This window comes from Acomys minous (assembly GCF_964271855.1).
Source record: "Acomys minous genome assembly, chromosome: 5".
NCBI lineage: Eukaryota > Metazoa > Chordata > Mammalia > Rodentia > Muridae > Acomys > Acomys minous.
In genome coordinates, this window is record NC_140494.1 from 11,352,564 (window position 1) to 12,505,996 (window position 1,153,433).

General features: G+C 41.6%; 2 protein-coding genes and 2 long non-coding RNA genes across 44 annotated transcripts; 1 reads left to right on the top strand and 3 right to left on the bottom strand.

The window, feature by feature from the left end:
- The first annotated feature begins 25,756 nt into the window (after nucleotides 1-25,756).
- Nucleotides 25,757-849,524, top strand: CELF2 (CUGBP Elav-like family member 2). 30 transcript variants are annotated; one of them, XM_084783998.1, is made up of 16 exons: nucleotides 25,757-25,890; nucleotides 233,868-233,906; nucleotides 450,958-450,993; nucleotides 684,706-684,902; nucleotides 739,184-739,266; nucleotides 770,072-770,120; nucleotides 779,591-779,725; nucleotides 788,116-788,195; nucleotides 792,148-792,306; nucleotides 796,079-796,142; nucleotides 805,506-805,640; nucleotides 830,202-830,321; nucleotides 836,838-837,035; nucleotides 841,338-841,481; nucleotides 844,172-844,343; nucleotides 845,723-849,524. In XM_084783998.1, the coding sequence occupies exons 4-15, from the start codon at nucleotides 684,725-684,727 to the stop codon at nucleotides 844,297-844,299; spliced, it is 1,473 nt and encodes a 490-aa protein (XP_084640124.1). In that variant the 5' UTR covers nucleotides 25,757-25,890; nucleotides 233,868-233,906; nucleotides 450,958-450,993; nucleotides 684,706-684,724; the 3' UTR covers nucleotides 844,300-844,343; nucleotides 845,723-849,524. The 30 variants fall into 30 exon arrangements, with proteins under 30 accessions (XP_084640124.1, XP_084640133.1, XP_084640135.1 ...); XM_084784014.1 differs by lacking the exons at nucleotides 25,757-25,890; nucleotides 233,868-233,906 and adding exons at nucleotides 336,751-337,007; nucleotides 622,826-622,897; XM_084784019.1 differs by lacking the exons at nucleotides 25,757-25,890; nucleotides 233,868-233,906 and adding an exon at nucleotides 336,762-337,007 and having other exon boundaries at nucleotides 830,202-830,333; nucleotides 836,856-837,035.
- LOC311597278 lies at nucleotides 39,553-69,359 on the bottom strand. 10 transcript variants are annotated; one of them, XR_014779163.1, is made up of 8 exons: nucleotides 68,892-69,359; nucleotides 68,499-68,696; nucleotides 68,310-68,418; nucleotides 51,118-51,175; nucleotides 47,034-47,194; nucleotides 44,197-44,428; nucleotides 41,825-41,902; nucleotides 39,553-40,919 (listed from the first exon to the last, which is right to left on the bottom strand). It is a non-coding gene; the product is annotated as an uncharacterized lncRNA (long non-coding RNA). The 10 variants fall into 10 exon arrangements; XR_014779164.1 differs by having other exon boundaries at nucleotides 39,555-40,919; nucleotides 68,310-68,398; XR_014779165.1 differs by lacking the exon at nucleotides 51,118-51,175 and having other exon boundaries at nucleotides 39,557-40,919; nucleotides 68,310-68,398; nucleotides 68,499-68,613.
- LOC311598723 lies at nucleotides 418,445-447,425 on the bottom strand. 2 transcript variants are annotated; one of them, XR_014779636.1, is made up of 3 exons: nucleotides 446,844-447,425; nucleotides 445,398-445,515; nucleotides 418,445-419,087 (listed from the first exon to the last, which is right to left on the bottom strand). It is a non-coding gene; the product is annotated as an uncharacterized lncRNA (long non-coding RNA). The 2 variants fall into 2 exon arrangements; XR_014779637.1 differs by having other exon boundaries at nucleotides 446,490-447,425.
- Nucleotides 849,525-936,264: 86,740 nt separating the features above from the next.
- On the bottom strand, nucleotides 936,265-1,064,337 carry USP6NL (USP6 N-terminal like). 2 transcript variants are annotated; one of them, XM_084783988.1, is made up of 15 exons: nucleotides 1,064,169-1,064,337; nucleotides 1,050,086-1,050,177; nucleotides 989,814-989,881; nucleotides 986,158-986,240; nucleotides 980,298-980,337; nucleotides 971,610-971,690; nucleotides 967,184-967,291; nucleotides 961,152-961,261; nucleotides 958,726-958,774; nucleotides 957,862-957,982; nucleotides 954,404-954,498; nucleotides 953,770-953,835; nucleotides 953,575-953,674; nucleotides 950,150-950,302; nucleotides 936,265-939,785 (listed from the first exon to the last, which is right to left on the bottom strand). In XM_084783988.1, exons 2-15 carry the CDS (start codon nucleotides 1,050,087-1,050,089, stop codon nucleotides 938,437-938,439), a joined length of 2,427 nt encoding a protein of 808 aa, XP_084640114.1. In that variant the 5' UTR covers nucleotides 1,050,090-1,050,177; nucleotides 1,064,169-1,064,337; the 3' UTR covers nucleotides 936,265-938,436. The 2 variants fall into 2 exon arrangements, with proteins under 2 accessions (XP_084640114.1, XP_084640115.1); XM_084783989.1 differs by lacking the exons at nucleotides 971,610-971,690; nucleotides 980,298-980,337; nucleotides 986,158-986,240; ... (1 more) ...; nucleotides 1,050,086-1,050,177; nucleotides 1,064,169-1,064,337 and adding an exon at nucleotides 970,470-970,530 and having other exon boundaries at nucleotides 967,184-967,311.
- Nucleotides 1,064,338-1,153,433: the final 89,096 nt, after the last annotated feature.

The window sequence follows — 1,153,433 nt, forward strand, 5'->3', positions numbered from 1 at the left end:
TTTTAAAAGTATGATTTGGCCAACAAAGAAATGAAATCTGCTAGGGCTAGGGAAGTAACTTGAAGGTAGGAACACTTGCTGCCATGTCTAAGGACCTGAGTTAGCTCTCCAGGACTCAGTGTGGTAGATGGAGAGAAACAGATCCTTTAGGTTGTCCTCTGACCCTCCAGTCATGTGCTGTGGCATGTGTGTCCCCACATACATACACACACATATATGTGCATGCAGATGCACAATTAATAAATGTAATGTTCTAGTATCACTCTGTTGTTGTGATAAAATACTCTGGCCCAAATCAACTGAGGAGGGGGACGGGGTCATTGTACATGACAGGACATTATCAAGCAAAGACGGGAACTGGTGCTAAACCATGGAGGGTGGCTGTCTACCGGCTGGCTATCAAGCTCTTGCTCAGTTAGCTTTGAGAAACAGTTTTAGATTGATTTATTTGTATTAGTCTTTTTCCTGTGTGCATGTGTGTGTGTCACATGGATGCCTGGTACCTCCAGAAGTCAGAATTCAGCACTGGATTGCCTAGAACTTGAATTATAGATGGTTATGAACCACCATGTGGATGCTGAGAAGTAGACCCAGGACCTCTGAAAGAACACGTGCTCTTAACTACTGAGCCATCTCTCCAGCCCTGTTAGCTTTTTTTTTTTTTTTATCAGCCTTGGACTGCCCACATGGAGCGGCCCCTCCTACATTAATAGATCAAGATTATGCCCCACAGATATGCCCAGATGTCAATTCCTAATTGAGATTCCCGCTTCTTGGGTGAATCTACGTTGTGTTAAGTTGAGAAAAGACAAATTAGCACATGTAGTAAAAAATATTTTAAAAAATCAACATCATGGATACCACATGTATGTTACTAAAAAGTAAATATGGATTCAAAGGAAAGTCAGAGGTGCAGATCCTGAAGGTCTGAAGTGTCTAGCTCTTGGGGGATATTACATTGACATGATATGCAGATCAGTGAAGGGAGGTGACAGGAGCTCTGGGTGGCCAGCCATCCTGCTGTCACTATGGGGAGATGCAGGCCTGTCAGCACCCAAGGGAACATCCCTGCAGATGAAGAAAGCAGCCACTGCCTGTTCCAAGCCCAATCTCAGCCTCTGCCAGTTTGCTGGGATCCTCCTTTTGAGGCACATGGTTTGCCAGTGGACACGGGCACCTGTACTATTAAGTGGTATGGAAGCCTCTCTCACCCTCCACCCACAAGGCAGAGGCTAAGAGCCTTAGTTGTTAAGCCCAATGTATCAAGCATGAATTGCTGAACTAGGTATGGCAGAAAGTTGATGTTATCGCTGTTGAGGCATGCACAGAAAGCAAGCAAACGCTAGCGTCCTATGAAACTCAGCCTTCACGTCTATGAACTTCTTGGATGCCTGCAAAAGAGTACCATAACACTGGGCCTGGTATTTAAACCCTATGATCATACACATTAGTTGCGGTTATGGAATCCTGTTAGTTTTCAATATATGAGATCTGACTTAAGGCTACTGGTTAAAGGGATGCACATCAGCAGCAGGTCACGTGCCTGGCATGCATATGGCCCTTGGTTTGTCTCGAGACATTGCCCAAAAAAAAATCAGATTCTTAAAATGATTAAAACTGTAAATATTAATGGTCAGATAGTGGTGGCACACACCTTTACTCCCAGCACTCAGGAGATAGAGACAGCTGTATTTCTGTGAGTTCAAGGCCAGTCTGGTTTACAAACCAAGTCTGGGGGGCAGCTATGGCTACCCAGAGAAACCTTATATCAAAAAACCAAAAAAAAAAAAAAAAAGTAAAAGTAAAAGTGTAATTATTAGTAAAGTTTTATATATGATCAACTGTGCAAGCTAATTCCTAATTCGCATATATGGTTACATGGACCTTATAAACTAATGCCCTAGTCAAAAATTATTGAAACAAATAAGAAAATAATTACATTTTTACTGGTGATCAATTTTTCAGAGGTTGTGTTTTCAAATACAAAAGGCAAAATTGGTATATATTACATGCAAAGAAATGTAGTTCAAACGCTGTGGACTGCTTACCAGGTACCTATTACGGTGTCACTTATTGTGTGCACTGTACCTAAGCAAAATGAAGGCTGACCGCCACGAAACCAGTGACGCTCACACACACACAGACTTCCAAAACCACGGTTGCACGCTTGTACTGATTTATGTAATAAGAACTAGGAAATTTGTATTCAAAATTGTTTTTGAATGTTCGGAGATAAATTTGAATAAACCCAGCCGTCATGAATCTGCTAAATTCACTATGAATCACAACAAATGGGACACCAGTGCCCTCCTTTACTTTAATAGTGAAAGACATGACTCAAATGGTTTATTTGATAATAATTGAAAACCTTGATATCAGGCAAATTTATTTTCTGTCTGGAGACATTTTCCCAGAACAAACATAATATATTTTCAAACACATCATCCAGAGGTGATTTTTGTTCATCAATGTAGAATGTATTTTTTTTTCTCCTTAACATTGCTTTTCTTTAGTAAGAAAAAAAATGAGGATGGGAAAGCCTTCCTTTAGAACTGAAAGGCACAGTTCCGTACATTCTGGATTTCGTGATGAAGTAAAAACATGGTGTTTTATGTGACTTATTATTGAAGAGGAAAAGCTTCTCTCTCATGCTCCCTTGTTAAGGTCTATGTAGCAACAGAAAGTCACATGCAAACCAGAAATTGAAGGTTCCTCCAATTGGCAAAGAAAGTGGTTGGAAACCAGTTGTTTGGTCAATTTTCAGCCAGGAGAAACTGGAGGCTTTTTTTTTTTTTTTTTTTTTAGATAAGTTGTCTGGAAAGTGAGAGCTTTAAGCAAAGTTTCCTTTGTTTACACCTCTTCCCTTTGCACCAAAGGAGCAGAGCTCTGAGACACACACACACACACACACACACACACACACACAAAATGCACTAAGAAAAATGATTTATGGAAACTTTTGTGGGGGCCAAATGGAATCCTAGAAACTAAGGAATGCAGTTGTAACTGTTCATGACCCCCTACAGATATGATTCTGGCCTTTGTCTCTTATTCAGCAACCACCTCACAAGTCAAGTCTTATTTATTATATGATTAGAGATGAGCAGCATAAGATTCATACAGGGTAAGTCATAAGCCTTAGTGTAAACAATTCAGGATTTCTAAAGCCAAATTTCCAAAGCAGAGTTCTAGATCAAAGGATAACGCCATTTCATCGCATTGCAACCTCGGTGAGAAGGAACCTCAGTTTAACTTGCCAGGAAAAGGCCATGTTCCAGTAAAGGGCTTGGTGGTATAAAGCAAGGCACACTTATTTCAGTGGAAACTGAACAGAGTATATAATATTAATGGGTTTCCTAAATTTGCTACATATAAATTGCTGATGGTTTAAAAATCAGTATCGAGTTGTAACCAGATAATATTGCACAACTGTACTTTGATCTATTTTGAATTTAACTTTTCCTATATCCTAATATCAAGATGCTTGTGATATATCGTAAAGTAAGCTTAATGCATACATACATATGTATGTCTGTATGTGTGTATGCATATATGTATATGATATATATGTGTGTATATACAGAAAGGGTAAGAACATGAGCAAATGAGAGAAACAAGAGAGACAGCTTTAAAATGTTCCATCATGAGTACAGTAGTTCTTGATGACAGAAATTAGTAGGTTTCCTACCTCTGTGCTCAGTGCTATGGTGTGAAGGATTTTCTCTTACATATATGGGAAGTGCAGTAAACAGAAGAGCTTTGAAGTATGTTCAGTGTTGAGCTACAACCATTTGTTTGCTGTGTCAGTGTTTTCTGTCAAATGACGGAAGTCCAGTTTAGAGATGTAAATGCTTTCTGTGGTGAACTGGACAACTGCATGGACTGGAGAAGTGCTGTCATAGTCACACCAGATGTAGAAGCCATCATCATTTGAACAATTGACCCTACACTGAGAAGAACCCTGGAAGCAATTCCAATTTGATATTTTCATTAGCTTCCTTTGACAGTCATAGAAGTCAAGCCTCATCTTGATTGGAAAGATACTGTGTTTGTTTCTCCCCTGTGTGCATAATTAATATTAATTCACAACTGTATCACTTACTTATACAAAGAAGGAAGAATTGCTTTTGAAATTATTTTGGGAATCACTTAGAATATAATAAATATGATTGGGCTGAGAAAAAAAGAAAACAGGTGCACAAGTGACGTCAGAATTCTATTTCCAAGTCAATATTCTAAGTGTCATCACCCTCTCCTTCCCGTCCCCTCCCTCCCCTTCTCTCTCAACATTACTTCTCCCATGACCTACTCTATATAGCTCAACTCTAGGTAACTATTTCTCTTATAACTTCAGTGACTTCAGAGCCATCACACTGTTAACATCTTAAATTCAGTCTTGTCCTACAAGATCTGAGTTTCAACCATCCTAAGTCAGATGTCTTCTCCTGAACCGTTCAACTGTTTATAGACATGTACCAGATCCCGTGTGTAAGATGGATAACCGTTATGTAGGTAGAAACTGTGACTTCTCACATTGATGCATGCCTATGGACGGAAGGATCCCATTTATTTCAGTTTTGCCGGGTAAATTGTTGGGAATAGATGATGAGTTACCTTAATTTACACTACCTGACTCTTCCCCTTAACATGAGCCGGCAGTGTTGTCTGGCTTACCCCAAGCCTGCAAGCGGTTTATAGTGATCAGTTCGGTTGTTTTTCTAAGTGCAGATTTATGAAGTATTCCAACTGTACTTGGCACAAGTTCTTGAATATGCTTAGGGAGGCTGCCAAGACGTGAACAGTGTCTTTGGCAAAAGGGGGGGAAACCAGATGGTCCAATCGAACAGATCACATTCAAGGATGTTAAATTAGATTTGAAAAGAAGAGAAATGCCTACCAGGGATGGCATGCCGTAGCAGTTAAATAGTTCTGTTATCACAAGCTAGTACTTGACAACCTTAAGAACCTGATTATGTTTGGAATATATTGGACACATTCAATATATTAAAAGATTGGCAGGAGAAGGTACTCCAAGAGGAGACATATAATCAGAAATTCTATAGCAGAGCTCCTAGGAACAAGACAGAAAAAAACAAATTGACAGACTACATGTACAAAAGTCCACATGAGCAGAGCTTACATGGATATAAACATCACTGTGTGTATTAGTTACTTTTCTTTTGCTGCGATAAAAAAAATACCCTATCAAAAGCAACTTGTAAAGGAAATGCTTATTTTAGCCCACAGTTTGAGATTATAGTCTATCACTTTGGAGAAGTCACAGTGGTGGGAACCTGAGGCAACTAGTCACAATTACATTAGCAGTTAAGAAGCAGAGAGTGATAAAAGCTTGGACTCAGCTCACTTTATCCTTTTGTACAACTGAGCATCCCAGCCTAGGGAATGTTGCTACTCATAGTAGACAAAGCTTCCTGATCTGAGTAATCTTGTCAAGGTAATCCCCACAGCCATGCTTAGGAGCTCTCCTCCTCCTAGGTAATACTAGATCTCATTAGGCTGACCATGGCTGAGTGCACAATGACAAAACAAGAGCAGAACCTCAAGGGGTCAGATAAGGAAGCAATAGTTTAGGTTTCTGTAGAAAATAAAGACCATCCAGTCTCAACTCATCATTTTTCCAGAGATAGAAACTGAAGTTCAAAACTCTTAATATTCAGTATCAGAGCTCCAAAGGGTCTTCTTTGCATCATTAAACAGGAACTCGGAGTTAATAATCAAAACTAGAAGCAGTCTGCTGGGAAAAGAGACCTTCATATCAATCCATCCAAGACTGCTTAGTTTAATAATGCTTTTTTCAGCATTCCTTTCCATTTTAGTAATGAATAGAAAGAGTGCCATACATGCCAAAAAATGGAGAAAATTTTATTGTTAATCTTCACACAAGACTCAGCAAAGAACTGAATTTCTCCTTTAATAAAGTCGGTGAAAGCCCATGTGTAAGAATCTAATTTACAACAGTGACCTTAGCATTAAATGGCATTTCTAGCATGTATCTCCTGATGCCTAGAGCAATACATCAAGAGATGCGCAGACTGAAAGGAATGTATGCAGATGATTGATAGATTAGATCCAAGAAGATAGATAGATAGATAGATAGATAGATAGATAGATAGATAGATAGATGGATGCTAAAGTGTTAGCTAATTTTGTTCATCAAAGTAATTGGATTAAGAGATGTCCAGGATATTAACAAACCTCACTGGGTTTCTCTGATGGTGCTTCCAGAGAAAATTTGCTCAAGGGTCTCTGGCCAAATGAATGAATGTATCCCTTGATGGACTGTTGAGAATGAATTCTATAATAACATTATTGGGAGTTGAAAGTAGGAAGTGAAACCGTTAGAGCAAGTCTATCACAGGGGAGAGAGGAAGTAATATCCTTAGGGCTGCATCTAGCCTCTGCCCTTTCCTGTGCTTTCTTTTTCTTTGTTTCTGAGATGCCTGTGAGGTGCAGAGCTCTTGTCCATCACACACTCTTGCCATGACTGTATTCTGTCCAAGTACATGGGACCACACAGTGCAAGACCGACCTTGGAAACAATGAGCCAAAATAAAACTTTCCAATTTTTTTTTCAGTTGCTTATTTGGGCATTCTTTTAGACTGACAAAAGTAGATTATACAGATAGACTGCATAGATACTGGGTGGAACAGACATGGCTTTGGGAGTCAATGCTTTCCTTTCCCATGATAAAACTCATCCTGGGAAGGGTTTGTCTCAGAGGCAGGGTTGCGTTTCTCAGCTAGCCCTGCATAGTGACCACAGTAACAGCCGCCTGATGACCATACTGCTTGCATCCCAAGTAGATTAGCAGTGTGCTGCTGGCTCCTGCTTTCCCACCTGTTCCTATTGTCTCGGAGAAGAACATTCTGTGGCCCTGAGGTATCCTCAGAAGCTGCCCCTGAAAATGGCATAGGCGCCTGAACCATAGTTTACAGCAAAGTTTTATTTTATAATTTTATTTTAGATATTTTGAGAGTTTCCTTCATGAGTACTATAGTTACATCATTTCTACTCCCCCTTTCCCCCTCTAATTCTTCCTGTGCCCCACCCCAGTTCACTGTCAAATTCATGACCTCTCAAGAAGTATTGTTACATATATATTAATATATAAGTACAACCTACTCAGTCCAATTTAGAAACATTTAATAGTTCAGAAATGTCCATATCACCATTATTTGAGCAAGAAATAAATCTTAGTAAGTAAAAAGTATTGAATGTTTGGGGTTATTTATTAAAACAGCTAAAATCACCCCAATTTAATGCACTAAAAAGTTCTCCTGTATAAATGCCATGTTTGATATGTCTAAAATATATGATAATAGACCAGGTTCCTAAAGGGATATGTTTGAGTAAAGTGGGTCAATCAGAAATTCATAAGGCACAGAACTTAAAGGCCTGCACGTCTTCTTACTTACACTACTATTTCTTCCGGGCGCCACAGTTGATGATCTGTCTTTTTGCATACCAGAAGATACAGCTTTACACTAAAATAATGGCTTATTCTTTGATTCAAGCCATGGGATCAAATTATATTATTAGAGTAAGATCTCCAAAGACCTATTGGGAGTTAAATGAGCCTCTATTTCTAATGGGCTTCTCTAAAGCAGCTCCTTAAGGGCCAATGGAGTCTAGTTTGTTTATACCAACAAGAAAATGTCAAAGATGACCAAACTTCTGAAATACCTCAGCAAGTGGAGCACAAGCGCTAGGGGGTAGTAATATAGCTAAAGGGGCAGAGAACATGAGCCCAGAAGAAGGCCCCTAATAATAATGGAACCATAGGGACAAGGCCTTTTATTTTATATGAAGAAAACTGGCTTTCTTTTTTCTTTTTAACATGTCACCCATGACTTAAAAATTCTGAAACCCCTGTCTCTGAACACTGGAGTATTTTTCACTAAGAAATCCTGTGCCAAATTTGAGTCCCCGGTGACCAGACTTTCTTTTAGGGATGGATGCTTTATGTTCTATCATGTCAGTACGCTAGCACAGCGAAACGGCATCCAGCCTTAGAAAAGAGCATCCTGTCACAAAGTTAGAGGGGAGCCCGGAAGACTTGCCCCTGGTGAAAGGGAGACAGAGAATTTTGCAGTTGCAAGGAAGAGGAAGAAGAAAGAAGGGGGAAATGCAGCTCATACTGACAGATTAAATCTAGAGACCTAAAGGGCAGCAGGAGAGCTTGAGTTAATATTGGATTATGTACCTTAAACTTATAGAAAATATATGTTTATGTCCAAAAATAATTATTGTGATAGAGATACTGTTTGATTATAGTAATCCTTTCACTGTGGAAATAAATATCAAAATAGTATGCAAACTTTAAATATATACAACAAGATAACTTGAAAATAATGCTGTAGAGGTGAGACAGCAAGATGAAAGAACAATGTAAACATGTTAAACATTGTATATGCAAAGCCTTCTTGGACTACATGGAATCTTGTAAATAAATAAATGAATGAGTAAATGAACATAAATTTTAAATCCTTTCTTAACATAAATCAAAACTATCCTAAAGCATCAGAGGCACTGATAATTTTATATGTTCTGACAGTAAAACTTTATGAGGTTTTGTCTGAAATTAATAAGGCTCATTTAAAACAGTATTATTTGACTTTTAAAATGGAAAAAGATATTAAAAGAGACCCATATTTGTATTTAAGTATTAGTAATAAAATACTTAGTATTTAATATATTTCAATTATTATTATTTATTAAATAAATTACTTATTTAAGATTACTTATTATGTTTTATAATAACTACTTAGTTGTTATAAGTAATAAAAAAATAAAAATTAGAAACAACTGATTACCCCCAACCACTGCTGAGATAAATGCAACATGGCTTCCTAGTACTTTGACTTAGTGTTACAACCCATCATGACTGGCATAAATTTTCATTAAAGCTTTTCTGCCTCAGGCAAGTTAAAGTGATTTTTAATCTCAAAATAATGCCAAAAATATAATTTTTATATGCATAAATTGAGACTAGATCTAGACTATTCACAAATAGTGTCAGGACAAACTCTAGCTGTTGCTGCACCTGGACAACGTGGTAAAATGTGATGTTGACTTCACAACTTATCTCTGTGCATCTAACACGTAGATATTACAGATCTCAGGATCTTGGCTATAGGACTTTTGAAATAAAGAAAGTCAGTTTCAGTATTCCTGAGATTAAAGACCTCAGAGGTATTTTTACATAGTGACAATAAAACTACACAATCATTCTCCCTAATTCTTGTCAATGCTTTCATGTGTCCCCCTCTACAGGCTTTGATCGTCATACCCTGCAAAGCTTCACACTTTATTATTATATAAATTATAACACATTCAAGGGCTCTGGTGTTCCAGATGCCCTGGTAAGGTACTTGACATTCCAGAGGGGACACATGTGCCTATAGAAATCACCTGCCACTTTCTTAATATTTCTAAGGTTCTGTTAATCTGCGTCATACTGAGATAGCTCATCAGAAGAAGCAGGGCCAGTTGCTGAACTACACATGCTTTATCGCCCAGAGGGAAACACCGCTGCCAACGTCTTTGTATTTTTGAGGCAGCATATGCTGTATCTATGCATAGCATTCTATCCTCTCATTGAGGGACTAGGAAGGCTGCCAGGTTTTCTGCACATAGAGCAACAGAGAACTTCCTGACAGGTCCTGATTGCATGACTTGTCAGATGCAATGACGCTCATGGTGCCTATAATAGATAAAGCACTGTGTAAAGCCCCCAGTAACCTTCAATAGATGAGTCACTCCACAGAACACTAGAGTAATAAACAAGGTACTGCCTCGTGTTTATGAAGCTTCTGTTAGCATGTCGCCTCATCCTAATAGACAGCGAGTCCCTAGACATGGCACATATGTAATAGACTTGGTCAAGTCACATTTACCTAGTTATAGAGTTTAACAGGTATAGTCCCAAGCAATCATGCAATGAAAATTATACTTTTAGAACTTGTCCTATGAGGGTTCAAATGACTGCTGAAATTATACAAAGAAACATCTGAGATCCCCATACCACCAACATTCATTGCTTTCACAGACAGCCCCCAGTACTAAACTAAGGCCTCTAGAAAGAACGATGGAAAGGAAAAGAGGAAGGAAAGACTAAGTCTTAGACGACAAAATAGCTTAGCTCGATATGTCGCTAAAAAGAGACAATGGTCTGATGCTGTATGACATCACTGTCTCAGTGATAACCTGAGGGGCTTCACTGGATAAACACATTCTTCGTATGATTCTAAGCAGAAGTCTTGTGTATCCCTTTTAGACAGAAGATAAAGAAACCTGAGGGAAGGAAATACATTGGTCAGAAGCAATAACTTGATTGTTAAGATCCTAGAAACCATTGAAAACCTTACAGAAAGATGAAAAGGGATGTATTATGGACTCCAATAGATCAGTAACCAACAGCTAGCACATATAGCAACGAGTAGGGAGGAGAAATAAGCTGAGAGGGTGGTGAGTGCTAAGCAGGTGCTGACCCTTGGCTTCGCCTCTCTTCCATGGTGCAGTAGTTGTATGAGAGAGGTAGAGGTGGCTAGGCATAAGTTCACTAATGCTGGGTTTCTTGAGCCAGTGTTCTGCTTTCCATGCAGTCAGCAATAGAGACCTGAGTTGCTAATATGATACTCTAATGCAGAGAGATGAGCCAGCCACTTGGTGGAAACCCTGTCACACCAAACCTGTCAAATGCCACAGGTTCGTACAGAGCACAACTGTGAATTCAATGACCCATTTTATGACAAACTTGATGAGACAATGGATACCAAATTTCACGTATGGATGAGCCTGTTTTTAAACTCTCCATTTAGTTTCACCAACTTCTTTATCCCTGGACCTATTTATTGCTTAATAAGACTTGATCGCTGAGTTACTCAAACACATATGCACCTCACAGTTCTTACTAAAAGAATGTTTACAGATTTCTGTCCTTGAGTGTTGTACATAAATTTAGGAACAATAAAGATTTTCATTACGTTCTTAGAGAACTTGGAAGAAAGTATCACTTAACTTATGGATCCATTTGAAGAATGAAATATTTGTACTGATGACCCTTCTGTTGCAAGAACATGAATTATCTCTTTATAAATTTGGGTTTTTCTCTTCACTCTAAATTATTTTCTCCATTCTTGTTCTACCCAAATCATGGCAGATGATTTTCTTGCATATGAGATTGACAGGTTTGTTATTTTTGTCTCATGTTTGTTCATATATGAAAATGATAATTTTATGTGGACATCATGACCACCTTCATCTCCAATCATCTTTGTTTTCTTTTTCACATGCTTTTCAGGCAAGCACAGCTTCTAGGAATATGATTGATGCCCAGTTCTTCTAATTCAGCATCTTCTTTCTTTTCAATGTTTGAAGTCTAAGGACTTGTTGCAAATTGGAAATGGTATACTCATAGAGTTACATTAAGCATTTTTAAAGAATATTTTCTATAGTTTCATCATTAAAGGTCTTTACAAGATACCTTTAATTAGGTAGCAGTGACATGTTTTCTTTTTTAAACACAAAAGGATGATGGAATGAATTCATTTTATATCAAGATAATGATATAGATTTATTTTCAAATCAATTAATGTGGTGACTACATTCTTCATGTAGACATGATGATATAGTTGTTTTATTCAATGTTGGACTTAACTGTTTGGACCTCAAGTGATGACTAATATGGGTTGCAGGATATATTGGAAAGTATTTTTCAAAATATTTGTCATTTTATAAAATAGAATAAAATGAGAATCACCTTTTTCTTCAAAATTTTATGGAATTCAGTAGCAAAAATATTTAGGGTGGATGAATTATTTTTGTGAAAGTTTCTTTAATACTAATTTTATTTCCATGGTTATTATAAAACTTTTTTGGCTTGGCATTCATTGTTAGCATGCTGTATCAGCCATGTGCCTTTAAAACTTTGAAGATCTGGTCCAGGATTTCTAATTAATTAGCATCAAATTGTTCATTCTTTCTCTCAATGTATTTAAAATCTTTCCCTTATTCTAATTATACTCTACTTATTGCTTGTATTATTCCCATATGAGAAAATTATGTTTTTATTATTCATCTTTAAATATGTTATAATTTTTCTACTTGAATGGTTTCTAATCTTTTATTTATTGTCTTTTCTACTTTTTGTTGCTTGCTAATCTTCTAACATAAATGCTTGTGACTACTATAAAATTTCTGCTCAATTTATAATACTATATTCAACATGTTTTGATTTATTTCACTTAATCAATACCCATTTTATTCCAATTACTTCTAATTATTCTTATGTTTAATTATTTTTTCACTTAGACACAATTTATTGAGAAATGAATTTAACTGAAAAGTATAGAAATTATGTGAAAATCATTGCATGATTTCACAATGGTAAAGCATGTTCTTAACATTATGAAGAGAAACTTAGGTTACCTTCAAGTTTGAAATTTTATAATAACAAGAAGAGACTTTTCTGTAGTTAATATTTAAGTGATTAGAGGACTCAGAATAACTTCCACACAACTCAGGCTATTGTCAAAACTATTAGTTCCTCTCCACAAACTGACAGCAAGACTCCATTGCTAAAGACAACACCTACACAACTCATTGAACATGGAGAAATTGATCTCGTGCCTACATAGAGCCTTCACCCCTATGTTCTAGCATCTTTAGTCCAGGAGGGTACTCTGCGTGCTACAAAAAGAGAAACATGAACACCAATCCAACCACAAACCATTGATCTACAATGGTGTCCTGCTTGCAAGATACGTTATTGCAATGATGGTTCAAAGTTTGTGGGGTTAACAGGCCAGTATCTGGCTTGACTTAAGGCCCACTCCACAAAATGGAACCCATACCTGACACTGTTTCAGTGATTAAGAACTTGAAACTAAATAGCCTATGGACCTAGGGTAGAAGCAAATATTCTTGGTCTTTTAGAAAAATATAATAAAATGAATAAAATGACTCCAAATAACTTTCTGTAATACTCTTAGATCAGTATCTTACCCAACCATCATCAGTGATACTCCTGCAGAAGATGGGAGCAAATACAAATACCTGCATCCAGACATTATGCAGAGAGTGAGAGACCTTGGGACACTCTTCCTTAAATGGAAAGTTTCCACAAAATCCTTCTCCTGAGGGCACAGAGACCCCTGTATAATGAGTGTAAAATCCAGAGGAGATAGAGGACACCAAGAAAACAAAGCCCTACAAATCAATCTGAACTTTCAGAGATGGAGGCAGCATGGACACGACCTACACAGGTCTGCACCAGTTAGAGGTCTATAGCTGGAAGTGAGAATGGACACGTGACCCATCACTAACCTAGAAACTATCTCCAATTAGTAACTACTTTAAGCATAAATTTTAGTTTTCTGCAAGGGAGTCTCAGTGGGACAGCAAACTACCCTTATGGGTAGGCTGCGTGCTCAGCACTACATAGGCAAGAGAAAACTAACTCAATGGCATCTTTGGTGGTTTCTCATCTTTTAATGTTGCATCAGGGCTTTACTTTTTTCACTTTCATTTTATTTATGCAGTTTTCTTCCCTTTTATTTTTTACCTTAGGATATGTATTATGACTTTCAGTATAGTGTTTTGGTGGGGTTTCTGAATGTGTGAACAAGTGACTCTTTGTATCTGTGCCTTTTCTTGGGCTTTTTTCCTTCTGTTTGCTTTGCCTAATTCAGATACGATAGTCTTGGTTTTATTCTATTATATTAATAGAATTAATTATTGCATTAATTTTATCAATATATTTATATTTTAATTTAATTATATAATAATTAATGTGATAAATAATTATCATATTATTTATTATGTAATTTAAAATTATTATATTAATTTTATTGTATTATATCATATTATTATATTAGCATCCCTTAGAAGCCTGTATGTTTTCTAATGAGAGGCAGAAAGGTAACGAACTCAGGTGGGAGGGTAGTGGTGAGAAACTAGGAAGAGTAGCAGGAGGAAAAACTATAATCAGGATGTGCTATATAAGTGAAAAACTATTTTCTTTTATTTTTTATTAAATATTTACATATACATTTATATTATTACACATATATACAATAAACTACCTGCAGCAAGAAGAACCATGACACAATCAAGAATTATATAAATGCTATATTCTTAATGTTTTGGCTATTTTTGTTTGGCAGCCTTGGCAACCTATCTTGGTGCATCCAAAATTCTGAAAGTAAATCAATATCTATCATATCTTGACATTATCAACTTAAAACATCTATGTAGACCTAAAAATACCTTAATCACTAAACAATTAAGCATCATTGTAAACCTTAACTATCTGGTCTTCAACACCATCAGAAACTTAAGGAGGAATAAATTTGATTTCCAGAGTATACTGGGTGAGCTTTCCAAATGAGAAGATGATAGAGACAGTTTGCTACCTGAGTAGTCACCCAAAACTCTTTATAATGTTGCAGCATCATCTTCAGCTTTTTGGCCCAACATATGTGACAGACATATTTGTGGGGCATGAACTATTGAGGACTTGCTTACCCTGTCTTGGCAGAGTTTGGCCATTAATTCTGCCTGAATCCAAGCTTGCAGAATTCTGTCTGTGGTAGAACCTAGGACATTTTGCCCAGTGGTTTGTTTGCCACATTTGAAGTCATCTCCATAAGGAGGTTCTTTGATGCTCATCATCCTCTTTGAGGTAGGTTGGATGTTGCCAGGAGTTAACCTGTCTCATGGTCAGTGAATCTTTAAAGTAATAAAAACATGTTTAAAGCCAAATTCTGTATGTCTCTGAGGTTTTTGAAGACCTTCTCTAACTATTTTACCTTATCTTTCTATAGAATCATATCTATTTCTTGCACCTAAGATGCATATTCTTGTGATAAAAATAGACTAGTTATTGATATGACCATGATTTGAACAACTAACAATTTTTATAACTTATTTAAAACTATTTTCAATAAAAGGAAGAAAAGGAAAACTCAGGAAAATATTTCTAAAACATAAGTTTATATTCAGCAATATAAAGAAAGCTCTGGCAATCCAGAAAGACAAATGATTATTCTAATAGAAATTTGAACAAGATGATGAAACAATTTCCTAAAATGATGGATAAATGGCAGGAATTAAAGAGAATATTTTTAGCAGTGTTTGAATCAAAATGCTATGTAGTTGATTTACCTCAGCTAGTAATTCTAAAATGAAAATATGTAAGTAAAAGTACTCTCACATATCCTATGGTATTATTACAAATACCCTCATAAAATTAAGTATCGTGTTCCCTATTTTGAAGGCAGTTTGAAAAAATAGATATACTCTTATTAGGCATCATACATACCTTTTCATACATAAGCTTTTCATTGCAGAAGCAACATTATTTGAAGTCTACTTTTTTAAAAATTAGTTTGTAGCTCATTGTGGTGATGCTTATCTGGAATTCTCAATACTTAGGGGCACATGGGCTATGTAGAGAAACCTTGTTGCTACACGTGGTTTCAAACCTTGTTCATACACATGGCTAGACACATGCAAATAAACAGCTTGCAGGCTCTTCATTTCTTCTATTGTCAATTTTGTAAAACTCAGTTTCTCAAAGAAACTTGTCAATTTTTATCCAGCTTGTCATAGCCTTTGAGTTGTAAATAAGGCTTTATTCTTGTGAGATCTGAAAGGTATGTATCATTTTTGACATAAGATTTTTCTTATCAGTCTTGAAATGTATTAATAATTGGTTATTATGACCCAGTATATAATATATCTGTGACCATTTCATAAACACCTCAGAAGAAAGGAAATTACTAGGATTAATATTCTGAAGTCAGATTTTCTATGCCTGCATTAATTTCTTCCTTTTATTCAGTCTATTTCTGAGAGAGCATTCAAAATTGGCAACTCTAATTCTGAATTTTCCTATCTCTTTATCTCTCTCAGTTTTAGACATATTTTCAAGGAACTTTTATTAGACAAATATACATGTAGGATTGTTGCATTGTATTGTTGAGATTATACTTTCAGCAACACAAAATCTTGCCTTTACTTCTGTTGGTGTTCTTTACCTTGAAACACACGGTTAATTAAAATTAATTATTCCATTGTTTGCAGGTTCCTTGTAGCATCCTACTTAAAATGGGATGTTCTTCTTACATTTTTCAGTAAATCTCTCATTAATTTCACTTTGTTGGATCTTACTTTTCTTTTTTCTTTCTTTCTTTTTCTTTTCTTTCTTTCTTTTTTTTTTTTTTTGTTTTATGTTTGTTTGTTTGGTTTGGTTTGGTTTGTTTTTTCAATACCAGAGTTCTCTCTGTAACCTTGGCTTTCCTGGAATCACTTTGTAAACCAGGCTGGTCTTGAACTGACAGAGATCCACCTGCCTCTCTGCCTGCCTCCCAAGGGCTGGGATTAAAGCACTTGGATCTTACTTTTTCATACAGTCTGATAATATCTGCATTTTACTTGGCGTGACTGTGTGATGGCTAAACTTGGTTGTCAGCTTGACATATTTAGGAAGAGAGAACCATAATAAACTTATTGCCTCCATCCCACTGGCCTGCGAGCATGACTCTGGGTCATTTTCTTGATGACTAATTGTAGGAGGGCCTAGCCCACTGTGGGTAGTAAGCCTGGGCTATGTATGAATGAGCCTGGAAAGAAGCTAGGAAGCGGCATTTCCTAGTGATCATTGCTTCAGCTCCTGCCTTCAGGTACCTGTCTTCCTTGATGATGGACTGTGACTTATAAGTTAAAATAAATCCTGTCCTCCCCAAGTCACATTTAGTCATAGTGTTTTATCATAGTAAAGCCAACTAGGATAGTTCAACATCTATATATTTGGTATATTTGGGTACTTTTACTTGTTTTCTATCTGCGTTGTCTTTTGTCAGCCTCTTATTTCTCTTTCATTACTTTCATTTTGATTAAATGGATTTATATTTTCTTGTCTATCCTTGTGTGTAAAGCAGAATAAAGAATACTGGTTATTGTGAATAATCTGCTGCAATAAGTAAACCCGGATCAGTAAATTTTATTTTGTTGAGCTTTGATTCAATGGGATGACACTCCCTAGCATGGCTGCCAAACTTAGTTCAAGCTTAGTTTGGGGTGTTTTTTTATCACTTGTGGTTTTTAATCCTAACCTAACAGTTTACTGATTTGTCACCCCAGTGTCTGGCGTATTAACAAGGGCCTTCTAATCTTAGACTAGAATATCAGTGTTTTCCAGCACAGTGCACTTTTAGCTCTGCTCTTAAGTGGTGCCAAGTACAGTGGGCTGATAGGTACAGATTTAAACAATTCTGCAGAATTAACCATCCCAGCTTTAAACAAGCCATAGCAAAGAACCCATCCACCGCCTGAGGAGTTTCCTCTCTGTGGCCTCCTGCTTTCTGACAAACCTCATTTACAAGTTTCCATCTTTGTGGACTCTGAAACTCTCAGGTTTCATGCCATGGAGATTGTGAGGCTCTCCTTGAGCAAGTTTACTTCACCATGTTGGATTTGAGGCTCTACCCTTGGAGCTGAGGTGCTCTGTGATACATGTCTTCTCAGTTTCTCTGCTTCCCAGGAGACAGTCCCTAGCTTTGTACTTGTGATAGATTTTTTTTCACATTTGCCTCAGGTTAGGGCCCACAACTGGGAGGGAAATGCTGTGCTTGGTCTCAGAATCATGTCCAGAGATTTAAGTGTTTGCCCCAATTAAAATAGCTTCTCCTTTCATCTTCATTACATCCTGGTATAGCATTTATTCATTTTCTTCATTTTCTTTGAGACATGCTATGCTTCCTGAAGCAGTAATTTCATATTATTAGGGAATAGCTAGAATTTTTCACATATTTCCTCAAACACATTCTATATTAATGAGAGTCAGAGTGTACCTCAAGCAACATATTGTGAATTTGGATTTTCTGAGTTTTAGGATATCAGATTTGGGGGCAGCTCCCCTTTTGTGAGGCGCAGGGGAGGGGGTGACATGGTGAAATGGAGGGAGGGTGGAACCAGGAAGAAAGAGTGAGGGAGCTACAGTTGTGATATAAAATGAATAAATAATTTAGAAATTTAAAAGATATCAGATTTTTATTGAAATTACTTTTACTAAATAATATGAATATAAAAATATAAAATTACAGTTACAAAACAATTTAAGTTAACTCTATAAAACATTATGTAGCATTTATATACTATGTTAATGTATTTAATATCATTTATATATTATTCTAAAATCTTACATATCTCATTAAAAGTATTACTCAAGACAACAAAGCATATTCCGTTCAATTACATGGTAATGTCTGAACTATAAGACAACTCTTGACCCTTATATATTTCTTTTCCATGCGTTAATTTGGCTTTTCTATCAGCCAAAACTGCTCATATGTAGAGTCTCTTAACTGCCATACTTAGATAAATATATTATCTGCAAAGAGAGGACAAGTTGTAGATATTCTCTTCTTATAGAAACTACAGATTGTCTGTTTATTTTTACCTCCTCCGCAAGGATAATCAAAGCCACCCTTGGTTTACTTCTGACCCAGTAGGAATGCTTGATTTTCTATATTTAATATGATGTCTATCATAAACTTTAGGCAAATGACCTTCTCGCATTAAAGTGAGTTTCAATCTATGGATAATAATGAAGAAATTATTTTTGCCTAGGAATTGCTTTGAAATTTGCTTAGATTGCCGTCTTCTAGGCATGAGAGATAGAAATGATGAGTCATGGGCGCAAAGCTGTTCACTTTTCCCCCTCAGGTGTGATTGTTGCTCCTTTTGCAGGACCACTTCTTCACTTAGGGAGCATCTCCCCTGTCTTCAAGTTGTCAAGGAGCTGTCGTTTACACTTGGTAGCCATCTTGCTTCCTCATGTGTCAGTGAGAACATGATTCACTTTCACATATCAGTCTCCTCTTTCCTCGCCCCAACGCTCATTGCTCACGATCATTGCTAGGTGTGAACAGATAGCCTTGCTCCACCAGTGTGAAAGAGACCGTGTCTTCTCTCCGGCTGTGTCCCCTATGAGAAGGACAGCATTGAACAAGTTGGGTGCATAATATCATTTAACCAAGAACTAATCACTTACTACACTTGATATTTAGTTTTAAGGCTAAGGTGAAAAATTCCATTATTTGTTTTCAGGCTAAAGTTATAATTCTACTGCAAGCCCGATCTAAGAAAATGAATGTATTTATGATAGATAACCAGGCCTGCTAAATGTAGAATATAAATGTTTGTGTTGGGAAAGTTATTAAATACTTCTCTCTGTGAGGACTTATGACACTATCCTCCAGTTTCTCATCCTAAAGGGCTGTACCTGTCATACACAAAATTTCAGGTTTCATCTTGTAAGCAGCAGGACACATGTACCTGGCCATATCCTGCTCTTTGCTGCTCTTTGCTGCTCTTTGGGAAGCCAAGATTCATTGCCTTTACTTATATCAAGTTTGTATGCATTGCTGTAGAGTCACTGGGGATATGAATTGTTTCCTTGTTTACTTTTTGACTCTTCTTCTTTCTTTATTTCTGCCTCTTCTCTTAATTATAAAGTTTCGTCCTCTACTTTCTGGTTTTGGTTCCTTGTAAAGCATCCTAAGGTGTTTTCAACCAAACAAAGTAAAGTTTCCCTAGGTTGATGTGTTGTTATTAACATAATCTTTACCAAGTCAACCTCTTTGAAATGTTGCTGACACATTTTCCCCCCAGTAACACATAACTAATTCACCTATGTCACTAGCTCTTCCTTGCTTCTTTGGTAACTAATAGAACAAATAAATAAATAAGTAAATAAACCAAAAATCCTACCAATGTCTTAGAACATTGCATGTGGCATCTTCCCTCAGTTCTTTATGGACATGTTCATATAAGCCCAGCATACCTACATAAATAATTTTCCATAAAACAAGTTAGTCTATTTTCACCACAGTAGCCAGGGAATAGTCGGTTTAGTTTGTTCTTGGTTTTTTCTCCTACAGAGAGATATAGTGAACTTTGTTGCAAAGGAATGGAAATTCTAGAACATTTGTGTCAGTGTTGTAATTAGCAAAATATAAGAGAAGTGCTAAAGACATAATTATTGATTATGAAACTTTTGACTTCACGGTCAAATCTTCAGCCTTCTTTGTATTCTGAACAAAGCACTATGAAAGCTGCCCACCAGACAGGAAGATGGGCCAGCATCAACGGAAGCTATACCTGACGGGCCCGTCTGTTGAGGTGGCTTTAAGTTAAAAAAAAAAAGTACCAAATTACATCCAAAAAGAGAACACTTTCAAGACTCAAAAATAATCTTTCCCACCCATTGTTCCCTCTGATTTTCTGGATTGGTTTAAAAGAAAGTAAACAAAAGAATTTTTAAGGCACCTAAAGGACACTGAAACCAGAGAGGATGCTGAGTCTTACAGGATAACGGCTTTTTTATACACACATCCCTACCATACAGTTTAGTTTATAAATGGAGCACAGAAAGAGGTTAATCATACCTAATAATAAGATAAAACAATTATAATAATAACTATAGCAAAGGCTATTTTAGCCATACGAATTGGTAATTTCTGGAATTTTTAAGTTTAATATCTCTAGACCACTGTTGACTGTGACTTACTGAAATCCCTCAAATCAAAACTATGCATAAGGAGACTAGGACATGTCAGCTCTGGTAAGTGTAGACAATCACGGCTTAGGAGAAATCACTGTGCCCTGAAAAGCAATTTCTTACCAACAGCTTGAAAAGAAATTCTGAGTTTTGGAATGAAGTGCTATATTCCTTTGCTAAAGTTCCAAAATAGCACATCTTTAGATTCAGCCTTACTAACAATATCAGGAGGCAGAAGCTCTGTCGAGCCGAAGCACGCTGGCGACCATCTGCTGGATGGGGAGGGCTAACCTTCCTTTTCAATCAGTGGATTATGATTCTACTTTGAGAAAATTCATAGCCAACAACTAGGAGTCAAGTCCTGAAACTAGGACAGAATATGGCCCACTGAGACCAGTGTTGGTGACTGACTAGCACTCCGTCTGAGGCGGTGTGAGTGTTTAAAATGCATATTGGGAGCACACCCCATTTCGAGTTACTTAGGTACCCAAGAAGCAATTCTTCCGCCATGCAAGAGTCAATAAAATGTCTCCTTTAAAATGATACAGACAACCCCTGTCATATTGGTCAGCAAACATTGGTCAAAGCTAGTTAACTGTTGTTCCATGTATACTTAGAACCTTCTCTGCCATGTGAATTTGCTTTTGTCCAATATTCTGAGTGAAATTCCAGTAGCCAGTTTTACCAGGTATTGAACTTTTCCATAAGCTATTTTGTTCTTTGTTTCCTACCATTTACAGTGTTCTCTCTTTGTGTCTTGTATATATAGATATTAGATATTAATAAAATGCTTCGCCATATATCCAACACCCAGAGTTCGGGGACACAAAGCTCAGCATTTGGTCCATACTCACATGGGGTACGTTTTACTGCATAATTGAGTTTAACCTGAAAGCAGTTTACTTTCAGCCTGTTTTCCTCTCTATGAGAATACGGCTGTAAGTAGAAATGACCTATGGAAGTTTCTATCAGCCTTGGTATCTCTGTTCTATTCTAGACCAAATATCAGTTTTCTTTTTGATTTCGTGATAGCCTAAATAGCTCAGAATGAAATTGTCTACAATTCTCTTTCCCCCTATTCTAAAAAAAAAAAAAAGTCAGCTTGTAAAAATTCACCTTAGAATTAGGAGTTTGTTGTTTATATGTGTCTACTTGTGTTCAAACATCTTATATTTGTTTAAGAAATCAATGAATTGTTTTATGACCATGAAGATGTGGTTTAAAAAAAAAAACCTTTGAGTCCAAATAATAGACTATTTTGATGTGTAGACTGAGGTGAATATTTCCATGTTGTATTGTTTATAATGTCTAATTATGATAGCTTAGTGGTACAGGAGAAGTGAATAATTTCTCTGAGTTCTATTGAAAGAAAAATGTCTTAGTGACTGCCATTATTAAGACATAACATCAGGTATTAGGCAGTATCCACTGTCCAACATGCCAAACAATAAACTGTTGCTCTTACCTTCCACATTGATGCTGAGTTCCCATGAGAATGAAAATTCAAATAATTTTTAACATTACAGGAGTTCAAATAAAATTTGTTTTCAAAACAGATTCTCACTGTGTAGCCCTTTTGCGTTGGACTCATGCTCTTCCTGACTGGGTCCATAGGCATCCATCACCACGCCCATGCCCAGCTTTAAATAATTTTTCCTTAAACTACATCTAGGCCACGTGTGGTGGCACAAACCTGTAATCCCAGCACTTGGGAGGCATAAGTAGGAGGATCATATTCCGCTATTTGACCAGTTCAAGACCAGCCTAAGCTACGTTAGACCTCCATTTTTTCTTTCCAGACAGAGTTTCTCTGTGTAGCCCTGGCTGTTCTGGACTTGCTTTATAGACCAGGCTGGCCTTGAACTCACAGAGATCTACATGCCTCTGCCTCTCTGAGTGCTGGGAATAAAGATGTGTGCCATCATGCCTGGCTAGACCTCCAGGTCTTAAAAGCAAGCAAACAAATAAAATCTGTCCAAAAGTTAGATATGCCTTATGTCCAAACACTTGAAGCGCTAAAGCGTGACTGTCAGCAGTTGGAGGCAGTTTGGGCCACACTCTTATCCTTTCTCAAAGAGCCAAGAAGGGTATGAAAGCATAATGCGTTTCCAACAAACTTCTTTGAGACACAGTCCCCTGGCTTGGTAGCCACATTGATGTCTTTCACCACCCACAATTCCTTAATTCAGTAGAAATTTATTGTTGAAGTTGCTGGGTTTTCAACAGGGCTACATGAAATGCAGGGTATTTTTAAGTCTCCACCCCTGCAGCGTCGAGGACTACTTCAGAAGTGATAGGATAAATACCGACTAGAATCATGTTTTATACTTTTCCCAAAAACTAGATGTTTCTTTTTTAAAGTTCAATGTCAGAATTCTTAAAGATGATTATACAAGTATTTAATATACAAATCATTGAACTTAGTAATATTGCTTATATAAGCATTATTTATTAAAACAAAAACATTCAGGATATATATCCATGTGTACTATAGTATATATAGTGTATGTGTACATATGCTCATATATTACATAACATGTTCTAACTATATAATTTTTCACATTTATACGAAGTAATTAATATTAGAGCAGTAGTCATAAATATGACACCAATATCTAAATACTTTTTAAAAACACCAATTTTTAAAATTCTTGTTCATTTTTTCACTTCTACCTATGTTTATTTTCCTTTCTAAAAGAAAAATTTTCAATGAAAGAATTGAAAGAAAACTACTGCAAATTATAGACTACTTCAAGGAAATAAAAATCTTGCCACAATAAACTTTTTTTTTTTTTAAAGAAAATCTATACCTAACACTTCCAAGCCAAGGTATGGCTTAGTTTTACTACAAAGTCCCACAATTAGCAGATTGGTGTAATTTGCCACTGTTTCATTACAGCTGGTTGCCTAACTCCCTAGGAAGTAAACATGGCTTCTGGTGTGCATGGCCTGTCCTATTGCTCTCTGGTGTGGAGCTAGTGGGCACTGAGCAAAGGCATTTGTTATAAGCAATATTAGAAGAAATCATCCTGAGCAAGGTCATAGTACTTTTTAAATGTGGTTCTGCTCTCTGCCTCCTCAGTCTTTTCTGTTTTTAATTGAACTTTCTTTCATTATGGACCTTGAATGGCAGAATAATTTTATCAATTTGGGAAGCTAAATAATTTTATTTACTTTACACCATTAATAATTTCTCTTTTGAAAAGTGAAGTGTATGAAAGTTGCCTATATTTGACCTAAAAAAAGTCTAGAAATACTGCAATTCACTTAAATGGATAAGAAGATATGTAAGGATAAGAAGAAAAAAATAAGTGCAAAAATTTCCAAGCAAAATTAGATTAAACACTGTTCTTTCATTAGGAGTAACTTTCTTCTATGTCTTCAGCTAGTGGCAAAAAGGATATGCAATTACATCTGTGTGTGTGTGTGTGAGTGTGTGCAGGCACACACTCAAGGGTATGTGCATACCTATGGAAGCTAGGAAACAGCCTTGAATAGCCCACTTTTTGTTTAAAAAAACATCTCTTGCTGCCCTAGAACTGGTCAAGTGACATTTTTCTGGATGTCAGTGAGCCCTAGGGGTCCTCCTTCCTCTGACCCCCCAGCAATTGAGATTGCAAGCATGTACCACCATGCCCAGCTTATGGCTTATTTTACATGGGTGCTGGAGGCCAAACTCTGGTCCTCATCCTGCAAAAGAAACACTTTGCTGACTGGGCTATCTCCTGCACTCTCATTGCATCTTTTTATTTCTTACCCGTGATGTGCCTATGTGGCTTGACAGAGATGCTCATGGTAGACTTTCATTGGGATAGACAGCTTGACACTTTGGAAAGAGAACCAGTGCTGTGTTATAGTGTAAAGGAAAGCTGGAGATGAAGACGCACCCATAGAAGACTCAGAACACATGCAGGCTATCACAATGTCAATCATAAAATAGTTTTACACTCTCCCCCACCCCCATCAGAAAGGTAACAATAGGAAGTCTGTTACAAAGTCCATGTAGGTAATACAGTTTCTGGTGGAAGAAGGGTATCTTGTTTGTTTATTTTTTTGTGGGTTTTTTGTTTGTTTTTTTGTTTGTGTGGGGTTGTTTGTTTGTTTGCTTGGTTTGGGTTTTGAGAAACAGGGTTTCTCTGTGTCACTGCTCTGGCTTTCCTAGAACTCACTCTGTAGACCAGGCTGGCCTCCAACACACAGAGATCAACCTGCCTCTGTCTCCCAAGTGCTGGGATTAAAGGCATCCGCAGCCACCGCCTGGCCTGAAGAATGGTGTCTTTTCTTGTACCTTTTTGGTACTCCAAGCTAGAAAGAAACATGCTGTGTCTTAAGTATCAGGGTTTTGCTACGGTTGCTAAAGTTCTAAAGGTTTCCACATTGCAGGTTAAGGTTTCAGTATGCATCAAGGTTTGCACTGTGGTCTTCAGTTATTTACTCACACCATATATATTAAGATAAACATTTTGAATTTGATTATGGAGACTTTTTTACCATATTTCATCCTTCTTAGTTTCTGGTGCTTTTAGAGACTTGGTCCTGGGAATGCTTTCACAGAAATTATCCTCAAATTGCAGGCTCAAAAGGAAAGAAAGAAAGAAAAAAAGGCAAACAAAAATTCCAAAGAGAAATGAAAGCTCTTATAATTTTGATATGTCTTCTGTTGTGTTCATAGATACTTCCATGTTTGTGATATAAGGAAAAAAAAACAGGAGAGAATGTGTTTTGGAACAGGAGAGAAGGGACAGTGGGGAATACAAAAGATGGCATGAGATAAATAATATTAGTAAAAATATAATTACAATAAATAATGATATAAAAGTGGAGTAAAAAAAAAAAAGCAAACTGTAAACAAACCCCCAGCTGGGTGTGATCAGCTCCCATGGTTGGAAGTGACATGTGAGTGCCCGAAAAGGAGCTGCAGAGCACCTTCCTGGTGCTGATGCTTAGTTGGCAGGACAAGTGAGACCCAAACAGCAGACAGAATGGTCCCAGCATGCTGGCTGCCTTTTTGTGTTTGAACAGTGGCCGTCAGTCCCAGCCTTGCAGGTAGGGGAACCCAGCGGGAAGAAGGGGCGGGGCCCAGCGGTGCAGCCTGAACTGAGAGCAAATTTAAATTACTGAGTTTTTTTTTCTTCTTTTTTTCTTTTTTCTTTTTCTACTCTCTGCGACAAACTGAAAAGATTCCAGCACGCTAATTTAACCATCCTGCTTCTTCTCTGCCCCCCCCCTCCCTGTCTCCCCGCATCCAGGAGAACCTGCAAAGGCAACATTGCCGTGAGCGAGTTGGTGCTGCAACGTGCTGGTAAGAAAATGAATTTAATTTTTAATCTTTTTTTTTTTTTTGGCTTTTTTTTTAAGAGCTGAAGGCTTTGTCTCTCTAATGCTGTCATAAGCGTGGCATCCCTGCTGTGAAGGGTTAGCCTGTACTGAAAAGATATAATTGCCTGATATATGACCTCCGCGTCATACTTATCACAAGGAATAACCGCATCCCTCTCCTCCCTGATGATGTTTCTCTCTGTAAACTGACTATGCCATGCCCGGCTGCAACAGGGCTGAGATTGCTACGCTGTGTCGAGGAGCTTGTTTGGTTGTTTGGGGTTGGAGTTTCAGTGTCCTGTGAGAACGAAGTCTTGACTTCCTCAAAGTTGCTGCCTGACAGGTGGTGTTATTATTTATCCCGATAAGACCCGTACCCGTCATAACGTTTTATTGCTTACTTCTCAAACAGGAAGTGCAAGGATTAAACTTCTTTTGTTTTGTGGAACAGGGTAATTATCACAGACTTCTGTAGTCCAGATAATGAAAGACTAAAGCAAGTGCTGCTGCGTGAAGTGGCTTTAATCCCCTTTATCTGTAACTAGTCAGGGGTTCATTAGACAGCTGTGGCGGAGAGCCTATATCGTTTGGAGACCTTGAACTTGAGATGCCAACTTGATCCTTTGAAAGGACAATTTTTAATTCAACCCAATTAAACTCAACAAGTATTTCCCCACACTCTGACTGGATCGGCTATGGAGAAAGCTGATACCTGTTACTCTGTGACGGGAGGTGGTGGGGGGGGGGTGATTCAAACTACACCTTGTGAATTTCCAGAGAGGAGATTCTCTCCCTGCCTTTAGAACTGACCTCTTGAACAATGTTCCCAACTGTACGACTGTTAGCTGTAGATGAAGATTAGAGGTTAGCTCTCTGCAGACCATAGGACATCCCTTCTTTGGGGCATATGCATTTCGCTTCTGTTAGTTGGTACCTGTCGCCTATACACTTTAGACTGTATGAAGAAGAAAAGGATGGAGATATTTACCACCATTGTCATTATTACCAAACACGATGCTTGTCATTTACAAGTATATTTCTATGTACTAAGTTTTGATCTTATACAGATTTGAGTGTCAGAAATAGGAAGACTCGTGGAAAGGGCTAGACTATTAGACTATCTGCGTCTGGCTTAGATCTGGGTCAAGAAACTTAGAAGTGAGGATTTTTACATTTTTCTCTTAAACTACATTTTAAAAAAATCAAGGAATATAATTTGCCATCCTCCACTGTGCATTTTAAGCTTAGTTTTAAAAAGAAAACGGATAAGATGAAATAGAATGAAAGGCACTCAGAAGCAGTAGTTAGCAACTCCTACCAAAGTCTTGCATAAAGAAGACGTCTCCTATGGATTTCTGAAGGTTGTGAGCCTTTGCGTTTTAGAGAGAATGGAGGAGCGCATACACTGGTCTCTGGAGCTGCTCAGTCTGACTGTGTCATCCCTACATTTAACAGCTCTGAACCTTGCCGCCCTTGGGTTTTCACCAATGCCCTTAGACCACTTGAAATGTCTAAAAAGACCTCAGAACATTAGGAAATGTCAACTGCTAAAATAATTCCTGCCTCTTTACAACAAGAGAAAATGCTGTGGATTTAATAGTTCATTAAAAAAAAAATCTGTTCTTCACCAGTAGCTGTCTGTTAGCCATGTTTCAGTAATAATTGGAATAAACAGTTGCCCAGTAACAAGTAACTAACTCCATAGTGACTTTGCATAGGATCAGTGGTTTGAAAGTGCTACACAGAGCCACATGCAAGTCAAACAGCAGCATTTTTATTTCTTAATTATGAAAAAAAGAAAATAGATTTCTTTATAATTTTACCCTTCTCTTAAATTGTCAAATATTGGAAGTCAGGGTTTTCTTTTCACAAATTTCTAAGTGAATGAACAGGTGACAAATAAAAGTCAGTAGGTCCTCCAAAACTGTATTTGTGGAACAAAATAAAAATAGGACAGGATAAGCCCGACCTCTCTAGATTCTCATGTTCACCAGACTTGGAGCTAGCAAGTCCGTTCTGTGTGAAAGCTGCCGAGCTCTCTTACCGAACATTGTGTAAAACCAGGGGTTTCGTTGCGGGGCTCTGTCACTTACACTAGTAATCACCTCATGATTCTGTAGATTTCTGTCTCTGAAGTGATGCTTTTCCCATGAACAAAACACTGAACAACACCGAGGTCACATTCACCCTACCCATTTCCCCACCAGATAGAGAACCAGCAACAGCCCCGAGTTCTGATCGCTAAACGTAGATGATGTCACCATGTCCTTTATTCCTCCCCTGCTGAAGGGCTGTGACGTGACAATATCCAAGTTGAAACTCTTTCACAATAATTCTGCATTTATCATTAGCTCCGGGGGCATGTGGGACTAGTTTGCACCTTATAATTGCACAGGTGCTGAAGTAGAAAATATCTGATGAAGGGAGCGCACATCATGACTTTTCACACCAACATCCAGACGAAATCACCAGTGATGCCAGACTGAAACCATAAGGGCAGTTTGAAAGCATAAGAACCGTGTCCTGCAGACACAATGGGCGTTTGCTGCATTTATTCCTAAAGGTGGGCTGAGTATCAACAAAACAAGCATGTCCAAAGCTGGGGCGGGGCACGCAATAAAATGAAAAAGTGGCACCTTGATCATCAAAATAATTCTAATGTAGTGAAAGTGTACCTAGGAAACTAGTAAGGGTAATTTGATTAATTAGTCTTGATGAACTTAGCGTTGTGTCAGATGATAAAAAAATTAGTGTTTTCACTTCCCATATTTTCTTGGGTCATTTTTCTACAGCCATGTATTCTCTTCTCTCTCTCTCTCTCTCTCTCTCTCTCTCTCTCTCTCTCTCTCTCTCTCTCTCTCTCTCTCACACACACACACACACACACATACACACATACATATACACACACATAGGCATACATGTGTGTATGCGTTTAAATTGCTGATATAGATTGTCTTAAAACCTGTGTTTACAGGGTATAAAAGAAACAAGAGATATGAGTTAAATATAAGGAAATATGAAACTTCATCTCCACTCCACCCACTGCTTTTATTGTTTTATATTCTGAGGCTCTGTCTCCTTGTCTTTTGAAAGGAGGGGAATGGCCTCATTCAAGTACTATAATTGATGTATTTTATCTGTGATGCAAATGTGTAACTCCAATAAAAAGAAAGAAGCAGTTATGGCAGACCTTGTGTGTCAGTGGTCCTAAAAAGAATTATGATTGAGTCAGTTACAGACAATGGTAGCTGCATCTGCACTGAGTCAGTGCAGGCTGATGCCCATCTCTTGGTTTTAGACTCTTCCCTGCCATCACTGACACTGGCGTATCCCACAGGACCACTAAGAAATAAAGCAGCTGAGGTCTGAGTGTAAACCTAGCAGTCCTGTACTCTGCTGGGATGGCCCAGGAGGAGGACAGAGGCTTAAAAATTCCATATACTTTACAAATATACTTGAAATTTTTGGTAAGATCTCACTGATACACAGAACTGTGAAACACCACAACCAAGAGGTGGAAAACATACATTCAAAGTTTCCTGGTATCCCTGTGCCGCCACGCCGAGCCTTGGCTTTCTCTCACTAGATTAGTTTGCCTTCTAGATCATGCTAGAAGACTGGAAACATACACTTAACATAATACCTTTGGGAGTTATACATGGTCGTTCCAATTGCTGCAAAATAGCATTTCACACTGTAAGGGTAAATTATATGCTGCTTCATCTAGTCATCTGTCGGTGGATATCTTGATAGTTTCAACACAGAAACTTTTAAGAGCCAAATCATAGAAGCATTCCTGCTGAAATTTTTTATGTGGCTATGGATACCCATTTCCCTCATGGAAATACCTAGAAGTAAAAATACGGGGTTAAGTAGTAAGTGTGTATACCTATATAAATAAGAAAACTAGCTGTTTCCCCAGTTATTTGTAGAACTGTATGTTTCTACCAGCAGTGTGGGAGAGCACCAGGTGTGGAGTGTCTGCCAACAGGTGTTGTTAAAAGGCACCATTCAGTAGCGTGTGTAGCAGAGTCTCACTGTGCTTTTTATCAGCAGTGCCATGGGAACTACTGGTGCTGTGTCTCTTTACATTGAAGGGCTGGGAAGTGTCTGCTCAAGCCTTCCATCTATTTTTTTAAAAAATCATATTATGTGCACTCTCTTAATATTTTGCTGCAGGCATGATTTCTATATCCTGGATGGAAGCTTCTTCTCAGCTATCTACATAGAAAATACTTATTTCCCAGCATATGAGTTTTCCTGTTTCTTTAATGATATATCTAAATGATCATTTTATTTTGATTAATATAGTTTTTCCATTATTCCATTGTCCCATTGTTTCTTTGAGTGCCACCAGGCCTCCCCACCAAGGGGAAGCAGTCAAATCTGGGGCACTGGAGTTCATGTCAGAGTCAGTCCCCACTCTCCACACAACTATGGACAATGTCCTGTCCGTTGACTAGATCTGAATAGGGGTTCAATGTTTACTGCATTTATTGTTCTTGGTTGGTGCATTAGTTTGAGCAGACCTCCCTGGGTCCAGATCCACTCATCATGATGTTATTCTTGTAGGTTTCTAGGACCCTCTGGATCCTTCTATTTCCCCATTCTCCCATACTTCTCTCATCTAGAGTCCCAATAGGGAGTCCCCACATCTATCCAATCTCCTGCTAAGTGAAGACTTTCATGGTACATCTCTGTTGTGCTAGTGTCCAATTATAAGTGAGTATATGCCATGTGAGTCTTTCTGGGTTGGGTTAACTCATTCAGTATTATCATTTCTAGTTCTATCCATTTGCCCACAAATTTCAGGATTTCCTTGTTTTTAATAGCTGAGTAGTAGTCCATAGTGTAAATGTACCAGTTTCTTTATCCATTCTTCCACTGAGGAACATTTAGGTTGTTTCTAGGTTCTGGCTATTATGAGTAAGGCTGCTATGAGCATAGTTGAGCATGTGTCCTTGTTTTGTGGTGGAGCATGTTTTGGGTATATTCCAAGGAGTGGGAGAGCTGGGTCTTGAGGAAGCCCTAATCCCAATTTTTCTGAGAAAGTGCCAGATTGATTTCCAAAGTGGTTGTACAAGTTTGCACTCCCACCAGCAATGAAGGAGTGTTCCCCTTTCTCCACATCCGTGCCAGCATTATCATTTCATTTCTAACTATAGATCTGCAGTGTGTTATGAGTCACTATATTGAGGTTCATACTTTTCCCATAGGGATGGCTATCAGCTGATGTGTCTACCTTTAATTCCATTTTGTGTTAATCGCCCTAGAATTGTGGTAGAAATTTAAAAACAGATAATCCAAATGATCAATATTTGCTCTTCTTTTTAAACACTGTTTTGGCTTTTATAAATTGTTCTCATTTCTCTATAACTTTCAGAATTAGCTAGTAAATTTCTACCCAGATAAAAAGGCTCTGGAGACTCTTAGAGAATCATATAAGATACGTAGTTCAGTTGTAGAGCTGATGCCTGCCCTGGCTTAAGCCGCCGTCTACAGTTACTTCATTATTCTCCGTCATTTTGTCATTCTTTAAATTCTTTCCAGCAATGGATCATGGCTTGAGTATAATTATTTCTCCAATTTGTTACATGCATCCCTAAATATAAAGTGAGTATAGGCATTGTTTAAGTACCACTGTCTTGTTTTATTTTCTAAATATTTGTATCTGTTGCATTAAAACTATGGATTTCTGTATAATAACCGCTTAGACTCTGATACTGATGAATTCAATTATTATTTCTAGTGAGAACATTTAAGAAGATATTTCCTAGAACTTTCTAGCTATACCACTATCTGTGGTCTAGAAAACAATCTATCATTTCTTCTATTTATCTTAACTGATTGAAATATCTAGAATTTGCAGTAATTAATAAATAGAAATGATGAAAGTTGAGGATTTTGATTTAGTTTTAGATAAAAGACTAAATCTCTTACCACAGAGTGGGAAGAGGCCATAACCTTCATCAGGAAAAAGCCCTCTCGGCTTTCTTATGAGTTAAAGAGTTTTTCCAGTGAAGGATGCTGCCCCTTTGCATGCTGAGGATCTGATTTGCTAATACCTTATAAGAGAGAGAAGCTAGCTGGCATCTGTCTTCTGGTGTGTTTGGTGTAGTAGCAATGAGTCTAAAAATGCTCTCATAGCATAGTTGGAAATATTGCTTTCTCTTCTGGTTCACAAACCATTTTGTGTCAAATTAAAACTGTTCTTTCTCTGACTATTTGATGAAATTTACCCATAAGGTCTCTGGTCCTATAGTTTTCTTTATAGAAGAACATGATTATAAATCCAGTTTTATCTCCAGGTCTCTTTGGTAATTTATGCTCTTTAGAGAACTTTTATGTTACTTGAGTTATCACAATATGGTCATAGAATGTTCATCATGCTCTTGTTCTTTGTATAAGACGTAGAGTTGCATCAGTTCCCTCATTAACAGTACATGTTCTAGTTTAATCTCTCTCTCTTAAAAAGAAAAAAGCTAGTTCACTCCAGCTTCTGTTTCTGCCCTAACAAATTTCTGTGAACTCAGGGCCTTAAATAACACAATCTTATTATTTTATGAAGTTTGAATGTATGTGTCTGTATTTGTGGTATACATATGTATGTAGGTAAGGAAGCATGTATGTGCACATGAATGTGAAAGTCAGATAGATTCCTCAATCATTTTCAACCTAGGAGTAGTGTGTGTGTCTGTGTGTGTGTCTGTGTGTGTCTGTGTGTGTGTGTGTGTGTGTGTGTGTGTGTGTGTGTTTGTACATGTCTGTAGGTACACATGCACCACATGTGTGGAGATCAGAGATCAGCATAGGGGCTGTTTATTAGTCACTGCCTACCTTAGCTTTTGAGTCATGGTTATCCACTGAGTCTAGAACTCACCAATTCAGCTAGCTTGGCTGAGCAGTGAGCTCTGGGGATTCTTTTATCTCTGCTTCCTCAGGAATGAGATCACAGGCACACACAACAATGCCCAGACTTCGATGTGGTGCTGGAGAATCCAAACTCAGTCTTTCATTGTAATGTGGCCAAAACCATCTCCTCAGCCTTAGTTTACAGTTCTGTAGGTCAGAAGTATGACACAAGTGTCACCAGTCAAGGTTTCCACAGCTCTGCTTTTCCTTCAAGGACCTCTAGGGAAAGTCATTTCCCTGCAGTTCTAAAGCTCATACCTGCCAGTTGTCTTATGGCAGTCACACATGCTTTGCTGTAGCCTCCAAACCATTCCCCAGTCTTCAAAGCCAGCTGTGGAAAGTCACCTTTTTCTCATGTATCAAAGCTCCTTTCTGCCATTTTCTATCTCATATCTCATGAGAAAGACCTCCATCTTTCAAGGCCCATGTTACTATGTGTACCCATCAATATGTCCCATAACATTCTCTCTGTCAAAACATCAGTGAGGATTTTTTTTGCCATATGAAATCACATATTTGAAGGTTTTGGGGGGGGGCTAGAGGACCCATTTTTTCCTGTTTATGATTGTAGCTGATGTAATTAGTTTTAGCTCTTTTTTCCCTTCATAGTATGTACCAATAAGGTTATGGATTTGCCCCCAAATTCCACTTATAAAACAAAATCTCACAAGTTTACATTGACTTAGCTAAAAATATTTTCTAATTACTTTTTGTCTATTTCTTTTCTCCCATTGAATTTAGAGAAGTATATTTTTGTCTCTCCAGATACAGGATGGTTTTCTAAAAGTCTTTTTGTTACTGGTTTCTGATGTAATTTCACTGTTGGCAGAGATCAACAAGGTCTTTGATACTTTTCCCAACACATTGCCTATCTTGGAGAAACTCTAAGTCTGTAATGGGAACATGTGCTTCAGAGTTATACTGCATAGTATTCAATGGTTGTAACTTATATTGGTGGTCCCCTTATGTTCTGTTTTCTTACTGATTTTTTTTTTTGCCCCTATGTCCTTCTCAGGTTCAGAGACTGTAATAGAGTTTTCTATTCATTTCTGTTTATAGACTTGTCTTTTCCTCCCCTGGATTATCTCAATTTTTATCTCATGTATTCCTATGTGTATGTATGTAGGTTTCACATGTATGCACATATGTGTAGAAGAACTCATGCATATGTGTATGTGCATGTGTAGGCCAGAGGACAACCACTGGTTGTTTCACTTGTGCACCATCCACCCTGGTTTTTAGACAAGATCCCTTACTAGCCTAGAATTCACCAAGTAGGCTGTGCTGGCAGACAGAACTCTACCTACCTCCATTGCTGCAACACTGGGATTCCAATGCATGTCACCATGTTGGCCTTGCTTGATTAAAGCAGATGCTGGGAATACAGCTCAGATCTGCGTGCTTGTTTTGTATAGGCCTGTTTGATGTTTTGAAGATATATTATTGAGCATCTGTAAACTTATTATCTGTTGTTACTATGTTAACCTTCATTCATTATGAAGCCTTCCTCTTTTTTCTAGAACACCATTTTGCTTAGATCTTATTCATTTATTTTATTATAATTTATTCACATTACATGCTAATTGTAGCCCCCTCACTCTTATCTTTCTGCTTCCACTCTCCCTTCTTTTTCCACCCTATTCCCCTCCCCTAGACCTCTGACAGGTGGGGTCCTCCTCCCCCACTACCTAACCAATCTTTTAAAAATTCTACTTCAATTTTTTTGTTTGTTTATCTACTTTTGTCTTTGCACTGTTTTTCTGTGATTACTTTAGGATTAAAATTTACATTTAAACCTACCATAATCCATTAATCAGTATATTTCTATTGATCACCAGTCTTTTAAAATATTTATTATGTACTTATGTATACATACAACATACATACACATTATAAGCTCATCAATAAGTTATTTACTATTTACTTTCAGTTCTGTTATTCTTTTTTTCAGAATTTAAGAGAAACACATGTTAATGTAACCTGAACTCACATTATTTTTTCATACTTGGAATATAATTCTACTAGTAACAAATTTACACTCTGTTTACCTGAAAGCATTTTAATTTCATTTGGGATTGTAAGGATGGCTTCACCAACTGCAGATTTCATCGTTGGCTACCTTCTTCTATTAGTGCTTTTACATACAATGTCAACTGAATTCTGTTAATTCTTAGCAGTCAATAATCAATCTAAGCATCTCACTGCAAATTCTTGTGTGTGGCTTCTCTAAGCTCAAGATCTTAAGTTTGTATTTCAGGAGTTAAAACTGCAGTGTGCTTAGGAATGACTTTCTTTGTTTCAACCCCACATAAAGCTGACTAATGTCTCTGGATCTGAATTTAATGTCTGGAGACACCAATCTGGGGAGAAATGGTGCCACTTTGTAGACTGCTTTCATCGTATTTATCTTTCCTTTACTGCATATCTTAAGGCTTGACTACTCTTCTGTACATTCCTAAGGTTCCCGTTTATTTCCATCCTGTTTCTACTACCTTCCAAACCAGGTAATCTGTGCAGACAGATCTTTCAGGCTATTGACGCTATCATTTCCAAGCTGTTTGTTTGCCCTGATGAAGTGTTGGTTTATTGAAGGTTTCAGTTAGGGTGTTTTCCCTTATTTGTTTAGATCCCCTAAGTCTTCAGTTAGGACAGCATACATCCTTTAGTTATGTGAGCACGAGCCTTGCAGCTGGGATAAAAGCCTTGTGAGCTAACCCTAGCCCCTGGAAGCACTGGAGGTCTGTTTCTACATCCTGGCTCCTCTCCGTGTGTTAAACTTTTATGTTTGTGCTCATGTCTGTTTAGTTTTTGTTATAAACTTGTTATTATATATTATATACATAATATATATTATCTACTCCTGTGGCAATGGGCCCCGTACTGTTCCAAGAGTCCTTGCATTTTTATCCCACTCTTCATTTTGCCTGCACATGACTAAGCAATTGATTTTCCATGTGATGCACAGTCACTGATGTTTCTGTTCACTTACCAACTTCTCAGCGTGGCTTCCATTTCCTCAGCTTTGTGTGGTCTTGGTTTCTTATATCATTTTTCTAAGTCAGATCCTTTGGTTATATCCCCTGGATCTTGCTTTTGACACTTCCAAGCCACACGGCTAATTCCCTGCTGCCTATGCATTGCACAATTAGAAAGTGTTTTTAGCTTAAAGGAAATAAAGAGTACATGTCTTGTGTCCTGAATCTTCTCAGGAATATGTTCATCTCTGGTCTCTTCCTTCCTTGTTGATGAACTCTAAAATCTCTACACTAAACGTATATAGCTCCTCCGTCCTCCGAGCTCTGTGGCTTTGGGTTGTGTTTCTCTACAGTTATCTTGATCTTTAAAGTTTCACCTTCCCACTTGGCAGCCTCATGTCTAATTTATGTAAATATTTACTGATGAGGATTGGTTTTTTTCCGCTGCCACAGTCATGTATTGGGAAATAGCATTAGTGTATGAACTCACACTTTTTACCCCATGCAATTATCTTTCTTAAGGAACTTTAGAATATTTTGTTTACACTTAGACATATCCCACTCTTCCTAAACTACTATGACCTTTTTGTATATTATCCAGTCTTTATCTTTGCAGAAAGTTTATACAGTTTGTGACTCCATTGACCTAACTGTAGACTACTCTTGTAAGTGTATTGATATGCAACTGATAGCAATGTCTCACGTCAATGGTTTAAACGTATGTTACTTCAAGCCAAATTTTTATATCTTTTTTTCAAGTACATCAATCTCAAAGTTGCCCTCTAGTTATTCTTAATTATTAAGTGGATGATATATTCCCATCACACAGATGCATTTTTACATCTAGAAGTGTTGAAATGCTATGATGACAACTATTACTTTGTGCAATTAATAATATATACAAATAGAAAATAATTGAGAGCATTGAATTTTACAGAAGGATCTTTGGGTGACCTGTCTCTCCTGAGAATGCTTACTCTATGAGGATTTGGAATTGCATTCCCTCAAACTGTCAGTCAAAAAGGTTATTGATCCACTGTCAGGTATTGTTAACCGTGGTGAGTAAATCAACTAATAGGATGAGCTTTGTTCTGCTATGGAACAAACTGATGAGTGTCTAGCTTAGTCATCTAATGATTCCAACCACTGCACTGATGGCTGACTGGGGCCACTGTTGGTGGTCATAAGTATATTGATATCCTATGCAAGATAGGTGCTTATGTCAGTTGCTCATTTCTACCCTTCAAACAGTGGCTTATTGAAAAATATAAATGTCATTGACCAAAATTTTCAATTATCAAATAAATACTCATTTACAATAGCAACTAACAAGTATGTGTGTAAGAATCTTCACAGGCATAAGTAAGAAAAAAATGCACTATGTGTTCATGAAAATGAATTGTAGAGAAGAAATCCTGTTCTTACAGCTTTGGATCCTATAATGGATTAAAGTGTGAACTCAACCCCTAGGAAAAGAAAAGGTTGGTGGATTATCTTCAGGATCTCACAATGTGGATGAATTTGGAAAAGAGCCATTGCAGAAGGAATCAGTTAAGATTATATTGAAGTGAGATTGGCCCTTAATCCAATCTGCTATTCTGTAGATAGCCACATCAAGACAGAACACAGAAGGATTTGACTTGGGTGCCCTAAGATATTGAGGCACAGGCCACACTTGTGCCTCTGCACACTAAGAAAAGCCCAGTAAATCATCAGGAACAAGAAAGACATTCCCTACAGGTTTCAGAGGGAGAATTACAATTTTATTTTGAACTTCTAACCTCTAAAATTGTGATACATTAGATTTCTGTTGTTTTAAGTCACCTAGTTTGTGATAATATTTTATAACAGGCCGTATATTGGAATCATGGCCAAATAGACATATAGCAAGGTTTAGAGGGAAAAAACTTCCAATGATTTATTTTTGCAACTTATGAAGAGAAAAAATTGAAACATTGGTGAGGAATGGTCTATACCATAATATGCTGCAGCGATGTTTGGCTACTTTTTAGTTTAGTTTAGTTTTGTTTTGTTTTGCATCATTGTTATAGTTTTAGTCTATCATATTTGTAAAACAAACTAAGAGGAATAATCATCAACTTATTGAAAGAAAAACCGAGACTATATTTTACATAAGAAGCTCTTAGAAATGCTGGCTAAGAGAGGAGATGGCTAACTCCTTTTTTTTTTTTTAAACTTTTTCAAGGGTTTCTCTGTGTAGCCTTAGCTATCTTGTACTGGCTTTGCAGCCAGACTGGCCTCAAACTCAGAGATCCACCAATCTTTGCCTCCCAAGTGCTGGGATTAAAGGCATGCACCACCATGCCTGGACTGTCTTCATTCTTAATTTGTCCTCTACAGTAAATTGCAGCCTTTAAATATCAAATATTTGACCTAAAATACTAGTTATTGAGGGACTAGAGAGATACATTGGTGGTTAAGAGCATTGGTTGCTCTTGTAGCAAACCTGGGTTTGACTCCCAACACCTACAGGCAGCTCACAGCTGTCTGTAACTGGAACCCCAGAGGCCAGATGCCTTCTGGTCTTTGTGGCCAATGCTTTCATGTGGCACATAGGACACACATACATTCACATGCAATACCCATACCCATACATGTAAAAAGAAATAAAAGAATAAAACATAAAACACTAACTCTATTTTTAATCTTATCTATTTATTCACTTTACTCCCTGGGCATCGCCTTTTGCTTCCTCTCCTCTCAGCCTCACTCCCTTCTATGCTCTTTCCCCATGCTCCCCCCATTATCTATCCACCCCGCCTCATCAATTGCACCAGGACTGAGTGTGTCCTCTTCTCCTGTGGCCTAGAAAGTTAGTCCCTACCAGGGGGAAGTGATAAAAAGGCAGACAACAGAGTCCATTTCAGAGATAGCTCCCCCTCCCAGCTCCCCTTACTAGAGAACCGCTGCTGGCTGGAACCTTTCAGAAAACAACTCTGCTAGGCTCCTATCTGGAAGCATAGCATAGTACTGATAATAGTGTCAGGGGCTGGCTCTTTTCTGTGACGTGGGTCTTGGGTTGGGCCAAGCATTGCTTGGACATTCCCTCTACCTCTGTTCTATCTGCTCTATCTTTATCCCTGCAGGTCTTGTAGGATGGGTAAATATTGGGTCTAAGTTTTGTTTTCCTCCTTCCACTAAGGTTCTCTTAACAATTACCTTAACATCTGAAAGAGAAAGCTTTTGAATTAGGTAAACCAGGCATTGTATCTTAAAAGGAGATTTCTTGGTTCCAACTCTCATTTTAGTAGCCGTGCTATGTTCTATAAGGTGAACAAGGAAGGTCTCCCTGAGAGAGGAACAAGTAGGTTACAGCATGGTCTAGGATAAAAGCTATGAGATATTCTGAGAAATAGCACCCATGGATAAAAGCAATCAGTATGTAAATAGCAGAAGCTTACAGAGTAACAAATTCACCATGGTTACAGTATACCAATGAGTAGAATGGTAAAAAAGAAAGAAACGTCATACCATATGGGCATGAGAACACATAGACAACATTTCCTGTAATCAGTCAGAGAATAAGCATTTCAAGGTTTCCAGGCCTTCACGTCTGTGGAAGCACAGTTTTGTGCCACAGTGTGAAGTAAAGGTCTGTGTGTGTGTGTGTGTGTGTGTGTTGTGTGTGTGTGTGTGTGTGTATGTGTGTGTGTATGTGTGTGTGTGTATGTGTGTGTGTGTATGTGTGTGTGTATGTGTGTGTGTATGTGTATGTGTGTGTATGTGTGTGTGTGTATGTGTGTGTGTATGTGTGTGTGTGTGTGTGTGTGTGTGTGTGTGTGTGTGTGCTTTCCGTAAGCTGGGATTATTAAAGGACAGGCTTGTGATGCATCACATTTTGTGGGCTCCAGGCCATGATATAGGATACCTACAGCTTCTAAGTCTCTGATAGATACAACAGGATGACAATGAGAGAAAATGCGTGGGGGTTAATAACCCATTGACCTAATGGCCATGAAATGAAAAAAAGAAAGATAAAGCCTGAGGTCACACTCTCAGTGTCAAGATCATGTGCCCAGTGATCCAACGACTTCCAATTGTGCCCCATTTCGTGAAGGTTCTAATACCTCTGAAGAGCACAGAGCTGAAGGTCAAGCCTCTGATACGTGGGTCCTTGCAGGACAGTGCAGACTAAAGCTGTAGTGGTATATAAATGACTAAACACACTCCAACACAATGTTATATATGAACAGTAAACTTCAGATTGTGTTTAATATTTAATAGCAACCATTTAAAAAATAGAGAGACATAAAGAAAAAAATAGCTTCTCAGCCACTACTGAAAAAAATTGTAGGACATGGTGGTCCCTGCAGATAAAGTTCTCTGATAGGAAGGTGGATGATGAAGATGAACATGGCTTGTCTATAGTAACAGGCTATAGAGGAAACATGAATAGCTAAGGATAACAGCTGGGTTAGTCATAGTAAACATGGGGGGGAGGGCTAAGATATCAGCTACAGAGGTAAAAAGAAGAGGCTGCCTTAGGGCAGCCCTGAAAAGTTGACCTAAGACCATCTTCTAGTATATTGTGAATGGTGCGGGCAACCTGAAGATCAAGAGGATGGCAATCGATTTAGGAAGGCAAGAGTCCAAATACAGATGTTCAAATTCCAAGAAGCAACTGAAGGTTTTCCTTAATAGGAAGAGAGCTTACATATTTTAAGCTACTCTTTGTCACATTTCTGGTGAACCATTTTTGTGAGCATATACAAACACTTCCCTACGTTTCTCTATGGCTCTGATTTTCTCTGCAATACTGATGTTTGTAGGGGAGGTAACAGATACACACTCTGAAACGGAAGCAGGTAGGGACATATAGAGATCATAGAAATTTCTCAGGAGGATCCCATATATTTCTAAAAGTTGAGAGTCCTATAAACTCTGTCCTCAGGAACTTTCACCAGGACCCTTTGTACAAAGCTAGTCTCTTTTGTTCTTACTCCTCTGAGTTGGATCTACAAAACAGGCAACAGTATTGTGTTAGCAACATCTCCATTGGAGGACGTGGTCAGGTAGTTATGCTTGCCCGGGCAGGGAGGCAGCCAGTAACATAATTGTGTCTTTGTATTTCCAGATCCACTTCTCAGGGTAGCATCCTTGTCTACAGAGGAAGAAAAATGTAATTATATAATTTGAGGACCTCTTTCTGAGCAGCAGATGTTGAACAAATCTATGTATTGGTAGAAGGACAAAGAACACATTGTGTAGTAATTAAAACATTTTGGTCCTAAACTCATATGCTCAATGTATGCTGTATTCATAGGTAATTTGAGGCTAACAAAAAGTGCCCCTGGTTGCTTCACACTTTGTTCAGACCTTCTCTGTAATTTTTATGCATAAAAGGCTTAACTTTTAAATAATGGACCCTTAAACTCCCAATTTTAGGCAATTAAGATGATGGAATGCATTTTTCTTTGAGTAGTCCGACATTTTCTTCCTTTTATTCTTTTGTATATTCCACTTTGAAGCTGTTTAGCTCTTTCTTTTGTAATGGTTGTTGACGATTGCTTTTTATTTAGTGTACCATCACTTCTGAGTCACTTTGGCACCTGGCTCTGCTAATGTTAACTGTGGATTGCAGCTTGCCACTACTAAGACTGCAGGGGGTTCATTCTCTTAAAAATACATTCCAAGGAAGACAGTTAGCACAGATTAGTAAAGAGTGCCTGACAACCTGGGGCTTTCTCAAACATAAAGACAATCTGTGGGAAAAATCACAGATTCTCAATCTGTTTCTGTGTCTTGCTACTTGTATGTACAAAGGAAGGTTGTTGGACATCCTATGGCTCCACATCATTTAACTTGCAAGCAGTCCCATGATGAGACTGACTCAACTTTATAAGGTTACCACCAAAACCACATTAAGTAAGATTGATGCAGAATCATGGGGGCTAGTCGAATATAAAGGCTGCCTCTTACTATTAAGCCGAGAGCTTGATATTATGATGATACATGGCTAGGTTTAGTGTCAACTAGAACAGATTTAAGATTCTTTAGAAGACTCACCTCTGGGCATTTCTGGGAAAATGTTTCCAGGGAAGATGTACAGAGGGGGCTGACCCTCTTCATCCTAAGAACTTGAGTCTTAGATAAAGAAAAGAGAAAAAAAACTGAGAAAGCCAGGAGAATACCAGCATTTCCCTTTGTCTGTTTCCCAGCTGTGCATGTGATGTGGTGAGCTGTTGTGTATGTTAAGCCCTACCCCATGGTAGAGAGCTGGCACATGGTGACTCCCAATCATCTATAATGTGATCTGATGTCAGCCAGGAATGCCCTGCAGCAGGACCTTACAGTACGCTCCTAGCTCATAAAGCTATGTGCTGTCATATTGTCTCCACCATGGGGTCTGGATCCTCTCAAACACAAGCCAAAATAAGTTCTTCCTTCCTTCAGATGCTTTTTACCTGATATTTGGTGACAGCAACTGGAAAAGTAACTAATATAGGTACCAGGAAGGAGGGCATTGAGGTAATGCCATCTAACCTGGGCTCTAGGATCAGGTCAAAGAATAATTGACTCAAGTAAGTTCCCTCCTACCCTGTAGGATCTGGCCATTGATTGACCATAGCCATTGATTGACCATAGACACCAGGCTTGGCAGCAAGTGCCTTTACATGCTGTACCAACTTGCTAGTCTGTTTTATGTTAAACATTATACATTAGTCATCACATGATGAGTCTGAGAGCAGTGACCCATCAATGCCTTTAACCTGTTCCTCTCTGGAAAGTTGAAACTGCCTTTCCCCATGAGATGGAGAAAATGTATACCTTTACTGTATTATGACATACGGCTGTTTAAGGTATTGGGGAATTGAAAAGTATAACATTTTTCACCTTCATCCTGGCCCTACCCCTGGCTTAGAATCTTGGGGTATGCCTACTGAAACACAGTGAGTGAGCTTGGAAGCATTGCATCTCTCTGGTTCTGCCACACCTTTATCCTAGCTGAGTACATAGAGAATGAGTGAACTGATGAACACTCTGACATCTGTAACTGTTCAGATCATCACTCTTCAAAATCACATCAGTCCCAGCTCTGGGCGCCATATTTTGTATACAGAGCACGTTAGAGACCTCACACTTCTGCTTAGTAGGACTAATAGTTCACAGACTGCTTTTCATATGACCCTTAAGCTAAGCACATGTTCACCTTTTTGACAGGAAAGAAAAGGAGGAAAGGAGAATAGGGGATAGCAATGGAAGCCAGAAGATGAAAGATATAATGCAAAGAAAAAAAGTACAAAATATAATCCCAAGACCAACTATGACTGGCTCTTTATAAAAAGTCCAATCAATCTCTAAATCTTAGGTATTATTTCATTAAAAATAATAGTAACAACTTGACAAAGAGATTGCTCGTGTACTATGGAAGCTTATAAGTGGCTTTAGACCATCTGGAATCCAATTAAATTCTACAGATAAGAGATTGACACTGAGGTTGGTAGAGTTCTCCAACATAACCCCTTACTGAATCATCACCCCGTCATCAAAATTTCTGGTTCCTTATAGCAGTTTTCTTATGTATCTTTCCTTTTGTATTTATTTATTTATTTATTTATTTATTTATTTTAATCTCTTTCTATTATGTTCTATTATTTAAAACTATTTTAAATTTTTTGTTTGTTTTGTTTGTTCTCTGTGCAGCCTTGACTGTCCTGCACTTGCTTTGTAGACCAGGCTGGCCTCAAACTCACAGAGATCCGTCAGCCTCTGCCTCTCTGAATGCTGGGATTACAGGTGTGGACCACCATGCCCTGTTTAATTTTTAATACATTTTGATCATATTTTTCTCCTCCCTCATGCCCTTTCAGATTCTCTCCCTCTCCCTCAACTTTAAGGACTTTCTCTTTAAAAATCAATACAACAGTAAACATGCACCAAACCAAGAAAACAAAACAAAATGATACCCAAAACAGAATGAATAAATAGAGAAGAGATAACAAGAGAGAGAGAGAGAGAGAGAGAGAGAGAGAGAGAGAGAGAGAGAGAGAGAAAGGATTTTCTGCCATTTGATTAATGCCTACTGAGATTTAAACATTTCCCAGAAAATAAATACCAACAGACTGTAACCAAATAAAGTCACACACAAAAACTGTGGAGTCCATTATGTGTTAGTCATAATCCTGAACATGTAGGCTGCCCTAGAGTGGTTCATAACCCAGTGTCCCTTGATTGGTGAAAACTGATTTTCCATCTCCTAGCAGATATAAATGATAACTTCATTGTTAACCTTTACCCTAGTGGTAGGTGTCCATTCTTTTCTTTTCTTTTCTTTTCTTTTTTTTTTTAATAAAAGAAAGCAAAACAAAACCAAGGTGAGACAAGACAAATCAACAGATAGAAAAGAACCCTAAAGAAGACACAAGAATGAGACTTACTCATCCGGACACTCAGGAATCCCATACAGACACTAAAGTGGAAGCCATAATATAAGCACAGAGGAACTACCACAGACTTGCACAGCTGCTATGCATGCTGCTTCAGTCTCTGTGAGTTATATAAACTTTGTACATGCTGATTTTGATGATCCGATGACCTTATTTTCTTGGTTTGCTTCATCTCTTCTGGCTCTTAGCTCTTTCTGCCTCCTGTTCTACAGGATTCCCCAACCTGAAGAGAGGGAATTGATAGAAAAATCCCAGTTAGTGCTGAGTGTTCCAAAGGTGTCTGTCTGTCTGTCTCTCTGTCTGTCTGTCTCTCTCTCTTTCCCTCTTTCTTTATCTCTCTCTCTCCTTACTCCCACCCCCTATATAAAAGCTTTTCTGATGGTAGCTGAACAAGGCACTGGCTCATGAGTATAGCAGAGTCATTTATCACCTCATTTTTTCCTCTTTTTTTAGACCAGTATTTGGTTTCACCCTAGATCCCTGGGCTATCTAGTCTCAGTTTCTTGGTTACTTTAAGTTGAATCAGTTATTGCTTGGTGATTCCTGTAAGCTTTGACCTAGCATATCTTTCAGATAGTTCATCATAGTAAATAAAGAAGTTGTGGCTGGCTTAGTGTTCTGGGGTTTTCTTGTTTGTTTGTTTGTTTGTTTGTTTTGATAGTGTGCAGAGTACCTTCTTGAACCCAAGATGCTGAAACATAGAAGTGAAGGCTATATTGTGTAGGTTGTTGTCTTCAACTTCAAAGGAAATGACGGCCATTGTGTTAGAAACACAGACAGCAATACAGCCATTCCTAAAGGCCCAGATGACCACGGGAAAACAGGTAACACCAAAGCCACCCTGGAAGCATGTCATCAAAACCACATCACCACCAGCAGACAGGATTCAGGTCCCCTAAGACTCATGTGCACCCTCTGCGCATGTGTGCACACCTCCCTCACACTGACCAATAAAGGAAATTCCTCCTATCCCTTGGTTCTTTCTTCCCTTCTTTCCTTGTATGTCTCAAGAGACTGTCTCTGCATTCCATTCCCTTAATAAACCTCTGAAGCAGATCTGCCACATACTATGATTTCTATTCACTGTACAGCCTTGATGCATACATCCTAATACATTGGCTTGTCTACCTTTTGTCTGATAATAGAATATGGTTGCTTCTATCAACATGCAGGCCAGGTCATGGATGAGAAACACTGTAGGTACCAATGCTTTGGGGTTTTCAGTTACAAGTTTCCACTCGCTAAAAGCTGGCATATGGCCAATGATACATTGCTTTTATTTACTGATATTTACAACCCATTGTACTTTCCAAATATATTTATTCATTTCTTTTATTTGTATTTTGCCTGCACACACACACACACACACACACACACACACACACACACACACACACACACACAAACAGCATGTGTGCCTGGTGCCAGAGATGGTCAGAAAAGACATTGGATCCCCTGGAACTGGAATTACAAATGGGTATAAAATCACACCATGTAGGATCCTCTAGAAAAGCAACAAGCACTCATAAACACTGAGCCATGTCCACAATCTCCACACTGTACTTTCCATCATTGTCTTAGTTTGGGCTTCATTGCTGAGAAGAGACACTGTGGCCAAGGAAACTCTTATAAAGGACAACATTTGACTGGGGCTGGCTTATAGGTTCAGGGCTTTAGTTCATTATCATCATGGCAGGAGCACGGCAGCGTGCAGGCACACATGATGCTGGAGGAGCCAAGAATTCTACATCTCGATACAAAGGCAGCCAGGAGGAGATGCTCATTCCACACTGGGTGGAGTGTGAGCATAGGAAACTTCAGCCCCACCCCACTCCCACACACAGTGGTACACTTCCTTTAACAAGGTCAGACCTTCTGGTAGTGCTGCTCCCTTGGGACAAGCATTCAAACTCAAGTCTACGGGGGCCAACCCTCTTCAAACCAGTATGTATAATCATAAACCACGCTGGTCATTTCTCCCCACTTGCTTTTTGCCTACCAATATGCAAACATTCACCAGCCAATTTGTAGTTCAGAAAGGAGAGACATAATACCCACATGTCTCTTTCTAGGGGCATGGCTTCTAGACCTAACTTTAGGTTGAACAACAGCAAGAAATCAATTATAAGAGATAAGATCCTTTCTAACTTTGCCAAAAATGTAAAATCATGCCCTTACATTTATCACAGGAAATATATATCTTTTTAAAAAAACCTCATGAATATAGTGCAGAAATATAAAAAAAATTAATCATAATTACAGGGATGAAACCCATTCAGAGACAGTAGCCATGACTCATTGGTAATGCCTGGACATGGTTGAAGAGAATTCTCTTTGACCCTAGACACTTCTGGAAGCCAATATACATCAACAGTTCTGGCTGGACAGCTTCACTTTTGAAAGCATTCCCAGTGAACTGTAAATGAGGCGGTAAGTGTTTTTTCTGGCTAGGGAGTATGAGAAGGGTAAAAGAACACGAAGGCTTTGGTTCTGTTTGATGATGCCTAGTTAAATTAGAAAGATTCCTTAGTCATTTTTAAATGTTTAACTGAAGTGTGTGTGTGTGTGTGTGTGTGTGTGTGTGTGTGTGTGTGTGTGTGTGTATGCAGGTCAGAGGACAACTTTTGGCAGGTTTATCTGTCCTGTCCTTACCAGAAGGATGCAACACAGGTCATCAGGCCTGTGTGTAAGTATCTGCCTGCTGGGCCATCTTGGTACTCCTGGGCCCTATCTATAGCCTTTTTGTAATCCACTCACATTCTCCTCCCCAACTTCACCCTTGATCATCAGAGCATCCCAATCTCAGATACAGAAAGTTCCCCCAGCACCTTCCCATGCTGGTGCTGATCCTCCAAGAAATGTGTAACTGCGTCAGCAGAACCGCAAAGGAAAGACAAACAATAGCATTTCTTTGTTTTGAAATCTTCAGCTCTTGTGTGATGACTCTCCTCTCTTTTGATTGTGAATAGTTGGCTCCGCGTTATGTATTCTGAGGGAAATCACTCAAATGTTAGGGTTCCTTCTCCTTCAGTAACTTCAAGTGATTATTCTCTAACAGAGACATAGGCACATAGGTACATGAAATGATCCAGAGTCAGGTCTTGTTGGTTTTGTGGAGGGTCATATTTAGGCAAACATTATTTCTAGCAACACATGATTCTTAATCACCTAAGGCATGTTTGAGAGATTAGGAACCGTTCGCTTGTTGTTTTAATTACATACAAGAACTGGCACTATAAAAACTAATGTAAGTAGGCCAATGGTCCCTTTTGAATGTGAACTGGAAGCTTGTGAGAAAGAACTACAAAAGGTTTGCATGATGAGTACCTATGGAGAGGGTTCCACTTGGAAATTATTGGCTATATATTTGTACTTTTGACTTCGTTAGAAAACATTCAGTTGGGAGAGTTGCCCATGAAATACACCAGAGCATGCTTTTCTTTTGTTGCATCATTATGAATTATCCCTTAGGCATCAAGTATGTACAACATATATTATGCTTCATTTCTAATGACATTTTTAATTTATTCAATTTAAAGTAAAAAAAATGGTTAAGAAAAAAGATTTAGCAAATTAGGTTCATAGCATGGATGTTCTATTGATATTCATAGATATTGACCGTAAATAGTAAACGAGCATAAGAACTATAGACTAGACAATATTTTAAAAGTTTGGTAGGGCATGGTGGCATACACATTTATTCCCAGCACTTGGGAGGCAGAAGCAAGTAGATCTCTGTGAGTTTGAACCTACCTGGTTTACGTTATCAGTTCCGGGCCAATCAGGATGTTATGGACCCTTTCTCAAAGAGCAACAGCAAAAAGAAGTCTCTATCATAACACTTGAGGTGACCTTGGTTATGCGAAAGAGCATGGTAGTGTTCAAGCCAAATATAACACTTGCTATACTCACACAAAACACAACAAGATAATTTTCAAACAAAACCACATTGTTTTAATTATGAGCTTTTGGTTTTCTATATTTTTGATGTTTTGGGTATTAAAAAAGTTTCTGATGATCCTGGAGACTGCTCTTCCCAAAGATAGTTCCTAAGAAAGTAATAAAAAAATGTCTTTGATATGAGACATGCACAACAGGACTCATGGCGACAGATGAGAGCCTGGCATAAGTATGTATGCATTTAGATATATAAACAGAGAAAAGTACACCTTCAAGCTCAGGGATAGCTTATATCAGCCAGTTATCATCTTCAAGATATAAAGATGCCGTATGTCTTTGCCTCTTAATAAAATTAACTATGCTAAGACAGCTATCCTCTGTTTTTCTCCAACCTAAATTAATAATTTAACAAAAATGGAGGTTAGCTCTCTTTATGAACCAGCTTTACTCTTTATACTTCTACCTACCAGGCTTGTCGCCAGACTTGTGTTTGTCAATGAGACACTAAAAAGAATTCTCTAAAATTAAAGTGCATTAAAGCAATTAAAAATATTCCATAAAGAAAGCGAGTTCCCTCCTGAGTCCTACTGTATTCCTCCTAAATAGTTTTGCAACAAACGTTCTGTGACCCCAAGGTGGGTTGGAAATACAAGCATTTCCCAAGTCTATGGCTTGTCTGTGTTGGTACCAAAAACCCTCCAGTGTAAAGAATTGCAAAAGATTGAATATAGCAAATACAAGTCTTAAGTCACACAATGCCATTCTCAAATCGCACCCATAGTAATTAGGCAGGCAGCATTTCTTACTCCCTTCACATGGACTTCATTTGCTTTTATATTGCTGAATAGTCCTGAGGAAGAAGATATTTTCAGACGCACATATCTCTTTTGTTGAAATCCTCTTTGCAGGTAAATTCTCCACTGTGATTTAGGAGAAGCCCGTGTCTCACACCTCTTTATGTACTCTCTCTAATGCTACCCAGCATTGCCCTCTAAGGATGTGCTGACATTTCGCTGGGGCAATATATTTTATGTGGGGTGCCAGGAGGACTGCCCTTTCACAAGAGTCAACTCTTTATTCAGTCATTGGTAACAGATTAAATTACCCAGACTACCATTATTAGTAAGTCTTATTTTAAGATACATCTCATGTTGTTATTGTGTCGTCTTCACTAAAGCGATTGAAGCAATGATGAGGTGCACCAAGGCTCTGTGTGGAAAGGTCCAGCTATGCAGAAGTGTTACGTTTTGCTGTTCAATAGGCATTCTTCTCTGACAGATCTCTACATCCCTACTTCTGATGTACACATTTGGCTTTCCCATTAGGCTTACAGTGGGAGTATCTGTCCACGTAAAGTAATGCGTGGTGATCAGATAAATATGGACAGGCTGGCATTCAGAGATTAATCTGATGGATAATTCCTCTTAAGAAAGATGAGGGGGAAATGTTATCATTCTTCACGCAGTGAGAAAATCTGCTGTGTTCTATTTGGGGCCGTCACAGCTTTATATTAGCAGTGTTCACAGCATACCCACCCCGTGAGACGTTAGGAAGATGAACACAAAACCATTTTTGCAGAATTCTTTGTGTTTATGTAGCATCTCTTCCCAGAATACTCCCAGGAGTGTTGTGGTGATTTTCACTGGAGTTAAATGCGTTGGTACTATTCATTTCTAAGATAGGCCTAAGAGGGCAAGGCTGCGCCCCACAACCTCGTCATAGCAAGATGAAAAGGGTTTCTTGCATCCAGAAACATAAAGTCTGATGATTCCAATGTGGAGAGATAGAAACAAGCAAGTGAAATCAACCTCTCGGTGACATTCATGATCAGGAACTTTCCAATTCTGTACTTGGCATAGATAAGACAGAAGGCAGCATTCTAATATGAGTTCTTTGTTTACGTGAGAGAGCAGGGTGAGGCTTGACTCACAGAGGCATAGAACAACTGCATTTGGTATTGGAGCTTTTGGTTTTTTTGTCTTTTGTTTTTATAACTTTTCCAGTATTATGATCTTGGCTCTACTGAAAAGGCCAGAGATTCTAGAAAAAAAAAAAAAAAGTATATAGAAGAGAAATCAGGGAAGTAGGGGGTTCTAATCTTCTTGCCACTAAATTTGCTCTAGGCAAAAAGCTAACAACAATAGTGATCAGATAACAAAAACACAAAAGTAAAGAACTGAGAGCTCTTTCCTTCCTTGTTACTTTTTTTTAACCACAAAGGACACATACAGGGCGGCGGGAGGGGGAAGGTGGGTGGTGGTGGGTAGGGAGGCTTAGATTCTGTTCCCCGTGATGAATTTTATGTTCCATGATTTAATTATATGTGATCTAGGCCTAACAATTGTTAAATATCACAGCCTCCCCTTGGAAATTATATCTTGTGTCTTCAAATTCAAGAGCTATGCGCACACTTCAAGCTGTTGCTTACTGTTTCTGCACTGTTTGTTGGTTGCTGCTTTTAAGTTTCTAGAATGCGCTATAAATAAACAAGCTTGTGCTTGGTGCCCTCGAGTTTGTATCTTCATTTGGGAATCTGTTGACAGGAGGTTAGAAGCAGAAGGACTCAGCAGGCAGGGGAAGAGTCTGTCAGCTAAAGGTCAGGGGACCGAAAAAAAAAAAAAAAAGCAGATAGGAGTAAGGAAAGATCATGGCAACAGGTTGGTGTGTGTTGAGTGTATTGTCCTGCCCCGTCTTGTCCTCATTCCTCTAATGTGAAATTAAACTTCCTTTGGCATGCTACCTGTCCATGGAAGTATTTCACTGGACTAAGGAATGTAGGGGCAATTTAAAATTAAAAGCAACAGGGCAAAGGGCTGGTGAGATGGCTCAGCCATTAAGAGCATTTGCCACTGTTCCAGAGGACCCAGGTTCAATTCCCAGCACCCACATGGCAGGTTATACATGTCTGTAACTCCAGTTCCATGGGGTCTGATGCCCTCATACAATCGTCTATGCAAGCAGAACACCAATAATGCACATGAAAAATTATCATCCAGTGCTTTCTGTGTTTACCTTCTTGTCATTACTTGGCATGGGATATCACCACTTCGCTCACTACACAGTAAGTGACCTGTCACAAAGCAGAACAGAATAAACACGGGGTGGTTATTTACAGTGGAAACCTGCTTTCTCTTCTTGTATCTTGTCCATGTAGAAGGTTAGGCCTTGGGGCATTCTATTTTGGTTTTTCATGGTTTGGATTGGTTCTCAAAGTTTTCACATTGACATTAAAAAGTTACAAATCACACACACTGGGTGCACCTGCTCTTGTTGTTAACTGTTGGCTTTAGAGTGACTTTCCATGAGCCTAATCTGCCCAACCACTGGATGCCATGCTGCCCTAGCTCCTTTCCTGAAAAAAAATTTTTTAATTGCTTTTTTCCAAACTTAATTTCAGATGTTTCATAAATAAAAACACTATACTTCAATGCATACTTAAGAAGATGTTGAAATAATAATAGACTTTAACTTAAAAATATAATAGAATTCATTAAAAATAATATACTTTATTCACATTTATACCAAAATAATGCATCATGACTAAAGGTCTCGTAATGAATGCCACATGAAATAATGATGGTCTCTATGCATAATGCTTTAAACTATACATTGTTTAATGTAAAAGGGAGAAACTTCAATTAAGGATGTCATACTTATAATATAAAGACAGGAAAATTCTGATTATTTGGAGACCCTATCTTAATAATTTTTCAGTTAATGGCTTATGTAGCACTAAAAGTCAGAATGTTGTTAATTGAATAAGGAAACCCTCCAACTAAAAATATATTAGGTGTGTTTTATTAGGTGTGTACTTGATAATGAAATATAATCAATGTAATTTGTTTATTTTCATAAGTTACTGAATGTATATTCAATGTATTTAGTATATTAACTGTCAGTGCAACATAATAGAATTAGAAATAATAAAAATCGGTAGCAACACACTTGATTATATGAGAGAAATAGTTGAAAGTAGGCTTTGAGTCAGAGAGGGCAGTTTCAAATTCTAGAAGAGTTACTCATTCTTTCTCTGAAGAAGTAAGATTCTTAAATTCCCAGTTTGTTACTTTCTTCCTTTGCAAGAACAGAACTAACAACAGTTGTTTCATGGATTTGGGCTTCCTGATCAGATGAGATGATTTGTGGACAATACTTAGTACAGCCGGTACCTAAATACACTGAATTGAATCGTTGTGTCCTGGCCAGGCACAATGAACTACGCATCCTTCATATATATATTTCCACTTATTGTAGTCACTAAGATCACCTGATTCTCTAGAGCAGTGATTTTCAATTCTCTAGAAGCAGTGGTCTTCCTAATGCTGTGACCCTTTAATTCAATTCCTCATGTTGTGGTGACCCCCAAGCACAACATTATTTTCATTGCTACTTCATAACTGTAATCTTGCTACTGGTACAAATTATAATGTAAATATCTGTGCTTTCTGATGGTCTTAGGTGACCCCTGTGAAAGGGTCATTTGACCCCTTAAAGGGTCGTGACACGGGCTAAGAGCTACTGCTCCAGATGAAAAGCTGAGCTCCAAACCATTAGTAAATAACTGGCAGGCAGTGTGTTTGTTCTTTCTGTACTTTAACACTTGACTTTTCCACCATCAGTGAACATTGATACTCAAATATTTCTGTGGAAATACAATATAAAGGAACCCAGTGACTATATAATTAGAAATATATAATGGTAGGTTAGGCCTAGAGTACCACCAAAGGGGGCAGAAAGAGGGGGGAGAGGGAGGAAGAAAGGAGAAAGGGAGAGGGGACAGGAGGGAGAGAGTAAGAGACAGAGAGACAGAGAGACAGAAACAGAAGCAGAGACACAGAGTGATTATTATTTTGAGGTGCCAAATTAATATTAAGCTAAGTATTATTTTCACTAGCAAATGTTTCTACTCTCATTTGTAGAAATGAAAACAATACAGAGACAAAGTGCTTCAGATGAAAATCTTGAATTCAAAACTCCTCAACTGAGACCCATAGACCTCACATGCAATGCATGCCGATCATAGTACCCAATTTGGCTTATTCCAAGCAAGGCTATAGAAAACCTTCTATCAAGTCTCAACTTAATCATCATCAGAGAACACAGAGGTAAAATGCCTCCCACATACCCAGACTTATACAGTGCCTCTGTAAAGCCTGATACCTTGCGTTTAAAGTCCTTGTGATTCACACGATATGAGAGAACCAGACTTCTGAAAGATGTCCTCTTATCTCTAGCCTGCCATGAACTGTGTGGTACATGTACACATACACACACACACACATACACACACACATATATATACACACACAAAGAGACTCTGTCACTCTCTTTCTTAACTAGAACTCAATTATTGAAGGATACTTAACCAGTAAGAATGACACCTCAATTCTTAAAAAAAAAAAAGTTTATCTTTTGTTAAGATTTATTTAAATTTGTATTTGTATGTGTATGTCTGTCATCTGTGTGTGTCTATGTCTGTTTGTGTTTGTGACTGTATCTGTATGTGTTTGTGTCTGTATATGTGTCTGTGTCTGTATCTGTGTGTGTGTGTGTGTGTCTGTCTGTCTGTCTGCATGTATGTGTCTGTGTTCTGTGTGAATATCTGTATCTGTGTGTCTGTGTGTCTGTATTTGTGTCCGTGTCAGTGTCTGTGTCTGTACTGGAACATGTGCACATACGACAGGTACCTGCAGAGGTCAGAAGAGGGCACCATGACTGCTGGGGTTGGGTTATTGTTTGCTGATAGCTGTAGGCCATAAGTTCTGGGAACCAAATGCTGGTCTTCTGGAAGAGTAGCAAGTACTTTTAACTGCTGTGCTGTCTTTCCAAAGTCCAAAAATATTAGTTTTGTCATCTGCTTTATCCAAATGACAAATAGGCCTAAGGATTCTGGATTTTATTTAGAACATGTAGCTATAGACAATCCCCATCAGTGTTCATTTAAAAATTAGCAATTGTCAATGCAATTTTTATCTAGTCTTTACTGTTTTGATGGTATCCAACCATAATGTCTTTCATATTCCTCTGCTCATTTGCAAATTTTATTTTCTCAATCACTTTAGGTAGCTTCATTATCCATTCATACAATTCAGGGAATATGTGGTATATGTTAGACATATTCTGTGTTCCTTATATTTTGATTGTCATGCACCAGTAAAATAAACTGTAACTAATGAACAAACCTGCACAGGGGAGAATTTTTTTTTCAAGATTTAGCAATACTTGGGATTCAGCAACACTGTGCTGAGGAACTCTTGTCACCAGGTAGCCCATGAATTATTTGAGAGTGAGTTGTGCTAATACATCCTCTGTCAGTTGTCTTAGAAAACAAAATGTGAGACGACTCAGCAAAGCAGTGAGATGCCAGGCAAAGTTGACAGCTTCAATTAACCTCATGAGAACTTGAGAATTTCAGAAAAATCACTTTTTTTCAAAAATTCTTCTTCTAAATTAAAAACAAAACAAAACACTCTACTTCCAAAGAACACCCAAGACTGGTGAGGGAGAGTGTGGCTACATTTATTTATACTGAGTGTTTTCTATTATTTACAAAGAGCACTTGATTTTGTAACTATTTCATACAGGGATTTGGATGTCAAGGAGAAAAACAGAGAGTGTTTTTGTGGCAGAATTAACATCTCATAAATCTTTAATACTTACCTGAAAAATCACTTTTGAATGTTCTTCCAATAAAAATCCCATGTTAGGAAGAGGAGAATGTAGCTCAGTCAGGAAAGTGCTTACAGGCAAGCAGAAGAGCATGAGTTCAATTCCCTAGCTCCCATGAGCAAAAGCCAGGCATGATGTGCATACCTGTAACCTAGGAACTGGAAGGAAGATGGGATCCCAGGTGCTCACTGGCCTTTCAGTTTATCTGAATATGTGAGTTCCAGGTTCAATGAGAGACCTTTATAAATAATAATTGCTGCTGCTGCTGCTGCTGCTGCTAATGCTGCTGCTGCTGCTGCTGATGAAAGTGATTGAAGAAGACACCCAGCTTTGACCTTTGACCTTTGGCCACACACATGCATGCCTATACATGCACAAACACACAGAACTCTTGGACTACTCAGGGAGGGATTCACTCCTACCATATTGTGCAACAACAGAAATTATTAAGGTGCTATAAATTGTTTAATTCATTTCTTATCCATCTACTGATATGTAAATATTGGTAGCAGGTGTTTTTAGGCAGGTGTTTGCCTAATCGGAGTAGATCTCCATTGCCTACACTAGACACAATCATATCATTAAAAGATATGGAGGATGTAAAGTGCCCAAACTTTTTATTAGGAAAATGTAAAAAGTTACTATGTAAATGTAAAAGGTGAGAAGAAGTCACTCTGACTGTCACATTCCATCTGCCATTTACCACCTCTGACATGTTGTTGTTGTTGAAAAATACCCTTGTGACAGAAAATCGTACATGGTAATGTTTCTGAATTTCATTCAGCCAAATATAATAACTGGCATTCAGACAAGATCAAGTGCATGATGGGTGCTAAAGGCCATAAAAGTAACTAATGTTCAATATGGAGTCAAAGCTGTCCGTGATTATTTGAGAGAAGTAAGGGAATTTTTAAATATATGAAACTTCTCTGCCATCCCAGAAATTTTAATTTATCTTGTCATAGAGGGAACATAAATACAGTTTGCTACCCAGATTTCCATCCCCAAGACAAAATACCAGAGGGAAACATGGAGAAGAAAGGTCCATTTCGGTTCATTGTTTCAGAGGTTTCGACCATGATTGACTGGCCCCATTACTTTAGGACCTATGTCAAGATTGGAGTTTGGTGGAGTGAAGTACTTACCTCAGAGTGGCCAAGAAGCAAGACAGAAAAGAAGTGAGGTCCAACTACATCCTTCCAGGGCTCAGCCACAGTGATGTTACTTTATTCTACAAGGCCTCACCTGCTAAAGTATCTACAACGTTCCAGTGACACCAGAAAGTAGGAACCAGCCTTTTAGGGGACAGTCAAAGTCAAATTCACAGCGTTCCATGACTTGGAAATTATTCAGTCGACGCACTACACCACACACACTACACCCCACAGACAGACAGACATACAGACATAAAGAGAGACAGACAGACAGACAGACAGACAGACAGACAGACACACACACACACACACACACACACACACACACACACACACACACCATAGAATTAAGAGGAAAGATTTCCAAGGCCCTATATGGATATCTTACAAATCAGTATAAGCACAGTCCTTTTCTTCCATGCCTGTACCCTAAGGACCACAGAACTTTTACTAGGTAAATTTGGAGTTATAGACAGTTGACCTAACTTCCCATAGAATTAATAAAGATAGGTTACTTGGGAGAGAAGATAAATTTTGATACAAACAGAAGAGTTTTAGAATGAGAAATACCTCATCTCCAAAAATAAATAAATAAATAAATAAATAAATAAATAAATAACAACCTTATGAACTGTAAATGCTAAGATCCTATAAAAACATGGCAAGAGGTAGACAGATGATATGAAACTGTGAAAATGCAGTCACTGTTTGTCCTCCATGGACTACTGCAAGGAAGGGAATATTATTTAAATGTCTGTAGGGGACTGAAAATGGAAATTTGATCACAGCTTAGAGAGCCACTGATTGTGCCTTCTGAGTCTCAGCTTAGAGGCCCTCAAGGTCAAGGTTACAGGAACTTCGCTGGCACTGAGAGTTCTCCAACAGAGCAAATGAATGAGTCAGGGTACTTTAGTCCAGATCTTTTCAGTAACATTAAGATCTATTCAATGTATCACATTCAGAGTGTTTCAAAAACTCCATCCAGACGCATTCAATAGATGGAGGATTGTCTCACACAGAAATTATCCTTGTTTGCATAGCACATCCATTCTAAAAGATGACTAGATGAGGTTTCCTGCAGCGTCTGCACTAGAAAACGGTTTCTACCATTTGCGCTCATTTATACTACCGAGAAGACAGTCTTCATTCTCACTGGTCTCAGCAGCATAATCCGACGTCCTTGTGTCCCCTGAATATGGGTGGCTACTGGCTGCATGTCTAACCTTAGGGCTTTCACAGGTAAGCTGTACAAAGCCCACTGCCCCAAACTGTTTGTGTTGATGTTCTTACTTTCACGCTGGCGTAAATATGAGTCGTTTTAGAATCTGGATTCCTATGCCTGAAACAAAATCTTACCTTAAGTTCACACACCAAGGCAGTGGGATCTTTTCGTCCTGTGAAAGGGGCAATTCAGTTAAAACACTGTGATTAACCTGGTGAAAGTAGCTGGGCCCAAACCAGTAAACGCTTCACGCCTGTTTGAGAAACGTTGATGTCTTTTTTTGTCCCTGCTGTTCCCCACTCTGTCCCAAGGACATGTTAGGACCGTTCTCAAATGTGTTGCATGCAAGCAGTCATGCCCACCTTTTCATGAGCTTGTGCGCCAACACAACCTCATCACCTTTCTGCCTCACTTTCTGGTCGCTCTTCCATCTCTCCTCTCTTCCTTTTTCCCCTCCCCCCAGCTATTCTAATGGTACGCACCCTCTAACAGCTCGGTTAGTAACCTGGAAATTGTTCTTTTCTTCACCTGTCATGGCCGCAACTGGTTGCTGCAACGCTATGGTCATATCACTTCATAAAACACTTCTCTCAAAATTTCGGCAAGCATGCTATTGCTGTCATCCACAAGGGAAAGCCGTCGCCACCATCTTCACCTCCAGCCTAGCCGCACAACTTCCTAACTTCACCCCTGCTCTCTGTACTTGTTACTTTTGTTCTCACCATGGCAAAATACTTTGACAGAAATCGCTGTAGGCGGGAAAGGTTTCCTTCGGATCCTGATTTTGGTCCCTCATAATGGAACTACAGCATAAGAAGCGCGTGCCAGGGGGTCCTTCGCATGGAGGCATGGGGGAAAACAAAAAAGCTGGTGCGGTGTGGGCCTTCTATTATTAATGTTGAATAATATTCCACTGTATGTCTAAACCATACTCTATCTCTTCGCCCTAAATAGGCATGTGGGTTCCTCTTGTGTTTTTGCTATTATGAATAACATTTCTACGAACTTAGCGGAACAGCCATCTCTTCTGATCCCTGCTGCCATTCGTCCCTCTGCATGCATGGCCAAGGTCAACATTGTGGGTCATTGTGTTCTGGGGTACGTTTGTTTTAGAGAAATTGCCATAGTATTTCATTTACTCTTGCCATCCTCCTTTATATCCTAGAGGAGGTTTGGTTTTCAGAGGTTATTAATCGGCAAGAAACTAATATTTGGTTTACCAAACTCACTGAGTGGTCTTTAGAAAGCAGATGAGAGCGTGTGCATGCTGGCTGGTCTGAATTTTTGTTTCCAAGGATGGAGGTTTTTGGAGGTGTGGCCCAGCTGACAGAAGTAAGTCACTAGTTATGTGACTTTCAGTGTTCTAAACCACCCCCTCCCCCCCCCCCCACACATACCTGTTACGGTTGAAATGGTCAGTTTAATGTAGTGTTTATCACCTAAAACAAACAAAACTTCAATGCTGTCAGCATGAAGCCCAGATTCCTTAACAAGCTGCAAGCTTGCAACACCCCCATTTCTCCATGCCTTGGTTATGACATTCTCTACTGAGAAAGTGTCACTTGGCCAAGCCACTTTTAACATTTCCCTGACAATCTGAAGCAGGAAATAAGCCTGGCTCCAAGAGGACCCACGGGCTCTTTGTTCTCATGAGCTGATGTCAGCTGGTAAAATCTTTGAGAAATGTACACTAGTATCTTCTCAGGGAGAGCAGCCCTCTCCTGACACCAAGCTGACACCTCATAAACACTGACTTAATTAAGACCTTTAGCAGGTACTGTTATACAGATAATGCTGCAAGAGCCATTACCTCTTCATCTTACTACTCTCTCTAAATAACGAAACCTCAAAATAATGGTTTTCAAATAATAGCATTCTAAAAGTTTTCACACAAAGCTAAATTCAACATCTCAGGAGCATTTTACTTTAGTAAATTTTGTTTTTGACTGATAGAATAATAGGAGTGAGGAAACTGGTATCTTTGACTCTTCCCGCCCAGGCAGACCCAGAGTCTTAAGAGTTCATAGCAGATATCCTCTGAATACTGGACTTCATCACTTTCTAACAAATTTCATCTTCTAAATGGAAATATCACAGGGAAATTCTGGTGGGTTTGACAAGGCTAACAAAAATGGAAAGCAATGGCTTTGGCTGGGAGATGATCTAAAAGAGCTTTGTTTTACGTCAATCTTGTCAAACATGCACACCATGATATTCTAGAGTGAAGCTCTTCTCCTAACCACATAGCCAGAGAGGATTTGCTGTTTACCTGTTATGTGTTAAAAACTCGGATTCCCAAATGTCACAATCAGTGTCCCAGGTGTGAGAGATGGTTTTAATTGTTGCCTTGCCACAATCCACAGTTACCCGGGAGAGAGCACCAAAGACAGATTGCCTGTATCATGCTTGCCTGTTGAGTTGACGTGGAGGTCACCTTGGTTGACTTAAGTGAGATGAGAAGACCTGGTCATGGTCCCATTCCCTGGATTTGGGTTCCAGACTACTTAAGTTAGAGAGAGGGTGTAGCACAGATAAACATACACGCATTTATTTTCTTTCTTCTCCTCCTGACTTGCATCTGAGCAGCTACCTCAAGCTCCTATCTTGATTTTTCTGAAATGGCAGACTATTAATTTGAGTTGTGAGTTAGGTAGAAATTTTAACCCTTAGTTAACTGGGTATTTTATCTCCACAACAGAAATCAAGCTAGGGTACCAGATGCACATGAATATGAGTCCACATGTATAACTAAAGATACAAATAGAAGCTGTTTACTGAAGATACAAAGTAGGATGAATTACAGTATTACTCTCTTGCTTTGTTTTAATATCAGTCTACAGATACTCAAGGACATGAGTGAGTCCCAGTCAATCTTTCCCTATTAAAATAATTATTTCTTTGTGAGTAAGAAAATAAAAATCGAAGTTTGCATTGTGTATGAGGCAGTGGACAGTCACAAGCCATGCACTTAATTTGTTCTATGGTGAAATGGTAGCTTTTTTAATGTTATGTCTTAAAGTAGCCCCTTTTCTGAAATATACTACAGGAATTAGTGCTACTCAAGAAGACACTCAATGAAAAGAGCCTCAAAGGCACCTTAAAAGCATCCACGTTTTAACACAAGTTCCCCACACTAGCAGGCAGCAAGGTCCACAGACACACAGCATGGATCCACTGAACACCTATACTTTCTCTCCTTCTTTACAGAAAACTAAGAAATTTTGGCAGGGAAAATTCTTACCTGGTACCATCTGACAGTACAATAATTAAAATGACTCTAAGTGAACTTTCTACCCAATGTTCAATGCAGCATGGACCGCTCCTGAGTAAGAAAGACACACAGGCAGAGAGTTGTGCCTGTTTCCTGGATTCTGTAATGAGTCCTTCTGTTCCTACATAGTAACCTCACTGGCTGTCACACCGAATCTCTTCTCTGTAGGCATTTTTCTCCCTATATCTATATGTGCCAGAGGCAGTAGGTATAATTTAGCTGAAATGGAAATTTCCATTTGTCTATGCTTAATTGATTGGTATGCCAACTTGTTGGATATATCCATTTGTTACTCATTATACTGTAGCATTTGACATTGCTTATATTGTAAATAGTTTTTTTTTAATTAAGGACTTAGCATGTGCCTGATTGTATGTACTTATTTGATATGGACTATCTCATTTCATCCTTGAAAATAATCCTATGAAATGATATTTTCCCATATTTCTACTTTTAGTTAAGAGTATAAGTCTGGGAAAAACTAAATAAATTGGCTCAGACTTTCAGCTGAAGAGTCTAGGAGAAGTCACACTCAGATCTGTAACAACCTCAAACCTTGAATTTGTAATAAGTCACTTCTTCCTCAAGTTAAAAAAAAATCCAGTTGCTTCATGCATTTGCCCACTAAATGCTAATGTACATTAAATATATTTAATACATTTTATTCTTTGTAAGCTTTCTGTTAAGTATTTGAATTGTTTACATTTGTTTGTGCACACATGTGGTGCTGACAATTGAACCCAGGGCATTGTAAATGAGAGGTGATCTCTGTAACCACTGAGCAGCATTCAGCCCTTTTGTCTTGTCAGAATCTATGTAACCAATCATATTACTCCCTTTTTAAGAAACTTATGTCATTTCTTTCTATAACTACCCAAGAATTCTCCTCATTGGTCTTTTTGAAGCTGCATCCATATTTATAACTGGAATCATTGAACATCTTCTGGTTGTTTTAGTACCATCTCTGTTTCCATGCTGCCTTCATATACTCAGAGCCCATGTATGGAACCTGGCACATAGTGAAAGCAATAGTTAATGTTAATTGCCAACCATACAGAATCCAAAGTCCCCTGGGGCATGGATCTGCAAGCATGTCTGTGGGGGAAGGTCTTCATTGTGTTAACTGAGATGAAAAGACCCACCCACTGTGTTTGGCCCTGTTTCTTTGACTGACTTCTGGACTGTGGAGACAGGGTAACAGGCATTCATTGATCCCTACTTCCTGATTGTAGATGTGATGTGACCAGCTGCTTCAAGCTCCTGCTGTCTTGATTTCCCCACCATGACATGCTGTGCCCTTGTACTGTGAGCCAGAATAAACCCTTTCTCCCTTAAGTTGCTCCTCTCTGGGTATTTTATCATGCCAATGAGAAAAGAAACTCAGACATATGTCTTCAGTAAAATCCTATAGAAATGGCTAGATGCAAGGAAGAATGGATAAACACAAGCCTGACCCATATATAATTATTGTTCCTAAAATGTTATTAAACAAAAGGAAAGAAGACATGGAGACGTATTTGTATAATATGTGGCAAAATTAAAGGTCTTTATGAACAGTAATATTGAAATTCCATCTGTGCAAATGAGCTCTACGCTCTTGCCCTACTAATAACCTGCTTATCATCAGAGTCTATGATGAAGCCAAGAGTGAAAGAAAACATTACAAAGGGAAGATGAGTGTAAGAGCAAAGGAATGAGAAAAGAAATGGGATTAAGAAGAAGATGGCGGCACTGAGGGAAAGCTTTAGGAAGATCCCCATATTAATGAAACAAAGAAAGGTAAAAGGAAAGCTAAAGAGGACATGAGAAAAATGGAAAGACAAGAGAGCAAAGAAAGGAATCATCAGTTCTGTTCATAGAAAGACACCTGTTGTGTATTCAGTACATGCTAAGCTGTGGCCTAGGTTCTAAAATCATAGCAACAGTGATGGTTTGAATGAAAAACATTCCTATAGTCTTGGGCATTTAAACACTTGGTCCTCAGCTGGTGGTACCACTTGGGAACTGTTACACAAAGTATTTAACAGAAGGCAGGCTCACAGAGTTTAAAGATGCATGCAATCCCCAATTCATTCTCTCTGTGTTGTGTATGGTTCAAAGTATAATCCTTCAGCTTCCTGCTTTTTCCACAATGTTTTCTGTTGGTTTGTTCATTTTATTTTTTTCCTCCACCTGTATTGGCTCTATCCTGTGGAACTGTAAGCCCTAATAAACTCTGCTTTAAGTTGCTTTGGCCCTGGTGTTATTGCAGAAATAAAAAGCAACTAATACAGCAACAAAAGAAGAAAGGAACAAGGGTTGGATAATTTGTAGTTGCAAGTGAAAAAGAGCTGAAGGGAGGGCAAGCATCAAAACTACAGGGAAATGGGAAGCTGGAGAAATGGCTTGGTGGCTAAGAGTGCTTGCTGCTCTTGCAGAGGACCAAATTCAGTCTCTAGCACCCAACTACTAGTAATCCCAGTTCTAGAGGATCCAACTCTTCAATGGTCCCTGTGTGCACTAGCATACATAGGGCAAACATGCATACACATAAATAAAAATAGAAATAAAACTTTAAAATACATATTATAGGGCAAGGGGTTTCATAAATAATGAGGGAGTAAATAGGCCAAATACTTCAGACTGCAATTGCCATAATGGTTAATGCTGGCAAGTTTCTTGGGCCCCATTGAGACAGAACAGTCTGGGCTTGACTAGCCATGGAGAAGACTGTAAGAAGTGACCAAACACACAGACAAACAAAGCAGCCTAAGAAACCTGCAGTTTGATGTTAGATGCAAGGGGTTGTATAGTTTTTAAGACATCCCATCCACCGTGTAAGTTCAATTGAAAATCCTTTTCAGTGAGCATTAGTTTGCAGGGTAGAGTTAAGCTCCACCTCCCTCTCCCCCCTTTTCTCATCACAGAACTAAATAAGGATTGCTGAAAACTCCAAGTAACAAAAGCCAAGCAAAGGAGTACATTAAAGCCATGAAAAATTAGGAGGTAGAAATTTGCAGCTAAAATTTGATTAATTCACTCCATTACAAAAGGACATTTACATACCAAATAATGTAGTACAATTAATGGTCTCATTAAAATCTTTACTCACAAATTAGATAAGGGCTACAGGGAGGTGGGGGAGAGCTGGAAACAAGATGAAGGGGAGGCCATTTTTCAAAGCATATTTTCCTCTCCTTTCCAGATGGCAAATGGCAGTGAGAAAAGGTCTGTCCTTCTCACCCACCCCTGTTATACTTAAGGACTGTGACCCTCTCTCCTGTGTGAACAACTGGGTCTTTTCTAAGTGTTTCACCCATGAGAGACTAGCTTACGATTTTTTTAAAAATTCTTATTGTTTTACACTTTACAAAGATGTAAAAGTAATATGTGCTTAGCATAAATCTTACTTTACATTTGAATCTGGATCTTTTCTCAAACAAGTGGCCTGAGATAGGATACTCTTGCGATGCTAACAGCCAGCAAAATAAGGTCTCAGCCAGCAAACAGATAATGAGAGTTCTCAGATCATAGCCTCATAAAATTGGCTACCTTGGGTTTCTTCAATGCATTGCTATGTTGAATAATTTTAACTAGCTATAAGGCAAGGCTCAAAGCCCATCACAAGTTCGGGAAAAGTTGTGGTTACATTTGACTTACACTTTAATACAAGACATACCAGAGGCTGGGCAAGTGGCTTGATGGAAAAGCACTTCACAAATGTATCCCTAGCACCTTGTCAATGCGGAATAGGCATGGTGCCCCACCTGTAATTCCCACACTTAGAAAGTGGAGACAGGAGATTCCTCAGTGTAAACTAGTTAGCAGCAAAAGCCCTCAGTGGCAAGCTCTGAATTCTAGTGAGACCCTGCCTCATTGGAAAAGGTGGAGAGTAATCTAGGAAGACTCTTGATACCAACCTTAGGCACACACACACACACACACACACACACACACACACACACACTTGCTGGGTACTTCCCTAGATATTCTTGAAGGTTGTAGGACACATCCTTTGCACATTACCTTTTCTTGCTGAGTACTACTCCGCAATATTGATATACCACAGTTTGTTTAACCACCTACTCTTTAATGTCCATCTGAGTTGTATCTAGTTTGTGATGAGTATAAAGACTCTATCAATATTCTGATTTGGATTTTTATATGATTATTACAGTCTTTATTATTCAGAAATAAATATTGAGCAGTGCAATTTCTGAGTAGTGTCTTTGTACAGCCTATTATTTTTAAGGATAGCTTTATCATTTCATATCCATGGCAATGGACAAACAATTTGCTTTCTTTAGATCCTTGCCAGTATTTGATTTCTCACTGGTATTTTCCTTGAGTCATTCTGACAAATGTATAGTTATACTTGCATTTTTCCATGGGTTAGTGATATACAGCAAACATTCACGTTCATGCGACATTTGTATGCCCTCCTGGTGATTTTTGTTTGCTTGTGGGGACTGATTGGTTTGGGTTAGATTGGTTTTACTGCTGAGTTTTATAAGTTCTAGACATATATTCTACATGGATTTGTGGTTTGTAAAGGTTATCTTCCACTCCAAAACTTATCTTCTCATTCTTCTTGGTCAAGTCTTCTCCAGAACAGAAATCTTCAATTTCTGGAAAGCGCAGTTTGTTGAGTCTTCCTTCTAAGCATTCTTATTTTGATACCATGTCTGTGAATTCTTTGCCATGCCTTTCTCTGGGTGTTTAAAAGTCACTGAATTTTTACCCACAAGACTTAAGCCAGTAATTTATTTTGAATTGTTTTGTATGAAGTATAGGACTTATGTTAGCTGGGCAACCTTCTTCCTCCATTCTTCCCTCTCTTCCTTTTTTTTCTAGTTGCCTATAAACATGCAATTGTTCTCATATAGATTTTTTGAAAAAGACAATGTTTTCTTGTCTAAAGTGAATGTTTTCACTTTAGCATAAGTTATTATTTTAGTGTCTTTTAATTTTTATTATATTTATTTATTTTGTGTGTGTGGTGTGAGTAGGTATCTGTGCCTGTGGTGCGGGGTGGGAGGCGGGGAGCAGAGAGAAACAGAGAAGGTAACAGCATATATGTGGAGGCCAGAGTACTACTTAGGGAAGTCTATTGTCTACTGCTGCCATGTTGCTCTTGGGGTGTTGTCTTAAGTCCTCGGGCTTGGCGGCATGGGCCGTAACCTGCTGGGCCATTTTGTCACTCTTGCCAGTCCTATTATTTTAGTGTCTTGAGATGGGGTCCTTCTATAGACGAGGACATGAAGATGTAAAGTGTCTGGTTGACATTCAGAGGATTGGATAGAAACCAATCATTTCTTCATGATAGCTATTCCATAGTCAAATTGCAAATGCCTCACTATGACACTGAAACAAGCCTTTTTCTTTCATTTTTTTCAATAGCCTAGCCATTGTCACTTTCTGCTTCTATAGCACTGAAGTTTAAAAGCATGAAGGAGGTGTTGATGTAGATCTCACATCACCATCCAGAAATCCTCCAGGGAAAAATAATTTTGGAGAAACAAGCTACCCACTAGATTCTCCCTGATAGTCCTTCCATCTCACAGAACTATCCTTTCCCTTTCCAGCAGCATTGCTCTTCCTCCAACCACCCAGTCCTCTCATCCCCACCCCCCATACAGATGCCATAAACAGTAACCATTTGACAAAATACACTGGCTGGACCTGGTGTGTTTGCAGGGTCTACTTCCTCACTGCTGAGATGAAAGAGAATAGGCAGTCGTTTCATCTCCTTGGATCAATCCCTGTCTCTGTCGTGATGCTGTTTTAGAATACATCATAAGAAACCCAGTGGCCTCTGCTCATCATCTTTGAGGAAATTTAAACTCATGAGTATAAGTGACATTAGGTGAATGAAACAAGACATGGAAAGCCAATGAACTCCAGCCCAGGCTCATTTATACCTCCTGGAAAAAAGACTCTCAGAATCTCAAGAGTCCAAGTAAGTAGGTATAGAAAATAATGCAGACACCAGAGAGTTGAAGGCTGTATCACAGATGACATGGTGTGCTACTTCACACATAGCAAGAAAGACACTATAAAATCATCAAACATGTGTAATCCAAAATGGCCCTAGAAACCGATGGGTTATTAGGGTGGGAGATGAGGTCTTGGAAAGGAAGAAGTGAAGTACGCACTTAGAACTCTTCTGAATGTCTTTGAATGCAAACTACTTCTGTCCAAGGGAAGGCTGGTGTTATAAAGATAGTGTTGGGGAGAAAGATGGAATGGAGAATCGTACACTAATTAGCACATTCTAGGAATCTTTGATATTGAGAATTCCCCAATGTAGCAGAAGTTTGAAAGGGCCGCGCCCTGTTCCAGGCATTGTATCTAATGAACTCTACAGATTCGGAATCCACACCACACAGATGATGCTGTAAAGCGGACACACCCACTTTCCACAATATTTACTTTTGGTCTTGTGCACCGCACAAAGGATAAGAGAAAGAGCATTTATGAGACCAAAAGAAAAAAAAAAAAGACCGGGACTAACCTGGGAATAATATCTAAGTCTTGAACTGGTCCAAACTGGAACTCCTGGGAGGTGTCTGAGCTGTCTCACACAGCCAAATCAAAAATGCACATGCCTTGCAATAGGCAGCCAAATTGTGCATCCTGCCTCCGGCAGATAAGCCTTCACAGTTGTGCAATGCTGTCTAGCAGGTAAAAGGAAAACCACTGACCCCGCTGAGCAACCTGCAATTCGACTTGAACACAAAAATACCAGATGGATTGAAAGTGACAGACCTAATAAGCAACTTCCAGAATCTGCATGAACCTAATTGCCCACAATCCTTAGTGCAGCTGCTTCTATTTGCTTCCTCAAATCCTTAAGCCAAACAAGCTAGATCAGAGAGTCTCAGCATGTTCTTGAGCCACCAAAGCCATCTTAAATGGACTGTCAGCTTTATCTGAACCAGGACTCCAATTAGGAATTATTAAGGAAACCTTCCAATACTCTAGCAGGGAGGAATGTCAAGGCAAAGTATCAGAGGTATCTGTGCCTCATGGCTTATATTCTTGATAATTTTCTCAGGCAGATTTCTTAAAAGAAGCACACAAACACACACACACACACACACACACACACACACACGCACGCACGCGCGCGCACACACACACACACACACACACACACACACACTTCAGTTAATTTAACAGTAATAATGAAATGTCTTGGATCCCAAGGTGACCATATGGTTGGGAAACCTAGAGCATACTCCTACTTTTACTGGGCAGCATGTATTTGTTCATAATAAGCCACACTCAAGGGCTTGAGAGTCTGTTTAATTTGATTCTCCACTGTTTTTCCTGTATGCTTGATTTCTCTTTCGCAAATAATGTCACGTACCGGAAGAGTCAGGAGGTGGCTATAATGAGATGGAAGGGACTGGATAGTATTCTTTCTTCTTGAGTAAACTGTCCTCATTCTGTCAGGCTTCTTTGTGACATTTGCGATAGAATGCTCGAGTGTCCCCCCAAACAGATGTGGAAATCCTAAAATCCCACTCCCTAGACTAATGGTTTTAGGAGGGGGAGCTTTGGGGAGATGATTAGCACAAGAGAGTAATAATCCTCATGAGTGGAATTTTGGTTCTTATAAAAAACCCTGGACAGTTCATCTGCCCCTCTATGGAGATAGGATATAGCAAGAAAACAGCCAATGAAAACCAGGAACCAGCTCTTCCTCCAGACTCTGAGTCTGCCAGCATGACTCTGGGTTATGGAGACTTCAGAGGTGTTAAGTGTCCCTTGGGTGTAAGGCCTCCAGCTTATTGTATCTTTGTTGTGGCAGTCCACGTGAACTCGGATAATATCAAACTACCAAGAACTCCTAGGCAGCTCTGAAAAAAAAAAACTTCACCTGAGAGAAGAGCTAGAGGCTTACTTGCTATTCTTTGTCATGGGGACTTTTGCTGTCAGCCACATCCTATGAAGCTGTGAGTGGATCTTCATCTCAATCTTGCAAACCTGGCCCTAATGAAGATTAAAACAAACTAATAAAAGCAAAACCGCTCCAGAGTGGCTTTGGGATTTCCCCCAGGAGTCAAAGAACAGGGTGATATGCTGAACTTACATTTCAGTGTCACCAAGCATGGTAAGCAGTTATAGATGGAGGGCATGAAGGAAAGCCAGCAGCATTATTGACAGCAAGTTTGAGTTGTGCAAACGAGGTATCTGTAATAGACTCGCTGCGTGATCAGTGAGGACTCTGCTTCCCAGTCTGTTTTTGCTTGTGCGTTGTAGAACTTACCTATAGAATCTACCCTGTTTCCTGGAAAGAAATACTTTTCTGAATTGTTTTAGGAGTACACATGGTGACTGAGCTAGATTACATTCCCACCAATGATGTACAAGGATGTTTCTGCCCCACCTTCCCATCAGCATTTACTGTCATTCACATCCCTGATCATAGCCATTAGGACCATGGGACCACAAGAGGTGGCCTCTCAAAGTTATTGGAACTTACATTGTGTGAGGGATGAGGGTTCTGATTCTTCAGTTATTAGTTGTCCCTTTTTATCACTTTTCTTCAAAGCTGTATGTTCAATTCACTAGTCCACTAGTTTTAAAAGAAAAACAATATTTCATACAATAAATTCTGATGAGTTTCCAACCCTCCCCCCCAAGATCCTTGCTTTCCCAACTATCTCCTCCAACTGTTACAGTAAAAATGTGTCAGTTCAGCCTAAGATGGCTGATAAATGACTCAGAGTCTGAAGCGTACCTTAAAGCTGCCAGCACTACACTAGGCAGAATCTAAACTGATGCAAATCTACTCCTAAAATAACATAAACAAACTACTATGAACCTCACAACCTACATATACCCCAAGCACTTGCCGTTATGGTGATCCTTGGGCCATTTCTCTCCCTGTCCTCCTCCCCCCTCAACTGTCAAACTTCTCCACCTTCTCTCCATGAAGTCCCGCCTTCCACTTCCTGTCATTCTGCCCAGCTTATTGCCTAAGCAGCGCTTTATTGATAGCTGTTACACATGCACAAAAATAAAACCCACAGAAAACACAACTCAGGAACCATAATATCTATATCTATATCTATATCTATATATCTATATCTATATCTATCTATCTATCTATCTATCTATCTATATATATATATATATATATATCCAAAAGACCACTATGCCAAAAAAATCCCCCAACAAAGCAATATGAGACAAAAAGGTCTACAAAAATACCGTTGAGTTTATTATGTGTTGGCATCTACTTCTGCACATAGGGCCTACCCTTAAGTGTCGTAAATATACCAAGGAGGCTGTACTAGAGAAAATTATTTTTTCCTCTACAAGTAGATGTCAATTGGAGACAGATCCTTGGATATGGGAGCTTGTGCCTATTGCCCCTCTCAGCATCGGGATCCCTCTGACGTGAATCTGTACTGGCCCTGTGCATGCTACCACATCCGTGTGTGTTCATATGTGCATCTGTCCTGTTGTGTCTAGAAGACACTGTTTCCTTGGAGTTATCCATTCACTTTGCTGTTTCATGTGGCTCTCTGGGCCCTGAGGGAAGGGGTTTAATACTGTCATTCCATTTAGTATGGAGTGTTCGACCATCTCTCCCTCTGTGTATGTCATCCAGTTGTGCATCTCTGGGTGAGTTCCCATCTACTGCAAGAGGAAGTGTCTGTGGTGATGGCTGAGCAAGACACTGATCTGTAGGTATAACACAGTGTCCTTAGGAGTCTTTTTATCGCTATGCTCCCTTAGCAGAACAGCAGTTATTTGATTTTTCCCTAAACTCATGGCCTATCTAGTCTCTGGCTCTTGGTAACCTGAGTTGTATCCGATATGGCTTCTCTTACAGAGTACATTAGCCCATTCATCAATACACAGTGATTTCATCCATATGAAAACATGACGACATTTGCCGAAAAAAATGACTGGAACTGAAATCATTATGCTAAGCAACATGAACCAGACTGAGATAGACAAATATCACATTACACTGTGTGTAGAATCTCTGTCTCTCTGTCTCTGTCTCTGTCTCTCTGTCTGTCTGCCTGCCTGCCTGCCTGTCTGTCTCTGTCTCTGTCTCTGTCTCTGTCTCTGTCTCTGTCTCTGTCTCTGTCTCTCTCTCTCTCTCTCTCTCTCTCTCTCTCTCTCTCTCTCTCCTGTGTGTGTGTGTGTGTGTGTGTGTGTGTGTGTGTGTGTGTGTGTAAGGAGAGTTGGTGACAGGGGCTGGAGGGATAAATCAGCATATTTTGCAGACTTTTTACCTCACTAAAGAGTTCATCTCCTCCTAGGTGATATTTCATTAAATGTGTTCATTTATTCATCCACTCATTTATCAAATGTGTAAAGACACTGGCAGTGTGTCAGGATGTGTTCTTGTCACTGGGGTTATAAGTAGTACACAAAATGAGTTAAAACCCCTGCTCTCATTGTGGTATTCATTTTAGCAGCAATAACAGTGAACACGCACATAATAATGAATTGTGTGATAGTGCCAAGTGTCAAGAAAAAGCAAGCAGAGAAGGAATGGGGAGGAAGAAGAGGAGGAAAATGGAAAACCACTGTAGTGTAGGTCCAAATAGATGGTACCTGAGCAGAAATCTGAATAGAAGAGGAATGACACTAAGAAAGAAAGTAGTTAGGCTAAGAGTCATGAGAATGGAAGAAAGTTCACACACAAAGGGCATGAGTAGGGAATAGCTTGGGTGTTCTGAGAACAGCAAGGCCAGTGCAAGGACTGAGTAAGTGGAGGGACAAGCTTCGAGGAATGATTAAAGCAGAATGCAGAGGCGCCACAGGCATGCGTGAGGATCTCCGTTCAGGTCTTTCTCACACAGGAAGTAACATGAGGGTTGGGCCTAGAGAGTCGTGTGTTCTGCTTTACTTTTATTTAAACATACAGATTTATGTACATATACATATATATGCATGCACACATATAAATCTACATATTACAGATTGTAGAATAAAGCACAAGTGAGAACTGGTCCAAAAAAGAAAAGAACAAGCTGTGAGGATAAAGTCAACATTTGAAGAATGAGGAGTCTTCACTATCTTTGCAGCTGCCCCCTATACCTGCTTCCCACCCCCACTGAGCTTGAATGCTGGCCCTGGCATGAGGCCTCAGATAGGCCATTTCACTCTGTCCGTGCCTCAGTTTCCTTAGCTGCAAAACATAGATAATACTGTTGCACTCTCCAAAGCTTCTAAGAACCATGAGTAATTCTAAGTGAACCAGTCTGCACAGTTGGCAGCGCACAGTAGGACCCATGGAAAGACTTGTTACTCTCATTGCTGGCTTTATGGAAGGTGACGTGATGTGCACTGACACATCTTCCTTTTCTAGTGCTTGAGAGGACTGTAGTGTGCAGAGCCGCACCGCTGTCATCTTCTGCAAGGCTCAGCATGAGACTGTGAACAGCTGGAATGTGTTGAAATGAACCATTGCCAAGGTGTCGCACTCTGTATATTCATGAAGGGCCACAGAAACCAGGAAGACTGACTCTCATTTTCCCTTAAAAAAATAAAATAAGATTAGGAACACCCCAGTGCCTTAAACCAGGGTATAAGTGGAACAATGAACTTAAGAATTCTCTGTGAGTGGCCAAAATGAGGACATTTTGCCTAGTGGTTTGTATAATTCTACCCTAAAGTGGGCAAGCTTGAATGCAGGAAGAGGTGTCAGGAAAACTCTGCTAAAACAGGGTAAGCAAGTCCTTAGTGGTTCCTGACTCACAAATACTGGTATATATATATATATCAGATATTCTGGTCCAGAAGGCTGAAGACGACTTTCCAATGTTATAGAGCATTTTGGGTCACTGTTCAGGCAGCAAACTGTCCATGTCATTTTTGTCATTTTTTTTTTCACTTTGGAAGCTGCTAACCTGTACTTTCCGTTTACTCAGGTAATTAATTTTATTCCTTCTCAAGCCTTTGATGGGGCTGAAGAACAGATAGTTTAGTTTTACAATCAACCTTAGTTGTTTAGGGGGTTAAGATGTTTTTAGGTCTAGATAGATGTTTTAAGTTGCTATTGACAAGATATGATAGATATTGATTTACCTTCAGAATTTTAGAGTCACCAAGATAGGAAAGATGTTTTCTTCAAGATTGACAAATAGAAATAGCCAAAACACTATGAATATCACATTAATATAATTCCTGATTTTTTTGTGGTTCTTCTTGCTGTATGTAGTTTATTTTATATATGCATAATAATATAAATACATGTATATCATTTTTAATGCCAAAAAAAGAATTCTCTGGGGTCAAAAGCTTGTTCTGTCCCCACTGTCTTTCTAAAGAAGGAATTCTGCTGCTAACAGCGTCTAGGGTAACAAATTGAAATGTATAGCACCTAATATCAACAGTTATGTATGTTAACAACAGAAAAATGCGATCCCTGTGCTAACACTGCACATTTAGCACCAAGATGCTCAGGTCTGGACATATTAGGAACTCCTAATATGACCTATTAGTTGTTTTTAGTTTGTTTGTTTCTGCTCTTGGGGTGTTCCTCTTCTCCTTCTCACCAGCCATTGTTTCATTTCCTTTTGTGAATTCCCTTTGGCATTAGAAGATTGAGAGTTCATCTTTTAGTCTTAGCTAGTGGTCATATCAACACCCTGGCCAACATCCCAGGCTTAGAAAGAAATACCCTGGAGATTGATTTAGCTTACTCCTTCATAAGAGCTTCCTGTTGCCTGACTCAGAGCCTTCGATTCAGTGATTCATCTACCATCATTGAGAACTGCGTGAAGGGGTTTGTTTCCTAGACATGGTTAGATCCCTTTATTGTTCCTTTACTGTTTTGAGTTACGTACAATGGTGATAAGTCAAGCTAAGCACTCCTACTGGATCAAATTCTTGTAACACTGAATAGGCCTTTGGAGGTGTTTGTGATGCTGGTTTGGAAGGTATTTTGGTTTGCTGTGCTCTGGTTGAATTGTTTCCTCTCAAAGCTGCTTGAGAAACCACAGAGGCCATGACCTTTAATCTAATAACAAAGAACAAGGGATGTCACAGAGCACCCCTCCATCAGGACCCGTAGGAGGTAGGGTCTGCTTGGATGAAAGAACAGCATTTTTATTGATATGGTAATCTTACTGGACTGGAAGAATGGCAATCTTACTGGATTAGAAGATTTCCTTTTTTACTTACTTTCTTTCTTTCTTCTTTTGTGTGTGCACATATGTGTATATAGCCATGTCTACGCTCTGTACATGGAGACTTGAATGTGTATGTGCATGTGAAGCCAAAGGTCAATATTTAGAGTGTTTTTCAACTGATCTCCACCTTATTTTTGGACACAGGGTTTCTCCTTAAACCTAAAGATTGCTATTTCTACCAGGCCATCTGGTCAGCAAGCCCCAGGCATCCTCCTGCTCTTGCTTCCCCAGCATGAGAATAGAGGTGTTCATGGATTGGCCAGCTTTTTCACATGGGCTCGAGGCAACAAAGTCAGGTCATTATTATGGAGCATAGCTTATAATTACCAGGCTACCCCCCCCCCAACTCTCCTTTCTTTTGCATTCTACTTCAATGCTTTTAAAATAGTCTATCAATCCATAAAAGCAACTACTTTGATCATTTTTTTTGAAAAAAAAATTCTTCTTTGCCCCATATAAATTATAAAGAAAAATAACACCAAAAAATAAAAGCAATATGGAGATGTCGTAGTGTCATGTAGCTTCAAGGTACCATTAGCAAAGCTGTGTATTATATAATAGAAGTACAAATTACAGAACAGAACACCTAACATGATAAGTCATCTATGTACCAACCATCAGGGGCTGACTTGGTGTAAAGACTTATTATTTAAAAATATGAGCTCTCCATACATGGTCTGGACCTATGCCCCCTACACATATGGAACCAATGGGCAGCTTGATCTTCATGTGGGTCCCCTGCAAGTGGAGCAGGAGCTGTATCTGACATGGACTCTGTTGACTGCTTGTGAATCACTTCCCCCTAGTGGGGCGACTGCCTTGTCTGGTGTCATTGGGAGAGGACGGGCTCAGTCCTGATGTCGTATGATATGCTGGTATATGGAAGAGCTCCCCTTCTCTGAGAAGAAGAGGAGGGAGGAAAGGGGGAAGAGGGTTGGAGGGTGAGACCAGGAAGAGAAGAGGGAGGAGCTGCATTCGGGATATAAAGTGAATAAATAAATAAACTTAATATAGATAGATAAATGATAGATAGATAGATGATAGATAGATAGATGGATAAATAGATAGATAGATAGATAGATAGATGATAGATAGATAGGTAGATAGATAGATAGATAGATGACAGATAGAGAAATAGATAGAGAGATTATAGATATAGGTAGATAGATAATAGATAGATAGATAGATAGATAGATAGATAGATAGATAGATAATAGATATGAGCTCTCAGAACTACTTTGCTACAGGCCTCACTACAGTCTATATTGAATTCAAAGAAGAAACAAGAGTAATGTCTGCAAACAAAGTCTAGGTTCTGTCCCCTACCAGCAGCTGGTCCCTCAGCAATTGCCTGTGCAAACCCCCTAGAGCTATCCACTCCTGATGGGTCCCAGACTAGTCTCTTCACATTCTTTGTCAAGCACATCAAATTTCTGAGGGCTTGGAATCCTCAGGATATGTTTGCAAAAGTAAAGTTTTAAATTGTATATGTTCTAGACTGAAATCGGCAGCTCAGCTCAGAATAATGGAAGTGGGGAAGTTTCCAGAAAGAACTGAGTTGGACTGCAGCTAGCTGGCATCCATGATCCATTCACAGACTTTGTTCTCAGACTTTGTTGTCAGAATGGGCAGATCTACAGCTGACTGGCAGCCTACTGAGCCAAGTATCTTCTTGTGGATGTGTGGATGTGTTGCTTGTGTGTGTGCTGCAGTATATCTGATCATGTTACATTGATGTGTGTACAGGTGAGGCCAGCTGTACAAACACAGGTGACATCCATGTCTTGTTTTGCTTTGTTTCTGATGTAGGGTCTCTTCACTGGGACTTGGAACTCACCAGCAAGGCCCAGAAATCTGCCTGTCTCCTCCACATGAAGGGCCAGGGTTACAAGCATCTGCAACCAACCCAGGCTTCTATTTTTTTTTCCCCTTGGAGGAAGGGTGTGTAGGGATGGAACAACTGTCCTCATGCTTGCAAAGCAAGCACTTTACTGACTGATCTAAGTACCCTTTTCTATGTAAACAATAGCTCCTGGGGCGCTTCTTGGGCTCTGCACAATTGAAGGGAATCAGGAGATTCAGAAAAATAACAGACATGAGCCCCTACTTACTGGGAACAAATGTATTTAACATTCATACAGAAAGCAAGCAGTACACTAGAACAGCGATCAAAGTTTGGAAAGCACCTGTTCGAGAAAGATTGAGTAAAGCAGTCAGAGGCGGGGCCTGGAAGCTCAGTGCTGAGAGGGGATCAGACAGGCACATTTTTGAAACCCACTGGCCAGACAGTCCAGCAGAATTGGTGAGCTTTAATGTTCGCTGAGAGACCCTGCCTCAAATATCAAACACGAAAGGTGGATGGCAGCTGGGAAAGACAGCTACTGGTTCCATGTGACATGCATGTGCATGCGTACCTGCCCACACATGTGCGCAGACATCCTCCCTAACAATTATGTATACTACATACAGCAACAAACAACACACACAGAGAGGCGAAGGAGGGAGGAAGCTGTGGATCACCACCAAGGAGGTTCTCCTCAGGCTAGAAATAGTAGGAGAGAAAGGCATTGCTAACACATATTTCCCAGTTCCCTCTTCAAAGAAACCAATTAGAGGCGGCTGAATCTGTCAATTAAGCCCCAAACTGTGGAACCCAGAGCATTGGGTGCCATCTCCTGAAATGCTAGGAGGTCACTCTGTGGCGTGATGCAAATTGTTGCTCCCAATCAATCTTACCCTCAATTTCCTCATCAGCAAAATCGGGATAACCTCTGTGTGACTTGCGAAGCACAGCTAATTAACATTTATGACAAATGAGGAATTATATAACGGGTTATGTAAATGCGTAACAGCAGCAAGAGCCAAGTGGCTTTGCCTGTAGCATTTGACTTGAAAAGAGATCTGAAAATACAAAAGGAAAAAAGAAAGGATTCGGGTACGGTTAAAAAAAAAACAAAATAAATAAACAAAAATGAAAATACTGTTAAAGACAGAGGTCCTGGGCAAATGAACTCCCCTTTCATGCAGGGCTGTCTATAGATAAGAAGAACTCTGTGACGGCATGTAATTATATATTATAAGCACCATGCCAAACTCTCACAGTTGAATCTAGATATGCAACGAAGCTACCATCCACTGCCTGAGAGGACTCATGGAATCAGGAAGTTTCAATAAGTAGGAAACCTCCTTGTAATCTTCCACTGAGGTCATGTCATCGCTGTCTTCATTTCTTTGACTAAGGGTCAAATTTAACCCTGAATCTCTTCCACCACGTTTTTCAAATGACCATACAGGATATGACATTTTTATTTAATAATTAGGAAAAGCAAATGCGATTCCATCTGGTACAAAAAAAAAAAAAATCAAATGACCTTGAGGAAGTAAAAAGGACGATTTGAATTCAAGAAATTCTTTTGAGCCTCCTGTCCTACTGTGCCTCGCTAATACTATGTTATTATCACTGTTCACCTCACTCTAAGCAAGGCGGGGAGATGGCGTTCACTCAGAGAGATCCAGGACTCCTCAAGGTTACTGTGGTAGATGAGCTAAGCGGGTAAGATTTGCAGTCAGAAACAGGAGGCTTGTGCCTCCTGCTCGTGCCACTTCACATCACAGTTCTTTGATCTCTCTCTCTCTCTCTCTCTCCCTCTCTCTGTCTCTCTCTGTCTCTCTGACTCTATCTTTCTGTCTCTCTCTCTGTCTCTTTTTCTCTCTGTCTCTCTGTCTCTGTCTCTGTTTCTCTATCTCTGTTTCTCTCTCTCTCTCTCTCTCTCTCTCTCTCTCTCTCTCTCTCTCTCTCTCTCTCTCTCTCTCTCTCTGTCATTGGGGCCCAGGTTGTGGAGGACAGAGATCAACATCAGGCTTATTCATTAGGATTCTGTCCACCTGGTTTTCTGGGACAATGTGTTTCTCTTACTTGGCCTGAAGCTTGCTGATTCTGCTGGGGCAGCTAGTAGGTCAGCAGCTGTTTCTGCCTACTCGCACCGAGGATAACAAGGCTGAACCAGCATGCTGTTATGGGATCTAGGAGTTGAACTCAGATCCTCTTACTTGCATGGCAAGCACTTTCCAGACCTATCTCCCCAGCCTACTTTTTGAACTTTGATCAATCACATTGTTGGTTTCTTGCCATGTGGGTGCCAAGAGTTATATTGGTTTTTGTTTGGGTTTTGTTTTTTTAATGTGGAGGGCTTCACAAATTTGTGTGTTGGCCTTGTGCAGGGTACCTACTAATGTCTGTACTGTTCCAATTTCAGTGTATGTGTGCCGAAGCGAGCACCATTGCATTGTTCTTATTCTTTTGAGCATCTCTGAAATGGAGAAGGATTCTAACTTGATGATGTCATATATTCCTGCTTGCCCATCAACAAACTAATGGTGTGTCTTAATGGCCACAGGGCTTGGTGTATAGAGACAGAGATGATAACAGCTCTGGCAAGAGTATGTGAGTATGGTACAGACATGGGAAGGGTGTGCAGTCAAATTACCATCCGGAGAACTCACACCCTCCAAGGAGTCTCATCAGGAAATTGGAATGCACTAAGTGGTAAAAATAAAAGTTATCTGGGCATGGTACTTTTGAATTAAATGAGAAATGTCTCCTATAATCTCATGTATTTCAATACTTAGTTGGGGTGTTACTTTGGGAGATTTTGGAACTATTCCATTGAGGATTAGTGGAGAGAGGGAGTCACTGAAGTAGATACTGAAAATCTATAGCCTCAGCCAGACAGTGATGGCACATGACTTTAATCTCAGCACTCAGGAGGCAGAGGCAGGTGGATTCCTATGAGTTTGAGGCCAGCCTGGTCTACAATGAGAATCCAGGACAGCCAAGGCTACACAGAGAAACCCTGTCTCGAAAAAAAAAAAAAACCTATAACCTCATCTCCTTTACCAGTTCACTCTTTCACATTCCTGTGTGTGGTTAAGATGTGATCTCTCAGCTTCTTGCTTCAGCAGCTATGTCTTCTCCACTATGACAGACATCTATCCCTCTGGGACCATAGGCCAAAACAAACCCTTTAATAAGTTGCATTGAGTCATGGTATTTTATTACAGCTTCTGAAGTAACTGACACAGTGTGCATGCTTGTTATTCCAGTGTTCTGGAGGCTGAGGCAGGAGGATGGCAACTTTGAGACTAGATTGGAATAATCTATCACCAAAAGAGAAAGAAAGTAAATCAGGGAATGGCAAGTCATGAGGGAGGGAAGAAAGTAGAAAGGAACGAAGAGAGGGAAACAAAAGTAAAATGTTAAAATTTTTATTTTTTATCATATTTTGGTATACTCTTAACTATTAGAATGTAACAGCTTAAAAATACTCAGGCAGGAGTAGGGAGCCTGTATCATTGGGTCAGGGCAAACTAAACCATAAGTCTCATGAAATATATCTCAGAAGTCTATTATTTAAATCTGTATTCCATTCTTGCTTGCCATCTTGATATTTCTGACAAGTGCGTGTTAGGATTTTTGACAGTGAGGAAGTTTCCAATATATTTTTACTATATAAAAAATAAATGTAAAATGCATAACTGTGTCTCTAAATTGCTACTGTTTATTTTAAGAAATAAAACATTCATCATCTTAAAACCTTGCACTTCAGAGCACTGATTGCTATGTACTAGGAGTGAGGGTAGCAGCAAATTATAGCCGACTCGGCAGCAGGGAGAGAATGCAGCTGTTTTTAGTTTGGCCTTTGCAACATCCATGGTGGAATTCAGAATTTACTGAGAGCTGGATTTTCTCATTCCACTGGCAAAGGAATTGTAAGCTTAATTACCCTCAGGGGTCTTCTGTAAATTATTTCCATAGATCTGGAGAAAGAAGATGGCAGAAAATAAACATTCAACATCATTTTTTTTTTAACGCACACACACACACAAAAAATCATCTCCACTGAACTGTGGTTTCCACCTGCACTCTCTTCTGGGGTTCTGAAGGAAGAGGAGAGCCTCCCTGATCTTTGCGCACATTGCTCATCTCTCAGAAGCCAGAAGACATGTTCTTCTCTCTCCTTCCTCCCACTGCCCTCCTGGCATGCTCACTCACCCTGACTCACTGAGCAGGCCTGACCCCACCCACTTCCTATTCTTTCTCCATCTCCTCCACACCACTAGCATCGGCATGCTTGGAGAGACCCCCGTGAGCTTCCATCTTGCTTTCGTTCAGTGATGAGCATTGGAGCTGCTGGACTAATCATAGAGACAACTGCTATCGAATTCATATCCCCCCTTCCACCCCGCCCTTGAACAAAGACCAGCAGCATAATGGTATCTGACATACATTGTCTGTTTGTTCTGCCATTTATTTCATCCCGACCCCTTACACACACACTGTCTGATAGTCCAGAAATGACAGCAGCTTCCAGCCAAACTCAAACTATCTGACCTCAGAGCCCACATTTTTTATCCAATTTAGCATGTTTGCCTTCCATAAGAATTTTAGCGCATGAGGGGAAAATGCGTAGTATAATTTAAACATAAAAGGATGGAAGAGAAAGAGAGAAGGAAGGTGGGAGGGAAGGAGGGAGGGAGGGAAGGAAGAAGAATCAGGAAGCTTGTCAGCTATCCACCACCTTGTCTTTGGGCAGCTCAAGCAATGAAATAGCAAGCATGATGTCTTGACATGTGGCTCTTTCCTGGAGTTCAGGCTGACACCCACATTCACGTTTCACATTTAAAGCTTTGATGCCTTAGTCAAGTGCGTTGAAGACATCAGCCAGAGTTAATGTCAAGTTGTCTTAGGAAATTAGCTCGCTATGAGGAAGCAGTTTAGACTGGCAGTGTTCAGAAGGTAGGTGGCGGCAGTACCAGTGAGGAGAGTGTGGTCTTGCTTGACACAGAGAAGCCACCGTGGTGCTCACAGAACAAGAGCTCTGAAGTTCTTCCAAAAAACAATCCCGCTATGGCCATTGTGTGGGAGACCTCTGCATTTTGCTGAGAATCAGTAATCCTGCTGAGGACTTATATGGTTAATGTGCTAGAAAAGCCTTCATAAAATGGCACTTCCTTTTCCAGCTTTCCAGCCTCCCACACCTGTGCTTGCCAGCTTCTTGTACGAACACAATGGCCTCACTGGCACCATCAGATTTCACTGCCAATGAAAAAGCAATAAACCATGTCATAACCACCTACGATCTTTTTGAAACCCACCCAGCTGTTTGGACGTTGCAACCAAGCATAGCATCTCCTTTATGTCGCTAGGAGACCAGGTGGCTGCAGAGCAATTAATGGCACCCAGCCCATTTGCCATCACCACCCCTTCAGTGGTGCTTACCTCCCCTGTACCTTCTTACTCTTTGTCTTTCTCTCTGCTCCAATTGAGACTACAGTGAACAAATATGGAAGTAGGCTTTGTACAGGCCCAGTGTTAGATCTTAAATGACCCTGAGATAAATATTGAGCACTCTACAACCCTTGTAGCTTACTGAATAGGAAACAATGATACAGGGAATATATACACACTAAATAGCATGAGGTCGTATTTTGTCCTACTGGTTTGCCACTCTGTGATAGACAAGTTGATTATCCTGTCAGGACTCTGGACAGCTCACGGATCTGCCCATGGGTTTATTTAGTGTTCTGATCCTTTGAGCTCTAACACTACAGGAGAAAAAAAAAATCTCTTTTATTATCTTGGGCTGCAAAACACTAATGGAGATTCAGTAAAATCTTTAATTAAGCACTAAGTGCTGATGCATAGAATCTGAAAGAAGCTAATGTTTGCACTTAATATTAGCATTTATTTTCTTCTAATGAGCATCAAAGTAGGTACACTGCAGCACAAAATGGTAAGAGATAAATGGCTTCATATTAGGAAAGCAAGAGGCCACTTCTAAGGACCAACAAATGTGTGATGCAGGCTGTAAAGGAAGGAAAACAGTTTAACCACAAGGCAACTGAGGACATCAGGTCCACGGTCCCAGGGATGGCATGTGAGAAAGCACAAGCAGGGTGCTTGAATTCCTATCCCGAGTCCTCACATAGAGACCAGGTACATGATGTGAGTACCCGTGATCATGGTGATCCCTCAGCAAGCTGGGGGCTGAAGAAACAGGGTCCCCAGAACCTTACCAGCCACCTCACCTGGTGTTAGCTGCAGTGAACATGAGACCATGCCCAGAGTAAGGCAAATGTTAAGGACTGACATCCAAGGTTGTCCCTGACCTCCATATATGTACCACAGCATGTTTGCACCCACATTTACACAAACATACACACACAAATGTGCACACCTCATAAAACAGTAACAAACTTATACATACAAATGTGTTACACTTACAGTTGCTAGGTGCTGGCCAAAGGAAGCAAATAAAACAAAAATTTCCAAGTAGACAAATATTTGTCAGGAGTTCAAGTGAAAAGTTAAGGGAAAAGACGAATAAGAGACTTCATAAGATAGCATTAAGAAGATAGAGTGAACTAGAGCTTGACACCAACACCAATGCAGAGACAATCCGACGTAGATTTAGGGGCTTTGGCTTGACAGTAAGCTAAGGACAGAATATATGTAAAAGAAAGTAAGAGCTAGGAGTCAGCATTAGCATTTTCAGTGGTCATCTGGGACCTGATCTTTGTGTACATAAAGGAGATTCTGGTCTGAACTCTGGAAGTAACTGTTTTTTTTTTTTTAAGGTTTTAACTCAGAAGTCTGATTACAATATATGAATGCTTGGGGGGAAATCTTTTATGTAAATTACTGTCACCTAATATTAAGCTAAACCAGTAAGATAAATTCACCAAGTGAATCATCTGAGTTTTCAGAACAGAAGTGACCCCATGACATCCTTTCTGACAGTATCTCTTATAGCGTGTAAGATGTGTCTGTATTATTACCATTTAGGTTAGCATTACAGAAGCTTTGGAACTTCACAAGTCAACAGCTAATTTGACTTCCTAGTGGTAGAAAAAGAAAAAGAAAAACAGTCCTGACAGATGTATCCCATGAAAGCAAAGTGCTGAAAATTAAAGAATGCCTAGAATGTTCCTGTCAGTTCCCATTTTCTTCACAAAGGCTTCTCAAAGATGAACAATTTCAGGGTGTTCTGCTTATAAATAGGCCACCTCCCAGATGCTAAGCTGTGCCCTACCACAAGGCTTGCCCCAGGTTTGAAGACTAATGAGAATGGTAAGTTAGACCTGCTTAAAACCGCCTTCGCTTATGTTGAGCCAAAAAAAAAAAAATACCATTCAAGAGACACACGCACAGGACAAGGATGCACGAGGGAGTCTCTGTCTTCCTGGTTATTCGTAGAGCACCACCAGAGATGGTCCCACAGCACAGTGGAAGTAAATTGTTGCATTTAGAGCAGTTCAGCTCCTCTGGCTCGCTCATCAGAATAGGAGTATGGCTGCCCTTATACCTCTGTTTATTACCAATCAAATGAGTGTATGTCACAATTACTGGCTCCGTGGGTTCTTGTATTAGAATACTCAGTCCGCAGCTGGGAGTAGCCATGAGACATAATGGAACAAACTAGCTCACTAGGGGTAAACCTTGAGGTTTCTTGGGATGGCCCTGCATCCTGTCTTCTCTACTTCCTGACTCAGACATAATTCAACCAAACCACTTCATTCTACTGCTGCCGTGCCTCCTCTGCCATGATGGATCATATACCACAGAACTGTAAGTCAAAAGCAGAAACAGACAAAACAAACTAACCTTCCTCCCTCCAATTGCTTCCTGTCAAACACTTGGTCACAGCAATAAGAAAGGTGACAAACACTCTGAGAATGCTCAAGCCTCTTCCTTGAAACTGGAGCTACTAAATCTTTTACTATATATTTCCCGACAGTCAGCACAATAGATGAATTGAGGCCAGCCTCGTTTTTTAAACAACGCCAGAGCATGTGTCTGTCACCAGTGTACTTTGAGCATTTGTTTAAAGACCTGTGAAGAAATGTAAAGTTTCTATCAGTTTTCGTGGGAGCATGTAAGGCCAAGAAGAGCTGCACAAGTGACCCTTTCATATCTGACATCTTGTCCAATGCCTACTGAAGTCAACAAACGATGTCATTGCATACCTCCTGGGAACATCCACACTAGGCTCAAGCTGGTACCATGACAATGAATAGCTATTGGATAGACGTAGATAGACATCTTCTCCAGAAAATACTGGAATATTTTGTGTGAGCACTAGAAGAGCCAAAATATTCCTATTGCCCCAATGCTGAGGAGCACATCCTCAAGGCTTCTCCCTGCTAGTCATTCTATGCAGAGCACAACCCACGCTGCACTTTTAAGCTGCCAGGATGAAATGGCATGCACAGGGGAAATGAGGGCACAGAGCTGATGGCAAGGGTAAGAGAACAGGGCCTGTGTAATACGGGAACAGCAGCCGGAAAGCCAGAGCACAATACGAGACGCAACTAGCTGGAGAAACAAAGGGCAGCCAGACAATATTTCACAAATACATTAGGAACAAGACAAAGGAGAATGTAGACCCACTAATTAGTAGGGAGGGAAAACAAATAGCAGATGCATCAGAAGGCTTGAGCTTTTAATACCTATTATGCTCTAGGCTTCACAAAAATGGTTAGCTATCATCAGAAGCCGAATATAAACCACAGTAATGAGCACATGGGGAAGGGGGGGGGAGTTTAAATGAAAACCAAACAGATTAGTAACTACTTAGTCAAGCTGGATAGTTTCAAATTGGGACCTGACAAAAATCATGGTACTATGTAATAAAAAAAAAAAAAAGTAGCTAGCTTGCGAAATTCAAGTTCCTATTAAAAGTGTTCTTGAGAGAAGAATATGATTTCAAGTGACTAAATAGGAAGCGGTGGCAGGTCAGTGTGAGCAAGACAGAGTGAGATGTGGCTGGAAACAAAAGTTTGGGCCCTTAGAGGGGAAAGCAAGGTGTCCTCTACTGTGGGGCAGGCCTAGTGAGTTAGAGATAGGAAGTCTAGAGCCAAAGCAGAGGTAGGGAAGATTCTATAGTGCTGAAGGGAGGGGTAAGGGAATAGAGCACGTGCCGCTCAGGAGCATCAGCCAGAAAGCCAGGGTGCAGTGGGTAGACAATCACTTAAGATGAGTTTCTAAGATGTCACATGTAAAACCAAGTTTCAACTATAGAATCTATAGTTGGCAACTCCTAGGCAGAGTCTGGAAATATAAGTCAAGGTTCTATAACTCTTATTTATAGGTTATTAACTCTTCATTCCTGCTCTATATTATAGAGCATGCTAAATATGCTATATGTGTTTCACATTTTCCTAGGAATCGGTTAATATGGGTACTATGACTGTGTATGTGTTTGCTTTAATGGAAGCCAGTGTCTCTATATGTAGCCCTGGCTTACCTGATACTCACTATGGCCTCAACTTGACTCAAACTTATGACAATCCTCTTACTTCTGCCTTCCAGGGATCCCTCATGGTACCATTGCATGCTATATTTACCCGTTCAGTTGCTAACTGTAAGATACAAGATCTATATAACTGCTTAGATTTGTTAATATGATGTTTTATTAATTTATTCCATTGATCTATGATCATGACAGCTCTATTTTTAAAGGCAGGCCTAGTTTTAAAATAAGACATAAATTCTTCAGAAGTGTATTTGTCAAGGTTCTCTAGAGTAACGTAGCATATAATGTGTGGGGGTATTTATTAGAATGACTTTCAGGATGTGTTCCAGCTAATCCAAGTAAGGCTGTCTGTGAATGGAATGTTCAAGAACCAGTAGTTGTCCAGTCCATGGAACTGGATGCCTCAACTAGTCTTCAGGATATACCAGAATCCTGAAGACGTCTGCTCTAAGGCCAGTAAAGGAGTGGACTTGCTAGTGAGGCAAGGGCAAGCAGGCCAAAGGCAAAAACTTCTTTCTTCCATGTCCTTATATAGACTTCAATCAGAAAACATGGCCCAGATTAGAGGTATGTCTTCTTAAATTCAAAAGATCTAGATTACAGGCATGTCTTTCCACCTCAAAGATCCAGATTAGACATGGATCTTCCCACTTCAAATAAAGGAAAAATCCCTCACAGGTGTGACCCTGCATTTTTGGGTTTTAGCTAATTCCAGATATAGGCAACTTGACAACCAACAATGGCCATCACAAAAGGGATCATACGTTTTAAGATCAGCATGGAAGTTTGAATGATGCCCTTTCTGGCATGTAAATCTGTGCACTGATTTCTATAGATGTTTGTCCTTGAACCCAACAGAAAATTCAGACATTTGTGGTCTATGGTCAGGCCTTACTTCACATGAAAATATTATGCACAGACTCTTGAATAAACACTCGATCAGTATTAAAGTGGAATTGAGATCTGGGGCCTCATGCCATTTATATATTATTATCAAAGAAAATGGTCACGTGCAATGGGAACACTCCTTCCAATGAGATTTCCTTCCTGTTGGGTCTCTCAGGCAGTCCAAATACCCAGAAATTAGCTCAACAAGGGCTACAGGAGGATTTGTTGCAGTTAGAGAAAACCCAGCATTCCTCAGGAACTTAAGAAAACAGTTCCCATCTGCCAAATGGAGTCATTTCCCTGATCTCTGGCAGAAGGGACACCGGGCTCCACTGACATACACCTGTGATTGCATATCAAAGCCCATGCTGAGCTCCAGGCTCCCTCAGTTCATACTCAGGAGAACTTGTTATATATCTCAAAGCTTCCATGTTAGCATGCTGCCTTTTCACCACCCCAGGCTCTGCTCCTCCTCCTCCTCCTCCTCCTCCTCCTCCTCCTCCCAGATTTGTTCTCTTTATAATGGCAAGGTTTTACCCCCTGCTCTGGCTATTCTCTCTCTCTCTCTCTCTCTCTCTCTCTCTCTCTCTCTCTCTCTCTCTCTCTCTCTTCTCTTTCTCTCTCCTATGCTATCCTTTTTCTTTTTAAAAATTCATTTTTATTGGTTATTTGGGAATCTCACAGTATGTGCGCCAACCTCACTTGCCTCCAAGTTTTCCTATTTGTCCCTCTTCTTCCCCCATGACCTCCCTCTTCCACCAAAAAGGGTTATTTTTTGTGGTCTATACATTCACTGGAGCATGGTCAAATTCCTAGGGTTAGCCCCCCAAGGGAAGATGAGTCTTCCTCTGCCTGTGTCTACACCAGAAGCCATCAGCTGAGGAAAGCCATGTGGTGACACCATGTGGTGACGCCATATGGTGACAGGAGCTGGTTGGGACTAGCTCTACCATGCCCATACCACATATTCCTCTCCCCCTGTACCACATTGCTGTGATCTGATATGGAACAGGGTAACTCTCCCACCAGGGGTGGGGCCGTCTCTCCCGTGCCCCATGATCATTAACATGGCTTCAAGTATCAGCCCCAACAATGGGCATAGTTATGGGCTTCAGTGTTAATACAGGCCACAGGGCCACAGGAAGGAATATGGCCCGTGGCTGTATCAGGACCACTCGTCCACTCATGGCCCTCAACATTTGCATGGACCCCAGGCCTCCTTTTATGGCCTCAGGTGGCTACACATGCTGCTCACATCAGGGTGTCCCCTGAAGTAACCAAGTATGAGGACACCACAGAGGCATCAGGCAGTGGCCAGGACCCCATGCATCCACATGGATCTCAGGCTTCATGGAGGTCTGGAGCAGCAGCATGGACCACTGACACCAACATATCATCTAGTGGACCGTGATGGTCCTTTGAGGAGGTCCAACCGAGGAAGTGAACCTTTCATCAGAGCCAGGATGGTATTATGGTCTGGTGGGTGGCAGGTTCCAGGGTTGACTCTGCACCTGCATAAGCCATAAGATGTTGTACACCGACCCTACTCAGTTATAGCAGCATGTCCACCAGTCCTGTCTTTCACCTGTCACCACCATCATGTCTCCAGTTCTGCTTTTCTTCCTTGCACATGCATAACTCCATTTTTATTTCCTACCCACCCATCACATGTATGCTCATTGTAGTGGTACCCATCTGTCCTTGTTTCTCCCTGTCTCTTGACATCTTACAATCTCCATCATTCTCTCTAGCTTTCCCACCCCTGGCTATGTCCAGTCTCTAGCTGTATTCATTCCTCGTCTTTATTTCTCTGCTCTGGTCTCTTCGAGATGCCTCTGGCTGATTTCTCTTTCATGTCTACATATAAACCTTAAATGTATAATAGAATGATCATATTGGCAGTTTCGTTGCTGTGACGCTTTATATACCTCCAGAAATAGTTTAAGGATAATCCTTAGAAATAATTTTATTTTACTAGTAATTTAAGAATGGGTAGGCGTGTTTTGTTTTATTTTAGGAATTTTGAACATAATAGTTGGTCTTCTATCATAGAAGCATTCTAATAACACATCACTTGGCATCACTATGTGTGAGTGATATTTTTTAAATCAGGAAGACTTTGTTTTTTACATGAGGGCTGTGAATTTCTTGGAGAGGGGATATATAAAGCATTTATTTAGAACCAAGATTTTCATATGGAGTCTGAATGGTAATGTAGTATAAGGGTATGTGTCTGAAAAACCGAGTGTTGTAGTCCTGCTACAGAAAGCTCTCTGGAGATGATCTACTTCCTTCTCTATTTTTAATTTATATATTTATAGAAGACAACATGACATCTCAATGTACAGTCATACACATAGCAGATTAAAACAACCTGTCCAACATAATTACTACCTCACCTATCATTTTGTTCAGCAAGAACATGTAAAATATGCTTTTTGAGACTTTCCAATCCTACTGTACATTATTCACTGGCCCCATCATGCTCTACCGGAATGCGCTCCTCCTATCTAAAGGCAGCGTTGTACCCGTGCCCATCATTTCCTCAGTGGCCCATCCCTAAGATCCCATCGCCTTCATCTTGCTCTCTTTTATGAGTCCAGTACTTTAAATTTCCACAAGTGGATACGAGAATGAGGACTTTCTTTCTGGCCCTACTTGTTTTACGTAATATAATGTCCCTCTGTTTTGAGACAAATGACAGGATTTCTTTCTTCTCTGTAGGATCCCACTGTATGTTCCTAGTCTCTGTCTTGTCAAGTGCCAATGGCTGCACTGCTGATTGGTTTAATACCTTGGCTGTTATGCACAATGTTGCCATGGACATAGCACACGTATGCCTCTTCGACATCCTCATTTCCTTTAGATATGTGTCTAGTGATAAGATTTTTTGTTTAATTTTAAAAAGAAATCCTCGAACTATTTCTGTTGTGGCTGTATTAGTTTATATTCCTACCAACAACACACAAGGGTTTCATTTCCTCCAAATCCTTTCACTTCTGACACTTCCACTAACAGATACAAGAACAAGGCTGAGCTTATAGGCAGCGATCCCTGGACCCTGTTCTTAGTAGCTGACATATTGGCTTAGCTCTACCTCCCTCGCCCAGGAGCTTCTGCCACAAGGAAGCCAGCACATGGGCTTGTTGCCATTTATTCGGGGCTTTCCCCTTCATCTTAAAAAGGCTGTTTGAGGTGTTATTTCCCTCCTCCTTCAGAAAAACAACACACCAAGACAATACAGCCAGGTAGCAAGTAGATGTTTTCTACTTACTGGGTGATCTTAGAGGCTGGTCCTTCAGACAGCTAGCTCACGACAAAATGTTTTACCAAACTGGCTCAGCATATTTCATTTCACCTCACAGATAACTAAATTTCCACAAACTGAAGTCTACCCTCATGCCCTTTGCTTCTTTATGACCACGAAGCTAATGTGTCAACATGGAACAGGTGAATTCTCTAAACTTCCTGGTTCTCTTTTCTTTATTCCTTTTCTCTTGCTCTCCTTCCTGAAGATGAGAGCACAGAAGATACAAAGACCAAAAGGCATGGGTACCTGGAGAATGTAAAGAAGGCCAGTGAAATGGCTTAGAAAAGTGGCCCTGGGCTGCAGACACCTCTTCTTTGCTTCACAATCCTTCTGTAAGCCAGTTGACACTGGCAATAAATATCCGCTGCAGATGGTACCCTGTGCAACAAATGTTAGCCACATAACAAGAACTCAGTCTCAAGCTTGGGGAACTGATCTTTCAAACTAAGACATGAATATGTTAATCTATCCTCTCCTAATTAGCAGGAGCCTAAGAGGGAGAGATTCCACAGCATGCCTGCCTGCAGCCCACATTTGTGCTTTGTCCTTCTCCATAGTGAGGATGAAGATGGTGCTGAGGGCACTCCTGCTCACAGCCGTGTTTGCTTCTTAGCATGTATTAGCAAATAGGAAAACCAAAAAAGCAAATTGTTCATGCACAAAACACTTCTTTGAGAAAGATCTAAAGTAAGGAATTTTTTTTACTTAGAAATTGGGTTTTTGTCGAAAGAATATTTTCATTATTGTTATTAGTATTATTTTCACACTACTAGCTACCCAGTAGTAGTGCATTGGAGGATGGCAATTGAATGAAAACTTGATTTTTATTTCATCTAATGGAAAAGCACTATTATTATTATTATTATTATTATTATTATTATTAATTATTTTACAAATTACCCATAATTATAATTGTCGGGAGAATGTTTTATCAGCCTTGTGGGATAGAAATAAGCTAGACACACAATAGCACTTCCTGGTCTCTGATTTAAATTTGTATGCTCATTAACGGCAATGTAAATTAGCACTATAGCTATTTTACTCCTTGTCATTTGGGGCAGAGTCTGACACTGCTGATGAACAACGTGTGGCTGACTTTGCCTGAATATAGTCAGAGGTGTCTGTGCAGTGCACCTGGGGTGTGCTTTTTAGTGGATGGAAATTCTGCCAGTCTCACCACATCGATGCTTGTTCATAAGGCAGTAAGCAGCGATGGCATTTTCCCCCCTCTACAATAATTTTGAAGGTTAGGAAGCTAGTTGTGATGTCTGCTTTGAAGACCTCTCATGTTATCAACTACAACCTTTGCAACTTTCATATTAGATCACTTTAAATGCCAACGTCACCTCTGTCTCTGTGTAAAACACAAAGACATCCCAGACAAGGATGAGGTAGAAGCAGAAAGGTGTGAGGCTTTTGCTCACAAAGGACATGGCTGACCCTCCTAGTAAAAAAACAAAACAACAACAAAAAAAAGACAATTAGTAACATGTACTATAACAACTTTGTTTCATTTGAGTGTTAAGTGACACAGGGGCCTTCAGAAGGAAGACCACAGACCCAGAGGAAGCTGGCCATGTGTAGATTTGATAAAGCACAAGGGGCAACCATGTAAGAATCCAATAAGACCAAAAAGGTAGCTGAGAACGAAGGCCTATAGACTAAAGGAGGGCAGCTCGATGAGGCCCGTCTGTTCAGTTTATTTTAGGCCTGTCTGTGTACGTGCCTCCCTCCTAAGAATCCTGCAGAACCCTTTCTGGCATAAAGGCCTTCTGATCTACTCCCAGACAAAGGAGGTCACAGAAGTTCTATAAGGCCAGCCCCAACACAGAAACGGTAGTATTTTTAGGCCTTATATTTCACTTTGGGTAAAATGGGTTTTGCTTTCTATGACTTACCTTGGGAAAAAGGTCTTTCTTGATCCTCTGACTCACTTCAGAGGAGAATAAAGGATGGAAAAAGGAGAGCAGAGAAAATCAGAAAGACCTTGGTTCCCGGGCCATTTCTGGAACCTTCCAATGTGCTTTAAATTCAAAGCATTTGGCATGCTAAAGTGTCTTCCTTTGTAGTATCATTTTCTGAGTCTTGACAGTGACGAAGATGCTCTGCCCCAATGTCTGCATCACTTTGTACAGGCTACAGAGGTACCAGTTTCTCTAAACTGTGGCTTACCTAGTAATTCACAGCTACTCTTCATTCCCCAGAAAGTACTAAAGTCTTGTAGAAGCTCATTGGTTTCTATGCCCAGGTGGGATAATATCTCTCTCTCTCTCTCTCTCTCTCTCTCTCTCTCTCTCTCTCTCTCTTTCATACACACACAATATCCAATCAAACATAACTGGCTTTGTTTGTACATTTTACACATTTTACAACTTTAAATTTATTTCAGGGTGACTCAGGTCACAGTGTACATGTGGAGGCCAGAGGACAACATGTGGGATTCAGTCCTCTTCTTCTGCCATATGTGACCTAAGAAATTGAATTCAGGCTGTCATGTTTGGTAGCCATTACCTTTGCTTACTGCACCATCTTGCTGGCTCTAGGGTGACTATTTGAATATCTTGATGCTACCACTCTACAGACTGAAAGTGACAGAAGTGATGGTTGTGAAATGAGACCAATCTCAGTTGCTATGCAGCCACAAGATGTTGATACCTGGGTGCTTACAATATATGTGGACACAGCAGATGATAATATGGGCAGGCAGAGTGGAAGAGGACAGGTTTCTAAAGCAGCCCCCAGCATGGTCCTCATTAATTCTATTAAAAACTATTTTCAGTGCCCACTGTTTACTGTACTTTTATTCCAGATGCAAAATAGAGTGGTCTTTTTTAATGTCATGTCTTCAAATTACATAGGAGTAAACCAGAGGGTGGACCTACACCTGCAGCCGATGACTGCTCATAGTATTTGTAATGCAAAATAGCTAATTAGAATGATGGTCAAGTGGGAATTTTCTGCTGAGATTAGCATAGAAAATCAGAGTTGTGTCTCTGTGTACATTTAGCCTTACAGTATCAGCAAATGAACAACAAATAGTCAATCCAACATCAGATCTACCAAAAATAAGCTAACCATGTCTCTAAAGAAAATGCCTTTGGATTGGCATTCACTTGCAGTTCCTTCATCATCTCAGTCTGAACCTGATGGGAGAAAGTGCCTGTCTTCAGGCCCAGTCATGAACCAATGGTGAACAAGACTAGCCAGAAGGCCCCCATTGTCGCAGTGCTCCACCTATCCTGTGATACCACATTTGTGTTATTCTTTGCATAGCATCTACATGATGAGAAGGAAGGTAAGCGTAGGACTGACTGGACACTGGAAAGTCTAGAATGAAGCTATTGGATGAGAAAAATACCAATTGTAAATCGTGGGTGTTCTGAAGCAGCTAGACAGCCAGTGCTGTATACAATACTCACATTCATCAAGACAGGTAACATCTTGCCCATCCTGGGCCAGTTTTTCAGATGTGTTCAACTGGGCAGAGTCTATTTGGTAGCATTTAGTTGGTACTGCTCTAAAATTCCTTCACCAAATATTTCAGAAGTCTTTAGTAATCATTTGTTCCAATGATTTAATTAAAATTTAAGCCACACATCTGTTTGGAAACATATCAGCAGAGATAGAGATGCTTGTTCATGGGCTGGTGATTGACAAGGGGAACAGATTGACTTGGCGTTTATGTGGAACTCATTAATCTTTTTCAAGTACATCCTGGGGAAACATGGACTTCTCTCAGCAAGCTGTTCTGAGAACAACAGCACTTTCATCTTGCGTAGTTGGAATTCTAATTACAATGGAAGTCAGAGTTAAGGAGAAGGGCCCCAACTCTATGGTGATGTTTCCTGTGAGTATACCATATAGCATGGACAATGGCAAGACTCTTGCATATGACATCACTGACCTTGCTGAATTCAGTAGAGTTTATTTGCTTGAGACCAGCCTGTCCTAGAGCTAACAATCCTCTTTTCTCAGATTCTTCCATTCTAGGGGGACAGGTGTCTGCCACATCACACATCGCCCTGCTACTGTAGTCTTAATAGCTAGCTAGGCTAAAGCCAACTCTGAGCTCCTTCTTAGATAGCACATGTAAAATGCTGGTCCCTGACTGTGGTTTTATCTCTCATTTAAGCAGCGTGTCTTTGCGTTTCAAAACAAACTCACTAGAGATCTTGGAGACTTTGAAGTCGTCATGGTATATTGTTGAGAAATTAGATACAAATATGGTACAAGAGGTAAAAGATTAAAGATAGATAGTGATCACTTTAAATAAAAAGTAAATGTGGGGCAGCACCCTTAAGAAGACACCCTTCAAGTATCAGCAGGAGAGAGAGAGAGGCTGATGGGAATTTCCATGAATTTAGCATTTCAGGCTTTGTTCTGGCTTTGAATGCTGTCTCTGCACATTTAAATCCATCTTATTTCAGAATGCTGGATTCGTAACAGAAAAAAAAATGGTGCAGATGGCTAAATTATCCTCACTTGTTTGAAACCATGACAACTTACCATAATATAGCTTTAAACACCTGAAATTAATTAGAGAGAGCACATTTAAACATGGAGAGCAGGATTTATAGTATGGGATTAAATACAGGGACGTGTTTTGATTTTAGACTGTCATTTATTATTTTACCTATAAATGTTGATGAAACAGTTTATTTTGTCTGTTAATAAAGTATATTTTAAGGAACATAGGGAGAATCCCCTGCCTAATGTTCTAAGCATAGGCATTTTTGAAAACCCAGCATGAAATTTTCTTTTAATCGTGGTATAGATTTTTAGTGATTGTCTTAAGTTTCTATTGCTGTTGTAAAACACCATAACCAAAAGCAAGTTGGGGAGAAAAGGAGTTGTTTCCTGTTATAGCTACAGTCCCCTATTCAGGGAAGTCAGGACAGGAATTCAAGGCAGGAACCTGGAGTGGAAACTAAAGTAGAGGCCAGGAAGGGATGGGAATTACTGTCTTGCTTCTCATGGCTGTGTTAAGCTATCCAGGACCCCCTACTGAGGGGTAGCACCAGTCACAGAGGAAGGGGCCCTTCCACATCAATCATTAAGCAAGAAAATGTACCATATGCTGGTGTTCAGGCCAATCTTACAGAGGCACCCTCTCAGATGACTTGGCTTGTTTCAAGATGACTTAAAACTTACCAGCACAGTAGCTCTTATAGTAAAAAAAAGGAAGCTACACTAAGAGTTTTTAAGGACCATACATAAGTCATTAATTTTATTTCATATTATTCCCTAACATTATTACAAGGTCTTCACAAGCTTACACTAGCCCTTGCCTGTCTTTGTGTGTCAGAGTAAGCCAGAGAGATCACAGTATGATGGAGCCAGGCAAGCACTGATTCGAACCTCTCCCTCTCCCTCTCCCTCTCCCTCCCCCTCTCCCTCTCCCTCTCCCTCTCCCTCTCCCTCTCCCTCTCCCTCTCCCCTCCCCTCTCACTATTCTTTGCCATTTCTGCTTCTCTAGCTACCACATGTGGTGCAGTTTGCTTCTTTTTCTCTCTGCTTTTTGAGGTATCTCTGTATGTTTCTCCCTTTATTATCTACAATAAAACCTTTTTTCCCTAATCATGGAGCCACCATCACAGTGATTTCTTTACTGCACCCCCACTTAAAAGTTTGTTTTTATTGATGGGGCTCAACCGTGAAGAAAAGAAGAAACTGATCGAGTTTTCAGTCAACCTGAGAGAAAATAAACAAGTGACATAGTGGTAGATTAATCTTGGAAAACAGAACTTTTCAAGTCAGAGGAGATGGAGATAAATTTTTTAATGGCTGGATAAATTGAAAATGTGGACTCTGTGCTCTAACACAATTTTTCTTTCCTCAGTTATCAGTAGTTCTGTGTCTATCTTCTCTGTTTGCCAGGTATCAAGCTAAAAATCTATTTCAGAGCAGAAGAGAATAGGGCTAATTTTTGGGAAATGGTTGGCTTCAGGCCACCAAATTGTTCTTTAGGAGCAGTCAGGTTATCCCAATACATCATTATGATCCCAAAGAATTGTCCTCCCTCACTCAAAAAAAAAAAAAAAAAGAAAGAAAGAAAGGAAACTATTTTATGACCAGCCAGACTAAATATAATGTAAAGCACTTAATATTTGAGTGGGCCTTTAGAGATCTTCTTTATAAACAGGACAATTTTAAAATAAATGTGTGCTTATATATGCTAATACCATGGATTAGTTAATTAAATGCCAATGAACTCAAGAAAAAAATCAGTTTTTAAGAGAAAGAGGGAAAAAAGAGTAATATCATGTTGGAGAGGTCCTATTTTGCCTAGAATTTAATTATCACTTCCCTCCCCATTATAGAGGGGCATAGTCATAAATCACTGTAATCAAACACAGAACACTCAACATTGGGCAGATAAGTCAATAGTAGATATGAATAATGTACATTCAAAGTGTGGAGGAAGACATAATGTACAATATGTTAACAGGTATAGGGTTATGGGAGGTAGGTCTGTAGTACCAAAAGAGCGAGATGCCGGGCTGAGATGATGATGGCTCTATGAATAGTGTTTGTTGTAGAAACATGGGGGCTGGAACTTGAATTTCCATACCCTTCACAATGCCAGACGTGGGAGTACACATCTGTAATCTCATTGCTTTAATGCCACAATGAAAGGTGATGTCTTGGTCAGTGTTCTATTGCTGTGAAGAGAAACTATGACCAAGGCAACTCTTAGAAAAGAAAATATTTAAATAGAATATGCTTAAAGTTTCACAGGTTTAGTCCATTATCATGATGGAACCATGGTGGCATGCAGGCAGGCATGGTTCTGGAGAAGTAGCTGAGAGTTCTACATCAGAATCTTTGGGCAGCAGGAGGAGAAGAGACACTGCCCACCCCCCCACCCCCCAGTGACATACTACCTCCAGCAAGCCCTCACCTCCCAATCTTTCTCAAGAGATGCCGCTCCTTGATGAGCTTATGGGGACAGTCTAATGCAAACTACCACAGGTGGAGACGTGAGAGCCTCCAGAAGCTCTCAAGCCAGTTTACCTGGTATATGCAGCAGGAAAACAAGAAAAAGGAAACCCTGAAAAATAAAGTGAAATGCAAAGATCAACACCAAAGCTTGTCTTCTGACCTTCACACACACTATGAAATGCATACACTTGCACCTGTGTGTGTACTCATACTAGATATGTGCACACACACACCCACAAGGCATGCATGCATGGACATACACATGTGCACATACATACACACACACACCACATATACACACATTCATACACTCATACACACTCACATAAACATGCACACACATACATATGCACATACACACATACACATGCATGCATACACATATTTGCACACAAACATGCACACATACACACATATACACTCACACATAACATGCACATAAACACACTCAGACACACGCACATGCACACACATACATACATAAATTAAGATGGATGAGATGCCTTATAGCTTCTATGGAAAACTGAGATTGGATGTTTGAATGATCTAGTTTGGAAAACTTGAAGTCAATTTTTAGGAGTGAGCAGGAACTGGTCCCTTTGGAAAGGAGGGCTGTTTTATAGAAGGACGTTCCACAGAAACCTGACAAGAAGGAGAAAGCCCAGTGGTCATGCCACTAGAGTCCGTTCCCCATACACACCTCAATTTTAGCAAGGGTCATGGCATCCCGAGATAATGAGCCTTAAATTTAGACCTTATACCACATTCACAACATAAGATGAGCATCTATGTTTTCATAGGATCCAGCTGTGATTTCTTATGGCCTAACCTTACACAATGTTGGCAATGGGGGGGGGCGCTTCAAGAGAGCCTTTAGGGTCATATTGAAATGAGACCTATTCATTATGCTTCACATACTTTTCACATATATAGTTTTGGAAAATTGACTGCAATAAATACTCTGCCACCTGCTCTGTGTGTGTATGTGTGTGTGTGTCTTTCTGTGTGTGTCTGTGTGTGTGTGTTTGTTTGTGTGTGTGTGTCTGTATGTCTTTCTGTGGGTGTATGTGTGTGTGTGTATCTGTGTGTGTGTGTATCTGCATCTGTGTGTGTGTGTCTGTGTGTCTTTCTGTGTGTGTTTGTGTGTGTGTACACTAGCACATGTTTACAAATAGCAGCTGGTTCTTTCTCTGTGTGAAAGGCTTCTCACTCAGGAATCTAAGGAAGCCAAGCTCTTCATTACGTTCATGTCAGTCTTGTGCCCGGCAATCCAAGGGCTTTGTAATCAGTCTCATTATGACCCCAGAAACAGAAATCCCTGGCTTGACTTATGGATTGGAGCACCAACCGTACTCCCAAAATGTAACAAACATAACTGCAGCCATTGAAGAAATCATGGTGACGAAGATAACTGGAGAGCCTCTTCTATCCAGACTTGCAGTCAGACTCCTGTAACACGGAGAACCAGACAGAGTGGTATGGCGACCAGCTCTATGGTCCTGCAGAAAAGAATGGGAGGGTAAACTTGGGGCCCAGATTAAATGGCTCTCTAGGCAGCAAGGAAAACTACTTTAGGGGAAGCTACCACAATATTGTGAAGAACCCTAGAAGTGAGACCTGTGGGGAAATCTTCAGGCCTGCCTTTGACTTTGTGAGACTTAGGGTGCAATTAAAAAGCTGCAAATTAATCAAAGTGTAAAATAAAATATATCCCAACTATTTATCTTAGCAAATATCATCTCGAAGTGACCCTGGGAGGCTTTGAGTTTAACACTGAGGTGCCTTTAGATTTCTAGGTAGTTATGGTATTGGGAACACCAGCCTTTCCTACTCCCCTGCCATCACCTACCCAATGAGTTGCTCTTATCTATGTGAGCCCAGACAACCTAACCTGCATATGCTCCTTTAATTATCATTCTCAGAAGCAACCCAGATTTATCATCCCTTGCACCTATGGCTATAAACACTATGGATGCATTATTGACCCTATGAAAAGGCTTGTTAGACTCTGCAAGTAGTCTTTTCTGTTCTTTTGAACAGAAGACTTTGAAGCCCACGACATGTAAGGCTAGGTTTTGGAAAAGCTTATGTATGCAATCCAAGTGGTGTGGGACCATTATTCTCCAAGGACTTTCATGTATGAGGAGAGGATTTCCAAGAGGGAAAAATAAACACCTTTCCTGACACAAACTTTAGCAGGTTAAAAGAAGCCACTGTTAACCTCTGTTATACAGGGGCAAAGAAAGGATGAAGAATTACAAATCAGATGAGCTCCTGGGGAGCGTAGTCCCTCAGCAGAGAATCCCACAGCCCTACATCTGGATTTTTTGAAGATTGGTTGGACCTTTGCTGGATTGACATTAGAGAAAAATCTCAAGCACTTCCAAAGAACCAGGTCCCTCCATGTACACTCCTTTGGGACCCCTGCCCACCATTAAGATTTCACAAGGAGTTGAGGCAGCCCACCTCAAAACGGGCAGCAGAAGAAAGGCTGAGGAGAGGCTCCCAGTGCTTAGCTGCTGGGGCAACACAGAAAAACCTGGAACTCTAGCTCTTAAATATTATTGTTATTTTTTTTTCAGTCCTAAGCAGTGTGTCATTGCTTTTTTTCACTCAGCTTGTATTGAGAACACCTCCCGGTTGGAAATTGTACCACTAGGCAATAGAGTTATGTGCATAGTCCATCACCGAAAAAGGCTGAGACATAATAGAATACATTCGAAATAGCTCAGCAAATACTCATGCTCAGTTACAGTTTCCAGAGCAAATGACTTTGCTACTTGAAGCAGAATAGAAGAAAATAAGCCTGGCTAAATAAGGGAACCACTTCCAGATTTTTATTTCTTTTCCTTTGGGTATTCAGGGGAAGCCTGCTGGGCATCGTTTTATTCTAGCAAACTTGGGGCCACAGATTTCTTAGTTCAATGGGGATGAAAGGATACTGGACATGTTTGGTCCTAACACACACACACACACACACACACACACACACACACACACACACACCAGTACTTCTTTGCAAACACTGGTGAGGCAGTTAGTAATCCTTCTCCCTATTGTCTTGACTTTGAGCAGGTATTAAAAATGTTGCAGCTTTTGCTGGAGGCAGTGATGTTCAGCTGAGTGGAGAGGGACTTCAAGGTGAAGTTTTAATTCTGTGTCACTGTCCACATCATTTAAGTCTGGAAGAACACATGTCAGCACACACAGCATAATATATCTTCCCCCGAAACCAAAAAGTCCAAGGACCCAGTGCAATTTAATGTGAGACAAAGGACAGCATGCTGCTGGCATTTAGCACTCAAATTATGCTTATCTCCTGTATACAGTCCAAGGTTACAGGATCCAAAAGGAAGACCCTGAGACTCTCAGGAACTTTGGCCATAGGGGCTGTTTATAATAGTCACCAAGAGCAATCTCACAGCTGGCTGATTTCTCAGCAAAACATCTAAGCTGGGCATTCAGTTTTGGAGAGGGCAGAGGGGGCTCCTTAAATGTCTAAGTGCTAGAAGACCTTACGACCCACCCAGTGACTTCTGGCTAAGCAGAAGGTAGTGAAACATCAGGGAGGGGAGCTTGGACCCTCTCCATCCAAATTAGGGAATAGTACAAGTGGTTAAGTTCACCCTGTAACTTGGTGAAAATCAAAAACAGAAAAACAGCACAGAAGGGCTGCATCTCCAAGGGGAGTGCATCTTTCTACATCCACCACTAATTAAAACGTAGGAGGGCCCAGGACTGTGTCTATGTGGACTCCTAAGGTGGATAGATTTGGGGTTCTGTTCACAAAGTGCATAAATGTAAAAGCACTGGCAGCCTTTAGACTGTGTTTATCCTGTATTTGACCTTTTCCCTGCTGCCGTTTGATGCTCTGGCCTACCTTGTGACACAGTAAGACTCTCACCTAGAGGTTCTAAAACCTTGCAGTAGTGAATCTTTGCTGAATCCAGAGAAATATATCTTCCATATGTGCTCCCATTAAGTTATCAAGAAGTATCAATAATTCTGAGCATGACCTCTCATAAACAGAACTGCATCTTTAGATGATTGACATTTGATGTGGGCCAAAGGAAGAGGTAATGAGGTTCACCAAACAAATAGCAATGGCTGCCACCAACATGTATCAGGTCATTTGTCTCATCTACTTTATGTGACAAAACAGCGTCACCCCCATTTCATAGATGAGGAAACTGACATGTGGATGGCCAAGTAACTCACTCAGAGTGACTTAAGAATTGATGTATATTCAAACACAGTTCCCTGTGCCTCCCTAGTTTTTATTTTTAACCCCCATATTACATTGTAAGGGAAAAACCATTGGGGTATATAAAAATAAGATGTACTGTTTTTCTTACTGTTTTCCTGATGCTGTGATTAAAGACCCTAACAAAACAACTTAAAGGATAAACAGTTTATTCTGGCTCACAGTTCCAAGATAGCGTCTATGATAGTGGGGCAGTCAAGGAGGCAGGAGCTTGTAGCAGCTTATGATAGCATCTTAGGCACAATCAAGAACAGAGAGTGATAAATGTGTGCTGCTGCTCAGCACCACTTCTCCACTTATAAAGCCCAAGATCCCAGACAGTGAGTGAGTTTCCCCACCTCAATTAATGAAGATAACCCCCATAAACATATTTAGAGTGTAACCTTCATCTAAACAATCCCTCACAAATGTGTCCAGAAGTCTGTCTCCTAGGTGACTCTAAATTCTATCAAATTGATAATGTTAGCCGTCATCCAAGTCATGCCTACGGATTGAGAGCTTTCTATGACAAGGAAGTGGACCACCATCTCCTGCATTTGGTTAGAGACACAAAGAGAGGCAGAAGATGAGCTTTATTATAGTAAAAAGATGTTTCCATTGTACATATGTAGAAGCTGCTGTATGAAGTAAAGAGTTTGCAAGCAGACTAATCAGAGCATTTGTAGCCTGTTTGGTCAAGGAAAACTGTAGGCTTGGCTTTCTCTCTTACTTCTAAAATGGGAAGCAAGGATGAAATTTAGGGATATTATGATTTGTTGGCCAAGTCCTGATCATTTCCGGTAGTGCCTTCCTGTCACTATTCAGTGCCCTGATTACCACAAGAGATAGCATGTGCTTTCCTACAAGTCTGACTGATGAGCAAACAGCTGCTCTAGTTCACAGGAATGTTTTCTGGGATGCACAATTTGAGAGTCAAAGTTCTACTGCTTTACATGCTCTGGCCATTGTTGGGTTGTATTTTCAATCTCTAAAGGCCCTTTGAAATCCCTCAGAGTCCCCTAGATCAGTGGTTCTCAACTTTCCCAATGCTGCAACACTTTAATACTGTTCTTCATGTCGTGGCGACCTCCAACCATAAAATTACTCTTGTTAGGTAGGTGTTGTGCTACGTGATCCCAGTACTTAGAGAGGCAGAGGCAGACAGATCACTGAGTTCAAGTCCAGCCTGTTCTATAAAGTGAGTTCAGGACAGCCAAGGCTACACAGAGAAATCCTGCCTCAAAAAAAAAAAACCCATAAAAATATTATTTTTGTTGCTACTACATAACTGTAATTTTTCTACTTTTATGAATCATAACATAAATATCTGTATTTACCAATGGTCTCAGGTGGCCTCTGTTAAAGTGTCATTTGACCCCCAAAGGGTCCCTATTCACAGTTGAGAACCACGGTCCTAGATGTTAGTGGGAGAGCCCTACCCCCCAAGATGACAACAGATTCAAATTTGCTGGTAAGGCTAAAGAATTCATTTATGTTGCATTCCCTGGTGCTGGTCTGTTCTGTTGCTTACCGTTTGGTGGTATGGAGTAAAGATTCAGAATTCCATTCCCAGTCTTGCTCTGACTAGGTTGCAAAGGCTAGCCGAGGCCATTGCAGGGGACAAAGGTGGGGAGGATGTTCTCTGCACATTGTTGTCTCAACTAAACCTAGTCACACTCCTACACTGAAGCTAGAGTTCACAGACAGGCCATCTGCATGTTCCGGTGGACAGAGTCCTCTGCAGCCATTCATTGGGCTAGGAAGTGGTTCTGTTTTTAAGAAGACCAGACACGTCACAAAGAATCACATACGTGAACATCAAAGCTAGCCAGCACATTTTTTCCCCCTGGGCACCAGCTTTGTGCTCACTAGGAAAAAAAAGTAGTAGATTCCAACCCTCCTGCCTCCAGAGGGCCCTCTAGTCTTTTGTGTGCGTTGTGATTTTTTTTCATTGACTTCACAGAATGATAAACAAAATGCAGCACTAAGCATCCAGTGAGGTTTGCTTTGAGAAATACAGGAGTCCCTAATGAGATATGGCTTTTACTGTGATTCCATTGCCTCTTCCGAACATGCAGCTAATATGAAAGTGCTTGCTTTGGGGGACTTGAATCAATTATGACATGCAACAACTATAGGTAGATGTTCTAAAGACATTAAAGAGATAGAACACCAGATTAAAAGATGCTGCCAGGCTGCCTATTAACCTTCTGGTTCAACAAATGTCAGTCGCTAGTGATAAAATTGGAATCTAATAGAAAATAATGTAGATGTGAATTCTTCATTGGTGACACGGGTAAATGACAGTCTTCAGAATGAGTGACCTGCATGGCAAAGTCACTGTCTTATTCCTGCTGATAAGGAGTACTAGGGGACCAGGGGAAAGGTCATAGGAGAATGAATAGAGGCAGAGAGCATCCTGTTCTGTACTGCACAGCATAGGAAGTGCATAGTTCAACAAACCTGGCTTCTAATCTGATCATTTGCCAACTAAAGCAGTGATTCTCAACCTGAGTGTTGTGACCCTGTTCATAGGGGTCACCTAAGACTGTTGGAAAATACAGATACTTTACATTGTGATTAATAACATAACAAAATTGCAATTATGGCATAGCAATGAAATTAATTTATAGTTGAGGGTCACCACAATATGAGGAACTGTATGAAAGGGTCACAGCATTAGGAAAGTTGAGAACTACTGACCTAGAGATATGGCTCTTGAGTAAATGGCTTTTCTCTCTGGGCTTCAGAAGAAATAAAATTTGATAGAGACATATTGGTAATATAAATCTGTAACCTTTTAAGATGGATTTGTGTATAAATATGTGATTTAAAATCCAATAAAATATTTCATGTATAAAGCTATTAATTATACCCAACTTAAGTTTAGGAGTGTCCCAACCATAAGATTTTCACCAGATTTATAATACCAGACATAAACACATGTAACTGTTTTTTTTTTAATGGTCATCAGATATAATCAAGAAATGGTTGGTTGCCTTGATAACTGACTTGCCATTATTGCATCAGTGGACGTACCTTGTGTGGTCAGTTGGTATTATTGCACACAGGGTCTACAACTAAAAGACTGTTGATAGCAATTTTTCATCAGCTGCTCACATAGTACCTTCCATCACCATGAAGGCTACTCAGCATAGAGAGAGCTTCCAGCCCAGTTCCAGCTTGCTTTCCCTATGTCCTGTAATTAAGAATGTGATGTCTTCAACCATAGTGTTTTCCTATCTAGCTCTGGCATACAACCAACAACAGTATCAATTGCCTGTACTGTTTGGAAGGTCTTAGGGGGGTTACCGGATGAACAATTTGTAAGGAGGAAACACACCTCTAATACTACTGGTTAAATACAGTATAGTGATAGACAGACATGCTCACTTGTTACACTTCCACTCTTAACAAGAATTAAAAATTATGTAAGTTATCTTTATGCATTCTGACCAATACAACTAGCTCATCCCCATAAAGTGTCAGGGTAGCAATGCCAGAGAAGAGCATCTTCCTGTTAGAAATTACAAACATAACAGAAAGGCTAAGTAAGCTAGTGTTCACCCACATGAAGTAACCCTAACCCTTTCCAATGGCACAGATGCAATGATTCAATCCCAGCTGGGTGTTCTGTTGGTGAAAAGTGTGATGAATAACATCAAGTAGGCTTTCTGGATGCTTTTTAAAATTTCTACATCTAAGAAAAAATATTATGTCCAGAGCCATCTATTTTTAAGATTTGTAAGCCTGGAGTGCCTGGATTCCAATCACTTGGGTGTATACATATTGGTGGGCTTCAGTTTTCTTTGAAACACACAGAGAGCTAAAGAGTCAGCCAATGTGAGTCCCCGGCCCTTCTTGAACACATGATAAATAGGAAAGAACACACATACAGACACACACACACACACGAATAAATTCATTCATTCCATTTTTAACACAAAAATCTTTGCTTTTTACTAAAAGCATTCTTTCATAATTTAAATGCCAAACATGATCTATGGGCATGTATGTAGAGAGTTGTGCCTGTATATAGAGAAACACATTTACATGTCTACCTTGGATTATTACAAGGATCAATAGAAGAAACCCAAGTAAGACTCACTTCCATAGAAATGACACCAAGTCTATGCCCTAAGCAAAGAAAAAAATGTGTTCATTAATGAAAATGGGTTTCTTATCATATTAGCAATGAGTTTATCACTCACCTCATAATTCTAGAAAATATACAAACAGAAAATCACAGGTAAATTGATGAGCTTATTAATTTCCTGATTTCTAATATTTTATCATGAGGATATTATTGGCTTACAACCATTCTTCAGAGAAAAATATGCCTATGGTACATAATGCTATAAATTATATCATTTACATCATTTATGTTAAGTGTTAACCTTCAAATTGAGGATGACTTTTTAAAAAAGCAAAGTCAACAAATTTAACATAATTGAGTTCCTAAAGCCACTCTAAGAAGAATTTAGCAAGATCTGAGAGGTGATAGTAGCAACGCCCAATTTTTGGCAGAAGTATGATATTCACAAAAAACACAGCTACATCCATCATTAGAAATACTAGGACATGACAGAATTTTGGCCACTTTCCTGGCGAAAGGTAACGAACCAGAGCAAACGTGAAAGAATTACGTAGCCAAAAGAACCCAGAGCAAGACTGACACCAAGCATAGCAGGGATTCTGACAGGCACTTTAGAAAAACTATTCCTAACCGTTTAAAATAGCTTTAGAAGTACTGGGGTTATATCTCTCCTTAGTTACTTTAATAATAAACACCAAATACAATCACACAGATAACTGAGATGAGGGGTCATCTTCACTTAAATTGCTGAATAAGTATGGTAGTCATTACAAGAGATTCTCTACACTGATGATAAAACTCACATAATTTTATAATGTCTATGTATAACTTAACACATGATTCTGTTTAGAGTTTGGCTTAATATGACTTCCTAGGCTTCATTTTGATTTGGGTTGATTTGTATGCGTCAGTGAAGCAGGGAAGGAGTTTGTAGTCATTGGTGGACTTGGGTCTGGGCAAATGATGTAGATCAACCCTGTGTCATTAGTGACACACTGACCACATTAGAAGTCAACTGGCCATAACGGCTTTGAGGGATTCAATGCACTTGTCATCTGTTATCACAGATAGCTTTAGCTGTCAACATCACACACACACACACACACACACACACACACACACACACACACACACACACACACGTGCACCCCAAGAACACCCACCCATGTGGCAAAAAGTAGGAACAGTACCTCATATATGTTTTTTAATTGTTTCATAAAACTTAATTTTCAAGGAATTATGCATGCATGAAAGTAATTTTATGGGATCAAGAAGCTTGAGGAGAAATTGACTTGCCTGGCAAACTATATTCTTCAAGAAATGGCCATTATAAGCTCCTTGTTGTCTTGCACCAGCTACACCCCGCCCCCTGTAGGGTGTCTGGCCAGCCAAGCTGTCTATAGGCTGAAAGCACCACAAGGCAATTACCATAACTGGCTCTGTAACTGTTAGAAACATGTTTTGGGTAATAGGAGGGCTTTGATTTCCACAGCATTTTTCAACCAAATGGTGAACAAAAGATGAATATTGGATCACCTTACAAGTAGATAACAAAGCACATCCCAAAGCAAAGAACAGCAACACAAAACTTCCTGCACTTGAGGCCCTGTCAATCTTTTTAATATGCAACTTATTATCCTGTGGAGCAGTTAGTGGATTCATCACCAGGGCTCAGCTAGTCATGAGAGAACCACTTGATCTCCGAGGAAGTCATCTCATAGCCCAACCCCTCCACCATGACGGATCAAGGTGTTGTCTATAGAATACCAAAGGATATAAGATGCCTTAGACAGCAAGGAGTACTTTGTCTGCTTCAGCAATGAATTCTTTAATGTCCATTTTTATAGGAGAGATGTGTATTGAGTCCCACCCTGTCCTTGAGGAGCTATTAGCAGGTATGGGTTGCTAGGAAGGAAGAGAAATTTTCCCTAGTGATGTAATCATGCATACACTGCCCAAACTCCAGTGAACAGGTCCACATAAATACTCACACAAGCAACTCTAACTAAACACAGTGCCCACCCCCCCCCAAAAAAACCATGGGAAAGTAGAAAAGAATCTAGCTGCAAAGAAGAATGGGTCAAGAAGAGGGGGACAAGAGTGGGTAATAGGTGGTGAATATCAGATCAAAATACTTTGTATACATGAATGGAATTATTAAAAAACATTACACATAATCTATAAAATAATCAAATAATCAATTTAAAATTTAAAATAAAAATATAAATATAGACTTAATTTAACAAGAAGGTAGAACTGCTGGGCTTGTTGATATCCTCTAACTTTTAATTGTTTTCCACAAAATATTTACCATCCCTCTCACTATGAACCAGAAATCAACCATAATGCACAAATTAGAACATTCGTGTCATACGAGATGCAAATCATTCAGAAAAGATCTGGCTCTTTAGAAAATTGTTTTCATGTGCACTTTGGTTAGCATGTTACTTTACAAATAAAGTATAGAAGGTAAAGGCAGCATAAACAGGAAAAGAACCAGAGTGAGTAACCAGGGCCATTGTTCCTCGTCCTCCATGTAATGCTTGCCTGTGGTTTCATGTTCCTGGACTCTGGTTCCCTCATCTATTAAATGAGCAGGGTAGACTAGAAACTGCGAGAAGTCCCTCCCAGCCCCAACACAGGCTCCCAAGCCATCCATTGTCAACCCCACTACTTATAATGACTACTGCAAACATGCATTTTGTCCTTGGTTTGTTTTCTACTGAAGGGCATTTGTCTTACTTTCTGTAAACACAAAGGCGACTATTTGGTATAGGAGTGATGGGTGCTAAGGAGGAGCCTCATTGTGCCACTCTGAGAGGGTTTATTTCTACTTTGCCTCTGAGTTTGTCCTGACAAATATCCTAACAGGAGAAATCTTTTGACAGTTTTAAATTTTGAAGACTCAAACAGATGTGATTATTATTTTATAGCTATGGGAGTCACAGTATTCTGCAAAATTAAAAATACTTTTATCTTTCAGGGTGAATCAATAACTTTCCCCTGGCTAAGATTAAGTCATATTTTAAGACTCTTAGAAAATCCACCAAGGTTTTCTTTATACTTATTTTGAGCTCAATTTTAAGCTATTGTAGTTTTATAAATGTGTATTTTCTATCCCATAAATATTTTTCATATTTAAAGTTATGCTTAGGATGAGAAGACTGCGATCTTTGTGTGTGTGTGTGTACGTGTGTGTGTCTATGTGTGTGTGTGTGTGTGTGTGTGTCTGTGTGTGTCTGTGTGTGTGTGTGTGTGTGTGTCTGTGTGTCTGTGTGTGTGTGTCCATGGCAGCTGGAGAAGTCAGAGACAGCTTTAGGTGACATGCCTTCTCTCTACTCTCTATGAGACAGAGGCTCTGCGAGGCTAACTGGCCTGCAGGCTTCTAGGGGTTCTCCTATGTCAGCTGGGGTTACAGACACATGCTATCTCAATCTGGCTTTCCATGCCTCTTAGGATTACAACTCAGGTCATCGTCATGCTTGCATAGGAAGTGCTTCCCTACTAAGCCGTCTCGCAAGCTTTACTGTGATATTTTTAATTTTTAGCAGGAAAGAAATGGGTGGTGGCTTGTTGCCCTTGACTAGCCCCAGTTAGGAGGGGGGCGTCTTCATAGCTGGTCATTAATGGCAGTGAGTTAGCTCCGTCCTCGGTATCTGCAGAGCGCTAACCGTAGCTGCAAACGGCTGGGCAGGCAACAACATCAAGTTTTAATTTCTTCTTATAATAGGAAGGCGGGAGCTTTTGCTCATCATGTTGCTTCCGAGCTGCATCATGTTAGGCAAAGGCCTCACCCTCCGCATCCTCCAGTTCTCATTTGTAAAATGCGGACAGGTAACCAGCAAGGTCTTCGGTGGGGCCACTTGCCACAGCCACCTTCAGAGAGTTCAGTGGACAGCATGCACCACTCACTTACAGGCAGCATTTACTTCCTCCCAGTTCCAGAATTCTGTGCTAAAAGTGTCAGCAGGATCGGCTCCTCCTAAGGTCTTGCTCTGTCAGGTCTCCACCTCCCTGTGAACACGGCCCTTCGTTCCTTCGGTCCTTTGGCTGCGAGTGACCTGGCCTTCACAGTTTCACGTCATGAGTTTTCTCTGAACACGAACAGGGCCCAAGAGAGTTGTCTCTCAGATACTTTCCAGGGTTGAAATTTAACTTCCATCTCCTCTGACATCCTTCCTGCTGCCACCCAGACCTTTTAATCAACACAGCCCATCAACCCCCTGATAAACACAGCTCTTTTGGGATCCGCATGCTGCTCTGGCATAATGCCCTGTAATTTGCGGGGTGGAGGCTTTTTATTATTATTATTTTTAAATACCCTACTTTTAAGACTCCACATCTGCAGAGTCCCAGAGAGGAGCGTGTGTGATACAATAAAGAGCAAGCCCTGGTGGTAGGGGGCGAACAAAACAAGAGTGGGTGGTAGGAGACAACGCGCTCTCCTTGTCTCCCTGACATGAGGCTTTTGTTGTTGTTTCTCAGCGCAAAGGAGAGTCCATTTGGGAAAGCCACGCGCCTCTCCGAACTGTGAGATAATACTTCATGGTGGCGAGTCCTTGGGTTAAAGAACAGCTAGGCTAAGAGAGGAATTAAATGGCAGTCTATTGTTACAGGCAGCACAGCCTGATGATGAATGGAGGCGAGGAATTAAAGAATTTTAAGTAAAGAAAGTCAACGTGTAGAAGCAAAAGAGACACATAGCATCCTTCTTATCTGCGGCTTTTCCTGATGGAAACAAGCAGGGGATGAGTAGGGAGCCACTTGATTTATTTGTTCGCTCAAGGACAGAACCTCATATGGCCTGTCCTTCAGGATTACCTGGATGTAGCAGGAATGAGGATCCTATTTCCACATGTAAATTTATAATTACAATGACAAGAAAGATAAAGAGGTAAAAAGTCCTTCTAGTACATTCTTACTTCAAATGGACCTTCAGCGTGCATTCGGGAGTGGCACGTGAAAGGCCTCAGGTGTAGAGCGCAAACATGGTAGATTGTCCTTTTTGGGGTAAGATATTTATTAGAAAAGATAGTAACGCCATGGAGAGACGTCATGTCAGGGCGTCAGAGGCAAGTTCAGGGCCCCAGGAAGACTGGAGGTAGGGGGAGGTTTAATGCCACATGGTTCCTCAGTGGTTCATAGCAGTCCTTGTGGTCAGACTGCCACTTATCCCCAGGCCTTGAGGGCAGGGGCGTCTTCTATTTCCATTTGGAGGAGGAAGAATCCTTGTGACCAAGAAACATAACAAAGAGGGTATGGAGAAGCAGGCAGGAAAGGCACACTTAGTAACCGTGTACCCATGATACAGGGGGCCGGGAGGGGGAGTTTATCTAATTGATGCCTAAGAGTCTGGTAGCCCCAGGCTTTACGTTTTCATAGGAGATAAGAATTTGGATGCTTGCTGAGCTCCTGGGATGTGGACACATGAGAAGTGTGTCAGAAGGTTACAGATCCACAAACAAGCTCTTGGTGGGCCTGTTCCTTCTCTTACAGAACCTGTGAGAAGCTGGCTGCTGCCACTGAAGTCAAGGTTTTAAGGTGTGGTCCTGCCCACCATCATTTTCAGGACTCTAATTCCTCCTGCAAGGTGGACTACCAGGTTATCATTAGAGAAGACAGACTTGACCACTGGCTGGTCTCGAGCATTTTCCTTCATGCATAAAATTACTGAAGGAATTGCAGTTTCCTGGAATCCATGTGATGGAGGAGGAGCAGAAGTGTCCTTGAAGGATGTCTTCATTCCTGGCAGCACAGTTACAGGATGACACAAGCACTTCACACTTAGGCAAGTCAGAAAGAACTTCCCCGAGGATGTGGTGAGTAGGCAGAGAAGGAAGAAAGACAATGATGAGCTGACGTGAGCTAAGAAAGGTCATTTGAGACAAAGGGACAGCGAGAGCATGGCTCTACCAGGGGACAACACACATGTTCAATGACTGTGCATCATGCCAAAGCAGAAGGATTCTAGGGTAACATTTCGCAGAAAGTGTGTGGACTACGTCAAGCAGGGCGTTGGCAACTGTGGTAGAAGTTGCCATTACCCCCAGCACATTGGAGGCCCCCCAAAGTGACTGCCGTGGGGTGGCAGCATGTTCATAGTTTCAGCTGGAGAAAGTTACTCACTTGGCTTCTTTTCCTCGGTTTCTTGTTGTGGAAGATGAAGATTCTACCAAAGCCAATGTAAGGGAGGAAGGATTTGTTTTGGCATAGAATCCCTTAAGGACACAGTCCTTTATGGTGGGGAGGACATGGCAGCAAGCGGGGAGTGTGACATGAGGGTGCAGTCACTGAGATGTCCAGAAAACAGGATTTGGTGGTTGGTTAGGTAGTGGGAACAAAAGAAGGGCATTGGTGAATGCTAATGCACCTGACAAATGACACAAGAATCTCTCTGAGGTTTTTATATTTAGCACATTGATGATCTGAGACTTCTAAGACTTCACACGAAACATGCAGTATCATACACACACACATACACACATACACACATATACACACACAAACACACACACATACACACACATACACATACCACACATACACATACACACACATACATTCACACACACACACATACATTCACACATTTTGGTCTTCGACCCACCTTTGAGCTATTTCTCAATATCTTCATATCCTCAATATCCTTCTATCATTTAGGAAAACGATTCTTTGAGTTCAATTCCCCCTGCATGCCTACCTAGACTTTATATTACACATAGGTCTCAAACTCACTGTGTTCAGGGATGAAATATTTCCTAGCACTTAGCAGTGCTAGATACAATTAAATTCAAATCCCCTTTCTCGACCTAGCTTAGGCCTGGCTGACCCATGTCATTGTTGATTCAGTGGTTCCTTGAGGTGTCATGGATCTTAGCAAAATAAAATGGGGTTTTGGGACAGAGAAATGTGGTTTTAAATCTTGTATTCACTAGCCATGTGGCTGTGGGCAAGTTATAACATTGTCTGGGTTTCCATTTTCTAATCAGTTAAGCCCTACGTGATGTTCAAAAGATTCAAGAAAATGAAGACAAGGCACTAGGCACAGATTCTGATGCGTAGATGCTCAGAGACCATCCCAAGGGTTGTGTTTTAATCAGGTGTGGGTGGGGCCAGTTGGTTAAAAGCACTGATTTTACCGTCGTGTTGCCATGCTGATTCAGGCATTGGTGATCAGAATACAAGCGCATGCACTCTGACACATGTATAAGTGAGAGTCCCACAAATGCGGGCAGTGAGGTTTCTAAGCCATTCAAGTAGACTTCGTGAGAACTGTTAAGTAGCGTGGAGACAGGTGGCCTGGAAAAGCCGAGAATATGGTCTGCTTTGTTTTCTGCTACCTCCTACTTTCTCCCTATGTAGCAAAGGTCTCTAAAACCTTAAGCATGATCTTTATTAAGAAGCTCTAAGAATTTAAAAAGTTTGCTACAATAACTACTGCATGGGAACTAGTACCATTTAGGGGCACTTTAGAGGTATCTGGTGACTCTTTCGGTTTTTGTAACGTGTGCCACAGAGCTGACTTGGCCATTTTAAGCCTGCTTGCCAACCAACTAGACAGAGTTAAGAGGAAATCTTTAATTGAGGGTTCAGTGTCACAAAGTCCTCAATCTGATTTATATCTGTTATGACGCTTCCCAAATTTCTCTCAAATTCAGGTCAACTTCCTAAGAATAACTGTCTCTTAAGAGTACTCTGTAGGCAACTCCAAAAGGGAATTTTATTCTGAGTTCAATCTAGAATCCTGGGTTGGACAGATGGCTCAGTAATTAAATATTTGCTGTATAAACTTGAAAACATGAGTTTTGAACATCAAAACCCACAGGAAAATCCAGGTGTGGAAATATAACCCGGTAATCCCAGTGCGGAAAGGAAGAGGCAGGAGCTCACTGGCCTACCAGTGTAGCCAGTCCATGAGCTTCAATTTTAGTGATAACCTCAGTCTCAAATAAACAAGGCGGGGATCTATAAAGAAAGGTGCCTATATCTGAGTGAGACCTGATAGGCTGTGGTTCTATTGTGGGGGAGGAGGTCCCCTTCTCTCAGAGGCCTAGGGGAGGGGAATAGGGCAAAAGAGGAAGGGAAGGGGAATGGGAAGATAGAAGTGAGAGGATGACAATAGGGATGTTGTCTGAGTAAATTATAATAAAAAATAAAATATTTAAAAAATTTTTTAAAAGATTGGAACTAAGGTGGGGGGGAGGTGCCTAACATGCATCTCGGCCCTCCACACAAGCAAACACAGGCACAAGTCCCCACACATGTGCACACACATGTACTCTCATCGCGCCAATATCACAGATGACTCCTTTGACACAGCAAATCATAGAATTTAGATTTTGTGGAAAATGTATCCTTTTTAGCATATTTTCCTTTTTGCCCTAGTAGGCCTGAGGTAATGTTTTCAATTTTATTGTATCTTTGTATCAGTTAACTTTCTCATTGCTATGTCTTACAAAAGCAATCGAAGGAATCCTTGGCCCACAGTTTGAGGGGATACAGTCCTTTATGGTTGGGGAGGACAGTACAAGAGTGTGGTACTTGTACTGCCGTCTGGAAGGAGAAAGGGCCTGAATACAGTTGCTCAGCTAGCTCCCTCTCTTACCCAAGTTTATACATTCCAGGCTCCCACCTCAGCTAAACTTCTGGGGACCCACCCTGAGAGACAATGCCAGGGGTGGGTCTCCCGAATGATTCCAAAGCAGTCAGTAGGCAAGCAATGTTAGCCAGTGCAGTCTCGTCTCTTCTCACCTCCTCTCTGAGGTGTAAAGGGAAGGCCAACCTCCTTTCCCGCTACCGGACGCCGCACTGTGTTCTCACCCTTCCCCTGCTGCTTTCCAACCCGGCTTCAGCAGATCGGAGTTGACTGGTTTTCATTACAGGACAATTAATTATCAGGCTGAAATTCACCAGGTGCCTCGGGTAGCATGTGTTACGTATACACGGTCATGTTCCAGAGCTTTTCTTCCAGTTCATTCAGCGAATACACGGTAACTGCCCTCTTTATCCTGAGACAAGGCTCTGAGCAATGTAGAGACTCCTTTGCTCGTGGAACTATATTTTAGACTTCAGACATCCTCCATACACGAGACGAGCAACTAGAGCATTGAGTATCTCTACTGATAAGTGCTAAGGAGAAAAAACAAAGCAGAAGGGTTTAATGTTGAGACACGGGAGCGGGGACTGCCATCCCTGGGACCTAGGGCTACAACGCAGCCCCTGGCCACCTTGCTGCCACCTTCCTTTGAACTTATTCTTTGCAGAGCCTGGTTAGAGAGTTATATACAGTCTTAAGATTAAACACAGTGGGGGAGGGGAACCTAAGCCATCCGAACACATGCTTTAATTCTAATACTTACCAAAGGGTTCTAAACATACCCACCAGCACCAGTGTAGCTCCTTGCCTACAATTCCCTTCGAGACTTTTTAGCTAGGGAGGTTGTTATCAGGGTAGAATTTTGAAGCTGCTAGATTTCCAGCAAGAATAGCTCCAAAAGCACACTGAAATAGCACCCTCTGGTACCACCTTTCTCTCCATCTCCCCTGAACCCCAGGGAAGGACCAGCTTTGAATTACTGCTTCTGCAGCCGCACCGGGGCTTCCAGCTCTTGGAAGAACCAGAGACCATTCTGTGCAGTTTGAGACGAAGCAAGCCCTTCCTTCCGGTGATCATCTCCGGGCTCTTAGGAGGTCTCTAGACACCTGTGTGCACTGCGTTCTTCATCTTCTCACCAACTCTTTGTGCTATACTTTCTTGTACCTATGATAAAGCTGGAGCTTAAGGGAAATTAAGGCCCTCGCCTCCGTTAGTGGTTGGAGCCAGGACCTGCATGTGGCAGTGGGAGTCCAGAAAGTCTTTTCTGATAGTCACGCAAAGTCTCTGAGGGAGCACGGGAAGGTGGCCACTTTATAGAGAGGTGCTCTTTTACTGACCTGCCTATGCAAGCCTTAATCCTGGAAAGTCCCGTTGCCTCCTTTCCTCCCCTTCTCCGTCTTCCCTTCCTCTCTCCCCACCCCTTCCTTTCATTTCTAGGTAGGGCATGGATGCCATCTCCCTGCCCCACCCTCTTCTTGAATTTCTTGCTGTGATCGAAAATTTCCTTCTCAGATTTTTCCATAGAGCAATAGATTTTCTGAATGACTAGAAAACAAAACAGGAAAGGACATAAAACTTGTTTTTTCTTTGTGTTCTTCCTTCTCTCTGAATCTCTAGTACAGCAGTTCTCAACCTGTGGCTCACGGCCCCTTCAGGGAGTGCATAGCACATACCCTGCATATCAGATTTTTGCCATTACAATTCATAACAGCAGCAAAATTATAGTCATGACATAGCAACGAAATAATTGCGTGGCTGCGGATCACCACAACAAGAGGAACTGCATTAAAGGGTGGCAGCATTAGGAAGGTTGAGAACCGCTGCTTCTGAGAATGCCAAGGTTAACCTGCAAGCATCCAGGAGGCTGCAGTTTCTCTTCCCAACCTCAGGAGTGTATATCACAGGGTTTACAGGGCAAAGAAAGTGCTTAATATCAGTCTACCAGCTACTGGGAGAGCATAGGCTTACCCTTCCTTAACTTGCCTTTGTCTTTCTTTTTCTCTTCCATATTCTCTATATTAGGCACTTTGCCTGTGATGGTCTCAGGGAGAGGGAGGGAGGGGGAGGGATGGAGGTTAGAGATGTGTGTAATGAAGGAGAGAAGAGAGATGCTAAGAAATCATGAAAGAATGGGGGGGGGCAGAAACAAAAGCCAGAGGCTATGGATGACTATTTTTTTTTAAAGTGTTTTCCAGGTATAGCAGAATAATTGCCTGTATGAAGTCACAGCAATTGCGACAGCATCTAAGAGACCCATAAGAACCCAAGCAAGACAAAAATCTCACCATAGAGGTGGCAGGTACCCGTGAAATCCCTTGCCTAACTGAGGAGCTATTGGTACATGCTAGCTGCTGGGAGAAGGTGTGCCCCCTGGTAGGCAGAATATGTTGCACTGGCTGGCCACATACCCAATAATATATAGGCAATGCTAATTAAATTAATTGGATGAGGGTATAAAGTTGGATGGGTATGCAATGGGAAGTGGGCTCCGGAGGAACTGGGTAGACTGCTGAGTACGATAGAAATATGGTGTATGCTATTTTGAAATGATTACTAAACATATGCATTTAAAACAAAAACAAAAAGTGACCAAACAAATGAAAAAACTGCTTAGGATGAGATTCTTGCATCCACTAGTCCTTTACATGGAGGAGCATGCTGAAGCTGTTCTATTGCATGAAGATGCAGTCTATGGAACGTACCCACTATAAACCTAGTATCAGACCGAGATGACACCCTGCCTTCAAAACACTCACAATACAGACCAAGTCTCATAATTAATTGCCTTAAATAGTTATTGTTCTTAGCTGTGGAGGCTTGGGGGAAGTAAATAGGAAGTGCTGATTTGATTTGAGTGGAAATGTAAGTATTGCTCAATGCTGGAAGCTTAATGCTGTGCAACCTCTCTCTCTCTCTCTCTCTCTCTCTCTCTCTCTCTCTCTCTCTCTCTCTTTCTCTCTCTCTCTCTCTTCTCTCTTTCTGTGTGTGTGTGTGTGTGTTTCCTGAATATGTATCTCATTAAGAAGTTCAAGAGCAAGTATAGCACAGCGTTAGTGTATCTTATTTGCATCTCTCCCCTCCTTTGACCTCTACCTTCGGCACCCACTGCCTCTGTGTGAAATATGAGCCACTTCCAAACAACTTAAACTTGAAGACCTACTTAGTTTCTCAGGCTCATTACGAAGGATTTAAAACTGTTCTATTCATCCGACAACAATGGTTTCCATGGCAATGACTGCAACACATGACATCCCCTGCAGCTTAGCTTTAAAAATGCACCCACAGAAATGGCTGAACATCAACACATTCGCCAGGAAAAAGCTAGGCAGGCCTTCTCTGGTTCTGAGTTTCAGAAATTAATAATAATAAAAAAACAATGAAGAATAAGGCAAGCCATGGTTGATTTCTTTGTGCAGCACTGATCTCCCTCCTCTCTTTATGTCTACCCATGCACTTATGAAGGTACAATTTCCTGTTACAAGGCACTGGAGTTGCATTGATGGGAAAATCGCAAGAAACAAAAACAGAGGGGTTTGACCATAATTTCCATTACCCCTTTTTATTAATTTCTCATTCTTTAATTATTATATCTTGCTTCTGTTATAAGACCAACAATTTTAGTTTAATTTAGAGTATCTATACATATTTGTCAGACTCTAACTATATATGTATATATATGTATATATGAACATGTATACTTGCATGCATGTGTGAGCATTACATGAACACATATATTTTACCCCCACAATGAACAACATCAGTCTGAGAGAAGAAATACCACAGTAGAAAGGTAGGCTGAGGCATCTCCTTCAACATAATCTGTTTTCCTTTCCTGCTTCTCTCCAGGAAAAACAAACAGAAGGTTCACTTAAACCTTGTGCCATGAGAAAGAACTGCTCAAATAAAATACACAGGCCAGGGAGGCTCCTTTGATGGAGCAGCCCTGCAGTGTGTCAGACACCGTGCTAGGCACGCAGCATTAGCTATTTTCAAAACAAGCCTATGAAAACAGAATCTTCCCTTTTGCACATGATAATAAACATAGCTTCAGATAGAGAAATATGCCCTTGACCATACAGCCAAATTTTGAAGATTTGTGATTAAAAAAAAAACAATTTGGCCTGGCTCTACAGGTCATGCTCTTTAATTAATTGATCAAAGGGCTTAATTTCTAGTTCAGGCTTGAGAGATGGCAGAGTGGGTGAGATGTTCAGTCAAGTGGCCCAGGCTATTAGCTGGGCATTTGAAGTCCCTGTGTACTTGCTGCGACAATCATAAACAAGTCCCTTACATCTTGCTTCTCCCTCGTTTTTCTCAAAAATATTAATAGCGACGTTGACCTGCTTCCCTGGGCTATGTTACAACAGTCAAAAAATAACCACGAGGTGAGAGTTCTGAAATGCCAGCCAGTGACAATAGTGCTCAGAAACCCGCCGGGACAGACAGACGTAAGAGGAATGCGGAGAGAGGGTACACAGAAGCCGAGGTTTTAAACTCCATCTGGGAGATGGGCTTGCCCAAATGAAAGTGAATGCAATGATCCAATTGCCCTCATTCTGTCTGACCCTCAGCTTGTGTGATAGATGAGCAGCTAGCGACATGGCTCCTCATTGTAATTTCTGCAAGACCTGGCTCTTAAGGTGCAAAAGGCCCTTAAGAGGAAACAATCCAGGTCATTCCTGGCGGTTTCTGGTCTAAGAATACATAGGGTCCTGGAAGGCTTCATGTGTGTACATAAACTCTCCCCTAGAACGAGTTTGGGATTTACCGGTTTCCTTCTGATAAGCGTGGCAGTAGTACAAAGATCTGTTATCCAAAGCCTGAGAGCCTATTTGTACAGTCATTAAATAAGGAGCTACATTAGCTTCGTATTAAGGTAACAGCTATGCCTATCTAATTCTGCGTTTACTTTACTTAGGCTCAAGCCTTAACGATGTATGATACATTTAATTAAGGGTCGGCAATTAATGAGGCAGTTGAGGTTACTGTACTTGACTTTGTGTTTTAGTTAGCAGAAATTAAACATGGGTGGGATTTCGCATCACTCTCTTTGGTCTGTACTTGGGAGGCTGTGTAAAAGAGACCTTTGGAAATAATGCAGAAATCCATCCCAATACATAGTCTCCCAGATGTTTGTTTACGTGACAAGCATCTGTTCAGCACCCAAGGAAACCGAAGCACACACAGTCCCTACCCTCAAGGAGCTAAGAGGCCAGGGATAACCACATTTGGTTTTGACAGACATCATTTAAAGGAAGCCTCCTGGGGGGAAACGTGAGATCTAATCTATAGAGGGGATCAAACCAAGGCAGGGGACCAAAGTGTTTTCAAGGCTTCTCCTTCATCCTTACAGCAAAGCACTGGGAAAACGGTCTGCAGGAATGTTTCCTAAACTGCTGATGGTTGTGTTAGCCTCTTGTAAGGACATTTCACAGGCACAGAAAATACAAGTAATTGGGCTTTGTTTTCTTGGTTTGTTTGTTTGTTTGTTTGTTAGCTTTCAGGAAAAGAAGACTAAGACACCACATTTTGTAAATCATCAGGTTTCCACCTTTTGTTTGTCAGTTACATAAATGAATCATATATATTCTCTATGAGCTTAAAAAGGACTTTAAAAAGAACTTTTCTGAGTCTGTTATTTTATAATTCCCACCCCCCCCCCACCAATGCAAATTTTGGAAATTACTTAAGGTCCTTGAAAATAAGCAACTCTCCTAGAATGAGTCTTTTTCCTGTAACCGTACTTACTTCAGTGTTAGATATTTCTCCAGGTATACAAGCTATAAGCAAAGAAGGGGCATCACATTTTGGCTTTAAGAGATATGAATACTTAACTAACATATATATAAATATTCATAATTAAGTATTAGTCACATCTGCTACTAAGATAAAAAGTGAAGAGGATCATTATGCAGAAGAGGATAGTGTTCATTCAGGAAAAGAATGTCTTAATGAAATATGAAAGGGTGAAATTTCCAGATACATTTATTCTAAAGGAACTAATAGATGCAAATAGATTCAGCGGGTACACCACACACATCTCCTCTCTTGCTAAGTCAGTTTTAATGATGAAAAGAACTAGGAAGGGAGAGAAGGGAAGGAGTTCATTTTAAAACAAAACAAAAAGAACTGTGTTTATTTCTAAGAAACTGGGGAGGAAGCATACATTGACTTGAACATTCACTAGAAATTGCTTTAAATCCTGATTTGCTGTGACTAGATTAATTAGGCTTCAGGAAGTGTCACAGGGTGAGCACCCTGGGAAGCTGCCTCTGGATAGCACCATGGTAGGGGGGGAATGCCCTTCTGAAGGAAACTGTCGGTCAGCACACAGGGAAAGGAAAAGAATAGGAAGAAAGTTGAGCAAGAGAGAAGCTGAGCCTCAGCGTATTCTCAGTGCAGCAGGGTTCACGGTTAGGAGTGTAGTTTACTGATAGAGTTCTTACTTAGCATGTGCACGGACCTGGGTTCACACCCAGTGCCACCTTCCATGCCTCCAAAGAGATGATGGTTGTCAAAAGCTCCAAAGTAGCTGAATCTTCACAGCTGCCCTGGACAGAGATGAGGGAGCCAGGAGTGCGTAACCGCTGCATTGACCATGTTTGAAGGATAGAGGCTTCCCCAAAAAGTGACCAGGAATTGGGCCACCTAGGTCCCATGAGAACTAGCATGTCTGACTGAATGGCGTCAGTCAGTCACTTTCCCAGCATCTGAAGAAATACAGTCTGTAAAGTCATGTCTGGACAGCATACTACAGCATCTTCATCTAGAGGCTCAGAACCATGCACTCATTCAGTTGACAGATACTGATGGAATTCCTTCAGTCACTAGTCAATCACAGTGGCCCTTTGTGATAAAATGATAGTAAAATGATATCTGTGACCAACTGATGGAGAAAACTGGTCCTTCCTTATCCTCATGAAGTACTTTCTCTAGATGACATAAAGGGATCTACAAACTAACTAACTAACTAACTAACTAACTAACTAACTAACTAACTAACTAACTACAGAGTATCAGAACTATACAGAAGAGAGGAAAGATAGGTGAAGTTCCAGAGGATAGGCCAATAGGACTTTTTCAAATAGAACAGATTAAAGAGTGAACAGAGAAAGTGGAAGCAAAGAAAGGCTGAAAGCAGATGAAGTTCTGGGAAACATTTCCTACAAAGTAAAGAGAAGAGATGCGGTGAGAGGTACAGGAAGAGACTCTTCCCAGAGGGTCCCCGTCTTTAAACTGTCTCAAGGCAGACAAAAAGAAGGGGAGGAAAGAAGGCATCAGGAGTGGGACCACCAACCTAAAGCAACTCTACTTTAAGATGCACTGCCTTAGAAAGATGTGAAAAGTTCCTGTGTTGACCCATGTTTTTTTTTTCCAACATATGCCAGTGATGGGGAAAACATAACTAAAAGATTTTATTCACACACACAAAATAAGTTTGTCATCTCCAAGTACCCAAAACAGAACAGAAAAAAAAATAATAGAGAAACTAAAGTGAGAGGATTAATGGTGACCTGAGTACAATAACCACCCATGCTTATATGAATTTTAATGATTCAAGGTGAAGAGTATACACTTTATGGCAGAGTCACCCTTGAACCTGCAATTGGGCTTGTATATTAGTGAGCTTAAGAAGAGAGAGCAAAAAGCACTTTTGAAACACTGAGAACAGAGGAACTGAAGAGAATCAGGTGCTGGCAAAAGTACTTGAGTTCTGGGAGATAATTCAGTGGGTTAGAGAGCTGAGAGTCTGAGTTTATAGCCCCTGTACTCAAATAGAAACTAAAAAAAAAAAAAAAAAAAAGTGTAAGTTTGGTCCCATACACCTGTAGCCCCAGCATGAGAAGAGAGGAGAGACATAGATTGAAGATTGCTGGGGCTTGCAGGCCAGCCAACCTACCTAAACACAGGGAGCGCCATGCTCAATGAGAGACCCTGTTCCAAGAGAGTAAGTCAGGGTGTGATAGAGGGAGATACCCAACATCCTCCTCTGACTTCTACATACAAGTGGATGTAACACACACACACACACACACACACACACACACACACACACACACACACACACTCACGCACCACTGAGTAGGTTGAAGAAACAGGTTGTAGGGAAGATACCATGAAACTAAATACTATGAAGTTATAGCTTCGGGGGCCTTGGGAGATATGCTGTACTTGCCTGTCAGCTACCGCCATGGCTGTAGTAAACTGGACACCAGGAAGGTATTCACCAGGAGGCTCTTCAGGAAAACTATGACCGTCCAACTCAGCAGAGACTGGAGTGGTTCCACAAAATTTACCTCTAACTCAGTAGCATTTTCCAAATCTAGCATGTACCTACTTCACTAAGACACTAAATCACATTTTTAAAGAGTTCCTCTGGGGTAAGGAGGATCACTTTTCTTCAGTGGTGTAGCCACTAGTAAGTTGCCCATGTTCAACTAAATAATTTTGCATCCATGCTCATACAAACAACTCCAGTTAAAATTAGTGTGTAAATGTGTAAACATAAGCATTAAATGAAAGTGTCCTCACTTTCCACCAAGAAAGAATTCCTTGGCTACTACAGAAAAGCTAATGCTGCCTAGACCAACTAAATGCATCAAAAATTTAGGATGTTTGCCTGCTTGTTTAGAAATAAAGAGACTAGTTAAGTATAGTAACTATAATAATGATAACAACAATAATAATAATAATGACATTTATAGCTTCCCAGACTCTCTAGATGAAAAGGAAACCATGACAGATGAGAAATCTAACACCTGTCACATAAGAAAATTGTGAAAGAAAAACTGGTTACTAATAATAAATATGAAAGAAATCCATTTTGAAATATGTGAGTTAAAATGTGGTTACTAAAAGTCAAATATTTTAGTAGATTTCATAATATAGGCTCGGTATCATCAAAGAGAAAGTTAGTAAATTGAATGATACTACAGGAAAATTGGCATGGAACACTGAGAGTGTTCTTAATAATGTAAATAAGTGTTTTGGTGTATGTTTCAAAAAGCTTCAAAAGATAATGAAGAAAATGTTGATATTTGGAGATACTTCTGAGATTTTTGCAAGCAGAAGAAATACCATTAATTTTTTAAAATTGAAAGTATACCCCAATATTAAGCAAGTTTTAAGAAAAATCAATGTACTCTAGGATCTATGATAGTTGAACAAGAGCATCTCAAGAATAATAAAGTCCCCAGCTGAGCAGCCTTGTCTGGCCTCAGTGGGAGAGGATGCACTTACTCTTACTGAGACTGGATGTTCCAGGGGAAGTTAGTACCCATGTGGAGGAGAAGGAGAAAAGAGAATAGTAAGAGAGGATTTGCGGTTGGGACTAGGAAGAGAGGAGGGATGAGGGGTCTGTGATTAGGATGTAAAGTAAATAGATTGGAAAAAGTCTTAAGAATCTCTAGAAAGAAGACTTAAAACAACAATTACATGACCATCAGAATTTTCATAATTCTGTAATTCATAATTACAATAATGTAATACATCCAGAAGCAAATGTTAGCTTAGCATCAGAGGAACAACAAGAAAAAAATGGTATAAAACATTCTATAATTAGACTAGGTTATATTAGCAATGGGAAAACAAAATATTGACATGCTGAATGATAAGATATTTACCACCTACAGACATGCACTGCAACTATTATTAAAGAATGAATTTGTGGAAAGAAACTGAGAATATTCAGTTGACCTGGGAGAAAAGCATTGCAGCAAGATTTATTAGCAATAGTTCCAAATTAACTGTTGTCGGTAAAATAAATTCAGTCGTATCATGAAAATAATATAATTTCCGTACATCTATACTTCTCAAGCATTAGAAGAAAGAATATGAATAATTGGGCTTTGCTGATGAATTAAAAGAAGGAGACGTGCATGGTAATTGACTCTGCGTGTCGAGGGAGTAACAGTGGTAGATCATGGGATTTAAGTGGAGCTATGAGGAAAATAAAGGCCAATTGGGAGGATTGAGGATCTGAATTTGACCACTAAAGCCCATGTGAAAAGGGCAGGGGATAGAGCCAGAGGATGGTTCAGCAGTTAAGAGCACTTGCTATTCTTTCAGAAGACCTGAGTTTGGTGCCTAGCACTCACACAGGGCTGTTCATAACTGTCTGTAATCTCAGCTCCAGGGATCCAGTACGCTCTCCTGGTCCTCATAGATACCTGAATCTGTCCATCTGTACACACACACACACACACACACACACACACACACACACACACACACACACACACACACAGTGAGGAGAATGAGTAAATCTAAGAAACAATAGAGGAAACAGTCATTATCACCCGGGGAGGTGGAGACAGGCAGAGCCTTGAGGTCAGTGACCAGTGAGCCCAGGTTAGCCAGTGAGCTCCAAGCAAATGTCTCAACAAACAAACAAACAAACAGAAAGCCCAAAAACAACAACAACCTTTCTGTAGAGGAATAATATCCACAGTTGGCCTCCAGCCACAAGAACACATATCCAAATGCACATATAAATGCATACTCAAACACGAAAGAAAGCAAAGCCATCTCAGCAATGGAATAAAGAATGCATAAATGGATGGGAAGAAAGTGGGGGAAGCATCATTAGAAGGCCTCAGTGAGGTCAAGAAACATGGCAGTGGGCATTGGAGGGATAAACGTCAATTTCATAGTGCTGGTCCTCCTGGCAGATTTTAGAGGGTTATTTGGAAAGGGCGACTATGAAGTCATGAAGTCAGCCAGAAAATTAAAATTTAGAAAGGAGAGCTCTGGATTGATAGAAAAATTATTGATCAGAATGAAGAGAAATTGGAAATGAGGCAGAAAGCAAAATCAAGAATCCAATGGGATAAAAGCTGTCTGTGGCCGACAGCGAGAAAGGGAGGATCCTGTTGGTCCTCCCATCGCTAAAGTGGGCTGTATTGAAAGGACATGGGTAGTCATTGAGAAGAGCTCAGACCAATGTGTCTTACTCCTAAATAATGCTGACAAGTATGGCAGGGGTCACTAAGACACAGGAGATGGTATAGCAAACTGCCCCAGATAACGGATCTTTTCCGAAGTCCTACTTCAAGCTGGAAATTAAATAGCAATTGAGACAGGTTTTCTATGTGTAGCCCTGGCTGTTTTAGAACTTGCTGTGTAGACCAGGTTGGCCATGAGTGAGTGAGTGAGTGAGTGAGTGAGTGAGTGAGTGAGTGAGAGAGAGAGACAGGATTTCTTTGTGCAACCCTGACTGTCCTTGAATTCTCTCTAAAGACCAGGATAGCCTCCATCATAGATACCCACTTGCCTATGCCTCCCAAGTGCTGGGATTAAAGGTATGCACCACACATCTGGCCTCTGACATCCACCCTTTTCTTACTTCCCTGGGGACCTACATCTATGTACGTATACCCACACACAGACACATGCATGCAATTTAAAAGAATAAAATATTTTAAGAAATCTATTTGCAAAATAACTTCAAATCTTAAATAAGGCTCTGATAAAACAAGGAATAAAGTATTTCATAGGATTAGAAATTATAAAGTAAAGGTATTTTTTAGCTTCTCAGACATTTATTTATGTTTCCTATACCATTGAAGTTTCTACTATAGAGAAGTTTAAAACAAAGGCCATTAATTTCTAGGTCATTCATATATATATTTGTATTTATATATATATAATATATATATATATATATATTATATATATAGTGTTTTATAAAATAAGTATTAAATGACAAAGAAAAATATTACTCAGAGTTTTGTTTTGCTTTGTTTTGTTTGTTTTGTTTTGGTTTTTTTTGAGACCAGGTTTCTATGTTACACAGAGCCCTAGCTGTCCTGGACTCTCTTTGTAGACCAGACTGGCTTCAAACTTACAGAGATCCACCTGCCTCTGCCTCCTGAGTGCTGGGACTAAAGGCGTGCACCATCATATTTGACTAAGTCAGATTTTTTAAATTTCTCTAAATATTAGTAGAAAAAAATAATCAATGTGATACAGGGTCTTTTTTTCTCCTTCATTTGTGTGGTGTGTATAGTATATGTGGTATATTTGTATGTGTGTGTGTGTGTGTGTGTGTGTGTGTGTGTATGTGTAAGCTTGTTCACATATGTTGTGGACACATGTGTATGGATGTCTATGTACATGAAACCACATAAGTATGCATGTGGAGACATGATGTTGGTGTCTAGAGTTATTCTGGATCATTCTATCTTATTCACTGAGGCAAAGTCTCTTTTTTTATAGCTTTTTTATTCTATTAAATTACGTTATAATTTAATTTCATTGTTGCTATGTCTATCTCTTTCAGTATCATTACACACTGCTATTTACTCCCTGTCCTTATCCATCCTCAGCTCAGATGAGTAGTTCTTTTTTTATTTAATTTTATTTTTTATTAAATTATTCAGATTACATCTCAACTGTTATCCCCTTGCTTGTCTCCTCCTGTTCCTCCCTCTCTCCCTCCTATACCCTATTCCCCTCCCCTAGGTCTGTGACAGAAGGGGACCTCCTCCCCCATATGGTCGCAGCCTATCAAGTCTCATCTTGGTAGCCTTCCTATTCTTTCTCTGAGTGCCACCAGGCCTCCCCACCAAGGGGAAGTGGTCAAATATGGGGCACCAGAGTTCATATCAGAGTCAGTTCCCACTCTCCACACAACTGTGGATAATGTTCTATCCCTTGGATAGATCTGAGTAGGGGTTCAATGTTTACTGCAGGTATTGTCCTTTGTTGATGCAGGAGTTTGAGCAGACCCCGTGGGTCCAGATCTGCTCATCATGATGTTCTTCTTGTAGGTTTCTAGGACCCTCGGGGTCCTTCTATTTCCCCATTCTCCCATACTTCTCTCACCTAGGAGGTCCCCACATCTATCCCAATCTCTTGGTAAGTGAAGACTATATCGCTGTTGGGCTAGTGTCCCATTATAAGCGAGTATATACAATGTGAGTCCTTCTGAGTCTGGGTTAACTCACTATGATCATTTCTAGTTCCACCTATTTCCCCACAAATTTCAAGATTTCCTTGTTTTTAATAGCTGAGTAGTATTCCATAGCGTAAATGTACCACAGTTTCCTTATCCATTTTACAACTGAGGGACATTTAGATTGTTTCCAGGTTCTGACTATTATGAATAAGGCTGCTATGAATGTGATTGAACATATGTCTTTGTTGTGTAGTATAGCACCTTCTAGGTATATTCTAAGGAGTGGAATAGTTGGGTATGGAGGTAGCCCTGTTCCCAATATTCTGGGAAACTGCCAGATTAATTTCCAAAGTGATTGTACAAGTTTGCACTCCCACCAGCGATGAAGGAGTATTCCCCTTTCTCCACATCCTTGCCAGCATGTGCTATCACTTGAGTTTTTGATCTTGGCCATTCTGATGGGTGTAAGATGGAATCTAAGAGTCATTTTGATTTGCATTTCTCTGATGATTAAGGACATTGAGCATTTCTTTAAGTGTTTCTAAGCCATTTGATATTCCTCTGTTGAGAATTCTCTGTCTTACCAAAAGCAATTTACAGATTCAATGCAATAGCTATCAAAAAATACTTACACAATTTTTAAAGACATCGAAAGATCAATTCTCAACTTCATATGGAAAAACAAAAAACCCAGAGTAGCTAAAACAATCCTGCACAAAAAAAGATCCTCTGCAGGAATCTCCACACTCGATTTCAAGCTGTACTATAGAGCAACAATAATTAAAACAGCATGGTACTGGGACAGCAATAGGCTGGTTGATCAATGGAATTGAATCGAAGACCCAGAAATAAATCCACATACATATGGACACTTGATTTTTGACAAAGAAGCCAAATCTGTTCAATGGAAAAAGGATAGCATCTTCAACAAATGGTGCTGGTCTAACTGGATGTCTCTAGGTAGAAAAATGCAAGTAGACCCATATTTATCACTATGCACAAGGCTCAAGTCCAAGTGGACCTCAACAAAAACCAGAACCACTAAACCAGTTAGAAGAAAGAGTAGGGAATAGCCTGGGACTCATTGGCACAGGAGACAACTTCCTGAACAGAACTCCAACAGCCCAGGCCTTAAGCTCAATAATTAATAAATGGGACCTCATGAGGCTGAGAAGCTTCTGTAAGGCAGAAGACACTGTCAACAGAACAAAGTGACAGCCTACAGACTGGGAAAAGATCTTCACCAACCCTACATCTGACAAAGGTCTAATATGCAAAATATATAAAGAGCTCAAGAAATTAAACGTCACCAAACCGAATAACTCAATTGAGGCAAGGTCTCTTAAACAAACCCAGAGCTCATCAATATGGCTAATTTCTCTAACTGACTTGCTCTGGGGACCCTCTGTCTCTAAGAATGGAATTACAGGTGGGAACTTTAACTATAGAGCCATCTGTCTCCCCAGCTGGAGAGTCTATATTTTAAAAATAAGTTGGAAAAAAGTGTGTGTGTGTGTGTGTGTGTGTGTGTGTGTGTGTGTGTGTGTGTGTGTGTGTGTATCTTGGAAAAAATGGGATACAGAAGATAGACATCATAGAACCAACTCTCAAAGTATGTTCATATGGAATGAGAATTAAAGATGTCACAAGCTCTTAATGCTATTTTTAGCCAGTGAGAGGCCCAAATAAACCGTGAATGAAGGACTAGTGAAGAACCCATTGACAATAAAGTAGGACTGTAAACAAGAGACATTGGAATGTGGCACTCTATGGTGGTGCAGTGTGGTATAGGCAGGGACCAATAAAAGTTTCCAATGGTTTAGAATAAAGAGCTAAAAGAAAAAGATGTTATGATCAGCCAACAGATTTACTAAGAATTAACAATAAGCTAACAAGTAGGACTAAATCAAGGGCTCAAAGATGTCCCATAGGTGTTCAACTCTATTAATAAAGCTATAAGGAAAATAATGGCAGAGCTGGAGAGAAGGATCCATGGGTGACAGCACTTGCCTCTTAAGCAGGAAGACCTGGGTTTGTGTCCCTCAACACCCATGGAAAAAGCCAGGCTTAGCAATGTGTTTGCCTGCTGCTTCCATGGTGACGAAAGGAAGGGGTGAAGACAGGAGGGTCGCTGAGGTCCCTGGCTGATGTCCTAGCTCTAGATTCTGAGAATGTGTCTCTCAAATAAGAAAAGTAACAGAGCAGAAATTCAACACCCTCCTCTCTCCTCTTCACACATGGGTGCAGAAACCACACTCACACACACATGTGCACACCCCCACCTCACCCCCACATATGCACACTCACATAGGCCAAGCAAAATAATGGCAATCAGATAAGAAAGATGTTTTATCTCCAACTAAGTATTCATTACTTGTGTCTTGTGAGGAATAGTACAAACACACAGTCTCAAAATTAGGAGCTGACAGTGGATATTGTTTAAACTCAAACAAATGAGCTCTTATTGAGTTGTTTTTGTTAGACATAACTACACTTAATACTTCTAAATGTCTTAACAATGGAAGAATGAATGTTAAGTACAACCATTTGCCACCTCAGGAATGCAGTTTGTCCCTGAGCCAATGCTCCAAATAAGGCAGCTTGAACATGCATAAGCAGATACAGGTGTGAACGCAATCTATCACTTCACTCCTAAATTCCTTTTCTTAAATTTCAATTGATTCCAACTTAAATAATCAACAATTTTTGGTGATATTAAGGATTAAACTCAGGGCTTTGTCTCAGCTAGGAAAGCACTCTCAAAATGAACTATTCTTTGTCAATGTCTCTCTATCTGTCTGTCTCTCTTTATCTCTGTCTCTCTGTCTCTGTCTCTCTGTTCTCTCTCTCTCTCTCTCTCTCTCTCTCTCTCTCTCTCTCTCTCTCTCTCTCTCTCTCTCTCTGTGTGTGTGTGTAAAAGCTCAGGGAAGACAACATCAGGTATGCTACTTTTTCATCCTTGGTTTTCACTGAGTCTGGAGCTCACTGTTTCAGGTATTATAATGACCTGCAAACCCCATATATGCTTTTTCCTCCATCTTCCACAACACTGAGGTTACAAGCATACATGGCATGCCTGGCTTTTGATGTGGCTGCTAGCCACCTGAACTCAAGTCCTCACGTTTGTGCAGAGAACATGTTTTTGCAACCAAGTCATGGCCCCAGATCCATTAACTCATTTTTGGTGGGCATTAATTATAGATAGGAATGTACAAATATCCTAATGTAGGATAAAGTTCAAGTCACAAAAGGATTAATAATAAATCCATATTTTGTGTTTATATTATATGTCTTATTTTACTTTAATATCAAAACTTATTAGCTAAGCTTAATGGTATTTAATATAAAGTCCTAAAAAAATCTGATTTTCAAAACACCTTCCTAGCCATACTTTCCTTTGCTATGTAGCATGTCAGACATATTGTTTTGGAAATCAGAATTCATACCATCACCAAAGGAATACTGTCTAAAAAGGAAACTGTCTATCCCAATATCAGATTGATTCAATATGTTCCAAGAATGAAAAACAAGAATAATTTGGCTACTAAAGTCAAAATTTAATGTTTTGGGTCAACACAATCATCTAAAATAGTTTCAACACTAAACAGTGGGAGTTCGACAAAAGACATGATGTCCACTTAAATTACATATTAGTTAAGCGCGCGGGGGGGGGGGGCAAACAAAAGTGTATTATTGATTCTCAAGACAGCACTGCATAATCAAACTAAACTGGAACAACTCAAAAACATGTTGTTGTTGTTGTTGTTGTTGTTGTTGTTGTTGTTGTTGTTGTTTGAGACAGGGTTTCTCTGTGTAGTCTTGGCTGTCCTGAACTTGCTTTGTAGAGCAGGCTGACCTGGAACTCATAGAGACTCACCTGCCTCTGTCTCTCCGAGTGCTGGGATTACAGGCATGTGCCACTGATTCCAGCTAAGAAAACATTTTTAAAGATTGTGTTTATCAAGTCCTTTGACCCCTAGCAAGCTCAGAGGTCATGAGCAGGTCTGACCTTCAGGCTTAGAAGGATACATTTTGTCACAGCAGGGTTGTCAGTTAATTTCTCAAAAACCACAGAGGGCTCTGCTTCAGGTACCTGGCTGCTTCTTTATGAGAATGAAATTGAAGCCCTGGATTTTTTTTTCTACTTTTCACATGGCCAAAATGCTAAGTGTTCTGCCTCATCCATATGAAGAGGTCGAGACTCTAGCAGGGGTCTGGCATAAGGGGAGCTTGGCAGGATCGGAGGATGGTTGTAGCTAACTGAGAGAGTGCTCCCACCCCACATCTAAAGTGTGGAGTTAACATTGCAAGGAAAATACTTGGATCTGCTGGTTCTTTCCTTTACCAGAATGCAGAATAATGAGCATCAGCCACAACTTTCTGGCTATTTTGACATCAGATTCCCCTGAAGGGCTTCGGATGTTAGTAAACGCTGGAAGCCTCCCAATGGATATCCAAAGAGGCAGTGTGTCTTTGACACAAGCACAGGCTGTCAAACGGGAGTCAAATGACCAGAGTTTGTCTCTTGAATCTAATTCTTACAAATGTATGAGTTTGAGCAAATTGTTCCAACACCAGTGTACATCTATAAGATGTGCACAAAAGCAGAATCTACTCCAAACGAATGTGGACATGGTTGGCCTTGCGCTTTGACTGATATCAGGTGTGACTTAGGGAGTGAATGAGAGTGTGATGGTGTTTCTGCGACACTGCTGTTGTGAACAGCCTTCATATTTCTATGATGTCTAATGTCCTTTATTTCAAATTTCCACTAACTATTTTACCATCAAACTATGAATCTTGGCAAAACAAAACAAAATGCCACATCATTTTCAAGGTCCCCCTCTTCCTTACTCTAAATTTTATTTACTCTGTTTTTTTCTCTTGATCACCATCCATTTACAGTTTACTTGTACACTATATGAAATATTATCCTAAATGACCTACACAAGATAAACTAAGTATTGAGTTATTTTTGCCAGCAGGGCATTGAATTGTGTGATAGCACAAATGGAATGTAGCTGATACATATGTGAGTGAATTCCACTCTCGTTTTGAAAGGCAAACTGCAAGAGGCTGTTTTCTTCCTAAACAGGATTCCACAAGCACTCCTATTTTTGTAGGAAAAGACAAAACCTAAGCACACATTTGAATATAGGTACCCAGTCATCGCAAACCATAGCTGAGAGGCAGGATACAGTATCTGGAGCAAGTGTATAGGCATACACAAAAACAGAGGCTCAGAATAGGAAGCCAAGTGCCTTGAGCCAAAAGTAAGTATTGAAAGAACCACAGGATGGGCCAGGAATGCCCACATTTGGGCAGAAGCTTTTGATGGAGTGATCCCAGCCAAGGGTGCTTGAACTTGTTAGATGTCTCAACGTCTACAGGTTGAGAGATCACTTGATGAACTTTTCCATTATCCCTAGTAAGAGTAAAAATCTGTGCTCTTTTTTTTTTTTAAACAAAATTCATTCCAAAATTATTTTAAAAATTTTAGTGTGTGTGTGTGTGTGTGTGTGTGTGTGTGTGTGTGTGTGTGTGTATGTGATGTATGTCTGGTGTGTGTGTGCGTGCACACATATATATGATGAATATGTGTATGTTTAGAGAGTACATATATCTGTGGATTCTGCTGAAGTCAGAAGAGGGTTTTGGACCCCGGGGACCTGGAGTTAGTCATGGCCATTAGCCACTTGCCGTTGGTTCTGGGATTTGACCTGTGCTAGTCTGAAAGAACTGGTAACACTACGAATGGCTGAGCCATCATCTCTCCAGCCCCTGAAACTCTCTTCTGTTATTGTGGAATTTGGCTCCAGTTGTACTATCAAATTGTTTTATCAATTTTCATGAGGCCCTCGGTTTTTATTTATTTGAGAAACCATCAAATGGAAGAATATAGTCAGGGTTTGTGCTGCTGCAAGATTGTTTAAACTGGAATATTGATTTTCAAAGTGGGCAAAGTACTATTCGAGCACATTCCAATGCCAGATCATAATGATCTTAACCAAATACGCATCTCTCTGGATGGTCTATACTGATGGCATTGGTGCTTTTCTGCACCATGAGTTTGTTGTTCACATTTTATCTATAATTTTAAATCTTCTCTGGGTTCAAGCACTCCTTATATATTCAGTCAAAACTTGATATTGCTCCTTCCCATAAAAACTAAAACTAATGTTATTCCATATTGATTGCTGTAGCACTCAGCATTTCTTCAGACTAGTCACATTGATGTTGCCATTTATATTCACTCCTTCTCTTAATGGTGGGATTCTTCAACTCCATCGTGACCTTCAGGCCCAGGCCTTCAGCACTGTCCCCTGACTACTTTGTAAGGTTGCAAAATGCCCAGTAGTTCTTCTCCATGGTAGGACGCGGATTTTGTTCAAGAGTGATTAAAGAAATGTGTGTGAATGAACAAGGCAAGCTGCTAAGAGAACACCAGTCTCCTCCCAGGACCTACTTCCTCACCCTTTCCAGAAGAGAGTTAGAGAGAATTCAAGCACCAACTAAGTGAATGCCTCATCTGGGCATGCTTTTGGTGGGTTCTCAAGGACCCGCCTAGTTTATTAGGTCATTGCTCATGTGACAGCTTCACTGTGTGGTGCCTATTGGTCCTGGAAACTCTAACTCTGAACAGCTTTGATCATGGCTTCATGAAGTTTTTCTACTCCTAGCCTCTTAACACAAGAAATTTTCACATGACACATAAAAGTGTAAAGTGGGCATCCAAATCAAATGTTTACTTGTAGTAAGTCATAATCATACTATAAATTGATTCTTTTGCATATATATACCCAATTTTAACATTTAGTAAAGTTGATAATGAATTTGCAGACTAATAAAATGGATATTCTAGTTTACTCTTATATAAACACTTTTTTGTGTGTAAAATGCTTACTTTTACATAAAGGTTGAAATCTTAGCTGAATATTTGATCCTGCAGGGCATAGATAATTTTCAGTGTTTTTTCGGAGTTGACTGATATTTTGGTTTTATATAGGAAATCCTGAGAATGTTACTTTTCATGAGTGTATAGGGCAGAAAGGCAGAAATGTGTTTAGGATCATTGGTTGTGCATGCATTTAATTCCAGCACTTGGGAAGCAGAGGCAGGTGGGTTTCTATGTAGTCAAGGCTAGCTTTCTTCTGCATGTAGATATCTATTTTGCCAGCACCATCTACTATCTGTTTTCTATTACATATTATTACTACTTTTGTGAAACTTTAGGTGGCCAGAGAGTTGTCAGTTTATTTCTTGGTTTTCTTATATTGTTCCATTGGTCTGTTTGTCTTCAGCAATTTTCAAAATCAAATATCCTAAGTCAATACAATTCAAAGATTTACTAATTTGAAACATTGTTGTGTAACTTCAGGAATTCAGTAAAAGAATGCTCTTTCCATAATTAATTGGCTATGTTTCTGTGATCGCAGGGAACTACAATGAAATGCCACAGTTTATACTGTACAGTGTCCTGTACCTGAGGCAAGATACTTCAGGCAGAGCTCCCTGGAACTGTGTAGTATTAGGCCCCCCACATTGCAAAGTATGCCCACTGTGTGGTATAATACCCCCGACACTGCAAAGTATGCCCACTGTGTGGTATAATGCCCCCCACATTGAAAAGTGTGCCCACTGTGTGGTATAATGTCTCCCATATTGCAAAGTGTGCCCACTGTGTGGTATAATGCCCTGCACACTGCCAAGTGTGCCCACTGTGTGCTCAGATCCAGCTGCAATGAAGTCATGGGGTAGAGCCAAAATGCCTTATCTCAGATGCTTGAATTTTTAGATAAGTTTTACTGTTAGATATTCAGAAACTTTTGCTTTTGCCAAATTTCCTTGACTCCCACATTCAGTTATATAACAACTTGGGGTTGCGACCCACAGTTTAAGAAACTGTGGCTTAAATGATAGGATAAAACAATAATATACACCCTAAAATAAGCTATTCTGTATACCTAATGGAGGCATCTTTTAGTGAGGGTAAACATAGCTTTTTAATGGAGACAGTCCTGCCCTAGAATGCTTACCACAGTTCATCGTTTGGCACTATATAGTTAGCTGGAAAACATATTGGAGGGATTTTTAATCTCCCTTGGGAAACATTAACTATCTGACATTATAGAATACTTAAAAGTTCCAAATATCTGAGAGAGAAATAAAATTGTTGTTGAGTGGGAGCTGCAGAGAGAAAAGAGTATGCCCAAAACACAAAGAGGTGTTGATGGAATAATTTATAAATAGAATGCTGATACAGGGAAAAAAAGATTTGAGTTACAGGAACAGATAAGAGAGAATATGAGATATGGATTGACACAAGGGGATTCACAAACAAATCTAAAAAGGTTACTATAAATTATGCTCTCCCTCTACACAGCAGTAATAGTTGCTGTACCAGGAAAATGTATTGAAATCACTTTCCCTTAAAATAGAGCATCTCAAAACATGTTTTCATGTGAACTTGAGAAGGACAGAATGGATTTCCAAGGTCAAACATCTTTAGAAGATTATAATTGTTCTTGGATGAATCAATGTAGTGTCAAACTCAGGCAGAAGGATGGAGAGTTGGGAGGCATCTGTCCTAGTTTTTCCTGTCTTATATCCATGATTTACAAGGACTGACTTGCCAGGTTTCTCTATGTATCTCAGTGCTACCCAGGATTGTAAGCCGTTCTTTTACAATAAGGCTCTGAATCCCACTTCTTCCAGGGGTCCCAGCAGGACCCAGCGCAGTATAGTCTGTTCTCATCATCAAAGTGTATAGTCTTCTCTCGAAGATATTCATTTAAGTGATGGTACGGTCAGCATGTTGTTGTGCATGTACGTGTGTATTTGTGTGTATGTATGTGTAAATACTTGAGTGTGTGCAGGCGAATGAAAGTCAAGAGGTTTACACTAGATATTTTTTCAATCAAGTCTCTCTCTGTGTGTGTCTCTGTCTCTGTCTCTGTCTCTCTGTCTCTGTCTCTGTCTCTGTCTCTGTCTCTGTCTCTGTCTCTCTCTCTCTCTCTCTCTCTCTCTCTCTCTCTCTCTATATATATATATTATATATATATATATATATATATATATATCCCTCCATTTCATCTCTATTTCTATCAACTCTCTCTGAACCTGAACCTGACGTTCAATGATTCAGACTGACTATCTGGCCACAAACTCCATAGGTCCTCCTGTGTCCACTTCCCCAGCACAGGGATTACAGGAATGCACTGCCACTCTTGGCTTTTCTTGTGCTTGTAGCTCATACTTTAACTGTCCCCCCTGCACCCATGGTGCCATATTTTATCAAGAAAACCAGAAGGCCAAGTATTCTGACCCTATCCCTAAACATCTTTGTGACACTGTGAAAGCTTAACTTCTCTGTGCCACAGTTACTTTATATTGAAAACTGAGTAATTGAACCATGAAGTTTTCAATGTTCCTGACAGTTCAATGTTCATGGAGTAGGTCATAATAACTTTGAGAAAAGAGAATCTATACATTGTGTTACTGTTTCAAGTTTCTTGTGTTGGCACATCTGTCTTCTGAGAATCAGAGAACAGACACTAATCAAAATGATTTAACAAGTTGTACAACAGTCAGTTGGTAAGTATGTACTGAGTGATGGAGTTCAGGGTTAAATTATCTCATAGTGACTTATGAACCCTAAACAGAACTACAAATATCTTTGGGAAAATAATGTGAGAGAGGAGGAATGATTTCCTTTTATAAATTTCCTTGCCATTGAAAAGGTTATAATTCTAAAGAAATGCATTTTTAGGTTCATAACCATAAATTAAGCTATAACTTTTTGTTGATATTGTCATCTTAACTATAGTCATTAGTGCCTGTATGTCAGTGGTGATATGTTTTTGTTTTTTAAATGTTGATGAGTTATGTATATTTTGAATTTCCTGCCGATAATGGAGTGCAATCAAACATAGGTGTGTTATTTCCACATTCACAGAAACAGGCCACATGAGACTTGGGCAAGAAAAAAAAAAAAAGACACGAGAAACCAAGACTGATTCCACAAAGTATTGTACTCAATGTGTGGTATTTACAAGGAAGCAAGCTTTCCCAAAGGGTCAAAAAATAGGCCTTCTTCATTTGGTTTGATAAGTGTTGTTCCTCGGATGCCAGATTAACTATAATCTTTTGCTATAATTTGTGTACTTAAAGTAGCTTTAGAAGTCACCAATTATTTGAGAGAAGAAGCAATCTGGGAAAGCTAAGTTGAGAATAGTGCCAACTTTGATCTACTTATTCTATCAAGAGGGTCTCTTTGTGGAAAAGTCCACTGGGCTGTAGCTTGGATTGACCATGGCAAATGGGGGATGACAGGCAGGATGAGAGACGAGGAGAAGGCTTTGGCAGCGGTGGAAATCATGTCAGTAGTACTCAGGGAAGCTGACACACTGACATAGTAACGGAAAAGCATGCTGTTTCCCACATCTACAGAAACAGGTCACAAGAGACTTCAGCGAGAAGGATACAGAGAAAACCCAAGGTTTATGCCACAAAGCTATTGCCAAATCTTCCTTAAAATCAAGAAAATAACTAAACTGATGCTGTAGTAGTCATTAAGAAATATTTCTCTGTTATATTAAGTGAGAAGGGAAGAGTCACAGTGACAAGAGGCCCAAGCAATGCTCCCTCAACACTGAGACCATGTACCTGTGCTCTACACGATGACATAAAGGCTTTTTTCAATGGTATTTATTTACACTTGACCAAGTGTAACCCCATTATGTCCGCTCTTGAGGACTAAGGATATTTAAGCTAGATTTTGTATATATTTCTACAGTAAAGTCTTTATACAATTTTAAATGTTTCATAAAAATTTCAAGAAATATATGGTTGCATATTGTTTAACCCCATTTAGCTGTGAAGTTTTTGTGATGCTCTGAAGAATTTCTATGGACTCGTGTTAAGAAGGCATGGGATAATGCCTAAGAGAATTTCTTGACATTGCATATTTGTCATAGAAATAGATAAATACTAAGAAAAATGGGAGACTGAAGTAATTATGGAGTTAAGCTTCTCACTCCATAATTGAACAAACCCTTTGTTACCAGCTGTCTAAAGACTTTCCAGTTCTAGTTCACAAATGCATGGTAGTAGACTTGCTTTATAATTCTGCCAATTGCATTATTTTGTCTTAGAGCCTCAAGCAAGCAGCAAGTATTCATTCTTCAGATGCTCCTGTCCACCAAGCTGTTCTTGCTTTGATGAGAGTGGAGCTGACACATTTACAGCATCACCTTCCTTAAATCTTAAAAGTCTAATGCAACAAAGGAAGGAAGGAAGGGGTGGGGGCGGCTGGATTAGTAGTGTCTCCTACTTTTTTCCAGGCTTTTCCTTCAATGGAAGGTGATGACATCACAGATTTGTTTTACAGAATGATAGGATTTGGAAAGAGGGAGAGGGTACTTTTGTTCTAGTCAAGGGTGATCAAAGTCCTGTGAAATGAAGCCATTAGTCTTGATCTTATCAGTGTAAGGAGAGGTAGATAAGCCTCCGCCACCTGTTTGAAAGGTAATGAGTGGTTCCAAGCCCATGTGCTGGGAAGAAGTGTGGGGAAATGGTGTGGTCTAACCTAAAGAAGAAAGGATACAGGAAGATAGTGAAAGCTGTCTGTGACTACTGGGGGGGCAGGGGGGGGCTTACAGTGCAGCTGTGTGAAAGAGCATTGCAAGAAATGTATTATCTGTTACCTCTAATGTCACCTACCCACAAGTATGAATGAGGTCCCATGAATACCCAGATCTGCTGCTCCTTCCTACTTTCACAACAGTAGAAATTAGCTTCTCCACTCAAAACATTCCTAGTCATGATTATTTCCTCAAAATATATTTTTTGTCTTCTTGTCACATTTCAGTTGCTTAGAAGCCCCATATAGGAAAGCCTTGGCTGCTTCCCACCTGTGCCGGTGACAACACTGTCCACCTGACAAAGAAGTGGTCCTTTAGCCTAAGGTTCCAAATGTCTTTTAATACAAAAATCGTTGAGCCTTGGGCTAGTGATATGGCTCAGTGAGTAAAACTTTGCACTTGCCATGCAAACCTAACAGTCTAAAGTTGGTGACCAGATCCTACAGTGAAAGGAGAGAACCAACCCTGGAAAAATTGTCTTCCTGCCTCCACACTGGAGCCCTGGCATGTGTAAACCTTCTCCTCCCTCCCTGGGTTCCAGCACATATCACACACACACACACACACACACACACACACACACACACACATACACACACACACACACACACATGTACACACTACATTTTTGAAAAAAGAAATTCTATGAGCCTGTAGGCACAAACAAATGGAGTTGCTTGTTTATTTCTCCAAAGACAGAGAATATGCCCTTCTCCCCCAAAATCAAAGATCTGTCTTTGCTGGAAGGACTAGATAGCTTTTCGCCCATAACATCCAAGGCAGCTCATCAATTATTTTTCCCCTAGAACTTTTTTCTTTTAACATTATGGTCCTAGAACGTGGGGAGCAAAGAAGGGCTGACAACCGCCTCCTACACTCAGTTTCAGAATTGAGCTCTGGCTGGTCAAAGTCCTAAACTAGTGTGTAGACTTTACTTGGATACGTTTCAATATAGGGGAAGAAAATAATTAGCACTTTTACAAGAAACATGAGGTTCTTTAAGAGAAATAGCTCCCACCACTACATTCCTTTGCAAGTTAGTATTACATGATCACTTAGTTGTGTTTTGTCTTTGGGTAATAACACCCATATTCCTAAAGGAAATCACCCGGACATAAGTGGGGAATAATGAGTCGGGATGTCTTCATCTCCTCTCAGCATGTAACCTTAACCGTATTTCTCCACATGTATGTAGGCATATTGCTGCATTGCAATCACACAAAAGCCTTACTGGAACTCAGAATCTTAGAACGAGAGTTACTGTCTAGAAAGCAAGGGCTCCTAATAGAAAGGTCTGGGGTGATGACACTGCTCAAGCAGTTGATGTCCGGGGCGGAAATCATAAACTACAAGGGCCTGCTGAGCTGTCATGTGTAGAAGCTCCAAATAAGGCACTGGACTTTAAGTCCCTCTTAAATGTAAGTTGCCACATGTGGCTAGAGGCTACCTTGTTGATCATACGTAGTTACAAACCGTAAGAAGGTGGGGCTGGTGAGATGACTTAGTGGTTAGGAGCACTGTCGCTCTTCCTAAGAACCCAAGTTTGATTCCCAGAACCCACAAAGGATACCTTAAACTCCAGGAGATCAGATATGCTTTTCTGACCTCCATAAGCATTTGCACACATGTGGCACACATTCACACATAAGTGAAAATAGAACAAATCTTTTAAGAACCTTAAAAAAGAAGGCTTAAAATCAAAACGACACTGAGATTCCATCTTACACCCATCAGAATGGCTAAGATCAATAACTCAACTGACACCTCATGCTGGCGAGGGTGTGGAGAAAGAGGAACACTCCTGCATTGCTGGTGGGAATGCAAACTAGTACAACCACTTTGGAAAGCTATCTGGTGCTTTCTCAGAAAAATGGGAATAGGGCTTCCTCAAGACCCAGCTATTCCACTCCTTGGAATATACCCAGAGGATGTACTACCACACAACAGGGACATATGCTCAACCATGTTCATAGCTGCCTTATTCATAATAGCCAGAACTTGGAAACAACCTACGTGTCCCTCAACAGAAGAATGGATAAAGAAACTGTGGTACATTTACACTATGGAATACTACTCAGCTATTAAAAACAAGGAATTTCCAAAATTTGTGGACAAATGGATTGAACTAGAAATTGTCATAATGAGTGAGTTCACACAGAAGCAAAAAGAGCTAAATGGTATATACTCACTTATATCGAGACACTAGCCCAAGGTGTACGTCCCCATGAAAAACTGTACCTACCAGAATAATGGGTAAGAGGGGAGGACATACTATTGAAACTTTAGGTGTGAGAAGCCTGGGAGAAAGAGGAAATGGAAGGATCCAGTGGGTCCTGGAAAACTACAGGCGAGTCTGGGCCCTGGGGTCCTCCGCAAACTGTGGCAACAGCCAAGGAAAAAATAGGCAGTAAAAACCTTGAACCCCTACCCGGACTAGCCGATGGACATTCTCCACTGTTGAGTGGAGAAGAAGATCTAACTCTCACACAAACTCTGGTGCCCCATATTTGATCATGTCCCTTGGATGGAGATGCCTGGTGGCACTCAGAGGAAAGATAATAGGTCACCAAGGAGAGACTTGATACCGTATGAGCATATTCAGGGGGAGGAGATCCCCCTCAGACACAGACATAGGGGAGGGGAGTAGGGGGGGGAAGTGGGAGGAAGGGAGGGATGGGAGGATACATGGGATGGGCTAACAACTGAGATGTAATATGTATAAATTAATAAAAATGTATTAAAAAAAACACTAAAAAAAAAAAAAAAAAAAAAGAAGGCTTAGACGTATATATGTGGGGGGGGGGGGAAGGTGGCGTCTAAGGTAGAAAATGGACCATTAAAGCCAAAACATAAAACTAAACCAGTAGCAGAAAATTATAACAAGAAAGAAACAAGCACAGCAGAGGGTTTTATGGTTCTTCTTCTTACCCAAGCTCTGAGACCCTTTGACATTTCTTGGTAGTTACAGATATTCTCAGTAATATGCTCACACTAGTTGGTTTGATAAATTTATATGAAACTTTAGAACAGGGGAGCTAGGAAACCCTCAGCTTCATCCACTTTCCCTTCTCCAAGCCACAGGCCTGGATTGAGAACTCACAATTTCACGCAACACCCCTCAGTGTGCATGTAACACAGAAAGCTAAAGCAGAGTTTCAAAGTTGGCTCAACAATATCCATTCATCATCAAATCTGGCTTCTCTCATCCTCCCCTCCTGATTTCTACGTCCTGCTTGACCTAGGGTTGTGGACCGTTTATGATGTGTATATTACAGAACTAGCTAGAATTTATACAAAGAAGCTGGACTTTCAGCTGGGTACCTCTGCATGAGCACACATTGGTTTTTCTAGGCAAAGCTGTGTTTTGACCATACTTGACTTTGTTCTCCTGGTTTTTTTTTATGGGAGGGGGCGAGTTATTGTTAGCATATTCTAACTGCAGGAGGAACAACAAGATGCTTTTTAATGGATCCTTCCTTTGTCTTAAAAAGAATAAAATGTTGTTAAAATGAGTCAGTCAATAAGGAGAAGTCTGGTTCTTTGTTGTTTGATTAGCAGAGCCTTTGTATAATCGATTTTTCAAGCTCTTCCCAACATTGCAGAATGGCCCAGATGCATTTCGGGAGTTGTTAGCTGTTAAAAATAGTTTTTGGTTACTGGGTAAATACCAATTTGCAGCAATTGGGAAGAAAAATTTAGCATGACTGTTTACATACATTGTAGAGAGAATATTAACATCACCTTGAGATATCTGTTGTCTGCTTGCATGTGTGAAGAGAGAAAAACCACTGCTTAACACAACACTTGCAGCTCACATTTGCTATTGTATATTCATAAATATTAATCTAGGGAGATAATTAGCTCTATAAATTTTACAATTAGCCTTTCAGAAGAGAAGTGGGTGCTAATAAAAAAAAAAGGGGCATGCTTTTAAGCTTTTCCACTGCGGATGTTTTTACTCTCTAACAACTGTGAGGCAGTCTGTCTTTGTTTAATCTTTTCCTGAAATAGACATATTTTATGCTTATTCCATCCCTCCCTCGAGACTATAACCTTGCACCAGGAAAATAGGTCTTCTATGCTTAAAGTCTGGTTACTGACTGTTTTTTCTTCTTCAAAAAAATCCTTTTAATTTTTCACCCTGAAATATCATAAGATAACAAAAAGAAGGCCATATAGCTGACCCCTTAGGAAGGTGTTTGACTTCAAGCCAAGTGGAATTTCCATGTGTGCAACTTAGATGAAATCAAGATGTGTCTCTGCTCTGTGTGTATTGATGTCCAAGAGATATCCACGTCTTTACATCTGAAAGCTAAATCCTGCCTTATGATGTCATTTGAAGATAAGAAGGGACTAGTCCAGAAAATCTTGCCAGTATCTGCTTTTAAGTGTGTCCCTTAAGGAGGTCTATCTGGAGACTACATAACTGAACGTAAGCAGTGCTGCGTCCTAGTGGAATTGACACTTGGACCTACCACATCATCTTCTTCTCTGACTTTCAAATAATTGGCTTAGTTGGTAAATTCCAACCTTGACTATATCTAAGAACTTGGTAAAATAAAGATCCCCAAGGCTCTCTCCAGAATGACTCAAATGGAATTTCTGATGAATTTACTTCTTTTTCAAGCTTTCTTGATAATTCTTAAAAGCCAAAAGAGAGTGTGGTTGCATATGGCAGCTGGGTACACTTGATGGCCATTGCTACTGTTTCCTGTTCTGTCTGTGATCCAAGAGTGCCCATGGGTCGACACAGGGATAGGATGGAGACTTCTAGGAGAAGAAGCTCCTAGCATGGATTAAAAGGAAATATAAACATGAATAGAACCAGAATTCAGTTGTTGCCATTCCCACTCAAAACTATTATCTGCACAACTAAAGCGTGTGTGACACTAGGCGGAATTTTCCTTTTGGGTAGCCTAGAATATTTCCAACCAATGATGGATGCTGGACCCCTGTGTGAAGTTGGAGAAAAGCCTGAGGCCAATCCATAAAAAGACAGGAAGAATGTATGTAACACAGACCATGTAAGAGGTGAAAAGCCTATAGGCTCTAGAGTCAGATCTGTATTCAAGTCTGAGCTCTGTAACCCATGGTCATCTCCTTGAGGAACTCTCGTCACTGCATTCACGAAAAACTAGAGCGAATCCAATATTTTTGGATTTACCCTTTGAAGAGTAAATCGCATGATGTTTGAAAAGCTTGTAACATGGTGCCTAGCAGTTGATGGGAAAAGAGTATTGCTTCTCTAGTCCACTTCCTGAGGCAAAGAATTCAACTTGGATCCATTTCAAAGTACAGTGGAACAGGAGAGACTCCTGAGCTTACCATAAAAGGTAAGCACTTTTGTTATTAACAAAACAGGACCCAGTGCCTCATATCTATCTGGCATTGATATAAACCTTATTTATTTTTTGCATCTGCCCCTTGAGAAAAAGAATACTTCTGTAGCACAAAGAGGTGACACGGGAGCCGGAGAGATGGCTCAGTAGTGAAGAGCACTTACTGATCTTGTAGAGGACTCAAGTTCAGTTCCCAGCAGACCTAGCAGTCAACAACTGCTTTGACTCCATCCCTCGTCCTGCCTCTCAACCGCTTTGTCATGCTACTCTCTGCTGGGAGGAAGTGGGAGAGAAAGGAGAGAGACTTCACGCCAAGTAGAATATGAAAGTAGTATATGCTCCTTACGTAAAATACATTTTGTGTGACCTTCATGGGGATTTATTAAAAATTCAATGTGATAACTGTAGGTGAGACGTGCATATTCCAGTTCTTATTTTTTTTCCTGAAATAACTCTCAGTTAAACTACATAGGGACCACAAGCGTCTTACCAAACAAAATCCTGTGAATTCCTGAGAACAGCCTTTGCTATTCTCAACGTATCTGAAACTTCCCAAACTATTTTGATTTATCTGTTAGAGAAAAAAAATAAATATTTCAGTGCAAAACAGAGTAGAAAATAAACTTTAAAATCAGCATGTCATAGGAACTTTTGTCCATGTCTCTTTCAAATTCACTTTCTTTGAAATAGCAGAGCTATCCAAGTTAGTCCTAGTATTACATTTTGAGGATTCTGGGTCATTTTCTTCTGCTTCCTCTTTCTCCTAATACAACATTTGAACTCTCCCTGAAGACAAAGACATGACCCTTCTGGCAAATTATATGTCAAAGGAGTACAAGTGTTTCTACTAACTGACCCAATAGGCCTAAAACGTTATACATCCTACAACCAGTAGTCTCTCCGTGGCCTATTGCTTCGATGCTGACTTTTTTTTTTTCAATGAAAAGATAGCCTAAGTATCTCAAGAAGACAAATGGTGGTGGCTCCAACCTTGTCCCTAGTGGGTTCGACTGCTAAAGCACAGATGAACCTCATGGCTCAGGAATTCTCTGCACATGAAGTTGGTACAGCAGGACAGCTAGCGGCACTGTGCGATTTACCACCCTGGCCTTCCAGGGAGCATCTGGGGAGAAGCAAAAGCTGTGGAACTCAGGGTTCACCTCAATGTAGACGCAGAGAGAGGACTACCAAGGGGCCCTCCCAGTCTGAGGGACTGGAATTATGTGAGTTTTGCCCTGAGAGTTAGTGTTCTATCACCTTTTAGAATAGTGTTAATAAAAATATATGAGATGTATAATTTTATAAAAAATTTAAGAGCTGTAAAAGCTCAGCAATATCACCAAGAGCCATAAGTGAAAGACACCTCCAGCACTTCTCAGGGTATCACAGATTTGATTAACAGAAACCGAATCACACTTTCTGTGTGTGTGTGTGTGTGTGTGTGTGTGTGTGTGTGTGTGTGTGTGTGTGTGTCCATTTTTGAGAACTATATTCTTTTCTCATACAACATATACTGATTATAGTTTCCCCTCCCTCGGGTCCTTCTAGTTCCCCCTCACCTCACCTCTCTTCTGAATCCACTTCCTATCTGCCTCTCATTAGAAAAGAGCAGACTTCTCAGAGATAACAGCCAAACATGACAAGATAAAATATAATATTAGGCAAAAACAATCACTTTGAAGTTGGATATGACCCAACAGGAGGAAAAGAGTCTCCCAAGAGCATGCACAAGAAACCCACTCATTCTCCAGGTCAGGAGTCACATAAAAATACTAAGCTAATAGCTATAATATATATGCAGAGGACCTGGTGCAAGTATAAAATAATGAATCTGAGAGGCTGGAGGCTTAGGGTGGGGGAAGGTTTCATTCAGTGTGAGGGTGTGGTCTCAGTACCTACAGACCTCCTATAAGAGAGTGGGCTGTCACTCAGTCATCATCAGAGATGCTTCCTCTAGCAGTAGATGGAAACAGATGCAGAGACCCACAGACAGACCTTATACAAAAAGAGCATCCTTTCCCTCATAGTTCAAGGTAACCCCTGGAAGAGGAGGCTGAGAGATTGTGAGAGCCAGAGGGTATAAAGGACACCAGAAAAATTGGACGGGGTCTCATTATGTCATCCTGTCTGTTTATAATGAGGAAAAAGAATAATAATCTCACTTCCTGACTTAAATGTGACAGTCCTGGCACCGCCCTGCTTCTAAAGTGTTAGAAAAGGTTCTAGACCTTCTTCAGACACTGGCAGTGGTGCTCGTCCAACCCTAGAACCAGTGCAGCTGCGTTGCCCACTGGCCAGGCTTTCAGTCCTCCCACTGCTGATCTCTTCCTGGGAAACTCAGAAATCATTCCTCCACTGCACAGAGATAAGTCTGCTGTGTGCTCGCCTCCAGCACCGGACAAACGTGTGTGGCCTTGAGGTTTGACACTTCCCATACACGCAGGCACTCTCCCACATACCTTCTAATGATCTCTGGAAGGAGCACATGAGAAGACAAAGATAAAGTTCATTTCCTATTTTCAGGGACACAAGAGGTCAAGAAATGAGTTGGTTATTTGGTCACGTCTCCACACCAGGCCAGATTCACCAACAAACCTTCCAGAAAATGCTAAATCTGAGGCTTCCCTGTCAGTTCAGCCCAAACCTATCACTTGATTCCTGTGCTAAGATGTAGGGTCTGTGCATTCTTTCTTTCCTTGCATTTTCTTTCCTTTCTTCCTTCTCCCCTCCCCCCTCCTCCACTTCTCTATTTCTCTCCAGAGTTTCGATATATAGCCTTGGCTGTCCTAGACTCGATTTGTAGACCAGGCTGGCCTCAAACTCACAGAGATCCTCTTGCCTCTGCCTTCCCCAGTGCTGGAGATCATAGGTGTGCACCCCTTCTCCCCGCTTCCCTGCATTTTCTAATAAAAGCTCATTGGCCACTCTCGTGTCCTTTATAATAGGGTTCCTTTTATGTAAACTTGATATGGTGGATAAATATCAGCACAACATCTGGAAATGAAGCAGTGAGGTTAAACCTTTTCACTTCATTGACTATATTGTAAGTATTTTTATTTCTGGTGTTCACAAGACTCTAGTAAAACAGTCTTATACATGATCCAGTGAATATAACCTCACTGTTATAACCTAAGCCAGTTCAAAAACCCTGACCCAGTTTTTTTTTTAATTTTCTCAGAGGATACACAAAGTTCTATAGAAGATTAATGATGAGAATACCATTTATAATATCAAATCTCACAACTAAAATTAAGTCTTTAAAACAAGATAGAATAACCGAATGGCTTAAAACATACTAGTCCACACACAATGTAAAATATACCTAATTATTAAAAGATATATTTAGTAGGTCCATAACATAGGTTATACCTATATCATATTACTATTAATGAAAAACAAAATACAAAGTTGAGCATGTAATAAGCCTATGCATGAACACACACATGCACTCATGCACACACATAGACATATAGATAAATAGACATATATATGAATATAGATATAGATTAAATATAGACAGATGTAGATGATATAGATATAAATATGAAGAAATTAAGTGGAAATTGTATGGTTGATTATTCTTCTGTATGAAGGAATTATAAATCATATTTTATCATTTCCTCCTTTGGATTTCTTCATTTTGGAAATATTTGGACTGAAATCATGTATCACACCCATATCAGGGGAAACCAACAACTATACATATTTTTTAAATAAAAAATTGCTGTGGAAATGGACATTTCAGCTGTCTCCCTTCCCAGATCACATATCTGTGTTGTCTTGAGAACCTGACTTCCTTTTAGGATGTAGGTTTTATGTGAGTGGCCATCCTTGTCTTCAGCTGGAGAAGGAAATTTCTAGGAGATGGTTTTTCCCAGCCACAGGAGCCACTGCTGGGGCCTTTACAGTTTCCCTCACCACCCCATGTGCCTCCCCGCCTATGCACTTAGGACGTGAAGCACACGACCACAACGTGAACTGTCCTGGCTGACTCTGAGTTTGCCACCTGCCAGCCTGTGTGTGCTCTCTCACACACCCTCTTGTAATTGGATATGTATTTGTTTCATTAAATTCTTTCAGTCAGCAGTTTCTGCACTAAACAGTCCCTGAGGCCAAAAGAAGGGGGGAAATTCAGTAATCAACATACTACTTTCAAGTACAGAGTACTGACCTATTTATAAAAGGAAATTAAGTAAAAACCGGTAATTATAACTAGAGTACAACCTTTCAACATAGTCAATGAGAAATTCAATTTGCTTAAAATAATGAGATACTCTGCCAGGAACAATCTGTTCGTAGGCTGCTCCCCGGAGCCTGGGGACGGAAGGGCGCTCTGCCTGGTGTTTGATACTATCTATCAGTTTATCAGCTCTGTCTCCTGGTGAGCTTTATGATGAAACTTGGGGGTTTGGGATGGAAGGGAGTGAGGAATTCACTTACTCCCTTTTCTACATACTGGGAACACCTTAGGAAATGGATCCAGTGTCCATTCTGCACACTTGAATAAGTTAAACCATCAGCTCCAGTCCTCTGTCCCATGGGCTTCACGCAGCGACCTTGAATTCCTCTGAGCCACTGTCTCAAGCAGATGGCATCTATCTGCCTTGCTGCTTACTTGAAGACTCCTTTGCTCCAAGCTCATCTGCCTTGTTCTTGCAGAGTTTGTGTCCTATGAGCAGGAGAACAGTATTTAAAAGAAGAACCAGGGCTGGGAGAGTGCCCACCTGTCCTGAGCACCTTGCACACATGGGGACCTGAGATCTAGCTTCAGAACTCACATAAAGGAGCTAGGCGTAGGAGGGTAGACTTGTAATCCTCACACTGGAGCAGTGAAAACAGTCAGATCTCTGGGGCTTCTTGGCCAGGCAACCTAGTCTAGCACAAGTGAGAGAGTCCCTGTCCAAAAACACCAAGGTAGACAGTTTCTGGGCAACAGTACTCAAGGTTTTCTGCTGGTCTCTATAAGCATGCACACACAGGCATGAACACTCATATATGTGCCTACACACATATGAACACACACACACACACACACCCCTATGAATATATACATATGAAAAATTTTAAATAAAGTATTAAAGAGCATCAAACCAACTATCTCCTCATTTGATTATTCTTCCTAGCTTCCTCAAGGACACCTCCTTTTGATTTTATTTATTTACTCTCTCACTCACTCACTCACTCATTCACTTAATAAGATTTTTAAAGTTTTCATTTTATTTGTGTGTGTGTGTGTGTATGTGAAGTACATGTGCATGTGTGTGACTGCATGATCTAGAACAGGGTGTTATATCTGGTGCAGAAGTTACAGATAATTGTGTGCCACCTGAGATGGGTGCTAGGACCAAACTCCGGCAGTCTGAAAGAGCAATATGTGCTCCTAACTGTTGCTCCATCTTCTCAACTCCTTCCAGAGATTTTTTCGCTACCGCTATGTACAGCGACTGTGCAAGATGCTGGGGAAGAGCATGCACAGAAATGTTCTAGTAGAATGAGACCATGATGTCTCAGGCTTTCTATCTATGAAGAGAAATCCATAGCGCCAAGTGCCCATAGGGCATTCATGACAACAATGCAAGCAAAAACACCTTGCAGAGTCTGCAGCTTGCAGTAAACATCCCTTAAGCAGCAGCATCACTGAGACACCATGATTTTTATGAATTTGGATTGTAGGGAAAGATGTGGCTTTAACTAAGACCCATGGACATGATGAAGAAGTTTGCAGGATCAAATTGGTCCTTTTAGGGATTGTCTTACACAGTCCCAAGACTGTGAGGAACTGGATGAATGCATTTCCCCGTCATGAAGAGGCAAGAAAGTCTTCTAGGTTGAAGAAAATTTTAAGTTCTACCACCAAATTTGGTGACAGCTCCAAGACAGCTTAAAAATGCCTGGAACCCCTGACCTTGGGATTACTATATAAAGAGCAGACTTTAAACATGCTCAGACACAGGACAGAACATCTTCAGATACCATCCTACAAAAGTGTGGGGTTTTGTTGGCTTGCTAAGGGCTTTTTGTTTTAGACTCCTGGTCCATGCTGTTACACTTAACCACCCTTTCCATTGCCTATAGTGGATATATGGATCCAGACCATATATATGCATGTGTGTGGTGTGTTATGTGTTTATGTGTGTACACATGTATGTGAAAGCCAGAAGTTGATGTCGGCTATTATCCTCTCTTTTTCTTTTGAAACATGGTCTCTCACTGAGCCTAGATCTCACTGCTTGTGCAAGCTATATGATCATAAAGTTTCAGGGTCTCTCTTGTATCTACCATGCCATAAAAAGGATTTCAGATACCCAGAATGACCACGGTTGGCTTTTCACATGAGGACTGGGGATCTGAACTAGGGTCTTTGTGTTTGCATGGCAAATAATTGTCAACCAGACCATCTCTCTGGGCCCCACTGTTTTCTATGATGTTCATGATGGGGCATAAAACAAACCTATTGCTGTGAACATACATACAACATAAAATTACCTATGTAATTACAGGCTGTGGACACGTCTTTTAGAGAGTAAAGGGGTCTGAGGACACAAAGCTAAGTTACTAACATGGGAAATGTTGAAGAGAGAAGCTTATCCGTTGCCAAGATACCAAATCCCAACTCTGAACGAGGCCAGGCTAACAGAACATGCACAAGTTAGTCATGAAATCAGCTGGAACCGCTGAGAGACTGAGTAATTTTATATTGAAAATGAGTTAGAAAAACCTCTTCATTTACTATAGTAGATAACTACCGCTAACAAGATTGAATTTGGTGGAAAAGGTAAGTCTTACTTGAATCTTAGAAGGAATCTCAAGTTCTATCTGTATAAATACCTAGAATTACCAAATCCAAGCCCTTCTCATACCGTTTGCTTTGAGAGATTTATGAAACTAAAATTTCTCCTTCGTGTGTTTGGAATGCGGTTGCTGGGCAGCCCACCCACTCGCCACATTGTCTCAGAATTGCACATGTGGCTTGGTATCCTTTCAGAGAACACTGTGTGCATGAGCTTGAGTCGGCTGTGCTGTAGTGAGTGGGTAGAAATCTGTGCAGGAGGAGACCCAGGTGTTACCATGTAAAGTGTGGGTGTCCCAGCAGTAGCAAACAGTTCTGGACTGAGAAGCACATAGGAAGAAAAAAGGCATTTAGAATCATCTCTGGTCCCTGAGCAACTTCCTATGTTCAGAAGAAGATAAAATTTCTGTCATGGGCTCTTGCTTAGTAGTTCCATCTCTCTCTCTCTCTCTCTCTCTCTCTCTCTCTCTCTCTCTCTCTCTCTCTCTCTCTCTCTCCCTCCCTCCCTCCCTCTCTCTCTCTCTCTCTCTCTCTCTCTCTCTCTCTCTCTCCCCGTGTGTGTGTGTGTGTGTGTGTGTGTGTGTGTGTGTGTGTGTGAGCGTGCGTGTGTGTATGTTCATCATTTTCTTTTCTCAGTTCTCAGGATGAGGTAAAGCCAATTACCTCTGCTCTTCCTTGCCGATGCTCTTGAGCACTTCCCATCTTTTCCTCTATTGGAATTGGAACTGCAACATCGAAACATATGAACCAGGTACGGGCCTCAGAGGACAATGGATTTCCAGTCTCCCTGGGACTGGACGTTACTCCACCTCCTCTGCTCTTCTCAGTGATGCTAACACGTCTTTCTCTACATCCTGCTAAACTTCAGTGAGCACTCAGCACTGACTCAAGGAACCAATTTCTGCCCTGTATTGACCATTTCCAAAGTGCTGAGCCACCCTGTCACTTGTGGGCTGTCATTCTAATTTCTGTGACAAAATGCCTAGCACAAGCAAGGAAGAAGGGAAGGGTTATCTTAGTTTACAGTTTTGGAAGGTTCAGCCTAGGATCATGTGGCCATGCCCTTGGGGACAATATATTATGGTCTATAGGTATGCGATGGAGTTGAGCTGTACCTCTCATGGTGGGCAGAAAGCAAAGGGAAACACAGGAAGGGCCAGCATCCAGGGGTCTCCTTCTTTTAGGGTAGTTTCAGCTAAAGTTTCCTCGATTTCTAAAAATAGTAGCACCAGCTGAGGAATGAGCATTGTAAACAGGGATTTCCGGGTGACATTTCATAGTCACAGCCCAGCTTTCTATCCCTGGACCCTAGAGGCTCCTGGCACTGCTGATAATGGAAAATGGATTACTTGTTCTTCAATAGCCACCCCCTACCCACGACGGTCTTAAAATTCTAACTTTACAAAAGTCCCAAGTATCATCTGATAGTCAAGACAAACGCTTAGCTATGAACTCTATAAAAGCAAGAAATTTACAAATTCAATAAATAACAGCACCAAGTAAACATTTGTATTTCCAAAGGGAGGAATGGGTACACAGACCCCAGAAATGGACTAAATAGACTATAACCCAGAAGACCAATCATTATGTCCCACAACTATTTGTCCACCCCCTGGGGCACATGCATTGTGATATGGAGTCCAAAAACATGAGCAGTCTCACCCCTATGGCTTTGTTACTTACAAGCCAACATGCCGTGTTTCCTCAGATGGCTCTAACTGTTTCCTATTGATTTCTTTGGTAGATGTTCCAAATTCCTAGAATCTTTAATGTCTTGGAGTTTCTAAATATATCATAGATATATGAAAAACTTAAGGGAGGAAAAATTTATTTTAGCTAATTGTTTCAGAGGGTTTAGTCAGTTGTAACTTGCATCATATCTATGTGGGCTCAAAAATAGGCCAGAGACCACTGTTTATTCCATAACAAATAGTAAGCCAAAACAAAGACAGGGAGGGACCAGGAAGAAGATAACCAGAACCCACTTCCACTGACCTACTTCCTCCAGCCAAATGCTACCTCCAAAAGTTTCCAGAACATCCCACAATAGCAGCATCGGCTGTGGAGCAAGCACTCAAAACAGGAGCCTCTGGGAGACATATCATAGGCCACTACAACACCCCAACACAATACCGAAGTAATCTGTTTGGTTTCCCCCAAATGCCCTTCTCTGTTCAGATCACGAATCTCACAAATAAAACTCAGTCCCTTTTCTATCGTCAGATCAGATCCGAGTGCTTTGAGTTTGTGAGTTGAGCATAGAAAGATATCTGTCTCTAGTAACTAAAATTTCTGATGCAGATTGATGACTTAGCCTAAGAGAATGGGAGTCCAAGATGTGAGCCAGGTTTCTGTTGTACAAAGTCTGCTTTACTGAACCCTGAATGACGATACATTGGAAATACCATGCTGGAAAATGGAAGCACTTGTAAGCCTCCACAGTGTAGTTCATTGTCTACCATGCCCAAAAAAGCTCTTAGAGAGGAAAGCAGTCAAGTAGGCCACTTCAGCGTGCTGTGCATAGGAACAACCCAAGCTATGTGTTTATTGAGAAAGGACAAATGTCCTTTCCTGCTCTTTCCTGACAAGCACAAATGTGCCTTAGATAAAAACAACTGTAATGTCCAAGAGAACATTGTGCATAAAAGCCTTCTGATACTATGTACTAGTTGTAATTGACATTAAAAGAAGAAAGTGTGGTGTGTAGCCCCCTAAAATGCCCTGAGAGTTGATTCTACATCACTGGTAAGAGTGAATAAATGAACACAGTGAAATGTGGCAACATTAAAAAAAATATTACTTTTCAAGTGCCCAATCCCTAGGCATCTTTTGCCACATGCTTGGTGTTTCACAACCATTTCCAAGTGCTTGTTCTAATGACACCAGCACTTGACTAGAGATAAAGCAACACATTTGTTCAATTAAATATTTCCGCTCAACCATTCCCCAGTGTATCCCAAAAGAAAATGGTGTCTAGGATTAACACATAAAAATCACTTCTGCATCAAACTAAAAAACGAGACCTTCATTTTAATGAATCTAATCTAAGGAGACTACTTTCTGTTAAAGGGGAATTGTCATTTATTGATCCTATATTTTCTAGTTTAAAATAAGTCACTTGCTTCTTAAATTATGAAGTATTATAAACAATGCTTTGATTTTTTTTTTTTTGGTTTTTTGAGACAGGGTTTCTCTATGTATCCTAGGATGTCCTGGACTTACTTTTGTAGACCAGGCTGGCCTCGAACTCACAGCGATCCACCTGCCTCCGCCTCCCGAGTGCTGGGATTAAAGGTGTGCGCCACCATGCCCGGCTCAATGCTTTGATTTAAATTAATAATTGGTACCTAGATTAAGTAGGAATCCTAAAGACAGAGCATGCTCTCTCTCTCTCTCTCTCTCTCTCTCTCTCTCTCTCTCTCTCTCTCTCTCTCTCTCTCTTGCACACACACACACACACACACACACACACACACACACACACACCTCTATCCATCTATCTGTCTACCTTTATCTCTATCTCTCTGTTTCTAGATACCAGGTATCTTTATGTGCTCAAGGTATTGGACTCAGAATCCTGATTCCAAAATGCTAAAATTATAGGAAAATATTACCACAGTCAAAAGAATATCAAAACACTGTCTTGCATTAAACCTTAATGTGTAAGATGAGACACTAATATGGTCAAAATATATGTTCTGGGGTCTCAGATAGGCTTGGACAAGATTTGAGCATGTTGTACTTGTAGTCTCAGTCCCTCTGCAAGGAGGGTCCTTAATAGACTGGTGTCACTTATCAGAGGAGCTCTTGCTGAGTTCTACTGCATTTCTCCAGGGACTTGGCTGTGGTCCGTGTACAATATCTGTGGTTTGTGCCAAACAGCTAAGATAGTCAGTATGAGGCATAAAGCTCAGGACATGTCAGCAAACCCTTAACCCCATGCAGAGGATGGAGAGGCAGGGTTTCTGACTGTGGGTTACATAGATGCCAGGCCACTTGGTTCAGCTTACAGAACCCCAATGCATGTGTTCTATATGTCACTAAGCTTTGTGAGGCCATGCATACCTATGAAAATAGCTCAGATCTTTATCTCAGAATTGAAACTACAAAACTGGAAAATAATTGTAGGATTTTTGTCAACTCCTGACAGATCAAGGGTGAATTACTAATCTGAAGATAATTCAGATGTTTGTTTTCCATGTGCCCACTTAAGCCTGTTTTTAAAGATTACTTGTGTATTCATGAGAGTTGCCAACAACAAGTAGGAAGAACACTACAGAAAATGCACTAAGAGCAATGGCTTTTGAAGAGACTCAAAGTTGTTTTGGTTCTTCCTCTTAAGAAATGTGATCAGAGTCTGTCACACAACTTCCATGAGACTCGGGTGAATTCCTTACCCTTAACATGAAGCTAAAGTAGCATACCTCTGACTGTATGGAAAGATTAAATGAGATGACGCATTGAAAGTCATCACAGGGTCTGGAGAGGGCTCCATCAGTGAAGTTCTTGCCATGCCAGCATGAGGACCTGCTTGAGTACTGTGCCTGCAATGCCAGTGTTGGGTTGGTGGAGACAGGAAAACCCTTGGGTCTCATTGTCCAGGTAGCCTAGCCTAATTAGCAAACTCCATGTCCAGTAAGAATCCCTAGCTAAAAATGTAGATGGAACAACATCCTAGTTTGACCTCTGGCCTATACCCACATGTGCATACACAAAGAAGAGCAAGTATGCAGGCTGCACATAGCTGTCATCCCAGAACTCAGGAGGAAGTAGGGAAATAAATGGTTTCAAGTTTGAGGGTAGCCTGCACTACACAGACCCAGACAAAACAGAAATTCTGTGTGTCTGTCTGTCTGTCTGTCTTTCTATCTGTCTATCTGTCTATCTATATCTATCTACAGATATACAGATAGATAGATATAGATATAGATATACTTACCTACCTACCTATGAATCTATGGGCTCTTGTAGCAGAATAGGTATGCAGTAAATTCTAGATATCTTTACATGTACTCAATAGTAGGGGCAGTGAGATTATAAAGAATGTTTTGTTTCCAAATTCCACTTGTTATCATTAACTTTGACCATCAAGGTTGTAAAAAATGTGGCAACCTGACAGTCAGAGAAACATTAGCTTTGAAGGCAGTTTGCAAAAGAGATAAATGGAAAATGTACCTTAAAGGGGAGAAAAGATAATCTCTTTGCCCTTTACTGCCAAACCACCTGTAGCATGGTTGCATTTCCTTCCGCTGTCTTTTTTGTTATTGCTGTTGTTTGATCTCTGCCACTTTTCTTTGTTTGCTTTAGTGCTGACCTTCTACACAAATGCACTGCCACATCCTCAGTACTCATGACCAGCTAACGTGGCGAGAGCCAAGCAGCACATCTAGTGCTGTCACCAATAAAATGCAGAGGAGTTCTTGCACACCAGGAAAGGGATGCTAACAGAAATGAAACGAGCTTTGGATAAAACTTGGGATCTTTGTACAGTAGCCTTCCACTTCTGAGTGATTTCTTAGCCAGGCAGTAGTGTTGCACCCCTTTAATCCGAGCACTTAGAAGGAAGAGGCAAGTGGAGCCCTATGAGTTCGAGGCCAGCCTGGTCTGTGGAGCAAGTTCCAGGATAGCCAAGGCTATACAAAGAAACTCTGTCTCAAGAAAACAAAAATGAGAGTAGTTTTCTTAGTTTGCATTTGTAGTGAAGGGCTTCAGTTGCCTAAGGCTATTCTGCAACTCCTTCATCTACAACAGTTTCATCTCTGAAGATGTTTTGAAAACCAAAAAGCCGTATGAAATGTGCCCAGTTGGCCATTCATCTACCTATTCTTTTAATTGGAAGGGTTAAATTGGTTATTTTTGCATAAAAGTATTTCTTAAAGATAAATTTGGATGAAGAGTGACATTGAAATTACTTGCATGGTTGTTTTGTTCGTAACCATGGAGACAAATAAAACCTCAAAGTAGGGCCAAAGCAGATCTGAGTGCAAATATTTGGAAATGCCTTTCATTCACATGGCAGATATAGGAAAAGAAGAAAACTCTAATTGCCTCTGAGACGCACAAGTCAGTGGTTATTTGGCACAGTAAACAAGGCAGCAGGCCATATGTTAAACAGAAGGTGACCAACTCTCCAGAGATGGAGCTTCATCTCCATGTCAAGTCCAAGATATGAACTGGGAGCTCATATAGCATAACCTATATATAGCATATAACTCTATATAGCATAACCATATTAACTCCACTGCAAACATATTACATACCGTTGCTCAAATAAATCATACACTACTTCATGCAATACTGTCATAAATTGATGAGTGGGTCCCATTTCACAGATGTGCAAACTGAAGCACAAAGATGAAGAATGGCATCCCGAAGTCATGGAGGCCGTAGGAGACAGATCCAGGGCTAGAAACATCTATGAAGATATCACAGAGGAGCTGCTGGCCATTCCCAAGACAAGGAAGCCACCAGACCAGGAGGCAAATAAAAGAACTGTATAGTCCTTTGACTATGGAGCCAAAGGATCAGCCAATGTCCTGACCTTTACAACTCCCTTTCTTTTCATCCCTCACCAAAAAAAAAAAAAAAGGTGTTTTTTTTTTTAATGGAGACTTAATTTCCCTATGGATTCCCCCACTCCTAAAAAATGTTCCAAGAAAGAATGGAGAGAAATAAAAATTGGAGAAAGAGATAAAAACCAGTGCTATAATGGCAGAAGGAGCAGAGATGGGGACCATGGGCAGCAAGAGGAGATTGGAGGACAGTGTTAATGATGCTGTAGCGATTGCAGCCCACATCCAGTTGGGATGACAGGGTTTAATCAGAAAGCATAGAAGACTTTGAAAACCCAAGTTGACCCAGTGCTCTGAGAACATGCTTGAGGGGGAAATGGACACTGTTCTTTTTAACTTGAGTCACAGATTTCCACAATGATGAAGTGAGGTACATTGAACTACAGTTGGTTTCTCTTATAAACCTTCTGTCTCTAAGCTTCTAAATATCTAATTTACTGTATTGTAAATTTACAGTGGCCTGCCTGTATGTGAATGCCCTTATAAGCAAAAGTACAAACATGGTAGCTATATATGCATTGACTCAATAGGAGTTGGGTGTGAACATTTAGGCCCTTTCCTGGGGTTTGCAGCTCTGTCCATAGAGAGAAACTGTCTCTCTCTGGTACTGCATTAAATCTCTCGTGTTCTCAATGGCCTTGAGTCTGGGCTCCTGATGTATAGGGATTCATTCCCTCACGTCCCCGTCCCCAGTGAGAAGTCAATTGCCTATATCTACAAAACTGAGTCATTCTGAAAAATATTGCAGTCTAAAGAAGCTACAAATGACAGAAGTTAACTGTAAAAAAAAAAACATTATTTTTAGATGAGTGTGTTTCACAAATATTCAATAAGTATCTTCTATACACCAAACTTTATGACATGAATCTAAATAAATATGATCTTTTTGTCAATAACTCCTCCACTGTAAAGAGATAAGAAAACTATTTTATTTCTAACACAATTTCCATTTACATTTTAAAAACAATGATCACCACTTAATGAGCACTTAATGTATTTTATTTGAAAAGTGAGCACATACTGAGTGGAATTATGAGGTTAAGAAGAGCAAGTCTAGACCTGGGTGATGTGTCAGTAGGTAAAATGTTTGGGGTCAAAGCACGAGGACCTGAGTTGGGGTCTCTAGTGTGTATATACAAAATGGAGTGTAGTGGCACCTTTCTATTACCCTAGTGCCTCAGTGCGGGGTGTCAAGGGTGACACATGGATCTTGTAGGCTCACTGGGCATCTGCTATAAGAGAAATAGCAAGATCAAGATTTTTTAATAAGAGATCCTTCCTCAAAAAGTGAGGTAGAAGTTGACATCCCAAGCTGGATGGGGGAAAGACGCAAGGCTGCACTCTACTCAAAGAACTGTAGGCAACTGAAGAAAACTGGGAGCAGGAGAGGTGGTATTCATAGGACAAGCACACCAACTGGTTGTTCACCGCCATATTATCAGCTAGCCCTGAAAACATACATACAGGTAGCATTATACGGACCAAGTAGCTTATATTTAGAAGTGTGTGTGTGTGTGTGTGTGTGTGTGTGTGTGTGTGTGTGTGTGTGTATGTGTGTGTCTGTGTGTGTGGTACATATGTGTGTGTGTGTACGTATGTGTGTGTGTATGTATGTGTGTGTGTGTTGTATGCATATACCAATTAGTGAAAACCAGAGGCAATGGATTTGAAGGAATAGGGAAAGGTATACATTGGATGATTTGGCGTGAGAAGAAAAAAAGGGAGCTTTATAAATGTACAGCTTCAAAGATCCTAAGCTTAAAACACAAAGAAAAAATAAGGTAAAGGAGATTAGAAAAAGACATTAGTGTCAACCTCTGGCCTCTACATGCACACATGTGCACACACACACACACATGCATATACCACACAGACACAATACAAGGAGAGTTGGTCATTTGCTTTTACCAGCTTGCCATGGAGAAGCCACAAGATGGGGCCGACAAGGATGACTAATACAGACATATACCTTTTCCTAACTGGTGCTCTTTCAGGGATTTGGAGTTATTTCTGAAATATTAGATAGTATATACCAAGGGGCTCATAGGGCCCAGAACAGAAATCTATCTTTATGTTTTAAAATATTTCTGATTTCACCGTGCATCTTTATCAAGAAGTCAGGAAGCTATTCTTATGCAGGTTTTTCATCAATTCATATTGTAGCTATAACTCTTCAATTTTGTTTCCTATTATTCTTAACTAAAGAACAAGGCAGATAAGTGTGTGTGAGTGAGTGTGTGTGTGTGTGTGTGTGTGTGTGTGTGTGTGTGTGTGTGTGTGTATGTTGAAACACCCAACAGAGCTTTAAGAGAAGGCTGCTTTGGTGAATGGAGACTTAGAAATTCGGTTTCGTAGGGGAGGCTTAAACCTGTTTGAAAGCTGTGTTAAGTGTACAGGGAAGGTCCCAAATAGTTCCGTGGAGCTTGCAAATGAGAAAAATAGCCGAGAGGACAATGAACTGGAGCTAGAATTATTTTCCATATATTTTGCAAATCTAGGCAATGTATTCTCCATTCAAGCCACAAAATGAATGAAGAGCTGGGAGAGCAGCTGAGATGAAGGCTACCATGGCCTTTTCCTTGGGGCCACAGTCTTAGGCCTCTTAGCGTGCATTTCAGTCTAAACTCTAAGCTTCTGTGGGGGAAAGTGAAGAGGGAGGGAGGTGATTATCACAAGTCACCTCATTACTAATCTTATCACTAAAACTGCACCACTGACACAAATAAAATAAAACCTGGAATATTTTACATTTTAAAAACCCTATGCTCTCCTGAATAAAGGAAGTATAAATGGATCCTCTCTAATAGTATGCTAATGAGCATCTGGGCCTTCAGTGTGACAGCAGAAAGGAATGGCTGTCTTATTGCCAAAATGCAGAGTACAGACAGCAGTGATGCAAGCGCACACACACACACATACACACACACACACACACACACACACACACTTCTTTAACATTTTTGAAAAAAATATTGTATTTTTAATCACATGTATATTCCTGTGTCTGTGAGTGTGCACATGAGTGCAGGTACCCACAGAGGCAAAAAGAGGGTGTCACATTCCCTTCCTGAATCTGGAGTTACCCCTGGGAGTTCTACATCCTGGGAGGCACCCCACATGTGTGCTGGGCAGCTGAACACGGGTGCTCTGCAGGGGTGGTGTGTACTCTTAACCACTGACTTGTTCCTCCAGCCCTCAGTTCTTTTTTTTTTTTTTTTTTTTTTAACTATTGAAGTCAAAATGGCACTCCAGGAAGACAGAAAACAATGTTTGGAATATTTAAAAATAATAGATGCTTCTTATACAGAAAACAAATTAGCTTAAGAGTCTGTGTTTTGATTCCAGTTCATTAGGAATTAATGCATTAACTGCTCTGGTTAAAAAAAAAAGTTTGATGGTTACAAAGCAGTGAACGAAAGCAGAAAACATGTTGAAATTGTTAGACTCGGTGAGCTTATAGCCTAGAATCAGAATAAAATAACCTCTAAGCTTCCTCTAAGACACAGTAATGGTCTTAATAATAGTAATTCATGGCCCCTCCTCTCCTGTGCGTTGTGGTGAAAGCCAGTGCGCCAGCATAGAGCACTTAGGAAAAGAACGTGTATTGAATTTACTCACCTTGGTCTTCTTCCAACAGTTACTTCCATAGATTTTGCTAGAGTTGTCCACTTGTTCTTATCACACCCAGTCAATCAATAAAGCACGAATCTTGATTGAATACTGGGATGGACAGGCGCTGAATAACAGCGTGTCAGGCTTTTTTCATTGCCACTATAAAGGTTTTTGTTCAAATTTAAAATTACTAATGTTAATTACTTTATTCTTCAATAAACAAAGTATTCTTAACAATTATCCTTGGGTGTGTATATTTTATACATACATCCCATTTCTATCTTCTTAAGAATAGTGAAAGGCAGAAAGGGTGTGAGTTCTGACGGCAGAAGGTGGGGAACATCACAGAGGGGCCAGGGAGAGGGGAAACCATAATCAGAAGCTGTTGTGTGAAAAACATTTTTCCAATAGAATAAAAATAGAAAGGAAGAATATTGCTATAAATAAAAACAATAACTCCTACCTATGAGATAAGGCAATTGATTTTTCTGAATGTTCAAGGAACTCTTCATCTTCCAACTGAGTCAACAATAGTGTGGTTGCTCCTGTGGCTGGCGGATTATTTGATCAAATCAGAGCGACTAGTTGATTCTGCAGTTTACTACGTAGTCAAACGTGAAATCAGCACATAGCGTTGGCTGGACCATACCCCGATCATACACATTTCATATGTGTGCATATGTGTGCATGTGCCAAGAAGAGCTCAGAAAATGAAGATTGTGTGGCTTTGCGTGAACATTCTATGCCTCTATCCAGTTCCATAGGGACCATGTGATTGACATCAAAGTCATGTACCAACTTAGGGTGGTTATAGGCTTCTGGAAGACTTCCATTTAATCAGGGCCAAAGGACCTGAGTTAGGCAAGTGAATACCATGAGGTGTTTGGAACTGCCACAGGGCCTCAGAAATCACTAGCTTGAGATGGTGGGCCAGACAGCATTTGAGTCATGTGCCTGCAACGTGTGATGTATGCGGAATGTCCTGCCAACATTTTTAGGGTTGTAAGTCATTTTACAAGCCTGCGAGTGACTCAGAATGTTGGCCAGGACTGGTATTTGTTCTGTTCTCTGTTCCTTCCATTGTTTTCTGTCCCAAAATCTGTCTCCTTTAAGCCAAGTAAATTCAGCCTTGTTTTTCAGTGTTAACCAAGGGAACAACGGGACTAGGTGGCTGAGTTGGGTTCCTCTGGTTAGGATGTGTTTAACGGATTAACTGCAGCACTGAAATATCTGTGTTTCTCTCTCTCTCTCTCTCTCTCTCTCTCTCTCTCTCTCTCTCTCTCTCTCTCTCACACACACACACACACACACACACAAACACACACACACACACATACAGAGAGAGAGAGAGAGAGAGAGAGAGAGAGAGAGAGAGAGGGAAAGAGAGAGAGAGAGGGAAAGAGAGAGAGAGATGGCCAAATTTGGTCCTCTAGGAGTGCTTAGAGGGATTTAGAGTGAAATGGAAATTTTGCTGGATGGAGAATAAAGGCTGAAGTTTTAGTCCCAGCCCTGAAACGAAAAGCAATTGCATAATTATTTTGAACATGAATGTCCTTCATAAATCAACAGCCATGCAACTGAGACATGGTGAGTTGAAAATGAGCTTTGAGTTGGGGATGATTGACTAGTGATAAACTGAGGAGCAGACATCCCCGCTGCTCTTGAGGCCAGCAACACATATCTTCACAAATGACGGCTACCCACTATGGCCATGAAACTGCATTTTACAGAGTTCAAATCAACAAAATTGGTTCTTTGTAACATATTCTAGCTGACTGAGATTTTCTGAGATAAATTATGTTGACTTGGACCTTAACACTCCTTGAAATTGCTAGAATAAAATATGAATACTGAAATAATAATTTACTTTTTATAATTATTGTGGGCCAGCCATGCTAAAGTACTGTTATTTCCTTTTGTGTGTATGCATTCATTATATAAAACCGTGTTATTTATTCTGTCATTTCTCACGCACTCATGTGAGGTACTTTGTTCCTATTACCCCCTTTAAGAACTTCTTACATGGATTGGGAGGATCTGACCCTGCATTTATCTGAAATGCATGGTTTTATAAAGGATATCATGATAGGAAGATAGCAAGTTAGGATTTAGGCTACAACTATAAAGAGTCAGTCATGTATTCTGCAGCAGGGTGTGGCCTACGTTTTCCTGAAGCTTCTTACAGACCTAAAAATTACCTGCCTATTTTAATCTGAAGATAGCAAAAAAAAAAAAAAAAAAAAAAAAAAAAAGCCATAAAGTGACCCTGTTTTAAATGTGACTGTGGTATATATATAGTATTCTCTCCATAAATATTCAAAAGCTATTTAATGCTATAAGCTGATCCTTGACCAAAAGCAAGTTTAGTTTCTTACTCAGTTTGTAACTTTAGTAATACCCCTAAGCCCTGAAATATTTAGTAAAGATACCATGCCAACTTACACAACTTGAGATAAATAATGGAAGTGCCTTTTGGTGTGCCCCATTGTGTGTGTTTGTTCATGTTTCATTTTCCAGTGTTACATTTTTTAAAAAAACTGTTAAAAAAAAAAAAAGAAGAAGAAGAAGAACAGCAGCAAAATGAGCTCCCTGACAGCCTAACAAAGTGTCTGCCATGGGAACTGTGACTTCCATTTGTAAGTTGCAGGTTCTCACTACACATATTAAAATTATAGGTTCATTCCCTGCTAGATCTCCAAACCACACATGTGTAGAGTTCCATTCTGGAAAGCAGCAGGTATTTCTCTTTCATCCTGGCTTTCTCCAGATATTAAGTATCAAAATGGTAAAAAACAAAAAACAAAAAACAAAACAAAACAACAACAAAAAAGCAAAACTTCGCTCTGTCTCTGTCTCTCTGTCTCTCTGTCTCTCTGTCTCCATCTCTCGGCCTCTCTGTCTCTCTTTGTCTGTCTGTCTGTCTGTCTGTCTGTCTGTCTGTCTCTCTCTCTCTCTCTCTCTCTCTCTCTCTCTCTCTCTCTCTCTCTCATGTGTGTGAATTTCAGAACAGGATCATTAAGTCACTATGTAAGTTTTCTTCCTCACACAGAAGACCTAGAAGAAAGTTAGTGAGGCTTAAATACTTCAAAACTACTGACAGAATGATTTACAATTAGACTAAGGAGTTGTATGAAATAACCAGCAATGAGAATCCACACATTAAGAGAACAGAAGATTCTGGCATTTTGGTGCCAACAACAAAAGTTGTAAATAGGAAGTGAGTGATGTCAAGTCTTTGCTATAGTCTTGGTTTCATCCAAGGAATTGCAGGGGAGATATTTTTGAAGATTTCCCAATCTAAGATGGCTTCTTGATTTAGATGAGAGAAGAATTTTTGTTCACCAGATGCATTTAATTTAAGACAACCAGATTAATACTGGCCTGGGGACCCGACATCATTCATGGTTAGTGCGTGTCCATTGCTTTAAGCAAGAATAACATCCTGGAATTAGCACATCCTCAGGGATTTTAATTAGCTCCAAAGACAAAATTAGATATTCTGGGTGCCTCTGTTGTTTCACTGTGGGGCTTCTTGGGCTGAATGGACCTGGGAGGCAGACTGCTTTATCATCTTTAATGGGGTTTAAGAAAAGAATTAAAACTCTATCTAGGATGAGCTAGAGACAAGGGGAAACTATCTGAATAAAATAAAAGAAATGAAGCTTGGCGTTACAGACAGATCTCTATGTACACTCAGTAACCAATGTGTTTCCAGCTTTCCCAGTCTCTCCCCAACTCAACCACTTCCTCTGGGGTAAGTCCAGCCTCATACAAGGACTAAGTAAATGGTGTGATTGTGTTTTAATGTGTGTGTGTATATATATATATATATATGTGTGTGTGTGTGTGTGTGTGTGTGTGTGTGTGTGTGTGTGTGTGTGTCCTCTGAAGCTAGAGTTACAAGAGGTTGTGAGTTCTCCAGCAGAGATGCTGGGAATTAAACTGTGGTCCTTTGGAAGAAGAAGTTTTCTTAACTACTGAGCCATCTCTTCTCTAGCCCCAGGGTATGATTTAAGAATTGCCCCAAAGCTTCTAACATGTCAAATATCTGTTGTTTCTAATTCCTTGGAATAAAGCAAAGATTCTTAACAGGGACCCTACATAGGTAGGAAAAAACTATCAGAAAAACTCTGAGAAGTTCTGAATAGTGTAGCAGAGGGAGGCGGGAGACCCCTAAATCAGCATACTTAACATTCTGATATTAAACCTTCTGGAATGAAGGCGCAGTAAGTGTGTCCTGTGGTGGCAGTTGGGACCAGAGAGGAGGCAAAGCAGCCTCCTTGCGAAGGTAATCTCCTGTGAGGGACCAGACTTCTTCCTGCCATAGATAAACAATCCTTGATGCGTTCTCCTAGCATCCTCTTGTCAGGGCAGCCTCAGGGGTCATGCAATCTACTCTAGGTACTTACTTTCCAGGTCACAGAACTAAGTCCAGAGAGGAAAATGACAATCTAAACATCACATAGCCTCGCTAGCCACAGGTACATCTACAACCCAGTTATTTTCTTTACAATTCAGTAAATAGTTTGCTTTGCTAACACCTGCCCTGCCTTTATCAGTTTGCTTATTTAGTGTCAAGCCAGGGTGCTATGAAATAGCATCCCTCACCAACATGGTGTGGAAAACCAGAGTGAAAAATTCATGCAGAGTACCCATTTTCATACCCATGGAAAAAAGCTGATCACTGTTTCCTTCATCAAGAATAAAGATTCCTTACACCAGCTGTCCATGCACTCCTTTTCCCAAATATGGGAAGTGTGGGGCTAAGAGAGATGAGGCAAACTTTGCCGGGACCAGCTTTAACCCTTTTAATAGAATAAATAGATGTGTCTTGCAAAGTAACAGATATCTGGCTCTCAGACTCTTGTAAGGAACAGATGGGAGGTAGGAGTTGAGAACGCTATTCTGAGACTGCACTCATCATATTCAATGCTTTGGTTTTAGCCAAAGCACCCAACTGGCTTGTGACTCAGTTCCTTCCATCTGCCAGTGTGCTAAAATAATGGCTTCACCATCTTCTGTACCTCCTAGACTCGAAGATGGACTTTGAGGAGCAATAAATGAATCCCTTAAGATACTCTGTATTGATTCAAAACCACTCAGGATACCAGAGAATGTATCAATCACTATGGTTAAGGGAAAATTAGCTTTAACCTTTGTATTCAGTGAGTACCCATCACCCCTTCTAAATGTAAATATTATTTTCAAAAGGACAATTGATCTGGAACCTATTCATATGGATCAATATATTTTGCTGTGCATTGTATCAATTAAGATAACTAGTTCAGCCTGAACCATCCTTTGATAATTTGATCAAAACTATAAAAAGAGACAACACAATGAACCTTGTTATTCTCCAGTTAGTTAAACAAGAGCTATCAAAACAAATATGCTACCAGCTTGATCTAATGTGCCGCAACAAGCAGAGTCTCTCGTTAGGCCTGTGTCTTTAAGCGATGTGTGCTTCCAAGGCTGAAAATGTTCTTCCTACAGAAGTAAAGATCTATCTTCACATCCTCTGTTCCTTAGCGTCTCTTGAAAATGATGCCAAATTTCCCCTAAAGTTTTCATTTGAAAATGTAAAATATGTGTGAATATCATTTTATTCTGTGAGTGGCTTTGGAGAGTTTACATAAATTACAATTTGAGGGTGGTACTCTGTTTTAGAAGTAACACTTTTTGATGGCTCATTTAAAATGATAATGGCTTCAAGTTGTTTTTGCTAATGTGAGAGAACTTTTTTAAAAAAATCTTAAATTTATCTGTAGACAAGCTATATGCTTCTTGAGATATAAGTTAGAAACTTGAAAAAAAGTCATTTTTCTTTGATGTAGTTCTAGTTAATTTACAGGAAACTATTCTTTCATGCTAATGAAGCTTCTTTCTATAGGATGTGAAAGATCTAATAATAGATTCTGAAAGGTCATTAAAAATAGTCAAGCTTGTAATCTCATAGGCATAAAGTAAGCACATCGGTGGCTTTACTTCAAACCAGCTTTTGCGGCTGAGAGGCCAGCTAAGAAAACAAAGAGTTGAGAGCTGGTGACGGAGTCAGAAATAGGCAATTTTGCAAATCGGCGTTGTAAGTCTGGAAGTCAGACAACCAACCACACAGGATCTTAAGACTGAATCGCTTTTCCTGTGATTTCTAGAGACAGGGCCGATGAGCTTGGAATAGGATCTTCATGTGCTCTCCTTTCATGAGCTAGCTATGACATGAGTTGGAAGAGGGGAAAATTGGAGAATCATCTGTAGTGGGCCAGGTCAGATGGGTTACTTGTTCTTTCTGCTACCATATAGATGAGGGACTAACTCTGATGACGTGCAGAGACATTGCTGGAGCCATGAAAGCAACCACCCCTACCAACTCTTCTTGATACTTCAACACTATTGACTGACTGGAGAAGACCTCTGCAGCAGATCCTGTAGCAGAATTGACAGAGAGTTGCACACAGAGGCACATCAAGAGAAAACACACAGAGCACCTTGGCCCACCATGGCTTCCTCCACTACAGCTACTTGGAGGAAACTGCATACCCCTGGAGCATCCCATCCCCTTTCTTCACTTAATTGTTATGAGATGGGCATCTTGACATCAAGCTAGGGAGGGTGGCACCATGTTGCACGGGTGATGTCTTCCAGATCCCAAGGTCATACGCATTTGTCATGAAGACAGAGTTGTAATAAGCTTTAGCAAAAACATAACTGAGATCACTTTGAATCACCACTAGCCTTCCTAAAACTCCAGCTTGATTGAAGAGCCCATTCCTGGCAAGCCGATGTCATCTCTGCCTTTGTCAAACTTGATTTCTTGGTTTGGCTAGTGATTAATAAGTGATTCCAGAGACACATGAGACCAGTTAATTATATATACATATTCAAATGTGTAGTGTCGCACACACACGCATGCGCATGAGCACACACACAACTAGATGGATAGATAGATAGTTAAATATAGATATATGAAGTATGTTTTTCATCTTTCAATCAGCCCAGGCAAGCTGTTTCTCAAAAACAAGCTGAACAGATCATCACGATTAGGAAGAAGGAGGGGCTGTGAGTTCTTTATTCATAATTGACATTCATAAACTTACACACAACTCTAAGAACATCTATTCTTTTGATATAATATGTAGTTAATTTTGTGAAAAGAAGAAAGGACCAGTGCAGTAACTAAGGGGTACAGGCACATGCCATCAAGTGTCCTTGAGACTTAATTTGGTCCCAGGCCTCACACAGCAGAAGATAGAAATGACTCCTGCAAATTGACTTTTGATCCTCATATGTGGCCTCTAATGCATGCTTTCGTACATACATGCATATGTGTACACATAAATGTAAAATAAAAACATTTTTGAAAGAATAATAAGAATCACTCTGTCTACTTTTTATCATGTTGTGTGGCAGAAACAATCTGCTGGCAAGAAGAAAATATCCCTTCACGTCCTTTTATTGTCACAAGATTAGAATTATCAGACAGATTGGATTTACAGGAGTACTAGGTAGATCTACCCACAAAAATGCAACAATGGCTTTTATCAAAAATCTAGCCAGTGGTGTTTCCATTTAAAACAATTATACAAAACCTCCACTTACAAAAAATTCCAATATATGTCCAATCATATATTCTGTCTTCCATTTTGGTCTTTTTTCAAAAATGGGATGAAATGACAAATGTTTCTATATATTATGTGAAGATTGCCTATAGTTTGGACAGGGACACATACACACAAACATCAATGTGAGTTCTCGCCTCAGTTCATTCATTATTAGCTGTGACCTTAAAACTTTTTGGCCCAAACAGTTAAATTTTCTGGGTGCTCACTGACTGCTAGATATGCAAATGTCCATGTGAAGAAAACATCCCGATGTGTGTGCACATCCTTGCACACAGAGGATTACAACACAGATATCTGGGAGGAAAGCAGAGGAGTTTGATGAGGAGTCCTTTAATGCATCTACATTTCTATTTGCCCCAACATTTGTAAAGAAACAGGTTGGGTCAACTGCCTTTCTCTCAACAGACCCCTGTGTTAATGCTTTTCAGGGAGCATATGCATTAATCTGTGTACTATGTGTGACAAATCCTCATTTGAGAGCATGATTCTTGCAGCTGGTTCTTATTGGGTTAATTTTGATGAAAAGCCTGGTTTCCTGAAAATACATTAAAGGCCTTGTGCATAACTGAAGGGCAAGAAGAGAATCCTAGATAGCAATTTTAACCCATAACCAGATGAGTACAGCTGTTTTAATTATTCAATTAGTGCTGAGTGATAAAATTGGCAGAAAATAAAACTAACATCAGAAGTAAACGAGTGAAGGAAGGCAGGCAGTGAATAGCCATTCCAAATGACATGGAAAATCAAAATTTCTTAGCAGAAAAGCTCTTAGCTCTGTAACTTTGAAAAAAAATATTTTGTATTTTATTTTCCATAGTTCATGAAACAAATGTCAAGTGGAATTATAAAGGGTGTTCTTCCTCTTGGTGCTAGAAGTGAGGGTGGGCCGTCTGGGAAATAGGAATATTACTGTTGGCTTGACAACATTATGCTCAGAAAATATCAAAAAGCAAAGAGAGTTTAAAATGGGTATTTACATATAATATCCATGCATATTTACATTTAATATCATATTGGATTTAATTTTATTACTTTCCGGAAGGCAATTGGGAGAAAAATAAACACAGTGGAATGCTATCTCATTGGCATGCAGAATCAATATGGTAATCACATGGCTCATATAAACTCATAAAAAAATGCTTCTGACATTTCATCAGAGCTTCTTAATTTAGTATTTACAATGTCTGTGTGAAATGATATAGTAGTTTTATTGTTTAATTATGGAAATAGCAGCATGTAGCAGATTCTTGACTCTTCTCCTTTAATTACTCTCAAATTGTTGAGTGCAAAAGTATAAAGTTTGGTATCCTTGTTAGGCTGGCTGCTGTTTATTTTTAGAATAGTTTCTAATCCTTCCCAAAAACGCATTGGAAAGAAAAGCGTTTTCCTCTAAAGGTGTGGGATTTTCTAAAGAGCAGTAACGTAGCACAAGGGTGTAACTGTGCTGAGCTAATCAATTTTAAAATAGAAATGGTGGCTTTGAGTCCAGAAAATGATCACTTGTGTTGTCAATGTCCCTTGGATTTATAACTTTATAGTCCTGTAAGGTGATGGGCACTTTCAAAACCATGGAATATTTTTCTGTTATTACACCAGTATCTTGTCTGTACGTTTTTGATGGTGACATTTAGACTAGGAACTCTAAGGTAGAAGGTAAGTGACAGTGAGGGGTAACCAGTGCCTTGGTCCTTCCCTAGCTCATACTGAGCCATTGGAGTAGGCTCTAACTTTTGTGGCTAGGAATCTGGTCTTGTGTCTTTAGAAGAATTTGGGGATGAGAATCTGTTTCAATGAATCAATGAGGTTGATCAGATTGACCACATATTTCTTTTCTCCCTCCATTTCCCTTGGGAAACTTAATTGGGTGTGTTTTCAGCTTCATGTGTGTGTTATTTTTGAGGTAGGGTCTCTCCCTACCCAGAACATGCCCAGTAGGCTGGGCTAACTGGCCAGCCTATCCCTGGAGATCTTCCTGTCCTCGCAGTCCTAGCCGGGGGGTGATAAGCACCTGTCATATATACCTGTTCTTATTTTTCATGGGTTCTGAAGAACAAACTCAGGCCCTCGTGCTTGCACGCCAAGTGTTTAACCAGCTAAGGTGTCTTCTGTATTTGAACAGTTCTTTATCATCATCATCATCATCATCATCATCATCATCATCATCATCATCCCCATCATTTTAGTATTTTGCGCGTGTGCAGTAGCACAGGAGACATAGCACATATGCGGAAGTCAGACAGCAGCTTTATGGTGGTCTCCTCCCACCATTCTTGTTTCTGCTGCTCTACAAGCCCCAACCTAGCTGTCTCACGAGCTTCTGGGTGATTCTCCATTCCCGACATCCCATCTTGCCGTACAAGTGCTGTGATTACAGACGTATGCCACAGTTTGTGTGGATTCCAGGGAATGCAGTCATTCAGATCTTTAGGCTTCTACAGCAAGTGTTTTTTTTTTTTTTACCCACACAGCCATCTCACAGGCTCTAATTTCAACAGTGTTTATGTCTTGAATTATGCACCATTGGATGTGCCTTGGCATACCTGTGCTACCAGGGGTGTAAAAATCTTTCCCACAACCTTGCTTACCACCCTATTTCTCTCTGAGTAATACATTCTCTCAATGCCTGGGACATATGTCCCATCTGCAAGAAAGACACTGTGGAACACAAAGCTGGACTCTCAGTACCATGCCCTAAAAGCAAAGTCCTCTGCAGAAGTTGTTTCTCGAATGTTAAGGGCCAATCCATTGTATGGCAAACGGCCCTATTTAAACAAAGCAAAACAGAAGTTATAAAATCCCACTGCCTCCAGACGTGATAGGAGTGATTCACGATCTGCACAAGTTCATAGAGGCTGCCACCAGGAACACAGCAAGACAGCATTGATGCAGTCACTTATTCAAGGATAAAAATGAGCAAGGTGCCAGGCCTGCTGACAGGGAGAGAGATGGGGCCAGCCTTATCTTCCTGTTATTGCCCTTTGCCAGTTGCTATCACGCTATTAAGATAAAGAAGATTGCCCAGGTTTTGAAGCCACCGATTGGAAGGTGGATAGTAAATTCAGGATTTTTTTTTCTCTGCAAATACTGCCCAGGGCCTAGATAAGGATAAGTTGGTAAATAAAACACTTCCTCCTTAGGAGCGAGACATAAGGAGCAGTCTAAAAGTGCTCTTTCAGACAGACAGAGGATGTCTACGCACTGTGCTTTTTACAGTGAAATGTTGCTGACAATCAGGTAATGGGCACTGATGAAGAAGCAAAGGTTCAATTTAATAATGAAGTTTTAGTTTGGGCAACTGGCTCCTATCTTCCAGGTCCCAAGAATTGTCTGCCCGTAATGAATGATGTTTTCTAAGCTCTGGTCCCTATGGCAGGCATGTGAACTATTCATTTACTATTTTAATTTCTAAAGCCATAAAGTAAGGACACACAGGGCTTCAAGCTGTTAAGGAGACACAGCATACAGCAAGGTAGTCAGCACATATGATTTATAGATTCTTGACATGGTCATTTTTCCTCCTAAATTTTCTTTGTATGGCCTGAGTGCTGTGTGTTTCTGTACGCGCGCGCGCGCGCGCGCGTGTGTGTGTGTGTGTGTGTGTGTGTGTAAAAGAGAGAGTAAGAGAAAGGGAGAGAAAACTCATGCTTAGGTTTTGTGTAAGCTAACATACTCTTTCAATGACCTAATCTCTAGGCTCACAGTGCACTTTAAGATGCCTGCACACAGTAGCAAATGCCTGAAGTAACCAGTATGAACATTCCCTGCTGAGGTGAACAAAGCAGCATGGTGCCTTCGCATTCCAGGTCGCTCACTACATGGCATCATTCTCCTCACATGCTACATAGTGCTATATCTCCCACTGATTCCCGAGGGAGTAATGACGTGCTATTTAGTCTTCCTAAGAGCAAGAAAGCAGTGATATCCCTTCTGTGTTAGGTAAGGTTTATTTAGGCATAAGTGATGGTGGTGTTGGCCATATGAGTCAGTGTTAATGAGGAAAAGGTCTTTACATAGAAACAGACATTTAAAAGGCTATTATAGGTCAGCTAGTGAAAATGTCGGAGCCCAAGCCCACATTTTCTCAGGATGCAATAGCTTACTATTTACCCGTTAGGCGTTTTTGATAATTTTTATAAGCATAAAACCTATGAATTAAATTTTAAAAAGTGAAAAAAATGCTGTGTATATTGAAAGGCTGTTGCCTTTTTCATTCAAAGTTCTATTACAAATGAAACTTAGAACCTCCAGATTAGAAGAAGCGGAAAGGTTCTGTGGTCCGAAAAATGACTCCCATTGCTTATATATTAGTCTTTGGCAAGTCTCTCAATTTTATGACACAGCTCAATGTGTGAAATAGAAGAACAGTATAAATCCTTCTTCCACGTGTCAGGCTCTACAGAAAACAATGCTACATAATGAGTAGGCTTCGCTGGTGATGCAGATATGTTGAAAGTGTTATTGGCAGCCAAGCTGCTGTCCCTCAGGAAGACAAAGCTGCTATCCAGATCCTTCCAAAAAGAACCAAGAGAGAAATGCTTATTCCACTCCAAAGTTCCCTTTCTAGACTGAAGAACTTTATGGATTGTATGACATCAGTTCACGTCTATGAATTATTTTTCAGATCTTTAGTAGCTACATTTTTTTCTATAAAAACAAGTATTTCCATGGTTACAGGATGAGATGTCATTGAAACAATGAGCTCAGAGCATAGGGTGGTAGGAAATCAGCCTCATAGGGGTTTCAGAATCAATAGCATGAGTTGATCTCTCAGTCTATGCTGTACATTGCCCTAAGTATCACGGAGTTAAGTCATTAAAGTGCATACTAAACAAAGAGACTGATTTTAATCCCATTTCAAATTAAAGCAAGGGAGGCACAAAACAGTTTAGTAGTTTGCCAAAGTTACCACAGTGATTAGGTGGCTAAAGTGGCCTTTGAAAGTAGACCACCAAAGTGTAGATGCCTCACTTTAGGCATTGCATGTACCACGCCCTTATGCTTCTTCTTAGGAAAATGAATACATTCCACTATTATCTTTGTCTATGAAGAAAGATAATGTATGCAGAGAGAAGGACATGGGCAGGAGAGAGAGAAAGTATAGGAAATAGAAGTCAGACAGAACCAAATCACAGTGCTTGCCTGGACCTAAAGAAGAAAATACAAGGTGTAGCAGCCTTATCAGGAAGGATGCAGGCTGGGCGTAGTAGTACAGGTTGTAATCCCAGCACTCAGGAGGCAGGGGCGGGCAGATTACTATGAGTTTGAAGCCAGCAAGTCCAGGACAGTCAAAGCTATTCAGAGAAACACTGTCTCAAAATACAAGGAGGAAGAGGAGGAGGAAGGGGAGGAGAAGGAGGAGGAGGAGGAGAAGGAGGATTCAGGTAGCTGGTACAGTGGCACATGCCTGTAATCTCAGTACTCAGGGAGGCAGAGGCAGACAGATCTCTATTAGTTCAAGGGCACCCTGGTCTACAAAACAAGTTCAGAACATTCAAGTCTGCAGAGAGAGGCCCTGTCTCAAAGAGAGAGAGAGAGAGAGAGAGAGAGAGAGAGAGAGAGAGAGAGAGAATCTCATTGCATTAGTTTCCAATCATATAACACTAGTTATTTCTTCATTGACATCAACGTCTATGCTAGAGAGGGAAATCATGAAACTCAGAAAGGATTCTAAACCTTATTTTGCCTTTCTCCCCTTTTTTCTTTCCATCCCTGTGGTAATGCTTACTGATGCTTAATGTCTCTCCTACTTCAGTGCTAAATGACCCCTACATTTAGCCCCCATCTTCCTGGGTTATTACTGCATACAATAATGACTTCTATTCCTCATTCTTTCCAATTTATTGTCTACAATCCATCTTGAAGGATATCATCAAGGTAGAAACTTGACACTGCCTGACTCCTGGCGATGACTTCCTAGTGTCCTAGGAATGATCTTAACCTCAGTTCTCTTTTCTCTACCCACTCTCATCTGTCCCTACCCATTATAATCTCAGTGTCGCATGCTTGCCCTAGAAAGCAGTCTGTTCTTGTTCACCTCAGGTCTTTGTCCTTTGCTGGACTCTCAACTTTTGGAGTCCATACAAAATCCTGCTTTTTGTATGAGTGTCAGAATATAACTCAGGAAATGAATCCCAACTCAAGTTTGCTCCTGCAAATCACCCCAAAAGATTCTTATCACAACTCTTTCTTTCATTTAGACAGGGTCTCCTGTGGCCCAGGTTGGCTTCACACACACACACACACACACACACACACACACACACACACACACAGTGTGGGTTTGGATAGACTTGAACTCCTGGTCCCCAGGCTTGACCCATAAGCACTAAGATTACAGGCATCTACCATCATGCCATGCTTTGTCATTTACCAGCTCTCAGGAAAACCATTTGGGCACTGGGTCCTGGTTTAAGTTAAATAGAAAGCATAAGTGTAGGTTATTCCCACTCACTGGCAGTCACTAGAATAGCTTGGGTCCAAGGGTCTATTCTGTTGATTGACCACACCTTTGTTTTTAAAGATTGATATTGTCTTTGAATACAGTAGCCTCCTAAGTTGCCCCAGCCTTCCACACTCCCCTTGGTTTTACCAACTTGATGCCAAAGGCATCAAAACTTGAGCCCACTAATTACAGAGTTGTATGCTTACAGAATATACTGTTGCATAGAATGCCACCTTATCTAAATAGTATGTGCCAGCATCCTTTATAATTGGAGAGCTATATTGTTGGTTAAAGCATCATCCTAAAAGTTTGGGTACAAGTTGAGATTCCAGGGGCTTAATTGCCTGGGATGTCACAGTTTTTGAAAAATATAAAAGAGTTTCTCAATGTAGTAAGAAAGGAAAGAGACAAACAAAGTAAGTAGAAAACACTTACAGATATCAGACACAATAATGTAGGGCACGATTAAAAATTTTGGAAGCAAAGGCCGTGTTTGGCCCATTTCCTATTTTTGAAAATAAAGTTTCACTGGATTATAGCCATATTAATTTGTTTACATATCATCTGTGGCTGGTTTCACAATTCAAGGGCAAGGTTCAGTAGGTTAACAAAAACCACATGGTCCACAAAATCTGAAATAGTTACCATCTGGTTTTGTACAGAAGAAGAGGAAGAGAAAAAACCATCACTGCTAGTGTGGCTAGAGAAATAACCAGTGGGCAGTGCCCTCCCCTCATTGCGAGGTCTCAACAGAAGTTTTCACATCACAGAGGTCAGTAAGCAACCTCACAGGCCACATAGCATGGTGCCTCCTTAATTCCGTGGGAAGAGTTTGTTCATGATTTCATCTAACAGAGCTTTGTACAGAATACTGAAAGAACAGCTGTGTTATACATCTGGGGCAAAACAGCATTCCAGAGGTCCACATCCAAAGAAATGAGTTTATTCTTCACGAGAGCCTAGGTATCAGCTCAGAAGGCACAGAAGTCCCTGAGAGGAATGGATCAGGCTCTACCAGAGAAGTAAGTGGCACTGACCCCCAAAAATACACTTTCCTGACTGTTATTTGTCCTTCTTCACCCTTGTTGGTTGAGGGGACCAAGGAACAGTGTCATCTATGTCTTAGGGACACCAAAATAGCAAGGTGAGCTATTATGGCTTCTAATTACATCCAGAAGTAAAAAGCAAAAAGAAAGGTTTACCTGGGTCTGAATTTTATAAGGAATTTCTTAAATACAACACCGAAGGTATTTGAAGTAGAAAAGTGAGAAGCAAAGGGGTTCATGGACTAATTTTATATTTTCATGTATTTATTTTACTTTGTAAGGCAGGGTTTCATTTAGCCTAGTCTCCCCTCAGACTCATTTGATAGCTAAGGATGACCTTGAACTTGTGATTTTCTTCTTCCAGAGTGTTGGGATTACAGGTGTGCCCTATCGTACCCAGTGCTGGGAATAGGACCTGTGGCTTGCTTGAACGCTAGGCAAGCCTACGCCCAGCCAAACCACATCCCCACCCTCTGACTTCACAATTAAAAGCCTTAGACATTTCCACAAGTTCTTACTTTTTTTGGCTTGTCCCCTGCTGCCCTAACGCTCACTTCCAGTCTGAAAGATAGAGGTCAAGGTATACCACTGAAACCTACAGGTGACGGCAAAAGGCAGCCAGCATTCAGTTCCACAAGCCTGATGTACCTACTGCTTTGGGTACTTTAAGAAAAAAGATCACAAAGGACTATTTTGGTTTTGCGATTTATGAGTGTAAAACTTTTCATGTAACACAGTAAAGGCTTACCTAGAAGAGCAGAGCCATTCTCAGAAAATGCTGAGTCCTTGCAGGGAGCTGGGGGAAATAACTGAGCACTTCAGCGCTGATATGATTAGTAGCAGGATGAAGGAGTAGGCAGAAGGAAAAGGATGCTGGAGTACCTGGTTTGATACGCTGGCTGGACAGAGCTTTCTTCAGGTCCACGAACAACAGGACATCTGGATAAGATGCTGTCTGTCTATCTGTCACTCACAAAGGGTGTCCAGCTATACAATTATGCAATCGTGTCCTGATATATATATATATGTATATATATATATATATGTGTGTATATATATATATATATATATATATATATATATATATGTTTGAAAGCTGCAGTCAAAAACAAAAAAAGAAAGCTGCATTCAGAGAGCACTAAGGGGAGGTTCTTACTCTCCCACCGGCGATAAAGGCAGCAATGTCTGGAATAAAGACATCAGAAAAGCTCTCAATGCTCTAGTAGAAGTAAACAGGCAGCCTGTGGGTTGACTGCAGAGTCCTTAGTTTCCTCAGAGCGTGCTGTACGGTTACTGACCTCTGAGTCAGTGAGGATGCCACCCTTCTCCACAGGGAATCACGTCAGCTCGACCATGTCTGGATGTCATAAAGCTTCTTTCTCTTCAGCAGGGTTAACTGTCACTCTGTTTTCTGCGGCCATGACAGTCACCTGAGAGGACCTCCTCAGTGGCTGGCTTACTGGAAACAGTATAGCAACACTGGTAGCTTCGAGTACATACTTGGGAGGCCATCTTTCAATGGAGGGGGGGCAGACAGACAGACAGATAGACAGACACAGAGAGACAGAGAGACAATTACAATTGTTATTTACCAACATGCTATCTGCCATATTTACATGTAGTATGTACTCATTTAATCCTGATCACACTTCTACAATATAGGTTTTCTTTTATTTATTTTCACCTTTTTACTGAAAATAATTTCTTTTCCTATTCACGGTTCCCTCTCTAAGATAGCTTAGAGATTAAGAGCACTGGCTGTTCTTCCAAAGGTCCTGAGTTCAATTCCCAGCAACCACATGGTAGCTCACAACTATCCATAATGAGATCTGGTACCCTCTTCTGGCATGCAAGTATGCATGTAGGCACAACACTGTATACATAATAAATAAGTAAATCTTTAAAAAAGAAAGAAAGAAAGAAAGAAAGAAAGAAAGAAAGAAAGAAAGAAAGAAAGACAAAGCATAAGAAACACATATGCCACACAGACTCGGAAACAAACACACACACACACACACACACACACACACACACACACACACACACACACCATAAAGACACAAAGTCAGAAATCATAATATACAAGAAAAAAAGTGAAATAAATTTAAATGCCCAAACAAAGCAATAAGAGACAATAGAAAAAATAGCACTGAGTTTGTTTTCTGTTACCTATTGCTGGCATGTGGCCTACCCTTAAGTATGGTTCATTCACATACCCAGTAAGATTCCATTGAAGAAAACTGAATTTTTCCTTTGTGAGCAGTTGCCAATTGCAGATAGAATCCTGGTTAAGGATGAAAGCCTCTGTCCACTTCCCCTCTCAGCGCTGGGCCTGTGCAGGCCCTGTGCAGGCCCTGTGCATGCTGCCACAGTTTCCATGACTTCATGTGTGCACCCATGTGTCCCTTTTGCTGATGTCCTTGGCCCCCTCTGACTCTCGCAACCCATCTCTTCAGCACAGTGCCCTGGGCCCTGAGGGGCGGGGTTTGGTGAAGCCATCCCATTTAAAGACTGAGTGTTCCAAACTCAAGATAAGGTTTCTTATATAAAAATTGCTTCTCAGGAGACTAAGATGTGCATGTTAAGAGAATGCCTCAGTGTGATCCAATGAATGAAGCAGGTGAGCCTAGCTCATGTGCAGAGCAGAGGAGAGCCATCTGAGGGTTGACAGTTCGGACTCTTTACCTTCCTCCGGACCAACCCCTGTGTTCTTGTCTCAGTATTTCCATTGACTGTCTACCTAATATTTCTTTGCTTGCTCTGTGACTTGGAAAGAGAAAGAACAGGATGTCCTAGGCAGAATGCAATGGGAAGAAAATTCCCGTGGGCTTTCTCAGTTCCCGTCTCCATGCCCTTCCTTTCCTTCCTATGATCTCCTCAGTTGTAGTGACAGTTGTTCACACCCCAGCAATCCATACCAAAAATCTACCACATGAAAGTTTCTATAGTTCCTCTTCGAACTGTACCTTCCTTCCGGCATCTATGAGCCATACTAAGCAGTCATAGGAATGTTCACTTTGCATGCTCATAGCAATTTTTTAAAGATTTGGTCTGCATCCGTACAATCAAAATGATGCTGGCTTCTGTGCAATCAATTGGCAAGTCAGGCTACCTTAGTCCATAGTGTACTTGGTAATTTAGTCAGTCAATGAAGAATGGGTTATAAAATAATGACCCAAGTAAATGTCACGCCATGTTTTCATCACGGAAGCCTAGCCCTGTTGCCGTTGCATATGTTGATTGCTGAAGACTCTAGGGATGCGGTCTCCAATCCCAGTAGATCTAGAAGTCTGCGGATAGCAGACCACTCTCAGCTGTTTGCCTGGAATTTCATAAATGGAGACAATCATCCCAGGCTGAGAGAGTTTTGTAGGAAATTCTGTCTGCTGAAATAATTCACGGGTAATCATCTGCCTCCAGGGAGTGAGAGGAGAAAGAGCAGATTCCCAGAGACACATAGAGGCAGATGGCAGAGAGAAAGGGGCCACTGCTGCTGCTTTTGTTAATGATGAAAATAAGATGTCACCTGAGCGCATGTAGCCACTCTGTCCCTGCCCTTCGCCAGAAGCATTGCCAAGCCTCAGTCAGGGGGGATATTCACCCAAGTTCACCAAAAGTATATGGAGTAGGAAAGAGAGTGGAGCAAAAACAACTCAACACTTTCCATCTCAATGTGTGTGTGTGTGTGTGTGTGTGTGTGTGTGTGTGTGTGTGTGTGTGTATGTGTGTGTGTGTGTGTGTGTATGCATGTGGTATGTGGATGTGCTCATGTGTATGCACAAATTCAGCAAAATTTAGCTGGCCAGTGAACTCCAGGCACCCTCCTGTTTCTATTTCCCCAACACAAAGATTACAGGCATGTACCACGAAGCCTGGCTTAAACACGGGTCCCAGGGATCAAACTCAGAGCCTCATATTTCCATGACAGTGAGCACTTTACAGACTGAACCATTCCACAGGCTCCTGTATCTTCCCCTTCTTTCTCCCTTAAAGTTTTCTCTGATTTGTTCTCAGTGAAGTGAAGTAGTCCATAGCTGAAAATACAGAGAACAGAAGGGTTCTCACTAACCTAATAGTATTGATAGGAGGCAAATTCTTCTTCCAAAACATGGCCTTTAATCCACATTTTCTTTTCTCATCTATCTGCTTTCTAAGTCTGTGACTGGGGACAATCCAAACATGACAATCTTGACTACAGGGTGGGAGCAATAGCTGTTACCATTTGCTAAACGTGTGCTGGGGGCAGCTCTCATAAACCATGGCTGTGCTGCATGCCCATAGCAACCTCTTACCAGGCACTTTAATAGACGCTGATATTAATCTTACCTCCTACTGGAGGCGACACTGTGTATCTCAGATGCACAGTAAAAATGTCTTATATTTTTTTATACAACAAAAGTGTCATGCTTGGCTGAATCAACGGGGAATGAAGAGAATTTCAAAACTTCAAATATTGAAGGGAAAACCCAGAGAGCAAGGTTCTCTTCCTTAATGAGCCAGCCTCAGGACTGACATAGAAAAATCTATGCTTCATCATGGCTTGTGAATAGAAAGCATTTTTGCAGGGCCAACTTCCCTTTCCCTGCTGCAGCCTGGCCTTTGGTCCTTAGCCCAAGCTCTCCATTCATGGTTCCTACCATTTCTCATTGGAGAAATACAAATGGACCCAGCAGGCGCAGTATCAATCTACACCCCCAAGGGATGGGATAGACTCCCAAGTTTTAGGTCCCCTGAGCTAGCATGGTTTTCTGTACTTTTTGACTACTTCCTTAAAAGTTGGCTCGTTGCATCTTTTTCCTGTGATTATATATATTTTCTGGTTTTGCATTATTTTCCAAAAGGACCAAATGGTCTGCTACAAAGAGGCACACCTAGTGCCATGCTGGGGACTGCGACAGTGTTCCATTGTGTGTTTCACCTGACACTTAGGGCCTGTGAGACTTTGCTTTTGCAAAGAGAAAGGCATCTGGCAATTTATTTTCAACTCCAGGGAAAGCAAAAAACGAATGCAGACTCCTTCTCACCTTGAATTTCTTGTGTGCCTGCATTCAACTGAGGAACACGTTAGCTGTTTCATTGCTTTATTCTATACCATAGATCCTGGCTCTAAAGTCCCATCATCTCCAAAGAGCTTGGGGATTATACCATGGTTTTCATGAATCCAAAGGGTAGAGCCAGAGTCATTTTCAAGTCATGATCTCACCATGTATTTATGTCAGAAAAGAACTTGTCTTGGCAATTGGCACAGAGACTGATCTAGGGTAGTAAATCTGGCCCGCCTGAGTTGCACACTCACCTAACAGCATGGACAGTTCTTAAATATTATCAACAGCTTTGTGCCTGCAAAACCTAACAGTCACTGACAAAGTTCTCATAAAGGAGACTGAAAAAAAATACAAATAAACAAATCTTCTAGAATTTTATTTTGTTTTTGCTTTTTGTTTTGGGCTTTGGGAGGGCTTTTATTTTTGTAGGATGGGATGGCTAAAGCCGTAATGTAATCCTTTTAAGGGTTCCTGTGTTATTGAGCCAAGTCAGAATAATTCTTCAGCTGGCTGGCTCTGATAGAGGCTGTGGTATATTTTCTGTTTGGTATATTTTATCAACACCTTATTAAAATGTCCTTTCTTCTGTTTATTAATTTTGGAGTTCTCAAATCCTGAAAAAAAAATCAATCTTTAATTACCTGTTTAAAATAGGATCTTAAGATGTTGCATGTTTCCCCATCAGCACTACTGACCACATACCAAATGTTTTAGGACTTGGACAGATTCTTTTATGTTTTCAGATTTTTGTTTGTTTCTTGTCCTCGGCATTCCTTAAGGCCTACGAACCAGATGTGCTATTGGGTTTTGTAAACTAAGCACACATTGAAGAGTCCTGCCAATTCCAAACTCTAGGCCAGTGACATTTAGGAAGTTATTCCTAGGGCTGAGGAGATGGCTTCGTCAGCAGGAATGTTTACTGTGCAAGCTTTAAGGCTTGAGCTGGAATCTTTATCACATAAAATGTTAGGCATGGCTGCACGTGCCTGTAACTCTAGCATCAGAGAATGAGAGAGGTGGATCACGGGAGCTTGCTGGCCAGCCAGCCTAGGATGGCACACATACACGGTCACATACATACAGTAAGATTAAAAATCAAAATTTAAATTTTAAATAGAGTCTAATGCCAAGTGGCTCTTGTAACTAATCATAAATTTCTCTGAATAACCAAATTTCCTTAGAACCCAGCAGAAAGCATCCAGAAGGTCTTTTGAGTGAAGCTCTCTATAATATCTTAGTTGGTTTCCGAAAGGAGTTGGTCACATTTTAAGCAGGTCTGTGTCACTTCATATCTTAAGACTTTGAACTTCCTCATAAAACCTCTGGGTAAGTCTGGAATGTTCCAGATGGTTGAGCTGGTGGTGATGTTTTTAGCAATCTGTGGAACACTTGGGTCTTACTGTTGTACAGTTGACATTGAGACGCCCACTCTTGAACGTGATATCCAGTGCCAGTTTGGGCCAAGCGAGCTCTCTGCTTCCTGAGCACAACAACAATGTGACCCACTTCAAGTTTCCATTCCCATGCCCTTCCACCATGATGGACGGGAGTCTCCAAAGCTATGCCAAAATAAATCCTTACTCACTTTAAGTTGCCTCCACCAGGTACTTGTTAAAAAGTCTGAGAAAAGCTAGTGCAGTTTTCATTCAAAGAGAAGGCTTCAAAGAGTCTTCGCGTGTTTGGCTCTCTACGGATTAGTAGAACTCACTTAGCCATGTGACAATGGTAATACCACTTTGAGCTGTTTGTCATCTATGCTTAAATATGTGCATGGCCTCAGAACTGTTGTCTGTGAGTCCTTAGTGGACCAGGAAAGACCTTAATAAAGTGAGGTAAGACAGGAAGAGAAATTGCAGGGCATCAAAAGCCCCTTAGGTGCCGAGGAGATGGAAGAACCCAGAACCCTGATGTCTTAGTCACTATTCTATTGCTGTCAAGAGACGCCATGATCAAGGCAACTCTTGAAAGACAAACCATCTAAGTATGGGCTGGCCAACAGAGGCTTTATCATCATGGCAGGGAGCATGGTGGCAGGCCGGAGTGACATAGGGGAGCAAGCTAGAGCCACATCCTGACTCAAACACACGCAGAGAGAGCCTCGGCCTGGTTGGGGCTTCTGAAACCTCAAAGTCTGCCCTCAGTGACATCCTTCCTCCAAAAGAGGCACACACTCTTATCTTTCTATTCCTTCTCAAAGAGTGCCACTCCCTGGTGACTAAGCATGCAAATACATGAGCCTGTGGGGGCCCATTCTCATTCAAGCCATTACGCCTGTTAGCCCCATGCTGTACTTCTGTGCATTTCCACACCCTGTCTCAGACTTTTCTTCACAGGAGGGTCACCACCTGCCACCGGGTGGCTGATGATCTCACTGGATAAAGGATCTTGAACCAAAATAAAGAGAGGCTGGTATGGGAAGAGACGAATTAAAGCAGTCTTAATAAAACTCTGCCTGACTCAAATAAACTCCCCTATACGACTTTGGAGATCTCCGAACACTTCAGCTTCTACTCATTAAGGTTTCTACCCAATCTCTTTAAAGTGTAATTCTCTTTCTTTTTCTACATGAATATAAGCTCGATGAGAGTAAACTCTTGCACATCTTGCGTGTTCGTCACTATATTCAAAGTATTGGATTTATTGACTGGGGACTTGTGGTGGTGCTATCCTTGTCCACCTTCTCAAAAGCAGAGAAGTAAATGACAGTCAAAAAGCTATGATGTTTGTGTCCAAAGAAGCAAATAGTCCATTATCATAATGCTAAAGGCGCTTCCATGACGAGAAAGAACATCAGGGAAAGAAAGTGCAGTGCTTCCCATATGCCAGCTACACACTATGCATTCTGCATGAGTCTCACTAAGCCCCCTCCCCAAATTTCAGAAGTAAAGTGCGTGATCTTCATTTTGGAGTTAAAATAAATGACGTCTCAGATTAATTTATCTCCAATCACTTCCTAGAGGTGGCTCACAGGAGTCTGCCTAGGCAGACTGCCTCCTTTCCAGGCCACTGCCCCACAAATGTGTAGCTAGAGAGTAAAGAATCTCCAGAAAGGGTCGTGACTATACATTACGGTCACATTCTAACCCTGAGACCTCATAGCTTCAGCACATAAAAAGAACCAACACTTTGAATCCAACTGAGTTAATGAACACTGATGCTAACACACAGATTTCTTCTTCCCTGAAAAGCTATTAGTGCTGGATCCTGAACTCTGGTGGGATGTGTCCCCAATTTTTCCCATGTCACTGCTCTGGGCCTCTGTTCCTACTGTTCCTCAGTGTTGGGCTTGTCTATCTTCTATCTGGTTCCATTTTCTTATGCTCTGAAGTCACCTCCAAACTAAGAGTTTCCCCTCATGACTTAGAAGGAAACCAAAGCTTGCAAAAGACACTGCTGTCACTGAGAACAGTCTTCAGGATGATTGAGTAAATTGTCACGTGGCCTTTAAATTACTCTAGTTTTGGAATACCTAGGAAAATCTGCCAATTGATTTTGACCTCTCTTTTAAAATTCAAACTCTCTTTATATCATCTAAAATAAATGTCTTATGATGCGTTCTGTTACATAAACTGCACATTGTTATCACTTAAACTGCATTCTCTGTGGATTACTTAAACCCAGGTACTTTGGGAATAACCATTCTTGCCGGTAAAAGGAACAGTGTGTTTGAAGTTAACTGTTTTCCAGGGAGAACTCTGGAAAGATCCATGCCCTTCATATTTGAAAACAAACTCAAAGCACACAATTTGGGAGTCTGGATCCTGCAAAAGATGTCTTATTATTCACTAGGTCTTTGCATAAGCAAAAACATTGCAAAGCACAACTGAAGGAGAAAAATTAGGCTTTCATAAAACTGTTAAACAGTAACCTATTAGTTGTTTCACCCTTCAAAGAGTTTTAACTGGTGATTTATTACTGATGAATCCTTCTTGCTATATTATCCAATGTGCTCTCATTTCACAAGCTAGATGATAAAGGAATAATAGAATAATTTTATGCCAAGCAAGACACTCCATCTGCTTTTGTTTGTTACTTTTTTCCTAGCCCATCGCCCACTTTTCCCAAATGCTTCCTCTAATGCAGTAATTTTCCTTTAGCACAGACCTGTGATTTTAATCAGTCCATCTGTGTCACTCTGTGTGGGGGAAGGGTTTGAGTAATCCGTGCTTGTTCAGCTTATATCTTCAGTAGAAGGTCATATCTGTAAGTACAAAGTGGCTCGCTGAAATGCATTGACCAATTGCAAAGATGTTCCAAGCATCCTCAGTCCTCACCTGCTTTGTCTTTTTTTTTTTTTTCATTATGTTAGATATTAGGTCAGAAGTAGCATGCTATCTGGGTAGATAATAACCCTGATTTACCCACCATCTTGACTGGATCACACTAGGGTCTCTAATCAACAGTGACTGGTCTCCTAACTGCAAAGAGTCAAAAGCCAAACTCATGAGCACCTTTCCTCATTATAGTGACATGACTCAAGCGACTAGTCAAAACCAGACCCATTGGGTGGAGGTTGTCATGAAATGCAATGAAATCTGCCGCAGTAATTAGGCTAGGGCTTTACAAGGGAGTGAAATTTGAACAAGGGCAAATATAGAACCTGGTAATAACATCAGAAGGTCTTATGGGTTGGAAGACAGATTAATGGGGATGAGCTAGTTGGGGTAAGGGAGTGAATTAACTCACACCTGCCTAGCAGTTATCACAAATTCATTGCCTTAAAATTATTGACTGTGAAACTGCAGAAAGTGTAACTGCAGGTAAACAAGGCATAGGTGAACATTGCAGCTAAGATTTCAAAGAGATGGCTCCCACTCTCCCCATAATGCCCATTTTCCACACTCACGAAGGAGCTTTGTGGAGTTCACAACATGAACATTTTTATGCCTCATTAGATAAAATGTGATGTCACAGAGTGACAGTTGCCAGGGGAGCTCTAATTTGGAACTGCCAACGTTAGACACCTTACGACTCGTGACTGTGGTACTACATTAAACTTTTCTCACTGAATGTCTTTTTAAAAAAAACCACACACACACACAGCTGTGAACATCCATTCATATACCTACTCGCTGTGCTTTATTCCTATGAGTAATCACTTTCAGGTTCAGCCTGACATTTGGAACTACTTCTTCTTTATTTTTTTCCCCTAAATGGAAGACTTTGAATTAGCACAGACACCTTTTCTCATTAGAAATAGAGCCAAACTCTTGGTAAATTTGAGAAAGCTGAAATGATGGCTTAAAAAAACACTCATCAAAATATGTGACTGTATTTTTGAAGTTGTCCTTTGGACTTGGTGGTCTTTATATAAATGTAGAAGTGACCCAAAGGGCTAAGGATGCATTCATTGTACTGGTAAGCTTTGTTTCAAATTGGCGCAAGCTAAGAGTCATATTGGAAGACAGAACCTAGATTGAGAAAATACATCCATCATGTTAAGCTTGTAGGAAAATCTTTGGGTATTGGGTATTTTTTTCTGAATTAATGATTAATGTGAGAGGGTCCATGACTGTGAGCAGGGCCTTCCATGGGCTTGGGCACTATAAAAATGCAATCTGGGCAAGCTGTGCAACACAATCCAGTAAATAGTGTTCCTCAGTGACCTTGGCTTCAGTTCCTGCCTCCAGGTTCCTGCTTCAAGTTTCTGCCTTGACTTCCCTCTCTGATGGCCTCTAATGATTGGTACATGGGAGCTGAAATAAAGCCTTTCACCCCCAAGTTGCTTTGGTTCATGGTGTTTATCACATCAATGGAAAGTAAACTAGGACCTTTATCATCCCTGTCCCAAAAATCATACTTCAAAGCTCTTACTAGAGACCACAATAGTTTAAAATGTTCTTCTTAAAAATTCTAAAAGCTCTCCAAAAACATAAATAAGATTCACTCATTCTGGTGATAAATAGCTTAAAACTTCACAATATAGTTGCATATACTCAGTTAAGATGCTAAAATCCTGGAAGGAAAATATGTTTTGAAGAAAATTTGAAACTGTAAGTTTCAGGGATGTAAGTAAAGCAGGGAATTGGGTGACTCACTCACCACCCTTTTCTTTTTTGGAAGAATATCCACAGTTAAGTCTCAGGTCCTCCCCAAAGTTTTAAGCTTAACACAGGTGGAATTCTTCCAATAACGGAAGAATAATATTCTGTAAATTAGGATAGGGGAAAGTGTTGAGTAAAATTTCCCAATTCTGGCCAAACCTCTGATGCAATGTAAATTAGAAGCAGTGGGTGGAGACCCGCTTCCCTTCTTAGCAAATGCACGGCTGGGCTGCACCTTTGAGACTCACAGTTTACTCAAAGACTGGGAAGATGATGACAAAGCGTACTTGCTGGTGTTGTCATGAGAAGCAACTGTGAAATGCTTTGCACCAACCATGACTCCCATGCAGGTGGCCTTTCTGTTTGTTGTTTTTGTCCCAACAGCTTCCTTTCCCATCCTCATATCTTTGCTTTCAAGTGCAGCCGAAGTTCAAGCTTTATTCTCAAAACTAAATGAAAATTAAAGAAGCTATTATTCCTGATTTTGCTCAAGACTGATATGAACCAAAACTTCCACCCACTGAAGCAAAGGAGGTGATACCTTCTTCCTACTTAGAGATGCCAATATGGATGCTTACATGCACAGGGATGGAATATGTCTTAGGACTCTTACCTGGCCCTGTAAGAGGCCCCAACCTTACTCATCCAGCAATTGTGCTGCTGTTCACAGCTAAGGATTTCTAGACATTTCACATTGTAGATTGTGTGAGCACGATTCCATTTCTAACTAGCTCCTGAGAGGAAGAAGGCATGATGTTCTAAAAATAACCTTGAGTTAGTGGGAAAAGTGAGAAGAGAGAACAAATGTTCTGTCATCTGACAAGATGAGGATAATCAAAGAGCTGTCAAGTGTCCTCTCTCAGAATTTTGTGACAATTAGCACTTGCTGAGTATGAACTCTCAAGAAGAAATCTCTTTCCATACATACTTGTTTTCTAGGCTTTCTTTGACAAATTGCTCTGTTACTTTACTAGATAATGTGAAATACTAATATGAAACTCAACAGGTAGAAAAGAAGCATTTTCTTTTAACTTCTTGACCTTGTCTTGTAGTTTCTGTCACCTCCCTATAGGTGACCATTATTACCAAGGCTTTCTTCCAAAATGATGACACATAGACAGAGGTACACATACACACACCAACATCATTGTAAGATACATATTTTTCTGTACCTGACTTTGATTTTTATACTTAACAATACACCTTGTAGCTCATCCATTATTAGTTCGTAAAAAGACACCTCATTCTTTACAAATACTGTATAATACTGCATTATATGGACGTACTGTCCTTAATCTAGATCTTTCTTACACACCTCGACATTAGTTGTGCTGGTGTTGTTACCATTGTCATCATCATGACAACTATTCTGGAAACTAGTCTTTAGGGTTATGTGAAACTAACTCATTGTATGACTGCATGAGTGTCTCTGTAAAGAATTAGTAGTTTGAATATCTGATGTAGTCTGATACCAGAGATTATGTGTATCTATCCATGCATGATTTTTTTTAATGAAAGGCCCTGAAGCAGGGTCTTTCAGAGGTTGGAGTTGGGAAAAGAGGGATACCAGCAACTCTGTTTTTCTTCTCCTTTTCAGTAGGTCTTCTTTTTTCATTGTTTATACCAAAACCAGGCACTATGGTGTCTTGCCTGGTTTTCTTTGCTCTCCTATGACAATTTGGTGTTTGAAGCGCAGTTTTAACTGGCCTGTCTGCAGGTACATGCTCATAGGAGCTGTCATCTTGCTCTGCGTGAAAACATTTGTGAAGATGGACAGACAACTCCAAAGTGCTCCCTGATAGAGTTTTCAGTTTGTAATTAGAAAGCAGTTTGGATCCCCAGTTGCCATCAGTTCCGTCCGTGCTCATCAGCACCTAGTCTAGGCCTTGGCTTTGATCTTTGCTAATACGAGTGCAAGTATCTCAGTTTGGTTTTGCGTCCTTCTCTGGCCTTCTTTGTGTGTTTTTTCTATTTTCTTATTTGTAAAATCAATGGTTCTGCTGACATTGATTTACAAATTTTTTTTTATCAAGGATAGTAATTCTACTACCTTCTTCTGGCCTCTTCAGGCACCAGAGACATGTGTCACTTAGACATACATGAAAACAAAACAAAACAAAACAAAAGTCATATATATAAAAGAAAAAAGTAAATCTTTAAAATGTTTTCATTTTTATTTTTGTTAACATCTTTGCTTTGTCAAAGTAGAAACACTTGTCCAGGCCTGACACTGTTTTGTTTTCTAACATTTTTATTATATTATTTTTCAACTTTCAAAAATATGACTCTTCTGTCATTCATATATCCTGCTATAAAAACTGAGATATGTATAGATACAAAGCCTATCTTAAATATTTAATCTTTTCTAATGAATATATTAGATCTTCGCAACTCATTAAACTATCATTTTATTATATGTTAAGCTTTTATATGTATTTTTGGATTTTTTTTAACTTTTTACTCTATTCCAATGTCTGTCTACCAATTTAACTGCCAGAACCACCAGAACTATAATAGTTTTAAACTATTATAGTTTTATTATGTCTCAGAAAGTGGCAAGTCTAGTCTTGTTAGTGGTTTTTCTATCAATGTTTTTCAATTTCTCTCTTAACCCAACTAGCATGCAAATAATTGAGACTGGACCATTACACTTATTTAACAAGTTTATGGCACAAGAACTGAACAATATTAATCTATTTTAACCTTGTAAGCTAATCTAGCTTCTTCTCAGTGTAGATCCCTAAAATACTTACATTTTTATGGCTTTCTCTGTTCCAATTGCTCTCTCTGATGTCTTCTGGACCTCTCCTCATAGCTTAATCTTCACTCCCTTTCTCTCTCTCTGCTCCTCCCCTAGTTGGCAGGAAGTTAAGGCCTGTTTCTCCCCTGTTCAGTCACTGGCTCTCAAGCTCCTTTTTTGATATATCAGGGAACAATTGGGGAGCAATGTGCAATAGCATTATGCCTACACGGTCTGTTTCTTAACACTCCGCTTTTCTAGAATTTGACTGGAGTTCATGGTCTGTTTCTTAACACTCCGTTTTTCTAGAATTTGACTGGAGTTCTTGTTCTTGTGTAGTCTAGAACAAGCTCATCCACCTACTTGTTAACATAAGATCTTCAGCCTCTATGATGCTATGTCTTCCTGTCCAAGAGCATGGTATGCCTTTATGTTAATTCAAATTTTCTTTTGAGTTCTTTTATAATGCTTCAAATTTGTCATTATATTTGTTATACATTTCTTATTGGCTTAATAAGTGGTCTTCTATCATTTCCATATTCGTTGGTAAAAATATAAAGTCTCTTTTATAACTTAGATTTTCACCAGACAATCTCATGAATTATCATGCTTTTATACTAATTTTCAGTTGATTTTTTCATGTTTTTTAAGTAAATAACACATTAATATACAATATTCCCGTTTTACCCATTGGTGTGCAAATGAACAACTTGCCAGGCTCAGAGATTGAAATAATTATGTTGGGAAGGACAGCAAGCGCCTTTACTCACTGATCCATGTCTCTGGCATCTACTTTGTAAATTAATGGATTTAAATGACAAATTGTTTTATGAGTACTATATATGAAATGTAGATAGTTTTTTATAATTTGGCTATTGGTTTGAATTATCAGAATCTTCTCTGTTATGGGACAATGCTGAACATACTGGAATATTTGAGAGATTTAATACAATACACTTTTATGTCTTGCTATTACAATCTGTGAGTACAGATGATTCTCCAGGGTGGTAGTTTATCATGAAATAGCTCCAGAGGCCCCCATGTTAAACAAGCTTCATAGCACCCCTCTATTGATGCATACTCCCATGGAGTCTGTGCAACTGAAGAGGTGGCCATGGGGAAGTTAACCAGCTTTAACACCTACATTTTGTTATTCAAAGAAAGTGGAAGAGGGGCTGGAGAGATGGCTCAGAGGTTAAGATCACTGGCTGCTCTTCCAAAGGTCCTGAGTTCAATTCCCAGCAACCACATGGTGGCTCACAGCCATCTGTAATGAGGTCTGGTGCCCTCTTCTGCTATGCAGGTGTACATGTAGGCAGAATACTGTATACATAATATATAATTCTTTTAAAAAGAAAGAAAGAAAGAAAGAAAGAAAGAAAGAAAGAAAGAAAGAAAAGAAAGTGCAAGAGCTAATTTAGGATTTAAGGCTGGAGTAGCATTTGTACACATCCCTGGAAACAGAGGTGATTAGGCTATGCCTGGCACTGTCTCCCTTCATTTTCCCAAAATCATTAACAAATTATGTGTTCACTTACTACTTAAAGAAGTAGCTCTTGCCGGACGGTGGTGGCATACGCCTTTAATCCCAGCACTTTGGGAAGCAGAGGCAGGCGGATCGCTGTGAGTTCAAAGCCAGCCTGGTCTACAAAGTGAGTCTAGGACAGCCAAGGCTAAACAGAGAGACCCTGTCTCGAAAAACCAAAAAAAAAAAAAAAAAAAAAAAAAAAAGTAGCTCTTTTTGGGTGATTTTTTATTCTGCAAATTAAAAGAACAAAATACATTTGGATGATTAAAATCATTTCAGATCTTGCTAAAAATATTATTTTTAAAGTTCCATTCTCAGACATATCTATGGATGACTCTAATCACTTCCCTTTGTTGGAAAGTACCCAGTATCCATATTGGTCTAGCCATGTTTCTTCCGACATTATAATCTATATTCAAGTCATGTTCCATCATGGTAGGGCCATCTCTTTGAATGTGTCTCATTTGCTTCATCAAGTTAATTTAATTTAATTTTTAAAGACAGGGTTTCACTAAATAGCCCTGGCTGGCTTGGAACTCACTGTGTAGACCAGGTTAACTTCAAAATCCTCGAGATCTGCCTGTCTTTTGAGTGCTAGGATTAAAGGTGTGTGCCACCATATCTTGTCATTGTTCTGAGTGGTAGACTATCTTTAAGTACTATGTGTTATCTTTGGGCATAAAGGCTATGTGCACACATAGTGAATAAATGTACGCATATGTGAATACATGTAAAGTAGCCTTCTATAATTGCTCCTCAAAGGTTTCATCATCAGGTGTTAAGTATAACCAAGTTGTCAACTAGTAAAATGTACAGGTTGTCATATGAGGAAATGATACTATATGGCCTTAAGAAGATTTCTGTCTTATTTCAAATTTTATGCAAAGATTAAGAGTCATTCAATGGTTAAACAGATACCCCAAGTATGTTCCACAAATGTCTTACCTTTCATGATTAGCCTCATGACTTTGCTAACATAATTTCTTTCTTGAAAGGAGGTGTGTGTGGTGGGATGTGAGACCAAATCTCCTATAGCACAAGTTAACATCAAACTCACTGTGCAGCTAGAGATAGCCTTGAACTCCTGATCTTCCTGCCTCTACCTCCCAAGTAATGGGATTACAGGTATCCCCCCCCCCCACTGTACCTAGCTGATAATAGAATTTCTGATGACTGACATATTCTTAGGAATCATCATTATCTGCTTGTAAAAATCTTCCTTCTTCCCTGAATCCAGTTAAGTACATAAACAGAAATGTATGTGACAAAGATCATAAAATTGTAGTGGGTAGGAAACTTTTTCACAGAAGAAATACATCAAAGAATCTAAAGGAATAAATTTTTTAGCACTTCTAAAGAATCATTTTAATAGCCAATTAGTTAAAATTTTTTATTTGACTCACTCCCCTCTGATCAATAATAGAGGCACAAGAAAAATATGTTTTAAAGAATTCACTCCATGATCAAAACAATATATAATTGCTGCTTCATTTGCCTTACTTTTTAGTAGAGTTAATATTTGGCATATCAACCTGCAATAAATATCTTCCTCTCTATTCTCTTTTGATTATGGCATAATTAGCACCAAAGATGCCAGGATTTAGCTATAGATGACAGATATTTATTTAAAATGCTTTCTGCTGCATATATTAACGTTTTTTCTTTCAACTTGTTAAAGTAGCCTTGCATTCAGCAATGAAATAGGATTCTAAATTTCTGTTGTGTTGATACCCTGTGCTGGAGCAGAATGTGTCATTTCAAAAGAAGAGCAACAGCATGATGATTGAGTGTTGACTGCACTGGCCATGTTATGGAATTACATACCTTTATCTTTCTCCCTGACCAGCTCCAGATACAAATATGAAGTCAGAATCTAGGCAAATTAAAAGTATCCACCCCATGCTTTGCCAGTAGACTGTTTCTCTCTAATGTCTAAGGAAATGGAAGCCCTCGTGGGTTAATATTTCCCTTAATGTCTTGGAATGGGTAACTCATCATCCAAGTGTTTCTTCTATCGGGAAGACAGTGCGCAAGACATTGGGCAGTGTCATGGACTGCCAAGTTCTGGAAGCAGAATTATGAAACATCTGCAGTTGTGAGCACCAAATGACTAGGACAAATAAATGTGCATTGTTCTCATTGGAATATAAGTTTTAAAATCTATCAGTTCCCAGTGATTATATGGTCCCAGTGTATAAAGAAGACAGCAGCCCAAGAGTTTTTTTAAACTGCAAAGTGTTTAGAGACAATGCGTATTAGGAACTGGAGCTCAGAGAAATATGGCAGTCTCACAGTTCACCAGTAGTTGCAGTCTCACAGTTCACCAGTAGCTGCATTACATTAGATGACTTTTCTCATTGCACTACATGTATAATCAACACTTCCAAAGGAATAAAATCCCTAAATCATTTACCATCTGTATCCTACAGGATTTGTTATTCACCTAAAAAGCATATCTTAGTCTCCCAGCCCTCTGAGTAGAGACATATTTTAACAATGTTTTATTAAATATTTTTACATATACATTTATATTATTAAACATATATACAATAAACTGCCTACAGAAAGAACCATGGAATGATTAGGAATATATATATATATATATATATATATATATATATATATATATATATATGTGTGTGTGTGTGTGTGTGTGTGTGTGTGTGTGTGTGTGTGTGTGTGTGTGTTCCATTCATAGTGTTTTCGCTATTTGTATTTGGCAACCTTGAAGAAAACATCTTTCCTATCTAGGTGACTCTAAAATTCTGAATGTAAATCGATATCTATCATATCTTGTCCCTATTAAATTTATCTAGGCCTAAAAACATTTTAACCCTTAAACAACTAAGCTTAATTGTAAAACTAAGCTATCTGGTCTTCAGCCCCATCAGAAGGAATAAAATTAATTACCCGAGTATACAGGGAGGGCAGGTTAGCAGCTTCTCAAAGGAGAAGATGCAGAGGCAGTTTGCTGCCTGAACAGAAACTCAAAATTCTCTATAATGTTAGAGCATCATCTTTAGTCTTCTGGGCCAATATATTTGACAAACATATTTGTGAGGCAGGAACTATTAAGGACTTGCTTACCCTGTCTTGGCAAAGTTTGGCAATCAACTCTGTGTGCATCCAAGCTTGCCCCTTTTTAGGCAGAATTCTGTTTGTGGTAGAAACAAGGACATTTTACCCAGTGGCTTCTTTGCCACATTTGAAGCCATCTCCATAAGGAAGTTCTCTGATACTTATCATCCTATTTGAGGTAGTCTGGGTATTGCCAGGAATTAACCTGTCTCATTGTAAATGTATCTTTGAAATAATAAAAACCTCTTTAGATGCTCTATTCTGTATGTCTCTGAGGTTTTTAAAGACCTTATTTAACTATTTGCCTTATTTTTCTAAAGAATCATATCTATCTATTACACCTAGGATGTATACTCTTGTGTTAAAAATAGACTAGTAATTGATATGACCATGATTTGATCAACTAACAATTAACTTGTATAACTTACTTATCCTAAACAGCCTGCAATAGCTCTTTCAAAGTCTTGGAAATAAACCTTGTATTATAATTGAATTGTATGCATATGACACCACATATTAGAGTAGAAATGAGACATATTTACCTATACAATCCTCACAGGCATGGGACTAAGGTCTTCCCTCAGGCCACATTACAGTCCCAAGCCAGTACAGCGTCCCTGCACTGGTCTGTCTCCTTATTGCTGTAGAAATGTGTTTCAGCACTCTGACGGAATGCCAGATCAACACTTCAGACTAGAAGTGTTCAACAGATAAAGATGTGGTTAACTGCTCATTTTGCATGAGCATGAATCCCGTGGCCATCTGGGGGGAAAATCTCACCTTTTAGTTAACTCTGATCAAGCAGTGATTTGAGCATGCTGTGATCTATGCTCTCCACAAATTATCGTGAATACTTCATCATTGCACTTGTTTGTTCCTGGGCACCAGGAAATTTTTCATCTGAATGGGGGGTTAAGAGTAAAAATTCTGAGGTCCTTAAAATTAAGCACCATATATACAAAGTTCAATAATAGTTTAAATCTTGAAGTTCCTTACAAAGAAAAGAAAAGTTACCAGCATATTCCATATGGTTTCCCCTTTCATGTGCCTGAGGAGACTTTCAATATAAAAGGAATCCTGAGTAACTTCATTAAAGGCACCAACATGAGCAGAATTGTATACCTGTGCTTAGCATGTGGGGAGCAATGCTGACAGTATCTCTAGAGCATAACAAATAGAGCACCTACCAAACATTCTTTTGTTTATACAAGTTAATCATATAATAATAAAAGCTACTATGTGACGGTTGTTCACATTCTTAGCTCCTAAAAAAGTGTGAGCATGGTGGCATATGCCTATACTCTCTCCACTAAAGAGGCCGAGGCGAGGAAGATCTTGAGTTCCAAGCCTTAGTAAGACCCTGTCTCAAACACGCAACTTTCTTAAGGGTCCAGCCTTAAAGAAATGCACAGATCATTTTGGCCATGTGTCCAAAGCTGTGCTCAGTAAGTCTCCAACCCATAGCTAATTTCCACCAGACAATTCATTCATTAGTGAATTTCAACCTAAATCCACTCATCCATTCATCCATCCATCAACCCACCCATTCACCTATCATCTATTTTCCATCATCCCACTCATCCATTCATTTTTTTTAATCTATCTACCCATCTGTCCACTCATTTAAGAATGATGAAAATGGGCATGTTACAGTATAGTAGGACCTGTACTATAGGGTCAGAATTAGACCCTAGTCACTGCGCCACCTATGAGAAGGCTATGACTGTTGTGAATGGGTTTTAGATTTCCTGAGTTACTCATTGAAAACAAACCATTTTAAGTACCGCATAGAGACTAACCAGCATTCCGTCTAAAGCATTGTGGATGGCATAATGGTCTGGAAATGTGTGATCACCAAAAACACAAAAGCAAAACAAAAGCTGCTGTTAACAGTGTGTGAGGATCCCAGCAAGACCACAGGCATTTCCACTATGGAACTTGCCTCTAGGACAGTCGAGAAGGTGCTGGCAGAGGGCTAGCCTTGTTCCAAAATACAGATCTCTTTTTAAGCCCATGAACATCTGGCTCCTGTGAAAATTGGAATTAAACATTACCTTCCTGCCAATCTTTCAGCCTTAACCTGACTTATAAAATAGAAATTATAAAACATGTAAAAGCCAACAAGCAGCGTTGGTAGACCCACCAATCCTCCACCAGGGATCTGACACCACCAGCATACTGCTTGTTTAACCATCAACAGGAGTTTGGGCTGGCATTTGTGTTAACATTTCTTCTTTAAGATTCAGCTTTGTTCTATCTTTACCTTATTTTGAAAACCTCGGAAGAGAGCTTTTACTAGAGGGCCAAGGCCACTGATTCATTACTGCAAGGAAGCAACATAAAATATATTCCAGGTGAATGTACAATTGTGAATTGAATGATTGGCATACCAGAGGTAAAAATGTCTTCTATGTGGTGGAAGATCATAAGTGTCTTAAGTATTTTGCACCTAATATTGTCAGCTTATGGCTTATGGTACTATTAATCATGACAAATCATTTTCTTGTATAGATTAAACCACAGACTGCACTAAGGGGCTTAAGATTTTTCTTTGAATATGAAAGCAGGCGGTTGCTTAGGAAATGTTTCACTCCTTCAGGTTTGCAATTCAGTGAAAATGCCATGTTCATACTCATATTGCACTGTTAGCTGCTCTGCCCGCAACACCTTCCAGCTTCGGCTTCCTTCCCTACTCACACCTCTTACTCATGCATCAAACCTTCTTCAGTTGCTGTGCCCCTCTGATGAACTTCCGCAATTACTATCTTCTTCACCTCCGAGGTGAGATGTGGGTTTCTTCCTGACATTTCCAGAGAACTCTCTGTCTTCTTTAATAGCAGCATGACTCATATTTGTTCAGAGGTCTAGCTTGCAATACTGAGTTTTTTGAAGACAGCAGACATTTTATGAACCTTTGAGTTTCTATGACAAGCATGGTAGAGAACAACTATTTTCTGGAATGATAAGTGTTAAAAATCAAATTTGATGTGCAAATCTGGGTCTAATGATGATTCTTGTATTATTTTCTGGGAGGCGGCTATTTAAATGACAGCATATTACAAGTGTTTGGCTTTGTTTACCTTCTATCACTGTTTCATCCACAAGCACACTGGCTCCATTCTAGAAATGGGTTGCCCATCCATCAACCATCTTTCTTTTCCTCCAGACTACCTATTCCATCTGCTTGGTTTTGAATAGCAAAGAGGATCTGGTAAGTTAAAATTCAGTTCTATGAATACAGCATTACTCCTTTTAAGGAAAAAAAAAGGTTTTTAGAACATCTGAATAGAGCAGACACTATGCTATTGCAGAGCTGTGGTACCTCAGTCCTTTTCAGCTCTTACTGGCCATTTTGGAGAAATGTAAAATGTCACCACTCTCCTACAATCTGAACTTACCCACAACAGTAATTATCTTTTTGGTCAGATGGCAGCAGGTTGTAGTGGAGAAAAGCAGAATGTTGCATACTGACGAACCAAGGTTTAAGTTGCAGTACTCCCTTTTCCGATATAACCTTAGGCAAGGTCAGCTGGCCACCTTCATCTGTGAAGTGGATTAGGGTATTACTTTGTCATGTGCACACAAGAATTAACATATGTAGCAAGTGTTTCCACATATGCAGCATTTAGAACATGCTGCAGATACACTGCAAAAGAAATTTTAAGACGGATTTCTCACAGATCTCAATTCCAATCACACATCCCTTAACACCAATCCCATAATCAGCTTTAGATTAAAAAAAATGGGTTAAGATGAATTTCAAAACCCATCCTGGTATGTAATGAGATGGCCTGCTACAAACCTGCCAACCTGACCTCAATCCCCAGATCCTTCATGGCTGAATGAGAGAACTGATGGCCACACTTTGATCTATGACTCCCACATGCCCACCATGAAATGTGTGTGCATGACCACACATGCACACACATAAAAATATGCACATATGTACATGTGCATGCACACATACACAAATAAAAAACTTTTAAAAGTTTAATTCATATAGATCACCCCATATTGTATCAGCTCTCGTTCTCTTTTCTTCTGACACACCCTACATTTTCTATTATTACTGAGCTTTGTTCACTCTACTTTAATATTTTAATATGCTTCCAAGTTTAATTGCAAAACTCCTTAAGAGGAGGTCACTGTCTGTGCTGGCTAATCTTATGTCAACTTGATAAAAGCTAGAATTATCTGAAAGGAGGGAATCTTGGTTGAGAAAATGCATCTATAACATTCAGCTGTAGGTTATTTTCTTAATTACTGATAGGTAGGGGAAGACCCAGCCCATTGGAGGTGGAGCCACCCCAGGTAATAATGCAGGCTGAGCAAGCCATGAGCAGCAAGCCAGTAAGCAGCATTCCTCCATGGCCTCTGCATCAGCTCCTGCCTTCAGGTTCCTGCCCTGTTTGAGTTCTTGTCTTAACTGCCTTCAGTATTAGACTACAACATGGAAGTGTAAGCCAAATAAACCTTTCCCTCCCTAACTTGCTCTTTGGTCAAAGTGTTTTGCTGCAATACTAGAAATCCTACTAAGACACTGGCTTTATTTCTGATTCTGAGTAGCTACAAATGACTTAATGGTACGTGAGCAACAAATAGCTGGCTCACTGATTCACTGATTCATTCAGCATCCTATAAGGAAATTTTAGAAAACTAGGAAGCCTGCTAGATAGAGGTGAAAGAGCATAAAGTGTGATTCTCTTGCATTGCAAGGATATTTATGAATGCCCAGGATTGCTAAGTTTTCTGCTTATTTTATTATTTTGTGACTGGGTCTCATGTACCCCAGCTTGTCCTTATAATGACCACATAGTCAGGGATGGTCCTGAACTTCTGATCCTTTTTTCTGCAGCTTCTAAGGACTAAGATTATAGGTATGCACCACCACACATTTCTGTGGTGCTGGGGACAGAGCTCAGGACTTCACACACACAGGGTGAGCACTTTGCCAACTTAGCTTTGTCTCTAGTTCTTTCCCAATTATCAGAGGCAGATACTTTCTCTTTCTAAGTACTGCCCAGTAGTGTTTTTATGACTCTGGTAGAGAAGATGGGACTTCAGGCAAGTCCTACCAACCATTTAACTCAGTCAATCATTTTTTTCCCTAAGTCTCAAAGCCAAACTGGCTAGTTGGAAATTCACAGAACCCAACAGACACAGTGTTGTCTGGGAGGCAGCTTGCATTAAGCAGGGATGTCATAACCAGACTGAGGATGTCTTTCTAGCAGGGAGCAAGTGGGAAAATGAAACAACTAGACAGAGAAAATGTTTATTGAAATGCAAATGAATCCTTTGTGCATGTTCTTTGGCTCTTTTGAAATAGAAAATTCTGTAAGATGGCAGCCCTCAAGTTGCCACCCCTCCCCTCTTTACTTATTTCTACCATGTCACATGGCACTAATAATATAACAACATATAAGACATTTGGAGAGGAAGTAACTTTAGTTTTTAAATGCATGCTTCTTTCTAAACCACATATTTCTATAGCAATAAGAAGAGTAGAAGTTTCCAGAAGTAAATTAATGCTGCATCAAAATCACTACCCTTCCCTCTGGACCTATCCCCTCCCTGCACTGCGCAGGAAGCATTTGGAGGGGTACATGTGGAGCTGTAGGAGCCTGGCCTGCCATCTGACCTTGGTACCATCATCCCACATGGGCCACCTCTCAGTCAGTCTCTTCTGAGGGAACATTCCTCATCTGCATCCCTGGCAAACAGCAGTTGCTGAGAGACTCAGAGCTGGCACAGCCCTTTGAGCTCTGCAGCTAGGCAAGTTCTCTTGAAATGTAAAATACTCTTAAAAGCTTCAGCCATCGCAGTGTAGCACTTGCCATCAAACTGAACAGAGCTGGGAGAGGACATAGAAGCATCTAGACATCCCAGGAGGAGGAGCATTTTACAGAGTCAGGTTTCTAAATATGAGGTAATTCTTGTTACGGGTGAAATATTTTAAAACTTGGATCAGAGTTTTCAATGTTCCCCTGGTTTATACTTTATGTTTTTGTCTGATGCACTCAATTAATGGATGCTACAATGAATGGGATTGTAAGGAATAAGATCTCATTAGTGACCTCAACAGAGTCACTTCTAAGAAAGACAAGAGAACAGCCTCCCTGTAAGCATAGCTAACCTTCTCCTAGATTAGGACGCAAACATCATTGTTTACCTTATGTCTTTTTTAGTTTTTTAAAACATGCAGCCCAGGCTAGACTTAAATTCTCTAGGTAGCCCAAGATGACCTTGCATTTCTGATCCTCCTGGCCGTGTATCCGCAGTGCTGGGATTGCCAGCATTGTGTGGCGCTGTGCATGGAACCCAGGTCTCCCTCAGGGAAAGCTAGCGCTCTCCCAACTGAGCTGCAGCCTCAGCAGTTTACCCTATGTCTTCACGCACCCTCTGAGAATTCTAATTCTAAATTGCATCAGCCTTAAGTGGCAATTTCATAACCCCCATTTGCATCTAGAGCCTTTGACACAGTTACAATTTAATGGGTTATAAATACTATAAATAATGGGCCATAAATCGCAACCTCTTATAGTCTACAGTCAGAAATAATCTCTCTTCAGTCTTGAAAAGGGTAATTTCTTGCATATTATTTTGTCCTTAAGGTAAAGGAATGCAACATAATGGGCATCCTCCTCTTTAGCCCACACCTAAGCTTTGCCTTTATTTCCTACTAGGTGACAAGGGAGATTTACCTAGCGCTGAAGGTTTTTATACAGGCTGCAATTGAGGCTTTTTTTTTTTTTACATAAAAAAAAATCCCGTCTCTCTCTCTTCTCCCCCATGATAAATAGAATCTGTACTGCCTGACACTGGTGAACAATGGGTGAAATGGATATTAGAAAAATCTCATTTATCTTCTGCTTTATTTCTTGATAGGGGTCCTTGTCACTCGGACTATTGTGTGACCAGCCCTGGAAAGGGCATCTCATTAGTTTTTCTTATCAAGATTGCAAGGTCCTTTGAAACAGCAAAGCACTTACATTTTAGATTCAATTAGGAGACTGCACAGTGTGTGTGTGTGTGTGTGTGTGTGTGTGTGTGTGTGTGTGTGTGTGTGCAGGAGTAGATGTTTGCACCTTAGACATCTTGCTTTGATACAGAAAAAATGTCTGCTGGAATTTCCTGGGCTCAGTTTGTATTATGGTTCAACCTAATCCTGTACTCTGCATCTGTTTCCAGGCAGGCTACACAGATAGGCTCTTAACAGCACCCTTCCCCCCACCCTCCACCCCTACCCCCAGTCTGACTGAGGCAGGATCAGTCTGGGTAAAAGAGCAAATCAAACAGTCATCTGTGAAGTGACCAATGTGTATGCATATCTCTTCTGAGGTAGTTTGTGTCCAAGCTCCAACAAGAACCTCCTCTTGGCTCCACAGATTTCTGGCAAATGCCCCTGGCCTTTTAACTCACTCCCATGCAGTGGGCTGTTCTGACTTTGGAATGTTTCACAGTTGCCACCCCAACAACTGAGAGAATGTCAGCAAATCACAGTGATTTAAACTATGTCAGATGGAATTCCACTTGTTTGCATCATTTCAGAACTCCTGGTGACAGGCACATGAGCCGCGACAACTGGCCATCAAGTCCCGTTTTGGTAAATTTAGCCAATACACTCAGAGAAAGTTCCTCTCTGGGAACAGCTGTGAAAACAAGCCAAAAATGAAAATGTCCTTGCAGGGTTCTGAATAGTCTCCTGGGGAGATTGGGCTCTTCCGGAAATACAAGCATGCTTTCAGGACAGTAGGGTGCCCTGTGGCTCACTTGTTGAGTAGTGATAGGGTGTGAGTTGCTGATGGGGTTGAATTGGGCCTTATGGAATGCCTTGGAGCCCTGTCCTCCCACCCTGGTGAGTAGATGTTGTGTAGAAGAATAGCACCCACTTGGAGGACCTGGTGGAGTTCTTGGCAATTCTTTACTTTGTTCTTCTCCACGTAGGCTTGGAAGAGAGCGCCAGCTCTCTTGATACATCTACAAGCACTTACTGCAGTTGGGATTTAGCTAATATCAGCTTCATAGCTCCCAGGTCTCAGGGGATGTGCTGTTCACTATACAGCTCCAACGTCATGCAGGTACCTCCAGAACAGGCACTCAGTCAATTTCTGAATGGATGTACAACTGAACATAAAGAAGGTGTATCTGCCTAAACCTCTTCACTGGAAAGCAAAGATCCCCACTTAAGACTGTGAAAGCAGGCCAGGGGGATGCTCACTTGATAAAGCGTTTGCAGTGCAGGCACAGCAAGCTGAATTTGGATCTTCAGCATGTAAGTAAAAAACGTGGACGTGATATGTGCCTATAATCTCAGCTCTGGGAAGTGGCGCTAAGGAGGGTCCCTTGAGTTGGCTGACTAGCTAGTCAAGCTAGCTGAATCTGTGAGCTCCAAGTCTAAGGAAAACTTTCCCATTTCTCCCCTCCCCCACTTGTCTTCCTAAAAAAAATCAATAAATGTATAACTAAGGTGGAAAGCAATAGAGGGAAGAAACGCAACACTGACTCTGGCCTCCACACACATGCACAGATGGATACACGCACACAAACGTGCACACACATATACCCACAGAAAGATTTTTCACAAAGGCATGATATTGAATAACTATGCCTCAATTCTTTGTTTTGTTGGTCGGGTTATCCCCAGGACATGAACTTGTAGTGACTTCCATTTATCCCTGAGTGACAAGGCATGATCCCCCTTTGTAGGGGGACTCACCCTAATCCCATGAGTTAGAATTAGGAGTTCCTGACATGTTATTCCATTTAAAGATATAAAATCTGAGCTAAAAGCAACTGGAGAGAGTTGGTCAAAAGTGTCAAAGCATATGCTGAGCATTAGCCCTGCCAAGACTGATTCTCTGAGACTTCTCAAGCTTTTTGAGTACCCACAGACAAAGGACTGTAGATAGTGGGGCCTGGCAGTCTCAAGCGAGAACAGAGAAGAAACTTCCAGAACTAGAATTCAACCTATTGAACAATTTCCCCAAAAGCCAAACAGCTATGTGCTAATAGAGACAGAATAAGGAAATCAGGAAGACCATTCCCACAACAGTGTTGTTTTTTAAACAGAGTTCATCACATGTCGCCCTAACCAGGGCTGCTCTGTGTCCTTTCCTCTGTCACTCAGCCCTGCACGTGGTCCCCTACCATTCAGCTGCGTCTCTTCCATCACGACAACACTTGACGGTGTTAAATCTGATCTCAGTCACATCCCTCTTCATGCATAATTAAGAACTGGATTAGATGCTTTGAAAATGAAAGTCGCTGCTGTAACTTCGAGGCTGGAAAAATTATCCAAATCCAGTATTACTTCCTGAGTTTTTGTCTCATGGAATATTTATGACAAGCTGTGATGAAATATTGATCCAGGATGTTCTGACTAGAAGCCGGTGTCACCGAGGGGCCACAGCCTCATGTGGTAACTCCGGTGGGAGTTTGTCTCTAAAACGTCAGCTGGGCGTCTTATTGAGGTTGTGACCTCTGCAGTTTTGTGCTTTGAGGGAAGAGATTGAGCCCAGAAAAGTAAGTGATTTGGCCTGTGCTAATGACTTGTACCTGGCCTTCAGTGAGCCGCATGGTTCACACAGCCTGCATGCTTTACAACAACTCCCTTGTGACTGTGAGGGCTGGAAAAACAAAAACAACTCACACTTCCCACGTTTGCCTTTACAAAGGAAGATACTGGAGCACCTCTGGCTGACCTCAACTTAGATTCAGGACTAAATTCTGGGTTTGACTGGCAGAGTTCAAGTTCACTGGCCTGTCTTTACTTATCTCAGTCCAAAGCCTAGTTCCTACCCTCCTGGTTTCTGGTTGAGTGCTTCTCTTCAGACTCAATCCTCTTGGGCCCCTTTCTCCTTCAAACTAAACTGGAATCCCCCTTGGCAGTTTTGGTGACCTGTCACCTGCCAAGAGAATCCAGTCCCCATGGCTTCCTGTCCCCTGAAGCCTACTACCCTCAATGAGATTGCACACAACACCACTGTTTTCACATAAACATTCTTTTATATTTGTTCTCCACACCTGTGTATACTGGACAAATTAAAGAGAATTCCAAAAGCAATACCAATGACAAAACTTAGTTACCAAATTCCAAAGCCAGTCTTCTGTCACCAAAGTACTAGTCTGGCTTGGCCAGGGTTCAGATAACCTATCAATAAATAATTATGGCACATCACTAAATCAGCCTTCTCTTAAAGCTGCACTTTTTACCTAGTACCTCTATGGGTGCCATGTCTTAAACTGTTTTCTCTGATACTGTGGCTCTAAGCCCTAACCTATAGGACTTATAAACAAATACACAAAATATATCTTTAAAATTCATGCCAGTTTTAATCTTCCATGATAGTCCTGTTAACTTTCAGCTTTAACCTGATTTAAAATGACTTACCATTGAGCAAATGTGCTTAATCCAAAGTGCTTCTGTGAGTCTCCTATCCCAGCCCCAAGCACTAACGTGCTGAGCATACTGACCACTGTCATGGCTCTGTAAAGAAAGGGAGGCACTTGGTACTCTCCCATTATAACAGGACAATATTGATTAGCACTGCAATTGTTTTCCTAGGTTACAGGGAAAAGTTTTGGGGCTGGGATCCAGAAAACAGATGTGTTTATCTCTGAGCATCACATATAAATATTTTGGTCCCTCAAGAATCTGCCAACTGCACAGTTTATAATACAGAAAGCCATATCTGTTTATCTTCACTCATCACCCAGCAGCAATAGATAGGGATGGTCCAGTGCCTAGGCCAGTGGTACTCAGGTTAATTTACTCCACCACAGCTTGCTCTGGCTACTTCTGTGGTGACATCCATCACCCTGTCTAAACCACAGCAGCATCGTGGCTCCTTGAAGCATTTTATTACCAACATCATTATGTCTATCTACTTTCAGTATCCTATAAACCCTTTGAATACAGATACCTTCTTTGACAAGTCTTAGTGAATATCATAGTCTGAGCCCAGCATTTCACCCACCCTCTGTGTTCTTCTCTATGCACTGGTTAACTGGATGAATAAATGAGCTACTACCCCTCAGTGATATGAAACTGTCTAGGGAGGACTGAAATGAATTAAATAATTTTTAAGAACTCATTTCACCATGAGCCTAGGATAAGAATAATTGCACCAAGAAATGCATTACAGCAAGCCAAACCACACAGCGCTGTATCCATTCCTTTCTGCTGTCTGACATGATCTGTGGTGTTCTGGAAGTAAAGGTCTATAGCTTAGATGGGTCAGGTGTATATTTTGATTTTCTCTTATTGCTTGTTGAAAAATATTTTATGGTTTTGTAATTTTGTTCCTGAGTATCCAAGATGATTGACCAGGCTACCTAGCAGCCCAGGGATGCCATCTTTAAATGTCATGATTATTTATCCTGAGATATTAGCACACTCTTATTCGAGATTTGATCTTCTAAAAGTATTACAATAGCCTCATTCCATTTGGTTCAATGGCTACAATAACGGGGAAGGGCATGCAGCTAACAGACTGTGTTCTTGCCTATTACTGTGCATGTCCCCTCTTGAGAGCCACTGGATTGAAATGTTACGGCCACCTCACCTTTCCTTGCAGTATTCTATAACTTCTCCAGGCTGAATATTTCAATCCTGGACTTTCAGCCACTAGGCTGAAACAGATTTCCCATCTCTTCCTCTTTGATAGAGGCTCTGTGGCCAAGGAAATCATTTATCTTCGGATATATTTTTTTTCATTCTGGTAAAATGTGGATGCTCAGAGATCATACTACATGCATTTGTGCATTCTTCATATCCAAGAATGGTGAGGTTTTCATTTTCTAAATGGCTAAGTAAATACAAAGTAGCTACATTTCCAGAACATACTCGCCTTTACTATCTTACACAAAATTAAAAAAAAAAAAGTGGGCCTGTTTTTCCACTGAGGCTGGTGTTTGCTAAAAGAAGGTGTCAGTGCATGTTTCCCTCTTTTATATGTACTCAGGTTGGTATTACCATAATCAAGTCAGTAATGACATTTGTATTTTTCTGAAAAAGTAAGCTGAACAATCTCCAAGGTCATTGTATGTTTCATATATAAGTGCATCCTGTAAAGAAGACAGAGCCTGGCCTGGCTGACCTTAACTGTCATCTTGACACAGCTTAGAATTAGCTGGGAAGAGAATCTCAATTGAGGAATTGCTAAGATCAGTTTGGTTATTAGGCGTGTCTATCGAAGAGTGTCTCTTAGTTGATGTAGGAGGGCCCAGCCCACTGTGGGCAGCACCATTTCCTATGCAGGCTGTCCTAGGCTACATAAGAAAGCCAGCTGAGTACGAGCCTGTGAGCAAGCCAGCAAGCAATGTCCCTCCGTGGTTTCTTCTTAAGATTCTTGCTAGGGTTCCAGCCCTGACTTCCTTAAGTGACCAGCTGTAATTCTAAAGCTAAAATAAACACTTTCCTCCCCTCAGGGGTTTTTAGTTGGAATTTTTTTAATCAGTATGAGAGAGATGCAACTAATGTAACCCTAGAAACCACCCCACTCACTACCCATGATGCACACTCACAAGTATTGCTTCTGTGTGGTAACCGCCCTGCCCTGCAGATTACAAATTGATTCTGGAGATATGATAGTTTCCTCACTCCCCCTAAAATGCAAGCATAGTCTCACCACCTCACATTTGCCTGGAGCTCCCAAAACTTGAGTTTGAGGCCACATACTTTCCAGTATCGTAAAATTAAAGATACACTGACAACCTCAAATTGTAATCTTTTTACTACTGGGGAAATGCCATTATCCGCATCTGTATTCAAGGTATCTTGGAGAGGAGCTACACACCTGCTGACTCTGCTAGCTCTACACTGGCATCTACTGGGCAGGGATCTCAATGGTTGTCAAGATCAGTGGTTCTCAACCTTCCTAGTGCTGCAACCCTTTAATACAGTACCTCCTGTGACTCCAGGGCATACAATTATCTTGTTGCTACATCATAACTATAATTTTGCTACTGTTATGAATCATATTGTAAACACACAACATGCAGGATATCTGACATGTGATGCCCCCCAAAAGGGTCTTGACCCACAGGTTGCTATCCACTACTCTAGACTGCTTCCTGGGGGCAGCCCAACAAAGACATCTGCCCTTCCGCAATCTGTCCATTGTATATGGATAGCCTTGGCTTAGCTGTAACAAGTGCCAATTATATTGCAGTCTGCAGGAAACTTTCTGACTATTTAGTGCTGCAATGCTATTCTCGAGAATTAATAAAAGAGGACACAAAAGTATAACCTTGTCCCTTGGTAGAGTTTTATTAAAGCACTAATTTGAGGCAATCTAAGGAAATTGAAAACAAAAATCACAGAAAAGTGAATAACGGGAAACAAAGGCCCTGTTGAAAGCACAGTGAGCCTTTAGTGAAAGCATGGGTAGAAATGGCACACAAGGCCTCAGGAATCTCAGTGAAAGAATCCAATTTATTTCATTGAGCACATTAAAACGTTTGCCTTTCATCTGACTTCCAAACATTCAATCTGCCCATGTTTACTCAAATTCATACTTTAAAAAAAATAACTCATAAATTTTTGTGAAGGAGAAAATATGTATAATCTACCACCCAAAAGTTTCAGTTCCAAATACATATTCTAAATATGCCCATGTAGATATAGAACTCAAGCAACCAAGGTATCCAATAATAGCAAAAAGAAATTATTCACAGGTGGAAAATACGGTATGATAAACATGGAAAGGGGAGATGGTCCCACAACTGAACTACTACATCATACTCTAGGATGATCATCATCCAGAAAGATGGAAAATAATAAATGTAGTTGGGAATAGGACAAGTGGAACCTGTAAACATTGATAGGATGAACATAAAATGGTGCAGCCACTTTTGAGAACTACTCGGGCATTTTCAGAATGTTTAATGTAGAGTTACCATCTGACCCTACAAGTTTCACTCCAAGAAAAACAAAGACATATGATCCCACAGAAAAACTTTTACACATGAAAATCAGTGTCTTAGTCATAATAGGCCCAAATGAAGACTATCCAACTGTCTGTCAACTGGTGAATGGATGGTAATGTCATATGTGAGCCAGCAATAAAAGAAAACAAAGCTATGGTGTGTGCTACAGCATGACTCAACCTTGAAAATATTAAGTCAAAGAAGCTAGACACAAAAGGATAAATAATGTGTGAGTCTCCTTATGTGCAGTTTCCAGGATATACACATCTATACTGACAGAAAGTTGATTAATGCTTGCCTTTGGCTTGGTGGGGAAGAGGAAAATGAAGATGAATTGCTGATGAGGAAGGGAACTCTTTGGGGAAGAATAAAAATGTTCTAAAATCATTGCCCACAAAGCCATGACTAGTCTGAAAACTGGATAATATACTTTAATAGGTGAGTTGGATGATATAAACTGTATAAGCTGCTTGTTTAAAAGTTACAAAAGAAAGGTTAAGTAGGGACAAAATTACCAACAATGATCGATCTCTTCATGAAATGTTGAATAAGATAGAAGGGTGTCTGTAATGTGATCTAATCAGATAAAGTTCACATGTTTACCAAACACTATTACCTGTATGTTAAGGGCTCTGAAGAAGAGGAGAGATGGGATTCCAGGTCTGCCCCAGGATTTCCAATGGTATTTGCTATATTTTTGTTCCTTACTTGAATGGGGAATACATGGTACATCATCTTGTATGTTTTTACTTTGTTGGACTATTTAATAAGAAAAATTATAATTACTAAGAAATGCATACATCCACAGGCATCTTTGACTTTATCCACATGTGCCTCCTCTGCCATTCAACATCACACCATATGGTAAAATCAGACATCACCTTCCATGATTATAGTTTCTAACTTTAAAATCAAACTGTCAGTTGAAAGGAAATTGAGAATGTTTTTCTGTACATGGCACAAAGAACTTCAGTGCCCTGAGCCACTGCCAATATTCTCCTGTTGAAAGCGGATACTTAAAATTTCCTATCTAGACAGGTGTTTTATAATTCTAATACTAACTCTCGGTACAACTGAGTGTATGGTTAGCTTTTGGACCACCAGGATTGGCATAGGCTCTTCTTGTTCATCTACTTACAAAAATGTTTGGTTGTCCCTTTAGAGTATTGAGACGTGTAGTTTGAATGAGAGTGGTCTCATAGACGCATAAATCTGTATACTTGGTTCCCAGTTGGTGGAACTATTTGTGAAAAATTAGGAAGTGCAGCCTTGCTGAAGAAGATGTGTCCCTGGGGGAAGACTTAATATGCAAATAAAGCAATGCAACATGTAGACTCGTTTTTATACCTGTAAGTTTGTATACATCTAGGTCTTACACAAATTGCCTAAGCAACTTCGTGAATCGTCCTCCAAGTAGCTTAGACTTATTTTTCTGTACTTTCTTAAACATCTAGAGTAGGGAAAGAAATAAACTCCTAGTGTAGCCTTCAAAGTGCATGCTCCCCTATCTAACTTTTTGAATGTGGGTATGTTCTATGCAGGTTCCTCTTGTTCCCTTTGAAAAATGGTATGTTTAACTCTCTACTTAGTCTGCTGGGCTTTGTATTCAGAAAGGCTTGATAGTTACTTTCCAGAAGTTATTGTGTTCTAAGAGTGTGGACATTTTCCTTGGATAATACAAAGAAAATGCCAAGGTCAGTTTGGTAATGGAGGAATCTTCGGGTGAGATTTCTCTTTGATTTGAAGAACAACCATCTTCTCACCTAGAACAGACAACCCCACCATCATCCCTGTGTAGAATGCCTCGTGTTGTGAGTAAAAGTTCACCAGAAGAATGTCAGGCCTAGGTTAGGCTTCAGATTCATAGGAAAGTCAAATATAAGCATGTAGGCCCTTGTTGTAAATAATGTTTGAAATCTTTCATTTAATTCCAAATGACCTCAAGAGCTTGACAATTGTGTTTTCTGTCCTTTCATTCTTTTTGTCCCACATAATCCCTTAATTTGTAAAGGAACAGAAATACAATAAAAAAAAATCAGTGTACCCTGTAATATAAATAATTTGTCACTCTTCTCATGATAGGGGTTGTTCCAGTCAGGTTAGCCAGTGGATTGTTTGGCTTTTAATACAATATTTATGTTGCTAAGTCTAAAGTGCCCTCAGCCTTACAGTATTTAAAGGAACTTCAAAGTGAGTAATTGTAAACTTTTCTCCAGCAAGTTATCCTGCTTTGGGCTTGTCCTATCCTGTCAAACCTCTGAAAATCACAGTCTCATCTTCCTCACGCTTACCTCTTCTTCTTCTTTCAAACACTCTTTCTGATTGTTGTGAGTAAAGGCTAATGCCAGTGCGTAGAACATGGAAATCCATCTTGGGAGGGTTGGTGAAGGTCTGGCGCATTACAGTAACTAGTGATTTTAGGCATTTCATGCTTATTTTCTAGCTCACCGACAATGGTACGCAGGAACCTGCATACTCTTTTCTCCCTTATGTCTCTGAGGAAGAGCAAACTGATCTTCGCCTACTTAGATCTGCTATCTTCTCAGGGTGATTGATTCATGTGATGTCCATGGAATTGGAATCACATACACCTCCTCCCCAATTTGCCAACTCTCAATCCCTACAAGCTGCTATATGTTTGTTAATTTACAGTTCCAGAAAACCTTTTCAAGGATAGTTAAGTAAATAATTTAATGATAGGCCCAAGAGGCGTCAATGTGATCCAAAGGGTTCTTATAATAGGAAGGATTGAAGGCCATAAGGAGAAAAGACAAGACAATGGAAACAGAAATAAAGTTGTCACCATGGAAGCAAAAGAGAAAGAAGAGAAGGGAGAGAAAAGGAGACAGAGATAAAAGACACAGAGTGAGTCTGGTTCTTGAAAAGACTACTTACTGATTTTGAAAAATTGATGAGCTAAAGGTCCAAAAGTGGTTCTCAATCATCCTAATGTTGTGCTGCCCCCCCAACCGTAAAAATACTTCATTGCTACTTCATAATTGTAATTTGGCAACTGTTATGAATCATAATATAAATATCTTGCATGTCACCCTCGAAAGGGTCTCGATCCACAGGTTGAGAACTGCTGCTATAGAAGCTGCACCTGACAAGAAAATCATCCTGGCAGGACCTCACTAGTCTTTTCTTGCTTTTACACTGAATTCCTAATCTGATAAAAGCAAAGCATTCATGAATGATCCTGGCTTGGATAAATATGTCATCTTCCCAAGACAAAAATGGCATTATCGCAGTACTACAAGATGAATGCATCACCTAAAATTATAAATAATTAGGCGGAGACACAAGTGGAAAGCACATTGCTCACAACTACAGCAAAGGTTGGCGCAAAGGTCATGCTTTCTCTCCTAAGGTCTATTAACTCTCTGGCGTCTTACCCCATGCATCACCTGTTTCATCTCAGATCTCTAGGTAGCTTTCTCCAGGACAGCTTTATTTAGTATCTGCCGGGCCCCATAAAGTCCTTATTTTGGTCACATCCTAGGTTTATATCTTCAATCAAATTCTCCCATTCCTGTAAGTTAACAACAAATGTATGATAAAGAAAAATGAAGACTAAAACTGATATTTTTTTGCATATAAAATATCAACAAAAAGCTTGCAGGGTGTGCAAAATGGATTAGCAGTAAAAGGTTCTTGCTGCCAAGCTGACGGCCTGAGTTCAATCCACAAAGTAAACATGGTAGATAGAGAATGAGAAATGATGATTATAAGTAGTTCTTAGACTTCCACATGTCTCACAACATGTGCATGCCCACACGTACAGAAAAAAGATTTTTAATTTTAAGTGACCTACATTGAATTCATATTCGTGTGTGTGTGTGTGTGTGTGTGTGTGTGTGTGTGTAGGTGCACACACCCAAGTGTGCATATGTGGGGGGAGGGTCCAAAAAGAATATCAGATATCTTCTTCTATCATTCTTCCTCTTATTTGTTTGAAATGAAGTCTCTCTCTGAGCCTAAAGCATGGCATTTCAGCTGTATTAGATGGCCATGGTCCCATGACCTTAGTGTCTCTGACCCTTAACACTGGAGTTATAGGCATGCCCAGACATGCTTCATTTTCACATGGGTGCTTGCCATTCAAACCCAGGTCTACATGTTTGTGCAGCAAATTCTGTGATCTACTGAACCATCTCCTCAGCATCCATTATACTCATTTCTTTTTTTTTTTAATTTGTTCGTTTATTTATTCACTTAATATCCCAATCATAGCCTCTCCCCTCTCTCCTCCCGGTCCCACTCTCCTTCCCTCTTTCCCCTATGCACCATCCGTACTCCTCAGACAAGGAGGTGGACCCCACCAACAACAACCCACCCCAGCGCATCAAGTCACACCAAGACTAAACTCATCCTCTTCCTCTGTGGCCTGGTAAAGCAGGCAACAAGGAGAGGCTCCACTCCTCTTACTTGGGGACCCATGTGAAGCCCAAACTTCCCATCAGCTACAAATAGAGAATTCTCAACAGACGAATGGTTGTGAAACACTTAAAGAAATGCTCAACACCCTTAGTCATCAGAGAAATACAAATTTAAACAACTCTGAGATTACATCTTACACTTATCAGAATGGCTAAGATCAAAAACCCAAGTGACAGCACATGCTGTGAGGATGTGGAGAAAGAGGAACACTCCTCCTCCATTGCTGGTAGGAGTGCAAACTTATTCAACCACTTTGGAAACCAATCAGATGCTTTCTCAGAGAATTGGGAATAGTGCTACTTCAAGACCCAGCTATACCACTCCTGGGCATATACCCGAAAGATGCTCTACCATACAACAAAGACATTTGCTCAACTATGTTCATAGGAGCTTTATTTGTAATAACCAGAATCAGGAAACAACCTAGATGTCCTTCAGCAGAAAAATAGATAAAGAAACTGTGATATATGACATTCATTTCTTAAAGCAATGTAGAAAACAAATGTGTTCTTTCTCTTCTCGTTTTCTTTCTTTTTCCCCCCTTCCTTACATCCTCTTCACTTTCAAATCCAGAGTAAACCTGAAATGAGTCCAACTCAAATGGAAAGCCTTGATGCAGGCACATAGGGATGCTAATGTATTCGATCTCCTTGGTCTGTGTCTGGGGCTTCGAGCTGACTTATTCCCTATGTAACATAGTCGATGAGCAAAATAAACAAAACTCAGGAAAGAGTGAGAGAGAACCCACTGTGCTTCCTACATCTGTTTGTTGAAAATTGGGGTATAATTTCCATACAGTGAGCTTCTCAGATCTTAAATGTGTTCTTCAATCAGTGTTGATGAGTGAAATCAGACAGATCATTTCCGTCGTCCCTGAAATCCCTTCCTGCCCCATCCCCAACACTTCCATGTGTTCCTCTGACACAGTCACTGGTGTCGCTTCTACACTACAGACAGTTGGCCTAGTCTGGACTGCATTTGAACTGAGTCATAAAGGATCTCCTTTGCTGTGAGTTGTTTCCTTCACTCTGTAGCATTTTTTAAGATCCCTCTGTTCCACTAAATGTATCCATGGTGCAGCCTCTTGGTTGCTGATCTGGGTCCATTTTGTGAGCACACCACAGTTTACATTTCCTTTCTTCTGTTAATTGACACCTGGGTGTTTTATTTGGAGTCTGTTTGTTTGTTTGTTTGTTTGTTTGTGGTGGGTTGTTTGCTTGTTTGTTTGTTGAGACAGGGTTTCTCTGTGTAGCCTTGACTGTCCTAGACTTGCTTTGTAGGCCAGGCTGGCCTTGAAATCATGGAGATCCACCTGCCTCTGCCTCTCTGAGTGCTGGGATGAAAGGCGTGCGCCACCACACTAGTTACTTGGACTCTTATGAACAAAGCTGTGATAAACATTCTTGCCCAAGGCTTTCATACCAATCATCACCCTGTCATTTTCTAGGGAATGAGCTTCTTTATGGACTAGGACTTAGATGTAGGAAGTAATCATCTAGCCATCTCCTGTGTGAGATGGTTGTGATAGGTCCAAGGGTGGTATTCAAGAGAAGGGCAGCTATGAGCTACTAGCGGATAGCTGTTCCTTGTATGTATGTATGTATGTATGTATGTACGTACGTATGTATGTATATGTGTGTATATGCCTGGCTGATGGGTATGTCCATCATGGTAGCTCCAATAGCACCCACTGTACCAGATAGGTCAGCAGAAGACGTAAGTTCTTCTCCTGATGTAATATTCAGGAGAGAAAAACCCATACCAAGAAAAGGCTGAGAAGAGCTCACCCTCCAGAGACAATGGATACGTTTCCGGCTCACAGATATTTGAAACTTCCGTGACTTCTTAGGGAGTAAAAAGCCAACAGCGGCTGCTACTATTGAACTTCTGTCTGCAGGCCTTCTGGAACAGGAGTGCTGTGGTTGCCCGCCGAGATTGGCCAGTGCGCCCCAGTGCTCTCTGGTTCCCAGCAATAGCTGCTTAACTTTTGTCTTGTGGTCCAATCACTGCGCAACGTGGCAGATGAGTCAGTCAGTGCAAGCTGCCTGATAGAAGCTTGTGTGCCAAGGAGGAATCCTGTCAACAGTGAAAGCAGCCTCGCAGCTGTGGGCCGGATCTTCAGAGCAAGGGGTGTCTGTAGAAGCATATATTATCCCAAATGGAGACAAACTTGGCCCTAAATCCGCAATGTTGGAGAACGTGGTAGGAAAGCAGCAGCCTCGGGAGCCCCGGGTGATCTTCTGACCCAGCAGTTTTGCTTTCTGATGTGTTAATTGGAGTGCACATTAACTACTTGCTGGAAAAGCAGAGTGTCAGGACAGCTTCACACGCATCCATGGCAACTCAATGTCAAAATGTCTTTCCATGACCCTTGCCGCACTTGGTGTGAACAAAGCGTGGTTCTGTCTTGTCTGTCTCAGCCGCAGTCTGGAGGGTCCCATTCACTGCACTCTAAGGAGCCATTGTTCCACGCCTTACAAATCACACGGTGGTGGAAACGAGAGCTGTTATTGCAAGCTCATCATGCTTTATTATTTCCATCAAAGAGAGAAGGGAAGTCCTCAGTCAGGCTTAGCTGAAATATGACAGAGGCCGAGAGGCGAGCTTGAAAAGCCTTTCATTTTAGCGTGCAGCAGCTGCTGCAAACACTCAAAACACTGCAAGGAAGGGCCTGACCACCAACAGCCACCGTGAAACCCAGCAACGATTATTAATCTATGGTTATTTCTCTGTGGTTGCTCAATAACAAGTGGCTACAAGTTAATATTTAGGATCATTCAAAGCAAATTGTCTGGTCAGCTGCAATTTCTTCACGGTTTCCCCCCAAAGGAATGAAAAGACAAGAAAGAAAAAAAAAAGCTTTTAAAGAAATCACGTACACTAAAAAGCAAAACAGTTTAGTTAGCACAAGCAGATAATAAACCAGAGGTTCCTTCCACTGACAGGATGAGCTTCGAGAACACAGGATAAGGCTTAAGTTAGCTGTTCTCAAACTATCATGTATTGCTTGCATACTAAAGTTGCCCATACCGTGTGATCAGGTCCACTAAGCAATGTCTGTCAGGAGCTGAACTGAGGCAAAGACAGACAGGAACAAAGACCAAAGGTTCTGTTCATCCCATAATGCCCAGATGCCAGCAACGATGAAGACTATTGACAGACGATGGGATCCACATGGTTTTCCAGTCACCTTGGTCAGCTGACTCACTAAAAAGCACGTGACTGCCTATGGCCACTGACTACTTACAGAGAGATTGATCGTCCCTGACTGAACACCTTCGCTTTCCCTCAGAGATGAATCACAGCGTATAAGAGAAGTGTTATTCTATTCCTACCTCAGCAGCAGCCATGTGTTCTCCAGTCAGTGCATTGGTAGCCCTTCGGCATGCCAGCTTCAGGTTACTACTAAGAGCTACCTACTGGGACAAAGGGGATCTGTTGTATTAAAAGTGACATTTTGAAAGCGAAGCTATGAGAACATTTACTCCACCGTCTACACCTTATCCCCAACAACTTTGAATCCCACCCCCCAAACAGTCAAGGATCTAAACTGCTGGAGATAAAAGCACATTAATATCCTTAGATTCCAAATACCAGGAGATCTTGGCTTGGTGGCTCATGATTGTGATCCTTGAATGGGAGCCACAGAGGCAGGAGAATCACTGTTAATTGGAGGGTGGCTTATGTGACAGAGTAGGACCCTATGCCACCAAAATAAATGCATAATAAAATAAATAAATAAATAAGATGCTTTTGCAAAAATCAGAGAGGAGACATGTAGACAAAAGGCACGCGCGCACACACACACACACACACACACACACACACACACACACACACTTAAAAAAAATCAGCTTACTTTTCACCGCAGATAATAGGCCAGGAGGAGATTTTCAGCAACTGAAAATAATAGACACATCAAGTTAACGTGGTAACAAGGGCGTTTAAGTCTTCTGAATAATAAAGGTGAGACAAGAAGTCAAACCAGCACTTAATACTCATTACAAAATTCTTTATCTCAGCTGCATTGGACCCCAAGTTTTAAAACATCAACAAAGTCATACAATACAGGGTTGTGGCCATGAGAGCACACACTTGTAACCCAAGTACTGGTGAGGCCGAGGCAGGAGGGTCTCACCTGTGTTCGAAGCCAACTTAGGCCATGGAGTAAAAGCTTGTCTCAAAAAAAGGAAACAAAAAGAAAAAGTACAAAGTGATGTAAAAGATTCTCTGTGCTGGACAAATAATGATCATAAAAATTAAAACCTGGGCAGGTGATGCTCAGAAAGACTCTTCTGGCAGATCTCAGATACCTCAGCCAATACTGTGAGGAAGACGCAAAAGGAGCGTCCCCTTGTCTGCAGGAGACAAAGCATAGGATTAAATTGTGTCATCATGTTCCACCTTTTTGTGTGTGGGGGGGATGTTTTATTTTAATTGCATGATAGGTTATCAAGCAGCCATGGGGTCCCAGACAGTTTTAAAAGCAACCAGAGAAAAGACAGGACATAGAGGACACTGGGAGCCGTCTTCCCTTAGTTCCACCAAACGTAAACTGAAAACAGGTTTACGTTCATCTCGACACTGTAGCCTGGGGTTTGTGGTTTAGGTGACTCAGTCTTCATAAGCACAGCCTGCAACCTCACGTCACAACAACAGGCAGAAGTGGTGTTAAAATTACTGAAATACTTAAGACATTTTGCAATGGCGGAGACATATTCTTTTGAGCGGTGGGAGCTGAAATCATCATCCTAGTGAATCAAATATAATGGAGGAAAATAACAATACCAACAAATGAAACCAGTGTGAAGCCACTCAGCAGCGTGGTTCTGGACTAATCATGTTGTTCTTTGAGAATTTAAAGCTTTTAATCATGGAGCGCTGCCTTCTTTGGTTAAAATGCATGGGCACTTCACAGGTTTGTTTGGGCCCCCAGGGCCCCTTTATTGTTCATTAAGTACAATGGAAATCCTGTTAAGAATAAAGAATCAAAATTAATGTCAAAGTGAATAAAGAAAGCCAAAAAGGTCAAAATTTGTTCCTAGGGTCAAAAGAATATGCCAGCTTGAGGAAACGACTGGGCCAATCAAAGTGAAACACAGAGCTTATGCCCTCAGTTTGCACAAGTAGCAAAGCTGCCTGCAACTTGAGTTTCCATAGTTCTGTATTTCAAATATATAAGACCTCGAAAACATAGTGAAAGACATGTGTTTGTCTAAGCAAGATATACATCTCTATTTTTTTTTCAATCTGAACACTTCAATTTATACGTCTAGCCCCCAAAAAGAGACTGGGGCCCTTTCCAGGAAGCCCACTGTCTGGGTACCAAAAGTCACTAATATTTTGGCATTAAACATAACTATATTTTATGGCTGGAAATAAACTGAATACTAACATAATAAGGAAAATATGATAATCTCCAGGTATTTACCTAAACTTTATCAAATTCTAAGTTGCTTTTAAAATATTTTCATTTTATTTATTTTACGAATTAAGTATTCGAGGTTAGCAGCAATCTGAAAAGGTGAAACAAATAGTGAAGTAGAGGAAAACAGGAAACACAGTCAGAATGAAGGAAACGAAAGACCATTTATAGGAATTAGAGTTTAGTTCTGGCTGTTACAGACTTTGGGTGCTCTAAAACAAAGCTGTTTCCTCATCACACTGGCCATAGAAACGTAGAAACCATTTGGTTTTAGAGCCCAGAATTGAGTTGCTATTCATTTCTTTTCCATAGGAAAGAAAAATAGCAAGCACTAAGGGATAGGGTAAGTTTGGCGAGCACCACGAGATAGTACAGACTAGTTCTATACGCAAAACCTCAGACAGTTCATACTTCAATCTTTTAAGAAAAGCAAAGCCTTCTAGAGCTTGAGAATGCCCACAAAGAAGAGTTCATTTCAAAACTGCTGGCCAGATGGCTCAATGGGTAAGGACGCTTGTCTTTCAACTAAAAGACCCAAGTTCAAACCCCAAAATGTATATGCTAGGAAGAAAGGACTGTGTCCTGCAAGTTGTCCTTTGACCTCCACATACATGCCATGGCACACATGTACATACATAAATACACATAAATACACTTAAAAATAAATATGTTTATACTGTTATTATATTATTTACATCAATAATAAAATGTTAATAATATAATACATAATTTTATGTTATTTAGCTGGGTGTTCTTCTGGGACTCCTACCAGTGGGAGTGGGGGCTGTCCCTGGCCATTTTGCCTGCCTTTGGGACCCTTTTTCTCCTACTGGGTTGTCTACATATTTAAATATTAAATATTTATACTAAATATTATGTATATTATATATAGTAAATATATATTAAATCATATATTACAATGATAGTTTAATTTTTATTTTATTCCCTCAAATATTACATTCTGACCAAAGTTTCCCTCCTTCCTCTCCTCCCTGTCCCTCCCCCACCTCCCTCTCCCCCAGATTCACTTCTCCATTTCCCTTTGGAAAAGGGCAGGTCTTCTAAGGATATCACCTAAACATGGCGTATCAAGTTACAGCAAGTCTATACATATCCCCTCATGTTAAGGCTGGATCAGACAACCCAGTAGGAGAAAAAGGGTCCCAAAGGCAGGCAAAAGACTCAGGGACAGCCCGCACTCCCACTGTTAGGAGTCCCACAAAATATCCAGCTACACAACTATGACATATACGTAGAGGGCCTAGGTCAGACCCATGCAGGCTCTCTGGTTGGCAGTTCAGTCTCTGTGAGCCCCTATGGCCCAAGTTAACTGATTCTGTGGGTTTCCTTGTGGTGTCCTCGACCCCTCTGGCTCCTATAATCCTTCCTCCCTCAATTCCACAGGATTCCCTGAGCTCCGCCCAATGTTTGGCTGTGGGTCTCTGTGTCTATTCCCATCAGTTTCTGGGTGAAGACTCTCTGATAATGATTATGCTAGGCTCCTGTCTATGAGTAGAGATATCAGAGTACCATTAGGAATCATTACATTGAGGTTTTTGTTGTTGTTGGTTTGGTTTGGTTTGGTTGTTTTGTGTGTGTGTGTGTGTGTGTGTGTGTGTGTGTGTGTGTGTGTGTGTGTGTGTTTTGGTTCGGTTTTGAGGTTGTTGTTGTTGTTTGGTTGGTTTTTGTTTTGTTTTGGTTTTTGGTTTTTGGGTTTTTTTTTTTTTGCCAGTTGTGTTTGATTCTATCCTAGGTCTCTAGGCTCTCCAGCCTCTGGCTCCTGGCCCCCCAGGCAGGGTCAGGTGTGGGCTTCCTCTCACAGCATGAGTCTCAAGCTGGAACAGTCATTGGTTGGCCATTCCTACATTTCTGTACCATCTTTACCCCAGCACATCTTGCAGTCAGAACAAATTGTAGGTTAAAGGTTTTGTGGCTGGGTTGGTGTCCCAAGTCCTCCACTGGAAGCCTCTCTTGCCTGGTTACAGAAGATGGTTAGTTCAGACTCTGTGTCCCCCTTTCCTAGGACTCTCTCCCTCCATCCTCTCCCCTCCGGATACCTCCTGTTCCCATTTCTACCCACCACCAGTCCACCCATGATATTGTTCTATTTCCCCATTCACAGGGAGATTCATGCATCTCCCCTTGAGCCCTCCTTATTACTTAGCCTCTCTGTGTCTATAAATTATAGCATGATTATCTTTTACTTTACAGCTAATATGCACTTATAATGGAGTACATACCATGTTTGTCTTGCTGGGTCTGTGTTACCTCGCTTAGGATAATTTTTCAAGTTCCATCCGTTGCTTTCAGACATCATGATGTTATTTTTTTTTAGCAGCTGAATGATAAAAATATTGTGTATATACACCACAGTTACTTCATCCATCCTCCAGCTGAGGGACATCTAGGTTGTTTCCAGTCCCTAGATATTACAAATAAAGCTGCTATAAACAGAGTTAAGCAAGTGTACTTTTGGCAGGATGGAACACTCTTTGGGTATATCCACAGGAGTGGTATAGCTAGGTCTTGAGGTAGATTGATTCCCTGCTTTCTGAGAAAATGCCATATTGATTTCCAAACATTATGACATTACGAGACAAAGAACGTACAGTGATGCCATGGAGTTCCTTTTCTGTTTACCGTCTAGTACTGGGAATGAATCCTGCCCTTAAGCGTAGCTTATTTCCCCAATGAGACTCGCTTGAAGAAAACTATAGTTTCATTAGAAAGGGGTGATCAATTGGAGACAGCTTTGGGGTTAGGGATGGGATATGTGCCCACTTCTCCTTTCAGCTCTCGGTCTCCAATGGTACAGACCCATGCAAGCCCTGTGCGTGCTGCCTCAGTCTCTGTGAGTTTATATGTACATCAGTGCCTTGTTTTCATGGTGTCCTCCATCCCCTCTGGCTCTTAAAATCTTTCGGCCTCCTCTTCTGCAGGGTTCCTGTAGACCTTAGGGAAGGGATATGAGGAAGATACATCGTTTAGGACAGAGTGTTCCAAGGCCTCTCACAGCATATTGTCCAGCAGTGGGTCTTTATATTTGTTTCCATCTACTGCTGGAGGAAGCTTCTCTGATGATGACTGAGCAGGGCATTGACCTATGAGTATAGCAAAATATCATTAGAAGTCATTTTATTGCTCTGTCTGTTTTGTTTGGTTTTTATAACAATAGTATTTGGTTTTACTAGTTTTGTGGGTATTAGGATCTTAGTCACCCAAGCAACAACAGGTATGGGTTCCATCTCATGGAGTGAGACTTAAGTCAAATTAGATATTGGTTGATTACTCCCATGAGCTCTGGGCTACCACTGGACTAGCGTATCTTGCATGCAGGACACCATTGTAGATCAAAGAGTTTCTAGCTGGATTGGTGTTTACGGTTCTCCATGGGTGGCATAAAGACTACCTATTTTTACCAAAGACCTCAGCACTTAATGGTGAAGGCTCTGTGTGGGCACCAGCTCAGCTTCTCCATGTTCAGGGAGCTACATAGGTGTTGTCTTCAGCAATAGGGCCCTGCTGTCAGTTTGTAGAGAGCAACCTACAGTATTAGTAACAGCCTGGGTGGTTTGGGAGTTCTACTGGGACCCCTTTGGCCAACAACTCAGCACTGAAAACTTCATTTGGTGACAAGAGGTGGCCAGTTGACTCCTTTCTATGATTATTTGGTGATTTTATTTGTATTACCTTCATATAGTTATATATTTTATGAAGCTTCCACCATATTGGGTTTTTATAATACCCCTCAAGCACCCCTTAGTTTTAGAAGCTCCCCATATTCCCTCCCTCATCCGTCTCTTCCATCCTCCTCCCCACTTGAGTCTCCCATTCCAGCCCACTCCCACTCATCCATAACTATCCATTCTATATTCCTGACCTAAGGAGGTCTGTCTGTCCCCTAGTTCCTTACTCAAACTTTATTTTTCAAGACATGGTTTCTCTGTATAATAGCCCTGGCTGTCCTGGAACTTGCTTTGTACATCAGGCTGGCCTTGAGCCCACAGAAATCTACCTTCCTTTGCCTCCCAAGTACTGGGATGAAAGACATGTACCACCATGCCCTGATAACCCTTACTCAAACTTAACCTCTGTGGTTCTATGGGCTGTACCTTGTTATCATTGACTTAACAGCTAATATTCACATGTAAGCAAATACATATTGTATTTGTTTTTCTGAGTCTGAATTGCCTCACTCAGGTTGATTTTTTTTCTAGCTCCATCCATTTACCTGAGATTTTCATGATCTCATTTTTTTTAGCAGTTGAATAATATTCTATTTTATAAATGCACTATATGTTTTCTTCTGTTGAGGGACATCTAGGTTGCTCTTTTTGGCTATTATAAATAGATCAGTGATGAACATGGTTGAGCGAGTGTCTCTGTGGTAGAATGAAATATATGCTTTGGGTATATGCTCAAGAGTGCTATAGCTGGACCTTGAGATAGATAGATTCCCATCCTGCTGAGGAACCACCACACTGATTTGCATAATAGTTGTAGAGAGACATTTGCCCTCCCACCCAGCCAGCATGAGCTGTCAATTGTTATCTTGTTCCTAGGCATTCTGAAAGGTAAAAGGAATTCTTAACATGGCTTTGATGATTGTGAACATTTCATTGATATTTTTCAGTCATTAAGGTTTTTTCTTTTGAGAATCCTCTGCATAGATCTGTGCCCTATTTTTAAATTGGTTTTTGTTTGTTTGTTTTCTTGCTATTTAGATTTGTTGTTGTCATCATTGTTTATATATTTTGGATATTAGCCCTCTATCAAATGAGTAGCTATCAAAAATGAGGTGTGGATTTATGTGTGGGTCTTCAATTTGATTCCATTGATCACTATGTCTGTTTTTGTGCCAATAGCCACGCTGGGTTTTTTGTTTGTTTGTTTTTTGTTTAGTTTTTGTTTTTTGTTTTTTAAATAACTCTGTATTTCAATTTGAGGTTGGGAATAGTGTTGCCTCCAGCAGTTTGCCAGAATTTTTTTTTTTTTTTTAGCTATCTTGGTTTTTGTGTGTGTGTGTGTTTCCATATGGAGTTGAGAATTGTTCTTTCAAGCTCTGTGAAGAATGGTGTTGGAATTCTGATAGGAATTGCACTAAATTTGTAGATTGCTTTTGTCATGATGGGCATTTTCACTATATCCATCAATCCTACTGATTCATGGATGTGCAAGATCCTTCCATCTTCTGATATCTTCTTCAATTTCTTTCTTTATAGACTTGAAGTTTTTATCACGCAAGTCTTTCACTTGCTTGGTTAGAGTTACCCCAAGATATTTTATCATCTTTGAGGCTATCGTAAAAGGTGTTGTTTCCCTTACATCTTTGTCAGCCCATTTGTCTTTTTTATATAGTAGGGCAACTGATCTTTGTGAGTTAATTTTGTATCTAGCTACTTTATTGAAAGTGTTTATCAGTGGTAGTGGTGATGCGTGATGTGGTGGTGGGAATTCTTAGGCCCACTTAAGCATGATCTCATATCATCTGCAAATAAAGATACTTTGGTTTCTTCCTTTCCAATTTGTATCTTCTTGCCCTACTTGATTTGTCTTATTGCTCAAACTAAGACTTCAAGTACTATATTGACTATGTACAGAGACAGTGGGCAACCTTGTCTTATTCCGGATTTTAGTGAAATTGCTTGAGTGTTTCTCCGTTCAAGCTGGTGTTGGCTATCAGCTTGCTGGGAACTGCCTTCCGTATATTGAGATATGTTCCTCCTTGTCCCCACAAACTAAGTACCAAGTGTGCATCTGCCAATTGCCAGATTCCAGTAGTCTGGTCACTTCCAGGAAGCAGGACCTGTGCTGGCTCCAGCCTTCTCCAGAAGAAATAGGACACGGGGGCAGATGATGGATCAGTGCCTGGAGCAGCTCCATCTCCTGCCCATAATACTCTCAAGCAATTCATTTTCCACTCCCTGGGTGCAGTAAGCAGAGACAATTCTGAAGTTGTAATGGGAGAAGAAAATTAGGAGAATAAGACCCTCAAATAGCCTGCTTCAAAAAAATACTTCAAGATTTCTACCTGAGAGAAAGAGGAATAAAGAAACTAGTTCACCATCTAGTTATGTTTGGGGTTCAGTTCAAAGATGCTGTGTGCATAAGCAAACATTCAGTCTCCCCATGTGCTTGTAAGCCAAAAGGTGATCCAAAACAAGCCAGATGGGAACATAACAGGGGAAAATGAAATACATGATCCAAGAGGCTCTACTCCTTTGAAACTGTTTTAAGAAGTCAGGCTGAATAGTTCCTTGATCATGGAATAATTGACCTCTTGGCACTGGGACTGCACTGGTTATTGTCATTAGGACTCAAACACTTACCATGTTTTCTCTTTAATGTATGTAGTCAAACCATAATGCAATTCTGTGCACCCAAATTGAGAGTTATCTGGGGGTCACCTTTCTGAGTTAGTGACCACCTTTATCAGGGAGTATTGTAAAAATGTCTGTGAGCATTTGATTTGGAAAAGAAAATAACCTATTGAAATCTCATTTCTGCTTGCTAGCTCCTCTGAAGAAATTATATATATATGTGTGTGTGTGTGTGTGTGTGTGTGTGTGTGTGTGTGTGTGTGTATACATATATAACATATATAATCTTTATATATTTTATATAATATATATAATTTTATATACTAATGTATAAAATATATACTAGTTACTGTGGTGTTTACATACAGAAATGGAGATATTTTTAAGCACAAAGGCCATAGCAAGACTTGGCTAGTCATAACTATAAATCTTATGAATTGGTGATGAAATATTTCCTATATCTTAACAAGTAAGCTGCAGTTATTGAATACATTCAACATTTTAAAGAGTCTTTTTATCTTCAGAAGCAATATTATTCTTACTGACTGGGCCTTTTAAACACTTCAGCCTGTAGGCTTATGCAAATTAGGTTTTTCAAAGGTGTCCCAGGGAGTTCACACATCGTAGCCCCCATCCCCTGGAACACAGGGAGTAAAGGTGCAACCTGTAATCAGAAGTTCAGATGGAAATAAAGCAGAGCCTCTGGACTCCTGGTGCACAGCCCACGTCCTTCCCCAGCCGAGACTGTTCCGCACACCCAGGGACTAGCAATGCGTTTTCACTTTTTACTGTTGAAATGAGTCCTTGTTCTCTGCCCGCCCTCGCCAACAGCAGCCTTTTGACTAAATTAGCTGCTCAAATTATACACTTAACAAGACACAGATTCACAAAACCAGCTCCACACCTCATCTTTTTGGTTTCTCCATTGTTTAGAAGGCAGAACCCAATGATTCAAGCAAAATGCTAAGCTCAGGGGAGAGGCTGAAGTAACCAGAGATGGAGAATAAGTATTCCCTTCCTTTCAGGAGTTGTTCTGGTGACTAATGTGCCAGCCACTTTTATAGCAGTTTAGCCAACACATAACAACCTGGGTTAAATGTACAGCTCGCTGAGTTGATCTGTGATCATCTATAAAACCAGCCCAACCACCATGATACCATTCAAACTCCCTTCAGACCCCCTTTTAAACTATCCTATCACTCTCTCTCCTCCCCAGCCTCATCCTGCAATTTTTTAAAAATTTTATTGATTTATTCATATTACATCTAAACTGTTATCCTATCCCTTGTATCCTCCCATTCCTCTCTCCCTGCCATTTTCCCTTACTCCTCTCCTCTATGACTGTGACTGAGGGGGACCTCCTCCCCCTGTATATGCTCATAGGGTATCAAGTCTCTTCTTAGTAGCCTGCTATTCTTCCTCTGAGTGCCACCAGGTCTCCCCATCCAGGGGACGTGGTCAAATGTGAGGCACCAGAGTTCCGTGGGCCCTTTAGGAGAGTAACAAGTACGTTGTACTGCCAGACTGCCGCACTTCCCTGAAGCTGATAGGCCTCCCTCTCCCCAGCCCGTCCTTCTCCTTCTCTCTTCCGGCTTGCATCTCCCTTTTCCTTTCCTTCCTGTCCCACGAGTGAGGAGCGTGTCTGTAACAGGAACTCCCATGGCATTCATACCCAGCACCCTTGACTAAATACAGCTTGTGTGTTTTCTGTGACTTCACATCAAAGCCATTACCATCCTCTGCTTGACCCAACTATTTCTGTTCTAGTGTCTCTAATAGGAGGCTTCAGTTGTTTTGTTAGCCACTGTATTGTTTGTGACTTTCCCTAAAAGCTACACGCCGTACAAGGGTAAGGGGAAACCTACCTACTTGTACGTTAATCACCAGTTCAGTCCTTGAAAGCAGAGAAATACTTGTTCATAATTTCTGGTGACTTCCACCTCTCTTGGGCTCTTGAGAATTTTAAACGTTGCTTATCTTATCTATGTGTGCAATTGTATGGATGTGGACGTGCATGTGAGTGCCTGAGGACGTTAGCAGTGTTGGATCTCCCGGAGCAGCAAGAAGTTGTAAACTAGGCAACATGGATGCTAGGAGGTGAACTGGACTCCTCAGGAAGAACAGCAAGCACTCCTGCCTACTAAGCCACCTTCCTGAGCCACTGTTTACAGAGTTTTCATCTTGTCTGCACTGTAGAATATTTTAGGGGCACCTTTATTTACTTCCAATAATGAAGAAAGATAATGTGATAGTATGAATGGAAGTGACTTTAAGTCTAAGCTTTGTGGATAAAAGCAGGGTGACTTTGAATAAATTCCTGGAAAGACCAGTGTTTGGGTTAGAGATAATATACAGGTTAGTGTTTTATGCAAAGAGTAAAAGTTTTAGTCAAATGTTACTGTGGTTATTTTCTTAGAGTCGCATTCATCTGAGACATGGAAGTTTCTCCTCAGATCCCCTTTTAATACAAATTGTTGTGCTGTGTAGAGGTAGAAAATGAGACAAATAGCAAGCCAGCTCCCCCACAAGCTGGGAATCAGGGAAACAGAGTACCAATGGCGAGGCTCCCCCACCCCAGATCACAGGATCAAAAGCTATATGACACTATTTTCATAGTCTTATTCCTTCTCAAGATGATGAGCAAGTCTTGATCCTCATTTGCAAATTGCTACGTCGCCCAGTAGCCAGGAGCTGAACATATAAGAGGATTAAATGCACAGGTCTGTCTTTGACTATCACTCCAGAATAAGCCAACCACCTAGCTGTGTGACTTATTTCTGTCACCTCTTCCTGGATGTCTTCATTGTAGTCACAAGATATTTCCTCTACCTCTGAACCCTGAAGGAGTTCACCTGAGTTCCACGCTGAGACACTTTTACACAGCAATGTTGCTGTTTGTGTAAAATAGCTTGCCTTTTGCAGACAGAAACTGAGTCTGAGATATACTTTAAGCATTCCATGAGTATGATGTGTGTTTATTAAATCAGCTTTAACTGATGTTAATCTGAATCTGAGTTTCCAGTCATGGAAAGATATCCCTACTCATTTTATGCCCTAAGAGGTCTCTTGTCAATCAACAAATTCTGTTTTTAAATTGGTGAATATAATAGGCTATTGATAGTTTAACAATTAGTTTTTTTTCTTTCAGAACTCATTTTTAGGTGGTTTAGGTTTTAGAACTCATTTTAGGTTCAGAACTATTTAGACTGTTTATTACAAATGACGGAGTTAGTCTTGACAAGATATTATTACCCAGAATGCTCAGTGATAACCAGCGTCTGAATACACCACACTTATTAATTCATTCACCTACTGAAGGACATCTTGATTGCTTTGAAATTGAGTAATTATCAACCTAATATAATCACCTGCATGCATTAGGTTTGTATTAGGATTGTGTATGCTGTAGCTTTGGACACATGAATAAGGGCAGGCTGTCAGAAGAGTTTCACTGCTGTAACAGTCCTCTGTGGGCCAGTGCACAAGTGGTAAGGTGTTTGACCTTACTTTTTTAGTTTTGCTTTTCTTAGACAGTCATCTGGAAGCTGCCTTAGTCACTGTTCTATTGCTGTGAAGGGACACCATAACCAAGGCAGCTTTTATAAAAGGAAACATTTAATAGGGGCCTGGATTATAGCTTCAGGGCATCAGACCATGCTCATCAGGGCAGGAAACAAGATAGTACATGTGGTGCTGGAGAAGGAGCTGAAAGCTACATCCTGATCCACAGGGCCATAGGAAGAGAGAGGAGAGCAGAAGGAGGGAAAAGGAGAGGGACGGAGGGAGGGAGGGGAGAGAGAGAAAGAGAGAGAGAGAGAGAGAGAGCGAGAGAGAGAGCCTGAGCCTGAGCCTAACCTGGCATTGGCTTTTGGAACCTCAAAGCCCAGCCTTAGTGGCACACTTCCACCAATAAGGACACACCTACTCCAACAAGACCACACCTCCTAATCCTTCCAAGCACTTCATCAACTGGAGACTAAGCATGCAAATACATGAGTCTGTGGGCCATTCGCCTTCAAACCAGCACAGAAGCACAGCCTAACTGTGCCATGCCTAACTGCCTTCTTTCACTTAACCATTTGCGTGTAAGTTTCCTTGTGTCTGTACTGAAAACCTCTTTTCTTTTTTTAAGTAATATTCCACTGTGTGGATCTGCTACAGTTTATTAGTTCTTTCCTATACTGTATGACTTTTTTTTTTTTTTTTTTTTTTTTTTTTTGCTTTCTAGTTGAAGCCATTTTAAATAAAGTCACTATAAACATATATGTGTAGGTTTTTGTATACTCATGAAATACCAGCTCCTTTGGGTCACATCTGAGAAACAGGGCAGCCAGCTTGTACAGTAAGAGCATATTTAGTCCTATAAGAAATTGTAATAGGTGAACTATTTTGCATTCCCACCAGCACTGAGTTATAGAATCAATTTCTCCATGACTCAACCAACAATTCTTGTGTTCCGGGTCCTGGAATTTGACCATTCTAGTAATGTGATGGTGGCTTTCATCGTCAATTTGAAACAAGCTAGAATCATCAGGATTGTCTGAATTGGCTTGGCCTACGGGCATATCTATGAAGCATACATTGACTTACATAAGTTAGCTGATGTGGGGAAATCCAGCCCACTATACATGGCACCATTTCCTAAGCAGGGGTTCTTGAACTGTGTATGAGTGAATAAACTGAGTGAATAAACAAGAGCACAAGCTTGCACATGAGCATACCTGGCATCATTTCTCTCCACTCTTGACTGTTAAGAGTGACATGACTAGCTATTTGAGGTTGCTGCTTTGGACTCTCCACAATGACTGACTGTAAAGTGGAACTGCAACCTGAAATGAACGCCTTGATACTCTTTCTTTATTCACGTAGCCTTGATTTCTGACTTGGATTGTTTTGTTTCTTTCTAACATATTGTTTAATATTCTTTACAAAACAGATCTAAGGTCCCCACGTTTTTGTTTTTGGTTGGTTGGTTTCTTTTTGTCAGGTCATTTTATCAGGGCAAAAGCAATGAAACCAGGACAACTCGGTGTATGTGGTGTCTTATTTGTGGTTCCTTAATTGGGGATCTTATCACTTTGTCATTCATGGTGTGTCTTCTTTGATGAGGTCATTGGGATCTTTGGCCCGTTACTTATTATACAGCTACAATATATTGTTGATTGCATTTTCCTTATGATTTCGAAGAATGTGTTATCAAATTTTGGCATTTCTTTTACTTAATTCTCTTTTTTTTCAAAAGATGTATTCTATTATTTTAATCATGTGCGTGTTTGGTGGGTTTGTGCGGATGAAGGACAGTGCGCTCAGAGGGCAGAGGGTCAAATCCTCCTGAAGCTGAGTTTAGAAGTCAGGTTCTTCTTAAGAGCAGTGTGTACTCTTGACCACTGAGCTGGCTCCCCAGCCCCTCACTCTTTCTTGATGCTCTTTCTTTATTCATGTAGCCTTGAGTTCTGACTTGTATTGTTTTTTTCTTCTAACATATTGTTTAGTATTCCTTGCAAAACCTACCTATGGGTTTCTTGTTTTTGCTTTTGTTTGTTTGTTTGGTTGGTTGGTTGTGTTGTTTTGTCTGATAAACTCTTTATTCTTCTTTCACTTTTGAAAGATAACTTTACAGAATTCTAAGCTGGTAAGTTTGACTTTGTTTCCCTCAAGAGTCAATATTTCAATCTGCCTTTTATGTATTTCTATGTAAATCTTACCCACATCTCTGTGGAGAAGCTGTTTTTCTAACTCTGTCTTTTTCAACATTGTGTCAGTATCTTTGCTTTGCTACGGTTTGAAAATAATTCGCTCAGGGTGTAGTTATACTCACAGTATAGTTCTTTTGGCTTTTACACTGCTTGACATTCTCTGAGCTTCTGGGATCTGTGGTTGGATGTCTGACATTTACTTGGGAATATTCCCAGTTGCTGCTATTTCAAATAATTCTCCTGTTCCTTCTCTTTTCTGCCTTCCTGCGCATGCTGTTACATGTGTTTTATAGATGTTACAGTGCTTCCTCCACAGCGTTTGGAATATTCTGCTCTTGACTCTTTAATCGCCCCTAATTTTCTTTGCTTTACAGATTTGGAGGGGTTCTAAGACGCTGTCTTCAACTTTAGAATTCCTCTCCCAGCCGGTGCTAGCCTACCAGCAAGCCCATGGAAGGCACCTTCAGCTCTGCCACAGTGGAGTTTATCTCTAGCATCTTTTTAGTTCTTTCAAAGATTTTTCTGTCTCTCTTCTTACATTGCCCACATGTCCCTAGACACAGTCTGATTTGGTTGCCTTACCTTCTCTGTGAGGTTGCTCACCCCACGTTGTCTGCATCTGTCACTTGTCCTGTTTCTTCAGGACAAGTAAGTCTCAGTCTGCCTTACGGTTTGATTGCTTTGGTTTGGTACTCAGACAGAGTGTACTGTGGGGAAAACAACTGCTGTGGATAGACCTTCAGTAAAACAGAGGGTAGGGGTGTGGGATGAGAAAACATTGTATAGTCCCATGGGTCCATCTAAGCCTTTTACTGGACTTAGACCACCGGACTCTGAACTTCACAGTTTTTGTGTATCTCCACCTTCGCCCCTATGTATCAAGCATTTGACACAAGGTGGCTACAGTGGTTTGGAATTAAGTGTTTCTCTCTCCCAAGGGGAAAGCCAAAACTGGTTAGAGTTGGACATCTCCTTGCTCCAGTGATCCAGACTCTGATAAAAATCCTCCAGGTCAGGCTCTGGTGAGCTAGTTTCTCCTGAGGGTAGACCATTAGCCCAGTACTCTGACAGCCTCCAGTGTGGTTCTCTTTTTCTCCCTCGCTCCTGGAAAAACACTAGCAGGCTTTTCCTCCAGTATTTATTGCAAGAAGCTGATTAAGTTCTAGAGTTAACATTCACAGAAATGGAAGAGAGTGCGTGTCCACATCTTCCTGGTGTTTACACTTCTCAGTCTTGTCTGTACTGAGACTCCAGCAGCCCATTAATTGCAGTTCCTTGGTCCATATTCTATATCTGATTCCCATGGAGGTTTCTGCTCAACGTACTGTGATTCTCTGTCTGCCAATGATATGTCTCCAATCGAGGGGGCAGGAGATTACCCAGGCTATATGAAGCATTGTTGATTTGTTATTTATCTCTGATAGAGTTGACATGTAGAATTGGAAAGGAGAATTACTTTCAGATTTCCCAAATTTAGAAATACAAGCTTTAAATTTGAGCCATTAAATTGAGCATGTCTTTATAATCAGTCATTATGCTAAAGACTGGATGAGCTAACTAGTTAACCTTTAATTGCCTCCATTTATTAATAAGATAAACCTTTTAATATGGTCCAAAAGAAGCAAATCTTATCAGCACAGCTGCTCTTGCTTTTGTTTGACAGATGTTAAGGTAATGATGGCCAAAGCAATGGATGATCTAGGAAAAGAAATCTGCCAGGATTATTCTCTGGAGACATTACAGTATACAATTACATGGTGATCAAAAAATACTTGAGGGAAATCACATCATTTCCATTCTCAAAATTACATAGAAATACACTGAGTACCATTCATACACCGGCCAAAAGTGTCTTAGGGCTTGTGGACAGGACCATTGGCATCAATCTTTTCCACTGGATCATAATATATGTGGCTGCAGAAAAGTCAGGCCATGTGCATGAGATTCCTGTGGCAATACCAACGAGAAAGAGGGCCTTTGGGCCAAAAGTGGTTCTATTTAGGTTTGGGCTAAAAAAACAAAGAGAATTCCTTGAATTTCTTTAAAGTTGGTATCATATCACCTGGGTACTTGTTAAAAATTCTATTCTCATCATCATGGTAAAGTACTTCATAGATAGGGGAAATCGATTTTGCCTTGTCATTTAGAGGGTGCAGTTGATCATGGCAGGGAGGATGTGGCAGAGAGTATGAGGAAAAGACAGTTATAACCTCATGGCTACACACAGGGCTCTATGCCTGCTGGTGAGGTCTCACATCCAAAAGATTTCACAGCCTGCCCTAACAGTGCCTCCAGCTGGTGCCCCACTGTCCAGACACATGTGCCTCAGGGAAGTATTTCACACAAAAATTGTAACAAAAATGCATATTGCTGGAGCCCCACCATGAAACACTGAATCAACAATTAAGAAGTCAGACCTAGGGTTCAGAGTTTTCTAACGGTCCATTGAGTGACTGCTAACTCAACATAAGTATTAAAAGCTTCTGTTTGTGGCTGATGTATAGTGCCTTAAAATTATCCAAAGACAGCTGACTTTGCCTTTGGGATGCTCCTATTTGCTATCTGTTAGACAATGAAGCTAAACTGTGAGGCATCAATTGATTGAGTCATGTGATTGACCAGAGAAGCCGCTGGCTGATGAGAGTGGTCTAATGACATAGGACCAGAGAGACAATGGCCTCACTAGAAACTGTGTGATACAGTGGCTGGGACTGACAGTCTATCTGGGTCCCTTTTCAAGACAGTCACCTGAAAATATGACCTAGCAAGTTGCTCTCTTCAGTCTAAGTTGTTGTCAAACTGCTTCTTTGGCTTATTTGGACTGCTCTAGTCAGGGGCCAGACATCAGAGTATTGTCTATTATTCATACCCATGGACCTTATTATCAATCAAAAATGATTTCAAAACTAGCAGTCTTTATGTTGTATTCTAAGGTTAATATGGTATATCTAATACCTTATAAAGGTCAGTGGCTGTTTATAATTGTTTTTTCCCTTGACAAAATTGTAACATCTCTCAGCAAATACAGCAAACTCTTAGGACTGACACTTGTTAAAGATCAATAAACTGGTGGAAAAGGATCATGTAGTGCTTTTAAGCTGTGTTTCTCTGTGTGATAGGTGGACACAGTCTTCTTAGACAAATTCCTCGTGTAGCCTAAATATACGTTGTTGCAGAACACCGGGAACTGGGTCTGTGTACATCGCTGTGGGTGCAGTAAGCAGACTGAGGGATCTGAGTCCCCTTAAAAATCAAGCACTCACTAGTCCCCGAACTGAATTCTGTAACTGCCCACCCATGTGTTATAAAGATAGGTGTACAGATGGTAGAATGACAGGTAGGTGTTTGATTGGATAAATGGATAATAAATCAATGGATGATAGATGATTGGTCATATAAAGAGATGACAGACAGATGGTTGATAGACACATAAAAGGATAATATATAATAGAATGATAGGTGTTTGATTGGATAGAGATAGATAGATAGATAGACAGACAGACAGACAGACAGACAGATGATTAAGTAGATATCCAAGTACATGTTATAGTTGTCTTGAGGGATGTGTTTACTTACTCTGTATTGAGTTAATATTCTAGCTATTCATATCAAATATTAAGGATCATCTTGTATAATTATCAAGAATGAACTTACTAACCATCAAAATTGAGTAGTGAAGCCAGCCCACTTTTTCTGTCACTGATAGCCAGGGAGTCCATGCTCAAACATGAGGACTTACATGATAGTACAGCAAAATACAGTTTCATTTTAGCAGTTTATAAAGCTATCACTCACTGGTTTTATTGACTGGCCTCGATATTTAGGATCTTTTCACGCTACTTCCCATTCCTCCAACAAAGTTGAAATCAATTACAGCCTAGCCCAGGTGTCAGCAAGGTTTTCTTAAAGGGCCAGGTAGTAGTTCTTTTAAGATGTGTAGGCTCTGCTCTCTTCTTTTCAACTACTCATATCTGTCACTGTAGCGTAAAGGCAGTCACAGGATATGAACAAGGGTCTGTGAGTGAATTCCAGTTACGCTTTGTAGATACTAGCATTTGGATTTTACCCTAAAATTTTCACATCAAGACATATTCTTCCTTTGATTTTTTTTGACTGTTTAGAAAAACAAAGATGAGCCTTAGCTTATGGATCATGTTTAAAAAAAAATAAAACAAAGAAAGAAAGAAAGAAAGAAAGAAAGAAAGAAAGAAAGAAAGAACAGGACAAAAAATAAACAAACAAAAAACAGAAAAACAGGACACTGTTTAAAGTTGAACCATGGACTCTAGTTCACTGGCTCCTGGCTAGAGAAAGTAGATTCCAGGTCATAGACCAACTCTAGTAGGAAAAAGTATAAATCGAAACAGCAATGACTAATTTGCACAAAGAGCTCTGAATGAATCTCACTCATCAAACATAACTCTAGTCCAATATAAAGGCACTTGCTGCCAAGCCTGACAGCCTGAGTTTGATTCCCAAGAACAATCTAATGGAAAGAGAGAATGCAGCTACCAAAAGCTGCCCTCTGGCTTCTCTACACATATACACAAACACAATAAATAAATAAATAAATAAATAAGTGTAATTTTATTTAACAACAAGGTTTTTAAAAAAATTATAGAGGAGTTGTATTTAAAAGGCTTTCTGAAATTGAAAGACTGTGCTTCATTCCCTGTATGAATTTTTGTTGTTTGTTTGTTTAGGTCTACACTGCTGCAGAAAGGAGTGATCCAGGCACTCAGGTAAGAACTGTCCCCTGCAGACCAGAGGGGCACCCTGTAGTCTCTGCTGAGAAGGCAGTGATTGTGTTTCATTCACTTGCTCCTTTTCTCTTTCTGACACTTGCTGGGACATAAACATGTTGGCTCTTTCTCTTGAGAATTTTCTCTTCCAGATTGTGATTATTGCTGAGTCTGACCCTTGTGCCTTTGGGTCATGTTTGCTGGAGAGTGTTGTTGTTGTTGTTGGATATTGGCGCGTCTATAATAGATCATTCTTTGATTTCACATTCTCTTATTACGATTGCTTTGGTTTTATTGCAAGGTGTTTTTATTTCCTCAAGACATGTGCCTCCTCTTTTTGTTAAAAAAAAAGGGGGGGGACTATAAAAGGGTTATTAGAAGTCTATTCAGAAACGTAGCTCTACGGATCTGCTTTTGAGAATGGAGGCTCATATACTGACTCAACTCTGGAGTGGACACAGTGCCATGCAGGCCACAGTGTCAGCAAAATCAAAAACAGAGACCTCAGAAAAGACACAGTCTTATTCCTGAGCTATTAAAATGGTATCTAAATCCAAAATAATAATGTCAACACACTTGTGTTCTTGGGCTATTAAAATGGTGTCTAAGTTCAAAATAACAATCTCCTTTCTTAAATAATTTACCTTGGGCTTTTTCCTTGGCAAATTTTAATATCTAAACATAGGAATGACATATGCACAGCCCGGTTTTAAGGAAGAGGAAGTAATCAAATGTTTTCAAGTCATCCTCACATCCTCTCTTCCCAAGTCCCTTTCTTCCCATTCTTAGCTTACTAAGTACTGTGGTATTGTATACCAAGGACTCCACACACTGGATTATTTGTTACTGTTATATAATTCCTGGTAATAGCAGTTTTAGTCATTAAAGCTGTTTAATCCATTTTGGTTTTGTTGATTTTCATGGTTGTGGTCTTATTTTTTTTTCAATGTATTCCCTGTTTCTGTTTCTTTTCAATGTTTTAATCCAATTACCAGCTCTGTAAACAAGCCTTTGCCACATCTACAGTAAGTGCACTGAACTGTAGTGGAAGTGATTTCTGATTACCGACTAGCTCATTTCTAAGGGACACAAGGAACAGCATGCAGTGAACTGAAGAAAAGGAGAATGGAAAATGCCTTGTTAGGCGACTAAGGCAGAGATGCAGAACACAGATGCTAGACAAAAAGTTACAGAGACTAAAATACCTAGGCATTTCTCTGGACAGTGGTTCTGATCTGAGTCATATGTAATCAGCTTGGTTATGAGAGGAAGTATATTTTATAAATTTTTATAAATCAAGACTTTCACTAATATTGGGGCTCTATTTTCTGAGAGGGTGGCAAAAAAAAGTAGACTCTTGAAATCCCTAGAGTTTTTATTACCAAAGGCAAAAATCATTAAGCAAGAATAACTTTCGGTTTTGGATTTCTAGTCCTTTTATCTCTTTGGTGGTCTCTTTTTACTCTACCATTACTGGAATGTCTATTTTCCTGGCTTCATACTCTCACAAAAGAGAAACATAAGCATTCTTGGACCTTGACATAGGATTAATAACTCCTTGAGAAAGCACTTTGTTTAATCTTTTACATGTTGCCTGGGAGTCAGGCCTTGAGAAGAATCACAGAAGATGGGGGCAGGGGTGTGATTGGATTGTTGTAGTTGGAACCCATAGATGAGCAAATATTCCAAGAAGCTGGAGCCCTTTCCCCATATCCCTACAGTCTTGAGACTACACACCACAGATTAAGTTGCCCTTCAGTGAATGTGAAAGCCTTTGAAGATCATGTACTCAGAGCTGGAGTCAGAACCAAGTGAGTTCAAATCTCAGCGACTTCTGGTATACAAGTGATAAGTGGGTGTGTGTGATAAGCCCTTCCCACTGGCAAGAGGATCATAAAAATGTTTTAAAAATCAGAAGTAACAACAAAATGTTTGTTAAATAAGGTCAACTTTCATCCCAAGAATAGGACATTATATTTCAAGGCAGGTAAATCTGATGGTCAAGATACATCACTTACAGAGTCTGTGCAAGCCATCAGACAGGCACGCAGACACATTAAGCTTTGAACCATGCCAAATGAGATTTTCACATCATAATTACTATTTTTGGCCACGCCTAGGAAACTAAGCACAGATGACCCCAGGAACCAATTTATCAGTTTCATCGGAATGGTGAGAAATTTTTAATTCATGTCAGAACAAGTTCAATGGTGGGAAATAGAAATGAGTAAATGCTTGACTCTGGTCAGTACGGACTTTGGTTTTGGTGAGCTTGTAGGAATGGGCCTCTAGGGATACAGTGATCAGCTCTGGTTTTGGTCCTGCCTTTCCTTTCTCAGAGGCCAAAGGACATCAGATCCTCCTCTGCCTTGTGGTGGATTTGTACAGTGTAGTTTTACTGCATTTGGTAATTCAGCCTTACATGTGTCAAATCATCACATTTCCATAGTATTTAAGAAGCATTTAACTGCCAAAGGATGAATAAAATGTGTGATTTAAATACTGAAATCTAAAGTTTAATGTCACTTTTATGGTTTCATGATGTACTATAAAATACAGAGCATAACTTACAATGACAATGGCAGTCAACCAATACATTCTGCAAATTTGCCTCATGATATCAGAACATGGCTAACTGTAAAGCTATAGTCAGCTATGACACAGGGCTTAGAACTTTGCTTTCAAGGCTTTTAGATTCTATTTCAGGGGCCAAGTCCTAAGTACTGAGAAGGTGTTCATTTCAATCCGGTCATCTGAAGCTGACTGAATAGCTCAGGACTTTTGTTGAGAAACAAGGCAGCTCTTTCTGGGATGTGTGATGCTGTGGGTGTAAAAGAGGTCTTTAGGGTCTCCTAAATATACCCCAGGATTTTGCAAGCTAAATAAAGAGAATAACACAAGTAAGACTCTCAGTAAATAAAAACCAGCATTCAGAGAGTCGAAGATCCACTTTGGTTTTTCCATATCGATAATGATTTCAGAATCATTTCCTCTACATAAGAGATCACTTCAGAATTTAATGGTGGAGAAGGGTATGGGCCATCCTTTTTGGGTTTTATCATAGCCATCTAGGCAAATAAGTGCTAAGTTTCCAGGATGCCTCAGTGTGGTGTGATGGAGAATTTCATTGTCATTTCCACAATGCCAACATGGTAGCCATCTTATATTGTTGTGTGAATACATTGAGGAAAAGGTGGTATTTTACACAGCCACATGCTGTTTTGCAGATGAGCTACAAAGGTGTTTGAAGTTACCATCATGGGCATTTAGATCAGGGAACTTTCACAGAAAACTTAATTTCTGCAAAAATTTTCAATGGCTCTGTTTTGCACAATCTCTTGCTAACTTACCCTTTTCAGACTAAACATGGAAATTTTCTTATCATTCTGAACAGTTGAGTCCACCATGTACCTTAGGCCTATTTCATTTTGGAGCAGAAAGTCAGATTCTGTGCCTAAAGGAGGCTCTTTTTATTATTATTAGTTAATTATGTATTCACTTTACATCCCGGTCCTACCCTTCCTCCTTCTTTCCCTACCCTCTCCCCTACTCCTCACAAAAGGAGAGCACCCCCACCGTTATGTCCTGCTCCCACCGCACCAACCCATCCCAGCACATCAAGTACCATCAGGACTGAGCTTATCCTCTTCCCCTATGGCCTGGTGAGACATCCCTGCCAGGAGAAGTCAGAGACAGCCTCCACTCCCCTTCCTAGGGGTCCCACATGAAATCTGAGCTGCCCATCGCTTACATCTGTGTAGGGGGTCTAGGTCCAGTCCATGGTACTTGGTAGATGCTTCAGTCTCTACAAGCCCCTCTAGGCCCAGGTTAGTTGGCTCTGTTGGTCTTCTTATGGAGTTCCGGTCCACGCCATGTCCTTCTATCTCCCTCCAACCCCTCCCACACACTTTTCCACATGACTCCCTACACTTAGCCTGATGTTTGGCTGTGAGTCTCAGCATGTTTTAATCCCTTGCTGGGTGAAGCCTCTAAGAGGACAGCTGTGCTAGGCTCCTGTCTGTAAGCGTAGTTAATAGTTAATAGTGTCAAGAGTTGACTCTCTTCCATGGTGTGGGTCTCAGGTTAAGCCAGTCATGAGTTGGACATTCTCTCAATGTCTGCCCCCTCTCTCTCCCTGCACATCTTGTAGACAGGGTAAATTTGAGGTCAAAGTTTTTGTGGGTGGGTTGGTGTTCCCCTGCCTCCACTGGGAGTCCTGTCTAGTTAGAGGGTGTATAGCTATACCAGGTTGGTGAATTGGGATTCGGCCCCAGCCCAGATTTCACACTCTTGGATTGTCCTTACATAGTGATTTTCTACCTCAGTTCCTGAGCACTGGTCTCCTGTGCTCTAGGATCCTTACTTCAGGAAACCACAGCAGGAACTCATGCCTGTTGTGTTTCTATGTCCATGATATTTCTACACTTAAACTCTGAGGTCTTCTTTTTCCTTTCTGGTATCTCACAAATACTTTGTTGCCAAACAACCACACAGATCAGTATATGAAAAAACAGTGATAGTCTGGATCAGCATTGTTTTTCCTGGTTGCTCAGAATCTATGTGTAAGAGGACTGCCATAGAAATAGAAAAGGTTAATTTTCATCCACTTCACACTTTCTATGCAGACCTCACCGGAGAGATGAATGTGCTCTTTAAAAATTTATTTCCTCGGCAGTTCCTCTTCCTGTAAATGGGAACCTGGGATCTCATAAAACCAAATTAAAATTATCAAATGCTATTGAACCAACCTAATGAAAATTTTAACCAAAAGTCATTGTGAATTAGGTATGTGATATACTGAAAATGCAAGCCTTTGTAAAGTAGATATTGTTCTTATGTAAACTCATGAATGGAGACTTTCTTGAATAAATTACTTCTTAATAACATCAGAGAGTCATTGGCTGGGTAAATATCTCCCCGGGCACTCACTGAGGTTCCTGAATTTAAATGTTCAATCCAACTTCTTATTTGTCACAATTCCTAACGAGTTTTTCTTTATGAAATCATTATTAGTATGAAAAAGTGGAAATTTGTACCTAATTTCTAGATTAATGCTCTCTAAAAAGACCTCAAGGGGTTGAATTTTTTTCTTGCTGAAACACAACATTTACATAATTTCTGTTGCCCCAGCATTTAAACTCCTCAACCCACTGCCAGTTTGCTACCTGGAGCAGAAGAAAGAAAAATGATGTAAACAGGCAGAATGACTGGGATTTCTGCTAAGGGGAACAATGGGCCTGCTAAACGGGCCTGATGGCAAAAGCATTTCTTCCACCCTTTCCTGTGAAGTATGTGATGACTTCGAAGACATTCTAAGACCCATAGTCCCAGCAAGGGCCCGTGCTACTGTTATCCTCTCTGAAAATTCATAGCCAAGTTCAGCATGTGCTAAGCAATTCCATGAGTTGCGGTGGTTTGAATTAGCTCATATATTTGAATGCTTAGTCATCGGAAGTAGCACTACTTGAGAAGGGGGAAGTGTGTCACTGCAGGTAGGCTTGAGTTTCAAAAGACCAAGCCAAGACATTTTAGCGTCATTTCACCATGGATTTAAGACATCAGGGTATTTGATGCACTGCTATTATGGAGATATCCTACATGTATATAACATGGGAACATCAGTAAAGTGTGAGTGTAAGTGTGTGTGTGTGTGTGTGTGTGTGTGTGTGTGTGTGTGTGTGTGTGTGCTCATGAAGGCCAGAGACAACTTTAGGCTTCTTTTCTCACGAACCATGCATCTTCTTTTTTTAACATAGCATGTGTCATTAGTCCAGAACTTTCCGGGTAGGTTAATCCGACTGGCCAGTGAACTGCAGTCATTCTACTTTTCTCTTCATCTCTAGTACCAGGGTTATAAACACACATGAGCACAGATGGCTTTTTTATTTAGGTTCTGTGTCTCAAACCTAGGTTCTGAGACTACTTTACAAACTAAGCCATATCCTCAACCCAATGCATGACTTCTTTTTTTAATTAATTAATTTATTAATTTATTCACTTTACATCCCAATCATAGCCCATTCCCTCCTCTCTTCCAGGTCCCACACTCTCTCTTCCCTGTATTCCCCCATCCCCTACCCCTTAGAAAAGGTGGGCCCTCCACCACCACTCATCCCAAATCATCAAGTAGCATCAGCACTGCACACATCCTCTACCACAGTGGACTGGCAAGGGACCTCCACCAGGGGGAAGCGATCAAAAAGTACTCAAGAAAATTCTTATCAGAGACAACCCCTGCTCCCCTTACTAGGGGACCCACATAAAGACCAAGCTGCCCGTTGGGTACATATGCGTAAGGGGCCTAGGTCCAGTTCATACAAGGTCCTTGGTTGGTGTTTCAATCTCTGCAAGCCCGGCGGGGCCCAGGTTATTTGGCTCTGTTAGTCTTCGTGTGAAACTCCTGTCCCCTCTGGGTCCTTCTGTCCTTCCTCTTCTCCTTCCACAACACTCTCCCCACTCGGCCAATAAATGTTTAGCTGTGAGTCTCAGCATCTGTTTTGATCCCTTGTGGGTGGGGCCTCTCAGAGAATAGCTATGCTAGGCTCCATCAAGGCAGGGCTTCTTGATCACCATGTTTGTGGCATATTTGCTACTAGATTCATTTCATTGAACTTCCCTTAAAATATAATCAGTTAGGCATGGTGAAGTACAAGTATAATCTTAGCACATGGAAGTTAGAGGCAGGAGAATCGAAAGTTCAAGGACAGCCTGGGCTACAGAGGGGCACATAAGATCCTGCCTCAATAAAGTAAAGAAAACATCGAATCAGCAATTAAAGAGCAGTTCATGGCTATATAATTAGTTGTATGAAAATGAATGCTATATTTTATGAATGCCATATTTAATAACCTTTTGATATGGAAGCTTATAAGAGTATATTTTGTAAAGCCACATGAAACTTAAAACTTGTATTTTGATATACTTCGTAAAACTGTGTTTTTAAAACATATATGCTTAATGTAATTATTAAAAGATATCCTAGGATTGAGGCCAGTGATATTCTTTTTTTTATTTTTGCCAGTGATATTCTTAAGCAAATCCCAGAAATGATATTCAAACCACCATGGCAAAAACCAAGTTTTCCCCCAAGATTCTAAATTGGCAAGTAGCTGAATATACACTGAACTTCCACAGGACAGACTGTGTTAAGTGACAGATTTTAAACAGAAGTTGAGTTTAGTCCCACATTATGCTACAGGTTGATTGAGATACATATATGCTAACAAAATTCTGTATCTATACATAACATTTCCCTGCTGAATTTCATCAGGAGATCAAATATGAAATCCCACAGAGAATGTTCTCCAGGCCACTTCATTCAAGAAGGATGGGCAAAGAGAATGTAAACCATCATGGAAAACCTCCGCACAGGAGCAGTGGCAGAGTTGCCACACAGGAACGGTGGCAGGGTCGCCACACAGGAACAGTGGCAGGGTCACCACACAGGAACAGTGGCAGGGTCACCATACAGGAACAGTGGCAGAGTCACCATACAGGAACACTGGCGGGGTCGCCATACAAGAACAGTGGCAGGGTTGCCACACAGGAACAGTGGCAGGGTTGCCACACAGGAACGGTGGCAGGGTCGCCACACAGGAATGGTGGCAGGGACCCCACATAGAAACAGTGGCAGGGACTCCACACAGGAACAGTGGCAGGGTCAACATAAAACAACGGTGGCAGAGTCGCCACACAGGAACGGTGGCAGGGTCCCCACATAGGAACAGTGGCAGGGTCACCACACAGGAACAGTGGCAGGGTCACCATACAGGAACAGTGGCAGAGTCACCATACAGGAACACTGGCGCAGTCGCCATACAAGAACAGTGGCAGGGTTGCCACACAGGAACGGTGGCAGGGTTGCCACACAGGAACGGTGGCAGGGTCGCCACACAGGAATGGTGGCAGGGACCCCACACAGAAACAGTGGCAGGGACTCCACACAGGAACAGTGGCAGGGTCGCCACACAGGAACAGTGGCAGAGTTGCCACACAGGAACGATGGCAGAGTTGCCACACAGGAACAGTGACAGGGTCACACCGATAAGGCTGAGAATGCAGCTAAAGCTATGATCCTATCTACAGCCCTGGAGTAGGCAAGCACACATAGCAAGAGCTACAGTCTCTGGTCAGTAGTGTGAAATCTCCGTGTATCACCCCGCCCGGCCCCACCTGAGGTCTTTTACACAGATTCTGATCTCATTCAGGGTGTTCCCAGGACCTTGTACCTTTTCCCTTTGGACTGACTGATTAGGAAAGTGCATAGCAAAGGGTATGATGAAAAAAAAATTTGATAAGCATGCACAACTTTCTTACATTTGTTCTTAATTTTAATTACTTCAAAAAAGAAGGAAAAAAAGTGAGCCAAGTGTGAGAGAACATGCTTAAATTGGAAGTGACACCCTTAGGACCTGATGTGATCCAGACTGCAATGAGCTTGTGCTTGAAACAGATGTATTTCTTAGTCTAGCAATCTATACACTAAGAAAGTATCTATATAAGCTTAGTAAGAGATGAGCATATGTATGCATATGCAGTACCCTACCTATGATATGTTGAATTTATGCCCCAAACTGATAAAATGAATTACAGATGCCCAACGGGCAGTAGCTCATGGCTTACCTCAACCTTGTGAGGTTGTGAACTCTTACCTCAACCTTTTCCAAGCTAAGTGTCCTTAGGAAACTTAACTTTTGTTTCCTGCCTCGATGTTTTTTTCAGATAGCGTGTCTTTGGTTTTGTAGATGAGATAATAAAATGTATTTAATATGATGGTCTCACGAAAGCCATATAGCATCACTCTGACGCCTAGTTTAGAATAAGAACAAAATGTTGCTGTCCACCTGGGACATCTGACGAGTTGAGAAGACATCAGGCTTACGTCAGGAGTGCAGAGTATAAGTAACAAGTTGGGAGCGTTAGCAAGGCCTGGGAATTGCCCGCATGGTGACTGATTTCTGCAGGACAAGTAAGTGTGGAGATGTATTGGTAAATTACCAGACAGCCATTGAATGAGAAGCTGCCCATTATACGCAGGAGAACCACACAACCCACTTCACAGAGCGTGTGCTTGAGCACTGACTAGGGACAAGGTAAGAACCCGAAGCCCTCTAGAGACTAGCTCTATGGGTATCCATGGCAGTGATGTGTTAGTCTGCTTGATTGCTATTGTAACTAACAGCAGTCATTCATTTCTCTAAGTCTGAGTCTCGAAAGCCATGAGCAAGGTATCAGTCTGATCGGCGTCTTAACGAGAGCTCCCTTCCGGTTTGTAGACTGCCAGGTTTTGGCTTAGTCCTCACATACCAGAGTGGGACTGGCTTTGTTTTTGGAGATCCTTTTTTATCTATTGTTATACCAACCTTAGCCATGCCTGATCTTGTTTGGGGACCCTTTTATTAAAGCACTGGTCCTAACATGAGAGTAGCACATCCTAAAGGCCCCATCCCTAGTTCTACATCCTTGAGATTACATGTGAATTTGAGAGGACAGGGAAATTATAATAACAGCCATTGGAGTTAAGCCTGAGCTTGACAGAGCCATTTCCTCATATGTACACAAGAACCTTGTCTAATATGATCAGACAATCAATCAATGGAAGGCCAGCTAATGGAGCCTACAGTGGGCTCCGGGAAGAGAGCTTAACACGGTACAATTGATTAATTAGCTTGCTCCCCCCAGATTATGCTGTTCCTCTTTCTTTCTGTGTGCTAACTGGCTTCTCTGCACTTTGAGTTAATATCTGGAAAATGTAAAAAAAAAATAATACTTTTTATTAAAGGAGGGTTAAATAAGAAAAATAAACCACCTGTGAAAGTTTTTAGCAAAGCCTCCCATGCAAAGCAAATGATGAGCATACACAATTTGCCTTCTTTTTCTTCTTCCTAGTTGTAACTACTTATAAAAGGAGCATTGCAAGGCAAGTGTGACGAGGGCACAGCTTGTGAGGCTGAGGCAGGGAAGACCATAAGTTAGAGGACAGCCTCCAATACAATGAGATCTTGTCTCAAAATAGAAAGGGATGGAAGTGACTACATTTCCTCTAAATGACTTTACCCATTTCATTTCAGAGCAGCAGTACAAACTCCAGAGCAGCCTTCTCAATAAACCATGGGTCAGAGTTGAGCCATATCTAAAACTGCACTCATGAGGCAACACGTTTGAGGCCCAGCTACTTCCCAGATGACTTCTGTGTTATTCTCTCTTGCTCTACAGAAAAGCTGGTAATGAAAGAATTCTCATGACACTTAACTATTTTTATCATAAGCAAACAACAAAGGATGGGGCTGGGACTGTAGCTCAGTGGTAGAACATGTGCCTAGTATACTCAGGGGACTGGACTTTATCCCTAGAAATACCAAAAAGTGATGATGCAAAAATTAAAGAAAAAAAATTCTACAAGGCAGCAGAGCAGGCACAGCTGAGAGTCTGTCCTTTAAGCAGCATTCATGTAGAGCTATCACCATCTTGATCATCACTGACAATTATGAAGCTCAGTAAAGATTTCTGTCTTTTCAATAAGCCTGCAGGTGAATGCATATACTTAGCATATTTGTATATTTTATCACAGATAGCATGGTGTGTTATTATAGTATATAACATATACTAGTAAATTATATGTATATTATATGCTAGCATCTTGCATAATAACCATAGCTATGTAATGTGTATAAGTAACTACTTTAATTTCATCACAATAAAATACCTTATTTTTTTTTCTTTCTTCAATGTATGTATGCACATGAGTATAGGTACATATGTGTGTGACAGTGCTCATCACATGTGTGTGTGTGCATGTGAAAGCCATAGGATATCTTGGGTGTCATCCTCAAGAATGTGTCCATCTCATTTGAGGTCTGGAGCTCACCAATTAGGCCAGGCCAGTGGCCTGCAAGCCCTTGGACCTCTCTCATCCCCATCTCTGAGTGCTAAATTAATGAGCACATGCCATTGCATCTGACATTTTCATGTGGGTTCAGAGCATCAATTTCATGTCCTCCTCTGACTGACTGAGCCTCCTGATACCCCATTGCAGACCTGTTTTTATGAGCAAATATGGTAGATACAAAATATTTTGAAAAGTATCCATATATACATATATGCCAAACTTACAAATGAAAATTTTATATGTTTTTCTTTTTTGTTGTTGTTGTTTGCTCCTTTTTTTTTCTTTGACGTACTGAACAGGTGGCATCTATGCATGTTGTCGTTGTTGTTGTTGCTGTTGTGGTTGTTGTTGTTTGTTTATGAACAGAGGCTCACCCAGCAGCCCCCGGCTGGTCTTGAATTTACAATAACCTTCTTCTCTCACCATCCTTAGTGCTGAAATTATAGAAGGAACCACAGTGTCTGACTAATAACACGTTTTTTTAAGATAACACCCTGCGTGCTATTTTGCCCTATGATCATAAGGTAATGACCCTGATAGTAGTCAGCCCCAGAGTTAATCTGACCCTGTGACCATGGCTTCTTTCTACACCCATGTCAGGCGGTGTGGAGAAGCTGGAGATAGCCATGGCGAGCAGCTCATGCGCAGCCCTGGTCCTAGAAGAGAGGGAGATCCTGAGAGTCAGAGAACAGTGCACAAACCCAAGTACAACTGCAATTAGTCTCAGTGCTGCAGCTGATAGGAATAAGCAGGATGAAGATGGTTCCCGAGTGTCAAAGAATCATCTCAAAGTGGAAATGATGTTTGATCTGGCATGTGCAGGGCAGTTGGGATTAGCTGGGTAGAAGGAGTAGGGTGGAAAGAAAGAAAGCATTGAGCTAGGAGAAGCACCTTCCACCAGAGAGGCCATGGCACGTGCTAACTCAGAGGAGAGGCTAGCCTGACCACAAAATGTCTTTGGTGTTTGAAAACCCAAAAAGTGGACAGAGACAACGGCCACTCCAGGGCAAGAGTTTCAAAAAGGAGATTGAAATCTCCTGGTGCCTTGCTGGTCATTCTTTCAGAACCCTATAAAATACTCTTTTTATTCTCTCTCTCTCTCTCTCTCTCTCTCTCTCTCTCTCTCTCTCTCTCTCTCTCTCTCTCTCTCTCTCTGTGTGTGTGTGTGTGTGTGTGTGTGTGTGTGTGGGTGTGTGTGTGTGTGGGTGTGGGTGTGGGTGTGTGTGTATTTACATGTTCAAGCACATGAAACAGCTCTGTGCATGCAAAGGTCAGAGGTTAACGATAGGTGGCTGGATGTCCCCCTGAATCACTATCCACCATAGTTTTGAAATGGGATCTCTCATGGCACCGGGTGCTAGTGCAGTGATTGGCCAGACCGAGTACCCAGTGAGCTCTGAGGCAACCCCTGCCTCTGTGCCCACAGGATGCCTCCAGCTTCTTTTACCTGAGTGATGAACATCTGAGCCTGGGTCTTCACGCTTCAGCAGGCCCTTTACCCAGTAAGCCATCTCCTAAGTCCCAACTCCAGCTTTTACACTGCAATGGGGGAGATTTAATTCCTAAGCAGTCATGGCAACACATGCTGAGGACTGGAATGGCATCTTGAACATCTCAGATTTCACAAATTCCTGCTCCCTGTTTACAGGGAGACTGGTCTTATCATCATAGAAGCAGCAGAACCCTAAATGTTTAAATGCTGACATTTCAGGCAAAGCTTCCCCTCCACCTTCAGGCGAGAACGTCAAACCCACTGGACATGTGGCATCCCCAGATGAAGAACTGGTTCCTTTGGCTTCAGGCTTTGTCCTTATTAATATGCTAAGAAGATTCTAAGGAGTAGCATACAAATCTGTAGATTATACCTCACTGTGGATTAATCATTGAATCCTCTCATGGGAAGAGGTTTAGTTCTGGAAGAGACAGAGTAAGAGACCAATTACAGGAAAGCTGATGCAGGGGAATGAGTGACACTGTCGAGAAAGGGCCATAAACTCACACTCTCTGTTGCCACTCAGGCACTGTCATCTCCCACTGGCATAGGAAGTGTGTCATGGAGCCCCAAACACCAACGCCCCATTCTTCCTTCTGCTCAGCCTCAACTCAACAACTCAACCAAGGTGTCTCACTTTGTCTTACTAATACTGTAAGATCTAAACTTGGGGCTAGGTAATTTAGCACAGTGTTCAAGCAAAGTTCTAGATTCTGTTCCCAGCACACACACACACACACACACACACACACACACACACACACACACACACACATCAATCAGTTCATTCATTCATCCATTTATTCATTCAATATCCCTCAACTATAGATACTTATAGAAGCACAAAGTGGGAGTTTATTCCCACTGGAATAAAAGGCTCAGCCACAGGCAGGATAGGCAGGCTGCAGGGAGTGCCCTAGTGTGCTGCCTTCTGGGAGCCAGCAGCCTGAGCCAGCACCAAATGCCTTCCCAAGCTGCTAGGAAGGATCAGATCTAGGGAACTCCAGCAGAGAAAGATGCAAATATCCCCGGGAATGGGGACAAATACAGGAGCCTCCATTCCAAATGTCAATTACCAGAAGTCTCCAGAGCCTGGTTAAAAATAGATATGCAGGTTTCTTTGTTCACATGTCAGGAAGGGTCATCCTGTCACATCAGATTCCCATCAACCTCTTATCACCCAGGAGCTGGGTTGTCAACCATTTGCAACTGTAAGTTTTGGTTCTCCCGTTGTCACAGCGCCCAAATTAGCACAGAGCCTTTCAATTATATCCAAATGCCACAGTTTGTGAGCTTCCATAGAACAAGCACAAGATGGAAGCACAAGAAGCAACTGCTGTGTAAGCAGTGCTGTGACCTGGCTTAGTGTATTCTCAAGAAGCCCACCGGTGTTTGTGTGTGTGTGTGTGTGTGTGTGTGTGTGTGTGTGTGTGTAGCATGCTTGCACACTCCAGAGCCTAGGGGGAAAGGACAGGACTGGGAATGGTCCCAGTCACCAGCAGGCAAGTTTCACCAGCCAAGAATCAGCATGGGCTGCTGGGGACAAAGAGAAGTCGCATCCTTCTCCACTTGTGCTGGCACCCCAATTAGAAGTCTTTATAAAGTCCCTCACGCTATACCCCTCCTCTTTGCTGTGCTTAGATGGTCCCCCACTTTTGCCCAAGAAATACTGTGCAAATGAACTGGGTCCAGACTGAAAGGCTCATGGACATCTCCAGCTAGAGTGCCTCACTCTGCAGTAGACTCCAAACCAGACCTAGTTACTGAAGGACCTGCAGTGCAGATATTTCCCAAGAACAAACACTCAAAAAGACAGTTTGACTTGATTTTAGTATTTGTTACTTGGTTTGGGGGGCAGGGGTTGTTTTGTTTTGAGGGCAACAATATATTTGTTTTCCTAATTAGTTTTAGGTTAACCTAGTATTAAACTTGTATTCTGTTCTGTGAACCCTGCCTGTCTGGAAATAAAACAGTGCAAAAAGAGGAATGGAGGAACCAACTGTAACTGTTACGAAAACAAACAAACAAACAAAACAAGAGGAAGGGGACATAGACACAAAATGAACAATTCACAAAAAATAAATTAAAAAAAAAACAATAGAATGGTAGTGGTATGCTCTCTCTCTCTCTCTCTCTCTCTCTCTCTCTCTCTCTCTCTCTCTCTCTCTCTCTCTCTCTCTCTCTCTCTTATGTATGTGTATGTATTTGGGGGGAGTGTCTATGTGGAGGCCTGAGGTGAATGTCTTATATATTCCTTTGTTTTATTAACTCTGTACTTTGAGTTTTAAAACATGACCTTTTACTGAACCCGGGTTGACTGGTTGGGCAAAACTCCCTGGCCAGTGAGTTTCAGAGATGGATCCTCCTGTCTCAGCCTCCCCAGTGCTGGGCTGCAGGGTGTGCCTTTTAAGTGGGTTCTGGGAATCCACACTCAGGTTCTCACTGCAGTGAAGTAAGCCCTTTATCCATTGAGCAAGCTCCCCACCCCTAACTCCTGCAGAAAAGTTCTTCTCATTTGATTGGTCCTTTGCATCTCTTTGTCTATGAGTATTTGCGGTGTAATCTTGCTGTAATGTGTTTCTTCCTTCTCCTCAGTCCAAACCAAGCACTTCATCTACATTGATACTGGGACATCTTAACCAAGGCTTTTATGTCTCTACAGCATTTGCTTCCCCAAATAAGCATGTGTTTGAAGAATTAGTCTAAAGGGAAATCAAATCTATTTTCATTGACAGAATTTCATTAGAACTCAGGCGTTCTAGGGACTGGGTTATGGTTTGGTTGGTAAAGTGTGTGCCTAGCACAAGAAAGCCACTGGTTTGTTCGCCAGCTCTGCACAATGCAGGTGTGTTCATATGTGTCTGGAAGACCAGCACTGGGGTAGTGGACAAAGGGAAATCAGAAGTTCAAGGTCATCCTCTGCTATATAGGGAGTCAGAGCAGCATGGAGTACATGAAACCTTATCTGAGAAAGGGAGCTGAAAGATGACTCAGAGTGTAAAGTCTGAGTTCAATCTCTGTAACCATATACATAACAAAAGGAATTGCCCACTGACTTCCATAGGTTTAATATGTCAAGCATACACGTACATACAGACCTACCCAAAATAAATGCAATACATTTTTAAAACTAAAAAACAAAAAAAAAAAAGAACTTATACTTTATTACCTAAAGTGTTTTTGTCTTGGTGTTTGGATGAGAAGCTTGGAACACGTAGTCTCACATGGACTACAGCAGGTTCTTATCACAGGGCTATGTTCCCAGCTCACCCTTCTCTCTAATGTAAGCATTATTTATCTGGCTTTCTCCCCCACCTCCACACCCCATGTAAGTGGCCTTCCTCCAGATAGGTAGAAAGCCAAAGGTCCTATGAAGACTGTTAAAGACTCACTTAGGGTTTACATCAAGGGGCTAAGCTGTTTAAGCAATCCTATCATCTCCCAAGGGTCCCAGCCTGATTGCTTTTAGACTCTGGGGGCAGTGGGATACAGTGCCGTCTGATTTCTCTGTGCATGAACTACATACCCTAAAGGATGACAATGACTACCATGTGGTTCTTACTGTGGCCCAGAATAGATCTAAATTTGGCATATGCGAGAGCCCATCCAATTATAGGAGCCATCACCAATGCTTTTCTTGGGGCTGGAGAGATGGCTCAGAGGTTAAGCGCACTGACTGTTCTTCCAAAGGTCCTGACTTCAATTCCCAGCAACCACATGGTGGCTCACAACCATCTATAATGTAACCTGATGCCCTCTTCTGGCCTGCAGCTGTACATGTAGACCACTGCATAACTAATAAGCAAATACATCTTTTAAAAAGTGCTTTTCTTGCCTGGTAGTTATAGATGGGGAATCCCGAGTAGGGGGACATTAAATAAATATCAAAACACCACACAGCTAGTCAGTGGTGGATGAATTCAAATCTAGGAGTGCTGATTGCAAGGCATAAGCATTCTTCGTCTCCTTCTCTCTACGTGGTACTTGTCTAATTTAGCCAACAGGACAGCTACCATGTCCACATGCACTCCTCCAACATCTGACATCCCCTCACCACTGTGGTTCCACTAAGAACACAGAAAGTGCTACTAAAACTTCAGCACAAAAGCATGACTTCCAACCCTCTGATGGCTCTTAAAGATAAATTAAGGCAGAATGCCTGCAAGATGGAGAGAGTTTTCAAGTAGTTCCCTCGTTGCTTCTACTGTGCAGCCATGGCTAGGGACCATTCAGCAGCCGTAACAGAAGGTAGATTAGGAACAGATAATATGAAATGATGGGCAGGGAAAACACATGAGCATTAGGCTCTGAATTCCACCGTTGCTCCTACATGTGCAAGCCTTTAAACACACCAACTTGTATGGCTTTCTCAGATGGGGGAAGTCGTGTGGAAGTAAGTTGGGCCTCCCTGTTTCCAGAAAGGAGACAGATTTTGACATTTTTGCAGCTCGGTAGACTAGAGGGGGAGTAAAAATTAACATGTAAGAATCTGGGTAGATCTGTCAGTAAGTAAGGTGCTGGAGGTGCAAGCATGAGGACCTGAGTTCAGATCCCCAGGACCCACGTAAAAAGCCAAGGCTGATGCCACACATGTGTAACCCTAGCACTGGGGTAAGATGCAGGGAGGTCCCAGGGGCTCACTGGCCAGGCAATCTAGCAAAACAGCAAGCTGCAACTTCAGTGAAGAACCTGTCCCGAAAGAGTAAGATGAATAACAATAGAGGCACGTACCTAAAGTCAAAATCTGGCCACACAGACACACACACACACACACACACACACACACACACACACACACACACACGAGTGCACCCATAAACACATGGGCACATATTAGCTCAGACACATATATAAAATCTCTTCGGCCTCAAGATCTGTTATTTTGCTGATTTTAAAAAAAAAGTTGTAATAATGCTAAATGGTAACTATTAAAATAGCCTTTCCCTCTGTCCCTCACGCTGCATTTATCGCAGACAGTCCATTGCTCTCGCTTCAGTTCTCTGTAAGTCACATCATTATTTGAAACCCCTGCAGTCCCAATGGCATTTCTGAGCAGAGATTTAATGCATGCGTCCTAGAGTGAGATTTCTGATTACCAAGACGTCATTATCTTTTTGAAACAAGTGGCAATACGTATGGGCAAGTTTTATCATAGACTGTTAAAACTGAGCCACCATTGTCAAAATAAATGGGCAAAGCGTATTGTGTGATTTACTCTCCCTAGTACTTTGTTTTCTGTCTGTTTGCATACCCACTCATCTGCAAAATTTGGTAATTCACAATGGGTCCCTCTGTCATTAGTCTGAATTAGGAAGTTCCGACTGTATTTTAAGAAATCAAATTGAAGTCCTCAGGAGGTTGAAATGCTTGAAATTATCTAAATGATTTTCATTATCATAGCTCAGATTTTTATTAAACATGTTATTACTTTTCAGAAATAATGAACAATAATATAATAATTAATAATCAAACATACATCAAGGGGTACATCTCAAACTGTAAAATTAAATGGCTAATGATCAGGGCTCATGGCAGCGAAAAGCAGTCGTAAGTCTCTTTGTGGCTTTTTATAAATTGGAGTTTTGGTTGGTTTGTTTGTTTGTTTTTGGTTTTGTTTTTAAGTTGTGTGTGGCAGCTTACACTGTTATCCCAAAATTCAGGAGATTGAGGCAAGAGAATTTCCACTAGTTCAAATCCAACCTGGGCCCCATAGTGCATTCCAGGTAAGCCTGGGCCACAATGTCTCAAACACACAGAAGAATGCTTTTTCTTTCACTTACTGTTTATTTATTTCATCATTAATTTATTTGTCTGCAGTGTGTGTGGTTTGGGGAACTGAACACGGGGCTTTGTGCATGCTAGGCAAATGCTCTACCACTGAGCTCCACCTTGATCCCGCTATAGGTCTTTAGCTGGACTGTTTGAATTCAGTGACCTCCTAGGCTTTCCCTCTACACCTCACTGCTTGTCCACACTTGTCACATACATCATGATTGTCAGGACTCCAAATAGAAACAGAACTTTTCAGTGTAACTGTAGTCTGTAATGTCAAGAGAATTCCAGCGTTCCCATTAGCCACCCACCCACCTCCAGATCTTCTGGACAGGGCACAAAGCACCATGTATTAGAATCTTTCCCCTCCATTTTTGTCCCTCCTACCCATCCTCTTCCATCTACTTTCTGGCCTCTTCTACAAATAAAGACTCAATCCCAAGTAAGTGAAGTGCTCATGTTGTGTGAATGTGGGAGTTGCATTTTCTTCGGCCCTCTCTGAGGTTCAGACAGCATCTTCCCTGTCTCTACAGAGTTAGAAAAGCTCAAGGTCGGACCTCCAAGGCAGCGGGATAACTCCTGGAGGATCCGCATTTGAAGCATTGAAGTCTGAGTTGTGAAATGAAAGACTATGTTTGAACTTCAAGGAAAAGAAGGAGGACGTAGTAGGCAGGGTGAAGAAAGTCTGCCTAAAAATTATAGACAAAAATCTAAAATGGATCCAGAAACTTCCCACCTAGTAACTTAGTATGTAGGGGATCAGAAGCCCAAGGTGGGTTGGGGGTCAGAAACTCCTCCAAGAGGTGCTTAAGTTCCCTCCTTTCCTCGCTCCCTCTCTGTCTAACTGTCTCTATCTCTGTCTCTGTCTCTCTGTCTTTGTCTCTATCTGTTTGCTCTCTCTCTCTCTCTCTCTCTCTCTCTCTCTCTCTCTCTCTCTCTCTCTCTGTGGGGGGTGTATCTCTCTCTCTCTCTCTCTCTCTCTCTCTCTCTCTCTCTGTGGGGGGTGTATCTCTCTCTCTCTCTCTCTCTCTCTCTCTCTCTCTCTCTCTCTCTCTCTCTCTCTCTCTCTCTCCAGGATAGCCAGTTCTTCAATGTGTTTGTAAGACTGGATAATCACAGCCCTATTTTATGCATACTATGGGACATCCTGCAGCATGTGGACCTGTTCACTACTATGCTCACTAGTAGTGGACAACTCATGTTGTTTTGATGTATCTTCCGTGTTAACCACACATGAAGGAAGGCCTTGTGCTTATTATTCATCTTTATCCAGGTCCCAGAACAACAAGCATCTCATTTACTTCAAAGAAAAAACTTAGCAATTTTTGTTTCATGAGTGAGCAAGTAAATAGGGCATTGACTGTGTCAGCCAATCATCGACGTGGGTTTTTGTATTATTCTCACTCCCTATCATGTCCTAATCCTGGCTCCAATATTGTTCCTGCTCTAAAAATCTCCTTCAACCTCTTCTGTTCACACTGCACTCAGAGTACACGCTGAGTGAATGAAGTCTTGTACCTTCAGAAAACTGGGGGAGGGGAGAAGTGGAAAGGCTCTGCTCGATAGAATGGGGAGAATCCACAGGACTTTGACAGTAAAAGGGACAGTGAGGCCTGGGGATGGTTCAAAGAACCCAACAGGTGCGGCAAACAGAGACAACGGTGGTGAAGGAGAGGGAAGGCTTAAAAGCACACAGAGGAGCAGCATTCAGTTCCCGGCACCTATAGGGGATGGTTCACAACTACAGGTCACTCCAGCTCCAGTGGATCCAAGGCCCTCTCCTGGCTTCTGCGGGCCATGGCAAGCATATGCGCAAATACACAAACACACTCAATTAAAAATTTAAATTTAAATCTTAAAAAAAAAAAACAGCAGTGTTGGTGATGGAGAAAGGGAAAGGATGGAGAGGCAGCTCAGGTCACTGGGGGATCAAGAGAAGCCAGTGGCACTGGCACTGAGTAGATTCTAAAGAAAACTGGCAGAATGTAGAGCAGTGCCACCAGCCTTCTGGACTGTATGACTGCAACAAGTACTGTACTGCGTTACCCATATGTGAAGCCGGTTTTGTTATTACAAAAGGCGGGTCAGCGTGTGCCTATTTTGTTAGTCTGCGTGTGTTAAAATGGCCAGCCTATCTCTCTTGTCCATTGGTCTGTATATTTAGCTTGGGCAGTTCTCAGAGCTTTAAAAACCTAAGGGTAATTATAATTGTCTATGCCTGTGTTGACTTTCGAAACACGGTCTAATCCTTAGTTATCTGTGCCTCAGTGATCTATGCCCTTGTCCCTTTTAGCAACATGGTCTAATCCTTACTTCTAATCCTGTCTGAATTTAAGTGTACTCAGACCAGCAAACGGAACAGAGATGGTGCTAACACCTTCCTCTTTTGACAGTGTTTTCAGTATATATTGAATAATGTTAAGCTGTGGTAGATCTATGATTTTCAACTCTTAGGAGCAGCTAGCATATTTATGTAAATGGAAATATTGGGAGCTCATGTTAGGGATGACTTACCATTAAAACACTGAATCTTTGGGGGGCACAGAGCAAAACCAAAAGGCGTAGAGAAGGGTCTATCAAGAATAAATAATATCCTTTCCTATATTATATACCAGTAGCCCAGTGTATGAACTGAAGAGCATTATTTCACATATAGATACTAACATGAACATATATGTTAAATGTCACAACCAGAAGGCATCCTGCTTTACTGATGAGGAAATTCAGAACCGGAGAAGACTTTAATCATGAAAGTGTCACATGGGAGACACTGCTGCTGCTGCTACTGCAGATGATGATGATGATGATGATGATGATGATGATGATGATGATGATGATGCTCAAACTAATTGACTAATGTGTGGCTGGAACCTTAAGGCACAAGACAAGGACCTTAAATTATACAGAAAACATAAAAGCAAAAGAAGGACTTGACACCTATAGAGCACCCTTAGCTTGAAACCTACCAGAAGTAACATCAATACATAAAACAAATAGAAAGGGCGTATTGACTATAGGGCTTCATTGTAAGAAGATTAGACATCATTCCATTGTTTTCCTTTAGTTCTTTCTTTTGTTGTCTTCTCTTTTTTTAATAATTACATTTTATTTTGTGTCTTGCCTTGTAGTCAGATATAAAAGATGTTATGAAGCCAAGAATACATGTCGACATACATGATAAAAATTATAGGCTGGGGGTGATTGAAAATGTCTAAAACTTGGCATGGTGGCTCATGTCTGCCATCCAAGCATTGGTGGGGGGGGGGGCTGAGGCAGAGGATTAGGTGTTCAAATCCAGCTTTGGCAATACAGGAATATCAAGGCTGGCATGGATTGCACAAGAGCCTGGTTTAAACAAACTAAAACACACAAATAGGTTTTAGCCAAAACAAACAGAAGAATAAAAATTACATTTAAGTTGAGAAGTAATGACCCTGTTACAGTGTTATTATTCACTTTGACCCTTCCAAACACACACACACACACACACACACACACACACACACACACCTACTACATTTTTATGTGAGAAAATGAAGCTCTCATTATAAAAGACTCTGTAAAAGCAAAGGCTATTTCTGGCTCATGGTCTTTGAGCTGCCTGCCCTTGCAAGGTCTTATGTGTGCAATATGTGCTTCATAAATACTCAGATATGGGACGGATGATGATGACAACAACCTTTGCCAAATGCCAATTACAGGACATCCAGTCAAGGCTTCATGGGTCAATACATCAGCAGAAAGAAAGCAGCAAATGGAATTAAAATAATGTATCTGTTTGTTCATTGTTAATGGCTGCTATGAATTTGAATTAGGCCAGTAATTGCTTCCCTGATATGAGAGCAAAATGCCAAGGTAAAGACTGTAATTAACATTCTAAAGCAATGGGAGCCCTGAATGCCCGGACTCCTTTGAAAAGAATTTTCCATTCTTTTTTCCTTCACCAGCCCCTTTCTAATATCTTAGCAAACTTGGATTTCCAAACTTCAGATTTTATTGCTTTCCTTGTTGTTCTCCGTCTTTCTTTCACTAATCCTGGTTTTAACCGGTGCACCCAGCTCTGGGGCTTGCAGTTGCCACGTGTTTTCAAAATGAAAACTTCGGGCTGGGCAGTAACTTGTCACCCAGCATGTGCGTGTGGCGGATCTTGAGGATACAGCCAAAGGCCTCTGAGGTGCTCAGTCTTTAAAGTGATACTAATTGTCCAAGCTATTCTGTGTAGAAGGGAAAGTGGAAATGTGATTTGACGAGAAGTGGCCAGATGATGGCGCAAGCTCTTCAAAGCAGAGGAAGTCAACTGACTTGGTCACATGCTCAGGGAAAGGCAGTGATTGCTGTACATCTTGAACAAGAAGCACTTGGGTCTTTCAAGTTTTTGCAGTTTCTTTCACTAGCTACTTCAGTGGTCCAAGAGTGTCACCTATTTCTGAAACACCTAACCTAATGTAAAAATCCATCTCCCCAAGAGAAACAAAGGCCTTGGTGCTTGGGTAACAGAACCAAGAACATCTCTTTTGTCCACTCCCTTCCTGATGGCCCCTTGCTCAGTTGTTGGTCCTGTGATACCAGAAGATGTTTTTCACTCATAAAAAAAAAAGAGTCCTAACCACCACATTTTATTTTACAAAAAAAAACAAAAACAAAAAAACAAAATATAAAATATCTTTTTTTTTCTTTTCTCCCTCTTCTTACTCACTCTCCTTCCTTCTTTACCCTCCTCTTTCTCTCTCTCCCACTTTGTCCTTTCTGAGGCAGGGTCTTACATTAGCCTTACATTAGTTTTACATCAGCCTTCAACTTAAAACCCTCCTGTTTCAGCCTCTCCCCCACACTGAGATCATAGGCAAGGACGACCACATTCATCTGAAAAGGTGTTTTAAGAATCAAATATCAGAATAGTCTTTATTACGAAGGCACAAATCAGAATCTTAAAACAGAAAGAGGAAAATGCATTTCTCAAATCAAAATTTGTAGGTAAGCTGTTGCAATAATGAACTCATTACAGTCATAAAGTGATGTTAAGGAGATGGCTTTGTAGTTAGAGATCCATCTTCTGAAAATAATTGGTGTCCATATAAAATTTTCCTAAGAGTAAGATTTTATGTTTCTAAGTAAAAATAATTAATTATAGGCAACCAGTTCCATCAATGAGTGTTGCTTATTTTTAAAATATTGAATGATATACCCCTATTTGTACTGCCTTTTTCAAAACATAACTGAATATAACTGAAGAATATGTTTGATTTGATACTATGGTTAAGGAACAAATTGTTTAGATGAAAATCAATTGCACCAGGTATCCATGACCTAGTGAGCTTAATACTCGATTGTTTTCTCATTTTTGTTCCTCCTTTACAACGACTCTAAAATGTCATAGTTAGTCTCAACAGCAGTAGGGGTTCCATCTGCAGGATCAGTGACATGCAGAAACTTGGGGAGAGATGCTAAAATGAATTAACGGAATCACTAGAAAGCTGTGAGCATTTATGTGTCCCTCTGATGAAATCCAATTCTTACCTTCTTTCTACTAAAGTGAAACAAATGCCATAAACAGAAACATCGACATTGGTTGTACAGGTTTGATAGAAAAGGATGAACCAACATGATCATATTTTTTACCCACTTTAGAGTGAATATGAATACTAAAAATTAACTGTGCCTCTGGAAGGTAATGTATAAACTTCATCCACTCCATACTGCATTTGAAGTGAAAGAATTTGGTTTCAGGGAAGGAGTGTCCTGTGTGCTGTGAAATATTCCATAGCATTGCTGGTCTCTATCAGCTACCCACAGCCGTAGCCTCCCAATGTTAGGAAGTAAAGTGGGTTTGGTTTGGGTTTCATTTGGGGTTTGTTTGTTTGGGTTTTGGTTTTGTCTCTAGGCATTACCCATCATTCCCCCGGGAGGCAAAATCACTTCCCTGGGTGCCAACCTATTGAGACACATTGCTTTATGTCGGTGCCTAAGGCACAGCAAGTTGGGTGAGAAGTTACAGGCCTGGAGATATTACTGGTCTCGTAGGTGTCTTTCTGACTCAGGGCTATGTTAAAAGTCTTGCCTAGCATTTAAAGTTCACTTCTGAGCTTCCCAAGCAAAGGTGAGCTAGAGCAACAGTCCCAATTTACATACCTGGAGGTGCACATAAGAACTAACTACATGTACCATGAAAATAGAGGAGAGAGAAGTGAATGTGCTCACCCTATCACTGCTGTACCCCAAACTTCTTCTCATCTCAGGACTTGTAAGTAATAGACTCCAGGAGCAGTACTAAGTTCAAACCATCCACAAATAGCCCACTACTTCCCAGTCTCATTATTTTCTGATTTGTAGAATGGTTTGAGGAGATTTTTGTCCATAACTTTCATCCTTGTGTGTGTGTATGCCTGTGTGTGTGTCTGTGTAATATACATATGCACATATATATGATATACACACATGTATCATAAACATACGTATATCATATATGTATATAATCAGTAGCTGCAGCTGGCTTATTCGGCAGCTGGTGCCTTAGGCGAGTTTCTTCTATTGTCCAGGTTACATAGAGAGAGAGAGAGAGAGACAGTCACCTCTACATGTAATATAGCAGAACCCCACTTAGTAGACCTGCTGTCTAATGATCCAGCTGCTGCAGTTATCCCATCCCCACCTCCCTTCACAACGGCAGCATCTATACCAAGAAAGAGAGATGACCCTCAATTTTCTTTCAATGATAATGGTTTGTGAATCAATCAGGTGCACTCCTCCTTTGAGACGGCTCCAAATCCTCGGACAGTTTGCAATTCTATTTCCATAAATTTGAGTACCTCTAAGACTCAGTAATTCCAGACTTCTTATATGGTTTAATCAAGGACAGCGAGACACTCAAGGTGTGTATCAAAGCTTAGGGAGCAATGCAATACATTTAAGAGAAGAGGTGATGTTTAGACAGTGACCATAAATGTAACCCCTCAAAATATACAATATCGTTTGGCCATTAGAAAATACGGAATTTCCTTCAAGAATAGCACTTCAAATTGAGACAGCTTTCTAAAGCTAATCTTTCCTTAACTTTTAGGCAACTCTTGTTCTGTTTGGGATGACTTCACTGTTGCCAACCTCATCAGCATTAACCTTGGTAAAAGAAATTTTGTCTAGAAAAGTAAAGAAAGCACGTAGTATAATTACTAATATTGGCCCAGAATATAAGACAGCATGGTAGCTGAGTTATAACTAATTAGAAAAAGGCCATCAGAATAAGGAGGTTCTCAAGGGAGACACGTTCAGCTTCAAGAGGAAAAAATGGTGTGAACGAGAAAAAAAAAAATCACAGGCTCATCTTTGCATCTTCCCACAGCTTGGCAATTAAATGAGATTCACACCAATTGAGATCAAGGGTGCTCATGGGCTGACACAATAAAAGGAGGTTATCCATGCCCCTATGACATGTTGACAGAATTACAGTCATCTCGGTACTACGAAAGACAGGGGATTTTTGATGGTTTCCTTATAAGGGATAGCTTTTAATCATAGGTAAAATAACATCCACCAAGTGCTAAAGTAGAGATGCTGAACCACTTCCTTTGGCAATTGCATGCCTATATTTTAATTGACAGATAATTATGTTGGCAGATCTACAAGGTACTACTGTCTGTCAGCTCGCCCCCACCTCCAGCAGGCACACACAATTAAGAAGTCTTATCCTTCTAAATCAAAATCTATTTTATTAGAAATCGTCTATATTACCGGGAATTTTCTGACTTACAAAAAGACACATCATTGGATGACTTACTAGAGAATGCTTTACTTTCTTTAATGTATGTGTATGTGTGTGTATGGTGGGGTATGTTGTGTAAGGTGTATATGGGGGGTGAGAGGTGTGCAGGGTGTATCATGTTCATATGGATATATGGAACATCATATGTCCTCACAGCCATGCCGAGCGCCAGAGTTGAAAGTCTGGAAATTTACTGAGGCAGGATATCTCACTACACCTGGAGCTCCCCAATTCTGGTTCATCTGAGCAGCCAGTTTACTCTAGAACCCCCTGTGTCCACTTCCTGCATGTTGGGATGAGTGAGTCAGCTGCCCTTCCTGCTTATCTTTTACATGGGTGCTGGGAATCTGAGCCCTAAACTTGCACGCATGTCAAGTGCTGTACCCACTGAGCCATCTCCTAGCTCTATGTCTGTTTGTTAAGTGTTTCCTTAGAGATTATTATTGGATCTGGATGACAGAAAGAATGAGCTTTAAAGTTCAAGTTCCGGAAGTCACTGTCAATTGAAGAGCTATCAAATAAAAATAAAACATCTCCGGAATCATTAAGCAAGTCAATAGCAGAGCCGGTTAACATTTTCAAAACTTTGTGGATCATTCTAAAAATTAAAACCAGGATATAAAACAGGATATTTGTACTTAATGTAGTTCATCAAAAACCATGAAGCAAAGAAAATGGACTGTTAGCATTTCCAGCAGCTGGGAGTGGGGCTAGGGATGTAATTTTGAGGTGGAGAGATGTCTTAGTAGGTAAAGGCACTTGTCCCAGGACCTGAGTTTTGGTTCCCTGAAGAAACAGAAAAGCCAGTAGGGTAAGTAAAAGCAGGTCACAGTAGGGCAGGTGTCTGTGATCCTAGCACCCATGACTGGGAAGATGGGAGGCAGGTAAAAGACACAAAAGCCTTTGGGCCATCTAGCAAGACTTGTCCAGCCACAAAGAGACCTATCCATGGGCACATACAAATACCACATATCATACAGTGCATGAGAACATCCTTTTCAACCTTTATTGTTCTCTGACTTTATGATTAAAATTCAAGGTCATATTTCTTTAGGCCAATCTATGCATGTTCAAATGGTATGAATCATTGTAGAACTGCCTATGAAACCAAAGGGACGTGACATATTGTTGTTGGAGATGTTTTTGTGCACTGTGTATTCAAATGCTGATTTCTGTACCCAGAGATCTGGTTACAGTCTGGATGTTGGCATTGTCATTTCTATGAAGCATCTCCTGTTTCAATGGTGTGTAAAAATTATTCTCCATAACCTCTGATTGGTTATAAAGAGCTGAACAGCCTATAGCCGAGCAGAAGCATTAAGGTTGGTTCCCAGGTAGAGGCCAGAGAGAGAAGGTCACCATTAGGGTGTCACTGTGAGGACACGGATGGAGCAGCCAGGGCAAAACTAAGATGATAGGTAATAGAGCACACAGCTGGGAAGTAGGCCCCACCAGTGTACACAGGTTGTAACAGCTCAATATCTGCCCAGCTATAGTGCTTGAAGCTTATTAATAAATATAATAGGTTTCTGTGCCATTATTTGGGGGACAGGATGGCTTTAGAAAATACTTCAATTTTACACATTGTCCTAAGTCTTTCAGTTAGAAGAGTTATTTCTGTTCCCATTGTGTAACCATTTTTCCCAGCTGTTAAAAAAAAATGGAGCTTAATAACAGCTATTTGCTTATCTGGTTCTTACAAGGATAGCAGTGGGTGAGGCATCGGAAAACACTGTGAGAGACATACATAGCTACATAAAACTTCCAGAAATGCTGGTATTTAACACTGGCACACAATTTCCATTTATAAGTAACACGGTCAGGAAAACGTGACATGGTGCCCATGAAACCATGAGCTGTTTTTAATGTCTTATTTAGGAATAAAGACTTACAACCTCTGCCTTGTGAGTTTTACTGTTGACATTGAAATTGTTCTCATATGACCTTTCTAGCTAAAATAATTATCATTTCTCAAAAGGCAGTAAGAGTCTACGTGAATTGAAACCACAGGAAAGGACTACAGATATGCCCAGGTGATTTTCCATTGGTAGCTATGACGATTAACATTCATTATCAGCCATCATTATCAACCATGGGATTTAGATTCACCAAGGAAACATACCGTATCTCAGGGTGTTTCAAGAAAGGTTCAGATGAGAAGGGATGACCCACCCTGACTGTGGGCATCACCCCCCGCCCCCGGACTAGAGCTATACCCTGAATAAAACAAGGAAGAACGAGCTTCACGTTGGCGCTTATCACCCTCTGCTTCCCAACTCCAGATGTGACGCGACCTACTGCCTCCTATGCCTGCTGCCATGCCTTCCCTCCCATGGTGGACCGTAACCTCAAACTATGAGTCAGGTTAACCCTTGCTCGAGTTAGTTTCGACAGGCATTTTGTCATAGCAACAAGAAAAGCAACTAATGCAGCGGCCCACAGATGGGACCGTGGCTAGACTTCCTCACATCAGCATTCAAGGGCAGTAGCTGGTACTCTACTGTCTGGAAGATACAAGTCAGATAAATCTTGGAGATTTTAAAAATTAACCCACATCATATTAAAAAGTATTGAAAGCAATCTTTTTTTTTTTTGAAAAAAAAAGTTTATTTCATTTTTTGAAATGTGACCATAAAATTGACTTTGTGCTACCTGTAGTTCATAGCTATGCTCCTGTACCCTTTCCCACTCTAATCCCAGGCACTCATCATGAAAAGGAAAAACAATCCACTGCAACCACAGCGTTGGCCAAGATTGTTTGAACATTTCCTCTTCACTATAACACTCCTTTTGGTTGTTTTATAACACCATGCCCAAAGTGTGTGCCTAAATTGTATAACCCAGAGCTCTAATTGTGCCTAACATACCTGATCAATACAGTAAAAGGCTCCCATGATTTAATAAAGTCATAGATCTCAGATGTCTAGCAGTTGAGGGTGCTCACGGGGGCCTGGGAATCACAGTTTTTATCAGGGACTCAGTAGGATCATAATGTGTTCTTTCAATCTGTACAAAGACAGTAGTAGGAAACTATTTTATAGATTTCTTGGTAATCTGAGCTGATACTCTACCTGTTACAGGACTTTTTCAATAAAATAGAAACACAGCGGGATAAAAAAAGATACAAATGGTGATTTTTATAGCAGTCAATAAAACCGTGACTCTATAGTAATGGAAAATTTGTTCATGAATTGTGAAGTATCCATGGCTCAGTTGGTGTGGTAATAAAATAATTTGTGCCCTGCCACTGGAACTTTCTTTAACGTGCTAGCATGTACGTTTAATTTACCAGTCTCTCCTTTCCTTGGAGAAGAAGTGTCTCTAAAGGCTATGAAACTTATTAAGAAAATAATGTATCTTAGTCAAATACCGACAGCTAATCAAAACAACCTCCTGAATGGCTTTTTAAACTACTTCATAGGCCATTACTTTTATTCATAAAGGAAATTTTCAGACCATTATGTGAAAAAATAAATTTATATTTAGTCCTCTCATAAAAATGGAGATGGAGCAATTTATGTATAAAATAGTTAGCCTTGTGCCTTCAAATGAGAACACACGGCTTTCCTCTTAGTGGATAAGTCTTGAGCTGACCTGTAGGAAATAAAACTCAGAAAAAAAAAGACATCAGTGTGTCAATATTACATGGGACTTTTTAAATGGGCAAAAAATAAACATCAAAGAAATAAAAAAAAAAAAGAGTCAGCTGAAGGAAGGGAACAAGAACAGTTAGCAGTTAGGTTGATGATGTATTCCACCTGGAGATATATTTTTCCATCCAGAAGATTCTTTCCAACTCCTCTCAAAGAGGAATATTGTTCTTCACATTTCTATTCATGTCTTTGTGAAGATTGATTCCCCAGGGCGCCTTTCTTCTTTACCCCACATTACCCCCGTGTTCCCCAATTATGATAAATAATTAGAGTAATGGCAGAACCCCACTTCCAGGTGAGATTATAAAGTCAGATTCATGAGCTGTAATTTTTCTACTTTGATGACAATATATATTCATTTAAATTACATAACTTCATATTTGGAGTTAGAAACAAAGAGGGAAGATGATTATTATCTCTGAAATACAGAAAATGAAATCTTGAGGGGAAAAGCTATCTGTAGATGGTTTCCTGTTCAACAACCAATCCAATTTTTTCAGTTGCCAAAAGTTTGAACCAACACATCAGAGAGAGTCACTTGTGAGCATGAGTTCTTTGATGATCTCTTTGAGGGTCATTATAATCAACACCTGTGAGGTCATTTTATAAGTTTTAATTTTTGTCTTATGTCACTGGAGGTTTTAGTTCTGTTTGGCCACCCCATTGCTTTTAGCTCTGTGGAGTAGAGGATATGTCCAAGTTACCTCCCCACAGCCCCGCCCCTGTGACCAGGATGTAAGAGTCAGAAAGAGAGGAAAGGATGAGGCTTATCCTTTCCAGATGTGCTTTCAGTGACCTGGGATCTCTCTCACGCCTAGCCCCATCTTCTCTTAAAGTCCCCACACCATCTATCAATAGTGAGGATCTGTAGAAAAATGAAGACGTCATTGGAAGATACTTACGATCCCATCGAGGGGAGCACCAACTTGTTTACAGGAAGCAAAGGGACACTAGGGTTGCTAGAGTGTCCCCAAGGAAACGTGACTCAACAGTAATTCATCCAGATGGAGCACTGACAACAGACCAAAGAAATGAATCTAGCCAGGCTCAGCTTTAAAGATCCAATGAGTTCATTGAGATTAGGGACAGGGGCATGAATGAGGGTTCACACTCACAGCAGCAGCATCACCACAAAGCCAGAATCTTCCCCACGAGGGACTCACAAAAGTATCTCTAAGCTCCCCCGCCCCACCATCATTCAGGCAGCTTGAGGAGATTGAGAGGTCGCCCTAACCCATGCCCCTTGCCAGAAGCAATTTCTTTCTTTAAAAAAAAAAAAGATTTATTTATCTTATTTATTGCATATGAGTGCTTTATCTGCAGAAGAGGGTATCAGATTACATTATAGATGATTGTGAGCCACCATGTGGTTGCTGGGAATTGAACTCAGGACCTCTGGAAGAGCAGGCAGCGCTCTTAACCTCTGAGCAATTTCTTATTACTGCTTTTGTAACCTTAGGGAAAGGAACCTTACAGTTTGCTGAGCCTGTGGGTTTTATTGGTCTCCAGAGCCATGTATGTTCAGGTAACTTCCTGAATTGTATGTGTGTCTCCCTCTTCTATCTAATAGGGATGTGTCCATCCAAAGAAAGATGACATTACATCCAGTGCACTGGTCACTTTCCCTGTCATGTTCACAGAATAGCTGGCAAGAGGCAAGGAAAAAGGAGGAACAGTTTCTTTTAGCTTATGGTTGGAGGGAATAGAGTCCTTCAGATGGGGAAGACATGGATGGCTTTACGCAGCCTGGATTCCTCACATCCTCATGTTTTTCCAGTGTGAGGAGGCAGAGAGAACCAGAACCATAGCTAGACTACAGACATCAAGACCTGGCTCTAGGAGCCCATCTTCACCAGCCAGGTTCCACCTGCTAAAAGTCCAGCCACCTCCCCAAACAGCCCCGTTAACTGAAAACCAAGCAATCAGGTTTCACATCCAAACTGTAACAAGCAGGACATTTAGACAGGACACATCTCTTCTTCCCGTTTCTCTGCCCTTCTCCTATCTCCCTTGAAAATATGCCTGGGGCTTCTTGCCAACCATTTGTGAGCAATGACAAAAGCCAAGACCACCCAGCTCCGTAGATCACAAAGATGCCTCCAACAATGTCCTTGTGCTGCGTGATGCTAAAATAGTACAGTCCCATGCAGCTGTTCGTCTTATCTCTGTTGGCATTTCTCCACATCGCCCAGGGCTAGCCAGTGTGGTTTACTGCTCAGATACAGCCACGTGACGAGGAGAACGTCAACATCTTGCATTCCAGTTCATAGTGATTGCAGAACCCTAAAGAGTGGACGGGAACAGCTCTGCTTCTCCGTGTGTTTGCACAGTTAACACGCTGTCAGTGGCAGGGAGCAGGGTATGACCAGCGTCTTGCTTAAGGCACACAGTAAAACAGGAATTCAATGGCTTCCTACACAGGGGAACAAATTGATTTTGTTCATTTGTCCTCAATTCGTTTAAAGAAAAAACACGAAACAGGTGTTTTCGAGATTTACCGAATTGGTGCTAGCTATCTTTCTGTAACTGTGACCAAAAAACCTTGGGGAAACAACTCGAAGGGGAGGGGGACGACTTGAGTTGGCGCATACTTTCTGAGGCTTTACTTCTTTATGGTGGGGAGACCTTGGCAGAGCAGACCGTGCCATGGCAGGTAGAAGGCAGAATGGAGCTGTAAACAGGAAGGGGCCCCAGGGCAGGACTGTACCTTATGGGTAACAGGTTTCTTGCCCTCTTCTACTGTTTCAAGCAGAAACATCCAGTCAACATAAACTCCATGTTATGGCCTGTCAAGTCTCTCCCCACCCCCATCCCCCTACCCCCGCCCCTTCCCTCTCAAGATCTTTGCAACCCAGCTTCTGTGCCATTGTGCCACTATGGAACCTTCCAGTTCCACCTCCTCCCCATAGTTTATCCAAATTTTGAATCATTCAGTAAAGTAAACCATCAGGTCTCCTCTCTAATCTTCTATGGGAACTCCTCCCCGAAAGACACCCTCAGAACTGTGGTTGGATAATCTTCCAGGTGCTTCTCAGTCCAACCAACTTGAGAGTCAAGGTCAAACACAGAGATCTTTCTGAGGAAGACGTCGTTCCTACTGGGTGCCACCCTGCAGTCCGCTGAAACCAGGGAAAAGTAAGCCACTTGAGCACACCCTATGCAGGTTTTGGTGGGAGGACCAATGGCTCAGATGCTGGGTTGCAAAGATCTTGAGAGAGAAGTGGCAGGAGGGTGACCTGACACTCCATAACATGGAGTTTATGATGACCGAGTGCTTCTGCTTGAAACAGCAGACAAGGGCAAGAAAGCTAGCTCAGTGGGTGCAATGCCTAGAAGGTAAAGAGAAAGACCTAAATTCAGATCTCCAGAATCCACATAGAGAGCTGAGAGTGGCAGAGTGCGCCTATAACCTCAGCACTGAGACGGGGAATAGGCACACAAGTGGATCCCTAAAGCCCATTTTCCAACCAGCCTACGTGCAAATCCACTTTTCAGTTCCAATGAGAGACACTGTGTCAAAAAAGTAAAATGTGGAGAGCCATTGAGGAAAGATTTGATGTTGGCCTCTGACCTGTACACATACTTATATACATATACCCATATGCACGTGCATGCCCCCCAACACACGCATGCACATACATACCTCCAAATAGATAATTTTGGAGATGAACCTCAATGTATATCACTGAGGTTCATCTAGTTACCCCTATATGCAGTGAACTCCATACTATTTGCCAGGTCCATGGTCTTACTCAGGCCCACCTCACCACCTCCTTCCAAGGAACATTGGTTAACAATGGTTGCCTCAATCTGGCCAGGCTCCTGCCTGAGCTGAGGTTGCAAACCTAGTTTTACCCTCCCCCGCCACAATTAAACTCAGCACATAATGCATAATAAAATAAGCAGAAATAAAATCGTAGGATAGCCTGTTGGGGGAAAACAATGAATGCAAATCCTAGAAGTATCATTTACAACCCCAATGGATGCAAAACAAAATGTTCTGCCTGGTAACACAGATTAATAAAATAATTAAGCTGTGTTAGACAGGTAACGGTTTAGTCAATTTAGTGTGAGTAAAGCACTCTTACGCAGCTTGCAACTTCTGCTTGGAGACCATAATCGTTTGCATTTTATGAGTTTTTAAAAGCATACCTTATTTTAAATGCAAAGCCTTAATGTCACATACAACCACACTTGATGGAAAGTTATTTCCATGCCATTTGGGGACAGCAGCCAAATGCTGGGTTTGGGCAGAAATTTTCAAATAGGCTGAGGTCAACTTTTAAAAGTAGCCAAATACATCTAGCTTGCAATATTAATCATTTGTTTACCTGTTCTTAATGCATTTTACCCCTCTTAATCTACACTGAAATATCACTTGGAGTTTAATAGCAGTCTATACACCACCATCAAATATTTAGTGTCTGTTTAGGAAAAGTAATTGGTATAACTCAAAGCTGCTATTTGTTCTCCTTGATTAATGTTTACCAAGTACAAGTTTTAGGATAAAATAATACATCAGTGCTTGGCACCCACTAATGTGTCCCCTCTTTTTGGTAACAGCACACCATTATCCACTCTCATTTCTTGAAAGTCGAGTATGATTATTTTTCTTAAATTAAACCTTAGCTTCTATAACAAATCCACATTTGCTCTGGCTCACAGAACTATCAACTTCTAAAAATTGTCTGCCCTGTAAACTAATGGGATATATCCTCACTCCCCATAATGCACTGGCCTTCCCTGGAGCCTTGCTACCCACAGCCATTGGAGATTTTGGTGGCAGCAAACTGAAGACTCCAAAGGCAGCATTCCCCACACGACTTCCCTGTGATGGCATCACTCTGTGACACTGTTTTGATAGCTGGAGGAAGCAGTTCTCAGCATGTGCTGTGAATTCAGGGCCTGAGAGACAAATGAGTATATGTTGAAGGCCATGAAGGCCACATACCCTCTAATGCAATGGACAGTGTCGGTTGTCACTCAGGGCAAAGTGCAGGGCATGTTCAGCATTCTCCGCTCGGGACCCTTTTTGCACAACCCTATGTATATAGTATATAAAATAAGCATACTAATAAAATACTGATAATAAGGCATAAAGAAGCAGATTTTAAAATAAATTCTTGAAATGCATTTTAACTTATTTATTAAAGATGAAGCCTTATTAGCATATTAACGAGGTAAATAAGAACATATTAGCATAAAAGCATATTAATGAGGTTAGGTACTTATTTATTTTTACATGGAGAATGAAACCTTGGCTGACTATTTGATACTGCAGGAAATAGCGCATCTTCAACAGTCTTCTCGGTTGATTAATATAGTTAGCTTACTGTCATTAATTCTACAAACAGAACTTCACAAAAATGCAATAGTACAACATAACAGAGGTATGTTTTGGCAAAATTCAGAAACTGTTGGAGTGGGCTGGAGAGATGGCTCAGTGATGAAGAGTGCTGACTGCTCTCCCAGAGGTCCTGGGTTCAGTTCCCAGCACCCACATGGCAGCTCACAACTGCCTGTTACTCCAAGATCCGACACCCTCAGAAAGACATATAGACAAAACATCAATTAAAGTAATTTTTTAAGAAACTATCGGAAATTCTGCTCTACTCCCAAGTCAAAATTCATTCAATCCTCTTCTTCTGAAATTCGAGTCAAAAACTCAAACAGAATTTTTAAAATAAAATTTCTTAATACAATGCAATCTGAAAATATGCTAACTTGATATTTAAATGCTGAGGAGTGGTAGTAGGGAAATATTAAAAGTCTGTGTTTTACATCATTAAACTATGATGCTTCTATAGGAACAGACAACCTTGGATGTACAGAAGAAGCCCAGGGCTCAGAGCACGCCAGAGTCTGGAGTCAGACCTGGGGCAGTTTCTGCCAGGGGTCCCTGGCTTCTGTGACAGCAGGCACAGTGTAAAGTATGCCCATGTGACTTCAGAGCCCAGGCTGCGATGTGGGAAAATCCAGTAGAAAAATACCTGTGACCCATTATATCTGATTTGAACTCACTATTAACAAATTGTCACCACCTTCTCTATATACAGTCTCATATAGGATTGTGGCCCACTGTTGAAAAAGCTTTGAGTTTGTGAGAGCATTTTATAAATAGTGAAAATTACTTCCAGTATATGCCTATTAAAATTTCAGACCTTTGAATTATCTGTATGAATATTAAATATTTAAATAAAGGGAGGGTATAAGGCTTATCAACAGGCTCATTTGGATTAATACAGTGTATATTAACTTCTTTCCAAGAGCATATAACTAAGTAGAGTATCCTTAAATCCCAAATTTAAAAACTGAAAACAAATGAATATTTACGGTTGGTGGGTGATAGTGGTGGTGGTGGTGGTAGTGGCGGCAGTGGTGGTTTCTGTTTTCTGTTCCCAAGTTAACTCAGAATTAAGCTTTCATGAAAAATATTTTTAAAATGAAAGCTTCATGGTTGGGAGGTGGCTCAGTCAGGAAAGTTCTCATGAAGCAAGTGTGAGGTCTTGAGTTTGGATCCCAGTGCTCATGTAAAATCTGGACCTGGTAGTGCATGTCTGTAGTCTGTACGGTTAAAAAACAATCAGTAGAGCAGTCAACCTCAGAAGAAGGAGAAACCCTTGCCAACAATACTCTGACAAGGGAAGCCTCATGGCACTGGATTTCTGCAAAGCTACAATAATCAAACCAAAAGATGTGATGAGAACAAAAGCCAATTTACAGGCCAGTGGAACAGAACAGAAAATCCAGTTATAAGTTCACAACCAACTGATTTTTGACAAAATCACCAAGAATGCATCAGGTTATACAGAATCTCCAACTAACTACTGCTTTAAAAAAAAATCCACATACTCTGATTTTTTAAATGAGGAAAAGATATACCTTTTAAAAAGATATGTAAGCAAACAAGATGCTATGAAAACTGTCCAACATCCCAACATTAAAAAGTATTTAACACTAGTTATCAAAATTAGTTTAAGGGGTGAAAAATTACCAGAGTGTCACGAAAGAGAAATTCTTATAGCTTGGCTGCAGGGACATAAGTTAGAATGGAAATGAAGCCTGTTAGAAAGTAGTAGGTACCTTCCTCAGAAAGAGAGAAGAGAGGAGACAGAGAGAAAGAGGGACAGACAGAGACAGCGACAGACAGACAGAGAGACAGACAGAGAGTGACAAAGACACATACTGACAGACAGACAAACAGGCAGACAGGCAGGCAGGCAGACTATGGAGACTATAATAACTACAGTAGCCAGCAATCTCACTGTTAGGCATATATTCAAAGAAAGCAATGGCATTATGCCAAAGCGATGCCCCCACCCCTCTGTGCAACTCAGAGCATCTCACAGTAGCTAAAATAAAAGAAGCATCCCAAACACTCACCAACTGTGATTGGATTTATCAGGTGATGACATGGCTCCCTGGGTAAAATAATTAGTTCTGCAATTGTGAGAACCTAAATTCAAATTCTCAGAACTAAAGCCTTCTTCCTACCAGGAGATGGGACGTGGACACAGGAGACTCCCGAGAAGCCTGCGTGCCTGCTAACTTGCCACACATGTCAGAAAAATAACATAGAAAGCCCATCTCAAAGAAGCTAGAAGGTGAAGGCTAACACCTGAGGTTGTCCTCTGTTACACTGTGTGCATTTACACACAGGAATGTTCACATACACACACACACACACACACACATGCCTCTGCATATACACACTGCTATTTAAACACAAAAATAGTGCTACTACTTCATTGAGTTGGTGATGAAAAAATAAAAATTAATTAATTAATTAATTTAAAAAATGAGTTGGTGATGTCTAAAGGACCAAACACATTAGGTGCAGAATACATCTGAGCCTTTTGGGGAGAAAGAGAGACAATTCCAGAGAAGATAAACATTAAAAACAGCAATACAAATTGAAGAATCAGTGAAGAAATTTTAGAAATCATCCATATATTTTATTTTGAAATCACATCTCATTGGCAATATTCCTCTTCTTTGGGTGAGATGGTTACTTTCAGTATCATTGTAAAGATAGTAAGATTAAGTGGATTTTTTGTTTGTTTGTTTGTTGTTGTTGTTGTTGTTGTTGTGTTGTGTTGTCATTTTTAAGTGGATTTGATCTGAAAGGACTAGAATTATTCATCTCCATCTATTAAAGGATAGATGTATTCAAGAAGGGACCATTTGAATTCCTCAGATGCATGTCCCAAGTTCATTGACCTCAAAATAAAAAGAAACTGAGACACAATCTTTGAAACTTGTAATAATTTTTTGTTTTTTTAATTTATTTATTTATTTATTCACGTTACATCCTGATCATAGCCCCCCATCCTTCCTCTCCTTTCTCCCTCTTCCCCTTGTTCCCTTTCCCCTACCCCTCAGAAAAGGGGAGCCACATCACCACCACCCCACCCCAGCCCAGCCCATCAAGCCACTTCAGGACTGAATATGTCCTCCTCTCCTATGGCCTGGAAAGGCAGCCCAGCCAGGAGGGAGTAATGAAAAAGCAGGCAACAGAGTCCTCGTCAGAGACAGCCCCAGTTCTCCTTACTAGGGGAGCCACATGAAGCCTGAGCTGCCCATTGGGTATATACGTGTAGTGGACCTAGGTCCAATCCATACACAGTCCTCGGTTGGTGATTCCGTCTCCACAAGCCCCCCTGGGCCCAGGTTAGTTGGCTCTGTTGGTCTTCTTGTCAAGTCCTTGTCCCCTCTAGGTCCTTCTATCCTTCCCTTGACTCCCTGTGCACCGTCCAATATTAGGCTGTGAGTCTCAGCATCTCTTTCAAGCCATTGCTGGGTGGAGCCTCTCAGAGGACAGCTATGCTAGGCTCCTGTCTGCAAGCAGAGCAGAGTGTTATTGATAGTGTCAGGGGTCGGCCTGCTCCCTTAATGTGAGTCGCAGGTTGGGCCGAGCATTGGTTACATGTTCCCTCAGTCTCTGTTCTATTTTTTTCCCCCGTACATTTTGTACCCACCCACAAAAAATTTTGAACCTTGTGACAATTTAAATGCCCTCACTCCGTATCTTCCTTTAAAAATCCCATTCCTTTTGAGGCCAAAGTAAAAATCAAGTTCTGGAAAATAGCCAGGATGTGTTTTACACCACAGGTCCTTGACTCCTAAGCTATGCAAATGATGGGGACTCAATACTGTGTTCCACCCAGTGTTTTCAATGAGGGCGTGAAGGCTTCACAGATGTTCTGGGCCCTTTATGCTTCAAAAGTGTGAGGTCATATCATCACCTAATTTCTTGGGCTTGGTAAGTTATCCCCTTGAACCTGGAATTCAGCCTGAACCTCACATCCAAACTGACTGTTTACCTCTTTCTCTCAAATTCTTGTCTCCTGTAAATGTTTCTCAGCCTTAAAAAAAAAAAAACCTTCATAAATGGCTCACTATAGCTTTAAGCAATTGACTCAAGGATTGTGCTTGTTGAGATATTGGTAAATGGTGAAGATCTGACTATCATCCTGAAAGCTATGAACAGAGTGTGATTTTGAGTGTGGTCCTAAAACTTAAAATACGGCCGCTCAACTTCAAACATTTCATCCTGAGCCGCATAACTGCCTTCAACTCGTTTTATGTTGTTTTGAAAACATGTTCAATGTCAACACTAACTTCTGTGGATTTATTCTTGAATTTACTTTTGCTTTTACCTGAATTCCAATTCTTATGCTCTCTTATTGACTGTAATTTCCCTAAGGGGAGCTTTCTTTCCGTGTTACAGACAAATCGATGGGTTTTGTTTCTGGATATGAATGGAAAAGCAAGTCCAATTAGCTGAAAGTATCCAAAATAATAGCAATGATAGCAATATTGGAAAATGCTTATGTTTAGAGAGACTATTCTTTTTATCAAAGGAGGGTAGAGGCCTTTTCCAGTTTGACAGGGTAATAAACACACTGAATCCAAGTGATCGACCCCATCACCTGGGCTAAAACGTGGTAGTTGTTTGATAGCCTGTAGCAGTGCCAGGGTACGGATGGTGATGAACAAATATGATGTGTTTATTTATTGCCTTGGCTAATGCATACCACAGATAGCCATCCTTAGCCCACTTAGGAAACCCTCAACTTGCATGTTTCACCACCTCAAGTGTCCCCATCGCACAGAGCACTAAAGCTGTGTGCTGGAACTGAACACCCAGATGAACCCATTTTCTACTGTGGATTTCTTCCACGTGGAAGCATCCTAACTGGGGTCTATAGCCCAGCCCATGTGGGCAGCATTTTCTCTGTGCAGCACATGCAGGATGCTACCATGACTCTCTTGGTAAGCTGTTCTAAGGCATGAGATGATGGTGGGCAGTTAGGGTGCCTACCATGCGCTTGCACATTTCAGATGATGTTCCGCACTCCAGTCCTCAGGACCTAAGGATGGATGGGTGGTACCCAGGGCTGAGAAGGTGACTGCGGCTTTGTCCATGCCTTTTGGAGGCTGTTCAGGATGATTATCTTCACACTTTCCTCTTTGCTGGCTTGCCCCTCTCCTCTTCTTTTATCTACAGGGAGAGTGATTTGCTCTTGATAGTGTTGTCTTCCGTCTCTGAATTTTTTGGATTTTGTTGGTCTCTACATTCCCATATTGGAGGTTTTTAGACCCAAAAGAAAGCTCAGTGTAACCCATGGCCCTATTATTTGTTGAATCCTGAAGTATCTACCCAGGCAGCCAGTGTTCCTTCATGTTGCATATATATAATATGGAAATACACATATATGCATAGTATATAATGTCCCAAGGACATTTTTGGACTTAGCAGGACATACAGTAAGAAATGTGTCTATTATATTTTAGTCACAAACTAAAGCTCAGAATTTTTGCATTAATATTTACCTTCAAATATAGCATCATTTGAGAATCTCCTCCTGGTATTCTACATTTGCAAACATCTACATAAAATAATTAAATGATAATTTAATAAAAGATTTGGCACTGCCTGGCACTATCAGCACTACCACGGCTTCAACCAAAAAAAACCAATCATGAGTCCTGGACAACTTGGGCTTCTTTCTCTAAAAGCCATTTTTAATTCTGTATATTAAAGGCCAGTGCTTCGTTTGCTAGTGTGACTGTATTATAGATGCCCCACAGGCTCAGGGGCCTTGGAGAGCCTGCCTCCACCATGACTCAGAGCCTAGAAACTCTTTCCAGGAGATGTGAAGACCTTGTAATACCTTACCCTGGTGGTTTCCACTTTCATACACTCTTTTTTTTTCCACAGCTACCAACCCTAACTTTATTAGAGCTCTCACAAGTGCTTCCCCGTATTTCCCACACTGTTTCTAAACCAGGCTACCTGGTATTGATATTGAACTAAACCCATGGCTGGTTTGATAAATCATCATCAGCCAGGGCACTGAAAGCCTGCCCTTGATTGCTTTATAAAGAAAAACAGGCTGCCATCTTGAAGCCTTCTTTATGACATACCATAACTTTGCCACACAGAAAATATTTTATATTTAATCCAATTCATTTTTATTGAGTGCTACAATAAGCCAGGCAGGAAGCTGCTGTGGACACATAGATGAATATGTTCCTGCTGCAAGTGGCCCGCAGGAGAGTAAGAGGGAAGTGGAACATGCTAAGGTCAGGATGAGATGTCAGGACTAACGCTGGTGTGCGGTGGACGGAAGGGGGTGCGACAGCCTCTGCTTGACCAGCCTTTGGGCCAGATCTTGAAACAGATGAAGTAGCTTCCTTTGCCAGACACATGCAGAGAAAAGGAGGGAAATCTTGCAGAGCCATGAAGTTAGAGTCACTGAGAAATCAAGGCTTTTCTTCTGATATTTTTCTCTTCTGCCTTTGGCTTTTCTGGATTGTTGGTCTTTACGGGCCCCCATTGGCGGGGGTTTAAGCCAACAGGCTCTATTCTCACAAATTATATTTTGGTGGCTCAGTGGATAAGAGTGCTTGCAGCACAGCCAGGAAGATGGGAGTTCGAATCCCCAGAACTCATGTAAAAAGTTGAGCATGTCTCTGTGTGTACCTGTAACCCCATGCTCCTGGGAGTAGAAGTGATGATCCCTGCCTTGGGGTTCAGTGAGAGACCCTGACTGAGAAGAAGGCAGAGTGATAGACTTGGGGTTCAGTGAGAGACCCTGACCGAGAAGAAGGCAGAGTGATAGACTAGCTTCCACATGAGATCCACTTCTGACCTTTGCTCGCTCATGCGCATACAAACACACACACCATTGCCTACATGCACACACACACACACACACACACACACACACACACACACACACACAGAGTTATATTTCAGAGCAGTAGGTTTGAATTGTGTGTAAGAGAGAGCAGAAGAAACAGGGCATACAAATACACACACCAATGCCTACATGCACACACACACACATACACATACACACACACACACGCATACACACACACATACACACATACACACACACACACACACACACACACACACACACACAGAGAGAGAGTTATATTTCAGAGCAGTAGGTTTGAATTGTGTGTAAGAGAGAGCAGAAGAAACAGGGCATACAAATACACACACCAATGCCTACATGCACACACACACACACACACACACACATATACACACATACACGCATACACACACACATACACACATACACACATATATACACACACACATACACACACACACACACACACAGAGTTATATTTCAGAGCAGTTGGTTTAAATTGTGTGTAAGAGAGAGCAGAGGAAATAGGGCTGCGGTAAGGCTCCGTTCCTTGTCAGTTGTTATCTTCCTAAGTTCCTTTATGGAGCTGTTGGTTTTCACCTGCCTCGAGTAGAGAGTCATAATATAAGCTCTCTGTGAACTACGCAGTGGCAATTTATTGTTTTAGGAAATCATCCCACCACCACCAACCCCAGCTCTTGTACATTAACTGGTTAAGTGATTCCACTGCCTCTAAATGTGGAATATAGTTGAGTTCTGGAGGGGAAAAATTGATTGAAATAACAAGGTCTACTGCTAAACTGAACATATGTTGCTCATAATGTCACCTTCTAAATCAATGAAATTATCATTATAGAACATGTCGACAAATTAGACATGTAAAGTGCCTGCTGTATGTGGGAGAGGTGTAATTTGGCTCCATAAAATGAAAATTAAACAATAAAATATCAATGACAGATGTAGTTAGCTAAAGGTTTTGAGGTTTAAATACCAATTTGCAAGGGGAAAAAACATGCAGACAAACTGAGGAGAGCAGATAAAAAATACCAGTCTTCATGGGAAAAAGAAGATTCAGTGTTCTGTCCAGATGTTTAGAGACCTCGGTGCCCTTTGTTTAGCAGAGAAACACACAGAACATTTCCAAGTCTGAAGGCAGCAGATTAATGATAATAAAAGAAGTGCAGCCAATCAAATAATCATCTGTCGGTGATTTGAATGATATAATAGGTTAGGTTCAAATTGGTAAAGCCTCATTCTCACCCGCCTGGAGCTTCGTTGAGTCGGCTTGATCATCAATTTCCTTCCACAGAGAGGAATAAGCCAAAGCTACACGTCTGCTTGTGGTTAATTGTCCCTCGTAATGGCTACATTATAGAAATATATAACTGACTTAAGTATGAAAAATAACACAGTTGTTGATGACCAGCTTATTGTTCTTACAGTAAAAACTGTACCTGTCATTTTGAACAGAAAATAAATCAAGATTAATCTCTGATACTCTCTCTCCATGGGCTTAGCTATCCCTAGGGAATTTCAAGAACTTTCAAGAAAACTATTGCATTTTAAGATCGTTAGCATCATCTATATACTAAGAGAGAGAAGATGACAACATACTGAGATTTCAGAGATCCTGGCAAATTTCAGTATCAGTAAGGTTTCAATATCAACTGAATTTCAACATTGTGGTGGCTCTCACTGGTGGTTCACCAGCACCGGGAAGGCTGAGGCAGGAGGACTGTTGTCAGTTTAAGGTCAGCTTGGGCTATATAGTGAATTCCAGGCTAGTTTGGGCTAGAGTGTGGGACCCTGTTGGGAAAAGGGGAAGGTGAGAGGGAAAGGGAGAGCTGTTTCTAACAGCATCTACAGCATCTTAGTTATCCTCCAATAGAGTTGACAGTCCTGAGTACCAAGAATTGATCTTGACACCAAACTTGCTCCCCAAGTGAATAAATAAGCTACACGTGAATGAACGAAGGGAAGTTAAAATATTTGCCATATGAAGTCCAGTCACCCTGGTCTGAAACTTAATTCTATGTCTCCATGTGCTAGGATGGGATGAATCTCACTCCTTACACGGCAGCGTGGAGCCCCAAGAGTGGACCTTCTGCCTTCTGTGCTTGGAAGGGATACAACGAAGTCACCCCTAGGCTAGGCTAGACCATTTTGCTTCTAGTGTGAGGCCCAACAGAGCAAGTTCGCCTTCTCAGCATTAATACCAGCTGCTGTCAGTCGGAGTTTCAATGAAAACTACTACCAACCTCTGGCTTTAGCATACGTGAGGGGTAAAAAACCTGTTTGCCTAAACTCCTGAGATGATTCTACATGGCATGAGAGACAAAGACAGAGGACAATGGACATTTCCCAGAAACAAAGCTTCGCCAGCTAAATTCCCACATGGTAGACAGTTTCACAGTTACCATAATCCTTTTCCCCAGAAAGCGTGTTAGTTAACCATTAAATATGGTGTTATCCACAACTGAGTCTTTGCCGCAAGCAGAAGAACTCTTTCCAACATGGATTCAGGTACTAAAGAAGCGAAGATGACTCTGAGGAAAACGATGCATGGGTACATTCGTGCTTAGCCCCCTCCCTGAGTCACTGTATCCATTTTCCGTCTAACCAACAGAGAAATAGAAGTTTGCATCAGGAACTGTATTGTGATGGTCTTCCAGGTAGAGCAGCGGTGTCTTGAATGTCCGGGTCTAATATTATTGAAGTGATGGCTCCGTTATATTGCAAATAACACAATTAACAGAAAGAAGTGGCATCATTGCATAAAGTGGGAAGAAATGAAGATCTAAATTAAATGACATTCTCTTCTGAAAGTTGTGGATGGAAAACTTCTCCAGCATCTGTTATGGAAATATGGAAATATATTTTTAAATGCAGTGTGAAATGTAAAATAAGACACAAAATGTGGTTCATCCATATTTGAGCGTGCTCACTTGTCAAAATAAGATTTCCAAAAAGAAAATCGCTAAGAAAGGGGGCCCCTCAGAATACTGAATCAACAGGAATAGTTTTTCTTTTGTGTGTGTTTTTTGTGTGCATGTTATGTGTAATTGTACATGTGTGTACATGTGTGTGTGTGTGTGTGTGTGTGTGTGTGTGTGTGTGTGTGTGTAGAGGTCAGAGGTCAACGCAGGTGCCATTCCTCAGGAGCCATCTATCTACCTTGTGATTTTATAGTTTTGAGACAAGGTCTGGTCCTGGCACCAAGCAGGCTAGCGTGGTTAGCCAGCCAGCCTCAGGCATTCTCCAGGCTCCACCTCCACAGTGTTGGGACTGCGAGCATAAGCCACCACCTGACATTTTACATGGTTGCTAAGTGTTAAGATGGGGTCTTCGTGCTTGCTTAGCATTCACTGTACTGACTAAGCTATCTCCCCAGGCTCTTGAAGAAAAAGGTATTATGTACATTACTATAGAGTTCAGAAGGAAAGAACCATCTAAAAACAAAGGATACATCTCCTGGAGATGACTATAGAATATTTTTTAAATTTTTTTAAATTTAACATCAGTGTATAATCTATTCATTTAATCAATCAATATAGGCAAAATTCCTCATAGGGAAGAAGAGAGTCTAGAGCAAGTGTCAGCACCCATGTTCTATCTGCCCTCCAGCAGTCTAGTCTAGCCTGGGTCCTGAAGGATGACAGCACTTAGGGGAAGGAAGGATTATTTTGTCTCATCATGCAAGGAGGTTTCAGTTTATCATGGTAGGGAAGGCACAGTAGACTTTCTGGAAGTAGAAGAGTGAGCTGGGGTCTGCCCTAGTGATGCCCTTCTGCCAGTGCCAGCCAGGTTCCACCTGGTAAAGGTGTCATGGCTTCCAAAGAAAGAAGGAAAGAAAGAAATTAAGAAAGAAAGAAAGAAAGAAAGAAAGAAAGAAAGAAAGAAAGAAAGAGAAAAACAAGAGAGAAGGAAAGAAAAAGTGTCACTGGCAACATAATAAATATTTCAACTACAGTCCATGGTCAACATTCCAGATTCCAACCAATCCTTGTTTGGATCTGTACTTAGCAGATCCATAATCAAGTCCATAATTTACTTGTGTTTCCTTCAAACTCCCCCCTCCTTCTACTGGTCAAGAAGAGAAATGTTCCAAGCCCAGTTATCAAAGAAACAAACTCTGAGCATGCAAAAAAAAAAAGTGAAATGTTTCCCCAGGGAGGTAAAGACAGTTAAGGATGGCACTACATTTTGTCAGACCTACCACACAAATTGGGTAGCTGTCCTTGGAGAATAATGCGGAAGTTTCAAAAATAAATTAGGTTGAAAGTAAATATATACTTAAAATGGGAAGTCACAGATCATTACAGATATTATTTTATTGAAAAGCCTAAAGAAATTTTAAAAGTAGTATGCACATATTTATTATTAAGTGTCCAGCAAATCTCAGTGACACCCTTTTCACCATGTCTTGGATTTATTTCCTGGTGTGCTTACTTTGTTTTTTGCTTTGCTTTATGAATTTTCTGCTTCATTGTCATTAACCACTAGATGTATCAACCTTCATGTGTGTGTGTGTGTGTGTGTGTGTGTGTATGTGTGTGTGTGTGTATTTTAATATAGACAATGAAAGGAATTTGGACTCTCATGTTTGACCAGAAACTCTTGGTTATTGTTTATTATTGTAGTTATTGCTATGAGTTCTAAAGTCTCAGTTGACATTAATTGCACAAGACATGCCTAAGATTACTGTCACATTAAGAAAGCCCCTTCAACTTTCTTTCCTATGTGCTCTGTAAGATTCAGACTTTTAACACTGGTCTGTTGGTGCTGCAATAGTGGCTCGAATATCGTGGGTGGAGCCAACTGCTTTCGTATTGGATCTACAGCCATGTTTCTCATCCCATTCATTTCACACCCTGCTTTCTCCTTGTTGCAGCCCTCTTCTCTGTCAGCTTGTTCCAGAACAGACTTGTGTTCTTATTGAACTTCTGGCCTTCTCATTTCACAGTGCCATGTGAGTTTACCAGATGAGCCTAGGGACAGTTCTGGAAGTTACCCTAAGGCAAGATAGCAAGCACTACTCCACAGTTGACTGAACGAACTGTTGACCACACAAGTGTGGGCTTCCCAAGGCTACAGCCCAAAGCTTCATGAAGGCTACCCCAGCAACCACAGAGAGAGGAAGACAAAAGGAAGGGAAATGTGAGGGAGAAAGGTAGCAACCTTTATCTGTGGTTCTAATATCTTAATTTGTTTTTGAAACAGCACGTCATATATTCTAGGCTGGTCTCAAACTCACTCTTTAGTGGAAAGTGACCTTGAACTACTGATTCTCCTGCCTCCATGGTGCCAAGGTGTCAGTCATGCGCCACCATGGTGAATGTATATGCTGTTAGAGATGGGATTTGGGGATTCATTCTACCAACTGAGCTACATCTCTAGTTCCTTTTTTATCCTTTTAAGAACACATAGCCTTTATAGTAGGTGTATGTTGGTGTCCCAGTTTGCCTGAGACATGCTTGAGGAATAAAAGCTCTTGGTAGACTTCTTGGTGCCAAGACAGCCTGTGTCGCTCTCTGTAAAGTGTTGAGAGCAACTGTAAGGTCCATGTGTGTTTGAAAGGTCTTTCTGAAAGTTCAGACTCCACTTACCTCACACTGGAACTAAACCTGATTCTAGGTCCCGTCTAGGAAGTTATTCAGATGGGAGCTTGGGAGACTTGCTTTGTCTCCCATGTTATTTTATTTTATTTTATTTTATTTTATTTTATTTTATTTTAAACACAGATGCAATAAAGTTGCCTGAGAAAAGTGTGTGAATTTTTAAGTATAAAATATCTTGCACACAATCGAAATTCAACCCTTAGAAATTATTACAGATTATTGGTAACACCAAGAGCAAAAGGATTCCCATGGGTACATCCCTTCAATATTGTAATGAGAATTCAGGAAGAAAATATAAAAGCTGAATTCAAACTTTTACTTTATAGTTAACTTGCAAGAATCCTACATGTCATTTTACAGGCTATTTCCAGGAGCAGTGTGTTATAAAAAAATATTTCAACAGAAGCACACAGCTAAATTAAGTTTTGATTCATTTTAGCATATTGGGACAAGAATGATATAATTTATATTAAAGAGAGAGAGAGAGAACTTTGGATTTGAGACCATGAAATTAGTAGGTTGAAACAGGCCCTCGTCTAAAACAAAAATAACAATGTATAGAAGTTGAAAGCTGACGAGTGTCTATTCTATTTTATACTGTTCTCAAACTGCCCCCGTGATGTCACTGTTTAATAACTGTGATTTTTAGTAAGTTGTGTCTTATACTTGACTGAGTTCTCTCCTATGGCAGTGTTGGCTCATCAGTCCCTGTCCGTGCTGCTATAGTGACAATAAGTGACCATCACCACCACAGACAGTTCTATACACCTACAGTGAGAGCCACCACCCACCTTTCCCTGGCAGGAGATTAATGGTGCTCTGTCTGCTCAGCGTCTCTTATGGAAGCAGCATGTCTGGCAGCCTGAATGTCAATCTCAAAGCAAACTTAACTTGCACTACATCCTGGGCGCGTGAAATGCAGCGGTGCTCAGCACACACTCAACATGGAGCCGGAAAACGCCTGCCTAATTCGCCTGCTGCTAGCAAGACGTGTGGATGTGAGCAAGAACCCAAACCCCAGCGGACCTGATGTTTCTCCTGTTTAAAATAAGAAAACCAGACTAGACTTTCCTAAGCATCAGTCTCATGCTAAACCCTCTGTCAACTTCCCATCTAGCTTTCATTCTTTGTTCTAAGCTCTTTCTGGGTAGCCAACGCAAGACGAAAACTCCTAAAAATATCTTTAGTCTAATATACTAGCAGGTCTTCATTTTTACCTCTTTGGGTTTATATATATATATATATATATATATATATATATATATATATATATATATATATGTGTGTGTGTGTGTGTGTGTGTGTGTGTGTGTGTGTGTGTGTGTGTATAAGCTTATTAAATCCTTCTGGCTTTTTAATGGGTGTTAGGAAAATGGTAGTCTTTCTAAATGAAATAATGCTTTATTTCTTTTAAGATTATTTTATTAGTAGTATGTGGATGCATGCACATGTATGTGCACATATGCATGTATATGGTGTTAGTGCAGGTGGGTATATACTACAGCACACATATGGAGGTTAGATGGCAATTTTGAGGAGAAGGTTCTTGCCTACCATTTCATTGAAATAGGGTCTGTCTGGGTCTGCTTGCCTGAGTGCACCCGGCTATCTGGTTTGTAAGCTTTAGCCTGACTCTTCTGTCTTTATTCCCCATCTCTCAGTGGGAATTCTGGGATTACAGATGCATAAATTCCAGAGATCCAGTCTGGTCACCAAGCTCTTTTAGCAACAGAGCTATCTCTCCATCCCTCGTTTGTGCTTCTTAAACTTGGTTTTCTTTTCTTCTTCTTTCTTCCCCCCCCCCCTTTATTTCCTGTTTCACACCACTGATTTCATCAAGCAGATCACAGTACAAGGTGACAGATATCCATAGGCTCACAGCTATAAAACACTCTACAATTACCAGTTAATAATAAAAATCTAAAAGATATATGCAAGTACTTTTTCATTTTTGCTTCTTTATATTGTTTGGTTCACAATATTATACCTATGTGATAGGAGGGAGGGAGAACAAAAGAAAGAAACTTTGGGGCCAGTGTTTTCAGAATTCACAGTAGCCAAATATGTATAGACTACCAGTTCTGTAGGGGTCATAGACTAAGGTGCTTTAATAGTAACTGAACAGTGGAAACGTCAATGCCATCCTATTTAAAAGATTTCATAGCAATGATTTATGATTGGCTCACAAGGCATGGTACCCTGGCAAGCAAAGCATCCAGTACTCCAGGGACTGAAAGGGTCACTGTGCCTTTCAGATGGCCCAACTTGATTCCACAGAGAATATGATGCAAGGGGGATGAGCTAGCCCTATCTGTGTAATTATAAATTATGAATAAGTAATTAAAGATTAATTCTAAATCTCAGTAGGCTCTATGATGGATGGACCATCTGGCTGTTCCTGAGACATTTAAAGAGTCATGATACTTATATGTCCAAATCAATGACAAGACCTTTTAGAGAGAAAATGCACAAAGAAGTCTTGGTACCTTTTACATTAATGTTTCTATTGGTCCCTCTATTCCCCACATGGTTAAAAAGTTATCTGATGAGTCTGTGTAATGGCTCATGCAGCAGCTCTATAATTCTCTTTAATCCTCCTTTTTGAAAAGCTATGGAGATTTAGGAGCCTCTGGTACTTTTTATCATCCTGTTGTCATCCCAAACATGATAAATATGCTGCGAGAAGAATTAGTAAGTCACACTGAAAGATGGGCCTAGGATCTCACAGATGCTATTATAGCCATTACTCTGAACTGCTCTCTCCTATGCCACCGATGTTTCCTTTTTTCTGGATATCGTATCTTCTGCCAGGAATCAAAACTAGCAGAACACTGCCTGCTAGTCTCACCAGGTTTATCCAGCCATTATCTGCACGCAACAGTGTGCTGTGTACAGTAAGCAAGGCTGAATTTCTTAGCAGGGTCATTTGGAAAGTCTATAGCAGCGAGGGGATCTGCCCCCTTTTCTGCCCTATTGTATGCAACTACCCAACCTCTTCCATCTGAAAATCATGTGGCACTCCCTCTCCTCGTTCCATCCCTACCTTCTGAGTTTCCCTTTGGGGTGGCAAGCTAGATCGGCATAAGAAAGTATGGCATGCCATCCGTCTTATTGCCTCTTTGCTCAGATGACCTCTTGACCAAGGTCAGAAAGCAACACCCAGCTGTAATCTGTAGGAGCCCTTTAAGAAGTGAAGGCACAGCGCAAATCACATGAAGTACATGAGTTTTCTCCTGTGCTAATGAGCTTCCCGTGGCCTCATAAGACACTGAGAATAAAAAGCAACCTCCCTGCATAGCTGGTCTGTGTTCACCACTCCAGCATTGTCTCACGTCACCCTGGCTTACTCGAGCCACTCACAGGGGACACAGAGAAGTAACACGTTCTTGTAGTGCCTGCTGGAGTAGGGGTGTGGGGCTTTGCATCAACCTGCAGATTCGTCACATCCCACTGGGCACAATGCATCCAGCACCTTGCTCTGCAAATGCTTTGATCCAGAAATTTCACTGTTGCTTTTTTATCCTAAAGATATAACCAGCGAGTGACACATGAACAAATGGTCACAGTGATAGGGTCACAGTGAACAGGAAAGTCCTTGGTGGCAACCAAAAACTCAAATTGCCTTGATGTCTACCCAAACAAAACTTGGTTAAATATGATGTAACACAATAATATGTCTGAAGCTATTAAAATTGGACCTTGTCCTTAAATATGAAAGTGCACAGTGACTTTCTTTCACAGAATATAGCATGAGGGCCAACGAGATGGTTTAGCACCTAAAGGTGCTTGCACCCAAGCCTGATGACATGAGTTTGTTTGATCACCAGGACCTACCTACATGGTCAAAGGTGAGAACTGAAACCATTGTGTTGTTAATTTTTTTTAAGTCTCTAGGGAAAAATGTGTGTCTTTATTTATTTTTTATCTTTGTGCAATTTATTTACTTTTATATTATATATATATGTTTATGTTATTACACATATATATAATAAACTACATATAGCAAGAAGTACAGGATATATATTTGGCAACCTTGAAGAAAACATCTTTCCTATCTTGGTGAGTCTAAAATTCCAAATGTAAATCAGTATCTATCATATCTGATCATTATCAACTTAAAACATCTATCTAGACTGAAAAAAAGAAAAATGAAAACAAAACTTAACCCTAAACAACTAAGCTTAATTGTAAAACTAAACTATCTGGTCTTCAACTCCATCAGAGACTTGAGAAGGAATAAAATTAATTACCTGAGTATACAGGGAGTGCAGGTTAGCAGCTTCCAAAATGAAAAATATGACAGAGACAGTTTGCTGTCCAGTCACCCGAAACCCTCTATACTGTTGGAGCATCTTCTTCAGCCTTCTGGCCTAATATATCTGGCAGACATATTTGTGAGGCAGAAACTATTGAGGACTTGCTTACCCTGTCTTGTCAGAGTTTGGCTTTTGACTGCCTGCATCCAAGCTTGCCCATTTTTAGGCAAAATTCTGTCTGTGGTAGAAATGAGGACATTTTCCCCAGTGGCTTGTTTGCCACATTTGAAGCCATCTTCATAAGGAGGTTCTTTGATGCTCATCATCTTCTTTGAGGTAGGCTGGGTGTTGCTAGAGGTTAACCTATTTTATTGTCAAAGAATCTTTAAAATAGTAACAACATCTTTTATTTTTTTTGTTTTGTTTTTGTTTTGGTTTTGGTTTTGGTTTTGGTTTTGGTTTTGGTTTTGGTTTTGGTTTTTCAAGACAGGGTTTCTCTGTGTAACAGCCCTGCTCTCCTAGGCTCACTTTGTAGACCAGGCTGGCCTCGAACTCACAGAGATCCAACTGACTCTGCCTCCCAGGTGCTGGGACTAAAGGCATTCACCACCAATCTTTAAATTCCATATCTGTAGGTCTCTGAGGTTTTGATATAGGGATAAAAATAAACAATGGGGAATATAGATAAATATAGCGATGACAGGACAAAAAGTATATTATCCAATCTACTCCCCAACTTAAGGCCTTAACTGTTACCCACAAGGTTATTTTTAATTCATTGATATATAATTTTGTATCTTGATGCAAAATAAGTTTGATTTTGATACATTGGTATAGAATTCAAACTTAAGATTATTCTTCACACACACACACACACACACACACACACACACACTATATATATATATATATATTTCTACTCTAATATAGGGTATTATACCCATACAATTAACTATAATGCAAGGTTTATTTCCAATACCTTGAAAGTGCTATTACAGGTTGTTTAGGATAATTAAGTAATACAAGTTAATTGTTAGTTGATCAAATCATGGTTATGTCAATTACTAGTCTATTTTTATCACAAGAATATACATACTAGGTTTAACAAATAGATATGATTCTATAGATAGATAAGGTAAAATAGTTAGATAAGGGCTTCAAAAACATTAATTTTTTAAAGGAATATAGAACAAAGAGAGAAAGGAGGAAGTGCCTACATGGCAGAACAGCCAGGCAGAGGCTCCCTTGACCTTATGAACATAGTCACTGACCATGGTGGTGGCTGCACCCTTGTTAGAAGTGGTAAAAATGATGCTAACTGTCTGGTTGTTCTCTCCTAAATCCATTACTCTAATCTTTCTCTGCCTACTGTTACTGAGGTATAACTTGGGTAACTTTAAGATACAGCATATGAGGTTTTGACCCATTGTCTCAGTCTTGGGAGACACTAGACAAATCTTACAGAAGTAAATGCCCTTGATGAGAATCTCTCTCGCTGTCAAGGTCATCAAGAGGAAACAAATCCAGAAGATGTCACCACCAACAGGATCCCAAGGAGACAGGACCAGCAATAGATATCCTGGGAAAGATCTAAGAACTTGTAGGTGACCCTAGGTTGAAAACTAAGGAAATCCAAACAAAGTATGGACTTTAGCTTTGTGAGGAACATGCCACACTGTCATACTGTTTGTCAAAGAAGGGATACATGTAGAGGACATGTAAGAATCCTCTGTGCAAGGTTCTCCGTTTCTGTCAATCTAAAACATTCCTAAAGGCAAAGCCTGTTAGAAAGGCAAATATAAAACTGTGGATCAGTACATGTTAACACAAAATGTCATTAATTTATTTTAAAAATATCTGATGATGAAATATTTTAAATGTGAAAAAAGATTCTTATTAGGTAGATATGACTGCATGTTTCCAGAAAAGTTGTTCAAATACTAAGATATAAATGGTAAGATTACATTTTTGTTTTGTTTTATAATATTTAACATTTATTACTATATCATAAAATTAGCTTAGTTGTTGTTTGTTTGTTTCATCAAATGCTTCCAAATTCTTAAATATGCAAGTGTTGATTGGTGCTGGCGAATAAAATACGTATTGTACATGGCCTTTAGAATTGGAACAAATTTTGTGTCACGTACACTTTCTTTTGCCTTTTATATTTAGAAATGACCTTGCACTTACAAAAATGAAACTTGCAAAATGTATAGGCCCCAAATATCCACCATTCAGTTCCACCCAAATCCATAACTTCATAACTAAAACAAAAAAGCCAAACCTGGAATATCAACACTAACACAGTTCTCTTAGCTATAAGCCCTAGTCAAATCTTACCCATTTAGTGTCTCACTATAAAATGAGTAAGGAAATATCTAGAGAGGGTGATGAATAAAGAAATCTGCTTGCAGAGAGAGAGAGAGAGAGAGAGAGAGAGAGAGAGAGAGAGTCTCAAAGCATATATATATATATATATATATATATATATATATATATATATATATACACACACACACACACACACATACATATATATAATTTTAAGAACTTGACATAGCAAAAAGTAAGTTCTCATCAATTATTTTCCATTATGTCTGCCTTTGGAATTTTCTCAATAGGAGACAGTGCATTTAAGCAAAAAGACAGGCAAATGGTCTTGGCCTTCTCAGTGCCTTACATCCAAGTGTCCAAGAGGCTCATATTCACCATCCTTGATGCTGAAGTTCACACTGTTCACTGGGGTTGTCAAGATCTACCCTTGAAACCACCATATTTAAGGAAAATCCTTTGAGACTGTGCAAATGCTCCGATCCTTTCTCCTCTGCTTACTCTCTTAACTTGAATGCATGTTGTGTAGCTCTCATCTTCAATAATTACCATTGCCTGTTAAATGGTGCTTTCTATTACACACACACACACACACACACACACACACACACACACACACACACACATATATGAATTCTTCCCCCACCCCACTATTTAAACTTGCTTTGGCTTTAACAGTTTTATATGTTTTTATAATGAATTTTACTCACTCTGATCCTCAGCCTTCTCAAACTCTTCTTCCACCAGTAAGGACCCCTCCAGCTTCCATGTCCTCTTTTTGTATGTGACCACTGAGGTACATCAAGTTTCATCTCCAGTGTGGGCAGGTGGGAGGTTATTTATTGGAGCACTGGTAATTTACCAGTGGCTACACTGGTAAAGAAAATGACAGCCCCTCCTCTGGTGACCCTTAGCTGCCAACAGCCCCTGTTGTCCCTGCTCCCTTCTTCATGCACTCACCATGGGTCTCAAGCTTCTTTCCTGCGTGCTGTCACCCTATAGTGCCCGTCATCGTTGCCGCTAGGAATTCCTTTGGTCCCTCTCCTTCATCTTTCCACCCTCATCATCCATTGTTAATGTATGGAATTTGCTTTTTGCTTTGTGGCTATGCAACTATTTAATTATTGTAAAAAAATCAATGCATACATCTTTTGTTACAGCTGAGATTCAAGACAGAGTGAGAAAGCCTTTGCCACGGGTTTTCTTCCAATCATTAGATGATTTATTTTCTAGAGCCCTACCTATCCCTTCCTGTGGCCACATCCTACCTTCTTGATCATCTATTCAACTCTCAACATCTTCACCAAGGTGCATCAATTAACTTGGAATAGATCAGCGGAGTTGTGGTATGACATTGGGCTAGCTATGAGGATATAGATAAATCTTGAACTTGCTAAGGATAACCCCATTGCTGTGGTGCCTCTTATCTCTCCACCATCAGGGCAGTGTTCTCTGTCTCAGGCAGGAGTTTGCATCTCCCTGGAAGTGGAGGAATGTCTAATTTCCGTTAGCTAACGAGGAGAGTGCAGACAGCAGTATATGGAGGAAGGGATTCAAGTTCCACGCGAAGGTGGAATCTCAACCTTGCAAAGAAACATTCTGAAAGAGATATACTCAATATTTCTCTTTGCTTTCCTGGTATCCTTTGCTATATTTATTAATTCATTGGCCTTCTGACCACCTACTATGTGTCTAAGACTTTCCCATAGTAGTATTTCTCTTGTCTCTCTAACCTTGCTAGACAGTTGCAGTTGATCACTGCGGTTTAGTATGTGACTATAGTGGCAGTCTCCATTAGGATGAGAAGTGGGCTTTAAAAGCAAAGCAAGTTCCCCTGGGGACTGAAAGAAGCTAGAGCTTTTTTTTTTTTTTTTTTTTTTTTTAATGAAAAACAGAAAGGAAAAGTTAGGTACACAGTCATAGAATTTTGCTACAAAGTGTTTCATGCTACACAGCCAAATAAAGGACTGCCCTTTGAAAGACACGGAGAAGGGCTCTAATCTCTAAATGGCTACATGCCGTACCATTATCACCCCTGATGAGAAGATGCCATCTGCCCAAATGCACATTTCATGGTTTCCTCACTAACAAGCAACTTAAGAGTGTAATGAATGCTTTTTTATTAAGGGATACTGCTGTTCCATTTTGGCTATTTTCTTCTCATTTATTTAACACATAAATAGCATTTTTGTCTTGCTGATGTTTAGTTCTTGTTTACTTCATACATGAAGTCAAAATCTTCTTTTTGACATCTTCACCCGTAAGTGGTTGCTATGGAAATGGTTGGAATTTCCTACACAAAGGACTGTTACCTTCGGTTGGGTGCCATCTAGACTATGTGAACTCCTAAAGGCACGACTAGAGGCGAATGTGTCAGTGAGAAATCAGAGAAAATAGATTTGTAGATGTAAAAATGCACTGATGTAAATAAAATGATTCTTCTCACCCACTCCAACCCAGGAAGCTCAGTCATCTTTAATTGTAAAATATAAAGATAAACAATTTTAATAACTCTTTTTTGTTTTTATACTAAGTTCTATTGTACCCTAGTTTTTATATCAAATTGGTTTGTAATTAGATTTTTTTTCCTTCAATAACTCAGATAAAACTGTTTTATAAAAATCTCAACTATGAAAATGATTCAAAGGTTCTCAAAAAAAAAAAATCTTGGAGCCCAATCCCATATATGTATAAGCATAAATGGCTTCAGCTGACAGCGCATGCATGTAATCCCAGTATGTGGGAGGCAGGAGTGTCAAGAATTCAAGGCCAGCCTCAGTTGTATACCTACTTGGCTACCTGAGACCCTGTTCCAGAGGGAGGAGCTGGGAAGATGGCTCAGCCAGTAAAGTACTTGCTGCTCAAGCACAGGGCCTGAGTCTGGATAGCTAGCAACCACATACAAAGATGTTTGTGGCAGTGAATATCAACTATGCTCTTACTGGGGAAACGGAATCAGGAGGGGGCATCCCTGGGGTTTGCTGGCCAGAGAGTCTAACCAACTTGACAAACTCTGAGCTCAGTGAAAGAACCTGGCTCAAAAAGTGATTGAATGGAAAGTGATTGAGGAAGGTACCCAGTATGACTCTCTGGACTTTGCATGCATGCACATGTATGTGCACACAAACACAAACATACAAATATACTTGCACAAGCTATGCCCCAAAAATAAAGAACTTAAAAAATGAGAGAGATTTAAATGCAAATGTTACCATTCACCCCACCACCTCTGTGCTCAGAAGAACATTAGAAGCTCCGGTCTCCTTCCCATGGATATTCCCTCCCCCCTGCCCCCCACTTCTCTTTGAGTTTAAAACACATTAGTATGATTTTTTTTGCATCCTAAATTGTTCAAATGCATATAATTCCAGTCCCTGGAGATGTTAGGTATAATTATTCACATTTTGCAAAAAGCAAGAAGAAATCCTTGGGTCATAAATTAACAGTAATGGTGCATGTAATTTAGTACTTACAAGTATTAGTGCATTTTCAAAGTGTTTGAAGTGTCTGTTTATAAATAATTTCCTATGACACCCAGTTGTTCCCAAGTGCAGAAGCGATGGTACTAATGATTGTTTCTCTGGCACAGAGACACTGTGAATAACTCACATCCTCATCCCAGACAGCCAAGAATGCCCTGCCCTCTGTGTCAATTCCGTATGTAATTTGAATACATGGCTTTTTTTATCTTGAATTTTGTCTTGAATGAATATATATGCATTTATATATACTGATTACATTGGCATATATGATTCATCTCTTTTACATTTAGCAAGCATTTATGGAGCATGTGCTTGGAATTGGGCTCTTTCCAGTCTGACATTTAATTAGTCAATATTCGTCACTAATTTGTTTCTTCCCTCAGATTCTAAGTACAAGATGAAGGTCTGTAAATCAAAGGCATGCTGCCTGTGAGGAGCAGGGATCATTAACCGTCTAAATCCTCCTCTCCCTTAAATCGGAAGGCAATTACCAATGTTCTTGTTCCATTTTTGTAGCCCTTCCTGTCGAATGGGGTTTCTTTAAGTATGAGTTCTCAACACAGCACACGCATAGCCAGGCTCACAGGACAAGCCAAAGCCTTGGGCTTAGGAAACTGACTTGCCTTGTGTATTAGTTTGTTCCTGTGGGAAAGCCTCTTTTCTGAGTGACAGTGTGCTGGCTCTAAGATCCCTCAAAGACACACCATATAAAGGCAAAAGGAGAGAGAGAAAGAAAAAAAAAACCTATGACAAAATGAAGCTACATTTGCAAAGAAGCCTATTTTATGGATATGACCTCAGTATGGTTTCCCCTGTTTGTCATCACTCAGCAAACAAAAAGAAATGTTGCAAATGGCGGGTAGAGCTCCGATAGTAGAGTAACACTTACTTCCTGGTCTGAGCGGAGACTTCATTGCCTTGGTTTCTTTCCAAATTATTTTCCTTTCTCTCTCTCTTTTTTTTTTTTCATATCTCTTATTACCATTTTCAAGGCAATTTTGTAGCCCATCCGAATTTGTTCCATCTTTTCTCCAAAGTCCACGTAAACATTTTCACATGTTCGTCCAAATTTTTCTCTTGTTCTCCGCACCCCTGCCGGGCTCTCTTTGAAGTTGAGAACTTGGCAGATCCTTGCCGGCAAAGCAGTATGTGTTCTCTTGGGGGCGGGTGGCCTGGGGAGAGGAGGGGCTGTAGACTGTGTTTAACCTCGTCCTAACTGGACAAAAGTTTGTATGGCCTTAAAGCCAAGCCAAATTCCCTCCGGTGAGTACATCCACCCCACCAAAAACAGCTCCCTTTTTTTTTCCTACTTCACTATTTATGAATAGTTTTCTGCTTCTGTCTGATAATGGAGTATGACTCGCTCCTCATCCTCCAAAACAGACTACGCATCTTTCCCTTCATTGGTTCTCCCTGTTCTCAACCTTCTTGGCTATCCTTGGGTATGTCCTACGTGTAGCTTGTGGTCATTTTCAGAATTTCTGTTGTCTAATGACCCTGATCATTGGGTCTTCCCATATGTCTGTACTCTGTGATGGTAGAACACTTTTTAATGTCACAGCATCCTGCTGCTATTATTTCCTGCCTGTTATTTGGTTTGGATGACATGGGGACAGAAATGCACCACCTTTAAAAAAAAAAAAAACAAGTACCTATTTTACAATTACTTTTCTTTTTTCCTTTTTTGCTTGCTTGTTAATATCACAATCTGCTTATTCACTCTCTGTCTTGTGCCAATTTCTCATTTTAATTAAATGGCCAGTTCGGGGCATGAATCTTCACATTGCAGAAGTCTGAGCCATTCATCTAACGCAGATCAGGCAGCTGCCTGCCCTGCCTGCCTTTCACTGCCTGACACCACTGCCTTCTGCTTTCAAATCTTGCAGCAGGATTTGTTCTTATGAAAATGGAGTCACCCCTGTTCTGTGAAGGCAACAAGTAAAATCTGCAGAAAACTAGGGAAATCAACAATGTGGACAGTGTTGACACAGACTTTGCAAATCAAATGTTTAGCATTTGATGATGGATTCATTTATCAAAATATGTCATAATCACTCTCTTCACCTATGCAGAATGTGAGCACATGACTAAGGCCTTTGCAAAGATGTGTTTGCTAGATAAGCTCCACCAAAATCAATTAAAATAAAAAGAAAGAAAGGAATGAAAGAAGAGACAGAGAGAGGGATGGAGAAAGGGAGAAAGGAAGAGAGAGAGAAGGAAGGGAGCCAGGAAGTTAGGAAGCCAGGAAGTCTGGGACCAGGAAGCCTAGGTTCTGAGCTGACTAGCTATTTCATACGGACTTCTAGTTCAAACATTTTTAGAAGTCTAAGCGAATGATTTTAACTCCAGTTGCTGACAAGGCCAAATCTGAAAATTAAGTTCCAGAGAATATGGGCGGGAGAGCTCATTATCTTCTGACCTTTCTCTTCTTAATACTGAGCAGATACCAACAGTCACTGTGAAGTCATTTCTGATTTTTTAAGCTTGTTACTAATCTCTCAGCTGTCAGAATTAGAGAATCAAATCATATTGGATTTAAAGCTGATATCCATAATAATTACAAAAAGCAGGTCATTATATTTTTAATTATTAAGTTAATAGTTTAAATCTAGAATGCACCAAAAAATGGGAAGCTACCATGTCACTAATGCTCCTGTTTCCAGTAGCTCCCAAAACATGGCCTTGCTCTCTGGCAGCAGTACATGTATGAGAAGGAAGCATAGACTCTGTCGATCATTTTATTACTGTCTAAGTGAGATGTAGGGGTCATCAGAACCCACATTTACTTGGGCTCTGGATAACTCATAATTATTGCTTAGAAAATACTCATCAATTTATTAAGCAGCTGTTGAGGTTTGTTTAGGGATGGGATTTACTCAGGGAGCTTTGGAAAAATGCTGGAACTGAGGTTGATGTTTCCCACATAGGAGAAAATAGTCTTTAAGATGAGCTAGAGAATTTGCTTACCACTTACCGTGGGCTCCATTCCCAGTAAAATATATGCATAAGCATACACACACACACACACAGAGAGAGAGAGAGAGAGAGAGAGAGAGAGAGAGAGAGAGAGAGAGAGAGATGGAAAGAGAGATTTAGTTGGATGATGATAACTCAGTAGTAGAGCAATTGCCTACCATATGCAATTCCCTGGATCCAAACCCCAGCTCTCCAAAGTAAGATAAATAAATAAAATATAAAATGAAATATCCTGCAAGGTGGTGGACTTAGATGGTGTTCTCCTCAACTAACCCTGCCCACCTTGGGCAACAGGGTCAAGAGTCTCCCTCTCTAGATGTTTCCCCAGTATCACCTGTGTACTAGGAACTAGGTAACACACATTGAGAAAAGCAGATCATATGTTTCTTGTTATCTAAGAGTCTTGAATCTATGGAGGAAGGCAAAAATGAGTAATAAATGCAAGCATGTGCCAAATAGCATTTTGATTGATGGCAGCACATACACTGGTCATCCCATAGTATTAAGAAGAGGATTGAACAACCCCATTGCCTGGAAACATCATGGCCCTGGGAGCATCATGATACAAAACAGGCCACAGACAGTCCTCCTGGGATGTAGTTATAAGCTACAAGCCATAAGCATAAAGCTTGATAATGAACATATGCAACTGTGTTATTGATTCATAATTTTATCACACTTCCTATTGTAATTTTACATGTAGTCATTCTGTAGAAATATAGAAGAAAGGAAGGAAGGAAGGAAGGAAGAAAAGGGGAAGGAAGGAAGGAAAAGAAGGATGGAAAGAAGGAAGGAAGGTAGGTTAACAGCAAGACACTATGCCTTATTGCCCTGGCATCAGCTTCTTGTGTGTGTGTGTGTGTGTGTGTGTGTGTGTGTGTGTGTGTGTGTTGTTGTTGTTGTTGTTGTTGTTGTTGTTTGTTGTTGCTTAAAGCCTCATGATTATGCCAAGAAGCCAGGTTGTATTATTGGTCTGGTAAACCATCTGAGGTTGTGTTCATATACACGGTGATTTCACACAACAAAAGCACCTGACGTACATGATGACAATAGGCTCCCTCTACTGAACTCCTGTGAAGAAACTACCTGTAGAAAAAAAATAAAAAGAAAGAAAAGAAAAGCACCTGACAACAGTCTTCTCAGAAGTTATCCTGGTGATTAAGTGACACATGACTGTATTTGCAAAATGGAGTAAGTGCAAAGAAAGAGAGAGCCATACTGATAGGGGCCAAGACCTGGTATAGAAGGTGTTTAGTCCTTGAGTATAAGGATTCAGATTTGCAATGATGGAGACAGAGAGGGATGAAGAATTACGTGGATGCTCTAAGAATGGCACAGTCACAGAACTCTTAATATGGCCTATGATAGGGGATAAATTGGGTAACTCCTGGTAAGCCATGGGGAGATGGTTGTTTTGTAATTTATTTAAAATGCTTAGGGCAAAAATAAGTACCATATTGTTTACAAGAGAGAGAATTCTCCAGGCAGGGGAGATGGCTCATTGGGCAGTGGGATTGCTGCACAGTACATATGCCTAAATTTCAATACCCAACGCTTATGTGAAAAAAGTCTGATGAGGTAGCACACACCTGTAGCCCCAGAGCTGAGCTGTGGAGACAGGCTTTGAACCAGCCACTCTAGCCAGAGTAGTGAAATGCAAGGTGGAGAGTGATAGAGGTGACATTCCAACAGCAGCCTCTGATCTCCACACAGTCCTACCTGAGTGAGTGTAGCACACATTGTGTACACAAGTACATAACACACACACACATACACACACACACACACACACACACACACACACACACACGTTCTCTGCAGAAGAGGTCAGTGGTAGGAGTGAGGAGAACCAGAAAAAAAGGCACAAGGTGGGGTGATAGCAGCTCTCGTGGGATGGAGATGGGGTGGGGAGAAGTGTTTAGAGTGGCTATAGATTATGTTAGGCAAACAGAAGGACTTGTCATGTTTAGGAGAGAGAGTAAGACAGTGAGACCAATAGGAAGTCTTCCCCTCTGTCCCACTTTCCTGGTAAGTGAAGGCTTTCGTGGGACATGCCCCTTGGGCTAGTATGCAGATATAAGTGAGTATATACCATTTGAGTCTTTCTGCTTCTGGGTTAACTCACTCATTATGATCATTTCTAGCTCAATCCATTTGTCTACAAATTTCAGGAATTCCTTGTTTTTAATAGCTGAGTAGTATTCCATAGTGTAAATGTACCACAGTTTCTTTATCCATTCTTCTACTGAGGGACACTTCGGCTGTTTCCAGGTTCTGGCTATTATGAATAAGGCTGCTATGAACATGGTTGAGCAAATTTTCTTGTTGTGTGCTGGAGCCTCTTCTGGGTGTATTCCAAGGAATGGAATAGCTGGGTCTTGAGGAAGCCCTATTCCCAGTTTTCTGAGATAGCACCAGATAGATTTCCAAAAGCAAGGGAGAATGAGGAAATAGAAGGATCCAGAGGGTCCTAGAAATCTACAAGTAGAACATTATGATGGGCAGATCTGGACCCAGGGGTCCTGCTCAAACTATGGCACCAGCCAAGGACTATATGTGCAATAAACTTCAAACCCCTACCCAGACCTAGCCAATGGACAGGACATTCTCCACAGTTGAGTAGAGAGTGGGGACTGACTTTCACATGAACTCTGGTGCTCCATATTTGACCATATCCCCTTGATGGGGAGGCCTGGTGACACTCAGAGGAAGAATAGCAGGCTACCAAGAAGAGACTTGATACCCTATGAGCATATACAGGGGGAGGAGGTCCCCCTCAGTCACAGTCATAGGGGAGGGGAGTAAGGGGGGAATGGGAGGGAGGGAGGAATGGGGGGATACAAGGGATGAGATAACAATTGAGATATAATATGAATAAATTAATAAAATATAATAATAAAAAAAGACTGTGAGAGCACTGCATCACTTCCTGGTTTGGCAAATCAGTGTGACTGGAGGCACAGTTGGCAACAAGGGAGATCAACAGATGATAGCTCTGCTTGTTTTGCAGAAGACTTGGGGCAGCAATGAATGGTTTGGTAGACAGGTGTGTTAAACATGAAAACCCTAGAAGACAGGCAAGGGAGATGACAAACATTCTCAGCAAGTCAGTCTGTGCCTAGGTAGGTTCTGTTATTACAGAAGGTTCTTGATTTTGGATTGAGGAGAAGTTTGTGCTGGTTATAAAATCAGCTTAAAGTCCTGGCTTTGCTCCAGAAGGCTGGCACAGTGACAAGCCATATCTTGAGGAGAAGCCAAGAGTGGCAAACAGCTCTTGAGTAATGAACTACATCAGAGCTTTCTATGTCAGCCATCAAATTGTAGATGCAAGGACACCTGGGTGACAGGGCCCAGTCAACAGTGTTGATCACCAATGTGCAAAGAGTATAATTACTTATTTATAATCGCAAAACATTTGTAAAATATAGAATACCCAATGCAAAAAGAAAAGTCACATAGTACAGGTTCACATATGGAGGTGTTAAATAGCCATTGTAAACGAATGCTTCTGAAAAACACTTACTGGCCTGAGATAAAAAGTTAAGCATAGAAGTGAAAAAAATACTTGGCAGGATTTATGAGTTCATCTTAACTTAAATAATGTATGGGAAGAAAAAAATGATTGGAAGGAAATTAGTAAAATATCAATTATAATTATCAATAGATGATAATAATTAAAATCATTATTTAAAGTAATAATTTTGAAAATAGATGGAGGATTTTACAAATATTCCATGACTTGACTCCAATGGTCCGAAATTGAGATTGGTGGTGATTATTGGAAAGAAAAGAGAACTATGGTATCTTTATGGTGGTCTAAGACACCCCTATTGAGTCTCTGTAAGGATCAGTTTTTTTTTTTATTTAATTTGTCTATGGCCAATGTATCATATGACTAGAGCTCTGAGGAGAAAGAGTGAGAGGAACATTAAAGAGATATGCTCAAGAAGCAAGGCAAACAGAATTAAAAACAAGCTGCTGACCTACTCTTTGCAATATACTCACCATGGTTCAGGCATCCTTTTAGCAATTTCTGGTTTAAGAAAGACAACCGAGAATGTTAAATTCATGCTGGATTAATTTGTATTAAATGTTATCCCTCCCTTCTTCAAATACTCTCATGTAGAACAAGGATTTGAAAAAATTAATAAACAAATACACAGATGCAAGTGTGTGTGCACATGTGTATTCTATCCTCATATAAAGTTAATTAATCAAGAGAAAGTTAAAATTTAATTAAAAATTTTGTCACTAATTCTGGCCCTAGTGATAAGGTGGAAGAATATAATGGCTGTCACCTGTCTGTCTGTTGGTTTATCATTAATTAAGCCCAGCTGGTGAAGGCATCCTTGACACTCAAGTGCTGAGACGCGGCTTAGATATTGTTACCATGGGTGCAAATTGAGGTCCCTGGAGTCTGAAAATCCGTTCCATCCATGTTCCATCTTAGATGCTGGCATCTGTAAAACCCAAATCCCTTTGTTAAGGCTGATATAAAGACCTGAAAAAAATAACAAACATCACTTCTCAAAATAATTGTTTCAGGATTTCAAAGATGTTTCAGTGGTGTCTAGAAATCCCTGCATATTCCTCATGCTCTTGATAGAATCCAGCAGGCTTAAGAAGCTCACACTGTACTAACAATATTTCCTTCTCAGAGAAATATTGGAGTGTGGAGCTGGTGGGAAATCTATCCGTAATCTTGGTTTGGGAATACATTTATAAATCAGATTTTCCGATGCCCCCTCCTCCTGTCCTTTTGTTTAAAAATAATTAGCCCTGCCCTACATTCAATTACTCTAGGTGGAGAGAGAGCCTATAAGGAGAACTGTTCTCAAAAAAAGGTCAGCTAAAGTCTAGTAGGTAGAGCTATGAGTGTTCTAGAAAGCAAAAGACCATAACTCCAATTCAGATATAACTTTGAACACACTCTACATCAGGTTTGTATCTAACAGTGTAGAATTATTACTCCTTAAAAGGCCAAATAGACTACCATAGGAAGAAATAAGTCACGCAACAGCCATTTTGTAATTTCATCCAGATTGTTCTTTTTGAGTTGTGTGTGTGTGTGTTATGTGTGGTATGTATGTGTGTGGTTTGTGTGTGTGTATGTGTGTGTGTGTGTGTGTGTGTGTGTGTGTGTGTGTGTGTGTGTGTATGTTGATGGGTTTTTTAAAGGGAGTCCATATTTTTTAATAGAACCTCACCATAATGAAGTAATGCTCTATATCCTGTCCTCAAAACAACCAGCCTTGTCTGTCTGCCTTTTATTAGTATAAATTCCATGACTCAGCTTTAATTGTCACCCCCAATAGCAGAGAAATGAGATGAGTGAGAGAAAGATCAACGCTAATCTTGTACAGCTTTTGGAAAACTCAGTTTAATATGCTTCTGTGGGTTTTAATTTGGAGTGTTTGTGAAATATATTACATTTTATATTTGTGCTAATGGAAAGGTTTTAAATATTGGGTGAGAATCTAAACAATTGAGTGTTTCTGGTGATTTAGTATTCTATTGTATGTCTCTCCTGCCCTTGACTTTTTAAAGTTAAAGCACATTCACAAGTAGAACATATTTTTGATGACAACAAATAAGCCTGCTGGAAAAGCATGTGTCCATAATAATAAACTGTGACCTGTTTGGTCACTGAATTAACAATGCTGAAGCTTTACCTAATCTGCTGGCATTCAAACCCCAAACCACGAAGTGGAGGCAGATAAGAGTCGCATTCTAGCATGGACAGCAGGATGTGTATCAAGTATAAACCAGGGTTTCGTTTACCTGAGCTCCCCATGCCCTTGGAGAGAATCTGACCTGTGAGCTAATCTCTGGAGGTTTTCAGCCCTTGACAAGCATTGCTAATCTATCCCTCCTATTGTAGAATCCTTTCTGTGAGCTAAGATGCCACCAGCGGCATGCGGATGGCTGCTGCTAGAAGTGGAACAGAGTACTGTGAGACCTTCACTTATACTTCAAGATCTGTCTAGAAAGGAAAAAGAATTCAATAAACTATGTAGTTTACTGATGCTACCCAGGGAGAAAGTGTCAGCAAAAGTAATAATATTAATAAGCCACCATAATATGCATTCAAGTGTAATATCAAGTCTCCGAATGATTCTACTTCTAATCTTTGGTTTAAGAGAATTCTAGCCCCACTGTTCAGAAGTTAGTGCTACACTTGTTTACATGCATCACAATTGTGCACAAATATGGCACAATGTACTTGAGGACAATGTTTTCCAATTGGCCTGGCCCCTCTGCGTTTCCAAATCAACGCTGTGCATTGCAACTTCCCTATTTTATTTTTAAATGGAAGATGTCTGTTTGTGAACTTATGTCTTAAGTCGGGATGTGAGTTAAAATTTTAAGCCAATCCCACAGAAGTTTATTTCCGTTTGACTTTGACAATAATGAGTTGCACTTTTTAAGTTTTTCGTGGATTCTAATTTTCAAAAGAGAAATGTATATTATGTGACGAACAGAAGTGAGGTGGTGGGTCTTACCCACTCTTGTGTCTGTTCATTTGTTATCTGCAATAAAAGGGGATTCAAGAATTTGGAAGGTGACTCAGTTAATAAGGTGCTCACCTTGCAAACACAAGGACCTGAGTTTGATTATTAACACCTGTGTGATGGAGCATGCATGTAATTCCAGTACTTTGAAGAGGGCAGGCAGGGACAGATAGACCCCTGGCCACCCAGGGAGTGGCTGCTGCTTTCTTGCCTTCTTCTCTTGCCTGTTATTAGAGTCTAAATGACAATGACTGAAAAAAGAAACAGAACAATATATGGTGAATAGATTATGGCTTTTACTGACTGTTGGACAACTAAGCAAGAGTTGTCTGTTCTACAAAGAAAATCCCAAAGTTCTCTGCGAAATTCATGGGATGCATATTTGACTATTGAAACTGTGAAATCTTCATAATATCTACCTAGGGGATGTAGCCACATACCTTGGATTTTATGAATTAAAATGAAAGTGTGTTCATGGGACTATGCAATGAGTGTAACCTCCTCCAGAGGTTATTGCAAATAATTCAAGAGCAGACTTCATGATATCTGGGAAATAGACCACCCTGCATATAACAGAATGCTTAATTTTATTTTTAATGTGTATTTAAAGATGAGGGTTTATTATGAACAGGAGGCTCAACAGGTCAAACACATTAATGTAATTAAATTGCTGCTTGTTGAAGCGTGTTTTATTGCTTCTAATAAAAGTAAATATAAATACACTTTGTATGTTTGTGTGCACATTCTGAGGTAAGTCTTGTTTTTTTAACACTATACTAGAAGAATATCTGAAATTAACCACTTAACTGATGAAGTATAACAACATAAAATTTGGCCTGAATGGGTGGTGATGGCTCAGTCAGGAAAGTGGCCTGCCATTCAAGAAGAATCTGAGTGTGATTGGCCATGGCTCCTGCAGAAGGCCAGGTTCTGTGACACCTCTAACCCCAGTGCTGCAGAGAGCATAGAATTTCACTAGTCAGACACTCTAGTGGAATCAAGGAACTCCTGGTTCAGGGAGAGACTCTGTCTCAAAAAACTAAAGGTGGAAAATAATTGAGGGAAGAAAGAGACCCAGTGGTGTCACTGTTAGCACATGCACATACCTGCAACACACAGGCACACACTCTCACTAACAAGTGTATATACCACACAGACAACACACATGGGAGGAAACAGAGATTAACATGTATTCTTTTAACCTTCTAGAAAGACAGTGAAACAGCTGTAGTCTAGCTTGAGGTAACCAACAGGGCTATACCTGACCATTAAAGAGATAGCATTATTGTGCTGGTGATGTATTTCGGTGGCAGAACATTTTGCTACCATGGGCAAGCTGCAATACTGATAGAAAAATAAAACTTGGAAGTATGAACATTACTGTCAAAAAAGTTGATTCGGAGTCCTTGGTCCAGGTGTGTTTTCACTGTTCTGAAATTCAAATCCAAATTATGTTCTTCCTCAATAAAGCCTAAGTTTATCATCCAACTGTCCATTTCTGTGGCTGTGTTGGCTTTTGTTAAATATACATGTTCCAAGGAAACAGAATGTTTTCTCACGGCAATTTCTTACATACATTATTTTTCTAAACTGCAAGAATCCATATCACATGCCATCAAAGATAGTTTTCTCATGTGTTTTACATACTTGAAAAGGCAGGAAGAACACAGAGACACCCTCCCCAACCTTTTCTCTTTTATTTCTCTTAATATCCATATATTTTCTTGAAGGAAAAGATGACACTTTTCAGTCAGTTAATAATCAAATCCATCAGACATTTCAAAAGTTCTGTCTCAAGTGTTTATGCCAAGTCTTTGCACTGATCACTAATTGCTGATAGGTGGCTCTTACCATTGGCATGCAGAATTTGTTAGTCAGACATTTTCAATTGTTGTCATTTTATTCCTGGGGCCATAACAAGCCAATACCTCTGTCTAAAAGAACTACCCTTACCTAACATCTCAAAATTAAGTATTTGGAGTGGAATCGCTGCTTCTTACTTTGAGACACGGAGTCCATGTATGTAGTTCAAGCTGGACAAACGTTGCTATGTCCAAAAGCTGATCTTAATTTTACAGCCCTCCTGCCTCACTCTCCTAAGTGTGATCCCTTGGGCAGGCACTGATAGACATAGAATTTGGAATAGAGTTATTATATTTGAGTTTGGGGGAAATTATTTTAACCATGAAAGCAGTGACATAACTTTTACCTAAACAGTTTATTTTCACTCTCTTAAATTAAAATTACATTAAATCTTGAGTTATAAAATCCTTAAAACATAACGTATGTTTATTTCTTGTATGTTAAGTATTTTTTTCTTCTTACTAAACATCAAGAGCCACTTAAGTAAAGACAAGAGATCCCTACTGAATATGCCTCTGATATACTGACTTTTAGTGGCTCATAATGATTTAAATAAGCTTGCTTTAATAGCATCTCATTGACATCCTCATTTTATTTTCTTGAACAATCATTTTTTTGAAAATTCACTGATGATTAGTAATTTTCTAGGAATTGTAGTGCTAGGACATTGTTAATACCAAGACACCAAACACTGTGTAGAAGAATCAATAATTTTTATAATTCACTGCATGAAAGATCAATATCCATAATTTAAAAAAACAGCTTAGAGAATTTATTGAATTTAACAATGAGCACACATGTGTACATGTATGTGTATGAAAAGACATGCAGTCATGTTATCAAATGAGAAAGGACAAGACAGTAAAATCATACATTACATAGTGATGTGTGACCGTGTGATATGTGAACCAAGGCCATGTGGTCTGCTAAGCTGTTGCATCCAGCTTTGTGTGGTAAGCTGATGTCAGCAAAATCAAGTCATCTGACAATGCACTTTCCACAGGCCAACCCTTCCTAAAGTAAAGCACGACTATACTCAGATATCTAGGAAAAAACAATCAGTAGCCTAAAAATAAGAAGTAAAAATGAAATCAATTCTGAATTGAAGGGGGGCAATTAAAAAATATCTTTAAATATATATTTGAAGAGGTTAAATGTTTACTTACAATTTGGAGCAATAATATATTATGACAAATACTCCCCTTTCTTTAGCATGAAAAAAGGAGGCAAACAAAGAAAGAAAGAAGGAAGAAAGGAAGGAAGGAAGAAAGAAAGGAAGGAGCAAACACAATGTGGCCTATGCTCTTCTGTCACAGAATGTGTCCCAAGATGATTACATGTTATATAGTTTTAAACTTACAGGGAGTCTTTGCAAAATGAAGCATCAAAGTCTGTAAACTGGTTCTTTGTAGGGTGGACTTTTTAAGCCTGAGACTTTCTCTCCCTCTATCAGTTGGAGTCCAATGCCCACACTTAATCTAGAGGTACCACCAATAAAGTGTTAGCAGATGGGTGATATTGACACAGCTATCAGCAATCTGCAGATTCTCATTTTGAGTTGTGGCATCCTGAAATAAGTTGAAGCAGAAATAATATCCCTGGGATGAGAGATTTCAAAATCTTTTTATTGATAGGTGAAGTACAGGACCAGATATTAGTAAGTGAATTAGTTGGCAGAGGGTAGAAATAGCAACCAGACTCCCAACCACAACAGTAAAAGAGAGAAAACAAGAGGACGGGAGAAGCCAGCCTCTCTTTATTCTGTTTGGTGTGTTAAGCTTTGCTTCACCTTGGGCTCTTTCTTTGCTTTTCATTGGACTCGCCTTTTTGCTTTATTCTCTTTGGAGCTTTGTAAGGAATTATCAGCATTAAACCCTTCGGCAGTGCTTGCTGGGAAGCCCTGAGAGGTCAGCGATATGAGCTAGCATAATGACATCGTCCTGCCTGGTACAAAGGCAGCATTCATCATCATTTAAGCAGGACATACGATGCTGCTAGACAAAACCTCAGCCCCAGATCACATCAGCGTCCCATTACAGAGGCAGCCCTGTCCCAGTGTCCGCTTGGAATAGGAATCCTGAGGCTAGGCTGGATGGTGGGGGTGCCTTGCTCAAGCTTCAAGGAAAATTAAATGCACTAAATCAGCTGGTTAATTATCTGTGTCATTGACCTTGGGGCCTTAATAGGAAAATGTGTTTCAGACACTGCATGCCTGTAAACAAAGAATTATAAGGTGTGGTGCCCGTTGCATAACTGACAGGCTGGAGAGTGTTTATATAGCATTCAGTGAAACAAGCCACCTACCCCAGAGCAAACATCTTTCCCCTTTTTGACATTTGCTTTGTTCCTCTGAATCATGCCTTCTTCAGTCTCCCCCAAAGTGATAACGGTGTGTCTTATAACTTCATTTGTCTTCAAAGTTGTGCTTGCGCATCAAAAGCTGCTCAGAAAGCTTCTCCTGTCTCCTAGCTGCCAGACAATCTTCTACATTTCCGTAACCTTGCCAGAAGCTGGAGCCCTTAGATCCTTGCTTCGCTGTGATAGGAACTATCATCAGTGAAGAAAGAGACCGTAACGCACGGTGCTGCCATCCATTCAGTGACCTAACAAGCTAAGTCATCACTGCGGCAAGTCCCGCAGGCAGCGTGCTGTGGCTCCAGAGTGAAATGGGAAGTGTGGGCACCACGGAGATGCAGAGCCCTACTCACCTTTCGTGAAGCAGGCGTCCATAAGTATCAGCCACGCTCATCAGTGACCATTCACTGAGCAGTGAAGCATGGCTCATGTGTGGCCCTAACAACACACACAAGAGTCAACAGCATCATAGAAGTCTAAATGCTTGTCTTCCACTCCTTGCCAAAAAAAAAAAGTTTTAAAATCAGATTTCATGGTTTTCTTAATATGCGTGCCTATATTAAAACCATAGAGAGGAGGCACATTGCAGCCAAGGACATGATATTCCTGATAGAACAGTAGCACTTAGCATGACTGGTTTTTATCATCGTTATCTTCTTGTCTTGTCTCTCACCTTCCATGCCTGGTCCATTTAGAACTCCTCTTTATCCCACCACAGTCTCCCCTTGTCCCTGAGACTATGGAGCTCTTCCTCTGGCTCTTGAATGGGGACGAGACTCTGCAGCTGCTTGGTTTAGTGCCTGTTGTGTAGGGAAAGCCAGCCATTTTATTGGTCCCTTCGTTGCACTCACACTTACTCACTACATCACTAATCCTTGCTTCATTTAACTCATAAGACAGCAGCACGTCAAAAAGAAAGGTAGGAAGAGAGACTGAAAGAAATGGGGAAAGAAGAGGAAGAGGAGAGAAAGCAGAGACAGACGGAAAGGGAAATGGAGGAAAAGGGAGGAGGAGACATGGGGAGGGAGGTGGAGAGAGGCAGAAGTAGAGAACTGAAGCACCTTGGATCCTAGAAGGAGATCAGACCTGTGATAGTCCCTTACATACACCAAGATTTCATTCTCATACGCAGGATCCGAGACAGTCTTCCAGGACGTTCTGGAACAGACTAACGTCCAGCTTCGAGAGAGAAGCTCTCTGGTCTCAGGCTGATTCCCAACCAATGTCTGTACCAAGAGAGCTCTCCTGTGATTGGAAGCACTCAACTCCTGAAGAAAACAAGTCCAGAATGATCCAAGGAAAATAAGGCTTAGAGAGGAAAAATAAATCCTTACTTTCTAATTAGTATGAGAACTTCATATTACATGTTTTAGATTGTACCCCCAAGATTTTCCACACACACCCAGCTTCTCTGAGCTTCAGGCTTTTACTTTAAAGACCTGTGTCTAATAGATAGATACTTGCCCCGTGGAACAGAGAGAAAAGACACAGGCATCACATGAGATTGTGCATGAGACAGGATGTCACTGAGAGCAAAATGCTAGCTAAATTCGAACAGGCAGAGCAATGGGTTTTCTCTTATGAAGCGTCATTTGAGCACTTTTGACATTTGGGGACAGCTTCCAACACCTCCCACTTAGTGCACACAAGAGCAGCTCTCTCCTCCTGGTAAGGCTCCTGAGCTCGCTTGCAGGATGATTTGGTTATGGGTTTGGAGATGGAGATGTTCACTTAGGTTCCAATATTCTGTAATTATGAAACCTGGGTCCCCCAGATCCCACAACCTGGGCAGGCAGGCCAGGCCAGAAAAATCCACTCAGGATGGTCACAGATTGAATTGGTACCCCCCTCCCCGCCCCCCGCCCCCCACCCCCACAGAGCTGCCCTGGATATGAAAGAGGAGACACGAGCGAAACTTAAAATGCACAACACTTTTTGTTGTACATTATTTCACGAGAATCTCTAGAACTGGGCTTAACAAAGGAAAGGACTGTGCGACTGGGAACAGGGAGGGCCAGACAGAAGCCTAAAGTACAGCTGTAATGCGAATGTCCAAACATGAAGAGGGAGGAGAAACGGTTTAAAAATGCAAAGCAGGAGGAGACTGTCTCCCGTGATATGTATTGGTGACAGGTAAGGCGGGCGGGCCATCGTATCACCTCAAGCATGGAGGATTGCGCTATCGCGTTAATTACTCTCTGTAGTGACTCTCTGAGCTCTGGACTATTTAAATTCGGGGATGAGGGGGTGCTAATGGATATGGCATTGTAGATGAACTGAATTAGTGGTTCCCGCTGTGTTGCTGTCTGAAAAGGGTTTGAAATGGTAACCCACAGACCGCCTGCACCTCCTGCTTCCACTGTTCATTCAACCATTTGTTTCTATTAGGAGCAAAGCAACTGGGGTCATGTAAAAATCCAGAAAGGGAAGTGGATGTCAGTGGGACACTTTGGGGAGATTAACATGTTTTGCTGCAAGGCTGTTTATAGCCCGCGTTATTGTGTGCATGGTCAATAAAACTCTGAACAGCTTGTATTTGGAAAGGAAACCCTGTGTCTGTGTCCCTTCAAAACGTCCAGATCAAAGCTGCTTTGAATGCTACTGGGTTTTGTTGGGGGCTTTTTCTATGGGGAAGGTGTTTCAAAAAAAAACATATTTTCCACAAAAATTCCATTTGACAATTCAGGTGCCCCCATACTATGCCTTTGCCCTTAGTGACTCTCATCTGTCCAGCCAGGGTTTACACATGCCCATGAAGTCTAAGCAAGCACACTTAGGGGGGGATACTTCAAACCCCTGCACAGTGACTCATGAAAACCTAATCCAACAACAGAATAGCTCTGTACATTGCAGGAGATGCCGTCTGTGAAGAGACAAAGCCCAGGTCTCCCAGAAGGGGGCCAAGGATCAGTGCTCTAGAGGAAAAGCATCCGTAGAAGGGCCACCCTTTGACCCTGTCACACCTCACAAGCTTACTTTTCCCCTCTTTGTGTCATCTTTCTTAACAACCTTATAAATCATCACACCAGTACTTTACCTTTAAAACTGGAAGTAACACAACCAGGACAAAAATAGTCTCCTCTGTGTTCCAGACGGCATGTATCCCGCCCCCCCCTCCGCTGCCTTCCAAGCCTCAGCCGGTGAGGCGAAATCTCTCTGTTTCACATCTTTGCATTTTTATGTGAAGTTTGCTTTGGCTAGGCTCCCCAGAAATCAAAGCCTAAGGCAGAAGCTTATGTGTCATATTTTTGTAGGAGGTACAATCTCCAAAACAGTCGGATTAAAGAGCAAGGAATATGAAAAGAAATGGAGGGCAAGCTACCACAAGGGCGAGTTATTTCTCCCAAGATGGCCACCATTAGGGATCGCCTCTGGGGTTGCCAGTTGCTAGATCTTGTGGGACTGGTGTCCAAAAATGCCATACGACCAGCCATAACTTCAGACAGTGTCTCCAGGGAGGAGTAAGAGTTTAAAGGAGGCTTCTATTCCTCCTGGTCAAAATTCACTTCGTGGAACGAGTGTCCTGAACTTCTGTGAGATACACAAGCGTTGCTCTGGGCAGGTCCCAAATCATCATTTTTACTTGAGTTCTTACAAGAATAGAAGCTTTGAGGCATGAAGTGGGAGGTGCTTAGTACAATGACACATAAGGAGCTATTGGGTACCACTCACCTGAAGTGATATTGGCCTGACTCCCCGTGGAGTTAGTTACGAAATAGTGGTTAGGCTAGCGCAAATGACCAGGGCCAGGAAATAGACAGAGGTGGGAGGACTTAAGGACAGATCTCTTACAGTCTCCATTTCCCCATAGAATGGCACTGATGGCCCTGTTACAATAGACTTGGGGCCCTAGAGATGCCCTGATAGAGAAACCACCCAGTGAAGAAGGAAGCCAGCCTCAGGATCAGAGCGATAATGAAAAGGTTGATTAAGTGAACTGAAACTCCTCCTATGCCATTGGTCTTGGGGACATGGCTACTATGAAGCCTCCACCCTCTGTTCTAAACCCCTTAGGCTCAGCAAGCCCCGGGGGCTTTCCTATATAATTCATCTGCCAGGCAGGCTGTCCTGGGATTTCATCCCTGAGAATCTGGTTGTCCTATCCTGTTCCTGTGCTTAAGGCTGTCAGTCTCTGACATATAGTCCTCATCTGGCAGCATAGACACACCAAGAAGCACTCTGGTGACTTTTCTGAATCCTGTGCCTTCCGTGAGCCAGGCTACTTGCTCATGTGTTTTGTTCATATCTCCTGGATCTTAATAGCCATGATTCCTAACCTAGTGGCCTGAGATGTCCTCTCTCCTTCATTGTGCAGCAGCCTTCCCAGGCCCTCATGACAGCTGAGATCAAACAGGCAGAGGCAATTTACAATAGTTCCTCTGTTGGTCCCTAGCATGCTCCCCTCAGAAACTACAGGCCCCTATGAAATGATCCCAGCCCCAAGGCCTGAGGACTGGAATGTCTAAGCTGGTAGAAACCTAAGCTTGCAAGAGACTGAAGCACAAATTGCTTAGGTGGGTTTCTAGGTCATAGATGGTGAGAGGTAGCCAATCCTCTTTCCCCTTGGTTTCCAAACTCCTAGTACCTAGCAAATACTGTCCCCTATCCTAGTTTCCTTTCTGTCACTATGATAAAAACCACTAACCGGGAGCAACTTAGGGAAAGAGTGGATTTATATCTTACAGGTTCCAGGCCATCATTGAAAGAACTCAGACCAGGAGCTCAATCAAGAACTTGAAGCAGAAACAAAGGAGGAAGTGTGCTTGCTGGCTTACAGACCCATACATTTGCTCAGGGAACGATGCTGCCCACACTGGACCAGACCCTCCTACTTAATTAATAATCAAGAGGACCCACCCCCCACCCCCTACTCCCTGCAGACATGCCTATTGATCAATCTGATCTGGGCCACCCCTCAATTGAGAACCCCCTTCTCAGATGACTCTAGGCTGTATCACGTTGACAATTTAAGCTAACCAGGACAAGCCCAAAGTAGTGTCCTAGCTGAATCATTAACTAGTCATTTAATGGTGGTAGAAGGATGGCTGTAGCTAGGTGAGGTGTCACAATCTGCGTTTCCACAATCTGGCCGCTGTACTTCCTTTGTTTCTGAGACAGCTTTATATGCTTTAGATACGTAGACTGATTCTCTGAACAGAAGGAAGAAGAGTCAGTCATGGTGAACATATTGAACAGATTGCTGCCTCCATTAGGTTGCAAGGCAGCTGCTTTGCATTCTACAGGTGCCTGGCTGCTTTGTGTAAGAAAGGATGCCCTGACGTGGAGAGTGGGGTACCTAGTAAGAATGGGAGCTGGACCAGCCATTGCAAGAACACATGCTGTTGTCCTTAGGTTTGGTCTCCATCCCTGTTTCCATAACTACTGTTTATGGATCCTCTATACCTGCATCGAGATTACTAAAGATACAGGCTATGGAAATGAATCCTCCTGCTTATGTGTCTTGACAGCTTTCTCTACAGTGCATTCTCTCTGTGGAGCATGGCCATACAGTCCTCTGCAAGCTTCGTGCCCACTCACCTATGCCCATTAACATCCGGTTTCTGTAGATTCCTTTGTGGTTGGTTTTCTAATTTTTCCCTCCTTGGGTTTCTGGTAGACCAACCAATTCATTCAACAGACATACAAGATAGCTCACTTATCATAGGCCTGGCATTATGATGTGGGGTTAGAATATAAGGATTAAAGCTGTGGCCCTATTTTTAAATACATGGTCCAACAGCCAATCATTCCAAATCTTGGCATTTCTCCCAGGCTGGAGGGGCAGGGGGGTAAAGAATAGATAACTTTTTAAGCCAGATCTCAAAGGTTAGATAGGAGTTGGTCAAAAAAAGTTGATGGGTGTGGGTGGGTGATGATGCGACTCAGTGGGTAAAATGTTTGCCGGGAAAGCCTGGTGACCTGAGTTTGATTCTCCACAATCCATGTAAAGGTAGCAAGATAGAGCCAGTTCTACAATGTGTGCTGTGGCACATGCCTATGCTCAGATACAGGAAGAAAGAAAGAAAGAAAGAAAGAAAGAAAGAAAGAAAGAAAGAAAGAAAGAAAGGAAGACAAAGGAAGGATGGAAGGAAGGTTGATGGAAAACCCTCCTCCTCAATAGAGAAATCTCTATATCAAGGCCAAGGAGTGGTCCAGCACATGAAGAGAACTGCAGTCTGCCCTGTTACTTGCAGAAAATGTACTACATAAAGACAAGTGGCTAATAATAGATTACATGGTACCTTTAATCACCATAAAGGATTTGCTCCTGATTCAATAGGTGACATCAGTTCACTGTAGAATTTTAAGTATGCTTATCCTAGAATTATCTTCCAGTAATATGTTCTAATTGCTTTGTGTCAACATGGAAACAAACTATAGTGTTACTGAAACTGGCCAGGCAAAGGATAAAAAAGATTTGAGCAATGGGTGGTAGCTTATAAAGAAAGTGTTCCCCAAAAGTTCATGTGATAAAAGCATGGATCCCAGCTGGTACTTCTACTGAGAGATGGTTCAATAGTGAAGGCTTTAACCTCACCAAGGGGTTACTCCACTGATAAGTTCATAGACGAATGACTTACTAGGAAATGGGGCTCTGAGAGAGGAAGTAAATCCTGAAGTCATATCTTGCCCCGATCCTCCTTCTGCCCACCTCCTCCTGTTTCATGGCTTCCATGAAGTGAACAATTGAGCTCCCCCCTATTCATTCACCATGATGTTTTCTCCAGCCACAACTCTAAAACAGCTGGGCCAGCCCACCATAAGCTGGAACCTCTACATCTGCAAACCAAAATGAGTAACACCCCCTGCCCCTCGTCAAGTTGTGTCAGGTATACGTCACTGTGATGAAAAGCCTGGCACAGGGGAATACAGAGAAAGATATAATTTAGTGGCAGCTTTAGCAGGATTTTGTAGTCAGTACAATATTAAGATTGGGGTAAACAGGTGATCTGACTAACTTGATGGTTTTCTGTCCCTAAAGAGATGGGAGTGGGGTATAAAAGATTCAGGCTTAGCAGGAAAGGAGATACAATTAGGTCTGGATATATCAGCTCTCAAGTTTCATGGATATATTCAGCTGGGTGTCTGGAAGGAAGCCAGATCTAGAAATATCAACTTTGACCTGAGTATATGAGATCACCCAGGTAATTGTCTAGAAAGAGAAGAAGAATGAATCATGAACAGATTTTTAAATAAATCTGATGTTTTAGGAGGAGGCAGACAAAGAGAACTCCCCTAGAAGGAAGGGATAAGAGGGGATTTAAGGAAGACCAAGGAAGCATTTTGAATGTCAGGAGGAAAGGAAGGTGATGGCTATAGAAAAACATAAGTAAATATATAAATCTGAATGCAGATAAATATGACATTATAGGACAGGTTGCCCTAATTTTATCAGGGGCATGGCAAGTAAGAGACATGTGGTGCGCAATAAATATCTCACCAGTGAACTGTGGCTGGGAGGCAGGACAGAATAAAGCAGCCTATGGAACCAATCTAGAGTACAAGTCTCAAGGATGTAGGGATGCTAGGAGGAAGGAGCTCCAGGGAGGTTTTAATGCTCTAGATGGAAGAAGGGAATTGTAGCCAATGTGTATGTAAAGCAAACAAAATAATCACAAAGTGGAAATACAAGATTAAAGAGAAGTTCTAACACATACAAGTGTGTCAGAGAACTAGAGTTGTAGACAGGCCAGAAGATGGAATGTGAAGTCCAGCTGGCTTGTATCTACACAGACGCCTGTAGTGGTCTCTCTCCCCTCCAGTGGACCCTTTAGTGCCAGCTCTAATTCCTCAGTGCTCCATTAAATTTTGTTGGCCCTATGTCTCCTATGCATTTGAGTCTAGCTAAGTGAATTAGACTAATGTGTAATTGGACTAATTTGTGATAAGATATTGATGGCTAAAGAGTGTTTGACACGTTATCCAGCTCAGGAAACAGACCCGTGATACTGACTTAAAACAGGAGCTCTTGGTCACCTCATGGTTCCCATTTGAAACATAAGTCTCGTAGGCTCCCCACCCTCCATAAGTCCAAATTCAGCGGCTCTGAGATAAAGTGCGGGTGCCTGAACTTTTGCAAATATCTTCATTTACAAGGCAGGTTAATGGAGAGAGATGGGAGAAAGAGATGAGCGGCCTAGCTCCTCAAGTCAATAGCTTTTTTGTGTAATTGACTGTGATTGACCGCCTCTCTGTAAAGCTTTCCTGATGCCCACTTTCTCACTGTGCTGCCACACTGCCCAACTGGAAACAGCCCTAGGGAGCCTCCGAGTCCTTTCCCTCTGGACAGAGCAGGATACATGGTGCAAGCCGTCCCATTGGAGACTTTCTCGGAGATTTAGAAATAGATATGGGAGCCACAGTTTACAGTGGTGTTGCCAACAGAGTATAAACTTCAGGCTCTGTGGCCATGTTCCCAGGTCAGATGTTTGAGGGAGTTTACAAAATGAAGGCAAATATGGGGAAACAAAAATAGCAGGAGCTCCTGACTTCGGTTCTTGAAAGTTTGCACAGTCATGGGTACTGTCGAAGTACCTTTCCCAGTTACAGGAGTCAGCAATATTGATTCCACTTACTTGCTGCTAACAACATCCAGAGAGAGAGGAGAGGTGGAGGGGGCGGGGAGGCAAAGGCAGAGGCAGAGACAGAAGAAGAAAGGCGCGCACACACACAGAGGATGAATAAAATTAGTGATGATAGATGATTGGTAGATAGATAAATAGATGATAGATATAGATGATATATATTATATAAATAGATTATAGATAGATGACAGCTAGATGATAAACAATAAATAAGATAGAGGATAGATATATAAATTCTATATAGACGACATAAAATAGAACACACACACACACACACACACACACACACACACATATATATATATATATATATATATATATATATATATATATATATATATATAAATAAAACAGACAGATAGATGACAGTGTATTGGTTTATGTCAACTTGACTCAAGCCATAGTCATCTGAAAGGAGGTGACTTCAATATAGAAAATGACACCATAACATCATAATGCAGGCCAGCCTTGGACATTTTCTTAATTAGTGGTTGATGTGAGAACACACAGTCCATTGTGGGTGGCACCATTCCTAGGCAGGTAGGCATTAGCTGTAAAAATCAAACTAGCTGAGCATGACACACTGAACAGGACAGTAAGAAGCAGTCCTCCCTGAACCAGCGCGTTGTTGATGTTTCTGCCCTGGGCTGGTGATACTGAGTTCTATAAGAAACTAGGCTGAGCAAGCTGTGAGGAGCAAGCCAGTAAGTAGCACTCCTCTATGGGTGGCCTCTATTTCAGCTTCTGCCTTCAGGTTCCTGCCCTGTCTGAGATCCTGTCCTGACTTGCTTCAAAGATGGACAGTGATGTGGAAGCATAAGCCAAATAAACCGTTTCCTCCCCAAGTTGCTTTGGCCGTAGTGTTTCATCATGACAGTGATGACTGTAACTAAGGAAGATAGATAGGATAAATAACAGTGTGTGTGTGTGTGTGTGTGTGTGTGTGTGTGTGTGTGTGTGAAATTCTTCTTGTGTACCCAATGTTATTGATTGTTTCTTTGACTTCATGTGTCTATAAAAAATAGGAAACTCTTTTTGCAACAACGTATCTTACATACTATAACAAAATAGAATAGCACTTCACTAATGTGACTATTGACTACTCAGAGAAAAGGTTTTTGACTAGATCATAGCTTGTATCTTACCAGGAATAAATAGTATTATATTCAAGAGTAAAACCAACTCTGATTAGCTTAGGAGCTCCCTGAAGTTTGAGGTGGGGCAGGGGGAGGGTTTGGTTTGGTTTGGATTTGGATTTGATTTCACTGCTGTACCCAGGGCCCCAGGAGACACGACAGGCAAGGGCTTTGCTACTGAGCTAGCTCTCCAGCCCCAGCGGTTCCAGGCTCAGTGGGGCTTGGCAAGGCACTGCCTCACTGCAGATAATCTAATGAATCACCTTCTGATCTTCTACTGCCTGCTAACCTGACTTTGATTAAGTCATCTTGGCTCTTTAAATTTAGCTTCAGCCATAACATGCAAAGTTTGTCATTCCTGATTTTTTTTATTTAAAAACAATCTATAACATGTATTTTGATCATGTTGTCTCCTCTCCTACTCAATTTTATTCTTTTTCTCTCTTTCTCTTAAAAGAAAACAGAGACTGGCTGGAGATTTAGCTCAGTGGTAGAGCACTTGCCTAGCAAGCACAAAGCTCTGGGTTTGGTCCATAGCTCTAAGAAAAAAAAAAAGGAAAAGAAAACAGAAACTGAAATAAACAAAAACAAGAAACCTCCAAAAATATTTTTAAATATCAGCTTTAAATTCACAACTACATATGGACACTTCTTATGTGGTCAAAAGTACGCAAAAGTTAGTTTTCACTTGAAATGCCATCTCTTAACTTGTTTATAATTTAAATTTTGCAAAATGCATCCCTGTGGTAAGAGCACCGATCTGAATCTTGGTTCCAATGTGAAGTTAGGGTCTGAATCCATAAATTTGGGATGCACCTAAGTAAACATGTGGACATGGTACTACTGCCAACAGGACTGAGAGAAATCTTTCAAAAGCAGTGAGCTCACCATGGCTGCTCATTTCTCCTACAGACAACACATTGGAGGAGCTATGGGTTCCCCCTTTAAATTGTCCCCATGAGATAATTAAACACAGTCCTTTATTTCCTAGGAAAGCTCCCATCTGGGTAAGAGATGCAAAAGATCAAGGCAACATATGTGAAAATGTGTCAAGTCAAAAGAAAGCTCACTTATTTGAACGTATTAAAAGGATGGAGATAAAAAGGAGAGCACCTGGGGAGCCATAAAAAGTTAGCTTTAAGCCAGAGAAATGCTGCATTTAATTTCCAAACAGTAGAAGAGAATTCAGCACCATGAATAACATTTCATTAAAATGTATACCTTTAAAGGTTTGTACAGCCACACTGGGATGGAAAACAGCACAGGGTATTCAAAACAGCCTGACATATGCTGGTCTAGCCTTTGCTCTGTTACAGCATGAGCCAGTTGTTAGAGGAAAAAGTATATTATCTATCTATACATCGATAGATAGATAGATAGATAGATAGATAGATAGATAGATAGATAGACAGATAATTGATAGGTATAGATAGATTATAAATGATAGAAAGATAGATGATAGATGATGTAGATTTCAATAGGTAGATCTGTATAGGTAGGTAGAGATGATAGATAGATAGATAGATAGATAGATAGATAGATAGATAGATAGATAGATACAATTCCTTTAAAGATAAATAGGGGGATATTTTCTAGAAAATTGAGAGCAGAGGGCTTTCATTCTGTTGGATTTCACTATGAGATTCATAATTCTTTGTGTGTGTGTGCTTTTTCCTCTGATGTAAAGCTTAGCATGTTGCATCAATAAAGAGCAAGTCACTGGGAAAATGTAGGTCTTGTGACTTGACATGTGTCCTAAGATTGAACTTGAACACGACACTCTTTGATCTTTGAGTAGACTTTATATTAGCATTAACATCATATTTGTTGTGTATTAGTGTTGTCAGGGAGATTTTTCATAAAACATTAGCACTACAGGATTGTTGTGTCACACCTGGTCTTCCCAATAACTTGGAGAATATTATTTTCTATAGTGCTATAGAGACAAAACTCAGGGCTTCAGGCTTGCTCGGCAGGCACTCTATTGAGCACAACTCCTCGCCGCAGTAACAGTTTTGAAGGATTTTCTTTGTTATTCCTGACACTCAATCACCCAGGAAATAATTTATTGAGTATTTACTTTAGACTCTTTTCAGTGCTGGAACTACAGCTAAGATCCCTGAATTTGAGGAGTCTATATTAGCTGAAAGAAAACATATAATAAATGCAGACAAATCAATGAATGTACATGTGTTTAAGAAAGTGTTACAGTTTTAAGTTAAAATTAAATTCCCAAAGGCTTGTGTGTGCAAACACTAGGTCCCCAGATGTAGGCTCTACTTTAGGAGCCACTGAGCCTTTAGGGCCACAGCTGGTGGCAGTCTTTCATGGAGGGCAAGCCTTTGAAGCTATAGCCAGGCCTGCTCTGATTATTCTTTCTGCTTCCTGATTTGTAAAAAAAAAAAACTGTGCTACAATCTCCTGCCACTGCACACAGGGATTGCCCTAGCTACTGTACCTGGCCCGCTATGAGGGACTATGTCCCTCAAACTGTGAACCAAATAAACCCTCCTTTCCTGGCATTTGCTCATGTCATTTGTTTTGTCACAGTGACAAGAAAAGTGATGAACGCAGAAGGTGATAGCGGGTCTGACAGAGTGGCCTTGTGTCTGTGAGACAGAAAGGGGATGCTGTAGCTACCAAGGTTGAAAAGAGGGAGAGTCACAGATAGACAAGGAACAGGGCAAGGGCCCTTCTGGGCCATGGTGAAGTTTATCCTAAGAATATGACTTTATTCTAAGAAGTAGGTCCAAGATGGGGAACCAAAGAGTGACTGAATGGATGGTGGCTCCCTGTGTCCCATTAGCTCTGTGGTCAACTACCTTCTAGCTCCTGTTGTCTTTGCTCTTCTGTTAATATCCATCAAAGGTCAACATGTTCATGGTGAGCTTAGGTCTTCTGTATTGTCGGTTGGCCCAATTGCCTTCTCTTCTTCTGTGGATATGCTCTTTCCTTGAGTTCCCTGCCAATGCCAGTTCAATCTTCACTCCTCAGTGTCCTCCATGGGATTCCCTTTGCTGATGGTGGCTATTATTCTGCAACATAATATTTTTAGCCTCCATTTCTTCTTACTTTACATGCAACAAAACCAGGTGAATTACTTCTATGCTATAGTACTTCTATATGCTAATGATATGCTAATGATGTCCATCCTGCAGGTTCATCCCAGGTCTCCATCCTAAGCTCTGAGCCTGTGTATACAGTTGCCCCATCTACCATCTTTACAAAGATATCTCTGGATACTATAAATTCAACAGCTGACAGACTGAATCCATAAGCACCGCTCCAAAGCAACCCTCAGTCTGTGCTTCCTGACTTAAGAATTGTACCATCTATAATATAGTGACCAAGCTAGGAACCTACATTGCACACCTTTCTCTCTCACTCACTCTACATCAAATCAGTTGCTCTGTTCAGGTTCTTTCCACCTTCACAGCATCTCTTTGCCCAACCTGTCCTCTCTTCCCACCATGGCTGCCTTAAGATGGTCTCTCATCCCTTACATGCGTCAGTGACACACGCATTAACTGGTTTCCCCACCCAACACCTCACTTCTTTCCTGCCCACATCTCACCTCACAATCAGGACAATTATTTCTAGTGTTCAAATGTTTGTTCTCTCCCCCACTTTCATCTACACTTGGTTAGTTATCTGACCTAGTAGCCCTTATTTTCTTGATCAAAGCTCCAAACATGATCTTGTAGTCCTCCATGATCTGGTTCTCCTGCTTCTGTCTCCAAACTGATTTCTTAACCCTATCTGGCTGTAATCCTACACTCACCCCTACGGAACTAAGGAATGATTAGGTGATTAGGTGTTTCTTGCCCAGACTATGTTGCCTTTCTCTCAGTCCTTTGTTCATACAGCATTGGGGACTTATATCATTTTGACTTGGCAAGTTCATGGCTTTGCTTCACTATTTACATTCTACAAAAACAAGACAAATGCCACATGCCTGATTCGGAGGTTAAGAGTTCTCACGCTCTTACGAGGACTATTGTTTGGCTCCCAGCACCCAAGTCAAGCAGCTCGTGACCCGCCCCTAACTCCAAGTCCAGGGAACTGAAGGCCTCTTCTGACCTCCACACACAGAGGTGCACATACATATACATAATTAAAAACAAAATAAATCTTTTTTTTAAAAAGAAGCTTGACTTCTCTCAGCACAACTGGATTCAAGATGGAAGAACTCCATTAATCACTTACAGAAAGTGCCCAGGATGACAATGAAACTATAAATGAATTCAACAGGCCAGAGAGTAGGTGTATTAGTTACTTTTTGCTAGGACAAAATATCTGGCAAGACGCAATTCAGTGATGAAAGACGTACCACAGTTGATGGGAATTGAGTCCATCATGGCATGAAAAGCACAGGGTAGGGGGAAGCTAGTCACAGCGCACCTGGTCAGGAAGCAGAGAGTGAACGTGACATAGGACCCAGTTATAAAACCGCAGGGCCCACCCAGAGTGACTCACTTCTTCCAGCAACTCTCCACCTCCTAAATGTTCCACAACCCTCCAAAACAGTTCCACCAGCCAGAAACCAAGTGCTCAAACACATGAGCCTTGGGGGAATATTTTATCTTCAAAACATAATAGTGGACAAGGAGTGTGAGGGATTGGAGAAAGTCTCACTTTCATAGTCAAAGTTAGAATGATTTGACGGGCAGATGCAGTGATACAGTGGAGGGAGCCAACCATGCTAAAGGAACCACATAAGTGAGAGCATGAGGCAATTGGTGCCTTAGCCCTTCTGTATCCAAGCAGAAGTACAGAAAAACAGATATCTCAAGCATTGGGTAACCTTCCTGCCCACAGACCTTAGCAGATCGTAAGCTCCCAGGGGGAAAGTGAAGGGGAAAATGTGCTAACTTAAATTTAAGTGAAAATTATGTGAGAATCATTGATGATTTGATGAGTGTAGGGTTAATGAAGTTAAAAGAAAGGGAGTTTTGCATATATAGGTCCTGAGCTAAGCTTTAGACTGCCTCATTTGTTGCCCCAAAGAAAAATCATCCATTGTTTCTCAGATGAAACTGTACATGCCTTGTGGTATTATATTGGTAGCATAGGGCTGGGCACAGGTAATTCTTGGAACAAAAAGGGAAACTGGTGAGATGACTTAGTCAGTATAGTGATTACTGTACATGCATGAAGATCTGAGTTAGATCCCAGAACCTACACTTTACAAAGTAAAAGTGAACATGGTATAGTTTGCCTATAATCTCAGCACAAAGGACATGGAAACAGGAGGATCTGGAGTTACCAGGGCAAGACTATCTATATCAGTGAATTCTAGGGTCAGTGAGAGGCCGCCTTAGAATATAGAGGTGGATGAACTGTAAATGAGGAAGACACCCAACATGAACCTCTGGTGTGTACCCATGCACACGTGCACGCACCCCCCCCACACACACACACACAGAGAGAGAGAGAGAGAAAGAGAGAGAGAGAATCAGACATGCACTGAGAACTCGTTACAAGGTATTTGTGAAGAGCCCAGTAGGTAATGTGCCTTTAACCTTGAGTCCTTTCTTCATTCACCCTTTTTCATGTGTGTGTGTGTGTGCCCACATGTGTATATGTGTGTGTATACATGCACTCCACAGAAGGCATTTGGAGGTCAGAGGACACCTTGCAAGAGTCAGACCTTCCCTTCCACCGTGTGGGTTGCTGGGACAGAACCAAGCTTGTCCGAGTTCATGGCAAGCACCCTTGCATGCCGAGCCATCTAGACAGCTGTCATCTCTGCTTAACCTCTAGCCAAGCCTTACATGCAAATAATGGATCATGGTCTCAAACTGTGGTCACCTAACACTTGCCAATAGTAGAATATATCAATGGTTTCAGGAATAGGAACAAAATCCAGAAGCCCGAAAATTCTAGCTACTTCTGCCCTACTTTCTCTGCCAAAGTCTTTTTCTACATAGTCAATTAAGCAATTGTAACATATGGGCAGTGCAGTGCCAGACACAAAAATGAGAGCCATGCACGTTACAATCGGAAACCCTGAGTCAAACCAGGGCCTGACTCGAGGGGCTACCAATTTCTTTATTAGAGAGCCACTTTCTTTGCCTTTCTGCAAACATCCCTGGTTCTTCTTCTATGTGTGTTCCTTTACCTTTTCTTCCTTCTTCCTGCCCTGTGTCTTTTCCTTGGTTTCTGTTAGGAAGCACGGAGCCAAACCCTAAAGGTAGCAAACATCTATTTTAGACATCTAATAAGATTTAAATCCTTTAATTATTTTTTTATGTGGAATCTAGAGTCAAAAGAACAGTAGAGCTTTCCAGTCTCACCCAATCCTATTCATATATCTGGAATAAACAAGAACAAATGACCATGCAGAGCTGTACTCCAACCATGCTTTGTGTGGTTGCCAGGGTCACAATAAAGTGGAGAACTCTGGGGACCTTATCCCATCCTGAAACTGTTCCAAACCACGGAACTTCCACAGCCGTAGCCTCTGGTATTTTCCAGAGCTGGTGACACCAGTATCCTGAACCATGCACATCAGCATAACTCTAATTAGCTTAGCCTGTCAGTGGTATTAAGTTGGGGTTATTACGGACTCCAGTAACTGATCCACTTGGGGCTCAGCAGATCTCAGCAAGCAACATGCCTGTTGATAAAACATTCCCTTCTCCCCAAGTCACCCCAGAAATGCTAAGGAAGCAAATAAGTCCACCAAAGAGAACATTTCATGAAGACAGTTTTGAGGTCTGTCTTAGGATTCTTGAAAGAAGCAGAAACAATTGAGAAAGGGTGGATTTCTTGTGAGAAATTGGCTCATCTGATTGTAGAAGCTGAGAAATTCCCAAATCCAAGACCTATCATCTGCAAGCCAGAGCTCCAGGAGAGCTGACGGTAGAATCGAGTCCTAATCAGGGGGCCAGAGAACCAGGGACAGTTGATAGCATATGAGATGAAATGTTTCAGCTAAATGTAAGATAGGGAACAAATGCTTCCTCCTACCTCCTTCTATTGCCATTGGTTATATTCAAGGCATCGTTGAATTAAGGGATGCCTGCCTGGGGCATCAGTGAGGACCAGCTCCTGAGTGCACCACTTAGAAAGTTCATCTCTGTTGGAAGTGCTCTCTCAGAGTCCCCAAGAAGCATGGCTGGATCTGGACACCCTGTAGCCAAGTCAAGTTGACAGAGAGTTAACCTTCAGAGGGTCCTCCTCTCCCTCTCCAACAAACATTACTAACAGGATACTCACAGAGTGGTACCCTGTGTCGTCTCTGTGCCCTCAGGTTCTCATCCTGAATGCTTTACTTCCTGAAGTAGACCTTGAGGCTTCTTGGCTCCCGTAACCCATGCTCATAATTGAACGGGGAATTTATTTGGCAAAAGGATTAAATAGGCATGAGGCTGGATGTCTGGAGTTGAAGTAGGAACTCTGTGTTGATTGCCTTAGCGTCGCTATGATATGACATCTCACTTGAAAGGTTTATCTGGGCTCACAGTTTCAACAGATTAATATTAGCACTGGGGAGGCGTGTGGGAGCAGCTGCATCACAGATGCGGGAGTGTGAGGCGGTGTGGCTGTTCTGCACGGCCCTGGAAAGGCAACAGGGTTCAGACCAGAGCTTGAGGTAGCTATAACCCTGAAGGGCTTGCCACTATTTACCAACCTCGCCACCTAAGGGCTCCACAGACTTTAGGTAGTACCGTAAGCTAGGTGTCCTGCCACTGTCTATACCTCAGTCCCGTCATCTTATCTGAAAATGGGAGGGATCCTGGGCCAGTATGTGCCTTCTTCCTTGTGGCCTTATTATCTCTTCTACCATACTTCATACTAGCAGTGTTGGCTCTACTCACCAAGGCACTTGATCACCCCAAAAAACATTGCAATTGGAAGTTCTTAATTATACACTATTAAAAGTTTTCAAGCTAAGTTCTCCTGCACTTGCACAATGAAGCTTAGGAAGGATTATTTTCAAATATAAAACTCACATTATGTATTTGACTTAAGTTTGAACTGTAGCCAATCCTTTCCCCAGTGATCAGTAGAGAAGCCTGCGTAGTGCACACAAACATCCTTAAAAGCTTGAAGATCACTGCTAATGGAACCCCAGCCTCTCAACTTTGAATTCAGGTTTTTTTCTAGAGCATCTTGGACATTGGACTCTTCAAAACTCCCAGCCAAGACACAACTCTCCCACAGTTACCACCATCCCCCGGGATTTTATGCAAAAGAAAGTAAACCATCACTTTCCACCTGTTGGCTGTGGCATCATTCAAGATAGTCTATAACTAGAAGTAACTTGCGTGTGTTACTTCTCTCATTGCTATGACCATGTGTCTAATAAGCAGCAAATAGAAAGGAGGGAAAGTTTGCATGATCTCACAGTTTGCAGAGGTACAGTCTATCATGGTGGCAGGAGCTTGGGGTAGCTAGTCACATTGCTTTCGTACCCAGGAGGCAGAGAGTGAGAAATGCTACTGTTCAGTCACTATCTCCTATTTATTCAGTCTGCAAGCCTAGCTCAGGGAATGGCACCACCCACAATTAGGGGAAATCTTCCCACCCCCAAGTAACCTAATCTATAGAACCCTTCACAGGTATATCTAGAGGTTTGTTTCCATGGTGAGTCTAAATCCTATCTGGTTGACATTCAGTACAGAACATCACACAACCTAAGTTTCTTTGTGGGAATGAATAGATAAATACATGGCCTGCACGTACAACAGAACACTATCCAGCCCCAAGAAGCATGGCAGCCTGTTGTTTGTAGCATAGGTGGACATGGAGATCATTATATTACATGAAGAAGTCACACCACGTAATCTCACTTACATATGGATCTTACAAAGGCAATTTCATAGAAGCAGAGAGCAGGGTGGTGTTTTCTCATAGGGTAGGGATAGGAAATAGGGAGGGAATAAGGCTTTGCCAAGACATTGGCCAAAGGATAAGAAATGTTACACAGGAATAGTGAGTTTGGGAAAGCCATTTAACAGCGTGGTGATCATAGCCAATAAAACATGTGTCACTAAAATTGAGGAAAACTAAAGTTTAAAATGTTCTCCCCACCAAGTTAGAGGTATGGGAGGCCACGTGTATGCTGTTCAGTAAATAAAGCAGAGGTTCTGTGAGGGCAACATGTAGGCGCCATCGCTGCTCCACAGTCTAATCGCCCAGGTACTTCATCTGTGCTTTTGTTTTGGCATTGTTGAAACCAGGACAGTAATAGCTCCTCACACTTCATAATAGCTATGTGATCATTTGGAAAAAAAATAATGCATAAAAACCTCCAGGCCATCAGAATAGCAGGAGGAACGAAGATTCCTTTGAGCCCAGAGATTTCTAGTCTGGAGTGTGTAATGGAACCAAGAAGGATGACGTAAGCCTCCATGATGAGTGGCTTTTTATGAATTAGGTCTGGGTGGTAAGAAGGCTTCAGTTGTGATTTCCCTTAAGAAAAGCCCCTATAAGAGACTAATTGTGTTCAAATGAAGTTACTGGCAGGTACAGGGGTAGATGTGCGTGCAAGTGTGTGTGTCCCTGTGGAGGAAAGCCTTGGTGCCATCCCTACCTATCTTTCTTTGCTGTTGAGATAGGGTCTCACACTAGCCTAAAGCTTGCCCAAAAAAAAAAAAAAAAAAAAAAAAAAAAAGCCAAACTGAGTAGCTAGTGAGCCTGAGTGTCTGCCTTCCTCTGTTTGTTCAGCACTGAGATTAGGAGTATATACCACTATGCCCATTGGGGGTTTTACTTGTTTGGTTGTTTTGTTTTCACTTTTAGGCCATTTCTGGGACTAGGATTCAGGTCCTCATGCTTGCTCGGCCAGAACTTAATTGACTGAGCTGTCTCCCACCCCCATGACAAACTTTCTCTATGCTGTGATTCAACTCAAAGAATAGAGTCAAGTTAGAAGAAAACAAATGGCTTCTTGTTATTTACAGGAAGTCCAGAGAAGTAGAGGGATGAATGGAGAAACAGGGAAACATGTTGCCATAGTGACCAGGTAGTCTGCCATCTCCCTAGAGAGGTGGAAGAGCAAAATGTATTCTGGAGTTAAGCATAGTGAAAAAGAAAAATCAAAGCATAGTGGATGTAAACACTCCCCCTTGTCTCTGAAGAAAACATTTACAGCTTACTCCCTTCAAATATTATTCACCTGTAAGGCTGAAGGAGTAAAAATATGTTTTTGTCTCTTGTTTTGTTTTGAGACCAGATGTCACTATGCAACTCAGGCTGACCTAGGACTAAGATTACAGCTATGCTTACCTTAAAGCTATGCTTCCCAGCCCGCGACTAGAATTATGTTATTAAAACAAAGGAGTAGAGAGACATAGACCCACACAAAGGAAAGCATTAAAGTAAGAGCCATAGAGGAGTTGTCCAAACACTTGCCTTCGTAGTGAACTCAACACTTCAAAAAAAGAATCTCGAATTTACAAGTGAATAAGTCTTGTGGGGAGAAAGCGAAGATTAAATGGGATAAGAACTGTGTGGATTTGTGATAACTTTAATATGTGTTAAATATTCAGTTATAAAAAGTCCTCCCTCCCTGCAATTCTAATTATAAACTGGCATATTCATTTAAACATTGTCAGCAAGAAATCAGAATTCTTACTTTTCCCTGCTTCAGCAGGAAGAAAGCCCTTAAGGTCTGATATCACACATACGGGGGGGGGGGGGGAATCTTATTTTAAAGGTTAGATCAAGCCTGTCTCTGAAAACAAAGTATAATACTTTCTAGTCCTTAATGCCAGCCTAATGGCAAAGGTAAGGGTTTTTTTTCCATGCTATTGTAACTAATTTATTTTTATCTTGTCTTTATTATTATTGTTGTTGTTGTTGTTGTTGTTGTTGTTGTTATTGTTTTGAGACAGGATCTCTCATAAAGCTCAGGGTTGTGGTGAGATTCTGATTCTGGCTCTCCTGTTTCCCCATCTTTCAGGTGCTAAACTACAGGTATGAGCTCCCATTATAGGTTTCTGCCGTGCAAGGGATGGAAGGAACCCAGGACCTCATACATGCTAGGCAGGCAAGCACTCTCCACGCTGTGCTATAGCCTTTAAAAACAGAGCATATTTCACAATACAATAAACAAGAGGGACTGGAGAGATGCCTCAGCACTTGCTGTCCTTGCCGAGGACTTGGCCTCGGTTCTCAGCACCTACACAATGAGTCACGGTCATCTGTGTCTCTCATTCCAGAAGCCCTCATTCCCTCTCCTGGCTTCTCCCAGCAACGCATGCATGTGGTACACATACAGCCAAAGCTGGTTAAAGGGGAAATGCGGGTTCCTCTCTGCTTTTCCAATTCCCATTTTAAAAAATACCATGTATTGTCAGGAGAGAGATGTCAAGCTAGCTGGCTTCCCAGGAAGCCCTGTGAGGCCACTGCATGGGGAGGTGAGCCAAGATGCCTGCAGTGCCCAGCAGAGATTCTGTAATTAATGGATTTTGAGCTTTGTGAAAAGTAGCCTTTGTCCACACATAAAGAGAAGGCTTTATGGTTTCTGCCCCTTGTTTCTATCGCTGCTCTCAATCAGCTGAGCCCGTTACATTCTTTTTCTTCCAAGATTAAGTACAGTTCTCAGTGGCTATATTCCTTTTTCCCTTTTGATCCCTTTTTGTAAGGCGATGATCAGAGCCTATGTGGAAAAGGTGGCATGGCAGAGCTAGCTTACACCTTAGAGGAAGCTATCCTTCAGGTTGGAAAAGCCACGCCTATCTGAATGGTTATGGTGTGCCCTAGCTGTTTACAAGATGAAACACTTTAGCCAGTGCACTGCTGCTATGCTCTCTCCCTGGGCTTGGTCTTCAGTATGAGTGGAAGAAAATGAAGATGATGAGGAGGGAAAAGAATGCTGCAAAGGAGAATGTTAGAACAATTACGCTATCTCCAGTAAAACAAAAAAATAAATAAATAAAATGGGAAGCCCATGTGTTTTGATGAGCTACTTCCCTTCTTACCGGGTGGCACTTCTCTATAAACTGGCGCCATCATGCCACATTGTTCGTAACGTGTGTTATTGTATGTTGTAAACCACATTGTCTCTAATGCCCCGCCTTCAGTGCTTAGTTTATATGTAAAGTCTTTCAAAGTTATCCCATCAAAATATCTTTTGAATGATGCCACGCTATCTTATTTCATAGATATAATGTTGTGTGGTTAAAGATAGATATTTATATAATCTCTTTGTTGGCTGCTTAAGCTTACTTGAGAGCTCATTAATATATACCAGTGTACCCAAACATTTCTGTGAAGGTCTTAATGCACTAATATTCCAAAACTCTTTCACGGATACGTATTTGTTCCTTAGTTTACCTTTCATATTTTAATGGCATATGTACTTATATATACCCAAAATATATGAAGTTTTCTTTTTCTACAAACAATATTTCCATTAATGCTTTGAGGATTTTATATAATGTATTTGATCTCATTCACAGCCATCGCTAGCTCCTCCCATTTTCACTCCTTCTTAACGATCCACCCAACCCTACCTTTCCCTCTCTCAACACCATCAAGTCTAATTTTCACTGTTCAAATACTCTTGGGTGTGGCACCTACCCTGGAGACTCCCAAGGTCTCACCATTACAGAAAACTGCCTCTCCCTCTTATTGTTTGCAGTGTTTGCTTTTTATTTAAGACTAACCTTTGTAATTGCTTTTACTTGAAAGCAGAGTTAAAAATCACCCCTCCTATGGTTTTTTTCCGCCAATTTTCTGTAGTTCTGTTGTTTACACTGCATGGATAACTGATTTCGTTTCCAGTATGAAGTGAGGCCAGGCTATACACCCACAAAGCTTGCCCCTGCTGATATACTTCCTCCAGCAAGACTCCGCCTCCTAAAGGTTCCGGAACTTCCCAAACACCACCACCAGCTGGAGACCAAGTATGCAAAGAACAGCACAAGCCTATGAGGGACATGTATGTTCAAGCCATAGTACTATTGTGGGCAGGTGGCCACTGTGTTGCTCGAATTATGTGGCTCAGAGCACCAACTAGTGCTATTCTCTAGCCAGGGAGCAGATGAACAAACAATGAGATTCCATTGCCCCCTGTCAATTAACTGTAATTGTGGGAAAGATGTGTTCAAAATCACGTTGCTTTTTCTTATAAATGGTCCACTCGAATTCCATTTCTGGCTCTATCCCATCCTCACCAGTCTTCCTGATTGTCAGTAGAGAAGATGTTCTTTTCTGGTGAATAAGCAGCTGCATGCAGTGAGGCTCACCTGTGCATTAACCACAAGAGTCCCTTACAGTCTCTGCACTACGCTTTCATCACCTGAAAAGAGAAGTGAAAGTAGAGTCTGCCCTGCACACTTAGTAGGCCTTGGTTCAACACAGGTCCTACACCCGTCCACTGGGCATCTCCACACAGTGGAAACTTGGTGCTCAACATGTCTTACCAGGCCTCTTCCTGGAGAGGAAAACACACCAAGGGTATCTGTGGAGTGGCTGTTGTAGTTCACAGTAATAAGAAGTGAAGAGCCTGGAAATGCATAGCAATTTGTCATAGTAATTTTATGACGGTTAATCTAATTTTCCTTTTGATGGCTGAGTTACATTTTTGTATGAATTTGCCTTTGTTCAGTAATTCAGTTTTATTTTACTCTCCAAAAGTATTGATTTGCAACATATTGGAACTTTTAGAAAGCAAAGGAGAAGGGAAAAGGTCGTCCTTTGTCACAGTGGGATGTCCTGCCTTGCTTGATAGACAAACTTGATAATGGTTTGTACGTTAAATCATCCTTTGGTTGTGAAATAAATACTCCGCACAATCGATCTCTAGTGTGTTTGCGGCAGTTTACCACCAGGGAAATGAACAGGTAGGTGACTGTTTAGGTCTTTGACTCTGACTGGACGACGTTGTATACTTTAACTCCACTTAGGCCTGTTGGCATTTTCCTCTGTGGCACTGGTGGAAGGCTGGCCTCCTCCTCGATGACCCCATGGGCAATAATTCAGGCGAGGCAGTCCTAGAGCAGACGTTGGCATGCGTCTTTGATGGGCAACTTGGCAAGTGTGCTTGGCTTTGCTCTGAAACTCAGACCTCCCTCTTCAAACTGGCAAAGAGTTGAGTCTTTAAGCATACAACCCAGAAGAACATAATGGCGCCGTTTAGTGCAAAGCAAAATAAATAAAAGACAAAAAAAAAAAAAAAATAGGAGATCAATATTCAGGCTTTACTCCCTGGCCCACAATACGGAGACCAAATAATACCCCTCTCTCTTCGGAAAATCTCTTTGTGCCTGTCGCTGTAACCCCCCCAGTGGTAACAAAGACAGGCCAGGAGTTAGCAGATCACAGCTTGAACACTGCATCTGCCCTGGCAACTCAGGAGTTAACTAAAGCTCTAATATTGTTTGCTTCCTGGATGGACTGAATTTGGCCTGTGATTCCTCTGAATGGCATGTAAAGCAGCCGGCTGGGTGTGAGTCCCGTACCCCCCTCCGCCTCCTTGCTTTCTCACTTTTCAAATATGTCTGGCAAAGACCCAACTTCCCTCTTCTGAATCCACTCCACTTCGCTCTCTTGTGCCGCTGAACAAGGCTCCAAATGAGAAACAGCATTCCTTCCCAGTCTTTAAAGGAGGGCCCGAGCCCAGTGGAAAAACATACCAATAAATGCGTGCACCCTGAATTGCTGTACAGGGTCCCTTCCTCTATTCTTAGCAGGTTTCGAAGCTGTCTGTTTGGAGATCCTTCCGGGTTTGTTTGGTTGGTTTTTTGTTTTTTGTTTTTTTTTTCTTTTTAGTTTATAGTGTTGTGGAATCGCGGTTCTTCCGTCATTGAGGAAGCACCAAAACATGTGTCTTTGTTCCTGGGCTTTTCATAGCATCGAGGTTACAAGTACAACGCGAAAGCACTTGAAATTCCATTAAAGCTACGTTCCTTTATCTAAAGGAAAGAAAAAAAAAAAAACCCCGCTGTCTTGGGAAGTTTGTCTCCATGGGCACCGCTAAGTGAAGATATCTACAATGTGTGGTTTTGTGTAACTGAAGATTAATGCTTAACCCTTTCCTGTGCTGGCTTCTGACAGCACAAGCTTGAAGCAAAGGCAAGAAAATATAGCATCCCTGTTAAGGGACTTTCTTTGTTGTTGTTTCTTTTTAAGTTGTTACTTTTTTGGTCAAAAACAACCTGGACCGGGGCTTGTAATGTTTGACTTATAATACAATATTTTGGTAGTCTAATACACTAGAAAGCTTCAAGGAAATAATTAAAAATAAAATAGAGCTTTAAAAATGGATGGGTATATTTCAATGCCTTATCAATACCATCAAGGAAACCATTACAGACTCAGATAAATAACAGATAACCTTAACAGTGATGCTAGTATTTTTATTTGAAAATTAGTCTGGCACTGGGCAGTGGTAGTGCACACCTCTAATCCCAGCACTCAGGAGGCAGAGATAGGTGGATCTCTGTGAGTTCAAGGCTAGTCTGGTCTACTGAGGGTGTTTCAGGACAGCTAGGGCTACACAAAGAACAATCTCTTAGGAAAGAAAGAAAGATGAAAGAAAGAAAGAAAGAAAGAAAGAAAGAAAGAAAGAAAGAAAGAAGGAAGGAAAGGTCAGTCTGTCCTGTGATTGTCAGAGCCCACAACTGAAATTGAAGTTTCCAAATAAATAAATAAATATAAAATAATATAAAAATTGTACTATATGTCTTATGTAATATTTAGAAACATAGTTATACTAAAATATGATCTGTTGCTTCTCTGAGATGCAGCCTAGGTGAAACAGGCTGTGTTCTACCTGGTGACCCTGGTCTGACCTGGTTTCCCAGCTGTGCACCTTAAAAAGCACGGAGAGCTTCCTAGAACTATCCAGTGTCAAGGGCAAGCATGCAATTTCTTAGCTCCTTCCATCTGTCAACTTAAAAACATTCACACATCCTCGAGCCCAGGAAGGCTTCTCTCCCCAGCAGCAGAACACATTTCCAGTTAGTCATTCCACATCCGTCAGAGAAGGCACTCAGCCACTTGAGGAGAAGGTGAGATCTGGCAGCCATGTTGAAGGAGAAGACAGGAACACACAGACCCACAGACAGTCTCTGTCAGGAAGCAGCAGAACAGGAAGTGAGTAGGAGAGAAGCAAGCTTTTCTAAAACCAAAGACAAGAAAACTTTTGGGAAATTCAGATCCCTAGGAAGAAACTATACTTTATCAAAAATAGGAAAGAACTTTTCAAAAATTAAAAACAGGGCTAAGGGGAACAATTGGGTGCAAGCACAAGGACCTGAGGTCGAATCCATGTCACCCACGTAAAACACTGCGCATGCCTATCACCCTGGTATTGTGGGGAAGAGACCAGTGCGCCCACAGAGGGTTCTCTGGCCAGCTTATCCAAATTGGATAGCTTCTGATTCCATGAGAGACCCTGCTTCAAGTCAATAATGAGGAAAGCAAGAAAAATGGTCTTCTTTCACCTCTGCTCTCACCACACGCGTGTACACACAGGCACATTCACAAGCATGCACCAGGCATAACACACACACACACACACACACACACACACACACACACACACACACAAACACACAAACACACACACAAACACCTCAAAAACAAACAAAAAGACAAATAAAATGTTTATTTCTTTCTGTATAAAACAAACACAATTAAGAGAAATTCGTGGGCTGAGAGGATGGCTCCCTTGATAAAACACCTGACCTTAAACATGAAGATCTAAGGTCAGACCCCCAACCCCAGAACCCACATGATGCCCCCCGAGCCTGGTCAGACATCCCTGTAATACAAGCAAAGGCAAGAAGGGAGGCAAAACTCTGGGCTGAGTATCCTAGTCAGCTTGGCAAACTTCCAGGCCAATGAATGTCCTTGTCTCAAGCAACACAGGGAAAATACTTGAGACAAATACTGGAAATTGTCCTCTGATCTCTGCACTGCCACAGGATATCAAGTAGATACACACACACACACACACACACACACACACACACACACACACACACACACAAAGCCAATAATTTCTTGATTCCCCAAAACCTAACACTGGCAGAACAGAAACATGGGGAGGCCTGGTATCTGTCTTTCTGATTCCTTCAGGTGGCCAGTTTAGGTTGCAGTTGCTGGCGAATACTTTTTCTGCATCTGGCTGCCTTGTGCAGCAGGTGTTTTCTATTCCTCTGAAATGTTTGCTGCTTTTCCAGTGTTTTACCTTTGGCACCAATGATACATGTTCAGCCATAGGAAACTCACCCAGGGTGCCAGGGAACCAGTGCTTGCTGCACTTGCTGGTTGACGTTAACCTCCAGGGTTAGCATTTCTCAGGCTGTTCTCAGCAGAGGCCTGGTCCCGGCTCTGACTGTGTCCTGACTAGGATCCTGCCTGTCTGTCCGCTCCCCACATAACTATCATCCCACAGCCCGTGGAGCCACTGGCCCCAAGGCTCTGCTTGTTTAAACAGAATGGACCAAATAGTGGATTTCCTTTTTGCTTACAATTTGGGTTGTAGTTTCAGATTTATATTTTATCCCATGAGACCAGAAGAGGAGGAAAGGGAGGGTATCGTGGAGATGTTAGTTAGATGAAAAGCAGGTGCTTTGTTTGCTGGTACTAATAATGTATAGTCACTAATTTTGCTTTATCTACACTAAAAAGTCCTAAAGCTGGGGAGATGGCAAGGAACTCTGAGAAGAAGAAGGAAAGGAAACCAAAGTCAGAATCTAGTGTATGAAAAAATATCTATTTTCAATAAAAGAAAAAAATCTCAGAGCTGACTCTTGAAGACCATCTAAGAAAAACACTAGAAGATGGTTCATCCAGTAAAGTGCTTGCCCCACAACACTGAGAGCCTGGGTGTGGTCCCCAGGGTCACATAAGAGCCTAAGTGCACTGGTACCCACTTGGAATCCCTGACCCAAGCAGAGGCGGATCCCCTGAGCTTGCTACCCAGCCAGTCTAGCCCAATCAGTGAGACATCCTGTCTCAGAAGGCATAGGGCACCTGAGTTACATCACCCAAGGTTGCCCTCTGACCTCTAAACTCTCACACACACACACACACACACACACACACACACACACACACATACACAGGAGAGAGAGACAGAGACAGAGACAGTCAGAGACAGACATAAGTACAGATACAAAGGGACATACAGAGAGAGAGAGACAGACAGACAGACATGTATACAGAGAGAGGAAACACACAGAAAAAGACATACACACACAGAGAGACACATACAAAGAAAGAAAGAGAGAGTTACATCCAGGGAAAGAGGCATACACACATAGACATACATGTATACATGTGGGGAGGGAAGAGAGAAAGAGAGATTTTACAATTAAAAACAAAAGGCAAAAGCGGTAACAGCCAAGCTTGACAGTCCATGCCTACAATGCCAGCTTTCAGAAGGCTGAGGCAGGAAAATCAGAGTTCAAGGCCAGCCTGGGCTCCACACTGAGACTTTGTCTGAAATCGAACAAAGCAACAAAATAATTTCATATAAAGAAGCTACTTTATCAAAATTGAGAAAAAAATTAGGACAAAAGTGAAACTCCACAGCAATTCGCACGGTGATACAGAGGGAAACTGTAGTTTCTCAAGGTTGAACTTAACATTTCACTTCTGAGAATAAAATGTTTATTGTTGGCTTGCTGTGTTCCAGATGATAAGCAGTTGGCTCAGATCTGAGCAAGGCAAGGCTTCTGCTTCTCTGCAGAAAGCACACTTAGACTTAAGGTAAGTTTATAATTCTGACGGCCTCACAGCTCGCAGATTGGTCTCATTTGTCCCAGGACTTGGGAGACTGAGGCAAGAGGCTCACCGAGAGTTCAAGGCTAGCCTCAACCACATAGAGGGACTCTGTCTCAAAACCCAAGGCAGAACAGAAAGCCGGAGTGTTCAGTGTGAGCAGTCGATGGAACAGAAGTAGAAGAGTAGGGGAAAGGGTAGAGAGGAAATTTGCCTCAACGTAAAGTACAATACCTCAAAATTAAAAACAAAATATTTAGCACATCATCTGTCTCCCTCTTCCATAAACACTTTCAGGAAATGGGTTTCAGATGATGTTGAGGACTCCAGTAGCTCAGCCTGAGTGTCACATCCTAAGAGGAGAAGAATGAGGGGCTGTAATTGTCCAGATGGGCTTGTGGGCATATCTGCTAAGCACAGAGCCTGGGGACCAAGCCACTTGCTTAATTTTTTCACACCCCAGAGCCCTCATTTATATAAGGAAAACGAGTGCCACTGGTCTTATAAACAAGCTAGCTGCAAGGAAAGAGGAGCGAGTAGGCCAACAGACATGAAAATCAGCCCAGGCTCCACCTAGACTTCGGTGTAAGACTCTTTTTGAAAGAAAGACTGTGCTTACTATCTTTTAAAAGGTTTTGAAAACCTAGCTCAAAAACACTATTTTCCCCGGCACGGTGGCTGACACCCGTAATCTTTTGCACTTGGGAGGCTGAAGCAGGAGAATTGCCTGGGCTAGAAAGGACTGTGTGGGCAGACCTGGTTACGGTGAGAGCCCGTCTAAGAAAGTCAAAACAAAATAAATTATTTTTCAGCTTAGGATCATGTTTATCCATTTGTCCTTTGGCCCAAAGCCAAGGCCCCGCCCCACTTTTCTTCCCATTAACCCTGAACACTAAGTCTTAAAGGCCTCATTGCTCTCCCTTCTCCCCCAGATCTGGCTCCCTGTAGTACAGGGGGCTAATGAGACAAGGATGATGTCATTATAATTGCAGAAACTATTTCATGATAATCTTTTGGGTTTTTTTTTTTCCCCTCTTGCTAACTTTCGAAAGGGAAAAACATTTTTATTAATTATCTGAGCACTGGCAGCCTTTTGGAAGTAAACTCTATACGAAAGCTGCTGCCATTAGCCACACTGGACGGAGCACTTAGGGATTAAAAGCGTTATGTAAATGTTTACACATGATTATGACATGACCCCAGCTTCACACTGGGATGGCACACATGGCCCAGATAGAAGCACGAAGCCCCAGGGAGGCAGTGATTTTTTTTTTTACAAGGTATGAAATTATCTTTTAATTTTAGCATGAAGATAGTCACACTTTTGAAGAGTGTCATTCACAGCCATTATGACAATATTGATGACTGTGAAAGAAAGTAACTCTACATTGAGGGTTAACTGACTATTTTAAGAACTGGGGGGTGGGGGGCACGAAGAAAAGGGGAGGAGAGGGGAGATTAAAATGGGAGAGGTTTTAGGAGTGACTGGAAACTTCTACAATAAGAAAGGCAGCTCCCAAAAGCAGGTTCTGGTATTTTTCTCTCTGGAAATGCTGAGAAAAACGAGACAAAAAAACAAAACAAAAAAAACCCAAAAACACGGTATTTGCAAGATATTTTCATATTCACACACTCTCATTTTATTTTGTTTTAATTTTTTTGGTGAGTTCTACCTGACAGGTGAGAAAACGGAAGAAAGTGTAAACCCCACCCCACCCCTACCCCCAACCCCCATCCCCCCACCCCTCCCTGCCCCCACCTCCACTGCCACACCCCACCCTACCCCCAACCCAGGTAAAGCAAGCTTAAGTATAAGAGCATTCCAGAGCACTCACTGAATAATATCTCGTAGTCCTTCTAAGGGAGGCCTTGTGCTGGTGTAATGTGTACCCCACCATCCCTAAATCTTCCTATCCTGTGATGGCTTGGTGGACTCAAACCCAGAACCTCACATGTGCTAGTCATGGGTTCCGCAGCTCAGCTCTAGTACTGAGCTACATTCCAGCCCTAAACTTTGCTTTTCAAGGAAAATTGGAGGCTGCTGTGAGGGCCCCCATGTGCTCTGCAGGAGAATTTACTTCCCTCAAGCTGATTCTCCATGTATGATCATGATCTAAAATTTTCTTTTTAAAATTAGAGTAAGAAAAAGAGGGGAAATGGACATAAATGAAGAATGCACATAAAGCTTACATGGCTCGTGGCTCTAACAAAAACGTTGACAGTCAGAGAGCCTGGACTGGGTGATTTCAAGGTTGTCTGCATCCTGTGAGAACAGGTGACAGGAGGAAAGGGTCCCGCCATAGCTGCTGAGAAGCATTCATTCACAAGAGCCAACATCCTCCAGAGAACACAGAGCCCAAGCCCAGGAGGCAGCGCTTAAGAAAATAAGAATTCTGGGTACTAAGAAAGAAATCCCTCACCCTGTTAGCACAGAAGGGTAAACCAGGAACCATGGACACCACAGGCAAGCAGTCGTGCCCGGTTGTTCAAATTCTTGCTGCAAGGGTATTTGGTTTTAGTGTGTGTGTGTGTGTGTGTGTGTGTGTGTGTGTGTGTGTGTGTGTGTGTGTGATGCCACAGCATTTATGTGAAGGTCAGAGGATAGCTGGCAAGACTCACTTCTTTCCTTACACCATGGGGGTTCTAGGAATCAAACAAAGCCTTGGCAAAAAGTGCCTTTACCCAGTGGGCCATCTCACACAGACAGGACGTTTGGTTTTAAATAAAGGACAAAAGGGGAAAGTGGGTAGAAATTCTGACATTTTCACTTCATATTTAGAGTGATTGTGCACTGGCCTCTTCGTGTTATTTAAATATAAAGAGAGAGAAAGGAATTGGTGGGGGATGGGGAGTAGATGAAAATACTATAGAAAACAGTAAATTCGGGCTTGTTAGCAGTAAGGCTAAAGATTTTTTTTAAAAAAACAATCCTAGCAGTAATGCAGTTACAGCGTCTGTGGGAAGCTCTAAGCTAGGTATCCATGTCCCAGAACAGAAGCCGGGAGAGACAGGAAGACATTAGCCTCACCAGTCTCCTGAAGGGAATATAAAAGGAAATCTCTGAGGCAGAAGAAGTCCCCCAAAGGGCAGGAAGGCTACAGCCCGCAGTAATCTGTAAATGATTGCTCCTAAAGTCTGGAAGCTTCAGGCTTGAGCTGTGTTTGTTCCAAAAGAAAGCCGAGGAGGACGGAGTTAATAAAGAGAGATTTAACTGAGAACTGTGGTTGGAATAAAGTGGGCTACAAAAAAGGTCAAATTTGATCAGTTGGAGCAGATTACAGGGGGCTTTGAAGGGTGGTGTGGAGAGCTGGAACCGGTCTGGGGAGTAATAGAGTACAGGATTGATTCATTCGGGCGGTGGAGAGAAGCCAGGACAGGCGCTTATCAGTCCTAGAAGGAGGAAGAGCCTAGCCGCTGGGCGCTGCCGCTCCAGCCCGAGCCCAGAGCCGCCTCTGCGTCCCTGCCTGCAGCGTCCCTGTCGCGCAGTCCAGGCACCGCAGCTCTCAGACAATGGTTTCCCTAATCTCTGACTTGGACTCCCTGAGAGGCTGGAAAGTGTTAAGGTAGGCCTGCTTCGCTTTCTCTCCCGCGCTTTTTTTCCCCCTTCAAGGCCAGCTCCAGCCCATCCCCACCAGCTAAGGAGAGCTTGGCATTCTCTAAAGTGCCTGCATTGGCTTGAAGTGACAAGCCAACACGGGCCGGAGGAATACTGCGTTCTGGTACAGACACGACTTTAAGCAGACAGACTAGACAGGCCCATGAAAGTGGTCCTCAAGTTTCACTGCAGGCAAGCAGAGAACGCAGGCTTTCTTCCTGAGAGCTCAGTGGCTCCCAGCGCTGGCTGGCTCTGAAATGAATCCTTATGTTTAATTATTGTTTCAGGGGGCACAGAAGGGACAACGTAGAATATGGTGGACTTTCTGAGACTTCACATACAAGAGTAAATTTTTTTTTAAAAAATTGAATTATTGCCCACACTTGAAGAGGGCCGTCCTCTCCCCCCCGTCCCCCTCCCCCCAAAATGTATGTACGTCCTGTGAAGTCTCCCTTCCCCTCCACTCTCGGGTCAATTTTAGAAAAGTTGATATATACGGCAGCATACAAAAGACCCTGGGTGCGATCCAGAACACCTCAGCGTCCCGGTGCCAGACCTGAACCTCGGCGTTCAGGAAGTGGAGGCCAGAGTTCAAACTCCTCCTTAGCTACAAAGCGAGTCTGAAGCCAGACAAAACGATCTCAAAAAATAAGCAAATGGATAATGAAAATACAAAAAGTGACCTCTGACCTCCTGACACCGGAACTTAGAACCTAAGCTAGAATGGGCAAGTTCCCCTGTCATCTCCACTTGAGTCTCAAGCACACCTGGGGTGGAATCCACAGTGCACTGGTGCCTTTAACTTTACTGTGAGTGGTGTTTCCCCAGGGAAAGCATTTTGGGACAGTTTTTTAAATATAAAAATATATAAATATAAAAATTCGGAGGCATTTTTATTATCATTAAAAGTAGGTCTAGTAGGTTTTCGTGTTTTCCCAAATACCTTCTTCTCCGAAACTTTTTTTTGTCAGAGTTAAACCGGAACCCAAGTGCATGATACAGAAGAGGGAAGCATCCACATGGCGGGGGACCCTCTGCTGACCTTTGATTGTGTCAGTGGACTTCTTGTTCCCTTTTCATGAGTTCTGCCACAGTGTTTAGCTCGATTTATTATTTTTAAAGCAATATTTGTATACAACAGCAAATAAACAGTAGACCAATATCCGTCTTCTTTTCTTTTTCCAATTATTGCATGGTTTTGTTTTATCTATTTTTTTTTCCTTATTGTGTATGAGAGAGATGGGCCAGGATAGACACACATGCCACAGCCCACACGTGGAGAAGAGAAGGTGTGTTTTATGGACATGGTTTTTTCCTTCCACCTTTACGTGGAATCTGGGTGTGAAGCTTACTTTGCTAGACTTACCCTTCGCCCTCTGGTCCTGAACCTTATATTCTAGAACTTTCTGTGCATGCAATCGGACATCACATAATAGGTGTTGTTTTATGATTTTTTCCATTTACAGCATATTCATGTTCAGCCACCTATCACAGCTGCGGCTTTAATGACCAAAGGCAGCAAGCTCTGTGATGCTCATCGGTGGCCAAGTTATCTTGTTCATTGAGTACTAACTTTACTTCCAGGCCTTGGCTTGTACTAACCACAACACAGTGAGCAGCTTTATGCTGTATAGCTTTTTACTTTTATTCAATTAATGCCAGGATTTCTCAATGAGAAGTTTCACATTATGGGTCCTTTGGTGAATTTTTTTATTTGCATGGTTGACCTCAATATTTTAAAATTATATCTATTTCTTTATTTGTATGTTTATGCATGTGAGATAGACACATACACAGGGAGAAGGAGAGAGAGAGAGAGAGAGAGAGAGAGAGAGAGAGAGAGAGAGAGAGAAGAGAGAGAGAGAACGCACATATGTGGAAGTCAGAAGACAACTTACAAGAATCGGTTCTCTCCTTTACCATATGGCTTCTGGGGAATCAAACTCAGGTTCTTTAGGCCTGACAGTAGGTGCCCTTACTTACTGAGCCATCTTACTTAGGCCCCTTGAACTTTATTTTAATTGGGACGCAGTAGAGCGTTTCTGTTAATGCTCTCATGGCAGAGATGCTGCAATAAATTTCATTTGCCTTCTCTTCCCCTGAAGACTAACCTGTTTCTAAAACTGAAAGATATCTTAAGAGTGCTTTCAAAACATTCTTTTTTAGGTGATTAACTTAATATTACTGTACAAGGAGATGGAGAGGGTTCTGGCTTTTAAAAATGTGTGTGGCTATGATGGCACCCTTAGAAAATGCCATTCTTAAAAGGCCTTTTAAAGCAATGGTCCAGTCTTAACCTATCTAAAACTCCAGTGATGTTGTCTCCTCGTCAGTGCGTCCCTTATATAAGTGAACTGTATTTCACGGTGAGAGTCAGTGAAGAGGCAGAAACTTGGACCTAGAAAAGATAAACGCTATACGTGGATGCTTCAGCTGCAGACAGTTTATTCTGTACACACCTCTTCTTGGCGGGAACTTATTAACTATGTAGAGTCCTTTTCCAAGGTAAGAAGTTATAAAGTGGTTGGCCTTAATAATTTCATTTACATTTCCTAGTTGCTTACTGTAAAGCATGGTTTTGGCTAGTCTGGGAGGATGTATATACATCTATGTATGTATATGTACATATGTGTTCATGTGTGAGGGTGCACATGCATGTGCAAGTAACTGGGCAGGCATGTGTATCATGTCCATGTGGAGGCCCAAGGAAGATTTGGGTGTCATTCCTAGGTGCTGACCACAGTGGTCTTGTTGTTGTTTTGCTTTGGGTTTGTTTGTTTGCTTGCTTGCTTGTTTTTTTGAGACAGGGGATCTCATTGGCACGGCCATGCTGATGAAGCTGGGCTGACTAGTTCGCCCCAAGGATGTATCTTTCTCTACCTCCTCAACTCTAGGAATAAGAGCAGTGCCATACCAGGCCTTTCTCCCACTGCCACATGAAGAAGCATGAGTTACTTTTCTGTTGCTCTAATCAAGTACTCTGACAAAAGTAACTGAAGGGAGAACGGTTTTAATTGATTTATAGTTCCAGAGGAACAGAGCCCATCATGGTGAGGAAGCAGGAGCAGGAAGTTGGCTGGTCACATTTTACCTGTATACAGGAAGCAGTGTGGGAGCTCAAGATATACTTCCCCCAGCAAAGCTCCACCTCCTCAAGGTTCTGCAGCCTTCTGAAACAGTGCCACCAACTGACTGTTCAAATACCTGAGCCTGTGGGGGACATTGCTCATCTAAAGTACCACATATAGGTTCTGAGCATCTGATGCAGGTCCTCAGGCTCACACAGCACTTTACTGACTGAACTCTCACTCCGAACCCTCTGGTTGGCTCCTTTGATTCACTGAGCTGTTTACTCACCCACAGTAATTCTCTGTCTATAATGTTTAGGAGAAGCAAAAATTAAACCTAATTACGTCAACAAGGAACCCAGCAGAAGCACAAGGTATGTGCGCTAATGCCACATACCTGATAAGAGTTTTGTCAACAGATGCTCTAAAAATCCAGAGACCTTGGGCACAAGGCCCTGTTCCAATAGAGAAAAGAGCTGTCTCTGCCTTTGCCAATCATCAGTTGAGTAGAACCCTTGCTCTTGGAGTTGGCAGAGTAACCGAAGGCAGAAAGGTGTTCAAACCCATATATCCTGGCATATTTTCTGGTGTTTGGTCAAGAAATGTGGCCTAGAGTCCTGCTGCAGCTGCTACTACTAAAAAGTGATCAGAGGAAGTGATGTTTAAGTGTATGCCACTTCATGTCCTTAAGATAGGACATTAAAATAGAAAGATTTCTTAAATGTGTCTGCAGTGTTTTGAGTGAAAATGGCTCCTGTAGGCTCACAGGGAGCATCACTATTGGGAGGTGTGGCCTTTTGTAGTAGGTGTGGTCTTGTGTGAAGATGTGTGTCCCCGGGGGTGGGCTTTGAGGTGTCAGATGCTCAAGCCAGGCCTGGTGTCTTTCTTCCTGCGGCCTGCTGATCTAGATGTAGAGCTATCTCTACCTCCCCGGCACCATGTCTGCCCGTGTGCTCCATGCTTGCCACCATGACCGTAATGGAGTAGACCTCTGAACTGGAAGCCAGCCCCAATTAGATGTTTTCCATTAGAAGAGCTGCTGTGGTGATGATGTCTCTTCCCTAGCAATAGAAATCCTAACTAAGACAGTCTTCAAGAAAAAAATTGGGGGATTAATATACTGTTACTGCAGGGTACATCTCTAAGACAGGAACGCCTTTGCAGACCTTCATAGTTGTGACATTCCATCCTAGGTCCTTTTTTTTTGTCATGTGGCAAACTCGAGGGTGAGGATAGTGCTGTTGGATGTTTTCATTTTTCTCCACCCAAGGGACACATAAGATGCCCACTGCTACCAAAAGACACAGCAACAATTTCCAACCTTTAGGCTCCCCTTTTGACTTCAGGGAGACCACAAGCTCTCCCAGCACAGCTTCACACACACACACACACACACACACACACACACACACACACACACACACACACACACACATTATTATAAAATCAATAAAAAGGAGTCCTTCTACACAGAAGAAAAAAATGGATGCAGTAAGACTATGAGTAAAGGAAAACAAAGAAGTCTGGCAGCAGTACGATTCCTGTAAGGTTTTCTGTTGGTTGGTATGGCTAGAAAGGTGAAAAGAAGGATAGCAGTGAAAGAAACTAAATAGGGAATAGAAAGCTGGACACATGGCCTCCCCTTACCCTGCCACATTCCTGCATCTCTTCCATCAGAGGGCCTTAAGAAAATTCCTGTATCAAGATGAGGGAACTGATCTCTAGAGCTGAGGGGACTGGCAGTGCCAGACTCATTAGTGGGTCCAGCTTTAGGCCACTCTCCTTTACATCCTCTCACTGAGAGATTTTTGTCCCTCACCTGCATTTCTGTTCCCATGGGTCCTCACATACTTGAAGACAGGTCAACCTAGGACTCTCAGCAGAGCCCATCATGGGCTGTGCAAATGTCAGATGCTGAATGAGAAACAAACTCTCTCTATTGGGTCCCCCATGACTTCCTTTTTCTGCTCTAGAAGGTTCTGGAGCATACCACTCCCCAGCCTGGTATTCAGACCAGTAGAATTGGTGGCATCCCCTACTCCTTTGTTTTCTATCTTAATTTACACTGAAATACTTGCCATCCTCCTCTACCTTTTCATCGCTTCCTCTGGCTTAGTTGGTGTACAGTTCCCTTTCACGTGACTGATAAACCTGAGGTCTACTCTTCTGGACCTTTCTTTGCCAGCACTTCCCCCTGCTTCAACTCTTTCCTCCTCTGTCTGTGGGCAATGCAAACATTCAGAAAGTCATCATTCAGATCCTGCTACTTTCGCAGGAGAAAAGCAACCTCCCCTTCCTCTGTCACACAGGACCAGTGGTGGCAGCCTCTCCAGCTGCCTTTCTTCCCTTTCGCCCAGCTCTTGCTGCTCTCCCAACTCTGATCTCTTTCTCACACACACAGCAAGCTTATGTGGGCTGTAATTGTATTAGTTACAACCTCCTGCTACCTGGAAATTTCTCCTTGGCTTTAGGCAGGGCAGTCCGTCTTGGTGATGCTACCCCCAGCCCCACCCCCACCTCCAGTCATCTAAAAGGCATTCTCCCGCTTATCCCCCAAAGCAGGAAAATGTTCAGTATGATTGAAATAGCCATGCTATTTTCATATGTAGTCGATTATTTGTTGTCTCCCCCTCCCTCATTAGAGTGTATAATTTGTAGGCTTAATTGTTGAATACTCAGTGTCTAAAATTTTTCTCTTGCTGTTTCTTGAGCAGACAATGAATCACTAAGTAAGGCATGAGTGGATAAACTGGTTACTGTCTCTCTCATCTGACTACATATAGACTCCATATGGCCAGAGGCTTTACATATTGGTCACACTGTAATTCTGGTGTTTTTTGAGGTGCCTTGGTGCTATGATAGTCAATAAGAAGTGAATGAACAAATGAATGAATGAATGAATCCAAATTCCTGCCTGTGGTAGTTCTGTTCCAGCCAGGAAAATACTTAATTTGGTAAATATGAAAATTTTCTGTGATCCTGCCTGAGAGTCGAAGAGGCCTTTTTATTGTTCAGATGGAATCTGTTCTTGCTAGATAAGTGAATGACCTGGGATAGAAGTTAGCAAACTTTTCCTCTAAAAGGCCAGTAGTAAATACTTGAGACTTCCTGGCTGTACAGTTACTGTCACGACTTAGCCCTGCTATTGTAACACCATAACAGCCACTGATAGAAAAGTAAACAAGGTTGGTTCGCTGTGAGCTAGAATAAAGCTTTATTTGCAAAAACAGAGAGTCAGTTGAACTTGGCACATGTCTAACTCTCATCTATCACTGAGACTTTAGAATTGTGACCAACAAGAAAACAGAAGTGGTTTGGACAGATGATTGGAGACATTATTTCAAGTTTCATATGGCAATATTAATTAATAAACTTGCCTCATTTTTAGGGAAAATATTAAGAAACCTGGGAGATGGTTCAAAGGTCAGGTACGTTTGATGTCATAAGCATTTGATATCACAAAGATGGCTATAGCTTGGAGAAAATGTATAGTTTGCCACATATATGTGTATGTATATATTCCAGACCTTAGCATGAGTTTTTTTTTTTTCATCGCTTGCTCTGGCACCGTTAGTATACATTTCCCTTTCACATTCCTGATAAACCTGAGGTAAATTTCAAATTTATTCAGGAGATCCTGCTGTGTTTTAACACATCCACATGGAGATGCTTATTGGTTCATGTTACAGGACATCTTGGGAGAGTCTGTAGAAACTGTGAGTATCCAGGGGGAAGAAGCAGACTGGTCATCTGATGACCAGGAATTCATCTTCTTAGAGGTCAGTACAGTGGTTCCCAATCATTTTTTTTTTTTTTTTTTTTTTTTTTTTAGAGACAGGATTTCTTGGTATAGCCTTGGCTGTCCTGGACTCACTTTGTAGACCAGGCTGGTCTCAAACTCATAGCGATCCACCTGCCTCTGCCTCTGGACTGTTGAGGTTAAAGGCATGCGCCACTACGCCTGGGCCAAATCATCTTAATGCTGAGACCCTTTAATACAGATCCTCATGTTGTGGTGACCTCCCCCCAACCATAAAATTATTTCATTGCTACTTCATAACTGTAATTTTGCTACTGCTATGAGTCATAATGTAAGTACATGATATGCTGCCCCAAACAGTTGAGAAACTCTGTGAGAACTCTCCATTCTTGCTCTGTGCCAGGCTTTGCCTCGTGCTAAGCACTCCGTTATGCTCTCTCTTATCTTTAACCAGACTCCTGGAAGTGGGTAGTGCTATTATCGCCTTTGAGGGACATAGTATGCAGAACAGTTTGGTAACTCACTCCAAAACACACAAATATTTTTGTTTCACCAGTCAGTTACCAGTGCAGCAGTGCAGAACTAAGTTGTTTATGTAAGAGACGCCACTCTTCCGTACTCTGCCTTTTGTGTGTGTCCAAACTGTTTTACAGCTGGCTAAGGCGACTTCAAGTCTGCCTGCCTGCTCAAGATGGCGGTAAAGGTAACACCAGTGTCTGTAGAGGAAGCTCTCTCCTGTTTTCCTTAGGTTGGAAATCTTAAGGACAATGCGCACCAAATATTTGAGTTTAATGTTATTACATTTCTTTAGAGGAATAATTGTTCTTGTGGGGAGGGGTCCTTCAGTCTCCCAGTCAAGATATAAAATCCCATCACCTGTTGCAAGTAGGGTGTTAGAAGGAAAGGAAGATGAAACAGGGAATAGAGGAGATAGCAGCTTGAAGGGAGGGGGCATAAGCAAAGGATTCTGGGAAGGTGGAGGAGGGACAACCAGGGGTGACAGGAGGAGAGAGATGGTTTCCTACAGAAATCATCAGCGTTCCAAACCATCCTGGGTACCATCTCATCAGCAAGAGGACAGATGGTGCCAAGCATCTGCAGGAATTCAAATGGGGGCTGGGGTTAGAGCGTAGGCTGGTAGGTTTCTGTGGGATGAGAAGAATCAAGTAGAACAAAGGAGGCTTCATAAGGAGCAGAGAAGGAAACGAAGTACTAGCCCCTGCTCTAGGCTTAGGGGGTAGCAGCTCCCCACTAGAAACAAGTGTCTCGGACGGGAAGCTGTAGCTCATGCTCTCCCTGCAGGAAGCTGCCTGAGACTAGCTCAGAATCCTGAGCTTAAGATGCTCTAAGACTCATTTGCATCTGGAGAAAGACTCATCACTGGAGACCCAGAGGAACAAGGCCATGGTGGGGAGGCAGGGATCTCTGTGCCACTTGTCCTATCCCAGCTCTGCCATATTCATATTCCCATTGGAGTCACTGTCAAATGACTGTCTGAGATGAGTAAAGGCAGACACCAGCATGGTGAGGGCAGTTTCTAAGGGACAGTCTATTTTGCAATAGAGAAGAGCACTCGGCAGCCGGGCACCAACTGTACATTGGTCTCTATACAAAGAATGAGCATACTGAAGGGGAAATGATGGAGTTAAGGGTGGGGCTGGTGCTCCAGGCCTCAGGGACTCCAGAGAGTGGAAAGTTCCAAAGGGTTCGTCACCATGGATGCAGATCTGGCCAGCTGTGTCTCAGAGCAGAACGCTCTGGCTAGTCTCCCTCAGAGATTGAGAGGCAGGGTCACTAAGTTTCCTAATCTCTGTACTTAAAATAAAATAAATAAATAAATTTAAAAAGGCTTTTTTGGTGTTTAAGGAGGAGACGCATTATTGGGTTACAGGAGAAACACGCATCTTTCAGGAGCGGAGAAGGTCAGCCAGCTGTAAGACCCGCTGTGTTCAGACACTGGCTGGGCCTCACCATCAGTCTTGTGTACTGCTTGGGCTTTCTCAGGCAGAAAGTTTAACAGGAGCTGAGTCACCCCAGAAATGTGGTCTTCAACCATTAGAAGCTATTAAACTTCAACTAGTAGAAATCAAGTCTTTTAAAGGGAAGAGAGAAAATGACTTGCATTGAGTCTATTGCGTTCATCAGCCATGGCTGAGGGCGACTTGCAAAGAGGGCTCAGCAGAGAGTCTGGTCAGAGTACATTACACCAGGGAACCAGAAAACACAGTGTGCCATGTCCCTCCCTCTTCTCCCCAGACACTGCTTAGGCAGAATGGCCCAGATTCTAAGAATCACGTGCTGTGGACTAGACGGTATGGAGAACTGTGACACACGTCTAACTGCCTTCATGTACTTAACTCCCATCGCAGTGTTAGTGGGGTTAGGGTAGCAGGGATCTCAGAGAAAAAGGACTCTCTTCTTCAAGTCTTGTGTTAAGGGACTACGCTTCATATCCCTAAGCCATATAATTTACAAAGACAGAAACTATACGTTGGGTCACCATTGCATCCCTAGCATTTCCTGGGCCTGGCCTTGGAACCCAGGCTTGGGGGTCCTCATTTTACCTGGGAACTTCTCATTAAACAGCATACCCAACCAAAATATTCTTTTTCTCTGAGCTGAATCTAAACAACTGAATCTACCTTGAGCCCCCAAATGTCCTGATATATGCATATTTTCTACTTTGTAACACAGACACACGCACACACGCACACACACACACACACACACACATTCTGTTACTATGCTAGAAATTCCCCAGGTTGATGATATGCAACTCCTGGTTTGTCTTTTTGTCTACCTGCATTTTTAATTTTTTTCACTTATTATCATGTTTGTACATACATATAGTGTGTGTGTGTGTGTGTGTGTGTGTGTGCATGCGCACGCGTGCACCTATGAGTGCTACACTACATGTGTGGAATCAGAGGACAAGTTTTCTGACAACTTTTCAGTCAGTTCTTTCTTTCTACCACCTGGGTTCCAAGGATCAAAATCAGGTCATCAGGCTTGCTCACTGCAAGTGGTTTCCCCAGCCGGGCCACCATACGTGACCCATCTGCAGTCTTTGTGTCACCGCTGCCATATTTTTGCTGAGCCAATATGTGGATGGACACCCACACATTGCTCATTTCTGAAGTGAGAAATTGAACCAGATTGTAACTAACTGTCCCCATCTATAAAATCATATAATCAGTGTAGGGTATAACAGAAGCACCTTCCCCCCTGCACCATGATTCTCGCTGCCTCTGAGTAATACTGCGAATCTATTTCCTACATACGCGAGTTTTTCTCTCAGCAAAGCAATTCTCTTTCTATTGATCCTCATTTTCTTTCAAGGCTCTTTTATTCCCAATCCTTGTGGAGAGCTGATAGACTAAACTACAAATCTGTTTTTGGACGTTCCTCTCTGAACCAGAGCTATAATGTAAATCAGCTGTTGCAGGAATGAGTTGTGCTGACACTAGCGGACATTAGCCATCATGTGACTGTGGGACGAACATTGCAATCAATCCAGGTTGCAGGTGTTCCCTTAACCATGGCTACAGAACTCTGTTTTGTGTCTTCCGTGACGCTAGTTTTTCATTCTTATAGAGACACAAATGCCTGAGCCAGAAAGAATTGTTAGGGGCCCAGTGGAAGTAGCGCTTTTTACCTCTTTCATCCTGTTTCCTGGTGAGCAAAGTGAAAGAGTTTGTGACGTGGAAAGATGCTGCCCTTTTTAAAAGCCTGTTATTTGTAAGTGATACTCAGCGATGCTGCCGAGCCTTCGTGTAGACGGTCCTGCCCACCATTATCACTGTCGTGCTTTGGATGTAGCATGCCTTACTAAGTTCTCCCAAGCCTTCAGTTTCTCTTCTGTGATGTCACGAGGATTGAGAGGGTAGGTTCTAACGTGAGCTCCGGAGTATAAATTCCTTGGAGAATCATGATCAGATCATCTTCTTGTTTCCAAATTTCCTGAATACTCAATTAACTCTCTACACGTGATGGTGATAACTAATGAGGATTTAGTAGGCTTTTGTTTTGTTTTAATTTCTTCCTCCTTCTACATTACAGACAGATCTACATGAGAGCAAGCACCTTGTCCCCCACTTGAGGCCCACTGGGATGGTTATTTCCTCACATCAAAATTATGTAACAAATGTAGTTGTTTTATCCGCAGATTAGACTATTGCTTTGCAGGGTGAAAAGAAATATCAGACAAAAACCACTCAAAAGGAAGGATTATTTGCTTTCAGCTTATAGTTTCAGAGATGATCATCCATCTTGATCATGATGGAAGGTATGAAATAGCAGTTCACATCTTGGAGGTCAGGAATCAGAGAAGGGTCAAACAGAAAGAGGCCAGGGTCGAGATACCACTCAAGGACTCGCTAGTCCCCACCTCTCAGAACTTACAGAACACCCCTTCAAACAATGCTGCCTCTTGGGAACGTGGACTTTAGTATGTGAGCCTGTACAGGGCATTTTACTATTAAACCATAACACAAATTATGCATAATATTTACTGCTAGGCAACCCAGGAATATTTCAGTCCAGGTGTAACCTACAAATTTCCAAGAATGGTTATACTTGAAAAAAATCACAACAGTGTTTTTTTTTCTTTCTCAACTGGAAGTCCATAACAAACAAACAAACAAAAAATCATTTCCTAAGTATTCTCTGTGGAAGTACTTTGTGCCATTTAACCAATTTGACCATATGTGGAACCCTCCAAGCTTGAGAGAAACAGTGACAAGCAAGCAAAGTAAGAGCTTACAATTGACTTAGTTTTGCTTCCACATCCCAGAGTACAGCAACCTAATGAGCAGTACTGAATACAGGAGGCACTTAATTAATCCATGTTGAACCATGAAGTTTTCCCTGGTAACACTGTAGAGAGGAGAGTCAGTGAATGTTTGAGAGGAAACATTGAAGCCTTTGTCTATTAGGAAGCCATAGCTTCCAGTAGCTAGAGCTGAGTAGTTCAGCCTTGGCTTACATGGTCTAAAACAAGGGTCTGCAAATATTTTGTGAAGTTGCCTATGAGTAAATTGCTAACCTTACTATGTCATTGGTCACTACTACAGCCATCCTTGGTATTCATAGGAGGATGGTTCCAGGACCAAGTTCCCTAGCCTACAACACTAAAGTCTGCAGACACTTAACATCCCTTCTTCAAAACTGGCATAGTAAGGCTAGGGACATGGTTCAGGCAGTAGAGTGTTTGTCTGTGATGCAGGAAGCCATGGTTTAGCCCCAGCATTGCATAAACCAGGAGAGGTAATACAAGCTTCTAATCCCAGCACAGGAGTTCAGGGGTCATCCTCCTGCATACAGAAAGTTCAAATCCAGCCTGGGCTCTAAGAGACCCTATCCCCAAACAAAATGAAACAACAACAGAAGAAGCATACTATTTTTATGCAAGTGATTCATATCCTTTTATAGACCTTAAATCCTTTCTAAGCTATTTATCATCCCTAATGTAACATAAGTACTGTGAATAGTTATACTGTATCCCAAGGAATAACATGTATATAAATTCAGTATATACCTCCTTGGTTTAGGTTTGTTTCTTATTTTCAATGTATTATTGGTTGGACCAACAGATGTGAGAACCTTGAAAATGGACAGTCACCTGTACTCACCTCCATTGTTGCTGTGCCAAAACAGCTCCCTCATGAAAACTGAGGGCCTGTGGCTCTACAGTGTAGCCTACACCAGTAAAACTATTTACAAAATTGGGCAGTAGTCTGAATTTGGCCCCAGGTCATTGTTTGCCATCATCTGGGTTAGTTGATGGACAGCATATGTTCCAGTGAGTTCTGGACCTTTCAGTCTATAGAGAGTGGGAGCCCGGGAAAGCAACCAGAAAGAGAGAGTGAGGCTCCCACACTGCTATGTGCTGAGCTAGCTTAGGATGACCAGGATCACAGATGGACATGGGAAGACGGCAGAACACACAAGGCCTGAGGGATGGGGAGGAAGAAAGGAAGCAGAAGGGAGGAACTTAGGAAAGGGATTTCCATAGAGCTGAGATCACCTCTCGTTTTGGCCGTAAAGAGACAAAGAGCAGAGCACACACCATCTAAGGAAGGCTCAGCCTTTGCCCTCAACCAAAAAAAAAAATTGTCCTTTGCAGGGACCTGGAATCCTACCAGGTCATAGGCAGAGCCTAACCCTTTGCAGAAGATGATCATGATATGAGACCAAGGGAGGGGTAAAAAGGAAAAGCAACGCCTTGAAAATCCATCTCTCGAAGGACTGGGGACCTCTGTGGAGGGAAGGTATCTGGGAACAGTTAAAGTTCTTACCCCTACAAACACGTGACATCAGGGAAAAAACGTAAACTTGCCTACGGTGCCTTAAGTTTGTATCCAGTATCATCCCTGTCTTCATTACCCTGGAATTCACCTCTCACCTTTGATACGGCCATATTTCATCATGGACCAAAACGTATCTCATTCATTCATGCGCTGAGTGCTAGACTGAATGTGTACCAGGTCCTGGGATGCAGGGAGCTTCGGCATCCTGAGGAAGCCAACATTTTCTGGAGATCGATGGTGTTCCTTTGCCCTATCCGTGATGGGCCATTCATCACAGTCACTGCAGAGCAGCCGTAGAACTTGTGGAGAGATTTAGGGTAAAGAGCCGGCCCTGGGCCAGATGAGGTCACCTGGTTTCCCTCATTTCCTCCTGGAGTCTGAGACTCTCAGAGAGCTTGGCCAGTTACAGCTTAACCCAAATCTAAATCAGTGTAATAGGACATCAGGGAGCTTACACTTTATGACTTTTGTCCAATTACGCAGTGAGGGATGGGAGATGGGAACAAAAGCCTTCATGAATTAGAAGTTTGCCAGGAGTTTTTGTAGCCCCTAAATAAAGCCCTTAAGTTCTGTCCATAAGACCTGAGCCAGGAAGGCGGAATGTGAAGTGAGGCGCTTCCTGGTACGGCTGTCCTAGGCACTCTTGGATCTTGCTTAATAAATTGCCACTTCACAATAAATTGCCCGTAAATTACTGGATTGAAAGTGTCAGTCCACCCTGTCAAAGACCTGGAGTTATAGCACAATGGAGCTTCACAAGGATCACCAGAGAAAGAAGTGAAATAAGACACAGTTGCTTTTAGACATTTAATTTTATTGATGACTTTTTCTGGGTGGAAAGAGATGCTCTATAGCCTCTGACCTAGCATAGACTGGATCATTTTCTCCCTTAGTTTGCCACCTCTGACCTTCTCTTTGCTGTTCTCTCCCCTCCTGGTGAAAGGCATATTTTACATGGCAGGGAGACCCCATACGATGAGAGAAGCTAGCCTGCTCTCTCTCTCTCTCTCTCTCTCTCTCTCTCTCTCTCTCTCTCTCTCTCTCTCTCTCTCTCTCTCTCTCTCTCTCGTGTGTGCATGCGTGCGTGCGTGTGTGTGTGTGTGTGTGTGTGTGTGTGTGTGTGTGTGTGGGTGGGTGTGAGTGTGTGTGTAGAGCTTTTCATGTGGCTTCTGGGGATCCAACTCATGGCCTCTTGCTTGTGTGGCAAGCATTTTACTAACTGAGCCACCTCAATAGTTTTTGTTTTGTTTTGTTTTTTGTAGGAAAGGAGGAAGCAGTCCTTGTTTTCATGTTTGAAGGAGGCATGCTGGCGGTTGAGGGAAATAGCTTCTGAGGCTGGGGCTCGGTTTCCTTCCAATCTAGTAACTGAGTTGAAGAGTCAACCTTCTGAGGCTGCTTCCCAGACGGGTACTCTGCTGTCCTGCCACGGCTCATTACAGCAGACAGCAAGCAAAGGCGGTTTTCCATCTATTGAACCTGTCTTAGGCAAAGCCCTTTAAAACAGGGCGAGTGTATCCTGCTTTTGAATCAGGTTTTTAAGCTGCCTGCAATCAGGCAGAGCTCTCCAGAGGGTGAAACTATATTAAGCTTTAGTTCTCTAGTTAATTTTTTGTAGCCATAAAATTAGCTTCCTTGTCTTTTGCTTATTTTCTGCAGCTCTCCACGCAGTAAATGAGAAGACCCGGGGCTTGCTCTCTCCAAGCCTATTAGTTAGATAGAGAACAGCACTAAACAGTTGCATAGAAGCACCACAAAGTCCAACAAGAGAGAGAGAAGATTACTATTCCTCAAGTCTGTTTCTCATAGTTTGGGTCTTTTGCTCTTAAACTGGCCTCCGTCCCTACTTTGTTCTTTCTTGGTTTTTGGCAGCCAGTCCCTGTGTATATAAATAGTAAGTGTTAACTCATAACACCAGTCTCTCACATAGGTGTTCTACTTTCACTGACCTTGCAAGTGTGCGTGCCCTAAACTGTAATCTCCAAACCATAAAATAAAAGTTTAAATCACATCTCCAGGTGGTCAGTTTCTACAGTTGTTTACCGTTGTTACATACAGAAGCATTAGTTAGTAAGAGTTCATGTCAGAGGCAAGCCTGTTCTAGAAGGTCATTTGGGATGCCCCAATGTTCCATAAATCCATCCATTTTTTGTTTATATCTGATCTGTAACAAATAATCAGTGATAAATGTAGTATATTTTGAGTTCTAGGGTAATTCTGAAACCTGCCCCTCTGCTTCTGACTTTAAATAAACCTTATTTGCAAAATAATATTTGCCCAAAGCCCAGTCTACCTGATTATAGCAATCAAGATGTTTTGGGTATATTGAGTGAATTTTGAAAATGCATGGCTTAATTATGACATTTTCTATGTCCCCTCTCCTATAATTATTCTTCTCTACATTATGCACATCCTGAATAGCCAAAGAGCTATCTGCAAGGGGAAAAAAATGAATAAGTGGAAAATTAAATGCCCAGTTAACTAAGGACATGGTTCTGTGCAGATATGGAAAACAAGTCATATCTTAAAAATACAGTCCACTCGTCTTGAAGGGCCTTGGATAAACAAACTTAGTGTTACCCAAGCTGATCATATGCTACTAATTTACTGCTCAGCTTTTCCATTAAACTCTCCACAGGTGAATCCATATAACAATTAAGTCTAGCGTAGTCCAGATTCAGGTAATGGATTAAAGTTAAGCAGATATTCTTTTGAAAAGACAGCATGTAACCACGGACTACACTACAGTTTTCAACATGAAAACTTTCATAAATGCAAGATAAAGTATGCTAATACACACAGCTCTGAGTCTTTTTTATATTTAAAAAAAATAGCTTGGGAGATAGAACAGAAAATCAAGAGCCATTGTGTAATGCCAGACCAGTGACTTGGAAACTGGACCCAAAAGTTTCCACATGATACACAGCGAGTATGCCAGGTGGTAGGGAGCCAGAGACTGTACAAGGGGAACTGATGCTTCATGTAGAATCACAAAAGAGAGGGACAGACACATCCATCTGAGTTAGACTTCCTGTGTCCTGAACTGACACAATTACGTAGTAAAATAATAAAATAGTGGTTTAGCTTTTTGCAAATTCCTGACGCTCCAGAGTATTTTGTGAGAAGTTTTGTAGCAAGTTATACCCAACTTCAAATACATTCTATGACTTAACAGTTGCTTGAATTTAGTATGGATCCTCTAAGTAGTCTATCTTAAAGCCTTTCATGGGTGCTGTGCTCTTTGAAATAACCTTTATAAGATCCTTGCAAGCAATGCTGGTACCCTCATTCAACAAACTGACATGTTGTTCAGAGATTAAAACCCCTTGCTTTTGAAGAAAAATATTTCAGGTCATACAAAAGCTTTTCTGTAGAGTAAATAAGAGTGTATACACAGCGTCCATTTGGAAACACGTTGGAGGCCGTAATTTTTAAGGTGTAATCACAAGTGGTGGTTATCAAGCATTACTGACATTCAGGAAGTGCCGTCAGTGACCCTCTCCTCAGTCCTGCTAGCAGGAGGCAGCCACGTGACCAGCAGGGACATATCGATTGTATGGGCCATTAGCAAAAAGCAGAAGACCCAAGGCAAATATCCTGAAAAAAAAATTCCATCTCCCTAGAGATGATGTTCTCCATCAGCTAAAGGTGCCCTCCGGTACAGATTGGAGTCATGTGACCGCATTTACAGGCTGTCTGCCTAGACACCCTCTTTACAGGCACAGGAATAGGCTCTAGCCTTATGTAGTTCCAACAAGCACTGTGGTCTTCCACATAAAAAGTTGAACTCCGAGGTGCTGTTAATGCACGCTTGCTCTCTCTCTGTGTGTGTGTGTGTGTGTGTGTGTGTATGTGTGTGTGTGTGAGTGCGTGCAAGGTAGGGATGTGACTATGTTATTGTTTTATCGTTGAGTGGCCTGACTGGGGACAGCCAGCACAGATACAGGGCAGAAGCTGAGATCTGAATGGACATCTATCTGAAATAACTACCAGGGCAGCTATCTGCCTGTTGATCCTGGCAAGTCTTTGGCATTCCTACCCTTTTGTGTTCTTACCCATAAAATGAGAGGTACTTGCCCCCACATATCTCTGAAAGCTGTTAGTGATTCAAACTAAGATAAGAGAAAGCAGGCATAAAGTTACTCTCACTTTCATTTTGTTTTAAGCCATATTTTTAATTTTTCTTTTTCTTTTTGAAACGTTTCGGGAAGAGCATGAGACATGCATGCTTGAATTACCTTAGGTCAGAAACAGTTGAGAAGTCTGAAAGGGAGGTAATAAAAATCGGCCTGGCCCAAGAAAGAGCCAGACCTCATAAATCTTCACAGAAGGTCACAACTGAACTGTTTTGGCTAAGGTTACTGATGCCAAATTCTGGCAGCCATACCTAATGGCTGATCTTGAACTCCTGCTGAACTTGCACTCTCAGAACTATTACCAACTCTGACGCCCTCATCTCCCTAGGAAGCTGCCTCTCTAGACCTCTACTGCTTCTCTCTCACAGAAACTTTCTTTGCACCATGTCCTCATCCTATTGTTAGCATGGCCTGTGCATACCTGCGACTTGATGTTTGACAGCATCTTCCAAGATGTCAAACAGCTTTCTAGGCTGGCCAGTGGGACTCACACAAGTGTCTGTTTTCTTTTCCTGATGGGATATTTCCTCTCTCAGATTTTGGACGCCTTAAAGTACAGCGTGCTCCTGCCAGTTCGCATCCTAGCCACTTGCCTCATGCTTTGCCATTTCATGGTGACCCTTGCTGTATCTTATCTGGCTGCCTGGTTCCTGCAAGCATCTGAGACTCCAGCCCTCCTGTGCACCCACGCCCTTCACCAGGCATTCTTTCAAGGACGCATCAGTGGGAACTTCTAATTTCAATCTCTCTGTTAAAACAGCCTACCTAGAGAAACAAACAAAAGGCAAAGCTGTACACTATGAAGCTGAGGAGACAGCTCAGTTGGTAAAGTGCATAACTTAAAGTTGAGTACCTGAGTTCGTTCCCCAGAATCCGTGTTTTTAAAAAAAAAGTGCGTGTGTGTGTGTGTGTGTGTGTGTGTGTGTGTGTGTGTGTGTTGATATGTTTTTGTATTTGTAATCCGGGTGCTGGCAAGGCAGAGCCCTGTGGTTTTCTGTCTGGTCAGTATAGCCTCTTTTGTGAGCTCTAGGTTAGTCTCAAAATAAGATAGGAAGGCTTTTGAGAAAGAACCTGAGGGCGTCCTCTGGTGTTTAGGGGGACAGTGCACATGGCAGCATACACCTACAGAAGTCTGTCCAGTGAATTTATCTGAACATCCATATTCTCAACTTGTTTTTCTACATTGAAAACCAAACAGACTCCTTTATTTTCAGATATTTATGGAGCATCTAGTGCTCGGGCCCGTGTGCTAGAGGAGAAAGAGTCAGTAGGTGGAGTGGACAGACACTGCCCAAGCCTCATAGAGTTAACTGTCTAACATAGTCAAAAGCTTAATTAGTGATATAACAAAAAGTAAACACAGAATCACATCTGGGCTCAGAGCAAGATAGAAAAATCCGTCCTGCTGTGTGAATCCTGCACAGGTCTCTGATCTAGTTGGGCAAGTCCACAGAGGATTCCAGAAGATTTGATATAAGGCTGAAACACTGTAGTGTGGAACAAGAAGACAAAAGGACACTTTCAAGGCCACCTTAAGGATTTTGCTTTTCCTATTTTCTCAGGACAATGGAAACCCCTTCAGGATTGTAAACAGAAAGCCACAGGGAAATTTGCATTTCAGAAGTTCATCTCAACCCTGAAGGGGCTGGGGAGGACTCTGTAGAGACAGTTGTGAATGTGGCAAAGACATTTGGGAGACTGTTAAAGATGGTCAAGCCACAGGAAATGACATCATCTGAAATGGGAATATAGCAATGGGATTGGAGATACAGAGAATCTAAATGATATTTAGAATTTGAAATCGAGAAATATAGGATAGGGGACATTGGATAGGAGGCTGAGGAAAGAAAGGACAAGTGTCACTCCTGGGTCACTGGCATCGCAGGCCAGTCATTTACTCATTTATTCTACTGAATTCCTAGGAGACAACGGACTTTGTGCTTTAATTTGGATGTTTCCGGTCTGAGGGATCCCTATTGCCCTTAAAGTGACATTTCAAAACCAGTTGACTGTCTGGCTCTCCGATTTTGAGGAGATGACTGGAGAAATCTACCCATAATTCACCTGGGAAGAGAAGATCCTTAAATGCACACGGAGATCCTGGATGAGTGTGCTTGGTTGGGGAAGGAACTAAATCACTGGCGATTGGCATGAACCGGAAAGAACAGAAAGAACATCAAGGAGCCTGGGAAGTTGCTACTTGCCATAGTTCGGCGTGTGTGCTGAGGCACGCGTGTTTAATGACCATTCTGTTCTTTTGCTTGGCCCCAGAGAACACCTGAGAGCTGGAGACTTCTGGGCTCTCACTCCTATCTTAATGCCTATCCAAAGCTCTGGCAGGGTCTACACAGCTCACTTCTGCCTTCCTTCCCCGCCCTAGCACTTCCTGAAGTTGCAGCTGGGTGAACTTCAGAAAAGACAAGTGTGGTCTCCCTCCCTGCCCTGCTTCCAAGTGTCTGGGGCTTCCTGTTGCTGACAGAATCAAGCGAAAGTTTTCCGGAGCTGGCACACAGAACGGCTGCAATGGGATTGCCCCCTCCCTTTCTGTTCTCTCACAACTCACTGGCTATGGTGTCCTGGCAGGCACCTCTCTACACTATAGCTGCCTGTCCAGAAGCCAGTTTCCTCCTCAGCTGGAATGCAGCCAGGCCCTGAGGAAGGGACTGGATTCTCACCTTCCCGATGCTCCCCAAGCCTTGAAGGAAAGCTGGCATTTAGGGAGCTTGCAGGAATGAGTTCTTTCTTACCCCAGGACAAAAGTGAATGCCAGGGCTCCTCTCTCACCTATGTCAGAGGAATGCTCTTATATGCTAAAAAAAAAAAAAAAAAGGGAGTCAGGAAAATCAGAGAGAATAAAGAAGGGCACACAGTCAAAGATTAAATCAATAGCCAAAGCCGGTTTGCCAGTTTCAGGTGTGGTATTATTGGTACTCAAAATAAAGTGCCCTCACAACCTCACTGGATTAAATTCTGCAGATTAATTTTATGTGTTTAGTGAGGAAGAGTTCAAACTTGTTCTTCAAATGTGAAAAACCTCAGAGGAAAAGATGTCTGTTTAAGCAATTAAATATCTGTCCTTAGACAGGATTTTACTGATTTCCCCTAATTTAGATTCTTTGTTTACTTGGGGAAAGGGAAGAGAGAGAGGGGGAGGTGGAGGGAGGAGGAAGGGAGGGAGGGAGACATGAGAAAACACAAAAGAACATGAACATATTTTTAAGTAAATCCAAAAATCTAGTCATTTGGAGTAAAGGAAATTATATTAGTTGCTTTTACAGATATTTTTTCTTTTCTTTTTTTTTTTTGCTTGGAGAGGGGCTGGCTGTCCTAACAGCTTGCCCAGTATTGATGCATTCCAAAGAATTTACTTATTTAAAAAAAAAATCTGTACTCTTGTGGGATTTGCACATGTGAAATGTGTGTGGTCTTGTCTCCTCCCACGACCAACTACATGCAGATAAATCAAAAATGAAAGTAGTTTTAACTATTTACCGTTGGCCTTGCTTAGGGGTTATATGGAGTAATGGGGGTGATTTTTAGGGCCATAAAGTCCAGACTATCTCTGAACTTGTATCCTCATGCCTCAGTCAGGGGACAACCCTGAATGCCAGGGCTCTACACACAAAACTGCCACATCATGGTTCTTATTTGACTAAGTGCCTAAATCTATGTGGATTCTTGAGAACTGGATATTTTCCTGTGATGAACAGAAAAGCTCATAAAGTAGCATAGGTAATATTAAATATATTTGTAGGGCTGGAGGTATAGATAATGGTAGAACCCTTACCTAGTGCACATACACCCTACATGACAAAAACAAAGTAAGTGTGTGTGTGTGTGTGTGTGTGTGTGTGTGTGTGTGTGTGTGTATGTGTGTGTGTATGTATGTGTCCCTTGCACCTCTAGGAATCTATAGTGAATCTGTAGTTGAATGTTACGTCCTGTTGCGGAAATGTGCATTGTCTCAAAGTATTTTAATTGTTTCTTGTCTCAAGTTACAGACATCTCCAGTATAGAGTAATGGGTTGAGGAAGGAGGAATAAGGCTCTGAGCTGTGCCAGGGATGGAAATTAGGATCTGGTAGTGTTCAAATGCAGAGCTTCTGAATCAGACTGGGACCTTTTAGGCTTAAGGATTACCTCATATTTGCACATAATGCTTTTTAAATGGAGGCCAGAGAAATAAAGTAAGTCTTTGCTATAAGGGCTCTGTGTGTGTGTGTGTGTGTGTGTGTGTGTGTGTGTGTGTGTGTGTGTGATGTATTTTTTTATAGGCAAGAAAATGAGGTGGTTGAGTTATGCTAAACGCATGTAAAAATAACATCAAAATGATTTAACTCATTAAAAATATTAAACTACATATTATAGACATGATAAGATTGATATTGTGTCAGGAAGTTCCTCAATAAATATGATTCACCTGCCATTTGAATAATCAAGCCCAGTCCTAAGATCTGCTACATCTAGTATTTCATTTCCTCCTCATGATATCCCTATAAACCAGCACCATGACTATCTCCATTTTACAGTCAAGAAAAACAAAGCACAGAGTTCACACAACTATATACTGTTAGAATGCATGCTTACGACAGACCTTCAACAAATGAATAATAACTGTACTAGGCTGAAAAAAAGTATATCTAATGATCTGTGTGACTAATAGAATTGAAACACACCTGAGGAATAAAAGTTAATTTTCTGATCTAATTTCATTTAGAATTTGTTCCTACTGTACAAATAATTTTAGTTATTAAAGTTTAAAAGTAAGAGTTATGACATATTTTTAAAAATCTAAGTACAAAGTCAATGGAAACATTTTGCTTTCTCTTCTAGTGTGATGTGCTATCAGTGGGCTCCACTTTGAAACACCATCAACGGTCCACTATATTTATCTGTTTGCTTATTTAGTCTTTTACTTTTCCAGCAAATAGCCTTCTAGAGTAATTGCCTCATAGTATTGATTACATCTTAAATCAAGTGCATACCTAGACTCTAATATCTTAGACCAAAACTCGTGGGCAAAAACTAAAATCAAACCAAAATCTAGTACATTTGAAATCCCCATCATACCAAACTTCAGTTCACATCTCAGATGTCACATGCCCAGAATCTCACATGACTCTCAGATCATAATCATGCACAGTCTCCAACTGGGGTGTTAACATCAGTAATGTTGAGCCCCAGCTTTAATAAGAATGCAAAATTATAAACCCACTTAAAACGACTGCCTCCTTAAGCAATGTCAGAAATATTTAGTCTCCAATGCTGAACAGACTGTGCGCAAACTGAAGCCAAGAGAGGTCAGCTCAGATATGTGCCAACATGTCCAAGCTGCCAAAAAACATAAGAACATGTGTAGAACAATGAGTTGTAAGTTGAAGGTTTTAACTCTCATAAAAAGTTAACTCCCCTACATCCATTCACACCTCCTTTGTTCAAGAAGGAAAGCAAGGAATGGGCAAGGAATGGGGCCACCTAATGGAAATATTTATTCAAGCAGTGACCTTTCTGTTTGTCTCTGTTTCCTTAGACATGCTGTTTTAATAAGCGTTTGTGATCTTAATCCACACAGCATCTTACTATTTTCCAAAGGCTCTTGGATACTCCTTGAGCTATTTCGCAACTGGAAATGGGTGTTTACTTGGAGCTTGTTCTAGAAACATCCCCTGGGATGCCTGTGTGTCAGTTGAACAGAGTTTGTTGGAGGAAATCACGGTTGTTACTGTTGCTGTTTTATACATTCAATGCTAAATAGAAAAGTGCCTGTGTTCTCATATTTTTTATAATAATAACCTAATACTTGTATGTATACTTCAGTTACCTGGTGCTCTTTTGCATTTTAGGACTTGGAGGTCAAACCCAGGGTCATGCATATGCTAGATGTAGTCTACCACCGCAGCTACGTTCCTAGCACCTGCCTGGAACCTCTCCACACATACACTCAGCTATCTAGAGTGCAGTATCATTCTCAACCAGGCAGCATCACAGCACAAAGCAGTACATACCACAGACCGTGAGACCGTTTAGCAAGAAGGCTTGGGTAAAAGAGTCATCTCCTCAGTCAGTTTCCTTACCTGCAAAATTATAAAATTACAAGGGCATCTCTTAGATCCTCTGCTCTGATTACATGGCATCTATAAAACTCTCCAAAGAATTCCTGCAAAGGCCCTTCACTCATACACAGATATTTTAAGGAGAGAAGCAAAGTGCCAGCTATGTGCCAAGAAGAACCATCTTCTTCAATAACACACTCAATGTTGGGTCAGATGAAGAAGTTGCAGTGCCAAACAGATGTCAGGGTAATCTAACTAAATTGAATTAGCTTGTAATATGTTAAGATGAGCCCTAATTTTGTATTATAATGAAACAGCTTCTACTTTGCCTAAATAAATTTCATATAATTAAGAAATGGATAGTACAAAAGAAAAATTATTACTGCTCCCAGGTACTTGTTCATCTACCTCTGGCTGTCCTTGGGGGAAGACGATTGTTATTCATATCCAACAGGTAGATGTTCAATATCAGTGGACATGGGAGTTGTATACAGCTCTCAGTAATTAAGCCAGTTGTGACCATTGTAGACATCAAATCGACTTATGCTCATTCCCAGGCCTCATGCTCTCAAATATGACATTCTGTGACTATGCCGTAGGATTGGTCAAATGAAAGTACAGGACATTCCAGATAATTTTAATTTCATCAAGACAATAAATAATTCTTTAGTGGGAGTCTGCATCAAATACTTCCCAAATCATTACCTGAATTAAAATATTGTTTATCTGAAATTCTAATTTCATCTTGTGTTCTTATCCAGCATATCTGACATGCCAAAACTTAATAATTGAATCTCATTCTCTGTACCTCCAGTCAGGTACAATTCCTAACAGCCGTTTCGTATAAATTCAGCAATGGATTAGCCCACTGATAATGTTAAAGTCCTTGTAGTCTTGTCACCTTTCAGTATCTCCACCCTCTGGACTTTTAACAACATGAGCCTATTGGGAGAACCCTTCATGTTCAAACCACAAGACAGAGTTTATCTATGATTTCAGTAACATGTATTCTTGCATTCTTGCTTCTAAGAATGATCTACAAAAGAGTATTTATGCTGTTCCCCTTTTAGACTCACACAAAAATTCTTGTCCCTAATAAGTCACGATGGAGCTGGGTTACTCTTGTAATTCATCCTCACTCCTTAAAGCACTTCTGGAAACTACTGACATGTCAGATCTGACATCGATTTCATTTTCCTGTGTGTAGGGAATGTATGCATTGTGCACATCTCAGCTTTGTAACAAAGATACAGTGACAGACCAGCTGTCAATCATGAGTGCTTGTGCACCAGTTGCGAATCTCACTTTCACTGACATGAATGTCTCCCCAGAACAGAATAAAGCACATTGTTGTAAGAAAGGAATTACTCTGGGTTAGAAAAATGCAGATTAAAATCACAATTAAATGCCTTCTCACATTCATTAGGGTTGCTACTATCAAAAAAATGCAAAAAAAAAAAATCAAGTGTTGATGAAGACTGAGCAACACTGGGAATCCTTTTGAACTGTTGACAAGAGTAAAAAACAATGAAGTCAATATGTTAATGTGTGTGCACATACATATGTGTTTGTGTGTGTGCGCACTCGAGTGTTGCCTATAGGCTACATGTCACACTGCTATAAATTATTTACATAAATAGTACAGTGTGTTATTTAGAAAATGACAGAAAGGTCTGCATGTTTAGCACAGATGCAGTTTCAAAAATAATTTTGATCTCTGTGTGGTTTCAATAAAAATGGCCCATAGGCTCAAATATTTGAATGTTTAGTCACCAGGGAATGGAACTCTTTGAAAGGATTAGAAGGATTTAGAGGTGTGACCTTGTTAGAAGAATTATGTTGGGTTTGAGGTTGAGTACATGCCAGTCCCAGTCTCCTCTCTCTCTTTCTGTCTTTGTCCCCCTCTCTCTGTCTCTGTCTGTCTCTCTGTCTCTCTGTCTCTCTGTCTCTGTCTGTCTCTCTCTCTGTCTCTCTGTCTCTCTCTCTCTCTCTCTCTCTCTCTCTCTCTCTCTCTCTCTCTCTCTCTCTCTCTGCTATGGATCCCGATGTGGAACTCTCAGCTACTTCTCAGGCACCATGTCTGCCTGTGTGCCACCACCACCTTCTCCACCATGATGATAATGGACTAGACCTCTGAAACTGTAAGCAAGCCCACAATAAATGCTTTAATTTGTAAGAGTTGCCTTAGTCATGGTGTCTGTTCACAGCATTAAGACAGTGATTAAGATATTTGATTCATTCTATAGATGCATAATATATAGATATGGAAGGGCAGTCATACTTTTTAAAAATCTGTACTCATTTTATAGAGTTTTGACATAAATATCTATATTCCTTGCCAGAAATTTCTTATAAAACAAACAAAGAAACAAAACCTACTCTATTAGATTTGTAGTTAAAACCAACGTTGGCATAAAAGGTGAAAAGAATTCTTTTGGGTAAAATCTTTTAGAATATTCTTAGGCTGCCAGGCATCAAAGCAGACACCATCCCAAGAACTAAAGGGCTTGTGGGAGGGGCTACAAGGGCTCTGGCACAGGTAAAATATGACTCTCAGCCCTGCAGAATTTTGCCCCTGGACTGTGTTCTGCCAAGTCCCTCAGTGTTTCAAGCACTTGAGCCATCTGTGGGATTTTTGGGATAGCAGTCACAGCCTTTTTCACAACACTCGCCTTTTCTGGAACCCAAACAGAAGCAATCTGTAACCTGTTGGCCCTGTTCTTTTTGTTTTTCTCCCCACCACTGCCATTTCTTCAGCCCCATCTCTTGTTTCCTCCTTTGCCTGTCTTGACATCAGTGTGGAAATATTTTTTAACTATAACCAGCTGAGCACCAAGATACAGCCACTTCTGCTGAGAAGTTTTATAAGACTCCTTTCGTTAAAATGCCCGGGTGATGTTTAGTAAGGGAAGTCTCTCCGCTCAGATTCATAAAAGTGATTGTTTAGCTCAGGCTTTGAGAAGGTTTCCAAAGGGCAACATAAATCGTGGACTATAAATGCCATGGATTTAAAAAATCAGGAGGATATTGTGGGATTACAGTAATAATACAAACAGTATTTATTATGGATCGTTGGATTTGAGTTACAATATAATCATAGCTATTTTATTGAAATAGTTTTCTTCAATGCTGGTCTATTTACTGAATTTTAAAAATGAAACAGAGTTCATATAGTCACTTCACAATGAAGCAAAGATTGACTCCTCATTTCCTGTTATTCTTTCTTACTCCCTTAAAGTATATTTTTTTGAAAAATTTAATAGCTTACAATTCACTGCTTTCCTTTCTTTTTAGGTCCTTCCCACTCCTTATGCCCTATGGGAAAGACTGAGGAAATAAAATAAAAGGGCTCTAGGAGAGAAGTCAGTCAAGAATGAGCCCTCTCTGCTCCAAGCGCTTCAGCTCTTTTATGTATTATTCTTTGACATAGAGGGAATTCACATAAAGAAAATAAGAGATTTATAATTCCTGTAATTTGGCTGAAAGCACACAGCTACATACTTCCTGTGTCTTACTGCTTTCTGGTTGCCTAGCTGCACAACACAAATATATTGCAAAACTATTTTTTCAGCACAATTGCACACGTGTGTCAATGAATCTACTTCCCTAACTTCTTACAGAATGTGTTAAAAACAATAGATGTCAGCATGTCAAATTCCAAATACCTGATTAAATTCTCCTTGGCTAACACAACATTTTGTTAAGTACTAGGCTCTCCTGAAACTGAATGAAAGAATGATATATAAAATTTTCAAAAACTGGTAGAAATGAACTATGATAATATCCTAGGGCTTCTTTTTTCTTATGCTTTTCCTGAAAGCTGTAGAACAAAGAAAAGAATGTTCTTACATTCTGAAATGAGTTAAATTGCCGATTGTAAGTTTTAAGTGCGTTAGCATTAGCCCATAACAAATGGCCTAGCGTTGACTTCCGATGACATAATGAGGATCCTGAGAAACTTGAGTGTGATCCCAGATTCCCCGCGTCTACCTCCTTGGGGTTATAAAGAGTAGCAAAGGTATTTCTGTACCAGAGATTGGGGAGAATTTCTGTCTCTCTACATGAAACAGACTGATGCTGTCAGCTGGCGTGTGCCAGCTCCTTACACAGGCTGTTGGCCTGAAAAGTGGATTCGATAAATTCTAAAGGAAGGTGATGAAAAGAAGGCTTGGGAATGCAGGCTGTGGAGAAGGCTCATGGGTAAAGCACTTGCCACACAAGCTTGAGGATCTGAGTTTAGATTCCCAGGACCAATTGTAAAGCTGGGTGTAACAGCACACATCCGGAGTCCCAGGATCCCTACAGTGAGATGCAGAGGACAAGCAGAAGTCCCAAGGAAATCCTAAGCCAGTTAGCCTGGTGATGAGGTAAGCAGGAGGGTCTGTGACAATAGAAAACAAGAACTGACTGCTGAGGTCGACCTCTGACCTCCACATGCACTCTGTGTCATGTTGTGCACTGCCATGCGAACACATGAACACATCCTACATACATACATACATGTATACATGGAGAGAGAGAGAGAGAGAGAGAGAGAGAGAGAGAGAGAGAGAGAGAGAAGGAGGGAGGCAGGGAGGGAGGGAGGGAGGGAGGGAGGGAGTAGAAGCTTGAGACTGTGCTCCTATTGTCAGTGTCCAGCATATGAGATTGCTCTTCATATTCCATCATGCAGGAAAAGAGCCCTGACTCCCAGGGTGCATTGGGAATGTTGGACACAGCATGGAAAGCTTGACCTCTACCTGAACCATCTACCTCACGCTATTGGTCTCCATAGGGACACTCAGCGCTTAACACATGATAGGTTTTAATAAGTATACATTGGATGAGCAAAAATGTGGAGAGCTTTCAGCACAGGAATTCTGGAGCTTTTCAAAGATTTGAGTTTCCTTGGAGCATTTCAAAAGATCCCATTGATAGCAAAAATAGCAGAGGAATTATTTTCAAAAGCCAAAAATAGGCCAGTTGTGCTTTCTACTCAAGGCTACAATGACCACTTCCACCGCTGTCATCGTCATCTTCTCCTCTTCCTCCTCCTCCTTCATCTTCATCCTTCTTCATCCTCCTCTTTCTTCATTTTTATGTATATGTGTTAATACATGTGTATGTGTCTGCATGTGGAAGAAAAGGGTGGATGACAGGTGTTTTCCTGGAGCACTCTCCACACAGTGCCTCTTACTGAACTTCGGCCTCACTGATTTGGCTAGACTGGCTAGTCACCAAGTCCAAAGGATCCACCTGTCACCCTTCCCACCTCCCACCCCCACCTCCACCGCTGTCCAACTTCTCACTCTCAGCCATGTTATAGATGTGTGCCAATGCCATAAATGACTTTTTAATGTGGATGCTAAGGATTGGACTTGGGTAGCCATGTTTCCACAACAAGCATTGTACTGACTCAGCTGTCTATCCAGCCTAAGGACCTCAACTTCTTGACAAGTGCAGTTCTGATAGTTAAACAATGCAAACCGTGGCCCTTTCTGGAAGCAACTGTATCTCTCTAATGGTGATCAGGTCCACCAATACATAGATGAGGCATCCCTTGGATCCAAAGATAAGAAGTCAAGGTCAAGGATCCACTCCGTTTTCAAGAACTTTTTGCTAAGGTCTTTCATAGTTGTCCATTGTGTCTTAGTGACCCAGTGCTTCATTTTTAAGTGGAAATATTTAAATATACAACCACTGAAAATATGTTTTCATCTGTTGAAATTGAAAAGGAGAGAAGATTAAAAAAATCAACCTATAAGAGCAGTAAAATATGAAATGTGTTAGTTATTAAAGATAGCTTTCTCAAAATATCTAAAACTTGTAGGAGGGCCCTGTATTGATGTTTTCCATGTCATCTGTATGAACTAGCACTATTTTGAAAATGTTAATCTATGTACAGAGAAGGGATGTGTGTGTGTGTGTGTGTGAGTGTGTGTGTGTGTGTGTGTGTGTGTGTGTGTGTGTGTGTGTGTGTGTATCTTTAAGGTAAGTTTTGTGGAAAATAAGTTTAGCACAAAGGAAAAATGAAAGTGTTTTTCCCTTCATATTTTTTGCAGATTTCCTAAGCATGTATGGAGATCAGAAGACAACTTTCAGGAGAGTGGTTCTCTCCTCCCGCCAGGCGGGTCCTCTCTAGCCTAGCCATCTCACAGACCCTTCATACGTCTTTGTAAGATAAGGCATAGCGCTTATGGCTAATCTCCTCAAAGGGCTTTAAGTCTTTTCAGGTTTGTGGCAAGTAGCCTGTTCAATCAGTCTGGTTAATGTAAATGAATAGGGAGCAGCACTAATCCAAAAACCACAAATAACGCTCAAAGGCATGGATGCTTGATTCTGAAACATATGTGCAATCTCTCCTTACCAGTTGTGTGCATTAGAGTGATATTCAACTGAAGTTCTTTTTTTCCATAGCACAGACCACCTGATGGCAGAAAGAAGCTATCCAGGTGTCTTCCCGGTTCAGAGTAAGGCCAGACTAACCGGAGGAATGTGTTGTAAATAAGCTAAAATGTGCGTAATTAGGAGGCAACTGCATTGTCTCAAATGTTTCCACGCCACCCCCCTGAAACTGGGCAGGAATGTAACCAAGAACACTGGAGGGGGAAGTTCAAGGAAAGCCCTGAGCTCTTAGAAGGAATGAGTGGTGGACGGGGCTGCAAGCGTCATGTGACAGCCAGGCTGTGTGGCCTCCTCATTTTAAGTCTCACATCAACACAAAATACTTCTTCCCATTTTACAGAACATTTCAAGAATCCAAGAGGGGAGGAAGGTCCATGTGCAGTAACTGAGCTGGGCATTATACGCAAGAGTTTAACTGAGCACAAAGCCATCACTCTTTCCACTAGAAATAGGAAGCGTGGATACAGAGCTAGCTCAGTGAAAAGCCTAGTGCCGTGCAAACACAAGGACTTGAGTTTGTTTCCCAGTACCCATGTTAAAAAGCCAAGGGCAACGTTAAATGCCTGTAGTCCCAGCACTGGGAAGGTGGACACAGAGGGATCCTAGAGACTGGCTGGCTAGCCTGCCATATGTGCACCTTCATGAACACACACACACACACACACACACACACACACACACACGCACACACCCCTGGGGAGAGAGATACACCAAAAATATTTATCACTCCCTTGAGGTACAACTTTGATCTGATGTGATATATAATAAAATTATAAAATTTGTAAGTTGGACAAAAAGAAGTCGAGGACGTTTACAGTGCCGATTCCCAGTTGGCGTGTTCAGGATCCCCTTCTGTGCTATCTGCCCAGTGTCTGGCCTTTGTGTCTCTCCTGGGTCTACACCTCAGAATCATCACTGTCACATCTTTGCCCTTCTTGGCCCTTATCAAATCAGACACATGATTCTGTCCTTCTTTTCCTTTCAATGTCTCTTACACACTCTCTCTATTTCTCTCAATGTAAAACCCTGGTCCATTAGCCGACCAGATTAGTCTTTGTTTGTTTCAAGTCTCCTGTATCCCAGGCTGGATTTGAGTCACTGTGTAGCTCATGATAAGCTTAAACTTTTAATTTTCCCACCTCCCGCTTGCTGGTATTGCAGATGTGTGTCTCCATTACTGATCTGTATGGTACTGGGTGGTCAAACTCAGAACTTTGCTCATAACTAAAAGCAGCCATTGTGCCAAATGAGTTACATCCCCAGATCCAAGGTAACTCTTAAATGTTAGGGTGGTTACAATGTGTCAGATTTCTCACAAATATCTCATGTAGCCAAAAGAGGCATACCTGCATCATTCTAGGGTGTGTGATATATTAGACATACAGACAGAAACACATAAAATAACCAAAAACCATAGGGCTAGATCGGATGGGTTTTAGTTACTTTTCTCATTGCTATGGTAAAACAGCTGACAAAAGTCATTCCAGGAGGTAAGGTTGATTTCGGCTCACAGTCTGATGGTGCCAGCATGTCCAGGGAGGTACAGTGGGAGCAGCATATTGCACTTGGTCACACTGTGTCCTCAGTCAGGAAGCAGACAGCAATGCATGTTGGTGAGGAGCTTGCAGTGGCATTTATTAGATGCTACACAAATTATGACTTAGGAATATCTGACTGGGTTTTTAATGTTGGAGTCATCATCAAGGAGAATAGTTGTAGCTGTCTCCACACACCTCGGCAGGCACTCTCCTTGGGGAGCATGCTGGCAAAGTGTCCTTGGATTTTGGTTGGTATGTTTTTACTTTCAGCCAGTTGGGGGGGGAGGCAGTAAGGTTGGGGTTCTGAGGATAAAACCCACAACCTCTCTGCTACTGAGCACCACCACCACCTCCCCTTTGTGTCTTTTTCTTTTGAGATAGTGTCTCTCAGGTTGACATTAAACCAATTCTGTGGCCCAGACAAACCTGAGTTCTTGGCAGTCCTCCTGCCTCATACTCTCAAGTAGCTGGGCTTACAGAAGATTAGAAACTTGTACTATCAGGCTTGGATATATATATATATTTTTTAATGTTAGAATAGTTTTAGGTTTGTTAAAAAAAACTGCACATATAGTAAAACATCTTTATGCTCAAAAATAATGAACAAAGATTAACACATTGCCTACAGCCCATAACTGATTCGTAGTTCCTGAGTTTTTGCCTACTGTCCTCTTTTTGTCCCAAAGTCCCCTACTGGGTGTCACATTGTAGCTCCTAAATCCCTGGGTCCATCATTTTCTCAGACTTTCTTCCTGATCTTGTCAATTTTAAATATTGGCTCAATATTTTGTAAAACCTCCTCATTTGATAACTAATAAGTTCCTCATGATTAGACAGAAGTTATGAAGAAGGAAGAAGGAAGAGCACGTGAGGAGTATGCACACCGTTTGTCACAGTTAATGTTGGCTTCAATCACCTGGAAGTCACCATTTTTCTCATTGTATTGTTATTTGTTTTCTCTCTTCCCATACTCTGCTCTGTGCAAAGAAGGAAGTTGCTTATATTTAAAGAGTGTGGAGTCATGACTCATCCACTTGAGGAAGGATTACCTATAAATAGTATTTATAATTCTTCTTAATGGGAGCTATAGTTCTTGTCTTCCATTTAGTTAGTTGTTAAATTATGTCTGTCAGCATGGTCCCATAGTATATATTTTAAACTTTGGATCATGATCTAATATCATTCTGATTATTTTCTTGCTCAAATATTTGACCATAGGGAGCTATCATTTTGTTATCTGCTATATATGTCTCCTTCAACACAAGCCTTTGTGGGATTTTGTTTGTTTGTTGTGCTATAGTTTAAGCACTTCTTCTATTCTCAATGGGTAGATGGATAGATAGATAATGACAGGAGATAGATAGATAGATAGATAGGTAGATAGATAGATAGATATTTTACCTATTTCCAACTCTTATATTAGAATTGGAATTTATCTGAAGACCTCTGGCCCCATTGATTAGAGAATAGTTCTAAGACCAGGCATACTCATTGCTACTGGGTTTTCATTAGGGTCTGTCATTATGTACAAGGCTTCCTCCATTGTTGCCACATGGAAATGGGTGTGCATATGCTACATTGTGTGTGTGTGTGTATGTGTTATGAATGTTTCTCTATAACCATCTCTACTACTTACTTTTCTCATTGCTGTGATCTAGCAATGATCAGAGGCACTATACAAAGGAAATGGCTTATTCTGCCTTTTAGTCAGAGGGAAATATTCTATCATGACTGGGGGGGGGTGCGGGGGTGGGGGGAGAGACCTATGGCAACAGGAGCAAGAGGCCAGCTGGTCACATTGCACTCCTACTCTGGAGGCAGAGTGAGCAGGAAGTTGGGCTGGATTGTAAAATTTCCAAGCTCTTCTCCCATAACTCACTCTTCCAGCTAGGTGCCACCTCCTAAAGGTCTCACAGCCTTTCCAAATGGCACCATCAGCAGGTGACACTGGGGGACACTTCACATTCAAATCACACCAGCTATGTCAATATTTAACTAAATGTGTTCCATAGTGATGTTGCCAATTTTAACCCATTGCTATCTCCTCCTGTACTAGAATTCCCACTCTTCCAGGAAGGCCCCTAACTTTTATGTGCCATCACTTTCCTTAAGTGTATAATCTCATCTACGTAGTGTTTTCAGAACATTACTTAGCCCATATCTGTCTTCCACTGGGAATGCCTTTGATCAACTAGGAAACAATCTTATTTATATTTCCCTTTCCTCTTTTCCTAACAGATTCCTCTCCTTCCCGAACCCCCATAATTTAGAGTTTTCCTTCACCATCCTCTGTGGTAAAATTACCGCAAATTCTACTGTTGAGCATTCATTTGTCATATTCTGCATTTCATCCTGGGATCTTCTAAAATATTTTTCTGAAATGTGCACAAATAGAGTGTCATCCTTTGTGTTCTATCTTGTCCTAAACAAATACAGTACTGTTTATCGACCATTATAGTGTCATATGACTGGTTTCATTGTCTTAAACATTCCTCTGTGCTTCTACTCAACCTCCCTACTGCAAACCCTGGAAATTACAGAAATGGTTACTGTCTTTGTATTCATGTAGGTTGCCCCTGGAATATTTTATGTACAAAATCATATCATATGTAACCTTTTTCCTTTAGCATGTTCTTGTATTTGCCTGGCTCAATAGCTCATTCTGTAACTAGCCAGTAATATGTTTTCTTATAATAGTTTACCCATTTTCCTACTGAAGAGTATATTGGATGTTCACCTTTGAGGGAAATATAAATAAACCTGTTATAACCAATCATGGTGGGACTCTATATAGATGCACGTTTTCAGTCCTGCTGTGTAAAGACATAGGATTGTGATTGCTAGATCAGAAACAATATATAAGAAACTGGAAACTGTGATCCTTTAGAAAGGCCCCAATGTGCTTACTGAAGCTTAGTAGCAAGTTTTGAAATCGGGTAGCTTGAATCCTCCAATTATGTATTTATTCCTCATATAATTCTGACTTTTTTATGTTTTCATTTTTGTTTGTTTGCTTGTTTTTGGTTTTTGAGACAGGGTTTTTCTTTGTAGCCTTCGCTGTCCTGGATTTGCTTTGTAGATCAAGCTGGCCTTGAACTCATAGAGATCTGCCTGCCCCTGGTTCTCCCAGTGCTTGGCTTACAGGCATGTGCCAGCTCACCCAGTTCACACTTCTATTTAACATCAGAATACTTTATTGGTGGCCACAAAAATAACTTGCATTAATTCTGATTGGATTTTCACTAAATCTCCAAATGAAGGTGTAAAAAATTGACATCTTGATAATGAGGCTTTCAAACTACAAGCAGATATTGTTACTGTTAAGTATGAGCCACACAACATTATGACTTATTGTAGAAGCATGGGGAAAGAAAGGAGGGGGAGAGCCCCAGGGAAAGAGAGAGAAAGCAGAGAAAGTAAGAGAGACAAAATTACAGGTCGGCCCTTTTATAACCTGGCATGAACCTAGTGGCAGGTGATGATGTCAGAAGTTGCTAAGCAACCTATAGGCAGGCTGCTTATATGCCAACAATTACTCCATTTATTTAATTCTTCTTTAATTGTTTTCTTTGGTGCTTTACATTTTTTGACACAAGGGTTCTGTAATTTTTTAAATTTATAGTTGAGTATTTTATTTTGTCTTTGGTAACATTAAAAATGGCATTTCTAAATTTCAACTTCTACTTGTTTAGTAATGTGTAGGGAGAAATCAGCTTTATATCATGCCCTTGTGTCTGATAATGTAGTATTTGCTTCTGACTTCCTGTTGCAAGCTCTGACTTTCTACCAAGACGTTCATAACATTGAGATTGCAGTCTATTTTATTTTATTCTTTTCTAACCTGTATAGTTTTATTCTTTTCTTTCTCTATTCACATTCCATTATGATGATGAATTAAAATTATATCTTTTTTTATTCATTATCTCAAGAGGAAAGAGTATATTATTTATGAATATTAGCTGTGGGGTATACATATATGTGTATGTATGCATGTGTGTACATATGTCTGTGCTAATATGCATACATATGTATGTGTGCATTTATGCATCTGCCTGTGTCTGTATGTCTGTACATATGTGGGTTATTTATCAAAGGGAATACATTTTCTTTTAGTCTATTTATGTAAGGAATGTTCTTGTTGTAAATGGATAGTAGACTTTTCAAATGCTTTTTATACATCAACCAATATGACCCTGTGACTTTTGTCCTGCATTTTGTTGGCATGGCAAGTTACTTCGGTGGATATTCTTTTCATGTATAACCTGGCTTGCATAACTGGAAGATGCCTCAGTTGGCCATATTGAATAATTCTTATGAACATTTTTAAAAGTCTGATTTGCTAATATCATGTTGAAGAGTTTCACATGGATAGTCATGAAAGATATTGGTTTATTGTTTTCCTTTTTTTAACTGTACTTCTCTGGCTGTGATATTAATTTAATATTAATTCTGGCCTTATGGGATGCATTTGGAAGTTTCATCCTTGCTTGTAATTTCCAGAAGATAATGTCAAGACAATCTCTATAGTAAATGCTTGGTAGTGTTAGCCAGTGGATCTATTTTGACGCAATAGGCTATTTTATATGACTGTAGAATGCCACTAGTCATTGATTAGAATGTTTTAGTTGATAGAAGACTACTAAGGTGGTCTCTCTCCTGTGATTCTTGGAGTTTGTATCTTTGATGAAATTGATCCATTATCTCCCAGTTTGTAGCCATGGAATTGATTCTAGTGCTCTTTTTTGTCCTCTTAATGACACTGAAACTGGAATGCTAACACACCTTTCACTTTCAGCATTTTCTGTTCATTCCTTCTTTTTTTCTTCTTCTCACCTTGATACAAGTTTACCTATTTTATTGAACTTTCCAACAGACCATTTTGGTTTCATCCATTATCTTCATTGTTTCCCTGTTTCCAGTCATTGATTTCTACTCTTGTTTTGTCATTTTTCTTATGTTTTCTTTATAAATCTTCTTTCTTTAGTTTAATAACATAGAAATAGATGTTATTAATGTTCATTTCCAATCTATGCATGATGCTATCTGTTATCCTCTGATTACTGCTTTGGCTGCACATTTTTCCAAGTTGTCTGTTATTAATTTAGATTTTAATTCTATTGTGGTCTGAAAAAATGCACTTTGTATGTCTATTGTGTGCTATGGCTCACAATATGTGATCTCTCTAAGTGTCCTGTGTAAGCACAGGACAATGTTGCACGTCATGCTCTATAGATGCCTTTTTTCATCACAGGGACTTGCAATGCCATTGCCGTTATCTGCACACTCACTGGCGTTCCCCTTCTTCAGCTACTCATCATTGACAGAGGACTATGGCACAGAACTGACTGTGGTTTGATATTTGAAGCAAATCCAATGCAGGTTCACTTTCCTCCTGAATCCACGCCAGTTGTCTTAAGGTGATAGTGTCCAATCGTAGAATGCCTAAGGAAGATTTGCTTTGAGGTTTGAATGCAGCCAGCAGAACATCTACTTGTGTAGGACATTGTACAAGGGAATCATGAGTCTCGGAAGAAACTATATTGATGATTCATATAATCCTTTCAGCTCTGAGAGTCTGTCATAACTTGGCTGCTTCTTGATTCTCTGGGTGATCATTTTTATTTGATGTTGCTACATCCTGGTTCCCACTGTCATTCCTGCCTCACAGTCATACTATTTCTGTTATCATTAGTAGTGGTTGTCTATTAATAATACACAATTTGTGACTTTTGATCCATATTCAAATATATATATATATATATATATATATATATATATATATATTAATATATAGGGATATGTGTATTGGGATATAATATATTATATATATAATAATATACTATATTATATAACATATTATATGTATATGTGTGTGTGTGTGTGTGTGTATGAAGACTGCTGAGTGATCCAGATATCATTCTAGAGTTTGGTTGGTTTATGAGGTTGTACTCTAAGTTTGACATGACTTCCAGAACATTTAGACCAAGGGAAAACAACCCATATCACCTACAGCCAGATAAAAAGATGAGTCTAAAAAAGCTGAGGAAACGACTCTGTTGTAGAAACTATCTTCTGGATCAAAACTGTAAATAAAATTTACAAATGAACTTTCTTAGGCACATGCGCCTGGGTGACACAGGAGAGTTGTGCATGGAGAGAGCCCAAGTTCAATTTTATCCAAGAAGTTAAAAGCCTGGGGGAGACTTTGACAAATGGCCCTTTCACTATGCCTGTCAATCACGCTAGCAAATTAGCATATGCCTTGTGCTCAGAGGCGGGGAAATCCCTAAGCCTTTTTTTTTTCCATGTTTACTCTTTGTTGAGTTTTCTTGGTCTTGTCTGACTTTAGGCATTTTTACTTGGCTATTAGTATCACAAGAAAGGAGATTTTTGATTGGGGTTAGCAGAAAATCCTGGAAGAAAGATTGACTTACGACATAGAATAAGGATAGAAGATTTTAAATCAGAATTGTCCTGGAAAACCAGGCAAGTGGCATGGCTGTTTGCAGCTTATCTCTGCCACAAGAACTTCTGTTTGCACAAAGCCTTGTGACTATTCATTAGTTCTCGGGCTTCGGGTGAAATGGATGAATGACCAGAATTTTCATTCCATTTTTTTTTTTTTTTGACAAGCGTGAGAAACAGCAAGGTTTTAATTATTTGCTCAAGGACAAGCCTGGTCTTCTAATTCCGGTTCCTGTTCCCTGCCTAAGCAGTTTCATAGCCTGTAATATTTAAATTACTGCTTAAATGTTTTATTTAATGATGAATGGCTTTTGCCATCACAGATGGAAAATAGCTCTGACCATTTTCTCGCTTGAATAGCTGGTGTCTTGGAGAGCACAGGCTTGCTCTCTGAGGATCTCAGATGAGAGCTATGTTTTAAGCAGTTTCCGAGGCAAATCAGCTGTCTTTGAAAGGAAGAAAGAACACACAATCTCAGCTTCCAATCCTTAACATTCAGCATACTGCTCAAAACAGAACGGGAGCTGATTTACAAAGAATCTTATGTTGTTGTGATGGTATCTGCGGAAACTCCTCCAACTTAAAAAAGAAAAAAAAATCAAAGCAATGCTCTCAAACGTGAACAAGTGCACACACAGACACATATGCATACAACACACCTATATGTGTATATTACTCATATACACATGTTATAGGCATGCATTATACACATGCATACACATATACATATATACTTATACAGATGTATATGCATGCACATAGATAGATACATATATACTAATACACACATGCATACATGCATGCACACAAACAGACATATATATATATATATATACATATACACACATATGTATATTAGGTATATATACATATACCTATACACACATGCACATATATATATACATACACACATATATACCCATAAATACATATACTCACAAATACATATGCAAACATATACACACAAATACATATGTATACATATACAGCCACATATTCCCATGTATGTATACACATATGTACATGCTCACACACTCATATTCACATACAAATATGCACTCAAAGGAAGAAAATTTCCTAAGGACTCCTTGCTAGACTCTACTAGTCATTTCTGAATGACCTCTTCTCTCAAGAAAACAAAATCTTGGGGAAAATTGTTGAAGAGAGATTCTAAAAGCAGAAGATAAAACAAAGTATCAGTATTTTCTGGCTCTGTTAGTTAGCTTGATTTAATAATTTCAAAGTAAATGCATATACAAAATACCACATACATCACAAATTATTACAGTGTCCATTAGTCTGTTACATCTTTAAAAGAAACAACAAGAGCCTTGAATGTGAGCTAACCATTTGGTTCAAAGATGAGAAAATTTGTCTTTAATATAAAAAGCTGAGCCATTTATGCCAACACTTGGGACCCTGAGGCTGGAGAATAGCTGTGAGTTTAAGGCCTCCTTGTGCTGCATAGTGATACCCTCCCTCAACAAACAAAAATGTAACCTAGGAAGGCAAGATGCAAGTGCATTGGTGTGCCTCCACTTCCCCAATGTAGAATGAGTTGACCTGTGGCCCCTCTTTTACCAGTTAGGCTTTTGAGATGTAAACAGGTCCCTCTGTGCTACCTGAGTCCAAACACAAAAGAACATCCCTTTTGGCAACACTGGGGACTCCTCTTCACTGTGTAGAATGGGCTCCCCTCTTTTCTGCCTAGACTGAACTCTCCTGACTAACTGGATATGAGACACTCTTCACATCAGTTTGTTTCCCATCTTCTTCAGGTTTCCTGGGGCCTGGCTGCTTCTAGAACTGTTTTTTGCTGACAGTGACTCTTTTCACTTACTGCCCAGAATCTCTCACAGATGTTCCCTGTATCAACAGAACAGCAGCTGCTGCCCAGTGAGCGAGAGCCTAAGGAATCTGCTGGTGTCTTTTCATCTTGGCAAATATCACTCCGATAAGCAAATAACTTCCCACAAATCCCAGAAGAGTCTATGCACGTGATCGCTCCCCTGTCACTTTCTTTTCAGGACCTTGTCTTCCTTTTGATATTTTTATCACCGGGAATAAAAAAAAAAAAAAAACGTAGAAGGAATCCATACATTGCAAGAAAAAGCAGTTAATTGCCCTTGAGCTGAGTGCAAGATGCCAAGGCTCTGAGTGGTCCAGGCTTTAATGGATCCTGCCTACTGTCTAACACGGTGAGGAAGAGCCCCTGCAGCCATGCCGGTGAGTGCAGCACAGTGTATGTGAATCCTGGGATCAAGCTCGATTCCACTGCAAATGAGGTTAGAAAACAATCTAAGAAAAAGTTATGTTTTTCTAAAGGAAAAAAAAATTGAGTTTCGGCACCAAACCACTGTGCGTGCTGCTTAAATAAGATTTGAACACTTTGAAGTAATTGCAGGGTTTGGATTTTCTGTTGGTAATTCCTTCTTGCAATTTCCCCATACCTGTTAGCCTAAGGTTAAAAAGGAAAGATAGCTCTGATATGACTTCTTTTATTACCTATACTTGACTTACTGTTTCTGTATCGAAGTCTGTTATTAACCTTGAAGAGGGCATTCTAAAGAAAGTTAAACAGTACTTTAATATTTTTATTTCCACAATACCTACACACACACACACACACACACACACACACACACACACAAGTGCACATGTGTATTGTATTCATTATATATGTATAGTCATTTTATAATATATGTTTAAAATTGTTGTGTGTTCATGTGTATGTAATATGTTCTAGGAAGGATGATTTAAACTTGTAGGTCAGTAACAGCCTTGTGAAGTACCAACATGTGCTGTGTATGTGTGTGTTCATGTGTGCCTGTGTGTGTAAGTGCACACACGTGCCGTGGTGAAGTGCATGTAGAGGTAAGAGGACAGCTTTAAATGTCAGCCCCTCAGTTCACACCTTGTTTAAGATGAGGTCTCTTTGTTGTTCTTTGCATGTGCCTGACTAGCTGCATCTCCCATCTCGCCACAGGCACACAGTGATGATAGCTCTGTGCTCTCATATTTGGGTCTTAAAATGTGACTCAGGTCTTTATGTTTGTGCAGGAAGTTCTTTACCTACTGGGCCACCTCCCTAGCCATATATCTATATCTATATCTATATCTATATCTATGATATATGTAGTATATAAAGTATATAATGAACATTAAAATATCAAAACAAAATGGGAGGAGTCCTGTGTTAAGTACTAAAAACCCTACATTGTAGCCTTGGCACAGAGTTAACTTTAAAATGTCATTTCAGTTCTACCCTGTTTCTTCATCAGTTTATAAAGTTGTGATGATATCATTCTGACCTACTTATTTATAGGCCTATATGAGGAAAGGTTCTTGAAAAGGGAATTTAAATTCAAGGGTCAATGGCATCCCTGAGAGGCATCTGTGAAGGGCAGTGTGCTTTCATTCTGACACAAGCACCTCTTTCTGTAAAAATTTGCATGACTTCAAGCAAGCACACATACAAAACATTCAGATTTACATTTCAGCCAGGAAGAATATCTTTCTGTCTTCAAAGGTATTGTGGCAACCTGACTTCTAAGGGCAGGTGTCCCTGGATGTCAGATAGTTCTATTTGCAGGCCAGTGGTGATGCATACTGCAGAATGAGCATTTTAAAGCATGCCCTGCCTCTCACAGTTCCACAGAGCCAGGGGGCCCAGAGCTGCTCATTCATTTGGTTTGAGATGAGGTTTAGCCTGGGTTTGGATTAAGCTCTGCAGGGCCTCTGATGGGTAGACGGATTTTCCAGCCTTAGCCCTGAGTTTCAAGTTATAGGATTTAGCATACCCGCAAACAAACTGACCACATTAAAATGACAACTGGTGAGTATTGTAAGCATTTTATTTTTACTGTGCAGGACATCATCAGAGCATGCATACAGAATTAATTCTCTTTCCCTCCCTGTCTCTTTTCTTTCTCTTTACCCTCAAGGTAGACAAGTCCCTCCAATAACTGGAGATTACAGTTCCCTACTATATTGTTCATATCAGCTCAGATTAAATCCTTCCAAGGAAATTTCATTTCCTTTTTTTTTTTTTAATGTGAAATTGCCCACTTAAACAAGTACCTTTTAGGTAAAAAGCTTTTCTATTTGATTTGTTCAGTGCCTCTTTATTGCAATAAAAAAAAATGTGTAGTCCTGAATAAGTTTGATGCTCTTGACTCTGGGAGTAAAGCTATTTTGAATGCCTGGTGTCCACACGGCTTTTTTTCCTTATCTAAGCCTCAGCCTTTAAATGTATTAACAGAGAGAGCCTGGAATGTTGAGGTCCATTACTTAGAGCTCAGCTTTTTAAAAGTATGATGGTTGAAACTAAAAATCAGAAGATGCTTTGTGGGAAATTTGGCTTTAGGTTGTTGATGGGATGAAGGCAGAAAGCTAACTAGCATGGCTTGCATGGATGGGATGAAAGCAGATGTTTTCCTAGTGTGGTTTGCATTCGCCTGTAACAAAAGCCAAACAGAAAAGGGTGCTGTCCAACCCCCATGGAAGGATTTCCTAAGGGTGCTGTCCAACCCCCATGGAAGGATTTCCTAAGGGTGCTGTCCAACCCCCATGGAAGGATTTCCTAAGGGTGCTGTCCAACCCCCATGGAAGGAAGGATTTCCTAGCTTTGTAGGATGTTGCTGATTTCTTCCCAATCAGAACAAGAAGTGAAATGTTTGTTTGGCCTTAATCTAAATCTCGGTCATTCCAAAAGGAGATAAAGAATATCAAAAGAATATTTTCATTCCTACTGCTACCTTTGTCAATCCATTAAATTGGACAGAAATCCATTTAAATTCTATTTCCTGAAGTTTTGGGGGTTTTTTTGTATGTGTTTTGTTTTCTTTGGTTTGGTTTGGTTTTTGTTTTTTCAAGACAGGATCTCTCTGTGTTGCCTTGGCTGTCCTGCAGTTGTTTTGTAGACCAGGCTGGCCTTGGACTCACAGCAATCTGCCTGCCTCTGCCTCCTGAGTGCTAGGATTAAAGGCATGCACCACCATATCTGGCCTCTTACTGAGTTTCTTAAACCATCTCTAGGTAGTAGAGATTGTGGCACAAGGTAATTAGGGGTCTTTATAGAATGGAAGAATTTCATGAAGACCTAGATTTGATTCAGTGTTTGGTTCAATGTCTAAATCAGGAGTGTGATGTGTTTTACAAGATATTTCCATTGCAGAAAATAGACAAAGGGTGCACAGAATCTTTCTGTATTATTTCTTACCACTGGATATGAATCCAGTTATCTCTCAGTGAAAAATGAAAACAGACACACATCCACATTAGGACATGGTTGCACGCATGGGTAACTCCAATGCTTGGGAGGCAGAGGCAGCAAAATATAAATTAAAATTTATCCTCCTTAGCTATGCAGTTTGTTCAAGGCCAACTGAGGCTATGTGAGACCTTGTCACAACAAGGCAGGGGACACAGCATTTATGTAGAATCTATTTATATTCTTCTTTATATTTTAGATCATCTTTAAGTGAACTCTAATACCTAATATGACTGAATTATTATGCACATACTTATTATTCTATACATTCCTATCTAGCCAGCAACACAGCTACTGTGAGGATAGAGCACCTGAGACCCCATCACAAAAACAAACAAACAAAAAACAAAGTCCCAGAAAGAATAAAAAGAACTGGGCAACAGCATGGACTTAAACACCTTGATCAAATACATCAGCAACCCTTTCACTGTGGGGCTTAGGTGGCAATGAGTTCCCTTTGGATATAGGCATAATGAGAGCAAGCACCTGCCTATGTCGGTCTCCTGAGACAGGCAGACAGAAGAGCTTAATGCAGCCGGAGCTGCAGCTTCCCCCTCCGTCAGTGAGAAAACAGGGAAGGTCCTTAGGAAGAGAAAATGGAATCTAGCTGACCAGGGAATGAAGAATCCCCCCCCCCCTGACTGAGGATCTTAAAGTGGAAATAACACTTCTATGCTCAAGAAAGTTGGGGGAGGGTATTCAAATATCCATCCTCATCCGTCTACCACTAAAAGGACATAAAAAGCATTTGTATATAAGCATTAAGACATCTGGATGCAGAGCACCCCCATTGTCCAAGCCTGCCCCCACCCCGGGTATTTTTCTCACCTCTCCTAATCCCCTGAATGGTTTAATGGAAGAAGGATTTAGTCCTGTGTGAGTGGACAGAAGGTAAGCTCCAGACGAGTTGAAGAGAATGAGAGATCACTCTTTTATCCAGCCAGGGTGAGGGAGTTCACACCCCACACAGTGATAAGGCTGCCACGCAGACAAAGTCAGTGAAGATCAGCCTTCCCCTGCTGGGAAACCTCATCTCTAGTGCCCATCAGGGGTAGATTCTGCCCCCCTCTGCCGTTCTCTGGTCCATGAACTGATACCAATTTATGCAACTGGGTTCCAATCACAGTGAGAGTCTGTGCAGAAGGGGCCAGCTTCATCAGCTTGCATAGTGCTTGGATGGAGGGTCTTCTGTCCCCTTCTGCACACCAACATGTCCACTTGGCACCTATTTCTCCAGTTACTTCCTCCTGCCTTGAATCTTTTGGCTTTCCCATCTGCAAGTGTGATCGGGTGTAAAAGGGGATGTGGTACCAAAATGACATGGCTGTCACCTAAGATGGGCTTCCTGAAGCTGACATGTGTACACACAACAGCGATGCCCAGCCAGCTCCTTGCAGTGCACTGGCACTGGTGTGAGAGTGAAGGACAGAATGCTGTCACCAATGGCTGGCAGAGCACAGAATGATGTAAACCTGACATTGTCGCTGGTACATAATAACTATACAGTATGTGACCTTGAGAGACTTAGCTACCAGGCATACGATACAGCATATTCTTGACATATTCAAAGAAAGGTTTCCCTATTCATTCTCTTAAAGCGACTCTCTTCAGAGAGAATTACAAACAGAATGGTTAACTTAAAGCCCAGTTGTTCTCCAGGACAGCAATTCCCAAATCCGCTCCAGGGAGTCATAAGATCCTTGCAGGTTGGCCTCAGAATCAACTACATCAATTCCAGCATAGGGTCTCCTGGTTGTCCGTGATGTAGAAGGCTGGATTCTAGGCCCATGGAAACCAGCAAAGACCACAGGAAAGAAAAGGTAGGGAAGAGGGTCAAGGGTTGTGTTTAGAGAACCCGTGTCTAAGCATTATGCTAGCAAGGATAACTGAAGGGAAGCAACAACATCATTATCACTCTCTCTGCTGGATGCCAGCTAATGTTACCATACTAATCAGTCTTTCCAAAGAACTCCTCTAGGAAGGAAAAGAAAAGGAAGCTAGTAGTTCACTGAGAACTGATTGGCGTGTGTGTGTGTGTGTGTGTGTGTGTGTGTGTGTGTGTGTGTGTGTGTGTGTGTGTGTGTGTGTATGCGTGTGCACGTACGTTAGAGACTGGGTCTTCTGTCTTTCAGGCTAGCCTTGAACTCACAACGTAGCCAGGGTGACATTGAACTGCTGGTTCTCTTACCTCCACCTCCTAAGTGCTGGGATAAAAGGTATGAACCATACCGTGAACCAACCCTGTTACACAGATGTAATTATAATTCCTATTATTTTATACCAGTTGGAATTAAATTCCTAACAGCAGAAACAACAAGAACAATAGAATCCAAGTGTTTTAGTTTGGAAAAGAAGCAACTGACCAGCACTAAAACCAGAATCCATCCACAAGTCACTAGCTTATAGTATTTTTTGAAGTTTATTTTATCCCTCTGGATATGGAGATGCTCCAAGGAAATATATTCAATTAGTACCTAAAGATTCAAAAACATAATTTGGGAAGGAAAATTAACTCCCATTTTGACACAAAAGGCATTATCATTTTTTCTTTTCTGATTACTCAAATCATTTGGTCAGATGGTTAATGGAAATATTCTTCCTATTATGTACTATTTTTATTTTAATATTGTGAATTTACTAGCATCTTACTTAAATGCCAAGTCAGTATTACAATTCCCACTCTCCCCTCTGAGGACAGCCCTCTGCTCACACACACACATGTCCATCCTTAAAGGCTTCACATCTGAAATATCAATCCTTTGAGCTTCCAGATGTCCTTCCATTGCTATACTCTTATTAGCATATATTATACTGTTGTGCTACTACATTAGCATAGATTATAATATTGCTATAGAATCACTCATCTTCAAACAAACAAATTGCCATTTTCTTATCCCGCATTTCCATCTCGAATGGGATCATTTACACTGTACTTGAATACCTGATATGGACAACTCGAAAACTGGGTGAAGTAAATAAAACAAGTTTGTCTATGCACAAACAACAATCGCCACAGGATTCTAGTCTCTTAGGGAAGGAAGAGAAATGAGCTAAATCCCATGAGCACCCCACCCTGGAGGAACTTCCTGATCCATTGCGTAGGAAAGGGGACCCAAGGAGAGAACAGCAGCCTAGGTGACCCCAGAATGCATTCATTTTGCAGACAGCACAGAAGTTAGGGTGTGGCAGAAACAAAGTAACTAACTGTTGGTGGCCATCTTAGCTCCCTGTGGCCTCTTCTACATCCACTACTTTCCTTTCTATCATTTATAAATTCTCAAAATTACAGGAAATATTAATTTACCTACTCTTTTAGAACATAAACCATGTTAAATTCTCTCTCTCTCTCTCTCTCTCTCTCTCTCTCTCTCTCTCTCTCTCTCTCTCTCTCTCTCTCCAAATGCCTGTTAAACAAATACAGGAGGGCGTTACAGCCTCTGCTTCTCAGTGGGACAATTAAGTAGCACTATCTTTTTGATTCATTTGGGAGATTCGGAACTGCAAAAGAGATTGTAAAGTAAGGAGGGATGCAATTTTTCTCCCAAGCCTTGATAGAGCATGGCACATCCAGGTATAATTTGATGTTGGGAGAGGACAGTTTGATCTCTTTTGTGTAGTTATTAGAAACTCACAGCACTTCAGGAACAGATGCTAAGTACACTGTATTCTTCTCTGGCTGACTGGCTTTCGAGATCTGAGCTTTCTTCAAAAGTCTTGTTATTACAATTCTCAATATTTTCCTTATTTTTTTTGCCACATTTACTTACTGTTTAGCTAAAAATATAATTGTAGGGACATGACAGCAAGTCACCAGGCAGTGATGAACAGATTTCACATTCCCTCAGCACTTACTGCGCGGACAACAGCTTGGCGATCAGGCTCCAAGGGATGGATGAGTTTGATTATTCTGATTACAAGCCATTTTCAGGACTTGTTAGTCAAAAGTGACTTAATTTTCTTGCTTTGCTAGTTAAAGGTGAGAGGTGAAATGGAGGAGGCCATTGAAACAGAAGGACACTTGTCCCATGGCTTACACTGCTACCAAATAAGGAAGTGGTCCAAAGCCACGCCCATACAGTGCTGTGATAAGGTGGGATAGAAGACACAGATATTTACGGTGACTTAATTTTTCAACTGATAGTGTCTCATTTAGGAAAATTCCCCCATCTCAGTTGTCACCCCGTCTAGCAATCCCGAACACACAAATATACACACAAGCCTTTTTATGCCAGCCAGCGTCCTTTTTGAGGGAGCACACTCCCAGGGTCTCTTAGTTACATCATACGTTATGCCACAGTGTTTTCTGATTCTTTCTAGAGTCACTGAAACTTGCAACAAAACACAGACTTGGGAGCCTAAGGTTTTAGTTTACTTAAAAAGATCTTCTTATGGCCAGTATAAATATTATCCTTAATGCAGTAGAGTTTATTTCTCCAGATCAGTTCCAAATCATTAAGTTCTCAAATATTTTGCTCTCAGCCCCCTTAACAGTTTTTAAAAGCATGTTGAGGATCTCAAAATAGTTGTTTGTATACATTAAACCTATCAATATTTACCTTATAAATGGAAACCAAGGAAATGTTAAATATGTATTAATTCATAGTATATGATGGTGAATCCATTACATAATAAGAAGATGCATGTTTTTATTAATAATTTTATTAAATATATTTTTAATTTTTAGATTGTGTGTATGAGTGTTTTATATTTTTTTGTGTGTGTATATGAGTATTTTATATTGTGTGTGTATGTGTGTGTGTGTGTGTGTGTGTGTGTATGAGTGTTTTGCCTCCATGTATGTATAGATGTATGTACACCATATGCATTCCTGGTGCTCACAGAGGTCAGAGGAGGGTGTCAGGTCCTCTGAAACTGAAGTTAGGTCCTGAGAACTAAACACAGTCTTCTGCAAGACTAACGAATGGTCTTAACCCCTGACCAACTCTCCAGCCCTATTAAAATAGTTATATGTATATTTTACTGTAGTGAAAACATTGGAATAATCTTGCATTTTCATTTGTGTGTTTGCATGTTTTATGCATAGATGTGCACATCTATCTGTAAGTATACGCATTCCCATGGTCCTCTGGAAGCCAGACCTCAACACTTGGTGTCTTCTTCAATCACTCTCCACTTTGTATTTTGAGGCAGAGTCTCTCACTGATCCTGAAGTTCAATAACTAGCTAGACTGGCTGGCTAGTAACCCCTGGGATCCTTCTGTCTCTCAGTGCTGGGATTACAAGCTCACACTACTATGCATGGCTTTTTAACATGCTTATATCTGAAACCTGTCCACATGCTAACACAGCAGGCATTTTACCTATGAACCATCTCCTCAGCTCCTTGTCTTACATTTTCTCAAACCATTTTAACACCTTAGATAACTGGGAACACTATATACTTCTACATTTGACCTATTGCAACACTATAACCACATAGTCTATAGAAGACTCTGTAGTTCATTCGTGAGAAGATGAAGTGAAAGTGGACAATTACATCTCAACATTCTTATGAAAATAATTTATATTTCCCAGACTTCCTAAAAGGTTATATAGGACCCTTAGGTGTCCCCAAGCCATTCAGAGTAGCTATTCAAACTAGTTCAAAGCATTTTGCCAAATTAAAGTTATATGAGGGCAATTTATGACTCATTAACAAGGAATTAAAAATATCAAAAATACAGCTTGGAAGTTAGACAGATGGCTCAGTGGTACAGAGCATTTGTTGCTCTTGCAGAGGACTCTGGTTTGATTCGTAGCACCAATGTGGCCTTTCAAAATCATCCTTAGTTCTAGAGGATCCAATATCCTCTTCTGGCCTCCACTGGCACCAGGTACATGTGTGACACACATCATGCAGACTTGCAGACAGACAAAACATTACGCACATAAAATAAAACAAATCTTTAAAAAATTAAGCACAGGCTGGAGATGTAGCTCAGTTGGGAGAACTTTCGTAGCATGAGGACCTGAGTTTGGTCTTCAGTACTGTGTGGACCAGACATTAGAGGCCTCTAGTCCTAACGCTTGGGAGGTAGACACGGGAATAAGTTCAAGATTTTCCTTGGCAATATAATTTTGAGGCCAGGATAGAATAGAAGAGACCCTGAAGAGGGTGACAGAGTGACAGGGCATGGGATACAGAGAAAGACAGAAACAGAGACACAGAGACACAGAGACAGAGAGACAGAGAGAACAGAGATAAAGAAATAACAGAAAAAGTGGCAGAGAGAGAGAGAGAGAGAGAGAGAGAGAGAGAGAGAGAGAGAGAGAGAGAATGAGAGTTTAACAGAGTGATAGAGAAACACACACACAGTGTGTGTATGTGTTTATGTGACAGTGACAGAAAAAGAGACAGAGGCAGAGTGACAGAGTAACACAGAGCACAGAGAAAAGTAAATTTTCCTTTTTTTTTTTTCTAGGGCAAAACTCACTTTGAATTGATAAATTTTACATGGTGAGACTCGTTGAAAGAGAAACTTTAGACAAACTAACCTTATCAACCTTTTATTTGAACCAAGTTCAGAGACCCCACCCTCCACCCAGTTACCTGGGAAGGTGATATAATAAACAACAACAAACAAGTGAATCAGAGGAATAATTTGACTGATTTCCAGCATACTCTTTGCCTCATTTGGACCTAAGCTGATCATTTAGCAACCAAGGATTGGCTAAAACCCAACTGCTATGGTGCCCGAAACCTGGCTACCTGTCCCAAGAATAAACTCTACTCCCAGGTTCTCCTTTGTCTGCACACTATGTTGTGTAACCTACACTGTGACTTTAAGGGAGAGCTGGGAGGCAGCCTCTGAACATAAAATTACCTTTGATACAATTACGCTTTTATAAAGAAAAATATGTTTGCATGTAATAGGCTAGCTATCCATAGACTGTTTCTCATTTGTGAATGACAGTTTTGATTTGTTGACCAGAGAACTCTGCCCCAGTGGCTTTATGCATCAGTCACCAACTCTGAACAGCACAGGCCTCCTCCCTACCTGAATATTCTACTTACCATATTGCAGGAGTGGAACCTTGCATGTTTTTTTAATCATAAAAAATGTTTTTCTTTTAAAGAAAAAGTGTCCAATGTTCATTTTTTGAAAACTCTGATTGCCTGAGAGTTCTGATCAAGGTAGGTAAAGATTGTTCTCAAAGCCTTAAGAATGTGAGACTAAGATGGAAGATAATTAATATGTTCAAAGTTACGCAAAGGTCCTTGACTCTTTAACCATTATATAATTAGAAATAATCTTCTTAAAACAATAGGTATAATAAAAGGAATGAACAGAGTCAACCTTTTCCCTTTTTTTTGTTTTTCCAATTGTATCCAGCTTTCCACAGTACTTAAACTGAGGTCCTCGGGGCACTGAAATGAGGTGAAGCTAGCTCTTCAAATTAACATATGACTTCAACCTGTGACGAAACACCTCTTTGGAAATATTAATAAGTTTTTTGTAGGCTGTCAGATCAGATGGCAGTGCACAGAGGACAGGACGTAGGTAAAGGCTCCAATATGCATGTGTTCTAGCTACTAGCCATGTCACAAATTATCACCGAGACTAGCAGCTTGGAGCACCCCTTTTATTTTACTCACAATTTTTAAGCCAGGAATGTAAGAAGGGCTTGGCTGAGCAGTTGTCACTAAAGGTCCCTCATGAGGCTGCAGTCAGATGTTGGCTGGGTTGCCGTGATCTGAAGGCTCTGCGGGGTATATATCCAATTTGGCTCACTCACCTGGCTGGCAGTTGATGGTGGTTGTCAGCTGAAACTCAGCTGGGCTGTCAATCAAAATGCCTGCACATGGAATTTTTAGCGTGACAGTCTCAAACTGCTTATTCGGCACCTGGTTGTATTAGCCCAGATAAGCACTTCAGAGAATTAGCAGAAACTAGTTGGGTATATAGATGCAGATATATATAATCTCAGAAGTTATTCAACATCATGTCCCCTGTGCTACTGATACCAGCATGTCATTAGAATGAGTCCAAATGGAAGAAAAGGGTAAATGACCCTCTGTGTCAATGGCAGACATATTTAGTAATATGAAAAGAAATGCGAGATCAATACACCATGTAAAGCCAAGAATACGTGCCTTCATATTTTCAAACCAAGAAAAAGATTTCCATGAAAACTATACAATGCAATACAACTCTATTCTCATTTGAAATATTCTTGATCACATGGAAACAAGTTATAGTCCCAATTTTTGTTTTAATTCTAAATAAAACAAAACAACAACAACAAAAAAACACAATTCTAGTTTGTATTAAAAACGCAACCTTCCTTGGGGCTGGATGACCCAGACCTGCAAGGCCAACTACTTGAGAAACTAAGACAGGGACATGCCAAGTTCAAGGCCCATCTGTGTTTTAGAGAGTCCAGGGCCAACCTGGGCAACCAAGTGATTTCTTGTCTTAAACCAAAAAAGTAAAAACAAGAGTGGAGGACATAGCTTGCTGGGAGTATGTTTGCCTTGCATAGTCAATGACTGGCTTCACTCCCCAATACTGGGGTGAAAATGCAATCTTCTCAGAAAACATATAGTAAAGGACAGTCTTTTCTTTAAAATTAATTCGTAAAAGCTGTAGACATCAAGCCATTGCTGAAGTGACTCTTAAATATTGTTATATTAAAAATTATTCATGTAAGTTCACGTTTCTTGATCTGATTGTGTGCATCATCTGATTTGGAACATATACGAAATATGTCTGTGAATACAAGGAAGATGTTTATATATTCTTGGAAAGGGGGACCAATAGCACCCCATCTTTCATGCAGGAGTGAAGAGGAGCAAAGAAGAAAACTTAAGAGTGATCAGCATGGAACCACAGACACTGTGCTGTGAACAGTGGTTGACAGGAGGCCACAGGACAGGTTCTGGAAGCTCCAGATGTGCTTTGCCTACAAGCTAAGAGAAACCTGGGGCTTTAGACACTGGATTGGCCTACAGCCCAAGCATTAATCCAGGTTAGCCATCAATATGGCTTTAAGGAGATGACATGGGAACAATCAAATTTAGGAAAAGTCAAAAGTTAAGTTCAGTTGAAATTTGCAGTGATAGTGAAGTCAGCATGATATTTATTTTTTTATTTGAAATGTGAAAATCTTTTGGTGCCATTTTTTTAAAGGTTGAAAAAAATCACATAATAAAACGTTCAGACAGTCCTCCCCTTTCCCTTTCGCCTCCTGGGTGTTCCATGATCCTTGGCAGATTTATCACCCTTTAAAACACTAAGTCAGTCATGAAACTTTTTCCATGTGAAAAGAAAAAGCTTCAGAAATTCCCTATGAGGCCTTGTGTCTGCCACCTGCCCCATCATACCCTCTGCGGCTTTCTCACCTTTCCACACTGTATGCTTTAGGACTGGCCCTGCTACCTGGAGTGTCCACCGCATGCAGGTTCCCAGGTGAACTCTTCCCCTGCCCACTTTTAGGAACTGTAGTGATAGGCGTGGCTAACAGACAGCTGATTTTTTAAGTGGAGAATTCACAAAAAGGTCCTGGAATAGCGATTTAGACTTGGAAGCTTTTAGAATCACTTCGGTAGCAGTGTACTCTATAAGAAAAGGACAAGATGAGAAAAATGATGAGATCTTTAGAAGTAAGTATAGAAAGAGAAGAAGGGAGGGAAAGAAAGAAGGAGGGAGGGAGGGAGGGAGGGGAAGAAGGAGAGTTTGGATCAAGTAGAGAAAGAGTCATTGTAATTAAAGGAAATTATGTACAATCTTAAGCAGTAGTAACTGCAATGGGATCAAAGGTTTCTATGCTTAAGTTAGAGAGATAAAAATAGGCCTGTGACCTGGTAACTGGACAGATGGGAAATCATCATGGAATCTGAGACAGCTGGTTTAATACAGGCACCAACTTACACCACCCGGCCGAGGAGGTGTTAGTATGATGCTGGTATTCATGTGCATTCATGTGAGGTTCTCTCAACCTTTTTCAACTGTTCAGACTGAAGACCAAAGAGAGCAACTAATTTTATCTAGAGCTTAGGGGTTGAACGATTGTCAAAGAACAACAACAACAAAAATACTATGACCAAACTTCGAAATCGTTCAAAGGCAATTGCGTTAAGGTCCTAGGCCAGAGGACATGCGCCAATGAAGAAATTCACTGTAGAGTTAGCCAAAGGGAAATGTCAAAGTTCACTCAGAGTGGGGCCAATTCACAGTGACTGTAGTAATTAAGGATTAAAATCCTTAGGTCTGTACAGTGTTAACGTTTAGTTTCCATTGCTTTTTAGGAGAAGCATTTCTGGTAGGTCTAGGAAAGTCTGGTATCCCGAGCCCTAAAACACAAAATGCTCTTCTCATACCTCCTAGGCCAGGGCGGCTATAGGAGCAATTAGTACTCTAATGACTAAACTGCATGTGGAGAAGGAAGGGGGAAAGGACACAGAGAGATGGTGGTAGCAGTGGGCTTGGAATCAAAGCTGAGTAAATAGCAATGTGGATGAGGCTGAAAGTGAATGTTTCCGGGGAGCTGGGCGGTCACAAGCCATCAACTGAAAGGGCAGTCTCCCTGGAGCTCTTTAAGCAAGCAAGCTGGAAGGAGAGAAGGCTATGTTGAAGAACCTTCAGGGAGGGTCGGGGGAGGAGCTTAATCCAGCAGGGCTGCTTTTATAAAGCTCTGCCGACTAGCCCATAAATAATGGAAAGTCATTTCTACAGTCTGGAGTCTGGAGGATCACATATCAAGGCCTTTATCTCAAGGGTCTGCTTTCTGGCTCACAGACGGTGGCTTCTAGCTGTGTCTTCAAATGGTTGGACTGGCAAAGAAGCTGTATTGGGCCTCATTTACTGGGACTGTAACCCCAAGGGTGAGGGTTTCATGCTCACGATCCAATCATTTTCCAAAGGCCCCGCTTGCTCACACCATCACCTTGGTGACTGAGGCTCCGCACTGGACCCCCGGGGAGTTTAGACCATGGTATGTCGGTAACTTGTGTGGAGCAAAGGACGCGTTTGATCTATGAACCAAAATGCCTCATAGATCAAGCAATTTGACCTGCTGAGCACTCTCATTGGTTCTTATATTTTTAATTATTATTATTATTATTACATTTAGTATGTGTATGTATACACACCCATGTCGGGGTCAGAGGAAAGCTTTGTGGAGTTGGTTCTCTCCCTTTCCCACATGGGTCTAGGGGACCAAATGCGCATTGTCAGGCTTGCACAGAGAGCGTACTTACCCTCTGAGCAACATCTCCTGTCTATGTATTTCTTTTTATAAAACCATGAACCCCCGTCATAGTGACCTTATTCGTGTGACCTCACATAGCCTTATTGCCTCTGCAAAATGCATCTTCACTTGCCATCACGGTAGGTGTTCATCTTCCTGGTTTGAATTTGGGGAAGGCACAAACATCCAGGCTACCTCAGACTGGCTTCAGTCTCCCGTGTGCTTCGTGCACATCTTCCCCTCAGAGAAAGCTGGAGGGAATTTAAAAATCCTTTCTTGTCATCAAATTTTATCATCCAGAAGTAATGAAAAGATATATGTCGACAATATAGTGGTTTCCTCCTCCATAAAAGATATAGTTGGTATTTTCAAGACCTTCAAGTGTGTTGTTGTTTTGATATAGCGGGCTTAATTTGCTGTATCTTTGCATATTCGTTTTAAAAATCCATTTTAATAAGTGCCCTTGGAAGGGGAAAAATGAGGACAATTATTTTTTTTTCCCTGTTAGATAATTTTCATTCACTAAACAGAATGGCCATTAAGTAGAATCCACCACCATGTGCCTCACTTTCAACTGTTCTCAGCAGGAAACTTCAGCGCCTTCCTACTGCATTCAAGGGGAAGTGGCGGGGGTCGGGGTGGGGGAGGTGTTGGGGAGGTGAAAGGGGATGGGGGCGGTGCTAGTGCCAGCTTAATGCTGACAGTGCCTCCTGGGACTGGCACTGAAGCTGCCTGGTTAAAGAGTGCTGCAGAAGAGTGGCAGGAAGATTTTATGAGTGTGTAGGGTTTTCTTTTTTTTTTTTTTCATCCTCTCAAAAATATAACCCAATATTTCTACACGCGTTATTACATATTCTTCTTTTCTAATTTTCCCTGAAATAAAATACACTAATGCTTTCCTATTTAATAGAAACAGAACAAGCTAAAAGGCTTCTAATTTTAATGAAACCTTTCAAGTCAATATTACAATTCAGAGAGTGAGTCACAAAGCGCTTTATTACCCTCATAGTCACTCCTAAGCCATTCTCAATCAGTTTTTATTGCACAAGTGGAAAAAATATTAATATAGTTTAGTATACAAAGTAACAGCTCCAAATCCTCAGGCTTGCTTTGTCTCACTGATAAAAACTGTCTGTGTCTTACTTCAAACCCACGAGTTTGAAATCCTCTTGGGATTATGTTTTTATTCCTATTCCTAGTAACCTTTTCTTTTTGTTGTCTTAATTCACTCATTTTTGTTATTACCCTAAAGCGAAAGGAAACAGAAGGAGAACGAGGACAGTTATTTAGAAATCAAAGTAGAAGAAGAAGAAAAAAAACCTTTAAAAAGATAATGTGTAAGAACAAGCCAGTTTGAGCTCTGTATTCTAATACACCAGTTATGTTACTAGAAAAAATGATGAACTTAGATAATATTTCCTCTGTCAATGCTATAGCGCTGGTAAGCCAAAGATGAATCTTATGAAGTGTTGGGTTACTGGTCTTGTCACTTTCAACCAGGAGTGGGGATGTTTATGTTGGTTGAGCAAAAGCCTACCTTTCACGTCACTAAGGAGCTATACAGTGGCTTTTCTCTTCTTAAAACAACCATTTCACAGTTAATCTCTTTTTTTCTTCTCCAATTCCATACATCTGGCTAGGAACTGTGTCTGCATGAGCTGAGTTCTGCTTATTTCAGCTTGTTTGTGTTTGCTGTCTGTTTCTTTCAGTAGTGGAATGTTCTGGCACAGGGCAAACAAGGATGTGTCTCATCACAAGCAATCAATAGCATATTTTCTAGTCCAAACATTATATTTCATACTGCTAGTAAAAGTATGGTGAAATGCTCTTCCAATCTTCACCCGTGACTCTGAGGGCATTATGCAGGCTAAGGCATAAGCTAACAGTCTATACTGGGAGAGATTAGCAACATGACACTCTCTTTTTGAAGATAAACAGGTTTCTGGGATGGTGGAAGTGGTTAGGTGCTTAAATTCTGGTTTCAAGGAAGCAAATGTCCCATGTGGTAGTTTGAAAAATGAAAAAAATGCCCCATAGGCTTAGTTATTTGAGCACTTGATCTCCGGTTGATGGCGCTGTTTAAAGAAGGTGATGTAGTCTTGTGGGAGGAAGTGCATCCTTTCAAGTGGGCTTGGAGGGTTCACAGACTCATGTCACCTCCCCACTCCCCCATCTTTCTCTGCTTCTTGTTTATGGCTGAAAATGTGACCTCCCAGTTTCCCGCTCCTGATACGTGCTGCCATGCATCCCCACCCCAGCCCCACTGCCTTTACAGACACTCTCAAGAACCATAAGCTCAAATAAACACTTTCTTCTTTATGTTGCCCCAGATGCAGCTATTGAGATAACTGCACAGTATTGAGTCCCATGAATGGACCCCAGCTTGCTTCAGCATAGTCTTAAATAAATAATTTAAATAGTTAGTAGTAATAACAATTAATAAATAAAGCTTCAGTATTATTCTTCATGGGTATCATTTTCGCAATCAGGGATTTTATGAAGTTCTGGCAAGTGAAAAAAATGAACTGTTCTTTCTTTAGGTTAGTCTTTGAATATTTTAATGTGTATAACTCTTAATTACCTATGATAGTATTAAACAACACATCCAAGAATTTGGTAATATTCCACAACTAGTTCACACCCCGTCTCTTCAGCTTCGTCAGTTACTTCTCCCAGAAATCTGAGCTCAGTGACCTCAAATATGTGCATCTTTATTTTTCTTTTTATTTTTTTCCCCATTAGGCTTTTCTGTTCCCAAACAGGCTAAAATCCTGGGCATTGCTTCAGCTACTGCCTGCCCAGATCCACAGCTTCCTCACTTTCTAACCCCGTCTTCCTTCAGCATCAGCCCCACATCGATCCAGTCCCATGCTTTCTCTTCCCATCTGTGCAGCTGAGCACAGATGGGAAAACCCCAGCCCCGTGCATGTGGTACTCTTCAAATGTGTAGCATGCAGCCTCAGCTTGGCCCTCCCTCAAGCATGCCCGTGACCTTTTGGCTGAGATCTCTATGTGTTTCTGCATTTTCTGATATTTCAAATACTTATTCATTTCTTAAACCCACTGACCCATCTTTTTCACTTTCTTACCAAAACAAATATTGCATCCAAAGTTTCTCACCCATTCAATCTGAAAATATATCTGGCACTGTCTTACTCATCTGTCTTTCTTACTTTCCTCCTGACAACACCAAGTTCCTAGATCTGTGTTCTGGTGCCTAGCCAAGTTATCTGCTCCTGGTTAACATACCATCCCAAAGTTAATGGCTTTTTTTTTTTAAGTGATGGGGTCATGGAATGAGCACACTCTCACTATGTAGCTCAGGCTGGCCTTGAACTTGCAGCAAGGCAGTCCTCCTCCTCAGCTTCCCAAGTCCTGGTACCATTCAAACAGCTCCTTAGCATCTCACATATGTTTAGAGGTGGTGCAGGCTCAGCTGAGCATGTCCCCATAGGATCCCTTAAAGACCTGGGCTCAGATGTTGACTGAGGTCATCTGTAGTTCTTGACTAGTCTAGATATAAAAGATGCTTCCGTTAGTGTGCTGGAAGTTGATATTGAGAGGTAGTTCCACTGGGACTGGACCAGAGTACCTCGTACAAGCCTGGGGCTTGTCTCTAAGAGAGGGCATACCCAAAGCGAATATCCCAAAAGGGGAGAGAAACCACCAAACCAGTAATAGGTTTGGTCTGGAAATGGTGAAGCATTGGGAGGACTCTGATGTGTTGGTCAGAGCAATTACAGTGCCCAGCTGGTTCAGTAGATGGAGGATGGGAGGATGGGAGAGTCACACTGCAGAAGATGGAACAGGAGCACTGCGGTCATCTTAGAGAATCACAGCCAGTTACAGCACCAAGCCTCTCCTTATTTTCACCTGCTTCCATTGTACTGGCCCTCTCAGCCTATGGGCTGACACTGTCGTTTCGTTCTGGTCAAAGTATGAAGGCAATTTAAGTTCATCACACTTATTTTATCAAGTGCATATAAACCTCGGTGGAAAGTTTTAGCACTCTAAGAAGAAAGGGATGAATTTGAGACTACTTCCTAGCAAAATGTGTGGATCTTCATATTCATAGAGTGGTTTGTTTGTTGTTGGTTTCTTTGTTTTGTTGTTAGTTTTGAGTCAGGCACACATAACCCAGACTGGTCTCCAACTAAGAATGACCTTGAATTCCGCATGCTCTGGCCTCACTGCCCAAGTGCTGAGGTTACATATGCAGCCCATTATATGTGGCTTACATAATGAAAGGAATCAAATGCAGGGCCTCAATCACGCTGGGCACGCCCTCTACTAACTGAGGTACTCCCCCCGACCCAATCAACTGTGTTTGGTACTAACTTCAGTGCTGGCTATAACCCCAAATTTAGCGCTTTGTAAAATCTAGAGAACAAAGTAATGCTTACCACGCATATAAAGTGGCAAGTGCTAATATTAGGACAAGTGGATCTACCACATCTATGGAGAATTCAAAAATCTTTTGATTTTTTTCCCATCCCTTAATTTATTTAATAGTAGAATCATATAATAAACTAACTACTGACCTGGATATTGGAAGAATTACGTAAGGTCTAAGAAAGGTTTGGAGGTCTAGAGAGAAAGTCCATGTAAATGTAATGTGTTTGATCTGCCATTCTTCCACTGAAATGAGGCTTACTAATATCCCTTGGGAACTGAAAGAGAGATGACTTTGCATATTCATTATAAGATGGAATTTATGCAATGGAGAAGTCGCTGGCTCAACAGGCATGAGGGCCATAGCGCAGATCTCCATATCCACGAACGCAGGATGGGCCTACTGGCCTGTTTACGACTCCAGTGTTCAGAAAGTTGAGGCAAGGGATTGCCTGAGCAATCTGGCTACTTAGATTAGCCAAATGAGTGAGCTCTGAGCTCAGCAGGAAGCCCTACATCAGTAAATACAGTGTAGAACAATTGAGGAAGATCACCTAGCACCAGCCTCCAAACTGTGCACATACATGTACACATTCAGCCTACACACATGAACAAACACACACGCATCCACACACAGGAGCACACACACATTACCCAAACACATGCGGATTGTATACACACGCATGCCTACCACACGAGCATACGGATGCAAACAATAACCGGAATTTGCTTTGTTTAGACAACTGTGACAAGGCATTTTTCAAGACCCAGTTTCAGGGGGAAATTATGAAGCAGACTCTCTTTGGAATCTTCCGATGTTCCCTCAGTGTTGTCTGTGAGACCTGGCATCCAGGGACCTTTAAGAATGGGGCAGATCGAATTCTAATGCTGTGGACAAGCTTGCTTCAGTTTCAGTGTACATTTATACATAAATATAGCAAAGAAAGCAATGATCTAATGAAGATTGATTGAGCTTAGAAAAATATGATCAGGAAAACATATAAATAAATGCCAGTAAGCACATGCTAAATATTAACAGAGCAGCCCTTTCTCAGGACAGACCAATTTAAACACAATTGCTGGACATGTACTATAGATTATATATGGGAATAGCACAGAAACAAGGCAGAAGGCCGTAACCAGATTCAGGCCACACTGACCAGATTGGGTTCTATAGCTATGTTCTGACATCTAACAAGAATAAACATGTTGGCCGGGTATGGTGATGGTGCACACCTTTAATCCCAGCACTTGGGAGGCAGAGGCAGGAAGATAACTGTGAGTTTGAGGCCAGGCTGGTCTAACAAAGTGAGTCCAGGATGGCCAAGGCTACACAGAGAGACTCTGTCTCGAACCCCCCAAAATAAATAAAATAGAATAATATATATATGTATATATATATATATATATATACACACACACACACACACACACATACATGTCTTATAAATTGAATGTAAATGCTTGCCATAGGAGGTACAAAATCACGTCATAGAACAAACCAGGGAACACAATGCACTTGAGGTAGAGGGTCCTCTGCCTCTCTTTTTCCTGGAGCCTTTCCCACAGTTCCCCAAGGCATGGGCTCACCACGCTTCATTCTTCTGACCATGTCCCGACACCCCACACTGCAGCCCTTCCCTGTTATGTTAACTGATGGTGCTCTAAGGAAATCAGCTGTCTGTCACTGAGATAATTGTATGTCAACACATTTTTTTGACTCGCATGTTTGAGAGTTCGTTTAAATGATGTCTTTATACGTAACTTTTTTGTTGTTTTGTTTCGTTTTGTTTATCACTCTGTTAAAGTGATTTAGCCATCAGAGGCAGGAAGTTCACCTCTGTAAGAAAGGCATTCCCCAGTAGAAATACCTTTGAGGCTCTTTATGAATCTCTCTGCTTGCACGGTTTCCAAAATACCAATAAATAACTAGAAGGGCTTTGGGACTTCATCCATGGTAAGCTCTCTGCAAAGGCAAGCCATGCCTTCTGCCTCTCCCCCGTGAGCTTGCTACAAAACCAAATAGACCAACGAACCAAACTGAGAAGCCAAGTACACCCATCAGTCCATCCAAGCATACAAATTCTCAAACTTCCTATTTCTGTTTTAAAACTTCAACCTGAGAGGCACGTGTTTCTGAACCTGTTATCTCCCGAGTCTGCTCCAGCTGGGTGGCATCCCGCGACATGCCACATCCTAGACAGACACAGAACACAATTGTGGCGGAGTCGGGCTGCGCCTAAGTCTCTAAGCAAAGAGAAAGTGATTTACTGCCTCTTTGGAGTTCATATATCTTAGTTGCCTCTGGTCTTGTTATTTTCTCTAGACATTCCTGGACTTACTAACACACTGGCCTGGAGGAGGCAGGAGGCAGAAGATGCCCCCTCCCACAGCCCCACCTCGCAGACAAGTGCTTCCTCTTTGCTGTTGTTCCATAAATAATTGAAGAGTCTCTTCCAGGCAGCACGGACAGGATGCAGATTTAATTTATTCCCTGGGAGGACCAAAGGTGGTTGTATAGATGCACCCCACAGACAAGCTGAGCTGGGGACCCTAGCACAATTCAAAATTTGTCACTTACAGGGCACATGCCCTCAGGTCTAGTGCTGAACTCCTGGGTAAAGAACAGTTGCTTTTTCTTTCTTGCTGCGTTGTGTTGTGAGTACCCGAGTGCCTGCCATTGGGGAAAGCAACTTCATTCTGCAGAAAAAGGGGCGTGATGTCATATTGAAGAAAGGAGGTGGTTGTTCCCGTATCTCTAAAGTCAGAGAGAAATGCATCCACTGATTCTGGTATTCCTGTTTGGTGATTCTTTCACCTATTGTTTTCTTTAGTGTTTGTTTGTTTGTTTGTTTGTTCTTTTTAAACTCCTCTGTGACTTATTGGGCCAGCAGAGTGGAGCTGTTGCTTTACCTAACCCAGGCTGTATGGACACTCAGAGGAGTGAGAGCTCCTTTGCCTGTGTTAGAATCACAGCAGGAAAGAAAAAAAAAAAAGGAAATGGAAGTGGGGACCTGCGAGGGCCAGGGGGAAACAGAAGAGGGGGAAGAGGAGTCCTGACTGAGGGGGTTCAAAGACTGCTAATTGCAGTCTGTATCAGGTGTGGAACCAGGGCCTATGAAAGAAGCCCAGACACGAACAGCAGCAGGAAACCTCGGCAGCAAAGAGGGATGTTTCTAGAGGCCCATGAGCGCTGAAGCTGAATATGAGTGGAGGACAGGCAAGCGCCCAGACCAACACTCACTCAAGTGTAGACTCAGATGTGGCCCTGAGATGTGCATTGTTAGCACTGAAAAAATTGATTTTCCTACACTGCCGTAGCTGCTGTTCTATTGCTCTGAAGAGACACCACGGCCACAGCAACTCTTACCAAAGAAAGCATTTAAGTGGGGGCTTGCTTACAGCTTCAGAGGGTCAGTCCGCTATCGTCACGGCACCAAGCATGATGCAGGCACAGTAGCTGAGAGTTACAGCCTGAGCCTCCGGTCTTTTGAAACTCAAGCCCCACTGTCCCACCCCAGCCCCGCTCAGTGACACATCTTCCTCAAACAAGGCCACACCCCCTAATCCTTCTAATTATATCAAAGAGTTTCACTCCCTGATGACTAAGCATGTGACTCTGTGAGCCTATGGCGGGGGTGGGGGAGATGGGAGGGTAGGGAGGGGTAACGGGGACAGAGGGGGAGGGCATTTCATTCAACCCACCCACCACACTCACCATTTCATTACATAAAAACTTGACGTTCACAATTCAAAGAAGCCAGTGTTTTAAAGATTTTCTGATTTGCTTTTTAAAAGTACACATTTTAGAGAACACTGTAACTTTTTACTATAAGCAATGCTTTCTTAGGAAGACATCCCCTACTCCCCTCTGGCCCCGCCCCCGTCTCCTCCCTCTCCTCCTGCTCAGATTTCAGTGGTGAGGGTTTTCAAATTCTGTGCTATGTGTCTCAAAGCTTTTGACAAGTGTTTAGGAAGGCTTGAGCTTTGTTTTCAAGTCTTGGTTGCTATGATTGCATCCCTAAGGAAGTTTGGAATCAATATTTAACTCGGAGGTCTGAGCTGCCCCTCTGACCTCTGAGGTGACTGAAGGAAATGACTTAAGCAAATTAAGTTCTCAACTGTTGTCAAATGACTTCAAGATACAAATAAAGTCGCTGCAGAAGTTCAAAGTAACGATGTTCTTCTGGACCCTTTACAAAAATTTTAAGTAAAAAATTTCCAAATAATAGAAAAAATATTCCAAATAACGGTGTCTGGTTCACTGCCCACAGCTGTCAGTTGATGCCAAATATTTATGCTTCCCACTAAGATCCTAGAGGGACCCAAACGGCTCCTTGTTCTCCATATAGCCTGGTAACCGCCCTAGGCTGGGCAGTCTCTTGTATATAAACATGTAAAATAAAGTTATGTACAGTGGCAAAACTAAAACAAAATATGCAAACTTTAAGGACTGTCCCAGAAGCTAGTGAACTTCATCAGTTTTTTGGATACATGGGGTGGGGCGAAATAGGAAAAGAACCCTTTTATAAAAAAAAACTCTCTGTATATGTGTGGGGCAAGAGAGGTGCTTGCGTGTGTATGGGTGTGCACATGAGCCAATGCCTCTGTTTACCTTCATGACTCTCTCCCTGATTTTTTGAGACAAGCTTTCTCACTGACCCTGTAGCTCACCAGTTGGCTAGGCTAGCTCACCAGTGAGTTCCAAAGGATTGGTTCACTTCCTCCCACCAGAAGCTGGAACTACAGACATGTCCATGAGATGTGGCTTTTAACCTGGACAAACACATTACGACCTGAGGCCTTCTAGTGCAGGCACATCACTGATAGAGCAGTGTTCCGTGACGTGTATTCCATGCTCAGGATGGAAACAAACACTCTTGAGCTCGTGTTTCTTTTGACTTTTCTCTTGCTTTGGCCACCAAGCAGCTCTTGAAACAAGAGTTGTATAAGACATGGATTTACAGTCTTCAAGTTTTCTCCTCCTTGCCTCCTCACAGTCAGCTTTCCTAATGCCATGCCCATCTGGGCACATGCACACATACCCACTCATAGGCATGTGTATAATACATATATTGTACCAAGACAGCCGATGCAATATTTATATTTGTGCTTTGAGCTGCCCAAGATATTGTATAAAACCTAAGGCTCCTGTAGGGGAGTGAGTGCATAAAACTTTCATGCCTAGTATAAAAAATACAAAATGTTATCATTAATATTTAATAAGATTTGCAGCAGTCAATGAGCCAAATCAATGTTTTTTAATTAAGTTATTCATTTGTAATACGAGCTGTGCCTTGTTGTGCGTTTGTGTAGAATTCAGTGTGTTGAATTAAAATAAATAAATAAACCTGATTTTAGCCCTCGGGGTAATGGTATTAGTAATAGAGCTATTAATTGGTTGCCTTTCCTCTGATAAGCAAACACGGCTGCTTCAGTGACAACACCTTTCATTCGAAGGTGCTTTATGACCCTCGAGCTGGACTTCATCCAAGGGGTTTAGTGAGAGAAATTGCAGGTTGTGCTGTTTGGGACAGGCTCCTGTGTGGCCTCACCTACTGCCGGGCAGTCCTGGGTCTTCCTTATTAAGAATCAGGGCAGCTGAGGGCAAATAATCTGAGTCTATTTTTAAGAAAGGTTTCAGAGTCATCATATATTAAAGAAATAACCATTCAACCAAAGATTTGTTCATCTCCTGACTTCCATGTTGCTCAAGAAATCTCTCTCCACCCTACAGGCCCCCTCAGGCCCCCTCTTTTTCTTATGAGTCTTCATGACCTATGTTTTCCCAACCACGCAGATTTGTTCTGGGTTGTCTGAAGGAGTGAGCTTCCCTTAAGCATAGTTGACCTTGGCAGATGCTGCAACGTTTTTCCTTGTGGCCATTTAAAAACACAGCTTTGATTGGTATGAAACTAATCTCATCTTTGTACTTTTTCTAAACCTGCTTGCTATAAATAATACATCGAAACCCAGACAATAAAAACTGTACCATTGTGTTTACAATATATTCGGATGCGAGAAGAGGGGAAAGATGCGTTATGCTATATGAACCCCAATTTTTCTTCTAGATGCTCAACGGAGTATGTTATTTAAAAGGAAACTAGCTGTGAAAGCTTTCCACGCCACGTGCCTGTCCCATTGCGGTTGCTCTTAGGACATGCAAGCTATTTGTTAATTGTTGGTAGAGGAACATGAGTGGACCACAAAGGACCTCCATTACAATATTTTCAAAGTCTATAGGAGGAAGGGGGCATTTCCATTGACTATAACTATAAAACAGACATAAATTATTAATGCAATTTCTAATTGCAAAAGATGCCAACACAGGCTGAGAACACAGCTCGTGGTAGCTTGCTGTTAGGCAGGAAGACGGTCCTCTGTTTGACCCCTAGCACCACCACAAAATAAAAATATTCTATAAACCAAATATCTTTTTCTTAAATAGACTAAAGACTCTAACTGCTTTTTATTCTTAAGCATCATATTATGAAGATAGACTTGGGTAGAATATAGGTTAAATATTGAGACATGTGCTTTAATAATTGATAAGAATCAGATGCCTGCTGTGCATTGACTACAAAGGAAAGCATGCCTTCTGCCTAGGAACCAGAGTCTTCCCTTTGCACCTTCTACCTCAAAAGTCACACGGTCTCACGTACTCTGTCCTCACCTGTGTTTCCATCTGTGTGTCTTTGCTCATTTAATTATTCTTACCTGAGTTTTAAAAAATAATTTATTTCAGTTTTGATGATGTAATGCCTGTATACATCGCACTATGGTTACATTCTCCCCCACCTACCCTCACATCCTCCGCTCACTCCCACCGATGCCCTTCTTACAAAATAACCCAAAAGAGATTTTCAGTTAGCTGGACATAGTGTCACACACTTGTAATCTTAGGGCTCAAGAACTGAGTTTGAAGACAACCTGGTCTCTCCTCTTCCTCCTCCTCTTTTTCTTTCTCCTCCCTTTTTTGTTTTGTTTGTTTGTTTGTTTGTTTTCCAGACAGGGTTTCTCTGTGTAATCTTGGCTGTCCTGGACTCACTTTGTAGACCAGGCTAGCATAGAACTCACAGAGATCTGCCTGCCTCGGCCTCCCGGGTGCTGGGATTAAAGGTGTGCGCCACCTGCCTTGGTGGTACAGTGGTGAACATAGCTGCCTTTCTTCTTCTTCTTCTTCTTCTTCTTCTTCTTCTTCTTCTTCTTATTATTATTATTATTATTATTATTATTCTTTTAAGTAAGCAAAGTGAGCACTGTTCATTCTGTACTTTTGTTTATATTTACTTACTTGAGGCCAGTGAAATGACTCAGTAGGTAAAGGTGCTTGATGCCAAGCCCAATGACCTGAGTTTGATCCCCAGGTCCCACATGGTGAAAAAAGACAAGCCCCAGTTATTCTATGATATCCACCCGCCCTACAACATCAGGGGCATGTGCCCCAGACAACACACACAAATAAGTATGATAATCATTTTTTTTAACTTACCTAACACAAGATCCATGATATACCTAATGACTCAAACTCAAACAAAATAGCTCAGTAAATGAAAAACTAATATATACTGGTAAAATATATTGCATTAAATTTTAAATTAACTTGATAGCATATAAGAAATAAAATGAGACAAGCATCTCAAACATGTTCAGATTCATTAAAAAATTATTAGAAGTCTGAGAGAGAGAGTTGATGTAGCATGGCAGCTAGAAAAATATCATTTTGATCTTTAAAGAAAATCCTCAAAAATAAATACCAGATGTAAATTAGATTTAATTAAACATAGATCAAAGACACTTTTCTTATCAAAATTAGGCATGAATGGATAATATAAACCCTTGGGAGAGCAGAAGACTGTGAGAATGACTGTGCAAGCTTTTATTATGTTTAGTTTTCTTTGTTGTCTATTGAAATGTGTCAACTTTATTGCTAATATTTCACTGACGGTGCGTTCTTCATTTTTTCAATATAGAATTCAATTTAAAATAAAATCCGATATTCTGTCTGAAAATTTCAATTCCCACCAGCAGCATAATTCAATTAAGTTCCAAATATTTCTTTTAAAAATACAAAATAAAATCATTCCCTCTGCATATGCTATTTCTGCTCCACTCCAAAAGGATAAAAAACTGCATTTGTTTACTTTTGGTTCATCTATCACTTTGTACATTTTTATGGATTTTTATGTATAATCACATTTTCAGATGGGATTGTTATAGACTCTGGCCCATTTCAGCAGTTATTATCTTTCAGCCTTAAAATTATAAAAATTGATACACAATCTCTGCATTCTTCTCCCGACGGAAGTGGTAGGTAGCCAGCCATCACTCATGGTGACAAGCTGAACTTGGTCTGTTTATTCTAGTGAAAGATACGTTCTCCTCTTGTTTCTTCTCTCTTCCCCTTCCTGCTAACAGGGAGATGATCAGAGTTCCTCTGAGGCATGGCGGAGGCTGGGAGAGAGAGATGCCTTATTTCCCAGCCTAGGAAAGAATCTGCATTTTTTCTTCTAAAAGCTCGACAAAGTGTGTTACTTGCAAGGAATTTGTGAAAGAATTCACACTTGCATTTTCCTGTTCTCTTGAAGCTGCTCTTTAAACATTTCTTCCCCTGCCTCTCTCTCTCCCAATTTACTGTCTGCAAGATGACTGCTCTATCAGACATAAAATGCTCCCTTTTTCACTTAACTATGCACCAGCTCCTCTCTGTGCTTCCAGGGCACCCTTAATGGTGCTGTTATATTCCATTCCAACTTGAACACATCAAGAGCAAAACCTACCTACAGGGATCTCAAGCACTCATGGCATTTGCTGGGGCCTGAAAGCCTTGCATATGGCAGTCTGTTTACCAGAGCCATCCCAAAGTGTTATCATTAAAACACAATTGTGCTTTACAGGTGTCAGCTGGGCATAGGTGAGGTTTAAAATCATTTTTGTCTTCCTTCCCTATGGTTTTTGTTGGAGCTCATTTTAATCTCTGGATTTGTCCAAAGGGCCATATTTAAAGGGGGGGGGGGAAGCTATGCACGCATCCCTCTCTTGGAGGTGAACCAAATGTCAGCTTCCATTTGAATGCCAGCTAGAGCATCAGTGCCTTCTCTGTCGATACGGCAGGAGAGATGGGAGGAGGGAGGAAGCAGGGTGGCACTTTGGAAGAAAGCTCTCCCAGTGTGCCCATCTCTGGTGACATCTCATTCAGCCTTCACTGTTAAGTACCAAGTCCCTCATTTGCTTTAAAACAGAACATTTCAAGAGCTCTGCCACTGTTCCAAATGCCTGTGCATCATACCTGTGCTTGTTAACTCTTTCGCTCTCACACATGAGGACAAACACATCTACTTGAAACGAGAGGCAGCAAAGAGCACTGTGTGGCACGAGGCTGCCTGATGTGCAGATAGCGAGATGGCCTGGCTTTGGCCTCCATCCTCCCTGTGTAGATCAGTTTTCCTACCCTGTTCAGGGTTCCCCCACCACCACCACCCCCTCCATTGGCAAGACTGGGTCTCTTATATTCTCCTTTTTTGTCCTTCCTTCCGTGGAATTTGCCAGAAGGGATCCCCATGCATTTCTTCATAAAGGAATGTCATCTGGAGTCTAAGCTGGGGGGCCTGAGAGATGGCTTCATTGGTAAGAGTACAGAGAACTGGACTTGAGTTCCCAGGACCCAAGTCAGATACCTTGCACATGGAATGTCATCTCTAGGAGATCCGGTATTGTCTTCAAGTCCCAGTGGGCACATGCATATATATACAAAGTGACATATGCATACATGTAAAAGAAATAAATTGAAACCTTTTACAAAAATAGAAAAACTAAAATGCTTTTTACAACCAGTAAAGACTGATGTGGCATAGTTGAGCATGTATGTGCATGCACACACACACAGACACACACACACACCATGTGTACATATGGTCTCAGGCATGTATACTGGGGATTGGGTGCATACCCCAAGTTCCCCTACTCACATTTCTTCAGCTGAATGGAACCCACAAGTCTCTTACTTGTTCTATTCCTGTCTGTCAGCAGTTCTGCATGCCTTTCCTAGAGGTCCTAATACTTAATGTATCTAAAATGTTTCTGGACACTGTAAAATGAGCAACTGATGTAGACTCTGGGTAGACAAACAGAAGCCATCTAGGGACCTGAGCAAGCAGTGGTTCACCCACTACACCACTTTTAAATGGATAGGAATTTGGTGGGCAGTTGGTAAGAATAGGAGGTGAGTTGGATGGCTGTGACTCATTGCATTAATTCTAGGTAGAGATTGAATGGGTTACCCTAGTCATTTGTATATTGATTCATCAATTCAACTTTAGATATCTTGTATTAAACAAGGCTGGCACAGCCTCTGTCTTACAGGTGACAACAACCATCTCTTTTTCCTTCACACAAAAAGAATGTCCTGATTTACTACCAGCCCAGGACAAGTATTTGCAATCTTCCAACAGACAGACAGACAGACAGACAGACAGACACACACACACACACACACACACACACACACACACACACACACACATGTATGGGCCACATGGGGTGGTTGACGTAGAAAAGATCACAGTAGTGAGTTTGGAAAGATGATTCAGTCAACAAAAATGCCAACCATGCAAGCATGAGGACCTGAGTTTGTATCCCCAGTGCCCACATAAAAACCAGGCATGGTGGCACATGCCTGTATCCCTACTCTAGGGATAGAAGGGGGAGGGGGAAGCAGAGATGCAATTCTGGGACTTGCTAGCCAGTCTAGTCCATCAGTGAGCAGCAGAATCGATGTAAGTAAGATGGAGAGTAATTGAGGAAGACACTTGACATCTACCTGTGGCCTCCACATACATGCATATAGATGTGCATAAGCACCTATACACATGTGTGCACACACATACATATGCACTCACATATATAGTACACAAAATTTCAGACACAAAAATTAAAAAAAAAAATGAATCCAAGTGGTGGGGACCAACCTACAAAAGCTATACTTTTCTACTTCCTTGGGAAGCTGAGGCAATCAAAGAAATAGAGCTATCTGGCATGTCGACGGAAATTTCCTAGTTAAAGACAGCAATGACTGCCACCCCTCCACCCCTCCCAATAGGAGGCATTCAGGTGGCCCTCAGGGTGACTCTAACAGATCCCTCACTCATCCGGAAGGAAAAGAATTGATTCTAGCAACAGGCACTATGGGCCCCAGAGCTGCCCTTCCTTTTGTCACTTGGAGAAGTCCCCTTGAGCTCATCCGGTAACCAGCCATGCAGGAACATAAGCCAAAGGCCTTCCTCTGAGTTTCTTCACTCAGTGAGTCACCTGCTACAGGGAAAGGAAGACACAGAGCAAGCCCCCGCAGGTCAGTATCGTTTGATGGAAACCTTGAGTTCGCTTTGCCTTTCTGTGCACTAACACCTCCCTAGCCAAGCCTGAAGCCAGGGGCTTTTCTCTCCTCTTTGGATGAAATGGTGGGTAGGGATCTGATATGCACATTTCTAACAGCGAATGCCTAAGCAGACGGTAGTACAAAGGCCTGCTGCTTGCCTGAGTCCTCTGCAAGGGCAGTTTGGGCTGATAAGACAATCCTCGTCTGAGATGGGCAAAGGTCCCCCACCCCCCAGTGATAAGCTGAAATGAATGGTAACAGAGAAGGTGCCTGTTGTTAATTGTTCATGACAGAAAACATAACTTGCTCTTTAGCAAACGCATAGATAAAAACCGCATCCCTTGTTATGGCTGGTCCCAGCTTTCTGGTCTCGGTTGTGCTCTGGGTAAAGTTCAGGGTCAGAGGAAGGGAAGTGCTAGGACTGTGGTATACTCTTCCCTCCTGTCATGTTCCAGTGCATCAGGAGAAGAGCAGAGGCTTGGCTTTTTATCCTTTACTTTTTACACCTCTAACAGCCACGCCTACTGCAGTTCCTTCTTGGTTATGTCAGGCTGCACAAGTGGCCATTAATTACCCATTTAACTATTTTCAGGAGGATAGCAGAGTTGCCTGTGCTGGCACCCCAGGGAGGTTTCCTTCAGGTAGTCAAATGGAAGCAGTTCATTCCAAACCTGCTCAGCGCTGTACTTCCTGTTAATGGAAAAGAAATGCCACATCACGAGCACGCATAAAGAAAGACCCAGTAGATCTGCTCACATCGCACCAGGAAGGAACAGCAGTGCTGTCTGCTCCCCTTTTTTTCCAGGCGCCCCTTTGACACCTCTCAAATGGAAGATGCCCGCCACACACTGGCTCACCCTTTCGAAAACATCCCGTGGCCTAGCACATCACTTTGGCCTCTGTGTTTTCAGAGAAAGGTAAATGGTTTTAAGGGCCATGCAGTTGCAAAACCCGTTCCTGACTCGACCCACTCATAATCCAGAGTCTCAGAAATATGAATAAAATACACTGAACTTACCAAGACCCTTCCAGGAAAGGCTGCCTTTAAACTTTTGGAATGGAGGTGGGGTTGTTTGTTTGTTTGTTTGTTTGTTTGTTTTAAGGCAAATAAGTCATTCAGCACCGCCCAGCTAAGGGGTCCCTCCTTCAAACCTGTCCGAAGTGCCTCCCCATCCAATGCTCACGCCCACTCCTGCTTTCTGTGTGGAAATAGAAGCTACGTCTCTGAAAGTCTCCTTCATAGCTCATAATCTTTTTTCCTTAGCCCTTTCTTTACTGGGTTGGCCCCTCCTCTGCCTTCAGCACACATACGCATGCGCTCCCAACCACTCATCTAGAGCGATGACAACAGTAACGACACCCTGGAGGTGACCATCTTCCTAATTACAAAGCCTGACATCTAACCTCCCGAGATATCTGACCCAGGGTGAACTCAAGGAGTTCAGTTTTCGTTTTTAAATCCATTTAACAAATATTTATTCGGCCTGCTAAGGAGAAGAAAATGTGCCCTATCTAATGGGAGTGAGGAGCGGGAGGTAGGGGTCCTGTCTTCGAAGACCACAACTATGAAGTCTGTGAAGAGCCCAGTAGAAGAGTGTGGCAGTGACATGACACGAAGCGTAGCTCAATGGGCGGCTGCTCCTCGCTGGCTCCCACAAGCCCTGCAGAGACCCTGAGGGACTGAGAGCAGCGAGGAAGAAAAAGAGACGGGAATTTCGGAAGAGGTAGAGCTTTCTCTTCTCTGGAAATGGGGCACACAGGATCCTTTCTGCTCTCTTTTAACTTAAGGGACGCTAGAGCAATAGGCCTGTAAGTGTTACAGGCCTGAATAACTACAGCAGAAAAATAACAGGGTAAGAAATGTACTCTAGCTAAATTCTCGCTTCATTTCTTAAGATGCCCAAACCAAGAAGAGAGCTGAAGGGTGTCGTTAACCAAATTCTCTTTAGGCTTTGATTCTCACCTAAGGGTCCTTCAAACGAGACTTGGTGCTGTAAGGATATGGGCCGCAGTTAGTGGTGCTAGGACGTGTGAGCCGCTGCAGGCTGCGCCGGGGTATGGCGCGTCTCAGGCGTGGGAAATGACTGGGAGGAAAATGCCTTATAGCTCTCTCTCTTGCTTCCCAACCCATGGACCTATTCAGGGAAGCAGGAATTCTGGGAAGTAGGGGTCTATCTGGAGGAAGTGGGCCACTCAGGAGTGGGTCACTGGGGAAATCTTGTCCCTTTGGCAATTCCTGGTGCTTTCTGCCTCCTGCCTGCCAGGCTGTGGACAGCTCTCTCCCGCACAAGCTGCTGTCACAGGATAGTCTAACTCAAGCTTAGAGGGCCCAGTGACTCTGGGTTCATCCTCTGAAATGATGGATACACCTTTCTTTCCTTCAAGCGTCTCTCTCGGTTGTTTTGGTCATGGCGACGTAGAAGTAACTGACATGCCTGCAGTGTTAGACAGATCCCAGCGTTTCCTCTGTTCAAAGGAGTGAGAAGTGGGCTGCAGACAACAGCATTAATTCGGCCCTGTGCTCAAGGATATGTGTCTGTGGCTTAGGAGGTGTGTGTGTGTGTGTGTGTGTGTGTGTGTGTGTGTGTGTGTGTGTGTGTGTGTGTGTGCGCGCGCGCACTAAGGAATGTGTATACGTGTGTGCATGCTCACGGGGAGGGGTCAGGGAACAATCTCTGGTGTCCTTCCTCAGGACCCATTCACCATCCATCTTATTTTTTCAGACAGTCTCTCTCACTGGCCTAGAACTCACCTAGGAGGTTAAGCTGCCTGGCCAGCAAACCATGGAGATTCCTGTGTCTCTGCCCCCCACCCCCACCTCCAGAAGTGGGATCACAAGCACACCCACTACATTCAACCTTGTGTGTGTGTTGGGGCTTAAACTCAGATCCTCATGCACGTTACCAGCCTGAGTTACTGTCATACTGACTGTAATTATAGCACACATTGGTATTTTTGCCTAATAACAATAATGTCTTTTTTTTAAAAAAAAACATATTAACAGTGATTCTTTGTATTCTGTATTACCTACCTATTTTTAAAAACAACTATTTATGTAATCTGTTCACTCCAAATCACCTAACACCTAGAAAGACTCGTGGCTTGGTGGCAAAGACCTAGGATGCCTTCAGTGTGTTTCTTCAAAGGCCATGTTCAGAATAATTTCATATCTAGGCACAGAAGGGAAATTTCACAGTTTTAGTATTTTTCCTTCTTGTTCATATTTGATTGTTTTTCTGCTTTAGCCACGTTTCCTGCTTAGCTTGTTGTCCTTTCTGTGTTCTGGGCAAATCAGACAACAGAGAGAATGTTCCAAAAGTTTATTGCCGTTTTTAAAGGGTCAGACGCTCAGGGGACCAGCTCTCCCTTTAAAACGGAATTGAGAACAGAACATTTTCCAGCTTGTTTTTGGTTTTCTCTTTCTTGATTTTATTTCTTCTCTCCCACCACCAAGTAATTAGTTCATTGACTGACTTTAGATTTTATTTTTGTTTTTCTTTAATTTCTGCTCCACCTTCTCAGCTCTTCAGTTTTCTCATCTCTTTCTTACCCTCATGAGAAAAATTCTTACTTTATTTTTAATCATTGTTTAATAAATCTGCTCCATGTATTTGATGTTACATTTAAGTTTTTATCCTCTAATACTTCAAAATGTCTTTTCTCTGTAAGAGTTGGTTAGCAGATATCTGTATGTTTTGCCTTTTTTATTTCTATGAGATTCAGGCATGTGAACTTAATCTTTAATTACCAATTTCAGGGTAACTTATAGCCTTTACAACCTTTTTTCCTAGTAATTTATTTTTCTGATAGCCTATTATTAGACTGAGTATTTTAAAATGTATTTTATTAATTTATTCATATTACATCTCAATTGTTATCCCATCCTTTGTATCCTCCCATTCCTCCAGACTGAGTATTTTGTAGCAATTGCATTCTGGCTACAATGAACAGTTAAAATTTGGATAGGCAATGTACGTTGATTTTTTTCTATACATTTATGATATTATAATCTTTTCTCTCTCTCCTCTGTCTGTCTCCATCTTTCTTTGTCTCTCTCTGTCTTTCTGTCTCTGTTTCTCTCTCTTTTCTTTCTTCCTCCTCCTCCTCTTCTTCCTCCTCCTCTTCCTCCCCCACCCCCGGAAAAGACTTTTATATAACCCAGGCTAGCCTTGAATTCACTATGTAGCTGAGGACGGCCTTGAACTCTCCTGCCTCCATCTCTCAAGTGAGATTACAGGCATGCGCTTTTACCTATTTTTAAGATTCGTAATTTGTCAAAAACATGAGTACAATTGCCACAGCTCTTAGGGTTTTGAGCTTCCGTGGGAAGGCTAGCTGATGTGTCACTATGTGATCAATACTTTCTTTGTTAAAATTTTAACTCCTAGTAATGGAGATGGCATTCTGTCTTACTGAGAGGTTTTTGTGATGACTTTTTCCTGAGTTCATGGTCCCCTTAGGTTGTCACTCTCACTTCTGCTCTCGCTCATCTGCAATTGCCCAGAACAGATCGTTCATCCTTTTAATCTTTCATACCATTGTTCCTCCAGCAAAAACAACTTGTAGTTCAGTTTTATTTAATAACTTTTTACCATTTTCTATAAAAGGATTTCAAATTTTATTCAAACATTGGCTTTTCTCTCTTAATCATGTTTATAGTAACCGCTACTATTTTAATTTATACATTCCATGGTATATACTTATTTCCATAATTTTCTTTTTAGTTTTTATGTTTTCTAATGATGAAGAAGTATATTCCTGAAAGGGAGAAAGATTTACTTAGTCCAGTCACCTGACTCGTGGACCATTAGATTTTTTTCTTTTTATGTATATATATGGTAAGAAATATTATTTCAGAACTGGAGATGTGACCCAGCAGTTTTATGAACACTTTCATGCAGAGGACCCAAGTTTGCTTCTCAGCACCCAAGTCAGGTGGCTCACAACTGCCTTTGACTCCAGTGCCAAGAGATTCAAAGCTCTGTTCTGGCCTCAACAGCCACATTGCGTGTATGTGACACACACACACACACAAGAACCAACATACAAATAAAATATTAAAATTTACATTTAGACTAAAAAATGTTTTAAGCAGTTTTATTTCTTCCATCCATGAGAAGAAAATGTACCAGCCAACACTTACATACAATTATATAAATAACCCGAGACTCTGATTATTGTCACTTTGAAATCCCATGTGTTTGTGTGCATGTGTGTACATGCATATATAGAAGTGAGTGTGCATGTGTGGGAGTGAGTGTGTGTGCATGCACATATATGGGAGTGCGCATGTGTGCATATGTGCATGCGCATGTGTGTGTGTATGTGTGTGTCACACACTCATGGGTACCCGTGTACACGGAGGCCAGAGATCAATGTCGAGTCTTCCAACATTGTTGTTGCTGTTTGGCTTTGGGGGCTTTTGTTTGGGGTTCTGGGGTTTTGAGACAGGGATCTCACTCTGTAGCCTTGGCTCTCAAACTCCCTGTGCGCCTATCTTCTTCTATGGATATTGGGAGCCAACTCAGATCTGCATGTTTGCAAGGCAAGCTGTCTTTGCAGCCCCTACTTTGTAATTCCCGTCACTACCCTGTCAGTTCTTACCGTAAGTAAGCACTCTTTCAAAAATCCTTTTTAGCTTGCACGTTTAAATTTGCAGTTTTATTTACAGCTATTATTTGATTGCCCTTCTATGGTTTTAACTTGTTGAACCGCTTGCTCACAAGCATCTTCTTACACTTTGACTTTCCATACTGAGTTTTTACCTCAATTAATCTCATTTAACATGAGAAGACATTAACATAAAATTTTTAGAAATGGTACATGAGTGGTGTATTTTCAGAGACCACATGTCCAAGTAAGAGTTACTGTTGCTTTAAAATCTGAAAGCCATCTGGCTATGTGCAGAATTCATAAGTAACCACCTATTTTCTTCAGGAAAAGGATAAGAGGAAGGGCTTTGCTTTCCCCCTTGGAGGTTATAAATGAGAAAGAAAAAGTCTGGCAAAAGGCAGTAATTTTTATTTAAAAATGAAATGTTTCAAACACATAACATTGTCCAAGGATTACTAAAATTTGAGGAGTAAACCCGCCATCCAGATTTCACTCTATAAAACTTTGTTTCACATGCACAGCACTTCCTGTCCTCTAAGGAAATAAAACACTTAGAATTATATCTGTTCACATTCCGATGCTGTTTTTGTTTTTTGGTTGTTTATTTGGTTGTTTTTGTTTTGTTTTGTTTTTTGACATTGAGCCTTGTGTCTCTGCCTCCCAAAGGCTGTGATTATAGGCACAGGCCATTATGCCAAGGTCAAGGCTGATTGATTAAATGTCTATGTTTCTTTTGTCTCAACATTTTAAAGGTCCACTCATTCTTTCTGACACACGGATACACCTCCTCCTATTGACTTAATTTTCTTAGTTCAGAAAAGTGCTTGCTAACATTAGTTATAACACACTGATATAATCTCACTGATCTTATTATGTTCCTGTGTATATACACTATGTATACCTACATGAATATGGGTTATGTATGCACAAACTACCTATTGTGCACATATTTATATATAAATAAAATATGTGTATATTTATGTGATTTTATACCACAAATCAGTGAAAAATAACTTCTGCTTTCACACTTACTTTGAAAACATGGCCCAGGAGTAACAGCACTCACATTTGACAGATGTGGGTTTGATTCTGGCCAGTGGGGAAAGAGTCCTCCTATGACAGGAGAGTGGGGTGACAGAGATTGCAGTCACATGGCTGGCTTATGTTGCTGTTTCTTCTCTTTTCCCGTTTCTTCCTTGGAAATACTTATTTGTTAAATTTTTCAATTTTTGTTTGTTTGTTTGTTTGTTTATTTAATTTTTATCTTCTATTTTTCTTCACTTTTTTTTTAAAGCACAGAAGTGCTTTCCTCTACATTTTAGTAATTTTTCATTCTTATTGCCTTGAATATGTATTTTCCTTTAAGCTGGTCTCTGCAGGGTTTATTTAGATGAATTTCTTCCCTGTCAATTTCCTTTCCACACACCTTCTGAAGATCGTTTCTCTCTGGTGTTTGAGAGATTTAATTTCCTAAAGTCATAGTCCATAATCTTACAGGTGGTGCTTCGGGTGGTGACCTTTCATATGCTAATTCCTTTCATCTTTACCCACAATGACATCCTCGCCATTTCATAGCCAAAGAGTCTGAGACCCTCAGACTAACTCACACATAAAAGAGTTGTGGTGTGTGTGTGTGTGTGTGTGTGTGTGTGTGTGTGTGTGTGTGCACAAGCATTCAAACACTGGGTATCCATCCCAGGGCATACTAGACAAGCATTAAGCCACATCCCTAGCTTCCTGAATTGAGAAATCAGTCCAAAAACTCAAGCCCTCCCACTTAAGCTCATGGGTGCCATCACGGATCCTTTCTTTTTATGCTAATGGGTTTATTTCCTAATGCCATGTCACTTGGGTAAGAGCCTTTCATGTGGAATCTACAGTCTTAGCAGTTTTATGTTTTGCTTTGCTGCTGTTCGGTACCGCTCACCACATTGTCTTCTGTAGGCACAGTGCTGCACAGCAGATATCTAGGGTTCATCCATCTTTCGGAGAGTTTATGAGTTTATTTCAAGTGCGTCTGGAATGGTTGCAAAAACCAAACACATACATCTCAGCAAGTTAGAGATCCATCTTGTGGAACTGAAAGTGCATACCTGTTGGCTTTTTATGGGAACCCTGCAACATGGGACACACCAGGAATGCTCCATGTAAGCTTCGTGCCCATCAAGAGGCCAGTGTGGAGCAATGTTGCATGGTGCCTCGATGTGAGGTGCTCCCACCCTTCCCAGGGCCAACATGTTGATTTATTTCCTTTGGGATTCTTCTCCTTTTTTTTTTTTTTAATCTTGATTCATTTTTCCTTTTCAGATCCACCCCTATTTCCTCCCCTCCTACTCTTCCTATACCCCCCCCTCCACTCCGTTTTCACTCCCTACTTCATGAGTACACTTCATGCCCACAGTATGTGTGTGTGGATATAAGACTGTCCACTAGAGTGTGGGTAGCTTATTAGGGGCCAATAGCTCCTAGCTGGCGGGGGGGGGGCGCGTGGAGGGGTGGAGGGACTTCATGGTCCCTCCCCTATTCACGCTGGGGTTTTATCTGGCTTACTCTTGTTCAGTCTTGTACATACAGCTACAGCCCCTGTGTGTCCCTATGTCCTATCACGTCCAGAAACCAGCCTCACAGCCTTCGTGTACAACCCCTGGCTCTTACCATGTTTCCATGGTACCTCCTCCCTCAGTGACCCCCAGTCTTGGGAGGATGAGGTGTGACACACACATCTACATGTAGTACAGATCACCTCATGGTCACTGAGTCTCTGCATCCTGACCAGCTGTAACTCTTCTGTAGTCATCTACATTTATTTCTCTGGTGAGTTGGAGAGCCGCCCTGATCTATGGTTATAGAGATAGCAGAGTTTATCTTCTTAAAGACAGCCTTGTCTGTACACAGCGTTTGTCCGCTGACAGATTCACCTATGCCGTTGTTCATGTGGCCATTGGCTTGAGTCTTAACTTCCTGCCTTCAGTCTTGTCTCATAAGATGAAGCAATTAGCCAAGAAGTGAGCTTTAAAAGACAGCATGGACTCCCCAGAGTGGCCCCTGGCTGGCTAGTTTAAATTGTCATAGGATAACAGAACTAAATGTGGTCTCTCTCAGAATCTGTTTGTTTAAATTCATCTCCACTCTGTCACTACTTGACCACAAAGACAAAGTGTTCTGTTGTCACTGAATTACTTGCCCAGTCAGGGAAAGACATTTATATTGGTTTAATCCTCATTCAACTATAAAAATGTGCCCTCTCTTTCTCATGAAACTCAGTTCATTATAGGAAAATCCCAGTGGTAACATGAACAAATAGAATTATCCCATTGGGTTTTATTGCTCTAAAAAGCAATTCCTTCATTGAGGAAAGAGACCATAATATGTTAGGAGAAGAAAAGTATTATAGTACATGGCAAGTATACCTCATGAGCATTTTCTCTCTGAAGGTTTTCTTCTGACTCAGGCCCCTGATACACAAAGGACATTTTATTCTTCTGTGCTCACCATTTTATTCTAGTATTCCAAGTTTTAAGGCATTAGATAAAACCATCATGTTCTGAATGATGTTAGCTTTGGACCCTTTGTCTGCCCCACTTAATGCAGCCTCAGGTTGGCATTCTGATAGATATTCTTGTCCTGACTGTGTAGCTCATATGCCCTTGCTTCCTAAGCCTGAACATTGGGATATGGCAAAGATGCTTGTTGTCTGTCTTCGTGTCTTTTGAAGGGTTAGTGTATTTGTGTAGTGTGTGTGTGTGTGTGTGTGTGTGTGTGTGTGTGTGTGTGTGTGTGTGTATGCCATGCAAAGGCCAAAAGCTGACTTTGGATTTCTTAAATACTGTCCTCCTTTCTTTTTGAGACAGGGCCAATTGCTGTATATGGAATTCAACAGCTTGGCTAGTCCAGGTGGTCATCAAGCCCCAGGGATCCTCCAGGCTGCACTTTCCCAGTGCTGGGATTACAGACGTGTGTTGCCATGCTCAGCTGGCTGTTTCATGTGGGGGGTGGGAACGCTGGCCATCAGATTCAGGTCCCAATACTTTTGTAACAAGCATTTTACCAACAGAGCCATCTTCCTAGACAGTCTCCCTGCACTACACACAAATATTTTTAAATGAAGATAATGCTGAGAATTAAAACAAGAAACTCTTCTCACTTAATTATGTTTTAACAGTCCTTCATAAGATACCCAACATGTGTCATTTACTAACTGTGGACACATCCACCTTTCAGCATGAAATATGCACATCCATTTGACTTCTCAAGAGAAATGTCGCCATGAATCTTCATAAGTTTAAATACTGACTAGAGAAGGAAATACACACATATTAAAAATCCACAGAAAAATAGCAAGACTGAGTGTTAACTGAGGTTATTGGATTTATTTGCAGCTTCACAACTCCTACCACAGAAATTGAGCCTTTAAGAAATAAAATTTGGAAAGCACGGCATTTTTCATGTTTCAGAATCTTCTATTCTGCATTATGAGGGGACATGTTTTATTCAGGCAGCGATGGTGAAAATCCATAGCATCTCAGATTTCTGGTTGAAAAGCATGCTCCTGTGTAAAGGCTTTGTTCTTTCTCTGTGTGTTAGCCCAGTCTTCCCAGACTCCGATGTCATTCAGAGGCCCTGACAGGCCAGCATCATGCAGTGACAGGAAGTACCTCAGTGCCAGGGCTGTGGCTAGATCCATCTGCCGTGGCTGTGAAATTGGTGAGTCCTGAGATGTCAGGAGAAAGACGGGCTAGGTCCTGCCCACCTGGATCATACACTGATTTGCTTCCAATGTGGCAATTTCTTACTGTTTAGCCGAAAATATTCTCCTTTCCTGCCGACAGTGCTGAACAAAGGCCATGGATTAGGAACTCTATGTCACTGTCTTCTTCCACCCTCTCCTTCTTTTCAGACCCCTCTACCCCCTCCCTCTCCTGCTACTTCATCATTCCCTTCCCCCTCACTCCTCCCTGACTCATTCTCTTCTATCTTCTCCCCATCCTCCTCCTCCCTTCCCTGTATCCTCCCCCCTCTGGACCCTCCATCCTCAGCATCCTCCCTCCTCTGGACCCTCCCCCCTCTGGACCCTCCCTCCTCTGGACCCTCCCTCCTCTGGACCCTCCCTCCTCTGGACCCTCCCTCCTCTGGACCCTCCCTCCTCTGGACCCTCCCTCCTCTGGACCCTCCCTCCTCTGGACCCTCCATCCTCTGGACCCTCCCCCCTCTGGATCCTCCATCCTCTGGACCCTCCCCCCTCTGGACCCTCCCCCCTCTGGACCCTCCCCCCTCTGGACCCTCTCTCCTCTGGACCCTCCATCCTCTGGACCCTCCCCCCTCTGGATCCTCCCTCCTCTGGACCCTCCCTCCTCTGGACCCTCCCTCCTCTGGACCCTCTCTCCTCTGGACCCTCCATCCTCTGGACCCTCCATCCTCTGGACCCTCCATCCTCTGTATCCTCCCTCTCCTCCTCCCTCCTCCCTGTTTCTTCTCATTCTCTCCTTTCCAGTCTCCATCTTGTCGGAAACAGCTTGAAATATGACTTAGGAATCTAAAAGGAACCACATAAACTCCTTTCTCATTTTTCCTTTTTACTCCCTTTATAATGAGAGAAGCACAGAAACCAAAAACAAACAAAAAAAAGACAAAACCAAAAGAGGCAGCCAAGCAAGCAACACCCTGGGAGGCTTTTTTGCAAGCTCAACATTCTGGAGCAGAGTGTCTGTGAGAGCAACTGGAATTAGGTTGGGTCTCTCTGAACAGAGACGGTGGGCATTTACTAGTGTCTGACTAAGAAAGTAGTTTCCACAAGCATGTTAGCCCTGCCAGATGATCCTCACTCACATTCCTGACAAACCCAGTACACACACACACACACACACACACACACACACACACACACACATCTTGTAGTTTGATCATCTCTTGGTTTCCCACTATTTCTAGACATGACTTATATTTATAGGACTACAACCATTAATTCATGTTTTCCTAATCTTAGGAAATTTAAACAAACCAAGAACCAGACAAGGCCTTGTTTTCTTTACCACAGCTTTCTCAATTCAACTCAGTCTTTTAAGTCCCTTCAATTTTCCACAGTGCCACTGTGCCTGACTTGTAGCCACTGGGTCCTTTTGCTCATGGTTATGCACATATGCGTGCATGTCTAGTTTATATGTTGTTGCTTCCCTCCCCTCCCCCTGCCACTGGAGGTGGTACCTCAAATGGTAATTAGTAAGTGGTTCATCATTGGCGAATCCTTACAGGTCATGTGTTAGGATCTGCCTCACACTATGCTAAATGCTTTTTCTGAGTGCTAAAATATGAAGCAAAAGACAAAGTTATCAATGGTAGATGGGCAGTTTTTAAACATTATTTGAAATGGGGATTGGGAGAAGGCTCAATGGGTAAGTACACTTGCCATATAAACATGTGAAACCAGTGTCCAGTAGCCACAGCACTGGGAGATAGAGTTAGGTAGATCCCAAAGGCTTGCTCAACTTGCTCATCTGCCAATCTAGAAAGAAAAAAGTGAAATCAGGTTCAGTAAAATTTTCTGTCTAAAAGAAAAAAGAAAGAAAGAAAGAAAGAAAGAAAGAAAGAAAGAAAAAGAAAAAATACTTCACCCAATGTCAACCTCTGGCCTCCACAGAGCATGTGTGCACAGCCAGCAAACCCACATGCACATGTGCACACACATACACTATACACACAGAAGAGCAATATGTGGGAAACGCCTCCGTGCAGAGTCAGAACATCTTCAGACTGCTGATGAGCAGACAGAAGGCAAGCCTTTTCATCGTAATGTTGGGCACTAGAATAAAACTCATCTCATTTCTTAAAATGCATGGACATAATTACATAAAAGAACAAAGAATATCTTTATCTTGACAGTGGTCCCAGAAACCCCTGAAATGAAAAGCAGAAACCTTTTATAATACTTTCCCATTCTCACTGTGAGAAATTAATTTAGTGACTTACACACTTGGTGGTTTACACATAATGGCTCACACATTGCTATTCTAGAGGTCATCATTCCTTCATATCTGAGGGGAGACCATACGCCTTGCTTCCTCCAGAAGGTTGCATCCATTCTTTTGGCTCATGGCCTACCCAACCTCTTCACTCAAAGTGAGCCAGCTACACATTTCTTCTTTGATCAGACCTCTGCTTCTACCATCCCGTTTCTATATCTCTGCTTCTCCTGTCTCCCTCCTTCTTTGATGAGGACACTCGGGGTTACATTGGTCCCATGTAGATCCTTAATTGGTGTACCTGGAAGGCTCCTTGCCCATGCATAGTGGAGGATTCTAGGACTCTAGTGGCAGGGACTTAGAAATCTATGGAGGACCATTGTGCAGCTCTTGAGGACAGAAATAAGTCAGCCCACCCCAGGTACTTCTGGGATCTTGATGGATTATTTTTATAGTTATAAAGTGATTCTCTACCCAAGTATATTTCCTTACTTCTTTATCTTCCTATTCTCTTTTTGTAGTAATTTAGAGATGCCCCATTAAATGCAGGCAACCATGTCACCCCACATTAAAGCACCAACAGAAGTCACTTGACTATTTTCTCTTCATCTTTCCTGCCATACAGCATTGTCATGACAAGGCTCACTCACTAGCTTTGTAAAATAAAATGTATGGACCTTTCATAAACAAATTTGGCCATCATTATTGTGGGACATTTCCTCAACATATAAACATCCAGAAAGAGAACAAAGTACAGACAGAGGGACCACCTCTAGCTTCTTATGTTTCTGAGAGATGAGACTGTTACAAAGAAGGCTCCAACAGCCAAGAAAGCACTGAGCAAGTGAGTGATGTGCTGACATCGTGATAAGCTGTATGAGCTGTGTGGAGAAAGGATTGTCACAGGAATGGCATTTCTAGGTGAGGTGGAATGGCTGGGCACATTTTTGTCTGGGTATCCTAGCTTCCTCAGTTTGCAGTTGAGAGCAGAAACATCAGCCATCCCCTTTTATCTTTAAGTTTCTGTTGCCAGGTCTAAAATAACTGAGGATTGGCAGAGGCCTAGAACAGTCCATCCCAGATTGGGAGCATTGTTATTTTCCGCCTAAACTCCACCTGTGGAATGTTTAATGTCAGCCCAACTTGCAAAGCTGTTTAATGCATGCACATCATCCTCTAAGCATTTCTGACAGTCATGTCATAATGCATCTTTTTTTTTTATCACCCTCCTTTCTACAAGGCATCACAGATAGCACGTGGCACTCAGCAGTGATTAATAGGACTCTTTCTCCACTGACTTCATGGGACTCCAGCCTACTGAGAAAAATGTGGCTGCTGATAAATCTCACCCGATAAGAGCTGTGTTATGTAAGCTTGTGGGCAAGCGTTCCGAGGCATATTATTATGGCAGGGTGGTGCTTTGCCAAGTTCAATTGAATCGACTAGGTCTCTTGTCCAATTGATTGTGGTGCTTGTGTTGTGAGAATAACAAATACTGATAAGGCGGCAGCTTGTGTGCACAGGATGGAGACGATCTGTTGGCAGCTCATATATTTCACTGGCTAGCCACTTCCCTCCCAGCATGCACGCTTTGAAGAATTTTTCCCAGGTGTCCTTTTTATTTTTATTTTTCATAAAATTAATACGAACTCAACTGAGTTTCTTATGGAATATAAAATTGGTAAAATTTTAAATTACCTCAGAAGCCTGAAGAGATCGCTCCATTGGTAAAATGGGTAGAGTGTTAGCTTTAGGAGCATGAAGGCACCTTAGGAAAAAGCAGAGCCTCCTGTGGACACTTACAATCCCAGAACTTAAGAGGCAGACAAAAGTGGGTTCCCTGGAATCCTTGGATCAGCTAGCCTATGCTACATGTCAAGCACAAAACAGTAGGAGACCTGTCTCAGGAAACTAAATGGAGGGCACTCGACAAAGGACACACACACACACACACACACACACACACACACACACACACACATGAGCGTGCACGTGTGCGCTTAAAATTATAGAAGACTTGGGATTCCTGAGAGGGAGGATGGGAGGCAGCTGTTGTTGAGAAGTTGCAACTCTTTGGTCAGGGGTAGTTTAGCATGTTAGATTGTACATGTGTAGAAGGTTTATAGACAAAATGGGCAAAGGATTCTGGGTTACTGAACTTCTAAATGACAAGAGATTTAAGACATGTGGGGAAAGCCCTATGGGTTTGATTAGCTCATAAAGCATACTGTCATCCCTTCAAGGCAAGACTTGCGGACTGGAAACATTCCAAAGGAAATGTAATTGTGCACGCAGGGTAGGTATTACATGGAGCGCAGCAGGCTCCCTATGAGTTGAATTCTATGGGGAGGAATTGGAAAAACACTTTCATCTAACACCAGAGCTTTACGCAAAGCTAAAAGTGATCATCTGCTTACAGTACAGCATGGAAGAGTGAAGGCCAGTTAGATAAACAGGTCCAGGGCTTTGTAAAGGTAAGAAGCAGTGGGTAGGAGATCGCTCATCATCAGTAAATGCTGTCCCTGAAAGTATGAAGGCCCAAGCTTGATCCCCAGAACCCACATAAGAAAGATGAGCACAGAGTGGTCCTTGCATGTAATATCAGCACTGAGGGGCTTGGGAGTAAAGGTTCCGTGGAACCTGACAGCCAGAGAAGCCTCCTTGTTGGGTTTCAAGCCAAATGAGAGACTCTGCCTCAAAAGCAAAGCAGAAGGCCTCTGAGGGGCAACATCTAGCACTGCTCTGTGACCTCCACATAGGCACACAATGTATTTGCACCTGAGTGCTGCCCCACCCCCAACACACACACACACATACACACACAAACACACACACACACACACAAACACACACACACACACACACACACACACACACACACACACGATAAAAAGGTGAGAAGTTGAACACAGGGACTCTTGTTTTAGGGAAGAGGCCTTATGCCATCACACAGATCCAGGAACCTTCTTGGGCCTCCATGTCTTTGGTCCAGCTGTTCTCTGTGCCTAAAACACTGTTGCTTTCTGGTGACATCCTGATAGTCCTTCATGACCCAGGACAGAAGGACAGCACCAAAAGTAGTTCTTTCCAGAAGCTCTCGAGCACACGGTGCCATCCTACTATAAGGGTTCATTATTTACAGTAACAATAAATAGCAAATTATCTTATAAATTATAATAATATGATTTATCTCCCCAATAAATGATGAGCTTCTTGGACTGGGGACTGTGTCAGTTTCCTGTTTCTGTTTCCTCTCTGGAAACCAACCTGTCAAAGTGACAGTCCCTCACCCTCCTTGGTACTTCTTATGTTGTCAAAAAGTGTAAATTTTTACTTAATGTAAAAACCTATGATGAAGAGAGCAGGGACAGGCAGCAAAACCTCGATCGTATGATATAAAATGTTCATGTGGCTAGATCTAGAGAGAGAAGAGAATAAGCCTTGGGGATTTTCATTCGGAAATCCATGGCTTTGCTTTCTTGTTGTTTCCGCCTCGTCCCAGTAATTCCATGTGATGGAGGCATTTTGCAGGTTAATCTACACGTAATGAAGCTTCAAAGAAATCACACACTGTACTCTGCTCATGGGGGAGGGCTCCGGGGTTTTGCTTTGCTGGGCAGTGTGGAACAAAAGCGATAAACCATCTGATGGGCATCACCGTGGCGATGCTGCGTTCCCATGCACCCAGGTGAAGACGTCTCACTATGAGTGCTCCCTGCAGCCGACTCAGCCTTCGCACGTGCTTGCTTGCCCAGCTAGAGCTGGCTGCCTAAAACACATAAGAACCAAGTGACAAGTTTTATTTCTGACTGCCACTGTGGCTCCTGACTCGTGTCAGTGTGTACTTTGATTTCTAATAAAAGCGGTGAGTAAACATCCATCGGCAGCTTGGCTCTGGAGCTGATACTGAGAGCTTAGCCTCGGGCAGAGGAGATAGACTGGTCAGAAAAGGGCTCGCTACGCAAGCCTGACGACCTGAGTTCAAGCCACCCACCCACCCCCCGGCCCACGTAGAAATTCTAGGCAGGACATGGTGGTGCAGGCCTAGAATCCCAGCGTTCTGGAGGCAGAGGCAGGCTGGTTTGAGCAGAATGAATACCAAGGTGACACGATTTAAGCTGTGGTTCTGATTCTGAGAAAAAGCAAGCTACACACCTGTAAAGAATACTCTCCTCTCTCTGCATGGCACATCCGAAGAGGGTATAGGCAGGAGAATCCCGAACAAAACCTGCTGAATAGTAAACTGAGTCTTCTGGCTATCAGTACCAAGATGGGGCTCCAGGTTCTCCTGGTGTGAAGAGTGGAATGGAGACGACAAAGGCAGCGCTTCCCATACTTCCCAGGAAGAATTTGAGTGATATGATGGGATCAGGGGACTGTCCCCTGTCCGTTAAAATGAGAGCAAAATTCATAACCGAAGAGCATCAGAATAATTACAACGCTCTAAGACTCAAACAGCTATAGTGTGGGTTGCTGAAGACCACTAGCATGTCCCTATGGCTTCCTGCCTAGCCCATCAAGAGGCAATGACAAAACATCTGAGATTGCACATCCTTCTGCGGCACACCATCCGTGTCACCTTAGGAAGAAATTCACAGAATGTACTGGGAAGAAAGAATGTTTTGTAAGATAAGAGGCATCATCATCATAATAACACCAATAAGAAGAATAGTAATAATAGTAACAGTAATAGTAATAAAATTCAGCTGTTCATCACTACACAGACTGCTTATAATTTTACCGATTACATATTCTAAAAGTAGTGTAGAGGCAAGGTTTTTGTTGCTGTCTACAAGATATTTTTCTGTTTGTTGGGAAAAAAAATTCCTTTTGAAGCACTGAGGCCCGGTTAGCCTAAGAAAGAATGATGCTGAATGAGAGAACAGAACTCTGGTCTGCGTTACTCTCGTGGGTGTACAGTGTGGAGCCTTCTATGTGTGTAATGCAGAAGAAAAGGGAATGGGAGAGAGGAAGGACAGCATTGGTGATCTCCCCCTCCCTCCCGCCCTGCATCCCTCCCTGCATCCCTCCCTGCATCCCTCCCAGCATCCCTCCCTGCATCCCTCCCAGCATCCCTCCCTGCATCCCTCCCAGCATCCCTCCCTGCATCCCTCCCAGCATCCCTCCTTCCATTTCTCACTTAGTAACTCCATCTCCCTAACCTCCTTCCTCAGTTATTTCTAAAGTATTAGACATTAAACTTTATTCTTTTTTCTTTTTCTTTTGTTTAAAATTACTCCCAACACACACGTGTGCAAGCATGTACACACACACTCACACACACATCCACACACACACACACACACACACACACACACACACACCACTTAAAATATGAACAAATCATTTTGGACTATCTGTTTCATATTATCTGTGTTACTCTTTCAATATGCTTTTGTGACCAGTTGGGGCTAGACTGTTGCTAAACCTCTCAGATGCAAGTCCTTCACCAAAGAAGTTCGTTGGAGAGCGAGTGGGACTTTAACTAACCCTGTAGCCAAGCACCATGGGGAAAATGTCCATCTCTTTCTCTAAAAAGAGTATGAAAGAGAAGGAAGGGGAAGAAAAAACAAGCGGTAGTTGGGGAGAAAAAAAATGGGGAGCAGGCCAATGCACATTTTGCTGAATTTGTTGTATGTGTCAGATGAAGTAAGAGTTGTTACATATGTTAATTATCTCATGGAGTTTTCCCCATCAACCTGGGAGGTGTGTGTCATATTTCCAGGTTTCAGATGCACAAACAGTAGTCCTGACCATTGACTTAACTTTGGATGTCTTGTAAGAGGCAAAGCTGGACCCAGATATGAGTCCAGGTCTCGGCTCATTCTTTTTACAACTCAATGGTGCTGTCTCTGTGTTTATTAACTAGATGTGCAGTGGTTGGATTTACAGAGAAACAGACCTTGAGGTCATATGACCTCTGGCTTATAGTCTCAGGCCTGTCACTTAGTACCACTGTGATCTTGGAAGAGTCTGTTAATCACTCTGAGCCTGTTGTCTCATCTATAAAGTGTTGTTAGCGTTTGGCCATCAAGCCCCAAAGTGTCCTTGGAGGACCAGATGCTACACTGTATACTAAGTGCTAGACAAACACAAGATTTTACATCTATCGCCTCCTGGGTGGTACTGTGCACTCAGGGTTCTAAACATTATGTTTGTCTTCTAGGATTTGTATTATTTTTAGACATGGATATTAATCAAGTATATAAACAATGAAATGTGTTAAAACCTTTAATTAGATGCTAAGTAATCATAATTCATTCACTCATCTTCTTTATTGCTTGTTTTTTGTTTCCTTTGGAAACAGGGTCTTGGGTCTGGGGAGAGGGCCTCCATGAGCAAAAGTGCTTCATGCACAGACATGGAGACCTGCACTCAAATCCCAAGCAACACATAACAGCCAAGCATGGCTACACACATCTGTGAACTCAAGCATAGAGGGACAGAAACAGGTGACTCCACTCTGGCTGAAATAGCTATTTCTGGCCTTTCTGGTTAAAGTCCTCTTTTAAATGGGGTGCTAGAGAGATGGCTCAGGTTAAAAAAAATTCCTATTGAAAAGTACCCAGTGTCAGTTGCCAGCACCTGTAGAGGGTGGCTCAGAACCACTTGTAACTCCAGCTCCTTTGAATGTTGTGCTCTTTTCTGGCAAGTGTAGCTTAGGCAGCAAGGTTCAGGTTCAGTGAGAAACCCTATATGAAACCAATAAGACAGAGAGAGGAACAGAGGAAGACTCTGCCCTCCTCATGTACACACATGGGCAAGTGCACATACATACACATATGCACACACACACACACACACATGTACACACACATGTACAAAAATAAATAAATAAATAAATAATAAATAACACAACAGGATCCGGGTACAGAGCCTGGGCTAGCCTTGCACAAGCAGTCTTCCTGCCCCACCCTCACAAGCACAGGCATTACAGGTGTGTCATGTCACATCCAGGTTTTCATCCCTTTCATAAACTCCACTTTTGTGTGGAAGACACAATAATAAGAGAAATGAAGAGAAGGAATTTTTATAAAAAACTGAGAAAATTTCTTGGACATGTCTAGAGTCACCAATAGAGGCTTAGTGCTTTCCTAGGAGCAAGGAGGTAAAGCACCTTGTTCGAGGTCGTTTCTCTAATAGAAGCTTGGCCCCGGGTTCTTCATTGGCCTTTTGGCCCATCCTCCCCATCTCCAGGAGACCAGCCAGCCAGTAAGTTCTAGGAATCTACCTGCCTCTACAGCCCTACTGAGTACTGAGAAGCCAAACTCTGGTCCCCGTTTACATAGCTGACACTTGACCAGCCACATGATTTTTCAGTACCATTTTGTCATCTTTCTCTCTTCAGAATGGTTTCCCTCTTCTCTGTATGCTTTCTGGATCTCTTGGGGCATCCGGGGTAGCATTGGAAAGGAACATTGGAACATTATGCTTTGAAGCATGGATCAGAATTAACTGCCCTTTAAATACAGAAGAAGAAGGGAAAAAAAAAACTAATCTGACCCAAATTCCAGGAGGGAGGTCAGTAAACTTCTTATTTCCCTGATGCAGGGCATCTCACACAGAGACACACAAGAGGGTAAATTACTTGCTCAAGGCCACACAGCAAGTTACCAAGCAGCATGGGAGCAATTACACATATAGAAAGATCTTAATTATTTGAGCTCTGGGATTTCAGAAATGTCATGATATCTGAGGCACCCGACAGCTGCTCTGCAGTCCCAGTGGTTGCCATATCAACGACCATGAGGTCTGGAATAACTGTTACAAACAAGGCATTTGCGGGGACAGAATGCAAGATTGACAAGAGTCCCAAGCCACCACTGTCCTTTCGTACAGGGCTGCAGAAGTTAACAGCTTGGCCCTGCTCTACCAAAGAGTTCCCAGAACAAACCGAGTCTGTCGAGGTGAGCATGGGTACCTCTCCTCATTGCTAGTAGAATCACTAGACCTGTTCACCGCAGCGATAATGAGTGTGCGTCAGAACTACAAAACCAGTTTTAATAGGAACAACAACAGGGCCATGTTTCTATCATGACTCTTTAAGGACAAAGAAAAGTCCGAGAGGAAAAAAAAATTTATTTGGAAGCCAAAGGGAATTTGAGGTCATTTCAGAAGGTTAGCACTTGGGGCCAGAGGCCATATACTTGTAGTACGGGACACAATGGCCTTAGAATAGGTTAAAAGAGCCAAATATAATAAATTTGAGACCTGAGAATAAGAGCTATGAGATGCTCCTGGGTTTCCTGTGATGAATCACTGACCTGTTCAATAGTGCTGACAGGATGGCTTTAACGTAATGTCCAAAATTGCCTAGCTTTGATATCATAAGGAGCCTGACCACATAGTGAGATACTTAAAGTAACTTGATTTTTTTTTCTGGTATAGCTCTAGATCTCCTTTGTCAAAGCCACAGATGCAGAGCAAGTTAAAAGACAGATAGAAATTCCTCTAGCATAGAGGCTTGATAGGTTCAGCCTACATCACCACCTTTCAATCGTATCGGTTAGTCTGATCATAGGCAATAGATCATAAAGGCCTGGCTGAACATGGGCTGTATGTGATTAACTACAAAGAGTAATCTACAGTGATCAAATATAAAACGTGCCACCGAACAAAGGGAAAGTGTCTTGAAAGCAGGCAGCCTGTGACACATGATGTCCTAAGTGGCACCAAGCCAGTTCACAAACTTACTCTGTTACTGCAAGCCAGCCTGTCACCCTCTGATGATGGATGCACTGGAAGCCTAGTTTGTTTTCATTCTTTGTTTATAACCAGGAGAATGCTGACTCCCTGGGACCCCAAAGCTGTGCTTTAGAAAGGAATTCCTCCTACACTGTTCACCCCGCTGGTCTCCAAGACAGATTATGAAGTGGAACAATAATAAGATCCGATGGCTGAGGGAAACTTGAATATGCTAATTACCATACACCTGGACCCCTTGGAAGGATGTTGCATTACATCATAATGAGAGTCCAGATGTGTCTACATTTTACAAATGAGACACTGTGGTACAAACGTGAGGTAACCTGCTGTGTAATGTCACATGGCTGATGGGCAACAGAACTCGGATTTGAATGCAGGCGTTTGGAGTCCCAAGTCCACATTATCAGTTTTGCCTACTGCTTTTCTTTATAGACTTACCTCATAAATATACTTTCCCTGGGAAAAGATATATATTGTCTATCTTGATGTTAATTTGACACTGTTACCCACCTTCAATATTTTACCTTATTTTTAATTGTAAAATTAAACACGATCTAGTTTAAGAAAATTCTGGAAGAATTTCTTCTTCTCAAGAACGTAAATAACAGGAACTATATTTTTCTTTCCTGTATAATTGAACAGCCCAAAATAATGGCTAGGCATATTAAATACATTCTTTAAATATCTTAAATATATTTTTTGAAAAAGAAACTAGTTTGCAAGCCATTGGCCAGCAGACAATGAAAGGCAATGATCCCTCAGAGAGGAGAGGAGGAGGATGCGGTCTATAAATAGCTCCAACTTCGCTATTTTCCTTTCAAATGTTGGATTTGGAATGCATTGTTTGTACATATTCCTGTGGTATAATAAAAAGAATTTGATATATCACTTTTGTCTGGGTTTCTAAGCTATGGCTCAACTCATAGGGGTACGGAGGAAGAAGGAAGGGACTGAGTTGAGGAGGCAAACTAAAAATGTAAGAATAAGATGGTCCAAATTACTAGGAGCGTGCCAGAAAACTAAGAGCTATACAGAATAAAAATTTCAGACGTCTGAAGAATGACCCATTTCAGTCCCCGCTGATCAATACATGCATGTAAAGAAAACCATCTGAAAAGATGAGAAGGGACACTTCCTAGTCCTGGCACAGAGCTGAGAAGTAGTGCCTGATAGAACACCTCAGGGTTCACAAGACAATGGCTACAGTGCATACACAGTGTGCCTCAATACTGGGGGCTAATGAGTCAAAATTGAGCAAGACTTGCTGTATGCTGCCTGCAAGAAAAGCACAGGTAACATTAAAGTAAAGCCAAGTTAACAGTAAAAGGATAAGTTGAGACACGTTTTGTTCATTGAGTACAATCGCATCTGCCAAAGTTCATGGTTGCCCAGAGTCTTGGAGCATATTTGGAAATAGGATCTATGGAGATGAAATTAGTCAAGATGAAGCCATGTAGGACCAAGATGGTTCCTATATATAATATAATGTGGTCCTGTAAGAAGATAAAAAGAGGTACCCATAGAGAAAGACATGTGACAACAGGAGAAAAGATGGAATGGTGTAGATTCAAGTCAAAAGATGTCAAAAGTTGTTAGACTCCTGGGCAGTGGTGGTGCATACCTTTAATCTCATCACTCAAGGAGGTAGTCATATCTCTGTGAGTTCGAGGCCAGCCTGGTCTATAGAGTAAGTTCCTGGAGAGCCAAAGCTACATAGAAAGATCCTGTCTGGGGAAAAAAAAGATGTTAGAGGAATTTTGAGGTACCTAATGGAAAAGGCCTAGATTCCCTTAAAGAGATTGTTGGCAGAAATTTTGACACTAAAGATGGGTCTGCTGAGGTCCTTGGTGGAAAGTGAAAGCCACAGTAAAAAAGTCCCTATCTCCTTGGAAAATGGTTATGTAGTGCTGAACAGGATGGTGGTTGAAATACAAACATTTTAACTACTCCCGGTGAAGTCTCAGCAAAACAACAACAACAACAAACTCCTTCTTAGACCTTGAAGAAAGGCTACTCTTGTTAAAAGATGACAGAATACTTTGCTGAACTGAATTTTTGGTGGGGGAGGAAATAGAAAATATAACTTCAAAATCTGGTGAAATTATAGCCTAGTGTCTCCATGTTGCTTATAGTAAGTAGAGAGAGAAAGGGGTTACTTGGGGAAGGTCACCTATAAAGCAAACAAGAACTTATCCCTAGGATGTGCTCTGGCTGATGGGCAGGGTATGGCAGGACAGTCATTTGCTCAGAAGTTAGCTTGTGATTGGCTCAACCATCTCAGCAGAAGTCAGCAACACAGAAGGGTTATCCTGAAAGGATCCTTGACAAATTCTCTTGTGTGACGACATGGCACCCCAGCACACAGAGGTCCACGAGGTTTCCCAAAAGGGTCCTGTAGACAGAAACATTGGCAGAGTGTGCAAAAGAGATGAGAGACACGATGAGACGAAAGAGGCCATCAGACTTTAGGATTCTGCAGGCAGAAAATGGTCTGTTAAAACTCTTCAACTACAAAGAGAGAATGGCCATGAAGGGCAAGATGCTGGGGCAAACACCCAAGTGGAACCCCTGAAGCAGGCCAAAGTGTTCTGCACAGACACACAGCGGGAGCTCAGTCACACAGGAGGCACTGTCTCCAGGGCTCAGAGAGCAGGTCTAGCTTTAAGGGATTATTGGCCTAGAAAGGAGAGCGACAGTTTCCTTTTGGGTCGTCACTAACTGGAGACCAATGATCCCTAATTGTACTCATGCCTGTCTTTTGAAACGGGAGTGTGTCGTGTGCCAGCCTCGCTATAGTACTCAGGCGTACACAAACTACCTTCTAGTGTCACGGGTGGGCACAGCCAGTCTGATTTACATGATCTCTGTAACGACATTTGATGCTTTATGGAGGCTTTGCCATGTTGATACCTTAATCCTGAAGCTCTAGCCTCCAGAAATGTGAGAGACTATAACTGTATTATCATAAGCCATTTATTTTTCTGGCTTTCTGCTTTTGTTGTTGTTGTTGTTTTAACATCAGACCTAAGAAATAAATGTGCCAAGAAACTTTAATCAGAAGGAAATTGAAGAGGCTCTCCTCATAGCAGACAGATGGATGTCAAGGCAGAGAGTATCCCTAGGAATAAAGAGCGTTGTTTGGTAATTCATCAGTTTATGCAAGGGCACAGTAATCCTAAATTTCTGTCCATCTAATAATGGATATTCAAATCAACTGATAGGAGAACTAAACAAAGCCAGAAGAGATGAATATTTCAGCAGCCCTCTTGTCACAATTGATAGAACAGCTAGATAAAAATATCAGCAACAATATAAAACATGTGAACAGTACTTGAAAGAGCTTGACCTAATTTACATTTATTGAGCATTACACCCATCAACAGAATATGCATTCCCTACTAGTATCTATAGTCCACTTATCAAAACAGATCACACTGTGAACCACAATACATATCTGAATAAATCTGAAAATATTCAAATGACACAAAATACAGAAATGACAAGAAACTTAACTAGAAATCTCCAAATATCTAAAACTAAAACATGTCTTTAAAAGCTATTTTATTTTAGTGTGTGTGTGTGTGTGTGTGTGTGTGTGTGTGTGTGTGTGTGTTCAAGTGCAGGTGCCTACAAATGCAAATAAGATTCCCTAGATCAGAAGTTGCAGGTAGTTACACACCACCCAATGTGGGTGCTAGACCCCAAATCTGGATCCTCCGAATGAGCAGTACTCTCTTACCCACTGACCCCATCCTTTCAGACCCTTCCAAAACATGCTTCTAACATGCTTCAATGATTCAAATAACCAAAAGGGAATTAGAATGTATTTTGAACTGAGTGACACAAGAAATACAGCAAATCAAAATTTATACTATACCTCTAAACCAAGCTTACTGGGAAAGTTTTAGCACTAAACCTCTATATTAAAAACAGATAAATATCCCAGATCACTGACTTCGGCTTTCAATGAGAAACTTAAATAAATAAATAAGAGCTAATTAAACACAAAATGAGAGGACAAAGGGAAATAATAAAGAGCACAGTGGAATGGGAAACAGAAAATCAATGAAACAAAAGCCTACTTCTTGAAGAAATTCAATAAAATTAGAAAAACTCTAGGGAGGCTGATTTGGTAGAAAAGGGGAAAGCATAGTTTATTAATATTAAAAATGATTGTTAATGATCCCATAGGTACGGGGCAGGCTAACCCTGAGTATCATAAGAAACTTCATGCCAATAAATTTGACAGCTGTAATTAAGGATCACCAAGCCTTTTATACAGCAGAAGGCCCCCTGTAAATATTTAAGTTTTGGGGTGTCATATATGGTTTATGACACACATAGTTTTCAACCTTTGAAATTGAAAATAATCCTTGTCTTTTAGATATTAGATTACCATGGCTTAGATGATATGAGCCAAATGGTTGAGAGAAAATTTATAAATCTCATTTAATAAGACAGATAATTTGAATGGCTCTAGTTTAGTATGAAGTTGAGTCTGAAAATTTGTTGCAAAGGGAACTGCAGTGTAGTGTGCTTTGCTGATATGTTTTATCGAATAGTTCCCCAGTCTAGGAAAAGAAAACTGTGTTCCTGGTAGCAGGTTCAATAATGAAAGCTGAATGGCTTTCCCCTACGATCAGACACAAGCAAGTGATAACCTGTCCTCCGCCTGTCTACTAAGTATGTCACTAGGAACTGTGCTCAGTACGACCAGAAGAACGTCATACAAGATGCTTACACTGAAGTGGAAGAAATGAACTGTCTTTTTGTAGACAACATGGCTTCATAGAAACTTGGACAGAATCCTAAGAAAGAGAAGTTGCTAAAACCAACAAGTAAGTTGTTTACCCCAGAAAGACACAAGACGTATTCATACACTGTTATTGCTAAATAACTAAACTAACAAAGATATTAAGTATTCTGGAATACATCTGACCAAACAGGTAAAATCTGCCCACTGAAACTATAAAACACTGTGGAGATAAATTAAGGAAGAGGTTCAAATGTAGAAACACTGGATGTAGAGATCAGAAAACACAGTTTTGTTGAGGTAGCAACTTTTTCCAAGTGGATCTATAAATTTAACAAAATAAGTTCAGATTTAATAAATTTAAATCAATTTATTAATAATAATCTCATCAGAGTTTAGGGGCTGGATGACTGATTTCCAACAAAGGTGTTAAAGAAATTCAATGGGAAAACTAGGTTTTTCAACATACCCTGTTAGAACAATTAGATGCCTATAGGCAACTGAGCACACTTTGACCCTTGCACTATCTTTTTTTGTTTTTTGAGACCCTTGTACCATCTTAAGATGAACTCAGAATGAACACAGACCCAAATATCAAGCTTCAAGTTACAAAATGTGCAGAAGAAAATGTTTTGTAATTTTGTGTCTCTCTTTCCCTTCCCCATCCCTCTCCATCTCCCTGCCTCCACGTGTGTGTGTGTGTGTGTGTGTGTGTGTGTGTGTGTGTGTGTGTGTGTGTGTGTGTGTGTGTATGTGTGTGTGTCTGGCAGTCAATGTCAGGTTCTACATCAACCATTCTTCATCCTATTTTTTGACAGTGCCTTGGAGGTCTGAACCTGGAGCTCACAATTAGCTAAACTAACTGGCCAGCAAGCCCTGGGATCCTTCTGTCCCTCCACCCACACTGAGATTATAGGCACGCACAGCTCCACATGTTGTTTTACATGGGTGCTAAGGATCTGAACGTGTGACTTCTCATTTGCATGTCGAGTGCTTTATTAATTTATCTGTCTCCTCATTCCAGCAAAGAGGTCTTAGTATACCTCTGAGAGCTTGAGTCAAAACTAGTATAGTGGATTTCATAATAAAACCATCTCTCTTTGTGTATCAACAAAAATAAAGTAAAAAACATGACATAGACTATAAATCCAATGTAAGAATTGCTTAAAATATATATACAATTCCAAGCACTCATCAATAAGAAAATAACTTTGATATTTTAACTGGGTGAAATATTTTGATGAAGACAGACAAATATCAAACAAACAAATTACAAGTTAATTAAATGTACAGTGGGCTAGTATCGCGTAACTATTTGACGCACAGCTGGAATAAGTTCTACTACAAACCATTCTGAAGGAAAGCACTGGGATACCAACTGCCCCTGTCACACTGCAGGTAAGAAATAAACTGTTGTAGTCACCTAGAAAATAGTTGAACGTTTCTTAGAAAGCTAAACACACATGCGCCATTTGCCAGTGTGTTTATTCAAATCTACCTGTGGAAAATCTTATTTCCCCTGAGTGCACAAGTTGGTTCCTGCTTCTCCAAGGAAATAATGCAATAACATTAATGAAAAAGATCACAGCAGATTTATCTGTAATAGTAAGAAATAGAAATAACTCACATGCTATCAAGAAGAGAAGGGACCAACAGCTTGCACTATATTCTAACAACAGGGTGATACTCAGAAAATGAGGGTGCACTGTAGAGGAATTCTAAAAGAGTTACAGTGAGTAAGAAAAGCCAGACCAAAAATGTATGTGTTACTTGACTCCATTTAGACGAAGTTCTAGACCTGGAAGTCAAAGCAAAGAGACAGGAAATGATCAGTGAGAAGGGAGAGATGGGAGCAGGGTCTGTGATAGGGAAGAGGGGAAAGGGTTAATGTCTTTCTTTGATGTGGGACCATGGTCTACAGGATGGCACTGCCCACGTTCAGGTGGCGCTCCCTTCTTCAGTTACACCTCTCTGGAAACAGCCTCACACGCACATGCTCAGAGGGCGTCTGTTGGATGACTCTAAACCCAGTTATGACTAAAGTACACAGTGTATGAGAGAGACGCTGTGCTCTTGCTGGAGCCTGTGGATGCCCAGGCCACGCCCAAATGCCTGCAGACTCATGGGCAAAGTGTTAGTGCCTGACCTCGCTAAAGGCACAGTGACTGAAGGCACCCTTGGTCCTGAGTGCCCTGGGATGCAAGGCAGATGATGGACACAGGGTACCAAGTGCTTCTCAGTAGAAGCCCCAACTTCCTCAGGCTGTTGGTGTCCATGTTTAAACTCAAATCCACCCACGGAATGCCTTTTTAAAATTTTTCTACTTTAGTCATAAATATTCTAAACTCTATTATTCCATTTTTACTATCTACCATGCTTTGTAATTCTGTCTTCCGGCATTGGAGTCATTCTTTTTAACCACTGCATAGGCTGCAAAATAACCACAGTGCAGTTGCTCTCACCTTTATCTTATCTTTGGATACATAGATTGTTTCTGTTAGAGACGGAGCTGCATGATTCAAAGTTCATGCCTTCATATTCACTTCGGGATGATGGAAAACCAGGGACATAAAGGAATGTTTTACTTCAGACCTCACCCTAAAAAATATCATTTTACCCATTCTCTGTTCTTAAAGTTCTTAACATACATAGATCTTTTACTTAGAAAATATCTGCCCCTCACTTGTAATCCCAGAACTTAGAAAGGCCGAGGCAAGAGTATAAAGAATTTGAGGCCAGCTTGAAGTACATATCATTTTTTTTTCCAAGAAAGAAAAGAAAAGAATATTTTTGTGCCAAAGAAATAACGAAATATATGTTTATGGATTTGTTCCTAAAGTTAGAAGTGGAACTTTTTGTTTATTTCCCTCTTATCTGAAATTACAAATTCTTGGAAGCGCTTGCAGATTGTCTAACTTTTGGTGGTCTTCTAAGAATAACTGGCTATGTTTTGTTTCTCATTCCTTGTTTTACTCAGATATCTTAAATTTTAATATGCTTAGATTTTCTTTTTTAATTTTTTTTATTTTTAATTTGTTCAGTTTACATCCCAATTGTAGGCCCCTCCCTCATCTCCTCCTAGTCCCACCCTCCCTCCGTCTGCTCCCTCCCCCACCCCCTGTCCCCTCGTCCTCAGAAAGGTGGAGCCCTCCTCCCCTATCACCTGACCCCAGCCCGTCAAGTCTCACCTGGACTGCCTGCATCCTCTTCCTCTGTGGCCTGGCAAGACTGCCCTACCAGGGGGAAGTGACCAACGAGTGGGCACCAGAGTCCATGTCAGAGGCAGCCGCTACTCCCCATATTCTGGGACCCACAAGAAGACTCTGCTGTTATTGACTATATCTGAGCAGGAGGTCTAGGTCCTCACCATGCACGACCCTTGGTTGGTGCATCAGTCTCTGCAGCACCCACCTTACCCAACCCCCAGGCTCGGATTTGTTGGCTCCATTGGTTTCCTTGTAGAGCTCCTGTCCCCTCCAGGTCCTTCGAGCCTCCAAGTCTCAGGGTCTGCTTCAATCTCAGGATCTGCTTCAATCCCCTGCTGGGTGAAGTCTTTCAGAGGACCTCTATGGTGGGCTCCCATCCTGTTTCTTCTCTTCAACTACTTCCATTGTCTAATCTGTTTGCCCTCCTGAATGAGAATTAAGCATGCTCCCTAGGCTCCTCCTTGTTATTTAGCTTCCTTAGGTCTGTGTATTGCAGTATGGTTATCCTGTATTATATGGCTAATATCCGCTTATGAGTGAGTATATACCATGTGTATCTTTCTGGGTCTGAGGTACCTCATTCAGGATGATTCTCTCTACTTCCATCCATTTGCCTGCAAATTTCAAGACTTCCTTGTTTTCTTTAATAATATATTTTATTAATTTATTCATATTATATCTAAATTGTTATGCCATTCCTCCCTCCCTCCCATTTTCCCCTTATTCCCCTCCCCTATGACTGTGACTGAGGGGGACCTCCTCCCTCTGTATATGCTCATAGGGTATCAAGTCTCTTCTTGGTAGCTTGCTATCCTTCCTCTGAGTACCACCAGGCCTCCCCATCCAGAGGATGTGGTCAAATATGGGGCACCAGAGTTCGTGTGAACTAGAAATGATCATAATGAGTGAGTTCACCCAGAAGCAGAAAGAGTCAAATAGTATATCCTCACTTATATCTGGACACTGGCCCTAGGGGCATGTCCCATGAAAGTCTTCAGTTACCAGGAAAGTGGGAGAGAGGGGAAGACTTCCTACTGGGACTCTAGGTGAGAGAAGTATGGGAGAGTGGGGAAATAGAAGGATCCAGAGGGTCCTAGAAATCTACAAGAAGAACATTATGATGGGCGGATCTGGGCCCAGGGGTCCTGCTCAAACTATGGCACCAGCCAAGGACAATATGTGCAGTAAACTTCGAACCCCTACCCTGATCTAACCAATGGACAGGACATTCTCGACAATTGAGTGGAGAGTGGGGACTTCCTTGTTTTTAATATCTGAGGAGTGTCCCATTGTGTAAATGTACCACAGTTTCTTTATCCATTCTTCAGTTGAGGAACATCTAGGTTGTTTCCAGGTTCTGGCTATTACAAATAGAGCTGCTATGAACATGATTGAGCAAATGTTCTTGTTGTGTGGTGGAGCATCTTTAGGGTATATGCTCAGGAGTGGTATAGCTGGGTCTTGAGGTAGAACTATTCCCAATTTTCTGAGAAAGTACCACATTGATTTCCAAAGCAGTTGTACAAGTTTGCACTCCCACCAGCAATGAAGGACTGTTCCTCTTTCTCTACATCCTCGCCAGCCTGTGCTGTCACTTGAGTTTTTTATCTTAGCCATTCTGATGGGTTTAAGGTGGAATCTCAGAGTTCTTTTGGTTTGCATTTCCCTAATGACTAAGGACATTGAGCATTTCTTTAAGTGTTTCTGAGCCATTCGATATTCCTCTGTTGAGAATTCTCTGTTTAGTTCTGTACCTCATTTTTAATTGGACTATTTGGTTTGGTGGTGTTTAATTTCTTAAGATCTTTATATATTTTGGATAGTAGTCCTGTCAGATGTAGGATTGGTGAAGATCTTTTCCCACCCTGTATAGGCTTTGTTCTGTTGACAGTGTCCTTTGCCTTACAGAAGCTTTTCAGTTTCATGAGGTCCCATTTATTAATTGTTGATCTCAGAGCCTGAGCTGTTGGTGTTCTGTTCAGGAAGTTGTCTCTTGTGCCAACGAGCTCAATACTCATGCCCACTTTTTCTTCTAACAGATTTGGTGCGTCTGGTTTTATGTTGAGATCTCTAATCCTCTTGGACTTTAGTTCTACAAAGAGTGATAAAGAAGGGTCTATTTGCATCATTTGCACCAGCACCATTTGTTGAGGATGCTATATTTTTTCATATGCTTAGATTTTTACTTACTTGATTCCTTTGAGCCTTGGTTTTCTCATATGAATGATGGGCATAATAATATTGCAAAGGACAAAAGACAAAATGTGTATAAAGTGCTAGGCAAAGCAATTAAAGTATAGCAAATGCATAGTTCTTTGTAGCTGATACAGACTAAAATACATAGTGAATATTATGGAAATATATGATTATAAACTATAGCCAACTCTTTCAGGATTTGTAATAGTGAGTTTTTTAGTAACAGCAGAGTCTCAGTACATTAATGTCTTTGGTACTAAACATCTGTCCTGTGACTGAGCTTGCTACTAGTGCACTGCATCACAGCCACATGTGCCTCTGTCAGCCTGATTGACATCAAGTGATGGATGTCAGCTCTTGGGTCATCTCACTGTTTTTAAGGACCTTAAGAGATGATTCACCCCAACTGCTCATTCTCAGGGTGCAGAGACTTTGTCAAACCGTCTGTTTTCCAAGCTTCTTGGCTCAAGTGGATAAGAAGTAAGATTATCCTCAATTGCAAGGGTCATATTGTGAGATTTTCCTTGATGTTCAAGTCAATCATTCAGGTGACTAATTATCAGTTATCATCAACATTGATAGCAAAGACCTTCAAAGAAAAGTTCCTTTGGGGAACTGCACATGTTCAATTTATTGAACACTTTGGACCACACATTCTTAGTTGTGTGTGTTGGTGACAGAGCTTCCCAAAGGTGATCAAGTCTTCACCTGGAAATTACCAAAGAACAAAGATGCTAGGATGATGTAGACTAGTTGAGTTGGTCAGGATTCACAGGAAAGTTGTGTTTTACTGTTCCCAAGTAAGCTTATGTTGGCATGTGTTCTGTGAGCCCCTGAACCAAAGGAAGCTCTGTCCCAACCCTGGGGACTCCTCAGCTTTATACTTCATAAACACACAGCAAATAAACAGAAGTCAGTATCTTAGGATATATGAAGTAGAGAACATGGTTGCCTGCGAAAAGGAGCTATTCCCAAAATTCTTTTTTTTAAAGAATATGCAAATTCATACATACACATGTACATACAAGAATATACACATAACATACACTTGCACAAACATAAACACATATGCATGCATACATACATACACAATGCAAATACACATATATGTGCAAGCACATATACATGCAAACATTAGCAAAAAAAAATTACACTGCAATAGGCCCCATAGATTTAAATACTGAAACCTTTCATTTATATCAGTAATTCATATACAGCTATATGGGGTGAGAAAGGTTAATGATGGAATTTTTTAAAGTATGTTCCATTGACTATAAATGGCAGATCTGACAGTTAAAATGAAAATTGTTCCAGAGGAAACTTTAGTCAAACTAATTATTTGAGACGTTATAAGGATGTATAATTATATTCTTCACCTTTTAAAAAAAGTTTTATTACAAATGTGCTTTTAAAGAACAAGTAGAGAAATAAAAGCTGTAATTGTTCTTAATTATAGCTAACTGTAATTGCACTCAATTGCAATATACTGAATATCACCAATGCCTAAAGAAATCCTGGCATGAGGCAGTGCGCCCACGTTCATGAGATGAGGTATAGTTTTATGAATATTCTCTTATCTATAATTTAGCTCTTTTACTGTTGATTCCGTTTCAGTTTGTTTTATTTTATTTCTTTATTTTAGTGATTGTAGAGACATAATTGTCATCTCTGAATGTGCTGAAGGTTGTAGATTTCATCTGGGGTTGGTTCAAATTTCCCATTGCTGCAAAACAGGGCATAATGGAGACGGTTCAATGAGCGACTTGGACATGACCCACTGTGGCTGACACGCTGAATGCATGCATTTGAATTTCCAGAGGGAACATGAATACCACATTTAATGTATCCAGCAGAGGCTCTAAGAAGCAACACGGGAAATTTGGAGGCTCTAAAATGACATTAACTGTCCCTCTGCTAACAATGCCTAGAATAATGTTGTTTCAAATAGGTACAATTATCTTATTCATGAAAGGTGCATGCGCTCTCTCTCTCTCTGTCTCTCTCTCTTCCTCTCTCTCTGTCTCTCTCTCTTTCTCTCTCTGCCACCCCGTCTTTCACATATATACATATATACATATATACCTTATGCTTATTTTGTGTATTCACAAAGGCTGGCCCTTGGTCCTTGGGGCTAAGTGAACCAGTTGGTGCCCTTTCCCCTCTGCTCCTCCCCCTTCCTTCCCCCTTCCCCTCCCCATCGCTCTTCCATAAAATGGTAATTGATGGGAATATCTTCCCATTGTGACTAGAGGAAAGTTGATTTAAAATTGACACTGTAGTATAACAAAGAAGTTAGCTTTAAAGTTATGTTGTTGTTGTTGTTGTTGTTGTTGTATGTGTGTATGCTTGTTCATGCCACGGCACGCTCATGAGGAGGGTAGAGGACAACTTTGTGGTGTGCTTTCTCTTTTTCTACCTTTTCATGGATTCTGGGGACAGAACTCCAGCCAATAGATTGCATGGCAAATGCCTTTGCCTGCCGAGCCATCTAACTGGCTCAAGAAGTGGGTGTTTGCCTTTATGGAAGTGGATATCTTATTATATAAGGGCAACTTCTCCCCAATTAACAAGAAACAAGTTCTCTTGTTGCTCAAAACAACCTTCATTTCTCCTCTTTTCCATGGCTGGCTGCTAAGAGCTGTCGGCTCTGAGGTTAGAGTTACTTATGATATAATTTCTGGTCCATTTTTTAAAGAAACTCCTTTTAAAGAAACACACCTTTGAGCTTCATTTCCTTGTATTGGCTGTTGACCAGGCCTTCTGATGAACTATCCCTGAGACAGAGGACACTGCAAGCCCCGGCCCTGGGTGGCCACGGTCGTCTCTTACATCACAATATAGAACAGAACCTAGAAAGGCTGTGAGGACTCAGTCCCAGTTGTGTTCTTCAAAGAACCGCAGCACCAGACAGGAGGCATAAAGCAACGTAACACTACTCTAGAACACTGCAGGAAGTGCAGGCATCAGTGTGGTGCACCTCTTCATGTCTTTCATCAGTCACTTCCTCCCAGGAGCTCTCAGTCTGTGGTGCACCTCCCTCCCCAATACTCCTTTCCCTGTCTCCCGTTCCTCCAGTTCACTCCACCCTCAGCGGCCTCTACTGCACAGACGCATTGGTGGCTCCCACCTTGACCTTAGACTTTTCCTCAAGACAGTGGCTCTTACAGAGGAGTCCAGTGGGGTGGACAGGTGGATCAGCGGTGGAGTCCTTATCTACCATATATAGACTCTCAGTTCAGTCCCCAGCCGCTTAGCTTTTCACCCTGTCCGTCCACTCATCTGTACACTTGCGGCTCTATCTTCCCCAGCAGATATGAGAGCCATTTAAAACTCCTTCCATCCTCCTCTCCCTCCATCCCTCCCTTCCTTCTGTCCTTGCTTCTGTCCATAGTCTGTCAGAGAAGTGACAGGAGGAAGTAGCCCATGGCTACCTACGAGAGTGGTCTTGATTTCATGTGTGTGGTTTTGTGTTTCCTTTTCTTCTCTGAGAATACAAGTTGGTAAATGAAACGTAACGCGCCATTTCCAAGCTCAGCAACTGTCCTCCAGGGCTGGTAACATTTGCCACTGCTAAAGCCTGTGTAAGTGCGTTTTAATGAGCAGGTATTGTTACCCGGTGGCCTAGTCAGGTACTTACTATGTCATGTCATTTAACATGGTCGACTCACTGACTGGCAAGAGTACAGTGATTATTAATACAATGAGCCAAGGACACCTGGTGGCCTCCTTCAGCCCAAGGAGCCACTGGCAGTGTTGAAAACAGGCTCATCTTCCCGGGAGGGTTCATGAGGCAAGTGCCAAAGTAGCATTTGTGAAAGAAATGAAAACAAGAGCCCTTAGTACTACCTCAAAGTGACAGGAGGGACAGCAGTACCACTTAAACAGTGGCCTCTCTTGTGGACCAGTCAGGCTAGATGCACTCTTTGCCACGCTGATGAAGAGAAACCTCCAGCAATTTCACTTTCAAGGTACTTGGGCACAAGGACACAGACAATAGCAGGCATTTGCAGCGGTGTCATATAAAGGATACCAAAATATTATGAATATGTCTTGAGCCAAGTAAAATCTTAGCAACATCTCCATAGATGAAAATGAGGACTCTCAGAAAGAAACTGGACAGAACACGAAATAGACAGGCTCTATTTTTCTTAACTGTATTGCCCTTCTGATGATCCGAGTGCCTGCCGGCCTGCTCTCAGAGGCAAGCTGCTAGCTCCAGACCATGTCCACTATGTTTTTCATGTGTTCTGCGGGGTTCGGGAGTCAGTCTTCTGTGGTGTCAACTCTCAACAGGCCAGAGCCGCAAGCCTGTCTGGATATTGATGAGACAATACAATACCAAATATGTATCAGGTGACATAAAGGGCAATGCTACCTCATAGACGTTTGCTTTTAGAAAGCCGGAAGCTGTAAAAAGTTTTACCCACCCCCACCTTGTACCCTGGCAAAGCTGCTGCAAGGCAGACACCAGATGCTTGTCTGTGAATGTGGCTGGCTCACTATGTACTCACTGACACACAGAGGGGTATTGGTACCCAGGTAAAGTATCCGAAAAATCTGCACGCACTTTCTTTCTTTCTTTCTTTCTTTCTTTCTTTCTTTCTTTCTTTCTTTTTTTCTTTCAAGTCAGGGTTTCTCCATGTAACCTTAGCTGTTCTGGACTTGATTTGTAGACCAGGTTGGCCTCAAACTCACAGAAATCCACCTGCCTCTGCCTCCCAAGTGCTGGAATTAAAGGCATGCACCACCACACGCAGCTAAAATCTGCACTTTCATCACAGGGTCTGGTCTCATCTTTGCCAGCATTTTGAATGTACACTCAAGTCAGCCTATATTTTTTTTCTTTTTCTTTATTTTATTTTATTTTATTTTATTTTATTTTATTATTTCTTGAGACATAGTTTCTCTGTGTAGCCTTGGCTGTCCTGGATTCACTTTGTAGACCAAGCTGACCTCAAACTCAGAGATCCACTCTCCTCTGCCTGTGGACAGCTGAGATTACAGGTGTGGGTGTGTGCCACCACACCCAGCTCAGTCTATCAGGCTTTGTTTCTAAACAGGTACTGTCTACTTCAGGAACACTCCAGGAAGAGTTGCTAAAAGGAGGGGGAAAATACACCAGTGCAGAGGAAAGAAATGGGCATAGGAAACAACCACAGAGTGGGAAAGGCTGCGTTTAGGGCGTCCTCATATTTCCTGAGTTATGTCTCTTAAAGGAGGTCTACAAGGACCTCCCTACATAAAACCACAGTTCTCCCAAACACTCCAGCTTTTACTTTCTACTGATCACATGCTGTTCTTCTTAATAACATCCATTATGTAAAATAATAATGAATACTTCAATATTTCCTGTCTTTCCCATCTAGAATATAAAGGCTCTATTAGTAAAATTTGTTATTGTTTGTTTGTTTGTTTCGTGACACAGGGCCTCGTGTGTCTCAGGTTTACCACTATGAAGCTGAGGGTGCCCTTGAACCTTTGATATTCTTGCCTTTACTTGCTGAGGGTTGGGATTGTAGACCTATGCCATCATGCCAGGATTGATGTGATACTCAGGAGAGATGCCCTGGGCATCTTGCTTGCTGGCCAAGTTACCAACTGGACCATGTCTTTAACCCTTGTTATTTGCTCTGACAGCGCATGACCAAGAATGACTGCACTTATGTTTACATGAGAGAGACAGAGACAGAGACAGAGGGAGGGAGGACATACTACAGCTTCTATATATTTATACTACACCACACAATACCATCATGATTTAAAGTGTCAGCCTTTAAATGCCTGGGCTCATTTCAGATTTGCACCCTTTAACTGACGGACAATATTTTCCTGTCTCATCTTACATAATGCCCCATAGTTTCACAATAACCCCAATTTCATTAAGCCTACATTAGGTGCATGCAAATAAACACCTAATAACATGCAGCAGCTGTTAACTCAATAAGACCCCGGCATGTATGATCAGTTACCTGTGCGTGTGTGCACAATAGTAGGTTTTACCATGTAGTAAATGCTCGTGTCTATGCAGACGTACAGTACATATGTACACATCTTAAGCATGTGAGTGAAAGTGGAGGAAGTTCAAAAGGCAATGAAAATAAAGGGAAAAATGAAAACAGACGCCCAATCGGAGGGAGAGCCGAGCAAGCACTGAGCAGTGTCTCCGGGTTTTGCCAAACCGAGAAGAAACTGGCATGTCTACACTGTTCTGAATTTCCTAGCGCTGAGGGCCGCCATGACCTGCCCCGGGTCAACACACAGTTGCTGGTGGCGCCTTTAAGCTAATGTTCGTACTGCATTATTTGGAAACAGATCTAACTTGAAAGGGCCCCAGTTTGTCTCAAGTGGAAAGAGTGAGAGGGAATAGAATGGGGGGAAGGGAAGAGATGAAGAAGAAAATGATGACAAAAAAAGATGAAGGAAGGGAGGACAGGAGAGAAGGGGGAGGGAAGAGGGGAGCGGAAGACAAAGGGAAGACAAAGGAATGGGGGGGGGATGAAGGGAGAGAAGAGAAAAGAGGCGATGGGAAAACGAAGAAAGAAAATGGGATGTTTGTCTGATGGTAATGCTTTCACCCCTAATTAAGATATAGAAAACCTTATTAGACTCTAGGACCAGAATACATAATAATAGTGAAGCGCGTTTTACTATTCAATTTTTTAAAAAGCAAGTCCTTCTACTTTCAGAAGACTCAAAGGTTCCCTAGGAGACAAACACCCCAGCTCAGAAAAATAGGTATCACGCTCACATGGGGGCTTATACCCTCTGCTCTACAGTGGCCAGCTAACTTTGGAAACTGGCAAGGTGCACAGAGATACCTGATGAGCACTGGCTTCAGTGTGTAGTAAGAAAGATCTGCTCACACGGTGAGGGCAAAAAAAAATGACGAAAAAGCACCTTGCTTCAGGTGGCACCATAGGCAAAGGGCTCTATATTAAAGATCGACAGGGTGTTTGTATTTAAAGGAATGTCTAAGTAACCCTGTAACACACCTGCAACCCTGGTCTGATGCTGAAGAGTGTCTATCTCTTCTGGTCCCGGTCCCCGTACTTCTTTTGGTAAAGTTCAATTTCCACAGGGCCTTCCTGTCTGTTGCAGGTTACCAATAGCCTGTAATCAAAAGATAGAATTATTAGTCTGTCCTGGGTGCTGAGGTCTTCATGGGGTCACGGCATGGTCAAAGCTGCACATCCCAAGAGGAACATCTGCCACCTTTCACCTTGCTATGCTTCCTAGACTCTGGGAAGCTCTTTTTCCTGGGAGTATACTATTCCACTTTGCCATGTCTTTCATTACTGTTCTCGCTCAACTTTTAGCATTTGCCTTCTTTGAGAAATCAAAGTAACTTGGAGACATGAAGGTAAAGGAAGCCAGTGTAGCTCAGCTCCAAATATTGTCCTAGCTGCAGCCATTTCTAAACCTGAGCTGCAGAGGCTGCCGTTGCTCAAAAGTAGAAAGCATGGCATTCTTCTGTTACACTCGTGGGTGTGAGTGTGTGTGTGTGTGTGTGTGTGTGTGTGTGTGTGTGTGTGTGTGTGTGTGTGTGTGTGTTCAGGGTCTGAGGAACAAGTATTCAAATTTCTATATGAGACATGATGTTTGACTAAAAAGAACTTGCTTTCCATGATAACGTTGACTGTGAACTTGACAAGACCTGTCCTCAGCTCCAGGAGGCAAGCCTCGAGCCACACCTGTGAAGAACCATTTAAATTAGGTTGACCTCGGGGCATTCCTGGGAGAGATCATCTAGGTTAGGTTGATTGACTTGAGATGATTGGCCCCACAGGAGCGAGGCACCACTCCCTTGGCCTGGGCCCTGGGCCTCACGAAAGGAGGGAGCGGAGCATCAGCGCCCCTTGCTTTCTGCTTCCCAGCTGTGGTACAGCTTGACCAGCAGCCTCAAGCGTGTTCTTTTCACAGCTTCCCCCGCCATGAGGTACCCTCTAACTATTAGCCAAAGCAGAGTCTTCCTTGCTTACAGTGATTTTGTCAGGGTATTTTTGTCACAGGAACAGGAAGTGTAGCTAAGACCTTTAACCGTGGAATATCAGAAAGCACGCATCGCCTTGTACATCGCCCATTACCGTAGCTTTTCTTGTAGCGTGAACACTTGGGAGAAGAATCGAGTCTACATTCATCTTGGTGAAACACGTGTATGAAATGCTCGTCGTGCCAGATGAGTAAGTATTAGAGAGTCGGAAGGATGAAAGGATGCTAGCAGCAGGCGTTAAAGGTCGCTGCAAAGCGCCTGGTCTCGGTAACACCTTAAAATTCCCTCACCAGGCTTGCAGTGGAGAATTAATAGCATAGTTTAGTATCATCTACTAAGTTACATTGCTCAGAGGTTTGTCTGCAAAAGCCACAAATCCGAGGACGTATATAACTAATTCAGATGATTTAACAGTAGTAAATGCTCTAAAACTGAAGAAAGAAAATACCCTCGGTTAAGAAGCCTGGGCTTTTCCTGATTGGCTGATCTCAAAAAACGCTGAGTTGTTGATCTTTGCAGCCTCATCCACAATGGTTCTTTTCTTTTGGCCAGCTTCCTTGTTTTTGAGATACGGTCTTGTTATAAGAGCAGGCTGAACTCCAACTCATGATGTTCCAGAACCCTGGGATTGAGGTCTGCACCACCACACCCAGCTTGATTTATCTGTTTAAATCTCAGCGTTCCCGAATGGAATTCTCAGGCATGTGATGATGTCACTTTTTACCCAGCATCTGTCTGGGTAAAGACAGACCCAATGCCTTTCCTCTCCGAGTGTAGATCTACTGGGCAGCTTTCTATCTTGATCTATACATACAAATCTACCCGTAAGTCACCATTTGGAATTTCCAGCTCATTTTTTAAAAAAGAAAAATAAATAAATAAATAAATAAAACAAGAAATTGAAGACACTTGAGAATCATGCCCTTTCCTCAGTGTTTAGACTTTTACTGTCCACAGATGTAACTTCACATCAGTTTTTCCTAAGTGACTTGTCAGTGTTCGTCTTGCCGAAGTATCCAGTTTTAGCTCTCAGAGAAATAAGAACTTTTTCACAGATACATTTCATCAGTTCTACATCACTATTAGTTAAATGTAGTGTACAAAGCGCTATTCCTCTCAGTGAGTAGGGGAAGCAGTACTCTCTGTGAGCATAGAGATGTAAGTGGGGAGACGCAAGCAAGGCACGCCTTGTAGGGAAGGCTCGGGTATTAGGTTTTCCTGGCACTGGCGAGTGCTAGGCGTGCAATGAGCACTTGACTTACAGGGGGCTTGTGAGAACTTCATCCGTTCTGTCAGAATCACTGCAAGTGAGGGCAGTTTTGTCCCTGGAGGACATTTGGTAATGTCTGAAGATATTTCGGGGGAGTTACAACTGAGTAGGAGATGGGTGGATATTTCCGGTATTTAGTGAATGAAGGACTGAGAGGCTACTAAGCATCCTATGATGCTGCTGTTCATTGCTTTTTCATCACTGTGACGAAATCGAAAGGGAAGGATTTTTAAAGGGGGAACAACTTATTTTGATTCATGGTTTCAACGTTTTCAGTCCTTTGGATCAACTGTAGCGCAGAGGAGAGTGGGAACAATATTGCCCCCCCCCCCCAGGGACTAGTCCTTTCTCCTGCCTCCCAACAAGGCCATCAGATGGTAAATGTATCAAGGTATTCATGTGTCGAGCATGTCCGAGCCATCATGTCTAGTCATTACTCAATGTGTCGGTGTACCAGGTGGGAGCCAAACCTCTCACAAATGAGACTTTTGGGAGATACTCAGATCCGAACTACAGAAATCCCCAGAACAGCATTTCAAGTGCACAGTGGAACTTTATCTGGCCCCAAATGCCGGAAAATGCCAAGGCTAATTGGCTTAGTATAATGCATGAACAACACCATTTTTTGTTTTTGTTTTTTGGTTGGTTTTTGTCTTTTCTTTTCTTTTTTAAAGATATCAGTAAAATTAAAATATTAAAAATGTGTAAACTGGGAAGCAAATATAATTATCTAAAGGATCCAAAAGAAAGATAGTTACGGCTTAAGTGTAGGCTGTCGCTGCTACTATGAGCTAGGGAGAAGAACACTCAGCCAACTGAAAAGTACTAATATATGCAAATGAGAAATCACATTTACCAGATACTTTTAGTGTGCTAAAGGTCATAAGGAAAAAACTGAGAGAGGGGTGTTTCTTAGCTGGCTTACTCACAGGGGCGAATTCTGTTGGGAAAGAGAAAGTTCTTATGAAGACACTAGATTCTTAAAGGAAATGGATATAAGGCTGGAGAGATGATTCAGTGGGTAAGAGTGTTTGCCTTCTAAGCCTGAGACACTGATCTGCAATCCCAGCAGAGACATAAAAAGCTGGGCGCGGTCATACAGCATGCCTGTAACATCACCTCAGTTGGGGGCTGGGGGGCTGTCTCTCACTGCTGGCCACCAGTGTGGGCCCAGGGTCAAGTGACAGATACTGTCTTAAAGGAACAAGGCAGAAATTGATAGGGTAGATATGGAACAACATCTTCTGGTATATGCAAACTCACAAATCACACGAATGTGCACATATACACACATATAAAAAAATATTTCTTTTTTTTTTTCTGAATTTATTTATTTAGTGTGTTGTCTGCAGGTGCCAAACCACAGGAGTGGGGAGGTAGTCTCAGGAATCTAACTTGGGTCAGTAGGTCTCTTTACCTACTGAACCGTCTCTTCGGCCCAAAATAGATCTCTTAATCAATACAAACAACACTTACCTCTCAATAAAGAAAATATGAATGAGAAAAAGAGGGAGAAGAGATTCAAAAGAATTATCTAAGACTGTAGAGAAGATGAGCTTGTGGCTTTATATTTTACCTGTGTGGCTGCCCATCATGAAAGGACCACATTTCAGGAGAGCAGTTTGGCAAAAAAGGATCAACAGTCACACAGATACTAACCTTTTTTTTTTTTTTTTTTTTTTTTTGAGGCAGGCTTTCTCTGTGTAGCCTTGGCTCTCCTAGACTCACTTTGTAGACCAGGCTGGCCTTGAACTCAGAGTGATCTGCCTGCCTCTGCCTCCTGAGGATTAAAGGCATGCACCACCACGCCTGGCCATAAAAAAATATTTCTTAAAAATTAAATGAACGTGTCCGGAGGTGAGCAGTGCCCTGAGGAAGGGTAGTTTCTCTCTGAAAGCCGTTTTTATAGTCACGAAAATGGGAGCCTTACCAAAAAGGAAGGATTCTAGAGGCGCTGAACTTAAGAACATTCATTTATTTCTGAAGGGACTTTGGTATCCAGTAGCCAGATACCACCACAGACAGGAAGTGGAAGGAGACAGCTCTAGACGCTACAGGGTCAAGAAAGGTGCTCAGAGCTCGAAATCCTTGATTTAGACTGTGTGAATGAGTCTAGCTTGCAGATGACCCCCCTGACCAGGCCAAAGCACGTGCCCTAGGAAAGTCAGGAACCGTTGTTCATAGCCACATCAGAGCTAAGGAAATATATTGACTCTTATATGTGTAAATATCTTTAATAAGAGTCCTCAAAAGATTACGAGACCTTTAAAAACTAAATTTCTATTTCTTAAAATTATATATTGAATTCCTTAATGTAAAGTCGAGCTATCTTTTCCTTTTTTTTTTTTTTTTTTTTTTTTTTTTTTAATGTGTATGGGTGTTTTTGTCCACATGTACATCTGCACTACCCATGGAGGCCAGAAGAGGGCATCAGATCCCCTGATATTGGTGTTACAGATGATTGTGAACCAACATGTGTGTGCTGGGAATCAAACACAGATCCACTGGGAAAGCCGTCAGTTCTCTTAATCACTGAGCCGTCTCTCCAGCCCCTTCTTTTACTTATAAAATGTCACAACATAAGACTTGTTTCTCCTTTGACTTTTCTTTATCCACCTCTGTTTAAAGAGTGTATCTATGATTGACGGTAGGCACAATGTAGCAGTGAGGGAGAAGTTAGTCTTGAAATTAGAGTCTGGTCATTTTTATTATTACATTACGCAGCATTTAGTTAGTCGTGTCTCTTTTACACATTTGAAATATGGCGGCTCCAGTATTCAGCAACCCAAAGTCACAGAACATCTTGAGGAAGAAATGAAAAAAGAGAAGCAGGAATCTGTTGCTGAAGAAGTTGAGTTCTGCACGAGCTGTGCTCTTTCCTAAGCGGCAGATGGCCAAGCACATGTACCGATATCCCCAAAGTCCTCTGTTCTTAAGTCACTCTGGGAAAGAGATTACCATGCCCCGGTTCATTGTAAATACCTAAAAGGCAGTTTGGGATATTTTTTTCCTCACTAATTTCTCTTCTGGTTGCTGCATGCTTTTAATTTTCAGTATTTTAATCTCAGTTAAAGTCTACCAACAGAAAGGAGAAGCAGTTTTGTTACATATGTGCATGATTTCCTTTGAAAGCAACCGTGGAGATGTTTATAGGCGCTAACCAGAAAGGCGATCAACCACCTGCACGTTCCATATCGTCTCCACACATTGCCTTGTGGCATTTTATGATGGGATTAATTTTCATAGTTACCACAATGGATTTAATCTTGCTTGTTTTCTTTTTCTCTAACAGAGAGACTGCCGCAGAGTTATCTGGAAGTCCACCAAGGTGAGCAGCTGGCTTTTCTTATTCTCATCCTGATTTTGGAGCATGTAAAGAACAGTGTTGTGTCCTCTTTAAGCGGGCTTCTCCTTGTCTCATATGATTGTGCTAAGAGATTATGTATGAGTCATTGAGTCATGTGGAGGTGATGTCATCAAGAAGTAAGAAGGCCAGTATATACAAATGATTTGGGGAAATTGTTCTCATTCTTCTTATCTCTTTAGAAAGATAGATGATTGATAGATAGGTGACAGATAGGTAGATAGATAGATAATAGATAGACGATAAGTAGACTATAGTTGATAGATAATAGATGATATATGCATAGATGATAGTAGCTATATTTGCCTAGAAATCAGAAAAATGCTGGCTCCTTACTAAGGTCAAAAGATTTGGCAATCAAAGATACTTTTGTTTTGTTTTTTTTTCCTTTAATGTACCAATTATTATTGTATTCAGAGGTTAATGATTTATAAAAGAACCCCATGATTCCCCTAAAGAACCTGACTGAGTTTTAGTAGTTAAAAATGCATTCGAAATTGTTATCATGGTATAAATAAAAAGAAAGAAAGAAAGAAAGAAAGAAAGAAAGAAAGAAAGAAAGCAGGGTGTTTTTTTTTTTTTTATTTTTTTTCCTCTGTGCAGTCTTGGCTGTCCAGGAACTCTGTAGACCTGGATAGCCTTGAACTCAGAGATGTGCTTGCCTTTGCCTCCTGAGTGTTGGGATCAAAGGCATGCACCACCACCGCCCAGCAGGGTGGCCATCTTTTAAAAATCCATTTTACTGAACACTGTGTATCTAGGACCTGGCCTTAGCATCAAACCTTCTGCTCAGTCTTTGAAGGTACTAACTAACCATTTGAGAATCAATTAGCATGACACGGAGGGGGGGAAGGGGGGGCATTGGTTGGGAACTGCTGATCAGCCATTAAGATAATCTCAAGAACAGAATAAGGAACAAACAATGTGATGCTAAATAGCACTAGCAAATGGGAGGTTCCGGAGCATCACAATCTGAAAGAGGAATGAAGCGGGTGAGGCCCTTTTTTGTACGTCAGGAAAAACTTGCTAGTGGAATCATACCCTGATACTGACTCCCAAACTATTTTGGTGTGATCCAAATATTTAACTTGCTGTGTGTGCCCATTCTTTGGATAGCATCTCAAAGAAACATCCCAAAGCTGTGCCAGCCTACAGGGTTAAACCTCTGGGTGTGTTCTGATGTGTGTGGCACTGCTGAGTTTCTTTGTCATGGTGCTTTCCCACATGGAAAACGTCTGCCACCAATGGCTGAGCATCCCATCATTTGTAGGGTGCCGGGATCAGGCGGGGGGGGGGGGGGCGGGGATTGTGTGTCTACTTGTGTTTGCGGTGAAGAAGTTAATCCTGAAATAATGGAATGAGGAATGACTTCAAAAGTTTTATATTAGGGCTAAGATGTGGACCACCTCTGTATTGTCAGAGAAGACCTACACCATGCTGTAATCATGCAGATGAAAATTACTCATATGTCTGAAAATCTGCAGAGCCGCCTGAATTCTATTAACCAGTGCTTTATTGTGAATACCAAGCAGCATTCGCGTATTCCCCAGCAATGATCTTTTTGTTGTAGTTGGTTTATTACCCAAGGGACAGAATGCTCTATTCTTGGGTTTCGTGGGTGGTATTTTGGTAATGAGCCTATTTATTTTTTTGTCATGAATTTTTGTTATCCTACTGTCGAATAGTGTTGAAAATCAACAGCACAGTGGTGACCCTATTCTAACTGCAAGTCGCAGTCATTTTCATGCATGTGTGAAAGAATGAGAAATAAGGTTGAGTTGTTTCTCAATTATGCTTCTGTTACAGCCTCAGGTACTCTGTTGGCTTTCTCCCGGGGCAGCTTAGGATATATATCCATTGACAAGTATTTCCCTCCTCATATTAACATAAAATAACATAATTATTTCATAATGAATGTTCCCCTTGGTGTCTGGACCATTTCTTTGGCAAGCCTTTGCTTGTACAGCCTTGCAGAATTCCATGCCTTGTTCAGCTGTCCGCCTGTCTTCAGATTCCTTCAGCCTGTCACTGAACAATGAGCCCTCTGACACCTGGGTATCATCTAGAACAAGGCATCTGTAGGTATTTTGTTTGTTTCTCGGCTAATGATTAGTGGAACATGACACTTGGAGTTTTTTATCCTTTTAGTCATAAAGGCATGCTTTTGCTGTGACATCTAAGAAAAATGGAAAATTGCAATCCAGGCAACTGCTAGCTAGTGATATGTGGCTACAAGTGGCATTTTATAACACTGTTATGATTCTGCTTTCAATGGCTTTGACTGGTCTTGAAAACTTCCAAAAGGCCTTTTACAGCTGTTGCGGTGGGGTTGGGGGTGGGGTGGGGAGATATTTCACCTTTAATTGCCTTCCATGCCATTAATTTCAAGTTGCCAGCCACAGGTTGACAATACTCTGTACAAATGGACAAATCACGCAGCATGGATTGTATCTCAAAAGCTGAAAATGCTTTGAAGTTGAAACCAGATACAAGGTGCCTGAGCAAGCATCAGCTTCATTTTCCATTGCTAATGATAACCTAAATGCATTTTTGAATTCTTGCTGTTGCTGAAATTAAAGCTTAGTAATAATATGTCACCAGAAAAAAAAATATTAGATTACATGAGCAACATGCACTCTAAGCAATGTAATTATATTATAAATATTAAAAACCAATGATCTTGTCAAGATTAAAACAAACATTTAAACCAACTCTGTATAATACTCATCTTGAAGTGTTCTGCAAATAGGATGCGTGCTCCCTTCCTTAAACTGTGAGAGCAATCATTCTGTTCTCGCATATGGCTTCTTGCTTTTATCTTACATGTAGCAAAAGGCAATTCAGCAATTGGAACAGTTTTTCGATTACAAGCATTTGTTCATGTGAGTGTGTGTGTGTGTGTGTGTCTGTGTCTGGATGTGTGTGTGTTCGTATGCATGTATATGTGGATAGATGTGTATGCAGAAGCCAGAGGACAGCTGCATGTATCATTTTACAGATGCCATCCTCCTTGTGTTTTTTTTGGGGGGTGAGGAGGGTCATTTTTTTCTATTGTTGTGGGTTTGCTTCTTCCTTTCTTCCTTTCTTTTTCTTTTTCTTTTTTCTTTTCTTTATTTTCCCCTAGGAGGTCTCTCACTCTTCTGAAGTTCTACAGTTAGGTAGGCTGGATGGCCATTAGCACCACCAGCAGCCCCCCCCCACCTCCCCTCCCCTCCCCTCCCCTCCCCCACTGCCCCAGCCTTCCCTAGGGATCTGCCTGTCCTGGCCTTCCCAGTGCTGGCATTGCAAGTGCATGCCACCATGCCTGGCTTTTTAAATGGCTCCAGGGAATCTACTTCAGTCCTCACTCATGCAAGGCAAGCACGTTGCCAGCTAAGCCATCTCTCCACACCTATAGTGATGTTTTTTCCAATTCTGTTTCGTCTGTTGAAGATAGTTCAGTAGTTTAGGTAGATATGTTCAAAATAAAACATAATGGGACCCCACTTGTCTGATGGAGTTGAGGCACTTATTTAATTATAGCATGAGGGTTTTTTTTTAATGTAAATGATGACTATACAAAGAAAACTTCTACTCTGGATAACAGAATAAAGCTATATACAAGGTTTATGGCAACTCAGGCTTTCCTGTCTCTATGTGCCATCAGCTGCTGCCTTTTGGATGAGAAGAGAAGGGATTTCAATTCCCAGTTCACATAGTCCCCAGTTATAGACTTAACAGTATGGAAAACAAAGTGATTAAATAGACCTCCATAGAAGCGTCCTAAGCACTGCAGGAACGGTTCATGAGCCGGCTCTGATACACGGTCCCTCCTAATCAGGGTGCTCTGTGAAGAACGGGAAGTGCCAGTCACTGAAACTTAACAAAGTGAGCCATGTGAGCCAGCCGCTGTCTTCCACTGGATTTCAGCATCACTCAGTGGGAATCGGAGCTGAGAGTTAATGATATGAAAGAAAAACTTAATATTTTCTCTTGCATCCATACTCGACACCTTAGTAAGTTTTCCTTGCATCATCTATGGTGGTGAAAAAATAATACTACCATGACATCACTTGATCTTGTAATATCCCAGAATCCTCTTCTCTCAGCTCCACTGCTTGGATCCCAGTGAAAAAGCATCAGTACACTGGCCTAAGCAATCAGTCTCCAGACTCGACTCTAGATGGATTGTTGGAGTTCTGGGCGCTTCTGAGCCCACACAGGTAGTGTGACCCTCCCTATGGTAATGTCTAAGCTCTGGATCAGCCTCTTGATCCCACGAGGACATGACAGCCACTGTATGGGTGACTACACTAAGGAGCACGTTTTCAACTTAATGGTATTTTCAGCTTATGTATTTATCAGAACATAACCCTCCTCATTAAGTCGAGAAGAATCCATTTAAGCAATAGAAGCCCCCAGTCCTGAAGCACAGGGACCAGAGCAGTGCATTAGTGTTTGAGACTCTGTACCAAGAGAAGAAAATCGTTTCTCTTGGACTATCAGATCAAAGTCCCTCCACAGCACTAATACTTGGGTACTGATGCTGGTGTACCGAGCCCAGCATACTGATGCTCTGCAGAGAACTTTGTTTTCTGAGGTTTGAAGTGGACTGTACCATTTCTCATCAACCATACCTCTGTCATGGATGTGCCTGGTCAGGAAGCAGCAAGGAGGGAAAGACAGAAGCAAAGGGAATTAAGATAAGCTCGGACGGCTCAAGTTGCGACTTGTGGCTCTAGAGGGTTTAAGGTCGGGGCTTTAGTTCTCTGTGGAAGCTTTGGTAGCTAACACAAACTCATATTTCTCATTGTCCTCAATACAAAACGCATCTCCCTTGAGACCTTTAGAAAGTAGTGGATAAATACATTGGTTCTCCGGGTCAGTTTCTTATCCCTTTAAGAGCCGGTGGACACATACTTCTGTTCTCTCTACTGTCCTTGCACCTGCATCCAGTGTGGCTCCCTACTGATGAGTTTGATTATTTGTTCGCTAATTTGACAAGGGTAGGTCGGATGCGACATATACGCCACGCGTAGACTGTGTGGGAGAAAACTGACAAAACACCGACTCTTCTCTCGGGTACTTGAATCTAGTAGGGAAAGTACAAGTAAACCTGGTGCTAGGCACACAGTGCTTTTTGTGTAGAACAGGAAAAAAAAAACCCCACTTGTAATGCTCAGTGTAAATTGCAAACTTGACAACCAGGAGGCAAGCCTCAGGCACTGTGAGGGAGCATCTAGATTAATGTTAGCCTCTGAGGCTGTCTGTGAGGGGTCGTCTTGATTAGGTTAATTGACATGAGAAGGTCTATCTTAATGTGGACAGGATCACCGCAGGATGGGGGATTCTGGACTATGTAAGGGAGGGAGCAAGCTGAGCGCACACTCACAGGGACTAATCCATTGTTCTGCCAGTGCAAATGCCTACCTCCCTCTTACCTTTGTATTTCCATTTGTTCCGGCCCCACGGGCTTTTCTTCCCTCTTCCTTCCTCGGAGAACCCTCTCCTGAGCCCCTGCTCTCAGCAGCGCCTTCTGGGACACATCTACCCAGGGTCCCGTTGCCATCTTGTGTTGTCTGTGCAGCATGTGTACCTCTGCTTTCACGGTCACCGTGTGCCATCTCCCTACTCAGACTTGGAACAGTATCTTCACTGTCTGTCCAACTTGTTACACCCTTCGCAAGACCCAGAACAGAGCTGGCAATCACGAAATGGTTGTGGAATGACTGTATAAGTCCCCATTTTAAAAACAAGGAAATTGAGATCTAGTCTGCTGCAATTTACTCATCTTCCTTCTCTGGGTGCCCTGTCACTTCCTTTTTCTTGTTCTCACCTCCCAAATGATCTCCCACTCTTTTTGGGGTTAGGGACAAGTCATAACCACAAGCAAGTCTAGTGCAAAGCCCATGCGTATAAACAAATACTCACTTGAATAAAGGCATATTGTTTGTTTATGTATTGTCTCAGCCTGATTTTGCACTGTAGTGTCAGAGTTGATTCATGGTGATAGAGAAAGCATAGCCTGGAAATGTAAAAATATTTCATATTCACTGTATGTAAAAGTTTTCTGACCCCTCTCCTAGATACAAGTAGTAGATATTTTTTCCTATAAAGTTTTCTCTGTGCTGGACAATTTTACTTTCTTTCTATTATTCCCAAAAGTCCCCAGTGACAGCATGTGTGCCATCTAATGATGTCATTTTCCAGAAGAGTTTTATATCTTTTATATAAAGAAAAAAAATATGTTGAGAACCCAAGTTTATCCCCAATGCTTAGTACTGTGTGGAACATAGAAGGCACTGAATAAATATTTGCACAAATGTTTGACTGTTTAAGTGAGTCGATATTTGAATTAATTAGTAGATGTTTGAATGAATGAATATTTGAATTGATTAGTAGATTTTTGAATGAATGGATGAATTGAGAGGAAAGGGGGAAAGGCCCAGAGCAACCTCCAGTGTTGGAACAGGTATGTGATTCCTACATCCATCTCTCTTCCCACTCTGCTCAATGCTTCATGATCTTTAGTGTCCAGACATTTTCATCTCTTTGGCTGGGAAGTTGTTAGGCTAATGTTGACTCTGTAAGCTGTCTAGAGGAGTTACTGTAGAGTGTCAGAGAGCCTACAAGGCCAGGCATAGGGCTCAGACAACCTTGAGTTCTCTGGGTGCCACTTCTTGATTATGTTAATTCGGTGTATCTACCTCTTTTTCTCATTTATAAATTTGGAAGGCTTCTAATACTCATTTTATAGAGTCAGTATAAGGAGATAATCCACATAAGGCAGTTAACTAAGCACCTGGCACATGGCCCACAGTGGCTACATCCTGGCTATTACTGTGGTTCATCCCAGGTTAGCATTAGCTAGTTGTTTCATCAACACTTGAATGGTGTTACTATCTATGTCGGAGGTGTTGTCATCCTGCATTGTAAGAAGGTGTCCAACAAAATCGCTCTTCTCCTGTGCTTTGACTTCAAATTCAGTCTCTCGTCAAATTCCTAAACAGTCACTTAGTTCTGTGAGCTTGTGTCCACCTCTTCACTTCCCACTGCATTGTTTTCCTTCATCGGTGTTTCTGAAAAACAAGTGGCAAGATACATGTAGAGTGCTTACACAGTGGTTTTTTAAATGACTACAGAGAAATTAAGAAAAAAAGAAATTAGGGTAGAATATTAGGTGAAGTTTAAGATAGAGGGAATAAGTAAATATAAGCCACTAATTCAAATTTCACTTTTCAGTGCCTAGATGTCTATCTAACTATGAGTGACATGCTTGGTGGCTTACAGCCACATTTGCCAAGGGCTGAGGATATGGCTCAGGGGAGAAAGCATGGGTTTCACAAGATGAGGTCTGGATCACCAGAGCCCATGGAAAAGCCAGGCAGATATGGCTGCTACTTATGTTCCCAGCATGGGGGGAACAGTGGTGGGGTGCCTGTGCAATGTGCAAGCTCACAGTTCAATTAAGTGATGCAGCATCAATAAAGTGGGAATCAACCTTGGGTCTCCTTATACCCATACATACACAGTGCAGATAGTCACACACACACACACACACAAAGTATTCTAAGTATTAAATTATTAGTGGGTGTATGCATATGTAGCCATTTGACTTTGTTATTGCACATGAAAATAGTGATTAGCCAGGGCTAGGATACAGACAGAACCTCACTTACAATGATTCAACCTAAAATCTCTCAGGCTTATGGTGACAGAAGAGAGATATCCACTCAGTAGATGCCACACTTTAAATTTTGACTTTTCTCTTTCCAGGGTCTCTGTAAATGTGCACAGAGAATGACCCACAGTTCTCAGTCAGCCATGCAACCATGGGCCACAGTTGATACTCTAAGTGCTCTGAATTGCCAGTGTTTTCAGTACACAGAGCCAGTGCCTTATATGAGACAGCCTGAACTTTACTATAACACATGCTTTCTGTCTGATGGTTTTGCCAAATCATACATAAGCTGTTATAAGGGTTATGAGAACTTTAAGAGCGCTAGATGAAATAGGTTAGATATATTTTCCATTTAGGATACTTTAAACTTGTTCTTTTTTTTAAATTAATTCATTCATATTACATCTCAATTGTTATCCCATCCCTTCTATCCTCCCATTCCTCCCCCCTCCCACTTTCACCCTATTCGCCTCACCTATGACTGTGACTGAGGAGGACCTCCTCCCCCTGTATATGTTCATAGGGTATAAGGTCTCTTCTTGGTAGCCTGCTAGCCTTCCTCTGAGTGCCACTGGGCCTCCCCATCAAGAGGACTTGGTCAAATATAGGGCTCCAGAGTTCATGTGAAAGACAGTCCCCACTCTTCACTCATCTGTGGAGAATGTCCTGTCCATTGGCTAGTCTGGGTAGGGATTCGATGTTTACTGCACATATTGTCCTTGGCTGGTGCCATAGTTTGAGCAGGACCCCTGGGCCCAGATCTGCCCATTATAACGTTCTTCTTGTAGGTTTCTAGGACCCTCTGGATCCTTCTATTTCCCCATTCTCCCATACTTCTCTCACTTAGAGGCCCAATAGAATGTCCTCACACCTATCCCACTTTGTTACTGGTAGGTGAAGACTTTCATGGGACATGCCCTTTGGATTAGTGTCCAGATATAAGTGAGTATACACCATACTTTAAACTTGTGATAAGCCTGTGAGGACACAGCTGATGGTAGGTCGAGGAGCACCTGAATATGCAGCCATTTGTCATCAGTCACGGGTGGCTCTATCCGGTACGTGGTTTTCATTAACTCTCCCAAGTACCAAAATCAAAACATTTCATTCTTTATAGATGTTTTTAAGAGTGTAGTGACGGAATTAAATTACACTTGTTTTATAATACGGTGTTCTGATGTGTAACACACTATTAAAAGAAGGATCCTTACAAGGAAAACTTCAGAATATCATTAAGTTACTCATTGCCTGACCTATTTACACTGATCGGATTCTTTTTGTTGTAGACTGCGTAATTAAATTTTAAATGGAACATGATAAAGAAATTATACTGGTGATCTCCAGAGATTTCGATACCCTATTTGGCTCTTTATAAGAGTCTAGCAAAGACATACTTTAAAATTTAATAAAGGCTTGTCCTAATTTTTTTATATCCTTTTAGGCTTTTTCTATCCGTTCTATAATTCAATGCTCCGTTACCTGATCCATACGTGTTATCTGAAATAAATGTTGAAAATAAAAATTCTTAAAAGCACACTTATCTCAATTTGAGAATTTCATTATTTGTGGATGGGTGCTTTTGTGTAGCTATTGAACTTTTTAAAGATAAAACTTGCCATTTTCTGAGTTCTGTCGCTGTAGCTGTGGAGCTGGAGTTCTGCATGGCTGTTTGTGGAAGCATTCATGTCTTCTGAGTTTACCGAGTGAAGGGGTGAACGCGTAGGGGGAGACAATGGCTTCTGTCTGAGATTCAATTTTACAATTGGAGTTTCTTATTTGCTATGTAAAAGTATTTAGAAAGTGCACTTCCTAAGAGAGAGAGAGAGAGAGAGAGAGAGAGAGAGAGAGAGGGAGGGAGGGAGGGAGGGAGGGGGGGGAGAGGGAGAGGGAGAGAGAGAGAGATTTTTCCCAGCTTGGGGATCCTAAGCATTGTTGCAGCCTCTTAAACAAATAATAAGAAGATACTGCGGAGAAAAAATTAAATGTTGAATGCAGCTGTTCATTTTGCTCTACTGACAGATTTCACATTTTGCTGTCCCCTCAATGTTGAAAAAAAAAAAAGGCGGGAGACTCTCCCTCTTGAGTTCCCTGCTTTCGATATCATCACCATTTTTTTTAAGCCCCATCGATATTTGACATTGTCAAGCAAGGAAAACCACACAAAGATCTGCAATATATTCTTTCTTGACTGCAAATAGTTTTTAAGCCTTATAAACTGTTCTTTTCAGACTAGATTTTGTAAATGTTTCTACTATGTATTTTCTTTCTCCCTCTTTCCTATTTGCAGCCTAAACTGTTCTTGCGTACTGTGTCATTTTTTCGCTTTTCATTAAAGTCATAAAACACTCCATAAAATCAAGATGATGCCGTGACGTAACCAAGATGATGCAGTGACAAAGCCAACAGAGAAATGCATTCACTGTCAAGTCCGTCCAGCCTTAACCTAGTACTTGTCACATGCAAAGGGGAACAGGGCAACTTTAAGGAGTCATATTGAGCTATGTAAACAATGCTGAAGAGATGTGAGGTGGGACGCGACTGTCCAGTGAGTGAGTGGGATTCTACTTTTCCACAAATGCAGCATCTGGGACCCTCGCTCTTCTACACGCAGACCCGCAGAACCAAGCCAACATCCACAATATGATGACATTGGACGGCCCTTAGTTTCCTATAGGACACCAAAACCTCCTTCCAGGGGAAAGGGAAGATGGTCCCTGATTAGGTTTCTGTACAGAGCTCCCAACTGACAAACTAGAACACTGAGTGAGTAATGAAGACGCTGATTGGCATAATAAATAAGGAAACATTGAAATGAATGTGCTGGCATTAGCAATAGCATGATTTCCTATTACCCCATGAGTAGCCATGTGAGCAAGGAAATTATGTGCTCTGGCTGCAGAGGATACAAAGTAAAATGATCTTGTGTTTAAGAGTCAAAAGACTCAACTAAAATATACTGAACTCATGAGGCAGAGTATAATGGTGGTTACAATGGCTGGAGGCTTGGGGTAGAAGCAAGCAAGGGGAAGTTGGTTAAAGGTTATGGAATTAAATTAGAAAGAATTACTTTGGGAATATCCACTTATTGTATGGTATGGTGACTGTAGGTAGTAATAATGTCACACATTTGAAGTTTGCTAAGAGAGTAGATTTTTAAACAATATTATAAAATACTAAATATATAAGGTAATAATATATAACTAATATATTTAATTGTTCTTCAATGCATACATATATCAGAATGTGTTATGTGCTATAAATTATATGATTTTCATTTGTCAATTAAAGTAATTGTAAGTAAATATTAAGCAAGATATTCCAAAATTTAAATTTTTAACTATAATAAGAAAAGTATATTTGCTCTTGATACAAAGTTTGCCATGTTATACATTTAAAAAATATTGAAAGTATCAGTTACCATATAAACTGACCAGATATTTAAGTGCAGAGGAGAGAGAACACTCATTTATGATACTTGAAAAAGATGTGTTAGAGGAACATCTTGGGAGACAAAAAGTAGCAGCAGTAATTCAGAAAGCCGGAAACATGGAGTGTTTAGAGGTGGAGACGGGCCAGCTACATCCACCTAGGTGGCTGGCTGAGAGAATAACAAAATACAAGAGTGGAGAAATGGGTAAAGACTTTAGAATTACTAAAGATTTTTGCTTTTGATTTGCTCGGTTTTTGTTCTGCTTTTTGGTGCGTTGGTTGCTTTGGTTTGGGTTTGGGTTTGTCAGTAGGCCACAGGCAGCATTTCGTCAAGATAAGGATGGAACGCAAAGACTGCCCTCAGGCTGTGAGCACCAAGGGGAACGAGAGTCTGTGCGCGGACTTTACTATCCTTGTTTTTTGTTTTGTTTTGTTTTGTTGTTTTAATTTTATTTTATTAATTTATTCATATTACATCTCAATGGTTATCCCATCCCTTGTATCCTCCCATTCCTCCCTCCCTCCCGTTTTCCCCTTACTCCCCTCCCCTAAACTGTGACTGAGGGGGACTTCCTCCCCCTTTATATGCTCATAGGGTATCAAGTCTCTTCTTGGTAGCCTGCTATCCTTCCTCTGAGTGCCACCAGGTCTCCCCATCCAGAGGACATGGTCAAATATGGGGCACCTGAGTTCGTGTGAAAGTCAGTCCTCACTCTCCACTCAACTGTGGAGAATGTCCTGTCCATTGGCTAGATCTGGGTAGGGGTTCGAAGTTTACTGTATGTATTGTCCTTGGCTGGTGCCATAGTTTGAGCGGGACCCATGGGCCCAAATCTGCCCATCATAATGTTCTTCTTGTAGGTGTCTAGGACCCTCTGGATCCTTCTACTTTGCCATTCTCCCATGCTTCTCTCATCTAGAGTCCCAATAGGATATCCTCTCCTCTGTCCTTTGAAACTTACCTTAGCCTTCAAGCACAGGGGAGGAGGAACTCAGATATACATCCGGCTCATGACTAAGTAAAAGATACGAATTTTTCTAAATAGGTCAGGTGAAGAGAATTAATGCATGCACTGGTCACTGTAGAAATAAAAAAGGAACGAATTACAACAAAATACTGGAAAAATAAAAACAGATGAACTTTTCCTACTTAAGTTCAGGTGTTAAAAAAGAAAACATTGCATGAAGTTCCCACAGCCCTAACCAAAGCCATGGAGGTCTACAGCTAGCACTCGTGGGAAATGTGGAGCTTTAATGAGGATTGTTTTGAATTAAGTTTGGGGTAAATTTAGGTCAAGGGATTACGTTTGAGGGTCAGTTCCGAATGCCAGACAGGAGTCTTGAGCATTTAACAATAAAGTATGCTGTGCACTGTTTAGATGGAGGGTTAGAAGGAGCCATTTTGAATCTCCAATGATTCTATAGTTGTTTTTTTCCATTGGAGCTATCTTGCCAAATTAGAAAAAAATAGGCAAAGCAGATTGAGATTTTCATTTTAAGCAATGTTGATACAGAGATAGTGTAATACACAAATGGCTCCTTAATTCGCCTGGCAATTTCTCAAGTGAAAAGAGCATAAAGACTGCCTGGGATAGCTCAATAACCATCTTGTTCCTGACAATGATGGAAAGTACATGACACAGTTAAAGGAGATTCTTGGCTACAGAGTTGTTGTGTTCTTTGTGTATTCTTGGTCGGCCTTTCCCAGCTTGGCCTGCATGATCTTGGCTTATTTCATCATGCCTGGGTTCCTGCCTACAGCTTTGGCAGTTGAAAGTTTTCAATTGAGAAAGTCCTATCTAAGTTCAACTTCCATGATGCAAGACTCTTTTATACCAGAGTGAATTGAAACCCAAGTTTCACATGTTTTTGTCACCGATTTTGTCACCTAGCCCCAGGCTTGCCCAATTTTTCTAAGTGTAAAGTTTCTCTAAGAGCCTGGGGGTTTGTTTGGCAGGAGTTTCAAATAACTTAGAGACAACCAGTAAGGGGAAAATGGGTCATGAAGTGGTTAATAGCTAACACAGCATCTCATCCCAAGGCCCTTGGATTCTGAAGGTTCTCACATCTGTTTGCTGCTCTATGTAGCCACTGGGTGTTAGATAAAGATGCATGCGAGGCTGAGAAAACTTATGCTCCTGTTTCAAGCAGTAACAAAGGATGGTCACGATTCGTAATTCAAAAAAAGAAACTCCACAAAAGGAACTAAGCACTAGAAATCAAGACAGAGACAACAGGAATTCTCATGACACTGTGACTCCAAAGCCTTCTTATGTTCTTAAGGTGAAGTTACGAGGCTGTTGAAAGGGGAAACAGTGAGAAAAGTGTTATTGTTATTCTCTTCGGAGCAATGACCACATTTTAACATTAAGGTATCCAAAGATAGCATGGGTAACCACATTGCTCAAATGCTCTCATTTTGTAACTGTACTCTTTGAAATATGCTACCATCCTACTTTGTTTTTCAGATATTAGTTTGGTGCATCTAGAATTTTAACACCTAAAGGCTATGGTACACTTTTTTATGTCTTCTCCTGTTCAATAGATGATGAGGCTGAGGATGAAGAAAATAAGAAAGATCCTCTTCACCACACGATGTGGGCTTCCTAGACAAGCTGGGGTTTGTTTTGATTTTTGGTGTGGATGGAGTCATAATACCATTTTAGAGAACATTCTTCAGACAGAAGCACCAAGGACCCTGTTAACTACCCATTGACCTATTGGTACACACTGTCTTGTAGGTCCTGTCTAACTGACCTTTTGGCACACACTCCCCTATAGGTCCTGTCTAACTGACCTGTTGGCACACACTCCCCTGTAGGTCCTGTCTAACTGACCTGTTGGCACACACTCCGCTGTAAGTGCTATCTTTCCTACTCTTCTACTTGTATCTTAGGACAAAAACTTTAATTTCCAGTGTTTTCCCTCATGGCCATGCCCTTTCCAAATAGAAGAAAGTTGCCAACGTAAATATGGATATTGGTTATTCACATCATGGTACAGAGTGGTGTTGCTCAAGTTCTGATGTGCATGTAGTCACCTGAGGGTGCTGTGTAACTCCTCTTACCATTCTTCGTTAAATCTGATTGACTTATCTGTTTTCAACTAGAATCAAGAAAGGACTGTGGACTCAACCATTGCCAGGTTCATTTCCTTCTAGAGCCCAGGTTTTTATAAAGCCACAGCAGAAGCTTGTGGGTTGTAAAGAACTCCATGAAAGCAAGATTACGTTATAGAGACCATGGGCGTTTAGGTTCCAACATCAATCAGGATGTGGCTTTCAGGTCATGATAGGTATCTAGAATTTCTAGAAAGGGTAGAAGATTTTATAATAGAAAGTGTTTTTTTTAATATGAAGCATATATACACGTGTGTGTGTGTGTGTGTGTGTGTGTGTGTGTGTGTGTGAATAAGTATATGCATGTACAGAGAGAGATAGAGAAGAAAGGAGAAACAGAGAAAGAACCTAGGGATTGACTCTGCTTTAGAAGCTGATTGTCAGCAACTCACATTTACTCACTAGACAGATGCTAACATTGTCTTTGTCTTATTTATTCGACACAAACCCAAAAAGAATTACAGAAGCAATATTACTTCTCTACTTTAACTTCTTTTCCCATTCATCCCGTCCCCTCCACTAAAGTAAACTGAGGTGTCGTATACAAAGCAATCTAATTTGAAATGACTCAAGAGAGGCAGAGAAAGTGATAGGTAATTCTGCATATTCAGAATTCAATAATAAAAAATAATCACTTTAGTGAAAAGCCAGCTGTTCTTTGTTTTCTAATAGGCATGTGATGCTGATGAGAAATAGCATTCGGGTGAAGTTTACCAAGTGGAATTGGTTTGGTTATATTATGCCACTGTGCAGAAGAGGAAATGTTATCTAGGTTTAACAAAAAGCTGAGCAGTTCAGCCAGTCCAAAGACTCAAATACCAAAGGATTGTCTTCAAGTTTAGAAAATAAAAACTGCTAGTTGCATTATAGTGAAGGTGCAGCGTGATAATTCTTTCATGGAATTTCTTGTGTTTTTCTGAATCCTTCAAATTTCACTTACATGCATGCTTTCTAGATTTTTGTTTGTGTGTGCATGTGGAGTGTGTGTGTGTGTGTGTGTGTGTGTGTGTGTGTGTGTGTGTGTGTGGTAATTTGGGATATGTTAAAATATTACAAACATGTGAGGCAATGTATAGTGAGACAACTCTAGATAGGAGTTATTTTAGCATTCTCCTAGTTGTGTGACTTGGGCAATTATAGAAACCATGTGCTGTAGAGGTCATTTTCTGTGTCTCACCCGTGACTTTGTTGGTTCATTGCATCTCCCAAAAGGAGACCATGAGACAAGGATTTCAGTCCAGTGCCACAAGGGAATAGATAGGAACGTGTGATAGGAGGGGAACAAAGCCAGTAAACGTTGTGGGTGAAGGTGTTACTGCCTGGGCTGCTGAGGCTCTAACTCACGGAAGACTCTGAAATACTGTCCTGTGGAGCAACGAGAGAGATCTATTCATCCATCGTGGCCAAGCTCTCATCGCTTTAAATCACTCCAGGGGCCTTTTCTGTTCTTTGCCCTTGTCCAAGCCAAGCACTTGCAGCACTCAGAACATCCTCCCTGAAAGGCATCCAAGCATGAGGCTGTAGGCTGCTTGGGGAGGAATCTTCAGGGGAAGTTCAGAGAGGGCTGAGGGCATAAAAGCAAGACTCTGTTACTATTCACCTCATCAGTGTGAGTTGGGAAACTGCCCTCTGGGTACCAGATGCTAATGCACTTACTCAAGAGAAGGAAAAGGGAGAGAGAAAGGTATGGAGAAAGAGAGGGGGGGGATGAGAGAAAGGGAAATTAATCAAATAATATTTAAAAAGCCAGCCTTGGCAACGTGGTATGCAGCAATAATGATAGATAAAAGTTTAGAGATAGATTATGAAAATGGTAGTTCCCTTCTGATTTAGGTCCTTCAGCTAATGTCAAAGTTTACCTCTGTTACATTTATTATGTATGAAAAGATAGAAGAGAGAAAAGGAGAGAAGGCACAAGAGATCAAAATGCTCTGTATATCACCAACTTCAACTCTGAGCATAAAAGCTATACTATCTTATTCTCTCTCTCTCTCTCTCTCTCTCTCTCTCTCTCTCTCTCTCTCTCTCTCTCTCTCTCTCTCTCTGTGTGTGTGTGTGTGTGTGGTCTATGTGTGTGAATATGTCCATGTGAGTGCATGTGTGTAATGTGTGTATGCATGTCCATAGAGGCCAGAAATCTTCCTAAATCTTGTTCTATCTTACCTTTTGAGACATCATTCACTAAACTTGAAGCCTACTGATTCAACTAGATTGGCTGTCCAAGGCCCAGAGATCCACCTGTCACCATTTCTCCAGTGCTAGGATGGTATGTTTACAGTGCCACACCTGCTGGAATTGTGTGCACACAGTGCCACACCTGCTGGAATTGTATGCATACAGTGCAACGCCTAGCTTTTTATGTGAATGTTGGCCATTTGAACTCAAGACCTGAGGCTTTCACAGCAAGGATTTAACTGACTAAGCCATCTCCCTAACACTACTACCCAATTTTCTATAAGAGTAATCGTGTACTTATAGTTAATAATTTATGATAGATGAGTTTCCAGTTCTCCGGGCAGTTCACAATTATCAAAGAGTCCTGGAAGAGCTTGCTTCTTTCTTGGTCATGAGGGGGAAGGAGCTGAGTGGACTGGAGAGGGCCACTGTAAGATAAGGATAGACATTGTTCACCAGCCGGGCAAAAGTAGAAAAATTTGCCTTGGATTCCATTAATATCAACATGTTTAGCATAACACAAATGACTTTACTTATATCCTGATAACATATGAAGAGAGAATACAAAAAGTAAGTTGTCATAGACATTTAAATCCATGGCTTCACACTTTTTTAAAGTGGGCAATTATGCTATTGTTTATGGTAGTTCTCATGATGCTTTTAGATAGTTGTGACCTGAGAGAGACTATCTGGCCAAGCACGGATTTGAGTGTGTTTATATGTGAAGTGTATACACGTGTAATGTTAGACAGCCAGAGAGCACAGAATGTTATAAAGAGGAGTTACTTCCGTGTGGGCTTAGCTTCTCCTTTTGATCATGTGTCATTTGTGCAGCAGTCATGATTGCCACATGATCCTGAGGATTATTTTGTAGGGGCCATACAAAGCTTGAGAAGGCTATCTCTCTGATGAACATTAATCTTTAGTGATGGTTGCCCTGTAAATATCTTGTCTGAGAATCAGGGCCTTTTTGCGTACTCTTTGCTGGGTCTTTGAGACAATTGTGTTAGGGATGAAGGATAGTAACAGGAAAGCAGCACTGTGCATACAGAGTTTGAAAGTGCCAGCAAAGGGTTAACAAGTTAGATGTATTTACTTCCTTGCCAGAAAGACCTTGGCAATGACTACTGTCTATGTTTTTCCTGTAGAAATGGAGAAACACACCATAGAGACATCAGGGCCAACATGGACCTAGATTATTCAGTTCCTGACCCCAGGGACCTGGTACTGCCTCCCTATCTGTGTCAGCAATGGCCCTGGAACTAGGTGGCAGGCCAGCTACATAGAGGGTAGGGAATTCAACTGACACTTGCTTCTTCTGTCTAGTCGAATTTCCATCTCTTCTCGACAATTTCCTCATACTGATTTATTGATTTAATTTTTGGTTGGCAATGGTGGTAGTTATGATGCAAATTTACCCCAGGAAAACAGTATATTTTGGGAATTCATTAATGCTAACACACTGCACTTGAATCCTAGATCCCATGTGCCCAAAGCAACTATGGCAAGCAAGCAACTGATACTAAGCAAGAGCGACTTCCACTTCCCTAGGACATAGGAAGCCATCATGGGGACTGTTTTCATTTCACCAGTTAATCTTGGAAACCAGAAGCCAGGGACTTTCACTAACACCATGTTTCTCATCCCTTTAAATCTGGCAAAATGAGTTTGGTTTATTGGTGGTGGTGGTTGTTTTGTTCTGATTTAGTCCTGGGGGGGATATCATCTTGCATGAATTTCTTTTTTTTTTAATGTTTGAACCAGGCAGAAAGATTGGCTTGAGCAGTATATTATCTGTTTCTGTGTAGCAAATTATTCTGAAATTTAGAGACTTACAGCACTTGGCATGTATTGTCTCAGTTTTTCTGGGTCAGGAAAATGGTCATGGCTTAGCTGGAGAGTTGAAGTTGCCATCAGTTTTTGATGAGCCATAACCATCATACAAAAACTTGACTATAAAAAGATGAGCATTAGGAGTCACTTGTAGGACTCTCAGGATGATTCAGTCCTTTAGAGTAAGTTAGGCCACTGCTCTTACTTCCTGCCCTTCTATTGGTTGGGGCCTCACCTCACCTCCTTGCCCTGTGGCCATATCCATAGGAAAGCTGACTTCCATTGAAGGAAATAAGAAAGAAATTAAGAAAAGGCCAGAAAAATGGAGGTGACATCCTTTGTATAACGTAACTTCATAATCTCTCATGACTATCCTTTTTTCATTAAAATAAGTTGCCAGGACCAACCCACACTCAAAGGAGAGATTATACCAAGGAGACAAACATCTGGTTGCAGAGCTCATTGGGGAGTAGTTCAGAAGCTACTAACATCAATATGATTCCAAACTAAAATAAGGTAGTTATATATGGTGCTGTTAATGTTAAATAATACTGTTATTTAGAATAAATCTTCAATTATTTCTAATGATGTAGATTAAAACTTTGAGGATTAAAAAAAGAAACTATAAGGCCAAGAAAACATGGCAATTAGACCACCTCTTTGCTTCCAATGCAAAGAAGCATTTAACCTCTAAGTCATCTTAAGGCATTGGCTTTAGTCAAGTGACCTGCAAAATGGAAGACTCGGGCCATTCTTCACCAGGAAAACCCTATGAAGTCCTTGGAAATGTCAAATGGGCAAGACCAGTCATAGCTGAGGGGAAGTATTGAACTCTAAAGAGGATGATTCTTAGGGAGTCTTGTTCTTGTGTGAATGTACAAAAGGAATAGGATGGGTAGGAACCCTCCCTCCCCACCCCCCAGGAAACTATGGGATGGATCCAGAGCACAGGTTGGATTTGCACAATAAAGGAGCCAACTCTCCATCTTAAAGAATGGAGCCAGGTGGTCACCTGGTTACCAGTACTCACAAGGCTGAGGCAAGCTCAAGACCTTCGCTACATAGGGACACTTTGCCTCAAAACGACTTTTTTAAGTTAGCTAATTAACTAATTTAAAATGATAAATTAAGAAGCTGGAGAGATGTCCTTGCAGATAGGAAGGGCACCTGTTGATCTTGCAGAGAACCAAGGTTGTATTCCCAGCACCCACATGGTGATTTACATCCATCTGTAACTCCAGTTCCTCTTCTGAACTCCAAGGGCGCAATCTTTGAATGATATATTAAATTAATAGGCTGGAAGGATGGTGTGTGTGTGTGTGTGTGTGTGTGTGTGTGTGTGTGTGTGTGTGTGTGAATTCTGATCAGCTTAGGGATCTGCAGCCATTAATAAGTTTCCTATAAGTTCTCCTAACAATGGGCTACAGCAGTAATGAGAAAGGATCAGTGAGACTGGGATGCTGCTAATTGGCCTAACATCTGATAGAGAATGCAAAGCTGGTGGGCAGAGGTGGCGAGGGTGAAGAGCTTCCTGCCCACGTACACGTGCACAATGGAGTCTAGTCTTGTATAGTAGCAAAGACTCAGCAAGGAGACTAAAAAAAGGGAGGGAGGTGGAGGGGGGAGAGAGGCAGAGACAGAGAGACAGAGAGACAGAGAGTACGGGCAGGAAGAGAGCTGGCGTCAGGATTCTCCACTTGGAGAATCTTGCACCATAGGGGAGGGACAGCCCTTGCCTTGCAGCTGAGTATTCCTTGCTTGGACCAAGGGAAATGGTCAGAATACAGGAATTAAAGGAAAGGAAAAAAAGCTGTAAAGGAGTCCTGAGAAACTGCCCTCTGCCAAACTCTGGCCTAGCTTTTTTGCCAGAGACTTTCAGCTGGTGAAACAGACAGCTTTCAGCAAGAGTAACAGACAGCTCTGAGGCTGGCGTGCTCTCACTGCTCACCATGCTGTGATCCTGACTCAGATGGCTACACTAGTGTTGGTGGTTGGAAAAGGTTACAGAGATGGTTGCTGGGGACAACTGGGTGTGACCAGAGAGATCTTCCCAGTGTACATCTGAGTGATGAGCAGTGTCTACAGTGGCCTTGGCACTAGGGCACATGGTGTTGCTGGCTCTACACACCTGTCATTCTGGAGGAAGGGACAGTGAGAGTCTGTCAGCAGCTGCTCCAGGGTAAGAGTGGAGGGAGAGTGGCAGTTAACAATGCTGACAAATTTCTAACTGGGCTATTACAGTCTGTTAATGTGGGTTCTCAAACAATATGTTTCTGCCTTCCGTTTCTCCCCCTGTTGCTTTGATTGAGAAAACCATAGCGACCGAAAGTGGAGGATTTATGCCATTCCTCTAGCAGGGGCTGGGGTGTAGGCAGGGGAGCCCCCTTGGGGAGGAATTTACCTTTTAAAATTAGCCCCTGCACAGGTGCTCTGGAACTGGCATGTCACTGGGAGAGGGCGGGGGTGGCATTCCTGAAGGGAAAGGTTAGGCAGATTAACAACACTGCTGAAAATGCTGCCATCCTGGCTCTGTCATTAAAACAGGTGGCTCTCATTATGGCCTCTCACTCATAATGGGAAGATAATACAGGCTGAGAGAGATTTATATCGGCCCCAGAAAGATAGGATCTCACACACAAAAAGAAAGAGGAAACAAGGCATAAAGTGAGCCAATTGTGTATGGGGGGTGTGGGGGCTTTCTCTTCCCCCAGAACTGCATGCAACACTCACTAATAGCATAGACTGTGTCTCTACATCCAGAGGGTTAATTTACCTACAGAGATTTTGTTTTGTTTATTCAGGTCTATTCAAGCATCCTTTGGGAAGGTCCTTTGGGCTTTTTCCTCTCTGCATGCTTTCCTTTGTATGAGAGAGAAGTAAATTTGAAATTCACTATGTACATCAAAACTTACTCCTGCTCACCCCTTCCCCATGAAATGATGCCATGTGCTTAGCAGACCATTGCATCAAGAGGCTGAACCAACTGACAGTAAGACCAGAGGTAGTAGTTTCTGTGCTGTGGTGAAGTTATTGACAGCTCTATGTGTTGTATTCTATAATGATGAAGGGGAGGTGAGGGTAGGGAGTTTGGGGGCACCGTGGTGGGCCCTTACCAAGGTGTACCCCCTGAGGAATTATGCCAATCAACATATCAGATATATTGGGGGAAGGGAGAAGAGAGCCTGGAGAACATGTAAAGGCAGGGAGTGAGCCATGAGGGCAGAGAGAGAGAAAAACAGACAGACAGAGACAAAAAGACAGACACAGAGAGACAGACACAGAGAGGCAGAAACAAGACAAGAGACAGAGAGATAGAGGCAGACAGAGAGAGAAACATCAGGAACAGAGAGAGAAAACCTAGGGACAGAGAGCTGCTGTGGTGGGGGTCCTTTGATCCAGCAGACACCTGGCACCTGGCTATAGCAGGTGCTGATGTCAGCAATTGCTAGGACCCTGAAGGCGGTCAGCAAAAATCACCTGCACACTGACACTATGTATCTCTTTCTCCAAGCTGACTCCTTTTTTCTGTTGGTGGGGATGGATTGGGGGATTGAAACCAGAGCCTCCTTCAAGTTTTTCTTAAAAAGACTATACTAAAAGGTTGTTATAATTTGATATACATATTAATGACATGAATTATTGCCAGATACTACCTTAAGCCCCTTACAAATATTAACTCAGTATTCAGCACTTTGAAGGTAAGTCCATTTATCACACCCATTTCGAGACATGATACAGAAAGGCCATGTCTCAGTGCTGGGAAGAGATACCTTGACTACGGCGACTCTAATGAAAGAAAGCATTTTATTGGAGCTGGTTCAGAGGTTCAGTCCGTTATCCCTCGGTGAGAAGCACGGCAGCACAGAGGCAGACATGGTGCCGGTGACGTAGCTGAGAGGTCTACATCTGGATTCACAGGCAGCAAGAAGAGAGATGGGATGGCCTTGGGAGACTCAAACCCTGTCCCCAAAGACACACTTCCTCCAGCAAGGCCACACCTGCTAATCCTCCCAAATAGTAACTCCACCTTGGTGATCAAGGATTCAAATCTGGGGGCGGGGTAGGTGGGGCAGGGGGTGGGCCATTGTTATCCAAACCACCACAGGCTTTGAGTGTGTACCAGCCCAACCTTTCCCAGCAGGGCTGCTGTGCTGTTGGGGGCTGCAATTCCATCAGACTTCTTCTACCAGCAAGAGCTTAATTGCTCTGCTTCTCCAGCCACATTATGCCCATTTGGACTATTTTCAGTTTAACAGGTGGGTTCTGGAGAGAACACGTGTCTTGGTTAGGGTTGCTATGGCTGTGATGAAACACCATGACCCAAACCAACTTGGGAAGGAAAGGGTTTTTATTTCACTCACAGTTCCATACAGTAGTTCATTATCAAAAGTAGTGAGGGCAGGATCCTGGATGCAGCAGCCATGGAGAGGTGCTGCCTTCTGGCTTGCTTCTCATGGCTTCCTCAGCCTGCTTTCTTATAGAACCCAGGACCACCAGCCCAGGCATGGCACCACCTGCCATGGCCTGAGCCCTCCTGCATCAATCACTAATTAAGAAAATGCCCTGCAGTCGCATCTTATGGAGGCATTTTCTCAACTAGGGCTCCCTCCTCTCTGATGACTCTAGCTTGTGTCAAACTGACATAAAACTAGAGAGGACAGCATGTTTTAAAAACTCAGTCGTGGAAGCAGTTGCCGCGTTAAAGGGTCAGGGAGATAGAAGAGTAGTGCTTGTGCTGAGTGACAGGATACCCTCTGTGTTCATGAGGCCTCTGTGAAGTGCGCAGTCCCTGTCACAGTCAGGCCTGGAGAAGCTGGCTCTGCCTGCTGTGCGCACAGTCTGAGGAGGCAAGGTAACCTTTTAAATCCATTAGAAGTGCACATGCTGTGTCTCCAACATAAAACCGTAAAGGCTCGACAGAAGGGTCCAGACAAGCCGACACACTCTCTCCAGCTTCTCCCTTGCCTGTTACAGAAAACCCAGCTCAACTCGTAAAATAGAGAGACGGTTCTTTGCTCATCACAAACATTTTTTTCCCCTCCTGAAGATTTACAGCTGATTGGGCACAGCTGGGAGGTAGGGTAATTTTCCCTTCCCCTCCCCCTCCCCGTCCACCATTTGACATAAGATGTGAATAGCACATTTGCCTTACAAGGCATAGCCAGATTGCCCAGTAATTATCTTGATTTACAATGGCAGGAATGGAAGGTAACACGAAACACCATTTTAACTGATGATGCTCATCGCACTACTCCCATAATTTGTGAATTATCTCCTGTCATGTTGGGTGCCCAACAATCTTATCAGTGGAGAGAATCATGTCCAATTTCCTTTGCATCTCCATGCCTAGAACAGTGCCCGGTTTTCAGTGTTTCGTAGAGAGGAGATTAAAGAAACTAACGAGTAGGTGAACCGATTGCATATGCCCTTTAAGATACTTAAAAGGAGCCTTCACATTTCTGCTTCTCAAGGTCATAGGTGCTGTAACAGAACAAATATCCAAATCCATACCGCAAGTGTATAAGAGAGATGTGGCATTTTAGAGAAGAGAGGAGACAGTTGCAAATTTAAAAGGACAATAAAGCCTTCACAAAGAGAGTGTTGAAGAAAGATGGTGTGGCTAAATGCGGCCCATAGGAACCAGAGGCCAGAATGAATGCACTGAACACAGTCCTTATATCCTAGGAGTTAAACATGAGCCTAACATATGTGCGAATAAGAGAGCTGGATACAGATTTGGGTGCACGATTGAATGTTAGATGCTGAACCTGAACATTTGAACATGGTTCACCAGACAAAGAAGTCTTGCAAGTTTCGAGAAGATGAAAATTTGCCTTTAGCAAGATCAGGCTCATAATAATAGCTTGGATGGGTACAGGGAGCCTATTTAGAAGGCAGATGGAGTTGTCTAGATGAAAGACAAATTTAAGAAAAGATGGTAGCAGCAGAGTCAGAAAGGAAAAAACAAGCATTGCCTTCGAGGCACAATTTAGAAAAATCGGAATTATTTAGATGAAAGAGAAAAATCAGAGGAGTATTCACCACTACAGAATAGAGCTGGGGGACTTAGTGGTCAAAAAAGAGGGTAAGAGAGAGGGTGAAAGAGGAGCTAGAGAGAAGACACAGTGGGTAAGAGGGCTTGCTGTACAAGCTCCAGGACCTGAGCTCAGATCACCTTAGTTGTGTAAAAGCTGCTCACTGGTCATGCGCATGCCTGTATCCCCAGCAGTAATGGGCAGAAACAGGAGAGTTGCTGGAATTCGCTGGATTCCAAACTAGCTCTGGGTTCAGTGAGAAACCCTGTCTCAGAGACACAAGTTGGAGTGATAGACTGAGATGCTCAACATCCACATGAAGAAGAAGAAGAAGAAGAAGAAGAAGAAGAAGAAGGAGGAGGAGGAGGAGGAGGAGGAGGAGGAGGAGGAGGAGGAGGAGGACGACGACGACGACGACGACGACGACGACGACGACGACGACGACGACGACGACGAAAAGAATAGCCTAGAGCAGTGGTCCTCAACCTGTGGGTTGTAACACCTTTGGGGGAGGTCACATATCCAGATATCCTGTGTATCAGATACTTATATTATGACTCATAGCAGTAGCAAAATTACAATTACGAAGTAGCAACAAAATAAATTTTATGGTTGGGAGTCCTCACAACACGAGGAACTAACTGTACTAAGCGGTCAGTCGCAGCATGAGAACCATTGGCCTAGAGGAAGATCCGATGTGGATGGAAAGTTGTAGGATTGAGTTTTGTTGGGCAGGAAATGGGAACCAGACTGGAATTACAGAGTCCCAAGTTCTCTCCATAAAAGTAACAATTGAAGAAGTGAGAATGAGTCACAACCCTGGGGGAAAAATAAGTGAGGTGAGGTATATGAGAACATCTCGTATACAAGACGAGAAATATTCATCATTAAGTCTTTGTAAGCTCAAGATACCAAGGAATATAACCTCACATTTCCTCCTTGGTAAGCAGAATCTTGCCACGTCCTCTCCAGCATGTCCGCAGGGCATAGGCTGGTGTTCTGCGCCAGCCCTTAGGCGCATGCGCACAGCCTACATTCAGGATGACTACTTTCTGCTCAGAAGTAGTTTCTGTATGGCTGGAATTTCTCTGCTTCTACCCTTAGTCTATTCCCAACACAGGCCACAAGAATAATGTTTTTAATATAAAAATCAGACTATGTCACTCGTCCCCTCAGACTCACCAAGCTTTCTTAGGCATGCCTGAGCCCTCTGCAGTCTACCCAGAAACGCACTGCCCTTCTGGCCAGTTTGCTCCCTTGCACCAGCCGCTCCACGATCTTCATTTCTCTGTCCACCCTAGGGGACTTTCACAATCGAATGATTCTTTCCACATAGATTTGTATCTCTGTCCTCATCTCTTCGTTGGCCTTTCTTTGCCCCTTTCCCAGTACAGCTTCCAGTGATATCCCTATTAAAGTCATCACTCTGGCTTCAGCCCTACCCAGCCCTCCTCCCCCGTTCACCACCAGCGCGGGGAACTGATCGCGACTCTGAACTGTACTTCCCAGGGTAAACCTTTGCCTTACCTGTTTCTCAAATGCACGTTCTAGGGTTAGCTACTTTAGTATTTTCATGACTTAACTTTTCTCATGCATTAAATGGTAGTGTTATAAGGTTGTAGCCAGGATCAAGTCCTCATATATGATGGGGAATTTTGCCAGACACATTTGCTCTCAGGGACATTTTTTTTTCCTCAGTGTTTAACATCACTGAGCATGTTATTTACCAGTTTCCTTGCATATGAGTCTCTGTTTCCAGTGGATTCTTAACTTCACTATTGGGTATTTTTATTATTTTTGTTCACCACTCTATTCCCAAAGCCTAAAATGGATATACATAAAGGCAATCAGATAGCATTTGTGAAAGAAAAATGTTGGTGGAGTTTTTCCTCTGTTCTTCCATTTGTGTTTTTCTGTCCTGGGTATTAGGAAGAGTGGAATTTATATGCTGACAAAATCAGCGGACTCTGAGGTACAATCTTATATAATCATGGGTGTAGGTCCAAATGCCACAGATTCCAGGCCTATAAAAAAAGGCAGCATTTCTTCTACTTGTTCAGTCATCCTCCACTGCTCTAGCATATGCCACTGGGTTTTCCTTCAGTCATCCCCGGTCCCATTCTGGGTCAAGGGAGCTGCATAGGTAAAATCCTCCGAGGCATCACCTGTTTTCGAGCTGCTCACTCTGATATTAGTAGATCGCTTACTCTTGCTCTCACATTAGATATGGCAGCCTCTGAAGGGCCTGGGAACAGTGTCATATCTCTACTGTAAAGGTCCAGGCCAGCGCAAGAGGCTAATGTCCTCTCTTATGCCCAAGGCCAACAAATCCCATTTCACTCTAGCTAGCACATGGTTTAAAAAGTTATTATCATCCCGAACTTGAAATCAGTAAACTTCTCCGGGACTGCCATGATCAAGACATGTCAAAGGCATCAGATTTGGCTATCCAATTCTAAGGAGGTGGTACAATACAAGCAATTCTCATCAGTCCATTTGACACTAAGCTGCCTCTAATCACTCATAAAAGGTTCTTTTGGGTAAACTAGTTCTGATACTTTGGATATCTGATCTGCTACCTTCTCAAATGCCATATGCCCATCCTTAGTGCTCACCCATGGTCCAGGGAAGCAGTGGATCTGTTCTTTCCATCCTCCATGGATGGGACTGCCACAAGCCATGGATCAAGTCAAGAGTGGGTCAAAAGTTACTTTTAACAGTATCCTTTGAACGTTCACTGTTACTTCCTTTGACTTATGGGATGGGCCTAAATATAGAGCAAAATTAATCTGTGAATCTGTGATTCTTTCTGTAGTAAATTCTACACGACCCAGTGAAATGTCATAGGACTAATATATATCACAAGATAGAGTTAAGTGCCATCCTTTAGGATAATCTAATGCATTAAGGTATTATTTTTCATAGTGTCCTAAAGCTCTTTGTAATATATTTTGTCAGAGGTCTCTATCATTTGCAGATAGTACACTGCACAAGCCCCTTTATCACTAAGAAGCTTAAAGGTGATGTGAGACAGGGGGGTATATTTCTCCTAAACTAGAAAGATGCCATACTGAGGGAGATCCATGTTCCATCTTCTATGCCCACTCCACACATTACAGAATATCTGTACCTTCCCTCTAGCCACCTGACACAGTGGAACCATGTTCATTGCTCAGGCATCACCAGATGGGGAGAGCTGCAAAGGTCTTCCCATCCCATTGCTCTCCAACTCCACCTGGCTATAGGAGAAGGTGCCCATGGCATCCAGTGGACCCTGTGCAGATAAGAGCACTGACTTGGACCTGGTCACATTTACCTCACATTCACATTCACACCCAGAAGGGATTCAAATCAAGAGGGATCCTAGATCCTAGACCATAGCCATACGGATGTCGGCTTTTCTTAATCCAAAATCAAAGTTCTCTGAATTTTATCAGAAGCCTAGTCTTACCAACCAAACAACTAGAGAGTAGACAACTTAGCTCATATAGAAGGACTGATGCAAGCCACTTCCATGTCATAGACTAGTTTGAACATTCTTAACTTACTTAACCTATGATACCCCCTTTTGTGTTCTTTGCCAAGCCTCTTATAAAGTTCTGGCCATCCATTTGAGCCTGTGTTTATTCCCATTTGCTAGGGAAATGTCTTTCTCATCCAGGATGGCAGCGGAAGATGCAGATTTCCCAGAATTACACTCAGTAAGCTAAGCCTAGAACTTCTCCTGATAAGAAAGGTCTAAGCAGTCACTAAATTTGGGAGTGGCCCTTAAAGCCGTGTTGTATTTCCTTATGATATTCCTATGTTGGCCATAAGACTTTTTGCTCTATTGCCTTAGACATTTGTGGGTTCCCACCTTCTCTTTGTCTGACTGATTAGCAGTTTGATAAACCTTTCTGAATGTATGTTCAGGAGGCCCAGACTAGACAGACCACATCCACCCAAGCCTGTTTTACAGTTGTGATCAAGAGTAAGGAGAGAGCAAGTGGCCCTTGGAGGACACCATGCATTTGAGGATGGCAAGGGTGTGCACCAGATGTTGCACTCTGTTTTGTCTTTTGAAAATCCTTGCTGACACCCACATTCACTTCACAGCCCTACAGGAAGTTATGGGGTAAGATCATGATCTTGTTGAGATAGGACATCCAAGTTCCCCAGGACAATGGAGCTTTCTTTCTTATTTTGTGCTAAAAGGTCTGTGTCTTTTCTGACCTTAGATTTCTTGAACATCTTATCTTATTACTTTGACCAGGTAGGGGACCATATGCCATCACACCTCCCACTCCTTCTTGCTGAGTTTAGCTTCTGGCAACAGGAGTGCTGGACATTGGTTCATAGGTTCTGTGTGGGCCTCTGCCTTCATTTGTGTCCTTGAAGAAAAGTAGAAATCTGGAGTTGGGAAAAGCCAAGATGCAAACATTAGTGTCCTGTAGCAGGTTGCAGGAGCCCCAGGAAACTTTACTAGGAGAAAACAAATGTCTGTCTGAGGACAGATGCTTCAATGAGAAGGTGGCGCATGTCTGCCCCTAGAGACAGAGAGGTAGACACAGGCAAAGCTCTGCTGCTTGCTGGATGGCCAGCAAGTTAAGTGGGAGATACTGACTAGTGTAAAATAAGGTTGGGAAAGACTGAGGAAGACACTCAAGATTGATGCCTAGACTACATATCCATGCACATACATTTGCATAAACACACACATGAACATATGCATATGCATATCCATACGACTCTTGGATACACACATATAAAAGCTATGTCTAAGCAAAGGCAGGCAAAGCCTTAACTCAGTGAAGATTACAGATAGAGACCTAGATAGAGACAAAAGACTCATGCACTGGCCTTATGAATATTTGCAACCACAAGAGCAGACAATACGGTCCTTAGTATTCTGTGCATGTGGGTGGTGTGTGTAATCTCTTAATGACACATTACTCATGGCCTGCCTGCCCCACTGTGGGGAGGATAGAAGAACTGCCAAAATTCCAGGATTTCATAAGAATGGCATGAAGAGGGACCGTTTCTCTGGACCCCCACTGTTGCTGCTTGCTTGTGGAGATTGGATAGCATGTGCTTATTTACCATTTTTGCACATCTGATAGCAAGTTTTGTGATTATTTATGTTGCCTCGGGGCTTAGGTGCAAAATATGAAGGTTCTGTCACATTACATAAGATGGAGCAGCAACAGCTATCAACACCTATTAAAATATCTGCTGCTAAACGCCTCTTAGAAAAGCATGTCATATGTGGCATCCTGGAATAGAGGTGTGTGCTAAACAGAATAGAATTTTTACAGAAAGTTCTTGGTAAATTAATGTCAAGAAAAGATCAATCTGTAGCTTTGTGGTGTCTATATACAGTAAGACTGGCTCTTCTCATAAGAGTCACGTGGTAGCTTATGAAAACAGATGCTGTGCCATTTATGATCTGTTCTGGTTTTTGTTCTACTATTAGCCTCTAAAGATGGTGTCTATACTAGTCGGTAACTGGAGCTAGAGACATGGGTCAGTTGGTAGAGTACATGATTACAGTACTCTACAGTGCATGAGGCCCTGGGTTCAACCCCAGTACCACATAAACATGTCATGGTGATATAGACCTGTAACTCCAGTACTCTGGAGTTGAAAGCAGGAAGACCAAGTAAGTTACCAAAGCCATAAGAACAAATTTTTCAAGCCCTACTGGGAACTCACCCATAACACTATCCTCTCCTTTTGTACTATAGACTATTCAACTTATAAAAATAATACATTTCTTTTCAGTGACAAAGGAGAAGAGTGACTGAGTGACAGAATGCTCTCATGCTGTTGTTCTCCTCCACAAATACACATTTTGAGGATTAGAAACCACCCCAGCCCTCCACAACTCAATTGTCTTGTTTCAGATGCTGTCAAGGTCTCCTCTAGAGCCATCTAAGTGATTTCTTGGGCCAAAAGGAAAGGAAGGGCCATGCTTTTCCAGTTAATTCAAACTCTAGTCACCTTGAAAGTAGAGAAAGGTCAATTATCCCCACCAAACTCCAATCTCCTTCCTCTATGCGTCCAGTAACACAGATATAATAGAGGCTTCACAAAGCCAGCTGGCCAACCTATGAGCTGAAAATCATTCTATGTCAGAGGACATTTTGATTCCAGGTCCAAAATGCCCTGCTCTTTTTACATAGCAAGTTTTCTTCAGTCTCAGAATGCTGAACTCATGGGGCTTGTTGACTGTCCACAGGGCCCCTTTGGTTCCATGATCCAAGAAAGGCACAGATGTGACAACAAAGTGCATATGGCCCTGTGCATCCACACAGTGCCTGGGCCCTGCAGGGAACATGTCAGCTGTGCAGAGTCTCCTTGCAAGCATCCATGGAGAAAGAAACCTTTGGAAATTTCCGAATGTCAGAAAGTAGCAACAGGGAATTACTGTGCCAAAATTACTGTCTTAGTTTTATGTTCTATTAAAAAGCTGTGTCATAACAAACTCTTAACCCTTCTCCAATGAAGTTCAGTACCTATTATATACTTTTCTCATCACAGCTGTGTGAACTCGACCAACTTGAAAAGAGCGAAGCTCCCATTCCTTGGAAAAATTAGGTGTTGGAGCAGGCCTCCGAGACATGAGCTTCAGTGGTGCGTGACTTCGTAGCTGGAGCTTCTGGCAGTAGAAATCATGAAAGGAGAAGGAAGTCAGGAAGCTTCGGATGACAGCAGTAAAGGCTCAGGAGGGACAGTCAGCAGAGAATAAACCAGGATGTGGCTTCATAGGGAGCCCCAGGGAGTCTCTGAGTATTGCTCTCAGCAAGCATCTTGACATCTGTCTATCTCCACATCTGTGTATCTATCTAGATCTACTTATAAAGAAATAGTGAACATAATATGATTCTGGAAGAGAAAGGCAGGGTGTTACAGTTATTTAAGTGGCAATTTTAAAGCTATATTTAATCAGGCATTTGTACAAAGTAATTATGGCCTATGGCTTTATGGGAGAGGAAAACAGTTGCAAAGACAGAGAACATAAACGATGCCCAGATTCTTGCTCACCGTTTGGCCCATGTGTAATTAATTTTCTATCTCATCCCTCCAGTCACGCTTCCAGAATTACCTCTACATTTGTAAAGGGCTCAGGTTTGGTAGTAGTAAAAGATGCTGCTAGATACAAACAGATTGGTGAGTTGGTTCAGATGTCTGCATAATAGCAGCACAGCCATAAAAATGTCATCACCTTCACGTTGTAGGAAGATAAAATGCAATGCTCATCGCGGATGAATGCTTTGTCTCGTTCTGTCCTCAAGCCACAATCAATTGTACATCATTAACAAGACACAAAATCTTTACTAATTAGCTTTTTATGATTATATTGTTATTGCGTTGAGGCTCTTTAAGCATTGGAAATCAAGGAGATGGGATGCCCAGAAAAGAGTCCTGGGAGAAAGGGAGGATCTGAGGCCCACCAGCCATGTCATCATCAGACATTTTCAATCCATTCCCATCTGCAATTTTCAGTTTGATTTGCTGCTAAGATTAATATTTTTAGCAAATGAGTGACAACTGTTGGAAGTGAGGGAGAAGAATATTGAGTGTGCTTTCTCACCAGGCAAAATTCAGCTGTGGAAGTGGTCTAACAAGAATAATTATTCATTTTCTCTTTGCTCAAGATCTTCAAGGCTATTTATAATCCTCCATAGATTTGTTACATGTTGTTCTTCTCTAGTTATGAAAAAATAGGATTCTTCTAATTAGGAAGATATATCTTTATACCGGCATATATTTCAAATGGATCAAAGATTTAATTTAATAATATAAAATAATAAATTTATCAAGAGTATCCATGGGGGGATTCATTTATTACATCAGAAGAGGGAGGACAATTTTAAATCATCATATGAAGAAGCTCAAGCAACTTAAAAGAAAAATTAGGTAAATTCAACTGCCTAATTTTTTAAAAATGGCATGCCAAACTAGCGTATTCAAAGCAAAGCTGCTATGAACAAAGTTTTAAAATAAATGAAAAAAATGCACTTCCTATCATCACCCAAGGCCAAATACATAAAGAGTTGCTATAAATCAAAATGGCAACGTCCAACAGACGTATAGAGAAAGAAGCAAAGGCTATGGATGATCATCTCCTAGAAAAAGGTATTCTAACGTGACAGAAATGCGTCTCATAATAATGAAGCAGAGTGGAGATACCACCTTTTGATTAGCAGGTTAGGAAAGGTCAGAAAATAATAACAAATTGTGTTATCGTGGGGTGAGAAGCAGGCTTTCTCCCATCGCTGCTGGCTGTGTAAAGTGGTACAAACTCAAGCGGGCAATTTACCAATTTCTTTAAAAAAGAAAATAGGCAAATGCACAACCCTTCTGTTTCAGCAGTTTCCACTTCTAGGAATTTCCCCTACAAATACACTGTGAAAACGCTCACTAGAAATACTTACTCACTCTTGCATTGTTTGTAGAAATCCAAGTGCTGGAAGCCAACCTGGCTCTTCCTCCACAGGGGATGAGTTTGAGTTATGAGAGCAGTTCAGTGGAACGGAATGATTCCAGAGAGCAGAAATGAGGTTGTTCTTCATGCCCAGATCTGGGGGAAGAAATTCCCCACGATGTACTGTTAGCAAAAATAAAACAACACATAATGCAAACTTGCTGTATCTATCGTTCAAAGGGGAGAGAAAATCGCGTAGACATGCATTTGTTGTTCTAAGAAGATAACTCATGACCCGTTCTTAGAGCATGGAGTGCCTGTTTCAAAGGCTTAAACAGGCCAGCACTTCTCCTGTTTCTATGATCTCTTTTACTGGGTCGAGCAATCTCTATAATGATACTTATACCTTTTTTTTTTTTATGATGTATCTTGTATCGATTGCCTGCCAGGGCTTTAAATTTGTCACTGTTGATGCTGATCTCTCTGCCTCACAACAGAACTGCCAGAATGATGGTTTTTCTCTCCATTTTACAAATGAGGAAACCGAGATTGACAGATGCTGAGTAAGCCAATCAAGGACCCGTAGCTGAGAAGTGGCCGAGGGAGTGTTTGGGCCCTGGTCCATCGGGCTCTGAAGTCTGTACGCTTTACACTGGACCACACTGAGCAAGTATGCCCAGTCTGCCTAGGGAAAGGATGTGGCTCATGTGAGCTGAGTACCTCCAGCCACTCAAGACTGCCCACAGACTTCATAGCTTCAGAGCCTTAGAATCTGAGCCACCAGGACAGAGCTCTTGCCTGTGGGCTGTTCAGAGCTCCTTGCATGAACCTTATCAGTTCAGAAACACAGTTCCACGATGCCAAAAAGAATAACAGAACCTAGCAACTTACTCAGTTGTCCATGGCTGCATAAGGAACCTGCAGTGTACTTCCAATAGCACTATTTCACACTTCCAAAAGCTGAGGCTTTGGGAAAGAACTTGAAAAGCTATTTAACCCAGAGTAGGGGGAGGGTGGCTCAGTTCTAACCTGATTGCAGCATTTTTACCCACGGTGCTATATTCTCATCCATGTACTACAGCCATGATTTCAGTAGTAAGGTAAGAAGCAGACCCTGGAATTCTGCTGTAGGGACATTCTTTGTCTGTGTGGCTGACTGACATCAAAGAAGCTGCGTGGGTCCCTTCGTACAACGCATGCAAGGAAACCAAGGCTGCGAGTGGCAAAGTGGCTTTCAGGCACCCTGTGCATGCTTGCAGTGGTGTGAACCCTCAACCAAGTTCTCCCTGCTTTCTTCCTGGCCCCTCACTGCAAACTAAGTCATCATTCGGAATTGTCTGGACCTAAGTTAGGAAAGATTACACCTGTTACAAAGAAATGGAAAAGAAAGGGCAACCGAGGATCTGTTTGCCCCAGCTTTCAAAGTTGTCTTATGTGGATGGATCAGCTCACGGATGTTTTTATAACAGCATCCTTCATCTTTTCCCCGCTATGTTTGATGGGGAGCTTACAAAACGTCGATACCGAGTTATTTTCCTTTATTGCTGCCACAAAACTTGCCCTAATAGGAAGTGAAAGGAAGAAGAATGGAAACTTGTGGTCTCCCCACTCTATTTCTTCAAGAGAATCCTATAATCAACATTTAGGTCTTTCAAAAATTCTTCAGACAAGACATCTTCCGGTTGCTATTACAAACTTCTCCAAGTCCCATGTTGGCTTGTAGATCTCTCTTTAGGGAAGTTCCCTTTCCCTGGGTAACAGCTGCCAAGCTGTCCTGTGGGTACCACCCTTCAGAGGAACTCAAACTTAGAGCACACATCCCCTTCCCCTGTATCTAAGCAGAGTAGCCTGTAGCCTGATTCTTAACTTCTGTAAGCCTTGCTGCTAACCTCCCCAGCATCATCCTGTTAAATGATATGCACTAGATGGGTCTTTAGAATAAAACAGAAAATCGCCTGATGTGAAAGAACCACAAGAGTGGGGCTGGAGAGATGGCTCAGTGATTAAGAACACTGGCTCCTCTTCCAGAGGTCCTGAGTTCAATTCCCAGTAACCACAGGGTGGCTCACACCCATCTACAGTGGAATCTGATGCCCCCTTCAGGTATGCAGGTGTACATACAGATAGAGCACTCATACACATAAAATAAATAAATAAAATAAATCTTTAGCTGGTCGCGGTGGCACAAACCTGTAATCCCAGCACTCCGGAGGCAGAGACAGGTGGATTGTTGTGAATTCGAGGCCAGCCTGGTCTACAAAGCAAGCCCAGGACAGCCAAGGCTACACAAAGAAACCCTGTCTTGAAAAACCAAAAAAGCAGATAAATAAATAATAAAGTAAAGAACCACAAAACATAGTACATGCCACTTAAGTCTGACATCCTCTTATAATGAGCCAGACTCTGCCTCCCCACTCCCTCTTTGAACGGTCCCACCTCCTCCCTCCAGCACCTAAGCATTTAGATAGAACATCCCTCAGGATGGCACCTCCCCCCCAAGTACTGCAAGGTTGCCGCTGTCTCCCTACTCTGTATGTTTTATGGTTCTCTGGACTTTTAGCCTTTTCCACATTTGATCATTCTTACCGGCCACCATTAAGCCAGTCTTTCCGACGATTGACTCAAACTAGTTTATGTATTTATATGTGACCTATGGTACCAGCCAGTTTATTGAAAGACATTTATATCAGGTAATGGTACATTAATGATATAATAGAATTAACATTTCGTGCATATGTATCTTCCGGGAGTCATCAGCTCTGTGAAGGATGACTTTAGCCGCCTTTGAGAATAAGAGGATGAATGCATTTGCCCGTGAGTTAAAGCTGTATTCCAGGGCTGGGGGAAGGGACGGGCCAGTAAAGTACTGGCATTATGAGCATGAGAACCCGAGTTTGGAGCCCCAGGAATCACAAAAAGCCAAGTGTGTGACAGGAGCACACCTGTCATCACAGTGCCAGGGTGTGGATCCCAGCCAGGGACCTGTTGACCAGCTGGTTTAAGTGAACTGACAAGCTCCAGATTCAATGTGAGTCTCAATAAATAAATACATACATAAATGCATAAATAAATAAATAGGGAGAACAATAGAAAAGAAACTCATTGTCAACCTCTGCCCTTCACACACCTGCACACACACACACACACACACACACACACACCATAGAAACTACTAAAATTGACAAGTTCTGCTTCAGCTAACCATCAAGCTTTGCCTAGTTGATTCTCTCTCCTCGCCCCTCCTACCCATCTCACTCCCCCTGCATCCTTGTCCCTGTATCCCTCCCCCAGAATATATGGAGTCATTGATTTCATCTTCAGAGGAGACTCAAATGCTCATGGAACCTCATGAAATAGTGCCTTGTTGGTCTTTGCACTGTTCAGATGATTTCATAAGAGTATGAACTAGCCTGGGGGTCAGAGCAGACAGAAACTCTTACCACAAGCTAACTTTTTTTTAAGATTTTATATACATACATACACACATGCATGATCTTGCTCGCACCAATGTATATGAGTATGTGTGTGATTGTATGTATGGGAATGTGTGTGCATGTATGTATGTATGTATGTATCTGGCAATGTGTGTGTGTGTGTGTGTGTGTGTGTGTGTGTGTGTGTGTGCCATAGCATATGTATGAAGGCCAAAGGACAATTTACAGGAGCCAGTTTTTTCCTTCCACTGAATGGGTTCTGGGTCTCAAACTCAAGTCACGAGGCTTGACAGGAAGCACCTGTCCTTACAAAGCCATCTTACTGACTCACAACCTCTTCTTCCATTTCTTCATCTTCTGACTAGGTAGCGTAGTCACGGTTATATCTCTTTTTCCTCACCACCCCATGGGAGATGAACCAGAAGAAAATCATTCTGTGAAGTCTGATCAGAGACACCGTCTTTGTTATCTACTTCCTGATTGTTATGACTTAAGGGGAATGCTTATGAAGTGTTAAACCGTCTGGGATGAAGAAGACAGATTAAATGTGAGTGATTCCTTAGGAGTCAGTAACGGGTACTCTTTGAAAGCTGTATTTTGGAGGAAAACATGTTTACGTGGAAATAAGCATGAATCTGTATCTTTGTTTCTCTTGGTGTCCATCTGCCTAGAGAGGAGGGTTTATGAAGGGAGTTTGACAAGTTTCATCAGGAGAGAATAAACTTGTTCAACCATGAGGATGCTATTTCTCTGAAATCTGTGCTTGGCTTCCTCCCAGGGATCCGACTTCTCTGGGGGCTTTGCAGCTAAATTCTCAGCGATGTATCCTCAGAAGTACTGTCTGTACCAACTCAACTGCTTCTAGAATGAGCCACATTTCAAAAGGGGAAAAAAATAGAACAAACTGGAGCGTCAGGGAGATAGAAGTGAGAAAGCCAGCCATCTGCCCAAGATATTCTGCACCCCACCCTGGGGTTCTCCAGAGCTAGCTCTTGGAGTGTGGCGCATCCTGGGGAAGCTTCAATGGAGGGTCTCTCTCTCTAAGTTGGGAAGCCAGCCATCCTGTGCTCAACTTTGAAGTATTACGTCATCGTCTGCTTCTCAAGCATATTAGAAAACAGAGGAAAAGAATAGGCCTAACTCGCCATGTTGTGCATAGGGCTGATGCATCTGCTCGCGTGTTTTAAGAATAGACTGGTAAATTTCCCCAGTTCCAACAATTCCCAGATCAACTATCATATTCCTTGAGTCACTTTACATTATGAATTTTTATGTATCAGTTACCAAAGTCAGTTCAATTCTATTATGGCCAATCCATTTCCATATTGCACTTAACCTTCAATAAGAGATTGTGGTCATCTTCCATACATATTTGCTTAACTCTTGCAATTCTATGGTTCTGTTCAGAATATAGGCATTATCTTCTATTTTAAAAACAATGTCACATCCAGCTAATCTAGTGTGGATGCTCTAGTTTGCTTTCTGTTGCTGTGTCTTAACCGAAAGGAAAGGAAAGAAAAATAAAGGAAAGGAAAGGAAAGGAAAGATTTTGTTTGAGCTTTTACATTAAGATCACAGTACATCATTGAGGGAAGTCAGGACAGGAAACCAGAGGCTAGAACCATGTTGCTTACTGGCTTGCTCAGTGCCTCATGCTCAATATATATATATCTGAGGCCCATATGCCTAAGAATGGTGCCGCTCACCTAGTCCACAGAGTGGACTAGGCCCTGCTACATAAATCAACAAGACAATCTCTCACAGATATGTTCACAAACCAATTTGATTTAGGTGGTTCCGTAATTAAGGTTCCCTCTTCCAAGGCGAACTCTACGTAGTGTCCAGTGGGCAATAAAAACTAAGCTGTACAATAGAGAACCAAACCAGGTTCACTTGGAGTAGTCTCAAAACCTGTGGCCTAGGTTACTCAGTGTAATTCAACCTTCTATGATTGAATATTACCTTTTTTTTTTTTTTAAATCCTTGGGTCCTTTTGACCCATCAACAGAAGGTCTGTCATCACATAACTATTGCCTGGCCTTTTCATAGACACAGAATGACCCCATTCCCCCAGGGAAGGTACCTTGATTAGTTTCCATTGTGAAAAATGTCTTTGCAGTCTTCTGGATCAAAGAGCATGAGGTGGATGCAAGCTGCTAGAATATTGAATTATCGTTTTCCTTTTCAATTAGCACCAGTTGCTGGCACCTTGTGTGACCCAAACTGAAAAAGAATTAGCATCAACATGTTTTTTAAAAAAAATTTTTTTTTAAATTTCAACTTAGTGGTTATCATTATGCTCATGACTGTCGGGATGCCTGGTGCACATTCCTAAACTCTCCCACCACTCAGAGGGGCATGAAGCTACTGATGGAAGAGAAACAACTTCTTTTTAGGGAAACTGGAGCTCAATCAGCTTATGCTGGTTGATAGGAAAGATTTTTGTTAAGGGAACACTAAAAGCAAAGAAGGGAGATTGGAGTGCCTTGTGCTTCTCCCCCAATTCTTACAGTCTCAGGGGGAAAAAAAGATATTGTCTTGATACTGATATCAACTGAAGACAATTATTTATTTATTTATCTTTTATTTTATTTTATTTTATTTTTTGGCATTGAGGCAAATGGACTGGAGGGGAAAGAAAAAAAAACCAGCTGATCAGTATTCTTGCTTTGTTTCAGCCCACAACATAGAAACAATATACTGTTAAAGCTAGTTGTTAGAATATGCTGTCAAATGGAAATTTCTATTAATTGATATGACTATGCTTCACTGGGCATAGTGAAAATTGAGGTTCATAAAGGTGATGCAGAGTCAATGAAAAATTCTGAAATGTCTTGAGCCATTAGAGAAAGATTAAAATACATTCAGTGTTGTTTTAGTGTTAAGTGTTTTATTGCATTCCATATCTGGAAAATTGGTAACGCATACCTGGTATTTTGGTAATATTCTATTAAGCTGAGTGTTTGATTTGACATGACGTCGCATTTCCCAACAGAGCAGGGTGGCGAAGGCTTCCTGTTACAGCTGGCTGGTTGTCCTGCTCTAGGCAGCGCTAGGTCATTCTTATTTTTTATAGCGAAACTAATAGGTATGAATTGGAACCTACCTCCTTTTCCTTGGTAATTGGGCATTAGCTTTATAGATTTAAATACACCAGGCACAGTATTATAAGTAGGCATGCTCCTAGCTAGAGGGCTCTGTGCTTCTAAATTTCTCAAAGTCTAGCATTCTCTTTGGCTAATGGGATTAAAAAGAGCACAAGGACGAGCCCTCCTCCGTTGCTTTAATATTCCTGCCGTTTCCTTTAGCCCTAGCTCCCAGCTGGTCAGTGTTCTTCATGGAAGTACAAATATTTCCCAATGATTTTTGTTGTTGTTGTTGTTGTTGTTGTTGTTAATAGTGTCTGACTCCGTAGCCCAGGCTTGCCCCAGAACTCACTGTGTTGCCATCTCCGGCCTCAAACTCACAGTAATCCTCCTACCTCAGCCTCTTGAGTGCTGGGATTAACAGGTATGAGCCACTACACCCAGCTATGGTGGTATTCTCACAATTCATTTTTATTTTCAGCCTGCCGAAGGCCACGGAGCTAATTTGGAACTGAAAGGCTTTCTGTTACTCATTTCCAAGGGAAACGAAAGTAAGTAGGTGAGGGGTTTCAAGTAGGAAGATAATGATTTCAGATTTAAAAGGAGACCCGAAGGGAAACTGACCTCATTTTATTGGCTGAAGATTACACTGTGTATTTATAGATGGTGATATTGACTTCCCAAAGAGAAAAACTAAAAATGTGCTGTGGAATGTTACCATACTAAAGGAGGAGTGATTGACATTCTCACACAGGTACAGTTATCCACTTAATGACTAAAACAGACACCAAAGGTTGCATTCTTTGAAGTTTGAGTGTTTTCTACCTGATGTAAGTTGAGGCGTAGGGATAGAATTGAGGTCCGTACAGTGCTGTCCGTGCAAGCATGAGAACCCAAGTTTGAATCCCTGGCAGCCATGTTAGAAGCTAATCACACCAGAACGCCTCTGTAATGCAGGGAAGTCAGAGCCCTGAGGACCTGGTGCCTATTGGCAGCTGCACCAGCGATCTGTGGGTTAAGGAGAGTCCCCTGTCTCAAACATTAAGTCAAGGAGTGATCAAGGAAGGCAGCCATAACCTTTGGCCTCCACGTGCACGTGCACACATGAACATGTATATTTACCACACAAACACACAGATACATACGCGCGCACACACACACACACACATTTTGTATTTTTAGGTTAGTCTTTCCTTGCTTTCATTTTTTAAAATCTCCTTTCCTTCTCCTAGGTCTTTTTTTTTTTCTTTCAATGCAAGTAGGAAGAAAACAAAGCCCATGGAAGACCTTGAGGGTTCTTTGTATTGTACAAGTCCCACGGAGTCATGTGGCTGAGGTTTCCAGGGAAACAAATCAAAATGGGGTGCTGGGCACCAGTCCCATGTGTCCTTCCCTTCTCTGTTTTTTGGAATTGTTTTACAAAGCTCCAAAGAGCTCTTAGAACCACTGCTTGTTACAGAGTAAATCATGGTTTTGCCTGAAGAGGCTTTTATGCTTGACACAGCAGATAAAAAGGCATAACAAGAAATCACTCTTCAACAATTAACAGGAAAAAAATGAGAGAAGAGGGGAGATGGCAGGAAAAAAAATTAGGAGAAAATCATTTCTCATCTCTTCCAAGTTCTCCAAAGGTCACTCGTGCCCTCAGCGAATGCTGCAGCAGCTTCTGTTCCTTGTGTGGCCATCTGCTGCCCATGCGCCTCCAGTCATGTTTAAGTCAAATGTAAAAAAAAAAAAAACCAACTTGGTAAGTCAAACGGACTAACTTTCTCTCTTTATGATAAATTCTGTTTTTGTCAGTGCCGGAAAAAAAAAATACATGGGTTGGGGAAATACCTAAGTTGGCGAAGTGTTCACCATACAAGTATGAACACCCAAGTTCAATCTCAAGTGTCCACTTAAGAAAGCATGCACTTAAAAAAAAAAATCCGATATGGTACTGTACACTTAATCCCAGTACTGGGGCGGCAGATAGGGGCATCCATGGGACTTGTTGAACACTCAGCCTAGCCTACTTGGTGAATCCCATAAGTAACCCTGCCTGAAAATAAATAAATAAATAAATAAATAAATATTTTTTAAAAAGACTGGGGTCAGACAGATGCCTCAGCCATTAAGAGCTCTAGCTACACTTTCAGGAGATCCAGGTTCCATTCCCAGCACTCACATGGCAACTCAGACCCATCTATGACTCCTGTTCCAGGGGATCTAATGCCCTAATGCACATGGTACACAGACATCCATGCAGGCAAAACATCCATGCACATAAGATAAAAATCAAATGAATGGAGAGAGAGAGAGAGAGAGAGAGAGAGAGAGAGAGAGAGAGAGAGAGAGGGAGGGAGGGAGGGAGGGAGGGAGGGAGGGAGGGAGAGAGAGAGAGAGAGAGAGAGAGAGAGAGAGAGAAGCAGAGAGTGGCTGAGGAGTATCACCTAAAGTTTTTCCCCTATCTCCATGAATATGCTCATGTGCCAATGCACCTACACACACACACACACACACACACACACACACACACACACACTACACACATACACTCACACAAACACACGCTCATATACATATACACACTCATATACGTACACACACTCATACACTCACACAAACACACACTCACATGCACACACACACACATCTTCCTTCAATTGCACACTTTGAGCTACTTTGCCCACTTAATGTGTGCTTTAGCATCTTACCATAAAAACTTAGAATATTTTCTTGAAATTGTCACTTGTCAAAGTGCATACACAGGGCAATCCAGAGACCTAAAACCTCGAAGTACTGTGGAAGAGCACACAAGCTAGCTCTCACCTGAGGATGAAACCTCTACATGCTTCCTCTGGGCATGGACTTCTGTTTTCAGTGAACCCACCACATTTTTTTTTTAAATGACAAGTGATTACTTGTTGAGAAAGCTTTTTTAACTCTTGTTCTGTTAGAAAAGGATAAGCTAGCTTGTGAACTGGGTTTAGTTTTGACGTTCGAGTAAGAAAACCAAAGTTAAGTACCGGTTGCTATGGCGGCTAGTTAACGATAAAGAAAGGGTTTAGTCTCCTCAATTGTCACTTGCCAATGCCAACCCCAACTTTAACGAATCAATGAGTACTCAGCCTTTCTTCCTCAGCAAGCGCATTTCATCTGCCTGCTCCCCGGGGACCCTAACAGCCTTCAGACTTCCTGCCATCTCCACTAGTGTCAGAAAGATTCCTTCTTCTATCACAACTACATTCTAACACCACGTGTTCCTGCTCAGCACAAAGCATGAACCGCAATCAACCCAGTATTGAAATAGACATCTCTGTTAACGTTATAAAACATGGGCAAAAAGTAACATCCAGATTCCACTTTGCAGTTTTTGAACACAATCGTACTTAAAATCTTTGAAGCCAGCCGTGGGAAGGACTTTCCTCATGAGAGAACTTCCGCAATCTTTTTCTCAGACTCCCATCCCTCGCCCTAACTGTTGTGTTAAGAGCAAATTTGATAATGTCTATAAAAAGTGTTTTATGTTTATCAAAATCTAGCAGGAAAGAAATTGAAGCTATTTAGAGTGATGTTATCAGTGACTAACAGGGTAGAGTGACCACTTTTGGAGGGTGATTTAATACTTTAAACCTTTAAGGTGTCACTTAGTGCCCTGGAAAAGGTAATTTACCAAAAGATGCTTTTGTAACGTAAAGGAATTAATGACCACCTAAAGTGAGCAAATCATAGGCCTTGTTGTTTTAGGGTCAGGCCTACAGAACCCATGTGAGGCCATAGTCTTTCAAACAGTTGTGATTTTATGTCCTCTCAGAAAAAAAAAAAAAACACTTGAAATGAGAAAGCCTGGAGCTTCTGTTTTTTCTGCCATGCATTTTTAGGACACATCTAAAGGAGAAATAATAAAATAGTACTTTAAACATTTTTAAACTGAATGAGACCCTTATTTCCCATTGCTATTTTGAATCATTGTAGCACTTTAGATCACACAGTAATAATAGCAACTGTATATAAAAAATGGTTTCACACCCACTACTTTATGGAATCAACTGAAAATTCAAAATAAGCAGAGTTTTCTGTACTCAGTAAAAAGAATTTAGCTTGGGGCGGGGAGTGACTCAAAAACCTCTTTTACGTGGTGGTACAGGTATGGCTTACTGAGAAAAGCCTTGAATTTGTTGTCACTGATAATAAAGTGGCATATTTAAGGATTCTATTAAATCTACTTCAATCCACTTCTTGGAGTCTAGGGGGAAAAAAAACAGCTTTACCCTAGTCTTTCTCATTTACCAGAAGAACATCCCACTTTTCCATCAATATTAATTATATATGTGTAAGGCCAATGCTGAATCATATCCAAATAGATATAATGCAATGAATCTAGCCCTTCTTTCTTGAGGAACCGTGGTACAATTTGCTTTGCACAGATTTAATCATTTATTGTCCTGCTGGCTTTCTATTAACTCTATGTCTGAGTTCCTCCAAGTTAGTGAAAAAATACTTTAAAAACTTGGAGTTGTTTTTGAACTAGCTAGAAGGGGTCTCACTAACAGACAGTTAGAATCGCTGAGTGACCCGTGAGGGCTGCACCTAAGTTGGTAGCTATACTGGGGCCTCCACTTGAGCAAAGGGCAAAATCTCCTGCAAGAGGAAAATGAGGCAGGAACCAGAGAAGATGAGAGGGGTTTTCAGCCTGCCACCCGTGTCTGACCCTGAGGAAAAAAGAAGGCGTTTGGAGGTTAAAACACAGTCCTGGGTCCACCACCAGGTTCTCTGCAGCAATGTGGACCAGGGCCAGCCGCTTACCCTTGATTAGATCCCAGGTGTGTCAGTTAATATTGTTCTCATGGTGGGCTCTAGACTCGTGCTAACTGAGATGAAAAGACCTGTTGTAAAGTAGGGCGCTGGGTTGAGTAAAAAAGAGAGTGCGGTGGCACGGGGACACGTTCTCCTCTGCTTTCTGATTATGGAAATAATGTGGTCCATGTCCTCAAGCTCCTGCCACCAGGACTTCCCTGCCATGACAGAGTTTACTCTCACTCTGCGGGTTAAACCCTTTCTCACTTAAGTTGTTTTTGTCAGCGTATGTTCACAGCAACAGGAAAGTCACTAAAGCCACTAGGTGATGTTGATAACGTTGGTCCCAAAAGAACACTTTGAGAGTAATTGCACTAGATTCATGTGTCTCCTCTATGTTTTATTTGCTGATATTAAAAATCTCCACTCACTTTAAAACCTTTAAATTGAGATAGAATTTAAGGATAGAAGCCATTATTCATAGAAACAAATATAGTAAAGGAGCTTAATGCTAAACCCACAAGTTAAAAGGCCTAAAAGAAATCAAGCTGAGCTCCAAATACATCAGGCCATGAATGAATAACTCTGACTGATTAATGATAATAATAATAATTTTCTAAATGAGTCTGTATCCCACATCATTAGTGCAGTTATTACCCAACTTATGAATGGATCATATCACAGTTTATTTGGGATTTTTTAAAATGTGGAATATGTTTTGCTGTAGAATGGTGAAAAGCAATAGCAACAAATGTCTCTTTACCCAGAATTCCCTCAAAGACTATTCTAAAAGCACCATGGCTATATCCTTGTGAATCTGAGTGTTGAGGTTACAGGTGGCTTCTGCAGATTCAAAGTCAGGTCGTCACATTGGCGTGGCAGTACTTCACTCAATGAAAATTAGAATTTACAGATCTGTCTTACCACTGATTTGTAGGAAGTACTCTGTAGGTAAGCAAGGAGAGAGGAAATTGTTATTTATTTCTGCTTTGGATGTCCCTTGGCATATCCAGCTTAAAGCCACTACACTCTCACAAGGACATCCATCCTACACAGTCAAGCTCTACTGGAGCCAACGCACAGACCCCCTTTGTTCTTCTTGTTCAGGTAGCCAGACAGTAATGGAGATGTGGGACCTTAATGGTACCTTTCATATGTGGCTAGGTGTGTGAGCTCAGCACAGTGGAGGTGAAGAACTAAAGCAAGATAACTGTCGTGTGGAATACAGCTCTGTGACTGCATGGGCATCCTTAGACACGCTAGCCGTCATCACCTACGCCTTTGCTCCTCTCCTGCCTCCTTTTACAGGTTCCTGCCATATTCCAGCCTTTCTGTTTTTCTCTTGTCAGCCAGATTTATAAAGGACTTAAATCTGTTCCAGATGGGGCTTAAGATACACTGTCTCCAGAATTTCAGAAAGATTTGCTGGTGATCAGAGATTGAGGGGTTGGACAAAGGACAGGAGCAGGAAGCTGGAGAAAGGAGCAGAGTAGTCTCAATGACTCAGTGGGTTATTTCACTCCTGTGGCTTTGTACCACTGTATGGGGGACACACACACACACACACACACACACACACACACACACACAGAGAGAGAGAGAGAGAGAGAGAGAGAGAGAGAGAGAGAGAGAGAGAGAGAGAGAGAGAGAGAGAGAGAGAGATCTAGAACTAGCTAGCTTTCTCTGTTTCATTTGTGGCCAAATAAAAAGAGCCGAAGAAAATACTAATTGCTGACAAACCAAATAACTTCTGGTATTGGCTGGGGTGAGCAAAGGTTGTTCACCTATTTGAAGTTGGGTATCTATAAAGTAGGGAAATCACGAGTACAAACACACACCACACTCAGGCAATGAAATGTGTGAGTGGGTTTCATTGATTACCAATTCATGCTTCTCTGCGCTTGATTCTCACATAGCATGATCGACTACAGGAGTCCCAGTACTTGGAGATGTAGGCACAGAAAAAAAAAAAAAAAGGAAAGCATGCAAGCAAAGACTGTATTAGGGGAAATACCTGTGAGAGAAAGTGCAGCAGGAGCCAGACTAGACCATGCCATCCAGGGCAGCTAAACAACAACAACAACAACAACAGCAACAACAACAACAACTCAGCAGAGCCACTCAGAGTTCTTGACCCAAACTTCACCCTGCCGGCCTTGTATCTCCCAAGAAAGAACATGCTTGACACTCCCTGCTGTACTCAGTCAAAGCCTGGGAAGCTGGCCACAACACCAACATACTCCTATCTCAAAACCCAGCGTCTGGGATGGCAGGTTAATTCCACTATGGCTGGACTTCTGTGAGGGACATGTCCTCTACCTGGAGCAGTGCCCAGAGTGTCCTGGGATAGATGTAAATGGCATCGGTTTGCTTTGAATTAGAGATGGTACAATTTTATTTATTAACATTGGAGAAAGGAGCACGGTCCTTGCTGGTGTTCCTTGGGAAATGGAGAGTCAAATTAAAATCTACCTGATCTGAAAATTGTATTTCAATCACATAGTTTCCTCTGAACTGTTTTTCTATGGGGTGTGCATGCGTGCATGTGTGCATGCATGCATGCGTATGCACATGTGCACACCTGACATGTGTGAAGGGAGCAATCGTGGGCATCAATACTAGCCTTCTACCTCCTTTGAGACCGTCTTTGTCCAATGCCGTGCACCCCAGTGTAGCTGGCCTGAAAGCTCCCAGGAACTCTCCTGCCTCTACCTCCCACCTCCCCTTAGGAGTGTTGGAGCCACATATGTGTGCGGCCATGCCTTGGCTTGTCTAGCTTCTAGAGACCCACACTTATGCCCTCTCGTTTGTGCCGCAAGCACTTCTCCCACTGTGTCAACGCTCTCCTGCACCTCTGAGTTAGTCCTAAGTCTAGAACAAGAGAGAAAACTTCCAGCTTGGGATTCATCTTTTGTCTTGGGGGTAAGGGCAACAGAATGGCCTGGACTTGGCCTCCAAATAGATGGAGCCAGGCTGTTGGAAAGCCCCAAGGTGCTTAGTCACAACTAATAAATCATGAAGAATTGATGGTGCATCTTTCCAGAGATTACCAAAATTTTCATTCTTTTGATGCAAAAGGGGGAAGAAAAAAAAACCTGACTTTTAAATTCAGAGCACCTAATTTTTCATGAGTAATATGGGTCCCGTTTCATGGGGTAGATGGATTTTAGAAACTAGCAGCCACGTTGCAACATTCATCCAGGTTAAATATGCACATATCGTGCTGTATTTTAATTATGTATACAATCTGCTTTCTGTTCATTTTATGTTAAAATAGAGAACAGGGAGTTATTTTTTTCCCAGACCTAGTGGGTACTGTATGCTTCCGTGGTTGGCAGGAGTGGGCAGGGAGGAGGGTTTCTTTCGGATAACTCTTAGAAAACTAGTTCATGTGCACTGTCTTACTTAGATGCACTTGCATTGAATTCTAATCCGATTACACTGCACTTCACTCTCAGCCCTTTCAGGCTTAAAATAATCTGTAACAACAATGACAATATGCTAATGGATTTTACTTAAAAATGATTTTTAAACTCAGTTATCAGGGGCAGTCCATTGCTTAGTGTTCAAAACTGTTTTTCTTGGGAAGGAGTGCAAAGGTCAAACTGTTGTGGTTCCTGATAAAGTTTTTCATGATAGTTAATGAGATAAGCATCTAACAACTAGAGTTAAAATTAATAATAAGCTAATGACTCTAAGACTAGAATACCTTTTGCTTTCTTGTTCAAAATGAAATGCATGAAGTAGTCTTGAAAATACACACGTGAGATTAACAAAGACTCGGGGTTTTCCCATAGAGAGGAAAACTAAGATTCTGATTATAGGCATGATTCAGACAAGACTGTCCAAGGTCAGCCTCAAACTGTGGGACTTAGGCATAAGCCAAAAGCCATGGACTGAATTCCAGGACTCTCAGAACAGAGGTGCACATTAAAAGCAAACAGCCGTGGTGAGGTGCTGCTAGGAAATGTGACTATTTCCAGTATTTGGAGAATTTTCTCATGTAAAACGGAAACCAGCACTTACAACCAGTAATTGTTTGTATAGATCAGTCTGTCTCCTTTGTTTACATATGAATAATGAATAACCTTCAGGCACTCCTATTTTGCCGTACAAAGGCATCTGCGCTATTCAATACTGTGCTTTCTTGCGCACTCTCTGATACACACACACACACACACACAGAGAGAGAGAGAGAGAGAGAGAGAGAGAGAGAGAGAGGTCACACACACACACACACACACACACACACACACACACACACACTCACTCACTCACATATTCACTCACCCACTAAACACAAAGGAAGATTTTTGTGTTTATAGTTCCTTGCTGCCAAATTTAGGTCAAATAAAAGGTGTGTTCTCTGATGTTATACAGCTGAAGTGTTGTCTTGTTTTTCAAGGTCTGTTTCCATAAAAGCTTTTTCCTCATAATGAGGATGCTTATCCATGTGTTTGTGGCAATTAAAGATATGTATATTTAATGGTCTTGCTCCATCAATAGGATGTTGGCTAATGCTGGTGTCATAGGTTGCCAATTTATGGTCTAGTAATTGCTGCTTAAATACTTGTGTGAGATGGGCAACAGCTTTGCCTTACAGCCAGCTTAGACTCACAATGATGCTTCATCAAGCCTTGGTGGAAGAACGGGCTTCAAATTAAACCAACAACAGCACCTCTGGAACCGAATAACTTCCGTTCCCGTCATTTATACTAAGTCCTGCTAAAGGATGAAAATATGGTGTTAGTCAAGAAAACAGCAGAAGAGCTTCTGCTTATGCCATCTCAGAACAAAACCATTTTTGCAGAAACACTATCACAAAGCATTCAACTCCCAGTGTTCGCACATTCTCCAGAAATCAAGGAACGAGGAGTGAGATCTTACTTTGCACAGGCTCACAAAACCCTTAAAGTAATTGCTTTCTGAATATTACCCCCAAATAGTGATGACTTCATATCTTTAAGTGGCAAACACTAATTACGCGTAGCAGCTCCCGTCTTCCTGTCTAGTGAAGAGTCTCATTCCAACAAGGTAGAAAATATCACCTTGTCCAGACTGATTAACAAACACCTCTCTCCAGATTATGGTCCTCCCACGAACCCTTGGCTCAGCTCTTCTTTACAAATTTGCAAAGCGAACAACATAGTTTCATTTTACTCGTGAGATTGTGGGGTTGTTCCACCTTGTCGTAAGCCAGTCACACTCTCCAGTCCACCTCAAGTTCTCTACGAGTGCTCCCGTGCTCTCTTTTTTTCTGTTTGGTTGAAAATTGTGTGCAGCTTTAAATATTGGGAATCAAATGGATTAAACACTGCTTATAAAACACACACACACACACACACACAGAGAGAGAGAGAGAGAGAGACAGAGAGAGACAGAGAGAGACAGAGAGAGACAGAGAGAGAGACAGAGAGAGAGACAGAGAGAGAGAGAGAGAGAGAGAGAGAGAGAGAGAGAGAGAGAGAGAGAGAGAGGCATACAGATCCAAATTGGAGTCTGAAGCCAAGCAGCCATTGTGCTATACGAAACCAGTGATGTGCAGTAAAGAGGCTAGCATTGGCTAGCCATGGCGGGCACTGGGTTCTGGTACACCAAGTGTCTCTTCGACTGCTTTCTGATCTTTAGCATTGCTCCACCTTTTCTCCTGGCTTCTGGTCTTCAGAATATCTCCCCTTTCCCTCTCTCTTCTCTGCCTGCTACTTCCAAACCCAAGGTCAAAAGGGGCCTTGGCCAGTCCTTCCACAGACAACTGACTTTATCCTTATACAAGAGCCCCCTCCCCAGTGCCCTATCTTTGTGTCCCCCCCCCACACACACGCACACTCTCACTCTGTGATTTCTACTTATACATCTGTCATATTTTTATACAAAGCTCCTTTTTCCTCAAATATCCTATTAATGCGGCAGCTTCCCTAATTAGTACCATGTGTGTCTGTTGATCAAGGAACTTGAGATTGCCAAAAGAGTAATAGATGGACATTAGTTGTGTTCTCAATTCTCTTATTCATCTTTATTTAGGTATAACTGACAAAGTTCTAAATCTGAACATAAACCTTGGCCTTTTGCTAAGTTTTTCACTCCCCTTTCTGCTCAGTCATTTGCCACCTTGCACCTGGTCTGATTACTCCACTAATGCCCCTTCGATAAAAGTAATCAATAACCCGGAAATGGTCAAGTTGGGCCGGCTGGAGTCCTCTCTATGCGAGACCCCTCTGTAGTACTGATATCATAGGCCACATACCACCAAGAGAGGATCACTACCTGCGGGTCTCCCCAAAACTTCCTGGAGGGGAAGCTGGCTTTAAAAGATGCGGAAGGGTTTTATGTAAAAGAAAGAGATGTAGTTTGATCAGTTCATTAAACTCTACAAATTGCAGAGTTTAAAAGCTTCACAGTGTAGCCAAGCACGGTAGTGCGCACCCATGGCCACACACTTGGAAGCAGAAGCCGAAGAATCCTGGGTTCGCTCCAGGACAGCCTGGGCTGCCGAGCAAGAAGGTCCTCCTCGCAAAACAACGGCCCAGATCCACGGTGTTCAGCAGAGATCCTGCTTTGCTTTAATCTGTAACATCTTACTCCAAAACTAAAAGTTCACTTCTGGAAATTCTGTTCCTCCGCGTTATTTTCTCTTTCCAGATCAAGGTCTCTGAGCTCCGTAACTGTTTTCCTTCTCTCATCTTTTTGGAAGGTTTTCTGTCATTCCCACCGTTCTGCTTTGAGCTGGAGCTCTTTACTCCGTGCATCCTCACTTCAGTGAGTTCACACTTCCCCACGGTTTCAACTGACTCCTAAAATGACGGTTGCCAACCCTTCCTGTGTCCTCCAGATTTGCACATACAGTTTTGTGATAGGCACACTCACCTGGATGCTCCCTCATGTGGTCTTCACCTGGATGGCTCTTGGGCTCCCTGTCACTAACAGGTCTCAAGTTAATAAGATTATTTCTGCTTCTGGCCCTCATTTGTGATGATTCTTATTTCCGAGTATGTGCTATCAGCCTTGCCCCAAACAGGGGGTGCTTCATCGTGTCTGTGATCTCACAAGACTATCACAATGGAGCGGTCCCACGATGGATGGGAAGGGAGGCACTGAGGATGGAGAGTGTAAAACCAAATACCAAGAAAGAGGAATAAACGAGAGACAGAAGAGAGCACATTCCCAGGCAGAGCCGTACCTTCCTGGCCCCAAGATTTCCTCTGACAAGCTATCTCAGCAGGAAAATGACAAGTGCTAAGAACTTTGCCTCTGCCATTTTAAAGACATTTCCAAAGGGTATTGTACCCTCACACCCACCTACATTGGGTTCTTCTAGAGCCCATAACTGAAATCATGCCCACTCACCGTGTGGAAGAGAAATTGTATGTGGGAGTGGGGGCACAACTCTCCGCTGGCCCTTTAAAGGCAGCCATTGGGAAACAATATAATGCTGTGACACAGGTTTGCTCTTTGAGTTCCAGGGTCCTGATGCCTTCCTGATTTGAGCCTTCACCTCACAGCTCCATGTATGGAATCTTCCCCACATTTTGTTTTTTTTGTTTTTTTTGTTTTTTGTTTTTTGTGCTTTGAGGGGTGAAATGGAGAAGTATGCAGGTAGATACATACATGTTCCTGCATGTGGATAAACAGATGTGCAGGTGCAATTATGCACGTGTGTGTGTGTGTGTGTGTGTGTGTGTGTGTGTGTGTGTGTGTCTGTTTCTCTCTCTGTGTCTCTGTCTCTCTCTGTGTGTGTGTGTGTGTGTGTGTGTGTGTGTGTGGGTGTGTGTGTCTATGTGTGCAAAGAACAACCTTTAATGGCATGCTGGTGTCATTCTTCAGATATTTTCTACCCTGTCTGGGGAGTAGTTCCTGTCATTGGCCTAAAGCCTCCTAAGACGCTATGTTAGCTAAACAGGATGCTTCAGGGAACCACCCGTCTCCACCTTCCCAGAGCTTGATTACAAGTGAGCACCACAACACCTGCTCATGGGAGGAGCGGGCAGTGAAGGCTTGGGGTTCTTTCTTTTGTTTTGCTTTTTCCTAACATGGACTCTGGGGGTTGAACTTAGGTCCCCATGCTTAACAAGCAACTACTTCCTGACTAAACCATCTCCTTAGCCCTCGCCTGCCCTGACTTTTACAATGAGACATCCAGTAATTCACAGTAGCAGAAATAAAGGACACAGGCTCAGCCTCTGGGAGTCACACACACCTGCATTTGAATCCGAGCACGCCCATGCCACTCAGTGATGTTAAACGCAGCATCCAAACCTCTGTGTAGACTGGGTTTAAAAATATCTACCTGTAAAGGCAGCTGTGAGGACTGAATAGATAATTCTTATTGAGTGTCAAGTACATGCTGGCTGTGTAATAAATAGTGACTAATGCCACTTAGTCTGTTGGGTTCATCTTTATTTCATGGACCTTCTTTTTCTTTCCACAAGACGGGCAGCTCACACATATAAATGGTACAGTGCCCAAGTCCACTCAGATAGTCTCAGCTTAATTATGAGTTCTTGCATAATTTGGTCTCTAGCTATGGCCAAGGTATTAGAAGCAGAAAGCCTGAAATTCAATACTTAGATAAACAAAAAGTATGCAGCATTTAGAGTCTCCATGAGATAGACTGGGTCTGTGAAGAAAGCCGTGTGTGAGTCTCTTACATAAAGAAAAAAATCTGTGGAATGCAATTGATGAAGGAGATGAAGAGTCATACAGACTCCCCTAGCATTAGGACTGGAGGTTTTACGCTGCCTTGGATAGCAAACCTGCTGCTTAGCTCACTAAGCCATGCCTTCTGGCTATGTGATTACATACAACAATTCACCATCAGTGAGAAAATAAACGCTCACTATATTGCTCTCTCCCCTCAGCCCCACCTCTCGACTGCAGCAACAAAATTGAATATACCATTTTGAGACACATCAGGTTGTGCCTCATCAAATTCTCATGAAGCAAGACCAAAATTAATTTCCATTACAGGAATAGAGGTGAACTTCTGGTTTCCCCATAAAGGCAAGGTATATGTGGATTTTACAATGTTCTGACTCAAATAATTATCTTCCTATGTTGGCAGAACATCCTTTTGATCTTTGTCTGCAAATGAATGACAATCACTTGTAATGCGAAGTAGACAGGAGGTGGAATAATGCTAGAAGGTTCTTTCTTTCTTTCTTTTTTTTTCTCTTGTGAGTATAGCAGTAAGAACACAGTGTTTAGAATTTGATACTCCTGGTGTCAAATGCTGTCGCTCATATCCTTTTAGCTCCATGGCACATTATTTACATGATTTGTTTTCCCCAGTGAAAAGATTCAGGGATCAGAAGTTCAAAGACCTAATTTCTAATGTCAGCTTCACAAACTGACCACTCAATTTCAATTTTCTTCACTTGTATGGTGGGAAGAGCATCAATTGATGGCGAGCCTAGGACTTGAATCTGTAATACTGAGAGACATTTGTAGGTGATTGGTTCAGAGGAATCTGATTATCATTTGAAGCTTGGCTCCCTATTTCCAAGCAAACCATAAAAGCATTTGCATTTCTGGAGGGAAGCAGATCCTATTACTCCTATTTTGCAAATTAGGAAACATGGCTTTGGATATACTAAATGACATTGCCAAAGTTACACAGTTGGTAACTTACTGAGCCAAGTCTAGAATGTGGATCTTTCTTCTGCCGGCAAATGAATGTTCCTTCTCAGAGCCACAGGTTCTTCTGCAGATGGTGCATGCCTGCATACATCTTCATGAAATTAACATGTTTCATGCACATCAGGCTTGGAATTCTGATTTTTTTTTCATGTGAAGCCAGTGTGTCCCCTTTTCCCCCTATGACTGTAGTTGCAGAAAGGACGTTATTAGGTTCTAATCAGTTCACTGACACAGTGAATTAAAGCGGACACTGGAAATTGTAAAATGCTTAATGGTTAAACTATTAGCTACATAGACAGACAACAGCCAGATAAATCAATGATATATACTACATAGAAGGACAGATAGGTAGATAGATGGCAAAAGATAGACAGACAGATAATAGGTATAAATAGATAGATACATAGATAGATAGATAGATAGATAGATAGATAGATAGAGGACAGACAGAAGATAAAATAGGTTGGTGCATTGACAGACAGATGATTAGTATTGTTTTGAGTCACCTTGCAGCACAAATTCCAGCTCCATGTTAATACTTGTTGGATATCATTTTCCCTCATATTTTATTTTACTTTTGAGACAGGGTCTATCTACATAGCCCTGGTTATCCTAGAACTCACTATGTAGGCCAGGCAAGACAGGAAATCACAGCGATCAGCTTGCTTTTGTCTCCTGAGTTCTGGGATTAAAGATGTGTGCCACCATGCCCAGCTAGTATCTCACCTCTTGAAACTTTGCCACTCTTAAAGCAACCGGAAATGCCAACTAGCCAACTATTTGCATCTCTCTGCCCCTCTCTCTCTCTCTCTTCCTCTCTGTCTCTGTGTGTCTCTTTCTCTGTCTCTTCCTGTGTCTCTGTCTCTGTCTCTCTCTCCCTCTGTCCTGTCACGTGTCATTTTACATTTCCTAACTACCGCTGTGCATTTTGCAGGTAGGCTTCCTTCTGCCAAAATACTCAGTTACTGTCCTCACCGCTGATTTATTTTTGAGTGCAGATTCTCCCTATGTATCGTGTCCCAGAAAGAAATTCTGACACCTAAAACCGTTCCTGCCAGTTAATATCCTTCTGTCAGTTGCTTTGCCCTGATTTAGACTGATTCTTGACAGCCCCCCACAGGCAAACACCTGCAGAAGCGTGCGGTAGCTACAGGTGGGTTCCAAAACCTGAACTTGATCTGAGCAGAACTGTGGGTTCTTGCTCCATGCATCCCAGGAAAAGGAGAGGAGCGTCGCCCCCCTCTCCCTGCAAAGTCATTTTGCTTTTCAAAGGGAACAAGAATACAGAGCAGCTGTTGTTTCAAAGGAGTTTACATAGACATTTAGTGATGCAGCGGGGCCAATGGTGTTCGAGGGTTATTTCCAATACTGTATCACTGTGAAGTGTTTTTAGTCTGTGGGGGATACGGTACATGGCAGACACATTGTTGACATCTGGCAGGTTCATATGCAGCCACTGAGATTTTTCAAAACAAAACTGTTGCAAAGGATATTTAAACCCAGAATGTCAGTTGGGAATAAAATGTTCCCTTCTTAGGCTGTCTTTCCTGGTGTGAAATGTACAAATTCTAAAGATTAGGAGTGAGTCAGTTTAGATATTCCAAAACACGGAAATGGAAAGAAAGCTCCCCACCGCCGCCGCTGCCACCGCCGCATGTCATCTGCTTCTAAAATTACAGGACAAACTTTATTGCAATGATTTAAAGAAAAATAGGGGGATTTTGTGTATCTTCCATGAACACATTCAAGTATAATATTGCCTACTTGGAAGTTCATTGCCACATGCCCTGGAATTGGACAAGGCTCACATTTCTATTCTACAGCTTTATTGCTAAATGGAGGAGGGGGTGGGGGGCCGTGAATGCTGTAGTTAACTATTCTGAGTTCAGACTCATTTGTTGCTTTATCCAAAGGGTGACACCGGGGCCAGCAAAATGACTCAGCTTGTAAAGACAGTTGCTGCCAACCCTAGAACCCTCATGATGGAAGTAGAGAGTGGAGAGTGGGGTTTGACTTTCACACGAACTCTGGGGTCCCATATTTGACCACATCCCCTGGATGGGGAGGCCCGGTGGCACTCAGAGGAAGGATAGCAGGCTACCAAGAAGAGACTTGATACCCTATGAGCATATACAGGGGGAGGAGGTCCCCCTCAGTCACAGTCATAGGGGAGGGGAGTAAAGGGAAAATGGGAGGGAGGGAGGAATGGGAGGATACAAGGGATGGGCTAACAATTGAGATGTAATATGAATAAACTAATAAAATATATTTTTTAAGAAAAGAAATGACTCCCTGCAAGTTGTCATCCACCTTGCACATGCCTGCCATGGCACGCACACTCCCACAAATATGCATATGCACACAAAAATAACAAGTACGTCTTTAACAAGGAGCAGATCGGTATTCACTGCCCCATAGGACTATTGGGAAGAGCAAATAACATATCTATAAAGAGTTACAGGAGGTGTCTAGCATGCTAAGTGCTCAGTCAACGTAGCTGTTATTCTGCTATTATATAGACCTGAATGTACTAAGAAGAGGATAAGATGGTTATTTTTTTTCAGACAGAAATAGTTAACATCTTTGATTCTTCTTTGAAGTTGATAATAGATTTATAAAACTCTTTCTATAAAATTACTGTACTTGACTCACATTGAAATTATGTAATTCAAAAATGAAAGCCATGCAATTGCTCTCAAAACACTTCCAGCTTTCAAAGTTACTGGTTTTATACCATTGTTCTGTTATTCAGAAAATGAATATCCAATTTTAGACTAATAGACTGAAAAAAAAAGGTGTGAGACTCGTCTTTGTCACAATTTAACCATTTCATTATCTTCGTTCATGTCTGACAAGTTTTGTAGGAGAAAGCAATCAAACTATTTGAATCTGAGGCATGGGCTCATAGCCCAGGCTGGCCTCAAACTCAAAACATAGCCCAGGCTGGCCTCAAACTCAAAACATAGCCAAGGCTAGTCTTGAATTCCTAGTCCTCCTATCTCTACCTCCAAGTGCTAAGACTATAGGCACATGCCCATATGCCTACTTGATGATTTTTTTTAAAAGAAGGTTAATTTGGAAAGTTTTCCCTATATTTATATTTTGGCTGATAATCTTGATTGTTTCCCAATGAAGACAGTCACAGCAGAAGCATTCCTGATGACACCCGCTCTCAAAGAAGCTGGTCTATTTTTTAGCAGAAAAGCGACAAAAGATTGACAACAATACATCAAGCAGCATGTAGAACAACAGGCTGAACTAGAACTCTGGTTCTCCCACGCATGCCAAGAAGACGCTAAAAGCAATTTGGGGGTGTAGCTTAGGAAGGGACCACCAGTGCATGTGTATGTAGCCCTCATCTCGGTATTGGGGGGGGGCGGGGATGAATAACTTAATAACTGCTCATTATTAATGTCCTCACTCTATTGCCCTAAACCACAAAACTAAATATGAATGGAGGAGAGAAAGTTATGAAACAGAGAATGTTAAAAGTCTCCATGTCTAAATGATATCGGTTCTGCTTTCAGATAGGGGGCATGTTAAGAGAAACGTCCGCAAGCAAAGCCGAGCTAGCTGTCTGGAAGCACACAGCTTGCTGTTTTTGAAACTCCTGACTGGACAGCTGGGCTCGGGTGTGTGTTTACCTTGTCCCTGTTCTCAGTTTTCCAAGCTTCTTATTTCCGTGACCACGGAAACCATTCTGGAGTGTTGTGTTTCTAGAGTCGATGTGCTCTTCTCTTCAAGCCTCCCGGTGCCTCTCTGCCCCCAAGTTCACGCATCGTTTTCTAGGCAGGGGAAGTGATCCGACAACAGTAGGGCCTGAGAGTGAGGAAAAGGAGTATACGTCAGGGATCCTTGCTGGTCACCTGTTTTTATGATGGCAGCTATACAGTGTCTTCCGTCCTTGTGGCAGGCACATGCCTTCCAGCTTTGCAATCAGGCTGAGGATGAGGGTCACAGCAAACAAACCTCAGGCTATCTATCCAAGAGGAAAGGGCAGGGCACGCCGTGGAAATTTCTTAAGTAATTATAAGCTATGCTAGCTATACATTTCACAGGATTATAATTTTATGATACATGAAGTGTTCTACTAGAAAACAAAGCTGGCAACACCCACAAAAGCAGAAACAAGTCAGAGCCCACTGAGTTAAAACGTCTGTATCGTCTACCTCCATCTTAGGTGCAGAAGCATGGAGCATCTGAAAGGATGCAGGAGGTGGGGAGGAGAGGCGTGAAACATCGTCTTCCAGACATAACATGGTCACCTCATACATGAGCTCACAGTCGCTGCGGTCACCTGCAAAAGATATAACCCATCAAAATTCCAGTGTGAATGGGAGAGGGGCTCCTGATGCCTCATCCCTAACTGAGGAAATATTGGCAATTTATGGTTGCTAAAGGAGGGAGGATCACTGCCTTTTGGGTATGTGCCTGTGGCCCAACATATGCATAGGGAGTCAGCACTAAGTGGACTCATGAAGATAATAGTAGTAATAGTAATAGCAGTAGTAAGAGTAGTAGTAGTAGTAATAACAACAACAACAACATGAAGATGGGGGGGGAGAGGTTCCTGGCTTTAAGGACAATTGAAGCAAGGTAGTGGACAAGATCAAAATACATTAGATACATGTATGACATTTTTCAAGAATGAATGAAAATATTATATTTAAGGGACATCTGAAACGGCAAGCAATGGAATATTAATTATGGTGACAAGAGAGGGGAAACATATCCTGTACCCTGGCAAGGCAGTCTCACTAAGCGGGGAGGTGTGATTTTAAAAAGCAGGCAACAGAGTCCATGTCTAGGATAGCTCTTGCTCTCCTTACTAGAGGACCCACATAAAGCCTGAGCTGCCCATTGGCTACATCTCTTGTAGGGGTCCTAGGTCCAGTCCATGCATGCCCTTGGTTGGTGCTTCACTCTCCACAAGCCCCTCTGGGCCCTGGTTAAGTTGGCTCTGTTGGTCTTGTGGAGCTCCTGTCACTTCCAGGTCCTTTTCTCCTTCCTCCCACTTTTCCACAAGATTCCCTATGCTTTGCCCAGTGTTTGGCTGAGAGTCTTAGCATCTGTTTTGAATCACTGCTGGACGAAGCCTCTCAGAGGACAAGTCTTCTAGGCTCTTGACTGCAAACAGAGCAGAGTTTTTTTTTTTTTACTAGTGTCAGGAGCTGGCTCTCTCCCATGAGGTGGGTCTTGGGTTGGGTCAGGCATTGGTTGGACATTCCCTCTATCTCTGCTCTCTCTGCTCTATCTTTATCCCTGCACATCTTGTAGGCAGGGTAACTTTTGGGTCAAAGCTCTTGTGAATGGGATGGTGTTCCCCACCCTCCACTAGGAGTGTTGTCTAGTTAGAGGGATCTTCTCTCTTATTTTCTCATCTGTTAATAGCGCCACTCATTATTTTCCACAAGATCACACAAAGAGTCCCATGTCTTTTCAACAAGGATCACCACAAATTCCTACGAGGGCCTGCAACTCTGTGCTGGGGACACAGGAGGGTCCTCCTGCCGTCATGGCCCTCTCACTCCTGGAACCTGAATGGAGTAGGCACCCAGTAAATACTGTCTAATGAATGAATAATCCTCACTCATCCCATCCCTTTCTTCTCACTTGGATTCCACTTCATTATCAGGACCACAATAAAACACCTGTGTTCAAATAACTCTTTTTTTTTTTTTTCTGGAGTTGGGGGTGGGTTGTGATTTGTTGAAGGGACAATAGGGAAAATGAGCCCACTCACTTTATCCTCCTGTCCAAACAGTGCTTTTTACCGAACATTTTGTGACACCCCCCCCACCCGGCCCCCATCACTGATGCGCTATGAGAGCACTAAATACTAACAGACGCAAGACATGGCATGGACAGTACCCAATTAACATCCTCAAGGCAGGGCAACCCACATCTGCAGTAGTCTGCACCAGTACTTTTCAGGTTGTCATCTGTAGCTTCCAAATGCTGAGCTCTCACATCTGTCTCGTAAAAAGCTCACACCTAACATTCTGTTGCCCGCACACAGACTATGTCTTCCTGGAGTCTCAGAGAAAGTCAGCATCTCCCACAGTTCCCACCATAGCTCTTTTCCTTTCTAAGACACCACTAATTTCATTACATTTTTGCATTGACGTTTTTCTCACTGCGATGTTATAAAAAATAAATAAATAAAATGAATAGCCAACATTTATGCTGCATTTTCTGTGTGCCAGGCACTGAGCCAAACCCTTTTATGCATTTCCTTATTTAATCCTCTTTATTCTATTAGGCAGGTACAATTATATCATTTTCATTTATTGATGAGAAAACTGAGGCTGTAAAAGGCCACACAGATTCAGGGAATAGCTTATTAACAGGAAAAGGATAACTGACAAGTGCCTGGTAGGTTAATCAGCGTTAACATGACTGTGAGAAAAGTAACGCTGATGACATGTGAATGAATGTGCCTTAGATTACACAATGAGCCTAGTCCAGGAGGGACCCAGCTTCTGTCAAGTCAAATCCAGTGGACAGGATGATGTGAAAATAGGCCATTCACAAGCTGGACCTATCTAACCCAAACACCAAAAGTCCCCAGCGCTCCAAACCCCAGAGCTTCATGTTTTTGTTTTCCAAGCTCCTGCAAAGAAAATTCAAACATATGGGTGCATACAGGTTTCAATATTAAGGCCCACTTTGTATTTTAATTATGTGTGTTAAACATTTTTAACTTAAATGCTTCATAACTCCCCCCAGCAGTACTGACACACACTGGCACGGTAAAGGGTGTGCAATGAGAACCAGGAGTGCGCTTGACCAGAATTGACCAGAAACTTCTTCCCAATCTGCTCTTTTTTTTTTCAATCCCTGCCTGATTAGATTAGAGAGTGTTTTTAAAAAATGAAGCAGGGAAGTTTATTGAGTCAGAGTTGGACTTCAGACCTTCTCATAGTCTAAAACCCATCTTTTCCACTTGACATCCAATCATCACATGTTCACTTAAGTGATGATGATTCAATGGCTATTTAGTACAATCAGTGTAGACAGCCAGGTAGAATAACTGCAAATCCAAAATAGCTGTATTTCTTCGACTAGTTGGCTTATTTAGCCATCCATAGTCACCAAATAAATGGATCTTTTACGTCTTGAAATGCCTCTAGATGGAGTGGAGATACGCCTAGTGCTGTTTGATTCTGATTCTACTGATGTTCAGTTTCCTGTACCCAGCAGCTCCTTGTCTAGTGAGCATCTTAAAGCAGGAAAAATGCTTTAAGATGGTTTCAGGGATGTGTATGCAGCAGTGTTCAGGGTGAGAGAAGAATGCATTCCCCTTTAAGAAAGCCACATGCAGGAAAGTCAGGGGTACAAACAGGTCACTAGCAAGACAGTTTGATTACAAAATGACTTTTTTTTTAAGCCTTGTATTTTGATTCCATTAATAAGAATTTCTGGTGTGGTTACAATATTCTTTTAACATATGTATGTGAATTCTACCTTTCTTGGACAATACATTTATTATGTGAGGCAAATGTGTACCTCAAATTGACTAAATGCTGACCATTAGAGACAGCACAAAATGCTTCATTCACGCATTCTACCAAAAGTTTTAAAAGCAGCCAGGGACCAGAGCCAAGACGAAGACAAGCAGGTGCTCGTCCGGAGAAAATGTGATCACACTTGCTCTCACTCTCTATTTCCAACTTCTGAAAAAGCATTTTGACTGGAATTGGATAAAATGTATTTTAGCTATAATATACATAAAGATGTCTAAACTATAATTGCATGTAATTTGAAGGCAGTGTTCGGTGGGATGAAGACTGACCTATTCCAGAATATAAAAAAGTACAGGAGTTCACATTTTCATGATAATATTTTATCATTTTGAGAACTTATTCTTAATAGACCCTTACATTATGTTTCAGTAAAGTGGTTTCATTTTCTTTAACAACCATTAATAGCTATTAGTGGGGAAAAAAATAAGGCTTTATATAGATCATTAAAGTACATTTAAGTAATTTGTAATTGACAATTAAATCATCGTGGCAATGCATTATCATAAGTTTGATAGATCTGCCTTTTTTAAGCACTGAGAAGAAAGGCCCTTTTGTAAGACGCCCCAGTGCAGACTATTCTTGCATTTTAATTGATCACAAAGCACACATTGTCGTGATGTATGTGCTTGGTAATCATCTTGTACAAGCTTCCTTTTGTGGTTTTGATGCTGTGTATAGGAGTCTGGTTCATACTAGAAACAGCATCCTTAGTGAAGTGTGCAATCAGCAGCAGCCATCTTTAAACCTTTGCCCTTGGCATTCTAGTCATGTGTAAAGTTGAGACTTTCTGCTTTGAAAGCCCAAATTCCCCATTCTCTCCTTCCCTCTCCTTTACCTTCATCTCTCTAAAGACAAGTGAATGGGTGCCTACAAAGCTGAGTCTAAAGGTTACCATGGTGATGGTTATACTGATAACTGCTCCCAGCCAGTAGGACCTGCCTTGACCAACCATATGAAAGGTGACATCTGTTTGTAAAGTTTACCTCTTGACCTTCTAATCTCGGAAATGTGTGGGCTCACTAGATAGAAATTCTGCTCAAGATAGTTGTGTGTTGAGATCAAAACACAGAAACTTCACTGACTTTGATCAGGGAATTCTAATAATTTTTGCATCAACCTTTAAAATGTCCCATAGATGATTGATTCATTTTGCCTTTTGTTGATTTCATTATAGCAATATAGAAGTAACAATAGAATTTCTATATCATTGGTATAAATCTTGAAGAACAAGAGTAGGTTTTCTATATTCCAAAATACTTATAAAGCAAAATGTTCAAAAGATTAATTTTCTTATAGTTGGCTGGAATCTGTGATATATAAAAATGCAGTGGAGCGTTTCACCTCTGTAATATTGAGAAGTGATATTTTATAATATGGACATGACCAAGTTTTATGCAAATTTGATTAATATCATAAATATTTATATGCTTTGTCTTCTGTCATTTAACTTATAAAATTTATGGGCTTTCTATGATACAAACTCATCATATGAAAGTTTAAAAGACATACTGGGTGAATTTTAAGTCGTTTCTTAAAATTCAAATTAATTAGATATTGATAGTGAACTAGTAGAGATTAAACTTTTAATAGACCTCTAAAAGAGGAAAGAGTATCATATTATCACATTATATATCTACCTCATCATGAACTGTTCAGTGATTTTTAAATTAAATTGGATTAATGAATTCAAGCAGTTGAAAGAGCGCTTACAGTGTCTATGGTAGAACCTCAGGGAAGAGCTCAACTGGTCTTCCCTTGCCTTTCTCATCACGGTGGCCAGGTTTGTTGCTAGGACACCAGAAGCCCAGTGGTCAAGGATCCCTGACCACTGAGGTGATGGGTATGAGTCTACAAAAGAGGAAGAAAGCTGCCTGTGGCTGTGAGGATCTCAGTGGAGGGGAGAAATACCATGTAAGACATGGTTGATGGGAATGCTAGGGGAATGCTGAGAAGTGTGTAAACTGTTTACTTTGTGGGAGGAAGCTCTAAGTCGCCAGGCGAGTTTTCTGAAGGTCAGCCATGGACAGCCTTCTTGGCAGCAGGAATCTTTAATTTTAGTTCCGCCATTTCAATTTGACTCCACCACTTGAAACATGTCTCAAGGTATTAATGAAAGAAATTAAGATTGGCAAGGTGGCAGAGACTCTCGATTCCAAAACACAGGCAGCAAAATGGCTGATAAATTAAAATGACCTCATCAGTCAGTAGTGAAAACTTGTGTGACTGTTCTTTGGAGATACTTTGTTTCATGCATTTTTAGGAATACACTAAAACTTCACTAACTTAGAAATCTACTCCAAACTTGGAGTGGACTCCAAATATGAAGTATTATTATAAATATTATGATAAACTAAGGCATGCATATATACGCCACTTAATTGAGTGTAGTATTAAGAAAACAGGTACATTATAAGACTATTTTCAATGTTTTCTAAATTTAGTCAAGCTACATCATTTGCTTTTTAACATTTTAATTTAAAAAAGGAACATATTCTTTGTGCTTTCTAGATAAGATGATGTTTCAATTTATGGGCTCTTGACATAATCCAAAGATAGAATTGTACATTGAAAGAATCATGCATACCCCACAAGTTAATATGGTTTTTGCAAGACTATGAAGGGGTGTTTTAAATTTATAATGTGTAACATAGCGTAATAAACATTTCATAAGACACTAAGAAAAACTCAGAAGTAGCTCTCAATAAAGCTAAGCCTCGTCCCTAAAATAGGAGTGAAGCGTAAAGATGACAAGGTAGACATAGGCTTGTAAAACGTGGTAAGAAACATCCATCCTAAACGAACCAGTGCCTCAGAGATGGACAGGGGTACAGCTTACCATCGTCTGTTAATTAATGTTCTCAAAGGTCCTATCATCATAATAAAACCATTTAATTAAAATGACAGATATGCTCATTAGAAACACAAAGATAAAAATTCCCTCACTTGAAAAGGAGATGATCATAAGTACAAAATTAAAAATAACCGAGTCAAAATTTGGAACAATTCAAAGAGATTATATAAGTCCTTTAATCAATAACTTCCCTGAAATGGAAACTATCTGAAGTAAATACTGTCTTTCCTAAGAGAGAAGACATTAAGGTTTTAATAGAGCTACTGACTACTACTAATACTTCTAATTGTACTAATACTTTTAATTGTAGAATACTTCTAAATGCAATAGCTATATAGGTGTTAATTTTTCTCTAACTAAAAATGCCAATTAAAATCCTGGAAGAATTGCTCGGGGTGTATGCCAGTGGTAGAATGTTTGCTTAGCATTCACCGGCCCTCCCCAAACCCCAGAGTCACGCCTCCAGAAAACAGTGCAGTGGAGTTATTTTTTAATGGAGAAAATGACTTACAGTTCCTTTGAGAGGAGAGACCAATGGGATAACCAGATGTTATAAAACAATACTAACCTCTCATATTTAAACATAAGAAATGACACAGGTGGGTTCAGAAGCATGGAATCTAATAGGTAAAGACATATATCCTAGCTTACTGTATGGATCATATAATAAACAATACTAGTAAAGTGACATATGGAGGAAAGAGGGAAAAACTCATGTTGCAACTTCACCTTATCCCAAGCATCAAAATTAACTGTCATGAATCAAATGTAAAAATAAAACCCAACAAAATATAAAGGTAAATACCAACCTTTCAGTGTAGGCCATTTTTTAAAAATAATAATAATAAAATAAAATAAGCACAATATTTTTATATAAATGAACTAGAAATTAACTTTATAGTTCTTTCTTAAAACCTACAGCAAAGCTACATATCAGATTGTTACAACGTCATTAAAAAAAAAACTCTGGTTTATGTCTGAGACACATAAACTTGTCATAAAGGTAGACAAATGACAATACCACTGGAGGAAATATTTACCTTCACTAATATTCAAGGAAATGCAAATAAAACAGTGAAGTAATATGTTTTCACTCATCATACTTGCAAATGTAAAATTAAATAATAGTGCGTTTCAGAGACCAGCAAGGCATGAATTATACTGGGGAGGGTGTGTCAGCAAGTGTAAATTTTCAGCAATGCAATTTGGAAATATGTTCAAGCCTAAAATCGTTCTCTCCAAAGAAAATGAGAAATGCCTACCAACATTACTAAGACAGCGGCTCTCCGCCTTCATAAAGCTGGGACCCTTTAGCACAGTTCCTAATGCTGTAGTAACCCACAACCAAAAATTTATTTTTGTTGCTACTTTATAACTGTTATTTTGCTACTGTTATAGACCATAATTTAAATATTTTTGAAGATAAAGGTTTACCAGAAGGGTCGCGACCCACAGCTTGGGAACCACTAGTTTAAGAGTTTTTCTGTGCTGGAGAGATGACTCAGTGGTTTAAACCACTTGCAGCTCTTACAGAGCTCCAGAGTTTGGCTCTCACTGCGCACTAACAACTACCCCAAGGGATCCCAACTCTTTCCCTATGCAAGCGTCCACAATTTACTGGTAGGTGATACGTACATGTACAGTCTCTTATAGTCTCTGTCTCTTCTCCCCCTCCCCAACACACACACAAATAAATAAAATAAATAAATATTTGAGTAGGCTTTTCATCTCGGTGATGCATGTATGAAAGTTCAGAAAGCACTTTTAATAACCCACTGTAAGAAACAGATAAATAAGTTACAGGATATTAGTGAAATGAAATAACGAGTCCCGCTAGATAGCAGTGCGTAGTCCTCTTCAGAGGGCCCCAGAGCAGAGGACCCATGTCCTCTCATAACAGCACATCAATTCAACGCTATGTGATTTAACGCCCTCTTGTGGCCTCCATGCGCACTGCATTCATGTGCAGAACACCCCCACCTCCTTACACATCTGCATGTAGATTAAAAATAAAAGATTTTAAATCAGTAAATACCATGCAAATTTTATACTTAAAAAGATGAAAAATATACATTGAAATGCCTAAAAAGAAATACAGCAAAAGTTAAGTAGCCTCTTTTCTGGTTGGATATAGATGTTGGCAATTATTTCTTTTATATTTATTGATATTTCAAAACAACACTATGAACATAAATTGCTAATATAATCATTAAAAACAATACACATTATTTTTAGAAAGAATTATGGCCTATGTCCAAATTGTCACTAAATCTGCATTAATGGGCATCTAAATTAAGAGCATTTTAATAGTAAAATTTTAGTAATATAATATTGTATGCTCGGTGGGATCTCAATATATTATGTTGATAAGTTCCACTTGTAGCAGTATGCTAAATATAGGCTGAAGGAGGAAATGATCTTCTAGAAATTTCTTAATAAATAATTGTCACAAAACAAGATTTGTTTTAGTCTGAAACAGCCTGGAAGTGGGACTCGGTAAATTGCACACCAGAGCTGCAGCGGATGCTTTCTACTTGTGTCAGCACTGTGCAGGTACCATTTGGGAGAAGCTTGCATTCTCTGTGGCTTTGCACAACCCTAATGATTTTGCAGGTGTTCTGTCATTGGGCTTCATTTATAGAAATAAAAATGAAATGCATTCTAATGTTTACAGCCTCTCTATGTGTGAACATGTGTTGTTTTATGTGTGTTGTGTGTGTATGTGTGTGTGTGTGAGTGCGCATGCACACTCCTGCGCATGTTTTTCCTATAAAATATTCCTTTTGAAGTTCAGAGCTTAGAGAAAGACTGGGTTTGGCGTGTGTAACTTTTGAATGCATTAAACAGCAGCTTTAATCTCGGGTTATGATTGACAGCAAACAGAATGCATACTATTTCTTTGTTCTCCCAAACACAGTGGAAGACATGTAAGTACCGTCAGTTTTATATGTGTATGCATATTGTGCATTATCTGTTCAGTGTAAGGCAAAAATTTATAAAGCTCAGCTGAAGACAGCTAATGAATTTGGAATTGTTCAAGCTGTCTCCTAAGAAGCCGTTCTAACGACAGGCTAATGACACATGTACTAAGGGAATGTGACAATATCCCTGTTGGGACATCCCTTGCTGAAGAGGGTAAGGAGGACAGACAGCAGAGACCTCTGGTGACCACAGGCTCCCCAAAGGCTCAGATGTGGTGTCACACCTGTTTGTTAGGAGCAGAAACCATCAGCAGATCAAGGGAGACAGATGGATTCCTAGAAGCAAGGTTGTTTGATGGGAGAAGAAAGTTTTATTTTCCTGTAGTTTTGTTGTCTTGAAGTCTTTGGAGGAGTGTCACTCTTTTGTCCTTTGTTTCCCCAGTATTACATGTCACTACAGACAGGAACTGCAGCCATTCCAAAGGCTTGATAGGCAAAAAAGAAGTACCCCCAAAAGACTACTTCAGTAACTGGGGTTCAGTGATGGTGTTCTGTGTGCTTGACACATGATACGCGCGCGCGCGCGCGCGCACACACACACACACACACACACACACACACACGGCTTTCATGTAGCCAAGCATGGCCTTGAACTTCTTACATATCTGAGGACAACCTTGAATTTCTGATCCTCTTACCTCTACCTTCCAAGTACAGGGATTGCAGTTGTGTGGCACCATGTCCAGGCCTGGAGATGCAGCTCAGGGCTCTGTGTACACTTGCAAACTCTTTACCAACCGAGCTAGATCTCTAGGCTGTGTTCATTTGTATAAAAGAAACAAGTCATGCTTTGTTGTTTGTTGGTTTTCCTCTTCTCAATTTTTATTAATGTGACTTTTTGTTATTGTTTGGTTGTTGTTGTTGATGATGATGATTGTTTTCCATTTCTTGACCCAGTGCCTTACTATATAGTCCAGCCAAGGCTAGTGTCAAATCCTCCATCCTCCTTGCAGGTCACATTGTTGTTGTTGTTGTTGTTGTTGTTATTGTTGTTGTTGTTGTTGTTGTTGTTGTTGTTATCATTATTTTGAGACAGGGTTTCTCTGTGTAGCCTTGGCTGTCCTAGACTCACTTTGTAGACCAGGCTGGCCTCGAACTCACAGCGATCTACCTGCCTCTGCCTCCCGAGTGCTAGGATTAAAGGCGTGCACCACCACACCTGGCCTGCAGATCACTTTTTAATCCCATAATTGTTTCGTATTAAAATGAGGCTGACTACCAGCTCACATTTCATTTCCATCCCATACCTTTATCCATTTGCTTCCTAAAACATGGCTTTGCCGCACCTTTCTTCACTGTAATTGAAGACAATTATTTTTGCTTGCTTATCTTTTTGTGCAATGAGTATTTACTGGGCAGGTAGTGTGTTTCAGTCACCTCTGCAAGCAATGAGTTGTGTAAATTATCACCGTGTCTCTGTTCTCAAGAAGCGTACACTATCTGGGGCATATATGAGAAAATGAGTTGACTAGTCAGTGGTTCCAATAAGCCCCACATTGGTCCTTCCATACTGCAGTGATGTGCAACAGTAAATACTTATTCTTACATCTGCAAGCCTGCAGATCAAGGGTAGTTTGGCACACACATCTTGGCTGGGTGGGTCTCTTTCAAGCTATGAGTCAGCTATGCTTGGCTCCCGTTATAGAACATGCCCAGATGTTTCGTGTGTGTGTTCTAGGGCTCACACGGAAAAGGCAGCAGATTGTCTGGTGTATGTTTTTATCATTATGGGCCACAACAGCTAAAAGCCCCTATCTACACGGGAACATTTCACATGATGTCTACGTACACTTTAATAGCTGAATCAGGCCCTGTTGTCAAGCTCACTCCCAGTAGAGTGAATACACATAACCTACCCACTCTAGTGCACTATAAGGTCACATGATAGGGGCAGAGCATGAAAAATTGCCAAAATAATCCAATCTTCCACACAAATTGTGACAATGAAGCATGAAAATGGTGCAAGAGCAGTCCGTTCAATGTTTAGAGAAAGTGCAGTGAAATGTTTCAGAAAAGGGATATACCCATCAGGATTTAGGCAACCAAAGACATAGAATAAGTAGGGTCAATATGTAAATGATAGATGAAAGGATGGATGGGGCGATAGATAGATAAATGATAGACAGATGATAGATACACAGATAGATGATAGATAGATAGATAGATAGATAGATAGATAGATAGATAGATAGATAATAGATAGACAGAATATATATATATATATATATATATATATATATATATATATAGAGAGAGAGAGAGAGAGAGAGAGAGAGAGAGAGAGAATAGATGTTATCATCACATAGATGCATCCATCACATAGATGATATATGATAAGGTAAGGGTAAGTAGGTTTGGAAGAGGACATGGCTCAGTCCATAGGAAATCCCCACGTAATAATCCCCATCTAATACCCTTGAAGTGCAAATTTCCTGTGCCTTAGAGTGTGATTATATGTAGAGAGTACTTTTAAGGGGTAATTAAGGTTACTGAAGTCATAAATGTAGGGCTGCAAGCAAGCGGACTGCTGGCCTTGTAAGAAGAGGAAAGGCCTAGAGAAAATGCTACCACAACGGAAGAGAGATGCTCAGAAAAAAACCAGCCCTGCTGATACCTTGATCTTGACTTTCAGCCTCCAAAACTCTGTGAATTTCATTTCTACAGTTTAAGGCCCCAGTCAGTAGTATTTTGTTACGGCAGCCCCAGTTGACTAATAGGCATCTGGGTAGTTTTATAACCAGAGAGCAGAACAGACTGGGGATTGTCATTAATAACGTAGTGATCAGGAGATAAGGGTGTTTTATTATGTGTGTGCTAGCTGGCCTTTCTTTTATCTCACCATGATCACAGTCTGGATATTTTTTTCCCTTCAGGAGTTCTTATCTTTCCTTGGGGGTATCATGCTATGTCTCTAAGATACCAGTTGCCCAATTTGCTTTCACTTCCTTGTCGTCTTATTGAGGGAATATTGTCATTTGCTGACCCAGAAGCTCCGTGGAATATCCATCCCTTGTTATATCAAATACAGATTTCTTTTCCCAATGTGCGGGATCCATAGTGGGGCCTTGGTCTTGCAAGTATCTGTTGTTTGGCTTTGCTTTCATGGCCTCTCTTTAAGCTTCAGACTTGTCACCTCTGCTTGGGATCCTCACTGCTCCCAGCTATGGCCCTAATCAAATGGCACTGCTCCCTGCAAGTTCCTCCCAAGGCCTCTGCTTGTTTGACTAATGTTTTCCCCTCTCCATTCTATGTGCTTACTTGTTGTTTATTGTTTCCTGTTAGTTTTTTTTTTTTACTTATTTTTGGTTGGTATACAAAATAATGTGCCTAATTATGATATTTCCATGTGTATATCATTGTGTTTTGCTCATGTTCATCCCACTTCATTTTTCCTTGCTAACTCCCACTGGTCCCTTTCTTCACAAAAGTCTGCATTATAGTTCATAATATACAGGTATTAGTGTTTCTGTATGAAAGAAACCGTGTAGTGTTTATTTATCTTTCATGCCCTCTCTTGTTTCTTTCTCCCTCACTTTAGACCCTTTTTCCCCACATATAGTCCCCTCTCTACATTGATATTATTATATATGTATGTAAATATATTTACATCAAGATTCTGCATACTAGAGTAGGCTTGTGTTATCTGTCTTTCTGGGTGTAGCTTGTTTTACTTAACATGATGAGCTCCAACTCCATCTATTTTCTCAAAAAATTATTTCGTTCTTCACGGACAATGAGACCTTTCTGTGCATGTACACTAAAATGTTCCTTGCCTGTTCATGTGCTTGCACCAATCTAGCATATGCTGTGCCTTGGAGCTCTCGTGGCTACTCAACCTCACAGTATAAGATACCATATTGTTTAACTCACCGGGAAATTGTCTTCTTCCGACTTGTTCATTAATTTCTCAAAGACAGAGGCTGGATCTGGTGTTGTTTTTGAATACCCCATAAATGCAATTCCGTTTTAGAGATCCAATATTGTAACATTTCAGGAAAAGATGTACTTGGACACCACACATTTTGTCTTTTTAAAGAAACAGATGGCATTATAGAATCTTTGCATATCATTTTTTCATTGAGGTGATGTTCTCAACTTGTATATATCAACAGCCAGTGTTTCTTAGCACCTACTTTGTGCCTCGAACTTTGATACTTAAGCGCTGAGTGATGGACAAAAATGTACCTAGCGAGGTGTTGAGCTTCGTAGGGTTAGAAAACAGGATGAAGGGGAGCACAGAAGGAAGAGAAATAGTATCTGTGAGGACTGGAAGAAGCTCAAAGTGCAAAGAGCACAGTACACCAGGCGAAGACACCTAATAGATGAGTTGATGCTATATGGCCCTTGGAGTATAAGTGGATCTTACGTAGGTTGTACTGTATGAAAAGGAGCAGGAAGTCTGAAGGTTTGATGAGCTTTCAGCTGGAGACAGTTATGACAAGAGTTTGAGGCTAAATAACTGGTTCAAATGCGTAGGAGACCATCAAGGTATTAGGGACTACGTTAGACTTATGGTTACTTGAGTTAGGAGAGTGTGGATGACAGGAACTGGGTACATTCTAGAGAAAGCATTGTTCAGCCCCATTGTCTCTGGCAGTTTTTATTTGCATACATTCTAGATTGTTTCTATTTATGGTCAACAAATCATGCAAACACAAAGGTAGCTTTTGTTTGTTTGTCATTGTTACCATTGTTGTTGTTGTATTTGTGTGTTGTTGGTTGGTTGGTTGGTTGGTTGGTTTGGTTTGGTGTTTTGGAATCCTGGTGATGAAATCCAGGACCCTACCGAGGCTGAGCAGGCCCCCTCTACCACTGAGCCACGCCCCGTTCCCCAGGATGTTTTGATCTGATGCTGATTGCCTGTGGATGTTCAGTCTGCCAGTGTCTGGTGAGCTGAACATTTACGGGTACTTTTCCTTAATGATATAATACTTTAAATTTTATGAGTGACAGAGAGAGAGTTGTATCTAAGTTTAGAGTCCATGATTTCTTTGACTTTTGAAATCTTCAATCGACAAAATTCACAGGTATCTTCAAGAACTCTTGCTGTTGCCTTTTTTTTTTTAAATACAAGCTTCCACCAACCTGAAGTGTATGTCTTGGTTTTACACAATCCTTCTCCTCTCCTGAAAGTGGGATGCAGTCTCCTGCCTCGGCCCTTTCACCTTGGCTGTTTTTGCTTATATACTGAAAGAGATGGTGGCGGACAGCTCAGCATGCTCATATTTATCCCAGTGGTCAGGGCAAGTAATGTTTGGCATCAAGCTAGAATTTTCCTTTGACCTGTTGGATGTGCCTCTACCCATTGTAGTTCCTCCTTTTTCAACATGTTTGTGGGCCACAAGTAGCCTGCTCCAGCTAAAAGCAGGCTGGCTCCTAGCTTTTGCTCCAGCTATCTATCAGCGTTTGAAACTTTACTGCCTTTTCTTTGTTCTGCCTTGTTTTCCATCTAGCGTCGTAATACACAATTCCTGTTATCACCTAGGGCAAGCTAATGAATAACTTTTTGTGACTTTTTGTGAATGTATTTCTCCCCTTCACTAGGTCTAAGCATCTTCGCAATGTGTTTAGCTCTTTTTTTTTTTTAACTGAAGCTTCCTCCTTTGCCTCCTCCTCAGTTGCTGATTCACTTGGAATTCTGGTCTTAACCCAGTTCTTCATATTTCACTCTCAATTCTCTTCCTGGCTGATCTCACCCACAGCCCTGCTGCCTGCCAACTGCCTCCTCAACTCAGATCTGCCTGGGGACATAACCAGCTCACTAGTCTGTTCTCAATGAATCCAGAGAGCTTCATCATCTACCCTGATTTTCTGTGTGTGTGTGTGTGTGTGTGTGTGTGTGTGTGTGTGTGTGTGTGTGTGTTGAAATGTCCATCATCGTTCTCAGTCAGCAATAGCATCATTTGCTGAGTGGTCCACGCTGAAAACATCAGAATTATCTTCAACTCCTCTGTTGTGTTCTTCTCACCTACTCAGCTGTCCATACCATGACTCTGCCACTAAGGGATGTGTGAGCGTTCCCTCTGCAGCTTCTAAGTAAGCAGAAACCGGACGATGAAAATAACAAGGCTTCGCTCCCTGCTCTACTGCTTACTAGGCTTGTTGTCTTGGGTTTTCCTAATCTCCAGAGCAAGCAGTCTCTCTGTAGGTGTAGAGTGATACTTTGTATTTACTGAACTTAGTGATTTGATCTTCTCTGGAACATCTTGCACAGGGGAGCAAATAAACAGTAGCCAGTTCATAGAAGAAGTCCCTCTTCCAGGCGTCCCCTTCTTATCTGCTTCCTTCCCTATCCTGCTCTTGGTTCAGAGGTCACACTAGAAACAGAGCTAGCTCCCTGAGCCCAGAACTTTCTGTGCCTTCTCAATGCCAAGGTTCCCAGTGTGAAATGAAGTACCCTTCCTCACTCAGCTCCCAACTCCCTCTGCCCTGTCTTCAGTCCTGTGCCTCTACTTAGCTTGTCACCAACATTCTTTTGAAGGATGGCTTACTCATGTTTTTAGGACATTTACTACACATAACCTAATTAGACTAATACGCTTAATGAGAATAAAGAATTCAAACCATTTTGTGTCTGTCCCTGCGATGCCAAGCGTCAAATGTAAAGCACTTTAAAGTGTAAGGCTATGATTCATTAGGAACTGATTTAGGGAAATGTATGTGGTGTTTAATAGCCTGTCCTGTTTTCAAAAGCAGGAAGAACTTTCTTTTTTCTGAAGCACCCAGTGAAGAGAGAAGCAGTTAAAATGCAAGACACGCTGAAAGAAACTGAGGCCAACCCTTGGCGCCAGGTCACAACTAACTAGAGAGTTAGTTGCAACACACCCACTTTTTGAACCAAAGGAGAACAAGAAACAGTCTAACTTTTAATTTTTCTTCCTTGCCTATAAGGATGCTAACTCTTTGCCAAGATATTACCCAAACTACCCTTCCACTCACATTGCTCCTGACTCTGAAGGTCTCATTTATCTAGTCCCTGCCAGTCTGCAATTCATCAATTCCCCCAAACCCACATTCATAGAAAGCAATGAAAGAAATGCAGGTTTACTTCTTTATATTTGTCTTAAAGTTACGTAGCTTAGGGTTGGAAAGGTGGCTCAGTAGGTAAAGGCAACTGCTAGCTTACCTGATGACTTGGGTTGGGTCTCTGAACCCCACAGAGTGAAAAAAAGAGAACTAAGTCTCACAGATTTCCCCCTGATCTCCACTTCTGTGCTGTGGTAGGCACACACTCATTCGCATACACAACAAGCACAGGTTCATGCACAGACACAAAATAAATTAAAACACAATAACAATTAAAATTCGAACAAACACGAACAAAACATGCTTAGCATTCAAGTTCTAGGTTCAGGATAGTCCTGTTAGCTAGAGACAGAGCCCCCTCATCTCCTGGACCTCTCAGATTCTTGCCTAATGATTCAGTGGCTACTTTTCATTGGGCTTAAAAAGACTTTTTGAAATAGCATAAAACAGCAGCCCGCCAGCGAGAGTAGACAACGTGTCAGAGGAATACTAGCTACCGGACACGACTGTATAAAGTGTCTACCCAGTGCTCCACCATGTTCTAGAGTGGCAAAACAATGAGCATCTTCCTGATTCCAAGCAACTTAAGTCCAGATAGAAGGAACAGATAATAAATAAGCAAGTAGCTTCAGAAGGTGCCACAGAAGGAAAAGTAATCAGCTCACTATTGTGAAGAGCATCAATGGGTTCAAAACCATCTTCCCCAGGTAGTCATGGTTTCCCTTTCACTTTTTTTTTTCTTTCTCTCATATAAATCATCATCTTGGTCTCAGTCTTCTGAAAGAGACTTCTGGCCAATGATGTTCTTTGTTCGTGCTGTGCAGTTTATTTCTCGTGATTTTTGCTAGGATGGAGACCGTTTAGAGAAAGGGCTTCCCCAAGTGCAATGAAATCTGCACGCCCTTTTGCAGTGCCTGCATAGTGATCGCATTGCACAGTGACTCCAACTTGGCTGTTTGAGCAAGCAGAAAGGCAGTTGCTTATGCGTATGTCTTTTATAAACATAGCAAGCACTGGGCAGGTAAGATGACTTAGTGGGTAAGAGAATTGTAGTTAAGCCTGGTGACCTGAGTTTGATCTCAGACCCACCTAGTAGAAAGGAAGAACCATCACTGTCCTCTGACTTCCATAAGTATACTGAGTGTTCATGAATGTGTAGTGTGTGTGTGTGTGTGTGTGTGTGTGTGTGTGTGTGTGTGTGTGTAAATAAATTTGATACAAATAGCAAAAAATAGACTTGGCATATTTTCCATGCAAATGTTACCACCATCTTTCTCAAAGACACTCTCCCATGGATCTGCCCAAGGCTCACCCATGGCAAATCCTTTAGCCAAAATGATTGTTTAATTGTGAAAGTGTTATCTGCTAAGTGGTAAGAGTTCACAGATGGTTATTTTATCAACTAGGCTACTTGTGGTTGTTGATTTAAATGAGAAATCTACATTCTGTTCTTAGTAGACAGGCACAGTTCTCCAAGGTTTGACGTCTGCTTTCATTTAGAGAAAGCCATCCTTATTGGTTTATAACAGCTCCTCTTAGATTTACCTGGCACCTACTTTCAAGTGACTTCTAGGGGTCCTAAGTACTTCGTGGTTTAATTATGTACATGTACTTATTGATAAATGCATCACTTTCCTCTTAAGGGGCATTACAGTTCTTCTTGCTAATTACTCACCCACCTGCCCCATTCACCCCAGTACACATCTTTACTTGATATCTGGAAATCCATTTCAATTAGACTTTAGTCACCCACTTCCTATTTAAACTTTGCATATTTTCTGTGAATTCTTTGCATCTGTGGTAACAATATGGTATGGTGTGTGTGTGTGTGTGTGTGTGTGTGTGTGTGTGTGTGTGTGCGCGCGCGCGCTCATGTGGTCACATGGAAAACCAGAAGAGCATTTTAGATGTTTTCCTCTATCATCTTTCATCATATTCCTTTGAAAAAGAATCTCTCACTGAACCTGAAGTTTGCTACTTCCTCTAGGTTGACTGGCCCACAGACTGTCTCCTACTGTCTCCACCTCTCAGTGCTGGGGTTACAGGTATGCCTAGCCATGCCCAGATTCTATGAGTGCTGGGGACTGTAATTCAGGTCCTCATGCTTTCATAGTGTTTCTTAAAAAGACCAAGAACCAAGTGTGGTGGCGCACACCTTTAATCCCAGGACTCTCAGGAGGCAGAGGTAGGAGGATCTCTGTGAGCTCGAGGCCAGCCTGGTCTTCAGAGTGAGTGCAGGAGAGCCAAGGCTGTTTGGAAAAAAAAAAACAAACAAACCCAAGTAATTCTATTATTTATATTTGTATGTGTGTTGTATGTACATGTTCATATATGTGTGCTCATTTTTTATATCAGCTCCCTATCCATGTATGTCTGTATGTATATTTTCCCATATTAAAACCTTGTAATATTGTTTCTTTTTTCATTTCCTCTCCCATTATCCTCTCTTCTTTTCCCTTATGATCCCTTAAGATCCATTCACCTTTCCCTCACATAACTTCTTTCTACTTTCACAGATGCGTGTGTTTTACATACATATATATAAATATATATTTTTGAATCCAAATTTATCATATGAGCGAAAACATGTAATATTTGTCTAAGTGTGGCTTATTTCACTTAACAAGGTGATCTCTGATTTCATCCTTTTTTTTTACAAATAACATAATTTCATTCTTCTTTACACCTAAATAAAACTTCATTTTATGCATATACTACATTTTCTTTGTGCATCCATCTGTTGATGGACATCTAGACTAGTTCTGTGTCTTGACCATTGTGGAAAGTACCACAATAACCGTGTGTGTACAGGTCTCTCTGCAGTGCACAGACTTAGATTCCTTCAGGTATATACCAGGAGTAAACAATTGTTAACACTTGAAACTGGAAACCAAATAAAGTTAGTATTCTTGGTGCCCTTGCATTTCAAAACTGTCCTTTGAGGATGTGGATCTGAGAGGTAGGCTAGGTTTTTGTAGTGCTCCCCCTTTCATCAAAGAAGGATTTTGCTCTGATGAGACCCTACATCCTTGGCATTCTCCATATTATACAAGACTATTGAAATGGTGCCTTTTTATTACTTCTGCAATGTAAATGTCAAAATGCAAAGACAAGGCACAGAAGGTGGAAAACAGTTGGAGTCATTAATGCGGCATGTGAAAATTTAGCTTTTGATTCTGGAATTTGTAACAAAAATAAACTCACATATAATTTACCTTTCAAAAAACTTTTAGGAAGTTCAAATCAAGAAAGATGAAGATGGTGGCTGATTCTCACACTCACCAATATTCCCACATCACAGCACATTCCTAGTTTGCCCTTTGCCAAATCTTATTTCTTAGCTAAAGGTTTAATTTATGAAGTGAAAAATGTCTTTTTGAATATAGAGGGCACTGAAACATCTTATGTTTTGGTTGTTGTTCCTTGTTAATTGCTGCTATAATTCTTTCAAACAAATTTCCCCTACAAACCTAATTTAATAATCAAGACTGTTAAAATTAACTATTGTTGATGACCCAAATAATAATTTGCCCTCAAGAGTACTTAGTCTGTGTGGCTTTAATCTTCAATGGTAATAAAGTTCGAAATGAATTGATGTAAAACTGGTATCATAGGGGTAACCTTTTAACCAAGTTCTCATTAACGTACCACTATCTTGCCTCTTAGGCTGCTACTATCACCTTAAGGAAGTATCAGATTCATTACAGTAAACGTCCCTTGAAGGCCATGCCTGGCCTGGTGTGTCTAGAAGGCAAGCTTTGTGTCAAGGACGCAGTAGACAGAGTTCCCAAGCTTGGTCATTATTGCATTACTGTAGACAAGTCACTTGATCTCTCTGCACTTGAACTTTTTGGGTGAGAATGTAACACTATGCCACCTCTATCAATGTTGTGCGGTGGCTAAATACAGAGAGACCTTGAAATAGTGTTAAAGGAAGCATCCTGAGTTGTCATCTGTGCCAACTTCTGCCTAGAGGGGGAGACTTTTTTTCATATTTATTCAGAAAAGTGCAGATCTTGAAAATAAAATGATCCTTTTCAGTTTCAATTCTTAAAAGGGAATTCAATTTTTAGCAAATGCTTGTTGGATTGATACTCAATAAACAGACTCAAACTGAGGGAAAGACAGTCTACTGGATGTATAAGGAAGAGTGGAGGTTAATTCAGTGTACGCTCAGGGTCACAAACTTCCTATATGGCATGCCAAATATTACAACTAGCATACATGTTCTATTCACTCACTTTATAAACTTTATAATCCCACATTCCACACATGCAGCTGGAAGGTCCTCGGTCTGTCATCTTAGTAGACAGCCCCCTCCTCAGCAATGCTCTAATTATTTAGGTCTCAAGACCAAAAAGGAAGTGGGTAGGCATAAAAGATTTAGGGGTTTGCTCCAATCCTGATTATTACTACAATGGATCCACAATTCACTGACATGTAGAAGAGTCACATGGAGTGTCTCCTTGCAGCTCTAGTCTTCCCCATCATGCCAGATGTCCATACAACCATTCCATTTTTTATTAATGTTTGCACTGACCAAACACACCCAGTTTTATTACAGGCTCTTCACGTGCTTTAAAATAAATTAGCGGTCGTTGGCTCCATTTAACTACAGGGCAAAGAGAGCTATGGAGAGGTCAGGAGCCTTCGGCTCTGACACTCAGCACAAGCCACAAGGGGAAGAGGGTCACACTCTATCTCCCCAAGGTCTCGATGGTTCCAACTTACATGACGCTTTTTCGGCTTCAAAGGAACATGTTGGATTTCATATGGCAAGGTCATTCATTTTCGTGTATTCGCTCTGTGACTTTCATATAATATACTGTAATGAAGCAAAGATGTGTAAAAATGGAGCCGTCCTCAAGATGAGGCTCTTGTTTCAGGACCTGACCTTTGTCAAGTGGTGTGCCCCACCTTGCTGATGTGTAGAAACGGGATGGCACTTGGCTATCCTTTCTTGTGTCTCTGTAGTCTAAGTGATGCACTAAGCAGGATTACTGTGTAGCAGAGACTACTATGGAATTCTTTCCTCACCTCCCTCTCCAAATCTCCTTGTCCCCACCGTGGGCTAAGACCAAATTTAAAAGTCAGGGATCTTTCGAGATGCTGGGTATATTACTTCAGGTCTTCAAACATGTGGAGGAGCAAGGCCCGCCATTAATTTTCTTCACTCTCACTCTTGTTTGTATTTCAAGCCTAGAATTTTACTAGGAATGAGACCCTTTGTGCTGGTGTAGGATAGGAGTGAGCATTCAGGATTCACACCGGCATTTGTGGATCCGGGTCTGTTTGGCAATGTTCTAGCTTATTCCAAACAAGCTGAGAGTGTTCTCAACTTCCAGGGTCAGTATGCATCCCTGGAGTGATGTCTGAACTTGCCCCTTTGGATGACTACTTGTTCAGTCCATAGCATTTTTGTCCTCTCTCTCTCTCTCTCTCTCTCTCTCTCTCTCTCTCTCTCTCTCTGTGTGTGTGTGTGTGTGTGTGTGTGTGTGTGTGTTTAAATTACTGTTTGACTTGGCTAATTCCTTTTCCAACCAATAGAAGGGGAGTGTGGATTTCCCTGGTGAACTGGATGTGCAAAACCCAGAGAATACAGTGCAACGGAGTAGCAAATTTTCCTATTTTAGAAAAAAGCCATTCATTGGCCTTTTGGGGATGAAGCTGCTATATCTGTCAATTAAGTATTCAGTGTGACCAAATAATCTTTGTGTTGCCTGCTTCTGTGATGCCCTGATTCCGGTGAATGAAGCTCTCATTTATAAGAACTCTGGCGTGCACAGAGTTAAAACACTTCCGAGTCCCCCAGTCTCTCTTCTCTGCATCTATGATCCAGGGTGGGGCTAAGGGTCTTGACCTTGTCACTCTTTCTGAGGACAAGAGAAGAGGAACAGATGAATCCAACTGTGAATGCAGTGTCCCAGAAAAGAGAGGCAAAGAAAATCCTTTGAGCACACTGACCTGTTCAAATCTCAGTCCACTGTGATGCTTCGCTGATGGTTGATAGTGAAACTGTGAGACTGCCTTGCTATTTTATATATATAAAAGGTCACCGAGTTGCTTAAGATCTTTCCAGTTTTTAAGATGGTAATTAGGAGAACCAGTGCCAGCCAGGCTTGAGGGCATGCAAACAAGCTCTGCATAGAAGACACAGCGTACTAGTGCAAAAATATGCTTAGATAACATAACTTGTCGGAGAGGATTATTTCTTCTTAGTGAGTCCGCAGGAGCCCTTTTCTGTCCTATTCAGCATCTGAGAGAAGAGTGGAGAGAGAGAGAGAGAGAGAGAGAGAGAGAGAGAGAGAGAGAGAGAGAGAGAGAGGAGAGGGGAGAGGGGGCGCATTAGTGAATAGCGACTGTGGCATTGATGTTTGAGCGCACTTCTCAACTGGCTTTTGTTGAGACTATCAGTGTAGAAAGCATGCGCTGTCCCAAATCCGCTGTTACTATGAGAAATGAGGAGCTGCTTTTAAGGTATGTTGTGGGGTCCTTTGTTTTTAATATAGGCTTTTCTAGTTCTGGGAGCTGATGGAGACACTAATCTTGCCCCGAATCAAGCAGCTTCTTCGCCTTAGAAGAGAAGGAAAGGAAAAAAAATAAATAAAAGAATCTAAACAGAGAGAGGGAAATGGAATTGAGACCAAGAGATTGGAGGGGAGAGAGAGCTAGAGAGAGAAAGGAAAAGGACTGTTGTGAGGGAGAGTTGTATGTGTACTAGTTGCCTTTTGAAAGCAGACCATGCATTTGCTCCCTGCTCTCTATGAGCAGCCAGTGGATGTTTTAAGGGTTCCGAATCTGGCTGTTGGTTCGTCTTTTCCTTTGCAATGTCTAAGCCTCTTTCATTATTATGCACTCTGCATGGAATAATCACCGAAAAAGGAGCTGAGGAGACTCCATATTAGACTTGCGTTCCAAATACCACTCTAATCTGGACTTAGCCACCTAAATAGTCCTCCCGTGTTATCAGGTTTGGATCACTTTATCCTGTTTGCCAAAATGTGTACCTGTTTGGAGACCTCTGTTCATGCATGGCGTCCTGGGTCCTTATGTGTGGGGAAGCAGATCTCTGCTTCCTGCATGGGTGTTGGGGTTCTACCGTAGACCAAGGAGGCACAGCTGACCTTTTGGGAAGCGGAGGGAGAATTATGATAGAATTGGCATCCTGCTTTTAAAAATGCAGTCTTTTGTTTATTTGCTAGCAGACATTGTAGCACTGAATACATCTCTGGGTCTGACAATGGGACCGGTCGAACAATGGAGCTGTCAAACTAGCTTAATGCATGTCTGGGGCTGTTTTTTTTTCTGTTCCCCCCCCCAGCACCGCCTTTTATCTCCTATAATCTTGTTTGTATGGACTATCAGAATGAGGAGCTTTGGGTCTGCTTATTTGTGGTATTATGCTTTTAAAATTTTATTATCTCCCATTCTCAGAGCTTTTTGCATTTTGCAGTTATGTTGGCTGGATTAAGTTAGAGATTTATGGCTTGCCTCTCAGTTAACTACAGAAAGAAAACTTATTGATTGAGAATGCTTGTAATACTATTATCATTGTGGCAAATGCCTTGTTGATCAGAGCTGCTTCTACTGTATTTAATGCTTAGGGTTTTGCAACGTGCCCTTTCCACGGACTTATGGAATGTAGCATGAAAGAGAAGTTAACAGGAATAGGCTTAATGATTAAGTAGTCAGCACTCACAGTTTTCAGCTTTCCTTTTGGCATCCATAGATAAACAGTTTAGAAACCCAGGGACAAGTAAGAACTTTTGACTCTACAATTTTGATCACAAATTATTGTTCTGTTACTTTGTTATGTTAAAGGTTTGGGTGGAATGCATTGATCTTTGACTGATTGCTAATATTCTTATAAATTACATTGCTATGCAAGGCGAGCATTTCACATATATTCAGATGCTCTTCATCTTATAAGATGAACATTAGTTTCTGAGGTGAAAATTGTGAGACTGCAGAAGAGAACATGGAAACTTCTCAAATGTTGAAACCATTTTTATTCCATATTAGATGTAAAAAAAAAACCTGACCATAAAAAATAAGTAATTGATTTATATGAAAATCCTCTTCCTAAGGATTTATGTCCATGAAGAATATATATTTATAATGTTTTAATGTTTTGCTTACTGAACTGTTTGTGCCTGATTGATATATAAGATATATATTAGTAAATTCATAGGATAAAACTAAGGGAGTGGTTGCAATAAATACATTAAAAGATAAAATTGATTTCAAATATTTACTGGTAGAGTTTGGTTCAAATTGGTGATGGTCCCCATCAATAAGAAAGGCAATATATGTATTATTTATAAAAAACACAATTATGAAATACCAGTTATTCCTTAGATTTGGAGATAAATTTTAATTTTTTAAACTTAAGTTGAAAAGTTATTAAATACTTACGTGAAATTATTTACATAAATGTTATCAGCAACCCAGGATTGCCTTTGTAAGTTAAGATTTCCTACCGGTAATATTTCCAGAGCTTAGGTACACCCAAAGCATATGTGTGTGGTGTAATAATATTCTTTAAGTTATCCATTGTGAATAGAGTGGATTTTAAAGGCATGCTTGTTATGTTCTCTTCGTTCCAATGGGATCTGAACTGCTCCTTGCATTGGGTTTACCAATAATTGCTTTTAGGATGAGCTCATAAAAGGTAATGGGTGAAGCTTCATAACCGAGGCTAACCAACTGTTACCAGCACACCCAGGTTCTGCTTTCATGGAAAAAATTCAATCTAAAACACAGGTTGCAAATCAGAGAGGAGGGGGAGGGAGGGAGGGAGAGAGAGAGAGAGAGAGAGAGAGAGAGAGAGAGAGAGAGAGTGTGTGTGTGTGTGTGTGGTCTGAGAGAAGAGCAGTCTTCTCTGCTTGCTAGATGCTTGTCAGGAACTCATTTAAATAAAGAAGTCACTTGGAGACCACCGTGTTGATTTTTTTTCTAAATTGCTAATTATTTAACTGTGATCTATTCATTTAAATTTCTGATTGCTCATCGGTAGGCTGGAACAGAGGAAATTTCACTCCTTCTGCTTTCTGGCTCTTTGGTACATTACCAGTTTCCAGAATTTGGGGTACCATATCTCTCCCTCACCCCACCCCCATGCAATTCCAGCATCCAACATACAGAGAACAATGTGCCTATAGAAAAAAAAGTATAATCCTGGGAGTTGGCAAACTTGTCTGCTTTTATTTCTACAAAACTAACAAGATAATGCAGTCTGCACTGTGCTATTCACTCCATGTGCAATGATTTTCCTGGATGGTGACCTAAACAAATGTAGAAATAAAATTTAATTCTAACCTCAGACCTGAACAAAAGCAATAGGCAAATAGTCAAACTGGTAAAATGGTTTCTTTCAGTCGAGAATAACAACTGCACCCCAAGCCTCTTTATGTAGGAGCCTCGGAAATATTTACACAAATGTGGTTCAGCGGACCACAGACCAAGATCTATAACCTCCCACGAATTAAAATTCTTTTCTTTGAAAGGATGAAACCTAACAATATTTCTTTATTGGTTCTTTTTTTTTTTTTTATGTGACTGGATAAAATTGCAAGATATCCTTGGGGGGGGGCTGGAAAGATGACAAAGAGCATCTGACTAATATTCATATCTAGAACTTTATAGCAACTGCGGATTGTGCTTGAACACCTAGGAAGTCATTCAAAGAGTGAATCAATACTAATTATTGCAATCAGGGGGGTTAATTAGGTGAAAATGTAGCTGATGGAAAGTTCATTGCTCACAGCCCTGGAAACACCCAGGTTGATGGGAAGAAAGGTGAACTGAAAAAGCAGCGTATTACATGGGGATGATGACTTAGTGTGGAAAGCACCGGCATTCTTAAAGAAAAATGTAACTTAATTTTCTGTCATTGTGATAGTGATGAAATTAGAAATGTCCATCCTTATTGTTGTATAGACATTTGAAAGTTGTAAATAGAATGCGGTTTGCCTAGCAGCCCCTCTGTTCTGTGGCATTTATCTACCCTTCTTAGCCCTGTGACAAGTTCAAGTCTAGTTAGTGACAGCATTGTCCTGTTGAATCACATCTACCATCCCTCACGGAATTTATTCTGGTAATTCCTGAGGGACTCGGTGGCTAGGCAGAGACACTTCTTCATTGCCTGAAACTACAGATTGTCTCTTTAATTATTGGACTTTCGAGTTTTTCTGAGATGAGGTGGCTTTTAGTCTGTAGAAAAGACAAGGCTGTGGTGGTATGAAATCAATTATAATTTGGTGGCATTTTGCTCAGCTGACATTAGGGAGAGGCTGTCAGAGAAAGAAAGTATGGGGATTTGAGGGTGCGAAGCTTAGGTTGTAGCCTGCTTAGAGCAGAAATGAAGTACCAGAAAGCTGGGGTGCCTTTACAATCACACGGTATAAAACAACAAAGGGGAACTGTGTGCATGCGTGTGTGTATATGTGTGTGTGTTCATGCATATGTTTGTGTATGTGTGTGTATGTGTGTGTGTGCATGCATGTGTGTGTGTGTGTGTGTGTGTGTGTGTGTGTGTGTGTGTGTGTGTGTTGGGCTCCATTCAACTCAGAGTTGCCTCTGGTGGACTCTGATCTGGTATCAGAACTACTCTGTTCTTTAGTAACCCTTGATGCCTCATGGAAAGTCATCAGAAATTATCACGTATGGGTATGCTCATCTTTTCCACAGCTTTCTTCTTGTGACCCCTCCTGGCACATTTCTTTGTATGTCAAAGCTAAGTCAACAGGAAATGGCATCTGTGGAGAGAGGATGGACCAGAGTGACATGTATCATGAGGGCAGCTTGAGCTTCTCCTGCCCCAGCCCACTGAAGGTTGAGCTGCCCATCACTGGCTACAAGGAATCAGGATGATGAGTAACTGCAGCTTCTGAAGCAGAAGTATCAGCATGCTTCTAATGAGCAACAACAGCAGCAACAACAAAAGATCAGAGTTTATCTTAAAACTAGTCTGTTCAACAAAGTTTGTCGAGGTTGCAGAGAGGAGCTTGGATACTGCTGGCACACTTTTGAGATTCATGGTTTTGTTTTGTTTTTTTTAAATCTGCATCTTGAGAAAGCTCACAGTTGCAATCAGTAAGACCTTTGCGTGGAAGCGATGCTGGCTTCTATCAGGGAAGTGAGTGGTCTCTGTGCATAAAGCTACCCACATTTTTCACCTTCCTGGAAAGCCACACATCTTGGTCCTCATAAAAGCCACAGGTCCTACACTGTTGATCACTCCTTGTTCTTTGAGTGGCATTCCAAGTCCAAGAATAATCCCCTTTCTTCATAAGCAGAACCCATCCCTTCCATCTAGGTTAGGCTGCAGGATTCAGACATTATCCCTGAGACTCAAATGCTAGACATTTTAGGTTGTCTTCTTCTTTTCTCAACTGCCACTTTTAGTTTCTGACAAAGGTTGGGGTGTGAGAAGTTATTATAGAAAGAATACACATAAGACCTATTCACGATTTCTCTTTGCTTGGCATTCATTACATTAAGTGCTTCTGTTCACGTCATCTAATGTAATTTTCATAGAGACCAAAGTGGTGAGGATAGTTGTTCCCATTGTAGAGATGGAAAGCCTGAGGTTGAAAATGATAAAGTCACATACCTACAGTCATAAAGATCATAGTGGAAAGAACTATAATTCAAAACTTAGATAAATTCCTTCCCTGGGCAGTGGCAAATAGGACAATTTAATATTTGCTTCTCATTTTGTGGTAGGTAAGGGCTCTACCACTGAACAATATTCAACAATCTCTACCCCACTCTTGTTTGTTTGTTTGTTTGTTTGTTTGTTTTTTTGAGACAGGATCTCACTAAGCTGTCCAGGATGGCCTTGAACTTATTCTGTAGCCCAGGTGGATCCTCCCAAGTCAGTCTCCCAAGTAGCTAGGATCACAAGTCTATGCCACCAGGACCAGCGATGTTTGCCATTTAAAAAGATAGTTGTTTGTATTGTTTTTTATTATATGTATAGTGTGTCTGGGTATAGGTATGTGCATGTGAGAGAGTTGTAGGACTATGCATGTGTGGTTATGTGTTGGATACCTGGGAGCTGGAGTTACAGACGGCAAATGGGGTGCTGGGAACCGAACCCTGGTTCTCTGCAGGAGTAGTAGGAGATCTTAACCACCTGTCTGGCCCTAGATGTTTGCCATCTTAACACCTGTGTTGCAGCCTTTCCACTGTCCACTTTGATCGACACATTCTTCTTTCCCTGGCCATTGATAAAGCTGTTTGTTCATCAGAAGACCATCATCACTCAAGGCCTAATCAAGACACCAGTCACAGCTAATGGTTTTGCCTGTTTTATATTTCCTGAATTACAACTCTTTTTAACTTATTTTCCAGTGTCTTCCATTTTTGGAAGAGTGTAGGATTTGTGGGCCAGAAGAAATAAAGACCAACAATACAAGAGAAAGGATTAAGGGACTAGGGAAGGAAATTGTTTGGAAGCATCTCTGGTTCTGAGTCCTCACTTGCTTACCTTAATGTTTGTAAGGTCCTTGTTTTAGTTTTAGACAGGATCTCCATATACAACCCATGTTTGTCTCAAACTATATCCTCCTGCCTCGGCCTCGCATGAGCAGGGATTAATAGGAGTATGCCACCACACTTGGCACTCAGGAAGTCTAAGAAAAAAATTATTCCATGCTTCATTTCTCTTAGACCTTAATATACACAATGGAAACTGATATTGAAAAGAACAATAGAGAATTCTAAAGCACCTTGGATTTAAAATGTTAATTTTAAAAATGTTATATTACAATCATAACCAACCAAAACACCCACACAGTGTTCAATAAAAGATACTTCTTGGCCATTTAATAGCTCCAACACTCACGGTGAGGGAGAAAATGATGGGTGCCAAAGGACTAGTGGTAAAATGCACGTGGATGGACATTGAACTTGGCTGTGAAGGATGCCCAAGATAGAAATAAGGGAGGTGGTAAGGAAAATGTCTTTGTTATTAAAACCAGGCAGAACAAACTACTGAGCTTGATCACTTTTCTTCCTTAATTCCCATATTGTCATCTCTTCTCCTTTCTTGCCACATTCCTATAAAATAGGGCAAATGCAGCTGTTACTGTTAAGAGAGAATTGTAACGCTGGTCACTTGGCAACCGAAATTAAGATGGAGAGAAGACAGAACACATTATATTCATCCTGGATAGAGAGAGACACTGCTTTCATGAAATAGCAACACTTCTATGAAGATCTTGGGTAGTTCTTTTTAAAGAGAAAGAGAAAGAAAGAAAGAAAGAAAGAAAGAAAGAAAGAAAGAAAAGAAAGAAAGAAGGAAATTTTCTTCTAATAGATTTAGTAGGAATTAACATCAAAAGTAAATTTTAATAGTCATTTGGGAATCTTCAAAAACCTCTCTTATAGAATAAAAGTGGTTCCAGATTTGAACTATTATTATAGGAGGATTTTTTTTTCTGATCTCAATACCTTGATATATTTTTCAACCCACACATCACTTTAATAGCTCAGTTATATAATTGCTGTAGTAATAATTAGGCTAGCACATTACCCTCCTTATCTGAGGATCATGGCAAGCTTTGAATTGTCAGCCATTCATCTCTACTAGGAAGTGACGATCACACATAAGACAAAGGTCTAGCTGATGAATCAGAATATTAAATGACTTGTCCCAGTGTTAATCAATTCTTTGACAAAATGAAATTCAGAATCCAACAGGTTTAGTTCTTAAATCTCACGGTCTTTTCACTCCGTTTGAAAGTCCCTCTTGTCCTACAGGGTCTGACCTGTAAACTCCAAGTCAGCTATCTCCTGATCTCAGGGGTCCAAATCTCTTTACAGGGGATCAGTTATCACTGTGAGTAAAGTGGACTCGTGTGCTCACCCTATTTCCACAGAAACCCAACCGTCCAGTCTCTTAATCCCCCCTCTTCTTCCAGTTGTAGTTGCTCAGGGGGGAAAAAAGAGAAGGAGCTTCAACAAATGAGGCCCGCTCCCTTTTTCACTGGAGATTTTGATTCCGGATAAGATCTGCCTCAGTCAACCCCAAGCCGAAAGCTTAGCACATCCATTTGTCCATTTCTTTTTATTCCATGCCCACCTGTTCCTGCTTCTCCCTGGGACCTCATGTTATGCCAGCAACTGTGTCCTCCCAGCTGCTGCTGCCCAGCTGTTGCCTTTTGTCAGAAGGCAGCAGTTTCTCCTTTTTAAAATTTGACAAGTTGGGAGCGAGTCAGATAACTTTCTGTGGATTAAAGGAAACATTTGATGGGGTAGAGTGTTGATGGGTGGATTGCAAGGGAATTAGAAATTTCATTTGGATAAGTATAAATTTTGTTTCGGCTGCCAGTCTGGCACCAGATAAGGGCACTAGTATCATATGGCAAATCTAGACAACTTCTAAAAGGGTACTGGAACATTCCTTCAAAGGCTACCCCAATCCCTCCAATGCCTTCCATGTGTGAATCTCCATGCTAGACAGGAGAGCCTTTTTCTTTATTTCCCCAACCCAACCCCAGACTTCTTTGCAGTATTCACATCTTATTTTCTTGCTTCCTCCCTCTTCTTCCTCCTGGCAATATCTGGAAAGGAATCCCCTGTGCCCTATAGAGACAGCTGTTGCTACTTCAGAAATCAGCCTTGGTCAAGGCAAATGAAATTTGATTTCTGGTACAAGTAAATAAGTCTCCGCCAGCTTCTTTTTTTTTTTTTTTTTCCACTTTGGTAGCCACCGACCTCCTCAGACACACAGCTGTAGAGGAGGGTGCAGACGTTGTCTGGCTCCCCCTTGGAAAGAGAGAAAGAAAAAGTGTGTGTGTGTGTATGTGTGTGGGGGGGGGGGAACAGAGAAAGGAAGAGAAGGCTGAACAAGAAAAACTAAAGGCTGCAGAAGTCGTGTAATGGAGAAAGGAGAAAAGGGAAAGGTCAGGTTAGTTGGGGAAATGAGGCGATGGCTGGGCTCTGGGTCTGAAAGATCCAGAATACTAACTTTATCTTCCCTTGGAATGGAAGCTCCTGACAGCCCTGGAGGGGCCCCTCATTTTCCAGTGCAAAGGTAGGTATGCAAAGAAGCGGTTTGTGTCAAAGGGCCTCTTCAGATGGAAGAGAAATTCACTATGCTGTATTTTTGGCTTCATTAAAAACCAAGTTAAAACAACAACAACAAAAACAATGACAAAAGAGTGCAAAACATAGTAGTTCTCCAGGGACTTAGACTATTTAACACTCCCTGAAAATGTGAAATGACTGTTTAATAATTACTTTAGCTTCATGGGTATTTAGGTTTACCTATGTATTGTAGGAATGTGTTAAGATGGACTTAATATGGGGGAAATGACAGCTTTAAATTTATGATATGTGAAATGTTTATTTTTAAACGATAACCTTTAGGAACAAAAGCTATAGTTATTATGTATTGCTTACAGATTTCTTTGGGGTTTTTTTTAAAAAATCTTTTTTTAAGCCATTGTTTATTTTTGAAAGTTGCTAGAGAAACTGGAATGAGCCAAGAATAAACACAAAGTCAGATACTCTCTCAGGTGCTTAAAATTCATGTGGATTTCAAGTTTATTGCCTGGAAATGATGGAAAATCCCATAATAGGGCCTGTATTTCTTGCTCCAAATGGCTCTGAGCACACTGGGCTTGGTTGGTTTTTTTTTTTTTTTTTTTTTTAACTGAAACAACTATGCTAATAAAATTTGAATTCAAAAGTGTGATAGGGAAAAGATGTTTTCGCCTTTGGTTTGTATTGAGTAGCCAGTAGTGAGGGAAGTAAAGAAATACTTTTAAAACATAAGGCATGTGGAGTTCAGTGAACAATACTAACACATCTTTGTTAATTACTGGTGGCTAAAGCTTTCAAAGGTGCAATTACATGGGAAGCTAAGGATAGCAATAATGAAAGATGGAACATTGTCTTAGGACATACAAAGTTAGCTACAGAAAAAGAAAATAAACACCTTTTATTATGAACATTAATTATGGCCTGTTGGGTGTCAGTTTTCAAATCCAAGTATACATTTTGCAAAAAAGAAAAAAAGTTTAAAGATTCATAGTGGAATGCATCCTGGTTCACTGAGTCGGGTGTGGCAGGAAAAGTGTTCTTCCATTGCAAGCAATGTGCACGCCTATGTGCAATGAGTTTGTTAGCACCTTGTTTCTTTAACACTAGTGATAACTCAGTGCTCAGAGAGTGGCCATTGGACAGAATAGTAAGGGATGCTGAGGAGGGAAAGAGGAGCTGCAACAGCACAGTGCGCTCGCTGCTGCCTTGCCTTGGAAAGCCTCATATAAAATGAGGTCATTCAGAAACTTTCCCTTGAAGTGCTTCCAATTCTTGAATTGCCTTTTGTTTGGGAAATGAATAGCAAGTTGATTAAAAAAAGGAGACAATTAGGGGAGGTAGGGGGATGGGCAGAGAAGAGCTTAAGGTTTTGTTCCAGTGGAGCTAAAACTACTAGCTAGCCTGGTCCCCAGGGATACCAGCACAAGGTGGTGTCACCAACTAGCTCATGGCCACTGGAGAGAGACCCCGCTAATGTCCTCGTCCCCTCTCATTGCTCTCTCGATAAAGATCCTTGGCTTTAAAATCGCTCTTCATTGAACCCAAGTGTTCAACTGTGGCCCAGTGAAGCTGCCTGCCAGTTAATTTTAACTGCCAAAACACGATACCTGATGGCTCACTGCTGTATGGAAATTAAAAAGGGAGCCTTGTTGAGTTGTTTTGGGATTTTTTTTTTCTTCTTTCCTTCATTTTTGCCAAAGCAGTAAAATGAGAAATTGAAGCTTTTCATCAAAAGCTATTTGGCTGGGTATTGTTATTTTTGTATGTTTAAGTTGATGTTCAGAAGCGGACAGCATGGATGTGATGTGATTATAGAAGCCGAATAGACGCTAGAAATAAAAGCTGTCATTGGAAGGCGCGCGGCTAACCTGTCAGGTGGGGAGTCTGCTCATGCTGCCTCCCTGCTGCTTCTCCATCAGCTGCCCATGCAGTCACGCCATCATTTGTGTATTTGCCAGCCAGAGTGTTTAAGCTCAGCTACACTCTGTAAGCTGGTTCCTGGTTCACATCGCCATATTCCATGCAGTGTGGCTTTCTTCTTTTTATTTTATTTTATTTTTGACCCTGGTTTTGCTTCTAACTTCTTCACATGGCAAGCGCAAACATGCTTTGAAAAACACGCTACACAGTAGTTGTTAAATAAGGCAATAACCTATGCACTTGTAATTCTCTCCCTATGACCTACTTACATCCTTTTCACCCTCCTTATAGTATGATTAAAAGCTGCTTTGAATCCACTATTGCCTCAAGGGATTTGAGGCTAGAATTTAACAAACTGCTGAGAAGGCTTAAGTCAGTAAGAGGGCTTCCCTATAGCTCCGTCTAACTAATTCGCATGCAATTACAGAGAAAATAAATATTTTAGAAGTGTGTATGTCGACGAAGCACTTTCCGCCTCATAGAACATAGGTATATATGGAGCTTTATTCTGCGGCTGATGTGAAAAGACTTTTCCTTTTTGTGTGGCTGCGGTTGGGTTTGTTTTGGAGGCCGCCTGTGTTCATTCTATCTTCAATTTACGATATAGCCAACTCTTTGTGTGCATTCAGGGTTGATGTAAATAGTATATAATATCTGAACCAGAACCGCCAGGGTTTGTCTTCCACTATCCAGCTATCTGCTTCAGTAAGATAATTTCGAAAGTAGCTGGCCATGGCTTGGCAAGGAGTAAAAGCAGATTAGAATTAGGGAGGAGAAGCAGGGCCATTGTTTTGATGTAATGATTTAGTTTTGATGCAAATGCTCATGAATGGGACCTGGCTCCCCAAGAATGGAGATATTTAAAAATGCAACTTAATCGAGGCTTCCATTTTAACTGCCTTGTAGTTAGGAGGCTGATGAAGGCCATCTGAGTGAGCCAAGTTCGCTGTATAACTGAATACACAGGCCCCTTAGTCCACACTGCTCGCTGCCCTGGCTGAATTTAAAACTGACATATAACTATTAGTGTTACAGTCTCCTAGGAGAGTCCCCACTATCACACAAGAAATTGGTGAGGAAAAATTGAATTAATTTAACTATTGCTCATTTAGTTACTTAACCATTTGGCTACCATAATCCAGGCATTCCTTGATTGTGAGGGGAAACACAGCTGCTTGGTGCAATGTTCTGGTTTTCTTTAGAATAACAATAGAATAGGCATAGAATTCGAACAAAACCATAAAATATATATGCATTCTACGTATGTGTTAGTAATGTGTATGTGTATGTGTATGTGTAGGCATACATATACTTAAGTGTATATACATGTGTATTACCTCAAAGTTTAAGACATGTCATTTCAAAATGGAATAAAAAGTTTTTACCACAATAAGTAAATTATAAAGTTTCTGGTATGCAATTTATGATGCTGTCTTAGAACATGAAATTAAGCATACATGTGACTACACTGTGAAAAGTTTGCTTTAACCCAAATAACCAAACAACGAGGACAATTATAAACTACTTTTCTTGAAACTTTTGCTAAGCATCCATTCGCTTTTCTCTCAGTTCCTCTCAGCACATCTTTCCACAAATCTTTAATGTGGCACGAAGTTACCGGACTGGCTTCTAATTTCTGCGTTAGATAATCGGAAAGGGCAATATTGTTGATTCACCCCCTTTTTAAAAAAATGAGATTGTGACTGTTTCTCATTTTAAGGCCCTTTTATTTCTCGGTATTAACTAGATACTGAAGGGTAGCACGTTTGTCCTCCAATGTCACTCGGGCCATTTCTCTGACAGTTACTACTTAGCCTCCCGCACATAGAGACTAGCAACCCAGGGGCAGCCGGCCAGCCTCACCCCGAGGGGCACGCGGCTCACTCGCGCCGATCGTCCTCCGTGGCTTCGCGGAGGGGCCGTGGGAAGCCGGTGCTGAGCTTGGCAGAGCGGCAGCAGCTCCGCGATCGCGCGGGGCTCGTGGGTGGGTGGGTGGGTGGGTCGTGGGGCCCGTGGGCAGAGGCCGGGGAGCCGGGGCCGACCGGGCGGGCCCGCAGGGGTTAAGCGTGGAGCGGCCGCCCCGGGAGCTCCGCCCCCGCCAGCCGCACCTGGCGCTCGGCAGCCAGGCCGCCCCGGCGCCGGCTCGCGGAGGGGATTGGTGGAGCGCGCGAGGGAGAGAATGTGACAAGTGCCCGCTCCGGCGGCCGCCCGGGGAGGCCGCGCGCACCTGTCCCTGCCTGTCTCGCGCCGCCCGCGGCCGCTCGGACGCGCGCACAGCCCCCCGCCGCCGCCGCTGCCGCCGCCGCCGCTGCGTGCGCCGAGAACATGACTTCTGCCTTCAAGCTGGATTTCCTCCCGGACATGATGGTCGAAGGCCGTCTGCTCGTTGCTGACAGAATGTGAGTGGCGGGGGACCCCGGTGGCCGTGCGGCCGACGACCGCGGGGCGTCGTCTCCTCAGGGGCAGCGGCCGCCTCCCCTCCGCGTCTTCCCTTCGGAGGACGCGGCCGGGACGGCGCAGGGCCGAGCGGGGCGAGCTGGGTGAGCGGCCAGCCTTCCGGGGCGTGCCGGCGCGGGGCTGGCGGGAGAGGAGGACCCGCGAGAGGTCGCGCGGCGTCCCGGGGTCCCCGGAGCTGGGCGCGGCGTCCTGCGGTCCGACCCGGGGCGGCGGGGCGCGGGGTCCGGGGCGGGGCGGGGCGCGTGCTCCCTTTGCACGCTCGTGTCATTAGAAATGCGGGGTGGCTCGGCGGCGGAACATCCCTGGCTTTCGCACTCCTTCCTGAGATGGGAGAAAGGAGGACGCCGAGAGAGAAAGAGGATAATTACAAACCCTTAAAACTAGCCAGGTGTACTCTCCTGCAGAAATTAGAGGTAATTTTTACGTAATCCGGATGGTTTTGTCTGATAGGCAGTCTGTGATTTAATAATTAATGTGCTTCTGGTGGTTTTGCGTGTCGTCAAACTAGGATAGAGCAGTTATTGGGACAAGTAGAGGGGCTGGGATCCGCGAGGAAAGGAAACTGTGTATAATTTTTATCTGGCTGGTTTGTGTTCCTAGGGAAGTTACTCTCTTTAGCTCGGGAATCTCAGTATGATTCACTTGTATTTCAGGCATGTTATGTAAAGAAACCCCAGATAGAAAAAGGATTGCCAGAGTGACATGGAAAAGTCTGTGTCCTTCTTAGACATGGGATGTGTTTAGTTCTCTTGTCAAGTGAGGTATCTGATAATGTATCAGATTTTGTGTGTGTGTGTGTGTGTGTGTGTGTGTGTGTGTGTGTGTGTGTGTGTGTGTTGGGGGTGGAGGAGTGCAGCTGCCAGTAAGATGATGTATAAATTTTTCCGGTTCTCTCCACTGTGGGACTTAACATCCATATGCTTTCTGGCACCTTATGGCACTCTTCAAAAGGCTCAGGCCATTCCAAGCTTTATGATCTTTTCCCTGGCAGCTAACTTTCCCCTGTAATGCTAGATTCTTTTTTTCTGGTATGTTAAGTATTACAAGTTGAGAATCTTGAGAAACTCCACAGTGGCCAATTATTGATGCCCTAGAATTAAAAAAAAAAAAAGTTCAAGTGGGAGATAAGGGTGATAGAATCTGTTAAATATGAATTGTCTTTTCAGTCGATGTTTGGGCCAACTTGTGAGTGGACACGGTCGGGTTCACTGCCTCAGAGTTAATCAGATAGCAAATTAAAATATCGAATTCTCTTTTGCCACTTTTCTCTGAAAAATTAATCTTGACTAGTAATATTCTCGTGATGGTTTTAAGAGATCTCTGTCTTGTCTGCCTCTTAAAGTGTAAATCTTATGCTCCGTATCTGTACACGACTTTGCAAAGTCTTCCGTGTTTTTCTCCATATATGCTAGAATGTTAGGGCTGAATCATGGTGTAGGATCGATGATTTTGAATTTATGATCACCTGCTACGCAAGTGACATAATATATCTAACTAGTGAATGCTCTATGAATTTAAAGCATTAATGGCCTCTGAAAGATGTAGTCTCTTGTCAATTAAATTATGGATTATGAAAATTTAATTCCTCCTTTTCATTTGGTAGGATGAATGTGGCTTGTTCAGACTCTTAGCTCTGAACGGAGCCTTTGTATCTCAGCCAAGGAGGGTTTTGTTTTGTTTTGTTTTCTGTTTTGTTTTTTGTTTAATATGAATCCTAATATGGCTTCTACCCCACTTTCCTTCCACAAGTTCATGATTTCCACACGGCAGCCTTTGGAACCAACCCCAGATTGTTTTCAGTGTTTGTCGGCTATTCCTTAAAGGAACTAAAAAAAAAAGGGGGGGGGGAATTTGCAAATGATACTTTTCTTGTTTCCAACATAACTGTTGTAGGTCTCCACAGTCCTGAGGACGCTGAGACAGATTTTCCACCACAGTGTGTAATCAACTCATGTTACAAACTGGGTTTGGGGTCTGGCTAGAGGTATATGAATGGAGCATAACTTGTAAAATGCTTGAGACCCACCGAGGCGGTGTATTTTATAGCCATATTCGGACACTGAAGAAGAAAGCTGTGTGGGTTTATTGTTTGGGGTGGGTGGGGGGACTATTTTTCATGGGTGGTATATTGCCATGTGGGGTAAAATGCAGCCTGCTAGATATTGGCCTGTTCATAAAAGGAGTTTAAATAAAGCAGAGGGGCTTTTCTGGTGTTGATTTTCTAAAGCAGTAGAACATATTTTCTCAATGACGTTTCCCCACAGGAATATATTAGATAAGTTTGCAAGATGTAATATGTTTGAGTCCTCCAGGCAGATGAACAAATAGGTTTTGAGATGAATTATTACGCTTGATGGCCCCATGAGCCACCCAATGTTTAAAGAGCCCAGATCATTCAAGGCTCTGTAGTGGTATAGAGTTGCTATAGCATATGCTTCGAAGTTTTAAACATTCAGTAACAAAACTGTAGATGGAAATAAACATTTTAAATAATATTGGTTGATAGAGTTTTACTTGCGTGTTATAAACTAATATTCATAGCAAAGCATAATGAAAATAGGAACTACTTTTTAAATTCTATTTTAAACTGGGGCATTTGGTTTTAATTGAGATTGGGAGTGAGTGTTTCCTCTTTGTTTTACCTCATTAATGATACATTTAGGGTCTCTTCGGCTTTTTAAACAGAACATATATATGTATATATATATATATATACACAGATATATATATATATACATACACACACACACACATATATATATGTATATATATATGTTTAGAAATGGGAACCTACAGGTGAAAAAGTGTAGCTTGAGAATTATTAGTATTGGTATTTAGATTTGCAGTGTTAGAAGGCTGAGAAGAAGTTACTGATAAAATGAAATCTCATATTTTTTTTCACATCCAGTAAGTAGCCTTAACAAAAATAAGTCATCCTGACTCTAAATTAATAAGCCTGGGGAATTCATCTGCTTGTTGATAAAAGGCAAAAAATATTTGTCGATATGTAAGTAAACTGAAAGGTCGTCCTCATCACTGTTACACTTAAAACAGGTTTTGAGATCATCTTATCTGATCTTGTTTTGTCGATAAAGAAACCTTTACAGGGTGATAGGACTAGCCCCAGGAAGCAACGCCATTACTGTTTTTGTAAAAGTGAAAACGTGTGTTTGGTTAGTTGCATGGCTCCTGTGTGCCACGGATCATCATGGGAGGTCTAGAGGCAGGCAGCGTTCCTGTTGTACAGGTGATGCTTAAAAACCCAGATTTTACCATATAAGAACATTGTGTCACCTATTTAGCCTATTCTGATCAAAACTCAGATTACTACATATGCTTATTAGCTAATTAACTAATGAGAATATGCATTCATTTAATCTTTTTGAAGTTTCCGAGCAACATGAAGATTAACAGCATTTGGGACTTCCTCCTCACCTTTTGTGTCACTTTTAAAGTTTATGTGGAAAATGTATTACAAATCATAGAATGCCAAGATTCTGAACATCTATTACCTGATGCTACATCATCATGAAAGGAAATGAAAAAGAAACTTTGGAAGAAGGACTGTGCATGTGTATGGCTCTTTAATTAAGGATTTTTAAATATTTTGGAGGTAGGATTTTTAGTTAATAGTACTCTCTTTAGTATCAGCTGCCTTCTGAGACCAAAAGCTCTTGCCACATAGATTTCTAAGAATGTGAAGGCTGGCTTTGATCTGGGCAGAGGTATTACTTTAATTGTTAAGTATTGCTATTTAATTGTAATGTGCTGGATTGAGATTGCTCCAGCATCTGCTGATGAGATGCAGTGAACTAGGAAAACAAGAACCTTGAAAGACAAGATAAAAGGGAGATAGGATTTTCAGATATGAACCTAGTGATTAAGATTTCATGGGATGATGTTTTCCACCTCAGAGCGTGTTTTTCCTCCCCTAACAGCTATAACAGCATTATTTGGCCCTTGAAGAATATAGCCTTTCCATTTTACATAAGTCACCAAACTTTACATTTCTTTTTACCCTTTTTCTTTTTTGGTGTGTGTGATTTTTGTTCCTTACATTCATTCAATTCCCATAAAACAGATATTGTTATGATATGCTAAATCTGTTGCACATGAGTGTACATACAACTAGCACATGTTAAAGTACAAATATTGTGCAGAAATTCAAGGTAGTGTTTATAACAGGAGTCTGAGGTCATTATCAGGAATTTTAAAAAAACAAACAGAAATGAATCATGATCTCGTAAATGTTCAACAATACATAAGAATCTTTTACGTGCATTTAAATGGAAAATGTTATACTTTGAGGGTAAGGAGCTAAATTAATAAGTCATTGTGGTTTACTTCCAAATTTGAAGAATTTTACTCATGTCTATTGGAAGGTTTTGTTTCTTCAGGGAAGTGACATATTTTTTGTTCTTAGGTATGGATTATTTCATCACAAAGAGCTAGGTATTTCCATGTATAATATTTGTTTACAAAACGACAGAAAGGAAGGCTTTAGATAATACTGCTGGTTTCCACTTCATTAGCACCTCCACGTTCCTGTGATACCCTGTCTGTTTCCGCATTCGTGAAAGTATCAAGTCATATAATGAAGCCACTATCAGTGCTGTGCTACTTGTGTAGCCGTGCAGAAAATGTATTTTTATGTTTTCCTTAAGAAAAAGTGCTTGCTGAACCTAAGAGAAATGGAGCTGCGCGTTCCTGGAAAAACCTATGTGGGAAACAAAAACTAATTAGAGCAGTAAATGCGATGCTCACAGGTAATTGTAAAATAATTATTCCCCTTTAGCACCATCACTGTTTAATTGTGCTATCCAATATCTTCCTGCTCTGAATCCAGATGTGAAGGGATAGCAACCTCCTCCTTCTCCGGGGAACGTCTTTTTCATTTAGTGTGAGCTGCACAATCCTCCTGGAGGACTTGTAAAAGAAAGAGAAGAACGTTTAGGGAGGTTTTGAACAGCTTCCCTCTTCCCGTTTGTCCTCAATCATGACAGAAAGTGATTACTCCAACTATTTCTATAGAAATATGATTCCACTTATGTGGCTGAAATGCCTTCTGTGAGCATATCGGAGATTTACACTTTTTTTTTTTTAGTGCCAACCCAGAGGTTTTTAAAACATTTTCTTTTATGAACTGCAGATTGTATATTACGTTCTATGTTTGGATACGGAGACTAGTATTTTTAAGTCAGCTGATAATTTAAAATGTAATGATAATAAATATGTAATCATATAGCTTTCAAAATGACATATGAATACAAATTCAGATTTGGGCTTAATTTTAATTATGTCAGTTAACAAAAGTCTCAGCAAACTTAGTGGCAAAACAGTTTTCTAAAAATTTACATAAATCTAGACTATGTTTAGAATAAATTGTGAGACATCATTTTCATTGATTCTGTGCTGTTTTGTCATGCATATGTAACCTTAAGGTCAGATTAGTTTAAATAATCTGTACTTCCTTTAGGTCAGCATCAGGGTAGGAGTTGTCCATCTGGATGGCCAGTTGACCCAGAGTCCTTTTTGAGATACGTGTAATGTTTGGATTTTAAGTCTCAGTAGTTAAATAAGTTTGTTTCCAGTGACATGGTCTGAGTCTCTCTGTCCCTCTGTCTGTCTCTATCTCTGTCTGTCTGTCTGTGTGTCTCTGTCTCTGTCTCTGTCTGTCTGTCTGTCTGTGTCTCTCTGTCTCTGTCTGTCTGTCTGTCTGTCTGTCTCTGATATAACCTTGGAAATCATGTTTCCCTAGTCACTAGCTGCATTTACAGGCTTATCTAAGACTGAAAAATTTCAGAATGCAGTTAACTTTAGCTGATTTCTTTGACAGAACTTTTGTGCAATTTAGAACTTTTTGCATACCATACCATATAGTCCTGTGTGTTTTAATTTACTGTGCTATGTCCATTTATGTTATATTCTATGATTTTTATCCTGAAAGACTTAATTTTCACTCTTTACTTGAGCTCATTAAGTTGGTATTTTACATTCTTTTCCCATGAACTGTATCTTTGTTTTTCCTTATCTCTTTCTGTAGCAAGAAACTTAGACCTTTAGTTATCTGATATAAAGAGACTCAGGTGATCCTGTGGGCTAAAAGAGGCAGAATCTTGAGAGAGAGAGAGAGAGAGAGAGAGAGAGAGAGAGAGAGAGAGAGAGAGAGAGAGAGAGAGAGATATTAAATGTATATTTACAAGATTCCATTTTATTAATCATCATACTTCATACTTTACTTTCTTGAGATGTCTTTCATTTAATGGTTTTTGGTTATGAAACTTAGGAAATTGTGACATAACATCCATTTGCTTATAGATTATTACCTTTATAGCTGAAGAAGACATTTTAGGACTATTTCACACATTGACCAGCCGTGCAGTACAAATTATGATTACTGCTGTCCAAAGGTCTCGGAACTGCCCCAACCTTTGGGCAATTTGAAAAAGTTTTAAATTGAACAAAAGTTAATGTCAAATAAATCAGCCAAAGTTAACTGCATTTTGAATACTATATAAAATTCACCTGTGAAAATTTAAGAGATTACAAAAGAATTTCTTACAAAAGAAAAAGAGGACAAGAAAGTCTATTCTGATAATTCTGTATGTATTGCTGAGTAAACAGCTCCTCCCTCACCAGCGTAGTGACGTCCTTCCCCTTAGTGTGAAGTACTGGGGCTTCAGTACGTGAGCTTCAACTGCCTCGTCCAAGAGCTGCACTTGAGTACGCTGGGGCTCCTCATAGAAAGTTATGGCAGTAAGTCCTAAATGTTTCTTTTCCTTCTGTGCCATTACTTATTGGCCTGACTGAGTTCCTTATGTTGTACTTCTTTGGTGCTGGCATTATTTTATGAGCACCATATCATCAGTTCACAGCTTCTGGTTGATGTTAAAAGCAGTTCTTGAAATTTGATTATTGTGATGGGAACCCAGTACTTAAACTGAGCATCTGACAAGAAATGAACACGACAAGAGGTTGATGAGCCGACAGGTCCCTAAGGAGTAATTGGTGTAAACAAACTTAAACACACACAGAACCTCATTTGTCTTTTTTAGAGCTGAAGTAAGTTATTGGGTGTTAGACAATCAAACATGTGCTGGGTTCAGATCTGACATTGGGTTTTGTCCTTGAATTTTTTAAGAGGAAAACAGAAGGGAAGGATACCATGAACAACATGAGAAGGGACAGCAGTTGGCAGGAGGTCGGGGTATAATTACTTTTTTATGCTTATTTATGTTACTCTTTGTTTTCTTTGTACTTCAGCCTAGACTCAGTGGGATACAAAAGTCCATCTTTTTTTTTTTTTTTGATGTTTTCTTGATGCCTTTTTTATCTTATTTTTTGTACATATCTTTTATTTCACTCTTCTCTGAAGCTCATTTGTTTCGTGGTTCTTTCTTGAATTTCAGAAGGGGTTATATCTACGCCTGACATAGTTTTCCGAGTTGGATCTTTGATAGAGAAAAATCACAACACCTATCTCAGCCCTGGAGCAGCTGCATATTTCTGTGCACAAATCTATATTTTGACTTCCTGCATTATAGAAGGGGTGTCGAGTTTTTGGGTTGAGCATACGGGTAGCATATTTCAGAGTGATTAACTTTATGGATGCCATTGTCTTGGCCAGCTATATTTGGCGATGCTGCAGCTGTGTTTGCTTTCTCAAAATTGTCACCAGGAGGCCTCCAACTGCAATTATTCACTGAGTCCATGGTAGTAATGTCTTTCCTCATGACTCGCGTTGTCTTCTAGAGCATCTTTTCGTAGTGTGGGGCTCTAGAGGTAACACACCAGTTCTTTGAAAAGTCCAAGAATTATGAATACTGTTTGCTGTGGACAGTTCTATCTCAAAATCATATCTTAATAGTAAATTTGTCTTTCTGTTGGTTCATAATCCTATTAGTGTCCTTTCTCTTCGTACCAGGCCTGTGTTTTATTGACTCCTAGCTCCTCCTTTTCTCTCATACCTGTTTAGATGCTGAAAGGTTGCCCACAACATCTGCTGATAGGTGGTATTTCTTCCTCTTCTTTAGTGCTAAGACATTTGGAATTCATTTTTACGGACTTCTAGTGTCGTAGACATTCTAACATGTTGGATTGGAGATACAACTCTTTTCTTTTTCTTGATTGGCATTGCCATCATTTTGTTCTTGTTGTAAGAATTTAGAGATTTTTTTTCCCCTTAATACAAAACCACTTTAGTTGTATGGCTGTGGGTGGGTTTTATTTTTAGACAGATACCAACATCTCCTGTATTGTTTTGGCCATCAGGGACGCTTGCTTAGTATGGCAGCACGGAGTCTCTCGGATTTCTTCATCCCAGTGTGGCTGGGTACCCGTTATATGATCTACCCCAGGTCACCTGCTCACTTAAATTCTACTTTGTTTTATGCTGGCTTCTTCCAAGTCTCAACTGACTTGTCAAACTTTCTCATCAAGAAATTATGGGTAATAAAATGGTTTTCAGCTTTCACTCAGTTTTATTGTGAGGCCATTTTAGAACAAGGATGACAGCCTAAATATTTTATAGTTTCGTAGTACTTGCAACTGACCCCACATTCACCTGCTTCCTGGGAGCATCAAATAAATGGAAGCTCATTATAACTGAGCTGTTAATGTTTTTCCTCTCCCAACATTCATGCTGTAAAGTCTCAAGCAAAGACCCATAAAGCAGTATTGTTCCCTGTAAACTTTCAGGAAATGTCAGTCTCCAGGACAACATTATGATGACTGATTTTTTTCATCCTCTTTCTGCATGATGATAGAGAAATATAATGCAGTTCATGTTCCAGCTGTGAACCTGTGCTCAGACCTCCCTTTCTGGAATATCTTCATTCAGTATCCTGATATATGTAATCTGTTAAGCCCATCGCTACACCTACTGATTAAGACTGCAGTTTTCATAGGATAAAAGAATCAGCTAAACAGTGTTAAGGTTGGTTCTCACATAGTGTGACTCTGACCCCTTGCATTTTAGAAACCCAGGCTTCTGATAGGAATGTGGAAAGGAAATGGTGTAGCTTTTGCAACCCAGTGGCCTCATTAGCTACTTTGGCCACAGCACACCTGAAGAGCACAGGAGTCGTAGCTGGGGAAGGGAACTACCCAAAGGAAAACAATCAGTGAATTTACAGTGTAGCATAGGCTAGGACAGTGAGCCTAGTAGTGAGCTTTTTTTTTTTTTAACCTAATAGAAAACTTCCTCTGTCTCCAGACATTGTTAGTAGGCTCCTTAGAGTCCTAAGAGACCAGAGTAACTGTAAATGTGAACACTTGATCCTAATGCTACAAATCACCTCTTTTAGATCAGTCATGACCATGTTTGCTTCAGAAGGCAAAGCCTTAGAATGTGAAACCATAGCTTAGGAAATATCATCTATAATAGGCCAGGGAGTACTTGGTTTCTACTGTGGCTAAGATCATCACATTGTTTGGAGAAACTCTATTAGCCATGAAATTTACCTCACACAGTCTGTTGCTTTCTATAGCAGAGAATTTCATGTGTAAGGTGAGCCAGATAGGGACTTTGATAAAGGCAGAGGGGATTTGGGTGATGGTGGAAATTACTGCTGTCTTTGGAAAAGCAAAACTAGGGCCCTAGTAAGAAACTGGTAGATCTTTAGAAAAGGGGGCCATTTACACAGATACTAAGTGTTTCTGAGTGAAATAATTGGTTCTTTGTAATTAGCACATTTTATCAGTGTCAAAGAAGTCTCCTTTGCCTCAAAAACAGTACTCATTTGGGCCAAGATATTTTAGAAAGCAACCAAACTTGGACTATTGACTGCCACAGAAGTTGAATTGTAGCTACATCATTAGCTTGCTGCTATATTTTATATGTCTGCTTAGGACATACTATTTTAGATATGGATTTATTTCTGGTTCTCTGCTCACTAAAATAACCATACAGACAAGAAGAAAAACTCTCCTCATGTCAACAAAACTAATTCTTTGGTGTACCTTCCTTCCTTCCTTCCTTCCTTCCTTCCTTCCTTCCTTCCTTCCTTCCTTCCTTTTTCATTCTGATAACTAATTCTTTATGAGATACTTACTATAGATAAATTTCTAAACTTCTGTTTTGTTTTTTGAGAGAGAGAGTTTCTCTCTGTAGCATTGGCTGTCCTGGACTCACTTTGTAGACCAGGCTGGCCTCGAACTTACCTGCCTGCCTCTGCCTTCCTGAGTGCTGGGATTACAGGTATGCACCACTACCCCTGGCTATTTCCAAACTTCTTTATGATCTTATTTTTTTCCATTTAGAATACACTGTGGTTTAGCACTTAGGCTAATGAATTTAAACAATATCATTAGTATTTTAAAAATGTTTTGCAGGTTATGTGATTGGAGTTGAGTAATGCGGGAGTGCTGTAAAGCCATGCACATGTCCTCTTTACATCTTCCCAAAGCCTGCGGCTTTTGGTTGTCTTTCCCTGGAGTTTAAACCTAAAGGTTACTCTTAAGAGTTTTGAGTTCTTAGGTCTTTCCAAGGCCGAAAACAGGTAGAATTTTTATAGGTGTTGGTGACTGTATGTGTGGATTTTGAATATTAAATAAATAGAATTTCTTTTTTCTTCCTTTTATTGACAATAGATCTTTTTCACTTGATATAAAACCGATTACAGTTTCTCCTCCTCCTATTTCTCCCAGTTCCTCCCCACTTTCTCTCTTATCCAGCCAGATCTGTTCCCCTTCTATCTCTCATTAGGAAACAAGCAGGCTTCTAAGGAATAATAATAAATAAAATAAGATATAATAAAAGAAAACAAAACTAACACATAAGAATTGTACAAATCAAACAGAGGGAAAAGAACCCAAGAGAAGGTGCAAGAAACAGACCCTGTAATTCACACTCAGGAATCCCATAAAAACCTAACTAGAAGCCATAGTATATATTCAAAGGACATGGTGCAGACCTGTGCCAGGCCCTGTGTGTGCTGTCTCAGTCTCTGAGTTCATATGTGCTTTGATCATATTGATTTAGAGGGCCGCGTTTTCTTGGTGTCCTCCATCATTCTGGCTCTTACCCTCTTTATGGATTTGATGAAGACAAATCTAAGTGTTCCAAGGTTTCTCACTATCATCATAATGTCTGCCAGTTGTGGGGGGGCGGTCTCTATATTTGCTCACATCTGCTTCAGGAGGAAGCGTCTCTGATAATGGCTGAACAAGGTGTTTGTCTGTGAGTGTAGCAGAATGCCATTAGACGTAATTTTATTGGTACTTTTTTGTTTTGTTTTGTTTTGTTTGTTTTTGTTTTCTTTTAGACAAGTATTTAGCCAAAGTTTTATCATGAGTCCATGGGCTGTTTAGTTTCAGATTCTTGGTCACCCAAGAAACATCAGGTATAGGTTCCATATTGTGCAATGGTTCTTAAGTTAAATCAGATATTGGCTGCTTGCCCCTCCCCTCAAACTTTGTACAGCCGTTGTCCTAGCATAGCTTGAGGACAGGACACCATTGTAGATCAAAAGGTTCGCGCCTGGATTGGTGTTCCCATTTCTCTCTTGCTAGTGTGCAGAGTACCTTCCTGGTCCATGTTCAGTGAGTTGTCTAGGTGTTGATTTTGCCAATGGGGCTTTGCAGTCAGCTGTGGAGAGTAAGCCTTGGTAATAACCTGGGTCATTTGGGAATTCCTTTGGGAACAACTCAATTAGATGTAACCTAAGTCAAGCACTGAAAGCTTCATTTGGTGACAAGAGATGTCCAGTTGGTGCTCTGTCTCACCCATTATTTGGCTATTTCATTTAGATTGCCTTCACATATGCCTGTAATTTAAGAAGCTTCTACCATATTGGGTTTCTACTCTACCCCTGAGATGGCCCTTACTTTAGCTGACTCCTTATATTCCCTCTCTTGTCCCCCTCTCATACCCCCACTTGGTCCTCCCATTCCATTCCTTCCTTCTATCCATAACTGTATATTTTATTCCCTTTCCCAATGAGATCTGTTACGCCTAGGCCCTCACTCTATGCCTACCGTCTGAGGTTCTATGGATTTGAGCTTGGTTATCATTGACTTATCAGCTGATATCCACATGTAAGCAAATACGTACCATATTTGTCTTTCTGGGTCTGGGATACCTCACTCAGGGTGATTTTTTTTTCTAATTCCTTCCGTTTACTTGTGAATTTCACGATGTCATTTAAAAAAGAAATGGCTGAGTAATACTCCATTGTGTAAGTGTACCACAATTTCTTTATCCACTCTTCTGTTGAGGGACATCTAGGTTGTTTTTGATTTCTAGGTATTATGAATAGAGCAGTAGTTGACCAGGTGTGGTAGGATGAAGAGTCCTTAGCATACATCCCTTAGAGTGGTCTGACTGTATCTTGAGGTAAATTGATCCCCATTTTCCTGAGGGACTGCCATTCTGATTTCCATAGTGCCTGTACAAGTTTATACTCTCACCAGCAATGGGTAAGTGTTCCCCTTGCTCCACATTCCCGCCAGCGTGAGCTGAGCTGGCACTTTTTAACATCGCTCTTAGCCACTTGTCAGATGTATATGTTGAAATCTCAAAGTAGTTTTGATCTGCATTTTCCTGGTGACTAAAGATGTTGAATATTTCTTCGAGTGGTTCTTAGCCATTAGAGATTCCTTTATTGAAAATACGTGTAGATCTGTAGCCTATTTTTAATTGGATTACTTGTTTTCTTAATATCTGGTTTTTGAAGTTCTTTATATATTTTGGATAATATTCCTCTATCTTTGCCATTCTTCAGGCTGCCACTTTGTCTGGAGGACATTGTCCTTTGCCATGCAGAAGCTTCTAAGTTTCTTGAGGTCTCGTTTACTAATTGTTGACCTTAATGCCTGTGCTAACAGTGTTCTAGTCAGAAAGTCTTTTTCTGTCCAACTGAGTTCAAGGCTATTTTCCCATTTTTTCTCTTCTGTGAGGTTCAGTGTATCTGGTTTTATATTGAGGTCTTTGATCCATTGGACTTGAGTTTTGTGCAGTGTGATAAGTATGGATCTATTTGGATTTATCTACATGAAGCCATCCGGTTTCACTAGCATCATTTGTGAAGAGGTTGCCTTTTTTCCAGTATGTGTTTCTGGCTTACTTATCAAAAATCAGGTGTCCACAGGTGTGGAGATTTATGTCTGAGCCTTCAGTTTGATTCCACCGATCAATGTGTCTAATTTTGTGCTAACATCATACTGTTTTTTTTTTAATATATATATTGTAGCTCTACTGTACAACATGAAATTGGGAATTTTTTTTTCTGAGACAGGGTCTCTCTGTGTATATCCCTGGCTATCCTGGAACTTGCTTTGTAGATCAATCTAGCAAGTGCTGGGATTAAAAGTGTCTGAGACAGGGACTCTAGATGAGAGAAGCATGGGAGAATGGCAAAGTAGAAGGATCCAGAGGGTCCTAGAAACCTACAAGTAGAACATTATGATGGGCAGATCTGGGCCCAGGGGTCCTGCTCAAACTAAGGCACCAGCCAAGGACAATACAGGCGGTAAACTTTAAACCCCTACCCAGATCTAGCCAATGGTCAGAACATTCTCCACGGTAGAGTAGAGAGTGGGATATGACTTTCTCATGTACTCTGGTGCCTCACATTTGACCATGTCCCCTGGAGGGGGAGACCTGGTGGCACTCAGAGGAAGGACAGCAGGTTACCAAGAAGAGACTTGATACCCTATGAACATATACAGGGGGAGGTAATCCCCCTCAGGAACAGTCATAGGGGAGGGGAATAAGGGGAAAATGGGAGGGAGGGAAGAATGGAAGGATACAAGGGATGAGATAACCATTGAGATGTAACAAGAATAAATTAATTAAAAAAAAAAAAAGAAAAAAAGAAAGGTGTGCTCTACCATGCTGGGCTGAAATCGGGGATGTTAATGCCACCCTTGGTTCTTTTATTATTGTTTTAGCTATCATCAATTTGTGTGTGTGTATGTGTGTTTTCATATGAAGCTGAACATTTTCCTTTCAAGATCTGTGAAGAATTGTGTTGGAATTTTCATGGGGATTGCATTCCCCATGTACATCGCTTTTGGTAGCATGTGTTAGTGTTATTTTTATAAAACTGTGTTTGTTTCTCTTAGTTTCTCTCTTAACTCGGTTATCACACAAATAACTGCGACTTTTATTTTTGTTTAATAATAAACTTTACAGCACAAGAACTGAGCAGTTACTAATCTATTCTTAACCCTCCAAGCCAATTTAGCTTTATTTTTAGGGTGCATTCCAGTGAGACTGGCACTTTGTTGCTTTCCTTGGCTCCACCTCCTTCCTGATGTCTCTTGGCTGAATCCCTTATTTCTTCCTCTGACTACTCTTCCGCTGGCTGGCAAGAGGTCCAGTCCTATTCGTTCCTCTGCTTAGATATTGGCTGTAAGCTGCTTTGTTGGCATACTAGGGGACATCTGGGGAGCAGTATACAATACTGAGACAGATTCTCAGAACAAATATTGCAAGCAGATATGAGGAGTGCAGAAATCAGCATTTGAATTACTCAATAGCCTTATGCCTACAAGGTTGGCCATTTTTACTATATTAATCCTACCAATCCATGAGCATGGTAAGTCTTTCCATCTTCTGATATCTTCTTCAAATTCTTTCTATAAAGCCTTAAAGTTTTTACAATACCAGTCTTTCACTTGCTTGGTTAGAGATAACACAAGGTATTTTATATTATTTAAGGCTATTGTGAAAGGTGTTGTTTTTCCTGATTTCTTTCTCAGTCCATTTCTCATTTGTATACAGAAGGAATACTGATTTTTGTGAGTTGATTTTTGTATCCAGCTACTTTGCTGAAAGTATGTATCAGCTATAGAATTTTTAGAGTCACACCTGTCTGTCTATCTCTACATACATACATACATACATACATACATACATACATACATACACACACACACACACATACATATTATCATATCATCTGCTAATAGGATACTTTGACTTCTTCTATTTCAATTTGTATTCCATTAATCTCCTTCAATTGTCATATTGTTCTAACTGAGACTTCAAGTACTCTATTGAATAGCACTGACAGAACGTGTAGCTTTGTTTTGTTCCAGATGGACCTGCTTTGGAATTCTCTTCATTTAAGTTGATGTTGGCTATGGACTTCCTTTAAGCTGCCTTTATTATATTCCTTTTATCCCTAGTCTCTCCAGAATTTTTATCATGGAGGAATGTTGGATTTTCTCAAAGGTCTTTTCTGCATCTAATGAGATGACTGTGTTTTTTGTTTTTTTAGTTTGTTTATGTACTGGATTACATTTATTGATTTATATATGTTGTACTATCCCTGCATATGTAGGATGAAGTCTACTTGGTCACAGTGGATACTTTTTTTGTTACATTTTTATATTCAGTGTGCAAGTATTGAGAATTTTTGCATCTGTATTCATTATGGAGATTATCTGTAATACTCTTTCTTTGTTGAGTCTTTATGTAGTTTGGGTATCAATGTAACTGTGGCCTCATAAAATGAATTGTGCAATGTCTCTTCTGTTTCTGTCTTTTAGAATAATTTGAGAGGTGTTGGCATTGCCTTATTTGAAAGTCTAGTAGGATTCTTTGCTAAAACCATGTGGCCCTGGGACTTTTGGTTAGTAGACTTTTAATTACTGCTTCTATTTTGTTAGGGGTTATAGGTCTGTTTAAATTATTTATCTGGTTTTGATTTAACTTTGGTGAGCGGTATGTATACAGGAAATTGTCCATTTCTGTTACATTTTCCAATTTGGTAGAGTATATTTTTAAAGTATTTATGATTCTCTGAATTTCCTTAGTATCTTTCATGTCTCCCTTTTCATTTCTAATTTTGTTAATTTGGATTTTCTTTCTCTTTTTAGTTAACTTGGATGAGGTTTTGTCAATCCTATTGATTTTTTTTTTCAGAAAGCAAATTCTTTGTTTCATTGATTCTTTATATCGTTTTTTATTCTTGTGTTGTTTAATGGCTTCAGCCGTGAGTTTGATTATTTTTTGCCATCTACGCCTTTTGAGTGTGGCTTCTTTTTATTTTAGAACTATTGGGTGCTCTGTTAAGTTACTAGTATGAGTTCTCTCCAAAGTTTTATATAGGTATTTAGTACTATGAACTTGCCTTTTAGAAATGGCTTCATCATGTCCCATAAGTTTGGGTATGTTGTGTATTCATTTTCATTCAGGTCTATAAAGTTTTTAATTTCTGTCTTGATCCATTTTTTTTTTATGTAGCAGTGAATCTTACAGTTTTCATGAGCTTGTAAGCATTCTGTGGTTTCAGTTGTTGACATTCAGCTTTAGTTGCTAGTGGTCTGATAGGCTGTAGAGTATTTTCTGCAGTTTTCTAGTATCTGTTGAGACTTGTTTTATGTCTGAGAATGTGGTCAGTTTTGGAGTAAGTTCCACGAGGTGCTAAGAAGAAGGTATATTCTTTTGTGTCTGTGTGAAATACTCTGTAAATATCTGCTAGGTCCATCTGGTTTACAAAATGAGTTAGCTCCATCATTTCTATGTTTAGTGTTTGTCTATTGCCTAGAATGGGGTGTTAAAGTCTTCCACTATCAATGTGTGAGGATCAATATGTGATTTAAGCCATTGTAGTGTTTCTTTTAAGAACTTGGGTGGCTTTGTAATTAGTACATAGATGTTAAGAACTGTGATGTCCTCTTGGTGGGTTTTTTTTCTTTTAGTATATACTGTCCTTCAGTATCTCTTCTGATTAGTTTTGGTTTGAAGTCTGTTTTGTCAGATATTAAAATGGCTACCATTTTTGCTTCTTAAGCCCATTTGCTTGCAATGCCTTTTTCCATCCTTTTACCCCCCCGGGTGGTATCTATCCTTGATGTTAAGGTGTGTTTCTTGGATGGAGCAGAAGGATGGAGCCTGCTTTTTGCCTCCCTTCTGTTAGTCTGTGTCTTTTCAATGGAGAATTGAGACTGTTGTTGTTGAGAGATAGCAATGAGCAGCCTTTGTTGACTCTTGTTATTTTGCTGGTGTGTGTGTGTGTGTGTGTGTGTGTGTGTGTGTGTGTGTGTGTGTGTGTGTGTGTATGTGTTTATTCTCTATGATTTTCTGGTCTGGATTTATTTATTTTTTGTGTTTTCTTGGGTGTGCTTAACCTCCTTAGGTTGGAGTTTTCCTTGTGCCTTGTAGGTCTGGATTTATAGATATTGATAAATATGGTTTTTTCATAAATGATGTCTTATTTTTTCCATCTGTTTTGATGCATAGTTTTTCTGGTTGAACTAGTCTGGGTTGGCATATATGGTTTTTAATTGTCTACAGCACTGCCCAAGCCCTTCTGCTTTTAGAGTCTCTATTGAGAAGTCAGAGTTAATTCTAATAGGTCTGCCTTGTACTTAGTTGTTTTTCCTTACAGATTTTAATGCTATTTCTTTTTTGTACTACTATTATTATTATTATTATTATTATTATTATTATTATTATTATTATTATGTGTTGAGAGGACTTTCTGGTCTAGTCTATGGTATTCTGTATGCTTCTTGTACTTTGTAGGTATCTCCTTTAGGTTAGGGAAATTTTCTTCTATGGTTTTATTGAAATTATTTTCTGTGTCTTTCATGTGGGATTCTTCTTCTTCCTTCCTCTATTCTTATTATTCTTAAGATTGTTTTTTCTTTTCCATAATGCCCTAGATTTCCTGGATGTCTCTTGCCAGGATTTCTATATTTAACTAAATAGTTTCTTAGTTGTAACCAACACTTGTGCTTTTTATACTTCTCTGTCAAATGCCTTTTTATTTCATTTCATATCAAGACCCGGTTTTTTAGTCTAGTAGGCAATAGTGTTATAGATGTGCCAGTGGTAAAGGGCACCATCTTACTGTCAATCTTTCTGTGTCTAAGGTAGATTCTTACCAACTCAAGATAAAGAAATACATTGGATGTTAAGGTGGATCCTTTTTCTTCATTTATGGTTTTGTATTTTATCAAGAGTTTTCTTTCAAGAATTTATTAGATCATGGAATTTCACTCCAGGTTTACTTTCAGCTTCTTAATGTTTGCATTTGATTTAGATCAACAGTTATTTTTTGGGGAGTGGTAACTGTATACAGCTCTGCTTCTTCTGAATCAGGAAAAGGCTCTCAATGGTGTTTGGTCCCCATCATCTCCATTAGTTGATGATTTCATGCAGCATCTTTTCAGCAGTTACACCCATTTTTACTTCCTCAAGTAAGCCATATAATAAGTAGGCAATAGATTAAATTTAAACAGAAATTTAAACAAAGTGCTAGTTGGTTTTAGGTGACTCACAGTTATCACCAACTCATGTATAGGACCTGCTTCATTTCAGGTGTCATTACATTGCCCTTCCATCCTCTCTGTAGCATAGCGTTTCCTCAAGTGCGTAACCATTTAACAGGATCCTGATATTCCAGGAAACCAGAAGTTTCTGCCTTTTCTTTGACACTTAAGTGTCTGTAAGAGTTAATATCAAAGTTAGAGTAGAATTCATGCATGGGTTGATCCAAACTATCAACAATTTCATACCAAATATTAGCTTGTCGAAGTGCCTTTACACTTGGCAGGAGACAAGCACTGTAACCTAAGAGGATGTGATTGGAGTAGGGTTTTCATGCCCATGTGCTTATTGTATTCTTGCTACTGATGCAAACATTATCTATAATTACATTTTCAAGTGACTGAAAATTGCAGGCTTTGTTGAACAAAAATACAGCCAAAGAATGGAATGTATATCCACTCTATCCTCATTATAGGGCTTTCAGGAATCAGAGTATGAGGCCCAATACCATGGCTCTCAACTCTGTGATACCAACTCCATTCTCTGATGTTTGAACACTTTGTCAAAATGCCGGCTTTCCAATGATGATCATGTAATTGGAGAAAAATGCTATTACTCTTTTAGTGCTTTGTTTGCTGTGTTGTCATCTCAATCACTGTGGCATCCATTATCACAAATCTTCTGTTTCCAGGACATAAAACAAGAAACCACAATTTAGTGTAGCTTTAAGCAGGAAAAGCAACAGGGGACATTTGTTGAGGTACAAACACTGTTGCCTTCCTGGAGCAGGTACAGTTGTAGTCTTCTGACCTTATTGTAGTCGTAAATCTCATCCATTGCTGTTCCACTGATTAAAAAATAAAATGTTCCTATAGGGACCTAATGCGTCATGGAGTCTTCCTTTGTCCCTAAAATCTAGCCCTGGTAGTTTTATACTTCAAGACACAAGACTTCATTTCTAACTTCAGTGAGAGTCTGAACCATTTGGATTTTTAAAAGGAAAGTAAAAAGAGATATAACATGGCATATATTTTGTTCATTGTTGTTTTATGGATTTAAAAATCCACGAAATGCAAAATGTGCCTTGGTTTAGAGTGGAAACTTATAAGATGAAGAAATTATCATAATTTTATTGTTAATTTGTTTTTAAAGTATCAAATTTACATTCTTTGTGCCATATTATGGTATTATAATTCACCTCATCTATACTATAGCCTAAAACTTGTTAAAAAAGTTAAAGAAAAAAATACTGTGATTCCTTTATTTTAAAGCAGCCACAAAACAGAGAAACAAGGTTGTTTCAAAACTAATTTGTTCCCCAAACCAAGGAACTATGTCTGAGTCCTTTGTTTCTCTTTCTGATAGATGAAGCAAACTTGTTAAGAAGCAAAGAAGTTTTTATTGGGTCAGAATTAAATTATTTTGTGGTGAGGGCATATATGACAGAGCCCCAAATGTAGATATTGTACTAACTTTTCAAACAAAATTATAGCTTCCAATATATGATATATTTTGAACAGTCTGCTTTATAGACTAATATGAATTACATTATGTATTTTTAACATTTGTAGAACTGACATAAGATAACGAGGTTTGAGTAAAAGTTTGTCTATATAATACAACATACCAGCAAGGCTTTTTTATTTTGTTTTGCTTTGTTTTTATTCTTTTTAAATGTAAATGTATTGTTACAGCTCTGTAATTGAGCTCTGGCAGTATATATTCTGAGAGATAGGCATTTTCTATAATTGCCCAGTTGTAAGGTGTGAGGGAGGGCAACTCTATTTGTCTATTTCTTAAGATCCCTCTATGAATTACAATCAGCCAATCTCCACACATCCCCCTTTTCTTGGATTGTTTTTCTTGATAGGTTGTTTTTTTTTTCCTAAGTATGTGAGCTCTTGATAGCTTAGATTCCAAACCCTGATCAGCAAACCTCATTTTTACAATGTAATTGTCCCAGAACTAAAGCATATTACTAGCCTTAAGGTTATCCAGTTCTCCGGCTTTCTTGTGTGCCTCTGTAGTAGTAGCAAACTGATTCCACTGTTGTCTTACAAATACAGTGCAGGTCAGAAACCACACTGTGAGCAAACTGCAGTTTGTCCTGCAGATCCAGTAGTTAAAATTCAGTTGGACAGATGAGGGGCACTTAAGAGTCACACCTGACCTGTTCAGCTGAGATATCACTTGCTTTGCTGCCATATAGAAACTAACTAAGCATCTTTTTGTACTGGAATCTACTCATGTGTGTATGTGTATATATATAAATATATATATATATTTAAATGCTAGCCAATAACAGATTGCTGCATTTATTCTAAGCATAATTCTTTACACATTCAAAGTCTCATGTGTACTGGATATTTACTGACTTGTATATGTTCTAAGAGTTTGTAGAATATTCTTGGTGTACAGGTATTAAACATGAGGTTATTCTGCGCTTCAGCCTGTGGCCTTCAGAAACAGGTGTATCTTCTTTAGGGAGGCACTTAATTTAACAGGAAGGAGCTTGAATTTAATTTAGTTTCAGCTGCATTGAGTTAGTCCAGGGTTTTCTTGTTTGATCTTCCTAACTTTCCATAGGACCTTCATTTTTTCTTTTCTTCCTAAAAAAGACTTATTTGTGCATTTTATGTATGTGAGTGTTCTGTCTTCATGTACATCAGCATGCCAGAAGAGGGCACCAAATCCCATTATAGATGGTTGTGAGCCACCATGTGGGTGCTGGGAATTGAACTTGGGACTCCTGGAAGAACAACTAGTGCTCCTAGCTACTGAGCCATCTCTCCAGCCTCAACCTTCAGTTTTTTTTTTCAGGAGTAATTTCACACTTTGTCCAAAAATGCTATAATATCTAAAGTATTGTATGCTAATTTAGAAAACATTAAGGTAATAAAGTTGCACGTGTCTTTATGTGCACTAGAAAGAGGCTGGGTGTTGTGTGCACACATGTGTAGACATACATGGAGGACAGAGAGTCTATTACTCTCTACTTTTTTCCCTTGACATAGGCTCTCCCAGCGAAGCAGGATCTAGGCTGGCAGCTAGCAAACACCATAGATCCTCTTGTTCTTTCGTGTCCCTTTAGAGCTGGGGTCACAGGCCCATGTAGCAACATAAACCTTTACATCAGTTCTCAAAATGTTAACTTCAGTACTCATATGCTTGTGCAGGAAGCACCCTCAGCCATGAGCCGTTTCCCCAGCCTTGATGCTCATTTGTTACCCTATTGATCACATGACATTAATATTATAATGCCACATCATTTTTGGAACATCAAGGTCCTTAAAGCAATAAATATGTTATTTATCATTAAGAACACTGAAAAAAAATTAGTGTTTCCATGACAGTGTTCATGTATGTTAGTACTTTTATAATCTTGGTTCAGTTAGCTTGTGATAGGAGAAACTCAACATTAATTAAAATTGGGAAGATTATAGGTTTGCCTATCTGAAAAAGCTACAAGATAGTAGTGCCCTTCCCACGGGGCCAGATTTGATTCTGCAATGATCCAGAGGGTTAGTTGTGTGAGCCAAGCGGTGGGGATTTCCGTCTGGTCCATCTTTTGCTCCCTGAGCTTCCTTTAGAAGAGCTCGTTAATTCACTTCCGTGGAGGCTGAGAACAAGTAGGCACAAATGAAAGTAAGAGGAGGAAAGGCCACCACCTAGCTGGCATTCCAGTTATGGCCTCCAGTTCCTTGTCATAGTCCTAGTATTGATGCTCCAGGGAACATGTGACACGCTCTCCTAGGTAATCCCAGTTTGTCCCTGTTATACTAATGCCATCATTACTAGGGTACTGCTCCTTTTCATCTAAAAGCTGACCTCGTTTGAATGATAGGCAGTGCACTAGACCACGTCAGCTGTAGCCTGGGTCACTAGCTTTTGTAAATACGAAGGTGTGCTGGTGGCCAAAAGCTGATGCATGAGGTCAATGCAGACCTTCCAACAAAATGGTTATGCACTCTTTAAACTGCGTAGGAAAGGAAATTTTTATCGTATCCCTAGGCAAACAGTGATGTGACAATCTTTCCTTTAATGTTTCTAATGCGTTAGCACCCTGCAGGGCACTTCAAAACATGCCATTTCCTTAGGTTAGTTTTATTCTTTAACCCAGATCCTTAGTACTGGAAATTTTGGGGACTAGCTCTCTTGTCAACACCCTTCTCCAGTACCTGGATTCTTGATGGAGATTCTTGAAATAAGATTTTGAGGGAAACCTTTTGGTCCAATTCAGTTAAATTCATGACATACCTTTACCTCATTCTGGAGAGCTCAGATAGGAAGCTCAGGTACTTCCGATGACTGTCAACTCAAGCGTGACCAGAGGCAGAAACCGATGACATGATCCTGCCTTTGTTCTCACACTGTCTGTCTTCACACCGCAGCGGCAGAAGAGCTCAGTTGAGGCATAATGACCCCAGGCTGCCCAGGTTTATTTTTGAATTTTAATCTCTGGGATACTTTTTCACTCTATGATGTCAAGTTATCTTTCTTGTACAATGCTAGATTTTTCAGAGTATTTGTGAAATATGCGTGTTTAAAATTGATTTTCTGAGTTTTACATTTATACCCAGCTGTTTGTTATTCAGTTCAGCCATCAGCATGAGTCTCAATGGACCGTGTAATGTGCAGCTGTAGCCAGACGTAATGTTTCCTCTCCCTAAATGTTTCTGTTAGAAGCTTAGAGAGGCAGGCTAAAGACTGCTTATAACCATGTTGCCTGCATTAATTTACCCTCTGGAGCTACACAAATCTGCTTGGCAATTTTATTTCATGACCAACAAGCAAAGCAATGTTTGTGATCTCTATCCCTGGTAGTCATGTTGACAGTGTCTATCAAATCTATCTGCATTGATATGAAAGGTACTGGTACAGCTAATTCACGCTGCAGGAAGCTGTCTGATCTGCATGCATAAATGCACTAGAAGCAAGATTGTGCTTTGGAAACATCAGCCAAGATTCAAATATATAGACCTGTGCCTAGATTAAAATAGGTCCATAAACTACTTCCTTGAACAAAGATTTTTTTTTCAGGAAAATAATTTTGTGATCATTCCTCTTTAACCTCTATGTTCAAATCTTGTTTCTAATTTGCATTTATTATTCAAATCTGTGTTTTCTTTTGTGTTTGTATTATGTATTCTTGTTTAGAAGCTACAGCCTCTACTAAATTTAATTACTTCCCTTCGAGGCTTTAAATTGAGGGCAGATTCTATTAATTGTTAATTACTTTGCTCTGCCATTTGCACAGTAAAGGTACAGTTACTAATTGAGGGTCTGTGCTGTGTAGTGACAGGCAGTTCCTTCCACCTCAATATTTACTTTCTATTGGAAACAGAGTTTTTTATTTCTCTAATCTCTTATTAATATAAAGTGGACAGACATTTAACTGATATATTGGTCATTATTATGATCTAGTGTCCTTAAATATTATAGTTAAATAAATAACAATAATATTTGACTCTGTGTTGCCATCTGGTGGTGTGTAGATCTCTTTTGGCCCCTTTAGGCCAATCTCTAAAGGGGAAAATGATGTCCTGAAATATGACATAGGCAGTCTTACCCTCCAGTCTCCAGTGGACCGTAGGGGAAGAAGCCTTACCATCAGAGGGCAGAGATAGTATCTCATGTTTTCAGTATATTTGGTAAATGTTACTGTCTATTTAAAATTATTTTCTTGGGCTCTATGTGCTTCTTACTTCTTTTCTGTTTACCTGCTGCCTGGGAACATACTGGGCTCTTAACTTTCTCTTTTTCAACTTTCCTTTTCTGTGAGCTTACATACTCACTTACCATGTCTGGGTCGAAGAGGCTGGGGAAAAACAGATTTTTATTTTTAACATTTGGCATTTTTGTCTGCCTGCCTCTCAATGAGTTATTTTTCAGCCTCAATAGTTAGGCCTAGAATCAACCATGAAAGGTTTGTCTGCTTATTGACAGGCCTATCTTGAATGTTCCTGAGTTACCCAGAGTCCCATTTCAACAGTTTATTGAAAGCATAAAGACTCAACCAAGTGCTTCATAACTCACTAAAGCAAAGAGATTCATTTACTTGACTCAGGATTCTACAAGATGTAAGTACTTCATAAACGAGCCTCCCCATCAAGGATGTCATGGTAAAAAATGGGGCACCAGAGTTCTTGTGAAAGTCAGACTCCACTCTCCACTCAGTGGTGGAGAATGTCCTGTCCATCAGCTAGATCTGGGTAGGGGTTCGAAGTTACTGCACATATTGTCCTTGGCTGGTGCCATTGTTTGAGCAGGACCCCTGGGCCCAGATCCGCCTGTCATAATCTTCTTGTAGGTTTCTAGGACCCTCTGGATCCTTCTATTTCCCCATTCTCCCTGCTTCTCTCACCTAAAGTCCCAATAGGATGTCCTCTCTTCTGACCCACTTTCCTGGTAAGTGAAAACTTTCATGGGACATGTCCCTTGGGCTAGTGTCCAGATATAAGTGAGTATATACCATTTGACTCTTTCTGCTTCTGGGTGAACTCACTTATTATGATCATTTCTAGTTCAATCCATTTGCCCACAAAATTTGGAAATTCCTTGTTTTTAATAGCTGAGTAGTATTCCATAGTGTAAACTCAAGAAATTAAATACCACCAAACCAAATAACTCAATTAAGAAATGGGGCTCAGAACTAAACAGAGAATTCTCAGCAGAGGAATATAAAATGGCTGAGAAACACTTAAAGAAATGCTCAGCCTCTTTAGTCATCAGAGAAATGCAAATCAGAACTACACTGAAATTTCATCTTACACCCATCAGAATGGCTAAAATCAAAAATTCAAGTGACACCACATGCTGGCAAGGATGTGGAGAAAGAGGAACACTCCTTCATTGCTGATGGGAATGCAAACTGGTACAACCACTTCGGAAATCTATCTGGCACTTTCTCAGAAAAATGGGAATAGGGCTTCCTCAAGACCCAGCTATTCCACTTCCTTGGAATATATCCAGAAAATGCTCCAGCACACAACAGGCACATATGCTTAGCCATGCTCATAGTGGCCTTATCCATAATAGCCAGAACATGGAAACAGCCTAAATGTCCCTCAGTAGAAAAATGGATAAAGAAACTGTGGTACATTTACACTATGGAATCACCCCCCCCTTTTTTTTTTAAGAGAAAATACCAAGAATGAACACATCTAAGGTGGTTTGCACGGTAGCACTTTGCCAAGTTGTGCTGGTCGAGGTATGTGGTGTGTGAAATTGAATGGTCTTTCAAACTGTAGTGCTTATTAAGTTATTTATATAGGATGGTTGTCGACTTAGGCTAGGTATGAAGGTAATCCTATTAGAAAATGATTACCGGACAGCCAAAAATGCATCAACACAGTTATGGTGCTAGGATGGTAGGAATTCTGACAGGTTTTCTTTTCTATTATCAAGAAAATGTTATGCTATACACAGCTATAGAAATGGATTCTGGAGCAAAAAATGTAAGTTATATAAAACTCATAGAAATAATACATAAATTACAAAAGTAGGATACATCATTCTTTCTGAAGAATTATGATTTTCAAATGAGCTATATAGCCATAGTATAAATATCCCATCTCAAACTATTTTAATATTTGGAGCACTGTGTATGGGCTTGAAATCATAATTATTTTAAATTATACTAGTTGATTTAATTTTTATTAAAACATTTCTGATAGTGATGGTTTACTTATTAAATGGAATTTTAGAGTTTAAAATGGAAATTGTAAACTGGGCATGGCAGCTCATACCTGTAGTCACAAAATTTGGGAAATTAAGGCAGAAGGAGTTCAGGGCCAACTTGGACTATATATCAAACTCCAAGTGAATAACAAAAAGTAAGACTCAGTAAGGTTTTATAAATTGTTTGTGTAGAGGAGGCAAAGAACCTTCAACTAACCACTTACATAAAACCATTATATATGTGTATATTCATTATTTGTACATAATTAATATGTATATATTAATATAACATATCAGCAGCACCCTAAGCTGAAGTTTCTTTTTGTCCCTACTGTCCTGACTTGTGTATGTCCACATAGATGTCCACACTGTCCGTTAATGGCCTGATCTGCATAATGGCAACATTAGTGTTGTATGGTCTCTCCTGGTAGCCCTGGAGGCAAGCTGTGGATAGACCCCCGGAAGAAAGTGAGTCTTGGGACCACAGCTTCCTGTGCTCTGTATCACATGGAAAAGTAGAAGCTTATTTGATGAAAATCAAAGAGAAGTAGAGAAAGTGTGCTGCTGATGTTGCAGGGAACAGATGCTTACCGAGTACCTCCTATGTACTAGAATTTGTGATACGGAGGCCAAAGGCACCCTTCAGAACACCTCTCAGTGCTCTGGCGCTATCCTCCTTATCTCCTCTGCTGGTGGCCGACATTCAGACTGAGAGCAGGAATGCTGTTTACAGAATAGATGGATTGAAAAATGCCACAAAATTAGCTCTCCAAGTAATCTTTCGATTTGTTTATTTACCTCAGAAGACTTCAGACTTGTTTCTTATTTGCCCAGGCACACTTTTTAATTCTCTTCATAGCATGTATAAACTTCTGGATTCATATTACTGAAAAATATCCTGCTATTTAAAAATGATTAACATGAGCCAGTAGAAGATATATTAAATGCACACCATAACTTTGATGATTAAAGTGGAAACGTATCACTATTAAGACTAATTAAGTGATAGATGGTTATCTATTACATTTTACACTATGTTCTGGTTGACACTGGAAGAAACCATGGGCCATACAATCCAAATTGGAGGGTGAGGATGTCAAGGAGGTTTGCAGTGTTGTTCTTTTCTGCTTTACTTTTCTCAAGCTGTACACACACACACACACACACACACACACACACACACACACACACACAGAGACCCCCACACCACACGCACACACACAGATACACATGTGCACACACACAGATACACACATGCACACACACATGCACACACACACACACGCATGCATGCACACACAAATGATGGAGCCATTGAGAAGAACAAAATGTGTTCACATACTTGAGCTATAAAATTGATTTTTTTTTTCCTCTGAAATGGTCTCACTGTGTAGCCCAGGCTGGCCTTTCAACTCATAACAATCTCCTGTCTTGTGTCCCACCACACCTGGCCAGGTAGTTTGTTTGTTTGTTTGTTTTAAATTGAAGACTTCTGTTTTAGAGTTGGGTGCAATTTAGAAAAATTTTTCTGTTATTGATATGGGACACATGAATTTAAGACACATGGAAGACAAGAGGAAGTGAAGAAATACTCATGGGAATGCAAAGTAGAGGAAATACTTCATTTTTCTGATGATATCTTTGCTGTGGTCTGTGTGAATTGCCTCCAACAGTATGCAGTTTATTTATAACAAGCATTGACAAGATGTAGATACAGTGTTTTAAAGGAACAAAATAGGTTCTCTGTTTTATAAACATACTCTTTTATGTGTACTGTTTGATAAGATTTTAATCTATACCAACAGTTTCATAGCTGATAAATTGGAACCTATAAAAGTAGCAATAAGTTATAAAAATGTTTAGTCATAATTTGTATGGGATTTTATTTATGGAGCAATAAAACTCGGAGCCATAATCCTGTACAGCAGCTTATGTCCTCTTCTCTATGTTTCATTGTGGTCTGCTTAGCGATTCCTTTTTACCTATGTAGTGATTTCAAGTGTTAATGTTCTGTTCAGTAGCTATGTGTCAGTTCCCATCATAGGCCTTGACATTATTTCCCATTCATACAGAACCATGTTTCATTCTTTGATAACTTTCTTTCTGTAACCTTTTCAGCCATTTTTCTTTAGGATATTTCATCATCCATGGTTATATGATGTTTCTGTTTAACGCTGTCTTTCAGAAAGATAGTTTTAGTCTTTGTCTTCCCCCCACTCATACCATGTACTGAGAATGGCTGATGTAACAAAATATTGGGGGCATAGGGGCTCAGACAATACATCACTTTCTTACCGTTTGGAAGGCTGAGAGGTTCAGGATACAAGTACAGCCTGCAGATTTGGATTTGGTGAAAGCTTTCTTACTGGCTTACTGAGAACCACGTTCTAGCTGCATCTTCATATGACCTAGTTTTTAATTTCATTTCTTCCTCTATAAGGGTGTTAATCCTCTCAGGGGCTCCATATTTGTCAAATCAGCTGATTTTACACCTTCCAAAGTTCCCATCTCCTAAAACTGAGGAAGTTTTAGAGACACATTTGAGTTTAGGAAGGTCATAGATACAGTCAGTCAGTCAGTCAGTCAGTCTGTCAGTCAGTCAGTCAGTCAGTCAGTCAGTGAGTCAGCCAGCCAGCCAGTCAGTAGCAGACACTAGTAGATTTGACATAAAGGCAGATTCCAGGAAAGATGGAGGAGTGGAAAGCTTCAGGCTTAGTTGTTAAGTCAGAAAACAATTGTTAAGTCAGAAAACCAAACAACTCTCCCAGAGCCACTAGCTAGGACTGGGTATAGCCAAGTAGTAGAGCTCTGGCCTAGCCTTTGTAAGATCTTAAGTTTCATCCCAGCATTGCAGACATGAACAGTGTATATATCAGCTGTAACTGACAGGATGATGTCCACTAACATGTACCTTAAGATTACTATTTTAGACTCTGGGCAGGAGCACTTAGGAAGCCATCCTAAAAAGTCCCCAGACTCTCTTGTGAGATGCAGGATACGAGGACATGTAGATGTGTAGATATAGACAGAGTCAATATTGTAAGAGTTCATAATGAAAATATGACTTATTTCTTACTTTTCTCTATAGATTTTATATTTATGTCCCACTTAAGTTACATGAAAATTTCTCTCCTGGCTTTTTAAAGAGTTTTGCAGTGAAATTAATACACATTCACAAAAAGATAGGCTCTTTTCTCAGCTTTAACCCACTGACATTTCATCAGACCATTATCAGAATGTAACATTAATTCCTTTGGAACTGTCCTAGAGAGTTGACATCCTGTTTAAGTTGATATTAATCCTGTGACTATATCTTTTTAAAAATTCTGAAAGTGCTCTTTGGTTTTTATGTGTTTGGTATCTTCTTAGGTTAGGTTTCTGTGGTTGTCTAGATTTCATAGTATCCCCTGTAGAGTTAAGTGAGGTAAAGGAGTGTGCCAGGCCTAGCTTATCATTTCTTTATTTTATTTTATTAATTTATTCATATTACATCTTAATGGTTATCCCATCCCTTGTATCCTCCCATTCCTCCCTCCAAGTCCAGGAAAACATAAAAACATTTATTTTTAATTAATTTGTGTATCAGCTTATGAATGGAATTTCCAGGTCATGTGGTCATTTCCAGGGAATTACCAATCTTTTTAAAATTGACTAGATGTTTTATCTTACCACTCAGTGTATGAGTTCCAGTTTTTTCATGTACTTTCCACTTGTTATTATCTGTCCCAGGATCATTATGAGAACTCGTGTCTCCTTATTGATATGATTTTTTTTGTGCCACTTTTTTTTTAAAGCTGGATGAGGGGAGAGGGAAAATAAAAGAGTTTAGGAGTATCTATTTTGTTTTCTTATAAAAATACAGCGTTTGAAGGGGTCATGGAGTGGCACAAAACACACACTCAGACACCAGATTCTCAGCACAAAGGCAATTTTATCATCCTGGCGGGACAAATGGGGACCGCCTCTGGATTGCAAAGGCAGCAGCAGGCGTCTCTGCAGGAGGGGGTTAAGGAGAAAAGGCATGATTGGGTACATTAGCCCATGTTGCCAAACAATGAGTTCTGACCTCTGGACTTTGGTGTTTTGATAGTAGGACCTTGGTGATCAATGTCAGGAATGAGTTTGGCCAAAGAGGGGACTGGATCTTGGTAGCTAGCTTTAGAAATGTAACCTAGTGATTTAGCAAGGTAGAGGAAGGGGAGGTGAGCAAGACATGCTGGGGCTATGTTTGCAGTGCTTGAGTCGATTAAAGAGCCCTGTAGCATTGATTCTTTTTTTCCTGTGGTGATACCCAGTCGTGTGTCCCTGGCCTTCGCCTTTATTCTAATGAGCTTCAATAGCCAACTGCTTACTTGATGACTGTCTCTATTTCAGTTTATACTGGGCATGTGGGAATTTGCCCAGACCGAACCCCATCTCACCGTTTCCGTTCCTCTTTCTCTAAATGGTAGCCCAGCACTTGCGGGGAGGGGCATCTCATGTTCTTAACTCCTGTTTCCCAGTCTCCAGACCTAGTTAATCAGCTAAGCTGTTTTTATGTTCAACTTGTAGCCATTCTTGTTCTGACCACTTCTGTCTCATTTGCATGTGTGTTCACTCGTGCTTATGTGTGTTCATGCACATACATGTGCAACACACATGGTCAGCGGGAGCGTGTAGAAGTCACTTTTCTCATTCCACTGTCTGTGTTCCCAGAGTTGGACTTAGGTCATTAGGCTTGGTGACAAATGTCCATAACCACTGAGCAATCTCTTCATGCACCAGCACACTTCTTTTTAATTAATTAGTTAATTTATTTATTTATTCACTTGATCTCCTGGTTATAGCCCTGTCCTCCTCTCTTCCTAGTCCCACATTCCCTCTCTCTCCTCCCATCCTCCCCCCCCCCCCGGTCCTCAGAAAAGGAACCCCCCTGTTTCCACCCATCAGGTCACATGAGGACTGAGCACATCCTCTTCCCCTATGGCCTGGCAAGACAGTCCAGCCAGGAGGAAGTGATCAAAAAGCTGGCAACAGTCTATGTCACAGACAGCCCACACTCCCCTCACTAGAGGATCCACTTGAAGCCTGAGCTGCCCATCAGCTACATCTGTGTATGGGGCGTAGGTCCAGTCCCTGCATGATCCATGGTTGGTGCTTCTGTCTTGGTTAGGGTTAGGGTTAGGCCCCTCTGCGCCCTGATTAGTTGACTCTGTTGATCTTCCTGTGGAGCTCCTGTCACTTCCAGGTGCTTTTCTTATTCACCCCCACTTTTCCACAAGACTCCCTATGCTTTGCCCAGTGTTTGGCTATGAGTCTCAGCATCTGTTTTGATCCACTTCGGGGTGAAGCCTCTCAGAAGACAGCTATGCTAGGCTTCTGTCTGCAAGCATAGCAGCATGTCATTAATAGTGTCAGGGGTTGGTTCTCTCCCATGGGCTGGGTCTTGGGTTCTGCCAGGCATTGGTTGGACATTTCTTCAATCTCTGCTCTAATTTTGATTTGAAGTTTTTGTGGGTGGGTTGGTGTTCCCCTCCCTCTACGAGGAGTCTTGTCTAGTTAGAGGGTGTCCTCTTCAGTCTCCATGGCCCGTGCTACTAGGAGTCTCTGCTAGAGTCCTCCTCATGTCCTCCCAGAAGCCTCCCCTGACTCAGGTCTCCAGCTTGTCACAGAGGCCCTTACACACAGCTTCTCTTTTCTCTGTAGGTCTCTGTCCCCTTCCTCTCCCACCTCCAACTCCCCAGGTCTTATCTCTACCCCCCTTTCTCCCTGTGCTCCCTCTCCTCCTTGTTCCCCCTTTTCAACTATTACCTCTGTCTGTCCTATATCCCCTTCGGAATGAGAGTTAAGCATCCTCCTTTGGGTCTTTCTTCTTACTTACCTCCATTGGGTCTGACTAGCACACTTCTTAAAAATTACTTGGGTGTTACTTCATCAGTATCAAAAATAGCAGGTAGTCATTTTCTGTTCTTACTGTCATAGATCCCTTTGAGACAGTGTGACTATTTGATAGTATGTGCTTATTTTATTTTATTTTATTTTATTTTTACTATTTTGTTTACTGATTGTATGCTTCAAAGCAATAAAAGATGTTCCTCTTTGGTTTATTGCTGTCTGTGCATAGCCTGGAATGCTATCCAGTTTATTGTCATTAAATGAACAGGTATTTCACCTCTTCTCCCTCTCATCACTTGCAACATTTGTACCACTAATCTATGTTGAGTGAGCCTGTAATCTTCCATACATTTTGGGCATATATTTTGGTCATACCATATATTTTGTTACAAATATGTGTCTTTCTGTAACATAATTACTCCATATACAAATTTGTAGTAGTGCTAGGCAAGTGCTTTGAGACTTCATTTGAAAAATGTTTTTCTCTTAAGTACTAAGGATTATGATGATAATATTATAATTTCTATAACTCAGTCTAATTTTCATATATTATAACAGTGTGGACCCTATTAGCCAAGTATGTGGTAATAACCTTCTATTATAACACCCTAGGATATAATATTATAATTTAATAATTTCTTATTACTATGGTTCCACTAATCAGGATCTTAGTTATATATACATGGAACTGTCATAGTTTAGGAATAAATATCCAGAGAAAAAAATTTGCCATTGAGAATCTTGTCTAAAATGTAAAATACTGTTATCTAATAGAATTTTTCACAAAATATGTCTGTATAATTTAAATTGCACAATTTTGTTTTAATTCATTCTTAAACCATTTTACATGTTTTCACCTAAAATTCCAGATTAAGTACCTTTAACCCTTGTCTTCTCTTTTATGTGATTTAATGCAGTTGCCAAATAGAAGTGAGGTTAAAATTAGCTTTACAGACAATGTTCTAGTACATTAAATAATTGAGGAAGACAAGAGATAGTAACTGAAACCTGGGCCCTATAGTCATTCATAAGGAGGCTTGAGTTTGAACTTTATATTTATATTTTAGTGTCATGTATGACAGTGAGGGATTTAATCTTGCTAATCCTCCTTCTGCAAAGTGAGATGAATAACCAGAGATGAGTAAGACCATTCACAAAAAGCAAATAACTGTAATAAAATGAGCAATAATGCTAACTGCAGGTATTATTACTGTTAGAGCTTGTGAACATTGTGTATTCTTTGGGAAAGTGATGCTGGAAAGATGATCAGGTGAGGGGAGTAAAAGAGCTGCAAGAAGAGCGATAAAATGCAAAGGCATCACTCTGCTTTGCCCCTAGAACCTAATCATGGTTTGTTGAGAAGAGGACTGGGGCTGCTTTTAAACACAGCATAACAGGTTCAAAATAGATAGAGTCCCTTGAGGGAGTACACCTGTTCATCACTTATCTAAAGCTACAGAATCAGTTGTTTTGTAGCACTTTGTCTGTTCATGTGTTCATTTGAGGGTCCACATCCTTCTTACAGTGTGTGCTTCCAGCAGTAAAAGTGAGAGGAAGAGATGGTATTCTCAAATGCCCTGGCCTTGTTTTGAAAAGCAATATCCCATTGTAGAGTTTGAACATTCAGTGAGATTATCAGACCCTGAGCTCTGCATACTTTGCAGCTTTGCTGCTGTTACACATTTTCATGGCTCCCCAATAATGCTAAAGGCCAATGCTTCTGCAATAACTGCAGGGTTTTGTTGTTTTCTTAAACAAAAACAAAAACCACCAAATCCCAAGTCCATCCCCAGGCGGCAGCTTCAGTGGTTCCAGGTGGGACTGAGAGTTTGCATTTCTAACAAGTTCCTGGGAGGTTGTGGTGTGGATGCTGCTGGTGAGAAAATCTCACCCTGCCAGCCACTGCTGTAGGCAATTTGGGTCTTCCCAGAGTGCTTGGCTCAGAGTTAGGCACTCAGTCTGCTCTCAGTAGTGCTAGTTGGTTCACTGCACCTAATGACACTGGAATGAAATATGAAGGGAGGATAAAGTATATTAAGGTTCTCATTAGGCGCACTGCCTGACTCTCATTAAGACTGTCCTGATTTCTTTTATGTCCTGGGCATAAGGGCTCAGTGCTCATTTTCATGACTTCTGTAGTCCCTGAAGTACTATCATTTTTATCTACTCCAAGGTTCTCATTTACCCTTTCATTTCTTGACTCATTTTAGGCAAATCACTAATAATATCCAATAGAACCCTTAGGACTAATACGCGAACTAGAATTCTCGTACTTTCCAAAGAATTTTGGTAAATAAATTTTAAGTTTGACTGCAACTGCTTCCACTAAGCTAACATTTGATTGAGTTACTGGAGAGTAGATATATAAAAAGAAAAGAAATAAATTAGACTTGTAGAGCAAAACATGTTGGAATTGCTAGATTCATTGATTATTTCTCTCACAATTTTCTGAGTGTAAGCGTGTGGATATTTCTACATCAGAAAAGAATTTTTGCAAGATTGTTTGCCATATCATTTATATTCCTCCTATTAAAGCATTGTAGAAAGAAAGGGTATTTTCCTTCATTAAAACAGGAAACAACAACAAAACCAAAACAAAACACAAGAGCCCCACACCCTTTGTAAGTTTTGTAAGCTTCAACTTTTAGAGATCCTTCACTACATCTCTAGAAAAATACTCTACACAGATGTATTTAAATGTATTTTCCACTGAATTTATGAATATAATTTTCACACTACCAACAGCCAACATATGAATTCAGTTTTCAGAACACTGTTCTCCTTACAGTCCCTGGGACACCACAGCCAACATATGAACTCAGTTTTCAGAACACTGTTCTCCTTACAGTCCCTGGGACACCAAGAGGTTGTTTTGTGGACGAAAAGAACTTCAGCAGAAGTAAAACTTAGTAAAAACAAGTTTAAACAAAGTTGAGCATGTGTCTTTAATTTGGGGCTGCAGACTGTTTGATGGTTGTTATAAATTGTGGGTATGGAGAGAGGGGTGTATTTTCAGACCCTATATAGTCATGGAAAGCTCTGGTGTTGACTTGAGCTGAACAGACTTTGAAGTACAGTGATGTATCAGACCATACTCCATTCCTCAAGAAGACGGAAGTGAGGGAGCTGAGCTTTCATGTCGGGATGGGAGCCATAGTTTTGTTTTTATTTAAGGTGGAGGAGAGGTGGTGATGGGAACCTTTGGAAAGATGTAAGGTAGTAAAGAGTTTCTATTCAGTGATCTCTTCTTACTGAGACTTGAGGACCTTTCTGAAATGTTCAGTTCTGCCTAAAGTTTTTCTAAGATATAGTTATTTTCATTCTCTGTTGTCTTTATTTGGACAGAATTTCATTGTCTAATTCATCCAGTCTGATAGTATTGCCAGATGCTCCGACAGAATGAGATGTCTCAGGAAAATCTTGTATTTGACCCCTTGTATCTGTCAAATTTCAAAATTATGGAAAATTCAACTGTCAATTTAAGATCCAACCGTTTCCATCCTAAACAAGCCCAGGATCCTCTGCCAAAATGGAGGAGGTGTCCTTTGCTAATTCCTGTTCTTCACAGGCTCATCGTCTGCACTCCTCCCCAAGGCTGGATTCTAGTTAGCAATAGTCTGCCTGTACTATTGCTTTTCCTGCTCGCTAGGAAATGTCAGGGAGGTGTAGTTTGAACTGCGGAGGCTATTAATCTCTATGACAATGCCAAAGAAAAGAGTACAGTTTTATAGCTGCAGGTTATTAACACTCTGACAATAGAAAAGTTGACATTTTTCTTTTCTTTGCATTTAGGCTATTGCATCTTGAAAAAAAACACTGAACAGAATATGTACGTTAGCTGATTCAATACTGCTTTTATGAAAGTGATGAGTGATGAAATCTGAGGATAGGGTTTTCTCAGGTATGCAGTGTAGTTGAACTTTTAATCCCTGAGCGGTTATTAGGGATAACAATTAGTCGTTGCCCCTCACATAAGGACTATTGGCATCTGGAAGAGTTAGATCCACCTCACTTGACAGCAGTGCTATACCGTTAAGATGCACTGAGCTGTGAAAATGCATCCATAAAGCATCTAAGGTAGAGTTTAAGAATGCAGGTTTCCTGCTTTCTCTTCTGAAAGAGTAATCCAAACTTTCTAACTTAATATATTGCAGAGTACTGCCATTTTCTGTTACAGCTAATCTGGTTCTTATTCACTGACTGTAATTATGAGTGTAGGTGTGTGAATTAGTTGGTTTAAAAACTCCAAATTGTGCACACTTATAAATGTGTTGCATGTAAATGTTTCAAGTATAGAATACCTAATTTAAGTGAATGACAGGAAGCACAAACATCATTGAAATTGTGAGGAAAACAGAAATTACGTATCTTACAGCCTTGTTTTTTTCTCTGAATACTGCCTTCATGTGTGAGAAGCCAAGAAAACTACAAAATATGTAGAGAATTGAGTGGGATCTTGGGTGTAACCTATTACCATGAAACATTCATTGGCAAGAAGGAAATCACTTGTTTTCTGTGTATTATTACGTAACCATGAACAAACTGTTTTTGTTTTGTTTTGTTTTTAAGCCTTTACTTTTTCCTTGGTGAAAGTAATGAAATGGACCTTTAGTCTTCCACAATACTGCATATTCCTCCCCACCCCCCCCCTCTCTCTCTCTCTCTCTCTGTGTGTGTGTGTGTGTGTCTGTGTGTCTGTGTGTCTGTGTGTCTGTGTCTGTGTATCTGTGTGCTGTTTTCTCCTTTGACATTTTCCAAGTGCTGGCTTGCAGATAGGAGTCTGGACTGAGAGGCTGGGCAGTTTGACTCACAGTTAATATGTTATGTATTTAGAAGATTACAGTGTGTTCAAGTGTGCTGGAGTCTATCTTCATTTTACCCTGTGTTCTAATGTCAACAGGCTTTTACTAGCCCAGAGTCCTTGATTGTATCTAATCCTTTTATCATGACTATAGATGGCAGAGATGTTAAAGACGTAGTTTGTGAAAGCAACATGAACCAAGAATTGTAATTTTGTTTAGTCTGAGTCATTCTATAAGATTTTTTTATTTGATGCTTATGTTCTTTTTTCCTTTATCTTCGACTGTGTTTCTTCATGTACTCCTGTTTTTCTGAATTACTTGTTTTAGTTTAAAAATTATTTATAACTTAGTATTTGTATCTCATTTTATGCACTCCCTGATGTTTCCTGTACATACTGTGCATGTCCACTCAGAATTTGAAATAGGAAAGTCTATAGAGAGACTGTTAAAATGTCTTACCAGCTTTTTTTAGGCAATCGTCTTTTAAACAGGATATTTACATATTATAGCTTATGAAGAAGCCAATGATAAATGTGATAAAACCTACAAAATGTATCTTTACACTTAAGAGGGTGCTGAAACATTACCAGTATGGAGAACTAGTAATAGCCTCATAGATTTACACTGTTTTTGCCCTTTCTCAGGGGTGTCAGTAATACTTACTGGCCACACATAGCATCAAGTGTTCAGAGGATAGAGGCAGGCAATACTTGAATAGTTCTATCAGGATTTGTGGCTCTTTCTTGCTCCTGTTGGGTTTTTTGTTTGTTTGGTTTTTTTGTTGTTGTTTTGTTTTTGTTTTTGTTTTTGACAAACTGGCCTCCTGCTAAGGGCAGGAAGCCTAACAGCAATGGGAGGAATTAATGAGCCACTGAAAATGTGGGTCTCTGAGAACAAAATGTTGCTTGTGTCCAGAACTCTTTGTCCCTAAAGTTTTCAGAGAAACCCAGTGTAAAGGGTTTAAAAACATCATACTTATGTTGATCTCTTTTGAATTGCAAAAGAAAATGGAACATTTAAAAATCATTAAACCACATTGCTTGAACATTACGTTGAGCTTGGGGTTTAGATACTTCTGGGACATGCATGAGATACTTGTTGCTACTAAAAGACAGAAATTGGGGCAAGTAGAAGACATTCTTCTTATCATAATGTGGCTTTCCTTGAGCTTGGCTTGTTTTAATTTGCTTCTCCTGGACTATATCAACTATTGTTGGGAGATGACTACTTCTCATTGGCCTGCAGTTACAGGAAATATACATACAAACATATGCACACATACACATATATATACACAAATATGCTAAAAAAAAGATTATCTTTCTTAACTCCAGTTTGAACAGTTTTTTTTTCTATAGAGCTCGTCTCTGTTCTCCCTCCCTTAGTAATTCTTTCTTCTTCATCACTGCATCACCATTCTTACCATCTGGAATATCATGTCCATCTGCGTTGTGCTCACCCCTGCTCCTCCCGCCCCGCACGGCTAGATGGTTATCTGGCAGCCCGTCCTGTGGAGTCATGCCTATTCTCACAGTGCGCGGTGGGTACTGCTACTTACTCTACAGAACGCAGTCTTCCTTGCCACGTCTCTCCTGTCTGTACTTTTCACCCACTGCATCAATGGACTTGCCTCTAATTGCCTGCCTCTTTGCTTTTATCCTTATTTGTCCTGCATAAATCTACCATTTAGGTTAAAGAAGAGATAAACAAAAACCCAAACTTTGAGAGAAATTCAACTGTTTTTTAAGGCTGGTCACATTAAAACATGTGGGAGCATAGATGACCAGTCACATGACTGACCATGACCTTTAAGCATGGATGACCAGTCACATGACTGACCATGACCTTTAAGGCTTGAGAACAGCAATTCACGTGGGAGGAGTCTGAATCTAGCGGGGGTATGGATCCTAAGCTAAAGAGCTGTAGTTCTTGGTTTTCTAAAAACAGTAGCTGTTCTTGAAAATATTTAATAATATTTAATAACTTAATAAGCCTTTTAAATGTTAATTAAACAGGACATTTACAATCTAACATACTATGCATACAGTGATATGAAAGTTACTTTGAAAGCCTCTTTTCTATATTTGACATGAGGCACTATTTTTACATTTTGAGTATTATATAGTTGAACTGTAGATATTTATCTTTGCATTTCTGTAATCTATGTAAGACATTAATGTTTTAGAGGATCCCTAGCCTTTAGGTTTGCTTCTCTTGATGAGTTACCTTCAATAAAATATAACAACCTAATTAGTGTTTGTCTCAATTTAAGATATTCAGTGGATATTGAGTGAACATATGCACTAAGTCACAACGGTAGGTGCTATGTTAATAGAGTTTCGGAATAGATAAGGTTCTGTTTATAAGTTTTATTAATATTATTACAAATACAAATACTAGGTTTGCACTTGAAACTAACTTTTATTTGTTTGACTTATTACCAAAGATTTATTTAAGTGGAGGTGAAGCCAATGGAGAGCTGAGGCTAAAAGGCTTGAGCTTCAGATGAAAGAACCTCATGTTTTCTCTGTAAGATTAGTCATACACTCTTAGACTGGAAAGGTTTTGGTTTTATGTGTATGCATATATGTATATGTATGTGTTAATACTGTTTTTATAATCAGGGGAAATCTGAGAGGAGTTAAAGAGTAGAGACTTCTTTACATGGAGTAGAAAATTTAGTTTACATGCTTTAACTTGTGGTGCAGCCTTGCTTGATCCAGACATCTAGGACTGTAGTTTGTTTTCTTCTTACCAAGCTCTAGATTTTTTTTTTAAATCTCAGAATCACCAGAGTGGAAAATCTATAGGGTGTTTCCTTACATTACCATTGTGAGGATTTTAGGTGATGGTCTCTGTGTTCTCAGGATGAATTTTAGCCTGTTGAGAACTAATCATTGCAGTGTTTTAAGGGAAAGACTAGCTTCATATAGGCAAAACAGAATGCTGTTATTTAATAGTTTTAGTCAAGTTGGCACTTAGGGATTTTGGTGAATGCGTCTAGTAGTAAACATAAAAGTTGTACAATAAAGCTCTTTTTATATTTTGTTTGACTTAAGCATAGCTCTGAAGTAGGTGGCTCTGATATTATAGTGGGATTTAGAATAGGAAACTGTACCTAGGAAGCTGAAGGCAGTGCATTTGGAGGCTAGAACTAGTATGCCATGTGATAGAGAGCCCTTGATTTTAGTATCCCTGGTTTTCCTCATAGCGTTTGTAGCTTCTCTTTGCTAGTATTTCAGAACTTGTCAGTGACCTGAAGGTGAAATTCCATGTTATGCTATTTAATTTAGCTCTTTGGAAAAAAGTTTTCTGATAGACTCATCATTTTTCCAAATAACTCTTTTTAAAAAATCAATGATGTGTATATGTATGTATGAATGTACGTATGCATTTATTGTTTTATTCTCACAGGGTAGAGGATACCTTAAGAAAAACATACATCTATATCTTTAAATTATAAACCATAAACACTGTAATTATGTGATGTTTTCTGGTTTTTTTCCCCTCTAGACATTTTCACAACAAAATGTCACATAATATTCTTTTGTTGCATGAGTAAACTGTTAATTAGTTTTTCTTTAATAGACCATATCTTCAGTTAAGTAGATGAAATTTCTTGATACACACACACACACACACACACACACACTTACATTTTCTACTGTAAAATCCTACTTCATACTGATATTGGTCATTTCTGTACCTTGAGAACCATACTAAGAAAACAAAAGGCACTCAAATGCATTCAGCACTCAAATGCATTCAGCACTATTTCAACTATGTTGACTAGGAGAAATATTTTACTATTTTTCTTTAAAAATACAGAGTTAAGCTAATAATATTTTATTTTTTATATCAGCAAATTGTGTCATTGGTGTATAAAACATGGAGTTTTAGTGGACCAAACCAATTTCTTTGAACATTTGTAGTCATTTTATTCTTTTCTGGTAGCTCATCTTGGCTATACATTTTACAATTTCATTTATAGGCTTCATTGGTATTATTAAAATACCAAATTTGCATTATTTTAAAAAATAAATAAAAATAGCCTGGTGTGGAAGACACACTGCCTGTAATCTAAGCACTTGGGAGGTTAAATCGAGAGGATCAAGACTTCAGGTCAGGCTGGACTACATAGCCAGTTCCAGGCCAGCCCTGCGTGCATCATGAGACTCAATCCCAGAAAGCAGGGCAGGAGTGGAGAGTGGAGACGTGCAGAAAGAAAGAAAGACACTCCATTCTGATATTATCAAATATAACCACAAGTAAGTTTGATATATAATTGCTAATATCTTTAGAAAGCAGCGAGTTCTCAAGTTTTTCAAGTTGTGAGGAGTAAATTAATAGACATAAATCAATTAATATAGAACCTGGAATATAGGAAATATACAGTAAGTACTCCTGAGTCTGTGTTAAAGCGGGCACGAATTTGACCAGCCGCCATAGCGTACACAGCACATGCCGTTGATTCCATCTTACCTCTCCCTCGTTAAAGCCTTGGTTTTTCTTATCTCTCTATCCTTACCCGCCATCCTGTGATTACTTACTTCAGTGTTATTAGGAAGAGTGTACTTGATATTCAGGGCGGGGCCATCTGGGCTCACAGGAACATGTGAAAAATGCAGAGTTTTTTTTTTTTTTTTTAAACAGGCTCTTTTTGTATAAATTAAGCCTACCTCTAACTTTCAGGCTTAGATTATAAGTTTATATACTACCATGTTGACTCTAGATTTTATTTTGACAATGAAAGACTTTAAAATGCCTATCAGTCATTTACTAAATATTTTAAAATAAATAGATGATAAACATATGTTAATACTGCCTTTTAGGGAGTGGAGAGATGGCTTAGGGGTAAGACCACTGATTGCTCTTCCTAAGGACTCAGGCTCAAATCCCAGCACCCATATACAGCTCACAACTGTCTGTAACTCCAAGATCTGACACTCTCACAGAGACATACATGTAGATGAAACACCAATGCACTGAAATAAAAATAAGTTTCTTTTAAAAAAATATTGTATTTCATGTAATTTCTGGGTGTGATAACATGTAATTTAGCACTTGAGAAGTGGAGGCAGAAGAATCAGTAGTTCAAGATTATTCTCAGCTGCATAGTGTGTTTGAGGCCAGCCTAGACTATGTGAGATCCTATATATAAACTAACTAACTAACTAACTAACTAACTAACTAACTAACTAACAGAAAGACAGTCGCAGTGTCCTGTTGATCCTGTTTCATGGTGTCTTGGGAGAAACTCTGTGGTAGACCTCTAGTCTGCGTACTGTACTGCACATAACAGTCAGGTGCCCCGCAGAGAGCGGATGAAGGACAGGGCAGGAGGGCTGAGAATGGTCAACCCTGAGAGAGAGGTCTGTGAAGTATTGCTGATGCTAAAATTGAGGATTACCACAATGGTCATGATGTACAGCCCGTGTGTTTATATATTAGTACCAATTTTTTAAAATAGAAAACAGGAGGGTTAAGAAAGATATCCTCATATTTCATTATTTTTATTCTTTCTCTATTTTTACTATTCAGTATGAATTATAAGTGAAGAACATTCATACAAAATTAATTGAAAGGTTTTTCTATTTGTAGAATGCCTTTAAAAGTTCAAATTGATGTTCATCATCGTGTATTTTGTATTATGGTGTCATCAAATCAGATTTTACAAACAAGATCAGATTTCTTTCTCCAAAGTTTCTGGGTTGAAATAACAGAGAATAATAGAATGTATTTATTTGATGAAAGACAATGTTATTGGCGTAGTTTGAATATTAACAGCCAGCTGCTGCTTCCTCCTCCCTCCCCTCCTCTTCCTTCACTGTAGTCCTCCTCCCTCCTCCTCCTCTTCCTTCACTGTAGTCCTCCTCCCTCCCCCTCCTCTTCCTTCACTGTAGTCCTCCTCCCTCCTCCTCCTCTTCCTTCACTGTAGTCCTCCTCCCTCCTCCTCCTCTTCCTTCACTGTAGTCCTCCTCCCTCCTCCTCCTCTTCCTTCACTGTAGTCCTCCTCCCCCCTCCTCCTCTTCCTTCACTGTAGTCCTCCTCCCCCCTCCTCCTCTTCCTTCACTGTAGTCCTCCTCCCCCCTCCTCCTCTTCCTTCACTGTAGTCCTCCTCCCTCCTCCTCCTCTTCCTTCACTGTAGTCCTCCTCCCCCCTCCTCTTCTTCCTTCACTGTAGTCCTCCTCCCCCCTCCTCCTCTTCCTTCACTGTAGTCCTCCTCCCTCCTCCTCCTTTTCCTTCACTGTAGTCATCCTCCCTCCCCCTCCTCTTCCTTCACTGTAGTCCTCCTCCCCTCCTCTTCCTTCACTGTAGTCCTCCCTCCTCCTCCTCTTCCTTCACTGTAGTCCTCCTCACTCCCCTCCTCTTCCTTCACTGTAGTCCTCCTCACTCCCCTCCTCTTCCTTCACTGTAGTCCTCCTCCCTCCTCCTCCTCTTCCTTCACTGTAGTCCTCCCTCCTCCTCCTCCTCTTCCTTCACTGTAGTCCTCCCTCCTCCTCCTCCTCTTCCTTCACTGTAGTCCTCCCTCCTCCTCCTCCTCTTCCTTCACTGTAGTCCTCCCTCCTCCTCCTCTTCCTTCACTGTAGTCCTCCCTCCTCCTCCTCCTCTTCCTTCACTGTAGTCCTCCTCCCTCCTCCTCCTCTTCCTTCACTGTAGTCCTCCTCCCCCTCCTCCTCTTCCTTCACTGTAGTCCTCCTCCCTCCTTCTGTCTTCTCTCTTCTTTTTGCCTTCCATGTGCCCGCAGACTTCATGTGTTTGTGAGTGGGTAAGCAGAAAAGGTGTGCTTGACTTGAATGCTTTTAAAGATCTGTTCTAAACCTGATATTATGAAAATGAAATATGAAGAAGAAAACGGAAATTTATTTTGCTGGCCCCAAGTTTTGATGGCGTCTAGAAGACCTGGCAGAGTCAGTGGGCTAAGAGCAAACATTGCAGTTCCCGTGCTCTCACGTGCATGGCCTGCTTCCTGTTCCTCCCCCATCTGCACTACCCCCTATCTAGCCATTTCCAAAGGTTCCTTTTTAGTCCCAACTGCTGTATTATTTAAATCCCATCTACAGCACTCACTATAGCAGTGCTCAAATCTGCTTTTGTATTGGAAAACAAAGCTTTAAAAGCAGCCAGGGGAGCCACATGGAGGAGTAGTGATTTTGTGACAATGGCCTAAATCCAGGAAATGCATTTAGAGTTTTAGTTTGTTTTAGGTAGAATTGACTTCAGCATGTTTGTTCATTGAAAAAGGAGAATACATTTTTTTTTTCTTTCTGGAGACTCTGGATTTCTGTTACACGTCTTGGTGTGTGTTTATTATATACTTGCATCCCATAGTCTGTAAAAGATTTTAGTGTGCATTTATGAACATACAGATAATTTATTCTGCATATATGTTATGCCTTTTTACATTCTGTGCTGTTTATAGGGTTATTCCATAAGTGAAACGCTCTCATGAATAATTACATGTTTCAATAAATGACATCTACCTTTTAAAAAATGAAGAGCTGGGAATTTATAACGAACAACATGTTTTATAGTTCATAATCCATCAGTTGGTAATAATTTCTTATCTAAGCTTTTCCACATTGATAGATAAAGAGAAGTAAATCTTAAGATCCAGTTAAAAGCATAAGTCCTGTAGTATGCACTGGTAATGCAAAAGGTGAGAGTGAAGTGTGTGTCTGTTAGTAAACCAAACTTTTAGGTGATAAGGAGGGTTTTGTACTGTACACCAAGAGGATTGGGGAGATAAAGGGCAAGAATGAATTGTTTACAAAGAATGCTGATATATTTCTTAGAAGTCACACAAAACACTTTAGAGCATGCAAGGCAGGAGGGATTAATTTTCATTAACACAGCCGACCACTAATCTTAAGCGGTAAAGAGGATTCTAAGTACAAGTGCTAGAAACAAATCATTTTGAATGATTATTGCATTTTAATCAGAGTCTCATTGGGCATAAACGTTAGAAACAACTTGTGAATGTAAACCAGAAAAGAAGTCATGAACCCAGGGACGCCTTATGTAGCGAAGGGCCAAGGCCTACAAGGGGCCATCAGGCTCTAAGCCCACTTCCTGACCACACGTTCCCGGGTTTTGGTGAGAACTAGTGGACCAAGGAGCTCACCAGTGGATTCCAAATTATTTGGGCCTCAAAGGAGGCTCTACTGGCTGGATAGTCAGCAGCAGTGCCTGCAGGATATGGTACCATCTGCGTACAGAAGATGGCTTGCCTGATGAAAACAATCAATCTTTTTTTGTTTGTTTGTTTTGTTTGTTTTGTTTTTGTTTTTTGAGACAGGGTTTCTCTGTGTAGCCTTGACTGTCCTGGACTCACTTTGTAATCCAGGCTGGCCTTGAACTCACAGTGATCCACCTGCCTCTGCCTCCCGAGTGCTGGGATTAAAGGCGTGCGCCACCACGCCCGGAAAACAATCAATCTTGACAAGAAGCCGATACAGCCCCTGGAAGAAAAAGAGCTCTACCATCCATATTTTGTGAAATGCCACCATGGCTAATGAACTGGTATTGGTCAAGGGAAGCGTGACCAGGTGTGAGGGCACCATCTAAGCCTCTGGGACGTTTTGTGGTTTTGTAGTTTGGAGAGTGGAAGTAAAGGGGAGGAGGATGTTGCTGGAGGCCAGTGGGACCACAGAAATCTAAACCCAACACCCAGACCTTTTGCTGTGGGAATATGACCTTTGCCAGAGGAAACAGTAATATCATTAATACAGTTAGGTAATCACCTTGAGAAAATTTCAATTTGTTAAAAAAAAAATTAACCCATATAAAGAAGAGAAAAAGGAAAACAAATTAATGGCATTTTAAACAACTACTCTGCTGGGAACTCTTGCAAAGAAGCCCCAGCCACTGCCTTTGAATGAGTGCTAACCCAGGGAGCATTCACGGCCTGTATGGACACAAACACGGACTGTGTATAAAAAGCTATTGCCGTAGTAGTCACTTCTTTTTTTTTCTGATGTAGGATTTTAAAGCAGGGTTTTAAGTGTGAGGAGGCAGTATAGTGATGGTGATTGATTGTCAGATTATGATTTGGGACTAATAGGACTCACAAAATATTTTTAAAAGCTTTTCTCTCCAGACTCCACAATCATTTCTTTAACTCGTGTTACCAGAAAAATGCATCCTCAGACACTGTATCCAACAAGATTCTAATATTTACTAGCAATGTGCCACCAGAAACAATTATACTTAGCAAGAGAAACTACTTTTCACTGCTAGAAAGATTTGCTAAAGTAAATTATTTTTTCCCTTCTTTATCCTGCCTAAGTTTTACATTGCCTGAAAAGAAATAAGAGGCTAAACACTGTGAAAATACTTTTCCCAACCAATTTGGAATAATTATCTGAAGGAAAAATATGTACAACTTTAATGTTAAAACCTTCTCTTCTGGCCCACTGAGATTTTGGTGTATTTCAGTTGGGTTCGATATTTAAATGTGATATAAAAGAGTATATTCTGCGCTTATAGATAAAATGGCATACCAGTTTAGCCTGAGCTCAGACATGTAATGATATTTTAAGGGTTTTTCTGTCTATGAACTGTCTTCCTATAGGTATAGTATACTCATCTGTACCTGCCTATGTGTATGTCTTGATTTAAAAAAAAAGAGATTCATTTAAAAGAGTTTGACCACACTTCTATTTTGTATCTGTTAGCTTTCCTTTAATGTGTTGTATTATAGTAGAAAGTATGATTTCTCACTACCGACTCACACGTTGTGGGAGTGGCATTGCTTGCTATCCTTCAGATGTGAAACAAACCACAGAAAAGGTTAAAACTTTGTCAGTGTCCTATGCTACATAACAGGACTATAGCTTGGACAGAGATGCTCCTGTTCACATTCCACCACTTTTCTGTCCTCTACCTTGGCTCTGTCACGTGGTGATGCTGTTTCAGTGAGTCAGTTAGTATGCGTATCCTATTCCTTAATCCCTGACTTTTCCACTTGATTTGAATGAAATTGAATGCTCATTTTGGGATGGAGAGAGAATGCTTCAGTGCATTTATCTTTACTGTGTACCTAATAATTTGGTCTGCCTGGCCAGGATGATGGGAGTTTTGAGACTTTTGGTAAGCTAGAAAGCAAACTTTCCAGAGAACCAAACAAGTTAAAAAAAAAAAAAGAACTTTTTTTTTTGTCTCATAATGAAAGTATTTTGCTTTTCTCATAGTCCTTATTAAGGAGCAGAAATTAGGAGAGATAAGAAAATGTATTCCATGTTAATGTTTCCCATCATGGAGGATTTTAAATCTGCTCTAGAGTTCAAGGAAAGGAGTTGTACAAGTGCAATAAGAGCTTGTAGATGCACACTCCAGGAGTGTGCCCTGGAGGCATAGGATAGAACACAGAAGGACTTCCCGTCCAGTTTGAGGCAGGCTTAGCTTCCAGCGCCTTGAGAGAAGAGCGCTTTCTTTTACTTACGCAAACTTCTTTTTCTTGACCATCTGAAATCTCAAACATACGTTCCTATCTTCTGACAGTGCCTTGAGTGTGAACATCTCACTTTAAAATGTAAATCCCTGAAGTTTACCACATTTAGTATAGGGTTCGACCTTGAGATGCTGGAGTAGATACTTAAAAGTGGAGAGGTGGCCCATAGTTTTCTTTCTTGGATTCATTTAATACAGAAGCTTGACTGAAATGCTAATCTTTGAAATTAGGAGGTCACACCTCAAAACAGAGAGGAAGAAGAGAGAATGTAAAGAAGGTCAAAACTAGTGCTGGGAAGCAGCTTCGCAGTGCAGGGGAGCCCTGAGCATGGCATTTGAAGGCAAAGCTGTTTGTCTCATCACACTGCCACACGCCCTTAGTCCTCACAGAAACCGCAGAATCTTATTTTGCTCTCCTGCCTGAGATAACATGGCATATGCCTTGCATTTTAATTTACCGACAGATACTAAGTAGACATCACTCAGACAGCTGCTACCAGAGAGCACCTGTGGGTGTTCCTTTTCCTGCACTAAAAGCCTTTTGTCCTTCCTGAAGACTGAGGTAGCCGGTGGCCAGGCTCTCTCTCCATAACACAACTGATTACAGAAGAATACTGCTTTGGTTATGGGAAATGCTTTTTGTGGTACGCTGTCCTTGTGCTATTGATGCTCTTGCCTATTATGGCCTCTCAGTGCTGCAGCTTTTAACTCTCTGTTGCCGCTGTTAACAGCTCAGGATCATCCTTCTCTGACACTCTTTTGAGGAGTGTTTGGGAATAAATAATCTACATGTAAAGGGATAGAAGCCTCTTAAATACCCGGGAAGTGGGAAGTGCTTTGAAACCATCCAATGAGAGATACTGATTTGGAATTGTTAAAACGTAGGCATAGACACATTAAAAGTTATTCTTGAAGCTGTAGTATTTAATTGTCTGTTTTTTTTTTTCTTAAAGCCTCTGCCTGTTACACATCGTGTACATAATTTTCTTCTTGAGAGTAATTTGGGACCATAAATTTTACATGAAGGCATCATGGAAATAAAATTTATTTCTTCATTTGATAGTAAATAAAACATAATTAGAGTATGTTTTCATATTTTAAGTTTGAATATCAGACTTTTCTGAAATGTCACACCAGTATGGCAAATATCTTTAAATAAAAAACTTTTCTGGTTTATCAGTATATGAAGGATTATTGTATATTTAAGAATTCAGTATAGTGACACACATGCCTAAAATCCCAGTACCCATGAAGCAGAGACCAAGTAGCTCTTTGAGGTCAGGCCAGCCTAGTCCACATTGCCTACATATTGAGTTCTAAGCCAGCCGAGGCTACATAGTAAGACCCTGTTTAAAACAAATGAAAACACATAATCAGTGCTACACTGATATATTGGTGGTTGTCATTTTTGTATATACATGAACTTCACCTAAGTAATATTTTTAAAACACTGATACATGGCTTTTTTTTTTTTTTCTGATCAGCCAAGTCATAGTCCTTGAAAGTGGAGCCTGAATATTTTGGGGGTTGTTTTTTTTACCTTAGGCAGGAAGAGGAAGGAAGTATGTATACTTTCTGCACTCTGCATGAATAATCTAGTTCCATAGCTCCTGCAGAGCTGTGTTCATCCATGGAGTTGGAGTCACTCGATTGCACTACAACAAATGCTAAGCACTCATAAATTTGTTCAGAAAATAACTTGCATGTTTGCCATATGTCAGCCTGATTGCTGGCTCCTTTGGAAAAGACTTGATCAAGATATCATCCAAGAGGTTATATTTTAGTTTTCTTTAAATCTGGCAGATTAATGTCATTTTCTTTGGCAGATTTAAGGTAATTTGCGGGTACAGGCTGAGTTTTCTAACCAGCTCATAGGGCCTCACCTTTTTTTTTCTTTTAGAGTTTTAGATCTTGTTTTTTCTCAACCACATTCTTTATTTGGATCGAATCACTATTTACCAAGGTCAGTCCCACCACCATTGCCCTCATAATGAGCATGGTAGTCATTTAACCAACGAATTATATTCTCTCTGCCTGTAATCAAGAAATGGCCCAGCTTAGCACTCAACGGCATTCACAGCCTTTGCAGAAGATCCTAGTGTGCGTCTCATTATCTACATCAAGTGTCTTATTACTACCTATAACTCTAGCTCCAGGGTCCTGGAATATCTTCATACATTGGTGCACACACATGCGCACACACACACACACACACACACACACACACACACACACACACACACACACTCTAAAATAATTAAAAATATAAAGACAGTTGGTTGCCTTTGTCTTGGTAGAACTCTAGGTACCAAAGTTGAAGCCAGACAGCATACTTCTTTTTTAAAAAAATGAGTGTTCAAAAAGTATCATTCAAGTGTAAAAGATTTGGAATGGTAGGATGGCTCAGCAGGGAAAGGCACTGCTGTCAAGCCTGACAGCCTGAGTTTCATCCCAGGGACCCACGGAGTAGAAGCAAAGAGCCAGCTCCTTCAAGTTGTTCTTGACCTCTGCATGTGCACCAAAGTGTGCGAACACTTCCAACGCAAAATACATAAAGATGTAATTTGAAAGAAGAAGTATTTACGATTATTCTGGTATTTTGAGCTGTTCTGTTTCAAATGTAGCCTAGTCATCACAGTCTCTTCTGCATCTTGATAACAGTCTCTCTCCACTCTCAATAAATGTATTAAATCTTGGTATATAGAGCATGAACATCAGGGATAAAATGCACATTCAATTAGGCCAGAGCCTCTTTACTGACCTAAATAACAGTTCATTCATGAGATAATGTGACTTGCAGCCAGAGAGAGAAATCTATTGCCTGGGCTGGGGAAGCCTGGCATAGCACAAACTCTTCAGTGGTCAGGAAACCATCTAAAATTAGACCAGGCAGAAAAGTAGTGCAGAGCTTTACAGGTCTGGTCTCTATTTCAAGAGCAGTTCTTTCTCAAGCTGTGTGTAATTAGTCGCCTAGATTAGCCTGCTAATCCTGCAGTGCCTGCCTTTATTAGTACTAAGTTCTTATCAAAGGAACTTGGTGATTAAGCAATCTTTGTATTTTAATCTTATTTTTTTATGACTTGGGGAGTTGACATTTTTGCCAAATAATTGTTTCTTTGGACGGTTGGTGACTGCATCTCGGGAGCTGGGATAGCCATAAGTTTGGCAGCCATTGTCATTACCAGAGTGCCAGTACCTGTCTTAGAAATGAGCATCCTATGCTGGTTGGCGTTTGTTTTAGTTAAGGTTTCTATTGCTGTGAGATAACACCATGGTAAAGAAACAAAAAACAAACAAACAAACAAAACCAGCGTGGGGAGAAATTGGTTTATGTCAGCTTAGGCCATGGAGAACATTGCTTACTGGCTTCCCTGTTTTGGTTTGCTGAGCCTGCTTTCTTATAGCGCAGAGGTTCTCAACCTGTGGGATAAAACCACTTTGACAAGCCTCTGTCTTCAAAAATGTTTATATTATGATTCATAAAAGTAGCAAAATTAGTTATGAAGTAGCAACAACATCATGCCGTGATTGGGGCCACCCCAGCATGGGGTGCTGTGTGAACAGGTTTGAAGCATTAGGAAGACTGAGAACCATTCAGAGTGGGCTGGTAGTCCACCATTATTCAACAGGAAAATGTTCCCCAGGCTTGCCCACGTTCTGGTAGGGAATTTCTCTTTGAGGTTTCCTCTTCCAAAATGACTCCTTATCTTGTATCAAGTTGACATAAAAACTAGTGAGCATAGCCTTCACAGTGATCATTTACTTGCCTTTTGAAGATATGAGATTAGTGTGTCTCTATCAGGGATCGTCACATAAATCTGAAAGTAGATTCTTAAATTTGGGAGAGGAAGGGCTGGAGAGATGGCTCCACCGTTAAAGGCTAGGCTCACAACCAAAATTTGGGAGAGGAAATTCCTTAACACTAGAAGGACCTCAGATTATCTTTTTAAAAGAGATGGGCAGAAATAAATTCATAAAACAAGTTATTTTACTATACAGTGAATAATCTAACTTGTTGGCTAGGGGTTTTCTGGATTATTTTAAGGAGTGGTTTTTGATTTATTCATGTGAAAATGGAAAAAGAGTAGTTTTACTTTTAGAGCCAGCAGGGGGAACACTTAAAAGTAAAATGATGTTCAGATTTCATTCATTCAACAAGTGTTTATGGGCTATCAAGGAACAAAGCAGACAGTTTCTCCTAGCTTTATGGATTATACAGTCTGGTAGGAGAAACAGAAACTTGATAATACAGCAACTATGCTAAAAGCTACATGGGCTGGAGTGGGGCAAGGGAGTTTGGTAAGGGAATGGTTAAAGATGATGTCATTAGGGCTTTATCTAAAAGGAGTTAAAACAACAACAACAACAACAACAACAAGGACATGAAAGTATACTCTATGGTAAAGCAGGGGCACTGCAGCTAGAAGGCACAGGCAGTGAATGTGCTCTGGGAAACAGGTCTGTTGGAACAGGAGTCTGAGAACAACTGTGGCAGTTGTGGGGGTGGGATGGGTACAAGACAGGCAGCATAGGCACAGCCCGATCCAGAATACCTAGGGCCTTGCCAGAATTTGACTTTATCAGTGTTAGAAAGCCTTTTACAGTGATTGAGCAGAAAAGCAAGCAGCCTGGTCTCATACATGTCTTGCTACGTATTAGAATTTTTTTTTTTTACCTTAAATTCTGTCTTTCTGGAATGCTAAGCAGTAATTCCCATGCCTGGATAATGAGTGAGAATTACAAATTGAGCTGAAAGTATATGCAGTACCTTATATGTCTGGCTACCTGCTGCTGTACCCCTGCCCCCGTGTGTGTGTGTGTGTGTGTGTGTGTGTGTGTGTGTGTGTGTCTGTGTCTGTGTCTGTGTCTGTGTCTGTCTGTCTGTCTGTGTATGCATGGGGATGGAGCTGTTTTGTGAGAGACATAATTAAATATGGCCAAATTATAGCATGCTTTTCTGTGTCCCAGAAAGTATGGATTTGGGTTGGGGTGGTTGCTGCACATATGCCTGCGTGTGCTCATGTTGGATCTTCTCCTCCACTGATAGCACTGGTGCAGCTAGTGCTGGGTTGAAGCGAAACACTCAGGGTATCACTTTTCTTGTCTCTGCAGTAACTGTCATTTCGCATGATAGATGCTTCTACATAAAGGTAGAAATTGTGTAGAGGGGTTGAATTTGTGACTTTCAGTTCCTTCATAGTTTCTTCCAACATCAGTTTATTTCTCATTTAATGTCACTTCAACCTTTTTATGGCTACGAATGTCACCTCATGACTTTGCTGTTGTATTTTGAAAGGAAGGTGCAAAGTCTCTTAATAGCAATGTATGAAGAGAAATAAATTCCAAGGAGGAAGCCATTGTAATTTAGGAGACCGTGTAAGTGTGTGCATAGAAGACAGGTTTAAACACTTGAGTGTCTTTGATATCTTTGTGTTGTGTGGAAACAAACATTCTGATATGCAGTAAAAACAAAATTTGAAGTGTATAAGAAGTAAACCCCTAATGGGAGGCTTTCTTACCGAATTTATTAGGGCAAAGATATTTGCATATATGTAATGTCAATGGCATACCTGCTGTACTGAAGCTGACGTTCTGTTTTCCAAGGAAAATGGAAATGTCTGACAGTACCTGAATAGCAAATACTCTGCTCTTAAATATGATCCATACATAAGGCAAGGAGAGCACAACTTTTAAGAAAAACAAAAACCAAATAATTCATCATAGCTCTTTTGATAGTGCCATTTAGTACCCACTGTTTCCTAACCAGGAAACTCCTGTCCTGGAGAGCTATAGAGGAACAGAACCTGCTGGCTTCCTCGGTATCTCTCAGTGGATGAACTAGAAAGAACACTGGTTAGAGTCAGATCGGGCGCGAATTTAAATCTCCCTTTGTGTTTTTTGACTGTGTCCTTGAAGAAGTTATTTAACCTTCTAAATCCCAGCTTCCCATCTCTAAAATGAGACTAGTAATAGGTATTCATTTTCAAAAAATTGAGAATTAAAATAGAAACCACCTGCTCCCAGTAGACACTTATTAAATATGTCCTTCACATTATCAAGGATCTCACAATGGGAGTAAGATGGCAGAAGAATGAAAATATAGACCCTTACAGGAAAAATGATGACTCAGGAGTGTGTCTCTTGTACAGTTTTTGTCTGTAACAACTGCATTAAAAACAGGTAAGTTTGGATTCTTTTCCTACGTTGAGTGTTGAGCACTTAAGTACCAAGCTTGATCCCTGGTACTGAGAATTTGCTGGAAATTAAAATCATAGCTTCTGCCTCACAATCCTTGGTTTTGTGAGAATGAATGTTGATTTCTTACTAAACAGGTCAATAAATGTCAAAGTACAGCTGCGCTTGGGGCCTAGAAGGGAAGACGATAGTATCATGAAACTGCATCGTGGTAGTTTAGCCCAGCTAGGGGATCCAGACCCCTTCAAAGTGATGCCTTAGTGATCAACAAGTGCCTTGAACCTCATAGTGCAGTTGAGGCCTTTGGACCATATGTTAATTTTGGAGCATTTTTGAGACATTTTAACTCATATTTCATACATTTTATCTTCCTGTATAATCATCCTAGGAAAAGAGTTCATTTCAGATATGAAATAAATTTCAGTCTTTATCATTTTTAAATGGTGCCATTGGGCCCCTTTCTGAAGCTAAGACACATTGTGGCATCTTAGCGATTATCTGTCCTATTTCATTACCTGAGTACTTACTATCTCTTTGTTTATTAATTATTCCTATCACATTAGAAAAGAATCAAACAATAAAGAAGCCAGATGGTGGAACTGTCAGAATGACAATACAGTTATGAAATAAATATTTACTGCTTTATTCTTGGCTTTTCTTTACTGGATTATCTACACTTTATAGCATCTTTGAGAAAAGTATAATGGGAAAAATCAAGATGTATATAAATTAAGGAAAATATTTAATAAAACACGCTTAGAATTCAAATCCTGACATTTCCCCACAGATGACAAAGAGAGAGAAAGTGATCAATATGCCTTACAATTAATTATGACTCAGAAGACAGTGTAGGACTTGGAGAATACCTCATCAGGAGAGTACTTGTGGACCACATTTGCAGCCCTGATGTTGATGCCCAGAACTACAAAACATTGAATTGTGAGTGAGTGAGTGAGTATGTGAGTGAATGAAAAAAGAAAGATGAAGGAAGGAAGGAACATTAAAGGGCCCATTGGAAACCTAGATAGTGGTGCTAAGTAGTGTAGCAGTGAGCCTATTTGTTTACATGCTATCTATCTATCTATCTATCTATCTATCTATCTATCTATCTATCTTTATTTATGGTTTTTCAAGACAGAGTTTCACTGTGTAGCCTTGGCTGTCCTGGACTTGGCCTCAAACTCACAGTGATCCACCTGCCTCTGCCTCTGCTTCACTGAGTGCTGAGATTACATGTGTATGCCACCACATCTGGTGTTTTCTTTTTTAAATGTATTAATTTTTATTCTTTAGATCAGTGTATAGGTATGGGCTACTTGAATGCTACTGTTTTTGACCATTCAAATTCAAGAATGTCCTTGAAATCTGACATTTTTCTGGCAAGATATAGAGGGTATCAGTTGTGATAATCAAATTGAGGATGAGGTTGTATTGATCTAGGATGAGGTTGTATTGGTCTCAGCACCCAACCAAAGTTACATCATATTTATTGTTCACAATAGCCATATGAGATTGATTTGTTATGACATTTAAATGTAACAAAACTGTTTAAAGAAGGAACATTTCCTTTCAGCGAGGAATCATTTAGGGGGAGTTAGAGCTAAGATTCATATTCACAGGGGTCAAGATCCACATTTCTTTATAGACTTTCTCAAAGCAGTAGTGGCACAGTTTAAGTAATGACATGGCTTTCACAGGGGTTCTTGACAGATGTGTGGGTACAGGCCTATAACATCAGCATCTAGGGGGCTGAGGCAGGAGGAACTGGAGGTGGAGGCTAGGCTAGCTGTGCCTCAGGGCAAAACATGTTCTTTAAGTAAGTATAAAGACTCAGTATCTTAATAGTATTCTCATTATTTGTAATATAATAGCATTGATTGATGATAAAGAAATGCTGTAAGAAATTTGTCTTTGGGCATTTTCTTCATTGTGCTCATACCATAGCGTAAATTATGTAACCTATTTGTCTAGGACAGTCACTGGATGTCTGTCTAGGACAGTCACTGGATGTCTAGGACAGTCACTGGATGTCTAGGACAGTCACTGGATGTCTGTCTAGGACAGTCACTGGATGTTTAGGACAGTCACTGGATGTTTAGGACAGTCACTGGATGTCTGTCTAGGACAGTCACTGTATGTCTAGGACAGTCACTGGATGTCTAGGACAGTCACTGGATGTGTCTCCTAATGCATTTAACATATGTGGACATGAGATAATGACGCTGACACTAGCATAACACGGCATAGTCTTCTATAGTACATGTTCTAAGTGTATAAGGTATAAAATCTAAAATAATGATAAAAATGTCGTAGATGTATAAACAAATAACATAGTCGTTGATTCTCAAGTGTTATATACTATACATAATTTTCTGTGCTAAACTTTCATACAGTAGACAGCAGAATAAGTTTGTTTTTGTTAGCATCACAGAAACCTTGTGAGTAATGAGTTGCAGTATGACACTGTCACTGATCAATAAGAACTTTTCATAATTGCCACTGTCATATATGTCATCTAACATTGATCAAAACATGATTTACAGCATATTACCTTACCGTATGTTCAAACAAGCTGACAGTAGAAAACCACTTTAAGATCAGTTGAGATGTAATATGAATAAATTAATAAAATATATTTAAAAAATAAAAAAAAATCAGTTTCCCTGCCTTCTAATACTTCCTCATACTATTTTTCTCCAAACTGACTTGGTTTCTTGATTAGTCTTTTTGAAAACTGAATTTAAAAAATTGAGTTTCCAGAAGCTTTGAAAACGTGTTTCTAATCTCTCACTACTGTACTTACGGAATCCCACTATTTTATTTGAGACACTGACGTAGGAAAAAGGGAGATATAAAAATGTTTCACATCTCAACCCTGTTAAGTCCTAAGTAAATGGATGTCATACTAGTAAAATGTTCGATATACATAGAAGGAAAATAGCCATAGAATAAAGACTAAAGAAGGACAGAGCCAACATCGACACTATATGAGGTTGGTCCTGAGCAGAAGCACAGTGATGAGCCTGTGGGAACAGTCTTGGGCTTGGACACTGCCTTGCATGTCACGTTATCATGAGTCATCAGTAGGGTCCTGCTGACCAAGGGCGGCTGTAGCTGAATTTCATATTGCCAAGTCAAACAGAAGAAATTGTGGGCGTGGGTAAATTCAAGCCATGCTCGCTTGCTAGGTTTTGGGTTTTGTTTTTTAATTTTTGAGATAATATAATTATATTTCTCCCTTCCCTTTTCTTCCTCCAAGCCCTCCCATATACCCTTCCTTGGTATGTATGTATGTATGTATGTATGTATGTATGTATATATGTATGTATGTGTGTATGTGTGTGCTGTATGCATGCCGGGTACCCACAGAGGTCAGAAGACAACAGAAACCCTAGAACTAGACTTTTGGATGTATGTGTGCCATCGAGTGGGTGTTAGGAGCTGCATTGCAGCCAGGTGCTCTGCAAGAGCAAGTGTTCATAACACCTGAGCCATCTCTCCAGCCCCTGCCGAGTTTTTTCTAGGATCAAAGTCCTTGTTCAGTTATGCCTATGGAAAGCACTAAAACCCCAATTACTCACTTTTCTTTCTGGAATTTGCTCCATCTAGCCTGTATGCCCTCTTTCTCTCATATCAACTCTTTGACATGCATGTGACAGATTGTTAATGTGCCTGAAGGAAAAAAGATTTTGCGGTCATAATATGAAAATCAACTCTTGGTGCTTGATTTTATTTTAACCACATCATAATGAAAAGGTAGAAGGGATAGGTGTTTGGGTTTTGTGTGTGTGTGTGTGTGTGTGTGTGTGTGTGTATTTTTACATGAACACAGTATAAATACTTTAAAGTGAAATGGTTTTTACATTGTACTCAAATATGGTTCACTGATTAAGGATTATTATTATATCAAAATAGCTGTGAATGGTAGAGTACTAATTTTACCCCTAACCATAGGAAAAGGCTGGTTAGTTCTGTGTATAAATAAGGTAGTGTGATGATGTGGGAACTTACTAGTATACATCTGTGCATTATGTTCTGTGAAGATGTAACTAACAATTTCTTAACATTTATTATCTTCCTCATTAAAAAATAAATACTTTCACTATGCAATCAAATACAAAATAAATTGGCTTTTTGTGATAACTATGGATCTCAAAAGACTGGGGTTTGGATACCTATTTTAGAGAAATGCTTTCTGGCCTCTATGTGGAAGGGCCACAATTACCAAACTACCTCAACCCTGAGTTACACAGCATTATCTGTGAGCTGGAGTATATTTCATATTTCATATTTGAGGACATTGTGACAATTGCTAAATCTGTTTTTGCTGTTTTGAGCAATCAAACATAGAATTTTAAAGAATACTACTGAGTTCAAAGTAGCTTTGTGTCCTCTGTAAAGTTTGAGTTGCCTAACACAAAGAGTTCAACTATTATTTCATAAGAGGACTAAAATAATTTAAAAGATGCCCCAAAAGGCCAAGAATAAGCCCTTAAGACAGTTTTTGTTATTTGTTTGTTTGCTTGTTTATTTGCTTTTATTCTTTGCCGAGTATTAGGATGCACTTGGTGACTTCGGCCTCTAGCCTACTGTTCCATTCTTGGAAAGTGTCAGTTTATTCTAAAGTGAACTTCTGTCACTGAAATGAGTAGCTTAATTCTCTGAATAGCTTAGTACTGCCTTAGAATCAACACAGCCCTAAAAGATTGATAGCCGAGGCTTGATTGCTGTTCTTCAGTTTCCATAGTTAATATTCAGTGTGAAATAAATTACTCATTGTTATTTGAAATGTGCAAACAGATGCCGTTCAGGGCCCATGGTCACTCTGTAGACTGATGCTAATGGTGGCACTGTGTAAGCAGAGACAGGCGTGCAGTGTGGAAACATATTGACTCACAGTTGAGAAAGCAGTGGTAGTTCTAAATGTCACAAAAGTATAAATGATGGCGTAAAAATCTGATCAGAAAGACACAATTCTAATGAACCTCTGCATAGGAAACTATCATTTCTTTAGTAAAGACTCATTAGTCTTGCCCTGCCATAGGAATTATGAGTTTTCTGCTTAATGTTCACATATGGAAAGCAAATGAATTGGCTAAGTGACAAATTAGTTAAAAGTTTAAGCCATCTATTTGATTTTGGGGATATTTGCTTGTAAGTTTCCAGTTGGCTGAAAAAACCCTCTTTGAATTTGTAAGGAACCAAGGACTTTTTGACAATAATAGTTTTTTCCTTATTAATAAAGGAAAATGTTCCTCGGTCTTAATTATTTCCAAAGAAATGAACAGTCTTATCCCTTGCCAAGTGTGACTTTTCTTTTGCTATTTCCAAGCAGGTAAAGGCGTGAAGTTGCTCCTACTGCAGCTCCTTCATCTGAAATGGGCGTAGAGAAGTCGTGCAAAGGCACATTCATGACAACTAAAGAGAAAGAGGACAATGCCCACGGCTCACGTCCCCACTGCTCTCCTTACCTGATAAGCTAGACACACTTGTCAGCTCAGAAAACAAAACGAAGATTTATGTGACACTTGTCCAAAGAGTTGTATTCTATTATAGTTACGGGTTAAAGGTTCATTAAAAATGGAGCTTAATCTGTAGGAGGGTGTGGATGGATGGATGGATGGATGGATGGATGGATGGATGGATGGATAGGAGAAAAGGAAAGTTTGTGAGAGGTGGTAGTAAGTCGATTCCCAAAACCTTTGCACTAAGAGTGTTCTATTCTTTTTACAAAGAAGTTTAAAACAAAAACCGAAACAAATAAACAACAACATCAACAAACAAAACAAACTTCCAGTGAAAGCTGCTGTGCTCTGAATAAGGACAATTTATGCTGGAACCTAAGTATAGAGTCAGATGTCCAAAGTCTCACAATGGAGTGTATGCTTTGTTTGCCTCAGCTCTGTGTGTCACCCTCTGGAGATTTGTCTTAGTAGTAAGGTGTAGGGGCAAGGACAGTATGAGGATGGCCATCTGCATCAGTTAGGAGTGTAGGAGCCTCGTAAACATTATCAAACCAGCAGACACTATGAAAGTTTCTAGGACAGGGAAAACTGTTAGGGCAAACTCTCCATCAATATCTTTAACTTGCTGCAATATTAATGTCGCAAAGTGATCAAAGTAAGTTGTTTTTTCTTCTTGGTTTCTTTGGTCTTGTTTTTTCTGGTACAGTCTCACTATGTAGTCCATGCTAAGCTCAAAAACACTTAGTCTTCCTATGGAATTACATGTAACTGCCTGGCTTTGTCTGGCTTTCTTGTTTTGGTTGAAATCTTTTTTTCAAAAAGGCAAATGAACAGAAATAGTGTAAGAAACCTAATTATTTTAAAATTTAATTTATTTGAAGTCTTGTCTCTTGAATGAAAAAGGAAAAAACAGAAGAAAAAAAAAGGAAAAAGTAAGGTTTCTCTATATAAAAAGGAGTTAGTATTTAAAAAAATACATGCCGTATATATTGTTAGATGGGGAAAGCTCATTAGCTACATTGGTCCGGTATAAAGTTTCCAAGCTCTAAATAAATTGGACTTCACACGGGCGAGGAAGAATGTTGAAGGATTAGGAGAAGGCCACAGGGGACTTTACCTTACCTCCCATGCAAAATAGGTGCCCAAAGTCAGCAGCTAGCAAGAAGGGGACAGAAAATTTGAACAGTAACAAGAGAAGTCAGATGCTGTAAGACAATATTAGCATTTCAGAGACATAGGCTTGATACATTATACAGCCAGTGCTAGATAAATGTGACCCAGGGGCTCTCACTGTGCACTGTTCACCGTTCACTTTAACAACCGTGGACAGAGCCAGACCCAGTGATATTTGCCAAGGCTTGGACGTGTTTTAAGGTGAGTCCTTTCAAGTATGCTTTACAACCCAGAATTAAGTAGATAGCTGGTAGATAGCAAGGCATTTAGATGAGCATACATGTAGTAACTAGCACTCACACTTGAAAGAATGTTGGAGCTGGAGCAAAGGCACAGCAGGTAAGATGCTGGCTCTGAGCAAGCCTGAGGACCTGAGTTCAGATCCCCGGTGTCCATGGAAAGCCAGCCATGGAGGCATCTACCTGTAAACCCAGAAGTAGGAAGCAAGAACAGGTGATTCCAGGGTTCTTGGTCATCCATTCTGATGGAAACAGCAAGCTGCAGGGTTGATGAGAGACCCTTTCTCAAAAAAAAAAAAAAATCCAGTGGTGAAGCAGTTAAGGAAAATACACAGTGTCAAATTTGCCTTCTACACATGTGTACCCACAGCAACCCCCCTCCCGTATATGCTGTCCATAGCCAAAGTTTATTTATAGCCTCTTTTGGTACATATGGAAATGATCTGGATTCATTATGCAAACATTTATAGAAAAAGACTCTTTTTAGCTCCAAAATATGAAGACATTTAAAAATCTGCTAATTCGAGCTTTAAAAATAAAGACACCAATAGTGACTAGTAAAATTTCAGGCCTGTAAGCTTTTGTAGCAGGATTTGTAGCAGGAGGCTTTAAAAAAGACAGGTTAACTAGAGAGGCTGGGAATGAAGTGTTAGACGTATTGGAAGTATTAATTAGAAGTAGTAGATAAAAGCCTGGTTTGGGATTCTTGCTCTACCATTGCTCAGGAACCTTAGGCAAGTCACTTATATTTTTGTGGGCCGACTAAATTCCTTACCTATAAAATGGTAAGTTGCCTCATCCTACGCAGTTATAAAAACCATATTTTTTGGGGGGGCGATGATTCGAGACAGAGTTTCCCTGTTTAGCCTTGACTGTCCTGGACTTACTTTGAAGACCAGGCTGGCCTTGAACTCACAGAGATCCACCTGCCTCTGCCTCCCTGCTTTTTGGGATAACAGGTGTGCACCACCACCACCCCAGCTTATAAAATCTGTTAATTCACATTAGTTAAAATATCCTTGGTGATCGTAGTTCTTACCCTTCCTGGGGTTAACATGATAAATACATAAAATGTACAGGATAGTTCCTAAGAACAGGTGCATAAGACTGGGAGAAATATATTCCTACACCAGGTCTTGCCCTGCAGAAGGCCACTCATTCATGCACATGCTTTGATTAAAAAATTTTAAGTGCTATTGTCAATGTTTTTTCTTCCTTTAAGCCATGATCAGATAAGTAAGGAAGCACTACACGGGAAAAATCTGAAATAGTTGCAAGTAAATCACTTCTCATTAGTCCATTGTAAGGTCTTATAAGGCTTTTATAACTAGATATTTCAGTGGTCTTCTGTCTTTTGGAAAACAGTGTCTTCTGAGCCTCATAAAAGGACCTGCTAGTTTGTTTGTTTTCAATAAAATGTCAAGTTAGGACTAGAATATAGTTAGTTTCAGGGTTAGTTGTTTATTGTTGAGTATGTTAAATATTCCAATGCTTTGTGATATATACTGAAATAAAGGCATGGATCTCTTGGCAGATAAAGATTGACCAATTCTCTCATAATCATAACCATATGATACATATAAGTACAAATTTAATTTCACTTTCATGAACTCTCATTCCATAGCTCAGGAGACTGTTATATGAGTAGAAGAAAATCTATAAAACAAAGTCCATGATCCTGTTGTGTCAGGATTTAGATCTTCAGTCATATATATACATACATACATATACACATATATATACATATGAGCAGTTTTGACGCCTAAAGTAATCCTTAAGAAAAACATACCACAGGGCATGAAGAATGTAAGTGAGAATGGGGAAGTGGCCCTTTAGGTAGACTGGAATAGGTCACGTTCTGCCTGGTCAGGTTAATTTCCTATTTCTACAGTTACTATTGTAGCCACTTAAGCCCTGAATTCTTTTCTTTTGAGGGCAATTCCATATTCTAGTAGATAAATTTCAGAGCTTTTAGAACACATTTAGCATCAGTCTTTCCTGTTAATTTTTATTTTTCTAGTTTCTGTCTAATTGTCCTTCCTTCTGTTGTCAAAGGAAGAATGTGTAGAGATATGTGCTATGGGAAATGAGTGTCCACTGCTTCTCCCTCTTGGGTTCTACAGATTTTACTGCTGATGAGTGTATGCTTTACTTGAGAAGCCCTGGTCGAGAGTATCACTGATCTCCAAGTCTTCCATTCTCCAAAGTGTGTTCAGACTCCAAGCCCTCTGTAAATGATCTAGTAGATGGGGTATATAATTTATATTACCAAGCCTTCCGGAATAATGATCATTTCTGAGAATAGAAATATATATTGTTCTGTCTCTTAGTTTGAGCAAAAAGAAAAGTAAAACCAAGACATCAATTCTGTGTTATCTTGCTTATGATGCAATCTTGTTCTACTCAAGGAAAGACTGTAAATATTTGATGCCTAACAGTTATTTACTTGGAAGAATGATGCTTTTGGGCATCAGTTTTCTTTTTTCATTTGGACAATTATGCCATCCCCAGATTTAATATAAATATGGTATGATTAAAGAAATTTTCAAACACATGAATTAAAATAGAGTTGTTCATAATTGATTAAAACATTGTTTCATCTTTTTATTTGTTTGTACAGTTGAGGTAGGTCAGCAGTATATGTTCTTCATATACTGAATGCATAACACTATCTTTTCTCTATTTCTAGTCTCTAATCTTTTAAAAGATAATTTGTCTGTATGCTTACTCACCCTCCCTTCCTCCGTCTCTCTTTCTTTCCCCCCAAGTGCCCCCCCCCCCCGTGTACATATGCTTCTAGTACTTGCTTTTAGGGTGTACCTAATGTTTAGGTTGCAGTTCAGCTGTCAACTCTGTAAAAATGTGGAGAAAATAAAATATGGGCCGCTTTTACACCAGTATAATTCAGCAGTTAATAATTGAGGAATTATGATTCATTCCTTACCCTTGGGCTAGCCTTTGCTATCACCAACAGTATCATTGTGTAATGATCACAGTTACAACACTGCAAAGCGAACACCAAAGCATTTAGTAATAAAACAGATGACTTTGGTATTTGTTGGTGACTACTTGTATTACTCTTAGCATACTCACAACACTAAGAAAAACGAGTCTGTCTTAAACCATGAAATTACAATAGATTGCTTTCCAGTTTTTGAACATTTTTCTCCTATTTGTGAAAGCCTGGTGGGGCGAAAACAATCTTTCCTTTAATAGCCACTAGTTAAATGTTGAATTTTGTAGTAATCGTCATCCTGAGTGATCAGTTTAACTCTTAGGAGCCTTAATTTCTTAGAGAGATAGAGATAAAGAAATTGGGGGATGGGGGAGGGGGGGCAGGAGAAAGGGACGAGGGAGGAGAAAGACTTCTCATAACATTAAGTGAGAACATGTATTAAATAGTAGACCAAATATTGACTCCCTTTATTAACTTGGCTTTATCTTTGTTTAAGTATCCATTTGCAAGTCTTTTAACGTCATTAACACATAATTTCTTAGTGCCTAGAAATCTACTTAGTGCGTGGCTAGCTACTGAATGAATGGTCACAGAAGAAGGTTCTGGGTGGCACCTGTGTTTAGCTGGTTGTGGATGTTACTATTTCCTCCAGAAATTCAGAAGCAAGGATTTTGCAGTTTTCTCAGGATTACTCAAGAATATATTCACCAACTACATGGGAATCTAAACATGTAAATTAATTACTGACTTAATTTCATCCAAAGCTAGTAATAGATGTGATAGTTCCCACATGTACTAGCCGTTACCTTAACCTCTGCCCAACACTCAGTGTGTGAGAATATACTTTCCATATAGTACTGACGCAGATATCAAAGGACCTTTTCTATTGTGCATTATAGAGAGAATGTCATCTGAGGATTTATTTTAAACTTTGCATGATAAGCCACTCTTCTGGACAGTGGGAAGCGTTTGCAAGGCCAATCTTTACTTTGGATCAAAGTCCTAATATCCATTTAATGAGAAGAAAATTTTATGAACTGTGAATTGATCTGTGCTTGTTGTCAGAATTAAGTTTAGCCAGTTCCGCTTCTCAGGGATGTGCTAGAGCTGTTTTAGCGTGTTTCCATTTTCTGTTTATAAGTTGGCTTGGAGAGATGAAATAGGTATTTAGTTAAATTTCTGAAATGTTGGTTAAGTCTCCATTTTATACAAATTAAACCTTTAATACACATACAATTATTAAGTTGTGATATGTTTGCTTGGGAAAAGGGGGCAACATCAAACTTGTAATAACTTCTTTAATAAAGAATGAAACATCGACAATTTACCTGGTTCTATAAAACGTAATGCCGAGTATAAAGCAGGTCCTGCTGTCACATCAGAAGCCCAACTAGAAAGTAAGATGCTTTTAATAAGGTAACTTTTGTGGTGATTTCCTGCTTTATTCGTGGAAGATTTGAAACAGACTTGCATGGTGAAGGAACCTGAGGGCCGTACCTAAATCTCAATAGAGAGTAATACTTAAAATTCAATTAAAGAAGCACAGAGTTCCTTGAGAATACATCTCAGCCACACATGGAATGATTTAACTTAGAAAAGGTGAGTAAAGGATTAAAAGGAGCATTGGCACTCATGATAGAATTTTTCCTTGCAAAAGATAGGGATAGTACCACAGTAGTCCCCTTGTTGCTTTTAGCATTATGGGCTTAAGCATCCACTAGAGCCAAAGGAGCTAAGAGAGTGATTGCTCTAACATCTTGGAAGGTACGTGAAGATTCTCATAGAGAATCCAGGTCGGGATAGATAAAACTATAGCATGGCAATTTGGATAGACTTCTTTTGTCGGAGCACTTGACATCTTTTCTTGCCCACTCTGATACTTACCACTAACGGGTTTCTAGCGTGTATCAACTAAGCATGCTCAGAATCCATTTATTAAGATGGAAAAGCTTTAAGGATGCACTGATCATTTACTGCTGAAGTTTTCCTGGATTCTCTTTCTCCACTTTGCACTGTTTTCTTCCATATACTTCCTGATTTATAGAAACTAAAACAAGCTTTATTCTGAGACTATCTTACAACCCTTTCTCTGGAGGAAAAGGTTTCTGTAGTATTGACTCATTTGTCAAAGCATGATCAGTATTTCATGGATAAGTTTTATACTGTAGATTTTACCTCAGAGTAGGTGAGAATATGAAAACTACACCTTCTGTGTTCCTGTTTCCACTTTGCCTCCTACCACGTGCTCTTATAGAATCCAAAACTATCTTAATACCGTCAAAATAGAGCAAAAAATGATATCACTCTATAAAGTAAGCCTATAGCAGCTTTTGAATGAACTCCCTTCTTTCATTGTTGTAATAATAGGGATGAACACTGTGGGATAGTTAAAGAGGCATTATCTTTCTTTTGCTATGTTTTCAATAATTTTTCTGTGTTTCCCAATAGTTTAACCATTTATTCAACAAAAAAAGTTTTGATGGTTGACACAAAGAGTCAGGGCCCTATGAGTAGTAGTTTGCCCAACGAGTGAAAGCTTGGTGCGATGCAGTGTGGAAGATACAGAACCTAAGCTACATAGTTCACTTTTTTATGAGAACCTGAGTAACCATGTAGGCCATTCCTCCCTGGCTGTCATTCTCTCATCTAAAATTGGAAGGAATTACTTAAAGGAGTCCTTAAATCACTTCCTTTTCGAAATATACTGTGTCTTTTTTCTGATTATAGATTTTAAGAGCCAGTATTTTATGTTTCCAGATTTAAGCAGAAAACCAAACTCCCTTCATCTTTCAGAGTGCATGGCAATTTATTAATAGGTCCATGACTTATGAGTTAGGTGTGTGTGTGTGTGTGTGTGTGTTTCTTTTTTGAGATGGGGTTTTTCTGTGTATCCCTGGCTGTCCTGAAACTCACTCCATAGCCCAGGTTGGCTTCCAACTCATATCTGCCTTCCTCTGCCTCCCAAGTGATGCTATTAAAGGCATGCACCATCATACTCAGCCTGAGTATGGTGGAATGAATTCACTGACTTTTAGATATTCATACAAGATGAAAGAGTGAAACCTCTGAGCATGTACATTCTTTGTGTGTTCACAGTGGATATTTCTTTATGTGTGGTTACCAGCTGTTAACAAACAGTGAATTATTTAGTATTAGAGTGAATAGATGCAAGATGAAGTTTTCATTTATTTTAAAAAATACATCTTCCTTTATGAAATAGCCATGAGAATGAATCTTCACAGCAGGTTTGATCCCAGTTCGCATTGTTTTCTTTGGCTGTGATTCTGTTCTCTTCTGACTGACAGTGAGACCAGGGCACTTAATGGCCCTCTGTTTCATACCATGGAATATGTTGGCAGCTGACACTGCTATTGGGAAAAATCACAAACTAGTAAGAGGACATTACTGTCTTGACAAATGCCCAAGGGGGGGTGGGGTGCTTCCATTTTGTAGGTTCTTAATCATGGGAAACAAAAAGGTATTTCAACTTCTTGGCTCATTACTGTGAATACTTATATAAGAAGGACTTTTTTTTTTTTAAAGAAGGACTTCTTAAGATACTTGTAGTTGAATTTCGTGGGAGAAGGTAGTGACAGCTGGCCTTATCTGTAGTTTGGTGACTACGATATGTATTTCTTTCTATAATAAATGTGGTGAACAGATAGAGAACTAAACTGTGAATAAGGGGGAAAAAACACTTGCATTTTAGGTAAAGTTTTCTTGCTAAGGGCCACCATGTCTCCTTTCTAAAACTACAGCTCCTCCCTCCCCTTTTACCTGTTCCTTTCTTGCTCCACATCCTCTCCCTCTTCTCTGAAATGGGGAAGAAACGTAATTATTTTTTTACCCATTTAGTAGAGAGTTTAGTGGTTAAGATAAAATGTGGGATTCTGACAGCTTGAGTTGGATTCTTGGTTCTGCTACTTACCTGGGCAAACTTATTTACCTTCATTTTCAAGAAGGCTTCCATACAGCAAACATATTTCACTCATGCTTCCCATTGCTAACTTCAACCAAAGTATGAACAATTTTTTTGGTATTATTAGTCCTTTTCTGGAACTAGGGCATGGACTTCAAGATAACCAGAGCAGTTTCTAACCCACTGTGAAGATCCAGCCTTGCTGGTTGTCAGTGGTCTGTTTCAGGTTTTATTTGGCAAGAGAAAAATAATCATTTAAATAGTTTTTTTTTTAGCCTCCAGAAAACAGGAGCCCAAAAGAATCTGTTCTCTAGTTGGCTATAACCAAAAAGGTAAAAACAATTCCAAAACATATTTGAATACAATTTTTGTAGATGGTGTGTGCCAGATACGTTGTAGTTAAGAGGTTATCTATGTGCTCAGTTCTTGTTGGAAAGACATGGAATGCACAAATGTAGGATCTTTTTGCTATATATTTAGTTAACTTTGATTAGTGATGAGCTCTGTTCTTTAGATTTCTCTAGTGTTCACTGAAAAAATGTATACTTGTAAGTCTGTACAAAATGCTTCATGAGAAGTAGAAAGTTCTGGAGCGTTACTGGAGAGGTGAATGTTATGTGGAAAGGTTGAAATGGCAACAGCTTCGACTTTGACTTTAGAAGATAGTCTATTTACAGTCAGAATCGTGGGTAGGTTTTAGGACATTGAAACTATGAAATGATGCATTCAAATTCACAAGCAGTCTGCTTGTGTATTAAAAATAAAAGTATTGCTTAAGCAGTAACTTAAAGTAGCTAATTTTTCATTAGTTGAGAAATCTTAGTTCCTATTGATGATTAGAAACAAATCTGCGATGGGGGGGGGCGGAAGAAAAAATAGTTTATTCTAAATTCTGACAAGAGAGTGGTAATTATAGTCTACAGATTAACAGACCTCTTCACTAACAAAAACGTCTTGCTCTCAGCAAACACTAAGGTCATCAAGTGTATATGCTTTTAAGTGAACCCAGTGATCCTGTTGATATCATTATGGAAATGCAAGCTCTAGACCATTAAGAGAATCCTGTTGTGATATTTTTCTATTATTGCATTTTGCAAAAGGTTTGGTTTCTGAAAATTTTTTTCTACAGCTAAGCACCCTGTAGCCTCATTATTGTTGCTAATAGCTAATGCAGTGATCTTCTTATTTTTATTTTTTAAATAATTTACTCAGATTACATCCCAATTGTTATCCCCTCACTTGTCTCTTCCCATCCCCCTCCCTCCCTCTTCCACCCCATTCCCCTCCCCTAGGCCTGTGACAGAGGGGACCTCCTCCCCACCATATGATCACAGCCTGTCAGGCTTCACCGCGATGATCTTCTAAATACTCAAATCTAACTTTATTCTTTTTTTTTTCTTACAACTCAAAATTTTGAGTAAACTTCATTGGTTTTATGTTATAATGATATTCCTTTCCTGAAGTTTAATAAAAGAGTACGTATAATCTAAAGTTTTATGTAATGTTATCATTTAAGACATTATAAGTCATCTTCCTATTCATTACAGAAAACAAAACCAGACAAAAAAGAATAAAGTGCTTTGGCCAACATCATATTGTTGCTTCATGGCTGACCTGAGTCTAACAGCCAAGTCTCTCAGTTTCTAATTTATGCCCATGCTTAATACAGCAGTTTTGACTACTGGGCAAGATAGATGTAAACATTTGAGCTAGTGCTTCAGAACACTATGAAGTAGGAGTACAAGAGGTCGTTGAGTACATCTTGACGCGCAAGTTGTTTTGGAGGAAAATAGTTACACCATTTTTTAAGTTCTCCATAGCACTTTTACCTGCATTTTTTGTTGAGTCTTTATGTTATTAGTATTGCCATTTTCCTCAATTTACATTTGAACCATAATATGCAAAGAGCTTACATGAATTGTTGAAATTCATATATGGCTGTGTTGCAGAGCTTGAATTCGCAGCAGGTGATCTGAGTTGGAGTTTTAATTCTGTTTCCTTAAAATGAAATCTGGTCATGGGAAGATTTTGCTCTCATCTCTCCATATTTCCTGTGTCAAAAGCAGTTTTGTAATTTCATATTAACTGTGCAGTTGGTAAAATAAAAAAGACAGAGGGGCTTGAGAGATAGCTCAGTGGTTAAGAACCCTGAATGCTCTTTCAGAGGACACAGGTTTGGACGCCTGCACCTATATGGCAGCTCACAACTGTCTGTGACTCCAATCCTAGGGCATCCCTTCCCCTCTTCGGGCTCCCGTGGGCACTAGGGGCACTTGTGGTGCATGATAGCACACAAAATAAATTAAAATTTCAAAATCATTTAGCTACACATTGCTGAAGTTTCATTTGAATCCTGTATCTCTGTCCTGTTTCCAGAAAAGTATAGCACTACCCTGAATTAGTCTAGACACTCAGAAGAAAGTACATCAGCGCTGCCATCTGTATAGGCCTGCAACTATAGGGCAGTCCCATTGAGGAGAAAACAGGATCTCCCTGGTTAAGAAAGTGATTTTAACTCCTCTGGCATTCACAGTGATAGCAACCATTTTTTCCCCTTTGCTTTTAAACTCTTTTGACTTGAGACAAGATTCTTAACTGAGCATTATCATTTGTATCTGCTTCCTCTGTCACTGAGAGTGAGAGCTACAAACTCTCTGTGCAAATCTAGAGGAGATTAGGATTTAGGATAATACATCATTACATGAAATAAAATGGTGGCATTGTGAAAACAGTGATTGAACAGTCTAAAATACTTGATAACATTGAAAGAGCTTTTTTCCTCTTTTACAATTAATCCATGTCTCCATTTGCATTTATAGAAAAAGCGCCTGACAGCACCAACAACAACACAAGAGAAATGCATAGCCTGAGCAATAAATCTCTCGAGGCATTCAGCGAGTGCCACAGGGCTCATTAATCTTGATTATTTCCAGTAATAGATAACTTCACAAATCAGCTATTATTCCTAATCATGCACATAAAGATAACGGATGGATAATAGCTTCTCGCATGGGTAGAAGAAGCTAAAATTTCATTTACAAATACATTTCTATAAATTCCAGTGAATGGTGTTTCTACTCTTTTAAAGAGGCAGGGGAAGATGGGTGTCACAACGCTGCAGGAGAAATTGATGTTCAAGGGTACGTTTTAGGACAGGAGACTAGGTAGATTTCAGTGGAGACATCCGGCAGCTTCTGTTTTGTCATTTTACAGTGCGAGTTTGTTTAGGTCACAGGACATAACGGGATTGTGCAGCTCTACTTTCTAGAGGCTCCTACTATACCATTATATAAAATAAAACACAGTCATTGAGTACCCAGAAGAAAAGTGTCAGGATTGTATGATAATTTATAAAACATAGCATGCGGCACGTGGAGCACCCCAAGGATGTTCTTCAAAAACCGAGCAGAATGAGCAGTAGAAGGGTTTGTAGGTGGGAGATTCCATGTGTAGTTGGGTTGTCTGCAAGTGCTTAAATGGCTTTGGTTTTGTGTCTGTTGTTTTAAGGGGTGACACCAGACTGTTACATAACTATAAACTCGCAGGACAAAAAAAAAATGGGTATATGTTGAGTGCTCCTGCAATTTCTTGCTAACATTGCTCCGCTGAAGGCTGGTAGTAATGCCTTTCTTCTCTAACTATGCCTTTCTGTGGGCATCTCAGTTGCCCTTGGGACCTGGCTCAGTAAACATATAAACGAGAAACTGATCCTGTCCATTTTCTTCTAAAAATGCCAGTGCTTATAATATGGGCGTGAAATGAGATGTCACACATTTATGATAGGATCTTAATATTGCTCCATTAGTAGCAATTGTCCAATCACAACAACATATACTTATAGAAACACTGTGTCATAATTCATACCTTTTAACTGACTGTATCCCTTGATAGAACCTCTTCTTCAAGTTTTGTTTGTAAACTTCAAGTTTTATTCTAACATTTTCTCTACCTAAAATAAACTAGTTTTTGCTTCTTCAGAACTTCAAAGAAGGCAGTTCAGGGGGTCTACTTTTCATGGCCTTGCACATTTTTCATGTTTGTTAAATGTTAAAGTAGAAGAATTTTTAAACTAGGTTTTTTTTCTCATGGTGTCTTTGCAAAGCAATATATTAAGAGCTAGGGAGATTCAAAAATTCAGTGTGAGTCTTTAATGAATTTTGCAGTTCAACAGAGGAGAGAAAAATATAAAAGTACTCACATGAGATGAAAGGTAAAGCGTGTGAGAAGGTAATGAGCACTGAGGACATCTGCGTAGAGCAGAGCTTTACATTAAAAACATAAATTAATACCCATGGTATGAGAGAAACGTACATGAACAGCATCAGCAAGGTATAAGTATGGACAAGTTAGGGCCTTCCATAAGGATGGTAACTAAACCAATTGACTCAGAGGCTCAGCTTTATAAGGGAAGAACAAAATGTAACCGTCAGCCAAATCAGAACACTTGGTATGATGCAGAGTTTGGGGTTGTCTTTATAGATGCTGGAGATCTGTAGTGGAGGAGTCATATGGTAGAGGCTGCATTTTACAAACATTGATTCAGTGATGTACAGAGTCAGTTAAAAGAGCAAAGCTAGAAGCAGAATCAGTGTGCAGATTCCTGCTCTCTTTGTTTTGCCTTGGGAAATGATGACTTGTCTTACCCATGTAAGTGGATAGAAGACAGCCAATTCCTGGACTGCAGGAGGGTCCAAAAAGAATTTGTGATTTTACTGAAAATAGTAATGACTGTAGTGTAACAGTTCACCTCAAACTTGGTAGCTTAAGCGTGCTAACCATTTCTTGAAAATTTCATGTCAGGACATAGTGTATTGCTCTAAGGTGTATTATAGCCTCAGCTGCATCTGTTGAAATCACTGATGATGGCTCAGATGCCTGAGACTGGCATCCTTGGGTGATCTGGATGTTTTCCCACTTACATATCTACGTGCAGTATGAGATTCCTAGAAAGCTGTCCTGTGCTGGACCTGGTGACTAGATTATACATACACTGTCCTAGATTCAAAGGGAAAGATTAGATCTCCCCCTTTTCATAGGTTGGCAGCTGGCATTCGTAAAGTTTACTATTTGAGGTTTTTACTTGCCATGTTTGAGATATCTGTAGGATTTTGGAGGGGCAAAGGTATACTAAAAGCTACCGGAGTTAATACTTCAGTCTAGAGACTGTGCATTTTAAAGGATTGAGTGTGTAAAGGCAAGAGAAGGCAGCTAAAGATCTGCAAAGCTCATTAGGCATTTCTATATTCAGAACAAGCAAAGGAGGACAAGAGACACAGCAGGATACTTGAAAGAACATACACCACGGAAGCTGAGCTAGGAAAGCATTTACAGAAAGTGCCTTGCATGAGCTCCTGAAAGAGGTTCAGTGACTAGTATAGGCAGAAGCAGATGTAGATACTTAGGAAGTAAATAAATAGTGAAAAGGTAAAAACAGTTAGTAGGTGGACTGTGGAGCACCTTAACTCTGATGATGCAGAGGGGAGGTATTTAAAGATGCAGCAACTTAAGACATTTTTATCTAATACTATAATGCACACTTAGAGTAAATAGCAGTCCCTTCAAATGAGAGGCTTTCTGTTTTTAACCTTTGGGAAATAGGGAGTAAGTTATGTCTGATTTTATATATATATATATGCCTTATTTAAAGCATTGTGTGTGATAATATTCAGAAAGCACAATAAACTCACTGGAGAGAATTCTGAATGTTTAATTGAAAAGTGGGGTTCTTGAAATTGAAGAGTTAGGTGCAACAGTAACAGCATTGTAGTCAGCAATGACTTTGTTTAGACCAGTGATCCATTCTTTTAAGTAGGATGAGTTCAGGAGGAAACACACACACACACACACACACACACACACACACACACACACACACAGAGAGAGAGAGAGAGAGAGAGAGAGAGAGAGACAGACAGACAGACAGACAGACAGACAGACAGAGAGGCAGAGACAAGCAGAGAGACAAAGATAGAGAGGCAGAGAATGTGGGAAGCCTACACAGAGTTTGAAATTTGATTATGCTTTTTTTTTTCATTTTTTTCTCCTTTATTAATTTATTCTTGTTACATCTCAATGGTTATCCCATCCCTTGTATCCTCCCATTCTTCCCTCCCTCCCATTTTCCCCTTATTCCCCTCCCCTATGACTGTTCCTGAGGGGGATTACCTCCCTCTGTATATGTTCATAGGGTATCAAGTCTCTTCTTGGTAACCTGCTGTCCTTCCTCTGAGTGCCACCAGGTCTCCCCCTCCAGGGGACATGGTCAAAGTTGAGGCACCAGAGTATGTGAGAAAGTAATATCCCACTCTCCACTCTACTGTGGAGAGTGTTCTGTCCATTGGCTAGATCTGGGTAGGGGTTTAAGGTTTACCGCCTGTATTGTCCTTGGCTGGTGCCTTAGTTTGAGCGGGACCCCTGTGCCCAAATCTGCCTATCATAATGTTCTACTTGTAGGCTTCTAGGACCCTCTGGATCCTTCTACTTTGCCATTCTCCCATGATTCTCTCATCTAGAGTCCCACTAGAATGTCCTCCCCTCTGCCGCAGTTTCCTGGTAAGTGAAGGCTTTCGTGGGACATGCCCCTTGGGCTAATATGCAGATATAAGTGAGTATATACCATTTGAGTCTTTCTGCTTCTGGGTTAACTCACTCATTATGATCATTTCTAGCTCAATCCATTTATCCACAAATTTCGGGAATTCCTTGTTTTTAATAGCTGAATAGTATTCCATAGTGTATATGTACCACAGTTTCCTTATCCATTCTTCTATTGAGGGACACTTAGGCTGTTTCCATGTTCTGGCTATTATGAATAAGGCTGATTATGCTTTTTTGCCTAACTAGCTTCTTAAAATAACATTACTTTAGGAAGCTAACTCGCCCTGCCCATATTCAGATTTCATTATTTTAACCAGGTGCCATATAGTCAGCTCATTTGATGGCATTAAGTGAAGTTGCTGGTCTCTAAGGGATATGGAAGTAAGGCCTGTTTTTCCCTGGGGAACTGTTAAGCAAAGGAATGAAGTCTGTAAGAAAAATGCCTCTAGTACAGAAGTTAATCAGCATCTCTCAGGCTTGAGGAAATTCTGACCCATATGACCAGGACTTAAAAGAAATGAGGCCAGAAACATGTGGTAGAGACCTCAGTGCTCTGCCTTTTCTGTCAGTGCTGTTTCTAGCTGTTTTAAAACTGGGTAAGTATGTTTGTGAGGAAATATGAAAATTCCAGCTCTTACAAGGAGCATGCTTTCTTTTTATTGGAGGCAGTGTACTGTAGTGTTCCTATATGTCAAATTTTTATCACTGTCATCCTCATCATCCTCATCATCGTCATCATCATCGTCCCTACCATGTTTGCCATTTTCATCCCTTCTGAGAATTAAGCTGAAGGCCATGGCAGTGATGATCCCACTACCACTGAGCTGCATCTCTACCCTCAGGAACACTTCATATTAGCAATAATTTCTACATATGAACAACAGCCTAGGGGTTTTGAGTTTATCAGAAAATGACATTTGAAATGTTTATTTGTCTGTTTGCTTGCTTGCTTTGTATGCGTATGTGTGCAGGAGGCCACGGAATGCATATGAAGGTCAAAGGGTAACCTGCTATGCTTTGTCCTGGCCTTCCACCTTGTCAAGGCATCTACTGTCCATCTTGTTTCTACTACTTGACTCGAGGTTACCTGGTCCTTGAACTTTACCAAAATTGCCTGTCTCCACCTCCTATTTCCTCATAAGTGCATTGGGATTGCAAACTTATAAAAGTATATCCAGATTTTCTACATTAGTTCCAGGGATCAAACTCACATCATCAAGCTTGGGCCACAGGTGTGCTTTCATTGGATGAGCAAACTCCTAGCGTCCAAAACAACTTTCTTTACATTTGTTGTCCAAGCTGCATTTTCAGTCCTTTTTAATCCAGAGTTCTATTAACGAGACTGGGGTTGTCATTGTACCTCAGCCTCTTACTCCTCCTTGACCTGCACTTTCCAGCTAGAACCCCAAAATTAATGACTGATAAAGCCCACCTGTGATATAATTATGATAGCCCCAGACTTTAGCTCTTCCTCTCAGAGAGACTAAATTAACTCTTCTAATGTTGAGTCAGTATTTTCCATTATTGTCATGGGCAATTAGTAGCCACTTACAATTGGTTACAGTTCATTTCTGCTAATGATATTACAGATGAGATTGGATCCATCGCATGACAGTCCATATGAGTTCTCAGAGGCTGGGTGTCCAAGTGGTATGGGAAGTGATTCCATTTGCCAGGCCAATTTGGAAAACTGTTTTCTGGGTTGCAAGGCTTTATTTGTACAGATTTTTAGAAACCTATCTTTATGGCAAATTAGCTTTCTGGAGGCCTAATGGCTAAAATGAATTGAACTGTGAGCGTTAACTTTATACTCAGTCCATAATGGTGACAAGAACAGAATGTAACTTCAGAAACATGAGGCTTGTATTTTTCTAAAACGCTATCATTTCTATGACATAGCTTTGTAAGAGAAGTTTGTCAGAGTTACCTGTAAGTTCAGACATTCTAGTTACTAGGATATGAAACCCAGTTATGGGCAAAGAGCTACATTGTTTTCTGAAATTAGTTTCTCTTTTTGTCCTTGTTCTTATTGTAATGAACGAGTATTTAATTAAAAAGGTGACTTGAAACAGTTTAATGTTTTTCTAGTCTTTCAATATTGACGTGGTCCACAATACAGGGTTTTTTTTTTCTGAAAACATTTTTTGAAAGTGGGGAAAATAAAAAGAAAGCAACATATAGAAAGCAAGTCTATATGTTAACACACTGGCTGATTTACTTTTAAAATTTAAAAAATATAGGAAGCATTACAAGCACTGTGGGAAGAGATCCCGGCCACGCGTCTATGCCAGGGTGTCATGGACACTGCATCCTCATAAGGAAGAATATGTTTCTGGCAGATGAGTCTTAACCATCAGATAGTGTAAACATTTGGAATAGGGAAGTTGGTAAGAATTCTAATGTAAATCCCTTAAGGAATATTGCTTTGTTTTAATTGAGTGCTGTTTTCTACATTAATTATTGTGTCCAGTCTAGTGTTCAAAAATGGCAAATAATGATGTGTGAAAACAGTACCATTACATTTTGATATTTTTGGTAGAATAATAGCTTGGTTTTCTTTGCTTTTGATCTTGAGGTAATTTATTATTTTCACCAATCATTCATTATTTTAAGTTATATTTTTGCCCATTTTTCTGTTTTTATTTTTCATTAGGCCGAAAGGTCATCACTGCTCCTGCTCTGTGTTCCTATGATAGTTTGTGTAGAAGACAGACAAAATGACGTTTCTTTCTGTGCTTGTTAGCAAAATGCTTTGAGAGTCTTTTCCTTCAGAGAATGGCGCTAACATACACACACACTGGTGCACACAAAACATAGGCCAATGTAGTAATCAAAGTTGGTGACTTTCTTAAAATTAACATCTTTGCTTTTGTCTGGCAATAGCATGTTGTCTGGTTATCAGATCCAAAAGAAACTCAGGACTAATAGCTAACTGAGGTGCCTGTGAACACACCAAACTGCATGCAGGCTCTCTCAGCATCGCAAGGTCTTCACCTCAAAGAAAAAAAAATCTTCATGTTATCCATACCTTGGAGCAGTCATGTCCTTTGCATGCTCAGAAGTTACTGTCATTTACTTCCTCTTGCTACAGCTGGAAGAGATATTTCATTGAATGGTTAATAAAAGAAACCAGCCTTTGAAAACATTTATGCATCTTCCCTTTGACTTACATGGTCATGTATAGTTTTCATGGTATTATCCAAACTTGATATACCTAGAAAAAGGGCAGAAAAATTTAATGTACTATTTTGACTTGGGAAAGGTTTTAATAGTTAAAAATGAGGTGAAAATATGACAGAAAAACCTAACTACCCAGTTAAGTGGCCTCTTGGGGTAGTTCCTTTACCTAGTGCCACTTAACTCCTAGTTTTGCAGTTTCCTTTACCCTGAACCCTGAGCCCATGTTAGGGGAGGGGAGGGGAGTGTTCCAGGTTAGGAGCAGGTATCCTCTAGTGACCTCTCTGTCCGATGCCTTGGCTCTGAGAGCCAAACAGCTGTCTCTTGGGTTTTGTGACCAAGTAGATAGGTGGTATCCACCTTGTTCTTTCATTCCTGGTTTTAGGATCCCATTGAGTGTCCAAATTTTCATTTTCCTAACACTTTGAATTCTCTGCTAGGGATATTCTCAAATGGTAGATCTTTCTGGTCAACTAGCAAATTGCCACCATCATTACTTCTAGTCAAGGACTTTTCAGCTTGGCTATAGGTTGGTTTCTTCCCCACACTCTGGCTTTCCAGGGTAGAATGCATTCACCATGTGACCACGTAAAAGTCTTAACGTATGGTATCATATAACACTGACTTTTAGGTTCTCATCCTGTGCTCTAGTTATTGTAGTTGGATATATCATGTTACTCACTGAAGGTCATGATACGACACAGCATCCAACATACTAACCAGAAAAACAAATTTAGGATCATTGAAAGACATGTTAATGAAGGCTTAGGTTTTTGTCTTTTTGACAGATGAAACACATTTTTACAATCTATGTTAGATCACATAGACCAAGTAAAAGACTGTTACAGCTGAGATAAAGAAGCTGATAAGTAGATGTTCCTTACCATCAACAGAGACAAGCTGTCTCAGCCATCTTCATTTGTTTTTGTGAAGGATCATGAGCCGATTTGCTTTTCTCTCTAGTTCATCTGAGAACAGTAGACTCCGGTCTAGCTACAAGCGCAACTCAAAAGTAAATGTCTAATTCTTGCTCCTGCTCAGCCTGTTTGTTCTTGGGTGAGGGCAAGTTTGATAACAATTCAAACCCAAGTGTCCTGGGGGAGGAATAAAAGATCTCTAGTATTGAAAAGAGCATCACAGAAGAGGAGACATGTAAGTAGGAAATATTCATTAGGAAGAAGCTAAAAAGGGAGATAGCAAAAATTGACATTACCCATCCTTTCAATAAAATAGTTATTACAGGTTACCTTTCTTTTTCATTTTAGACAGTCTTTAAACTTTTCTCTGTTACTTACATTCATTTAAAAAATTTGTGGTGGGTGTGTGTGTGTGTGTGTGTGTGTGTGTGTGTGTGTGTGTGTGTGTGTGTGTACAAGAGCAAGTGCATGCCATGACAGACATGGAAATCAGAGGACCATTTATAGGATTCCTTTCTCTCCTTCCACTCTGTGGATCCTGGAACTTGAGCTCAGGTTGTCAAGCTTTGTGCCAAGCATCTTTACCTGCTGAACCATCACATCAGCCTTAAAAAAGATAAACTTTGAATGTAACAATATGTATAAGAGTATACTTAATTCTGTGCAAAAGCAACACGGGCCATATCTAAAACAGAATATCTGTTCTTTCTCTACTATAAACAGGGGCCTCCTTCTCAACCTCTCTGTGATCTCTATGGACTGCTGGACAGATGGCTTGATGGACTCTTGCCCTGAGTATGGTGCTAATACTTCCTGGGCTATGAGCCGAGGGGAGAGTAGACAACTCCCTCATAACTCTGTTATCTCTTCAATTTGAGTAGACTCCAAAAGAATTTTTAAAAACAGTTTAAAATGCAGATAACAGGCAGAAAGGCAATTAGGGATGTGCTACAAGAAATACAGAGATAATTTCAGTTAAAATGTTGGCCAGAGAAGTGAGATTTTCCTCCTGGGGCATCAGACAACCTTACACTGCGTGAGTTCCTCCCATCGTTCAGAATCTACGCAATAGGAACGCTGTCTGAGAAAACAAGGCTTACATGAAGTTGTGACTTCATGAGGAAGTGAATGTGCTGGTAGAATACCATTACCTGTTAATACCAGTTGATTGCATGAATTATTCCACTCCTCAGTAGAAATGACTAATAGCCCCCATCCATCACACTGTGCAGTGTGGTGCATCTGAGGAGCAGAGAGCTTATAAAATATATTTGGCAATAATTCACAAAAGCATTCATATTTTAATAACATTTTTGAAGGAGAAAAATCTGTTTTTCAATAAATCCTGGTACATCTTCACTCCAGATTTTATTTTTCATTTAAGATAGTCTTGGGGTCAGTTTTTTTCTCTCTTCATTGGATTTTTAGTCATTAAAAAAAAAAAACGAAAGATAAACATGTTTCAGAGAAAGATGAGAAAGAGGATAAGCATATAGGCTTGGAATTCTAGATCTTCCTTTATTTCTGCCTTGCTTGTAATCCAGTTAGTAACAGTGAGATTGATTATACTAGAAGTTTGTATTGTTCTTTGTGATCAAGTAAAACTGTTCCTCAACCCAGTGCATGTCTAGGTTGTTTTTATATATTTGACTTTTCTTTGTAGGTAACTTATTTCTCCTTTCTACTATATGAATTAGAGAGTCATTCCTAGGAAAATAGTTGCTACCACTTTATATAAGAAGTCTGATCTTACTACGTTACCTAGTTATTCCTGTTATTAGAAACTCACTGTTCCTACTCTGTGAAAACATGACTTGTTTTGCTCTTTATAAACAGTCAACACATGTTATTCATAAGTAGATTGTTTTCTGAAAAATGAAAAGATTAGAACTGTGAATTTCATATTTATACTTTTAAAATGATATTTAACCACTCCTCTATTCTCCACACCCTTGCCAGTATTTGAATATTGAATTTTATAAGTGTAATAATGTACCAGATTTTCTTGGTAGGAAAGAGCTCCCATAGTGCTTTGTAACATGAAGCACTTTTAAAACATAGAAAAATGTTTAGTATTCAAACCAGTGAGCATACACCTCAGGGCAGGTAAGAAAAACAAACTTTCTTCTGTGTTTGTAATGTGAATATCATATGCCAGCTGTTTGGTTATATTCTATGAATTGGAAGACCTCAGTCAATAAAACCAAATCCAGAGTAGGATACAGATGGTTAAATGTTGAAACACCAGGCAGAGCTAGATAGCTCACTAAATAAATACCTCTGACTCTTTCTAGTTACAACTGTGAAGCTTGATTGTTTCTAATGCATTTGTTTTCAACCCTAGACATCTTTTGAGTATTTAAGGTTCATTTGGATTGAGTATGGTGAGTGAGAGAGATGGAAAGTGTATATGACTCCAGAGTTTGTGTCCACTTCAGTGACTGGTGTGATGAGAGAGAGACTGTCACTGGAAGAAAGCTTGATTTAGAGGAAATGGTTGAATGAATAGCTTCGTTTAAGATTAGATGTGTTGTAGGCTTTGAACTTTTTAAAAACCTATTTTATATGGGTTTTTTTTTAATGTTTATATCTCTTTCAACCCACCTACCCTAGATAGGAAAGACAAGATGTTAATGGAAGCAGGAGAAGTAGACCTTTTTAGACTTAATTTTTTGGAGTTATTTTATTGGCGTAGTTGGCAGCATTACAGCAGACCCATTAAACAGCAAATTCGCAATTCAACAAAAGTGACTGTCACCACAGCCACTGAAACCTGGAGCAGCATCTGGAACCCATAACCTCAAAAGCGTTCTCTGGAACAATTTTCTTTGGGAGCGTCTTGAAGTGGAATGATGAACAGCCAAGACCTAAAAGCCAAAAAGTCCTGCCTCTTGTTTTGGGCTCAAATATATATTTTCTCTTGGAGTCTGTATTAGGATGTTTATCAACTGGCAAATACCATGTCTCTGCAAGAGGTGGTTCCTTTTTTAGTGGACAAACATCACCTGTTTCTCTTAGTGGAAAAATATCACACACCTTTACACAAATTTGTTTTACATCCTACACTTGGGATCAAAATAAAAACATCTACTACAGTGTGTAGAAAGAATTGTCATACATTTGAGACATCCAAATGGAAATGCAATAGTGAATAGTATACACAGATCTCTGCATCATAAGAAATATCTGAGTTAAAGACCTATTAGTTACATGTACATAAAATTGTTTAAGTTATGGGAGTGAGTGAGATTGTTTAATGACTTATGTACTTGGGACTATGACAGTGGGTCTGTACAGGAGGTAGAGAGGAATCTTCCAGAAACTGAGGAGCAGGCCGAGACAGCATTTAGAGCTCAAAGAAACTAACAAACTGAATAATAAAATATGTGACTTTCTTTACCAGTTCCAGCATGGTCAAATGCATAGTCACATGTTGGTAACACAATAATCTAAAATTTTGTCATAGAAAATAAGCAAAGATGCACCTTAACAGACTACTGATAGATACATTTTATCACTATAATTTAATGGATGGAGAAAATCCAACCTCTATACTCCAAGTATCATTTTTCCCTTGCCTGGAACAATTTTGCTTTACTACTACCCTGTGGGAAGTGAGTGTTGTTTACTGCCCCATTTCTGTTTTATATGGCATTATAATGATACTCGTTTTTGTTGACAATTTGGCTAATGACAAGAAAATGCCATTGTAGCAGAGGTATCCTAGTTTAAAGATGTTTCCCAGGGGAAAGCATCAAATTCTCACAATAAAGTTGTAGTCCAAATTTTAAAATGTATTTTTAATTTTTCCCTGTGCATAGGAGCATCAGGAGTCTTTATTGAGCTAATTATTATGGTAGAGCTACTATGACTGACTAATGTTCAATTTTACATACTACATTGAAGTTTCAGAATTTGACTCTCATTTTTAGGCCAAATTATAATTCAGTGAATCTATTAGATGCACAGAAATGTATTAAAAATAGTAATCACTGTTTAGTTTTCTCTACCTGCTAATCCAGGACAGAAATAGGACTTCAGTAGAATTCAAGATACCTTTACCAGTCTGCTGGCCTTAAAATATTTAATTAAAAGAAGAAAAAAGTATCACCTTGTTATTTTTTAGTATACACTAAGAAATCACAAATATCTAGGCAATTCTTTATAGGACAACTCCATTTTCTCTGTTGAAACAGCTTCTGCTGTAAGTAAAGACTGAAGGAAAGGCACACACCTGATTCTTCTGGCAGCTTAACTAGATTTTAACTGCCTGAATTTGGGATAATAATAAAAAGTCTTCATATATGAATGTGTATTTTACTTCCAATGAACTTGAATTCTGAGCCCTATTTTCTTCCTTGCATTAAGTATCTGTAGATACCCATATGACACTGAATTCTACATCTTTATCACAAGTTTTATTTTTTGCTTGAGTTACAGTTACCTTTTATTGGACTTGTATGTTGACAAGGAAGTTTAAGTGGCAAATGAAACTTGGAATTCCTCTGCTTACCATGTTTTCTCCACAGAAAACAAAAGTCTCCCAAGCGTGCACCATAATCATGGTTCACCTCTTTCTTTCCTTCACCCCTGACAGTTAAACACTAACCCTGTTCATTTTTCTTTCTTAAGTACAATTTAAAGATTTAGCACCTTTCTCTTGATGATACACAGACAGGCCCTCTCCTCAATTGTGTAAGTGCAGTAACTGCCTCAGTCTCCCCAAACACACTGATTCTTCTAAACCCAATATTCACTAAATTATTTCTTATACATAAGTCTTCAGCGTCTTACTCTTGCCTAATGGATGCAGTTTCAGCTTCTTAGCATATTGCTAGAGCACCTCACAGTGTGACTACAACCTGCCTTTTTCCAGTGTTTTCTTTAATAACTGGTATTAGGTCTTCACCCCAGCTATCCCTAACCACTGACTTTTATCTATGAGCACCTGCTCCTTAGTAAGAGTTGGTTGTAATGTTTGCCCTCATGCCATTTTATACATGGTAGGTAATTTATTTCTTTTTCAACCTCCTTTGACATTGTATCAACTTGCAATAAATACCTTTTAAATTGCCGTTTTAACCCTTTTTTTTTACATTTTAATTACAGAAAGAGTTTTAAAAGGCATAATCTTGTGAATTAGATAAACCTGAGTTGGAAGCCTGCCTTTTTACCAAAATATAAGTTATCTGACTTCTCTGAACCTTATTTTCCTCTAAAGGTTTGTTATAAATCATGAGACATATTAAATACTATACATTGTATATGTTCGGTTTGTTGTGATAATGGTCATATTTGTTTTTCTTTCAATTCTCTAAATGACAATAACTGGTGCAAGCAGGCACCCGCAGCTTGGTGAGGAATATGAACAGTGTCTATTGGAGCATCTGCCTCTTGTAGCCGTGCGTTAGATCTACATCCGAGAACAAAGGCATTCATTTAGCTGTGGTGGACTTGGGCTAAGCGTCTTTATTTTAATACTCTGATTTCATGACTCTCAAAATTAAAACACTGATCTCAATGCATGTCCACTTGAGTTATGTGTTATAAATAAGTTCTAAGGAGCCGGGCGTGGTAGCGCACGCCTTTAATCCCAGCACTTGGGAGGCAGAGGCAGGTGGATCGCTGTGAGTTCGAGGCTAGCCTGGACTACAAAGTGAATCCAGGACAGTCAAGGCTACACAGAGAAACCCTGTCTCAAAAAACCAATAATAATAATAATAATAATAATAATAATAATAATAATAATAATAATAATAATAAAATAAATAAGTCCTAAGTCCAAATTAGTCAAGACATCTAACTTTCACTAGATGAAAAGTACAAGTAGCTATTTCTTTCTCTGTACAGTAGTGTTTGAGAACGCACATTCTGGGGCCAGCTTGAGTTTGAATATTGCTTTGCCAGGATATAAACTGACAACATTACTGACTCATTGTATAAGTAAGGGGAGGGATTTTATTGTAAATGAGATACACACATAGAGGGGGGAGGGAGGGAGGGGAGACAGACAGACAGAGACACAGACACACAGAGAAATACACAGTATCTGGAACAGTCTAGAGCAGAGAGAGCAAGAAGTAGGTTGGACATGGCCAGGGATAGGGATATTTGCAAGAGATAGGAGAATAGCAGGAGGTAGAGAACAGAGAAAACACGGTAGCAGAAACAAGAGCACACAGAGAACATAGCGGGAACAGCAGGGTTACAAGGGGAACAGGTATCTGGGGGGGACGGAAGCCTGTGAGCTAGCGGGCGTTTAGGGTAGGGGAGGAGGCGTGAAGGACGAGGATGCTAGCATGGAGTTTGAAATGTGTAGCAGGTACTTGTGATACTGAGGGAGCCTGGAGGCTAACGTGTGCTTTGATAGACTCATAGATGCCACAGGTAACCCTTTGTCCCCAGAGGTCAGGGAAATGACTTCTTTTGGCCTAGGGGAACCGGCTTCATAAGTTCCTGAGGAATGCTGGTTTTTATCTGACTACCAGAAATCCTCCTATAGTCCAGGTGGAATTCATTTCTGGATATTTGGACTGGTTTTTTTTTTTTTTTTTTTTTTTGGAGTTTGGGGGGTTATGTGGCCTTGAACTAATTAGTTTGGTTGTGGAGTACAGTTTCATAAGAGGACTGACTTCTGCAGGTTGTCTAGTGACCTGACCTCCACACACATGCCTTGGCACATGTGTGCTCCCTCCAGTGCAGATAAATGAATAAATATAATTTAATTTTAAAAAATTAGGTCTCTTTTTACTTCTTTGTATATTATACACTTAGTCCTACTCTTAGCATTATACCTGTTCACTTAAAGATTTTTCTTCGTTTTACAATTTATTATAATTGAGATTACATCCTGAATGTTATTCCAGCACTTGTGTCTGGCTGTTCCCGCCCTGCCTCCCTCTCCCCCTCCAACAAATCAGCGCTGTGTAAGTATCCCACTCACTGTTTTGGTTGACTTTGGTACTGTGTACAAGGAATTCACATTGCAAAGAGTATGGCAATGTAGCCCTCACCAGCATTCCCAAAATCATTTTGAGCAGATACGACCCATGTTAAAGACAGGCTTACCCCAGAGAGAATGTTTGAAGCCAGAATTTAGTCATCTTGACTCTTCTAACATTTGTCTCAAAATATAACTATGAAATGAGGACAAGGACGCAGAATTCCCAGAGGTTTTGCATTAGATATTTTCATCAAGCCTGAGAAAAGTAGTATAAACTGGACAATAAATAGTCCTCACTTGTACTCTGATTATCTTAATGGAAAGAGATGATATCTGAGCAGGAAAACACTCAGCGTGATATCTGAGGGAATGCTGTCTAGATAGAGGGAGAGTGACTTCTGGGCATATAGACCTTTTGTCGGTTTTAGCTTTCTGTCTTATATCCCCGCCATCACAAAGGTTCTCAGGGACTTTGTGTGTTTGACTATCTTTCTACCATAGGAGATCTTAAGCTTCCATTTCTATCCTCTGTTATTTTCTGCTACTTCTGAGTCCAAAGAAAGTGAAGGCATCCACTTCAGTGCCCAGTTTAAGGCGGCTTTACACGATTTATACTTAGGGATCTGGGTCAGTGCATCTCATAGCTTCTTCTGAGGCTCTAAGAGCTCTCTAGCAATGGGTGCCTGCCTGCAGGTCCAACTCATGTGCCCAGAGGCCCTCGGGACAGTGCAAACAACTCAGGAGGGGAGGTGTGAATTTTGGCAGAACAAGGTTACATTTTCCCTATAGTAGGGCAGCTCTTAAGTCTCAGGCCCAAAATTAATATGAACCCTAAATATTGGCCAGTAATAATATTTTTATGAGTATTGTCTAAACTGTATCATTTGTTCTTTAAAGAGATGGTGGCAAGCAGGGCCTAGGGCTGATGGCTCCTAATGGAAGCCTTCCACTGACAGTGTCAAGCATCTAAAAAAGAAAGGGAAAGAAGGAGAGAAAAGAAACACACACACACACACACACACACACACACACACACACACACACACAGTTACACCTGATGATGAAGTAAGACAGATTCCAGCATGTAAGTTTTAACAAGTTTCTTCTTTCAAGTTTCTTACTTTACACATTCACATACATATATACATACATACATTTGTAAGTACATACATACATACACACACACACACACACACATACAACTTTAGGGATGGAAGAAGATTCCAACAACTTTCTAATTTCTCCCACAGCTTATATATCCTAGCACGATCTTTCAAGCAGTACAAAACTCGCAACATGGTTACATTCCATTTCGCTTTAAGTCAATGATTACAGTGAGTTTATGTAAGAAAACCATGTTCCTCAACCTGCACATGACCAAAGTGTCACATATTATGGGTGAGAAACAAACATCAAAGACAAATTATTTTCAAGAACCCACATACATTTGTCACTAAGCAACTTGTTATATATTAACAGAGAATAAGCAAGCAAGGCAATTTTTCAGCCAGCTTTTCTTTACTGGCAGGCTGCAATTTGTGGTCACGAAGAAAGAATCAATTACCTTTAAAAGTAATCTTATAAAGATCTAAAAAGAATCACAAATCTGGGAGCTGCAGAGATGGCTCAGAGGTTAAGAGCACTGGCTGTTCTTCCAAAGGTCCTGAGTTCAATTCCCAACAACCACATAGTGGTTCACAATCATCCACAATGAGATCAGGTGCCCTCTTCTGGCCTGCTGGCACACATGAGAGCGGAATACTATATAAATAATAAATAAATCTTAAAAAAAAAAAAAAACCAAACCAGAAATCTAAACTTCTGTATAAAAATAATCACCCATTTCCACTTTAAATCCTAAAGGTGCTCATCTACTCATTACTATCTTTTATTGAATCATATCATGAAGCTGAGGGCAAAAATAAATATAAGAAAGTAGTCACCCTGAAGATCTACTTCAGTGAGAGAGTCACATCACCTAGTGCTAACTGGGGCGTTGTCTTGGCTCACCAACATCAAAAAGTCCCTAGCTTTACTATTAAAGAGTGTACTTTTTCTTAACTTCAAATTGTTCCTAAAGTTTTCTGCATCAGAGCCAATAGCAAAGACATCTTTACCTAACGTTGCTAAACAATCTATTTTTCCCTAAGATTTTCTATGCCAGAGCCATCAGCAAAAACCTCTTTACCTAACCTTTTGAACGATCTTTTTTCCACATTCTTTCTAAGGGTCATTGTTAACAGTCTACATCTGCAGGTGCTTTTCAGGGGTGGTGGTCGAATCATTAACGTGCTCCAGGCTGAAAGAGCGCAAGCGTTATTCTTGTGTAAGCCAGTGACATCGCCCAGTCGCGAGCTGGAAGCCCCTTTACAGTGCTCACATAGTTCATGTATTAAGGGATTGTAAGAATCACAACTGTAACACGCAGAGCTGTGCTCCATAACAGTATCAAGTCCTCAGATCACGTGGTTCTCGGGGGCGTGCCCTGCTGAGGCACACCCATGGCGGGCGTGCGTGCTGACCATTGCGCCATATTCCATGTGTTCTAGAGCTGCTCTGCTGCTCCTCCTGCACAGCCGCAACAATTGACCTCTACAGCGACTTGCCCCTCTAAGCCTCCTCAGGACTGAGTAGTCTTTCCCACGTCACCACTTGGTTTTATTTGACTTTGTGTTTTCAATGAGTAGCTAGTGGCTGTCGTTTCAATTATATTTCTCTGATAACTAATGAAATAGAATTTTATTTTATATACCACTGAGCCTTTGGAATGTTTTTCTTTCTTTTCTCAATTATTAGTCATATCCTTTACATATCTTTCTGCTCATTTCTTTTTTCCTCATTTATATAGTTATATTACTACATTTATTTTAATGTGACAAATATATCTTATTTTTGTTGCTATGGTCTTATGATATAGGCATATTTATCAATGTATTCTTTTAGTACTTAAGTGTTTAAGAAATCTTCATATTCTACTTTCATGAGACATAAGGATATTTTCTAATATAAGTTATTTCTTTTAGCTTGATAATTATACAGATTGAGCATCTCTAATTTAGAAATCTGAAATGCTTTTAAGCATTCAACTTGAGAGTTCTTGTTCAGAAGGTTTCAGATTTTAGCTGCTCAGATGAGAGGTGCTCTGCTGCTAAAGTCCGTGCAAAGCTTCTAAAATCTGAAACACTGAAATCTGAATTAATTCTGTAATCACACATTTCAGGTAAGGGCCATGTGGTCTGCACTTCTCACTTGGCAGTTGGTACAGTAGGAGCGGTGCAGGGTTGTGTTGTATGGCAGTATGGCGGGGAGAGAGGGATTTTCTGTCTGTGTAAGGCTGGCTTGTCCGGTTCCATCTTGTAAATTACCCACCTGCTTCTCAATGATTTGCATTATTACCTCTTCCATATAAAAAAGTGCTGTATACATCAGGGTCTGATTTAAGACCTTAATTCAGTTTTGAGAATAGCAGACAGACCCAGAGTCCTCTAAGAAAACAGGGACGGTAGGAATCATGAAACCTCATGTAGAGCGTTAAAACTTGAAAAGGCTTTTAAATATGGCCTGCTACTTCCTCTTAGGGATGGGAGAGCTCAGGGTGGCAGGCCACTGGCTTACCTAGAACTGTAAACCAGTTTTTCCCTAGGGCAGACAATGTTTCTGAATCTGTTAGCTGAGGTTGCCCCTGCCCTTTCTTTTCCCTTTACCAGCCTACTTTTTATTCCTACCTGTCAGTTTCTAGGTGTGCGATTTTTAAAATACTTTATTTTTTAAATTTTTAGTTCATCTTCATTTTATTGAGGCATTATTCAGGTATTGATCTGATTATTTTCCTAAACTAGTGGGTGCAGATCTTTCATATTTTCTTCACTTTACTTTCTTCCCTTCCATTGTAGCAAACAGGATTTTGTTCTTACCAGTCAGAAACAGGTGAGAAGTTTGGCTATAGGGCAGCAGTTACAAGAATGACCTCATATTTTAGTAGGTGTCAAAAAAATTACCTATCTTTAGTCCCTTGAGATACATTAACAGGATGTTTTCTGAATGTAAGAATTTTACATTTACTACATCCACCTAGCTAGGCACGGTGGCACATGCCTGTAATCCTAGCACTCAGGGAGGCGGAGGCAGCCAGGACAGCTAGGGCTACGTAAAGAAACCCTGTCTCAAAAAACAAAACAAAAACAAAAAAACAAAAACAAACAAACACAAAAACAAAATAAAAAGGAACCATAAATTCCTTCTCATTTCTATTGAATAGAGTGAAACAACTGGGTTTGAAAATTTTATTTATTTATCACTTTACATACTGATTGTAGCCCCTCTCCTCCCAGTCTCACCCTCCTTCCTCTTCCCTCCTCCCCTCCCCTGTTCCTCACAGAAGGGAAGCCCGCCTACCCACCCACCTTAGTCAGCAAGTCTCATTAGGACTGAGCGCATCCCCTTCCCCTATGTTCTGGCAAGGCAGCCCCACCAAGAGGAAGCGATCAAAAAGCTGGCATCAGAGTCCATGTTAGAGACAGGTCCCACTCCCCTTACTAGGGAATCCACATGAAGCCTGAGCTGCCCATCGGCTACATCTGTGTAGGGGGCCTAGGTCCCGTCCATGCATGGTCCTTGGCTGGTGCTTCAGTCTTCAGATAGCTGAGAGTCACAGGCAAACATTGTGCATAGTGTAGGGAGTCTTGTGGGAAAGTGGGAGGAAGGAGAAAAGGACCTGGAGGTGGCAGGAGCTCCCCAAGGCCAACAGAGCCAACTAATCAGGGTCTAGAGGGGCTGGTGGAGACAACTGTTTTATGAGAAGCCTTCAGCCCTTAGTACTCCTTTTCTGATCATACCTTAGCATGTATGCAACCTAATTTAGGCTTCTCATATTCATTTTGCTTGGTCTGTATACTGTGTGTGTGTTATATATTGTAATATATAAATATGTTAACTCATAAAATGGAACTAGAGAAATTTAATGAACATGACACACCTAAACATAAAATCAGAACGTTTTGGAAGGAAAGAGGCGTTTTGAGTGATGCTCTGTGAGGAAGGACAAGGCAGTAAGGCAGCTAGTAGAGCGTCGGGTGTTATCTGCAGTCGTCAGTACTCTCAGCAGTGCACTGACAAAGGACCCTTTCTTCAAAAATACCACAGAACTTCTGCCAAAGGCAGTCTCATCTAGAGGCAGTTTCTGCTTGTGTCCAGGACTGTGAGTCTGACCTTAATTGCCACCCCATTTCATGCTTGCAGGCTTGGAAGCCTTGACAACCACTAATAAGGAGTAAGGCTCCTGCCTATGTAACACAGGACTACAGTTTACTAATCCTTGTTCTCAAAACGGCTTAGCTATATGACTGGTATCAGGAGGCATCTGGAGTGAGGGACTCTCAGGTTGGGAGTCAGTCAGCTGAGCCTCTTCTCTGAGTGCTATTTATTTAGAATGTGCTCTTCAGTCTTTTCCATGCTGTTACTTGCCTCTGAAAATGGGAGCTGTCATTTGAAAGTAGTATGAAATCCTTGGGTGAAATAATAATAACACATAGCATTTATTGAAGAATTGGTGTTTGTTTGCTTTAAACAGGTTCTGGCTATACAGCCCAGGCTGGCCTTGAACTCATGGTCCTTTTGCTTTGCTGTCTAAGCACTGAGATAACAGGTGTGCAGCTCCACACCCTGGTAATAACATTTTTCATTCATTCAGAGACTTTCTGGGTCTGTGATGGGTTCATTTTTACTTCCCTACAGGGTATTAAAAAGAGAAATTGTCTTCCTATTCACTAAATAAGTCATTTGGTGTTATCTAAAATTAGAATAGCTTCATAGAATACAGCATTTAAATTATTTTAATTATGAGCAAGCTTGGTTTTTCTTTGATGGAGATTTAATAAAATCTATCTCATGAACTGAAACTTTGTCCTCCTTACCAAATCCTAACTTTAAGATAGTCTGTTTTCAGTTATAGTTCTTAATTTTTACTTTTTCTTATACTAAAAAAAGTGGTTATCTGGTCTTTGTGATAGAGTAAGCTCTTATTTGTCTGCTGTAAAGGTATTCTTGTTATCTAACTTCAGAATCACAAGTTGAGCCCCAACTCAAGTCTTTGTCTTACCCTCAATAAGCCAACTTAAAATAAATAAATGAAAGTAGTAACAGAAAAAGTAGGTTGATCAATTGTGGCCCCATTGGAAGAGGAAGAGATCTAAGTCTGCCTTGGAGTCCTGAAGCCAGGTCTAGAGTTTAAACAGACTTCACATCATAGCAGTCTAGTCAAGGTGTGATCTGACCCACCATTGACCCATCAATGTCTTGACCTTGTCTCTTCCTGTAAGATGTTCGGAGAGGTTGTTAGACCTGTGTGAGGCCTTTACTGGAGACAAGTTCCCCTCTGGTTGAAGCCTTTTCCTTCTCCCACCATGAGACTCCTGGGGAAACTCCCATTGGGGGATCTACTGTTTAAATAGTCTGCTAGATTGAGAGTCAGCAAGTGTCTCTTTACAGTACCTTTTTAAAAACCAGGCTCTGTCACATTCTTTCTCACTAAACAATGACATAGAAATTACAGAAGAAAAATGACTGAAATGCCATGAATGGGTCACCCTGTTACATGTCTCGTAGAGGCAAAAACGCCGCTGATACTCAGTGTGGTTTCATAAGCAACTGGAAAACTAAGCAGTCCTCAGATGGTGATATATTCCAAAAGAGGCTTCAGAAATGTCATCTTAGGAATTTGATTGAAAACAATCATGATTTCAGTAGACAGCGGGCTCAGTGAGTAAACAGTTTGCTGAGCAAGCATGGGGCATGAGTTTGGTCCCCTAGCTCACACATAAAATGCTAGGCACACATGTGTAATCTCTGTGATTTAGTGGCTAGCCCAATCAGGGTGCTTCCTGGTTCAACCAGAGACCCTGTCTCAAAAAACAAGGTAGAGAGCAATTGATAAAGAACCCCCCTAATGGCAATCTCTTGGCTCTACATCATAAGTACACACGCAGTTGTGCTCAGTGGAGGAGTACTTTATATTTTGACAAAAGGCAACTCTGTGCTACTTGTGTGTTTCAGCCTAGCTTTTATAAGGGAAACATGCTTAGTATTACAGAGGACTGCAGAGTGGCTTTTAAATATACTTCCCTACCTATTTTTTCATCTCTAGTTTTGGCTTGTAAGAGTATGTGTACTATATTTATACCTTTAAATATACATAGTGCATTAACACAAAATTTTTCAACATCTTATGTCACTAATTTTACTAATAATAGGATTTGTTTCAATATAGATCTCAGGGTATAGAAAGTACCTTTAAACAATCATAGGGATCCACAATTCGAGATTGTGGGTTATTTGATCTGAGAAAGTAATGGAAGAAATTAAAGACAGTAACAAATTACACTCATAACAAAGCATATACATGTAGTGTACATATGTGTCTATATGCCTGACTAATAATCACAAGCATGTGTGCACATGAACACACACAGCCACTGTTCAAATTAGAGACCCTGGAGCTGTTGCTATAGGCTTATCAGTTTTCCAACTGGTAATAAAAGCAAATGCTTCAGAGTAAGCTGTTTATCACTTTTAAGGTTCACACATGGTTTTAGCAGCAAAGTGTAGGATAGATGAGGAATGACCGATAATGGCCTTAATATTTACCTAAAGAAAATAATTAAAGTGGCAATAAATTATAAACAACAATATGTATTTTGGAAAATATGTGGGGCAAAATAAATGGTGAAATAAAAATAATCTATAAACAGAGCCATGTCAAAGGCCCATTTATGATGAAAGGTAGCTTTGAAACTGGACACATGTGAATGGACTTCTTTCCTATGCATTTCAGACGTTGGTGTCCCACCATAAAGATAACATATCCTTCTGTTGGTGCTTAGAGAGCCAGTGGTCAAGGAAGTGGATTTTCCCCACACTTTAGTTTTTACTAGTGTATCTTTTACAGAATTATGGTTTTCATTTGACATGTTTTGTACATACATAAATTGTACTTCAGTCATCTTTACCCCAGCTTTGCTCTCTGTCAGCTGCTTTCCCCACCTTAATCCCCTCAGGGTTGTACAATAATTCCCATTCTGCTTAAATGTGACTTTTAAAGAAAAAAAACTGTCTTTAATTCTTCTGTAAATCAATACCTTCCTTTAAAATATTGAGGACCAAAACTTAAATTCTATCCGGGAAGCCATTGTCATTTTCGCCAGGGTGTTGTAAGTGCTTTATGATGTTTGGAAAATGCTTCTAAAAGGAAAACCAAGATTGTCTTATTTGCTGTTATAGTGGTCTGTTTAGATGTTTTAAATTCATTGAGAATGCACAATCGGCATCATCATTACTATTAATAGAATTATCATCACCACTAGATGGTGTGTGGGGAATTAGGGACCCTGAATATTATAGACTCCACTTTCCTGTCTGCTTGCACTAATTGGCTGTTCGGGGAATACAGGAATGTACCAGAATAGCAGGGAGGGGTGATAGCATTTGGTGAGCTCTTCTTGCTAATTAAAATTGTCTTGGAGATAGGGTGATAGGATGTAGACCTGGCAAAAGAGGAGGTCTCCCAAATTTACACTTTCAAATTAAAATAGAGCACTAAAGTAGATTTTATAAATGCCTTTACTAGAAGCAAATATTATTTAAAACTGCAGTTGGAAAAGGTTTACTTTTCCAGTGGAGCTAGGTTCTTGAGAATCCCTTATTAAATAAGGCAATCTCTTAATCTGTGTCCAGCAGATCTACATATGTGAATTTTTCCAAATTGAAGTTCTGCCTCAACTGCCAACTTGGCCTTTTTATGAAGCTTGCCCTAAACAAAAGAAATGAAGTAAATGTTCTTGATTTGGCAGGTACCATCTCCCAGGACCATTACTTTTTTATTTCTTCTCTCTTCTGGTGATTTTATCAAACTTGAAGGAAGGAGGCCCGGTTGTCAGGCCTTTAGCTTCACGTATGACATCCTGTGTCTGGCTCCCTCTAGATTGAAAACATAAGTGGAAGACATTACAACACATTCCATTCAGATGATAATTGAGCCTAGTAACTCAAAAATAAATTCTGGGAAGTTTTTTACTGCTTTGATTATTATGTTCCTTAAATATTTTTCCTTGTGCTTTAAATGTAAAGGTAGGATGTAAAATCTCATGTAAGGATTCTGTTTATTTGTCTTTCTAGTCCTAGAGCAGTGGTTCTCCGCTTTCCTAATGTTTGTGACCCTTTCATACAGTTCTTCATGTCGTGGTGACCCCCAACCATAAAATTATTTCATTGTTACCTCACAATTTAATTTTGCTCCTGTTATGAATCATAATGTCAATATCTAATATGCAGGATGATCCCTATGAAAGGTTTGTTTGACCTCAAAGAGGTCACAACCAACAGGTTGATAACGTGTATCCTAGAGCCTAGCAGGTGAACAACTCACTACATACAGAGAATAAAAGTCCATAATATGATAGTTAATAGTGACCCAAGATATTTGTAAAGCTGTTTTGAGCACTGAAATAATAATTTCCTATTATTTATAAATATAATAGGTTAATTGTGATTATTTTACAATGCCAGGATAAAGCAGATGCAAGGGGTTAATGAGTAAAGTTGGTATATCTGTTAGTGAGTACATAGCTTGCTAAAGACAATTTAATGTTTTAGATCTTGTATCAAATCTTTGGATACCACGGAATTTTTATTTGTGGTAAGACAATGGCTACTAAAAATATACATTCCTACTTAACTGTATTCTTTTTATTTATTTTCATTTTTACATATACATTTATATTATTGCACATATATAAAATAAGTTATGTACAGCAAGAAGAACCACAAAACAATCAGGAATTATATAAAATTTACATTCATAATGTTTTGGCTATTTGTATTTGGCAACCTTGAAGGAAACATCTTCTCTATCTTGGGAAAGAAGAGTCTAAAATTCTAAATGTAAATCAATATCTATCATATCTCATCTCTATCAACTTGTAACATCTATCTAGACCTAAAAACAGCTTAACCCCTAAACAGCTAAGCTTAATTTAAAACTAAACAGTCTGGTCTTCAACTCCACTAGAGATGTGGGAATGAATAAAACCAATTACTGGAGTAAACAGGAAGTGTAGTTTAGCAGCTTCCAAAGTGAAAAAAAGTGAAAGAGACAGTTAACTGCCTAAACAGTAACCCAAAATTCTCTGTAACATTGGAGCATCATCTTCAGCCTTCTGGTTGAGTCACAAATCAACCATATGAGTTTAGACATATGGTTGAAATTTTGGCACGCAAGACAACCATTTTTGTGTAGAGTTGAGTGAGTGGAATGTGAGGAGAGACTTTGTAAAGACAAGGTTCTTCCTAAGTGATTATCTAGTTGTATGTTAGCAAAAGCCTTTTAAAAAAATCAGGAAATTCAAATGTAGCAAAAATCTTTAACCTCACAGAGATGTTTCCGCTCTGGGAAGACTAGAAATGAATCAGTTTTATGCATCAGAAAACACGGCAATCTTAACATGTAATTTTGAGTTCTCATGAGCCAAAACCTAATAAATACATCAAAATTTCTTTATTTTTTTCTGAAAGTTCATCAGCTAAATAGGTAACTGACTTTATGTAACTATCTATTTTGTATTAGCACTGGTTTGCAAAAAGTGTAGCACATGGCTTTTGGCATATATTAGGGGTTTAAAACAGATGTTTTTGTTTATATTAATGAATATATCATATTCCTAGGAAATAAATTGTCCCCATGTAGATATGTGAGAATGTACTTTCACAAGTGCTGCCTTACACAGATTGATCCAAGTAACCCCTAAAGGCCAGTAAGCAAAAAGAGTGAGACGTACTGGTACAAAGTTCCGTTCTTTTCAGCATCATTTAGATTGGTAACATTGGCTGGAACCTAGTGGAAAAATTCACACTAATGGCTTTTTGAGAAATTAAAAAGTTTTGATTCCCAAATTAGCCTTTTATATTCATCCCAATAGTGGCATAGATGCTGATGTTATATGCATTTCACAAATCCTTATTGAGTTCTTGAAAGAGCAGTGCAGGATACAGTTGATTATTAAAAAGTTTTGCCTTTTCTAAGGTCAAAAAGAAAAGGCTTACTTGTAGAGAAGTTGTTTTTGTGAGTCATCGGTATTCATTATCCATATCTGCTGAAGGGCTGTCAGATGTGAAGTAAATCTAGAGACCTACTTTTCCCTTTCACTAGTCATCACTGTTGATTGGCTCCAGTGGCAAGCAACAGTATTCTTTAAAAAAAAAAAAAAAAAAAAAAAAAAGAAAGTGATAGGGAGTTCCTTTATGTACAGAATGTTAGCTGATACCATTGCTCAAAGCTACTCAAAAGTCATAACTGAGACATGAGAGAAGTACAGAGGAAAAACATGATCTAAGGAACAAAATACTGAAATATGTGGAAAAATACAGAGATTCAAATTACTCATCACTGCTGTTAATCTAGTTTATTACTATTCCGGTTTGCCAGTGGTATTAAAAATAGTTTTCATCTGTCCATCGGCTACATCTGAACAGGGGGTCTAGATTCTCTGCATGCACTGTCCTTGCTTGGTACATCAGTTTGTGCAGGACCCCTGTGTCCAGATCTGCCAGCCTTGAGGGGCTCCCTGTGGAGCTCCTGACCCCTCCCAGTCCTTCCATCCCTGACTCTTCCCTATAACTCTCCACCCAGTGCTCCACCCGGAGTCTGGCTGTGAATCCCAGTATCTGTCCCAGTCCCCTGCTGGATGGAGTCTCTCAGAAGACATCTATGTTGGGCTAATAGCCATTCACAAATGAGTATCATGAGTCTGGGTTACCTCAGTCAGGATGATTGTTTCTAGTTGCATCCATTTGCCTGCAAATTTCAAGACTTTTGTTTGTTTGGTTTTTTTTTTTTATAGCTGAATAGTATTCCTTTGTGTGATTCTCCAAGTTGGGGTGGAGATGCCACTGAACCTTTGCCATGCACTCTGGTGCTCATGATTTGATCACTGCCCCTTGGCAGGACAGCCTTCTAGGCACACAGAGGAAGGGGATCCAGGCTATCCTGATGAGACCTGATATGCTGTGGCCATACAGTGGGCTAGGAGGGCCCTCCTTTCCGAGGTCTAGGGGAGGGAATAGGGCAGAAGAGCGACAGAGAGTGGGAATGGGAAGATAAGAGCGAGGGGATAACGATGGGGATATAATATGCAAATAAATTACAATAAAAGAAAAAATAGTTTTCATATGAATCTGCTTTATGTATGTCTCTCTCCCCATCAGAGAGTGAAAAACTGGCTGATTTTTCACATCTTGTACTGCCTTCCTTTGAATATATATGACATTCTTGCTTTGACAGCTGGTGTATGAAGACAAAACATAAAGGACATTAATTCCTGTGGCAGCCATGAGGGTCCTATCACCTTTATTTTCAATTGCTGTATGCAGAAAATGGCAAATATTCTTTAAAATGGTATTAGTGGTTTCTAAAATAGAATTTTGAACTTACCAGTATAATTAATGTGTTTAAATTCACTTTCTAGGAAGTACAAATAGGCAGACAACTCTTCAAAAGATCAAAAGACCAAGCTATATGTAGACCCTTTTCATCATTCCCTTCTTTGACTTAGTCCTTGGAACATGGTACTGATTCAGGCCTGACAGTGGGAGGCCTAGGAGGTGTAGGTGAACTACAGACTAACTGGAAGACTGCAGGCCTCAAGTGAACAGCTGTGTCAGTACGGCTGCTTACCATGTTTGCTTTGGCTTAGTAAGTTTCTCTTTTGGTCAATGCATGCAACTATTTGCTATAATTTGTTAGTGATTTTCCAACCTGTAGATTAGGAATGATTGTCAAGCCTAGGGCAGTAGGCTAGACATCCAGTGATGGCCAAGGTTTTAAACGGCTATTGCGTTTTAAAGCCATTGAAGAATCAAGCATGGCAGTACACATCTCCAACCCCAGCACTTAGGAGCTAGAAGCAAGAAAATCAGGAATTCCAGGCTGTGTGTGTGTGTGTGTGTGTGTGTGTGTGTGTGTGTGTGTGCAGTTAGTTCATTTGTTCAAGGTAAGCTTGGACTGCATGTTACAAAAATAAGCAATAACAATTTAAAATGATTAATTACTTGAGTAATTGGAAAAAATCAGCAATCAGTGAGGAAAGAGTCTCTGCTTTTTTGATGATGTGGCAAAAAAAGAAAAGAAACCTGTCAGGAATAATTGAAAGAAACTTTTAAGATAACATCAACAATGAAGAAAACATCCAGTATGTTGTTTCAGTTGGAGGACACAGCATATCATGTTAGGATGATTTATTAATTTAACCAACACTTTTCTGAACATACTTATATGGGACATGTTATTCTGAACACTTTGTATATACTTACTCATTTTATTCACGTAACAGTTATGTGATGTAGATTTTGTTAAAACCTTTATTTTAAAAATCAGTAGGCACAGTTAGTGTTTTAAAGACTGCAGACCTAGTAGGGACAATATTGGATCTGGAGAGACCTGGCTTCTGAATGCATACAGTAACCACTGTGCTGTGAGGGTTCCAAGTAATACAAAGTGATAATTTGTAAATCAAACTGGCAATGATAAAAGTCCATCTAACTGCACGCATGCATGTGTGTGTGTTTGTGTGTGTGTGAGAGAGAGAAGGGGGGCGGGAGAGAGAGAGAGAGAGAGAGAGAGAGAGAGAGAGAGAGAGAGAGAGAGAGAGAGAGAGAGCGCGCATGTGTATGTACATACATATCCCTTTATATCTCTCCCTTGGCATCTTTTATTGAAGACATTAAGAGATTTTTTTAAATGCTATCTATGTTGGATTTCAAGGAAATACCTTTGAACTGTAAGGTTTATTAACTATGGGTCTTTGGAAAAATCATCTTTAGTAGTAATTTTCTTTATTAGACTAAATGGAAAGATTCCATTGAGATAATCAAGGGAACACTATTCTATAAGATATAAAGCACTATAGAAAATAGATACCTATCATTCAAAAAGAGCCAAGTTTCTCTAAAGATGAGAATGCCCATGGGGTCTTGCTAGATTTCCTACTGTTCTATTGGCCAATATAGGCGCTGCTTTCTTTAGACCTGGATCTTGCTTAGGATATTATGTCTACTTGATATTCATGATGAAAACAACACACCACATATGTTATGGCTGTCATGACATCAGCATGGCTCTTCTTCACATTAAAATAGAGGAGTAGAATTTTTATTCTGAGTGATAAGTAACATATTTACTCAAGTATTTTTAAAATGTATCACTCTCCAGAGAGAGTAACATTGAATGGATCCGCCACTAACCCTAAGCAATGTGATATTGAACTTCCAAAGCATCAGGCTTAGGCTGGCTAGTATACTCATCCTAGCTTCTGGTTCTGATCTTGTAAAAGCTAACTCATGCATGCACAACATGATAGGCCATGCCATTCCTCACAGCCCTTTCTGTGCTATTCTTATAGTTTTTTATAAGGCAGAATGTATTCAAAACATTGTTTCAAAAAGCATTTTTCTATAAAGGCTGCATAGAAATGTTTATTCTCTGCTTTTGGCTTTTTGTTGTTGTTTGTTTATTTTTTTAAGAGGGTAATTAGAATGGATTAATTGTCTTAGATGTTCCATAATTAAGAGCTACAATTTTTTAGTATTTCAAAAGTACAAGTATGTCTTTGAGTATTACAGTCTTTCATCAGTCTTGATCTCAACAGCAAAGATGATGTGCTGTTTAGTAATGTCAAAACTAAAGGCTTATTACATGGTTGAGTAAGTAAATTCCATTGAAATGTGTTCCTCTTCCCCAATTCTCTTCACTGTAATTCAATTCAAAGTTTGGTGAGATGTTTTTAGGATGTCTACTGAACTGGATTCTTCTTCAGATTCTCTTCTCTGGTGTCTCATTCTAAAGATAAGTGAGCTGTTGTTGGTATGTCTGCAACACTGGATTCTTGTTTGTTTGTTTGTTTGTTTGTTTGTTTTAATTAAATGGCACAACCCAAACCATGTTCATTTAATATGTCCTGAAAGTTTTGAGTATAGGCATAACTCTGCCATTTTTAAAAAGTGATTTTAAACTCCAGCTGTCAGTTGGTCTCTGAATTTTGACCAGTTGTAGCTTTCTGTAATGGTCTCTATGAGCTGCTAAAGGAAACTTCTTTTGAAGAGGAGTGGGGGCTACACTTACCTGTGGGTATAAGGATAAGCAGTTAGGATGCAGCTAGGACATATGCAGGTTAGCATTTTAGTGGTGGTGATGGTGGTGGTGGTGGTGATGGTGGTGGTGGTGATGGTGGTGGTGGTGGTGGTGATGGTGGTGGTGGTGATGGTGGTGGTGGTGATGGTGGTGGTGGTGGTGGTGGTGGTGGTGGTGGTGGTGGTAGCAGTAGATTCTTATCTAAGATCTGTGATCTTATTAGCCCAGGTAGATGGCTAGGTTTATATAACCAGGCGTGAGTACCCACATACTGGGTGTCCTTTATAGTCCAGTTAGATGATTGATACATTTACAACACAACTCCTACACCTAAGTCTAAGAGAACCTCATGGAAATGGGGAGGGATCTTATGACCCAAAGGAGCAGGAAGTCTTCTGTGAAATAGTATCTTTTATATATGATAGGAAAGGCTTACCCATAGCATCTGAGCACTGGCTGCCTAAGCAAGACCAGAACATTGATGTCACCTGTTAACATGTGAGTATGGATTGTCACAGAGCTCCACCCCCTAGATGAATAACAATAGCCAGTTAAGGCTTGTTTGGAAAGGGAGGATTATTAGCCTTCTCCAGGTGAGCCCCATAAATACTTAGTTATCTAGTACCATGTACACATACAGGCAGCCGTTAAACCACATAAATGTCTGAACTCATCCTGTACAAGGATGAGACAATCAAAAGACTGCATTATTTTACAGTTCAGAAGTCATTTCTCTTGTCCTTGAATCATTTTAGTAGGAGACAAGGAGGTCAGCAAACCCTGGTTCTATTTCTGTCCTGACCAATGACTGGTTGTACGACCTTTCACAAGTCACTTAACTCCTCTGTCACTCGTTGCTAAATGAGCATGGAAGGCCCTGCTCCCCTGCCTGTCTCAAGCAGTGACTCTATCAGGAGAGGTGAGTGGCTCTGCTCAGAAAGATTGGCCTGCTTACGGCGGTTTGCCCGACCACCGCCCGTCCATTTGTATCTAGTTGTGCAGAAACAGGAAGGAGGACAAAACTTTCTAACTAGGCATCAGAAAACAGCATAACATTTGCTGTGTGTGTGTGTGTGTGTGTGTGTGTGTGTGTGTGTGTGTGTGTGTGTGTTAATGAGGATGAGATCATTCAGAAGTAATATTTTTCCTTAAACTTTACATTTCTTTTTTTTTTAAGAGCTCACGTATCACTTTTATTGCAGCACTGCTTAAGTGTTTCTCTTTTTTTTTTTTTTTAATATATTTTATTACACATGTATAAAACAAACTACATACAGCAGGGAGAACCATGTGACAATCATGAGAATAATGAATTCTATACATGTTACATTCATAGTGAATTGGCCATCTGCATTTGTCTGGTTTGAAGTGTCTTTCCTGTCTGTTGGGTCTAAATTTCCAAATTTAGCCAAATTATGAGCCTATCTATCCTATCTCAACTCTAATAGCTTAAGTTCTTTAACTTGATCTAAAACGATATTGTCCCCTAACCAACTAAACTTGGTTGTAAAACTATACTATCTTAAAAACTATACTAGACTTGAAAAGGAATAAAACTTAAATTCTTGAGTGAACCAGCAGTGTGAGTTAGCAGCTTCCAAATTGTACAGTTGACTTAAGACAGTTTACTGCCTGACCAGTCACCCAATACATTTTCATAACATTGGAACCTCATTGTCAGCTTTCTGGCCTAATATCTCTGCCAGACCTTGTTCACAGGGCAGGAACTATTGAGGACTTGCTTACCCTGACTTGGCAGAGTGCGGCTGGCGACTCTGCCTGCATCTAAGTTGCCCATTTTTAGGCAGATTCTGTTTGTGGCAGGAACAAGGACATTTGCCCAGTGGCTGGTTTGCCACCTTTGAAGCCATGTCTATAAGGAGGCTCTTTGGTGCTCATCTTCTTCTTTGAGGTCACCTGGGTGTTGTCAGGAGTTAAACTTTACGTTTCTTAAATAAACTTAGACTAATTTTGTCATTCAATTAAATAAAGCAGTTGAGCAAATTTAATAGACCTGTTTTCTAGCAGTTAGATTTTATTTTACTATAGCCTTCTTGCCTAGAAATAGTGCTTTTTAGCTCTGTCAGGAGATACAGGGGATTTCCTGATTCATGATAGTAGACCTGATTCCTTATGAATGCATATAAGTAGAATGCTCTCTGTAAACAACCCAAAAAGTTTAACAGAAAACATATATTAAATAATCAACTTATCCAATTAATTCAAAGAGAATGGACATCCAGAAATTACATCTTTGTACTATAAATTTTTATTTGCTTATAAGTGACACTTTTAAATTTAATTTATCTTTTAATTATATTTAAATTATATTCATATTTATATTTCTATAAATATTATATATTTATAAATATATAAAAATATAATATATTTACATTCTATATAATATAATATATTTTATTATAAAATATAATATATAAATATAATATATTAAATAAAAGCAAATTATATTTAAATATATTTAAATTATATTTAAGCTCCTCAAAAATGCATGAAAATAAATTAGCTTTTCAATAAGAATTCAGAGTGCAAATATATAAATGAAAATACCTTTGAACTTGTCCATAATGACCAAAAAGACTAAAATAAATAGTCAAGGGATGGGTATATTGGGGCTATGAAGGTTAGCTCAGCAGTTAAGAGCACAGTGTGCACTTGCAAAGGACCCAAGTATTGTTCCTAACACTTCAGGTGCCTCACCACCGGAGAGATTAGTTATCTCTGGCCTCCAAAGGTGCCTGCATTTGTGTGCCATACTACCACACAGACTTACACACATACATACAATTAAAATGACTATTAAAGAAGGAGCATATATATTTAGGTTTGAATTCTTACTGTAGTATTTAATTGGTAGTTGCTTCCCCCCTGTTGTTTAATAAGTTATCACTTGGCTAAATTAGAATTCACCATTTTATGTAGACTGTCATGAATTTTTATGTTTGAGTACAGTTCAATCTCTACCATAATCCACTTGGCTCTTTGTATGTAAATTTCTCTGTCTCAAACTCTTACCTACATAAACAGGAACTTGACTGGAGGATGGATCCAGCGCTGACTCTGCAGGCTATGAGAGGAGTCATTGCAACAGCCGTCTGTCATTCCTTAGACACCATTACCAGGTGCAAAGACAGCATCTTCAAGGAGTTTGGGTAGCGGGAAATGTAGTCATTTGCTGGGAAAAGTATACAATTTGCCTATTAATTTATACATTAAAGAAGAAGGGAACACCTTACTTAATAGGCAGGGTGCACATACTCCATGAGTAGTAATTTATCAAATAGTAGGGCTATTTTCATAAAGTATACCTTCTGTCCCAGAAGTGAAAGGACAGCTTGCTGGGTTTTGCTGCAAATGCAGAAAGTTGCAACACTTTTGTATCATTATTAGATAACAGAAATTTATCAGGAGAATATCAGACTTATACTAACATCAGATTATTTAAAGAATTACCTAGTCGGCACCACCTTTGAGACTGGAATCTCTTTATCAAGCCTCTTCAAAGGCCTACTTTTAATCACAAGACACTATTCAGAGAGCATGCATGTTCTAAAAATCAAATTCAGATTAAAAAGCTGTGTTAAACTGAACCTCTGAATGACTCATGACTCTCTTTAGCGTTGCCGTATCTGGGACACTCTTGATTTCCTTCAGTGCCTTAGCCTTTAGCAACTTCTTCATAATGTGGTTAGTCTTGGCTGTTTGTTTCCTAGATTATTACATATAAACAGAAGTGACACACTGAGACTCTTACACACACTTTGTGGGTGTTCCTGCCTAAAGCTTGTAGTCCCTGCAGTAGGATGACTGAAGGTGCAGCTTAAACAGTGTTCAGACTTATGGCTCAAATAATACAACTTTATAAACCATTTTTGAAGAGGCACTGAGAGCTTACAGCCATCAAGCAAGCTCAGTATCTACAGTGTAAGTGACTTAAACCCCGGGGCATGTTCCTCTAGGGTTAGAAAACACCAACTTAAACTCGCATCTTGCCTGAGAATTTTATGTCTGCAAAGTTGGATTTTACAACTACTTGTAGTTTTGTAAACTTAGAAGTAATAAAATCCCCACCAGGTCTGGACACAGAAAACCAATTTCTTCTTCAATGGTTCCAATTAGTTCCAGTTACATGGCTGATCTAAAAATTTTAGGTCTATCGTGATGATTTTTCAGGCTAGCCACTCTATAGGCTTATGGGTAATTAGTTCATATAAGATACTTGAATATTTATAGGTATCATCTATTTACATAAAAAATATTTTTCTTATGCTAGACCACTAAGCAGCACTTTGCACTACTCTCTTCTGCTTCTCTCCTTGGTGGTGACCAGTTTCCCCTTCAACAAATATTTGGGACACAGATTATATGTCAGCCAACATCCAGTTTTGTGGTCATTTTTACAGACAGAAACAGAAGTGATTTGCTCATTTACTTATGGATCTTGTCACCAAATAAAGGTGCAGATATTAGTCATATACTTTTAGAAACGAAACACAAATTCTTAATTTTGATGAGCACAATTGAAATGTTTTTCGCGATGCTAAAAGTGTCTGCCTTTGTTTTGATTTACTTCTCATTTCTGGAAAATGATTGTGCCATGTTTATTATTGAAGAATAACTCCATGGTATTTATGGTAGTCACTGTCTTTAGGAATCTTATCCTGAATGCATAGACCTCAGTATGCTAAGAGGACCGCTCTGGTGACAGGAAAATAGAAATAATGCCTTTGTCTGAGTTAATTAACTTTTCAAGGAAGGGTGCAGTGCCAGGTTAAGGTTCTTGTCTTTTGGATTTGCCCGGTAACTGTGTAGACTAGAATAGGAGTTAATCTTAAGGGTCTGGATGACCCCAGGTAATGCAAGGCCCAAAGCAGAGCATCTGTGGCCACTGATTTTTTTGTTCCTATCCTATTTTTGTTGTGCTTACAAAATGAAACACTTTTTAAAATCTTGTTTTTTACATAGCACCTTTTACATTTGGAGGGCTTGTTTTGAAAATGTGTTAACTATGCCCTGGATCCTTTCTGAATGTGACATTATGTCACTCCCAGCACTGAACAGACTACCGTGCTCTCAGCCTCACTCCTTGGTCTCCTTGTTCAGGCTCCCCACTTTTGGCAATGAGGGTGGCAGCCGTTAGAATAATGCAAATTGCTTACTATGAGTTTAGTAACCAAGGACATTTGTTCTACATAATATAGAACCAAATTCCAAAAGGCTTCAGATGTTCAGGTATTGTCAAAGTCAAAATATCTAGTGGTAAAAGCAGTTTGGTTGCTCTGCTGGCTTCCAACCAGCTAGCTGTACCCATTAGAAAATCACAACCTGAAACTATATTTTGGTGTTCATTCAAAAGGTCTTCAAAGAATTGTTCATTCATAGATAGTACTTTAAAATACTTTCTAACTGAATAAATTATGGTAATTTGTCCTTTCTTCTCCTCCTGTATTTGTTCCTTTAAAACCAGAAGATATATTCTTCTAAAAGCAAATAATACAAATATAATTAAAATACTGTCTCCTGCAGATCTTTAAATCTTCACTTATACGTAGCAGGTATTTATTGACCAAACATTTTGGCTAATAAAATAATTTGTATCTTCAGCAAAGTTACAGTCCTGGACTTAAACAGAAAATTATTGTAGCACTTGAAATTGCTCTCGGGAAGGGAGCTGTCAGGGTACCTGGTTCAGGAGCTGATAGGATAGAGCTTACAGGAAGCTTCCTGCAAGAGCAAGGCGGACATCCGGTATAGCATGTAATGTTGTCACATCTTGGACTCAAATTTACATTTATGAATAGCAGCTTCTGTACTTGTCTGTTTTCTGATCATATAAAGCTTAACCAAGACGGAGAGGCTTATAAACAACAGTAGTTTCGTTGACTCGTGATTCTAGAAGCTTGGAGGTCCAAGCGGATGATGATGGTATGTGTAAGGGCTCTCATGCTTTGTCATAATGCTGTAGAAGGGTAATAATGCAACATGAGACAGAAAAACAACAACAACAACAATGGATCTACTGAAAAGAGCCAGGTTGTGGTGGCACATGCCTTTAATCCCAGCACTTGGGAGGCATAGGCAGGCAATCTCTATGAGTTTGAGGCCAGCCTGGTCTATAGAACAGGTTCCCAGATAGCCAGGGCTACACAGAGAAACCCTGTCTGGAAACTCCAGCAAGGAAACAAACAAAAGACAGCAACAACAAAACCCAAAAAACAAAAATAAAACTGGTCTGCGTTATCATCAGCTCACACTGAGATCCCTAACCCCTAACGCTGTAGTGCTATTCATTGAGTTACAGGGCGCCTTCCTCGTCTCCTCACCTCTCAAGGTCCACCTCTCAACTTCCTTGTGTCGAGAAGTATGTTTCAGCACAGATTTTACAAAAGACATTCAAAGTATGGCTTTCAGAAGAAAGAATGAAAAAATAAAGTAAATTAAAGACATAAATTTAAAGTGAATCTTCCCTGCCTCTCTGTCTCTTACCCTACTTTGTGATCTTTGTAATAAAAGTGATGTAGTAGACAGAGATGTGAAAGGAAAAGGCACTTCCTGTAATGGGAGGTTTAGTGGCCTCTGAAGTGTCCTTGTTTACAAAGCTATTCTGAAAGAGGACCTTCGAGTACAAGCAATACGTAGCTTGGAAGACCAGAAACCACCGTCTGTGGATCGCAATTTCTGGCTTTAAACCGTTTCTGGTTTACTGCTTTATAGTTACATGTTTAACCCTTCTCCATTCCTTTCCCTTGGCTGCTTTAAAATGCATCTTGTATTAAAGGGGGAAAAGGATATAAGAGTAAGAAGCCTAAGAGGCACAGTATGACTCTGATGCCCTTAGTACAGTGTTGGATGGAGAGTCTAGCTTTTTGTTTCTTGTTTTGTTTTGATTGCTTTTGTTTTGGTTTTGAGGCAAAGTCTTGTTGTAGAGCCCTAGCTAGTGTGCAACTCATTTGTAGAGGAAGCTGGCCTCAAACTTGAGGAGATCCCTCTGCTGCTCCCTCCTGAGTGCTGCTATTACAGACATGGGCTTCTACACCTAGCTGAGATACCGTCTCAGAGGCAGGATGGAGATGGGTGGTTACAGGTCAGCATTTGCTTAGACTACTTTGTGAGGTCCGTAACGTGGCTGGTCTGAACAGACTACAGATTTTGAGGTGGTTCTTTGAGAACTGAAAGCACTTGGTTTACACAGAAAACCTGCCTCTTTTGTTCGGCCTGCTTTAGGGACTCTACTGCCAGATTCCATTTGACAAATGGAATCTTACAAAGCTAACATGTACAGAAGTGTGAGCACCTGTGTCTTTCCGTTATGTTCTCTTTCTCCCTCTCTTCTTCCCTTATGCCTCCCCTCTTGATTAGATATTCGCATCCAAAAATACACAGTTAATATAATCATGCTTATTATTCTTGATGATTTTTCTGTGAAATGAGATCTCATTTTTATTCCTAGCAAAGATGAAGATGAAAATGGTGGTGAGATAAAAGTAGCTCATTTGAAAGTAAGAAGCAGTACAAATATGCATGCAATTCATTTCATGTTTTTCATATCTCAAACAGAAACTGATTTTTATATTTTGAAACAATACTGAATGACAGTCTTTGAAATTAAAAAAAAAATAGTGATGACTTGTATCAGGGAACAGGAAATTTTATAAAGCATTGCCAATCACTCATTAATTTATCTACCCCACACTATATATATGTATATATGTGTAGATAGATAAGTAAATGATGACTATGATAGGTAGATAGATAGATAGATAGATAGATAGCTGATAGATAGATAAATGACAGAATGCCTGCAGTATGCCAAGCACTAATATATAGATATACAATCTTACATTCATGATACCTTTTGAATGAAACTGAAAAAGATGGTTAAGTAATTGAAAACTGTTTCGATACATACGATCACTTCTAATTATTTTTTACATCATATGAATAACGTATTGTGAATAACATTGGATTCACAGTTACTCTTTTTTAAAAAATTAAGTTGCTTCTTATAGGCATCAGGAATATTCCAAGAAGCAAAAGGAAGAGTTTCCTACTTTACCACGTGTGGTGGTTTTACTTCTTTAGTCTACATGGCTTCTTTTCTAATAGGAACCACTTAGCTGGACCATTAAGTATGCTGGTTTTGGGTTCAAAGGCTCTCCTTTGAAGCTGACCTGATCAGTGGAGGAAATGGCCAAGAATTTAGACAAATGTAGTGTGAAGACCTCTGAGCCCCAGCTGAGAGCAGCTCATTAAACAGCAGGTTCTGGACAAACCAAACTCCAAAGTTGCCATATACCCAGGGTCTAGAGAGAAAGTATGGTCACTTCTCTTGTTGGCAGTAAAATTAATTTCCTCGAACATAAATCTAAACTACTGTGAACCAGCAATCAGGTTTATTCAATGGCCTTTGTTATTTATAATGTGGCCATAGGGTGGAAGCTCCTAAGTATAAAAGACTGCTAAAGAGGCCGTTTAAAACAGATAATTTGTTTTTGAAAAATCACATTTATACAGGCAACCAAATGGAAGCTAACATCTTTCACAACTAAGTTCTGAGACCATAGGATCGAGATTGTCAACTTCTTCCACTCACCTCAATAAACTGATGATCAGTTACTTAATAGCTCTCTTCACTTTAAGCTACTTTAAAATGACAAGAGGTCTGGAATTTATGCTTCTAACATAATAGTCACATTTTTGTCGCATTACCTATCACCTCTCAGTTTCACTACTTCAACTCCTTACTTTGTCACTACAGCCTTAAATCCATACTACCCCCATTAAAGTGTCTACTTGTCTCCTAAAACTCCTTTATGTGGTTTGTTTTTTATATCCTCCTTGACATCTTAACTCAGATGTCTGTCACGTTTCTACCCCTCCCAGTCTGCTGTTTTCACACAGTAATATTATGCTCCTTTCTAAATGTTCTAAATGTAAACCGCAGCATTCTTCTACTGATGTAAACCATTCATCTCATTTTGGTCAAATACACACAATTTTCAGTATATTTCCTGAAAATGTCTTCCCATCACTCTGAAAAATGGGACTTTTCTGTCTACGTGACAAATTGGATCCCACAATTACCATGTCTTAAGCTTTCATACCTTCTTTGACTAGCCAGTATGTTCTGTTTAGAAAGGAATGGACCTTTAAAGATGGTTTGTTTTATGACTAGTACCAAAGAAGAGGGCAATGCCAATAACTTTTAAATTTCCACTTAAAAATTTTTGCAGCCCTTTCTTTAATAACCAAGAAACCCTATTTTCAAAACCATATGTAATCTTTGTATCTCTGAGCCATTTCTAGTTTTTTCTCTCACTCTCTACTCATGGTTCTAGATAGCAAGAAGCCTGCCTAGGTATGAGTTCAACTCTCACAAATTCTACAAAGAAATTAGTAGTAAGAAAGGATTTAGAGATGCCTCCATATATTTCTAAGGTGATAGAATGCATACAAAATCATAGTGCATGAATATACATTTAGTTATATCAATGTAATGAGATCATCTTTTCAAAACTTTGCTGAAAGACAGTCATTCTTGACATTAAAAAGGGTCACTCTCTTTACTAAATCTGGTTGTAGCTATTTAATATTAAGAGATCTACCTTCAAAGCAATTGTGTTTGTACACAAAATTGATTAGAAGGGAAAAAGAATAAAACAGGTATGTCTGGACACTGAATGAATGTTTGAAGTCTGGTAAGTTTTTAATGAACACACTATTTGTAGTTCACATTTTGTATTTCCTACTGCTTGTAACAGTTAGCATTTATCTTAACATTTTATTCCATATCCCAGGATGTGTGTGTTCCTGTCAGTCATTTGTGATCATTCCTATTTTCAGCCATTCACTGATTTATGCATTTATCTTGAGACAGCTTCATTACAGCCCACAATTTTCCTAATTCTAAATTGGAAGTACAAAATTGTCTCATATGATCACCTTGGAGTTAGACACTGTTATCTACTGTGTTTACACAAACTGCCTCTATTTGTGACCCCTAAGCAGGAGTTGTGGTTTTTGTTTTTTTTTACTCTGATGCCCTACAGCACTATATTACTACTTTAAAGTATTTACCAGTAAAAGTATTGAGGTTTAAATATATAATTGTATTTATTCAATACACATGTATGTCAGTGCTCAAATTTTAAAGTATAAAAGTTTTTTATTCTAATCAGATTACATGTTTAAGAACACAATTTATCCATTTACTATGCATGTATTACAATACTACTAGCTAGCATAATATCTTATAAAATGTATTTGTTAACTAATAATTGTTTGTAGGAATGCAAGTTACTGAAACTAATATGCCTGTAAATATAAATGCTATTTTTCTGCTTTCCCACTTTTATCTTATACACAAGTATCTATTAAGACATTTTTACTGCTAGTTTATATACAACTAGATTTAAAGAAAGCTGATCCATCTGGTATTAGAACATGAGAAATTCCCAGAAGTGATAGTGATTTCAGGACATTTGCTTATTGTGATAAGGAGATATTCATCAACATATCTAACATTTTAAACACACACACACAGTGTAATTTGTAGACTGAATTGCTTTAAGTTCTGTACTATACTAAAGTAAGCTTCATGAAAATACAGATTTAAGGTTTGATTATTTGGCTTAATGAAAAAATCTTAGTAGGTTTGGGGATACTATTGAGGATCTGTGTAGAGCCTAAATCAAAGAATCAATTGGAAAGATCATAGTGACCTTAACACATGCCTCTCAGGCAGGCCACTCTCAGAAGTACTTTAAGTTCATGAAAGACACTGTGTTCGAAAAGCACAGTGGAGTCTGAGAACTTGCTGTGGACACTGAGGGTTGTGTTCCTACAGGAAAGGTGCCATGGTGTTTCTGTAGGACTAGGCCTAGTGTCAGTCCCTGGATTATCACTCTTTAAAAAAAAACAAAACAAAATGAGAATCAGATTAGTTTTTCGATATCCTGGATATAAAAGCATGCTCTGAAAGCTTTACAGTTTTTAGAACTTATTTGTAATATTCTAGTATATTCAAACAAACAAAAAAGATTTTGTGGCAAAAAATTTTGACCGTTTAATCAATCATTGGCTACCTCCTCTAGTACTACCTATATATTATTGCCCATGAAGTTATGTGATATATTTTAGGTAGTAATCATAACTGCATATTAATATTAATGACTGAGTTCTGGTTATTAGAGGCATGTGTACATTGTGTGTGTGTGTGTGTGTGTGTGTGTGTGTTTGCACGCACACACACACACCACACACACACACGCTTTGTTTACTTTTATGTCATCTTAACACAAATTAGAGTTATCTGGAAGGAGGAGAACTCAATTGAGAAAATGTATCCATAAAGTTTTTTGTATGCAAGTCTACAGGGTATTTTCTTGATTAGTTATCGACCCAGGAGGGTCCAGTACACTATATGTGGTGCCATCGATGGGCAAGTGGGCCTGTGTTTTATAAGAAAGCAGACATTGAAAGCTATGGGAAGACGCCTCTAAGAAACCTTCTTTCATGGCCTCTTTGTCAGTTCCTGCCTCTGGGTTCTGCTTTGAGCTTCTATGTTGGTTTCCCCTGGGTATGGACTGTAAGCTGTAAACCAAATACAGCCTTTCCTCAAAAGTGCTTTTGCTTGTGGTTTTTTTTTATTAAAGCAATTGAAAAACACACTAAAACAAAAGACAAAGAGGGGAAGGTAAGATACTGTACACAGAATATACTCTGTAGCTTGTTTGAGTTCAGTTATAATTGACCTTGCTTTGCCTTCAGTTTTATTTTGTATTATTTTGCTTTTTCATGGAAAGACAGATCTTTAGTGAAAGAGCAATCGTTTAAGATCTTGTCTTGGAACTGCTTAGACATAAAGGCCAGCATTCCTGAATGATAACACTTAATAAAAAATGGAATTTCTACTAACTCATAGAGAAAATAGTTTATTATTGAAAGTATATTTTGAACAGATACTGACTTGTTTCTATTTCCTGAGGCAGGCTAGCCTTAAACTCACTGTGTAGCTAAGAATGACCATAAATTCCTGGTCCTCCCCTCTATATTTCCAGGAAGTGATTGAATTCTAATTTCTGCATTCAGGAGTAAAACTCATAATATTATAAAAAATGAAAATTTCTGATTATTCAGATCTTTATAAAACTAGTAAGAGTTGTATCCATATTTTAGATACATTTTTATTGCTATGGCGGGACACACCGTGACCAAGACAACTTACGAAAAAACAAAAACTTATGTTTGGAGCTTACAGGTTCAGAGGGTTAAAGTCCATAGTCATCATGGAGAGAAACATGGCATCAGGCAATTTTTCCTGAAACTGGAGCAGTAACTAAGAGTTCACATGATCCACAAGTACAAAGCAGAGAGCTAATTGGAAATGGCCTGAGCTTTTAGAATGTCAGAGCTCCAATGACGTGCCTCCTCCAATAGTGACACCTCCCAGTCTTTCCCACACAGTGTCACCAGCTCAGGACTGATTATTCAGATATATAGGAGACTATAGAACCATTTGCGTATAAATCATCACAACATTTATCTGTCCAGTCCAACTCTTCTGGTATCAGTTGTGTCATCCAGATTTTCTATGATTATAAAGACTAATGTGGCCTTAGCAGTTCAGCCAAAGAGTGAAAACATACTGCTTTCATACTTCCACAGAAGAAAGTAGAGCCCTAGAAATCAGTACGATCACGAATACTTGGGGCTGAGTTGCTAAACAATGACAGCGCTAATTAAATAGCCTTGGTGTTATTTTCAGTTTCAGTTATAGAAAGTTACAGCTCATTCATGACCTAATATTCATAATACAATCTGACAGCAGCAACATCACTCTACTGGTGAAAGATTTCATTGAAAAGCAGTGATAAATGCTTGCCTTGGATAGAAAATGCCACATCATTGCCTAATTGCATGTCCAAAGGGTATCCTAGGACTCTTAAGGCTTTGTTATCATGCATATAAAATATTGATCATGGCTGGGCATGGTGGCACACGCCTTTAATCCCAGCACTCAGGAGGCAGAGGCAAGCAGATCACTGTGAGTTTGAGGCCAGCCTGGTCTACAAAGCGAGTCCAGGACAGCCAAGGCTACACAGAGAAACCCTGTTACAAAAAAATAAATAAATAAATAAATGAAATATTGATCATTTGTACAGTGGTGTCTACTTTGTTCAGTCACCAATAGAATCTCTCAACTTCAAAACAGAATAAATAATATTGCAAATTATCCAAGAGGCAGTATTGGAATTGTTGATCATCTACCTAAGTTGAGAGTCAAGATTAACCAGTACAGGAAGTGACATTTACGGAATCTGACCTGACATACTTACATCACTGCTGTGTCAGCCCTGTGAATATCTTCAACACTGCTTTGTAGAAGAAAATTCAGTCTCAAATGGTGAGGGGACTTACCAGCTGGTTCTGTCTCCTGCTCGCATACCTGTAGCCTTTGCTTGACTTGGTGATCTTCACGGACTCAGGTCTCATCCCTGAAAGTCTAGTAAAACACATGCTTCATCACATCATCCTTAGGGACAGGTCTGTGTGAGTTTTTGAAGTCTTTAAAGGAGCACTTTCTCGGGGCTGGAGAAGTGGCTCAGGGCTTGAGTGTCATCTGATCCTTCCCAGGTCCCGAGATTGTTGCCCAGCACCACATTGGGTGGCTCACAACCACCTGTAACCACCTGTTCCAGGGCATCTGATGTTCTCTTCTGGCCTTTGAAGATCCAGTCAACCACACAAATATAAATTATTCTCAAAAGAAGCCCTTCCTTTTCTCAGCAAATGTTAAGCAAAAACATGAAAACTCAATATTTGTGTAATAACTTGTGTAGTGTTTTCACAGCTGCCTTACTTCTTTTTTTTATAAGATTTATTTATTTGTTATTACATATACAGTGCTCTGCCTGCGTGTACACCTGCAGGCCAGAAGAGGGCATCAGATCACTTTATAGATGATTATGAGCCACCATGTGGTTGCTGGGAATTGAACTCAGGACCTCTGGATGAACAGTCAATGCTCTTAACCTCTGAGCCATCTCTCCAGCCCCTTACTTCTATCACAAACAAATTTATTGAGTCTTGGATTACAAATACACCCCTAAATATTAATCCATTCCACAGACTATAAAATGATAGCATAAACACTTACTCTTAAAGAGAAATGACTATCACTGTTGTCTTGTCCCTTGTTCCATCCACACAGCATAGGCATGTCCCCAGTAAAGCAGCCACCACAACCTATTTGTGAAGCCCTGGACCACTGAAAGTGGAGCATTTGCCTTTGCACTTTTCTGAGTCTCAAGTCACCTCTGAGAAGTTGTCTTTTGATCCTGTAGCTATTCTTCTTCTTCTTCAGAGTAGAGTGGGAAAAAATATCTGCTTATGGACTTCTGAACACAAGGGTGATGCGTGAACAGATATCACGTGCTGCCTCAGAAATACAACCCATTAAGAGTTTTAGATGACTCCAGTAAGGCTTTATGTATAACTGCATTTTGCCTGACCAAAGCTTTGGAGTTTGGTGTTGGCTGCTGTACTCTCCCAATACAGGCTGTACTTTTCCTTCTAGTGCTTACGTATTTGCTGTATTATGGACGTCCAGTGAGTGTCAGCTAGGTGCCAATTTGAGTGAGTGTTGTTCTTAAGGGTTCTTACTGTTGGCAGTGGCCTATGAGAAGCAGAGAGCTAAGAATCCAAGGCTACAAAGCAAATTTCCTCTTCCCCTGCCTCCACTCATATAGAATGGCTGCTGGTTGGAGAAGGGGAGGAACCTCGGTGGGCCCGTGTGTTTGTTATCTAAGTATATGTTTCCTTTTAAATAGTTAAAATAGCTGTGGCCTCTGGCTTAACAGACGGTCACAATCCCAGTACCTATGTCAGTTGTCTCTGAAATTTTAGGTCCTTAGGTGATCCTTAAATGCCAGTTTCTGCAACTTCCCAGAGTCCATATAGGTTCTTCTTGGATAAAGGTATGCTTACTAACCATATAGGTTCCTTCTGGATAAAGGTATGCTTATTAACCCTATAGGTTAACCATATAGATTCCTTCTGGATAAAGGTATGCTTACTAACCATATAGGTTAACCATATAAGTTCCTCCTGGATAAAGGTTTGCTTATTAACCATATAGGTTAACCATATAGGTTTCTCTTGGATAAAGGTTTGCTTATTAACCAATACTTTGCAAGGTTGAAGGATATCACAAGGGAAAAGGTGAATATTCAGTTTTAACTTTATGCACCTTTCATTTTTGAGAAATTACCTGTACCAACCAGTTTGGCGTGTTATGACAATATTTTATTCTCTTTCAGTCTTACTTAAGCTGTGTGAAAAAATACTGTTCAAGGCTTCTCCAACATTACTTTGATGTTTCAGTACTTGTTTTAAAATAATTTATATTTAACCTCTATATTAACCTGCACACCTCATTTTTTTTCTTCAATTTCTTGCTTCTCTGACGTTCCTCTTTTTCATGAATGGCATGAAACGTAGAGGTCAGAAGCCCAGATCAAGCACATGGCTGGTGTGTCTTGTTTCCTTTGGTTTGCTAAAAAGCCACTGAACTCTCATGAAAAAAGGATTTCGTTTTGACTTGACACCATGTTAATTCAAAGATTTACAAAAAAAATTCTCAAAATTAAATAATGTTATCAGGTGGAAAGAGGTAATCAGTTCCACAGAGTTCCTCTGACTTACATACACATATTTGTATACATATGCCCACACATATCACATCCAAAATAATAAATTTAAAAATAATAATTGGACAGTTATCTTGAGCTTCCTTCGTTTAGTTTGTTTCAAATCTGTTTTCCTTAGGGAAGCCAAGATAGTAAATTGAAAGGCATCTGCTCATCAGGAGTTCATCTTCTGAGTCTGTTGAACAGTTCTTTCTCCTGCAATGTAGAGTACTTAAAATGGAACCTTAGTGCTGTGACTAAAAAGGGTAATAAATTATCAATTCTAAAAGAGAAAGTCACTACTTATCATGAGCTTGGGTAGCTAATATGTAATTACTGTTTTACAGTGTAATTATGGTGATTATATTCTATTTTCTATTGGAAAATACAACATAATTAATAACTACAAATACAGACTCAATAAAAAGTCATAAAAATTAATTATCATTGTATTGAAATCTTGTCAACTAACATGTATAAAGAATAACTATAGAAGAGTAATTCTTTAAAAATAATTACTTTTAAAGGAAATGGAATGAATAAATGTGAAATTGATGTCAAGGTGGGAGGTTATCAGTAAAAAACATTACCAGAGTATGATAGTTAGCTTCTATCTTTAAGCCAGTTTATATATAGTATTTAGATATCATATAGTTTGAGTTAAGTTTACTTTTCAAGTGATAAACATTTCATTTTAAGAAAGTATATCTGAAAAGTTACTTTTAAATTGTTTGGAAAAAATAAAAAATACTGTTAACAATTCAAGATTATTGTTCAACCCCTGATCTACTTTTTGAGGAATGTTTTGTAATGTCTAGAGAAAACTTGAATTAATGCCAATAGTATCATGTGCAAACAGTAGCCATATTATGGCCTCCTCATAAATATGCTGGTTACTTTAAGGCAGATGATGATTTTTTTTTATGTTGAAGTGAAGCCTGCAAAGAAGTCATTATCATGACATGAGATATCTCAGCGCAATTAATAGAATATTTTCCATATTTATCTAGGAGCTCTTTAGATAAAACCTTTGAAGTCTCTCTTTTCTGTTCTTTCTACTGCACTAAGTTTGGTTACTTGAGTCCTCCTACTTCAAAACTCTAATTTTACAAAACCCCACTCCATCTCTAGCACCTTGAAGTGAATTATGTCACTAGTTTGTATGTTCTTTAGCATCCCCTGCAGTCACATCTACCTGTCCCTCAGGTCGGCCTGAGTGATTCCATTTTCTTAGTCCCCATCACTGACACTTTATATTAAACCACTTTCAGTTCGTTACCTGCCTTGTGTTCTGAAATGTTAAAATCAGAAACAGTTTTATAGGATTTCATTTAAAGTTAAAAAAAACAAAAAACAAAAAAACAAAAGGACACGGTTGGGATTTGAGCATGTATAGCCCAATACTAACTTGGAAAACCACCTCAGTATTTAATCAGTTAGTCCGAGTTAACCAAACTTCATTTTTAAAAAAATCTACTTGTTATGTTTTTGTACGTACCCAAAGGACAGTAATTCCATGGAAGGCATCACTTTTGACTGTCATGATAACCTGTTTCAAATTCTAATATTTTCCTCTATAAAATAGTGTGAGAACAATTTAATCCCCACTCTCCTTTTATTTAACCTTTTATTTATTTACATTGGTTTCGAGAAAAGCCATTGCATTTTATGAGCATGTGTTTTTAACCGTGAACAAAATATGTTATATTCAAAACATATATAAGATATTAGATCATCTTTGTCATTTTATAAATATATCAATTTCAGTTTAATGTCCTCAACATTTAAAAAAGATTTAATTTTCTGTTGAGGTCTTTGATCCATTTGGAGTTGACTTTTCTGAAGGGTGATAAAAATGCATCTGTTTGCATTTCTCCTCATATGAATGTGTGAAGCCATATTGCAGAAAGTTTTTCTAAAACTACTGAAGAACTCAAGAGGTCCTGTGTCTTTTTTTCCCTCTGCTTCTGTTTAAGAGGCCAACATTCCTCTGCTTCATAGGTGCTGCACATGTGCAGTGTAGTGAGATCTTTGCTGTTCACTAATGTGATGAGTTAGTTCCTTACAAACAGGATTAGGGGGAGGACATGCAAAAAGTAGTATTGAAATTTTGAAATGGTACAAAAGCAAGTGAATTTTATTTTTTGTATATTGTTTGTGGTTTTTAAAAAAAATCTCCCCAAGTAATTATTGTGAACACCTTGCTTTGTGGTCACTGTAACATGGCAGTGGGGGGAAGATGGGGAAAATAATGGTCCACATTTCCCTGGCATTTTCTCAGAATATTTTACAGAATGTACTGCTTTTTCATAAGAAAGGTTTTAAGACTTTTAAAATAAATTTAGTAAACCTACAGAAGTAATTTTTTGAAATAATGTCCTTACTTGTGTTAAAAATAGGACCGCTACTGGGATTGGTCTGATAAGTTTCGAGGCCAGCACTGGGCACAGAGGCAAGCAGGTGTGTGAGTTTGCGGCCAGCCTTATCTCTGCAGTGAATTTCAGGCCAACTAGGGATACACATTGAGCCAGCTGTCTGTCGTCCTCTATTCATCTCTTACCCCTTCTTTGTCCCTCCTTGCTCCTCTCTCTCCCTCCTGTTCCTATCTTTTTGTTTCTGTCTCCTTCTCCTTTCCTCCCTTACCCCATTTACTCTGTCTTTGTCTCTCTCTTATACATATATACACATGTGTATACATTTGTATGTAGATACAGTAATACTTAGGTGTTTAGGTTTATTCATAGAGTTTTATAAGTATTCTTCAGTGCATATTTTTTAAAAACTCTGCACAGGCTCTGTGAATGAAAACATGGTTTCTTTGAAAGAGACCAGGAAGCTTTATTACTTAGAGCTCCCTAAGAAGTGTTTCAGCAGCAAATACAGTTTTGCGAATTAGATGGATGTAAGGAGCATGCATTTCCATACTGGAAGACAGTGGAGGAGTGTAAGTTGGGCATATCTGGGGCAAATGGTAGACTAATATGTCTGGGACAGAGACTGAGTAGACTAGAGTGATAATAGTGAGGTTATATAGAATTAGACACCAACCTGCTCCTAGGAAGTCATGACCATTCTCAAGAGTTTGAAGATTATCTAAAGGAGCGTTAAAAGATTTTAAAGAGCAACAGAAGCATATTTACATTCTTGAAATATTCTCTAGAAACCAAGTGGAAAATGAATTAGTGTGGACAAGACAGGCCTGAAGTGGAGAAGAATACTCAGAACAGGCTGTTGCTCCTCAGGCCCTTTGCCATTGACTTTGAAGTACAGAATAATTCTTCTTTGCATATTTATTGAGTTCCTATTGCACAGGATGTGTCCTGATAAATGAAACTGAGAATTCAAAGAACTGTTGGACCTGATCCCTGCCCTAGAGACATTTAGAGTATATTTTGGAAGAAAAACAAAGCATAGTGTATGGTGCCTAGTGTTTTAATAGCTTCCAGTGTATTTTTGTGTGCAATACCTCTTTTGATCTTTAAAATACTATAATTTCTCAAAGAATAACATGTTTTCTAAATGAAAGCTTATGGCACAATTCATAAATATAATTCCAAACAGGCCTCTTGAACTCATGGGTATATGATCTTGTCACTATACTGTGTTATTCTGCTTGTTAAACAACAACAACAACAAACACAAAACAAAACAAAACAAACAACAATAAGATTACTGGGTGATGTATATGGTGAGAATGTGTGACAGTGTATAAAGCATGGTTAGTCCTCAGACACTTGGATGTGGAAGAGCTATGAGGTGAATTTAGAGGATGGATCAGTCTGTCTTGAGTGATAATTTCTTAATGGACTAGGATGCCATTCCAAGGATGCTTCTGAAAGGAGGTAATGTATGGAGGCAAACAGCAGTATGTGAGACCTGGTACATTGTGCTTCTTGTAGGAGAGCTTCAGAAAGATTTGGACTCATCAGTGGAATCTATTTAACAGTAAAAATAAAACCCTTAGTGTCAATATTTAAAGTATATGGAGTTTTCTAAATAGAATGGAAGTACAATTAAGAAAACAAACAAACAAATAAACAAAACTGGAGTAGCACTTGGAACAAATGGCAGGATAAGATGTAAGGCCAAGTAGGAAAATGTTCTGATCAATCCAAGGTACAGCCTTCCTCCAGTGGTCAGACTTGCTGCCCTTGTTCTGTTGCTTGCTCGTGTCCTTCTTGTGCCTTGAGTGACCACTCTTGTCTCACACCCCTATCTTGTTCATGTCATCTTTTCATAATCTGGTTAATGAAACACTTTGTTGTCCTTAATCACCATGGTTCTGATTGGTTGGAAATCTGAAAGCCCTTGAAATGTTAGACTTGTAGGAAAACATATTTACAGTGCCAAGCATGGTGGTCATGCTCGAGGTCCCAGAGCTATGAGAGAGAGGCCGGAGGATGGGATGTAAGAGGCCAGGTCTGGGCTACGTAATGAGATCCAGCTTCACAGAAGCAAAACAAACAAAATAAAATTTTTGAATAATAAATTTCTTGTTTTTCAAAGAGTGTGAAACTATTAAATAAAATATTAAGAAGAGCAAACTTTTCAAATGTTCATAATGCTAACATGTAGCAATGGCTTCACTGTAGACTGAGGTAAAGCATCTTAGTGGCTCTGTGCAGTTAATGTTTTGCTACATGTTCAGAGGCACTCTCTGCACTTGTAGTAGTGTGGCTCAAGTGGATGTCAGCTAGTAAAAGTGTTACAGTTCATAATGCTGGGATGAAGTTTCATGGTAATTGCCTATACAGACATTTGCAGCAGTATGTTTACAGGTCTGTATCTGCATTGGTAGAATGGTCGGAAAAGAAGCAGGCTTATGAGACATTAAAAAAAATACTCATAATGATTGTTATGATTAGGTGGTTAGAGAAAATGTTCAAATTGGAGATTGATGTAGTAAATGATTTAGGCACAGCATATAATTTCATAAGGAATGTCGTCTTCTTTGAACAAAATACATCAGTATTACAGATGAAATATTATCTTTTCTGTAGATGGACAGAATGTAGCTTACAGTACAATAATTTGCTGTATTCAGACTGCTATATTACCAGAGAAGGTAGATTACAAAACAGTAAACTAAGAAAAAGAATTGTAGAAACTAACTTAAACATAAATTATATTTATTTACTTTTTTTTTAAATGTGCCCCCAGTGAAGCCCTGACTGGAGGTTGGAGTTAAAAACACACCAATTTCTATGTTATAGGCAAGACAACTTAATAGAATTTTAATATGACTAAATTCAGCCATTTAGAGTAACAGTCTGCCTCCTTATAATGCTATAGCCAAAGGTAATCTGCTTGTTATGCACTTTCCTTTATGATCCCAGCAAGCCACACATTCTGGAAGTAAATGTAGTATTTACCATAATCTATGAAAGGAAAAAAGCCTGAGCTAAAAATACAAAATTGGACAAATGTGAAACACTGCTGCTCAAGTTTTGTAATTGCTCCATAAATGAGACTCGGGCATCTGTGTGGCAGAGATACTTTTATGTATTATTGAAAGAGCTGGCTGGGCTTCAGATGGGTTTGCAGAAGCATCGAGATTCATGAGCGTCTGTGAAATGTTTTATGCTGACCAAGCAAATAATAGTAGGTTGTATGAAGGACTCTTACAGTTGAAAACGCAGTTGCCTGGTGAGTGATTACATTTAATATGAGAATCAGGTAGAATTCTCTGCATAGAGGCAACTGGCGGAGTGAAGATACTGAAGGATAGAGTTGCTCTGGGAAATCTATATTCTCAAAACACTACAGAAGGAGGAGGGGAGTGCAGAAAGCAGCAAGTAGAGAGCCACCTTTATTTAAATTAAGAACACATTTAGAGTAGTTTTAATACTATATGGGTTCGCTCTTAAATAGCTCCTTGATTTATTTCACCATAATTCTTCTACACCAGAGTTTTCAATGTTTTCGTTAATTAAAGAAAAAAGGCAATATCTATTTTGACTCAACCAATCTAGTTATTGTTATTGATTGTCTTAAAAACAAACAAACAAAACTCAAAACAAACCTAGAAGCCTGTCAGTGGGGGCCAGTTAGTGAACTAAAAATTGTCTCACCATTCTATGATTCCACAGGAAAACTGCATCCTAGGTAGAAACTCTGTAGAGGAGTAACCTGCGCTGTGACAAGTCCCTGCATCCACACCTGAACTGTTAATGTGTGTGTTAAGTGCATCCCTCGTCTCCATTAGTTGATATTTTATTTTCCTGCGCAGCTAAATCCACAGTTCCTTAGCTTTTTATCTCACCTAAGTAGTATATCCTGAAGCCCGAGGAGGCCACTCTATAAACCCAGTGCCAGCAGATACGAACACCTTGGCCAGAGGTGCTGTGGCTTCCAGAAGCACTGGCCGAAACCCTGAGGCTCTGCGCTTTCTGAGCGTGGCCCTGGTAGTAGCCTGTTCGAGTGTTTCTAAGTGTGCTTTGTCCCACTCTCACCTCATTCCTTTGACTCCTCCTCACTCTGAGCTCCATGCTGTGCTAAACTATTGCCAAGCTACTCCCAGAGTGTGCCGTTCTTTGGGTCACTAATGAAAATTTCTCTGTGGAAGTCTCAAAAAAAGAAAAAAAAAACCAAGCATCTCAGTGTGTATATAAAGTTATGGGCACATACTTAGGAAGTCACCTCATCATTTTTCATTCCTTTCCAGTGTTGTTTGTTCCTAGGTAAGCACTCATTTAGTTACTCATCATCTGAGCCCTGAAAGTCTTAATGACTTTGTACTCTTAAACCTAATCCTAATACTGTAGATACAAAAAGCCCACACAGCTAAATGTCCCTCAGTCGTACAGAGTTTCCAAAAGATACCTTATTACCTCGTGGAAAGAACTGAGATTATTTCTGTAACCATTTGGGTTTGAGTTTTTTTTTTAATATTTCTGTGTTTGATAAGAGTTTGGGTTTCAAAAATAATATATCTGTTTCCCTGTTGTTTGAAGCAATATAAGTCAAACATCTTTCAAAGTAGTTTTGTTCTCAATAATTCCTATGAGAAAATAAAAACTTTGATTTCAATAACTGAAGGTTTGAGAATCGGTATCGTATATTGTTTCCTTAGCATGGTTACTAACTTTGACGTACAAGCCTTGTAAGAGTATACTTGGGTTTTTTTTGGTTTTGTTTTTGTTTTTTGTGATACAGTCTAGTGTGTGTTTATGTTATGGCAGATAAACTTAAATTTCAAATTTTAAAACATATAAAAAGTGGTTCAGGACTAACACCTGTATCAACAGTTGACAAGTGTCTGGTTGTTTATTTTATAGCAGGGTACGTGGTAGTGCCGACGCCCATAGGGCAGCATGAGATGACATTATCAGTAGGGTTTCTACAGGCAGCAGCGTTTGCTGCTGTTTGAGAGATTCAGAATCTGCTTCCAATGCTCAAGTTGTCTAACATTTCTAAGGTCAAACAGTGTTAGGTATTTAGTTTGGCCAGTGTTCAGAATAAAGTAGAAACGTATTCACAACATCACAGATATACAAAGTATTCTTGTCAAGCACAAACCTTGCACTCCAAATCCTAAAGAAATATTTACTATGTGCTCCATTTTGTTCTGGAAATGCTTTTTTCATAGTAGCATTTTAATGACCCTATTGGTTGATAAATCTCCTTTCACTTTGTTTGAATTGATTGCCCTTCTAAGACTGCTAATTTAGAAAGCATACAAACCTAAACCCTATCAGGTACCTGAAAGTGAAAGATGTTGCTGTCCCAGCAGTGCTCAGCACTGACGTCTTATTTTCAGATCGACAGAGATTGGGCTTCTTCTGTGTAATCAAACTGTAATAAACAGGGGCAAGAAAGAAAAACATACAGGGAAATGTGTATTTTCAGCTTTCACTTTTGAACTTGCTTTTGAAGCACGTGGCACACTCCAATATTAATTTCCCACATGTATAACTCCTTTCACTTAAGAAGGCTATTTAGAAAATACTGTCAATTTAGAAAAATTATGATTGCAATTTTGGTTGCCCCAATTTACAGCTGTTATTTTTAACACAGAAGAATATTTAATATTGTGTTATTATTAAAAATTAAAGTAATTATTTCAATAATTTTAAAATATCACAAATAATAATCGCAGGTAACTTTTTAGTTCCAGTATTAGACTTTTTGGGTATTTTCACCATGTATTATCATGAAAAAACAATAGAAGAAGCACACAATATTTGTAAACAAACTTTCTGGAAAGATAAAGTTGTATGATTAGAACTGTGAGAAAGACATGCTGTTGATAAACTTTTTACATTCAACAACTACAGATGTTTCCTCATCCAGTTGTAGTAACTAGTGGTAGACTTTAACGTACAGCTGGAAGTCCTAAATTCTAAATTCCTTTATCAAAGTTGTTACACTTCACAACATTTCTTTTGTTTTTCCTACATTCAGATCGCAACTTTAAACCTGCACAGCAGGCATAGGGCTAATGTCCTGCGTTTTGTGTGTACTTTTTGAATTATTTTCCCTTCTGTGTCTTTTTCATGAGTAAGACAGCAGGAAAACCATCCAGGAAGTGTTGGTGACATGTGTTACAAGCTGTTGTTGTTGTTGTGTGATAGTATTTGGTGTGGTTTGTGTTTAGTTTTGCTATGAGGAAAGGCTGTCTTTTGTGGTTGAGTGAGGTGATAGAAATTTGGGCTGTGAAGCTTGGGCGTTTATGACTCCGACAGATACAGCAGGATTGTCTGCACAGTGGCCTGTACACCGCAGCATAAAACTTAATGACCTGGGGAGTCAGCTTGGCTACAGGACATTCAAAAGATCATTGCAGCTTTTATACTAAAAAGAATTGAGGCAGCTTCTTTAAAAAAAATTTACTTATTTTATTTATGTGTATGTTTTCACTTGCAAATGTATCTATGTATCACGTGTATTCCTGGTCGGAAGAAGGTGTAGGATCCCTTGGAACTGGAGTTATGGGTGGTTATGAGCCACCGTACAGGCACCAGGAACTGAGCCTCTGTCCTCTGTAAAAGTGGCATGTGCTTTTAACCTCTGGGCCAGCTTTCCAGCCTCCTGAGGCAGTTTCTTGTAGACCAAGCCTTTAAAAATATCCCTGAGTTCTCAGATCTCATGGCGTGATGAACCAAACTGAAAAGATCTAAGTGTGACTAAGAAAAGTAACTGGGGCTCCAGGTGACGTCATCCATTCCTTTCCTACTTCCTGCTGAATCTCACTCTGCTCATGCATCACGTCTCTGAATGGGAATCTGTCCTGTGCGATCTGCAAGAGGCGTGTAGAGTTAACAAAAGAGCATTCTAAAGAGAAGAAGGACTGTGTGGGAAACATTTTTTATTTCAGTGCCCACCCCAGCACCACAGCCTACTTACATCCTAGACTTTAGGTCTGATTCCTGTTAACCTTCTTCCTTTAGAGTAGAGTTGAGTAAAGGAGCCTAGGGCGAGCCAGGGGCGGAAGGTTCACATAGCCTGACGCTCCTACAGTAGAATTGTGGGCTTGCCCCAGAAAATCCTTCTCATAATAATTTCAAAATGGACCAAACATTGAACAGAAAAGAGGACATCTTATTTAGGACCTTGGATGTTGGATTGTATAAGCAACTAGACAATGAGACACTTGGAGATAGTAACAGTGCTAACACTGTGACCTAAACCCAGTGACTGGCATACGGTAGAGTCTTGGGAAACACTTGTTACATAAGAGAGGGGGAGATGAGCCTTTCTATATTAATAAAACTATCAGCTAAATAACAGTGTAGGGGGTAGCAAAGATAGCATTAACTGTGCAGGAGAAACTCAGATGAGCAAATCTATCTTGTCTGTCTTTGGGCTTGCAAAAATACCTTTAATTTAACCATTTTAACTTGATCATTCCTTTTAGCTAAGCATCATAAAAGGATTTTTTAAAGCATAACGTAAAAATCTTCTTCATTCCTAAGTAATAGTCATACATTTCGCCCACAATGAAATGTATTTGCCATTCAATTTTATTTAATAGAATCTTCTTTTTGTTGTTGGTGAAATTTTAACCTCTATCTTCAGATGCATCTCCAGAATGCATCAAATTCCTAAAGATCCACAGTTGTCATTTTTGACTAACTGAAATTTCAGTGTTGTATCTTTGGCTATTGAATATTCAAGAGTAATTCTGGATACAGGTGATCCAGTTGCTGATCCAGTAACCTAGAATAGAGAGGAATGGGTGGGTTGTATACGTTTAGGTACCACGAGTTGTAGTGATGTCTTTAAATCTCAGGTCCTAAAGTAAGAACTTTCTCCCTAAGCATGCATTAGAAAAAAATGACACCGTTCATTGAAAAAAAGGCATTTCTACACTTCTACTTCTGGATGCCAGCTGATGCATCCCTAAGAGCCAAGATTAATGTCTAATTTGCCCACCATAGAAATGTAAGCTATTTCTAGAGTGATCTCTCCCCTTTTTCAAATATAGATAGATATTTAATTTTTAATACTTTCCAGGATTTTGACAGGTTCCACATATGTTAATAGAAAATAGGCTTGTTATTGAAGCACAGAGCTGCTTGTCACTGAAGCTTCATTAACACTGTTGCCGCTGCCTGACATTTATCTTATAATTTTCTGGAACTGACTGTTGCATCTCCATGGAAACCTAAATTGGAATTGAAACAAGTATGATAATAAAGGCATCCACCAGGATTGACAGCAAGCAAAGCCTAGTTACATTTATTTATTGTTCCTTCAGTACCTACATCTATAGATAGAAATGTGCACTTTGGGTACCTGGAATTAGCTCTCTCCTGTCACGGTGGTACCTGACTCAGCCTGTATGGCAAGCTTATTACAACATCCTCAGCTATGATGTTAATAATAATGTTACTGATTTTCGCTGGAATCATCTCAAGTCATTATGAATATTGAATGTAAAATAACTCATGATCTTATTTCAATCCAAAAGAAAATTTTAGGTTATTTTGCTACTATTTAGTGCTGATCAGTCCAGAACTGCCAGCCTGTGATGGTGTATGAATAATTTGTCTTAGGATGGAGGTAACAACAATAGTTATACTAATTTCCCCCTTGATATTGAGGAAGCTGAGTTCTCTCAAGTTCATGACTTTACATTGATTTGGTTGCTGCCTCAGAGCAAAGAGTCATGGAACTGGAGTAGGTCCAGAGTGAATTAATTTTAAATTAATTTCATTCTGAAAGACTCCATCTGGCTGTGTTTAGAAAAGGCACTTAGACAGATATATAAACACATGATCATCTGTATTCATTGTGCCAGATGTAGTGTCAAAAATGAAGAAATGTCTCAAAAATTATCTGTGGGGAATTTTCATATAATGATATTCAGCCTCTTAGTATAAGAGCCATTATATTTTAGAACATAGTCTTACTTTAATTCTGTTTGCTTAGGGAGTTAGATCTGATAGTATATAGATTTAAGAATAAGTAATTTAAATGCCAATGCCTATTTATGATTTAAGATAGTAAATCATTTGTACTGGTCATTTAAGATATTAAAAGATAACTTCTTATTGGAAAGAAGGGGTACATATTTCCAAAACAGTATGTTCTATTTGTTATTGATTTCATCTTATAGTTCAATTTATGGATTTAAAAACTAGCCAACTTGACTGTCATTTGGATTTTCCTCTTTCATAAATGGTTTTCTGTCATGAAATCTGCCAAATTGGTATTTAAAAGAAATAATAAATTTACATCATGATAGCTGCCTTCTTTCAGCTGCAGTCGCATTTTATTTGTATTCCTTGATTACACATCACTTATGGTCGTAAGTGGCCAAGAAAGGTAGGCCAGGTGCAGGCTAAAGAGAGACACTTGGGCTTAAAATTTGCTATTATGCATAATGAAATGAATAATGAATGTGTGGTTGGTCACTTCTAGCAGAAAGGTAGATAGAGTTTGGTTGCTAGATTATACCCAAGGTCAGCAGACCCTCACTCCTACAGTCCAAAGTGGTAAAGACCACTGAAGAATTTGTCAACGATAGAAACACAAGATAATAACCAGAATTAGTACATGGCAAGTGAACTTAGCAGGCATTGAGAGATAAAAGGGTATTTGATACATAAACTCATTTGAGTTAGTGCACTGGCTCTTAGGATTTTACAGAAATGTGCTAGATAGCATGTTTTCTGTGATGGTGCAATCATGTGAGACTTAATGTTTCTCACTTTTAAGGTGTCTTGCCCTGATAGATTGCTTCGTTCATAGAAGTATGTGTTGAGAAGAGGCTGGGACAGCATTAAATCTCTCATGGCGTGCTCCCTGACTTCCTCATTCTGCACAGCTGGACTCAGTGCTCTGCCGCTCTGCCTTATCTTCCCCCACTGAAATGATATTTCTCACATAATGTTTTTTACTTATTTTACATCACCCACTAGAATATAACCTCTATAAGAGTATTTTAGTCTCATTTTTCTAATAGGTTTACCCTCGATGCCTTGAACAATGTCCTGATTGTGAGAGTCACTACATAAATATTTATTGAGATTATAATTGCATAAGACACCCATGTTATGAAGAATTTCACAGCTTCACACTATACCCAAGCAGGGGTTTAGTTAACTATTGTTTCTGTAGACTCAATGGTCAGAGAAGGGAAGAAGTCAGAGCAAAAGCAGACAATGAAACACTTTCTTTTTTAATTAATTAATATATTTATCTATTCACTTTACATCCTGATTGTAGCCCCTCCCTCAATTCTCCACTCTCCCTACTCCCCTACCCCTCAGGAAAGGGGAGCCCCACCCCATCTGTACTCATCTAGTGTGTCAAGTCACATCAGGATTGAGCACATCCTCTTCCTCTGAGGCCTGGTGAGGCAGCCCCACCAGGGGGAAGTGATAGAGCAAGCAACGAGTCCATGTGAGAGACAGGCCCCACTCCCCTTCCTAGGGGACTCACAAGAAGACCAAGCTGACTACATCTGTGTGGGGAGCCGAGCTCCAGGCCATGCATGGCCCTTTGTTGGTGCTTCAGTCTCCATCAGCCCCCCTGGGCCCTGGCCTGTTGGCTCTGTTGGTCTTCTTGTGAGCTCCTGTCCCCTCCCTTCTATCCTTCCCCCAACTCCTCCCCAAGCCTCCCTGTGCTCCACCCAATGTTTGCCTGTGAGTCTCAGCATGTGCTTAGATTAGGTGATGTGCGTGAGTGAGGGTGGGAACGAGAAGATTCAAGTGAGGGGATAACAATCGGGATGTAATCTGAATAAATTATAATAAGTTAAAATGTAAGAAAATAGCAGAGAGGCTGAGCATACTGCTTGACTGGAGGTGCTGCAGAGATGGCTTAGTGAGTAAGAGTACTTGCTGTACAGTCAGCCTGAGCTTAGATCTCAGGTACATAAAAATCTGGGTGTGGCCTTTAGTTCTTTGTAGGCTAGAGCCAGGAGAAAAACGGGGCTTGCTGATTAACAGCCTCGCTCTAGGTTTAGTGAGAGACTCTGTCTAAGGGTAATAAGGGAGAGAACAGAGAACTGTAGAATAGGAACGCCCCCGGCTGACGTCCTCTGGCCTCTGCATGCACACATATGCACACACCCCTCCTCTTATCCACCCATAAGCATGTGTGTGCCCCACCCCACCCCACCCCACACACCTCTACCTTAGGAGACAAAACAGAGAGGAAAGGGTTATTTTTAGATGTGTAGAATTTGAGGTGGTCCTAAAGTGTTTTGAAGTTGGATGGTCGTGATCAGGCCATTTCCATAGTGATATGGTAAGAGAAATATTTATATAGAACCTCTCTGCAGGACTCTGCCCCGTGTAACAGTAAAGGGTGGATAGAGGAAAAGCTTCGTGACTCCCAGGATGCACACCACAGGTGTTGGTTGCATGACTGGCCTGTTTCCCTTTACAAGGCTAGTAGCACACTGACCTGCCCCTAGCCAGGGCTCTCTGTCAAGAGTCCTCTCCTAGTGGCCCACAAGCCTTCAGTCTCACAAGCATGCTTAAGAGGAAGTGCTTCTGGGGCCGATTTCCCCAAAGTCTCATCTTCTTTGCCTTCACCTCCTCCCTCCCTATCCCTTACCTCCTCCCTGCTCCTACTCTTTTTCAGTCAAATGGTCAACTAAGTGAAAGGATAGGAGTTTCCTATCCTTTGGCTTTGTTTTCTTTAAACTTTGCTTAAACATTGACCTTGGCGATAGTAGTTACTTGTTACTGCCTTTTACCAAAAGACCATATTTTGTTCTATTGAAGATCATGTTGCTTTACATCTTGATTCTTAGATATGTTTCTGCTCATTAACAGCATAAAGTATATTTTTCACATATCTCCTTTATACTTAGCATATGTCTGACGTACACAAGTCCTCGATAGCTGTAGGAATGAGAGCAGCTGAGGGGTTGGTTCAGTTGGTGACGTGTTTGCCAAGCAGGAATGAGGACATCACATACAGACACAAAACAAACCAGGCGTAGCAGCGTGTATTGTTTGTATACTGGTGCCAGCGACACAGAAACAGACATATCCCCGGAGCTCTTTGACCAGCTTATCTAGCTGAACCACTGAGCTCCAGATTCAATGGGAGACTCCATGTCAGAAAATAAAGTGGAAAGCAAGCCATATGGCTCAGGTAACTGTGCTTCTTGATAAGTCTAGAGACTTGAATTTGATCCCTAGGAAAGTCATCTCTTCCAAGTCATCTTCTTACCCACCCATACTGTGACGCCCAGACGGACACAAATGCCCATATACCTTACAGACTATAGATAAATAAATAGAATTTATTTAAATGTTAAAGTAAGATAGAAACTGAGGAAGACATCAAACAGACCTCTGTCCTCCACACCATTGTATATCATGCATGTGCATTCATGCAGTGCACACAAGTGCATACACCCACACAAACATGTAAGTACGTGCACACAAGCACATGTATACACACAAGTAAAATATAAAAAAGAATACAGAATGTTAAGACATGAAAAGGGCTTTGTGTGGTGATGACTTCTAGGATATTTGAATTCTCCGTGGAGGAATCTTATGACTTGGGTAGCCAGCGTGTGTGTAGTGAGTGAAGGGTGATATGAGTCTTTCTTGGTTGCTGTCTCAAACAGGAATGAATCCAGGCACTGTTTTTACTAGTTGCTAAAGCAGGAATTGTTTTCCCTGAGAACCAGAGATGCAGAAAACTAGTCTGCAGGAAACTAGACAGTAGGTTTATATTGTTGGCGTCTCTTTTGTGCCTTCTTTATTTTTGTTACTTTATGTTAGATTACGAACAGGTGGGGTAGGGGGTGGATAAAAGAAAAGAATCAGTGTTGATAACTGTCTAAATTTTCAATTCATTTATAGCCAAGCCATTCTCTCAGTCATCCTTAAAAGTCATTTTAAATTATTTGCCCACAGCAGACAGGCATATTCAGCAGTCAGGTATGAGCAAGTAAAGCAAACTGGGAAGATACTCGGCTGGTCGCCTGAGGAACTTCCTCACCTGTGAAGGGGAAGCAGTTGGCTATCCAGGAGAGGGTGTGTCAGTGTGAGTCCTGTGCAGTTTGGAAAGGTGAGAGCCTCTACATCTTGTTTGAAATGATAAACAGTTATCAGAAACACCCATCTGCCTAGGGAAAATGCCTTCTTCTCAAGCCCCAAAGTCCACTAAACTATTTCTGACAAGTCACAGCAGGAAGTGAGGTTTTCACTGAGGGTGGTCTATAGCCAGTGCTTTGCTACCTTCCCAGCAAGGGCTGCTGTGTGTTCAGCCGTCATGTACCGCCCGGCATGCCTCCAAATTTACTTCTTTGCAGGGGTTTTCCAGCTTTCTGCTTTTTACTAGCAGTCAAATTGAGATAAGGTAATCAGGTTTTCCTTTCATTTGGTGAGTCCAAATGCTGGTGTTGTGCGACCTTTCATAAAGAGGAACAGTTCCCCGTGAGTCATGGTTCTTTTTACCCTGATAACAGATGTATAGCTTTCAGATCTCTGACCAAATACAATCCACTGTTAACTCTAGTAATTTAGTAAAACATCCTTCACGAATGTGTTGTTTTCAAGTTGCTAGTGAAAAAAAAATGATTCCTATATGCTTTTTAAAAAAACTTTTAATTGATTCTTTGTAAATTTCACATCATGCACCCAATCCCACTCGTCTCCCTACCCTTTAGATCTGCCCTTCGCCCTTACAACCTCTCCTCTGACCTCTGCAGGCTAAAAGAAAATAAAGAATAAATTAAAAAACAACAAAAACCACATCTTGTTGTAGAATCTTGTTGTGTCACAATGTATCACAAAGTATACCCTTTTGTCCACACAAATGTTCATTGCAATGAGTCATTGCTCTGCCTCAAGGCCTCTGGCTTCTGCTACATTATCAGTACTGGATCCTCAACAGGACTCTTCTCAGATATTTTGTTGTCCTGTATCATAGAGATCCTGTAGCTTTGGACCCACAGGACCAGCCCTTACACATGCCCCAGCAGTTCATAGATGGGGTGGGTATTGGGGTGGGCCAGCTCAAAGCCTTGGATCTTGGCCTAGGTGGAGGTTGCGTTGGTCAGCCCACCAACTCTGCTGCACCCATGCCACCAGAGGGAGGTCTCCAGCAACTGCCCCAGCTAGCTCACTCAGTGCTGCAGCAGGCAAGGTGCAGGGCCAGCTCTCCTAAGTGCTATAGTCAGTAAGAGGCCAGCTCTATATAGCCCTTGGACATCAACATTGTCCCAGGTGGCAGCCCAGACCAAGGATGTCCCCCATGGCCATTGATGCTAAAATGAGCACAGGCATCTATGCAGACTTCTGTTGCTGCATGACCATAGACTGAGACATGACTCTCGGCCACAGCATAGGCTAGGACCTCACCATGCTGCATGCGGTAGGGCAGGCTACTCAGATCAGGCTATGGCACGCCACCCTCCTGTCTCCAGTTCCACAGCTCTTCATAGTGCTCGACCCATTCCCCTTCTCTTTCTCTCTCACTTCGCCACAACATGCTTGGACATTGTAGTGGCTGCCGCTGAGGGCTGGCCATGCAGCAGGCAGGCCTCTGGGTGTCTTCCGTGCACTGCTTCCTACTGTATACCCTAGGACAGTTCTTTCCCCTCAGTTTTTATAAAAACATATGGATAAGCAGTATTACATGTACAGAGTAACCTGTATTATAAGGTTATTACAAGCATTACAAGCAATACTACATGTATTAAGTAACCTGGAATGTTTTCTTCAGAATAATGCAAACTAATTTATTTAAAATTTGAGCATTCGAGAAGGATTTTACCTCTTTCAGTTTATTTTGGGTATTATTTACTCCAGCTAATCTTCCATGAAGCTTGTGTGGCTGATACATGGCCATTTCATCCCAGAGATCTAGGGTTTTGTTTTATAATTGGCCTGACTGTAGTTCTAAAGGGTTTGCTATACATGGTAAGTGATAATAGTATCTTCCAAATAAATACAGGAGAACCATTATTATTACATCTTATTGAGGGTATAATTGATATCCAGAGAGTTTTAAATTTGCTAAAAGTATTTACCTACCCACAACCTCCCTACAGTTAGGACGACACTTCTGGGTAGCCAAACAGTAATCAGCTGTACCTTGTTGAAAGACAGCAACCAAGGAAAATGGAAGTTTTTTGTCATGTCAGCCATTTACAGGAACATTGTAAATGGAGTTGCAGTTCCAAGAGCTTGAAGCTGAAACTCTTTTTTTTTTTTTATTAATTTATTCTTGTTACATCTCAATGGTTATCCCATCCCTTGTATCCTCCCATTCTTCCCTCCCTCCCATTTTCCCCTTATTCCCCTCCCCTATGACTGTTCCTGAGGGGGATTACCTCCCCCTGTATATGCTCATAGGGTATCAAGTCTCTTCTTGGTAGCCTGCTGTCCTTCCTCTGAGTGCCACCAGGTCTCCCCCTCCAGGGGACATGGTCAAATGTGAGGCACCAGAGTATGTGAGAAAGTCATATCCCACTCTCCACTCTACTGTGGAGAATGTTCTGACCATTGGCTAGATCTGGGTAGGGGTTTAAAGTTTTACGGCCTGTATTGTCCTTGGCTGGTGCCTTAGTTTGAGCAGGACCCCTGGGCCCAAATCTGCCTATCATAATGTTCTACTTGTAGGTTTCTAGGACCCTCTGGATCCTTCTACTTTGCCATTTTCCCATGCTTCTCTCATCTAGAGTCCCAATAGAATGTCCTCCCCTCTGTCTCAGTTTCCTGGTAAGTGAAGGCTTTCATGGGACATGCCCCTTGGGCTAATATGCAGATATAAGTGAGTATATACCATTTGAGTCTTTCTGCTTCTGGCTTAACTCACTCATTATGATCATTTCTAGCTCAATCCATTTATCCACAAATTTCGGGAATTCCTTGTTTTTAATAGCTGAATAGTATTCCATAGTGTATATGTACCACAGTTTCTTTATCCATTCTTCTACTGATGGACACTTAGGCTGAAGCTGAAACTCTTATTCTTCTTTTTAAAACTGAAAAAAAAAAGTAAGTTCATAGTGACAGCTGACCTTTGGAAAGTTGGATAGGTTGTGGCTTCTAAAGTCTCCATACACTGGTTCTGCCTGGCCCCTGGTTGCCAGGTTGCCATTCTGTAGAGAAGATAATGTTCTTATTAAATGACCAATACCACCAAGACGGACAGCAAAAAAGATTGTTAGTATTGATTAATTTCATGCCCATCCTGTGGCCTGCTGAAAGCACCAGACACATTGCCAATCCTCTCTTTCTCTTTTGCCTTACGCAGCTCCGTCTTGTATAGCTTTCTGTGACAACCAAACTGCCTAGTTTTTTGTGTGCTATCTCTTAAGTACAAGTGATATTTAAAAAATGATTCCTAAACCCATTGAAAGAGTGGATTTGTCGTCTGACTGAAATGATGAGATTGCAGCTTATTTTGTTAGGAAGAATGCTGGCACATACTGAGAGGGATGGCTTTTGGCAGCACCCTTGGCAGCTGGCCACTCACAGTTCCATCTAAGCCTGTGTTGCTCCCCACTGTTTACATGAGACCTTGTCAACTCTCTGGCCTGTGTGTAGATGCCTATGAGCTTTGGGGATTAAATTAGACACAGACTGGGGCATTGTACAAAAGTTTCAGGGCATTGTCATATTACCTAAATTCTTTTATGTAAGTCATTCTCTGCATCCAAACTATAACCAAATGCACTGGATATAGCATATTTTTAAAGCATTAATACAAGTATTTACAAGAATTAGTGTTTCTTATAGCCTTTTTATGGAAATTATAGCCAAATAGAAGCTATTCATTCTCTTTGGTTTACAGGTGGGGAAAGAGAGGTACAGAGGAGCTGTATGATTTTCTTTAGGGCATGCAGTTAAATTCATGCTGAGCCAAGGCCAGCCCCATTGGCCCATTATCTGCTTGTAGTTATTCAACTCAGAATTAATAGGATTTTCAAAGCAGCTCCCTCAGAATGATATGCTTAGGTGATTCTCAACTCTAACTAGTGTTTTAAAAGAAGGAAAGAGAGTATATTTGTTTCTAGAGCTATTTAAATGAAATTAATAAAAATTTATTTATATAGTTGTATTAGTCACAGTTCAGTACTCAGTAACCATATACATAGCTAGTGCCTAGCATACTGAAGTATACACATAGGGATCATTTCTATCAGCATAGACTTTGATTGAGCTGATATAAATTATCCCAAGAAATAAAAACAGTAAGGTAAAGAGCAAACAAGTTAAAAGTTAAGAACAATATGATTATTTATTAACACCAAGACGATCAGCTATCTTTAGGCAAAGGTATTCAGAGACAATATCTTGTTACATAGCATTTTTGGCATAGTACATTAACGTGGGTATTTATTGGAAGTTAGAATTTATCACAGCCATTTTGTAAATTTGTTGCTCTTGTTTTATGTAAGTAAAGGAAGTTAAATATAGAACACTACCCAAAGACAAGATACAATATCTGTGTCTCTTGTTTCCAGTCTTGAAAAGGAAACTTGAAATATTTTAGGCCTTATAAAATGTTTTCCTGAAGTTAATAATAATAATGCATTGAACTACTTATATTTAATGATATTCTGCTTTCTCAGAGGAACTGCAGATGGTTCTGCATATTCTCTGTTGATCTGATTTCTTGTTACTAGAAAATAGAGTAGGGAAGTAGGTCAGTGCAGCACTAAAGGCAAAATGTGAGCGCTCGCACCTCCTTCCCAACATCATTAGGTTTTCGTCTTGGCTCAAAGACTCACACCAACAATGTCCCTGGCTTCGTGCTCTCTGACTTATGGTCCCATTCCATTTGGCACCTGTCCTAGAGGAGTCTTAGAGTAGGTTCCTTGCCAAGGGCAAAAGCAAAATTGGTATTCAGGGTCTTGTTGAAGTTTTCAGGCAAGGTGCCCACAGATGTCTATGTGTGTGTCCAAGGTCTGCAAATGGTCACAGAGTCCTTGTGAAACACCACCTCAGGATTGCCTCAGAGAAGTCTAGTGCGTGGAACCACAGGGGAAGACCGTTGGCTTTTAAGTCTTACAGTGTCGGTATTTTACAGTCATGATTCCTTGCAGGTCTTACATTGGAAAAGGCACATTACCTCTGTGGCTCTCACTTGTTTCATTTCTAAAATGAAACTGATTCCAACTGGAGCTGTTGTGATACTGTGTGTCAAATACTTGGCAAAGGTTTCTGGCAAAGGGTAGGCCCTCTATTAATATTATTTGGATTTGAATCTAAATTTCTACACAGTAAAAAGGTCCTACACTGGGTTCCAAGGAAGGCAGGGAGTGAAGAAAAAAAGCTAGTCGTAATTTTCTAAGTCAATCAAAGTCTTTTTTGACAAAGATCTTAGTAGAGGGTTTCGCTGAGATTGGGGTATATGTATCTGTAATTCTCTATGAACACTCCATTGGCTATCTATAGCCTCTGGCAGGAACCCCCAAAAGCTTAACTTAAAACCTAATTAACACATACTCTTTGGCTTACTCAGAAGACTCTATACCAAAAGCCGCATGAGAGCAGAAGTCCTCAGACTTACAAGAGAAAGGAGTTTTAGCCAAGCCAAAAGATTCAGAGTCCAAAGGAAAAGTTTAGGTGTATTAAAACAAAATTGTTAGATACATCAAGATGCAGTAACAATAAGAGAGCCACTGTCATATAAACACCTATCCCAAATTATTTTTTGGATTTGGAGTGTTTGGTGGTGGTTTTAATTTATACTAGATGTGACTGGCTTTCCTTCCAGACAGAATTGTCATACACTTCACAGTGGATACAAATGGTCTTTTGCAAAATGGCAGACAAGAAGGGATGAAAATAAGGATGTGTGATAGCTACTTATCAAAGTGATTCTGTGGGAGTAGAGAAGAAAGGATCTGGATAGATGATGATCTTATGTGACCACTGAGAAGATATGGGTTTCAAAGCAGCTTTAAAGGTTCACAATTTGTGTGCTTGCAGCATGTTTCCCACAGATCAATAGAAGAGTGGTGCATGTAAACTTTTCCAGCATTGCTTTTTTTTTTTTTTTTTTTTTGGAAGTGTGATTCTAGAGACCCAGCACAACGTGCTCTAGAATTTGTCTTCCCTTTGATTTGTTATGAGCTGACTGCACTCCACTAAAGCCAGACTGTACTGAATGGTTAGCCACATAGTGGGTTAGAAATACTTCGCACTTTGGGGGCCCAGGGGCGTAGATATATATTCTAACTGTGGTTAATAATCTGGTAATTTTAGGAAGGGAACTTATTTCTCAGATGTTGACATTTGATAAATACTACTTTTTTAATAAGATTGTCTTGAGGATTAAAAATGTAGAGCATGCCGGATGTGGTGGTTCACCCATGGAATCCTAGCTCTTGCTAGGGAGAGGCAAGCAGATCTCTTGTGAGTTGAAGGCCAGGCTGTTCTATATAGCCAGTTCAGGCTAGCCAGCCATGTCTACAAAGTGAGACTCTTAAAAACAAACAAACAAAAACCCAAAACCAATAAATAAAAAAATAAAGTACATAGCATAGTTATTGGTATATATAAGATACTATTGTTACTAAGGATACGAATCATGTTTGTATTTATACCAAAAGACTTTGTAATTAAAAGATAGATTTGTGGTGCTCACTCTTCTCAATTGTGAAAAGGAAATGCACACAGTGAGATAACAGACATTTATAGAACACTTACTCTGGGCGTTGTGACTCTATGAAGTAGAGCCTGTTGTAGCCATGTGATAGATGAAGAATCTGAAGCTCAAAGTAGCACAGTGATGATGTGAAGATACAGGTACATGCATTTTGGCACTGCTCTGCATGCCCTTTGAATGATAAGAGGGCCCAAGGTGTCTAGGAGGCATAGCTGACTGGGAGAGATGCTAAATAAGCACTTTCTATGTTAGGACCAAAGGAGTAAACAAACCGCCCTCTGTGCAGCTTTCCTCCATTTTGACTCACTGAGTTTTTGTCGTTTGGGAAAGCATAGAAGGAGCATTCATTTAAGACGTGAACGTTAGTGAGTGCTTGCTCCAGAACTCTAAGGTTAGATATTAGACAAGTATACTGTGCCTGACTCTTGCACTATATTAATCATTGTTCAACTTCTGCTTTCTGCTAGCTTAGACCTGTGGCAATACCTTCCTCTTTGCGTTTAGCTGGTTGTCAGCAGCAATAACCACGAGTCCCTCCTGTCCCAAAAGTGAATCTTGCCACACTCTCAGCTTTCAAAGTGCTATAAACACTAAATACTTTACTGCAAAGAGCTGTGCCACCTCCACCCTGTGCCGTCACAGCTACACAGGCTCAACTGTTTATTTGAATTCTCAGTGATGGGAAATAAGATAGGTACATAAGAATAAGATTAAATGATCTAGCTCCAATATAAACAAGCATGGCATTATACCTGAATTGTTTTTTTAAAAAAGATGCTGTTCTGTATTCAATATTTTATTCAGTAGAACATTTTTCAACAATAAGGTTGATTAGAGAATGCTCTGAAAATACTTCACATTAGACAATCTGGTTGTTTACTTCAAAGATTAAAAAAAAACATGGTAAAATAGGGAGAGGGAGGTAGTAGAAATTGAAGCAAACCCAGTGAAGCGGATCTGACGTCATTTGCTCTCTGGATTAAAATAAAGTCAGATTTTTTTTCATTCTACGTGCTTTTGGCCTTTTTGCTTTTAGGTGTAAGTGTAGGTGTGTGTGTGTGTGTGTGTGTGTGTGTGTGTGTGTGTGTGTGTGTCTGTGTGTGAAGCTTTTCACTGTGCAGATTACGTTGTCCTCAAATTCAGGAACCCCCTGCCATAGCTCCCAGTTGTTCCCCATGCTAAAGACTGCAGGCATGTTTGTTTGTTTGTTTTTGTTTTTTAAACAGGGTTCTGGTCTAGTGAGTCTTGTAACAAAATAAGGAACTCTCCTTATGATCTTTTTGCAGCACACTTTTGAGACGTCTCTGAGGCTACAGTGAAATCGCACCTGCCATTTACAGTTTCGTGTAGCTTCTTTCTGACCTGCTTATGTGGTGCCATGGTCGCCTGCAAGGCTATAGATACTGGGCTGCTAGCTTTGCCCGTGGTCAGGTGTTTTGTATTTTCACAGACTGAGTAACTGAACTAAGAGCACGCCACTACAAAGGGGCACATTCAGAAGCGTTTAGTCGTCTTAAGAGAGGATCTGAGGTGTACAGTGTACTGGGTGGAAGTCTGAAGAAAGAGAGATATGCTTGCCTTACTATTCCAGTTCAAAAGGGTTGTCCAAGGTAAAAAGGAGTGACTTCTTCATCATATCAGGCTTGAAGCAAGTATTCTCTCCCAAATGTGGGTCTGGGAAGTGACAGGAAGAAAGACATTTAAAAGCTTATGCTCCAGTTCTCCGTATCCGCCCAAAATATTTACTGAAGCTAGCAGAAGAAAAAGCAGACTTTTTTTTATCTTTCCCAAACGTGTGATTGTTTAGAACTTAAGTGCAACATCTGGAAGTCAGATACACAGAGAGCAATTTATGGAGTGTGAAGGATTTGAAATATTCAGTGTCCTTTAGTGGGAACTCAACTTTCTCTGGTGTATTTTTTCCCCAACACAAAGCGAGCAATTCTGAGATCACTTTTGCCTCTCTGAATTAAGCCCTTTGTGCTTGGGTCCCATAAACAATGTGCTTTTTAAAGGGAGCCCCCCCACCTCCAAGCTCTGGCCCTTTTCTCCCGTGCAAGCAGCCAATCCGCTGCACCGAGCTGCATAGCTGGAGCGCTTTCCATTCTGAGCAGCAACAACGTACTAATTTGATGCACACATGGATGCCTCTCGCACTCTGCAAATTCATCACCAGCATCTTGCATTAGTCATCTGATGGACTGCCAAGTGTTTCATTTTCTTTCCATGTGACTTTATTATTACCACCTCTTTTCCAAAACCTCTGAAAAAAGGGCGGAGAATGGGGGAGAGGGTGAGAAATCCAGCAGAAATCTAGCTCTGCCTTTCTTTCCCAGTGATATCCAGGGCAAAGCTGATAATGCTGCCGATTTGTGATGTGTTGATAGCAGCCTTGCCCACTGAGACCTGCACTTAACTTGCAGCTGCCTCCTGAGCCTGGGTCCTCCGATGTCCATACCCTGGGTGACAGGCAGCCAGGCACTGCCCTGTGCTGAGGAGTCAAAGCTGAACAGCAGCAGCATGCAGTGAAAGCATCGGGCGGGCGCTGTGCTGAGAAGCAGCCTAATGGTGCCTCTGCTTTGTTTTAGTTCATCAAATTTCTACGACTCATTAGGCACTTTCCCCTGTGCTCCTCTTCCTCTTTCCGCCTCCTCACCCCCAACCCCCACTATTTTTTTTTTCTTCCTGTCCTTTACCCTGAAGCCCTAACTCTGGCTCCTGGTTCCGTTTTTGACAGTAACGGCACAGCCAACAAGATGAACGGAGCTTTGGATCATTCAGACCAGCCAGACCCAGATGCCATTAAGATGTTTGTCGGACAGATTCCTAGGTCCTGGTCGGAAAAGGAGCTGAAAGAACTTTTTGAGCCTTATGGAGCTGTCTACCAGATCAACGTCCTCCGGGACCGGAGTCAGAACCCTCCCCAGAGTAAAGGTACAGAAAGCATGTGGCTCATGGGATAGGGGTCACTGGGGTCAGGGTGGGCTTAGTGACTGAGGTGGGCAGTCCCGGGCTGGCCAGAGATCCCAAAGCCTTCAGTACGCAGGAGGGAGGGTGACAAAGAGGAAGGGAGGGCAGGATGAGAGCAGCTGGTGCTGGCAGCCCTGGTGTTCTGGCTGTGCCCCAGGGCTCCTCCCAGAACTCCCGCCTGCTGGGACAGGTGGGACTCAAGAAGGAGGGCAGGAATGCTGTCCAGCTTTTTATGGTCTCCTGATTGTTCCTATGAGGTCATGTTCTAAGCAGTGAGGCCTCTGGGTGGAGTTGCTGCCCCTGTAAGGAAGAGTGTTTCTCAGCCTTGTATTTTAGGAGCTAACTCCTTCTATGCTACAGTCTCATGATTTCTCATGTAATTACAAATATATTACCCTTTTCCATAGCCTGTAGAGACCTTGAAATGACTTGCAAACTGTTAGTGTGATGCCACTGGTGGACAGAAAGGGTTTACTTTGAGGCCAGACACCTATTCTTGGGGGCCACGAGAGATGATCAGAGAGCTGGGTCTTAGGGAGCCATGGGTAGTGGCATGAGATAGTGAACACACCTTTAGAGACCCTCAAGGCTTACTCCCTTAAGTCCGGTGCTTATTACTGCCTCCATTTTAAGACAGCAGTGATGTGTAGAAGTTGCAAATGTTGACACCGAGGCCAAGAATTTGGCTGATGCTTCTGTGTTTCTAAGGCCTGCACCATAAGCTCTGGAGAGACTGCTTTTAAAATGTCTCCTCTTCTGCTGCCACTTGGTTTCTGTTGCTGTTTTAACGTTTTTGCTCTAGGTTCTGTCCTTTTTTCAGTTTCTCCTCTTTGGGCCTCTCTTTTCTTCTGTGGATATCTCAGTTCCTTTTTCTCTGTGCTTTACAATTTGTTTCCAGCCTGTTGTTTTATTTTTACGTGCATCTCATAAGAAGGAGATCATCGCCTGGCTCGTGTGTACTCTTTAGTTAGGCATATGAACTGTACCTCACACTTTTCTCTGAGCCTTTTAAAGATAAAAGAGTAAGAAAATCTTAAGGCTAATATTCTATACTACTGTGGAGTTCTGGGCTAGCTCTGGTTCTCTATAGTGCTGAGGTCTGGTGGGCTTTGAGGAATGTTTGAAAGGAATTTAAAAGCCTACAGCCAATACTCACTTTGTACAAGTAGACAGGCCTGCCTTCAGCTTTTGTTAACAAACTAGCCCCCCTCCAACATACTATGTAGCATTACAGCTATTTTAAAGAGACGAAAATTCTGTGTCTACATCTTTGACCATCTATAATTAGAAAAGTAGAAAATATGATATCTAAAATTAGTAAAATATAAAACCACAGAAATCAGGATTATATTAGATTTTGTGAATAGTTAGATGCTTTCCACACAAAGATATTAGTTTATTTCAATATTTTTATAGTATCCTACTTAAGAGAGACAGTATAATGCATGGCTCTGGAGTAAGTAATTTTCAAATAAGAGTCCTTTCCATCACCTAAAGTAGAGTGGGAAAAAAATAAGCTCTAGCAGTAGGCACATTGCATTCTCACTGAGAAAAATGGGACACTGATACTGAGTTTATTGACCTTTTCAAAATGGCCTCTGACAAAATAATCAGAAGTCAGTTTTTTACTATCATGCCTGATTGCCCGCTTAATATTTTTGAGTATGTGTTCCTTACATTGGCCCAAAGACCTTCTCCGCAGTCAGACATACTCTATGTGTGGCTTCCTCATGTGGTCCTTTGAGTGATACCGTACCCAGACTACGTTTGAGACTATGTATTCTGTTAACTTCTGATCAGCAGGCCTTTTAAGTAATTTCATGAAAGTAGTATGCAGAAAGAAACCCATGCTCTTGAAGAGGGAAGGAAGCCAAATAAGGGAACTCTGAGGGGCTTGACCCGCAAACACAGGCTCCTTACTGAGAGCTTTATATACGTTTCCATCCAGCTTTACCAGAATCCTGAAGGTAGATAGTGTCAGTCACATTTTACAGGTGAAGATACCGAGGCTCGAAAAAGTTACAACATGTAGCCCACTTTCCCCAGCCAGGAATTCATCAGTCTTCAGACACTTAACGGTATTGTCCCTCAGTAAGATGAGATAAAAACAGCACCATCTGCTCCATTTCCTGGCTTCATTTTCATAGCTAAGTGTTCCCCAAGTAAAAAGATGGGATTTCTCCCTTTAAGGACCCTCATGGTTTCGTTTCTGTCTTCGTGTTTGGTCCTTCCACTCGCGGCTCTGGGTTGTGCATCACCCCAGCTCATGCTGCCATGGGATAGGAGTTAGAGATGAGATCATTCAAATCTTACCTTTGGAAATTCAGGTCAATTCCCATTACCGTGAGCTCCAAGTCTCACATCAAATATTGCTTGAAATATGTAGGCTGTCAGCCAAGGCTTGAAAGGGTTTTTGTTATACAGACATCTCTGTTGTAAAGGTATTTGTTGTGATGGGATTTGGGCTATATAATGACATTGCTCTCAGAGGATTACAGTTCTTAGCTGCCTACGTGGAGAAAGCAACAGCTACCATTTTCTTTGCATCAGCTTCTGTGTATACCATATATAATTTTACCTGTTCATATGTAAAACTAAACCCAAAGTTTACATTGATTTTGACTCTATCAGCATAGTATAGTTACCATGTTTTCACAGCACTGATGTCAGAGCCTCAGACACTAGGATTACTGGAGGCTTTTGTCTAAATGTGGTTTAAATCATGTAAGCAAGGCTTTTGGGTGGCCTTTATTCATTGCCTCATTTGCCTTGACGGTTCCAAGGAAAGAGGCAAATGTTATGCTGTTGCTTAATCCAGGTGAATTGGATCCTTCTTTTATTTCATTTTACGTTCTGTTTAATCTTGAGGTACAAAAGCCTTACTTTGTTTTCGTGTAAACTATCCTAACCTGTTAGGTCTTAAGAGGAACTTTTTAAAAGCCTTTCTGTGTTTTTATGTTTGTGTGCATGAGTGTGGGAGCACATATGTGGAGATCAGAGGGTACCTTAGGTGTCAAACCTTGCGTTCCAACTTGTTAGTCTCCTTGTTTGTTTCAGTGTGTGGCAGGCAGGCTAGTAGACATGTAAGCTTCCATGAAGGCTGTCTCTCCCTCACGTCTCTGTGTAGGAGTGGTGGAGTTGCAGATGTGAGCCACTACACTTGGCTCTGCAGAGATCTGCTCGAGCTGAACTCAGAGCCTCACATTCATACAGCAAGTGCTTTACTCACTGAGCCATCTCCACAGGCCAAAAGGAGCATGTTTATTCAGTGGTGATCTCCCAGTTTTTCAGATGATCAGAAATACTACATACTGGATAAAAATATGACCTTTAAAATCAGACATGCCTAAACCTGATACTTGGTTCTGATTTTCCCTAAGTATTTCACTTGAGCACTTCAGTAGATCATATGAAAATAATGGGGACAGTTCTCACAGAGTGCTGTGTTAGTGATGTTCCACACTGGAATATGGTAGGAACTTGTTATAAGAGATTATTATTATAGTTATATTCATAACTATTTTTTAGAAACTAAAAATATAAGAATAAAGTAAACAGGTCACTACAACAAAAGAATATGAGAAAATAGTAACTACAAAAGAAGAAGATATACATATTGAAATTAGAGAAATTCTCAGAAGAAATAAATTTTATTGTACAGGATATAGTAAAAGGTAGCATCTTTACCAATTTTTGAAAACGGTAATGGGATTTTAGTAAATAGAGATGATGTTAAACATTACAAGTGGATAGATTTAGCTTAGCCTAATTTAGAGTGAGGATACAAGGGAGAACCGGGGTGGGGAAAGAATGGCAGAATATTGTCTGAAAGCTGAAGTCTCACAAATATAAAATATGTGAAATGAAACAAAAAAATGAAAATCACAAAGCTGATAATTTATAGGATAGAGCCAGGTTTTAGAGAGATTTTGTTTTTAGGATTAAAAAAGTTTAAACTTCTCTTTTAGATAAAAGGGAGTCTGGAAAGTATACTTAAGCAAAAAGTAACCAAAAAATGACTGTGCTGTGTTGCCTTGTGCTCAGAGAAGGATGCTACCTGCCTGAGAATATAAAGGAAAGGGCTGAGTGGCAGGTGCATGAACAGCAGCACAGTAAAGAAGGAAAATTAATAAATAAATTAGAGCAATGATGATGTAGAAGCTTTAGTTTACTGGTAGAAATTGCAATAGTGGGAACAATAATAAGTAGAAAAATTAAGAAACAGAAAAGCAGGTTCAGTGTTGAGGTATCCCTAGGAAGGGTCAAGAGTAAAGACCAGGAGGACACTTGGGATGCTGTGCTGGTGAGGACTAAGGACCAGGAGGACACTTGGGATGCTGTGCTGGTGAGGACTAAGCAGCGTTTCAGAAGCAAGGTGGCAGTTCAGGACAAGGCAAGGAACTGAAGGTGTGTGTGGCTTAGAGTGTCAGGAACGAACACTCTGTGCATGGATTGCTGTTGCTGCTGCTTCTGCGGATGATAAAATGACAGAATACAAGGTAATCGCCATATAAATACCACCTGAGTCAGAGGCCTGGAGAGGAGAGAAGGAAGAACTGAGGAACATTAGTGGAAGGCTAGCAAGATGCTTAGATTTAGTCAGCAGTGCAGTTAGGAGGAAGTAACACTCAAAGAATGTTAACATAGAAGGGCAAATATGCTATTTAGTAGATAATGTCTAGTAGATATGCTCTCTGTATTGTGGTAAATAATAAATTTCTGAGAGCACAACTTAGAATTGAGGGTTTTTGAAGAATAAACTTAAAACTATTGGTTTGGAAAAGTAAACAGAAGAACTATTAAAGAAAAGAAAGGACAAACTATGGGAGCAGCCAAGGACTATACGTGCAGGAAACTTCAAACCCCTACCCAGATCTAGCCAATGGACAGGACATTCTCCACAGTTGAGTGGAGAGTGGGGTCTGACTTTCACACGAACTCTGGTGCCCCACATTTGGCCACGTCCCCTGGATGGGGAAGCCTGATGGCACTCAGAAGAAGGACAGCAGGTTACCAAGAAGAGACTTGATACCCTATGAGCATATACAGGGGGAGGAAATCCCCCTCAGTCACAGTCATAGGGGAGGGGAGTAAGGGGAAAATGGGAGGATACAAGAGATGGGATAACAATTTAGATGTAATATGAATAAATTAATAAAATATATTTTTAAAAAAAGAAAAGAAAGAACCTGATACACTTAGACTGTCTTTCAAAATGGGCCCTAAGAGACTGTGGTCCTGGAGAGCTACAAGAGATAAGGAAAGGCAACATGTCACTGGCTTGTGAACAAGCAGCAGATTAGATTCGTAGAGAACCTAAGGCTGGAGATGGCTTAAGTTCATCTGGTAAAAGGCTGGAAACAGTGCCAGATGTGTTGGAATGTGCTCTCCAAGGTCTAAAGTAGAAAGTTGGTAAAGCACAAAGATTATCACCTTGTCTCAGAGGAAAAAGGAAGAGTTGTGTGCTGGAAGAAGTGGACGATGCAGATGCTGTGTTCAGTCAAGACCTATAACTGCTGGTAATGAAATACATGAGTTGGACCAAAATCAAAATTCTAATCCAGAATACTGGCCTATAAAAAAAAATCTGCCTTATAATGAAAGCTATTTCTATTTTTCTAAATTTAAGTCATTACTCTGGTTTTCCAGGAATGAAAACCAAATGATTAAATTAAAACAACCTGCCATCCGAGGCTGAAAGTCAGGAACCTCAGTCGTAATCTAGGGCTTTGCTGATCACATTTTACCGTCTCTTCTGTGATGACTTCTAAGCCAAAAGAGAAACAGAAAGTAGAGGTGATTTGTGTTGACTCTCTGTATAGCCCAGGCCAGAAACACTAAAGCTTCCTTTTTTTTTTTTTCATGAAGTACGTTAGGAGGTTATCAATAACACAGCTGTGCCCCCCTGCATTGCTCAGCGCTCAGGGGTTTCTGGGTGAAACAAAATTAAATGCATGTCTCCTCTGGGAAGAGGTATTACCTTCAGGTTTCAGCCGAGCAGACCTCATGGTGCTTATGTCATTATTACTATCTCGTGTTCCTTCCAGTCGGGCTGTAGTTTGGTTGACTACGAGACTGGCCTCGTTGTCTTAGAATATGGTGGCGAGACATTTCTTTTCATCCCACAGTCTTTACTCAGTGTTTCAGAACTATGCATTAGTAAAGGCTAACTTTGACCCACTCTGTCTTTAGTTCAGTACAGTGGCTACGTTTCTGGAGAATTAGACTAGGTGGCTAGCGAGTGAGCAGTGACAGGGAAAAGACACCAAAGGCCTAAGTTTTTCTTAAACTTCAGAGTTGGGCAGAGTGACAGCTCACAATCCAGAAGATCCTTCCTGTTCTGGAGGAATGAGCGTGGGCCTGGAGACACCTCACAGCTGGGATAGCTTAGAGAATGAACCTCAGTTGCCCTAGCCACATGGTGGAGGTGACATCTGCCACTCAGAGGTGTTTTACATATTCAATAAATGCCAAAGGCGAATGCTATATTATAGTATAATGGCAGTTGATAATCTTACAAGCTGTATTCTTCTTTAAAAATATTACAGGTTTCTGAAGAACATCCTTGGCCTGTTTATGTTATGATGCTAGGGGCACAGGGGCTGGAGTGAGGTGACAATATACCATTCTACATTTCATGCCTTTCCTTTCTTCCTGAAAACCTCTATCTAAGCCTTAAGTAATACAAATGTTGCCAGAATTATAGGCATGTGCCACCATATCTTACTGTCCTACATTTCTTAAAAGGTAAGGCTGCACCCTAGATTGTGGGGGGACTGTCCTATTTTTAGTGGTCCTCAGGAAGAATTCTTTTATTCTGAGTTAATTTTATCCTAACAAGCCACTGTATCATTTTACTGTGACACTCTTTCGTAGTTAACTGATTGAGGACCAGCAGGGTAAATATAAAACACAATCAGAATGTCTATATATGTATAGGGAGGCATCCTAATCCTGCCTTGTGAAAGATGAGTTCACCAGTTATATCACACAATTATATAAAAAGAATTATTAGAGGGCTAGGACGGTGGCTTACGGGAGTAAAGTACTTGCTGTGTGTGTGAGGACCTGTGTAAAACAGGATATGGCAGTGTGCTTTAGAAACCTGTAACAATTTTAAGAAGGATACAGCTTGTAAGATGATCAACTGTCATAGTACTATACTACAGCACTGTAATCTCAGTGCTCTCACCGTGGAGCGGAAGATAGAAGATGTCCCCAAAGACACACACTGCATACATACACAAGAACACATGGACAGGAACACGTATTCATGTATACACACATGTACATCACACACAAAAATAAATGAGAGGTAACAATATGGATATTTTTAATGGAGTTTTAAATGCCACCCATTGGATGATTTGAGGTAAAGGGGTGAGAAGTGCAAAATAATTTCCTTTAAGCTCTCCTAAGAAAGAATCTTTTCTACTGGGCCATACTGCGGAGAGAATGGCTGGATTTCTGTCACTTCGATCAAAGGGCAGTTTGTACCTTAGCAGATAATATTTACCATGGGTACATTTGATCTTTATGTCTCTGGAGAGTAAAAAAGGAAGAAAGGGAATGAGGGAGGTACAGAGCACACAGTGCTGGTATCAAAGCCGGTATCAAAGAAGACAAGAAATTACTCAGGCCTGCCTCTGACTATTTTTCCTTCACGTCTCCTCTGTCTGGAACATTAAGCCTTCAGCAAGTTCCCAGTTGACTTGTCCCCAACAGATTTGGGTTTCTGGAATTAAAGTTTTAGAAGACTAAAGAATACAGGCTCTAGACCAAAGAGGAAAGCTTGTTTTGGTAGAAATTTCAGATGTCAGAAAACCTAGGGCTCGTGGCTTGTGTCTCTTGAATGCCTCCAATACATATTGCTGCTTGGTGTAAAGTGTGAAGTCTAGGTAGCTTCACAGTTTAATTTGCCATTTACATTGATAGCTTGCCTGCCGCTGAGAGGCTTTGCCTTTCTGTGGCAGACAATAAGATTTCTTGATGGCAGAAGGACAGTAGTGTCAGTTACATAGCTGTGCCACTGTAGATGACCAGGCTGTGAGACATTATGAAACCAGTCGTTTGGCTCCCTCATGAGAAAGGTGCCCTCCACAAGGCAGTCCTGTCATCTGTTTAGAAACCCTTACTCACTTTGGATCTGTAGATCCTAAAAATTCACACATTCTGATTAAAAGGCTTACCTTCTTCTGCCTTTAAATGTTACTTCTGAGGAAAGTATAAAATTGATTATAGTTATAAAACATTTGGAATGCTCATATTAAAAAACAATGTTACATAACTTTTTAAAAGCCTATTATCCTTAATTTTACACACAATGAAATGTAAAGTTATGTTAGTACAGTTTTTTCAATTCTTTTTATTCTTGCACATATTGTCCGAAATGCTAACAAAGTTTATTTAGGCTTAAGGTCTCAGATTGTTGGTTGTTTATCCTAATTTTGTTGATTCTGAGAACATGTATTCTTACGCTTTGTTTTCCAACATTGGTTGACTCAAAAGTTTTACAAGTAGTATTCTTCCTCCAGTTAGAAGTAGGCATCCCTTATGTGACTAAATATATAACAATCATTATGATCATCAAAACCTTTGAAAACTAACAAGGAATTTAAATAACTACCAAATGGGAATATAAAAATTAACCTAAAATGATATTGTCTTAAAATAAAATTATGTGTTTTGGTAGCAGAAATGGTAGGTGCTAGTAGTATATTGGCTTTTAGGAGAGTTGGTTAAAGAAATTGAAAGTATTCTGACCCATAGTGTAAACATCAGTACAAAGTTAACTTCAGACAGCTCAGTGATACTCTAGGGTTAGCATAAAAAACACTCTGGCGGTAAACTAGACCAGTTAGACATATTGAAGAGTAAGGCCTTCAGACCATTGTTGGTGAGCACATGCTGTGGAGAAAGAAGCACAGAAAGGCGTGTGGGGGACGATGCGTGGTGATGTGCTGGGTTTCCCCAGGCTTCCTTTTACCTGAGTTGTGTGGTCAGCTATACAGAAGCAGAAAGCAAAATCACGAGTTTTCCTGCAAATAGAAAAGGGAGTTAGTTAATCAGCTGAATGGGACAAATGGTGGTAAAATTAATGAATCAAGGTGAGTGGGGATAGCAAGTCAGACACCACAGAAATTGGTATTTAGGATCAATATTTTTTCACTCTCTATGTAAATGACTGAGATAGAAGTTTCTAATCCAGTATTCACACTCTGGCATTAGCTCAAATTAGAGGAACTCATATGCTTCAGGCGTATGATTATCTTGAAGACTAAAGGAATATAATTTCTCTATTCCTGTTAGAAGAGCATAGGTTGGAATCAGGGAACAGAAGTACAAGATTGAAATAGAATGTTCTGTGATGCTATTCTTCAGCTCTTCTGGAGTCCCATCGTTATAAAGTGTTTTGAGGTGAGTTGTAGCTTAGGTTTAGGTAGCAGATTCTGTAGCCCAGCTTGCCAAGGGACCAGCGTGGGTCTGTCTCTTACAGTGTCTAGAAAGTGCTGCTAGTTTTTGCCCTCTTTCTCCATGTTAACTTCATGTTAAAACATAGATGCTATCATATTTCAGTTAGACAAATAGTATAGGCATTGAAGTGTGTAGGGAAGGAGGCATCTGACAAGATAATGAGCCAAAGTGCCCCCAAAATGCTCAACATTACAAGTGACACCCAAAGCAAGCAGGGGGGAGCAAGTGACGTAACAACTTTCTTACCACACGATGCCTTTTTGCTGCTATCCAGGACACCATGCCCAGTATTAGCAAGTGGCACGGAAGTTCTGTTAAGTAGATGGAGACATTCCAAAGGGAAGCAGCATGAATCACGAAGGCCTCGCAAGGTGGACCCACATGGAAAAGTCTAGCAGGTTAACTTAAAAGGACTGAGAGCGTTACACCATAAGAAGGAAAAGAGGGAAAACCTATATCAAGACATTAAAAGGAAGGTTTGTGCTCTCAAAAAAAAAAAAAGTGGGGGTGGACACTGATTTGAAGGCTTGAAGATGCTCAGAGCAGAGCGAAGCTCGGTATAGATGAGCTCTTTGAATTAACGCTGAACCCTGGGATTCTGATGCTGATACTTAAAATGTTGGAACAGCAGGGAAAGTACAGAGTTTGAGCCAAACTTTTATATAGAAGAAGTGGTGAACTTATAGCACAGTATAGAAGTTAAGAAGATGGGGGTGCAGTAGCGAACTTCTCAAGAGTGGATCTTGCCCACCTATCTTAAGAGGACTGATGCAAACCTCTTTGTAACCATGGTTTTGGAGGTTAAGGTGTCATTGAAAGGGGAAATAGGGAGCCCAGAGTCATGTGGCAATAAATGGTTTTTTGGTCGCCTAATGTTCAGAAAGCATTATACTTACATGTTTCTCCCATGACGTAGATGAAATGAAAGATTAAAGGAGCTAAGGTCATGTGACAGGAAGAGTGATGTTTCCCTTTTCATTATCTTGCCCGTGTAGCCTCCTTCCTCTTTTTTTTTCATTTTTAGTATTCCATCTTCTTTCATCTCCCCACGAGGAATTTAGAACAAGACTGGTTAGGTGTTTTTCTAAAGTGTCTTTCTGAAGATTTTCCAATTAAATACAAGGAGATGAAATCTGCTGCAGCCCCTATATCAGCATAACTTAGTCATCCCCAATGCATCAAGCTGGCCTTCTGCTGCATTATTTTTTCCTGAGGAAACGTGAACAAACATCTGTTTACTGAGATAGGTCACCAGAACAGACTACTGAAAGGATTCTACCCAAGTCTGTCTTGAGGTTGCTTTCAGGAGCATGAGAGACTCTGAAGCAGCTGCATCACTGAAAAGTCCCAACTGTCCCAGCATGTGTGACAACAAGAGAGTTGCATCCCTGGAGCTCCCTGCCCAGCTTGCAGGAAGCTCCAATGAGTAACCTCCTGCCCTGTATAACCTTGGAATGGGGCCTTCGACGGTCTGACCTTCCTGAGTCCTATAAGTCTTCGTCTTCCATTTTTCTCTCCTGGAAGGGGAAAAGTAACTGTATAGGCCTTCAAACCCCACCTTTTACAATTTGGTTTTGGGCAATTTCATATATGTATATATAATGCATTCTGACTGCTGTCATCTCCCCTGCCCTTTCCCATCTCCCAATTACTCCTATCTGCCCCTCTTCCTGATAGGTCCCTGCATCCGTTCATGTCTTTTCATTTTGTTTTGTAACCTGCTGAGTTTAACAAGAATAATCTCTGTGACCATGGACTTGGAGATTTCCAGTGGAGCCTGGTTGGTCCAAGAGTGCAAACCCCCTTTTACTGCATTGGTATTCAGTATGGGGTCCTGAGGAAGATCTGCCAGACCTTACCTAATAGATACTAAGCTGACTTAGGAGCCTTAATCTTTACAGGAAGCATGTGTATGTGTGTGTTAAACCCTGATCTATTGTTTTAAACTTTATTATAACCTAAAGTTGGGGTTTTTTTTTCTCTGCCGCTTTTCCTAAATGGATATGAAATCCTTCCTGGAAGACTTCTGAGGAATAAAGTGTAAAGTGTTGCAAGTTCATCGCTCATGCAGAACTTAGCAGCTATTGGGAGCTAGATAGGGTGTGGAAGAGAGAAGAAGAAAGCAAAAAGAATACCTGACTGGCTATTATGATACCTAGTCATAGATGAATAAACTAGGAAATTTTTATTCTGGATTTGTATGTAGGGAAATCTTGAGTGCTTTTTTTAATTGTGTTGCTAGAAAATATGCACAGTTGAAATAAGTATTTTTAATACTTCTGAGATTGGGATAGAGTGAGTCAAGGAATGAGACTAGCCCAATAAAGTCAGCCATCTCCTAAGTGTGCAAAACACTTGGTTCATGACTCAGAATCGGAGCCTATAGAGGAGCTCATTTAAATTCCAAGCCTAAGTCACTGGTCCAGATTCTTGATCCTACTGTTGCTGATGTTAAAGATGTCAGACTCCTTCAAAATAATTATATGTCCACTTATTTTAGCCCAGATTCCCATGGGCATCCTGTTAATAGCATAGCTCTTAGGCTTCATTCCACTGCGTGTTAGACTGTTTAGTATTGTTCTGTATCTTCTGAGGATTTTCAGGTTTAAATTTGTCATTGACATGCAGACTTTATGGTTTGTGCAGACCTGACATTACAGCTCAACTATCAGCAACACGTTACTTCCAAGTCACATTTTGTTACTTGATTAACTTTTTCACAGCCTTTCTTATTGCCAGATACATCTGTTTTTGCAAATGGTGGGTTGGTTTTACAGCTGGGTTCTGTGCCTGTAGAGGAAGTTCACTGACTTTCATGGCAGGGATCTCTAAGAACCATAGTTGTCAATAATGTACAGTCATTCCGCTGAGGGGCTAGTTTGTTTTTTACCTACCTTCACTCTATCCAGAGTCATCACTGCTTTCAGAAGCCTGTACAAAATAGCTCATTTGGGGGGGAAGATAATTCTTACAGAAACCACAACATTGAGAAAGAAGTAAATGTATTAACAGTTTTGATAGATATACTCTCTAAAGCATCTATTACTAATACATCCCTTCCAGAAAGATTTAAGATATGTTTAGTAGGAAAATGTTATGATAAATGAAAGTAGTTTAGAATAGGTCCTGTTGCCATATTTTACACACACACGTGCACGTGCGCGCACACACACACACACACAAACACATGTACACAATGAGTGTTGGTTTCATGAAAAGGAAATATGATTAATCCTTTCCAATTTTTACAATGCTTTTGAAGGTTCTTCTTTAAATGAGGTTAGTTCAGTTTTTTTTACATATGTTTATATATGAGAATGTTTAAAAACAGAATATGGGGTTATTTAAAAGAAAATATAACCAAAATTCTTGCATGGATTGAAAAAAATCAGTGAAAGAACTACTTCATTTGTAAGAGCGTTGTGGTTTCACTGTTGAGATTGAGCCACATACTTCAGTGGGAAAAACAGAAAATTGGACATTTGTTTTCTTGTTGTTTGTTGTTGGTTTGTTTTTTTTTTCTAGCCATGGTTTTTCTGTGTAGCCTTGGATGTCCTGGACTTCCTTTGTAGACCAGCTGGCCTCAAACTCACAGAGGTCTACCTGCCTCTGCCTTCTCAAGTGCTGGGATTAATAACATGTACCACTGTGCCTGGCTGACATTTGGAAGTTTTGTTTGTTTGTTTAAGTCTTTCGTAAGATACTCAGTAAGAAATTACATTTACAATGAAATGCCATTTTGCCCTTTTTCTTTAGTATTCCTTAAGTAACTTGTTCATTTTGTAAACCCAGGACAAGATAAGGAGGGCCTTTTACCACCTGTTGCTTCCAAAACATTTTCCCTGACACTGTCATCAAAGCTGATGAGAAGATTGGAGGCAGCTACAGCCTCGATCAATCCCTGAGTGAAGTTGATCTGTTTTAACAGTCGTATTAGAAGACTAATTAAAACAAGTAACAAACAGCAAAATAGGATTTGTAAGTAGGATAAATGGAAGCTCAACATTTCACTCTGAGAGCTGTTACCATATTACCTGCCGCATGCCCTCTGTCTTGCTGCGGTATGGCGTGGTGTTTTAACAAGCAGGCCAGTTAGGCAGGAAAAGGTACGTGCAGTTTCCATGCCCAGTCACCAGTGCCAACCAGGCTGCTGAGTGAGATACTCTCTTTGTGAAGTGGGCATCTGTCAAATGGGAACTGGACCGTGACTACCAATTCCTTTTACAGAAGCCACCATACAGCCATCAGATGGTGACAGGCCTTAGCTGTTTTGAGAGTGCAGTATGAGGGTTTTGTTCTGTTTTTTGGTTTTTGGTTTTTTTTACTCCAGAAGTGGAAGGCAGTCTTTCCACAAGCCTATGACTCCTCAAAGAAAATGTTTCCAGAAGTCAGAGCTTTGCTCTGATCTGTGTGGAAGAAGAAAAAGATGTAAGAAAAAGTAGCAAAGATACTGTGTCTTAAAACTGTCTCATAGGTTTTTCTTTTTACCTAATTGTACTCTAATCTGTGTTCAGGAGTACTGCTTTTAAGCCAGGCATGCCAGGCTTTTATACCACAGGTCAAGTTGCAAGGCACATAAGTTTGTGATGCTGTAAAAAAGCAAAAGAAGAGTATCAAATGGCAGAAGCGAGTTATTTAACCCAGGCTAATCATGTCAGTGTGCCTGCCCCATTAGGACGGACGCTGGGGAGATAAGGAAGGGCCTATGGCTCTGTGGCTGCCTTTTCTGTGCGTCAACTGAAGAGCTGCCTGAGAGTGAATAAAACTATGATGGAGCTGCCCTAGCAACAGAGTGCTGTGCTGATGATGCTCCATCACATGTCTGCAATGAGAATGCTGTATTTTTAGAATACTTCAAAGTCAGGAAACCGTTAAACCATACTGCATCCTCCTTTACCCTCCCGCCACTTCCCCCCACACATACACCCTCAAGAAAATTTACCCTATTTTATAGAACAGGAACTTGAAACAAAGATTAAGTAGTGTATTTGAGCAAAGGTTATAATCCCAGGAAAAATTGGTCATCTGGCATTAAAATCTAACACATCCTGCAGAGTAATTTTTAATATTCCTACTTCTTTTACCTAAACCATGTGTTCTCCATATGACCTTGATCTAAACCTTTATACTGTATAAGAAGTTAGAAAGGCAGCTTAACCTCCATTTTTTGTTCCTGGCATTTTTTTTTTCAAATAAAAATAGGCATATAATATTATACTGTTAAAAATCAAAGCTTCATGAACACTTTGAAAATCTCTTTGAGTTTCTAATACTTATCTTCACAAATACCCTTCATAGAGCTCCCTTACATTACTCGTTAGGAAAATGCCTTTATATCCCCTAATTCCCATGCCTAGATCACTGCCTAGAATGAAGGAGACATTCAAATTTCTCTGACGATAGAATGAATGAGGTGAGCTCTGCTTTGTGATTTGACACTAGCTTATTCATTTTTAGTTATTCTCAACAAGCAGGCACATGCTTTTGTGTATACTGTACACTTTCTTTGCTAGCCTTGTGTGATAGTGTGCAGTATCCTGGGGATACAAGGACAAAAGGTATCGTCCAGGTCCACAGGGCCCTCAAAAATCTTTTAGACACAGGATGAGTTTGTGTGTTTGTGTATGCATGCACATGTATGTATGTATATATGTATGTATGTATGTATGTATGTATGTATGTATGTATGTATTATAGAAAAGGAACTATAACATCCTTTTCTTAAAAGCCCTGTGACCCAGGAAATCATAAAAACAATAGTAATGTACAAATCAGAAGAAAGAATATTAGAACTCTTCTGTATTCAGCATATATTCAGTATGTACAGCATCTTACCAGATAGATACTAAATACCATAGTTTTAATAGGAGAACTTATAGATTTCAGAGAAGGCTGCACCTAACCTCCACTCTCAGCACAGCTACAAAAGAAAAAGTGTTCACTTTGGAGCTGGCAAGATGGCTCAGTGGCTGCGTACATTTGCTGTACAAGCCTCATGATCTGAATTTGATCTCTAGAAACCCTGTAAAAGTGGAAGGAGAGAACCAACTCCACGGAGCTGTCCCATGACCTCATCATGCATCCCATGGTATACACGCCACACACAATTTTTAAAGGATGTTTGCTCTATCCCCAGTCCTGTTGTGGTGTCTGTCAGCACTCCCAAATATACAGACCTGAGGTATTTCTTATGTGTGGTTCTATTTATTGGCCTCTTCATAGCCATCAATTACTCGAGGCCAGTACGAGCAGACCAACAGTACATTTTATAATATATATTACACATATTATATATATACACAAAATATATATTGAACATCATACACATTTGGTATTTGGGTATATGCTTTACTAGTTTCAGTTCATCTCTGTGCTATGTTTGGTTTCTGTTTCTTCTTTGCCTATCAAATAAAATACTAACCTCACATAAAAGGTAAATATTTGAATGAAGGTATAACTAAAAAATGTACTGGTCATGATTGATAAAACAGGATGTCTAAAGTAATATATTAAGTGAATTCCAATCTCTGATCAGTCACTTCTCTGTGACTTCCTAATCCCAAAAACAAAGCCACACACAATTGTTACACAGATTAAGGGAGGTCCTAATTTAGAGCACTCAGTGATGTCTGCTGTACAGATGGCTGTTACTCCAGATGAGGAAGCTAAAGTCCAGGGTAAACTAGAGTAGCCTTTGTTCAAAGCAAATTGGCCTTTCAGTAAGAACACTCTTCAGTGTCACCACAGTAATGACAGCACCGGTACTTAGACTGCTTATGTGCCAGGTCCATACCTGCATAGTGACAAGGGCCTACTATCCATTTTCTTTTTGGTTTTTTTTTTAATATTTAAATATTTATTTATTTATTATGTATACAGTGCTCTGTCTGCATGCACACCTGCAGACCAGAAGAAGGTACCAGATCACAGTATAGATGGTTGTGAGCCACCATGTGGTTGCTGGGAATTGAACTCATTACATATTCTCGCAGAAACATCCAGGACACTTTGTACCTCTCACTGTGCCTAGTATTTTCTGTTTTACACTGCAGTTGTGAATATACTTTTATTGAACTTGAAATTTCTTGATTTTGGAGGCTAATTTTTATATTTATTCATTCTTTTTGTTTCCTAAGACAGAGTCCTGTATCTCAAATGGGCATTGACCTCAGAATCCTCCTGCTTAGGCTCTGGAGCACAGAAATTGCAGATGTGCATCACCACACCCAGCCGGGGCTATTCTAGTCCGTCAGTACATTTAGAACTCAATGCAGTGCCTTCAAACAGCGATAAACATTTGTAGATTAGCCAAATGCAAATCACTCAGCAAAAGAAGTATTTTATCCCACCAGCTTATTTTTTTCTTTTCAGTTTGACATACAGTACCCATTGTATTCCTGGTTTGAGTCAACTGGTAGGCACTCTGTGGAGCATGAAATAATATTGTTTCAACTGAAACAACAAAAGTAAGAGAATCATTTTAGGGTGTCACCGTGGTGTGAAGAGCTTTGACATTTAAAATGAAAGAAGGAAGAAGAAAAACAATTGACTGTGTAGGCCATATCTCTTCCCATCATAGGCTCTGGGCCCTCTCAGCAGCACGCTGCCCTGAAATCCCGCCAGGCTTACAGATGTTTCCCTTGGCTGCGGTGTGAAGAGCCACATTGCACTTCTCCGAACAATTCTGTCCTGGCAGGGACTGATGTAAAAGGGAGGCGACCACAACCAGAAATGACCTTGTAGGTTTTACCCGTTTCTAGGCTTTGCTCTCTTAGTGCCAACACAGGTAACATTTTTATGAGGCTGTGAAAAACCCCGCTTTGCTGAGAGTCCTTTTGGAACTGTAAGATGGTGATGTGCTTTGCCTCGGGGTATGATCCTAGAAGTTCCCTGAAGGTTATGTGTAGGAAAATGGAACTTTTCCAGACTTCAGGGTTGCTTTTCCTGTTTGCTTGTTCATCTGCTTTCCTTTCCAAACTCGGATTGTGACACACAGAAACAAATTACTTTTAGGGACAAGAGATAAAAGACCCTCAGCAAAGACTGAGAAGTCTGAAGTTGAAATAAGCGTGCAGAGTCCCAGCGCTGTAATCTCTAGCCTGTCATGTCTCATTGCAAGTGCTCGCTGTCCCTAGGAATTAGGTGTCCTATGAGTAGTGGCTTTACACGCACTTCTTTACAGTGTCCTTGTTATATTAATGCTCACGTTACTCCACGTCAGCTCCTCAGCAAAAACGCAACACTGAAGCCTGGAGGAGTTCCACTTCCCCACACATGACCTTGAGAGGCTGCTGCCGTCGGTATGAGTTCTGCCCACACTGATCACTACCGCTGCTCGCTCCAGTTTCCTATGATAGTTCAGTAACCTTTACAGTGTCCTTTTCTAAACAATTTTTGAGACATAATTGATAAGCAGTAAGTTTTTCATACTTTTATTATAAAATGTGATTCATTGTAACATGTATATGTCTGTGAAATCATCACTACATTCTAAATAACGTACATATTTCTCAGTTCCCAAAAGCCTTCTCGGGTAATTGGGAATTACCACTGCCACACGCATGCATACACAGCACATTAATTTGTTTTCTGTTGCTATTACTAATTCTTATTTCCTCAAATTTATTATAACAATAATAGTACATAATGTACTTATTTTGGATCTGGACAGTTCACTGAATATTCTCATTTAAGTCCATAATCGTAGTCAGTAGTTCTTTTGAATCAATACTTCTTTCCTTTTCCTTGCTAAGCAGTATTCCATTGAATGGATATACTAAACATGTATTGTTGAGACGGAGTCTCACTATGTAGCTTGGCTAAGCTCAGACTTAGAGAGAGCTGTCCGCTGAAGCCTCCTGAGTGCTGGAATTAATGGTGCACACCGCCATGTCCAGGAACACATGTGTTCATTTTTATCAGATGTCCTCTTTTTTATACCTTGTGACCACATTTTTAAAGCTATTCAAGTACTGAAGTATTCAAGTACTTGTAGGGACGTGTAAGGTGTGATTTTCTCCTGCCTGCATGTCTCCAAATAGAGTGACCATATAGTAGGTTTATGTTTAGCTTTTCAAGAAACTAAGGTAGTTGTATATTTTTACACTTTTACAAGCTCTGAGTGTTTCAGTTTCCACATTCTTGTCAACACCTGGTTATAATCAGTATTCTTAATTTTAGTTCTAGTATGGGTAGAGTGGTATATTGTGGCTGTAATTTTCATTTGCATCATGACTAATGATGCTAGGAATTTTTTTCATGTTTTGGGAACCAGTATACTATCTTTGGGATGATGTGATTCAGACCTTTTGCTTATTTTTAGTTGCATTGGTTCTTTGTTTTGAGAGCTGTGGATATACTCTGTCTGCAGTGTGTGTCTGTGTGTGTGTGTGTGTGTGTGTGTGTGCCACTATTGCACCCTTAGGGTACTGTGCCATGCTGATCATTGTTGCAAGTTCACAGGTGTCACTGCTAGGTAAGACTGTTGGTCGCTTCCCTCCTTTGAATGCTTGTATTGTGCCTTCTGCGAAGCATTCGGGTCATTTCCAGCTCAGGGGCCCCTGGGCCTGTGTCTCAAGTGCATGGTGTTTTCAGCAATAAGAACTTGGTGGCACTCAGAGGAAGGACAGCAGGTTACCAAGAAGAGACTTGATACCCTATGAGCATATACAGGGGGATGTAACCCTCAGGAACAGTCATAGGGGAGAGGAATAAGGGGAAAATGGGAGGGAGGGAGGAATGGGAGGATACAAGGGATGGGATAACCATTGAGATGTAACAAGAATAAATTAATTAAAAAAAAAAAGAACTTACCTTCCTCCTCTGGGGAGCAACCAACAGGCAATGGGATAGCCCTAACCAACACCTCCAAAGAGGGCCTCTGGTGTTGGGATTTTTATTAGGTGATCTTTGGCCCTGGAAGGAAGCCTTATTAGCATAGATGAGAAAATTTCATTTAAGGTGTGTGTGTGTGTGTGTGTGTGTGTGTGTGTGTGTGTGTGTGTGTTAGTTATAGGGGTCCTTAGGGAAATAGTTAACACTATGATTCCTTTTGACTTATTCTTACATCCTTACTGTTATTTACCTCCCCCTCCTCCCTACACTGCCCGCCCCCTGTTTTTTTCCATGTCTCCACTCAGATCATTTGTACCTTGCTATTCCTTTCTTGCTTCTCACTCTCTACCCTGGCAATGGTCCCTTTTTACTTTACTGGTTTCTGCAGTTTCTCAGGTTACCATATTTTTTGGACCATAAGATCCACTTTTCCCCCCAAAAGTAGGGGGAGGTTAGAGTCTGCCTTATGGTCCTATTGCTGTCTATTGGGCATCGGCAAAGAGGTCACTTACCAATGACTTCACTGTGCCAGCCGAGGAACCCGTTAAGGGTTCAGTGTCCCCACCGGAACAGGAAGAGTCGTGGGTGGTATCACCCCAAATCTCTTCTCACACAGAGCTTAGTCTGGGCACTGCATTCCACCCCCCCCCCCATCATGCTGATCTGAGATGAATGCCATCTTAGCCTCCCAGGTAAGCAGTGCTTGTCAGCATGCTGCAGGGAGTGGGACAGGGAAGTGCAGTAAAATGTGTAGCAATAAGGAAGCTCTAGCTACCATTTGTCCCTCTTTGACTCCAATAGGGCCACAGTGCCATGCAGAAATCGTTACTGGGAATATGGGCAAAGACAGAATTGTTCATTCTGCATATATGAGAAGACAGATGGACTGAAAAAGTGTGGTCCAAATGTCCTGGAGGGCTTCTGAAAAAAAAAAAAACTGCTTTATTAGTGCTTGACCAGTTCAGAGCACATATTAGCGAAACAACAAAAAACAGATTTAAAGAGGTCAAGACTCATCTAGCTGTAACTCCTAGGGTCTTACCAGACAGTTGCAACCTCTTGATGTTTCAACAAACCATCTAAAGTCTTTATGAGAGAAGAGTGGAACAAATGGCTGGCTGCTGGGAATCATGACCTGACTCTAGCAGGATGAATGAAGACGCCTGCTATCACTCAAGTGTGTGACTAGGTTAAAACATCATGGCAGTCAGTGAAGGAGGAAATCGTTATACAATCATTCTAAAAATGTGGCATTAGCAAAAATGCCTTAGATGGAATTGAAGATAATATCATATATGAAGATAGTGAGGAAAGTGATACAAGTGATTGTCAGCAACTGAGCTTCCTAAATTCTGACACTAGCAATGATGAGTGTTTGGGGTCTCCAGAAAACTAGAAAAGCGCTTGAGTCTCTAAGTCTTTCTCCTGTTGAGTTAACACTGTTTAATATTACTGTATTTTGTTATATTTTAATAAATATTTTATTATACTAGTATTAATTTGGTTCAGAATATTTTTTTGTTTTACTGCTCTAAAAACTGTGTGTCTTATGGTAAGGTGCGTCTTATGGTCCAAAAAATATGGAGGTTTGGAGCTAGGAGCATCTGAAGAGAGAGAACATAGAATATATGTCTTTTGGGGTCTGTGTTACCCAAGTCAGTATGATCTTTTCTAGATCCATCCAATTTCCTGAAAAGTCTATAATTTCATTTTTCTTTATAGCTGAAGAGTATTCCATAGTGTTTATGTGCCACATTTTTATGGGCCGTATGGTAGGGTCTTTTGTTTGTTTTTGTTTTGTTTTTAATAATTTTGAGAATTCTTCACACTTATTTCCATAGTAGCTGTACCAATTTGTAATCTTAACCATAATGTCTGATTTTGAGTTATACTGTGTCTTGTGTTCATTTCTGCATTTCTTATATTGGCATTCATTGACCTTTGTAGATCTTTGAGTTTGTAGTAAATATCAAATTTGGCAAGACATCAGCACTCTTAGGACTTTGAACTTCCTCTTTCTCTCCTTGGAGATTCCATTCTCACATACCCTGTAACTCACTAATTTGCTTTTCTTCTGATGTTTGTTTTTTATAGTCTTGTTTTCTCTGTTTGATTTTCAGATGCAGATAATTAATCTTTTCTGGGTAATATTTAATCTGTCTTTAATCCCATTCACTGTCCTTTTCATGTCAATATAGTTTTAATCTTTAAAAGTCCATTTTGAAGCCTTTTAAAAGTTCTGTTGTATTATTTTTAGAATGCCCTGAATATATGGCTAATAGCTACTTTTGAAAGTCTTTGCTATTTCTCATATAATTTTTAATTTAATTTAATTTAATTTAATTTGGTTTTTTGAAACAGGGTTTCTTCTCTGTGTAGCCCTGACTGTCCAGGAGCTCACTTCATAATCCAGGCTAGCCTCAAGCTCAAAGATCCACCTGCCTCGGCCTCCCAAGTGCAGGGATTAAAGGCGTGTGCCTCCACACCTGGCTTATTCCTCACATTTTTATTCCTTTTCTCCACTCTAAAGTTAAGTCTTCCTGAGTTCTCTTCTCAGTATGTTATGAATTATAAGTTTTTCTAAACTGGTAGGAAGCTACTATTCTAAGCTTTTAAACCTTTTCATTTTTTTATTTTTTAATCCTCACCTCTTGAGACAAGGCCTCCGACTCAATCCTCTTGCATTTGCCTCCTAAATTGCACATTACAGGCATGGACCACAGTTCCCAGTGAGCCTTTACTTGGTTTGAGTGACTCTTTTCCTTGCCTTTGGTAGTCTTTCATGCAGTCATTGATCAGAACTCTCTAAATACCAGAGGGGACCTTCTAGGGATCTTTGGAGTTCCGTTCATGCATCTTGATCCTCTCCACTGACTGTTCTTTCAAGTCTAACTCTCACCACATTCAGCTCTAAATCGTCAAGTCTGGGAGTCTGGAGGGTTCTGCTCAGCTTCCAACTTGCTCTGTGTGACCTGGTAAGTTCAGAGCAGTAAGCTTTGTTGAGTCTGGAGGGCTATCCTCCAAAGCCAGAATCAGAGTCTGCTCATACTGTCTTTCTTATCCTTGGTTCTTACAAGCTCTGCCACTGTATCCAGAGGGTTCAAAATGCTGATTATGGTGCATGAACTGCTGGTGGCACCTCACTGCCTAGTAAACACGGCCCAGACTCCTTAGGTGTGTTTTCCAGGCCATTCATGAGCCAGTTGGTTTTCTTTAATTCTCCTTGTAATGCTAATCCTCCTCTGTACAGCTCTATTAGCTGGAATCCCTGCACTTCAGCTCTGTTGACATCTCACCCTCCTTCGGGATTTAACCATTTCCTACTAAATTTTAGCACATCTCCAACCTGAAAATAACTCCTTCTTTATCCAAACTTCTGGCAAGTTTTATGTATAACTAATTTTATTTAGCCTGTCTTAACTTGCTTATGCACATGTCTCATTTCCTTTCTCTGTAAATCTCACATGGATGTGATTTGCATCTCATTTACATGTGGTTAAAAATAAACAATGTGAATGTAATAGTGAATCCCTACAGGTCCACCTAGTACACTCGCTCCAATGTGAAAGTAGACAGTTGAGTAGATATTGCTTAAATCCTAACCCAATGATAACCAATGGCTTAGACTAGACGTCAGTGGGAAGATAGAGCTGACTTTGTAGGATGTTTGGACCCCACTCCTTTCTTCTCTGGATAAATCTCTCCTGTTTTCATGTACGATTGCCCCTTTCCCTTTGAAGAAATGAACCTTGAAGGCAAAGACCTTTGTTTGATATTTTTGTATTCCTTCAATCCAGAATCATTCCAGTCAAGAAATGGCTGTTTAATCACAGCAGTAGCTCTCAGTGGGAGGTATTGGCAAAAGAATAAGGCTTTCTTTCATTTTTTTTAAATCCACAAAGTAAGCAATACCCAGGAAGCAGTTAGGATCTCTTTCCTCTTCTAAAGATTTTTTGAAATGCTCAAAGTATCCAAAGAAGGAGAAAGCATGAAACTAAATTCTGACCTGCAATCAACCCTGAGTAAGTGATCTCATTTTGAAAAAATTATTTGGAATGATTCCATTTATAGGACATACCTAGATGCATTAGTCAGCTTTTTGTTATTGTGACATAAACCCAAGATAATCAACTTATTAGGAGAAAAGGTTTATTTTTGTTCACAGTTTGTCAGTGTCAGTCCGTGATGGGTTGGCATCATTGATATTGGGCCTGTGGAAGAGGCATTGCATGTGTATTGGCGTCAAGTGATGGAAGGACTCAAACGCTTCCTGTGTAAAGTGACGAGGCAGAGGAGACAGCCTCATCAAGAACACGCACTCGTGGTGTAACTTCCTATCTCACTGAGTCACACTTTTAAAGGTCCCACTGTTACCCTATTGTGCCATGGGCTGTATAGCACTAAGTAGTAAAATTCAGAGATAGAAAGTAAAGTGGGAGTGGCCAGAGAGAGGAATCCAGAAGGAGCTTTAGTGTGAGCTCAGTAAGAGAACATGTAGAAGGGCTGAGGTGGATAGTGGTTATGGCTGCACAGCAGTGCCACCATCAGTAGTGCCACTAAACGGTGCCCTTAAGATGGTCCTGCCGTGCGGGTTTCAGCAATAGAAAAAAGAACACACTCAAGTCCTGCCATGGTTTTCGAAGAATTTTAAGTAAATCTGGGTTTAAATTCTAGTCATCCACGGTTGGACAATCCATTTACCCTCCAACTCATTTTCGTCATCAACAAATGTGGTCTGATGTATTGAAAACTACACTGTGATGCAGTATATGTTCATAAGTACTCAATGAGTTTTCCCTTGACAACTTTGTAGAAAAAGTTGTTACTAAAACAGTTCTGTCCAGGTATGGACGTAAAGACTAAAAGAGCAAGGATGCTGGCCTATAAACGGGTAGTGATTAGCTCATTGGAATCAATAGATGTGAATGTTTCTATTCTCAAATTTATAAAAGGTTCCATCCCACCACAGAACCCTACATCTACTCTTAGGAGATACTCTGACCTAGAGGAGTCTCTGAGTTGTCTCCCGGTGTAGTGGCAGGGACCAGGGTCTACACTGAGAGGTGATCTGTCAGGATGGCGATGTGCAGGAGTATGAAATCAGGATGCTCTCTTGAAATCTGGAGCCACCGAGCCCCTGAGAACATGGGGTTGGTCCTCTGCCTGACTTTATGTAAGTGTGGCCTCGCCAGCTGCATACGCCATAGCTTCTTTTTGACAAAGGTTAGGCTCTATGCCATTAGATGTAACTTTTCCTGTAAGTGAAAAAAAAATGGTTATTTAGGGTTGTTTTGTTTTTCAAGACAGGATTTCTGTGTATATAGCTCTGACTGTCCTGGAACTCGCTCTGTAGACTGGGCTGGCCTCGAACTCATAGAGATCTGCCTGCCTCTGCCTCCCGAGTGCTGGGATTAAAGGCATGTGCCACCACTGCCTCGCTAACGGTTATTTAGTTGTTCCATTTGTGTTTATATTTCTGACCCTAATGGTTATCTGAAGTCTGGATGTAGAAGAGGGAGGGAACGTGCGGCAATGTCTGCATAGAAATACAACTTTTGGATTTGTATTCTCCCTCTGCATTCCTCTCTCGGTTTCCCTTGACAATAACCTGACAACACAGAGAATTTTCCTGGGTTGTTGCAGTTTGCCCAGAAGAGCCAATTAGCAGTGAGGGAGTGTCACCTGCTCATCTCCAGCTTTTCATCAGTTTTAAGGAGCCAGCTGTTCCACCTGTGCAGCTGTGCAGCCCCTCAGGCTGGAGTCTTGTCAAATTCTACTCACTAAGTAGTGTTTAGTCACGGTTGAGAGGCAGCTCCTCCAGTGTAATCTCACAGTACTCCAGCAAGGGGGCTGAGGAAGCCTCCCGAAGTCCTGTCTGGCTTTTGTCTCTGTGAGACTGGCGTTAGAGAAAGTGATGTGGTCGCTTGAAAATGGCTACACTGCTTCTTCACTCTAGTAGCAGTTAAAGCACAGTTGTTGTGATTCCGAAGAAGCCACTTCTCATGTGCTAAGTAGCCTTCTGGCAAAAATGTGCTGCCGTGCAACTGGCCATTTGAGGGGAGACTGCTTTCCATGGAAGTTAGTTACTTTACCCCCCCCCCCCGTCCCTTTGTAACTACTGCCCTGTGACCAGCTGTCATAACAATAACAAGTGAGCCTGTTATTTTGAAAGTGAGCCAGGGACTTTGAGATAGGATCCAGACAGCATCAGCCTACGGTGTGGTCTGTAGTGTGTGGCCCACCCTCTCAGAGATCTCTTACCACACACTTGATACGAAATTCAGCTTAGATGCTTGAAACAGGAGGTTCAGTCCTTCCTGTATTTTAGAATCACCTAAAGAAATTTCAGACAAAAACTCAGGTATTGACCTTCATGAATGCTGATGTAATTCCTCAGCAAAAGGACGCAGGTGCATCTGAAGGTTTTTTCAGGTGATTCTAAAGTACAGCTAGAGTTGAGCAGGAACAAGGTAGAAAAAAAATGCTTGGCTACAAAGGAACAGTGTTTTCTGGACATGGTATGGCAGTTGTACATGTGGAGTCATAGCAATTGAGACAACTTCCACAAGGCCTGTGCAAACTCAGGCCAGACAACAGGCTAGTGTAGAAAGGGAACAGGGATGTGACGTCGCACCCCAGCTCAGGTCATAGCTGCTAGACGAAGTGTCAGCTATCCGTGGTCCCTGATTGGCTGACCACCTACAAGTGAAAGCTATGCATCTAAGAAGATACAGACTATAGACAGCACACTTTGTACTTCATGGAGAAGGGGGGAGTAAGGGGAAAGAGGGAGAGTGGGGGACAGTGTGTAGGGAGCAGGGAATGACTCTAGGAGGGGTCAGTCAGCAGGGAGTGAGTATGAGCAAAATGCATTGGACAAAATTCTCAAAGAACTGAAAGCAAGAGAAATGGGAGCATGACTACAATTAGTTTGACCAGTTTGACAGTCAGATCAAACTAATACATTTTTAGTGAGACTTCACCAGCTCACTTCTACAGACTTGAAAGCAGACACCCACAAATTCTCAGCCTTTCCCCGGGCTTCCATGAACATCTCTGCAGGACATATTCTTGTCGCTGGGAGAAAGAGGGAGGGCTGTCGTGGGCTATTGCTCCCCACCAGTTACTTTCAGGCTGTAAATTCTCCTTAGATGGAAAACCTTTAAGGTTTCCTCCAGAGAGGAAGATGCCAAACAGAAGGCTACGGGGTGGGGTTTCATGGATGAGATAGTCTCAGTATTACAGCTCAGTATGTGTAGGAAATCGTGGATTATGTGAAGGGCACATCTTAAAAGTTTCATGGTGACAAGATAAGTGCAGTAATTATATTTAAATGAGTATAGAGGAAAATTTCACCACAAACTGCGTTAACTAAAAAGGTTCCCTACAACGGGAGGTAAATGAATTAATGGTAAGTTCTATATGCCAGTACCCTGCCAATTCGGTCTGTGCTAACGCAGCCTTCAGCTGAAGAGACCTGTGTGTTTCATGCGGAGGAGGGAGGAAAAGGAGGGAGCCAAGCCTGTCTCCTGTTGCATGTGGTGGTATAATCATGGTACCTCTCAAGGGCCCACAGAGTCGTCACTGTAAGAAAGGAGGAGTGCACGTAACTGGAAGAATGGATGCTTTACCGGCACTGATTTTCTGAAATGGTTTGTTAATAAGGTTTAACACATGTGCTTTACGGGTCCTTCATCTATAGATATACAAAGAATTAATTTTTTGTAGAATTGGAAAAGTACTGACCATCTCATAAATGAGTTTATAAAAGCTAGAGCTAAGATTCTCACAGGTTAAATAGTGGTCATAAGTAGGAATTTCATGGATCAGGAGTTAAGTAATTTTAAAATATTCACTTTGGTACTTTTTCTTTTTTATAATTTTCATACTATGTGAAGCTTTTGTTTGCTTTTTGTTTTGTTTACTAAGTGGTTAGAAATAAAATTTTTTAATTGAGTTTTCATTTTTAAGTGTATAATAGAATATTTGAAATGAAAATTTAGCCTTTGCTCAATAAGCAAAATATTGGTTTAAGCCTATACATTGATCTAGCCCTGTGGAAAAATCACCTTTCCTTCAGGTGTCTTAAAACATGTAGGACCCAAATATTAACACTGAATGGTAAGAAGAGTAAAGCAGACTCCATAATGGAGATGACTCCTTTCTCTTTAAATAGCTGAGGCTCCTAATAGCCTCACCACTGTTATTATTAGTAAATTAGTATCCGTGCATGTTACAACTGCTGTTTTATTCTAACTGTAGGCAGTAATTTGTAACAGAAATTTTTAGGAGTTTGTGAATATGAAAGAAGGTGACAATGATCTCTGGCATTGATGGAGAGGCTCAACTCCACTTTCAAGTGCTGTCTGTTTCATGGGAAGTAGCTAACCGCTCTGTTTTATAGATGCATCTGGATTATCAAGATACTCATAGCTCTTTGTTTGATAGGCTATAGTCAGGAAGGGATGGAAGTAAACTTGTACCTCACTGGACCCTACTCAAAATTAAATTTTTCAATGAGCCAGTTTTGGCCATTCTTTGGTCTTAGTGCCAATTCACTCTAATGGGACTAACAGGGCCGTGCCCAGCATAGATAAGCTCTTGAAGTGCCTCTTTGGAAACAGAAATTTGTCAGTGTTCAACTGTGAACTTAAACTCACATCTTATTTTGCTTCTAGATGTGACAATATTTCCTGTTAAACAGATTAATGTCACAGTTGGCACATTTATTGTCCCTTTCTTAGACTGTCCCCAAAGTGCTTTCTGGGTGTGTTAATTGATTTTTGGCTCATTTTCATGTGCAATAGATGACAGAAACACATGACCCATCAGATGGGGGAGACTTTGTGTACAGTGGATCATTCCCAAAGGCAGTGAGTTCAATTCGTTATTTGCTGACTCCCTACTTTTGCGGCTTGGCTGCAGCAGGTCATATGTCTCCTTAAGTCATGCTTAGGTTCCGTTTCTCTTTATTCCCTAATGATCTTACTTAAGCTGCCATACCTCTCCATGCCAAAAAGCAATGCCTGTAGAAAGGAGTGTCACTAATAGAACCACAGAGAAGAGACAAATTATGCTTAAAGTTTAGGATGGTATCTGACTGGAATAACAGAAATTAATTTACCATCGTCTTGGTACCCTAAGACAAGCTCTATTGGCAGGCCTGAACACCTAAGCTGCGTGCTTCCTGAGGGGGGAGGGGAGGGATGGCAGCTAAGCAGTGACCACCATCCTAATAATATTTTATGTGAACTGGCATCGGTGTACTGTTCATCATTTATCTTCTGGTACTTTGATCCACATTGCTTTACATTACAGCAGTGCCAAGGAGTAGGTGGAAAAATAGCCTTTTTATTAACCTAAGTTGAAAACATAATAGCCTTTTGAATGTCTTTATTCATAAATGATGTCACACAAAGAACTAATACTCTTTCTTGGATATTGCAAAATAGTCTTTATAAACTGCCTTTATTCATATCCCTGATGATAGAACAACTCACAGGGAAAAATATTAGCCCCTTAAGGATTATTTTATCAGTTATATTTGCATATAGTTTACATCCATAATTGTGATCCTTTCATTTTTTTGACAACTGTCTATTATCATCTATCAGTGAGTGTGTAATTTCGAGCATTTAGACCAGTCACCACACAGTAGCTCTGGGAAGCACATGAGAGCTGCCAAGTCTTTTTCAGGAAGACAAAAATGAACCATCAAGAGAAACCGCCTGTTGAAAACTGTCTTCATAGGTTTTCTGCCTAGAGAGCTTGGATGCCCAGTTAATAAACCCATTCATCTGAAGGGAATCCATCTGTGAATAGGACGTTTTCACATCATTCTGGCCCAGAGAAAAAGCAGAATAGGGCTTAGTATCCTCATTTCTCACAGGAAAGGCACTGTAGTCCAAAGGCATTGGTGATTTGACTCACCTGTAAGAAGTGAAACTAAGGCCTCAATAGCTCTGAGGCCTACACTCTTCCTGCTACCCCTGGGGGACTGTGGAATCTAAGACCCTTCCATTCTAATGCTCAGTACCCTCGTGAATAAAAAGGCAGCCTAAGTAGATTTCATTTTACCTCAAGTTTCAGTTCCCATACAATAAACAGATTCTACAGTAGCAAATGGTCCCTTATCGAATGTCACAGGGGGAAGAAAACAGTCATTTTCTCTGCTCTCAGAATACAGTGCAGTCGCCAGGTTTTCTAATACCTCTAATGAAACCAGTGACCACCACATTCACTGTCCAGCTCTCAATGAACTACTTTTGTTTTAAACAATACACAGTGTGGAAGTAACACAGACTGCCCTTTGGGATTCTGTGCTTCACTGATACAATAGAACTCTGCTTCTGTTTGACTTGCACAGTCAGTGGCAAGAATAAGGGAGAGCACACTCACATCTTTATTCTGGGATTTAGGTGCATATGGATAAAATCTGGTCCTTTTCCTTCATGCCTTGCTTACTGTTACCGTTTATTGGGTAGTTGTTACTTCATTTCCTTATTTCCTCTATGTCTTTTTGATGATGACATTTTTATAAGGATAATTCTGTTTAGTTGTTTGTTTAATTATTCCCTAAAAATGTTTTCTTATAGCAGCTTTAAGGCAGTTGCAAAATACTTCTTTTTCAGTGCAGAAGTTAGATTAACACTTGTTACCAGGTGTAGCCATCACCTGGTAACCAGACAACAGCTTTCACGAGTGACTTATTACTTTGACTTGGAATCATCTCATCTATGGCTGCACAGTTTTTAACACTGCAGGATTAATCTGGCACCTGCTGGCACACATGAAATAGTTGTTTTATCTCCTGCTTTGAGACTGATGAAATGTTTAAGAGACGGCTATGTAATCAGGCCATTATCTTCTAGTGTTTCTGTTTATTCTGTTCTATGTTGCAGTGTACAATCTCAAAACTAATTATTCGCTGTAGTTAACGTGAGAGCAAAAGGAAGCGACTGATAAAGTGAATCTAGCAATTCTTCTTCCAAATTGATAGCTCTGTTTTGTTATCTTCTTCCAGGAAAAGCATAGGGTTATGATCATCGGACCTCCTGGAAGTCCATAAGCTTAGGACAAGCCCTAGGAGACATAATATTTAATCTGTGGCCAGTGTAGCTTTGTAACTTTGCTCTTTTGTTTTTAAATAAGTGTGATTAGGCTAGACTGTTGTTCACTCATTTACACATAGGTAGCCCCCTGGAATTAAGAATGTTGTTGCTTATAGTTTTCTTTTGTTCCAAAAGCAATCAAGATACTAGATGCAGAATAGAGACTTCTAGGCCAAATAGAGGCCAGTGTTCATTTTTAAATATTCTACTTTCACAGTCAGCTATGACTGTAAAGGAGACTGTAAGTGAAGGGTCACATGGTCTGCTTAAGATCTACCATGTTCTGCAAAGCTTATCTTTTAAAAGCATCCAAGACAACATTCCTGTTGGTAGAAATATTAGCAGTAATCTGTTACTGTTTTAAAAATACTCTTCTTACTGGTCTGGAGAGATGGCTCAGAGGTTAAGAGCACTGATTGCTCTTCCAGAGGTCCTGAGTTCAATTCCCAGCAACTATATGGTGGCTCACAACCATCAATAATGAGGTCTGGTGCCCTCTTCTGGTCTGCAGCTGTACTGGCAGGCAGAGCACTATATACATTAAATAAATAAATCTTTAAAATGCTTTTACTAATCTTTGAGAAGTTTGTACAATGTATTTCTTTGATCATATTCATTCCCATTCCCCCCTGTAATTACCTCCCAGGTAATCTGTAGACCATTACTGATTTTGTTGTTGTTGTTGTTTTTCAAGACAAGATTTCTAGGTGTGGCCCTAGCTATCCTGGACTAGCTTTGTAGAGTAGGCTGGCCTCAAATGCACAGAGATCTGCCTGCATCTGGCTCCCTAATCGCCGGGATTACAGGTTTGTACCACTGTGCCCAGCTATACTTGGGCCATTTTTATTTTTCAAGCAATAAAAAAATACAGTGAATTATGCTGTGGTGTAGTTCTGTTCTTATAGCCACAGTGAGTTTGCTTGTTTAAAAAAAAGAAGAACTAGGATTTTTTTTGGTTTTTGTTTTTTCGAGACAGAGTTATAGATTTTCTCTGTGTAGCCTTGGCTGTCCTGGACTTGCTTTGTATACCAGCCTAGCCTGGAACTGACAGCGATCCACCTGCCTGCGCCTCCCGAGTGCTGGGATTACAGGCGTGTGCCACCACGCCCTGCAGGACTTTCTTATAGAATAGAGGTTTGTGGAAGCCAAGAGGAGGGTGACATGGGGATGCATGCCTGTTCTTTTACAGGTGAGAATTACCACGGTAGAAAATGTTTTATTAAAACTCAAAAATATGACTTGCAGCACCAAAAACTTTCATTGGAAACTAGTTAGAAGCCATTGGTTAAGAAGATAGAAGATGTTTCTATTTTTCTCTAGGATTCAGTTGCCAGTCATATCTTGGCTCCTTCTCTTTTTTACTTGAATATATAGCTGATTACTTCCAAACAGACTTAGTCCTGCAGCCAGACACCTCTTGTGTCACAGTTTGAGTGTGACCCGTGCTTGCTATTGCAGCCTGAACAAAAGTACCAAGAGAACATAGCAAGCTAAGGAGAAGGCACACTCAGCACACACTGTCTGAACTTTCTCTTCCATGTGGCTAACCTAAAAAGAAATGTACGTATTACTTCACACCCCCCACCTTCCCAAGTACATCTTCTGGAGAAGATGATTGATTACAAGGCGTTTACTTCTAGTATATGTCACCAGCAGACCCTCCAGATTCCATTTTAAGGAGAAAACCATCAGGAATATAAATGCTGTTAGCAGACAAAGTTAGCATAAAATGGAGTTTAGACATTTTTTTAATGCCAACAAACTCTTTTCATTGTTTCCCCAAAGCTGTATAACTTAAAGAAGTCTTAACATCAAATAAGGACGATGAAAAAGACTAATGAGGTAAAAGCCAATCTGAGTGTTTAGGCTCTAGGTAACTTAGAAGTGCCCTAATTGGATGGCCTGAATTTCCTATCTGGGGACTTTCCAGAGCAGCCAACACCCAGATATTCCCTGGCATTGGTGTCACAAAACTAGGTCATGAGAGTATGTTCCGGATAATACCTTTTAAAGTAATCTTCTGGGTACAGTTTTTAAGAGTCTGGATTTGCAGTTTGGGTTGAGAATAAATTATGTTAAAACTCACCCAGACTTTCTAAATACAACCTCTGTGGTAAGAAAATGGGCTAGGGAGAAGTAGACTCTTTGGGGTCACTGGAGGAATTATAGCAGTAGTTTCCAAGAAACAGATTGTCATGGTGATTTCTATTCTTTTTATTTTAAGGATCAAATTTATATATGGATATCTTTTTATGCTTCTCTTTGATTTTCATTGAAAATATTTTTCTTTGTAATGGAATATCATGTTGGTGAAAGCTAAGGCTAATTCTCATAGCAGCAACACTTTGTATTTTAAGTAACATGTTTATTTGTGGTGTGAGTACAGGAATGTCACGGCATGTAAGAGGAAGTGAGAAGACAATTTACATGGGTGTGTTTTCTCCTTCCACCATGTGGAACCAGATGTCAAATTCAGGTCATCAGGTTTGGTAGCAAACACCAGTATCAAGTGAGCCATCGCTGCCTCACCAGCTCTGTACTTTGTATTCTTTATCCTTGTTATAATTACATGAACTCCTAAACAATGAGAATAAAGAAACATGATGATATTTATTTGATAGTTATATTACTCTGACATATGTGGACATATGTGAGTGTGTACCTACATTCATGAATACTTTACAGGACTTTCAGAACTCCATCCACCAGCTCATAAGTTACCAGAAAAATCACATGGGATCCTGCTTCTTTTCTTTGCCAGATCGTCCCAGTCTTCCCTACATGTTTGTAGTTCATCGTCCATTACATCACCCCACACACTGGCCATACATCTGCCTCCCAGGTCTCGAGGACCACTTAAGACAACTAGTAGTTTAGGGAAGCAGTGGGGGAAGGGGAGTAGAGTTTAGTGTGACCACTGCGTCAGCTTGTTTAAAAGTACGACAAGGAGCTGAGGAGATGGCATAATAACCAAAAGTACTTGATGCTCTTCCAGAGGCCCCGAGTTTCATTCCCAGCACCCACATGGCACTTATAACCATCTATAACTCCAGTTCTAGAGGACCCAACACCCTCTTCTGTCCTCCAGGGTCACCAGGCATGCATATGATCCAAAGATAAACATCCAGGCACTCTTTGCTGTGGTTAATTTAAAGGTATGGCCTAATAAACGTTTATTATTAGGCTAAAATTACTACGGCGGTATTTTCTAACCTGCCATCAATCAATAAGAACACAGACACCTGTTATATTTTAAAATAGCCTTGGTTCACCTGCTGCAAGGCAGATATTAATCTCCTAAACTATGTCCCATATCCTGCCTCAATCCCATGCCATCTGCTTCTAATAATTTTAAGCTGCCTCCCATCCATAATCCCAAATACTTGCTAATGTTCTTCATCTGAGCCAAATCCTCCATCCATGCTGGCCTTGTGTTTCTTACTCCACTTAACCCATGGTAACGGCCTCCTTCCTTGTCCTCTTTCTCTCTCATCTCCTTCCAAGATCCTCTTTCAGTATCTCAATGCTTTGCTTTCCAAGAGCCTCTTTTTCCCCAAAACCTGTGAACTTTCACCACACCTACCTTCCTCCGGCCCTGCCCAGGTAACAGCTTACTTTATTTGTCCACCAAGGAGGCAAGGTTAAATGGCAATACTTGGGGTATATGACAGTCTGCAGTAAGAATCTCACCAGGCAAGCAACTGACAAATACAAAGCATTAGACTATATTCCAACAACCCTTACTGGTTAATAAATAATGATAAAAATACTTTATAAAATTAAAAGTACTAACAGAAGAGAGAATAAGTTGAGAAGAAAGGACAGAAACAAGTTTTTGTCGGGTTTTTTTTTTAGCTAAATCTTGATATGCACTAGTTTTTTTCCTATGAGCAAACGAAATTTAAGAATTATTAACAATAATAAAATGTTGGACATAATTATCAGAAAGTAAATTTTTTCGCCTGTAAATTTTACGATGTGGTTTATTATTTTTAATGGATGATCATACCAAGATAAGGTAAATGTAGGTTAGACATATTAGTTTCTTTGCCCACACAACTTCTATGCACTTGTTTAATATTCTAAAATCAAATTTAATCCTAACATATATTTGAAATAGTAACTATTTAGAATAGTCACTTGAAAATAGGCCAAAGGTGTAAGTGAGGTGAATACAGCATGTCATGACCTATTCTGAATTGTCATTACTTTACCATATAGTTTTTTTCAACCGCTGAGTATTACATTAATGAGGATAAGATAAACTATAACAAAGTAGATTACTTTTTATTAGTAACAAGAATCCTGCATAGGGCGGGCATGATGATACACTCCCTTTATCCCAGATGACAGGAGTCAGCTGCAAGTGGATCTCTGTGAGTTCAAGGTCAGCCTGGTATACGTAGTTGAGTTTCAGGACAGGCAGGACTATACAAAGAGACTCTGTCTTAAAGCAGTAACAAAGAATCCAGCATGGATGCTTCTCCCTGAAAGACAGCGTGCCTCCCAATGAGGCTCCAAGGGTCTAGACATCTTTGTCGTTTAGCTATGCCATCTCCGTTCATGCGAGGTGCTCTGTCATGTCTGTTCTATTAAAAGCCAGGTCCTGGGGCAGCAAATGTCACTTCTACTTGCATCCTTCTAGATGTACATGGCCTCATGCAAGGGACTAAGAAGTGTGACTTTTTTTTAAAGCATGTACTCTACTGTAGCAGTGACACTGTGGAAAAAAGAATGGGTTTTGGTAGAGATCCAGTATTCTCTGACACAGATATACTTTTTTGTTTTTTGTTGTTTGTTTTGCTTTGTTTTTCCTTTTACTTAAAATATATTTTTCTCACATAATATATCCTTATTATCTCACGTAATGTACCCTGATTATGGTTCCCCTTCCTCTTATCTTCCCAGTTCTTCCCTCCCCCATTGCCATCCAAATCCACTCCCTTTCTGTCTCTCTTCAAACAGGCTTCGAAGGAGTAATAATAAATCAAAATATAAGATAGTGAGATAAAACAAAAACTAACTCATCAGAATTAGACAAGAAAAGCAGAGGGAAAGGGGCACAAGAGAAATCACAAAGATCCAAGACCCACTAGTTTGCAGAGTCTGGAAACACATACAAATCAGTAACTGGAAGCCATGATGTGTATGCAGAAGACCTGGTGCAGACATGCGCAGGCCCTGTGCATGCTGCTTCAGTCTCTGTGCGTTCAGACGAGCTTTGATAATGCTGACTTAGAGGGCCTTGTTTCTGAGTGTCCTCCATTCCCTCTGGGTTTTAAATTCTTTCTGCTCGCTGTTCCCTGAGGTTCCCTAAGGCCTAAGGGAAGAAATTCAATAGAGACATCACATTTAGGGTTGAGTGTTCTAAGGTCGCTAGCTCTCTGCATAGTTTCTCTGTTGGCGTTTTGATAGAGATTGCATTGACTCTTTGTATTGCTCTTGGTAGGATGGCCATTTTCACTCTATTAATCCTACCAATTCATGAACATGGGAGATCTTTCCATCTTCTAATGCCCTCTTCAATTTTTGTCTTCATTGTCTTAAAATTTTTATCATACAAGTCTTTTGCTTGTTTAGAGATAGTATTTGAGGCTATTTTGAAAGGTGTTGTTTTCCCTATTTCTTTTTCAGTCTCTATGTCATCTGTATATAGGAGGGCTATATATACAGATGAGCCTTCTGGGTTTTGTGAGTTAATTTTGTATCCAATTACTTTGCAGAAAGTGTATATAAGCTGTAAGAGTTTCCAAGTGGGATTCTTAGGATCACTTACATCTGCAAATGACGATACTTTGACTTCCACCTTTCCAATCTGTAGCCCCTTGATCTCCTTATGTTGTCCTATTGTTCTAGCTTAAACTTCAAGTACTCCATTGAAGAGAGATGGAGAGAGTGGGCAACCTTGTCTTCTCCCCGAATTTAGTGGAATTGCTTTGAGTATCTCTCCATTTAACTTGATGGTGGCTTTGGGCTTGCTGCGAACTGTCTTTATTATGTTCCTTTTATCCCTGGTCTCTTCAGGACTTTTAACATGAAAGAGTCTTGTTTTTGGTCAAAGGCCTTTTCTGTGTATAATGAGATGGTAATGTGTTTTGTTTTTCTCTTATGGTTTGTTTATGTTGTGGATTACATTTATCAATTTATGTACATTGTACATCCCTGCATATCTGGAATGAAGTGATCATGGTGGATGATTTTTTTTTATGTATTCTCAGATTCAGTTTTCAGGTGTTTAGAATTTTTGCATCTATATTCATAAGGGAAATTGGTCTGTAATTCTCTTTGTTTGATTGATCTTTCTGTGTTGTGCTTATCATAGTAATTATGGCCTCCTAAAATGAATTGTCCAATGCTCCTTCTAATTTCTATATTGTGGAATATTATGAGGAGTATTGACATTAAGTCTCCATTGAAAGTCTGGTAGAATTCTGATCTAAAAGCACCTGGCCTGGGTTTTTTATTTTGTTTTGTTTTGATATTTTGTTGTTTGCTTGTTTTTTCTAGTTAGAAAACTTTTGCAGTTACTGCTTCTGTCCCATTAGGGGCTATAGCTCTGTTTGGGGAGGTTGTTTTGTTTTTTGTTTTTAGTTTTTGGCTGTCCTGAACTCAGTTTGTAGACCAGGCGAGCCTCAACCTCACAGAGATTCACTGCCTCTGCTTCCCAAGTGCTAGTATTAAAGGGGTGTGCCGCCACCTCCCAGCAGCTATGGGTCTGTTTAAATGACTTATCTGATCTTGACTTAACATTGGTAAGTGTTATATATGAAGAAAATTATCCACTTCTTTTAGGTTTTCCACTTTGGTGGAGTGCAGGTTTTTAAAGTATGTCCTTTTGATCCCGAGGATTTCCTTGGTGCCTGTTGTTTTTTCCCCCTTTTCTAATTTTTAAAAATTTGTTCCCTCTCTTCCCGCCTCCAGCCACCTTTTAGTTAATTTGGATAAGGGTTTGTCAGTCTTACTGACTTTCTCAATGAGTGAACTTTTTATCTCATTCTTTGTAATTTTTGTTTATGTTGTTAATTATTTCAGCCCTGAGTTTGATTATATCTTGCTGTCTGCTCCTTTGAGTGTGGTGTCTTCTTTTTGTTCTAGAACTATTAAGTGCACTCTTGAGTTACTAGTATGAGTTCTCTCCAAAGTTTTATATAGGTATTTAGTACTATGAACTTGCCTTTTAGAAATGGCTTCATCATGTCCCATAAGTTTGGGTATGTTGTATATTCATTTTCATTCAGGTCTATAAAGTGTTTAATTTCCGTCTTGATCCATTTTTTATTTAGCAGTGAATCAGTTTTCATGAGCTTGTAAGCTTCCTGTGGTTTCAGTTGTTGACATTCAGCTTTAATTGATGGTGATCTGTTGGCTGTAGGGTATTTTCTGCAGTTTTCTCGTATCTGTTGAGGCTTGTTTTATGTCTGAGAATGTGGTCAGTTTTGGAGTAAGTTCCACGAGGCACAAAGAAGAAGGTATATCCTTTTGTGTCTGTGTGAAATGCTCTGTAAATATCTGCTAGGTCCATTTGGTTTACAAAGTGAGTTAGCTCCATCATTTCTTTTAAGAACTTGAATGGCCTTGGGTTTAGTACATAGATGTTAAGAACTGTGATGTCCTCTTGGTGGGTTTTTTTCTTTTAGTATGTACTGTCCTTCAGTATCTCTTCTGATTAGTTTTGGTTTGAAGTCTGTTTAGTCAGATACCAAAATGGCTACACCATTTGTGCTTCTTAAACCCATTTTCTTGCAATGCCTTTTTCCATCCTTTTACCCTCGGGTGGTATCTATCCTTGATGTTAAGGTGTGTTTCTTGGATGGAGCAGAAGGATGGAGCCTGCTTTTTGCCTCTATTCTGTTAGTCTGCATGTTTTCAATGGAGAATTGAGACTGTTGTTGTTGAGAGATAGCAATGAGCAGCCTTTGTTGACTCTTGTTATTTTGCTGGTGTGTGTGTGTGTGTGTGTGTGTGTGTGTGTGTGTGTGTGTGTGTGTGTGTGTGTGTTTATTCTGTATGATTTTCTGGTCTGGAATTATTTAATCACTGTGTTTTTTTTGCAGTCTTCCTTCTAGTGCCTGCTATAGGACTAGATAAATATTGATTTAATTTTGTTTTATCATGGAATGTCTTGATTTTTCCCTATTGTGACTGAAAATTTTTCTGGATATTAGTAATCTGGTTTAGCATCTGTGGTCTCAGATCTATAGACCATATGTCCAGGCCCTTGTGGCTTTTAGAGCCTACATTGAGAAGTCAGCTGTTATTCTAATAGGTCCACCTTTATATGATACTTGGTCTTTTTCCCTTCTGGCTTTTAATTTTCTTTCTTTGCTCTGTATGTTCAGTGTTTGGATTGCTATGTGACAAGGGAACTTTCTTTTCGGGTCCAGTCTATTTGGTCTTCTTAGTGTTTCTTGGACCTTGATAGGTATTCCTTCTTTTGGATATGTAAATGTTCCTTTGTGATTTTTTAAAAAATATTTTCTGTATCCTTAACCAGGATTTCTTCTTCTTCCTCTATTCTTATTTTCTTAGATTTTTGTCTCTTTATAGTGTTCCAGATTTCGTGGCTGTTTTGTGCTAGGAGTTTTTTTAGATTTAACATTTTTTTGACCAAGGTATCCATTTCTTCCATTGTATCTTTAATGCCTGAAATTCACTTAACCATTACTTGTATTCTATTGGTGAGGCTTGTATTTAAGGTTCCTAGTCAAGAGAAATTTTTCACTCCCATATTTCACTCAGTTTTGGTTTTTGTTATTGATTCTATTTCCATTTTCAGGTCTTGAACTCTTTTATTCATTTTCTACCACTCTTTGCTTATGTTTTCATGTATTTTTTCCAAGGGATTTATTCATTTCCTCTTTAAGGATCTCTGTTCATCATATTCATAAAGGCTATTTTTAGGTTTTTCCTGTGCTTCAGCTGTGTTGGAATGTCCCTGGGCCTGCTGTGGTAGGGCTGCTAGGCTCTCTCTGTTACTGATTGTCTCTTTCAGCTGCCGTCTGGGCATCTGGGTTAGGGAAGCTTATAACTCTAGGTACTGCTCTATCTGGTGTTATCTCTGTTGTGTGAGTGTTTTGTTCCCTGGTTTCTGTTACACCCTGGTTGTCAGGAGAGTGTAGTCACTATGTATTGCCTGGTAGGAAATTCGTCTGTGATCCTGATAGGGTCACGGGAGTTCTTTCCTTTATTTTTTTCGTAGGCTTCCTAGAGAGAGATTTTCAGGGTCCTGAGGCAGCCCTTCTACTTGCATCCTCCGAGCTGTATGTGGTCCTGTGCAAGGAGCTAGCACACGTCGCGTTTTAGTACTCTACTCTACTACACATGTACTCTACTGTACCCTGACACTGTGGGGAAGAAAGAATGAGTTTGGGTGAAGAGCCAGTATTCTCTGCCACTGGATTCTTTATTTTATTGTATCTCAGCTTCCGAGAGAGCCAGTATCCCACGAGTCAGCATCACACAGACTTCAGTCTTGGCCCCAGAAAAGGCAAGCTGAGAAGTCTCACTCATGTGGCTCCAACCGTCTATGGTTTGCCAGCACCACAAAGTGATTATTATATTCAGAAGTGTCTGGGAAATGATATTTTAAAAAGTAACTAGGTTTTGGAAAGGTGTTATATACATCTATTGCTAAAAAATGCTGTTTATCAGCAGTCTTGGAATTCGGCTCCATGCTTCATTGTATAGGTATAAAACATTGATACATCTGTTCAAGTCTGCATTTTGGTTGGATAAGTTGATTACTTCATTTAGTTGACCAAGTTTACCAATCATTTTGAAATAAGATTTTTTTTCCTATGGCTTATATCAAGTACTTATAATATATCCCCTTATGACAGCTCTTAAACATAGCTCAGTGGATAAAGATGACTAGTAATGAAATCTTAGAATAGTTTTCCCCACGTCTATCATAGTGTTGAAGCTCTCGTGGTACCATCCTGAAAGGTAAAATCATAAATACACCGAATGAACAGTGACTGGATTTTTTAAATCTGGAGGGCCTGTCTGTTCAGCCTTCTAGATAACCTAGAAGAATGACACATGTTTAGGGTATTACTTCTGTATGTAAGCTTTCGCAGTAGAATCCTTGGCCCTCTGTGCTGTGCTGCTCACCAGTGTACATGAGCAAAGATTCTTTGACAAACTGGAATTTCTTCAGGGAATTCCATCCAGCTTCAATAATAGCCTTAGACAGTTATATTCGTTAAACTAAGTGTTCCTGTCACTAACATCCAAAGTATTCCAGGATTTTGTGAAAATGTTTGGAATAGTCACAGTTTTGTATTGCTTGAGCTATTGATGGTCTTGTTATAGGATATAGGTAGAGACCCGTAGTGGTGGAGAAATCTCTTCTAATCACAAAGAAGTGTTATTATAATTTGTCTTCTTCACAACTAGAAGCTAATAGAGTAGCATTGGCTTTTCTATGCAGATAAATCACACACACACACACACACACACACACACACACACACACACACACTGATAAAGAACTGGGAGCCTGTGAGATATTTCTTTCTCCCTTTTTCTAAAATTTTAATAGATGATAATGTCATTGGCCGTGGTTGCAAAAAAAATAAAAGAATTTTAGGTCAGATGCTACTTGGATATGCATGCAGTGTGGAGAAAGGTGGTAGATGGCACACCCTTCCTCATGTGGACCCAGTGGCACTAGCACACAGTTTGTGGCATTAAAAGTTTTTGGAAACCCTGAAGTCAAGGATGTTTTTACTTTTCTGAGATCTTCTAGGGAGAGATTGTGTTTCATCAACATGAATCTCTTTTTGTCTGCTAATGAATGATAAGTGAACTGCAGCTAAATTGGGGCATCAAGTACAGAAACCATATCTTTTTCTTCTATATAAAATTAGTTGCACCTTATTTTATTTTCTCAAAAATTGAAGTCCATACTTAGCATATGTCTACTTAGAGATTTAGAACAATAAGGAAGTAGCAATCTCTGGAAAGTGTAAATCTGCCTGCCTGTCTAGCTCTTTTAGTAACCAGTGTGGATGCTCTCAAAATAACACCTTTTTACGCTTCCGTTCCTTTTATTGGAAATAAAGATTAAATGGCTGTTTCTAAGATTTGCCTCTTTCTTTAATTCACCATTAGAGGTCGTCAATCACAAGGAAAGCAGAAGTGTTACTTGTTTAGAATCACAGTGTGACTAAAGTTTGTCACTTTGCCCCAACCATGTGATTTTGGGGGTCATTTTTCCTCTTTCACAACTCTCTCAGCGCTGGCTCAGCAACCCCATTCTCACTGTACAGACACTTATCAAAGCCTGTCATCACAGATTGTTTACAATGCAGTTAGGTCATTGTGAAAGTACATCAAAGGGCTGTTTCTTACTAGAATTTTTTTAACTGTCAATCTAAACTATAAAGTAAAAGTACAGATCTCAAAAAATTGAGAGAAATGATTGGCACAGAAGATAGACTCACTTTTAACATTACACCTTCCCCTTTCAGAAATGCCTTCACCTTGGTGGTCTTCTTGGCACTGCTAAAACAAGGTACTGAAAGGAAGAAAAGAACCAACCTCTGTTTCCTGTGTTTTGTGTCCAGATTCTGGGTTTAGCACTGTGTGAACATTAGATGACTAAATAGATCAAACCAAATGTGTTTGCCTAAGCCACACTGTCTTGGATCAGGAATTGGAAAATTATATCCAGTCTATTCTCATAAAATGGAATGTTGTGTGGGCAGTACTTACCACTCTGGCCCAGATTGGAAAGGCTTATCGAACATAAAGCACAAAAGAAAATTATAATGCTGTATGTTGGTTAGATGTGGAAAGGCCCTTGGATGGGTTAAACACTTATTTCAAAAACTAACGTCTTAGGGTTGGAGAGTTGGCTCGGTGGTTAAGATCACTGAATGCTCTTGCAGAGGACCTGGGTTCTCTTCCCAGCGTCCACATGGCAGCTCAACAACCATGTGTATCTGCAGGCCAAAGGGAAACAATGCCCTATTTCTGGCCTCTGATGGCACCAAGGCATGTACATGGTATATGGACATGCATGTAAGCAATACCCACATACATTTAAAAAAATTAATCAGTTGAAAAAATTTTAAAACGTGCTGTTCTGAGATACCATACCTGACAGCATACTATGCCCCAGGTAGGAGCAGGGAGCGATGGGCGCTCACAGAGCTGTGGTGATCGTGAAAGGAGCATGGGATTAAAATCAGCACAGAGTCACAGCAAGAAGCAGAAGCTTATCAGGCAGTAAGGGTCCGCTCAATGCATCTTCTTATTTGATGGGAAACAAGAATGAGGTCCTGCATCTGGGAACTCCCTCTCATGGAGGTGCCTAACATTCCTTGCAGTGTGTGCCCAAGCTTCAGCGGGACACTTTCCCCCTTCCTTTCTGTCCTTGGCACCTAGGGCGTTGCATCTCCATGCAAAGCCCAGGGTGGCTGCTTTTTTCTTTCTCTGTTGTTGAATTACAATAAGATGACAAAACTAGGTTTAAAGTCTTTTTATGAGTACACATGAATGTATTCATTGACTAGCAAATGAACTGTTTTAGGGAATTTCTGCCTCATGGAGACATACTGTAAAATGTACAACTGGGGAAATTTTTGTTGGACCCTAAATGAGAAAGTCAATCAAAATGATTCCCTTAAAATTGATTTTCTCTTTAGAGGCCATTCAAATGGGTGTTCGGAGTATTCAGAGGCCATGCAAATGTTGAACTTGGATGATTCTGAGTAATTACTTCAGAAAGCCAGTCAAGACAATCAATTCCAAACCCTATTAAAGAGTTCATGGTCACCTCCTTAAAGCACGTCTTTTATCCCTCCCTCCTAAGCAGAGACGAATTGAGGCGGCTCAGTATGTCATGAGCCTGTCAATGCTGCCTTCCCTTCTCTTGGTGTCACTTGTTAAAAGATGTAGTAAGACCATATCACCCCCACCTGCCTCAAAAGGGAACCTATTTAGAGTGTGTTTATTAATCATAGACTTCCTAGGCTTCGTAGAGAAACACAATAAATTAAAATAGATAACAATCGAGAAGAACTTTTCATGTATTTCCTCTTTTTAACCCTATTATTAACCCTACATTACAAATAAGAATGAGAGGTTTAAAGAGGTAAAATAATTTGTCAAACATGCCATCAAACTGAGACATTAATAGGGAACAAGTACCTGATACAGTCTAGGGGTCTTGATTGGGTTTATTTTTCTCTACCAATTAAAAAATTGAAAGGCAACTCTCACACAAACTCTGGTGCCCCATATTTGATCATGTCCCTTGGATGGAGATGCCTGGTGGCACTCAGAGGAAAGATAATAGGTCACCAAGGAGAGACTTGATACCGTATGAGCATATTCAGGGGGAGGAGGTCCCCCTCAGACACAGACATAGGGGAGGGGAGTAGGGGGGGGGAAGTGGGAGGAAGGGAGGGATGGGAGGATACATGGGATGGGCTAACAACTGAGATGTAATATGTATAAATTAATAAAAATGTATTAAAAAATTTTAAAAAAAAACAAAAAAAAAACAAAAAGAAAAACTATAAATTTACACCACTTCTAATTTAAAAAAAAAAAAAAAAAAAAAAGAAAGGCAAGAAAAGTCTCAAGTGGGACCGGTAGCAGTGGAGAAATCGGGACCACCACAGACAGAAGCAGACAGAATCAGCAGTTGAGGAAAGGCATTTATTGGGAATAGAGACCTACAAAGCAGGGGGACCAGGGAGACTCATGAAAATCAAAATCCATCTTCTCTCTACTGCTGGATCTTTTAAAGTCTGTAAATAAAGAGTTTTCCTCCCCTAATTTCCTCCCCTCCTCTCACTGAACAAATATAGAATGGCTGATTGGCTCACAATTGTGGCATGACAGTTGAGCCTGCTGATGGAAATCAAAACCTACAAGGCCCTTGTTTTTAGCTGGCCTGGCTTTTGCCTCAAGCCCCGGCAGTGATAAGGAAGCTAGCCATCTTGGAATTTCACCACCTTTATTACCTAGACCCAGCTCCTTGTCTTCCTACCTGGTAATCCAGCTAACTCCTTCTAGTCCCCCCTTCCCCACTCTTAGAAGGTGCCTTGAGGGATTAAGGAATGCCAGCCACTCTCAATTGCTTCTAGCTGATGAAAGAGATGACGAGGGTCAGGCAACAGCAATCAGAGTGCCTCAGAGAGAGGTCATCCAAGGGACCATGGTGGCTGTGATCCAGAACATAAGATAGCCATGTGGTAGGAGTGTATATCTTTGGAACTTGCCCATGGAAGGTGGCAACATCTGTAACACATAAAAAGTGAAATTGATATTAACCCCACAATTCCTACCAGGAGCATAGTTTAAAAAACAAAAACAAAAAAGATAGCTGGGGCAGTTTTTCCCTTATTAGAGGAAGAAGACAGGCAAGAAACTCATCCAAAGAATCCTCAGCAGGCTTTGTCTTAGGTATCAACATATATGCAGGCAAGATACCCATACACACGCAAAATAAAGTAAAATAATTATTGTTTTAAAAAGATGTACTCCATGGAGGACTTCTTTTTTTCCATTACAATTTATTTATTTATTTATTTTTGTTTTGTTTTTAACATACACATTTATATTATTATACATGAATAAAATAGACTACATACATTAGGAAGAACCATGAGACAATCAGGAATTATATAAATGTTACATCCATAGTGATCTGGCTATTTGTGTTTGGCAAACTTGAAGTAAGCATCTTTCTTGTTGGATCTAAATTTCTGAATGAAGATCAATATCTACCATATCTCATCTCTATTAACTTAAAACATTTATCTTGATCTAAAAACATCTTAACTCCTAACCTACTAAGCTTAATTGAAAGACTAAACAAGTCAGAGTCATGTCAAAAACTAGTCTAATTTTATCACAAGAATGTATATTCTAGGTCTAGTAGATAGATATGATTCTATAGATATATAATGTAAGATAGTTAAATAAGGTCTAGGGCTCTTCTTAAGTTAACCAGTTTAAGTTCAGAAGTTAGCCATTGAGTTTCATGTGCTCCAACCTCATAGGGAGTGTCAAGACATGGGTTAATGAGGAAAATTCTTCCACATTATGATTAATGTAAGCCCTATTGTAACGTTGACAGAACTGTGTACCAGAAATTTCTAACCAGAATCCTGTTGAAGGATGAAGTCAGAGAAATGGTCTTCTATATAGCCAGATTTGACCTCAGTTCTGTTTGACAGATCAAAATGTAACTGTGCAATCATCTGTTTGCTACTAGGTTTCCTCCATAAGGAACAAACACCTGGAAACACTGTGAGATAAGTTAGTTAAAGTAATTGTCTTATTGTGGTGCCTTTCCAGAAATAGATGTCTTTGCTGATATAACAGATGTATTGTCCAGTGGAGGTGGACATTATGACCAAACCTGAGTAAAATCAGGATTCTATTTGTTGATGCCACAATTAGACGCAGACATCTGTATCAATTCATAATCTAAAGCAAGTATTTTTTTAGATTGCATAATAGTGTCCAATGGGCACCATTTTGGCATCTTGAATTGATTTCTCAGATCTATGACTTTAACAACAGGGTATCTGGCAGCATCCTTTAATCAAGGAAGATGGGTGATTAGGACACAGGATGTCACATAACTACATGAGATTTCCTGAAAAGATCATAAATGAAATAGAGAAATAACCAGTATTAGTTAGAAAACTGTCACAAGTACCATGATAATTTAGGGAAATTTTCTACATGGCTCCAAAATTTATATACTACATGATTTCCAGTATCTCAATTGGCTTACTTATATTTTTTGGAATGAAGTGGAAACACAATAAAGTTGTGTTTATAAATATTAGCTCTCAAGAGTTCATAGATGGCAATAAAAAGTCCTTAGTAAGTAGTGTTTACTTGAGGTTAATATTATGGTTTCCATACCCAAAGGATTTCTCCCTCAGTTTTATTAATGAAAAGACCAGAGTATGAAAATAAGAGTAACATCTTCTTTACAGATCCTTAAGACAAAAACAGCCTTGTAAAGCTCAGACTACCAGTATACAAGAGACCACTCATTAAAAATTGTAATAAAAGAACACTGGTATTCCTAATAATGAATTGAAACATGTGGGTAGATTGTAGTTTAGCCAAACTAACATTAGCGATCCTATGTTCTTAAGAAAGTAAACTGACATACTAACTGAACAAAACCACAAGATTGAGACTGAAGGAAGTGTCCTGACCTACAAGCATCTAATAATCCAATATGCTAAAATTGAGATTCATATGAAAATGGATAGCAATTTAACTTATCCTTTCTGTCACTGAACTCCCAATCAAAATGTCATTCTGTCCTTAAGAGAATCTATATTATGAAATAACCTTATATTAGAAACTTTGTTTTAACAAGATCTCTCAGTGCTTAGAAGCTGAAGACTCTTTAATTGGATTTAAGACAGAACTACCCTATGTATATCATATAGTGCTGTGGTGTCCGCCTTGGCACTGTCCCCTGAGTACTGAACACGCATTCACCTCCGCCGTGAGCCAACCTTTCTAGTCCTGGGAATGGGGCAAGAGAGTGGAAGAAAAGCTAGTGTAGCAGTTGTCCCATGAGGGGGAGATGGCATCAAAATTCTTTAGATACTTTTGCACGTGTCAGATAATTTAAAGTATTTAGCATAAGGAGATTATTCCAGAGAACCCAGGAGCAGGCCCTTGCAGTTCCGTTGTTGATCTTTGCTGTCAGTTGAGAGCCATACTTGGAATTTACAGAATGACGGGTTAGGAAGGGTTGCAGTACACACCACAGGCTCCTTTGCCAGAAGGCTGGAAAACGCAGATTTAATGGAGGTTTTTAAAAAAGCAACAACAATAAAAAAGAAATCTGCTTTTTCCTGGCAGAAGATTCAAAAACAAGACTTTCTTCAGAAAGCTTTGAGACTTAAAGTGGGTGGCTCCTCCAAGGGAGGGCCGGGAAGAAGCAGGCGTCAGCCTGATCTCCTGGGTAATTGATAGAAGGGTGTTCATACTTCTCAGGTGGGAGCTGAGGGGAACTGTAGGGCTGGCACTTAGCTGGGTAACAGCCGCGCTCCTATCCCAGAGTAGCTGAGAACTTAGCTCTGATTGGCTTGTAGGACTGGTTCTGTCTGGGCAGTGCCGGCTTGTTAGAAAGCAGCCAGAGGGACAAGTGTGGCCTTTGGTACTTCAGATAGTTGTGCCCACACGATTCAGGTCCTAAAAGCAAATAGCGTAGCTTTGTATTCTGGATAGTGGCCTTACGGTAGGACTTAGTATGTCAGGGTGCCAGTAATATAAAACTTTATCAACCTAAGCTAAGGGGCTAAGGTTTCATTAAAAAATGATTCATGTAGGATGGAGCATTTGGGGGCAGGGGGGAGCAGGTGCTGTTTTAGCTATGAAAATCCCACTTTTAAAAATGAAAAGTGTTTTGGGTGACTGAGAGATATGTAGGTTTAGCTTATAAAAGGACATTTTTACACAAAATGCGATACAAAATCAGCCTCAAGCATCTCTCAGGTCTTTTAAGATAAGGTGAAGCCATTCGGATGATTTGAGGGTTGGTGTTCCTGTGCTGTGTATGGAAGGCAGTGCCTTGGAAGGATGCTCCCCTGCCAGCAAGCCTCTGGACACTTCCTGAATCTTTTGTTTGTTTGCTTTTGAGACAAGATTTTGCTGTGCCCTGTCTGGCCTGAACTAACCGAGATTCCTTGTCTCAGCCTCCTTGAGCTGGAATTACAGGTGTCACTATACCTGGGATTCTAAGTAGGTGATTGGAAGAGGTCTGTATAATGGGAGTATTGGAAGGCTAGGCTGGAAGACAGCTTTTAGAACCATGTGATCTTACAGAAAGGATGTAAAAGCCACAGAGTGCAAGGCTGCCGCTCAGTTACTGCAGCTTCTTACCTTAGCTAGTAAGGTTTGCTTTATTTGCCACAGTTTCACGCATTCTATTCCTTTCTCTTTGCTTATGCCACTGCAACCCTCCCAGTTCCCTATCTAAGCACAGAGAAGCCACAGTAATTAAGTAATAAGCAAGAGCACATGAATGCTTAGAAGATAGGAGGGCAAGTTTTAAACACTAGCTTGTGAAATCAATAGTATCACTTTTAACACCATATCCCTCATCTTTCGCAGGGAACACTGATGTTAAAAACAGAGTAGAATAAATGAACACACAGGACACTCAACTCCCGAGGTCACAAGTTAGTAACAGTGCATCTGATGTATTTTCATTGGCAAGGGCAAGTCTTCTCGGCTGGGGATAGGACTGCATTTTTTACTCTTCAGAGTACCGAATAGCTTCCTGAAGCATCTCTGTACTTTCTAAGAATAGCATTTTGTCCTTGTGTTTTCACCTAGAAACAAAAGTATAATCACATTCTATACCATTGAGCAATACACTTAGTTTGTTTTGGCTTGTTCTCTTGAGTTTTTTTGTTTGTTTGTTTGGTGTTTGTTTTAAGATTAATCTTAACATTGCTTTTAAAAATTAATCTGGATTTTCTGAGGTTTTCTTGAAACCTTTCACTGCTTTGTAGAAAGTGAAATATAGATGGTCTTGGCAAGGGCAAAGCAAGAAATTGATGGGTAAAACTTCAGTGTATGGGGCGGGGAGCAGAAAATGAACCACTTAGACCAACAACCTTCTGGTTCTTTAAAAAATATATTATGTACATAGTATCTAAAATGTGGGGAGAAAATAGATGAACAGAGAGATTGAGTATGTAGAGTATGTCCTCTTTCGGCTAAAACTAGGTTCCATGCAAGATCCAATTTAAATCCTACCTCAATAAAGTAGTCACCTGATTTGCTCATAAATGTGGATTTACAAAAAAACCTTCATTTATAGTAAGAAAAACATATTAGGTTTCCTGATTTAGCCTTTTAGGTCTTCTTTTGTCCCTTGGTCTCACAGCCCTTTGGAATTCAAAGGTATCTTGTAAATAAAAGTTTTGTTAACGTGATAACTTGACACCTGGAACTCCAATAACTTGAATTTATCTGGCAGAACTAATACTTTGAGGGGGGTGGACACAAGTGTAGGCTTTAGCCATTAAATGATACTTCTGTGGCTGTTTTTAAATATACATTTACTTTGATTTAGAAAACAAAGTAGATTTTCTATGGTTATGATGTTAAATAACCTTAAAGATGTGGATAAGCCTCTTGAGTTCATGTATGGTAAGATTCAGATCTGAAATATTTGTTTTCAAAACTGCTTTAGACACAGAAAAATTATTTTTCCATTTCTCAGTCCTCAAGTTGCATGGTTATCTATAGCTTTTAAAAGGTAGCACAAATTTCCATATTAAAGTATTGGTTTAAGAATATGGACATTCCAAATAGACCAGTTTTTTTTTTCCATTTAAGGAACACTTTACTATAGGAGGGTTTGTCTTTGGACCAGGATGGAAACTGCAGGAAATATTATGAGACCTGTTTCTTTGATACAAACAGCACATGGGACTGGCTCCAGCCACTGAGAATGGATGATGTTAACACGTGACCTGAGATTTCTTCCTGCCCTTAATAAGTTACTATTTCAAAAATTAAAAACAATTCAAGTTGTGACCTACTGTCTTTGTACTTGGATTCTTTAAATACAGACACAAATGTAATTTTTAAAAATACTTACCTTTTGTCCATATTTTGGAGTCAAGGGTTTAAAGAAATTGGCCTTCTAAAATAAAATGCCACTTCAAGAGCATCAGCTCACAGTGGTAACCCTCTCCAATGCAATAGGTTTAGAAATCACAGGGGAACATTCTTTAACATGTTTGCTGTCACTTTCCTTAAGGGAAGGATGAGTTTTACAGTCTGCTCTGTTAGTATCGTCTTCTCGAGCCGTGTTGAGTTTTACAGTCTGCTCTGTTAGTACCGTCTCGTCGAGCCGTGTTGAGTTTTACAGTCTGCTCTGTTAGTATCGTCTTCTCGAGCCGTGTTGAGTTTTACAGTCTGCTCTGTTAGTACCGTCTTCTCGAGCCGTGTTGACACTGCCTTTCGCGCTGAAGATTATAACTGCAGCCTGAATCAGGGCAAGCCAGGATATAAACTGGTTATCTCCACACGAGCAGAACTTCCCCACCTCGTGGTGTTATTACCACGAAGATCCAAGTACAGATTTTCTAGAGAAACATCTGTGGTTTGAAAAGATTTATAATCCAGATGGTTTCTTTGAGAATAAATGTACTTGATAATTTAAAATTAAAGTCTTTCAGTAAAATTGAGTGTTTTCTTTATGGTTTTTTAAAAATTGTGTGTGAGAGAGTGGGGGGAGGAGGGAGAGAGAGTGTGTGTGTACATTCCATTGGCTTGTCTGTTAGGGTCTTTATCTTTGGAAACAGAAAAAACCTTAACAGTGTCTCAAATTATTCAGCAATTAAGATGGAAGAATGCCTAAGGGAACTCTTTATGACAGCAGAAAGTGTTACTGAAAATATAATAGACACTGACTATCCTATTTAGACCATGTGGTTCTGGGCTTGTTTGGGAATTACTACTCTGAACTTCTGACACATGATGGTATAGTTAAATCTCATAGTTACAATAGTTATTACAGAGTGCTTAACCAACAAAACATATATAATTACAGTGCTAGACTTACCCATTTCTGGGAATCTGAGCAGTAAAAGGCTCCAGCTGCCCCTGCCAGTACTGTGAGAAGGTAGATGGGATGGCAGGTGTGAAGTTGGAAATACGTGGGTTTTCTGTGCTTCTCCATGTCCTTTGGTGGCCAGTGTTGCCTCGCTGTCTCCTGACACTCAGAGATTTTCTTACTGACGCTGCACACAAGACGCCTTCATACAACGTGCACCTCCATATCTCTTCCATGCTCATGGCTGTGTTCCTTTCCTACGTGGATTCATAGATTGGTATTTAAAAGTTTAACAGCAGAATGAATTCTTAGTGAGTTGCTAGTGGTCTGTTAAAAAAAAAAAAACTCAAAGTATTAACACACACAAACACACATGCCCTAGATGTACGCAGCATCACCAGAAGAGAGCAATCAGAAATATTAGACTTGACATAGAGACTAAGATATTGGGTTGTGGGATCACCTCTCACAATTTACTGTTATATAAGTTGCTGTGACTGTCAGAGCTGAGGTGAAGACCATCGTATGGAAGGGCTGATAAATGGACACATGAAGGATGGTTCCATGTTTTTTTTCTGTCCTGACTTTTATTAACTCAATGAGTTGTTGATGTTGCTGCAACAAGGATGCTATAAGGTGACCAGGGTATCGTGTTTGTCTTTTCTACATTTGAGGTTTGTTAAAAGGCCAGGATTGGATGCTGTCACTGGCAGAAACTCCTGAATGAGTGGATAAGTGTGAGATAAATTATAAAGTGTAAAGTGCTCATTAGACAGTGTCAAGTGAGCAAATGAAAAAATGTGAAGCATCAAAACAACAACAGCAACGTAAAGCAGGAATAGAAGAGCTGGAACTCGCTGAAGCACATGACTCAAACTGTGTTCCTCTCCGGTGATCCTAGGAGTCCCTGGGATACTTGGTGCTCTTCTTTAAAGGGGAGCAAAGCTTTTCTTGATACCCCCCCCCATGAAAGAGTAGTTCCAGGGATGAACACGCCACAAGAGGGCTAACCCCTCTGATGTGTGTTGCAACCATGGCCACGGAGGACCATCTGGGTATTGTAGGTGTTTAACCACCCACCTTGGAAAACTGGTATAGAAGCAGAACACGCATACGGAAGGAGGGTTGTCCCCTGACTCTGGTGACTGAGCCATATGGTGTTATGTCTGACCTCGAAATGAATTCAGTGCATTTCAGACCTGAGGTACAGCTGGTGTGGGGAAATCTAAGAGCAGGTGGCTCCCTTAACAGCTGTACTTACAGTTAGGGACAGCAAGAAAGACAATTTTATGCTTATTTAAGCCTTCATTGGTTATCTGAAATGTATACTTGTTCCCTTGCCTTTTGCCATAATTCTTTTTTAAAAATCACAGAAAATGATATTTTCTCTTCCTTTTTAGATATATTCTCAATTGATAAATTAATCTAAGATTTTAAGTTAATAATTAAACAATAGTAGGTAAACTAAAAGAGTACTAAAAAACAATCTTGAAATAGATTCTAATTCTGGAAATATGCAAAGCACACTGGGAAGGACTAATGCTGTACCCCACTAAATGCTGTATCTATGGTGACCCTTGAATGTGAATGTCTGTATTTGTTCTGCAAATGTTAAGGCAATCATTTTCATGTGTGAAATAAAAAGTAAACCACTTTTAGCACAATAAAGGAAAAGTTTTAATTTTTTAAAATTTTGGCAAGTTTTTCTTCACTGATTTAGAAGTAATAAAAAGAAAGGAACTATGATACAGAGAAAGAAATGTATTTTCTCATAAATAGTTTAAGAACCAAGGTATGAAACCAAAAGAAAATACAGGATAATATTCCTAGTTTTATTGTCTGTCCTTTGACACCCCTCCCTCCCACATTACTAAGATGTAATCACTGTGACAGGCTACCCAACTGAGGCTGTGATTAGGGGTAGAGATATAGTCTGGAACATTAATGAACTGTGGTAAGAGACTGTATCCACTTGGAGGTAGGATGACTTTTTAGTTTATATGAAAAGCTCCAATTTTGCTTTCTAGGATGGAATTACTGGAGCTGAGTTGCTGGGTTCAGCAAATGGTCAAGTAGCAAAAGAAATGTGTTACCCAGGTGTTCAGGATGCCAGAGCTTATCTTGGTATAATCTTAAAGAGTCTCTGTTTAAATGGATGTACAGTAAAAGAGCTAAATGAGCTGTGTATGTCTTGAAATGATGTGTAGTGATCTGCCCCTGATTTCACCGTGGTGATTGCTCAGGTAGAGTGGATGGACCCTAGGTAAGCTTAGAAAGATTGGGGGACTTGGGGTCACTTTCCATTTTCTCTTCTGTACACCAGTCACCTTCCTCCGTTCCTTTCTACTCTTCACCTAGTTTCTCATAACTGCTCAAATGCCAGCCTCACACTTTACTTTTCTGAGAAACATTTTAAAAGGGAAAAACACAACCCACCTACCTTGTGTTCACCAAAAGAAAAATTTTCAAGATGGAAGCATCAGCCAAAATCACACTGAAAATAGCTAGGACAGTTACATACCTCCTTCCTTGAGGTTGACAAAGGGGATGCAAGGACCTCAGTGACTCCCAGGGAGTAAGGAGCCCAAAGTGATAGAGTTTCTTTACCTTGCGATGACTGAGTGCTGGGATTAAAGGCGAGCACTAACATGCCTGGCTCCAGCTAATTTTAAAATGGTTTAAATTAATTAACTAATCGTTTTTAACAAACAAGGGTTGAGTGGTCCTGTGCTCAGAACTTGGCTTTATGCACTCTATGGTAGAGATAAGAGACTAAGGCACTAACCCAGCTTTTAACAATCTTCCCGTCTTCCTGTCCATCCAGTTTCTAAGCTTACACACTGTTTTGTAAGTGTGGCATTCTAGAGATATGCTAAGAAAATTATACATAAGTCTATGCTAATGTTACTGTGCTTAAGTACTTCTCTTTATTGTAGTTGCTATGGTCCAAGTCCCATTAATACCTTGCTCTCCCTCTCCTACCTCCTACCTTCATTTCTAAGTAGTTGAGTCCCAGGCAGTTAGCACAGGAAAGTATGAATTGATCTCCAACGCAGGTAAAGCTAATAAATGTGATTTAGGATGAAAGCCACCATGTAAGTGCTTGAGATGTTGTTATTACTGCTCTCATGTGCTTTAGTATTTTTAAATTGTGCATCCTTTTAAGTAGATTATTTGTTCACCACAGTCTCCATTATATCTAAGCAAAGCCTTCAAAGAAATTTCTAAAACCTTTTCATTTCTCTCTGTAGGTTGTTGTTTCGTAACATTTTATACAAGAAAAGCTGCACTTGAGGCCCAGAATGCACTGCACAATATTAAAACTTTACCTGGGGTGAGTCGGTTTACTTTTATATCAAAATCACTTTATTGCTTGAAAATGGTTCTTTCAACTAACGTTTCTAGCTATGAGTTCTTAGTGCCAAAAATGGCCTTGGTTTTTGAGGAGTCCGTGCTGACCCCTCTGTTCCCCGCAGTAGCCGGGCTAGCTGGCCAGCCCACAGAGAAGGGCTGGCATTACCACTGATGGGAACAACTCTCAGATAGCACACCCCCTGGTTAGAAAATCAGAGGTCCCCTGCTGGGTACAGCAGCTGCCAAGGAGGACTGGGCAGGTTAAGATTTTAAAGGTGGGGGTGACCACGCACACACAAGCAAAGCAAATGGAAAAGGGAAAGCTCTTACTCTGCAGGATCCCCTTTTCAATTTCAGGCTTTAGATTTTCATTTGAAAGGACAAAATGTACTCTGTATAGACATAATATTAGAGCTCTAATGACTTCTAAACAGTCAGTGGTGGTTAACAAAGTCAGTGTTTTAATGGCAAGCGTGTGCCTCCGTGTTGGTGCAGAGCAGAACACAGAAAGCTCACAATGCTTGCTTTCATTTCCTTCCTGGTAATAGCTGACAAATTAGTACAGTGCATTAGAAATGAACTGATGTTGTATATATTTCATCAGGGTGTATCAGATTTTGGTGGGACTCTCATATATTGCATGGGAGTACAAATTGTCCTTTACTGTTTATTTGGTATATTTTCTCCATTTACCTAAATTTCAGTGGTGAGTTAATTTAATAACATAACGATGTGTGTTAGTTATAATAAAGGATTTGTGGTAAACACTCCCAAGTACCATGATGTTATGGAAATGTGTTTTGCTAAGAAGAAAAGAAGGGTAAAATGCTTCTAATGTTTCAGGGCATAATTTCAATGTTTGGCTCCTTGCCTGTACCTGTACATGTACACAAACCATGTATAGTACATGAATACTGATATGGGCACAGGCACACATAAGTATTTTGGCCTCCTACTTCCCCAAAGATAGAATTCATGTAATCAGCTTAGGCCTTCTGAAAACCTTACAAGTCTGTTGTAGAATGATGCTAAATACAGCTGGACCTAGGGCCCCTACACATACGTAGCAGACGTGCAGCGTGGTCATCATGTGGGTCTCCTAACAGTGGAGTAGGGGCGGTCTCTGACTCTTTTGCCTGCCTTTGATCCCTTTCCCCTAGCTGGGCTGTTTTGTCTGGCCTTGTGGGGGAGGATTCACCTGGTACTGCTGCAACTTGATGTGCCAGTGGCTTTATACCCATGGGGGCAGGGAGGGGGGCGAGGGGGGAGTCCTTCCCTTCTCTGAGGAGAAAGGGAAGGGGATGGGAGGAAGGTAAAAGGGTGGGACTGGGAGGAAGGGAGGAAGGGGCTGCAACTAGGCTGTAAAGTGATTAAATAAATAAATTAATGGAGAAAAACCAAGAAAGATGCTTAGCAAAAGATTTTCAAAATATAAGCTTCTTTGAGGTCGATAGATTTTTGAGACAGAATCTTGCTACCCTTGCTGACATCTAAGTAAAGTGCTGGGATTACAGGCAAGTGATGCCACATTTAGTCAAAGTATTAACTTCTTAATCACCAAGGATAATAAATTAGTGAACTCAGGTATTCAGCCATCCCATGTTGGTGTTTCTCTTTTTCATTTGAGCAAGTGAAACTATAGAAAAGCAAGTGTGTAGCAACAGAGTGATCCCTCTGCGGAACTTCTTCCTAAAACTTCCAAAGCGATTCTTAGTAAGATCGCTTTTGTTAAATATTCTTTTATCATTAACTTTAAAACTAATATTTAAGCTCCATTCTTGATGTAAGTGAAAATCTTCCCAATATAATTCTAAAAAGGTGTAGGCAAATAGTTATTAACTTTTTCATGTCCCGATTTTAATCCAGACTACTTTGTGTTCCTGTTCATTAAAAATAAATGATTTACAATAATTAACACAGAGAACCCCTTCTTGATGCATTAAAAACTATTTTTAGTCATGAACTGCTCTGTACTGTATAACATATCATGTAGTTCGGTGCCACATAGTTTGGTTCATTTGATTACATGCCTTGAAGAGAAGCTCAGTTCTCGCTATGATGTCTTCATGTGCAAAGGTGTTTTCCAGAAACCCAGAGTTCGGTGATAAAGCCAGCTGACCACAGGTCAATATTGTATTGCCCAGTTTAAAGCTTTGTATTAACACAGAACAGAAAATACAAAGCTGGTGGTATTTTTTCCCATTTCCATGCCAGTAATATTTGATGATTAGTCCAATTCACTAGAAACCTGGGGTGAATATGAATGAGATATGTTGAAATTCACAAAAGAACTGATAACTGCGCTTGGGGTTGGGAGATGTCTTAATTCTGATCTTACACACAAACAGATCTTCTATATGTTTCCCAAATATTGCATGTTCTTTTCTTCTAAAATTTAAGAATAGAGACTTTAGAAACCTGTAATTGAGGACAGTTATTTGGGAGTTGGTGCACGGACTGCAGAAATGGCTCAGCAGTTAAGAACACTGGCAGCTTTCCCAAAGGACACAGGTGCAATTCCTAGCACCCACATAGTGGCTTTTCCAGGGGATCTGATGCTGTTTTCTGGTCTTGTTGGGCACTAAGCACATGGCACACAAACATACTTGCAGGCAAAACACCCATACACTAAAATAAAGAATATATTTTTTAATTTTAAAATAAATAAACTGGGAATTGAAAAATACAATTGATGGAATATTTTTCCATCTCAGTTTTATAGGCTGAGTTACTTGAAGCAGATTAAACAAAATTTTGAGAAGCCAGATATGACCAGTAAGATTCAAAGCTTTCCACAGTACATACACTGCTACATTTGCCTTTTCACTCATGGCTGGTGGGGATAGAATCTCACATCTTGCATTTATGTGTAGCTTTGTCTTACAAACATCACACTTAACAGCTGCAGGGAAGACATGAAAGTAGTTGCCTTTCAGATGTGAGCCTTTGGTAGACAGTAAGAAATGCGACCAGACATAAAAGATTAATGCATATTCTTGAAGAAAAAAAATATTACAGGGTACCTTGCTGTTTGATTACAAGCCTTAGAATTAGTCAACATTTCCATAATTCTGAACCAATATACACCTGTTTTCCCACTGTGAAGTGAAGGCACGACTTAATTTAGCAGAAACCCTGCTGTGCTAAATCTCTCATTAAATACCCAGTGAGTTCAGTAATTTAAAGTTGTAGCAGTACTATTTTAACTGGTTGCCTTCATATTATAAAATTAATAAGAAATTAATGATACACTTTGCCATATGCCTTCAGTTTCTTTATGAATATAAATAAAAGGGACAAAGAAAAGCTCATCATCCACTGACACTTTAAATCTTCTCTTGTTGCCGTCATGTTTGTTGGATAAAGTCCATTGCTTGCTGCCTCTTCTCTGAAATGGCCAGAATTTTCAATTTATAATAAGATCAAATAGTATGGTTTTTTCTTTCTTTCTTGTACAGTTCATGTTTTGTATCCTAAGAAATTTTTGTTGTATAGTAGAACTTGATTAATGCTTCGGGTTTCCATTTGGTCTTGTGCAACTCAGGAAACAAAGAACTTGAGGAGTAGTAGAGGAAAGGACTGCACTGGTACGCCCGTCTGTCAGAACAGGCCATGTGTCTGCCCTTCAACTGTGCTTGAAGCGCCCTCCTGTTCATTAAGTAAGATGTGACTGAGGTGAAGATATGGAGACCTTTTTGGTAACCCTAATAAATATAAGCCTGTTCTGAGAAATGTGTAACGAAGAAAACTCCCGTGTTCAACACAAACCCCTAGACACAGAGTAGTAGAGACAACAGGAGTTAATCCCGCAGGTCCATACTGAGAGGAAGGAATGAGAGTCTGTGTGTCTTTTTTTTTTTTCCATTTGATCAACTCTCTTCTAGAAGGGGCTGCTTAATGCTCAAGCAGCAGATCAATCATAGTGTATGTTTATTGCTAATACTTCATGAGGTTAACAACCCACAAGTAGTTACTCAGCAGCTACTGTGACCCAGGAACTATCTGGTCTCTTGGTCTAGCTGAAGGACAGTAGACAGTTAAATACACTTGATCTATGCGTTAGTGTCTTTCTACTTCTGACAAAATAGGGAAATTATGTGTGCGCACACACTCCTCACCCCCTCCCTCCCTCCCTCCCTCCCTCCCTCCCTCCCTCCCTCCCTCCCTAATAAGTAGTACACTTAGAGTTTGAAGGGGAATATTGTATGCCTGTGTGCACAGGCTAGATTTCCTATTGAGCCATTGCATTTCCTGCAACAATTTTTGACTGACTTTTCTATTCCTATACCATTTATGTTCTTGGAAAAACTATGGTTGCCTCTGATCTGAGGGCATGTCACAGTAGGGTTAAAGGATGTCTCCTTTTGAGATAAGAATATAATTTATCCCAATCACAGAGTTCTAGACTCATATATGCAAAGCTTTAGGTTCAATCCCCAGTACCACGAACAGAGAACACACATATATATATACATATATATTAATTAAAAATAGTGTCTCAAGGAGAGCAGGAAGAGGTATATGGGGAACTTTGGAAAGAGGAGAGAAAGATTGTAATTAAATTACAATCTCAAAAATACACAACAACAATAAAAGATAGTCTCCTTTTTTCTTTGTTGAGGAAAAAAAATGATGCAGCCCAGGCTTGTCCCAAACTTGCCTTCACCTCCCCAGAGCTTACATCACAGCTGTGTGCAGCCACTCTCAGCTGTAGTCTCCTCTCAGACAGCTACAACTTAGCAAACAGGACAGCATCATCTTGTCAGGATCTGCCATTGTGTGTTCCAGAGAAGATATTCTCATGATGGCAGCCTGGATTATGTATTTTGTTTTCACTTACCTAGTTTATTTTGTTCAATTAAAAAAATAAGTATAAGGCACAGAAAGACTTGTAAGACCTTTCAGTGATCAGATGTTGGAGCCACATATTCTCATCCAAGAATAGCACAAGGCCATGCGCCACTTGGCCCAAGGTCTTAACACACACAGTCTGTAGCAGTAAGATTTGGGACTGAAATCTACAGCATTGTCAGTGCAGCATTCTCTGTATAAATTAATTGAATAAAGGATGTAATATCAGAGAATACAATTTGGAGAAAGCTCTTAAGCTTTAACAGCAAAGAGGAATCTGAAATCTAAATCTCTTGTAAAATATTAATCACAAATTTCTTTCAGACATTTTTTATGAGTATGTCTTATCCTTTTCTTTTTAGAATCGCTACCAGTTTTATTATATGCAGTTTATATTAAGGAGATACTGCCTAGTGAAAGCATACTGAATTGTGTTTTATAGTAACATACGCAGTGTGAGCAAGGACTACATATAGATTTGAGTTATGAAAACAAATGGTCCTGGTATAGTAGGAAGTAGGTCCTGGTACAGAAGCTGAAAAAACAATGGTCTCCTAGGACAAGGATGCTCACTCATAGGGGCCCCTTTTCTGGCTGCCCTGAAGGGATAATTTACCCATGTGGGTAGACACCTTCCTCTCAAGTGGAATTTGAGACTAGGCTAACTATAGAACAGTTTTCATGTCCTTAACAGTAGACTGCAAGGGTTTATTATTTTCTACAGAATAACCAGACTCTCCCTGGGACCAAATTCAATTTGTCCATTGTAACGTATTTTGAGTCACTCATTCTCTTTGAAGCGCCTCCTCTAATTATTAATGTGTATTTAATGCCTTTGTTTTCAGAGCCATGATTATCGTTTTACATTTATCGTTATTATTTCTGTCATAAAAATCTCTCAAATCTTTCATCTCCATATCATGGAAAAAAACAAAATAAATAAGCCATGCTATTTGAATTAGTTTCTAACTAGACCGATTTGAATAAGTTTCTTCTCAGGTGTCCTTTATTTAAATTTATGAAAAGAATAACCAAAACATCTGTTTAAGTAGGTTTGCATATCCAAAATTTTGTTTCAAGTATAATACAAAATTTGAGCTCACTTATTCAACTAATATTTAGTATAGTTTTATTGATTTTCAGGTACTTTTCTGGGTACTAGGGAATACAGAATAGTAGCATTGCCTTTCGTAACTGAATCAAGAGGAAAATGATTGGGCCATGTTTTTATAAGTAAATTTTCAATAAATAGCTATAGGAAATTTAATTTACAGATAATAGGCTAATCTTACTTATTCCAGTATTTCCAAAGTAGTCAAATTTTACTTTGAGAAGAAGTATAATTCTGCTTGTATCATAAATGTTCTAAAACAAGATGAATATAGATTTGTTATATATATGTATATGTATTTCTATGTGAATGGTGATCTGATTCATTCTACCTATTTAGAAATCTGTATGTTTGTGCACATCTTTATACAGTCATAAAGAGATGAGTCAAGTAAATGCAGAAACATAAAATGCACAGTCTTACTCTCTTCTTTTGCCTGTCCAATATATTCTTAATTACGTCACTATAGTCACCTGTCTCAGGTCTTCAGTGCAATAACAGTTGTTATATTTCAATGAGAGTCTTAGCATTGCAAGATAATATTGAAGAGTTGCTATGAAATACTGATGTCCACTGCCTTTTACCTTAATAGCCAACTTGGAGACTGTAGCATGTTGCCTGTGAAGCTCCTGAAATCTGGAAAGAGATATACTGTACAGGTTATTGTTTCTACTCGATAGCTCCTGTAGGCATGACCTCTTCTAGGCAACCATCCACACAAAAAAAGTATACTTTCTATGGAATATATAAGCCAGAGCGTCCATTTTTGTTTGTCTTCTTTAAGGCTTTCAGCATCAAAGATGGGAATTTTAAAATAAAGCCAGATAATCATCTAATTCTGTCAATGCAGTATGAGATTTCCATAAGAACTCATCACCTGGTCTGTAGCAGAACATTAATTTTTCATTGGGAACTGGACATGGCTCAAAAATACTTATGTCCAGTTGAAGCAGGCTGGCCAGTTTGTAGCCGCAAACTTGAGTCTCCCAAAGTAAAAGTGCGTGACAAGGGAAAGTGAGGCGAATGCTCTCCTGAGAACACCAAGGTTCTTCCTCATCTACCAGGAAGTAGAGAGTGGAAGAGCCTGGAGTCAGGATCAAAAGAAGACTTGGAGCCCAACTGCCCAGCCAGGTCTGCTTAGTACAGAAGAGGCCATCGGTCACTTAACAGGGGAGACAGAAAGAGCTCCACATACTCTGTTTGCTTTTGCTGTAAACTGTAGTGTACACAGATGCTCGGGAATCTCATTAGTATTATGACATAAACTATCAAGATTGCTTTCATAATAAAACAGTATTTCAAATGCTGTTACAGCTATCACAGTCACTGAGGTGAAAAGAAAAACAGCGGACAGTATGTGTAGGAAATTGCAGAAAAGGACAGCATGTCAAATACTGTTATCTTCCTCATTGTCCCTATCGTTAATTCCTATGAGGACTGGAGACACTTATGCCTCCTACTGTCCCCTCCTCCGTAAATGCTTTAAAGTACTTGAAACCGCTTCCTTCTTCACCTGCAAGATCAAGGTTCTAGACTAGCTGGCTTGGGTCCGAGGGCTTTTCTTTGTCTGTACGCACACAGGCTGTCGCCAGCCCGTCGTCTGCATGCTGAAGCCTGTCTCTATCCAGCTGGCCTCCAGCGCTTACCCATTGGCCGGCTTCTCTGTTCTAAAGGGCAGACATGACAGGGCCTGAGGGTGATCTTAAGAGACTAAGCGAAACCTCTAGCGTGAAGCAACAGGGAAACAGGAATCATGAGCGATGACTTAAAAACAAGGAAACAACTACAAATTCCAACCTACCCCCCATCATCACACTCTACCGCGCGAGATACATTTGGAGCAATTCAGAGAGCAGCTGGGTTTACACTGTGGATTTACTGATGAGGAAGCTTCCATTTGTGCAGTGCTCTTCAGAACCATATAAGACGCTGCTGCTGCTCCACTGCCCCTGCCGTAAAGGATTGAACTCCACCACAGGTGAGGGCTCTGAGAAACAGAACCACGAAGCAGATTCTTTTTTTTTTTTCCTCAAGACAGTGTTTCTCTGTGTATCCTTGGGTGTCCTGAATTCACTTTGTAGACCAGGCTGGCCTTGAACACACAGAGATCCGCCTGCCTCTGCCTCTGCCGCTGCCTCCTGAGTGCTGGGATCACAGGTGTGCACCACCATTCCCACCTAGGAAGCAGATTCTTTAGCCACAGTGTGAAGAGAGTAACTACACCCCCACCAGCCAGGGAAGCCACTGACTGCTGCACTGGGGCAGATAGCCAGCCTGCAGAGGTCTTCATGCCTGCTCTCCCTGTTGCCGTCCTCTTCTCTCTTGTCCCACTGAACCATTGTTCTCATCAAGGGGAGAGCTAGTATAAAAAGATGAACCAGTGGAATATTAATCTTTCTGTTCACTGTGGTCTCCTGTTTTCATATGAAGTTAAGGGAGCAGTCGTGTTTAGGTACAGATGACTTTTTGCCACCCCTTTAGGCCCACACCTTCCATGACACTGTCACACTACAGAGACAGGCAGTACAGAATGACAAGAAACCCATCTTTACCTCTTGAAGCTTAACTCAGTGACTTCAGCCACGTTGTATATTCTACTCTGTGAGCTGAGAAGCTTATGAGCTTGCCCAAACACAGTATTCTTGTTCCTCCAGAAGAGTACCTTTTTAAGTTACATACCAAGGAACTATGTGAGGTGCTTTGTACCAAGTAGTCCGTGATGTCCAGTGTACAGAAGTATTGTCAGCAAGTCATAGTGATCAGGAAACCGTAAGTAAATTACTATCATTTCATATATTTTGTTTGCTGGCTGTGTAGCAGAGAAATAGTTACAGAACATCCACATAAGTACGTTTCTATTAAATTTTGCTTCTATAAATGTTTTTATAAATTATTTCTGTTTTTCAGGGGCTTTCAAAATTTAAATAATTTAATAAAATAATAGTAAATATTCAATCAAGAAAAGTTACAGTTAGGGCCTGGAGAGATGGCTCAGCAGTAAGAGCACTACATGTCACAGCATATAACCATCTGTAACTACACTTCCACATGATCCAACACCCTTTTCTGTCCTCTAGGCACTGTACATATGTAATATGTAGATATACTTGCAAGCAGAACACTAATACATATAAAGTTAAAAACAAAGCTTAAAGATAAAGAAAAACTTTAAAAAATAATAATATTTATGATTACTATGTACTAGAACTGGGCCAAGAGTGCTATCTATCTATCTATCTATGTACCTACCTACCTATATATGATTATGTATCATATATAATAAATATAAAGTACTGGCGGTTTATGTTTTGTTTCTGGTTGCCTTTGCAACCAGAGATCTGTTAAGATTAAGAGAACTAAAGTTATTATACCGCATAATAATTTTTTAAATAACAAAAATCAATGAATGACTATCTTGTAAGTAAAAAAGTATACTTATCAAAAAAAAAAGTATACTTATCCATGGGAGATAGATTCCATTACCCCAGTTTAGACCCAAAGCCTTGTAGCAGTGAGCCCTGTCTTCAGTTCATTGCAAACATACTTTTACATGCATAGAGTATAGTATTGGTATTCCAGACAGAGGGATGGTTCACATTCAAGGAAGAACTAAACAAGTATCACTGAATAACTTGCTCATGAATCTCTGTCATAAAGTGACTTTTGTCATTTCTGAGTCACAGTTATCCAAATGTAAAACCTTCATAGGTTATTTTAAAAAATTAAGTATCAGTGCAGAAAATAAGAGTCAAAAATCTTGGGAAATCCTGTAGCTGATTAAAATAGTTTTTTCTTTGTTTCTGTTTCTTATGTGGGTCAACAGAAGAATAAAAGACATGGAGTGAAAAAGTAGGCTAAATAATTCATATCCTGTAGGCGCTTAGCTTAGCCAACCTCCCTACTTTACAGATGAAGAAGCTGAAATGGAGAAAGGTCAGCTGATAGTGTGCTAACGATAACACAACCAAGGATTGGTGGAGTTAGGACAACAAACCATGCCACGGTCTCATAATTTCCCTATAAAATTATGCCAGATACATTATTTTAAAGAATCAGAAATTTAGATCCAAATTACCAGTAGGATTTTTCTCCTACATAGGAGGTTGTTAGTGTTTTGTTTCCTCATTTTCATTTCTGAGGAAATCCTAAATGAATAGTAATCGTCTCTCTGGCCATATACCTAAAGTGATCATGAAGCAGATGAGTTTTGAACAAACTGAAGAAAATGAGGAGCCCTTAGTGCTCATCTGTCTGTACCTACAACTAGGGCAGTGATTCCTAATTTCATCTCTAAGGTAAGACTTTGGGAATCACGGGAAGATCTTAAAACTACCTATGCCAAAGCTGTACCATGGGTAAATTACATAAGAATTTTTCTTGATGGGAACCTGGAATCAGTACTTTTACAACATCCTAGGTAGTTCCAGTGTCAGGCAAGTTTCACAACTGCTAGTTCAAGAACTGGCCAATATCAGCTCCAAGAACTGGAAATTGATGAGCAAGAACCAAGTCTTCTTTCTCTGTAACTGTGGTTTTAGTGCAGAAGCCCTGGCTCCCGCAAGCCCAAAAAGCTAGACTTAGCCTACCATCAAAGTTAATTAAAGAAATGGATGATATTAATAGTGAAAAGCAGACAAAGGAGTTTCAGTCAGAATTCATTGGGAAGAGAAACTGATAAAGGGTCCAGTGACCCCAATTTTATCTTCACATACTGACATTAGCTTTAGGTTTAAACAGAGGAACAGCTGTGGCAGAGGGTTAGAGATCCGCGTAATTAAGCTTGGCCAAAGTGTGGTCCGTGACCCTTCTCTCAGCCGTGGTTGTATAAGGTAGTCCAAAGAGTCCTTACTACGTGAAGGGAAAAGCTGTTTCTCATGCTTAACATGCAGCTCTGCCATCATGAACAATTGCTTCATGGCGTTTGTCCTGTGAGGATCTGCTGGTCCTGAAATCTGTGGTGACTGCAGGGTTAGGAAGATTTGGCTGAAGACATGTGGGCACATTTTGGAGAACGAGAATGTGTTGGTCATTGTGGTACGCTCACAATAAGATGCCTCAGCTATTACTTTAGCTTTGAGGAAGAATGAGATCAGTTAGATATTGTACTTTTCAGATAGGTGCACCTTGACAGGCTAATGGGCATATTAGTTACCTCCTTGTTATGACAGAATGCTTAACAAAAGCAGCTTGAAGAAGGAAAGGTTTATTTTGACTCACAGTTCAAGAATACAGTCTGGCCACATTGCATCCACAGCTAGGAACAGAGAAGAGGTAAGTTCCTGTGCTCAGTTCATTTTCTCTTTTTTATGAGTACAGCATCCTAACCCATGGAATGGTACCATCAACACTTAGTATGGGCCTCCTCACCCCAAACCCAGCTAAGCAGCTCCCCACAGACATTCCCAGATGTGTGGCTTGTAGGTGATGCTAGATCCATTCAGTTTGACAACGTTGACTATAGGAAGGCAGATGGCCCCAAAGAAAAGTAGATGGACACAGTAAAGACAGAGCTATCATGAGTTTATCCTGTTTATTAGTTTTATTAGTTATTTCTTAGACCCAAGTAAGGAGCCAGTTCTTTTTAGTGCCAGCAGTTTCTACATCGCTTTCCTTGGTTCATCTGGCTTCACCTCAATGGCTCCTCATTGGTGATTATCTTCCTCCAAGTGTAGCATGCTCTTGCTCAAGGTGCGGTCTGCAGACAATCAGCATTAGCATCACCTGAGACTGGATGTGAAATGAGGCTCTTGGTCTCTACTTGAGAGCTGCTGTTAACTGGGAGCCCTAGTTCACACCACATACACACACAGACCCTAGTTCACAACACACACACACACACACACCCTAGCTCACACCACACACACACACACACACACACACACACACACACACACAGACCCTAGTTCACACCACACATACACACAGATAAGGCTTTTTGGCTTGTTGCTTTATGTGATACTCATTCCACGGTGCTTCTTGTCTACGAGATAAAATATCATTATATGTACAGTACACAGTTTTCAAAATTAAACTGAGTTATAGGTCATACGTACAGTAACATCAGAGTCGCGTTTTGATAAGACTATCATTGGTGCTGTATTGCTGGGTTTCTCTTAAAGTACAACATAAGACAACTCTAAATATACATGAAGATGTTCCTTTTTCGATTGCTGAATTGTTGTACCCCCTCATCTGACAACTAAAAAGAAGCAAAATCTGCTGTGGCACAAAAAGACTCATTTTGATAATTTTGGTTTTTCAAAAGCTCAAAAAGAAATTAAGGTGGCCTGACCATCTAGATATACAAAGCTGGCTTGTGTTTTCTAGGATCTTTTAGTACATGGTTCCATTTTCTCCTCTCATTGGTGCTAAACCTGCTGGGGAAATCTTTGAATAGCACTACATAGAATTAATACATCCTAGACTATGAGGAGATGAATGGAACAGGTACTATTTCAGCAGTTTTCCTCTGTATTGTTTTTGTTCTTCCTGAGCAGATTAAGCCATTCCTAAGGCATGAGGAATAGTTGCTGCCCACAAGTTAACCAGTAACACTCAGCGGCCCATCTCCACTGTACAGAAGCCAGAGGAATGTAGGCTTCCTTCTGCTTCATCCTTCATGAGTCTGAAATTACTTGCTAGGAAACCAAAGCATTTATTATGCTGTTTTTCTTGATACCTGCAGCTTAAAAGACTTGCTGAGTGCTGGGTAGACCTACTACTGCATAATAAGGGATGCTGTGTATGTGCGTATCTTTCTATAGTTTAGAGGACTTTTAAAAAAATATCATCTGCCCTGGACAGTTGTAACATTTCTTTCTGAGTTAATGTTTGAGCTCTTATTTCTTTTTTTTTTTAAAGATTAATTTATTTATTATTTATACAGTGGTACACATATACACCTGCAGGCCTGAAGGGGGCATCAGGCTACATTATAGATGGTTGTGAGCCACCATGTGGTTGCTGGGAATTGAACTCAGGACCTCTGGAGGAGCAGTCAGTGCTCTTAACCTCTGAGCCATCTCTCCAGCCCTCTTATTTCTTATAGGTCAGGAGTTTCTCACAGTTGGTGTTTTGTTGGCGTTTTTTTTGTGAGTCCTTGCAGTCCAGCATTCCGTTAGTACATTCATTTGTTACCACATGAGACTGAAGTTTACCATTTGTGTTAATAATGGTTGTGCTTATGAGTCCAGTATCAAAGGGTGAGCTGCAGTAGCTGACCTGATACAAAGCAGGTCGTGGGCAGAGGATCCCAGTAGCAGCGTTGGGGATGAAACCTGCAGCAGGAGGGAAACAATCTCAGGGACCACAGCCAGGTGGTGTGTGAGACCTGAGCAGAAATGGCACTCAGAAAGGGGTGTGGAGATGGAAGATAAAAATCAGACCTCTCTTAAACAAAAACACATAAACTGTCTTTATTTTTCTTATAATAGACACATATCTAACTCTTGAGGTAGAAATCCTGTCAACTGAGCTTGTATATATGTTTTTCCACATATTCTTTTGCCTTCTTTTATATTTTAGTATCTCTTTGGGGTGGAACTGATAGACTGGGAATGCAGAAATAGCTGCTTCTTACTGATGCGTTTTTGAAGATTTAAATCCTTTGTGCTTTCTCATCAGTGTCTATGCCTCTTAAGACTGATGAGGTAAGTCTCCTTGACCCTTCGCCTTGGGAAAAAAACATCTGAAGTCAGTAGCTTACACAGAAGTAAAATCACATGGTCACAATCACATTTCAGCTCACTAGTAAAATTAAGTCTAGACTCGGAGCCCACTTGACTAATCTTGTTGCTTAGAAAGGAAGAAAAGAACAGAATTAGAGATGCTTTCATCCTACTGGAAATCTGTGGTAGTGCCACTGAGATGGTCTCGATGACTAAGAGGGCCTCACTGATTTTAAGGACACATCCATGCTATATTATTTTAAATAATTTGCTTTAGAGGAGATAACCACATTCTCAGATGTGAAAAGAAAGATGAAAGAACATGTTGGATCCTCAGCTGAACTCTAATGAAGGCAGCTCTGTCAAAGTGAAGTCCTAAGTGTATAACTCCCAAAAATAGCATCCTGTATGCTTACACAATTTTCTTCATCCTCTCCTGGGTGCACTCCTTGAGTAGATGCTACTGAATAATTTTGGCATGGTCTCTGGTATTCCATCTTGACTTTTTATCTAAATATGATACTTGACTCTTCATTTTTATTGTAATGCAGTTATTGTTTTTATGGTAACTTTTATAAGTTTTTTTTCTGAGAAAGATCATGTTTAGTTTAGACTTTGATAAAATACTAAACAATGAGAATAACTTTTTGAGCTGGTCAGACTTGACATCGGATTTTAATTTAAAAGGAACCATTGGGTCTGTCTTACATTAGAAGATAGAAGGAGCTGGATTGGAGCACACTTGGATATAAAAGAGAGCACAGGGGAGCATGTTAAGAGCCATGTGCTGTGCCTTCACAATGTCTTTATCACAGTGAAGAAAATATTAATATTTCTCCAAATAATTGAATTTTTATGTTTTTATAGCGATGACAAAAGGTATGATTTTTTTTAAGCTCCTAAAATACTAATTTTCCCTAGGCATCTCAAAATAATTCTCATGGGTTCTAAAATGTGAATAGGCTACAAAATTCCAAATCTCAAAATTGCATTTTCTGCCAAGCCCTAAATATAGTAGTCATTTAGTAGTCATTTTCCGACCATGAACCAGGGCCTCTTCCTGTGTCACTTTAGTGAATAGGTGGGCCGACCAAGACAGAGGCTGTTCATCCCCACCTCTTCCTATACGTCTTCTTTTTGTCAGCCATTTCCAGGCAGTGAGGGAATTCCATATTTTACCTTAGTACCATCTCTAGGTTTCTTCCCTCTGTATCAGTTGAAGGCTTCAGTTATCACAACTAATAAAAGCATAGAAGGGATTGGGAGCCTTTTCAGGTTTTCTCTATGAAAACCATTCTCTTTGTCTGCCAACTGTACCCTTGAATGAGTAAAGCTAGGCTGAAATTAGGCAGTGCCCTAGAACTGTACATTGCCCTTGGCATGCTCACAATAGTGTGTAAACATTGATGTGCCCATCTTGTAGCAGAAAACACAAAAGCAACAACAACAACAAAAAAGAAATCAGGTGACTGCTGAGTCTAAAAGGTGAAAAGCTCTCTTCTCCTTTAGCCTCCAGAACACTCTTGCCCCCCACACTATACTGCATCTGTGCTCCAGCACTCAAAGGCTATCTCATAACCTTAGAAGGATCAGAGTCTGAACACTCTCTTGCAGTCTGTTGAACGAAGTGCTCCAATTCATCATGTCAGCTACTGTACTTTATTCCTCACTGCTAGCATTTCAGTGATTCCCATGTTGAGGTCCAGATTCCTTGTGGAGAAGAGATGTTGTCAGAGCCTCACACCATCCATAGTATCCACATACTCCAAGAACTTTCAATCGTAGCTTTTGGTCATAGACATTCTCTCAGGAAATAAATAATTACATAGTTGGATGGATGGACTGACTGACATAAAACTTCCAGCATCCTTCATGAGCTGGTGGGGCGGGCATGGGAGGTGATCTCAGTCCTGAACTCCACCACTGAAGTCCTTTGCAGGGAGAGGTGGAATGCTGCCTACAGGCTAGAAGCACACAGTGAGACTTGAGCACGTCCAGAATCACAAAGCAATTTTACTCCAGTGCTTTACAGTTTCCCATACGCTTTTATTTATATTATGTAATGTCCTCACAGTCAGTGCACTGACTTTTCTGATATGATCCTTGCTTGAAGCTTGAGTTTAACTAAGTCTTGGGTATTAAGAGATTTTATTGTAAATATCTGAAATTGGCACAGCCTGTCTGGTCAAACCTAGACCTTATGATTCTAATTATGATCTTCCTTTTACTACAAAATAAAGTGCCCAAACATGATAAGCCCCAATTAAATGTCTCGTGGATATGAAGTTCCGAAAGTAGATTTGCTTTTACAGGTAAGTGCTGTCCCTCCACCCTTTCCAGCCTCATTTCTAAGTTGGTCTTATATCCTTCTCCAAATCTGCTTTTGCCATTAAGTTTTGATTACATGCTTTCTATTTGAAAACTTATTCTTTGCATGTAGTGTTTAGAAAACTGAGCTTAAATATAAAGTATTTTAATAGAATAGTTTAGCTGTCATCATAATTTCTCTAAGCTCTGCCAACAGGTAATTTCTAAAGTTGGTCAATGACGTCCCATGTTAGAGTAGAAGGTGGAAATCAAAATGAGACAGTTAAATGAAAGTCAGCTCATAAAGACCCTGCAGCACTAGGAAGGAGATCGTCACTTGGAAAATTTTCAACCAAAATTAGTATTACAATAAGAAATGAGATGGATAGAGCTTCTCATGGACAGAGTCACATGTCTTGTTTAGATGTGTAATGGATAAGTTTTATATGAAATTGCCTATAAGGCATTTTTTCCTCAATTTGTCATCTCTTTTTACTAGGATTTAGGGGTGCAAGGAAGAAGAGAGTAGAGACACACAGAAGATAATATGGATCGCTTTGTCTCAGACATAATTTAGAAAGAATAATTACTTTTGTGTTTGCTTTTATTCAGTTCGTGTCACTCCCACCTGCTCCACTCCCGTCCTTTAGCAGTGTGATCACTGAAATCCAGACAGGTGACCTGAGAGGGAGAGCAAGGCAGGCATGGCCTGGGATGAGGAGACCTGAGGTGCTGAAGCAGGCTTCATTGGTTTAACTGGGGGGAACAACAGCTATTTAAACCTTTGGGCAGTGGAGAGAGGCTTTTGGGGTGAGTGTAAATCATTGGCTGGGGCTAAGGTGCTGGGGATGCCTTATTCACATGAAGAGGATCTCCATGTGCTTGCTGGACAAGACCTTATAAGGAGAGGGGAAGCTTACCCTGTAACCTGGCTGCCTGGCTATGTGACCACCTCAGGGGAAGCAGAGACAGGAACCAAAGGCTGCGTGCACAGGGACAGAACAGGGAGTAAACGGTCACACTCTTGCTGGTCTCAAGATGAGACTTTTCAGGGCCTTGGACACACCTTGACCTCACTCTTGCTCTAGGCCAGCTCCTGTATCGGACAGCTCCTCTGCCCCCAGGAGTTAGTGAGAATCCCAAACATAGAGAGGCAGTTAAATAAATAGAAAAATAATGTTGAGTAAGGTATGGAATTTACTTTTCTGTTGTAAACCAATCCAATACTTTGGGGGAGGGGTGAGACAGAGTTTCTCTATGTAGCCTTGACTTTCCTGGACTCACTTTGTAGACCAGGCTGGCCTCGAACTCACAGAGATCCACCTGCCTCTGCCTCCCAAGCTCTGGGATTAAAGGCGTGCACCACCACTGCCCGGCCACTCATTTGTTTTTAATGAGAGGTTGTAACTTACAGACAGGTACATATTTTAGACATTTTAGACATTAATAGCTTTCAGGTCTCAGAAACTAAGCTCTGGAAGGCTCATTGGAATATAGAATTTGGTCATTGTAATGATTAAAAAATAAGATGCCAGGCAACAGATACGATATTAGGAAGTTTTATTATATGAGCATGGGAGAGCAGGGAAGTGAGAGGGGTACCCCCAGAGAGACAGAGAGACAGAGAGACAGAGAGAGCAAGACAGGAAGAGGAGAATGAGAGACGAACAGGAGAGGAAGAGAGACAGGAAGAGAAGCAAGGAGGGAAAGCAAGAGAGAGGTAGACGGGGTTGTTGTTGTTGTTGTTGTTGTTGTTGTTGTTGTTGTTGTTGTTGGCGGCGGCCAGGGAAACACCCAATGGCCATCACAGGTTGCTAGGCTGACTGAGGCAGTATCCTAACAGTGATACTTTTCCATTGTGTTGATAAAAACCTGTATCCCGTCAGATTCAAGATAAAATACAGTTGGCTTAAATTTTGCAAATTAGTTTTGAGACAGAGGTTTTAATGATTTGCTTGTTTGTAATATTTCTGTAGTGAGTTTAGATCATCTTAAAGCTGAAAGGAAGCTATAAATTACTAAATAAAACCAGTAATAATACGGCATTGAAGTTGTTAGGAATAGATGGAGGAAGCTCTGTGTTGGGTCGAAATACTAACCAATGGGTCGTGGTAGACTCGTGTTTAATTTTTCTTAATTAAAAATAGTAAATATGGGGCTAGAGAGTGTCTCAGTGGTTAAGAGTACACAGTCCTAAAAAAAAAAAAAAAAAGAGTACACAGTCCTCAGGAGTAACTTTGATCTTCAAGCTGTCACACCAAGCTTCTGTGGTCTTTTGCTCTAATAGCAGCTATTGTGGGTTTAATTTCAGCAGCACTGTAATTCTTTAAGGCTTTTCTAATGTGGAATGCCCCCATTTAGTTCTATTTTCAAATTGCTTCATGCCTGTAAGTTTAATTTTCTTTGGGGGGTTGTTTGTTTTTGTCTTTAATACATGTCAATCTTAAGAAACATAGGCACAATCTTAGAAAGTTTTGCCTTCTGATTAGTACAGTTGTCTAGACCAGATATTTATAATACAAAGACAGAGTGACAAATTGGGAAGGACTAAAATGTTACCCAAGAAATTTTCACAAAGTAAGTGCTAAGCAAAGTAACAGCACTGCCTTTTACTGACAAAATCACCACTTATGTAGCAGATCTGTTAAGAGCACTAAAAGTAAACAGAAATAATTTTATTCCTCCTCAAGTGTCTAATAGGGTTGAAGACCAGATAGTTTAGTCTTAGTCTTCAGTGGTTAAGGTGTTTTTAGGTCTCGATAGATGTTTTAAGTTGATTGAGATGAGATATGATAGATATTGATGTACATTCAGAATTTTAGACTCACCATGATAGGAAAGATGTTTTCTTCAAGGCTGCCAAACACAAATAGCCAAAACATTATGAATATAACGTTTATATAATTCCTGATTGTTTCATAGTTCTTGTTATATATAGTTTATTTTATTTATGTGTAGTAATATAAATGTATATAAAAAATTTTTTTTAATTTAACAAGAGCATTAAAAGTGGCATGGGGGTTATAGAGCTGTCTCAGTGGTTAAGAACACTTGCTACTCTTACAAAAGATCCGGGTTTGATTCCTAGTACCCACATAGCGATTCATAATTATCCATAACTCCAGTTTCAGGGAATTGATGCCCTCTGTTGGTCTCTAAGGGGCTCAGGCATAAATGTGGTATGTATACATAAATACAGGCAAATTCTCATATACATTGAAGTAAAATAAACCATGGTTTTAATGACATGGGTTTGCCTTTATCAGTAATTTATCAAAGAAACTAAAAAGATTACTCTTCTTAAATAGCACTATTTCTAAAAGGTTTGCATTTCCTTTTATTATAGTTACTTTTTTATTTATGGCCTGTGCTTCCTATTTTAAAACTCTTCATTTTTCTCCTAATTTTAGAAATAAATAAAGCAAAGTGGAAGCTTGTGTTTTTGCTTAGTATGAAAACAGAAGCTAATCAGAGCTAATGAGTATAATAAATGCTGGTCTGTACCTCTCTTGTTTGGTGTGTGTTTTATACGCGGAAGGTAACATGGACTGAATAAGTAGGATGCCGAGTTACAGATGGGGTTGGGAATGTTATTTGACAGCCGATTAGAGTAATCTGTCAGAAATGATGACTTAATCACCATAACAGACTCCAAATTCCCTCATAGAATTCTACCTAGAGTAATCTAATTTTCTTGCCATATTTTATTTTATATTTTGCCAGGACTAAATAGTTATATTGCTTGTTTTACCCCCTTTAGTACACTGCATTATTTTAGCAGAAATATAAATAGGCCATGTCATTGTGATTTTAAAAGGTTGAATTGGAGCACATTAAGCCAAAAGCAGAGAGAGAATTCTGAGTTCTCCGAGGTTTCCATCACTCTATTATTACTATGTATCAAAAAGCTGGGAGTTGAACATTGATTCCCAAGGACCAGAAAAGGCCATTCTTTACAGTGTGTTCTCTTAGCTTTCAAATGGACCCTTACTAAACTCCTCAGGGCAAGTTCTGTATAAAGCCGATCATAGTAACTGTAGTGGACACTTTACATAGCTCAGTGACTCTGAGAAAGAAATCGTGATTTCTTTCACTAAGTTTTTCCTCAGGTTGTGATTTGCCATAGGAAGAAAATTATATGTCATTTTTCTTGTTGCTTTTCTATTCAAATTTCATATTATATTCCTGGCTTAGAGCACATATATAAAAATGTGCCAGCAAACAGTGCTTGTAAATTCTGTATGTGCCTACGATGGTACCCCAGTCACAATGCTCCAAAAGAGCCATTATGAATGGCCACGTGACCAAATGTAGGTGAATCTTGAACACTCTGCTCCTCCCATGAGTGTATATGTTCAGGAGGTAACAGCTTTCTCCAGAATTCATGAGGAAGGGTTGACATGACTGTGAGCAAGTAATCTAAGTAGTTAACCCAACTTTTGGTGAGATGATGGCTTACCAAACAGTAAGTTGGCCTTACATTGATAGATTTTAAATATTTCAACAACTGGAGAGCATCATATTAAATGAATTAAGGCAGTCTCAGAAAGACATATATATTTTTTATTTGTATTTTCTAGATCTTATGTAGATACATAAAACTGTGTATGTGTGGGATAGAGTCTATGGGCTTATGCTCTTGCCACAGACAGACATGATTTAGAATCCTGTCTCCTGATTATTTGCTATGTGACTCGGCCAAGGTATTTGGCCCTGCCCTCTTGATTCTTCTAAGTACCAACTTAATAATGCCAGTGTGAGAAATAATTGACTAACTTACAAAAGGCCTTTAAAATACCTGGAAAATTAAAAGTGAAGGCATGATTTCCTCTGTTTTCTTAATTGACACATATAGATTAACTTTGGCTTTGAGTGATCCGAGAAATAATTTTTGTCATCTGTGTTCCTGCTTAGCTGTTCTCGTTACCACGTCTTAGCTAGATACAAAAGCAAGGACAGAAGGTCTTGCTCAGTACTTACAGGTGTCTGGCCCCAAAGTCACCCTTGTTTCTTCCATATCTTCTGATGAGAGCATAATGTAACAATAACTGGGATAACGGAAGTATTTAAAGTGGCAAAGCTTTGTAAATAAGGGGTGTCCTACTGTAAGAAAGAGAACAGAGCCTTGGTATAGTACATTTAGTCTTCCATTTCAGGGACTCACCTACCTACAGGTAGTGGCAACTCTTTTACAATTTATCATTCACAAAATTGTTTTTATAAAAACTTTGATAATTTAGTATAGTTGCATTTGATGTCTCATACTTATTATGCAAGCAAGATACCAAGTATCCGGCATGAGTATTTTTGTGTTATTGAGAAATGAAGAAAAATACTAGGGTGGTGGTTGTTGTTTGTTTTGTTTTTGTTTCTTTTTGTTTTTTGTTTTTGTTTTTGTTTTTTTACAAACTGGGACCCTTTAATTCTCTCATTTGGCATGTGTTCAATCATAGATTTCCCTGTTTCACTCCCCTCCTTCTCTCTTTTTAAGTATTTTATTGCTGCAAACTTATAATATGTGCCAGCACAGCTGTTCTATTAAGGGCTGGGATAGCTTTAATAATGAGATATGTAACAGCAACCTTATAAGACCTACTTCAGGTTTAAAATGGCATTTTTCCATTAATTTATTTATTTCGTCACTTTATAGCCAGATCACAGTCTACTCCCTCCTCTCCTCCCAGTCCTACCCTCAAACACTTCCTTCCCCCATCCCCTTTTTCCCTTCTTAAAGAAGGGGAGACCATCCCCCATGGGTACCAACCCACTCTGGCACATCAAATCCCAGCAGCATTAAATGCATCCCCTCTCACTGAGGCCAGGCAAGGCAACCCAGCTAGGAGAAAGTGATCCAAAGGCAGGCAACAATCTCCTGTGAAAGGTGATTAATTCATCCACTGGTGATGGCTAGGGTTAAGTTTCACATGAGTTCTGATTTGTGTAAGAGCTCATCCAAGCTGTCCTCTTACCATCCACTGCCCTGCCCCATGACGTGTGGTAACTCATATTCTGCCTGAGGCATCATGGACTGAGCATAGAAGTTAGGAGAAGTCAGCCTAGGCTGCTCTACATGGGCTCTATAAATAGTGCTCAGTTGCTGTGGCCCAGCCTCGTACCTGTCACTGTGGCATAAGGCTTGGAGTCTAGGCAGTGACAGCTGCTGCCAGAGCTGGGTGCAGACTCTATTACCCTCACAGACCTTCAGTATTGGCTTTGTTCCAACGTTCTATGCTCATTCTCATTTTTGTCAGCCACAGCTGGCCTCTTCTGTGATGAACCTAAGACACCTTCCAGGGTGAAGCATATCTGCCCCAATCAGCCACAGTGGTGGACAGATCAGTTCTAGGGCTGTGTGTGTGTGTGTGTGTGTGTGTGTGTGTGTGTGTGTGTGTGTGTGTGTGTGTGTGTGTGTGTGTAGGGAAAAGAGGAAGATAAACCCCATCTACTTACCCATTAAGAGGATGTGTCAAAGTGGGGAGGCTTTACGCAGAATCTTGTATACTGCAGCACCAATCAGGATGCTTTGGGGTAGAAAAGACAGTGATACATAAATTTGTCCTGGCTGAAAGTTGAGCAGCTCCACAGAAGCATTACTTAGTATGCTGAAGTAAGATCGGTTGCTCTGTGTGGTTCTGCTTTAACTATACATATGATGCCAGTAGTTGATTAAGCAGTCCTTGTATTAGAGACCACGCTTAGAACTACCCAACTCCAGTGAAGAAGGGAGGCAGGGAGCTATTAAGATTTTCCTTTTCATTATGTTTCATTTGATTCAAAACAAATAAGGCTAAATGGAGACTAAGAAACTAGCCAGCACCGTGATGTGTGACCGTGGGCAAAATGTGATTCCATAAAGAGTTGAAAGGAGATTCCTAACAGTCAAAAAAATCTGTAGGAACACAAATTCAGAAAACTTTCTTCGTAGATATGCCAGCCTGAAGTATCTGAGGTCAGCTGCACACCTATGAGCGGGGTCTGTGTGTAAAACTGGCACCAGTCTTTCTCTCATGAAACATGCTACCCACAGGGAGTAGGAATATATGGGTTGTTGGATTTTTTTTTTCCAGTTTGATAACAGCACAACTGAGCTAAACACAAGTAGTGGACTTGTTCTCATGTTTCATCATGACTCAGGAAAACTACCGTCTACATGTCAGAAGCTAGTGTTTATAAACTACCTAGACTCATCAGAAATTTCAGGCACATTGTGACAGAACAGACAGATCAGTGAATATTGTTTTCAGACATAGCCAGTTCTGTATGATTGTAAAGACACAGCCTTAATTTAACTAACACATTTAAATAACACAATTCTCTAGGGAAACACTCTCTCTCTCTCTCTCTCTCTCTCTCTCTCTCTCTCTCTCTCTCTCTCTCACACACACACACACACACACACACACACACACACACACACACACACACACAAAGGTCTTGACAATCATGTGCTCAGTTACCAACAGAACTGGGCTCAATTCTGACTCTGGAATTCCCTTACAGCTGCTGAGACATTAGACACTGAAATGGAGACTACCACATTCCCTGAGCCTTTTCTGCTCTGTTGCCATTAGTTAGAGCCTCTAGGTGCAGCACACAACATGGAAACCTGTCCTTGAGCCACATCTGGCTGAGGCAGCAGATGAGGTTCCCTAGTCACGTTGGAAGGTGTTAGAAGCAGCCATGCTGACATCATTGGTTCCACTTTCAGTTCTTGACAAAGGTGCTGAGGGTGTGACTGCAGGCTGTCAGTCCTGGTGACTAGAACAGTTTTAGTTCAATATTAAGTGGTTTTGCATCACTTGCTTCTGTGAAGGGACTCATGAATATAGTCCTCCTTTCCTGGTCTTACATGGCTTCAGCTACTTTGTTCCCGGTAAATGCTCTTCCATAAGAACTCCTGTTGCCTTGATCAGAAAGTCACAGCCACATTCTATAATGACATGCTTTGGTTAGAATGTCATAGCATCACTCTATAATAACAATACATCCTGCTTTCAGTTGCCTTGTACCTTTGAATATGTGTTCTCTTCCTTGAGATGGCATTCCACAGCTCTTTTTATAGTACTAGGAATTCAGGGCCTCATGCATGCTACATCAATGCTCTACCACAAACCTGTATCACTAGTCTTCTTTGACTTTTAAGACATGGTACTCACTCTGTAGCCCATACTTTAATGTCACAATCCTTGTGCTATAGACTCAGCAAGGATTTACTTAAGAAGGAACACCGTGAATCATCTGAGACACCATGTTCTGTTTGTCCTTCCTTAGTTTGTGTTGGGCATTCGTGAGCTCCCATGTTGCCTTGGCTCAGCACACACTGTACTCTGGAAAAGTCCTCTACTTAGCCCACCATGATGACAGCTCTTCTTTTCACTTCCTTTATCGAACAGGATGTATGAAAAACAGAAACAAACGAATGAATGAACAGTCCCAGGGTCGTGCTGGATCAACCTTTAAAACTCTCTCAGTGCAGAAACAATTTGTTTATTATATTCTGAACCTTTGAATTTGAGTGCTCATTCTCTCATAGTGACCTCCTTATTCCACTCACGAAACCTCTCAAAGTTCTTTGACTCAGGAGGCTTTGAGGAAGTAAAACAACATGATGACAATCAATCCTCCATTCTGCTTTTGCCCTTTTTGACATTTACGTCTTGTATGTGATCAGAAATTTATAACTCAAATGAACAATGTTCATGATAATGAGCCATTCTTAATGCAGTACTGATTGAACACCTTTCTCGAAGGTTACAGTGCTTTACATACATTAGCCAAATAATCTTCAGAATGTACCTGCGGTAGACCACCCACTCAGAGTTCACCATAGTCTGTGAAGCCAGATTTCTGTGAACTGGATTTAACACCCGCACCCACCCCCACTCACACCTAGGCCCAATAAAGAGCAAAACAGAGTTCCTGGCAGTAGCTGCTTTACTACAGCTGCCATTACTTCTAGATGGCCGTAGGTCAGATACTGAGCAACTACAGGAAGATGAAGGGGAAAGGATTACCGTAGACTAGTCATAAAGCTACAGAGACCAAGTGTTGTGGGAGTTTAGAGGAAGAAGAGAATACTGTCACCTCAGAGTCTGTTACAGGTGCCTTTGAATGAGTGCTTGCCAGACTCCAGTGAGTGAAGCCTGGAGTTCTTAATTAAAGGCCCATATGTCCAAGTCCCATGTTAGACATTTAGTGGAGAAGCAGTGTGGTCTAGGAGAGTCACCACTGGATTAAAAGCAAGGATATTAGACTTTTGGTCCCAGTGTTGTCATTAGGCAGCTGCATGTCCTTAGTAAAGGCACTTGTTCCCTTCATAACTGCAAGTGAGAGCAGCTTAAAGTGGAAAGATGGTGCCCACGTGGCTCCTAGCTCTCCTCTGGGGGCCTCTATGCATCACAGATCAGCCTAGATGGCCTGATGCTCACAGTACCTGCTCCTTTTCTGCTGTTTGTCACCCCCTTTGTGACATGATGGATAGTAGGCTTTCTGAGGGCAAGAGCCACATTCATTTCATCCTTAGATCCCATACAATATGGATACGCTTACCTCCATCTCTTTTGTCTTTAACCTTTGGATCCCATCTGACTCTTTGCAGTGTACTAACCCGTATAGTTCTTTATTATCTTGTAATAAAAAATCATCAAGATTCATATATTCATCCCTTTGCCACTGATAGAAGTGTGGTCTTCGTTTGTCAGATCCAGTTGCCCTCCCCATTTCTCACTCCTCTACTTCCTATAATCTGGAGTTGGCCCAACTCCACAGATACTGGTTTTAATTAAAAAGAAACCCCTAGATAAGGATTTTTTTTACTTTTCTTGTATGTGTATGAATACTTTACCTGTATGTGTACATGTGTACTGTGTGTGTAGTGCCCCAAAGGTCAGGAGAGTTCTCCTAGAACTAGAGGTACAGCCAGGTGTGGTGCTGTGAACTGAAGCCAGGTCCTCTGCGTGAGCAGCAGTGCTCTTAGCCACTGAGCCATCTCTCCAGCCCCAACTTCTTTCTATTTGGAATTCTCCTGTCATGGCTCCCTGCCCTTCTGCCAGCTCCTTGTTCTATCCTCTTAAGACGTTGTCTTCCTGATGTATACCCTCCATGGCTCTGTCCTTGCTCCTGGTTCTTTTCACTCCATTGGTTCCTATGGCTTCTGCTCCGCCTCCCACACTGGATTCTTTCTCAAGCTTGAGCCCTGGATTTCCAACTTTTGGTCACGTCAAATTCAGCATGTTCAGAGTGACATTCATTTTTTTCCTCTCATTTTCCCTAATTGAGAAGTGGCTCCCTACTCTGGCTGTCTAGGCCTGGAGTTTTTCTCACTCATCCCCAAAAGAAACAGTTAGCACTCATTTTATACCTTTGTAGTGTTACTGGGGCTGTTTGCTGGCTGACATCCTGACTCCTATGTCTTGTATATAATCCATCCTTTATGGTGTCACCAAAACTCACTTTTTTTCTAAACTCAAAATTCTGCCCAGTTGACTTTACTGCTAAAATTTTCTATCCTCACCATGTACTTGACAATTTCTTAGTGTACAAACCCTCTAAGACCTGGATGCTGACCACCCTCACAGCTTTATGCTGCCCTTTTTGCTGGCCTGCTAAATTTTTGGAAAGGAACTGTATTCACTTTTTTAAATTGAATATAGTTTTTTTCCATACAACATATTCTGATTACAGTTTCCAGTTCCTTCAAGTTCCTCTCCGCCTTGCCTTCCATCCAGATCCACATCATTTCTATGCCTCCTTAGAAAAAAGGATAGAAAGGGGCATCTAAGGGATAATAATATAAAATAATATAATAATTATAATATTAATTAAATTATATTAATTAAATTATTATTTAACTAAATTATAATATTAATTAAAATATAATAATATAAAATAAAATAAGACAAAACAAAAACAAACAAGAAAAAAGCAAAAAAAAGGCACAAAACACACATATAAAATCAGAGAGACACATGTTAGTAGACACAAGAATCTCATAAAAACACAAAACCGGAAGCCATAATATATACACAAATGATCTGTAACTTTTTTTAATGCCATGACTTAAAACATTATGAGACAAAGAATATCTAAAGGTGCCATTGACCTTTGTGTTGGGCATCTACTGCTGGACATGGGCCCTGCCCTTAAATGTGGTTTGTATCCCAGACACTAATGTTGTTTGAGAAAAAACAAACAAAAAAGCCCACTAGGAATAAAATGGCTCCTGACAGCCCCTAATGACATTTTATACTCACACATCAGTGCCTCGCTCAGCCATCATCAGAGACGCTTCCTCCTGCTGTACTAGGGAGCAAATACAGAGACTCACAGCCTGATATTATACACAAAGAGAGACCTTGAGCAGTCAGCCCTGTGTGGATGTCTCCTTCAAATAAGAGGAGACATAAAGAGCGTCAGATCGCAAGGGAATGGAGACACCAAGAAAACAAGGCCCTCTAAATCAACATGATAGATGCACATAGGAACTCACAGCGACTGAAGTAGCATGCACAGGGCCTGCACGTGTCCTCACCAGAGGGAGCCATAAAACTGAAAGGACAAGTAGACCCAGGCCTCCCTCCCTAACTCAGAAGCCATCTCCAATTGAGAACCACTTGCAAAGGAAAATGTAGTTTCTTCCCAGGAGTCTTACTGGGGAAATGAAATCCCTCTGCTCCTGCTCCTTCTCTCCCTCTTCTTCTTTTAATTTTACATCCCAACCACGGTGTCTCCCACCACACTCCATCTATTCCTCCTCCGTTTCTCTTCAGAGAAGAGCAGGCCTCTTTTGGCTGCAGCTAGCCCCAGTATATCAAGTTGCAGTAAGACTGGGCACCCTCGCCTGTTAAATCTAGAAGAGGCAGCTCAGTCAGAGAAAAGGGTCCCAAGGCAGACAACAGTCAGAGACAGCCCCTGCATCCACTGTTAGTAACATATGTTTGGAGTGCCTCCGTCAGTCCCATGTAGGCTCCCTGGTTGGCTGTTCAGTCTCCCTATGAGCACAGGTTAGTTGTTTCTGTAGGATTTCTTGTGGTGTCCTTGATCCCTCTGGATCCTACAATCCAGGATCTTTCCACAGGAGTCCCTAAGTTCCACCTAATAGTGTTTGGCTGAGTCTCTGCACCTGGCTTTTTTTTTACATACTTTAATTTATTTTTTAAATGGTATTTTCTCTTCTCTTTATACCCTATGGTTATATATATATATATGCATATGCATGTATCATGGCTTCCAGTTTAGTGTTTTATGGGATTCCTGAGTATGTGACTGAGTGGTCTCTGGTTTTGTGCCTTCTCTTGGGCTCTCTTCCTTCATTTTCTCCCAGTTCCAATGTGTTACTTTGTTTTTATTATATTATATTATATTATCCCTTAGAAGACTGTTTTCTAATGAGACAGAAAGGGAGTAGAGCCAGGTGGGAGAGGAGGAACTGGGAGGAGCAGGGGGATGTGGAAACATAATCAGGATATATTATATGAGAAAAAATACTCTATTTTCAAAAAAAAGGGTTGTTTGGTTTGTATACCATTGAGACTCCACTGGAGAAAACAAACTTTTAATCTGCAAGTGGTCTTCAGTTGGATATAGCTTCTGAATTAGGGGTGAGAGCTTGTGTCCACTTCTCCTCCTCTCAGCACTGGGACCCCATGTGGTACAGACCAGAGCAGGTCCTGCGCCTGCTCCCACAGCCTCTGTGAGTTCCTATGCATTGGTTCTGCTGTCTTTAAAAGGCCTTCCTTCTTTGATGTCCTTCATCCACTCTGGCTCTCACACTCTTTCTGCCTCCTCTTCCACATAGTTCCCTGAGTTCTGAGAGGACGGATTTGATGGAGACATCCTACTTGGGACTGAGGATTCCAAGGTCTCTCACTCCCTACAAATTTTATGGCTGTAGTTTTCTATCTTTGTCCCCTGGTACTACAGAAAGAAGCTTCTCTGATGATAGCCAGGCAAGGCACTGATCTATGAGTATGGCAGAACATCATTAGGAACCATTTTACTGCTATGGTCCTTTAGTAGAATAGTATTTTGTTTTCCCCTAGGTCGCTGGCCCATCTTGTCTCAGGTTCTTGGCCACCTGAACTTTTACCATTGGGTCTTTGCTAGGACATCCATAGGTTTGGCAAGCCATCTTCTCTTTTCTGATAGCAGTCTAAGGACTGGAACTAGATACTGTGCTTGCTAGGAAGGCTCTTCCTTCTTTACAAAGTTCCTTTGGCCCTTGGTTCCTAGAACTGTGTTCCCTCTGCTCCAGCACTTAGCATGTGTCTCTGCTAGCTGTTTGCACCATTGCTTGCCAACCACACAGCACCTGAGGAAAACTTCTCTCACAGCCTTTGCTACCTTGCTGGCCATAGCCTAGAGCCTGGCACAAGAAGACCACGCTTGCTAAATGGGTGGGCAGGTGGAACAAAAGGATAACCTAGTCACTGCTGATCCTTCCTTAAACTTTGTTTGCTCCCTAGTCCTCAGCCAAATCAGAAGTTTCCACAGTTTGTGTCTGTGGTGTTTTTCATGACTGCTTAGGACTCCTAAACATTATGTGCTCAAGTAGTCTCTGCTCCACAAATTGAATATATGAATTATGGAGTGTGAATGCTAGTCAGTGCTGCATCTCAAGGCTTATGCTCTAAGGACAAAAACATTCTGCCAATGAGAGCACACAGGCAGCTCTAAGTTTCTTAGGGGCTTACCTCTTGGCAGTGCTTTCTCGCCATCTTCTTCCTCGGGTATTCTAAAGGCACTGGTAGCCATTTGGTGTACACAGACTACCTGATAATAATGTCCCATCATGCAAGTGCCATAAGTAAGCACCATTCCCCTTTCATATAAATTAGATAAAACCCAGAGCTGTGGCTTGCAAGTAATGGAAGTCCACTGGGGAAATTAAAAGTTCACAAAGAGCGAACCCATTATAATAAAATCATTTGCACAGCCAGTGATTCCATCCCATCCTGTGGCTTCCCTATTCCTTAGGGTAAGATGAAATATCAAATAAGAGGACCTTTGGAAATAGTTTGAGGAATTTATTTTAATTGGAAATAGTGGTAGTATTCTGTGCTTGGAGTAAACTCTGGATCATACATAGCGGTGTCATCAGCTCTGTATAACGAGCCATGGAACATTCAGGACTGCCATAGCTCAGGTTCTCCGCGCTATGTGTTTTCTCTGTTCCTGCATGTGTACTAAACTGTAATCATAAGGCTCATGTCTCTCTCCCGCCCTTGCTCCAATCTGTCCCCTCCATATATCCCAATGGCTCTGCATTATCTACTGGCACCTAAATCAAGCCACTGATAGACCTTCAAGTCATTTCTGTTGAGACCTGAGATAAACCCAGAAAGCAAGCAAAATCAGTGTAGACAACAAGGATGATTATCATCTAAGTAGTACGGCCATAATTATAAGTTCCTCAGCACATCCTGATGCTCTGCTCGTGCCGTAAGCACTTACCTGTGTGCTCTCATATAACCCTCACAGTCCCTCTCTGCAGGTGAGGAGACTGCACTAGAGAAGTTACGCTAGCCCAGGTTAAATAGCTGTGATAACTCTCAGGCCTGGAACTACTTACAAGGGAGAGGTTATACTGAATGCAAATCTGGGTTTTATACTCCAGCCTGACTCCAAAGCTCAAGATTTTAAGTTCTCTTCCAGTTTTCCCTGGCTTGAGGTTCATTTAGAATCCTGAACATAAAACTCAGGTAACAAACTCAGGTAATGTCAAGCTTTAAAAGCTCTGTTATTGACTGTGTATCCTTATAATTATAGCAGTGCTTGAACTGTGTCACATTTCTGGGTCTGGTGTTACAGTTTTTCAATCTGCCTTTACTCTCTCGCTTTTGTATTTTTAGATGCATCATCCCATTCAGATGAAACCTGCAGATAGTGAAAAGTCAAACGGTAGGTGGAACCAACTGTCTGATGTAATAGTGTCTGCTGCCTTAGGTTAAGTCGCGTTGGGGGTGGGGAGCCAGCTCTAGCTGTTGTTTCCCTCTGGAAAGCGGACAGCTACTGCTCCAGGAACTTCGCACTGTGGTCAGCACGTACGGAGAAATTGCTGCTCCACTCCTCCTCTCAATTATTTGGGGTTGGGGGAACGACACAGACTGCAAAGATTGTGGCATGTCCTTTTCCCATGTCCTTCTGCTTAGGGCTTGCACTATGCGGTGGCCTCGGGGGACTTGACTAGTACTGGTCTACACCTGCCACAACACAGGGATACATGATAGGTGGGAAGAACGCGGGTGGAAAATAAGTAGCCCGTGAAGAAACGGGCCGCCATCTTTTGCTCTCTCATTGTGCCTCTCTGACTGTCCTGTTACATTCTTCACTACATTGTACCAATACATCTGCATCAGAATCCATTCAGAATTCATCTGCTGATTATATGAACATACAGTTGTTTGAAAAATGTGTGTTTGATGAGATTTGTAATAAAATTGAGGTTTGCCTCTTCAAGGCACTTCAGAGTTGATAGTCCACATTTTTATCAAGTTTTCGCTTCCATCTCTACAAGCCTTCTGTCCCTGTTTCCTTCTTTTAATTTACTGAAATGTGTATTTAAAAGAAGCATCTACCTTCTTGGACCACAGAGCTCCTCTGTCCCACAAGACTGACATAATCAGCACTGTTTCCTTCCAGCAGGCAGTTTTGCACCTCATTAATTAGTAATCAGGGCAGAAGCCATGCACTTAGAGATCTATATATCTGCAAATGTAAATTATGATTGAGCTCTAAATCTCTCCACAAGGTATTTTTTTGCTAATTGTGGTGCATCCCATTTTCTGGCTTCTTCATAGACTGGAAAGTTTTGAAGAAAACTCCCAAGTCTCAAGGGCTGCCTGCCAGCACTGTTTTGTCAGAGACGGGGCTTAGTCTGTCACTTACCCACCCTCTGAGCAGGCTCTGGTGCTCTGATCCTCTGTTCTCAGCCTTGGACTTCCCTTAGTGCCCGTTTCCCGTCCCCATACTGTTTTAGCATCAACAGTGGTATTTATCACAAAAGACTTGTAAAGATCTGCCACTACTTTGTTGTAAGACCATGATCAAATTGCTTCCTTTGTTAGTTACTCATTTATCACTTACTGCGCGCCAGGGCAGTTGGCGAGGGGATGGTATTATAGCAGAGAATCTGAAAAAGAAGAAATATTATGACCTTGACATGGAACTTTATTCATTTTTCTGACTTAATACCTAATTATAGTCACGTAGACATGGAGATTTGTATCTGCTCATTCATAAACAAGGAACAGTGGTGACTGCCTTATGGGTGGGCTTTTTGTTTCTTCTTGAATATCAAAATAAGATGTTTGGCACAGTCTTTGTAAATGATGAAACACTTTGCATGCATGTGTGTGCGGGCGCGCATGCATATGTGTGTGTTGGGGAGGTGGAGGGGGGGGGTCAGTTCTGTGTGCGTGTACGAGTCTCAGTGTAGCCCTGGCTGTCCTGGAACTCATTCTGTAGACCAGGTTGGCCTCAAACTTAGACGTGTGCCTTTGCCACACATCAAAGGTGTGTGCCACCGCTGCCTGGCTGATGGAACACTTATTTAGTGTTAGTTACTAGCTCCCAGAGGTATGTCCGGGCTATGTAGCACTGTTTGCCGAGCATACCTTTCTCTGGAGACAGCCATTTCCGCCCTAGATTTTCCCATATACTCTTCTACTCCTTAGCGGCAGAGAGGAGATTCAGCACGTGGGGGCAAATCCTGTCAGTATACATCTTCTTGGAGTTTCCAGTCACCAAGAGTTGTTCTCCCTAGCCTTTGGCTCCACGCTTCTCTAAAGTATATCAGAACAAAAGGCGTGGGATAAAAATCTGTGGGAATTATTTTTAGTTTTAGGTTTTATTTGTAAACACACAAATTAGATATTTGACATAAGTACCTGAGGCCTGAAATGCCCAAGTATTGAAATATGGCATATTTTCTTCTGTGTATTGTCTATTTTTCATGTATATAATCAAATGTGTGAACCCTTTACTGCCAAGAGTTCTTGGTGTTTTGCTGCTTTTATTCTCCAGTGTCAACTCTGCACACAGTGTGTAGTTTAAGTCTAACACCACTGCAGACCTTAATATTTGCCCGCAATTTTTCATGATCTCAAAAATCAAGGAGGATTTGGGTGTCCTTACTACTACAACTTAAAAGGAACACTTAAAATGGCCTTTTTGAAGAAAGTGTACAGGGCAACAGGTGCAGTAAGCCGCCACTGGGACCAGGTATTCAAACGAATGAGCCTATGCGGATGTTTCCTACTCACATCACCACACTCCATTCCTGGCCCTCAGGAGCTCATGGCCTTCTCATGATGCAAAATGTATTTAGTCCAACTTCAGAGGTCCTGGTGGCCCTTAAAGTTTCAACACTGTTCAGAAGTTCAAAGTCTGTTTTGAGACTCAAGGCATTCTCTTAACTGTAACCTCCCCCTGTAAAATTAAAAAGTAAACTATATACTGCCAACATAAAACAAAAAAAAAATTCCAAAAGGGAGGAATGGGGACATAGTAAAGAAATACTAGATCAGAGCAAGACTAAACTCCAGCAGGGAAAATACCAACTCCTGTAGCTCTGTGTCAGGTATCTAGGGCTTTCGTTTGAAAGGGCTTAATGGCCAAGCCTTCCAGCTTTTCTGCCTGTAACATACATGATTTTTTTTTGAGCTGATTCTTTCTCTTGTATTGAGCTCTGTTTGGGAGATGGCTCTGACATCTCCATCATCTTTTAGTGTTCACTGCAACCAGGCTTCACTTTCACAGCTTCATGCAGTGTCCTGCCGTGGCCTTCCCCCAGAGACTCCAACGCTGCCACATGTTGCTTGCCTTCAGGTGCTCTGTAAACCTATGCAAAAAGAATGCCTGACCCCTCACTCCTGAATCTTTCATGCCTTCACAGCCAGTACCATCTGGGTTAACTGCCAAGTTGACTGCCAGCTTGAAATGGACCCTTGTCCTACTTGGCAGCACTATTAGCAACTTGTCTGTGTTGGAGCCATTGCTTTCTATGAGCTAGCAACCTTCTCCTTTCACAGACTGGAATCTAGCTGTGTGGAGTCTTTTTCTGAGGTTACTGTCATGGCCCTACTGTCCTAACAATCACAGCCTCACACACTTGGGAGGCAGAGGCAGGCGAATCTCTGAGTTCGAGACCAGCCTAGTCTACAAAGCGAGTCTAAGACAGCCAAGGCTACACAGAGAAACCCTGTTTAAAAACAAACAAACAAAAATCACAGTGTGCCTTAGCTAAAACATTAAGCTTCATAGTGTTCTGTTTCTATCCAACTTATACATTTTTAATTTCTTTCTTTTCCACTTGCTCTTTTTCACTGTAGGCCTGCATAAAAGTTATTAGTAATTGACATGACACAGATTGAATATTACGCTGATTTGAAATTTCCTCTACTAAAGAAATTGGAGTGTTGCTTTTTTAAAAAAAATAAGTCTCTCTGTGCAGCACTGGCTATCCTGGAACTCACTACATAGACCAGGCTGGCTTCAAATTCACAGGGATACATCTGCTTCTACCTTCTAATGGCTGGGATTAAACACCCAGTAGTCCATTTCTTTTTAATTTAGCCTCCCATAAATTCTCGAGACATAGGCAGAAAACAGCCAGAGTCTATCATAGAAATGGTCTGTAGCTTTGTTACTGGTAAGGTCCCCATTCTCCTGTGAGAGCTCCTGAGCCAGGGTTAGGGCTAGGGTTAGGGTTAGGGTTAGGGTTAGGGTCACTGCTCTGAGCATGTGCAGCTTTCATGCTCCCATTAGAACACACCGCTGAGCTCTGCTCACGGCATTTAACTACGCCTCTAGTCCAAAGTTCCAAACCATCCACATCTATTCTCTGGTACCAACTTCTGGTTGGTTACTTTTCTGTTGCTCTGAAAAAAAATACCACAAGGCAAAGTATCTTATGGAAGAGTTTGCTTGGGCTTACAGTTTCCGAGCGAGTCCATGAGCTTAGGGAAAGCATGATGGCAAGAGGCCAGAACAGGAAGCTAAGAGGTCCCAGCTCAAGCTCTCAACCACACACAGGACACAGTGAACTGGAAGTGAGAGAGGATGAAGAAACTGTCCGAGCTCACCCTCAGAAACATACTTCCTCCAATAAGGCTGCGTGTCCTAAAAGTTCCATCACCTGCAAAAGTGCCAGGTGTTGAGATGTATGAGCCAACAGGGGAGTTTATCAAACAGCCCACCACACAGAAGAAATTAGTGTAATGAAATATTTAGTTTGCTTGCTTATGCTAATGCTAAATTCACAGCACAGTTCACAAACTGCGAGAGACATTTTGTTGCGTTCTAAGTGGCCCTGGACTGGCACACCTCGGCTGTTCACACCAGTTATACATCTGCCCTGGACGGGCACACCTCAGCTGTTCACACCAGTTATACATCTGCCCTGGACGGGCACACCTCGGCTGTTCACACCAGTTATACATCTGCCCACAGACTGAGAGCCCACAAACCTGCTTGTAGGGTGAGAGGTCCCCTTCTCCTTCATTTTCTGAATTTTTCATTAGAAAAGTCAAAGCCATGAGAGCTGAATTACAATTACATTCCAAAAGCTCTATTACGGGAGTTCAAATGGAACTTTGCCTGGCATAGAGATGAACAGCTTATGTGGTTCCCTTTGGACCTAACTTAGGAATCAGAAGACATGCATACTTTTCACACTCAAATTATAAGTGCTGAAGCCCTTTCTGATTCGCCATGGCGTTTTTGACAGGTAAGCATAGTTTCAAAGGCATAAAGAACACAGATTTCTCTGGTTCAGACACTCTGAATAGCTCCTGTAGCTGTGAAAGAAATATAACGAGCTCTAATTGCACTTGTATTGAGTTTGCTGACATTTATGTACAGCACAAAGAACTCATCACAGCTAGACAGTTACTGTCTTCATTATCTGTGTGCTCAGATTCTGAAAGTTTGTATTTTCTGAGCAAGGACTGCTAATCACAGATCAGTTAGTTATGGACAAGTGAATTCCAGCAAAACAGTCACCCTTTGGATCCTTATCCATGTGCAGTCTGATATGCAGAATCTCTAGTGAGCTCAGAAATGTTAAGTGCTTGGTCATCAGCCCTGGACCTTACTGAATGGACTCCATAAACTTCCCTGGCTACCTGGAACCCACCCTTCCAAAGCTATGATTAAACCTGCATCCTCTATCTCACAGCCATGCTAGTCCATGGCATTTTGTTTTCAGCACTACTATACCCAATATCCAAAGGGAAAAATAAAAAGTACTACTCCAGATAAGTAATAATTGATGGGGTGTTTAATAAGAACACTTTAAAATACTCAGTCATCAACAGAGTCCAGCTTTCATGCTATTTTTCCACTGTGGAAAACTGATGATGATATGGGAAGTGAGTGTGAGGAGGCATGGATAGGAGTACTTGCGTTAACTATAGTTACTTTCCTCCATGCTGTATACCATACATTTTCCCATAGCATCCAGCTTTCTGTCTTCAGTCAGCTTTCAGTCCTTACACTATGACAGTGCCAGCTGTATACGATTTAAAGGCAGTTGCTGAGGTGACAAGGGAGTGATGATACAGCATGAGCTTGCCTCTTGTGCTGCGCTTGGGTCTCATTGGCTAAAGCCAGTGTTTACTGCTGTCATGCTTCTTGTGGCAAGGAAGATGCTCTACAGAAATAACGTATAACACGTCCTGTTTTAACCATCCAGCCTTCCAAAGTATTGAGAGAGCCTTAATTCCTAGACTCCAAAAATGCTAATTAAGACCTGTCTCTTTTTCCCAAGGCCTCCAAAACCTGTATCTTTTTGTCAAGCTCAGAGCTAGCCAAAGTCTTGATAACTATTTTCATTGCAAGGTGAAAACCTTCAAAGCCGCCATTAAAAATAGGAATACTAAGTATTTTCATCTAGTCACTTTCTGCTTTACCAGAAGATGGAAAAATAATTTTGAAATTCAAAGTGGAACCACTCGTAGATTTGGAGGCAGTAATTAAATGCCATATGTTAGCACCAACACATTGAAAAGTTGTTAATTAATTCAAGCAGCCCCAAATCCAGGTGTGACTTTGACAGATTGCATACCAGGGTGTTAGCACAGACTTACAATTAGGGATGTTTTAAAATGAAGTTTTGAGACCTCTAACTGGAAGAAGTTACCTTTGTACTCAAAACATTAACTCCTTCTCACTATACCATGAGAGGAGACATTTTGTTGGCCTCTGCTGTGGAAGGCCTTTGGTTCTGTTGCTGTTACTCCTGAAGTAGGAAGCCCATCTGTGCAATACTTCAAATGTGAAAAGTCTGGCCCCTGCTCAGCCCATTGTTATCCTTGAGGAAAATGGTTTTGCCCTAAAGAGGAGGGAGCTTCCAGCCATAGTTTGGTAGGCATGGGAGTCCTGAGCAGAAAATAATAATAATTGGAGACTAGTAGTCTCGCTCTTCCTTCGGTACATTTCCATGTCTCCACCAAGGGTGTGCCACATCTCACAGGCCCTGCTCCTCGCAGTCCTCCACACTCAGGGTCATGCCCACAGATACCATTTAATTTTTTTCTTTTTTATTAAATATTTTTTTATTTTTTACATATACATTTTTATTGTTACACATGTGTACAAAAAACAACCTATAGCAAGAAGAACCATGACACAATCAGGAGTTATGTAAATGTTACCTTCTTAGTGTTTTGGCTATTTATATTTGGCAGCCTTGAAGAAAACATCTTTCCTATCTTGGTGTGTCTAAAATTCTGAATGTAAGTCAGTATCTATCATATCTTGTCATTATCAACTTAAAACATCTGTCTAGACCTAAAAACATCTTAATCCCTAAAAAACTAGGGTTCATTGTTAAACTAAACTATCTGGTCTTCAACCCAATCAGAGTCTTGAGAAGGAATAAACTTGATTACCTGAGTATACTGGAAGAGCAGGTTAGTAGTCTTCCAAATGAGAAGATGACAGAGACAGTTTGCTACCTGAACAGTCACCCAAAGCTCTCTATAACTCTCTATAAGTTGGAGCATCATCTTCAGCCTTCAGCCCAATAGATCTGACAGACATATTTGTGAGGCAGGAACTATTGAGGACTTGCTTACCCTGTCTTGACAGAGTTTGGCCATCGACTCTGCCTGCATCCAAGCTTGTCCTCTTTTAGGCAGAATTCTGTCTGTGGTAGAAATGAGGGCATTTTTCCTAGTGGCTTGTTTGCCACATTTGAAGCCATCTCCATAATGAGGTTCTTTGATGCTTATCATCCTCTTTGAGGTAGGCTGGGTGTTACGAGGAGTTAACCTGTCTAATTGTCAATGAATCTTTAAAATAATAAAAACGTTTTTTAAATCCCCTATTCTGTATGTCTCTGGGGTTTTTAAGACCTTATCAAATGATAGCCTATGATTATACAACTGGGGAGACTATAAAAGGTCCTTGTCAAGAGATCTGGGATTGCTGAAGCTTGGTGTCCTGGCCACTAGATTTTTGCTAATTCACAGTAGATTGCTGGTATGTCACTTGTTCCAAAGGTACAACAGAAGCAATACTTGAAATGTTTTATCCAAATACAAGATCCAAATAAATATCCCATCCAGTGAGTGACCTTTACATCTATCACTGTTCTTATTCATTGGGCCCATTCTCTGATCATGGATATTTTTTTCCTTCTTCAGGTACACCAGTGTGTTCCTGCTTTTGTTCCTTATATGTTATATGTCTTGTTTTCCCCACTCCCACATGTCTCCTCAGGTTCTGCCTTTATTTCTTAAGTGTCCCCTCAGGAGGACATTACAAGAGCTCTAGGCTTTCTCTGAGTTGTCTTAGAAAGTACCCTGGGTATAGAGGGGGTGGCTTCTGCACCCCGCTCTGGCACCCTCCATCCCAGGGCCTCAGTTAACCGAAGCATGTAGCTGGATTGCCTTCTCTGCAGTGCTAAGGAAAGAGAAAGAAGAGGAAAAGAAAGAGTAGTGGACAAAGGTGAAATAGTTATCAGGGTCACATTTCAGATTAGTGGCAACACTAAAATAGAGTAGAGTCTCTCAGTCATGATCGTGCCTTCTCCCTTTAAGCCTCATCTGTGTCCTCGAGCTTGGAAGAAGCAGTAACGGAGCAGGAACGCTGGGCTGGGGTAGGAACAGAGGCTGTAGTCTACATTGGCCTCGTATTTCCTGAATGACCCTAGGAAAGCTGCCTTCCCCCATGGACTCAGAAATCTATTTTACAAATGGATGGAAGTAGTCCTTTCCTTATTATGTGGAATTCTATGACAAAGAATATTTATCTGCATCATTTGAGTTCTTCAGAACCCAACATACTAGATACAAAGGGCTTGGAAATTTTAAATTAAAGTGAGATAGCATTTAAAAGTCCATTTCTTGTCAGCCAGGTGTGGTGACACACACCTCTAACCCCAGCACTCAGGGAGGCAGAGGCAGGTGGATCTCTGTGACCAGCCTGGTCTACAAAGTGAGTCCAAAACAGCCAAGGATACACAGAGCAACATTGTCTCAAAAAACCACTGAATAAATAAGTTAATAAGTAAATAGTCTGTTTTTCTATCATACTAGAGCCTTTTAAGTCTTCCATGAAGTCATGAGGCTTTGGCTGTATATGGAGGGGCACAGACATTATAAAGAATTCTGCAACAGTGTTGCTTAAGAGTGAATCACTGAGTTGCAACAGTGCTGCAGGAGCTGAACCTGTCCTAGAGGGCTCATGTCACATACCTTGAATTCCAGTGGAACCAGGACCCAGAAAATCCAGAATAAATACTTACTGTTTACATATAAATGATACCTGCCTATAAAGGACTAAAAGAAATAGAAGTAACTATCACTTTTAAACAGCAGTGGCAAGATGGTAATGTAGCTTCAGTAACAAAGGTTACACACACTGACTGTGGCAGAGCCTAAGCTAGGACTCGGGTATGGCTAGCTCTGTCCTCCCCAACCCACACTTTTCCTCTGAGAACTAGACTAAAGTGAGGCAACAGAAGATGAACAGGTCTTATTTCTAGAGGGTACCTCAGACATCTTTTAAAAGAGCCTCTCTCCTAGAAAGGCTTCCAGCACTGTCCTGAAATAGTTTTATTTGTGCCTTATAGGCTAAATATAGGTCACATATCAGTGAGCAGAAAAACGGAGATGTGCTTCAAGTGTAACCAGCCTGCCGAGTTAGAAGCTAAAGCAACTGTTCTCGGCCTCAGAATGGAAGAGGGACTGGTTTTGAGGGGTAGTGGGGAGCAGGAGGAAGACGGCAGGTGCAGCTGTATGGTTAGCTTTAGGGCTGCACTCACTCTCATGTGGCCAAGCCTGGTTTAATGTGGTAATGAAGCATTGATTGTGGAGAAAAAAAAAATGATGACGCGGCCTTTCTTCGTTATTTTTATCTCCTAGCTGTGGAAGACCGAAAACTGTTCATAGGAATGGTTTCGAAGAAATGTAACGAGAATGATGTCAGAGTGATGTTTTCTCCGTTCGGCCAGATAGAAGAATGCCGCATTCTCCGGGGGCCCGACGGGCTCAGTCGAGGTGAGTGTGCTTTCTGTAAAGTCTCTTTCCTTAAATGCTAATTGGAACTCTGTGTCGCAGTCAAGGAAGATGTAGGCATCACATACAGCAGGGGTTTAGCTTACAGGACATCCCATGTGATCAGGTTATCCAACCTGAACTTTTCTGTGTAACCAAAACAGTCATCTCTAACTTCTCCAGGTGAAAAGGTCTGAGCGCCAACATTAGGTCAGGTCCTGAGGAGCGTGGGCAGGCTGCCTAGCTCTATACCCCTCTTCATCCTCAAACTGAGCAGGTTTTGGGGACAAGAGGGAAAGGCAGGGGATGAGAATGCTACTTTTTCTTTTCTGCTTGCATTAAAGATGTTGTCTTCACTATAGCTATGCAGGCCTAGAGAGAGTGTCACTGCTCATGCAGTGCAACAGATACAGTGCCTCAGAGGAACCACACCTGTACTGCCCTGCATCCAGCCAAGCCTCGAGTCTCCAGTTCAGTCCTTAAGTGATAGAAAAGTGACTTTGACCTTTAGCTGTGGCTTAAAGCCATGAGGAATGCTACGGTTCTGTAAGCCACTGCAGCAATCAGTAGGGACCGCCTTTCTCTTTCTACACCTGCCTCTCCCCTAGCACTACCACGTACCTCCCTCCATAGAGTACAAGAAGGGACAGTGTGTATTAACAACTGTCTGACTGCATTTCCCAAGGCAATCCAAAGAGGAAGTGTATACCAAGTGTTTTTCAGTTTGTAGAGAAATTTTCATTTTGCAGTGCAGTTTCCATGGGGCTAATTAAGAGTTTTCCTTATTCTCAAGCTCTGGTTCTGAGCCAACTGTGGTACCCAACCACACACTGGAAGAAATAGCCAGGCCGTAAGTATCAAGGTGATCGTTTTCACCTGTCTCACCATTCTTACCTAATTTCAAAACCATGAGAGGAAGGTTTTTTGTTTTTTGTTTTTGTTTTTTTACCTTAGACATAAAGCTTCATGTTGTCAGCTCCGAGAACTAAAGTCAAAGAACCAAAGCTTCACCAGCATCCACCTCCACCTCTTGGAGGCAGTCAAGAGAACTAGGAGGGGTGGCATGCTGCCTGTGGTTTCCTCTGAAGGTGGTCAAAGGGGCGGGGAAGGAGAGCCCTGTGCAAATCACAGCTCACGCACGCATCCTCTGTCCACTCTGAAATGCTTGTTATGTCGCCCTCCCTTCAAGGCTGGACTCCTAAAGGCTGGAGAAGATGCTGAGTGTGACCTTAAATAACAGACTCAGCACCCCAGTCAGGGATGCATGAGGAGAGCATGAAGAGGACAAAGAGGGAGGGGGTGGAAAGGGGAGGGAGGGAGGGAGGGAGGGAGGGAGGGAGGGAGGGAGGGAGGGAATGCCTTTAAATTAGTCAGTGAAGCTTACAGTCACTCAGTGACTCTAACTCCCAGTCCCAGAATTTGTGATCTTAGTCAATTTATTTTCCAATTTCTGCCTCTTCGTTTCCCCATTCATAGATGGCAGCAGTGGAGGTGTGTCTGTCCTGCTTCTCTCACAGGGCAACATTAATAACCACTTACTGTCGGAGTGGTTTCATAGAGGCCGTGAGCGTGAAGCTGAGTGCTAGCTTCTGCCGTCCGGGGCTTGGCTTAGGCAGGTGAAGTGGCCCTCACACTCACTGGCTCTGCCATGCTAGGGAGATGAACATGGTTCAGTACCTTTAGGTATTGTTAGCTTCCGTGGGAAAGGGCAGAACGCTCACTACTCATTTGGAGAACTTAGCCAATTTGATCTGCTGCTTGGTTGATTAACCAACACATAACCAGGAAGTAGCCTGTTTCTATAGTAAGTTACGGGCACCTCCCTCCCCAGTAGTTTATGCAAATGGATGGAATCATTATAAAGAAGACAGTAACACCCCCACCCCCACCCCCACATTTAAACTGAAAAGTAATTTCTGGTGAGCTGGTGAGAGTTCTCTATTGGAAACAAGAAAATAGTGATTAATGACCATTTATTCTGAAATACAAAGACACACAGTGTTACATTTTCCAATTGGTAGGACCTAGGGACTCCTGGCTTACAGGGCCTGCTCCCAAGTCACTGTATTTGGTAAAAGAACAATTCTCTTTCATACTACTGTTTTGCTCTCATTGAAGAATTTCTGTTTTCAATCAAATATTAATAAGTGTCTCCCATTAGTGATACTCCAAATGAAAGACATTCAGCAGTTTTCACCTCAGCATCTGTTGCTATCTCAGTTGTTGAAAAAAAGAATAATAAATAAAAATTAAGTGAAATGAAAGCTTGGCTGCTCTGAAGAATACCCTTATACAAAATCAGAATATAAGGCCAGGTGATGGTGGCACATGCCTTTAATCCCAGCACTAGGGAGGCAGAGGCAGATGAATCTCTGTGAGTTCAAGGCCAGTTTGATCTACAGAAACCCTGTTTTGGAAAACCAAAATCAGAATAAAAACTGAAAAAATTGTTAAGTTAGACTGTTCAGTGATGATGAAGGTTAGCTGTCACCGAATGATTGGCCACCACCTTCTTCCTAGATTTATACAGTTCAGCTATAAATATGAAGACAGACAAGTAGTCAGGCCGACCTCCCAGCGCCCACTCTTCCTCTGCCACGTCAGCCATTTGACTTCCTCTGTACCAGGCGCTCTGCCGAGGCCCTCAGATGTGCTGACTCAGGACACCACTCAGCAGCCCAGAGGCCTGAGCGCTGCCGGGACACACAGCCATGCCTCTCAAGCCCTGTTGACACTTTCAGTTACGGTCATTAGCTCTGGAGGGAAACAAAACGCCTCACTATCACTAGTCCATGTCCCAGGACAGACAATCACAGAAAACGGTTCTAAGTGTCTACATGGAAAGGGCCTAGCACTGCCAGTCACACAGAAGTACTTAGCAAACATTTTGTCTCATCCACGCAAAGGGCGGCCTGCGCATATCTAAAGGCTTTTCCCCTACTGGGGACAGGCGTACATTCTGCTGATTCTCCTGTTTCCAAAAGCATGCTGCTCATCATTTTCAAGCTCCTTCGTATCAATAGTCACACCATGTGCAAGGACAGCTGCACCTCTCAGGCACCTGCACAGCTCTCCAGGAAAGAACGAGTAGGCCACCACAACCATCAGTGACATTTCCAATGAGACATTTGCTCTTGAAAGCAAAGCCTGAGCTTTCCAAACCAACTGTACATATTTAACAGTGTGACTTCAGGATGTTAAGCTCCTAACGTAAACGTGTTCCCACTGCTCCATACAGTCAGGAAGGTTACACCCTGTGCCATGTCTGCACAATGGCAATTGAGTATCTATAACTTCGAAGTCAGTGAAAAAGTTCATTTTGTTTTTCTTTCCCACAAACTGTAGTTGAATCTTTACTACCATCTAAGAAAGTTTTCTTTGTACTATGTAAGAGTATCCCAGCTGTGTTCCACCATTCCCTGCCTAAACTCTGACAGATGAGTGTTCTCAAGGAGGAGCACAAACAGGGCTGAGCACTCGAGTCCCTGCTTGTCCCTTGTTTGTATTCAAGCAGTCTATCAAGATAGAGCGTCTGACTACTCAGACGGGTATGTGGAGCAGACTGTTTTGATCACAGTTTAGTCCTGTCCACCCAGCACTTCAGTATTCATCTACATGGAGACTTTTACCACAGGTTCTTTGGAATACTGACTACATTTTGCCATCCTGCTGAAAATAGTCTCCCAGTCCCATCTACGCAATAAGACTTTGCCAGTTGCTAAGTGAGCCCTAGTCCGTACCCAAATTCAGATGCCATAAATGAAAGATTGATGTGTCAGTGCCAGTTTTCAATATGCTAACCCAGCATTGCATAAAATAAATTCGATTGCTAATGCATGTGCCCAGCTGTTATGCTCTACTGTGTGTTTGACCATTCCTGCCAGTGCTAAAAAGATACAGCAAGAATTGGCTGCATTATTATCTTTGCTAGGTAATAATGAATTTATAAGTTTTTCATAACCTGAAGTCTCCTTTATGCTGCACAGTAACTTTAAATCATGTTTCTCCTATTTGAGACACAGCAGGCCACTGTGCCTCTTTGAAAGAGAGGCAAAAAACAGGTGAACATTGAACCCCTACCTAGATCTAGCCAAGGGACAGGTCATTCTCTACAGATGAGTGGAAAGTGGGGACTGACTTTCACATGAACTCACATGACCACGTCCCCTGGATGGGGAGGCCCGGTGGCACTCAGAGGAAGGATAGCAGGCTACCAAGAAGAGACTTTATACACTATGATCATATACAGGGGGAGGAGGTCCCCCTCAGTCACAGTCATAGGGGAGGGGAATAGGGTGAAAGTGGGAGGGAGGGAGGACTGGGAGGATAGAAGGGATGGGATAACAATTGAGATGTAATATGAATGAATTAATAAATAGATTAATTTAAAAAGAGAGAGGCAAAACACTAAACAAAACTAAACAAACACACAAAATACCAAGAGACTCTAGCATCATGCATGCTTTTAAAGGTACTTCTAACTTTGGGTTTCTTTTGGTTTTGTTTGTTTGTTTGTTTGTTTAGTATGGAGCAAGAATTCATCTAGTTCTGGTAACTGAGATGAGAGGTAGAACCCTGAGTTAAGACGCCCTGTTTCTGGGTGATTGTAATGCATGCCTTTAGCCCCAGCTTAAGGGAGGCCGAGGCCGAGGCCAGCCTGGTCTACAGAGCAAGTTCCAGGGCTGCCAGCGGTACACAGAGAAACCCGGTCTCAGAAAAGGGAAAGAAGTGGATGGGGGAAGATGCCCTTTCTGTTGAAATGGCAAGTGTGATAATAAATGTATTCCAAGCACCCACCCTCTATGACAGGGTTCTGAGATGTCCTCAGGTCCTGTCTGTAGCAGGAAATCACTTTGTGAAACCTTTCCTAAGTCAGCCATCTATCTGTTTTAGTGACAAGAAGGCAGGCTCGCTGAAATAATAATTGTTAAAAAATTCCATTGCTCACTCCTATTAGTAATCCCTCACATTCTGAAAGTGAAGACAATAATTGCAAGCTAAACTACAGGTTAGCCACAAAAGGATTTTTTCTCATATATATATATATATGCCAGTTTTAAGACAGTGACATGTATATATGCTACTATATCCAAACCAAAGATAAAAAAATGAGTATCATTTTAATACTCATATCATTTTTCCTCCAGTCTCATTTCTCCAGCATTGAATACTAGTTGCCAAGATAGTGTATTTAGCAGTCCTAAATAGTTATGGGCTGACGCCAACCAGTAGGAGGTCCTATCCTGCCAAGACTCAGTGTCAGTGCATGCAGGACAGACCAGCTAGGACCTAAGGTACTTCTGCCCAATGGCAAGCTTTCTGGGTCAGCTGTACAAAAAACAGTGGCCAGTTTTAATAGTAGAGCTCTTATGATCCTGGGTTGGTGAAGTGCCACATAGCAAAGACCTAGAACTAGAGCCACTACCATGTTTATACTTGTGCTGGAAGAAATTTTAATCTATCTACATAACTACTACAACCTCCCCTGATATAAATAACCAAGGTTGAGCTGGGCAAGTGACACACGCCTGTAATCCCAGCACTGTAGGAGGCAGAGGCAGGCAGATGGACCTCAGAGTTCAAGGTCAGCCTGGTCTACAAAGTGAGTCCAGGACAGCCAAGGCTACACAGAGAAACCCTATCTCAAAAAACCAAAATAAATAAATATAAATAAATTACAAAGATTAACAAGCTTTACTGTCCCAAAAAATACCTGACTCCTAAGTTGTTTAACTTCATCCAGAGTTACACTGAGAGCAGAATTTTTCACCATGTATTCCCACTTTATAAATGACACAGTAATTTCTTTCTTCTAAGTAACTGAGCACAGTACATTCTTAAAGAACTTGACAGAAACCCCAAGGAGGCAGCTCCACTCTTTTCTTGTACCACTGCCTGCAGACTAAAAAGGTTAAAGAAATTACCACATTCATGGGATCAGTTTTTGAATGGGTGAGGATTGTAAAATTAAGCGCTGCTTGGGTTTTTTAGTTGCAGGCATCTTAGAGAAGAGGGCAATGGTTCAAGCTGATAGAGATTTATTGTGCCTGCTAATTGCTTTATCTTTCTCACGTTACTTAAAAGTTACTTGTGCGAAATTGTGATAAATGAATAAGCTGTGCTTTATTGGTTCTTATTGACATTTTACATGTTTCTAATGCATTTTTAACCCCCATTTGGAAACTGTCAACTCGGCACACATTCCTTAGATACTATGAGCAAATGAAGTAAATAGAACAACCTTCCTGACCATTAAAGCAGAATTGGCCCATGCTTCATATGCTTTCAAACATGTTTCTGCTAGGTGATTTGCTTTGGCCTCCATTGTAGTCTCAAGGCAAAAAGTAGAAAATTAAAATCTCTTAGTCTTAATTCCTCTGTAATTTCAGTGATGCTCATAACATTTTGAGGAGATGTCACTTTGAAACCTAATGCAAATTTAAGACTGTAATTTCAGACCTTAGCATCAGTGTAGACTCCAGTAGAGACACTGTCACCTATCTCCCACACTAGTTCACACTTGGTCGAGGGGGCTTAGAGAAGGTCGTTGTTCTTATGGATGCCAAAAGCTACAGTCATGTCTAGGTACGTGCAACATGTTTAAATATTAGTCTTTGTCACCTTCTCTCTGTCAGAGAACTACATGCAACAGCTCAGTACTCAGGCGAGCTGGACTTCTTGCCTGCTTCTTAATACCTGCTCAACCAGCAGTAGGGGGTGTAGGATGACCCTCCTGTGTGCTGGGAACTTGTATATTAAAGATCATAACAGGTTGCAAAAAAATTACCCATTTAGTTCCTTTCATGACTGGATGTCATTGTGCATTGGGGATAGTGGACAGACACTACTTTCTCTTAATGCTGTTTGATTAAAAGACACTACAGCAGAATGCTGCTTTATTGATTGACTTGATATTCTCACCAGGTCCACAATGCAGGACAAAAGAGGAAAGTATATTTATGAATCAGAAATTGATTTACATAAAGCGGACAATCTGCTGGTTGTTTGAATGTAGAATGTTCTGTTTTGTTTATTGGCCACAGGGGCAACAATCTCATACTGCTGATGCCAGAATTCTGCTTTCATGCATTTGCTCTGAAATGACAATAGGCTTCCGCCTCTTGGTGTTTAGATCTGCTTCATTTGGAAATCTTTTAAGTAGTAATAATAATAATGTTTTGAGGAAATTGAGTGGAACACTAAATTATTCGCTGATACCTAAGTTCAAACTGTGCAAGGCTAAAGAAGCTGAAAATCAATGCACTTTTAAAGTCATTAGAGATCATAAATGAAATAAGTCTGTATTGCTTTAGCTAAGCTTTTAGTGTGCTGTGGTATTATTATAAAATCAGCCTGAATCTGCATTAATTTCACAGCCTTTTTCTCTAAGCATCCCAAGGGGACATGATGAATAAAATGTAAATTTCACAAGGCAGTGTTTTTATTAGTACAAAGGGTGATGAGCCATGTAGTTTGCATGGTGACCTGCATGGTGGCCAGTACTGCTATCAAAAGCAGGGAGCAGCACGACAGATGCTAGCAGTTTTATAGCACTAGATAAAATCAACACAGAAAGCCTTATAGGGCTCATAGTAGATGTTTGGAGAAATGTACATTGTCTTGTGTGTGTTAAACTTCAGGTCAAATCTCTGATTCCTTTCCGAAAGTTACAACTTCCAAAGTCATGAAAATTTTGTACAAACAAATTACAGCTCTTATAATTTATTTTGTATGCACTGTTAAATTCTCTCACAGTAACTGTTTGTTTTGTCAATAATTAGTAATTACTACTTTGTAATGGATTTGGTATATTTGCTTACATTTGAATAGCATCAGTTGATATTTATGTATGTTTTTAACTATCCAAGACGAATTAGATCTATTTACTTGTTAACATTTTCAGCTCTTGAAATTTATTTGCTAATTTACTCTTGGTGTGATGAATTCTTATTTACTTTTTAAAATTTGGTGATACATTTTGAAATACAAAGTCCTACTGTATGCATGCTCTCAGTGTAGAGCTCGTCAGCCAAGGAGAAGTTAGAAAGTAGCCCACTTTTAACTTAGAAAATGCAAGTTGCCTCCTGCTACTTTCAAACCTTGTGGATAAAGAAAAGTATGCAACATGATCCCTAGTTCCCTTTAAAATATAATAATAATAATAATAAGCTGATGAATAAATTGTTCTGCTTTGGTAAGATTAGCAATTCAGCACTGCGAATAAAAAGCAAAATAAGATAAAACCAAAGGGAGAAGCTGTTTATTTTTATGTACTACTGAGAACAGTGTCGTCTTGTGGCAGTTCTCGTAGACTGTGTTGGTTTAACAAGCGTCCAACCCTTTTGTCTTGTTGTTTTTGTCTTTCCTGCTCCCTGTCCCCTTGTTTCCCACAGGCTGTGCGTTTGTCACATTTTCTACAAGGGCAATGGCACAGAATGCAATCAAAGCCATGCATCAGTCTCAGACCATGGAGGTACTGTATCATCTGCCCTTTCCTTGTTTTCTTTGTGCAAATGATGGGGAATGGTAAAGCACTTCTCTCCTGTGTGGATTGTTCACATGACAATCACAGATTTAAACTTTCACCATTTCACTTTTCATCCACTCATATGTATTCTTCTCTCTCTCTCTCTCTCTCTCTCTCTCTCTCTCTCTCTCTCTCTCTCTCTCTCTCTCTCCCCCCCCACTTCCATTCCCTCTTTTTCCTCTAATGACTTGAAATGTACTTTAGTGAAACCTTCCACTTGCCCTACAGCTGTCTTTTGAGCCTTTGATTGGAGTTCTGAGATATGAGGCACTTGAAGCAAAGTGTCATTCTTTACCTAGAGGCTTGAATACATGCCCCACAGCAGGGTTGGTGTGGACCAAGCTAAGCAACCCCCACCTCAGATCACTGTTGTAACAAATCACCTGGTTAAAGATCTTAATATAGTCAAGCAGAATTGTGTTTTCATCTCAGGAGTTTTTAAGAAAGTTAATAATTCTCCTAATTAGCAATGAAATGCTAATTTTCAGTCTCCTAAAATATCAGATTGGTCCTTTTAATTAAAGGTGAACAACAAAGAAATATATGTGCTCAAGTCCAATCTCCTAAGAGGTTGTGGACTTGAGGAACAGGACAGTCACCAAGGTGAAATATGACACATGGAGACGCACAACTCTCTGTGCTCAGTCTGTGATTTGGGGTACGGTCTCTCAGAATTTTGCACAAGAACATCCCAGAAGTGACATGCCATCACTTACTCTGTTTTGTCTCATAGGATCATTTGAGAGTGCATGTGCTGCTGTGTCATGTACACTGTGTCTTTGTGTGGGTGATTTTCTCCAGAGGTGGTGGCCTTGTGCTGTTATATGAAGCTGTGTCTTCCAATTTGAACAAAAATATTTTCAATTTTATTTCATGTGCAAAAAAATAGTAATTGTTTGAGCTTCTTTTTTTAATCCCCCTTTAATTGGGGTTTTATTTTTTGTTTTTGTTTGTTTGTTTGTTTTTGTTCTTGCAATGCTGCATCTTCCAAAGCATGCTGGGAGCTAAGTGATCATTATGCGTCATGTGTTATGGGAAACTCCTTTATCTTAATTCAGAAGGGGGGTGGAAAGGGTGGAGGGATGTGCATGGCATTGTTACTAGGTGTTTACTGTACTTTTTTGAGTTGTAACATCAGCATTGCAAAGCCTATTGTCTTTTTTGAACATTCATTTTGACTTTGATATTCCTAACATATATAATTAATTTGTTTTCCTTACAGTGCAATGCATTTTTAAGACAATCCCACCCCCTACCTGAAGGCAAGCTCAGGTGAAAATCGAACATAGTAGAAAATAATAAGCAGGAGTCCAGTCTTGTATACCCTGAAGTCATATTCCTCATATTTTGGCTTCCCTTTTCTCATAGGCTGCTCAAAATTTGTGGATTTCCAGCTATTTTTCAGCTTAGATGTTAAAATAAAAGTGCTGTTTAAAAAAACACTCCTCATATGTACATATTTACATATATGCATTTAGCTATTTTTATTTCCTGTAATTGAGGAATTTATACCAAAATTGATCTCCCCTTAGATAAGGTTTTCAAGTTCTTTTGACACTTAAAAGTGCTGCCATCTCCACATGAGCTCATAGAGGATGCTGGCATGGTCCGAGTCCCTCCCAGCCCAAGACATAAGGCAGAACTGGGCAAGAGCCGAAACCAGAATGAGGCTTTCATGCAGAAAAGCACTGTAGAAGGCTGGCACAGGGTTAGTCTTCAGATTGCTTTTGTGATTCCATCAGAGTTGGTATACTCCTTTTAAAAACTGGATACCCGTGCTTGGACAAAGGACCCTCAGTTGGATTTACACATTTGACCTTTAAACAGAACACTATATTCCATGCAGTTCTACTATAATCAAACCACTAGAGTTGTTTGCTTGAGTTTTAACTAATTACATTATTTTCAGGACTTTGGTACACATCTTAACAAGACATTATTTAACTTAAAATGATGTAAATGTTCAAAGATTTGTTTTTAAAACACGCATATAACATCTATTTTCCCATATTTTTCTGTGTGATCCCCACTTGTTTTTCTTTCTTGACTTAAACAGGTCGCTTTTAAAACTATAATTGTTTGCCTGATTTTATGCTTTTATGCCTTTTTTCACATTTAAGAATGAGAAGTCAGTAAATGTACTATTTGGAGAAGATGGAAAATGCTATCCTTCCTTATGGAACACGTTTGATGCAGCAGTAGAACTTTCTCCATGCAAAATTTCTCCGTGTTATTTTCGTCTTTTAGAGTATTTTGCTCTCTTTTAATAAGTAGTAAAGTAATGAAATATGAAGCAGATAAGAAAAATATATTAATTTTTAATGGTGGAAGTATTACTATTATGTAATTTATTAACATTTAATATTCTGTCCCGTGACTCTGCCTATCAGAGATATAGGTTGATAGATTAGAAGTTTCACACTGACACAATCATCTCACTTTTCTTACTTTCTTAAATAACAGACTTGATAACCTAATATAATTCATAGCTAAATTCCCAGTAACTACCCAAAGTGACAAAGAAAAACGTGCAAGTTTGTCTTTTAGAAGAAAGAAAAATGACTTAATGGGAATGGAAGGGAAAATTGGTTTAAATAGTATATCTTTTATGAGAGAATTGTTACCACATTATAATATTTTATTTAATCAATTGGGTAGAAATTCCTTTTTTAAAAAAAACTCAGCAAAAACGTAGCAGAATGGTGACGGAATGTGCTCCATGCTCCATGTCCAGGACAGAAAGCTCAGAAGGGAGAGTACTTTTCAGCAGAGTTCTTACCAAGAACTTACCAAGATATTTCAAAGGTGTTTGGGATCGGGCCATCCTGTTTGAAGTAGTAGGCTAATATTTCCCAAAGATTATATCTAACTCAAAAATTAATTTATTTTATTATGTAACTTTTGACCATTTCTTTCTCACTATTCTTACTCCTTACCTTTTAGAGGAAATTAATACTGAACGAGGCTTGTAGAATGGTGAGATTGAGAATAGAAGCCATGTAGAATCCATTTAAGATGCATCACTTTAGCTAGGCACAGTGGCGCACGCCTTTAACCCCAGCACTCAGGAGGCAGAGGCATGTGGATCTCTGTGAGTTCAAGGCCAGCCTGGTGTACAAAGCAAATCCAGGACACTCAATGCTACACAGAGAAATTCTATCTCGAAAAGACAAACAAACAAAGATACATCACTCTGACTAGATAAGACTGTGCTTCTGAATCTTTTGGTTTGCTCTGGGGACTTTGGATAGAACAGAAGTGACATGGAAGAAGGAAAACAGACTTTCTGAGAACATGCAAATAGTTACTTTCATTAGTGCCTTTTTTTTTCATATCTTTGACCTTCATCCATGTTTCTAAAATGAAACTCACTTCTCTTATTGTGTCAAAATTATCTTCACTGATCCAGTGTTCAGAAATACATAAATGAAAATAAATGACTGGTTAACAATGAGTGAGATATTTTCATTCCAATGGTGATTTCTGTTCCTTTCTCCTGTACCTGTATATGGAAATAAGCAGATACACAAAGACAAGACTATCTTTAAGTCAAGCAAACTATGAAGTATAATTATAGATAACACCTTTGTCTTGAAGGAAGTCCTGGAAAGTTGAAGGAAGACACATGAAGAAAGGCGAGGCATTGTAATATCAAAACAAAAAAGCAGGTGGCTTCACCAACAGAGATCCCTTTAAAGAAACCAGTGACAGTATATGGAGTTTTCTGTTGATGGTACCATTCAGAGAAGAAGGAATATCAAACCATTAAAAACCATTCCAGACCATTCCATGTGCTCTAAGACAGTGAAGAAAGATCAATGCGGTGATGACTGAATGTTATAAAGGGATTCAACCAGGCTGTAACATCCTCTTCACTTTCCAATGTGTCCGACCACAGGGCTGCTCTTCACCCATTGTGGTGAAGTTTGCTGACACTCAGAAGGACAAAGAGCAAAGACGCCTCCAGCAGCAGCTCGCACAGCAGATGCAACAGCTCAACACTGCCACGTGGGGAAACCTGACAGGGCTGGGCGGACTTACCCCACAGTACCTGGCGGTAAGTGCTGGAGAGCACAGGGCTCTGTGTGGCCTCCATGGAGAGACAGAACGGAACTCCCAAACTGTCAAAAGCTACTTTAAGTATGCCAAAATTTTTACTTTCCAGACATTTTGAGTCCCAGACATTATAAAATCAGCATTAGGGTAGGTTTCTGTTAATTAAATTGATTAGCATAAAAATATGTCTAATTTAGCTTTGTAGAAACAGTTGGCAACGGAATAAAACCCAATACACTAGACTTCTAAACAGTGTTTTAAGGCACAGTAAAAAGCCTGTGCTAGATAAGAGGTGCTCCTGCTTGGTAACTGGTCAGCTAAACTCTAGATTCTAAAGATTCCAGGAGAAATGGCAGAGACCTCACCAGCCGCCACGTTAATGCGAGTAGTGTAGGAGGTAGGGAGACCTCAGTCTCCACCCTGGATGACACGAATGTTTCCTTTGTGGGCCAAACAGACTCAGTTCTTTGAACCATCTCTTATATCCTTAAGTTTCTGAGTGTTTCCTTTGCTTTAAGCATCTCTTGGTCATTGTCTATATTGAGGTACAGTGCCCAGAAGTTAAGAGAGTTCCCCTCCTAAGATGTAAGCTAGACAGAAGAGTGATCCAAGTGTGGGCTTTAGCACCTTCTGCGGCTTCCTGTAGAGACCATCCATGTGGCCTGGGAAGACGCAGTGAGCACTCTGCTCCTCTGCTTCACTTGCCTGTTGGGAAACCTAAGTTCCGTACAACATGTTGATCAGTGAAGTTTCATTTTGTGATTTTTTTTGAGGCTTTTTATTCTAGCCTGGGAGTGTTAGTAAGGACATGTACACGTCTTAATTCTGTCATTCCACATTTTAACTATTCCTCGTAGGAACATGTCATCCACAGGCTTTACTCTAGCAGACGCTATACTGTTCTGTGAGACAGTCTTCCCTACTGCGTTGAAAGGGGAGATGAGGATAAGGGGCCCAAGGAGGCCTCTAGCCTTTACCTAGATCATACAGCTGCTAGTGTCTGTGGGCCTTCAGCTAACAGAAGTTTTCAGGCTTTATCACTACCTCTGCCACCCCCCACCACCCCCTACCCCCCCACCCTACCCCCCCACCCCCCGCCCAGCACAGTCGGCCATGAAAAGGAGCTGTTGAATGAAGAAGTAAGTGAATGGATGAACAGATGGCTGAATGGGCTCCGGCATGCTTCTCTTGTCTTTACCTAAGACAGTAAAAGATTGACTGTGTTTACTATTATATTCTGGCCATTTCTCTGTCTTATCCTTTAAAATGCCATGGATATTCTTGCCAGGTATCTTACTTAAATATACCCATATGCTGCCATGTATTTTTCCCTAGTCTGTTGCCTGGTAATTGTATTTCCCATAAAAGAATTTAAAAAGTAGACTATAGCCTGAACCCTAGAACTGTTCTGCCCCCCAATAGTTTACCTTCTCCTCTTCCACAAGTAATCAATATTCTAATTCTTTCTTCACCCTTTTTTTGTTGACATTATAATTGAAACATTTCTCCCTTCCCTCTCTTCCCTCCAAATCCATATGTGTGTATGTATAGGTATATTCATATATGTCCCTAAATATAGCCTGGTTTCATCCATATAATGCTACCTGTATGTATGTTTTCAGGGCTGATTGTTGGGCACTGGACAACCACTTGGTGTGCTCTTCCCTGGGGAAAAAAAAACCACCTTTCCCTCTCCTACCTTTCTTCACTTGCCTCTAGCTTTTTATGTAGAGTTGAGGCCTCATGGGTTTTTCCACATCCAATTTGGCATATCTATTGCTGTCAGCCTTGTTCAACTCACATTTGGGCAGATTATGTGGATGTAGCTAAACAGCCTTGTAACTATACCTCTGTATTTATATATTCTATCACTGAGTTATACATTCATTTAAAAGGTTTTTAATGTAGAAATGAAATTAATGTAGAAATAAAATTATTTCACAAATTTGTTGTTGAGGTAGTCACAGACCATCAGCTTAATTGTATGTGCCAAAAAATGTATTCAAAGTTGGCATCATGCTTGCCTTTTTATACTTTCCATAAGCCCAGCTTCTTGTTTTACCATTTCTGAAAGCCAGGACATGCGTACCTGTCTCAGGATTTTGGCACATTTCCCTTGCTTCACAGCTCACAGAAATCTCTGATGTTCCTGTGACCACATCTGAAAATTATTTTCATAAGCTAAAAGAGAATGAAACTCAACCCCGTTTACAGAACTGCCTCTTTCTAAGCTGTGAGTAGGTGTTCTCGTGTCCTGGTTCCAGTGTTTCCTTGGCCATGCTTCACCCCGTCACTGGAAAGCCTTCTTGTCTGAAAGCGATTTGGTCCCTTATTGCACTATCTGCTTCTGTGTTAAACCAGAATTCAAGCCTGTAATTATCGGTGCTTGTTTCTTGACTTTCCAAATAGTTTGCTTACTCAGCAGGTGTTACTAAATGCCGTAAAATATCTTTAAAGCTAATTTTACAACTTTAAAAAAAAAACCAAAACATTCTATAAAGGGAGAGTTGACACTTTTAAGCACAAATGGATGAGCAACTCAACGAATCAAACCAAAATAAGTTTTTTATGTATTAAAATGGATAATCCCTAGGTTTTCTCATCTCTCTTCCTGTTTCCTCTTCCCGTGTGAGTTTGAGAACAGGCTTGTGTGCACATAGCTGTATGTTTCCCCACATATAAACTTTATCTTCGTTGATCTATCTTACCAAAAGAAGAATGTCTCTACATCTACTCAGTGTCTTAAGATGGAATACAGTCCAGCTAAGGTGGACAAGAACATTTCAGAACTGGAACCATGTGTCTTTACCTTGTGACACCCACTGATTCTGCACAGGAAACAATGGGCTTCTAAAAGTAGAAAACGAAGCCAAGCCTTTTATAGGCTTCGTTATACACAGATTCAGTGTATACCAGATAATGTTAGATTTTGGCAAATACTTTGCCCTTTTTCTGCTGGTAAAGACCATCAAAAACAGTTCTTAGGTCTGCATCCATTACAGTTCTCACCATTGTCCTGAATCCATAAATAACCTGTTTCTGATAAAGGACAAAGAAAACTGACTCTGGCCATGGGGATGGAGCATGGTGGCTGAGGAGCTATGAGTAGTTGGTGGCCGTGGGTGAAGGAAAGCCATTTTTTCATTAGTATGTGGCCCCTGATAGGTTGCCTGTGCTCCAGGAAAAGTCCCACGCCCATTCACCATTGCATATGGGTGACCAAGTGGACGCCATGAGATACTTAAAAAAGAAGACATGAAATTCAAAGGAGGATACTTAAAGAGGGAGTAGTGGGAGTTGGAGGAGGAAAATGGTAATCAAAGTAAACTGTACACATGTATGAAATCCTCAAAGAATAAATATTTTTAATGTCATTTAATAAAGAAGGAAGGAAAACTGAGCTGGGAAGGAAAGTAGAAGAGAGGAGGAAATGGACCTTGATTGACAGATGAGTTATAGTAACTACTAGACTGCAGAGAGTTATCATTAGTCACGCTTTGTTGGTTTCAAAAGACCTAGCACCTGGTTGCTAAAAAGAGTAAATTGATTAATTGTTTTAAGGCAGCCGTGTTAGTTAGTTTCCCCAGTGTCTGTGTTTCTTAATGGAGATTAGACATTAATATGCATTTACACCTCCAACTCTGGGGACCTTCAGCCCGTCAACAGGGAGTGGCAGCCAACTATATCAATGTAAAAGAAACTAAATTTGTACTCAGTATGATGGGGAGTTGCCTTGTCTCCGCGTTGTTCTGAGCACTTGTGTTCTCTTGCAGCTTCTGCAGCAGGCCACCTCCTCCAGCAACCTGGGTGCATTCAGTGGCATTCAGCAAATGGCTGGTAAGTCATGAAACAGGACATTCCTTTTGACCTTGCTATTGTCTGAATTGTTGGATGTTTCAGATGATAAAGGAAAGAACCAAAGAGAAAGAGTAAAGAATATAATATGGGATAAACTAGCTTTTTGTGTCTTGGTATTAAAATGGGAATCAGCTGCTCTGAGCTGGTTTTCTAGCCTTTGCGTTTCATGCTCGCAGTTCACCTTGCAGAACAATTATGAGGGAGGCTGCAGGTTTCTGCAGAATATATTCTTTAGTTATTTGTGAGATTTTTTAATGGGTTGATGACTGGGAGATTTCAGCAATATTCCTATATATAAGAGCAGCTGAAATGATTAACATCTCTAAATTTTTTTTTAATAATAGGTGATCAGTAAAAATGTTCTGACCTCCGTAACAAAAGCCAAGATCACCAGCATACATTGACACAGTTTGTAGTCCCTTGATAATGCCAGACAATTAACACGGTGCCTTCTTCTAACTTTAATACCCAGTTAACTAATAGTCATCAGAAGCTTTATGTAAAAGTATAGTCTTTGTTCTCAGAGAAATCAAAGTGTGGCTGTATTTGAAAACAGCTTATTGAAGGGTTCCTTTTCATAATGAGCTGTGCCAGTAGCTGCTGCAACACGGTGATTAGTGAAAGGTCAGTCCTACTGTGCCACCTTCCATGCTGACACCAACCCTAGCTCAGGAACACGAGATAGTATGTGCAGAAAATCAAAATACAGGACCCATTAACCTGCCAGGAGGATCGTAGAAAGCTTTTTCCTTGTTTGATTCCAAAAGGGTAGGTGTGGGAAAGGCAAAGAAGAGATTGGGGAGGGGGGCCGAATTAGAATGAGGCCGTTTTCTTTAATCAGGGGTGCCCCTAATTCAATAAACCAAATCCACATGTGTAAAATAAAAATAAGATCCAGGTTTATTTATGTGTCACTATAGAGATTCCTCTTTTCCATTTAATTTTTTCCCAAATGTATACCTTTAGTTGGTTTTTATGGTAGTATAGTTTTGGTTTTGTTGTTGTTGTTGCTGCTGCTGCTGCTGCTGCTGCTGCTGCTGCTGCTGCTGCTGCTGTAGTTGTTTTCATTCTGAAAGGTTTCCTCATAGGTGTTCTGTGGATAACAACCCAGTGGTCTGTTGTGGTCCACAGAGGAAGGGCAACTCATCAGATCGTTATCACTGTAGTACCGCTTTTAGATTATTCAAAATACATATTGTTAAATGACTGCATTGTATTTAAGACAATGTGTTAGGAAGCTGGCCTTGGAGCTAAGAATCATATTGACTGACTAATGTATTTATACTGAAAGAATCTGGAAAGATATTAGTAAAATATTCAGAGGAGTTTCTATGCTTTGAAAGGAAAAGGGGAAAAAAAAAACCCTCCATTGCAAGGTGCTAAAATACATGCTAACATTTGTCACATTTTGAGCAGCTGGGAGAAATGTTTCTCTTCCAGCAGCACAGACCCATCCTGATTCAAAATTAGGGGTTTTCCTCAGAGGTGGCCCCAGGCTCCCCTACTCCCAGAGCTGCATTGTGTAGAAAAGGTCATTTTTCCTGAGGCTGTGGCCTAGCATGCCTTCCCAGGTGGACAGAGTGTCCTGCCATATTTCATTAGGATGTGTGTGCCTCTTCCATGTCAGCTACAGGTCAAGATGTTAGCATTTACATGTTCTGTGTGCTCATTTGAAAACTCAGGGTATCTAGGAGTCACCCTACAAGGTGTCATGGAGCAGGTGGCTAATTTAAAGATACTCTGAAAATGCTCGGGGGGTTCCCAAAATATCCTTCTCTTGAACCTTCATCATGTTAAATTCACCACAGTAAGTCTGCACACACTGAAATCAAATACTGAACAGTCCGCTATGTGCCAGCATTTTGGATATTAAAATATTAAAACATAGGTATCTCACCTCCTTTTTTTGTGTAGCTTTATAAAAACACTTCTCACTTATGTGAACAATCAAGTTTCATCTTTCTAAGTATTTAAAGCTTTATGGCTTGGGGTATTTTTTTTTTCAATAAAGTAATAAGAATGTCTTGTCCCCACAATAGGACTTAACTTTGGTAGGACTTACTTTTTGTACTTGTCATTTATTTACCAGAGCATTATGAGGTGGCCATGGTGGGTGGGTGACAGATTTATTGCTGTTTTCGTTACTGTTTGGTTGTTGTAAAGAGACACCATAGCCAAGGCAACTTATAACAGAAGCATTTAGTTGGGGCCTTGCTAACAGTTTCAGAGGGTGAGTCCATAGTCATCACTGTGGCGAGCATGGTGGCAGGCCTGGAGGATGAGCTCTGACAGCTTCCATCTGGGCCGCAAGCATTATGCAGATGTGAATGGGTCTGGCATGGGGTCTTGAAAACTCAAAGAACTTGTGATACACCTTCTCCTCCTCCCTAAACAATCTACCAACTGGAAATCAGAAATGCAATATATGAGCCTATGGGAACCATCCTCCTTCCAACCCCTTGCCAACACTTGCCAACTCCTCCAGCTTCCTAAAGTTGTCCTTCCCTTACCAGAGTATCCCTGAGTACCTCAAACTGGCCAGTGCCTGAGGTCAGGCTGAGCTTCTGGAGAGCAGGGCCTGTCCCCCATAATGGTGCCAGAGACTAGTTCTGCATAGAAGAGTGAAAATAAACGTGTAAATTGACAGGTATAAATTCGTATTGTAGATGCATTCCCAATATAGCTCAAGTCAAATGCCCAGTTTTTAAATTACAAAACTTAGCTTTAGCCATACATATAAACTGAAAATCATCAAAAAAGCCATTCAAAGGGTGCATTTCTGAGAGTTTGGAGATAGTTTGTCTAATATAAACATGTTACCGAGTACATTATACATGACAAATACAGTAGAAGCCATGGCATAATAAGGTGGAGGGAACGCAGGAAGTCATTTCATCCCAGTCCCACCTGCTTTTCAAATGTTTATTGAATGACTGATAGTCTGACATGTGATGAAATACACAGTTCATAGTGCCAAAAAGTACAAAACATTTTGGAAAACAATACTTTTGGTTATCAGCAGCTTTCAAAGCATAATAGTCTTTCAGGAGACAGAGACGTAAAAAATGGTTTGTCTACATGAGCGAAACATTTTTCATTTGAGGAGAGAACAAAGGCAAGAAACAGAAAAAATAACTTTTAGATGACATCTTGCTAAGTTATCATATCAGTAAATATGAATGCTAGACCATAGACCCTGTAGTTAGCTGCCTTTCTCTCTTAGTCACAGAAATCATGCCACTTGCCCCTCAGCAGTTTCTGGGATAGCTAAAAAGCTATGCTATACAAAATCCTTGCAGCCCGTCCCTCTTGCTGCTGCAAGTTAAGTTTAAAGTACTGGCTACTGACGGCATCTTGGCACTTAAACAAAATCATATTAAGTTGTGTGATGTCTGACTTCCCACCATCCCCTGAAAACCTGTAGAAATCAGAAAACCCCTTTTGTTGCTCAGAGCATCTGAGGGTTTTCCCGTACCAGCCCCATCATGCTGTGTGTGGTGGTCATATCTCCTACTTAGCTCTTCAGACTGTCTCTCCTAATGATCTCATAATGCTTATTCTAAAAGGTGATTTCATATAAGCAAGCTCCTTTTCTAAACCAGATGTATCTGGCCTGTATACTCAATTTATAGCATAATGAGCTATACTTTATACTGTAGCTATACAGAAGCTATATGTTTTCTTTAAAAAATGTTAACCTTTTCCTTTGAAACTACAAACTTTTTATGATTTCTATAAAAGGGAACATTTACTAACTATGGAATTTTATAGCAGAAGTGGATTTAGGATCAAAATAAGCTAAATCCTTTTATTTTTACATACTGTGCTTCCTTGAAGGTAATTGATTTTGTTTTCCCATTTAAAACTTCTAACAAAAGCATTTTCACATTTTACTCTCCTCTGATATTTGTTCAGTGAATTTTTGAAGTTTGAGAAATGCGGGATCTGCCTAAGAGTGTGTATCTTAGGTGAAAGAGAAAAGAACAAGGGCCAAGGCTCCTTTTGGTCCTTAACTTCTTCATGGCCCCTGTGGCACCTTAGGAGACTGTCCAGTGAGAAAATAAGAGAAACACGTCACGTTTGCATTTAACCTAGATCCTTGGAATATCACACAGTTTCAAGAGTATACCAAAGCCAGAAAAACCACCTCTTTGCTACATTGCAATTGGAAAAACAAAAGTATGATATGGTTAGATAAGGTACATTGAGACCACAGCCAGTGCCATGAAGTGTTCTGCTGTGGATTAGATATAGACCTCTCAAGTGGCACTCCATGAATATGAGATGGTTAACCTGCCATGGAGTAGGTGGGCAAGTGAGGCTCAGCAGAAGGGCTAGCAAACATAACCCAAGTCATTAAGCTAGTGGGTATTGGTCCATACTTCAGAACCAGTTGACCTGAGCCAAACCCTGAGCTTCCTCTTGTCATCCATCATATGAAACAGCACTGTGTCCCAGCCAGGCTAGGTATGTTTGCATAAACACGAGCTCCAGTGACATGCCTACACAGATGGCCTAATGGCAAGTAACAGATCCCAGTCGATAGGAGAGCCCTGCAGCTGCTAAAGAAGAAGCTGCTCAGAGCGAACAGGAAACCGCGTCGCTCGCTTCTTTCAGGGAAATGCTTCCAATTTATTAAGGCTGTATGTCCAAAATAATATATATATATTTGTAGAACAAGTTCTTTTCTTTAAGACAATTCTCACCATGGCTAGCCTCAAACTCAGTATGTGACCAAGAATGACCTTGAGCTCATGACCCTCTGGCCTCTCCCCTCTGAAGTGCTAGGATTACAGGTATGCACCAGTAGAAGTGTGGTGCTGGGTGTGGAACCCAGGGTTTGGCACATGATAGGCAAGGACTCAACCATCTGAACTATATCCTGCCCCTAGAATCAGAAATTCACAGTAAGTCATAGAGATTCGAAGCTATAGGTGAAGAGAAAGTATCTGCTGAAGAATCGAATGGGACTGGTTTGTTTTGACTCTAGGCTGGCTGTAATTCCCTTCTAGAAGTCTGGTCTAAATTTTGAAAGTAACAATAAATTGTAAAGTGAAACATTTGCTTAAAACAACAAAATACTTCTCCTTTTGTGAATTTACAATCCAGTCTCTGAGAAGATGGTCTGGAAGTCTCTCACAAGTGGAGCGGAGGCTTGCACAGTGTCTGGGCGGTCTGAGAAGCCTCAGCTGGAGCGGCTCCCAGCATGAAGTGTGCTCCTAGGCCCACAAAGAGCCTGTGTTCCTCCCTGGCTCTCCAGCAGTCCACACCACAGACACTTCCTGGGAATGTGCTAACTGGCCTTATGAGAGTGTTCTATAACCACCCATCTGTCACTTTTTAACAGACCTGATTGGCAAGCGCTTGTAACAACTGACATCTGTTCTCACTTATTGATATGCAGATTTATGGTAATTGCCATGAACAATAAGACACAAAATTACCTAAGGTGAACATTAAATTAAATTTTCATGCCCTTCTCCTTATAAATAATTTTTTTAATCTTAAGTTTCAAGTAGGAATATTGTGCATCTGTTTCGTACATAATTTCTTCATTTTTGAGGATTTTTCTTCTTAAATAACGAAAACTTGAATCTCCTTATTCCCAATTTCTTTTCATAGTAACTCACTTTATATTTCCTAAAACTTAAGTGCTTTGCATGTCTAGTCACCTCATTGCCCTTGGTTTGAGAGGTACCCAGCTGAGCAGAAGTTAAATGTGGCCATTTTTCTTCTCAGAAAAGCTGTTTGCCAAGCAGAACCAGCTTCCAAGAAGGGTTACAGGCGCCTTCCAGTCTGGTGCCCTTTCATGGTGAAAGAGAAAGTCTGAGTGGGGGTGGGAGGAAGGGCCTGCTACAGGAACCAAGAAAGAAAGGAAGACAGGGAGCTCTCCTCACCACCGGAAGAAGTGACCGGAAGCAGAGATCACGCAAGACTGCCGCTGGAGCCCTAGCTGAATGCTTGGGTGCAGGGAGCGTACAGCAGAGCTCATAAAGAGAGGGCAGAGTTTACACTTCCATCAGAGCCTCTGTGCGTGGGAAGCAGAGTGTGTCTGCCCACCTGCTTTCCTCACATAGAGCCATTACCTTTTCTTCAAACCGCTGACTCTAAGGAAGAAGGGATAATAAATGACATGTCTAATTGTGAGTGAGAATACCCTGGCCAGGTACCTATTTGTGGCATCAAGAGCCCAGACCTGTCCCCAGGGATATGTTTGTCAGTGAAGGGTTGAGAAGCACCACACCCAGTAAGTTTCCCAGGCTCCTTCTCCTGACCCTACGATCATAACCATTATATAATGAAGTTATCTGTAGCGTTTAGACCAGAGACTGGTGTGGAAATGTTCTCAGAGATGGAGGCCAGGAGAAGAGGTGTCTGGCCTGTGTCACACTGGAGGAGGGAGAAGTGCTGTGTCCTGTGTTCACCTGCTGTGCATCCTCTGTTCAGCTGCTGTGAGAACACAGCCAGGGCAAGATCAAGGAAAGCCCTTCTCGGGCTTCAGGGCTGGCCTGTGGCGTGGCCGGCTTCCACCTCTGTTGTGTCCTCTCTTCAGCTACCCCCGTGGAAACAGATGAACGCAGACTCTGTGGCTTAGTAAGCTTCATCTGCTTCTCGTGTTGTGTGTCTGTGTGTGTGTGTGTGTGTGTGTGTGTGTGTGTGTGCGCGCGCGCGCACACGCTCACACGCACATGTTCCTGTGCCTGTGCCTGTCTTTGTTTTGGTAAACTTGAATATGAGTGAGATAGCATCTCTGTCTTCAAAAACCTTAGTATTTTGTTTTAAATGTAAGAATTACATATAAATGGTGTCTATGTGGAATACAAAACAAGTAAAGAAGTTTGTAGATGACACACAGAAAGTGAATGTGTTGGCTGTAGACTGAGTTGTTATTAGAATCAAACAGTGAGGTGTGGCAGAAGGCAGTGGCCATGGGCTCAGAAATGTATTCTCAAGGCTTTAGACAAGGATCTGATGCTGCTAAGGCGTTGAACGTACCCATCCAGGCCAGCAGATAGAGAAGCTTCTACACTGGTTCCAATACTGTGCTTCCCCCTTAGGGAAAGTCATAGATGTACTGGGAAAAGGTCTGTTATTAATTGGTGCCACATGCATGGTAAAGGTTTTAATTTCAATGCTAACTCCTCTTCTTGTATGCCCAACTGTCTATTGGAGATGTAGTGTGGTCATCCGGTTCACATCATTAGAACATTAGAGGGACCATTAGTCATAAGAAGAGACAGATGGGTCTGTGCAGTGGGCCTCACTCTTGACAGGGTCATTGAGAGTCTAGGTGCTCTTGTCACACTGCAGTATGAAGTGTGTTCATGTAGCTCTCAAGAAGTTTAGCTTTATTTGGTCTCAGTGGGTTTTTATTAAAGCCAAGCCGTTTCCATATTTGTACTTCCACTTTGCTAAAGTGAAACTGAAATGTTAGCCCAGTGCTTCTGAGTCTTATGCCATTGTTTGACCGTTATCAAGGAACGCTTTGCTCTCAGACACATTTGATCACCAGATATCACAAGTTCCACAGCCTGCTTCTGTGCATTGCCACCAAAGAAGTGAGTAGCTTTTACCACAACCCATCAAGTCAGTGGCTCCTTAAAGAAAGGCAGGCTGTGATGTGGGGCATAATGAGAACCCACTTTACAGCAAGACCCTCAGGAGCTTCTCTTCAAATCAGGAGGCCAAGCAAAGGAGTACACAGAAGCAGGGCTACTTCTGGGGCTCAGCAGCCAGGCCCTGGCTCATGCCCTCAGCCAGCTATACTCTGGAGGCTGCCAGGCTTAGGAATGTTGCTAGAAAAATCTATCCCCCCCCCCAAGCGTATATGGACCATTACCAAGCTACTCTTCTTAAATAGATCGAATTTGTTGAAGAGATCCTTATTGAGAATCTGGATTTGAGTCATGAGAAGGTAAAATTAAGGTGATTACTTGACTCCAATCTATTTTATGTAGGACTCTTCTATTTAACTCTTCTATTATAAGAAGAGAAACTTGTCACCTTTTACTTACTGTGAAGAGAATCATGGGGTAAATACCTGGGTGTTTAGGAAATATAGGAGGGTGGGAGATGTTGAAAGTATGAACAGCAAAGGCTACAGGTGGAGCCCAATCTCCAATCATGGCCCAAGATCTTTCAACCCATCCTACACTCCTGCTCATTTTTATTTGCATCTGGTTTCTTAACTCTTACTAATCATAAATTCATTCTAGTTAAAAATGTTGGCTGTAGGTTTAATGTGAGAGAGAGAGAGAGAGAGAGAGAGAGAGAGAGAGAGAGAGAGAGAGAGAGAGATACACATCTGTCTGTCTGTCTGTCTGTCTGTCCGTCTGTCTGTCTACTACTAACACATACATGTGTAGATCAGAGGGCAGCTTGCAAGACTTGGTTCTCTCCGTCCATCATGTAAGTCCTGAAGATAGATAGATCTCAGTTCACCAGGCTTGGCATCAGTGCAAATACACTTAACATGGCTTCAGGCACTGCCAATTTCTGTTCAGTCCATGATTCCATACTATGGATATGATAAATCTGGAGACATTCAGTGCCAGTGACAACTGTAGTCACTAGCATTCAATGAGTGCTTAGATCATGCTAGAGTAATTTTCATTCATCATAGTCATTTGCACAACTTCCTGCATTCAGGTACAGTTAGCCTGGCCACCAAGAAATGAAGAGACTGAGTAATTTGCCTACAGATTTTCCATGTCTGGAAAAATGATCAAGCCAAGATTAGAACCTATGTCAGAACAGGAACACTTAAGCAATGAACTATAATTCCTCTGTGATATCTGTGAACCTGTCAAATTAGGGAATGTGGAGATTACCCCATCACTTGTTCTGCAGCCACCTAGGTCCACATCTTGCCATTTTCATGATGGCTAAGTCATAGGTGAAAGTTGCCAGTCCTCATTACCCTGGCAAGTTAATACAGAATACTCACCTGACTTCCATAGTTATGTCTATAACACAGAGAGAAGACAATCCTAAGCAGGGATAGACGGTGCCCCCATTGAGCCGAGTCTTCTCAGAAGTATCCCTTCTTAGTACTCTGTCACTAGTAGTAGAAAGTGACATTATTAAAACTCAAAGGAGAAACAGAGCCCAGTTCCTATTCAAGATATAATCATACGTATCCCTGAGGCAGCTCTGGTGAGTATGATATCACAGGATCAAGTACAGGGGGTTAGGGGTGTGTGTGTGTGTGTGTGTGTGTGTGTGTGTGTGTGTGTGTGTGTGTGTGTGTGTGTGTGTACACGCACACGCATGCTTGATTTCCATTTAGAAACCAGAAAATTTGTGCCTTTGGCTAACATCACTTTTCCCTTTCCTTCACAGGCATGAATGCTTTACAGTTACAGAATCTGGCAACACTGGCTGCTGCTGCAGCTGCTGCTCAAACCTCAGCCACCAGCACCAACGCAAACCCTCTATCTAGCACAAGCAGTGCCCTGGGAGCCCTCACAAGTCCCGGTGAGTAGAAGGCTTTTCTCTTCCTGCACATGATACAAGACTGATGTGCATGCAAGTCTTCATGCACGCAGAGGCAAGGGGTGAGTTTAGATGTATCTAGGACAGAGTCAGAAAAACCTACACAGGGACTCTGGTTTATTATGGCTCCTACTCTCTTAAGAAATTTGAATGTGTGTGTTTTATTTTCCAAGGATAAAATGAGAAAAGTTTTGAGTGAAAAAATTCACATATTCACTTTACTTTTACAAAAGTTTCTTTGGGAATTATTACAGCCATCTCAGTCTTATGGTCCTGCTTTTGTGTCCTATTCCCTTAAAGGGGAAAAAAAATAGGAATTTTCCACTGATTCTCAAACTCTGTGATCTTTTTAGTGTTGAATTTCACACCAACTCCATCCTGTACCTTTGAGTTTAAAATTCATGATGTACTAAAGGACATTGTGTCATTCATTTATGGCACGTTCTGGGCTGTATAATTGAATGTCTTTTTTTTTCCCTAGAATTTTTGCTGCCTTATTCAAGGGCTAGTACCATTTTTCTTTTTTGTACAAGAAATACCTAGTGTAGTTGCTTAGTTACCATGATTTGTTTTCTTTATTTTTAAGATAGAAAAAAACCAGAATGTTTCATTGGCCCTCCTTCTCTGAATTATCTGGGTCTCGATAGATAATCACCTTTCCTTCTGTGTGACCTGAGGGAGTGGGCTTGCACAGTCTTGCTTCTAACGTTGAAAATCCCATGACCTTCTGTCACCTGTGTCCAGATGATCAGCTAAGTGGTGACAGGCCTTTATTGTAATTGTGCAAGGTTTTCTTATGGAAAAATAGGAAATGAAAGCTACCGCATATCACCGACCAGCTTTCTCAAGAATTCTGACTTTAAGAAACAGTAAAGCATAACCCTTGAGCCTGTAGAACTGAAGAGAAAAGAGCCCTGGGATCTTTGTAAAGCATTGTTTATCTAGCGACTTGAGACTCTCCTGGATTTATCCTTAATGTGCTAAAACCTCTAGTCAACAGCCCATAAGTGTGGTGATTGAATTCTTCCAAGTATTTTAAAAATACACCATTACTCTATGTGGTCTTCAATGTTATGGAATAGTTTTTATGAAAATCAACTTTTGACAGTTTTCTCAAGAAGTTAACTTAGAGCTTTAACTTGATCCACAGGGGTTATCTGAATAAATCCTTTAATGACCCTATATTAACTACTTTTCTTACTCTGACCAAAAAAAAAAATCAAAAAAACAACAACATAAGTGGAGAAAAGGTTTTATTTTGTTCACAGTTCAAGGGTACAGGTCCATCTTGGTTGAGAAGTCACCACTGTAGGACCTGGAGGCTGCTGGTCACATGGCATCTACATTCTGAGACAAAGGACACATGCTGGGGCTCAGCTCACTTTCTCCTTTTTGCTTAGCTCCCCTCCAGATCATAGTGTGGTGCAGCCCACGCTCAGGGTACGTGTTCTCTCCAGTTAAACGTCTCTGGAACTAGCCTCACAGACACATCGAAAGGTTCTAGAACTTGTTGAGCTGACAGTCACTATCAAGCATCACAAACATCAGTTTCTCCCTAATGACAACAATAATGACAGCCTTAAAATATATTAAGTATGAAAATATTATAATTCAATAAATAACATCTATAAGGTATATTATAATGGTAGATACTGCCTTTGTGGTAGGAGTATGGCACATAAACCAGAACTACGTAATATCTAGGAGACTTTAAGTCTTTCAGGAGATGTCAGAAAATAAAGAACTGTTAATTTAGATGAGATAGGGTTGTTGCTATTGATAGAACAGTATAAGGTACACAGTGAAGGATCTGAAGGAAGTCAGACTTCTCAGAAGGTAGCATTCGTACCAAAGCTTGACTGGAGGGGAAAAGCCATGTAGTCTTCAGAAAAGGACAGATACAGAGAGCGGGGAGGGAGCTTGGAGTGACAGTAAACTAGCAAGGACAGTGGTATTCCCAGGAAGGAAAGAGAGGGGAAAGAAAAACTGAGGTTTAACTAGGTGTGTGGCCTTGCACCTCTAATCCCAGCACTTGAGGAGGCAGTGGCAGGGAGATGTCTGTGAGGTCTGCTTCTGTGAGACCAGGCCAGCCTGGACTACATAGTGGGTTCCAGGACAGCCAGAGAAAACAGTGAAACTCTGGGGGGCGGGGGGAGAGAGAGAGACAGACAGACAGACAGACAGACAGACAGACAGACAGAGACAGACAGAGAGAGAAGAGAGAGAAGGAGGGAAGGAAGCAGAGAAGGGAGGAGGAAGGAAATAGGCCCATGTTAGTGGACCCATAGCCATTTGTTTTAGCCAGCTCTCCCATCACTAGGACAGAAAGAATGAATGCCTGGCATAAGTTGCTTTGTTCATGGTTTTAAACAGTTTAGTCCAGTCATTTGGCACTGTTTCTGGGACCATCACAAAAAACTTCACTGTTAGTGAGAATGTGTAGCTGAGGAGGCTATTCACCTAATAGCAACAAGAAGTAAAGACAAAAATCAGGAAGTGGCCATGACAAGATGCAACTTTTTTTTTGTTTTGTTTTATTTTTTGTTTTTTCAAGACAGGGTCTCTCTGTGTAGCCTTGGCTGTCCTGGACTTGCTTTGTACAGCAGGCTGGCCTCGAACTCACAGTGATCTACCTGCCTCTGCCTTCCAAGTGGTGGGATTAAAGGCATGCACCGCCATGCCCGGCGTTCCAGAAGTTACTACAAGTTTGCAAAATTATGCCACTAGTGCAAGCTCTCAACATATGAGCCTACAGAAGACACTTCAGATATGAACTTTAATGCCTTTCCATCCAAGATTTTGAAAATAGTGAGTTTTTTACTTTGTATTGTGTTTTTGGGGTTTTGAGAGAGAGTCTTCCTGTGTGTCCCTGACTATCCTGGAACTCACAGAGTTCACCTGTCTCTGCCTCCCAAGTACTGGATTAAATGTGTGTGCCACCATGCCTCGCCATGAATTTTATTTGAGCCTTCTTAAAATGGAGGAAGCCTAGGAAGATGGCCTATTTGTCAGAAAGGAATTTTAATTATATGAAAACATTCCATTTTCTTACAACCAAAGAGAAAATGTGTTTGAAGATGTATTTGCCTTTGTCCTGTTCTCTGGTTAAAATGTCCCATTGGCATGTCTCTGTCTTCCCATGGCAGCGTGCTGCCCTTCTGTAGCAGGCACTACCTGAGTGTCACCAGCAGTGCTTTTACCTGCTTCACAGTTAAGAACATTTAAGTGTGGCAGCAGAAACTAATTAAATCTTATGTTTTGCTTATTTTTCCTATGTAGGGGAAAAAAATGTTTAAGTAAAAGTAAATGAACTTGTCTGATTTCCATCAGAGACTTTTTCAGAGATGTAGAAAATGTGGTTGGTAACATTAGTAACATTCCTGACTCTATTCTTCATCAAGATGGTCACTTTAAAAGTGCTGAAATCCAATTGCTGCAGGGCTAGTGCTATTCCACATTTATTTTTATTCCACTTTTTTTTTAAAATGGCGGTACAGTGGGTTCACTATCTGTACCATGAACAGCCATACGGTAAAATACAGGAAGCCTCCTCGTCTCCCCTCTACACAGGGCTTGAATTTACCCTGTGTTTAAATATGTCTCTTAAGTTCCAGACAAATTCATCTACAAAGGAAAGGGACAATTTAATCCCCAAACTATTAATTTTTTTCATAATTGTAAATTTATCTTTTCAATTTTGCATACTGAGAAAAAGTCTCCCTACAGCATTATTATAAATGATTTTAAATAGTCTTGGCTTTAAAACATGAAAGATTAAGCTTTAATTTTTGTTTTAAAAAATCCCCTTAAGCAATAAATAGGTTCCTTTGTCTCGTGGCCTTGAAATAAAATTAAAATAGTTTAAATTGCCCATGGTTAGAATAAGTGTTTCATGCAATTATCAGATAGGAGTGAATAAAATTAGAAATTAAATCATGAAAGAATAAAAACCAGGTAAGTACATATTATTCCTTTTATGAGTTCCTCATGGGTCTCTTGGAGCCTAATTTAACTATGTTTCTTTTATTTTGATAGGATAATTTCTTCTTTATTTACTTCAGTCTTCTATTTAGTTAATTAATTCTTGGGTCATTTTTTATTACCCAGTTCTGAAACTGTTTTTGAAAATTATGTTTGTTTTTCTAGAAAGAAACAAACTGTGTGTCCATCTGGTAGCAAGGTGTTAAAAGCAGTATTCTTTGTCTCCTACAATGTGTACAGATATGCTGTTTTTGTCTAGTAATGTTCAGAGCTTGGAAAACAGCATTATTTCCACCATATGTGAGCTTTTCTTAGGCATTTTCTATCTAAAATTTAATACTGCACTTACCTACTATGTTATTTTACTGGCCTCCTGTTTTCTTTCTCTCTTTTTTTCTTAAGAAAAAAATGTTTTAAAATTCTCCAAATGTTTCTGGAAGTGCAGACTCAGTCAAGTGCACACTTAAAGATAATGGATAATTTCTTTCAATAGCGTAAGACAGTTTAGAATGCCAGGAAGCCTTCCTCCCTGCGCACTGTTGGCTCCTCAGAGAGTATGCTCTTTAAATTCTTAGCAGTCCTTCTCCCTCTCTTCCCTCTCCTTGAAGCCTCACAGCTCCAGCAAAACACTGACATGACCTGCTGGAGCACCTGAGGTTAGAGCAGGTGGGCGGTGTCTTCATGTGCTGCAAACCTGTTCTACCCTCCTCAGATAGTGAGGACTCATGAGTGGGTGCTGTCTCTGGCCACATCTATGTCAGTCAGGTAGATGCATATATAACAAGATATAAAAATTGTCCTAGAGGTTGTCCTGCGGCCTTTCAGTTTGTAGGAGGCTTTGTCATCTTAAGTGTATCTGTGTGTGCATCAGAAGAGACCTGCACTCTGTGGAAAGAAGCAATTCGCAGATCTGCCAGCCGCACTTGTGACCATTTTAGTGTGTGCAAGTCCAGTGTATTCAAATGTGTTAGGCCTTACATTGCCCCACAATGCCTTGTGGGTGTACACTAAAGCCCAGAGAAACGGACAGAAGACACTTAGAGATACTATCTATCTGAAGCTACTACAGTGGTGCCTAGGCCTCAGGAAGTCCACAACTGAATGTCTCCACTGACCTGTTCTGCCTGCTACCTTCCCACTCTGTTCAGCCTAAAAGGATGCAGTGGCCGAGGCTCTCATCCGGCACGGCAGCAGCATACCTCACCAGTCTTCATCCTCATCGGTTCGCCCTTCCAATGCTTTTCCTTGCAGCTGGCCCTAGCCTGATGGAGACCCGTGTTTTCACTCTCTGTGTACTGCTTCAAGAGCCCCAATGCAACTTCCATCTCTGGCCATTTTGCACACTGTTGGTCAAACACAGTAACCCTGTTTAAAACTTTAAATTTGGATCAATGTAATCTAAGCTAAAGTAAAACAAAATCTTGAGTATGGCATCCAGGTCTAATCTAGCTGCTCTTTCCTTTCCTGCCAGAAAGGCACTGCCTCTGGGCAGCCAAACCAAGGCACATCATTTGTCATCACCAAACACACGCCTAGCTATTCTGCCCTTCCTCTTATACTCTGTCTTCCTGGGACCTTGGACTTCCTCCTCTGGCTCATTCTTGTAAAGCGTCAACTATCTCCTGCTTACAGCAGCACTTGTTCTTTCATGTGGGTGTAGAACTGGCTTTACGTTTGTTATGTTGAGACGAGATCTCACGTTGCCCTTGCTGGCCTCAAACTCCCAGAGACCCGCCTGCCTCTGCCTGTGCACTACCACGTCCACTTTAAAGTGGCTTTTTTTTCCTTTTTTTTTCCTCTGTAGTATGTGTTTTTTATTATTACTTTTCTTTTTTACATATACATTTACATCATTACACATATATACAGTCTATTCCCTACAGCAAGAAGAACCATGAAACAATCAGGAATTACATTAATGTTACATTCATAGTGTTTTGGCTATTTGTATTTGGCAACCTTGAAGAAAGCATCTTTCCTATCTTGGTGCATCTAAAATTCTTAATGTAAATCAATATCTATCATATCTCATCATTATCAACTTAAAACATCTATCTAGACCTAAAAACGTCTTAACCCCTAAACAACTAAGCATAGTTGTAAAACTAAACTATCTGGTCTTCAACCTTTGAGGAAGAATAAAATTAATTATGTGAATAAACAGGAAGTGCAGGTTAGCAGCTTCCAAAACGAGAAGATGACAGAGACAGTTTGGTGCCTAAACAGTCACCCAAAACTCTCTATAATATTGGAGCATCATCTTCAGCTTTCTGGCCCAATATATCTGACAAGACATATTTGTATTTTTTTTAAAACCACATCTTACTACTTGTGTAAATTAAACTGCAGTAAAGCTTTTTGTAATTACTAAAAATTGTTTCAAATATCTCAGCCCTTACATCAGTGTAAATGACTTCCTTATCAACTAAGCCTCCCTGCAGTATGGTTACCAGTCTAACATAAATGCTTAACTACATCTATCCCTGAGTCAATAGCAGCTCCTTCATAGGGAGCTTCTCAAGGACAGAGGAGGAGGAAGCATCCTGTGTCACACCACTTTCCTCTCTGCTGCCAAAGCGCATGCTTCATCCGTCCACTATAACACTGGCCATAGTGTTTTGTAGACAGTCATTTGAACATGTACCTTTGTGTCACACTCAAGTCGGTGCTTCTCAGCCTTCCTAATGCTGCGACCCTTTAATGCAGTTTCTCATGTGGTGACTCCCAACCATAAAATTGGTTTTGTTGCTACTTCATAAATGTAATTTTGCTACTGTTATAAATTGTAAGGTAAATATCTGATATTCAGGATCTCTGATATGCAACCCCAATGGGGTCTCAACCCGCAGATTGAGAAGCACTGTGCTAAATAGTAATATACGTTCAAAGTAGAAATACCTTTTCTGTTCATAATTCCCTTCTGCATTTTAAACATCACACCAGCTTCTAAAAGTCTATTTGTCTCTGTTTGTCTGTCTGTCTGTCTCTCTCTCTCCCCTCTGTCTGTCTCTCTCTCTTTTCTGTCTCTCTCTCTTCTCTGTCTGTCTGTCTCTCTCTCTCTCCGTGTGTGTGTGTGTGTGTGTGTGTGTGTGTGTGTCCCTTCGTTCCTCCCCCTCCCCCTCCACCTTCCCCCTCCTCCTCCCTCCCTCCCTCCCACCCACCTCTTTCTCTGTTTTTCAAGACAAGGTTTCTCTATGTAGCCCTGGCTGTCCTGGAACTTATAGACCAGGCCTCAAATTCACAGAAATCCGCCTGCCTCTGCCTAGGGTTTTTTTTTCTAATGTTTTGATTTTTTTATGTAGGTGGAATAGCCAAGGGAGAAGTCTACATTTAATGTATAATAGATAGCCATTGATTCTAGTCCAGTACAATGCAAGTATCTAATAGGACATACATGACCAGGTCAACACAAGATCTGGGCACTGAGGACTCCAAACACAGCCGTACTTTATATGTGGGTATTCACTTCTACAGGATGCTGAGACTTAATCAATGCTACCATCTTAGAACAAAGCTCTGTGGGGCAGTCTGGGTTTTTGTTTTTTAATTACAAGACCCTTTCAAAGTGTCTTATTTCACACTACAGAATGAGGGAGCACCGTTTATCAACTGAAAGCACTTCATTTTCAGAACCACCTACTCTAGACTTTTGAAAAATGACACAAATCATCCTTGGCAAGCACCCTTTAATTACACGTGTATTTCTAACTCCACGTCGCAGTGGAGTGCCTACATTGGTTAGATAAATGAGATCCATTTAGAGCTTAGGAGTACTTTTTACTTATAATGTATGTATAAAACACAACCATTTTGTTAGTTCAGTAACCTTACTCATAGAATGTCATGAATTCCCCTCATGATTATTGTTTTTCCTTGTTTATCATCACAGAAAGGAAATGAATCTCAAAGCAGTCAATTCTCCCTATGTTAACTATTATTGTATGTATTTTAGGTAAGCAGAACCCAAACAGTAAAATGAGCTGTTTATTTGCGGGGTTGAATCAGTCAGGTCCCCTCACGCCCTCTGCACTACAGAGAGGACTGACATTCACTTAACTCAATACCTCTCAGTTGTACTGACTCCTTTCTTGTAAGTTTCAACATTTTGAGCTATTCTTCTGAAAGTTTCCATGTCTGTTCTTGGTCCTGATATTATGAAACTCAATGGAGTCAAGCAGTACATTTGAGCTTTTGTAAGTAAAATGATACTAGAGTAATTATCATATCCTCACTCGCTCAGCAGATATTTGTTGAGCATCTATTGTGAACCTGGAATTCTTTTCCCCTTTATTTATTTTATGTATATGAATGTTTTGCCTGCATGTATGCATGTGCAGCACACAATTGGAGTTCTGGGTGGTTGGGGGCCACCATGTAGCACCAGGAACCAAACCTGGGTTCCCTGTAAGAGCAAGTGCTCTAAACCATTATCCTGGTAAGTGGGATTCTTTTAAGTACTTAACACGTTAGTAGATAAAGCTGGCAAAAAGGTCTTTTCTCGTGCTACCATTAACTTTTTGAGAACCATTTTTTGTAAGATTCCCCATAGTAAAATGAATTCAGCAGCCTTTAAGTATAAACTAATTTTTGTACTCTTAACAAACTTTACATAATTTTTTATACCTTATACTGAAGTTTTTTAATTGGATAGAAGGGAGTAAAGAGCCTTCTTTAGTTTTTCTTATTGTATTTAAGCTGTATGTTTTTCTATATATTGAGTGTAACCAGGGGCTCTGGGTAGTTTTGTCCTTATTTGTAGATTTGACAAGGAACAAAACTAGAAGCACAAGGATTTTGCAGTGGGAACAAGTCTGCGCCTCCTCCTGCTTGGTAGTGTCCCAATAGAAGCATCGCATGATAACCAAGGCTGTTGTGTTGTGTAGGTTTGGTTTGGTTTTTTAACATGTTAAAAGTCTAAGATTTTGAAAAACAACGGGTTAGAAATACAGTGATCTTCTAGGGAAAGGTCACCTCTTCATCAGGGGTCAGCAACTGTGGATAGGGTAAAGCATGAAATATTTCTTAACCAGACATTTTTTTAATATTGAACCTCCCTTAAATTATACTTTTCATCAAGAAAATGGTGAGTTGGGGCTGGAAAGGTTATCTCAATTGCTAACGCTGGCTGTTTTTCCAAGTTCAGTTCCTAGCACCCATGTGGCAACTAACAACCCTCTGAAACTCCAGTTCCAGGGAATTCCACACCCTCTTCTGGCTTCCACAGACACCAGGCACACACACATGGCACACCATATTTGCAAGGAAAACACTCACCCATTTATTATAATAATAATAATAATAATAATTTTTAAAGAAAATGATTGAGTAGTCAGAAATAGGCAAACCCACAGGCAGTTCTCTAATGCATTAGCATCTTCATAGGCCAGAGCGTCTGGGCTCCTGCCAGCCGAGTAACTTTGGCACAGGAGCTGGGCAACCAGTGGTTTGTGTGTTGCTCCTAACCTAGAGAAGACTAGAGCCTCTTAATCGTCCTGAACTAATTTAAAATTGAGTAGAGCTGAACAGCTAAGAAAATAGAGATGTTTATGGATCACCACAGAGCCATACTCAGACTTATGTAAGCAGATTCCACCTATGCCCCATGCTCTGCTTTTAGGGACCCATCATTCTAAGGAGAAGCTGTCCCTGTGATAGCTTTGCAAGGCTGTTGCATACTCAGTGTGTTGTTGTTTTGGGTGCATTTTTTTAAAAACTATTTACAGACATTGACTATAATTCTTTAGGTTTGCTTTTTGCTTCGTGTCACTGGATAAGTGTCAGTGATGTAATTTTTATTGTTGGTTATCACAATCCCCTATATCTATCCTTTTGTGATATGTGTGTGAACTCTGGGCTGTGTTTTCTGTCCACCATAACCACTGAATGAGATTTTTATTCTGCGAAACTATCTCTGTTGCTGTAAAATGGTTAAATGTATTAAGTATTAAGTATTAATTGCCTATGTTCTGTAAAAGATGGAACAAACAACACATGATTCCACTCCTACCTCCCTAGAATTCTATTATCTAGCATCTATTTTTTTAACACTTAAGAAACTTTTTGAACCAATGACCTCACACACGCTAGGCAAGTGCTCTACCACTGCACTATAGCCCAGCCCTAAACGTGAAGTCAGTAGTTTTCTCCCCACCTCCTACCCCAGAACTAGTAGGAACTGAACCAAGAACCTCACTCATACTCAGCAAGCAGAAACTTTTTCATTTTATGTGTGGATTAATGTCTGAACTCCTTATAAATTATGTACTACAGACACATAATGCTCCACTTGTAAAACCTAGTTAGAGAGCATTTCAACAGGTAAAGTGTGTGGTTGGTGACAGGAAGGCTTTTGTCCTGAGGAAATGAGAACTTTGATACATAAGTAAGTAAATAAATATTTAAGCCCAAACCTTAATAATTAGTAGATGTTTTGCATGTAGAAATAGCATGAGAGACATGTCAGATATGAACATGAAGGTAAAATGATCTAATCGAAGTATGAGATACATAGAAAATAATAACCAAGGAAGACCGTGAAAGCCAAAGCTTAGAGCCAGAACTTGTTGCAGCGTTGAAGAGCCATCCGTATATGCACTTCAGCCCTAAGGATGCCGTCACTAGACTTAGGTGCCAATTTGATGTGAAGGAGAAGAAAAGAAGAGATAACCCCAGAGTGTGTAGTTTTTGGCAAGCAATGGGGCAGTGTTTGTGATAGTAGAGAAGGTGTTTAAGACGAAGGAACCCTTTGTAGTGTGAGATGACTTGACTTGGCACATGTTAAATAAAGTGAGCCTCGCTGGAGTATATCAGACAAGTTGACTAGCTCATCCTCACAGCTAAAGGTCAGCTACAGGGCCAAAACTGGTAAAGTAAATCATTATAGCAGCAGCAACGAGGAAGAAATAGAGGACTATGTGTAAATCCTTAGTTTATGTGCTTAGGGGGTAGACAGATGGAGCAAGAGAGAGAAAGAAGCTCTCTGAAGATCCATTCTCAAGAAAGCCACATGGGAAGGGATTGGAAAAGGTGAGAGTGGAAAGTGGTGGCATTGACTTTGTGTGGTTGCTCATCTACGGAACAGTCGTCTATTGGTGAAGTAGAGGTCAGTTCTGGAGGCAGAGAGGAAGGGTGTTAAAAAGACTGGAATTACAGACAACTTTTTCGTGGAATTTGGAAGTATAGCTCAGCACTTAAAAGCACATCCTTCTGCAACAAAGGATTTAAGTTAGGTTCCCAACGCCCACATCAGGCCACTGACAACTCTCCAGTCCCAGGGGATCAAAATGCCACTGGGCATCTGTATTTACATGTGCATACCACAACATGCTCACAGACACAATTAAAAATATTGTTTAAAAATAATTCTTAAAAGTTTGCAAATTTTACACTGTTGCTAAGGGGAAAGTTTTTAAACAAACATTTTTATAAACTGAAGAGAAGAATCCAGAACAAAAGAGCAGAACTGGTGAATGAGAAGTGAAAACTAAAGGACTAAAATAGGAAGAGAGATTGGAGGGCTGTGACAGTCTCAGAACAGTCCCTGGAAAGTCAGTCACCACGTTGACCTCACAGATGCACCTCTCTGATAACATTCCCCAGCTCTTGCCTTTTTGTCTCTCCCAGGCACCTAGTGCACACGGTAAAATGCAGAACATCAAAGAAATGCTGAATAAGTGGATTGCAACCTTAAAACAAAGAACTGACATATGCACAGTTTTCTCTCTGGCTACCAAGAGTGCCCTTCCAAAGATCAGTGTTAGCCTGGCCATTCTGTTCAGTACTGTCAACCCAGCTAAATAGGCCTTACTTCTGGAAGCCCTCAGGGGAAGCTGACCGCAGAACCCAGGCTCACTGCTTCAGTGCAGCCACCCCAGCCAGTGTATTGGAGAAACTGCCTTGATTTGTCGACCTGATTAACATCTTTAAAATGCCTTTCCCCATTTCCAATGCCTGTTGTTAGAAACAGCACTTGAAATCCATCCCCTTTTCTGCTGGCATGCTTTCCAAAGTGATAAGTATTAGGGGAAAAAAATGCATCCATGACCAGGCATGTTGGCATAGGCTGGTACCTGGGAAGCTGAGGCAGGAGGATCACAAGTTTCAGGCCAGCCTAGTCAACTTAATAAGACCCTGTCTTAAAACAAAAATTAAAATGGCCACTGAGGCTCTTTAATAAAGCATGTGCTTAGCCTTCTGCACATGCCTAGTACTGCAGGCAGTGGGGAGTGAGGATAACTCATCCAGGATGTAAAATTGCACTGTTATCCCAGTAAGTCTGACAATGATGACTATGCATATTCTTGCCTAAATAAATCTGCTAAGCATGGATTAAAAAGAGCTTCTGAGATACAAGAAAATCTCAGCAGAGTTGGGAGTATACCAGAAGTTGAAGCAGAGGAGGGCTTGCCTCACATATAGATGAAAATCTTAAATATTCAGTCTGGAAACAAAAAAGACTCCTATTCATGGTAGAGTTTTTAAAAACAGTAAAAAAGATGTAATGGAGAAAGTGCCTTTTTTCATTAGAGAAAATGCTGACATCTTAGCAAGAGTCAATAGAGCTAATCATATAATTTTCTTAGTTGTAAAACGGAATTGTTTGACTTTCCTCATTGAAATACTGAGGTTTGATACATGTGAGTTTATATACATATATACTTATAAATGTATACTATAGGTATATATGTATACTGTAGTCATTGTTTCTAAAATAAACTTTCAAGTATTATGAGCTAACTATTTGGTATGTGAGTACAGCGCTGTTCATGGAGAACTGCTGACCAGGGTCCAGAGGAACTGCTACGCCTCTTGCCTTGGAAAAACAAACGCTTCTTCAGTCTTCCAAGGAGTGCTAGTATGTGAATGTCAGTGCTTGTGTGGCTTCACCACTGCTCCCTTTTGTGCTTCAGTGCCCAGCTGACAGAAAACTTCCCATGCTACCTAAAACTAACAGTTGGAGACTAACCTTTCCTTACCAAAGACAAAACAGTGCTACTGGGTTAAGTAGGGTGGACACCCATGTCTGGTTGGGATTTATTTTCAAGGACCAGGCACTGAGGCCTGTCCAGAGTCTTTTTTTTTTCTTTCTTTCTTTCTTTCTTTCTTCTCTTTTCCTTTTTCAGTCCAGGCAACACACTAGTGTATGCTCTGTGGTGGCTACTTGCAGAGAAGAAGCTTTGCTGACACACACTCTGACACAGACAAGCCCACATCTCTATTTTCCAAATGGAGGGCAGTATGACGTGAACTTCTGAGATTCTGATATCCAAGGAAAATACATGTTATAGCATAGATTTTGGCCATCCTCTATCTGGGAAAACTGTCCCTTTCTACCATGAGGAAGGCCAGACATTAGGTATGAAGGTAATAAAAGCAGATGACAGGGGCCTTCTTTCCCCAGACTGTTTTTCCAAAAGCCACAACCTGGTCATATCATATTTTATAAGGGCAAAAAGTCTTCATGGTCATCTATCCAGACACCTCGTTTATAAACCTGACAAGGAGCCGGAGGCTAAAGCATAGTTTGTCTGAAGGGGAGAATGTTTTATCAGCAGGTGTTGAGACAGTTATTTCTACAACACTATCAAAGACTTGAAAGCAAGAGTTCCTGGGAAATAAGGCCTCTATTTCTGGATCTTTGTATTTTCCTCTTCTCACCCCTGTCAGTAGTTGCCAACATCATTTTCAGTCTGTATCTATAACCATTTGTAAAAGCATGTGTCTGTCTGGGACAGCTTTGAGGGGCAATGTACTTCTTTACAGACAGGATTTCATTATGTATCTGTCTCTGGCTAGCTTGGAACACTATTAAACCAAGTTGGCTTGAACTCACAGAGACCCAACTGCCACTGCCTCTGCCCCCTGCCCCCTGCCCCCTGCCCCTGCCCCCTGCCCATCCCTATCTCTGCTTCCCAGTTCTTGGCATGTGTCATGCCCTACCATAGATGGCTTAGTACGTTTATTTTGATAAATCATGAGCAAACTATTATTTAAGTGTCAGAGTTCTCTTTTCTCTACTCTATTCGTTTGTTTTTGTTTTTGTTTGTAAGACAGGGTTTCTCTGTGTAGCCTTGGCTGTTCTGGACACGTTTGTAGACTAGGCTAGCCTTGAACTTACAGAGATCTGCCTGCCTCTGCCTCCTTGAGTGCTGGGATTACAGGTGTGTACCCAGGTTCCACTCTATTCTTAGCAGATCCATGTGTGGTAAAATCATATAAATTGACTCTTTCAAACTCCAGGCCTCAAAGGCCATTTTCATGTATATCTTCATGGGTCTGGAGAAGATACCAAAAATAATACATGGTTTATTGACAATTATCATAGTAGATTTCTTCCAGATAAACTAGTGAGAGTTCCAAAAGCATTTAAGAAATGAAAATTAATGTTACTAAATCAGTGAGACTACTTTGCATTTTTAAAGTATGATATTTGTCCACATCAGTTTCTCATCATCCATTTGACTCTCGTGGAATAAAAAAAAAAATTGAAAAATAAATTAAGTCACAATCTAGTCTCTGGTTTTCTGGAGAATCCCTCTGTCCTAGTGCTGTACCAAACCATATAGATCTTCCTGCTGAATGGGCAGCGTAAGAGTCATCAGTATACTGAGTAAAGCATGTGCTGCCACAGATTGTCAAGTAGTGAGAGGACACCAACTCAAAACCTTTTGTGCTGTTGTAGCATGGTCTCCTTTTCCTTCCATCACCCCTTTTCTCTCTCTCTTCCCAAAACTCTTTTCAGAAATAAGTTAAAATAAAAGGTATGAGAGGATACACTCTATATTAATGCCCTAGGGTTGTGACTAGCTAATAATGATAGCACCTGTGTCATTGCATCATTATTCTGCCCCTCGCTTTGTTTTCCTGCACTGTTGGAGTACAGCATCCAAGCTGATCGGAGACAAGACAGCAACCACAGGCTCCCTCCCGTGTCTTACATTTAGTAGATATTTTCTCTGTGTTCACAATTGTTTTGTTTCCTAAACCACAAAAACACAGTGTTTTCATTATCTAATTATTTTGTGGAAAGTGGTTAATGAATGCACTGAAGGCAATTCTTGTTCTTTTCTATCATTGCTGTTTTATGTAGCTTAAAAGAAAACTCTTGCTGCCTGGAAAGTGTAGGAAAGAGGTCAGTATAGGAAAATGTAGTTTTTCCCTATGAAGACTGTATAGAGTTGTGCTGGCTATGACCTGCAAATACACAGGTAAAGGGATTTCCTGATGTAGAGAACACTCTCCAGTACAGAAGTGGCAGGTGTGAAAGATCAGCAAACCCTAGTGGGCACTCTCTACCTTCCATGCCACAGCAGACTCTTTAGGAGGAGGAAGCAGAGACCATTCCTAGCAGTCAGCAGTCAGCCTTCCCCAAACAGGAATGCCATACATAGTCTACTTTCCCTAGAGGATAAGAAAGCAACAGGGAAGTGTCTTAGTGGGAGGGCAAGTGAAGTCAAAAATGGCCTTGGATTTGGGCCTCACATCTCCTGATTATGCAAGCTGAGGGTAGACATCTACTCATTTTCTCTCAAGAATTGTGTCAGAGAAGTGCAAGTGCCTCTAGCCATATTCTGGTGACACAGGGGCACCATCTAGTTTCATCAGTTTTATTTTTAAGCACCTTTACTTTCCTTAGCATACAGCAGAGAGAAACAGTTTGGTATCTTCCACTGAGCCACAGCTTCTGGAGCGCATCAGTAATGCTGTGACCCAAAGAGAAATGAGCGCCCTTGCCTGTCTAAGGCCTGCTGTAAAAAAAGCTGGATAAGGACAGCCAATCCCCTGCCTCAGCCTTCCATTCATTCAGGTAGCAGATGCTTACTTAGAACCTACTGTGTCATCATGCTTGGGGTTCTGAGAAATCAAAACAGGCAAAAATACCTGTTCTTTAAAATGTTTGCCTTCTGGTAAGATTTGTTAATATTTAAAACAGGACCATACCTGTTACAGTTTTTTTAACTCTTCGTTTTCCCTGAGTCCCAGCTGTTCTCCTTTCCTGTCATAAACCAGACCTGACCTCTCTCCTAAACCTTTACTTTCTTATGACTCTAATTAAATTTTATACCAAGACAGTTCTACAGGAAATTGATAGAATTATGTCAGACATCCCTGGGACACTGTTCCCCAATCACTCATGCACAGGAAGTGTGAAGACGGCTTTCTGAAATCAGATTTCTAAGAGCCCCTCCCCCATAACCATAGTGTTTGTAGTAGATATAAGTGAGCCCCAAGAATCTCCTGATTCTGATGTGGGATGTCCAAACTACCTCTTCAAAACAAAACAACAACAACACTTTATCACAAAGCGCATATATGTTTACAGCTGTTTCCAAACAAACAGAGCGCACCTTTGGCTAGATAGCCCAAAGAGCATCTCAGCATCACTGACTTCTGGGTTTAAGCCACAAAAGTCTGACTCTTATGGTTGTTCACTTGGAATTGGAGTGGCATGTGCTAGTAAATATCTCTTGGACAGAAGATGGAAACTACAAATAGGGCAAGCATGATGAGCCATAAAGGTACATTGAGAGCTGAGCATTTTACATCTTCATTTATGTTGTGGGAAGTTAAACTGAAAACTTGACTAAAGCTGTTTCTTGAACTATGAGAACTCTTCCTTATTAGAGTACTCATTTTGGAGATGACAGCCATGTTTGGAACTAGAAATAGATAGATAGATAGATAGATAGATAGATAGATAGATAGATAGATAGATAGATAGATTTTTTAAAAGCTAATTGAAGGGATTCCTGAGGCTACCAAGGCTAGCTCTAAGGTTTGCTGCAAGCCCTTCATATAAACTATCCATGTCTCTGCATTCATATTTTTACAATTAAGAGCAACACGTCTCTGGGACAGCCACACTCAGTTAGAAGACATGGATTCTCAGATAACTCTCCTTCATATTAACCTGAAATCTATCACTTTGTAACTTTCAGCCACTGATCCTAATTTTGATCTCTCAAACTCTTTACAAAGAATACCTTTTTGATGTCAGAACCTAAGATTGTTTCATCTCTTGGTTTTCTCTTTGTGAACTAAATATTACATTTTAAACTTTCTTTCCTTAACTTTTGTATCTGATCATTCTCCTGGATGTTCTCAAAAATGCACGCACGCACATGCACACACACACATATACACACATACACACACATACACACACATATACACATACACACACATACATACACACACATGCACACATGCACACATACACACACACTTGGGGGAGTGGCTTCTTTCTGAATGACTAGCTTAGCAGTAAGAGTTCATCATTGTTCATCCAGTTACTAAGGAGTGGGGAAGCACTGAATCTTCAAATGTTGCAGAATGATGCAGTGGTGATAAATTTTTCTTAAGAACAGAATGGTCAAAGATTTCCCAACAAATTCACCTCTTGCTATATAGCAAACACCAGTGCCATCTCATCTGATTTCATGCCCACCAAGAGATAAATTATATTACTTATTCCTTGGGAATTAGTGATAAGCCTCAATTAAACTGAGACTGCCTAACATCTCAGATTAGAACCAACAGAATCAGAAACATTAAAGGCAGATCTAGAAGCTAAAGCAAATTCATTGCCTCCATAAGTAAATCTCTGCAGTACCCACAAATTCAATCCAACACACAAAGTAGGATCCATCATTTACAGTGCCTAGCACCAAGTATACACTCAAAAGGCATTAGCTGCCATCATTATGAGTGTCATTACTGGTGAAAGTGAGTTTTCTATTTCTGTTACTATTTACCACAAGTGTAGTTGCTTCAAAAACATCATTTTAAAGTTCTACAGATAAATTATCCAGCACAATCAGTGGGCTGACATCAGAGTGTCATGAGTCAGTCGCATTCCTTCAAAGGTGCTAGAGGCGCTTTCCCTTCTCCAGCTTCTCGCTGCTGATCTGATTTCCTTCTTGGGCTCTGTCTCCATCTTCAGAGCCAGGGACTTTGTGCCACATCCTTCTCATGCTGCCATATTCCTGGAGTTTTCTCTTCCAGTTCTCACTTCCACCTCTATGGGAAAGTATCCCCATCTCAGTGTCAGCCAACTAGCAACCTTAATTCCATCATTAGTCTTGATTGTGTGTAGCCTAGCATATTCACAGATTCTCAGAGTTAAAGCTCGGGCATGTCAGGAGAGAGCATTGTTCTGCCCGCCTTTTTCTTGAAACATAGTTCATCTAGAACTGAAGCTTATTTGCCTCTGCAGGATAGGAGAATACGCAGCAAGGCCTTGTCAAAGCATCATAGCATCGTGTTTCATGAAGGTCAGTGTCCTCATGCAGATCATCGTCAGTGAGTGCATGATCCTGCCAGTCTCTCTACATTCCAAGAAATCACCCCTCTCCCCCAAAGCAAAGTGAAAATGATGATGGGAAGAAAATGTATGGTCCCTTCATCTCTGGAAAACTAGGAAAAGTAAAAAAGGCCATTTATTTCTGGCACAAATCACCTCTGAAAGAAAACAAATAACTTCTTTATTCCTGAGCTTGGAACTCAGACCAATGTGGTAAACACATGTTCTGCCCTGTTCTACACCCCAGCCCCAGATGAGATTTTCTTAACAAGGATGAATCGTCCTACCTTAATATGTGTGCTGCTAAAAGAAAAATCCCTGTTTATATCTGCATGAAAAAGTCACGTGGCCTTTCTGTGGAGCCTGTTCACAGCTGGAATTCTAGCTGCCATCTGTACACTTCATGTACTAGGTCAGTCCATTCAACACCTTAATCTATGCTTTCTCGTCTTTAAAGGAAAGGAAACAACTTCTGACTAGTTTGTAAATTGCCTTAAAGGATCCACCTGCAGTGAAAGAATGTCTGAGAGACTTGTTACTCATTAGTGTTGACAACTAGAGAGTAGAAACCAGGCCTGTCACTGGTTGAGTACCATGGTAGACAGCAGTTCTTTTAGGGGATCTGCTAACACTAGTTTTTTCTGTATCATCAAGGCTGACTGTGACCCACAGTTTCCATCTAAGGCAATAAAATTCTGGATATATTGTTTACCCAGGACAAACTGTAAAGACAAGCCATCATGTTTCCTCCGTCAGGATTGGCATTGGGGATTTCTCAGTGTGGAGTTTTTACAGTAAGGAACAAATTAATCAGATGAGCAAAGAACTGTTGTGACCATATCAAAGTAAACATGTCCTTACGTCCCTTGACTCCCTCACTTCCTGCATTTTCTACTGCCATATACACAGTTTTCACAAAAGGGCACATGCTGATAAAGACAAGACTTTTGTCTCCTACCTTTCGTTGTCTTCTCTTGTTATCCAGCTCGTCCATAGCTATAGGCTGGCGGGTAGGATATGACCCGCGGTAAAGCAGTCTTCAAATGCCATGTGTGAGAGTCATTCCTGTCACCACAGAAGCAGGTGCAGCAAACATTGCTAGCCCGTGTCATGCTTCCTTAACATTGCTCTGCAACCTCCTCCAAGAGGCATCCTGGAAAATGAGCCAACATCTATACGATACACCTTTCTTGAGGTGTTCTTTTTGCATTTTGCAAATAGTTTCAGTGAGAAAGTAACAGATGTGGCTCCCAGTGGAGGCTGAAGAGAATTTTGGTGGACAGAATGCAGTTGCCTGAGACAGCCCATTGCCAGTTTGCCAACCCTGAAACAGGAAAATACGTGGGTTGGTGGCATTTAATTTGTTTCCGTGTTGCCTTGAGAACCTTTTTTCTCTATTGTGCATCTGCTGAACAGTTAGTGTTTAAGTGCTTGTCTGAGATTGGCTCTGTGACAAATCTCAATTTTAACAGATTGTTAAATTTTAAATGGTTCTTAAAGGCAACTTCATATGCAATAGAAAGATCTCTTTGCAACTAAGACTAAAGTTAGGGCAAAATTTTAAAGTATTAGCCAATGACACAGCGTCCTCTCACTGGGGTCCTCTCACTTGAAGGCACTTCATAAGTTAACTTCTCACAGTTCATACTTAATTCACTCTGTACCTGTTCTTTGCATTCGTCTCCTAGGATTTCCAAAAGGCAAGCAAACAAGCAAAAAACAAAAATAAATAGTAGAATAAGAAGGAAGACACTGTATCCAATCTGCTTACCGTAGTCAGTCCCAAGCACTTTTAAACTAAGTAGAAAAATAAGGTGTCAACAGACCTATGATTTGCACCATGTTTCTTTATCGCTCATGACAGAATGGTCCTGTGGTTCCAAGGCTCTCCCGTCACCCTGTGTCTTCCCCAAACCCAGGCTTGATACTGGAGGGCCTCTCCTCTCAAACTCACCTCTCAGACCTAAAGGACCCCAGGAGTCATGGAACCTGCCAGTTCCAATGTCATTTTCTCTCTTGTCATTTAGTGAAACTCTGAGATGAGGGAAGCTGTTGCTGAGTCTGCTCCCTGTCTCACACTCCTCTGTATTTGAGCACAGGCAGATAGTGGCGAGCAGCTTCTAGCAGCACATTTGTCAGATGACGAAGGGCCTAGATTTCTGACCATCCACATTTTCTCCAAGTTTGTTCTTCTGATAGGTACTGTACATTAGCACTGGAGTTACTGTGTTGACTACATTCATCAAGACACATTCCTTGTAATTGTCTTTGCTGCTGCTGAAATACAAGTTTTGTGAAAATATATGAAACTCCTTTACAATGCAAGAGGTTAGTATTTCTCTTCAGAGTTATTCTATATTAGTCTCCCATTAGTCTAGCCAATGTAGTGCCTTACAGTTGCTGTTGACAGGATATATATTTTCTATCCTTTCACAGACGTATGGATCTACTTCTGAAAGTACGTGTTCAGTCGGAACTATACTTCAGAGTTTGAGCCGAGCTAGTGATATTTGGGTTCAGTATTTCCTACGTGAGCAGTAACAGTGACCACATTGCCAGTCAGCCACATAGTCACAGGGAGAAACATCAGCCTCTAGCTGTGCTGCTAAACCAGGATGTTCAGTTGGGTGGTGTACCAAATATATTTTCAATTTAACATAGTTTCTGTTTTGAATGGGTTCATTGTTATGTTCAACTTCAACGAGCATCTGTATTTTCAAGTTATTTATGCCTCTGGATCTTAAGTGTGTCTCCTTATTTAGCATGGGTAAATCTCCGCAGGGGATTTTGGTTAAGCACAGTCTGGTCATGCCTACCTTTCAGTTAAAACTTTTACAATTAAGGTTGAATTTGAGCATGTCCTTTTACTTTTTCTTTTTTGTCACATGCCTATTTGTTTCTCCAGTCTTCTTTTACAGTTTTATTTTACATTGATTATTTACTAATACAACATTCTAATTGCTTTAGTGATTTGCTGGTTATTATCAAGTATATTATATTTCTTATACTATATACCTAATCATACAGTTATGTACATTTTAGCCAACTTATTTTAGTTAAGAGGAAAAAAATTAAACTTAAGTTACAATTAAGTAATTACTTTCAGTGTGTGTGTGTGTGTGTGTGTGTGTGTGTGTGTGTGTGTGTGTGTGTGTGTTTTGATACTTAAGATCTCATTATAAACCTAAGGAATTTGATTATTTCTTATGAGACAGATCTGATGTCTATGAAGTACTTTTTGTTGTTTGATCTGGGAATTCTTTCTCCATTTTTTGGAAGATAATTTTTGCTGGATTTAATTTTAGTTGGCACTTTGGTTTGGGCTTTGGCTTTTCTGTCATTGAGTATATCCTGTTGTAAATGCATTGATTCTGCCAAGAAGTCAACTGTGACTCTTACTTGAATCCCCTTGTCTAATGATCTTTTTCTTTGGTGCTTTCAGAATTTCCTCTGTCTTTGACCCTCAGTATTTGCACTCATCTATCTGGATACGGGTCCTCTGTGACATAGGACTTTATCATGCTTAAAATTGGTTCATTTTCTCGGATGTGTCAATGTCTGTCATCAGATTTTGGAAACTATTAGCGATCTGGCTTTGGAGTATTTTTCTAGTGTCTGCTATCACCTTTCGTCTTCCATTGTGTACATGTTAGTGTGTTCAACAGTGTACCATATTCTTATGATGCTGTGTTCACTTCTTTTTCTCTCTGTTCTTCAGAATGTATGGATTTTGAGATAGTTTCGCGTTCATTCATTCTTATACCAGTTTATATCTGCTCTTGAGCCCTATGGTGAAATAATTTAGGCAGCTCCTTATTTTTCAACCGTAGAATTCCCCCCCCCCTTTTTTTTTTTTACATTCTTTGTCTTCTTGCTGATATTTTTTGATGATGAAGCATTGGCATACCTTTCATCATTCTTTAATCAGGATTTCCTTTAGTTGAGTATTTTTCTAGTATCTTCCTTAATTTCTTCACCTGCTAAGTCTTAATATCTGGCCCCTGTTGTCTGTTCTTTTGCTATGTATGGATCACATCTTATTTCTTGGCTTGTATTGTGATGTTTTCTTAACAGTCAGGCATTTTAGATAAATACTAGAGCAAATCTGGATCCTGGTTCTCCTCATTCACTCCCAGAGTGTGAGTATATTTACTTAGCAACTTAGCAAGATAAGGGTAGTAAAGACTGTTGCTCTGCCATGCTGTCCTGCTATCACTTCTCAAAAGGCCTTGGCTCTGAGTGACAGCTTCGGTCTTTCTTTCGTTCTTTCTTTAACTTGCTTTCTTCCTTTCTTTCTTTTCTTCAGCTTGCTTGCTTTCTTCCTTCTTTCCTTTCTTGTCCTCCTTTTCCTTAGTTTTCCCCCCCCCAACCTCCTCCCCTACTCTTCCCCCGACTCTCTCCTATTGCCTCTTTGCTTGGTGTGTTAGTTTCCTAGCTAAGGTATCTCTCCATTGTCATCACACCCAGTGTTATTAGCCTTAGCAAATTTATAGTTTTGGGGGAGGGGTGTTTGTTTGTTTTATTGTTGTTGTTTGGGGGATTTGGTTGGATGGTTTTTGTTTTGTGCTTTTTGTTGTTTTTGTTTTGTTTTGTTTTGTTTTGCTCATAGCTTCTGAAGTCTGATCTGATTAAAGCCAAGCCCTAATAGGGGTAATCTTTGAACTAGTCCTTGAGGCATACACTGGCCCCAGGAAGACACTCCTTAACTGTCTCTTCACCTGCTTCATTGGCTATGAATTATCAGCCTACTCTAAGATTGCTTACCAACAAAACTTTTGGTCCTAGTAGCACTTTTGGCTTAAATTTTCCCATCTCTGTTTGAAATAAATATATCCCCTTTAGAAGAACCTGTGTTCTTACCGCCTGAATCACACTCCAGACAGAAATTCTGTGTCATTGCTTCAAAGCCAGTATAGGAACAATGGCTTGCTTTTCTTTGAATGACACCTCTGCTCTTCAGAAGGATTTCTGTGCAAGGGTCATAGGTTGCACTCTTCCTGACTTCCCTTTTCTAGCACAGCCTTCTAGCTTGTAACTGGTGGTGCAAAGGTAAATGGAGCCAATATTCTCCTAGCAAGCTGTTTAGGGGAAAAGCCCTACATTCTTCATGGCTTAGAGTATAACTTGTGCAATACAGAACAGAAAGGAAGAGCATGGGGGTAATTAGAAATGGTGGAGTCTTTTCTTCCCTGGAAAAACCATAGTCCTAGCTTTGGAGCAGAGAGGAAGGCAGCCCTGCTTTCTCATCGCAGTTAAACTCATCTTCATGGGTGTGGTACTGGGACAGGTGGCACTAGGGAAGGGAGCCTGTTGTAGGCTATCACCTAAATGCCACAGGTCCTCCTAATTCTTACAGTGGTTTATATATTTTCCTAGGGAGGAGGAAATAGATTTCTTCTTTTGTTAGGACAATTTCTAGAGGGAGTTTCTTGCATTTTATAATTTTCACCAGTTATGTCTACTTCACAGAGAAGATTCACAGATATCCTTTTAGGTCTTCACTTGTCACTAAAACTGATGTTTCACCCCTAATGTTTATTCCTGGTTTATAATTTAAATATCCATCACGAATAGTTTTTCTACCTTATTCACTAGTACAGTCTTAAAGCTTTTACATGTAGACTAGCATCAGATAGAGAAATATGCCAAATATGCATAATTTAGGTGAGCTAGGTTATCAAAGAGAATTGCCACTGAAAGATAAAAAAAAGCTAGCATGTATAGTAAGATACTATTTGTATTCTAATCATGTCAATAAGTAGTAAGTTAGTATAGAAAGTTTAGAGATGAGTGGTTAAATAAATAAAAGTACATTCGGGATACAACTAAAAGTTTTGTGAGCAAAATAGTTCAACATACAAATTTGAGAGTCTCCTACAGTGGGACTAAGAGAAGATAATCTAGACTTGCAGGGTTGCCATTCACAATTTTTTCTCAGAAAACAGCAAGGAACATACTCATTGCGCTGGCAAAACAAATAGAGGTGGGCTGTTGCAAGGTGGGAACTGAAATCAAGGCCTTGCTCAATGAATCAGACACCACTGAGCTACGACCTCGCCCACCATGTGATCTCTTCCGTTACAAGCTCTTAAGTGCCAATGAGCCGACAAGTCCAGCCCCATTTGTCTTTTATAGAAAAGCTTTAAGGAAAAAGAACCACAGGTCTGTGGTGTCTAAGGGACTCCCATCTGGCCTGTTAGTGACAGCGGGTTTCTTTCCATTCCAATCAGCTCTTATCTTGTGCTTTCTCTCTTTTTCAGTGGCTGCTTCAACCCCTAATTCTACTGCTGGTGCAGCCATGAATTCCTTGACCTCTCTTGGGACTCTGCAAGGATTGGCTGGAGCCACTGTTGGACTGAATAATATTAATGCACTAGCAGGTACCATAAACAGTGAGTATTTGCTGCTCTGGTGGACAGCCTTCCCCTAAATTCTCCAGAAATGGTCAGTCAGAATTGACCAGAAGGATATAAAACGGGAGAACTAAAACTTGGGATGGAGGAGCACATGGTTCAACAGTCAAAAGCCACCACCACCCCCAATTTTATCTCAAAACAAACCAATCACATCCCACCCCTTGTTTCTTTCCAGTGTGTGGTATAAGTTCAAATCCTTAGATTGCTGTGCTTGCCCGTTTGGTTTTGGTTTTCTCAGCCCTACTGCAAGGCAGGGTGTTAAAATAGCAAAGTTAATGGAGTAGAAGTTAGGAAACCTATGCCCGTCTCTGCCGCCAGTCAACCGTAAGAGCGCGGGCAAATCACAGCTCCCTCTCTGGCCTACAGTCTCCGTTGGAAAATTGAAAATTCTGGGTCAAATGATATTAAAGGTGCCCTGCAGCTTGAAAAATCAAAGATTCCAGACAAGTATAGGAGCTAAAAACCTAGTCCTTGGAAAGCCAGAGATGAAACTGAGTGGCGAGGAGATTCTGCTCGAAAGGGAACTGTCTTCGTTAAGTGCCTAGGGATGTGGGCGCCTCTGCAAGAGAGACCGCTATGACAGGCAACACAGGCTTTGGGCAAAAAGCTTATCAAATTATACTTGATTCTGAAGCAAACTCCCTCATTGAAAAAGGACGTTAGCCTCTGCCCCACACAGCTAACTGCTAAGTTACTCACATGCATGTGGGAATAGTACCCAGGCCCGAAGATTAGTCACACTAGAAGGTCAAGTATGGGCTTCTGCACTAGGAAAACTGAGCCTCAGCCACAAAGAGGACAGCTGATTTGCCTGTCTGCCTATGTGGTCACCCTAGTTGTCCAGGAGGTCCAAGACATTCAATAGAGTTTCTGCATTGTGGACCTAGTTGTCTGCCAGATGGCCCTGGTTAAATATTTAATAAGAGGGTCCTGGGTGTTTACCTCACTTTAAGCCGTGAGTCAGTAAGTAGTTAATTGCTTTACTAGGTGATCAGTACCATAATTATTTTAAAGCAGAAATCCTAATTTATATTTAAAAGTTCAAAAAGTAATAGTTTGAAAAAGAAATGAGATCAGCAAGGATGGCTTGGTGCAGGTGAGGGTGCTTGCTGCGTAGCAAGAAGCACTGAGTTCAACCCAGTGGGACCCACCTGGTAGGAGAGAACACACTTGTACAAGTTGTTCCTGGACCTCCACAAGGGTCCCCTCCCCAACACACAATAAATAAATAAATAAATAAATGTAGCAAAAGAGTTTAAAGAGTCTAAAATGTATCCACATAAAGGTTAACTTTTAAAAACCTGTTAAGAAAATAAACAACAACAATAACAAAAATGAGTTTTGTCTGACCCTAATGTTTCCTTCCATATGTGATAGCTCCTAATTAGAATACAGTCAGTACATGGCTTGGTAAACTTGTGACAGCCAGAATGTTTTATTCCAGTTAAAACTGCCTCCAGCTTTTACATTTTCCAGCAGCCACCTAGGAACCTGGAGGCCTGAGTCCTGTTTCTGGTCAGCTCCTCTTTTTGACCCTGCCCTGCAGCAGTGCAGCCCCCTCGCCCTTCACCCGGGTCTGACCCTGTCCTGCAGCAGTGCAGCCCCCTCGCCCTTCACCCGGGTCTGACCCTGTCCTGCAGCAGTGCAGCCCCCTCGCCCTTCACCCGGGTCTGACCCTGCCCTGCAGCAGTGCAGCCCCCTCGCCCTTCACCCGGGTCTGACCCTGCCCTGCAGCAGTGCAGCCCCCTCGCCCTTCACCCGGGTCTGACCCTGCCCTGCAGCAGTGCAGCCCCCTCGCCCTTCACCCGGGTCTGACCCTGCCCTGCAGCAGTGCAGCCCCCTCGCCCTTCACCCGGGTCTGACCCTGCCCTGCAGCAGTGCAGCCCCCTCGCCCTTCACCTGGGTCTGACCCTGCCCTGCAGCAGTGCAGCCCCCTCGCCCTTCACCTGGGTCTGACCCTGCCCTGCAGCAGTGCAGCCCCCTCGCCCTTCACCTGGGTCTGACCCTGCCCTGCAGCAGTGCAGCCCCCTCGCCCTTCACCTGGGTCTGACCCTGTCCTGCAGCAGTGCAGCCCCCTCGCCTTCACCGGGTTCGGGATGTGTATGTGCATACATCCCTCATGCTGCTTCTCTTGCCCCAGGACCTAGTTCCCCTCAAACAAGGACTTTGATTTGATCGCCCGCCTGTCCTTGGTCTGCAGAGTAACAGGCCAGTGGGAATGGTTGTCCTCCTCAGCACGTGCTCATGACTGCTGTGTGTCCTCTCGTCTGTGTCCTGTGCCTCTGCACCTGCTTTGTTTTGTGTTGCTGGGCTTTTCCCATCTTTATTGTGAGGACCCAAGGGGAACTTTGTTGAACAATGAGAAACCACAGCTAGTTCTTGTGTGGGGTCGTACGTTACGCAGTTTGCTCTGGCAAGGACAACAGTTTCAAATTAAGTTGCTTCTTTTCATTCTTTGTAAGTGGGTTGGTAGAAATATGCACAGTTCATGACAAGTTAAGAAAGAATGTTCTTAATTTCATATATCCCTACCTACCAGTCAGTTTGAACCAGGAAGAAAATGTTTAATTATACAGAAATGGAAATATGTTCCTTCTTGATTGCTAAGTGTTACTAGTGCAAACATTTTCTAAAACCCCAGCAACTCAGAGGGAGTATATACTCTTTGTCTCAGATTCAGTATTAAGGGAAACCCTTTCAGGGGGGAATATCTTCTTGGTTCATTCTTCCTCAAAAGAAATGGCATCACCTGTTGCAGGTAAATGTTTTCTAGACAGTCAGCTCTCAAAACAGCTAATGGCAGCTGACATACTGTTTGCTTGCTGGCTGTGTCCCAGCAATGCCTAGTGTATGGCACTATGGCCTGCAATGAGGAGAGGATTACGGTTTTCTGAACAGAGCCAACTATTTTCCATGAGCAAACAGCCAGAAGGAAAATACGTAGATGACACATCTTAGCTGGTGTTCTCCCCTGCTAGAAGGCCAGCGCCTCTCTGAAAGGGCTCACGGATAAGTGCTAGGTTACATTGTTTGAAAAGCCTTTCCTTTCTTTTACCTTATATATTAATGAGTGAAACTTAAAACAAAAACAAACATCTACAGCTCTCTAAAGTCAGAAATCAACAAGATAAAAAGAATGTGACTCAGTTGGGGCTTGCATCTGGAGAGTTTGAAGATTCCATTGTTGTATTTGATACATTAATATCTAAATTAAGATGGAAACTGCTTTGTGCAGATATAGCTACCCAAGAACCTCTCTCTGCTTGGTTATTTCTAAATGTAAGTGAAATGTATCCTTGTTTAAACTGTGTGATTCTCCACGTGGCTTATAAACACTTGGTGAAGAGTGATTTTGAAATTCTTTTATGTGGATAAAAGAAGAGAGGATTTAAGCACATTACTCTAGCCTACATTGCTCTTTATTTACATTGTAGATCATTGTTTTAAGCTGTCTGCTAGCAGTTTGTGAAGATGATGTCATTTCATACAAGAGCACAACCCAAACACATTTGCATCTGTGACTTTACCAGCATAGGCATACATGGAAGTACAGCTAACTGCATTCCTAGCCATCTGCCCTAATTCCAGTTGCTTTCCCCTCATCCCTGTTTGTTATCTTGTAGCTTAGCAGGCTACACCTCATCTGTGCAAAGGAAAACGGACCTCAGTCAGTAGGTCATTCTAATACATTCCTTACTTTCTCTTTCTTTTTTATGTAATCTATATCACCTAGAAGAGTGGCTTACAAATAAATGCAGCCTGCTTATGGTACACTCCTTCTAGTTCTGCTTAGTACCATCTCCACAGTGCTCACAAAAATAATTGCTCATATTTGTGGGTGTGTCTGTCATTTAACTAATTTAGGTCTGTGAGTGAAGATCTCTGAAGAGTCATTAAATGTAAAACATTTAATAGTCTGGTGACATACAAGCTATATTGTCAGGCCAACTACCTAGACCTCCCTTACAGACATTTGTCACACCTATCACTGTATCCAGCTTGCTTTGTCCAAATAGCATGCATGAGAACGTCAGTGAATAGGGGAAATAATTGATTCATTCAACTTTCTCAAAGAAAAGCCTTAGTCTTTTAAATGGAAGCATTTTATTCAGCTAAACTTTCTTCAAACCTCTGCCTTTATTGTCCAAGGCTTTTAGAGGTAATCAGATGCTGAGCTGACCTGAACTTTGAAACCATCATTAGTTAACTAGAAGAACATCAGATAATCATAATTGGTCTCGGAAGTTGAACAACAACAACTCCTCCTCCCCCCCCTCCTCCTCTTCCTCTTCCTCCTCTACATATGTTTCCATGTGATCCTTTACCTGTTACTGCCTGAATTTGGCCAACCCATAGCCTCCAAATTTTCCAAGATAATATAAATATTCCCAATGCATCTAGGTTTGAAAGACCATGCTCTCCCCTCTTAATCTTTATTCAAAAGATTTATATCATAGAAGAGGGAAGCTTTAGGCTGGGAAGACCAAGCTGTCCCACAGGCCTGTATCTGCACAGGTTCCTGACCAGTTCCCCACACCTTGGCATCTGTATTCCATCTACTTCACGCCTCCCTGTAACCGCCTCCAAGCACATAAAGCCAGGAGTTGTCTGTCACACACATAGCAGCAGTAGAAGCAAGCAGAGCTTCCAGAAAGTAGGTCTTGCTTAGAGTATGGTCTAAGAACATAACCGCCATGGCAGAATACTACCCAGAAGGACAGAGGACACAGCTGCAATGTTGCTTGGTGGACTGCTTCTGTTTTAAGAGGTGGAAAATTACAAAATGGGAGAACGTAAGTAGGGTCCTTGTATGGGACTTATGTGACAATGTATGGAAATTCCACGGCCCTTATCTGACAAGCTATGGTAGAGTGGCAGGTAGATTTGGAGATATTCATTAGAGTGAACTTTAGGTCTCAGCATAGCCATGTCAAGCAGCTGGGCTACGCAGAGTTCCAAAGGCTGCTGTGCGTACATGAAACCATACACTCTGGGGTAGAGGGCAAATCATGTTCCTTCCAGAATTCCCTCCTATAAAGGAAATGAGTTCACAACTGATGCCCTGAATTCCTAATGCCTGTTGTGGGACTAAAAGAAACACTCCAGTGGTTCCAATGTGTCCGATACACTCCTTTGGCCCTCTCAGAAGTATCACACACATGCTGAACAGTAAGAATAAACATAACCAAACGGGAAAAAAGAGAATTACTCTCTAGCCCTTTGGCAGCCACAACAATAGGGCTGAGTGGGAAGGAACGACAGTAAGGTAAACGTGAGTAACTTGTGTCTGAGGGGTAATGTGGAGTAATTAGGAGGACAGCCATTCTCTAAGCTCTTTCACAGTGCTTATTCTAACAGCATTGTTATCCAAGTTTCATAAGCAGATATGGTGCAAATGGGACATCTCCCACTTCCTGTCCTTCCTGAGGACTGCAAGTGGTGACATTAATGGGACTGTTAACTGCTTCCGGTACTTGATTTCTCCTCATAATTTTCAAGCATCTCATAGTAGCTATCCTCCATTGCCATCAAGATTAGCATTATGTCCAGTAAGTTCATCTTAGAAACAAATCTTTTTTAAAGGCTTTTTAATCAAAAAAGAAGCCGAAGGCAATTGTGTTGTTGCCTGTTCCATTTCCTGAGTTCATTGTTTGTTTTGACTCTGTATTCAAGGAAAATGTCACAGTCAGCAGCCAGAATAAAGCATCGAGGATACAAGGACAAAATCACACATTGGTCTTCATCCAGATCCCTCAGGCTGCTGTCAGAATCCAGCTTATAGGCAATGTCACTCTGGTTCACTAGAAAACATGACACTGATTTTTGTCTCTGTGTGTGTGCCTTCCATAGGGTGTCAGTAGCTTGAGGTGTCCTGTTCCGCAACTCTGAGCCAGCTGGGCTAAGTATTCCTGAGGCCCCAATACCTCACAACACCCTTTGACTGTTTAGAGAAGTCAAGTAGATGGCACTGCTGACTCAGCCTGCTCTGCCACTTCCTCATCACACAGCTTGAGTGGAAAGGGTTTCTCAGGACCCCGAGCTTCCTGAACCACCCACGGCCCCTAAGAGCCTATCGGCATACATATGTGTTAGGCCTCAGCCACTAAGGTTTGAGTTGGGTTGGCTTTGAGTTTCCTTTTCTTTTACATGCTTCTACAATCTAAGAAGCAGAGGTGTATATTTCAAAAAGATACCAGTGGTACTTGCCAGCAGCATACTGCATGGAGTGGGTCTGTCTGACTATAGGGCCTCACTGGCGAAGGGAGGGAGAGTTATCATTGCTTAATTCTTTTTTTTTTCTCCACATTATTGTGATTTATTTCTTCATATGTATTGTTTGTTGACTTTCTGTTGGTTTAATTAGTGTGCGAGCTGCATGCACTTGCTGTTGTACTGTGTCAAATGATTCTCCGCCTTCCTTTGGAAAGCACTAATGAATAAGTGCTATTTCTCTTCTCTATTGTTGGGTTTTTTGTAAAGTTGCTCAAATGCTCTCAGGTATGGCGGCTCTGAATGGAGGACTTGGCGCCACAGGCTTGACGAATGGCACGGCTGGCACCATGGACGCCCTCACCCAGGCCTACTCAGGAATTCAGCAGTATGCGGCAGCTGCACTGCCCACTTTATACAGCCAGAGCCTGCTGCAACAGCAGAGTGCTGCAGGCAGCCAGAAGGAAGGTAGGTATCTATCTGCACCCCAGGGCCTGGCGGTGCCAGCCAGACCTGCATTTGCCTTGAGAGCATGCCTAGAAGGTGCTAGTTTGAGCCAGAGTCTTAAACCACCTGCCTAATTTCTAGTATTCGTGTTAAAAGAAAAGACTCAAGCATATGGCCTTTATCACAGGCTTCTGTTGATCTTTTCCCCCCAGTTTTTCACTTATCCCTGAAGAAGTTCTCATCCATCACGTGTTTACAGGAAATTATTTACTAGTTGTTACCATGAGAACTGCCTAGAACATCCTCTCCCCAGTTAGCATGAGCAGTCGGTCTCTCCCCTCACATAGACACGCCTCAGTGAGAGGGTACCATTTGATCAGGTTGGTGTGGGGAGGGGCGTCTCTCAGTTCCCCAGGGTCTTGGTGTCCACCTGCAGCCTGTCAGTCCACAATAGTGAAACTACAGCTAGCTAGAGATGACTTAGTCTATAGGGGAGGATGTCTTCTGGGGAAGGAAGGGGGTGATGGAATGCCTAGGTGCACTGCCAATGAGGCAGGATACATTTCAGAAGGCTAATACTAAGAATAAATCAAAGCTAATTATAAAATGGTTAATTACCTGCTCCAAATAAGGATTGTTTATCCTTTTGATTCTTTTGCTTTATTGGTTGGTTGGTTGGTTGGTTGACATAGGGTCTCACCTACAGCCCAGGCTGCCCTTCACTTTGTGCCAGTGTCCACCTCCCTGGTACTATTACAGTGGTACACTACCATGCTCAATTGCTTTAATTTCTTTACTAGCTGACATTGCTTTAAAGCAGTCAGCAATATGCTGTTTCCTTTCTGACTTGTTCAGAATATGGAAAAGGCAAATCAGAGAAGAATTTTTGTTTTTCTCTTTCCTTCCCTTTTACCCTCACTCCGTAGTTACAAACTGCTTTTGCTTGGATATTAATGTAGAGTCTGGTAATCTGTAAGTGGTATCATAGTTTTACTCTGCAAAGATAGGATTTTTTAAGGAGATACAACTTAAAAGTTTAAAAAAAATAAAACAAATTTTCCTTTGACAAAGAGCATAGAGATCTTGAAAAACAGAAAAAAATAAATGAAAGCTAAGTTATCTCTCGTTGCTTCAACCCTCCCTCTCTTTCCTCTCAGCTGTGACATCTTTTGTAGGTTTCTAAGCATGCAGAGCTGCTTGGACAACTGTGTCTCACTGGGTTTGGAAGGGGCCCCACTTTATGAACACCACAGGTCTTCCCTAAGAAAGCCTGCCTTTGTTTAGTCCCTGTAGGGTCAGGAGAAGAGAGAGCCACGGTGAGAAGTAGGTGCCATAGGAGGCAAACCTGTCAAATAACAAAGCTAACTCCTCTAAATGGTTCCAGAGACTGCTGGTCCTCCCCAGCATCCAGCATGGCTTTATAGGACAAGATAACTTGTGTCACTCAGACATAACTGCTACCAAAAGATAAAAAAAAAAAAATCAGTGACTAAAGACCGGACCCCCAAAGAACACTTTTCTGCATGACTTCCCCTCTACCCACTGCCCTAAGGTGCTTGTCTTTGACTAATAAGGACCAGAAGTCATGATCGCCAAGCCCTGACTCTAATTTAGGGATGCTGAGTACCAGTGATATGCATTAGGGCTCTTTATTTTTGGCACCAGTCATAGCTTTTGGTTTACTCATTTCATTGGTTTTCTTTGTTCATGCCTGCCCCCAGCTCTGTCTTTTACTCTCAAACCTCTCTCTTGACCATCTTCTCACCCAATTAATATATTCAAGGATATTATCTATCTGCCATTAGCTTAAGTAAAATATACTTTAAAATGCAAATTATAGCAAGAAGGGGGCGGACCAACTTTCAGATTCCCCAATCTACAGTTGTGTCCTTGTACTGACCTTTAGTCAGAGCTGAAATGTACCCTCAAGTGTTTAGTAGGCAAGGACTCTGGTGTATTTTCCACCACAGGAAAACACGAGCCATTTAGATTTGGAAAAAAAATGATGTAAATTAATGTTTCCATGGCTAAATTTTGTGAAGAATTATAGCATTCCTACAGATGTAAATATCAGGAAAGTTCCATCACCTTTCATGCCATTGTGAACCTCGTCTGATACCTCTCATACATCCCCATCTCCCTCCCTTTACAGGAGGCAAGTTTCATACATACAAGTAGTTGGGGCCCCTGGTACCCAGCAAGAGGCCAATTGGCACTGGTGATTTAGTGTAGCTTTGTTCTAGCAAATAGATGCCTCTGGGCCTCAGGAGTTCTGTGCTACATCGGGCACCCTGTGAGAAATACACAACACAACCACCCGCCTGTAGGGACCAGGGATATAGCACAACTGCCAGTGAAGGCATGCTAGGAGAAAGTGCACAGTCAAAGGGTGAGTTGTGAATAGGCTTTTATTACTTTCAGAGGTTTAGGATTGTGTGTGTGTATGTATGTGTGTGTGAATTTTTGATGATTTTTGGTATCAGCTGCATCAGTTATAAACAGTGAATGTTTTTCTATATGAAGCTTTTTTCTCACTTTGGGGGGGTTAAAAGGTCAAAATGCTTCTTGATAAAGGGATATCTCAAAGGAGGGGGGGTCAAGAAGATGTTGCAATTAGTCCCTGGGAAATAATAAACAAAAGGACCAATAACTCTATTTGTCTGTCTCAATGTTTGCAGTTTCCCTCTCTCTGGCATGGACATACTCAGAATGTACGTAGCATTCTGGCTTGCCATGATCACTCAGGCACACCTAGTCTGTGCTGTTCATTAAGATTGCACTTACTGCTCAGACTTCAGTAGTAGCAACATTCCTTACAATGCAAATCGGGCCCCATTAATCCTTCTTGAAGCATTCAAATCCTTCGTTTAAAAGGTACATTAAATCTAGAGTACACATGTGATCGGTATACCTATTACTAAAAACACACATGGTACAGTAGCACGTAGCATACCCATTTCCAGCACTTGAGCTTTCACATATATTCATAGTAGGTCTAGAAAACAGTTTCAGGATAACTGTCAACTACAGTTGTCTCCTTTTAAAACATGCTGCCTCCCTTGAGCTGGAATATCGACTTAATCATACAGTCCATGGAATATAGTAATGTGGACTTGTTTGTAAGTAAAGGAAAAATAACTTCATCTCTGTTTCAGTAAAGTCTTGTTATTTAAGACATTTTCTTCATTAATTTCCTGTGGGCAGACAAAGATGTGCCAGTTCGTATATTTCTATAAAGCTCTCATTATCCTCATGCACTCATGCCCACACGCATAGCTGCCACTCCCCACTGTAGGAGTTCCGTAGGGAGGTCACAGGATCCTCGCCCCTGATCTCCACGCGGAACAGGCATGCAAGGTCCCTCCCGTGACAGCCAGGTACAGAAGTCACTTTCACAGTTCTGTGAGTTCTTTTCCTCCCAGCATCCAAGAAGTATCCCAACTTTATCCTCTCTCTGTCAAACGTATCTGGTTCCCTTCTTTTTGTTCTTTCAACTTTCACACAGCTCTTGTGTAGGAGAGTCTTGAGTTCAGTGAAGAACTTGAGAAAGCTAACCTTCCCAGCAGTAGAGCCAAAAAAAAAAATGGGGGACGGGGACTTTTCCATTCTCCCTTGGTTTCTGAGGTTTCCAGGGAAAGGGACGAGCTTTGCTTAACTCAGTCTTGAGAAGCTCTCGCATCCACTGCACTTACCCCCAGAGCTAATTTTCAGAGATATAGAGCCTGTCAAATTGTAAGGCTCTTGCTGCCTTTCCCCCAGTTGTTGACTCCCTCCCAGCCATTCTAATAAAGACGGCTATTACAGCGTGTGTGCACAGATTTGCCGCATCAGAATTGACTGAATAACTATGTAAATGATTGAGAAATCGGAGCAGCAGTAGTGCTGTTGTATTCCTTAGTCTAAACTGCTACAATTTGCTTAGAATGCAAAGAACATTCTCTTCCACTTCAGGAGATTAGTCTACACATAACACACCCAGGAGTAACCTATTCCTAAGTTCTATCCCTGCTCTGCCCACTACACCACCTTCTCCCTCATAGAGACAAGTGCCAGTATGTGCGGCTAAAGTGATCTGGAGATTCCCTGTGGAAAAAGAAGCTGCTTATAGCATGCTCCACTTCCCCACCCGACCCCTGCTGCCAGTTTGAAAATTTCAAAGGACAAGTGTTTTCCTGAAGATCATGCCGGCTTAACGTTATCCATCTGCTCGTTCTTCATAAGAAAAAGCCAAACGACTAGCTACCTGTTACTAAAGTATTCCTAAGCGGCTATGGGGACTAAGACTTGGGGGATACCTTACTCTGATTTTTTCTTCCTCTTTAGGTCCAGAGGGGGCAAACCTCTTTATTTACCACCTTCCACAGGAGTTTGGAGACCAGGACATTCTGCAGATGTTCATGCCCTTTGGAAATGTTATCTCTGCTAAAGTCTTCATTGACAAACAGACCAATCTGAGCAAGTGCTTTGGTATGCAAAAGAAACCTAGCTAAATATTGCAGGTTTCCCAGTCAGGAGTCAGGATAGGGCCTTCCTTATGGTGGTAGCTCCTGACCTTATGGTTTGCATGTGAACAGATTGGGGCAGAGTCCTTTAATCAGAAAAGGGGGAAGAGCCATCCGAAGGGGGCATTCCTTTAGACTGGAGTACTGAAGTATCTTCATACATATCTCATTCTCCTTCATCATAGAGCAGTAGTTGTTTCTTCAAACCCTGGATGGAGCCATGAACGTCTAGTCTGTGCTACTACAGATGAGTACTGCCAACATTCTGCCACTAAGTCCCTACTCCTACAGTTCCAGATAGCTCGCACCCTGTACCAGGGCTTCTTACTCAGTGTCCATACTCAGAAGCAGGGTGTGGCCAGGCTGCTGCCACTACATCTCTATGGACTATGGACAAGCAGTTGGTGTGTCCCATGCTTATAGACAACAGAGCATTATGATGGGCTTAGATTATAGGATTGGCTAGGGCTGGCTGCATCAATAGGCACAGAGCACAGGAATATGTAGATTAACCAAACACTCCAAAATCCCTAGCTGTCTGCCCTTGCAGCCTTTCTGTCCAAAGGGAACAACATCCTTTTAAAACAAACAAACAAACAAACAAACAAAATAACGAAAACTCATGTCCCAATGTTTCTATACCACCAAGGACAGCATTTGTTAAATCAGTGACTTCTTTGTTTTTTCTCCAAAGAAGTTAAGAATCCAGGGTATTCAAAGCCTTGTTTAGCAAGCCCTGGCCCAGTGTGCATCACAGCATTTTGCTGATATCACTCCTACAGTTTAATAAATTATATTGTGGAAGGCAATCCATTTTATAAAATAAATATGGGCTAAAAGAAATAGGAATGTATATGCTACCAAAAAATGTAAGGTAGGGTGGTTCTCAAATAGCCAGAAATTCAAAGTTTATTTGGCTGACTGGTACATAATGTTTTGGTTCCTACAGCTCTGTTGCTAGCTCTTTCATCACCCAAGAAAGCCTACACCTCAGTAGTTAGAAGAATTAATACATCAACCATTTCCAGTGATTGCTTTACCCTAGGAGAAAGCCTGTCAGCCTAAACCCACTGCTCCTCTGCTGTGGGAACTGTAAAGATCCCTTTGTAACAGCTGAGGAGTAACATGAAAACTGGGCTGTATGCATGTGAGAGCTCACTTTTGCACAAGGTTTCCTGTGCAAGGCTTTTATACCAACAATTTTCATAGCTGTATAACTGTTCTAAGTTTATTTGGATACTAAAAGGGACTGGTAGCTAGTAATTTGAGAAAACTTTATCTTGAAAAGAGACGTTATCAGTCCACAAACTACTTAACCAATATGTTCGTGATAATACAAGCTGTAGCTGTGAAAACCAGGGATGTAGTTTCAATTTGTCTTACAAGCTTTGCCTCCGAAGTTTCTCCGTGAGCCAGTCTATGTCTTACACTCCCAGTTTGCTAAGCTGCCTGTCGTAGTAAACCCGTCCTTTCATCCATCTCACTCTTGGCCCATTTCCATTCTCTAATCATCTTGCCACCTCTACCTAAGAGACCCCTAGAGAAGGAGAGGTCACGTCAGAGTGCAAGGCTTGGTTTGAGAGTACTTCTACTGGGAATTAGTCACTGAGAATGTAAACAAGCATTTTTGCAGCACAGCCTCCCTATGAAAAGCTGCCCTGCTTTACCCATCTGTCCACTTTTCTCAGCTGAGAACTCTACTCTAAAGGATGTCTATGTCCTCTGCTCCCTCCACTGGTTTGTAAAAGAATTTTCTCTTTAGTTTTAAACCTTCATAGTAGTAGAGAGCTGAAATTCTAGAATCTTCCAAATTGCTGATGTTTGGAAGTGAAATTCAATCAATGGAATAGCTTCCTGCTGCCACTCAAAGTCGTGAATGCATAAGTCACCTCTTGCCTCAGTGTGAACCAGGATATGCCTGGACTCCTGACTTGCCTCCCACTCCGTTGTTAAAACAAACTCTTTAAAACCAGAATTCTTTCCTCCTGAATCTTTGTGGAATATCATTTGTTCTTTTCAAAAACAGGCATGACCTCTCTCTTCTGATGGTGGCTTCTTGTTGAAGACACAACTAACTGGGATGTGTTGAGACTGTTATTAAGCCCGAGAAAGAGAGAAAGGCATGTTGCCTTTCCCTAGGTTTGTCTGAACAGTAATTCCAAAATGTTAAGAAGCTAGTATACATTATTCTAATTCAGTTAATTTGGTGCTTGACTCATCCTAAGCAACCCGGCACAGACTTTCTGTGAATTTACATATATTCATAGTACATACACAGTACTTCTGCTCCTCTGAGGATTCTTTCCAAAGGATCATTGAGGGGCGGGGAGGTGCCGGGAGGCAGTAAAACAAACTTCAAAGCACTAAATAGAGGGACAAGTTCACTAGAGCAACTTTGCTTTTGTCTTGTGGGGAGGGCTTTTGTCCTACATGGAGAATTTGTCGTCCAACTAGTCTTTGGCCAGAGGGCATTTCCACTGCTGTCCACAGACATGCACTGTGCATGCATGGAACAGCATAAACCTATCAGACCCCGGGACGGGCACCTCTGAGCATTGCAGTCACACTCTGCTGGCCAGCGCGGCCAGTGCCATTTTCTGCCTGGCTCCCCCTTCACCCTGACCTCCCTACCTCTTTCCGCTTTTTGTTTTCCAGGTTTTGTTAGCTATGACAATCCAGTCTCTGCACAAGCTGCAATCCAGGCTATGAACGGCTTTCAGATCGGCATGAAACGCTTGAAGGTGCAGCTGAAGCGCTCCAAAAACGACAGCAAACCTTACTGATCCTAACCCCAGAAGCTCCCTGCTCTTATTTTAGCTTTCTTAGGGTAAGTCCCACAAGCCAGCCTGTTCTCAACAGGGAAGGCAGAGGAGGGACCACAATGCCAACTTTTACCAAGAGAGACGGTTATTTTTACAATAAGGCCTCCATTTCTTCCACTCATGCCCCAGCAAATCTGCCATAATTAAAACCTGGGCTACCTTGTTTATATTGAGCAAATCCCTCCTCCAGTTGTGCCACTGTATTCTCCTTTGTTTTGCGATTTGAATATCCTTATTCCTTTGGAAAAATTTTTTGTTTTGCTTTTTTTTTTTAAAAGAAAAACATATAAAGAAATAAATGACATCTTGAGAATTTAAAAGGCAAGCAAACACTAATGTGCAATTCTAACTCTGAAACCACTGGTGCCCCAAGAGCACTGCCTGGAGAGCTCTCCCCTCCTTGCCCGCCTGCCCGCCCGCTCCTCGAGGGGCCCCACGGTTAGAGGTAACGTGGTGGCCTAGCAGAGAGAGAAGCCAGGAGACGCACTTAAAACTCCACAAAACATCCTCCCACTACATTGGTTTGTTTTAATATAAGTAGGATTTTATTTTAGGGTTCAAAGAAACATGACATTTATTGGTCAGATTATTACACTGGTTGTCTATTTTGTTATTGTTTTATTTTTGTTTTTAGAAAGGATTAATGTAAAAAAAAAGATTTAGAGATCTGTTTCTTAAAGCTACAGGGTTTAAAAATAAAATAAAAATGAGTGAAAATACTTGATGTTTCTTGAAAGATAAATTTAATAATAAATAAATACATAAATAATACATAAATAAAAAAGAAAGCCACAGGCCTGTAAATTTTATTTGTAAAAAAAAAAACATTTCTATTTTTATACAAAATTTTTACTGCCTCAGAAATAATGGAAGTTATTTATTGCCTATTGTTAACTTATTGGGTACCTAAAGAGCAGTTCTCTGTCTAGCTAGAACCTTCTGAAGTAGTCTCTAGAGGAATTGTTCTAGGAATGGGCTTTTTTTCACCGTTGAACCCTAGACCTAAAGTTCATGCTTTATCCTCTTGTTGTTTGTATCTGTCTGATTATTTTGTTCGTAATTTCCATGATCTAGTTTACAATTCAGTTGTCTTGACTTCCCCATTTGTCACCTCTGTTCAGACTGGACCCTCGCCTCTGTCCCTCCCTAGTCCTTCACCCCAGAACACCCAGAATCCATCCCCTCTCACTCTCCAGATGGATTCTCTTGGGGTTTCATTGTGCTGTGGAAAAAGAGTGTAAGAAATGCAAATTATGTGAATGGCTCATAGACTCTCTGAAGACCTAAGATTTGCATTAGTTTTTCTCCTGCACCCTTAAAAGTGATTTTGTTGCTGCTGCGTAGATTCTGTGTAACTTTTTACTCTTCCTTGTTTTTTCCCTAGACATCTTCATGCCCGTTAGTTCATCGTTTGCCTAGCATGTCCCTGTGGCGTCTCAAAAAAAAAAGTTTCATCGTCCCGTCATTGTTTCTGATGTCTTTCTGACCTCACATCATATTTGGTTCTCCTACTGACCTTTGATCTAGTTTTGACCTTTGAAATTTGCATGTGACCTCATCTAGCTATGAATTCTGGGAAGTCAATGTGAAAAACATTGCTGCATTCATGCAAGACTGAAATTATTAGACAAATTATAGAAAAAAAAACCTGTGGCAAAAATGTTTCTTTCTTATTTTTTTTTTCTTTTCATAAAACAGACTTGAAAGTATTACACAGGGATTGGCATTCTGCCCGGTCACTGGTGACAATAGCAATATGTGTCCAGGGACACAGAATGTTGGTTTCTAACAGACTACTTCCAAAAACAGTTTGAGAAAAAAAAAACTGTCTGATTTTAAGTCTCTAGAGGTCTGTAATAGTTTTTACATTTTTCAGGCAGTGTAAAGTTTTTTGATAAGGCCATTTTAGGTGGCTCACTTTCTCATTAAGATATATATATAGAACCACTTTTTGTAGATTAGTATAAGAAAAATATTTACCCTGTTTTGGGGCAAATGCTACCTATTTGTGTCACCTTTTGCTGAACTGACTCACAGTTAGACAATCCATGGTTTAATGCACATGAAATTACCTATATTTTATACTGTTCCAATGTACAGGAGAAAGGTTACTGTAAACTGCGTCATGTTGGTGCTTCTGTGGATTAAAGTTGTGGTCTCATCATGAGTCTTAAGGTCTTAATGTTATTTGTTGATAAGACAAGCTTAGAATTGGTTTACTTAAAACAAAAAAGAATTTCAAAAAAAAAAGTTGTTTGCTTAAAAAAAAATTTCATGTGAGAGAAAAAAAAACTATTCCAGAATAAGTTTTGTGTTGGCTTGAGAAGCATTGATGTCACTTTTTTTTTATTGTGGACTATTAGATGTGTTTGTGTTCAGCAAAATGTGATCTGTTTTGTTTTTTCTTTTAAAGAAAAAAAGTGAAAACTATATAGTGCCAAATTCCAAAGGTACTTCCTTCCTAGAGCTTCGGTGTGTTTCTTGTGAGAAGTAATTTGATAACATGGGTATTTTATTATGTGTTTTGTATAAATCCCTAATATTTAAAAAAAAAAAAGGTTACAAAGTTTGTTAACTTGCTATTCTGTGGTCTTGTTGCCTGAAATTGTTATTGTTTGTTACTTCTCTATGCTGTTTTTTGTAAGACATTGTACAAGTGCCCATGTGTCACTTTTCTAAGCCTCCGCATCCGTGCTGTGAAGGCAGCCCTCACGGTGTATCTTCATAATATCTGGGGACCTCTAAGGTGAGAAAGTTTTGAACTTTTAACCCTTTCTACCCAGAGCTATCTGGAATGTTGGTGACTTTATGCTGTCATCCTTGGGTTTGTTTTGGGGTGTTTCTGGTTTGGAATTTTTCCCATCTGTATCTTCTGAGTTCTTTTTGTTCCTTGAGACCCCAAAAATTCATGTCTTTTTTCTATACAATTTTTTAATTTTCTTTTTTCCCCCTCATTCCTATTGTCCTATGTTCCTTTAGTTTAAGTTTAAAAGATTGAGTAAACCCTGTGAAGGTAAAAATAGATAAATTTAGCCCTACATAAACCCTAATGGCAATGTTTGCTTTTTGAGATCGGGTTTCAAGGTATGTCCTAGTGTCCAATATTTTCATACGCCCTGGAGTTAGTGGTCCAGTCTTTCAAGGAATTTTGCTTTTGTTTCTTAAATACGCTTAAGTGATGCTGAGTCAGCCATTATGCTAGGGATTCTCAGACCCCAGCTGACACCTGCGTATGCAAGGTGCCTGCATGAAAGCCTCCACCCTTCCATGCCGCTCTGGTTTTCTAGGGTGTTCTGATCTTTTACAGGGACTGGCCATGTTAGAGGAGCTCAGCTCTGCTCTTCACCACAGTTACTAACCAAATACTAGGACTAGCTCCTGCTGCCACTTTTTCAAGTGCCATATTCCTCTGAGTCTGGCTTCTTATGAACAGATGTCTTGTTTTGACAGACCCTAATGTCATCTGTACAGTCCCAGCACACACCCAGTCTCTGGGAAAGCATACCCTGCAAGCTTCTGGTCTCAGCCTCCTTTCCTCCTCACCCACCCCACTTGGTTTAATGTGTGTGTGTGAGTGTGATAGCCCTGAGACGGAAAGGATTAGCCTCTCACAATGCAAAAAAACAGAGTTTCCTCCTTACAGCACGTGCACTTCCAGTGACATGACTCGTGTTACCCCACACCTGTTTACTACTGCCGGGGCCTTCCTTCATCCTTGAGGGCTATTTTGTACTTTCTGCAGCACTCAGCTTAATAACAAAGTGACCACACACATTCTCAGTCTCTTCTGTATGGTGGTGTGTAGGTACACATAGAAACACAAGAGAATACCAGTTGTATTTCATAGACCATCTCATCCAGAGTCTATTCATTTATCAGTGACATAAATCTCAAAAAAAAAAATCTGACTTTTTTTCTCCCATGGAAGCAAACTGCCCTCCTTCCTCTTAGCCCACCTGCAGTCCCCCCACCCCCACCCCCACCCCCACCCCTGCAGAGGCTCGGGCCAGGCAGGCACTTTCTGTTGAGTGTTTGATTTTGCAGGCAACCAAGACAGTACATTGAGGGGGAGGTTTTTTGGTTTTGCATGTTTCATTGTTAGAAAGATAACCTTCCTCAGAGACAAACTGCCCTTTATCTCTCAATATCAAACGGAAAAAGCTGCAAGGGTGCACAGGGCCTGTTTCCGAAAGACAAAACACAGGGAAACTGCATTTTAAAAAATCAAGTGTAGAGCATAATGTTTCAAAACTCACTCAGAGAACTCTGATCAGATGGCGCCTCCAAGGTGTAACAAGTTCATCTTTCTTTCACCGCAGGGTTCTAGGTCTTTGGCTTGTGCAACTATGGAATCATTTACTGTTTCTGTTTTTATTATCTTAAGTGCTAATTAAAAAAAATAAAACTTAAAAAAATGTAGTTTCATTACCTTTTGAATAATGTCATACAAAAAATGTATTTGTGTTTTTGTGCTGTGGGAATTGTTGTTTGTAGATTAATAATACCATTTTGTTTAGAATTAAAAAATAGTTTTTAAATATTGTCTGAGAAAAGCCAAAGTTAATGCAACCTAGTGGAAACTGTAAGACCATTTGAGTATTGTTTGTTTTATTGATGCATTTGGATTTTGTTGTTTGATGGAATTTGAGCCAAAAAACAAAAATGCAGGCTTTCCTATTTCTACAACTGATTGTACTTATGCATTTTGTACCAGTGGGATTTTTTATACTGGAGATTAAAAAAATGGAAATTTTTGTGGCTTACTCTTGTGGGCCCCCTGACAATGACTGATTTCAAGTTTGATTTCTGGTTGATAGAAAGAAAGTTGCTTTTATTTTAAGAATTAAAAACTTTGGCTTGATTTCTTTTTTTCCCTTTGCTTATATCTAGCATTAGAATTTTGTCTTAAAATACAGCGGTAAGTTTCACTTTTTATTCTGTATTGTGCAGTTACACAATAAGATAATTAGATTTAGAAGTACTCAGTCACTTTAAGTGGATAAATGTATTAGTTAAACTTTAGGAGTTTGCTTTTTTGCTGTTTAGATCGAAGTTTTTTCTGACCCTTCTGTCCTCATTGTGAACATAACCGTGTAGTTGAAACAGTCAGACTTATTTTTGTAATGTATGTTATTGTGTGATGCGGTTTTTGCTTCTGTCTCCAATATTAAACCATTTTCCTAATACTTGTTTCTCTCTCTGCGTGTTGTATTGTTGGTAGTCATTCTGTGTTGGTGACGCATCTACACACCTCACTGTTGCACGTATCTGTTTTTTTTCTATATGTTGTGTAAAAAGATACAGTCGATTCCACCTAAGTGAATATCTGATTTGGGAAATGAGTCGCATCCCACCTCTGGCTTACGCACAGCCTACTCCCACTAAGCTCTGCTTGTCCCTGTGATTCGTATGACAACTGCCCACAGGGCTGGACTTGGCAAGGCATTTTATGGTCTTTGGGCCACACACGTTCCTTTCCTCTCCTCTCCCTCATACCCACAGTTCCTGGAGTTCATGCTGTCTCTGCTACAACCTTATGAGAAACAGAAGCAGTAAACCCAGGGCTGCCTCTGTCTGCCTTCAAGTCCCAAGTCCCATGACTACAGGCAGGGTGAGGAAGGGGGGGGTCACCTTTACAAAAGAGGTGGACCCTCAGGGATGGATAAACTAAAACTAGCTTGTCAACAGGGGGTAAAAAGAGCTAAACTGAGGAGTCTGCTGCACTGACCGATGGGTATGTATAGAAGTGCATTTCTAATTAATTTAACCCAGGAGTAGCTTCACTTAACTACAGCTGACAGAAGTGGGAGGACTTCCATGGACTCCAGTGGAGGCTGGACTCAGTGAGGGGGTGGGGCCTCTGCTCAGGTCCTCGCTGTCGGTTTCCAGAGGGGAGCTCATTATGCCATAAGTCCCACACCCCTTCCTACGCGGACACAGCATAGGGACGAGGTTTGCTCTCACTGTCACCCAAGCCCTCATGAGAGAACGGTTCCCACTCCCCCTGCAGTAAAAGCCACCGCCCTCTCTGCTCTGTCTACCTGCCCTCCAAGTTCTCGTCATAGATCCCGTGACTGTCTGTGTCCCCTTCTCTTCTTACCCTTCTGACTTTCTAGTGTGAGCACTGAAAGGTTAGACACAGTGCCTGCGTCAGGCCACCCTGAGCCTGGTGGCATTGAGAGCTCTGGCTGTCCCCCACCCTGGTTTCAGATGGCCCCTCAGGCCCCTGTCCCTCAGTCAGGGCAGGAACCACAGGCCTACCAAGTGGAAGAAAGGCGCCTCTTCCCCTAGGCCGATCACCTCACTGAGAGTAAGTTTCAGAGTCCTAACCCTACACTGATGGAAGCTGATCTCTAGAGACAGCTCTGCTGTCTTTCTCTAGGCCTGGGCCTGGCCAGGCTGCCTCTGAACCGCCACTGCTTCTATAGTGAGAAAAGATGCCTAAAGGTGTGATTTCTCTCCTTTCTTTTCTGGAGGAATGGGCGGGATAAGGGAGGGAAGACCTGGGGAAAAGGATGATAAAATTATTTGCAAGATGTGTTTTTGAAATACAAACATGACCACCATTCAGCATGAGGCATAATGTACACACACAGATAGGCAAAGGGAGTTTCTCCACAGAAGTCACAAAGGCTCCTCCTGTAAGCACTTGGGACTGTAAAGTTGGTCACTGCTTAAATCCACACTCAGTGTTGGTTTTTTTAAAACTCTACGGTGTGCGCAGGTCTGCCTTCCGCCTGTGCAAAGGCTGCCTTGGGAACCCACAGAGCCATCAGCATTCCCTGGCTGCTGGAAGCCATACGCCTGCCAGGCCACAGCAGTGGGGTGTGATCCGCAGGCTCATAGCTAGCAGGCTAGGCAATGCAGTGAACACACGCAGACCGCGCATCGTTCCTGATAAGTGAATAAAACACTGTGGCCAGACAATCAGCTTATTCACTTATCAGGAATCGACTGTTGTACTAACTCACTGTTTTTGTTTTTCATTTCTGTTGTAGTTCACTATTTTTGCTGTGTTCTGTTTTTCCCTCTCATGCTTGGGCAAATTCACTGGGAATATTATCTTCATGTGACCATGAACCGTTTCTATCGAGTGAAAAATGGTATCTTAACAAAATCTATGCACTTGCTATCAGGAACACAATACTGGATGTGTCTTATATATATTGAACTATATAGTACTCGATTTCTTAAATAAAGCTGAAGAAAGGACTCGGTGTAAAGTTAATGTTATTATTTCTCAAAGCAGTGTTTTTAAGGGGTATTGTTCTTTTAAGTTTTGAGTGATATAGGATATTTTTCATTAAAATTATATCATTGTCTTTATGAATTAATATTCAATAAATGGACTTTGGAAACAAAACATAGTGGAGGGGGTAGTTCTTCCAGATGTGTTTTAGCAAGGGCTCGGCAGCCCATCTTTCCAGGGGCTAATATCGTGCCACATTAAGATAAAACAGAAAAATCCCTCCACCTCCAAGGACCACTAGAAAGCGATCCCCATCCTAGCCTAGAAAGCCTTTTGAGTGTGTGGCTTCCTTGGACTCTAAAGAAGGGGACAAAAAAGGAAGGCAGGCCTGACAATAACACTGGTGTGTGTCAGATGAGGTGACACTGAAGCCATACCCTGTGGAGGACAGTGGCAGTTCTATTCAGGGCCACAGAATGAGGGACAACAGAGGGAGCATTTGATCATTCTGGATGAGATGGCAGGATTTCAAAGTCGCTCGTGAGAAGGAGCTGGCCTGTGAGTTCCTAGGCTTAAGCGGGAGGCCTGCTGCTTGGCCCTTTGAGAGAGGATGTTTGAAATTTTTCTACAGGCTTTAAGTTTGAACAGAATGGCATTTCTATTGGATCTCTCCACCTTGGGAGCTTTATGTTAGATTTGCTTTTCTCTCTTATGTATGATTCTAGGAAAAACTAAGTTTCTGCCCGCAAAATGGCAGAGGCCCCTAACCCTTTGTGAGACAGCTCTCACCCCTTGTGAGGGCCAGAAAGAGTGCTGTTACTGAAAACCCACTCATAGGCCAGAGCTCTTCTTCCACTCTCTGCCTCCTCCCACCCCAAATTTCCGACTTGTAAACCTGTCACACACCCCAAAATCAAAGCTGTAGTCAAAGGCCAGAGACAGGTTGTCAGATCAAGGGAGGGACTTGATAGCATGCCCTTGGTGTCACCAGGCTGTCTAAGAAAGAGGGGTAACCTGTGGAAACACTGGTGTGCTGGGTCTGGGCTCAGCCACTGAGAGCTAGCCAGCCAGAAGGTAACGTTCCCTTTTTAAGACTGTATCCAAGGCCATAGGCAGGCGCTATGTGCCTCAGTGGAACAAGAGAAATGCAAGCTAGCACACTATCCTCTCAGTAGGTCTGCAGCCCTGAACCTGGAGTGCTCCATGCCTGGGAATTCAGGATGCACTGCTGGGAGGTCAACTCAGACTGCCAGATGCATTGGCCAAGAGACGCGTCACACACAGGCACTGTGTTCTGCAACTGGCCAGCCACAGCTTAAAGCTGCACATAAGGCTCTCCAAGGTCACTGGAGATGGGGGTCCCCATGTGATGACAGTTCTTCTGTCATGAAGTTGATGTAAAAAGTACAGAAAACATTTAGGCACATTCCCTGGAGAGCCCAGACTACCTCAGTTTGAGGACCAGCTCTCCCGCTAATTACTAATGGTAGCCTGTGTGTGCCTTAATTTCCTCCTTAGGGTGAAACTGTACCTAGTGGGTGTGAGTGTTGTGCAGACTAGCCAAAGCCACACACAGGATGATTGGCTCACAGCATAACTGCTCAGCAAGGCTCACTAATGAATAGCAGTGCACAGTAGAGGCCTGGCCTTCTACCTGCTGTCTTCTCAGCCATCCCTGGACACGGCCCCTATCTTAGGTAACTCAGCCATGGCTGTGACCAGAATCTACAGCCTTTCCATCTGAAAGCCCTGTGCTAACAAGTCCTAGAGCAGACATTCCCCTCCTGAGAAGATATCCAAAGATGACACTGTCCCGTAGAGTCAGCAGGACACACTTATGACCTCAGCCAACAAACCAACACATTATTCTCATGCTGAGGCCCTGTGCACCGCAAATGATGTTTTGTCATCTTTCCCAATAGGAAGGCCTAGCTCTTCCAGTTTGTAGCCAGCACAGGAGAGACAAGGTCACCTGTAAGTCTGCCTCTTACAGGCCTGCAGGTTCCTGAGCAACAGCCAGGCTCGGTCTGCGTGTGATGATATTAGGAAGAGCAAAGGTGGGGCTCGGAGGCACCGGGGACCTGAGTGGCACGCGTCTACACCATCCTTATCTTCACCTCCAGTTTAACAAAAAACACTGTTGTTTCACTTAGTGCCCAGGTCATGTCTCATTGAGAAAACCGACTTTGTTAGTCAAAGCACATGTAAGAAGTTACTGCTTGGCTACACACTGACTGACAGCAGCTCTCCATTACCTGAGCCTTGTAGCAAACATTGCATATGGAGCCTCCCCTCTCCCCATGTTCAGCTTAGTAATACAACACAGCACAACATCCACTAAGCACCAGGTGCTGAATACATGTCGTGTGTGCCTGTCTCCCCAGCAAGATGCATGTGCTCTGAGGGACAGGCCTCTCTCCTCACTGTAGTCACACAGAGCCTGCTGACCATGGAGGCAGGGTAAGAGGATGGGTCAGTGGGCACACTGGGTGGACGCAAGAATGTGGCCAGTCATTTGGCTGGGGCCCCAGCAAAGCATTCCTTATTACGTGGGCAATAACTCAGAAAATTCATGCAGAGAGATGTCTGACTGTGGCATGGGCCGAGGATGGTAGAAACTGGAGACCTCTTGGCAAAAGTCAGGAACCACTTTGGGAGGACTAGGACAGAGGTGGTCATGAGGAAGAATAATTGTGCTTGTGAGGCCCAAATATGCAGGAAGGAACTTCCCACAGAGTTCTTAGGCACTGGGTCCTCAATGGCAGGAGATACCTGTGAGTGGGTCCAAACCACCGTGGTTCTACTGCAGAGCTCTTTTAAGTGACTCTATGCCCTCTCAGGAGAATTTTCTATTCTGAGATGTTCCTTGATATATAATTCTAACAGTTAAGAGAACAGAGGAGCCACCGAAAACTAGGAATGGAGGCAGCTGGTTGTAAGGCCCTCCCAAGAAATAGGTCCTCTGGCTCTTCTCGTGTTCTTGCTGGGCCTAGCAAGCTGGAGTCTAGAGTTGACTGGAACCCAACAGCGGTGCAGCATAACTGAGCCATTGCAACAGCCTTGAAGGGGCAAAAGCATCACACTTTTTCCAGGGTGCCAGTAAGCCTAGACATCCAGGGATGTCCTCCAGCCCTAGAAATGTGTCCTAGTCTGTCCATCAATTCCAAAGAGATAGGGCAAAAGCCACTCATCATTCACTTGTTCAAAAGACCTGCTGTAAACAGCCCTACACACACACACACACACACACACACACACACACACACACACACACACACACACACCTAAATGTATGCCAGCTACTTGGGTAGGAACCAGCAAACACAGAAAACTAATACACTATCCTTGCCTAGGAAATACTGCCACAGCTTGCACCTCTGCCCAGTAAAGAAAAGCACATCAGAGGAAGGTGGTCCAGTGAAACCACATTCCCTCTACAAAGGCACAGGAGCACCACGGGACCCACATCTGTCAGTGTGCTGAAGTCTCATGACAGGTGGCCAGTCACCCAAACTCTCTAGCCCCTGGCTAAGCTCATTACAACCGAGACTTGGCATCCGTGTTGGAGCCTAGTGGGGACACAAGGGCAAAGGCTACCAGTGATGAGGCAGAAGAGCATTCTTGGACATCTATACACTGTCCCCTCCCCCAGGCTGATCAAAGGGGTCCCGTTTGATCATGGGGTACTTTCTAACCAGTTTGGAGATGCTTTCCATTGAAGAACTTTGCCTTTTTAACAAGCAATGAACTTCAGCAAATGCTGTCGGCCTTAAGGAAGCAGGGAAGAGTCTGGTGGCCTCTGTGGGTATGCAGGATGGATATGCACCATGAGGAATATGCTCAGCTGGACCTCCAGGGGCCCAAGTCTGAAGCTCTCTTCCCCTGTCCACATCCCCAGTCTGCCCACTTCCCATCCTACCATGACTATGTCAATCCCTGGCATGGCCCACTCAGTTTCCCCTTATAGCTATATATACCCAGTAGCTATAATCTGTTGGTTCCCATCTGCTTGCCCTCCCTGGCACTGACCTCTGTAGAATAGGGGTCAAAGAACAGGAGAGACCAACCCTCCCTCCCTTGGGTCTAGGACAGTAATTCTCAACCTGTGGGTCGCAACTCCTGTGGCAAACCTCTATCTCCAAAAATGTTTACATTATGATTCATAACAGGAGCAAAATTAAAGTCATGAAGTGGAAACAAAAATAATTTTATAGTTGGGGGTCACCACAACATGAGGAACTATCTTAAAGAGGATGGTTGAAAACTGCTGATCTGGGAAGAAAATGAGAAAATCAACCCTTCCAGCGTTTACTAGGGTAAAACCAAAACAAATCACTAGACACTCTTCAATAAAGAATGTGACAGGGTTGAGGACGTAACTCATTGGTGAAGTGCTTTGTCCTGCAGACACAAGGCCCTGGGTTCCATCCTCAAACACTGTGAGCAGCCAATGTGATGACCACCGAGACATCACACACCTGCGGATACAGCTCTCCCTTTCATGTTGAGCTCGTTCCTTCTGACACTGGTACAAAGATGGAAGCACAGATCTACACTACTGTTTCCCAGATCACATTTCAAGCAAAAACTGCAAAGTAATCTCTGACCAAAAAAAAAAAAAAAAAAACCATGGCCAGAAGAGATGTGTGAGATGCTGTCAGATGTCACCATATGCTGTGATATGGGAAGAGTCACTGCATCCCCCAGCCATGTCCATCTACCCAAGTGTTTAGTCACTTTTTTTAAGGTGCACATTCTCCTTGAACTGTGTTGTCATATGACATGTGCTAACCAGAAGCAACCATGTGCCAAAGAGCTACTGCCTGAGTTTAACCACAGCCTCACCACAGATTAGCTGAATGACCTTAAACATGTTCATAAAACCCTTCTACCCATAAGTGAATATAACGATCACAACACCTACATATAAAGTGATAGTACCTGTAGCACAGTGGGCAGCAGCCCAGCATTCAGACACCAAACAGACACTCAGGGAAATAGTGCAAAAAAAAATTAGAAAACCCCTTAGGATTCTGAGATCCTTAAGAAATTTTCAGAAGCCAGGCAGTGGTGGTGCACACTTTTAATCCCAGCACTTGAGAGGCAGAGGCAGACAGATCTCTATGAGTTCAAGGCCATGCCGGCCTCCATAGCAAGTTCCTGGACAGCCAAGACTATAGAGAAACTCTGTCTCATGAAAGAAAGAAAGAAAGAAAGAAAGAAAGAAAGAAAGAAAGAAAGAAAGAAAGAAAGAAAGAAAAGAAAACTGTAGCCTAGATGACCATGAAGTTGCAAGTCTTAAATGCCAGCACTGGGGAGACAGAGGCAGATGAAATTCAAGGCTATCCTGGTCTACACAGTGGTAAATTCAAGGCAAGCCAGGGCTTCATAGTGAGATCCTGTCTTAGAAAAATAACATATTAGTGAGCAGAGGAGGAATAATGAGAAAGGAATGAGGACTTTGGAGCTCAGTGAGGGCAACAAAAAATACTTCTAATGGTGAGGAAAACTTTGAGATGGTTTGTAGCCAAACTGACAAATACCAAAATGCCTGTAGAACTGCAGCTAGAAGAAAGGTGAGACATGACAGCACCAGAGACAAAAGTGAGGGTGTAGGGGTGTAGGGAGACAAAAGGACTAGGTGTAGAGGTGCAAAGTCCAGGACACTGGGGAGCATCCGGCGGATGGACACAGAAGATGCAGATCCTGGGAAGGGAGGGTTCAAACCAGCTTGTTTCTGATCTCACATTGTGGGGACATCTGGGCTCACTACCCAAGAATGTGCAGAGGAAAACATAGGGCCTGCATGAGCCGTGAGCTGCCCAACCAGAGAGACACAGGGGATGGAGTGTTATGGAGACTTTCAGTGTCTGGGATGTGAACATCTTGAAGCGGCAACCCTGTCATAGCTCTCCACAGTGGATGAGAGAGGCCTCAGGTTTGTACCCAGTGAAGACAGCATGGGTCCCTTCTCCCTGTTGCAGGATGGCTAGGGATTGCCGAATTCCTTCCAGTCTGTGAAACAACACACATTGTGTTCCAAAACACCTACTTCTTGAGAAACAGACCCTAATGAGCCCTAGAGCCTATGAAGTGAGGCACAGTGAGCCAGGGTTGCAACATGCCGTAAATAAGGACCTCCTGAGAGAAGTGATTCTACACAGTGAAGAAACCAGGTCAACCCCTGCAATTTGGGTCAACGATAGTAGCTTGGAGAATGGTCAGAGAAAAAGATGACTTTGCCTAAGCCAGAACCCAGCTAGTGTGTCTCTGGCCAATAGAAGAACGTTAGTCGTCGCCCACTGGCAAAACCCCACAGGCTGTTCTGATGCTCTGCCTGCTTCTGGGATGAACAGTTGCTGAGGGGATAGTCAGCTAGGGATCCTCAGGGGCAGCTGTGGTAGATACAATCCAAGATGGTGATATTCAAGAGAAACTGTATAGTATGGCAACCTAGCATAGGAATAAGGAATATATTTAAATTTATAACTGGAACACTGGGCTGGGGCTATAGCTCAGTGATAGCCCTTGCATGAATGGAGGCCTGGGTTCAACCCCCAGACTACAAACACACAACGCACACACAAACACACAACACTATGTTCAAATTACCAACAATTGCATCAAATACCTTCACTCTATCCCTAATGCCCTCATCCCTTTATCCCTTCCTTGGACTAAATGCATCCCTGACGTTTACTGAGGCAGAGGGATAGATTTTGGGATGGGTGCACTAGCGATGTCTATTATACACATTACTTTTCAATAAAAAGAAAATACATGTTTTCCTTCTGTCATACCTGTGCCAAATTTTCCTACCTGGAGCCCTGCACATTTCTAATCTCAGTGGTTTGGTGGCATCTCCAGGCTGTACTGGCAATCACCAGACACCCAACAGCCATGTCCCTTCCTGTGTGAAGCCTCTGTTCTGCTTTGCTGACTCTCACTTTGAAGCTAACTGGCTTAGCCAAAAATAGGTTCCGCCTGCTGTGGTGTGACCCTGAAACCATGCAGGGCACAGTCTCGCCGAGGAGTCTCCTTCTACTTCCTTTAGCTGTTGTCATCTAGATTCCATATTAGAAAAACCATGTGCTGAGCGAGGGTGGCACACGCCTTTAGTCCTAGCGCTCAGGAGGCAGAAGCAAGCAGAGCTCTGAATTTGAGGCCAGCCTGGTCTATAAAGCCAGTTCCAGCATAGACAGGACTACACTGAGAAACCCTAAGAAAGAAAGAAAGAAAGAAAGAAAGAAAGAAAGAAAGAGGAAAAGGAAAAGGAGGAGATGATGCACAATAGTTGTCTTCTGGAGACAGGCTTATTTCACTTAACATGATCTGCAGTCCCATCCATGTTCCTGAAAGTGAGACAGAATGCCTGGCCCAGGGCCACTCCATTCCTCAGGCTGCACCTGCTGTGCTTGGCTGCCTGTAACCAAGATGGTGCCTCTGAACCAAGAGCCTTCTAACAAGTTCCACAAACAAGTCATTCCAGCTCAGAAAACAGGCCAGAGTGCAGCCGTCCTGATTACAGTCAAACGGTAAGAGGCCACCTGCAAACATGAACGGCACTTCTTTCACAGGTGACTTTACTCCAACAAATGAGGTAGAACAAATAAGATACAAATCGCCTCTCCGACCCCAATAAACGTGACAACCCACACCTCTGCCGTGTGCTGGGCATTATGCCTTATGAGCTCTGTCTGTAGTATCTCATTTAACTATCACTATGGTCCAGGGAAGCAAACATCAAATATCAGTTCAGTGCTTTTTTTTTTTTTCCATTTTAAAGACTCTTGCATCCTCCATCTCTTCTTGGCTCTGGCCAGCAGAGAGAGAGGCAGGAAGCCGCCGCCTCCCCCACTGCTGCTCCCTTTACTGGCTCCAGCCCTCTGTGCCATCCCCACTCCAGAGTTTTTCCATCTCAGGCAGAAAAGTAAAATCACCTCAGCAGTTTGTCCTTTAGTATTTCCATCTTAGTAAAAATAATAGGATCCACAGGGCATCGGGTGTACGTACACCTTTTAATCTCAGCACTTGAAGGCAGAGTTTGCTGGATCTCTACAAGTCCATGGCCAGCCTGGTCTACATAGCAAGTCCCAGGCTAGCCAGAGCTACATGGTAAGACTTGATTTCAAAAAGGACAGAGGAAAGGGATTTATCACAATCTGATGTATGTGTACCATATTCTGACCATGTTCATTCCTTAGGGGCTCTCTTATCCTCCTCCCTCACCACTGGTTTCCTTTTGCTTCCCAAATAGTCTCCCTTCTACTTTGTTTAGTTGTTTTCATCTAGATACCATATTTTAAAAAAAAATATGAGGCAGAAGCAAGCAGATCTCTGCGTTTGAGGCCAGGCTGGCTTATAGAGCTAGTTCCAGGATAGCCAGGACTACACTGAGAAACTGTCTCAAAACAAAACAAAACAACAAAAAGGAAAAGGAAAACCACGTAATAGTTGTCTTCTGGAGTCTGGCTTATTTCACTTAACACGATGATCTCCAGTTCTGTCCATGTCTTTAAAAGTGACCTGACTCTTCTTTTTTATTGCTGAGTAAAACATTATGTCTGTGCATCTCACATTCTGTATGCATTCATCTGGTGAAGGGCACCCCAGCTGACTCCATCACCTGTCTATTGTGTGAACAGTGTCATGGCAAACACGGATGTGCAGACATCAATGCAATGTCTTGACTTAGACACTTCTGTGTATAGATGCCCAGGAGGGCTATAGCTGGCTCCTAAGCTTTAAAGTCGAGCATTTGGCATTTTGTTCTTTGATTTAGTTCTTCCTGAGGGTAAGGGCATAATGAAAGATTCCCAATACCCAGTTACATTTGAGTTCCATAAAATTATCAAATAATTTTATAATGTAAGTGTTTGCCAAATAGTACATGGGGTGTTAATTTCACTAACATTTGCTGCTGCTCACCTTACTGTAATTTGGAATCCCATATTTCTACCTGCTAAGTCTGACAGCCCTCCTTTGGGCATACAAGGGCCTCTTTTTTTTAGTACTCTTAATTGTGGTAATGCCAAGAGATAGATGGCCTATGCTTGCCCTTGGCAGGCAGGGGATCACGTTTATATTCATACTGTGATTTTTCCACTGAAAATGCATAACTTTCATGGACTTAAAAAAAAAAAGAAGAAGAAGGGCCTTTTATTTGCTAACCCCATGGACCTGTATATCTCAAGGCATTTCTTTGAAAACACTAAAATCACCATGTGCTATATACACTGGGTAGCTCACACTTCTGCAGGCACACTCAGCACAACCTGCACTCCTCAATTCTTTCCATGAGCAAAACGAAACTCAAGCAAAAAAGAACTCAGCAAAGTCCTGGTGACTCCCGCCCCTCCACCTACACACACACTGTTACAGTTGAGTCAGATTTGGTGACTTAACTGAAGCAGCATCTATGACATTTCATATGCAGCTTATGCCCATTAGTAGAAAAGAAGCAACTCTGGCTCTTCACTCGTCTCAGATGTGTCTGTGCGCGGCTGACAGGGTGACTAAGATGGCTGCCTGCTGCCTGCCGCCTTTCTCCTCACCTAGCTCTACCTACACAGGTGTTCCTGCCCCAGGACTCCATGACAATCACACTGTGAAGGACACAATTAGCTTTTCATGAAGATGTGCCCACATTTTTTTTTCACTGCTGTAAACAAAATACCTAATATAAACCATTTAAAAGGGGAAAGATGGGTTTGAGGTTAAGGACTCAGAAGTCCCACTATGGCTAGCTCCAGTGTTCCTGGGCAGCTGGAAAATAGGGCAGTATGAAGGAAGGCCTCCGCAGAGGAAATCTACTGACACAGGAAGTAGAGAGTTTAAGAAGCCAGAGGTAAGATAGACCCTTAAAGATACACCCGTAAAATCTATTTCCTCCAACCAGGCCCCACCTTTCATAGTTTCCCCACATATCAACTGTCCATCCAGTTATGAAGACATTAATAGGATTCATTCTTCATCATCCAGTAACTGCAAAAGCCCCAGTTCTGGGCATGGTAGCAAGGTCCAGATTTCAAGACATAAATCGTTTTGGCAGAATGCTTCGTGCCACCTACACCAGACCTTCACCTTGCCAGCGTACATCCTCCTGCCACACCCATCCTTCCCAAAGCACCATCCCTTCATGAGGCCCTGTGTATTCTTCACCCTTAGTGTTAATGTCGCCACAGCCACAAGCACCAGCATCCTTTGCTAGCACTGTGACATAACAACCTGACTCTCCAGAGCTATTTCTGTTCTTTTCATCATGAGGAATCTTGTTGGAAGCGGGGGGAGGGAGGGAGAAACAGAGTGTTGTACTGTCCTTGTGGGAAAAGTTAACTTTCGTTTTAGTCCTGATAGGCTCTTGTACCTCTGTCACTTGAGTGTCCAGGGCTCACCCCAGGCTTGGCTCTATCGTGCTGCCAAAGAGCCATGTACAAAGAGGATCTTTATCCTGTCCTGGACTCGAGACCTCACTGTCCCTGTGCAGTGCCACACAAATGCAGACATCGCTTCCTCTTCTCATCCAAGCATCTGTAGCCCTCACCACGAGGCAGAATCCCCAGCACGGAAGGTCGTGGCTCAGTCAGCAATGTGCTTACCATCCACGCATGAGGACCAGAGTGTAAGCCCTAGAGTGACTCTAATCCATCCCAGTGCTAGGGACACTACACACATGCATGCACGCACGCACGCGCGCACACACACACACACGCAGGAGCACACATGGGGGGAAACCTCTGCTTTAAAAGGCCTTTTTCTATCATCATGGGAGTTGAGCGTGTACATAGGTTCTAAATCTGCCTACTGGTGAGTCTGCCACCAAGTTTGGATGACTGGGACAAAAAGACTCAAAGATGGCTCTGAGCAGCCAAACACTGCCCACGACGAATAGAGTAAAAAGAGGGAGTTGTTAGGAGGGCCAGGCCACCAATTCCTCCCTTCTTGAGCCTACATGCTGTTGTATATCTTTTTCCTCACTTCTAATTTTCCCTCCTCAGCAGGTTTAATGGTCAGAAACGGGAGGAGAATTAGAACTTATTCCAGCTCCTACTTTGTACCCAGCAAAGACTTAACTTTAAAAAAGCACCATGGAACCTGGGTGATGGTGGCACACGCCTTTGATCCCAGCACTCGGGAGGCAGAGGCACGTGGATCTCTGAGTTCAAGGCCAGCCTGGTCTACAGAGTGAGTTCCAGGCCATCCAGGGCTACACAGAGAAACCCTGTCTAGATAGATAGATAGATAGATAGATAGATAGATAGATAGATAGATAAATACATAGATAGATAGATACATAGATACATAGATACATAGATAGAGAGATAGATAAATACATAGATAGATAGCACCATGGCTCAGTCAGTAGGGCTCTCTCCTAGCAGACACGAATCCCTGGCTCAGTCCTCAGCATCTCATAAAACTGAGCATGATGGTACACATATAATCCCATCACTGGGACGTGGGTAGGAGGGTCATTCAAGGCCATCCTTGGCTATAACGTGATGTAGTCAGCCTAGGCTGCACGGGACCAATCTCAAAAGGGGGAGGGGCTCTAAAAGGATGGCTCATTTGGTAAAGTCCTTGCCATATGAGCCTGATCCCCCAGCACCCCACATTAAAAAAAACAACAACAACAACAACAAACAAAACCAAAAACACTCGGGTACACTGGTTGACCCTGGGGCAACAGAGACAAGAGGGCTGCTGGGGCTTACTGGTCAGATAGTCTTGCTGAATCTGGGAGCTCCAGACTCAGTGAGAATAAAGTGGGAAACAATAACAGAAGATTCTCAACATCAGCCTTTGGCCTCCATGTGTATGTGCGCACGCACGCACACACACACACACACACACACACACACACACACACACACACACACACACGGGGGCGGGGGGAGGTAAGGTAGACAGATCCATGGATTGAGAAGGACAGGGACTGGGATAAGGAGTCATGAAGTCCTACCATCTTTCCTCTTTGTGCAGATAATAAAAGCCCAGGTCAAAAGCCAGGGCAGGGCAGAAGGCTGAGCGGAAAAGCTTCAGTATAAAACTGCAGCGGCAGCCAAGCCTCCATAAGCGAATGTTAAACACACCTATTATAGCAGTGACTAAACGCAGGATGGAGTACACACGGTGTAAACACCTTTAATACGATTCTAATTCTCTCTCTGCTTCAAGAGCCACACACTGTTATGGCAACAGAACAGGAAAGCAGATCACAGTATTAATTTGATATCTTGGCTCCATTTGTTCCACATTTACAATACAACGCTCGCATAATAAGCAGCCGGACCTGAGCCAGAGCTAGGGGGAAAGAAACCACTCTCACTACTGAAGGGCACTGGGGAGCATCCGCTCAGCCTTGGGTTTTGTGAAATAAAAACTAAATAATAATTTTCTACAAAGAATGCCAGTTTCACCTCCCATTCAGTCTGCTGTTTGATTGACAACACTTGAGAAGCAGACCAGTCCTTTCTGTCGGAAGTGTGCAAGGGAGGAAGGCAGAGACGGGAAGATAGCACAATCTGAGAGGAACGTTGAGCTGAGGAATCTCACCCAGCTAAATGCTCAGCCCCAAGGTGTTGCCTCTTTTTGAACATCCCCGCTCTTCCCAATGACTCACTTGACAACCAGAAAGATGTGCCCCAAACAGAAGCCTGAACAAAAAGCCTCGCGAGTTGCCAGTTGCATCTGTAATGTTTCTTGCTGCTATGACCAAATTCATGACAGTATGAGGGAGGAAGGTTTTATTGGGGTTCATAGCCTGAGGGTATAGTCCTTTATGGATGGGAAGGCATGGTAGTTAGAACAGCCTGAAGCAACAGTAGCAGAAGTGTGTGGGTGCTTGCTTACATCTCAGATGCCCAGGATGCAGAGAGAGCTGGGGCCACGAGCTGACTAGCCTGTAACTCAAGAGTCTCCTACATCACTTCTCCAGCACCACCCTGCCTCCTAAGGCTTGACAGCTGCAAAACTATGCCCCCCGGGGAACCAACATTCAAACACGAGAGCCTCCGTCATCACAGGGCTCCCTCTCCCATGAAGCCATCCTAAATTGAAAGCTTCATAAACTGAGAATAGCCTAAACCTTTAATCCCAGCACTCAGGAGGTGGAGGCAGAGGCATGTGTATCTCTGTGAGTTCAAGGCCAGCCTGGTGTACAAAGTAAGTCCAGGATAGCAAGTCTACACAGAGAAACCCTGTCTCAAAAAGCAAAACAAAACAAAAAAAGAACGAAAAAGAAAATAGCCTAAGCCAAAAAGTTCATGCCATATAACTAAACCCAGCCATAACTGATTGCCTGAGGCTACTGCAAGCCTACACCTCAGCACAGGTGTCACCCTCGGACCACATGAAGATAATCTGATGGGAGGGCATGCAGAAGAGCATCCCTCAGGGGCAAAACCCATGACTGGATAGTGGAGGGTACAGTGTCCTGGGGTCTCACAGAATGAACATCTCTCTCTACCATGCTCTTGATAAGGAGCAAGGTCCTCGTTCTTGCCCAAGCTGCCTGCGAAGGCCCCACCTCTCAACACTGCTACTCGGGGGATCACGTTTCTACAAAAGTATTTGGGCAAGGCATGAGAGACAGATTCAGACCATATTAACTGAGGAAAATGAAGAAGTGAAATAGGAGCCTCACGTAGACCAGGTCAGCCTCAAACTTGCTATGTTACCAATGATGATCCTGAACTTCTGATCCTCCTGCCTCTACCTCCCAAGTGCTGGGGTTGCAGGTGTGAGCCGCACTGCCTGGTTTATACAGTGCTGGGGATGGAACCCAGTGTGTGATGGCAGCCTTGGTTGTCAGCTTGACTACTACGTATGGACTCCGTTAACACTCAAGCAGCTAGGCCTGGAGCTCAGGGATTTTCCTGGTCAGATCGTCTGAGGTGGGTAGAAGACCCACCCCACCCCCATAAATCTAGGCTACCCCTTCTTCCAGTGGCAGCCCACACAACAGGACTTGGAAGAAGGAAGTCTGTGCCCTTGCCATGACAGTGGTATGTGTGCTGTCAGAGATGAAGCGTGACAGCAGTGTACACGGCATCAGAGTTGAGCTGTGACCATGGCACATGTGGTGTTCAGTTGTGACAGCATACTCTGGTGCACAGCCCACCTCACTGCTTTCCTTCACTGTGATTCCAGGGTCACTCAGAGCTAAGCATCCCAGATCCACAGGGGTGGGGGGTGGGGAGCTGTAGGGAAGCTGTTTGCTAAGGGGGAGGGTGGGTCAAGGGGGACAGAAATACTTTGGACTGAAGGGACACACAGATTTCACTCACAGACATTGCATTTGCCTCAACTTCGGCCACCTCCCCCACTCAGAGCCCTCGCGATGCGGAACTCACTCCTCAGAGCCACTCGGCTTTTTCCCATCTGCCACCTGCTCTTGCTCTCCCCACCCCCCCCACCCAATGGGAGTGGGTAATGGAAGCAGCTTTAAAAGGAGGAGGAGAAGAAAATCCAAATAACAAAGAATCGTGTAATTAACCCTGCAGTTCCTTGTCCTTGGTAGGTTTGCGCCTGTGTTGCCATAATTACACATTACATTAAGTTACAGAGTGGCGGGGCTTGTGTGGCCTGCCAGTGACATCTGCAGATTTTCCAAATGTGGGGGGGGGGGGGAGAAAGGAAATCAGAAAGCCTGGATTTGCAGTGCTTGCGTATAAAACCCTTCACCTGTGCAAATCCACCACAGACACCTCATCCTTCCTTGCTCACCTCTGAAAATGGTTTGCAAACTCCTCCTGCTTCTTTTGTCACTGAGGCCACCCTCCTCTGCCCCAGACCTTCGCCTCAGTCCTCTATGGCTGTCTATGCTCCATGTGGCCTCTGATCCTTCACTGATCATCTCGCTCTGTGCCCACAAGCCTCTGCCATCATTTGGATATAATCTGAGCATGCCTGAGAGGTTCGTGTGGTGATAGCTGGGTCCTCTCTGTGGAGGTGTTAAGAAAGAAAAATCTTTAGGACACACACAGGGCATCATGGGGAGTTATTAGAAAGGATTAATGAAGGTCTGACAGAACTGTGTTCATCCCTGCAAGAACATCAGTTGTTATAAAGGAGCCGACATCTTTTCCTGAGTTCTGCCTCTTGACATCCTTGCATTCTCCCGTCATTTTCAGAACCCCATTCTTGAAGTTGACAGGAGCAGCAAGGGCTGGGTGGGAGGTGAAAGGTGGCACCCCACAGCTTCTCAGACCTACAGCAAGGACAGCAGCAGCAGCCTCTTGGGACTGGCTTTGTGCTTCTTCTCCCCCAACCGAGTCAGTGAGGAGCCCAGAGACGCCCTGACTCTGCAGCCAGTGAACTGTGTCCCCATGAACAACAAGAGAGACTAGGTGGGTCCTTTCACTAAAATGAAGTTCAGAGCCCACCCTGGCCACCTAGATGCCTGACAGCCAAGATCCTCAAAACCAAACCAATTGCATGGGACCCTATCAAGCACTGCCTTGTCAGTGCTTGTGCCCTCAGCTGAGAACCCCATCCCTACACAGACCCCACCCCAACCCTGCCCTGGTCCCAACTGCACACCCTCACCCACACAGTTCTTCACCAGGGTCCTGCCCAGCTGTGCTCCCAGGCGCCATTTTTTTCAGGAAGCTCATGGCCTTCCCTCAGGGCATGGGGATGCTGGAGGAAAGGAAATCCAGGGTTAATCAGAGAGACACAAACCCCGGACATGTGACAAGGACACTGGAATAGTATGATCATGTGACTGCTCTGTTATAACACACTGTCAGGAGCCAGGACTTGCAAAAACAGCGCAGCCAACTAAGTATGAAGCCTTCAATACCAAAGTCTTTGGGAGGGAGAGGGTTTATGTCCAGACCCTAACAGTTGCCCGTGCATCCTGTCTGTCTCCTCTGTGCACTGTGAGCCCTCAGGGTCTGCGCTAAGGCTCATCACGTGAACTGAGGTGATGCTCAAACAGTGACCCCTGCCCAGTTGTACAGTTTGGGGACCTCTCTATCCTCTTTGCCTCTGCCTTTCACATGGCTTCTCCCCCGTGAGGTCTCTGTGCCCTCTGCCGTTTCACACAGGGCCACTCCCTTATAGGGACTCAAGACACATCTAACCTCATCTTGATCCTGACCTTGATCAAATCAGCAGAGAGCCTATCTCCAAGTCAGGTTACATGGTGATGTTCTGGGTCAACAGAGATTCAGAGGAGGAGGACACAGTGCCACAATCCTTAGTGCTCAACAGGGAAACTGAGGCATGGAGAGCTGGAATGCTCATGCAAGACCACACGCACCCTGGAGCCACCAGCATCCTGGATAATTCAGCTCTTTCGCGTTGTCTCTGACTTGTGGTCCTTCCCAGCACAGTATCTGTCCCCAGCTGGGGAGAAAGCCCAATGTTCTGCCCAGCTCTTCGACTGTGGCTCTGGCCCAGGTCTCAGTTACGTGGAGCAACAGGAGGGTAATGGCCTGGATGACTGAACATTGCATAAACCCAGATCATAGGAAATAGAGGCTGCTCAAAGGCCAGCCTCCCCCATGCTGGCTCTGTGGGATGCAACTGACTGGAAAGCCATGCTCAGAAAGGTCTGTGTCTTTTGTTGAGGCAAGGGGTGAAGGAAGGGCAACTTCAAAGGTTTCCCTTTGTTTAAACTCAACCCTATACAGGGCACTGATTCCAGAAAAGCGAGGGGGCACTTTGAGCTTTAAAGCAGGCAGTCACCTGGTGGCCATGCAGGTCCCAGACAGATGGAGAAGCCGAGGACTCACTTAGATCCTGGGCTCTGAGACACCACACCGACGCACAGGGAGGGAGGGAGCAGACACGGAGGAAGGGTTGACGTTCTCAGAATAATACAAAATGACAAAAGGGTGGTTCTGGCCAGAGAGGTGGTACAAGAGAAAAATGGAATCAGTCCCGAATTTTCCACAGGGAGGAAAACCTGGGGATAGAGGGAAATGACATCTTTGGCTTGCTAAGTTTCAGGTGGCCGGTGAAGGTCTCCAGCCCTCACCTGCATTTCAGGAAATCATGGGAGCCTGCCCCATGATTTCTGATGGAAGACCAAAAGGCAGCCTCGGGACTCCGGCTTGTAGAGTGTGTCTGAAAAAGATTGGGGTTTGGAACCAAACACTGAGGCCAGGGGCTGTGGGAATGTTGAGAGAGTATGGGGCGAGCCTGAGCAGCTCAAAGGGACAGCAATAGGAAGGGCCCAGCAGAGAACAATGCTAATTTCCCACAGGCTGCACTGAGGACCCAGACACCACCTCCTGCACTCACCAAGGCATGCAGGCAGAGCAAGGAATGGGCAGAGTTTGTCCATCAAGTTCATAGCCCACAGAGTAAGAAAGGGACACCCAGCCAGGCTCCTCTGTTTACACAGACAGCAAGCTGGCACCAGGCCAGGCTAGAAACAAGCTCCTCTCAGCTCTGAGTCTGCCCTCTACCCTCGCTCACCTGTAGCTGATATTAACTCAGTCTGAGGTTGCATCATTCATTGAATGAATCTGATTCCAGGATGATTAAAAACCACCCAATAGACTATGACAGCAAAGATAGTAGAGTGGAAAAGGACCTTAAAGGTCACCTGGGCTGGTGACTGTCAGCCATGTGTACATTAGAATCACCCAAGAGCTCTGAAAGTGCAAGGACAGCCTCTCTTTAGAACAGCCACTCTGGGGTGGAGCTGGACATCAGTGTGTTTTCAAAGCTACTCAGTGTTTGTGGGGGATGGCCACGAGACTGGTCCAACCTCCTCATTTCAGAGATGAGGAGCCCAACTGTGAGGCTTTGGGAGGATTTCTCTCTATCTGGAGTCCTGCATGGACCAGGGCAGCCATGGCAGTGGCAGCGGAAGCTGCTTGCTCACTTCCGGGCAAATGAGCAGGCAGAGTGGAAGGACGCTGGCCTCCAGATGATGGGGCTCGCTTCCTTTTCATTCAGCCTCACACCCAGACTGTGGGACATGCCACCCATATCCAGGTAAAGTCCCAGCTTCCTCGGTTACTCCTCTCTAGAAACACCCCCTCAAACAGACCCAAAGTGTGCTGCACTAGCGCCACCAACCCCAGCAGCCTGACCATGGAAATAACCATCACACTTCGAGGTGCAAAATCCCGTTTGTGACCTCAGATAGGCCTGGGATTCATTCAGTCCTGGCTCTGTGTGTGTTCTGTGACAAATTAATCAACCTCTGTGAGATGTGTACACTTCCCATACTAAATGGCGACAATAGCAGCACTAACTGTACATTTGAGCCCTGTCCAATGCACATCTGTCCCCAAAGCATTGGGGACACTCGGCAGCTGGAACCTAGTTTGATGGAGTCCTCCCAGTCACTCCAACAGCTGGGACCAGGGTCACAGGAGAAAATGAACATTCAGAGAAGTCAAAGCGCTTGCTCAAGGTCACCCAGCACAGTGGGGACAAGTCTGGAACTGGACCACAGGCCTGAGACTCTCACTTAGCTCCTGGGTTGTCCATAGATGCTATTTGCCAGAACACCAATAGCCATAGCATCTCTCAGGCCTGGCTGCCTCATTGTGTTGTTTTTAATGAGCCTGGAAAATCAACTCCTTGTTAGAAGTCCTGTGGGGAGCACACGGAATGGAGGAAGCTGCGGTCCCCGCAGCCTCCACCGTCAGCTAAGCCCCTGGAAGGAGACTAATGAAAACCATGAATCAGGCATCAACAGCTGTGGGGGGTGGGTGGGGGTGGGATGGGTAGAGAGGGACAAGGAGAGAGAGAGAAGAGCTGATTTGCAAATGAGCACGAACCGCTTAGCTGTGGATTTAGTGTCCGAGGAGGGACCATCCATCACATTTATGGGAGAGATAATTGCTTAGGATCGCCCAGAGCAGCAGACAGAGGCACTGCGGGAAACGGTTTTGGACAGGCCATAGGGGGATGCCTCAAATCAGCAAGAAACTCCAGGCAGAGGCCCCCCGGGTTGGTAATAGGAAGGAGTGGCCCAGCTTGCAGGAGTCCTTCCTCCCGTGGGGTTGGCTCACACTAGGGTCACGGCTCCATGGAAGCCCTGGCTGAAGGAGGACTGGAGGAAGCCAATCACCCCAACAGCACAGAGGTACCCCAACAGCACAGAGGTACCCCAACAGCACAGAGGTACCCCGTGGAGCGGCAAGAGATCATGCCCAGAAGCAGAAAACTAGGCATGCCATATTCAGCCACAAATGCTGTGTGATCCAGGCCATACCCCTCACCCTCTCTGGGCCTCGGTTACCTCTTTCTCTCTGAATGCTAATGAATTTCTTTTACAGTTTCATGCACACGTATGCAGTGCATCTTCACTGCTCTCGCATGCCTCCACTCTCTTATTGCCTTCCCACCTCTGGCAGTCCCCACTCCTTGCTCTAGAGTCCTTTTCCAAGACCACATCTTTCTGTTTTGTGTTATGACCCATCACTGTCCCCCGCTCCCTGCCGCCCCCGCCCCCTGTCCCCACAATTGGTTCTAACCAGAACTCTGTATATGTAGCCATGGTCATGGAGACACCCACTGGAGCCTGGAGAGTCCGCCAATGAATCCTCATCACAAAATATGAGCTCCTCCTCCTGCCAAATCCATCAGTTCAGGAGCGGGTCCCATGAGCCCTTTCTCTAACCACGGTTGGTGGTGTGGACAGGTCCGGTCTATTCCAGTCCTGATGCCTGCTACAGTGACTCCATGACTGGATGGCCGTGTCGTGCCCAGAGTATGAGGAAAAGAACAAGGGGCAAGAAGCACATTTTTTGGAAGAAAGGACAGTGAATACTGGAGTTAGAAAATTCCAAGTGTGGAGAGGGTGAGGGGATAGGGGAGAGGCAGGCTGGGAAAACAGCTCATCTTCCCTACAGGGTAAGCCAAGCTCCAACTTTCTGAATGCCATGGAAAACAGAGAGCAAGGCTCACCCAGGCATGGCAGGTAGCAGTCCCAGGTAGGGCTAGCAGCTGCTTGCACTGTGCCCTGGGCTTCCAGATACTGACAGCTTAGAAAACCCACATTTCCTACTTAGCTCCCAGGTGACTGAGGGAAAGCCCAACCATGGCTCTGGGATGTTCCTCTAGTAACAGGGATTTGGGGGAACGAGGTATATCCGGCTTGAGATGCTAGCCTGGGGCACTAAGATCCTATCCCACTGGGATCCAGGGAGCCTTTGAGGTTTCTGGGCACAGGGAGAAGATCCAGCCAGTTTAAGGATGACTGTGGGCACGGGCAGCAGGGAGGGAGAGTAAGGGATTGGTTCAGCCTCCAGGCAAGAGTTGGGGCAGCAGCCCCTGGGAGGCCCTCTATCCAGCCTGCGCATTCTCATTAAATTTGAAAACCTAGAGCCTACCTCGAAGGCTCTTTTCTCCTCCCAGCACATTTTAAAAGACTTCAGGATAGATATGTTGTGGACTTGTGCACTGGGCCCAGGGAGTGGGGAGGGTGCTGAAGAGAGGGTGCTGCTTCTTACTAATCAGAGCCAAGAGATGACCCTTCAAAACCTGGCTCTTCTGCTAACAGTGCCCACTGCTTCCTGAGATCCATTCTGGGGCCACCTCTGAAGCGCCATCCATGGTGACAGAGAGTCCTAATGACACAATATAGGCAGCTGCTTGGCCATCTCTAAGGCTTAACTGCCTTCAAATAGTGTCCCCTCACTTACCACCTCTGCTGGCCTCAGAGCTACCTACAGCTCCCTGCTGCTCCCTGGAATCTCACTGACAGAGCTGTGGTCCCCAGTGTCATCACAGCCCTGTCTCTTCTCCCATGCCAGGCCGCTCTACACGTGGCCCTTGCCTAGGGAGGACAGCTCAGGAATTCATGGTGGCCAGTGGTGACACCTCTGGGGTCAAGGCCCATGACCTTTGTTCCTGCTCAGGCACACTTGGGTAGTCTGACAGGGGAGTGTGGTGCAGAGGCCCGCCCGAGATGCTGTGTTGTTTTATATGGAGGCCCAGCACATACCTGCCTCTTTGTCGCATAGATGGAGAGGGAAGGTGAGACACGAAGAAAACGCTACACTGAGTCTCTGCCCAGTTTCTGTCACACAGTTTCTCCTTTTTATCTAGCCTTGGCTGCAGTCCATGGTCCAGGGGACAGCACCACCCACCTGCAGGGCGGGCCTTCCCTCCTCTGTTAAAGCTCCCTGAAAAAAGCCCTCAGAGACACAGGTATGGCTCCCAGGCAATTCTAAGTCCAATCTCGCTAACACAGAAGACTGCCCACCGCTCACACAGCAGAACAATGTCACATGTGCATCACCAGTGAGGCGCTCCAGCAGATGTCAGACCCCTGACACTCTGGGATGTATCAGACAGCCCTCAGCCCCACCCCTTCCTTCTCTGGGGCTTAAGACCACACCCACAGTGCCCAAAGCACACAGTGACTGAGGACGCTTGAAAATTCTCAACTTCTAGTGGCACCTGGGGTTGCCCGTGGAGCAGGAGGGGGAGACCTTGTAGAAAATGAAGTGCTAGGGTTCGCATGTGTCCTCCTTGGGTGACGTATTGGAAACTTCGTCATCAGCACAGCAACAGTGCTGGGAGGTGAGGTCGTTAACAGGAGGGGAAAGAAGTTCACGAATGAAGAGATGGTGTTCTCCAGGGGGTAGGGAACACATTCCTCACACGAAGATGGCCGCGGCCATCTCTGCACACCTCACGTGAGGTCTGTCGCCCCTTGGCCTTCTTCCGAAAGTTAAAAAAAAAAAACTTTTTGGGATGCAGCTTTTCCACCATGAGCCTCTCAGCCTTTAGACTTGCAAAACATAAGACATTTCTCTTCATAAATTATCCAGCATCGGGGATTGTACTATAGTATCATAAAGCAACAGTTTTATGGTAGGATGGAGTCAGGCCGAAGTTAGGTGGGAAGAAATGAGGTAGCCAACAAAGCAGAAAGGTAAACCCAACTGGCCTCTCCCCTCCCATTCTTTTTTTTTTTTAAGACTGATTGATTGATTGATTGATTGATTGATTATATATACAACATTTTGCCTGCATATGTGCCTGATCACCAGAAGAGGGCACCAGATCTCATTATAGATGGTTGTGAGCCACCATGTGGTTGCTGGGAATTGAACTCAGGACCTCTGGAGGAGCAGACAGTGCTCTTAACCTCTGAGCCATCTCTCCAGCTCTCCATTCCCATTCTTAGGTGAGAACACAAGGAGCCAGTTTCAACCTGAAGTTCATAACCTGAAGCTGTGAGGTGTGAGATATGCCTGAAGCAAACACAGGTTCCCACAGAGCCAGAGGTGGCCTCTGCTACGGGGGTTGTTGCAGTGGCCGGGACAAGGTTCCAAGGACTGGAATTGCTGCTCAGAGATAGAGGGGCCAGATCTATAGAGTTGGAACCTTGATTCTGGTATCTTACTGGGGGGGGGGGGGGACAGTCATCACAAATCCGCCTTTTCTGGCACTAAAAAGCTTCAGGCAATGACAATGTCCTAGGCAGTTGGGGTTCGCTCTGGTTTAGGTATGGAATGGCCACCGTCTATTGAAGGGTAGCTACTTAGGGAGGCTCTGTAAGGACTGGGAGGCCAGGGCAAGATGGACACAGCAGGTCACTGGACGAGCTCCCTGTTGGGCTATGTCTTGTCCCGGCTCCCTCTGTCCTCTCCTTGTTCCCTGTCTGCCATGAGACGAGGCAAGGCACCTCTGCCACATGCTCCCGTCCAGCCCTGCCATGTTCTCCCTCACCATGGGCGCAGAAGCAACAAAGCCAACACTTGTGGACAGAAACCTTGGAGCCAAAGAAGTAGTCCCTTCCCTGGAGGGGTCCTCTCAGGGGCTGTGGTCACAGGGATGAACAGCTGGTGAAGGAGGGGTTAACATAACAGGATGACAAGAACCAGGTGACTTAAGTGATGCCTTCATCCTTATCGGCTACCCTTCTCGTCACAGTGAGTTCTAGCTAAGGCAAATTAAAGGAGGGTTTAGTTTGGCTTACCCTTTGACATATGGTGAGGAAAGCCTAGCAGCTCAGCGGGAAACAGAGCCTAGCAGGAGCAAAGCAAGCCTCCCACCCAGTGGTTCTCAACCCATGGGTTGTGACCCCTCTGAGGGTTGAGCAAACCTTTCACAGGGGTCACCTAAGACCACCAGCAAACACAGATATTTGCATTACGAGTCATAGCAGTAGTAAAATTACAGTTATAAAGTGCCAGTGCAAATAGTTTATGGCTGGGGGTCACCACCTGAGGAATTGTATTAAGGGGTTGGAACATTAAGAAGGCTGAGCACCACTGCCCTAGCCCTTCTGATCTGCCACCCCCAGCAGCCCACTTCATCCAGCTAAGCTCCACCTCCTGAAGATAGCACAGCCAAGTCCCAAGCTCACTTTCTCCCACGCAAGCCATTTGCATACAGCCTGAAACACCACCTCTAACCAGGGACAGTGAGCCTGGGCAAGGGATTTCCCAATCCAACCATATTACCTCATGGTCGTGGGGTCTAGATGTTCACAATGAAGTTTTGAGCTGAACTGATTTCTAGTGAGGGCCACTGCCAGGTATACAAATGCTACCCTTTGCCTTCAGCTGCATGTGGTGACAGAGAGGTCATCTCTGCTACATCTCATGTTATAAGGGTACTAATTCCATCCATGAGGGTACCGGCATGACCCAATTACTGTTCCATGGTACCATGTTCAAATAGCATCAAGCTAGGAGTTATGGTTTTATCATAGGGGTTTGGTGGTTCAGGGTTACAACTATAGCCTTAGTGGGCAAGGGCAGATCTGGTGAAAACTTAAGAAAATGCAAGTTAAATTGCTTGCTGCTGGGGCTGGAGAGACAGCTTAGTGATTAAGAGCACTGTCTACTCTTCCAGAGCACTGTTCTTAGAACACACATGGCCACTCACAGCCATCCAGTTTCATGGGACCTGATGCCTTCCGGCCACCACAGGCCCTGCACGTACATGGTGCACAGACACGCACACATTCAGGCAAACTACCCACTCAAACACCTAAAATAATAAAATTTCAAAATATGAAATAATAACAAATCTCTTACTGACTGAAAGAAAAGGTGAAAAGTCCTACGAAGCTGGGGAGCTGTGTGGTCAGGCAGAGGCAGATGCAGGCTCCAGGCTCAACCCTGCAAGGCTTTGTTTGGAAAAAAAAAAAAGCCCAAACCAAAAACTGGCACTGTTAACAAACACCCTGAGGCTCCAGGATGTGCCTGAGGACCTTCTAGATCCCTGGTGATTAGGAGGAGGAGGAGGAGGAGGAGGAGGAGGAGGAAGCGGAGGAGGAGGCCAGAGAAACTTGTAATGAAGAGAATCCTATTAAAAAATCAGATCTTAGAGACAAGAAAGGTTAGGACCTACCTCCAATTGTAGTGGACATGGAGGGAGCGTTCACAGTCCTTCCACCCCAGACCATGGGGCCCAATTTACCTTGCTTGTCAGTTTAGGTTATTGCTGTCAACACTGAAATAAGACGGTATTAGAGCTGAGCTGCATGTATGACGAGAATGGTGCTCAGGAAGACACAGATCTATCAGAAAACATATCAAGGCCACAGGGCTGAACAGCTGACACAAAGCTTTGAGACCCAACACTACCCCCACTACCCCGCGGGTGACTTTTGAGCCCATCCCTCCTGCTGGTGAGACCAGAGGTGAGATGGGTGACCGTGAGATAAGGTGGACTCCGCAGCTGTGCCAGACATCAGGTCTCTGCAGCGTATTACCCATGCCCCACAACAGGACTCAAGAGGAAGGCTCTGTGCTCTGTGCGCAGTAAAGACAGAGCCTTTGTGGGGGGTGGGGTGGGGATGGGGGGGGGTTACTGGGACAAGCCGGGGATTCCAGACACATGTGTCTGAAAGAAGATGTTCCCCAAGCTCAGGGCCTAGCACACTGCCCAGCGCATTCAGCTGTACTCCTGCACACTCCACTGTGTATCAACTCAACCGCTATTGTTACTTTTCTGTGGCTGTGAGAAAACAGCCTGACAAGGATCGCTGTGAGTTCGAGGCCAGCCTGGTCTACAAAGCGACTCCAGAACAGCCAAGGCTACACAGAGAGACCCTGTCTTGGAAAACCAAAAACAAACCAAAACAAAACAAAAAACAGCCTGACAATAGCAACTTAAGGAAAAAGGAAGCTTTATTCTGGCTCTTTTCAAGGGTGGAGTCCGTGGTGGTGGGTGACAGAGCTGGTCACATCACACCCACAGAAAGGAACAGGGAACAGTGAACGCCACGCTCAATCACTTTCTCCATTTTATACAGTTCAGGGCTCCCTCCCATCCAGATAACAGTCCCACCCTAACCAAAATAATCCCCACAGGCCCGCCCAGCTGCTCATCCCCCAGGTGAGAACGCATCTGACCAAGCTGACAATTAAGGGTGAGCATCAAAGCCATCATTTCTGGCAACAGGGTGGAACCCTAATCAGTGGTTTCGGCTTTCTGCTCTGAGTACTTCACCCAGCCCCAGACAAGCAGGGAAGCAGAGCTAGCTTCCGACCGAACCGAACAGGAAACAGAGCATAGGTGACCAGTCTCCAACAGTCTCAAAGCCAAATTTGCTCTCTGCCCTGATTTAAATACACTTTGTCCCCTCTGAAATGCATGTTGTAACTAAAGCCCCATTGTGAGGCATGGAAACACAGACGTATGCACACACAGGAACCCTCCTTTTCCCCATTGGGTGCTCTGAGAGATTTCAGGGCTTGGCGAACAAGAGAGTTAGCACCTACCTTGAACCAGAACAGTGAGCCAAAGTAAACGTCTTTGTCACTTTCCCAGTCTGCAGTGTTGTACTATAAACAGCAGAAAGAGATCAAGAAACTGTCCCTCCACAGGTGCTGCAGGGTGTAAGGACCTTTGTCCAGCTATTACTACCTTACAAGACCCAAGAGACCTCTAGAGGCCAACAGTTTAAGGATTTATATCAAAGACCATACCCCTATCACATGATAATGGCAGCTTCAGGATGAGTTAATGCCTAGCTCAGCTAAGAGGCAGAGAAATAGGAAAAGTAAATGCATCACATTTCAAGAGATGCCATATTGGAAGATCCTGTGCACCAGGCTAAGCAATAAAGACCATTCCCAGAGAGCACTGGGCAGACTTTGAATCTACAAAGGAGGCAGGTAGATGAGAGCCTGAGTATGAGCCACACATCTTATTTCCTACCAGGGGCCTTTATGTTAACCAGCTTCCCCCACCAAAGGCTCAACATCCAGAGAGAGGCGAGAGGAATTTGCTAAAATAATTAATGGCCAATACGGTATAGAAACCCAAAGGGAAAGGATATTAAATAGACGTTAAATGTGACATGACATTTACAACCACCAATTAAAAACTCAATAATGGAGAACAAAACGCTTTTCAGTTATTTCTCTTCAGCAGAGAAAACCTCTTTCTGAAGAAATGTATGTCTGTGTTCAGACTGGGCCCAGGACTTGCGCAGGCTAGGCAGGCAAAACTCTTCCCGCGACACATCCCCAGGCCCTGGTTTTATAAGACAAGGTCTTACTATGTAGCCCAGGCTGATCCTTCTCTCCCAGCCTCCCAGGGTCTAGAATGACAAGCATGCACCACGATACCAGACGTAAGAGCAGCTCTGGTGAGCGGTATAACCATAACAATATAGGAAAGAAAGCCATGAAGTTGGCCAGCCTAGTGAACCCAACAACCTTTGTTTTCCTGTGCCCTGTGTGGATGTTTGCTGAGGGTTTTTGAGAGGAGACATTGGAAGAGCATTTTGCTCTCCCTGAGAGAGGAGAGGACAAGTCACCTGGGTTGGGCACTTCCTGGGGACAGGGAAATACAGAAAGACTCCTGGGAAGAATGACAGAAGTACAACATAATTACATCTCCAAGTAGCTTGCTGTGATGTCATCCTCTGTGTCTGACTCCCCCACAAAGTCTGTGGGTTCTCTGTTTACCAGCATTATGTGCAAAGGGACTATTGGAAATTGTTTCCAAGTTGGTGCAGGGTAAAAATAGAGGCTGTTCCCAGTGTTCGGAACAGAGGGTAAGGGGTGGTGGATTGTCACTGCGCTGGCCACTGCATCCCAAACACAGGGCTATACAGAGAGGCGGGTGGCCAGTGGGATAAAGCACACTGCAGAAACTGGTGGACTCCAAAAGCACATCGCTCTGTGAGCAGCTGAAGCCATCAGCTGCCTGCAACCCTGATTATCCCGTTTGTGGCACGAATGTTCTCCTAACTCAGCAGGCTAGCACCGCCCACAGGGAGGGCAGGAGAACAAACAACAGAGACTGGGACGTTTGTCAGGGGAGGCACACACACACACACACACACACACACACACACACACACACACACACAATGGATTTGTACTCCAAGATCTACTCTGGAAACCCAGAATCTCACCCTTTAGGTTAAATGTAGGCTCATTTTTAGAAAGAAAGAAAGAAAGAAAGAAAGAAAGAAAGAAAGAAAGAAAGACAGAAAGACAGAAAGAAAGAGAGAGAGAAAGAAAGAAAGGAAGGGAAAACACACCCATATCTATAAAAGCAATGGAATCATCTGAGACAGACTTCCCCTGCTTGCTCCCCCCCCTCCCTGCACCCCCATGACTCTCCTGAGCTTGATGCAACCAGCAATAGAAATGGAAGGCTGTAATTAAAGTGAGGCCGGCTGGTGCTGCTGTTCAAATTAAACTCCTTGAAAAAAAAAAAGCATTTTCAATAAAGCGAGGCTAAACTCAGCATGCCTTAGTCATTACTGTAGCATTTCCCTTCCAGAAGGATTAGCAAACACGAAGTACAGGGCTGAGAAATTCTGATCAAACAAAATGTTTTAAAGGGCTTTCTTCTCTCCCTCTTTCATTAACACTGCACTACTGTGATTCAATTCGATGTGTAATGTGGATATGCACATGCATGCTGTGTCACTTGTACCTGTGAAACCTTCCGGGGGCTGGGAGCATCTCTTTCAGGATCTGTTGGGGGAAAGCCTTACAAATAAAACCGTAGGTGACGGTGAGTGGCTCTGTGGATAAAGCATGTGTTTGGGTCCATTGTGAGGGCAATGGCATTGAATCTGGGAACATGGGAACAGTGTGTTGATATGCTCAAGGAAGCTGAGCTGGGTCAGGAAGCAGGCCTTCTAAGAAACCAAGGGGACCAGGACAGATGTGTGGAAGAGGCTTTCCTGCAAGCCAATGCCAGGGCCCCGCTCTGCAGCCTGGGACCCTCTGCTAGAGCACAGGGCTCCTCAGTATAGAGAGGATTGCTAGGAAAAGGAAGGCAGGGGAGGGTTGGAAGTGAGTTCGGTCTCATTCAGGAGAGATCAGCTCAGACCAGCTTAACTGAAAGAGGGCATCACGTTATCTATATGTGACATAAGAGTAGAAAGGAGACTGGCTGGGGAGGAAGGGGCCAAGAGAAAGGAGAGATGAGCATCGAATGAGAGACAACGGGGTACGTATGAATAGGAGTTAGCTCATATGCACAATGAAACATACAGCATCATCCATGTATAGACAATGATACAAGACAATTCATAATGAGCGGCGGGGGCCCTGCAGGAGTCCCGCGGGGAAGCAAACCAAGAACAGGTGAAAACAAAGACTATGCGGACTGACCTCGCCAACCCCAGTCAGACCTGGGGAGCCTGATACCCGGAGGCTCATTGTCAGCATATTTAGAACACACTAGAATCTGGGGCACTATTTCCGGACAGCAGCCGTTCCTGTCCCATGTGCACAATAAAGCTTAAGGTGTGGCTCCATAGAAACTCCTTTGCAAAGTACATGTGACCACCAGGGCAGGTCCCATGACTGAAGGGTCTCAAATCCAATATGGTCTCTGGCTGAGATAGCATAGAGGTCAGCAGGCCATAAAACACATGTGACATCCCCCTAAGAATGGGTCCTACCAACTGGGCCCTAAAGATAAAGGTCTAGGGAAGGAGAGTCTGGGATAAACATCCTGGGGAATTTGGGTGAGGTCTGCCCCCGCAGATAGCAAACATGTCAACAGGTCCTTAACAATATACATGCTCAGCTTTCCCGGCAGGAATTCAGGTACTTTATCTCCTCCACCGAGGAGAGACCCCTGCTTGTTTAGCATTCCTGGTTTCCCTAGTGATCTGTGGGCAAAAAGCTCTTTATGGCTCCAACATCAAAACCCATGGTTGAAGAAGAAGCAGAAGGAGGAGGAGAAGGAGGAAGAGGAGGAGAAGGAGGAGGAGGAGAAGGAGAAGGAGAAGAAACATACATAGAAAATGAAGAGTAGGTGAAGATCTAAGTAACTCCATACCAAAGGCCTAAGGAAATTTCTAGAACAGGTTCTAGCAAAGTATCCCAAAGCCCAATCCCCTCTCTGTGCCTTCCCCACCCCATCCTCACCACCCACCCTCCCTACCCTACCCCGTTTCATTACTCTCTCTTCAGCCACGGTCTTCTCTCCGTCCACACGGATTTGTACAATGAGCCCACAGCCCACATACAGCCGCATGCAGAAAACCCCGACCACTTCTGAATCCCCAACCAGCTGCCCAAGAATAGGAACTGAGGCAGCCGCACGTCCACATCTGTGAGGCTGACGGGCATCCGTACCAGACACCGAGGGATTTCAAGGCTGGAGAGGAAATATGAAAGATAAGATAAAGAAAACCAGTGAGAAAGGAAGAGGAAAGCGTGGGAGGAGGCCATGGAAGAAGGATGTGTTTTTTTCATCACGCTCTGAGGAAGTGTGTGTTCCCCTCATCCTCTGTGAAAAGATAGAACATGACAGGAAAAGCTGGCATAAGCAGGCCTCCTCTGATGGGCCTGTGGCATCCTCTGGAGACCCCCTTCATCTGTCCCATATTCAGTAGCTACCAAAAAAGACCAGCCTGTCAGTACCCACAAAGCCCTTGGGGAACTATGGGTTCCCCAAAAAAGAGCTGTGGGTGAAGACGATTGTCCTTGGCATGACCTAACTTCCTGTCAGTCTCTCTCCAGCCTGCACCTCCACTAACACTTTCTCTCTCCTTTCCCAGATAGTCACCTCCCTGAAGACACACTGGACCAAATGACAGAAGCCACACCACCATCCCCATCAATACTCTTTAAGACTCTGCCTTCCTAGACAGTTCCTAGTGCAAAGGATGGAAGGCGAAGAGTGAGGTCCGGCTGCCTGCCCTGTGCCCTACAGCCCATACTCTGCCTCTTTAGAGGCAGTCTGCATGAGGTGAGCAGGCTTCTAGCTCAGGGGACCCTCCTGTGCAGTTTTCAGAGGTGTTCCCTTGCTTATTCTACCGGACAGACAACAAACTCTTCCAGATACCAGGCCAGGCACAAGGCACCATTGATATAGCCTTTAACACCACAAACCCAAGAAGCCTCTTTCACAAGAACCTCAGACTTGTGAGGACACGCCAGGAAACTGCTACCGGGTGAACCAAGAGCATGGAAAGCGTGTACTGGGGGCTGGGGGATTGGGGACGAGTCACAGAAGGCTCCCTCGCCTGGGCAGAATTTAAACAGATGTGAAAACACATGTATTAGGGTTGTTTAAACAATGTACTGTGTTGCCTCTGACTTCTGGAGGCTGGGGATCTCCAGGCAAGCTGAGGACTCTCTCCTTGGCCTGTAGAGCATCTTCTTCTGTCCTTGCACGCTCCCCTCAGGATGGGTGCCTATGTTCTACTCTTCCCGTAAGGACATAGTCAGGAATTAGGTTACAACCTAATGATTTTTTTTTGAACTGTTTTTATAGTTTATTCACATTAACTCAACTATACCTTTGCGGGTCTATGATCAAATGAAGCTCTATCTAAGTTATGTGGGATTAGGACTTCCATGTGTGAATTCTGTAAAGGTCCATAAAACTCTCCTAGGTGCTAATCTAACTCTTGGTTAGAAGAAAAGCTGTGAAAAGGAAGTGAGGAGTTAGAGGGAAGAGAAGTCACCCAGCCGGGGAGCACAGGGACCCCAGAGTGTACTATTTTTATGTGGCTATGATAAAATACCTGACATAAACATCTTAAGGGAAAGGAGGCATCTTGGGCTGATAGTTTTAGAAGGCTCAGCCCTTCAGAGCAGGAAAGACATGAGAACAGCTCACTACACGTTTAACCATGCACGTTTAACCAGGGGCCAAGAAACACAAAGAGAGGGTGTTGGTTTTCGGCTTTCTTCTCCTTTCCCTCTTTTATTATTGTGTCTGGACTACCAGCCCATGAGGTAACGCCACCCACCTCAGGATGCGTCTTTCCCCATCAGCGAATCTCTGGAAATACTCTCACGGGCCTGGGGAGATGACTCAGTCAGTAAAGTGCTTGGCAGGCAGGCACAAGGACCTGAGTTCAAATCCCCAGCACCTGAGCGCAGCAGCATGCGCTGTCACCCAGTGCTTCAGAGAAGACTGGAGGCTAATGGCAGCCAGTCCAGGCAACAGACTGCTTCAAGTTCAGTGAGAGACACTGGCTCAAATGGTAAAGTGGAAAGTTATGGAGGAAGACACTGCATACACTCGGGCGTGCACGCTCATGCACACACACACACACACACACACACACACACACACACACACACACACACACACAGGAATGTCCCCCAAACACACCCAGGGTTAGGTCTACACCTCAGTGAGTTGATATCCTGTCACACTGATCATCATTAACCACCACACAGAAGGGAGGTTTTAAAATGAACACAAATGATAACTAAGCTGAGAAAGAAAAAAAATTGGCCTCAGGAGTGTGACCTCTATGGATGTGTCTTCGGAGAAGATGATATTTTCAGTAACATGGATGCCTGAGAAGGCACCATCTACACCCAATAGTAGTGGTGGCGGGCAGGGAGTCCCCAGGTCCTTCCCTACCACACTTTCCATTCATTCTTCCTCCTTCATCAAGCGCATTATTTACCAAGCAATTCTGAACAAATGTAAATCAACCTTCAGTATTTACCCATAAGCCTCTGAGTCAGTGCACCACGGCGATATTTGCACATCAGTGTTTACTGCAGCACTGCTCCCAACAGCTAAGTCCCAGAACCAGCCTACGTGTCCAACAACAGAGGAATAAATTTTTTTAATGTATACATACACACTGGAATTGTTTAGCTATAAGGAAAAAAATCCGTCGTGTGCAGAGAAGCGAGTACAACTGTAGGCCATCGTACAAGTGAATTAAATCAGTCTCAGAAAGACAAATATTCTAAATTTTATACCGAAACACAGGGTTATGAGTGTACAGGTACACAGAAGTATCAAGTAGAAATTGTCCACGGGAATAAGAGAGGCCAACAGGAGAGAGGTGGGGTGAGAAGAAGCTGGTCGCATTGGGAGTAACATGCTCAAGCACATGCTATACCCTTGCCTGATGTCACCCATATCATAGGTGGCGGATAATATAGCTATAAACAGATATGTACCTACCTGGCTGTGTTCTCTGTGGATCCTAACTGACACAGCAGGCTTTTCTGAAATGGAGGAATTTATGCCAGACCAGCTATGAAAAGGGCAAGAAAAATCAAATGTTGTCCCCAGTAGAAGAAACAAGTGCAGAAGCCCTGAGGCAGGAAAGGGTTAAGAATGCTCAGAGAAGCCGAGGAGATCAGTGTGGGTAAAGACCATGGTTGAAGGGGAAAGCGATACAGGATGAGAGCAGGACAGGTCAAGCAGAGCCTTGCAGCCAGGCTGTGACCGGAAGACAGCTGAAGACACCTCGGTGAAGCTGGAAACAGCAACGAGCGCCTCGGGTGAGTGAGGACTTTGACCTTGGGAGAGGAAAGGGTCAGTTCCATGTTCACAAAGTCAGAGCCCATAATGGAAGCCTCTGGAAGGGGGGTGTGTATAGGCTGGAGGGATAAATTTGTACAGAGATGGACAAGTGAGTAATCAGCTATGCATTTGACAAGGCACATTGGCAGGCCCGTTGTTTTGTATAAAGGTTGTCCTAAGATAGCCACCCATGCCCCTTGGCTATCCGGTACCTGCAGCGGCGGACAGAAGCACCTATTACCATGTGCAAGTAGGCCACCGCGCTACCCACGGGCAAACCAAACTTTTCCCTGCAGAACACTTTGAATTAGGTCTAAGAGCTGGAGGAGTGAATTAAGTGTGACGCTGCAGACCACAGAGCACGCAGGAACTGCGGCTGGGCCAGGGTCGGTCGGAGTGGAAGTGGCAGTTCTGCTTTGCAGTGAGGCTTCTCCATCCTCTCTGCCTCTGGCTGCCTCCACACCAGCACAGGTGCCTCTGATGGCTGCCGTACGCCCACCTCGGTGGACTCTGGGGTCTAGACTAAAGCCCACTAGAATAACTGGGCCATTGAATGTGAAATTAAATCGCCCCCACAGGCCTTCCTCTTTCCAGCTAGTGAGCTCATCAGGGCTCAGATAATGGAACAGCTCTCGCCACTAATGGGCCGTGAGCAAGTGAAGGAAGGAAAATGCCCTTCTACGGCTCCACTACAGAGAGACAGGAGGAGAAGGTCACTGAGGAAACCACCAAAGTTTTTAGTGTTTGGGAACAACTTTCCTTTGACTAGGGAAGATCTGGAGCATAAAAATGGACTCACCAGGATGTGTTTATAAACACAACGGACACGCATCCATGCACCCCAGAGACATAAGTCCAGGCTTCTGAAATCTATCGCCCCAAAAGATCCCACTGGTAATCCACCCATAGACAAGAGCATTTGAGATCTTTTGAGTCAGGAGAACCTTCCAAAGGCTGTGGAGGCTGCTTGCCCTTGAAAAATGGAATGCCCTGCGGCAGCCTTGTTTGGGTTGACTTGGACCACACAGGCCACAGGTGTCAAAAGACTTGAGTGTCCTCCCTCCAGGAGTTGTAAGTTGACAGTGACTAGACCACTAGAAATAGCAAGGTTTGCCAGAAATGGAGAGGCTTAAGAAGGTGCTTCTGGAATTCAGTTCTAGGGCCACATCGGCAGCTGCTAGCAACTAAATAACATTCTGTAAAGTGGAAGTTTCAGTTTCTTTAAAAACTCAGTTATGTTATATAAACCTGTTTTGTTTCAATACCAGGTACAGGATATGGAGGCTGCTCCAGTTTGTCCACAGCTGATAACAGCCTCATGGGAGGGGGCACATGATCTTTGTCAGCTGGGAACTGCCTCACGGGGGCGGCGGAGGCCTTTGCCAGGTGGAAAAAAGTATGGGATCCGGGGTGAGGGGGGGGGAGGAGGGAAGAGACAGAGACAGACAGACAGACAGAGAGAGACAGAGACAGAGAGAGAAAGAAGGAAAGAGCGAGGGAGGAATGAGGGCTGCAAGAAGAACACTTGGAGAAGACAGTCGGAGGGGGAAGAGAAGGCTGCTGCCGCATTTGCTGTTGCTGAATATCCTGACAACAGAGATTGGTATTGTCCCAAAGAACCTGATGCTGACCCTAAACAGCAGCAAGCAGCCAGAGAACACTACGCCCTTCTCCCCACTAACCTTCTTTCTCTCCTACCTGGTGTTGGGGTGTTAGAAGGGGTTGGGGTGGAGAAGAAGAAAGAGATAAGAAACCAAAATAAAAAGAGATTTTTAAAAGTATGTCTACACTTCTGGGTACTGAAACCTTTTGAAAATTGACCTCAGTTGATGCTTCTTCCACGGCTAAAACGCAGGTCCCTTCTTGACCGTCATCCAAGTTTACTCGCTTAGAATTCTGATCACCTTGAAAAGGTGAGATCCAGTCACGGGGAGAGACCAGATCTGAGGGTTATAAGCATAATCAGGAAAGCAAGAGCTCCCAAGTGTGGATGGACTAGAAAGCCCTTACTGGAGGGATGACATTAGTAGCAAAGTGGCCATCGTCACAGCTCAGAGGGAGTGCCAAACACCTAGGGCACAGAAGGTAAACTGTTCCTGACTGGGCCCAGTGCACCACTCAGGATAGGACTGCACTCCAGTCCCCAACTACCACTGCTCACGGTTGCTTCTGCTGTTCTTTGTGGGGAACACCTCTCTGGTGCCTGCTAAGCATTATGATCAACACAGTGACCTTTATGACTGCCCCCCCATCACAGAACCTGCAAAGAGATGGCACACATCCAGAAAACAGGCCCAAAAAGGTGCTGAGGCCATGGGAGTTACAATGGAGACACAACGCTTCATAATCTATGGCCTTAGTTGTCTTAGGTTATATTGTGTGTATAGGGGACCAGGAGGAAGCCGTCACTATGGCAACCAAATGGGACACAAGAAGCCCTGGGACTCAGAAACCTCTCCTGGAGTATTTCCCCCAAAGATGTCCTAGGCTATACCAGGTAGAGCCTACAAAGGTAGTAGCTGTTACAGTTCAAATGTGAAATGTCTGAACACTTGGCACCCAACAGATGGTACTGTTTTCAGGGCCTTTATAACTGTGGTCTAGCTAACGGGTGGGTTGCTAGGGATGGCCCTTGAAGTTGACATCTACCCAGCCTGGACTCTCTGCCACATTATTGCTCCAGCTACCGTGCCTTTCCACCACGAAGGGCTGACATCCCTGAAATTGGCATCCCCTCCCTTGAGTTGCTTCTCTTGTATATTGCCAGTGATGAGGAAAGGAAGCAATACGGTCACCAAGGAGAAGCGTGACCAAGATTCCCCGGCTCCCACCAGCTTTCCACTCCTGTGCCCCATCTGTCATGCCCCTCTCCGCTGCCACCTCTCTTGACCACTAAGGGCCTGCATGGCCATGCTCATTTTAGAGGGAAGTCCCTGGTTCACACAGAGTATTTAAGACTATAGAAAAGGGTTCCAATGGTGGGCCACCACCTCTGTGTGAGGCACTGTGCCGTCCTCTGTGGAAGACTTCGGCTCACACAGGGAAGCCCAGTGACCTCAGCACTGCTATGACTCCCACTTTAAAGGAAAGAGAGGAGCAGTGAGGTGAGCAGCTTGCTGGAGACCACTGGCAGTCTGGGGTGGAGCCAGGACTGAAAACAGGTGCTATGATCTCATCACTTCTCACGCTCTGTTTTCATTACAACTGCAAGAGCACTTGAGAGTTAAACTGAGCACTTAAGAGGTCGGTGCTGGGGTTAAAGTGATGGCTCGACAGTTAAGGGCACTGCTCTTCCAGAGGACCTGAGTTCAGTTCCCAGGGTCCACATGGCAGCTGACAAGCATCTGTAATTCCAGTTCTGAAGTGGGGCACAGTACCCTCTTCTGGCCTGCATGGGCACTGCATTCAGGTAATACACAGACAAACATGTAGACAAAATACCCATGCGCACAAAATACTAACTTTTTAAGGAGTGGGTACTTCTTAACCAAGAATGATTTTGCATATGGCACCCCACGTGCAGGCACATTTGAGTACCTCGCGAACAACCAAGCCCTTTGAACCACCTGCTTTTATGATTTTAAAGAGAAAAGAAGCAGACACCTAGAATCACACATACAGGGCATGAACTGAATCAGGCTGCCTTCTAAAACCATGGCTGCACAGGCCCACTTCCTCAGCTAGCTCAGCAGCAGCCACTGTCCTCAGCGGTCTACAGATTGGGCCCATTCAGAAGCCTGGATGATCCAGTTTCCTTGTTTTATTGACCAGCGTACCTGGATTCAGATGCCATTTTGTCCTCCGCGGGCATGCAATTTCATGACATGGATGGGACATGGATGGGACTATCTGGGCCTCCAGCAGGTCACTCTCCCATGTGTCCATGATTTCATAGCCACAGTCAGCTTCCATTCTCTCAGAAACTCTACATGGGCACCTGTGACCCCAGGTATTGAAGATAGGAGGTCTCTCAAGGTCCCCTCCCAGGAGTTCCGAATTGTTGGAGGACACAGACAGGCCAGCTGTACAGTGCTTACAACTTGGAACAGGCTGTCAAGATCTGAGCTGTGGTCCTGCACTATTCTCCAATGAGTTACATGACCTTGCACATCTGTCTCCGTCTTGGAGATATACGGGGGTAGCACTAAGTGGAATCAAGATGTACTCTCAGGAGTCCCTAAGATGAATCTTAGGTGCCCATAGTTTCCCGAATATCCACAGGCAATACTGCACAGGGTCTGTGACTCAGTGCCATGTGAGGTTGAGAAGGACAGAGCTCTGTCAAGAAACTCCACTCTTCTCCCTGGTGCAGCGTCCCAGGAAGGTGTGCAGCTCTGGTTGGTTTGACCACCTCTGGGCTCATCCTGTCTCCACTAGGCTGTCATGGAGCCAGGTAGTTTGGGCAGTGTCTGGCTAGAGGTAAGAGATCGAGTTCATGATCTCTAGACAATCTCAAGATGAGAAAAAGCATCTTGTTAAATTCTAAGCGAAGCCAGGAGGACCTGAGTTCAGATTGGGGGTGCCCACATACGAAGGGCACAGTGATGTAGACCCATAATCCCTCCCTTAGCGAGGTACAGACAAGAGAGTCCTGGGGTTTACTGGCTAGCTAGCCTAACCAAATAGGTGCGTTTGTGGGTCACTGAGACACTTGCATCAAAAACTAAGGTGGAGAGTAATTGAAGAAGACACCCAGTCTCAACCTCTGGCCTCCACAGGCACAGGCATGCACAGTCTCTCTCTCTTTCTCTTTCTCTTCTCTCTCTCTCTCTCTCTCTCTCTCTCTCTCTCTCTCTCTCTCTCTCTCTCTCTCTCCCTATCTCTCTTTTATACACACACACACACACACACATACACACATCCCACACACTCACATGCACACACTCACATACACGTATACATGTACACACAGAGCACAGGCTCACACACATATGCACATGCACACATGTACACATACACACCTCTCACACACATGCACATACTCACCCTACACACACCACAGTTAGAAGTGACTGCGGTGGACTCTATTTTGGATAGTGTGCACAGCCAGCCTGAGCAGAGGTAGATGGGCCCTGGCTCAGAACAGCTCTCTTGCTCCGATGCTTTCATTAGTCGCTCTGCCCTAAGCAGGGGAATAAATGCACAGAGATGCCTTCCCCCCCAGCACCTTCTTGTCCCATCTGCCCAAAGTAGTCTTTGATAGCCCCTGTCCCCTGCAGAGCGGGTGTGACCAGGTCCTCCTGAAGGCCATGTCTGCCAAGCCCATCCTGGCTGTGTCTCTCTGTCAGGAGCCAGCTCCAGCAGCAGGCTGTCGGCACCTGTCCCACTGGAAGCTGATTTCCAATGCAAATGCAATAAAGACAATATGCAGGTGAGGCCACAGGGAGAGCTGAGCAAGTGGGTTGTAATTGGACAGGCTGGGATGTGTCCAAGGCAGTGCTGCTCCCAGGGTGTCCACTTGGTCTCAGTAACAACATCATGATGGCACGGGAAGCAGTGCCCCCCCCCCGCCAGCCTGAACAGAGTGGGATTCCAAAAGGGACATGGCCCTTCTGGCCTCTTGCTCCCCGGCAGCTCAGGTGACCATGGGCACTGGTCTCTATTCTGAAGGGGCCTTAGCTGGTCATGGGTGAAGCGTGCATCACACCCCATGATGGCCAAGGCCATCCAACAACACATCCATCCGTCCACACTCTGCTTTACCTACAGCTGAGGCTTGTCTGGGAAATGAGTTACCCAATGACTAAGTCTCTGTCATGAGAGGGAGTGGAGCTCCAATGTGGACCTTGCCCCAGGGACACAAGAGACAGTGGGGGAAAGTACAGCCCGCGCATACCAATCCACTCAGGGAAGGAGGCCAGTGCTGGCCCTGGAGAGCCCAAAGGAGAAGTGACTGCTTCTGCCTGGGGGGATCCAGAAAGATTCACAGGGTAGGTGACATTGGAACACTGAGCAGATCATTAAGAACTGGCTGACAACCTTCCCAGATGGGCTGAGAACATCTCTCAGCTCCCCGGGGCAGTTCCCCTGCGGTCAGGACCTGACTCGGTGGGAACATGGGTCATGCCAGGCCACTTGCTTGGTAGCTCCCTGAGGAGGGGTGAATAGCTCAGACTCAATTGCCTTCTTCCTTCCACTTCCTGCCCTGGCTGAAGCTCTGACTCATTAGTCTTTGCCTTCTGAAAATGCCTCCTGCACACGCTGCCTCTCTAGTTGCACTGCAGGGGACTTGGTGCATACATTGGCTTTTCGTCTGATTTTTGTTGGGTTTGGTTCTTCATTGCTGGAGATGGAACCTAGGCCTTCATGTATGTCAGCAAACACCGTCCCCGAGGGACATACCCAGTCTCACTACATTGCTTAGGCTGCCCTTGAATTCACACTGTAGCCCAGACAAGCCACAAACTTGCCATTCTCTTGCCTCAGGCTCCTGAGTAGCTGGGTTTTGTTGCACATTCCAGGCTGGCCTCAAAATGGCACTCCTCCTCCCTCAAGCTGTAAAGATCTTGATCTTTACAGACACCCAATAATAATCCTTGAGGCCTTAATTCTCTGATGTGAACACCCTCCCCAAACCCCACCCCATGCCCCATCTGAATGTGGTGGTAGATATGAAAACAAAGATGTGCTCCTGGGAAGCACTCTAGAACAGGACTCCAAAGCAGTGCCCTCTGGTCCCCAAGAGAGGACAGCCCTATTCAGAAACTCAAACCTCCCTTGCAGGGTCACAGACACACCCCCAGCCCAGGATTGCAACCACTGTGCTAGACAGCCACCTGCAGCCTTTTCCAAAGCCAGGGGCTTTCTCAGGGTCAAGCCCACAGCCAGGACTTGATGGCTGCTTTGCAGGAAGGAGAGGAAACTGCTACTGTAAGCAAAGCAGTGTGTGCACCCGTACATGTGCAGACACGTATGCACACATGCATGGATACTGCACACATACATACTAAAGGTGGGGGCAGAAATTCAAGTAAAAGCAAAACTTTGATTTCCTCATGGAAGATTGAGGAGTTTGGAGGAAAATCTTGGAAATGAATGTGCTTATAGCACCCCAGAAAGATACACGGTGCTGAAGGCCAGAGAGTGGGGCTTTAGCAGGACAGAAATGCCACATTTTAAGTGACTGACCTTCCTCTGTTACACTATCAGGGAGCAGCCTGGGCTACAAGCTCCAGGGGATGGAGGAAGTAAATGTGCCACATCCCAGGCCCTAGAACCACGGGCAGGTCCACACCCAGGAGCCTCAGAAGGCGGCCTGTGATATGCCTGTCACACACATAGCACTGAAGGCACTCAGGATTATTCTAGAAGCAGGATGGATGCACACCCTACTGTGGACACAAACAGGGTCTCAGGTTGCTGTATGCCTTGTTAATGGAATAGCATTGCCCAGTTCCCAAAGTGAGTTGAGCGCTGGTGGACATGCCTGGGAGGACAGTGGCTCCACGGGTGTTTATCTGTGTCACTAGGGTACAAGTGCTGTGGCTTTTCATGATCTCAAATCCTGAACCACTTACAGAGGATGGCTGGGGCTGAGAAGAGGTTTCCAGCACCGAGTGTTCCATGTGGTCACCTAACAGCTGTTAATAATGGAGTACAAAGCCGCGGGATGCACTCTAACAGTGGCTTGAAAAATGAGCCCCCAGCTCCTCCACAGGCTTGCCACAGGCAGAGGGTGTAGGGCTGTGATAGTGTCAGCCTTCCCAGCTGCCAGCCTTGCCACTCACAGCGACCCAGCCTGCAGTGAGCTGTGGTTAGGGTCTTATCCAGCCCTCCTCGGAGCAGGATTGCCTATCATAGATGCTGGTCCCCATGCCTTAAATGAAGATGTTCTGAACATACAAAGGAACGCCTCTGCACTTTAGGCGACAAGTCACATACACAGGCCACCTCCCCACCAATCACCCTATATACACTCTTAACTAGGTCACTGAAAAGAGGCAGGTGCCACCTGGGCCAGGCCTCCTGGAAAGCGCTGACCATGAAATCTCAGAGCACATCCCCTTCCGTTGGAGGTCACACCCTCTGGGATCCCCGGAGACTCTATAGCCAGCTTGCTCTGTGTTTCAACTATTTTTAGATAAGACGAAAGCCAGGATCCTCTCTGCTTTCTCAGGAATAGTGCCCTGTCCACGAGAAGGGATATCACCAAGTTAGCACATCCGTTCTCTGCTTCCATACCAGGGAAGGCTGGGAAAATCCCAGAAGCATGGCCATCTGCCATCTCCAATATCATGGGACCAGGAAAGCCACACAGAGTTGCCGAGCCACGGCAGTGATTCTGGCCAGGCCACTGGGGCATCTCTGCTGCTTGTTCTAGATACAGCCAGTGTGGCCTCTAGTTCCACATTCCAACCCCTCACTTGGCTCCTTCAAATATAGCTATTGTCAGGACTAATTCTTTCTTGTGTTGGATAATTTGTTAGTTCTAGAACTTTCCTTCTTATCCGCACTAAATTCTGAAAGCTAATAATGCTAACAGCTCTAGGGAGGGCTGGAAGGCTGGCTCACAGTTAAGAGCACTTGCTGCTCTTCCAGGGGACCTGGGTTCATTTTCACCACACACATGACAGCGAATAACCACTTGAAACTCCCATTGCAAGAGACCTCCACATGCATACACATGGCACAATATAGACAGACAGACAGACAGACAGACAGACACACACACACACACACACACACACACACACACACACACACACACACACACCCTCTTGTGGATGTGGGGGAAGGAGAAAAGAAAGCCTAGGGGCAGGGTGAGGGTCAGCAGACAGAACACAGAGAACAGAGACTAGCACATGACAGTGAGCAGGAAGGCCCGCACAGAGACTGTACGGTAAACGGGAAACTGCTTACAGGCCGGCCAAATCCCTGGAGAGTATTCTAGGCTTTTCCCCGTCCACCTCATTTTCCTTTTCCCTCCTCAGCCTGACCTCTCCAAAAATCACTCAAGCTCGCTTCACGGCTTCAGCTCACCCCTGCTCATAAGCACCCCCACTCTGCGCTCAGGGTTCTTACTTTCCCGTGACCTACTTAAACCTGTGAGTGCTTCTCTCATGCTTGCATTCGTTCTGTGATGACAGGCTGCAAAGGCCTGGGCCGGGAACCAGGCAGAGCTGACAGTAAACCAGCTAGTGGCTACCCAGAGACCTCCATGCGCCCTTCTTGCTCCCAAAATATATACAATTACATTGTATGACTTATGTGTACAAAGGTAAATATATAGTACACACCATCACATTCTCTTCAAGCCAAAAGTCTGAGGGCTTTTTTTGTTGTTGTTCATTTCAAAAGAAGTGAACACCAAAATATTTCCAAGAGCTCTTGCAGTGTCATTGCACTGTCCCATTTTGGACTGTGGCCCTGGAAGACAGTGCCTGGCCTCAGTGAGCTGACAGTCTGTCTCAGAGCTGCTGTCGTGAGCTCAGCCCTGGCTGTTCTTCCAGCTTTTAAAAATGCTGTCTCCAGGTGACACCCCCTCTTTGGCCATAGAACCTCAAGGGACATGACCTACATGTTAGTAGTCTATAGCTGCCCACTTGGTTGGAGGGTGTGACCAAAGCTCAGAATCTGTGGTTCTCACTCCCAGCTGTCCCATTGCCTGAGAAGCTTTATATATACAAAATAACAATCATTTTAGGTCTAGAGAAGTAGCTCAGCCGCTAAACGCTCTGGTCTTGCTTCTAGAAGACTCAGGTTCAATTCCCAGCACCCACACGATGGCTTACAATCATCTGTAGCTCTAGTCCCAGGGGGTCAGACACCCTGTTCTGGCCTCTGTGGGCACTGTATACACACACATGATGCAGAGTTGCATATTCAAGCAAACATACATAAACTAAAAAATGAATAAAATCTTCAAAAGAAACAAACTAACAAACAAACAAATGACTTAGGGTTGAGATCTTGGGTCCTTAGCACTACAAAAACAAAATAAAGCCTTAAAGTCAGGGCTGCATGGGAGCACGGGTCTCCTTCTACCTCATGGACATTTAACTTCCTATAAATTCCCAGGAAGGGGTGGGGTCTCGTGAGCCCCTCCTGCCTTTATGACAAGATGCTGGCAGGCCCTGTCTCTCTTTTAAATTATGCTAAACACCCCACACACACATGCACACACACACACACACACACACACACACACACACACACACACACACACACCCGCGCGCATGCACGCGCGCGAACAGTTCCATCCTCACCACCTTTTTGATGCAGGGTAGCAAACACTTTCACGCATCTGTAGTGCCATCACCAACATCCTTTACCAGGTGACTCTAGTCAAAGGAAACCTCTCCGCCCATTAGCCAGTGGCCTCCTACATCCTCCATCCCTAGACTCTGGCTGCCACTCTGCTATGTTCTGTCCCTACAGACTCCAGGGACTGCCAGTGAGTGGAATCCCACTGTGTCTGTCTTTTTGTAGCGGGTTTATTTCACTTAACATCATGTCTTCAAGGTTCCTCTGCATTACGCCAAGTATTAGAGTCTCTTGCTTTTTTTCTAGGCTGAATAGCAGCCTGTTGTGTGGCTAGATCACTCTGTGCTTATCACAGGAGGTTGTCTCTTATCCACCACTGCATGGAAACATCCAGAACCACGGTGGCACATAGGAGGCACTCACCTCATGCCAAAGAGATGGAAACAATCTACTTGACACATGCCTTCGTGCAACACAAAGCCTTTTAGAAATACTAGCCATGACCAGCTGTCCTCATTCTAAATTCACTCATGGCCATGAGACTGTGGGTCCCAGGAAAACAGAGGCCACGTTTTCTCATCTACACATACAGAACTGAGTAGATAACCACCAGCCAGGGTTCAACATCACCCCTGATTCCAAGCTTATACCTGTAAGAAGCCCTGCCCCTAGCTGACCAGAAGGCTGTCTGAGAAGCCATGTCTAGGAGCCAGATGGCCCCCCACCTGTGACTTTCTGGAGACAAGCAGTGGTGGGAACTGACTTGTTAGCTAGTCTTGATTCCCTGTGCCTTACTTGGGGCATCTCCTGCTTTCCTCATAATAAGAGTCACCACTTGTAGGTTTCCAGGACCCTCTGGATCCTTCTAGTTCCCCATTCTCCCATGCTTCTCTCACCTAAAGTCCCAATAGGATGTCTTCCCCTCTGACCCACATTCCTGGTAAATAAAGTTTTTCATGGGACGTATCCCTTGGACTAGTGTCTCGATATAAGTGAGTATATACCATTTGTCTCTTTTTGCTTCTGGGTGAACTCACTCATTGTGATAATTTCTAGTTCAATCCATTTGTCCACAAATTTCAGGACTTCCTTGTTTTTAATAGCTGAATAGTACTCCATAGTGTAAATGTACTACAGTTTCTTTATCCATTCTTCTACTGAGGGACACTTAGGCTGTTTCCATGTTCTGGCTATTATGAATAAGGCAGATATGAACATGGTTGAGCATATGTCCCTGTTGTGCGGTGGAGCATTTTCTGAGTATATTCCAAGGAGTGGAATAGCTGGGTCTTGAGGAAGCCCTATTCCCATTATGACAGGTGGATCTGGGTCCTGGGGTCCTTCCTGCTCAAACTATGGCACCAACCAAGGAAAATACAGGCAGTAAAATTTGAACCCCTACCCAGACCTAGCCGATGGACAAGACATTCTCCACCATTGAGTGGTGAGTGAGGTCTGACTTTCATATAAACTCTGGGGCCCCATTTCTGACCACGTCCCCTTGATGGGGAAGCCTAGTGGCACTCAGAGGAAGGATAACAGGTTACCAAGAAGAGACTCAATACCCTATGAGCATATACAGGGGGGGGAGGTCCCCCTCAGTCATAGGGGAGGGGAGTAGGGGTGAAGTGGGAGGGCGAGAGGAATGGGAGGATATAAGGGATGGGCTAACAATTTAGATGTAATATGAATAAATAAATAATAAAAAAAGAGTCACCACTAAGGGGCTGGAGAGATGGCTCAGTGGTTAAGAGTGCCGCCTGCTCTTCCAGAGATCCTGAGTTCAATTCCCAGAAACCACATGGTGGCTCACAACCATCTATAGTATAATTTGATGCCCTCTTCTGCAGATAAAGCACTCATTTACAATAAATAAATTTTAAAAAAATTTTAAGTCATCACTAAGAAGACAAAACGCAGCACAGAGGTATCCACCAGTGTGGCATAAACAGCAGTGAAGAAAATGGAGGGGCCACTGACCCATGACCCTCCTGACTCCCATTCAACACCTGCGGAGAGCCCAGGGCTTTAAATGGGCCATCCATCACTCCAGGATCAAGGGCACACTTGTGGTTTCTCTTTGAACAAGTTACAGGAGATTAAGATTTTGTGTGTAGCCAGCTCCCTCAATCCCGACCCCTTCTTCCCCTATCCCTCCCTCCCTTCCTTGTTTGCCTATGTGAAAGTATGTATTCATGTTCCTGTATGTGATGTGTGTGTGTGTGTGTGTGTGTGTGTGTGTGTGTGTGTGTGTGTGTTTGCACATGTGTGTGTTTGCATGTGGAGGCCAGAGGAAACGTTCAGGAGTTGCTGTCCTCTGTTGTTTGAGACTGTTGTTCCCTGGCTCAGGGCTTGTCACCTGGTTTGGCTAGGCAAGGAGCACAGGTTAGCCCCCTGCCTATTTCCCCAGCCCTGGGGTTACAAGCGCGGGCCTCTGCACCCAGCTTTTTCACAGGAGTTCTAGGGATCAGACTAGGATCCTCATGCCCTGAGAGGCACTTCTCCAACTGCGCCAATGCTCCAGCCCCCAGCTCCCCATCTTTCTTGTCACATGTTCATGGCAAAAAGCCAGGCCCCAAGATGGCCCTGGTGCCAGATGCCCTCTCTGTGACAGCACAGAGGCCTTGGCACCTCCTGCAAGCCGCTGGGAGTGCTGTGAGGAAACACAGGAAGGAAGGAAGCTAGCTGCTAAACCTTTCCACAAAAAAAAGCCAGGAACATTTAACCCCTGAATGGAGCCTCATCGTCTGAAATTTTGATGGCGGCTGTTCCATCTCTGGCTGTCATACTTGGACAGCACAGCACAGCACAGCACAGCAGCCTTTGACACAAAGTAATCATTGTCAGAAGAGGGTCAGGGCTTCACCAGCTGGGAAAAGCCCAGAGCACCCCTTCAGAGGAAATCGGGACCTGTCCATTAGCAGGTCAGGAAACTTGCCCTGCTAGCATTTGTGTCCTTTCTGCCTCATCAGGACATCTGACATGGGTGACACCCCTCTGACAGGGAAAGAGGCTGGTGATATGCCCACCCTACTGCTGAACAGTACTTTGCAGATACCGCAATAATTATAATAAATAATAAAAGGCAATTCAGTTTCTTTTGTCTTAACACAAAAGGAACAAATAATCTGGAAACTACAAACGTCAGCCAAGCACATGAATGAAATAAATTTCTCCATGAGAGCTGTTCCTGTGAGGGTGCAGAGCCCTTAGGTCCATGTCAGTGCTTTTGCACGTGTGCATGATGTATTCAGGCATGTGTGCGTGTCTGCAAAGATGTCTTGATGAGCAAACACTTTGACTTAAAATAGAAGTCAATTGTCAGTATAAGCAGAGATGCTTTGAGATCACACATGTTTAAAGATGTGCTGGCAGTTTCCATATCTTCCATATTTTCCCGTGTTCTACAAACAGGCTGCGTAATTTGATGTAAAAGCTGAGAAATGCTGCAGACCCCGCGGAGATTTACAATATGGAGTTCAGCAACAGAGACTAGAAAGCACTGGCTACAGGGATCGTGTCTTTGCGTGACACCGATGGGCGCTGATCCGTATGGTTCAAGGAGTCAGGTCTCCTCATGGCCTCTCCTTAGCCCTGTCCTGCTCTCAGGGCCTGAGAAACGCTAATCCCAGGTCAGCGGGGAGATTGTGACAGGAGAGGGAAAGGAAACGGGGCAGGTTAGTGCTTGTCAGTTGTGATTCTAGACAATTAAACACTTTCCCCCCACGCTCCTCTTGGGCGTGGCTGAGGCAGTTTGTTTCTTCACTATACTCTTCCATTCCCATCAACTAAAGAAAAGGGTGATGGTGGGGGGAGGGTAACAGGAAGTGGGGAGAAGAAAATACGTTCAGGCATACTCTTTTTAAACACAGGAGTTTGTTCATTTTATAAAATTAGTACTACACTATGCTCTCTCTCTCTGAGGAGTTTGCTCTTTCCACTTACTATATCCTGAAGAAAGACTTGGGAGGGGAGTCAGTGGAGAAACATTTGTCTCGCACAGGAAGGCAAGTTCAGGAATCCCCAGTGCCAGGAGACTCCTCACACGCTGGGCGCACAGGAGTATAGATCACAAAGGTCGTCTTCAAGGCATTCAGCCGACCGCTTTACCCAAGAAAGACTACTGAGGTAGAACCATGGTGCAGCAGGTAATATATGTGCATGCACCATAACTGCGCATGCACATGTATGTACATGTATCACACATACTACTAATGCACACACAGGTGCAGGCCAGGGCACGGCGTCATGTATCTTTTCGAGTCAGCACAGCATCTCCCTGCATGGGAGGCTCTGCAACTCAGCCAGGTGAGCTGGCCAAGCAAGGCCCGCGTGTTTACCTGTCTCGGATACCCAGGGCTGGGGTTAGAGCCACACAAAGCCAATTTCAGCTAACTGGTGCCTTTCCAAAAGCAGGTGTTTAATGTACACAGTTGGGTGACTGTGGGCACCTGTGTTTGTCAGTGACACTCCCACCAAATCCAAGGTAACAGACGCTCCACCTCCGTCACCTCTAACCTATCCTGGCATCCTTTTTGGGTTTACTGTTTTGTTTTGTAGTTTTGTTGGTTTGCCATTGTTATTTTTGTTTTTATGGAGGTGGCAACTCTTAATGTAAGATCTGCCCTCTTGATTTTTATTTCTCTTGAGAAGGGATCTCACTACATAGCTCAGGCTGATCTGGAAGTTCAAATCTTCTTGCCTTACCCTCCCCGAAGTCCTGAGGTTACAGTCATGTGACTCTATATCCGGCTTCCTCTTAATTACCATTTTGTCCTTCGGCTACACAACTGAATCTGATGCCAACTGATATGTCACCCTGCTTCCTGCCCTCAGCCCCACGCAACCACCATTCTCTCTTGCCCTTCTTCGAGTTTACTTAAACACCACAAAGAATTCATCCCCTTGTAGCTGGCTTCTTTCACTTAGCATCATGACTTCCGGGTTCCTCCATGTTGACAACAACCACCAGACTTCCTAACTAGCACACCATTGGATGTGTATTCTGCACATCCTTAACCTGTACATCTCTCACGGACATGTGGGTTGGTTTCACCCCTAGCTATTTTGAATTATACTGCAGTTGCATAATAAAAAGAAATCAAATGCATGCACATTATAATGGAAGAAGTTAAGGAGGAGCTGTAAATAGAGAGTGTGGTCTGACATCTAGAAAATCCTAAAGACCCCATGAAAACATTGCTACAATGAATAATAGTACAAATAATTCAGAAACAATCTAAAATACACTATCAACATACAACAATAAATGGCACCTTATACATCACCAACAAACTACCCCAAAAGAAAATGAAACAAACAAACAAAAATCAACCCGGCGTATAGCAGCATCAAAAAATACAATATGTAAGATAATATTTTTAAATTCTTATCTACAAACTCCATCTATAGACTCACAACAACCTTCATAAAAAAAAAAAACCCAATGTTCACAGAAACAGAATAAATAATCCTATATTTCATATGGGGCCTCAAAGACTCAAGGAAATCTAGAGAAAAAAAAATAACAAAGCTAGAGGCATCACTCTTCTTGATTTCAAAATATATTAAAATCTACAGTAAACAAAACAGCTTTGGTTGCCAGTAGGGTGGCACCTGCTAATAATCTCAGAATCCAGAAAGCTAAGGCAGGAGGATTGAACTGAAGGCCACCTTGGGCTACATAGTGAAGCTCTGGTTCAAACCACCATCAACCAGTATGAACTTGGAATAAAAACACATACAGGAGCTAGTGAGATGGCTCAGTGGTTAAGGCATTTGCCCCCAAGCTTGCCAAACCACCAACCTTATCCCTGAGTGCACACGGGAAAGGAGAGAGCTGACTCCCGCAAGTTGCCCACTGACATCCACATATGCACAGAAACACACATGCATGTACACTGTGAATATACAAATAAAGAAATGCAAATTTAAAAAATCATTTACAATAAACAATGGAATAGTATAGTGAGCCACAAAATAAACCCACAAGGCAAGTTGAGTGGTCTCTGACAGGGTAACAAGAGTACAAGCATAGTCACTAGGAAAAGAACAGCCTCTCTCTCTCTCTCTCTCTCTCTCTCTCTCTCTCTCTCTTTCTCTATCCTCTCCTGCTCTTGAGAAAACTGGACAGCCAAATGAATAGTGAAACTGAACCCCAGTGTTATGCCATTCTTTCCCCCCCCCAAAACACATGGATTAAATACTTAAACTATAAAACTTCCTGAGAGAAATTACAGGGGAGAAATGTATTGATATTCATCTTTGCAATGATTCCTAAGCATGGCCAAAAAGGCAGCGGGACTTCGTGAGACCGAATGGTCCACACAGCACGGAGTGACAACAGTGTGAGAAAATATTTGCAGACCACATAGACTGTCAGGAGTGACTATCCGGAATACACAAACACTCCAACACGACTGCAAACAGTGGCAACAAACATTTGATAAAACAACCAAATAATCCAACTCAGAAGTGGGCGAAGGACTTGACTAACAGGGCGCGTGAATAACACACATGCAAACGACAAGTGTCCAGCACCACTAAACCCCGAGGGAATGCTAATTAAATGTTTTTTCTAAAACGTAATCCTTAATGATATCATTGGTTTATTTTTTACCTTATTGGTAAAAACCACAGTTTTTAGCCTGGGGTTTCTGTTATCGTTTTATCATTTAACAGATCCAAATACACCAGTCAAGACCTGCTCTGTGGAAAGTCACTCATGAACCACTCCCCTTTACCATAAGCACGATGCTCAGATCCACCAGTAGAGGGCAGGAGAGGGATATTGCACATTTTACTGTAAGGGCTGCGTTCTGTGCTGCTCCTGCTGCCCTGCTGGTTGGTGGTAACTATGCATGGCTGGGTCCGGTGGAAAACATCTTGTGGCACTCTGCCCTAGCACACAGGTGGCTTCAGGACCTTGGGCCTCCCTAATGACTACCTTGCTGTAGGTCCTCCTCCACAGACACCGGTATGCTCCAAGCCTTAGGCTGGTAGCAACGCCATGACCTGTCTGTGCACCTTACTCAGCCCTGTACCTGCAGGCTGGTGCTGCCACCCTGTGGCATGGGCCACTTCTGGCCAAGGCCATCCTGCAGGGTTTGCATTGTCCAGTGTCCTACCATCTTGCTTTCCTGCTTGAGAAGTGACCCCCTCCTTGTGATGTGAGCATAGAGTGGGTTCCATGAACATTCATTGTTGAATGCTTGCTGTTCCTCTTTGGTGCTACACTGGCAGAAGGTGGAAACCTTAGGGGTGGGGTCTAGTTGGAGCAAGTAGGTCCCCTGGGTCATGCTTGCAATGTTACACCTGGCTCACAGTCACGTTCTCATTTTCCCTGCTTTCCTGACCTCCATGGCAGCATCATGGGTTGTTTCACCACCACCCTCCCCACCATAAGGGACTGACATGGCGATAACCATGGTGAAATAAATTCTCCCCTTGTACTGTTTATGTTGGCAGTTTGTGGAATGGATGCAAATCTATTTAATGCACTTCCCCTCTAAGTTCGCCCTTCCCTGTGCACTCTCTTGACCCTAGGGTGCCCACTAGGGTCCTCTTTCTACACTTACAGTTACCTTCTCTCGCTGATCAATAGCCCTCTCTATGTGTTTTCCCTTGTTCAAATCATTTTATGGTTTCTGCCTCCTGATTGGACACACATGAACACTCCATTGAGGACTGTGTTTCAAGCATTGTCCTTAAAGTGAATTTGACGTTGAACAGAAAAAAAAAAAAAAAGAAAAGAAAGAAAGAAAGAAAGAATCACCAGGACGAAGCATGTACCTATTCAAACAGCAGTTGTGTACTGGTCAGCTCTAACCAGGGGCTCAGGCATCATGCAGCCCCCAGCACTTGCAGCCCCATGGCAGGTACCACGGGGTCCCTGTCTGACAGACTGACCAGTGAATTAAAAGAGGGCAGCTGAGGGCACAGGTGACAGTAGACAAGCATTCTTGATGGAAGTCAGACCTGTGCTGTGCAAGTCTCCTGCCATCTCACTAGGGTCAGAGAGAAATGTCACTGTTCCCCCTAAGCATGGGGGCAGAGACATCTCATCACAGGAGATGGCTGAAACCCCACGCCTAAGCAAAGAGAGGAGAGCAGAGATTCAGAGAGCAGAAGATGAAGGTCCCAGAACTCAGAAAGAGAACTCACGATGAGCAGTCAATCAAACTCAGAAAATCGAATCTGGAATGTTCTGTGTAATGCATTTGTTGATTCTATTGAGAGAAAGGGCCCTTCTCACAACACTGGAAAGAGACAAATAGACAGGTCAGCCCATGTTCCTGAAGGATAGATATCCTCTGTCTCTTTATCAATGGGCAGTTATATTAGTCAACTCCACAATATTGGCTGTAACACGAAGAACCCAACATGACTAGCTCTCACGCTTCTGTGTGACTCTGTCTTACCTTCCTAGATCAGGAACAACGAAGTTGCGCGTCAGGACTTGGAGCGGGGGGGAGGGGGGGGGAGGGCTCCATTTACTTCGACCTCCCACCAGGGGCTTCTTGTTTAGAGCGTGAGGCTAGAGAAAGAAAGAAAAGCTGGCAATTACACAGGAGAATGAATGGTAACGGGCCAGAGACCAGAGGACACCGCCTCCCCGATCCATCATCTGAGGCCATTTCACTGTCTCCGAGGCCCCTGTGCAGAAGCTAGAGATTTCTAATGCTCTCCAGTCATGGACATAACAGCAGTGATTGTTCCCTGACCAGCACAGAACAGGGTGTGTGGGAAGGGAAGTGGGGAAGGGGGGTACAGTCCAGACCTAGTTTTTCTGATGACAAGAGCAAGGACCTGTCTTGTGACTTTCCCCTTATCTCTGGAATTGCATGGCACGCCATCTCTTCCTTCATGTTCACATGCTCCCCACTCTGTGACGGCATCCAAGGTCCTCTTTTTAAAAGGACATCAATTATATAACAGCCTCCCTCCACTGCTATTGGCTTCATTTTAACTTATTACAGCTGGAAAAAAAAAGTCTCTCTCCTAATATGCCCAGGTACTATGTTTAAGACACCAGCATAAGAGTTTGAGGTAAGCCCCATGATGGCGCACACCTATAATCCCAGCACTTGGGAGGCAGAGTCAGGCATATCTCTGTGAGTTTGAGGCCAGCCTGGTCTACAAAGTAAGTCCAGGACATCAAGGCTACACAGAGAAACTCTGTCTTGAGAGAGAGAGAGAGAGAGAGAGAGAGAGAGGGAGGGAGAGAGAGAGAGAGAGAGAAAGGAAGGAAGGAAGGAAGGAAGGAAGAAGAGAAAAGAGAGAGAGATGTATTCAACTCTTTTGGAGCTAGAGAGATGGCTCAGCAGTTAAGAGCATTGTCTGCTTTTCCAGAGGCCCTGAGCTGGATGCCTGGAACTCATATGGCAGCTCACAACTGTCTATAACTCTGGTTCTGGAGGATCCAACACCCTTTCACAGACATACATTCAGGCAAAACACCAATGCAAATAAAATAAATAAATTATTGGAATAAATGAGTTTGGGGTACATAAGCCAACACATTAAATAGAGAGGCAGCAGTAGCCCCGTCATCACTGACCACAGAAAACAATGTTATAAGGGTGCTATGGGACACATACGCTGTTGGCCCCTGCTCGGTCCTAAGGTTTTTGTGTTTGGAGACAGGCCTTTTAGGTTCCGCAGTAAACAGGGATATGGGGGAGGACCACTAATCAGATAGACTGGTGGTCTCGCAAGAAGAGAGAGACTCTCAGAACTGGATCAGTCAGCACGTCAATCTCCAGTCTCTACAATTATGAGAAATAAATGCGTGATGGATAAACCCCTCAGACTGTAGCAGTTGGTACAGCAGCCTGAGCAAAGGAGGCCCAAGAGTCCCATGAAAGGGGGCTGCTGGCTTGGCTGGCACTCTCATTAAAAGAGGATCGCTGGGATTCGAAGGAAAGGGACTCGGCAGTTTATTCACAAGGCATAGAAGACTCCAGAGCAGAGGCAGCAGCAGGGAGAGGGAAGGAGAGAAGAGAAAGAAAGTGCCCTGGGGAGGTACATTTTGCACACTGGAAAAGAGATCCCGGGGGAGCCTGGAGAAGTGTTTGCACCTTCTCACAGCTCCGCGTGGGTTTGTAATTGGCTGCCAGAACACTCCAGCTGCCTGTGATGGACCGAGCCAATGCACCTTCCCAACTGCTGCAGAATCACACACCCTGGCCCGGTGCAGAATGCTACTGCTGCAGAGTGGTCGCACTCCCTCTCTGCGGTGATGGGCGTGGGCGTGGCGGCAGGGCAGGCAGCCCCAGTGGCAAGCAAGTGGCAAGTGAGAATGTCAAATAAGTAACTCCATATGCATATAATTGTTCTTAAATTAAATACACTTACTACTGTGCCAATGATAGAATGCACACGCCCGATAGTAATGTGTCGTTAGGAGATGGAAGTAAATACAGGCAAAAGTCTGGAGACTTGTAATTTCCAAGACATACTGATCCTATGACAAACTCCGAGTTAATTAAGCTGCTTAGCATGCTCATGGGTGTCCTTAACGCTTCACAAAAGGCCAACTGCTCACCTTCTTTTAAGGGACTGTGTTGGACGCGCACCTGGGGAATTACAACATTGGCAAGAAAGGTCCCTAAGTTATCGCCTTTAGAGGTCTCGCCTAACATAGAGCAGAGATGTTTTAATGCCTGCCCCCGTGGGGGTTTGTGAAGATTTAGCCAACGGAAATCCTTTAAAGGAGCATCTAGCACAAAACAGAAGCCTGACAGGCGACGGCAGTCTATTGATATAGCTACAATAATTCTGGACTAGGGCATCTGGGACACCTGTTTAGAAGGGATAGCATTCCAGGGAAAGCCCTCATATCACGCAAGTTGGATGCTGGGATTCTAAGATACAGAAAATGCCTGTAAAGATTGCAGGGAAGGTAACCCGGGGTAGCATTATCAGAATATGCTAGAGGAGGCACGCACGGCCAGTGAACTGTACCTCACTGTGTCTCTCTTCCCTTCTCCCTCTGGGCAGTGGAGTCCTTACTAAGGACAGCCGGGTACATGACTTGTGGAATAGACAGTGCACACCCAGAGCCCACTGCAGCTACGTGAGGCCAGCTCGATTCTGGCCCACAAATGGTGAAAGGTGATTTGTTTCCAGAAGAAGTGCCCCTCACTCTACCCTACTGCTCACTCTGTGTTCATGTAAGCAGTCCTTCTGAGGACTCAAACTCAGTACCACAGGCAGAAAAAGACACTCGTGGGGATGGGAGGCGGTACAGGCGGTACAGGTACCTGGGGTCCCTGATGACCCTGTGAGGACAGAACACCTTCTACCTAAACCTCCTTTGGTTTATCCCTCCGCGTGCCTGCGCCATCCTGAGAATTGGATGAGAAAGGAAGAAGTGGGCTAGTTTGCCTCTCGGTGCTTGAATTCCAGACCAAGAGGAGCCTATGTGGGCTGGACAGGGAAGATGACACAGCATTGGAATTTGGCCTGGAAGAAGAAACTGGATGGAACCATGACGCAGGAGCCAGACTGTGGTGAGGGGCTGGTGGGACGCCTGTGTGACCATTGGGACCAACTGGACCACAGGCGGCATCATCACACGATATTTGTTCCTCCTTTAATAGGTCTCCCTCTCAACTGCCTTCCACCTGTGCTCATCCTAGGCTCTCTGCCTGTGCATGCCTTGCACAACCAGCGCTGGCCTGAGGGGACAATGTTGCTACCCTAATGTAGGACGTACATTTTCAATGGATGTTGCTTGCCCTGTCTCTCCTTTCTTCTTTCCTGTGGACGGCAGCATGAGTGATCAATTCAGTTTCTAGCTAACCAGTGGTCACAGCCTAGACGACAGCAGAGCCACTAGAGAAGACGCTGTGCTCCTCCTGTCCACCTGCAGATTGTTAACGCAGTGTTGCAGCCTCTCTCATGAGGAGCAACCGAGCCTGTGTGCAAACCCTGCCACTAGGGGGCGCAGTGCAGACCAGTATTTGCCAGAATCAAGCGCTGAACCGTGGTCTCTGTCCCTAACTCTGGAAAGCCTGCCTGAGCCCTGGACTCACCTTGACCTGTTTTCTACTTTAAGAGGGCGGCAGTGACTGCTGCACTCACTGGTGTTTGGGAGACTCGGATAACCCAAGGTTTGCCATAAAATTCAGAGCTGCTTAGAGGGCAAGGTTTAAGGCAGGTGAGGTGGTGCACGTGGGCTTGTAATGCCTGCATTCAAGAGGCCGAGGTCTGAGAGTTCCGAGTTTGAGCCTCTCTCAGGGAGAAAGGTCCGAGGAGGTGGGGCAGAGTCTACAGCTTCTATGACAGCAAACTAACTTAGCAATCACCGAACAGATTTCTGAGAATTCTGTGCCTTAAAGTGACTTGTTCCAAAATTTGAGCCAACGGAAAAGGGTCTGGGAAAACAACAACGCCAAACAAAACAACAAGAAAACTCTCCGTGGGCAAGTTTCCTGTGATCTATCACTCAGGCTCATTTTAGGGGAAAGCCTGCTGAGGCATATGGTGGTGACTGTGAGGAATTGTTCCATCTCCTTCCCCTGCCCCCCTCCGCTCCCTTCCCCCAACACCACAGGCCAGAGAACTACAGAACCCCTGAATAAAGGTGTGCTGGTTACTCCACATGAAGTCATTGCTTCCCAGGAAGCCACGGGGTCACCTAGAGGTGGCACAAGGCTTGTGCATGCGCGCGCGCGCACACACACACACACACACTCGAGATTCTCTGTTGCTGCTTTGGATCCAGCCTCCCTCCTCTGCCCTGCTGGGTCCCGGGAAGATTGTTGAGTCCTCAGTGAGCCTTAGGTTCCGCACTGTGAGGCCTCTTGTACAACACCCTAACACTTGAGGCGTGCTAGATGCAGACATCACACTTACAGCCCAGAAAACTGCTCAGTGACCATGGTGTCTACCAGAACTCAACTGAGGCTCCCACTGCTGAAGGCTCACCATAGGCCAGTCTGGGGAAGAAAGGAGAAGACAGGTTTAAGGCAGCCCCACACTTCTTACCTCCAGAGCTCAACCTGGCGTGCTCGGAGAGTCAGAGAACAATCTCTTGTTCTCGTGTCTCCACCAGGAGGAAGGAACTAGTCTGAGCAAGGTCTGTTCAAGGAGAGCCAGGGAGTCAGAGCTTGCCTGCACCTGTGGGTCTTCAGAGTCTTGCTGACCCAGAGCAGGAAACGCCCACCTGGGAGCCTGCGCTCACCTGTAGGTCTTCAGAGCCTTCTGGGCCCAGGGGCGGGGCCAGGCCAAATCACGTGTCCCAGCCCATCCTACCTTATAATGTGTGGAGCCCCCCCACCCCCACCACGAACCCTACTCCTTACCATAACATAACCACAAGTATAATACATCTATAAGGAAAAGCTGGAAAATAAAACACACACACACACACACACACACACACACACACACACACGCACGCACGCACACACACACATGCACTCAAGCTCATGAATACAATCTTTAAAGAAAAAACTCAGGTATTATATCAATGGTGAAATTATAGACACGAAATGTGAAAATAATTATGATTATGATGTGAAGCGCTCTCGCGGATAGAGTGGACTGCGGCAAAGCACCAACAGGCCACGTAAGCAGATACAGGAAAGCCTAAGAGAACCTTCTGGAAATGACTCTGTGAAACTAGTCTTCAAACCTGAGGAGAAATGCTTCCTCAGAGAAGCAAAGGTGGAGAGGAATTTGTAGACAGGCCCTTGTAAGAAACTCTAAAAGAAGAAGCTGCCTGGAGAAAAGAAAAGTACATACACCAGAAAGTGAGCTCTCCACACAGGGAGGAAGAGCACGGAAGAAAGGGGGGTAAGGATAATAGCCTTCATCTTTAAATTAACTGACCTAATATTAAATTTTTAACATTTTGTTCAAAATATTTAATTACACACACACTTAATATATAAGAGGAAGACCGTCACGCCAGCCGTGACTCACTGTACCCACAGTAGCTCACGAGGCGCTGAAGTGTTATAGCTGTGGATTAGCTATAAATGTGCAAAGTCTGAGGTGAGCACTTAGAAGAACGGCAAGACGGGTACGAAGGTAAAGTAGGTTAAAAGCAGAGAAAAGGGAATCGGAGAGAACGTTCAGGCAGCGTTGGGCACAGGCTGGAGCTCAGCGGTACAGCTCTTGGGTAAGGATGCATCCTGGCAGGAAGGAAGGGACAGGCAGGGAAGAGCAGAGGAGTTAAAATCATAAGAAACGGGCAATGGAAAGGAAAAACTGAGCACCAAGACCAAAAGGGCCACACAGAAAACATCTAAACAAAGAGTGTCAGAACTGGGCAAAAAAAGAAGATCAGCTGTAAATTGTCTAAAAGAAACCCAATTTAAAGCTGGGGGGGGGGGGTCCAGTGGTGGGGGAGTCGGGGGCGGGGTTGTGGCGCATACCTTTAATCCCAGCACCTGGGAGACATAGGTGGGCGGACCCCTGTGAGTTCAAGGCCATCCTGCTCTATACAGTAAATTCCAGCACAGCTAGAGCTGTTACACAGAGAAACACTGTCTCCAAAAACCAAAAAAAAAAAAAAAAAAAAAAAGCAAAACAAACCAAAACAACAAACAAAAACAATTTAAATATGAAAATACACATTGTTAAAAAAATAAATGAATGGGATTTGCTATATTGATATTATTTTTTGGTTTTTGGCTTTTGTTGTTGTTGTTGTTGTTGTTTTTTTTTTTTTTTTTTTTTTTTTTTTTTTTTTGGGTTTTTCAAGACAAGGTTTGGCTGTCCTGGAACTTGCTCTGTAGACCGACCAGGCTGTCCTTGAACTCACAGAGATCCACTTGCCTCTGCCTCCCAAGTGCTGGGATTAAAGCTGTTAGTGCTAATTTTAAATACAAACAACAGCTTTCAGACAGCTCTGACTTTGAAGTAAGGAAGGGAGCCTGTCATGGGGAAGGAGGATGGGAACACCTTTCTGGTGCAATGCTCACACCAGAGACAGAGGTGCACTCAGAGGTTAGAGGTTCATGGAGATGAATTCTCTGTGCTTTCCTCTCAGCTTTGCATAAACTTTTCTTAAAAGTTTCCAATACGATTCTAGAAACTTTCCTTTTTTAAAGGGGGTCACTATGACTTGTACATGAATTAGCCTACCAAAGGGCTCCCATGCTGAGAGCCCTATCGATTTTGTATGCACTGTTTTGGAAGGGTCTGGAAATGTCTTCAGGTGGACCTAGCTGGAGGGAAGTAAGTTACTGCGGGGTGGGGCACAGATCCTTGGGAATATCTTGTCCCGGGTCCCATCTTTTCTCTCTCTGCTTCCTGTTCACCATGAAATGAAGAGTCTCCACCACACACGATCCCACCACATTTCTCTTCCATGTGTGCCCTGTCACAGTGGGCTGAGTAAAGACCCTCTGAAGCCATAAACCTAAATAGGTCTTTCCTCCCTAAGTCCTGCCTGTCAGACATTTCAACCTACAAAGTGAAAGCAAGACATACAGTTGCTTTTCTAAGGTATTTGGTTTCAGAGACAAAACTACCATAATTTTTTTTTTGAGTAGACCTTTTGGATGTTTTATTTATGGGCTAGCACAGGGATGCCGCAGAGAAAGGCACCTGCTACACGAACCCAACCACAGCTGACTCCCAGGTCCCATGATAGAAGGTGGGAGCACTGTGGCAAATTGCCCTCTCATCTCCATATGTGTGCCACGGTGCACAGGCCCACACACATACAAACATAGCATATGCTCATACGTGGATATCACACACATCCACAACAAAAATATTTTTCAAGTTATTAAAAATTGAGGTGTGGTGTATATACATGTTCACGTGGTCATGTGCATGGTGTGTGTATGGATGTGTGTGTGCACTTGTGGCATGTGGAAGACAGAGGTGATGTCACATGTTTCCTCCATTGCTTTCTACTTTATTTTCCTGGGATAGGCTCTCTAAGTAAACCTGGAACTCGGTAACTCAGGTAGTCTAGCTGGCCCATAACATCTACAAAATCCACCTATCTCTACTCCCCCAGCCCACCCCCAACTCAGCCCCCACCCCTACCCCACGCTAGGGCTACAAACACACACTGCCATACCTGATTTTTCTATGGTGAAGGGAACCTAGGCTCAGCACATGACCAACTGAACTATGTCCCCGTCCCTAAAAGGTACACCTTCTGAAAACCGGAAAAGTTGAAACACATTTAAATCCACAAAAACATGCGTACCTGATTTAAATCATTTTTAAACACACAATCTTGTTTGTCTAAATCACCTCTCTCCCTTCTCACCCATTCTGAAACATACCTCACTTCTTCTGTGTTTTCATCTGTAACTCTAAATCATAGACTCTTCTTAAAAACACAACAGAGCCATTATCCATTCTCATATCTCAAAACAAGTTAAGTCATGGAAAGATGACCGAGGCCTAAATTCTATGTATATTTGAAAGTTCTAAATAGGGTTATCTCATAGCAAAGCACTTGTCATGCAAGCATGGGGGCTATGTTTGGACCCAGCACCCACTTAAAAATCCAGCCACACTGGCATATGCTTGTAATTCCAGCACTGGAAATCCAGAAACAGGAGGATGAGCAACAGGCCTAGCCCAATCTGCCAACCCCAGGTCCCAGTGAGAGGCCCTGTGTCAAAAAGCAAAGTGGAAGCCAGAAACGGTGGCACACACCTTTAGTCCTAGTTGAGAGGCAGAGGCAGGTGGAGCTCTGTGAGTTCCAGGCCAAGCACATAGTAAGAGCCAGTTGAAAAGAACAAGGAAGGTGTCTCCTAACTAATGACACCCAAGGGTGATCTCTGGTCTCCATATGCAAAAATGTGCAGCCTCCCCATGACCTCCCCCAACCAGACAATGAACAATTAAGGCTGTAACTGAGGCAATAAATTCTTAAATAGAATGTGTCCCATCCTTCTATATGCACTTTACTTTGACACTGAAACCAATTTCCAATGTTGACTTCTTGGTTTCTTGAGTTCTACAATGGACTGTGGCATCCTGGGACCAGCTTGTCTCTTTCTTCCCATCCTCACGCCATTCTCATCACAGGAAGCCTTGCACTTGTATGTAGATCACGCCTGTGGTACCATGACCCTTCAAGAGAAAGGGCCATAGAACTGGGCTTGGAACCATTTGGCATGGAGTCTAGGAAGAGAGGGTCCAGGCCACACCACTTGACCAGGTGGACTCTCTGTCCCACAGGGGACAGTGGTGCTAGTGGCAGGTGTGAACAGTCTGTTCTTACAGCTGGTGCTGGCAGGGAGGCAGATTGTGTCACAGGAAATGAGGTGGGCATATTATGTCACAGGAAATGAGGTGGGAATGTGTGGGACATATCATAACCCACGAAGACACAACAGTCAAATGAAGCCAGCAGCCACAACAGACCCAACAACGGAGAAAGCGGACATGGGCAATCCCGTTGACTTGAGGTGATTCTTCCAAAAGAAACTAACAGGATTCAATTTCCAGTGTCTCATGCTATGTTTACTTAGTCTCCTAGATAGACCATAATAAGGCAAAGTTGATCTAAGAGAAGCAGACCTAAACTGAGTTGCAAAGAGCATATTCTAGAACCTTGAAAGGACTGTGTTTGGTCCTTTGCAGCAACTGAAGTGTTTATGCCCTGGACTTTCCCTGGAAAGGGAGGTGTGTCCAATGGTCAGGAGGACAGGACTCAGTCACCCTGGGCTGCTCAAAGTGGCTTCTTCACACTGATAATACTGATAGAGGCCCCGACTCCTCATCTGGGGAATTCGTGTTACTTCTCCAACTCCATTTCCCGTGAGCTCTTGTAGAGGAGGAGTGGTGCTTGAGGGTCAGCTCTCCCAGATGCAGCATGCGTTCAGCTGCCTGAGAGTGAGGCAGAGGCTCTTCCCACGAAATGAGGCAGAAAAAAATCAAAGGCTGCGTCCAGAGAGGAGGTGGAACCAAAAAGATAGGCACTACCGTTGAGAGAGCCAGGCTGAGCCCCCAGTCGGCTGGTGCATCCTTTCTGACTCTGAAAAGGTTGCCACCCATGACCCAGAGGAAAGAAAACTCAAGCCCTGTGGCACTGTTATGAGCAGTGGCCAGCTGATGGCAGTTGTCTAGCCAGAAATGCTGAGAGATAGGGACAAACCCCAAGCCAGGCAATTCTTCCTCATCTCCCGCTTAATCTAAAGATGCTTTCTTTCTTAATATTTGGCTGTGAAATGTCTCCTACAGGCTCATGTATCTGAGCCTTTGATTCCAGCTGATGGTACTGTTCGGGGAGGCTGTTTAAACTTTGGGACAGGGGGGTCTGGCTGCCTGACTTGGGGCCATGGCAGGGCTCAAGGACCCAAGGCTGAGCTGGGTTCTTATGAAGTGTTCTTTGTCTGCCTCAATGACGGAGCCAGCTGCCTCAGCCTCCATGCCTTCCCCATCACAAACCTGTGAGCTGAACCAAACCTCTTCTTGACTAAGATGCTTCCTCAGGGATCTGGTCACAGTCAGAGAAGATACCTAAAACAGAGTGTTCCTTATTTTGAAGCTACTGCACGTCTTCCTCGTCAGAACCACGTGGCTGGCGCCACTAAGCACTCTGCCCTTACAAATCACTTCGCCTTACCTTGGGGTGAGGAATGATCCCCTGGCTTAGGATCAGAACCATCCGGACAATGCCCCACCCCATTTAGTTCCTATTCCCCACTAGTCCTGTCTGAAAAGGCTTTTTTAAGTAAAAATGTGCAGGGGGGAAAAAACCATACATGGCTTTTAGCCCTCATTTTTAGTTCTTTCAAGTAATTAAAAAAAAAAAGTAAAAAGGATCTTATTTAGAGCAGAGCATTCACCTTGTTACCACAGGCAACCAGCAGTTGACCCTTTGCTCTCGGAGCCCTTCTCGGGAACACAGCATCACTGCTATTGAGAATATGTTTTCTGTGGAAGGGGGGATGGCCCTCCTCAGACCTCCAACTTTATCCAAAAATCTCGGGCCCACCTGCTTCATTTTTCTTTCCAGGTACATTTGGAACGGAACAGCTGGTAGAACATGCAGTGCCCAGCGGTCTCCTCCAAGGTGGCGAGGCAAGGTCAGACGGCAGGGCTGCTCAGCCGGGATGCTAATGATGTCAGTTGTAGAAGCCGTCTACATATGACAGCCACTGAAAGACTCCTGTGTACTCCAAAGATGACATCATAAACAAGTCTCAGTCACAACAGTTTCATATGGAGAGGCGATTCCAGACAAGTCACCTCCCTGTTGCCTACATGACATTTCTTCTTCAGTTTTGTACTCCATTTTTTTTTTTCTTTTACACTCTGGTCTCATGCCCAGCACCACATAAGGAATCATGACAAGCCCCCTCCTCACCTTCCCAAGAATTCTTACAATAGGGGTGGTTGTGTGATTCACTTCTAGCCAATGAGACCTAAAGAAGGGGTCTGTGAAAGTTTTGCTTTTCTTATTAAAGGGATAATAGAAATGGTTCCTTGTACTCTCTGCTTCCTGTCTGCCTTGAATACTGACACACTATACGGAGCTGTGGCAGCTATTTTGGAAACATGAGATAAAGGAAGCCCAGGAAAGCCTTAGTCTACTTGGATGCTAAGTAAATACCACATACTGGTGGGCTACAAATGACAGGAATTTATTTCTTGTAGTTGTGGGGACAGGGAATTTGAAGATCAGGGTGTCGACAGACTTGGTATCTGGCTAGGACCTACTTCCTGCTCATAGACAGCTATATTTTAGCTGCTGAAGAGGAGAGGGAGCTCTCTGTAGCCCTTTTCAGAAGTGCACCAATCTCATTGATAAGGGCTGCATCCCATCACTCAACATCCTTTCAAAAGTCCTGCTTCCTATCACTAGCAAATTAAAGGTGTTTTGACATATGAATTTGGGGGCGGCACAAGCATACTATGTGTACATAGTCAGTATTGTCTGTTCCTGGTGGTTTACTCAGCACCAACTTCAAACCTTGGAAAATATGACCTGGAATTTATATGGTACCATCACACCTCAGTATCATGGGTTTCTATGATAACTTCAGGTGAGGTAACCTGGTATTGTGAAGCCTACCTAGGTGATGTAGTTTGCATCAAGACTAATGGCGTCTGTTGCCCCAGTGTATACCCAGGTCTCTTCTACCCCAGGGGATTCACCTGGGCTTTCTTCCATACAGGAGCAAGCAGATCCTGCCTTCCTGCATGTCTAAAGATGCTGTTCAGGCCAGACTCCAGTGGGATGCACTGCTGCTTTAGAAGTGTGACACAGAGGCCAGATGCCCCCAGCATGCCCAGGAGCTGGTCAGTTTTCTCCCCTCTTTTCTCTCCTTACACGGTACCCTAAACACTTCAGCCGCTTCCATGTCTCAAATGGGTGATATAATAAGATGACGAGTGGGCTGACGGTGGGGCAGGCATGGTGGTTAATTCTGTTTGACAACTAGACTGGCCGCTTAGTGGCCAGTCATGTGGCTAAGCATTCTTCCCGTGTATCCGTGAGGATGTGTTAGGGTAACATTAGCTTTAGACTTTGGAAACTACGTGACTGTCATTCCACCCACCAAAGCCTGAGTAGAACAAGAGGTGGGAAAGAAAGAATTTTCTTCCCATTTTTCTACATAAGCCAGGACATCGCATCTCATTTCCCCTGCTCTCAGACTCCGACTTACATCGTTGGTCTCAAATCCTCAGGTTGAGCTAAACAGCAACACTGGCTGGTGTCTCTCTGGTGTGTAGAGAGGTTATGACGCCTCTTAGCTTCCATCACTGTGTGAACAGATTCCTAATAGAAATCTACGGTGGAGGGAGAGGTGTGGGGTCGTGGGTGTGCAGTGTAGACGGCTGCCCTCATCTCAGCATGCTCTTCACCCTGTGAATGTCTGTGTTCTAACTCTCTCTTCTTAGAAAGTTAGCTGCCACCTAAAGTCCTCTTTAAAAAAATTCCTCTTTAAAGACATGTTAGTTACTTTTATCATCAAGACTAAAATAACTGACACAACTTAAGGGAAAGACTTACTTCGCTCACATTTCAGAGGTGTCAGTCCATCTGGTGGGGAGGGCGCGGCAGCCAGAACAGTGCAAACCATGGCAGCCAGGAAGCAGAAAAAGGGAACAGGAAGAAGCCAGGGCAAGATATGGCCCTAAGAGCATAGTGACCTACTTCCTCCAGCTAGGTCCCACCTCTTACTGTCTCACCTTCCAGTAATGCCATCATGGTGTGAATCCATCTGGGAGTCAGTCCACTCATGGCGTCAGAACCCTTTACGAGCTGATCGCTTTGGAGGTATCTCCACAAACGTACTCAGAGATATGCACCTAGGAGACCCTTGAATGTTAACTATCACAGAGGCCTTATCTTCAAATATGCTTCACCCTGCAGTACTGGAGGCTGGGACCTCAACACATGAATTGGGAGCAGCATAAAAATGTTCATATGATAATAACGGACTTAGAAAAGTCCATTTTAAGGCATATGATATTAATTATATTTTCTAAGTTCTTCTTGCTATGAAGCATGACACCTTCCGAGGTTCCAGGGATTAGGAACAGATGTCTTAGAGGAAGGTCAGATGCTTAGCTGCCATACTGGGCTAAGCACTTTATGTATGTTACACACATGCAAGCCATTAGCCTATTACCTACAATGGCTATGACACAAAGCAATGATGAATGACCCAAGTGACCACAGTTTGTAAATGGTGGGTCAATGACTCAGTCACCGTCTACGGTGGGGTCCTGTTCTTATATGCTGCCCTATAATGGTGTTATCCATGAGGGAAACAGCTGAGAAGGAGGTGGTGTGGTAGGGCCAATAGAATGCGTGTAAATTACCAAGGGGCATTTATTCTATTGGCTTACCCAGATGCAGGTTGGTAGTTCAACAGTGACCGTCAACACCCTGAAGAGAGTAACAAACCCATTAGCTTCTTTGTTCTTGAGGCCAGATGTCTCAGTGGTCCTAGGTGGTGAAGCCCTAAAAGATTTCTAGAAAGCCACAGTCCACAGTGACCTGAAGAAGGAGGGTTCTGATAGAACTGAGCAACGGTGGTGGCAGAAGTCATGGAGTAGACACACTTCCCAGGACGGAGTGAAGGCAGGCAGGCACAAGCAAATGATTCTCCCTTGGACCTCCTTAGATCTGTCAGCAGATGCCAACAACTTTGAGGGAAGGTCTTCCCCCAGCAATCTTTCCAGGAAATACCATTACAGAGTCACCGGCAGTCTTTATTTATTTTTTTTTTAATAATAAAGTTGATTCTGAACCCAATCAAAGAGAAAACCAATATTAGTCACCACAGATAGTATGGCGCTTTGGATAAGGACAGTCCCCATAGGTGCATATATTTGAATGTTTGGTCATCCGGGAGTGACACTACTTGAGGGATTAGGAGGTGTGGCCTTGCTGGAGGAGTATGTCACTGAGAGAAGACTTTGGGGATTCCAAGGCCCAAGCAGGGCCCAGTGGCTCCCTCTCTCTTAGCCCCCATCATCGTGTGAACAGATTCTCAGTAGAAATCTATGGAGGAGGGAGGGGGGTGGGGTGGTGGGTGTGCGGTGTAGACGGCTGCCCTCATCTCGGTATGCTGTTCTCATCGAGACATCACTCAGTGGATCCGGATGTAGAACTCTCAGCTTCTCTAGCACCATGTCTGCCTGTGTGCCACCATGCTCCCTGCCATGCTTACAATGGACTAAACCTCTAAACTGTTGTCAAGCCCCCAACCGAATGCTTTGCTTTCTCAGATTTGCCATGGTCATGGTGTCTCTTCACATTAATAGAGCACTGCTAAGACGGATGCCGAGATCCCAGCTTTTAGATTCATGGCCGTAGCAGGGGCAGAGGCTCACCCTGCCTCAGGACACAGACCTGTACAGAGGTGTCACACTCTGTCCTGGCTGACTCTTGCTCCTTGTGGCTTCCGTCCTCAGGATGCTCGGCAGACAAGACACTCGGAGTCAGGGCACACATCCCTGAGCTCCTCTCACTTAATGGTGTATGTGTTGACCATGAACTGGATGCTGATGGCCCTACCCATATTTTCATGTTGAAACCTACCTAGCCCTCAAGGCTATGGTGGCAGTGGAAGGTGAGGCCTTTTGGAACCCCCATGAATGGACCAAAAAACAAACAAACAAAACACAAACAAAAACAAAAACTCCAAAACCCAATTTCCCACCCCTACTCCCTTCCACCAAAGACAATGGGAAAACAGTCATCTGTAAGAAAGACTATCCTAGAACCCTATGGTGCTGGCCTCTGATCTCAGATTTCCAGCTTCAAGAACCATGGGAAATAATAAATGGCATGTGTGAACCACCAGTCAGAGCCCTTTGTCACAGCAGCTCACACTGACTGAGACATTGAAATCCTAACCTGAGGCGTCCATAGGTCTCCCAACTGGTTGGCAGTCTGACCCCTGACCAGGCTAGGTCAGAAAGGGCTTGTGTTGTAAATTCAGGTCACATTTGTCTGCATCCTGATGGTGTCACTGCCACACTGTCCTCGGAGGAGCCTTCAACCACTGGACTGGCCACAGTAAACTCCAGGGGCCCGTGCGTAAGGCCAGCACTAGAAGAACAGAGCAAGGCTCCACGGAGGGCAGAAACGTGTGTGCACATCAAGAGTGCAGGGAGCTCTGGGGTGCACACGCCCAGGTTGTGTGAAGGCTCTAAATGAAGATGGAAAAACCTCATCCTTCATTCATCATCCCGTCAGAACAAAAGCCGCCATTTCCCCAAACGGCACTTCTCTTCCACAAACAGTGGCCATAAAATCAGAGGCTCTGAAACGTTAAGAGGCCATAAACCCTTTGGCAACAACACCAAGCTCAGAGAACACACATGAATAAATAAAACCCAAAAGCTGCTGCCGGGACATCACTGTGCCCTGAAGGACACAGAGCAACAGCTTCTTAGAGGAAAGAAATAGTCCACTGGGCCCAATAGCATTACACAGGAGCCCGGGGGTGGGGGGAAATGACTGCTTCTCTGGCATTGGTTTCTAGAAGCCCTGAGCTGAGTCAGCTGCCCCTGGCCTGCTGGACACAATGGGAAGGCTGCAAGTCGATGCCAAAGCTGTTTCCGAGTAAAGAGCGGCCTTGCTGAAGACACCCAGGTGTGCAGACCCTCCTCTAAGGATGCTGAAGGTGGGCATCTGTTTCTGGGACTCCCCACGCTCCATGTTCAGTGGCTGAACAAACTGGCTTGTGCAGAGAGCAGCGCTCCAGAGGGCTCTGGGTTCTGTAGTGTTGGTGAGCAATGTTTCACACTGCAAGTGTCTAGAGCCTTGGTTGACTTCTCTATTGAGAGCTGCCTACAAAGAGCCCACAAGTCATGCAGTCTGCTCAGGGTAAAGTTCTAGCCTCAGTTAAAAAAAGAACAACAAAAACAACATCTTTTCCCTGTGGAACTTCAGGGAGAGATTACGTGAGGAACTGCAGTGAGAGCTTTGGTGGGAGGCAGAAGGGATATGCCTCACTCCCCTGCTGCCTGCCAGGTGTGCTAATGGGAGCACAGCTGGTCTCCACCCAATTTTTCCTAGGGCTCCAAGTTCAGGCTGCAAGCCCTGGGAGACTTCAGGGATAATTTGCCGAAGAATTAGAATTGAGGGGCTGGGCAGATGGCTCAGCTCCTCACACAACTGTAAGAACCTGAGTTCGATCCCTAGCACTCACATAAAAAAGCATGCATGATGGCATGCACTTGTGATCCCAGCGCTGGGGACATAGAGACAGGAAGATCCCTAGGGCAAGTTCGCCAGTCAAAGCAGATGAATTAATGAACCTCCAGACCCCAGAATGCATGAGACTTGTCTCAACAAAGCAAACCCAAACAACCCAAAAACCAGATAGCTAGCTCCTAAGGAACAGTACAGAAGATTAGCTTCTGGCCCTGAAGTGAGCTTGCATCACCATGGAAAGCCATTTTCTTTGCTTAAACCTCCTTCCGTTTGGACGTACGCCTCTCTGTAACCAAGTGCCCAGTGTAATCTAGCAGAACTATGCTGGGGAGCCTCCCTCAGTGGCAATGCACTTGCCCAACCCGTGCAAGAAGAAGCCAAGGCTTTCATTCCATCACCTGCACAGCACAACGAGAAATGTCTACCTGGCTTGAAAAAGATGGATGGATGTACATCGTGGGCCAGGAAGTGGAGTAGACGGAGCAACGCATGGAAGCTGCTTACAGGGGCCAGAGCCTGGCCAATGGGAAGTCTGCTTCAACTGCAGCAGCAGGCGGTGGCAGGAGAGAGGTGAGAAAGAGAATAAAGAGAGAGCAGGGTAGAGGATGAGCCTAGTAAGGCAGGGAGGGGGTGTAGCTTGGGGGTCAAGCACTTGATTGATCCACGCAAAGCCAGAAAGCAGGAGTCACGCTAGGTTTCCTAACTATGCCAGGACTATGCCGGGTGAGGCAGACACACGAATCAGGAGCAGAGGAAGAAAATTGAAGAGCACCAGCCACCCCGGGGACTCCATACAGCCATCCTCAGCACGCTCCGCTGAAAGTCTCTCTGGGGTAATGTCAACATGCAAAACAGAAACCTTTAAAAAGCAGCAACACAGGGCTGGAGAGCTGGCTCGGTTGGTCGTGAAGGGCAGCAGGTGCATTTGCTGTCATCCGACAGAATCCTCGTGTGGTCTACCAGCGCCCCTGGCAATGTGGAAGGGCTAACACGGAACGGTCGCTCATCCACTCATCAAACACCAAGGTGCCACCTTCATCCTGACCATCAGTGTGGCAGGAATGGCGGCGCAGTTATCTTCACATCTTGGCTCTGCCCATGAACTTGAAACCTTGAGAGACCTTTCCCGACCTTTCCATTTTGCATCAGTACACCTACAGTGAAGACTTCTAGAGGAATGCAATGGAATGCCACCTTGAGTGACAGGTGACTGGAAGAGCTGTGCAATGGCGGTATGAGGCGTTGCTGACCCGGTGTACCCATGCCCCGGCTTCGCCCATGTATTACTTCAGGGCCTCCAAGAAGGTACTTCTGGGAAAAGACTACATCATGGACTTAAGACAAGCCGGCCGGATCCATGCCAGTGACATATGCAGAGGGAAGGGGTGGCCTCTGAAGGCCAGCTGGGGTCCTGAATGGGACCACGGAGGACATACCCAATAAGAGGTTCTGATGTGGCTAGATCAGTTGCCTTATTTTGACAAGGAGCGCAAATAATATCCTAAAGGATGTGGCTATTTGGGGGGATAAAAGAGCTTACATAGGGCCAACTACTGTCCCATAATAACAGCACAAGTCCCCTAGAATGGTGAGTCCCATACAGAGTGCCCCTCTTCCAAAGAGCAGGAGAGGCTTTTATGATGAAATGGAGCTCTGTGGGACTTTGTGAGTTCTAATCCTGTGTGAGGGACTTTAATTGGAACAGCCTGCATTCTTTCTATACATAAAACTTATTAGCTACTATTACCCAGAAACAAAGACAAATTACTTGCAATTATTCTAGCTGGAAAAAATAGCCACATTAGGAAGTATTTTCTTACTCCTACATTGCCCATTAACAGCTTTAAGAAGAAATAATACCTCAGTGATTTAGAGGACTGCAATCCATCAGAACTTGATTCAAGTCTCAAGAGGTGGTGGGCGGGAAGCATCTACCTTTAAAGAACTCCAATTAGGGTAATTACCATTGTCATAGAAATTACTGTTTGTAAGACTGAAGTCCTCTATTGGAGAACACGGGGTAGGGGGAGGGGAAGAAGCCATATGACCAACACAATTAAGCAGAACAAAAGCCAAGCATTGTGGAATCCCACCTGCTGAACTAATTTAGGTTTGAGGCCACCACTGTTCCTCAAGGGATGTCATAATTTCTGAAAATCTCAAAGATCTGTCGGCCATGAACTCAAGGTGGGAGGGACACGTGAATGCAGACACATATGGCCTCCTATTTATGAAAGTTTCTCTTTGGATACATGCTCTCGACGCCCAGCATGGATTGAGGAGAGAAAGGAGTACAGGACCTCTACAAGAAGCATGCATCTAAGAAGCGATACTCACAGGGCCTAAGGTATAGCTCAGTGGTAAAGCATTTCCTGGCATGCCCAGAGCCTGGGGTTTAAATTTCCAGTGCCACACACATAAAGGGTGGCGGCATGTGCACCACACATGTGCCTGCTGCCAGCAGGAGCCGGCAAAGGGCCTCCGATGCCCTGAGCCACTGCGTAGGGAAGAGAACCTGGATCTTCTACAGGAGCAGCAAGTACTCTTAACTGCTGAGCCAGCCACCTCTCCAGCCCACACTGTAAGGGCAAATTTAATGCCATGTTCTATATAATAACTTGTCCTCCAGGTGACTTCACTTCTTCCTGTGTTCCGGAAATGACCACACACTGCTGTGAACTAGATCTGCTAGCACTCTCCAGAAACTCCACTGGAGCGATTAGATACAATTAACGCCCAATGATCCTCTGAGATAAAACAACTTCCCCGGAGATTCAGCCTCCTGGACCCAACCTGCCTGACAGCTGACATTCCAGAGACTCAAGACTCCTGCTTATGTTTTTTTCCTCACTTCCCTGTGACCCCAACCCCCCCAATTACAGTTTTTCCCCTTATAAGGCCATTGCCCTTGAAGCCCAGGGTCACCCTCCTGTCCTGCTGCGTGAGGAAGGATTGTGATCCGAAGCACAAGCCTGTATACAGGACCCTGGGTATGTCGCACCGGTACTGAGTCCTGCTGGTCATTTCTGGGGTCTCGTGATCTGGGTGATCTCGGTATTACACAATTAAGACTCTTATGAAGTAAAAGCCCAACTTTTTAAAATTTCAGGATCCTACAGACAGATTTAAAAACAAAAACCAAAAGCCATCTTGAAGTTAGGTTCTAGGACAATGAAATTAGTAGAACAAATGCAAACCTTATTATGTATTATTAGGTTCGAAAGACACAGAAACAATGCTGTCTATTTGCTACAAGTATTTCTAGAATTTTATTGCTAATTTCTGCCTCACCTTGTAAGCAATGGTTAACAAGTTCATGTCTGAATTGTCTATTCACAGGGCCACGCTTTCAGCAGCTCTGGGTTAGGACAGCATGTCTCAAAGTGATAATGTTCATATTTGCCTCCCAAGATGTGTCACTGCATTTCCTGTGTGGTTCTTACACGACCGATCCTGCATCAGCGTGTGTGTGTGTGTGTGTGTGTGTGTGTGTGTGTGTGTGTGTGAGATCCAGCATCACCCGCTCAGTACTGACTCAGGCTGGGGAGTACCAGAAATGGTTTGACAATCAAATACGTGTGGAAAGCACTACATGTTGGGGTTGGAGAATGAGCACTATATGGTGATATAAAGTAAATACTGAGAAATTCTGGTTTAAAAAAATAGAAAAGTGAAAAGAAAAAGAAAACATCCTGTTTACCCTTTATTGAGATCAATTTTCTATTTTCTTCTCTTTACTTCTATTTTCTTTCTCTTTATTTATTTATTTTTTTTTATGAGCTAGGCATGGTGTCACACACCTGTAATCCCAGCACTTGGAGAGGCAGAGGCAGGCAGATTGTGAGTTCGAGGCCAGCCTTGTCTACAAAGTGAGTCCAGGACAGCCAAGGCTACACAGAGAAACCCTGTCTCGAAAAAACAAAACAAAACAAAATTTGTTTTTATGGTGCCGGGGCTCACACATGTGCGGCAAGTGGTCTACGACTGAGCTACATCCCCAGCCCTCACTGGCTTTCACACTTCTCCTCCATTCACCAGAGTGCATGCTGCCTATCACAATAAGAAACTGCCCAGAACCTGGCCTCTCTCGGGACTCTGCCCACCACACTGGAACCCAAGTGAAAAATCCCCCTACCTGGGTCTGTACTGAGATGCTGGTGCCAGGATCAGTGTGTGGACCAGGAAGCACACAGCTCACTTCCCCTCATGCCTAGGCATTTCCATTGCTCGTACTTTGCATTCTGGAACTTGCCTAGCACCTGGGCTAGCGTGGGCCTCAGTGAAAGCCTGCGTGGGGTGAGCTCAATGCTGTTGATACCAGGAAGCTCTGACCTATTGGCCCAAGGACCATTTGCCCTTCCCCGGCTCTTCTAAGCTAGTCTCCAGAGTGGGTTTTCCTAAGTCCCCGGCGTCACCCATGTTAACATGCAGCCATTTTCCTTACTGGCTTTGAATTCTGCTTCGAAGTGTAACTGACTTCACTGAGTATTCTCTCCAAAAGCATAGTTATATTTACATAGTTCAGTAGCTGACACGGAACTCTGAGCTGTTCATACTGAAGTTGCTAGAACCAGCAATTGGTGGTGTGGATGTCCCTGAGCTCTGCTCACCATCTTAGCCTCACAGAGGCAAACAGTGCTAGAATGCTGTCACCTTTCACAGACACACATTCCCTGTGACCCAATCCAAGGTCAAAACCACTTTCTTGTTCACTGCTCAGTTCTTTTGAGGTTTTATATCTGTGGGTTTATTGCTTTACAGTCTACTCTGATATATGTCATTGAAAACTGGGAGTTTCCTAGGTCACTAAACAGATGGACCACTGTTTAGTCTCAGAAAACATATCTATTTGTTTGCATGATGGTATACCACCATTCCACATCTCAAAAGTGGGCCTCAAGAGATCAACAGACACGGGGCATAAAGAGGATGATCTCAGACTCTGTCTTGGGATAGAAAATGTGTCAGCCAAATCTTTCAGTCTTGGGCACACTCTCAGAAGAAAGGTGACATCTGATTCCCTTGACCCCCGAAGGAGACCACCACACTAGCAAGAGCACAGCAGAACATACAATCTCACAAGCACAGTTTTGGGAAGCAAGCAGGGCCCAGGCCATATGCAGACTGTAAGGAAGTCTGGACAGGGCTCCACCACAGACTCACACGCTCAGGTGCTGAAGACACTGAGGCGGTGCTGCAGGTGAGATGATCCCATCTGAAGGCACCATGCTTTGAGGTGACTTGTCACGCAGCAGCAGTTAACTGACTAATACACTTTTTAGATAGTGGTCCATGAACGCCTCTCTACTTATTCTCAGTGCACAGTGGTCTCTTAATACTTTCTAAGCCATCAAGGTTTACCTAGGATGGAACGAGAGCCAATCTGGTCTCAGGGTATTGGTGTAGCCTGGAGCAGCCCATTCCTGCCTCATGCCTGGCATTACACAGGCCGCACCCTGCTTACCAACTCCAGTCTTCCTATTCTAGAAGCTTTCCTTACAACAGAGACCTTTGGGACATGTGGATGCTAAGTCTATGCACTCATGGGAAATCCCTCAGCCAAGGCACTAATTCCTTGGCTCCTACTCTCCCACAGGTGGATGTCTGGGTCCTGGGAGTAGCAGAGCAGCCATGGACTCCTACATTTGTTCACTAACTGCCCAAGCGCTCCTGAAGCAGCAAACTCCAAGAGCCGACTATTGAGCTAAGTCAATTGTCTCCCACTGCTCCGGATGAGAAAGGAGGAAACTCACAGCTATTAACAGTGTGAGGACCTAATATCAACCTGGAAATGGCCTGGTTAGGACAGAAAAATCAAACAGGCAGGATCTCTGTTTGTTGTTGCAGAAGGTCTGCTAAGGTTACAAGTGAGTGCGGCTGCCAATGCGCTTATCTCTGAAATGGAGAAGGCATTAGCACTGCCCGCCAGGGTTGTTTATCCCACCGGACCAGCCCAGGAACATCTTCCTACAGGCTCTTCTTGCTCCCTGCTACAGAATGCCCAGCACTGTCACAGCCTCTGCACTTGCTGTCTGATCCGTTCCAGGCAATGGCATGTTAGCCTAGAAACTGCAATCAAATGCGCCCTGGCCCCCGTCTAGAGTCACTCTACATCCAACCCATGGCAAAACTTTTTGGTTCTGTATTTAGAACTGTATTCAAATACTGATTTGACTTCTTCTCCCTCCCTGTTCTATCCCTCCCCTAAACTACCACCAACTCTTACTGTTTAAATTTGCTCCCGCCTGTATCCTGTCACCTGCTACAGTGGCATCTCCTTAACTAGTAGCCAGGAGATTTGTGATAGAAAGCAGACCATGTTTTATTGAAGACCTCCCACCTTGGCCAAGTCCTCCTACTCACCTTGTGGCCCAGTAGTCTGGCCCCACCTTGAACTTCTTGTCCTAGTTTGCTTTCCGTTGTGGTGATAAAATACCAAAATCAACTTGGAGGAGGAAATGGTTTATTTGGCTTACCGGTTACAAGCCATAACGGAGGGACGCCAAGGCAGGAATTGAAGTAGAGACCATGGAGGAACCCAGCTTGCTGGCTTGCTTGGCTACCTTTCTCACACAGTCAGAGCGCACCTGCCTAAGAAAGGACTGAGTCCTTCACATAAATTAGCCATCAAGAAAAGGCCCCGTCGCTATGCACACCTGTCGGTGATGGAGGCAACTCCTCAGGTGTGTCTGGCTTACAACCAAGATTACCCATCACCCCTTGCCTCCATTCCCTTACGCTGGTCCCCTAGCCATTAGACCTTGCTATGAAATGTCTGACTATGAACTGTGTCTTATGTGTTGGCGGCTTGTTTGCCAGCTGATGAGCCCTGGGGCAATGACTGAAGCACAGGGTTTATTCTTAGTAATTCATGAATGGATTAATCCACAGGTGGATTCCTAATTTGATGGTGACTGGGAGGCTAGGGAATAGTTGGAAGGTAGGCTCTCCTCGGAGGAAGTAGGCTATTGTACGCATGCCTTGAGAAGACGTATCTTACCCGCCGCTCTCTTCTCTGCTTCCTTTCTGCCACATGCTCCCTGCTGTAGTAGTCACCTCAACACATGCCCAGGTGCAACAGAACTCAATGGCCATGGGCTGAACCCATTCTGCCCACATGCCAGGCAGGCTCCTGCCTCAGAACAGAGCCCCTGCCATTGTTTCAGAGAGGTGCTTCTACAAACATCTAGATGTCTGCTCCTCAGCCGCTTCCCATCCATTCCCAAAGCCAACTTCTCCATCACCACCTTAAGTCGCACAATCATCCATTTTGTTTCTGTTTTTGGTCCTTATGAGTCTGACACATTAGCCTTGCTTGCTTGCTTCCTGGGATAGAAGTGCCTTGAGGGGGGGGGGGGGGAGTGTGTGAGTGTGTCTGTGTGGGCTCTTACCTATTTCTACACTAATGTACTTTTAAGGAAACTGCCATTATAATGTTAATATTCAACATGTGTTCCCTGTGGCGAGGAAGAAGAATCACAGGTCACTGATTCTTTGCATCAAATGACCTAGGAAAACATCCCAGCTGATTATGTATGGATCCTTTAAATGAAACAGAGTCACACTGGTCTTGCCTTGGCACAGCAGGAGTGTGATGACTTCATCTTCATTTTCACGTAATGGTATCCTCAGCACCATCACACCTGTAGCCTGTACTTCCCATGACCCTAGACGCTGCCCTCACTGGTAAGTGAAATGTAGTCACCCTCTTGCGATAAAAACACCTGCCCAAGATGAAGACTCCAGCAAAGCTGGAGACCAAGTCTTCCTTCTAGAATGCCATCTCTTTAGGGAACCTTTTGGTTCAGCCAGTGATGAGGCTTCTACTTAACTCATGACCACCACTCCTGGGGGAGTGAACAAGGGCAAGCACGTGTCCTGGATTCACTGGTGGTTAGAAGGGGTGCGGCTTCCAACTCTGCACAGGCTAGAGGCTTCCTCCCAGGCTCTGGAGCCAACCAGAGCTAAGGAGTTTCTGTCTCCCCCTTAGGAGGGAGCACGGCAGATATTCCTCTATGTTGAAATGAGTCCTGTAAAACTAAAGCATTTAGTGACACCTGTGCTTAATCCACAATAGCTTTTGTTTGTTTTCACTCATGCATTCACTAGCAAATGCTACTGGATGCTCATCCAGGCTACGGAAGTCAATCTGCTATGCCCTCCCCCCATCTTTGACTCAGTTTCTTTCCCAAGCTCTTGGCCTAATACTGCTCTATGGAACTGAAACTTGGGACATTTGGGGGGGAAAAAAAGAAAAGAAAAAGAAAGAAAAGAAGCTGGCTGTTCTACACTCAACAGAGTGCTCCCCTTGGGGAAGTTGGGAGCCCTCAAGTCTGCTGGTGTGTTGAACATTCCGTAACCTCGCATGCATTATGAATGAGTTGGGTGACCTGTCTGAAAGTGGACTTTAACCATATCCCTTAAGAGAAAGCCACGAGGAAGAAAGACTGAAGGCTGACTGGAGCCCTGGGTTCTGTGGGGACAAGCTTGTCAGTGCTGGCACTTCTACATGGCACAAGGCCCAGGCATAGCAGGTGGCAGAGACACAGGCTTAATTGATAGCTTAATTAAGGAATTAGGTAGGTTATAACTTCCAACCCACAGCTTGGTTAAGCAAAATTTCATTATCTCCCTTTCCTGTGGAAATACACAGAGAAGTAAACACAGAGTGGATGTTGTCCACCCCAGAACTGTGACTTAAATAATCTTATCTGCATGCGAGCTAGAAAGGAAGACTGGCGGTAGGAGAAAATGTCAACACATACTACCTCTCCTTCTTCCTGACGCCACCCCAGGAATCCCCCAAAGGCAGCAATTTACCTTTTCCCTCAAGAACTTTCTGAATTGCCTTTTGAAGAGAAGCTTCCTCTTCAGGAAGCCCGAGCCTGGGAAATGGCTGGGTCACAAGTGCCAATCTACAGCCATGCTAGCAAGCCCTCAGTTTTATTGAGCACTTTTCAGTCTTAATAACTAGATCAAAATACCACTTCTAGAATATTCCTGACTGGGTGTGTTGGTTGGCTAGTTTTACAGTATCTGGCTTCTGGTCTCTCTCATAGGCTCAGGGCAGGAGGCATGCTACATAGTCACTGTTTTAAATTTGCATAGAGATGAAGTGGAGTTGGTGCTGTGGTTTGAATGTGAAATGTCCCCACAGGCTTGTGTGGTTGAACAGTTGGTTCTCAGCTGCTGGTGCCATCATGGAAGGTTGTGGAACCTTTAGGAGGCAGGCTGCAACCTGAGGAAATGGACCACAGGAAGGCAGGCACACAAGAGCAGAGATCTGTTTCCTGGTCCACTAAGGTGACAGGAGTCCCAGCTGCATGCTTCCATTCAGTGAACTCTGCCATTCCTTTCCCACCACGATGGCCATGCCCTCGCAAACTGTAAGCCCCAATAAATCCTCCCTTGAGAAGTTGCTTGTGTTTGCCCAGTGAAAAGAAAGGCAACTGATATGGCTGAGGATGGCGAGACTCAGCTCCTGCCTAGTTCAGGGATTTCAGTGACCCTGTGACAATCCTGGAGTTAGGCTAGAGAAACAGCCAAGTGGGTAAAGTGCACTTGCTGTACAAGCCTAATCCGTGTCCCTATCCCCAGAACCCACATGCAAGCTGAATGCATTAGCTCAAGCATCTGTAAACCCAGCAGGCCTTTACAGGGATGGCTACCTGAGGCATGGCTATCTCCAGAGCACCCGGGCCAACTAGCCTGCCTTCCTTCCATAGTGAAGAGAGAGTTGTCATCTGACCTCACAAGCATCCCTGAGCCCTCACTCCCACAAATATGTGAGGCACACATGAACACACGAACACACACACAGAGTCAATGTTGATGTTTTAAGGACCTTTAGTTGGAGGCCACTGAGACAGAAATGAGCCTCGTGGCACTAGGTGTGACCTGAAGTGTCGTGAGGGAGCTCTGGCAGTTTCTGAGCTATGGGACATTTTCTGGGTTAGGCTAGGCTCTTTATGGCTTCTTTGTCCTCACGTGAAATATCCAGGGGCCTAAACTCTGGGCAAGCATGTTGTCCTGCCGCCCATCATCAAGCTTTATCCTAAAAGAACTTCCAGATTTCTTTGCTGTGGTCAAAATATCTTCCGGCCGCTTTCATCATGTTCTCATTGCCTGAACTTCTCTTGGCTTATTTCAGACGTAACTCAGAGATCATGGTAGACCATTACACGTCTCTTTCCAGGCCTCTGATTAAACTCACGCAGCGCATCTGGCACTTCTAAAGGGGCTTCCAGCCTGGATTCCTTTTCTGAAGTCACTTGCAAAAACCTATCCATAAATTAGTAGCAATGGTATGTGTTAGGCTGCAGGGCTTCACACGACAGACATTGATTCCGGGCAGAAGCTTTAGCATCTGGTTTGTAAAAGATTTAATTTCCTATTCCCATGTTTCTACCATATTGTCCTGTATGGAGACACACACTCATGAACTCCCAAGTGCTCCGTGGAGACTGACGCTTACACACACAGCTCTTTTCAGATTTGTAAAGTGGGTTAATGAAACAACATAGATAACTTTTGCTATTGTTGGTTTCCGGCCTTGAACTCACTCAGGTAGCTTAGGATCATCTTCAACTTCTGATCCTCCTGCCTCCGTCTTTAAAGTGCTGGGACTAGTTACAGGCATCACCTCATAGCATTTACAGAGCGCTAAAGATCAACCCCAGGGTGACCATTTGGTTTTGTATAAATGCTTAGCTTATTCTTCCCTGAGGAAGATTAATTCTTCCTCTTTCAGCAGACATTAATTGCCTATATTTTTTCATTTAAGTATGGGGTCCCATGATATCTCCTCCTTATACATTAGAATTTCTATTGGTTAATTTCAGTGATCAGGACTTATTTAGGTAGAATTATCAGAGTCATCAGTAGAATGTATCCTGTCATTGTTATGAGATACAATCTCATAGTATTTTTGCAACTCTTCTGACTCTCACAATCTTCCATCCCTGTCTTTAGAGATGTTCCCTGAGCCATGAGTGCAGAATTTATGTTGTATATGTATTCATTGAGGCTCAACATCCCATGATCAGTTCATTGCTCAACTTTGTCCGGTTATTTTCTGTAATTATTTCTGTATGTTGCAAAGAGAAGCTACTTTAAATGACATGGGAGTTAGGCTTTTGTGTTGGTATAAAGATACATTTTAGAATGATTTACCTATTTTAATGGACCAGTAATGTTAAGACTAGTCCATTTTCCTCAAGAGCCATACCTGGTTCACTAACTCCAGGTATTAAGCTAAGCTTCTAGAATCAGACATAATTTTCCTCCTTTTTGGTGGGTCTTGAGTTCAATTACAGAGATGTTGATTAACATAGAAATGTGTCACTGTTACACTTCCCTTGTTTATTCTGGACTTTAGACTATAAAAGATAACTGTTTTATATATACTCTCTCAAATTACATGAGTGTTCTTTTTAGTTTACTACTGTCCCTGTGAGGAAAAAAAAACTTTTCTTTAATTCAATGAAGATCAATTTTTCCTTTTTTTGTTGTGTTTCTTGTCCCTTGGGAATTGTATCTAAAAATCCATACTATCTTGATGTCACAATTTGTTTACATTTTTCTAAGAGACTTTCTTTTATTGTACCTCTGTAGATGGTACAATTTCTGTTATTATAAATAAATATATTTCCAAAAGAAAAAAAAAAAAAGATCAACCCCAGGGCTTCATGCATGCTTGGCCACTCTACTTGTTCAATTTAAGGACTGTTTGCTTCTGCGTCTGTGCTTTTTGCAGTATGTATTTGATAAAATGCAGCAGAGAACTGTGCAACAATCTGGTGATAGTTAAGACATGGAACAAGCTATGTTTTACGGCCTCTACCTCTTCTCTGGGATTAATACCTTTTTGTTGCTTCTGATCAGGGTCAGCCAGGGATAGAAAGACTTGCTTCCCGGACATGCTTTTAAAAAGCAACCATTAAGCTCAATATTGATTTATTTAAGCATGAAGCCTATGATCTGAGCCTCTCCATGTTTTAAGGTCTTCTTAGTTCTGAGATACCTGCCTTTAAATCATTGTAATTACTATTTGTCATTGGGCCTCACTTTCTAGCATGCTAAAAGCAGAGCTTAAGTTAAAGTGTTTTTCTACCCGTCAAGATGTATTGTGTGTGCTCATGCGTGTGCGTGCTTGTGTGCACCTTCAGGGCCTAGAAGGTGGAAATGGAGCCGCGGGTGGTTGAGAATCAGCCTGTCGGTGCTAGGGACTGAACTTGGAGCCTCTGAAAGAGCAGCAAGTGTTCTGACGCACCGAGCCGCTCACCAGGCGCCGCTCCGACTGCAGCGTCAGCTGCGCCCTCAGCCTCTCTGCTGTAAGTCAGTGTGGCTCCTCAAGTCCCATCCAGCCACTGTAGCAGCTCTTCACTGTTTGCTCCTCAAGCCTCTGCAAAAAGACCTTCCCAGAATCCTCCTGGTGGCTCAGTCTCCAAGCCGCTCTCATCCCCAGTTCACTTTCACCTCTGACGCCATGCTTCTGAGGCAAAGCTGCAGTAGCAGGGCAACTAGGGCCTGGGGACCACGAATACTTTTTGTGACACTAATCAGCAATAACTCAGATGTCTCTATCAACACATGTAAAACTACCCACACACTTGGAAGAGTATTCCTTTATATGGTGTACCATAACTTATCCTATCACATATCCATAGTCCATGGGTTTTTGTTTGTTCTGTTGCAAAGAATAGTGTAAAACTTCCTTTAAGAAATATGTACTGGGGGCTAGAGAGATGGTTTTGTGCTTAAGAGCACCTGATGCTCTTGCAGAGGACCCGGGTTCAATTCCCAGCAGCTCACAGCTGTGTGTAACTCCAGTTCCAGAGACCCAACATCCTCACACAGACATACGTGTAGGCAAAACTCCAATACACATGAAATTAAAATAAAATTTAAAAACATGTATTGCTAGACCTAATAATGCAACATGTAAATTCTGATGCTAGAAATGCCCATGTTTTTGGAATGCCACTGTTGCCAGTCGCTTAGATTTCAGTGCTCTGCTCAGTGGGGGTTTGGAGCAGGCTTGATAAAAGTGGTTTTCCTTATAGGTCCAGCTTCTTTTGCTACTACTGACCCATTTCCTTAGGGTATTTGTTCATCTAAATGGGAAAAACATTCTATAACTGTCAGTGACATTAGTCCCTTCCCTAGTGGAACATCCACCATTTTCACTGAGCACCCATGCTCTGGCGCGGACATCTGTGACATGGGTCTCACTTCCCTGTTCTACTCAAAGCTGTGAGAAAGCAGAAACTCCTACGTTAGCTCCCTAGCTTCCACTCTCCTCAGCAGCATCACTGCAAACTTGCACATAAAAACCCTCCAATAAGATTATAGGGCGGCTTCCTGGTACTAACAGAGGCAAGAAGATAAGGAGCTAGAAGCACGCGGATAAGGGAGGGCATCTTCCACTCGTGGGTTCTCACCAAGGATTTAGAGTCCAAGGCTCGCTCTAGTTCCTGCAGAATATTCTCATACAGCTGTATTACAAGAGCAGCTCAGGTTCTGTGGGCTAGGTTACTAAATCATGAGACAGTGCATTGTAGCTACCCCTGACTAACTTAAAGACAAGAGCAATCAGATTCCTGCGCTGTTCCTGGGTGGTGACTTTGTTGGGCTGGGCTGGGCTGGGCCTGGACTGCAGAAGCTCTCAAGAACGCTGTCTCCAGGCCAGGCTGAGACTCAGGGTCTTCCCTGAGTTGCTCTATCACACATCTGGCAGCAGAGGAAAGTGAGGCCCAGAGGGGATGTAATTTGCCCAGAGCCATGCTAAGGGCCAAATTCAGGCTACTGTGTAGTTTACAGCCTCTAAGTCACTGTACCAAACTGACAAATGCAGAGGACCATGGAGACTCCTTCTCAGGAACAAGGATGCTCACGGTGCTATTCACGGGCACCATTATTCATGTTGCTACGGTCTCAGCATCAGCTGCTTGCACCCACATCAGTACCTGCAGCCTGACCTCTCATGGCTATCAGCCTCTCCTCTGCCTGTTCTCATGGCTACATCGACACACAGCCACTCCAAGTCCCACCTTTTCTCTTGAGAGCCATCTCTGGGCCAAGGTAATTACTTTATGGCACTCATGGATCTGGGTACCACTCTTTCCTGGTCCTTGCCACAGACATAGGTAAACAATGATTGTTGGTCGTCCTCCCTACTATCTGCTCCCTGAACAGGGTCTCCCACTCACTATTGCTTTCCTACCACTTGGCACTTAAGGTCTCTGCAGAGGCAAGCAGCTTAGAGTGGAGGCATCCTCCCCTCAGACTACGGAACCGAAAGAACTACACATTTGCCACTGTGCACATCTGAAAATCACGCCCCAGAAGGGCTCAGTCACCTGCCAAGGCTGCAGCCGCAGAGGAGTGACAGAGCTCTTTAGCTCCCTCCAGACGGCCCCAGCTTTCTGCGAGCCATCACTTGCTGCCACCTTACATTTAGCATGTGGAAGTATGTGCCCTCCCCTTACCCCACAACATGTGCCCTTTCCTCGTCACATCCTCCTTATGTACCACTCATGGTGGCAGCATTTAAACAGCTGCTCTAAGGTGATGTTCACATGTATCTGCTCTGTGCTGCCTGCTTTGCATTCTAATATTTCCTCCAAATAAAGTCAAGTCTGCATTGCAGACGGTTTAATAATTGGTGTTTAATACTTCTGCGGACAAAAAGAAACTATTCCAGAAGCAAGGGGCAACCTGCAGAGAGAGAGAGAAAGATCCTTGAAAAGACAGCAGGCAAAGCAATCTCTCTTTAGCATTGTCCTATTCTTCCTCCCTGTCCCTGGCTTACCTTGTCCGTTATGACAGTGACTGTCCATCTTGTTCCATTCAAACCCTTAAAGGCTCACTGCCTCCTATCTGTGACTGGAAATGCTATGATCTGACTTTGGCTAGTAACAGCAGGCCAGCAAGCACTCCTGGTCAAATCCCAACAGACTTTTCGGCCTCACCTCAAAGGGCACGTGTGCGGCATTTTACAGCACCACCATGGGCAAGAGGCTGGCACCACCTCAACTCATATCAACTCTGCTCTTCTTGTCTTGTGCCACGTGCAAGTTGACTGCCTTTACTCTGGGCTGCTCATTAGACTCTCAACCCCATGGGAGCAAGGTCAAGTACCTCCGGGCCACTAAAGCCTAGTGCTGTGATGGCATGTGAGCACAGGTAACAATGCAGTTTAGCGCATGACACCACAGCAAGCACTTTAGACCAATCGACTCAACTCAGGGAAAACAAAACAAAAGCAAAAAAACCTCAAAAAACCCCTACTTTCAGTTGACAGATGAGGAAGTGGGTCAGAACGGAAGCTCCGTGGGGACAAGGGTTTCCAAAATCGCATTCTCTACCAGGACTTAGACTAGCTCAAACCGTCATCACTGTTAGCTCCAGGCAGTCAAACGATCAGGTCGTGACTGTGCTCTCGTCTGGCCCTACCTCTCCACTGCCATATGTTACAACAGCTGAGGGCAGTGAGGCCAGGTCACACACCCACTGGTGGGCACACCCAGCCTACCCTGCAGCCCACACAGCCTGACTGACAGATGCACGGAACACTGCTGCCCCTCCTCACGGGCAACTCTGCTATGTGCCTGACTGCTTTACTTGACTGTCTTCACTGGGGCATGGACTCTGGTGATTTCGGGTCCTTTATGTTGGCAAAGCCCCAATGCTCTGTGGAATAGCAGAATGTGTGTCAGATGAGGGCACCTGTCAACCTCTAATCCTTAAATTTCTTGTCACGACAGAAGTTGCTTTGCCACCAAACTGAAACCAACTCATGGATTCTTGTTGGCCCCAATTCTCCAATTCCCCCAACATCCTAGAAACATAAGCCGACCCTGACCGTCCTGACCTTCAGTGGTAGAGCAGGTTTCAGGGCACACGGTCTAGTAAAACAGCCCTGATGACAAAGAATAAGACAGCACCAGTTCTAGGGAGGAAGTTCTAATTTAAAAAATAAATAAATAAATAAATAAAATAAAATAAAACCACACCAAAGCCAAAAAAACACCTAAGTTACAGCTCCAAACAGACATTTTATGCTCACACATTAGAAGATTCAAGAAGACCGTGAAGATGGTAACTGCTCAGAATTTATCTATGGACAAAAAACGATCCTTTCATGCTCTCTCTCAGGTGTGAGAGCAGTCCCTGTGCGTTCTCGCTGTTCAAGGGGCTGACTGCTGAGGCAAAGCTGGAGTGGGGTTTTCTCATTGGCTCTGAGAAGCAGGCCACTGAAGGGTCAGGTGGTCTTAATGCAGGAGTGGTGTGAGCACTCAGGGACCAAGACATCGCCCCTGCCCCCTTCAAGCTACTCAGCGGTGACTAGCACAGGTCCATAAAGTTTGGACAGCTGAAAATGTTGCTGCCACTGGAGGTTTTCCTAATTTTCCTGACACCACTTTTTAAGCTCCAAAACTTCTGACCTACAAAGAACTTTAAAAGCTAGTTCATCAGTAGTGTTTGCACTTGAGACCATGTGTTCAATCCTCACCACTGAAAACAAAACAAAACAATACCCACACCACAAAAACCCCATCTGAGCAAGACAGGCGGTGAACGCCTGTAATCTCAGCACCATGGAGGCTGAGGCAGGAGGATCACTTCAGTTGCAAGGTCAGTCTGGTGTACATAGTAAGATCAGGCAAGGACACACAGCAAGACTGTCTTAAAAAACAAAAATACGTACAACAAACCATTTCTAAGCATCCCACAAAAGACACATAAGACAATTTGGTGGGCATTTTTCTTAAAGAGAGTTTCAAGATGAGGGCATTAAGACATAAGAGAAATGCGGTTATTTGACACCTGTACTCTACTCAAGATATGATTTAAATTATCTGGGGTGAGACTGGAGAAGAAAAACACCAACCCAAACACCCACCCCGTACAAGCCCTTAAGTTTTAGTTAAGTTTAAAGATCAACAGGATTTTGAAGACAGGGTTTTTCTGTGTAGCCCTGGTTGTCCTGGACTCACTTTGTAGACCAGGCTGGCCTCGAACTCACAGCAATCCACCTGCCTCTGCCTCTCAAGTGCTGGGATTACGGGCGTGCGCCAGCGCCTGGTAAGAGATCAGCAGGACGCAGTCTTTAGAAACTGACAATACCACACCATAACGAAGGAAGGCTTAACCGTGGCAAACACACTATGGGCATGCAATTATGGAACAAAACTGGCTGCTCTGCCTGGAAGGTCCTCAGTAAATGTTTTCTATAAAGATATATTCAATCACTTTGCCAATATTATTTCTCTTATCATTTCTTTTATTTAAAAATAAATTTAAAATAATAGAATTGTATAGTGGCAAAATAACTTTAAATTAAAATATCCTGCTTAAAAACTAGCTGAGATCCATCTTATAGTGGGGAAGACTTCACTGCCGTTAGCAATGCTTCAGCCAAGGAAAGCTGATGAGGCTCTGCACACGGCCTCAGTAGAAATGAGAGCAGAGAGCTACAGCAGCACATGTAAAATGCTGCTGGTGAGCACATGAGACATCTGCTTGGCCCTGCAAGCGCCAGGACGCAGCACTTGCCACATGAAAACTGCACACAGAAGACACAAAACAAAATACACGAATTATTTTTAGCATGTTAAAAACAATCACGTCAAAAAAGTATACAGATAAAAAATGCCATAAGTGACATAGGAAAATAGTGTGTGTGCATATATATTGCATATATATATATATATGTATATAATCTACATTATTTACCACTACGATATATACTTTCAGGAGAGGCATAGACGCTACCATCATAAACTAAACTGTACAGCTTGCTTCCTTACAAGTCACAGAGTCATACTTTAAGAACTCTAATTAATATCTTCAACTACATTTCTATATACATTTATTTCTCACCTTCCACATGATGTAAATCAAGAGCCTGGTTATTTTGTCAGGAGTTGGAGTTTCAGTGTGGTGTTCACCTTTAATAGACTGCATTTGCTCCCACACTTAGTGACATCATTACGTTGATTAAATTACATTAGAATCATTATATACATAAAACATTGTCGCGTTTGCTAGCTAAACAAATGCTACTCTCATTAAGACATATCCTTGTACCTCAAAAGCTTACCTCCCCACCGTGGAGCAGGGGGGACCATCACCGCTGGACTGTCTACTTTCTGATTTTCAGATACAAGAAGGTAAGTGTGAGACAAGTGACTACACAGACACGGCTAGCCTCCCTCGGAGAACCTAGCACTCTGTCAGTCTTGGTGACAGTAGTGTGTGATAGCATAAAAGAAATCACCTTTAAAAAAAATCATGAACTTCAATTATTTTCCCTGAAAAAATTTCTAAAACTATGAAACATACTACTTTTTTTTTTTTTTTTAACAAAGATCAAGATTTTGGGAATTAATAATTTGGGTATTTTTCACAATTTTGACCAGGATGATGTAATGGCCCAGCGAGTGTAGCAGTATCCGTCCACTATGCTGTGAAGACTGAGTGCTGGAAGACCGTGTAACTGGGCCCCCTGGGGCCTCTGAGACCCAGAAGCAAGACTGAGGAGAAGCTTTCAGTTTTCCTTGAAAACCAAGCTTCCACTGGCCAGAGTGCTGCAAGATCTGACCTCTGACCGCCAACCCACTCTGCAGCCATTCCCCTGCGCCTGGCAACACTGTGCCCAGGACAGAAGCATGAGACCTCCAGAGAGAAGGGGACAAAGTAAACACTGCGCCCCAGACACACCCCTGGGCTAACTGACCCACATTTTAGGCACCTCTGAGTGTCAGCCTTTCTCCACAGTCTTCAATGGTAAGGGGAGATAAAACGGCAGTAACTGAAGGAGAATGCCATTCTGTGAGGAGAGGCTGGGTCATAATGTCAGGACAAACTCTTGAGTCAGTTTCAGTTTAGGACCTTGGTTAAAATACGACAGGGGCAGGTTGGGCAGAAAGATAAGGGGGGAAACCAGTGCTCCTTCATCAACCTAGATTAAAGGTAGTTTAAAATTTTTTTCTGTGATCAAATTCTATATGCACAGATGCCTGCCATGTCTGTTAAAGGCAGAGACAACCTGCAGACCATACCAGCCGTGGTGTCTCAGTGCTTTCTAACAGCAGTCAGAACACAACGGGTCAGCAGAGTGAAAGCACTCAGGTCTAAGGAGTTAGGAATAAAACAGCATAAAGAACTTCTCTGCGTGTGCATCTCTACACGCCATTGCTATGTTTCCGGGCTAGCCTCCTAGGGAAGGCTCGGGGAGGTGCAACTGTAGCACTCATCTTCAGCAACATCTCCATGGGATGAAGCATCCCACACACCCTCACTACGGACACATGCTGGAACTGCGCAAGTTGTTTAAAATAGTATAAAATACTGCTTTGGCAATTATAAACATAGCAATGTGGGTATCATATGGTTTCTATTCTCTTTGTCATCAGTGAATACAGCCAAACTCTCACAGCAATACTGACTCTTGAACAGAAAGCCCCTCTCGATTTCTGTAGTGATGTGCTGAAGGCGAGGGCCCTGCGTACTGATACCTAGGAGGACTGACATCTTCCACAGCTGGTGAGGGCTTATACCTCACTGGACTGTCTACAGATACTTCTGGAAGGCCATGGTCCTGAAAAGGTACGCGTTGAAAGGCTGCATATTTTGGTAAATTGCCTAAGTGGCTACGGTTAACATCTCGAGTCCATGACTGTCCATGCGTCTCAGGTCTGTATGTATAACTAACTTCTGACCACTTTCTGTTGTCTGGTAAATAATCCACTGGAGGAAGGATGAACTTCCCACGCGTTGGTGACCCTGAACTGCCTGCATATCCCCCGGCACCAGTGTCAATAGGAAGGACTTCAATCCGACTAGATGGCAGAACCACAGGGGTTGGGCGGCTGTAAGATTTCTCTGGAGAAATATCAACAGAAAGAGAAGAGCCATAAGGTCTCCTGGAAGCGTTAATTTGAGACCCAGGGCTGACCTGTGTGGACACAAAGCCACTGTGGCCAATAGGAATGTGTTTTGGAGAATTCCCATGGTAGACAGGGGGGTTGCTGTAGGAGGGCGGATGCGCAGCTCTGAGACCCTCTCCTGGCTGGGATGGGGATCGCACATGGCTGGGAGGCTGCACTTTAAAAGTAAACTTGCTGGATACTTTGGATGGACTGGAGCTGTGAGCGTGAGTCCGCTCTGGCGCCTCTTCCACAGAAGCTCCGTTTTCATTTTCGCTCCCAGGCACGTTGTCATACTGTGAAGCATTAGAACCCCGCTTCCCATCACTGCCATCCAAAACCTTCATCTTTTGCCTTGAGTTTGACATGCGGGTCTCCGCAGAACTCGGAGTGGGATGCACTGAGTGACTTTTGCCTTCGATGGCATATTTAGCAGTTCTTTCAATGGCTGAGTCATCTGATGGTTTCTTCCATTTGGGCGCAAATTCCTTCCTGGTGTTTGCAATTGCATTGCTATTTTGGTTAGCAGCTGCATGGTTACGGTGCCTGGAACTGTCCTGCGTACCCGACAAAGGTTTTCTATGAAAATCTGCCTCATGCTTCGTGTTTTTACTCTCCTCATCCACTGACTTCCGTCTTGGTTGCCCGACTCTTTCTGGTGTGCCAGTTCTGCTGTGGTGGGCAGGGGAATGCTCATGCTTCTTGTGAGGTGACCCGCTTTCTCTTCGGCTGTTTATTTGGGGGCTAGGCCTGCCAACACTTCTTTGTCCATTGCTCAAGTGATTAATACAAGCAGAATTAGACTCAGGCAGAAGCTGCCCCAAGGGTTTCTTTGGATATTCATCCTCCTTACCTAAAATGAAAGATAAGCTCATAAGTAAAACAAACATATGAATGGTGAGTATCTGGTTTAAGAGACACATTCTTAACAACTGCATATTGTCTTGTGTATGAAATAACATACTTTCACACTGGAACGTGTTAGTGACTAACACTAAGTAGGCACTGTGCAGGCGGGACAGCCTGCAGCCTCACAGGCAAGGAAGGGTGCACCTGCCTAGCCCCTAACCTTGTGTTTCCTTACACACCGTGACACACTTTCTGTGCAGAGCTGATGTTCTCACTGAACAGAACTCGTTACCGGGGTTTAGACTTAACATTCTGATACTTTCATTTTAACTCATCTCAACTAAAATGGTTTTGAAATCAGTAAAGTCTTCATTTTCAGCTTTATGCACATCTGCCGGAGTTGAAAGTCATTTGAACTTACTGTGGTCCCAAGTTCTCCCCAGATTTTTATTTCCACAGTATAACTTATTGTTTAAAAGAAAAATACTCTCCAACTGAGAGTAAATATCCTAAAAATATCCTACTTAAAAATGTAAAGACAGGGGGAAAAAATCTAAAAAGACAGAAATCCACATTAGATACTTTATTTAATTAAAAAAAAAACTGTAAACTAGGTGTGGTGGCACTTGACTTTAATCCCAGCACCCAGGGAGGCAGAAGCAGGCAGACCTCTGTGAGTTCAAGGCCAGCCTAGTCTACAAAGCAAGTCATGGACAGCCAAAGTGACATAGAGAAACCTTTTCTCAAAAAAAAAAAGTGTGTGTGTGTGTGTGTGTGTGTGTGTGTTTTGCCTGTATGTATGTATGTATGTATGTATGTATGTATGTATGTATATGTGTGTATGTACGTGTACTACATACATGCCTGGTGCCTGGAATCCTGAAGAGAATACAGGATCCGTTAGAAGTGGAGTTACAGACGGTTGTCAGCTGCAAGGTGAACACTGGGAATTGATGCTGGGTCATCTTAAGCAGCCAGTGTACTTAACCACAGGGCCGGCTCTCCAGTTCTATTTTATATTTTAGATAATCAGCACAGAATTGTGAGGAATTGTAGAAAGGTAAAATGAAATGGCCAGTTATAACAAAGTATTTTTAAATGTTCAATCACATTACCAGATTACCTAAACTTCATTTGCAAAAACTGAAAAAATGTTTTGCCTGTTATTATAAAACAGCATTTTGTCACTTGAAAATAAGGCTTTGCTTTCTTCTAATATGTACTTAACGATCCATCTAACTGATGCTTACTGACTATGATCTCCATGGGGCTGCTGTGAACACGGGGATGTTATTTGTCACATGGCCCCCAGTCACCACAGTCTTGCTATTTCTTTGAGGGGGGTGGTGTGGTGGAATGCCATGCTCATTGCTCTTAGAATACTCACACTACATGTTTCTTTATAGAAAGTTTTAATTGGTACATAACAGTTATAGATACACTTCTATAAGATATGTTAAGAAAAATTCAGTGCTTTGTTTGATGGGGAGAATGAGTAAGCACCATCCTTTAAATGAGCGTCTAGCATCAGAACAGCTCAGGGGTAAAGGCTGCCAAGCCTAAGGACCCAAATAAAGCAACCAAAAAGTATGGTTACATAGCAGATGCAGAGTTCAAGCCCAAAGCTGACTCCAGCATCTTCCCTTCTCACTTTCTACTCTGCTGCACTGAAACAGTGAGACAGTTGCTTTGGACACACTGTAATGTGAAATCCATGTGCTTGCTCAGTTGGTAAGATGTGAGCCAGGAGGCACTCAGCAGAGGGAAGAGTGTCTACAGCTTCGAAGAACATCACCACTCAGTCACTGTGTCCGAAACAGCATTCCCATGCTTCCCTGTGGCCAAGCGACTCTATAATAGCTACAAAATTATCTCACGTGGTAGCACTCTTGCTTATGAATATGGGAAGTGACCATGAACTGGGTTAAATGCAGGATGAGGACAAAGCAGTCAGCTCCTTAGGTAAAAGACCAACAAACGATAAAAACAAAATCCACCTCGCACCCTACAAAGCGGTGAAATCAGTTCTACAACAGTAAACCAGTTAGACCAGAAAAGTATGTGACTGGCATTTTCTCTACTAGGAACCGTGCCGAGAAGTCGCACCGATTATCAAGACGACACGAAGCCTCAGCCTACAACTCTCTCTAGTCCCCGCTCCAGCAACTCCAGAAGAGCAGGCCAGGTCAGTGCTGGTTAATGTCCTATCAGAGGATGCACCAGCAATCACTAGAACCTTCTCTATAGGTGGGGGTTGAATGGGACTCTGATGCTCACCCAACTGTTTAAAAGAAGGAAAGCCATGGTACCCGTCGTTATAAGAATGCTCACTATTGCACTGTTAGAAAAAATACATAGAGGCTTGATTCAAGGATTTCTAAAGTTATGAAATGAAATACAATGAATAAGGTGTGTGGTATAAGTTTTTAAGTCTGCTGCCATGCTAGTATATTTTTAACATGACTCAGTAATGAAGTGAGTTACCAACAGTATGAGGGAATATCCCCTTTACCATAATGTCTACACAGGTCTAAGTCTGCATCTGAGGCATGACGGTAAGGAGCGAGCACTAGCACTGGCTAACATAGAGAAGTGCCCTCAAGCAGAAGTTACTGTTTCTCCTTAGCTGCCATAAACATCTGCTAGGAACATGGAGTCTTTGCATAATAACGCTGGCCAATCCGCTGGACAATAAGGACACGTACCTTGGCGTAAGACTTGTAGGCAGCATTTTCAGCAGAATCCTAAGTGTCCTAAAGACCGTGTCAAATGCTTTACTCTATACACTAGGTTAACAGTATTGTTCTGACTCAATAAATGAGCAACCTTCAGGAAAAACAAGATCAGACTAAGCACAGAAGGCGTCCTCAGTGGGGCCACTCTCAGCAATCGTGTCCTTGGCTTTCTACATGCTCGGCATCCATTTCCAGCTGACCCACTCATTCACTGCTTCTTCCCTTACACAGACGCTACGTTTACTGGTCCAGGATGTAAGTCATCTGGCTTTATTACTTTCAGAGAGTTGAAATGAAGTTTTCTCATCCCCAGACTTTCATAATTTTACAAAGGTGACTGACAGCCACGGCTTACCTCATCAAATGCAGAGTTCCAGAACTCTTGCTCTGTCCACTCCATCCAAGAAGCTGACTGATTAATTTTCTCATGCCAAATTTTTTATTTTATTTATTTACGGAAGACCTGGAAGCAATATCTAAGGACCAATGCTTACTCATCAATCAGACTATGTGTCCTGGACTCCTCGGCTCTTCCCACTCCACACAGCATCACTGGCTGCAGGAACCATTGTAAGATGTGGAAGAAAAGGTGAAGAGACAGCAAGAGCATGTAAGAGAGACCCAAAGACGAAGAACTCTGAAGACCCACAAGGGAAAGTAGGAGGAAGATGGTGGGGAAGAAACTGGAGGAAGATGAAAACATGTAGCAGGAAACAGGCATCTGCGTTTACTTGGCAATAGCCATTGGTGTTTATTCTGAAAGTCTTAGCATAAAGTACAAATAGTAAAACCAGGATGCACAGTAAAATATGGGGTTATTTGGTAAAAGGTCTATTTCTCAGGAGAGGGGATTTTTTTAAGTAAGAGGGAGAGTCCAGGGGACTTTACACAGGTTCAGGGAAGCTTAGCTCCAGTGTGAGGGACGAGGGAGGTTTTACCTCACAATTTATACTTAAGAAAGTTGAGAGACGAGTCCACAGGAAACCAACTGATACTGCATGTATGTGACACCTGCTGTGACTCCAGCCTTTAACAGCTGAGCTGTCTCTCCTGCCCAATATATACACTTGCACATCATGTAAGAACTGAAGGTCAGGGCTAAAGAGATGGCTCAGCAGTTAAGAACACTGGCTGCTCTTCCAAAGGACTGACTTTGGTTGCCAGAACAATATGACAGTTTATAATCTTTGCAACTGCAGTTCAAGGTAATCCAACGCCCTCCTCTGGCCTCTGTGGGCACTGCATGTCTGTACACATAAAATACAAAATTAATAAAATCTAAAAAGATCTTTTTAAAAAAAGAATTAAAGGAAAAATTCAACATATTTATTGAATTAATAAGAAAGCAGAATGCACACTGGGGTACAATGTCCATGCCTGTTCTAAGATATCCAAGAAAAGCTCCTCACACTAACCCAGAGCACAACTTCCACTACCCTATGGCTTCTCCTTTGTCAGCAGTCCAGAGTGTGAATCAGAGCAATGGCCAGTGCCCGTACTGACAGGCTGGGACACTGATTAAAAACACCCCAGTTCACACAGTTAGGAAAGCGGAGTCTGGGGAGGAAAGCCACACACAAAACTATATAAATCTAGTTAGCTCTTAGATGACAAGCCTCAGTAGGGCCTGCATGTAAAAGGCCAACACACTAAATGCACAAAAACCTTTAGAGGACATGGTCTCTTTACTCCTGTAAAACTTTTCAATAAGGAGGCCATAGACAGGAATATAAGAAAAGTGCCTCCTAAGATGTAAGTGCTTAAAAATCAATTCCTTTAAATGTTAAAAGCAGTGAAGCAAGCTAACCCAGAGTGCTTCACAGCAAGGGAGGGGCCTCATGACGTTAGTTCCACACAGTGTCCACTCCCGTCCCCGTCTGCTGGCGTGGGGAACAGGCTGAGATACTTAAGGCATGGCTGTGCCTTAGTTCCTATTCTACTGCTGTTAAGAGACAGCACGATCAAAGCTACTCTTCAAAGGAAAGCATTTCATTAGAGGCTGCTGACGGTTTCAGAGAGTTAGTCCATTATCATCACGGTAGAGACCAGACTGGCACGGCACAGGCAGCAGGCAGAGACAGTGACTAGGCCTGGCGTGAGCTTTTGAAGCCTCAAAGCCCACTCTAAGTGGCAGACTTCCTCCAACAAGGCCACATCTACTCCAATAAGGCTGCCGCTCCTAATCCTTCCCAAACAGTTCCACAAACTGGGGACCACACATCCAAATATATGAGCCTACAGGGGTCATGCTCATTCAGATGACCACAGCCCGTGACAGTGGCATCAGCACACACCTTCCAGAAACACTTGCTGACGGACTGTTGGGCGACATTACAATCATGTTACTTGCATGAATCTCAGCAGTGCCACCACAATCAATGTGCACACGCTCTTTACGTCTTAGTGATGGTCTGGGCAAAAGAGCCTGTGGAAGACGAGGAATAAAGTGCAGAAAGAAAGCCAGAGAGAGAGGGGGATGAGAGCAGGGTCCAGGAAGGAAGAGGACAAGGTAAAGGAAAGGAGGGAGTGTTGGCAGGTAGGGCAGAGAGGGCCAGAGAGGAGGGAAAGCAGAGGTGAAGGCGGAGATGGAGGTGGCCCCGGGGAACTTTGGAACCTGCGAACAAGGCTCTCCTTAGAGAAGCAGCCTCTAAATGACGTCTCAGAGGCCTCTCGATTCCAATGGCCACAGTTTCTTTGTCAAGCAATCTGACCTCTACTATGATGAAATTAAGAGGAAAAACCTACATAATTTCTACACAAAGTTGATTTTTTAAAAAAAAGTGCATATTAGGTATGCGACTTTTACTGGGCCAAAGACATACTGTATAGACCCCACGGGAGTAATAAATGTTACTAGCAGTTATGCTTTTATGTGCTAATAAGTATTCTCTAACACAAAAGATTTAAGTAAACCTGTGAACACACACACACAGTTTCCTTAGCTTACTGATGCCCTACTTCCTCATTACTCCCAAGCAACTACGATCAGAAGACACAGCACAACTGATGAAACAGATGCACTGTGCAGGGCATTGTTACCGTTAGTATTTATTGCCCATGCTTCGTGCCAACAATTTGCTTTTCCTTTCTTCCTGAAAACACAGAAGGTGAGCTCCAACCATGCCCTGTGAGAGCTTTGTGTGAGGCCATCACATTAGTGACATGTCACATAAGCCCTAACAGTCTTCTCTTGCCACCCATAAGAAATGTAACAATACAATTTAGGACAAAACCAAAAATTTTATTGGTTTACTTTTTTTTGCTTTTGTTTGTTTAGCATTTTTGTCTTTAAAAGCTCTGAAATGCAGAGTAGTCTAACTTCCCTAAGAAGCTAAAAGAGTCCCTTTTCTGTCTCCCCAGGCCTGTCCACTTCCGGTCTTACTCAGGTCTTTGTCACCACCTGGTGGACACCACACTCAACTACAGGGTGGAGGTGAACTGCTTTGAACCCACTGAGGGATGTAAGAGAGTGCTCCTGAGCTCCTCCCTCCCGGTGAGCCTCCGTCTACTTCTGGATGGTAACATCACGATTTTCAACACACAATGAAACTGGCTGACACGTACAAACATGATACAGAATGGCTCAATACCCTCAAATTTGTTTTGAGCCAACCTTTTGTACATAAATTCTACTATCTCAAAAAGGACTAGATCTTCAGAAGGCTGCCTGCTACCCTCCAGGCACGCCAGCAGCACCAAGGATGTGGTCACTGCATCCAAGGCACTTGCTAGTGTGAGTGCTCAAGCACCAAAGCAAGAAGCCAGGTGCATGCAGAAGCATTTGGCTCAGGCACTAAATGCAGGCTTTCAAATTCCAGGGTTTTGGGATCCTGTGGGCAGGCTGAGGAGGCTTTAAGAGGGTATTGATGCCTAAGTCACGGTGTGAAAACCAACAGCTTAGGTCAGATGTATTCCGAGACAATTAGTGGATGAAGTCCAGGAAGTGAGTGTTGAAGACGCTTGTATACAAAGGCAAATTAATGTCAGAGAGCACCTCCCTCTCTACTCTGGAAACCTCTGATCGCAGCAGTAGGAGCTGCATTTGAATAATAAACCACACAGCTCTGGAACCACTCGTGTAACTGAGGAAAATGCCCATCATTTCGTAGCTGGATTACAAGGACAAGTACTGATCTTTGAACCCAAGGTTTCCCCTTCTATAATCTAGAGATTAGCAAGAATCATGCATAACGACAATGAAATTGTTCACGGTTCTACCAGGTAATAAATAAATAAAATAACAAAGTGGGGTGCTGTGCTGTGAGAAACGGAGGCATCTAGCGTTCTTGGAAAACCATCAAAGGGCACCAGCCTAGCCAGGAAACAGTCTGTGTCCACTAACGGCTTTGGGTCGCCTCTTGAAGAACTGGCCTTTCCGGGAAGGGCCTGGCCACTGCTCATCACGCGTCAGCTTCATAAGGAGCAACACAGGAGTCTGGCCCTGGTAACTGATGCTGCTCTCAGAGAAGTGTGCGAAACACAGAACTTAATGAACTGCCCTGTGGCTGACTCAGTTCCAGGAAGTGGGAGTTGCACAGAGGAGGAGATTTTAAGTAAGTCTTGGTGGATGCTGGCCACTTTTTTACAACTGGAAATACAGAGACACAGGGAGAGCTGCGGAGGCAGAGTGGGGATAGCTGACCCAGTTACAGTGCGCAGTGGGAGGACAGGCAGGTAAGATGCACACTCAGAGGTGGCCTAATCGGACAAATACGTTTCTGCTGAAAAGAATTAAGCATTAAAAAAAAACCTGCAAAAATTATGAGAAATATTGGAAGCAGGGGGGATCTTCATATAAGTTAAGTCTTTATATAATACAAATAAGCCACAAGAAAAAAGTATGTGGAATTTGTAAATATATAAGGAGGATACTAAACTTAAAACTTAAGGAATATAAACCAAAACAAGAATGAGCTCCTCTACCCAAACACCAGAAATATTAAAAATTTCACAACACCATTTATTTTGAGGATCCTGCTATACACATTTGGCAAACATAAAATTTTGTACAATATGTAAGAAGCCAAAAAGAACGTCCTTATTATGTTTCTTTTTAGTTAATTTATTTAGATTACAACTCAATTGTTATCCTATCACTTGTATCCTCCTGTTCCTCCCTCTCTCCCTCCTTCCCTCCCTGCCTTTTTCACCCTATCCCCCCTCCCCCTTAGGTCTATGACCGAGGAAGACCTCCTCCCCCACTTTATGGTCATAGGCTGTCAAGTCTCATCTTGGTAGCCTGCTTATTCTTTCTTTGAGTGCCACCAGGCCTCCCCACCAAGGAGAGGTGGTCACATATGGGGCACCAGAGTTCATGTCAGAGTTAGTCCCCACTCTCTTACACCCATTAGAATAGCTAAGATCAAAAACTCAAGTGACACCACATGCTGGCAAGGATGTGGAGAAAGGGGACCACTCCTTCATTGCTGGTGGGAATGCAAACTTGTACAACTACTTTGGAAATCAAGCTGGTGCTTTCTCAGAAAACTGGGACTAAGGCTTCCTCAAGACCCAGCTATTCCACTCCTTGGAATATACCCAGAAAATGCTCTACCACATAATAAGGATATTATTCATGTTCATAGCAGCCTTATTCATAATAGCCAGATCCTGGGAACAGCCTACATGTCCCTTATTATGTTTTTAAAGGATGGCTACGGTGCTGAAAAGAAGGCTCAGCAGCTCAGCACTGAGTGTTCCTGCAGAGAACCAACAGTTGATCCCAGCACGCACAGGGCAGCTCACAGCTGTCTCTAACTCAGTTCCAGGGGATCCGACACCCTCCTCTGGCCCCTATAAGCTCCAGGAACAAGAGTGGTACCCAGATAAGCATGCAGGCAAAACACCCCCACACATAAAAAGGATGGGTAGGACATGGAAGCATTTTGATACAATGTTATTTCATATCCCATCTATTCCATATGTAGTCCTCAACTTAGGAAAACAATGGGAAGTCATGGGGCAGAAATATTTTGAAAATAACTACTGCCACAGTAGTAATGCTGAGGAGAAGGGACCACTGTTCTAGAAGATGCAAGGTAAACTTAGCACATCCTGCCTTAGCTGCCAGTGAACCAGGAGGCGGATGTAGCTGCTCTTGCTGATTCTAGGTACCTAGCCCTTTTCTTTCATCTCCCAGCCGCCTTCGCCTCAATTTTCTAGGGAAAATATTTTATAAACTATTACTGATGCTCCTCTGAAATTAGGAGCACAACTCTAGTTATTACTATAGGGAGTAAATGAGAAAGTACCACATATGGCACATACATGACACATGTTAATTAGGTGCTAAGCAGTTATAATCATGACCTATTACACAGGTTTCAAAATTTGCTTAACCATGAACTTGTGAGGATTCATAGTTACACACTATGTGTGTTTTTCTTTACATGTATCTTTTATTGAAAAGTGCCTTAAGCTCTTCTTCAATAAAGCAAGACACTTAAAAAATGATGTTACAATAGGGAGAGTATAGTAATTGCTGCTCTAAGTGCATTTCCTGCTACAGGGAAGAATTAGTGGAAAATGGGCATCATTATACTGAACAGGGAGGGCTGACCTCACTTAGCAAAGGCCACAGTTTCCCAAGGCCCATGCTCAACTCAATTACCACTGTGAGGAGGTGTTGTCAATTCTAATGACCCCAGGACTCAAGTGCTGATTAAGCCCCTCCCTCGGTTAAGTGGAAGCAGAGCAGTTTGCTCTTCCTGAAGGGGAAACAACCCTTCAGAATGGAGTTCTGCTTCCTTTCTTACGAGAACATCAAATGGGGCACGTGATAGGAAATGCCAAGCCCAGTTCCTGCTCCTATAAATTTGGTAAGAAGTCGGGCATGGTGGCGCACACCTTTAATCCCAGCACTCAAGAGGCAGAGGCAGGCAGATCATTGCGAGTTTGAGGCCAGCCTGGTCCACAAAGCTAGTCCAGGACAGGCAAGACTACACCGAGAAACTCTGTCTTGAAACCGCCCCCCCCCCCAAAAAAAGGTTAAAAACCCATGACTACCAAGATTATAGGCCCTAAGGGCAAATTTATAGTTTTGTTAAACGATCATGCTGTCAAATCACCTTTTAAATTTTATACCACAAATCTGTGCTGTTCTTAACTTTGGTCAGAGAAGATACTTCTGTAGCCAAAATTCCAATGTAGATGCAGGAAGGACCCCCAAGATCCCACCCTTGGCAGAGGAGTTACTGTCAGCTGACGGCCGCTGAATGAGTGAGGATCACTCATCTCTGTGGAACATGGCTGCTGATATGTTGCCCTCTGCCCCCCACACAAGGATGACCCTACACATCTGTAACACTAGGTAACACTAACTGGAACCAGGAGGTAATTAATAACAACCTCCTTAAAAGACATGAGGTTGGGAAGGTAAGAGTTGGGAGCACCTGAGGGAATTGAAAGGAGGTAAAGGAGAATGTGGATATGATAAAAATATATTGCATAAAAAAGTATGAAACTTTCAATATTAAAAAAAAAAAAAGAAAATCCACGAGCATCTGGTGATACACTAATTGATACTATGTTGTCATCAAGTATAATGCTTGCATCTTAACAACAACAGTCAGGGTTAACTATGTCATGTCTTCTGAGGCTAGAATTTGACGTGTGGTGCCAGGGCACTTCTTACCAGGTTCTGGGAGATCTAATTTTGCCCGCTTTAGCTCTGCCATAGAAACCTGAAGTTGCTCTATTACAAAATCATCCTCGAAGAAAAAGTCCTTGGCGAGAGTCTCCTGAAGAAATTCTACAAGTTCTTCCATGGACAGTCTCATTAGGTGTTCTAGGAAAGGATGAGAGAAATGCAAATGCAGTCAACAGTTCTATTCACATTGAAAAGAAGATATACTCACACTCTATTTGAGGGGAGTGTGCTTTCTCAAAGGGCAGTATAAAGGGTATACACACAACTTACATTCAGCACTGTGAACATCATCAAAACTCAGTAGGATAGTATTTTGACATTAGAAAAAGTAGGCTGATCTTATTAGGAGGAAAGACAAAGCGTACATGGGCAAGTACTTTCTATTGATTTAAGAGTAACCATGTCTGGGCATCAGGACTAATCTACAGCAAGAGCCCTATGGGTCAATAAACATTTATTTATCTCATTTATTGGCTGAACTCTAACTCAGACTGGCAAGTCTTCTTTAACTCCACACTTAGTGTTAGACAATTCCCCTAAAAAACAGATTATTAACTTTATTTGTACTATTTCTGCTGAGGAAATTAGTTTAATTAGAAAACAAATCAAATTACAGATGGAAAGTAGAAAGTAGACACCCACTAAGATGCCACTACCCATCCCTTACAAGAAGATGCACTGTGTTCATGGATGTGCATGGGCATCAATTCATACAAGTTACACTGCCTGGGCTGGTCCTCCCTACTTTATTCAAAAGCATGTGACTATTATTAACAGCGATATAGCTGAGCAGATGCACTACTGTTCATTTAGTCCAATCATGTGCATTTACATTTGTTTTTAATTTTTTTCCATTTAAAATCACTGTGTGATGAATCTCCAGTAATACTAGTTTTAAAGCAATCAGGAAGAAATAAAGAAAGAAAGAAGTCTCTGGTTAGGTTCAGGTGTTTGGGTACCCAGACACATTTTTTTCTTAACGAGCAAGGGACATACTATAGACTCTTATGGCATACCACACAGTGTTCAGTGAGTACATCAACAAGACTTTCCAGTCTACCACCAAGCATACTTATTTTGTGAGGAAATCATTTAAAATCTATGTAAGTACCAACTGTGCTCGAGAATCCACATAGAACCTCTCCAAAATGTCTTCTGCCATCTCGTGAAACTTTGTAACCCAAGAGCAACATCTGTGTCCCCTGATCCTCAACACTTATTTCTTCATGTGGTATAGAAAACTGACTGAAGATGTAAGAGCTTTGCTTCCTAACAAGAGAAAGACAGAGCAGTGGGCAGGATTCTTTCACCGAGTATACAGTTCAATAATATACTGAAGTGAAGTAATTGCTATGCTCAAAGTTCAAAGGGTAAAGAGTCACATTGGGTAAAATCATTTCAGAGGGAGACGAGAGCTATAAAGAAACGAAACACTACACTTCTACTTTTTTTGCTGTTTAGAGACCTTTAGACTATTATTTAATTAAGATATATTTCTTAAGTATATGTTGATCTATTTATAGCCTGCAACAAGAGTAGTGCCAAAAAGAAAGGAGGGAGAAGGAGAGAAAACAGAGAAAGGGCCTTCACCCAGAACTGCTGACACAACCCAATTCCAGGAAGAAAGTGTGTTGCCAGCAACATTTCTGATGGCTTTAGACATCGAGGTCTCATCCACGGTGAAGTGTGGCTAATATGTCACTAATATGTTCACTGTGTTCAAGTCAGTGACCAAGCAAATCTCAATGAGAGCACTGAGTGTGGCCAGGAACAGCAGGAAACCAAACCATAAACTTCACCCATGTCATCAACTCAGAATGATGTAGGAAGGGAGAGCACACAACAACTGCGCAGGCCCACAACATGAAGAGCACACAGTAACTGCGCAGGCACACAACATGAAGAGCACACAGTAACTGCGCAGGCACACAACATGAAGAGCACACAGTAACTGCGCAGGCACATAACATGAAGAGCACACAGCAACTGCACAGGCATACAACATGAAGAGCACACAGTAACTGCGCAGGCACATAACATGAAGAGCACACAGCAACTGCACAGGCACACAACATGAAGAGCACACAGTAACTGCGCAGGCCCACAACATGAAGAGCACACAGTAACTGCGCAGGCACACAACATGAAGAGCACACAGTAACTGCGCAGGCCCACAACATGAAGAGCACACAGTAACTGCGCAGGCACACAACATGAAGAGCACACAGTAACTGCGCAGGCACACAACATGAAGAGCACACAGTAACTGCGCAGGCACACAACATGAAGAGCACACAGTAACTGCGCAGGCACACAACATGAAGAGCACACAGTAACTGCGCAGGCACACAACATGAAGAGCACACAGTAACTGCGCAGGCACACAACATGAAGAGCACACAGTAACTGCGCAGGCACACAACATGAAGAGCACACAGTAACTGCGCAGGCACACAACATGAAGAGCACACAGTAACTGCGCAGGCCCACAACATGAAGAGCACACAGTAACTGTGCAGGCACACAACATGAAGAGCACACAGTAACTGCGCAGGCACACAACATGAAGAGCACACAGTAACTGCACAGGCCCACAACATGAAGAGCACACAGTAACTGCGCAGGCACACAACATGAAGAGCACACAGTAACTGCGCAGGCACACAACATGAAGAGCACACAGTAACTGCACAGCACACAACATGAAGCGCCAGGCTGCCAATGGCCACATCTATAAGCTACAAAAGCAGTCACAAGGCTTAAGACTGAAACTGAAGTAACAGGAAAGCCCTCATTTCCTGACTTTTAAGGCCCAACACATCAGACCCACAGCCCCTGAACTACTACAACTGAAGAAGAAAAGGCCTTTAATTTTGTTTTGAAAACTTTGCTGCATTTATGCAGTAACAGACACTTAATGCATTTGCCCAGGCGCTATGACAGTCACGTCCTACCCAGAGCTTGAAACTGGATGCTCTTTCTCTTAGAGAAAGACACAGTAACAGACATTTTTTCTGGCCCACTTACCTAGGGGACCTGGTTTCTTTGCTCTCTGCCTTACTATGAACCTGAGACTCACATCAATTAAAAGAATAAGGGTCCCAATGGAAACCAAACATGTGAGAAGAATATTATTAGTGACACCAAAACCTTGCACTCTACTGTTTAAGTGTGAAAATGAAACCGACACAAGGAGAAAGGAATGCAAGATCTTCTCTGATGTAGTAAACGTCTAATCCTAAGGGAGAATCAGAATTTCCCTGCTGATTTTCAAGAAAAATTTAAAGACTAGTAGTGGTTTACAAAACTGCTGGAAAAAAAATAGCATGAGGCAGACGGAGCTCAAACTAGTCAGAATTAAAATAAGCCTTAATTTTTATAAAGTCTTTGCAAGCCAAATATTTCCTTACTTTTGTGTAATTTCAAGATTGTGTAAGACATAGCAGTAAGAATGCGCTCTCCTTCAAAGATATAGATGTCCCATATCCTAAGGTTCAGGGTAAAGGGAGTCTGTGGGAAAGAACAAAGCAGGTGAGACATTGTCAGTGGGTCCCCTTGCCTTGGGTTTGTACTTTTATAATTGAGGTTTATAAAAAAATACTTACTCGATCAAGGAAACACTGAAAAAACCATTTCATTGTGTAAAAACTTGTGTAGATTTCTTGAGAATCCTAAAAAACAAAGACTTCATAATTTCTGAGTTGTAACAAACAAAATAACAACAGTTAGGGGAAGGTGCTGGAGGTGGTTACCAAGGATAAACACAGAATATCTCACTACAAACATTTTCATACTTTCTCTGTTTTTCTATTCATATTTTTAATCCCCAAATTTAACTTATAAGACTCATCACAAAAATTGTGTCACCATAATAGAATTGTAACACAATTAGTATTATTTTACAGTGAACTGTTTCATTGCACTATTATATTTTATAGTGAAGTATGTGTGTACTTCACAAGGAATTGGTTTTTATAATCCTTATAATGGTTTTTGTATAAACTTAAAACCTCCAAAATAATTGGGAAATCACACACTTGTAAAAATTTTATTAGTAGTATTTACCAGCTTCACAGAAGGAATCAGAATCTATGAATTAGGCCTGTGGTGGTATATTAATACTAAATTTTATAAATCTAGTGTTCTTCACACAGCTGAGGCTTATGAGTACACAGAGCTAAGCGAGAGCGGGCTGAATTTAATCAATCATTGCATCTTCACTCTGCCATATCTACCTACCAGGTGCTGCTTCAGTTTGGAAAGAAATTTATTCAGAATTTTTTCATGATGTTCTTGAAATCTCAAGAGTTTAGGGAAACCTTGGACAAAAAAGCCTAGAACACAAACATAAGAACAGTACTTCAGAGACAGGACCAACAACCGCCCCCCCCTGCCCCCCCCCCCCCCGACTTAAAAACCTAACACATCGCGGTTTTAGCTGTCAAAATAAAAAGTGTAGCCCTAGTGACCAGGGTGTTTCCACCACGGAAATAACTTCATATGGACGTTGGGTAGCAAAACTTTTAGTTAGCGTTTGTTTGCTAACTACCACTCACTTTGCAAAACTGCTACAGGAAAACGTATTTCTAAATTAGGAGAAAAACTAGCACTGAAAAGACAACAGAAATTGAATCCACTTATCCAGCAGCCTCCTTTTCAACGCTGGCCATGGCTCTACACTCAGCTCTACTGCTGGAGTCACTCACACCTTACCTCAGTTTTTAAGTTTACACTAACAATTTCACAACCGTGTTTCTAAATTAAGACAAACAAACAAACAAACAACACTTTAAATTATTTTTATAAGCTATATTTAACATCAGCTAAAACATGCAGGCACTTTTAAGTTATACCAAAACTTATACATAATACTTTGTGGTCTGTGGGATTTCTAGGAAATAACTAATTGTAAATGGTAAATTGGTACTAATTTGCGTATTTAGCTCAGTGAACTTACAACTATTTTTATTAATAAGCTCCTTTTATACAATCCATTTCAAGAACATATACTCAATGGGCTTTATTTCTGCAATTAGTATTTTTGAACCTGGTTTCTAAGCACATCTGGAAAATTTTAATAGACATTTTTTGGTTTTCTAAAAACTCGGGGAAAGGTATGTCACACAGATTCTCCTTGGATATTCATTATTGACAATAGCTTATAAAAATTAAGCTGTCTTTTAGATTTAATGAAACCTATTTTGCTTTAATTTAGTCCCACATATTCATTTGATCTGAGAGGCCATTAATTCCTCCACATAACATGTGATTTAAAAGCCAATGGTTTTCTAAACAAACCAGAGAATATAATGAAAGGTCCTAATACATTGAATTAGTAAATTTTCTAACAAAAACCCTTAACAAAATGCACATACAGTTTTGTAAATCTAGCTTGATACTGGTTAATAACACTACACAAAATTCTCTTGTGATTTTAATGGAAGTAAAGCCAAAACAAAACCAGTGCACTTCAAGAACCCAGGGAACACACCTTCAAGACACTGCATTTACAATTTGTTTTCAGTTTTGAAGACGTGTGTTGTTTCCAAAGACTCTGACCTCCACTTAATAATAGTTTTTACAGTAAAATGATTTTATTTAAAAATCTTTCTCTCTCTATCGGAGCCACTTTCATGGTCAATTTGATAGAAATGGAAGATAGAAAAATTTCAAGAAAAATCTGATTTTTAAAAAGTCAATGCACTTCAGTATGAACAGCTTAAACATGCCACAATTATCTAGCATTTCTTCACTTTGCAGTGACATCCTGGGCTCGGTACTTTAGATCTGTCTCCGCCCAGTTCACCTGACTCCATACACTTACAAGGGATATCCTTTCACACAGAAAAGATGAAGAACAAAGGTGGCTCTAGTCACAAACTGCACAGGTCTCAAATACAAAGTCACCCATAAAAATGGCCTAAACGACACTGTAAGAACAAATGGTAGGATTGTACAATTAACACTGTTTAAAGATCAAGCTGGTAACAGTGACTGGTGAAGCCAAGGCAGCAAAGGTTTAAAAGAAAACACCATTTTTAAAAATCAGATGAAAATATCAGCAGCCAATTAACCTAGTACGGAAGCTGGAAAGACTCACACTATTCCAAGATGGCTTGGCAGCACCCACACACCAGAGGCCATGAAAGACCCCAGATAGAGATGAGCTCTTTTTGTCAAAATGTCTTTCTTTTTTTTTTTTTTTTCTTTTTTCCCTATTTTTCTTTTCAAGACAGGGTTTCTCTGTGTAGCTCCAGCTGTCCTGGACTCACTTTGTAGACCAGGCTGGCCTTGAACTCATGGAGATGTGCCTGCCTCTGCTTCTCTGAGTGCTGGGACTACAGGTGTGAGCCACCGCACCTGGCTAAGATGTCTTTTAACAACAACTTGATCCAACAGTGTACCTCACTTCCCGGGTCCATTCAAGGCACTCAAGGTGCCCAGCATAAGATATCATGCAGACATTTTGTAAAGTAACTAGTGAGGAACATGGACAGCAAGACAAAAGCACGCGCGTAGACACACCCTTCGTACAGTTAGCTGTCCGATTTCCTATGTAATCCGACTATGGAGGTCCTAACTTTGAAATATTTAAATGAGCATTCTCCCTGATAGGCTCCCCACTGTACTGAGCATAAATGCTCACCAAGTGAACATAAGCAGGCCATTCTTAGAGTAGCCAATGCTGCCTGTTTACCTGGGCTGGGCGTGACACCAGGGTCCTACCACTGAGTGAGGTCCTCAGCTATTCAAGCTGTCTTAAATCTGCTATTACCATGTAGACGGCACCAGAAACAAAACAGCCCCTAATTCTGCATTATGTGAACAAATATCACTCTCACTCCTAAGACAAGCTGCAAAGTGAAAACTCTTTTTGTGTGCATTTTCTTGGCAAATGTAAGGAAAATACCATTACTTAATCTTCCAATTTGAAAACAAACAAACAAAAAATGTGTCTTGTGAAATACTAAATAGTCAAGAGCTCAAATCATGTTATTAGCCTTTTCCTTAAAATGGAATGAATTGCATGTCTCAAAGAACTAAAAGTCACACCTGAAATATAAAACTAGTTAGTTACTACACATTTTTCTTTTTTTTTAAAAAGATTTAATATTTTATTATTATATATACACTGCTCTGCCCGCATGTCAGAAGAGGGAATCAAATCACGTTATAGATGGTTGTGAGCCACCATGTGGTTGCTGGGAATTGAACTCAGGACCTCTGGAAGAACAGTCAGTGTTCTTAACCTCTGAGCTATCTCTCCAGCCCCACATTTTTTCTTTAAATACCTAAGTATCTGATTAATCTTCTAAGACAAAGCCATGTATCAAAACATCCAGTGAAAAACACCATTTCATTAAAACAATAAGTGTATGGCCAAAAAGGTTACCTTTTATTTTTCTTAATATAGATTTTTCCTAAGTTCTTCCAAATCTAAATTAATTTCTTTTGACTGAGGGCAAACAAGAAAAGAATTCTAAAATACCAGAAATATATTTTGGAGAAAGACAAAGAAAACTCAATGTAAATAGAAAAGTTTACTAATTTTTAAAACCCCAAGAATTAGTAGTAACTACTGACTGGTTAAATAAATAAGGGATCGGCATCTGCTGTGCCTAGCTCACCAGGCACCTTTGCCTTGGCTTTGGCTTGCTTTCCCCTTGCTCATTTATGTTCATATAAGGCTTTCTTACCATGCATGGCATGTTTGGGGCCCGAGAAGAGCTTAACCAGGGCCCAGAAGGCGTCTTCCTCGTTCATGTACATAAGGAGCAGGGCTGTGATCTGGCTCATCCCCTGACAGTAGCCGACTTCCTAAGGAACAGTGAGAGCAGACAGGGACTGTAAGGCTGAACTGCATGAACATGCACGTGAGAAAGGTTAATCCATGAAATGCCAACTCCAGAGGTACCTGCTGCAATCTCTACAGCATGGGGTGCACACTATACAACAGTAAGGCCGTGCGCAGGAGTAAACAGGTGTGGGGGACCTCAACAAGCTTTGTGCTTGATGCTGTAATACAGTCTGTGGAGAGCAGTAACAACACTCAGTTCTCAGACACTGGCAAAGTCTTCCCAAATTCTCAGTTTCATGCCTTTTCACCTCAATGTTTCTGGAGCTATAAGGCTTAGTTGTAATTTAGTCTTCATAGAGCTCCCACAGGTGATAAACTAGGATGTTAGAACACTACCTACCAGGAGTAAATTAGTCAGCAGGCCACCAGGCCACTGCTCCTTCCTTCTCTTACCCAGCCATGCCTACTCTTACTTGCTTAAAAAGAAAACCAAAGCAAAAACAATGTAACAAAACAAAACAATCCATAAGAGAGAAAGTGTGAAGCTTGCTGGCTTCTACATCTAGGTTTTTCTACTTCCAAATCAGCTCTAGGGTTCTGGGGTTGACATTGGAGCTATAAATACACTAGAGCTAAGGGACTGTGTAGGCCACTGGACATCAAGAGATGAGCCCACAAGCACCTTGTTAGGTAGAGTGCCAAAAAGAATCTTTAGTTACTTAGACTGCAAGTCAAAGAACTAGGCATGCCCACTCCAACTTACCGTGTTATAGATAGAATATGCAGCAAGAACGTGGAATAAGGATTGTTGCCTAGACAAATAGAAATTTACATTAAGCATAATTTACTTGGTTTTCTTGCTCAATTTAGTTAAAACTTTTACAATTACAAACTTAAAAAGCAGGTTGACTAGCTGGCTGCTGGTGGTACATGTCTTAATCCCAGTACTCGGCGGCGTGTGTGTGTGTGTGTGTGTGTGTGTGTGTGTGTGTGTGTGTGTGTGTGTGTAGGTGGGGGGTGGGGTGGGGGGGTGGGGCTGCCAGGGGCAGGTGGATCTCTGTGACTCTGAAGCCAGCCTGGTCTACAGAGGGAGTTTCAGGACAGCCAAGGCTACACAGAAAGACCTTGTCTCAAAAATCCAAAACAACAACAACAAAAATGGGTTGACTAAAAACAAATAAACAATCCAGATAAAATTACTATTGCATTTTTCTTAAAGTATCCTAAGTTCAAATTTTTGAACCTGATTTCTCAACAGTTTAAATTTGAAACTAAATTATCCTATGGGAAGCACCAAGGCATCGCTGAGCCAGCCCCCTTAGGTCACTGCTTCCTTCCTTCGGCTCCTTACTATGAAGCCACTGGTGAAAAGGGAATGTGGATGCCTCTTGAAGACTCTTACAGTAGTAGCTAGGTACAGGAAGGGGCAGCCTCAGCAGACATTTCCCCGGAAGCTGAACAGCCTCCAATGCCATCCGACCAAGGAGAGCAGGAGGGCTGCACTCACTTTACTCCTAACAACTCCCTGCTGCAGGTTTTGCCACTTCCATCTTTGCTGCCTCAGACATCATACTTCTAGTGCTCTGGCGGTGTACATCTGTACCCCAGCACTCAGGAGCCCGGGCAGGGTTACAAGTTCTAAGTCATCTTGGGCTATATACAGTGAGACCCTATCTAAAAACAAAACAAACAAACAAGAGGAATAAGCCCATTGGGAGACATAGCAAGGATTCCATCAAGCTGGAAGTGAAAGCACCAACCAGCTGCTTTGGGTTCCTTATGTCACCTTTGGGCTCAACAGTGTCTACACTGGTTAGGATGACATGATCCTGAGTACTGGGAGGGAAGCTGATGCTACTGCCTAAGGACACAAAGAAATCACATCTGGAATAAAGTAGAATATTTAGGATATTTCTTAATATGTACTATGCACATACAAAGAGTATGCATGTAATGAAAGCTATGGAAAACTAGTTACATATCATTTAAGGAGACTGGAAATGGTCCAGATTTTTCAGGAATGAAAGCCCGAGTCCTGCCACACAGCTGAGGTACTTGCTGAGGGATTGGCAATGAAATAAAATATTTATAAATACCATGGCACATGGCCAGTCATAGGGCTAACTGTAAAAATTACTAGCATTTCTGCCTTATATTGTGGTGTAAATGTCAATTTATTATTATCTTCTTTCTCTTACCATCATACATTGGAAGTATTAACAGGTAACTCTATACTACAGTATTTAAGGATAACTATCAACAAAGGGCGTGGAATCCACTGTGGCCAAGGAGTTAATGTGCCCTCAGCTGTAAGCAAAACAGTTGCATCATGCTAGACAGATGTATAAACTGGTTATGGCCTCACACAGAAACCAGAATGGTTTAACAAGATGCGTGTGAGCAGCAAGTCGATGAGGACAGGCTGCAATGGTCAGCTACCACAGTCAGCAGCGAGGCTACAATTCCTTCTCCATTCAAGCACTGACCTACGTGCTGCCGTGAAGTGTTTTACATGTGATTAAATTCACGTCTGTTGAATCTGAGGTGGGGAAATTATCTGAGGCAATCCAAGCTGACTGAACTGCGTGCCTCTAACCTGCCTTCCTGGTCAAGCCAACCGTACGATATATCCCCTACAGTTTCTGCTTTGCTGGCTAAACACTGGAAGATACAGAAGCCAGCAAGATGACCCTTGCCTCCATCCATGGGCACAGGGATGGCAGGCCCACCTGTAGTAAACACAAATGCTCTGCTGTACTCCATTCATTAATTTATCATTAATTCAGTTTTTTCAAGTTCCACGAATTCAGGAGGTCACAATTAAGAAGAGGTAAACTCATTACTAACAGTTCTCAAACACATGCAAGCTCTCACTTCTATAAATTGCCTCAAACTTGCAATCCTCTTGCTCCGCCTCCCTAATGTCCACAAAATATTTTTCACTTTTAAGACCATAAAATGATTCCTTACCAGTTTTACAGCATTACTATGTCAATGTTTTAAAATGTTAAATTAAATTAGACTCCAGTTTCAGTCAACGTGGTCTCAAATGATCTGCAAAACCCTTAAGGATCTAAAGGAAGATTACAGCCCAGCCAAGACATTCTAACAGCACACTGTACCATAAAGACTCTAATAAAGGCCATTTACACATGCTATTCACAGTTAATAATACTCAGCTTTACTTACTTCACACCGTATCTGTCTCTAAACATAATATGGTTCCTAAACGTGCGGTTCACATCAAGGTCTATTTGTCTGATATCAGGTGAACAACCCCGTGCTCTGTGTTTTAGTTTCTGAAGAAAAAAAAAAGAGGGAAAGAAAACATATTTTCATGAAAACTACTTGCTGGAAGGTCTAGGATAGATAATAAAATAATTTTCTTTTAAAAACTTTCTTCATTTATTTATTGGCAGAGGCTGGGCCTAAGAAAGACCTAGACAATATAAAAAGATTTCAAAGGAAACTTTCTTTTCCTTCATGCCCCATCTACTCTGCCCAGAGCCCCACCCACCCACCCCCTCTCCCTTCCTTTCTCTTGCATGGTAGGGAAGATTTAGGGCAGGGAACTCCCAGGGTTTTGCAGGACTAGGACGGCTGAGCCACACACTCCGTGAGGCATTCTTTTTCTCTCTGGCTGAGTGTTTTCTTTCCTTGGAGTTAGTGAGGCTTCACTTTCTACATTCTTGTAGGGAACCAAGTCTGGACGATGCTGCAGACTTCTCCGGATAACCCAGAAAACACCAACCAATTTCTTTTCTTCTTGTCTTTTGGTTTTGTGAGGGAGGGTCTCACTACGTAGCCTCGGCAGTCCTGGAACTCACTACACAGACAAGGCTGGTCTTGAACTCACAGAGATCTGCCTGCCACTGTTTCCCACAGGCTGCCCGACCTGCTTCTGCTTGGGGGCTTGTCTGCAAGGCTACTGCCTTTGGTCCTAGGGCTTCCTTCACCACCTGCTGCAGTTTCCTTAGCTTTGCCCTGAGAGTGGGTCCCTGACTCCTGGGTTTGCTGTCTCCCCTTTCTTGATATACATATGGCCTGGCCGTGGAGGACCACATCCTCCAACAGTCACTGAGAACGGGCATGCGGGCATGCGGGCACGCGCAAGGTAAAGGTGTGGGAATCTTGTCTATCTGGAGACTTACTCTTTCAGATGACTGTGGAAGCTGCTTGAGAATTCTAGATTGAAAATACTTTTGCTAAGAGGCACTGCTTTACCGTTTTTTGTTTGTTTGGTTTGTTTTTGGCCTCCTATGCTGCCACTGGAATTCTTCCTCTTTATGTGAATCTTCTCCTCTCTACGAGTTGGTGAGAGCACTCTCCACGTTTGGAAGTTGCCTGTTTCTTTACTTGATTGGGTCTGTTTTCATCCACAGTCTCGGGCACTTTCAATCTTATAAACTCATTTCTCCTCTCTGCAAAACTGTCCTTAATAATTCCTAATTCTGTCAGTTCCCTCCTCCTCCCTGCCCTGATTCCATTTTCTTTCTGGAGCTTGGTTATTACAGTGTGGGGTCCTCTAAGCAATCAGCTCATTTCCTTGATTTTTCTCTATTAGTGTTCATATCTATGCCTTTAAATTTTATTTTCTGAAAAATTTCTTCAATTGTTATTTTCAATTAAGTTTTTCATTTCTATTATATTTTTTTATATTCTTAAGATCATTGCTGTTACAGAATGCTCCATTTTATAGCTTCCTATACTTGTTTTATGGATGTAATATATTGATTTCATGTCTCTGAAGATATTAACAATAATCTTTTAAGTTTTCTTCTTATTCTATAATCTGATCCTTACAAGTTTATTATTCTACTTGTTTTTACTTGTCTCCAATATAAGTCCCTTTCTGCAAATGACTACTAATATTTTGTTATCTGCTTTTACTTGAAAGTAAAACATTAAACAAAATTATGTGCGCCTGGATGGGGCTTCAGAACAGTGATGTCACTATAGAGTGGCAGGGGAGCTGTCACTCACACTCGCCCAGTCTCCAGTGACTGAGTGTGGCCACTGGAACTCTCGGTCTTTGGGTTTATTTTCTTGTACTGGCCACATACCCCTGAGAATCTCTTCCCAGCTCCTCTGGGACCATGGGCATTTGACTGCTGGTGTTCTTGGGTAAAAGCAAACTTTTTGAAGCCTGGGGCATTACACTCCCGCACAGCCAAGACACCTGCTGTTTCACCTTCTCCCAGTGAGAAAGACCCATAGCCCTGGGTCTGGGACTCTGACTGCTTCTCCTAGCAGAGACCCACAGCCCTAGGCCCGGACAGAGGGGAGACCTGGGGCTCTGACTACTTCTCCCACAGACTTTCAACCACTTCAGTGTTTAGCTTCACCTTTACTTTCAGGGGTACCTGCAAGTGACAGTTACTAACTCTTGTGGACACTTGAGATACACATGCTGTGGGTTCTCCAGTTTCCTGCTGCCAGCAGAGGACTCGGCTCCCTCAGATGTACTGTGCTTACTACATACCTGTCTGCACTCTACGATCCAAACTCTGACACATGTTATTTCTTCCATTTTCTTATTCCTTATAGGTTCATCTTTTTAAAACCTCTGCTGTCAGTCTGGTGGCATTCTCCTTTCAGGGCAAAGGAAGCTAAATTGTGACTGTTTTCATTGCCCATGTTTAACCTAGAAGATGACTAAACTTTACAACTAGTCCTTATCCAGGTTTAAGTATAAATAACCATCTAGACACACAGTCATATGGTCTCATTCATCAGATACTAGTGATAAATATTTTCACTAAAAGCAACTCCAATAAATACATATAAAACATTAACTTTAACCCCTAAGTTGAGAAGGAAAAAAGTGGAATAAAGGCCATGTGGATGTCTAGAATATACATGGAGCTGCCACATATGCATATACATGTTAAGTGGTATTAGTGTGTTTTCAAGTGAGACCTTCTGCAGCGTTTTAAAGTACAAGAATGGGTTGGAGAGAATGGCCCAGTGGAATAACAGTTCTTTAATACATATAAGAGAACATTATATATATTAGAGTATAATTAATATATATATATATATATATATATATATGAGAAAAGATATAAGGCCCCAAGTTTTAACCTCAGCACTACAAAATACTCCAATAAAAACATGAACAGCCACAGTATGTTTGCGAGTTCTAAAGACGGATAAATAGTTATCTGTATATATTTGGTTTTATTGTTAAGGAAATGGTCCAGTTCAGAGTCCTCTCTTATTCTAAAGGCCTCCTGGTAAAAAGTGAGATGTCAAACAAAGGAAGAAAATGTCTAAGACATGATAAAAAAATGTCTTAAGATAAAATCTAGCCAGAGAAAAAGAAGACCCAAACATATCTATAATATGGGCTTTCTCAAAGACATGAAAACCATACAAGAAGCAAAGCCTAGGTAAGCAGGTGAAAATTTATAGGGCAGAAATATTATTCATGTCTTCAATGTTTACAAGCTAATGTCCAAGATGCAGTGAAACAAATGCAGCCGCCCCCTGCCCATGGCCCTTACACATACAAGGAAAGGAAATGAGCACACCCATGTCACCAGAGACTGTGGTCTATAGTCACAGTGGTTCATTAATGAATGTTTTCACTAAATAAAGAGACCTATGAGTCTATGAGCCAAGGAAGTGATAGAGCGGAAGGCAGTGAGGTCAAAGACCCCCTGTGTCTCTGTGGGTTCCTCCCAGAACCCTGAGCCAGGCTCATGCCATGGAGATTTTCTAACTTTGGTGGATAGACCTTCTGCCATTTTAAGACATGCTGCTAAATACAGCACAGACAGATACGAACGTGATATAATTAAACGGAAAGGGGAAACCCTGGCGCAGAACCAAAGCCGACTAGATTTTAAATCCTGTTTCTTCTGTGCTTACCCTGGGTGAGCACTAACTCAGGTTCCTTGTCTGTACCATGGAAATGATAGTTATACGGAAAGCAGTAGTAAAACCTGCCTGTGCACAACAGCAAGAATTAAGTAAGGTAATTCCCGTAGAGCTCTCTGACAGCGTCCATAACGTACTCAAGCAGGGTCAACTCTCCTCAAGGTGAAAGAGGAAGATGTTTTTAAAGGGCAGTAATACGATGCTTCAGATTAAAACCAACCAGATCCCAGGTGGAGAGGGGGTCAGGAAGGGCTCCAAAGAGCCTTGAAAGGGCTGCCCTTTTCTCTCTCCCGCCTTCTGGTCCACCAAGACTCCGTGAACAATGGAAGCTATTTCCTTTTGTTATTTTTCTTTTCAAGTCAGTCAAGATTTCTGTTTTGTTGTCTATATGTCAGGCACTACCCAGAATGCAAATCCCTCCATCCAGTCTCATCTCCTCACAGAGAGCAGCAGTTCTGCACATTGCCCTCTGTGTTGCCTAACACCAAACAGAGCTCTGCTCCGGAAACGGAAACACGTGTCCTCCGGCGACCCTAAAGGGCTGTATGCACATAGCACACAGACTCCATGTGACAACACACTGGTAGATTAAAGGAGGAAGAACCAGTTCATAGTGGTCTGCAGACAGAAGCATAAGGCACTCTTGTAGAGGGCCAGGAAAAGAAGACGTGATTAAATGCTGGCATGAGGGGAATTAAATAGTAACGGTAACGTCTGAAGGTATTGAGCTGAATAAGAAGCCTAGGAGCTGTAATGCTCACTTGTGTTTTGTTGTTACTAGATTTATTAAACCACTATTTTACATTAACTGGTCATAGGATAGCTTTATATAGGGAAAAACCCCACAAAATATAATGTATTAGGTTGAAGAGTATCCCCAAAGCTTATGTCTACCCAAAACTCGTGCATGTGGCCTTATTTGGAAACAGACTTTGAAGACACCATTAAATTCAGGTAAGACCACAGTACATTCCAATAAAACTTAAGGCCAATGGCGGGCATCCTTATCAGGTAAGAGACACACAGACACGTGTGACACCTGACTAAAGAGGCAGAGAAGAAGCCACAGATCCACAAGCCAAGAAACACATTCTGGGCATCCACCAGAAGCTGGCAGAAGGTCGAGAAGGAGCCTGCCTTCCCTGCAGCATTGGCAAGCAGCCCCGTCCTGTAGCTACACTAACTTCTGAACTCTACCTCCAGAACTGGGACAGAATAGACTGCTGTGGGTTTTAGTCACCCAGTTTACACCTCTTGGCTCTAGCAGCCCTGGAAATGAAGACAGTACACAGATAAAAGTACTTTGTACTCTCGCTATTTTCTATGTTAATTCCTTAAACAGATACTGAGCACCTACTGTCTGCCAGGCACACTGGAGTTAAGCTGTGTACGTGTGTTCGCTCAGGCATACTTCATTTTGAACAAGGGCTCTAAAACTTTGATACTAATAACAAATATCTTATTTGTAGTCTAAACTAATTTCAAACCCTAATACTCTGAAACACAAACTCACTGCCTGTGTGAAAACCTGTATTCTCATAAACCTAGTAACTTTTAGACTGCTAGTTAGTGTCTTTCATTTGACAAGCTTTCATCTGAGTTCATACATGGAAAAGAAAAATATCTGAAGACACTAAAGTGCTTCTACAACTGGCTGGGCTTAAACTGATTTTTCTTTCCCCCCATATGTTCTGTTTTAATTCATTCTACTTAAATACATTTTCTAAGGAACATACTTTAAGACCTATGGATCTAAGAATTTAAAATGTAAAGTTCTTATTCTTTTTGAAAGTTAACATAAACTGAGGTTGAGACAGAGTATGGCTGAAATGATAAGGATGTATATTTAATAATTATGCAATTTAAAGAAAGCGTTCATCACTCAGCCAGAGGTTTAACCTTTTAATTCATAAATAATAAGATGGAGAGACCAAGCAGTCTTGGGAACAGTCTTTTCTTTACTCAGCCCCACTGAGCAACCATCTGCAGGCGGTGCTAGGAAATGGAGAAGGAAGTTCTGCTTTTACATGCCGCATAAACTCTAACACGATCCAAGTCTCCTTACTACTAGAACAACCGAGTGTAAGCCAGTTTTCCTTATCGCCACACCTCGGCACTAATGGATCACTACCAGGGTCTGACGATACTGGCTGATACGATGACACTTTCATTTAAGATCTGCGTAGACTGGCACTAACTAACAAAACAGTAAGCATCAAGATCTCAGTGGAACCTGGCTGCACTACAGTATCATGTCATGGGAGAATATCATATCACCTTAGAAATGAAGAATTAATTTTTTTGCACTTTAACTTCAAAGTGGTAGTTTAGATACTCACACTATAAAGGTCTCTTGTTTCTTCTTTCATTTTGGGGATCTCAAGAAGAAGAGCCCATACTTCACCTCGGAGCTGCAGTGGAATTCCTTTGTAAATTCGTCTATGAAACTGGTTAAAAGAAAAGGAAACTGGAAAAGGTTACAAAGTGACATTAACCCACTGGATATTTGTCAGGTTTTTTTTCAGGCACTCATGACCACTAATTTATAAATTTTTAACTAGTCAATACAATTAGATTCTGTCACTTCTGTTTTTTTAGATCCTAAAAGGGTAACATAATCACTGAAGGAAAAGAACTACCAAAAGAAAACAGGAAAACAAACAAACACCAATGTCCAGAACACTTGGTAAATCAGAACGCTTGGCTATTACACAATTGTCCTTTGGAGTCACAAGAGCAGAGCCGGCAGGTAAACTGTAACCATCTTACTGACACATTTCCTTACTATACACCGCCCTCCCCTCTACAGCTAGAAGGTGAGTCAAATAGCAGAAAGTGGCCTGGCGCCAAAAGCATCCTCCTGGGGTTCAGAGAGCGTTGTCTAGCCTCTTTCCTACCATCATCTCCCTGCAGCCCACGCTCAGACCTCAGTAACCTCAACTGCCTACCTTACCCTTTATCCCTTTTCTTAAACGGCCCTCCAGAGTCAGGGTTCTGTATCTTTAGACTTAATCACAGGTCAAAATTATTGAGGAAAAACTGTTTAACAAATGCCTCAGTCTTCTTTCTTGTCATCACTGTCTACTTGACACTAGTGCACACTTTGGCCTGGAGATGACAGATGCCGAGCACTACAGCGTAGGCTATGAAGGACTAGTGTATCTGTGGACTTGGCCTCCACAGTGTTCTAAAGCCAGACCGCTCAGATGCTGAGGGGTGACCATGTTGACGACTTACACAGTTGGCTTGCTATGGCTACACATTTTTCCTTTCATCTTGTCAATTATCATATGCATGTTTGTAAAACATTAGGCACTACATCAAAGTATAGTTTCTTGACGAACAGCAGTACATTTTCCATCTCTTGCTCTTTCAATCACCAAAGCACTGTTAGCTGTTTTCTATGGCACCCCTGTGATGGCTGTAATGCAAACGTGCATCTCACACCTACAAGGGAACACGGAAGTATACAAAGCCCCCATCACTGGAGGCAAGCCATCACCGTGAGGACACAGGCAACATGGCCCTCATGGACGCTTCAGCTCTGAAACTCCGAAAACTCTCCACTAGAACCATGTTTGTATTGAGACATTTTTCGATCTCTCTGCGTTGTTACTATGTAAGCAGGGGCTCTGAAAACATTCCTCCCTCCCTTTGGAAGAACAAAAATAAAATATTATCTTTTTACATCAGTGCAATTTAAAACAATATGAATTGAAGGTGGTAATTCTTTCAGAAGGTGTATTCTTTTTCACACCAAATTGGACCATATATATCATCAAATGATTCCACCACTATAGTTAAGGGAGAGTGCTTTAAAATTATACATCAAAGAAATAGTTCTGCTAAAATCCCTCTTAATGGGAACTGCATTAGCTAGAGTTGCTGTCAGAGTAATAGCCTGGCTGAAAGAAGTGCTCATCTTTACAGAGACTGGCTTTCTTTAACAGATACATATGCACTGGAGAAAACATAAAGCCATATAATTCTGCAGATACCTTATTAGACTGAATGTGAAACTAAAGTGGAGGTGCAATGCTCAGAAATGTATCCTGTCATCACTGCTTGAGCAATCTTTCCACAAAGGAAAAGAAGCTGTCAGCCGTAAGCCGATCTGAGAGCGGTGTGCTATTAAACAAGGGCATAGAAGCCGCATCTAATTTCCCACTTTCAAGTGATTTCTTTTAAAAATATCTTTTGAGTTCTAAACCCAATGCTAAAACACAGACTCAACAACACAAAATGAACTTCCTTTGGTGTAAAATAAAAGAGTCTGACTTTAAATACGGATATCTGGGATACTCACAAAGAAAAAACAATGACATTATCTCTGTGAGATGCTCAATAATTGAGCAATCTCCACAGTGAGTAAGTTGCCTCTAATGGCAGGACACGATCCTCATTAAAGGCTGAAGAGTCCTACAATAACAAAACCTTCCTTTCCTTTGCTTAGCTCTGGTTTTCCCAGCACCATGAAGCAGCCCTTCCTGGGCTAATAAGTAACACTTCCTGTGTCATACTGAGGCGGCTTATTTAATCCCCACAACAACTCTAGAAAGTAGGTGCTACTGTTGTCCCGTGTTACAGTTATTAAGTGGCAGGCTGGAGTTTAAAACTAGAATATTCCATCAATGTGGGAAGAAGCCATGCCAAATTCTGCCATGTCAGAAATCCTGTGCTTAGGCTGTGTGCTGTGACCTTCGAGTTACTGACCTTTACCTCAGGAGGTCTTGTGTTCTAGGCTATCCTTGGACTATGTACCTTTGAAAGAAGTAGAGAAGTCTCAACTTGGAACCACCCAGAAGATCTAGAAGTTCTACAGGGAGCAACTTAGGCTATTGTATTCTTGCCCGGGGGCTAGGGTGACTGAGATTAGAATAGATCCTATTGACCTTGCTCTATACATGTTCCTGCTAGTCGGCAATAAAGTGAATCTTGATCAGAAATTTCCTGATTTGATTCATGATTTCTCGCGTCTCTGTATCCTACTTTCAATCCCCACTCCCTCTTTCCGGTGAACCCTGACTCGACTTTTCCCGCGGGCTGGGACCCGACACATCAAGCTTCACCCTCCAGGCTGCTTCTATGTCAGACCTATTAAAACCCAAGGAACTGATGCTGTACAGAATTCTTATTATGTTGACGTATGATAATTTACTTATGCAAGCGTGTATATGGGGGAAATTATAAAGAAATACAGGCCAGTGAGATGGCTCTTCAGGTAAAGGTGCTGCAGCCAAGCCAGATAACCTAAGTTCAAAACCCAGCACCTACAGATGGCAGAAGAGAACTAACTCTTGAAAGTTGTCCTCTGACCTCCAAATGCACATGTAACATACATGTGCCCATACACATACACACACCAAATAAATATAATTTTTAAAATTTAAAGAATAAGGAAATAGGGGAAAGAAATTTAAAGTTAGCTTAGTTTTAGGATAGGATTTTTTTGCCTGGGCACCTAGCATTTACTAGGTGGCGTCTGTAGGCCAGGCTGGTGCTAGTTTCCCTGTGTTTCCTGTCGGACCCCCCCAACGTCCATCCCTCTAAGTGAGCACTATCCCACTGTCCACATATGGGGACCTATTGCATGCTACCTGTCCTAAGTTTGTAAAGTTTACTCACATGAAAATGAAATGCCAGTGGTTTGCAAGCATAAGACCAAAGCCATTTTCAAAGCATAAACATGATGTCACTTTCCATTTCCACTACGACCTCTGCACTGACAGGAGAAAGTGATGGGAATGAGGCTACTACCACTGGGCACACACCAAGGCAAAGCACCATCTGAACTATTAGAGTACTGTTCCTTCTACTCGGTTTCTTAGGCCACTTTTGAGTAGGAATGTTCGTGACACAGCACAGAAAGCACTAACAGAAGTGACTCTAAGCTCTTGGGCACGGTTGTAGTGACACGCTGACTGATGAAACCAGAGGCCTCTTGGAGCTTGTACCACTCAAAGACGATGGCTACCTCAGAAAAAGCACTTCTGTACATGTATGTATGGCAAGTTGTATCAACTGCTTGGTCTCACAGAGCACCATTATACTGGAAAGAACAACTAACTGCCCGCAGTTCTGTGGCTACTCAGATTTGGGGCCATAGTTGGCAGGCGTTTCCTCACAATACATACATGAGGCTCTGACCTGAAGGAAAACTGTTGGCACTGTGGCTGCTGCTACTGATAACATATGGCCTTTCAAGCAAAAATTAAACTTTGAACAGAATGCCTGGCACCCGTATGGCCATCGAGGACAACTTTATTTATGTGGGCTTTGGGGATCCAATCAGGCTTGCACAAGTCCTTTACCTGCTGAGCCACCTCAGCAGCCAAGGGCTGGGAGTGGTCAGAAGGGACTAGAGCTTTACTTTTTGTGGGTTCCCTCTACGTGGTTTAAAAGTCAGCATGGACTCAACGCAGAGCAGAATGCGGGTTTCTGAGAGCGTTTGCAAAGAAGAATGCTCCCGCTTCCAGGAAAGTACTCAGAGGACAGCTCCTTCTCCTTCTGAGCAGGTATTACGGGTGTGAAGCCTGGAGCTACAGCAGTGATCCTGACCCCACAAGGAGGCCAGGGTAAAGGCAGAGGAGCCCAGGACACAGGAGACCAACGGGGCAGCTGAACTCAATTACACTCCACCTCTGGACCAGCACAGCTCTGTCTGCTCCACCCATTCTGAACTGGGAATTGAAGGAAAAGTCTTACTGTGAAAATCCACAATGAATTTAAATAACTTTATATGAAAATAACATTATTTTAATTTACCTTCTCAGTGTTCTTGTATTTTTCCCATCCTTTCAGCATTTTCAGCCATTTGGTAGTTCTCTCAATTTCCAGCTGCTTTTGCTAAAATAAAAGTCAAATCTAATGTTATTGGTTGAAGTTTTTTTACTTATCAAATCACAGCCTAGCAAAACCAAAGAGAATGTTTTTTGAAGTTACAGTACACCAGAGAGAAAGGCCCTGGCTAGCTTGCTTCTAAGTTGGATAATCTGAAACCAGTATCAAGGTGCAAGGTGAGAAGACAGAGAGATGGCGTGTTTGTAGTTTCTAATACTTTAAGGCAACCACAGAAAATCCAATGTATATTACAAAAAAAAATTTTTTAAAGAAAACATGAAGTATTTTGCAAAGCAACAGCAACAAAGACCTTTAAACTTTAATTCTTTTTATCTACTTTTACTAAATTCTAGCATATTGATATTTTTGATAACTAAGTTGTTTGTTTTTTAAGAATTCAATTTAGTTACTATGTGATTAATATATAACTAACTCCATGGTAGAGAAACAATATACAAAAGTAAGTCACAGTTGTCACCCTGAGGGTCCTCATGTGCTGACACAGGGAGACACAATGCTGTGGCAGAGGCTCTGACATGAAGTAAGGTTAGTGTCAAAGTCACATGAGGAAGCAGTCAAAGAGCCAACATGAGGGGCCCATCTGGTGCAGGGGGATACGTGTGCTTCTGATACCATTCAGCACCCTAGGGAGCTGACAGACGGTCCAACGAGTTTCAGGAAGGAAGAAACAAGGCTGCCATGGTGAGTTAAGAGTCTTGTATGTCAAGACCGACATCTGTGGCAGAGCTAAGAACTGAGAGGCAAGTTACCACTGAAAATGCTTTGTTCCTCTCTTTTTTGGATTTCCAGAAGGAGAAATGATTTTTCTCTAAGTATTTGGGCCTGGGAGTATAGTAATTATGTGATAAAAAGTAACAGGAAGAGAAAATGTCCCAGGAAAGACATCGTTTCCGCAGGTTCACCTTACAGTCTAGAACGTATGCTCCCTTTAGCCTCTGAGGCAGGTCTGCACATGAGGAAGCAGAAGCAAAGAGCTCAAGGGGAGTCTAGCAAGGACAGAGGCACTCGGAGCAGGCGGCGGGCTCCGCTCGTGCTCTGCAATCAGCCTCCTCTCTCTCCATCTTCTTTCTAACACAGGCAATCATATTTCCTGGATGAAAAATATGGCTCTTTACTGACTGGCCTCAATCCAGCCTCAAACAGGCAGGCAGTACACTGGCAGATGGCACCCACCCACCCACCACCAATAATTTTAGATCTGAAAGCATAAATCCCCAAGGAAAATCCTGACTTTAGGAAAAGATCCTCACCAATGAGAATGTTTTTATAGAATTTACCTTTAGGTAGGTTCATAAAACTTTGTAATTACTTTCTAACTCTTTAAAACTTTTTTATGAGTTTTTATAATAAAAGATGATTTCTTATGAGAAAAAGAACATTAAATCCCACTTTTCAAAAGGCTAAACACAGTCTTTATTATATTATTAGTGATAAAATGATGCAGATGGTTCCAGAAATACATTTAATTTTAAAACTCAGTGGGGCACTGAAATCTGATTAATGTTTTGCTAAATGTGAGTTTAGAGAAGACCAAAGTGTGAAAAACTAGAGACTGCTCTAAGCTGCCACTGCCTGTGGTTTTGTTACTCTACATCCCTCCTTTGACTCCTTGGAAGTGCAATGCCCTCCTCTACCAACAAGACAATACCCAGATGATCAAAGCCAGTGCCAGAGCATCATACGTGCACGTAGGCGGAGCAGCCCTGCAGGACCCAGAGGCTTCTTGCTAACTTTTACTTTTACTACTATGAACTACCAATAAACCAGGAGTAGCCATCTTTTTTAAAGATACATTTTGTATATTAATATTAACTAGATTAGTTTAAATGTTATGCATCCTGAAAGAATAAGACATATACCTGCCATGTTAAGAACCACTAAGCAAGCTTTTCTTTCTTCTATACATGTAAGAAATTATACCCTAGATAATCTCCTAGTGTGGGACTTTAAACGTATATATTAGTGGGGCTTGAGTGCTGACTCTACAACACTATCACTTCAACTATACCAGACTTGAATGCACATCAAAGGAACCCTCTCCATACCAGTCAGTAATCCCGGTTAAAACCCACCTTCTTACCAAATATGCTAAATCTGACTGTTCTAACAAGTACTTTGAGGCAATAACTGAAACCACAAATGACAACTGTGAACCTAAGTGCCCCAGGAAAACAGGCTACAGAACATCAGTCAGCCATGGATTCATTTACACCAAAATCAAAGGGGAATTCAACAGGATAGCATGATTTCTACCCAAGATTTTGACATGTTCAACGCGAATCTGTCATCCTGAGGTATCTGTTGCCATGACTCTCTGGCCAAGGCTTGCCATTTGTCTGCCTGCAGTGTTTCTCCTTGCCATGTGTGAGGGTCGATGCTGTCAACTTGACAATATATACGATCACACAGAGGTAATGCTCCAAGTATAACTGGGAGGAAGTTTCCAGAATGAGTTAACTGAAGTTGGTTGGGGTCTGAATCTGAATAAAAAAGGAGAAAGTGCTATGCACCCAGGATTCACCTCTGCTTCCTGTGGATGCCATGTGAGCAGAAGTTTGACTCCTCTGCCACGATGACTCCCTGCTGTGGTGGACTCCACCCTCAAAGTGCTGAAACAAGCCTTTCCTTAGGCTGCATTTGTCAAAGCAACGAGGAAAGTTTAACTGATATATCATTCATCTGACAGTATCTTTTTTATTATTTTATTATGTTTCTTTTTTAACATATACATTTATATATTACACATGAATAAAATAAACTACATGCAGCAGGAAGAACCATGAGACAATCATGAGTTATATAAATGGTACATTCATAGTGATTTGACTTTTTGTATTTGTCAAACTTGAAGTAAACATCTTTCCTATCTTGTTGGGTCTAAATTTCTGAATAAAAATCAGTATCTATCATATCTTATCTCTATTAACTTAAATCATCTATCTTGATCTAAAAAGATCTTATCCCCTAACCAACTAAACTTGACTGTAAAACTAAACTATCTGGTCTTCAACCCCCATCAGAGACTTACGTAGCTTCTCAAGAGCTAGTTTAAATGTCCAAGCCCTGGAGCCTCTCCCAAGTGCCTCCATGGTCAAGCTAACTCAACTATCCCCTCAGCATTCAGCAGCATTGACGGGGCACTGGCCAGCTTAGTCCGAGTGGACTCCTTTCAACTTCCCTTGGGGCAAATCACTTGGCTCTTTACCTCAGCTCTCCATGCTACAGAGAGAGAACTACTAAAATTATTGTTGCACTCAACACATGTACTCCAGCTGCCTTCATGCTCAAATCATTAATTATTATTAAAGTATTAGCCCCCTGACCACAGCATATGTTTACCTTTTAATTTCATTACCTAAAACAACAGTTGTATATTAAACTGCTTACATAAAGGCAGGACAACTAGGCAGCAATGCGAAACATTTAGTAGCATCTTGCGGCTACTGAGTAGAGTGGGACAGGAGATGAGTATGAGGTGTTGCTTAGGTAGGAACTTCAGAGCGGAATTACAGAAACAAGCAGAAGAAGCGATAACAATAGCCCTATGCAGCACAGTGGTAGAGAGAGTGCCATCCCATTGGGTTGGAGGCTCGCTTCCAAAGCGTGACAAAAGGCGGAACTACTAGTGTGAGAAGCCCATACAGTATGGACTCTGTTGGCTTCCTTTTTACTTTAAATACATTACTTAATTTTCATTTAAAATTATTTCAAAGCCGGGCGTGGTGGCGCATGCCTTTAATCCCAGCACTCGGGAGGCAGAGGCAGGCGGATCGCTGTGAGTTCGAGGCCAGCCTGGTCTACAAAGTGAGTCCAGGATGGCCAAAGCTACACAGAGAAACCCTGTCTCAAAAAACCAAAAAAAAATTCAAACCTACATGAAAACTAAAACAAAACTACATCATATGTTAGTATGCACTTCATCAATATCTAACAAATATTAATATTTTGCCAGATTTCATTTATTTCTTTTTGGGGGTTTTCTGGCTAATCCACTAGAAAAATCAGACTTGAATACATCGTATCTAAATATTTCCAAGAATGTAGCCCTTTAAGAACAAAAACATCCTCATCATTAAACCATTCTTCTATCCAAAAAAAAAAATCAAATTCAATCATTATCATCTTATAAACACTATATTTTTAGTAAGCCTCTCAAATGGGGGAGGGAAGGAGAGAGGGCGAAGGAGAGAGAGCGAGAGAGAGAGCATTTGTGATGATGCTGAAGACTGAGCTCAGGCCTCACACACTGACTACAGCTCTGTCATAAAGCCTCCATTAAAATCCCTCAGCTATGTAGTTCCACCACTTCTTGGTTGGTGATCACCCGGGGCTCTCATACTGGAAAAGACATGGAAGCTCTGCACCTCCTTTCCTCAACCCATGCATACAATATCCCATTTGGCTGCTCCTGGAGAGGATAGTTTTAGTAAGCAGGGCTGGTAAACACAGCATCAAAGTCTGTGAGCTGCTCTAGCAAACCGCAGCACCACATCATGTGAACCTCTGCTTCGTACGCCACAGGGTCAAATCAATGTGCATTAACAGGGTGCAGTCTGGGGAGAACTGGGCTGCAGCTCTGTAACAACTGTCCCCTGGAGGATCTGCTTGCTTATGTGGAGCAAGTCAAACACCTGAGGTGCTCTACACGATGTAACTACGTAAACTATGAGAGTAGCACTAGGTTTGGCTTTTTCCCATGTCATCTAGTAAGGACATGTGAGTAAAGTTAGGGGAGTCACCCATGCCTAGATCTCACCAGCAGAGGTCAGGAGAGGATAAGAAGTGCGGAAACCTTGCCATTGGAATGCGGTTGCCTATCAGGACTCAACGAAGGTGTACTTTTTAGACGAACTAAAAGGGGGCTGTGACGATGGCTCAGGGTAAAACACTAGCCACCGCCAAGCCTGACAATGGAAGCTGGATCTTCAGCACTCACAGGGTAGAAGCAGAGAGAGAACCAACCAGCGTCAGCTGTCCTCTGACTTATACATGCCCACAGCGGCACATGTGCATACATGCATATGTGTGCTCGCACACAAATAAACAAAATAAATTAAAAGCAAAAGGCCCTCGTAATTTATATAGTATGCAAAATATTGCAAGGCATTTCATAGCTTTATGAAAATTCATGGTTTTATATAACCTTTCCTCCTTATTAAAAACATCAATAAGCTCAAGAAAATAATATAATCCATTATTAATATTGTTCTCTACGGGGTAAATACGAGTGTGTTTGTTTATTTGTTTAAGTGCCTGTTTGGAGGAACCCAAATCATTTTGCAAACACCACATTAATCCTTTTATGAGAAAAGATTACTGTCCCTATTTCATGTGTAGAATGGCCTCCCATAAAGGAGCAGAGCTAGAACTGAAGGCAGGATTACTTGACAAGACAGGCATCAGAGCACCAGTCTTCCTAAATAAGCACCAAGAAGCACGGCCTCAGCAGCACGCTTTGCAGAGCATAAACCTTCAGCAACGACATCATTCTCTTGATCTGACTGAATGAAAAAATGAATACATTTGTATTGCCTATCTAGCAATGGTAGTGCATGGCCACTATGTATAGGCAAATACTATAGAATGCTAGACTTTGCATGAGTCTAAGTTTGTGTGTGTGTGTGTGTGTGTGTGTGTGTGTGTGTGTGTGTGTGTGTAGGTACATATATGATACATACATGAGATATACACACATACACATACAAGCATACACACACACAGGTGTACTAACAACAAATAAATGCAGAAAAATGTTAAAGAAGGCCTTAAAGTAATAAGTACAATGTATCAAAGGGCTCTGAGGAAAGAGCTACCTCAAGAAACTACCTCAGAATCCTCTCTTACCCTGGGAAAGGGCTGACAAGTAAATAGACAAAAATGGTTCTCATTTTAATAGTTTGGGGTTTTTGTTTTGTTTTAAAGCTAGGGAGGCTCTCACAGTGTAGCCCTAGTAGCCTGTGACTCTCTATGAAGACCAGGCTGATCTCATCAGGTTGGTTTCAACTACAGAGCTCTACCTACCTCTGCCTCTCCAGTGCTGAGATTAAAGGCATGTATTACCATGCTTGGCATTTTAAATAAATCATTAAGGCATGTGCAGACTACGTTTTAGTGATTTCTTTTATATTAATACTTTAAACAGGAAATTAATTCATTCATTAATTATTATATGCATACTTGCGCTGGGTAAGAATCTTATTATACAGTTCAGTCTTATAAAGAAATTAGCAAACTTGATTTTTCAAGCATGCACCTTCTGCTAATTTACCTTATATTTTTTCTTTACTGGCACATTTCTTGATTTATCTAATAACTGGCTTGAAGACTCTAAGGCTTTCTCAAGCAAAACAAAAACAAAAACAAAAACAAAAAACAAAAAAAAACCCAAAAAAACAATAACCACAAAAAAAATAGTGAAGAAGTTGGAGAGCAAAATCAATACTAGATTAACACATTTTTATTTTGCCAAATCAGCCTAGCCTTTGTTTAGAAAAAACAATTTCAATTCTTTTCTCTCTAACCTTTCACATTCAGAACACTGCAACACAAACTCTGCAGCAGCTTTTAGTCAATATATTTAATGTTATATAGAAGGAAGAATGTGACTCATATAGATTACAACCTAGTGGGAGAAACAGACAAAATAAGAAATCTTCACACTATCTAACTCACAAATGGTGTCCTGTACAATACAGAAAAAGAAGAAGATAATTAACACCAGGGGTGAGAAGTTCCCAATTTTAAGTTAGATGACCAAAGGTAGTCATATTCTGTAAGTGACACTTGGGTAAATTCTTGGAGGAACTAAAATGGAGCCAGGCGGTGGTGGCGCACGCCTGTAATCCCAGGACTCAGGAGGCAGAGGCAGGCGGATCGCTGTGAGTTCAAGGCCAGCCTGGTCTACGAAGCGAGTCCAGGACAGCCAAGGCTACAGAGCAATCCTGTCTCGAAAACAAAACAAAACAACACAACTAAAATGGCCAAGCCTTGCAGCTACTATGAGAACAGCAAAACACCTCACGAGAGGGAGACGCCAGCAGGCGAGCCCTGAAGAGGGACTCAAGCGTGCCTCCACTCGGGGACACCAGGAAGCAGTGCTGGCACAGGGGCGGAGAGGGGCCGCACACTGCTCGGAGGACATTCTTAGGCCTTGTGCTTCCTGTGGATGGGTGGGGAAGATGCAGGGAGGTTCTGCTCAGAAAGTGACATGACCTGAACTCCCCTTAACAGGGGCATTCTGTCTGTTGAACAGGTAAGACTAGGAGAAAATGACAAGGACTTTCAGCAAACAAACAGGAAGACAGGAAGCTTCCAGGGTAGCACAACAAACTCTGAGTATCCCTGGATGGCAGAGCTCAAGCACTGGCTGAGATGAGGTGGGGTCTGAAAGGAGTCAGGGACAACTCAGAAAATGTGGACGAAAGTCAGGAGGACTGTGATGGGGACATTTGTCTACAGGGCCAAGGAAAAGATCAAAATTTAAAATCTGAAGAGAAGCTACTCTAAGTTACAGACCATCTGTAATGGCTATGCGTGAGAGGGAAGATGGGGGAGGGGTGGGGGCATATGACAGGAGGGTCTGACCTCCTGCGTGGTACCAGGAGGTCAGATGATTGGTACCGCACAAGAAGTGTCTGTCAGAGGCAGGAACATTCTTTGTTGTACCCTTAGGTTAGTGTAGCTGTCAAGCCTCATCAGAGAAGCTTCTTTTTACAGAGGAAGGTAATTACCATGGAGACTCACAAGTGTTCGAGGTATAGAGAACGGGAGATGGTGCCCTAAATGGGACAAAGCCACATCCTCTCCTCCGAGGCTCAGATATTATAATAAGAGAGTGTAAGAGTCAGAGCCGGAGGATATCACAAGGAAACCGTGTTCTAACTCAGCAGGGCAGTTGTACATATGTGCTCACAGCAGTTGTGACAGCATGCATAAGATCTGCACAGGTCGAGACAGACAAACCCCCACCATGAAGGGGGAGGTGAGCAAGAAGCCACGCCCAGTTGCTGGCAGCTGACAGCTACTGGGAGAGGAAGACAGTTTCCTTTAAGGGCTGACCACCCTCCAGGAAAGGCCACACACACAACAGTACCCAAGAGCAGCAAAAACTGTCCTTGAAGGGTTTAAAAACAAAAGGACAAAAAGCTGAGTGGGTAGCGAAGGAAGGCGGGAGGAAGGAGTGATCCAACTACACTGTGTGGACTTCAACGAAGTAACAAAAAATGACAGAGAAAATAACCAAACCAAAACCACTCATAACACACAAAAGTACATGGCATGGGTGGGTGGGTGGGTGGAGAAAAGTCATGCCACAGAGAGAGGCTGTTTCATATAGGTAGAGCCTGAACTGAGCAGGGGCAGAGCATTTTAGAGCCCTGACCTTTTCTTTATTTTTAAACAAAGATAAGAATCTCATAAATCCTCCCAAACCCATTTCACACTTATTTTAATTACTTTCTTAAAAGGGATACAATTATGATCATATTCTAACAATGCCAGCTCCATACAATACAACACTCAAAAATCACAAAGGCAGATTCTATTCCTATCAAGGCAATTCATCAATAACTACAAACACAGACCCACACTTACCCGGTCCGCAGCTGCATTATGATACGGGAGCTCCTCCTCACTGCAGAGAATAACAAGATACATAAATGAAATGGGTGAAATCAAAGCAGATTTTATGAACTATATCCTGCAGGCATGTATCATGTGTAATATATCCTGCAGGCATGTATCATGTGTACTATGTATCTGTCACCACAAGAGATGCATGTTTCATGTTTCCACTGCACCGAATTCAACCGAAAATATCTGGTCTGTAGTCACAACAGCCCTCAACTTCAAACACAGTAGTCACCGTCCTAGGGAGCAATTCAAAGTTAAGTCTCACTAGTGATAGTCTGACTACACAAAAATTATGTAGCCAGAGGCTGCTGTATTGAACATGTCTATCATGGCAGAAAGTCCTGTTGGAGAACACTGCCCTAGACCAAGTTCAGCAACCCCTGTCCCAGTAAGCAGTAATGTTTTAGGCTTTGTGAATCACACACTCTCTCACAGCTACTTGGACTCTAGTGTGGTAGTGTGACAGTGCTCACAAATGACAGGTAAATTCAACTCCATACAACTTCTACTAAACCAAGTGGCGAGTCAGATTTGGCCTGGACACTTTACTCAGTGTGCACCCTGTGCCCTAGACCATCTCCTTTATTCTTGGTCCCAACTATTGCCTAAAATAAAATTACTATTTAAAATTAGCACAGAGAAAAAACTGGAGCCAAGCCTGGTAGAATAGGCCTGAAGCCCCAGCTAATCAAGAGGCTAAGTAGAAGAAAATTATGAAACTCAACAAGTGCCTGAGTATCAGTAAGTTCAAAGTCGGCCCGGGGGAACTTGGTGAGACCCTGCCTCAAAAGAAAACTGTAAAATGAGGGTTGGGAGACCAGGAGTGCTGACTCCGTTTGTAAAGTGCTTGCTATGCAAACATGGGGACCTAAGTTCAATCCTTAACAACTGCACGTACACACACACACACACACACACACACACACACACACACACACACACACACAGAGGCATGGTGGTATTCACTAAAAAGGCAGAGACAGATCTCTGCGGCTCACTGGCCAGCCAGCCTAGTGTCACTGGCAAGTCCCAAGGTCCAATGAGAAACCTATACCAAAGGGGAAAATATCAAGCCTGATGGCTTCTGAGAAACATCCAGGGTTGACCTCTGGCTTCTACATACATACATACACACATGTGAACATATAAACACATGAACCCATACATGTGCCTGAGCATGTACATGTGTGCATGTGAGCACCAACCCTTCTCCCACCCCCAACCATGGAGGGAAGCAATTCATTGGTAGGGTAGGGTACATGCCTGGCATCAGTGGGGCTCTGGGTTTAATTCTCAATATCAGAAAAGAGAAAAGAAATATTGGATTTCAATGGACTTGTGAATTAAAAGAAAACTACCACTTTTAATCTGTAAAATAAAACTTTGCTGTCAAAACTGCAACAGTATTTTTTTATTAAAAAACAACAAAATCATTTCTCTGGTTCATGTGTGCTATCACTTCTCACATTAAAATATCCTGAGACTCTTATATTAACTGTCAGTAATAAATAAAGTATTGCATATAAACAAAACTGATTTCAGCAGTTTTCTCAATAGTATGGCTGTTTTGGCAACAATATGTGCATATTTTTGCTTCTGTTTTCTCTTGAGATCAAGTGGCACCACTTCTAAGAACATGACAGATTATTATTCAAGAGCCTAGTATTTTATGTCATTCTTTGCTTCTTTAAGAGTCCTTAGATGAACCATTTAGCCATAGCAATGGAACTGACAAAAGTGATATAAAAGCCAAAAGAGAATTTAGAGAGAAACCCCAAATCCCTCTTTTCATAGATAAGAAAATAAACATTTTCATTTAGTCACTTAGCCTAACACAAAAATGTTCACTACAACATAAGCGAGTGCATTTAAATGATCTTCAGCTACTGCTAGAGTGCACGAAGGGTACAGAGTGTGTGAAGGCTGAGAAAACAGTTCTCAGGAAAAACAGAAATTCTAGGGATTGAGCACAGTCTTTGGACCTCATAGATAGATGACAGAGCAAGCCTGGGTCCTCTTCTATCCTATACCTAAAACGTCCCCAACAGAGCCTGTTGTGTGCACAGGCCTTGCCCTCCTCGAGGCTCTGTGCAGGCCTATGCTGAGGCTCATAGCATCTAAGAAGAGAGAATGCCACCTCACCAGGAGTTCCACATGTTGTCCAGAACATCACAGGGACAGTCAAGGTATTCAGTGAATATGGCCAAATAGATGTAGGCTAAAAGGCATGTTTGCTTATGCCAATAATCTGTACCACCTTCCTCCTCTTCCTCCTCCTCCTCCTCCTCCTCCTCTTCTCTCTCCACCCCTCTCCTTTTCCTTCTTTTTTCCCCCAAGAAAGTTTCTCTGTATATCCTTGGCTGTCCTGGAACTCACTCTGTAGACCAGAACTCTGCCTGCCTTTGCCTCCCAAGTGCTTGCATTAAAAACTTGCACCACCACACTGGCTCCAGTAATCTGTATCTTGTTAAGTAAATCTCCTTAGAGCAAAGAAGAGGAAAAAACAGCCAGCAATACACAGATGTACTCCTTCACGTCAGCAAACTATGGCCCACGGGTCAACTCTTGTTTGCTGTCTATTTCTGTAAATAAAAATTTAATGGAACACTGTCGTTCTTACTCACTTAGATATCATCTGGGGTCTGGGGTGGTTGTCTCACTATACCAGCAGAGCTGAGTCATTGTGACAAAGACACATGGACCACAAATGCAAAAACACTTTGTATCTGCTCTTGGTAAGAAACAACTACTAACAATCCGCTGCTTTAGAGCACAGGACATGCAGGCCTGTGTGGACTGCCAGAAACAACACTCAGCTGACGAGCAAGAGCAGTGGTCAGAAGAAAGACCTCAGCTGGCGTGGTTTTCATCTGAGCCAGGCTTTAATGTACTGCTAAGTATGTGTCTGTCATTTCCCAACAATTCACCGAGTGTTTCTTTAAATGTCAAACAAGCATGTACTTGGAAGCCTACTTTGTTAAAATAGCTAAAATCCGTTAAGTTGAATATAGGGTTCATTTTTGTTTTGGAGAAAATTTTATCTAAGTTCAAATTCAACCTATAGTTAAAATTTGCCTATATGATTGGTAAGAGTTCTCAAATATTTCAACCAAAATGGACAATCTTGAAAGCAAGAGCGCCTGTCTCTTACAGACTTAGAAAGGGAAGCCACAGACTAACTCAACTACATTTTACAGATATATGAATTTGGATAAGTAGTTGAACATGTGATGTTTAGATTTAATTTGGTTCCCTCTATTTCTGGTACAGCTTCCTTTTAATTCTATTTAAAACTTGTGAACTAAAAGTGTTATTTATCAAAATACCAGGCAATGTTTTGTCCAGAAGAGCTGTAGTAGCTAGTGTTGATTCTCCAACCTTTTAAGCAAGCTCAACTTTTCAGCCTGCAGCTGTAACTCCATCACAGGCTAGTCTGGCAACAGCTTTTATACCTAATATGAATTCTGTTATCAAACCAAGTCAATCCTACACTGTGTTCATTATGGTTACTTCTTTATACATCATAGCAAAGAGTTTACGTCTAATACTGTATCTAGATAAGAACTCAGCAATATCCAGAAGGCTGGAAGGTTGTTCAGATGGATGGGATGGGATGGGATGGGATGGGATGGGACGGGACGGGACGGTATGGCATTGCACTGCACTGCACTGCACTCCACGGTGTTGTGTTGTGTTTTATTGACCATGGATTTAAAATCTAATTTCAACTGCAGCAGCAATCGAAACCTACACACAGCCAAGATAGGAGAGGTGCTCTTTTGGTCAGGGTGGGACAGAAAATCATCTCTATCTCTAGATGCTTACACCAAAAGCTTCATCCAACAGTATGATAAAGTCCCATCCACCATGGCAAGCAACAAAAGCCCCCAGCAGTAAACTGTGGAAAGAGCTTTACTAAGAGTAGGCTAGTAAAGCCGAGCAGCACACTGGAACCCACTTCTCTGTCGCATTTTCGTTGGTGCTTCTGTTTTGGGACTCCAGCAGGAAGCAGATCTTAACAACTGAGTGTGACATCGTGAGAACTGGCACCAATCAGCTTCATTTTCAGAGACATGGTCGCCTGTGCTACAGTAGCATGCACATTGACAGAACAGCCATTTCAGTCTCCTGTGTAGGCATTTCAAAGCACTTATCCTGTAATTCTCTCATTAAAACAAAGACGGCAGTAAAAAAAAAAAAAAGCAGTAATAGCAATTCAGAATGTGGCTCTCAAGTAAGGGCTACCCTAGACCCCCATCCGAGCTGACACACAGTCAATAAACTTACTTGAGCTCTCGGCACTACATGTTCACCATCTAAAAACCAAAAAGCATCTACACCAAAGATGTTTTGAAGGAGCAAATGCTTGGAGCACTGCTTGGCATATAGGAAGTGCTCAATGAGTATTAACTAATATCAAGGTAAGTTATCAACTGACTTTTCCCCTCACTACAGGCAACTGGACCTCAGCCCAAACTTTTTTTTTAAAAAAAAAAACTACAACTTTTTAACTGACAAACACAAGTTAGGATCTTGGGCAATAACTTGATGGTAAGGCTTAAGTTTCTTTCAAGGGACAAGAAGAAATTGACTAACTAATACACCCTTTGGAAGGTACAAGTTTTGATGTGCACTTCATACTATTTGGACTACACTCTAATTCTTAAAAATGCATTATTACACGGGTGGGACACATGCCATCTTCTGAATCAAAATCTAGTACAGAATCCAGAAATCTTTTTTCCAACTGATTCTACTGCGCAAATCTGCAACCTCCTGAGCTTATGCATCTTGATACTCAACGTGTCCTTCAAAATTTGACTCACAGCCTAGTTCTGCACTTGACTAGCACAAACGTACAATGGCTTCCCCTCACAGTTGTGGCTATGTTTGATGATGGTGAAGAGGAGCGAGAAGCAGAGGAGGAGGAAAATGAAAGGAAGGAAGGTGGAAGGGAAAAAAGGATGAAGAAATAAAAATAACAAAGGCAAGGAATAGAGAACAGAGATTTAATCCATGACCTCTGCTCTGTCCTCTGGTGACCTTCAAAGTCTTCAGAGTACAACTATCCAGGAGAAAGTTTCAGATAGGCACCGTGTCTAAGCATAAAGAGCTTTATGATATAGTACCACATTTGATCTCTTCAAAGCCTCAACATACATGTATAAGGTAATTTTGGTTCTTTTCTTTAGACGAAGTATAAAATCATTCACTGACCAGAAACATGCTGGTAGGTTAAAACACACACACAATTTAGATGACACTAGGACCTAGACAAGCAGAATGATACCAGTTTGCAGGATATTTTTAAAAGTCAAAATCCTTTAATTGAATCACTTTATAGAAGTCTAGCCCTCTCTCAAGTCTTTATAGTACACAGGATAAATAGAGTTAATTTTGAGAGGCAGCATCATGACTACATTTCCAACTATAAAGGAAGATCCATTTGGTATTTTTTTTTTCATTGCTCATTTATAGGTTGTGTAACATTTGTTTTCTAATTGCTAGTTACTTTAAAAATTCATCCAAAACATAAAATTAAATGTTTTATAATTGTTTTAAAAATATAAACTGCTATGTATGTTCATTTAACTCTGTTAAATTATTAATACAACTAATTTATGCACTTACTATGCTCTTTAAAAAACACAAAAGGCAGTAAAGGTTATACTCTTAGCCATAACTCAATTTTAATCATAGTAGTTAAAAATGCTAGGAACCAAAAAGTATAGTAGATCACTCCTAGAATCTCAGAAAAAAAAAATCTAGTAAGTTTAATAACAGACAACCATGGTAAACTTATAACTGAAAACTGACTTACTGTAAAAAGCCGAATCTGTCAGTGACTTTGTAAACAAGATAATCAGCATCCTCCCATGGCTCAATCTCTGCACCTTCTCGTCCCTGAAACAAAGCCGACGACAGGAGGGGTCTTACTAGGAATGCACAGTGCCAAGTAATGTTCTCTCAGTGACACACAGCAAACACATGGGTACTTCCACCTCAACTAGGATTAACCATGGAAGATACTGGGTCAGCAAGAGCTACTTCTCCATCAAAAGATGTCCTAAGGGAGGTCAACGAGGGAAGAAAGCTAATGCAGGAGAAAATGATAAACCTTAAGTTTTAAAGTAAACTATCTAGAACAGACCTTTTATGCCAACTTTTCAGAAGACAATGCATAGTTTGTCTCTCCATTGCTGTTTCCCGACTACATCAGCCATGAACTTACTCTAATTGCTAAAGCAAAAAACAAAAACAAAAACTCAACTTCTAACTGGGCATGGTAGCATGTGCATTTAATTCTAGCACTTGAGAGGCACAGGCAAGCAGATGTCTCTGAGTTCGAGGCCAGCCTGATCTACACAGTGTTGTCAGGCCTGAGAGCAGTCTCCAGTCTGTAGTACTGAACATCGAGGACTACTTGGCACTGGCTCTGCCCTCCCCTCTTGCACAGCATGGTCTCCTGCTGATCCTCGCAGCTCTCTTCATGCCCTCAGCCTCTTTATGTTGGCTATGTCATAGGGTACCCTAGCTGTTGGTGTGCCCACAATTCTCTCCTCAGCACTCAGGGTACCACCCACTCAGGCTAACACTGATGAGTTTAGGACACCTAGATGCAGTGTGTCAACAACACTTCCAATTTTAGATTTGTGGGCACTTCCATCTGCGTGTATTTTATCATGTCTGCTCCTACATTTTCCTTCGAGTAGACTATGAACATCTTATGGGCAAGGACTGTCAGAAACCATTTCTCTGTCACTTTTATATTTTTTCCCCAGGTCCTAACTTAGGCTAACTACAATGGCTGGGCTGTCGGCGAGGGGGACTGCAGGTGTGCGCAGACAGCGCTACTTGCTCATTTTACCTTAGCGATGCAGCTAGCTAAGTTATCTGGCTTTTCATGGGAACTGTGGGAACGGGACTGCTTGAATACTGCCTGTGTGCTTCCCTATGGAAGGGCATAGGCCTGGTGTCTCTTTATAAGTCTCATGTTCCTATTATTCTCACACAAAAAAATTTTTTAAAAAAAGAGGTGCATAACTATGTTCAAGTCTTGCAGCTGTAGAACATGGTACCAGCCAATAAATGTTATGACCATTAAAGGAGAAATAAATAAGAAGACCAACTCTTGCTAACAAAGTATTGACAATCTTTTACATCAAAACCAAGAAATTTCCCATGCTGAGGTGATACAAAGGGAGAAAGGGGGAAATGGGGAGGGAAGTTTAGGTGGGAAAGGGGGACGGGTTAAAACAGAGAGGAGGGGACAACCAGTACTCAGGGTGTTTGTAAGGGCCATAAAGAAAGCTGCTGTTTTATAATCCCCTCCCTGCTTTCTTAGACTTGGGAGGTGCTATGTAGGCTACTGGGGGAGAAGAGTCCCCAGCAGGCTGACCCTGCTGTGACCCTGCAAGCTACTGTAATGACGAGCTAGCGGATATGCCCATGAGTGCACTAGTGGCACGGGCACTGAGGGGAAGTCCTAGCTTACATCTCCAGGACACAATCCATCACTGAGCTTGAGAGGGCAGGAGCTCAAGGCGGGAATCACGAAAGCTGCTTGCTGACTGGCTTTGTGGTGTATATAGCCTAGGACTACCACCTGAGGAACGGGATGGACCCTCCTACATCAATTAACACTCAAGCAGTCCCTCAGAGACATGCTCACAGGCCATGCTATCCAATTCCTCAACTAAGGCTCCTCTCAGTTAACTCTGGATTGTGTCAAGTTGACCACTAAAGCTAACCAAATCAAGGGTAATCAACTACTTTCTCATTGGATTTCTGGGCCACTTCACAGAGGAAGTGCATGCCTGGTTAAGTAAATCTAACTGAGAATCCACAGCTGGGGGCTCACTCACCCCAGGGGTGAACCTACTATTACTTTACTAAATGGACACAGTATCAAACTGCCTTTTAAATGTACATCTCTATGCCCACAGATGAGTGCAGCTTTCAGTTCTCATCAGAGAGGCTTCTTTGTGTAATAGACAGCTATTAACACAGAAACTCACTATTGGTCATTCAAATACAAGGGAAAAGTGAGGCGTGCTCTACCATGAATGGGCTATCTATATTAAACCTCTTCTCCTCCAAGGCTCATGAACACTGTGGAAGTTGGGACCAAAAGGCTGTGAGAGCCAGAGGTCAAGGAGGATCAGGGTAAAACAGTGTCTTCTGGGTGTAACCAGAACCAATGTGCTCAGGAGCTCATGGCAGCTGTGGCTGCTTGCATGCTACCCAGCCAGTCAGCACTCCAGCATGGAGGAGGGAGCGACTGACAGATGATGGAGGCTGGGAGAGGAGGAGCCAAGTTTCCTTTAGCAGTGAGATCCCTGGTAAGGTGGACATGTTCTACTATGGCTGCACGTCCGTGTGCATATGGGCAGCACAAACTGGACTTGGTGGGAAAGAAAACTAAGTGAGTTGGGAGCAGGAATAAGAGGTGCAGAGTGAATCTGGGAGGAGTTAGGAGGAGAAATAGGGATGGATATGATCAAAAATTTGTATACATGCATGAAATTCTCAAAGAATTATTAAAAATATATTAGAAAGTAAAATATTATTATGATATATGAGCAAAATGCTAGCTAAAATTAAATTTATATGAAACATAAATACAAAAATATAATATTTAGCCAGGCTCAATGGTGCACACTTGTAATCCCAGCACTCAGAGAGGCAGAGGCAGGTGGATCTCTGTGAATTCAAGTCCAGCCTGGTCTACAAAGCGAGTCCAGGACAGCCAAGGCTACACAGAGAAACCCTGTCTTGAAAAACCAAAAAAGAGAAGAAGAAGAAGGAGGAGGAGGAGGAGGAGGAGGAGAAGAAGAATCTGAGATTTACAGTAAATTTATAGAGCACATAAAAACTATTCATACTTACTTCTTTATATTCACTTACTCAAGTATTTATTAAGTAGCTGCTATGAGTCAAAAATTGTTACAGGTATTTAGTTTATAGGAATAAGTCAAACAAAATAAATTCCAGACCACAAAGAGTTTCTATTCTAGAAGAAATAGCAAATAACACCCAAATTATATAAAACACTTGAGTACTCGGTATTGAACGACAATAAAGAGTGCTAGCAGGTAACATGATGAGCAGAGCAGTTGCAGATGACACGAGAAAGGAGAATCTGAGGGAAGACGTGAGAGAGGTGAGCAATGTGCTCTTCTAAAAGCCAGGCCTCAAGATTTCCAGGAAGAAACAGCCAGTGCAAAGGTACAGAGGTGGGAGCAAGGCCACGTGTGGAAAGCAGCAAGGTGAGGAGGGGGCATAAGGGGAGGGGAAGGGGGGGGAGGAAAAGGGAGAATAGTCAGAGAAATCAAAGAAAACATGAGTTGAACTCAACGTTCTCACAAAGAGAACAAACACTTTGTTATTTCAGCTCTCTAAAAAAGCAAGCCCCTTTCTATTTATATGGATTTTTAAAAAAATAAACCTACTCAAAGAGTAAATATAGATACTTACTCTGTCATATTTAGCAACTATTTCAGCTCGTTCCTGAGCAAGTTTGAGCGCTACATCCTGGTCGGAATCTGTGGAGAGACCAAATTGAGATGGGCTGTTAGCCTGAGGACAACAAAGTTAGTCATAAAACTAATAAAACATAAAAGCAATACGGCCTACATTGAAAAAGTAATAAGATAAAAATGATGAGTTAGGTGCAGCTTTAGAACACCAACTGATCTATCACTTCATTACTATGTATAAATTCAAAGACTGTAAACTTATTAGTACAGCAAATACTTCACAACATCACAAACCTACACCCTTGTTGTGATCTTAGTTTCAGGGAGAACACACACACACACACACACACACACACACACACACACACACACCTCCCATGCTCATGTTTGACTGTCTGGTCTTGAGCTGGTTGTGCTCTTTGGGGACAGAGAGGCTTGACTGGCAGGTGGGGGCGGGGACACAGGGACAGGCCTTGATCAGAGCTCAGCCTAGCCCTTCTCTCTGCTTTCTGGATTAGTACCATTTGAGAGGGCTCTGCAACATGATCTTGCCACGCTGCCTTCCGGGCCATTCCCCTGAAACCATAAGCCAAAATAAACATGCTTCCCCTCGTGCTGTTTCTGTTAAGTCAAGTATTTGGCCTCCGTGACAAGGAAAGAAACTAATATAGCACTCAAGAATCAACTTAGAATTTAAAATTTCATAGACATAGGACCTGGAAACAGAAATGGAATATTCTTAAGTTTTCAGATCAAAAGGAAAAGGGAGGATGAACTGGGAAGTAAGAGGCAAGGCAATACACTGGCAGAGGGAGGGAGAAAGGATGAACAGCATTAAGGATGCTGAAAGCCAAAGGAAACAAAATATTATTTTAATATTTTAAATATTAAAATGTATTTTAAAACATTATTTTATATTTAAAATAAAATATGTATAAGTTGTCCTAGTTTGCTTTCTGTTGCTGTGATAAAACATTCTGACCCAGAACAACTTGAGGAGTATGCTGGCTAGGTGTTTTGTTTCCTTGTCTGTCAACTTGACACAAACTACAGATAAAGAGGAAGTCTCAGGCAGGTGGTGGTAGCAGCGCATGCCTTTAATCCCAGCACTCAGGAGGCAGAGGCAGGTGGATCTCTGAGTTTGAGGCCAGCCTGGTCTACAGAGAGAGTTCCAGGGCAGTCAGGGTTACAGAGAGAAGCCTTGTCTTGAAAAACAAACACAAACAAAAACAAACAAAGTAAATCTGAAGTGAGAAACAGTGCCTCCAATTTAGATAGATAGATAGATAGATAGATAGATAGATAGATAGATAGATAGACAGATAGATAATAGACAGACAGACAGACAGACAGACATTCCAAGAACCATAATAAAAGTAAAGGACAAATTGGAGATTGTGTAAAAGGCATTACCAATCAAGGAGAAAAAGACAACACTATTCAAATAAAAAGGACAGGCAAATATCAGGAGCAAGAAATGACAGCACCACACCAGCCATAGTGTGCTACACACTGCACTGAGCTCTTTAACAGGCCTTGCCACAAATTCTCACAGCACTGTCGGACAAGTCCCATCATTAGCCCTGTACCAGTCATAACCAATCATACATGAGGCTTAGCAATATCAAACAGATGGCTCAATGACACAAAGCTAGTAAAAAGCAAAGCTCAAAATCAAAACCAGACAGTCTTGACTGTACAGCTGACAACTTTAACCACTACTTCATAAAACTGATTCAAAACACACACACAAAAAAAGATGACAGAAAGAACACACATATCCACTTTTCCCTACAATCCTATTGCTATGACAATTTAGGGACTCTTGAAACTTCTTCCTTAAAGGCCTAGCATTAGCTTGGTTAGGAATTGTCCTTCAGAGAAGTGTGAGAGCTTGGTTCCTAGCTGAGCACATTCTGAGATGTGAAAGGCTCATGAGGGCATTAACCTCTCCCAAGGATTACTGCACTGATGAGTTCACAGCTGAATGGGATTTTAGGAGGTGGGGCCTACTTGAAGGAAACAGGTCACTAGGCATGCTCTTGAAGGGTCTATCTTGTCCCAGGACCCTTTCACTTGCTCTTTCTCTCTCTGCTCCAACATATACTTCAACCATGATGTTCTACCTTGCCGCAAGACCACGACAGTGGAGCCAGCCAACCAGAGACTGAGATGCAAAACACCAAGCCAAAATAAATGCTCCTTTGGAGTTGTTTATCAGGGGCACTTTCTCACATTGATAGAGGTAGGGGGGTAGCTAAACAGAAGATCCACAGGGCCTGGGTGTGGCAGAGGCGAGGGCAGGGCAGTGAACCAAACCCTCACTCACCAGAGTAGAAAAACAACACTTTAAAACTGAGGAAGTAGGAAGCAGTATTGTGTATGTATGGCATGTTACCCTAGCACATGGAAGTAAACAGAGAACAAAATCAGTCAAGGCAATTCAGAGTGGTTACTCCAACTGAGGATGCAGTGTGCAAGCAAAGCAAGTATTACACACTGATGCATCATGACACTGATGCACAGCTCTAAGGAAAAGAAAACCTAAGTCCATGAGGTTAGAGAGATGGCCCAGTGCTTAGGAGCACTTGTGGCTCTGCAACAACTGAACCCATGATGATGAACACGCTTGCTCAAAACCATCTATAACTTCAGTTCCTAGGGAGCCAACCCCCTTCCTCAGGCATCAGGAGGTCATAATGCACTTACATGCCCGCAGACAAAACACTCAGACACATAAATAAAAATCTAAATCTAAGCTTACAACAAAAAACTAGAAGGGAGGCAGGGGGAATCAGCTCAAAAATTACATAGATAAATGTTTTTTTTAAAGGTCGTAAAATGATAATCACTTTGCTTTCTTAGACTCAACAACAAAACAAGTACTGATCATACTGACAAAAGCCTGAGGTCATTTGCAGTTCAGGGCCTTAAAACTAAATATACAAATGTACAAAAGCTTTCTGGAAAGTAATTGGATAGTATGTGTTGGAAATCTTACAAAGAGAGAAACATGGCCTTTACCCGACATTCTATCTCTAGGGATTTAAATCAGTAAAAAAAAGTACAAGTTATTCATAATAGTAACACATACACACACACACACACACACACACACACACACACACACACACACAGCAAAATAGGAAATAGGAACTGGTAGATTTGGTTAAAGTTCTTTTCATCAGGAAAACAAATGTTTCTTTCACATTTCTCAAAGTACACATGTTAACAAGCACTCTTTCAGTGCCAAGTGTCCACAGTAAGTAAGCACACTAGTTGTTCGTCAGAAGTCTACAATAAACTCATGCAAACAGAAGTCTGAGATAAGCATCCACGTACCATCCATCATCCTGTTTCCCCTCTGACGTCCAGCCTTGAAACACTATAGTCATAGCTCCACTGAGGGGGAAGAAAGTGAGTGCACAGAAATTAAACTCAAGCTAGGAAAGCTGATGACCTACTAAGCTCCAGGATGCTATCAGTGCTGCTAAACTCTTCCTTCCACATCGACAGATGAACGCTTTCCTCAGGCATCTTTTACAGCACACCTTTATTGCACTACCAGTCCCAGGAGTGCAAACACAGTTCTGACACGAGAAGGAAAAGTCTTAAGTGTAAAAGAAAGAACGGAAGCACTGTGGGTGGGGACTGAAATATCAATAATCCAAGAAAACGTCAACAAGCTACTCTTTAGGAACCTTTACTCAGATCACTGTCAGACTATAGAACTCGACAAGGAAAACTCAATTGTCTAATGGAGATCATTCTGGAATTAAGTGAAACTGAATCTTGAGAGAATAATCTTTATTTAACATGATCAAAGCAGCAAATAAATAGTAAGTTTTGAATAAGTAATAAGTAGACAAATAAGTAAGTTTTAAGAATTCCCCTATAAATGTCCTACCCTTGTGTGTCTCTCTGGGGAAAATTTATTAACATTACTAAATGTATTCTAGAAAGAAAGTAGATTAAAGTCTCAACTAACCTTATACATTATAGCCATATATGCTTCTTTAAGAGACTGGAGGAAAAACTGGTTTTTCTACTGCTGAATTTGCTGACACTCGTAAATTCACACTGCATGGATCTACAGCATGGACAATATACTTAAACTGTGCTTCCTGTTTTCCTGTATTAGTAGATAAGCTCATGGCATATACTAGATTGCTTACTTAAAGTTTTCATTGTGAGAATAATCTGCCTCAAAACTTTGACCACAAAAAACAACAATAGCCACCGAGTGTCTGTGCAAGTATGCAGACGTTTGGGCAACTAGTAAACAGGGACACCTGTGCTTCATGCCACATGACATCAGTAAATAACAATTCAAACATGGTGTTATCATATTATTGACACTATAACTTTATGTTCCACTTTCATGATGAATCCAAAATATTATATGATTAAGTACAATTCAATGTGGCTTTTTAAGAATGTACGTAAAGAAAAACTCCCTATCCTTAAAAATAAAACCACGTGGAGAAATATGAGAAATGACTATTTTAAACAGCATCCTTACCTTTCTAATATATGAGTTTAATACTCAAGTATATGGGAAACTATCTCTAGGTACAAAATTATGGAAGAAAATGACAACTGTAGTTTTTCCAGAAGCACTTTAAAAATTTGACACTATGATGTCTAAATCATTTAAATCCCCCTAATCTTTTATGAATAAATATCCCCTTGAACTACATTCTTTAAAAACACACATTATAACACTTCTAAATCGCCAGCTCAATCCCAGTCTGCTGTCACTGTGAATACTTAGGCGCATGTAACAACATCAGCTTTAAAAGCACTTTTCCCTTCCTTAGACATACAGGCTGGCCTTGGAGGCTAGCCGCTGTTTCAGTCCTCACAGAACACTCATCTACTCCAAGGTCTCATTTCTATGTGAAGAGTGTCAGGTGGTACCTCAGACACTCTGTAGCGACAGAAACAAAAGACGGGTGCGGCTCTTAAACTGTGAAACAGCACAAGAAGCTTGAGATGCATTCTTTCTTTTTCAGAATGGGAGAAGGCCTTGCTGTGGTTACATGGACTCTGGACACTCAAACAAAGATGATATTTGTTGAGAGGAAAAACACGTCTTTCAGGCTGAATCCCAACTAGGAGCCACAACAGCCTACACCCAACATTCCATCTCCAGGCAAACAGGGGCTCTACACAAGTGAACTCACATGCCACTGTTACACTTCAAATTCGCTGCATTCTTAGTACTTTCAACAGAAGCTGTCATGGACCGCACGCGCGCGCGCGCGCACACACACACACACACACACACACACACACACACACATTTTATATTTTAGCATAATTTTTAATGTGAGAAGGCAAGGCCCTGATTCATACTATAAATACATACTAAGGTAGTGCTCCTGGGAACTTTGAAACAGAAATCAAAGTTCATTATACTTTTGGGGGGGAAGGAAACATACACTGCAGCAGCAGCACTAGTGCGGAGGCCAGAGGGTAACTTGTAGGAGTTGGTTCACTTCTTCCATCATGGGAGTTCCAGGGACTGAACTTAGGTCATTGGCTGGACCTGGATGCGGGCAAGCCTCTTTACCTGCTGAGCCATTTTGCTAGCCCGGGTCTTAAACATTTTTAATAAACCACATACTTGTCATGAAAATTTTATTCTCTTTTATCTATTTCCCCTTATTATTGATCATTTAAATGCACAGAGATCTATAATTTGGAAAACATTCTGCATAAGTTAACAGCCCTGATACTTTTTGTGTGTGCCTGGGAACAGTAAGTGCCCTGAACTAGACAGTCATGAATTAAGTTAAAGCTCCACTTGCAGGGATAATAACCAACAACAAAGGACCTGAGAAACACAGAGGGGGGGGGGAGGGAAAAAGATAATAACCAACAATAAAGGACCTGAGAAACACAGAGGGGGGGAAGGAAAAAGTCAAGTCACACACTAAGGAAAGTGAATTAGACTGGCACCAGCTCCTCATCAGCTAGAAGATAATCACGCACAATTTTCAAAGTCCTGAGAAAGAATACCATGAACTTGGAAGTTTAAGCCACAAATGAGAAAAATAAATGTTTTTAGACATTACAAAGTCACAAGATGAGATAAGTTGAAGAATATTTTCCCACCAAACAACTGAGGATTCACAGCCTAATTCCTGATCTGTGGGTCTGCACATGTGATTAACTTAGGGATGCTGAGGAGTCTAACCACAGCTGCACAAGAAGCTGGAGCGCAGCCACCGCCCAGCGGGGAGGAAAGGACACCTACCTATCTCCCCAGCAGCTCCAGAAGGAATCAAGCTTACTGACCCAGAAAACGGATTTTGGGTGTCTGACTTCTAGAACTATGAGAGAATAAATCTGCATTGTTTAAGCCATGTGACAATTTGTTTGTTTCAGCCACATAAATATACAAATCTTCAAAGTTTGCTACCTCTATAATGCTTCTTTGAAAAGCAATTTGAAGGTACACTACAGAAAAACAATACAAAACAAAATAACAAAAGCACTGTCTCTGTCAAACTGTAGTCAAGACTTTGAACTTCCTGTTCCATGAACCTTTGAACCTTGGTCCTAGTCTTCATCCAGTTTCAGGCTCTCTAGCCCAACTGTAGCAAGAATCCTGCAAACTCAGTTTGGTGCAAATCCTTCACCTAGATAGCTGACCATCCTGGCCTGCCTTCAGCAAGAATCCTGTTATATCTGTCTCTTAGTCACTTTCTAGCCACTGACACTGCCTCATCCCCATCACATATTAGTTAATACAGATAAATCCTTACTGTATTTGGAATTGAGCTAAATCTAGATTCTCTTCCCATAGTGATAACCTTGACATTGGTTTTTAAAGTCCTAAACAAAATATTCCTTCTCTTTTAAAACAAGTATAGATTAAGTCTCTTTCTACAGAATGAAAAACAGAAGGAAACCCAGGATCCAAGAAATAACAGACATTTCCCTATGCCACTGAGCAACCTGTCTACGTAAGAATGGGGACTACAAGACACTTCCATGGTGCGGATCACACCCAAGTTATCTTGCGTACCATCAGTGTGATGTTGTAAAGAAAGTGACAGACTACAAGAGCCCTCCAAACAGGCAAATATTACAAAAGGGTATGGTCAATATATGAAGAAAAATACAAAGAGATATAGCATTGACCCTGATGGCACATGAGGTCAATTCATATGACCTTGACACCTGCAAGATTAGGATATTTCCTCTACATACTTTACCACATTATCTGAGAGGATGCCATTATTGTAATTATACAAAATTGTGTTGCCTAATAATATTCAGAACACATTGTAGGCATCCAAAGTAAACTTTGATGTGCACACATACACAACCCACTCAAAACTGAAGCCCCCTTCCTACAAGCAACTAACAATATCAAAACTTTCCCTATAGTATACAATATGCATGTTTTATACACATACATATTGTATTATTACTTATGTGTGCATGTTTGTATGAGTGAACACTTGTCCACAGGGGCCAAAGACAGTGTCCGATGCCCTGGAGCTGGAGTTATGGTTGTGACCTGCCCAACATGGATGTTCTGGAAGAGCAGCAAGAGATCTTCACTGCAAGGTCATTACCACCCCCATCCCCTCTGCCAGTGCTGGACATTTCATGTTCTCTTTTCTGTTAAAATAAACCAGAAGCATCCTTAAGAAATGTGACACTTGACTCTTTTTTACCTACCAATACACCTTGGTGGTGGTACAGACCTACAACCTATGAGCCCACCAGGCTGGGTTCCTATGGGCTTGGCAGCCAACAAAAGGGAAGAGGCAGAAGCACTTAGGCTCACGCAGATGCTAATTTCCATGTTGCAAACTGTGCCTCTATGGTGGCCAAGCTACCAACATGGTACCACTGAATGCAGAGTGCAGGCTGGCTCCAGTACACTGGTGAAACTGTCTCAACCTTTTCACAGCTGTTAAGAATTTTAATGGATTCATATAATTTAGTCAGCCAGTCCTCCCTTGGGAATGTGAACTGGGAGAACTCAAGAATGAATCAATGGGTGATGACGAAAGGCAAGGTGAAAACAGAGGAGGTGGAAACTTCTAGTAAGCAGAGCAGAGTGGCTGCGGAGGTGGGTGGGGGTGGGGGCGTCTTCCAAAATCCAAAGCAGAGTAGAGTCACCATCAGAGGCCTCGCAGCCTAAGGGGAGGAGGACGGCCTGGCCTGCAGCTGCTATATGTTTCAGTTCCTGAGAACTTTGATTTTTCAATTCAATATAATGCCCTCGCAAACAATGCAAATAACCTGTTTTGCTTATCCCGAGACCTCCTTGAGTCCATCTTATCTTTCTACCAAAATCAACGATGCCTGTACATAATGGTTTTAGTTACTTATGATTGCTTTCTGATTGGATCATGAACCAAGCTACATCAAAAATAGATGGGGGGGCGGGGCAAGAGAAATGGCTCAACAGTTAAGAACACTTGCTGCTCTTGCAGTGGACTTGGCTTCAGTTCCCAGCCATGCACACAGTAGATCACAACCAAACATAACTGCAGTTCCAGGGGATTAACCGCCCTCTACTGATCTCTGCAGGCACACACATGAGGAACACACACACACATACATACATAATACAATAATACTCATAAAACAAAAATGAATAAATCTTTAAAACTATTTTTAAATGTTTAAATGCTGAGATCTTAATGTGGTCACCCTGTGTTTAAGATGGCAGCATTCAGCCGGGCGTGGTGGCGCACGCCTTTAATCCCAGCACTCGGGAGGCAGAGGCAGGCGGATCGCTGTGAGTTCGAGGCCAGCCTGGTCTACAAAGTCAGTCCAGGACAGCCAAGGCTACACAGAGAAACCCTGTCTCGAAAAACAAAACAAAAAAAACAAAAAAAAAAAAAAAAAAAAAAAAAGATGGCAGCATTCACTTTCCCGGGCTCTAAATCCAAAGCCGGCCGCTCAAGTAAAACTAAATAGGTTACAATCACAGTGCAGCTGAAAACAAACCAGGACAAAAGACCCTGATGGTGACCCACTTTGATTGGTGGCTCAGTGCAAAATGAAATGAATATGGGTACTTACACATACATACCACCCAGATGGCTTATCTGAAACAGCATCCAGGTCTCCCTCCGCCAGGGCACCAGCAAGCAGGCGGTCCTCTAAGAAGCCGTCCCTGGCCCAATGTGTCCTGCCGTCACTCCCCTGCACTGCCACGTCATGCACATCGCTGCAGCCCCACTGCTATACCACTGAACTGCTAGCTCCACACTACACAAATGCCTCCAAAAATGTGCAACCTTAGGAAGAAACTCTTACCTCTTTCTTTCTCAACTCACATGTTAATCTTTTAAAAAAAAAATCACTTGGCTTTTGACCCTCTCTCACTTATGTTCACTCTGGAACAACAACAAAAGATTGTAATCAAAGTTACAATTATAAAAATAGTACAAGTAATCATGGAAAGGTAAGAATGCCAGAGAATGCTGGATATACAAAAAGACAGTGTCAAAAACCCTAAAGTCGGAGTTCCAAAGTGGCAGCACCCATCGCACACCGCTTCCGACCAGCAGGACAGCCAGGCCGGCACAGCGACCTGAAGACCAAACTGAGATCCACAAAACACCAGTGCTGCTGCTTCCCAGAACAAACAAACCAGACACCGACACTGATCAGACCTGACAGGATTCATTCCTCTCAGCATGCTGGACACTGACATCCTGCATCCTTCAAGTTCCAGCACCAAGTGCTTCAGTTGCTGTTCCTCATCAGAACAGGACAGCTCCCAGGATATCTTTGAAGAACTCTTCCAATCCCAATTGGTCCTGCATTTCAGACTGTCTCACACAGGACTCTAATTAAGCCTGGAATTTCTCAACATTTAGAAACTGGACCACAAATGTTATTCCTAGCTTGTTTAACCATTTCCCCAATATTTTTTCTCCCCCCTCCCCCCGACAAAGATATTATTCATCAGTCAGAAGGAACCTTAAGAGAATGATGCCCCATTTCCTTTAAGGGAGGTCGGGTAGGTTTTTGGTTGCTTTCTTGGGCTATAGAGGCTTATTTTCAAAGTTGGTTCCAAGTTATTATTGGTCTTAGAGAGAAAACAGGGTTGGACTCAGGGATGTCTCTCTTTTCCTTTATCTCCCATTCTTAGGTTTGGAGATGGGGGTTGAAAAGAAAGAAGGGGGAATATAGAAATATATGGGGAAGATAGAACAAAAAGTAGATTAATGAATCTACTCCTCAACTTAATGCCTCAATTGTCACTCACAAGGTTATTTTTAATACACTGGTATAGAATTTTGTATATAGATGCAAAATAAGTTTAATTTTAGATACAGTGATATAGAATTCAAATGTAAAATTATTCTTCACATTATATATTTCTACTCTAATACATGGTACTGTACCCATATAACTCAATTATAATACAAGGTTTACTTCCAATACTTTGAAAGTGCTATTGCAGGCTGTTTAGGATAAATAAGTTATACAAGTTAATTGTTAGTTGATTAAATCATGGTCATATCAATTACTAGTCTATTTTACCACAAGAATATAGATCTTAGGTGCAACAGACAGATATGATTCGATATAAAGATAAGGTAAAATAGTTAGATAAGGTCTTCAAAAATCTCAGAGACGTGCAGAATATGGTATTTTAAAATGTTTTTATTATTTTAAAGATTAACTGACAATGAGACAGGTTAACTCCTGCCATTACCCAGCCTACCTCAAAGAGGATGATGAGCATCAGTGAACCTCCTTATGGAGATGGCTTCAAATGTGGCAAACAAGCCACTGGGGAAAATGTCCTCATTTCTACCACAGACAGAATTCTGCCTAAAAAGGACAAGCTTGGATGCAGGCAGAGTTGACGACCAAACTCTGCCAAGACAGGGTAAGCAAGTCTTTAATAGTTCCTGCCTCACAAATATGTCTGTCAGAATATTGGGCCAGAAGGCTGAAGATAATGCTCCAACATTATAGAGAGTTTTGAGTGACTGTTCAGGTAGCAAACTATCTCTGTCACCTTCTCATTTAGAAAGCTACTAACCTGCACTCCCAGTATACTCAGGTAATCAATTTTATTCCTTCTTAAGTCTCTGATGGAGTTGAAGATCAGATAGTTTAGTTTCACAGTTAAGCTTAGTTGTTTAGGGGTTAAGATGTTTTTAGGTCTCAATAGATGTTTTAAGTTGATAATGACGAGATATGATAGATACTGATTTACATTCAGAATTCTTGATGCACCAAGATAGGAAAGATATTTTCTTCAAGGCTGCCAAATGCTAATAGCCAAGACACTAAGAATGTAACATTGATATAATACTTGATTGTGTCATGGTTCTTATTGCTATAGGTAGTTTATTGTATATACGTGTAATGATATAAATGTATATGTAAAAAAATTAATAAAATAAAAAAATAAATCCTAAAGTCCCCAGAAACAACCGGGTATCCTCCCAAAGAGCTACATGTTTGTTATATATATATATTATATTTCACATTCCTCTAGGTTAATATGCATTATCTCATATAATAAAAGCATACCAAATATGCCTAAATGCTTTAATATTAAGTTTTAACTGTCAGTGAATGTTTACCACTACATTAAAAATATTTAGATTACTATCAATATTATCATCGACCATTATACCATGCTTTAAATTGTTTTAAATATTTTTCATTGATTTTATAGAATATATATCTTCAAACAAATTTCAACTAGAAGTTCAAATGCTAAGGGCAAGCAGATGGTGAAGACAAGGGGAGCACTATTTTCTCCCTTCCCCAGCAGCGGTCTCAGCAGCAAGGCCAGGGCTCTCAGGGCAGCAAACAGGCTGCAGCTTCGGCTTCTTTCATATTTGCCACATTATTGCTTAATGTCTTTCCAATCCACTCTCAGCGGCCAGTCCCCACGAATATTGCCATAAAAATGAGTTACAGCTTTAACAATCCCTGAAACTGCTTCTATAACTTGCTTGCCAACATCTAGAAAGAAACAAAATAATTTCTTAAAGTTGTTATAAAAAAAAATTGCTGACAAGGACTCGCTTTAAGTGAAAATATTTCCCCCGATCAAACTAAATCAAAACGTCAACAGTAGGCTACCCTGCATTACACTGCCAGCGCTTTTGATCTTCAGATTTCCATATCTGGTGACTACAGAATGTTAAATGACACTTGTTCACACGTCTCTTCTAGTAACTATTATCTCCATGAACAAAAGACAGTATGACCTCCATGTTGGTCTCTCTGAAATCTATCAGTGCCTCATGTATTTGTTCCACTACAAAAAGTATGTTTCTGCTTTCTCTTATATATTTACTCCATTTCAAGATTCTGTCTGTAGCGGGTGTTTCCATTTTATGGACTCGAAGGTTTAGACAAGCAGTCACATCTTTCTTTAAAGTAGCACTTGTGATTATGTACAAGCCCTTCACAAAGTGGAGCGCCTGGGAAAGATGGTAGCTGCCCCTTGTCTGTTGTATGTATGCTCCATCTACTTCCTGGCATGCCCCCTCTCCTTTGTCTCGCTTCCACACAGGACTTCTCAGGCTCACTGTCTCCGCTGCAAGGCTCTACGCTCTGCAGGGCTTCCATCATCCCTCAAGTCCAGGGAAAGCCTTCAGCCAGGGCAACACCTGGGACCTTTCCCAACACCCCCTTCTCTCCACCTTCCAGGGCACAAAAGGATGTTGGAAGTCAAGGGTCTAAAAGAAGCAGGAGAGCAAGGCTGGCCTCTTAACCTCTCTGCCCCAGGCCGGCCTCAGCTCTGCTCGCCTCCCTGTTCAGAAAGGTGCCTGCCCCACAGGAAGGCTTGGGGGTGCCTGGCTGTTGAGTCACCAAGTGAAGCAGAATGAGGGTGCCTGCTGCAAACACAATGCCATGTCTTCAGTCAGCCAACAGAGAGTACTCTGTGCTTTACTTCTTAAGACAAAACTGAATCACAACTGACTCCCAGAAGCCTCAAAATTAGACTTAGTAACTCCTCCACACCATACAATGACTCACAGAGAAAAAGGAAACAAAATGATGCAATAATATTTAAACACCATTACTACTGATGAGAAACATAATTACTAACTGTTGAATATGAATGTAATTCCCACCTTTGGGGGCAGGGCTGAATGACACATTGCAACAGAAGATGTTTATGATACTTAGAACCAAGACAAGACATGAGTCACTTCACTCACCTTGCCTTGCCTACTGCTGCTGACAAACTCAAGATTATACCCTAACTGCTTTCCCAGCAAGATGATTGTCTTAATAGATGGCACAAGAGTAGTCTACAACAACTCCTTATTTGTGGGTGTTCTAGAAGCTGTTTACTGAGATACTGCCACGTGACAGATACTGTGCTAGGCACTTAACACACATAATCTCACTCCCTATAACAACCTACTTTGTTAGGTTTATGACTAAGTCTAGTTTTCATATGAGGAGACTGGAGGGGAGAAATTAAACAATTTAGGTCATGCAAGAATTAAGCCACAGAGCAGAACTGAAATCCAGGCTGTCTGCTTCAAAGCCATGCTTGGAACCACCTTGCACGTTTGCTCGTGTACGCCATGGCAATCTTATCACACCGCCTCCTCTCCTCCCTGGTCCTTACAATACTTTCCTTAGAAACAAATCTGAAACTCCCAATCCCCTCGCCTCGGTCTCCTGAACACTAGAATTATAGGCCTGTCCTACCGTGCCCAGCCTTTTCATCTATCAATGTTTACAGTTGTATTCTGGATTCCAGTAGCCTAATCTCACCAAAGTGTAAGTATACAAAATGGAGACTAAGGATTTTTTAAGGAATGCAAGAACAACATATTCATATTATTCTTTACTACAGCAACCATGTCTTTCTATTAAGTTTTAAGTTATAGGTTTTAGGATAAACACAGAAAATAACAAAAAGTTGCAAAACTTGGACAAATAATCACCTAATATACAAATAAATATTCTTTATACACTATGATTTTGATTGATACTAAATCAACTACCTTCACAATTAATTTTCACAATTACAGGAAGATGCTATTGAGTCTACTGTATTTATTCCCCCAGGACAATCAGAAAATAAGCATGTGCAGTTATAGTCAATACAATAAAAGTTTGTATTGAATTTGACCCTGTAATTATTTATATATATATATTTTTTTTTAAAAAGCAATTGGAACAGATTCTATTCACAAGGTGTTGTTGGTGTTGAGACAAGTCTCACAACATAGCCAAGCTGGCCTACGTCATGACTGTACCCCAGGCTGCCCTTGGACTCATGACCTTCCTACCTTAACCTCTCTGTACTAGGACTAAAGGCATGTGCCAGCACTCAAGACACAGACATAAGTCAAAAGGAATGCAAGGTAATTCACAGACTGCGTACCCCAATAGTGACTAATCTCAGACAGCTTAGAAAACATTTTCAACCGAATATTCTATTTTCTATTCTTTTAAAAATGGTATGTCAAAGCCAGGTTAAGGACACTTACACAAACTGCCTAGCACACCCAACTGTGAAGGGAGAACTAAGTGCACTGCAGACTTTGAAATGTGTACGCATTGGTCCCTGGTTCAAACCAGAGCATAGTGCTGCCAAAAATCAGCAGTCTGATAACAATGAATGGCAGAGAACAAAGCAAAGTATTCTTATCACCAAAAAAAGTCACCAAATTACTTTATTTTTAAGTGTCCTAGGGACTAGAAAGAGGGCGCAACAGTCAAAAGCACTGTCTGCTCGGACAGAGGACCAGGGTTCTGTTCCCGGTACCGACAGAGTGGCTCACAACTCTGTGTGACTACAGCCTCCAGGGAGTCCAATGCCCTTTTCTAGCCTTCAGGGCATGGCACACAGGTCTGCACTTACATATATGCAATCAAAAAATCAGACACATAAAATAAAAAATAAACTTTAAAGTTCCCTAAACTCAAGCATGGTATCTATACATTCTAATAAGACATAGCCATTTTAAGCACAACTCACTTAATAATTCTAAGCAACCTTATACATAAGCGTCTCAATATGTTTATGTGTTTACTGTGAAATAGCATTTCAGTCTATCACTACTATTATGCTAATAGCGTTGCTGTGTTTGGTGGTTTGTACGGTTTGTACACTAAGTAAGATGTAGTTTACATAACAGGTACCAAAAGTAATATACAAATGTGCTGGTCACTCATCAGGAGATCACATAAATTAAGTTAGCAATGAAAGGCCTGGCTCGCAGATAACAGCTACCAGGTGTTCTGCATAGTCTAAACCCTACATGTGTTATCTCATTTTAAATCCTTATGTAAGAACCATGAAGTAGGTATCATTATTGGTCATTAAACAGACTGGAACATTATTAGGTTAATTAACCTGCCAAGATCATACAGCTTTTAAGTTCTGGAGTGACATTCAGATCAAAGCAATAAGGCTTCAAGGTTTTCTAAACCTGTCACATGGTCTACGAATAAACTAAATGACAAGCAAACAAACCAAGGTTTAGCAAGAAAATTTATCAGCATAAGCTCTAAGTAACATTAAGTAAGGGCAAGAGGTAAGGAAATGCCCTTGAGCTGATGAGACAGAGGAGGGGAAACAAAATAACACTGCACAGAAAGACAAGGCCCCACGGGAAGAGGAGGGGAAACAAAATAACGCGACACAGAAAGACAAGGCCCCACAGGAAGAGCGGCTATTAGGATTAGCTCACACATTAGCTGAGCTTCAGGGCTGGTCAGTAACCAGATCCGCCTTGCTCAATAGCCAAACAGCCCCACTGCAGGTACACTTTACAGAAATAGTCAATTTGTCCATTTCAAATGAGAAAAGTGAAACTTGGAGGTAAAGCGTGTCTTAAGCTGTGTTAGCAGGAGCCTCAAGTTTAACTGGCATCTACAAGGTGTCAAGGAACACCACCACAACATTTAAACAGAAATGAGAACATGTCTGCCGACTTCCCAACTAATAAATGATATGCAACCAAAAAAATAGTACACAGTAACCAGGCAGTGAGCTGGTTGATTCCCTTGTCTCAAACCAACATGCTGTGGTTGTGTTTCTACACGCAGCTCTCCTCCTCTACTAGAGGAAAAGCTGTGCCGACTCCTCCCCACCACTGGGTCCACTAGACACTGAGGTACACGTTTCTAAGGTCTTGCTTCACTGGTATCACAACGCGCTAAAGAGTTTTAAGGTTACAAAATGGACTTCTGTAGAATCTGCTTGTTATAAGCAAGTATGCAAGCTTTTTCCACAGTTAAACTGAAGCAGCTTGGTATTATAATACTACATACAATAAAGCTTTATTTTAAAAAATATTTTACTAGTTACCAATTGCAAGTTTCTGGGCAGAATAGAAAGCTCCCACAAAGGGCCTTTGTACCCTATATTCTGTCTTTATATTCCAGTTAAAAGAATTCAATCCTACACTTATTTTGTTCAAACTCTTTTCAATATCTCTTTTGTATTTACATAGCACATACATTCTTTGGAGTAAAGATTTATTAATTCTGAAGATCAAACTTTAAAGGTAGTATTTTTAACATACCCACCACTGGCAACCTAAGATATATAAGTAATGTCCAAAGACTTTAGTATTTAGTATTTCCCCATAAAGCAAGGCGTAAGGCACAGGGCATGACTGCGCCGTCTCCCTGCTTCAGGGAAGGCCCAGCTGCTTCAGGCAGCACCATTTACTAAACTGCTATACAAACTTAACTCTGAATGTCAATATGAATAATTTAAAGGTAGGGCAGGAGCCTGGGGGCGGCTCAGTTAGTAAAGTACTTGCCCTGCCCAACCATGAAGCCTGAGTTTGATCCCCAGCACCCACATACACAATGCCGGGTGTGTTGGTGTGTGCTTGAAATCACCCCAGCACTGGAGAGACGGTGACAGGCTGATCCTGGGTCTGCTGGGAAGTCAGCCTAACTAAATCACTAAATCCTAAGTCCCAGTGAGGGACTGTCTAAAAAAACAAAGTGGATGGCTTCTGAAGAATACACTCAAGGCTATAGCTTCCAACCACACATGCACACCCTCATACTTGTGCAACACATACACACAACCAGAGTTGGCATAGAAAAACTCTTGTTACATGACTACTAAAATATAACTATTTTCCAACTGTCTGGTAAGAAACTTACACTATTGTACAGTATACATAATACTACTATATCTTTAGTAAATAACAAATCCTCATTTTGGTATTTAAAAATTTTTTAATCACATTTATTTATTTAAGTGTGCCGCTTATCACAGTGGGAGTATGAACATGGGAGGATAACCTGTGAGAGCCAGCTCTCTCCTTCTACCAAGCAGGTCCTGGGGATTGAACTCAGACCCTCACGCTTGGCAGCAAGCACCTCTCCCTGCTGAGCCATCTCACAGGCCCTATTCTTTGCATTTTTGTTGGTTACCAGCAGGATAGGAAATAAAGCTGTCAGTGCTTTATCCTAAGACAACTTTTGAAAAATAATCATTAAAATAGCTACAATATATTTAGTTGCATGCTTATTCAAGGCATGTATGCCACCTGTGTGCTTGGGCCATGCTGTGGGAGGAAGCCTGCCCAGAACAGCTAGAGGAGACAGACCACACCAGCAGGGAACGACAAAGCTCCAGACCCTTGACGGGAGGCAAGAGGAAGAACTGGCTCCAGCTGGGGAGGTGGGCGGGCCTAAGAGGGGACAATCTGATACTTGGCATCTTAACTCTCTGTGACAGTTTCTCTAGCGGGAACACTTATTCCTCAGTTGTATAGCCTTCCCTTCAGTCTTTAACTCTCCTTGCTGGATTTTTCTCAAGTCTGTTCATTCTTTTTCTTTGGCTAAGTCTTCAGATATGAGTCTTTGGCGCTCATCACATTCTTGGTATTTGAAGATTTTACACTTTACCAATTCCAACTGTGTAGCAACTCCTAAAGGCAGTATTAACAATGGGTATTTCCCGAGACACAGTGAATATAAAACCAAATGTAAAACTCAGTGAGTCGGCCTCGCTGCCCAGCTAGCTCCTGTCAAGGTAGCTTTGTTTTTCTCTACTTAGATGGGGTGGGGATTACCAAGGAAACAAAAAATGCCAATAGCCTCAGCAATTTTTTTTAAATTTAGAAATATTTCTTTTATGTGCATGTCTTGCCTGCATTTATGTCTGTGCTCCACATGCATACCTGGTACTCAGAGTTCAGAGGAGGACATCAGACTCCCTGGGACTCAAGTTAGAGGCAGTTGTAAGCCACTGTGTGGGTGCTAGGAGTCAAACTCCAGCCCACAGAGAACAAACGCTCTGAGCTATCCCCAGCCCCACTTAGGTGATTCTGACTGAGGGATTCACTGAGGCAACGCAGCACAACCTGTCAAGATTTGATCTACAGAAGTCATAAATCCCCAGGATTTTGTTTCACATTTTTATATGATATCTAACTTCTCCAGCACCTAACAATAAATCATCAACATATTGTGCAAAACAAAATAAGATGCCGCAAACAGCACAGGCTGTAACAAGACACACAGAATGCTCATGGGAATGAATACTACTTCTGAGAAAAGCACATGCGCGCAATTCTAGTTCCCACAGCACTCTCCTATCCTTTCTAACAGGCGTGTACTACAAAATACAAAGAATCTAGAAACTTAGGGCTCAGGAGTTGGCTTGCTATGCATGTGATAGTTGAGAACAGCAGATTACATCCATAATAACCCCAGGGCTTGGGACTAGGAGAAGAGGCAGGAGGGTGGGGGGGGGGGGGGGGAGAGAGAGAGAGAGAGAAAGAAAGAGAAAAAAGAAAAGGAAAAATGAAGATGAACAAAAATGCTGAAAAGTAAAGGACAATACCTGACATTACCATCTGGCCTACACACACACACACACACACACACAGTGTGCACCTACATACATACATGCACACAAGCATACACTACCCATGTATATCATGCACCTAAAGATGAGATATAAAAATATCACATTGACATTGTAATTTATATTTGTTAAAACTTTTACAAATACATTTTAATTTTTTAAACAATTATACGAAATAGAAAGTTAAACTTTCTCAACTTTCTTATGAGGCTTTACCAGAAAGCTATACAACAACTTTAAAGAAAAAAATTAAGTTTGCTATAGTAATCAAAATAATCCTGTCCTATCACTATGGATACCTAAAATTTCCACTGATAATAACTAGTAGCCACTCACATAAATGAATGAAAAGCAGATGAAGGATACAAAAGATGAGCTTTCTCTTGGAAAATGAAAAGGATTAAACTTTCCAACACATCATTTATTAATTCAAAAATTATGAGCATGATTTATCGCTGTATCTAACTACCACAAATACAGATATGGATTAAAAGCACAGGCCCTCCCTCTTGAGGGAACTGAGACTGTAGACACTGTCCCTTAATAAAACTAACAGCAAAGTTGCTTTATAAGCAACGCGTGACAAAAGCATTGCAATACTGGCAGGAACTCATCACTTGGACAGAGAGTCACAACGTGACAATGTAAAGGCAGAGTCCTCTGCAACTGGGCCAGCTGCTTCATGTATAGCCACCTCAGTGCTGGCTGGAAAGACAAGTACTCACACTCTGACCATGCTCCGTCACCCTCTTTCCTCACAGCATTCTGCCGTCACAACCGCATAATCATCCCTTGGAACAGAACTTAAGTATATACAAGAAAATAAGAGGGATGGGGATAAAACTTAAAGGTAAAGTGCTGGCCTAGCACTTGCCAGGCCCTGGGTCAGTCAAAAGCAAGAAGAAAGAAAAAGAAACAAGGAAAAAGTAAGAAAAGAAAGAAATCACTGTGGCCATTCAAGGAGAATGTGTGTAGGCACCATGCTAGGAAGGGGAATATAAGTCTCTTTGGAGCTTGTGGACCAGCTGCTCTATGCTGGCAAGCTCTAGGATCACAAAAGGCCTCGTCACAAAAAAATAAAAAATAAAAATAAAAAGGTGGACAGCAATTAGGTACAGTGTCTGACATTGACCTCTGGCTTCCACACACGCAAGCACCCTATAAGACAAAGTACAGTGTCATGCTGTGCTGGCTAGTTTTATGTCTACTTGACACAGCTAGAGTTATCTGGGAATAGGGAATCTCAATGAGAAAATAAAATGCCTCTACCCGCCCGGCCTGTGGACAAGACTGGCATATTTTCTGGACTGATGGGTGATGAGAGGGCCCCAGCTGGCTATGGGTAATGCCATCTTTGGGCTGGTGGCCCTGAGCGTTATAAGAAAGTAGGCTGAACAAGAAACAAGGAAGAAGCCAGTAAACAGCGTTCCTTCATGGTCTCTACACTAGTCACAACCTGTAGCACCTATCCCTAACCTCCCTGGATGATGGACTGGAGACTGTGAGCTGAAATGAACAAAGTGATGAGACCCTATTTCAAAACAAAGATTTACAGGACTGAGGACATATGCAGCTCCATGGTAGAGCACTTGTCAAGCCTGCATAAAGTCCTGGATTTAGTCACCAGTGTCACAAATAAAGAGAAGTGAGAATGGGGGGATAATGGCTCTTCATTGAGGAGACTGTCCAAAGTAACAACCCATTTATAGCAGCAATCTAAATTATTTTCAGTAAATATAAATAACTTGCAAATGCAACAAGGCAGACTAGAAATGATATAGATATCTACCAACCCAGCTATTAAAAACCATAAAGCAGGGGCTGGTGGTTCACTCACTGACTTGGAGTGCCCACTATCAAGCCTGTTGACCTGAGTTTGATCCCTGGGACTCATGGTAGAAAGAACTTATTACCTTATCCACAGTACATGCATTTATATACAAACACACTTACACACACACACACACACACACACACACACACACACACACATACACATACACACACACATACACACACACATACATACACACACACACACACACACACACACACACACACACACACTGATGGATGATGGATGGATGGATGGAATGAATAAAAATATTTTTAAATCTTGAGGCAAAATTATATGTACCAGCTAGGTGTGATGGCACATGCCCTTAATGAAAGCACTCAGAAAGTAGAGGCAAGTATTCTAAGAGTTTGAGGCCAGCCTGGTCTACAGAATGAGACCTGTCTTTTAAAAAATGAAACAAAAAGCTGAGCAGTGGTGGCACACACCTTTAATACTAGAATTCTGCAGAGGCAGGCAAATCTCTGAGTTTGAGGAAGGAGCAGGCTTAGACCAAAAGATTGTTTCCTGAGCCGTGGGGAAGGCTCAGTGGTGGAGAGCACACCCTGCCTTAACCCTGGCATGAGGTGGTGGGGGAGGAAGAGTGCGGAAGAAAGGGAGGGGGGGGGAGGGAGGGAGAGAGGAAGGGAGAGAGGGAGGGAGGGAAGGAGGAAGGGAGAGAAAGAGGGAAGGAGAGAAACTTCTTGAAAAAATGCTAAAGATTTAACAGAACATAAAGAACTGGGCCGTGGGCTGTGGGTAGGAGACTTGGCACAAGGCTGGCTCAGCTTTCTGACCAGGCATGCCTCTTTCTTCCTACTTGCTTTCTTTGTTGCTCTTAAATTTAAAAAAAAAAAAAAAAAAAAAAAAAAAAAAAAAAAGCAGTGATGCAAATGAAAAGACAGACACAATGACAAAGGCCATGGCTACCACTCTTCTCCCGTGATCAAAAGAAAACCTGGTTCTTCCACCAGGCCATTCAGGAAGGAGTATGGATGGAATGAACAGAAAAGAAAAAGAAAAAAATGACATTGCCTACATCACATCTTCTCAATATGTGAACAGAAGAGAAGGCCAGAGAAACAAACTCCATCACCCCCATGAAGAACAAAACAGAAAGGTCCCGTAAATGCTGACAGGACCATAGACTATGCTATCAAGGGCTGGTTCCAATACTTCAAACCTAGTGAAAGCTAAGTAACAGACCACACTGAAATGTTCCTGGTCAACTGACATAACTGAAACAAGCTGGAGTTGTTTGAAGTAGATGGCTTCAGGAATTTTACTTATTATGTTTTAGTAAATGCTTTTCAAGCATTAGGAAGATATGTCCTTTAAACTACTTTGCCCATGGAACTGATCTTGCCAACCAACCACGGTTTTGCCACCACCACCACCACCACCAAAAAAATCACTGCTTTTCAAGGTAAAGAATTAATATATACAAAAGGCTTTAATAGACTTGATTACAAACAAACACTACTATCCTTGTTAATAGTGCATTATTTTTACTACTTTTAATTGTGTGTATTTGAGTGTGTGTGCACATGTAAGCATGTATTCATATACCTGTGCAGGCCAGATGCCTTCCTCAGTGACTTGCCTACTGAACCTGGAGCCCACCGATTTGACTAGACTGGCTGTCAAGTTAGCGTCTTTCTGTCTGCCTTCCTGATTTGTGGGTGCTGGAGAGCTGAACCCAAGTCCTTGTGCTCACACAGCAAGTGTTATACCAACTGAGCCATCTCCCTAGCCTCTAAGTGACTGTTTAATAGAGTCAATCCAGTTCGGTCCTTCAGTTCAGAAATTAATGATCCACAGCTGACAAATTCGCAAATACCCTTATGTGGAAGGCAAGATACCTGGCCTCAACATGCTTACAACCAATGAATGTGCCCTTCCCCAAAGCACTTACTGTAAGACTGTCAAAACACACAACGGTCTATGGGCGACCATCAAGTTACTTTGAGAAAACTATTAAACAGTCGGTAACTTAATTGGAAGCTCCTTAGCTTAACTAAAGTTAGAACAAAACTTCAGTGTGAACACTCTGTTCTTTAAAAATGAAGAACAAGAGTCATTGGCTTTTCTTACAGGCCATGCATCAAGTCTGCCCATTTGCTCCAGAAATCAGAAGCGCAAACTGTTTGCACACAGCAAGTGCACAGGAATGCCAACAGAAACTGAAGCTATTTCCTTTAAACACTATCAAGCACTATAAATCTTCTGGAAAGTGTGGTTATCTGCTATTACAGCATGCTGTAGCAAAGGCCTTCCTGTGGAGTTATGTGTGGAACGCACGGATATCAGTCAACACTTGCAAACTTCAGGCCGCCCGAAATCTAAAGTGAAGAGTTTCACAACAGTCCGACCGTTCATTTACAAGCCATTTCTGTTCCAGAAAACTACATCTACCAAAAATTTTACTCCAGTTTTTATTTTGCTTTGTGCAGTTCAACAAAACTCTCAATAACTTCTCAGCTGCACTCTGATGTAGCCTGAGCAAGTCACAGCTCGCCAGGGCTTGAGTCTCTTCAATGTAAGAAAAAAAAAATGTCAGACAAGTGAACATTTACCCGAGCGTGCGCCAGGTTCTGGTGGAAGCATGTTATAATACTCCAATCGTATTTTCAAGCAGTCTACCTATCACATGTTAACTCAAACAACCCTACCTGTAGTTACAATCTTTATTAAGTTACACATGAGGAAAGAACACGCTCTCAAGTTTGCATGTGTCTCACACAACAGGTGGCAGAGCAAGATCTGAAGTTGGAATCCAGAATCCACTCATTAAGCTACAGCTACCTATTAATTATAAAATAATAATCTTGCCCAGCTCATAAAATTCCTGTGAAGCTCACATTTAGTCAGGCTCGTGGGAGATCTGAAAGTTTTTAAGTGCCCTGTAAATATAAGGTACTTATTACCAAAGTTTTAAGGGCATGATTAACTGATAACATTGACTATGGAGTTAGCTAAGTATGCAAAAAAAAAAAATTTTTTTTTTTTTTAGTTTGAAGGACTGGACTTTATAGCTCAGCTTCACATGAATGATGTCCCTGAAAAATCTCCTACTAGGAGGTCACTGAGCTTCTCCTCCAGTGTTTCCAGAGATGAAAATCTCACAAGCTTACAGGTCAGCCCATTCCAGCTTGAAAAGTCCCTGCTATTATTAGATATGTCTTCCTTTTTGTCCAAAACAAAATTAGGCCTTTTCACATGGCAGTCCTATAAATACAAACCACTGACATGGCCTCACTCTGTTCAACACATGACATTTACCAACGTCCCCTTTACTCTCCAAACTCAATGTGATACCCAAGAGGCGGTTTACGTGCGGCGAGCACTGAGATTTCCTGCGTCTACAAGCATCACCTTACCCTCAAGTTCTTGGTTGGCACAGTGATTTTATATATGTATTAGCACTGGCTTAATTAAAACCTCTCAGTTCTCTTAGGGATTTTCTCCATCACACTGCACAACTTGGTATGGTACAAAGCCAGCCTGGTCTACAAAGCAAGTCTATGACAGCCAAGGCTACGCAGAGAAACTTTGCCTCCAAAAACAAAAACAACAACAAAAAGGCTTATTTTAGTTGATTATGCCTGAAAATCTCCTAATAAATATTTTCTTTTAGTAAATAAATAATAAAGCTTTCTAAAACACCTTCTTTTAATTTGTAAGAAGGCTGTTATGGGGATATGAGTCTGGGCTGGGTTCGCTTACGCTACAGTCTGTGAATAGAGGTCAGAGAGCAACTGGCTGTCTCCTTCTACTGTGCAAACCTGGGTTGTTGGGCTTAGCACACCTTTAGGACACTGAGCGACTCTGCAGCCTCCCAGCCTTGTGTAGTGAGACAAGGCCTCTCACCAGGTCTTGGGCTCACAAATCTAGCACGCCTGAGAGATGAGCTTCTCTCCACCTCCCCAGGGCTGGGATCATGAGTGTCATCACACGGGACTTTTTTATGTGGGTTCTGGGGGTTAAACTCCAGCCCTGAGCTGTCAAACTAGTACTTCTTACTAGTCATAAATGGTCCTTTCCACCTTTCTATAGCACCCTTTAAAATGCAAACTCAGCTCCCAAAGCCACTTTATTTTGTATATATTCCTTCATCTTTTCCTTCTCAAAAAATGAGTACTGACTATGGATTCTCTTCTGATTCTTCTAGCCAATACTGTAATCCAGCCCAAATTTACACTAACATAACTCTAATGCACTTTCCTAAACATAATCATGTACCTCTATTGGCACTCTTCTCCCCTTGTAAAAATAACTATAAGAAGGTGCCATTGCCATAATTTTACCTTACTAACAAATAACTGGGTAGCTACAATTGTCCTCATAGCCTCCTAACATATATACTTATAGTGGGAATACAAAACAGATTTATACATGTATAATTAAGCTCTTCTGTAAGGGTCAAATTCTTCCTAGAAAAAAAAAAGATGGCTATAAATGATAACAAGATTTCATAAATTCAAAGGTGTCAAAAGGAACTCAACAGGGAAATGACAATCATTTAAATAATTGGTTCTAGAAGAGACAGATTATCTCTATTAGGGAAAAGTAACTTGGCCATTGCTTTACATAGTACACAAAAATTAACTTGCAATAAACTATATATACAAACCAAAATTACCAAACTTCTTTTTTTAAGGCACTAGCTTAGGCAAATTTTCTTTTAAAAATAAATAAGCACAAACTGTAATAAAAAATACAAAAAACAGATAACATTGAAATTAAAATCTTGAGACTAGAGAGATAGCTCTGTAGTTAAGAGCATTTGCTGCCCTTTAGAGGACCTGGTTATGGTTCCTAGGAGCTACATGGTGGCTTACAACCAACTGTCTGTAACTCCAGCTCCAGGTTGGAGTTTTTTAATGGGAAAAACTATATTTGAACAGCACATCACAAAAAAAGATATATGAACAGCCAAGAAATATATAAAGATAGTATCACTCATCATCAGAGGAACACAAACCCAAAACTACATTGAGATAAATAAATACCACAAATAAAGTCAAAAGGAGTGATGAAACCAGGTGACGACAAGAGCAAGGAGCATCTAGACCTCTCAGACAGTAGTGGCCAAAATACAAAATGATTCAGCTACTTTAAAAAGAGGAATCACAGGTGTTAAGGGCAAACTTTGAACACTGTCCAGCATCTCATTAACAAGTATTTATCCCAGAGAAATAAAAACACTTACTGATAAAGGCTGAGTGTTCATACAGTCCAAACCTACAAACAATCTAAATGTCAGCTGGTGAACAGGTGGCAAACGGTGGCCAGCTCATACTTCAGAATGCTACTCAACAACAACAAAGAGCTACTGACAGCATAAACTGCCACCAACTTCAACCCAGAACCTCATACTGTGTGAAGCCATCTATACGAAATTCTAGAGACCACAGAATCAGAGTGTCAGAAGGTGCAGCAGTAAGTGCCTGAGGCTGACAGAGCACACAGAGAAAACAGGGATGCTCAGGACTCTTGATGAATTTTTCTGCACTGGGAAGGAATAGTGATTATGTGACTATATAGAATTACCAAAATTCATCAAGCTGTATTTCAAATAGATGAATCTTATTGTATATAAATTTTATAGCAATAAACCTAAAAAGAACCTTCTGACAATCATTAAGCATTTTAAATTTTGCTTTATTATACCCAAACTTCATATTTTCAAGAATTTATCTTCTAATCTGCCAAAGAACTTAATAAAGATGAGCAGTACAAAAGGAAAGCATGGGCCAGCTCTGCACACAGCCCCAAGCCTCCCAAACAGCACCTGCTTCCACTGCACTAACTGTGGAGACGATGTGCTTCCTTGAGGTTTTACTTAAGTGATAATCCATAAGGTGATTTCACCTTCCTGCCAGGAGCCAGCCACCCACCTTTGCTTCCTTGTCAGATTCACTTATGGCTGACTCCAACCACTTCTCCAATTTCAATCTAACAGCCACTTCTTCAGTCTCTTTTTACAGAAAATTCTGAACTCACCATCACTTTGCCTATGTACTTGTCTGTTTTCAACCTCCCCTTCTAGACTCAGTGTGCAGCATTTTACTTGCTAGTCCAACCGGTGCCTGGAACAGGACCCTGACACCTAAGTGGTGCTCAATAAAGTTACAGAACTGCAACCTAGTGACACAGGAAACACAACAAGCATGAGGAAACAAGCTTGAGAGGTTAATGATCCAATATCACATAGCTCCTAAGGTCAAATTCCCACCCCTCTAAAGGCAAGTCCTAGCCAATTAACTATGTGTTAAACGACCATAAGCAGCCTTGCAAGAGCTATTGAGAATCTACCACATGCTATGTCATGCTTATGTACCCAGGATCTTAACTCAGGTCTCATCACAATCTGAGAAATGTTCACATTCCTTTCTGGAATTGTATTTAATCAAATGTTCTTTGAAATAGCTGTGCCAGCATGATTATTTACTAAACTGAGATAGACTCGGCTTGACTGTACTTCCTAGAATAGACACTAATTGGTTGCAATTAAGTTTAGTAAAGTCCTTGTGTAAGGGATATACACTTTCACTAAAGTAAATACTGCAGACTTACATGCTCATTCGCTTAGCAGGAGTCTCTTGTCTCAACTGAGGCTAACAGGAGTCTGTTGCCTCACTATTCTCACACACTACTACCTCTCACTAGACTACATTTCCTGTCATGACTAAAAGCAAACTGCAAGACATTATGTGTAAAGGCTTTTAATGTACTTAGAAGCATGGCATATATACCAATTAAAAGAAACAAAGACTATGTTCAGCACTATGAGGCCTTCTACAGTGAATCTATTCACTGGGGAGAATAAAACCTGGGGGAAAAAAGAGAACAGAATGAAAGGGTTTTTGAATGACAGTGAATTTAAACAAGTGAGATAGGATGAGTCATCCTTAAGTGTATGGCTCAAAACTGCCAAGACAGGACCATAAATCCTGTGAGGGAGCTGCTGCTGCTGCTGTGTGCTGCTGCTGCTGTGTGTGCTGCTGTGTGTGCTGCTGTGTGCTGCTGTGTGTGCTGCTGTGTGCTGCTGCTGCTGTGTGTGCTGCTGTGTGCTGCTGCTGCTGTGTGCTGCTGCTGCTGTGTGCTGCTGTGTGTGCTGCTGTGTGCTGCTGCTGCTGTGTGTGCTGCTGTGTGCTGCTGCTGCTGTGTGCTGCTGTGTGCTGCTGCTGCTGCTGCTGTGTGCTGCTGTGTGTGCTGCTGCTGCTGTGTGTGCTGCTGTGTGCTGCTGTGTGCTGCTGCTGCTGTGTGCTGCTGTGTGTGCTGCTGTGTGCTGCTGTGTGCTGCTGCTGCTGTGTGTGCTGCTGTGTGCTGCTGTGTGTGCTGCTGTGTGCTGCTGCTGCTGTGTGTGCTGCTGCTGCTGCTGCTGTGTGCTGCTGTGTGTGCTGCTGTGTGCTGCTGCTGCTGCTGCTGCTGCTGTGTGCTGCTGCTGCTGTGTGCTGCTGCTGCTGTGTGTGCTGCTGTGTGCTGCTGCTGCTGTGTGCTGCTGCTGCTGTGTGCTGCTGCTGCTGTGTGTGCTGCTGTGTGCTGCTGCTGCTGCTGTGTACTGCTGTATGCTACTGCTGCTGCTGTGTGCTGCTGCTGCTGTGTGGTGCTGTGTGTGCTGCTGTGTGCTGCTGCTGCTGTGTGTGCTGCTGTGTGCTGCTGTGTGCTGCTGCTGCTGCTGTGTACTGCTGTATGCTACTGCTGCTGCTGCGTGCTGCTGCTGCTGTGTGTTGCTGCTGTGTGCTGCTGTGTGCTGCTGCTGCTGCTGTGTGCTGCTGCTGCTGCTGTGTGCTGCTGTGTGCTCAATTCCTGTCCTTAGCATGGCCATAAAGTTCTGCCATGTATAACAACTATGTGGTTTAGAGGCCAACCTTACAATACTGCCAATGGGTAGGGATGGGGCTGTGGAATGTTACATCCCTAGAACCAGCTGCAACCACAAGCTTGCTGAAGTTCACTAATATTTTCTTGGGTGAGAATAAGATTGAGAAAACTCTTACATTGGAGTAACACAATTTACAGTAAGCATAAAAGTCATAAATGCCAAACACTCCTCATTTAACTATTCCACAAACAGTATTAACATGCTAAGCTTTAAACTTATAAGCTTAGTGTCATTTTAACAATGTTCCCCTTCACACCTGTACACATAATTTCTCACTAATTTCTTTATATGCTTTTCAATCATTGCTTGCATTTTTATTTGTCTCACTATTAAATAAACCCATAACCATATTATGGCCAAGGAATTCAAACATTTGTTAAATTCAAAGATTTTGTTTTTCAAGACGAAGGTACAATAATTGCCAATTACAATCTTCTGAGATCATGTGGTAGGTGTGTTGTACATAACTTGCCAATAATAACCAACAAGTGAATCCAAGACTTTAGAATAACATTTCTCTCACTAATGTGAATTTCCATGTTTCCTTGTATGCAACTAAAAGGATTGTGATTTGGACAAGAATACCAGAAATAATAGATAACTCACTCATAAAAACAATGTTATGAGACTACACCTACATCCACTCATTACTCAAGTCTACTAACCAGTATTAGATTGAGCTGTGACTTTCAATCAAGAAAGGAGGAGGGGAGGGAGAGAAGAGGGGAGAAGGAAGTGTGGGATAAGAAAGGCTAGTCCCAGCTAAGAGACTTTTTTTTTTCAAGTATCAGATTCAATACAATCACTGAAATTAAAAACTCAATTTGACATCAAATTAGATACAACTGAAAAGAAGCTTTAGACAAACAGGAAACAGGTTGTAAAAAGGAAAGGGATGGAAGAGCAAAGGTAACATTTAAAACTCAAGGAAATAGTACAGCATGCTTATTATTAGAGCCCCAGAGATGTTGCAACAAATGGAGACAGAGTTTCTGAAGAAGTAACAACAACAACAACAACAAAAACAACCCTCAAAGGGCAAAACAAATATCAACTATGTCAATAAGAACTCCAGACACAGCCGGGCATGGTGGCTCACGCCTTTAATCCCAGCACTTGGGAGTCAGAGGCAGGCGGATCAAGGCCAGCCTGGTCTACAAAGAGAGTTCCAACACAGCCAGGACTGTTACACAGAGAAACCTTGTGTCGAGAAAAAAACAAAACAAAACAAACAAACAAACACAAAACCTCCAGACACGTAGGAGAGGAAACTTGCAAAAGTTGAAGGGCAAAGAAGAAATCGTAAACACAGCCAGAGAAAAGGCCAGATGAGCTTTTGATACATGGGAATAAAATGCCTAAACAAAACTGTGAAAAAAGACAGGGAAACAACAGCCTTAAAAATACTGAAAATTACTAGCAACTTAACATTTCAATTAATTTTGAGAAAATTCCTCAAAATTGAAGGAAAACACACAGATAAAAAGAAATAGAAGGGCACACCCTAAAAACTGAGTTCATTCCTTGTAGTTTTCAGGATATCTGTATCTGGACACTTGTAACACAACTCTCACATGACAAAAGCAATCTCCAACAGGCCTGTGTTCACTGGCCACCCCTCTCCTTGCCTGGATCTCACAATCAGGCTCCAACGTGCCTCTTACTCCAGTAGCCCCATGCTCCTATTGTCACAGGGTTTTACTTCAGCTAACTTGTTACAAATAAATCCTGTTATTTAATGATAGCCAAACTGAAAGTATCATACTTACACTGTATTTTAAAATCTCATGCGCGCATACTTATACCTATATAGATAGACTATTTTTACAATACATATACTATAACACACAAACTGAGTTATAGGAGTTTCTAGAAATTACAGATTAAAAATATTAATGCTTCAGAGTATTTAAGTTAAAGGCCTTACTTAGTGATCCAAATAATTTCTACTTCTCACTCTGAAGTAAAAAAAATTAGAGTCTCAGCCTGAACCTTTGAGCTCAGTACTCATGAGGCAGGAGTAGGCAGATGTCTTTTTAATTCAGGTCCAGCCTGGTCTACAGAGCAAGACCCTGTCTCAAAACAAACAGAACAAAACAAAAGGGAATTCAAATTTCAAAAACACCTCAAAAATAAGTATATATAGCCTAAGGGCATTTTAAATTCAATAACAGAAACTTTCATTCAAAGCTAGTCAGCCTTGTATATTCCAGGTAGAACATAACACAAAATGTGTTAACACCTTCTCAGCAAAAGCAAGAATCTTCTTACCATTAAGGAAAAAAGAAAAGAAATAGATACTTAATGTATAGGGGCTTTTTTCATGTATAACATGGCCCTAAAACACCTGCTCCTTGCCCATAGCATCACAACAACTTTCTCTAAAAGGGGAAGACACACTGCAGGGTTATTTGGGTTGTTGTTACTGGTGTTGGTGGTGGTGGTGGTGGTGGTGGTGGTGGTGGTGGTTAAGGTACCTAAGTTAAGCAATACTTCACTTGTCAAGCTGTCTCAAATAACAAAGAATCAGAGACCTGAGCGAACAGAAAAGAAAGGGGGAAGGATTTCTAAAAAGTAAAAAGTAGATTTTCAAATCATAACAAAGTTCCTTTTCCAAAAACAAGTCACTCAAACCTAACTTACCCATTTCATTCAGAACGACGTTTACAAATAAAAGCAAGTTGATAGTTGCTTTCATTCTAAGTTAAAGACTAGACAAAAAAATTAGACATGGGGAAAATACACTAAAAAAAAAAGTATAGAAAATAACTGTCTGCCTAAAGAAGTCAAAAACAAGGGGCTAGAGAGATGGCTCAGCCCTTGCTGTTCTTCCAGGGGCAGAGTTCTGTTCCCAGCACTCACACTACCATGGGCAGCTCACGCTCACGAGCAACTCCAGCTCTCCAGGGATCTGATACCTCTGGCCTCCTTGCACACATGCACTAAGTGTACATACCCACACAGAGACATACATGCAAACACAGCATTAAAAGCGAAAGAAGAAATCTTTTTTTTTCTAAGTCAGAAAAATTTAACTATAAAAAGAAATAAAAGCCAGTTGATCTACTTTGATCATAGTGTAGGAGCCTGGATATTTTCTGAGCATGGAGTAATTAGGAAAAATATTATACTGCATGTGGTAAGATGCTAAAATAAAATTTCCAGTAATTTCATCAAGAATTCTTAAAATTCTTGATTGAGTTACTAGGAAAGAATATTATACTCTATGTGGTAAGATGCTAAAATAAAATTTCCAGCAATTTTGTCAAGAATTCTTAAAATAGAGAGATGGCTCAGTGGGTAAGAGCACTGGCTGCTCTTCCAGAAAACCCAAGTTCAAGTCCCAGCCCAGGCACAGGAGCTCACAACCATTCTTAACTGGTCCTGGGATCTAGAGCACTCTTCTGAGCTCTTCAGGCACTAAGTATGCACGTGGTAAACAGAAAGACATATAGACAAAACACTCATACACATAAGATAAAAATAAATACTTCTTAAAAAAGAATGATTGCATTTCATGTATTTAAAAAAAAAAGCCCACAGGTCGGAGAGATGGTCTAGCAGTTAAGAGTGCATGCCAATCTCCCCAAGGACCCAGTCTGGGCCCCAGCACCACAGCGTGCAGCTCACAACTGGCTATCACTACACTCCAGGTGTCTGACGCCTCTGGCCTCTGCAGGCACGTGCACTCAACTCACAGGCACAGACCTACATGACGACACATACCTATACATAATTAAAAATGATAAAAATATTTTTAAAGTCACAGTGGTGATCATTTTGAAAGCACACATACTAAAAATTGGAACAACACAGAGAAGATTAGCATAGCCCCTGCCTAAGGATGACATGAAAGTTCATGAAAACTTGGATATTAAAACAAACAAACAAACAAACAAACCCACATTGGAGCCAGTGAAACGGCCCATCAAGTAAATGCCAAGCCTAAGACCTGAGTTTAATCTCCAGAATACTTGGGCAAGTTGCTGTCTGACCTCCTTATACAAACCACGTGCATTCAAATAAGTAAGTAAATGTTTCTTAAATGCACACTGTAGAACACTTAGTTTTCTAATCCAACAGCTAATACATGCTTATAAGATAGTCAAGTCATACGGAGATCTATCAAGAAAAGGGCAATTTCTGATAGCCCTGAGGAAACAGAGGTGGCAGCATGCCTTGGTGGTAACCAACAGCTCTCTATTTAGACTTAAGACTGGCTCAACCAGAGGGAGCCCATGTCTGGTACTAGCTAACTACTCAGTGCTGGTGACGTCATGTTACTGAAGGAGAACCTACAATCACTAGTTTACCTCAACAACAAAAGACAAACATTTGTCCTTATACCCACAGCTAAGTGTAGTCTTTGCCACCCCTGCCCATCAAAGAAACTTCTCTTTGCAATAGATGGGAGACCACTACAGAAAACCACAGCCAATCAATACGCAGAGTTGCAGAGTCCAGGCCCAATAGATACAGCTACAAAACACCCCCTTACCTAAGACTCAAGGAACATTGCAAAAGGAGTGGGGGGTGGGGTTGGGGTGAGGGTGAAAAGACTGTAAGAGCCAGAAGGTCAGGGAGTTGCTGGGAGACTGTGTCTCGTAGTAATGTCAAAAGCTACATCCATAAAGTCTTACCAACACGACTGTGAGCTAAGCAAAACTGACATTGATGACCAGATGGAGAAAAACCCATGAGGCCTCAACCATAAACAAAGAACTCTAGGCAACTGAGGAAAGCTGGGAACAGGAGAGGCGGTCCTTCCCAGGGAAGAGCATGCCAATGGTTAACCCTGAAAACATACATACAGATAGTATTATATAAACTGAACAAGTTATATTTGGGGGGCATATATATTCCCATCACTATATTATTACATGTATACAGCTATGTAATAACTGGGTTGTTGTTGTTGTTTTTTTAAAGAAGCCATATATTTGAAGGACAGCAGGGAGGAGAGGTATAGGGAAGGACTTGGACCAAAGAAAAAGGAGGGAGAAAAAAAAAAGAGGGAGAAATGTTGTAATCAAATTATAATCTCAAATTTTTTAAATTAAAATTTTAATTTTCTGTCCTCTCCTTTTCTCCCCTTCTCAATCCTACTCCCCAAGATTAATGCTATTTTCAAAACTTCTTTCCCCTCTGTACACTCCAAACAGATATATTACCATTCATAACCATGAATGACACAGAAACATACACTTAAGAAGGCATGACAAGAATCATACTGTCCATATTGTTTAACAACATTTCAATTTCTCACGGCAATCCACATTTACTCCTTCAGGTCTGTTCCTCTACACTGCACTTTACTCCCTGTGGGGTACATTATAGAATATACGCATCTCTTCTGCTGGCAATCTCTGGCAGAGTGTGGTAACTATCACAGCGTTACAGTGAGGGTCTTAGTGTGTGCTGTATGCACGCAAAAAGGAATATTACTTCTTTACAACCACGGACTGGAATTCATAATCCAGATGAAATAAATAAATACAAAAACAGACAAAACTCACCAGGAGCCAGTGAGGTGGCTCAGTAGGCAAAGGTGCTTGCCTCACAAGCCAGTGACCTGTGAGTTTGACCCCTAGAGCCCATATGCAAAGCCAGATGCAGTGGCACGCATCTGTCAGTCCAGCAGTCCTATGGAGAAATGGAGGCAGAGGCTGGACAACTGGCCAGAAACTCAAAGACCAGCTAGCCTAGAGTTCCCAGCATGACTACAAACACAAGAGGGTCCTGACTGAGCAAGATGGAAAGAAAGAGCCAACTCTTGAAAAAATATTCTCCAATCCTCACACACTCACTATGGCACATGCACACTTGCACTCGCACATAGACACAGAGACACACACACAATAAATACGCTTAAATTAAAAAATTAAAGTTTATTAATTTATTCACTTACCCATAACACACAGTAACACAGAACATCATTTTTTAAACTGTGGCTGATATAGGCAAATGACATTTCATTAGTGTGTAAACTTTTTAACAAAACTGCTCCAAGGTTAAAAAAAAAAAAAAAAGGCAGTTACCCTAACAGCACCTCTGCACGTGGTGGTGGTTGGTGGTTTAAAAGAAAGCACTTGCTTTCCTTATACAAGTAGCACCCACACCCAGTGGGCAAAGTAGGCAAAGACTGCATGTGAAAAGAGTTGGTTACTCAAAGCCACTGTAATTGCCCTACTGAGGCCAACAACCTGTACAGTTTGAGCTATTCACCAAGATTTTAGGTTTCCTGCATCCACATACAATTCTAACACTACACAGCATTCTCATACTTAGGACACTAAGCATTTTCTCAGGTGTTAACAACATGTGCACTGCTTTAGCCCGTCTGCTTCTCTGTCCAGTTTGTACTTGGTTGTCTCAGTCTGTAAAGAGAACCCCGCAGTGCACAGGATTGGCTACAATCTGCCTCTCCTTTCTTTCAGTTGTACTCCAAACTTCCTATTTACAAATTCAGGCTTCTCATGGTAACCAACATCCACAAGAACAACGCTGCCCACAGGTATGTTCACAGCCAGACCGGCCCCTGAGAGAGAAACCAGCCACAGGAAGTGGGGCTAGAACAGCCACTACTCCAAAACATTGCTGCATTGACGTTTTGATTATCCACTGTACAGAAAGATAAAGGCCTTCCCAAAATTATTTAAAACTTCAAGGAATAGTCAAACATTCTTGAGAAATACTTTAGACTAGTCTAAGCCAGGTCTTTAAGACCAAGCATCTACAATTTGCAGCTTTCCTGGGAACTGCAGTGAGGAAAGCAGCAGACGTTCAGGTACCGTCACTAAAAGCTCCATGACTAAGTAGCATAATGACCTTTATTAATCACTGCATCCGGTGTCTGCCGAGTAGGAGAGAAACAATACTCAGGCAGCCTATTTTCAAAGGGTAACAAGTTACTTGAATGAAGATGCTTCAGCACATTTAAATGGCATTTAAATTATATTATGATAGTGGTATAAACAAACATTTAGTTCCAAGCACCAATCTAAATAAAATAACTCACTGCAACCCAAATTACTCTCTGGAGAATGTTCATAACGTCTAGTGGCCATTCTGCTTCGGCACTAACGCAATGCTAACAACTGAAGGCTCTCGGCGCTGAGGCAACTGATTACACTTACCAGCGATCGGCTATTTGTATGTGTATTTATCACTGGTGTAAACTACAGAGACAGGAACACCAGGCAAGCTCTGCATGGAGCACTGCATTTTTCAAATTAACTTTCTCTAAAACTCAAGGTCATGGCTTAAAAAACAAAACAAAACAGTACTTTTTTAAAAACAGCTGGGAGCGGTGGTGCACACCTGTGATCCTAGCACTGGGGAGGCAGACAGATCGCTGTGAGTTTGAGGACAGCCTGGTCTACAAAGGGAGTCCAGGACAGCCAGGGCTACAGAAACAAACACACCCTGTCTCGAAAAACAAAAACAAAAGACAGATGGATGGATGGATTTACATACTATAAGGTAGTGTGTGGGCACATGCTCAAAAAGCTACTCTACATCATTCCAAATGGAACCTGTTACCTCCGTGCCCAGTTACTTCCTGCTCTATCCACCCTTACAAAACCCAAGAAAGTACAGCTACCATCAGCATCTCAGGTCTCCGAGGTCCGAGGTCCACGGACTCCATAAGCTAAACCACACACCTGAAATGTATTTGCAGTGTTGTAGTAATCCATTCTTCACCAACAGAATGTAGGGCAGCACATACACTGTGTGCCTGCTCATCCGAGCTGTTATGTACTGCTATACTAGTAAACGGATGTGCTGTAGCATACACCACAGGCAAACAGCAGCCCACAGGTTAGCTCTGTCCATTTTTCCACATGGATCCATAACCCTAAATCAGACCTTCTTGCTACCTTAAGTGCCATTCTTTCATTTTATTTTTTCTATGTTTCCTGAGTACATCTGTGTGATAAGTGTTTAAGTACAATCAGGAAAAACTCAAAAGGCAAGCCCAGACAGGGAGTTGAAAACAGGTCTATGCACTGCCATCTGACTACACTGTGGCTACTGATGCTTCCAGCATGCAGACATAACTGAGGAGTTGACAGATTTTTGTCTAATTTAATTTTAATTATTCAAATAACCACATGTGGCTAGTAGCTGCCACATGAAGAATTCTCATCACTACCCAGCAGTGCCTAACTGATTTCTAGAGAGAGGAAGCCTTTCAGGTAGTCCATCACACTCAATTTTAGGCATGGAATCAATTTGAAGGTAACCTTTCAAAAAGTTACGCATTTCAAGCTATGCCTGGCTGAATACCTACTGCCTTATTTCAAGCGCTGCCCTCCTTCAAAAGCTCTCCACCATAGTCGACACAATGACACACGAGCCAGTGAGCTAAGAAACGGGCTCACTTACCCTGAGATAATATTTTCCTAGGAAAATAAAAGACCATATGATCTGAACTAAACATATTTCCTGAATATGGCCTTGACAAAACTTTTTATTAGCTGGGCAGTGGTGGCGCATGCCTTTAATCCCAGCAATCTGGAGGGGGAAAAAACAAAACCCCTTTTTATCAATTAACTTTACCTAAAAATACACACAGAATTCTGACTTAAATGTTACATTTAAAGACAAACCCCTTTGCCTTGAGTTTTCAAACTACAAGTAAATGGGTGCTGTCTTAGGGTTTCTATGCTTGAAGAGACACCATGCCCAGGGCAACACTTACAAAGAAAACCATTTAATTGGGGCTGCCTTACAGGTTCACAGGCGGAGTCCATTGTCATCAGAGTGGGAAGCATGGGAGGTCTACAGCCTGATTGGCAGAAAGCATAGAGAGAGGGGGTTGGGGGAAGAGAGAGAGACTGAGCCTAGCTTGGGCATTTGAAATCCCAAAGAGCACCCCAGAGACATAGTCCCTCCAATAAGACCACACATACTCAACAAGGCCACGTTCCCTAATGCTACTCCATAAGCATTCACATGAGTCTATGGAGGCCACTCTTAGTCAAATTCCCAAAGGCACTGTGACAGAAATTCATCTAACTGCTGACCGCAAGGCTCTACCTACTGTCCACATCATAAATAAGCAGCTACCTAAGAGACCGGGCACATCATACACATCAGTGAAGCAATAGTAACAAGCTCAACACAACGCTCACAGCAGGTCACATGTCATCCTTACAGGGTCTCAAGCCTGACCCCAACCAGTCCTTCCAGTATCATCTCCCATTTGGTGATGACAACATTCTTGTCAAGTAGTCACCAGATCTGAGACTTACAGAAATGCTTCCCCCCTCTTTGATATATCCACCAAGGATTTTAAACTTGCCTTGATTTATGATTTTCTTTGTTAAGTAAAACTATAAAAAAAAATTATGAAACTGCTTCCATGTTGGAACATGGAATGTGGGGTTAATCTGTGTTCTCCATGATTATTCAAAATGGCTTCAGAATAAACCATCTCTTTATTCCCTTTAAGGTGAAAGCTGAGGGGTTTTTGCGTCAACCAAAGTTTTCATCACAAAGAACTGATGTTTGCAGATACAGATATATAACCTGTGTCCTACTTTGCTTTCCATTGCTGGATTAAAACAATAACCAAATGCAACTTAGTTAGGAAAGGGTTTATTTGGCTTAATGGTCCATCATTAAGTGCAGGAACTCAAGGCAGAAACTGAAGCAGAGATCATGGAAAAATGCTATTTACTGCCTGGCTTCTTTATAAAATGTTTATAAACTTTTATGTTAAAATTTTACAAACAGGCTGAAGAGATGGCTCAGAGGTTAAGAACACTGTCTGCTCTTCCAGAGGTCCTGAGTTCAATTCCAAGCACCCACATGGTGGCTCACAACCATCTATAATGTGATCTGGTGCCCTCTTCTGGGATGCAGGAAAACACTATATATGTAATAAATAAATAAATCTTTTTTTGAAAAAGTTTTTTACCAACGTGTTCTGGGGGAGGAGGAACAACAAGTCTGCATTATTCAGACTCAACCACATTTAGCATCTCTCTGTTTGACAAGCTAGAGAAAGATGTACTATTCTCAAAGAGTTTAATCAAATAGACAAGAGGTTTTTAAAGGGAAAGCAGCCCCCTGAACACCACAACCCCAACACTCAATCTTTAACATCCACATGAAGAGCATGCAGGTTTGACTGCTCAGGCTGCGCAGGCTCACTACTAGCTTTGCTGGGCAGTCCCAGACAGATGCAGGCTAAGGCAGCACTCAGAAACTGGGATGGTTTATTTGCCGCTAAACAAAGCATCATTTGTGCCTTCCATAAGTATCACTTGTCCCTTCCACTCCATGTTTCACAAGGCGCTATACTGTTCTACCCCTGTCCCTGAAGGCCCATTAGGTCATTCCGACTAGAAAGACCTGTCAGTCAAGGCTCCTAAGGGCTGTTAGCTCACTAGTCACTGAACTGCAAAACTCTTCTTCTTGGCCAAGACACTCTAAGCCACTCCCAAGGATCCTACAAGTCTGTTTATATCCCTGTAGCAAAATCCCAAGCCATTTATCACAACTACTTCATTCCCAACTTTGATATTCTAGTACAATGTCTTCATAAACCCACTTTTACATTCTATTTACTGTTAATGTGAACATAGTATTTTAAGATACTGCATTTGCTCTGTATCACCCACATTCATATTACATTTTTAAGTGTCATTTTAAACTTTCTTAAAATATTTATTTTATTATTTTTAGTTGTGTGTGTATGCATCTCTCCACATTACTTTGAACTCTTATTGCCAGAGTTATACTTATCTACATCATTGGTTCCCAACCTCAGGTCAAGACCCCTTTGGGGATCAAGTGACCCTTTCTCAGGGGTCACATGTCAGAGACCCTGCTATTCAGATATTTATGTTATGATTCCTAAAAGTAGCACAACACGATGAACCGTATTAAAGGTCGCAGAATCAGGAAGGGGAAGAACCACTGAGCTACATACACGATGCTGCTTTTCTTAAAGGGGCGCCATTATTTAAAAAACGGTTGGCTAGAGAGCTGCTTCATGACAGCATCCTGCTCTTGTAGAGGACCCAAGTTCAGATCCCAGCACACATGTCTGGCAGCTCACAACGCTGAAACTCCAGTTCTAGGTAATGTGATGCCCTCTTCTTGACTCCAAAAGCATCTGCACTTATTCATGTGCACATACCCACACAAAGACACACGTATACACATACTTTAAAAAGAATCAAAGTAAGTCTTTAAAAGCAACCTTTTCTTTAAAATGAGAAAACAATAGCAAAGGAATAAAAGTAATAAATGTTAATGATACAATGAACACAATTAGAAAATGTTCCAAAAAGCTTTTCGAAAAAAAAAACTCTTTATAAACGTCTTTCATTTCCCAGTGAGAGGAAATTCTACCTCATCCAAATTTAAAATCTGAGAGCAAAGGCCACACTGTCACCTTAATATGACATATATTTTTGCAGTACTCTTTTTCTATTCTTATGGTATTTCCTGGCACTTAGGAGACACACAGACATCCTTTCAAAGTCAAGAAAAACAGTACTGGGGCAGAGAGTTGACCCAGTGGTTAAAAGCATTTGTTCTTGCAAGGACCTGCGCTTGATTTCCAGCACCCACTGGGGACCACCACCTCTTCAGGCACCAGGTAGACATGTGGTACACAGAGATACATGCAGCCACATACTTACATACCAAAATAATAAAATAAATCTTTATAAGATGTAAACAAATAAATAAATAAACAGTATTATCTTCTGCCCTAGGTACATCCCAAGTAGCTATAATTAAAAACTAGAAGAAGCATTCCAATAAAAAAAAATTCTGTAAAGGTCAAATTATGAATCTGACATTTTCAAACATATTGAGAGTACATTAATTATATTCTCCTGAAACAGTAAACGCAGTAGGAATTTTTTAGTGGTTAATTACTAAAATCCTACCAGTTAGAGAGGAAAATGGTCTACTTCAGAAAGGAAGAGGGGAAAAAAGCAGAAAACGGAAAATAAATAATTACAAAGTACTCTAAATAAGTACACCACCACATTCCAAAGGCAAACAGGGGCTGCTCCTCTGCTTTCTGAGATGTGATCTTGTTTGATCACTTAAATATCATGTTCTACAATAAAATAACTAGTAAGACAATTTCCATGCATGGTTTTTTTTTTCCAGGTCTACTGTTTTGTATATGACAGAACTGCCTACCATTGTATCACTTTATACCATTGATTCAAATCAGTTTACTCAGGCTATTTGGAATCACATCGCCTTTATTTTCAAATGCTATTTATACCATGTTAAAACAAAATATTTTTAAAGTCTGCATTTAGCATCAGCTGAGATATACTTTCATTACCCAATGCCCCAGTCTATAAACTAGCATGCTCTGATACTGAACACACTCATGAAGCACAGCAGGCTCACATGAGAGACAGTTGGCGCGTGCATTGTTATCAACTACCACATTTTACCCACAGATTAAATGTGTGTGCCAGTTGCCACCTTGGCTGATGGCCTGCAGACCTGAAAATCCACCCCTAGTTATTGTTTTAGAGGGGTACTACTTCAAACGTTCAAAACGCAAAAACAGGCATGTGCCTCCTCTAAGTACAACAAAGTATGTTTTCGGTACCCCAACATATCTCAAGCATATGCTCTAAGTATATGACTGGTTTAAACATCAACAGTGCTGATGAAGCATGTCATCTTAGACAAAGTGACAAAGCGACTGCTCACTAAGAAAGACTAACTCACTACGCACTGGTCAAGGTCTTACTTATTGCTATTATCTTACCAGCTACTCACGGAAACACGAGCCACCTACTTCTGCCCTATCACAAGCAGACTTCCAGCTTGGCCCTTCTAATTCTGTCATGCTTACAATTTAAGATTAAGAGGATTATAGTAATTATTTGCCTACTACCAAAATCCCTAATAAAGAGGATCTCTGCAATGTGAAAACACGGTCATAGCAGAGTATAATAACTTCCTCTTGGTCTCTGTGCCTTTTAATAAAATAACATGCTTCTAAGTTTATGCTTAAAACAGAATAATGAGCATATTAACAATTACGCCATACTACCTGGTCCTTTTCAGGCACTGTCACAATGCAGGAAGGTAAACGCACACGTGAAAACAGAATGCTTACAGCTGTTCTTCAGATCAATACTTAGCAAAGCCTCTAAGTGCCTTAAAGTGCTCCGGCTGTTCTCTCTGTGGATGCTCCTACCTTCCTTGGCTGTAGCTGCCTTTTGCCTTGACGGTGTCACCAGCTCCTTTACAAGCTGCAAGACTTGAATCATTGCTAGGTAACAAGCCACGGGCTCCAGCTGCTTCCACTAGAGCCAACAGGTTCCATCATCAGGAGCTTAACGCATTCCTGCTGTCTGAACAACCCAACTTCAGAGCCACGACTGCTTTGCCCAGCTACAGTGAAGCTCGGGAGAGGTTAACAGAAAAGAACGAGAGAACGAGATCTATCTTCCTGAGAGGAATTTCACAACAGGTGAGAAGGCCATCCTGGGAGCCCAAACTGTATTCCTGAGCAAAGCACACCTCCTTCACACCAAACTGAGTAATCTGTAAACCACTAAGCACAGCAAAGAACACTCTCGCACAAAAGCCACGACAAGAAAAACCAAGTCTATGTCATAAATTCTCAAACGGTATCACAGATGCTATGTGCAAATTTTTAAGTAAAACCAAAATACCCTGTACTGTCAAAGCTTTAATACTTTCTTCCAATTTCTCAAAAATCTTATACTTGAATCAGAAAATGCAGATAAAAATAAAAATCTATCTTGCTAACTCCAACCTCCCAGATTTGCATAAAAGACACAGTGCCTCAAAAATATCCTATAAATTTCTCTCCCTCCCTCCTCTCCCCCTCCCCTCCTCCTCACACACCTCTGAGTTCTCAGTACATGAATATAAGTCTAAGTTCACACAGCACACAAAAATTCCCCCCAAGGCGTCTACAAATTCACTGGTCTCAGCCACAGAGACATGGACCAGAGAATTCAAAACAAGCAAAATCACTGCTTCTGCCACATAATGGCTTCAACAGCAAAACTGCCCAATGAATATTTAATACCTGTGCTTCATATTCCATTCCGCACCCAGCAGCCCTTCTCAAAGTAAAGCTACAGGAACTAAGAAGAGGAGGAGGCGGCGGGTTAACACTGCTAACTGTTACAGTTATTAAAAGGATTCCCCCACCAGCAATCATTCCCTTTTGCTGTATCACCGACTTTGCTATTTCTCTTTCTTTCGTATTTATTATGTTATTTTAAACATCATGAAATAATGGACCCCAGAGAGAACCAGAGGCAGCACCTTTGCTTTCAGAGAGACAGCTAATGACTTATTTGTCTTCCCAGTTTTCACCTGAGGTACATGATGAATCCACAAAGTAAAAAATAAAATAAAGCCTTGCATTCTCTGCCACCATGGCTCCTCGGTAAAAATGTACAGCTTTAGGATTTAGGGCAAAGTTTTCAGCTCCTCTGAGAAAAAGCCCGAGCATGTGCATATATATCCACTCAAAACACCGTCACCATCTGGTGTTAACTTTGGGAGAGCAGCAGTGCAAACCTATGACAGCAGGAAAGACTGTAAGAAAGGACTGAACAAGACATTTACCGCAACTACTTGCCAGCTTCAGTGCACAAGTTCATATGAGCACGTTAAAGTCCAAGGACTGCAGACATGCCCGTGGGAGGCTGTGGGAGGCTAAGGAAGCGGGAGGGAGCGGGAGGCTGACACACTCAGATAGGTCAAAGCACCTCAAACCAAAACTGTGGCCTTTTTAGTAAACCTTTTGAAAACTGGATAGAAACAAACCAAACTTCATCCCTTCTATGCCTTACTCCATTTCCTAGGGCAGTTTTAAATAGGTAATAGGTATTAAATACCAAGCACCTCTCTTCTGGAAAAGAAACTGAATAGTAACCAACTCTCTTTCTCCCTCTTGGAGATCAAACCCAGGGCCAAGATTTTATTAAGCAGAAATTTTACTCCTGAGCAACATGCCCAGCCCTGAAACCCTTGCTCTCTCCCAATATTCACACCAGCCTCTCAATAAACATGATGTTTGATGAAAAGAAAAGAGAATTCATTTCTCCATAAATTTCGGTTACATTATCCCACCCCACTGCATTAGTGTGACTCAAAATGACAATCATCACTGCAACACACTTGCAGAGCATTTGAAAACTCTCCGTCAAATGATCCTAACACGTGGTCATAGGAAACGATATCAGTTTAAGGATAAGTAAGCACAGAAGGCACAAAACACAAGGATTCCAATACACACACACACACACACACACACACACACACACACACACACACACACACAGGGCCAAAAAGGAAAGATACCAAAATCGTACCAATAATGTTTCCTCTAAATCAGTGGGTCTCAACTTGTAGGTCTAGACCCTTTGGGAGTCAAACAACTCTTTCACATGGGTTGCCTAAGACCATCAGGAAACACATATATTTACATTATGATTCATAAAAGAAGCAAAATTACAGTTATAAAGTAGCAACAAAAATAATTTTATGGGCGGGCCCCCACAGGCTCATAGGTAGTGGCACTATTAGGAGGTGTGGCCTTGTTGGAGGAAGGAGGAGGAGGGCTTTGGGGTTTCAGAGGCCCAAGACAGGCCTAGTGGCTCACGGTCCCTTCCTGCTGCCCGCAGATGCTCAGAGGTAGAACTGTCCGCTCCCTGTCTAGCACCATGTCTCCCTGCATCGCACCGTGCTTCTCGCCATGATAACGGACTGAACCTCTGAGTGAGTAAGCCAGCCCCAATTAAATTTTATCCTTTATAAGAGCTGCCATGGTCAGTGTATCTTCACAGCAACGAGACCCAAACTAAGACAGTAAAGAACTGTATTAAAGGGTCATAGCACAGCATTAGAAAAGTTGAGAACCAGAGCTGTGAAGGGTAGCATTATAAAGAAATACTTACATTATTCTATTTTACAATAAATATAATCAACTATTTCGCTGTTATTTTTTAAAAGAGAGAAACACCTTTGGTTCTTAAAAATTCATCTTTGTTTTAAGAAATATATACGCACAGTCTCACCCAGCACTAGGCTCTGCACGCTGCAATACTCCCCTCCCACTGCTGCAATAGCGACACTACTGTCACAGGGTAACTAACAGCGCCATTTACTTCTTTGTTTACTTGTTTGTTTTGGAGTTGGGGCCTGTTACACAGGAATAAATTTCATGCCTGGTACTATAACCCTGGAGACATGGCTGAGTGGCCATAGACCCCAAGATAAAACTTGCTGTTGTTAGTTTGTTAAATGGTCAAGCTGTCAAATTGCCTCCTAAATACTTGTCTATACCCATAGATGTGGGCTGCACTGAACCTTGGTGGAGAAGCTTCTTTCTGTAGTGGGCAGCTGTCAGTGGAGAGACAGGTAACCGGTCAAAGTGCTGAGAATAAGCGAATGAGTGCTTACCCCTAAATGGAGCATTTATGTTATGCTCCTCAACTCAAGGCCCAGGTAACACCATAGAAGAGGAAGAAGAAAGAATTGAAAAGGTGGAGGCCAGGGAAGAGTGCTCTAAAATGCTGTCTTCTGGGCATGGCATGGCTATCACACTCATGAACTCACAGTAGCTATGGTTTATCTGTGTAAGACCTGTACAAGAGCAAGTCTGCCAAAATCCCAGTACAGATGGATAGATGGTCTCTGGACATCATGCCTCACTGAAAGCTAACTAATGGCAGTTGATAGCTGCGGGGGGAGGGGGAGCATTCTTTCTGGAGAATGTTTCTGTGCATGACCTCACACCCACACACATAAGGAAAGAAGCACTAACTGGACTACATGGATTAAAAAAGAAGATGAGCCGGGCGTGGTGGTGCACGCCTTTAATGCCAGCACTTGGGAGGCAGAGGCAGGCGGATCGCTGTGAGTTCAAGACCAGCCTGGGTCTACAAATCGAGTCCAGGACACACAGAGAAACCCTGTCTCGAAAACAACAACAACAACAACAACAAAAAAAAAATAACAAACAAAAAAAGATGATGATGACGTTGAGAAGAAATATGTTGGGGGTGGAGACACAGTAGGAGCTAGGAGGGATGGGTAGTATAATTCTCTCTATATGTTAAAAATCTGGAGTGTGAAAACAGAAAACATATTATAGTTGCCTTTGCAATAGGCTACATGCAGAAGCTGTGAGCTGCTGGCTTCTGCAGAGAAACTCTTACCTGCTACCCAGATATTCGAATCCTGCTTCCTACGTTTGCAGTTTTGCTATGTATTCTCATCTCCCAAACCAATAACTTTTGGTAACCCCCAAAGTATTAGCTTACTTCTCCCCATCGTTATCCAAACATCAAGAAAGAGACCGCAAGAGAGAGGTGCAGTGACTGGAAACAAAATCACTATCTACTCTGCCCGACTTCATCCATCTACTTTTTCTAGATGAAAATACTGGGCAAAAACATTTCAAGTGAAAGGACAGATATCAGAAAGTGATTAATAGTTAATGGTAGAAAAATAGCTATACAAAAGGAAAGAATTATTTTCCTAACGCTTTTCATGCATCAAAAGAAAATCAAACCAGAGAAAGGACAAGGCTGGAGCTGGTCTCTTATGCATTTTTCTTCTCATTCATTTAGTGAAGTCATTTACAAGTTTGGACTGGGGCATCTTGTTTGACCCTAAGCATGAAGAAGTCAAGAAAATCAGTGTACTTCTAAAGAGAAACAATAATTCTGTATGCCTAGCAAACAGTATTGTAAAAACGTCAAACCAACAGCACAGAATCTTAAGGAATTATAAACTAACTTCATAGATCCTTCTACTCTTCTTTTTATCAATATGTACCTTTAAGAGATTTTATCTATTAATAAAAATAATGCCATAATCCAGTGCAGAAAAATAAAAACAAAAACAAAAACAAAAAACAACCCCTCATGCCTGCCATATAGAATTAACATTATTTAACAACTGACCCAGGTACTCGTTGCTATTGATCTTCCAAAACTGTGGCAGTGCACACGTACTCCTGTAAACTGTGGCAGTGCACACGTACTCCTTGTAAACTGTGGCAGTGCACACGTACTCCTTGTAAACTGTGGCAGTGCACATGTACTCCTGTAAACTGTGGCAGTGCACACATACTCCTTGTAAACTGTGGCAGTGCACACACACGGACTCCTGTAAACTGTGGCAGTACACACATACTCCTTGTAAACTGTGGCAGTGCACATGTACTCTTTGTAAACTGTGGCAGTGCACACGTACTCTTTGTAAACTGTGGCAGTGCACACGTACCCCCTGTAAACTGTGGCAGTGCACACATATCCCTTGTAAACTGTGGCAGTGCACATGCACTCCTTGTAAACTTTTCATCAACCTTGTCTCTATGTAATAATCATGGACACAGATGCTGGAACTGTGCTCCACATTAAACTCTCTTAATCTTATGAATCACAACCCAGCATCTTTCAGTCTTGGCAACAGTTCAGACAGTTGTTTTCTTTTAACCCATTTTCAAGATAATATTTTTACTTTCCTGGAAATGCATGTTAAAATTAAGCTAGTGTCATTTTTCTCCCGGGAAAAAAATGTGAGAGGCCACATTTCTTGTGACAAAAATAATCTGTAAATACTCAAGATGACAAATGGCCCACAAGTAAAAAAAAGACTACAGAAAATCAAATTATAAACCCATTTCTAAGTAATACATTCTTTTGAGTTAACAAATTAGTTTGTATACTTTATCATTCCATTGAATTTTTAGAGGAAAAACATGTCATTCTGTCCTAGAATTTCAGAAATCAATCTCTATATGCTTGACATATGAAATAAACATGGTAGCTATAAAAAATAATAAAATTTATAGACTGTTTTCTCTACATCCTTTTTTGCACCTAAAATCTATAACACTATATGCTCCAAATAGTGTTTTAATTTACTTAAAAATGAACACTGGGAACTGACATGACGGCTCGGTGCTTAAGTGTGTACACTAGTCTTGCAGAGGACCAGAGTTCCATTCTTGGTGGACATACCATGTGACTCACAAGCACCTGTAACCCTATCTCCAGGGGACCCCATGTCTTCATACACACACACACACACACACACACACACACACACACACACACACATACACACACACACACACACATGCATGCGCTCAACCTGAGGTGAGTGGTGCTCAGTGATAGCACGCTTGCTTAGTGTTAAACAGAGCCTAGCTTAATCTCAGAAGTACAAAAAACAAACAAGCCACAGAAAAAGTTTGCCAACAATCTTCCGAGGATTTCATTCACAAGAGAAAAACAAAGTAAAAAAAAAAAATGTTGAAATTGTTGGATAAGAAAGAAGCCACAAAATACATGTTTAAAGATGACAATAATATCTTCTTCTCACATAAGCTCAGAGCAGGCAATACCAACTGTTTATAAACAGAAGCACTTGTTTAGTTAGAAGCTAAAACCAGTCTTTAAAAATATTTTATCAAAGACATGGCAGGACACATCTGTAATGCAGGAGCCTGACGTGCTGAACACAGAGGTTCAGGGCCAGTTTGTATTAGTTTGTCTTTGTCTCAAATAAATACATAAATAAAAACAAAAACAAAAAAACAGGAAATGGAGAGAAAAAATAATTTTGCTTATAAAAAGCAAAGAACTTAACAAATCTGTGGCTCAGTGGAAATGGTCATAAATACATGTAACTTCACAAACAGGAAATACAAATATTTCCCAACTTATCTTTGCAACACTGACTGCACAGAATCAGCTAATGTTGAAGGAGACACTGAACTTGTTTGTACATGGTGTGTACCCTGACGTGTAAGTGAGCACAAACTGTCACAGTAATGCTCAGCCTCGTCCTGTTCGGCCAGCACAAACTGGCATGAAACGCCTGCCTGTGAGAGTGTTTGCTGAACTACCATGAAGATGACCCGGGCAAGCAGAGGACAGCAGGAGACTGTACTACCCCTGTGGAAAAGCGCTGTGAGCCACATTAGGGCATACATGGTACATTATAGCTGGACAAAATCTAATTTCCAGATTATTATGCTTTGAGTTTCTGAAGGTCTCCCTTACATAGAAATGAGCTTTTCTTTTGAGTTTTCTAAACTAAATACAAATAAACACCACTCAAATATAGAAGAAAAAGACATTTTCTAGCCATAGTAAGGAAATTTAAATACAAATCCATTTTCAAAACCAACAACTCAAAATCTCATTCAGGCAATATGGCACTATTATAGAGTCAATCAAAGCTATCAAATTAACATAGCATTTCTTTGTAGTTCATTACCACAAAAATATATATATTTCAAAAAGCATTTAGGTGCATGTTTATAGCCTTAGAGTAAATAATTCAACGTACCATCACAGTTTAGATCAAATATTCACACACGTAACCACTGCTTTGATAAAACTATGAGTGTATGAATATCCATGGCGCAGACTATCTCTAACAGTCAAAGGCATCTCTGTCATTTTCCTAATGTGAAATCTACTCACTCTCGCACACTAAGACAACAGAGGACAGAGACAACCCATAGCATCCTGCACAGACGACACATCAGCCAGAGGCTACTGTGTGTTCTCCAGTCCTCCTCCCTTCTGAGACCTGTGTCAGCTTTGCCTTTTCTTTGCAGTATACATTACTTCTCTGATCACGGCGAAATGGCCCATGGCCCATAAAAACATGCACTCTTGAGTTGGATGCAGTGGCACACACCCGTAATCCCAGCACTCGAGGAGGCAAAGGCAGATGGATCTTTATGAGTTCAAGGCCGACTTGATCTAGAGTCCAGGACTGCCAAGGCTACACAGAAAAACTCTGTCTTGAAAAACCAAAAATAAAATAAAATCTCTGTAAATAAGAGTATGATTCATAATCAATCTTAGAAGTGCAAAAGGTAATGTCCAAGGTTAAAATCCATGATTTTTCAATAGTCACTTCAGAAGGAAAGATTTTTTTCAGAAGGCAAAAGACACTGCTGAAACCTTTCAGTACAGTCTAGCCTAAGGAATAAACTCTAGCTGAGTGGGTCCCAGAAAGTTCAGGTTCTTCTGAGAGTCCTTCTATACAGATGGTTTTTTATCTGAGGCACTGTAATTGACCAGAAAACAGGGAACTGTTTCAATAAGCTAGGACTCATCAGCACCTTTAAGGACTATTAATAATTATGAAGCTAATTATAATAACAATTACAGAACTGTAACTTTAAATCCATATATAAAATCCTAGATGTACTATGAACAAGATTATATAAAAATATATACTACTTTCAACAATATCAGATCATTTGCAAATCAGGAGTGGTTTCTTTAACAGGGTGGGGTCACAAATGACATTTCCCACTCTCAAAGAATATGTATTTTAGTACTATTGTCATACTCTTTCAAGTGATGTAGAAGTAAGCTGAAGACGATGAAGAAAATAGATTACTTTTGATGAGATTATTTAAATGAGAGCAGCAGGGCCTGGAGCGGTGGGTCGGAGGCCAGAGCACTTGCTAAGAACGGCCTCCACAGGCTCAGAGTTGAACACTAGTCACCAGCGAGGGAGTGGCACTACTTGAAGGGGCTGGAGGTGTGCACTTGTTAAGGACGTATGCCACTGGGGGTGGGCTCTGAGGCTTCGAAAAGCCCATTCCAAACCCAGAGTATCTCTCTCTTCCTGCTACTTGTAAATCCAGATGGAGAACGGCTACCTCTCCAGGACCACGTCTGCCTGCGCGCCACCATGCTCCCTGCCTGTATCAACGGACTAAACCTCTGAAACTGTAAGGAAGCCCCAGTTAAATGCTTCCCTTTATAAGAGTTGCCCTAGTCATGGTGTCTCTTCACAGCAATAGAATACTGACCAAGCCACTGCTCTTCCAGAGGCCCAGAGTATAGTTTACAATACCTTTATTGAACAGCTCACATTGCCTATAATTACAGTCCCAGAGGAGTTCCAGAGGATGACACCCTCTCCTGGTGGAATTCCATGGGCACCCCATAAACATATGCATATACAGACACACACCACACACACACACACACACACACACACACAGAGAGAGAGAGAGAGAGAGAGAGAGAGAGACAGAGAGAGACAGAGAGAGACAGAGAGAGACAGAGAGACAGAGACACACAGAGACAGAGACAGAGAGACACAGAGACAGAGAGAGAGAGAGAGAGAGAGAGAGAGAGAGAGAGAGAGAGAGAGAGAGAGAGAGAGAGAGAGAGAGAAGGGGAGAGAAATTGCAAAATACATCTTAAAAATAAAAGTATAAAATACAAGTGGAATGAGAGCATGGTGCAGTCAGGAGGCAGAGGCAGGAGGGTCTCAACAGTTTAGAGGTCAGGCTAATTCACACAGTAAGTTCCAGGCTACCCAGTTATGTAGCAAATCTCTGAAACAAAAAAAGTGTAAACTGAGACACACATGGGGCATTTACTTAAAGGAAATTTGCAAGCCATCTCTTCTAATCAACCTATTTCTACCAAAGCTGAACCTTTCCCTATGTCCTAATCTTACCCTATCTCTAGACAGCAGTTCACACATTGCTCCCTCTTCTTGTTCTCCTGAGTCCGAAGCTGACTGAGATCCCCCGTGGCCCTGCTGGCGTCCCGCAGGCCCTCGCTCCTACAGATGCTCACGTTTCCTGCTTTCTATGAACAATCCCAGGTGTCTAGTGTGAGAGCCGCCTTCCCTTCTAGTTCTGTGCTCTAAACAGCCAAGTTTATGGTTCCTGTTCTCAGCTTTAGTGAGAAGATCAACACAGCAGCAATTCAATGCCTACCCTCATTACATACTAAAATAAAAATCATCTTTATTTACACAAAATTATATTTCTCTTCCTTTAAGTTTATGTTAAGACTTCAAACATCATGACTCAAAATATTTTAAGAAACTAGATTATAATATGATGTACCTCAATGTTATCACCTTTACTCAACACTGAGTTGCTTATTTATTTTTATAATACCCAACTGAATTTTCTAGGTTTTGCTATACCCTGTATTATTAAACTTTTACCAGTTGCACCTACACATAACTAAGTACCTGACACTTCATATTAAAGTAACTTTCTAAACCTTACTTGGGAATCAGAGTCTTCATGTTTATTTACTTTATTTTCAGCTAAGGAAGGTTCAAAGGGATAAAGAGACATAAGGTTATGAAGTTATGAGAAAGAGTAATCTTTAGTGATGCAATCTGAATGTACATATAAATCTCTATAACTGTTTTATTATTATAAGGCAATTATATTGAACATATCTATACCATATATCATGCAAGAATTTGTTCAATAGTATCCAGAGATTGTGGTTAACATAATGTAAAATAGCAATTCTGCTAAAAGGAATCTAAATAAAAGCCAAAAACTGTCTATTTACAAGGTCACCTCATGTTCTAGGAATATTTTGTTAGTTTTCCTAACTTCGTAATAAATGCAAAATAGACAGTAGAGCAGAATAAATTATTTCTTTATACAAGAAATGTGAATCCTATGTAATCAGTTAAAGAAGAAATGACAGAAGTTACGTGAAGAGCTAGATGAGGAGGCAATCTAGAGACCACCAAGCAGTCCCTGCCTCTGCTTCCTGACAGATGCCCCGAGACAGGGGAATTAGAGAAAAGTCTAAACCAAATCCAGAACACGACGTCATACATCACAGAAAGACAACGTAAAGCTATCACTAAGGATAATACACAGGATCTGCTACTGTAAGTTTACATAGAAACTTCATCAGTACACATGTACTGGATTTTTACCAGCCATACACAAGCAAGTATCCCCGGACCTTGTGTTTACTAGACCATCACCAGGGAAGACCTCAAACAAGGCAGAGGGCACAGGGTCAACATTACATTACTTAACATCAGTTCCACCTCCACTCCATTCTTTCATACTCTGAAGCATGAATATTTTTAAAGACACCATGATTCCAAATGTCCCATAATTTGATGTAAATCTTACCAAGTATTAAGTATCTGACTTTTTTCTTTTTCTTGTTTTGTTTTGTTTTTCTAGACGGGTTTCCCTGTGTAATTAATAGCCCTGGCTGATCTGGACTCGCCTTTCAGACCAGGCTGGCCTCGAACTCACAGAGATCTGCCTGCCTCTGCCTCCCAAGTGCTGGGATTAAAGGTGTGCGCCACCACGCCTGGCCTTTTACATTTTCTTAACACATAATGTCTAAATGTTTTCATCCTGTGAAAAGGAAATAACCCGGTGCAACTGCAGACTTCATGAACAAAAGGTAACTCATTAGAGTAGTGGTTCTCAACCTTAATGCTGCAGCCCTTTAATATGTTGTGTGAACCCCAACTGCAAAATTATTTTCATTGCTAATTCATAATTGTAATATTATGTTATGAATTGTAATATAAATATCTGATATATAGGCTATTTGATAAGCAACCCCTGAGAAAGGGTTGTTCGACCCCCCAAAAGAGGTTGCAGCCCACAGGTTGAAAACCACTGCATTAGAGGTTTTGTCTTCACTTGACTTCCTAGTTTCTGGGCCACAGTGATAATACAAGGACATCATATTTCCATTTAAAAACAAATATACAGGGGCTGGAGAGATGGCTCAGTGGTTAAGAGCAGTATCTGTTCTTCCAGAGGTTCTGAGTTCAATTCCCAGCAACCACATGGTGGCTCACAACCATCTATAATGTGATCTTATGCCCTTTTCTGGCTGGCAGGTGTACATGCAGAGCACTCATAAAAGTAAACATTAAAAAAGAAATATGCAAACAAACCTGGACCAGCAATATGGCTCAGTGGGTTAAAGCCACTGCCAAGCCTGAAGCTCGGAGTTCAACCCCCAGGATAGAAGAGGAGAGCAGACTCCTGCAAGTTGTCCTCTGACTTTGACACACTTGATATGGCATGCGCGTGCACACACACACACACACACACACACACACACGCACGCACGCACACGCACACACACACCAGGCAGACAGACAGATGACATACACTCAAAAAACCAAACCCACTAACTTGCAGCTCAGTGCCCGAGTGGGAGTACAACTGTGGAACAAGAAGGAAAAGACCCGCTCAGTCTAGTCTGACCTGTGCTGACCTCCAGCTCACACGCAGGCCACAAAGAATTTCCCTCCCAGGAAATGTATTCACCCCTTGACTCTCCAAGAAGGAAAAAAAAAAGTTAATACCAGAATGCCATTTTACATGTTTGGGGAAGACGGACACAGGCTAGGAAATCAACTTCACAGCTCTACTTCATACATACTAATGGTAGGTGGGGGACCCCTTAACGAGAAATGTCTACTTATATAAAATGAAGCAAGTGAAAGCGCAGCTATCCAGCTGCTGTGTAAAAAAAAAAAAGAAAGCTGGACCTCAATATAGATTTGCTCATTACAGACTATATAACAGATACCACTTCCTCAGCTATGCTGTCCATTGCCTTTTGATAAATAAATAATGTTTTCAGATAGAAATCCAGTTTTAGAAAAGCTAATTTTAAAAGATGTGGACTGTTCTATATGCTACATCATTTCTAATCAGAGACTCAAGAAAAGAGCCACAAAAATCAAACTTTTATGAAATCCTAAAAGATAAAATAAAGAGTATTAATTTGAAATATCCATGCCTCTGAAATCCCTCTGCAAGAGGACCAATAAAACAGACCAGGGAACATGCAGCTGCATCTAGAACAATGGGACGTCTGAAGTGGCCAGGACACACGTGTGGAGCAACACACGCTGGCCCTGAAGCCCTGACACTGTGTTTCCTTACACAATACAGCAAACTCTATCCAGGCACGCTCCTCTAAGACATGACGGAATAAAAACCTCACCAGCCTAGTCATAAATGTCCATGGTACAAGGCTTCCAAATGATGCAGTCCAATCAACAAATAACTAAAGCTGCAGGCTGGTGGATGGGTAAGTAGGTCGCAGTGGACTGGCAGTTAAAGCCAGCAAGCCATTTGCTCCACCCAACAAGGCTAGTCAGCAGCAAAGTGTTCCATCCCAGGCCTCTGGGCTTTTGGGAACTTGAAAAAGACTGCCATTGTGAAACTGTTCTCTCAATAAATGTTAAGATTCTCCTTAAGAATGAACTGTCTTCGGCAGGGCCACTGTACACACGAACACATGGAGAATGACTGCACACACAAGGCCTGCACGAGATCAGCCGGCCTGGTATCCCAGCATGGGTCAAAGAGGAGCTCACAAAGCCCCATCTGTATCTGAGGAGTTACTGGCAAGTGACAGCTGGCTGGGGGGGGGGGGGTTGTCAGTGTGCAGTTCTAGTCACTGATGCAGCCCAAGAGGCTACCCACGCTCCAGGAGGTGGTCCTACACCTCTGCACGCACAGGCAGCACTAGGTGGACTCTGCAGGTTTAAGAAAACAGAGAGAAGATGAAGCTGAGAGTAAATAGTGGTCGGGAGGGATGTGGGGAGGGGCTGGAGGAGGGATCAGAGTGACCTGAATAAACACGTATTATGCACGCATGCAAATCTCAATAAAGAAACAATGAAAAAGAATGGAATGTCTTAAAATTATAAAGAAGTCACTAATCTCTGTTACTACAAAAAACTTTACTGAAAGTGATTCATATATCAAACTTGTATATATTTTACAATATATTGTATGTCTAAAATTTTTTTAATGACTGGCCTACAAAAGCTGGTAAATAATTTAGCTTTGGAGAAATAATATGCAAATGATTTACAATTTTAACTAATTAAAGTAAGTTTAGAAGCTGGAAACGCTACTACTACTTTAGTAAATTGTTTATGCTAAAACTCTAAATGACTTTTAATCAAAGGAAACCAGAATTTACCAAAATGTTTTAATTATAAATAATGTCTTTCATCTAGAAGTGTATGAAGGAGAGAAGAGGGAAAGAAGAAAAGAGGGGAGGGAGGCGTATGAGCACCTAGTAAATCTGAATCAGATGTCTGTGGGGATTTACTTTTTTTAAGTTGGGTAAAAGTAACAAAAATAGAAACAAAAAATTAAGCTATCTCCTAAATTTTAATTTTTTTTTAAAATCATAGCCTGAATTATACTGCATAAAACTGCATTTGGCTCTATTTAGTCCGTGACAATATCAAATTAAAAGTTATTCCCTTTCCTATTGCAAGAAAATAAATGAGCTTTAACAACAATAACAACAACAAAACCATCACCTTCAATGGTAGAAATCAAACAATGAAGTGCAGTTAGGAAGCCATTAGCAGCACACCTGCTCAGCAGCAGGGCTTGCTGGCGCTCCTCAGCTCCCCACCTTGGCTTCCTACAGTCTGAATAGGAGAGCAGCCTTCTCAAGAGGAGCTGCTGGGAGGCCTAGCCTGCCCACAAAAGGCCTGGAGGCCCCCTGTTAACTACCATCTACAAATTCATCTCTTAGATTAGAATCCCCGCAGCAACATGAAGGTATTGGCTCAGTGGCACAACAGATACACCAATATTTAAAATGCTATTCTCCTTAACTTTTCACTTCCAGCCTACTTCTGAAGGATGCAGTTATTCTATTTATAGGTAGACTATTGTTCTAGGCAGAATTGCTAACCAATATTTACAGAAAGTCTCTATTACTGCCAATTTTTCCATGACCCACACTAGCAGAAGCCCTAAGCCGTCACGGAGGGGCTCAGTCATTTTCTCAACTTACAACAGTATCCGCTAGAACACATGTCAAAACCAACTGTTCCCACTCCAACAGAAAACCATTAAAACACTACACACCAGATATCAGGCCCATTTCTTTTCCTCAGCTTAATGAGAGAGGTTTCCTATGCAAAAGTGACCCAAAAACAAAAACCCTCATCCCCTTATCTGGGCCAAAGGGCAGAATTAAACACACCAACGTGCAACATGCAACCCAGTCAGAAGAGACCTGACATCCAAACAACTTACAAAACATGGCATTAACTTCAAAGTAAAACTTTTCTCACGAAAGTAAAGTAAGATACAGTAGAAAGTAAAATTTTAAGATAGGAAAAACAGTTTCAACATGAAGCTTTGAAAAGGAAAATTAAGTATAATTCAATTGCTTTTATTTTTGTGCTTTTTTTGCTTTAAACATACCTACCATAATAATCAATAAACACTGTTATTGACATGTACTGGAACTTTTCTCGCTCTGTCTATTAATAATCTAAGATACCCACATCCTTTATTTCATCTTTGGCTTTACATGATCAAATAAACAAACGGAACAAATGCAAACTATGCAAATACAGCAACGCAATAACAATGTAAGTGCCTTTTGTTGACTGTACTCAAGTTAACAGTTCACCATGACATTCACAACTGTCATAACAACATCACAAATGTTCAGCTCAGAATTTGCTAGAATACATACTGGCAAAACTGAGAGCTGAAAAACAAAGCATTCAACAAATTCTCAAGTCCTGAGGGCTGGGCCATCCCAACTACCATTTCAGGACCGCCAGGGGAGGTGGATGAAACCAGCCCTTGCAGAGAACCCATGATGGCCAAGCCAGTATCAAGGTGGGCTGCCTCCACCTTCATCCACTTATCGCATTGCTGTCCAAAACATGCTGGGTTCTATGTTTTTCAATATATAGAAAGGGCTGGGGAACCTGCCAGGGTAAATCTACTCACATATCTGAATATCCAATCTTTCCTCTGATAGGAGGAAATACATAAATACTAAAGAAAATAATCGTTAATAATCAATAACACCATCTAGGTTAGAAATCTCATCTAGATTTTAATATCTTTTCATCTCAGTATCTTTAAGGAAGTACCTTTTTAACCTTAGCTACACTTCCATGTGGATTTTTTTTTTTTTCAAAACAAGAATTTCTGTTACACTCAATGCCCACTTTCTGGGATTAAGAAGTCCCTAAAAACGCAGCACATGGTGACTACCTTTATTATGGTGGTCTATTCCAGAACAACCTCTTTTTCTACTTTCTATCATCAAGCTGTCAAGAAAAGGAAATGTAACCCAGTCTTATTCAAAGAAAGCTTGAGAAGAACCAAAGCCTAAGAGCAAGTTAGCGAGCGCAAACACTGCCTAGGTAACCAACTTTCAAGTTTGCAGTAAAGGCATGTGTTTTTCTGAGCCGTTTCTCCAGGATGAAATCTTAAAGTCATTCCCATAACTGAACCTTTAACACTGTACACCCTACTGTGAAGGACCAGGAGCCTAACCTCCCATCCTCCAGACTTGCCTCTCACAATGTCCTTCCCGCATCCATGCTAGGATGCTCAAGTACTCAGTGAGCCTCTGTGGAGTCCACCTTCCTTCTCACACCGTTCCATCTACAGGAGTATTCTCCTCTGCAATTCTCTACACAGTCTTCTCAGAAGAACACCTCAAAATTCATTTAAAGCCAGACATGGTGGTGCACGCCTTTAATCCCAGCACTCAGGAGGCAGAGGCAGATGGACCGCTATGAGTTCAAGGCCAGCCTAGTCTACAAAGTGAGTCCAGGACAGGCAATGCTACACAGAGAAAGCCTATCTCAAAAAACAAACAAAAAAATCTGAAAATATTAATACACAGAAAGATCTACATGCCAAAAATAGTGCTTGCTCTCAAAGCACATATAGATCAGGGAGAGGCCAACAGGCAACAGACCTTACAGTAGTACACTGATTATGCTACAAGAGCAACCAGCTTGCTGGCAAGTGAAGGGGACAGGGAATGACAGGGAGGGACACTTGGAACTAGGATAATAAGCAAAGGCTGACTTTTAAAATAACCTCAAATGTGAAATGTGGAGTCTGACTTTGCTACACTAACAGCAAAGCCTCAGTGCCATCCTCCATCTTTAAGGCTCTGCTTCTCACAGAGACACACAGGAACAAATACTTCAGCAAACAAAATATGACGAAGCAACTAAAATGACACAGCTGTGCCCCAAAGCATGTTAACACATTTCTATGGATCCAAAATCACATGAGCCACATGAAGCTGCTCTGCTCCAGGGCAGGAAAGGGACAGGAAGCTGTATCTTAGGGCAACTGCAAACACAACAGGGCAGCAGCATCCAGGCTCTTCATTTCGAACCTGGAGCAGTGCGGCGCTCTTCCTCACTATACAACACTGAAAAAACTTGGCCAACTGTGTGGAAGCCACAGCAGAGAGGAAGACGCTGACCTAATGCTAGCTGGCTTGAGACTAAATCCGTGATGTCTCTCATGTCACTGGGGCTGCTCTGGTGACTGGCTGACTAGGCTGACACAGACCTAATCTTGATCTGTGAATTCTAAAGCCAGGCAGAGACAATGGCATATGTGCTAAACAGCAGGGACATCAAGGGTTAACATAAAGTCCATTAGAGTACGCCTGCTAAGTTACAGAGAGTGTCAACCACATCAGCAATATCAACAATCATAAACTCACTGCAGACAAACTTGAAAAAGTATTGAATGATCTTAATAAAAAAAAAGAGTTCAAATTCAGAGACATTGGGGGGGAAACTGCAGAATAAAGCAAAAATGAGAAAAGCTAGTGGACATTTAAAAAAGAACCAACTTTAAATATGCCAAATAAAACATTAGCCATGGAAGTGTTAAAACACGACATGTCACACTGCCGCCTGACAGGTTCCATCCCATGTCCACCTCAACCTCACAAAGACTTGGTTCCTGCAGGAACAAGACAGTAAGAACAGAAGCTGCCTGACCTCTGGAACTCACGCAGCAGCGATGCTGAAAGGACTCAGGAACCACAGACACAGCTCCGCTGAACTTTCACAGGGGTTGTAGGTTCAAGAAACTTTTCGACTTCCATCTTAATTTTGTGAACTCATGACCATCCTAACTGGAGTAAGGGTTTCTATGAAGTAACCTTGTACAAAAGTTCGTGAATGGAGCTGAAACAGAACACTCAGCTGATTCCGAATCTGGGTCTGAACACCTCTAGCAACTGACTGTGTTTATTCAAAGTACACCAACCAAAAAAAAAAAAGAAAGAAAGAAAGAAAACAAAAGACACAGTAGATATTCTAAAAATCAAAGGTGACTTTCTGAAATTATCTTTGGTAGAAAGATTCAAAATTTCACTATAAAAACTAACTAAAGAACATGAAAAGGCTGCCTTAATTCATATTAAGGTAAACACAACAATATACAAAAAAGTGTAAACTAACATTCTAATATGGGAATGCTCACACTATCCCAGACTTACACACTCAGGCAGCCTGTACTTCCAACAGCCACTTAGGACCCCAATTCTTTGTTCCCATTCCCAAAGCAAACAGTTGACGTGACAGTAAGATACAGTTTCTCTCACGGACAGAAATGAACAGAAAATATGACATATGCTGCTCCCTTAAAACTGAGAAGATAAAACCTTTATCAAAATTGCTAAGTCCAAAACAGCCTCATTTTCCTCTTAACAGAGCACTGATAGGACTGTGTGGTTTTACATAAATATACTAACCCATGTTGCCCAGTGATTAAATTTTACACAATAAAACCTCTTAATTACAGTCAGCTACAATATTCCCTCTCGTACTTTTAGAATCCTGTCCCAGTAGAAAACACAAAGTCAACAGAAGCTCTTAACTGATGCCCTTAGTCAGCTCATAAGCTGGCACTGCCTTCTCTTACCCCGTCTGCCTTCTTAGCATAAAGCAGGCACCAAAAGGCACCTCTCCCTGCCTTAAGAGAGACATGAGAGCAGCACTAGGAGAATCCAATTATTCATTCAGGAAGTGACATAACAGTAACATGTTTCTTCTTTACGAGGCAGCAGAAATTAAACCAAGTAGGACACTTACTCATGACTGGAGAAGTCTCTGTGTGTGGTCCCAATCCAGTATTAAGCCGAAATCTACTATCCAGGGTTTCTCAGAGGAATACATATCCTGTTCTGGAAAGAGAAGGGAAAGAAATCAGATTTTCTAAAGGCCAATATTTAAAGTTTCCTAAAAGGAAATGAAAATAATTTTAATTCAGGTTTTTTTCCTATTACCTCTAGAGCCCCTACTAATCACCATCCGATTCACACAACACACACACACACACACACACACACACACACACACACACACACACACACACAGAGCAACTGCCATACAGGACTTTAGTATGTAGGAGACAACTGCCAGATGTTTACTCTGTAGAAGGGAACTGTCATCTAAAGCTTGTTCACTTAAGGCTTTAGTACTAAACTTATTCCTTCCCCATTCCCAACTAGTAAAGTCAAGAAAAAGAAGAGTGCTCTGCCCTGGATAAATAAAGCAACTCATTCCAACTAAATCTATGTTGATTGCGTACGATTATTTGTATAAGTTTCAAATACAAATACAAATAAGTTTCAAACAAAAGTTATTTCTAAGAACGTCCTCTAATGATACCATGTCCTCATTATAAACGTATGTTCATATGCATCGTTATACACAGCACATATCCTGTCGCGCACTCTTTCTAAGAATTTTAAAAGATGTAGCTTTCTTCTCTCAAGTGTGACATAAGCATTGTTTTGTATTAGTACGAGTATCAGTACTAAAACACACTTGAACTTGGACTGAGATTTGCACTATAAATCCTCTTTTGAGCAACACATATTTAGACAAGGCAGAAGCACTAATGGTTACTGTGGATGCATAAGCGCCCTCTCAGCTCTAACTCATGATTGTACAGCTCTGCAACTCAATACAAAATGCACACTTGCATACCTTTCTTCATAAACCAGTCATGGAAAGTAACATTTTACTTGCTAAATCACCCAAGCAAACAGCCAAGCAGTAAAGTAAGGCCCTCAGCTATGAATCAAAGTTAGGGTACCGCTTTTAAGGACTCAGTTCACTGTCCCATACACTGTATTCAGATTACATAAGACACATGAGCAGCACACATTTGCACAATGCAAGCACTGCATCAGCATGCACAGGCACCACATGCTGCCGACACTGCAGTTAGCAGTGGTGTATAATTACAGCTCTGCCATCCGTCACCTGACCCCAGCCCACAGGCTTTCTTCTTCATATGTGCATTAGCCAGTGATTACCATTTCCAGATAACCCAATTATCCCACAGGAAAAAGTAGTGTGACAAATCTACGACCAAATATAATCCCACGTTCAGATACACATTCAAAGCTTCTCACAATAAGTACACTTCTTGATGGTGTTGCCTTAGGGTTAGTGGGTTCCATGCTCCTTCTTGGAAACTAAGAGCAGGAACATGCTAAATGCCAACTGGGCAAGGCAGGCAAAGGTCACAAAAACACAATGCAGATAAAACTTCTATAAAGGCCCCAAAAGTCCACACATTCATACTTAGAGCAACTACCCTTTGCCCAGGGTCTTACGTTTACATACATTTTTAATGTTAAATTTTCTAAATGATATCAAAGTATAGGAGTAATGCCTCCTTCCTGCCACACCACAAAAAGCCAAACAAATCTCTATTATTTAAGACATAAAGAATTTTCTCAGCACTAAAAATACTATGTTCAAAAACACTAGGACAGGGCTGGAAGGATGGCTCAGCGGTTAAGGGAAACTGCTGTTCTTCCAGAGGAACCAAGTTCACTCCCATGACCCATGTCAGGTGGCTCACAGTTGTCCTAACTCCAGCTCCAAGGGATACGTGATTTCCTCTGTCAGGCCTCCTGGGCCACCTACACACACGTTGCACATACCCACATGTAAACAACATTTACATATAATTAAAATATAAGTCAGGATAATAAAACGTATAAACTATGGATGTACAGACTTACTATATAAGGTAACAAATGCACTCAAGTCTTATAGTTTACAAACACGCAAAGCATGTATGGGAATTTAATGTATGGACCCATGGAGCAACTCTTTTTCCAACTTGTTATTTTTATTGATTATTTGGGAACGTCACATAATGAACCCTGATCACATTCATTTCCTAGTCCCCCCAGGTCCACCTCCCACTCTTGTGACTTCATCCCGGGGTGGGGGGGGGGGGGTGGGGGGGGTGGGGGGTGGGGGGGAGGGGAAGAAGAAGAAGAAGAAGAAGGAGAAGGAGAAGGAGAAGGAGAAGGAGAAGGAGAAGGAGAAGGAGAAGAAGAAGAAGAAGAAGAAGAAGAAGAAGAAGAAGAAGAAGAAGAAGAAGAAGAAAGGGGGGTAGAGGGAGAAAGATCAAGTGTGTTTTGAGTTGTGTGGACACTCACTGCAGCATGGCCAGACTCCCAGTGGCCAGCCCGTGGAGCAACCCTTAAAAATGTCCTGATGAATGACCAGTGAGGTCCCTGGCCAAGGTTCTTCATGCACAGCTTCATAACAGAGTCTGCTCCCCAGCCTTGCCCCCATTTTGGGGGGGAGGGGGGGAGGAAGGGGTTGGGTTGGTTTGTTTGTTTTTTGAGGCAGGCTTTCTCTGTGTAGCCTTGGCTGTCCTGGACTCACTCTGTAGACCAGGCTGGCCTCGAACTCACAGAGATCTGCCTGCCCCTGCCTGCTGAGTGCTGGGATTAAGGGTGGCTCCCATTTACTTTCAAAATAGTAAGTCTATCAAATTTTTTCAGCAACTAAGTGGCTTAGTAGCACTAGCACACAAGATAAAATATTAAGGCTCCCTTTCTCCTCGCCTAGTTACCCGTCCCTAGAAAAGAGTAACGTCTCTTAAATACTCAATTTCACATACTAGGTATTTTGTAGAATTTCTGCAACGTTCAGCACCTATCTTACTTTTCATATATTGCGTGTGGCAATATTCATTCCTGGAATGAGGCAGAACTGAGGCTGTAAGAGGACCAAATGTGCCTGCATTGTCTTGGACTGCAGAGAGGCATTAGAAATATACACCCAAGGAGGCTGCTGGCCCCAAAATGACATATAACTGAAGGCAGTCCATGGCTTATGACCAAACTCAGTCTAACTCAGCCAAAGATGCAGATCTATGAGCTAGAAATGTCTGCTGTCAGCCATAGAAATTTTGTGGTAATTATATTATTCCAGGCAAAGATGACTAAGTCGGAGGAGAGACACTGACTGTAGGGGCAGCGGAGACAGCTCAGCAGTTAAGAGCGTGTACTGCCTTTGCTTTTGCAGAAGGTCAAGGTTTGAATCCCAGAACTCATGTCTGGGATTCCCCACCTCCTGTAACTCCAGGTCCAAGAGGATCCAACACCTCTGGCCTCTGTGGGCCCAGCAAAGGTGACTCATGCCTTTAATCCCAGCACTCAAAGAGGCAGAGGCAGAGGCAGAGGCAGAGGCAGGCAAATCTCTGAGTTCAAGGCCAGCCTTGTCTACAGAGTTCCAGGACAGTCAGAGCTGCACAGAGAAACATTGTCTCGAAAAACAAGAAGAAATAACTAATAAAATTTCAGGTTAAAAGTCAGGCAGTGGTGGAGCACACTGTTAATCCCAGCACTTGGGAGGCAGAGGCAGGTGGATCTCTGTGAATTCGAGGCCAGCCTGGTCTACAAAGTGAGTCCAGGGCAGCCAGGGCTACACAAAGAAACCCTGGCTCCAAAAAAAAAAAAAAAAAAATCAAGTCAAAAAGACTGCATTCAAAAGTCTAGGCACATATTAATTATAGGAAACAAATCTACTAAACAAGTAAAGCACATAAAAGTTTGAAATTAAGGCACCAAAAACATAGAGTTGGCAAAAACGTAGATGTGGGTATAGTTATATATAAAATTTTAAAATTAAATAATGATAAAATACAAAGTACCAGGCAGCAGATATTATGTTATATGGAGTTTATTAAATGAGCATGGGGGGAGAAGGCAAGAGGGAAGGGGTACCCCAGAGAAAGAGAGAAGAGAGAGACAGAGAAAGTAGGGAGGGAGATAGAGGGAAAGAGTGGAGAGAGCGAGCCACGTGGACGGTCTGTCTTTTATATGGTCCTGGGCAGGGCCACGCCCCGCCCCCCCCACCCCCCCCACCCCCCCCACCCCCCCGTGGCAGGTAAGCAGTGACATCACAGGTAGGCAGACTGAAGCAGAATACTAACAGCTATAGAATCTGTCGTGTTTGTGCTAGGATGTAACCAGAAATGACCATGGAGCCGGGGGCAAAGCTCAGCAGTAGAACACTGCCTGGCATATACAAGGCCAGGGTTCAATTCCCAGGGCCATACCTTAAAAGGAAAAAAGAGAAATGCCTAGCAATTTTGTCTGTAAGAAAAAGAAGGGGAAGAGGAACTTGTAACAATGCTGTTTGTCATAGCAAAAGAAACAAAACACGAACCTTCTACAGAAGAATTAATTACATCACTAAGCAGTGTCAAGGGGTGAAATGAACCAAAAGTACATCTATCAACCAAAAAAAAAAAAATCTCAGAAGAACTACTGATATGTACTCATGTCTACTGTATTATAAAAGTACATACACAATGACACCAAGGGTACATGAGCTCATTTGTACAATGTTACCTAATACACAAAGTTAACAGTGCATTATTTAGAGATATTCACATATCGAATATACTATAGAGTGAAGGCGTTTGAGGCTGATGCTTCCTGGAGCCAGCAGTGGGCTGGGGCAGGACGTCATTCAGGAGGAGACTGGTAATGTTCTATCACTTAAGGTGAGGGAGGAAACTGAATGGATGTCACTATGTTAGTCTTTATGCAATACGCAGTGTCAGGTATAAATCTTCTATGTTACAGTATTCTAATTTTAAAACAAAAAGCAAAATTTCCCAAAAGTATAGAAAGTTTAAATACAAGTAATATAAACAAATGTGGCTTCGTGTGTAAAGGTGTCAATTGCAGTTACAATCTCTAAACAGTAATAAGAGAAGCAGAGTCACACTCATCCTGAGGAGTAAAAGACAAACACAAGTGATGGGCAGCTCTACTACAAACTGTGAGGTAGTCTTCTGTGATGCATTCTGTTTATGTAGAAGGCTCTGATTAGACACTGCCCACGTACAGAACATCTGGCCACCCAGAGACCTGTAGCAGTTGTGCTGTCCACCACTGGAGCGCCCCATCTCACCTTCACAGCTGTGACATCCTGTATAACCTTTTCCCAATAGCTAGTTTTTCTAAATTATTATTTGCTGAAAAGTCTTTCCCCTCCCATAAAATGCTTATGGAAATTTCTCTCATCACAGCATTAATTATAACATCAAATTTTAAAATTTAAATATCCAAATAATAACTGACAGGATTGTTCATTATTAGTAGTCTCTTGTGTCCATTAAAACTGTCTTATAATTTATGAAAATTTAAAGAAGTGAATAAACATTGCAATGGCCTTTACACACCTTTATCACAGAATCATCAAGAAAGCAATATCAAAAATTAAGTTTCCTCCAGCTCACACATTTATCTCCTCAAAGACTCACAAGCCCAGACTTATGACCTCAGAACATAAGCAGACATGGTGGCACATGCCTTTAAGCCAGCTCTCAAGAGGCAGAGGCAGGAAGATCTCTGTGAATTTGAGGCCAGTCTGGTCTACAGATGAAGTTTCAAGCCAGCCAAGGCTACTAAGACACTGTCTCAAAATAATTTTTTTAATAATAATAATATAATTTTTAAATTAAAAAACATATAAAGTTACTAGGCATGCAATGAGCCTCCTGAGCAACTCCCAGAAGCCAGCCAGTTACCTAGGCATAGCCGACGAGGCCATGAACAAAGTACACATTATAACAACTCTTGCACCTTCCTTCCTTAATTCAGCCACAGCCCATTAGTCCTACTACATATGCCAGTGCGGACTCCCAGGTAATGTCTTCTTGCTCTAGTTAAAGAAATAACTCCAGTTACTATTACAGACTTTATTCATTGAGACATATCTTACCCGTGTGGTTACACAATTCGTGGGCTTTCTATAAACAATACTCTAGAGCATCACATACCCATAAAACACAATGCTAAATTCCCACAGCCTGGAATCTTTTCCCAGCACAAGAAAAGTACAGTGAATCTGTCACTGACAGTGAAAAGAGGTTTTTTTATTTTGCTAAGTCAACAAAATACTTCCTGCTAATGAGATCAAAGAATGAGATAGGCCTAATAGTAAACCCGTGTTTTCTGCAGTTTGTTTACATGTGTATGTTAATGATGCATGAGATAAGAATAAGGTTAAATTTCCTTTCCTGGGTAGAATTTAAGATAGGTTTCCAGGCGGCCTTATCAAATTCTAGTGGCTTTGTTCGCATTGGTCACCAGGCGCACAGAAAGCAAGTGTCACTTCCAAATCTTCCTTATTCTGTCAGGTCCAGAGGAGCGAGGGTGGCTTATAATGTTATATTTGCCATACACATTTTGATATTTCTATCTTATCAGTGCAAAGTGGCTAAGCTGCACAGATAAAACCTAAAATGAAGAACACAGCATCCTTTCTTTTCAAGATAAATTCCAGGCTGACATCTATAATGAGCACCAAAGCAGCCACCATGATGGGAGAGATTTAAACATAGACAATTATGTCTTAGAAATATGTAAGACCTATATCCAAGGAATTTGTGATCAGTTAAAATCTAAACACCAGAATACACTTATCTGCTCTTTCGGTAAATATTAATTCAACTCTACAACATATAAAAACTTCCCAACTAGCTTAGGACACAAGACCAACTTGATCGCAGCCATCCTGACGCCAAACAGAAACCAGCTGGCAAAAGCGGCAGTCAGGGCTTCCATGCTCTAGGCACTGTGTTAAGTGAGAGTGGGTAAACCTACAAGCCAAAGGATGCAGATACAGAGATCTGCAGGGCACTGTGGATGAAATTACAAGTCCCTAAGATGGTGGTCAGCTGTGAGGCTTCACACGGAAACTGCTGCAACAACACGGCCCACGTGGCCTCCCTGGGCCTGTGAGCGCGAAGTCAGGCTGCCCAGCGCCCAGGAGAATCACGGGATCCTGTGTGAAAGATGCCCTGGCAAACTAAATATAAAGTTGTGCACATTAATAGTCCTGATACACTTTTGGGCTCATAAAATAAGGGAGTTGAAACACAATACTGAAGTTCTAACTTGTGCTATTTATGACTTTAAAACTAACTCTGAGTAAACGAGAAGCTGAGAAACATCTAGTTTCCTTAGCATAAGCAGGGTCAACAAATCAACTATCACAGTAAATGAAATATGAGCGGAGACAAACCAGTCTACAACCTTCCACCCTGGACATGGGGGAAGACGGAACTGACCCCTGAGGGGAAAAGTCAGAGTGACAGAGTGACGTTAATGGTGGCGTGGTCAAACGCAGCCCTGAGTGTGAGAGTCAAGCTAACGTTCTTCTGGCAGTCCTCAATGACGACAAGTTACTCACCCTGGACAGAAGGCTTTCTTGTTACTAGTCAGGAAAATGAAGCCCAAGCAAGTCTTCAGAATGAGCTTAGAATTCAAAGGGATACTAAAGTGCTGATCATCCACAAAAAATAATATATATTGTTAAGGGGCAGTGTTCAAAGTCTTTAAAAAGAAATTCCTAAAAAAGAGAAATCCGAAAAGCTCTCTTCGGTAGTCAATGTGTATAATCGTTGAATACATGCCATAAATGCTGCTTTGAAAACTGCCCTAGTACTTCACAATCATGCCCTTCTACAGAATCTCTATTTTTCACTAGCTAGGTGCAACACATGAAAGCTTCACAGGCTGGGGAGATTGCTCAAGGGGTTGAAAACTGTGCCTGTCAGTCAAGCAGGAGGACTGAAGTTGGGATTCTCAGAACCCATATAAATGCTAGCTGTGATGGCAAGAGATCCCTGAGGCACACTGGCCAGCTTGAAACCTGCAGAAACAGCCAACTCTGAGGCAACTGAGACACCATCTCATTGAATAAAGTAAAGAGTGATATAAGACTCTCTCCTGATACTGTCCTTGGGCCTGGACACATGTGTGCCCACATCAGAATACACATGCACACCATACACACAAACACCTGCGTTTCCACAAAGGTAGATCCAGACCGCCTGTCCCCCTAAGACAAGTAACTGGCCAAACAATATACACCATGTGTAGTTTTAAGATATTAAAAATGCCAAAGGTATAGAGTGGTACCACACTCAGGGAGGCAGAGGCAGGTGGATTCCTGTGAGTTGGAGGCCAGCCTAGTCTATAAAGTGAATCTAGGACAGCCAAGGCTACACAGAGAAACCCTGTCTTGAAGACAGACAGACAGATATAAAAAATAAAAGTGGTAACAACACTCTGAACAAATGTTTGCTAAGTTAACTACTAAAGCTATCTGCATGTCTACCTATTGGTGACCATTTCCATCCCTATGGCTATCCAAAAGGAAGGCGTTCATATGTTCAACAAAACACACAAGTAAGAATGTCTACAGCAGCAGTAGTACAGCAGCCAGTGACTAAGAACAACCCAAAGGCACATTAAACGTAGAATGCGCAAACTGAGAACTAGTCATGGACCAGGCCACCACTGTGGCAATAAAAGTTACTGGAGTATGATCCAGCATGATTTTTTAGAATCTTCCGGTCAAGAAACAGGGCTATTTCTTTATAGGGTGGGCATTTTACAACTGCTTCAAGTAGCAAGTAAAATACAATGGGCATTAACTCCACAGGAGTGCCAAGCCTAAGTGACAAGGACAATACAGTTTCTATGTTGCTCACCACCCTCCCAACCTCTCCATTCTTCTGTCTTCTCCCCTCGAATCCAGGCACACAGCTAGTGTGAGCAGCCTAAGCCATACTGCAGGACTGCAGTCTAAGCGTCCTCAGACACAGCACCAAGCCTTCATAAAGCAGCCCAACCTGAAACTGACAAAAGCGCCACCCAAACTGAGGATCTGTGAAAAAAGCAAATATTGCCATTGTTTTAAGCTACATTCTGGAACAATTTTTTTAGGCAGCCAGAGTAGCAAAAACAAGTACTGAGCAATAAAAAGAAGCAGATACGTACAACATAAATGAAATTCATTTATGCAATACAATGCTGAATGGAAGAAACTAAACACAAAACAGTAGATGATGCGTGGCATTATTTCTATGAAAACTAATTAACCTAAGGTGATAGAAAATTAAGTCCTGGCTAAATTCAAGACAGGAAGAGGGTATTGATTGGAAACAACTGTAATAAACCGCTGGGGCACAGGAGATACTGAGCTAATACAAAGAAACTGAACTGAGTTAATACAAAGTAATTACATTATCAAAAGTCTTCCAGATATACATCTAAGACTGGTACACACTGTTGTGCATAAACTATATAACTTTTGTAAACGGTATATCCAAGAACTCACAAAACACTAAGGAATGAGCAATCACAGTCCAAAAGAGATTAATAACCCAAAATGGAGAACATTGTACCCCAGGGATTCTTCAGCCCAGAAAACCGATGGCTGATCAAAACACTGTACTGAGGCAGCTCTGAACACAGTGTCACAGCGTCAGAAATACCAAGTGAATCATCCCCTTCACTTCAACAAGGCCTCAAAAAACATATCCCAAAAGAAAGGACACCTTGGAAGTAAACTAGACCCAAGTATAAACTAGGGGCGGGGAGAGAGGTGGGTGCTGATGCTCACCATGGGCGGGGAGACAGGGGGATGCTGATGCTCACCAGGGGCGGGGAGACAGGAGGGTGCTGATGCTCACCAGGGGCAGGGAGACAGGAGGGTGCTGATGCTTACCAGGGGCAGGGAGACAGGAGGGTGCTGATGCTCACCAGGGGCGGGGAGACAGGAGGGTGCTGATGCTCACCAGGGGGCAGGGACACAGGAGGGTGCTGATGCTCACCAGGGGCAGGGAGACAGGAGGGTGCTGATGCTCACCAGGGGCAGGGAGACAGGAGGGTGCTGATGCTCACCAGGGGCAGGGAGACAGGAGGGTGCTGATGCTCACCAGGGGCAGGGAGACAGGAGGGTGCTGATGCTCACCAGAGGCGGGGAGATAGGAGGGTGCTGATGCTCACCATGGGGCAGGGAGACAGGAGGGTGCTGATGCTCACTAAGGTGCGGGTCACTGTCAAAAAACAAGGTAGGTGCTTCCAAGGAACAATGCGGAAGGCTGACCTCTGGCATGCACATGCGACACATTTGATCATGTGCCATACCTCCTGCATGTGCGTGCACAACCACATACAAAACAATAATAACAAAATTTAGGTAAACAGAGAGCAGTAAAATTTATAATTCCAAACTGAACCCGACACCCCCACCACACACACACACACACACACAATGGAAATGTCATTTTTTTTAAAAATCAAAGCAAAACTAGAAACATTTTTTAAAAATATGTTGCCCAGGTAAGCCAGATTTCTATTTTGGTTGTGAGCCTAGCCTTTAATGGCTGAGCCGTCTCTCCAGCCCAAGACAGACTTCTAAAACTATCTTCCACATCTATTCAACTTTTTTCTTTTGTGATTTTTATTTCACTCTGTCTTATCTTACTACATATATACTAATAAGTTAAACTGCCCTAAAACCAAACAAAATAAAACCAGAGTAAAGAGCCTCAGGAGCAAATGGATTTATGACCACTGCATTTGTGTCATAATGAACCATGAATTTGCCACCCCTGATAAGTGTAAAATTAATATACGGAGCTGCTTTTAAATTATAGTCTACCATAGCACTCTAGCATTTTTTTATTCACTTGTTGATGCAGTGGAAGGAAAATTCCAGGGGTGGGGAGTGGGGGGCATGTAACTTCTGCTACACTTATATGAGGAAGACACAGGTGCAATGTGTACCTCTGCCACTAGATAACTAAATCGCATCTCTAGAACCAAAACCACTTCAAGTAGACACAGAACTCCAGAGTCAACTTGATCTTGCTGCAAGCATATGAAACAACCTGAATCCTTACCAGTTTACCTTAGGGTCGACTGCTCCGGAAGTTCTGTAAAGAGTAGGTGTATTTAAATAAGGCAGTCTAAGCTGGTGAGAGGAGCCTCACGATGAAATCAACAAATCCTTACAACACTGTTCTGGGAGGAATCGATGAATATTTTATTTAGAATTTAATTCTATGGAAACTACCATGTAACCCAAGCACTCTGAAAGTAGGCACTGCAGTGGACAGTCTTTCCCAGGTCCTGCGTGTCCATGAGATGAAGCAAACTGACTCACTTTCTGAGGTGACTGTGAAACAGATGACGGGAGTTCAGGAGCTTCTCTCTGAGCCAAAGACCGCACACAGGTCATGAAGGGAACTAGCCAATAAGCAGCAAACATCATGTGACCTCCACACCAGGCTCCCTGACTTGTACTATGTACACACTCTTTCCTCACCCTCAAATATCCTAATTTTACTAAGAAATAAACTTTAAAAAAAAAAAAACTATGCCATGAGGTGGGAGAGCCTGCAGATGACACTAGCCAGTCGGGAACTGTCTCTGTGGCTCCAGTTCCCACACCCTCTAATCCCTGTATGCTATATGAAAGACTCTCGTCAAACTGTGAGTCTTATGTTAACTGTAAAAATGGTAGAAACCTTTTAGAGGGGAAATGATTCTCTAATATATAGTTAGATCCCATCTGTAAATAGAAAACGCTTCTCGCAAATTGCACTGAAAGGACAAACTGTAAGGCTTCAGTAATTAGTCTGAATTGCACGAGTTACAAAACAAGGATGGTAAAAGAATTAAACTCACATCCAGAAAATGTCTCATTCTCTACCTAAAGTAGTAATTCCTGAAGTTTTAGTACTTTAAATTCTTTAGCTGACTTCTGAACTTCCACAACTTTTCTCAAGTCTTTCACCAAAAATATTTTGTTCTCAGTTTGCTACAAGGTTGAACTCATTGGCTGTTTAAATCCATCTTTACTGGCTACAAAGTGTCGCAGTAATTTGACATGAGACTAGAGATGGGTGGGTGTAAACTGCCTGGCCCTAGAGACCCACACTGGATCTGCTGGCTCCTGTACAATGTGTGAGGATGGTCAGTCAATTTACACCCAGCACCAAGGCTGACACTTCTCCTCACTGACTTGTCTGACCAGATCAGCTGTCCTCACTGAGAGTTACCTGCTTAGCAAAACACTGTTACAGGGAGTAATGGAGGGCTGCAGAGATGGTTCAGTGGTTAGACGCTCTTCCAGAGGATCCAGGTTTGACTCCCAGCACCCACAAGATGACTCACAACTATCCATAACTCCAGTCCCAGGGGAGCTGAAATCTTCTTCTGACCGGCGAGGGCAGCAGGCACACTCGTAGTGCTCAAACATAAATGCAGGCAAAATACTCATATACAGCAAATGATAAATCTTTAAAAATATTTTCAAGGGGAAGGGGTGCTAACGGATTATACACACCAGAACCAAGCACAACCCAGAGCTGTACAGTCTACTTAAAAAGTTCTCAGCAACCAGCACTAAGGCTCAGGACCCAAACTCTGAAAGTTGACAAAGGATGCTTCTTAAGTACCTTTGGGAGAACTTGCTGATTCTTTGGGACCCCTGGCCTTGTGATCAGGGCTGTGTATTTTCCTTAGAGGTTAATTTACAGTTATTGGTATAATTTCCTTTTCCATTTTGACTTACAGCTTAACGGCCTGTGGAGAGTACAAACTAGGATCAGTCAGTCTATACGTTAAGGAGTGAACAACACCACGCTTATATTTTCTCCTATAAAATTACGACTATTAATTGTGGAGTCTTACTGAGAAAAGCAATGAGACACTGTTTGTCCTATGTCAGTTTGCTGATTATTAAGATGACTTAAAGAAAGGAAAAGCCCTAGTTTCCACCATCACCACCACCACCGGGCGAAACTTTCCAGAGACTCAGTATGGGAGGGAACTGGCCAGGGGTGATCTCAACCGTACTGTGAAACTTTTCTGAGCTATGAAACATTAATTGTCTCGTAGATATAATTAGAGAGATGATAGATAGATAGATAGATAGATAGATAGATATGATAGACAGAAAGAAAGAGAAAACGGGTCCACAACTAAATTATTCTAACAAGAATACTTAGAACAGTGCCTCATTATTCCTAAAGGGTGAGTATGTCCCCAATTCACCAAGCCTTTTCGATCCATAAGGCACAACGCATGTTAAAGTTTTCCAAAAACGCGCCTGGGGTAAGGCAGATGAGTGAAAGAAGACTCTACTAACGCGGTCTTTATTCGAAAATTCCATTTTGTTAGCTAACAACTTGTGTGCTCTGTACTATGTACACACTCTTTCTTCGCCCTCAAATATCCTAATTTTAGAAAGAAATAAGCTTTAAAAAACTATGTCATGAGGTGCTACTTTTAAAAAATAAAATAGAAAGTATCTGCTGATTAAACAGAGGGTGGCTAGGAAGTCCAATGCTCATCTTATATGAACGTCCCACCATGGAGTCAGACTTCTCTCATTTGCTTGGCATTAAAACACCTGCGAGCTGCTGCGCGAGCTGCCACCACCACCACCCCTCCGCAAACGCCGCGCTCCGGGAGCCCCAAACTATCCGGCAAAACTTTTTTTTGCAAGGGTGCACGGATTTCCAGGCTTCCCAGATACCTCCCTCACGCCCATCCTCCCCGAGGCTGCTCCAAACAAAGTTCTTGAGGGCATCCAGGCAATCTTTTCAGCAGACGAAGTTTGCCTGGGTCCTGCCCACTCGGCGCTCCGGCAGGACGCAACTGAAACTTGCGAGGGAGACACGTCTCCCCGGGGACCGAAACTTGCACAGGGGGTGGAGGGGGCGGGGAGGAAGGCGGCCAAAGGGTTCCTCCTCCCCGGGGGTCTGCACGCCGCGCAGGGCCCATCACGGTCCCCGGCCCGCACCCACCCGCCTGCCAATCACACCGCGGACCCCCCCACCCCCAACGCGCGCGACACGGCGCGGGGGCTCCCGGTGAGCCGGCTCCAGTTCAGGCCGCGCCGCCGCCGCCGCGTGCCTTCTGCCCCGGGCCGGGAATGGCGGCGTCCGGCTGCCCGGGGCCAATTCCGTCCGGAACCCCCTCGCCTTAGACCCCGCCAACCCCGCTAGCAGAGGCTGAGAAGAAAAAGAAGTTACCTCAAGACAGTCCCGGCGGCGGCCAGTCGCGGGAGGCCGAGCGGGTCCGGTGCGGCGGTGGCGGCGGCGGCGGCGGCTACCGCAGTGCCCTCCGCCCCATTGTTTCCCTTCCAGGAGGCTCCCGGCAAAGCCGAGCCCGGGAACCAGGAAGTTCCCCGGCGCGACACCTCCTGCCGCCGCCGCTATGGAAACGGCCCCCGCCTTCCCCAGGGCGGCTCGCCCGGGACCCCGCCTCCGCGCCGCCGGCCCCGCCCGCCTCACCGGCCGCCAACAGTCGCCGCTGCGGCCGCGGCCGCCGCCATCTTGGCGCGGGCGGGCAGCCCCTGCCTTCCCGGCGGCACGTGCGCTGCTCCCGCGCTCCCGCCGGGCGCGCTCCCGTCGGGCTGCCGGCGGAGGCCGAACCCCCCCCCCAGCCCCCCTGCAGGGATTCGGGTCCGCGGATCCCGCAGCGCCCCGGGATTTCTCCAGAACTACAGATGGGCAAGGACCGAGGCGGTGTCCGACACCTAGGGGCGGGCAACGAAGCAAGGGGCGCATTTTGCATCTCGGGCCCAAATGCTTGCCAACCTTCAACCCTTGCCCACTGCACTTGGTTTTCTCTTGGGCTCGGTATCTTCATCCGTGAAGTGGGATCGTGACCGTGCCTGCTTCACGGAGTTGTTCCCTGCACAAGCGAACGCTTGGTAGTGTGTACACAGTGATGATCTGTCAATAGAGAGGCGCTCTTACTGACACAAGGTCACACAGTCAGTTTTCAGGCATTATGCCAAGTGTTCAGATCAGCGCGACTTTTAAGTGGGGCCTTTTGCTCCCTGAAACGTGGTCAGTGTCATCTCTGTCCCATCTTTGCCTAGGTTAGCGTTCTTTGTGTGTGTGTGTCGGGGAAACTGTCAAAAGAGTTTTAATCTCCACAGCCTTCCATTAAGAGCTGCTGTAAAAAGGGATGATGTAAACTTCCCGACACTATAATTTGCAGACAGTTAAATGATTTATTCAACAGAAGCTGCAAAAGTTTGGGTGTGCGAAGAACTAAAAGGCTTCTTCCCTTGTTTCCAGGAACTAGAATTACTAAAGCTGGCAACTGCGCTGTTAGTACTCTCTCGACTGGTGAAACCTGACGCTCATCACTGCCTGCTGTGTGCAAGGAAAGGGAGGCGGAGTCCAGTCCCTCAGCAGGCAGGCTTTAACACCTGTGAAGGGCTGGGTCTTAGATGGCCTCTAAGGCCACTTCTCTTTCTCAAATCCTGTCATATTAACCACTTTACAGTGTTAGGTGAGGGCTTCCAGTGGAACCCAGTGTTCGTTCTCTCTCTCTCTCTCTCTCTCTCTCTCTCTCTCTCTCTCTCTCTCTCTCTCTCTCTCTCTCTCTCTCTTACACACACACACACACACACTTCCATTGAGCATCATTCACATTAAAAGGCAATAAGATAATAAAAATGTATTATTTCATTCAGTTCTTCTTTTAAACCTGGTTTTGAAACACTACTTTTGGGTTTGTTGTTTGTTTTTACTGTTTTGTTTGTTCAAAATGGCACAACTGATTTGATGAAAATTAGGTCAAAAGTAGGAAGCACATGGGAATTTTTTTTCAACACCCAAATAGTTCTCCAAAAAGTGTAGAACTCCCAAATTAACAAGTGGGTCTGTGACAAGACCCACTGCTTCCATGTCCTTGCAGACAGCATGTGCACACGTGCGTGTACATAACACTGTAATCTGAAGATTGCAGAAGTCCTCCAAATGATGCTTACTGAATTAACTTGCAATGCCTGAGCTACCATCTCTTTAAGATACCTTGGGCGCCCCAAAAGGCTCAAAATAATTCAGACATATCACTGCGAATACAAAAACTGCAATGAGTTGGAGGGACAACCCTGGACCCAGGCTTATTTCACAAACTGAAGTAGGAACTTCAGATCTTTTGTGTGTGTGATTTATATTAGCCTAATAATACTGCATTCTGGACCTAATTGTCGGCACTATTGGTCCAACTTCAGACTTCATACTCCGTACTATTATGAATATTCAAAAATATATTCAAGAATGAGGTGGCTGAATTTCACTGAAAACTTTTATAAATAGGAGCACTTGACTCTTGGAGTAGTAGTTTACCAACCCGTCCTAAAAAGGATGCATTTTAGGTTATATCACTCCATGATTATGTTCTAACATGACATGCTAGGCACCAAGATGCCCTTCAACTAGGGGGAAAAGGATAAAAGTTTACTGACAATAAAATACCAAAGAAAGTAAAAAAGCATAAATAGTTTGTATCGCCAATGAAACTATTTCGCAAGTGTCAAACATTAAGAACTCTGTCTCCTATCACATAACAGAAAAGATTGCATTTCATTTTTGCAAGTTATACTAGTGGCAATACTTATACAATATTGCCAGAGGTAAAAGTACATGTTTAAGTTTCCCACAAAGATACCATAATAACTAGGGTCAAGGGTACAATTTGTGGTGAGAACGTGAAAATATAGAACGTGAGGAAAATGTCAAGAGTAAATTATCCATCCTTCAATTTCATCTTCAAAACTATGGATGAAGGGGGCTGTTCTTAGTGTCTCCTGTAACCTGAGCTGTGATCCACAGCTGTGTGGTGCACTTAGGTGCAGGGAGATAAGTCAACAGCTCACTAGGCAGGAGCTGGGGTGAAGACTCTCGAAAGCCTCACAGGATTCGTCTCACTTCCTGCAGTAATTTCTGGAACTCCCTAGGAATGTTCCATTGACTAGAAAAGTCAGTTCCAATACTACTGTATATAATTCATCATGGTGGAAAAAAATAAAAAGATCAGTCAGCATCCAGTGTGATATGTCCCACCATGTCCAAATGTCAATGAAAAAGCTCATATTTTGAACTCACGTGACTCTTTTTTTTTCTCAAAAAAAAAAAAAAAATAAAGTCTTGGTGACAGAGCCAGAAGTAAAATTCCATGCATGGATTGTGAATAATAAAATTGCACATAAGATGTTGCATACAGTTCATTACAAAGATCTGGGGCGGTCTTGCTTATTGTTGTTCTAGGAGACTTGAGACGTCTCCCTATCTTAAGAGCACACATGCCATGAGATTGGGGAACCTGTCTGTCTTCCGTCTGGCCAGAGGCAGCTCCCTCTGAATACATCTAGAAAGAACGAAAAGGGAAGAGAGAGTAGGGAAAGACTGTTAGGCTGTTAGGAGCAAAGGCCACAAGGGTGTATCATACCCCATTACACACACACACACACACACACACACACACACACACACACACACACATATATATATATAGAGAGAGAGAGAGAGAGGGAAAAGTCTCTAATTTTTGACATGTTCAAACACATAAGTGACTCAAAAAAAAAAAAAAAGGTTTAGGAATGACCCATTACAGAAGTTGCATCTCACTATCTCCTCTGCCCTTTGCTCTCAGCTTGTTCCTGATTACATAGTAAAACAGTTATCACGGTCTGCCAGAAATCTATAATGAGGCCAGATCATTGTTGAGATGGGTCATTTTGTCTTCCTAGCTCCAGAGAACTTCCTGTCTGCCGAGCTTTCCTCTGCATACTTCAGCTTCCCTCTGGTCACCCCTCAGATGCCATGCCACTACTTTTGTTATATGTATGCGTCCATCCTAGGATGGGGGTTGAGCACGTGCTAGCGGCACAAGTGTGACGCTCTGAGGACAGCCCTTCAGGGGTCAGCTGTTTCCCTCTACATGGAGGTCCCAAGGATTGAGCTGCGGTCATCAGGATTGACAGCAAGCGCCTTAACCTGTGAAGCCATCTCACTGGCCCCCTTGGCTTATTATTTTTGTTTCATCAGGCGGATAAAAATTTAAATACTAAAGATGCACACATATGCAATATATAGAAAAATTAAAACAGGATCTAATGGCACTTTGTCTCCATTTTAGAGGGATGAAACATTGGCCTTCAAGTACATGATTTTTTAAAATTAACTTTTAAACTCTATGTATGTTGTATGATAGTTTTCCCAGGAAATCTCCCCGTGACCCATGCCTACCAATATTCACATGCTATTAGTCATCCTCCTGTTTTATCTATGATGGGGCTGTGACTCACTTCTGTCCCCCAAGAGAATATGGCAGAAATGAGGCAGGGTGATTCCTAAGGTGACAACGGAAGAAGCCTCAAAGTTTCTGCCCCAGTCTCTGAAATTCTTGTGCACTTTCTCTTAGAATTCACATACCGTCATGGAAGAAACCCAGGCAGCTTGCAGAGGCCATGCCAGATGGCCAACCTCACCTGAGCCCATTACAGCAGCAGTCAACCGCACTGCTGGCCACATGGGCAAGGCAAGTGGCCATCGCATGCCTGGAGTCCCAAGGGAACAACACCCTGAGAAGCCCGAAGTGGTGGCCTCTGAGCTGAGCCTCGGCAGCCCAGGGAGCCATAGAACAGTAATAAAGGGTTGTCTTTAGCAATGGAGTTTAGTGTCTTTTGTCATAAGTCTGTAGGAAAAGTGTCATACATTTATTAAGAATGAAGTTCTGGGCTGGGCAGATGCTTACTCAGCTAAGTGCTTGCCACACAAGTGTGAAAACCCAGGTCCAAGTCCTAGAAGCCATTTGAAAAGGAGCCGGGTGTGGTGGCGCACGCCTGTAATCCCAGCACTTGGGAGGCAGAGGCAGGCGGATCACTGTGAGTTCAAGGCCAGCCTGGTCTACAAAGTGACTCTAGGACAGCCAAGGCTAACACAGAGAGACCTTGGATCGAAAAACCAAAAAAAAAAAAAAAAAAAAAGAAAAAAAGAAAAGAAAAAGAAAAAGAAAAGAAAAGAAAAAGAAAATCCAGGCAGGGTAGTAAACGCTTAAAATCCCAGTACTGGGAGGTGGAGACGGGCAGATGCCTGGGGCTTTCTGGCCAGCCAGCCTAGCCCACTCAGGGACTCCTGGACAATCTGAAACCCTGTCTTCAACAAAACAAGGTGAACAGCTGCTAAGTGACATCCAAGATTAACCTCTGGCCTCCACACACTCACAGACTGTGCATGAGTCCCCACACACACACATGCACCAACAAGCACACATGCACTTATACATACACTCACATATGGTGCATGAGTGCCCATACACACATGTACCTAGAAGCATACGCGCGCGCACACACACACACACACACACACACACACACACACACACACACACACACACGTAAAGTTCTAAAGCTATATTTAGCTATATTTCACCTAAAGTGTTAAGAACAAAATTGGTATCTTCAAAATTAGCAGAAGTGCCATGGACATAATTCACACTACGAAAACTGGATAAATAGTAGCAGATTCTAGAGAAGCCAAGGGCACCTTCTTTTCCTGAGAAGCTTCTAATTCTGTCTGGGACTGTCTTTGAGGCGGGATGATACATGATTGGACTCTGAGGCAACAGGATGACCTTGATCAAAGTAAATACATAGTACTTTTGATTACATTTGACACAAACATGAAAGAAGTCCTTGACAAGCCACTCTGAGGGAAAAGGAAAAGATGTAAGGGTCTCAATCAGCCAGACTCAAGACTCTTGAAAATGAGACTAGAGATGAAAAAAAAAAAAAGTTTTAATCCGCCTAGCTTGTTCTTTCTGTTGAATAATACACACTAAAAATTACAGGTTCATAATTCCTAATCTGTAATTTTAAAACCCACAAAGCTCTTTAAATCAAAACATCTTTTTATATATGTTTGGAAACTGAACTTTCCTTAGACTGTTTATTATGGTTTTTTGTGGAGGAGGGGGGTGTGCTGGAGTGGTGGTGGAGTGGAGGATGGTATTGGTTGGAGCTTTGGTTTTGGTTTCTTCAAGTCAGAAGCCAGGCTGGCCTTGAACTCCTTCTGTAGCCCAGCTTGACCTCACCCTCCAAGCTGTTCTTCTGCCTCAGCCTCCTCAGTGCTGGGATTGCAAGCATGCACCACCATGCCTGGCTAGTCACACTTCAAAGTTTTAGTGAGTTTAATCACAAGATATTATCCTGCGTCCAATGTACGGCACTCCGGAAGCAGTTCATATCCCATGTCATCCTTCTCAAAATGAGAGCCTTTGAATTCTGAGCCAGCCCTGGGCTCAGACATAACCGGACTGTGTCATAGACTTACATCAATACTACTGTGGAGGTGAGAGTACTTTCTACAGTACTCAGCCAATCGCTGGAGTCAGAACCCTGGAACCAAGGCCTGAATCTCTGCTGCTTGCCAGCTCTGAGAATTGGTGTGACTGTGTGGTCCTGAGCCTCATCTCACTCTTCTGCAAGATGAGTGAGTGGTAGAAGCCAGTTGCCTCATAGGCTCTTTACAGGACTAATTAAGATCATGCAAGCACAATGCTTAGCCCAGTGGATGGTAGTAAAGACTCAACAAACATCTTCAATTGTCCTAAGACTATTCAAACACAAGTTGTTTGGGTTTTTTTTTTCTAACTTCAAGGGAAATACTATTTCAACAAGAATTTAGTTAGAAAAAAATGAATCAAGGTTATTAACAGCAGAATGCCATTCATTCTAGGGAATCAGAGGAAGTGTTTGAAGTCTCTGGAATGTGTGAAAGGGTGAAGGGTAAGAGAAGCCAAAAATTTCCAGTAATTCCACATCACCAGTGGACCCTATGCTAGGAAGCTGCTGCACCCAGGTCACAAGTCACAGTAAGCGGCGGAGCATCACCACCTGTGCCATGTCTACGCTGCAGCTTAGCAGCTGGTCACTGTCAGGGATATATGTTTGTGTGCTGAGGCCTAGCTAGCTTCAGTTCAAAAATGTACATTGCCAAACCCCTCATGCCAGCTGCTTCAAAAGCAACGGTGTGTCCATGTGCCTTCCAGATCACATGGGGTGGGGGTGGGGGGATATACCTTATCAGAACTGTACTGCCAAGGAACAGGGGGAAATCACAGCTCCTGGGGGCCCTGCCTTTGTGATACACCCAACACCAGGATACATCGGTCAAACAATTGATTGTGGTGGCTTGTTTCTTTCTTCTAGTGCTGAGGTTCACACCTGGGCCTTCACATGTGTGAGGCAAGCCCACCTCCAATCCTCAGCCCTGCTATAGAACTTTCCACGAAAGCTCTGAGGGTGAGGGGCTTCCTGATGTGTCTACCGTTGCATGGGTAGCAAGAGACTCGAGGCTCTGTGTTCCACACCTAGAGTGGATGGCTAAAGGGAAGTTCAATTGCCATCCAGTGAGTTCATGTGTCAAGTGAAAAAAAAAATGTTTTGCTATTAGATATTCCATTTAACATCCCAAGATCAGATACTTCTCCCTATCAAAAAACAAAAAAATAATCCTCATTATATTTATGTTGTCACTTCCTCATTGCTTTCCATTAAGTTGATTCATCCCTGTGTAAATACATTTATAAGAGAATATTTTCAATAAATATCCAAGGTAAAATCCAAATCACAACAGTAGAACACAAGTGTCATGTCACATAAACGGAAGATAAAGATAAAAATGAACACATTGAAAATAAAACATTAAAACTAGTTAGTAAGAGCTCTGAGCCCTATGCCTACTTCCATTATTGAAGAGGGAGACTACTGTGTCTTAGAGAGGCTGGTTGTTGTCTTAGATGTTCTATTGCTTGAAGAGACACCATGACCACAGCAACACTTATAACAGAAAGCATTTAATTGAGGCTGGCTCACAGTTCAGAGGTGTGGTCCGTCATCACCATGGCACGAAGCATGACGGGGTGCAGGCAGACATGGCTCTGGAGAAAGGTAGCTGAGAGCAGGCAGCAGGAAGAATCAGTGAGCCACTAGGCCTGACCTGAGCTTCTGAAACCTCAAAGCCCACCCCCAGTGACGCACTTCCTCCAACAAGGCCACACCTACTCCAACAAGGCCACACCTCCTAATAGTGTCACTTTCTATGGATCTACGGGGGCCATCTTTATTCAAATCACCACAGTTGTACTAAACAGAAAATATCCTATCGCCAATCAAGACTCACCAACTGATACATACGTACCTCAGGACTGAAATGAAACCATGATCATGACAAACCAACTTGTCACTATGAGAGGTACCGGCGCTTGAAGCCTTCCCTACCGCAGTAGACCATACCCTAAGTTTCAGGTAACACACTTTCTGCCACTTCTGGTTGACTAGTTTAGCTGAAGGACAGGACACTTAGTGATGCAAATTTCGGAAACTACTTGGAAGCTGAGCGTTGAGTTATGTCAATATGCTTCCCTTGTGCTAATTCAGTCATGAACAACATTGCTACTGGAGTTGAGCTAAAATTCATGTAGCATAAAATCATTTCAAGTGAACTTTTCAGTGGTGTTTAGTGCACTCATGTCATTGTGTGGCTACTTCCTCTAATTCCCAAATGCTTTCATTACCCCCAAAAGAAGCCCTGTACTCTGTGCACACTAAACCTGTACTCCCATTTTCTACATAGGCCCTGGCAATCATTAATCTACTTTATGCCTATAGACTGACTCAGAGTATTCTATATAAATGGAGCCGTGTGATATGGAACCTGGTGTCTACTGTTTCTTTCACTAACATGTCTTTGGGGATCATGTATATTGTAGCGTGTATTGATATTTCCTTTACATGGAGAATTATATCACAATTGATTAGTACACATATGGCTGACCATTTGGGCTTTCCCACCTTTGGGCTATCATGAAAATTGCTATTATAAGCATATATGTATTTGCTTGAGTAATTATTTTTCATTATTAAGGAATGTGCTTAGCAGTGGAGTTGCTGTGTCCTATTATAATTCTATGTTTAAGGAGGTACTGTTAAAGGAGGCACCAAACTGTTGTTACAATGGCTTATATTTCCACCAACTGTGCACAAGGGTTCTAATTTCTCCACATCCTCCATAAACACTTGTTATTTTCTGTTTTCACAATTATAGCCATCCCAGTGAGCACAAAGTGGTATCTTGTGGCTTGATTTGCATTTCCCTAATAACAAATAATGTTGAGTATCTTTCATGTGCATATTACTGCTCTGTGTAACTTCCTTGGAAAATTCTCTATTCAGGTCACTTGATCATTTTTTTAATTGGGTTGTTTAAATGTTCTATTGAGTTATAAACATTCTTTACAGATCCTCTCATCACATATATGATTTGCAAATAATTTCTCCCATTCAACGGTTTACTATTTCATCTTATTGATAATGTCCTTTGATGAACATTTTTTCTGACATTCAATTTATCTCATTTTTATCTTGTATTTTTAGCATCACTTTTATCTGTCTAGTGCTAAATCCAAAATAATGCATTTATAACATTTTAGATTATATTAATATAAGATTTTAAAGCTATATAATTTCCATTGAAATAAGCTAAATCTATTGACCCAGATTAATTTTGTAGCCACAGGACTTTACCCACTTTTGACACTTTTAAGTTTGGTTAGCCAAGAATATGAACAAATCACTATAGCAGATTCTACAGCAATCTATATTTATATTTATTCACATCATATATCGTTCCTGTGTACAAGCAGGAAGAATACTGAAAGAGCTGTGAGAAAGCACTGAGGCCAGACACCAAACCATCAGTTTATGAGATGAAAGGCAGTCGAATCATGAACAATAACTTAACACCTCAGTCTCATCAAGTAACAAAGATGATTGGTGCCCAACACCAGTGAGCTTCATGAACTCTGACAGTGTACCTGTTTCTTTCTCCGCCATTGTTAGTGGCTGCTGCTAACAGTGTGCAGAGTCCCAGGCTTCCTTGGCCCTGTTCAGAGAAGGCAAGCAACCCCCAGCAAAGGCTTCCCTGCTTCTGTACGCTGGTATGAGGTAGACTCCATCCCTGTAGGGATATCAATAGGCACAATGTACATTTATGTTAACTGCTCTCCTCTTCACACACTGCCAGTTCAAGGTGGACTTCTTCCTCATTGAAACTGTATGTTTCTCAAATGGTAAACTGGGCAAGCGACAAAAAAAAAAAAAAAAAAAAAAAAAAAAAAAGGAAGACAGAGAGAGAAAGAAAGAAAGAAAAGGACCCAGCATAATGTTCCCCCAAGGTCACTGAAAAGGTCTTAACAGAAGAGATGGGATTGTCTGGTCACATAGAAGAAGAGTATTAAGACACATTTTTATAAAAATAGAGATTGATCACCCATTTTAGCCAGACCACTGGTGTCAGGTGAAAATTAGTATCCTAGGAGGGTAACTTGAGTGCACATCATGGAACGCTTCAAATGCCTGAGTAAGGAGTTTACATTTAGTTCACTAGGCAAGAGATAGAAAAAGAATATGACTTACTCTCTGGGAAAAATAATGCTCTAAAACTGGTGAGGTATTATTTTTAGTTCACTAAATGCTGGATCTTGATATTTAATAATAAGCTGTTTGCATCACTCATTCAATCAACAAACATTTACTGAATACTGACTGAGCACCCATCTGTATGGTACTGTATTAGCAGTAGCTGGTCATTCAATGGTGAGTAAAGCAGTAAAGCTGTCACTCTTGAGGATCTTGTAGAAAGATGGAGAGTTGTGACATACAGAGTCTGATGTCTTATCTGCTTTGGAAGGTGTTAAGTTCTGCGTTGAGCTTGTCAGTGGGAAGTGCTGTAAAAACCACAGCCCGCAGCCCTCACCTCTGCCAGCTCAGAAACCATGCGCTGCAGGAGAAGTCGCTCTTTAGCCCTGCCTGGCTGACACAGGGAGACAAAGCTACAGGTCTTCTTGACCTCAGTCTCAGCACAGCCATTTAAAAATAGATGACCCTTATATCAATGCTAGACATAAATATTTTCATATTAAAAAAAAAAAAAGGTAAAGCAGCAGCTGAAATGGCTCTGCCCATAAAGGGACATCCTGGCAATCCTACGGCCTCAATTGTTCATGCCTAATTTCCTACACACACACACACACACACACACACACACACACACACACACACACACACACACACACACGGGGGGGTGGGGGGGTGGGAGGGGGGGGCAGGGTGGAGGAGCTGGGCTAGTCAGATGCCCGTGGGCAACTGTTCAGGCTGCTAAGCCTAAAGACTTGAGTTTGATCTTCCAGACACATGATAGTTGGAAAGAAGACTCCTGCAAATTGGCCTTTTACACACACACACACACACACACACACACACACACACACACACACACTACATAATGTAATTTAAAATCGTTCCCTCCCTCCCTTCCTTTTTGACCTTCAACCAGACCCTATTGCGTACACAGCAAACAGGACGTAGCATATCTGCTAGCCAGAGTTCAGGATCCCAGAGCACTTGGGAGGCTTGAAGCAAAAGCTGCTCAAATTTAAGGCTAGCCTGGGCTACAAAGCGAAACCCTGTCCCAAAACAAACAAAAAGACAGCAACAGAAATAAGCAAAACATACTGAGGACATATTTAATGTTAAAGATTCTAACCACAAGAAAATCACTAGTATGTAAAGTTTAAAGCTTCATTTCTGCCTGTCAACAAGGTATTTCCTAATGTTTACATCTGATCATGTCTTTTACCTGCCCACTTGGAGGTTCAAAATAAAGCCCGTGGAAAGCTATCAAAAAGTGCCTGGTGGGCTGAGTAAACAACAATTAAATTCAGAGTGAGTCTTGAAGAACTTTGGATGATCATCCTTTATTACAATAAGCTAGTCTAACACTCAGAACTAGTGTCTTTCGCTCCGTGTGTCCTTTCCAGGTTTTGTGACATGTTACAAGTTCATATTTTTGCCATCTGTCAAGAAGACACCCCATGAGAACCACTGGTGTGTGTGATGTGTCACTCGTCTTAGTCTGTGGAATTTATGGGGACCGACAGTGCCCAAGACAAGGAAGGAACATTTTCAAGGTAGAAAAATAAAAGACAGCGTGGTAATTATATATCATCTGTTTAACTTTGCTACCTGGGAAATACCAAGATAATCTTTGAGATAATTCATTTCTAAATATCCAGAGGAGAAAAGGAGAAGTGCTGAGGGGCAGTGATGCAGATCTGAGCGTGCTGTGCAAGAGCAATTTAATTTTCTGCTGGCAAGGAAGGAGAAATAGCTGTCATCAACTCTCGTCAATAGATTCCAATAAGACATTATTGCCAATAAGCTGAGAAGATGCCATCCAGGCGAAGAGTGGCTGGTGTCAGATACACATGTGACCCCCGTGTCAAGCCATTTCCCAAGGAATAGCATAAATACCCTTTCTGAAGAAGGTTCAAGATCAGCTTTTCAAATGCTGCACAATCTAGAACAAAGGAACCAAGCAGCATAAAACCTCTCTTTTTGCTTCTATTGCATGAAGATTGTGAAATGTAACTAAATCTGCCTGCTTGGACAACTTAAAATGCCTACTGGTACAGCTAAGACTAGCGGTAACCCTTCATGTACATAATAGAGATAATGCATGAACTCTGTGTTAGAGTAAAGAGGATTTATTAAAAAGAAACATAACTATGTTGAGGGTTAAAAATAACATTTATTCCAACAGTGTTGAATCCTGTGTTTTTATTTTTGGCATTATTGATATCTTTCCTCTTAAAATGATATAATCTGAAGAATTATGTTTCTGAAATCATCTTCAGAAAAATTTTTGTGTTGTAATATAATATATAATATTAACCATATATATTACATATATTATAGCACATATATGTGTGTGTGTGTGTGTGTGTGTGTGTGTGTGTGTGTGTGTGTGTGTGTGTGTGTATGGTCTCTTGTATATTCCAGTCTGGCCTTAAGCTCACCATGTAGCCAAGGATTACCTTTAATTTCTGAGCCCCCTGCATCCACCTCCCAAGTGCTTGGAATTCCAGGCATGTGTTCCCTGCCTGGTTTATATGGTGACCAACCAGCTGAACTGCATTTGCTTTTAAATAAGCAGAAGATTCAAATTAAATTCAAATCTGAGAGTTACTGTTCTCCTCGTGTCTAAGAGAAGACACTGGTGGAGGACAAGGTGCTGGGTATGGAGAACTCACTTCCATCGTCTGAGTTTCACTTCCCCTTGAGGGTTTTCTGTGGTTGTCAGTACTGCCCTGCGAATACTTCTTTCTGCCTTGCTCACAGACGGTGGGACTGCTTGCTAGCCACCTCGGGTTGGGATGTTACCCTGTCTGCTCTGTTGGGAACAGAACATGACATATGTGACTTCTTATGAAAGAACATTGAGCGGCGGCGGCGGTGTGAGACTATCCACAGCGGGGTTGTTGTTGTTGTTGTTGTTGTTGTTTCTCTCTTTCACAATAGCCAGCCAAGCTCCATATGGTGGCAGCTCCCCAGCATCAATTACAAAACAAGTGCGGAGTGGAAAACTCCAGTTGTCCTGCAATGACTATTCTAAAGTATAACATAAAGAAGCCTAACCCTTTCTTGCCACTAAAATTTGGTGATTGTTAGTGCAGCAGAACTTAGCCTATCCTGACTGACACAACAGCGTTCTTATAATCACTAATATCATGATCGTGATTATCAATTTTCCCTAAGCTGATGTCTCAAAGTTGACACAAATAAATATTCTAAAGTTCCTATTGACATACTTGATAGTCACTGATGCTTTAAAAATGACATTTAAGGGGCTGAAGAGCTAAGAGCATTCGATGCTTGTAATGAGCATGTTAAAAACGCCTTTTAGACATGTTAAGATAGTTTGGTCAGGAACCCCACTACACCCACGGCTGCATCTGATAATCAGAATCCAGTGACATCACTCACTTAAGATAACCAGACACACTCCTAGAACCCCATGAGGCCCACTGGACAGCATATAAGCAGAGACTAAGTGCGATGCTCTGTTCTGCACACCTAGAGAGTCGCCACCTTGATCTGACCTGTGACTGCACAGTCTCCCCCAGGATCCTGATGCTCATATCAGAGATTTCTGTTAGACACTGGGCCTGACCATCAACTAAGCTGTTTCTCACAGGTGAGCAGCCTTGGGGAGATAGGCTTACAATTATAGTTAGAAATTTAGTGTGAACATTGTGAGATGTTCTGCAGCATAATCCAGTATGACTTTTGATACCCTGACTGTGAGTATCTACCTTCTTCCTGGCAACAGTGCTCTTACAGAGGACCTGGATTGGGTTTCCAGCACACACATGGTGGCTCGCAACTCTCCACAACCCCAATTCCAGGGGATCTGACACCTTCTTCTGACCTCTGTGGGCACCAGGCACACATATGGTACAGACATACAGGCAGGCAAGACCCTCACGCACATAAAATAAAACAACCTGAGAAAATATAATGACATTAATAGCCAAGCATGGTGGTGCCTACCTATAATCCAAGCATTCATAGAGAGGAAGAGGATTGTGGATTTGAGGCCAGCCTAAGCTATAGAGCAAAATCTTGTCTCAAAATGACAGTGAGGCCAACAAGATGGCTCAGTGAATAAAGGCCAAGCCTGGCATCCTGAGTAACCTCAGAGACTCTATGTCCATACACATAGTAAATAAATGAACAAACAAATAAATAAATATATTAAAAATAGCATCAATAAATGCAATAGGCAAGAATAGGCAGGAACCTAAAGATGCAGAGAATAAACTAGAGCAAGGCCAAAAACGTTCCTTTAGTGATGACCAGCTTGGAAGAGTGGACCATCATCTCTTCAGGAACCGTGTTTTTTCAACAACAACAAACGAGGTGGTAATAACTGAACTAATCCACCAGATGAATTTCCACTCGAAGATCCCAATGATCTCAGGACTGGCCACTCTCTCGGCTTAGATTTGTCCAGAAGGAAGACTCTATCCTGTGTGAGAACATTGCTGGGACTCACAAGAGGCAAGGCAGAGGAGATGAGTAGGGATGACGGGAAAGCCAACACTGCGAGGACTTTCAGCATCCTCCCCCAGACACCAGCAGGTGGCAGGTAAAAGGAGAAAGCTTGTATCCATCAGATCCAGACCCTCTCACTGGTCAAAGGCTAACCTTACAGGGGTATTGAACGAACTGCCCATGAATATTTGCACGTGCTTGAACATGGCCACAAGACAATATCAAAATCAAGAGACTTAATATGCAATTCAATAAGCAGCTCATATTCAAATCTCGTCACGTGTCCCAGTGAGGTGTATTGCTCTGTTTTGAGACAGGGTCTTGCTATGAAGCCCAGAATGGTCTCCATCCCACAGTCATCCTGCCTCAGCTTTCCAGCAGCTAGGATTGCAAGCATGCATCACTGTGCTTGGCTTTTATCGAGCCTTGTTAAACAAACTCTCCCTCCAGGAGTCAACCCAGAACAACGCAAGGAAATTTAGTGGTTATGTTTCTTCAGCCTGGAATGGTTCCTTAGACTTTCTCCTATGGCATTGATTCTTGGAGAAGGCGAGCTTATTGCATTTTAGAAAGGCCCGTCAATTTAAATTTGTTTGATGATTCATCGTTGTCAGATTCATGTGATAAAGAACCCAGGAACAGATTGCTATCAGTCGTGGTTTTCTAAGCACACTGCTGTGATCATTATGATAAGAAGCTGCTCTCAGAACTCACGCCCCCCTCCATCCCCTCACTCCTATGTCAAAACTCTCATGCCGAGGGATTCCTGGCAGCATCCAGGCTCCTTCTTCCCACATTCACCCTGAGAGCCACACAAAAGGCCATGTCTATTTTTCTCTATTACCCAGGAGCTTGTCCCTAGACAACCTCATACTCGTATGAGAAAACTGAGAAAGACATCCCACCCTTCCGGCTTCCTGAAAGACAGCTCTTTTTTCATTTGTTCTTGCTTTTGTTTTTTCAAGATGGCGGTGGGGGTGGGGGGGAGGTTCTCTGTGTAGCCTTGGCTGTCCTGGACTTTCTTCTGTAGCCAAGGCTGGCCTAGAATGCACAGAGATCTGCCTGCCTCTGCCTCTTGAGTGCTGGGATTAAAGGCGTGTGCCACCACGCCCGGCCTGAAGGCCAGCTCTTAATGCTTAAAGGACTGGAAGACAGTTTCCTACTTCAGGGGGAGAGCCAGAAGTTGTCAAACATGGTGAGTCTTCCTCCTGGACTGCTCATCACTCTCACCACATGACTGCACAGTCACAGTGGCACGGCCCATTCAGTGACAGAGACCAGAGACAACTTCTAATTCCCAAAAGACAAAGAAAGATCCTTAGGGAAACACTAATCAGAGTTTTCCGCTATCCAAAAGAAGACCTGGCTGCTCTCAACAGTCTCTCTCTGCCATGGACAGTAGTCAATGGAGCGATGCACAGCCAGTCAAGATGCTAAGAATAAGACGCAGAATGTTCAGCCCTAAACACAACATTTAACATAACCGCATCCACACTGGGACTCAGGGAATGCCACACAGGGGGAGGCAGGGGAGAAATGGCAGAGCCAAAGGATGGGGAGGAGTGCTGTGACCCACTGTCTTCTAGCCTGACGTGGCTACTGCCATCACGCACACACAGCAGCTGTAGGTGCCGCCATGAGGCCTGCACAAAACCAGACAGCCAACATCCCAGCATGGATGGAGGCCGCTCCTTACAATTGAGAGGGGTGGGAAATCATTCTACTGAGGCTGTGGCCACTTGGAGGTTTCCATGTTCCAATGGATGGCCCCACACCTGTGCACAAATGGGCAGCGCTAACTGGACTTCATGGGTAGATGTGAAACTGGGAGAAGCATACTAGTGAGTTGGAGAGGAAAACAGAAGGTAAATACCATTATATTTTTATTGTGTGCATATAATAAATTATTTTTAAAAAGCAAAAAAAAAATTAAACATAACCACTTTCTTTGGGGGCAAAAGCAGAAAGTTCAAAATGTCGGGGTGTTATGTCCATAGTAGGTGATAAATAAAGTTCACTCTTTTCACATCAATTAGAGAACTACCCATAGGTAAGATACTTCCACAGGTAACATTACTCCCAAAGATGGGGGGAGAGAGACCACTGACCCAAATCCTTATGGCCAAATCAATTAAAGCCAGCAGTTTATTAAAGCAAGCTTTTTGTTTTATTCATGTACACCAGCTGCCTCCCCCTAAGGCGGGGTTCGCTAGGTCAGCCTTGAAAGTAAGGATGACTCTGGGTGTGGTGGCACATGCCTTTAATCCCAGCACTTGGGAGGCAGAGGCAGACATATCTCTGTGAGTTCGAGGCCAGCCTGGTCTACCAAGCGAGTCTAGGACAACCAAGGCTACGCAGAGAAACCCTGTCTTGAAAAACAAAAAAAAAAAAAGAAAGAAAGAAAAAAAAAAGAAAAAAAAAGAAAGAAAGGATGACAAGGCTTCTCTAGTTGAGGTAGGGGGTTCCCAAGTGGGAGATTTGGGCAAAATAGGCGGGGTTATTGCAGCAGAACAGGAGCATCACAAGTCGGTCCCTCCTAAGACAATGACATGGGTGCAAGGTGGGCGGAACAAGGTGTCATAGCAACAGACAGTCATCCAAGGCAGCCATAGAGGTGGCCATATAACCTTTTGAAGCAAAGGTACAGCTGGGAGATGGCTATGAACAACTTTTTGAAACAAAGACATGATTGCCAGTCCTGGAACACGCAGTGCAGAACCGTTTGTACTGAAGGTTACAGGTGAGGCATAGCCCAATTCCTGAGAAACGGAGGCTTAATCATAAACAGGAATGAGCCCGGTTTGTCCTTACAATAAAATGGCTTTTAAGCTTAAGGTAGAGACAGTCTGGTTCTTCAGTGAAAGCAAACGCAGTTTTCATTGGCTATTAGTTGAGAACTCAGTGGTCTGAGTCAAAGACTGTGAGTTGCCTTCATTGTTCCTTCTCTTCCTCCTTCCTGAGATGTTACAGCGACATCAGCATCACGTCCAGGTAAAATAAAGCAGTTCCCAGCCTTCCTTACAGAGAAATGGCCAACGGCATACAAGGAAACACTGACACAAGCTTCTTGTTTACTCTGACCTTTCTCTCTCTTTGAACCAGAAATGCAGACACCCTTAGGCGCCAGGTCAGCAAGCACCCTGCCTCTGCAGGAGCCCTCAGTATATGAAAGCAGAGACACAGGAAGGTGGGACGTTACAACAGTGTGGCACCACATGCTACCAGATAGCTTTTACCCTTCATTTCTGTAACCCCCTGAGAAAAATACCATTTTATCTTGTTTTAAATGGATGTTGGTTGGGTTTTTTAGCCAAATCTTGACTGATAGAATAATTGATTATATAACTTGGATGTGTCTTTCTCATAAATCTGAATGTTTAAGGGAACATGAGGGACATTGTGTGTGGGGGGGGGGGCTTTTGTTTCATTTTGTTTTGGTTTTTTGGGTTTTTTTGAAACTCAACAAACATGTAGGGAAAACTAAGGCAATCAAAGATATTACAATAAGACCTTGTGATTGATTTTATGTTTTATTAATGAATCACCAAGTTTCTTAGTGACTCTAACTTTTTCATAGATATATTTTTATTTATTTACTTACTTTTGCAGTGCTTTGCTAGGCAAGAATTTCACCATCAAGCAATACTCCCAGTTCCTCATTAAAACACAAAGCAAGTCAGGCAGCGGTGGCGCTCGCCTTTAATCCCAGCATTTGGGAGGCAGAAGCAGGTGCTGCTCTATGAGTTCAAGGCCAGCCTGGTCTACAGAGCTAGTTCTAGGACAGCCAAGGCTACACAAAGAAACCCTGTCTTGGAAAACCAAAAACCAAACCAACCAAACAAACAAACAAACAAAAGAACCCATAGTTTTCATTCCTAAAAGTATTTGTTGCTTGTACTGATTTCGAAAGCAATATGTTATACATGCTACATCAGGGTTAATCTTTTCAGTATACAAGCTCAGTGAAAGAAGCCAGTCAAGGACAAATACTCCAAAATCCTGTTAGATGAGGTGCCCAGAGTTATCAAATTAATAGAAACAGAAAGTAGATGAGTCTTGGGGACTAGAAGTGTGGTTTTGGTTTAGTGAAAAAGCTCCAAAGGCTGCTAACATGGCAATATGATTACATTTATCACTGCTGAGCTGTCTGCTTACAAAGGAGCAAGGTAGACCTTAGATTTTTTTTTTTTAATCAATGTGCTGGGGCAAAGATGCTCACTCTCCTGCTTCTCCTCATCTCTCTCTCTTTCTCTCTTCTCTATCTCCATGGTGGGTTTTAATCTCCTTCCCCCATGTTAAACACTATGCTCTTTAGGCTTGTCCTAGGTCCCAAGAATGGCTGATTTAGGAACCAAGGACTCCGGAACCCTTTATGGTCCTTTAGGTCCCAGCTTCACAAACTTGGCACTCTGTACCTGAATGTGGAGGCTGCCAAAAATTGGCAACAGTAAGAGGTTTTTGAATGCTCAATAACCAAGATTTAATTAACAGTCGACCACAAAATGATTGTGAGATGTTTGTGGCAGTGTTTGTCATCACTGTATCCTGTGACTTCGCTGTTCTCTGAACACATCCTAGGCACACTTTGTGCTGTACCCCCTCACCCCACACCCCACTAACAATGCTTTCTGAAATACCTCAACCCTAATTCAGTTATGAATGTAGTTATGAATTACACTGATTTTTACCATACAAAGTCTATTAAGTATCAAATAATATATCTTTGGGTTGTATTGTGAAAAGCTTTGCTTTTTAAACTGTTTCAGTTGCTGGCTTGGCTTTCACTTAAAGAAAATAATTCAATGAATTTTGACATGGAATTAGCATAGAATTTCCAACAGTTGCAATATTTATGTAAAGCAGCATTCTCAGGATTGATGGTTATAAAAACAGCAATGTCAACCAACTCTGAAAAATGTTGAAGATATTCCATGTCCTACTGTCTTAGTGAAGGTCACTATTGCTGTGATGAGATGCCATGACCAAAAAGCAAGTTATGGAGGAAAGATTTATTTGGTTTACATTTCCATATCATCATCAAAGGAAGTCAAGGCAGGAACTCAAACAGGGCAGGAACCTGGAGGCAGGAGTTGATGAAGAGGCCATGGAGTTACTGACTTGCTCATCATGGCTTGCTCAGACTGCTCTTACAGAAACCAGGACCACGAGCCCAGGGATAGCACTACCCACAATTCCTCCGTCAATCACTAATGAAGAACAGGAGGCATTTTCTTAATTGAGGTTTCCTCCTTTCAAATAACTTCGCTTGTGTTAAGTTGACATAAAAACTATGCAGCAGGCCTGCAGTACAAATATTTACTCAAGATCTGATGCTTGCTTTTTCCTTCCTCTCTTCCTCCCTTCCTTCTTTCCTTCTTACTTGCCTGCCTTCCTTTCTCCTTCCCTCCCTTCCTTCCTTCCTTTTTCTGTAGGTCTCTGCTGCCCTGGAACTCACCATGTAAACCAGGCTGGCCTCAAACTCAGAGAGATCCACCTGCCTCTACCTCGAACTATTCTGGTTAGAGACATGTTCTCCCATGCCCCAAAAGACTTAATTCCTTATATAAACATAAACAAACCCATCCGGTCACTAGTGTGTAATATTGTGTTTGTTTTTCAATAAATGCTAAAACTGCATGTATATCAAATAATTATTTTTCAATAAATATCTTTCTTTATCTGTAAACATTTACTTTCACTTTGTTTGCTGTCTCAGGGTTTCTATTGCTGTGATAAAATACTGCGACCAAAAGCAACTTGGGGGAGAAAAGGGTTTATCTCAGCTTGCGGTTCCACATCAGTCTATAGCTGTGGGAAGTCAGGTCAAGAACTCAAACAGGACAAGAACCCAGAGGCCAGAGCTGATACAGAGGCCACAGAGGAACGCTACTCACTAGCTTGCTCCTTGTGGCTTTCTCAGCTGGTTTCTTACAGCGCCCAGGACCACCAGTTCAGGGGTGGTACTGCCCACAATGATCTAGCCTGCCCTTATCAACCATCAATCAAGAAAATGCACTGTGGCTTTGCCTGACTGGTTTCCAGGACATTTCTTTGCGCACTGAAGAAATCAGCCACATCCCTTCACTCAGAAAACCTAGGAAGAATAGCAATATAATTATCGCCAAATGGATTCCTTCTCTCAATCAAAAAACCAAAGGTCTTCACCAAAAGGAGCATCTCAAACTGCTCAGAGGCAGGAACTGGCCATGCTGTTGACCTCCTCTTAGACAGTATTGCCATTTGCTGGGTGCCACTCTACCAAGCAATGCATATGATTTGAAAACCTTATCCCCTAGAGCTTTGCCCTACTAGAACTCAGCTGCTCCGAGCAGTCATGCCCAGCCTGGGACCACCACACAAGGGGGAAATAGATTTGAAAACCTCAATAAAACACAGAATATGGAAAACACAAATTATATAAAGACATAATAGCCCCCAAATCTCCAAATGGAATAAAAATTACTCATCTACACATTGACATTAGTCACCCAGACCCCTGGCTAGGATGAATTCTGAGTTCCACGTCTAAAGCCGGGTGTGCTGGCTCACATCTGTCATCCCGGCACTCTGGGAGGCAAAGGCAGGTGGATCTCTGTGAGTTCGAAAAGAGTCTACCTCAACAGACCATTAAACAGTTTCTCATCCAGAACCACGAGGTCAGAGGGCTATACCCAGAAAACAACACTTCAAAATCTAACCGAAATCAAAAGATGGCTAGATAAAAGATGAATTTGTCTAAAATTGACCTGAGCTAAAAGCAACACTGAATAAAGCCTGTAGTGGGGCTGAGGAGATGGCTCAGTGGCTAAAATGCTTGCCACCTGGACATGAGGCCTGAAGTTTAGGCCCCCAGCACCCATATAAAAACCTGACAGACATGGAAGCCTTAGGTAGAGACAGAGATTCCTGGGCAAATTAGCTAGTTAGGTTAATTACACCTGCAAGCTCTAGGTTGAGTGAAAAACTTGGTAAATAGAGTAATGATTGAGGGCCACACATGCATCGATCCTGCCTCCACTTTCATGCGGATACATGTACACACACATGAATGTGCAATACACACATGCATATCACACACATGCCAAAAAGAAAAAAGAAAAAAGCTGAAATGAAAGGATGCTAGACAGTAATTTAAACCCACATGAAGAAGTAAAGCTAACCCAAAAGCATTAAGAGGGTAAATATACAGATGACAGAAATGTACTTTTGTTTCTAATTATTTTTTTCTTCTCTTAGTTTTAAATTCAACTGCATAAACAACAATTTGAGTCTGTGTTGATACATGGATGCAATGCATTAAAAAAATGTACTTTATCTGATTATAATAGCACAAAGGAAGGGGAAAAGTTTATACATACAAAAAAGAGAAGGGTTTGTATACAATTAAATATTAATTTGTTGTTAATATGAACTACATTGTTATAAATTAAAATGCAAGTTTAATCTACAAGGAAAGTAGTAAGGAACTAACTAAAAATGTTGGCTAAGCAGTAACAGGGAAAATAAAATTATACACTAGAGAATAGTGATTTAACACAACAGAAGGCAATGATAGAGACATAGAAACAACCATAGGCCACTCCATGAGATGGAACCATGCCTGCCTCTGCTCAGATGGCCAAGAACCTAAGACATGGACAGGCCAGGGACCTAGAGGACAAATACTATTGTTTTGCTAAAGGAACACAGCAGTAGAACGGCTCACGATGATATTCAGCATTCTGCTGTGCTCACGGATCAGTGTCTCACTCAGCCACCATCTAAAAAGCTGCTTCTTGAAGTAGATGGAAACAAATGTACAGACCCTCAACTCGACAATGTACAGACAGCCAGAGACCCTGGGGCAGTCAGTCCTAAATGGGGTGTCTCCATCAAACTCTTCCCCTCACGGACCAAGGGAGGATGTGGAAGAGGAAGTAGAAAGAGCATAGGAGCAAGAGGGGTGGAAGACACCAAGCAAGCAGTGTCCTCCAAACACAATGGGACTGATGCACATGTGCGCTCACAGAGACTGTGGCAGCACGCACAGGGCCTGCCCAGGTTCAAGACAGATCAAATGAACAAATAAAAAACCCCAAACAAGTCAGGCAGTGGTGCACACATCTTTAACCCTAGAAGTTGGGAGTCAGAGGCAGGTGGATTTCTGTGAGTTTGAGGCCAGCCTGGTCTACAGAGCAAGTCCCAGGACAGCCAAAGCTACACAGAGAAACTGACTTGAAAAAACAAAAACGATCAGGTTGACAGAGAAAGGAAGGAAAAAAAAATAAAGTGAAACCTTGAGTAACTATACTTAATATGTGACAAAATCATTAGAAGAAACAAAGAAAAACATTTTGTGATGATAATAAGAAAAAAATTCATTATTTTTACATTTTAAGAAAATACAGCAACTATAAATGTAATTTGCACCTAAGAACAGACCCCAAAGAACATGAAAGGAGAAACAGACTGATTCAACAGTAGTTGGTGACATCACCACTCTATTTTCAATAGATAGAAAATCAGCAAGTAAAAACAGACCAACATTATAAACAAATGCAGCAGGAGGATCGAGAGTTCAAGTTCATCCTCGGCCACATAGTGAACTTGAGGACCATCTGAGCTACACAAAAGAAATTCTTACAATTCATTACTATAAAATTTGAATACCACTAAAAATGATCCAAGGACTAAAATGGAGATTTCTCCAGGAATATGGAAAATGGCCAATTAATACAATAAAACTGCAAATGAAAAAAACTACAATCAAACCCCTAAATTTTTAAAATGTGTTTATTATGAGCACCCACACACCCACAAACACACACCATAGTACACATGTAGAGATCAGGAATCAGCCTGTGAGAGGAGTCAGCTCTCTCCTTCCATCCTGTGCCTCAGGATTGGACTTAGGCCATTAGGCTTGGCAGGAAGTGCCTTTACCTGCTGATCTATTTCACAAAACCTGAAATAACAAAACATTTTTTAACATAGAAAATAATCAGTGTTGGTAAGGATATAGAAGAAATGAGTCCTTCGTGCATTATTGGTGGGGGGGAGTAAAATAGCACCATTGCATTGGAAAACAGCCTGGCATATTCTCAGAAAGTTCAGCACAGAGCTGTCTTTTGACCCAGCTGTTTTAGAACTTGGATATACACACAAGAAAAATGAAAGACATTTTCACACAATGAATATTATTGCAGCAGTGTCCTCTATGCCCAAAAGCTGAAAGCAACCCGAATAATGGACCAGTAACAAAATCTGGTATGTTCATACAGTGGAATATTGTTCAACCATAGAGGGGAGTGGTTGCAGGATATTTGATCCCATTATGAACCCCAGGATTGTGAATTGTAAAAACCTGTTTCTAATTGTGGTATGGCTCAGTCTTTGATCCTAGAGCTATCTGTGTACTGTAAACAAGTAGCGGTGGTGTCACTCAGCTCTAGCACACACCTTTAACCCCGATAACGTTTTGTAAACAGAATTAGATAAAATTAACCCTGGGTCAAGAGGCAGAGCAAGAAACTAGCTGACAGGGAGTGAGCAGAAAGGAGGGACATTTGAGGAGCAGGTAGTTAAGTCAGCGTGGAAAAGGAGGAAGAGCATGTACAACCTATCTTCCAGCCTGCTGTGTCACTCAGAATTGCACAACTAACAGCCCTCTCTCAAATTTTCCACCCCCTTCCGTATGCTTTCATCTTTGTTCTCTAGTCTAGTATCTAGCATCCTCTCTCTGGGTCACATGTGTTCCTATACTACTGCCTGGCTTCCTGGTACTTGTCTAGCATTCATAAGGCACGGGGTTCAGTTCCTAGCACTGCATAAACTAGATATGGTGATGCAAGCCTGGAGGCAGAGGCAAGAGGATTCGAAGTTCAGAGTCATCTTTAACTGCATAGCAAGTTCATGGCTAGCCTGGGCTACAGGAAATCCTGTCTCAAATACTAAACCAACCAAACAGATGTAGTCACACATACACCTGGAGGGGCACTTCACAGCCTGGAACAGTATGCATACTCTAGAGCTTAGGACACCGAAGCCAGTGTGACGATTCAAGAGCAAGCACAGCTGATCTAACACTGGAACCAAGAGTCAGATCTCAGAGTTGAGAAGCTTCTTAAGCCAGGCCAAACCCAACATCCTGTGGCCTCTGGCTTTGACATAAAACCACTGTTAATTTCCATTTGCTCTCCCTTTGAATCTAATAAAGGCTACCTTTTATCTTGCTGTGTGAAAAGGTGTTTGGTTTACACTTGCTGTGGATTACCAATGGGGAAAATCCCACAGGCCAGGGTGGTAACAACGGTCATCGGTCATCGCAGTGGAGAACTCAAAGGGAGAGTCAAAAAGGAAGTTGTCTCATAGGAGACTAACCCTGCTGTCTGGAACGCCACCAATCCTTCAGCTCTCCTTTCTGATATTTTCCAAACAGGGGATATGGGGTGGGGCGTGGGGTCGGGTAGCAGGACGGCGGTGTGCTTGTGGTACAAGCAGGAACAATTCCCTGCTGCGTCGACAGGAAGCTGAGATGTGAGCATTTCAGGAAGGAAGGAGATTAGAGCAGGAAGTTGAGCAGAAACACCGTCCAGTCCGAATCAATGGTGCGGCCCTAGGAGGCAAGAGTGTATGGTAACAGAGTCACGGGGACAAACAGGTAGAATGACATGGCACAGCCTAGTTACACACTCGTCATACCTATCCCCTGCCCACCTTGGGACACACATATGAGCTGCACATCAGGCCTCTCGCAGTTACACATAGATAGAAATGAATTCTGCTCACAGTGGGAAGAAGAGAGATGGTTACTGTATCCAGTCTCAGCCCTGGCAAACTCCCCACAGAAAGTTCTATATGTTCTTTCTTTGCCTGTCTGGAGCAATGTTGGAAGTTCAGTACAGAAGAACTTAAGGACATGGCTATAGGTGGCTATTAACCCACCTAGACTTTACATCGTGGAAAAATTAAAGCTTTCTCATGTTAAGTGAGAGATTTGGGGCCTTGTGGCAGCAGCTTGTTCTGCCTCATGACTGATCACTTTTATAAATATGAAGACAGGAGTCTCAGGGACATAGTTCAGTCACTAGAGTACATGCTACGCAGATATGCAGACGTGAGGACCTGAGTTGATCCCCAGAGTCCATTGCTGGCGAGCTCAGGGCTTGGTAGGATACTGGTGGATCTCTGGAGCCTAGTCACTGAGCCCTGGGCCAATGAGAGGTGCTGCCTCCAAAAACAAGGTGTATGGCACCTGAGGAGTGATACCCACGGATGCCCTCTGGCCTCTACACACCCGTAAGCACACATACACAAGGATGCATATAGATGCACACAAGCAACACATGTATACACGTACATACAGAAGCAATATAAAAAAAAAAAAGATGCTCTGAGAAGCCAGGCTAACAGCCATCAATGACACATGCTGAAGGCTCTGCGTTACACACCTTGTGTCACTCATGCTATTTATGGCCTGGCTTCTTGGAGCAGCAACCTACATCTCTTTCCCCTACTTCCTCGTCTCCCACTGGTTGGTTCCTCATTCCCTGTGATCCGCATCACGCTCTGCACCCTGCTGAAACCACCAACGACTCCCGACCTGGCATGCTCAACCCGACACTCTTCCTCCTACAAAGCGCCTTTTATCCAGCAGTGACATAAAGATCTTAAGAAATGCTACTTTTTTATTTTTCCTGAAAAAAAAATCATCTGTTGTTGAATACCTTCCTGGGGACCCAGACCCTGCTGAATAGAGAAGAATCTAATCTCAGCCATTGGGGAAGTGGGGGAGAGTCCCCTTCACAGGGGTCAAGATGATTTTAGACTTCACAGAGTACGATAGGTATGGGCTCAGGCCCATGAGGCCTGGAATGACGTGTGCCTCTGGTCAAGCCACGGCCTTCCCTTGGAAGCAGGTAGGTTCCCAGCTTTGCAGTAAGCCTGGCACTTCCTGGACCAGAAACCACACTGCTTCCCTGAATAGACGCTCACCTGCCATCAGCCTCGGTTCACGTGTCCTGTCCACTCTCTTCTTCCTAACTATTGCGCACCCAATTTTACAAGCTCATTGGGAGGGGTCCTTCTCTGCTCACAAACAACTCTCTCTCTCTCTCTCTCTCTCTCTCTCTCTCTCTCTCTCTCTCTCTCTCTCTCTTTTAGCCTGAGAGGCAAGGAAATTCTTGTTCTCTAGACTTTAAGAACAAGAATTCTGTGCCAGGGCCGGGGAAATATGTTAACTTCTCCCTCCAAGGCATTCCACTCCTGAGTATAAGCCTGGGCAGTACTTTCTCTTTCGGGAACGCTCTGTACGCTACAGATCCCCCTCCTTACAAGACTCTCCTCTGAGTTTCAGTTAGTTTGCTTACAAGCTGCTAATCACCCTTTCTCCACACTCTATGGTCTTCATAACCCTTACTTGCCTCTCTTTTCTTTTCTCCCCCCCACCCCCGCCCTCTCCCCATGCGTGTGAATATGTGTACATGCATGTATGTGTGCATGTGGAGGTCAGAGGTCAATGCAGGGTTCCCCTCAACCAGTCTATATCTTTTTCGCCCCTGAGACAGTTTCTCTGTGTAGCCTTAGCTGTCCTGGACTTGACTCTTTGTAGACCAGGTTGGCCTCGAACTAAGAGATCCTGCCTGCCTCTGCCTCCCCAAGTGCTAGGATTAAAGGTGTGTGCCATCGCGGCCTTGAACTAAACCTAGGGCTCATTGATTGAGTAGACTGGCTGACCACTGAGGTCTGGAGATCCTCCTGTCTTCACCGTTGCAAGGCTGCGGTTACAGGTGCTGCCAGTCAACTATTTTCCATGGGCTTCAGGGGTTTGAACTCATAGGGAGCAAGCAATTTTCCAATGGGGGCCCTCTGGCCAGCCATCTTTTTTTGTTTCTAAGAGAATTTTTGATACATTTTGGACACATTTAAAGGAAACCTTAAAGCCTTTCTCCTAAGACCAAACAGTTTCAAAGAAGGGACTTTTTAACCTATAACAAGTATCTTTTTTTTTTTTTTTTTTTTTTGGCTTTTCAAGATAGGGTTTCTCTGTGTAACCTTGGCTGTCCTGGACTCACTTTGTAGACCAGGCTGGAAGTATCAATATTGTTAAGTACAACCATTATAATACAATTCTTTTAAACCAATTGGAAACTTCTTTTAAAATAGTGATCTGTCATAGCCCACTCCTGTGTTTAAAAATATTTCAACAACAACAACAAAATTTCAACAGCTCTTGTTTGACAGCTGGAGTTGCATACGGCTTCTTGCCACTTTCATATTGTATTTCCTTCCAGATAGAATGTACCCGTCTTACCTATATTATACTTTACAGTCTTTTATTGATCATTAGCTTCTCTGGGGAGGGGGAAAGTGTTCATTAAATTTTTCTCTTGCCAGAGCTGGAGAAATAGCTCAGTTAGTAAAGTCCTTGCCCTGCAAGCAGGAGGATTTGAGTTTACTCTACAGAGCCATACAAAATACCTGGGTACAGGGCTGTGTGCTTATAAAACCAGCATTATACATCACCAGGGAGGCTAAGACAGGTGGAGTCCCTCAGGATGGCTGGCCAGCCTGCCTAGCCTACTTGGCCACCATCAGACCAATGAGATACCTTACCTCAAAGGGGAAAAAATGGGTGGTGCTTGAAGGACAACACCTGAAGTTGTCCTTTGGCCTCACGTGTATACAAATGTATCTCATACACACACATACATATAGCTGTATGCACAGTTGAGCACACACACAGATACACATGAACACACATAAAAAAAATTGTTCTCAGCCAGGCGTGATGGTGCATGTCTTTACTCCCAGTACTCAGGAGGCAGAGGCAGGTGGAACTCTGTGAGTTTGAGGTCAGCCTGGTCTACAAAGAAAGTTCCAGGACAGCCCGGGCTATTACACAGAGAAACCATGTCTCAGAAAACAAAAACAAAACAAAACAAAATTTGTTCTCATATCTAAATCCTCTAAGTATTCAAGATTTTTTTCTGGATTGTGTTATCTTGAAATAATTAATATACAATGGACTGAATGCCTGGTGTGCAAATTTTATAAATCTGTTGCATAAATATTAAACATAGCAACAGAACTTCCTTTCAGCTTTATATAGTATAATTCATATCCAAGGAAATAGTTCCATTTTAATTGTGCATGTTAGTAAGTTTGGGTAATTACACTCAATAATGGAAGCAGAATGACAAACAAGATCAAAGTCCTTATCTCTGCAGGAAATTCCTAAGCCTGGTTCCTAGTCCCGGGCAGTCAGAAATGTGTTTTCTATCACTATATTTTTGTCATTAAGAATAAAATTTGGAGGCTAGAAAAATGGCACACAGGTTAAGAGTATTGCTCTTGTAGAGGACCCAGGTTGGGTTCCACATCAGACAGCTCCAAGGAATGTGACACCCTCTTCTGGGCTCCATAGGTACCGGCAAACATGCAAACATACAAACATGCAAACACAGAGATACACGCATACACATAATATGATAAAATAAAAAGTTGAAAGAGTTTAAAATAAAAATTCTGTGGGAGATGTACCTCCAATTGACAGAGCTATATTAACACAGATAGATGGACATGTATATGTCTGTGTGTATGTCTGTGTGTCTGTGTGTATGTCTGTGTGTGTGTCTGTGTGTGTGTCTGTGTGTCTGTGTGTATGTCTGTGTGTGTGTCTGTGTGTATGTCTGTGTGTGTGTCTGTGTGTGTGTCTGTGTGTGTGTCTGTGTGTCTGTGTGTATGTCTGTGTGTATGTCTCTGTGTGTGTCTGTGTGTCTGTCTGTGTGTATGTCTGTGTGTATGTCTGTGTGTATGTCTGTGTGTCTGTCTGTGTACACTCATTCACATTCACCTTCCTGTGGTTTAGTTACTTGCTGATAAACATACACTTGTTGCTAGAATGAAGGAGTCACCACCAGTTTCGGTCCTATTTTTTATGTGAATATCTGTGAATTCTGAGAAACTTTATTCATATAAATAAATGGATGGGAAAACAAGGGGGGTTGTTGGTTTCTTTTATGGAAATGACTCTAATTTTTTAAAACTTCTTTGTCAGTCGTGTCAAAAATCACATGGTGAGTTAGAAAGACTTAGCAGTTGACAATCTGGGAAGGCCCACTTTGGTTTTGTTGGGCATGCAAAGGTGGAAACTGATTGGCTAGCCAAGGGCCTGCTATTTGGTCCTGGGAAGGGGCAACTTCTTACAATGAATCTTTATATTACCAACTGCCTCTTGAAAGCCTGGAAGGGTTTCCCCCCTTCAGAATAATGTGATTCAATGCTGCAAGGTGCAGCTTTCTTTTCGAGAGAAAAGCAATTGGCACAGGATAAGAAATGGAAGCCGAGGGCTGAGGGTGTAGCTCCATTGGTAGAGTGCTTGCCTAAAAGCAAGAGCCATGGCTTCCATCCCTAGTACTGCAAATATAGTACATGGTGACTCGCACCAACAATCCTAGCATGTGGAAGGAATGTAAGTGAATCAGAGGTTCAAGGTCATTCTTGCTACTGTATGAGTTCAAGGCTAGCCTTAGCTACTTAAGACCTTGACTGGAAAAAAAAATTTTTTTTTTATGAAAGAAGGAAAAGCCAGGTGGTGGTGACCAAAGATGTTCCAGGAGAGCCAGAGCTACACAGAGAAACCCTGTCCTGAAAAAAACAAAAATAGCTGGGTGTTGTGGTGCACACCTTTAATCCCAGCACTGGGGAGGCAGAGGCTGGTGGATCTCTGTGAGTTTGAGGTCAGCCTGGTCTACCAAGTGAGTCCAGGACAGTCAGGTCTGTTACACAGAGAAACCCTGTCTCAAAAAAAGAAAAAGAAAAAACCAAAAATAATGCCAGGTGTGGTAGCGTATGCCTATAATCCCAGCACTCTGGGAAGCAGAGGTAGAAGAAGAAAGAGAAAGAAAGAAAGAAAGAAAGAAAGAAAGAAAGAAAGAGAAAAAGAAAATGACAAAAATAAGGCCCAGCATGGTGGGACAGGCCTTTAATCTCAGCCCAAGCAGGTAGATCTCTGAATTTAAGGCCAGCCTAGTCTAAAGAGTGAGTTCCAGGCTATGCACAGAGAAACCCTGTCTTGAATAACCAAAGGAAGGAAGGAAGGAAGGAAGGAAGGAAGGAAGGAAGGAAACGGAAGCTGAGGACCTAGAAATGGGTTTGCTAAAATCCCTTGGAGAATCTGAAGTCCCACTAGGTCACTTCCCTAGTTTAAAGGCCTCTGCACTATGATTAGTTTGGGTTCAACCCAGGTCATGGTCATCATCTATCTTCCTGACTCTCTTTTGTAGACCAGGCTGGCCTTGAACTCACAGAGATCCACCTGCCTCTGCCTCCTGAGTGCTGGGATTACAGGTGTGCGCCACCATGCTGAGCTTGTAAATGTATACTTTAAATATACAACACTTTTGATAAATTCTTTTATCCTTCAGATGAGAACTAAGACTCAGTGAAGTAAATGAAAGCTCAACTATATCACCCCCAAAACATGAGGAAAACGAAAGATGTATTCTGGGCCTTGTTTGCTTGAACACAAATTTCTTAATAAAGTATGAACACAAGGGGCCAGGCGTATAGCTAGGTGGTACGGAACTTGCCTAGTATTCACAAGGAGCTCTTGGATTTGATCTCCAGCACCATAAAATGATAGCAGTGTTAAAACAAGGTGAAGATTAACAGAAGTATTTATATCACACAAGCCAAAGTGACTGTCAGCTAAACAACACAAAGGGTTTTTCTTCAATAATTATAATAAAAAGTATAACACATTTGTAATTCACGGAAAGGCACCATATCCCACTCCTAATGGAAATGTGAAGGCATTAAAATTAGTTGCCTGAGGCATAAATAAATCAATCCATGGTATCTCAGATCCAAAACAATTTGATTAATGGCTATCAATGATGTAAGGATTATTCATCCAGAAATGGGAGGTTAGGCACGTAGTTTCCTCGGCTTCTTTCCAGCCATTTAATTCCACACAAAAGAAAAAAGCAGGAAGGTTCCCGCGTCCTTGGTTGGACTGTGGCTTTATAGCCGTCCACAGAATGTCCATTTCCTGCCCTAAGTGAGACGCCTGTGGGGTATGGCGGGATACCAGGCTCTTGGCCTCTACCAAGCTTAAATAAGTGTTGTTTGTAACAAACTCAAAGCAAAAGGCATGTTGGTAAATGTTGAGGTCCAGTGCAACCCCAATTACACAACTTTATTTATTATTTTCCATAGAGTACAAGATGGTGATGAAGCAAGTCTTTTTAACACGCCTGAGTCCAAGCCCTAGAACTCATACTGAAATTAATTAATTAATTAGTTAATTAATTAATTAATAGAATCCAGATGCAGAGTTGGCCATCTGTACTTTCAGTTCTCCCGCAGACATAGCAGAGGTGCAGACATAGCAGAACTGCCTAGAAGCTCAAATGCCAGCTGCCATAGAGTACACAGTGTAGCGGAAACAAGAGAGACCCTGACACAAAACATGGTGAGAGGGGAGAACTAACTCCCAAAAGTTGTCCTCTCACCTCCATACTTTAGCACTAATGAGCCTTCACCTACACATGGACACACACACACACACACACGTGCGCGCGCGCGCGCGCGCTCTCTCACATTTAAGGGGGGGGGAAAAAGGAATCCACTGTTAAGAATTAGAGATAGGGGCTGGAGAGATGGCTCAGAGGTTAAGAGCGCCACCTGCTCTTCAAGAGGTCCTGAGTTCAATTCCCGGCAGGCACATAGTGGCTCACAACCATCTATAATGATATCTGCTACCCTCTTCTGTAAAGCACTCATATGCAATAAATAAAATGAATAAATCTTTTTAAAAAAGAATTAAAGATAATCCAGGCATGATGACACAAGTCTTTAATCCCAGCATTCAGGAGACAGAGGCAGGTGGATCCCTCTGAGCTGGAGGCCAAGCCTGGTTTACATGGTAAGCTCTAGGCCAGCCAAGACTTTGTAGTGAGACCCTCAATAAAACAGAAGAAATGAACAAACAAAAAATAGTTAGAGGAGCCAGGGTGGTGGCACACGCCTTTAATTCCAGAACTCAGGAAGTAGAGGCAAGTGAATTTTGTGAGTTCCAGGCCAGTCTGGTCTACAAAGTGACTCCAGGACAGCCAAAGCTACACAGAGAAACCCTGTATCAAAAAACAACAAACAAACAGACAAAAAGGCTAGCGGTGTATCATTTTATAATATCTCTGTGCATTTATAAACATATACCTCCCTACACTGCAAATCTATGCTGATTTCAAAGCCCTAATTTGGGGGCTACCAACTACACTATTCCGTGATTAGGTAGGCTCCTTTAGAGTTCATTTTGTTCACTAAATAGATACTAACTCCATTTTTAGGAGCGTCATCATTTCCAAATATACCATACTTTATTTCCATATTTGGGTCATTTAACAGTATGTTGACAATTCAAACAAAAAAGAGACAGGCCTTGTTGTATTTAGGTTTCTGCATATCTGTTGGAATTTCTTCAGGAAACATGCAAGGAAGAATCATTGGTCTTTAAATACTTGCCCTTAAATCAGCGAGGACTCACACCGCGCTGAGACCTCTGCTTTTTGAGCTCTCTTTGTCTTGTTTCTATTTCTGACTTTTTTATTTGTTTGTTAGATTTTTGAGACGAGGACTCACTATGTAGCCTTGCCTGGCAAGAACTCACCATTGCATGGAACTCATAGAGATCCACCTGCCTCTGCCTCCTAAGTGCTGGGATTAAAGGCATGGGCCACCACTCTTGGTTTTTTGTTTTTTGTTTTGTTTTGTTTTGTTTTGTTTTGTTTTTGGTACTTGTATGTGAATTCTGATCCCCATTTGAGGAAGTGTTTGGGAAGGATTAGGAGGTGTGGCCTTATTGTAGGAGGTGTGTCCTGGAAGTGGGTTTTGAGGTGTCAAATGCCTACGCCATTCCCAGTGAACTCTCTCTGTGCCACATGCTTGTGGATCAGACGTGTAAGCTCCCAACTGCTGCTCCACCACCATGCCCACCTGCCCGCTGCCATGCTCCCTACTGTGGTGGTCATGGACTCACCCCCTGAACTGTAATCCCTAATAATGTCTTCCCTCTGTAATGCACCTTGGTCATAGTGTTTCTTCACAGCAATACAAAGGTAACTAAGACAATGTGTGTTTCATGTGTGTAAAAAGTACATGTTCTGTATGTGCACATGCATGTGGAGAATGAAGGTTGACGTGAGGTATCTCTCTCCTGTGCTCCCTGTTTTATTTTACTGAGTCAGGGTCTCTCACTGAAGGCAAAGGTAGTCTAGCTAACCAGCTGGCCCCTTGAGTAGTGGAGGTACAAGTGAGCGAACACAGCCACCAAGATTTTATCGAGGAACTGCTAGGGATCCAACTCTGGTCCCCATACAAGTACTTTATCCTCTGAGCTATCTCCCTACAGTTTTGACCCCCACCTACCCAAGAGACAATCTTTCTGTATAGCCTGAGCTGGCCTGGAACTTAGAGATTTGGCTGCTTCTGCCTCCTGAGTGCTGGGAGTAAAGGCATGCATCACTCTGCCCAGCCTCTTTTGCTTTTAACCCAAGAAAGTAAAAAGATGTTTCAAACTGGGAGAGTTTACGGAAGTGCTAGAAGAGGCCTTTGGCCTTAAAGAAGGACCCCAGTCCTTGCTGAGCTGAGCTGTCTTCACTCTGTAGTACATGGCATCCTTGACTCTGCATTGAAAACCCATGTGTACTCTACTGGTTTTCTATTGCTATAGAAAACCAAACCATCACTCCAGATTAAGCATCATAAAACAAGAATCATCTTTTTTAAAACTTCAGTGTCTGTTGTTCAGAAATCTGGACATGGCGTAGCTAGTGGATCAGGCTCAGGGGCTCTCAAGAGCCTGCACCCAGGGTACCAGCTGGGTTGGAAGGAGGTTCTTCCAAGCTCATTTGCTGACTATGACCTGGGGGTGCTGGAAGCTACAGTTTTTCACCACTCAAGCCTCATATCTCCTCCTGATAAGGCTTTTCACAAAGATGTAGGCTGACAGAGAGGGACAGAAGCTGCACTGCCGTTTGGATTCTTATCTCAGGATGGCATGCTTTGGCTTCTGTTGTTTCCTACCAGTCACACGGGCCAACCCTGGTATACCATGGGTGGGGTTGCTTGAGATTAAACACTGCCAGGCAACTCTCATTGATGGCCATCTTGGAAGCAGCTACCAGGGCCCCCACAAACACCATGACAGCAATAATATCCCACACATACAGTTAGCTACTGCTCTCCTCTTTGAGCAAGAAGAATCAAGCCATACTAAATGAGGAGGGGTTTGGTCAGAAGCCCCCTTAACAGGCACATGCCTTTGCCGTCTCGCCTCAGAGAATGCATTTATAGATGATCTTCAGGGAACAGCTTCTGAGAGCTTTCTCTGGGCTCCTCAGGAAGAAGCAAACAGTATAACAATTGCCTATTTCAGTTAACATACATTGTTTGTTTGTTTGTTTGTTTGTTTGTTTGTTTATTTTTGGCCCATACCAAAGAATGTTAGCATTTGCTCATGCTGAATAAGACAAGCTTGAAGCTTAAAAACGCCTCAATAAAATTTTTTTTTCCAATGTGGTTAGGACTCAGCCTGGTGCTACTACTATTCTATTCTCCAAAGTTTAAAATCATTTAATTAATTATCTATACTTGCTTGTATATGCTTAGACGATCAAGTCCTACGTGGTTAGGCCTGAATTCTGCAGCTAACAACAAGCAAATGCAAAAGAGTGATGATCAATTCTTTTACTAAATGAAGAAATTAAATTTTTTTCTTTTCTTTTTTTGAAGGGTGGATGGGTGGGTTTTGGATTTTTGAGACAGGGTTTCTCTGTTTAGCCCTGGCTGTCCTGGACTTGCTTTGTAAGATCAGGCTGATCTCGAACCCACTGTAGTCCCCCTGCCTCTGCCTCTCCTAGTGCTGGGATTACAGATGTGCACCACCATGCCCGGCTGAAACTAAAACTATTAAAATAAGACCAAAATGTCCAGAGTCTTCAGGAGGAGGAGGAAGGGGAGGGAATAGCTACTTTAACCTCCACTGACTGGACCAAAGCCCCTCCAAACTGATCGTAAACTCACAGAAAGAGATGTGTTTATGAGTAACAACTGCGGAGGATGTTTTTGTTTGACAAGTTGAGGACAGGCAAGTGAACTTAACACAAATACTGTTTAGGGTCAAACTGTATGCCAACTATTTAGTCAACAGTAAGTGACATGCTGTGACAGGGAATTCCCACCCTCTGCTGTGTGGGTCCGGTTCAGCCCACTCCTACCCACTTCAAGTCTCTGAGAACTGCTCCAGGGGTTTTAGCTGCCAACCTTCTACAACTGAACTCAGCTGCTCTTACTATCACCAACTATCTTACCAGGAGCAGGTATGGGCGTTTTTACTACATGGCCTCATTTCATCACTGTCACATCTGTCTGTGTGAGACAGACGAGAAAACTAACTGATAAAGCAAAATTCCAGTGTCGAGGCTGATAAAAGCATCAAACTCAGAGTTGGGTCGACTCCAAACCCAGTGCTCTCTCTTCCTTATCACCCACTCTTCCTCAGATAAGGAGTTTGAAGTGAATAGTTAGGAAAGTGTGTGTGTGTGTGTGTGTGTGTGTGTGTGTGCGCACAGTGTATGAATGTGTGTAGATGTGTGCTCATGCCTGCATGTTGGGAACAGATGAAGACATCAAGTGTCTTCCATAAACCGCCACCTTATCCCCTAGAGTCAGGGTCTTTCACTGAACCTGGTACAAGAATGAGGCTGGCACTAGTTAGGCCCCAGTGATCTGTTTCCTCCACGGCTGGGGTTAGAACAGTGCAGGACCGACCACACCTGCCTTTTTACTCAGGTGCTGGAAATTTGATCTCAGGTCCTCCTGCTTGCACTCTTATTCACCCATCCATCTTCCCAGTAGGGAAAGCACATTCTTTACAGAGCTCTGACATCTTGTTTTGAACAAAAGTGAGAGACTCTATCTCACCTTTATCTCCTCTGCCCTCTGGCACACAATTTTATTAACTTTGTATTTTAGTAATTTTTAAAAATATTTTAATTTATTCATATTCACATCTCAGTTGTTAGCCTGTTCCTTGTATCCTCCCATTCCTCCCTCCCTCCCTCCCGCTTTCCCCCTACTCCCCTCCCCTATGTCTGTGACTGAGGGGGACCTCCTCCCCTTGTGTATGTTCATAGGGTATCAAGTCTCTTCTTGGTAGCCTGCTATCCTTCCTCTGCTATCTATCCTTAAATATTCTTAAGAATTTATGGTCCAGCCTGGCCCCATGGCCCATGCCTTTAATCCCAGCACTCAGGGAGGCAGAGGCAAATGGATCTTTGTGAGTTCGAGGCCAACCTGGTCCACAGAGGGAGTCCAGGACAGCCAAGGCTACACAGAGAAACCCTGTCTCAAAAAACCAGGTGGGGGTGTGTGTGGAGAATTTATAGAGGATTTGAAACTTTACATGAAAATGCAGGTCTTGCAAAGCTTTGGAAACAATGGTGAGAGAAGTGAGGCATGCAAATATACCAGGTGTTACAACACAGGAATCTCAAAAGAGTATGTCTTAGTATTCGGTTCTGTATTTCTAGAGCAAGTAAATGTAATACAAGATTCCTGTGGCGTGGACACACACCAGCTTCCCACAGGTTGTTAACGTTTGCACAGCAAACCATGGTGAATGAACTTTCTTAAAGGCTATTTCCAAATGTCTTGCCATCATATTTGGGATGCACATTAGATTCCTTCTTGCTAAATGACAGACGGGAACGAGAAAATCAACTCTGCCAAAAATATACATTATATATCAACAGAGATTAAGATGGACATTATGCGTGAAATCAACATAACCAAACCAAGATGTGAGAGCTAAGCGTATAAATGGGTTTTTCTACCGTTAACTCCCACAGTAATGATTTCATCTCAGCTAAACAATGCCATCTGTTGCACTGAATGCTAATTTTAATTTTATGAGTGTTGAGGTTTCTGCTAGTACTGAAGATGAGATGTTTTCATTTTATAATTGTATAAAGTGGCAATAACTTTGTGTCTGGTTTTAAATATTTAAATACATGCATTATCAGAATCTCCCTGTTGAGGGCTGCGTAGATGGCTCAGTGGGGAAACGGCCACATAAAACTGGGCATAGTCAAGTGTTGGGAGCACAGCACAAAGATCCCTGTTGCACAGGTCTCCATAGAAACCAGGACTGTTAAGCTCACAGGATTGTCTTTCCAATGGGAAAGATGAAAAACCTGTTCTTCCATTCAGGAAGCTGGGAATTGGATGTTTCTGGCAGTCTGGTGACCTGTGTTATCTGCTGGGCCAGGCCCTATCAAGCTCCCCTAATCTGGACCAGAGGTGTCTATTGGCCCAAATTACCTCACCTATATGAGCAAGACCTGGCCAGAGCCCTAGGCTCTTAAGCTATACAGGTGGCCTATCTGCAGAACCCATCTTCTGGGAAGAAATGACACTACCCTGAGTTGAGTTTCAACGTAATTATGCTTCCTTGTACAACAGGGATTGTATCACACCAGAAAACACTTTTTCCAAATTATGCTGGGCTTAAATACATTGGGAACAAACCAACAAACCTGTGATTAGACTCCCCAAAGTCTGATCCAAGTTGACAGGTCAATCAACAGGGGGGGGGGTCCCTTCTTATCTCTTTGCAGGGTTCTCTTCCCTATATGGCACCTCAGGGGACCCTGTCAGTCAAGTGTGTCTGTAGTCCCAGTACTCTTTTTTTGTGTTGTTGTTGTTGTTGATTTTTCACAACAGGGTTTCTCTGTGTAGCTCTGGCTGTCCTGGAATTCACTCTATGAACCAGGCTGACACTGGATTTACAGAAATCTGTCTGCCTTTGCCTCCTGGGCGCTGGGATCAAGGGTGTACACCACCACTCCCTGGCTTGTCCCAATACTCTTAGCAAAATGGGAGGCAAAGACAGGAAGAACCCAGTGATTTCACAGGCCAGCTAGCCTGGTATGTTCAGCGCCTGACAATAAAGATGCCTGCTGCAAATAAGGTGGAAGAGGAGGAGAAACAGGCAAGGTTGTCCCCTGACCTCTACAAGGGCACCATGACATGTACTCACAGATGCTCTCCCACATACACAAAACTAAATAGAAATCTTGGTTTTAAATGGCAAGAGCCCATAGCAATCCATACTTATTCTCGCCTCACAGGCCTCACTCCTTAGCTCTAATTAATTTCTTGTGTCGACGCTGGGAACACATCTCTTCTTCTACAGCTCACAACTAAATACCCACATTGCTCAGTGTTCTGACCTCAGTCCTTTTCCATCTTCCTTTGGACACTTTCACTTACGGAGAATTCATCTATCTACCCAGCTGTGGTTACTATGAAATAATAACTGAGGTTTTTGTTTTGTTTTGTTTTGTTTTGTTTTGTTTTGTTTGACACTGGAACTTTGGCAGTCCCTAAAAGCGAGGCTCAGCCACCCATCCCCAACACACCAATTAAGAGACAAGTCATGGTGAAAAGTAGAGAGATGAGAGTTATTCAGTGTGGCCACATGTAGAGAAGGAATAAGGGCAGGGATCTAGTGACCCTGAGCCGATTTCAGGATACCAACATGAGCTTTAGGCTTAAACAGAGAAAGGGGCAAGCGGGCTGCATAATTAAGAAAACTTGGCCCAAGGTGTGGTCCTTCTCCTCCACCTGGTCCTGGTTCTGCAAGCTGACCTGAGAGGCGCTTAGGGGGACAGATCTAGATCCCTACAGGATAGCCGCGTCTGTTCCACCCCATAATCTCACCTGAATGAATAACCTTCCTCATCTGGCTGAAGAGGCCTTCCAGAGAGGCCTTACTGTTCTGAATTCCAAGGTGTCTCCTGGTTTAGGGCAATCCCCTAGCTCTGTGCCTCCAGGCAAACTAAAGGGGATGGACAGAAATAAACCCAGGATGCTAGGCTTCCAACCTGCTTGTACTTACCTGTGAGCTAAGAGAGGAGTCAGTGTGTTTACACAAAGGCAACTTCAAAGGCCCTGTGTTTAAATGCTCCCCCACTCACCTGTACATGGCCGGCTCTCTCTTTGGTGGGGGAGTGGGGAGGCTCAAGAGAGGGTTTCTCTGTGTAGCCTTGGCTGTCCTGGACTCACTTTGAAGACCAGGCTGCTCCCAAACTCACAGCTATCCGCCTGCCTCTGCCTCCCGAGTGCTGGGATTAAAGGCATGAGCCACTGCGCCCAGCACATGACCATCTCTTGATGGCCATGTTTCCAACTACCCAATGGTCACCCTTGCCTTACATATCCAAGGGCCACAGTTCCCTGGAGCATGAAGAGTCCAAGCCTGCTTCTCCCCTACCTGAGCTGCCTGGAAACAAAGCCCTGAGGGTCATCTACCTTTTCCCCAACTCTCACTTCTCCCTCCCTCCCCTTCCTCCTTTTTTTTTTTTCAGGGTCTTCTCACTATGTTGCTCTGGCTGGCGTGCATCCTGCTGTGTAAACCAGGATAGCCTCAGATTTATAGAAGTACTTCCATCGCTGCTTCCCTGGGCAGAGATCCCAGCCTGAGCCTCTGCTACCTACTCTCGCACTTTTTGGAATTAGATGTTTCCACTAAAGTTAACTCCCTTTCTGCTCCAGTTTTCTCCCCATCCCACTTGGCCGTGCATATGAACCACCACAATGGCTGGTTTTGACAAAGAGAGAATTGAGTTAGAGATGCCTCTTCACGGCCTGAGCGGGCTGCACATTGCGGCTTACACTCCTTCCTGTGTGTGCCCGCTGCTAGCTGTCCTGAATTAAGAATGGCTTCTAGGAATGCTCTTGTATCAGGGTGGTATCTTTTCACTTTATGCCATCAGTGTTCCCTGCCCCAAGGCACACTATGATGACAATGAGACCTCCTGCACTCAAACCTAAAAGATACAATTGCAACAACTTGGAGATATGCAATCCGTTACAGCCTTCTCGTATCAGGACTCAGCACAGCGGAGACTGTCTCCCCTGCCCTCCCTTCCTCTGACTCTTTCCTCCTTCCTTCCTCCCTTCCTCCTCTAGCCAAGAGATAAATTATTAGGAAAGCAAACAAACTCCCAAAGTTTCTTCACATCTTTCCCGTAGTGTGCAAAACAGGAGCCTCTGGGTTCACATCACACCCTGTAACAGAACCGCAAACACCAGGTACATTTGTAACAGCCCTCATGTGAGGAAAAAAAAAAAAAAAAAAAGAACGTATTTTCAGATTGACCTATAAAACAGACTATAGAGAGATCGCCTATAAAATAATTAGAGGCAGCGCTAAAACAGCGTCTTGACTCTTGCCCATTGTATCATAGAAATAGTTGTGTTGTCTCCATTTTTTTTTTCAAAGGAGACCTTGGCGTCATCCAGGCTTGACCTGCCTTCTCAGGGCTTGTGGAATCATAAACCAGAGTCACGGATCTTGTGAAGCCCCACCAGGAACAGGCTTTGATCTTGCGCCATACGTTCTGTTCTGTCAGCGACAGGGCCACACCGCTAAGGATCCTGGGGTGCCAGGTGGCACTCTTGCAGCTTCAGGGAGCCTGGTATTCCTCTTTAATGTAAAAAAACAGTGCCTCAGAACACTTTTTTCGCTCTAGCTTTTCATTAAAACAGAAAAGCTCCACTAACAAAGCTACAGAATGAAGCGGCCCTGCCATCATGGCTCACGGTCCACCACTTGAGCTGCTCTACCTCAGCAGGGGGGTCTCCCACCCGCCTCCTTTCCCCGCCTCCATCCATGAAGTTTCAAACAGGCTATTTTACTCTAAAGTGTGCATGCAGCACTGTCTAAGAAAAAGATTTCCAGGCTGGAGAGATGGTTCAGAGGTTAAGAGCACTGTCTGCTTTTTCAGAGGTCCTGAGTTCAATTCCCAGCAACTACATGGTGGCTCACAACCATCTGTAATATGATCTGATGCCCTCTTCTGGCATGCAGGTGTACATGCAGGCAGAGCACTGTATTCTTAATAATAAATAAATAAAATCTTAAAGAAAAGAAAAATATTTCCTCCATTCACAGCCCAACCCATAACGAATACCAGCATGGTACCTGAGAAACTCAACACTGACATGATGACGTCATCTAACATGAAGACCAGATTCCAGCCCAAGTCCTACCTGTGGCTCACCGCACATTTTTCAACCAAAGACTGACCAATGGTGCTACAACCCACTCACTTCTCCTCTCTAGTTCTTCTTCCTTCCTCCCTTCTTTGCCCATATCTTTGCAAATGGTCTCTTCACTAAGTTATGTCCAACCTAAGTGTTGAGTGTACCATGCATTTTCCTGCAAGGGACCATGACAACAGAGTAAGGACAGTGGGAGTACTTAAATTAAAAACAAAACAACAAAAAACAGTGTCCACACACAGCCATGAAAACCTCACTCCAGAGCCCAACCCTCAAGACCTCAAACACCAGATTTTGTTTTGCTGTCAGTCAGTCGTGGTCAGAGACGCTTCCTTTTGCAGTGGGCAGTGGTTGACAGAGAAACTCATAGCTGTTCAAAGGGCTGAAAATGGTGACTCTGAATGCTCATCCATAGATAGGACATCCATATTAGTTCCTATTCCCCAGAAAGCTCAGGAAACATCGTGGAAGAGGAAGGGGAAAGGATATAGGAGCTAGAGGATGGGTGAACTGATGTCTGTGGACATGACGTGGCAGCTGCACACCAGAACTCAGCACTGTGACTACCTGTGTAAGGCCTGCACACATAAAGCTAGTTAGAATGCCATCAGGAAGAGGAAGAGGAGAAGGAGGAGGAGAGATGGCTCAGTGATTAAGAGCACTAGTCTGTGTGATCTGGTTGGAGTACAGAGAGACCTTTACTCCCAGGAAGCATAGGCAAGCAGATCTCTGAGTTCAAGGCCAGCCTAGTATAGAGCAAGTTTCAGGTTAAGAAAAGCTTAGGTCCAGGCGTGGTGGTACACACCTTTAATCCCAGCACTCAGGAGACAGAGGCATGAAGATCACTGAGTTCTAGTTGGTTCAGTTGAGTCAGTGAGTCGAGAGGCAGTGTGATGGAGTTGAGTTTGAGGCAGTCCAGTTTATGGGGCAGTTTTTACCGGGAGACTTTTACACAGAGAGATTAAAGAGAGAACAGTCTAGATACAGATGAAGACAGAGTGAGCCAGAGAATGCGAAGGAGCCAGAAGATTAGAACAGACTGCTAGCATTGGTTTGAGGCCAAAGCAGAGCAATTCAGCGAGAAACTGAGAGAGGCCAGATTGAATCAGTCAGCCTTGGAGAGGAATTTGAGCCACAACAGCTGAGTTGAACCAGCCAGCCAGAGTTCAGAAATAACTAGAAAGGGTGAGCTGATTCTGCAATAAGTCTCAGAGGCTGAAAACACTCTAGGTCTAGATGCGATTATATGGAGGCTGGAATCTTCCAGGACTGGGCCTAGGTTGGCAGATGGAGGCAGTAAGGCTCTGAAACATTTACCTCAGGCGAATAAAAGTTACTTTAGCAAATTCCACTTACATGAAATACTCAGAATGAAGCCATCAGTACAGACAGAAGAATATAGTTGTCAGGGATGAAGGGGGCTTGGGGAGGGGCAGGAAACATGGGGTCTAGGGTGATGGGCCCACAGTTCAGTCTGAGGGAAAGAGTGCTCTGGAGCTAGATGGTGCTGATGCTCGCCCAAGAGCATGAATATTCTTGTTGACACCAAACTGTAAACTTAAAAGCCGGTGGTGGTGGTGGCGCACACCTTTAATCCCAGCACTCGGGAGGCAGAGGCAGGTGGATCGCTGTAAGTTCGAGGCCAGCCTGGTCTCTACAAAGTTAGTCCAGGACAGCCAAGGCTACACAGAGAAACCTTGTCTCGAAAAACCAAAAAAAAAAAAAAAGTGATTACAATAATAAATTTACATTATGTCTATTTTGCCAGAATAAAAACAAGAGAAAGAAAAACCCTTGGAGATAGTTGTCACACATTCTCAGTCTGAATACAGACTGTGGCTATATCCTATGAGACCTTCTGGTCAGGTCCAGAAAAAAATGGTGAAGGAAGTGGCTGAAAGCACTTTGTAATAAAGAAGGCTGAAGATTGATTCATTTTTTAAAATTACAAAAAAAAAAAATATCAAGAACAGTTTCATTCACGAATTGCCAATCCCTGCAGGGTGTTAGGGTTTGAAACAGTCCACAGACTTGACTTGGGTTTTCAACATGTGGTCCTCAGCTTGTGGCACTATTTTAAAGGTCCTGGAGTCTTTAGGAGGTGGGTCTTGGCTGTCAGAAATAAGTTGCTAGGAGCAGGCCTTGAAAGGGTACACCTGCCCCTGGGTCCAGTCTGTTTTCTCTACTTCCAGTCTGTGGCCACCTAGGTAGGCTGCTGCCTCACGCTCCCAGCCATGGGACAGAGCTACTCTGCTTTGCCTTGTGCCCCCACCCCAATGCTGAACTATGAACCTCTGAAATCACAGGCCCAAAATAAACCCTTCCTTAAGCTGCTGTGTCCTTTTTTTTTTTCTCACAGCAATGAAAAAAGAAATGAAGACTCCTAAACACCTTTGAAGGTGTCACAGATACTTCCTCGATTATAAATAAATATACACCATGCCTATTCCCAAGGGCAGGGCCATGACAGGTATAGTCATCACTTTAACCCAGCTCAGTCCCTCTGGCGCACTCAGTATTTGAGTAAATAGATTCTTAAGTGGAACACTCTAGTTGACTGCTCCACCTGGTTCTAGACAGCCACATAGAAAGGATGTTCAGATCTTAGCAGTTACAAAGATGGTAAGGAAACGGCAGTTGGCAAGGCTCCAATAAAACCTCCAGGGCACAACTAATACCACCTTTCAACACACAGAGGCTCGTGCGGTTGAGAGCTGTCTGGTGTGAACTTTTGTGTCTGGAGAGCTCAGAATTCACAGCAACAGCCAGCCTGTCTATACAACCTTTTTTTCTTTTTATTTTTTTGGGGGGAGTGGTTTGAGACAAGGTTTCTCTGTATAGCCTTGGTTGTCCTGGACTCTCTTTGTAGACCAGGCTGACCTCGAACTCACAGAGATCCACCTGCTCTGCCCCCCCCCCCCCCGAGTGCTCAGATTAAAGGTGTGTGTCACCACACCTGACTCTTTTCTTCTATCTTTCCATCTCTTCGCACCCTGACCTAATGTCAGCTACCCCAGAGCTTTGAGGTGGCCTTTCTCTTTGGCTCTATGCTAATGACATACATTAATCACATAACTCATATTTAATTTTTGTCGATTTTGTAACTATTAATGTACTTCTAGAGCTAATTTTGCAATGGACAAATTTTCCCACTCTGCTCATATATTCGTTTCTTGGCTCCAGGTTCCTATTATTGCCAGGGGGCACATAATCCTTGACTTTCAACCTGGAAAGCTGTGTCTGCCACTACATCATAATCAGGCTTGCAGTAGAGCACCGTACCATAGTATTCCAGAGGTTTTTGACTGCTGTCTAGCTAATAAAGGCAATCCAAAATTCCTTTGATTCGTTCACCATGCAAACGCTACCAAAATTGACTCCCAGCTTCTGTGCATGCAGGCTCTTCTTTAATCTTGTTAGGGCACCCGGCTTCAATGTCAATTAGCTTCAAACTTTCTCCTATCAATGTCTTGGGCCTTTTTCATCTTCTGACTTGATAACATCTTTTCTACTTGAAAAAGCCAATTCAGTCTAGCTCTTGCCTCTTGATTTTTCATTTGAACTCATTCAAATTGCAATAACGAAACCATTTCCCCCTGTCTTCCCTTCTCCATCACGAATAAGAACTGAAATATTCAAGCATAGAAACAACCTAATGAGCGTAGTGTCCAAGCAGGGCCAGTCTGCTCTTTCCACAGAAAGACTACATGGGGAAAGAGATAGGGAGAGGGAGGGTGCTGGGAGCACTGAGATTTTTGGCGGGGGGGGGGGGGGGGAAGGGGGAGGGGGAGGGGGGAGGGGGAGGGGGAGGGGGAGGGGGGAGGGGGAGGGGGGATTTCTAGGCTGGACTCCTCCTGAATGCATGTGTTTATCTTGTCTCTTCCAAGAGAAAAATCAATGTGATTTTAACATTCTTTTCATCAAAGGTTGCTATCACACCAAAGAACAGGAAACAAACAAACAAACAAACAAACAAACAACACATTAGACTGAGTGAAAGAAGCCAGAAGCAAAGACTACCTTATCTGACTTCATTTGTTCAAAATATATCTATAGACCTGGTCCACACAGAGAAAATACGTTGGCACTTGCCAGGGGTTGGGAGGGGATGGAGATGGCTGCTACTGGGCACGGGATGCTCTGGGAGGGTGTGAAAATGTCCTAACTTTGGGTGACAGTTGCACAACCTGGGGAAGATAGCAAAGCCCTACTGACTCGTACACTTTAAATGGGCGAGTTGCACAGGGTCTGAGTTTATATCTTAATAAAACTGTCAACTTACACACAGACCAGCTGTGCAGGTGGGCATCGCAGAAAGAAATGAGCACCAAGCAAAAAGGATCAATAAAATCAGAGAGGAAGAAGTTTCATTTGAGAGAAAGTGGAAGGAATGTTCTTGTAAAAACAAAGCTTTTTACTCAAGTCCTAAGAAGTGTACCTTGGCTAAAGCACGTTCTAGAGTCTGCAGGAAGCAGCCGTGGGGAGGGGGGAAAAGCTGGTAAGATGGAAAACAGACAAAAAGCAAAGCCATCCGGGAACTCAGATGCACCAAACACAAGAGTTGGAACACTAGGAAACAGGGCGGAAGCCATGGGGTGGGGTGGGGTGAGGGTGGGGGCTGACAAAGCCGCAGGAAAATGAAGGTTAAATGGGACAAAGCACCCACTTGTCCCTGGCCTCATTTCCTTAGCATACACACATGCATCCCCTCAGGTCTCTACCTCCCTGCCCTCCCCAAACGCCACAGTTTCTGTTCCGGCTTTGTTCCCGTAAGTTCAGACAGGATCTTCTGTCCACTAAGGTGTTCTTCCTTCATGCTTTGATGGTCACAGCCACAGGAACACACACACAGGAGGCCAGCTGGGCAGGCGTCCATCAACACCCAGCCTCTGAGCAGCTGGACTGTCGGTGGCCCTGACAGACGCTCATACTAAATAAAGCCTTATTCCTGGACAGAACCAGGAAGAAATTGAATTCGCCAAGCACAAGGCAAAAGCTCCTTATGGGAGACTGCTGGGCACCTTGCAGGAACACTTGGAGGGGAGCTGGCTCCTTCAACTTCCTCCCTGCCTGGGCCTCCGCCAATGAGGCAGGGAGTCTTCCTAAGCTGAGCTATGTGGCCCGGGGCAAACCCTTTAAACTCACTTCCCCATTCTGCACAGTTTTTCTTCCGGTTTGCTGAGGGTCACCCCTATCCTTGTGATTCCTATCTCAGAATTCTTAATCTTAAACAAGGAAACCACAGAGTTTGACCTTTTCCAGTGTCTGAGAGTCACACAATGAGGCCCTGGGCCAGGCCAGAATTCCAGCCTATGCTTCTCTCTCTAACTCAATTCTTTTCAAATAACCAAGGCAATTATTAGGGTGACTCTTTCTGATAATGTCTTTTAATGGCTATGAAGAAGAGCACAAGGCTACAAATAGCTTATCTTTCTACTTGAACATTTAAAAAGAAAAGAAATATTAAAAAAAAAAAAAAAAAGAACTCTAAACTATATAACTATCTAAAAAAAAGCCTGGGGCTAGAGACATGGCTTAGTGGTAAAGGTGTTTGCTGTAAAAAAAAAAAAAAGAGGAGTCAAGTTCAAGTCCCCAGCATCCACATAAAAGCCAGGCCTGGCTGCGAATGCCTGTACCCCAACAGTGGGGGGTGGAGACAGGACAGCCTAGCCCACATGGCCAGCTTCAGGCTCAGTGAAAGAGTCTGCCTCAGAAGTAAAGTGGAACACACTAGAAGAAGACATCTTTTCCTCTTCTCTGGTTTCTGCACAGGTGTGCATTGATGCACACACATGAGTACATATAACACACATATATACGAAACCACACACATGAAAGAAAGAAGGAAAGAAAGAAAGAAAGAAAGAAAGAAAGAAAGAAAGGAGAGAGGGAAGGAAGAGAAGGCTAAGAGAATAAAAAGAAAGACTAAAAGAATAAGAGAAAGGTAGGAATGGTAGGGAAGGGAAAGAGGGCAGGTGAGTGGGCAGGAAGGAGAGCCCGGCAGAAAGCAATGTGCCTTCGTTGTAGTTCAAGGGCCTGGGAGTGCCCAGGCTGGAGAATAAGTCCCTACCCTTAATGTTCTTCCTGGTGTAGGATGACAAAGCTCCCAAGTAGTTCTGTGATGTCTCAGAGCCAGGTATGAGGTGACCTCACTCACATTTGCTCAGCTGTGAGCATGGGGATTCACTAGCTATTATAACTATGAGTCTCAGTTTCAGAACTGAACTTCAGATTAGGCCCTCTAAGGAACTGGGTGGGTGAACATAAGAAATCAGATCGCTGGAGGAAATGCAAAGAACCAATCCCACCCCGGTCCTACTCACTTTCCACCAAACCCAAGGGATAAATCCAAGAAAGTCCAAGAAATGCAAAATTAGAATAATTTCCTATAGCATTTCACTGTCAGTACGTCTATTAGGTATCGAATTGCTTACGGTTATAGGAAATCACTGCACAATGAGAGCTCCATAGAGCTGGGGTGCCCGTGCCCCCTTTCTCTCTGGCATTACAGACCTTACCCTGCAAGGTAGGTAGCAATCACCTGGCCAAACAGGTTCAGAGGGAAAGCCGGTTATGGGAACATAAACATCCTAATGACTAGACAGTGGACCGTCCAGCCAGACTGAGTCAGGACATCCTAGTGGTAGGAGCCAGAGGAGGTCACAGCTGGCGTTGTGGCCAATGGCTTCCCTAGCGATGCTCAGGCTGGATTGTAGAGATACGCCTACCACCACCACAAGCCTCTTAGAAGATATCGGCCCAGTCTTCTGGCAGTTAGAGCTCGTGTGCGTGACTAAGAAGACAGGCAGAGGTGAGGATGTGTGGGGATAAACAGGGAGGTTGGAGTGGGAGGCAGTGGAGAAATGGCTAGGGCGTGTCCCACAGAGAACAGTGAAACAGAGGTGGCTTTTCTGGAAGGAGACAGACAAGGGGAACAGGACAGAGAGCAGCTACGGTTACCACATACACAACCGCCCCCTTCTCTGCCTCCAGGCTCAAGGGATTTCTGTAGCCTTCTACAGTGCTCAGAGTCCTAGCTGACCTACAAGGCTCGGGGTTGGAGAGAGCAGGGGAGCAAAAGATCTGGAGAAAGATGAAAGAAACGCGCTCAGGGGTTGTTGCTCAGTGGGTGGGTACGAGCACGTGCAGTGCAAGCCGAGTTAAAAGTCCCAAGTACCCGTGTTTTAAAAAGTGGTCGTACAGGCCTGTAACCGTGGCCTAGGGGGTAGAAACAAGCACATCCTAAGAAGTTGCTGGATAGCCGGTCTGGATAGATTTTATCTCAAGGACATAATGCCAAGAGTGATAGAGGTCTTCTAGGCCCTGTGTGTGCTTGGTGGGGGAGAGCAGAGAGCATCATGGGAACTAACATACACTTAGATCTACGTTGGTGATGGAGGCCTTGGTAGGGCCAGTGGTATCTTTTTGCTGATGAATAAAAACACCCAAGAAGCGATGTACCCAGGGGCTCTGGAGTCCTTGCTCTCTGCTGGCTTGTGTTTAGAATCACACCTCATAAGGGATTAATGAGTCATTAAACCTAACCCAGTGTCATCCCACCTTCGAGGCAGAGAACGACCTGTCATTACACAGGATCACAAAGGGGACAACCCTCTTCCATAATGGAAGAGAAGACAGGACACAGAGAAAAATCACTACCACAAATCGGAGAGATACAGAGACTTGCAGACACCCAGGAGCCGGGAGTAGCTGAGTGGTGCTCGGCTGGAGGCGGACCAGTTAAAATCTCCAGAGGACCAAGTCACACGGGGTCCGCACTTTTGTGAGTTACTTTCTGGAGCCTGGCCATCAGGACCTCACAGTGAGCATGAGAGAAATATCTGTGCTGCTTTTGGCAAGAAGGGGAAGGACCCATTTACAAATATACTAGAACATTCTGTTTCCTAACAAGGTCTGCCCTGAGGAGAGGGTTTTGTTTTGTTTTTGAAGACAGGGTCTCCTCATGTGGTTCAGGCTAGTCTTCAGCTCGGAGTAATGTTCCTACCTCAGCTTCCTGAGGAGAAACTATTTGACCTCTGTCTAACCTGCCTGAGTTTTCTCAGAGCCCGAGGGACAACAAATACCCTCACTTCAATCCCCTTTCGCTGTTCCTGAGCTTCTCAAGGTGCCCAAGCTGAAAAATACTTATAAAGTTCATAATCTGGGGACAGAGTCTCCCTAAAAGGCAACGAATGATGCAATCACAGAGCTATAAAGTGTTTCCCCTACCCACACATCTCTCACTGCCACATTGCTAAAGGCCTAGCATGTCCATCTTTTAACCAAAAATTAGAGGGCATACTAAAAGATCATCTGTCCACAACTGTACATGTACACAAACACACACACATACACACACACACACACACACAAACACACACACACACACACACACACACACACACACACCCTCTTTCAGTGGAAGAGAGGACGGAGGGGGCTACGATCAAGATGTAAAGTGAATATATAAATTAAAAATAAGCCAGGCATGGTGCCCCATGTCTTTAATCCCAGCACTCGTGAGGCAGAAGCAGGTGGATCTCTGTGAGTTCCAAGAAACCCTGTCTTGAAAAAACAACAAAATAAATTAAAAATAAAATTTAAAAAGATTTAACAGAGAGGAGGAGGAGTGTCTCAGCCGTTAAGAGCACTCACTGCTTTTGAAGACAGTGCTTTTGATTCCCAGCACTCTATAGTCACTAACAATCCTCAGTGACTCCAGTCCCAGGGGACCTGAACCCTTCTGTGGCTTCTGTGGGCACCAGGCATGCGTGTAGTACACAGACATACATGCAGGCAAAGCACCAATATACATAAAATAAAAATAAGTACATCTTTACATTAAAAAAAAAAAGAATAATGATAAAAATCCTGGCATATCTGAAAAAGAATGTAGCAAGAGGGCTGGGGGGGAGGAATGTAAAGACTTGTGTGGGAAAGACCTCTCAAGGGTTTTGTAGGGGGGGGGGGTTGCAAAGACAGTTAATTGGAAGCTGCAACCTGCAGAACGCCTGGGAAAGCATTGCTGTTGATGTAACTGCATGGCTCCACGACTGTGTAAATGCGATCGCGCAGATGCTTCTGAGAAAACCTGCGCAGATTCGGAGCTGCTGCCGGTGCAGTCACAGGGTTACCCGGTGGGCAGGGTAGCAGTTTAGTAATTGCAGAATCGTCTTACTCCCATCCATCTGCAGAACCTCACAGGCTAAGAATTCATAAACAGTGGAGCTGTATTTCTCAGAAGACATTTCTCTTAAGACTGGGAAGTTCAAGGTGAAGATGCCAGCGATGATGTCTAGTAAGAACCTCAGTGTTTGCTTTCAAAGATGGCACTTTCAACTCTGTGTTTCCAAAAGGGACAAAGCCCAGGTTTTTACACAGTGAAAGAAAAGGAAATAGAAACGAGAAATGAGGCCTTATGCCCTTTTATAAGGTCCCTAAACCAACCCACCAGGAACCTGATGTCATGGCTGAACCTCCTAGAGGCCCATTTCTAAATACTATAGCTAGAATTAATGTGGTTTTTTTTTATTCATCCATAGACCTACTTTCATGATGAGAACACATTTGTGTCTTTCTCGTGCAATTAAAACTGGAGCTGAAGAGAATGGAGAAAATAGGAACATGACATCTGTCTTCATAAGCCAGACAAATACTACAGATGGGACTGACTGAAGAATTGCATGTTGGGAAGATAAAAGTTCTTTGCCAAGGAACTGGATGAAAGCGCTTGGGTCCCGTCTCTGCTAACTGGGCGGCTTAGATCTGCTCCAAATCTGTGTGACATCTCACCCCTTCCAGCCACAGCCTCTGAGTGAACAGCACAGGAACACGTTCTGGAGGTAGCGTATCTTTTATGTAAGTACATTTGGAAAATGACACATTTCTCTGAGTGAGCAGAATCCTGCTGGCATATGATCAGCCACACTACGGCAGTGACTCAATGTCAGGTCTGTCTTGGCCTCTGTCCAGTGTGGGGGTGCAAGTACAAGGCACCTCATTTCTACACAGCTTCACTTCCGCGAGTCCCCGGCAACCAGGATGGTTTGAATTTCTGAACTGGAATTTTAACAAGTCCCCTGTGAGAGACTCTGTGAGTGACAAGGACGGTGAGAATCTATCATCACCCTGGACCTGAGAAGTGACAGACACAGAAAGTAACACCAGGTCAGATGGAAAAACAAATAAACAAAACCAAAGCTGATGTCTGGAAACAGGAAGAAATGTGGAAACCCGAAAGGACTGGATGTCAGGCGACTGTCGGATTTTTCTCCCTGCTGCATCTTCTGCCCTTTTTGTTTTTCCAGCTGAGAGGTTAACAGGGGAAAAGCCTAGACAGGCCCTTGGTCCACAGAGTGTGTCCGGCATCAAATATTAACCACGTGCTAAGCTTTTATTTTCTTTGGAGATAGATAAAACGACTTTTTTTTCACCTCAACCCAACTAACATGAATGTTTAAAATAATTTGCAGGCCATGGTTATGGTCATAGATGCTCTGAGGCAGGCAGCACCTTCCTTTCGTCATTAATTTAATGGATGATGATTCCCACAGAAAGGTCACATGACAATACAGTCCTGGCTTTCTGGAACTATAAAAAAAAATGTGATCAAATACTTAATCCCATTGTAGCAATCAGAAGTGTGTGTGTGTGTGTGTGTGTGTGTGTGTGTGTGTATGTGTGTGTGTGTGTGTGCACTTGTGTATGTCTATGTGTCTGTGTTTTATCTATTATGATCAATCACTAAAGTTCTTGGAAGCAAAACAACCCCAAAGTAAAATTCTGTTGATTCTATTGATGATTCCAGGTCACACACAGAGATAACAGTATACTGTCACATATTTCTCTCTGCTTGCAGTTTTTCCTAATGAAAATTTGGGGAAACTTCCATTGATTCTTTCAAGATATTCTTTGAGATATTCGGGATCCACTGTGCAGTATGTCTGTTCAGAGCAATGGGAAACTCTCTCACAACAAAGCTTCGCCCGAGCCTCTCCCCTGCCGTGCCTTACCACAGAAACCAAGGCTCCTCTGTCTGGCTTTCCTGGTTTGCAGGAGCCAGCCCCTCCTGCCTGTTCCACCTTTGCTCTGCCTGACACATGGGCTGGCCTTGTCTCCAGCATTTTGTTTCCTCCTTAGTGCCTCTACCTATGGGGCATCCTAGGAAGGACACTCCTTGTCATTTTCACTTCTCTAACTTGACCAACTCAAGTCCCACCCCAAATCTTGCTTTGATTCATTCATTATGACTTCAGCACCTGAAGTCAGAAACACATCCACCCAAACTCCTGCTCTCACATGCAGTGGAATGTCTGGGGGGCAGGGAAATGACAAAGACCCCCCCTCAATAATTGAGGTCAACTACTTAAGAACCAGGAACAAAAAAGAATTGCCATGTGTTAAACTGGTAGAGACTCTCTTTGGGTGGGATGATGCTTCTGACTGTACTTGCACTGGTTACTTTTTTTCACTGCTGTGACCAATGCCTGATAGAAGCCTCAAAGAGAGGAGGGGTATTACTGTATTTTTCAGACTACAAGACACACCCAACCATAAGACGCACTCAGTTTTTAGAGCAGTAAAACAAGTTAAACAGTAAAAACAGCAATTGGACCATAAGGCACACCCTAATTCCACCCCCACCCTCCACTTTTGGGGTCCAAAAACCTTGGTAGTTCATGGTTTCTGGGGATTTCATCCTTGATATCAGGGCAGCGTTCACAGTGGCAGACCATGGCTAGAGGCTTCCCTATCTTGGCAGATCAGGAAGCAGAGAACAGAAGTGGAAGCAGGCCTGTGCTAGAACCCACAGAGGCTTATCTGTACTGGTCTACATCTGACAACTAACACCATGTTCCCAAGGTTCCAAAACCTCCCCAGACAGCATCATGATAAGCCTGGGACCAAGTGCTTAAATACTTAGACCTGTGAGAGACACTTCACATTCAAGCTTAATAGTGAACAATGATGGTAAATTCACCAGAAATACATGAGCAAGTCAGGCATTCACAGGACATGCTCCCAGTGAGCATCTCCTGTCTTTCAGGTACTTATGATACACCAGTGAATAAAGACATAAGCCGTCTCAGAATTTCCATTCTAGTGCTTTGCCAGAGGTATAGCAAACAATGCATATGTAAAGTAAGTAAACATTTATTTATTTATTGTATTTATACAAAATAAGTATTTACCGGAAGATGGAAAATCTATTTGCAAAAGAAAAAGGAAGAATGGAAAGAGTTCAAAGGAGCAAAGCCGGAAGTGCTGGGAGGTGGGGATGGGTGGGAACTGCAATTTTAAAGAGCCCAGTCATGGAGGTTTCACTGCAGAGGTGGTGGCTGGGGGTGAGGGAGGTGGCCTTGGTATCTGGGGGAGCAGCATTCCAGGCAGCTGTGGAGAGAGAACTTACATGAAGATGAGCCGGGTCTGTCCTGTTCTCTTCTGCAATCTCGTTTTGGACCCTTCATTCCTCTCATACCTCAGCAGAGGCCATCAAGGCTTCCAAGTGATTTCTTCCTTCCTCTCTTCCCGATGCGCCTCTTGTTGGCAGTTCTGACTTTCCATCTACTACACTGCATCCTGAAGTGAAAATGACAGGAAGCCAGGAGGAAAAACAAAACAACATGCAGATCTCCAACATCTGCTCTACAGCCATCTCCCTGGAGACTCTTTCACACCTCTTTCAAGGTTGAATATTCAGCTCAGTAGTAAAGCAAATGGTTATCACATACAAGACCCTGGGTCCTATGCCCTGTGCTGGAGAGACAACAAGGCATTTGTTAAGTTATTGATGATCTTTGTGATCAAAGTCTTTGGTTCCATTTTGGAACCATTTTCCCCAGTTGGTTTAATAGGATATCAGTATCTGTTGTTGTGACCGGATACCTGAGAAGCTTCAACCTCAATAAAGAAAGATTTCTTTTGGCCCATGGTTCCGAGGATGCAATCCAACCCAGTAGAAAGGCACCAATGGCAGGAGCGTGTTGTCACATTTTGTCAAAGACCAGGAAGCAGAGAGATGGGTGCTGGTGCTCAATTGGCTTTCCCCGTCTTTTACGCAGTCTGGACCTTGGCTGTTGGGAAGGTGTCACCCACATGCAGTGTGTCTTCAGATGACTTCTCTCACAGACACAGCCAAAGGTGTGTCTCCTAGGTGACTCCAGATACACCAAGTTGGCAATGGTGGCTGACTATGTCACAAGATTCTTATAAACAGAACTGAGTATACTACACACAGAAAGACAAGAAATATACATTCAGGCTAAGAAACTGGCTAAGTCTAATGAGTGGGAGGAAGACAGATAGCCAGGGGAGAAAAGGGGGAGCTGCTGAGAAGCCTACAGACATAGCACCAGGAGGTGCCCCTGAGACTCCAGTGAAAGATGCCAGGCGCACCAAAGGCCTAGCATTACTGCACTCTAACTTACAAATAAAGCTGAATGTCTTGTCTCTCTCCATATGGAAGATGTTCAGAAAGTGGAAGATGGATAAAAGCAAGACGACACATTTACGGTTTTGTCTGCCCTAGATTTTAGTCAGCTGCTACTATCCAGCTGTGTATAGGCCTGCAAAGACCATGGCAGGCAAGTTTACCCAACCAGAGTCGCCTTGCCGCCTTGATTTGATCAAACGTAATCTTAACCATGTGAGATGAAATTGTGGTTTTGATAACTGATATAGGGAACCTCGGCTTTTTCTTCAGGGTTTGGCTTTCTTGACCGGCATGTGGCTTATTTCTGTGTTTCGTCCTGAAGATGTGCTGTCATCTTCTGCAGGACGTACTTGGGTATAACAAGCCACAAGCACAGAAACCCATCCACTTGTGGCCTTCTCTTGTATGCTTTGTCAGTGATGGTGGCAAGGATGGTTGACGAGGCATTTTGACCAGCACAACAGAGAGGAAGCCACATACATGACCCTAGTCACCAGGGGCAAGATTCATACAAACCCCAGAAATGAGAAAAGGGTTGCAAACACCTGCCCTGCCAGTTGTCTTGCCATATGTTACACATGCGAAAAAGAATACTATTTATTTTTTTCAATGACTTTCTAAAAGTAAGAAATTGGTGATTTTTTTTTTTTTTGCAATTCAAATTTCAATGTCCATAAACACTTTGGCTGGGCCATAGTCATCCCAATTGCTTACATGTTGTTGGTGGAAGCTTTTTATACTACATGGCAGAATCGAGTTGTTAATATAAGTCTGTGTGGTCAACAAATTCTAGAGCTGTTGGCAACAAATCCTAGCAGTTACCTAGCATGCTCAAGACTCTGGGTTTAATCCCAGAACCCAAAGGAAGAAAAAAAAATCTGAATTAAAAAACAACAACATGTATGTTAAATGATCTTTTATTCACCTGTTTCCATTGTTGCCTGGGAGGCTTACTGCCTCTGTCTGCTAACACAGGCCTAGTCCTGGAAGCTTCTAGCCTCCATACAATCTAACCTAGGCCTAGAAAGTTTTCAGCCTCTGAGACTTAACGCTTAATAAGCTCACCTTTTCTTGTTCTTGATTTATTTTGTTTTTCGAGACCTTAGCTACCCTAGACTCACGTTGTGGACCAGGCTGGCCTTGAACTCATAGTGATTTGCATGCCTCTGCCTTCTAAGTGCTGGGGTTAAAGGTGTGCACCAGCATGCCCAGCCCCTTTCTTGTTCTTACTGAGCTCTGGGCTGGCTGGTTCAACTCAGTTGTTCTGGCTCAAACTCCTCTCCCAGCTGACTTATTCAATCTTGCTTTTCTCTCAGGCCCTGAATTGCTCTGCTTGGCCTCAAACTAACTCCAGAAAACTGCTCTAATCTTCTGGTTCCTTCTCATTCCCCAGAACATTTGATCTTCTCTCTCTGCAACCTGTCTCTCTATTACTGTCCTGGTAAAACTGCCTCTCTCCTCTCCTCTCCTCTCCTCTCCCTCCCTCCCTCCCTCTTTCCCCTCCCTCTCTCACTCCCACTCTCTTTCTCTCCCTCTCTCCTCCCTCCCCCATCTCTCTCTCTCTCTCTCTCTCTCTCTCTCTCTCTCTCTCTCTCTCTCTCTCTCTCTCTCTCACCCCCTGCATTACCCTTTAAGTAGCTTCTCTTTTCTCTCTCTCCTGAGAGTTAGGCGTATCCCTCTGTCAAATCTTTCTCTGATTCAATCACTTTTCCTGGCACCCAATTAGACAACATTTTCAAACATGAGTACTTCCTTCTACAAATTAACCTTCCCTTCCCTTCCCTTCCTTGTTTGGAATTAAAGGTGTGTACCACTATGCCTGGACCTAAGTTTTTCTTTACGTGAAACTTGTTCTACACCAGGCTGGCCTTGAATTAAAATCTGCCTGCCTCTGTCTCCTGAATTAAAGGTGTGTTTGTATTCCAGCTGGATCTCACAGGGCTAAAAGGTCTTTGGATATGATCTCTTGCCAGAGCAGCCATGTTATGAATTAAAATTCCTCTACAACTTTCCCCTTTCTGTTTAAGCTAAGAGTTGTACACAGTTTACATTTTACTATAGAAGCCATTATCAATCCCACAAACTTAATGGTCCAAATGTCCTTATGAAGATCCACTCGGCCACTGATGTGATGGTCCTCCATAACTGCAGTCCTGGTCATCTGTCCTTCAGCAACGGCCCATTTCAGCATCAAGGTTTTCCAGTCTGCCTTCTGAGGACCTATCTATCCCTCTTCAGCTGGTTTGTTGAGCTGTCTCCATGCAGGGAAATCTGCTTTTGGTGCCATCTATATTGTTGTCTTTCTGCATCTCTTCCTTGAGTTGTGCCTTTTATTTGGAAGCTTCTTTATTAATTTTAATGCAACCAATAGTCTTTCATCACCTATAGAAATATAGGCAGAAACTCTTCCCCAATATAACATATTCCCTGAGTTCCATTCTGATGTTAAAACATCTTTAAAGTATACAAGTTGATCTAATTCAGTAGGTTTTTCTACAATCTACTGTGTCTGTCCCTCCCCAATCCCCACCCCACCCCCAGACAGGATTTCTTTGTGTAGCACTGGCTGTCCTAAATTCATTTTGTAGACCAGGCTGGCTTCAAACTCACAGAGATCTGCCTGCCTTTGCCTCCTGATTGCTGGGATTAAGGCGTGTGCCACCACTGCCCAGTTTACAATCCAGTGTCTTTTAACTAATCGTATTCCCCCTTTCTGTTTATCAAGGTACAATTAGATCTTTATGAGCCCACACATAAACTAGACACTTAGGCACTTTCATTCCATGCCCAGCTCCATGCCAGGCTTCTTATCCATTATCAATAGGCTGTCTATCTTGATCTTAATTTCATTAGGTGCCATAGGCTCACAATTAAGCATGCTATATTTACTTTATTTTTTGAGGTGCTGAAGTTCAAACTGGTGCTTTATTTGTAGAGGCCAAACCAATGCCATTTTGTGTTCAGGGCCTGAGAACTTGACTCCTATGCCCCCACCCCCACCCCGGAGTTTCCAGGGAAAGCCACAAACATAAAGCTAGCAACCATTCCTAGGAGCTTATATCCAGGGCCAAACAATCAGAGCTCCAGGTCACAGTGACCAGAACAAATGAAAAACTACCCCCTGCAGTCTGGCCCTGGTCCCCTCACTTAGCACTGGTCCCCCAGCCAATCAGCTTAAAGGACAACATTCTTATGCTCCTCTGACCTATCAACAAGGCTTGGAAATGGCTTGGAAACACCACCACAAACACCACCACCACCACCAACAACAACAACAATAACAACAACAACAATAACACCCTGCCAACACCCCGCCTACAGTTCTTTTATTTAAAAACCCTGTTCCCCTAGCACTAGGGACTGCCATCTTCCCTCCTCATGAGTGGCCTGATGGCCCAGGCTCTGAGCTTGACTAATAAACGAGACCCTGTGTGATTTGCATCCGATTGATTCCTGGTGGTCTTTGAGAGTTTCACGACTTGGGCACTACATACTCACAGAAGGCAAGGCTCTATCACTGAGCTCCACCCCAGTTCTAAAACCTAAAATATTGACTCTTTGGCCATTTCTAAACATTTTGCTGATCCTTAAACTGCAAAGTGGAGAGAAGTGCTGGGCACAATAGAAAGCAGGAAAAGGCCAGCCAGGGTGATCTGGGAGAGGCCTGCTGTCCCCTCCATCTGCAACTGACATAGCACCAGGGAAGCAGTCTTGCAAGCAGACTGGCATATGCTATTCAGAGGCCCAGAGGGGACAACTCACAAGCTGGCAAATAAGGGTATGTCAGCACATTGCACAGAGAGTCATCTCTATTTAGGGTTTTAGTAGTGCTGTTAAATTTTAAAAAATTGTGTGTTTTCCTATTAACTTGAGACAGAGAGAGCAAGAGAGAGAGAGAGAGAGAGAGAGAGAGAGAGAGAGAGAGAGAGAGAGAGAGAGAGAAGGGTGTATGTATGCACAAGTATATGTGAATGTGTGTGCAGAGACTAAAGATCAACATGGATGTCCTCTTTAGATGTTCTCTGCCTTGATTTTGTTTTGTTTGTGTGTGTTTGCTTGTCTTTTATTGTTGATGATGATGTTTTCTTGAGACAAAGTCAAACTATGTAGCCCTGCCTGACCTGGAACTCACTATGAAGACCAGCTTGGCCTCAAACTCACAGAGATCTTCCTGCTTCTGCCTCCTGAGTGCTGAGATTAAAGGTGTGCACCACCTCAAGCAGGGTCTTCCTGTCTCATCCTGCCCATCATTAGGGATACAAGCACGTACCACCACTCCTCACTTTTTATGTGAGTTCTGGGGATTGAACTTGGGGGTCCTCTTGCTTGCATGGCAAACACTTTACTGACTGAGCCATCTTGCCAGCCCTTGAACATATCTCTTTAAATCCATTTTTCCATTTAGAAGTCACCTTCACTCTCTAATCCTGGGTCCTGATCACTGAAGAGGAGTGACATTCCCCACAGTGCCGCCTCATTATTTTGCTCCTGGATTTGCAAACCCAATGATCAAATGGCTGAATGTGTGTATACCATAGAGGGGACAGCATCCCCCCAGAGGTACCTTGGAACAAAGGAACTCAAATAACTTCAAAACCACATCACACAATCTGGCCAGGGTTGCAGACAGATGGGTTACCCGATTGTTTGATTCTATCAGCAGAGCAGAGGAAGGAAATCTTTTAAAATGAGATTATGTTCTTTCCCCCAGTTCTTATTATAAAACATTCCTGAAATGAGCTTTAAATATCTTGGCCCCTTTCAGGCACATGAATGAGATTCTGCAGGCAGGAGCATTGCAGGGAAGCGGCTCCATTGTGCAGAGTCTGAGAGGCCTAGCTTGGATGAATAGTGGATCCCTGGGAGGCCTTTTGGCTGGGTGAAGAATCGAGCTCTGAAGCACAGCTGTGTGTGTTAGGAAGGGACTGGTATCTTTAAGAAAAAAGCTATTGTGCCCCATAAACACATTAATTAAAGAGTCTTTTATTTTCCAAAAGACATTCATTGAAGTGAATTAAAAAAAAGTCTTTTGCATTCTATGCCCCAACGAGAAAATGATTGACAGCCAGCCACTGTACGGAAAGGGAAAAATCACCCTGGAAATGATGACAATCTCCTCAAAGTAAAGTCATGTAATAATACTTTATGATTTGTTTCTAGGCAGAATTTTTTAATTATTGTGGTTTAAATTATAGGTATGCTTGTGTATCTGTGTGTGGGTATGTGAACATGAGTGCAGGTGCCCATGGAGGCCAGAAGAGGGAGTTAGAGTGCCTCGGGTTGAAGTTACAGGGCATTGTGAGCCACTTAACATGGTGGCTAGGAACTGTACTCAGGTCTGCTGCAAAGAGCAGCGAGTGTTCTTAACCACCGGCCATCCCTCTACCCCATCTGTGCAGAGCTTTCCGCAGGGTGTAATCTGTATCATTTAATATCAGGGCCTGAAAAATGACAGCAACAAAAAGAAATAGCAGTAACAAGGAAGCCTCACTAATGGTCTCTACTTGCATAGTTTGAGGCTGAAATGTCCCCTGCAAGTGTGGTTGAACACCTGGTCTCCAGCAGGTGGTGCCGGGTGAGGACACTGTGGAGCTCTGGGGACAAGAGGCATACCTGGCAGAAGGAGGTCACTAGATGTAGGTCTTTGAAGGGGATCTGCCTCTGGCTTCACCCTGTCTGCATTGCCTCCTGGCCTGCCACCGCCTCATGAATTTCTGCCACATCCCAATGCTTCTTCTTCTTCTATCATCAACTGAAATCTCTCTGAAACCATGAGCCAAAATAAGCTTTTCCTCCCCTGTTTACATTAGGTATTCTGGTCATGGCAACCCAAAAGTAACTGAAACACTAGCTAAATAACTTGTCCAGGCAGATGAGATGGGCAAGTGGGTTTCGTCACGTGGGTTGTTCAACACCCTCTGAGTCCCAGATCCCTTATACAGCTGCTTAGCTGACACTGCTGTAATGAAGTCTCACGACACCTCAATTTTCCTTACTCCCTGTTCCCACTCTGACATTTCTGCAAATAGTACTCTGAGCATCTACTCATCAAGCCAGAGCTTGGGATCCCTCTGTAGCTCTGCCCTTTCTCCCAGCTCTTATATCCAATTTACTAGTAAATTTTGAGGATTGGATCTCCCGCTGATACATCCTATCATGCTATTTCTCTGTATGGTCATTGTTATATCCCAGGCCAAGGAACCCTGATCTCCCATCTGGACTAAGGCAATGTCTTCTATGTGACTTCCCTTCTTCTGCTCTTCTGGTCCACCTCTAGAGTCATCTCTGTTATGTGAACAGAAATGCCTCCTAGGAGGGTAAGTTCACTATTGCTCTACTTAAGAGCCTCCCGACCTCCCACAGCCTTTAGCATCAGTGTCAACAAGCTCTTTGCTACAACATACAAACCCTGCGTCAACTAATCCGGTCATTTCTCTAGCCTCTTCTAAGTACAGGTTTCCTTAGTCAGTATTCTAGAAGCATCTATGTTCACAGTCTTTGTGCTGGATAGAGTTACCTGAAAGGACCAAACTTTAATTGAGAAAATGCCCCTGTAAGATTCCACTGTAGGGCTGGATAAATGGCTCAGAGGTTAAGAGCCCTGGCTGCTCTTCCAAAGGTCCTGAGTTCAATTTCCAGCAACCACTTGGTGGGTCACAACCATCTATAGTGAAATCTGGTGCCCTGTTCGGCAGGCAGATACACATGCAGGCAGAACACTGTATGCATAATAAACAAATCCTTTTTTAAAGTGAGGACTGGAGAGATGGCACAGTGGTTAAGAGAATTGTCTGCTCTTCCAAAGGACCCCGCACTCAATTCCCAGCACCCACATGGCAGTTTACACCTGTTTGTAATTCCAGTTCCAAGAGATCTGATACCTTCACATCAATGCACATAAAATAAAATTAAATACATTATTTTTAAAAATCCACCTGTAGGGCATTTTCTAAAATAGTGATTAATAGAGAAAGGCCCAGCCTACCAGACAGTGGTGGCATACACCTTTAATCCCAGGACCCTGGAGGTAGAGGCAAGGGGATCTCTGTGAGTTCGAAGCCAGCCTGGTCTACAGAAAGGCCCAGCTCATTGTGAGTGGTTTTATCTCTGTGCTGGTGGTCCTGGGTTCTATAGGAAAGCAGGCTGAGCAAGCCACGGGGAGCAAGCCAGTAAGCAGCACTCCTCCATGGCCTCTGCATCAGCTCCTGCCTCCAGGTTCCTGCCCTGTTTCAGTCCCTGTCCTGGCTTCCTCCAGTGATGATCAGTGATACGGAAGTGTGAGCCAAATCAGTATTTTTCCTTACCTTGCTTTTTGGTCATGGTGTTTCACTGCAGCAATAGAAACTGCACTAACATAGTCTTCAAACGTCCTTATTCCTTCCCACTTGTATACTCTAAATTTTCAGGTCCCTGTGCCACTTAAGTTCACCTGTCCCACCCCAGCTTCACAGCCCATCATTTCCAATACATAGCACAATCCCACCCACTCTCAGGGTCGAGGGGTAAGTGAACTGTCCACATTGGAGTCCAGCATGGACCCCAAATAGCACTTTCCTTCTCTACCATAGTTCTAAGGCCAGAGAAGACTAATGAGGTCTCACTTCTATTATTGACAAAATTAATATCATACTACATCTGACATATTTCTTGAAAACAAGCATCTTCTGAATATTAAGCCTAGATTCAAAGACACTTATGCCCAGCCACAGACATTGACGTGTTGAGGTGACGGCCCATGCGAAGGGTCTAATGCTTCTCGTAGGTCCTCAGTCGCCCTGTGTTCTCTATCTCTGCTGTTCTACAGTTACCTATGTATCGGTCTGTCATCCTTACAAGTCCTCTTTCCCTAAAGATAGACAGTAGGGAGAGTAAAATGTGGAAAGGTGAGGCACCATGGGAGAATCACCACGTATGACTTTGAGACGTTTTGTGACCACAGCCCACTGGCTGAGGATGGCATGTGTTGGACATGAGTTAGTAGCTACAGTGGGAGTTCAACACCATGAAAACCAAAGCAGAGGACCTGAACGGAGACTCCACTCATAGGAGACCCAGTCCCAGAGAGTTCTGCCTTTCCCCATCCTCAAAAATCTGTCCTCACTGGAAAGTCACCTAGCTGAGGGTGGCTTTTCTGCTTTTTAATATTTTAAAGACTCTCCATGACTTCAGGGTGAAATAGTTTACTTCATGGCACCTTGGTGACAGAAAGAATACTTGGACAGTAAGTTGGATCTTGTTTTTAAAAGCCTCACAGCTTCACTTAAAGGGTGGCTCTTCCAAAGAGACTGAAGCAAACCCCACATGGTACACATGGGGCACAAATCCTTGCATGGGCTTTTCTCAGTGTATAATGTGGCCGTTACCTATGGTCCACTGTCTAGCTGTGTAGAGTCTCACCCTACCATCTTCCTTCGTCACAAAGGGTGATATTTAAGCTTAAAATGCTGCAGAGAAAGAGGAAGAAAGCACTTTCATGTAGGGCAGGCAGCCCGCAGGGGATGTCTAACCTACCCCGATTGAGGACAGCAGGAAACAGCGTTATTAATATGTGAGTCACACAGCTCAAATGAAACCAGTGTCATTCCCAGGACAGAGCCAACCACTGCCAGGCTCTGAGCCGCTCCCCACTGAGAATGATCTGGGAAGTGTCCCCAGTCTCTGCTACTGAGAAATCCCAAAGCACCTCCAAGTGCTAGGCCTCAGCGCAAAAATGGATGTATGATGGTATGTTTGAAAATAAATCCTCAAAGAGCCACCATTGGTCCACCATGCTGTACCTAGCACTCTAATTACCTAGTGTCCTTCAGCATCTTCCACCTTTGAATAGGAACTTGATATTAGTGATGACCTACCACTTTACCTAACTGTCCAATAGAGGGAGGGTGTGTGTGTGTGTGTGTGTGTGTGTGTGTGTGTGTGTGTGTGTGTGTGATTATCTGAGATCATGCCATGGAACCCTGCCTCTAAAATGATATGCTTATTCTCTCCCTCTTCCTCTGCCCCCTCTCTTGCACACACACACACACACACACACACACACACACACACACACACACAGGCAAAGATGTGGCTGTCACCCCTCCTAGGCACAGTCTGTGTTGTGCATAACTGTCATTTTAGTAGGTGTCTGTTTGGTAAATGAATAAGCAGATGGCAATGTACAGGAAAGCAGAAATGGCATCCGCCTCCAGAAGGGAATGTGAGCCTCGGTCCTCCAACTGTGAATTTTCTGCTGCCTGATGGGTCCCTGCCTTTCTCACTGGGCCCTGGAAACATGAAGGCAAGAACTTGCAAAGTAAGGGGACAATGCCTAAAATGGAGTATTGGGGTATGGGGGTAGGGGGCAGGGAGCTGCAGTCAGGCAGTGCAAGATGTCCAGAATCTGAATGTCCTCTGTTCTAGAATAGAAGAGTGTTTCCTGTCAAGTCCTCCTGCACATTACCCTTTTTCTGTGAAAATCTAGAAACTTCATCTGGAGGAACCCAGATGAAGAACCCTCCTTCTAAAGGACACCCACCCCAACCCCCATACAAAATGGAAAATAATTTACCATTCAGATAGCAGGCCTGCTTCAGTATGGCGTCAACCACTCTCTTGTTGATCAACTCTGTCTATAAGAGAGCTAGGCTGGGAGACCGCAAAGAGCGCCCCCGCCCCCGCCCTGTGCCCCCGCCCCCACCCTCGCCCCGTGCCCCCAGCCTTACACAAGGAGCCTCGAGGTGAACGTGTAGGCCAACATCCCTTTGTTCTTCTGGGCACCAGAGGCTTCTGTCAAACCCAAACTCCAACAGCGCCTCACTCCTCAAGACGCTAACCAATCCTCACTGCTCCTTCCCTGCCAAGTGAAGTCCAGAACGGACCTCGAGGCCCCTGGTTGCCTGGAACCCTCATAGAATCTCTCTGGGAGGCTCCAGGAGTGGAGGAAGTCTGTTTCTTCTGTACTTCTTCATCTGGACGCAACCCATTCAGAAACCTCCAGGGCAGTGGGTATGTGTTTACCAGTGCTATTTTTAAAGACCTCTAGGGAAGTGGTTTGCGAGCGCTCTATAGGGCGGGCTGTGAACAGAAGTCATTACATGTGTTCTGGGCTGGAAACAAAAGGGCAGCTGGACCTGTTCTCACTGCTCCCACCTTTGGCACTGAACAAGCACCTGCAACTGTAATTACCTCTGCCAGTTGAGATGGCTGAAGAAACGTGTGGCTTCCCCGCCCCCTCCCCCCCAAGCTGGGATGGCTGCCAGACCTAAGTTTCTTGGGACCGACCCTGGACATCTTGGGCTGCTTCTAAAGCACTTGAAGAGACTGGTGTGAGTCACGGTCCAATTAAAAGTGGCCAAGGGAAAAAATGAAAGGAAGAGACAGAGCAGGCCGTGGAAGGATGCCAGGCAGGCGAGCATTTAAACACCCCGACTCTAAAAAGATGCCTACACAAAATCTCAATGTATAAAATGTGAGTGGTTTAGAAGGGAGGCAATTCTATTCATTGTGGTACATGAATGGTTTCATTACACACACACACACACACACACACACGAAAGAAAGAAAAAAAAAACTCACCAGAAGTTTCTTTCCGTTTGCTCTGTCCTCCAATGATTTTTGAAATAGGACTAAGTTGTCAGAAACCTGATTTAAATACAACTTTTTCGTTTCTCGTCTGGTGTAAAACAGGCTATTATTGGATTCTGAAACTAGCTGCCTAAGCACAGAAAACACCAAATGCTTTCGTAGCTGAAGATAATAGTAAGTGCTCATTTGGCTTGAAATATAAACAGCTACTCATTAAAAGACTTCAAACATGGTTAAAAAAATAAATAAACAACCGTCCAGGAGACAACGAGATAACAAACCTGACTCCACGTTTTGGTCACCAGGCAACTTCCACAGAGCTCAAAGCCAGTGTTGCAGGGCACGGGGTTGTTCCTGGCTCCTTCCTCTTTGGTCACAAAACAAGTTGAAGAGAAGAAGTTGGGGGCGTGGTCACCATGACCTCCCATCTTAGATTTTAAGCCACATTATTGAGGAATGATTGTCATTTTAAAAAACTGCATATTTAGGGCTGGAGAGCATGTGCCACTTCTGCAGAGGACCTGGGTTTGGTTCCCAGCACCCACACTGGGTGGCTCACAAGGAGCTGTAACTCCAGTTTCAGGGGATCAGACACCATCTTCTGACCCCTGCAGGTACCAGGCATGCACTGTGTTGTGCACATAAATGTGAGCACTCACACATACACAGAAAATGAAAAATAAACATATCCTTTTTTAAAACCTACATATTCGATGTTTTGATCACTATTTCACAACACATGTAGAGATAAGTGTACACCCATGACTGCATCATCACCAAGTCCGTAAGTATATCTGACACCTGCTAAAGTTTCCTCCAAACACTTTATTACGATTTACAGATGTGTACTTACAGGTGTGTGTGTGTGTGTATGTGTGTGTGTGTGAGTGTGTGTGTGTGTGTGTGTGTGTAAGAGTACTTAATAGATCCACTTTTAAAAAATGTAAAAATACAACAGAGCACACAGTTCTTTGCTCCACCCACAGTTTTGGTTTCTTTCCTAGGTTTTAGTTGCCTGTGGCCAACTATAGTCTGAGAATATTAAATGGAAATTCTAGAAATAAATAATTCATAAACTTTAAATAACCATTTTATAGTATACTGTCACAATTGATCTATTGTGCTGTTATAGAATCTTACTGTGGTTAGTTTATAAACAAAACTTTATCAGAGGTTTGCGTGTATATGAGAGAGCTTTCATAGGCTCTGAGACTAACTGGGGTTTCACACATCCACTGGGGGGCCTTGGAAGGTATGTCTTGCAGACATGAGGAGACCAGTACATGGTTAGCTCCGAGCACTGGCCTGTGAGGCTACTTTTGTTACACAGCAGAAACTTTACACCATTTATCCATGACCTCCCCAAAGCCTCTGTGACCACCGTTCCACTCTTGCAGTTCCACATGTAAATAAGACCCTTTTTGCAATCTTACCTTTAAGGCAGAGTTTGAGTTTGGCACAGATCCGGTATCAGCAACACAGAATCGTCATGAGTCCTTGTTTGGTCACCTTCTTTTCCATGCCTGGTCAATATTGGACATGCCCAATAATTCAGTTTCTCTGATGTCCTTTCCCTGGGTTCTAGCTCACCCTGTTCCACCTCCACCGGCCCCAGGCGAGCCTGCAAGCTCCTAAAGCTTTGACCTGAGGAAGCATATGGTCACCATGGGCTGAGGCAGGAATTGGTCGTGGCTGGGTGTGTTGGCTCCTCTCTGAGTGTCCCTGTGTCCCTGTGCTGCGGCGAAGCCTTCAGTAAAAGGAATGGGCTCCAACTAGAGAGGGGTTGTCAGCAACCTGGGCTAAACCGTGTGCTTTGGGGTAGACCAGTTGTTCAAGGTAAATCACTGCCCACTGTTGCAGTTGCAAGCCTTCTTTTCAGCCTCTTCGGCTCCACTTTAACCCAGGGACAGCTAGTTCCTGTGATGTAACCTTGATAATGCCCTAGATTGGGTAACAGGGGACCCTAATGCCCAGTAGAGAGTTTTTGCCCCCACAGAAGATCTAAACACAGGTCTGAGAGAAACACGTAGACAGAAAATTCCTCTGCAAGGAGTCAGAATGGACCATGTATATCTTTGTTCCTCGCTATCTTGCAAGTCTTCATAGTATTAAGATCCATGAGGAATGACTTGCTGATGATGTCATTTCCACGCTTGCCTGAAGAACCAGTTTCGCCTGCCCACTGCCTCCACTCAGCCCGGCTAGATTCGGGCTCAGGTGGCAGGCTTTACTGGTTAGTCTTCTGTTGACAAACTAGGGTAATTTGGGAAGAGAGAGCCTCAATTTTAAAAATGCCTCTATTAGGCTTGGCCTGTAGGCAAGCCTGTTAGGGCATTTTCTTGTTTAATGATTGGTGTGGGAAAGGCCTGCCCACTGTGGGTGGTGTCACCCCTACACAGGTGGTGTGTGAAAAAGCAAGCCAGTAAGCAGCATTCCTCCATGGCTTCTGCCTCCATGTGTCCCTTCTGACTTTTCTTCGTGATGGATGGTGACCAATCCCTTTTGCACTTGTTCCCTGAAAAACATGTTTTCTCATCACAGTAGCTACTAGGACATGTAGGACTGAAATTCTGAAAATTATCCCCAGAGTCTATGGACACACATGTCTAGCGTGGTGTCATATACTTTTCCCAGAGAAAAGTGAACAAATGCCTATTGACTTCAGAGAGGGCACCGATGGCGGACAAAGAAATAAATAATTCTTCTACCCAAGTCTAGCTTGGTAAACTAGTGAGTTTAATTGTGGTTACTTCCATGAGAATGGGTCAGGGGCTATTTATCAAAGTGTGAGCAACTCACAAACGACTTAAACAACTGAAAAAGTCTCTCTTCACCGTCCCCTGGTGATTGCTAACCACTTACATATCCTAAGGGAGGAAGGGAACCTGTACAAGGTCCCCAGGAGTTCCTGCTTGTCAGTTTTACACTATCTTTTTTAAAAAAATTGTTATCTTAAATTCTGCTTTCTCTGAGACCTGGGGTCCTTCAGCAGAGCCTGCTTTGATGTGAGTTTCACATTTTCTAGAGATGGCCCCTGCTATACTGGATGCCTTTGAGTGATTCAAAGCACACTAGGGCACAGGCTCCCACACTCCTTACTAGGGCGAACATGAAAAGCCGAGGAAGAACCTGCAACACAGCCGAGAGCTTTGTCATCTGGAACAGGAAACTGGTGGGAGTATGGAAGGCTAGCATTTTGGCACAACACACACACACACACACACACACACACACACACACACACACACACACTCTCCTGCTGTGTCTACCATGGGAAGAATCCCTCACCTGATTCACAGTTGCTGATGCTGCTATAACATGCGGTGAGTTCTGCACCTTTCAGCAGCTGGGAGTCATCTGCTCTCCTTGGGCAACAGTGGGAAGGAGGAGAGGAGAAGATGGGTGCCTGGCACTGCAGAGAGGGAGTCCAGCCTGGATCCCCCACATCCTAATGGGGGGGGGGGAGGCGCATGCCACATGCCACTCAACCCCATCACCTCAGCTCTGCTTTAAATAGTAATGACTTTTACCTTTGAGCACTGCGGGGTTTGTATGGGGGCTGGTCACAGCAAGGATGCACAGGATCTCCACTCTCAAAGGCGGTTCCCCAGATGACACCAACCTGCACGTCCCACAGCATGTGGCCAGGAGGAAGTCCAAAGCATTATAGTCCCATCTCTTTGTTTTCATTAAACACCCCCTTTAAAGGCCCTGCCTCCGAAGACAGTCAGCTTCTGTAGTACCCCCACAAACAGCATTGGAGGGTCACTACTCCTAGTGTAACGATGATGACGCAGACAGACACCTGTAGCTCAGACTCTGGAAGGTTGAAGCAGGAGGATGGAGACTTCCAGGCCAGCCTGGGCTCCACAGTGAGAGCATATCTCAAATAAACAGCAATAGCAAAGTAGGAAGAAACGCAAGGGGGGCGGGGGTTGAGCTAGAGAGACAACCAGATGACTCAGCAGTGAAGATCGCTTCCTGCTCTTCAGAAGGACCCAAGCTCAGGTCTCAGTGGCCACGTCAGGTTGGCTCACAACCACTCTAATTCCAGCTACAGAGGATCTGATACCCTCTTTTAGTTCTACGGGCACCTACACACACTTGCTGTATACTCACACTGACATACATGCACATATGTTAAGGATAAAAAGTTTTTAAAATTTTGCTGAGTTCAAATTCTACTAGACGGAAAATATTTTTTATGTAAAAACTAATGGTTGAAGATAGGTTTAAAGTACAGTCATTGTTGGAAAAGAAGCATATTTATTCTCTGCTGATTCATCCCCTACTCCAGGGTCTAATACTGCCTCGAAAGAACTGCCCAGAACAGATTTGAGCATACTAATCTACTACGCTTTGAGACTGTTCCTCAGTCATTCTTTTTTTTAAAAAAATATTTTATTTAATTTACTTTATGTGCATTGGTGTGGGGGTGTCAGATCTTGGAGTTACAGTTATGAGCTGCCATGTGGGTGCTGGGAATTGAACCCGGGTCCTTTGGAAGAGCAGGCAGCGCTCTAAACCACTGAGCCATCTCTCCAGCCCCTCCTCAGTCATTCTTACAACCACCCAATCATTGTCTCAACCTCCATGCTGCCTGCTAAGCAGTGGTCATCATTTTCCAACCTTCTGGACTACCAAAAACACTTATTCTCTCTCTCCCTCTACCTCTCCCTCTCTTTCTCTCTCTCTCTCTCTCTCTCTCTCTCTCTCTCTCTCTCTCTGTCTCTCTCTCTCTCTCTGTCTCTCTCTCTCTCTCTCTTTCAAGACAGGGCTTCTCTCTGTAGCCTTGGCTGTCCTGGACTCACTCTGTAGACCAGGCCAGCCTCAAACTCACAGAGATATTCCTGCCTCTGCCTCCCCAGCTGCTGGGATGGCAGGCGTGTACCACTGCACCCGGCCACATCTTTCTTCTTTAAAAATGTCCCTGCTCCTGTTGGGAGGATGGCTATGGGGGACAGTGACCTTGGATGGTGAAGAGAAGTGAGGCATCCCAGTCTTACTCTTCTCAAAGTCAACACGTCTTTTCAGACAACCACGTAACTCCGCCCACTGAACACTCTGTTTGCATTTCTCTGTAATGGAGACATATCATGTGTGTTGCTTTCTTTCGAAGCCTGACTTCCATTCTCCCTGCTCTCTGGGTCTCCCTTCCTAGCTCAGCTAATCCTTCTGCCCTTGCTGATGCCTTCCTCTGAGGTTCCTGGGGTCTTGGCTTGAGTTTCCTCTCATGCTGACAAGAAGGGCTGTGTCATGGGTATTTTCCAGCATCTCCACTCAGTCTCCACGTTAGCTTCAGTCATCTAACCTGAACTTGACCTGTCCATTCTGGTGTCTAATAGATGTCAAAAGCTTAGCACTTTCAAAACCAAGTCCCTTACCTCTTGCCATAAAACCTGTTCTCCTCTCAACATTACTTTTCTCAGAGAAGGATCCTTCATCCTTCTATTTTTTCAGAACCAATACATCAGGGCCAGACTTGATGGTTCTTTGCTTTCAAACTCTGCCTCCAACTCTAGCAAATTCTTTCTGTTCCATTAGATGTCACCTGACCATGTCTACCACCTCTACCGCCAGCAGCTTCTGGTCAACGTCATGGTCCAAGCCTCCATTATCCCTTACCTGGAGCATTGTAATGGCCTCTTGTTTATTTAAATTTTTTTAGTTGTGGAAAATGTAAATAATAGAATTTACTATTCTATTTTTAAAAAGTCTTTGTTTATGAGTACAGATATGTATAAGCCACAGTTTACCTGTGGAGGTTAGAAAATAGATAACCTCGTGTTGGACCATGAGCTTTTTCTCGTGTCTCTGCCTTCTATCTCACAGTAGAAGCACTGGGGTTGCTACCACATCTGCCTTTATGTAGGTTCTGGTGATCTGAGCTCAGGCCCTGGAGCCATCTTGCTGTCTCCACTTTAACCATTTTAAGATGGAGAATCCAATCACTTTAGGAGCATTCACAGTGTTGCACACAGTGATTCCCAGAGCTTCTCCTGTCTTCCCAAACATGTTCATTGAACATTACCTCCCATCCTCCCCTCTCCTAGAGCCCAGTTACCTGCCCTTCTACGTTCCATCCCTATGAATTTACCTGACCTGGGGACATTCGTATGGGTGGAACTGTCCAGTATCCTATGTCCTTTTGTGTCTGGCTTTTGTCACTTGACGCAATGTGCAAGGTGACTTGACCAGTCTCTTGGCCTTTGGCCTCATACTCCCACACTCAACAACAACAACAAAAAAAACCTACTGAAAATGTAGATTGAATCGTCTCACATCTCATACCCTCCCATGGATTCTCAACTCGGTATAAATATAAAATTTAGTCTTTGCCTATGAGGCCTTATGCAATCAGCCCTCTTACATCTCTGATTGGCTTCACCTTCCACCACTTTCCCAGCTCATGTTCCTTTATCTACAGTACTCTCCTTGCCATCCTCTAACATGTGACACGTATGGTCACCTCAGGGCCTTTGCATTGGCTGTTTCCTCTCCCTGAAGCACTATTCATCCAGATAACTATGCCATTTGGCCCTCACCTCCTAAAGTCTGCTCAAGTGTCCTAGTAATGAAGTCTCTCCTGACTATTCTCTGTAAAATCCTAAGGCCACACCTCCACCCGACTCCACAACTGCTCCCATTTACCTCTTCCCAAGCACTCATCATTTGGAAAGCACATAACAGGGGATATAATGTCCTGGGTATTTTTTTTTTATTGAGTGTCTCACAGTGTACTTTAGCGGAGGCTCCATAAAGACAGGGACTTTATCTGCTACAGTCTCTGCTCTAATTTAAAAGCTGAGAACTACCTGTGCCTAACATGAAGCAGGCACTTAGTAAGTGTTTGCTGGATGTCTTATTAACTGCCTGAGAAATGGTTGGCATGAGCTGCAAACTGAACAGTACCACCCTAGGAACGAGATGCAATCACCCAGGGTATTCTCAAACTTGATTTCCAGATCTCCCTCCAAAACAGAAAGAAAGACTATCCCATGGACACAATCTTTTCTTCTTCTTCTCCTCCTCCTCCTCCTTCTTCTTCATCATCTTCTTCTTCTTTTTTTCTTTTCAACCTCTTAGGTTTTCTCAATGCACAGTGAAGGTTAAACCCAGTGGTTGACACAAACACATTCCCCAAAGACAACCACTAATCTTCAGAAATAGTTACACAAGGAGCAACAGTTACCTTTTTTCTAGTCAATCCCAGAATTTCCAATATGGCCTCTCCTGATGGAGTTGGAGTTTACATTACATCTTGCTGGGAGCAGGGGATGTTGCTCTTTCCTCCCAACTCCTTTCTCAACCAAGATCCTTCTGTCCCATAAAAATAACTGTACTAAATTTAGCCAGACTTGGGTATTCTTCTGAAATCTTAAAAATATTTGTCTGTGTGAGTCAGATTGATGTGCTGGCCAATGATCATCTTCCATCCAGGCCTCTGTCCAGAAAGGGAGTTGAGCAAAGAAATGGTTCTCATGGGTGTGTGTGTGTGTGTGTGTGTGTGTGTGTGTGTGTGTGTGTGTGTGTGTCTTTGTCTGTCTGTCCATGTTTGTGTGCCTGTGTGTATCTGTATGCATGTGTGTGTGCATGCATGTGTCTGTATCTGTAGGTGTGGTGTATGTATGTATATATTTCTGTGGTGGGGCCTTATGCTATGCAAGCACTTCACTTCTAAGTTACATCTTCAATCGTTGTTGTTGTTGTTGTTATTGTTGTTGTTGTTGTTGTTTTCAGACAGTCTCTCACATAGCTCAGACTGGCCTAGAATTCACTATATAGACAAGGATGACCTTGAACTTCTGAATATCTGTAGATATGAGTCACAGTGTCTGGCTTTTTCCAGCCCTTCACATTTTTTCCTTTTGAAGCCAGGTTTATTGGCATATGCCTTTAGTCTCAGCATTTGGGAGGCAGCAGCAGGCAGATCTTTATTAGTTCGAGGCCAGCCTGGTCTACATCGTGAGTTCTAGGACAGCTAGAGCTACATAGTGAGGTCTTGTCTGTTTTGAGAAGGACCTGCCAGCAGGCTCAGACTTGCAATCTTTTTGCCTCAGCTTCCTGGGTAGCTGGCATCTCTCAGGGGACGTGTGCACATCACTACTCATACCAGTTCCATTCATCCAATATGTAATTTAATCCTTAAAACAACTCTCCAAAATAGATGAATTGTCCCAACTTGATGATGAGGGGAAAACTCAGAGAGGTGAACTCAGTAAGGTCACAAGTGAGCTGGGGGCCAGACTGCTGACGCTGACTATTGACCTGCAGGGCTTGTTACATTTTAATCACACACGTCCTTGACCCTCAGAACTCTGACAAGCGGTTGATAGGGGATGGGGTGAGCAGGAGCCAAGCTGGGTGCCATAAACACCGTCAGGGGAGGGGTTGTATGCAGGATGAACCATGTGGCTTCACCCCTCACCTCCTGGACGCCCTTGCTTGTGGAGAAGTGTCAGCTGTGTCCCAGAAGACACGGAGCCAAAGCAGCAGATGGGGCTTCAGCCTCAAGTCTAAGCTGCAAGAAGGAGTTCAGTCTGAAACGGCCAGAAGCCACATAAATGCAAAGTAGGAGCAGAGGAGGAGGGCTAAAGAGAGAAAACACTGCTATGGCCAGAATTGGGTCTCCCTGAAGTTAACATAAGGTTTCCAGCATATTTAAAATATTAAAACTGTATATTTAAAAATGATAAAATGGTAGGGGCGCGGGGAGGGGGGCTGGAGAGATGGCTCAGTAGTTAAGAGCACTGATCGCTCTTCCAAAGGACCCGGGTTCAATTCCCAGCACCCATATGGCAGCTCACAGCTGTCTGTAACTCCAAGATCTGACACCCTCACACAGACATACATGCAGGCAAAACACCAAAGCACATACAATTAAAAATTAAAAAAATTAAAAAGATAAAATGGGAATGGTGTTTTTATGAGTAGGGGATGCCCACATAGGAAAGACTGTGTGAGGGCACAGTGAGAAGGAGGTCACCTGCAAACTGAGGACAGAGCCTCAGAGATCAGGCCTGCTGATGACTGGCACTGGGACTTCCTGGCTCCAGAACCTTGAGAAGTGTTTCTGTTGTCGAAGGCAACTGTTTCTGGTATTTATTATGGCGGCTATGATGGTTAGCGTTGACTGTCAGCTTGACAGGATCTGTAACCAATCACCTAGGAGACAATCCTCTGGGCGTGTCTATGAAAGACATTCTGGAGGAGTTGATTAAGACAGGAAAAACCTAGCCTAAATGTGAGTGGCATCACCCCGTGAGCTGGGGTCCTAGGCAAGCTGCATACCAGTGTTCACCTGTCAGTTGGTGATGTGGCCAACTGCCTTCTGTTCCTGCCACCAGGCCTTTCCTACCATGATGGACTGTGTTCTCTCTTACAAGTGTGAGCCACTTGCTTCTTGTCAGGTATCTGATCGCAAATAGAAAAGCAAAGAATCCAATGGAGCTGACTGATGGCTGAGCAAGCTGCCAGAGCCTGAGCTCATTTCTAGCCCATAGACAACAGGCTCATCCATGTGAAGAGCCCAGGCTGGATTGGGGTACGGCGGGGGGGAGGGGAGGAGGAGAGAGGGGGAGGGTTTGGAGGAAACAGGAAGTTCCAGACTGACCCTTAGTACTACTTCCTGGAGGTTGCTTTCTGGCATCAAACAGGAGATGAAAGGCTGGTGGCTTTGTTGGGGGCCTTGCCAGAGGAACGGCAGGACAGCTTTAGCACTCATGAAATGCAGCCCACATTTCAGTTAGCACATCCATGATCTGCGTCACTTGGTGAGGCAGAGCCCCGAGGTCTACGTGTCCTTAGGACCTCACTCTGCTGCGGAGTTTTGCTCTGTGTGTTGCCTTCACATCCCTCCCAATCTATGGGTTGTATGAAAACTCTAAGGGGCCTTCCAGCCAACTCACTGGGCAGTGTCACTGGCACCTACAATAATAGTGATTGATATTTTTCAGGCATTGCTGCCTGAAAGAATTTGGAGATGTAGCTCCTTAGCAAAGTCCACCACCCATAGAAAGAATCTGGAGATGTAGATCGCTAGTAAAGTTAGGGTACGATGTTTTTACTAATGGCTTTGATGTACAAATTCTTAGGGAACAATTTGAAGCTCAGAAAGGCACACTCTTGAATAGCTGAACTAGGGAATTTTTGAGGTCAGAAAACAAGAATAACGGAAGCCTGATTGGTGCTAACCAACATGCCTCTCTCTTGCCAAAGCTGAGCTGGTGATCACGGCCATAACTAATTTCTTATACTCATTTTTTTTTTTTTTTTTGGAAACAGGTTTTCTCTGTGTAGCCTTGGCTGTCCTGGAACTCACTCTGTAGACCAGGCTGGCCTTGAACTCAGAGAGCTTCCTGCCTCTGCTACCCGAGTGCTGGCATTTAGGGTGTGCATCACCACCACTCTGTTTCTTGTACCCATTTTTGCCCTCAGATTCCTGATATGATTTAATTTAAAAAATTGCTGATGAGTAGATGTGCACCCTGAGAATTTAAAGTAGAAATGACTGATTGTTTTTTATATAGAAGTTTAGATTTGTGATTCTTTTAAGATTTTTATAAGGTCATTTTTAAAGATTAAATAATAAAATAATTGATCCTTTCTTTGTATCCACAAATTTCGGCCTGCCAGTAAGAGAAAATGGCTGAGAAAATTACCTTGCTTGCTTGGACTTTGTTAATCCATAGCAAGTTGCTTAGTTATGAATGCATGTGGGTTCTGGAGAATAATTTGTTTTTCATCCATAATACATAAAGCATTTGCTCATGTGAGGGTATTGGGGACATGGTTTTCTACATGTACTCATTGCAATTGTTCACTTAAAAAAAATGGAATGAAACCACATTGTGACTTTTGTACTGCATGAAAGATTTTGCTGGGATGTATAAGATGTGGGAGAAAAAATAAAGTTGCTGAAACTTTGCTCCATCCACCCAAGGTGTATGAATGTGTGTGTGTGTGTGTGTGTGTGTGTGTGTGTGTGTATTGTGTGTGTATGTTATATGTATGTGGTGTGTGTGTGTGTGTGTGTGTGTGTGTGTGTGTGTGTGTGTGTCTGTGATTCTTTCTACCCTTTTCTCTCCGGTCCCTAAAGAGTTTCTCACTGGCCACAGGGAAAGTTTCATATGCTCCAGTGAATCAAGCTTTGGTCCCTCAAAGAATAGTATGCTGAGTGATCAATCACTGACTCTACGCCCCACCTCAGTTCAGCCTGACTTGTTGAAGCTGGCTTTTGACATGTCTTCTCCTGAAGACCGTGGTCCTAGATCCTAGACTTCTGTCTCCTTTTTCATCAACTGCAGACACGGCCTAATGCTTCAAATTTCACGCACCCCAGAGCTAGTGCCACAAGCAAGAGCTCTGCAGGCTCATTATCCTCAGTTCTTAGCTCACTGGGGACAGGCTTCACGTGTTACCCAGGTCCCTGGGTGGTATTACAGATTCTGAATGGATGGCACTGCCCCACCCCAACCCTGGTGAGTTGCACAACGATTCAGCCAAAACCAAGCCTTTGCACAGGCTCCACCATCACTCTCATCCCCGTCAGTCTGCTGGTCTCTACCCTAGACTTGGCTCGTGTGTAAACTGTCTCGGTCCACTTTGTAGTTCAAATAGTCTATAGCTAATGTGAGCCTGTCCTCTTGCCTTCAGTTTGTTTTCCAATTACTGGAATAATGAAGCTCCGTTCTGAGCAATGGCTCTCACCGCTCCACATTTAAATCAGGCTTTTCTTAAACTCCAGACCGTCTGACCGCCTACCCTTCATAAGCTATCAGCCAAACACTAGTTGGCACTTCTTGGTCTGGTGTCAGCTGGCTCCTTCAAAACTTTAATTCCTCTGGACCACAGGAGGTCTTCTGAAGCCACCATAGTGACCTAAACTCCCCCTTGCCACGTAAGGCACCACACACCCTTCTCTGCCAGGAGGCACAGAGCATCTGCTCCATGTCTTTATTTTATGGCCATTACACAATGTTTGCTTGTGTTGGATGATGACATGCTTGCAGGGTTGACTGCTGAAGTGCAATTGATGCCGCTGGAGTGGATCCAAAAGGCTCTTCTTAACACACATGTCCCTGATCCCTGCACCCATGTGGGAGTTAGTGGATTAAGGGCTAACCACGCATTCCACAGAGCTACTCCCATTCCATTAGCTGGAGCAGCAGGCATGTAATAAGGTGATGTTTTATGGAATCATCGAGCTCTGGCTTTAGATCTTACCTCCACAGCTAGCTGCTGCGACAGCACTGACTTAGTCACTGAGTGTTTTAGGACAAAGGGAGAGGTAAATAGCTGACTGCTGAACACCAAGATGACAAAAAGAGTCCTATCTCCAGAAAAACTTCATGCCTGTGTCAGAGGGCCGGTAAAGGGTACTGGCTGTAGTTCAGTGTTGGGCACCAAATAATTCAGAGTCACCTGAGCACCCATCAGCAGGGGACCAGATCATTAAAGTGTGGCATTGACACACAGTGGAATGGACTAGACTAAACACAGAGGCTCAGTGACAGAAGCCAATGGTAACAAGCATAGATAAAAGGCATGTAACAGTATAATTTTGTAAAATTTCAGCAAACACAAAACAATGGAAGCAATATACAGATGCTCCTCTGCCTATGAGGACATTAACTCTAACCCCTCCCCCCCCCACACACACACACATAGAAAAACAGCAAAAACAAGTTGCAGACTGAAAATATTTTAAGCAAAAATCATGTGACGTGCAGCTGTCTACAGAACATCATAGCCTAGGCCTCACATACATTAACTGCACTCAGAACTCTTATGCTGGCATAAGCCTATTTCATGCTGAAGTGTTGACCATCTCCTCCAACTCTCCCTCTCTCTCTCCTTCTTTCCCCCTTTCTCTCTCCCTCCCCCTCCCCCCTCTTTTTTTCCTTTTAAATAGAGTCTCACTATATAGACCAGTCTAGCCTTGAACTCACAGAAATCCACCCTCCTCTGCTTCCCTAGTGCTGGGATTAAAGGCGTGTGCCACCACGCCTGGCTATCTCAAGCAACATATTGATTACTATATTGAAAATGCAACCCAAATGTTTGCATGAGGGGGCTTTCCCATCCCATAAGGTTGAAAAAGTAGAAGAAGTTGGGCCAGTGTTAGTCGGGCACCATCTGCACACACATATGTCTGAAAATGGATGAGCATGGCCTAAGAGTGCAAGAATAGTCAGTGCAGAGAGGAAGAGAACAAACAAAGGAGAAATACAATAAAGTTGAAACAGGATGAGCTGACAGCTATGGCAACGGGTAGCTAACACGTGGAGGCAGGAGGCTCCGTGCTGGGCACTGCTCTGAGGTGTTTTTGTAAAGTCATTTAATTCTATGCACTATGAACTATGGTATATCCTCTTTCCTAAGAAGAGGAGGAGGAGAAAGAAATAGAGGCGCAGTACAGCTAAACAACTCCCCCCAAAATAGCACAGTGGGAGGTCATGGTGGGTGTTCCTGGTGTGGGAGGTCATGTCGTATGCTCCCAGAGTGGGACCAGGCACTCTGGCTCCAGACTGTATGCCTGAGGCCATTACAGCCTAGGGAGGAGTGAATTCATGGGCAACACACCCTTTTCCTAGTTTGCAAGCACAGCGGGCTGGTTTCTTTGAAGCAGGAAGTCATTAAAGGGACTCTAACCCAGGCCTTTACAGCAGGCCCGGCAGATCTCCCTAAGCAGCGCCAAGACACTGAGTTCAAAAGCAAGGCCTATTGCCTTCAGTTTTAGGACAGACAGCTCCTGGGAGCTTTAAAAACACAATCTCCTATTTTTATATGTGTGTACGTGTGTATGTACACATGTGTGTGTTCAGTTGTGTATAACTATATTTGTAGAGTTATCTGTGTATTTCTGTGTGTGTGTGTGTGTGTGTGTATGTGTGTGTGTGTGTGTGCGCGCGCACACATGTGAATGTAGAGGCCAAAGGTTGATGTCACGTGTCTTCCTCAATCACTCTCCACCTTGTATACTGAGGAGGGTCTCAGCTCTGAACTCACTGCCACTCAGTTCAACTGGTCTAGTTTGCCAGATTGTTCCCAGGATACTCTGTCCCCTGCCCTCTGAGTCTGGGATCATAGGCAGACGACCATCACTACCCAGGATTTACATGGCTGCTGGGAATCCAAACTTGGTTTTTCATGATTGATAGATAAGGACCATTGAGCTTTCTCCCCATCCCTTTTCTATCTTTAGGAAAAAGAAAAAGCTATTTATTTAGGTAACATAAATTAATGAAACCTGGGTTTGCCTTGGGGTGGTGGGGTAGGGTGATCACTATAGGAACTACTAGCTATTGTGCCCTATCTATGTACCAAGTACCAACCCTGCCTCGTTCTGGCCTTAAAGGGCTCTCTGACTCTACAAGGAAGCCTCTCCTTCCAAGGATGACAAAACCCAGTCTCAGAGAGAGGCCAGCCATGACGTGACAGAGCCGGCCCTCCAACCTATCGCACCATCACGTGTCAGTTAGGGAGACAGAGGCAGGGAAGCAGGGTAAACTAGGAAGGCTAATTTCCTGGAGGTGTGCACATGGCCTCTGTATGAAGCAGGCCTAAGAGAAAGCTAGACACAGAAAAACTTGCTCTCTCTGCAGCACAGGCTTACAGCAACATTGCGTTCCACATATAAGAGGCAGGCCACAGGATCAAGTCCCAAGAAGGATTAATGGTACTGGAGTTGCCACTTCACACTCATCCCAGGGTGACTTAAAGGCACAGAGTCTTAGCTGGGCCTTATGACACAGGCATACAATCCCACACAACTCAAGAGGCTAAGGCAAGAAGAGTACACATTTGAGGTTTATGTAGCTCAGGCTACAAAAGCACCCTTGAATTTGACAACCTATATCAAAATAAAAAATACAGGGGCTAGAAAGACAGCTCAGTTGATAAAGTGCTAAACCGAATCTTAATAACTCACATTTAAAACAAAACACACAAACAAACAAACAAACAAACAAACAAACAAGCCCATGTGTGGTGGTATTTATAATCCCAGCACTGGGGAGGCAGGGACAGGAGGAATCCCTCTTGCTCTCTGGCTAGCTAGTCTACCCAAACTGACAAGACCCAGGTAAAGCAAGAGACCCTGCCCCAAAACAAAACAAAACAAAACAAAAAAACCAAAAAACCAAAAACAACATATGAAGAGATTGAACAAAACATCCAATCTTGACCTCTGGCCTCCACATACACATGTGCATGCACATCTACATACATGTACTCTCTCCAACTCATCCACAACAGATGACCACTCAGACATGGTTTATAGCTTACTGAAAATTTTTATTCCATCCATCTGGGACTATACTCAGTTATTTGGGGCCCAAGCATAGCACAAACTGGAGGAATCACTTCTCACTTCTATTTTAGATGTATTTGTACAACCCACAGAACTGACAGAAACACGGAGAGACAAACAGTGGGATGCAGTCATACAGAGAGACACATAGTTAAGACAAACAGGGGTGGCCACCACATTCATACATCTGAACAGACCAGGGGAGTCTTGTAATGTCCCAAACATAGGATTTATGGTCACTCCAACCTCTCCTCTTGTCTCCTAACCAGATGGCCCCTCCTACAGACCAAACTTCCACTGACTTCCAGAGGTGTTCAGACCAGATGTCTTTTAATTTACCTTTTGTTGGGGCAGGGTTGTTGAGTTGGGGTGCCCCTGGAGCACTTGATCAAAGAGAATTTTTCTAGAATCCTGAAATGCCTCCAATGTGTACCCCCTAAGAGTCCTCTCCAGCCATGCACTCCACCTTGCTTTTCAGGGTCAGGAGTTTCCAGTCTCCAAGAAAATCAGTAGAGCCTCCAAAATGTTATAGGGATCCCATCAGAGATCCCAGATGACCACTCACAGTCTATAGCCAATTGACAGCCTTTATTCCAGCCTTCTGAGATTACATTCAGATACTCAGGACATAAGAGTAGTACTGAGCATTTAGGGTAAAGGGCTGTTAAAAGCAAAAACTACATTCTAGTACCTTGCTCGGCAGCTGCAAGGGGAGGGTTTTTGTAAGCACGCAGTTTAACAGAAGCTGAGATAAGCAGTTAGCTGGAGATGGAGGTTTGCATAAGCAAGCAGTTTAACAGAAGCTAAGATATGGTAGCTGGGGCATTTTGACCTTGGCTTCCTAGAATAGAGTTGGGTAATTTTCCACAGGATTTCTCATCAAGAAAATAAAATTCTAGTTAAACTTAAAATGGCCTCGGCAAGAAATACAAAATGGAGAAACCTCTGCACTGTCTTGTCTTGTCACATATACATGCTATGTACATGTACATATATACACAAAAGTAAGAACAAAGGATTTGGGGCATAGATCATTGTCTTAGCACATGTAAAACTCTGGGTTGAATACCAAGTCCTAAAGGAAAAAAAAAGACAGAATCCTGTGTCCACTCAGGAACACTCAGGTAGACTAACTACCTCCATTTCTTTTTTAAAATTTATTTATTTAGTGTACAGTGTGCATTAGGTCACATTATAGATGGTTGTGAGCCACCATGTGGTTGCTGGGAGTTGAACTCAGGACCTCTGGAAGAACAATCAGTGCTCCTACCTGCTGAGCCACCCATTTCTCCAGCCCATACCTCCATTTCTGTGACAGCTTGGACTGCGACAGCTTGAACTGTGCCTTTCCACAAATCTACATGCCAAAATCCTATCCCAGTGTCTCAGAATGGCCCCACGTTTGCAGAGGACAAATGAAACCAACATGAGATCATTTGAGGAGGCCCTTATAAAAAAGGAGGAATTGAGCAGGGTGTGGTGGTGCATGCCTTTAATCCCAACCCTCAGGAGGCAGAGGCAGGCAGATTTTTGTGAGTTTGTGGTCTACAAAGCAAGTCCAGGATAGTCAGGGCTACACAGAGAAACCCTGTCTCTAAAAACAAAAAACAAAACAAAACAAAAAAACCAAAAACAAAAAAATTAAAAAAAATAAAAGGAGGGGGGAGTAGTGGGGATTGAGACACAGAAACAGGTATGGAGGAAAGATGGGGGAGGGGGCATAAGGACAAGATGAACATGTACAAGCCAGGGAGGAGGGCTTGGAATAGCGTCTTCCCCTCAGTCAGTGCTGACAATCTTCAGCTTCGCCTTTAGGTCTCTAGACTGGCGGTGATGAATTCCCACTGTGTAAGCAGCATCACTGGTGGTGCTTTGCAGCAGCATTGTATTGACTGACACAGCAGCCTAGGTGAGAATGTTGCTCACTGTGTACCCGTCCACTGCAGGATCAGGGCATGTGGGCACTCAGTGACTCCTGCTGAGTTCTTTTTTATTGTTATGGTTTGCTTCTTTATTTGTTTGCGTATGACATAGTCTTACTAGGGCTGTGTTACAACTTACCATGTACATCAGGCAGGCTTTGAACTTGTGGCAATTTTCTTGCCTCTGCTTCTCAAATGCTAAATTCCTCAGGTGACAGATCTGAGAAGAATAACAGTGAAAACCTAGCAAAGGTGACACAGTGTCTGTTTTCTATCACAGGGAAGGAGGAATGGGGAAAAGGATCTGGCCCAAGGGCTTGAAAAAAGTGGGATTTAAGTCTCAAAAAAGGAAGAAGAAAATGAGAAAAAGGGAAAACCAGGATCCTAGGACACAACAGTGTCACTTGTCATTCATCCTAACTTATCAGCTGATACCACAGGGCATCTTTTCTCTATGTCAGAAGTTTAAAATCCAGGCCTCTTTGTTGGCACAGTGAAAAAGTGTGTTGCCTTATACAATAAATGTTCCTGTGTTTCAGTGAGGGTCTGCTGGATTCCCGAGACGCAAGGCTGCTCCACGCCACTGCTGTCAGTTTCCCATCTCACCAGGAAATGGGTAGGATGAGGAGCAGTGGCAATTGACTCCTCATAGCTCTCTAGCCTCCACAGTGACTGGGAGAACCCTCATCTTCGCCACTGCCCTGAAGAAAAGACCAGTGACGCACACCTACCTTTAATCCCAGCCGTGGGGAGGCAGAGGTAAGTGTCTGTGAAATTAAAGCCAGCCTGGTCTACACAATGAGCTCCTAGGGCTGTGCCTGTCACACAGTCAAACCCTCGCAGAAAGAAAGGAAGAAAGAAAGAAAGAAAGGAAGAAAGAAAGAAAGAAGAAAAAAGGAAGAAAGAAAGAAAGGAAGGAAGGAAGGGAGAAAGGAAGAAAGAAAGAAAAAACGAGAAGAGAAGAGGAAGGAGGAGGGAAGGCAGGCAGGAAGAAGAGGACGGAAGTGTAGGGTGCTGTATTTAAAGGTCTGTTTCCCCCAGAAGTCTTAACAAATAATGGCTGTTGTTAGGTCTCAGGAAGTGCATATGTCCAGAAACTACAGCCTTGGCTTAGTTCAAGATGGACTACAGAAGGATTTCTGGCAGGTAGATAAAAGCCAGCATGTCTCAGGAACTTGTGGAACAGGTTCCTCCAAAAGGAATCATTTCCCTTGCCTCTGGCAGAGAGACAATAGCTCACCGTTGACATACACCCCTGGTTTTAAAAGCAACTTTTATTCGCCTGTTTCAGTTGTTGTCTCAGAGGTTTAATGCCTCTGTCTGCTAACCTAGGTCTAGTCCTGAAAGCTTCTAGCCTCCATGCAATCTAACCTTAGCCTAGAATGTTTTCAGCCCCTGAGACTTACTGCTGAATAAGCGCACCCTTTCTTGTTTTTATTGAGCTCTGGGCTGCTGGTTCAACTCAGTTGTTCTGGCTCAAACTTCTCTCCCAGCTGACTTACTCACTCTGGCTTCTCTCTCAGCCCCTGAGTTGCTCTGTTTGGCCTCAAACTAAATCAGCAATCTGCTCTAATCTCCTGGCTTCTTCTCGTTCTCTGGGTCATTCTGTCTTCACTTGAGTTCTCTCTCTCTCTGCAACCAGCCTGATGTGGTGGCACACCCTTTTAATCCCAGCACTCAGACAGATCTCTGTGAGCTTGAGTTCAAAGCCAGTCTCATCTACAAAGTGAGTCCAGGACAGCCAAGGCTACACAGAGAAACCCTGTCCCAAAAAACCAAAACCAAAACAAAACAAAAAACTGCTGCCTCCTCCTCCTCTCCTTCCTCCTCCTCCTCCTCCTCCTCCTTCTCTCTCTCTCTCTCTCTCTCCTTCCCGCCCTCTCTCTCCCTCTGTCTTTGTCTCTCTGTCTCCCTCTCTCTCCCCCTCTCTGTCTCTCTCTCTCTTCCTCCCTCTCCCTCTTTCTTCCCCTCTCTGTCTCTCCCCCCCCCATCTCTGTCTCTGCCTCTCTCTCTTCCTCCCTCTCCCTCTCACTGCCCATCTCTGTCTCTGTCTCCCCCTGTCCTCCCCGCCCCCCACCTGTGGATCAGAATGTCTCCTCATAGCAATAGAACAGTGACTAAGACAGCCTTGATGACAGTGTCCCAGGATGGACTAGCGCATTAGATAAAGACATGCATGTACATGTGTCCATCCTTTCTGGTCTGTCACCTTATGAAGCCATCATCATCAACCCTGTGAGCTCCACTCTGATGATCATCATCCATGGACTCCAACTCTGAACACTACACTGGAATTAAATTTCACCCTAATACCCTACAACAGGGATTAAATTCAACACACGTGGCTTTGTAGAACACACTCAAGCCATATCCAAGCCATATCAGTCTCCTGAAGCTTTGTGGTGGCAACCATACTGCACCTTTCCACACCACCCTCCACAGAGCTGAGTTAGCACCTTATTGTTTACTTATAATTAATAATATATTTGTTGCGTTCTATTTTTATTTTATTAATTTCCCTTCATGCTTAAAAATGTTCTCACTGATGGTTATTGCTGCTTCCCTCCTTTGTGTATGTTAAGAAATAGAAAAGTAGCCCAGTGTGATGGCACACGCCTTTAATCCCAGCACTTGGAAGGCAGAGGCAGGCAGATCTCTGTGAGTTTGAGGCCAACCTGGTCTACAATGAAAGTCCCAGACAGAGAAACCCTGTCTCAAAAAAACAAAAAGAAAGAAATAGAAAGGCTACCCAAATTATAACATATACACATATGTATGCATACATATATGCAAATTATAACATACATGCATAGACATATATATGCATGTGTGCATGTATGGTAGAGTCTGCAATCCTAGCGCTCAGAGGTTGAGGCAAGAGGAATAGCTCAAGGTCATCCTTGGCTATATAATGAGTTTGAGGCCAGCCTGGGACATATGAGCTCTTGTTGATAAAGCAGAATAAAATAAGTATAGCTTGAAAGAATCTCCATGATCATGGTCTTTATTCTGGATTTTACTGACAACAAAAATAAGGCTGAACAGAATGAGCCTAGTCCTCAGACGATAGACGATTAACAATGGTGCTGCCACCACAGCCCTGGTCTCTAGAATCTCTGCTGAGGAGCTCTCTCTGCACTAAAACCAACACTAGTTCCTACACTACCAGCCAGAGTCAGGGAGGAGTGTAGGAAGGGGGTTGGAGCACTTTTCCTCTGAGGGCTTCTGTGCTCTGGGAAGCAACTCCTCCAAGTCTAAATATGGACATCAGTTGCCCAGAAAGCCATTGCAGCAAACCCACCGTCCCTGGACCCCACCTCTTTCCTTGTGGCACTGTGCAGGTATAATTAGCAGCAGCCCCTGTGTAAACCTGTCCACCAGAGACCAGTAAAATACTTGCAGATAAGGCTTCTGTTCCCAGCTCCTCATGTGACACATTCCTAGAGTTAACATATGCTACTTTGATGAATCCATTATCCAGAACGCTCTGCGACAAAGAACCTCATCAATGCTGTTTTGACTTGGTTCGTTGGCGTTGGTTGATTTTGTCTTGGAGTTTGGGTTTTGATGTTTTCTTTTGTGGCAGGGTCTCATGTAGCGCAGGCTGGTCTTGAACTCCCTATGTTGTTGAGGATGATCTTGAACCATCTCTGCCTCCACCTCCTAATGATTAGAAACACCACCGCACAGGGCTGGACACTGTTTTGTTTTTTAATTTTAAAAATTAAATTCAGTTATTCATCTTCTGTGCATATACATATGTGTGTGTGTTTGTGTTGTGTACATGTTTGTGGATGACAGAGAACAAACTGCAAGAGAAGGCTTTCTCCTTCCACCATGTGGGCCCCAGGGACCACACTCGGGTCCTCAAACTTGATGGTGGGTACCTCCACCCACTGAGCCATCTCAGCAGCCCTGAAACACTTCTCAGACTTCTCAACTCTAGAAACACTTTTAATGAGAAACAGTAACAACCTAAGGAACCAGGCTGACCCATACCCTAAGGCCACACTTGGAGAACTGCTGCATGGCCTGGTCACATGCTGCTAAAACCCAAAGAAAGCAGTCTGAAAAACAGCACTATGTATGCTTCCTGTCCCCTGTCTCAGACACCAGCTCTGAATTAGTTAGAAACTAGCGCTGTTCCTGCAGCCATGCAAGAAAATAAAGCTCACAGCCACTGACATCCTCTTCTTCCCTCAGATCTGCAGAATCTTGGGCTCAAAGTCAGAAGTGTCATCACTGGGTTCTTAGGGCCAAGAGGAGAGGGGCTGCAAGTGCCTCTCTCTCCACCACTTGCCCAGGGAGGGCAGGGCTTTTAGTTTGGTTTGGGTTGGGTTGTTTGGGTTTTTTTTCTACATCAAGTGAAATTAGCTTTGCCCCTGAATTGTTCAAGGCCAATAGAGAGCCTGACCTCCAATCAACACAGGGGAGAAGGGCAGACATTTCAAATGACAGCAGCCACTTGAGGAAATAAAAGGGACTGTAAAGGGACAGCGTAAAGGGCACTAGTCACCGCCAGAGGAGAGTCCTTCATGCACAGGAGCTGAGTGGAGTGGAGCAGTAAGGCCAGTGCTGGACCAGCCTGCACCCAAGAGGAACAAGGCAGGGACCAGGTAGGGTAAAAAAAAAAAAAAAAAAAAAAAAAAAAGGCTCCCAGGTTCCTCCTGGGAGATTAGAGGCAGCTAAAGAGCTGTGGGTTTGCCAAGGGCACACCAGCTGTGTCCTGGCCTGCACATAGCTTGTCACTGTGAAGGCAGAATAGAAAGAATATTCTGGACAGGAGACGAAGAAGTAGCAGGTGAAGCCTCTTTCTAGATGAGAATCAAGAATTGGAGAATCAACAAGGAGCACCTGTCTAAGGCTTTTCTTCCTTTCCAGCTGTACATCTGCGACTCTCTAGGAATCGCCCCAGAAACCCCTTGTGCAACCCTAGCGGCTCCTGCTTCACCTTGTCACTGTAATGCCACCCAGGACATCTCCAGGGCCACCCTGCGACCTCAAGTAGGAGAGAGGCGACTAGAGATAGAGGAGGAGAGGATCCCTTAGAAACCTGTTACATAGCCAGGCGTGGTGGTGCACACCTTTAATTCCAGCACACGGAGGCAGAGGCAGGCGGATCACTGCGAGTTCGAGGCCAGCCTCAGCTATACAGTGAGTCCAGGACAGCCAAAGGCTACACAGAGAAACCCTGTCTCGAAAAACCAGAAACAAACAAAAAAAAAAACCAAAACAACAACAACAACAATAAAAAACCTGTTATACAAGTGAAGTTCCAGAAGCTTCCAAAATCCTATATACAGACACCGGAAGGACACTTAGAAGCAGCTCTCACTTGAGAAGGCCACACCCACGGCCTCAGGTATGCCTCGTTCTTTCCCCAGGCACCTCTCCAGTCTATTTTTAATAAGCCAACTCTGCTTATTATTGGCTCACTCTAAAATAGTTTTCTGTGTCAAGGCCAAGGATCTAGTTTTATCTAAGTTGAGGGACCTAAAAGATTAAGGAAAGTCGTCAGGCTGCTGCGGGCAGCAGTGTGGGGCTGTGCCGTCTCCTCCAACCACACGTGACTTTGCCTGCACCAGGAGTAGCGGCCGGAGATGAGGCAGACGTGACTCTGAAATCAAATGAACAACAGATCCAAAGAAGCCCACAAAAGTAGGGGTCCGGGAAGATCCAGGGAACGGGAAGAAATCAGCCCTTCATAAAAGCTTGAACACGCCCCAAGGGGCAGACATTTCTCCAGGTCAGAACAGGATTTGAATAGAATTTTGGGGGGGGACTTAAGGCGCTTTTATGTGAGAAGCAAAACCAATAAAGATGCTGCTTGACTTCTGGAGGTCTTTGGCTACGCCGCCGCGGAGTGTGGAGGCCAACAGGAGCAACGCTTGGAGGCACAGTGAGGGAAGGGGAAACAGGATCGATGCTGACCTCTCAGTCTGAGTCTGTCAGAGAAAGAAAGTCAAATATAGAAGCCAAAGGTGCTCAGGGCAAGTTCATGTTGCTGCTATACTGTGGGGGAACCCCAACGCCCTCTAGGAAAATAACTATAGAGCTAGTTGGTTCTTGTGAGTTTTGCTATCCTAACCCAGACACCAAAGGAAGAGATGCCAATCACTGCATGTAGAACTCACTCCAAACACAGGCTGACCTCATGCCCATAACTTAATTCGATCCACAAAGACCCCCGTGGCC

Bases quoted from the DNA above. Each gene is read 5' to 3' on its own strand.
- CELF2 (XM_084783990.1), top strand. From the start codon at position 531,373: ATGTTTGAGCGCACTTCTCAACTGGCTTTTGTTGAGACTATCAGTGTA. The intron at 796,143-805,505 runs GTAAGTCATGAA...TTTCCTTCACAG, and splicing joins TGGCATTCAGCAAATGGCTG to GCATGAATGCTTTACAGTTA. The intron at 830,322-836,837 runs GTACCATAAACA...TTTTTTGTAAAG, and splicing joins TAATATTAATGCACTAGCAG to TTGCTCAAATGCTCTCAGGT.
- USP6NL (XM_084783988.1), bottom strand. The intron at 986,241-989,813 runs GTAAGTATCTAT...GCTTTGTTTCAG, and splicing joins TAGTTGCTAAATATGACAGA to GGACGAGAAGGTGCAGAGAT. The intron at 953,836-954,403 runs GTAGGTAGATAT...TTTGTTTTTTAG, and splicing joins CCAAACTGAAGCAGCACCTG to GATTCTCAAGAAATCTACAC.